This window comes from Alligator mississippiensis, chromosome 5 (genome assembly GCF_030867095.1).
Source record: "Alligator mississippiensis isolate rAllMis1 chromosome 5, rAllMis1, whole genome shotgun sequence".
In the NCBI taxonomy this organism is placed as follows: Eukaryota; Metazoa; Chordata; order Crocodylia; family Alligatoridae; genus Alligator; species Alligator mississippiensis.
Window position 1 is genome coordinate 204,985,614 of NC_081828.1, and position 1,153,433 is coordinate 206,139,046.

General features: G+C 44.2%; 1 protein-coding gene and 3 long non-coding RNA genes across 11 annotated transcripts; 1 reads left to right on the forward strand and 3 right to left on the reverse strand.

The window, feature by feature from the left end:
- Positions 1-5,772: 5,772 nt before the first annotated feature.
- Positions 5,773-743,203, reverse strand: DPP6 (dipeptidyl peptidase like 6). 7 transcript variants are annotated; one of them, XM_059729196.1, is made up of 26 exons: positions 743,065-743,203; positions 291,693-291,807; positions 278,043-278,141; positions 229,815-229,909; positions 225,235-225,309; positions 183,728-183,780; positions 163,768-163,849; positions 131,622-131,742; positions 85,802-85,956; positions 84,516-84,613; positions 76,661-76,784; positions 75,604-75,642; positions 66,761-66,868; positions 65,843-65,934; positions 63,347-63,394; positions 60,204-60,322; positions 35,134-35,181; positions 25,658-25,756; positions 22,936-23,005; positions 17,394-17,588; positions 15,561-15,615; positions 13,007-13,112; positions 10,994-11,052; positions 9,602-9,674; positions 9,428-9,501; positions 5,773-8,026 (listed from the first exon to the last, which is right to left on the reverse strand). In XM_059729196.1, exons 1-26 carry the CDS (start codon positions 743,113-743,115, stop codon positions 7,880-7,882), a joined length of 2,400 nt encoding a protein of 799 aa, XP_059585179.1. In that variant the 5' UTR covers positions 743,116-743,203; the 3' UTR covers positions 5,773-7,879. The 7 variants fall into 7 exon arrangements, with proteins under 7 accessions (XP_059585179.1, XP_019354463.1, XP_014464574.1 ...); XM_019498918.2 differs by lacking the exon at positions 743,065-743,203 and adding an exon at positions 693,315-693,422; XM_014609088.3 differs by lacking the exon at positions 743,065-743,203 and adding an exon at positions 638,611-638,826.
- On the forward strand, positions 273,784-277,731 carry LOC132250952 (uncharacterized). The gene is made up of 3 exons (XR_009462720.1): positions 273,784-273,849; positions 275,449-275,533; positions 277,552-277,731. It is a non-coding gene; the product is annotated as an uncharacterized LOC132250952 (long non-coding RNA).
- A 46,993-nt stretch (positions 743,204-790,196) lies between the features above and the next one.
- LOC132250953 (uncharacterized) lies at positions 790,197-828,670 on the reverse strand. The gene is made up of 2 exons (XR_009462721.1): positions 828,581-828,670; positions 790,197-794,271 (listed from the first exon to the last, which is right to left on the reverse strand). It is a non-coding gene; the product is annotated as an uncharacterized LOC132250953 (long non-coding RNA).
- A 34,748-nt stretch (positions 828,671-863,418) lies between these two features.
- On the reverse strand, positions 863,419-893,357 carry LOC132250954 (uncharacterized). Of its 2 annotated transcripts, XR_009462723.1 has the most exons (7): positions 893,305-893,357; positions 892,773-892,838; positions 880,437-880,535; positions 877,521-877,670; positions 874,388-874,458; positions 871,425-871,611; positions 863,419-871,088 (listed from the first exon to the last, which is right to left on the reverse strand). It is a non-coding gene; the product is annotated as an uncharacterized LOC132250954 (long non-coding RNA). The 2 variants fall into 2 exon arrangements; XR_009462722.1 differs by lacking the exon at positions 880,437-880,535.
- Positions 893,358-1,153,433: the final 260,076 nt, after the last annotated feature.

Sequence of the window (1,153,433 nt, forward strand, 5' to 3'; positions counted from 1 at the left end):
GCAGCAGTGCTGGGAGCAGGGCTATGGCGAAATTTGGGATAGCTGTAGTCCCCCCCCATAAGCCACTTCCTGAGCCCAGCCCCTGTCAAGAAGAGCCTGGAGCAGCCCCGGCTCCAGCCTGCAGCTGCAGCCCACCCACCCCTCACAGTTCTGGGGGGCACACGCTCCCCCCCCTGTACCCTCCTGGGGTATGTGCAGCAGCAGGAGCTGCCACCCTCCCCACCCCCTTTCCCCTCTGCCCCCTCCACAATGAGCTGCAGCTCCGTCTCGCACCCTGCCCCAGTTGGGCAACTCCTGCCCCTGCCTCCCTCACCGCAGGGGGCATTGATCTGCCCCCCTACACCCTTTTCCTCCCCCCTCTGCTTCCACCACAACAGACTTACCAGCTGCACACTGCTGGGCTGTGCTCCTTGCTGCGTGCTGCACGCACACATGGGTATGTATTGGCCAAATTACCAGCCGCTCAGGCCAATGTCCGATAAAGCCACTTTTCTTCATATTGGTACTGATCCGATATCAGACCCATGTATGGGTGCACTTCTACTGACTACCTATACTCAGTACAAATTGCAGTCGGTTCAAATTATCTGTGAATGCTCAGCACAAATTAAATTGCAGGACCTTGGCAACAGCGCCAGAAAACATGAAAGGAAGGCTTGTGTGGTTCTACCGGGGAGGGTCAGGGCATATAGCTCAGTGCACTGAGGCAGTCTCATAATGCTCTCAAATTACCAAAAATGTGCTGTTTCCGCTCCTTTTTTCCCCAAGTTGGTGCTCAGGGATACTGCCCCCAGGCTACTGACAATATGAATGCATAGGCACTGGGGATGGCATGGTAGGACCTGTGTAGTAAAAATATCACAGCCATAACCTGTTATATTGGTTAGAGGAAGTTGAAGGGAGTGGTTGTGGGGAGAGGGCAGGAGGTGCAGGACAGATCCGAGGGGCCCCCCCCAGAAAATATGGGGAGATTTGAGACTCCCAGGTCCCAGCAGGAAAGCACAAAAGAAGCAGCCTGGAGCCCCAGCTTATGGGTGCCATCCCTTGGCTGCTGCCTGCCCCACAGTGGGAAGAGAGCACAGGAGGTAGGCTCCAATGTGAGGGAGGGGAGAGGGTGAAGATGTCACAAGTCCCCGGGATCACCTCGTTGGAGGCAGGCCGGTTGTTATGCGAGGGTTTGGAGGGCTGTGAGAACTGCGATCCCAGGGCTGAGACTGCCTAGCCAGTAACCTCCTCGAGCGCCAGCACGGCGCACTCACAGCCTGACTTCTTTGTGCAATGCCCCTCAGCCAAATGCCACGGCAATGCCTGCTTTGGGATGAATGGGGTGCCCTACCAGGGCAAAGCAGCCCCTGAATCTGGACCTCAGCTGCTGGAGAGCAGAGGCTGCCCTTCTATTACCTCCTACTGCCTCTGCAGCTGCAGGACTTCTTTGGTCTTATTGGGCACATCTACACGCGGCGCTGAGTCATAAACCATGATGCCCACGTTATGTCACCATAGCTAGCAATGAGCTACATCATCGTAACTTATCATTACGGTGATGTAGCATCTAAAAATAACCATCTGCCACCAGGACTGCAGCATAGCACCAAATGCACAGTCATGGGCACATTTAGACACGCCCATTAAGAAAAAAAAAAAGCAGAGCTATATATTTACCTATATATTTATAGATAGATATCTATATTGGCTTTTAATTCTCCAGTGGGTCCAGGCTGACTTACCTGAATAGCTACATCAGCCTTCTTCCCCTCCGCCCCCAGTATGTTTTTAAGCTTGGCTAGTTCTCAAACACTGGATGGTGCACACAGCTCAGGTTGTACAAGCTTTTTGTTGCATGCATAAGCGTCTCCTGTAATCACAGGACTCCAAGAGTTGGAGCTTGAAGAAAACAAACAGCTAGTATGATACTTTTTTGTGATTATTTATTTTTTAATTTTAAATCCTGAATCTTGACGACAGCGCGATTATGAAGAACACTGCCCAAAGGTTTGGCTCCATCAGTGCCTGGAGAAGATGGTGGCAGTTTTCCCTGTTGCACTGAGTTGCCTTGCCCTTGGATGGCTTGCTGTCCACACAGCGGTTCTCTTACTGTTCTCATCGGCAGTGTTGCTTGGCAGGCGGTCAGCTCACATCTGCTGAGCATTTGAAGTGGGGGGCGGGGGGGCAGCTGTGTTGGGAAGGGGCAAGAGATACAGCTGTTTAGTTTGTAATGGCCATGAAAAAAATAGCTTAAAAAAAAGGCTAATTACATTTCAAGTTTAAAATTGTGCTCCAATTGGATTACGACATGACCCAAACCTTTTCACCGAAGCTGGGTTAAGAACACGGAAGTGGCACACGTGCGTTGCTCACTTGCTCTCTTGCCTTTCCTTGGCAGGCAGGATTTGCTTAGGTGGATTTGCAGGTAGGTGGAGAACCTTGTGCCCAGGTAAACCAGCATACTGTATTCAGTGCATTGTTAACCCTGTGTGCTTTAGACTTGCTTTTACCTAATAGCACCCTTGTAAGTACCTCCACATAAATAGTAATGGCTGGAAAGGCAGGGCACTGCTTCCACAAGGTATTTGGCTCCTGTATTTTGCACTGGCCTGGAGGCATGCTGTCATTTTGAACCGTCATCGTACGTAGACTCTGTGAACGTGCCCTTGGCGGCTGTCTGAATACTGATACCTCCAGACTAATTTTGTTTTTTGGCTGGGAGTGGGAAGCGCTGCAGGGGCTGTGTTTATAGCTCTAAAACAACCCGTATCTATCTGTGTGGCAGCCTAGGGACTACCCAGGCACAGACAGCACCTTTCCACATCCCTAAGGCAGCCAGCGTTTGCATGAGGTGATGGTAGAAGAGGGCTAATTGCTTGACCTCCTCAGCATGAGCCCACAGAGGAATAAATGCAAAGCAAAGGGAGCAGGCAAAGAATGAGTTTGCTAGTTGGTGTAATGGGGGTTGATTTGGGTCCAGCACTCCCAGGAGAGGAGCTGGAGATTATTAAGCTTGGTTATTAACACTGTCTTTCACTGGGGCCATGGCTATGATCTACCAAACAGTAGCAAATGGGTGAGCAGGAGTGGGGAAGGGGAGAGGATGCGGCCCGCGGTTCTGTTTTACAGCCATCTGAGAACATGCAGTGGTGCGTGGCTGGGGGAAAAGGACCGTTGCCAATAGAGGTGGAAACACCAGCTGGGTAACTGGCAGGAAGGGAAAGGCTTGCACTGCCTCTGCTCCGCCATGGAGCAGGCCACTTGGCTTTGGTGGGCTGTGCCTGGCTCTTAGCCCTGCAGGGATATTACAGTGTTCGTTCTGTAATGCTGCAGCACGGGTCATGGCTGTCAGCCCAATATCACAAAGCACTTTGCAGAGGAGGTCAGTGCTCGGTTTACAGCTCAGTGCCTTGAGCTCCCAGGAGGCAAAGCTGGCAGCCAGCAGCAGGCCGGTGGCAGCGCTAGAACGTGCTGTCTGGCCTCTTGTACCGATGTGCTGGCTCCTAGACCAGTGGGCTGCAACCTTTTTTAGACTCGGGGGCACCCCTTGTTCAACCTAAGGAGCCCCCTTGTTTGACTTGAGGCATTCCTCCAGAGGAGCATGCCATGGTGAGCACATCCCAGTGGAGAAACGCAAGGGAGGGGGCAGTAACTGGGGCACGTTTGGTGTGGCATGCACATTTAGGTCTCGGTTTAAAAACATCTGCCAGTACACCTGGTGGGTGGTCACACCGCCAGTGCCCAGAGCACGGAGCTGCCATGCTACCCCTCTGCAAATGCACCCTGCGCTGTGGGCTGAGGTCACTGCATTCAGCTAGTTTTCCCTTCCCACGGCCAGCCCGCTCCGTGCCCCGTCCCATCCTTTTTCTTCCAGGACCTTCCTGCAACACATGGATGCCCTTTCTCTGTGCGTGTCTTGGCCCACCCCTTCTCCCACGCTCTCTCTCCCCTGCCAGCAGGTCTGTATGACCCCCGTGCCACCCCTCAAAGCTTTCCTTTTGGCCTGCACAGCAGGCTGTGCACTCATATTATGGTAACTCATATTTGCTTCAAGGAGGTGGGACTGAGCCAGGATGGGAACATGATGGTGCTGTTTCCAGGTGGATGAGGATGCTCTGGGGCTGCAGGTGTCCATCCCCCCACCCCCCGCCTTCCAGTTTTCTAATTTTCAGCTCACTCAGTTGGGTTTTGCTTGTGGGTTTCCCCTTACTTTTGAACACTTCTGGTGGTATCGCATCCAGCCGGCACACCTGTCAAGGTGTGGGGGGTTCTCACTTTGCTCAGCCAATAAAAATGCTAAGAAATGGCATGAGGCTAATGAAACAGCAGAGTGCTGTGGAAAAGTGGAATATTTTGGTGCCCCGTAGCAATGACAAAGCTTCGCTTCCTGAGCAGCTGGCAAAAGCGTTCAATGGTTTTGTCCAGCTTCACTTTGCTTTATTGTCAAAATTTTCTCTTTATGCATCTTGAGGGATTTCAGTGCAGCAGGCTGCATCGCACAATCTCTGGCTGTGCCAGCTCCGAGGCGGTGTGACTTTGACAGTCAATAAGAAGTCAGTGCCCATCCCCCCCAGTGTGTAGAGGCTGATTAATCGAGTAGCAAGCACCTGACCCCATCTTTTCAAAGGAATAATAAGCTCTGTGCATCTGGAGTTAAAAACTCTCCTTGAACTAGAAGTTTGACCTGAAGGGGAGACGGTACGTCACTTGGTCTTGGGTTGAGGAGGGGAGGCAGAGCAGGGCAGAGGGGTAACCAGAACGTCCAACTTGGGGGAGCTTCGGAAAATACAGCAGAGCTTACGCAGCAAAAGGCGCCTTTCCCAGGTTGGGCAGATGCTGCAGCTAAGGATGGGGGAAAAGGCAAGAAACCTAGTGCTTCACTTTAATCCAAGGATAGCAGAATACCCTACAGGGAGAGGTATTATGCCTAGTAGATTAGCAGAACAGAAATGGAGGACATCTGTGTTAAGGGTGAAATTGCACTCTAGACCCCCGGGGCCACTCTTGGACTGTTTGGGGTAGCAGGGTGGCAATCTGGGAGTAAGAACAGATACAGCCCAGCAGCTCCACACCCACCAATTTCCCCCCCCCTTCTCTCCAAGCCCTCCCACTCCCCCATCCTCATGCCCTCTTACCCCTGGCCCTGCTTCACCCTTTTCTCCTCCTCCTTACTCATCTACTGCCTGGTTGTCCCCAGGTGTCAGTCCAGAGCTGTAAGAGTCCTGGATAACGGCTAGTCCACTTGGGAGCAGTGCCTCCTGAGATATGGGGGGGGACTGCAGATTGGTGGTTTTATCCCAGGTGAACAGCCAGAAATTAACTTAACTCAAGCTGCGTCGCACAGCTCAAAGATAACCACCACCCAAAGTGGCATAACTTTAAGATGCCGAGAGGGCATGTAGCAGCTGTTAACGATCCTTAATGTGTGACCCTTCAAGTTTTACATGTTCTTAACATGGTCTAGTTGTAATATGTACTCTCAGACTTAGGGCCAGGAGCAGTACCAAGTGGCTTTCACTTTCACCTGGAGACTGTCTGCTTGACTGCCTTCTAGACAGGGCAAGGAAAGAGAAAGTGATATATTTTACTCCTGTATCGTCGTCAAAAGCAGCAGACATGTCCTGGCAATATGAACAAGAAGTGGGTTTTCTCCTTTCATGCTGAAATGTTTTAGTATGTTGCCTCTGCACCCTGGTGTCCTGGCTTTTGATTTGATTAAAAACAGCACATCCAGCAACTAAATTATTTGTTTCCTTATCGAACTAGCTAACAAAGATAGCTACCCAGGGTGGTAAAATAATGTTTTATTCCATGGATGAACAAACACTACCATGCCACATCCTAAATTTCTTTCTACAAAAGATTGTGGACAGAGCAGATTTTTACATTTCTCAGCTCGAGTTCATGTCAGACTTTTGAGCCTGTTGGGTGTAGCAAAATCTGGACACGCAGCATTCTTATCGTCTATTTGGCATGTCGCCTGAAAAAGCGGATTCCGGTTCACAAAATGTCGATGCACTGTAAATGAAAGGAAATAACCAAAACCAACCTAGATTGTTTCTGTTTACCAGTATATCTTCCGTGATGGTCAAGTACAACCAACATTCAAAGCATAAAAGAAAAGGGGAAAAAAAAAACCCGAAAACAAAACAGAGACCTCCTAAAGAACACCATGGAAACATCATCATTGCTGGCAGGATGCAAGTTTGCCCACAGTACTATGTAAAAATGTAGAAACCTGCATTGACATTCAAGCTGTCAAAACAATGTAAGAAATCACATTAATTGTTATACTGCCAAGCTAGTACTTCTAAAGGGTCCTGATCAGCAAAAGAGTGTTATAGCATGCATGCTGAACACAAGACTAATACTGCATTGGGGACCTGACCAGTCATTGACTTACATTCCTTTATATACAACAAAATGAAATATACAGTATTAATACTGGCTGTACATTTGGTCAGAATATTTTACAAGGAGCGACACTAGCCAAAATCCTTATGATATGGCAACCAGAAGTGAATGAAAAGGTTTTTGAGAATAGAAATTTTTTTTCCAACATGGGTTTTTGAAAGTTGCTTCCCAACCCCATAAAGAATAATGTGGGTTAAGCATTTTCAAGCACGCACACGATGTTTTGGGGTTTTTTTTGCTTTTTGGGGTTTTTTTACAAACCTAATGCAAGCAGAAGAGATCATTAAAAGTGCTGAAAATACAATAATCACTGACTTGGAACCAAAATCAAAACTAAGCTGCAGACAGTGCGTACAACAATTCCAAGAAACAGATTTTTTTTTCCCTCTCTCTCCTTTTTTTTTTTTTAACTGCTTCATGAGATGATCTGCAAAGTTTCTGATACACTTCCTACTACCATAGTCTAGTTCAGCCTCTCAACCAGTTGGCAATGAGTTATTCAAAGTAAGAAGAAAAAAAAAAAAGCGTGTCCCTCTCACTGTAGAAGTTAAGAGTAAAAATGCATCGATGATAACAAGGACACGCCTATAATCTTAATGTTCCTTTGTGCGTGTTTTGACAGAGAATCTTTGACCTTGAGGGGTAAGACTAGGCCGGGAGTGGGGGAGCAAGATTTTCTTTGCAATAGACTGTACCAAAATCGTCATTGCTGGGTTACTTCCCACACCCACCACTCTCTCATGACCCCCAGACTGGGGGCTCCGGCCCATGGGGAAACACTGATCGAATCATTGAAATGGGTGTTTTCCGCTCATCCAGAACAAGCGGAGACACTTCTGAGATAAGCATGAGACTAAACGAAAACAGAACAACAGGTAAATAACGAATTAACACCATCAAGGTAAACATCAGAGCAACCACAGCGACACTTTGTACAATGGGAATCTGTATGCCCCACGGAAATGACGAATCTTCTAAGCATGGGAGACAACAGGCAAATTTGTATGAACCAGTACTTTCAATACCTTTAAAATAATTGTGCTATAATCTTTTCCATGTATTAAGTTTTATCTGATGCAATGTGATGCTGACTATGGTAATCATGATACAGATGGTGGAATTCATTGCTACGGCTTGATTGCTTGAATGCTAAGGGCCATCTAATCTTCTAATCCTCAAGGCGGTTTCTTGGGGTGGTCCTTCAAGTCCCATTTCTTGAGTCTTTTATTCCAGAAGTCACTTTGTGGCAAAAAAGGTGATGTCATTTATGATGGGTTCCTTCTGACAGCAGGTTCTGCTGAGTTCGTCATGCTTAATGTTCTTCCATTCAGGAAGGAGTTGCTGTCCTGTAAAGCAGGCGGGCTGCTTTCAGTTTTGTTTAAATACATGCTAACGACATAACACTTCTTTCTCCAGGAAAATGGATTCACTTGCATATTGTTATAGAGAAGGGCCTTGTGCTTGGCACGGACCAGAAGGGCTAATCCTCCTCCTCGTCTTCTTTCAGCGTGACTATCGGGACCTTGTCCTGAACTTGGAAGCATTCCACAAAGAAGTTGACAACCGACCTGTACAAGTGTTGCTCAAGTGCCGCACTCATAAAATAATGGCTTTCATCGGGGTATATCTGCAATGGAACCAAAGAGATGCTGAGCAGGTTTACAATACGATGGGCCTGAGCCAAAGTCATAGTTTTGGCCATGCTTCTTCCAGGGCTGACCTCTGTGGCTTAAGCCCAACATTCAGTTGTGAACATCAGTGCAGATGCTCTCGTATGGCATTTAAGGCTGCTTCTTTAGACTACTTAAATTGGGACTATCCGCGTCACCTAGAGGTAGCAGCAAGGAGTCAAAGACAGAGGAGGAAAGGGGACCCTAGAGACTCCAGTAGCAGCAACCATGGCATCAGTGGGAACGGTGCGGGGAATGGTAGCCCCAGAGCTGCAGGTTAACCCCACAGGAGCCACATGCAGCGTACAGGCGGCCATTTGGACAGCTCTGAATTAAAGTTTTCTATTTACAGCAGTTTAGTTAAAGTGGTAATAACGCCTGTGTGGACATTCATTAGACAGCTGGAATTTGTTTCTTCTAATACCTCTTCCTTCAAAGAGGCAAGACACTATTCCAGGTTGTGGGAGCCCTTATTCTCTCCTGTGGAAACTGTGCCACTTTGAATATTTAATTATGCCACGTATTCAGCAAATGAATGGTGATGGTAGTCGCATGGAAGGAGTAGGAAATTGTACACTTCCTATTTTGGGTGACAGCTCTAATCACCATGGTAGGATAAATGGGCAGATGATACAGCACTACTACCTCCAACTCTGGCCATGTTTTGAAAGGCTTGTCCCCTCTTTTGGTTTTGGAAAGAAACGGCAGGAGAGAATTCAGGCATCCACCCCAGAATAAAGTACGTACTCCATCCCATCCCAAGAGAGGAAGGCACACCCCTCTCCTCTGTGTTTCTATGGGCTGGTATGTAGGCAGCTCCATGCTGGCTTTTGTCAGTTCTTAAGTGCCTGGCCTCATGCCTCGAACAGGGAGCTCAGGTACCCAAGACACATGCTATGAACTCCAGTATACAGCAGAGTGCCTGAAAATTAGGTGTTGCTGTCCCAAGATCCTTGATGTGGCTCTAGCCCTTCATTCCCACTGAAAGGACACCAAACCTAAATACCAATATAAAAGTATGTGTGCATGCATGTGCACGTGTACATTTGTATACAGGGGTGTAACAATCAAGTTCTGTGCTCTTGGTGGTGACAGGGTCAATGGTGGTGTTAGGTGTCATTCTTTTACTCTTCTAAGTGGGTGCCTGGGGCACCTCTAGGTATGCTACTCTGTGTGTGTGTGTGTGTGTTTATATATGCACACAGAGCTTTACAATATATGACTTAGTATGGCAATGCGGGTAGCATTAATGCTGAGCTGAATACAGCTTTTAACGCTGACTTTGGCACATCTGTTTTTTGTTCAAAGGGCAAAATGACTGTTCAGATATGAAACAGGGAAATACTTGCATACTGTACCTGCAAGCTGTAATTAGCCTTTACCCTAATTAGGTGTGCAATAAGGTCCGCAGTATGCTGGAAATGGATTTTTTCTGTAAAACCAGATGAGTATCAATAAGAAGGCAAGTTTAATTGAGAAAAATTAAAAAAAAACATCATCATGTACTGAGCTAAAAGGGTGGGTTAACTTACCGTCAGCCGTAGCATGAATGATCAAAAACTTTTGCTCTTTCAGTAATGAGACTCTGTGTGCTAATTTGGTGATCTGCAAAGGTAAAGGTTGCAAGTACAATTAAGCATCTTGCCAGAAATTAGTGATTTATAAAAAGTGACTAGCATTTAATTATGCTTAATGCCAGGACAGCAGCAGGTACCGTCACAATCTCTCCTCTGGCTTCTTGATTCATTCCAGCAGTACAATGGAGGAGAACCCATCCATCCATTTGTGTCTGAACCCTTCACAGCGAGACCTGGACATTAATTTCTTTAAATGTTTAAATGCCCGCCCAGAGCACTGTGTGAGGAACCCAGTGTAAAACATCTACAGCAACTGCCAGAGAAAGACGCCTCTACAGTGTACACCCCAATCTCACAGATACGTCTCTTCCAGATCTCCCAACTTCAGTGTCTACTTAATGGAGCTTTTAAGGTGTGTCCTGAAACCTGAGCTCTGACAGACCATTGATTTTTCCCTTGCCGAAAGAGAACCCTCTCCCTTTTCCCCCAACGGATTGAGGTTTCAAATGCCTCAGACATCTGCAGCTGCTATAGCATCTCAAGAGAAACAAGAAGTTTCTTCTCCCTTTCCTAAGCTCGTAGGACAGAATTGAGCATGCCTCGGAAGTACATCATTTTGAGATCCTACTGCCTGATGAAACTCCCTGTACCTGGACTTAAGTAAGGTAAGCACAGCAATGCTTGCTCAAGGTGGAAAATCATCTGAGAGCAGTTCTACTCTGAACAGCGTCTATGTAAAAGCATGGAGCCTTCTTACCAAGCAGTCTGTGGCCCCTGTTACTAGTGTCCAACACCTTATCTGTGCCTATCTTGAGGCAGTGCTGTTCTCCCTACGTTATAGCAGTTGGTAACCTTCTCAAGTTGCTATGCTCCGGTACTGAATTTTGCAGCAAAGTGACCAGCAGGCAAGCTTAACTTATCTTGGCCTTAGGTGAGATAATATACATGTTATAGGGGTGTAAGCAAAACAGAGACTAAAGACTATGTAATGGGCTGAGCAGCAGCAGGGTTTCATGTGGCCAGTGGAGGAAGAGGGGTGGTTTCAACATCTCTGCCTCAGTTTTTCCATCTGTAAAATGGGGGTGTTAATGTTTAGCTAAGCTAGAGGGCTACCATGAGAGTTAACAGTTCATCAGGAAACAGCTCATTACAGAAGGAAAAAAGAAGCTAATTGGGCCGCAGGCTTAAAGGCAAATCATTTTCAAAAGAAGATGGCTCTACTATTCGGCACCATTGTGTCCCCCTCTGACCCAATGGCACTGAGGAGACGGAGTTAAAGGAATATCTATATTTTACCACAGAAGTAGACACTAATTCAAAGCTCTGTTCTCAACCCTGTGCAATTACCTCGTATGCTCTGTTATCGATCCCGTGTAACCCCAGGTACCTTTCAGAAAAGGCAGAAGCTAGAAAAGAAATAAAGAAAACAAACTGTTTTTACCTGATTGCACAGTGTGCTGCATCAAACTGTTAAAAAAATAAAAGCCACATTTTTTAACTCAGCTTTCCTCATAAGATAATGTATGTAATGTAATAGAAAACTGTGAAGAATTAGTTAGCAAATCAATCTGTGATCACACTGATGGGGAGAACAAGTTCATTCTAATAAAGATATTGTCAAAACAAGTCTGCAACTCCAAGGCCCCATCATAGACACCTGCTATGTTATCCCCTACACCATTTTTCATTATCAGTGTGTACTCCCAGCTGTTAGCAGAGCTCTCCAGTGGCTAAATTATCGCTTCCTGAATGCAATGAAACATAATCAGACCTATCTTGGAAAAGGTCATTAACAGCATTTGGGGTTCAATTCTGCTTCCCTTGAATGCAATGGAACACTTCTCGGCGACTTCAGTAAAGGTTGCACTGCATGGTTCAAACACCATCGACTCTAGTGGACTTTCTTCTGATTTACACCCAGGCAACATGGGGGATAATCACACACATCCCTCCATTCCCTCTTGGGCAGGCAAGAGGGGAGAGGGAGGCTGCTGTGCCTTCTGGCAGGGAGGAAAATAGCTATACAGGTCTAGAAGGTGGCCTGCAATCATCTCTTCCTTGAATGAACAGGCATAAACCTAGCTTCCTTGGAGTTTTGGAAAAAGAGCTCAATTGCGAGTCCCCAGTGGGCTGGCAGGAGCAACCGTGAGCTGTTCCAGTCCTCCCCAGTGTAACACTGTAAAGCAGGCCCCAATTCTACAAGGACTAACCCTGAGAAAGGCCCCAGCAGCTGAGATGTTTCCAATGCGACTCTGAAGGCACAGGGCCTGCCCATGCACTGACCTAGGCTTTTTAGACTGAAGTTAGACCTTATTGCAGGGGTGTACTTGGTAGCTGTGTTGGACTGAGACCAGAAGACATACAAAAAACTAGAACTCTGGGTTCCAAAATGGTACCGTTTATTAGACCAACAGGGAAATCGCGAGAAAACTGTCCTTTTCTACAAGCTTTCGGGCTCAAGGTCCCTTATCAGGCTCTGGGAAAAGTATAGATGGTACAAGATGGTTAAAAAGTCCCCAGAGGTAGGAAATAAACTTCATTTTTGCAGAGGGAGCTGAAGATGGAAGGCTGTCCCTCTGTGCAAAAGGACACTTTTCCTGCCATTTCCCAGTTGGTTTAATAAAAGGTATCATTTTAGAACCAAGAGTTCTAGTTTTTTGTACGACCTTATTTTAGGCACTTAATTGAATATAGGCCCATACTCTTTGCACTGCAGGCATCTGGTGTGACATGGCTTTACACAGACTTGTTCATTTGCCCAAACGACCATAGGCAGCTTTCCAAACCTGGCTCTGAATGTGTAACAGCATGAAGCAGTTTGGAGGAATTTCTAGTCCAAAAGCTCTGACTGCCCTTATCAACTTTGACTCCAGCTATTGCAATGGGGGTGCACAGAGCAGCAGTAAGCCTGAGATATTTTCTAGTTTTTCAAAAGTCTCCTGGGTTGTGTTTCTCTCACACTTGTATGCATCTCCTCTACTGTTTAGCCATTTCTGCATTAATGGGGTACTGCAGGAGGAGCGACAGCTTGGAGCTGGTGAACCGTCAGAGCTGTGGATGGCTGCACTTTGCGTTGGCACCCAGCGTGTGCAAGACAAAAGGACACATGATTTCTGTCATAAAGAGCCACGCGACAGCTGAATTTGAGGCCTTGCGAGTAAGCCCGCTGAAGTCAGGGGTTAGACTGTCTGAGTCTGTGGGAATAAAGGATTTACAGTCCAGCCCAACCAGACAAACACAGCATGCAGTAGGAGACCCAAAGGTACAGTCTTAGGAAATACAGCAAGGTAAACATGTTTAGAGGATGGTTATTAGCTGCCAGGAATTGGTATTTGGGGAGCCTGGAGGAGTTTGGCTTACCATATAATTTGAAATCTGTCAGTGGGGAAAGAGCAGCTCCACATGCGAACACTTGGTTCTCTTCACCAGCCGGAAGGATGTAAGTGCTCAGATAGCCACCGTAATCCTAGAGTACAAACAGCCACATGTTACCTGGGCATGCAAGACTGCCGGGCACCACCACAATCATTGCAGACATTAATCAGCATGAAAATGGCACTGCATCATTTTTTGCTAAGGTGTAGCACTTGGGATAACTGAGGTTTACTAACCCATTGTGTCTGATGAAAAAAGCACTACCTGCTCTCACTGCTATATCTATTTACGTTGTGGTAGCACTTCGAGGCGCTAACCTCATTGTGTTAGGGGTTGTACAAACAAAGATGTGCCCGCAGCCTGGACTCAAAGGCTGTCTACAAGAGAAGCACTCTTCTGGAATAGGAGTACGAGTGCACTATGCCTGGGAGCTGAGAGACTCCTTACCAGCTAAGAACTGCCTGCCCAGAGGAGCTTTCCATCTATTGACTCCTCTGTGAAATCCTATTATAGATGAACTTTAATTTCTACCCAGGAGAACTTTTACAATCTTTTATCCAATGCCTGATGAAGGGTGTTTGTGCCTGAAAACTTCCAATTAAAGAATTTTTTTTGCAAAAATCTTTTTGGTCTAATAAAAGATATCACCTCTACCATGAGCCCTGATTGCTTTTTCCTCTAGACCAATATGGCTACAACCTGGATACCTTATACCTGGGAAGCACTCCTAAGTCTGGATTGTAACCATACTGGCAAAGGTGTACCAGTAATACCATGCCTAAGCGAGAAGCAAGCTATGCTGGGAGTGCTGCGTAGCTGGTACAAGTGCCTCTACAACTGCAGAAGTCTGTTGGCAAACTCTTGGTTACGGATCATACCTCTGCACACTCCTGGCAAATACAGTGATGCCTGCAGAGGACAACAGAGCAGATGGCACCCAAGGGACAAAGGTATGATTCACTGGGGATGAGCTGATAGGACCTTAGCCTGGCCCTAAGGTGTGCACATCATTACACCACACAACACAGTGGTAGGGCAAGGCTCAGGAGAGCAGGATGATCACTAAATAAGAGCTGTTCCAGGCTGCTTACCTACCAGTCACTTGGGATGCGCTGGGACCAGTGAGGCCCAATGTGCCAAAAACCTGCTGGCGTCGCACACAGCTGCGTGCAGCTGGGCCCCGTGGTGTTTTCCAGCGATTGGGAAACAGGGTCCCAGGCCCTTGCTGCAGCTCCCCAGTCAGGAAGTCTGATTCTTGCAGTGCCCTGGGAGGCAAATATGCCACTTTGCTTCAGGGTCAGTTTTGGCCCAGGTAAAAAATGCAAGCTTGGCCTTGTGCTTGGCCTGGCCCTGTAGCTTTTTAAACATTTAGTAATTGTTTGTACAGCACCTAGCACAATGACTTTGGCTCCATGATACAGTAAGGAAGACTTTATGCATGGGAGTTACTATCTCAAGAGTCCCAGTTGTCCCCCCTGCTGATCTGCACGGAGGGGACTGTCTCTTGTAGAGGGGTCATCACACCCCTCTTCAGTCCTGACTGCGCAGAGGCTGTAGGCACATCGTATGCATTGGGCACACTGACTCAAAGGGTTCTGGGGACAGCAGTGCCCATCGGGAGGTCCTGATAATGCAGCAGGCACAGGGGCTCCAGTCATGCCTGTTTTTGGCCCCTGAGGAACCTGCATGTTTGGGGGCAGCTCCCTTGGTCCCCCTATGAAAACTCCCCTCTTTCCCCAGACGTACTTCTGCGGGCTATTTCTAAGTGAGGAATAATCTGGGATTGCTCGTGTGAGCAAAGTAGCTCACACATCTGCCTGCAAGTGGGACCTACGTTCACAGGTTTAAATATGGCCTCTGTCTTTTGCCAGGTCTGCAGAGCTGTCATCTCAGTATCATCCGGGCTTATCTTTCCTATCTGATGCAATGAATCAATTCCAAATCCAGGAGCCATGTCTTCCCTCGCTCCCTTTGAAACGGTGCCGACTGAGAACTGACATTAGCAGCTTATTGTCTGCACTGGCCTGCAAACAACTTGGATACAGGGATTTTCTTAGCTGTTCAGTACTCCTCACCTCCTATTGCTATACATCTATTACAACAATGATTTCCCCCAACGCTCCCTCTATCTAATGTCCAATAGCATGCATTTTGCAATTAATGCTTCTCAGCTCTCCACACACCGTGGTGTGATTCAGCTCAGAAATCAATAGCTTTGTTCACATTTGTACAATACAAGCCAGATGCACCCACAATCCGTAAAAGACACGTTGAAAATTAAGTGAAAGTTCACATAAAAAATAATGAAGTACCTGACAACATTTTCCTGACAAATAGTTAGTGTGAGCGTCCCTTTCAAGCGAAGTTGAAAGGAGACATTGATGAATCGTTGGATGCAATCTTTACAATCTCAAACATCAAGCAATCTATCTTAAAAAAAACTCAGCACACACATGCCACTTAGTAAATCAAGATTAATCCCAAAAGGTTAAGTATACCAGCAAGCTAAAACAGAGTATGAATAATGGGAAATGTTTACCTTCCCAAATACACCCACTCGCATTTTATCAATATAATGTTCCTTTGACATTGTCCTAAAATATGAAATAGATAAGAAATATTCAGTTAAAAAAACATCCTGCCTTTAGCTATAGGAAACACATGATGTCAGAGCTGGGCTTAAAGATTTCATCACCTTGAGCTGCAGATGACTGCATTATCTACAAGTGATTACATTACAATGACTATGCAGCCCAAATTCATGCTGATGCCTCCTGCTTTTGAGCAGCTCTCTATTAACATATGCTTGGTCTTTTTTGTCCTTTGACCTAGGGCGAGATAACGGACTATTTCAGGTACATCAGGCAGAACATATCTCTTGTGAACCTGAAACCATCACATGAACTCATACATTTTGTTAATTATGACTGGACAATTGCAGCACAACATACTACCTGCAAAACTAATACGAAAATTGCTATCCAGGTGCAACTCTGATGGTGTCATTTCTTCCCTGATTTGGATGAAAATTACAGGGACGGTAGCCCTTTCTGAGGACATGAATCCTGCCAAGTTTCAAGGAGATAGGTGCAGAGGTTTCTCAGAAACTGCACCTCAAACTTCAAAAAGCAAAACTCATGACACTTGTTGGCAGCATGCAGATCTGGGGGCTCACACCCCATGGAGGGCTGCGGGGCTGTGATGGACTCCTCCTGGGGGTACAGGCCCCCGGATCTGTGCTAGATGACTGGAGACTGCCACTGCCACCTGGAACTGGTGCTGGGTGCAGCCTGCGCCCAGCACCGGGGAAGACTGATGCTGCTGCTGGCCCCAGGCAGCAATGGCAGCCTCCTCTTGTCCGGCCCGGTGGTGGGAAGCAGGGGAGAGCCAGGGCTGTGCTCCGAGCAGCTCCGCAGCCCCATGGAGCTCAGTTCAGCAGCAGGAGGTGAAGCACAGCCCTGGCTCTGCTCACCTCCTGCCACCGGGCTGAGCTCCATGGGGCTGCAGAGCCTCTTGGAGCACAGCCCTGGCTCTCCCCTGCCTCCCGCCACCGGGAGGCTTCGAAACTCGAAACGTTTCAAAATGTTTTGAGTGCCATCGTTTCGTTTCAAAGCTGTTTCAAAGATTTTTGTTTTGTTTCGATTTTGCTGCTTCGAGCTCGAAACGCGTCAAAACAGCTTTGAAACGAAACACTCGGTGAAATTTTGCGCAGCCCTAGTAGGCGGTGGGAACAGGAGGAGGAACCTGGAGGCTGCAGTGGCTGCAGCAGCCGGAGTGGTGGGGGAAATGGCTCCCAGACCAGGAGCTCCAAGACCACAAGTCAACCCTTCAGGGCTTGGATGCAGCCCATAGACAGCCCGGTGCTAGATGATTAACCTTGAGAAAGTTGGCTTGAACTCAGCAATAGGTTATTGCGACCAGCTCTTGTCTTGCGTTACAGCAACTGTTTTGCAGGAAGGCTGTGAAGCAGTGTTAAGGCCTCAAAGCTGGTCCTTCTTTTAGCATTGCAGTGGGGCTTCATCCAAACCTGAACACTTAAGAATGAACCTCTCTTAGCCTCCTCTCCCAAATATTTTAAAACAGACCTTTGTCCTTAATCCCTACTGATGTCAACATGGGAACACATGCAGTCCTTACATAGTGACCTTCCATTGCCCCTAGGGAAATGTGCACAAAGAGTTTCATGCTCTTTATTCAGCACGTGGCTTCAACTGATTGTGAAACAGCACTCACACACATGAGAAGCATGGTTGAATTGGTGCATGTATTCATTTAAAAGGTATTTTCTAGTGTCTGGATCAAAGCAAAGAGCCTTTTAAAACACATTCTCATTACAAATGCTCTTTGCTTCTATTCACACAGTGTCACTCACCGGACAGCTTCCAACTGATCCTTCTCTTCTAAAATGCCCAGTCTTCTTCTAACTTCGTGTAACAACTTAGTCCCTTGAAATCCACTTCCGCGGCCATCAAACTTCATGACTATTGCGTTGTGGGAGCTGACCAGCACGCTTTCCCAATTCACTTCAAATTTTTCTGTCACGCTCTGGCTGCCAGGCGTTCCATCCCTGAAGCAGGAACAGATGTTGAGCAAATTTATCTTATGTATTCTTAATGAATAATGCCAAGATTAGCAATCACACTGGGCTAGAACATGGTTATACAATTATAATCTATTTACAAGACAATTGGAAGACCAACCTGCATTGGTGCTATGTGCATTATATGGTGATAGAGTTTAGAAGAGAGTCCCTGGTAATCTGCCTTCAGGTTATATAGGGACAGAGAAGTCTGATACGCAGGTGTCTGATGGTGGGGTGTAGGCTGTAGCAGGGTTTTCTAGCTATTTACCTGCCTTACATTTTCTTGGAGCAGCCATCATTAATGTCTGAGCACTTCATCAAAGTAGGATGTGTACAGAAATATTGGGTAAGGTCCATGGATAAGTAAAATTTGGAGGAGTGCCACAGATGCCAACAGAGAGATGTCAGTTGATACCAGCTGAAGTGCTGACCTCAGCCTACATTGACTTCTCTTGCTTCCATCTCTCTGGTCTGGAGAGACTCATTTTGCTGGTGGTGGTGGGGTGGACTGGCGTGTTGGTGAGGGTTCTGGCAAGCGAGCTGTAAAGATGCATTACAGAAAGGTTTGGGGAGAGGAACCTACATCCATTCACTCTGTCTTGTGATTAGGCACTAGTCTTCCAGCTCTCCTTGCTTCAGCCACCACAGGTTTCTCCTCTCTTGGAGGCCTGTGCTGCAAGCCCATACCCCGCTGCGCTGCACCTCGCTTTGTCACATTGCAAGCTCCCCCCCAAATGCTGCAAATGAACCAGCAGTGCCATACCAGCACCCCCACACCACATGGGCCTGGGCTCCCTCAGTCCCACAGACTCGGAGGACTGTGGACTAGTATCTATAGATGGGGTTGTCACTTGTTTGGTGCCACTATTGTTTCAAATAGGCAGAACAGAAAGGCAAATTAAAAGAGAGAAAAACAGATGATCAGACAAAGGACTTCAAAACCTGTCCGGTTCTGGCTGCAGTGAGTGGGTACAGTGCCCAAATGAACGGGGGCTCCCCTAAGCCTGCAAGGCAGAGCAGAGACACCATGCACTCTCATGTCCTTAACCCAGCTGTTTTTTCTGGTGTCCAACCATGCAGTTTTCTCTGCCAGATTAGGTCCTTGCATTACATTGCCTGCTCTCTGAAGCAGTCTCAGTCTTACAAACGTCATGAGAAATACGCAGGATCGCATGAACCAGCAGCCACAACTAAGCTGAACACTTTCTTCAACTCTGTTGTTCCAAGCAGAAAAAAGAGGAAATGGCTGCCAGGGGAAAAGACGTTGTTCAGTTTGTGCTAAATGATTAGGGGGTCCTGGCACTTGTACCCACTGCAGCCATGTTTGTGAGTTCCCAGAGACAGGAGGAAAAAAAAGCCTGTCGCATTTTTAATGTGCATGTGACTTTAGTTGTTTGCATTGACTCAACAAACGACCAGACACATCCAGGTTCAGAGGCAGCCTAATCAAGTGTTGTTAGCTTGATGAGTACCAATCTTTCTCAAGCACTTGTATAATGAAGTACATTTTCTGCAAGATAATTTGGTGATGTAACGGCATGTTTATTGCAGTGGTTTTGCCCTTCGTCAAGGGAAGCTGCAGGCAGGATGGTATTCTGGTATTCAGCAGTAATTGCCTCCTTCATTCCTCTATCAGACCCCTGTCTCTGGGCAAAGTGAATCTGTACTTGAAAGTACAGCTAATCAGTATGACACAGGAAAGCCATGGAAGACCTATGAAGATTTTTCTAAATTCATCTAATACTTCCCCTTGATTCTTCAGGCATTTTTGGAAAATCTCAGGTTTATGATCATCCCCTTCAAAAATGGATGGCAGGCTTTTGCAAAAACTAGCAGCAAAAGCTGTCCAAGTAGAGGCCACTGACTGATACTCTGCAGGAGAAGGGATACAATGTGATGGTGCAAGCGCAGGACACTGGGGCACTTGGAGCATGTGACTTGAGCAACCAGGATATCCTGAAAGCCTGTAGGGTACTCTGTTGCTAGTCAAAGTGGCTTAGACACTGCTGTTTCTAGAACCAAAGGGCAGGGCAACTATATGTGGAAGTTATTGTGCAAGCAGCTCACTATAGACAGTAAGTACTTTAAAGGTGCTAACAGAAGTAATGGTTTGTCATGTGATTGGGCCCCTGAAATGCTCTACATCCATGCAGTGACAGAAGTGCATGGCTGCAGAGCACTTTAAAAATGCTTGATCACGTGACAATCTAAACCCTCATTATATGAGGGTTCAGATGAAGGTACTCCAAAGCAGAGCCTTTCATTAACATCTGCCAGTGCATGCCAGAAGCGGGGCTGAAGAAGCCCAGCCCTGTCCCCAGTGTTCCCTTCAGAATGGGAGGGGGAGAAGGCAGGGAGGGAGTCTCTTCTGGGGTTTACCCAGCCTGCATTAAAGGGTGGCACGGGCTGATCCACCCACTGCACTCTACAGCACAGGCTGGGCAAACCCCAGACTGGGCTCCCTCGGCCCTTTCCCCTTCCCATTCTGAAGACAGCATGGGAGCTGGGAAGGGAGAGGGGCGAGGCTAGGGGAGAGCAGCTGCAGACACACAGTCACTCCAAAATGTAGCTTGATTCATCCCCCAACCCCAACAAAAATATCTGTTGGGTTCAGGGGATTGCTGTAACTCAAGGCGCTTCCTGCAAAGCGCTATGAGTTGCAGCAGGGTGCTGCACATCTAATTTGCTCCCAGTGTTTTTAAGTTGCCAGTACAGTCTAGAAGGAAGACAACACATCTTGCAATGCAGCGTTTGAACATGGGTGGGCTCAGCCAGTCCTGTCAAGAGAATTCTAAGAAATTATAATATTACTATAGCTAGGTGTGCGTGAACTGGCCTGAAAGAGGGTGCAAAAATGACAGTCACCTCTGTTGGCCTGGCAACTGTCATTGCCCAGGACCTAAACACATCCTAGTTATGCCTCCTAATTGAGGATTCATGCCAGGGAGGTGGGATGGGGCAGATACAGGTTACAAAAAATGACTCCTGCACTTAATTGCACTGCTGAGAAAAACTGAGTTTGCAATTCTCTGCTGGGTTTAAAGCAAATGCTTGGTAAGGCTCTGTCCATTTTTGCCCAGGGCAATTTAAAGGGTTTATGGATATGTTTGAAAAAACTGCTGACCAGTTTGGAAGAGTGGAGTGGAGCTGACATTATTATATGTGGTGGAGAGCTGATAGAAATTGTTCAGAGAAAGCCCTATCTGAAGCCCTACCTGAAGATCTTTTAAGGAAATCCCTTGTTTCTACTCCTTCTACTCTGCACTTCTTTCCTGGTCTCACTGAAAATAGCAGCAGGTGGTAAATGTGAACTACTTGCTGAAATTTCTCTTGATGAATTCTCTGGAAGGCAGCCCACTGTTTTAAGGCTTCTTTGTAAACCTGGAATAGCTTGATGTTAAGATGTTTGAGTTTTCTTTAATTCTGAGAGTGTGTCTATGCTGCAGCACTGGTCTGGCTGAGGAGGGTGCTCCCAACATGCCCTGCCCACCCACTTGTAACCAAACTGAGAAGTGCACCTTTGACATTTCCTTGTGGCTGCTCTCAAGACCACAGTCTCTACAGTGCTTGAAAGCAGCTACAAGGGATGGCCCCAGCATGTGTGAGTAGGTATGTGTGGTTGGGTGTTTGAGAACATGTTTCCCTAGGCATGCTGGTGATGAGATGCAGCAAACCCTAAAGGTCCTTGATATGGGAGACCTGGTTTAATCCCTTCCTCTACCTTATTTGGGTTCAAATCAGGTGGAGAAATGGCTCAAATGTGCATCCTCCCAGCTCTCAGGAGGGTGAATGACACTGGATGACACTGGATGACATATTCTAGGGTGGTCTCTCTCAATCTCTCCTATAGAAGCTGTCCCACTTTCATATCTAAAAAGCAGAGATCAGTATCTGACTCTCCCATATTCAAACACCAACCACTCAATTAGGGAAAGAGAAGGGAAAATAATAACAATTGACTCTATCTTCAGTGACTATTTAATTATGAATGTAAAGCAGATCAGGATCTACAGGAGAGATGGAGAGAGCTATAATTCAGAATCCCCTATAGTCAACGGATATGGGCACCTTCCTAAGAGCTGCAAAATGTAGGCCTGAGACCATATTCCAAATGTGGCAGAGGTTGGATTTGAATCTGGGTCTAGAAGGCAAGCACTTCACTAAGTAGATGAAGTTTAACACTTCCAAGTGTAAGGTGCTCTATCTGGGGGCAAACAACTCTCAACATACAGACAGGCTCGGTGGTGACAGCTTGACTTGCACCATGGCCGAAAGGGACCTGGGGGTAATGACTGACCATCGCATGAACATGAACCATCAATTCAAGGCGGTGGTCAGCAGGGCAAACAACATGCTGGCATGCATCAACCGATGCATCTCATGTAAAACCAAGAAAGTGATAGTCCCACTGTACTCAGCACTGGTGAGTCCGCAGCTGGAGTACTGTGTCCAATTCTGGATGCCGCACTTCAGTGAGGACATGGAAAAACTTGAGAGGGTCAAGAGAAGAGCCACCTGTATGATCAGGGACTTGCAAGACAAGCCATACAAGAAAAGGCTGAGGGACCCGGGCCTCTTTAGCCTAAAGAAGAGAAGGTTGAGAGGGGCTTGATAGTGTCTTACCGCTACATCAGGGGAGTGCATCAGGAGCTTGGTGAACAACTGTTCACTAGGACACCCCCGGGGAAGACCAGGACCAATGGATACAAACTCCTGGAAGGCCGCTTCAGACTTAATACCAGGAAAAACTCCTTCACAGTCAGGGTGTCCAGACTGTGGAATAAACTCCCTCCAGAGGTGGTGCAATCACCTACCCTGGAGGTTTTCAAAAGAAGACTGGACAGTCACCTGGTTGGAGTCACCTAACCCCCGTTGTCTTCCTGCCTAGAGCGGGGGGGCTGGACCCGATGATCTGCAAGGTCCCTTCCAGCCCCTAACCATCTATGAATATATGAACTAGGATACAGGGTGTAAAGTGAGAGGACTGATAACACTCCCCTCTGTGTGTGCTTTGAGGGTGCCTACCAGCTGTTGCCCTGCACATAAGCTGGATGGAAGAATGCACTGACTATACATCTTGAGGAACCTTAGCCTTGTGGTTGGCCAAGCGTCTCAACACTATCAAGACCCAGGCAGTGTTGCAGTGCCCATGCCCAGGAGCAGCAACTTATGTACCTGTAGAATGTCATTGCCACTAAGGCTAGGTATGAGGGGGCTGAGGATCTAAATGGTAGACTGAAACTTTGTTGGAAAAAAGGGGGCTCTGGTGTTGGTGGAGGATTCTAGGCACTAGTGTACTCTAGCTAAAGAAAAAAAGAGAAAGAAAACTTACACAACCAGTAGCAAAGGGTAGTGCACAGTGTCTGCAAAGGTTGCCGGTTTTAAGATTTGCAATGGCAGTTCTAGGCAAAAGCAACAGATAATAAAATAGTTTTAGTACGGAAATGTCAACATAACTATAATAGATTTTTATGGTGTTATAGTCGTATAACAGGAATAAAATGACATTTCATAAGATACTCTGATAAATAACATTCTAGAAAGATATGTGTTGTCAAGAATACGGCTCTCGTTGTAATAACCACGGTGACAAGAAATTTAAACCTAGAGTGCAGCGTGACCTGTTCAGTCAGGCATCACTTATACAACATGCAATTAATATCTGGCAAAAGCTATAATTTTCCCTTTAGGCAGCTGGATGAATGACATAGCCAAGAATCAATACTATTGGGTGGTGGGGGAGGGAGGAAGGAGTGAAAAAGGATAGTTTAAGAGGAAGCAGGCTATAAATGCCAAATAAAACATAGTCGATGGCATGGAAGATTTTCTTGATTTAGGGGTTTAAAGACAGTTACAGGATTTCCCTTGTAATCCTAAATTTCAGGGGTCCAATTTTGATCTCACTTACTCTGGTATAATATAAATCAGGAGGTAACTCAATTGATGTCAATGAAGTTACACTGATGTCAAATTAGTGTAAGAAAGAGGTGAGTTAGCTCCAAGTTGTGCTACGGCACTTGCCAGAACTTTAACTGCAGCTATATGCTCTTCTTGGCCACACGCTGGTATGAGAATATACTTTCACGTCAATACTTTCTATATGCACAAAAGCTCATTTGTTTTCAAAACATTAACTACAGTCCAGATGACCGAAGGTGCAGCAATTAAATCAGTATTAGCACCAGTTTCAATAGAATTAATACACAGATTAACCACCAGGTTTAAGTGGTCTGTTTTGCAGTCATTTTCTGACACTCAGTCTAATTAGTTATTCCATCTGAATGCTAATGGACTGCAAACTGGATCGATGGAAAAGACAGCTCCTTGATTTTAAAGACACATAAACATGGCAGGCGCTGTTCTGGGTCCCATTCAGCCTTTTGGGCAGATTGTGGGAAACGCGGCGAGGGAACATGAAAACATCCACATGGTTATTGTCTACTCGTATTACACAAATGCCCGTGTGCATGCATACGTATGTGTACACACAGTGAGCCAGAGCAGACAACATTTGCCGTTAAGAATTTTAGCAACAACTCTTGAATTGTTTGGAATAAATGCAAACTATAATCAGGAGATGGTTCAAGCAACCTGGATAGAGCTGGATATTACTGACAGGTTGTTGTCAGTGTTATATCCTTGCTCCCAGCGCTGCTCAGCTCCCAGCTGTCCCCAGGCCCAGGCAGCGGGGAGCTCTCTGTCTCCTCAGCCTTGCTGCTGCAGGCGCAGCACGTCGGCTTCTGCTCCCTTCCCATGCTTGGGGAGAGCCAGGAGGTGAGCAGCGCTACAGTTGCAGTCAGCTCCCTCCCCTGTTGCCTAAGCTGAGCGGGAGCAAACTGTACCCTGTCAGCATCTACACATGCACTACTGCACAGTAGCTAATGAGCCATTAATCTAGTGCCTGTATTTGTCGGTACTAGTAAATGGCGCATTAGGCTAATTTACTGTGCAGTAAGTCCTGTGCGTGTGTAGATGCTGATGCTTTGCTGTGCATTAGATTAATCTAATACACAGTAAAGCATCTTGTGTAGGTGCACCCAGTAAGTAACACCCTTTCCAGCATACCTTATAGCTTACTGTCATTCCATATCATATCTGAAGGTATGTATTATATTACTCTGCCTACACTAGTCCTCAATTACTCCAATCACAAGGAAAATGTTAATGGCCACATTTTCAGACCTGCCTTCTTGGTTGCTTCTTCAGAATTGTCAAGTATCTGCAGAGAGGAGGATTGCCGGGAACCATTAAACATTTGGGAGAATTTGAATGAGGGTTTTTTGCACATATGCGCATGTAACAAAACATGCTCTTACAAATGCTGCAGGTTCAGGAAAGGAAGCTGGTAGGGAATATTTGGACTTTTAGGCCCTAACTACATCTACTTGGTATATTTGCTGGTATCTTTGCTCCCATCCTTTACTTTTCCCCCTCTTTTGCAGATAGATGTGGAGAGAATACTTAATTAAGAAGTGGCACCAAAAAAAAAAAAAAAAAAGATGCTAATTTAAACAGCTCTAAGACTCATTCTTCTCTATTGCTCATGCTTTTGCCTTTAAACTTTCGTTTCTCTTCCAGTTTCTAACACTTCATGTGGTTTTCATGGAAAAGTTTTCATTATTGAGACTGAAAGTCTTTACCACAGCTGTTTCCCCATTGGTGATTACTGCTCAATTCACTGCAATTTACTGCTTTGTAGTAAGAGGTTGCTGCACTTGGAGCTAAAAAACACATGCAACATACCGTTTCAAACTTATCTTCAATAATAAACAGGCCTGGCTGGAGATACTGCCTCTTGCATTAGAGGCAGATCCACACCATGTCATTTCCCAGTGTGTTTTTTTTTCTTAAAAGATAAAAGTTATATTTATCTTTTTCCTTCTGTCTGTTCTCGTAATGACTTCCTTCTACACAGAGTGTACGGACGCAGAGCTGCCCAAAGTGGCTGCCTTAATTGAGAGCCAAAGTCATTTTTTCCCCTGCCAATCTAGTTCAGATGACTGTACCGTTTCAGAGCAATAACATTAAAAAAAAGGAGAGACAGACAGACTTACTGTAATCATCTATCTTGATTTCCATGTACTCTACTTTAGGCATTTGCCTATCACTTACAGCCAACTGCACATTTTCATTCACCTCCAGCTCAAAGATTTCTGAAAGAAAAAGGATGAAAACAACACAGATGTAGCAGTTCATGGACATAGCCTCTTAACATTTTACGTAAGCCCTTCATGTTTGCAATGCAAATTTCTTTTAGATGCACACAGTCCTCACAAAAGCCTGTGATGTGAGATGCACAGTTAAAATGCAGAGGTTACTTTGTACCCTTCTAAAACCTACATCAGATCCAGAGATGTTCATTATCATCCTTGGACCAGATGAAGTTCTGGTGTAAACTGGCATCCACTGAAACTCATGAGGTACTGCACTGAGACCAGCTGAGGATCTAGCCTTCAAAATCAAGTTGCTGTAGCAGGGTTTCAGTCTTGGACAAAACAAAGACAGAGACAACAATGAGAAGGGTGGAATCCGTGGATTTTAAAAGCTCACTCTGGAGCTCACACTGAATGGGAAAAGAGGATATTTTTCTTCAGTGCACAAATGTACATTTGTTCAGATTTTCACTCTAGAGGAAAATATTCCGTTGGCGAGTTCTCCAGGCATGGGGAATCAATAGTTAGCAGTTAGCAGTCTCTAAATAGAGCATCGTCCACTGTCCACAGCACAGCTTTGTGAATCATAGCTAAGCTGTCTTTCTGTTTTAAAATCATCCTTAGCTTTACACTACAGACACGCACAAAGACCAACATGAAGGGATGCTGCATGTGTTGTGGAAGAATTTTGCTGCTAAAAAGGCTAAACCCTAGGTTTTGGAAAATAACTGAGTATCTCCGTTATGGATGTCCTACTTGCAGCACCCGGGAGAGAGGCCGCCCAGCTCCCGCCACCTCTCATGGGATGCTCGGGTGCTAGATAGTGGTGTGGCTCTACCCTGCAGGCATGGCAGGCAGTTACCTAGGGGGACACATTCCTTTCAGCTGTTTCACTGCCTCCTGTTGAGCTGTCCCTTCCTCCAGAAAGATGCTAACCAGGTGCCACCTCCTTCCCTCCCGCCCAGGCTGCAGCTGAATGCTGATCAGCTGAGCCATTTCCTGCTGGGCAGCAACCTCAGTCCTATTATTATGGAGCCTATTACGCTAACGATAGTCTCCAGCTGGCCCCTCGCTCCCAGGCAGTAGGCCAGCAGCTATGTTCCTCCTTTCCGAACAGTGTAACAACTGATCTGGAGCAGCTCTTGTGCTCAGCTGAGCGGCCGACTGCTCGGCAGAGCTCGGAGGGACGCCCAGCAGCAGTGTGCGGTAGGGGGAGAGGAAGCCAGGGCAGCGTGCAGTCCAGGTTCTGCTCTTGACATCTCTGGTAAGACTCACTATCTTTTTCCCTCTCTTTGAGGGAAGTCCTACTTTTCCCCATAACTTGCAAGGGCTGGATAGATCTAACCATAGCCACACTTTGGGATCTTGATGGTACCTTCCTGGTCTGGGAGCTTGCAGCTTGTCAGGGTCATTCCAGAAAAACAAAGTCTCTGCAGGGATGCTATCAAATGAGCAGGTATCAGCACCAACACATCTCCAACCAAGTACTTGCCTGGTCCTGGCTTCCCTTATGTCCATCCAGCTGTAACTCCCTAATTCCTAGATGCAGTGGGAGAGGCCTCAAAACAGATTCAAAAAGGGACTGTAGTGAATTCATCTGCTTAAGTCTAAAATGTAGATGCTCAAAATCACTGCCTGGGTGCCTCCTAACCCTAAAGTTGCATAACCTCCATAGGTACCTCAATTTTCAGCATGACGTTGAACACCTCTGTAGATGACTGATATTTTCCCTGTCTGCATATCCAGAAGTGCCTCCAGCTTAACAGGTCTGCACAGCTCAGTGCCTACCTGAAGACTTAGTCCAATCTGGATGCAGAAATCAGGCATGATTCCCCCGGGGAAAAGTTCCACCTTCCCCTCTTGAAGGGCCTATCGATCCTGTAGGGCTTCTTGGAACATGCAACCAATTGGGCTCTGCAAAAATGTAGGGACCAACACCACTTTGAAAACACAGGCTTCGGAGAGGCAGTGGTAGTGCTACCAGTCTCAGCCCCAGCTCAGTGATTTGATTAGTATATTCTTCCAGGATGTGGTAGACCCTGCTTTGATTCCTATCTCTGCCAAACCCACCCTTCAGCCCTAACCACCCGGCTTTATGCTAGGTTTTATTCTGGGTAAGGGCCCTCTCTAACCCTCGTCTCTACATGCCAGGAGAATTAAAATTCACGAGGCGAGTGGCAGAAAGCAAGTACTAAATGACTGCACAGTAACACCCGAGCAGTCTGCCGCACATGTAGACGTGCCCAGGGTCATGCCACCTCTTGCTCTCTCTCTCTCTGGTCCAGCGAGTCATGCTCTTATGCAAAATGGAAGAGCTTTAACAGGAAATTTGGAAAATTTGTCCCTATTAGCACCAAATGATCCTGAGTCAAGTGTCTAGTCAGCTGGGGGTTTGAATCCCCTCAGACAGAAAGAAAAATAAACTGCACCTCCCACATGCTGGGGAAATACTCTAACCACGGAGATATTGTATAATAGGGGACACCTGCCACCCTTGGAAAGAGGGACTCCTGCTGTGTTTATGAAGCGCCCGTTTTCCGGAGAACACTCGGGGATGTTAATCCAGAGTGACCGGAAATGATTCCTAGTAGGGTGGAGTGAGGAGCCTCAGCCCCGGGAAGGGGTGGATTTAAGGCACAATCCCGTCCTCGCTCATTTTCTATTCGCTAGCTCTGGGCAGCTCCCCGCTGGGCAGACTGGCTTTTGTGTCTCTCATTCTCACCCTTCACAGGACTCAGATAGGGAGCAGAGGTGATCAACTCAGCTATGGAGGCCAGGCACCTAAGAAGTTAGGTATCACAGAGCTCAGCATTGGACCTGGCCCCTGGTGCCGGAGCTCTGACACAAGATCCCTTCTTGACAGAGAGGCAGTTCACTCCTCCCCTCCGTTGTGTGATATACGGACTCTGACAAGGGAAGGTCGGGTTCGGTGGCTTTGAGTCTGAGGCAGGTTTCTTCTGCTTGCCCAGAGGCATTAGCCTCCATCTACAAGGACATCTTCTACAGGACCCATCCTTCAGTTCACCCTAAAGCAATCCCTCTTAAAATCAAATCTGGGTTTGCCAACACCTTCACTGTCTTTCAGCTGAGGATCAGACCCAAATGTTTTTCTTCTTTGGGATGATTATAAATATGCCATATTTAATATCAAAGTCCAGATATAATATGGAACCTCCCAATGCTAAATTACACATTAAATTCGGTGACACTTATAATTGCACACTGTTGTATCCTCTCCGCCCACAAAAATAATACTATAAGTAGTTCGTGCTCATGTCCTGACTCATATTTATCTGTGCCACTATTCAATGACTATAAAAGCAGGCATGACACAAAAACATGCTTTTCCAGTGATTTAATGCATTTCACAGATCTTTCAGTGAGTGGCTATATCGGTTCAAAGACTATTCAACTTGTTTCTGAAAAGCCTGCCTCATCTCTATTGAAATCGTAACCCCCACAAAAGCTCCAAAGCAACAGACTATTAAGTTTAGTTAAATATTAGGATTCTCATTTAATTATGGCCCACACAACTAGCTTTATCAGCAGAAAGAGGTCTGCCACACAGGGGAGTTCAGTAAAGCCATTTTATTTGTTCATATAATTGCATCCAGAGAAAGGCAGAAACAGAGTAGAGGAAATAAGAAAAGACTGGCATATCTCCTAAAGGACCCTCTTTTCTGCTTTAGGGCCATAGGGAACCCTAGCCTGTGAAGTACAAATGGTCATTGCTTAATTAAATGTAAGCATGCTATAATAGTCAGTGCAACTCACTATTATCAGATGATTGCAGAATACTGAGACAAACTCCCTTTATGGAGTAATGCCTTAAAATTAAATAAATACATTCAGTAACATCCAACTGCCATCATTACCTCCTGTATTCAAAAGCAACAAAATGCTGGAAAATGAGGGACCAGGGGAAATGCTAATCAAATGCAAAAATCAGATATTTTAGTACAGAGGATGAGTTCTGTGTGTGCCTGCATCTAATTATCCATGCAGCAAATACTATCACTCCCCAAGTGCACTACAGCTCTGGCATGTTTTATACCCCTTACTCTAAGCATTTTATTTGCTTTTAATATTCTATGGTTGCTCTTATAAGAGACACCTCAGAGTCATTTATAATAATATACACAGGCGTACAATTCTCTGCCGTTGCCATTGCAATTCTCTTTTCTGTACGTGGTGTTTTGAGGAAAAACAAACTTCTTGGTGTCAAAGGAAAAGGGGGAAGCTAAGATCAGGAGCACTCATTAGAGAAGAGCTCATATAATTCCTCCCATCCTTAAAATCACAGTTCACCAAGTTAACAAAGCACACGACTGGGGAAAGGGTTTCTGGCAGCCTTTCAGACAAGGATGGAAAATTGAGCCAGTAGAAGCATAAAGGGTGTTCTGGTGAACTTTAGCAGCCTAAGTACCAGAAAGACATTCAACCTATCTCTGCACTAGGGGCCCCCAAACTCAATATATGCCTAAAGGCATTAGGTGCCTCCTTTTGGACTGTAAAGCCACCTAGACTGTGGCTCTGGGATGCCCATTTCAAGCACTTTCTTTAGACTCTTTTGTGATTCAAACTGGTGCAGAGAGGTGCCCAGCCTCTGCTTATGTCCCATAACAGGTCCCAGCTATAAGTGAGGAAAAACCCGCCATGTCTAGCATCCCTCTGGAACGCAGCCTGGACCTTGTCATCTCATACACAGGCTGCTGATGCAGGCAGGGGGGGCAGACAGCCACCATACAAGGCACATGGGGCCACTAGGATCAGGCAAGGTTCAGGCATACCATGGGAGAATCAGAGACAAGATGCCCAAGAGGAAGACAATGAAAAATACCTGGCAGAGTTTGCCTGGCTCTGAGTGGACTGCTTGCCATGACACAGGCAGGGCCATATGGATGCATAACACTACTCACTACATATACATTACTCCAGTCCTCACCCTCTCATTGTGTGCTCTGCTCCCGCTGACCAAGCGGAGCACCATGGCACACCCTCAGAAGGTGCAGTCCTGGCTTGCTGCATCCTTCACCACCTAGCCATGCTACATGGCTGAGGAGGCAAGCATGTCAGAAAGGGGATGAGGAGCTGACAGAAGACAACAAGGAGGAACCGAAGCCCAAAAAGAAAGAAGGGGAAGGCTGCAGAGCCAGAGGATCATAATTCAACCCCAGAGAAGACTCAGAAAAGAGCTCAGGTATCCAAGCACTTTGCTGCTCTTGCTCGTTGGGCAGGGGAAGAAGAAGGATATGGCTGGAACATATGATTTTTGGCTCGTGCTCCTTGTTCCTGTCGCCTGCGTGGAAATAATGGAAAGCCAAACTCGAGGTGAGTGCCAAGTACCTTCCTGTTTATAAACAAAATGTCCTGGCTGGGCAGTGACTCCCCACAAATACACAGGCCAAATAGAAAGGACTGAGGAAAGAAAAGGGGCAGTTTTGGCTTAGGCTTACTAGCCTAAATGGAACAAAAAGGTAGCTTTTTCTTCAGGAATGGTGAAGGAAACCTGACTGTAAGAGATCAGATCTGGTATGCCTTTCCATAGGCAGGGGCGGCTCTGTCCTGGCCCTGGGGACTTGATCCAATGATCATCTGATCCGTGGGATTGGGCAAGAGGCAGCCCCAGGTCTGGAGTATGTGTCACACGTTCACTTTGAAGCGGGATACAAACCATTCAGGGAGGTGTTTAAATCTTTCTGGCTGGTTTGCCATTTTATCCCACCATAAATTGTTTGCACGTGTGGCATGTTACAATCTGTGTCCATAACATGATAAATCTAACCTCTGGCAGGGGCATTTTCCTTCCTTACCCATAAAGCCCCTTGCAGGAAGAAGTGATCTGGTGCTACCATTGCTCGCTGTGCTTGTGTCCACATGTTTCCATACAGGATGCTTCAGCGCTAACAGCATCATTTAGCTCTTATACAGCACTTCTAATCCATAAATTAGAAAGCTCTTTACAACACAGGTAAGTATCACTATCCCCATTTTCCAGAAGGGGAAATCAAGGCATAGACAAGCAATATTATGTGGCCCAAGGTCACCCAGCAGACCAGGAGCCAGAGCCAGGAAAAGAATGAAGGTGTCCTGGTCCAATGCTGTATCCATTGCATTTCACTGCATTAAGAATTTTTGTCAAGGATTTCATTTTTGTCTCACAGACACAACCTCTCCCAGGGACACTGCTGACTTCCGTTCACCTCACTTATGAGAATTTGTCCATGAAGAACAATTTGAATTTAAAAAGGGAAACTGGAAGGGGTGGCCAGCTGGACATTATGGTGAAACGTACAGCACATCTTCTCTGACAGCATCCAAACTGAAGCCTGCTCTGTTACTCGGTATTTGTAAGTCACCCACAAAAGCTGCATTAGGTCTCAAATCTGACTTATGTTGCACTTTGATTGACCCATTTTTGCATTTCTATTCAACTGTGCCTAGGCAAGCACTGGCCTTTATTTGTTGCTTCCTCAAACATCCCTGAACATCTAAAGTACTCATCTTCTCTAACTCTAATTTTGCATCAACATAATTGCATTCCTATAGGAGATTTTTAAAAATTCAGATAAACATCTGTGGCAGTGCATTGCAGGTTGTTTCTGTGCAAGGCTCTTCTATACAGGGGGAGGCAAGGAGATAGATCATGAACAAGGAGAATGCAGAGAGCAGCATGCAAGAAGTCATGTATTTTGGAACTGGGAGCTTTTCTTTAACACTGATACTATGTAGGCCCCAATTTTGTTTTTAATAGGAGATGGAGCAAGGGGTGAGAGTACATTTCATAGACATTAGGGCAGAATGGACCTCGTAAGATCATTGGGTCCAGCCCCCTGCCCAAGGGGCAGGAAGTCAGCTAGGGTCAAAGGATCCCGGCAAGATAAGTGTCCAACTGTTTCTTAAAAGTATCCAGAGTAGGTGCTTACACCACCTCTGGGGGGAGCCTATTCCAGGCCCTGGGGGCTCAAACTAACAAAGTTTTTCCTTATGTCCAGCCCAAAACAGTCTTGCAGGAGTTTGTGACCATTGGACCTTGTCATCCCTTGGGGCGCCCTGGTGAGCAGGTGTTCCCCCAGATCCTGATGCACACCCCGATGTACTTATAGGTGGCCACCAGGTCCGCCCTGAGCCTGCGCTTCTCCAAGCTGAAGAGTCCCATGGCTCTCAGCCTCTCTTCATAAGACCTGTTCTCTTGCCCTCTAATCATGAGCCTCTTCTAGCCTGTTCTGATATGATTTTATGGTTTATCTGAGGGATAGGGTCCATGAAGCCATGTTAGATTGTTTAAAATGTAGAGGCTTGTTATTATTAGGAAACGATATTGCTGGCTACTCAGCCTCTTTCATACTATTCCTATGCTTGGAAAAATCTGCCCCCTTTCTCTGTGGTGACCTCTTCCCTTCCACTTCACTAAAGCAGGGATGTCAAACATACGGCCCGTGGAGGGGGGTCATCTGGCCTGTGAGGCTGTTCGTGGACCAGATGATCCACTTCCAGATTCAGCCCCGGGGCTACTGGAGCAATTGTGTTAGTGTGGCTCAGGAACCCCGGGGTTGACACTGCCTCCACTCCCCTTCCCTCTCCCTGCTCCATGGATTCACCGTGAATTCATTTTTGTCACCACTAGCACCTCTTTTGGGAAGCCCGCTCATAATTGCTGCTTGGGTCTGCCCATGCTCCTGCATTATGGTGTCAACCTACCAAGGAGGGACTGTAATGCGAGTGAGTCTAATTGTAAATACTCAGTGAAAGGAACTGGCCTTCTTGCTTTGTGTGTATAAAGATCTTGGCGCATTTAAAGGGAAGTTACACTTATCAGAGGGGCAGAGTGTGGTACTGCCCAACATGGACATCCGTTATCAAAATGCTCTTTCAGCTGAGAATCAGCCCTGTTCCTCAGTGGGGGATCCCTTGGGATTCTCTCACGGCAGAAACAGAGGGGTGGGTGGCAAAAGGTAGCACCCACACTTATCAATTAAAGGGTCATGAAAACATTGACTCCCAGAAATGCTACACTAATTTTGGAGGTTCACCAAATCTATCCCAAGAACTGCGTTACTCTCTTCTAGCCTCTGACAGCTTTGTGGGGGCTGGACTATCTTTCCTTTTCCTAGCAGTTAAACTAGCTAGGACTATCTCTACAAGATTTCAGCATTAATTCATGTTAATAGACCCATCCCACATTTCAATGGTGTTAATGAGAATTCATTACCCTGGCAACACTCCTGAAAAAGTGGCAAGTATCATCATAATTTCTTGCATACAGCATGTCCTCAGAATAAAACAGGCACCTTGTTTTTGAGACGCAGAATGAAGGGGGGAAAAGATATTTCCTTGTACTAAGCAACTGAGTAGCAGCAGCCCAAGTGGGGCTGGAGATTGGTGGGCAGCTCCAGTGGATTTTCACAAGGATGTGGGCCCCAAACTGGCCTTTGTGCCTTTGAAAATCCCCTACCTCAGTAATACTTACTATTTGAAAGCAGAGAGACAGCATGATGACAAATCTGATTGCCATTTGTGACCATGCTCCATATCCTGATTATTTCTCTCATGGATTTGGCTCACAGTGATAAAGCTGAAGTGTTTCCCGTAGAGCCAGTGGTATAGCAGTATGGCCCATGGAGACTTCAATCACTAAAAAGTGATGCTTTTTCTTTCTTGAGGTGTTTCAAACAGTGGGATACACTTACAGGCAAGATAAGCATGGCCTGCTTGGACTTCTAGCCTCTGTGGGTTATTCTTCTACACCAATCTGCTGTTATTACTTATTTTTTTATATTATGATGGTGCCTATTAGTAATCAGGACTCCACTGTGGTAGGTGCTGTACAAATGCTTAATGAAGGCCATAAAGAAGTTACAGTATAGGCTTCAAAAGGATGCAAGAGGTAGATGAAACAAGATGGGAGAGTGGACGAGGAGAGAATATTAAAACATGCATGTCTAGCAGTAGCAAGCTTTACTCCTAGCTCACTGCCAGCCTAGCAGGCTGTTCCACTTACTAAAAATTAGTTGTGGCACGTTAGCTAGTCCATGCCACCCACACTTTGGCAAAGTCTGGGCTACACCAAGGTAAGTTTACTGAAGAACGGCATTATCTTTGAATGGACCAGTTGTCTATTTGGGAGGGATATAGGCAAACTTTCAGGTAGTAAGTACCCTTCACGCTACTTGTTATCCAAAAGTTTGCATATATCCTTCCCAACTCTATAGCTGGCCCACGGAAAGACAGGACCTACAAAAATCCTTGCCTCTAGCATTTTTCCTGGATCATCAAAGCTACCACATCACTGCAATACTACCAAAGAATGGTGGCATTTTATCACATTGCCTTGTGTCTTTTCTTTAACGTGTTACAAAGCTCAGCCTCTTACTTACTTTCTGTATCTGTTGTGTTGTGAACAGTCACTATTGGAACTCTTGGACCTTGAAGAAAAAGAGAAAAAAGGCATTTGGTGAAAAATGCACAACTGCAGATATGTGTGTACAAATATGTTTATACAGATGAACTTGCTTTTGAATTTCTTGAAGCTAGAGACCGCTGAGAATTACATTTCATGGAAGAGCGATCAAAAGAAAATCACCCAGGTATTAGTAGCAGTCTATGAGTAAATGACAGATCTGTAAACTCCCAGACGTGTGAGGTTTCAAAGCCCTTTCCCAGTGGGCTGCTAAATGCATCTCTCTCTAATTTGTAAACATTATAATTAGCACAAACACAATTAAAATACCTTGCTTTTTAGATTATTCTAATGACACACAGACATCGTTACACAAAGCATTTACATTTTATATGCCCTAGATAATAGTTGCTGTTACAGAGACACTACATAACCCAGCCCAATCTCCTCCTATTTATTTGGTTCCAATAATAAAAAAGATCACCAGCTTCATCCTCCATGTGTGATATCTGGCTACTGAGATCAGTCAATTTTGCAAAGAGGATTTTGACCCTGATTCTTATTCTTCTGTTGTAGCAGCAATACTGAGCACGCATAAATACATGGTGTCCTCAGGTGCTGTAGAAATTGTGGCAAGTGCAGTACACACTTGCAAAATGTGGGCAGCAGCTAAGTGAAAGAATTTAACCACTGCTTGTCAGGAGAACTGATAGTAAGGACCAAATCCTGCCATTGTTGCTGAAGGTAGCATGTGGAAGGTAGGTATGTAGGTAGACGAGGGATGGGTAGAAAGGTGGGATCTGCCAGTCCATGCTGGGAGTTCAGTGAGACAGACGGGTATGCTGTCACTGATGTGTTGATGTTGATGGGGGAAAAGCTCACTGATGGTCACATAGTGTCATCCAAACCCCAGAGATTTTGGTTGACTTGTTCTCCTTTTCTTCTCCCAGTGGTGCAGACATAGGGAGCAGTAACGAAGAGGGTACCTGGCCACACTCCCAGCCAAGGAAAGCAAGGTGCTCCTGGCACAGGTTTCCATCCTGAACTGCTGGCTCCAGTGCCAGGCTTATCGCCAATGCAGCTCCTTTCTCTGCAGCCGATGCAAGCTCATATCTTAGAGGCAGGGCTTTGCTCTGAGCACGCATAGCATGGATTTCCCACACAAACCATGACTGTTATGTGGATGGGTTGACAGCAGAAACCGCAACATTTAAAGTCAACTGCTTAGGAAATGGAAGAAGGCTGGTCAGAAACCTTTTCTCCTCCCTCCCTTAAAGATGGCACTGGAGGAGTCTCAGAAAGCCTGGTGCCTTTCTGCCGTGCCCCCTGTGTTGCCTTGACCAACAGAACGTGGAAAGTAAGCTCAAAGCCTCTGCAAAGGGCTTCATCCTGAGACGTGGCAAATGTTCACGCCCACTGCCACCCATGCACTTAAACCCGGGCGTAGTTTTCAGTGCTTCCGTCAGCTCATTCAAATGAACTAACTTCAATTTGCAATGCTCATCTCTTTTCAGGACCAAGGCCTGAACCATGGTCCTGGTTAAGAAACTAAATCCATATGCCAGTGCTGTTATTTTGCTTGGGGGTATTGCCCCCCTGCTTCTCTGCGCTGGAGTGGCCCAGGGGTAGGTGTCACCAGGAGAGGCCCGGGGAGAATGGTAGGAGAGGCTCAGGTGGGGGGAAGAGGGGGCTGCCAGGGATTCAGAGTTACTATGTAGGTACAAGGCCCCTCTTCTCCTACAGACCACATAATTTCTTTAAGGATTGTAGGTGCTTTATGCAGGGAGTAAGTCCCGACCAAGCCCAGTGACATGATGCAAGGGAAACTCCATGAGAGGGAAGGTGCAGAGGAGTCCTGGCTCCTATCCCCTTATAGTGAGGGCAGAAAGGGGTGTGTAAATGGGCTGAGGTTAGTTTGATGCTGTGCAGGTGGGCTTTGCTCCCTTGGGAGCCCTTCAGCCAGTCCTTGTAACAAAAGGCAGTAATTCTTGGTCCAAACAAATAAAACAGCAGAGCAAGCCATCAGCCTTTCTCCAGGAAACAGGTCCCAACACACTTTCCAGGCACCTGATATTCAGATAACCCTGAGTACCTGCCTTTTGCAGGTACTTTAAGCACCCAAGGTTACCAGTCACTTTCCCAAACCCGGACTGCAGGTTTTTGTAGAACCACTGGCAACTTTTCTACTAAATTTTAGGTTTACAAAAAAAGTGGGGGATGAGGGGGAGGGCTTTGTCCTAAACAGAATAGAAATTCAAACATTTTCCCAGAAAACTATGTGCTGAAGTCTATATTCAAAAATGTCTACTGGTCTAGGTCCAAAGCATAGCAGCAATCTCCTTCAGGAGAAGCTGTTCCTACTGTCAGAGAAAGTACTTTGGCTGGTATAACTTAACCCAGTTCAGTGAACAAAATGAGCTACAGCAGGAAAAGCAATTTTATGGTTGTTTATGTTTCTGGCTACGTCATCAAAAAATCATGCCTTTTACTGACTTTGCTATAGTGACAAAAGTGCTTCATTTAGCGCGGACCTGGGAAAATTAAAAAAAAAAAAATTCATTTCCTTGAAAAATATAAATACAAAACATTCCCCATTTTTCACCAGTTCTAGTTTTTTAACCATGTAAGATGTGCTGCCGTTAGTGGATACAGTGAATACTAGTTTTTATTTTGTTGAGGATGATTGCACTTGTCTGCACGTACAGAAGGAGAGGAAGTAACCGCCAGGAATGACATATTTTCTTCCCAGTACACAAAGAATCGATTGGGTCAGATTCTCATCTCCGTTCTACTCATGTAAATCTTAGGTGACTGTTTCATATGCAGCGGATTTATCCAGATGTATGCCATCATGACGAAGGTGAGAAGCTGACTAGGTCTCCTTCAGACAGAAAACATCTTGCGAGCAAGTTCATACCATTCTTCTTTCCAGACAGGTTTGCCATTTGTGCATTGCTAATCTAAATGGAGGCAGAACAGGTTTCTTCATTGTGCTATTTGACTGAGGTGGCAGTTCTGATTTTCATTTTCTGTTCATAGAGAATTTTGTACATTAGCAATGCCATTCCTTTATCCTCTGTTTGTTAAATGGTTTTAGATAGAAACTGAATCATCAAAGAGGATAGACGCAGAAGAGTAATTTTTTTTCTTGCAGATAATTGGCTGAGTAGACAGAGTCGGTTTCTAATGAATGGTAAATATTACTTAAGAGGGTGAAAGAGCTTTTCAGCTGCTTATATACAACAATGCACTAAATATATTTATAAAGCTATTCACTACTTCCCCATCAATCCCAGAATGAAAGCTTCTGGAAGGAAATGAACAAAGTACTATTCAGAAATTGTCTGGTTACATTTCCAAGGAACACAAAGGAAATTTTTCGATTGACTTCAATGGGAGCATAGCTAATATAGTAAATATTACAAAGAAGGTAATTAAAAAAGACAATGTATAAAAGCCTTTTATATTCTGATTTCTTTTTTTATTCCTCTTTGTGCTAACATTGGAAAAAGGTGAAGAGGTAAAAAAAAAAAAAAAAAAAAAAAAAAAAAATCAGAAAAATCCCATTATATATTACTTTTCTTTGGTCTCTTTCCCATTTTCCTCCCCCCCCCCCCCCCCCCCCCCCCAAAACTGTAGAAAACTAAACAAAGTTCCCAAGATAGGTTGTTACTTCATGGTAATTTCATATAAAGGTATTTTAAAAACTGTATCAATACCTATGAAGAAGTAGAGTTCTCAACTTTTCTAAATTTCAGGACAAATGGTCACAGTACTCTTAGTAGAGTTATCTGCAGGGATCCTGGTTTTCTCTGATAAAAAAATCCCCAATTTTCAGAGTTAAAAAAGTAACCCAAAATCCACATTTTTCCATGATTAAAATGAAACACTGCTAATATATGTATACATATTAGTGGTGTTTCATATATATATAGTGGTGTTTCACCTTAATCATAGAAAAATGATACTTTTTAAAATCTGAACGTGGGGGACTTTTTTTTAATCAAAGAAAACTAGGAGCCCTGGTTATCAGATTAATTTAAAAGATTGTTCCCGACCATTTTAGTTGAACATTTCAATAATTTCATATTTGAATATTTCATATATTTGCATGTTGCAAATATGTTGTTTTAATGCTCACTTGTAAAGTTGTGCCAACTAGTTGAAATGTTAACCTACTTCAACCTGGGGACATCTGAAGAAGCAAACTGCCTTTTAGCACACACCACATACTCGATGCCTAATGCTTGCCATTGTGAGAATGAAATTCCTGACATTTCTTTGGACTATTCGTTCATTAGCAGCTTCCTCCTACTTTAGTTTTTTAAGCTCAGGCTGATGTGACAGTTGCACTGCACTCACCATCTGCTGAACGCCGTTCGCTGTCACTTGCAGATTGAACAGCAAAACCCAATTTGTTCAGTGAAATGTTCAGAGATGACAGAAGCGGAGCTAGGCTTTGCTTCCCACTCTGCTTGCTCTCCGGAGTCTTTTCCCACACAAGTTTGATGGGACTCCTGAGTTTTCACACGTTCTTTTCCCCCTGCTTTTAAAATAAATACTGATGCCATTATGTGTTGGTCTGCCTACCCCGCGATACACCTTTGCTACACACTACACGAGGGCCAGATGTGATCGCAGGAAAGAAGATGAACAAAGAGGAAACCAGAGGGTAAATAGGAAGTTGGGTCTCCATGTTGCAGCAAAGTCTGCTCCTCACTTGTCTCAACTGGAAGCCAAAATATCCTGGGCCCTGGCAAATGCCTCCCTACCACTGTGTCATCCAGTTGGTGGGGGTCCCCATGGGTTGAGATTTGGTGGCAGGGGGCTAAGTGGCAGCATAAATTGCCAAGGCTGGATCTGGTGTGCATGGCTGCTCTGAGGCCAGGTCTGGCACGCTGGCCCACACCATGTGCTCCTAGGCAATACTGGAATGAACAAGGCTGTAGAAATCCATTGTTACAGGAATAAGATTTCAATTAATAAAGCTAACAATTTGGCTTTATCAAAGAAGCTTTGATTCAGATGGCCAATTCCTGTAATTTTTCATGCAGGAAGTAGCATTAAGCGACATCACTGTAATGACAGGGGCAAATTTAACATAAATAAAGTACCGGCAACATCTGAAAATAAATAGGAACACCATAACTGAGCAATCTGATGAGCAATAGGTTACTAGCCATGGCACAGCATCAATTTTTTAAGTACATTTCATATGCATTTCCAATGGGGAGTTCTGCCTAAAAATGAAAGAAAGGGACAGCCCTACATATTTAGGTGACAAGCAATGGATGGTCAAATTAAAAATGGAAAGTCACATTCTATCTCTTGCCACATCCTTGACCAAAACCCTGGCCACATCTTCAAGCCTAAAACTTGTGAGTTTCCAAAGTATTGCTGGGATTTCCCTGATTGGAGTCGCAGGGAGGGATTATGACAGTCATAACTTAAAACTAAACCGGCAGCCACCAAAAAAAAAAATTGTGAAAGCAAAGTCATTAAAAATATCTAAAATAATAATAAAAAAGTCAAAGACGCTGCTCATCTTATTCTTCTCATCTCTATTCTCAAAGGCTTCAATGTGGCAGATAATTTCAGACCAGAAGCTAAATTCACAGTGTGTAAACAATGAAAATTCAAACGGCGTCTGCCAGTGCCACCAGTGTCTCTCTTAAGCACTGATGAATGATTTAAGAAGAGCAGCTGCAAGCAGTGTGAACCAAGAGGGGCCGGCTCTGCAGAAGGGAGATAATTGGCAGCAGCCAGCTCTGTGTACAGATTCCAGATCTCTTTATTTGCTAAGCCATGAATTATGTATGCATCCGGCATGCAGGTCGTGCGCTGGGGTGATATTATCAAACTAATAAATAAAGACGTGGGGAGTTCTCTGAACCGCTGCTTATAATTAAAATATTTGTCCCCTCCGTAGCGTTTCCAAGCTGATGCCACAGACGGATGTCCAGGACGTTTGCTTTCACAGCCTTGTTATCACCAACTTCAAACAGTGATTGGTGCTGCTATTGCCCTCCCCAAGGCTCTTCATTTTTCAATCCAATCTTTATGTCTTTTTATGTCATTCATCTAATAATAAAATGATCTACTATTCCAACTTGTTCATAGGAAGCGTGTAGTGCTGCTTGCTTCTGTTTCCCTTAAACTAGCAGCAGCTTTTTTGCTTGCTGCACTGAAGTGCAGACACAACTGCTGCTGAGATGGTCTAAAATGTAATAAAAGGTCTGGAGGACAAGCTGAGCAAGGGAAAATTAAATGAGCCCTGGCTTTGATTATGTGCAGGGACTAGCCCCACTGATCAGTGAACTGGTCTCACAGTCAGGGTCACTGGAAAAATGAAGGTATTTGGAAAATGAGACAGCTCTTCCAATGCTCCTTTAGAATTTGTGAGGAGCAAACTGAGCTGCAGGAAAATGGGTGAGCAGGAGCTGGTGCGACGGGGAGTGAGCTGGATGGTTTTTTCTGCCTCTGCACCTAACATGTTGATGTGGGACACTGCTAAGGACTAGTAAGGACTTCCTAGGTTATCCTGATCAGTCCCCTGCTGCTGCAAGAAACTCACTAATAAATGGATCAATATGTCTCTTCAAAACAGTTAGGTCTCTGGCCCCTATATCTACTGCTGGAAGGCTATACACCCGCACCCCAGTGCTCTGACAGTTTGAAACTGTTTAATTTCCAGCCTCCATTTGTTCAGTCAGTTTAAACTCATTTATTCCTCTTCCAGCAATATCTTTTAGTTTAAATAGCTCTTCTCCCTAGTGTTTGCTCTGTGGTATATCTGTACAGAGCAATCACGTGTCCTCCCATGCTTTACTTTGCTGGGCTAAGCAAGCTAAGCTTTCTTAGTCTCATCTCATCATATAGACTCTGTCACATCTCCTGATAGCCCTTCTTTCCAATGGTTTCAGTTGCAATTCACCCTTCTTGAACATGCCCAACCATAACTTGACATGGTATTCCTAATGTTGCTTCACCAGCACCAATATTTCCCTGCTGTTACTGGCAAAAGTGTTTCCTGGTGCATTGCAGGATCCCATCTGCTTTGTTTATGGCTGCATCCCACATGATCCACCTGTGATCAAGTAGTACAGCCCAGTCCTTCTCTTAGCACCCTGTACTATTACGCTTGATCCCGTTTCCATTTCCAGCTCCTGGCAGGGTAAAAGGTTGTTTTCACTGCACATCTACAACTTGCCGGCACTGATGAAATAACTGCAGGTGCAATGCAGAGAGCTTTATCCCAAAGTGCAGAGACTATGAGTGTTTGCTTTTATTCTTGAAACTACCCATTTGCAAAAAGATTTAAAGAATCCTCTTTATTTATTCTCCTCCACATGAAAATGTTCCCCTACAGCAAAATAACAGATTCCTTTCCAGATATCTAGGAACTGATATAGCTGGTATCCTTTTTTGGATCATCAAAGATTATCTGATTTCTATTTCTTCCTTTACTTTTCATCAGACAAATTCCATTGCTCTAATATATCCTCAGGAAGGATAAAGTACTAACTGCATATCTGGAAACCAGAAAACAAAAGCTAGCATTAAACCTAATAGCTGGTGCAGATGGCATACAAGGTGAACAAAGCAGTTTTCCTTACAGTAAGCATTAAATCTTGTAGGATGGTAACATCTGTACTATACATTCAAGAAAAATGAACTCAACCAAGGTCGCTTATGTATCTCAGTATAAGGGCGCATGCATCCTGTTCTCAAAGCACTACTGACTGATTTGTGAAGCTTTATTATTTGAAGCATCATGAGGAGCTTGTTGTCATGGTCATTTATTTCCTTTGAACGGAGTTTGAATTTATAGAAAGACGTTCCAAATGACCTCGCGACGAGAAGGGTCCCGGTGATCAGAAAATGATATTCTGTATTCTTCCAGGTACTCCAACATACCTCTTATTTACAAAGCCAGGATAAAAAAAAGAGAGCAGGATCAAACTACGTCCAATGCTTCATTGTCATTTTCAGAATGGAGTGATTTTCCAAAGGTCGGTGTTTTAATACAGGTTTAAGGTTTTCTCATTCCATAAACATTCCCTCGTTGACGTGCCAGAAAGCACAGGTAGCTCTCCCTACATCCAGATTTGTATTAAACACTTTCATGCATAAATGCCTATTCACTTTTTCTCCACGTCAGTGAGCAATTAAGGATAATTTACACAAAATTAATGATGCATAACTACAATGAAATATTTTATAACATGTAAATGAATGGTCTGTTCAAAGAAAGAGGAAATGTAATTTAAACATCCACAGCAGTGACAAATTTAATTAATCTCAGACTACTTTAATAACTATGTGTTGAAGCCTGACAGATGTTTGCTTTTAAAAACCTAGCATGCTAATCATATATGTATATTTGTTGTTGGTGAGGAACAGCTCCCGTGGCAGCTTCTGTTTCTGTTTCTTCTACCAGCCCTGGGTTTTAAAACAGAGCTCAGTGTGAGAGAAGGAGAGCACCCTACTTATTTTCTTCACACACAAGAGTTTTGACCCATGAGCTGTACACAAAGCAATATGGAGACACAAAGCCACCAGTAACTGCTAAGGACACGAGTCCCTTTGGAAAAAAGGGACAAGTGAATGCAAATGTGAATTGTATAGTAATTATAATATAAATGGGACCCAGAGATTAAGTCTGTGCATGCTTTCCGACATCAAAAACTAATTTAAGCTTCATAAGCCTCAGGAAAATTTCCAAAAGGTCACCATTTGCCTTGAAGCACTAATTACAGCCTCCTGCTACTGGTTATACAAAAAAAATCTTCATAATCATCCTTGTATGGGAAACCATTCTGGCCACAACAGATAAGAGTCACCCAGTGACCTAATATACTAGCAACAACCAACAATACCTTCCAGACATGAATCCCTGAGCTCGCTTGTTTAGTATTCGGCAGGGTGGGAAAAGGGGATTCGTGTCATTTTGCCGTGCAGAAGTTTCTGGAGCTCATTTTCTCCTTGTGGGAAAGTCTGCTGAGTTCCAGCAGTGGTCTGGCTGTATTGGTTTGACCTACTGCCTGGGTTAACTGCCTGTGCTAAGAAGGCAGGCATATGAGACCAGATGTAATGCCATGCTAAAGCTGCTAGGCCACATCTAGTTTTGAGCCAGGTCAGGCATCCCTGCACAGCACCGTACTGTGCCATGTAGATGTACCCTTATTTGAACGGACATCCTAGTTATGAGTCTGTCTTGGATTTTATAAGCTGCATTATTTGGCCTCTGGTGTCTGCTATGACCAGGTGGCAGGGTGGTTTCCCTGAGTTTTTTAAATGCAGTGTAGTATTACATCTACTTTAAATCTTTCTCCCAGTCCTGTGCAGAAGGAGCGTTGCTGGGGCAGCCAGTCTTAATGAAGTATATCACCACATTTTATGTGCTAGGAAATGATGGGATCCCAGGCAAACAGATGAAAACTGCCTATATGGCTGTGAATAAGAAGTTCAAAAGAGTCAAATCCTGCTGTGTTTCAGAGCAAATGGAAGGCACGATGTCTGGTAGCTTTATGATGGCCTTCAAAAATAATATCTGGCTTTTGTGTGATGCTTTCCACCAGCAGATCTCAAATGCTTCACAGACAGGGTCTTTGGCATTTCCTTTGTTTCGCATAAAAGGGAAAGTGATGCAAAGAGGGGCAATCAGGTGGCCCGGGGCAGAGCCAAGAAAGGAAGCCATGTGTCCTGAGTCCGGGTTCACTCTGTTAGTCTCTTCTAGTTCACCTCTTACAGTGGCATTGACTACTGGCAATCTCAGCAGAGGTGCTGTGCAGGTATGGCAATCAAACTACTATCTTCATATGAGGACCATTCAAGCAGATTGGTAGAAGAGATGTGGAAAAAGCCTTCCATCTCTATCATCATTCATAAACAATGTGGAGAAGCTTGAGAGAGTGCAGAGGAGAGCCACGTGCATGATCAAGGATCAGGAAAACATACATTATGACGAGAGGCTGAGAGCCATTGGACTCTTCAGCCTGGAAAAGCACAGGCTCAGGGGTGATCTGGTGGCCACCTATAAGTTTATCAGGGTGTTCACCAGGATCTGGGGGAACATCTGTTCACCAGAGTGACCCAGGGGATGACAAGGTCAAATGGTCACAAACTCCTTTAGGACCGTTTCAGGCTGGAATTAAGGAAGAACGTCTTTACTGTCTGAGCCCCCAAGACCTGGAACAAACTGCTGCTGGAGGTGGTTTAAGCACCTACTTTGAATGCATTCAGGAGACATTTGGATGCTTATCTTGCTGGGATCCTATGACCCTTGCTGACGTCCTGCCCCTGGGGCAGGGGGCCTGGACTCGATGATCTTCCAAGGTCCCTTCCAGCCCTAATGTCTATGAAATCTATGAAATCATCCACTCCAGGATGGATCTTACACAAAAAGCATGTCATCCCCATCCTGTGAAAGCTTATGATGTTATGAAGAGATGCTGAACCTCATTCCTCACAGACCCTTGCATTTCTATATGATGGAGTATGCTTTAAAAGGGTGGGTTTGGTGTTTGATGTCCTGGATTGAAAGCATTGTCTAGGCATAGGCAGTGTAAGCTCTCTCACGCTGACCAGCAGACATGCTTATTTCTGACCTGATGAGGTACACACAAAGGCCAGGTACAGATGTTACACTTTTACCAGTATAAGTGATTGGAAACCAGTCTATACCCATTACAGAACAGAGGTTTGGCGAACGTGGTCTGGTGAAACCTGGTCTAAGATTTGCCAAAAGGGCGAACGTGTGTTCTCTTCCTATTGCTCTAACCCTGGCCACTTACGGAAAACTGCATAACTTAGCTCAATTCCACCTTGGGTTTTTGGAGTGTCTGTACCTAGACACAGAGGTTACAGGGTAACTTCAGTTTCCGTCACCACCAAAAGCAGAGAGCAGCTCAACCAGCTTAACCTAGGTACAGTAGATGGAATCACAGAATCATAGAAAACGAGGGTGGGAAGGGACCTCAGGAGGTCACATCTAGTCCAACCCCCTGCACAAGGCAGGACCAGCCCCAACTAGCTCATCCCAGCCAGGGCTTTGTCAAGCCAGGCCTTAGAGACCTCCAAGAAAGGAAATTCCACAACCTGTCTAGGCAACCCATGCCAGTGCTTCACTACCTTCCTAGTGAGAAAGTTTTTCCTAATATCAAACCTAAACTTCCCTTGCTGCAACTTGAGCCCATCGCTCCTTGTTCTGTCATCTGCTGCCCTTGAGAACAGTCCAGCTCTATCCTGATCTCTTCTGCAGACTAAATAAACCCAGTTTCCTTACCCTCTCCTCATAAGTCATGTCCCCATAGACCCCTAAATATTTTCATTGCCCTCTGCTGGACTCTCTCCAACTTGTCCACATCCTTCCTGTAGTGGGGAGCCCAAAACCACTTCCCAACCTGTCAGAGAAGATGCCCTTTCCTTGTCCAAACATCTCCTTAAGAGCTCACTCTTGCTGTATCACCTCAAGAAATGAGGGAATTCTCTAAAATCTACAGATGCAGCCAGACGCCATTCCTTCTAGATCTGCTTGTGCCAAAAGAAAGCGACTCCACAGTCTCTCCGCTGTAGCCTCTTCTCTTGCCTCACCCTAGCCCTTTCCACGCAGTGCATTGTGTCCACAATTACACAGCAAATGCTCCAAGAACAAGCACACACTTCTCTTTGTTCTGGCAAGTTCCTTGCACACTCTGGATGTTGTAAAAATGAGTACTAATAATAGTGCCAGAGGAAGATGGCACAGCTGTACATAGCATGACTTTTGATATTTTTCGTGATCATGTTAATGACAGTAAAACACACTTCAACCCCTAGATCAAGACAATCTCCAATTCACATATGTAGCTAAAGGGACCATTTGGCTCATCCTGTGACCACCCAACCTACTCCAACCATGTCATATGCTGAGAATCTCTTTGGAAATGCTGTGCATCTTCAACTCCCACTGGAGGTGGGAATGATGAGCATTCGGCACCTCAAAGCATTGGGCCCGTGGTTATATTAAAGTCTGCAATGAAATCAGTGTATTTACTGACTTGCTATTGAGGTAAAATGTTATGCAGAGGTGTGCAACATGGGTGCATGTCACTGACAGCCAATAAAGTATTTTATCTTCATAATGCAGCATGGGATAGGGAAGTACTAGCTTCATTTTACAGATGGGCAGTGAAAGGATTTATTGAGGACACACAGGAACTTTGTTGCAGGGCTTGGAGTCAACCCGGGCCGCCAAATTCTCTACTTACAGCCTCCCTGGCTCCAGACTGTTCAGCGATTTGTTTTGCGTTGTTTTGCGATTGCGCTCACCGCACAGGTCCACATTCAGATTGCCTGGGATTTGCAGCATCTGGAGATGCTCTAAAGCGAATCCTACTTTTCATTATAACCCATGGAGAGAATAAAGAAGTCAGCTTACCTGACGTTTCCTCTGTTGTTGGTTGTTGAGGTAAACATGTCAAGCTTGACATATTTGCCAAGAAGCTCAGCTTTTTGCTGACGTTAGTATGAATAATATTCAGGGAGGAAAAAGCTACTAATGGCAATCAGGCTTTATGGTTCGCAAACGGCATTGTCAAGACAGTGGTATGTACGCTTCCTATTTGATACATGCTGTGATATATTAGTGAGGACAGCGAGTCTAGTGTACAAAATACAGGCTTAAGAACTGGTTCCATTGAATCATAGGGGCCTCAAATCAATCCTAGACGTTTCCAAGGCTCTTGTGTTGTCTCACGTGTGTCTAAGATTGGAATCACAAAGCCTAATCTTAGGTCCTTCCCCGGACTTCAACAGTTTGTGTCTGGTCCAAACAACATAGGTTAAAAGGTCTGATTGAATGAAGGAACTGGAAAAGTATAGAAAGCGGTTCATTATTCTCATGCCTCAGGGTATAAGCCAACCTCTTACCAAGGAGGCTAGAAAGACATGTCCCTTAAGGGCAGATTATTACAAAAATCCTGAAGTGGGCAATTATGCATTTTCCCCTGTTGGAGACAGACTCCTGAGCTTGGCGATAACCAGTCTCTTCCAGTACGTCACTGGCTCCTTACCTAGAAGTGCTATCAGGTGAAAAGAGCAAGGAAATGGAGGTTGGGATATTTGACTCAGTACATGGCCACAGGCAAACCATTTACAGTTTCTGCCTCTCAGTTTGCCAGCCTGTAAAATGGGAGCGACAATGCTTCTCTCGACTTCCCTGAGGTGCCAGAGAGGTTACTTAGTCCATATTTGCAAAATTCTTTGAAGTCCTTAGTGAAAAGCAAAAGCAAGGTGCATTAACTTTACCAAGGAAAAAGCCTCCATCCGCACCCAGGTGTTTTGGTAATCCTCAATGTGAGGGAACACTGAGACATCTTATAATGACGGTATGATTTCCAAATGTCTTGCAAGCATTCACCAGTCTTGACAACATCCATGTGATACATTTTCCCTCAGTTAAGGATGTGGGGACCTGAAGCAAAAGGGCCAAGGCCTGAGAGAGTAAAGAATCTACAAGGGGGTAAAAGAAACTCGGCCCCCTTCAGATGGAGCCCTTGAAAACAGAACATGCATACGACTTTCTCTTATATTATATACTAGAAGCTTCCCAAGCATAGTAACATCTCAGTGAGTCTAATAGATTTTTCTGAGTAATGGCTGAACATTAAAAACCAGATTATTCAGGGCTCTACTGGGCTTTCAGGAAAAAAAACACTCAGCACTCAGCAGTATAAAAAGTGCTGATACCTATATCTGTCTGAATCCATAAAAATCAGCTTAATGTAAAACGTTGCTCTGCTATAGAAAAATGAATCAATAAATTCAAATGCTTAATTTAGCTTTTGTTGGTGAAACCAGTGAAGCCTGGTTAACTTAATTCCTGAAACTGGTAATCACTGATTAGATGGAGAAAGAAACACTAGGAAACTCTCCCTAATATAGACGTCAAAAGAGAGCAAACCCTGAAACTGGGAAAATTAGACCTCTGTATTTTTTCAGCAACAGCTTCAGGCTAAGAGTAGGTAACGCTACAAACATAGGTCTGAATACTACATTAATTCACATTTATCCTTTCATCAGCTCTTTCAGGACTGAAAGATGGCCGTGTCTTATCCTGAACCCTCCTGCTTTCAAAGGACAAGACTGCTATATGTTAATCATGTTAACAAAATATCCAAGTTAATCTTGCATTTGGGGCATGCTCAGTTATGCTGCATGTGCTACCATCTAACCTGCTTGTATTTCTGACCACTGCTTTTCCAAACTCTTTCCACAGGCAGGCTGGTTGGAACAGCTCATAGTAAATATTCCTTGTCAATGGTGTTCAGAGAAAACATGCTGGCACCTGGTTAGCACCTGCTGTGGTTAATCATCATTATAGCCAGCAAGGCTATCTGCACTGCACTGCACTGATCCCTACAAGTATAAACACAGATGACTGGCACGTCCAAAAGATGCCTTCAGTACAAACTTTTCATTTCACTGGATGGCTATTAATAGAATGAGGCCCGCCTATATGACACAGTTTACCATGGCAGGAGATTATGGTAGTGCTTTAACATATATTCTAACTTAGTTTGGGCTTACGTAATTTATAGGGAGGAACTAACGTTGTGGCCATATTACAAAGTACAAAAGTTTAGGAATGTAAAATGTTCCCATGCCATTGTTTGGACTTACAACCTGGTTAACAGCAGGATATTCTGGAATGGATAATTTAGCACCATTGGTAAACTGAAAATTTCTGACACCTCCAACAAAATCCTGCCAAGTAAAATAAATGCAAAATAATGAAGAAACTTTTAAAATGCTGAGAGATAAACTTGACAAATGGAGACAGCAAGTAAATAATGCACTTCTGAGCTACATTTTCCAGATGGTGTTTGCATGTTCCTTAAAAACATGATATATTAGGCACTTTCACCAGGGAAGAAAGATGATAAATTAAATCCATGGGAAACAGTTTAAAGAACTTAGGAGTTTATAGCTACAAGTGTACTCTGTAAATGTTCAACTTGTAGCATACAGCTTTTATTCTAATAAGTGTGTAAACGGCACGTCTCAGTTCGGCTATAAATAATGATTTCAACACAGCCTGAATAGACATTTGCTGGTCTTGCATTCTTCCCTCCTCTGAGCTCCGCAAGATAAAGATATTTTCAGTATGGGTGCCCATTTCTTCAGCACTGAGAACCCATGCCCTGCATCCAGCAACACGTATCTATAATGCATGACAGTCGGCATAACTATTCAGACTACTACAGAATGAAGGCCCAGCCGTGGTATAACCAACATCTGTCACAGCCCTGGGAGTCCCATAGAGGCTCCCAATTAATCTCTCTGCCTTCTTCACTTATTATACCAATAACCTGCACTGGATCATGAATCAGATGCAAATTTTACTGCTACTCTTGGAATGTCTCTCCCCAATTTTGGTACGCTGTTGATAATGGGGTTAGCTCAAACAGGAGGTGTCTTGAGTGGGGGAAACAGGGCACCCCTCCCTTCTTATTTTTAATTTTTAAAAGTATTTCTGATGTACAGTCATAAGAACATTCTATGTATTTGACTCTATTTCTCCCTTGTATATATGCTTGCCTTATTAGTTTCCGGTTGCAAACAACTGCACACATAAGCAAGCTTACACATATGTGCAGATCTATTGAACTCGGGGGTACCACGCTGCATTGGTGACGTGGTATAAAAACTGAACAGAATAGTAAATATATGTAAATAAGCAAGAATAGGCTCTAGGACTGAGCCCATGCATTTAGATGCATTTTGACAGTTCCTGGTGGAGACTGGGGACATTATTGTGATGTAAATATTAAATAATGATGATAATAATCAAGCTACAATTATGAACACAGTACCTGGCTGCTCAATAATCATGACCAATTAAGACAAGGTCCTTAGGTATTTGATGCTGACTATCATTCATTTGATTGTGGTGCCTCTTTATTAGTATGACTCACTGTCTCCAGGGAGACCCTTATGTTACAATGCATTCTCTCCCCTCTGCTTCTACATCTCTTGTTCTCTGATGATGGGTTTAAATCATAGCATAATCTTAGCATAATCTGGCAGCACAAAGAAGGATTCCCCATGTCTACAGACACCCTTGCACACTATAAAGCCACTATTGTGGTTCCCATGACACTCACATCCTGGACACTGGTATAGGAGGCGTGAATGAGTAAAAGCAGATATTGGTGCTTGAGCATCTGACCCTTTGTTATACACAGCTTGCTTGCTGAAAAGCATCGGGGTGACATTCACTCCTCTTGTAGGTGATTCCTGACCTGGAGCAGAGTGGGTTAAGGCTATTTACTGACCGCTGCCTGGTAAAGATGATCTGGATCACAGAACAGGGATTCTTTAGGCGAAACATTAAGGGTGCTTACAGACATGGGAAAACCCCCCAAACAGTGCTTTACTTTCAGCTCGGCATGTCCCTGTGTCAAATGTAGCACATGCCCAGAAGAGGAATCATGTCAGTTTGACCTGACTTACCTAGCATCTGTATAGCTCATGCACTTCAGCGGGGGCTTTTTGGTGCTTTTATATAATAGCTGATTGAATTAGCTATTCAAACTGACGTGATTCCTCTTCCAGTAAAGCACTGAGGGTTTTTTCCCCCCACTTCCGCCAGCACCCTTATTTCCTTTTCCTGCTCCTCCTAATACAGCATCTGTAAGGCAGGGGTTTTCAGTCTTTTTAGACTCAAAGGACCCATTGTTAAACTCAAGGTACCTCTTGAAAAAAGCCAGCTCTTGGTATTCCTTTGTTATTTGACTAAGGAAAAATAACAGCACGCTTCTTCTGTTGCAAAGAACTCAGAAGATCACAATAGGCCAGAATGGTTTTGACACTGTGTATTCTCATTTGAATTCTCTGCATTTATCATGTGAATCATGTGTAGGTGTTTGCACACCCAACAGTGCTAATATTGTATGGAAATCCATGGTACCCTTTAAAATATCTCATGGTACCCTGGCAGACAATTACTGCTGTAAAGATTACTACAAAAGGAGACAAAGATAGAGAAAGAAAGCACAGTAACCAGCAGAAAGGTGTCCTTCAAACAGATAGGGTATATCCCCAGATTATTAGTGGGCAAACATTTCCTATCAAAACAAATATATATTATTGATGGAAAATGAGGTTGGACTTTGGAGAAAGATAAAACTTTCTGTGTTTTAGTTCACAGAGATGCTGTTGTAAGCGCAGGGCAATTTTTGCCCTATAGACTCAATTAATCTGAGAATAAGAGATTTTAGTGGCCAATGGGCAGGTATTGACCACTGGTATAATTCTGAAGAAAATATTGTAATTTTCTCTTCTCCTTCACTTAGTTTCAATACCTCTCTAATAATCAGTTTCCGGAGTCATCCCTAGATAAATTATTAAATCCTTCCTGATAATGTATAATTATGCAGAGCTTTAATTAGAGGGCTGCTTAGTGTTCCATAACCTGTATGCATCAATATCATGTATTAATTGGCAATAATAGTCTTGCATGCCGTAGGTCTCCCTCACCACTCATCTTATTTCTGGATGTCAAATGCTAACCATTTGTGGGCAACACTGTGCTTCTCAAAATGCATGGGGCTGGATCCTGCAACTAAGGATCAGTTAATGAAAGCACTTTGTACGATGCTGTTATGTGAGATAGCTGATGTCTGGACTCAGTGACCAAGGTGGTCTTTTCCAGTGCTATGTACTCAGGTAATGCTCCCACTGACTGCAACAGGAGCTGTGTAGAGTCAAGCCTTTTAAATATAAACATATAGAGAAATGTCCAATTTATCAAGCAACTAAAAGAGGCTACGTATCACCTCCCTCCCTGCACCATGAACATTTGAAATTACACTGATCTTTTGCTAAACCTGCTAGCCAGCGAGGGAAGGGCTCTCTGAACAGTGGTAGCCCATGACTTAAACCAAACAGCAGGGACTGCAGCGATGTCTTTTGGTAATACTTGATCCTTCAAGGTGACCATTCATGTGCATCAAGTTTTGCATGTGCTTATGTGCTGGATCAGGCCCAGGTGGCTCAGCGCTTTGTAGCCCATTACAGAGAACAAAACTAACTTGCTTGCATTATCTAACTCAAACCCATTTGATACTTTCTTCTCTGTAAACAAATGCTACCTCTTTCTTATGCAAGCCCTGAATTTTTTTATCACGCTCCAGGTGAGAAAATACCTCCATCATCATGACTAATTTAACTGGAGTGTAGCTCCCCCTCCCCCTGATTCAGGCTACCTTTGTGGCTGCGTAATGGGGAATCAGCACAAAAGAGCTGGTGTCAATTTATCCGAGATCAAAACACAAGCCCATGTTTTATGTTGAAAATGACAAGAGCAGCCACTCTGACATCACTCTTTGTGACAGTGTCTACAATAGATACTGTCACAGTTGTCTGCCAAGCATTGTGTTTCTTCAGATCCTACTACAGTAATTCAATCACAAGCATATCAATTAGATGAAAAATAAGGTAACCAGCCTTCCTGGATTGACTGATGGTACTAAATGTAGCCAACTGGCAGGAAGCATTACACTGTGTTTTTAAGCGTTTACCTTTCATTATGTCTTACTTATCTCTTTCCTCTATAAGCCGGGTAGCTAGTACTGCTGTGAAATGCATTCTGCAAGACAGCAAGAACTGCTTTTACAGTGATTATATCCTGCCACTAAGTTGAGAGCCTAAAAGCAGAAATCATTCAACTTTTGACCTTTGAGGTCAAATGAGCAGTATCCGAGCTTTCCAGCTCTACAGCTCTGGATGCAGTCAGTGCAATAAGTTATTGAAAAGATCATGCTTTGCATGCTGTTTGCCTTTTATTCAAGGATCATCAAACACTCTTTAACCACCAGGTAATCAATTCTCCAAAAGCCGTCTGAGCGATCATATCTATTCAGGAGCACAATGTGTGTGGTTGGGTGGGTTGGTGGGGGGAGGGTTAAGTGGTGAATCAACCCCTGGTGCCAACTTAGTAGGGGTTTTGAAATGGCACCCCTGGAGAATCTGTACCCCAGCAGTGGCAGCGCTGTAGCAGCAACAACTGGGGCAGGCAGACCATGTGTCAGCAGCAGCAGCTGGGGCTTTTTTTGGGTCTGCAGACCAGGTAAGGCTTCTGCTCCTCCTCACCTTCTCTCAGCATCCCCTCCCCCCTTTGCGTGCCATGACATCTTCCCTCTCTCCTGCCCCTTCCAGTGCCCACTACTCATGCCTCATGCTTCACTGAAGGAGAAATAAGAGACCCCCTCACTGGGGTCTTGAGCTACCCCAAATGAGTTAATGGCAGAGCTGGTATATATAATAAAGGGGCCAGATCCTATTCCTTCTACAAGGCATCTAAGGGGAATAAGGGCATTTGTAGATGACGCTTTCAAGTGGGTTTAAAGTGGGTTAAATGCCTTTTACACCGCTTTAATGGCACTGCTGTTTACACATTCGGCAGCATATTGCATGTTCATTCCAGCTGCTATAGCACATTCGGCGACATAATATGCCTTAAATGACTCAGGGATGCAGCAAATGACTTCGGGGTGCTGCAAAGTAAAACAGCTCCGAGGAGTTTTAGTTTCCTATGCTACAGCTGCGGAGCGAAGCCCTGGGCTCCATGTGGCCCAGGGGCTGTGCAGGCAGCCCGCGCAGGCAGCCTGGCTGCAGCCCGGGAAGGCAGGCTCCACAGAAAGAAAAAAAAAAAAAAAATAGTGAACCTGATCCCCGCCCCCCGGAGCCTGCCTGCCTGAGCTGTGCTGGGGCCCAGTGCTTCCCTCTGCAGCTGCGGTACCCCCTTGGGGCTGCCCGAGCTGGGTGCCTGCGGGCGGGTGCCACCTGTGGGGGGTGCTGTTGCCATGGATGGAAGCACCAGCTCCACCCCCAGCCACCCCCATTCTGCCCATCAGCAGTTTGCTCTCCCCTCCCCGCTGCTGGAGAGACAGATAAGGATTGGGCTCCGGAACGGGTGTACATGACACAGGGGTTTACTTCACCCTAAATTGAAGCGGTGTTTTTAAAAAAACACCGCTTCAATTTAGGGAGAAATAAACCCCTGTGTCATGTAAAAATGGCTTAAGGCACTGAAGTGTAATCCAGTTCCACCCTGCTCACATTCCTGACATGCCTGTATTTGTAACACAACATCATCTTAACCTTAAGACGGTCACTGAGGGAGAAGTACAGCAGTACTGCAACAGTACAGAAGGACCCATTGACCTATTGCATTTACTCTTTTCCAGAGACATGAGCAGGGTAGAATAGGCAGGGTTGGGTATTTGTTCTGACAAATAAAGTTCAGTCAATTGACTGCTCAAATATTGGTCCAAGATTGTAAAAAATTGCCAATAGGCCCAAATAATACACAGAAAAGGCACAAATTTTCCATTACAAAATGTGTGAAAAAACAATAAAAAATCATATTTCTTTCAAGACAACTACAAAAAATGATTTTTGGGGGGTAAAACCACTATAATCTTTGACGGGTCAAAAATATATGGGCAACTGACTGGTCAATTGACAATATTGATCGGTCAATTGACTGCCTTGCCAACCCTAGGAATAGGATCACATTTAGGTGGCAAAGACCATTTTGGTGACTAATAGGTGGATGTGGTCCCAGGTGTTTTACGGTCATGCACCAGATCCCATTACACCTTATTGCCAGTGCAGGGAGAGCCTGGGTTCACAATCTGAGGCTTCCCCTGCACTGGCAAGGAGCTAGCTCTCACAGCTGGGAGCTCCATGAACTGACAGGGCTCTCATCCTCAGGTCACACAATGTGGTCTCGCAGCTGGGAGCCCAGATCAGCTGCAGGGTCCGAGCCATGGGAATGGACCGTGTGCCCCATAGCTGAGAGCCGTGGTCAGTTGATGGATGGTGCTGCACCCCTGCAGGTGGGGGCCCAGATTAGTTGCACCCTTGTAGCTGGGTGTCTCAGCAGCTGATGGGTCCACCCGGGCACACGTTCAATTAATGGTGTGACAGGAATCAGCCACAAAGTTACTACACATTTTTGTGGAATAACTGTGGCTTATTCTTTGTTTTACCAACACATTAATTGATTGAATGTGTGTCTGGGTTACAACTTAAGATGTGATTAATTGGTTAATCATACCTTAAGTATGATGTGTAGCAGAGACCTTAGTTACCAGTCACCTACTCTTATTCTGTCGCACACAACCTCTTCCATAATAAACTATCCTAAACCTGTTTTTAAGCCACTGGAGTCCTGTAGATATCAACTTATTCTCCCAGGTATGTGTCTGCCTTGAAAATGCCAGCGCCAGTCAAAGGCTTGGGGGGGTGTGTGCATGCGTGCGCGCACGTACACATGTGCATGCATGTGAGGGGGCTTGTCAGTGGATTGTTCTCCAGTTAGAGAATTGACAGCTTGCTGAATTCACCTCTTTCACAGTTACTTTTATTCAGTGATAAGGAGAAGGTTCAGACAACCCAAATGGACCATATCAGCATGGTGTTAACAATTCAGCAGCTCAACAGAAAGAAATATAAGAAAATTCATACGTTCCTTCCCAACCACCCTTGCTGAGCACAGTGCTATCAAGTGTAAAATATACTTTTCAACTATGTATGTGAAAAGCGAATCAGGATCCTGATCTTTTCTCATATGGACATATTTTTCCTAACATACCCCATTATGGAGATGTTGGTAGTGATTCGATCATTAAGGCAGGGGTGAGATTGCACTTCGAGAACATAATCCTTTGCATTCACAATACAGAAGAACAGGCCCTCAACTGGCACAAATTAGCATAAGCGTACTGAAGTCACTTGAGCTATGTTTCTACCAGCAGAGGATGTGACCTAGAATGCGTTAGCAGGAGCTCATTATCTTGTACTTTTGGATTAATGCTGGGATGTACCGTCTAATAAAATACATTAATCTGTCTAGGTATCACTGCAGCCTTATTGTAAATTGGCTAGAATGTAACATGTTGATAAGACTCTTTTGGAAGCTTAATCTTATTCATATGTGGGTCTAATTATTTCAAAAAATTAATGTTCTGTATAAGAGACAACGTTGTTGATTGCCATTGTAAACTGATTAAAAAAAAAATCTAGAAGGCTTTTCCTCTCAAAAGACAAACTTGGCAAATGTGATATTTTCCATACTAGTAGATGTTTTCAGTCAATTTTCCTTCTGTGTAAAATCTTTCAATATTGTAGAATACAATTACAGTGCAGGATTGTTTCACTGTCCAACACTTTGTCTAGTTTACTTATAAATGCCCTATACCATTTATTTGGGAAGGATACTCCACATTTTTACATCTCTCAGTTGAGAAGCTTTGCTTGGTATTCAGGCTAAGTTCCAGGTTCCTCAGTTTCAGCTCATTCCTTCCAGCTATGTGCTCTGTAACACCCTAAGTAAGCTTCAAATTATAAATCCTCTTTGTCTGTGGCGTTCCTCAGAAATCCTGAACAGCTCTTGGTTCACAAGGAGCACTTTACAATCAGAGAAGGACTTCAGCCTTACTGCCAGATTGCTCACATTCAGCAATAAGGTACCTGACTGCATTGGGACAACCGACTGGACTTGCACACACATACACTAGATACTTGTGTGCACCTTGCCTGCACACAGATCATTGTTGCTTTTGGTTTTGAAAACTTTTAGTCTTGTTATATTTGCTTTGGGTTGCACATTTTGGTGAGAATTGACACATTAGAGCACCCTGATTCATCACAGTGGGATGACTGGTGGGAGTAATTGCTCAGCAACCTAAATAAGGGAGATGTAATTTGGCCCATTTGTATGGAATTAGGCAGAACTGTAGCATGACAGAAGGAAACAGACAGTGTATTTATTTCTAATATGTTCCTAATATGGTTTGGCAAGGGTAAACGAGTGGTGATGAGCCCATGGAGAATTACTGAGGTAACCTGCTTCTCCCAGGCTGTAGCTCCTTGGAAGCTATGGACCAATAAACTTTTCTTCAAATTCCTCCTCACAACCACCTTCTCCCACAATCCCCCAAACAACTCTTAAAAAGTAAAATAAATAAATAAATAAATAATTATACAAAGAAAAAAACAATGGGTGGGAAACTGTAGTTACAATTAACAATTTGGATTTGCAGTCCCACCTGCAAGCATCAGAGGCATAGGTAGGGGTGTAAGCATGGTGGGGGGCAGGTGTGGGGGGGAAACAGGGGCCAGGCATGGAGGAGCAAATAAGGGAACTGGTTTTGGTGGGCAAACAGTGGGGGGGGGGGGCAGACTGGAGGAAAGGAGTGGAGGGGGCAGGTAGTAGGGGACAAGCATAGATTCATAGATGTTAGGGGCTGGAAGGGACCTTACAAGATCATCAGGTCCAGCCCCCCTGCACTTGGGCAGGAAAGACTGCTGGGATCAGATGGCCCCCACAAGGTGGGCGTCAAGATGCTTTTTGAAGATCTCCAGGGTGGATGACTGTGCCACCTCTGGGGTGGGGAATGGGGAGAGTCTGTTCCAGATGCTCGGCACTCGAACTGTAAAGCAGTTTTTCCTTATGTCCAATCTGAAGCGCTCTTCAATCAGTTTGTGCCCATTGTTTCTTGTATTCTCCTGAGGGTCCTTGGTGAACAGATGGTCCTCCAGGCACTGATATATGTCTCTGATATAGGCTGTCCCCAAGTCCCCTCTGAGTCTTCTCTTCTCCAGGCTGAACAGTCCCAAGTCTTTCAGCCTCTCCTCACATGACCTGCTCTCCAGACCTCTAATCATGCACATGGCCCTCCTTTGGACTCTCTCAAGCTTCTTCACATCCTTCCTGAAATGCAGTGCCCAGAACTGGATGCAGTACTCCAGCTGTGGTCTCACCAAGGCCAAGCAGAGTGGGAGGATGACACCCTTAGTCCTGCCTGAGATGCATTGGTAGATGCATGCCAGTGTTTGATTTTCTCTGCCAGCTACGGCACCGCACTGGTGGCTCAAGTTCATTCTGTAGTCTATTACGACCCCACCAAGGGGGCAAGTGATGGGAGGGACAGGGAGCAAAGGGCAGAGGTCAGGCCACCTGACTGCCTTGCTGCCTGCCTCCCTGCCACTGCTTGCCCCCATTGAAGCAGTGGGTAGGGACAAACTTAAGGTGACCTTGCAATAATTAGATTCTCTATATGGAAAATGATAACACATTTATGCTTTTTCCATGTCTAGAATCTAAGTATTGGGGGAGGGGGGGGTAATCTTAAATTTGAAATCATCTTGGATTTGGGTAAATAGGGTACTTTAAAAGGGGAGAGGGAGCATCAGCTCACGCTGTAACGTCTACCTCTGCATGCTGCTGGAGTGCCATAAGCGAGCTAAATTGCTGTAGATTTCACCCTGAATGAAGCATGCAGCATTTTGATATGCTCATCTTAATACAGGATGATGCGGTCAACAGTTGCATTGCAACAGCTTATGTTGGTGTCCTTTGATCACAATGAAATTATTACCTCTCTCTGTATATTAAGTCATTTTGAAAGTGAGATGTGTACTTCTGGGAATTTTACCTCTGATCTCTACTCTGAATATAACAAACCAGAGGTGTAACTGGCCAGGACTGGGCCCCGGTGGCAGTAGTGGTGGAAGGAGCCATGGCCAGGGCTTCACTTCTGTTGGGGTCCTGTCATCTCCTGCACTGCTGCCACTTCTGCTTCTCTGCCCTCCCTGCTGTCGGAGCCAGTCAGAGCCACTGCAGGGAAGATGCAGGGTAAGGGGGACAGGAGAGGATGGGGGACTGGAGGGTGAGGAATCCCCTTAGATTTATTCTCACACCTTCACCCTCCGACAGCTCCCCAATGGCTCATGCCCCATTCGACCACCCATCACGTAACAAGCTATAGCAGATCCAGGCTTCATTACATAGTGTAACTACAGAGTGCTCTTGCTATCAGTGAAGACTACGATTTTTTTCCCAAAAACATGGTTTGTAAATTATCAAGCAAAACATACATTTGAAGATGACCCACCTTTGTGCTGCTGGCTCACGTTTTTTTGCACGCGCCTACAAACTTGGTCTAAGTCTGCTCAAAAATCTAGCCTTAGCAATACAAGAAACAAAAGTACCTTCACAGGTCAGTAAGAAGTAGTCCAGGTTGTGACTGAATGAGGCGCTGAAGTAAGTACAATTTTCAATCAGATCACATGACAGACACTGCCTGTTGAAGTTTCCATTTGTGCTTGCACTGAAAAAATTAATGCATATCCATGAAGGTCACTGAGCACGGATTACACTGAAGCAATATTCTGGAACTTGATTGCACTGTAGAACCGAAGTATAATGTGTCCAGCATTCCTAAGAGAAACCTCTATTTAAATTCAACAGAGTTTAAATAGAAGTAATGGTGCTTTTTTTTTTGCCCACATGGAAAAATAATATAAAAGGGTACTGATACCTTTTTCTTTGGTTTTATTTTTTTCAAGGACAGGCTGTATAGCAGCTGCACAGCTTTCCAGGAAATAATGGCTGCAGCTGCATTTGCAGTATAAATAGACCAACAGAAATTAGGGCACATTGTTTCTATAACAGATGATATTTATTATAGATAAAGGGGCACTGACTCGCTGGTGGCTGCCTCCTGGACCGTGGTCTCCTTATCCACTTGTATAAGAGCTTGTGGATTGGTAATCACAACATTCGAGTAGACAGAAAAGATGCTGTTCAGGCTGGGTTTTTTTTAAAAAGCAGACAGCCTGACCTGTTTGTGTCCTCAAGAGCACTAAACAGCAGGACACTGCAGGCTAAAGGATGGGAAATAGTAATACTCAGCACTCCTGTTGCAATTTTTCAGCTTTACATTTTTTTACGGAAACATAGGGAAGAAGTATTAGTCTCCTTTTATGGGTAGCAAAACTGAAGTAGAGATGTTGGATGTGGACACATTGCACAATTACTACAGAGTAATTTACTTTACAGAAAGGAGCGGCTTCATGACCAGCTCTCCCAAGCCTGGAGCAATAGTACCTGCCCACTAGAATGAGAGGAGAGTCGGCTTGTACTGGATGGAAACAAGACAGTGGGAATGGACACACGCTTAGTACACCTGTGTAACTTTACCCCGGAGGAAAAACTTATATCAGGACCATCAACAGGATTTCCACTGACACATGGGCAGTACAAGTAGGGCGACCTCCCTCTGCATGGACCGTGGGCTCCCTCAGCCCTTGCGAACCCCACCGCGCCACCCCTGGGGGGCAGGGACAGGAAACCAAAGTTGGAGGAGGGAAAGGGAGCCTGGAGACCCCAAACACAACAGGAACAGTAGAAAGAGTAATGGCCACGTGGGACAGCCCTGATTTACAGTAACATAAGACTGTACATAGGTCACTTACTGAAGTCAAATTACTCTGGTGTAAAGTGTTACATGTCCACACTCACTCTGAGGCTAGTTCAAGGCCACCGAGACAGGCAGTGGCAGAGCTGAGGTTAGGATTCAGTAGACCAGGAGTGCTCAACCCTGAGACAGTGGGGCAAATTTGGGCCGGAGTTGCATCATCCAAAGAGTCCAGAAATTTGGTGACAGAGGAGCAATAGCAGTATTCAATCCTGCTCCCCTGTTGCCAAATGTCTGGACCCTTGGAAAGCCCTGCGGGTTGGATAATGTGGACCTGCACACCAGACTGTGCCAGTGTGCAGCCATATCCAAACACATGGGGCACGGGCAGCACAGGCTCAGGACCAAGGACTGACTCCATGTGCTAGCCCCATGCAGGATCCAGCCTGTAGACTGACCCCATGCCACTCACCTACCCAGCAGGGCTGACACCCTGGGCTCTACTGCATTAGGCCCTTGCTCCCATTCTGGGCACTAGCTTGTACTCTCCATATGAAGGGAGGCCTGGGTCATTTACTAGCGGGATGGACAAGCAAAGAAAGAACAGCAAATTGCAAGGCAGCAGGGACTTTTTGTATTAATCCTCTCTTCCCCTGCAGGAAGTGGACTCTACAGCAGGGCAGTTCAGTCCTCAACGAAACAGGAGGAAGCTGCCCTGCTTTCCCGTTCACTTACTATGAAGTGAGAGCAGGCACGCATGACAGCTCCTGACATCAGCTGATGTGTGCTCAATCTGCACCCTCTTTTACCTCGCTGTGCTTTGTTAACTTGCTGATACTTTCAACCAGGGATTACAAACTGGGGGCCAGAGACTTGCATGCTATAAACTGTCAGAGCCCTTGCGACTTCAGGGGAGCCAAGAAAATTTATTTGAGTCCCAGCAAGTTAGTGTACAGTAGCTACCTGCAGAGACTAGTTAGGTCTGGATGGTGGAAATAGTCTGCATCAGGCCAATGCTTACAGTGGAGATTTCTCGCAGAAAATTAGCTTTATTCACTATAATACAAATGAATGGCCTGAGCAGATTTGATGTGATTTTTTAATTTAAAAAATGGATGCTGAAAGCCAAGCCTCTCAAAGCACCGCTGAGCTCAGCGGACAGAGGCAGAGGAAGGAAAGACATAATTAAATCACTAGTAATTCAGTTTGTTGCTTTGCATTCCCACTTGGGAGGAAAACTTTGCATCATGTTACAGGAGGTAAACAAGCTGGCAGCCAAAAGGAGCTCAGCACTGCCCCTGCTCTTCACAGTGGATACAGGAAAACAGCCAAAGAAAGCAGTGTGAGGGCCAGAGGTGAAGGATACACCAGAGACGTATCCTGTATATGCCTCTATTTCTACATCTGTAGAATGAGAATAATGGTACTTTCCCTTACCCTCCCTCCCACGTTCCCCCTCAAGGTGTTGTGAGGATTAGCAAATGAACATTTTAGAGTGCTTGGGGTCTGAGGCAAAAAAGAGGCTGGATTCTGGAGCTCGGGGGCTGAAACAAGTACATCTAAGAACAGACTCATTGTTCCTAAGCCCACAGCAATGTATTTATCAGTTGTCATGCAGATAACTTGCGTGTCAACTAGCCCTCACTTGTTCGTTGTACCGCTGTTGAGAACATATTGAAGCTGTGCGAAATTGGAGAAAAAGCATTTGCAAACAATGTCCAGCTGATTCTGCTTGTTTTTAAGCCCCAACATTTCTGTGATTTTGTTAGGTTTCCATAACATGCTAATATGATTACACAAAATGCAAATGTATGCAGGCTTATTTCTGTGCAGGGGAAACTAAATTGCATTTGAAACGGTTTCAATTTAAGTGTTACGCGTCCTCTAGAATGGGACCAATTTCATATTTTGCATATAAAAGGACAAAAGACATACCTGTATAAATGCCGCCTCCTGGGTAAATCTTCTGTGCTGAGGAAGTAACTAAAAATGTAAAATACAATAGAGACAATTAGATTCTGGGGTGGGGAATTACACATACATTATTTACATCTCCATCCTCACAGACACCCCAAAAATATTTCCATGATCCTGTACATGATCCTGCAAAAATCTGTGGCTTTATCATTTCATCCCATTACAAAAATAAGTGGAAGTGACCTCTCCACAATAGAGGATATACATGTTCGGTAAGCTGTATTGCAACTAAGTCCAATGAAAATGTTTCAGTGCTGAAGTACATGTGACAGTTGCACACCAAAAGAAGATGGCTGATGCAAAGAATGCTACACTTGGTATTTAAAATACTTTTAAATACTTTTTGTTGTGAGATTAAAAAACCCACTCTTCCAATAACTTCTGACGGTTTTGGCCAACTCTCAACTTCAGTCACCTGCAATATCTATTCAAAGTCTCTGCTTGAAGGAGGGAGGGAAGAGAAAGCTTAAATTTGGAAGGATTCTCACTGTCCAGGTTTTCCATTGATGCTGCAGTCAGCTCCACTTCTGTTTGAGACGAATAAAGGCACCAGCTTCCTGAGGTTACAATGAAGTAGTGTCTTATGTCCTGGAGATAGCTAACTCTGTAAGGGGTGGCCAACTTTATTTGAAAATGCAAAGTCAAGATCATGGAATCATAGAAAATGAGGGCTGGAAGGGACCTCAGGACATCACATCTAGTCCAACCCCCTCAAAGCAGGACCAGCCCCAACTATATCCTATCAGCCAAGGCTTTGTCTAGCTGGGTCTTAAAAACCTACAAGGATGGAGCTTCCATCACCTCTCTGGGTTACCGGTTCCAGTGCTTTACTACCTTCCTAGTGAGAAAGTGTTTCTTAGCATCTAACCTAACTTCCCTTGCTGCAACTTGAGCCCTTTGCTCCTTGTTCTGTCATCTGCCACCACAGAGAACAGTCCAGCTCCATCCTCTTTCAAACCCCCCTGCAGGTAGTTGAAGGCTGTTATTAAATCCCCGCTTCAGTCTTCTGTTCTGCAGACTAAATAAGTCCAGTTCCCTCAGCCTATCCTCATAAGCCATGTGTCCCAGGCCCTAACCATTGTGTTGACCTCTGCTGGATCCCCTCCAATATGTCTACATCCTTTCAGTAGTTGGGGGGCCCAAACTGGACTGGACACAGTAGTGAAGATGTAGCCTCATCAGTGCTGAATAGAGGGAAAGACTCACTTCCCTCAGTCTGTAGACAATGCTCCAACTAATGTACCTGTGCCTTTGTGGCAACAAGGGCACATTGTTGGCTCATATTCAGCTTATTATCCACTGTAACCCCCTGGTCCTTTTCTGCAAAGCCGCTGTTTATCAAGTCCCCAGGCTGTACTGGTGCATGGGATTGTTCCATCTTAAGTGCAGGACTTGGCACTTCTTCTTATTGAACCTCATGGCATTTCTTTTGGTCCAATCTTCCATTTGTCTAGGTCTTCCTGTATCCTAGACCTACCCCCCAGCTTGATGTCATCTGAAAACTTGCTGAGTGAGTGTGTTCTGTCCCGTCTTTCAGGTTGCTTATGAAGATATTGAACAAAACCAGCCCCAGCACCAACCCCTGGGATACTCCCCTTGATACCAACTGCCAACTAGACACTGAAGCATTGATTACTACCCTTAAATCCCAATGATCCAGCCAGCTTTCTATCCAATTTACAGCCCTTACATCCAACCCATACTTCCTTAGCTTGCTTGCAAGAATGTTGTGGGAGATGCTATCAAAAGCCTTGCTGAAGTTCAGGTATAGCACATCCACCGCTCTTCCTGCACCCACAGAGCCAGTCATCTCACCATAGAAAGCAATGAGGTTGGTCAGGCCTGACTTGCCCTTGGTGAATCCATACTGACTGTTTCTAATCACCTTCTCCTCCAAGTGCTTATAAATTGAGGACCAAGAAACCAAGAACTGACGCATCTTATTTCATGATTATAAAGGAACAAGATGGAAACAATGGAGACTTGAAAAATCTTATGTCAGTTGGTTGACTAGAAACATTTACATAATCCAATATATTTTGACAGCCAAAAATGTTTCTTTTTGACACTATGAGGACTATACGTAACAGGACCTGTTAAATGACACAGAGCTCTATCTTCAAAGATTTTCATTAAAAGTTGTTGGTGATGAAATACACTCTCTGACCTCCTTCTCTGACTGATACCAAAATGAGATTAGTTATTAAAAACAGCATGAGTGGGAAAAAAGAAAAACATAAGGCAAGACTGAACTGATATATTCCAGTTTAAACTAGCACTTAAGCCAAAATCAGATGTAGTCCACATTTTTCTTTTGCCTGTGCTTTTATCTTTACACATAAAAAGGCTTCAGATATTTTCAAAATGGCAACTGTAGAGCAACCAGCTGTAAAAGCAGAAATTAAAAGTTGGGAGCCTCTTCACTGAGTCATTTACCCCCACCACTTTACTTACATTTTATGCCTCTTTTCATCGTACGCCAAAATCTTTGTTACGTCCCAATCACCAGATGTAATAGACTGTAAGTTATCACTGCTGCTGTTGGGCTGCCAAAAAACAGAAAGCATGAGATTTCTTCTTTCTGCAAGGAAGACCATCAAACAATTCTATCAAAGTCTATTTTTTTTCTCTCAAGATATGAAGCCGACGTGATTCCATGATTTAAGATAATCATGATTTTGTGAATGGCTACAAAATATTTCTATAGAGACATAAGCATAGTTAAAAAAAAAAAAGAGTGATCCTTTCCAAAACTCCACTGAAGGTAATGGGGTGACTTGGATAGAGCACAGATTACAATTCTTTCCTATGACCTGTTCTGCCTAGAGGGCATCTGCCCTGCAGATAATAGCCTCTCATGTGATTCACTGACTGATGAAGGAGGTGCTTTATTAAAAAATATATACAAAACAGGGAGATTATTTGAAATGTGCTGGACATTTGTAGGGGTTTAGGTTGTAGCCGTGTTGTCTAAGGACATAGGCAGACAAGGTTCCTTGGGTGAATTTGATATCTTTTATTAGATATCTTTTATTAGACCAACGAAGGGTTTTTGAACCCGAAAGCTTGTTAATTAACTTTTCTCCAACTATTTGGGTTGGTCTAATAAAAGATATCTAATTCACCCAAGGAACCTTGTCTGCCTGGACATTTGTAAATGTTTATATTCTAAGTGAGCTGCATCATCTGCTGGTGACTAGCTATCCACTACCACTAGCATTTACTTGAATTAAGGAGCAAATACTTATTCTGAGAGAGACCCAGGTCCTCCCTGCACGTACTGCTGTGTCTCTGGTCTTAACATAGAAATGATATTCATAACACAGTCTAATCAATTCTAATTAACAGCAACATAAACATTGGGTGTTTTACCTGTGATGAGGACATAGCAATATGGTAAAACTTTCCTCGTCCACCCTGAGGAATGGCTCGGACGAAGAAAAACTTCCGACCATCCTTCGAAAAGACTGGCTCTTCATTCTGCAAATGTCAATTATACATAATTATCATTTATGTTTGGGGGGTTTTATTAACTTGTAAAAAAAAATGTTAATTTAATCTGAAGGGAAGTAAGATGTACTTTCTAAAAACAGTTTAAGAGCATTAAGCCTGCTAGAAACAGAAAAATGGACACAAATTCTTATAACTTTTGCATTTTTTTTTAATTCGCTGAGAAAAAAAAAGCCATCTTTTTGCTGGCCTCTTCTGGGAGCAAAATGAAACTGGCAACGAAGCAGCACTCGTGGCTTCAAAGTCAATACCCATTTGCAAAAGCAAAAATAGCTCATACATTCATGGAGAGAAGGCTGCCAGGGGACAACTGGAATATAGACCTTAAACAGGTTTGCAATTTGGTGATATTTGTTTGGCCAATCTTGTTTATTCAGCTGGAAGAGCTGCTTTGGGCTGCATATCATTTTGCATGTATGTCCTTAAAGAAACATCACCAGCCCGTCTTTCAGAATCTAATTCGGTCTCCTTTCCAACCTCCGTACAGATGATTAATTTGCAAAATTATTTACAAGCGGGAGGAAAAAAGAATGTCTTTCAAAAATGTCTTTGACACAAAGCTCCCAGGTGAACCAGATGATTGATTTTCCTGTGATTATTATGACTTTCAGTCAGACAGAGACCAGGTTCTGTGCAAGGAAATCAAACAGTGCACGTGGCAACCCAGTCTTTTCTGGAGGCCGCTTTCTTTTCTTTTATACTACAGGAATCCACAGGCATCTGGGGGCCTTCCACTCCAGGAGACGGTTACAGAGTGGACTACAAGGGGTTGCAATAGACTTTGATACATATAGTACCTAATGGCAACAAAAATCATTAGCTCTGCCTTTTGAGGCTAGTTGTAGCTTTTTTGTTCTCTCTCTTGAATGGCAACAAGGCCTGTTACTAAAGCAAAAACTTAATCTCTTGAAGCCAGATATGAAGTATATTGAAGACGAATCTATCATGCATTCATCAGAGTAGAGACAAGGCTCTTCCACTCCACCTATCCTGGGCTGTGCTTATAAGTGCTTCCCTCTCTGAAGTGCTCAATAAAGGAATGCTCTTGGTCAGCCTTCCTGGGTCTCCAGCAGCTAACGAGTCACCAGAGGTGGCTGACACCCAGGCTTCAGTACGACTACATCTCAAAATACCATGCCAAACTAATGCAGATGAAAAAAACAACAGCTTGAGCAGACAGGGAATTATTTTATTGTTATTATACAACTTTCATTCAGACAGATCCTGCATGTTGCTGAAGGAAATGAAACAGTGCGTATAGCAGCCCTTGCGCGTGTGGGAGCCGTCCACAGGAAATTTAGTTTCTTTTCAGAACTGCTGACACGCTGCTCTTTCTTTAGTTCCCTTTGCTAATTAGCTGTTAATTATTTAGCTTTCTATTAGTGTTAGATTGAAAAGGTCTACTTTGGGGATACTAAAGTGCCTGGCTTCATTTTTATTTTTCCTCGCTCAGTGTTCAGTACTTTTTTAAAAGAAGTGTGGCCATTGTTTGCTTGCTAAAATGTCACAACATTAAGTTTAATCTGTTTTGAACATCTCCTAGAACTTTAAATATGAAAATCTATCAGCTTCATTTCAGAGTCCTTGAAGAGAAGAGGAAAAAACCCAATAGCAAAATAATGTAGGATCAGAGGAAACTGTGGCTGGAAGGGGCATAGTTCAGTCGCCTACTTAGGGCAGGATCATCCCAGCCACGTGTCTATCTAACCTGGGGTTGAAAATGTCCACCACTTCTGCAAGTAACCTGTGCCACTGTTTGATCACCTTCATAGTCAGAAAGTTCCTCCGAATCTCCAACCTCAATTTCCCCTGCTGAATCCTGAGGCCATTGCTCCTAAATAAATCCTATCTCCTACTGTCATGGAGAAAAGTCCATCTCCATCTCCTCTGTAATCGCTTTTCAGGTATTTGAAGACTTACCATAGAAATTTTACTCTGTGATTGGATTGGTATGGGTTGTGAGGGGTCTTCTTCTGTAATGGGGGAGGGAGGGGTGGGAAAGAGAAACGGTGTGGCCATCTTTCTTGGATCTCTCGAATGTATTTGAGCTACCTTTGCAGCAGTGGGACGTTGGCCACAATGGTCCCCATACTTTACCTGTAGCAGATTAAGGTGGTATGTCTTGTGGCTGCTAATAGGTCAGACAGTGGATTTATATGGGATAGGATGGATAGGGATGATCCTACCTCAGGCATGGAGTTGGACTAGATGACCTCTAGAGGTCCCTTTCAGCCCTACTTTTCTATGATTCTGAAGCTCCCCTCAGTTGTCTCTTCTTCAGACTAAACCATCCTATTTTTTTCAGCCTCTTGTCATGTGGGCCAAATGATCTGCTGGTGTAAAGAGGCATAGCTCCAGAGAAGTCAATTGTAGATTTACCCCATATTGCTGTACCTATGGCTATTGTACTATCAATTCTAGCAATGTTTCTCTGCAATGAAACTAGACCTTGAACAGACTGCTTTAACAGACCACGGAACCTATTCTGAGACATGCTGGAAGGATGTGCACCATACAAATGATTACTGCCATCCATCAGTGGTTCTCTGATGATATGAGTGCTCTATTTGGATGTATCTGCTCATGGAAAGACTTCCTGTTAATACAGTCACAATTTTCATTACAAACTCAGCAGTTGTGTTATAGAGACTCAGCATGGGTAGCACACGAAGAGCGATGCTAATGGGACACATTCCTGAGATAAAATAGTCTTCACGAAGCCTCACCATGGATCTTGAAAACACACCCACCCTGAGTCAACACTAACGTGCGCAGCCTTTTCAGCTTACCGAGATAAGAACAAAAATCGAACTGGAAGGAGGATAAAAACAAATAAACACATTTTAAAAAACCCCAGAACGAGCATAACACCACCCACAATATTTTAAGGAATGGACAGAAGAGTAAATTGCGTTTCCTGGGGGGAAACTGGATGGAAGAAGTCACACATTTGGTGAGAGGAAAGATCACCCAATTCAAGAGGTTATATTTTCATCTTGACCATTGAACTTGACATGTGACCTGAGGCAAATCGCTTTATGTCTCCCTTTTTCCTCCCACCTTATCTAGTTAGGTTGGCAAGCTCTTTGAGGCAAAGACTGGCTCTTACAGTTTTCATATACAACACCTAGCAAAATACAGCTGCAACCTTGTCGCTGCCATAACAGTTCTGCTTGCAAACTGGTGGAAAAGTGGGCAGCTCTCAGGCCGGGTTGAGGTCAAGTTAGATGTGCACTTATTTATTGCTGCATATAGCTTTATTACAATTACGTTGCTTTTGCTTATTATACAGACTGGGGTCTTATAGTTTCACACAGACCAATAATCTCAAGGACTCAGCCTTCCTTCCATAGCTGCGTTGATGCCCTCTCATTTGTCTGCCTGGCACACCTCAGTTCTGGCCTCGCTACAAATGGAGTTGCTTGTGTGGGTTTTGGTGCCACGTCCATTTTTTGGTGGAAGTCTCCTTAATTCACAATGTCACAGGGAAATGGCTTCACTAAGGATTTGAATTCAAACATGGTCTGAATGTTTCAGCAACAACTACAGGAATGTGATAGCCAACTGCAGCTTTTTAACACTCTGAAGTTCACTTTTTTTCTGGGCTTAGCATTTGTATGATTTGCTCCAATGTCTCTATTGTGCTTTTGTATTAGTGAGAAGTGTCGAGCCTTTCAAAAAAGCCCACTCACCTGCCCCTTATCCCTGGGACTATGGGAGCAAGCTCACCCCCACCTCTACCACTTTTATCCCTGAGGCTATGGTGTTAAGATGCCTGCCTCATTCACCCCTGAGGCTCTTTCCCCCCGCATTGATTTGTGAGGTTGAGACAATATGTTGATGTCCATCTCTGAGGCCAGAGGGCCTGCCACCAATAATATTATTACATAAGATAAGTGCTGTCATGAATTGGTTAGCACACACGTGTGTGTGTCTGTGTATCACTCCCCTCTACTGGATAAAAGAAGAACTGCTCAACTAAGTGCCATAGGCCCGGTGCTACTCTCTGCTAAAGGAGATTTTCCTCTACCCCTATTGATAGAGCCCATGCTGTTGAATAATGAGACTTAGTTCTGTCCCTGCTGTGCTCCATGGTCTTTAGGAACTACATGGTGGCAGCAACGTGGAGATGCATTTCTATACTTCAACGTTTTTAAATGCAAAACAACACAGAAAGGCGAGTGCAAAAGTTTACAAAGCCACCCATGTTTTTAGTTTCCGGACCATTGAAACTACACTGAAAAATGTGAGTTGTGCTATGCATGAATCACTAGCAGAGCTGTTATACTGTGACAATGAGCATTTGAGAGACTAAAAAGAAAAAACTAAGAAACGTTCTTCAGCCTAGGACCAAGACTGAGCCAAGGCACTTATGGAAACAGGAGAGCTGGTATAAAGAATGCACCTTGGGGGAAGGAAATGAAGAGAAGATCTGTGTTTAGCTTATGTGAGAGGTGTTGTGGGTTATCTTGTAAGGGTCCAGTTTCTGGCTGCACTGAAGTCAACTGCAAAACTCTCACCGACTTCATTGCTGCCATGATTTTACCGCTGGCTTCTATGTATTTACAAGTTTATTTAGAGTAAGGTGACATTTACAAAAATATACATTAAAACTCCCTTAAAATTCATTCAAAACTAGCATTTGAAAATTGCCTGTGTTCCCTTCCCCTCACTTTCCAGGCAGAACAACTTTTTACCTATGACCATTGCACTTGCTTCCTGGAAAAAACTGCCTCATTGGCCTTAGGTCAAAGATTTTTACAGCTAAGGCACATGAAAAATTGGAACAATTACTATTTCAGATTATCTATGCATCTCATTAGAGATATAGATAAAGGACAATATTTGCCAGGGTGAGTCCCTAAAGTCATGCCCCCATGCCTACATGCTGGTATCTAAACATAAGAGGTCTGATCTTCAGAAGTGATAGGCACCAACAAATGCTACCAAAATCAGTGGGAGCTACATATGGACAGCACTGATAAAAATTAGGTCACTTTTATTTGGGAGCCTAATGCCAAATTCTCACCATATTATATTGGTACAAATATTAATGATTCATAGAAATGTTCTGAAACATTGGTAATATATTTGTGATCTATGCACTGATCAATTATATTCTGTTTTCCCACTAAGGAGATTTGAATGGTTACATCCTTTCCAGCCTCTTCCAAAGACAAACTCTGAGGTGGTCTACCATCTCTAAATGTTTGTACTTATATACAATTAATTCATACAGTTTCAGGACAGAAGGGACCATTAGATCCTCCAGTCTAACCCGCACCTCACAACCCATTAATTTTCACCCAGTTATCTGACTCAGCACTAAAACACTTTCAGTTTAAGAAGTGCAGGCCTTCCTTAAAACCCAAACCTGCTGGGACATTTGCATGAAATCACAGGGGAATTTTCCTGGCACTCCCTGCTGAGCAGCCACATAATCTTGCTGATCTTTCTCCCATCCTGCTTGCAGTCTATTGACATTTTTCTCTTTGCTACTTCATGTCTAATATGCTTTGCAAACTCCCCATGATAGGGGCCAAAGGAGTCCAAAGCTATCTTTAAATTGTAATACAAAAATTTTTCAAAAACTCCTACATGACTCAGGAATCAATTCCATTTTCAAAAGTGACTTGAGGTGCTTTTAAAATGGAACTTAACGTTTTTTGAAACAATATCCTTACACTCTTAAATGTCCAAGTGCCTTCTTAAAATGGGACTTAGGTTCATAACTCACCTGGGCAAAAGCTTGGTAGTATTCTGCACACCTTCAGTGACTGGGAGAAGTGACTAACAATAGCATCATTGTGGCAGTTGCACACACATCTAGTTTTTCAGATACCTAAATGTTCATTTTGGAGTGCAGCTGAGTGCCTGTGTGAGGCCTGAATGTTCTGGCTTGAACACTCAGAAAAGTAGGCATTTCCCCAGAAAAGTAGCTGTGCACAGAAAGGAATTGTTCTCATCTCCAGACAAGAATCACAGGGATGTCATTTGCTACTGTCTCCTGCTCCTGGGAAGGATCTCCTCTCAGCCTAAGCAGTCCTGATCACTTGGCTGACTCACAATCAGGTCTGAAATATGAATTTCATTTCCAGCTGGGCTCAATGCTTGCTGTTCAACATACATATTTGATCACATTTGCTAAAATAGTTATCTAAGTTCACAAACATGGGAGGAAAAAACAAACAGGAAAAGGAAATAACCTCATAATCATACAGTTAGTCCAAAACAGAAACTTAGCAGAGTGTCATTGCCAGAACTTAAATTCAGGGAGCTCTACATTATTTTCCAGACTCCTAGAAAACCAGCTGGCACTTATTTGCACAGTTGTGCCAAATGTCTCAAAACCCTGTTGTGATTAATATTTTAGCATGCTACTGAAATATCATACTCATTGGTTTAAAACAAACAACTTGTGCTCTCTAAACCCTGGTGCAGCATTTGTTGCACGGAGGAGAAGCAATAGAATTTGCCATTTTGTAAAGCACATGATATAATGCAAGTTACTAAACACCTAAAATTATCATTAAACTTGCTAGTATTCACACTTTAAGTACTGACTTTTGTACCAGATACACAGTGCTGAACCTGGATATATAATATCTTTCCACTAGTGTCAAACAGGAATAAATGGCCAACATGCAGTCCTACACTACTACAGTCCTACAATGTGAAATTATCTTGGGCTAAGTCAGGGTAAAAATGCAGTGGTATAAATTAAACTGGTATAACCATCATTTCTTCACAACTTACCCTGAGGTACCAATTTGTTCATGGCAAATCCACTCTTCTATCACCACATTTTGAAGCATTGTAATAGTATCTACTGTATCTACTCCAGGATAGCTGCATTTCTGTCCACCCTAGATCCTGGTGTAATTTATACTGGTATCCAAAATTGTTATAAATTACCCTAGTATACATGTGTCTCAGTCCAGGCCCTCTGAAGACTCAGCACTCAATCAGGGTATTGTACTTTAAGTACATATCTACGTTCAACTACAGCATGACAGATATTGCAGTAAGTAGAAGGGAAGAGATTTAAACTGGTTCCATACTTATAAAAATAGATCTCCCAGTGAATCTTGTGATATTCAAAACAGAGGAATTTAATTTTGTTTTCCTTTGAATGGATCCATCTTTGAACTATTTTCGACATATCCAGGCTAATATATATATTGTATTGTGGGGATAAAAGCTATACTGGGTGTTTTTATTTTTCTTCCCTATACGTGAACTCAGGTAGAGAAAAGAAGATTTTAGTTTGGGGCATCTGACTAACTATAAAGTTAGTTTTTACATGGACCATGTACCAGTCATTGCTGAAGGAAAATCTCTAGACTGAAGGGAATATTGGTTTCATTATGTATGGGAGTTCCTAGATCCTTAGGATTTCTCTACCAATCGCGGCAGATTTGTGCTGTACTTCATTTCTGCATGAGGAAATCCAGCATGGGTTCTTTTATTTTACTCATGTTTGTGTGTCAGGCACTCAGAGATGCCACAAAAAACAGATTGATACTAATAGCTTCTCTTTGAGGAGGAACTTGATCAACTCTCAGATTATTCCCTAAACTAACACTCAGGTAGTGACATGAGTTATCACAAACTTTTACACTTCAGAAAGGAATAATTATGTTGGATGAATAGGGCCTGTATGAATCAATGTTAATGATTATTTAGAAAATAAATCTTAATTTTAATTAATTTAAACTCTTTGTTTATAGTTTCTAGCTGACCTTCACTTTTGCCTCGGTGCTTATACTCAGTTTAGCCTCTTTTTTAAGGCACAGAAGTGGATTTTTGAGCTGATATACTAAAATGTAAAATTCAGAAGTACAAACTTGATCATCTCATGACAGAGTCTCTAAAAAAACTGGTCCCTGTGATAGAAGTAGGTTGGACTTGATGTACCAGGAGGTCCTTTCCAATTTTATGCTCTAGGTTGCCTTGTAAGCATTCATGGTTTCAACTGTTGCTTAAATTACCATTTTGATTTTTTTTGCCTTTCCTCTTTTCTTCTATTTAAAGTATCTGCAATAGTTTGTTTGAGGTAACATTTCAAAAGTTCCTAGGTAACTAAGGAGCTCTCAAATATTACTTAGGATTCACCTAATGGCCCTTTTTAAACTTGCTTTTTCAATCATTTAATTCTGATTCTCTCTTGTGTGGAGGGCCACTGCATCAATTAATACAACCATCAGCCCCAAAGTAAGATTTTATTGAGGACTTGTGCTGTTGATCAGTCTTAGTTTGGCTTTTGGTGCAGGGGTGACTCATTCAATAGTAGTTTTTCAGGTAGCTTATATTCATGTCAAACATATTTTGGGAATTCAGGCATTTATACACTTGCTCTAGGGTGGGGGGTGGAGGGTGTTTTAATTAGAGCAGCTCTCGGACAGCCACTCTAATGAAAATACTGCAGCATCACATGTATTCAGCATCCCACATTTCAAAATGGCCATGGGGGCCGTTTAACTAAAGCTCATTCAATGAGTTTTAGTTAAAGAGCCCCAGAACGCTGCAGCAGACTCAATTAATCACATTAGAACACATCAGAGCATGTGTATAGGCACCCCATGGTTTTAACTAGTAGGGCCTCCTAGAGAAAAAGAAATCTTAGATATTTTAGGCAAAGGTGCCCCTTAGTTCAAGAAGAAGAGCCTGTATACTTTACATTCTGTTAGGAAGATCACTGTTACCTGTCTGTGCAGCCAGCCTTCACTTTCATCTTCATGTTTCTAAAATGAAATGACATAATTAAATAACAGTTTGCATGCGTTTCATTTTGCTCATCAGTGCAGAAAGCAGTTTGACTGAGTCTGAACGGCTGTGAACAAGCACAGAGAAACTGTTCAAGCGTGCTGTTGAGGAATATAATCCCTGTTCTTCTATTGTTGCTTGCTGATAAACAAGCAAAGTCTCATATAGGAAGACACGCTATTCAAATGGACAAAAAGAAGAAATTCAAAAGACACACGGCTCCTTAAAGTAAGACAGTAATTTACTTGTTATTACACTATTCCCAGGATCTTTATATAGACCTTGCATTCACAAAGGGTTTGCACTACATAAGCTTATAAACAGATATAGTTACATAGAAAGATCCCCCCCGAATGTGCAGAGAGAGGGGATGCTGATGAAGTGATCTCAGACTCACAAAAGCTTATGCTATACATCTCTGATTTAGCTAGATTATGAGGTGCGAATCTACCCTGCCTTCCCCCTGAATGAGAATAAGTTTTGCCACTTCAGAACGTTGTTTGTGTATCTGTACTGAAATCAGCTATATTACTATGCAGGTTTTTCTGGTGCCATAACTGAATCTGTACTGGGGTAACTTCCTTGAATCAGCCCAAAAGACGTGTTTGGACTCTGATTAACATAATTCCATTAACTCAGATGGTAAAAGGACTCTCAAGTTAAAAACAGCACTGTTAGATGTGTGTGCGTGTGTGTTTATATCTACATTAATATACCATAAGCGTGTAAACAGGCACAAACACTGTGGAAGGCTAGACTGAGACTGGCTTTCTATAGATCCACTAGGACCACAGAACCCCTCCCTTGCTCAGTAAATTCAGATACGGTATGTTACTATGTCCTGAAGCAAATGTGTGTCTACCTAAAGCACTGTACAAGTCTGTATACAGTCTGACACACTTTCTAATAAAATGGTTTAAATATTTTCTCCTCCCAGTGCAGATCACAAATATTAAAGGTAAGTACTTTTAAATGTCTCTGAAGTATATTTCTTACCTTTGTACAGACTCCAGTGGTGGCATCACAGAGGGTCAAGATAGAGACGTTCTGTGCCCTGTTTAACCAGTTTACTGCCACTTTGGTACTCGTTGCCCATTTCACCATGGTTATGTAGTAGTCCCTGAAAACACGTAAACATACACAGACTGCTATCACTCTGTAGTACTAGACCAGCAGCATGCAGTCCAGAGATGCTAATGCTACAATATTTTGCCACTCAACCGACTGATGGGTTTGTTGATCCTAGTATGAACAGGAAGGGAAGGAACAATCTCTAAGTCTCAATGTTTCTCCTGTTAGTTATATATGCATTGGAAGATGATCTTTTAGGGCTCTACATGTAAGTTCCAAATTTTTACTCTAGTTGCCAGCTGAGTGGGTAACTACTAAAGAGCAATAGGACCACCAAGAGCATGGAAAGTGTATGAAGTTACAACTCTATGTACATGTGAAGACAAATAAATGAAAAAAATGGCAAAGCAGTTTGAATCTGACTCAAGATGTCTGGCTCAGCTAAAGAATGTAAAAAATCAAACTACTGTATTTTATCATGTATAACACGCCCCAGAATATGATATGCATCTTGCTTTTCAAAAGCAGAAAGAAGGGAGGGGGTGGAATAAAAGGTTTTTTTTCAGAGTTATAGCTGCATAAAGCAGGGACAGAGCCTAACCTTCACATGACTTACCCTGCTTTTCTTGCTTAACTAAAGCTGAAACCAAGCTTTTGGGTAGAGCTTTAAAAAGAACTAACGTGTGTCCAAGGCTGTGAAATAGGAGAAGAGAAACCAGGAGCTGTTTGCAGAGAGCAAAGTTGTTCTTAGAAAGGACAGCTTGATTAATGGAACATCAAGAGCATTAAAAAGAATCGTCAACACCTCTGGAGTAAAGAATAACGAGCCAGTAAAGGAATGGACTCCCTCAACTCCTGAAGAGCAATTCAACAGCTGCTACACTGTGCTACACTGTGGACCAGGAATCGAAGCATGGTGCTTCTACCCCAGGCAAAAAACCCGGCTCTCTTCATTTATTGCATGCACCATAATGTGGGGAGCTGATTTGGGGGGAACCGGTGAATGTTGTATGTGAAATATATGGTAACCTCCCATTTGAATGTATGACTTGGAATACATAACAACAGAGCCTCCTCAGCAGTGGAGACCTGCTCATATAGAAGTAGTGTTATGCAGCGTTTAATACCACAAATTTTAGTGGAAAGTAGTCAATGAAGCTGTGTAAGAATGAATCGGCCAAGAATAAGAATATGGTTCCAAATCCCTTTGTCATCATCATCATCACTCCAGTATTTACTGGACACAACCAGATTGGGCCCCATTCTTCTAGGCTGAACAACCATATAATACATAACAGTCTTTGTCCTAAAGAATTTGTAAAAGACAAAGTGAAGCAACTGGGGATACAACTAAATAGGCTAAGAGGGAAGAGATGGGATAACATCCAAATATAATAGGAGGTACAAACTCTCCGCCAGGCAGGGATGGTACTGGGAGATTTCCACCTTCAGTCATGGATCTGCAAAAATCTATAGCTGCATCTAAAAAGTAGAGCTCTCATTGAACTGACTGGTGGGCCAAAGACATCCCTAAATTATAATACAGTGACTTTTCATGGTGCACAGTCTATAAAAAATTTAGTAGTTCATTTGTTTGATATAAAATATGTATAAGGAGTTGTTGCTCTCATTGGGATTAGTGTGCTGTATCATTAGAGAGCATTCTGTGTTCTGGCAAGAATTCCTGTGTGTACTGAACAAAAAGGGCAAAAGCAACAAAGATCTGTTTTCCTAGCAAAATAACACGTTGGAGACTGATTTAGCAATATTTAGCACATAAATTTTGCTGGAAAAAATAAGAAAAGTGTTTAGCAGCTGCATGAACAACATTGAAGAACAGGAACAGGGAGCTTTGGGTAACAGTATCTCGAAAAGTCAGCACTTGAAATAAAGCATGATTTTACTTGAGATCAGCAATAGCATGTTTCTTAGGAGGTAAAACAGAGCTGCATTAAAATAAAAGGGAAACAAATTTTGTGAATTTAGGGCAAATTGTTGCTGGCAACATTTTTTTAATAGAGTTTAGAGGACACATGTTAAATGTTGAAATGACTCATGGTGACTAGCAGGCAGTGATTTCAGACCTTGATATCATTTCCCCTTCCAAACATCAGAGAAGGAAGTGGAACCCAAGTGGGCAAAAGATGTGAGGCACCCCACTAGCTTCTCCAGCTGTATTTGTAACGTACTTTGTGCATACGTGGAGTATCAAACAATCACTAGGTGTACACTGACCTTGCCTAAAGGGATATTGGTGCCTACTAGCATGGATTTGGATCACAACAGAATTTGGGCAGGAGTGATGCCCAGACAGCTGGTTGAGATTGCGTCTGAGCATGCCCAAATGTGTAGGGATCGTTTCAAGCTGAAATAGAAATGCAAACAAATCTAGGCATGTAAGTGGTTTTGTAGCCTTTAAGTGGGATTGATTTGGATCACTCTTTTTTTTGTGATCACAAAATCATAGAAAATTAGAGTTGGAAGGGACCTCAGGAGGTCACCTACTACAAACTTCTGCTCAAGGCAGGACCATCCCCAACTAGATCATCCCAGCCAAAACTTTGTCTAGCCAGGTCTTAAAAACCTCCAATGATAGAGATTCCACCGCGTCTCTGGGCAACCTGTCCCAGTTGTTTACTGCCCTCCTAGTGAGAAAGTTTTTTTCCTAATATTTTACCTAAACTTCCCTTGCTGCAACATGAGACCATTGCTTCTTGTTCCGTGATCTGCCATCACTGAAAATAGTCTAGCTCCATCCTCTTTGAAACCATTCTTCAGGTAGTTGATGGCTGCTATTAAATCCCTCATCAGTCTTCTCTTCTCCAGACTAAATAAGCCCGGTTCCTCAGCTTCTCCTCGTTAGTCATATTTCCAAGCCCTCTAACCATTTTTGTTGCCCTCTGCTGGGGGGTGGGAAGTGGGGGTGGGACGGAGAGGGCAAAACTGAACACAGTACTGCAGATGTGGTCTCAGCAGTGCTGAACAGAGGGGAATAATCACTTCCCTTGATCTGCTGGCAACACTCCTACCAATGCAGCCCAGTATGCCATTAGCCTTCTTGGCAATAAAGGCACACTGTTGGCTTATGTTCAGCATATTATCCACTGTTACCCCCAGGTCCTTTTCTGCAGAGCTGCTGCTTAGCAAGTCAGTCCCCAGCCTGTATCGGTACGTGGGATTGTTCTGTCCTAAGTGCAGGACTTTGCACTTGTCCTTGTTGAACATCATGTGATTTCTTTTGGTCCAAACCTCCAATTAGTCTAGGTCTCCCTGAATCCTAGCTCTACCTCCAGCATATCTACTACTCCCCACAGCTTAGTGTCATCTGCTAAGGGTACACTCCATCCCATCTTTCATGTTGTTAATGAAGATACTGAACAAAACCGGTCCCAGGACTGACCCCTGGGGCACTCCACTTGATACCAGCTGCCAACTAGACATCAAGTCATTGATTATTACACTTTGAGCCCGACAATCCGGCCAGTCTCCTATCCACCTTACAGTCCATTCACCCAGCCCATACTTCCTTAGCTTGTTTGCAAGAACATTGTGAGAAGCCATATAAAACACCTTGCTAAAATTAAGGTATATCTTGTCCACTGCTCTTCCAACATCCACAGAGCCAGTCTTCTTATAATAGAAGGCAATCAGGTTGGTAAGGCACAACTTGTCCTTGGTGAATCCAATCACCTTCTTCTCCAAATGCTTACAAATGGATTCTTTGAGGATCTGCTCCATGATTTTTCCAGGGACTGAGGTGAGGCTGACTGGTTTGCAATTCCCTGGATCCTCCATCTTCCCTTTCTTCATGATGGGCACTATATTTGCCCCTTTCCAGTCCTCTAGAACCTCTCCTGATTGCAATGAGCTTCATTGGGATGTTCATTGGGAAGGTTTGTTTCTGCATCCTCTGTAAGACTTCTTTAAAATACAGCCAGCTCTCCTGGACATGCAGGGATGTAAATTCCATCTAAGTCCCATTAGGCAGCTTAGTATCTGGCCTTAGTAACATATCCAGGAATGTGGTGAATGTGGAATTGGGGTCCTGAAAATCATAGGTTATCAGCCAAGGTGCTAAGCCATACTACTTCTCTCTGAGTAGGCAAGTCATAAACTGAGACTTTTGCTTATTATGGAAAATCCTCATTTATCCAGTTACCCGCTCTCAATTGTGATATTGTGTGGTTTGCACATCTGTTGTACCCTGTAATAATCCTAGATGATGAACTCATTGAGAGAGGTACTGGTAGTACAGCCTGGAACATGAGACCCCAATTCTCCACTGTAATACAGATGAGGAATGATAAAAACTATTATAATTCCTATTTGTTTTCACAGGAAATTGTCCGGAAAGATTCAAAAGTTTGTCAGGATTTATCTGGGCCACTGAAGAAGGTCTGGCTGCCTCATGTCATAAATCATCAAAAACAGTTTCATCCTGAGACTTTATTTTCATCACGAGACATTTCCCATCTAAGAACCACATGGATGGCTTGGAGTTAGCAATCTAAAACCAAACTATGAAGGCATTGTAATAATAGGGAATGGCATTGGCGATGCATAGGGGGTGCATGTAGGTGCACGTGCACCCCCTGACATTGGCAGTGCACCCGCTGAGATTGGCCGCAGCCAACACTGCCAGCAGCATCTGCAGGCGGTCGCTGATCATGGCTCATGGCAGGGGCTTGCTGATCAAAAAGCTTGTTTGATGAGCTTTAGTTCGAGCGCTCCCACCACCATTTTTAAGCATGGGGATGCTGATACAGGAGATGTGGTGGTGCTTTAATTAGAGCAGCTTGTGGACCCACTCTAATTAAAGCACCCGCCCTCCACCCCCCCCCCCGGAGCATGTGTAAAAGTGCCCGTAATGCCTCAGTAGGAGTGGATATCAGGCTTGGGTAAGAGGCTGGCTCATGGCCCTGTGTGTACTGTGTACAACCCAATAGAGCAGGCTATTTGCTACTTGCTCATTTTTAATTAAAAGATGCCTGGTGCTCAGAAACAAAGGGTTTTCATTCAGGTCACAGTTTGCTGCTTTTTTGACAAACACATGAAATTGAAAAACAGAGGTTTTTTATAACATTTTTTTGCAAAAATGTATATTTTGGGGTAAGCACATCCTGTTTTCAGCTTATGCAAATAGAAACATTTTACTAAAACATGGTACACTTTGACCAGAAACGGATTTCCAAAATAACATTTCTTTTATCTTCTTAATCTTTGTTTTTACTGAAATATTTTTTGCATGGGGATTTTAGAAACAAATTTGAAATTTCCTATGAAAAATAACAGGAAAAATTATTTTCTAGCTCTTCTAGTTGCACTAAAGAATGTTTTAAGGGAACTTCAGCATATCAGGAAGAGCTGTGACATCATCATCCTGAACTGAGTCATGAACCTTTAGGTTTATTTACATTTAAATGTTTTACATAACACTTCTCTGCTTCGAGATCCTTTTAGAAGTACTCCTTTCCTCCTCAAAACTCCTTTTTGTAACCAACGTGACAGTCTATCCTCATTGTCAAGTCTAATGAAATGCAATCACACTAATCCTCTCATTTCAGAAAATACATGCATAATGAATATGTACCCCCATGGGTCTACCAGCAAGACTTGTTCTGTGTTCTGGGGTCTGGCAGTGTTAGGTTTTTGATGAAATATACAGGAAGGATTGTTAATTATGATATATTTTGCATTCTTTTACAATATCAATTATAATCAAATAAATACATTATAGTCATCCATACTAATTATAGCAAATGAACCCCAGACTGCACATATTTATTAGAGTACATGGAAGCTGCAGTTGCACAAATTAACCTTCAAGCAATTATTATAATAAAGCCAGGATGAAGAATGCCAATGTTAGCTTTCTTGTTTAAAGACTACTCTTTTTTTCTGGTCAATACTCCAACAGAAAAATGGCAACATTCAAGGGCAATGGGTTTGAGCTTTCCTGGGAACCAGTACTTATCGCATATAGACTTTAAATTCCTTTTGGAAAGGCAAGCCCTGTTATCTACATATTGAGTGTACTCATCCATGGTTTTGCAGTACCAATGGATCCATAACAGAGCACTTAAATAGCATGAAAAAAACACTATGAAGCACATTCTGACACTCTTTCCAGTGGAGGACAACTTACTCACAGAAGGTCCCGTGGTTTGGGACCACTTGTGTGGCACAGTGTACTCAACTAACTATCAGAGACTAGCTTTTTATGTATGTCACGTCCAGGGAAAATTACCCCCACCAGACTCGTGAGCCCTGTAAACATGCAAGTTCATTTGTTGTATGCAGTGTCTATAGGTTTACCTGGATTTGTTAATAGGCTCAAAGAAGCTAATTCTGCTCTCACTTATAATGGTGTAAATCCACTGAAGTTAGACTTGCACTTCAGATACATGTCTGATTAAGGAAATCAGAATGTGGCCTCCAGTCTCCAGGCTTGGAAGTGACTGCTGTGAGCTAAAGCAATAAATCAGACCTGAAGGTAGACAGATTATAGCAGCTGCTTACTAAGGCTGTGTGAAGCGGGCCCTATTCTATACGGATTCAGCCTGAATCAGGGACAGTAATCACTGTCCTTGATTCAATTCAGCCGAATCCGAATCTGAAGATTCGATGCCGATTTGTAGAATCAGCGATTCAGACACAGCTTTAAAAGTGTTTTCTATATACCTTGAGGTAGCAGGCGCAGCTCGTGATCGCTGCGATGCTGGGGTGCATGGAGCGTCCCACAGGAGTGCAGGGGGCCCTCAATGTGCTCGGTGGCGAATGTAGCAGTGGACCAGAAGTACTTCCAGTCCACTTCAGGGTCTGCCAGGGAGTGTGCTGCCACCCCGCATGCCTCCCTGGCTCAGCGATCGGCCACGCAGGGACCCGCGGGTGCCCACCCTAGACCCAGGAGGCACCAGTCACTGAGCCAGGGGGGTGCCCCTGCACACTCCCCAGCAGACCCAGAATCGCCACTTCCATGTCTGCTGCCGAGCGCGGTGAGGAGCTTCCCGTGCTTTTGTGGGCACTCCATGTGCCCCAGCATTGCAGCATTCATGAGCCCCTGCTACCTAGCGGTACGCAGAAAAAACATTTAAAGCTGTCTGTGACCGAATCTCCGAATATTTCTGAATCTCCCTGAATGGATTCAGAGGTTCCAATTCAATTTGGAAGTTAAAGGGTCCTCTGATTCGATTTCGATTCAGAGATTTGGCCATCAAATTGGGCTCTATCTCTGCCAAATCGAATCAGGGACCAAAGCTTCACATAGTCCTACTGCTTACCTCAATGCAGGATACTATTTTTTACAGACTTGTTTTCAAGCTTCCATGAAACCACAAAATGTAGGCCCCTGTTCATTTGAACATTTGAGCACGTGCTTAAAACCAAGTTAAATAGTTAACCTGTGTTTAAGTCCTTAACCAGCTGAGTTTCATGAGTGCTGCTGTTGTTCCTGTGTCTTAGCTTAGCATGACAGTCCCTCTATTTGCTGCATTATAGCACGGTCTTTACAATGTTCAAAAATAACATGCTTAAGGAATTTGCTGCTGTGGATTTTGGATCAATCAGAAGACTTCCCTCAGAAGAAAGGCAGGATAATCCTAACTGTAATTATTTCAACAGGAAAGGAAATCACACTAAAAAAGGACATTTTTTCTGAGTTTCAAGGGGGTTTTTTTGGTTTGCAAAGACTGAAATTATTTAATAGCAGGGGAGTAAAGTAATGCTTTTGATTGAAAGTTATGGTGTAAGATTGGCAGGGACAACATACTAAGAAACATACCTCATTCTTTGATCATCAGGGGGAGTCATTTCCAGATCATGTGTAGGTCCATTCAAACCAATCACGTGTAAAGAAATAGTTGGGTTTTCCATTCCAGCCTGGAAATTCAAAATAAATTCCTTTAATTTATTGCAACTGAACACAGCCTAAAATACTGTGCCATGAAAAAAAGTTACTACAGAAAGGGCTACACACAAAACGAACATTTAATGTATCAAAGTATAGGCAGTTTTTGTGTTAAAAGTCTGCAGAGGACCATCCAGAGCTAAAAAAAAAGCCATCTAACTTTTTAAAGTAGGCACTGAGGTATAAGCAATCTAGGTAGACAAAATGTGATTGCCCCTAGAATGAAATCTGGCTGAAATACTGAGACCAACACCTTTCATAAAGGTTGTGGTATGTTTTATGACAAGTGGACAGGATTTCAGTTTTACCCCTCGTTTGAAAATGGCAGGCTGCTCTTTAGCAGCAAGTTGGACATGATTAAATACTGACTTGTAGGAAAGATCGTTTCCCTCTGAACCAATACTTCTTCCTTTGACAATTCTTTGCATGTTTCCCCATGTTAAGGAGTAGCTCAGTTTGGCCCAAGTTAACACACAGGATTGAGGTAGGTTAGATACCTTTTGCAGGTGGCTCTGTAGCATAGTACAATTACATACTACACTGTAAAAATTATGAGAACAATGATAATCATCTCCACCCATGGAGATCTGCACAAGGTGCTGCCCACCTTTGGTGATACTCTTTGGCATAGACCTGTTAAACTTCAGGTCTTTTCCATCTCTCTCATTTTCCTTCAGTAAAGCTAGAATGCAACCTGTCTCAAAAGGCAGAATATCTGTTCTGATGTTATGCTATGCTGAATTTTCTAGGAATGCCTACGTTATGCATTTTCTTCATGTGTTCTTTGATGTAAAAAACACAAAAGCAACAAATACAATATCATTTATTTGCAGACACTCATGGGTAGATGAACTCCTGACATAAAAACCTAATTGCTTTTTTCCTTTGTACAAGGGGAAAATGTTCACATTGTACTTTTTCTCATTCAATTTTTGAATGACTAACACTAGCATCGGAAAACTGTGGTTTTGTAGATGCAAATAAAGAGTAATGAAGACTGCTATTCAACAGGGAACAACTGATCTTTTCTCTGTTTACTGCTTTGCTTATGAAAATGCTCTATTACATATTCTCACAGCTGAGTCAGCTGGAAGCAAAAACCATGAAAAATTCAAAAAGTTAACACAACAAGGCTGTTTAAAGTTATTATTTTCCCTCACCTTTGGATAATGATATGTTTTAACAGTAGGATAAAGACTGCCAGTGTATACAGGAATCTCCATGGTGGGGACTCTGGAGGCATTTATTGTTGCGTATGCTAACCTGGTGCCATCAGGAGACCACCAATGTGCAATATAGGTCTTCAAGATCTCCTCTAATTAAAACACAAACACACAGAGAGGCTATTAGAGGTAAATTACTAGTTAGCAATGAAATCAAACAGCACAGATCTGAAAATCCCAGGCTAATCACAGTACAGCACAGAACCAACAGGAGTATCAGGAAACATGCTCATTAAATTAATGTGAGGCAAGGATTTCCTTAGGTGATATCTTTTATTGGACCAACTACATACTCAGGACAAGTTGAGCACATTTTTTAATACAAGGCATTATTCTTCAGGTCAGTTAATGCAAAATAATTGATATGATTGATAATTATTGGAAAGATGTAGGTTATTAGGCATAATTATTCTGCTCTAGAAACATCAGATTGCTAACAATATGACACTTGCTCAAGGCACTATAAAAGGCCCTCCGGTCACTGTAATAGAGGTACCACAGAGAGCGATGTGCCCATATATAATGTGGACTTGCTATACATATTGAGTGTTTGGATGTGTACTTCACCTCCAGTAACAAAGAATGATATGTCATGGTACTACTGGCCCTTTCAAAACATGACAAAGACTGCGATCTTGCTCTCTTGTTGCCTTGCACTGGCGTCACAAAATCTTGTAGATTGAATCTGCTGCAGCACTTGTCAAGGACTACATGTTCAACTTTCTTATCACTGTCCCAGGTTTGGAAAAGGTGACTCGTCTGCAACAGAGCATATAGCCTTGACATTTAATGTCATATCTGGCTTTAAAATTATACTCCCCTGATGCCACCTTGAAATTACCTTCATTTCACTTTTTTCATCAGTTTTTCACACCAATACACTGTAAACAGTAGAAGTAGAAATTAATGCTTTCTACCATTGGGATTCCAGGTGTAACGCATCAGCATGGAGTGGTTGATCAGAGAGAAGCCAGTAAAATTATGCCTGAATTGAAGTGTGCATGTATGTGTAGGGGACAGTAACCACAAAAAAACATACCTGGCATCATGGGAGGGCTGGGAATGTCCTTTATGCTGACCTGATATTAGCCCTAGACACTTTTATTTTCTACTACTTTTTCTAACCGTAACTTGCCTTTCTATAAAGACAGTTTCAGGTTCTGGATATATAAAAAGCCTGCAAAAAATAATATTTTGAAATCCTAAGCTTAGATTACTGGCATTTGGAAGACTAAAGCTCTCATTTTTGCAAAAGGGAATAACACAATCTATTTTCATTAAGAGGTTTAATATCATATGAGTCATCCTGATTAAACTGTGGCAGAAGGGACCACATATGCTGTACAGAATGCTATGCAGGAAAACAGGTTTTATTCTTTTAATGTGAGACTAAGATCCATGAAGGCTGCAGAAATGGAGTTGCAGAGAATCCAGTCCTAGAAGTGACCATTGCGTTAGTAAGCTACTTCTACACTGCAGGAAGGATAGAGAGGACATTCAAACTTTTGGCCAATTCAGCGTTTTGGCCTATGGATTTTGTGCACAGCACTACTAAGAATTCCTATGCCTGGTTTGCACTGCAAACAGACATGCACACCTTTATATGTGGCTTTTTGGACTTCCAGAGGTACACTGCATGCTCCAAGCTCTGTCCCATAAAACAACAAAAAAGCAGGCAATGAATTCTACATATTGCTGTATGGAGAAAGAGTTTAGACATGCTACATAACATATTTACTCTGTGTAAACTGTCCTAATTTTTTTTCTATAATATATAAATGGGAAAAAAAGACATGTAGAAAACTTTGATGGTTTCATCCTATTTCCTCAGTACTCAGAACGACCAATGATAAGAACATCCCTCTACATAATTTGGCAAATGGTTGAAGATAAACTGTTTTGAACGGATGAGAATCACAAAACCTGAGTTTGAGAGCCGTTGGTCTGAGACGATGGGGATAAAATGAACATTTTTAATTGAAAAGCAAATTAAGCTTGTTGGAGGTCAGGGGCAGTTTTATTAAATCATATGATTAGGATATGGCCCATGATGACCACCACTGATTTTATCATTCATCAAGCTTTTAGTTCTTATGAACAGGGCCTTAATTTTTTTATTGTTTAAAGCAGCTTTGTTAGAAAAATTCTTGACTGGGAGGGTTAGTTAGGGACTATCCTGTCTTGAGCATGGGGTTGGACCAGGTGGCTGCCTTCACACCAGCCCTACCTTTCTATGATTCTATATTTTTAGCATCACATAATAAATAATGTGATACAATATTATACAGAGGTCATTCAAAAGCTCTCTGGTTGCTTTAAATAGCTAGATAGCATTAATTCAATATTGGCAGTATTCCCCATGTTTAAGGATGATGTTTTCATGAGTATAGGAAATGCTAAATACAGTGATATAATATTATTTTCCCGTTTTTCAAGGCAGTGTTAAAAAGGTTGTGAGGACAACCACTGTTAAAAATTACTACTTTTATTAATCATACGGTGAATTCATCCAAATTTAATGGCAGCCCAAGACCTTCAAAGTAAAAGCTAATGAGCACAAGTAGGAAAGATGTAATATTATACACAGCCTCTGATCTCCACTTGGCAAAATACTGTTGGGACATTTTCATTGCATCATCCTATATGTTATGTTATATATATATATAAAATACTGCACTTGGCTTTCATATTAGTAGCTCATTAAAGAGATAATTAAGTGTTAAAAGGAAAGGGGCAAAAAGGGATGGCAAATGAATCCTTGACATTTTAGCATTAATTAGGAATGACTTTATTCAGCAAACATTGTCTCCAAGATCTCTGGCTTAATGAAGCAGTTCAGCTGAAGGTCACATGCCAAGTGAGGCTTTGGAGCAGATTTTGTAGGCCTTTGCTGCTGAGATTTAATTGCATGAACCTTTGCTTTGAAACAAAACCAGGATCTTGCCATTATTAGAGAAAGTAATTAGCTTTAGGAAACCAGGAAATGTATTTATGAAATAGAAAATGAGTATCAAAGAGCTGGAAATTAAAGTTATACTTGGGGCTGCTCTATCCCCCATGTTCATATTCAATGTATTAATATAAAGAATAGTGACTTCCCTGTAGTAATTGGGGCTCTCCAAAAAGTTGTAGCCGACATGGCTCTTACTCTAGGCATGCACGTACCTCAGGTACAAGATGCAAAATTTTGGAACAACAGCATCCAGTGGAGCTACACGTATCATGTAACTCCTTATATAAGTGCAAAATGTTAAGGAGACTGCTAGAGTTTCATTCATTGTCAAAGCCTGTTGGATGTAGCCCCAGGGAATTTCTCAAGTTCTAAGCAGTTTTGGGGCTTTTAACTGTCTTAGCTCATGAAGCAAGAGACTTGTCCATAAGTACGGCTGCTGCTGAGGGTGGCAGGTCACAGAGCTGCTTTAGTATTGGAAAAGGAACAAAACCCTCCTTGCTGTCAAACTGGGAAATCCATAGGACATCCTTACTCAGCTAGTTCTTCCAGATTATGTTTTTTCTCAATTTGCAAGTCTGGATTGCCCCAAATAAGTCCATTTGCACAAAAGCAAGAATTAAATTGTCAACTTTTAGCTAGGACAGCCCAGGCCCTTCAGTCAGCCCTGCCTACAGGCATCTCAGGCCCTTCTAAAAATGACTTTTTAAAAAAAAATAAAAAGGACTGGCTGAAAAAGAGAGGGGAAAACAGAAGAAGAAAGCAAAGAATGAAAAACAGTAAATGCTGACAAAAATCTGAAAAACCACGGAATACGCTCATCTTTAAATGTGGAAATAAGAACTGTAACATTTCCTCAATTTACCCCAAAATGCCAGCTCAGAATATTTGCATCATTTTATAATCTTTACTCTTGCTTTAAACAAACTTCCTGGGCTACAGGGGTGCAGAGATTACTTGTAGGTCTTCAAATCCATGATCGCAGACAAACTGCCCAGAGTTTCAGGTGATGGAGCGAGGGGGAAGGTGGAGTTGCCTACCAGAGCAGCACCCTGCATTGGCTGTCCATCTTCCATTACTTTTGCAGCTGAGCAGATGGAAAATGCTCTGCATGCATCTACCATACTTTTTGGAGGTGGAGGATGATAGGGGCACATAGAAGGAGTCCCTTTGTTTCAAAAGGCAGCACTGCATAAAGGGCACCAAAAGCAGTGACCATCAGGCATGTGTCTGGCCATCTACTGCACCATTGTGCAAGTCAACAAAAGATGGGCCTCAAAGTGTCTCCATCTTTAATTTCCATTAATTTGTGATAAGCGTGCCCAGAAGTCCAAGTGACAAAGAATAAAAAGGCCTAGACCCTTTTTAAAAAAGCATTAATAACTAACACACGGCTTCACATTTGTGGTAGGCAAGATATAGGCTTTTGTTTTCCCTCTAAAGATCGGAACAGGGAGGATGTCCTGGTGAGCTGCGGTAAGCTGTGTGGAACTGATCTTGCACTCATGCAGGCAGGTGTGCGGTCATTAGCTTCAATGGAGCTACACCAGTTTACACCAGTTGAGGAGTTCTCCTTAGATAGATAAATAGCCCTAACTGCTCAACCTTTTAACTGCATCTACAGAAGCAGAGACCTTTTGAATCTTAAAAGGTCAGATGCAGCCTTTAAGAAGGGGGAAATGGCTTGAAGGCACCTTGAATTTTTTATTTATAAAGAAAATCCATATCTGTTACACAATTATTCTGTTTGTGCTCCAAACTCCATGTTCTCTCATTCAGTAGGAAATCAAAACACCAGGGCCTTTGAATGTGATGCCCACAGGTGACAGCAGAGACAGAAAGTAAATATATTGATTCTCCTCTTTCCAACCACAAAATATTACTTGCAATCTATAGATCCATTAAGCTCAGGCTATATTAATCTTCCCATGAGATTTTGCAAACTTTTCTCCATCAGAGAGACTTTGCTTTTCCTGTAGGTATTACTTTTCTTGCTAATGTGTTAAACTCTTCTTTGGACTACGGCAGCCCAAGAGAAGTTGGCAGTTAAATTTGTGGAGTACATTGCAGATCATGTTCACATCACCAAATATTTGGTGAGCTGAAGACACTGTATTGCTTTATTACAATTATTAATAAAAAGGAGGTTGAAGCAGAAAGAAATTAAAGTCTAACATAAAGGCCATGGCTCATATTAGGACAGAAAGCTTGCTGAATTTGTCAGTAGGAACCATCAAAAGAAGATAAGAGGAAAGTGAGATCAGAGGAATGAAAGAAGGACTACGAAGAGTGAAAACAAAGGCTTCTGAGATAGGCAAACCCCAGGGGCTCTCATTGAAACATCAAATAAATACAAATGCTTATTTGACAGGTGCCATCTGTTTTAAAATCAATTACTAGATCATCTCAAGTCACCAACCACATGTCCAAGTACATTACCATTTTATAGTCTTAAAGCATGCAGTTTTATTCTGCTGGGGGAAATGCATTGTTCAGCTAGGACTTTGCTGACAATTTTGCAGCAATGCTCCAAAGACCACTCTGTCATATTTTGTACGTTCTTTAAAAAAGTTTTGGGCTAAGTTACTTTGGTGTAAACCCAGAGTAACCCCAATTAAATATCTTAGACTGGCATTACTGAGTGCATGTGTCCTGATGTGTCCAAAATTGTCACATTATACATGTAGTGCCTGATTCAGTCACTTCATAGTATTTACATACCAACACTACATGTTGATCTCACTTGGACCCAAGTAGCATTATTGACTACAGTAGAGTTACTCCTGATTTATTCTGGGGTGCCAGCAGATACAAGAAGAGAGAATTTATCCTGCAGCAGTGGTGTAACATGGTTTTTATACTGTGGGCAGTGGCAGCGGCCACCAATCTTGTGCCCTTTCTAAGGTAGGGCTGGTACTCTGCTCAATCCTCCCTAGTTATGGTACTGTCCTGCAGCAGTAGTAACAATAGTAGTAATACTACTAATAAAGTAATCTACATGGAATGGTATGTATACTGTAAGGAGAGACAGCAATGCAAGAAGGCAAAGACTGAACTTCCCCACTTCAAGGATCAAGCAAATCCCCAGAGCCCTGTGGGCAGAGCCCAACCTTTCTAAATGCATTCCCTCCACCTTGCAAGAAGGTCTGTCTTCAAGTAACTGCGCAAATCCAGCTGGAAGCTAGGTTGCAGTAACTCCTTGTTCACATCAGACTGGGTAGGGCCCCCGGGCTCCTTTTCTAATATATATATCCAAAACAACCCCAAATGAATTACTGCGCATGACACAAAAGGCTCTGGGTCCATTTCAGTGCAAGCTGTAACTATTCATAATTTCTACCTTTGGTGTCAAATGTGCTTCACAACTCCAAAGCACTCAAAGCCAGGTGGCAGCAGAGCTATAGATATGCTGCTGCTCTGAGGCACAGAGCAGATGTACCCCAGGTAATGCCTGAATCCAAATGTCATAATTTAAAAAAATAATTTAATAAAAAATCATAATTTCAGGGAAATGGGAACAGCCAGTCACTCTGAACCCCCTCCACCACAGGGGAGGCGTGGGCTGCAAATGCCATGATAATTTTCTTCTTAGTCATGTAGTTGAATTATTTGGAACTTAAATCATTTTCTGCTCAGTCAGTCTTGCCATCTCCCTGCCTGACTCAGAGCCTTCTGTTCAGTCTCCAGCGTTCACCAAGGAGATAAGGAGACACCTCCTCTCTGAAAAGTGACAGGCAGAAAAAGGGGTTTGTCAACCTGGCCAAAGCCCCTAGTATGGGATCCGATCCATCACTTAAAAGTGTTTATAGGTCAGGCACTGTCTGGTCGGAGGGCCACGTTTTGTCTTGGCTGGAGTGTAGGGCAGAATACTTCAGTGGGGACCAGAAAGATGCACCGGGGCTGACACTGGACTATTGCTCTGGCAAGCAGCACAGCTTCTCCTTCCAGCTGGGTAGGGTTTGCCACACATGGCCTGAGGTTCTGGGATCCTCAGTGGAAGCTAATTTCAGTGGGGCTGTGGGTGGTCCCCAGATAAACAGGCCTGTTTCAGGACCTGCAAACTATGTCCCCTTGGGAAACAAGGCAGGTAGCATGTCATGGTATCTAACCAGGTCTCGCAGTTTTGTTGAGAGGCACTGCTGTGATTAGTGACTGCCTTTTCAAAAGGGAAAGATGGGATGTATAACCCCAGCAGCATAGCCAGACCAAAGCTGAGCCGAGCGTGGCATGGATGCAGGCTGCTCACGGTGGATTTGGGACTCCCTGCCCTCCCTTGTCTGCCTGGCAGCAGCAGGGGGCACAACTCCATGCTGCTGCCCTCCCTGCTGCTGCCATGGGGGCGCGGCCATCGTGAGGCTCCTGGGGGCAGAGCAGTAGGCTGGGGAGCCCCAAGCCTGCAGCCTGCATCTGCCCCCGCATCATGCACAAATCTGGGGGGGGGGAGGGGGGAGGGTGCACATGCCCTGCCCCATGCTCCTTGCCCCCTGGACCAGCCACTCCACACCCCTCCCCGTGCACCACCATGGCTGGGCAGAGCCCTCAGTCCCTGCCCCACTCCCTCCTTCACTGTGGGGGCCTCTATTTCCCTCTCCTATTTCCCCTATACCCCTTCCCCCCAGGGAGCTGCTCTCCAGGCTTTCTGACTGTGTTCCCAGCCACGTGCATGGGTGCAGGCACGCACATGCACATGGCACCCCTGCGTCCTGCTCCCGGCTGCCCCTTACAGGCTGGAACACTGCCAGCCTGCAAGAGGAAGCACGCCGTTTCCTGTGGATCACTGCATGATGCTGCGAACCTTGGACAAATGCTGTCCCCAAGTCGTGCTGCCCAGGACCGGGACCCAGTGCCAGTTGTGAGGGTGAGTTCCCTGAGGTGGACACCAGTGGATATGGAGGTGGACTGAGATTGCTACTCTTTTTAAAGGAGCCAGCAAGCTGCTAACGGGTAGCCAAGACTTTCCAAGGCTATTGACTTCGGCAGCATAAGAGGTGTCTGATCTAGAAGGCTCCCTCTGCCCTATTATCAATTCCCTGAAACATCCAGCCTCCCATTTGGTTGTATTTCATACCATAAACAAGGCAACAGCTGTCAGACAGGGACTATGGGTCAAGTCCATACAGCTGGTTTGAGAGCATGCATGCAAGAGCATTAGTGCTATGGAGGATTATTGCTAAGCAGTTGGCAGACCTCTCGGCTTTCTGCACACTGAAGGGCTTAAACATGCTGCTGGAATCTGTTAAAGATCTGATTCCAGCCTGCAGTTCCCACTGGCACGCACCCGGGAAGGCAGAAAGATATTCTGAAATGTAACTGTACTAGCCAGGCAATTCTAATGGGTTAAAAGTTCTGTCCATGGAAACAAAAATAGAAAAGAAAAATGTACATGCAGTGTGCTGCACTCCCTATACAGGGGAAAGGACACATTCTCCCCATCTGGAGAGGAGCTGCAGATGCTTGGACAAGCCCTGAAACCTCAGGGAATTCGAAGCGGGCTCCTCCTTGCAGAGTCCAGGCACCGTGTTGCACCGCTCACTCCTTCCTTTCACACACAGCTCCCTCAAGGGCTGTGCTGCCGCTGACCCCACTCCAAGAGGAAAACATTATGGGACCAGGGGGTTGCTACCCCATGCAATTCAGTTGGAAACCTAGTGCTCCTTTGCAGGAACCCTGCAGAGGTCTGACTTTCCCATCCCCAAACCCCTGGTGCCTCAACTCTACACTTTTATCAATATTCATAGATTATAGAGTTGAAAGGGACCCAAGGGATCACCGTGTCCAAACCCTGCCCCTGGCACGAAAGAAGACCGAGGTCAGATGACCCCAATATTAATTTGTACTGTGGTACCATCCAGGGGGCCCATTAAGATTAGGGCTCTTATGTGCTGGGTCTCTTTTAAAACATAGGAAAGTATGGATTTCCGCACAAACAGGGAGAAACAATGTCAGGTACCCATCACTTCTCACTTTTGCTGTCCTCAGATCCTTCCTGCTTTTAATTTTTTTTTTTGCTTTTTCTCTTCTGTGTCATGCAGGGAAACATTTAGTGCATAATCCTTCAACATCCATATCTGTTTACCCCTAAATGCATCCCTACACGGGATGGGTTAAAGTCCACAATATTTCTCACAATGGCACTCGATACTGAGCAAGCTCTTTCTTTTCCTTGTTTAAGTCCATTACCGTCACTAAAAAATTCTCTTGAAACACTGCTGCCAGGTCAATACATAGAAGACAGCTTGATGAAAATGAGAGTCCCTCCTCTGCCAAGATAACCAGTTGACAATCAACACGATGTATGAATTATTAAAAGAAGGATGTGACTTACAGGTTTCACATGGAAACACCTGTATTTCTATCATCGTTCTGAAACCACACATGCACCTGGAATATTCAAACCCACAGGAGCAGGCTGCTTGCTTTTTGCTAATGCATAATAAGAATGTAATTTTCCACCACTTGGCATCAACATAAACCCACAGCCTGTTGCCAATTCTCCATGAAAACTTGTTAGCTAGAAGCGTTGAATCTATAGTAGCCTTTTTCTGGCAAAAGTCCTCTAAGGACTTACAGTAATTGAAACAACTGCTCTTTACAGGTATAATAGCAAGCGCTCATTGCAAGAAGGTCATAACGGACATTTTCAATTGTTCAAAACTCAAATGAGACAAAATTGATGCTTGCCCATGTGCCCAGAATGCAGAATAACTCCTCCTTGGGAAGTCGTTTCTTACCTTCCATATAACAGCTTACTATGACAATGGAAATAGAGTTTATTCATCTATGAAGAGCAATGAAATAAATAGAGGCCTTCCCTATATAGTTTTATGCTCTTTAAATTCATTCTGAGTAGCTTGCAATGCACCTATTTCCTCTAAATGAAAGGGTATAAATTCTACCTGACCAGCCTGTAGAAGCTACAGAGCTTAATGTAAGGAATCAATTGCAGCTGTGACACAGACATTTTGCAATCACAAACAAAAGCTCCTGAATTTGATATTCAAAAATTCATTAGAAGATTGCAGCAGTTCAGAACATGTACATCCAAAAGCAATCCCCCTTAATATTTCATGAGGAAAATAAAACCCACAAATACTAAACAGCCCCAGGCCACAAACCTTATTGACTTCTATTAGCATTTATGTAAGCTGTCCTGCCTTTTATATAGACTACCCAGTTGAGTAAATGTTATTCAGTCTGAATAGCACTTACTGAACGAGGCAGGCCTGCTCATTTTACATAGCATGCTCAGTGTGACTGCTAATGAATGTTACTGAAGGTTGAAGAATTTGGCTGAATGTTAAAAAAAAAGGAAATTATCACATATTAATAGGTCATGATTCAGTCGTGAAGTCTTTACCCAGGAAAGACTCCAACTGAGTGGTGTAAACCCTGAGTAAGGCAAAAATCCCATTGGTTAGGGACAGAAGTTACACATAAACCAGTGTAAGTGAACAAAAACTGGTTTAAACCTGTAACAGAACACAAGTTCAGTGCACATAAAGTGCTTCCAAAATGGCCGAACCCGGTTTAAGATAAACCTGGATGGATGCAGTATCAGACGACACTGATTTATGTCAGACCGATTTATTGGACTAGATCCCCCCCCCCCCATTCAAGTTAACTTACAGTCCCCCAGCATCCCAGGATGCTTTGCAGCTCAGCTCTCCTGGAGCTGTCTGCTCGGGTAGAGCAGGGCTGGCTCTGTCTCCCTGCTTTCACAGGGGTGAGGCAGTAAAGCCTCTGCTCCCTAGGCTCTACCTGTGCCTGTCAGCCCGGCAGGACCATACTGAGGGGTGGGAGAGGGAATCCCTTCTCTGCACCAGGGGCAGGGCTTGGGGGGCCATACTGAGGGATAATTTTTCACCCCCAACCTGTGGGTGCAGGGTCAAGCCTTGTGGGACCATACTGAGGGGTGGAAGGGGGAAATCCTCTCTTTGTACTAGGGCAGGGCTCGAGGGACCCCCCTCCCCTCCCCCCCCCCCCCACAGAGGCTGGGGGATCCAGACAGCCCTAGCTGGAGGGACTGTTTTCCCCTGGGATAGAAAGGGGTTGGGGGGCATACACTGGGTAGTCAATCAAGGATGAGCCCTGCTCGGCTGCATTCAGGTGGCTTCAGCAGTGGCTGGCAAGTTGGGAGGCATGCTCTAGTGGCCCCTGGCTACAGATATTGGCCACTGCAGGGGTCTGGCTGCCTTTCCAGTTTCTATTGGTTCAATCTACGCACTTTAGAGAAACGTGTAAATATTGAATTGATTCAGCCTGCGGCTTTTTGACTGTTTGTACTTAGCTTTCATCTCCAGTGCTGGAATCAGGATCTGCACAAATGAGAGATTTGCCTGAGTAAGAGTTGTGACTTTGGGTCTGATCTCATAGTGGTGCACACCTGCAATAACTTGACGTTCAACTGGTGTAATACAGGAGCGAGCTCAGAACCAGAATTGGGACTGACGCAGCATACCAGAACAGTGGTCTTTTGAATGACAGCAACATTTATTATGCAACTGCTGTTGTTATACCTAAGAGATCTGATGCAGTGCAATTAGGCTCTAGATTAGCTAGTGTGTTTTGACTGTGTTCACTAGAATAGCATGGTTTGGGTATAACAGGCAATCTCCTTCCAAAGAAACACATTAGCGTCTCTTATAGAAGTGATGTGGACCCAGGCGGTGATAATTAGTATGTGGCTTTTTCAAATTCTGTGAACTAATGCAATCATGAGAAAATATGAACTTATTACAAAGATTGCTGCATATGTGTAGAAGGAAAGAGAACCTGCCCTGAACTTGTGCTGTGCTCAGCTTGCTCCCAGTTTCAAAAGTGAACATCATTTCCAGCTTCAAAAGAGAAGGAATGATGGACTGTGCAATTAAGTCAATAATGATGTGTCAGGTCCTCAAAAAGAAAAGGGTAATTTTATGATCAATAAACCCATTTACAGCTATACAGGCTACAAGTAATAAAGAGTTTTAAAAAAGGGTAATAAAAATCTTGTGCTTCTGACTGCTAGTGCTTCATATTTGCTCTCGAAAATCCTGACACTCACGCTTCATTCAGCATTTGCCTCCAAAGCCATCACGACCACAGTGCCATCCCACGCCCATAAATGAAGCCAGCCTGCTAGAATGCTGTGAAATTTGGAAATCATTTGGATGTCTTGCTGCCTGACTGTATTGTGCATGAGTGCAAATTGAGAGAGGCTAAAGCCTGATGGAAAACAGGGATCTTCTCTTATTCAATCGTTTCATAAAAAATGATCCATAAATTGATGAGGGTTTCCCATTCTTGCTCTATGAAAGCCTTGGAAGCTCCCCAATATTGAATCAGGTAGACACTGAAATCCTTCCTGTACCAGCTACTTTACACAATATTTGGGTTTAGATTTTCTCTTCCCTGCTAGCCCAACCACAGGGGTTGCACATAATGCAATCTGCCCTGGGAACTGCCTAGGGAAGGGATGTTGAGTCGGACAGGCACCATTCCTTCTCTGCTCCTAGGATTACCTGATGTGTTACTGGGGTTTATCATAAGCAATTACAACCACCCACACCAACTCAACTGGCATGTAGGGGTTGAAGCCAAGGCCTGGCCCATCTGTAGTCCCTCTCCACCCACCTGTGCTGAGGGGGTGGAGGAAAAGTTTGGGCACAGCCCCTGCTCTCTGCTCTTGTTTGCACTGCAGATACAGAAAGGCTGGGAATGGGGTGTGGGGATTCCAGCTTCCTCTTCCGCCTTGGTATAGCCACGCAAGAAACTGGTCCTCTGAGATCAAAACTGCTGAATATCTGTATCTCCCAGCAAAGAACTTAAACGGGCTGTGCCAGCGCTCCTAATCTATAAGGCCTGATCAAACTGAATTCGCTTGCCTGTTGTGCTGCTATAACTAAAATGTATTACTATAGAGCCCAGCAAGTCATCGGTAGAGGTGAGGAGGCAGAGAAATAACTAGACACCACTGTAGCCAGATCTTTTCTATGGTTCCACAGGCAGAGGCTAGTAGATTGTACCCATTTTAGGGCAGACATTGAGGCCTGACTTAAAAACAACAACAACAACATCTGAACAGGGGCTTTGATCCATCCTTACTCAGGCAAGCACCTAGCAGGTGCTTGGCTTATTAAATTAAAAAAACAGCGGTGCATTTAAAACATCCACTCAGCAAAATCCTCTCTGTAATGGCTGCTTTGCTGTTCTGTGGAAATGCAGCTGAGCCTTATGCTGTTGTACAGTAGGACAGGCAGGGGAACAGAGCACACGTGTAAAGGTGCTCACAACCTAGTAAACACAATTGACCTTCTGGGCGCACATGCCTTCTGTTAGGTGATCTCTGGTGAAGCATAAACTAGGCTGCACTGAGATCTATTCCTGCACCAGACCGTTAAAGAGCTCTCGACATTAACTAGGCAAACTCAGTCCAAACCAACAACAACCAACTTTTCTCCTACCCAGGGATGGAGAGAACAGACTGACAGCCTGTGTTTTATTTTAAAATTCTAAGGCACTCAAGGCCAGGCTTACCACCCTGCTGAAGGAAGTACAGGACATAAGCATGACCCAAAAGCTGAGGAAAGCTCTTTGTTGCAGGTGTCATTGGCCACATCTATAGGTGATGCTGACTGTGCAGTTGGTACTGCACAGTCATATAGTACTTGCATACACAAATACTAACTCGCCAAACGGCATTTAAGTGACTCTGACTGCACAGTAGCTTGTTACTACTGCACAGTAGCATTGCATCATGCTTCATGCCATCTGACACTACTGTGCAGTAGTAATGAGATACTGCGCAATCAGCGTCTCGTGCAGACACGGCCACGATGTACCTAGCACTGAACACAATGGGCCTGACTCCATTACCTGGATGCTACCGCAACATTATCTTATTGTGCAATAAAATAATATCACAATCTATCATATAATAAAATAAAACCCACTACCTATGGCATTCTTCCGTCACAAAACAAGTTATTTCTTTCTTCAAGCAGTCGCATAGCTGACTGCTGAGCAGAACTATAGGCAGATCTTTAGCCAGAGAAGCAGGATAAATAAGCTCACTTCCCCTGCAACATGGTTTCACATATCCCAGAGCACTGCCATTCTCTCCAACAGCCCAGCCTTGAGAGAACGTGGCATAGCAGGTGTGAGGCTTGAGCACTGCACTGGGATCTGGTCTCAATCCAGCCCAGCTCCATGCTTGGAAGCCAGGGGCACAGACTGCACAGGGACCTTATCTCCCCCCATCAGCACTCAGCACAGACACTGGGCACCCAAGAGTCTGCCCTGGCCACGTTCTGCTCAGAGCTGGGCTGAGTGGGGTCAGTGGGCATTAGATGTCTATGGCACTGCAGTGCAGCCAGCTGCCCAGCAGGACCTTCCCTTCCTTCATGAGTGATTGGTGCCTCCCAATTCCGGGGGGACACCAGTAGGGCATGACTGGGGGGTTGTCCTTCAGCAGGGGTCCTCCAATTGCCAGTCGCCAAGCGCTCCAGTGGCACGGCGCCAGAAGTGCTGGTGGAGCCAATTTTAGGGGGGGCACAAGCGCTCTCCATGCCCCTCTACCAGCTGGACCACTCGCTGTAAGGGGGGGCACGTGCCCCCCCTGTGCCCTCCCTATGCATCACATATGCCTTCCTTCCCTAGGAGACAGACAGATTTGCTTGTCTCAGAGAAGAAATAATGTCTTAATGAGCTGGCTCAGCCACCCAGGAGCCCAGAGGCCCCTCTGCACAGAGCTCCCCCTCCCCACACAGCAGGACACCTCAGGGACTCACTGGATTGCTCTGTGGGTGCGAAGATGGTGACAAGAGCCTACTCCTAGTCCCACCGGCATTCCAGCAGATACAAATGCAGCGCTCCACCTGCCTGCTCTCAAAGACATTATCTTGTGCCCAGGCAGTGTGGAGGGTGGGGGTGCAGACCAACTGCCTGTCCCTAGCAGCTCAGCAGTCCTCAGGGCCCAGGCATACCTGCACACGCCCAGCCCAGGGTCAGGGAGCTCAGGCATGAATAGTGCCTCGGCTCTCACTGCACCTGCATGTGCACAGCAGCCAGGGCACCTCACACAGGTGCAGAGGGACCAGCCTCTGCAATCCTCCTGTTCCCTCTCTCTCTGGCTGGATTTGAACCCTGCTCCTCCTGGCTACGCACTGCCCTACCTCTGGGCACAGCCAACAGAAATGATTGATTTGCATTTCCACCAGCGAACTGAAAAACAGGACTTTTTCCATTTTGGTCCTCGTGCAGGAATAGACAGGGGACAAAGTGTTTAAAAACAGGACGGTCTGATATAAAACAGGACCAATGGCCACCTTATGTACCACTGAATAACTTTAATATCACCTCTGACTCCGCACTACCTTCTGTGTGTTTGTCTCATCCATCTCATCTCTTTGGCCTAACTTGGACTGGGAGCTTTTTTAGAGCAGGAATTCCTTTCCCTATATAACTTGGCAGTGTCTAGCACAACATGGCCTTGATTTTCATTGGTGGCCCTGAGTGCTACTGCTATATAACTTGTGATAATAAAGACCAATAGGGAACTCCCAATACAGGTCCCAGTGAATCCAAGGACCAAGTGTATATGGCACAGGTAATCCAAGCGAGGCTGTCCCTGATAATTTTTGTTCCCAGTTGGTCTGAAACATTAATGGCCAAAGGCTCTGGACCAGTGGTTTGCAACCTATTTGCCATAGTGGGCCACACTTGCAGCTCTCAATGTGTTATGTGGGCTGCACCCACACAACTTACTTCCCGTGTATCCTTTTCAAAAATGTTTTGTATCTGTTATCTGACAGCACTGCAATACAAATCAAGATTCTGTAATCCCTCTCACTTCTACACTGTCAAATGTCTTTACTTTATTTTTTAAAACAGGATGTCACATGGGCTGCAGTGCATCCCACAGCCTCTGGGTTGAGACCCACTGCTCTGGACAGTACGTAGGTTATAATGGCTGGTTAAGGGAGTTAGGCATTTAAATCTTACAGGGTTTGGAGACCTACTTCTCTCGGGCTCAGTGGCTGGCATTTATGAAGAAGGCCAGCTATGTTTTTCACACAGGTAGAACCCCACTGTTTGCATCTGTTGCATTGTTCCTTTTACACCAACTTTCTGGCATTTTTTAATTTCCTAGGAGGTCCAAAGTTTGTATCTGTTAACAATTCATGATTTCACTGTAAAACTCTAACAATTAGAGTCTTGTAATGAGGGTTTTAATTGGATAGTGAATTATATTCCAAATGAGATTAACTATTCATTTTGGCAAAGGAATTCCAGAGTTTTATCGTTTTTCATATTGTTTGCATTTTTCCTATTCCCTGTTGCATGTTGCTATTCAAGATCATGTACTGACTCTATTATTTTCTGTATTTTTTTTTTGTGTTTAACTTGACAAAGACACACCCATAATCTTCCCCGTTAGGATTAGAGTGCACAAAAATATTAAAATGTATTTATGTATACATACTCATATGCATATAGAATTATATGCACACTAGAGCGCTAACATCAGAGAGAAATTGTCTGCATAATTAGGTCTAAAACTGCTGAAAAAACATATTAAAATGGATATCACAGGCAGGCAATTAAGAAATTTAAATAAAAAACCCTGATTAATTAACTGTAAATTATAAGTATTACTTTGAACTGCTCTATACAGAACAGTATCAAATTACTAATTATCCTGGCCAGCATTGTTCAAAGAACACGAATGTGCATTTTAATTTACGCCAGAGCAAGCTAGCTATACTGTGAACCAGCATGGAGAATTTTGCAGCAATCACTAGGGAAGAGGGGAAACTCCCCTATTACCATATAAATGACATGCACAGATGTATAAATGACATGCATTAGATCTTGCCAATATTGTTCCCTGGCAAGTACTGAAAATTATAATAAAACTTATAACTTACCAGAGAATACATATCATCTACATTTCCACAACTTCACACACAGCAAAAGGCCGTTCATATACTAACTCTTTATTGATCAAGATTAGCTTTGGAAAATTGAATTATTTTATTCTCAGTCTATCTCCTGCATCTACTTGGTGTGTGGTTTGCCACCATTTTTTCTAGTCTCTGTAGGTGCAGAAGCTGCATGAGAGTTTACTTTGTCTTACTGATACACACCACTGACAAGCCTTTGCTTCCAAGGCCCTTCACAGCCCCTCCCCATTCTACCTGTCATTTCTCATGCAAGTCAACAGTGTAGACCAGAGATTTTCAACCTTTTTAACACGTACCCTTTCGGACTCAAAGTTTCAGCTCACGTACCCCTTTATATTTTTTTCTTGTTTTTAAGGGGTAGGGGCATATCAAGGCTCCTGCAGTGAGGGAGGAAGTGGGGCTGAGGCATGCGCTGCCCAGCTGGGGCAGGGTGCAGTATGCAGCCATGAGTGACTTGGCAAGGGGGCAGCTCCTGCCACTGCACACACCCCAGGAGGGCATGGGGGGAGGGGGTGTGCCACTCCAGAATTCACCGTAGCCCCCCTAACCCACACTCCCAGTGCCGCTGCCACCCACCCTGGGAGCAGCCCGGCCCAGCCCCTCTGCTGGGAACAGCCCAGCACCACCCCGGCCCCAGCCTGCAGTGGCAGCCTGCCCCATGTGCAGATCTGGGGGCACACCCCCCACATGCCATCCCGGGGGTTTGTGTAGCAGAGGGACCTGACCTCCCTTCCTCTGTGCAGCTCAGTCCCATGCCCTGCCCCTGCCCCAGCCCTACTCCCTCCCCCACTGCTGGGGCCTCAACCTGCGCCCCCCACCCCCCCATGCCCCTTCCCTCAAAACACACTTACCAGCTGGATCCAGCTGCTCTCCATGCTGCTGGGCTGCACTCCTGGCTGCCTTCATGCTGCACTACAGCTGCACGCACACGTGCAGCATTTATCAGCCACATTATTGGCCACACCAGTTTTACGTAACCCTTATGACCTTTTCAAGTACTTCTAGGGGTACGCGTCCCCCCGGCTGACAACCACGGTAGACTCCTGGCACTGAAGGGTGCATGATGCCAGCCTCTCTCACCTACACATTTGATATCTAACAAGCACATGCTTTCTTTCTCCTACATGCCCTCTCACGATACTACCTCATTAACCTCCTTCAAAACCCTGAAAATGGTTAGGCCCTTGCTGCAATGAGACCACTGCCTACTATGCTGGTGAGCTTTATTTAATCTTTTCTTTGAGATCCTTATGTGTCTGTCTGTTTTGACCTATGGCCCATTACAATGTTTGAAGGGATGGTATTATTTGGTTCTGCATTTGTACAGCACCAACCACAACAGGATCTTGGTCCATGGCTAGAGATCTTAGGTGCTACAGCAGTACAAATAACTACAGTAATATTTTGCTTGCTAACAAGTTGACCAGTTATTATTGGCCCATCCGTCTGAAGCACTGGAAAGCTTAAATAATGTTCTAAAGTGTCTTGGGATGTCTGGACAAAAAGCAATATAGATGTGGAACTTATTGTTGTAGTGAACTGGATCCTGTGGATGTATAGCCCTGCTGTTTACTGGATGGAATCAGAACTGCTGATTCGCACAGCAGGAGGGCCCTAGGCTGCTTACAGAGACAGCCAATTCCTCTTTAATTCATGTTATTCCTGGAACATTTGGAGCTGGGTTTACCCTCACTGACACCAACACAGGAAAACAAAACAGCATGTACACTTCAATATATCACATCTCTTTTCCACTTTCTTGGATCTGTGTTTGTATTCTCAAGAAAACTTCTCTCCTGGATAATCCTCTTAACCAATCCCCGAAGGCAAAGGACAATCATAGAACTGGGAAAATAGCTCTGGGCCCCCTAGTAATACAGGCCAGTACGTGTATGTGTATCAGAAGAGACTGTAATACTATCTCATTCTGATATTTTCAGATGGAAGTTTCTCTCTCTCTCACTCCAACCCTTGGAGATTGTTCACTCTATTCTGTGGTTAAAAAGTTTGCTCGCTTCATATCAACATGATGGGTGTGAGCTTACATCTAGATCATGCACTATGCTTAGCACATTTCAGCTGATATATTAAAATGTGTTAAGATACTAGAGATGAGATTATATTTGATCTACTGCATGTGACAGATTTCATTACTTTTCAAGCTTATGGTAGCAAGAAATTTTAGTAAGAAATATTAATTGAAAGCAGCTCAGTTTTGATTTCACAAATGCATATTCATCAGCTGCCAAAAGCCTACTGATGTTATATTTCCATAAATTCTGTCCTCCCACTGACCAACAGACCATTAACTGCATACCTAAGTATAATATATTCAGGCACTTAATTTAACACAACTCCAGCACCAGATTCTTGGCTGGTATAAACATCGTATTTGCTGGACTATATCAGCAGGATCTGGCTCTTAGTTTGTAATCCAGCACACAGGAATGAAATGCCACAGTGCTGTTCTGGGTCGATGGAGCCTTTTCAAGAGTTCACAGAAGCCAAAACCACTTCCTTCATGCCCATAAATAGATTTTAAGTGCGATTCAGTACTTTCCCATTACAAATAAGAACACAGCCATTTATAAGCAAAACTATGTGAGCACACATCCATCTTACCCTTGTTGTTCAAATACACAACAAACAGCATATAGTTTCCATTGATCAGAACAACAAATTAAAAGCGAGACAAAGACAGCAAGATGATTTCTTGGTCCTCGCACAGCACATCTGAGCTGCAGCAAACACATAGGAATGCAAAGCTTTTGCAGTACCCCTATAATGAACCACTACTGTGCTTTTTAATATACACCTCCAACAAGATGAGATCAAGCTCTGGATTTCCCAGGGTTGCTCACTGCCCATAACAAAGGTTGTGTTACCTTCTCTTTACTACAAACCTTTCAGCAAACCTCTCTCAGCCATTTGTACAAGGAAAGTAGATCATAACTGAGAACAGCCATCCTGGTACAGGAAAAAACTGCAAGTTGTTTTAACTGCTATATATTGTCTGTGATATTGGTAGAAATGAGTATTCAATTTTACTTGGTACTTATACTGTGCTTAACTGGGCCCTGACTGATGTTACATTTATGGTATAATTAACATATTTATACCACCATAAATTGCAACATGCCACTCATTCAGGAAGTTTATGACAACCCAGTCACAAAGAGGTCCTACATATAATGTGGAAGATCTTTGTGGCTGGTTTATACAACACCTTAAATTGAATGTGTGGCATGTATCCCAGATGTGGGGATGCTCTATGCCTGATGCTGGTGATTAGCTGATCATCAACATTAGGCCTAGATCAGCCTGGGGTCTTGAACTGACTGTGAAACCCAGAGAAGCTATTTGTGGGCATTGGGCCCAGAACAGCCCCAGGTCTCAAACCAGGCCCAGGGCTGCTCTGGACCAATGCTAACAAACAGTCAATAGTCAGCAGTGTGTACCAAATAAGCAATATGTCTAACATAGATTCACAGAACCATAGAAAAGTAGGGCTGGAAGGGACCTCCAGAAGTCATCTACTCCAACCCCTGCTTGAGGCAGGATCATCCCTATAAAAATCTCTCATATTTTCTCTCATTTGCTCTCCCACCATCTCTGCAGGGAACATGTATCTACAGTAGAGAAAGCAAAGACAAGCAATTGTGCCTTTCATTTTGAGTGCAGGGTAAGAGGGACACAGTGATAAAGTAACTGGAGTGAAGATATACAAAGGGTGTTAAAACTTTGCATTACAAAGTTTTGCATGACAAAGTTCTGCTGACATCACTGTGGCAGCTGGCAGCATGAAAAGATCACACCTGGTAGCCAACACAGTTATTGTAGCTAAACCTCTGAGGTGGAGGCAGCTCTGCCAGCAGACGAAGGCTTCCAGTGGCACAGCTGTGTTGCCCCCAGGGGGATTAATTAAACAGCAGCAGCCCTCTAGCGCAGACAGCCTAGGACAGATACAATCAACCCTTATGGTAAAATCCTATAACATTTCAGAAGCATCTATAAAAATGAGTCTAAAACCCCAGACAATTAAAAACACCACACTACATTTTGAGCAAGTGACCTTGCTTGGTTTCTGTAAAGGCTGCATGTTGAAATATTTTTTCCTAGTGATGCTTGGTGAGGTTCTCACTAACCTGTTAAAACACACTGCTTTTATCCTTCCTTTTTCCTTGGCTGTCCTACAAGATTGGTAGTATTGGGCAATTTAGAAAAAAAAACAACTGTTTCCCTCCATCCCACACATACTCCATTCTTACTGCAATTTTCTTTCAGTGTGAACCTCCATTCAGAATTGTACAGCATGATCTGCTCATTAAAGATAATCTCGGGCCTCTGTAATGAGTAGATCATGTAGTACAACACTTCCGAATGGCAGCTCACACTGAAAGGAAATTGTTATTATGTCTGCATTTCAATCTTATTACTCCCACCTCTCATCTGGTACTGTGCGCTCCAAGCCAATAGAGCTAGAATAACCCACTTGAAGTTCCCTTTTTTCCTTTTAAAGAATATTATTTCTTCTTGCATTCTCTCAAACTCTCACAAAAGAACTGAGGCATTTCTAATGAATGCCAGATTTTTTTGAGCTTGCTTCCTACTGGTTACGCATAAGAGCCAACGACTTTAAAACGGAGACACAGACTGAAGTTGGGTACCTAAAACATTCTTATTTACACTCCTAACGAAGAGTAGTCACATTGCCAGAGGTGCTGAAGTTCCTAATTAGAGAATATTAAAGAGATGCTGTTTTCACGAGATAACAGCTTCCTAAGGAGGCTATTTTTAAAAAAACCCACAATACCCCTCTTACCAGGCATCAGAAGAAATTGCGGTTGACAGCAAATAGGGATAAGGATCAAGCTTCATCGCTGCCATCACAGAAAGGTAAAAAATGATTCCTGGTTGGGAGGAAAAATTCAAGTCTGAAAACTGAAGGCAGTTTTCAGACTTGGCCAGAAATCCCAATACACTCCCTGCTAGCGAAGAGAGGGATTAAATAAATGCATCTCTCACTGGCCAGTGTCCTACCACACACAGGCCAGCCTCACAGTACTGGGGTTGGAGTAGATGGCTGCAAACTCCTTGCATGATTTGGGGTAGTGAGTACCTTCTTCATGCAAGTGGACTTGCCATCAGAGGAAGCCAACGATCGGAGCTTGTGCCCCAGCCAGATCACCCTGTCCCGGGCAGCCCCAGTCGCTGTCTACATAAGCAGTTTGGCGCACGTAACTACTCCACTGTAGGACAGCACTTGTCCCAGACAGGCAGTGATGTTTTACTGTGGAGCTGGTTAATCAGCTCTAAAGTAAAGCACATGTGTAGATGCACCTACTGAGAGCAACATGGAGGCTCAGCCTTCCTGACTAAAGTGGCTTTTGAATTCTCAAGGATCTCACATGGATAATGTCTCCCTTTTCTGTATTTTGTGGTGCCTACATGTCATGGAGCGCTATAAATAATCCCTAATAATCCCCATGCTACTACACAACAGCCCAATAATCAAATCACCTGTAATTTTTAAAATAATGTATTGTCTGTTTTGTGTTATATAATCTTCTGTGCATAAAGTCTGAGACAAGGACAGGAAAAATCAAAGTAAATGCAATAAATATAATGATTTCCATATAATTCCCATCAAAAAAGATTTATTTCATTATCTGTCACCAGTCCATTGCCCTCAATCTAATAAGCACTGCACCATGGAAACACCTTATCTGTTACTCTCTGGCACTGTGTATGCATTACAGTATTTTTGCTTGGCTTCTGAAATTCTGGAAGGCCTCTTATTAAAACGTCCTTTATTTTATTTTTGTGCCTAGCAAGGTGGGCTTGCTAGTAACAACCACTGTTTTTTTCACCCCTGTTAAAACAACATAAATATCTCATCTCTTAACAAAAAATGATTTTTGGAGGCATATATCTATGGCTGCCTATACACTTGCATTGAGGCTGATCCGATGTGCTGTAATTACTGCTTGTCAGAGCAGACTTGATTAATTGAGTCTGTTGGAGTGTGGACATTACTGTGATCCAGCAGACTCCAGCATCATGTGTACCAGCATCCCCATGCTGAAAAATGGTGGCAGGGGCACTTTAACTAAAGCTTGTTTGATGAACTTTAGTTAAAGTGCCCCAGCTGCCATTTTTCAGCATGGGAACGCTGATACATATGATGCTCTGGACGCTTTAATTGATATATGTGACACTCTGGGTGCTGATACACATGTGGCTCTCGGAGCTGCTCTAATTCAAGTGCCATCCTCCCCCAGCCTCCCAGAACACATGTATAAACACCCTATAGATCCTACCTGTAAGAAGTGGTATCCTAAATGTTTTCCTGCCTATGGGGACTTGTAAGTCAAGATGACATCATGTGTATGTACAAGACAAAGTTTCACACTTGGTGGGTTTTTGGTTGCTGCCTTTCACACTTGGAACACTTAAAAAAACACAAAACCAAAGAATTTAAAAGGAAACATTATTTAAATTAGTGGGAAAATAATGTTAGGCTGTCCTGTGATTGAAGTTATTTGACAATGAGTTGGCATCTGATGAAAAATTCAAAATCAAAACCATTGTTCTCTCCATTGTACTCATAGCTACTTCACTGCAATCTTGGGGCAGAGACACATTTTTTCCCCTGCCTACTTCAGAGTGGCTGCCACTCATGCAGAAGCCAGCCAGCGAACAACTGGGGCTAGTCCTTTTATCAGGAAGGTTGAAGCACATTTTGCTTTCTTTGCCTTGACAATAGCTCAGTGTTCATCAGGGTCAGGTTACCAAATAATAAGAAGCTAAGATCATAAGACAGTCCACAGCACCTGACTGCAGCATCAGAAAGAATTGTGATCCAAAATTGGGGGAAAAGAGCAGGTTCACACACATCCCAAATTCTGCTATACAGGAGGTTTAGAACAAGTGATATATGAGCAAAACATTTTCTTCAATAGAACGATGCACTTCTTTGTGAAGTATTATGGTTCCATGACTATAAATGTGATGGAGCTGGAAAATGTCCCAGGGCTACACGTAGGATTTGAGAAAAATCAAAATTCATGGAAAAAACTAAAGACAATTGCAAAAGACAAACAGCATGATGATGGATTTTCATATTCATGAAGGCCTACAAATGGCCTCATTTTCAAAACAGAGAGCAACTTATTATTCTTCTCTGCACCTTACTTGCTTTTCTTTTCCAGTGAATATTTCATGTAAGATGTAGAGATCAGAATTAAAATTAGGGGGAAAAACCCAACAGTACATACTACTAAAAAAAAGCAAACCAAGATTTTACCTTGAACTACTTCTCATGTCTAATCTGGATGATGTTGGTTGCATACTACATTTTTTCAACATAATAATTCAGAATTAAGATCATATGATGCCTTCAACCCAAATGATTGCTGTTAAACAGGGTACCAGAGCTGCTGCTTAACTTGCAATTTTCTTACCACAAGGTGGCGATGCAACTTTCATCTTTGTACAAAGGGACCAGTTACGTTTCTGGTTTCCTGTTTTGTTACTTGTTGTTTATAATGATGATTATCTTAATAGGTAGTGATTATAGTTTCATACATTTCTGCTTTCCATTTCCTCTTCAAGTTTAATAGAATATTGCAGGTATTCTTTTTCATACAATTTATAAAACATTTCAGAGGACACCAAACCCCTATTTTTTGCACATCCTCATATTAAATCCAAATTACATATGACCATTTAGAAATCACTCTCTTTACCCGCTACTCTTATGTCCCCCTGCATTAACTTCTTCCTTTCAAGATGCAAATTAGTCTCCTCCACAAACCTTTGTCTCCTTTATTCTCTCTCTTTAATCATTTTTAAAGTGTGTGTGTGTGTGTGTGCGCATGCACGCTAAATGATTTTAAAACTGGCTAATAAAAGTCATACCTGAAGCATATAGCAGAAAAAGAATAGAGACAAAATAGTCAAGCACAGTTAGACTGAAAGGAAATATGGACAGTGTTGTAAAAACCCTGTTGTGAATTGGACAAAGGATTAGCAAGAAGCCCTGCACTGTCATTCATTTTTATGATCGCTCTGTGTGTGAAATGTAAATGGTCAAGTATTCGGGAACACTGAAGTGAATACTTTTTCAAATATAATTGCTGCTTAACCCTCACTTTTGTATTTTTTGTGAATCTGCTGATATTTCACAGACTGAAATTTAAATGCTAATTTTTTTCTGTCCAAACCCACCTTACTTTGATTCTCAGGTCACAGGTTACAACTTGAAAGCTTAATTTGTTATGCAGTGCAATACAAGGACCAATGTCAGCAGATGCATTTTTTAAAAAACAACCCTCAAGGCCACATTGAGAAAAGCTGTTGGAAGGAGGTGAAACTTCGTTACAAGTGTCAGTGCTGAATGGAAACTCTCAGTTTGCCCTCTTTCTATTCATCAGCCGATGCTTCTATGTGTCACCTGAGCTTCTGTGCTGGGATTACTGCCCTCCCCAGCTGTCCCTCGGCATTGTTGGCTGTGGAGTCAACTCACAGGGAAGCTTCATCAGTGCAAAACGCTGAGAAACACAGTGAATCAGGGCTCTATTGGGACACAATGCCTGCGCTCCCTTCTGCCTCTGCTCCTGTCTAGGTAACTGCTGAAGTACTCTCCACAGCTTCTTCTGCTACGCCCTCCCTCCCCCCCACCAGCACCATCCTGGCCATTTTCTCTCCTCCCTTCCTGTGATCTGGACAGATGTCCATGTGATGTCTACCCCCACTCTTGTCCTGGACTCTACTCTCCTGAACCCTGGATCCTGACTTCTATCATGTGATTGAGGTAAAGGATAATTGCCTGAGTTACCCTAGTACTGAACAAGAACATTTATAATTTTTTTTCTTAAAGACATTGCTTTCTGAACTGTATAGTTTATAATGACAAATAAGCATTGAGAAGGAAGAAGGCTCATACCCTGCATTAAGGTTTTATACCCTGCAGAGCATATACAAAGTCAAGTAAAATTTTGGCAGGATTGGATTATACTGTACAATTTTACCTCGGGCCTAAAGTATAAACAGGATTATAATGTATTAGCTTTGTGTCCACTCTCTTCTCTGACACATTTCCTCCTGGGCATGAATATCAAATAGAAATAATTGGCTGTTAATGGGAGAGTGTTATACCCTTGTATGGCCTAGGCCTAGATCCTTACCAGTGCCTGATACATGTTTACTTTATTTTCACCCCAGGGTAAGAGGGTAAAGAAATTGGTGGATGTAGCTGTATTCAATAAGGCCACTATAATAACACAAGCACAAAGTAGTCTTGTCTGCAGCACAGTGACTATAGGTCACTAAAAATATATATTGCTGTAGACTGTGTTGGGCACTAAACACAGCACAATACTCCCTGATGGCTAGATGATGGTATTTACAGGTTTGCTTTTGGGAATTGGCTTGTAGGTAAAGTATACTGCATTAGAACAATGGTCAAGGGCAACGGCAAGGGTTAATCAATTTCTAAAAGCCTGTTTGTGACAAAGTTTCTTTCAAGGCCCACTATGTCTGAAGACAGCAGACACATAGGCTGGGAAATTGAAGACATGTACCACACTGTTCCATAATATGAACAGTGTACCCAAACAGAGATAAGGGACTCTGTAGCATTAGCATTAAGTCACATTGCCAAACTGCAGAGCCCTTGGGATTTCTGACTTTGGTGGACAGACCAAATTAGGAGGCCCAGAAAATAACCAGATTAAGATGTATGCATGTGATGGGTTTGGGGAACAAAGGGATATTCTGACAGGACAGAATGTGGACAGTATGATGACTACAGGGAGACCAGTCAACAATGCCCAGAGATGAAGAGTCATCAGAGGGAAGAAAGGATACAAAAGAAGGGATTTCAGAGCAGCAAAGGGTCCCCAAGATAGTTTGGTGGTGTGCCCTCTGTCCATTTTGCCTGGGGGTGGGGCTCGGCCCTTAACCTCCAGGCTGCCAACATCTGACATTCAAGAAAGAACCTCTGGGTGAAGCTCAGGTACTGTCCAGACATACCTTTTCTCTGTGACAGATCCAGGACTGGTAGTTACAGAATTATTTGCATTATTCTTAACTGCTATCACTGTGTATCAATAAAATTTGCCTATTATCAAATGGAGAAGTCATGGCCAGTTTGAGGGTTTGGGTCTACCCAGAAGGTATCTGGGTCATAAATCCAGTGGCAACACTCCCCATATATATCAACATCCATAAATCTTTCAAGAAAGAGAGCTTTATAATGCACAGTTAAGAGATTTTTAAAGGTCTGTGAAGTAAATAGCAACAAATAATATCATTTTGATACTTTGATAGTAGCTTTCATCCAGGGATTGCTGCATTAACTACAGATTATTATACCCATAATTATCAAGCTTAGTAGTAACTCATCCCAGGAAGTAGGATATAAGTACAATATAGTTGGGTATGTCAAGGGAGAAATGACAAAGTGAGTCTCAAACATCTGAAATTGGCCATGGATAGACTGCTTTCAGCACCATAATTAGAAGGGTTAGGTTCCTCTGCTTAGCACTGCTGCCTGTAGCGCAGAGATATCCATTGGGTTGCTGAATCTGGCTTTCAATGGAGACAGATAACATTTTCAAAAGCATCTAAGTGACTAACAGCATATACAGAGATTCGCTTTCCTAGGAGAAACTCTCCTAGAAGAAATTTAACCCTGGTTGTTCCCAAGTTATTTTTCTCCTGAAATGGCTATTTTTACTCTGGGAGAAAAAGGCTGGACATCTGTAGACTTGTGATTTCTCCTGGGACAGCAGAGACTCCCCAGAGAAACTAAATGTCTGTATGAAGCCTAAGGAGCTTAAGAAAGTCCCATTAATTTCCAAAGAGAATTAGGATCCTGAGAGCATAGACTCATTCCCAAAAGAGGAACTTAAACTCCTAAATTACTTGGCTGCTTTTGGAAATTTTACCTGATATATCAACATATCTTAGTGACGCCGCTACATTTTCTTCTCTGTTAAATATCACTTTGTCAACAATGGTGCCTTGAGGAAGGACAAGAACGTTAACTGTTTTTTAACATCAATGATTGTTTTCTACATTGTGATTACAATGCTTAGAAAAGGTTAAGTGCTCAATTTGTCTTTGTGAAACAAGATAGTCTAGCCAAACCCATTATGTGGCTGGTTCCAATTTTCTTGGCCACCCTGAATTCAAGAGACTTTCTCATCCTAATAATGTTGTGCCTACATTTTTCTCCAGGGAATCAAATTGTTTTTTGTACAGGACTCTTCAAATTAGGTTGCATAGCTTCTACTCTCCTACATATTTTTCAATTAGTAGTTCATTAGCCTTAGTATATTTTGGAAAAATGCATAATGATGTTTGATAAGCAGGGATCTGGGTTTTCCATTCACCACAGGGTGAAGGGGGGAAATTGAGGGCTCCATAGTGAGTGAGGGAGGGAAGGAGGGAGGGAGAGAGGGAGTTGGGCAGGGCTGGGGCCGCTGCCCAGCTAGGGCAGTGTGTGGGGCCTGGGGTGGGAATGTATGGCTGCAGGGCCTAGGTGAGGAATGAGATGGAGCCATGGGGCAGCTTGTCTAGAGGGTAGTATGGGGGCTGGCTCCCTGCTGCTGCACACACTTCCAGGGGAGGTATGGGGGAGCACATGCCCCCCAGATTTGTGCACAGGGTGGGGGCAGATGCAGGATGGTGGCTGAGGGCTTGAGGCTCCCAGCCCTGCTGCTCTCACCCTGGAGGCTGCTGCAGCAGCCCAGTGGGCAGGACCCAACATGGCAGGGCTGTGCGGGGCAGGGAAGATTGGTGCCACTGCTGGAAGCCCCATACCACCATGGCAAGGTGCCCCCTGCCCTCCAAGAAGCAGTGGGGTCAGTGGCACGGAGTTGTGCCCTGATGCTGCCAGCTGGGCAGGGGGTGCCTTGCCAGGGGGCTGTGAGTGGGGAGTGAGGGGCACTGGCAGGGCCGGAGGGCTGTGGGTGGGGAGTGAGGGGCACAGGCAGGGCCAAGGGGCTGTGCTTGGCAGTGAAAGGCAACAGCATTAGCAGGGCATAGGCACCTACTGGGTTCACCACCACAAAGTGGGGGGGGAGAAAGAGGGGGACAACTGCAGTTGGATCCGCATCCTGGTGAGTGAAGGGGGCAAGGGGAGCTCTGATTTTCTGTGATAAAAAATCCAAAATCAAACACCAAAATGTATAGGTATTTAGAATTTATTATAGCGACTGAGGCACTGATAGGCTTATTATAACACCTTTACAATCGCTTTTTGAAAGAATGCAACCATTCAGAAGGCCTCCTGCATCAACTGGAAGTTTTCCCTTCCAGTAAAATAAAGTCTAGCTGCCCAAGTAACTACATTTGTTTGCTCATCCATTTGGAAGATTCTAAATTCAGATGGCCTGGCAGATTTACTTGACTGGCTGATTTTCCTCATGTTAAATCTAGTAACCTCTTGTACGAAGGGCAACTATACTTTAAGCTATCTTGTATGCCAATGTAAAGGTAAATGGAAAATCCCTCCATCCTGGGTCGTTGCACTAAAGTGCTATTTGTTCTATTCAAACAGATGTTCAATTAGATTCCCCAATTCAAGTAGAATTGAATACCAACTTTGGTATCCATATTGCTTGGGATTGGATATTACTGTATATTCCACTAGATCAGGGCTGTCCAGCCAGTAACCTATGAGCTGCATGCAGCTCCTAAAGGGTTTGGCTCTTGCCTGGCCACCACTCCCACCCACACAGTTGCTTCTGCCTCAATGGCCAGGAGGAGGTTGAAAAGCTCGAGACAGCAAAGCAGGAACTGGGCTGCCTGTTCTCTGTGCTGTGCTGTGCTGTGCTGTGCTGTGCTGTGCTGTGCATGGGGGTATTGCCCATGTGGTATGTGCAGCCAGGAGAGTGGGGGAGCCAGGCCACCTACAGTGGCATGAGGCCCCTAGGTCTGTGGCTTGAGCTACATGAAGCCCCCAAGTCTATGGCCTTTGTGGCATGTGGTCCTCAGCTGCCGAGAAGTTGGACAGCCCTGCACTAGATTATACCCCAAGTCTCTTACTTTGCATTAAGTTTGTTCAGCAGGTGCATCAGGAATAACATGTTCACCAAGGACCAAGAGACCACTGCTTCCATCCTGAATGAAGGAGCATGATCCAAAAGATTTATTGGTTGTTGTGCACCAAGATATCACACTACACAATTAGATCAACACAATCTAAGGCCCTAATCATGTTCCAAATGGGTCATCATATGATCTGAGGGAGTATGTTTGTTAAGAATAGCAGCAAAGCTATCCTTTCCCCATCTTTTTCCTGCCAGCAGAGCCAGGAAAATATTTCTCAAAGGTGTGCTCTGCAGCTGATTGCTATCCCTTGGCGGGAGGTTGTTTGCAGTCTCAGACAAGTGTAACAGAATCAGTTTAAATGTTCTGCAACATCACTTAACTCTGGGAGCTGCTGTACTCATGTCAGAATCAGGCTTTTTATCCCTGGACAATAAAACCACTCCCACACAGCCCAAGAAAATTGCAACTTATCTGGAGGATTCACCATCACGGATGTTGTACAGAGACTAAATATCCAAGTTATGATAGCAGCAATTCAAACATCCTATTTTTTAGCATGTCATGTGCCCCCAAATAAGACATGCTGCTTTGGGAATGCGAATGTAGAAAAAGAGATTTTTCCACAGCCACAGCTGAAAGCTGACCACATACAGCAGCTCTCTCACCCTCAGCCAGCTTGCTGTCTGCTTCAGGCACAAGCTCAGACTTTAACTCTGTCATAGGCACTGCCAAAGTGGCAGCAGTTTTTGGCTGCTCAGGCAAAAGCTACTGCCAATTCAACAGTGGCTGTGAGAGGGTTAAAACTGGACTCTACCCCAGCTGAACTCCAGCCAGAGAGAAGAGGGAAAAGCAGAACCCTTGGCAACCATCACAGCATCCCCATGCTCCTATTCTGGCATAGAAACCAGCTTCTCTACTTGAGACAAACATCCCAATTTTGTAGGGCTATATTTTGGGAAGAAGGTGCGTGTGGTATATGAGTAAATATGGTATTTTAGAGCAGAGGCTTTAAGGTTGGCTTCTGTTGATGATGGTGTTGGCTATTTTTGGTATCCAGGGTGACAGATAGTGGATACCTGTGTACTTCTTGGATTGGATTGCCTGTTACATTCTGGAAGCTTGGCATCACTCTGGTGACACACAGTAGATAGAGACCAGGGCTGTGCAAAGTTTCAGTCCCTGACTCGATTTGGTGGAGATTTGGCCTGATTGGGTGGCTGAATCTCCAAATCTGAATCAAATCAGAGGACCCTTTAATCTCTCTGAATCAAATCGGAACCCTCCAAATCAATCTGGAGAGATTTGGAAAGATTCAGCAACTTGGATATAGACACAGCTTTAAATGTTTTTTCTACATATCTCTAGATAACAGGTGGCTCATCAATGCTGCAATGCTGGGGTGCCTGAAGTGTCCCACAGGAGCATGGGGGGCTCCCCAGCGCGTTCAGCAGCTTCCAGTCCTCTTCCAGGTTCACCGCCAAGCACATGGAGGGCCCCCCCACACTCCTGTGGGATGCTCCATGTGCCCCAGCATCACAGCGATCATGAGCCATGCCTGCTACCTCAAGGTATGGAGAAGAAACTTTTAAAGCTGTGTCTATGTCCAAATCGCTGATTCTCTGAATCAGCATCAAATCTTCAGATTTGGATTAGGCCGAATCAAACCAGGGACAGTGATCTGAATCAACAAATCGAATCACTGTCCCCGATTTGTATCGAATCCAAATCCAAATTGAACAGGGCCCACTTCGCACACCACCTAATACAGACCCAGCTTAGTCAATTAAAGGTTGTTTATGTCTATAGACATTCGGTATGCCTGAGGACAACCTGCGTATACTGTGTCACTTCTATCTTATTGAGGCCATTCAGATAAAATAGACATGGTCTAAAACTGGTTTAGAATTGTTAAGAGAGCCTCTAAAATGTGCTCTCTTCATTTTTTCTGATCTTAATTAAACATCGACAAAGCTTCCCACTGGTGTCCTTTATGGATTCATATCCGCTGACAACTGGAAAACAGCTGATGTGGAAACTTTGCTATATAGAAGTTATAGTGATATAAGCCTAATTGAGCGCTGAGAGTTATACAGTCCCAGAATGCTTTATCTTTTTGCATCAATAGCTGATGTTCAGTGAGATCCTGCTCCAAGAATTTAGAAACCCTGAACAGTTTTTCTGGTCCAGTTGTAGAGTACTGAATCACCTCTATGTCCTGGTAGGTTGTACTTCATAGTTCCCATAAAAACAAATTAGTTTATCTACTCTTTCATTTATCTCCGTTTGAATACTACACATTCTCTATATGATTCATACTTCTCAGCCATTTCCACTCCTCTATTGTACATCTTCTTAGACTACACAGAAGAGAAGTTTAGGAGTAAAACTATTCATTGATTTCCATGTAACCTGTGTGCCAGCTACACTATCCAATATAATGCCAAACACACGGAATATGGATAGCAATTTCTGAAGGTCACTTTCCTTATATAAAATTTTAACTTCCTGCCAAATCAATGGGAGGAATAAGTTGATTTCAGATTTGTAGGGCCACTCTTGAATCCAGGACTACACACAACAGTAATTCTGCTCTTTGAATGGCATCAGTTGATGTCACCTCTGTTTTTTCCCCCCTCAGTCCTTTTTTGACCTACAAATGCTTTCTGATAGATATGTGAGTCTGGAAACAGCAAGCTTCCTAAACTCTGTAGAGTTCTTTAAGGGAGCAAGAGTACTGATATAAGCTTATGTCCATAGTCTAAACCATGGGCGGGTTGATTTTATTTTTCAACTCTCATCACACTTTCTGTGGGTCCTTTTGATTTTACTGCCTCTACAGTACAAAAGGACTGGTCAGTTCTCTGAGAAGACTCACCTTTCTCAGCAGACTTTTCCTCACTCTCACATATAAACTTCACCTGTTTAATTTGGTTACAGCACATTTCTCTTTGCTTTTACAGCATAAACGTGTTCTTTGGGCCAAGGAATGCAGGAACAATGAGAGCAGACCGTTCAGCCTGATGGCGGCTTTGTTTAATGACCACTGGATTTTTACCATCACAAAATAGCCTTGTCTGCACTCTGACAGCACCACTACACCAAATACTAATATGTTACAATTACTCTTGATACTAAATCTATGGTATTATTCACAGAGTCTAATAAGGGTAGCCATTTTATATGTCTGGAGTTGCATTTAACATTTCAATTGCTCCTTTATTATAGCACCCAGCTTAATATATTTCAGCGTTCAGTAGAGAAGTTGATGGAAAACCCTCATTAGGGTTAAGTAAAATTATGGCTTCCCCTTGGGGGAATAATGAGGCCATGATAAACTTATGATAAAACCTTTATACCTTGCCACTTTTCCCATGCCTTGATTAGGAAAAGCATAAGTATTTAACCTATGAATGAATACACATGTGTATATGGCATTTATATAAAGAATCTACCTTTAAAACTTTAAAAGTTTTAATAGGGGCATAATTTGTAATTGAGTTACCCCGAGTCCAAATGCAAAGACCACAGAGGAAGCCATTAAATAAATAAAACCCGATGTTTTCTTGCATACAACATACCCTGAATAAAATACATATCTTGTTTTTGAAAGGCAGGATGCAGAAAAAAAGGATCTTCCCTTGAGAGCCTCTTCCAGCAGGTAAAGGGTAAGTGTCCATAGCCAGTAGCTCAGGAGCTCTGTACATAGCACATGAAGTTTTATTTCACTTTCCCTTGGCAGAGACTTAATCAACAGAAAGTGCTGTTCCTTGGTTATAATTCACACCACAATGTCCAGCAGCAGGATTTTGGGAAAAGTGCATGTTGTATGTAAGAAAATACGGTAATAGAAACATAAGGCTGGAGGGGACCTCCGAAGACAGGGATGGGCAAAATACAGCCCACAGGCTGGATTCGGCCTGCCAATAGATTCAACCTGTCCTGTGGGTGGATGGCCACCAACTCAATGGATCTGGCCCACAGGTGGCCAGCAGCTCCAGCTGCCTCATGGTGCGAGGTGGGCAGGTGGGACCACTTCCACCCAGCAGCATCAGGCATCAGACTGGACGCGGGCAGGGCTTTCGCCACAGTGGGCAGGTGGCAGTGTCAGCGCTGGACTCCACCGGCAGGTTCAGGAGCCAGATGCAGAACCTGCTGGTGGTGTCCACAGCTGACCCACTGCCCTTGTGGCATGATGGGAGCTCCCTCCCAGAGCCCCAACCCAGAACCTGACAGTGGCATCAGGTGTGGACCCAGGCAGAAGCTGTTGTTGTGCCGGCCGGGCAGCAGAGTCTCACTCTGTCTTTTCTCTTCTCTCTGTCTGTCTCCCACTCCTTGTCTCCCTCGTGAGGACTTCTGTCTGGGTCCACAACTGAGTGTTGGGGTCCTGGAAAACTACATATTTGGCCAGGTTCTGGAGGGACAGAAGAAAGGGAGAGGAGAGGAGACAGACAGACAGAGATGGATGTGGCCCTAGATAGGTCCTCAAAACTCATTAAGTGGCCCTCCAGCCAAAATAATTGCCCATCCCTGTTCTAAGATCATCCAGTTCAGTGGTGCTGAACCTTTTCCCCCAGGAAACTAGAAGGGCAGTATCTGGTTGGACTGCAGGCCAGGTATGGCCAGTGGTCCCAATCTGGCACTCGGCGTAGGTTCAGCAGGGACCATCTAGTCACATGGAGGAGAGCAGGGGGCTATCCAGCCCCAAAGGGGAAAGTAGCTTGACCCACCCCCACAGCATGAGGAAGAGGTCATGGCTCCGCCTGCAGGGGAAAGAGGGTGTGGCTCCGACTCAGCCCCATGGGGGGGAGAAGGCATAGCCCAGCCCCAATACAGCAGCAGGGAGGGGGTGTGGCCTGACCCTGCAGGGGAAGGGGTCTCAGCCTGGCCCGGTCCCAGCCAGTCACACAGGGCTCGGGGTTTAGGGATTTGGCATGGGGAAGCGTGGTCATATTAGTGGCCACCACTCCCCTGCCACCAAATTTCCCAACCTGTGGGGAGCCCCACAGGCCAGATGCAATGGCTCCATGGGCTGCATCTGGCCTGCTGGCTAGAGGTTGAGTGCCCGCGATGTAGTCCAGTGCCCTGCAATGAAGGATCAAGTCTATCTAGTTAATCTCTGACAGATTTGTGTTCCTCTCAGGGCTGTCCAACTGCTCAGAGGCGAGAGGCCACACAGCCCACAGGCTGCACCAGTGGGGGCCATGGTCCCCTACACTGTCCACCATATGTGTGGGTAGGTGCTCTCCCACCTCACTGCACCATGTGGGTAGGCAAGCACCCCCATACAGCACCCCATGTGGTGCAGTACCCACCTCACCTGCAGCTCCTTGTGGGTTCCCCTGTGGCATCATGTCTCAGGGGTACTCTGGGCTGCCAGCTCACCTGGCACCATGGATTGTATCATGCTGCTCCACTTCACCCCACCCTGAGGCTGGGTCAGCAGCAGAAGTCAGGGGAGGAAGGGGGAGTTACTGCAGCTGGAGCAAGGGGCAGTGGCCCTGGGTGGGAGCCCGGGGGCTCATGTTAACCCCTCAAGGACCACATGCAGCTTGTGGGCCATCAGTTGGAGAGCACTTGTCTAGTCGGTCCTTAAAAACCTGAAGTGAAGGGGATTCCACAGTATCCCCAACTTGCTCCGCTTTTTCACCACCCTAACACTTAGCACACTTTTTTCCTAATATTTAACCTATATCTTTGTTGCAGATGAAACTACTTTTTTTTTGCCCTTCCCCTCGGTGCACAAGTCTATCATAATGTTATGTCAGTCTTTTTTCTTACACGTTAAACAAGCCTAAAACCTTCAACACGGAAATGACTTAACATGATTTATTTCATAGTTAGGCATCATGTTCACTGCCCACACAGTCCTGGAGAGAGGTTTGATTGAAACTTGTTTTAAAAAAAAAAAAGAATCAATATACAGACAAAAAGAAAGTCAAGAGGACCAGACAGCATTTTTCATTTTAAATTTTATGACATGTTGGTGCCATGTGTCGTAAATTAAAAACAAAAAGATTAGATGTCTGGTCAACGTGGGGCATGATTCTTCTTTTTTTTTTGCTTTACTACAAACAGATCAAATCACGGCTGTTACTTTGCAGGGGGAAAAATGCAATCCTTAAAATTGAGTGAGTTTGCCACAAGGTGGCATGTAACATTCATAAATGTTGTCCATGAATAATGTACATTTAAGACATAAGCCTGGGAATAGGGAGCTTTCACCTTAAGTATTGCAACTTCAGAACCATATCCTTTCACTTGCGCTGGGAGAAAGCCACCAGGCCTCACTGCCCTTCCTGTAGCCATTCTGATTTCAGCTAATTCAACAGAGAATGGGATCTAGCTTGCATTATTTAAATAGCCTAGTGTATCATTTTACTAATAAAAATGTAATAAAAAAGTCAAGACACAGATGCCATATGCAGTACTTAAGCTGGGAATAATGGAAATGACGTAAATACAAAAGTATTAAGAGGTTTTAATCAAACTGAAATCCCAAGTGGTCATGTGCAATACCAATTATGTTTTTAAAGAATATATTTTTGACTATGAGATATTCATACCTTTCAAGCATCTACATGCTTAGGCTCACGGTGGTTAACTACTTACTAGCTACAAGTATAGCATGTTCAATTTTCCTCTCACTTGTAAACCAGGAGCAAACTTCATTACAGGCAAAGTAAATGCAGTGCAATACTTCTGGAAAGGAAGTATTGATCAGAGCTTGGGCTAAATTCTGTGTTCTGTTATACTGCTATAGATCCAGAGTAACATCATTGAGGCTAATGGAATTATTCTGTATTTACATTGATAAAACTTGAAAAGAATTTGGTCTCTTGTCTCTGAGATACATCAGATCTCCGTGTCACGGATGCATGTTTAATAATTACAATGATCTGTCTGATCACGTACCAAATACATCTTCTCAAATTGGTGCAACTAAAGAAGCACCCATCACTGTGCAACCTAGGTAAAGCATAAGTCATTTATAAAGAACTAAATATCACAAGAACAAAGGGCAAATGCTCCACAACTCTCTGCAGTAGCAGACAAATTTTCCATGAAGTTGGGAAAAGCATCTAGCAGGCTGAGCTGGAGGGCTCAAATGGGAAGGCAGCCAAGCTGAGGCTCAGGTTATTTTTGGAGGAAAAGGAGCTCATACAGAAGGATCTGCCTTTAACAACATACCCTGATTCCCCTGAGCTGCACTCAAGAGATTTTTTTTTAAATGTTGCTTCTGAAGTAGTCGCCATAATTGGCCACACAGTAGAAGGCACTTTTATAGATTGTATTCTTCACTCTGAATTTCAACCAAAGCGAACAGGCAGGCAGTAGAAAGCTTGACGTGGAAGTAAGGCATGATATTGGATGTTAAAGTCTAAAGAGCAGACAATCCAGGCACACAAACTGTGTATTAACAGAAGGCTTCTGAGTCCAACAAAACTTCTGCCATATCTGTATTGGGCTATTGCTGTGTACCTTTGGACCAGGAAGTATCTGTCCACTATGGGGGGAAAAAAATGGAAAACACAATTCTTCTCATGGGAATTGAAAAAATATTAAGGTTAGGGACATCAGAATAATGCTGATAGTAGTTCAGCGCTGTTTGGGGGAAGAGTCCTAACTTTAACATGTCACTAAAAGATAAAACTGGGCTGTTTCAACCCAATATGCTGAACTAACTTAGTTGAACACCTCTTGACTGAGAGCTGACTGAGCTCTGCTGACAGATCAGCAGTGATATCTGGCCCCTGCCCTTGCTCTTAGGAGATCACTGACCATGGTAAATAATGCTGTTTTCACTCCAAAAAGCTGTTCTGAAGCCTAAATGATAGGGATCCAAAAATTAGAGGTTGACAGGTGTTTGAATTGGCTAGCACTACTTTCCAAATGACCTTCTGCAGAAAGGGAAGGTTAAAGACTGGGCTGAAGCTGGCAAGCTTGCTACTGTGCAGAGCTGTTTGGAACCGGATATATAACAGCAATATTTAAGACTTGAGGAGCTTGCTGTCTTTCAAGCAGGCATTCACCATGTGCATTGGTATATAGATAGCCCAGGCAGCCTTCACAGGCTGAAAAGGGCAAGACACCGATCTACCTACCTAATGCCATCTATAAAGGTATACCTCAGCAAGGTAAATGAAGCTCACCCAATGCATTAAGGTTAATGAGTTCCTTCCTAAACCATTGAGAACCTGTGCTTGTGGGACTGGATGAAAATTTTCAATGTGTTGCCTTTTCCTCTAACAACAATATTTTTCACAACACTTTGGTTAAACTGTCCCAAATCCTATCAATCGTCGCTGGAACAGAATTCTTTACAGTGGAGACAATCATGTCAACCACATGGTTAAAGTGAGAAATAATCTGTCATTGCCACTATGCTGTTAACAGTAAAGGCGAGATGTGAATACACTTTCACATTTTCTAGCAACTTACCCTACATATAATTCACTGGATGACTAAAGCGTTACTAAAGGTGAGTTATCTGAATGTGGGTGTGTCTACACAAGATGCTTACTGCTCAGTAACTTAATAATACTGCTCAGTATTGCGTCAGTCAAAAACCTTGCTAATACGCTACTGCACAGTGTTATTAGGCTACTGCACAGTAAGCATCACAAAAAAACATGTGCCGGCACTACTGCGCAATAACTGTTGTTACTGCACATTTAATTAGTACTTCATTAAGCAAGCACTAAACTAAATGCGCAGTAACTACAGTGCATTAATGAAAATGTAGATGTGCCCTGTGTCACTTCACTGGCATGGATGACTAGATGCTGTACTTTCACAGCACCTTTACATTTGATGAAGTAAAGTCAAGTTCATACAAGCTTGTGCTCTGTAGAAATCTTGTTCTGATAGTCTAGATGGTGCATACCTACCCTGTCTTCTGCTTGACGCCAGATTAACATGGCTAGTTACCTCTCTCTCGGATGGTTCAGTCGGGGAATATTCCTGTCTTGAGTAAAACGCTGGTCCCTTTCAGCCCTGCTTTCCTAAGATCCTACAGAAGTGACATAAAACTAGTGCTGGACCTGTATTTGAGCAAGATGCAAAAGGAAAAATCTGCATTTCACAATTATCAGAATATCACTCAGTCTGTGCTACATTTATCCTGCACCCCTCCATGACCTAACAGACATAAACATTAGGGAAACTGCTCCCAAGTCCAGATAAACTACAATGAATTAATTGCCTGGTGCAGGGGGTTGGACTCGATGATCTTCCAAGGTCCCTTCCAGCTGTACAATCTATGAGTCTATTAGGACAAATATGACAAACCACCTCATTCACAAGGTATGAAATCTCTTGCAGTCTGGTGGTTTCCAGATTTGAGATCCTGTGTGGCATGATGCTTAGGGATATTTCCAAGCACCAAGATAAAGAACCTGTTAAAATTTCTGTCTTATGCTACATGAAGAGCTGTATAGCTTTTATTTCTCCCATGCCCCTAAAGAGAGTTGTGGGTGAGGAAAGCAACTGAGGTATTCAAAAAACTTGCCATTCCTTAGTGTTGAGGGATGAGGGGATCCTAGCCGAAGGATTATCTTAGTCCATCTCACAGTACCACAGGGGCTTGTCATCCTCATGTCCAGAGAACTGGCTATAATTGTTCTCACACTTTTGACAGTCACACCCTAGAGGAATAATTCATCTGAACAATTTCAGGAAATTCATCCAGGACTCAGGGTCATTTTCTTTCTTTCACCTGCTCCGTCACACTTTGGGTGTTACTATTAATTTGGTACAGCTATCACTCCTGTATGAAATATTAGGGTGCCCATTTTCATTCTTTGGTGACACCCAGTAAGAACTTCAAGAGTCATTACTCCCTCTTGTAGTTGTGCTTGGTCTTTCTTCAACTTTGTGCATAATTTGGCCATGGAAATTCAGTTGCAGGGAAGCAGGGGTACAGCTCTAATATTTTAAGGTTAAAAAATCAATACAGAGTATTTCCTATATTTATCATGCTGCCAATATCAAGATCATTACAAGACTATTCTCTTATTACTTTCAGTAACACTAGTCGACACCTCAGAAAAAATATCTGCTTCAGTTGCTTGAAATACTAAAAGGATAAATATTACTGCCCAAAATAAATGCTGTTAACATGGCAGATATTATGAAGTGCTGTATCATTGATACAACTTTATGTGCTCTAAGCATACTCCCTAATTCTGTTAAGATGTTGATTAAGGTAGGGAGAGGGACTTCCTTGTGTTATTACTTTCTCTTGCCATGCATCTGCTATCAGTTGTGCATATGCATTTCCCACAAGCTCAATGGGAGTTACACAGAAAGGTTTGAGGCCAGAAATTGAGATTCTTTAATGAGATCTTGCAGCAACATTTCTGTAGGTATAAAGATATGTGGTTCTAATGAAGATGACATCCTGGCCTCTCCCACCAGGTGTCACTGCAAAGTCACATTACAGTATCTAACAACAACAACATACAGTGCAGACAAAATGAGGATTAAGAGGAGGTAAAGGTCACTGCTGAGTACAATAATCCCTCTTCATTTCTCCTCTTGCTCTGTATCTTGGTAGCCAAAAATAAAATATAATGCTCTTGCTGTGTGTTGGACTGAACAAAAGAAGGGAAAATCAACTGAAAGCCATGGATACAAATACCTCTTATTCTAGAAATGTTTTTATGATTAAGCTGATATTGCTGCAAAGACACTGTTCTTCCCTTCCTCATATTTAGGATGGACAGAAAGATCCTAGTGTTACAGCCTGAGAATTGCCATTAGCTTTAAAGTTATGTTATAGACAACACATGTTTGTCTATTTGACAGGATGTCAGTTTGGGAATGACCTACACAGACACGCAGGTCAACTCACAGCCTGAGCACTCCCCTTGGCAGTGATACCAGATGGGGAAGCAACTCTATGTGCATGCAACTCATCCCTGTGGAAATTAAAGAGGCTGGAAAATCAAAAAGAGCTTGTCCTACCAAAGACACCACATAAAGCAGCTCTTGGAGGACCGCCCGTCACTCTATCAGGCATTGCTCTTTTTGTCCAAGGAAATGGATAAACCAAAGAAAAAAGGAACGTCTTAGTTCTACAGTATATAAATTGGGTAGTCCAAACATAAGTGAGGGCCTAAATAAGAGGCCTTTTCCACACTGCAAAGAAAAGTCAAGAAATGAATGAAGGTCACATCACATCAGCCAACCTTTTCCCATCCCCTATCTTTCTCCAAGCAGCAGGAGAACAGTTTTCCAGTGAACAGCATCATGCGACTCCCAAAGCCAGGGAGCACGAGGGATAGAGACTGTTTAAAAGGAGGTTAACTAATAAGTTTATCACAATACAGTACCATAGAGGTGGGACTTCTCCAATACTTTGTGAAAGAGGCCTGGATAACGGTACTTGGCCAGTCTGTGGTGACTCCATAGATCATAAAGTAGCATGCAGGCCTTTCTGTACTACTTACAGCTGACCTCAGGAACATTAATACATCCCTTAGTGTCACAACTCAGGTAGGGAAATGGTAAACTTGCTTTTTCTAAGAGGTGTAACTGAGGAACAAGAAGGTTGCAACCTTTTGAAAGTCTGTAGCAGAGTCCATTAGCTCAATCATCTCTGTACTGGGTAAGCAGCCGGCATCTGCAACTGAGTAGTCTACTGTCAGGGACTGTTATAAAAGAAAACATGAATGCAATGCACTCCAAAATCCATCAAATTTGGACTGAAATGTAAAGCTGTTCTAGGAGCAGTCTATTACTCTGACATCACCTCGTAGTAGACTGATGTGTATTTACAAAATTTTCCTGCAATGCTGATCAAAAATTGACAGTGGGCACACAGCACAGTAGCAAACACAAAACTCTTCCAGAGCAGCTATTAATTCAGTGCTTAGCTTGTTTGCAGCCTCAAAACTGCAACCAGGAATGCAACAAAAGTTATCTGTCAATCTGATCTCTTTCTTATGTTATTACTTTATTTTCTTGCTAGGGTTGTAAAGGACATGGCGATGAAAATGTTAACGCAGACTACACAAAAGTACTGCAAAATGTTTATTTTAGCTTAATAAAAGCCATGTTTAATCCAGCCTTTCATGTTATCGTAATCTACGTATCAGCCTACAACCTTCCAGCTACATGGGCTAAGTAGATTAAACTGCTTTATCAACTCTGATTGACTGGAAATGTTTTGCACTACATTATCTAGAGCCAACAGTTCAGCATAAGTACCTTGAAGAAAGTTTCTTCCCTTTAACAGATTTTTGAAAGCAAAAGTTTAAGCTAAATTGCAATGAACTGCATTTTTTGCAGATGAAAAGCTTATCAAATCCACTCTAAGTCAGCTTCTGCATCCAGATTTACCCAAAATAACTAATACTGCAGTGCATCTATTTGGTTGTGCAAAAGCAACCATATAGCATGAAGAAAAAAGTTCCCTCTGCCAGCTGAATGGCCTAGCAGTGTAACACCGAAAGGTGGCACTGTTGGGACTGTAATTTGCATAGACCAACGTGTAAAACAGCTGTGAGAAAGGGCAGTTGGGATTTTGCTTGTACATAAATACAAGTTGCCTCTAGTTTTAATTCTGTTCATTAAACAGGAAACTTGGAAAGTTTGGAGACAATGCTAAACAGGCCATGAAGCATATCAGGGACCTGTCTGATGGCTCAAGGGGAGGTTCAGCTCAGTTGCTAACATCATATAAAAAACAAGAACATAAAAATGAAAAGGAGAAGACCACTTATGATTCTTTATGTTACTGCAGCAGCCTTCACTGTAGTGTACGGCATTTACACTTGCACAGATGGAGTGAGTTGTCTGCGTATGTTTAGAATCCACCCCAATAGTCGGCTGAGATGACAGCAGTGCAACAAGTCTAAATATGAGACTGAACATCTGCCTTGTCTGTGCTGGCGAATGGGGTGAGAGACATTACTATGGGAGAATATGGAAGAGGCAGAATGTAAAGGATAACTATGAGATGTTAAATTTAGATTTTTGTCCTGATTTCAATTAGCTTCCTATTCAGGCATGTTTGGGTTCAAAATAGCAGTTCAGCTCTTCATTACAGAAGGAAAGTCCCCTGGGGCACAGGTTAATTTTAAGAGCCCCCAGCAGCGGTGGGTTACCAGCTAAGGGTAAATTCTGGCCACACTGGAACTGATGTCAAATCTCCCATTGACTGGTCTTTAGTCCTGGTCTTTAGTTTCAGCTAGCCCTGATCACTACTTCAGCACTACTGATCTCTTCAGCTCCCTTAAGCTTTTCATGCCCGGACATATGAAGAGTATCTTCCCCGGCACTCTACAGACTGGTCCTGGTCATCACTGCTCCCCAGCTCCCACAGGTCCTGCATCTCAACTCCTACTTCTTGCTCCAGCTCTCTCTCTCTGCAAGCTGCTTAAACCTGTAGCTCTGGATACAGTCCCTGTCAATGTTATGGCCGTTGTTGACTTACTAAGGACTGCAGCCACACCTGTGGATTTTCAATGGTTCGGAAAAAAAATTAAAGCTAGAACGGAAAACCATAAATCAACTGGAAAGTTTTCAGGAGCAGTGAAAGGCCGAAGTGTTAAGGAGAACTGGTTTATGGAGACCAGCTGGGAACCAAGGATCACACGGTTCCTAAGAGCCGTAGTTCTCTGCTCTTTGGTTCTCCTGCTCTCAGATCCCAGAGGGATGGAGGACTTTTGGGATACCTTGCCTCCCGCAGGAGACAGATTTTTCCTATACGATTCTGATCTTGTGCATTATGCCTTGTGTTGTGTCATGGTTGGCAGTAGTTTTATGAAGAGATTAGATTACGGATTTGTATAGGATGGTTTGGACAGGGATGATCCTGCCCCAGGCAGGGGATTGGACTAGATGACCTCTGGAGGTGCCTTCCAGCCCTGCTTCTCTATGATTCTGTGATCCGGGCCTGGGTTTAGATGTGAACCTCAATACAGAATTTAAGGAATGTTTGCATCTTGGGTTTTGCTCCAGACACTTTTCTGCCCTTCTTGGGGGGATGGGACACTTAATGAAATGTTAATTGCACTCAGCCACAATGTGGCCTGTTGCATGGAGAGCATCGCAAACAAAGGACATGAGCAGGACCATTATATAACAATGAAATTGCTGGATAGCAAATGGATACTATAGGCTTGATTGTAACCCACAATCACAGCAATACAGCACATAACCTAATATTGCATTGCAAGACCTGCTCAATGTAAAGACGGCAGAATCAGTCTTGATATATTTAGGCAGTACTTAATCATAGAGTCATTTATTACCTCACTGGATTAACATGGTTTTAACAAGATAGTTCATTATAAAGGACAAACCTGCAAGAGAATGTCATTTAAGCAACAGCGTGAGCAATCTGGTAATTGAATTAAAATGTGTTTGTCAGCAAAATGTTGGCATCATAACATGCTAGCCTGCTGGCTTGCAGCTCCCTGCCATGGTAAACCTTTTTTGTCAGCGTTTTGCCCTGCATAGGGCACACTGTGAGAAGACCTTATGTACTCAATGATGTTTATTAACAAAACACAAGTACTGGTATGCTTGGTTTGACCTGCCCAGTCTCACAAGGAAACCCTGCCCCTTCTGCATAAATAAATAAATAGATGGATTAAATTAGAACATTGCAACATCCCATCGGCCGTATTAACTAGTACATGTCCTATCATATGCAATTATTCCAACATCATTTCAAAATTAAAATCAATTATAACCTGGTAGCGAACACTGCCACTAACCCTGGAGCCCAGACTCTCTGCATTGCTTTTAGTTTCCTGTTTCTTGGGTGCTGTTTTATATCAGCCCTAGCTTTGGCACAAGTAGAGCAACCTAGGGACTACCATATCCTCTAACAGCTAGCAGTGACACAGTAACAAGGTGTCCAGCTCCTAGAAGGGGTAAGGGTCTTGGGGCATGACAGCCCTGTTCAGCTAGGAGGTCAAGCTCGGCAATGGGAAGGCATTACTTATAAAGGAATGAGAGAAGCCATAGAAACATGGCGGGAGGGAGACTAGGCAGGAAGCCCTGAGAGCTGCCACTTGAAGAAGAGGAAGTGTGCTGCAGGAGACACAGGCTTTGCAGTAGACTCATTAGTCTGGGGACTTGAAGAAAGGTGCTTCTGTGAGCAACAGGTAAACATGGCCAGAAGATCCACTTTGTTTGAGGGTTTAGGTTAAAGAATAAAACCATGCAGGGAAATAGGCCCATTTGCCTTACATGGAGGCAAACAATTGCTCAAAACACCCAAGAGGCTCTCTCTGAAGAGATGGAGTGACCCTGCTGATCTTGCAGGGTTATGGGCTATGGAAGACAGCTGCCCCAAGGACTTGCTCAGGCCAGAGAAATTCTTTATAAGCATGAAGTGGACGGTACCCACTTCTTTGTGCTACCTAGTTCAGGACACAACAAGGCCAGAATGGTCCAAATAAAGCAATTCTTAGCTTCTGTCCCTTTAAACAAGAAACCTGCCTTCCCCTCTCCACCATCTTTTGTGATTAGAAAAACAAGCACATTTGATGGAAACACTGAGTGATTGCAGGTGCCATTACATAATGAAGCAGTGCTGCTCATTAACACCCTGTGATTTATCACCCAAGGAACAAGGGAAAAGCAGGTCTAAAAAACACAATTCCTACATTGTTTCACATTATTTCCAGTCCAGCTAGTCAGCTGCGTGGTAGAACAGCTGAATTTCCAACTAGTAGTCCATGGTTCTGAAAAGATCAATGTTTTACCTCTCATGCCCTTTGCATCTGCAAAGCTAAAGTATAATTTAGACTCATAACTACCAGCTTCCCTAGACATTGTGTCCTACCTTCATACAGCCAGTCGCTGAGCCCATTGAAAATAACATTTTCCTTTCCAGTGGAGACCACTCGTATAGCTTGTTTTCCCACATGGGCACAGTAATAGATGTTATTCTCAAAGATAAATATCTAATTTGAAGGGAAAAAGAAAAGAGAACACTGTTAAGTAGCAAGTCTATTGTAAAGGATGCATTGCTTTCACAACAGTGAACAATACATGATAATACATTACAGGTCTACAGCAGATGTCTTTTATGTCAAAGATTTCCAAAGCTTTGACTAACTCTTTTGGTCTTCCACACTTACACAGACCTGTTCTAACAGGCAAGTGTTACTTCCCTCTCTACTAAAATGCCGTCAATGCTTCACATACTGAAATATGGCAGGTAAGCATCAGTGATCGGCAATGAAAAGGCAGGCAATGAAGAATGTCCTATCTCAGTAATTCACAAACTATGGTGGCCTGGATCATTGGTGGCCTAAAGTGTACTTACTGAGAGACCTGGGTTGGGCACAGGAATAGGTTCTTTCTCCTTGCTTTCAGTAGCTAATATTTCTTTAAAGGAGAGCTGTCAATGTATTGAATATCTTTGTAACATGGCACTTGAAAGTGCCTCATATAAACATCAGACTAGAGTGGGGAGGGAAGGGAAGGGGAAATAATTTGGGCCCATGGGCTACATAGGCAGTTTTAGGGAGCTGTTGCAGACATTTTCAAGCCATGGAGACGCCACAATTCAACACTCGTCAGTTTGTGTGTATGTCCAGAAGTTCCCCACAAAGGATCCATGTGCTAATTAGCGCCCCTCCCCACTCATGACTAGAACTGGGTGTTCTTGTCACGAGTCCTGGAATCCTCTAAAAATTTTTATGCAGGTGAAGTGCAGGGAAACCTGGTCTGCCTCCACCTCATGGGGGCAGGACCACACTAATCATATACAACAGGCTGAGAGAGGGGGTGACAGAGGGATTCTGGGTGAACTGCTGGGGCCCCATTTGATGATGTTTGCCAAACATTTAAGGCTGGGGAAGAAAGAGGAATCATTGGAAATGGAAAAAAATAAAAGCACAACTCAGCTGTAGGAGTGAAGAGGAAGTAAAAATGTATGCAATGGAGTAGCTCACCATGACTTGAAATAGTCGATGCGGAGGGGGACTAAGCACAATGGGCCCTACCATGTATTTTATTCAGATGGGTTGCACTAACCTATCCTTCTCCTGTGGAAGACCAGGAACCATCTCATAAACAGACACACAACCCCCTTTGTTGAGGACTCCATCAAAATGGGACTGAGTAAGATGCACTGGTACTACAGGAATATGGTAGATGATGATAGGGAAGAGATGGCAGGAATCATATGGAAGAGTTCAGATCCACTGTTCAGAGCTGGATCCTCTGAGGAGAACAACGATGATGATGATGACAATGACAGAGACAACGACAAGGAGTACAATGATGAGTGAAAGGACTTTGGAAACGGGTGAAGTAGTTGAGGGGAGGGGGGGAAGAAAGGGGAGAGGGCACTGAGGTGGTCCTTTGCATAGCAGTAATGGGTAAAAGTGATGGTGATGGACACGTGGGTGTGTGGGCATACCGTAGCACTGCACAGTTCAGTTATTGTAATGGGAATAAAAAAGGTATACAGTAACTGTAAAGGTGTGTTTTGGACTGCCAAGTGAACCATATTGGTTACAAGACAGGTTGGTAGAGGTATATATATAGAAATAAAATTTCTTGCAAAAAAAAATAAATTATTGTGCTAATGGGGGACTGCTTTTGCACTTTTTCCCTTGCTGCTCCTTGGCCTTTTGGCTAGGAGCAAGCAAGACCAGGAGGTATATGAACTCCAAGGCTATCAGACCTGGGGCTTGCACATAGGATGCCAGGTTGTCATCAGCATGTTTACCTCATATGGGCCATTTGTTCTGTAGTCATTCTCAGCAACACTTAATCAACTTCATAGTTGGCTTCCATTATTGACATGCTGATTTTGGCAGCAGTTTAATGATAGACAATGTATTTAATGAGGTTTCCTTGTATACAAACATAAGATGAGGAACATTTTTTTCCCCCATGCTAACTGGGTAAATAAATCTCCTCTTATATTCAAGAAAATTATGGTATTTCATTGTATTGAATTCAGCAGGACAATAGAGTCGTAGGACTGAAAGGAATCTCAAGGATCATCCAGTTCAACCCCCTGAAGAGAGGCAGGCTTTGCTCTTTATGGTGCTGGAGTAGTTGACCCTCAAAGCCATCTAGGTAAGGTCTGCATAAGAACAGAAGGACGGCCATATTGGGTCAGACCAAAGGTCTGTCTAGCCCAGTATCTGACACCTCCCACTGGATAGTTTCATTGTGCGACTCCCAGTTCTTGTATTAAGAGATTTAGTGAATATGTTTCCTTTTAGTCACTTTTCCCAGAGCAACCATGATATTGCTGAGCTCTGTCATATCCCTCCCTTTGTTAAAGTTTGTTTGTACTTCAAAAAGGGATGTCCAACCTCTTAGTGGCCAGGCACCACACACCATGTCAGGTGGGGGTGGAGAGAGGGGCCTGCAGAAGCAGGGGCCATGCCCCACTTCCTCCCCACTTCAAACTCCTTTGATACCAGACAAGCAGGAAGTCCTGTCACCGTTGCACCACGTGGGGAGGTGGGCGCCCACCCCACCTCACCTCCTTGGGTGCAAGCTCCTCTGGCACTGCAAACTGTGCTACACCATGCTCCCTGGGGAGAGAAGGGAGAGGAGCCTGGAGACCCCTGCTGCAGTAACAGCCAGAGCAATAAGGGGAATGGTGGACAGGAGAGCCCAGAGGCCTCAAATTAACCTTTTACAGGCTGCATATGGCCCATAAGCTGCCAGCTGGACAACCCTGCTTTAAGGCATACGAATTATTAAAAATTTAGGCTCCTAAATAAATATCCCAGTTTTTGAAAGACGGAGCATTCTGCTCCAGCGAGCCAGAGCTGCTGGATACTGGGCACTTTTGAAAAATCGGATTTTGGTAGTTAAATATTGAGGCAAAAACATAACTACTCATTTTTAATAACTCGGTAGCAGGCTTCAATCCTTACCTCTATCTCTGTCTATAATTGTATTTCATGTCATCTTCAGTACAGGGATTTATTTTCCCCCATAGCAAACTTTGTCCTTTTCAAAATAAAATTCCTGCTTTTAAAACTATTTTTCAGTTTCATTCTCTAGGCTGCAGAGATGTGAGGAACAAAAATATCGGCAAAGCCATTCAGTTTGAAAGACAAATTATTAATGATGTTTAACAGACATTTAAAGAAGACGTTTGCCACACACTTAAAGATATTGGAACAAACGTTACATATCTTTCCCACGATATCAGAATGCAATTTCCCATATTGCATTTATGAAAAGTTAGACCTGGCAAAAATATTTGCTTTCAGCTCAGGTTTCACGTCCTATGAAAGTATGTGTTTTACCCAGAGAGAAGCTGGAAAGCTTCCAGAAGCAAGTATAGATCCTAATTTAATTTCGGCAGCTGTTATGGTGAGTTTGCCTAAGGGTAAAAAGTATGACTAAAACTGTAACTTGTTTTATTCCTTTCCAGCCTACATGGGCTTTTAAGCTGAAAAGAGCTGCATCCAATTAATATTTTCTGAAAGTAAAAATATGCTGTGACAGATATTAAATTCTTCATTCTTTCCTGCTTTTATTATTAGTATGTAGCGCAGCCAGAGGAGGGGTGCTGAGCGCAGAATTTCAGACGAGCTACCTATTTTGCATATGGGAGGCAGCTGAAGTTTCAGTGCACATGAAAGTCAGGAGAACAGGGCAGAACAAGGTACTGTAAGCAGAATGCTGGCTGCTCCTTTGACACAAATCATCAGTGTCTTTTCGGAACAAGATAATACAATCAGCACTATTACTGTAGTCAAAAAAGCTTAAAACACATCTAATTCTAAGCTGCCAAAACCCTGGGCCCCTGATAAGGATCCCACGCCACTGGGATAAACCCATGGCTTTTTACCCGGAAGCCTTGACTTATTACTGTGTCAGAACGATAAGGATCAGCCCTAAGAGGCTCAGACCCAAGCTTTCCTTAGTTATAATGTACTTTTATAAGGAGCCCAAAGGTATACAGCTAATTTGCACTAGAGAAAGAGGGAAATGTGGCTATTGTGGCTATAGCTGTATGGCCTCAAATGTAATCCCATGGGTGCTGCCAAAAAATAAGTCCCACTCACATCCAGGCCATATAGGACTGTTTCACTAGGCAGCATGAATGGAAATATAAATATGGGGTGGCAATTGGATGAGCGGTAGAGATGGTGGTGTCGATGTGAGGCTTTGCCTTCTTCGACAATGGGTGGATGTTCTTGGGAAGAGGGCTGCTATCCAAAGATGGGATCCATCTGCTGAGAATGGGGAAGAGCATCTTTGGGCATCATCTGGCCAACCTAATAAGGAGGGCTTTAAACTAGGTTCCATGGGGAATAGTCATCAAAACCCCACAGTAACAGAGCATGCAGTCCAGAGGGGAAAGGACACGAAGAAGTAACTCAGTTCTGGGAAAGGGCCAGAGAACTACAGGACTGCAACAATTGCCATAAAAGGGAAGCAAGGGGGTCAAAATGCAAAATGTATTTGATGCATGAATACAAATGCAAGAAGTATGGGGAATAAACAAGGTGAGCTGGAAGCTGCAGCCTGTGGAAAGAGCTATGATATGATAGGCATCACTGAAGCCTGGAGGGACAGCTCTTATGACTGGAATGTGAACATAGAGGGTAACGCTGTTTCGGAAGGACAGAGTTGGGAGAAAAGGCGGAAGTGTTGCCCCATATGTCAAAAACATGTATATACTTGTTCCCTGGTTCAGGAGGAAGAGGATGGCAAAGCAGAATGCATTTGGGTGAAGATGAAAGGTGGCACACCTAATCAGGAAGAGGAGGTGGATAAGGCACTCTTCAAGCACATGACAAATCTATCCAAAAGCTATAGGATGGTACTGGTGGGAGACTTCAATTTTCCAGATATCTGCTGGAAGAACAATGAAACCGAACATAAAATGTCAACTGGTTCCTAACTTGTGTATGGGACAACTTTCTCTTCCAGAAAGTGGAAGATAGTCAACTAGGGGATCATCTATCTTGAATCTTGGCCTGACCAACAGAGAAGAACTGGTGCCCTTCTGAAACGGCATTACCCTCTATGTTCACATTCCAGTCATAAGAGCTGTCCCTCCAGGGTTCAGTGATGTCCAGGGTGTTTTTAAGCCTCCCCACAGACATTGGGTGCTGGATACAGCTAAGAGTGGGGACTGCAATTGGGGTGTGTCAATTCTCCTGCTAGGAGCAAAGCTTCCCTTCACTAAAATGGAAATAATAGCACTTGCTTCCTTAATACGGGAGACCTGAGACTAAAAAAATGAAAGATATAGTGGCAATTGGAACTACCTGTACAGACACAGACAGACAGCCTCATGACTCTCCAATGGGTTTGGTGATGTTGTAGAACCTACAGACTTTGGATTGTGGGATATTATAAACTGATATTGTTATAGCTAGTTAGACTGTGGTAGCATACACCTCCTGCTAGGTTACATTCAAGCCTGGTGAAGACATCTCCTAAATGGAAGGTTCCCACAAAAGGAAAGGAAAAAAATACAGGCATTTTTTCTCTTCAGATAACAGGGAGAAGCAGAATTCTCCAGACTCATTGCTTTTATTGCTTCAGGTGGAATTATTAATCTCTAGGGCTGTTTTTCCAATACAACATTATCTTTTCTATGGTTTGATGACCAGTAATGCACACAGTATATTCTGAGGGGCACTGTCATCCAACACTAAGTCTTAACTTTAATTCTCTGCCTAAGTTACCTCTGTTCTGCAAAGAACACATAATCAGCACCCAGATCAGAAGGAATTATTCAAGTGATGCAACATATTCCTTGCCTGGAGTCTCATGACAAATGAAGACAGGCGGTTTTGCCATAACTTTGTATGATATTACTTTTAAATGAATCTGTGGGAAAAATAAACAAAGCTGAATAGCAATCTGGGTTTTGCATTTTCTTAGCACTGATTTTTTTTCTTCATCTTTTATGTCTTTCAAAGCATCACTGCACTAAACACTGGCCTTGTTGCATCAGATAGCTGCAATGGAAAATTAATAGTGCTCTGACTTGAAAGCAGCTTCCATATAATTCAGAGCCAATCTGCAGCACCTCATAGAGAATTTAAAATCCTCCTCCTAACTATAGCTCCTTGTACCCTAAAAATGTCAACCACAATCAAGATGCAACAGAACTGAAACAGGACATGGAAAACTTCTGTGTAATGTAGACTTATAAATTAAGGAAAAGCTTTTGAATGCTCATTATTCATCAGAAAGAAATGTCTTTACATTACACCACATCTCAGGCTTTCACATTACAAAGAGATTCAATGATTTTGTGACATACTTTTGTAATAGCTCCAACTTTTTGGACTTTTTGGACATTAGAACAGAAGTCATTTTTAGCTGATTCATACAAATTAATCAATGCATGGTAAGAATTGTTTAATAAACCCCACAACATCCAACTTGTTTTGAACATCAATTCCAATATTCTGTTTTACCCTTGCTTTATAAAGTAGTACAGCCCTTCCCTAACATAAGATATAGCACTGAAACAGCTTGGCTACCCTTTCATGACTTCAGTGGGAACAGGAACCCACCCTTTCCCTTTTGTGTGTGCATGCCACTGTAATGGGATTTACGTGGATGTATTTGCCCTTGATTACTCATACTGGCAACACTTGTTCTTTTAATGGTGGACAATGCCACGGAGTTAGCAGCAGGAAGCAAAAGAAAAGCAAAGTGTTCATTACAAAGAGAAGTATAACAACAGCATGGAAAATAAAGCTGAAAATATGACAGTGCTATTATGTGCCAATGCTATAACCCTCCTCTGAATGCTGTGTGTTCCCTTCTGGTCATCACGTCTTTAGTGAGAGACAGCAATGACAAAAGAGATTCAGAGACAGGTAACAAGAATGAAAATCATCTATGCAGAGACAGACTGAAAATACTGGGGCCATTAAATCTCGCTGAAGCAGGAAGGGCATAATAAAGTTCTACAAAACAATGAATGGTGCTAAGGCGGCACTTTTTATTCACCATCTGTTAAAATGATTCTAGGACAAGAAGACATTAAAAAAAACTGAAAGACAGAAAATTTCAAATGGAAACAATGATTACACTGCCCCCCTTCCCAATTAACCTGTGGACCTCGTTATCATTGGGTGCAGTGGAAGATAGGGACCCCTAATTCTAGTTCTGTTGTAACCTTAGGGTTGGGTCCAAGAGTTAGACACCTATTTATGGAAACAACAAGACCATCCAGAGATACCATGGTGTCATGGCCTATGGAGTTTACTATAATATTTCTATGTTAACTGGGTTTGTGTTATAATAGAATTGCACTCCTCAGTTTCACCTTAGCTAACCTACAGGGAAGGAAAGAATGGCTTATGGAAATAATGAAGCCAGAGTCACTGGCCTACATGACAGAAGATCCATCCATTTACAGAGACCTGAATAGCTTTGGTGACGTTTCAGCAAAGGGGGGGATTTCAGGTAATGCCTAGGAGAAGTCCAAGAGAGAGACAGAGAGAAATATACAGGACAATGGAAGCAGCAGGGATGGACAAGCAAGACGCTGTCTGAAGGAGACAGTCTGGAGGCAGAGACCAGAGCAGCAGCTTTGTGGCTTGGGAGTGGGTATACTGAAAGAGAATAATGGAGCAATCTTTTGGGGTGTGGACTAGATTGGGGACAGAGGAACCACTTAACCCTTTGGAAAGGAGCAGAGCCAGCAAGCCAGTGGATGGCCTTTGCTGTGGTAAATGTCTTTATTGAAGCAGGGATGTCAGTTTGCTGCTTGGAACTTCAAGCTGCATTTGACCTCTGCAACAAAACGTAAAGTCCCTCTCTCAGGAGCTGAGCGCGAACCTAGCTCCCCCAGTCAGGGGCACAGAGAACCAGTGTGAGGAACCAAATGGATAGGGTCTTAGGGAGGGGAAGAATTATAGCTTCCCCACCCCATGCTTTAGAGGTCCCTTTTGGGGTGGCTTTGAGGGGCACTCTCAGAAACAAGACATGGCCATGGTGATGTAGGGCAAGCACCCCCTGGCAATTTTCTTTCTTTTTTTTTTAATACAGGCAGTCCTTGACTTAAGACATTTTGAGTTACAATGAACGGCACTTATGACATTTATAAATTGACACCCTGTTTCGACTTTCTGACGTCAGTTTCAACTTTACAACACTTGATCCAATGCCATGCAATGCCAGACAACAAGTTTGCTGCGTCACCCATCTCCCTGGAGAACATCTGTCCAAACTTCCTTTGTTACTTTCTTTAAGAAAGCAGACAAGGCTCCAGAAAAAAAATCCTGCAGCCAAGACTCCTGAGAAGATTCCAGCCAAGAACCCTTCAAAAAGTCCAGCAAAGTCACCTCAAATAAGTCCTTCCAAATCAATACGATTGCTATTTACAATATGAATACAGTAATTTAGTTATATTACTCATCTATAATTGATTGAGTACAAAAGTCTGAGTTATTTTTGGTGAGAATAGGGTATTGGGCCTTGGTTCAGGAACCAATCCCCCATTTTTAACATTGTTCCTATGGGAAAATCAGTTCTGAGTTACAACATTTCAACTTAAGACGTGGTTTTCAGGAACCAAATGTGTCATAAGTCCAAGGACTGCCTGTACAAAGGGTAAAATCCTGGGCTATGGAAACAAATCAGAATTTTGCTTCAATTTCTGTTGGATGAGGATTTTGCTCTAAAAGGCTGGGAAGGAGATAGAACCCTTTAGAGTTTGAAAGCAATGACAAGCCACTAATTCATATTGATTGGGGGAAAAAATTCCCTATCAACTAGTTATTCCAGGACACCGTACTGCAGGGTTTTCTGAAGCTTCCTTTGAAGCAGCTAGAACTGGGCACTGCTATCCGCAAAATACTAAACTACCTAGCCTACACATATAATCCAGTAGGGAAGTTCCTCTATTAAACAGATAGGTTAGGGATGGACATTTAAAAAGCCTGAGCCCGAATTGATTCAATCTTTGCAGGCTAGTCTAACCTGCAATGCTTGAACCAATTTGGAGGTGGATAGACATTCCCTTTTCATTCCAGAAATGCAAGCACATGCCTGCAGTGACTCAGGCTATCAGCTGGTAAGGGGGGATGGGGGAGGGTGCAAGAGCAGCCCTCCTTTCCCTTAAACAATGCTGAGCTGAGAAGCAGTATGGCCAGGCCCCAGTAGGGTGCTCCAATTAGGGAGGGGTTCCCTACCTCGCTGGTCAGTGAGAAAGCCAGCAGGGATTTACACAGCAATATGTTACACAGCAGAGAGTTACACAGGGAACATTTATTACCCCATCAGCAAAACAAAAGGATCTCTCGTTAGTTCAAGCTCTTCTAAAACAACTGTTTCCAAGGAAGGAACAGAGGGACGTTACCAGCTACCTGTTGATTAGCTCCAAAGAGTCTTAAGCGGACAGTGTTCTGTCTGCGTTTGTCCTGTCTCCCATGGCATGGGCCATAGCCAGCTTGCTAATGCTGAGAGGTGTCTGTGTAAGGCAGTGGGAAGAGAGAATCCCTGCTTCAGCAGGGAGCTGGGGGCAGGCGGGGAAGGGAGCAGGAGGAAGCCAGGCAGATGCCGCTGTACGTGCCGTCGCTGCCGGAGCTGCAGCCAGGGAGCAGAGGGGAGGGGACAGCCCAGCTCTCTGGAGCAGAGAGCCCCGCCCAGACCAGAGAGCATACTGGGATGCTGGGAGACTCTGATTTAACTTAAAACAGGAAGGGGTCTGAGACAGACACTACATAAACCAGTATGACCCAAAGCAGTTAAGTCTGATACTACATTCAACCAGGTTTATTTCAAAATTCATCCATTTTCAAACTGGTTTATGTGCATTGAATATCTGTTCTGTTACAGGTTTAAACCAGTTTCTGATCATTTAAACTGGTTTATGTGTAATGTCTGTCCTTAGCCACAGTGCTTTAGATAGTTAGAATCATAGAGAAGCAGGGCTAGAAGGGACGTCCATAGATCATCTCCTAAGCCACGGTACCCTGCCCCCCAGAGCATGCTGATACCCCTCACTCCTGACCCCCAGCCCCTTTGCCCCCTCCAGCCCTGCTGTCCATGCAGCTCCCTGCTGCCCCTGAAGAACCCTCCCACCTCCTTTCCCTGCCCTGCTGCAGCCTCAGTGCCAGCAAGCATGCACAGCTCCAGCACAGGCAGGCACACGCAGACCCACACACATGCACACACACACACAACCTGCTTGCAGCTGCCAGGCTCACGCACAGAGCACGGGATGTCCCAGCCTCCAATCACCTTCCCCCCGCTGTCCCCATTCCCAAGCAGCTCCTCGCCGGGGCAGAGGTAAAGCAAAATCCCAGACATTTACTGATATTGGAAAAAAACCTGGACAGAAATGGGAGGACCCAAAAAGAGGACATGTCCAGGGAAACTCAGATGTATGGTAACCCTAATCCTACACAAATCTATAGTCATAACTCTCAGCAAAATTCCAGCATCAACCCTGACACAACACATGACAAAACCCTAACCTGCCACGTGTAAAGCAAGGAGACCATAGCAGCCAGTGTCCTGCTGCTGTAAAGGTTGTTAATATAGGCTCAGGGGATCCCTGGAAAAGGGCCATGCCCCTTGCTACTGAGGAAGGTAAAACCTCCCATAGTCCATACAAATCTGACCATGGGATAAAATTCCTTCCTAACCCCGAATATGGTGATCACCTGACCCTGAGCAGGGAGGGAGGTGGGGGGACATGACCCTGTAGCTAGGAACCTGTGGCTTTAGGGCTCAGCAAGAGCATTGGCACACCCTATTCAAAATCCCCAGCCCTGGCTGCAGCCAAACCTGGTTCCTTTGAGGAAGGCTTAAAAAAACCCCAAGTTCATGTAGCAATGGGGAGGGGAGGGGGGAGATATTCCCCCCAGCCCAGTGTGGCAACCAGCAAAGCCCAGATGCATGAGAAATATTCAAAGTAGAACACAGGCATGGATCATCCCTGACCAGTGGCTGTCCAACCTCTTCTTGAATACCTCCAAAACTTCCTTATAAAGTCTATTCCGCTGCCTAACTGTGCTAACATTGATTTCCCTAAAATCCAATCTAAACTTACTTTGCTGCAACTTTAAGCCATTGGTCTGCATCCTGCAGCAAGAGAAAAAAGGTGTTTTCTCTCTTCTTTACAGCAGCCCATCAAGTATTTGAACACTGCAATCATGTACCTTCTTAAGTGCCTTTTCCTCAAAGAGAACATGACTAGCTCCTTTAGCCTCTTCCTTTCCAAGCCCTTTATCATATTTTTTTACCCTCTCTAACTTCTCTATGTCCTTTTTAAGATGTGGAGCCCAGAATTGCGTACAATACCCTAGATGATGTCTAACCAGAGCTGAGCAGAGGCACTATTATGTCCTGTGTCTTGTATGTAATACTTCTATTGATGCATCCCAAAAATCACATTTTCCTTTCGTGCAGCTGTATCACATTACAGATTCATATTGAGTTGGTGACCTACCAAGACTCCCAAGACTATAGTGCTGCCATCCAGGCAGGTGTCACCCACTTTGTACCTGTATTTGGAATTATTCTTCTAGAGGTGTAGTAGCACTTTGCGCTTGTCAGCATTGAATTTTATCTTGTTAGCTTCAGCCCAGCTTTCTAATCTGTCAAGATCCTTCTGAATTGTGCTCATATCCTTCAGTGTGTTCACAGTCCTTTCCAGTTTCATGTCATCTGAAGGAAAGCTTCTTGAGCAAGTTATGTCAGCCTCCAAATTATTAATAAGCATGTTGACTAGCAACAGGCCCAGGACAGACCCCTGTGGGACTCCACTCGAAACATCCTTCCATTCTGCCTTGGATCTGTTAATAATTTCCAGGGATCCTGGTTTTCTCTGTTTAAAACTCCCAAATTCTCTGATTTAAAAAAACACCCAAATTCTCCAATTAAAAAACCCCAAATCCACTTTTTTCCATGATTAAAATGAAACCCCACTATATATACATATACACCCACAAAGTTTTATTGATATATTTACAACTTGTACCTTACAGTAGTTTTGTCCAGCCCACATTTCTCCAACTTGTTTATGAGTAGGCCATGTAGGACCTTGTCAAAAGTCTTGCTGAAATCCAGATACACTATATCCAAAGCATTCCCTTCATCCACCCAAGAAGTAACTTTGTCAGAGAAGGGGAACAAATTTGTTTGATACCATATGTTCTTAAAATTTCCATGCTGGCTGCTAGCGATCAGCCTTACCTCCTTCCGATGCTTGCAAACGACTTTTCTTAGGATATGCCTTTGTAACTTCCCAGGTATTGAGGTGCGGCCAACCAGTCTGCAGTTCCCCGGGTCTTCCCTTTAAAGAGGGTCGCTATGTTGGCCCTTTCCTTGAAGTTCATCAGGCCATGCTGACTTGAATTCATCCCGACCAGCAAAAGCTCTCTCTCTCTTTTGTTATCTCATCCCTCTGCTTGTCCCTTTCCTTATCCAAATAATCCTTATTTGGTGTTTGGATGCAGCTTAATTTTTTTTGTGAAGACGGAGGCAAAGTAGCTGTTGAGTAGCTCCATCTTCTTTGTATCTTCTGTTAAGAGTCCCCCCTGGCTTGTTAACAGTGAACCTCTTGGTTTTTCTTTTGTGGCCAACATATTTTAAAATCTCTTTGACTTCCTTACTTTGACCCTGCAGGTTCTGGCTATTTGCTGCCCAGCTTCTTTGGTGCTTGCCCATTTTCCCATTGCCCGCGGGCAGCCACGCTGGTCTCTTGCCGTAGTCTCTTCTGCCAGCCTGGGGGAAGGACGGCAAAAGGCACCAAAACTCTGCCTTGAGGGAAAGAGCCACGAGAAGCCTCTCTTGGCAGATTTAACATCCTTTTAAACCATTATCATTTAATAGCAACAAAACAGCTTGATTCATGTAAAATACATCAGGGTTTCTTCATTCACTGAGCCTGCCTTACAAGCTATGGAAAATGAATGTTTTAAATGGTTTTGCAACCAGGGTCAGACCTCTGCGGTGCCATTTGCTTTTATTGAATGCCAGCATGGTATTAAAAATTAAGCTTTAGTAACAGAAGTATTTGGAATAATTAGATCTTTTTGATTAAATATCCCATTTTCAAAGCATCCTGTGTAGATAAAAATTTCCTTACAAGTACAGACATATGAACAAATTATACTGAGGCAAACAAGGGGGAGGACTTATGTATCCATGGTAACTATTTTGTGTGAGCACTGCTGTATACATTGGGGCAATTTATACCTGAATGCTGCATCTACTAACATACCACCGGGTAAAGCAGAAACATGGCATGTTTACAGGGAATCAGCTGATACGCTGTAAGCCTCCCCACTTTGTAACTCTGCGCTACGTGTCTGCCATTGCACATCCCAAACCTGTTATAATAAATGTCAGATAACCAGCGAGCCCTAAATGATGCTGTATGCCACCCTGCCTTTCTTTTTTTTTTTTTTAAATTCCACTGCAATCCTCCCTCCTTGTCAAACCCTCCCCCCAGACAGGTGAGTGCATTTTCAATTTCTTCACCGGATGACAGAAAATCAATTTATTCCTTTGTATTTTTACTGCCTCTATTTATTTCCCGATTCCAGGGCAGAATTCTAAGTCGATGCCCTGTTTCCCCCATCATTTCCAGCATGCATAGCCTGTCACCTGAATGAGCAACATCACCCAAATTTATCACTGCTGTGCCCCAGCCTAATGTTCTAGATGCTTATTGCATTAAACTATTGACACTTTTACAGGGAGGTACCTTAGAGCATTTCAAGTCTTCTGCTCCTTTTTATTTTGGCGATTTGTGCCTCACATTTATGGTCCAATTCTGTGTCTGGGGAGAAATATTTTCACTCGCCTAGAGACCAATGATTATAACGAATTTCTACTCAAATTTAAATGACCAAGTGCAGGACTGAGGTCCTACAATCCTGATCCCATGTTTTGGCCTTAGCGTTATGGGGGGGGGGGGGGGGGGGGCAGTCAATATGAATGGACTTCCGTTCACAGATTGCACTGGTTAGGATTTCTGCTATTTTTAAATACAAAACCATCTCAAAATCAGGCTCAAACTTCTATTAAACTGATAACACTGCAATGAAAGCCTCGCTGATAGGGGAAAGAGAAAAACCACTCCGTAGTCTGTCCTTGATCAAGACCTCACTAGTTCTTCAGAATGAATTTCACACACTATTTTTTTTGTAATAACGTCTCTGTATTTTTTCTGGAAGAATTCTACTCTCGTGAGCAAACCAGGCTGTCTGAGGGAGTAGTCAAACAGTTCATTCTTAGGAATTGGTGCATGTCAGAGAAATGCTCACCAACATTTTCCAGGAGTGATGAAACCATCACACGTTCAGGCTGGGCATCATTTTCATGTATTATTTGCATTCAAGAAGTGCCTTTAGTGCCCATGTACTTATGTTGTATAGACACACAAGAAGCAATAGTCCCAAAGGGCTTATGTTTTTAGTAGCAAGCCAAACCAAAGGGAGTAATATCATCTTCATGTAGTGATAGGAAAAAAATGCACAGAGCTATTAAGTGAGCTGTAGTGTCCACGAACATGTAGGATGTCTTTGCCAGAGCCTAGGTTTCCTGAGTCTTGCTTCAGTGACAGAACCATAGGCCTCCCGCTCTTCCTATCATTGTTTCATGGACGGCACAAGACAAGTAATAATTTACTTATCACAGAGGGAGAATCAAGCAATCCAAAGCTGTACAGTTCTGCAGTCTGACCTTGGAAAACGCACTTCAAGGGCCACAATCAACTTCAAAATGACACTTCTGCCTGAAGTTAATTTATCTACTATTGTCACAAAAAAACAACAGTGCTAACATTACTGTAACCAAAAGAGTAGAGAAAAATAATTTCTAAGCTTCCTTGTTGCATACATTTGACAACACTCTGGGAACTGTCAGGTTTGACTATTTCTCCTGCCAGGGACTTTTGTGGGAACCACTATGGGACCAATGATATTTAATGTTGCTAATACCTGAAAATATTTTTATTAGCATATTTAGCCAACCACTTATTTACATGGCCTCAGTAACTATAATATTCCAAGCCTTATGCATACTAACAGGTGTATTGTCCAAACAACCCAGTTGATAATGAAGCATATATACATATACATATACATAAAATGACTAAGTGATCTGCAAAAGGTCACACAGGAATTTTGTACCACAGTGAAGAACTGAATCCAGATTATGAGTCTCAGGCCACTTCCTGAACCTCACATCTACTTTCCCAAACTACCTGACTTCCATATGTCTGTCCAAGTTGGGCTTGAAGATGCCTGTGTTGAACTACATGGATGCTTTGACACTTAGTTCAGCTGAAGCAAAGTTCAGGTCCCTTGGCTGCAAATTTGTAACCGCCTCTCTTGAGATTTCTAGCATTCCCTTTGCCAGTCGAAAACCTTGAAGATAGCACATCTCATGCTCTTTGGCTCATCCCTTGCTAAACAAACCTGGAAGCAGAGTCCTGGGTAACTGGAAACCAAAGAAGAGAGAACAGTTCTCTGCTATTTTGTTTTGGGAACAAGTATAAACGTCCGTACTGAAGGGAATCAACATATCTATCCACACATTTTTAGGCAGATGTGAGGCGCTTAAGAAAGGCTGTACAAGCACTGTACAGAAACGTTATCTATTTCCCTTCATCATCCTTCTGTCAACAAAAGCGATAACCATATGAGCAACTAAAGCCTTCTGCTGATGAAGTACGTGTTATTTAATGAATACGGCAGTGATGGACCTTTTGTTTTGAATCTATAAAATAATATACCCATTGATGTTCAAGTGGTTCCAATATATTCTCTTGTCACTGGTATTCTTTATGCATCTGACACAGTTATGCCAGATCTTGTCATTCTTCAAATAGATTGTAAGAAAACTGTAAAGAGAGGTGTTCACTGAAAATACTAAGACCTGATTTCCAACTCTTTTTCAACATTATTATTGAAGTATATTTTTGGCAGCAAGGGAATGAACAGTAAGATTTTGAAATGGAGTCAGGACACCAAGGTTCCAGAAATGATCAATATTTTACCAAATTTTACATGGTGGGAAGGAGATATTTACCAGCTAAAGGTGGAGGAATGGGGGCAAGGAGATGTTCAGTGGAGCTGCACTTTTCTTTGTAGATGACAAAGCCCTGCCATCCATTACAAACTTCACTGGTGGGTTCATGCAAACCTTCCACATGCTCAGCAAATTTTAGAGAATCACAGTGATAAATCCTTAAGATCATAGATCACAGTTTCAGCTCATCCTAAAGAGATGGATCTTTGCAATGGATATTCGGAGCGGCTGCGTCTACACGAGATGCTGACTGTGCAGTAGCCCATGACTACTGCGCAGTAGAGTTGCATGGCAGACAGTGTGAGATGATGCAGCTGCACCGTAGTCTCAGGCTACTGCGCAGTCAGCGTCACAAGAAAGCCATTCGGCAACACTAGCGTGCAGTAACTCCAGTTACTGTGCAGCCATTTAGTACTTGTTTCTAGTAATGACTGTGCAGTCAGTGTCTCGTGTAGATGAGGCTGGTAGGTGACTAAATCACTCCTCAGTGAGTTAAGCATATGGCATATAGAGAGCATGGTTGCCTCTGAGATTAGAGCATATAGGGTGCATCTACACGTGCCCCTATGGTGCTGTCGTTCCTGCATTTAATACTTCCTTTTGGAAGGACTGTAGTACGTCATTTAGTACTACCTTTTGGTAGTACTTCCTTTGATAGGAAGTACGAAATGACGGCACAATAACAGCTCGTACTGCACCATGCTGGCACCGCACGGTTATATTTAACCACTACATTGCCGTAGCAGCATGCTATAATGAGGGAGTACATTGCTATGGCAATGGAGCTGCAGCATCACAGTTTGTGCCTCCTGATGCTACGTTACTGTAGCACATTGTTACAGCGACATAGCGTCTTCTGTAGACATGCCCAGAGATGCACAGTTTTAATCCAGTTTAGGCTATGTTCTGCTGAGAGACAAGCAGAAGAGGTATTTAGATCAGTATCTGGGAAACGCAGTTAAAACGAGCCAAGCTCCAAAACCTAGCCCCCAAACAAGGTAGATACAGTGGTAGAGTCATTCTTGCAAACCCTGTTACACTGCACCTCAGTCCCTGGCAAGCCCTGCCAAAACTGCAGAAAGGAAGATGCTCTCTAACTCTCCAACATTAGGCATCCCCCAGGGAAAAATGTGGGGGGCTATGAACGGTCTATCTTCAGCTTTGTCCAATGTTTTCAGGACTTCCAGGAGCACTGTCAGGATCCTTCCACTCTTGTTCATGGCTGAGGAGGTGGAAGAACCGGGAAGGGTTTGTGGGACCTGTAGTGCAGCCGGTGGCAGCAGAAGTTACAGAGGGCAAGAGCTCTCATATATCATAAAAGATTTGGATTCACTTCCCAGCTCGGCCACCATATTTCTGAAACATGATCTTCAGTTGAAACCTCTGTATTTGTCTCTGCCTCAGCTCTTCATCTACAGGGATGAGAGTGAAAACATACTAAGAAAGTTTGTGAAATGCTCCTATTATAGCACTGTAGGACAATCTTTCTCCTAGATGTCCTCACAGGGAGATGAGGACATCCACCTGGTTTCCTAGCCACCTTGAAGGTGGAAGGTGCCGGTGTGGATGCGGACCTGCTCTACAGATGTTGTGAACGACCTGCCAGGCTGAAGCATGACTATTCTTCCCCTTTCAAAAGCCTTTAATAGAAAATGAGAAGGACAGAGAAGAAGGGCAGGTTCTGGGGGCAAGGCAGTTCTCCAGATACGGAAGCTGGAACTTTCTCCCACAATGTGAGCAACCCATAGAGGGTAAAATGACAGACTGATCTTCATAGAAATCCAGCTGATCTCAAGGGCTGCTCCATAAATGCATCGAAAGTAGTATGCCCGTCTCCTGATTCAAGCTTGAAGGCTTCTATATGTTACCTGTAGTGCATTGATCCCCAAGCAGTTAATCGCTTACAATTTGAGGAGGTGGGATCAATGTTAGAAATGTTTGCAGTTAGAGTCACTAGGAAAGAAAATGGAAACACTGGTGTACACTATGTTTGTGTAAATCTCCAAACTGCAAAACACTGACCTTATGAAAGCTATGTGAATTCAGCCAAATGTCTTGCCAATACCTCTTATTAAGAGCCAAATTCTTCTCTCAAATCCATGAGAGCAACCAAAGAGATGCTTTTAACCGAGAAGTCAGTGGCTGAAAAATATTTTAAAAAATTCTTCAACATAAAACTAAATTAAAACTTAGATATTTATTACCATGATACCTAGAGGCCTCTATCACATCATAGCATCATGGCTGTAAGGGCTAATGTACAATAATAGGTTATCATTCCTTCTAGCTTAAGAAAAGATACAGTCAGTCGGCAGAGGAAAGTGAAAGAGGGGACAATAAAACAGTCATGAAACATTTTTAATATTGTAGTTGTGTGCATATACGCGTGGTTTATGAGGATAATGTATTTCTGTTTTGCATATTAATATTGGCAGACCAATAACAGCTGCTTGCAGTGGCTGCTTGGACATATGATAAAGTAAGTTTTAATAAAGACAGGGTGCATCTACACAAGATGCTACGGGCTGTAGCAATGAGCTACGGCAACGTAGTTCATCGCTATGGCAATGTAGCATCAGCAGGCACAAACCGTGATGCTGACGCTACTGCGCAGTATCTCATTGTTTGTTGTGTAGTAACAACTAAATAAAAATACTAAATGACTGCTCAGTAACAACTGTGCAGTCAGGTGCGCATGTAGATGTAGCCACAGGGCAGCAGACTTGGGGGGGGGGGGTTGGCATAGTAAGTTGATTTCAAGGGAGGGACTTGTATAACAAATTTCCTATACGTAACACTATGTTTCTATGAAGAATGTCCAGTAAAGTCCCATGCTACGCTCAGGATTTTCTAGCGCTACTGTATTTACTAAGCCACCAGCCCCAAAAGTCCATTTGAATGGAGTGCATACAGCATTTGACTGCACACACAGCAACGTGGAAGAGCTGTTTAAACTTTTTTTTAATCAAAGGTCGTGTGATATCTCATAGTTTTCAAATCTCTGTATGAACGCTTAACTGCCAACACCGATATGCACAATACAATCTCACTTCAAGTACAGCAGAAAACCATTTCATGGAACTGAGAGACCTGGGATTACAATCCAAAAATCTCTCTCTCGTTCTCACATCAGAGAGATGGATTTTTCCTGGCACGCTGAGGTGTTTTTTACATATTATTTTAATATCCTGTCCTGGCCTATGTAAGGTTTTTTGAACTTTAGACATTTCATCATTACTGAATGCAATGCATTTTACATTTTTATTCTCTGAGCAAGCTGTTCTCTAAGCCGTCTGAATTCTAATCAGATCTATGATCCGAGGTGTCCAGTTGAATAAACAACTATATCAATTTTGGAGGCTGTTGGGAGGTTTTTGAGGGGTGTTCTTTAATTTAAAGAAATATTTTTCTTTGCTGCAGAACTGAAAAGATGAAGCGAGGCTATTTTAGGCCTGCAAATAGAACTGGTTGGAAGTTCTTGTCCTGGTTTCAATCAGGGTCATCTTAATTTCTACCTGCCTTGTTACATTAACGTATATATCAATACATGTACCATTTAGTGTGGAGCTCTGATTGTGCTTTTAAGTTCTGGATGGTGAACTATCTTGTATTCTGTAACCTAATATCACTGACGGTTATGTAGGGCACAACTGTAAATTAGATTTCTTCATGTGAAATGATGCCCTGTTTCTTTTAAAATATTTTATTATATTATAATATGTCTGACTATGAAGAGAATCTTGTCTGGGAGTTGGCATCAAGAGCTGAAAATTGGGTTTCTGGGCTCTTCTGCTGACACTCTGCTTGACCTTGAACACATCATTTGCTTATTAAAAAGAGAGCAGAAAATACATGATGACTTTTCATGAAAAAAGTGGTTAGAAATGGAAATTAGTAACAGCTGTTAGGTCAGCTACTACAATCCATTCGCTTGCTAGTCCTTGATTGTTCCCTAGAATATCTCGCGTGGTTTAATGGCTGCAAGAATTACAATTGCAAATGACTAGAAGAGAAATGGCACCCCTAAAATCACCGACTGGTTTCAAAACATTTGGGAAGTCTTAATAATGGAAAAGCTGATTTTTTTTCAAGACAGTACTCTACAGGGGAGAAGGAAAAAAGATGCTTACTTGGAAATCTGACGGAAATGTTTGGAATTTGCTAAAAAAAGAATCTTCTTCTGCCCCCAAACCAGAAACTTTCAGAAACTTTTTTGAATGCTGAAGCACAGGTTTTTATGAGCTGATCCTTGAGAATGAATTTGAGGCTTGGGGGGTAGAGATGAGTGGAGGACAGTAAGATCTGTATTATGCAGAGTTATGTGGAGGAAGAGAAGGAGGTGAATTATTTTACAGAGATGAAGAAACACAAATGCTTACATAGATGGAGGTGTTGGGGAGCTGGGAGGGAGGGGAAGGGAACACAAGTCTTCTGTGGACTGATTTGGGTTGTGGTACTACTCTTGGTGGGAGATTGGTATCTGTTATATATTTTGGGGGACTAGATGTATTTTTGAATGTTGGAACTGTTATTTTCGTAGCTGAATTTATTAATAAAGTTTAAAAAAGAAAAAAATATATGTTTTGTATAACTTGGTTTAGTCTGGTTTTATTTGTTCCTAATGAAGGTGAGGCTTGTACTAGTGCCCAAGGGAAACTACTCAAGTCTATGAGTGTAATTTAGGTTATCCTGACAATATGTGTCATTATAACATACTACACTGATTTTTTTGAAATTATTAAATTATTAATTTTACCTTCCATTGTAAAAAGAGCCATTTTTCTGGTGTAAAAGAACAGTATTCCAAAGGGCACGCTGAATTTCATAATTCAGGCCACTTATTTTAATACCAGCTACTACTGTTTAAAGTATTAAAAATATTTCTGCACAGGCCTGAGGAAAGAATTTATGTTCAGTTTCTAGCTTGTTAGAATTTTACTTGGAAAATGACTGGAGCCAAAGCGAGCTTGTCCACAACATACAAAAGAACAAAGTCAATTAAAGTGACTTGAACACTCTTGAACCTGTCCACAGCAGAAAGATCCAGCATTTTGTCCCATTGCATAAATTCTACTCCAGTACGTTGTGGAGATGCAAATGACCTGCCGCCATGCCCCTGCATTTATTAGGCCAACACAATATGAAACAGATCAAAATTTGTTTTGTGACCTGTCACTAAAAGATAGTTATGTGCTATAGTTGACAAATCTGGAAAACATCCTGCTATAATTCCCATTTTACAGATGGGGAAAGGCAAGCACATGGACACTAAGGCCATGTCTCCACCACCACCTTGCTGAGCCCAGAAGCACTACTGAGTAACAGGCCCTGCCTACTTGTTCCCACTCACCAATTTCCAAACTCTGTAATTAGACATTACAGATGTTTTAGAGGGTTCCTGACTATGTTTCCTGGTACGGTTTTGAGCCTCCCTGGCATAGACTTAGGAGACTTCCAAAGCCATTCTAAAATAATAAAACCACTTCCATCTGTGTGTCTGTCTGTCCGTAACGCTCTGGGCCAATTATGTGCGCGCCGCCCGGAGCCTTACAGACAGCAGACACACAGGCGAAGGCAAAACTAGTGGTGGAGGCGGTCGGGGCCAGGGTGTGCTCCCTGCTGTAGGGCAGTGGGGACTGGCTCTGGGCTGTGCCGTGGGGTGTGCGGCACATGGCACACAGGGAGGTGTGGTTTGTGGCTATATGAGGGCGTGGTGCATGGCACGTGGTGGGGTGCAGGGAGCACAGCCGCAGGGTCCCGCACAGGGAGCAGGCAGGGGGGCGCGGGCAGCGCCCACATGGCCCCCTGCAGTGGTGTGCCATGCCCCCCTCATGCATGGGGAGTGCCTGCCAGCTGCAGCTGCGTGGCATGTAGAGCACGCGGCGACAGCAGGGTGGATGAGGGGGCCGTGGCATGCAGGTGTGCACTGTACAGTGTCACGCAGGGAGCCAGCGCAGGGGTCGTGGCCAGTATCCACTGGCTGTAACATTTGGCCACAAGATGGGGTGCGCCCCCTGCGCCCTCTCCCTGCACAGCACCCTGCAGCCACAGGCCAAGCCCCCACCTGCACCACACCCCCACCCACACATGCACCTCACTCCCCCCCATGCGCCCTTCACCACACCCCATGGTGACGCCCTATGCCACAAAGCCGCATCACACCCCCCGCATCATGCCCCCCACTCCCCAAGGCCAAATGCCACCCACCTCCATGCAGCCACACGCCATGCCCCCTACACTCCCTGTGCCACACTCTGGTGCTGCTCCCTGTGCCATGCAGCCATCAAGTGTTCTCCATGCTGTGGCCACTCCTCATACCACACCCTGCGGCCGCACACTATCCTGCCCCTGCTCAGCCGCATGCCATATCCCCCCCCCCCCCCCCCCCCCACCACATGCCCTCCACGCACCATGCACCAGGCTGTGGCAGCCGGCAGGTGCTTTCCCTGTCATGGCCATTCCCCACACCACGCCCACACCCTACATAGCCACACACCATGCCTTCTGTGTCATATCCCAGGGCTGTTCCCCACACTATGCAGCCAGCAAGCGCTTTCTGTGCTGTGGCTGCTCTCTGCACCACACCCCACAGCTGTGCACCACCCCTCTACACAGCCATGTGCCATGCCCCCCCATTGCAACTTGTGCCACACCCTGGGGATGCTCACCACGCCATGCAGCCGCAGCTGCCAAGTGCTCCCCCCATGCCACGCAGCCAGCGAGTGTTCCCCACACAATGCCCCACACCTTCATGCTACCTGCCCCATGCTGTTGCACGGCCTGCATCACACCCCGGGGCTACTCCCTGCACCACACAGACCGCAAGTGCTCCTCATGCCATGGCCACTCCTTGTGCCATGCCCTGTGGCCATGTGCCAACCCCCCATGCAGCCACATGCCATACCCCCACATGCCCTGTGCCACATGCCAGGGCCATTCCTTGCACCATGCAGCCAGTGAGCGCTCCCTGTGCTGTGGCTGCTCCCTGTGCCACTGCCAGCAGCCTACACCACACCCAGAGGCAACTCCTCATGCCATGTGGCTACATACAGCAGGTGCTCCGCCAGCGCCATGCAGCCACCATACCCCGACACCTCTCCCCACGCCATGTGGCCACATCCAGTGGGTGCTCCCACTGACAGGGCCGCTCCTCACACCATGCTCTGTGGCTGTGCACCACACCCCCTGCGGCAGACCTCGGGGCCCCTCCTCACACCACGCAGCCAGCGAACACTCCCTGTGCCGTGACTGCTCCCGACATCACGCCCTGTGGCCGCATGCCACCCTCTCTTGCACATGGAGCAGCGGTGGGGGTGGAGTGCAGGGCTGGATCCAGAGTGGCAGGGGTAGCAGGGCATAAACCATAGTGGTGGTGGGGCAGGGGAGTGGGGCTGGACCCAGAGTGGTGGGGGAAGGACGTGGGGCAGAAAGCTGGTCTCCATCCCCATCCCCCCTCCCCGTCATTCATGATGGGCATTTTGATAGTCTACACATATTTGTTGGGTGTTGGCTTGCACAGAAAAGAAGCAAGTGGGTGGACCAAAATGACTATTACAAAGAACGTCTATGGCCAAACACCAAACCCGGGTCTCTTGAGCTACAAGTAATTGGCTCAGTCTCTGGATCATTCTTCCCAGCACTATACCTAGACTCCTGGCAGCCTTGGGTAGACTTTTAGTATCAGGCTTTTATTATTGATTTTGGTAAGCCCATATTCCCTGTAAACTCCACGAAAAATGGGTTATATTTTTTTAGTGCTTTGTTGTCCACAGTGCCCTAGGATTGCACATGGCTAAATAACCATGAAATAAACATTGCTTCACATGTCACTAATATTCTCTATCAGTGTCATTCATGACACAGTCTTTGTCTGTCTTACTCTTCTAGCACTGCTCCTCGCTGATCCAGCTGTGATGCTAACAACACTGATGTGGAAAAGGATACAGGCAATCATCAACAGACATTGTATCAAAGATTTACTGGAGGATTCCCTCCTTGGGGCATGAAGGGCAAACATATAAGGTGCATCCAGATATGTGTGGATGTTTGGCTCCCTGGGAACGACTAGCAGTGGAGCACTTTGCACCACAGCTACTTGTCCCCAGGGAATGCCTGTGCCATGCGTGCTTTGGTGTGCAGCAAGATGTCCCAGGTAGGGTAGGGGAGGCTGGGGCCAGCAACTGTGCTCACCCCAGTAGCCTTACCTGGGGTCCTGGGGGCCTTCTGGAGCTGCAGCCACAGTGATTCTGCTGCGCAGAGCCTGGCCAGCAGTAGAGCACGGCTCCAGGTGGCCCGGCTCCACTTTTCAGCAGCACACACTGCCCGAGCACCTGTTACACCGTTTTTTCCCCCCACCCCTGGAGTTTTTTTTTGACCCCTGGATAACCCAGAGGTAAAAAAAACCCTTGGAAAAAAACCCCAGTGCAGTGCACGCTCAGGCAGTGTGCCCTTGCACCGTGGAGAACACTAGACTGTGAGGTATGTGGCGCTACAAACATGTTTGTGGCGCCACATACTACATAACCGCGCTCATCTGGACGCACCCATAAAGTTCACTGATGCCAAAGGAAATGACAGCCATGGGCAATCATAAGGCATTGTGGACAACAAAGCACTAAAAAAATATAAGCCATTTTTCGTGGAGTTTACAGGGAATATGGGCTTACCAAAAGCAATAGTAAAAGCAAGAGGCAGTAAGGGAAGCAAGACTGAAAAAGTCTCTTCAGGAGAGTGTCCCCTAAAACATGCAGCTTGGTTCTGCTGCAAGAGCTGGCACTAGCCCTGTAGGTCTTGAGTTTTAAAAGAAAAAGGTGGCTTTTCCCCCAGTGACTAGACATTTTAAGAACCTACTCTCAGGCCAAAGCATGCTGTCCAACAAACCAGGCCAGGCACCCAGTGAAGGTATGAAGTGTCCCACAAGGGACTCCACATGGCATCACTTTTAGGGCATGGGTGGAAAGAACTTGGATTGAATAGTCCGTATTGCTCTTCTTATCTTCTTCGTGATAGAAGAACCAGGTAAAGGGTTGCCTGCTAGGTTCTGAATTAACCCCTTCATGTTCCATGGAAAACGGGACTGCTCCTGCTATTAGGGAAGGGGTAACTTGTCCTTACACAGAAGGTGCAAACCAATCCAGAATAACTACATGCAGCCTACTGCACTTTCATATTGATTCAGATGTCATTGCAACAGAAAATGTGAGAGAACAGCAGCATGAAAAATGAATGAGGCAGGATCTATGAAATAATACTGGAAACAAGTGCATCTACAGGAGTTATATTCTCACTGCAGATCAAAAGCCCTGCTGGATTAGAAGCAATAAAAGATGATTCAGTTACTCCTGTGAAAGAGGTCTTCCTCTTGCTATCTGTTCAGCACTTTTGCCTGGAACTAAGCTGGACTGACAGGCATGAATTCAGGCAAGCACAAAACAACTAATTAGAGGAGTCAGTCTGGTTTAGTTCCAGGTGCCATCATTTAACCAGCATTCTGTAACTGAAAAAGCCATATAAAACCCAGCTAGCCTGGGATCTATGCTACTGTGTTGAAATCATTCAATACAAGAAAAATTAAACAGGCAGATCCTGGCTTTTTGCAGAATCATCTGTCATTCACATCTTCAGCATATGAATGAATTCCAGTTTTGCTCCTAATTGAATTGCACTTTTTATGCAGCAATATCAATTACAGGGAGCTGTTTACCAGCATTGCTGCTTATTGCTCAAGGGATGCTAGAAAACTTTGACATGTGACTTGTTACTTCTTTTTCCTGGCATAAATATTTTACTGAAATGGAGAATTCTTGGAGGATTTATTATTCCTTATCACACACTATCATGTCCATCATTGTTATTTATCTGTTCAGTGCCAGCTGCACTCTTGATGCTGCACAATGCACAAATATCAAACACAAGGTCTGCCCCAAAGTGCATACAATCAAGAAAACCCATTGGCTTCTGCAGAAACAGAGATGAATTTGAACCATCTGGCATATCTGTACTATACTCCAGAGCTTCAGCAACATTTGGAAGATAAGTACAGACATAATCCCCTTTCCACATGTTTTGGACAGTTTGAAGAGATGGTTGAAATGGTAAAAAATAGACTAGGCTGGAAGCCCCAGAATAAAATGTCCCTCTTCGCTGCAGAATGAGTACTCTGATCAGAGAGAGAAAATTATTGGATTATAATGCCTGGCTACCGAGTTGTACAGAACTATTTCCTCCTGTATCTGATCTGTAACTGTGAAAAATGCTTTTACCTTGTCAGTGCCAGCACATGTGAAAAGTACTTTTACCTTGTCAGTGCAGGCAAGTACTAAGATCAGTAACCTTACTGTTGGTGCCTTAGTCCATCTGGCAGTATCTGTATGTACAATTGATGGAAATTGTATAACTCTGAGAAAGTAAAAGCTGCTTGCCAGCAGCATTTTCCTAGGTACAACTTCCTTATCATGTATTCACACAGCTATGCCCTTTAACAGCAAGAGCTGCTTACAAGTAAAATAGCACCAAGACCCCAAGACGTTGCTATTAACAGGCACAGGCTATTACTTTTAAGTTAAAATGTTAAACCGGATGCATAAAAAGTTAGTCACTGAAATCCCTACAGGCACCTAGACAAAAGTGGCCTGATTTCCACAGTTTCACTCTCAAAGGACTTCTATTCAAGAGTCTAACTATGGATCTGAGCCACAGAGACCGAATTGCTCTCACTCCCGGGAGGTGCCTGCACAAGCTCAGGGTTTGACTATGTTGGAAGAGGAAACTACACCGTTGCTGTTCATGCTGCAGCTCTCCTGTGGATAAACAGAGGGGGCCACTCTCGCACGGTTCTCAGGCACCAAGTTCACCCAGAGTTTTATTACTCCTGTAGAGCCTTCTTGATGACTGTGCACTGCTTGAGATCATGGGGTCCACTCCCTGCCCTGGGCAGGAAAGACTGCTGCGATCAAATAACCCCAGTGAGGTGTGTGTCCAGTCTCCTTTTGAAGATCTCCAGGGTAGGTGCCTGCACCACCCGCTGGGAGTCTGTTCCAGAGTCTGGCCACACGAACTGTGAAGAAGCTTTTCCTTATATCCAGACTGAAGCCTTCTTCTAGGAGTTTATGACCATTGCTCCTGGTTTTCCCCTCAGGTGCTTTGGTGAATACTTGTTCACCTAGCTGCTGATGCTCTCCCAGGATATATTTGTAAGCTACCACCAAATCCCTGCAAAGTTTCTTTTCTAGGTTGGGCAGTCCCATATTTGTCAGCCTTTCCTCGTACGGCTTGCTCTTTAGGCCTCTAATCACATGAGTGGCTCTTCTCAGGGCTCTCTCAAGCTTCTCCACATCCTTCTTGACGTGTGGCACCCAGAACTGGATGCAGTCCTCCAGCTGTGGCCTCACCAGTGCCGAGTAGAGCTGGAGAATAACTTCCTTAGTTTTGCTTGAGGTACATTGGTTGATGCATGCCAGTGAATTGTTTGCTCTGCTAACTGTAGCATCACACTGGCAGCTCATATTCATTTTATGGTCAAGTTTGGGCTTGCTAAGTTACTTGTAGTTAAGTGACATTTCATGAGCAGCAGTTTTCTTCTCAGGCTCTTGAACACAATGGAAAGGCTTTGCAGAGACCGCAAGAATGATTGGCCCAGGCCCTGGTATCACTGAGTGGCAGCTGACTGCATTGGTTTTAAATTTTAGAAAAGCTGGGGCAAAGCACTCATTTCAAGTGTCAAAAGTGACATGTGTTTGCATTTGTAGCTCAAGTCCATTGTCTCAGCAACACTATTTGCTACCATGTATACAGCTATATTGGCACAGACGAGTGGGGAGTCCCAAGGACTTTCTAATTTGAAATGAACTTGTGACATAACAGGAAAAGACAAAAGAAAGCAAGGAAAAAGGGAACAGTGCTCTTGGGAGAAGATTTTTATAAAGGATGCAGACTGGTTGGTTTGCTTCTGCTTCAGATTTCACTTTTCTTCCCCTTCCAGTCTCATTAGGCATGCCCAAGAAAGAGCTGCCAGCGTTGAAGCAGAAGTTAGTGACCAAAAGCTGCCCCTTGGAGGGAAGTGTGGGAGGGCGTTTAAAAAAATAGCTATGAAAAGAAGAAGCCTTCGAGGCCAAATTCTTCTTCTGGCTCCAAAGCAGCACAAACCAGCTGGACAGCTGTCCTAGTCAGGGAGACACGCTGTCCCTTAAGGCAGGAAATAAGTAAGTAGTACAAAGAAAACATTACCCGTTACTCCTTCTCTCCCAACACATGAAAGACAGGAGTGGGCAAAAGATGTGCTGTGGATAGGAGAGGAGAGTGGTCTCAGAGATTCTGGCCAGCACAGCACAGTAAAGCCAACTCTCATGAAAACATCACAAGACTCCTGATTTCCAAGTCAAATTAACTCTGACTCATGATCTCCTGATAGAGAGATCAAATCCTGGGATTTTTTCTTCCAGCGTGTGTAGAGAGTGCCAAACTGGTAACTCTTTGGAGAGGAAGGGGCAGGGGGGCGAGGGAAGGGGCAGGGGGGCTGATTGAGGCCCCCATGGTGGGGGAGGGAGTGGGCAGGGGCTGGGGTGAATGGGGCTCTGGGGCGAGGGTGAGTCATGCAACAGAGCTGTGGGTGGCTGTCTGGCCATGTGTGTGTCTGTCCCTTACTCCCAAGCCACAGCCCCCCAGCCCTGCTGCTGCCCCTCACTCCTGACCCACAGTACCCCGCATCCTGCCAGGGTGTGCAGGGATCCTCCCTCCCCGGGATCCAACACCCCCACACACATACCCACAGCCCTCCACACCGTCACAAATAATCCTCCCTCTCACATACCCCCTTAAAAATAGCATCTCATGACTTACATTCCGGCTCTTTTGATTTTTAAGAGTTTGTGTCATGACTTTTGACACAGTGGGGTTGGCAATACCGACAGCAGTTAATAGCGGCAGATATATCTTAGTGAGGCTGCTCTAACGCTACTGCAAAAGGCTATCTCAAATAATCAAAGCAGCGATCCAAGGATCTCTTGGGTATAACTTTCAGAAATGTATCAACCATTCTGCAAAACAGAGCAGGTTTGGGGTTCTAATAAGTTGCTTCTACGAAGGGAGAATCAACGACACTACCAGAGACCTTCATCAGAGCAGACACCGATTGCACCAGAATGCAAATAACCATTATGTACTGCAGCACTTTAGGAAGTGCCACTGAATAATGAGCACAGTATATTCCCTCCATCTATTTTATTGTATTTTCTGAACTAATCTGTGTCAAGCTATGTTGGCTGTGTTTTATCAGTGTTAGTGCATGTAACAGCCTTACTGGCATACTAGGTTTTCCTTAAAAATATATAGCTTTATTTTGTTTATAAATCCAAGACCATTGAGGCTGACGGAAAGAAATATACCAGGAGGTATCCAAACTGAATAGTATGCAAAAGGCAATCCTCGATCCATCTCACAATACAAGAACAAGCGAATGCAATGAAAATAGAAGACAATGCATTTAGAAGTGGCAAAAGGATATGCTGTTTCATGTAACAGATATGGTATTTTCACATGTATAACCCTGTATCTTTCTCCATAAAGCCAGCTGGGGAAAACTGGGGTGCACACTGCATGCAAAGAAAAGGGCTCCCCACAGGTCTGATATATTGGCGGGGAGAGCGGTGGGAAGAGGAAAGGGGCAGAATGGTAGCAGTGTTAGAGCACTGCAATCCCTCCCCACTGCCAGATACCCACACCTGTGGTGACCCCCTGCAACCACACCAGATCAGATTGGCACACAGGCTGGTCAGCAGCTTGAGTACCAGGTCTGACTGAGCAAGCTGGGTCCAACTCCATGCACTGGCTCTAGAGCCACATGCTGGGTTGGACCCAGGACACTGAGTCTGAGACTGTTGCCGGATCAGACCTGCTGTGCAGTCCCATCACCGCTGTGCCAGATTGGGTCTCACCACACAACCCCCGGGCTCAGAGACCCCAGACCCTACATACCTACCTCCACTCCAAGGTAAGATTTTTTTGTCTTTCTTGTGTCCTTCCAAAAATAGGGTGCATGAGATATCTGGAGTGTGTTATACATGAGAAAATATGGTAGATGCTTAAGAGCATATCCTCACTTACACTAGCTTGAACAAGGTCTACCAAACCCAATGCTTCAGGGTATTAAAACCCTGAATTTGCTCTTAATGAGATCAAGGAAAAAAGCTCCAACGATTTCAGTGGTACAGGGACGTCAGCCAACACAGGAAGACATTCCTCCTTGCGTTATAGAATTGAACAGTTACAGCATGTTTTTAACAAATACATTGTGCTTGGCTGTGACATAGCTATGTCCCCTGCTCTAAAGATGAATCTGGAGGAATTGCCAGCATTCAAAGAGCATCAGGCAGGTAACGACAGTATTCCTTCAGAACTGGACAATCTGCTAAGGGACAACTGCAGACATTCCCTTCGCCTGAAGAAGGGTGTTTGTACCCAAAACCTTGCAAGAAGATTTTTTCCAACTATTTTAGTTGGTCTCATAAAGGAGATCAGATTTTCCCAAAGAACCTTGTCCGCCTATGTACTTAGACCAACACAGCTACAGCCAAGACCCAAGGACCAAGAGAGGCACTTGTGAACTAGAGAATATCATTAGCACAATTCAGAGTCAACTTTCAGATTAGAAAACTGGAACTTTTGTTTTGCTTTCTTTGCTGAACTAAAATAAAGATCAAATGAATGTGTGTGAGGAGGGGCAAGGGAGGAGAGGCATCTCTTATTGTTCTTCAAATTTCCTTAAAGGCAGTCTCTGATTACTGAAGGCATCTTTAAACATATGTCACCATACACCGTATATTATCAACTGATCAAAAGTGTCCTTCAAACTCTATAAGCTCTGCTGTTTCCAACAGAAACGACTAATAAAAATGCTTAAAATGGGTTCACGTTTGTTATCAGATGGGTGAATTCCAAGATAGCTGACGACAGAATTGGTATTTCATGACCCTCCTGGTCTGGAAGCTTTCATTCATGAGCAATGAAGAATCCATGATGGTTTTTGAACCAGAGTATGCCACCTGAGCTCCTTTTTTTTCTAACCCCTCAGACCTGCCTCACTATCTACCCATGTCCATTTCACAAACCATCATTGGCCAAGTCTACTGCAAATCCAGTACAGCTCTGGACCCACTTGCCACATGGACTGGCCAATACACATTAGTCTTCAACTTCAACATCCCTTGCTCCTCCGGGAATGGCCTCCCCCTGCCAACTCTGCCTAAACTTTTAACAGAGCTGCAAGTCTGGAGAAGCTCCAGGGAAGCAGAATCTTGCTGAGAAGCAGAAATGTTATAAATCAGGTATAAAGCAGGTACAAAGAGAGAATTTTTCTCTCTGCCCAACAGGAGAATCAGATCCATTATCTCAGATTGCCATTGACATATTGCTAGTTTCCTATATTTAAAAGAAAATCTGTTGGTTTGCCTTCCTTAAGATATAAATGCACAACTTATATTTGTTAAAACGGGCTCTTTGCAGGTGCCATTACAGATAAATCGATATAACCAGCCCTTTGCCCTTTTTGACACATGCAGAATTGAACATCAGAAGGGTCAAGGTAGGGTGGACCTAGACAACAGACAAAGTAAAGCCAGTATGAGGTAAATATGAAACAGCCTTGGTGGCTTTTCCTATAAGTTACCTTTTTTTTTTTTTTTACTTAGCTATTTTGTACGGTGGGCCTAAGGAGGTACCTGCCCAAAATGCCAAAACACCCAAGCATCAAGGTCTTAGCTTGTCTTAGTGAGTTGTATGCTGACAGACTAGTGCATTGATGGATGCCCATTTTGAAGCCACAATGTCTAGGTCTGGATTAGTATTTTTCCATGATGGGAATGATATACCAAAAAGACATCCACGTGTCCTATGGGCTCCAAGAAATGAGATGAGGAAGAGTACCTCTTGAATTACAACAATTTTACAAACTCATTTGTACACTTAGATTTGCTTACCAGTTGTTGCCCTTTTGGACCCCATCCAGCATACTGCAGTTTGGCGTTGCTAACCTCAGGGGGATACAGACTCTGGGGATCCCTGCAAAAAGAGACACAAAGATTTCAGCCTTCAGAGTTTTATCCTTCAGACCTGGGCTGTTCCAGTTCAGAAGCTCCACGGCACTCATTTAAAATGTCTGCGTCTTGCAGCTGAAACTTGTCCCCACTTGCTCTTGAATGTCAATGGATGACTTATCGGTTCATTAGCACCAGGCCAAGTAATGAGTGTTGGCAGGATCAGGTCCTTAGCAGAGAAATTCTTTTTCTCATTAATACAAGACTTAAATACATTAGTTCCACCATTGATTCACCTAAGCCATAAGCATTAGTCAAGGGAAAGCAAACAAAATAATTATATTTATCAACACTTCCGATATCCAGAGAGGATAAACAATAATTACTGTTCTGAAATATTCTGCCATGAGAAAAAGATAATTTCATCTTCTTTGCTCTATGACTTTCCTGCCTGATAATTTTCCTTTGAATATGATGGCAGGAAGCTTTGGCATCTCTGTAACTACTTCCTAAACAGATATGCAGCCTGGCTTTCAAGGGGAAAAAAACTGTTATTAACACCCAATCTCTCATTCTGTTGAAAAATAAAATTGAAATACTTTTCTTGTTCCTTCATCCATTACTTTCGTTTTATAGAAGACCTCAGCAAACATGGCAAATACAATCTAGAAGCAGGCCGCTGTTGTAAATGTCAGCGCTGCATAATGTCATTTTGACGCACCGCAGGCGCCGCACTCTTCCCGGCTCCTATTGTTTCGATGGTGTTTACTCTCAACATGCACAATTATTTTTGATATTCTGAAGTCACTTTATTACAAGCCTAATTATTTCTATAAAATACTACTCTACAGATGAGAATACCAAGAAAGCTCTTGAATAGCACCTTTCGTAGCTGACCTCACAGGCTTTAAAAAGGAAGGAAGTATTATCACCGCCACATGGGGACAAGAAAAGCACAGAGAAGCCCAAGGATGCCCATTGGGCCAATGGGCATGCTGGGAACAACACCCAGGTCTCTTGAGAAGGGCCTACTAAAGAAGGAGAGCGGGCGCACAATTGTACCAGGCCTCCAAGCACAGGGGACCCCTAACGATGATGAGAATGGAATAGATACAGAGATGGTTTTCTGTAGAAGGTAGAGGACCAGTCTAGGTCTTCAGAGATCCCATATTTCCTGTTGCCAAAATGGAAGGGGGGTCCCTACTGGGACACACCAGGCCCCAAAATGTTTTTCACAGGCCCTGCTCCTGTGTCGTACTCCAGTGCACCACTATCCATTGGCCAACGCTGTTTCCTGCTTTCATTTTTATTCCTTCTTGAAACATGCCGTGTTCTGTTCCCCCCTTTCAGAAGAGAATGAAAATGAAAGCAGTAATCAGACACTAGAAATTAAATATAATTGTTTGTAAGGCACCCTGTAAAACTGAGCAAATCCTTAGGGGTTAATGCTTTCCCTAGGCAAGAATCATCTTCCCTTCACAGGGCTTTTGTCAAAAGGCACCAGCCAGGGACAGCTGTACAGCAAGTTTCTGCCCCCTCTTTCATGGGTGTGCAGTTGTGGGAAGGAGGAGGCTTTCTCTGGTGCCCCCATCCTAGAAGACATCTAGGTGTGCTCTACCAGAAATGCCAGACACCAGAATGAAGCACAGCGAAGTGTGGGCGTAACCAGAGACATGCCACTGAACCTCCTTTCCCTACCAGCCAGGGATCTAAGTCTGGTGTTTGAGGGAGCCATACTCCTTCTAAAAGGTGTATAGCAGTGATACTCAACCTTTTACAGTAGTCATTGGTCATTGTGATCCAGCTGCACTGCAGGTCACCGCCCTGGTGCAGGAAGTAGGGAAGAAGAGAGAGGCCAGGGAGGTGCCGATGTCAGGGGGAGCGGACAGGGAGAGGAAGAAAGCAAAGCAGGAAAGGCTGCTGAGGGGATCAGCAGAACAGTGCAGGGTAGAAAAGGGGACACGCCAGGCCAAACTGCTTGCTGCTGATTCCTTATGCTGTGAGCTGCATCTAGTCACCTTAGGGGCCAGATCCAGCCAACAGGCTGTAGATTTTGCACTGCTGGTATATAGTGTTTGCTGCACCAGGGGCATTCGAATACTCCTCCCCAGGCAGCAGGCATCCTGAAGTTGTTACTGCTGTTCTTGCCTTCTGTGGGGTTTCAGCCACATTTGTATGGTATGGGGCAGGCAGCAAGTGAAGGCTTCAACGCACCTTAGGTACAAACCTGCTTCTATAGAAATCAGTTCCAATGGGAATGGCTTTGATTCTTTTCATAGCTACATGCATTTGATGTACACACCAGGAGCCAGCCATTTGTGTTAAGACCACTGTGGTTACCTCAGCAGAGTGTAGCCTGTTGGGCTAAGTACAGACAGTCAAAAAGCCTGAGGCTGAATCGATTCAGTCTTTGCAGGTTAGTCTGCACAGATTAAATTAGGATACACAGATTAAATTGAAACAGAAGTGAACAGACATTTACCTTTGATTTTGCAAATGCAGCCACATGCCTGCACTAGCTCAGGCCAGAAGCCAGGGGTGCTACAGCATGACTCTTTGGTATGTAGCCAGCATTGGCTGTGTGTTCACTTCCTCTTCCTGCTGCCCCCAAGGTCTCTGGGATTTACAGTCCAAAATCATAGCACCAGGACTCTGCAGGGTTGCTCATCATGTCCTCCTCCTGTTTCCAGGTGCCTCGGGGATTTGTAGTCCACAGCTGCAGCCAGCAGTAAGTTTGAGTAGGACAAGGGAGGTTTAACCCCCTCCCTGGCCCCAGACCCCAGCCGAGGTTTGCCTGGGTGGGGGCAGTTCCCTCCCCCTGCACACTCATCCCCAGCCAGGCCTGTTTGTTTTAAAAATAGATATATACTTAACTACCTCTTAAATTGTGCAGAAGGACTGAAAAACTTCTGATGCTTGGTGAAGTCTAAAAAGCAATACAAGATTGATGCCATTGCTTCTAAACCTTTTGATAAATACGCAAGCAACAAATACGGCCAATAAAATATTGTGCTATGTGGCTGCAGGATTAAGACAAACATTTAAGTTAACAGCACTAAATCTCAGTTTAAATTAGAGAGTTTTACTAGGTGGGGTGGTATGGAGGAGCACAAGTGTGGATGAGATTTTCCAAAAAGCTCAACAGTATCTGCAGGAAGTAAGTAGGTACTTTCTGTATTTGACAGGTACCAGAAGACATTTCAGAGCTAGACAACTTACTGCTTTGGCCAAGGTCCCAATGCAAGCCACTGGCAGAATGGAAGAATTGCACCCAGATCTCCTGAATCTCAAACTAAGCCCCTTACCATATGGGTCAGGCTAACACGATCCTACTGTTCTTCCTTCAGGGACTGCATGGAACTCCTTTTTGATGAGGGACTTATAGAAGCAGACAAAGAAACATTCAGCCCTAAACATTTCCCTCTTGCAAATGTCTGAGTTACTGCGTTATCTCTTATGTGGACTGAAGGGAATTTTGTTTCAATTTTAAAGCTGTCTTTACTCTCTCTCAAATGCAGGGTCAGTTGGGTGGTGTGCTTCACGTGACACCACCGTGAGACAGCGAGAATGCCCTCCCTTAACAAGAATCAATTACCCAGCATAAAAGCACATCACTTCAGTTGACCTGGGTTAAACTGAAGGGCCTTGTTAGGCACTGGTCTGCAATGGGAATCGTGAGAGGTCACATATCCCCTTGAGATATCAAGGGAAAAGGTTCAGTCCCTACTTTTATTTCTTTAGAAAAAGTCTTTTCCCCCCCCCCCCGGTATTTTAAACTTTGCATCCTCATTTACATCTTTTAAGATAGTCCCCAGACTCTCCAAGCTCTCTCTCTAGCTGTCCTGGGTTTTCTGGCTGCTTTGCTCTGGTCAAGAGTGATTTAAAGAAGTCATAATTTACGTTCACCTGCAACTCCCAGGGCACTTCCTCATACCTGGAGTCTTGCGTCCACCCACATAAGGCTGGCCTGGCTGGCTTAAGCTTTCCTGGGCATGCTCAACCTTTGATAACCTGGGGAGGCTCCTAACTGTATCCTTGGCTGTCTCTGACCCCTCCTTCTCCTAATCCCCTTTGTATCTTCTCCCAAATATATCATTTTTATAGGTCATCTAGGCCTCTGTGATGATCCTGCGCTCCAGACAGCTGCAAGTAATTAGGCCTTGCTGTTTTTATCAGAGCCGTCCCTTGTGACATCTTTTGCACAGAATATTGGCCTGAAACTGGACAATTTTGGAATCAGTCTTCATGCACCTGCCTACTACTTAGTTCATTCAACATTTGTCTCATGAACTCCTTCTATTATATCTTTATATGTTTTAATAATACACTGCCCTTTTCAATAACCAAACACTCTGTAGTTGATCTTCATTTATAAAATCACTAGTGAACATCCACAGTGTTGCTCTTGCTTCTTTTGTTGCTTAAAATACTGATTGAATTTAGTGCTGTGGAAATGAGGGAACAAAAATTAGCAATTTTGAGCCAGACATGCACAGCAGCAGGTGCTCTGCAAACCTCCCCAATGCCTTTCAAACCTGACTGCTATTCTAGGATTATTTCTCTGGAGCAAAGACTGCTAAATTGTTCCAAATAAGGTGATAGGAATAACAAACAGAATGGAGCATAATATTTATCTGGGAAATGTCTCCATCTGTCAATCTTCCTGTTTTCCAGTTCATAAAACTTCATTAGACTAGAAAAATGCAATCATGAGGGTGAGACCTTGTGCCAAAAAAAGTCTCCACTCAAATTTTCTGAAAAAGGAAAATTCCAAAGTTGTGAATGTAAATCAAGCTATTCTGCTCCAGCTTTCGGTTACGTAACTCTGACTTGTGATTTCAATCTGATTTAAACTGAAAAGCAGATGAGGAACTAGTTAATTAACCCATCATACCAATTCTCCATTTTCTTGTCTGCCAAAAAGTAGCAGGTGATTAACCAAAGAGTGTTTTTATTTACAGGGAATATCTCTTTTTGTGGAAAATTTGACACCCCTATACTATCTCCCTCTTTATTTTTTATGCTGATAAAAACAAATTTCTTTCAGAGACTTCCATGCCAAAGTGGTCTGTCTTCATCCTGCAAGTACAGCTTAACAACAAAATGAGGAACTTTACACTCCAACACAGGGAGAGTTTCTAGCATCTTTAAAGAGCTATGTGACTCTTCAGCCTGGAAAAGCGCAGGCTTAGGGGCAATCTGGTGGCCGCCTGTAAGTTTATCAGGGGTGCTCACCAGGATCTGGGGGAACGTCTGTTCACCAGAGCGCCCCAAGGGATGACAAGGTCGAACGGTCACAAACTCCTTCAGGACCGTTTCAGGCTGGACATAAGGAAGAACTTCTTTACAGTCCAAGCCCCCAAGACCTGGAATAGCCTGCCACCGGAGGTGGTTCAAGCACCTACATTGAACACCTTCAAGTGAAATTTGGATCTTTATCTTGCTGGGATCCTATGATCCCTGCTGACTTCCTGCCCCTGGGGCGGGGGGCTGGACTCGATGATCTTCCGAGGTCCCTTCCAGCCCTAATCTCTATGAATCTATAAGGCAACAAACAAAAACAGACAGTATTTTAGGATGCCGGTCTGAAGCTAAAATACAATTTGGCTGCATGCAAAGCCATGTGTTAGGCAGGCGATCCTCTGTTTTTAAAAGACAATTCCATCTTAAGAATGTGTCATTTTAGTTTCAAGTGTGAGTGAACAGAACGGTGACAATACGACGGGAAATTGTATACATATGCTGTCAACGTGAGCAAATATTGGAGTAATTACAGGCTCTGGGTATTCTGGAAAATAAGCCATAGACAGAGGAGTAACTGGAGCTAAGTTAGGAAAAGAGCATGTTCTGAAATGAGCTCTTTGTGTACTCTGAGGTTTCTGGAGTTCCTTGTTTAATTATGCCACCGTTTCCAAAAACATGGCAAGTGTCTAATGAAAATGATTTCAATAATGTATGCAAATGAGTGTGGGAAAATGGAAGAAACAGCAGGATGTGTGCTGGAAAGACAAATGTGTCCCCAGCTAGGAGTGAATGAATCAAAAAAAGGCAGCCCTGTCTAGGCACAAGAGCTACAACTCTCTGAAAGATCAAATCTGGGTCTAGATAGGAGCTGAGGGGCTTCATACTCCCTTCTAATTAATAAGGGAAAAAAAATCCCAGACATATTTCTAAAAAAAGATATTAGAGAGAATGATGCAAGGTATAACTACCATGACAAAAGAAGGACAATGTAGAACCAGGAAGGTTATCACAGTTAAAACTATGGGTGCCTGGAATATGAAAAGCAAGACAGAGCACAAAGGGCATGTCAAGTACCCAGAGGACTGGAGCTAGTGATGTGGAAGGAGAAGGCAATGCTTCTGGAGACCAGGGATGTTATTTCTGAGAGAAGAAAAAGGCACTGTAAAATAATCAGATGACTTGGTTACTTCAGTGCTCACCAAACAGGAGTGGAGACAGATGTTAGAAAGAGAAACACTTCCCAGGAGATGCACAGATACACGCAGAGAGCCACAGTGAGACGCAGGGAAAAAATACTGCAGGGAATCACAGACTTTCCAGAAGAGATAAACAAGGACTCAGGCTGTCGGAAGTTGCAGCTCCAGGAATCCCTGTCGTAAGATTGAGATGACATCTTAAAAAGATTGGGAAACCGTCTCTGTCTGAGTTCCTTCTCTTAAATATATTTTTGTTTGTAGGCATGCCCACCTTTCTTCCCCATGTTTCTGCCCTCTTTCACAGTGCTTTCCAATGGTCAAAGGAAGAAGCAATGCAAAGAAATCAAACTAATTAAGAGCTTGATCAGAGACACAAGCAGATCTTTAGAGCAATCATAAAAACAACCCACAACACCATGGATTTTACCTACTAGGCAGTGAACTCCCTGGACACCAAGCAGAAAACAAAAAATATTGGACTTCTAAACAAATCTTTCCCTGACATAGGGAACAGTCAGTTAAACTTAGCTAGCAACGTAAGGTGCTAGCTAGCTGGTCTATTTGATCACTGTCTATCTTTGTTTTTAAAGCCTCCATCAGTGTAATATTTGGTTCCAGGCCATGCACAGTCTTATAAAATACTAATACAACTTGACGATCAATCATTGCACAGAGCAGGAGCCAGTGGACATCTATTGGGAATGATGTAACACGATGTTACAGGCCTGTCTGTTGCAACTAATTTTGCAAACAGTGGAAAGGATCTAAAAATCCAGCAGAGACTGGTAAAAGGTAAAGAGTTACAGTAACTCCACATGGAGGATGCTGAGCCAGTGAGGCATCTCTGAGTAAGCATCTAAGAAGGGTGGAAATTGTCCTTACCTTGCTTACAGGAACTTAAAAATGAGGATATAAGACCTTGCTAAATCCTAATGACAACATTTTTTTCCTTTTTATTTATTTTTTTACACTTTTTTCTTCTGCTGGAGTTGTATCAATTCTCCACTGAAAGGAATAGTGAAGAAGCAATAGTATCCAGGTGACAAATTCAACAACGTATGGGTGACTTTCCCTTACTGGTGTTCAACTCTATAGAAATGTTGTAGACATCTAGTCTAAGAGCTTCATAAAACAGGAGGACTCGCTTTTACTGGGATCAGCAGGCTCTCAGATTAAGGCCTGAGAGCAGAGAAGTTAGTATAAAGTCCTAACCTCTCAATGATACCCCAAGAGGTAGAACAGAAGTTTTTGAGAAAGAGTAGGACCAAGTGAAAAGCCATTCGTTAACAGCAAATACGTAAGATCATCTCCCCAAAATAAGAAAGGCGGAGGCAACAACAGAGATTAGGAAAAATCTGACATCACAGCTGCACATTTAAGAAACAGTCTCTGAAACGTCCCAGGAGTAACAAGCCTTGTTTTTACACCTCAGTCAAAAGATATGACAGCCAGCAGACAGCCTGAAAAGTAACCTGTGTCGTCACTCATTTAAAAAAAGATCGCCCTGTGCCCCCCAAACAGTCACTCTTCAGGGAAAGGTTTGGCCCCTTTCCCTGCCCCACCTCTCATCCCATTCCCTCCATGGCACAGTTCCTCAAAATGATTCATTCTGCCAGCCATCAAGAAAACTGTTCAAAAAACACTGCCTTAGAGATTTCTACTCAAACGACCTTGTCTAGCTTGTAAAATCTAATGAGATCATAGCACACAGAGGCAATGCTTGCAGAGACTGATCTGGGTTCTCGAGATATCAGATGAGATACGATTGAGATCCTGCTTGCACTGAAGTCAACACAAGTTCTCTCCTACACGCTGAGACTTCAATGGAAGCAAAATCACGTCCTCTTACAGGAAGGCATCAATTTCAGGGCTTGTCTGAGTTAATCTATCATCTTGTATTACCAGGTTTCAGATAAATGGGAGCACCTTGGTATTTCCTGCATCATTTAGAAGATACAGATTTAATTTCTTCTACCTTGAGCAGAACAAAGCAAACCTGGATGGTGGCATCCCTGCTTTTTTAGGAATGCTGAGATGTACCTTCCTGTTAAATGCCCCACTCCCACACTAACTAATCTATCAGGCAAAAGATATTGAGAAGAGTCATCATTACCAGCCTGTCATCAAAAGGGGCATGGTCACTGCTAGACAGTGCTACAATTAACTAGTTTTAGATTCATTTTAAACATGATTTATGAAACGTACTTTATTTAGAAGAAACAACATAGCAAACCACTTTTACCCGGCTGCCACATAAAGAAGCACTGAAAACTCAAGTATACCTGCAATGGAAAATCTCCCTATGTGGGACTCGAGTGCGAGGAACAGTCACATGGACGTTCCCTCGAGGCGCTGATCTCCCTCCTTAGCCTTGCAGAGATGGAAGATGAGTCACCTCCTGTTCCATTTCCTTTTCTCTTCTTCCCTAGTCCTGGATAGGTGACTTGTAAATACAAGGTCTGTGCCAAAGAGTGAATGGAGGGAGCAGAACTGGTGTAGATAGGTATCCTGCCTTGCTTCCCGTTTTGCTATCCTGGGGCCACATTATAGTTAGCCCTGACACCCTCTCATCATGGTGGCAACCAGGGAATTCCCTAGTTGAGTGGTACTGATGGAAACATGCAGAGAGGAAACGTGAGTGCAAAGCCTGTGAGCCACTCCAAGATGAGCTGCACTGTGTGTAGCCACGGAAAACACGGAGCATCATCAGCTCCCATTAAAATGCATGGCAGTGGGGAGGTGTTAGCACCCAGCAGGATTGCAACATCTCTCTATAAACCACCCTCCCCCCACCCAGGTCTATGTTCTGCAATGCACTGTGCACACTCACCATGCCATGTAACAAAACAATCCTGCATCACAATTTGAAATGGGTTGCACCCCTTTGTTAGCTTGTCAGAGCCACAAGCATTAACACAGCTCATACTGGAGGCTGCATCCACTCTAGAGTAGCAGCCAGCTCAGAAATAGTCTCCTGGGGAAAGGCATCCTAGTTTGTTTCAATTTAACGAAAATCTCACCGCATCTTGTAGATCAACACAGCTAAAACAATTGAACAAATCCCACCTACAGACTCACTTGCATCATCCCCTTCTATTTCAGGGTGTAATACGTATACATAGAACAGTGGAAAGGCTTTGACAAGTGCGGCTGCTGGCCCGTTTTATGTTCTATAATTGCACCGTGATCTAATCTACTCTCTCTTTTTCATTCTACCTTTTCTTTTCTTCTTTCTATCTGTGGCCTGTGTATTGCATTGAAAAGTTTTAGTATAAATAAAAAAAAGCCCAGCAAAGTCCAACCTTCTGGGTTGTCAGTACAGAGAAATGCATAGATCCTACAGAGTTGTGTGATATTTGGCAGTTGAATCTCATCCAGGAAAACATGGAAAAGTTGTACCTCAAAGGCAAAGAAACCTCAGCAAAGCTGGGCTGCGCTACCAGTTTGTGGGGGGCTAAAACTGTTCCTTCTTTTTGTGCAGTTCATCCTGGACAGGAATTTAATGGCAATCCATCCATTGACTTTAAAAAGTGCTGGCTCAGACCCACATGACAGGAGAATTGGTTTCACACCTTTGTTTTTTCAAACACTTCAGTCTGATGATGAGCAATAAGCTATTAACCTTTGTGACAAAGCTACGAGGTGGTTTGCTGGGCTGCTCCCCGCTAATCCATTAGCATCTACTTCTAGCTATTCATTATTAAGGTTTATTCCCTCCCAGTCACAGCAGTCATTATTTCAATCCTAAATGTCACATTTTCCCACTGAGGGCCTATTACTTGCGGTTATCATTGTGTGTTTCTCAAGTACCCTCCCTCATCGTATCTGACTTCAACACAAGAAGGCACAAGACGATTTGCTCTGTTATGGAGAGAACAAATGTTTCCTATTTACAAGTCATGTGCAGAAGATAGATAGCGAAGAAGATAGACCTACTGTAGGGGTGAGCAGGGACTGCTCGGAGGAGATTACACAGTGTGGAAGGGGATTTTTTACTGTTTACATGAGAGCACCAATTCAAGCTGCACTTTGAAGCTGAATTTCTTTTGAACTGGATGCCACTTTGTGAAGTGCGTTGGTGGCTAAAATGATGGCAGCCTTCTTGTTAAGGGGAAAAAAAATGAATAAACCACTCAGGTAATAATTTGGCCAACTAGTAAAGGGCTCACACAGGCAAGTGAAATCAGCTGAAAGACTCCCACTAACTTTAATGGGCTTTAAAATCAGGCTCTTAACCCAATGCATTTAGCCAGGGAAGGGATGAGATCATAGGTTAGTCTTCTGTTCTCAGGAATAAAATAAAATAAAATAAAATAAAATAAGCATCCTGCAATACAAGGATACTGTTATTTGAGTAATGTAGTAGTGTGTGGCACTTTATAGCAAAGCTCCCTGAGCTCCCTATATAAATTACATTTAAAAGGACAATTAAATTGATGGCAGTGATTACTAAAGAAATGGTGGCAGGGATGGAGAATTGATGACAGTGATAGTGGAGTGCAGTTTTTTGGTATACAGAGGAATGTATTGGTTTGCTATACTTCACTGTTACTAGCTTTTCTCCACCCAGTTTTCTGAGGAGCTACCTAGCTTCGGGGAGTGGCTGGAACAGAGAGAGAAAGAGAGAGAAATCACTCATTTCCTCTAGTTAAAACCCAACTGGCTGAAAAAAGATGCGATTCCAGAAGAATATGCTTCACATCTATAGCACCTATCATGCAAGGTTCTCAAAGCAATTACAAGCATTAACGAGTTAGATCTCACACGTCATCTCGATGTAGTAGGAAAACAGCTGTAACCTCCCTGTTTTAGAATCGTGGAAACTGAGCCGTAGAGAAACTACTTTACTCGTCTAGGTGTTCAGGTGCCATACAGGTAGAACGGGGTCGGCCAGCCAGAAGGGAAAGGGGTCAAAGGCATTCTGGAAGTCATCTACAGCAAAGCCAGGAACTGAATCTATTTTTCTTATTCTCAGTGCTCTTATCATTTATTTTAGTTTTGAGACAAAACATTAAATAATGTCTCTCTCAGGAGAAACATGGCATGTTAAAAGAAAGTCCTTAGTGCTTTGCAAAGAGATTTTGTGAATTTCTGTTTTCTGGCTTGATAAATGCAAAGTCTTGGTTAAGCTTTTTTTTTTTTTTCTCTCATTTATTTTATTCACTTTCCTCTGAATTGTTGGTTTGAGAGAGGACATTACTGAACACTACGGAGAGCTGTGCAGAGAAATCTACACGTGTTGCTTTGAAAATTTACCCAGAAAATTCTCTGTTACCTAGTGTATACGTGCCTCGACTACATATTTTGCATCTGTCCACACTGAGGGCTTCACTAGATGTAAATGGGAGTTCGGTTTGGGGGATGAGCCCTGAATATATAATGCAATTCTACAGCATGGGGCAGAAGGGTAAAATCCTGCTTCAGGATTGCACCTTGGAGACACGGTGGCCAGATTATACTTTGTAAATTGGAGAATAAGTGCAAGTCTTGCAGAGCCCCTCATCTCCACATACAATTCATTCAGTAGTAGAAGAACTACCAAATCTCTGTCTCTATGCCTAACCCAGTGAAACATATCTGGGGGTTTAGGCTGTTTTCTCCATGACCAATAGTCTCCTTATATGCATCCCAGCTTAATATGGTAACATAATGGTAGCAGTCCATTGCTTGGAGGGCAGTAATCATCAGATGTCCTGAAGTATAACTATCAGGAAGCTTGACTGACTGCCCATTTTATGCTGAATTCTAAATTAAATTTAAAAAAGGACAGCTGAAGAGCGGGATCTTCGAGGCCACTGTTAAAGTGCTGCGCATATGTAGTCAGCAAAGGAGCGATCGGAAGTTACATTTTCCCTGGGTACTGCCATGCCCAACTAAAGCAGTCATCCAACTACTGCAGCAAACTATGTCCAGCAGCACGTCTCCAATAGCACCTGCCCAAGAGGTAGGGGGATGAAACCCTGCAGTCGATACTCATGGCATAATCCCCTCCTGGCCAATCCTGGGTTTTATCCCTGCTGTGTGACTTTGATTAATACACAACTTTGCTCTGTGCCTCCATTTCCCCATATATAAAATAGGGGTGATGACACTTGTCTTTTGGATCTAAGGAACCTGAGCTCCACATGAGAGATTTTTTTTTAATAATCCATAGCGGTCCCTGTGGGTAGGATAAGAAAGCATCTACACACAGTCTGTTAATCACTGCTGCTGCTTTAATGGAACAACTGGTCCCACCCAGGAGGACCTGTCAAGGTAAATGTACCACAACCTAACAAGAAAGAGGGAACAATTTGACAAGCAGGTAGGTATATCTTCAATCTGTGGGCCTCATCATGATACCTTAAACAAATTAGAGTTACTTCTCTCCTTTCACTGGGAGATTTGAATGACTAAATAGAGCTGGACTGGATTCGATGCAGGAATGTAATGGGACCCAATTAAAGAGTAAAACAATTTAAGATCGTTGGACCACATGGACACAGAGGCCCACTAGGGATCAGTCATGGTGAGGGACTCTGGTAGGTAGAATTTCTCCTTCCCAGACCTAAACACCAGAAGTTTATAGAAAAATGAACAAGTAGGGACATCTTTTCCTTCTGGACTTGTAGAACAGCTAGCAAAATGGGGACTGGTGTTTGGTACTGCATAGCAAATAAATAATAATAAAAGGTTGCCAATGACAACTTGGCAAGTGAAATCATATTATACTACACACTGTGGAAATATATCCTAAAATGTATATAACTGTTCAAAACAAACACCTGCCAGCAGGTACCTTGACAGCACTCCATTAAGGAGCAAAGCAAGGGTGGTGAATTTGATACATGGTGCTTTGTACTATACAGTGTCCAACTTCACAAAACTAAATCCACTAGATGGCACCCGAGATCAGCATGAGCTTCAATGCTCCCCGACTCCTGCTTGGGAAAAAAATGGGTAAGACAAACTTTCAGCTGTGTTGCAAAGTCATTTTTGTTTCACTCATAAAATACGAGGACATTTAGAGACCATAAAATGGCCTTTTTGTAAAAACAAAAAACCCCCCTGAATAATAACACAAGTTTGTTACCAGCTACAGAAATCTGAAGAGAAATTTAGCAATATCTATAGGATTTTTTTACCTTGGTTCTATAAAAAAACCCCCCCAAACTGTGAAGGTTTAACATAATGGGGGAGGACTGAAAATACATGGAGTTTCTGCAAGGATTTATAGCTTTATCTTTAACTTCAGCCTTAGTCTTTGTTTTTAAGTTAAATACTCCAGGTTTCTCTCTATTGCCAGGGGTTACATGCTTCCAGAATCCTGCCACTCTTACACATGAAATACGTTTCAAATCCTTCCACAGGGACACACACAGAAATGAGAGCTCAGGGATTTGAACATCTGACAAGCTGTCTGCCCATGGAGTGAACTGACCAGTGCGGTATCAGTAGAGATGAGCCCAACCTAAGCTCCTCCACAGAAGACCCCCAAAAACTCAGCTCCAGATTTACATCTTGGTGGCTCAGGTCTGTTTCTATTGCATATATGCGTAATCAGTGGGAGCCTGGTAAAAAGCAGCAATTACCCTTTACAAAAGAAATTTATAAAGAGAATTAAATGAAAGTGATTTTTTTGAAGCAGAGCTCAGATTAATTGGCTCCGTTAGTGAAATTAGGAGTGGGCTAGTGGGGCACCAGCTGTAGGCACTGACTCAGACAGGGTGCAAAGTGACAGCACCTCATGAAATCTGTATCATGGCAGTGGCAGCAGGTTAGGGAGATATCCTGCCACTGCATTAGCAGCAGCTAAGACAGGTAAGACTGACATGCATCCCTTCTCCTGCGCTCCTGCACTCGGCAGCACCTCCCACTCCTTTGTGGCAGGGTTTTGCCCATGGCATAAAACTCGCTGGTCACACCTCTGATTGGCTCTCTTATTAGTGAGTCTCAGCCAAGGAAGTGCAGGGCTGAATTTGCATGCTGAACACCTACCTCTCTCATCAAGAAAGATTACTGAAAAGTAGCAGTGCACTGGTATACAGCAGTTGACTATTGGATCAGCACTGATAGAAGGAGAAATGACATTATCGACTTTTTTTTGGTTGTTGTAGCCGATAATTATCAGTATGTGCCCAGAGCACCCTGGCAAGCGCAGTCTGGTCCCCATGCCCACCACTGGCCCAAGCCTACAGCAGGCTACAGGTCCCGATGAGCAGTGGGAGGGAGAGGGAGAGGAGGCACCGGGAAGTGGTCCGCTCTGCCAGACATCGGGCACCTTTGCAACAGCGGCTTCTCCCCAGCGGGCGCAGGACCTTGGCTGTGCAGGGCCCGCTGTCGCTGAGCCAGCAGCATGCTCTGGAGCACCAAACACACCCAGTGCTGGTGTCAACGCACGGGTCCAACCCGGGATGCCAGCACAGGCTGCACAGGGCATGGGGCTGCAGGTAGGAGCTGTGGGCAAGGGGGCAACATGCATGGGAATAAGGCGGTCACCACCTTTTTCATCAAGGGCCAGAGGCAGGAGGCCTGTGTGCATGTGGGTGTTATAAATGCAATGCAAAACAAACAAATAAAAGGTTTATGTCAGTAGTTTAAAATGCCTTGCGCTGTTACTAAATGTCGGTAATTGGATTGGCCATCAGCCGATATGGTTGGTTAATTATTGGCTATGGTATTGGCCAAGAAAATCTTTATTGGTGCACCCCTATGGGAAAGGGGAGGAATGTGGATGAGACAGCATGGGGAAGCTGATGCTGCCAGAGTCTGTTTTGAGGAGCTAATATTTAAGGAGGGCAAATGGCACTGCTGGAATTAGCTAATCTGGTTCCTGGTGCTCAAGGTCCAGTGCACTGATACAGATTTCATAGATTTCTAGGGTTGGAAAAGCTCTATTAGATCACTGAGTCTGACCCCCTGCTCTGGGTAGGAAAGAGCAGTGGGGTCAAGTGACACCAGCCAGGTGCTTGTCTAACCTCCTCTTGAACACCTGCAAGGTAGGGGAAAGCACCACCTCTCCTGGAAGTCCATTCCATATTTTGGCAACCCCCACTGTAAAGAAGTTTTTCATGATGTCCAAACTAAATCTACTTTCCTTCAGTTTGTGGCCATTGTTTCTAGTAACCCCGAGGGGCACTCTGGTAAACAGAGTATCCCCTATTCCCTGCTGACCCCCACAGTGAGTTTCTGGACAGCCACAAGATCACCTCTCAGTCTTCTCTTGTGGAGGCTGAAGAGATTCAGGTCCCTCAGTCTGTGTTCATAGGATCTCACCTGCAGGCCCTCAACCATATGAGCAGCCCTCCTCTGAACACTTTCCAGGTTATCCTTATTCCTCTTGAAGTACAGCGCCCAAAACTGGATGCAGTACTCCACTTGTGGCCTCACCAATGCTGAATAGCAGGGATGTATCACCTCCCTAGACCTGCTCGTGATGCACCTGCTAATGCAAGACAGAGTGGGGTTAGCCTTACTTATTACCTCACCACACTGGCGACTTATGTTCATTTTTGCATCGACTATGACTCTGAGATCCCTTTCTACTGCTGTGCTACATAAAATGGTATGTCCCAGTCTATAGGTGTATTGGTGATTTTTCCTCCCCAGGTGCAGCACTTTACACTTATCTTTGTTAAATTGCATTGTATTCTGATCCACCCACTTCCCCAGTCTGTCCGAATCTGCCTGAATTAGCTCCCTACCCTCTAGCATGTTTGGATATGAAAGCATGATCAGGCCCCCAAGCCAGCCACTGGAAAGGCACACAACATTTTGACTTTAAAAACTGAGATCAATATCTGAGTATTTATATCAGATAGTAGGATCTACATATTAGGTCTAATGCTGCTTGGGTGGTGGTTGCAAGCTTCATTGCTGCTGTGGCACTTGGTACAAGAGCTTGGTGTTTAAATGTTAAATCTAAAGGAATAAAACAAGCACCAACCATCCCACCCCAGGGGCAGCATGATGGCTCCCAGGCCCTCCCTGGTAAGCCAACAGACTTCTTCCAATCCCCTGCTGGGTGCATGCTCTACAAATTAGAGCACAGTTGTGCCTTCCCCTTTAAGAAATGCAAAATAGACACTGTGATTCCCTCCCCTTGCCCACATAAAACTTTTGAGGGTATGCACCATCCTTCATCACATCATCCAAGCTGTATCGCCACCCACTCTAGCCCCCTGGATTTTCTCAGTGTGTGTGTGTGTGTGTGTGTGTGTGTGTGTGTGTGTGTGTACACACACAAAGGCCAGATCAATCCATGCAAGATTACACATTCCCATTAAACATACTCTGGGAATGAATTCACAATGCGCCAATTCCAGTTTCAGATCATCTAACATTAGCTACTGGGACAAAAAAACACCAGCTTGCAAAATCTGCCAAGATCTATACAATGTTATGTAAAATCAAGGCATTTTATAACACCAAACACAGCAATTAGTTCAATTCTCTTCACCGCAGTACTCCCCTGCTCTCCTAACACTGACACTGAAAAAACTGTTAAGAGTTTGACACTACTTAATGCCTCCTGGCAACTATGTTCCTTTCATAATTTTGGCTTCACATTGGATGCTTCTGATTTCAAATATTTCCATTCATCCAGCAGGGTTGTTCTATGACAAAACTAACAAAGGGAAAAAGCTAACGCTGAGTATCTGATGTAATCTGCATTGGGTATAAGAGGTGAGGAAGGATTATACAAGTGTTGAATTATCTGGATTCCTAAACTGTTAATTTTGCGAGTTTCTAATGTGCTCCACATATGAAACAACTTCTTCTGCACTTGTTTTAGTAATGGAATTGAGCTGTGAGATGAACAGTTTGGGGATCTGAAATATATATAGGGAGAATACAGCATTTTGGGAAACAGGGTGTGATATTTTCAGCTAGATACAACTGAAAGGCATTTTTAATGTCAATTCCTTTTTCTTATATTCACCTACAAAGTGTATTTAAAACAACTGCTTGAGGACATCTGGACAGTGGTACACTTTCAACAGGAAGCATGGCTTGTGTCTAGCTCATAGTCAGGTGATTAGGATATTTCTCCTAGGACATGGGAGATGTGGGGTTGAACTCTCCCACAGTTTGAGCAGGGCATTCAATTTAGGTCCCTTGCATGCAGGCAGAGTGCTTTCACTACTAGTTTATTATATAGAAAGTAGAGACCAAGAGGTCCCTGTTTGGAGGCAGCCATAAAGTCCTCCCTGCCTGAATATTTGTATAAAGATTAATTTTTTCATAGATAATTATAACTATTTTGTGTTTGTATTTTCCTGTTACGTATAAAAACAGCAGTATAAAATAATGAAAAATGAAAAAACAAATTTGGGGTCAGATTATACTCTCCTCATGTTTGGTGGCATTTTACTCAAAAAATAGTCCTGCTAACTTCGACAGGGTTTCTTACGTGGTAAGACACTAAAAGAACTGACAATCAAACCCTTTAAAGACACATTGTGTAGCAGTCCTGTCACCTGGACCTTGTGTGATTAGGCCTTGAACTTAGAAAGATGTATACACATGTTTAACTCTTTCCACGGGAGTATCCATACAAGACTCATGTTTATCGTAAGTTGATGTCCCGCTGGAATCGTCTTCCTCTTGTGTCCTTCCACCACAACTATTTGTTTTCCCCCATTCGGACCACAGCAGAGATATTCATGCCGCAGTTCCTGTCATACTTTGTGATTTTGCAAATCCTGCTAAACACCTACTCCCACAAACACTGAAGTCAGAGGCCTCAGTGATGTCAGCAGGTCTAAAGCACTGGCTAGATGAGCACTTCGCTGGATGAGGGCTTTAAAGTAGCCCTGTTGATATCAGTGAGATTAGTCATGCAAAAATTTAGATACTTTTTAATTACACTCTGGGTGCATCTACACGAGACTAATTGTGCAATAGCCTACTACTTTGCAGTAGTGCATCACAGCATGGACTGTGCTAATATGCTATTGCACAGTATTATTAGGCTACTGCGCAGTAGCATCACTGAAAAGGTGTTCGCTGGTGCTACTGCATAGTAACTCTGGTTACTGTGCATTTATTTAGTACTTGGTTATACAAGTACTAAATTAAATGTGCAGTGACCACTGCACATTAATGAACATGTAGATGCATCCTCTGACTGTTATTACGGGTATGTAAAGCATATACTCCATGTTTATATAGGTATACTAATGTAGAGAAAGGAGTATAATGAATTCTAAATGTATAAGCTTTAGCTGAAGAGTTGCACATACAGTATGCTACAATAAAAAGCAAAGCACATCTCAACTGTATTTTTTACCAATTTTTTTAATGATAAAAATGTGTTTAAGTGTGACTAATTGGCAATGTGATGACCAGGACCAACAAATTTATGTTAACTTACTAGCTATTATCTGTATAGTCTACTGGTAGTGATCTGGGGAATTTATCTGCACAATTTATGAGTTCTGATTAATATTATGAGACCTTTATTTTTAAACTGTTGCATTACTGAATAGCTCTGGCCAGGTGTGTCTGCCAGGGATTAGTAGAACCGGATCAGGGACCAGGGTCACTCCAAAAATCATGAAGACTGGTGACAGTAGTGGAAACAGATAGAGACAACGGGCTTACTGGGGCCGAGGCAAACAGATCTGGCCAAGTTTGCCTGCCGCAGGCTGCATTTTGGAGCAGTAAAAAGTTTCTAGAAACAAGATGAAGTGAGAACAGTCTCATAGGGGAAGACAGAAGGATATACAGGAAGGTTTGGACATGAGGGGACATTGTTGAGCCTGCTTTTGTTGCGTCTGTGGGAGGCTGGAATAGCTACAGGATCAATCAAGGTCAGAAAAGATGCACCATGAATTGCTTCCTTTCCTGAACAGAGATTTCCAAGGGCAACGTAAGCTAAGAGAAGGGGCACTTCCCTAAGGAGGCTTGTTTTCCAATGATCTGTAATCCCTGGTGCTACAACCTTTAACTGAAAACACCGATTTGTTTACAAGCCCTGTACAAAGCCTTTGGAAGAGCTGAACTGCGAACTGGAAGGCTCACAACTTCAGTTTGAGTGTGTGAACAGGGAGCGTATTTCAATTAGGATGGGGATGGATGAGTCTGCGTTAGCACCTGGACTCTGGCTTCCAGCTCTTCTGCCCCAAGAAGTGTGCTGAGAGACCCCACAGGCAGTTCCTGGACTCTGATTGGACTCAAGAGGCTTAAAGCATCAGAGGACTCAGCTGCTGCCAGCAAAAGGGAAAGTGGCCAACAGCCAGATGCTGTCATATCTACGGTCCAATCAAAGACTGAACACTGGGTCCTGCAAGATGAAACTCGCACTGTGCGATTCTCTAGGGAAGTTAAATCCTCCTGCTTCCGGATGACATCTCTTGTGTACAACATGTAGGACTCCGGATGCAGCAGCTGAAAGCCAAACCATTTGTGACATTACGTATTACTTTGCAGAATTCCCAATGGCTGCATTTTTAAAATGAAGACATTGAACAATTGCTTACCCAAAAGGTATTTTGCTGAGGACATAATATGCCGTATACGAATGCTGATACACCTGCAAAATGGGGGAGGGGGGAAAAAAAAGACACACAACAAGAAGATTAGTAACGTAACCTGGGTTAATGGGGCTCTCATTAATGCAAAATCTAGCATTTATGGCAAGAGAACTGTACAAAATAATGTTTCGTAATCCGGAGCGGGAGAGAACAATATATTAATTCACCTAATGCTGTTGTGTGCTCTTTTCATCTCACGCCCTATTAAAGTGTTTGGCAAATCGTATATATCCAGATGCTCTGTGCTGTTGCCATGGAAACCGGGTCTTTGATTAAACTAGGGGCACATACTCCCTGCAATGGCTAAATATAGAACAATCATTAATGAGGACACCTTGGTCAGCTGGAGACAGCTTACCTGGTTGTAGCTAGGCACAACAGGGGTAAAATACATATTCACTGGTTTATTGCTGCATAAAGCAAGCAGAGAATAGGACTCTCAGATATCCCCGAGTGTGGTGGCACCTTCACAGATAGCAAATGGAAGCTTTCTGACTTTGGGCTTAATGCTGACTTAAAGCTGGCTTGGTCTAGCAAGTTGTGAGCATATTCAACTCTCCTGAACTTCTCTTAGAGAAGAGGGAGGATTTTCCATCTCCCATGATTAGGCCCCATCATAAGGGAAAGTTTATTACTTGCTTTAAAAAAAAAGAGGAGGCAAGGTCAACAGTTTAAAACATTGGGCTGGTTTTGCACAGTCACCTGAATTCTTGACGGGATTTTGGATTGCTCAAGAGGAGCAAGGGTTCATTACCTCCTACTTTACACACCCACAGTTTCCAGTTCTGTGCCATGATTTTAACTTAAAGCACTTTACAAAGAGAGCATTCTCCGACACACAAATCTCCACGCCTGTTTCCTAAGGTATCTAGATTCCACCATCATTCATAGCGCAATCAAGCTCTACAGTATATGGTGAGAAAGGAGCTTCTTCAATACTAGGCCTGTATACCCATTTTATTTGTGCCTGCTACCAGATGCAATCTAGGGGGAGGAAGAGGCCTTTCTTCCAAAGAAGAACCTAATTGGTGATATATACCTTGATGGCGACCATGATGCATTTGTACTGGTATCATCACACCTTAATCAGGCTTGCAGGACTGTGATTTCAAAGCCAATGCCACAGAATACAAGGTTGTAGGACAGAACCAAGTGAAAATGCTTGTAGCAACTTTTTCTCTTCCCTTTCTTTCTTTGCCCGATTCCATCTTTTATTCATGTTACAGAATTAATTGACTGGCCAAAGGTGAGGGCAATGGAACAAATTACACCAAGTAGAAAGGAGGGCTGGGGCTTACTGCATGCCAGCTGCTCCACAGTAACTGTTTTATCTACTCTATCCTGTAATAAGTGAAATCAAAACTTCAGTCATTTAGAAATTGCTTCATTCAAGGATTAGGTTTAGCTGTGCTAGGTTAGCTTCCACTTAGTGTTACCCCTTTTAACTTGGTTAAAGTTAAAAATCTGTTCTCACAAAAGTCAGATAGTTTAGGACAAAAGCATAGGATTTTAGTTAAATAAATTACACAACAAATGCTGCTACTAAGAAAGGATCATACAATTGTCATTGACATTTAAGCCACTCTACTGGGGATGAAGAAGCTAAAAATATGGGTTACTACAGCTTGAGCTAAAAGAGCTCATGTAATGTGTATAACAGCAGGATAAATGAGGGGCAGTCTGCAGAGCTGTGCTGACTCTTAATCTGGACTACAGTTCCCGCAAAGCTCCAGGTCTAGGGACAGACATTTAAAAAGCCTGAGACCGAATTCATTCAATTTTTGTAGGTTAGTCTAACCTGGTTAGGCTGAATCAGTTTGTAACTGTATCAAACTGAATCAGTTTGTAACTGTACAGACATCCCAGAAATGCAGGCACACTCCTGCAGTGGCTCAGGCTAGAAGTTGGGGGGTGCTAGACTAGCCTTCCCTTCCCTTCTATAGTGTTGATCTGAGAGGGGCATAGCCAGGCAGGACACTGATTAGGGAGGGGTTCCCCCCTCTTGACCCACCTAGAACGCAGTTGATAACAGTGTTTATCACCCCCTAACTCAGTATTTATCAGCTCATTAAGAAAACAAAAGAGGGACATTACTAGCTATCTGTTGATTCCACCTTTGTCCTATCTGCCACAGCATGGACATAGCCAACATGTGGTCTGCTAGCCAATGCTGAGAAGTGTTGTAAGGCAGAGGGGACGGGGGATCCTTGCTTAGCATGGAGTGGTGAGGGGAGCGGGGGAGCAGGGAGAAACCAGGCAATCACTTGCAGTCTCTGCAGGAGCTGCAGCCAGGGAGCAGAGGGGAAGGGCCAGCCCTGTGGTGGAGCAGAGCCCTGCCCAGCCCAGAGAGTGTGCCAGGATGCTGGGGGTGTGTGGTTTATCTTAAATCAACAAGGGGTTTGGGACAGACATTGCATAAACCAGTTTGACCCAAATCAGTTAAGTCTGATATTACATTCAACCATGTTGATCTCAAACCAGCTTCTGATCAGTTAAACCAGTTTATGTGTAATATATGTCCTTAACACAGGGCCTTGGGGGGAAGGGAAAAAAGGAAGAGGAAGCTTGAGGCTGGAGTAAGGGGAAAAGAGCAGCATGCACTGGGACCTGGTCAGCCTTGTGCAGAAGAGCTTGCAGTGGAGCTGGAGACCTCACCGGCTCTGTCAGCGAGGACTGTGGCCAGAAGGAGCTGGATTCAGACTTGGGGTAGCTGCAGGCTGTTGTTTAAGTCCTTTAAAGACTAAAGGCTGGTTTGGGGACACCTCCAGTGGTGGGGGGAATTAAGGTGCTGAGTGGATGTTACCACAGTGTTAATGTTTCTTTACCTTTTCCTGTTCCCTCCTTTTGGCCTATTGACTTATGACCATAACCCCTATGATCTTTCTGTATAAAAATGGAAACTGCCTCCTGCTTCTTGTGCCAGTTTCTGATGTTGGCACACCAGCTTCTATACCTGAGGGCTGTAAGAGACTTAAATTCTCTGTAGAGTGGGTACACAGAGGAAAACATAATATACACTGATAATATAATAACACTGGTGGGTAAGTAGATGCTCCCTTTCTGTGACTGCAAAACCCCAAAATTGCAGCCTTGCATTGGTCCATGAAAGCCAGTGAAAAAAAGCAGCAGGAACACTGCAGGTACACTTTTTCTATCTCCCAAATGCTGGGAATCTCCTACTGGACCAATATCTTATCTTTAGCAGGCAGCAATACTGCACCTTCTGGCTCTCTGTAAATCATTCATTCCTTCCTGAAGAGAAGCTCCTCCAGGAAATATCACAAGGTAACATCCTATTGCTTTGCATTAGGATTTTGTGTCTCTGGCTTGACAGACATGTAAAATCACATGCAACTTAGACCACTGCTTTGTGAATACACATCTGAGAAGGCTTAGGAGCATGATTGATTCCAGCTCAGGGTGGCATTTATTTATGCCCTCCAAACCCACTTGTTTCACATGGTGTCACACAAATTCATGTTGCTTTCCCACTCTATCCCATATGACCCCTTTTTACTAAGGAGATAGAGACCTTTTTAAAAGTCTAAATGTTAAAACTTGGCAAGCTGTAGTGTAGATCTGAAAGCAGGATATGGACTGAGGTTTTATTGTAGCATCACTGCTGCCGGGTCCTTCTTGTAGAGAGCGGACCAGAAAAGATAAGGCAGAAACTGAACTCAGGCTAGCCACAGGAATCAAGGACAACAAAAAGTCCTTCTTCAGATATGTGGGAAGTCGGAGGAAAAACAAAAGCAACGTTGGACCCCTGCTAAATAAATTGGGGCAGCTGATGTCTGACAATCAGGAAAAAGCCAATCTCTTAAACCATTAAACTGCATTGGTCTTCCACCCATCCAAACGTGTCACCCTGTCAGCTAGGATGCAAAGCATCCAGGGAATGGGAGATGGGCCCACAACTGACATGGATCAAGTAAGGGAACACCTCAAGAGGCTTGGCATCTACAAATCCGCAGGCTCGGACAGAATGCACCCGACAGTCTTAAAGGAGCTGGTGGACATCATAGCATGCCCTATGGCAAAGATATTTGAGAACTTGTGGCACTTGGGAGAGGTACTGGAGGACTGGAAAAGAGCCAGCGTGGTCCCACTCTTCAAGAAAGGAAGGAAGGAAAACCCAGGGAATTACAGACCAACCAGTCTGATGTCCATTCCTGGAAAGATCCTGGGGAAAATTATCAAGGGTTTCATCAGCATCAGGCTAATGGAAGGCAACTTTCTGAGTGCCAGCCAACATAGCTTTGTTGCTGGAAGGTCCTGCCTGACTAACCTCATCTCCTTCTATGACCAGATGACGCATTGCCTGGACAACGGAGAAGAGGTTGATGTCATATATCTGGATTTCAAGAAGGCCTTTGACTTGGTCTCCCATGATGTCCTCATGAGCAAGCTGGAGAACTGCGGCCTCAACCATCTCATGGTCCAATGGCTGGGGAACTGGCTCTGGGGTCAGACCCAAAAAGTATTAGTTGATGGGAGCAAATCAACTTGGCACAAGGTGACCAGTGGTATCCCTCAGGGCTCAGTACTTGGGCCAGTACTCTTCAACACCTTCATAAATTGTCTGGATTCAGGCGTCAGATGCGAACTAGAAAAATTCACAGATGACACTATACTATGGGGGAAGGCAGTCACACTGGAGGGTAGGGTGGGGATACAGGCTGACCTGGACAGGCTTGCAAGGTGGGTGGACCACAACATGATGGCATTTAACATAGAGAAGTGCAGGATGCTCCACCTTGGAAGGAAAAACCAGCTTCATACTTATAAGCTTGGCAGTGCTATGCTCACTAGCACCATGACTGAAAGAGAATTGGGGGGTCTTGATTGACCACAAGATGAACATGAGCCACCAATGCAATGCCATAGCCAGCAAAGCAAACCAAACTCTGGCATGTATCCACCAATGCATCTCAAGCAAAACCAAGGATGTCATCATCCTGCTCTATTAGGCCTTGGTGAGGCCACAGCTAGAGTACCGCATCCAGTTTGGGGCCCCCCAGTTCACGAGGGACATGACTAGGCTCGAGAGAGTCCAGAGGAGAGCCACCCCCAGCATCAAAGGCCAAGAGAGCAAGCCTTATGAGGAGAGGCTGAGGGCCATGGGACTTTTCAGCCCGTGGAAGAGAAGGCTTAGGGGGGACTTGGTGACAGCCTATAAGTATATAAGAGGGGACGCACTAGGATATGGGAGAATTGTTCACCAGGGCTCCCCAAGTGATAACTAGGTCTAATGGCCACAAACTTCTGGAAGGCTGTTTTAGACTGGACATAAGGAAAAACTTCTTTATAGTCCGAGTGTCCAGGGTCTGGAACAGATCCCCCCAGAGGTGGTGCAAGAGCCCATTCTGAACTCATTAAAAGGCATTTGGATGCATATCTTGCTGGGATCATTTGACCTTAGCAGACTTCCTGCCTATGACAGGGGGGCTAGACTCCATGATCTCACAAGGTCCTTTACAGTCCCTAATGTCTATGAAATCTATGAAACCCCATACCCACCCACCCACACCCCACATCTACCCACAAGCCCCATACTCACCCACCCATACCCCACCAATATATAAGATTAAGACATCATTTTGAGCTATTATGCAATCACCTCTATATACATGATGCAAACAAAGAGAAATCAGGACAAATATATATTTATTTAAATATAATTAAAATAGGTTATTGTGGATGTTTGATTTTCAGTATATAATTTGGTTTTTTTCTGGTTCCAAGATGGCAAACCCCCTTCCCAAAAGGAATACTTCTGTCGGCAAGATGAGGGACTTCTGGCGGTAAAAGTCAGCGGCTAGAGGGCAGGACTTCCAGTCCCAAAATGGTGACCATGGGACAGGGCACCCGTCAAGGGCTGGGGCAGGGCTACCTGTGAAGAGGCTGGCAGTGCCTCTTCAGAGAAGTGTGGTCCATGCCAAGGCTTATCTGGGAGTGCAGTGACAACACTGAGGAAGGAGCCCCCGGCATGCATGAGACCTAATTTACCACAATGTCAGGTGTGCCAGATTGGACCCTCCCAGAGCCCTGGGGCTACTTCTGACCAGGAGCTTTCCCTGAGAGGTGAGAGTTGGGAGAATAGAGGTTGTTGGCAGGATGGAAACTCTGGTTAAGAGTAGAGGACATTGTTCCCCAGGAACGAGGCTTGGAGACTGGGATGATCTGAGGGCTCAGAAGAGCTCTGAGATGGCTGCTGTCAGTCAGACAAGGCACGGGTGAGAGTTAAAAGCCCAGAGGAGGTAGACTGTGAAGTAAAGCCTGAATAAGAAGGGAAGTTTTTCTTATCTTCTGGGTATTGTTTGAAGTGCAGATTTCAAGACTGTTTAGCCCCAAGGGGCATATTGCCTTGCATTAATTAAGACAACTGGTGTAGTCCCTGATAAAAGCCTAGGTGGAAGAAGAGAGGCTGTGGTTTAAAGGGACCACACCTGTGAGATGTTGTTAGTAGAAACCTGGAGTTTGTTTTGTGTGGGTTTTTTTTCTTTTATCAAGATGAGTTGAGGAGTCCCTTCCAGATGGCCAGGTTCTGGATCTTAAGCCCAGAAAGAGAGTAAGCACTAAGAGAACAAAGAGATACGACTGGGGCAAGCTACCACATCATGAAAATAAACCTAAGGCTGAGTTTGTGGACACTTTAAACCTGGTTTCCCACATCAGAGATAATTAATTTAAAGGGAAATGGCAAGTAGCCTTAGTCAGAGAGACAGTGGTCAAGTTGACCCCCCCCCCCCCAGCAGTTGTTCAGAATTATACCTTTTACCATGGTAACAACTGGTTGGTGTACAGGTGGGGTGAAAAGAGAGGTTGGAGCCCCACTTGAAGTGTACCAGGCAGCCTGACAAGACTCACAAAGTTAACACCACCTCCTGGAAGAACAATCCATCAAGTCGTGTGTAACCTCCCATGCCACTTGCTAGCACGTTTTGCTCTTATTGGTCTTTTGGGTGCCACTGTCTCCTTTATGGTTGACAGCTTGTCGTCCTAGGGGTTCTCATATGCCATGTCTTGTTGGTATACGTTTACTATCAGGAGGAAGTTCTTAAGTCCCGACTCCCCTGGTTCCCTCCTTCAATCTTCCCATCCGTTTTCCCATTTCAGGGCTTCACCTTCCCTACACCCCACCTTATGCCACCTACAGATGTTAATTCTAGACCGTGACTAAGACAGTCCGCTTGTCACAGTAAAGATTTTTGTTTGGCCTTCTTAGGTTCAAAAAGTCCAGCTCGGATGGTGTGCCATCCAGGTTTGGGCCGTACATTAACTGGTCTGTAATTTTACCCGCCCCAGGTTACCTTGTTCCCAGGTGCGCTCCTTTCTCTCTCTGGTTCTGGTCCACAGTAACCCAAGGTTCCTTCTCTCTCTCTTCAGGTTCGTCGCTGTCCCATTCCCAGCTGGCTGTATCCAGGATCCAGGGCTCCATTCCAAGTAAGTACCTAGGCCCTACTGGGCTTGTATTATCTCACAGATTTCATGGATTTCATAGACATTAGGGCTGGAAGGGACCTCGGAAGATCATCAAGTCCAGCCCCCTGCCCCAGGGGCAGGAAGTCAGCTGGGGTCATAGGATCCCAGCAAGATAAGCGTCCAAATTTCTCCTGAAGGTATTAAATGTAGGTGCTTGAACCACCTCTGATGGCAGGCTGTTCCAGACCTTGGGGGCTTGGACAGTAAAGAAATTCTTCCTTACGTCCAGCCTGAAATGGTCTTGCAGTAGTTTATAACCATTTGACCTCGTCATCCCTTGGGGCGCTCTGGTGAACAAACGTTCCCCCAGATCCTGGTGGTCACCTCTGATAAACTTATAGATGACCATCAGATCACCCCTGAGCCTACGTTTTTCCAGGCTAAAAAGCCCCATAGCTCTCAGGCTGTCATCGTAAGGTCTGTTTTCCTGACCTCTGATCATGCGCATGGCTCTTCTCTGGACTCTCTCAAGTTTCTCCACATCCTTTTTGAATTGTGGGGCCCAAAACTTGACGCAGTACTCCAGCTGCAGCCTCGCCAAGTACAAGGAGTGAATGACATCCTGGGATTTGCTTGAGAAGCATCTATGGATGTAAGCCAACGTTTTGCTCGCTTTACTAGCATGTCTCCTCTTGGGGCTGCCAATAGCCCTGATGGGGCTACCAATAGCACCAGGCTGCTTTGGGACTTCCAGAGGACTCACTTCCAGTCCTCTCCAATCACTGTCTGGTGTGGTTTTTATCCCCGCTCCAGGGGGCTGGCTGGCGAATCGGCATTGGCACGCTGCCATAAAGTGACTCCAAGCCAGTGCTAGTGCAGGCCCTGGCTCTCCCACGTCCTGCTGCGGCTCCTCCTCTTTTATCTTTGGCACAGAATTTTTTCTCCGTAGCCCCTTTCTTGCTGCACTTCCAGTCTCCGGTGATGTCCCGCCAGCTCTGTGCCTCTCCTGGTTCTCCCTCCAGTAAGTTTCTATTCATGGTCATGTCCCTGCCACATCATGGCAGGTGAGGACTGGGGGGGAAATCAGAGTCTGACAGGCTGGGGCCAAGGCATTTCTGAGAACCACACACAGGTGTATGTTATCAGGATGTTGCGGGCCACAGCCTTACTTGGTTGTCCTCAGGCACTACCCTTGCGGCCCTTGACAACTCACCAAAACCCATTAAGCAGCCCTCCAGCTGAAATAATTGCCCGCCCCTGTACTATACCCACATGTTTCAGCTTCAAAAAGTGTTGGCAGCATTCAGTCCTATTCAAAAGCCTCTTTGATGGGGCAAATTGGGGAGATAAACAGAGTGGGTCATCCCCAAACAAGACCAAAGGCAGAACCCATTGCAAGTGCTTAGGTGAGCACTGACAGTGTCTGGCCTGGGAGAAAGGGAGGGGAAATTTTGGCCAAGGTGTGTGTAAATGGTTCTTGGGGCAAGAGAATTAGGGAGACCACAGTAACAGCAGTCAACAGTAGCTGAAGTAAAGAGTTCTTCAGTGAAAAGAGGGACATTGGAAAAGCAAACTAGAGATAAAACTGCTCAGGGCTGGGAAGACTCCAGAGCTTTGGAAGTCTGCAGGTCAGAGTCAGATAGTCAGCTTGCTCCTCCTTTGAGGACTGCTTTATTACCTGAGCATCAGTTGTCACCTATAATTGTCCGAGACCCCAGCTTATAGAGATAAACTAATTTTTCATTACAAGGAAAAGCAAACTCTTTCTTTGTGTATTCTGACTAAAAACACATTGTGTTAGCTGTAACTGTGGCATGCTGCCTTCTGAGGGGTCTTAACCTGCAAAGCTCACTCATAGGAACAACCCTTGCTCACATGAGCTGCCCCGTGGAAACTCTGAGGTTGAATACACTGGTTACAGGAGCAAAGTTTGTGGTATCAAGTACTCACTCTGCTACTTTACCCATCATTCTCAAGAAACCATGAGTCTCAAAGGCTCTACTCACTCCCACTGTAACAAAAATGCTAATATAATGCAGAGATAGACACAGGCCTAAAATAGAGAAGGGACAATAATGACACAATTTAATACCTCTGTGCAATTTTAAATAACTGCATCTCTGTTTGGTATGTAAATCAGGCAAAAATTATTCTGAAGTAGGGAAATAGCTAGAGCTGTCTGATATCTCACCAGAAATTTCTGGGGACTTCAAATAGAATTTGGAACAATTTTCTAATTTACCAGAAGAAGCATCCCCTATAAGGAAAAACACAGGATAGAGAAACCAATACAACCCTAAGATCAAGAGCTAGGCTTTGAGGCCAGTCACGTCCTAAAACTTATGCTCTACTTGCTCTAATGTTATGTTCCAATAAAAGAATAGTAGAAGAAACTCTGATGATAACTACTAGGCCTTCATTACAGCATGGACCGGGGGGGGGGGAGGGCATGCATGTGATCAGCTCATTTCTGCACCTGGGTGACTAGACACAAGTTCGTAACCCTTTGACTTGGAGGGACAACATGGTTTTATAAAATGAGTAAAAAAACCCGACAAAGACTCAGGAGTTATAATCCCAGTTGTACCTAAAACTTGCTTTCTGGTGACTCATAAATCACTTAACCTCTCTGCATCTTATGTTCTTAACCAATTAAAATGTTCTCTGTCTACCTCTCACCTAAGGGTGCACCGATAAAGATTTTTTGGGCTGATACCAATGGACAATTATTAATGAGCCATATCAGTCAATACCAATTCAATTTCTGATATGCAAGCCTGGCAGCTTGGAGAGCAGTGTCCAGCTGAAAAATCTGTTGGTGGGGGGAAGGGGTATGGGGGAGGGCAGATTGAGGCCCCCAAAGTGAGGGAGGGAGTGGGGCTGGGGCAGGCACTGCCCTGCTGGGGCAGGGTGTGGGACCAAGCCACAAGTGGCTCATCCGGGGGGTGCAGGCAGCTCCCACCACAACACCCGCCCCTGACTCATAGATTCATAGATGTTAGGGTCGGAAGGGACCTCAATAGATCATCGAGTCCGACCCCCTGTATAAGCAGGAAAGAGTGCTGGGCCTAGATGACCCCAGCTAGATACTCGTCTAACCTCCTCTTGAAGACTCCCAGGGTAGGGGAGAGCACCACCTCCCTTGGGAGCCCGTTCCAGACCTTGGCCACTCGAACTGTGAAGAAGTTCTTCCTAATGTCCAGTCTAAATCTGCTCTCTGCTAGCTTGTGGCCATTATTTCTTGTAACCCCCGGGGGCGCCTTGGTGAATAAATACTCACCAATTCCCTTCTGTGCCCCCGTGATGAACTTATAGGCGGCCACAAGGTCGCCTCTCAACCTTCTCTTGCGGAGGCGGAAAAGATCCAGTTTCTCCAGTCTCTCCTCGTAGGGCTTGGCCTGCAAGCCCTTAACCATACGAGTGGCCCTTCTCTGGACCCTCTCCAGGTTATCCGCATCCCTCTTGAATTGCGGCGCCCAGAATTGCACGCAGTACTCCAACTGCCGTCTGACCAGCGCCCGATAAAGGGGAAGTATCACCTCCTTGGACCTATTCGTCATGCATCTGCTGATGCACGATAAAGTGCCATTGGCTTTTCTGATGGCTTCGTCACACTGCCGGCTCACGTTCATCTTGGAGTCCACTAGGACTCCAAGATCCCTTTCCACTTCCATGCCACCCAGCAGGTCATTCCCTAGGCTGTAGGTGTGCTGGACATTTTTCCTCCCTAGGTGCAGCACTTTGCATTTCTCCTTGTTGAACTGCATTCTGTTGTTTTCTGCCCACTTGTCCAACCTGTCCAGATCTGCTTGCAGCTGTTCCCTGCCCTCCGGCGTGTCTACATCTCCCCATAGCTTTGTGTCATCTGCAAACTTGGACAGAGTACATTTCAATCCCTCGTCCAAGTCACTGATGAAGACATTAAAGAGTATCAGTCCAAGGACCGAACCCTGCAGGACCCCACTGCCCACACCCTTCCAGGTCGAAACCGACCCATCCACCACAACTCTCTGGGTGCAACCCTCCAGCCAATTCGCCACCCACCGGACTGTGTAGTCATCCAAGTCACAGCCTCTTAACTTGTTCACCAGTATGGGGTGGGATACCGTATTGAAGGCCTTCCTGAAGTCTAAGTATACGACATCCACCCCTCCTCCTGTGTCTAGGCGTTTCGTAACCTGGTCATAAAAAGAAACTAGATTGGTCAGGTGACCAATTGGTGACGGAGGCACAGAGGGTCTGTGCATAGGGTGAGGGCAGCTGCCACTGCAGACTGGGGCCGGGGGTGGCACCAGGCTCTTCCTGGCAGGGAAGCTAAGCTGGGACTGCACGCAGGGTGGGCAGCAGTGGTGCTGGGAGGGGGGGGGGTTCAGTGGGGCTATAGAGAATTTTGGGGTGGCTGTAGCCTCCCCATAGCCCCTCTCCCAGCACTGTCACCATCTGCTCTGAGCGCAGCCCCGGCCCAACCCCCCTGCCAGGAAGGGCCTGGTGTGGCCCCAACCTGCAGCAGACAGCCCACCCTTGCCCCACCCACAGATCTGAGGAGTACACACCCCCCATATCTCCTCCAGGGGTGCACACAGTGGTGGAAACGGTCCCCCTATGTCCCCTGGAGGAGCTGCTCGTGGCTCCATTCCAGGCCCCGCCCCACCCCAGCTGGACAGTGCCTGCCCCTGCCCCAGCCCCACTCCCTCCCTCACTGCAGGGGGCCTTGATATTTCCCACCCCCACACCCCTTCCTCCCCAACAGACTTACCAGTCAGACACTGCTCTCCAACCTGCCGGGCTGGCTGCCCGCATGTTGTGAATGTATGCATGCAAACGATATTTATCAGCAACATTATTGGTCACATCAGACCAAAAAGGCGAATTTCTGATAATGTCAATTTTCCTTTTATTGGTGTTGATATGATGGATACATGATATGGACCAAAATATCAGTGCACCTCTACTCTCACCTACTTACATGGCATGGAGCAGCACAGCTCTGAATCTCCTGGCCATGATGACTGGTTGAAACCAAGGAGCACATACTCAGGACAGGGCTGTGTTGAAAGCTGGCCCATCTTAAAGCTAAATTTTTCTTCCTTACGTCTGCTGCTAATGAACCCAAAGGGAAAAAAATCAAGTCACAGAAGATCCTTAGCCACATTCCTTACTTCAGCTGCAGTCAGAAAATGTTATGCTAGAGTACCTCTCTCTTCCCAATTTATCATGTTGTGTCTCCTACCCTGTCCACTCCTGTTCCATACCTACAGCAAGTCATTTGTATGCTTTGTAGTGTAGCAAGACAGATCCAGTGCCAATGTGTCTGAAAGACACTTGATCTAATTTTCAAAATCATAAAGGTCCACTACATATATATGACTATCTCTGCCCTCATACACATGTCCACGAATGAGCAGGGTTTAGACCTGGCTGGATAGCACTGGGATTGCAAACAGAGAATATAGGAGCAGAGCGGTCACTTTCCTAAACTCCTATAACAAAGTGTAAATTATGGCTCAAGAAGCAGGGCAACAAGCTGTGGGAAGCACCTTCTGCCCCTAGTATTCTTCAGAATGAATTATTGTGCCTATGAAGTAGTAAGATCTACTTAAGAACACTTGCAACATTACAGGAATAGGAGCTCTGTTCCAGCCAAGCACTTAACCATGTGGTATTTAAGCAAAAACGTAGTTCCATGGTCTTGACCCTATTTATTTCATGGCACTATTCCCATGTATAATGTTCAGCACATGTTGAAGTATTGCTTGGCTCGAGACCCAACACAGCAAACCCAACTAACAGCCTTGGTAGTCCAGAGGGCAGAAGGACATGACCCTCCTTCATGCTCTGCTCATGCATCTCCTGCCTGATTTAGGCACCTAGCTGTTCTCTTCCTCCTCCAGCATGCTGCACATAAGAGTAGACATGCTTCCTATGTGTATGCATGCTTCTGTTCTGCGGCACACACAGAGCCAGCTGTAATCTGACCCTAATCTGGCTTTTTTCCTTTCATAGTTACTTATACGGTTATTGTTTCTATAGTTGTTTATTTCAAAAGTTTAAAAAACAGAAAATAAGGCTGGAAGTGATCCCAGGAGGACCCATCTAACCCCTGCTCATCGTCCATGATCATCCCTGCCTAAACCATTCCAGAAAAGTCTTTGAGTAATTTGCCCTTAAAAAATACCCAGGATGTGCACTCTACAACCTCTCCAGCTAACCTGCTCCAATACTTAAGCATACTCATAGGAAGAAAGTTCTTCCTAATATCCCACCTGAATCTCCCTTATTTAAAACTGTTACTTCTTGCCTGTCCTTTGTGGCCACAGAGAAGAGTCTGTCACCAGGGCTGTCCAATTTCTGACTGACTGGAGGCCGTGGTCTATCACCTTCCTCTGTTCAGCCACCTTTCATGTATTTTAAGATTAGTATTAAATCTCCCCTCAGGATTCCCCTTTCCAGACTAAACAGCTCCTGCTCCTCCAACCTTTGCTTGAAAGTCATGTTTCCTAGACGTCTAATCTTTTTGGTGCTCTCTGCTGGACTCAGTTCCATGTTTTGGTTGAAATATCATGCCCAAAAGCTGGACAGGGCACTCCAGGTGAGGCCTCACCAATGGAACTCAATAGAGGAAACTACGCACTTCCCTTGATTTGCAGATGACACACTCTTTAATGTAATCCAGTATGCTGTTGGCTTGTTTTTACAAGAAGAGCGCACTGTTGGCTAATATTCATCTTATGGTCCCCTATAATGGGGTCTTTTTCTGTAGCACTGCAGGCTAACCAGTCAGGCTCCACTCACTGCTTGTGCATGTGATTGTTTCATCCCAAGTGAAAGACTTGGTACTTGTTCTTACTGAACTTCATTCAATTAATTTCATACCATTTTTCCTACTTATCCTGGCCATTCTGAATCCTAATCCTATCCTCCAAAGTGTCTACAGCTTCATCCAATTTGGTATCATCTGCACATTTGCTAACTGCACTGAACCACCAAATCATTAATGAAAATATTAAACAGCACAGGACAGACCTTGGGGGAAACCCTCTTGATACCTTCTCCCAATTAGACATTGAGTTACTGATAACTACTCTTTGAGGACAATGATCCACCCAATTATAAATCCACCTTACAGGATGTTTTTATTAGTAAGCTAAGGAAACATAGTTTAAAGAACTGTTATGAGGTGGTGTTGAAAGCCTTACTAAAGCAACCGTCTTTAAAAATGGCACTTGGCCCACATAAACATTTCACAAAGGAGAGTACAAGGCACAAAGAAAACCAAACCAGGAGATTAGAGCAGACCCCAGCATGGCAGCATCTGAACTACAAGGACAACGATTCAAGAATGATTCATTTTCCGCTGTCACTGCTGTCACACAAACTATTTGCTTTTACAAAGGGAAAATGTAGTCAAATTTCAGAGCAAAGTGAATCACTAATTAGAAAGATTCAGCAACAAAACTTAGAGAATGAAAGCAGACATAGCTCCAAAGCTGCAGTGGGTCCCTATTGAGGTGCTGTACTCAGATTTCAGGATTAGGGGAGGATTTGCTAATATTATAACCCAAAGGAAGGGGCTGTCATTGGGAAAACACTCCATTGTACAACTCCTTGGAGTCCTTGCTCCTGACCAACTCCACAAATCCAAGTCTAGCCTACTAATATTAGTGTAAGCCTCTTAAAGAGCCAGTACCATTGTATACAGAACATCAAAAAGGCACTTAAGAGAAAAACACAAAGGCCTAAAATACAATCATCACCTAAAGTGGACGCCTATTTCCCAAGACTGGCAATGAGTCATTAAGAGCATTGCATTAGTTGAAGTATTGCCAGCAGACAGTGTGAATTGATTATTCCCCTCTACTCGGCACTGGTGAGGCCACATTTGGAGTGAAGACTGAGGGAGGATTTAATAGCAGCCTTGAACTACGTGAAGGGTGGTTCCAAAGAAGACAGAGTCAGACTCTTCTCAGCGGTAGTAGATGATAGAACAAGGAGCAATGTTAGGTTAGATATTTGGAAAAAACTCTCTCACAAGGAGGGCAGTAAAGCACTGGAACAGGCCACCCAGAGACATTGTGGAAACTTCATCCCTTGTTTTTACGACCCAGCTGGACAAAGCCTTGGCTGGGGTGATCTAGTTGGCAATGGTGCTGCTTTGAGCAGGGGGTGGGACTCGATGACCTCCTGAGGCCCCTTCCAGCCCTAATTTTCTATGATTCTATGAGTCAACACTGAAATGAAAAATTGAAACAAAAGAGACTGGAAGTCCTGCTCCAAAATGATGCTTTCCAGGTTCTCAGAGGACGGTTATCTCAACCGTGTACCACTATTCATTGATGGCTAACACACAAGCTTATCACAATAGGAAACGAGTTTCAAACAGAGGTCGGGAAGGAGGAGGAAAACTTTCATTTCCACTTTTTGGCTGGAATGGCATTAAGAGTTGCTACCTAGCTTCAGGAAAAGGAAGAGTTTATTTTACAGATGTCCAATGGTTGTGCTACTTCCTGTCATATTTTGTAGGCTAGCATCAGCAGTAATCAACATTTATCTAAAGAGTTTACTTCTTTAAATCTGTAACCTAGTGGGCTGACTAAGCACAAACAAGAAGCAGATGTGAGCAGCGAGGGAGGTTTCTTCCAAGGGCACTCATCAGAGATGAAAAACTTTACAGAAAAATATTCCAAACTTGGTGTTCAATCCAGTCCCTCACCTTTCCCCAAAGTTAGTCTCAAACACAATTTATAGTCCTGCCCCAGAGTAGACGAAAGGGTTAGCTGATCTCAGGTTAACCCCAGGGGAGCACTGTGCCACAATTTTGTGGAATAAAACTTTTTTTTTTGCTTTTCTTACATCCATTTTTCATCTGACTCCATGGCTGCTCCTTGATCTTTGCACAATGTATTATTTACAATACTGCTGTAACGAGATCAGATTCCATTGTGCGAGGTGCTGTACATACACAAGCAAAGAGGTCCTGCCATCAAGCACCAGCAGCCTAAATATACAGAAAAAGGGAAGCACTTATAGGGATGGAAAGAGGTGCTGAAAAGCTCAGCACAGTGCTGGGATTCCTGGGTGTATAGAATGGTATAAGAAAGACATGGGTTGAAATATTTTAAAAATAAATAATTAACCATGAATCACTCAGGGCATTTTCATACGAAGGGAAACAAACTGTATTCAGTAACAAAAAAGAGTACCCCAAAATAAGAGATTCATTCAGAATTTTCAGTCAAACTAAATTATTAGTCTTAAAACCACATTTCCCTTTTACTTTCTAATCAGACAGGCAGTACAAAGAAACCTCAGGTGGCCTATGAAACTGGAACTGCCTGCCCTACTAACAAAGTTTTCCATTAATGATCTCCAACAGTGGTTTGTTCGGGGTGAGTTATATAACCCCATTTTCTCTCTATCTTCAACATGATTGACAGATCTCTGCATTTGTGCAATGTCAAATCAATCCAGTCAACTTGGCACATCAGGCTGTGGAATTTTTTTCAAAGACTTAACTTAAATATGATTCCTATTTCAGTTTAGATCTGGTAGCCTGGTAACAGTAACCCGTGCTGTGATGAAGGATACCCAGAAAAAGATATTTTGGGATTTTTGGCTCTCTAGGTCTGGGGCTTATAACTAGACTCTGATGTTGGTAAATTAAGGGTCCCAAAAGGGAGAAAAAACAAGAGGAGTGGAATACAGTGACAGCTTATTTCTCTGCTGTACCAAGGAACAGCAGGGATGCAAAAGACCTGCTTTGTTATCTTGCAATGGGATCAATGGGAAAACTGAGTTTAGAGATAAATCACATAAAGGTGTCGGCACATTTCTCTGTATTACACACATCAGAGCATGCATCATACATGTGAAAACAAATGTCGCACTGGCACATCTAGGCCACTTCCTATACTGCCATATCCACTCTTGAGGCAAGCAATCACCAAGGAGTAACACTGTGATGTTCAATGAGTAAGAAATGTTAATCTTACCAGTGATTTTAAGTCTTCCTACATTAAAAATGCTAATTATCAGGTGAAAAAAAATCACAGCCATTCCTGTTCATAATATTCTTTAAAGAATCAAATCAAACCAATGACCCCATGTGGCTAATATTTTCTATTTTTGGAGAAAGTTAACATAAAGAAGACCAAGTCAGGACCAAGTCAAATACAAAGCCAGCAGGTTTAGATGTGGTCCATTGAGCCATTTCCTTTAGCTTGCAGGGCTCCTGGTGGGCCTGGGAATTTGGGGGCAAAGTGAGTTGGGGGAAGGTCTGAAGCAGAATTTCGGATTATGGAGCCCTGTTGGGGATCAGTTTTGGTGGAAGGGGTGGTAAGTAATAGCTGTGTTGACACAGCCCCATTTGCACTGCTGTTCTTTGCCCCGCCATCACCGGGGGCGGGGGGAAGGGGTGTGTCAATTTGGTAAAGTGAACACGGTACCCATGACAACATTCTGGCCATTTTTTCACCTTTTGAAAAAGAATACTTCAAGAAGTGAATCCATTTTTGGTTTGTCTTTTTCTATAAGTTTGTGTCAGTCAACGTTGCCTCCCGTTGAAATGTTTTTTATTGGTTTGCACCTGGCTGTGAAATATGTGAAATGGATTCTCAGTTTTCCCTCTAGATCAGGGGACAGGAATGTACAGGTCATGGGTCATTTGGCCTGTGGCTCTTCTGACTCGGCCCATGGGCATGAGGCTTCAGTGGCATTGGGCAGCAGAGGGATTTGGCACTTTCCCCATGCCAGAAAAGAGAGAAGTGGCAGTGTTGGGTGCTTTTCCCATGCCAGTGCAGGGAGATGCAGCAGCAGTGGGTTCAGGGGAAAGCCAAGCCAGCAGGCATCTTCCCCATGCTTTCCTATACTAGTGGCCAGCACCTTCCATGTATCAGGCTGTGGCTTTGAACCTGGAACCAGAGCGTGCCTGGCACAGCCATTCATCCTGGCCTGCCACCTCCTCAGCAGACACAACTGGCCAGAAGCCTCCAGCTAGGTCTAGCCACACATGCCTGACCTAGCGTGACCTGGCTAGACTCCTGACCCTGAGCTCTGTCTAACCCTCTGCATCTCTGACTTGGCTCCTGGGGTGAACTTTCCGGCTTCTGGCGTCTCTACATTCTGACTTGGCAAACTGCCCTTGGACCAAAACTGAGCTATTGGCAAGAAGAGAGTCAATTAATAATTGTATACAAGGTGAGGATCAATTCTCCTTTCTCTAACTTTCTGGCTTACTCTGGTGCACATATGCTATGCATCTCTTTTTTCTGTGGCAGATGACTGTATTTGTCATCTACATCCTACCTGCTTTATTCCTTCCCAATAATATACCTTTAACTACACTGTCATACTGCATTGGTCCTGGATGTGACCATAAATTGCATCTGATTGAAAGGCCTGGTGGCAACGTGGCGGGGCTACTTGTGTTGGGTTGGCTCCTATAAAATGCCACAGTGTTACAACCTTCAGAGTAAGGCAAGTATAGGGTGTTTCAAAACCCTAGCCCGCACTGTCTTGCAGGCACTCCTTGTTTGGAGAAAGACTAAGGGACACCACCCTAACAGAAATAAATGCACCCTCGCTGAGGCATTAGGGAGTCAGCAGCAGTTCTCATCTGTTGCTCTCTGGCAGAAGCTACAACCATTGAGGTACTTAATGTCTGGACTTGGTCTGGTCTTTGATTCTGTCTCAGTGGTCAAAAGTGGGGGGTGGTAGGTCTTGGGCAGTCTCTACTCCTCCATACCCTTGCTTAGGCATCTGTGTCAAAGGTCTTGGTGTGACGGCTGCAGGACTCATAAGGTACCTGACTAGACCTCTTACACATCCACCATAAGCCAGAGGATTGTTGGCTGCCTAATACATACTGTGTGCCAGCTTGCCATCACTGTCCTTAAATAGGCAATCTTCTATGAGCCTTTCCTAACTTAGAAACATTCTAAGGATGCAATAGCATCTCTTGGAGCCTTGCTCAACTGATGGCCAAGCAAATGTATGTTAAAGTTAAGCAAATTATTTAGCGGGAAGCTCGCTCTCTCATCTATTCTATACCTCCTACATGGCTAAATGAATGGCAAGACATATGTACTTTGGCTACTGTTACAAAGAAAGAAGTCAATGTACACGCTATACCAGGTTAGTCAGCAGAACCTCTGGTATGACTGGAGTGGCAGAAACGGTAGTTGATATGGAAGCAGAAGTCTTTAAATCTGATGGACAGAAAGATTTGAGAACTCATAGCCTTTGCTACTCCATACTCTAAGGAAACTGGCTTAGTTTAGGATTGCACCTATGCTTGGTGCCAACGATCTTTACCTCTACATCCACATTAGACTTAAACTGTGGCCCATCCTGTGCATCCATGAAGAGGTGAGGCAGTGCAAACACACCTGAAGTCCTCCACATGCGCTACCCATCCCATACACAGGCTTCAGGAGGAGATAGCAGGCCCTGTGCAATTTCTGTATTCCCCCATACATGTGGGTGAGAAGGGCAGGGAATGACACTTGACAAACACATGTACTGAGGCAATAGGAGGAAGCATATCCAAGCCCACTGAAGCCTGTCCTGTTTAAGACTGCCGAGCTGTTCTCTACTGGTCTGAGCAGGCCACAGGGTCCCAACGGAACAATGAGTCAGGGAGAAATTGTGAGTAAAGACTCTGATCTCATTTATATTAGTGTAAATATGGAGCAACTCCATTAACAGCAATGGAATGACTCCAGTTTTACCCTGGAGTAACAGAGATCAGACCCTGGCCTGACAGCCTCCACAGAGGCTCATTTGGAGGAAGTGGCAGAAGAAAGATTGGTTTGTGCAGGGGATACACACTAAGAGGAGGAGGAAGGAGAAGAGGATCTGTAGAAAGAGTCTGTGCAAGGCTCTTTTTAACTCTTGCTGGAAGCAATAGATGCAATTACTGAGTCTCCCTCACATGCACACAGAGGATGCTGCGATTAGGACCTTGGTTCCCCAGCTCCAAACCCAAAGGCCTCTGAATCTGCTGAGATAAAAGAGCACTCTGTTATCTGACAAACCCATGTCTAGTATGTAAGGCATTAACCGCTAAACGGAAGTATCCTGATAGTAAAGCAATGGGGAGACTCTAGTGCTAGTTAATGTTCGGTACCCTGACATGCTGAGCTTGACTAGTGAGAGTTATGCCCAGTTCTTTGTAACGAGATTTTTCTCATTACAGGGGTTGTTTTAAAAATTTTTGGGGCCATAACCAGCCGAACTGCCTTGCATGAGTCTCGTCACGGGTTCCAGGAGAATGGCTTAATGGTAGCAAAGCAAATGCTTTTTTCTTTTTTTTTTTTCCCTTTAACAAATGCTTCTACAGCATCAATTGTGCTATAGGTATTAACACACAGCTCGTGCGCCAGATCTGGCCCTTAGGAGAACGTCGATCCAATCTGCCAACTGCTGCCATACTCTAATGCCACTCTGACCTGCCAAACAATTACAAAAGCCTTCTTTTCCTCCTGAGCCACCTGTCCCTCACAGCAAGCAACTGGCATCACTGGGAAGAGCAACTGCTAGCAGAGACTGAGCAGCATAAAGGAGCACTGTTTAGTCATTTGTTGGTAAATAAATCCAAGCCACCACAAAATATTCAACATCATTTTGTGCCGACATTTGTGCTTTGTAGTTACGTTACCAGGCAGTGTCTGAAAGCAAGATCCTGAGCCCTGACAGAGAAGTACATACATAATGGACTTTTTATTATTCAGATCCTCTTGTTACATGTTTAAGTATTCATACAGAACTCACTAAACTCCCCAGGTCCTAGCCCAGAATGCAACTGGCTCAGCTGCATTATAACCAGGCACGAATTCTCTGGGTGCAGCATCTCAGACTATTTTAAAGTCTTGGTGAACGATAAGGACATTATCTGCAGGTTCATTTTATTATCCTATCGTATTATACAATATGCTTAGAGGAATAAAACCAAACAACACAAACAAATCCTGCAGTCTGATAGACTTAAGGTAGAGAGAACAAATCAGTAATAACAGTGAAGCTGTAGTTATCTCAAAGCCAAATTTTACCAGTTTAGGAAACCCAGAGGGCAGGATAAGGTAAGACATGTACACTGAAGACACCTGAATAACCTTCTACTCTGTAATGCAATGAACATACAACTGTGATTATAGGCTGCGCCAGGCCAGCCTGTACATGCCTCGACTTAGACATGTGCCATGTAGAGAACAGGCACCTTGCCCCCGGAGGGCTGCCTGTCATGTGCAAAGCAGCGCTGCACAACACGTCTCCATTCCCCTGGGATCCAGAGCATCCAGACGGTAGATGCATAGATCAACACGGAGCTATCTCACCCAGTTTTTGCTGAATAACTTAGTATTTAAAGCTCTTGCTCAGGAAGTGAGACACGTGGGCTCCAGGCCCTCAGTCTGGGCTGGTTGGGTACACACTCCACCCTCCCTGTTGAAGACAAGCTACTTCACACAGGATTAAGGATTCACACCGAACTGACTAAACTCCCTAATCTCTAATCAACAAGGGCTGTGATTTTTGAATCAACAGGTACTGTTCTTTGTACTGATGTCACTGTGAATTAGGGGTACTTTTACACATGCTCGGGGGGGGGGCTCAGAAGCTGAAATATAGGTAAAATATTTCCAGATCAACATGCAGACAACTAATGAATTTATGTGCCAAAGGGCACACAACCCCTCTCCACCTAAAGAAGGGGGAGAGGGGTTGCTTTGGGTCACTTTGCGCAACACAGGCACAAGTACTTAAGGCTGCCTATACACGTTCTCAGAGGCAGAGGGGTGGAGAGAGCATTTTAATTAGAGCAGTTTCCAGGCAGCCACTCTAATTAAAACATCTCACTGTCATGTGTATTAAGTCCCCACAAATTTAAAAATGACTGTGGGATGCTTCATATAAACCTCATTCAATGAGGTTTAGTTAAAGCACCTATGGCCATTTTAAAATGTGCAGGGGCTTAAGACACATGAAGCTGTGGCGATGCTGCAGCATTTGAATTAGAAAATGGAAAAGACTCGATTAATCAATTAATTGAGTCTGCTCCGACATGGTCTAATTAGAATGCCACCAAGCATGTGTATAGGCAGCCTATGTCAGCTAACATTTGTGGCTCAAGATTAGGTCAAAAGGATTTTTAGAGATGCACTGCCATTTTCCTTAGTCCATGCCCTGACAGGATCAGGTTTTCATTAATTTTATTTAACAGACTGACTTAGAAATAGTTTCCTCAGAATTTTACATGTTCAAAAGTAAGTGCTGAAAATTTAGCAAGGACGCCCTATACATATATAGAGTGAAGCAGTTTGAAACCCTTAACTACAAAATATAGCATTGTCTCAATTATGGAGTTGTGATAAGAGCCTCCATAAATAACCACATGCTAATTTTTTACATAATTTCCTACCTAATTCTGCATGATCGTTCCAGGTTGCATATGGGACTGTTACCACTCCATTAGGCAGTAATGTGATCTTAAGAGAAATGCACACACTAGGGGCATCTACAGAAGATGCTTACTATGGAGTTGCCCAAAGCGTCATCATCTACACATGTGGTGCTATCAGGCCGGAGTAAACTAATTAATTCCAACTTAGGTTAGTACTGCCAGACACAAGTATTACCCTATGGTGGAGTAATTTACTCTGCCACAACGCACATGTAGATGGTGACCGGGGCTGGCTGGGACATGAGGGTGCTACAGTTGGGGGCTGCTTGCTGGCTAGCCCCATACTATTGCACCCTTGTGTCCCAGCCAGCCCCTCCGCCAGCGGGGAGGGGAGCAGCTCTGGGTTGACAGACTGATTTTATTGCCCCCCCTGCCACCCAGGGCTGTGCTGCCCTGGATCAACGTGCTGCAGTCCCAGGCGCATATGTAAACACTACACTTGGGAGCAATAAACTCCAGCACGGAACTGTGCCAGAGTTTATTTAGGAAAATTAATCGCACTTGTAGATGCGCCCACTGAGTCAAATTCATCCCTGATATAACTCTACCAATGCCAGTGTAGGTATGTGAGCACTGGTATTTGGCAAGGTATTTCCTCCAAAAAGAAGATGAACTAAGTTTGCATTATGGTATAAAACTTGTAAGAATTTGGCTTTATCCTTTTAAAATCAAATTTAGCCGTTTGTTTATACAAAACATTACATCGGCACTTATATTTTTAAAACTGACTGCAGCAAAAGTACCATATTTAGCCAAAAGATGACCCTGAATTTTAGGTGACCCCCACCAATTAGATTCTATATTTGGACAATTTATAAATTTGTTATAATTTTCCATGTATAGACTTTAACTATTGAAGGGTCATCTGAAATTCATCCTCTCACCTCTGCAACAGGGAAAGCAGCAGTGGGGGAGGCAGTAAGGGGGCAGGCAATGGAGCAGGTCAAGCAAGTTTCCCCTGCTTCCTACCCCCACCCCACTTGCCTCCCCGCTGCTGCCTGCCAATGGTAGTCTTGGCCCTCTGCCTACCCTCCTCCCACCTCCCTCCCCACAGCCTTGGGTCCCCATTCCTCCTTCCCCCATCTCCATACCCCCAACCTTGCCCCCCTGCTATTTTCTGCCCCTGCTCCTCTCCTCCCCCCCCAAACCTAGAGGAACATGGACTGAAGGGACAGTGGGCCTCTCCTACAAAACTGGGGGTATGGGGGGGGGAGTGGGATATGATGGAAGCATCAGGGTTTCCCACTTCACATAGCTAACAGTACCATCAGCAGACTAGCTAGTCTGATCATCTTGCACGTCAGCACATTAAGGCAGAGGATCTAGACCCCATGTTCTCACATTAGTGAAAAGTTCTTTGATTTGATGCCTTTTTAAGGACAGGCCTTTTGTGAACAGAAAGGGAGAGGAAAATAGCAAAAAGAGATCCTAGTCCCAAAAATGAAATGCTCCCTACACAAGAAGGAATGTTAATTATTGGTTTTAGCACCACCTTGGACACAGACAGCGTTCTGAAGGCAGCGACAGAAATTAAAGATGCTTGTTCGGGGTAAACACAGTCTCCGAGTTCCTGGAATTAGTCGTATAACTAATAAAAAGGAGCATATTTGCATCATTAAGATTTGCATTTCTAGGCACAGAAACTTAACTAAGAATTCTTTGCACAGCAAGCTGTAGGGCTCCGGAAGAGGGCACTGTGTTTATTTTTCTGACTTCAATTATGTAAAGTGGATATTGGGAATTAGAAAAATTTAACTGCAAACTCTCCCAGGCAGGGACAATTCTTTCTACATCTTTGCGCAGCATGTAGCCAAGAGAATGAATTTCTTTCTTAACCTTTACAACTTTCTAATGCTTTGGGCTCAGTTTCTTTTCTGGTCTGGAATTCAATTCCCAATGCTTGTCTTTCCATGTATATTTTAAACAAGCCTAATTGTGTCTACCACCAAATTGCAATCCAACAGATGATACAGCTTTTAGTGGAACAAAGGGAGGTAAAAATGCCTAAAATTGGAAACGCAGTTGCAAACATAACCATGGAGCCTTAACAGTTCTTTCTTAAGTTCTAGAGGCTTTTAGAGTCAATTCTATAAAACCTTAGTTGTTTCATTCCTTTTAAAAGCTAGAGGGCTTCTCCATCAGAGGTTCGCTCATCCTCCTAAACATGTGTTAGAGAAGTATATTTTCAACTCATTCTCTGCTTAGTGTCCCCTAGACTTTAACTGTGTCAGGGAACACGCGCAGTTTCTATACCTGTACTTAAAAAATAAGATGCATTGTGATTTTAGTTAGGACATTAGTCTTCCCCCTTCAGTCTTTAGATTAGGTGGGGTTTTTTGTTTTTGCTTTTTAACACTCTGAGTTAAAGGAACCCAGAATGAAAAATGATATATTACCCAAACAAAGCCTGCGTTCCATTTGAATCATGGCTTTTTGCCACGAGTCTTTTTATTCCCTGTTCCTGCTTGATGAAAATCTAATTTACTAAAGAAAATATTTACAGAGAGAGACTGCTGATTGCTGATACTGATACACAGTATAGCCATGTACTCTTGCGTGACAGGCTAATTATTTCTGACTTCTTGATATTGTTCTCGCCTTCCATGGAACCGTGTATTTGCTTTTTGGGTTTCCTGATGTGTGCCTGTGACAGAGAAAAAACGTGGACTGCAGCTTGCTGGCCTCTGCTCCAGCATCAAAATAACCCACTGCTAATTCTTGCCCTTAGCTGTGCACAAGCAAAGCATGTATTACAATCCCTCTTCTCAAATCAAAGGCTTATTTTAGTCCTAACTACATTTGCTGTACTTTGGTTGAGCTTGAGTCAGAACCTAGTCCTGAGTCTGTCCTGTTTAATGCTCTATGAATGTGTGTGCTACTGTGGTATACCCTGGACTCAGTATAATTTGTTTCCGATGCTGTTCATTTCATGCATTCAAGCGGTTTGCTATAAGAGTTAATTATACAAATGATTGGTTTCCTAAAATGGAGTGGGGAAGTTAGAAACAAGTTGGCCCCTCTCAATCAGTTTCATACAGAAAGTGCTTATTAGGAAGGAAAGTGTGGCCGGGCATTGTTGGTGCCTGCCACTTTAAGATCAGAGCCAAGCAGCCAGCAGGTGCTTGATTGCAGCAGCCATTTTAGATCCCTGGTTGCCTATATAAATAGATCAGTCCCCTCCTAGCAGGTCAGGCAGCAACACTGCCTGGCTACAAGGCTGTTGGTATCATTTTGGAGGTAAGGGAGGAGCTGTAGGGGGTGGTCAGGAGGCTCCTGGTCCTGGGCATGACCTAAAACTGCACCCTGCCGGGAGTGTGTGGCCTGGTGGGGCTTTCAGTGGTGCGGGACCCCCCAGGAAATGCCAGGCCAGTTACCACCCTGGTGAAAGGTGGGTTGGGGCACCTTAACCCCAACTCCCACAACCGGGTGGGTCACCCGCTAGTAGGGCCCAGAGGGCAGACCCCCAGGAGATAGAGTGGTGCTAGAGACTCAGAGACCTGATAGAGAGAGTACCCTCGACTGGTCAATGCTGGGGCCAGGACCAGACCGGTCAAAAGGGCCAGGAGCTCACTGTGAGGGATGCCCAGGGCTAGGAGGGCCTGGGGTTTCCAACTGGCATTGGAGGTGAGGCCAGGGCCTGTATGGCCAAGGGTCCTGGGGGGACCACACCTGAGAGGGGAATATAGTTTCAGGGAGCTAGATAGCCTGAATGAAGGTGGGGTAGGCTGCCAGAATGGAGGGATCTTAGAGGGGTCCTGACTGGAGAAGTCTGGGGCCCAGTGTGGGGCCGATGACTATAAGAACTATGGATGCCATCTGAGAGGCATGGGCTACGGTGTAGGGAAGGTACGAAGCTGCAGATAGCTGGCATCAGGGCAAGAAATGGACAGCCTCCTGCCTAATTAAGATAATTAATTAATTAACGATAAGGTCTGGCAGGAAGGAAGGAGGGTGGTTGGCCCAGAAACAGGTGGGTGGGCCAAAGGCAAATCGGCCCAGAGAAGGCCCCCCTGTTACAGAAAGAAAAACGGGAAGGGATCTTCTTGGTCATTAAGTGGGGTCCAAGCCAGTCTGGACCCCTGCAGGCACCCACAGCATATACTTCTTTTCAGAGATTTATCAAGCAGTTATTCATAACATTATTTCTCCTAATAAATGAAAGGGGTGACGTGGAGTAACACGTCATGGGGCTGGAGTGCTTTTACAGCCCTAGCCATGACAGGACTCCATGGGGAGATGCACCTCTCCAGACAGAGGCAGGGGCCACAGGATCCTTACATATGCAATGCTGAGGCATGCAGAGCTTAGTCTGTTAGTGCTCTAAAAATCCTAGAGCATCCAAAAATCCCAGAACATCTAAAAACATCTGGTAGAAGTTTTGATGCATTATTTGCAAGGACAGAAAAATCTAGGCACCCCAGGCACAGATCAGGGATCCATTATGCTGAGTGCTGTGCTGAACACAGAACGCAAAACTGGTCTGCGTCCTGGAGAAAAGAGGCAGCATGGAAAAGCTTCCAGATCTGAGGTAGCTGTGTGACTAACCCTGATACCACTGGAGTATGGGGGCCCTTGGCCACTCAGTCCTTGCGGTGAGAAAATGTAAAGACCTTCAGTGTGGTGCTGTCTCTGTGCAGGGACCAAGAGAGGGCAGAAGAAGCCTGCCTGCATCTATTCCCCTTGTCTACCCAGGCTGCAGCTGCCAGGATCCTGCTGCTGGCATTTTTAAAAGCTCTCTCTTCACAACCAGCAGAAATGACAGGCAGTGAATGGCTATCTATTACATGCCTCCTGGTATCTTCTCAGACAGCTGTTTCAGTTGCTCATTCACTCAGATTTGGGATTCGGCATTTCACCTATACTTTTGTAATAGGCTTTTCCCTATCAGCCACGTTTTAAAGTGATGGGTTTTAGATTTGAGATTTTCTTTTCAAAGCAACGTAAGGCAGTTAGCCACAAAACCAAATTTTCAAGCTATTTGTACGCCTAATTTGCTGTTACTCTTTGGACAATCCCAGCCCTTTTAGTTAGGTCAAGAGATACTCTGAAACCAAAGTGGGCGTATCAACTCAGGGGGATTATTTTAAAGGCAAAAGAACAAGAAGAGCACAATTTCTAGAGGGGCATTGTAAGGCATAAGAATGAAAAACAAGGCTTGTATGAATGATGCTTGCTCAAGCACAGTGAGTTACAGGACAGATTCACACACTTTTCTTTCTTATTATTTTTAACAAGGTTCAGGGCCTAACCTGCAATACTTCAGTCGATTTGTGCGTTCTCTGGCAAAGCACCCTAGAGCATAAAATCTACCTCCAATTCTGTTCTCGCAGTCTGAAGCCAACTAGCAGTTTCCAATCAATGTAAAATTCAAGATGAGTGGGACTGACTGACAAGAGGCAGATGTCAGGAAAGAGCCAAGGTCCCTGTGATATGACAACAGCATTACTTACTTGTAACATGTACCCCTCAGGATGGTTCAGCTAAGCTTTTGAAGTTGCATAAGTAGGTATGTAACCAAGATCAGGCCAAAAGAAGACTGCGAGCGTTCTTAACAGAATAGCCCTTGCTGCAGAAGTCACGAAGGATGACATCTTGAAAGCCATTATTTGCACAAAATTTGTTAATCCCTCAAGACTTGTATATTTGTGTCCTCTGCCTCTCCCTCTCCGCCAAACTAGTTACTGTATGTTACCAGCAAAATGAAGTAAAACTGTATACTGGTGCATCCGACAAACACTGGGACTCAAGGTTGAACCGCAATTACTATGTAGCCCTGTAACACCTGCCAACTCCCCGCATTCTTCCTTATGTACCATCGAGGGGAAAGCTTACTTAATGCATTTTCTCCCAGGCCACATGTCCCCAGATAAGACACACACCTTGCTTTGCAAAGAGAGAATGAAGAAAAACGATTCTTCCTGAATCATGGCTCAGTCACAACAGAAGAGGCTAAGTATACTCTGCAACATCAGCAAGAGCTACAGTGTTAACCCTTTCAGAGCTGCTGCCAACTGGCAGAGAAGCTGTGAAAGGGTTAACATAGTCGTTCTGACCCTGAGCTGTAAACTCCGCCTCTTCCTCCTTGAGGTTGGGAGGGTGAGAAGCAAGGAAATCATTACAGCTGTCATCCATGCTTCCATTCCAGTACAGAAAAATCAGATTCCCTGCTTAAGGCACTTCCCCCAATTTTGACAGGCTGATTTTGGGGGAAAAGATACATGTGATATCGGAGTAAATACGGCAATGTAATGTGACTGGAAGCACCAGTGTCCTGCAAGTTACATACTTCCATTCTGGCCACGCGGTGAAGTGAGTGGAAGTGTGGGCACGTGTTTCAAATCAACTTTTTCCAATGCTCTTCAAAATCCTCTCGCTCACTTGTTGTGGTTGTGAAACTAGCCTTCCAGAAAGAGAGGATTAGGCAAACTTATATGCGCTGATTATAATATTAGAAAAGGCAGGCAGTATTTAAAAATGAGTATTTCAAATGGATAAGATTCTTAATCTTAAAAATACTAGGCAATGGATTTTTTAAGTAGTATCTTAAGAACCAACTGCCTTCTAATCTTATTCAAATAATATCTACTGATAAAGGTGCAAATCTAAAATGAACCATCACGCAAAGAATTAACCTCATTTGTATTTCCTGTGCTTATTAATACGCTACCTCAGTGCCTACAAAACCTAGCTGTTGCTATGCAAATGTAGTTCAAGCATTTCTGTTAATTCTTATCACTATAAATAGAGAACAAAAATGATTAAACAAAGAGGAGGGTACTTACTCCACTGCTCTTGGCAACTAGAATATTATGAATAATAAAAAAGGCATAATGGATGAGAAATGAAGGCCAAACGTAGGTGCCTGAAATTAAGCACCTAAATCCTTATTTAGGCACAAAAGTTGGTTTCAGTTACAACTTATCATCTGTAAGCCAGTGATGTTAATGAAGTACTCTTTGCTGAGTGCTTGGAGATCAAAGGATAAAAGTTCCTATCTCTATAAAAAAGATTCAAGATATACTAGAAAACTTGATTTATTATGACACTGGAGCAGTGACTGGACCCAGGGGTTTCCATGAAATTGCTGTCTACTACCAACAAGAATGGAAAACTACTGAATGATTACTGTCCTTCACTGAGACAGGAAAAGAGAACTTCTTTTGCCTGAAGATGTGAGCGTACATGTTCCTGGGCATAATGCTAGCAAAAGAGTTCAGCTGATGAAAAGTTTGACCTTCTCCAGGCTACATTTGTTTTAGATATGAGTTAAAGCTACAGTCATTTATCCTGCTAATGTATGATAATTATTGTAGGCAGCAATTACATATTTGGGAGATTTAATGGAGCTATAATGCTTTAGATCTGAGAATGTCATCAATTGGTAAGGATACTATTGTTTAGAGCTAGAGGTTGCTCAATATTTTCTTTTTTTTTGCCTAAGGGTTAGTAATTGATAGTTGATAACAACCAACATTTCCCCTAAGTTCTTCAACTCTTACAGGTACAGAAGAGGTCTTTTGGACTCTCATGGGCAAAAAATAAACTTCAGTTTGCACATCCGTTTAAATAAGATGGATCATGAAAATAAAAATACAGCATTGTCACTTAAAATGTTTTTGAGATTTGACTAGTTTGAAGCAAATTCCTTATATTCAAAATGAAGACTAGGAGAACATTGAATAATGAGCTTCTGAATTGGATATTTTAAGTGAACTTATTGTACACAGGGTAAAGTTTAAATGGTATCATCATTTCCTATTCTGTAAGATTAAAAAAGAATTCCTTCTAATATATTTATGGGCACAGATGGAGAAAGGGTCCATGAAAACCTGCTTCCAACACTGGTTAAATCCATTTTGGGTTGTAATAAATATCATGGCTACAATATTTAGCACTATTAATGGTGATAGCTGCGACAGTATCTAATTTTCAGAGGCATATTTATCATAATAATAGTACTTACCTAACTGAAAGGGACACTGAAGATTCATTAATATTTATATGAATTAGTGCTTTGAAGATAACAAGCATTATATTATTTTAATTTTTAAATGATTAATTAAAGTTAGATGAGCGTGTGATTGGAGCCGTAAGCGAAAATCTAGTTTGTTCTACATAACAACTTGACCTGAACAAATGCTAAGAATGAAATATTTGCTGCAGTTTTATAAACTCTGCATTTCAATTAATTGGTGCTCTAGGTAGACTTGATTCTTCCAGCTAGGACAGAGGGTTATAGCAGATGATGTCTCTCTTGGCTTTTTCAAGGTCCCTTCCAGCCCTACATTTTGCTGAGTCTGTATTTTTCATCCATCCCCTCTTCAGATTTCATTCTTTTTAAATGTTTGAGAGAGAGTTTGGTTGGGACAAATATGCTCAGAAAACAAATCCTAGCCTCAATACAGAGACTGAGTAGTCAAGATGTAAAATTCATTTAAGAGCAAAACTTAACAAGTGTTTTTTTCAAGGGGATGGAGAGGGACTTTCTAAATTAAACCACCCAGGTCTAAAATGATAAAAGGGTACCCAAACATGCTGAAGTTTGCTTGGGCTTAAAACTCAGCCGTGTTTAAATCCTCTGCCCAGTCATGGCTCCAATCAGAGAACAGAAGGTACACCATGTGACCAATAAAGCAACTCCCATGGTCCATTTGATGGACTGATAACAGCAAGCTACACTTCAGGAGCGGTCTGTAGGAAAAGAAACTCATTCTCAAACTCTTCATTGGGCAAGACGAATAAATAAATAAATAAATAAATAAAGCTTTGTGAATAATCTGCAATCTGTGGCCATTTGTGAGTCAGGGAAAAAAAAGGCTAGGTTCCTCAAATAAACTGTTTCAAACAAATAGCTGGAACAGCTCTAATTACAACAATGATTAATTCTTTACAGTTTTCAGCAATATAAAAATGCATTGCTTTAACTGCAAAATAGATAATAGTGTCTGTTGTATCAGCCATAAAAATCTCTAAATCCTAATTGTTGTTCAGAAGACTCTAGTAATTTGGTCCATATTAATCAGCTTGAATTTCCTGAATATAATTGCTCTTAACTAGCTCACACACAGTAATGGACAGCTAAATTGGAAATGAAGAACAAATAGCTTTTAAAAGGATCTGGGCATTCCCCCCACCCGCTCTGCTGCATTACAATGATAACCATTCATAATAAAAGCAATTTAATATTCTCTACTTAATATCTTACTGTGTCACTCAAGAAAGCCACTTTTCTCCTCATTTACTTTCCTCTATTTCTTTTATTACCAATTACACAAACTCCACTGGTTAATTCAGATTACCATAAAAACTTGTACAAGCCAATGGTTTATTTTTCCAAATTATTATTATTCTAATCCAACCATTCTACAAACCACAGATATGGTTCAGACTATAAAACAACTGTCTGCTGGCCTGGCTGGTTTAAAATTCAATCAATGAAAGCTCTGTGAGCCATAAACATTGTGGGCAGACAGGCTGGGAAGAAATCCAAATGCACCAGAAGAGACAGAAACCTTGGAAAGTCTCTGATGGCCAGTGCTACAGAGCTACAAACCAAATGTACCTAGGCTGAGGAAACCCAACCTGAACCCTGCAGGTTCAGTCGTGCAGAGACTGCCCTTCCGCATGTAGGAAACCACAGCAAAGCACTGGCCCTTTCTTGACACCGTGCCAGAGCAAGAACTCTGCTGAGTTAGCCCTGAAATCAGATATCATTTCTATTGAACTGCTGTGACAAAAACAATCTACCTTTGCCTTTCAGATTCAGTGAACTGCTTAGGAGACTAAAATTAAATCTTAGGATCCTACAGATAACCAAACTTGTTGTCCCATGTTAAGTACCTGTAAAGTATCCAAATTAACACCCTGTCCTGGGAAAATGCCAGATAATTTGAGTTAACTGCCATTCAAGCTGGATATATAAAAGATTGTCTAGCACCTGTTTTAATAAGAGTCAAGTCAGGTCAGAATTAAACCCAAAGTCTGTAGCCTAGCTGATCAGTCTGATTTGTGGCCTAACTGATCACATCTGGAGCCGGTCCTGCATTGAGCAGGGGGTTGGACTAGATCCCTTCCAACCCTAATTTTCTATGATTCTATGATTCAGAGAGGCATGACCTTTCATGGGCAATAACTGACTTTGCCAGATCCTAGGCCCATGTCTCCCCTGCCATGTAAATCTATTTTGAATTTCAGGGGAGTAGACATTCCTATCTGACTTTCCAAACCTTCACCCCACAAATACCAAACCAAAGGGTTTTCAAAACCATTTCCAAAACTACAATACAGGAAAGTTTGGTGCTGTCACATTCAAACGCTAACTCAGATCCCAAAATCTACTTGCTCCAACCATGTCTAGGAAATACAAGCTTCCCTGCTACACAAAGTGCTGTGCTGAGGTCAGAGATTAAGTGTTCCTAAGTCAGGAAATGCTAATGTTGTGGAGTCATAACTCCACCTCAATTTGCATGAATATTACGATATGATACAGGCTGCTTGATTAAGGCAACTTTAAGCTGGATGGCTATGCAGGGACATGACAGGGATCTGGTACAGCACACCATTAATGTAGGCTCCTCACATATCAACTGGTTAGCTTGACTTTATTCCCCAATCATTTTACAAGAAAGCGCTAGGCCTAATGAACAAATGCCTACCAAACTCAGTACAGCTTTACCCTTCCACTGGCTTCCCCTTCTTTTGCACATGACACACCAGCTACTTGTCTTCACTGTCACTGGTAGAAACCTAACTTCAAAATCTGTTAATACTAAAAATTAAAGAAGCAGTTTAATTCATTTCTTATTTGATATGTGCTATGATATAGATAATGCTGTCCAAAAGGATAACAGTACATATATAGCATAAGGTAGGTCAGGGTTGTCATCACTGGCAATCCCCTCAATCTGAGGTTGAGCTCTACCATCGATGTGTATCGAGGTGACTTAAGAGTCAAACTCTTGAGCGACAGATCCTTCTGCAGAAGTTGCAGGTCTTTCCACAGAGGAGAGTAGGCCATAGGTTAGGATTTATCTCCTTTTCTTTCCTTGGCTGCCTCTTTTCTGTTCTGAGGGCTAGATGCTTTACTTCAAAGCAGGCTGCTGCTTGGTTGAGGTTGTGGCACTGTTTGAGTTGATTAGCAGCTAGCTCATCCCAGCTCTTGATGTTGGTATCTGTTCAGTGTGTCCTTGTAGCATTTCTTTTGGCTACTGTGAGATCTCAGGCTGCTACTTAGCTGGGAGTAGAGCACTTATTTTGAGAACCAAGAGTCAGGCATCTGCACACAATATCCAGTTCAGTAAAGCTGGTGATTGATGAGCACCAAGTCAATGCTGGTAAAGCTAACTTCAGCAAGGATGCTGGTATTTGTACAGTGATCTTCTCAAATGATGTGGAGGATTTTCTGGAGGCATCGCTAGTGATACCTTTCCAGGTTCTTGAGATGGCAATGGTAGGTCATCCACATTTCACATCTGTAGAGGAGATTGGAGACGAGGATTGTGCTGAAGAGCTGGATCTTGGTATCTTTCTGGAGATCATGATTAATAAAAATATGCCAAAGTAACTTCCCTAAAAAGACACTTGTGCACCAGATCCTGTGCTGGATCTCCTTATTGATGCTCACTTTCTGAGAGAGGTGGCTACCCAGGTAAGGGAAGTGCTTGACTACCTCCAGGGTCTTTCCCTTGGTGGTAAATTTGAGGAATGGGAGTCACGTTTGTGGTCTGGGGCAGGCTGATAGAGCACATTAGTCTTCTTGATGTTGAGAGAGAGGCCCAAAGTTCAGCAGGCATCTGCAAAGACATCCACTGCAGTCTAGAGGTTTTCCTCAGTGTATGTAAAGATGGGAAAGTCATCAGTACATCAAAGATAAAGAATGGTGGTTTTGAATTCTTTGGTCTTTGTGAAAATACCCCAGACTGAAAGGCCCTCCCTTAATTCAGTATTCAGTGTCACTTCTGGAACATCAGTGGCCCTTAATGAGAACCAGAATGATGGTCAAAAAAGGAAGAACAGAATTGGGGTGATGCCACACACTTGCTTGACCCCGCTTTGGATGAAAAATGGATCTGTCTCAAATCTTCCACAAAGAACAGTCACAGTCATCTGGTCATGGAGAAGTCATGAACTCAGGAACTTGACATATTTCTCAGGGATTCCCAATCTGGGCAGTACTTTCCACAAGGCTTTGTGATTGACAGAGTCAAAGGCCTTAGTAAAGTCAATGAAAGCCCGATGTTGTTTCCAACACTTTTCCTGGACCTGGAGGGTAACAAAGATCATGTCTAGGGACCTACCAAATTCATGAGCCCTGGTGGCCAATTACACAGCTGTAACACGGCTGGGTCCCCCGACTTCATAGCCATATCATGGCTGGGGCTCCCATTTTGAAGGCAGAACAAAGTGCACTCCCACCCCAATGCCTTTGACTGGCTAAGCAGTGCTGCAAGTCCTGCCCTCCAAGGCATTGATTGAAAGCTCTAGCTGGAGCTGCCTGGCTTGTTAATTCAGTAATTAGCACTCTCTTCAAGGGGTGGAGGGTGATAATTACTGAGTAAACAAACAGTTTAAGTGTAGCAATTAAACAGATCCTGTACCCAATAGGCCCAGGGATACTTGTAGACAGTCACTGAGGTTTCCACAGTTGGATTGGGAATTTAATAGGTCATTGGAAATATATATATAAATAAATAAATTATTCTTTATAATATTGGAGAGACAAGATGAGAAGTAGGCTGCTATCAGATGCTGAAGAGTGAGAATGGGAAAGGGAATTGTTACCTTCTGCCTTCATAATAAAGGGGCTCTGGGTTGGTGGCACATGGGGGTAAAAGAAAGCAGCAGAGCACAGGGCTGGCTGGTAAATGTGTCATATGGACACAGTCATCTGAGGACGGTGTGCCGGGGCGCCACAAGAAAGTGGAGAGATGGCAAGGGCCTTCCTGTGTGGTTGTCTTCAGTTATAAAAGCTGCCACTGGTTCCCAGTCCCCTGAGCCCCATGAAAGGGTGCATGCCACAGAGGCAAAGGCAGAGGCAGGGACCCCCGCTAAAGGGTCAGGAGGGGTGTTACAAACTGCTCCCCTTCCCCTGCTCTCAGACCCCGGTGCCTCAGCTCAGAGACTCAGCTCAGAGGGAAGGTGAGGTGGGTTGCAGCTGGGCTGGCGGAGAGGCGGGTACTGCGCAGAGCCTGGCTTTGGCATGGAGGGCAGCAGGCTGGGGTCTGCAGCGCCATGCCTGCCTGACCCCATGGCAGCTTTTTTGCTGGCTTTTTGCCAGCTCACTGAACATAGCTGGCTCCCTGTGCTTTTACGCAGAGAACTGGCTATTTCACAGGAGACAGCAAACAACACGATTTCATTGAAATCCGTCATATCATGTATTTGGTAAGTCCCTAATCATGCCAATTGCCCCATGAGATGATCTGAAACCACACTGAGATTCTGGCAGGACTTTCTCAGCACGAGGTAGAAGAAAGTTCAGGAAGCATTTGAGAAAGTAGGCTGTTCCCTATGAAATCTCATGCACCTTTGAACAAAGTTAGCCTTTCAGGTGCCAGCCTGCCCTGCCTTCTGCTTGACTTCAGACTAACAAGGCTAACAACTTCTCAATACTACTTATTAATAAAATATATTGTATATATGAATGATTTAATAGAAATCCTTATTTAAGAACATTATTATACTTTGTATAAAATCAGTGTACCAGTTTGCACAATTTTTTAAAAAACTTGCGGAATTAAACCAAAACTTATGAAAACGTAATTGCTAACATAGTTCCTGAAACTTTCTGTTGGCTTTTGCAATTCCCCATGGTCCAGAGACAATCAATTCTTTGGAGCTTCCGCATTGCAGAAACCAGCAGCGTTTTAATTTTATCTGACTAGGCAAATGAGAAAATAAGAAAAGTTTACTGATATGTGAGGTCATTTACAACCACAGTCTGCATATAAAATGATAATAAATCTGGATAAGTAATTGAGTACTAGTTATTGCACATCCCAATAATCAAAGAGCCACAAACAAAGTTTATGGGTAAATGATTCAAGTATGAAAATAAATAAACTGCCAGGTTGAAAATATGGAGGGGTTCCTTTTAAGTTAGAGGTTTCTTCTGTATGTTTAAATACAGTTGCTGTTACAATCTGAGATATGAATGCCTTGAGCACATTTTTATTTATTTACAGGCCTTAATGTTACATCAGGGTTCTCAAGTCAGCACTTAGATGCTCAAATGCCTGCTTGAGATGTCTAAATGTTCATTTGAGCATTCAGATACAAAGAGGAGCCCCCTAATTTAGGTGCCTAGCTTTGTAAATTGGGTGCTGGGGCTAACAACACACAGGGCTACAGATTATGTAGGAAAGCTGATAAAAGCAGAAGTATGAAACATTCCCAAATCTGTGTAGAGGGTGATTTCCATTCTTAAAGCTAACATTTTCCTTTCCTAATAGCTTGAGGCATCAGGAAGGACTCTTAAGCATGAATACACATTGCTCTCTACCACTGCACATTTGAGAAACTTCTTTGCAAGGATCCCTGATATCCCACTGAAAACCTTCCATGGATCTCAGGGATACAGGTTTTAGCTGTGTTGGTCTACAAGCAAAAAATATGCAGAACCTTTGGCAGAGGTGATATCTTTTATTAGACCAACTAAATAGTTACAAAAAACATTCTTTATTTTTTTTAATTTCCATGGATCTCTGCATCCAAGTTTGGAGGGGAAGAAGGAAGGGACATGTGGAAGGAACATATCACCGCCCATAGGACGAATTCTTCTGAAAACAGGGATCAGACTTGACTTACAAGGGACCATGGAAGAGGAGCAAGGGAACAGGCCCTGGCAGAGACATAACTAGCAATTTGGGTGTCTGAGAATAGGGAGGAGATGGGGGCAAAGGGCTGTGAGATGCTGCTGGCAACCTCTTCAAAATCAGTATCCCAAGCTGGTGCTCCACTTCCCCCAACCTATCTACATACTGGGACTCTTGGCCAGTGGCAGATCTTTGGAGTTTCATGTACATTTTGGGGGAAGATGATAAGGAGAGGAAATTTGTGGTTTCTTCTCCACAATATGGTCACAAGTATTTGAAGGTAACCAAGAGGTTTTCTTTCCCCAGAGCTTTCTCTAGATGTTAATCCCAGAAGGGAACCATGCAAATTCAGTGATTTAATTGGCAGTGTTTCAAATAATTTTTTTTCCCTCCAGAGTGGCCAATCCCTATAATAATTACAAGAGGAGCTCTACAGGTCAGTTCCTTTCTGCTTGTGACATCATAACATTAGGCAGGCTCTTCTATACTAATGCTTTTTAAAATTTAAGAGAAATAGGATATCTAGCTTAGTAGATGAGGGAAATACAGTAGACTTAATATACAATGACCTTAGAAAGGCTTTTGACACATTCTCACATGGAGTTCTCTAAGAAAGCTGGAAAAATGTGGGCTTGTTAGTGCAACTGGGGCGGGGTGACTATGGCAGCTGCCCTGGGTGCTGACTTGGGGTGGGCATGATCGTGCTGGCCGTTACTGCTCCCAGCTGCATTATGTCTCTGTTTGGGCTAAACAGAATCGCCACTTGGTGAATACAGAATTGATTAAATAACCACAAGCAAAGAGGAGCCATAAATAGATCAATGTCAGAATGGCAGGAGGTCTCACATGGGTTTCCATAGGGGCCTGTTCTGGGTCCAGAGCTGTTTAACCTTTTTTTTTTATTATTTGTTTGCAGGAATGAAGACAGCTTATTGATCAGGTCTGCAGATGACACAAAACTGGAAGGAGCTGTAAACATCATGGAAGACAGGTTTAGAAGTCAAAGGGCTACTGATAAATGAGAGACCTGGTCTATCAATGACAAACGAAAATTTAGCAAAAGCAAATGGAAGGGGCTACATCTAGGAAAGAAAAACCAAATGCACACATATAGGAGGTGGGTAACTGCCAAGAAGGATCTGGCAGTTTTGCTGGATCACAACCTCAAAATGATCCACTATTGTGATGCTGTTGCTAAAGAAGCAAACATAATTTGGGGCCGCATTTATAGAAGTATTGCATGCTAAACACCAAAGGTAATGGTAACGGTACCATTCTTCTTGGTGCTCTTTAGGTGTGAGCTGCAATGCTGTGTTCAGTTGTGGAGGCTGCACTCTAAGAAGAATGTAGGAAAGCAGGGGAGGATCCAAAAGCAAGTGACAAAGATAATAGCTGGAAAAAGATAAGAGAGTTAGATATCTTTTGTCCAGAGAAAGGAGTTTGTGGAGGGAAGTAGAGGACAAGACAGCAGTTTCAAACATTTGACAGGCTGCCATGAAAAAGGTTAAGAAGTCCAATTCTTCTTTGCTAAGGAGTGCAAGAGAGGAGACAGAGGGGTCACCCTGCAGCAAAGCAGACTAAAATAAACTCTCAGGAGAAACCCAAATGTAAGAACAGTAGGACAATGGAACAAGATAGGCAGGGAAGTTATGGATTTTCATTTATTGGAGGTTTTCAAGAAGAGGCTGGGCATCTGGCTGGGATGTTTTAGGAATAGCACATCCCGTATCTGTGTTGGAGGTTGGACTAGATGGTCCTTACAGTTCTTTCCCTCAAACGCTCTTTCCTTAAAACCCTGCAATGACTTCTTCAGCAGAGTTCTAACCTTTGGCACACGTGCGCATTAAGAAAAGGTTTTTCACTTGTGTTCAGTTCAATCTGAATGAAGGACCATTTCTCAGCAGGTTGCTTCCCGGGTTAAGCAGTCCATGAAAATGACTCCAAAAGTTTCCAATGCCATTCCACATGACTTTAATCTAACTCTAGGCATTACTCTATTGTCAGCCATACCACTGTTGCTCAAGTATATATCCAATGAAGAAGTGAGATGAGAAGCAGGACAGGCAGCCCCTCAACCTCAAGTGTCTCTCCAGCAACAGACTACCTAACTCCTATTCTCACCAAGCCACCAGGCCTTGTTACAGAACCCGATGCAGCTGGGCCCCCTCATCAACACACACCACATCATCAGTGGACCAAACAACATGGGTTGTAACATCTGGGGCTAATTACTTGCCTCTCTACCAACATCATATATGTTATCAACTGCTTGCAGTTGGTCTACATTGGGCAGTCAGGGCAATCTCTGTTTGAAAAAATGAATGGACGCCAATTTGAATCGATTCCAGAAAGACAGACAAGCCTGTGGCAGAACACTTTTATCTCCCTGGACATTTCACCGTTGACCTCAGAGCAGCTGTTGTTAAACAACAAAACTTTAATGAAAAACTTGAACATGGAACCATGAAACGAGCAATCGTCCACAGACTGGACTGTGTTAAGTATGGTTTCTACAGAGACTCTGGATTCTTATCCCATTACCTGGACTAGCTTCTATAACCCTTGTGTCCCTCAATGTGTTAACTACTTTGTTTAGCCTTTTAATCTCTTCAACTATCTTAGCCTCTCTCAGCAGTGCTCCCTCCTCCTATCCTTTCCTCCCCTGCTTTCTACCCTTCTTATTTAAATGACTTTATTCCTTTCTCTTTAGCACCCATGCTCTCTTCAAGTCCATTCATAGCATCTGACAAAGCAGGCCATCACTTACAAAAACTTGTGAACAAATTAGCGGCAGAAAGGGCAAAAAACGTGGCGTGTACAAACACCCTAGGGTGGTATCCTGCCTGCTTTCTGCCTGATCTCTCCAAAGCAATAGAAACTTGCCAGTCCTTTCAGTAATTGCTTAAAACTTGTTTCATTATTTAAGCACAAGACTCCAAGAGGCAATGGGCAAGCTATTTCTACTGTATCATGCTGGTGCTATTAGAAATGATGAAAGCAAAACTTCTGTGCTTATTAACATCCCCAGACAGTGCTAATCACTCATCACTCAAAATCTTCAGGTTTCCTACATACTAGGTGATCAGGGAAAATAAGCTTCATGCAAGCACCCCAAAAGTATCCCATGCTACAAAATTTTAAATGATAATGAAGTAAGAGTGAAAATGATCAGTTAGCACTTATTTCCTTTTTAATTTGGAGGAAAAGATAGCCCTGGTCTATCTTTTTGTGGTAACCTGGGGTGAATTTTTATAGGTGATTTATGTCTAAGCTGCTGAAGAAACTGGTTTATAATGAAAGTGATAGCTCAACCTTAACTGCAGCACTGGGAACAGTGACACCATAATTAATGTATTATTTCGGTTGTGGGAGACACTGACAGTTGCTTTTTGTTCTTGGGAAGAAATTTATAGCATGACTGAGAAAGGAGTCATGGAAAAAAATCACACAAAGGGGGAACAGAAATCCTTGTAGCAAAGACATGTCCTTATAATCTCCCACCCAAAGCCTATAAAACTCAGGCACTGACAGTGTTTTCTCAGTGGTGTTATTTATACCTTTGCCATCTACTAGATGGCAGTGTGACATGCTTAGAAAATATATCCAGTGGCAGTGAAGGGGCTTTTTGGTTTATTTGTTTTAAAGTGATCAGTTGAATTGAGCAGTGTATCAGTATCATCAAAGTTGGTGGGGGAGGAGGGAAGACTCATAAAATATGTCAATAAATAAAATAATAAATAAAATCAAGTCAATTTACTCACCGGTTCAATGTTAAATGCAAAAAGTGCATACTCCCGGTCAGGTGACACTTCATACCGAATAGCTTTTAAGGAAACCTAGAAAACAAACAGATATTAAAATACACATGTAATTTTACAGGTTTAAAGCAACCCATGTCTGGAATTAATTTGAGGGCAGGTACAGGGAGAAAAATGTTGTTCGATTATCCCTTGCAAACCCCAAAAAGGTGCAGGTGGAGCTAGGAATCTGCACCACTCTGTGTCCTTTTCTCACATATTTGTGTCCTTTGGTTATTCCCTTCCCTCATGTTTGTGTCCATCTCCAGTACCATCTACATGAAGCCACACCAAAAAAGTTGTTGGAGGAGGAACAGGGTGAATGTGAACTAAAACAAGGGGATGAAACCAAAGATAATGCCACGCAGAGGAGGTTGCATCCACTTTTACAATATTGAGCCAATGTTTGGTCCTTCTTAGGTTGTGGACTCCTCTAGCATGAACCAGGGTATGGAACATATCCAGCACACCATATGGTGGCATATAAAAACTACATTGTGACTTAGCCAATGAAGCTGCCCAAGGAATCGAGCTCCCCATCCTCTTACCATAATGAGGTAGGCAACCTGTACTTTGGACCCGACAGTGCAGAACTGCGTAGTTCAGAATTGTTAAGGTGCTAACCTACAGTGCAGAACTGCATCAGAGGGGCAGGAATGTGTTTGGAGGAGGAAGAGAAAAGGGGAAAGCTGGTACCACTCAGTTCCTCCCAAACTGGAGCAACTGGGTGGTATCAGAATCACTGGTCCAAGTAGCAGAGTCACTGGATCACAGGTCATCAGCAAACTGTTACAACTACTTACCCCCTACTCTAAGGGAGTGGTGCCTTAAAAGGTGTCCTGGTCTCAAATCTCTTCAGCGACTGCTCCCAGAGCTTTCTGCAGACCTCCCCTTTTGCTCAGCACTTTGCAGACAGTTAAATTCTAGCTCTAGATCTATTAGAATTAATAGAGAGCAGATCCTGAAATGCATAATGCACGTCCAGAGTTTTCTCTTTCCTGTGCTACCTCTAACTTTTATAGTGCTGATGGCTCTTCCCCTCTTTGCTGCATTTTAATACATATTGCCAGCTCACATCATGCCAAAGGCAAAAAGAGGTCACTTGTGTATACCTTTCTTTTGCTTGCTTTTAAACCTCGCTCTCCTATCCGACAAATTGGACGGCATTCTTTGAAAGATTACCTAGTAGCATAACACAGGGAGACCTTGGGCTTGGGGAACATATATAGTGTTGCAGAAGCAGAAGACCTCTGCAAGGTCAGCGGGAGTACTTGAGATGCCTGAGCACATAAGGAATCAGATGGGACATCCAAAGGCAAAGGAAGGCAGGGAGCAGAGAAAGCAGTTTAGAGTGGAGGGGTGCCAGGAAGAGTGTGCCTGCCAGCACCATCAGCATGAAGACAGATTTTGTTTGCAGATATAGCAATAATGCAGAGGAAGGAAGACAGGCCAAGTTGCAACACAAGGCCAGGATGCAAGGAGAGAAAGGCAGCATGTTAAAGCAGGGCACAGCGGTGGCTCTCTGATGCAAAGGTGCGGTTTGCCACATGGAGCTTCTTGCTCCATCCTCTGCAGAATGCATATATGTTTTGGGGCCAACCAGACAGCTGCAGAGATGGAAAGAAGTGGGCTACCTGAATGGGAAAAATCAAGAGGCAGTGGACTAAAGAGTAGACAGTGAAGTCTATTCAAAGCCATAGCAAATTTAAAAAAGCATGAGTTAAGTGAAGAGCTGTTAGGTATTAAACAAATCTAGGCAGCTCCTTTAGACAGAGTGCAGTTCTCTGTGGGATGAACAGCACAGAACAGCCGTAAACACCGTCATCACATGCAGCTGGAAAAAGAGTTCAACATATGCCTCCAGCTAGTCTATGCCCAACACATGGCACTGCCAAGCAGACAATGAGTAAAAGAAAGAGCCACAGACTTGGGATGATGATATTCTTACACCATACGGGAGGAGGCATGAGACCCGAGACAGTTCTGCACTGACCCAAATAGCACAACTCATTGGTACCAGAGAAGACTCAATTCAACTCTCATGGCAAAGAAGATAGTTACACTTTAACTCAAGACACTGAAGGCTGACAGGAAATGAAAGGAAGAGAACACAGGGGGCTTGGGATTTTTTTCTAGGGTAAAAACATGACATCTGATCTATGATACAGTTCCTCTTTAAACCTCCCCCCCCCCAAAATAAATAAATAAAGGTTATGGATGGCAATCGCCTTTTTTCACAAGCAGAAAAATGCAAACCTGAACCAGACTCCACTTCCACATGCTCAAGACATACATCAGAGTACTAGCAGCATGTGCTTAAAAGCATATGCTGTTGATTTATCGTCCCCCTTTTTTAGCTCTGGGCCATGACTCTGTGGCTCAAATGAATTGGCGGATCTTCCCCTGTAAAATTGCCAGTGAATAAGTGACTGATGTAATTAGATGTGCAGCACCTGTCTGTGGATGAAGTACTTATAAGAAGGGCTTCACAGTAATGGTAAAGCAGTACAGTTTGGGAGATATGGCAAGGTGTGAAGATTAAATTAAAACGTGGCCTTTCAGGCTGGATCCAGTACAATGATAAAATGCTCAAGTATCAGCCCCTCAGCAGTGGATTCTGAGTGTTTTTTCAAACATCCGTATCATGTGAGCACTTTGTATGAACAATATGAGATTGCTGTAGAGCAAAGGCAATTTTGAATGCGCTCTTATTGTGTTCTTGAAGCAAAAATGTGTTTCTATTCCCTTTCCCCCCCAAAGACTGAGTTATGTAATTTCCAGACCCATTCACTACACCCCTTCTGTAAATGTGTTGAGCATGCTTCAGCTTTGCACTGCATTTGCAAACAGATGTGCGGCCTGCATTTTGGAAAGAGAACCATTTTTGATTTAGCCAAAACCTGGAGGAAGAGAAATGCAGTGTTACCCTGCACCGTTCCACTAGGTCAAGACTGGCAGAAAGGCAGCTTAATTGCCTGTGAGGGATTCCCCAATGAAAGAGGCTGGCTAAATGGCTTCCTTAAAGGCTGCTTCCAGTAAGTGGAACAGAAAGCAAAATGGGATGATATTAGCTGGGGTGGCTGGGAGGGAAGGTTGGAAGAGATTTATATGGCAAAAAAAAAAAATCAAACCCTCCTATATCAGAGCACCAATGTTAAATAATGAACGCGGTACCATTGAGGCTGTAGATCTTCTCCTCTGACTGAGCAGAATGAGGTACAACAGAAATGGGAAATCCTAGAAGTATGAGGACATCCGTAGAGGGATAGAAAACAAAACCCTCAGCTTTAAGCATAGGCCTGCTGCTGCATCCCTACCTGCCCTCAAGGTCTCTGCTAAAGGGGCTAAGTGGTACAGGAACCTGTAGGAATCAGCTTTAACAGGCTTAATAGTTCAGTCCCACAGATATATCTTGAAGTTTGCTGAAGCATCAGTGGAGGACACACAATGTCACTGGCAGACAAGGTTTCTTGGGTGAATTTAAGTTGGTTTAATAACAAATATCAATCTTTTATTAAACCAACTTAAATAGTTGGAAAACCGTTTTAGCAAGCTTTTGGGTTTAAAAACCCTTTGTCAGGCTGAGGAATGTCATTAACATTCAACCCTGCTCCCTCCAGCTTCTGGGGGCTGATGCACATTTTCTGTTTCCTAAACTCCAATTTATTGCAATATTTATCTTTGTTTCTACTTTGTCCCCTCCACAGAAAAAAAAAAAAATTAGTTGATCAAATAAATAAAATGTTTAGTTCAAATGCATGACCAATGATCTTAGAAAAGCAACAGGGTTCATAATTCATTGCCCCTGCAAGTGCAAAACTACACTTTATCAGGCAACTGGCATTTACTAACTTACCTATTCTTTTTCCTGGGAAATGTTGATAACCTCTTAGTATTTAAAGTAGTAACCTCTGACTTCATTTGGGATTCATTTGGTACATGAATTAACAATACAAAACATTTCATTATCTTGTACATGGATACTATTCTGCCTTAAACACAGATTCCTCAATTTACTTCAATAACTGTTTACTAGTGCCGTATTCCAATAATGCTTTTTTTCAGTAGCCTCATATAACGTGATGTCCCGCTATTCAGAAACTCCCCTGTTAAACAACATTTATTGTCATCATCTGAATAAAAGTTGAAATCAGCATTTCTCCAAGTGTTGTAAAAAAATAGTTGTTTGAGAGGAGTTGAGAAAAATCCTGGCAATCTGTGGCAAATTATAAAACACATTATTGCGATGTTCTGAAAAGTAAATGTGTAAAATTGCTCTTTATCTTTCAATTATATATTATATGCAAGAGTTGCTTCAAATATTTGTGGAGTGTTTTTAGTACAATGAAGGAAACTGAGCTCCTACCTTAATGGAGAAAGCATGGTTTCAGTTTCACATTATCCTTGCTTAGCCCACGGTATTACAAGTTTATTGCTTCTGCTTGACAGTACAAGGAGTTGAAAGCTAAAAGTCATTTTCTGCTTTATTGACCCAAATGCACAAAAACTCTGAAATGATCTTGTTCATTAAAGAAAATACTTACAATTTTTCTGTTTTCTATTAATACCGTTGAATTGTTTGTTTCAACGTTCCGCAGAATTACGGTGCCGTTCTGATTTCTATAAATGAATTCTTTATCTGAAGGGAAAAAGAGAAGAAGTCAGCCAGATTTTCACCAACGGAGTTATGCAGACTTAACTACAGATTTGTGCCAAACAGAGCTGTTGAGAAATGTCCTGTTGTTATGATGCCCCTGTTCTGATCTCTTCCGTTCTGTTCTGTTCTGTCCATCACCAAAGTATCTGTGCACCTTCTGGTAGTGTATTAAGTAACATGCATAACATTTGGAATAGGTTTCTTCTCCCACCCCATCCTCTCCCCATGTTTTCAAGGGAGTGTTTATTCTGGCACACACTGGCCACTGCCCTCCCATATTTTTATTGCAGAGGGGGCACGGTCAAAGAAATGCCTTAAAGCAGGCAACAGCGAGGTTTGAGATGTTTAGTTCTCTGTGGGAGCTTGCTCCACATTGGGTTTGGTTCCCAAGTTAGTTATTATGCATCCACAAATGATCATTTTTTACCACAATAGTGTCGAGGCAATTATTACCGACTCTGACATTCTTCCTTCCTGCATACTAGTATCTGGAGCAGAAATATGGTAGGAACTGACTATTGCTTCATGGCACCACACGCATAATTTATAGCTATGTCATCTACTTGTTATTAATCATGTCAACAGTGGCACTTTCTGGGAATCCCAATCAAGGAACAGGGCCCATCGTGGTGTGGCTGTTACTGTGACCAAGAAGTCATTTCTGAGTGTGGGGACTCTCAAGAATACAGCAAGTGGATGCAATACAAACCGAACACAGATGGACCAGGTAGAGTTATTAGAATAATATAACAACACTGAAACAATAAAATGAACTGTTCTTCTCAGATCTGACTAGTGGAGGGTCAGGTGCAGACAGCACTCAGCTCCTAAACCAGCAGGAAAAAATTGATCTATGGCACAAAAGGCTGTTTGAAGGTTGCTTTTATCTCTCCGAGTCAGGAACAAACTTGTGTCCCAGTACAGCACATTGCAGCAGGGGTGGCTGCCTCTCAAGTAAATTGAAGTCCTGATCGCTGTGTCATCAACAGATCCCATGGAAGTTTTCACACAAGAGAAGCACTGCTGCTCTCTGTGATCTGGCTGAATTACTAACTTGCGTTATTAACTTCAGTAAACCTAAACTTCCCCTCCAGGTTCAGTTCGGGAAGCCGGCCTTCATTTCCTCTCTCAAACTGCTGTCTTATTTAGTTACTACAGCCATAACCCACAGCAACTATGTTAAAGATGAGAGACTTCTTGAATTGCCTAGAAATTATTTAAGGATGACAAGATTGAAAATGGGACAAAATCAAATGTAAATCCCTTGGGGATTTTGTGACTCCTCATACCCCGACCTATGTTTAAGCTGGTCTCAAACCAAACAGGGCTTGTCACCAGTCCTGGTTTGGATGCAGTGGTATTTAAGACATTTCAGCTCAATATCAGCAGGCAAAATCCCCCATCCCCCAAGGTTTCACAGACAGGGACCACCAGATTTCAAAACTGTCAAATCAAAACCTGAATTCTAGTCTTATTCTGGCCTCAAATCCCAGTCTCAACCTAATGTACATCCAAAACCACCTCTAATATAGATCTCTTTCAGGCACATATTGCACATGTCCAGTAGCAGGACTAAGGCAGGGTGACGGAGGTAGCAGCTCTAGGCACTGATTTAGAGGAAAGCAGCAGGGGAAGAAGGGGGTTGGAAAAATATCAGCTGCTGCCGCTGCCAACTGCCAGCACCATTGACACAAGCAACCGGGAGATACAGTTGCCCCACGTGTGGAGCTATCCTCTTGTGCCTCTGCTTAAATCTATGGCATAATTAACTAGAGAATTAGAAAGGACATGCAGAGGAAAGGGGTAGCATCAATGCTCATATGTACTCTGGAGGGACTGATCAAGACCTGCAGGGTTACCTATACAAGCCAGAGTTATAGCAGCCTCAAGTCTCCAGAATACTTTTACTTTGAGGACATCCTCCCTATTGCAACAACATCTTGAACTCTAAGGACCTAGCTCAACCTTAGCTCAAGACAAAATATTCCAGACTCATGATCAGCAATACCAGTCTATGAAACTACAATATAAATGTATAATACCTAATTCTTCTCATTAGATTGAAGATCCATAGATCTAAAAGCACTTTACAAATGAGACAGGTGTCATAATCCCCCCTTTCACAAATAAAAGCATTGAGGCATAAGATGGGAAATGATTAGCTCAATATTACCCACCAAAGCAAGGCAGAGTTAGGAACTGAACCAAGGTGTTTCACGTCCAAGTCCGGCACTCCTTCCACAAGACAATACTACCATGTTACATCAAGGATACACGGTACTTTACCTGAGCACAAGCAAAACCGTTGAGCATCTTTATATATCTGTGTGCAATATATCCCCACTGCTGATGCGCAATCAATAAAACACAATGAAATTCATTTGCCATAATTTAAGAAAAGTGACTCATTCCTTATTTGCAGGAAGTAAAGAAGGAAAATTTCTTCATCAGGTGCCTGCTGAACAAACGCACACTCTTTCCATGTTCACCCCCAACACCAGAAGACAAATAAAGTAAGGATGAGACATCTGCCCTATTAAGTGGCATGCTTTGCTTTATACTGGTTTGTAATACTAAGCTTGGTTCTCCTACTTGCATAAACCTCCCCAGCATGGCTTTGAAGTGCAATTTTCTTCTTGTGAAAAAATTATACAAACTTTCTGTTCCTGATAGACGTGACCCACTGTGGAAAAGCTAACTAATGGCTCTACCTCAATCAGGAAAATCCTTTCCATTGATTTCACTGAAAACTGAGTCTACCCTGTAGATACCACAGTGATCTTCATTATCGCAAAAAAAGATGTGCAAAGATCTGCTTTTTACGAAGCCAGCAGATATAACCGGTAATAAATGACAAATTAACTTTAAGCCCCTTCTCAAATTTCTACTAATTAAGTATTTAACAACAAGCAATCGTTCATAAAAGCTAGTGCATGAAACAGAGTGCTATGTAAGCACCTTGGAAGACATTTGAATTATATATTGAATTCAGTAGAAAAGCCTTGCTTGAAATATGGTTGGCTCTAACACTCAAAAATATGTGCGTGTATCGATATATGCCTATCAAGGCATTTTCTAATTACAGTAATCTGCATATTAAAGCTTGATGTCAAATGGAAACTCAGGTCTGTAGGTCTATTAATAATTAGAAGTTATTTAGAACACGGGCTGATTAAATTTCTATTGCTGCCCTTAACGATGTTGCTGCTAAAGTCTTACTATTCCCTATTCTTCTAATTGTCCTTCCCCTAAAAAGTCTAACCATTTTAGAAAAGTGTTTTCTTCAAGGTGACCAAAACTATGGCTGAAAGTTGGTGATGAAAGTCTCCTGTGTTCTTCCTTACAAATATAGAATCGTAGGGTGGGAAAGGACCATAAGAGTCATCTGATCCAGCCCCTACTGTGTTTGCATGAATTTCTGGAACTAATGCAACACATTTTTTATTTTAAAAAAGGAAAGAAAACCAGCATTGATTTGTGAGGACTGTGCATCTTGCTATTATATTCAATACATGACAACAATACAGCGTCTGGATTAATGAACAGAAAATTGGTCTGCTTAAAAAAAAGAACAAATTGATCTGCATTGTATTCCAAGCAAAACAGAGCAAGGTTTAGCTAGTCTTCAAGACGTATTATCGTAGTCATCAAAAGAATCAATGAATAATATTCCGGGGCTTCTGTTTTGAAATGTGTGATTTGTTCCGGTGAAGGAGCATTCATTTAAATGGGACGTACCTCAATCAAAGACAAAAGCAAGGCAGCAATCTTTGTCTGTAATGAATTCTGTCCAGTGAGCTGATGAGAGTTTGCAGGCTGATTTATAGCTGTCACCACAGCTGATAAAGGTTATCGCTGAATCTCATTTTTTATACCTGCTTTTCGGTGGGGTTGGTGTGCAGTGTAAATGATGCTGAAAATTGTAACTTTCAGGCATAAAGCCATTTATTCCATTATATGATCATTTTCTTGAACAGCTGAATTCACCTAGGTTATTCCTCCCTCTCTTTCAACTTCCAGGAAATTGACTGATTTGCAAATAATTTAAAAAAAAAATCATTTTTCTCTTATTAATGATGATGAAAACACTAATCTACAGAAACAACCTTCCAGGTGAGATCGTTCACAGTGGAGTGCCGAGAACATGGGCCCAAGGTTGAAAATCTCAAGTAGGCAATGGTAGGGAATCTGAATCTGTATCAATAGATGCACAAAGGAATGGGATTTAGGTTGCAAAGTGAGGGGTCCTATCACATTATGATGAACACCCTGGTTAAACCCCCATCTCCTCAGATAAAGCTATCCTCTTCCAATGCCCTTCCACTTTTTCTCCACACTTGTTGAGAATAATGGAAATGCTTTAAGATTCTCTAATATTCAATAAGGAAGAACCACACATAGTACTTACCATTAGCTGACTACTCTCTTTGTTGGACACAACCATCTGTTGGACCTTAGCGGCCAGATCCTGTTCTACTGAAATCAGTAGCCAAACCCCTATTGACTCTAATGGAACAAGACTGGATCATAGGCAAGGGCTTGTGGTATATTTTCAAACTGGCCTATTGCCCAGGTTTTTTAAGGCATTTAGACACTTTAAAGAAGCATTTAGTATGATTTTCAAGAGGAAGTATCCTGCTAAACCGTTTTCAGTGACATCTAACCTGCTTAGTTAGCAAAATCCTACTGAAACCTCAAAGGGATTTCACTCAAATGAACTGATTTTAATCCTGTTTCAAGTCAATTGGACTTTGGCACTGATGTTCTAAAGTTTCTTTTGAAACAAATCCCTCGTGTCTTTCAAAAGGGAGAACTTCACTTTACTGAAATATAGGAGATCACAATTAACTTGGCTGCACTCCTTCAGAGCATGACCTCCCTCTATACAACCTCTTCTTCTAAAGAACCCCGCCAAAAACGAAACGTACCGGAAGATACAGTTCTACTAACAAAAATGTCCCTTTCCCAGTACGGCGAACTCCTTTTGAAGAACTAATTTACATCAGTGGTGCTCAACCTTCTGGCCTAATGGCCATGCCATCCAGTCCCTACAGCTCCTTAGAGATCCAGAAGTTTTGGCAGCAGGGCCATTAACACGGCCATCATTTCCCCACCACAACATTTTCAGACCCACGGGTGTTTGGTGCAACTCTGTGGGCCAGATCTGGCCCATGGGCCAGAGGTTGAGTACTACTGGCTTAAACTATACTAAAAGGACCATTTGTCTGGTAAAAGCTGTATCTCCACTTGGGAAGTGCTGACATAACTCTCCTGGCAGACCTTCTATAGTGTAGACAAGACCTAAAAAAGAAAATTGCACCTCTTAACTCTTTAGACAATGTTACGTCCTTCTTTCAGCTGTCAAGCGCCACTATTTTCTGTCTTTTTTGCCACTGGAAGGGACAGTTCTATCAAAGAACACAATGAAAGATACAGAGTAGTTAATAAAGGAAATCATCGCACCAGCACAATTTAATGTACATTTTACAAGGTAATAGTAAAAGGACATCTGTCCTACTAAACACCCTGCTGATAAAACCAAGCACACCCAGCACCAGCAATCTAGAAGATTACACTCTCTGATCACCTTTACATTTGGTTGCAACCATATTAAATGTGCCTCAATATTTCTTTGAAATTAAATGGATTTTAACTTTAAAACCACAGTTGTTAAATAGGTAACCAGTGTAATATACACGATATTGTTTTTCAGACAGTGTTTCCTTGTTCTCAGGCTTGTGCGTGCATGTTAAATAATATATTACATTCACAATACATCACATTCATTAAAAACCAATCACAAAAACACCATGAGCCTGATAAGGCAAGCGTGAATATGAAGGTGAGGCAAGAGGGCCATGATCCCTTCTGTTTTCCTTGCCTTGAACCCTCTCTCGCCCTCTCCAACTCCACCGCAGAGTTTCTCTCCAAGGTCTGGGACATGCATGCTAACTGGAAGAAGATACCAAGGGCCTCCCAGAAATCCTTTATTAGAAGCCATGGGCAGATCCAGGATTTTGAAAAGGGAGGGTATTAGGAGAAGTGATTGGTGCTGCAGGGATAGCTGCAATCCCCTGCTCCCAGACTTCCCCTGCACTGGGGTGGGCAAAGCAAACTGCAGGAGCAGCAACTGAGGACCCCATTTTAAGTCCCTGAATCAAGTAAGACTCTCCCCATCACCCCGGGCTTGGCACCTCCTTCCTTCCCATCTATAAGCAACAGCATTCCCCTACCCTCCCATTTCCCCTCTTCCCACCCACCCCACTCTCTTCCTCCATCCTCTTTACTTACGGGTCTGGGTGCAGGAAGAGAGTACCTTCCTGCTGCCACTTGCTGTCCTAGCTCCTTCTGCCCCTCTCCAGTAGGGACTGTGGGGAGCAGCTGCACAGGGAGCCAGGCTTGCACAGGGAGCCAGGGAGCAGCAGCATTAGGCAGGTTTCCCCTCCCTGCATCTGCTACCTGATGGGCAGGAAATACCTGGGGTGGACAGGGAGGGGGAACCCACCTACTGCTGACCCTGGCTGAGTTCATCTCCCTGCCCAGCTGCAGCACCAGCTTGAACAGGGCAGGAGCAGCTCTGGGGCTTCCCCTACCCTCGGATGAACCAGGGACAGTGGCAGCAGCAGGTGGCTCTCTTCTTTCTGCTCCCTGAGACTTAAGTAGAGATGAGGAAGGGGGGAAGGGGGGTGAGGTGCTGCTGAGCACAGAGGGGAAGGAAGGGGCACCTGAGGGGTCAAGGGTTCTTATATGCTCCAAGGACTTTAAAAAAAAACCCCAAAAAGTCTGGCTGCTGCTCCCACAGTGTGGTCTGGATGCTGCAGGGGACCCAGGCATCTGGGGCTGCAGGAAGCCAGAGCCCTTGAGCTCCACTGTGGAAAGGGGGGTGCAACCTCACCACTGCACTGGCTCTGGATCTGACACTGTTAGAAACCCACTGCCAGTTTGAAATGACAGCTGGGGAGAGGAAGCAAGCTCATAAAAACATTTCTGACAAGAGAAATCCTGGCCCCCTGCAAAGGTCAGGTGTTATCAGCTGGCAGACATTTAAATTTAAATTTAAATTTACATTTAAATCCAGTGGAGGAAGATGCACAGCAATTCCTCGGGAAATCTGGCCATTCATTTCCACAAGTTGAATCCTCCGATTTACCATCACTTGTGCTAGGGATTTTCTTTCCGGAAACAAAAGTAGAAGTGGCATCACTAAAATGTATTTAAGGTAAATTTGTTTGCCCAAAGGCTGCATGAGAAGTCATGGGCAGATCTTCTCCATGAGTGACTGGTGTCTCCTGAATCTGGGGGGGCACCCGCAGAAGCTGCCAATGGTGGTGGCCCTGTTGAGGGGGCACCAGTCCTACCAACAGCATCAGTGTTGGCCATTGGGGAGGGCCCCAGCCCCCGTGCATGCCCTACCAGTCACCTATGGTCTTCTGCCTTGAAGTGGTGGTGTTTATATAGAACAGCAGTGTCTGTACGAGCTTTGAGGTTGGCAGCAGGCCACGGGAGCCCCTTCTGAAAATAATGGTGAGTGCACTTCTGCCCTGTCCATCCACCCTCGGTGAAAAGAAGGAAAAACACAAGGGTACCTCTTGAAAGGGAGCATACCACATGTGGTGGCCCAAATTAGTGACTAGTGACTTTAAGCACCTTTATTCTGGGTCCCAACCTGACACATGCCTAAAAGGACCTCATTTGTAGAAAATGACAAGCACTGAGCTTCTGAGAATCCAGCCAATTAAGGACATCAAACCGGGCACCCAACTAATTGAGTAATGATCCATAGGTCTGTCACCATTCTAGTCTATAGCACAAATAAGCTCAACACCTACTAAACTGAAGGAGGCGGAAGGGATTACACCCTTGATACAGGACCGAATATCTGCATCAGTGACAAAGCACAGGAGGAGTTGGCCGTAAAACCATCTCAGCCACATTAGGCTGGAGCAGAAACATTCAACATTACAACGTTAAGATATTTACACAAGCTGCAAAACAGACCAATAAACTTTTGAGGACTTTTTTCTTGTTGCATTATTTGTCACTTGAAAGCCCAACTACTTGATAAAAGATAGCAAAAGAAAAATTTCATCCAGGCTTGAAAATAATGAAGCAATGGGGTACCTCCTTAAAATGCAGCAAACAAAGAGTTGGAAAGCATAAAAATTAAAATGATAAAACTGAGCCACAACAAACTTTCAGATGGCTTGATTAAAAGAAGGCGATATCAAAACCCGGTGGGTCACTCCAGCCTGTGGGAGTGACAGACACTGATTAAAGGTACGAGGCCCTGGCGACCCTGCAGGAGATGGAAACAGGTATGAGGCCCTGGCGACCCTGCAGGAGATGGAAGGGGAGGAGGACACCCTTGGGCAAGAAGAAGCACCACGTTCTTCACACTCCAAACAGATCAAGAGATCCACGATGACCCAGAGGAGGAGGCAACGAGTGCTCGTCATAGGAGACTCCATCCTGAGAGGTACGGAAGGACCCATCTGTCGCCAGGACCCCTCGGCACGAGAGGTATGCTGCCTCCCTGGAGCAAAGATTCGGGATGTGACGGAGGTAATCCAGGCCAGGATCAAGCCCACCGATTATTACCCCATGGTCCTAGTCCATGTGGGTACTAATGATGCGGCCAGGAGAACTCCCGATCACTTGATGGCGGACTACTGTGCTCTGGGCGGCGTGCTGAAGGAGTTCGGTGCCCAGGTGGTTTTCTCTTCCATCCTACCAGTGACCGGACGAGGAAGACGACAGGAGAACGGCATCAGAGAGACCAACTGGCGGCTTCGGCAGTGGTGTCTCAAGGCAGGCTTTGGCTTCCTGGACAATGACCCGCACATCACGATGAGGGACATGCTCAGCTGGGATGGGCTTCACCTGTCCCCCAAAGGTAAGCGTGTGTTTTCTTCTAGGTTGGCGGATCTCCTCCAGCGGGCTTTAAACTAGGCTTGTCGGGGGGAGGGGAGTACGAGGGCAGGGGAAGCTGTGGACCACCAAACCATGTGGCACCCACAAGGACAGCCCAGCCTGAAGAAGGAGAACATTGGGAACCTGAAAGCCATGGGGAGGCCAGCACAACAGAACAGGTAAGGAACAAGAAGGTAAGAAACAATGGGCCCCATGGGACTGGGAGCAGGGGGGCAGCAAAGGCACCAGTCGCAGGGCTCAAGTGCCTATATACTAATGCTAGGAGCATGGGGAACAAGCAGGATGAACTAGCGCTCCTGCTTGCACTAAACACCTATGACTTAGTGGGGCTAACAGAAACCTGGTGGGATTCATCCCATGACTGGGCGGTACATATTGAGGGCTATAGATTGTATAGAAAGGACAGGTCAGGGAAGAAAGGGGGGGGGGGGGGTTGCACTTTATGTCAGTGAGCAATACACATCAACCCTCATCAAGACAGAATCCGAGGCTGAGGAAGTAGAGGGATTGTGGGTTAGGCTACATGGGGGGCAAGGAGAAAGGGATTTGGTGGTAGGGGTCTGTTACAGACCCCCACACCAAGGGGAAGAAATAGATGCGGGGCTCCTGAGGCAACTCTCGTAGACCATAAAAGCTAAAGAGGCGGTAGTCATGGGGGACCTAAACTACCCGGACATCTGCTGGGAGACGCAGACAGCAAGGTCCCATCGCTCACGCAGGTTTCTAACCTGTATACAGGACCTCCACCTGACACAGGAGGTGCATGGTCCCACTAGGGGGAATGCCATACTGGATCTGGTATTGGCAACGGGAGATGACATGATAGGGGACCTCCAGATCGGTAGCTATCTGGGAGACAGTGATCACTTTATAATAGAATTCAACATAAGACGGCGAGTGGGTAAGGTAACTAGTAGGGTAAAAGTGCTAGACTTTAGGAAAGCTGATCTCATTGCACTCAGGCGATTAGTCAAGGAAGCACTGCAGAGTAGGAGTTTTGATGGGATGGGTGCCCAAGAAGGGTGGCTGTGCCTAAAGGAAACGATCCTTTGGGCACAAAGCAAGACGATCCCCGAGCGAGGCAAAAGAGGGAAAGGGGCCAGGAGGCTTCCATGGCTGACCAGAGAAATCCAGGGCAGCCTAAGGGCCAAAAGGGGAGCACATAAAAAGTGGAAACAGGGTGAGATCACTAAAGATGAATATACCTCCTCTGCTCGTGCTTGTAGGGAGGCAGTTAGGCGGGCCAAAGCTACCATGGAGCTGAGGATGGCAACCCAAGTAAAGGACAACAAGAAATTGTTTTTTAGATATATTGGGAGTAAAAGGAAGGCCCAGGGAGGAATAGGACCCCTGCTAAATGGGCAGAAGCAATTGGTGACAGATAGGGGGGACAAGGCTGAACTCCTCAACGAGTTCTTTGCCTCAGTGTTCCTAAGTGAGGGGCACGACAAGGCTCTCACTGGGGTTGTAGAGAGGCAGCAGCAAAGCGCCAGACTTCCATGCATAGACCCTGAGGTGGTGCAGAGTCACTTGGAAGAACTGGATGCCTTTAAGTCGGCAGGCCCGGATGGGCTCCATCCGAGGGTGCTGAAGGCACTGGCCGACATCATTGCAGAGCCACTGGCGGGAATATTCGAATGCTCGTGGCGCACAGGCCAAGTCCTGGAGGACTGGAAAAGGGCTAACGTGGTCCCCATTTTCAAAAAGGGGAGGAAGGAGGACCCGGGCAACTATAGGCCGGTCAGTCTCACCTCCATCCTTGGTAAAGTCTTTGAAAAAATTATCAAGGCTCACATTTGTGAGAGCTCGGCAAGACAAATTATGCTGAGGGGAAACCAGCACGGGTTTGTGGCAGGCAGATCGTGCCTGACCAACCTAGTCTCTTTCTATGACCAGGTTACGAAACGCCTGGACACAGGAGGAGGGGTGGATGTCGTATACTTGGACTTCAGGAAGGCCTTCGATACGGTATCCCACCCCATACTGGTGAACAAGTTAAGAGGCTGTGACATGGATGACTGCACAGTCCGGTGGGTGGCGAATTGGCTAGAGGGTCGCACCCAAAGAGTCGTGGTAGATGGGTCGGTCTCGACCTGGAAGGGTGTGGGGCAGTGGGGTCCCGCAGGGTTCGGTCCTTGGACCGATACTCTTTAATGTCTTCATCAGCGACTTGGACGTGGGAGTGAAATGTACTCTGTCCAAGTTTGCAGATGACACAAAGCTATGGGGAGAAGTGGACACGCCGGAGGGCAGGGAACAGCTGCAGGCAGACCTGGACAGGCTGGACAAGTGGGCAGAAAACAACAGGATGCAGTTCAACAAGGAGAAATGCAAAGTGCTGCACCTAGGGAGGAAAAATGTCCAGCACACCTACAGCCTAGGGAATGACCTGCTGGGTGGCACAGAGGTGGAAAGGGATCTTGGAGTCCTAGTGGACTCCAAGTTGAACATGAGCCGGCAGTGTGACGAAGCCATCAGAAAAGCCAATGGCACTTTATCGTGCATCAGCAGATGCATGACAAATAGGTCCAGGGAGGTGATACTTCCCCTCTATAGGGCGCTGGTCAGACCGCAGTTGGAGTACTGCGTGCAATTCTGGGCGCCACACTTCAAGAAGGATGCGGATAACCTGGAGAGGGTACAGCGAAGGGCAACTCGTATGGTCAAGGGCCTGCAGACCAAGCCCTACGAGGAGAGACTAGAGAAACTGGACCTTTTCAGCCTCCGCAAGAGAAGGTTGAGAGGCGACCTTGTAGCTGCCTATAAGTTCATCACGGGGGCACAGAAGGGAATTGGTGAGGATTTATTCACCAAGGCGCCCCCGGGGGTTACAAGAAACAATGGCCACAAGCTAGTAGAGAGCAGATTTAGACTGGACATAAGGAAGAACTTCTTCACAGTTCGAGTGGCCAAGGTCTGGAACGGGCTCCCAAGGGAGGTGGTGCTCTCCCCTACCTTGGGGGTCTTCAAGAGGAGGTTAGACGACTATCTAGCTGGGGTCATCTAGACCCAGCACTCTTTCCTGCTTATGCAGGGGGTCGGACTTGATGATCTATTGAGGTCCCTTCCGACCCTAACATCTATGAATCTATGAATGTATGAATAAAAGTGCAATCAATGTTCACACAAAGGAAAAGATGAGGCTTCTATAGGTCCCGATCAACAAACGGAGAAAATAATTGAATAAATTCTAGTCTGATGAAAGGATGCCAGCATCAAGGGTATTATTGCCTTCAAACTTAAGCTTAAAAGATATTGATGAATAAAGGAAATGTAAGTCATGTAGGGATCCCCAGCAGTCTCAGATAAAAATGAGTCTCTGGATGAGTTGTTGGCCAGCAAGGTTAGCAAACAAATTAGACAGTGCCAGCTCCACACACTGCCGCGTGCCCTGCAGGTGCAGGCTGACTTCGTTCTCTCTGGGGCTTCTGTTATTTGTGAATACACAGCACATCCTGCCCTGATTTAGTTGTTCATTGTGACACCGAATGTCACGGGGCCATCTTAACCAGGTAAGGTATCATTCTTACCTCTGCATCTTGCATGAAGGAGCATATTTGCAAAGTAACAGACTCCCCTCTCACTATCCGTACCCAGGGTGAGTAGCTGGCAGTTAATAGCGGATAGACTTACACAACGAAGTAGGAACCTTTTAAAGAGTCCTCTGAGCTTTGCACAAAGTGAAGATACTGTATCCATGTCCAAACTGGAATAGAACATCTCAGATAGGATGAAGGTAATTACTTGAGCTGGAATTAAGCCAAGATGCCAATATTAACATCTCTCTTCTACCAAAAAAAGAGTGCCATGGGACCTTCAATAACCACCAGTCATCAGGACCTTGGTTTTATCAAACATCTAAAGACAACCCCTCCAGCAGCACAGTGCCCCCTAATGCCAAGATGCCAGGGGGCCTGGCTTCCTGCTAAAGCAGAGGGAAAACTATCTACCAGAACCAGAAATAACAACAAATTCTGCACTGATCTGGGACTTCTTGGAGCTGTCCCAGCCAAGTATTGATCAGGCATAACTGGTCAGCATTTTCAATCTAACAGGATAACAACAAGGAAGAGCATGCCTGTAGGACAGACTGCATACAGACAGAAAACAGGCTGTAGCAAAGCCTGTAATCATAATCATGAGGCAGGAATACAGGACTCTGAAGCTGAGAAATTAAATGGGACTGAATGGGCTTTCGTTCCTTCTCTTTCACTGAGTTTTATATGGATGTTATTGTCAGTGTCTAATCCTGACACTCTCTTTAGCAAGTACCAAAGTTAGGGATGGGCAGTATTCAGCATCTCATAAAGAGGACGCACAACGCAAAGCACATATGCAAGTTTCAACAGCTCAATGTACAGGACGTGCAGGGCACAGAGGAGGGGAAGAGCAGGGCCAGGATGGGGGCAGTAAATCCAGGACGGCGACAATAGATCCAGCAGCCATTCACCCTACAACAGGAGATGTATCTGCCCCATTATTGTAGCCTCTGTGCATTATGTGGAAGGATTTATGGCCTTGTGGGCTATCACCCTCTGGCGTATGAGGAATTGCATTTCTGCTCGGTGCTGAGAGAGATCCATCTTTTGCTGAAAAACAATGTGTTATTGTCACAACAACATCACTGCCAACGCCGCTTCTCAGAAACGCCGAGCTTCCCACTGCTGTGGGTGTCTGCACGGTGCGGCAATTTGTATTCACGCTACCAACCAGGCCCACACGCAGCAAACCGGTGAGGTGATAAAGCAGCCTGTAAGCACCAGGTCTGCAACAAGCTTACAGATTAAAAACAGCCATCCAAACAATTCTCCTGGACATCCTACCGTTCATGGATGGAATGTAAATTGGAAAGGGCTCGAGAGTTCCCGTCGAGAGCGTGTTTCCTGAGTGATGGGAACTGAGAGTATGACAGGCCGCGGTAAACAAGCCGCTCTGCTTGTGACCAACGCAAGCAATCACATCCGTGCAAAAGGGACCGATCCTGCTCAGGGCAGCGACTGTAGTTCCCACTGACTTCCACTGACTGCTTGCAAGAGCGCAGGACTTCATCTTTAGAGAACAAGACTACAGTGGGCAGACATGAATTTTAGGGAACTTGTGTAGGAAGGGGAATGTTTAAGCAGCTGAGAAAAGAATGGGAGAAAGAGTAGTAAATAAAAACAATTGCAAAAGGTTAACAGAAATCCAACAAATGGGATGAACAAGACCAAGTGGAAGAGGGTGGAAGGGGAGAGAGAAGGGCTAAACTTAGAAGGAAATATTGATTTTTCTTTGCATTCGTGACAGACAAAGTTGTATTTTATTTATTAGACCTGCTGCCCTGGGCCTATCTTATTTACTCACATCAGTTAGCACGTGCCTTCCTGCAATCAATGGGATGCCTCGCAGGGAAAGGCACCACTTGGAACAGGTAGGGAAGAGCAAGTTTTGAGAGTTTAAGATAGCTGGGGCAGGGATCTTGTCTTCCTGAGCATAACATAGGTGAGACCCAACATAAAAGAATACAATCAAAGCTTGCTAAGCCCTCACTGCTAAAACACTGCCCTCACCACCCACACACATGCACAAACAGCACAACCCTACCTCCGTGTGAAGCCAGAATAGAACTGCAATGCTGCTTGCTGTTAAAACAATTAAAACTAAACCCCAAAACGGGGGTCCGTTCATCTACTCCACCCCCCAGCTTAAATCCCAAGCATGCTGGTGGGCAACTGGGAAGAGTCAGAAGGGAAAGAGACCCTCCCACCTTTGTCTTTGGGGTGGCACCAAAGTGGTTTTTTGTAGCGCGAGGAAGAGATGAGGCACCCAGAGACTCTATGTAGCAACAAAGCTTCTAGCTCCCACCCTGAACAGCTCCCTGCCTCATCAGCAATAGGTCTCCCATCTCCCCCGACACACCGGTGCCCAGCATGCAAGGTACTGTAATGGAGCTGGTTTCCACTGCGCACCCTTATGCAGCAACACCGTCCTCCAAATTTAATCCCATTCCACCACCAAGTACTTTTACTTGAGCCTTCCTACTCCACAGTGCAGAAAGGAAGCTATGGAGTTTTATAAGTGCATCTGTCCCAGGAGGCAGCTAGAAACACCACACAAAACTTATACAGCAACTTATACAATGGTGTCGACGCGGAGTGCTGCTAGGGCCCCTGCCCGGGGGGCGCTGCCTGCCCAGGGCTTGTCTGAGGCCTCCACCCAGACAGAGCCCATGGGGGGGGGCTGGCATCTCCCTGCCCCACGGCCTGCAGTGGATGCCCTGCAGGGCCGGGGAGGCAGGGAATGGGGGCCCCCACACCTGTCCTGCAGGTGCCCGTCTTAGGGCTCTGGAGGCGTGGGTGAGGGAGCTCCAGGAGGAGCTTAGTAGGCTGAGGGGAATCAGGGAGGTGGAGGATGAAATTGATGGGTATTTCCTTTTCCTGCAGGACCAGGCACACAAGGAAGAAGCACCCCGGGAGGTGCCTTCCATGCTGAGTGGCAGATGGTCACATCCAGAACCAGGGCTGCTCGCAGCAAAGCAGTACCAGTTCCTCCAGTCCGGCTGGATAACAGGTACGAGGCCCTGGCAACACTGCAGGAGAAGGAAGGAGAGGAGGAAACCTCCAGTGAGGAGGCAACTCCGCTCTCTTCACGCTCCAAGCAGGCCGAAAGAGCCAAGCAGACCCGGAGGAGGAAGAGCTGAATGATCGTCATAGGCGACTCCATCCTGAGAGGTACAGACCCCTCAACATGCGAGGTCTACTGCCTCCCCGGAGCAAAGATTTGGGACGTGACAGGGATGATCCAGGCCGTGATCCAGCCCACCGATTACTACCCCATAGTTCTAATCCATGTGGGTATGAATGATGTGGCCAGGAAAAGCCCTGATCACCTGATGAGACTACCATGTCCTGGGGGACGTGCTGAGGGAGATAGGAGCACAGGTGGGATCCTCCTCTGTCCTACCAGTGAGCAGACATGGAAGCCGACATGAGACCTGCATTAGAGAGACCAACTGGAGGCTTCAAGAATGGTGTTTCGAGGCAGGCTTCGGCTTCCTAGACAACGATCCGCACATCACAACGAGAGACATGCTCGGGTGGGATGGGCTTCACCTGTCCCCCAAAGGTAAGCGTGCGTTCTCTTCTAGGTTGGTGGATCTCCTCCAGCAGGCTTTAAACTAGGCTTGTTGGGGGACAGGGAAGATGCGGGCGGAGGAAGCCTTGGACCAATAAACCAAGAGACACCCACAAGAACAGCCCAGCCTGGACCAACGACGAGCAGAATGAATAACCAGGTAAGCAACTGGGGCCCGGGCAGTACTGAGATTAGGGGGCAAGTGCACACATCTTCAGGAGGCCTCAAATGCCTCTACACAAATGCTCGTAGTACGGGGAACAAGCAGGAGGAACTTACCCTCCTGTGAGCTGACACCAAGCCAGATATAGTGGGGCTCACAGAAACATGGTGGGACCCAACACACGACTGGGCGGTGAATATCAAGGGCTACAGGCTGTACAGAAGGGACAGGACAGGGAGGAAAAGTAGGGGTGTGGTGCTCTACGTCAAGGAGGAACACACATCCTCATCTAGTAGCACTGGGTCAGAGGGGCACACTGAAGTGCTCAGGGTTAGAATACAAGGGAGTCGAGGGGAAAGGGACTTAACGGTAGGGGTGTATTACAGACCACCCAACCAAGGGGAAGAGCTAGACCGGGAATTCTTAAGTCAGCTCACGGAGGTAGTTGGGTCAAAAGACGTGGTCATCATGGGTGACCTGAACTTTCCAGACATCTGCTGGGAAGAGCAGTCAGCCAGGTCTGACTGCTCATGTAGGTTCCTAGCCAAGATACAGGACCTCCATCTAACCCAGGAGGTTCACAGCCCCACCAGGGGAGATGTCTTGTTGGATCTGGTGCTGGCCACAGGTGACGACCTTGTGAGGGAGTTGTGAACACTCGACCACCTGGATGACAGAGATCATCGCCTGCTGGAATTCACCATACAGCGCAAGGTGGCAAAGGCCTGCAGCAAGGCAGTAGCCCTGGACTTCAGGAGGGTGGACTTCAATGAGGTAAGAAAAATAGTTGGGGAAGTACTGAGGTCCCGGAGGGGAGAGGAGTCGGGTGTCCAGGAAGAGTGGTTGTTCCTTAAGGAAACAATCCTCCAAGCCCAAAGGGAGGTAATCCCAACAAAGATCAAAGGGGACAAGAGGGCGCAAAAGCCCCCATGGCTCACCAAAAGCATACGGGAACATCTCCCAGCTAAAAGGGAGGCGTACACACAATGGAAGGGAGGGGCATCACCAGGGAGGACTATACCTCGGTTGCTTGGGGCTGCAGGGGGGCGGTCGGGAAGGCCAAGGTGGAGATGAAACTGGGACTAGCTACCCAGATCAAGGACAACAAGAAATCCTTTTTTAAATACATAGGGGGCCAAAAGAAGGTACCGGGTAACGTGGGGCCTCTGCAGGACATGCTAGGAAATCTGGTTGTCGCACCAGACGACAAGGCTAACCTATTTAACAATTTCTTTGCCTCCATTTTCCTGAGCAGGGAACAGATCAGCCCGTCCTCCAGGACCCCCTCAGGCCCCAAGGGAGGTGCACCCAGGCCTAGGGTCAGTAAGGATCTAGTCAGGGAACTTCTGGAGGGACTGGACGTATTTAAATCAGCAGGTCCTGACGATCTCCACCCCAGAGTGCTGAGGGAATTAGCACAGGTCATTGTGGGACCCCTGGCACGGCTTTATGAGCACTTGTGGTGCTCTGGTGAGGTGCCAGAGGACTGGAAAAGGGCCAATGTGGGATGGGTTTCAACACTGACAAGTGCAAGGTGCTGCACCTGGGGAGGAAGAACCAGAAGCACACCTACAGGCTGGGGAACTCCCTTCTCATCAGTGCAGAGGCAGAAAAGGATCTTGGAGTCATTATTGATGCCAAAATGAACATGGGCCGACAGTGTAGGGACGCAGTCAGGAAGGCCAACCGTACCTTGTCATGCATCCACAGATGCATCTCGAGCAGGTCCAAGGAGGTGATCCTCCCCCTCTATGTGACACTGGTCAGGCCGCAGTTGGAGTACTGCGTCCAGTTCTGGGCACCGCACTTCAGGAGGAATGTGGCCAGCATGGAGAGGGTCCAGAGAAGGCCACCCGCATGATCAAGGGCAGCTGGGCAGGCCCTACGAGGAGAGGCTAAGGGACCTGAACCTGTTCAGCCTCCACAAGAGAAGGCTGAGGGGGGATCTAGTGGCCTGTTACAAACTAGTCAGGGGGGACCAGCAGGCATTGGGTGGAGTCCCTGTTCCCCCGAGCACTCCCAGGAGTGACTAGAAATAACGGTCACAAGCTGGCAGAGGGTAGATTCAGACTGGATATCAGGAGGCGCGACTTCACAGTCAGGGCGTCTAGGATCTGGAACCAACTTCCAAGGGAAGTGGTGCTCACTCCTACCCTGGGGGTCTTTAAGAGGAAGTTAGACGAACACCTTGATGGGGTTGTTTGACCCCAGTACTTTTTCCTGCCATGGCAGGGGGTTGGGCTTGATGATCTGCTCAGGTCCCTTCCGACCCGACCAACTATGAAACTATGAACAGGGAACAGCTTGTTTCTAACAATGGGAGGACGGTCTTTCATTCCAAATTCTTGGTTTTATCTTTTCAGCATTATGAGCCATTATCTTTTTACTGCCTGCAGCGTTTTTTGCATGAAGGGCTGAGAGGAAAAGTTTTCTAAATAGGTGATTTACTGTAATTTACCTAAATGCCAAATATCACATTTCACTGGTACATTAAGTAAGCACAACATGAGCGAGTGTGCTTTATTATGCAAGAAGTAGCTTTAATCATTCATCACTTCAGTGCTGCCTGTACCCAATGTACCAACATGGGGCTTTTTATCAGTAGCAGCGTTCAAGGAAAACACAATTATATCCCAGGAAAATTAAAAATGGAAAATACTCCTCTCAACATGCATCTCTAGCAGTGCTGTAAATTTACTTGCCAAAAGCTCAAGGACAGGCTGAGGCCTCTTGGGATAACTTAACATGAGGTATCAGTAACCAAACCCCTTATTCTCTGTTTTGTCTGATCCCAAACTGCTTGGAAAAAATCAGCTTGTTCTGATAAGGGACTGAATGTGTCTCAAGCCTCAAATCCAGACACCCCACTTAAGAGGTTGTATGCCACACTCAAAGCCAGGTGCTATTTCTGTTGCTGGCTCCATTGGGCTAAAGCAGTGGGGGCAACCTTTTTTTCCAGGTGTGCCATTATCCTTGAACCATCCCCAAGTGCCACTCTGATCCCCATCCTTTACTCCATCTGGCACTTCGCTTTCTGCTCCCTCTTTCGTGCTCCCTGCGTGAGCTGCTGCTTTGCTTTCTGCTCCTTGCCCGTGCTCTCTGCCTGATCTCTTGCCCTGCTTTCTGCCCCCTGCCCCATCTGTTCCCACTGTCTGTTCCCTACTTGATCTGCAGCATGTCACACACACCGGCTGCTCATGCCACCTCTGGCACTCGTGCTGCAGGTTGGACATCCCTGGATTAAACCAAATGCCATTATTTCAACATTTGTCAGGTTTGTTCATCTTTGACAAACTTAAAGTTCTGGGCACGAAACATTCCCTATTTCTGTTGCATTAATGCCCTCACAACACACACATGTAACACACACAAACCCGTGTGAGTAAATCCAGCCCCAATCAGACCATCCAAGACCCCACAGGAAGTCTCACAACTAATAGGAGAAGACTCCCACAGTTACCCTCTATAACCCCTCTTGCACCCCATTATAATCTGCCTTGCAGGGAAAGCTGGCTTGTGGGGCATACTGTGAAGGTCATTTATGCTGCCATAACTCAGGGAGCACAGGAGGGCTTCAGAGCTGAGGAGACATTCCTGCAAAATGCCAGGGACACCTCCTCTTTTCCATTACGGCACGTCGTTATCTCAGTGTCTCTGCCAAAGCCAGATGTGGTGTGAAAGACTGGAGGCAAGGCTCAGTTTGGATAACCAGCTCCTAACAGTGTAGAACAATGGTTCTCAACCTGTTTAGACTCAAGGCACCCCTTGACGGACTCAGGGCACCCCTCAGAAAATGCTAGCTCTTAGTTTTCACTTGATTTTTGACCTCAGAAAAATACTAGAGCAGGGGTTTTCAACCTTTTTAAACAAGTGTACCCCTCCTGTCTCAAAGTTGCAGCCCATGAACCTTTATATTTTTTTCTTGTTTTTAAGGGGTAGGGGGAGGAGACAGATCGAAGCCCTGTGGTGAGGGAGGAAGTGGGGAAGGGGCAGGTGCTGCTCAGCCAGGACGGGGGAGCACGGTACGGAGCTGCGAGTGGCTTGTCTGGAGGGCACAGCTCCCGCCGCTGCGTGCACCCCAGGAGGGCATGGGGGGCATGTGCCCCCAGATCTGCATGCGGGGCAAGGGTGGGCTGACTGCGGGGGTGGCAGATCAAGGCTCCAGTAATGAGGTTGGAGCAGGGGCTGCCCAGCTGGGATGGGGCACGGGACTGAGCCGCATGGGACGGGTGGCTCCCACCACTATGCGTACCTCAGGTGGGCATGGGGGGGCGTGTGCCCCCAGATCTGCATGCGAGAGGCGGGCAGGTGGGCTGGGGTTCACTCAGGACAGGCAGTGGCAGCACTGGGAGGGAGACTGGGGGGGCCTACAGCGAATTCAGTGAATCCTATAGCCCCACTCCCATAGGCCCCCATGGTAAGGGAGGGAGTGGGGCTGGGGCTGGCGCAGAGGCAGGCACTGCCCAGCCAGGAAGGAGCACAGGACAGAGCCGTGAGCGGCTTATCTGGGGAACAACCCGGCACTGCCCCAGTCCAGCCCACAGCTCTCTGCACCCCGCATGCAGATCCAGAGGCATGCATCACCCCCATGCCCTCCCGGGGTGCATACAGCTTGCAAGAGCTGCCATACCCTGTGCCCCCCCCTCCCCCTCGACGAGCCGCTCGCAGCTCTGTCTTGCGCTTTGCCCCGGCTGGGCAGCGCCTACCCCTACTCCAGCCCCACTCCCTCCCTCAGTCCAGGGGCCTACGGGAGTGGCGCTACGGCAGGGGCTGTAGCACTCCAGAATTTGCTGTAGCCCCTGCTCCAGTGCCGTCACCACCCGCCCTCAGCGCAGCCTGGCCCAGCCCCCACCAGGAAGAGCCTGGCGTAGCCCCAGCCTCTGCCCACCCTGCCCTGCATACATATCCGGGGGCACATGCCCCCCGTGCCTTCCTGGGGTGCATGTAGCAGTGGGAACCGCTCAGTCCCATACCCCACCCTGGCTGGGCAGCTCCAGCCCCACTCCCTGCCCCAGCCCCACTCCCTCCCCACACAATAAACTTACTAGCCAGACCTGGCTGCTCTCCGCGTGGTTGGGCTGCTCTCCTGGCTGTCCATGTGCTGTGCTGTGGCTATGCACATGTTCATGGTGTTCTGCGTACCCCCTACGACCCCTTTAAGTACTCCCGGAGGTATGCGTACCCCCAGTTGATAACCACTGTACTAGAGCCATTCTCCTGTTGCGAAGAACTCAGAAAGACCACAACAGGCCACAATGGTTTTGACACTATGGATTCCCATGCGAAATCTCCAGGTTTATCTCATGAATCATGTTTGCATGCCTCATAGTGCTAACAAAGCATGGCATCTTGTAGCACTCCTGAAAGGATCTCAGTGTCAGAGAGATACTTGAGGACCAGTTGTTTAGAGCTATTCAAGTTGAAATCAAATGCCTTGAGCATTTATAGACAGGACCTGAGGAGGGGGAGGCGGGGAGGGAGGGCACTTTGGGTGCTTTTAATTAGCACGGCTCTCAAAGCTGTGCTAACTAGAGTGCCACGTGTATCAGCATCCCCATACTGAAAAATGGCAATGGGGTCTGAATTAATCCAGTCTTAACTGAGTCTGCTCCAACACACTGTAATTACAGCACATTGGAGCAGCCTCCCTGCATGTGTACAGGAGCCCCTTGATCTCCAGGCAGAAGCTAACTGGCTCCCAGTGCAGCCCATGCACCAACATGACCTTATACAGGCAGCATTCAAGGAATGAAACCCTGCAGTAGTCATTCCTTTACTTAGCCCAAACAGAGCTCTTATGTAGGCAGATATGTACGCTAGGGTGTTAAGTCTACACAGCAAAAGGGAAGTGCCTCTGTAGCATTTGCAAGAATACCACTGAGGGTTTAACTTAGCTGGTCCAAGACACAAGAGTAGCAGATATGGAGACACAAGCTTTAGCATGAGCTAGTAACCTGCATCTGGCACGCGGAAGGTCCATGCATGGTTCACACCCTGATTGCTAGTGCGTGCTGAAACCTATGATGCCACGTCCTCGCTGTTCAGCTAGCCTGAGCTAGCACAAGTGTGCTAATGCTTGCTGCAATAACACTTTGCTTTGGCAGCATCCCCAAAGGCTGGCAAGAGAGTCCGCCAGGGATGCTGCTCCTCTCTCGTGAATGCATGGGGCCTTCCCTGACTCATCTAGCTTGGCTTCACAGTGGGGAGTAGGTAACCCCAAGCGTTGCAGATCCACGTAATAATTCACTTGACGCTCAGAAGAAAAAGAATCTCTGAATAAATCTGTATTCAAACGTAACCTCCTGGCTTGCTGTCTTAATCCTTCTGCGCGTTTCCTCCTTTTCCTCTGTGACTCAGTTGAATTGGGGATGTTAGTGGTCCTGACTGTGAGGACAAAACCAATTAGAAAAAATTCACTTTCCCACTAGTATGAACAGTGGCAGACTGCTGTGCCTGCCAAACAGGTGGAAAAAAAATCTTTGTATTTTAACAAGGAAATCAGACTGCCTTCATGTTTTCATTATCCAAGAGTATGGTATTTGATAATCTCTTTTACATGGCTCCAGGATTTATTTTAAGATATGCCTGTTGCACTCCTCACCATAGTGTCCAAGTCTGTTTATACATTTCAAAAGAAAAGCAGTTGGCAAACAACCAAAACTCAAATGCCTTTGAAATGCAAGGCAAGCGCTTGTTCCGACTTCCCAGTTCCCCATCTGGGGAATGGGATAGGTGTTACATCGGCCACAAGAGGGCACTGCGCTACAGAGTCAATAGAAACAGCTGGGAAAATGCAAAGAAACCTTAATAAATAATTGACTATCATGTGGGACAGTGGACCTAGCACAGACAGGCGGCCAAAATGGCAGTTGAGATTCAATCTAAACAAGTATAAGGGAAAACACGTGGGAAGCAACAGTTTGTAATTATGGGTAAGTATAGAGACACACTAAAGGACTGCAGCCAGGAAGAGGAAAAACTGGCCATGTCTAAACACCTTCCTTTCCCTTAAACTACCCCCAGCATGTCTCCCTGCTATAGCAATTCCTTATCCTCCAACTGGAAATGCCATACCGGATCAAACTCTGCCTCCAAGGTTGGGGAGAGGAGTTCCATAAACCGGTTTGACCCAAATCAGTGAAGTCCGATGCTGCATTCAACCAGGGTTATCTTAAACCAGTTTCAGCCATTTTGAAACTGGTTTATGCGCACTGAACTTCTGTTCTGTTACAGGTTTTACAGTTTCTGATGACTTAAAAACCGGCTTGTCTAACTTCTGTCCCTAGCCCAACTGTTCCCAGTGCCTGCTTGAGAAAAAGAGTGCACCTCCTCCATAACGGACTGTTCTGTAATTTATGTATTCATTTTAATAACAACAAGGTTAACAACAGTGGAGGTTTGCTCCTAACCAGTAGACAAAGTCACTGGTTTGTGTGCTGAAGCAGAAGGGCTATATATCTTACACCTGGTTTAACTGAGATAATTAATGAAGTTTGAATAAAAGTCCAGTCCTTTCCTGAATCCCTTTCAACTCCTTCATCTCCATAATACCTTGTAGAAATGAGTTCCACAGGTTAATTAAAAACTGTGTAAAAAAAGTATCTCATTGAACCAGTTTTAAATGGACTGCCTGACAAGTGTATAACTCTTGTGTTATAAGCAGCAGTGATGTTTGCTGTACCACTGAGGATTTTCTATGCTTCTATCATGCTACCTCTTATCCCTTTCTACTCTAAACTAAATTGGCCTAATCTTTTTAATCTCTCCTTTTATGGATGCCTCTCCAAGCTTCTATCATCTTCTTGACCCCTTTCTGAACTTCTTGTATTCCTACTAAAGCTTGTCTTCTCAGGTGGAGTGACCAAAACCCAATGGAGCGGTCAAGGTTATGATGACCCACTCATTTAGATAAGAGCAGTGTCTTTTCAGCATTGCTTTCTGTCCTTTTCTGTTTCTTAACAGAGTCCAACATCTTGCTTGCTCTCTTGACTGTCACTGAATATTGATCAGATGTTTTCAACTGCCTGATGAAAAGAGATGAATGCAGCACTACAGCATTTAAATAGAATCTCTCCTATTTTTCATACCCAGATCTACATTTCCAAGGAAATTTAGATCTTGAGTGCTTAGATCCCATTAAAAATATTTTGGGTTAAGGAAGGACTGGAAGACTAACGATTAGACCTGGAGATAACTCCAACTTAAATTATAGCTCTTACATTTTTTTCCTCTCCATAAATTCTTTCCTACATAAAAACACAGAAAAGCTATAGTTTATTTCATTAATTTTAAGGCAATAGCCTGGATTTTATGTTATAAGATCAGCAGTTGGTTCTATGGGAATTTTGTTTGAGTAAGAACTGCAGGATAAGTCATAAAGATCCTTTTTGTATGCATGATCCCTTGGCATAAAACCTGTAAGAAGAGAGTAACTGGAAATAGGGAATGCACATACAGAACTACATTTATTATAAACATTTTTACAGTAACAACAAGTTTTTTCTACCAGAACCAACCCTCCTTTCTAGAAAGAAAATTAGGAGTCTTTCAAATTATTAATAAGGGTCCTGGTTTATGTACAAATCTTCCAGGAAATCTGTAGTGTACAATAATAAATCACATGGTACAATACGCATAAACATCTGTGAAAGCTTCCTTATGTTGCCCTGCTAAAGTGCCTCAACTCTGCTCTGCTCTTGATGAGATAATAGTTCAGCCCCCATAGTCTCCTGTCTCTGCTGAATCAGTCAACGAGGCAGTTAATGCTAATTGTGGCAACAGTTTTTCGGCACTTGTCCCCTGGAATCTGGACCATTTCATTTCCCTTAGGCTACATACTGTATGAAATGATTGAGCACAGGAACCTGGCTGAAGGATGGCAAGAGGGAAGAAAATGCTTTATAACACAAGAATGGAAAGACGATTTAAGCAAACAGCGCTTATAAGCAACAGAGGGCAATGCGTCTCTCAGCAAGGGCTCGAAGTGCGCTAGGGTACAAACCTGAAAAATGAAATTACTAAAAAGGCCGCCTGGATCTCAGGGGGTGTACGTTGTTAGTGGTGCCTGAGTGAAAACCTCCGTGGACTGGCTGCCTGCACAGTATCCAACAATTTGTGCCAATCACACCTGCTGCAGAGGCAGGTCTGCCCTTCCCCACCCCTCCGCAACAGCCTGGCTAGGGACAGACATTACATATAAACTGGTTTTGGTGATCAGAAACTGGTTTGAACCAGTAACAGAGCAGATGTTCAGTGCGCATAAACCAGTGTGAAAATGGCTGAAACTGGTTTGAGATAAACCTGGTTGAATGTAGCATCAGACTGAACTGATTTGGGTCAAACCAGTTTATGCCATGTCTGTTCCAGACCCCTTAATGGTTTAAGTTAAACCAGACTCCCCCAGCATCCCAGCATACTCTCTGGGCTGGACGGGGCTTTCTGCTCCACAGCAGGGTTGGTCCCTCCCCTCTGCTCCCTGGCTGTAGCTCTGGCAGATACTGCAGGCATCTTACTGGCTTCCCCCTACTCCCTGCCTCCCCTCATCACTCCCTGCTAAGCAGGGATCCCCGCCTTCCCCTCTGCCTTACACAGACACCTCTCAGCATCAGCTAGCAGACCACATGCTGGCTACAGTCCGTGCTGTGGCAGATGGGAGAAAGGCAGAATCAACAGGTAGCTGGTAATGTCCCTCTGGTGTTTTCTTAATGGGGTGATAAACACTGAGCCTGGCCACACCCCTCAGCTCAGTGCTAAGGAAGGGAAGGGAGGGCTGCTCTAGCGTCCCCTGGCTTCTAGGCTGAGTCACTGTAGGCATGCGTCTGCATTTCTGGGATGTCTGTCTGGTTATAAACTGAGGAAGCCTAGCAGAGTTAGACTAACCTGCAAAGATGGAATCAATTCAGGCTCAGGCTTTTTGAATGTCCATCCCTAGCCTCTGAGATCATTTCCAGAGTGGAAAAGAGGACGGCAGAAATTGCCCAGCAGCTCAGGACATGATCACTCCTCTTCTCTCCTCCTCTTCTCCTGTGAGCAAGGGAGTGGCTTCACAGCCTCCTCTCTCCTCACTTCCCTGCAACATCCACTCCCGATGGAAGCAAGGGGGTAAAGATCTGCACATCTTACCCAGCAATGGGGGGGAAAGAGGTTCCTGCTATAGGTGTCTCCCTTCATGGCCAAGAGCCAGGACACGTAAACAAAGGAGAGAGGAGGGTAGACCAGTTGCAGTGTTGATTTAGGGATTAGGGAAAGAATTAATTGATTGAAAGGAGATTGACAGAATTTGGGATAAGCCCTTCTACCCTCCCACATACTTTCAGACCCCTTGAAACAATATTATTTAACCCCCACAAGACCATGTCCCTCAGTGGCTGGAATGCTCAATGCTCTCCATTGTCTTCCTCTTAAACCTTCTTCACTGTTAATTGTCTACATTACATAGTTTGCCAACTCTGAAACTCGGGCATGTTTTGAGGCTGATAGACTAGATGACAAACAGCATGGCTAATCCCAAACATTTCAAAGCCAGCAAGCAGGCTCCAAAGATCCAGAGATTGTTTTAAGTGTTGTGAAGTGAACCCAAATAAAACAGTGCATTCTTGTCCTTGCCTTTTAGCTTTTTAAGCTTTGGAGTGCCTTTTGGTTGCATTTTCAATCTTTTCATGCCAGCAATGAGGATGAGCTACTTTAGAGCTTCTCAAACATTCATTTGACCCCAGGAAAGGAGTGAAACAGCCAAACAACCTTAAAACACCACAGATCAAGCGTTTTCTGTAAAGCAGCGAGAGCTTGCAACACCATGTATGCTGGCTCTCCTTCTGGCCATGCTGTGACCTGTCCTAATTCTATGTACATTTTCAGCTCTCTTTCTCTCAACCCAATACTTTGGGCAGTTGCACTTCTAACAGGAGTTTGCTTCTGTTTTCATTTCACTCTTTCACTCCCTCAGTCCCTTAATGGGATGATGATAATTTTGATTTCCTTTTATTAAACAGATGTTTGGCTGTACTTTATTCTCCCAATCCACCACAGAACACCTTATAGTTTATTGGTAGTAACCTCTAGACATTTTGCTTCAGGAAAACTGAATGAGTGTCAAGCCCCCAAACATTACAGAGTAATGAGAATACTTAATATAAATGGAGTGCAATAATTGGAGGGCTATTTAATGGATAGTGCATAAAGTGGAACAGAAGTGATTTCTGTAGACGGTATTATATTACACTAGGCCAGCAATCCTGTCAGCATCAGGGATACCCATTTACTATCCTGGGACTACCACAAGATCATCTTATCTCCCTGGGACTCTCTCTCATTATCTGACAATGGCAAGAGAGGCTGTTTCTTAGGTAACCCACCTCCTATATAGGTTAGGGCAATGTAGGCTAGAATTAACACACTGATCTCCATCTAGATCTAACTAGGAAAAGGAGACTGGTATACAAGTAGCCATGATTGTACACAGTATTATACCTACACAGGATGATACAATACAAACACTAGGTACAGGGGCACAGGGACTTGACTTCTGATACAATGCAACTTGTTAATATTTAGGTTCATCTTTTAGGTTAAATCAGTCTATTATGTGAACCCTCTTTTCTCTAACTGTCATGACATCATATGGCCACATTATTGAAATCACAGTAAGGCGCCTGCATACCATTCAGCGTTAAGGTTTTCAATGCTTAATTTATTCTTCATATATCAGAGATTTGTATATTCAAATGTGGAAAAGCAGAATTACATTTACCAAGCCAGTGATGTTCATTTGATTCTAAATTCCTATGATGAATGCTACAAGTCTGATTTAGTTTCTCAGAGGAAAAAAAATATTAACATGTTACAATCAAGAGATCCAAAAGCCACAAGAGACCTTGTTTGTTAGAAGAACAAGCCTTACCCAGTAAAATTTTCAATTACAGATATCTGCTCTAAAGTTTAATCACCAAGGGCAGAGCATTCCCCACTGCAGAATTGTGAAATGAATATGCTTGAGCATGTATTTATTTAATGTTCATTAACAGAGGACAAATGGCAGAATATGTACTATGTTATTCCAATTATCCTTGTTGAGTGCTATGCACAAGACAAGTATCCTTAACTGCTAGAGCCAAGTCAAAAAATGTAACTGGGCCAGGAAAATATTTGGGTCAAGTCGGGTCTTCCAGCCATGACTCAAGAGTTGGGGTTGGGCACTAGGAAAAGGCAGAATTCCAAAAGAAAAAGCTAACTCCAAAAGCTAGGCTGTGAGTTGATGGAAAGACATTGATATGACATTCTGGAAATGGCCACTCAAGATGTGGATGGATGGGGCTCCTGAGTACACTGAACTGAATGTTTCAGCCTTTATTTCTATTGAACTGTAGTCATGTGGACTCAATGGCCTCAATGAACAAGTAAGAGCTGCCCTGCTACTCAGCATTTAATCATGTTAAGAGTCAGGATGGCCAGGAGATTGATAAGCCTCCAGCTGGCCCTGATAGCTTGATTGGCTATGCCCTTACAAAAACTGGGGACAACTGACCATTTGCAAAGGCAGCGGTCTGATTTGCAGGTATAACCTTGGTAAGGACATGTGCAAGGCACATACTCACATACACAATCAATTGTTCACCTTGTCTCTTCGATACCAAAAGATAGGGCCTAATTTTTCTCTACCTGTAATATTGTTGTAATGTAGAAGGCAGGGTATATATGCACCTTTATAGACTAACTAAATTATATATATATATATATATAGAGAGAGAGAGAGAGAGAGAGAGAGAGAGAGAGAGAGAACTTTTGTGAACCCAAGTTCACGTCATTAGATTTGGTGAAAGGACATGCAAAAAGCAGAGTACAAGATGAAGAGAGAAATTAGACTACAAAAGACAAGGGAGGGGGATTCAGAATTCGTGATGTCTTTATAGCTGGACCACTGTTGATGTGAGCTGTGTCTTCAGAGGTCCCCCACAATTGTGCTCAGCTGTGCCCAGCTCAATGCTCACCATGGCAGCGTGCCATTTCCCATTCCAACAATTATGATTCCAACTTTGCAAAAAGAAGCTCCCCACTTTGTGAATTGGCTGCAACAGAGAATTCTGCCTGGCTGTCACAATAAAGAGATACAGCACTATACTCAACATTTACATGTGAACAACTAACTCTAATAGGCCATAATCACAATGGTCTGGAACCATTCTGTGTTGCCACACCATATATGAAGGGTAGGTATGTAGCTTGTAGGAGAATGGAGAAAATATAGGATAACAAATAGAAACAGAAGGGGCAGCATCCCTTCAATTTTCACAAGGTTTCCCCACAAACCTGTGAAAACGGCCATCCTGGATTCCACACCCACTACCGTTACAAACTGTCTTCCCAATAACACAGATAACCCTCCCTCACTGAGGTGCACAATCAAAGTGAGACACACTGCTGCCTAGAGTTAGTTTGAGAAGAAAGTGCTAATTTAGTTCAGCCACGGAAGGAGAAACAGGCAATTTGCTCTCGCATTGGGTGATGGTTGTAACAAATGTGATATCCTGCCCCAAAAGCAATCATCCACATATCTTTCTAAGTTAAGGAAATTAATTCCAAGTTTGCTTCCACTTATCTGAAGGGAAACCCTGGCAGTGACTTCAATGGGAAAAGACCCAGGTCCCCAGTTGTCATTGTAAGGAGAAGTTAGAAGTGGGCCCACCACGGGAGGCTGGAATGAAGCCTCCAGGACTAGAACTGGTCTAGCTAAAACTTGAAGTAGGCAAGTAAAGCCCCTCTAGTGTGGCACTGTGGGCAAGCTGATTATCATGGTGGAGTGACCTGGGCAGCCCAGGTACAGCACTACACAGATATGCTGTTTCTAGTTGAGGAGGTAGTCCATGCAGCACTACCTTGGGCACGTCTTGTGGTACTGGGACAGGCCACACCATGCAATTTGCTAGCTCACAAAGGTAGATATACTGTTTCCCATTCACATGCGATGCTGCCTGGCACTGAGAGAACTTTTAGTGAAAGGACTGACAGACCACCCCTTGCATCTACACTGGTGATCAGTGGCAATTCTGTGAACCACTAGGAACCACGGCTCTTGACAACTGCTGCCTCCTTGTCTCAATTTGCTTCTCTCAAACTATCTGATCCGTTGAAAACTAAAACATATTTTCTGGCTCACTGCACTTAGGCCCCATACTTTACTTGCAATCACCTTCCCCATCACATTTTTACTCCTCTTCATAACCAATAAGGTCCCACTGAGCTGTAGCACAATGTATAATCCTCTTCTATTCCCTGTTTTACACCTTTGGCTTTGCCAAAGGTGGCTTCATGTTTCCCCGATCATCTGAAATGACTCCACAACCTCTTTTCATGCAATGCTACATCATCTTCCTCATTATTCATTTCTTTCACCTAGCCTTTCTACAGTGATCTTAACTCCCCAACTTCTGCCCTCAGACTGGACTCTGGTCATTCAGTCTGGTATGATGCCATGGGATAGAAATTTAGAACTACCATATTTGAACATTAAGCCAATATTTTCTAATACAGACACTTGAAGTTTAGCACCTAAATCCCTCGTAAAGTACCTCAATGAGTGATCAAGAGTGGCCATTGACATTAGGAGGAGACTTGGTTGTTCAGCATGCATCAGGTCACTTACTGAAGTACCTAAACAAAGGGCCAGACTGTTTTCAATGGCCATGCTTGAAAACCTTGGCCTGTATTTTTTATATGCATATATAGAGAAAGAGAGTTTAGTGTGTCCCTTTATACTGTTGCATCCCAGGTTCTCCCCATCATCTTTCCCCCTCACCTTCTGCTCTGCAAAATTATTAAGGATCATATTTGTGGGAATCCAGCAGGAAAAATAATGCTGAAGGTCAACCACTGCAGGTTCATAGTAGGTAGACCCTGCTTGACTAACCTTGTTTCTTTTTAACCAGGTCACAAAATGCTTAGACGCAGGAGACGAGGTAAATGTCATCTACCTGGATTTTAAGACGGCCTTCGATATGGTATCTCATCCTATACTCATAAATAAACTGAGCGGCTGTGATGTAGATGATTACCCAGTCAGGTGGGTGGCAAATTGGCTAATGGGACGCACCCAGAGAGTGCTGGTGCATGGGTTGGCATCGACCTGGAAAGATGTGGGCAGTGGAGTTTCCCAAGGTTTGGTCCTTGGACCAGTGCTGTTTAATGTCTTCATCAGTGACTTGAATGAGGGTGTGGAGACCACTCTGTCCAAATTCATGGATGACACCAAATTATGGGGTAAAATAAACACATTAGTGGGCAGGGGACCAATCCAGGCAGATCTGGACAGGTTGGAGAAGTAGGCTGAACAGAGCAGGATGCAGTTCAACAAGGACAAATGCGAAGTGCTGCACCTAGGGAGAAGGAATGTACAACAACACACTTACAGGCTGGGGGAGGACCTTCTCAGCAGCGCTGTAGCAGAAAGGGATCTCGGAGTCATAGTCGACTCCAAGATGAACATAAGTCATCAATGTGATGAAGTGATTAGTAAAGCTAACTGCACTTTATCAAGCATTAGTAGGTGCATCCCAAACATGACCAAGGAGGTGATATTTCCCTTCTATGTGGCATTGGTGAGGCCACAGCTAGAGTACTGCATCCAGTTTTGGGCGCTGCACTTCAAGAAGGATGTGGATAACCTTGAGAGGGTCCAGAGGAGGCCACTCGTATGGTTAGGGGCCTGCAGGTAAGGACCTACGAGGAGAGATTGAGAGACCTGAATCTCTTCAGACTCTTCAAGACAAGGCTGAGAGGTGATCTTGTGCCCACCTAAAAATTCATAGGGGTGGACAGCAAGGCATATGAGATGCTCTGTTTACCAGGGCACCCCTGGGAGTAACTAGAAATAATGGCCATAAACTGACAGAGAACAGATTCAGGTCAGATGGCAGGAAGAACTTCTTTACGGTAACGGTTGCCAGAATCTGGAATGGGCTTCCAAGGCAGGTGGTGCTCTCCCCTACCTTGGGGGTCTTTAAGAGGAGACTGGACAAGCACCTGGCTGGGGTCATCTGACCCCAGTGCTCTTTCCTGTCCGCGGCAGGGGGTCAAGCTCGATGATCTACGGAGGTACCTTCTGACCCTAATATCTATGAATCTGTGAATCCCCTCCTACAATTTAATTTAAGATGATAAATGCCATGGAACTGGGTCCACTTTGTTTGTGAAGCACAGTGCACATCTGTTACACAGGACAAATAAACAACACCATGACGGTATACATATAAAGGTAATGGCAATGGCAACTCGGAGAAAATGGCCCAGAAAGAAAAACCTGCTTAGAAAGAGGCCTGACAAAAAGATAGAAAGCTTGTGGCTGGCCTTGTATGAGGAACATGAACAATAGCAGCTTTCCATATATCTAATGTGTCAGAAACTGCTGTCCTTGGACTCTCCTGAGCACAGGACCCGCTCCCTGCTCATGCCCAGGGGCGAATCCAGGGGGTCCAGTGGTGAAGACATCCCCCCTTTCAGTCAGCCATGCCACAGAAGAAGCAGCTGGACACTTTGTCTTAAGTCACTGAAGCAAATAAGAATCCCACCTCCCTCCTCCTCCCCTCTTCCCTTCCCTGCCCACTGCTGCATCTGTCTCCAGCTACCGCAGGGGGGAGGGAGTGGGCCGTGGATGGGTCCAGAGCTATTCCTGCTTGTTCTAGCTGGGCTCATGCAAGGGTAGCAGCAGCAGTAAGCAGATCCCTCCTTCCTGCCCAGTTTCCCTGGTGTTTCCTGGGTATCTTCCCCAGTGTTCCTGTGTTCACGGGAGCTCAAGGGAACCCACTTGTAGCTGTTGCTGCTGCCTCCAGCTAAGCCTGGCTCCACGTGCAGCTTGGCAGCAGCAGCAGTGCAAAACCAGCTCTGTAGCACCCCCTCCCTGGCTCAGCTGGGGGCATCGGCAGCAGTAGGCAGGGCAGGGGAGGGAATGCACAGCTGAGCATGAAGGGGAAGGGAAGATTCCTGCTTGAAGGACTTAAAAAAGTTCCCCAGTGCTCCTTTTGCAGCAGTCTGTCATTCCTGGTGTGTGTGTGAGGGAGGCTGGGAGCTAGTCCCTGCTCCCACGTCCCCCTTTCTAAAATCCTTGGTCCTGTCCCCCCCCTGCAGTGTTCATGCTCTATACTAACCATATAAAGCAGCATGGCAAGTGGGACCATGGCACTGCACTCTCTCTACCACACCAAAAGCCAGAACCTGCCACATCGTTCTAAAGGCATGGACATATTGTACGGCGTTATGGTGGCCGTGCGCTGCGTCTCTCAACTCTAGCTGGGCCTCTCCGACACTGCTTGCCCATCCTCCTTTTACTCTTACAGAGCTGGATGTTTTGAAAAATCACAAAGTTCTGGAACCAACTGGGTTGCCTCCCCTGCAAGTCCAAGAGTGATTGTAAATCCTAAAGGACGATTTTCTCCAGTTTAACACAGGTATACAGAGCACATCAGTACTCCTGGCATGGCAGGGAAGCAAAGCATTCCCTTGCAATGCATGGGGATAGATTTAAAGCCACAGCACCCAGACTGCAGCTTCCCACCAGTATGCCTATGCAAACTGAATTAATTTTCAGGATGACCAGATTGATTTCCTGTTTCCTTCTCTTTAGCAGCAACAACACAAACCAGCTGCATGCTAAAACTGTTTTCCTTCCCAGCTGTTATCTGGGGAGAAAGTATATTAAAAAACAATGAATTGCAGACTTTTTGCTCTCTAGTATAGGGCAAATTCAGGTCTCTGGCTGTGCATAATAAGCAAATACCAAGAAATTTGATTCCAGGAGGGGAATGACAATGCTCTTTGATGGTCTCAGGAATTCACAGCCTGTGAAAAACCGTGAAAGGAATATGCCAGGGTGGCATCAAAAATTAGGGGTTAGGGTTCACATGGTTTAACATGGTTCATCTCTCTGCAACATCCTGCACTTGGATCAACAAACTGTGGGAAGTTCAGTTTAAATTGGAGAACAGATAAGAAGAAGTCTACATCTAGAGTTCTGGACTGCAGAAAAGCTAACTTAAGAAGGGAGACAGATGAGACTGGAAAGCTGAATGCCGAAGAAGAGGCATGGATACTGTCAGGCAAAAGTGCTAATAGTATCTGGAGCCTGCTTCCCAAGGAAGAGGAAAACATTGGTAAGGAGGGGCTATCGACATGCTTGTGTGAACAAGCACCTCAACACAGGACACAAATCAGAGCATCTATCTAGGAATGTGAAAGAGTCAATAAAGAAAGAGCGCAGCAATAAAGAAAGATGGGCCAACAGCTTAGTTGAGATAGAGCCTGCAAAGAAAATTATGAATAAACAGCACAAGCTTCTTTAGTCATATACATAAAAAGAACACCAGCAGTGAAATTGTAGAGCCCAATACACCGACTATGAAGTGAAGTTCATAGGTAATCTCAGTGCAGCCCAAGTACTAAATAATTCTTTGCCTTGGTCTTTAATGAGGATGATAATGTGAATGAGTAAAATGGAAAGGTGCCATATGGGAATGGGGGTGTGGTTATGGAAATTACCACACCTGAAGCGGAAGCAAAAATTAGATTGGATCTGTGACACAATCAGGGATCTAGATATTTTCCATCCCAGAAAACTGAAACAACTGACACATGAAATAGCAGTTTCCATAGCATGGCACTTCAGTGCATCTGCCACCTCTGGGATAATGCTTTATGAATGAAGAATAGCAAATAGAGTGCCTATATCTAAAAAAGGGAGAAAGAGTGATCCATGCAATAACAGAATGATTATCACTTGACTTCAACATTATGCAACTTCTTAGAACAGGCATTAAAGAATAAACAAGGACAAGGAGGTAAGCAGAAAATGGGACAAAACCCAACTTGGTTTTATCCAAGGAAGGTTGTGCTACATCAATCTAGTTACCTTTTATGACAAGACGCCCAATTTTCTCGACAGGAGTAACACAGTAAACCATATCTATCTAGGTTTAAGCAGAGTTTGACAACACACCTCACAGGAAATGACTAGCCTAACTGGAGAAAAGAGTTATGAATAATTTACATGTAAAGTACCTAATGAGTTCGCTAAGAGGGGTACAATAATGGTCACATCAAAAGGTGAGTTATCAGAGTGATATCAGTCTTAGGACCCATTCTGCTTAATATGTTCTTTATTGACACTGGTTCAGGAACTAGACATCTGCTCATAAAATTTGTGAGTGATGCAAAGCTAGGGATACTGCCAATAAGGAGTGTATTATTCTGGATTATTATAGAAACAGATAACACAGTGGAATAGAAAAATACATATGATATAATGTTTACTCACATGAACTACAGAATATGCAATTAGGGAATTAATAAAACCTTCTGTTATAAAATGGACATCATAGATCATAAGTATCAGATAAAGACAGAGATCTGGGCACATTAGTCAATCGTAGGCTGACCATAGGCTGCTAGTATGAAATACCCATGAACAAGGCTAATGCAATTCTAGGCAGGACATAGTCAGCAGAGATGAGAAAATATTAGTGCCATAGTACAAGGCACTGGTAAGACCTTTTTAAGCGTGCTATGCATGGTTCTGGTGAAATTTGTTAAAAAAGAGATTGATTTAAAACAGGAACAGGTATGAAGAAGGACCATTAGGATGATTAAATGAATGAAAAACCTATTTTAAGAGGTGAGATTAAGAGAGTCCAGCTCCTTTAGAATAGCAAAACAAAGATTGAGAGTGTACATAATACATTTTTATGAGTACATTTGTGAGGTTAATATCAGCTAAGAAGAAGAGCTTATTTAGGTTAAAGAGCACTATAGGCACAAGAGGAAATAGCCATACTGGGTTTGAACCAATTGAGACTGGACATTAGAAGAACGTTTCTAATTATGACAGGAATGAAATTCTGGAACGTAGAGGGGTGAAAAACCTTCATTGCTCCAAAGTGGAGACAGTAAAGTTTGTGGAAGGGGTAACATGACAAAACAGAGATGTTCCTAGATCAACTACCAGCAAATGCAGATCTGAGTATTTGCTATTCTCATGTTAGGTCTGAAAGGCAATAGTCTCCTCTGCTTATTACCAATGGCTCTTAGAAATTAAGTAAGTTGTTTTTGGCTTTGTTTCATGAGGTGATTCACAGCTGTGATGTGCAAAGGGCTAGAGTGAGTTATTTTTAGCACTCTTTGGGTCAATGGTGCTTGCATATATGGGGGACTGGAGTTGCAAAAATGATCTTTCCACCTTTAGGATTTGACTCTCAGTCTGGACAGAGCATAGGTCCATGTTAATTCTACTTTTCTCCTGTTAGATTTCAGCTTAGCACATGAATGATAACTGTCTTTAAGATCCTGAATAGTCCCAGGGATCTCAATAAGACTGTACTGAAAGCATCTTGCTTACTGAGTTCTTAAAGCCTGATTGCCCTTAGACTGAGAAACCAAGCTTACTTCCATACTCACACAGGGAATGGCACAAGAAAACGGCATGGAAGGAATCCACACGTTAAATCCATGTGCAGGGAATTATAGCACCCCTTTCAGTCCCCTACACAAGAGTTTGCAGCCAATGTACCTGCTTATTTGTGGACCCAATCTTTCCTATGTTTTAACCCACTAGCTACTCAGCTGTTCTGGACTGTATGAATTTCAATCCTGCAGTGCCATAAGCACAGAAACTACTTTGGTTTTACTATGCTGTGGTGGCCTTCTCTACTTTCTGTTCTGGGGTCTGGAAATGGGCAGACACTGCCCAGTAGATGACTGGCTTGACAAACAAGGTTTCAACCTTAAAGTGGACAGGCTGAAAACAAGCGCATACTGTTTGCCATGAAGAATAAGAAAGAGTTTCTGTTGGATGCATCAGTCACACAGGGAAGTATACTAGGAGAATAATACTGGAGAACAAGAATGGGCTGTAACACTCACAAGGATGCCAGGCTATTTGGCTCTTACTGAGGCAAGAGTGGGACAGATCTTTTTTTCAGCCATCTTAGCAAATCAAACATGAAAATAAAAGAAATAGGGCTGTCAATTAATCGCCATTAACGTGAGTTATTAACATATTAATTGGTTCTTGCATTAATTTTTTTAATGCATTATTTGTGCACGTGGTTTTGGAGCCCATGCACAGAGTCTGTTCTGCCTCCATCACCGCTGCCTCCGCACTGCCCAGTGGGGAAGCAGTGGCAGTGCAGAGGAGCTGCAGGGCAGCTTGGGTGAAGGCTCCAGGCTGCTGCAGCAGGAAGGTGGGAGAGAAGGGCACACAGACACAGACACAGAGATAGACAGGCACACACACACACATACACACACAACCATCCGCAGCCAGGAACGCAGCCCAGTGGCATGTACAGCAGTGCTCAGGAGGTAAGTCTTTTGGGGGGAAAGGGGTGGGGAAAGAGGGAAGAGGCAGGGGTGGCAGATCGAGGCCCTCATGGTGAAGGAAGGAGTGGGGTGGGGGCAGGAGTGAATGGGGCCCCGGGGCCAGGGTGAGTCATGAGACGGAGCTGCGGGAGGGTCATCCAGGGGCACGGGGGAAAGTGGCTCCCCACTGCTGCATGCATCCCTGAGGAAGGTATGGGGGTGCATGTGCCCCCAGAATTTGTGTGCGGGGTGGAGGTGGGTTGCCCGCTGTGGGCTGGGGCTCTACACCCTGCTGCCTTTGCCGCAGGAGCTGTACAACACCATGTTGTGCCTCTTGCAGCTGGGTGAGCAGGGGACATGCTGTGCGGCCAGTGAGTAGTTTCCAGGGCCAATGAAGCAGGGCACAGAGCTCCAGCATGCAGCCCACCTCTACCCTGCGAACAAATCCAGGGGAAAACGGGTACGTGCCTCTCCCGGGGGTGTGTGCAGTGGTAGGGAGACATGCCTCCCTGTGCCCCTGGATGAGCCACCCATGGCTCTGTCCCACAACCTAGCCTGGACCCAAGGCCCCATTCACCCCATCCCCTGGCCCCTCCCCACTCCCTCCCTAACTAGGAGGGCCTTAATCTACTCCACCCTCCCTCTTCCCTCTCCCCTCCCCCCTTCCCTCCACAGACTTAGGTGGCGGGCACTGCTCTACATGCCACTGGGCTGCATTCCAATAGAGTTAGAATATTTCCAGTTTCAAAAAAGAAGACACCTGTGTGGCAGGAGGTAATCAGATACTGGTGGGTAGCAGTGATATGCCCATGCTATACCCCTGCCCTTCACTCTCAAACCACAGCCCCCCTAGCCATGCTGCTGCACCTCACTCCTGACCTACAGTACTCTGCATCTTGCCAGGGCATGCAGGGATTCCCCTCTCCTCAGGCTCCAAACCCCACACACTCACAACCTCCCACACCGTCACAAATTCCACCCCCGCACACACACTCCCTACCCCCACCCCCAACCATATGAAGTACTTACATAATGTTGCATTATTTGGAGTTTTTCAGTGCATAATTTTGAGTTTTTAGCTGTATGATTAAAATCGTGATTAATTATGACTAATTTCAAAAAAATCACGAGTCAGGTCAATTGCAATCAAATTTTTTAATCGTTTGGTAGCCCTAGAAAGAAAGCTTGTTTCTTTAAGGTTTCAGATGTCAGAATAGCCTTGCTGGCATCCAAGCAGAACTTAAAATGGTTTAGCCCTGATTCTCTCACTCCCATGGCATTTATCAGGACCCTAGTACCTAAGGAACAACTCCTAGTTTACACTGGTGTAAATAAAAGGAGAATCAGGACAAGAAAACTGCTCTAATCTAGTGGCATCTGCATGAAAGACATCAAGATGTGCCTAGTTTCAAACAAGGATTAACAGAATGTATTTATAAAGGAAAGACTTTTAGAGATTGCTCTTTATGAACTAGAGCCCTTTGACGCCGATGGTAATGGACAGGGCAGAGACAGGCCCAGGGAGATAAACTATAACCTCAGTCATGCAGACACCCAATCAAAATCAACTCAAGTCAACAGGAAGACTCTTATTGGATAGCACTCATAGGTAGACCCTCTCCCAGTTCATGTTTTAAAACACATTTGAAGAGCAACGTGGGGAAGTCCTGCTGTACCTCTGCGTCTACAAAGCTGATTCATGGGGCTGTCAACGCAACACCTTAATTCACACCTTTTTTTAAATGAAAAAAACCCCCGAGCACTTAAAAAGTTCTTAACATTTAGGCAGAGTGAACCATAAATAATTCATTTACTCCTCATGCGTCTGCAGCATTTGAAACGCATCGGTGGTTTTATCAATATAGTTCAATGAATTTACATTTTACAGAATAGGCTTGGGGACACAGGGCTCTTCAAGTTCTCTTGATCCAAACATTATTACTAAAGGTAAACTGAAATAAATTACCTTGGTTATTACAAGACAACATTTTTCAGCATGGTAAATAAAACGTATTAGTTCTGGATCATTACATTCAATATTCAACTTAAAAAGAGCCTAGAGATCCTTTTGTAATGTTATTAGTAAAATATTCAATAAAAATCAGTGTGTACCGTTCAGTACTCAAAAAAAGACTTTTGCTTGGCTTTGACATTAGTTATTGGGTAAAACTTTCAGAGGACTTAGGCAACTTGGAAGACAAATGCCATTTTCGGAAGTTATTTAGACACTCAGGAGCATTTCGGATTCAACCAAACTTAGGTTTCTAAATCACTTCCGAAAATGGCAGTTCAATTTTAGCCACTGGGACTCTTCAGGTGAGAAACAGGAGCAATATGGTACTGGGAAAGTGTGTTTTTGTTAGGGTTAAACTACTGGACTAGGACTTCAGATGGTTAGGCTAATTCCTAGCTATTTGATTGGCTTCCAGTGTCTCAGTGCCTCCTTATACAACTGATAACTGGCCTAACAACAACCTCTTGCATTCTTTTACTGTATTTTTCATTTGGACTGTTGGCCCACTGGGGCAAGGACTGGCTCTCTCTGTGACCTTGTACAGTGCCAGAAACATGCTCTCAGTTGCAGCTGATGGGCCTACCCTCAGCAAGGAGGTGTTCTTGCATGACAAAGACTGATGAGCCCACCTTTAGCTGTTCTTGTAGCATTAAGGGGGAACATCTGTATGTGCACATTAATGCCACAGAATAAACTCTGGTGCTTATTGTGCTAGAGTTTATTGCTCTCAGGTGCCACGTTTACATTTGTGCCTGGGACCGCAGCATGTTGAGCTGGGTCAGAGCAAACCCAGCTGGCAGGAGGCCCCGGGTGGGGGGAGAGGAGGGGTGTCAGCCTGCCATCCTGGGGCTGCTCTGACCTGATTCAATGTGTTGTGGAGGGACTGGATGGGGCACAAGGGTGCTCTAGTGTGAGGCTAGCCAGGAGGCAGCCCTCTGCACTGAAGCACCCTCATGCCCCAGCTAGACTGGTCAGCATCTACACGTGTGCTGCTGTGGAGTAAAATACTCCGCAGCAGGATAGTACTTGTACAAGTACTACACTGCTGTGGAGTTTATTAGTTTACTCCAGCCTAATAGCCCTGCATGTGTAGATGCCAAGATGTTAACTGTGGAACTAATTAGTCTACTCCGCAGAAAATCTCTCATGTAGATGCGCCCAGGGAAAGATAGTTTGCATTTGAACGGACCCCTCTGCTCTCAGAATGAGTCCATTTCCCTATTTCAAGTGGTTCTATGAGAACAGAAAATAGCAACCATTCTTTAACAATGGTAGGTATCAGACAATTTGTTTTTATATAGCTAACTAGTTGCTTGGATATACAGGAAAAGCAGTTGAGGTAAGCTACACAAAAGAAAAGACTACAAGCCTGGAGAAAAAAACAAATCAGAAGTCCACACCCCACTGGATTCCCAAGTGAAAGCTTGGTAATTCGCACTACTCTATGGACACTGCTATTCATACATGCTTTTATGCAAGTCATTTAAAGAGCACTGGGACTTTTTACATGCTCCCTAAAATCCACAAACAAGGGAACCCTGGCAGACCTATCATATCCAACCATGGGAGCCTAACTGAGGAAATATCAGGTTTTGTTGAATCCATCCTAAAACCGCTTGTCACCCACAGAGCAAGTTTTGTCCAAGACACCACAGACTTGCTACGGAAACTTAAAAACATAGACCACCTTCCCAGCAACACACTCCTAGCCACCATGGACATTACCAGCCTATACACCAACATCCCACACCAGGATGGCATCCATGCCTGCCTTACATATCTACAGGAACAAGATTACAACCCAGAATACAGACCCAAAGATATCACTGAGCTTATACATTTCACCCTCACACACAACAATTTCACTTTTAATAATCAACACTTCCTCCAGATGATGGGAACAGCTATGGGCACTAAAATGGCCCCACAGTATGCCAACCTTTTTATGAGCCACCTGGAAGAAGACTTCCTCAAGACCTGCACCATCAAACCCTTGCTGTACTTACGATATCTCGATGACATCTGCATCATTTGGAGTGAGAACCTGGAATCTCTAATTGACTTCCACCAGAAATTCAACAGTCACCATCCCTCCATCCGACTTTCTTTAGAATACTCCAACACCAACATCCCCTTTTTAGACACAAGGATCAGTATCCAGAAGGGTAAAATACAGACCACAGTATACAAGAAACCCACAGACCAACATACATATCTGCACAGAACCAGCAATCACCCGAAACACACCAAAAAAGCTGTGATATACAGCCAAGCCCTCAGATACCACCGCATCTGTACTGAAGAGCACACCCGGGATCACCACCTCACCAATCTATAAAAGGCTTTCACCCAGCAAGGACACTCCTGCAGAGAGGTAGATCGCATGTTTGAAAGAGCCACCTGGATACCACGTGAAGAACTGCTGCAGTACAGAAGAAAAACCCCCACAAATCGCACACCGCTGGTTATGACCTATCACCCATCCCTTGAACCTGTACGGAAAATCCTCAAAAAATTGCAACCCATATTAGAAAAAGACCCTATTCTTAAAAAAATCTTCCCAGAGCCACCCATCCTAGCCTTCAGACAAGCACCGAACCTCACCAACCTCATCACCAGAAGCAAACTTCCTCAACCCCAGAACACACCAAAAGGATCCAGACCGTGCCAGGTCAAGAAATGCAAAACCTGTCCCCACATTTCCACCACCCCCACTATCACTGCACCCCACAACAGAGCCATCAGCATCCCAGATCTTACAGCTGCACCTCCAGGAATGTAGTATACCTCATCCAATGCACCAAATGCCCTGATGGAAGATATGTAGGAGAGACCAGACAACAACAACTGCGCACCAGAATGAACGCACACCGGGAATCCATCAAAGACAGAAACACCCAATTACCAGTGGGGGCACATTTCTCACAGGAGGGCCACTCTCTCTCCAATCTCTCAGTCCTGATCCTCAAGGGAAACTTACACAACACTTCCCAGAGACAAGCCTATGAGCTCCATTTCATCAACCTGCTGGATACTAGAGATCATGGACTAAACATAGCCATTGGATTTTTGATACATTACAATCTGCCTGGCAACTGACTCCCCAGCCCAGCCCAGCCCCTGGCTTCTTTACTTTTCATTCCATCCAGGAAGAGCACACACCAACTGCTGCAGCTTCCTTAGCCTGACGAAGGGTTTTTGAACCCGAAAGCTTGCTTAATAACTATTCTCCAACCATTTGGGTTGGTCTAATAAAAGATATCAAATTCACCCAAGGAACCTTGTCTGGTAAATACAGGCTTTGTTAAGAGATGCTATCTATTGTTTGTCACTTCCCCCTTTGGGGAAAGAGCAGCCAGGAAACATCATTATCATACTGCCACCTCTCCCCACCACCAATGCGTTGTTGATGTCATGGCAGGCCTTAACCCAATCCTGGAGGCTGGGAAAACAATAGTAGTGATTGGTGACACACTACAGCCAATCAACTGCAGGAACCAAGGAAGGCCGTATGACTATGGGCCGCTGCTATGCTTTCCATTAACAAATAAAGTGAGCTGGTATGGATGGGCATGTTCTTGTCATTAAAAGAAAGCTAAGAAAGAACAAGAGCAAGTCTCCATGATTTACAGGATAATGTGTGAATCACTGTTTAATAGCCAAGTTGATGTGGCTCACAGCACTTCTCAGTGGAAAGTGAGAGGAACTGCTGAGAGAGGAAGGTGGAGTGTGCAGAAAAAAGGAGAACAGATCCCTAATTGGTATAAATCATCAGCACTCTTTCCTGCCTATGCAGGGGGTCGGACTCGATAATCTATTGAGGTCCCTTCTGACCCTAACATCTATGAATCTATGAATCAGAGCTCCAGGGAAGTCAATAGCACTCTTATGATGCCCTCCAGCTGGGAACCTGGCCCAGAATTTCACCCCCATACATACCTCCCAGTATAGACAAGTCATGGCTACTCTTGTTGAGAACCAGACCTGGGACCCTGCCCCCAGAAGACAAATAATGACTTGCCTCATAGGTTGTTTAGATCCTTTATAACCTATAGAGAGCAGTGTGAAAATCATGGGATGTCACAGGACACTAAGATGCCTGCTTCTTTAAGGGCAGAAACTGCCTAGAGAGAGGGCCCTAGCAGTCAGGCAGAAACCCACAGGTGCAGGTTACTGTGGCAGCAGGCTAATGAGGAAATTAGCCTGCACCTGCAGGTGGTCAGCTGACCGGAAGAGGCAGGGGCCTGGGCACATATAAACCCCAGGGCTGGGACTAAAGGGTTAGCTCTCTGTCAGCAGCCAAGGGGGAAGGAGCTCTCATAGAAGAAGCTAACTAGAGATGTTTGACTGCCTGTTCTGCTTCTGGTAGGATTAAGAGGGCTCCAGGAGCTCACCAGGGACCCTGGCCTGCAAGGCACTTAGTCCTGGGTGGGGAAGTTTGATTCTTTTAAAGGGGCAGAGTACACCCTGAACTGCTCATATTGTTATAGCCCAGAGGCTCATATCTTGGTTGTTGTTTATAGACCGGTGGATCAGGCTGGGGCTATTGGGGAAGGAGGAGGCCTCATTGGGGGCCCACTACAATGTGGGGACCCCAGTGCCAGGGGTGTGGTGACAAAAAGGGGTGAGCAGACCCCAGTGCCAGTGTGGGTGCGGAGACCGGGTTGCGGAGAGCCCAGTGATGACTGGAGGCCAAGCTAAACTAAAGCCTTGGAGGGACAATGTGTAAATACCATCTGTGAGGCTTGGGGCATGGTAAAGGGGTGGTTTTGGAGCCATGCATCTAGTCCATAAGGCTGAGGATGTCCTGTGAGGCATCCATTTTGCAGCAGAACCCAAAAGGGGTCCAAGAACCCACAGGGTTCAGTGGGGTCCATCAGGACCATGTCTAACTACACACTCGAGGGCAGCCTCCCTATTTTTTATAATTACCAGCAAGACGTGGCAGACAAGAAAGAAGGTGCCCATTGAGCAGGATTGGCACAGTCCAGGAGCCCTAGGAGTATCATGGCCATCCCTGGGGACCCCATCCTCTGACATGGGAAATTATAAAAATGTACTGATGGAAACAGTGTTCATACCCCATCTAAATCACAAATTAGTATTAAGCAATGACTCAAGCTCAGTATTTCATGACAGATCAATAAGCTGAATGAATTGAGAGTACTGAAGATTTGCAAGCATTTTTAGGTGAAACTTGGTGCAACATGAAGGAAATGTAATACCCTCAGAATCCCCAATGAGATTTCCACCACTTTGGGCTTACATTTAATTTCAGAAAACTTTTCTCTCCTTTACAACTGAAAATCATAAGTACAGGTTTGAATCCAACACTTTCAAGATTCTAATAGTTTCAGAATTCAGGAACCAGTTTTGGCTCATCTCTTGTTATTAGGAAAGCCACCTAAAATGCTATTAAAATAAAAAAAACACACAAACTACCCCTAACCATCAAACCACCTTAAGAGAGCTCTGCAAAGCCTGGGAGGAACCTGTAATCTCATCACATGAAATGCAATTATCTCAAACTTTGAGGCTGATTCTCATCCCTGTTAAATGTTCTAAAATGAGGAATTGTATTCCTCTGGCTTAATAAACTCTTCCCATTTAATGATCGCTTAGGTCATTTGAATACTTCTGACCATACACCATACTTAAGCAAACTGTTAGGCTATCAAACTCCATCTTTTGCATAAACAAAAAGTAAAGACAGAGATGCAGAGAGAGAGAGAGAAATACCTTTAAGGGAAATTTTGTACATGTGAAAGAAGTTGAGAGAATTGATTTTTTTTTTTTTTTTTTTTTTTTTTTTGCAATCTAGCGTTTGGATCTCTCTAAATTAGATTGGCTTATGCTATGTTGTTAACAGTAAAAGAATGGGATGGGGACAAGGATATATTACATTGTCACATTTTCAATTATTTCTTTTGGAATCCCCAAACAATGTCCATCCATTCAACCCAGAGCTGTGCAACTACCTACACGACTGGAAACTGAATACTCTGCGGGCCACATCGGCAGGGGCTGCACACCCATGGGTGGCATGAGGGTGAGTCAGAGGCCCCCGGGCTGCACACCACTTAGATGTCTCCTCCACCCCCCTGCTGCAGTGTGCACTCATGCCCTGCACAACACCATACACATGCACCCTCCCCTCTGCTGCACTGTGCACCAGCATGGCCCCAGACTCCCCCTCAGCTCGCTGGGCTGCACAGCCCTGCCCCTGGTGCAGGAGTAGGCACCAAAAGCCAGAGGAGGGAGGGGGAGCCCAGACACTCTAGTTTCTATTGCAACTGGAGCCATGAGAAGAGTGGTGGCTGGGCAGGAGTCCAGGAGCTGTAATATAACCCTATGAGGGCCACATGTTGCCTGTGGGTGCCAGTTCAACAGCCCTGATTCAACCCACTTCTTTTCCCTCCTTCCCGCATGTCCTTCAGCACCATTTAATACTAAGTGGTACTAGCTTATTATAGGCTTCTTCAGTATGTTCGCAGGAAAAACAACAATAGGAATTTTGACCTCTGAAAACAGTGGTACAAGAGGACAAACGATGTCTAAAGTTATGATCAGGGCATGGCATTGGGAAGTCGCAATATTATGGCTTTCATAAATGTGCTCCTGGGGGGAGCGGGAGCAAGGGGGAGCTTCAACTAGAGTGACTCCGAGACCCACTCCAATTAAAATGCCCAGAGTGTCACGTGTATCAGTGTCCCCATGCTGAAAAATGGCAATGGAGGCACTTTAGTTAAAGCACCATTTAGTCAAAGGAGCTTTAGTTTTTTTCATTTTTTGTCATTTTTCAGCAAGGGGATGCGGGTACACATGATGCTAAGAGTCAGCTGGAGCACAGTAGTTACCATGTTCCAGCAGACTCGATTAATCGAGTCTGCTCTGACACACTGTAATTACAGTGCCTTGTATGTGTATAGGCACCCTTAAGTTTTATGTCAAGCTCTTTTATTGATTTATCACTCACCTTAAATGGGACTTGGTCAGTTAGAAGCCATAGAGAGAATATAATACTGAGAGATTGTTTGTGAAATGTTTTTGAGCCTGTGGGTGAATGATGTGGTAGCATTTTATACTAGTAGCCTGATCTCTGATACAGGTATAAATTTAAAGGAATGCTACCAGCTACATGAAATTCCTCTAGACTTACTCCAGGTTAATTGAGAGAAAAAGCTGGTGCAGTATAACTATGAGTAGTAGTACTACGAAGTGTAAGTATAAGAAATACTTGTAGAAGCTTCACCAATGATAGTTTACTGTTGATTTTATGTTGCTTTCTTTACTTTGGCTTTTAAATAACTTCAGGTCATTTAGGTCTGATTCAAGGCCCAATGGAGTCTAGACCCCTCAGACTGGGAATTATAAGACTGGCCAAAATTAGAAGCTGATTAAAATATAAACACGGCACTAGCATATGATCACAACTTGGGGTAGCTTGTACTTGCACAGGAAGGAATATTACTATGTAGGAAACAACCTCTACCTTTTAACTGGGAAAGAAATGGAAACAATTTAGCGGGACAAGTGACTGTTAAACATAAGACATTATAAGCAAAAGTGAAAGGAATTCACATAGGGCAAAAACTATGCCCTACAAACAGAAGCCCCCTGGTAAGTGGCAGTGATTTAAATTCCTCCTTTGCCAGGTAGCCATGATCCGGCAAAAAGGGGATGGTGCTAGTTAGAAATGGCCTTGCTTAAGGTGACCAGGGGACGTGCTTATGCAGTATGTGCTCTTAACAGTAGTTTTCCAGGTCCCTTAAGGTTTGAGAAAAGCCCCCATTATAGAAATAACTACACTTATCCTTCCCTCCTGGCAAGGCTGACAGCAGAAACGTCCTGATTAAATTTGACAGATGGCCTCTCATTCACGTTAATGGGAGTTGGAGTGGGCCCTTGCATGGGCTGGATAGTCTCATGTCACTTCAGCTAGAGCTTATTTAGCTTGCAGGAGTTTCTAGTGGGAGTCAGAATCTGCATCTGTAGAACAATTTCCATTCCTTCAAATATCGTAATTATTAATTCTGGCATTATTAATACCATCTCCCCCCCGACTAGAAAACACAGAGCAAGACAGGATGAGAAGAACGCATGGCTCATACACAAGAAGCAGACCAGCTGTTGCTGGACCACTGAGCTGCTGGTTGCGTAGCAACACTTCACCTCTCTGCCTGCAAAAACGGTTTGGGAAGGGACTAAGTTATGAAAATATAAATGAGAAGATTTGTTTGTGGTAAAATAAAGCAATTGTGCTCTAACCATTTGTTTCGACTCCCTGCTGAATCTCATCACCTGCCCAAGACTGCAAGCTCTTTATATTCACTACATATCTGTATGTAGCACTTGCCACAGCCCTGTCATCAGGGCCCCTAGACAACAGGGACACATAAAAACAACACGATGATGCCATGAATAATGGAGCCATACCATTTATATTTACCATGAAACTGGAATAGGGACTTTGATACTAGAGCAAAAGCAAGACAAGGAGAAAGACGCATCATGCGCATGTGAGAGCAGAGTTAGAGTCATGTGTATATCCAACTCACCACTTATCCATTTAGCCTCTGGGTCATGAATTTTGAAATCAGCACTGAACAGATCTTCCACTGTTATCTTCTTCTTTTGAGACAGGCTGTTATCTTCCACTGTAAAACATTTAGAAGCAAAGGCCTGTTATTCCTAATTTGAATTTTTTCTGAAAATAGAACAGATCACTCCCCATTCTGAAATGATCTGCCATTGAATACCTATGGCAGAACTTGGTAGCATGAATTTTCAGTGATGTTAAGACATCTTTATATGGCCAGAGTGGTATAAAGGGACCTTAGCATAAATTAGAATCAGGCCTCCACAGCCAGGAACCAATATCAAGTTCCCATGGCTACTGAAGTATCACAAATCAAAGTCTGTGGGGCTCCCCCACCTCATGCGGAGAAAATCATACACCATTATTAGTAGTCCTACTAATAAACATTGCTAGACATTAGACACTATTGATGAAATCATTTCCTAAATTAAGCATTCATATAGTTTTAGAGGGGGATTGTCATTAAACATCATGTAGGGCTTGACTAATAAAGGCATTTAGCAATATACATCACAACTTGGTGGGATTTAGAAAAGATCCTTAATAGGTATTACCCACTAAAGCTGTTTAGGTGCTTTGTCAATCCCACAATTTGCTTGTACCTCTTCAGGTACCTTTATGAATCTGGTGCATTATCATTTTAAACAAAAAAGTCTAGGCAATTTTTGTTGCAGAGACATCTACAGCAGCTGAACAGTTCCTCAACCTTCAAACCTAGACTGCATGCATGTTATTCTTAAGACCTGGAAGATTTCCCAGTACAGAAGAGGACATCCTCAGCTTATTTCTCCCATAATGAGTCTCCTGATGATTCTACTTCTCTGGCCCCCAGACATGCTTCCAGTACAAGTTCTGCTGTTTCATATGCTGTCACCACAAGCACTCTGGCAGTAGGGCAAGACTCCCACTATAAACTCTTCACGTACCAAGAGGAGGAGAAGCAATTTCAAGATGTAAAATGTTGAACTGTTGGGGCGCGGCCAAATGTGCATGGATGTTTGGTTCCCCAGGGACAACTAGCAGTGGTGCATCTTGCACTGCAGCTACTTGTCTCTGGGGAACGCCTGGGCCATGCACACTTTGGCATGTGGCTTGTTGCCCTGGGTGGGGTAGGGGAGGCTGGGCCCAGCAGCCTTACCTGGGGTCCTGGTAAACACAGCCATGGTGATTATGTTTGCAGACCCTGGCCGGCAGCCGCACCACAGCTCTGGGTGTCCTGGCTCCACTTTTCAGCAGGACATGTTGGCTGATTGTGCATTGCACCGTGTTGTTTTTTTTCCCCCATGGGTTTTTTTCACCCCAAACACGTGTCAAAAAAAACCCATGGGAAAAAAACCCTAGTGCAGTGCATGCTCAGGCAGTGTGCCCTTGCAGCGTGGAGCATACTGGACTGTGCAGTAGGTGCACACATTTGCAGCGTGTCATACTGCAAACCTGCGCTTGTCTGGATGCGCCCTTCTGCTACAAGAGACCACAAGATACCTGAAACTGCTGTGCCGTTTGGGGTTGCTTAAAAGGAATCCTGCGAGGCTGGAACTCATCCAGGAGCACAAGGAGGCAGAATAACAGAAACACGGGCAGGTGAGGAGCCAGCTAACTACCTGAACATGGCTGGATGGGTTTAGGGCAAACACTGCCTTGTCAGTATTTAACCTCATTATCACGGCACGGGGCTGGGAGGGGAAAAAGAGGCAACAGTAGAAGCGAAGGCGAGCAGTACAGGAAAGCAGCTGTGGAATCCCATTCCCACCCATTTGCATTCAGCTTGTACTGAAGGCATTTTTGTAGGGCTACGTAAACAGTGAACCTATCCTTGTGCATGATATAGTAGGGGAATTTTGTCCTGATCAACAGAATGACTGTATTTACTGAAGAGCTAAAACCTCTCACTGGCATTAAAGGGCTGCCTTCTCAATGATCTTGACCAAGTACTAAAGTATTTTAATTTTTTTTTCCTTTTACACTGAATATTGAAAATCTTGACCATTTTTGGAATATGCTAAGAGATACTAAGAGATGCTTGCCAGATGAATAACAAAACAGTCTTTAGTGCCCTTTGGCCAACATCAAGACTCCTAAACATCTTTAACCATCTTTAAAAAAGGACTTCCAATTCCAGTATTTAATACAACACAGCATGCAAAAATAGGTAGAGCCGTTGTCTCCTCTGAACATGTCTGGTGAGTCCTGTTAAAAACAGCACACTTACGCTGCCATAAAAATCTGGTGGCAAACCCAAGAAAGTGCAGAGAATGTTATGTTTTAAAACCTTAAAAAAGAATTCAACTATCCAGGGTATAAACAATGCTGACTTTAATTAATCGACTCTCAGAAGTCAGGCTGGTTGGAAAGGAGGGCACCGAAATTGTAGGAGCTCTTTGAGTGCTTGGCAGTAGAGCTTAAATAGTTAATTCTCAGAAGCTTAATGCATGATTAGCACGGTCTCTTCCCTACTAGCGCACCACTCGTGTGTATACTCACCACCATGCTCCATTATGATCCTCAGAAAACCTTCCATGAGAACATTGCACTGGTGCTTTGGCCTCCATACAGAGGAAACATATGCAGTATCCAAGGGTCCCAAATTATGTATGTAACTGTTTTGGAACTGCTAATTTACTTCCCCTGATAAGAATTCAATTTCTTACAAAAAAACAAAACAAATCAAAACAAAAATCCCCAAAAAACAAAACTGAAAGCTGATTTTTGGGGGGCCAAAAACTCTGTATTTTAAAATTCATTGGGGTTTTTTGGTTTTCAGGCATGGAAAGCAAATTCTTTCCATGAAAATTTTGTTTCCAAGACCCAAGTTTCCTTTGAAAAAGTTGTGTTGACAGAACTGTTTTCACTTTCCCTTAGTAAAAAGATTAGTTTGTTAAAAGGAAGAAAAAATACTGCTGTGTTTTGAAGCTCCAGGCCTGTTTCTGTATGGCTCATCACTGTAGCATCTGAGTGCCTGAGGTGTGTTGGCATCTTATATCCCTAAGTATTTTACTATTGTTCAGTGCTAGCTTGTTACGCAGGCTGAACACGTCCCCATTTAGATACAGCGGAAACAGACTCTTTCCAGCCAATTAATGGAGGAGAAAATGGCTTTTTACTTCACTAATCTGATGCACTGAGCTACCCACAGCCACTTAGTAATAACTAGGAGGCATGTTTGCTTCACTAACGGGTGCTAAAATTTCCAGTACTGCTTTTTACCAGGTTATGACACATTTTTCAGTTTTCCTGTTTTTAAAGTATAGCTGAATGTTTAATTGTTCTACTCAATTTCCCCTCAGTTGCCCCAGGAACGAAAATACCCCAGTACAAGCTTTGCAAATCCCTCGATGTAATAACATTATACATCTTTTCTGTTGTTTTCTTTATTAACTCAATTGAGCACCATGGGGTACAAGAATCCAAGGAAACCAATCTTTTCAGTTATAGTCCAAGCAGCAAGATGTTAAAACTTGGTGCCTGATGGCAGCAAACAGGGCAATTGCATATGTAGGGTAGGAACAGCAGGCAACCCAGGGCCCAACTGTTCAGATGTACCCACAGCCAATATGGAAACTATTTACCAGGAAAATCCACAGTGCAATGACGTTTAGATGTACATTGGGGCCCTGGTCTTCCAGCACATGGGGGAATGGGGTCCATGTTACTAGTGTTGAAACCCGGGGATGGTGGTGGGATAAGGGCATGATGAGTCTTCTTTCCACAAAAGCCAGAGACAATTGCAAGCGCTGGAACTACTCCTCCTCTGTGACCACAGGTAATTGTACCACCTCCGAGGAAAGGGCAGAGCTACTCATGCCAGCAAGCCTACAGATGGGCATGTTCGCTTCTTGAGGTGCACCTCCAATCCGGTGCCAACTAGGCTGTGCTCCTGGGCACAACGCAGTCCATCATGTATTGGAGATAACATTCATCTCAGTTATGGAACTAGGCAACATTTTTCAAAACTTTTTTTGCGAAAAGATGAGGAGAGAGATCAAAGGAGCCATTTGGCAAATCAGTTTCAGTGTTGATAACCTGTCATCTCCTCCCCAAATCTCTAAATGCTTTGTTTCCGCAATTTCTCAATGAAATGCTTTGATTTTAAATGACCTTTTGGGTTTGAAATTTTCTCCAACTTCAAAAAAAAAATCTTAAAAAAGCAAAGGCCTAAATGTAAAATGAAGCCATTCACTTTGGGGCAAAGAAAACCTTGTTTGACCTCAACCTAGTGTTAATTTTTCAAAATTCCCAGCAAAGAAACAAAATCTTTTATTTTGCACAGCTCTGCTCAGCTAGTAACAGTCTGTGAACATTCACATGACAGAGTTACTAAGTAGCCCATTCGTGCTTGGGAAGCTGGAATAAGAGGACTTGAACCAGCAATAAACCTTTATGGAAGGCACGATCCACACCTTTCCATAGATGCCTAAAAAGGGGTAAATTGAATTTTAGGTGCTTAAGTCACTAAAAGCAATCCAGATGGACCCTTCTCTAGCAGCCTGCCTTAGGAGCCTAAAATCATAAGGCACTTTTTAGCCTTAGAAGACCTCTAGATTTAGGCTTCTGAGTGTGGCCAGAAGTGATCCAGATCAAGTATCTCAAGTGGATGTTAGTCCTCAGATGATTAGCACTCTGGTTTCTGAGTCGACAGAGGCACGTAGTGTGCAGCCCTGAGTCAGGCACCTAAGCCCCGAAGATGCAGGAGGGCAGGCACACCCCAACCCACAGCATTTCTTTATTGGCCAGCTCTAGGTGCCTCCTTGCTGAGCCCCTTGGGCATGCTAGATGCCCCTCTGAAGGCACCCAACTGGCCCCATTCCCTGCAGAAGGTGTTAGTCCTGGGGGGAAGCATCTATTTTTAGGTGAACTGAAGCCTAAATGGAAACGCTCCTGAAGAAGCTCTGGATCTAGCTCTTTGCACTAGTTACAGAGGCCCATGTTCCTGCAACAACAGGGGCCTGAAAGAGAAGAGCAAAAAATCAGCTTCCTTTCATTTCTGTGTGAACACTGGAGGGTATTTGCCCCACTATTTTGGAACAGCATGAGTCATAGGAGGAGCACCAGACTGTGTATGACTCACTAGTGGTGTTCAGCAAGCTGAGGCATTACAGTCACTACCTTTCACACCAGCTCTGTAAGAGATGCTCCTGGAGACTGATGCTAAAAATTTAATATAGAATTGGATGCACTTACTTTTACAGTTAAAAGGTCATGCTTGAAAGGAAGGATCTCAATGTGTCTCTCCAAAAAAGCTTCACAGATTAGGAAACAGCATGCTATATTTTAATGGGCTTCCTTTCCAAACAGAGGGGGCCAATCCTGCAGGCCTTATGCAAGCAGAACACTTCTTGTGGTCATGAGGCAGTGAGCTTGAGAGAGTACTGCAGGACTGTGCAAACTGATGGAAAATTTCTCCCTCTCTGCCCTAGTTTGTGTTTCTTGTACTACAATTTCTAGGGTGTTGGCACTATGCGTTTCACCTACTGTGATAAGTGGGGGAGGCATATACATGGCGGAAACGGCTCAATCCTGCAGCAGGGAAGTCAAGCCCAGTTTGGCCACTGATGTCAACAAAATCAGGGCCTCAAGGGAGGTGGAATGACTCAAAGTCCTTTGGGTTTGATGGGCAATCCCATGCATGCAGCTACTCACTAGTGCAAGCATCTCCAGGATGAGCAACTACCAACATATACATTCTTTCCTCTGTTGCAAATGCTCGCTTTGCATATCTAAAGACCCATCAGTCCCATAAAAAGGGTCCAATTTCAGTAGGATTTTGTAAAATAAGGACAACAAAAAAAAGTAGCTAACCATAAAGCACAGCTGTCAGTAATTAGAATTTCTACTGCATCTAACAAAAACTGCATTAATAAATTATAGGCATCATCTTAAAACAGGGTGAGTGACCTGCTTCTGAAAAATCTGAAACAGCATGAATCTCAGCCTTATCGGAAACTCAACCAGAGTTAAAACCTTTTTTCTAAAGGTTTGGATCGATTTGGAAAAGAAACTTGAGGAGATGTATAAAATCCTCTTCCTCAATTACTTGGCTCAGTACACCAGGATGTGGTCACCAAGGGAATGCTCCCTTTTCTCTGCAATGACTCTCCTACCTCTCGCTCTCAGGAACGTCCCCTGCCTTTCACTGGGGAAGATGAAGGTCTTGGTTGCCATTATGGCTTTGCTGAGCTGGACTTTATGTCTGTGTTTCGCACTGCATTCCTAACATGTGATATTTAGTCATTTATATCATGTTCATCATAGGTGCTGAATGTCAATGCACTTTAACTTGCGGCATTGCACTGCAGGAGGGGGTGGAAGGGCAAGCACCAAGAGGGTGGCCTGACATCCCATATGGCAGTGAAATAAAGCAGAGCTGTCTAACCTCTAAGCAACCAGCAGCCTTGTCCTGCCTTGGGCCATACCAGCCGTGGCTACAAGGTGCATGGACTACAGTAGTACAGGCCACAGGTCCCCTGGGCCACACGCTATGTCGGCACCTCAGCCTCTTTCAGTCCCCCAGCTGCGAGCACCCTCACTGCACGGTGCTGCACAGGGGCCCCAGTATGCAGTCTGCACTATGCTCTACTGCTAAGTGGAGCTGGAGAAGGGAGCTGGAGTCTGGAGAGCCAAGCTGCTGCTGCTGCAGCTGGAGTAACGGGGGACCATTTGCTGCATGGGAGCCTTCAGGACACAAATTAAGCTCTGAGGGGGCTGCATGTGGCCCCTGGGCCGACAGTTGGATAACCCTGAACTAAAGCAATAGCTGCCTTCATGTCAGCAAGCCATTTGTTGAGGAGGGAGAATTCAGCAATGAGTAGGGTAGCTGGAGGGAGGGGTTTTTAACATCAGGCCAGGAGAAACCGGTCAATGGGTATTGTATGGGGCAGGTGGATTAGAAGAAGCACACTATTTCCTGGGGAGAGTAGCTGATTTTTAACTAATCTCAATAGGTCTGAAGGGTCTGACACCAGACTTCATTGCCCATTGGTTACATTATCAAACAAGCCACCTGTGCTTGCCTCTGTGTTGCCCTCACACGAGGAGCTCCCTATACACAACCTCAGAGTCACTGCGCTGACATCTCCTGCATTCCTCCATAAAACGCTCCTTGCTCCAATGCCTACAAAAGTTTTACGCCAGTGAGGCAGCTGGTCTGTGGAGTCGACTGCTTGTCATGCTGACCAATCTTATTATCTCTTGATGCTCCTCCAGCTCTCGGTCTGAAACCAGCTGTCTCTCTCCTGCTTTACCCTAGACCACAAGCCCTTGGAGCACAATGTGTCCTTTTGTCTTCTGATATAAGGGTCTTAGTTCCTTGTCCTGCTGGGGCTCCTGGGCCTTGCCATGATACAAACAATGAATAACAATTTTCAATAAAGCTGTATAGGGGCTGAGTGAATAGATGAAGCTTTAGAGCTGTGGTTTTCAACCTTTTCTCATTTGTGGACCCCTAAAAATTTCAAATGGAGGTATGTACCCCACTGTATTGCAAGTGTGGGTATTTACATACTTTTGATTGATCATAGTCATATTTTGCGGACCCCTTAGACATAGTCTGCAGGCCCCAGGGGTCTGCAGACCACCGGTTGAAAGTCACGGCTTTAGAGTTATAACCATACCCGTAGCCACTCCTGCCTCACTGCTACATTACTCATCTCAGTCCAAATTTGTTGTTTGGTTCCCCAAGAATGGACATCTCTTTTATTGCCAGTATTTCATGGCATTCAAGCATGAACTCTCCTGTACCTGAAAACAAAAATGTCACCCTGGTGATTTCCCTGCTCCCACCTTTCTGTGAGATACCAGTCCTCACTAACGTTCCTCAACTGATCTTCAGGACGACGAACATGGTTCCTGGGCTAGCCAAGCTAATGTTAAGGTCTCGCTATAGACTGGCTGGCAGGAGGTACTTGTGAAATAAGCACCCTGTTACCCCATATAAGCCAGGATGCATCTTTGTAACAAGGTCAAGTAGCCTGAGAAAGGGTAAAGACAGCCACTGTGAAGCCACAATGGCAGCCTAAATTCTGCAATGTTCCTACCGGCAGTCTCACTGTGAAGCAGCCTGGATGAAGAATAAAGCTTTCCATAAAAGCACAAGTGGCAGAATTAACTGAGACTTACTGGGAGGAAAGGAAAACGAATTATTTCCAACCCAGTCTGAGCCAACTGGACAGTTTGAAATCTAGAAACCAAGGCTGGAAAACTATATGGAGAAACTCTGTTTTGATAGGACTTGTCTGATGTAAAAAAAAATCCCTTTTGGAAGTAATGGTTGATAGTCAGGCCCCTGTATTCTGTTTTGACTGAATACATACTTATTTGCTCCATGTATACACACATATACATGTATATTCCACAAGAGCCAATGCCTGTATGTGTGCATCAATACACACCTATGTACAGATGTATGTATATTGACATGAAATATAGACTGTGTACATCTCACACCGACCCACCTTACCCCATGTAGAACATAGTATAATAGCTCATCATGCCTGCATCATAGCAGTCTTTTGAGTTACAGCAAATTGCTCCACTGACAACAAGGTGTTAACCTACTGGCTCTTAAATGCAATACTTTTTCTGTCAAGGTGCCTATCTTGTCCTTTCCAATGCAGTATGCAACTACTTCAGTCATTAAAGGTTTTTATCCTCTCAGCTACCCAAGGAGTGTATGGGGAGGGAGAGAACTGAAGTACAGAGTAGAGTAAATGACTTGCCCGAGGCCAGATGAGACAGCTGTGGCTGAGCCAGGAACTTCATAGATTTCATAGACATTAGGGCTGGAAGGGACCTCGGAAGATCATCGAGTCCAGCCCCCCGCCCAAAGGGCAGGAAGTCAGCTGGGGTCACAGGATCCCAGCAAGATAAGCATCCAGTTTGCTCTTGAAGGTGTTCAATGTGGGCGCTTGAACAACCTCCGGTGGCAGGCTGTTCCAGACGTTGGGGGCTCGGACAGTAAAGAAATTCTTCCTTATGTCCAGCCTGAAACAGTCTTGTAGTAGTTTATGACCGTTCGACCTAGTCGTCATCCCTTGGGGTGCTCTCGTGAACAAACGTTCCCCCAGATACTGGTGGTCACCCCTGATAAACTTGTAGGTGGCCATCAGATCACCCCTGAGCCTGCGCTTTTCCAGGCTAAAGAGCCCCAGGGCTCTCAGCCTGTCATCGTAGGGTCTGCTTCCCTGATCTCTGATCATGCGCGTGGCTCTTCTCTGGACTCTCTCAAGCTTCTCCACATCCTTTTTGAATTGTGGAGCCCAAAACTGGACGCAGTACTCCAGCTGCGGCCTCACTAAGGCTGAGTACAAGGGGAGAATGACGTCCTGGGATTTGCTTGAGAAGCATCTATGGATGCAAGCCAGTGTTTTGGTCGCTTTACTAGCCACAGCATCGCACTGCAGGCTCATGTTCATCTTGTGGTCAATGATGACCCCCAAGTCTCTTTCTTGCATAGTGCTAGCCAACATAGCACTGCCGAGCCTATAAGGATGCTGCAGGTTTTTCTTCCCAAGGTGGAGAACCTTGCATTTATCGGCGTTGAACACCATCAGATTCTCATCCGCCCACTTGCTGAGCCTGTCCAGGTCAGCCTGGATCACCCGCCTGTCTTCTGGTGTGGATGCTTTGCCCCAAAGTTTGGTGTCATCGGCAAACTTGGCCAGTCCGCTTCTGACTCCAGTGTCCACATCATTAATGAAGATGTTGAACAGTATGGGTCCAAGGACAGAGCCCTGGGGGACCCCACTGGTCACAGGACACCACGATGAGTGACTTCCATCAATTACTACCCTCTGGGTCTGACCCTGGAGCCAATTTTCCAGTCAGTGGATCGTGGAGGACCCAAGGCGACAATTGGCCAGTTTCTCCAAGAGGCGATCATGGGACACCAGATCGAAGGCTTTTTTGAAGTCAAGATATATGACATCAATCTCTTCTCCCTTGTCCAGGTGATAGGTCACCTGGTCGTAGAAGGAAATGAGATTGGTCAAGCAAGGCCTACCTGCAACAAACCTGTGCTGGCTATCCCTCAGGATGTTGGCGTCGGCCAGTCCATTAAGGATGGCCTCCTTAATAAACTTTTCTAAGATCTTCCCCGGGATAGAAGTCAGGCTAATGGGACTATAGTTAGCCGGATCCACTTTCCTCCCTTTCTTGAAGATAGGTACTACATTGGCCTTCTTCCAGTCTTTGGGCACTACACCAGAGCACCAAGAGTTTTCAAAGATCCGCGCTAGAGGTTGGGCTATGATGCTCGCCAGCTCCTTGAGTACCCTGGGGTGAAGATTGTCAGGGCCGGCTGACTTGAAGGTATCCAGCTTCTCAAGATGTTCCTTCATGAAGTCAGCATCAATGGAGGGCAGGGGATCACCCTCACCCGGACCTCCCTGTCCCGTAGCGGGCATGGGCGTCCCATGGGACTGATGAAAGACCAACGCAAAGTACCTATTTAATAGGTTGGCTTTTTCCTGGGCGTCAGTTGTCAGTTGCCCCATCTGGTTCAGCAGGGGTCCAACGTTGCCCCTGCTTTTCCTCCAGCTCCCCACATATCTGAAAAAGGACTTTTTATTGTCCTTGATGCTCAAAGCTAGCTGGAGTTCAGTTGCAGCCTTGGCTTTCCTGGTCTGCTCCCTACAGGACCAGACCAGTGCAGAATAATCCTCCTTGGAGGTGACTCCCATCCTCCATCCTTTGTAGGCCTTTCTTTTTAGCCTCAGGAGGTCTGCTAGGTCCCTGGAGAGCCAGGGGGGCTTCTGTGCCCTCTTGCTGCCTTTCCTCCGAGATGGAATAGACTTAGTTTGTGCATTGAGGATCGCTCCCTTGAGGAGCAACCACTCTTCCTGAACTCCCCTCTCCCTGTGGTCACAGTCCCTTAGGGCCTCACTGACAAGCCTCCTGAGCTTGTCAAAGTCGGCTTTCCTGAAGTCAAGGACTTGCGTGTTGCTGACTGACTTGACAGCTTTTCGGCGGATGGTGAAGGTGATCAGCTCGTGGTCGCTGTCACCCAGCTTCCCATCAATCACTAGGTCGCTGACTAGGTCATCCCCAGTAGCCAGTACCAGGTCGAGCAGTGCTTTGCCTCTCGTTGGCCCATAGACTTCTTGAGTTAGGTAGAGGTCATCCACGCACGAGAGGAAGCTTTGCGACCGCTCAGATTTTGCTGAGTGATCCTCCCACAAGATGTCCGGGTAATTGAAGTCACCCATGACAACCATGGTCCCGGAGCATGTGGCCTCAGCCAGTTCCCGGGCAAACTCCTGGTCAAACTCAGGACTTTGGGTGGGAGGTCTGTAGTAGACTCCCACCATTGTGTCCCCTGTGCCGTGTTCCCCACGGATTTTAACCCAGAGGGTCTCCAGCCGTCCACCCTGGTCGCCAATATCGGCTTGCAAGGACGTGTAGCTTTCCTTAACATAGAGAGCTACACCCCAGCCCCTTTTCTCTACACGATCCCTCCTGTACAGGGTATAGCCATCTATACCCGTGGTCCAGTCATGGGTGGAGCCCCACCAGGTCTCCGTTATCCCTATGACATCATAATTATTTGCATTGAGCAGGAAGATGAGTTCCTCCTGCTTATTCCCAAGTTCCCAATGATCCAAGTTTCCTGGATTTCCTGACTGATCCAAAGTTTCCTGGATTCTTTTCAGATTCACACATCACAGCCCAGTACAGACATTACACTTTTACTAGTATAAGTGATTGGAAACCAGTCTATACCCACAACAGAACTGAAGTTCAGCACGCATAGACTGGTTTAAAAATGGTGGAACTTGGTTCAGGCGACGAGTATGGGGTGCATGTGGGTGCACGTGCATCCCCCTGAGCGTGGCCATGCACCCCCTGCAAAAAGACACTGCAGACACCCTGCTGCTGACACTGCTGGCGGCATCAGAGGGGGGTCTGTCATCCCCGCTTGCCACCTCCACCGCTGCCTGCAGGTGGTCGCCGCCCCTTGGTCAGCGCTCACCACTCCCTCACCCTGCCGCCAACAGCACCGGTGGTGTCTCTGGGACCTCCCCTGCTTACCACCGCCGCGCTCCTGCTGCCACCTCTGTGCTCCCACCGCCACCGTGCCCCGCCAGCCGCCAAGGACACACACCGTTCATGTTCCAGAGCCCCCCAGCTTCTGGTTTCAGCCACTGCAGACATGTGGCTGCATTTCCTGAATCAAAAGTGATTGTCTGTTCATTTGCTTATTGGTTCAATCTTTGCAGCTTAGACTAACCTGCAAAGAATAAATCAATTCAGCCTCAGGCTTTTTGACTGTTTGTACTTAGCTGCCGAGCCCATATATTCAAACATACCTATGTCTGTTCTTAAGGGGAGCTGCACAAACTTACAACTAAAGTGCTTCTTCCATAAAGCCTGCCACTTATGTTCTTCTCAGACATAAAAGGGTTCAACTATCCCTGATCCCAGCTAGCAGAACCCTCCACTTCCACTCTGATGAATTCTGTAAGAGCAGCTGTGTGTTTTCAGTACAAGCAATTAGAGGCTCTGCCCATATACCGCTGAACAGCTCCACTGCAGTCAGCAGCACTATGCCTTTTTACACTTAGCCGAGGACCAAACCCAAAGTTCTGCTACATACTCAAAATTTAGGAGCAGCATAAAATCAACTGAATGTGGGATCAAGGTAAATAGCTGTAAGCAACCATCTCGTCTCTTTTCATATGTAAATTTAATAAAACCATCATTTCCTGATCATTCTGGGTCGTCCACAACCTCTAGCCTAGTTGTATTGCAGGACTACAGACTCCATAAAAGAGAGGCCAAAATTGCTGAAGAGATCATGATGACACAATACCTGCATAGCACTACACTCACTATGAAGCTCCTACCTTCAAGCTTCCTCCCGCGTTCTCATCTTCACTTCCAGGCTTTTTGCTCGTATTCATATTGTTTCACTTCTCTCTCTCTCTTTTCTCTCTTTTGGTCATGCTTTCTATCATGCTGATCCCTACACCTGGACCCACTCAGCTGCACTCATCCATGAAGAACACTCCCTTCTACTCCTCCACACCAATATCTCCAGGAAAATCCTCTGTCCTCTATTTTCCTCTAAACTTTCCTCGGTCTTGTCTTACATTTTTTGTCTTTTCTTATTTAGAACATAAGCTCTGTGAGGCAGAGAAAGTGTCTTATTTCTAGTCTGTAAATAGGCATGGAAATTTATGAGGCCATGGAAATATGTAATAATCAATAAACATAATGACAGTCCATTAAAATTCAAGCCTACAGCCTCTGCCCGGTACTTAGGCAGTTATTGCAAGAGAAATAATTTAACAAGGGCGATGTGAACAGAAAATAGCTAAAGCTTGCTAAATAAGATGAAATTTAAGAATCACCCAGTGGGAAGTACAAATTATTTACTCTAATAAAAAGTAAATCTAATAGTTGTCTGCTATATTCTTGGAAAAAATAAATTTCTGGGTCCTGATGCAAAGCTTGACAAATTCAAGCAGAGTCTTTGCATTTATCACAACAGGCGTTGCATCAGAACGAAAGAACAGGAAAGACAATTATGATTCCTTCTCGACATTGCCTTGCCCTTGGAAAATTACACAAGAAAAAGAAAAAGGAAGACCAAGAATGAGTTAAAGGTTATAAATACCTGGTGTCAGGAGTATAACAGAGGTGACAATCAGGGAGCAGATAACCAGAATAACAAGTAATGCAATTGCAATTCCTTTCCAGTTTCTTTGTGGAGGATTACTTCCCACCAGCTCCTAAAAATACCAAAGGACAGGGAATTAAACAACAGCATTTGGACAAGGAAAACGACAACATTCACATGGCAAGGTCCTCTCCCAGAACATGGTGATGACAGCAGCCCACTCAGAATACAGTTCATGTCACAGTAATATGTTCCGCATTTTGATTTGCTCTCTATGAATCAAACCATATGGCCAATAAATATGATGGGCGCAACATATCTGACATCATGCATTTCAGGCATAACTGCGTGGACTTGGGGCAGGGGCAGACCCAATGTCTCTAAGACTGGTTGGGAAAGGAACTCACTGATGAAAAGATGTAGCATGCTCCTGTCTGCCCCTCGACCCCTCAACACAGCGTAGCTCTGCAGCCTCGTGGTGGTCCTCAAAGATAACGGCAGAGCTATAGCACTGGTCAAGGGTGCCCTTGGGGGCTGTTGAGTGGTGGCAGCCGTGCTAATTCTGCTACCTCTGAATCACATCCCTCGGAGAGTCCAGAAGGTCAGACGGTGGTTTATTCCTCTATATGAGCACAGAGGGATGAGTGGGCAGGAGCCCTGTCAGACATATACAGAGGCAGCTAATACTTAACGCTTGCTGTGGAGGGCTATATTTTTCTGTTTACTCGGCAGAGCAGAAACAGAAAAGCAGCTAGATCATAAGGAAAATGAAGCGCTTGCTCTTCTGCAAGCAACCGAGGGCTGGAGAGCAAGGTATGTCTGAATGAGGCTGCGGAAATCTGGAGAGGGATTCTGGTCACTGGATCTTACACCTGCCTCCAGTGCCCTCCGCACCTGTACTGCATGCACTGGGTTTCACATCCGCTCACTGTTGGACATTTTTTTTTTGATCCTCCCCTCAGATAGGCTCAGAAATAGCACTCAGGCCTGAATCATTCCAAATCTCATGCTAAGAGAGGAGATAGTAGGGAAAAAAGCAACTTTTAGGAGGGTAGAAAGATGTAAAATACAGTAAGCTAGGTTGCCCCCCATGTTGACTAACATCTTTTTTTTGCCTTCTGAAAATGTATTTCACCCCCTTAGACTGCCTTACAGTCCCTGACACAACGGTAAGTCCAGAGCAGCTTAGGAGGGTCTGACTTATACATTATTGCTTGGACCTGGCCCTAAATGTTGAAGAAACCCCTACACCGCTCTTCACTGAGAAGTCCGACACTGTTATGGTTGTTCCATAAGTTTGTTCCCTGCACCCACTGCCTCTCTGCATTTCCGGATGAGGTTTTTATGAAGTGTTGCATTCACAATTGCAACAGCTTAAATATTTATTGCACCTCCTGCCTTGCCTTAGTATACTGGCTTGCACTGGTTTTCCCATAGCACTCAACATTAATCTGATTTCACATGTGCACTGAAGCATCCCAAGAAATTGTAAGAAATAGCAATGGACTCTGCTTCTTGGGCAGGTTGAATAATCGCTCAATAAATCTGGGCTCACAGCAAAAGCAGCACTAAAGGCTGCATCCAGAGCCACTCTCACTAATTTGAGATGGTTTTTTGCTTAGTGCAAAGAATTACAAGCCCTGGCGGGTCTAAGGGGAGTGGCTGCTGGAGTTTGTTTCAGGAATCTCACTTTTTTATGCTAGGAAAATGGCCTCATAACACTTGAGTGTGCACAGAATTCAAAGGGTTACTTTCACTTGCTGGGTCATATTTTTGGCTGGAGATTGCCACCCTTCAGGGCAGGACTGTGGGGAGCGTGTGCAGCTCTCACATGCTCTGATGTTTAAGAAATGCTGGCAAAGTACTAAATGCCAGGGTTTCTCCATTTCTTTTTCCATATGAAAACCTGTCTTCCAACAAAAGAAAAGGCTGGCATGTGTTTGAGGACTTGACCATCAAATGAGGTTATGACTATAGGTTGGAAACCCAATGTGTAGGACATGAAGTACTAGAAGAGACACCTGTTTATGTCAACTGTTTGTTTTATTTCTTGGTATCACAGGACAACTGTCCCCTTTAAAGGATTAGGGACTGGAGACCAGTCAACCTTAATAATGATTGGCTTTGGCTTGAAGGGAAAAATAATTAGAAGGAATAAATAATGTCTGTAATATTATTCATATTGGAAGAAGAAACTGAAAAGTAGGTCAGGAGCTCTGAGAGATGCGAGGTTGACAACAACTACTTGAACAGGAAATCAATGCCTTGCATTTATATAACACCTTCCCCCTAACCATCTTTACAAAACTTTAATTTAACCTTACAAGACCCCTGTGAGGCAGGAAAAAAATATGATCCTTCTTTATCAAGTGATGCATCTCCGGATCAGAAGAGATGCCACAATTTCCCCAAGGTCACACAAGATGTCAGAGACAGAGCGGGCAAAAGAATCCAGGTCAGGGCACTTAATCATAGGTCCCCCTTCCTGACACTTAACAAGGCCCAGCAGGAGCAGGAGGGATAGAAGAAATATGTCGAGAAAGTACTGTGCTGCACTGCCGGGATCTTAACAAAATGCTTCTTTGCATCTAACTAGGCACTAATAAGGGAGAGAGACCAAAAAACAACACTAAGTATGAAAGATTGTCTTAGCTACAGCATCTTCCTTCTCCTACTTACCAGAGGAAAAACCAATGATTAATTCTGGTGACTTCAGAGCAAAATTATTCCCATCCCAATATACAAGGCATAGGCCAATGAGTCATTATGTCAGTGTCACCGATAGGTTTTATTCGCTGGAGCTGGGAGTGTGAGCAGGCAACGAAATATTAACTATGAGTTAGTCTGAACCCCTTCATGGCTGATCGTATTGTAAAGGCTTCTATGAGTTTGCAAACTGGGTGCATCTACACATGCCATTAATGCACACTAAGTTTACTGCACATTAAAAAAAGGCACAGTAAACTGCACCCTGGGAAAAGGCCTACACATGTGCCGGTAAGGTTGCTCCCTACTGGAGCAGTTGAAACCAGGGATGTTCCTGCCCCTAAGCTCTGCTTGTCCCTGATGTACAAGCCAGGGGAGAGCGTCAGCCTGTTTGGTAGGGGGCACAGGGCTGGTCCCAACCACCATGTGGGGGGAGACAGCTGTCTTGACAGCCAGGACTACTGCATCCAAGCCATGGGGGGGTTGGACCCAATCTCCAAAGGCTGGGAGAAGTGTCCCCACTTAGCAGGAAGGCTTGGTGGGATGCTGCCAGGTAGTCACATGGGGATCGGGAGGGTCAGGAGAGGCATCTCTGCCTGGGGGGGGCGGGCATTGCCTGACAGCCATGGGGGGATTAGGAGAGTTGGGAGAGGCGTCTCTGCTGAGAGATGGATGCTGCCTAGAAGCCAAATGGAGATCAGGACTCTCCCCACTTGGCTGGGAGAGGTGGGACCCTCCTAATCCCTACAGTGTTATCAGGCAGCATGCCTGCTGGGTAGGGATTCCTCTCCTGACCACATGTGGATCGGGACCCTACTGATCCTCGTGAGGCTGTCAGGCAATATCCCCGCTGGGTGGGGACACCTTTCCCAGCTACGTGGGGAGCAGGACTCTCCCGATTGCCACGTGGGCTGCCAGGCAGTGTCTCTGCCAGGTGGGGACGCCTCTCCTGGGCACCTAAAAATCAGGAGGGCCCTGATCCCCACATAGCTATCCCCCCACAGGCAGGGATGCCTCTTCTCACCATGTGGGGATTGGTCCTAGCCTGACCCCCACCTGCCTGAGATGCAGCAGTCCTGGCTACTGGGACAGTTCTCCTGGCTGTGTGGGGATCAGGACAGTCCCAATCCCCACATGGTGGGGAGACAACTGTCCCTGTAGCTAGCACAGCTCCCTGCCGCATCCAGGCTTAGACAGGCAGCACTGGGCACCATGCTGTCCGGGCTGCCTGGGAGCAAACTGCTCCCAGTCAGCATCTACACATACGTTAGTGTGCATCAGCTAATGCACAGTAAATCTATGACCTGTAAACACAGGTGCATTAGCTTATTTTACTGCACAGGAGCTCAGTACATGGTTATACAGTGATGCTTTACTGCGCAGAAGATTAGTCTACCACACAGTAAAGCGCCTTGTGTAGACACACCCACTGAGTACATCCGGGTGTCAATAGGCAAGAGGCAGTGTCAAAGTAACACTGGTTCAGATTTGTTCCCGTTGCTACTCCATTGGGTTTAGCTCCTCTTCATCATTCTTGAGTTACTGAGTCAGTTCTAATTTGTCAGCAGGAAGAGGTGGCATGCAGTTGCACTGCTAAAGCAGCAGACCCAGCAGGAAACAGTCACTCGCTCATAATCCCTGACCGCCTGCACTCCACCTCCAGTTCTAGAAGGGGAAGGGTCATTATTTCACCCTGTGCTTTTAGGAAGCTATTCTGGTTGCAACATGACGGCAAGAGAGAGAGGCAGCAGGGGGAGGACATGGGCCCCTGCCCCTTCCCTCTACTGCTCCAAGGAATGTTTCCTTCAGGGGATTATTGACCAAGTATCCTGGGCTCCACCTGCCATCACCAGATTCACCATCTCAGGTCTGTGCATGAGTTAGGGGTAGAAGTGCTTAGTTTTCTTTACTCATTATGTGGCAAAATAAGGCCTCTGCAATCTTGGCTCCTTGGACAATGCTAGTGATAATCCCACTGTAGAAAATATGCCCCTTCTACTCCAACATCTGTCTTTACAATTTGGTTCACATGGCACAGCTTTGTCCCACAAGACTTGGAAACACCCTACAGAGGAAAGGCTGGTTGGTAACAAACTGTAGAGCCCAATAAAGTGGGGCTCCTTGTTTTAATATATCCTGATCATTTCACTTTAGAAAGCAGAAGGAACGCCAGCCAAGCCACACTTGACAATCCTTGCATAATCTGTAACATTCAATTTGCTTCCAGGAAAAGGAAAAGCAAGTTGGGGACTGCTTCATTATTCCCATGGAAACACATGATATGCATCTGCAGGTTAGAGGCTGGTGTCATTATAAAAAGAAGTTAGTTTACTTGACTTACGCGGCGAAACATTGCAGTAAACAAGAAAACTGCCTGACACTCCACCATACTAATTTGAAGCACAGCTATGGGTGGGAAGTGTAAAGCTTCCAAGGATAAGGTTTGAAGTTTATGTCCCTTCATGCCAAGTCAGAGCCACATCCAGCTCCCATTGAGAACACTTGTAAACCTTCAGTAGGTGTCACCCTGAACATCCCAAAAGAAACTGTAGGCCCCCAAAAGATCAGGTCCTCATTAAGTACTTCCCAGGCCTACTTTTCTACAATTCTGTGCGTTGGTTTTTCATCTAGGACCTAGTTATCTTGAGTTCAGATGGGAAATTGCTTGGGCAGATCTCTGGTAGATTCCTGTTAGTGTAGTGAACAGACCACATATTTGCCTTTTGGTGGTTGTGGGGGGCAAATCTTAGACTCAGTTCTGCCATTTTTAAAGCAGTCTATGTGTGCTGAGCAGCTGTTCTATTATGGATATAGACAGATTTCTGATCACTTATACTGGTAAAAATGTAATGTCTGTACCTGGCCTAATGCACCATTTGTATGGGCACAATAAATACATCAAATTGTTACAGAAACCTATAGTCTATAGCACCTATAGTCCTCAAAGAGGCATTTTCAGTTGTCCAGTGCCCTCAATATTAAAAATGTTTACTGGCAGCCTGTAGAACATATTATGCAATGATTTTAGCAGCATGTGGGTCTTGATGCTACTATGTAGAGCAGAATTATCATCAAAGATTTACTTTTTTCCCCCAAAGATGGAGTTTATTTAAAAACATGTATCCTGTAGGAGTATTTGCTTTCAATATTGTAATTCTGTCAACAGAGCCTGGTACTAATGCAGTCAAAATCAATCATTACTGCCTTACAGCTCTCCGCCCAACAGAAGGAACTTAAACAAAGTAGACTCTGTGCCAAAAACACACTCCACAGACAGTAGTGTGTCAAAGGCCATTTGTGAGAAATATGCAGGTACTGAGTTTTGAAATATCTTGGTGCCTATAACTATTCACATCTGATGGTACTGGTGTTTTGAAAACCAGCAGGAGTCACGTAGTATTAACAGAGCAAAAAGGCAGTTAAAGCAGTTGGGTTATCCTAGGGAAGGCAAAAAACACATTTTGCCTAAAACGTGATTCTACTTGAATATCATGACTGCACTCTGTTTGGAGATGCTGAAAGCAGGGGCAAAGACAAATCTATTAAAAACAAAGGAACACAAGATGAATTAATCAAGCAGAACACCAGCAGAGCGAAAAACAGACTGAAAAAGTGGAGCAGAGAGTGAAAAGGAGGAAAAATTTGCAAAAAATACACAGTATTGTGAACAGAACACACAGAGTACTGAGGTCTGTTCCTTACATAAAGGTTTTCCTTTGGCAGGGAAAATATATTGCTACTTTATAGATATTAAAACAAAAATTTAAATAAAATAAATAAAAACACTCTATTTTTGTTTGTGATCAGAAAGAATCAATTATATAGTGATGATTTAGATGTATCTAGAAATATGAATAAATGCATAGAAATATAATGCATGCTTATAATATATGGATACATATGTACCATAGCAATAATGGATACAATTACATATAACATATGCATATATAAATACATGCATATAGATAAATTCATGTGCATTATATATCACGCATATACAATATGCACATAATTTATAAGATTTCCATTTAAAATATATGCATATTAGTTTATATATACTTTAGATATATGATTGTATCTATAATGGATGTCATGTATATATGCATATATTATATTAATCTGCATGCAAATAAATAAACCAGTATATATACTTGAATAATTTCTGAACAAAAAAATCCAAAGGGTTTAAAGTCTTAGAGGAGGAAAAGGTTTACAAATTCTAATATATATGAAGTGGTCATTAAAACCTTGAATTCAGTGAGGGTCATCCATCCTTACATCCCAATAAGGCAGATTCATGTACATGCCTAAACTTTATGTATAGAAATACTCCTATCGAATTCCTAATCATATCATTATTCCACTAATTAGTCATCCTTAGAGTCCTCCAGCCAAGTCACAGTAGACAAGACCAGGTCCTTCTAGAAAACAAGGATTGAAAGGCTTGTAAAAAAAAAATCTGGCTTTTCTGTGTGGCAGGGAACCAAGGAAGGAAATCTTTTTTCCATTCTTCTTACCTTGGAGACAGATGGCTGTTTAGGCTTGACAGCAGGCCACAGAGACTGCTCTTTGACTGATCCTATCTCTACCCTATTGAATCTAAAGGTGGGTGATCCCTACCGAATTCAAGGTTTTAATAACCTCTTCAACTACATTTGATGGCATTATGTTTTATTGTATTGGGTGAGTGTTGTCCCCAGGATAAGAATATAGTTTTGTAACTGCAAGTCGTTGTGAGTGTGACTGACTGAGCCCGAGAAGGAGGAATGACGCTCAGAGGGAGCTGGACCGGCAGAAGGCCCTAGGGCGGACTGGGAGAAGGACCCAAGGTGGACAGAGAGAAGGAATGGTCCCAGGGTGACAGGGCAAAGTCCGAGTGAGAACAGAGGGACCTGGGACGGCGCAGTACAGACTGTTTGCTTTGAAGCAGTGTCCGTCTGCTGTGCTGTTTGGGGCATCAGCACTGATAACCCTCTTTTAAAGAAGAAAACACCCTCCCTCCTCCAGATGCTGACAGAAAAGAAGGAGCTCCCAGAGGTGGCAGTGTTATGGATCACCAGGGAAGCCAGGGACTTGAAGCCAGAGGCTTCCTCTTGTGAGGCCACGGCTGCAGGGGGACCTTTTAGGAGAGGAAAACTGAATAAAGCTGCTTCTTGGAGGAGTCCCAAAGAAGAGATTTCCCTTTGTCCTCTGAAAAGGGGCAGGATGATCATTTTCCTCTTTTTGTGTGTGCGTGAGAGGTTGCCACCTCCTACTGTTCTTTATGAGAGATAATAACACAAAAAAATGTTTTACTTAGCAAAGCTTCTTTAAAGAGGATTACCTTTGGACTCGTTGCACATTTGAACGGCAATGAATGAGCTATAATATAGAAGCAGCCAAGGCATAGCCATTGGAGCCATGGCTTTCTCATACTATATTGCTCCAATTATAAGACTACCTTTGCGTCCTCAAAAGGAAACGTGCTCAATTTAGACACAGATCCTTGACAGATCCCTGACCCCTGGGCTAAAATTTCACCATAATGTCTTGTTTTCAGTTAACCCTTACAGAAACAGTAACTAATATTCAGGGAATATCTGCTTCTCTTCAAACTAAACCTGAGCATGTAGAGCTGACTTATATCAGGGTTGAATATAATCAGAACAAGACAAGACTTTTTGTGGGTTGCACAGAGACGGTAGGGGCCAGTATAACCAGTCATTTCCTATTGCAGCGGGGACTCTCCTCTGTTGTAAGTTATCCCAAAGGGTCAGTGTTTGCTCTAGATTGATGAACTTTCCATTACAGCTTTTCAAATTCACCTAGGTATCCCTCCAAGGTACACATTTGTTCCAACTCTTTTACCACTGCATCAAGCCATTATTGACAGGTTCTGATAATGGGACTTCAGTACGCTTCACACAAGAAAATCTACTTAAACCCACAAGCAGGGCAAATAGACCATTGGGCCTACCCTCTGGGATTCTACTTCCTTTCGGCAGCAGTCGAGACTTGCAAATATCATGGCGGCCATGTACCAGGTTTGCACCCTGTGCCTATCTGACAGTCCTAAGCTCATTCTCTGGCTTTTTGGCAACAGCAGCACGCCCCCTCTGCACTAATCTTGAGTCTCTTCTGAACGGCTTCTCCTCCCATGGAAGAATGAAGAACCAGGAGCATGAGAAAGCAATTTTATTTCCTGCCCGTCTATACCCAACCATAGCCCTTGGAGTTGGAGAGACCAATTCTTTCTCTTTGCTCAGTCCCTAACCAACTGAAGCTCTAAAACAGGGCCAGTCACCACAGCGTTTTTGTGGACATAGGAGGAGGAGTCCAAGGGCTACAGCAAGCATCTTTCAAACATTACAAATTTCACTTTATCCACCTGCCAAAAATATGTCGTAAACTCATATAGAGACATTTCACCAGAATTAACATACTTCTAGCACAAGCCAAACAACCAATCCTGCTAGTAAGATCCATAGTTGTCAACCTCACATGTTCAAAAATCACTAGTAAAAAAAAAAAAATCACAGGGCATTTGGCTTAAAAACGTGAAGTGTTCCAAAATAAGAAATTTATATCTTCTGGGACTTGAAGCTTTAGGAGAAAATAACCTGCCCCTAAAGTTGGAGGTCAAAGTCCAGCTTTGCTTACACATGCAACCATGCATCTTTCCTCCCGATGCTCACAGGTGGCTCTCCCTTCCCTTCAGCTGTCCCAGAGTGGGAGATGCCATGCTGTGCTTTCCAGCTCCCACTTGCTCCTTCCAACTCCTCTGCGGTCTCCACTGCCCCTCACCATCTATGACCTGCTTAGCCCCAAGAACCATGAAATAGCAACAGCTGTGCCTCAACTTCATAGAGAACAGTGAGAGGTGGCAGCCACCTCTAGTAAAGGCAGCCTCGCTTCCACATGAAGATACCGGTAGGAAAACGGAGACCATTTTGCTGGCTGCAGCCCAATGTGCAGCAATGGGGGATGGTAACCATTTTGATTAAAGGAAAATGTGTGAGATGAGACGAGTTGAACAAAACCAACTCTGTCTCCCCAGATTGCAAGAGCTGTGATATAATTAAGAAGTTTGGCAATGTTGGGATCGTATGGGGACTTAATCCTGAAGCTCAAACCAACCCCAATTCTTTATTTTTCTTTTATGTGAACCTGACTGTAGCCATGATCCAGGCCACATTGGTCTTGGCCCTGCACAAAAATATAATATGAGATGATCCCTACCCCAAGGAGCTACCAACTGCATGTGCAGGACAGAGGGAGGGAGTGGCATTGCTCCCGTTGCACAGATGGGGATTAGAGGCACAGATTCATGACCTGACTTGCTCAGGTCACCCACAAAGTTTGAAGCGAAGCCAGAAATACATGTCCTAAGTAACCATTCCGTATGTTGTCTACCAGGCCATTTATTCAAGCATCCCTCTGCTTGGTTTTAAATATTTCCAATACAAGAATGCCTGCACAATTTAAAATAATTCATATTTTTAAGAATCCATTTTTGTTTTTTGGCATGTACACTGAGCCTGTTTATTTCTTTTTCCTTTTCCTTCAAAATTTTGAAGGGAAATCATTCAACTTCCCCTATCAGTCACTGGAAAACTATGGCAAATCCACTGATGGTCTACTTGTTAAACTAAACATCCAGGGGAGAATTCAGGTAAGAAATAATTGGTCACGTTATCACATTGGGTAACCCAGGCATATTTTCCCCTAATAGTTGTTGATGGTGAAAATATATGCTATAAATGTCTTTGTTTTGTGGCAGACAAGGTTCCTTGGGTGAATTTGATATCTTTTATTAGACCAACCCAAATGGTTGGAGAATAGTTATTAAGCAAGCTTTCAGATTCAAAAACCCTTCGTCAGGCTAAGGACTTGTTTTGTGGGCCATTTACTAGGGGTAAAGAGGGTAACAAATTATAAAGCCATGCAAATACCATGGGTATGTGAAACCAGATTCAAATAAGTTTTACTGAATAGAAGATAATACCAGAAGAGGAAAAACCACGAGATACTGAGATGCATACCAGCATAGCATATATAATTCTGAACTAGATTTATACTGTTTACTTCAATTTTATGACCACCAAAAAGAACATACTGCTTTGTGGCCTGACAGTATTTATATAATATTGTATTCAAGCATCTAATTCATCATTAACTTTGGATTTACTCTAATTGTGTGTAATGGTGAAACTGTAATAAACAACATGTATTTGTCAGCGCCCTCTGAAGATCTGATTAAATCTGAAGATGAAGTGATGGAATAGAGCATGTTACAATCTGCAATCAGGAAACTAATTTCTAAAAGCTGGATGTGTACAAGCCCGTGGGGCCGGATGGGATGTGCCAAAGGTTTCTGAGGGAGATTGGCTAACATGATTATAGAACCACTGGCCATTATCTTTAAAAACTCATGGCAACTGGGAGAAGTCCTGGATGATTGGAAAAGGGCAAATATGGTGCCCATCTTCAAGAAAGGGAGAAGGAGGATCTGGGGAACTACAGTTTAGTCAGCCTCACTTCAGTCCCTGGAAAAATTATGGAACAGGTTCTCAATCCATTTCAAAGCGCTTGGAGGAGAAGATGGTGATTAGAAACAGTCAGTATGGATTCAACAAGGGCAAGTCATGCCTGACCAACCTGATTGCCTTCTATGATGAGATGACTGGCTCTGTGGATGTGGGGAGAGTAGTGGATGTGATATACTTTGACTTAAGCAAGGCTTTTGATATAGTCTCCCACCACATTCTTGCAAGCAAGCTAAGGAAATACAGGTTGGATGAATGGACTATAAGGAAGACAGAAAACTGGCTGGATGGTTGGGGTCAAGGGTAGTAGTCAATAGATTAATGTCTAGTTGGCAACTGGTATCAAGTGGAGTGCCCCAGGGGTTTGTCCTGGGGCTGGTTTTGTTCAATATTTTCATGAAGGACCTAGAAGATGGGATGGAGTGCATCCTCGGCAAGTTTGCAGATGACACCGCGTTTGGGGGAGTAATAGATACAGTGGACAATGGGGCTAGGATTCAGAGATACCTTGACAAATTGGAGGATTAATCCAAAAGAAATCTCATGAAGTTCAACAAGGACAAGTGCAAAGTCCTGCACTTAGGACAGAACAATCCCATGCACCATGGGGGCTGACTGGCTGGGCAGCAGCTCTGCAGAAAAGGACCTGGGGGTTATAGTGGACAATAAGCTGAATATGAACCAACAGTGTGCCCTTGTTGTGAAGAAGGCTAACGGCATACTGGGCTGCTTTGGTAGGAGCACTGCCAGCAGATCAAGGGAAGTGATTTTTCCCCTCTATTCAGCACTGGTGAGGCCATATCAGAAGTCATGTGTCTAGTTTGGGAGCCCCACTACCATAAGGATGTGGATAAATTGGAGAGACTCCAGCCAAGGACAACAAAAATGGTTAGGGGGCTGGGGCGCACGACTTATGAGGAGAGGCTGAGGAAACTGGGCTTATTTGGTCTACAGAGGAGAAGACTGAGAGGGGATTTGAAAGCAGCCTTCAACTACTTGAAGGCGGGTTCAAAAGAGGATGGAGCTGGACTGTTCTCAGTGGTGGCAGATGACAGAACAAGGAGCAACAGTCTCAAGTTGCAGCAAGGGAAGTTAGGTTAGATACGAGGAAGAATGTTCCCACTAGGAGGTCAGTAAAGCACTGGAACTGGTTACCCAGTAACCTGTTGAGGTTGTGGAGTCTCCATCCTTGGAGGTTTTCAAGACCTGGCTAGACAAAACCTTGGCTGGGATGATCTAGTTGGGGATGGTCCTGCATTGAGCAGGGGGTTGGACTAGATGACCTCCAAGGGTCCCTTCCAACCCTCATTTTCTATGATTCTATGAAACCTTATCCAAAGCCTGCTGAAAGCAATGCAAACATTTTTATTTATTCTTCAGTGAACTTTTGACCAGCCTCACTGAGGAAAAGTGATTAGGTAAAATCCTTGCTCAGTTAAAGTCAACAGCAAAAATTTCCATAAAAGCTTTAATGTGGTCATGATTTCACTCCTCCTGGAGTTGAAACTCCATTTTGCTGCATAAGTGACATGGACTTCAGTCTACCTGAATTTCAGTGGGGACTGAATCTGGGCCTTAAACATGAGCCTGCAAATGGAAAAGCTCTTTCATTCATAGCAATGAAGCCACACTGTGCCTTCTACTACTACCCCTGCTGGGAACAAGGCCTGCTGGCAGCTCTGCACAATCTCATTTTACTGGTGCTGCCCTGCACTGCATTTCTAATCCTGCCTGCATAATCAGATGCCTCGTGCCTCAATGAGGCATGCCTCCATGGCGCAGTGGGCACGGGCTCCTATATTTCCTCTTCTCTACCTTTGTCATAATGCTTCTGTGAAGAGAAATATAACCAGTTCCAGTGCATTCCTAGCCTTCCTCATCTTATTGGAAATCCTAATTGTTCCTGGATTAGGATTGTTCCTGGAAAAGTAAAACAGACATTACTACAGGATGTAAAATAAGCACGCCTAATTGGTGCCCCCTATTAAAAACCTATAAGTGTTATCATTTTCATCTCTCTTTATGATTCCAAAATAATGTCACCCACCTCCAAAGCTCAGTTTGGAGTCATTAATCTCTGCCATCTACAGTATTTTAGGACTCTAAAATATGGATCTATGATAGCATATTTTCCCGACTACAAAAGATTCACTGCACCGCTATGTAATGAATGAAGGCTGGAAATACTCCAGTGTGGAAAGCTGTCAACAAAATTACTTCTGGCATGTTTATTTCAAACCTGCCAAAAGTCTGGCAGCAAGGTAGCCATATTAGAATAATTTACAGATCTTACCCTCTTAAAACCAAAGCTCATCAAATATAGCATTTGTTGACCATTAAGTAGTCATATAAATATTGCTAAATGAAACTAAGGGAAATCACAGACACTACCTATTAATAATGTATAGGCACATGCACCTTAATGGAATATAGGAATACTGCAGACAGTGGGCTACTTGCTGCAGAGATTTTACAGGGATGCGCCTGCTCTGAGATGGAGGAAGATTTCAAGGCAAGAGGGTGATGCCCAGAACCAAGACAGGATGCATTTTCATTAGTAAAGCTCCAGTGAAACCAATGACTTCCAGTGATTTGCATTAACTGAGAGTCGACCTAATGCACATGTACTTGTATAGTCCCTGCAACCAATGCACATGTTGGGACTGACTCTCCTCTCAGTTACTTAAATATATATCAGACGTACTCTTACTCAGATGATATGGCATATATGTGTGTTAACTGGTGTTAAGCAATATCAAGTTCAAACCCTTTTATTGGGCCAGATACTTAACTGGTATAAATCCAAAAAGCTGCAATAGCTTTGATCTGATGCATAGTAATTAAGTGGGGGCGGGGTGGAAATTACAAAGAGGTAAAGGAATTGTTTAAGATGGGCCTGACTTTATAACTTGGAGTAATGGGGTAAAAGCAACTGAAGGAGAATTTAGTCCTAGGCTTGGGTGGGGGGTTGTTTTGTTTTAAAAATCCTTTACATAACAAGTTTTATCTGACTATGAAATAATCTGCCAAAGAAACAGGATGAAGCCATCTTGCCCAAGTTATAAAGGCAGAATTGCGCAAAACCTTGAAGAATAAAGGGAAAAAGACTGCTTATTATAGGCCCGGGGGGGAGGGGGCATCTCCTTTTGTTTCCAGTGTAAGCAGTTCCAAGATTAAAAAATCTTTAGAGCTACAGTGTACTTTAAAAACTGTATAAAGAAAGGCCTTGGACAAAATACTGAAGTTCGCTTCCGTGGGATCAGGATTCCGCTTAAAATCCTTATAACTCCTGGACGCTGTTATTCAAAAATAAGCAGCACAAGCCAAACATTGGAAAGCAATTTAGTTCAGAGAAATGATCATTCCATATCAAATGCAATTTTATTTTATCTATTGTTCCACAGTTCTGGGGATTTAATTATTATATATTATTGGTATTGTAGTGCACAGATGCCCCAGTCAAGATTGTGCCATGTACTATAGAAACCTGCCCCAAAACTTGCCAAAAGAGCTGTATTCACTTTTTAAAGAGAAATGTGCCTCAATAATTCAAAAGGTGGAAACAATACTTACTTGCCCTCGCTCCACCCCTCGTCTTGTGTTTGTTCATCTTATTTGCTGAGTCATCTCTGCAACCAAGGACATTCTGCAAACGTTACAGCAGTAATGCCACCGAGGCCAACTTTGCGGGATCAATGAATTCAATGGGAATATGATCCAATAAAAAATTCTGTAAGTCACCGTCAAGTGCTAAACTTTGCTAAAAATTACATGGAGCCTTGGCACCACTTACTAATACATCATTATCTGTATGCGGCAGTAAGGAAGCGTTTGCTACCGTTGAACTGAGGAAGCTATCACGCAAGCCAATACTGTCTCATTTTTTTCTTGTCCTCTTTTCTTGCATGTACCCACTTGTTATCTCTTGTCTTCTAGTTAGATTGTAAACTCTTGGTTTGGGTACCATCATTTTGTGGTATATTTGTACTGAAGCTAGCATTTTGGGGTCCTGAGCTATGACTGAGATGGCATAGGTGCATAATACACATCCTAACGCACCTTAACACCAACAGCCTTCGCTCTTGATTTGAGTTAGGAGGTGTATGCCTGCTTTTTTACAGAGGGCATTTTTCCTCTTCTTCTTACCCCCAATAGTAGTTCTTCTGTAGTCTGTGCAGCGTTATTATTGTCATGGATGCTGTTGTTATTATATTTTGTATTCTAGATGAAGAATGAAGCTAAACAATAACTCTTCACCACATGGGAAACGTTTCCTTCCACTCTCCAATTGAGATGCTAGAGGTGACAGTCACCTCACTGCCTGATACAGGGTGAGAGTAAAAATCTTTGGGTCATTTTTAAAAGGATGGGCAGATAATGCACAAGCTTTCTTTCAAGTGGCCTTGAGCAATATTCAGATGGATAAAAATGGTTACAATGGGCCTTAGATAAAATGATAAAATGAACCCAAGTTACACTTCTCTTCACCTGATGGTTGCTTAAAGATTTATTTCCCATCACGGAGTAACAGTTCAGTTATATTTAACCTCACTGTTGCCCACAGCTTGGATTGAGAAAGAGGGTCTGGTATTCTGCACAACTGTAACACGCTATGAAAGCTTTGGTGTGCAAGCAGCACTGTCTTACACACCCATAAGCCACATTTTTGGCTCTGTCAGTATGTTTCTTCCCATCATTTTTAATAAAATATAGATTAAAAATGCTTTGAGGTCTGATACTAAGGGAATATTTGAGAATGCTAGGGAAGAAAGGCGATGTCTGTCATTTTCAGTCTTTCATAAAAATTGTCCTTGCGTGTTTTATGCCTTGGGATTGAGTCTTCCATCTTCCAAGTTTTTACTGCAAAGCCAATAGTAGAAGCTTAATGCTATCTGCATCTTTACACATTAAGGTTAAATGTTAGTTTTAACAGATGACAGGTGTTCTCAAGATTTTGGAGAACAAGGAGCCAGATTTTCAGCTTGCATAGAATTGACACAGCTGCATTGACTTGAATGGAGCAAAGCCAATTTATTTCAGATGAGCATCATGCCCAATGTTATTTCTAAGTAGAAACATTTCTCAGAACTGAACTTGGACACGGCATTAAGTGAAAGCCCTGACAACATAAACAACAAGTTAAGAGGAAATGAAGAAACACAAACTTCAGAAATCTATATAATCTGATGGTTTAAGGATCATTGTAATGAAAACCTTGAATGCCTTTCCACACCCGGATGCAGATAACAACAATGGATTTCTTCAGCATATGAATATTTTTAGCACACATCACCCATTTCTCTTTTCACAAACACACTTAAAAATTAGCTGTCATTTAATGGTGATGAACAAACAATATTGCTGTAGTCTTTCCTGTATTGCTCAGTTACACGTAGTGATTAAGGCCAGATTTTATAGGCAGCTAACAAGTCAGAAGGACAGCTTGTGCGATGTTCAAAAACAGCTTCTCCAGGCACCTAAATACCTTTGAAAATGCAAAAAGAAGCATAGGGAATTTGGACCTGAATGCACAGAGAGGCATAGGGAATACAGAAAATACCAGCACAAAGTAATTAATGTTAAACTGGAGATGTGTAAGAGAATTCAACTGAGAAGTCATCAGGAGAAAATAAATGTGGCGCTTCACGGTGATATTTCTGACAGTAGTTTTCTGACTACAAACTTGAACAGCCTGAAACATAAATTCAGAACTGGAGAAGCTCCAATACAGCTACATTAGCTGGCCTGATTTATACCAGCTGATGATCCAGCCTCATAATCTTGAGCTGATAATTCTTCTACCTTGAGTGCAGCTACAGCTAGCAAATAGCTGTATCAAATACATGAAACCTTTCATTAAAATTGTACTTTTTCATAAGCCGTACAACATCCCAACAGTTGACACTGATTAGGTAAAAGGAGGACCCACAGAATTACAGCTTCACTTTGATACCTGGAAAGATACTGGCCCATATAAACAATTTTAAGCATCTCAAGGATGACATGGTGATAAGGAACAGACAACATGGATTCTGCCTAACCCACCTGATCTCCTTCTGTGACAAGGTAATGGTTTGTGGACATGGGGAAAGAAGTGGATGTAATATTCTTGACTTTAGCAGGGTTGTAACACAATTTCCCAGGATATTCTCATACATAAGCTAGAGAAACGTAGCCTAGGTGAATCTGTTAAAAGGTGAGCGCACAACTGGCTGGAAAACCTTGTTCCAAGAGTAGTCATCCATGGCTCAATGTCAAGCTGGGAGAAGGTAGGAAGTGGGTTTTCCAGAGTGCTGTACTGGGTCCATTGCAGTTCAATATTTTCATTATCGATTTGGTAGATGGAATTGAGTGCACATATATTACATGTGCAGAAGAAATTGCGCAAGGAGGTGGCAGATAACTTGGAGGATGAGATTAGGCTTCAAAATAACCTGGATTAATTAGGCAATGGTCTGAAATAAAAAGGAGGAGATTCAAAAAAGGACAAATGTGAAAAGAACTATCCTAGGGACAGAACAATCAAATGCACACATCCCAAATGGGATAAGCTGCAGCACTGGGAGGTTATGGTGAATGGCAAGTTGAATGAGACAACGCTGTAATACTGTTGTAAGAAAACAAACACATTGGGATGTATTAAAAAGAATATTACAAGCTAGCTTCAGGATGCAATTTTTCCACTCTATTCAGCACTGGTGAGGCCTGACCTGAAGTACTGCATCCAATCTGGGCATCACACTTCAAGAAGTGGGCAAACTGGAGAGAGTGTAGAGGACAGTAACAAAAATAATTACAGCTCCACCAAACATGACATATAAGAACAGGTTGGAAGAACTAATTTATTCTGGAGAAGAGACTGAGTGGGGAATATGATAAGTCTTCAAATACAAAAGGTTTGTTATAAAGCTGTTGATCAATATTTTATTCTATCCTGGAGAAATGGGAAGGGCTTTAAATTACAACAAGGGAGATACAGGTTAGATATCAGGAAATATTTTCCAACCCTGAGGATCGGTAAGCACTGGAGCCGAGAAGCTCCATCACTAGAAGTGTTTAACAGAAGGTTGTACAGACATTTACATGGGACTATTTAGACACGAATAGTCCTGCTTTAAGTAGGGCCCTCATGAGGTCCCTTTCATCCATATTTTTGTAGGATTATACAAAATCTCAGCTCTGTTGGAACCTCAGCTCAACCAGGACCCTAGTGTGGAAAATGGAAAGACATCTAGGAAGCCAGGCATATGCATAGTCTATTTTATTATTTTAAGGCCCATTTCCTGGAATGCTTCTGTTCTAAATATATTATATTTTCTGCTTTAAGAAGATATTTTGGTAACTACTGTCAGCACTGGTCACTGCTCTAGAAGGAACAGAATTGCAGCTACTGAATCAGCTCGCTGCAGTAATCATAGTTAGTACCTGGCTGTTGAAGCCTAATGCCCACATACAGATCAGGATGCATCCAGTCCAAAAGAGATGTGCTGGCCCTTAGCCAGACACATTAGGGGATTGTACTAAAACAGACCAAGGGCGTGGATGGCTGACACATTTCTATCTGCGTGATTGTAAAAAAAAAAAAAGAAAAGAAAAAAATGGGTAAAATGCAGCTGTCCCAGAGCACTGGATGCCTTGGACTACATCATATGGACACTGAGGTCTCTTCTAGCCTTACTTCTCTATGACTAACTCCCACCCTCAGGCCAAGCAGGGGAAACCTACAGGAGATAACAATAATGGGGTCATCATCAGGGATCCTGGTTTTCTCTGCATTAAAAAAAATCCCCAATTTTCAGTTAGAAAAAAGTAATCCCAAATCCACATTTTTCCATGAGTAAAATGAATCCTCACTAATGTATGTGTGTGTGTGTGTATACAAGTGTTTCATTTTAATATATACACACACACATTATATATGTGTGTATGTGTGCGTGTGTGTATTCCATCCAGGAAGAGCACACAACAACTGCTGCAGCGTCCTTAGCCTGACGAAGGGTTTTTGAACCCGAAAGCTTGCTTAATAACTATTCTCCAACCATTTGGTTTGGTCTAATAAAAGATATCAAATTCACCCAAGGAACCTTGTCTGCCTATATCCTTAGACCAACACGGCTACAACCTAAACCCCTGTATTAAAATGAAACACTTCTATATATACATACATATACATGCATACATACATACATATATTGTTTCATTTTAAACTTGGAAAAATGTGGATTTGGGTTTTGGTTTTTTTAACTGAAAATTGGGGATTTTTTTTTAATCAGAGAAAACCAGGATCCCTGGGTCATCATTATCACCCACACAAGATTTCCTGAGAGCTCACAGTTGAATGTCGGGAAGAGTTTCCATTCCTCCCATCCCGTGCCCCCAGAACAAAGCTCTAGTCCAGAAGTGGGGAAAGAAGTGCTTCAGTGGGAATGTAGGGAATGTAGATCCAATGATTCCCTTCACCATCAATCCTCATTTAAACTCCTGGCACATTTTCCATGAAGTATTACACCATTATATGTACATTAGTGACATATTGCAAGTACTATTTATGAAAGAACTTCATTTCAAAACAAGGTAAATCTCATTAACTGTGTAATTATGGACACTGAGAAAGAAATCTCAGAATCTGAGATACTGAAGTAGTAAGTAGTGTTTAACTTCACTAGGTAAAATGATAGCATTAGAAGTTCTGGTTAATAACATACTTCCTTATCATCTAGGGATTTTTTTTTTGCTTTGATTAAATTTCCAAATAATTTGCTTCTAAACAACATCAGAAACAGACACAAAGAGAATAAAATTTAACTTCTAAATGATTTGTTTCCAAACTACTTTTAGAAAAGACAGGAAGATGGTAGAATTTTCAAATTACCGAGCTGCAGAGACAAGTAGAAGAGGTTTTGTTTTGAATATGTAAATAGTATGTGCAGCAGGTGGGAAGAAACCAGGTCTATCGGTTTCATTCAGGATGCTCCTCAGGTGTCTATCAAACTCAGGATGCAGATTATACTGTATGCTAAGAAAGTAAACATTACCTTGCCAGCTTGCTTGCAAAGAAATCAGTGATAAAGTAATTATTATCCAAACACACAGAGGGATTCAAGTAGGCATGGGTTCATTCTCCAGTTCATAGACATATGTATTTCTCATTAACATTCATCAGCGTGGAATGAATATTGCATATCGAATATTGACTACTGTGGGTTTTCAATAACAGGAAAGGAGCCCTATGTAAACATCTGAAACCTTTGCACTGAAGAAAATACATTTTAAAATAATGGAGAAACATGTACAAAAATGTTACTGAAATGCCGCACGGCACTTACTACTACCAGTAAAAGCAACTTGGTTGTTTTGCGTTTTAAGTACTTTTCCTCCATCATCAATATTTGTGAGCAAGATGGTAGGGCCTGAGTTTTTCTGGGTGCAGTCGGTGAGTGATCTGAATGAGAAGTGGGAATGAGATTTGGTGAATATGTTTGGTGACTACATTTGGGACAACAGAAGTCAGAGACATTTGTGAAAGAAGGGAGCTGAAGTGATACAAGGCCTTGCTTTCTTGGCAGCATGGTAGGGACGTCCCAAGAAAGCAGGTCAGAACTATGCCTGGGTGCCAGAGCCCTTCAGGTCTAACCGAGAAGCATAGGTTTGATGTGCAGCACCATGGGATACACAGAAGTAACTCGCAGCAACAAGGATAAGGTGACATAGTCACACTGAAAGGCAAGAGTGATGATTTTGAATGCGGGGGAGTACCGAGTATAGGAGGTAAGTGCAGCAGTTGGTTCAGGGGCTGCCAAGTATCTGACCACAGATCATTCTTTTAAACAGTTACCAGTGGCACCTAAGACGGGATTTTGGAGCTTAAAAAACATCAGAGTTGAGCTAGACAATGGAATGGCCGTTACTTTATGGAAAAAAAGCAACATCCAAATGTAACAATAGGGTAAGTGATGGCTGCATGCACAAATCTTCTCAAACACAAAATTGAAAGCAAACAAGAATTGCACATTCCTCTCTCCTTCATGAGATTCTGCTTGAAGTTTGGCTCCACTGGGATTAAACCAGCGTGTTAAATAATGCAGAAAATGTTACTCAGCTAGTAAAATAATGGTTTTCTTGTTGATGCAATAATAATTTTCACTGCACCTGAACTTGTTTTACATAAAAGTCCAGTTCCAACAAACTAAATTTCACTCAAGAGGGGCAATGGCAACCTAAACCTGTACGTTCTCTCATTTTAGGCCTGAACCTACACCTATTGAAGCCAATGCATGACTCTCTGAATTATATTTTTATATAAGAGGTGGTAGTCGAAAAGTGATACTGCATTCCTTGTGCACTCAAAATGCCCACTGGAATCAAAGTGTGGGCTGGGTGTACGAAGATCGTGACGATGATCATCATCATCATACCTACTATTGTCATCGTCTCACATGCAGGAAGGCTCAGAGCAGTTTGCAATAAATGACAAACAATAACAGTAAAACCACCCCCAGCCACCCCCAAAACTAGAAAGCTCCACACCACATCACCCACTCTACTTTCCTGCCTGCCACCCTTAAAAGCAAACCCTCTGGTAAATCTCAGCTCCCATTCACATTTGGGTTTAAATCACTTCCCCCCAGTCCCCCATGCCAGATATCACTCCAGTCAGAAAAACTCAGGGATTGGAATGGGCCCCACAGCATAAGGAAGCAGTGGAGAAGAAGGAAGATCATCATTACACAAGGTTTTTGGTTTGGGGGGTTTGCTTTTTTTCACTATTTTTATTCCAACCACTGATCATTTACTGCTTTGAAAAATGCAGGGTATACAATGAATGGGAATTTTAAACAAGAAACCACAGTGAGTTTATTACTTCTCATGTAATTTTACTTATACTATATATCATCACGCTCTTCTGTTTCTAGGATAAAAGGCTTTGGCTGTCCAAAATATCCCTTCAAGTCATACTTGACTTTGGGATCCTAATTCTGTGGTTAGATCTGTGGGTCTGTAGTTGAATTTTTGTATGAATCGTGTAAAGAATCAGCTTGAACTGCCTCTCCCCCCCCCCCCATATATATATATATATATATATATATATATATATATATTCTTAAGATGTTAGGTAATAGGAAACTAACAGCCAAATGCAAATCTCACAGGAGTACCAAAGGAGAAACAAGCTACCCACAACAAAAAGCTGTGGCCAAATTCCATTCCTAATGTTTTTCACAAATTTCTGGCACCATCACTCACACCCAAGCACATCTTACTCCTTGAGTTGCCCATTTTATTTCCATGAAATTACTTCCCAAACGAGGTTGATTGACACTATCCTTTTTATTTTGGGTATTTAGTCCCTGGGAGAAAACATTAGGAGACAGGATTATATTAGCATTGCAACGTAATGCATTATATATATATATATATATATATAAAATGCATTACGTTGCAATGCTAATATAATATATATATATATATATATATATATATATATATATATATATATATATATTCACACACACATATTATATATACACACACACACACACGCATTACTATATATTAATGCTATATATATATATATATTTCTTTTTTAAAACTAGCACACCATAAAATCCTCATGCTGTGAGTGCAGTAACCAAAGCTATCATGCGATCACATTAGTATGACTCAGATCCAAAGAACAATCTTGCCAAACACCCGGAGAGAGGAGATGAATTTCCCAATTAACTTGGAAAGAAGGGAATCTTCTGACCCTGCACACAGACCCTCCCATTCAAAAAAAAAAAAAAAATGAGGCAGGGTACACACAGTTCTACTTTACCTCCATTCACCAACCCTTTCTTGCTCTGAAAACAGCCACAAGCCCCGTGTACCATCACAATCCTTTTCCTACTGGTGCTGTGTAATACTTTCTATGGGTATTTTGTAACGGATGCCATATGTGAATGTTCGTGAAGTTTTAGAAGTCTCGGTCCCTGTAGGCTGTTGTCTAGCTGTAGCTTGGTAAAAGTGCATTCTGAAGAATTATAGCTCTCTGGTGGTATCAGAGCCCTTGGCATGAAATGCCACTTCACTTCGGCTTAATACGGAATAACACTGTCACAGGCAATGTCTCCGAGGTCTCCAAAGGTTTACAAGTCTTATGTTTGGTCTAACCTAATTGATTTCTATTTTTACCAGGGCTCTTACAGCACATTGCAAAGAGCTTTGTAAAGGACTCATTCATTTTTATTTTCCAAAAAGCGCCTTGCTGGCTGGCAGCAAACAGATAGTAAGTCATTTCTTCTTAGGAAAGCAATATGCTAACTCTCTCTCCCACAGAATGTTGCATTTGCAGTGCCACTGAATACAGGAACAAGCTGTCTTGTATCTGAGAAACATGGTTCTTGTTCACTTGCAGTCTAATAGAAAAACCCTTAATGAAATAAAATCCTAAGAACAGGCCCACAGTGGAGGAACTTATCCTCTTCCCCTCTCCAACGATAATTTTCTTGCAATAACTAGTAGTAATAGTAACATAAGATGAAGTCTCTGAACCAGGGAAGAAGTGCTTCTGGAAGTTGAAGATGCCATCTGTTGATCTGTTTTCTTGAACTACTCTTGATCTGTACATTTCCCTCATCATGAAAATATTTTCATTTCATGCAATGCTTGCTGAGCTCACAGTTCAGGATTCAAAAGCAAGGGAGACTGGATTAGTTGATGCACAACTATTTAATACAAGTCTCCTGTACGAGAAGTAGAAGCTAAGTATAAGAATTTGTATTCACTTAAGATTTGGACAGAGGGGGAAAAACAGCTAAGTGGAGACACTGAAAACATGTTGGGTGGTATGTTTTGGTTCCTCTCATGCCATGGGAAAACCGAGAAGGAGATGGAGGAGGGTAAAGGCAGATCCTGCTTAGTCTCCTCCAAGTTTGATATCTGACCAACCCCATCTTTTTAACAGGCAGAGATGGTGAGGGGAGTTTGCTCTTAATCTTCATGGGTTTTAGAGGACCCTTCACAGAAAGTTACAATGAAAGCTACATTAGCTCCAAAGGCACCTAGCAATAGCATCTCTAGCTCCATCGAAACCCTGCTACCAGATAGGCCACACCTTGCCATCCACCTGCAAGTCTTCTCTAATGCTCTGCTAATTTGTCTGTAGATCCCTCACAGGGGCTACAACAAACAATAAAGGGAGACAATATGGGTCTTAAATCTTCACCCCAAACCTTCACCATTCTTTACTATTCATGAGTGCATGGCCACTTTGAAGTTGAGTTATGCTGCAAAAACCCATCTACCTAACTTGTCCAGCAAGTATTTAATGTGATACCCTGCCAACAGCTGTTTCAGAGCCTTCCATAACTCACAGGGGACTTCTTGGGATATAAGAGAAGTCCCTGGAGCAGTAACACCTGTGGCCTACAGCATGTTATCTTCAAGGCCAATCCTAGGAGGACTGCACAATGTGAGGCTTGTTTTGGCCTTATCTGAGTGGCCAACACAACTGAATAGCAGGAGGAGGTTCATAGATTCATAGATGTTAGGGTCGGAAGGGACCTCAATAGATCATCGAGTCCGACCCCCTGCATAAGCAGGAAAGAGTGCTGGGTCTAGATGACCCCAGCTAGATACTCATCTAACCTCCTCTTGAAGACCCCCAGGGTAGGGGAGAGCACCACCTCCCTTGGGAGCCCGTTCCAGACCTTGGCCACTCGAACTGTGAAGAAGTTCTTCCTAATGTCCAATCTAAATCTGCTCTCTGCTAGCTTGCGGCCATTATTTCTTGTAATGGTCAGAGGTGACCTCCTGCTCCCACTGGAGCACTTCCCAATGGAAGTGTTGCTCATAGAGAAGAAGGATGGTCCAGCCCATAAGGAAGACCTGGCCTCAGATTTTGAAGACATGGTTTCATTTCCCTGCTGTCACTTGGACACATCACTCAGTCTCTCAAGTCTAGGACCTCAAAGGCATCTAGACACAATTCCCATCGGTTTCAATGAGAGCTGTCACCCAAGTACCTCAGAGGATCTGGGTGCTATGGGCCCCTTCTGTAAATTAGGGATACAAGTTCTTCCCAGGCTCACCAGGGTACTGAGAAGGCACCATGGTGACATGGGTCACATGAGCACCTTCGACAGACAGACATACTACAACAGGACTCAGATTCAACCCAGCTTGTGTGGAATCCGTTCAGAGCCGAGGGGAAACTCCACCTGTTTAATACAGCTCATCCACATTTGTGCTTACAATAACCAGACCTGAAGAGCCACTTCTCCCTTTGACACATACCACAAGGGAATGAACAGGTTAATGCAGTGCATGCAAGAGCATTTTTAAAAATCAATTAAAGGGAATCTTCTCTGCCATCAATTAGATCGTGACGCTAAGGGAAAACCATCAAACTTAAATTAACCAAAGGAACAAAAGAATTTAATTTAAAACTACATTGTGATTGTAATGTTCATTGGTATACAAACACACACACACACACACACAAATCATCGATGTGCATTTAAATTTTTTCATTGTTTGATTACAAAAAGGCTATTATAAATGAAAGATAATGTTGACTCCTAATTAGAAGAAGCACTCTCTCTCCTGCTGGCCAGCAGAGCCCAGCATTTTATGTAATGTAATATAGAGTCATTTTGGTTACAAATCTCATTTGTCAGCTGTCACCACGTGCACTATAGTCTGCTCTTCTTTACGCATGCCAGTATGTTCATTAAGAGCAGAAATGGGCATCTAATCTCTAAGCATCTGATCCTGTAGTCCTTATGCAAACAAAGCTCCTGCTGCACATGTGAATAAACCCTGCTAGGGATTTTTTTTCTCAACTGGACAACAGGAATGAAACTACTGGTCTCTTCAGATATTTGCACAGATGGCCTGACCTAAAACCTTAGCAACAAGAACAGGAGTCCTTTCAGTTTTTTCAGTGGTCAGGGCAATAGGAATTCCATTCTTTTAGGCAGTGATTCAGAAAGGACCTAGATGCATGGTAGCTCCTTTGGGATCAATGAACTTCTCATAGACTGACAAGTCAGGAATGTTTAAGTAAGTTAGTAAGGTACTTACCCTCTGTAAAGACCTTTAATATGGTTGCTGTGCTGAAGATGGGTAGGGCCTGACTTCCATATGTACATAGCCACACTTAAGTAATGACAGTTTTACAATTGGTCACAAACATCCCATGTGCACAATCGTCATTCAAATCTCCTTGCTCTAACTAGCTAACTTGTTCCTTACCCTTCCCTTAAATTTAGCGTACATAAAGTATGGGCCTAAACATTATCCTAGAAGCACAGTCACAGCTACAGGAAAGGACCAAAGTCAAAATGCCAAGTGTTTCAAGATTAGGCCACTCTATACAGCATTTTCCCCAAACTATCATGAATCACTCATAAACTTTGTGCCGGTCTCTTTGTCAAGTCCTGTTCACTGTCAACACGGGGTTGGTTAGGTTCCCAAAGGTGGCAGCAAGGACTGATATTTGTGACCTGTTATCTCTATACCAATGAAGCGTAGAGAGTATGTAGCAACTAATGTGTTTTTGATACACCAGTCTGACTGCTGGGAGCCTAAAGATAGCAGTGGCACAATGAAAGGGAAGACAGACAGCATGGATGAGTCAAGATAAATCAACTGTGCTATGTTCCTTTCACTTCACAGATATTAATACTTAGTTTTCCCTCCCCAAACACACACAGCTAACCCTTTTTTTAGCTCAGTGCTGAAATCTGTATTTAGGAGAAATGGTGGTATGTATTTACAGATCTGTGATCTCCAAGACAATGATCTGAGTTATTTGGAGTTGAAAGTTTTGTGCTTGGCCATTGTGAAATGCTCTCTTGAGGAACACCAGCCAAGTGCCAGGGCTTGTATTCCAACTTTGATGTGTCTGACCTCCTTACTACCTGTCAATCACACCACAACTTAGACATTTTGCATTTTGCTTCTCCTTGGCTTCACTGGTCTCATTTTCTTCTGGATCATCATCTTTATTTCTTCCTTTCAGTGTTTCATCCAGCAAAATGGACGTATATGCTAACAGAGGAAGATTCATATGCCTGCTCTCTTCTGCTTCAGAAATGGCTGCTGTGAATCAGCCATTTGCTCCTTCCACTTATGGTATGGCCTGAAGTACTGGATTGGGAAGAGTCAAGACCTGTCATCTGCTTCCTTGATAAACTACAATGACAAAGTCCAGCCCCTCACCTGAACATTGAAAACTCCTGATAGGAAAACTTTTGCAAGAATTTTTCTCAAATTGTGCTGTCCCACTTAGGGGGGTTTTGTATGTTAAGAAAAGCAATTAGGCTTTTCTCATAGCACTTTGGCCATATTATATTGCTATGGCAAACAGGGGAAAAGCAGAGCCAGGCTTTCTTTTTTCATCCATGATATATATAGCTGACACACTTTCCTCCTCTGCCCACTCAGTCCTGAGCAAAATCTCAGCTCTTTTCTAACCTGTTCTGGGGGCTCCTGCAGCTTCAGAAGGATGAGATAAGCTGTTCCTCCTAAGCTGGGTGGAGCAGGACCTTGGCTCCTCTTAACAAACATCCAGCAAGCCAACAGCTGCAGCCATTTCCCTAGTGCTTTACCCACGGTGGCCAGGCAGAAGCAACAGTGATAAGCTGCAGCAGAGGTACATCATTTCACTTAATCTCCTCCCCATATGGCGAGGGATTCTGACCATAGTGAATAATTAATGAAAAATATGTCTGATCAGAAACCCGCACAAAGCAGTGGCAACTGTAACAGGAGAAACACCAAATGCTGTCCAATCTTTCTGCAGGCATATCTGCTTTCTCAGTGGAGGAGGAGACTCTTGGATCTAAAAAAAATACATATATACCTATAGGGGCCTCTTGCAGAATAGACATGCTCCAAGCCACCACTGAGGCCTCAGCATAGCATACATACTTGAGCTAGCTAGGTTGGGTACTGACAGTAGTTTTGCTGCTGTACCATGGCACTCAAAGTGGGCTGCAAAACCTGCACAAGAAGATGTGTAAAACACACCAGTTAGTTTGCGTCAAGTGCCATACTGCCACAGCCAGGCTGCTACTAAAATCCAGGCTAGCTGGACTGAAACTAGCCTCTGCACGACAGTGTCTGCAAATGAGACATACCCTCACTTACTTTTCAGGAGGAGGAAAATACAGAGGAAGGAGAGCTAAAATATCTTTATTTCATCTCTGAGTGTGTGCCACTTCTGTGGTCCCTAAATTGAAACAGGACGTTTTGTAAATTATTTTGCCTTCAAAATACATTCTTCTTACAGTTTCACCAAAAAAAATAGAAAAAGTCTTATTCTGTTCAGAAAACTTTACAGCACATTAATGGGGCAATATAAGACTCAAGGTTGTTCTAATTTCATTTTTCCTACCATGAATTAAAAAAAAAAAATTAATCAGAACTGAGCTGATTTCTTCTCTTCCTTTGGGAAGACCCCTGGTAAAAAAAAAAAAAAAAAAATACTGCAGCATATCTCTTCCCCAGTTTTCATATATCTTTTGAACTTCACTTTAATTTGCTCTGTCTTTAATGGCTGCCTCATCATTTATTTGTGCCTTCAATGTTTAATTTCTTCCTCCTGGGTGAACATTTCTAATGGGAGGGGGAAAAAAAGAATTTCAATTGGTCTCTTTCCTGTATCTTCCCTTTATGCTTGAGTTAAAAAAAAAATCTCTCTTGTAGGTAATAAGCAGCGTTCTGTGTTTTTCCCTGGGGTCTGGTAACATAATCCAGCGATGCTGCAAGTCCAGATGCAAGTTCCATATAAAACACGCTCCGTATGAGTTACTCGGTCACACAACACAGCCCCTCTGCAAGCTGAAGACATGAAGTGTAAAATAATCAACCTTGCAAGGTCTCCACCAGCCCCTGCATTACTGACTGCTGAAGAAGGTGGAGTTCTAGGAAAAAAATAAAACCTTATTGACACAGACTGAAAGGGAGGCAAAGGCTTGAATCACTAACTAATAACCGTTTTCATAACAAACAAGTATATTTGCCGTCAAAGGAATTCTTTGAGAAGCCACTATCACCTACGGGAATGAAAGATTTCTTGACACAGAACTGCATCCTACACACATATCCACATAATCAACTCCCAATAAAGCCAAAGGTACTTCTGAACACAGAAGCCCTGGAAGATGAGACCAAACAGCTGCTATCATTTGGTTCATGTTGACAGTAAATTCTCAAATGAGCTTCTGAGTTCCTAGCTAACCTGCTAACGATGGAAACAAAAGTTTTTGAACTCTGGATTGAGAGGATTTTTTTTTTTTTTTAAAGGACAGGAAAATGCACCTGCTGCAAAAGAGTGAAAGAGCCCAATGGAGAGAAATTACTGAAAATGCTTATTTTAGAGTCTCTTCTGTAAACCCAAGTGATTTGATCTTGCTAGTTTATGAGCTTAACCTTCCTAGAACTAGTCTAAAGGAGAAGCCAATAGAGTTACCAGCCTGAAACATTTTGCATGTGGGGAAAAAGCTGAAAGAGGCCTTTCCTAGAAACAACCTTCTCTGTGATCACCCTGGTAGAAGAACCTTTCCCAATGTGCCCTCTAAGCAGCTGGTACACCCACTGAACAGCAACACCAAGGTCAATATTCTGCATTTTCTTTTGTAGCTGATACGTATTTTTAGCTCCTATTTAGTTTTTGCCCTAGCTCTTTTCACAAGTCCTAGGAGATGGACAACATCCTTCAACTAAAGACTGTTCTGTTTTCTATGAGAAAATTGTAGGGTTATCTTATTAGGACATGGCCATTGCTCCTTGGCCATAAACGGAGGATAGTTTCAGGTTGGATGTAAGGAAGAACTTCTTTACAGTAAGGCTGACCAGAATCTGGAATAGATTTACCAAGAAGGTGGTTCAGTCCCCAACCTTGTCTTCAAGAGGAGACTGGACAGGCACCTTGCTGGGATCATTTGATCTCCACAGTATACCTGATCAGAGCAGGGGAGTTGGACTCGATGATCTTTCAAGGTCCCTTCTAGCCCTTAATTTCTATGATGATTCTATAATGACAGGCTCAGATAATTCCCGTTCTGATGTTGATCCTTGGAGTTTTTCCCTATGTATCCTTAAAGCCCACCTTATTATTTTTCCTTTAAGGTTTCTGATCAAGGAACCACTAGATACATGGATGTTAGAGCTAGCTGCCATAGGTGATAGAGATCAGGACATAGATCATTAAAATTATGGACTTCATTGGGTATTAGGCATCTGAATGCCTTTTTATAAAGCTAAGCATTAGTGTGAATAGCATCAGCTAATACCTATGATACTATGGGTTAACATATTTCCCAGTTTTTCCAACAAGACTCCCCTGCCCAATTTTACAGCACCTACTTCAGTAAAAATGTGTGAAGTTGGGAAGCATTATAGAAGAGAGAGGCTTCAGGAAGAGTTTATGGCCTCAAGAAAAGGTAGTTTCTTGGTTTTCTGTTAGGCACCAGGGGCCAAGACATACCAATGGGCAAATGGACAAAATTCTATTGAAACCAACAGTTTTGCACTTTAATGTCAAGATGCTTCTTTGGATCGAAATCAGGTAACAGTACACAGTCCCAGTATTGCATCTGGTCCTCTATCCATATCTACCAGCCATGCATCTGTTATGTCAGCAGTAGGGGGGAAGTGAGGGCAGCATTTCAGTAATGCAAGAAGGCAGTTACTGTTAATCAGCTACCATTATGGCAGGCAATCAGAGCTTTTTTCATTACCTTGTCAGGAGAGGAACATTTGAATTCTGAAGAATACTGCACAATTCGCTTTCCATTATCTCGCCCAGGTAGACCTCATCTCTGTATATTTTATTAGCTCATATTATGTAGCATGAATGAATGTCATGTTTGGTTTCAGCTTAATACCTTCATTATCAATTATTAAAACATTTGTTTTAGAGGGAAGAGGAACCCTGCTTCCATATGCTGGAGCCATTGCTGAGTGTCCTACAAAGAGCGCTATGGTGGAATGGGTGCGGGTGTCAGTAAGAGCAGAGCGGGCTGACAGCTTCTGCTATTTATAATCACTATCTGCATCAGGTCTCAGCAAGATATTTGTCGTAAGTCAGTCGAATGTGCGTCCAATTAGGGTGACATTCACCCCAATTTCAGCATCTGTATCACTCCCTATATGCTGCTTATGCCGTTAACTCAGAGCTTCACCGATTAAAGGGATCACATATCTGGCTTTCCTGCATTTTACATTTCATACTCCAAGAGGTTGGGATACCCAGAGAAAGAAAAGGTAAGCACATTGTAACCCAAGATGCAGGCAAAGCTTGTCCTGCATTTCACCGGGCCGTTTTCTGCTTGCTTGCCTGTTATATTTATCTATGACTGCACCGTGTCTTGTGATACTGCTTATTTATTTATATAATTTTAACACTTGCAAACAATGGAGAAATTCATAGGATCTACAACAATATTTGATACTCCACTAAATTCATTTCACTATAGTTTAGAAAGTGGTACCATCAGGACAGGAATTAATGAGAGAGACCGTACCATGGTTATACTTTGTCATTTCTCTGATACAATGCTCTCCCCCTCATAATCCAACACTATTTTATTACTACATGCTACAGTGCCCAGGGGAGAACCATTGTCTCCTTTTGTCCTAGATGCCCAGTAGAGTGCACAGACATACAGGATTCAGGAAAGCATTTAAGAAGGTACTTAAATCTATCTGTACTCAAGAGTGCCGTTAAGCACCTGTACAAGTCCCATAGCCTGCAATGAAACATCCACATGAGCTTAAGTGTTTTCCTGCATAGGAATACAGTGTTGAATCCTAGGCCAAGTCCTTCTACCAGGAATTAAAAGAAAATATATGCATTTTAATACCCCTGCTATTCAAGAACACAAATGACATTGGACACAAACAGCATATTAACATCACATAAAGCTTTATCAAGGCGCCAGAATCCGTATTGTATTTTCTTCTGCCATTGAGCCATTTTAATAAATCAGATAGAAATGTTGCCACACCGTTACAATTGCAACATAAAATCATCAAGAGTATGAAAAGCAGAAAAACAGGTCACTAGCATCATCTTTGTGAAGAATTTGGAATCAGCAACAAACTGAGGTTTGCAAGATTGGGTCAGAAAACAAACTCCAATTAAGCTTTATTGTGATTGATGCTTTAAATTTAACCACTCCAGTATGCAAGGCAAACCAATGAAATAGTAATATGTTTTCTTGTCTTGCATTAGCCTGCATCTCAAGGGTGCTTATAAATAGTTAAACAGCTATATCAGAATTCATCCATTTTTACAGAAAAATTAAACCTCAACATTGCAATCTATGCTATAATGACTTACAAATCAGCATATAATTAATCTTGATATTAACTGCATACCCTTGTGACATATGATTTATTATGGGTTATTCGCCTAATTTCTTCTAAGGGAATTACTTCATGCACATACAATCCAATAAGTTTGAGTGCAGTAACAGGTGCTACTTCATAATAAGGACATTAACATTTTGGGGGAAAAAATATTCTTTTGATATCAATTGATGATATTATATTTCTAGTTCCTTAATGGACTTGCTGGTGATTAAAAATTAAAAGTGAAACATAAATCGTGTGCTTTCCTCTTCATACTGATTGCCTTTTTTATTACATTTTTCATACTGCACTGCATCTTCATAATCCAAAACCTGTAAATTACATATCTACATCTTTACTTCATTGTGCACTAATTGTGGGATGATAATATCCTGTGTGGTTCTCTCTGCTTTGACTGGAAGTGCTCCAAGAGGTTTAGACACTTCTGGAAACATCCCACTCAGTCCAACACACAAAACCTACTTGGACCATATATTCATGTCAGAGCCTTCAACCATCAGTTTCCTTTTGGCATAAAGCTCTCAGTGTTCTTTCCTACTATAAAAACATCAGCTCCTGGGAGGACATAGATGGCTAATTATAGTTCAAAACAGCCATCAGAAAAAATAGCTGCTGGGATCCGAAGACAGGGAATTCAGGATATTTATTATAGGGGATATTTTTACAGGTTGCAAACACAGAAGGTTTCCAATACATGGAAGATCCTAGTATACAATGTATTCAACTTCGGTGCATATCATATAAGTGCATGCAGTAAACTCTGACTGATTCATCAACCCAAGGGGAATGCAAATAATCATGAATTATCCAGTAATGACAAATCCTTAGTAGTTAAGGGAAGGGGGAATGGAATAAAGGCAAATTATTCCCACAGGCCAGTTAGCCAGAGTTTACTGTAATTTCCCTAACTGTACAACACAATGCTAGGATCAACTGTTACTAGAGCTGTGCAAAGCTTTGGTCACAGATTCGATTCAGTGGAGATTTGGCCCGATTCAGTGGCTGAATCTCCAAATCTGAATCGAATCAGGAAACCCTTTAATCTCTATGAATCAATTCAGAAAGATTCGGAGATTCAGACATAGACACAGCTTTAAATGTTTTTTCTACATACCTGTAGATACCAGGTGGCTCGTGAACACTGCGGTGCTGGGGCGGATGGAGCACCCCACAGGAGCACCCCCAGCGCACTCGGCAGCAGACCCGAAAGTGGACCAGAAGCACTTCCGGTCCACTTCTGGGTCTGCCGGGGAGTGCGTGGGGGACTCCCGCACACCACCCTGGCTCAGCGACTGGTGCCTCCTGGATCTGGGGGGGCACCTGAGTTCCCCCTATGACCAATCGCAGAGCCTGGGGGGGGCCCTGGTTGCCACCTTTCAGCACCTTAAGGCTGGCCCCTGGCAAGGTTCAAAACAGCCATGTGTCCAGTGGATAGCACTGTGACCTCCTCCTCCCTTGATTATCACGATCCAGTTCATGGGTAGACTAGAACAAAAAAAATACAAACCTCTGGCTGTAACTATAACTCTGAGCCCAGGGGGTGTATAAAAAAACCCTCCACATCCTGGGTCTCAGCTCCCTGCAAGTCCTCAACTCCTTGCTTGCAGTCTCCAGGTATAGCAGGATCTCAGCTACAGCCATCTCTCTGCAGAGCCCTTGCTTGCGGAGCCAGACTGGCTGCTTTATCTCAGGCACTAGCTTTATAGACTTCCCAAGCCCTGCCCCTTCCTGCCAGGTGAGTCTCCAGTCGCCTACAGGGGTTTCCATTCTGGGCCAGATGACTGGCCTGCCTTACCTGCTGTGGCTTAGCTCTACTGCCCGCAGCCTCTGGCCTCTGGGCTGCCTAGTGCAGCTCACTGCTTTGCCACTCTTTCCTGGGAGGGTCACCAACCCAAGGTTAGCCTTTGTCTGAGTGGCTATAGGCCTGCCTGTTTGCTGCCTGCTAACTCACTAGTGATCAGCCTGTTTTCTACCTGCGAGCCCTCCCAGAGCCAGCTCAGCCTGCTACTGGTCTTCTGAAAGGCACAGGAGCCCTCTGGGCTCCTTCTTACAGTGCATCAACTACTTCAGTTCCTTACACTTTTCAGCCCCACAGTCCACTTCGTAAGCATTTAGCTGCATAATTGATGAGACTCACTACAAGCCCTCAATTTCAAAGCTTCTAAAGGAGCTGATTAGGTCATATCACTTTCAAGGCTACAAGTGTAAAGTGCACCCAAAACAAGATAGCAGGCTTTAATGAGATGCAAAAGCTTGGCACGGGCTACAGTTATGGAGCGTTGTATACACTGGGCATAGATGAATGCATACTTCAAGTGCATGGCTATGTCCATTTGCACAGACCTGCGGTTTGCATATTGGCTTCTATTCCACCCAGGAGAACACACAAGCACCAGCCACCTCTTCCTATGCCTGAAGAAGGGTGCTTGTGCCAGAAAGCTTGCTCAACTATTTTTCAAACAATTCTAATTGGTCTGATAAAAGATAGCACATTTACTCAAAGAACCTTGTCTGGCTATGTCCTTAAATACAATATGCTGTAGACCCAAGTTTAAGAAAATTCCTAGAAACAAATTCAAAAAGGACTTTTTCCATATCCAAGAAAATCACTGAAGACTAAAATTAAAAACTAAACTTCCAGGAGAACTAAAAGCAATGTAATGACACCAAAACAATCCTGATGTGAGGACAACACCCTGCAGACGTGCCTCTCACACCCAACTCTTATTCCTCAGACTCTTCACTCATCTGTGGCTTCCTGGGAATTCATCCAGCCCTCCTGCAGTTGGCTAACAAAGCAGGAGGACTGAGTGAATTTGCCTTTCATAGAAGAAATGTTGTCAGCCCAACAGCTGAAAATGTTAGGATAGACTCCATCTCAGCAAAGATCTAGATGGGAGCAGGAGGCAGAGCCTGAAATAATAGCAGCTAATGAAACAGAAGAGACTAGTGATAATTAGTACTGAGGATGACCTCAGAAAACCATTTTCAAGTGTTCAGCATGCAAAATGGGAACCAATTTTAGAGATCACCTATGCTCATGTTTAAGCACTTAGATAAGTGCCAGATTTCCAAAAAGTGCTCCATAGTAAGCTCTAATACTGATAGTTAGTTTTTCAGACTATATCAGTACCCAGGGTTTTATCTTCTGAAAAATCTATTGTTTTGTTTTTTGGGGGGGAGAGGGGGGGATGTTTTTATTTTTTTTTATTTTTTTTGGTGCCTACATGGAAACTTAAGTTTCCTGAAAACCTGGACCTAAATTATAACAGCAGTTCTTTTTTAATCAGGGCAGAAACTAGGGGCCCCATAGATGCACTAGGACTCCTTTGTGCCAGGTTCTGTGCAAACAAAGTGCAAGAAGACAGCTGCTGCCCCTAAAGACATAATTACTGATACTCACTGAAGAGGCAAGGATGGGCTTAGACCTCAAGTTAAGCACCTGAAAAGTTCACGTGCTGACAATTGAAATGCTCCTGTATCGATGTATCTTCAAGATGGAGGAAGCCAGAATCACAGAAATTAGGGCTGGAAGGGGCCATGGGAGGAATCCCTGGGCCGCAGGAGTAACTATACCTAAACCATTGCTTGTCTAATGTTCTTGCACTTGTCTAATGTTCTTTAAAATACTCCAATAATGACAAATCCACAGTCTTCTTAGGTAATTATCCCAGTGTGTTAATATCCTATTCCCCTCCTCTGCTACACAAATTGTAAAATAGTGAAGTACAGTTTATCCAAGTCAGGAATAAATATTTTAAGCAATTCTTCCCCCCCTCCGCCCCCCATTTCTTCTGTAGTAAAATACTTTGAGGAACTCGCCTTACCTCCTATCAGATCCTGAAGCTTATGGGAAGAGAGTTAATGTTTGTAAGTCTAGTCTAACGTATGTGAGTGACCCAGACAGCACTAGCAGGAATTTTACCTTCTCCTTAGGACTGTTGTCTTAAGACGGTATCCTGAACCAGATCTCGCACTCAGAATTACAGTATCATGCTCTATCCCAAATGGATAAGAAACGATGATGTTCAGGTGTAACTCTACTTCAAACCCCCAGGTCTCCTTCTCTCTCCACCGCCTCCCTCCCGCTACACACAAATGAATAACACATAAAGCTTAAAAAATAATAATAGGGAACATGACAGCTGAGGACAGTGGCAAAGAGCTCCAAGTGGATAGTACACATTTTACCTTAGTTAATACAGACTAAACACTGCCATTTGACAGCTGTTAGGAGATGAGCACACAAGTCTGTGGTTTGCAGGTGCTGTCTCAGGTGTAAAGGTTTTTAACTCAGTAGAGGACTCCCAAAGCTACAAGCCAGCGGACATACGATGAAAAGAGTGGAGAATGATACAGGTAGAGAACGGTGCGCATGATTGTTGCCAAGAATAAGGTCAAATAACTTTAAATCTAGCCTGTTATAATCATAACCATGTTATACTTCAGAGTTTAAAGATTTAACCCCAATTATAAGATTCAATTTGGCTTTACAGAAATGTATCATAAACGTTGGATATGAATGGATCTGAGCTAAGAATAAAGTTAAGCCAATTTTGCGCCAAATTTCAGGAAAGCCCCTCTACATTCCAAATTAATCTGCTTTCATACTACTTAGAAATAATATCTACAGTGTGGATTGCTTTATCATTTCTACATGGATCTGTCATTTAAGGCCCACTTGAATGTTTGGTGGTACAGACTTTTTAGCTAAAAAGCTCAGTCTTTTACAATAGGGAGCATAAAAATTATGATCCCCACTTTACAACTGGGGAAACTCCAGCTTTTGATAAGGTGAGCACAACTGGTCAAAAGTTAAGACAGCTAAGGAGTCGCAGAACTGAGAAAATTATCCAGCCTTCCTGATGCTCAGTACCATGCTCAATAAATTCAATCTGCTGTCTCCCCCAAGTACAGTAATATTAAGCCTGTGAATTAATTTTAAGGTCAATAAAATAATCCTATCTTCATAAAGTCAACAGTTTCAAACTGCTGTTAACTTGAACTAAGAAGGCAGATGTTAAAAAGAAGCAGGCCACCTATTCAGAAATCTGACAATGGATTTAGCTGCCAAATTTTAAATTTAAAATTTCGGATCAATTGTCATTCACAATTCTGGAGGCTCAACTCTGTATTTTCAATTGTGTTGTACATTGTACTAAACCGACTCCCTGGTTAACCACTACGTGAGCTCAAGAATGAATGTTTAACAAAGCAAGGGAAAGAAGGAAGACCTTTTATATTTAGACAAGGTGAAATAATTCTTCCCCTACCTTGCTTATCCCCACCCTGAATTAGGGTTGACTTAACTCCCAAAATAGCTTCCTAACAAAAATCCAAACAAATGCCAGGGCAATCTTGGGGGAAAAGGGGAAACAAGCTTTTTAGTTTTCAAATATTTAATAGCATGAACCTCTGAAGAATTACTGAAGATGTGCCAATGTTTCCAAAGATTTGCAAAGTCACACCATTTTTTGCTGCCTCCACAAGTGCTGATGTCAGCAAGAACGCCCTTCTAAATAATTTATCGGCGTTTCTACATAAATTAGATACTTAAAGGTGAAGATGCCATGAACCTTGCTGAGGCTGAGCGCTCACTACATGGAATATAATCCATCAGCCCAAAAGACAGATTTCCCAACTGGGCTAAACCCCAGCGGTTTACCTCTTAGAAACAGTTCAAGGACTCTGGAGACTACAATGTGCTATCACAATGTCACTTGTAGTAGAAGCAGATTTTGCACACAATAAGAAGTTGCCATGAAATAAGACAATCCTAGGATAAATAGAAATTGGTTATTTAAACGGCATTAGTTAACACTTCCAAAAAATAAGCAATGGAAAAGAAAAGCTTATTCCTGCCTTTCGATGGAAATGTTTTATAAAGGCAGAAGCAGTTTATAAAGCCGAACCCTGATTACAACAGGTATCTGTGCCAAATTTAAGCTATTCGTAGTACTGACTTGCTGAAATGTTCCTTTCTTTCAGACCGTTCAAGCCAATAGAAATTTTGCTATTGGTGTTGCCGGAGGGAGTAGGGCAAGACCTTCTACTGGTATCTTAAATCACAACACGTTTTTTAAAACTAATCAACAACGATTGAGTGGTACTAGGATGCTTTAAGGAACCTGGCCATTTGAAAATACTGGCATTCTCCTTCCCGCTGATGTGCTTGTAAAGACAAAGCGGTAGCTCAGGGAAAAGAGAAAAGAGATATTTTCAGTGACATTTCAGGAAGAACCTTGAGGATGTGCTGAGGACAAAAGATTTTAGACTGTGAGGGCATCCCACATTGGAGGTAGGAGGAAAAAACCTCTGGCAGGAACAGGCTATCTTTCCTTGCCAACAGCCAAATTCAAAACTCCTAGCTCAGCTGAAGCTTGAGGCTGAGAAGTGCTAGGTTCTGACAGCAGAGTGCTTTGATGGATTCAGCAAATAAAACACGTACATAAACTGCAAAATTTGGCCATAAGTAAAGACTTTACAGGTTTTTACCTTTATGTAATTAATAAATTAATGATTTTACATTCAACTGACTTATACTGTCTTTTTAAGATATGCGGGAGTAAAAGCACTTACTAAGGCCTGCCACACTAGTGAGACGGGTTACAGGAAGAACCAGAAGAGGAGATTGGGGGCCTGGAATGAACAAGAACAGAGCCCAAATTATAAAAATGAAAGAAATTCAAGGATTTGTATATGAGTCTGGGCAGAGTTGTGGACTCAGTGTTAGAGAAAAAGAGAACACTGTCTACCCCAAGGCTAGTGCGAGAAATTACACATAAACTGGTATAAGTGATCGGAAACTGGTTCAAATTTATAACACAAGAAAAATTCAGTTCACATAAACCAGTTTCAAAATGGCCAAAGCCAGTTTAAGATAAACCTGGATGGATGTAGTATCTGATTTAACTGATTTAGGTTAAATTAGTTTATTGAAGGTCTGTCCTAGATCCCCTCCAGATTCAAGTTAACTCACAGTACTCCAGCACCCCAGGGAGCTTTCCACCTCCTTCCACAAGCCCCCACTTGCAGGGTGGGTGGGCAAGCCTTGGCCCAAGCTGTCTGATCAAACAGAGTAGGGAGGCATGCTCTAACACCGCCTAGCTTGTGGCCTGGGCCACTGCAGGCAAGTGGCTAAATTTCTAGAATCAAAAGTGAATGTCTGTTCAGCTTGCTTATTGGTTCAATCTACGCAGTTTAGACTACAGTTTAGACTGTAACCTGCAGAGATTGAATCGATTCAGCCTCAGGCTTTTTGACGGTCTGTACTTAGCCTAAGTGTTAAAAAATCATGACACTTACTTTAAAAAAAAAAATCATGATATTTTTAATAATCAATGTTTCATTCTAATTTCACTTCTGGGTTTTGATCCTTTGTAGTTCACATTTTCAAGGTTTCTTGTGCAACTGTAAAGTCAAGAAGTTTTGGGTTTTTCCCCCTTTGTTTGTTCGTTTGTTTTGTGAAGATTCGCATGCAATCCCATAATTCCAAACGGTGGAATAGTTTGTGAGAAACAGAGAAGTGTTAAAGTGGAGAAGGCTATTTTTTCTTGGAAGAAATTCTGTGCTAAAAGAGAACTGGGAGCGGCATGATGGGAACGCTTGAGGAACGACACCAAATTGGCAAAAAAGGAAGTTGGAATTGTGGGTGTGTGATTCAGCCGAGCTGGGGAGGTCGAGTTGTTAAGCTAGGAAGATGGCAGAGCTACAAGAGGGAAGAATAAATGTGTAGTACAGAAGAGTCATAGAGACCAGTGATGGTCCACAACATGAGAAATGACGCAGAGGAAGCAAACAGTATTGTAAGAGAGGGGAGGTGATGGGAGGACATCACCATGAGAACGCAAAAGTCCAGGATGGAGGAGAATGAGAGATGCTGAAAAAAACCCATGAAAACCAGTGGAATAAAAGCACCTGCTGCAGCGGGTTCTGAGCAGCTCGGTCCTCAGCATCGGCGGGCTGGAAGTCACGGTGACAAGGCAGAAAGAAGGCTGTACTGAAAGACACCAGATGATGATTTGAGAGGAAGAACTCGTCTTTCAGCCATGAGATTAGTCACTGGACATCATCCTGTCTTTCTGCTGCCTGCCTGAGCACCACCAAGGTTTCTCCTCAGATAAAACCATTAAGATAAGAGCTAAAATTGTTCTAGCATAAATACAAGTGCAAATATACATCGCTTGTTTGAATCCATTTTAACACTCGTATTCGTGACTTTCTCTTCCAGCCAGCATCCTCACCAAGAGAAATGCCCTTCTGTGAACTGCTCATGGGAACAACAAAAAAGCTGAAGTACTGTATATTTGAATGTATTAGTCAAAGAATATTTGCAAGTATTCCCCTTCTTCTTGTAGTATTTACCCATAGCTAGAAATCTAATGATTTGGGGACCCAGATAAATTGAATAAAGTAAATGAGTGACATCCAAGAGACAACTTTAAAGAACTCTAACAATTTTAGATACTGGGTTTTTTCCATTTTTTAATGGTCTGTCATGAGAATGTATTAATAATGCTCCATGGTCTGTTCTTGTTTCAAACACTGCCAAAAAAGAAAGATTAGACTTTTAATACTTGCTACAGTTGGTGAGGTTTGTATTCCTCTCTGGCGCTTTTTCCTTCTCAGTATTTTGTTTCTGACTGACAAATCCCCTCTTCTCAGCACTATTCAGATTATGGCTTTGAGGCCCTGGGTAAACCAGAGTAAATCATTATCATCATCATGGGAAGAGATGGAGTTAATCAAAATTCACAGGAGTGATTACAATTAGATTAGGCAGACCATTACTGCAAAGTTACTGCCTCACTTACTAGTTATACAGAACTAAACTCTTAGAGCCGTGGTTGTCAACCTTGTTAGACTTAGAGCACCTATTAGCTTTCATTTGTTTCTTGACTACAAAAAATGAGAGCAATTCTTCTGCTACAAGGAACTCAGAAAGACCACCATAGGTCAAAATGTTTTTGATACAACAGGTGTCTATTTGGAATCTCAGGGTTTATCTTGTGAATCCTTGTTGTGTTTACATAACTAATAGTGCTAGCATTGCACAAGGCTCCTAAAAGGATCTCACGGGGACCCTGTTTGAGTCACTTCCCTAAAGAAACCTGGGGTACTGCCCTCACATTTACATAACACCAACCTTTTATCCTTAATGAGCAACACACCCTGTTTAATAAAACCCCTCGTGCGAACTTTATTCCATCCCGCAGAGTTAATGATTTGGTAGTCACTAACACATTAATCTTGATTCATGGCTCACTTTAAATATTTATATAGTACAAAATGCTCAAGCAAAGGTCAAAAACTTCAAAGAATAAAACTGTCTCCCATAGGGCCTCAGCAGTTTTGTCATTTGAGTGTGATAAAAGAGTTTGCGGGAAGTGATAAGGCACAACAGAAGACAGTGTATCACAGCTGGACCCTTGGCAAATATAGCCATCAAACACAAATAAACACGTCCCCAAAGTAGGTAATTTGCTGTGCACAAAGAGGCTTCTCTCAGCAAATTTATGAACTTACATGGTTCAGAAACTACCTTCACTCATATGCATTTTAGTAAAGGGATGGCTTAGTGCCATGATATGAAATTTTGTAAGACTTCTTCATCAGACAATAAAATGAAAATACTGTACCACTAAATAGGTCAATCCTGAGAACAAGATTGCAGCCTGATGCACAGTCATCATAAAAATGGGTAGAAGGTGCAAAGAAGGTTTCTTCCCTGCCTCCAATGTATGTGGACATGCTTTTCTCCATCACTTAAACCAGTTTATGTGTAATGTCTGTCCCTAGTCCAAGGGATCCCTTGAGTGCCATCAGCTGGTCCTGGGTGACTCCTGCTCTGCTTCAGCCACCTTGTGAAACGTCTCCAGGAATCTACTGCAGAGGTCACCAGGAAACTACAGGCAGAGAAAAGATTGTCTCACCAACAGCTGGTCTGCTTCATTTCTCCTAGCTAAATAGCTCTAATAGTAAAACACAGGCAGGATTTTGCCTGAACTGAGCAACCATCAGAAGTCTTCACTCTATTCTACCACTGCCATGGGAAAAGCTTGGGACCTGCTGACCTCCAATGACAGTGAATTCCATAAATATAAAAGGAGAGGGAAGTTGGAAGTCGTAGAACTTCAAAAGGACATTCAATTAAAGGATGGATGCAACAAACCATTCCTGCTGAAACAGCAACAAAATTATAGAGTTAATCAATCAGATAGACTAAGTTTCCAAAGTGCCCTGAAGGCACAAGAAAAACTGCAACGAACACCAGGAAAAGGTGCCCCAAATATGAGCATACGATACAGGGTATACCAACATGCTGGGTTAGTGGAGTAGCCCACTGAAATTTAGGTGTTGATGACTTGGATAAGCTAATTCTTCTCCCCACTGATTGTAGTTAGCAAAGGAAAACCAGGCACTTCTGCTCAGTAAATACCGGGCCCAGTAAATATGCATCTTCATGTGCACCCCTATTAGGCTGAAGTAAACTATTTTACTCTGCAGCAGGATAGTACTGGTAAATAAAAGTACCATCCTTCTGCAGAGTTTTTTTACACTGCAGCAGCACATATGTAGACATTGCCAGCTAGCCCCACACTGAAACACCCTCCTGCCTCAGCCAGCCCCTCCACAGCACGTTGAGCTGGGGGGAGCAGCCCTAGGCTGGCAGGCCGACCCCTGGGGCCCCCTGCCAAACAGACCTGGCTCAATGTGCTGTGATTCCAGGTACACGTGAAGATGCGGCACCCGGGAACAATAAACTCCAGAGTTTATGAAGGAGTTTATTCATGCTCCTCAATTGCAAGCGTAGATAAACCCACAGAGTAGCAAAATGAGCCGCAAGGCAGTAGGCACACTAATAAAGGTCTCTAGGGCATTATCAGTGGGGAAAGAACTTTATTTTAGTCGCACGGCTGTGACAAGAAACTTTTAGTGACACCTTCAGTGCATTCAATCAAAATTAGCCTGCCACCCAAACTGCTAACAAATCCCTGCAAGTGGAAGAGCAACTGTAATGTGGCCAGTAAAAAGGGGCAAGGTCAGAGACATGCTAAGAGATCATAAAGGTACATTGTAACAATGCAGCCTAAGGTGTGATTGCCAGAAGGTACTAAAGGCCAAATCCTGAATTCAGTGACAAGACCATTTGGCTTCTATGCTGTGGAATCAAGTTCCTTCTGCACAAAAACCAAACCCTGCCCCTGTGAGGAACGACTTGTGGAGATCAGCAGGCTATGGGTACACAGACAGCACTGAACATAGTTTCATAGTTGGTAGGGTCGGAAGGGACCTGAGTAGATCATCAAGTCCAACCCCCTGCCATGGCAGGAAAGGATGCTGGGGTCAAACGACCCCGGCAAGGTGATTATCCAGCCTCCTTTTGAAGATCCCCAGGGTAGGAGCGAGCACCACTTCTCTTGGAAGTTGATTCCAGATCCTAGGCATCCTGACTTTGAAGTAGTGCTTCCTGATATCTAGCCTAAACCTACTCTCAATCAACTTGTGCCCATTATTCCTAGTTACTCCAGGTAGTGCTCGGGGGAACAGGGTCCCTCCCGTTCCCCGCTGGTCCCCCCTGGTAAGTTTATAGACGTCCACCAGATCCCCTCTCAGCCTTCTCTTGTGGAGGCTGAACAGGTTCAGGTCCTGTAGCCTCTCCTCGTAGGGCCTGCCCTGCTGCCCCCTGATTGTGCGAGTGGCCCTCCTCTGGACCCTCTCAGTGCTGTCCACATCCCTCCTGAAGTGCGGTGCCCAGTACTGGACGCAGTACTCCAACTGCGGCCTGACCAGTGTCGCATAGAGGGGGAGGATAACTTCCCTGGACCTGCTCGTGATGCATCTGTGGATGCATGACAAGGTGTGGTTGGCCTTCCTGACCGTGTCCCCACATTGGCAGTCCGTGTTCATTCTGGAATCAATAATGAGTCCAAGATCCTTTTCTGCCTCTGTGTTGATGAGAAGGGAGTTCCCCAGCCTGTAGATTTGCTGCTGGTTCTTTCTCCATACATGCAATACCTTGCACCTGCCAGTACTGAATCCCATCCTATTCTCATCCGCCCACCCCTGTAACCTGTCCAGATCTAGTTGTAGCCTGTCCCTCCCTTCTAGTGTGCCCACCTCTCCCCACATCTTGGTGTCATCTGCGAATTTGAACAAGGTGCTTTTCACCTGCTCATCCAGGTCACTGATGAAGATGTTAAACAGTGTGGGCCCAAGGACTGAGCCCTGGGGGACCCCACTGCCCACGTCCCTCCAGGCCGAAAAAGACCTATCCACCACCATTCTCTGGGTGCAGCCCTCCAGCCAATTTGCCACCCATGTGACTGCGTAGGCATCGACACCACAGTCACCTAATTTTTTAAGAAGAATGGGGTGAGAGACCGTGTCGAAGGCCTTCCTAAAGTCCAGAAAGACTACATCCACCACAACACCTGCGTCTAAGGATTTTGTGACCTGGTCATAGAAGGCAACCAGGATGGTCTGACAGGACCTACCCCTAATGAACCCATGTTGGTAGTCCTTGAGCATAATCTCCCCTGCTGGTCCCTCGCAGATGTGCTCCTGGATAATTTTCTCAAAGAGCTTCCCCAGGACCGAGGTAAGACTAATTGGCCTACAGTTTCCCAGGTCCTCCTTCCTCCCCTTTTTGAAAATGGACCACACTAACCTTTTTCCAGTCTTCTGGCACCTGGCCAGAGCACCACAAGTGCTCATAAAGCTGTGCCAGGGGTCCCGCAATGACCTCTTCCAATTGATTGCAAGCCATGCCAGGGGCATTAAGCTTCTTACCACGGTGCCACCACCTAGGACTTTGAGACTCCTTTACTATGGATCTCAAGGTACACAGCTTTACTATAAGTAGTTACTTGCAACAGGCATTACCACTTCAAGTAGCATTATTTCATATTTGCACGGGATTCAGCTTCCAACTAGATCATTTCAACCTAGATTGATGGCTATGGGATGTTGCTGGAACTGCACAGGGTGTGAGCAACAGTTGGGTTATTAAAGGAAATGTCTTACATAACCCCTTTGTTCCTGAATATTATCCTACTGCAGCTACTGATACATGATTTTTTCTTCCCTGTATACTGTGCAATGAGGTGAGTTATGGAGCAGAAGAATCAGTTTAGTCAGAACTGTATTTAATTGTTAAAAATTATCCTGCAAATGTATAGCCAAGGAGAACACACTGCCTGTCACCAAAGATGTATTATCAGAGAGAGAGAGAAGTAGATATGAGTCTCATTAGCAAAACAATAATAAAATAATCCATAAAAATGGAAAATATGACCCAAAGGGAGCACATAAATATAAAATAACACAGGCCCCAAGAAAGAATCCTACTGCATTACAGTTAATTTTATATAATGTGGTTTAAAATTGGAAGTTGTATGTGTGTTTTAAGGTGAGCAGCCATATTTATTATTACGAATGTGCAAAAATATAGGATTTTTTTCCTCCATTGCCTCATGGATTTGCAATTGGATGTAGTTTTCATTACAGTGAACCACAAATTCCTGGCTATTGCAAAGTTAGGAAGACAGGCTTTCTCCTGAGCCAAGATTCTGCGTGGAGGCAAACAGTGAGACCAGGAGTTTCTAAATATTAGGCATTGTTTTTAAATACTGAAGCAATTAAAATGAAAATATTGCAACTCTAACCTTTTATTTTCTATGCCTCCTCGAATACTGAATCCCTTTTCTGTGAAAACATATATGAAGCAAAAAAAGCCCTGTAAAATAACCTGTCAGTATTTCCATTACAATTAATTGTGGTCACGTGTTGGCACAAGTAATGACTACCATCTGCTCAAATACACGACTAGCCTGTCCTTCACCACAAATCTCCACATGTCCAGCAAAATACCCATTACCAGCTGATTCTCAAAGCACCATATGAACAATCTGAATATGCAACGTTTGCTACAGATGAGTGCTAATGCATTTGGCCTCTAAAACTGCCAGCCCATTTGAGAATGCTTTAATACTTACAGAAATTACATTTACAAACTATATTAAAATGTTAAGGTTGAAAAGTCAGACCCCTAAAAGTTAGGAAGTGCCAGCATTAATGATGTGTGCTGCTTAGGCACAGGCATTATGGTACAAAACTACCTTTTAGCTCTGTTATTGCATACGCTGATCATCCTTTCTTATTTAGTCCACAAGGTAAAAAATGCTCACGGAAGAAGCAGCTATTCAATATTTAACCTCATCCTCTTTGTGCCTTATTGACTGCACACCATTAAAATCTTGCTGTATACAGAATTATTTAATTTCCTTAAGGGCTTTTTTTTTTTTTTTTTAAATAGGCTCACTACTCCTGTATCCAAGTGCTTTCCCAACATTAATGCACAGGATGTAAATTCCGTAATGTGGTATTATATCCCCATTTTTCAGACGGGAAACTGAGGCACAGGCAAAGTAATTAGTATCCACTAACTTGGGATACCCAATGAAAATGCTTATGGCCTGATATTTTGGAGTCCTTAGAACTAGATAGCACTTGACTTGGTCAGAGTACAGTTCCCACTGACTGTAGCTACCACTGAGAAGAGTCCGAACTTCTTCAAATTAAACCCCATGACATCTCTCTGGGCACCCAACAAATGAGCACAATTAGTGGCAAGTAAAAAGGTAATGAAAAAGTTTAAGTGACCTGTCCAGCATCACTGAGGATCACAGTGACAGACACAGAGGAATCTCATTCTCCAGAGCAGCCTTAGTAATGAGAAAGTCCTTTCACAACCTACGGTCTCCTGCATTGTTCACTACACCCCTGGTGACCTCTGAAACAAATGATGCGGAAAACAGCCTCATTCTATAAACAACCCTGAGTCATTCCCTGAAACCGTTTACCTTGTACAGCGAACACTGTGGAGGATATATCTAAATTGCACAACTCAGCTCAGAGTTATTTCTGTTTCTTAAGCAAACACTCCCCAGTGCAAAATGCACAACCACACCTGACAGCAGGGACCAGACCCCAGGACCTCCACCTCCCAGCGAGTGCAGTAAGCACTAGGCTACAGTTAGGCTCCCTCTTGCTTCTTCTCCTCTTGCATGCTTTTCTACATTGGGGGCCAGCTACTTCAAAGTGAGTGGTGGGAGGGTACCCCCATTCAGGCACTACAGCCTGGTGGTTTGGCCACCCCTGGAGAGTGGAAGATGTGTGCTTGAGTCCAGTCAGACTGAGGAAGGTCTAGAAACAAGGCCTCTCACTTCTGACCATCAGCTGAAAGCTGGGCATCATGCCTGCCCCACCCCAAAGTTCAGGGCATATACTCAGAAGGAGGTCTAGGCCAGGGGTGGGCAAAATGCGGCCCGCGGGCCAGATGCGGCCTGCCAGGCTATTCTATCTGGCCCGCAGGGTCCCTGAAAAATTTAGAAAATTAATAGTTATCTGCCCCTGGCTGCCTGTCATGCGGCCCTCAATGGCTTGCCAAAACTCAGTAAGCAGCCCTCCGCCTGAAATAACTGCCCACCCCTGGTAGGCACTCTAGACCCAGATGTGCAGTCACATTCAGTGGTCCAAGATCCAGGAAGGGGTGGGATTTCAGACTGCACAGCAGTTCCTCTTTGCAACTTCTAGGTGCTAACTCTTCCCATTCTTTGTACAGAGAGCTGAGCTTTTCCTTGAAAGTGCCCAAGTTTCCACATTCACTCTATTGGGGTTCCTACATCCTTAATGCTATTTGGATTACCATCACTGGGCCAGACAACTAATATTTAGGTGCTGTAACACCTAGGTGTCTAATCTGGATCTGGCCCTCGGTGACCTGCATGATGAACCCTTTGGTAGAGCTAGGTCTTTCAAAGCCTAGGCTAGCACTCCAACCACTGGGCAATCCTTCTTCCCATTTCAGCAACACCATCCCTCTAATCCCTCTCAGCTTCTGGTCCCTGTGCCAGACTCCCCAACATAAAATATTCTCACAGGTGTCTGATTTACCCCTATCCCCCCACAGCTACATTTCACCAGTTCTTTTCACAAGTCTCTTTCCCTTCAACCATAGTGCCAATTTCTGGTCCTGCCATCCACCTTGAGCCTAATTCCTCACTCTTCTGCATGCTAGGTGAGCTCCAACATCCTTCTCAGATGTTCACTCCATGGTAAAATTTAAGCAATTTTTTTGTGAGAACAGGAAAAAACATATCCCTAACCCTGAGGGAACTACTGTTCTCTGCTAAATTTCAAGTCTCTACTTCAAAGCATGGCGGTGACAGAGCTTCTTAACAAAGGACAAAAGAATGTGTTTTTTCCCCTAGTCTCATTTTGAAAAACAGCTAAACCATTTTGAATGAAACTTCAGCCCAAAGCAGACACCCGATAGGGGAAATTTTAGTTAAAGCTCTGCAATGTTACAAGCTACTGAAAACAGGGTCTTATAATGAAAAATGTCAAGCAACCTTACCTAAAAGCATTGCAATCTGTTTTCTCATATATAACAGTTGGTCCATTCTGGTGAGAAGTTTCCTCAGTATTAGTAGTCAGAATAAATCGACATAAGGAAAAACCTGTATGTTCTTCTAAAACCTACGCAGATATTTAAATACATTTTCAGTTGGAGAGTAGTTAAATTATTCATACTTCACACTGCATGGTACAATCTCCTGCTGACTTACAAGCATTACAGTGATTTGCCTTTGTACAAGCAAGTTTTGGGAGGAAAAAGAACACCTTAAAACACTTGATTTCATCATTATTGGACTTGGAAAAACAGCAAATGAAGGTGAGTTCTTTTGCTTTTTTTCTAGAAACAGTAAAAAAAAAACTTTGGGTAGCCTAGTGAAAACAGTGCCCATACATATTATCTTTCTGCCTCTTCTACATCCAGGAGGAATCTGGTGGACTCAGGATATTCAGTTCTACACCTCAAGAACAGTTGGGCCCGATGGCCAAACCCTGTGGAGGTAGGGGTCGGGGGAAAGCACAGTCAAAGCTATAAGGTTAAGATTTTGCCTAGGTCTGAATGTTTAGGATGCACATATTAAAAAAAAAACACACATGCTACATGCCTTGAAGCCAAGACTGTGTGCAGATTAACTTGTAGGAACTAAGATCACTGACTTATGTCCCTGTATTTGGAAAACACAGACCTAAATCTTTCATACAGGGGGTCTCTTTGCTGATAGAGCTATTGGAAACTTTAAAATGAGCATTACCGGTGAAGGGAACATTTTCCTGCTGCCCTGCCTATTCTACTATGATTGCCTGTTTATGGGTGGACAAGGGAGTTGTGTAAAGAGCTTTTCTGCAGGGCACACTCTGCTCAGGAAAGACTCACTCTACCCTGGTTGTGCACTTATTTCTAAGCAAGAAGGAAAAGAAATGGGTGTTATCCCAGGTTTCACCATTATTTCCAGGAGCAGTGGGCCGCCTCATATCTTAGTGTCATAGCTCAACACCCCCTCCTAATGCCAAGCATTGCCTTAAGGCTACAGCCTAACATAGTGTCCAGGTGCCATTATTAGACATATGAATGAGCCAGTCTCAGCTTGATGTTACCTTGATGAAGTCAGTGGAGTCTCTGGGTACAAACTGTCTGCTACAACATGTGTGTGTGTGTGTGTGTGTGTGTGTGTGTGTGTGTGTGTGTGTACACACACATATACACACATACATACACACACGCCCATTTTACAGGTATTTAGATGAAGATACAGAGAAAGCTGTTTTGAAGTTTTAACACTAAGGAAGAAAAATTAAGTTCATCCTGTGAATGAGCATGATAAATTGCTCCCAAGGAATCTAATTGTATTCAGCATAATTCCTGACTCTCTAGTCTAGTCCTTCCTTCTGCGAGTAATGCTATTTATTTTAATGGAAGTGAAAACTGCAGGACTAGGTCCTTGTTTCTGACTAGTATTCTCCATCATATAGCATAAATATGACCCATTCTCCCCATTCAGAATTGGAGATAATGAGAGAGTGGAGAGGCAGAAATATGTTTTTCTTGAATAAATGAAGTTAAGTTACTTCCATATATATCTAGAAGTGAAAAAAAGTATTCCCTATATTTCAAAGAATAATATTTTATGGGATAATTCTGAGATAAAACCAGGGGCACGTGGGGTAGTATATGCACTTTAATATGCACACAGCTTTTGCAGACAGGATTAATGTACTTTTTCCATAGATCTAATTGCAATTTCACAGAAATTCTGCTAAAAATACATTTTATTTGACGCTAAATAAAATGACTAATCACAAAGGGTTGCTGTGCATAAATTACAGTTCCAAATGTTTGGCACATTTCTAATTGTCATATAAATGAAAATGACACACACTTTGTCCTAATTAGATGCAAAAATTTCATTATTGCTACTCTTCTTATCAGTGAAAATGGAGGCTATTTCAATGTAATTATATAATTCAACATACAGTCTCTGATTATTATTATTATATTGTGGAACAGTGATGCTGGATAGGAGACAATACGGTAATGAGATACCACACATTTCACCTCTCAGTCATTAGTTTGAATTCAGTCTATTACCAAAAACTGCACACTATTCTAAAAGGAGAAACTCTTAAACCTAGGTGGAGGCCTGGTGACTTTAATGAGTGGGGGGCTGCAAAGATGAATACATCCTATTAAATCAATGAAGGAAGAATCTCCCTATTACAAACTTCACCTGCCCAAGGTCACATGGGATAATCATAGGACAGCTAAGAGTTTAACCCAATTCATCTTTACCAGTCTAATGCCCTAACAACAAAGCTTTCTCTTCCTATTTCATGACTTATGCTGCAAAGAGGAGCAGGGAAAGTAGATCTAAGAAACCCCAACTGTCAGTTTTGAGTAATGAAACACCAAGACTCCCTCTTAAATTAGCACCAAATGTACAAGCCATTCTAGTACAGACAACTATTAAGGACCCTACACTGCCACAACGATGCAGGGCTAGTGCTGAAAAAAACAGGTTGTGAATAATACAATAGAAACAGCAGGAGTTACTGTCATTACCTTTATAGCTATCATGGAAAAGAAGTCCGTCTTTCTTTCCCGAGAGAGGGATACAGTGTCTTGTTCTATTAGTTCCTTAGCATCTTACAAAACATATTGTATTTCCCATACTGGGAAAAGGAGTGCACATTTAAAACATCACAATGCTATACACCATATAACAAATAAATCCAACAAGATAGTAATGTGCCTGGGATTTGTGTGTCCAACAGGAATCCAAAGTTCATACTGGAAGCCCCACCCATGCCCCCCTACAGACGCACCTTTTTTTTGTTCATAAAAACATGAACGTCTACTGAGAACCTAGTGCAGGTTGCCCTGATAATTCACTACCACTGAAATGGCAGGGAGCTCACCCATGGACAGACCAAGAAGGTCCTTTAATACTTAAGGAAGGAGGACATCCACGGTGTCTCGGTTCCACCCATCCGCCATGGCAGTACTACTCATGCTGCAGTGGCGCACCATCCAAACCTTCCCAAAACCATCAAAACCTTGAATCTGGGAGAAATCTTTGCAAATTTCAAGCAACAGCAAACTACAATTTGTTATTTTGATATGCAACTTTTCCCCACAGAAATGACTTTGCTTTTTGATTTGAGTGGATTTTGGTTCACTTCAAAGATATGTAGTTGGCCTTCTTTTTGTACAACAAAGTGAAAAAAAAAAACAACCTTTTTCTGTTTGTTTGTGTGTTAAGAATGGAATTTTTTTTGGTGGAAGGCTATAAGACGGACCCTAACCTGTGTCAACTGTGCAAGTATGGTGACATCCGTTATTTCAGTGGAATTACAGCAGCACAAATCTAGACTGAGCTCAAAAGTTAGTCCTACTTTTTATTTTGATCTGTAAGCTTTTTCTGACTGATTTTTAGATGCTTAAAATATCTGTATTTTTCTGTTTAGATGGATATATAAAATAGTGTTTTCTTTGATACGGTTTTAAAAATCACCTTGCATTGAATGGCAGACAAAGTTCCTTGGGTGAATTTGATATCTTTTATTAGACTATTTGGGTTGGTCTAATAAAAGATATCAAATTCACCCAAGGAACTTTGTCTGCCTATGTCCTTAGACCAACACGGCTACAACCTACACCCCTGCTTGCATTGAATAACATTTTTAATTTAACCTGGAATCAATAATGTAATTCCTCCATTCATGTCTCTACTGAAGTACCACAGTGCTTCCTTTAGCTAGGTCTCATGGGATTATGCATAAAGAAGAAGACTTTTTATTTTGCCTGGTTTCACTTGTTAAAGTAAGATTGATTGATTGAGTAGGATCCTCACTTCCAGGAATACTCTGTGGAGGCAAGTCAGGTCCAAAAGGAACTTCCACCTTTCATACCTTCACTCTTGTGATATCGGGTTGGATCTCTTACTTACTTACTTACTAATCCATCCAAATTCAAACAGGCATTACTGTAAATCCTGCTCACAAATAAACCTGGGATATAATTGCACTGAGCATGTGTATCTGAGATACTTATACTACCTTTCAATGCCCAAGTAACTCATAATCTCCAAGACAATTATCCTTACAACAAATTTCTAGGACAACCAAATGCAACTATTCTCGTTTTACAAATCCAGGACTGAGGGACACGAGGATGATTAGTGAAATTGCAGAATTCCCATTTTTTTCCAGATAGCCCATCCTAAATGACTTGCTAATGTGACATTGGTGGCAGACCATAAAAACGATCTGTGTTCACTCAGATTCTTTAATTGTTGCACTATCCCTCCTCCTCTCTTGCAATAACCTTGTCATTTCTTTGGCCATCTCAGCAGGGAAAACAGGCTCACAAGAAGCACACAGTCACCTCATCCTGTACTGGCTTTGATTTCCAAACCTCTTGGCCACCAATGGCTGTTGACCAGTCACACGCAGACTGCAAGGAGGTTTGCCCAAAGGTCAGCCCAGTAGGGTGGCTGTAGGACTGAACAGACAAGCCACATCTGAGAGCTCCAAAATGGAGATGACATTCAAGGAGGGCAGCACATACTGGGTTGAAAACGTTCCCAAGCATAGAAATCATACAGAACAACCACTGGAGCCCTCCCTTCTCACTGAGCACAAATAGCCCCACCTTTCCAACACAGCTTCTGCAGACTCTGCATAGTGAAAGAGGGGATGCAGTTCAAGCCATGGAAAGGGGTGTTTTGTAGCTCTAGACCAAAGCGCCAGTGTGAACTGCAAAAGACCTCAGAGGGATGTTGAAAGGGTTAAGGATTTAGAGCCTCCTGTAAGAAATCCTGAGGACCAACAGCTTGTGCTGACTTCAAATCATGGCTGTGCATCCTCAGCCTTACTGAAAATCAGCACCATAGGTTTAGCCATCTCCTTAAAGCTCTTGTTCCTGGAGTCATGTGATTATGTGCAAACCACAGCTTGGGAATGGGGTTGGGAAAAGAGCTTTCTAGCAAATTTTTTTTGCCCATATCAGATAAAATTTGACACCCTTAATGATTTTTAAACTAATCTTACGGGCCTGTGGGAGACAAGCAACTCATATGATTTGAAAAGCTGAGGCTGGTGGTAAAGTTTACAGAACACTTTTCAGCATCTCAGAAGGACAGTGCTTTAGAAATATAAAATATTGCTTTGTTATCTTTTGGGGCTTAAGTAGATCCACATTTTGTCACAATGCTTCTGCTTGTGGCAGGAGAGGTAAAGTATAGGTCTCCTTCAGGTGCCATGGAGGAATTGCTCATTCTCTGAACTCCTTAGTGTTTGCAGTTACTAAGCTTCTTTCAGACCAAGAAAACATTCTCCATATTTTAGCAATTGAAGTCATGCCCAGTAAGTGCTCTGCCTAGGCCAGGGAAAGATGCTGCCGTCATGACTCGGTATGTGGGACCCTAAAGATATAAAGCCACATGGAATAATGTCAGTCCCCAAGTTAATGGAGCCATAGCAAATACAATCATGCGCTGCGCTGAATATATTCCAAGTGGAGATGTTAAATTTGTGTCACCATGAGGAAGTACTCAGGATGAAGTTAGGACCTTGTTACACTCTACACTATGAGCTACACAAATGCTGATCAATGTTAGCACTAGCTCCAGTTTGGAGCAGTCACAGGTTCAAGTCAGCAGAGGCCTGGAGGACTACAAGGTAAAAATCCACACCTCCCATTCTGGGCTTCTCTGCTGCCCCCTGCTCCCCTGGGGCTCTCTCAGTCCTCCCCCTGCCTCTTGGGGTTTCTCCCTGCTCCATCCACCCCTGCCTACTCATAGCTGTCTAGCTGTCTGTCCCAGGGGAGCAGGCCAGGAAAGGTTAACCTGCTTGCCCAGCCACCCCTGCTGGGATGCTGCTCTTCCGGGAGCTGAGCCTGGCCAGAGCAGCAGAGGTGGGGCTGGGCAGGCAGGTTAACCCTTCCCTGTTTGCTTTCCTAGGACAGACAGCATGGGCAGCTACAAGTAGGTAGGGGGGAGAGAGGGACCAGTGAGCGTGGGGTGCTGTGCAGAATGCACTAGAGTGGCTGCACCTTAGTGTAACATGAGCTGGGTAGCACTGATCAGAGATAATCCTACCCTGGAGTGGTGTAACTTTAAGCTACATAACGAGAGCTTAAAACCAGTTTCAGGTGTTAATGTGCAGACAATCTACATGTTAAGAGCTCCAGGACCTGCCCCAAAATTACCATGTAACAAGGCCCCTACTTATTACACTCAGACCATCCTAAAGGCATGGAAAACACAAGCATCTGCACTTAAAGCTCATTAACTTGTGCTACATGCCATTTGGACAGTCCCCTGTCAAAGTTATGTTACTTCAGGTGAGGCTTAATTGTGTTGTGCTACCCTGTTTGTGTTATGGTAACTTCAGTCTGCTCCACTGAGATAAAATGATCAATTTGCAGTCCTCCTGCATCCCAGGAAGCACAGCTACCAGCACCAGCTTCTAGCCACACCCCTACTCTCCACCCCTTAGTGGCAAGTCAGGGCAGTGCAGGCAAGAAATGGTATTAAACCTGAATTTGCAACTGCTCACAGCATGTTCTAACTTTAACACTGCTTCACCTCACCCTCAGATACACCCACTCTACTAGTTCAAAGAGCAAGTGGCCATTCCAGGAGCCCTCTGCAGTTTGTAATGAGATGCTGTCTTCTGCTATCATAAGGCAAGGAGGAATGAGACAGGACAATTAACACATTGTGCAAACTTTCATAACTTGGATGCCAACAAACCCTAAATGGTTCCCTGAGGAATATGCTGCTTTGCCATTATACCGGTCTTTAGAAAACAACACTGGACTTCGACTGCATTCACACACAGAATCATCCCACTTAGACAGCCTGCAGCACCAAGTTAGATCTTCCTGTAATCATTCTCCTTCTCTGGTAACAAATGCCCCTGTTTCACATTTGCCCCTGCAGGGGACTGCCTAAATGAGCTCGTTTAAAGAAAACTGCACATGGTTTTGCTTTTAATCAATTTTTTTTTAAGTCATTGCTTTGTTCATGTGTTTCATTGGATACCAGTTTGGGGCAAATGCTGCTACTTAGATGAATTTAACAGCATATTAAGTGACTGACATACTAGTAACAGTATACTAGTATTGATGTGTTTCTTAACAGGGGAAAAGCCTCACGCTTGTCTAGAATTCTTCACAATAGCAAACCCTTTTTGTGTTTGAGGTCTCATGTACTGCAGTCCTGGTTTTAACTGCAAAGCAGGGAAGCAGGTGATGAAAGCAAGAATCAAGTAATGCTCTCTTCCTAGCTCATCCTCGTTAAGGCCAGGGAGGTGGCATGAATAGAAGAGAAAGCTATCCAGGCCAGGTCTCAAAACAGACCATGCCAATGAAGGATGTTATTGTTAAATGCTACCCAATCGGCCACAGGTGACTGGTAGAGTGGGCACAGGGAGGGAAGGGGGGGGGGCACATGCCCCCCTGCCCGAGACTGGCGCCATAGGGGCACGTGTTGAAAGTGGGGCAGTTTTTTTGTTGCACAGGCCAGTGGCATGTTGCACAGGGGAGGCACTAAGCCACGGCACAGAAGTATAGGAGTGGATATGGGGCTTTTGGCCCACCCCTGTGCCCATCCACAAATTGTGTCCCCCACCCAGACTCAGGAGGTACCAGTCACCCCTGCAATCGGCTGAATCCTGCCCTCAGTTACAGGTCTGGGCTTCTCACACACTTTCATGGGAGCTGTGACCAGGCAACTTAAAACAGGCTTAAATCCCAAGTGTTATCTTTGTTTGTAAAGATGCCTGAAATCAAACAGCTGTACAAGGAGACATGTTCCACATTTAAAGCTGTAGATAACTAGAAGAGGAGGGTGAAAAACAATCAGCTTTGAGTCATATTCCACCTTTCACACAACTGAGAATGCAGAGTATAAAAGCTGTGTGTGTATGTATGAGGAGTGCTTTTATACACCCTGGGTGCGTGTACACAAAACGCGTCGGCAGGCGCAAACCGTGATGCCGCAGCTATGCCACCGTAGTAACGCGCTCCCTCGCTATAGTGTGTCACTGCAGTGATGAAGAGGCTAAAAATAACTACTCGCTACCAGCACATTGCAGTAACGCTGGTTACTGCACTGTCATTTAGTACTTCCTAGTGCTAAATAACAGTGCTAGTACTTCCTTTAGGAAGTACTAAATGACGGTGCAGTAACAATGGCACCATAGGGGCACGTGTAGATGTGCCCCCTGGGTTAGAAATGCATTCAATTTCCATGTTTAAATTACAACCAAGCAGCATCATCCCTTCCTAATTTATGTCTATGAAAATCGCATTCAAGTCAAATCAGAGAACAACTGGGCCAGGTAGCTGGCCTCTACTCTGGGCCCAGTATTTGGCCTCTACTCTTGTGTATCTGAATTAGGGATCATCCTTTCAGTTTTGGGCAGAAGCCTCTATCTGGCCATTCTGTGCAATATATTTGATTAAGAGAAAGAGCCATACAACTACTTGGATAAAGAAGGAGATTGTGATATTCATTACATGTTTGCATTGTGTTTAGCAACTTGCGAGTGCCGAGTAATACTCCTAAAGCAACAAGCAAAACAAGTTACAAATACATCAGTATTAGTACGATTTGGTTGAATACACAGCTAAGGCATTGTAACAGGGCCCCTTCTTGGCTGATGCATTATCCTGTAATCACTGCTAAGCAACACAAGCAGAATGCTCAAGTCAACATTCACTATTTGAACTTCAGACGACTATCTGTGAGCCCAAGAATAAAACAGTTTATTAACCCGGTGAGGAGACACCATCAGACTTCGTATAGCAAGAAGAATCTACGAGGTGCTCAGCTGTTTTGATGAAATATTCACTGTCACTTTAGAGCCGGTCAGGACATTTTCAATGAAACATTTTTCATCAGACAACTGTGATTCTTCAAAGCCTTCCAAGGGAATATGCTGTTGTCAACAAAGTTCTCATTGGGAAATGTTTCTCACTCCAGAATGGGATCTCAGCTCAAAACAGGGGAGAGAGAAAGAGAATGATACCAAAAGCAAAAGAAAAACTCATCCTGTTTCAGTCCAAAGCCTGATTTGAAGCTAGGACTTAATCCCGAATCGCTCACATTTCAAGTGAGCGCTTTATCTACTGGCTATACAGAGAGCCTGTCTTTCTGGTACAATGGATGTCCAATTGCTTATAGAAAATGGAAAAGCCTCAATATAAGAAACTGAGAAAGTCCGCCCCCCCCCCCCCCCCCCAGCCCAGACAGCCAATAGGCTGGAAGTGAGGTTATTCTCTTGGGATTCAGGAGAATGACAAAGCAAGAATTTAAACACAGATCTCCCATGCCTCTAAATTCATTTAAAGGGTTTAAGACCTTCTCTTGTCTCTCCTTAGCTTGATTAAAACAATTCCAGAGGGTCTGCAGACTGCCAGATGTTATATGTCTAAGAGATGCCTCTGCATTATCTCTTATTTCATGACACATTTGCCAAGAGGTACAAATATGAGGATCCAGTACCTCCCCTCCTGCTGTGTGCATTTTATGCTAGTGAATTAAATGCTAATAATTTGACTCAATACATTCATTCAGGATCACCACATTACTCTGTCAATACACAGTATTAATGAATTATTACAGATCAGCCACAAACCTCCTTCCCAACCAGTAATGAGTCACTGGCCAAATCGAAATGGCTATGGATTTGATCCTTTTAAGAAGGAGTTCCATGTACATAATTCTCACACAGGACTTGTACAAAGGAAAGACTCCTGGATATGACTCCTGACCATGCATTATGAGGCCACGTTAACTATCTGCCAAGGCAGCCATATTCTGTGCGACTAGACTGATTTTGCCCAAACCTTTTCTGGCTCCTGCTGTAATGAGATACTTTCAAATATACCAACACTGTTTGGGTGAACAATGCAAGTTGTTCAGAATCCTGTTAATATGGTAGAAATTAGGCTCTGATCTGTGTACTATCCTAAATCTCAACCAATGACAGTGAAAAATGGGTTATTTTCTCCTATTGCCTTAGGCAATGTACAAAGGCAACATTTATTGACCTTGCCATAGCTGTGCTACAAATAATGGCAATTTGTTTCCAACAAAACTGCAGGCAATTGACCCTACTTCATTAGTTTGAAGATTATTTTACAAACTGAGAGCAAAGTGCTGTGATTTAACAGATGAACTACAATAGCTGATTCATTTAATCTTATTTCAGCTCCAACAAACCCAGTTACCTTTCAGAGATAATGTATTAATGAAACAGCCACTATAAATGCCTTGGTTCAAGATCAAAGACAATTAGTGTCTTTTCTCTGGATTTTATTTCAAATAGCTCTCATTGGACTTCACTCTATTGATTCAGGCATTAGCTTTATGATTAGATTGATAGATGGATACAGTATCTCCATCTGATTTACATTCATCATATCACATGAATGCAAATCATTGGGAACAATGCATTCAAACACCAGTTAGCTTTAATGTTTTTCTTGTTCTAGTCTAATGTTCAATTTAATCTTTCTAGTTCAGGATACTGCCACAAAACTGCAGATTATCAAACTTTGGATGCAATAAAATACTCGAGTGTATGGGCATTTACTATTAACACACATTTGAAATTATGTTTTATTTGTGCTTATGAAATCCAAGCATATTCAGGTTCAAATTGTTCCCGCCCCCAGCCCCCCTCCCCAGAAAAGACCTTGCCTATCTTCCTGCACTTATGCAAAAGGACAGACCCAGATTTTTTCTTGAACATCTTAAAACAGGAGTTGGCAAAATACATCCCATGGGCTGGATTCGGCTCATAGACGGGGGGGGCGCTTTGCCCATGTCAGAGCCTGGCAGCACAAGGAGAAGAAGTGGGGCTGAGGGAGGGGCCTAGCATGAGCTGTGGTCAGGTGGTAGGGAAAAGTGGCAGTGGCAGTGGCAATGGCAATGGCTGGGTGAGAAGTGCTGCCCCACCTCAGACATGAGCTGAGTTCATCTGGAAAATCCCATTGACTGGCATGCTAGAAGAAGTCCTGGCTCCTTTGAAAACACTGGCGATTTCCCCCCTGACTAGGGCTTGGGGAGGTGAGGGTCAGGAGGAAGGGAACAATTTGCTCCCAGTGTGCTAATGTAAAGAGAGTCTAAAACTAGCAGAGACATCAATTGCTCCATGACAACATTTTTCTACCACTTCTTCCCCTCCCACACCGCTCCTCCCCCCCGAAAAAATGCAGCTTCTGGTTGATCAAAACATTTTGCAAATTCATTTCAGTTTCAGTGATTTGTTTTGATCAACGGAATTGAAAACATTTTCTTTCAGCATTTTTAAAATGAGCTTTTGCTTCAATTTTAGTCTTTAAAAAAATATAAAAAAAAAAACCCTTAAAAGCAAGACAGAACCATTTCGTCTTACCAAATATAAACTCTCCCATGCCTCCCCTTTCCCCAGCCAAGTGTTCAGTGATATATATTTAATGGAAAAATCAGTTCTCCACACAGCTCAGGTGATGATGCTAACAAGGGAATGAGAAAGGACAGGGCAGAACTAAGCAGTGGTGCCAAGATAGCCTAAAAGAAAAACCAAAAGTGCAATAAGTTGTCAGTGTCCAAGTAGGGAGAAAAGCAATCATAAATGCTAGAACTTTCAAAAGGAACTAAAAACAGGAGTGTCAGACTGAAACAGGATGTCTAACAGGGTCCAGGCTCCCGGGCTTCTTGCGAGCGGGATGCCAAAGCCACTATGATGGCATGGCTGGCATATGGGGGTTGATGCTGCCTCCACTGCCACTCACCTCCTGCCACCCAACAGCAATCAAAACCAGAAATTCAGTGGCAGGTAAGGCCTTCCATTATAAATAGTGAGATAAATGTGAATGGCAACAAGTTCTGCATATTATGGGTGAGGTCCTCATCTGGACTAAATTTTATTTGGCTTCATTGAGGTTCCTGAATTTTATTAGCCAATTGAGAACCCGACCCTGTATTATTTTCTTTCAATTAGAAAAATCTAAAATATTGGTAGTCAAATGGTTAAGGGACGGTTTCCAAAACAGATTGCTGGTACCCCTTCACCGTATCCCTTTAAGAGAAAGGAAGTGCCAGCAAAGGCAAGCATAGTTTATACGAGGTCATTTGACACTAGACCAACTGCAGGACATGATGTGAATTAAGAAACTCGTCATTCACCCTGACTTGTCATTGATCACACCTCCTTTGGAGACTTCGAACAGCAGAGAGAGAAGCTTCTGCTAAATAGATTTCCAGAAATCCTCAATAGTGAAAGACAAAATTGACTCTTTCAGCATCCTCTCTCCTTTTGGGAGTGGGCAGAAGAGGAGAAACTTCTGACAGATCACAGGATGCTGTTGCTGTGATAGATTGATAATTTCACTCATCCTCTCCAAGAAAATGGAAAGATTTTCCACATATTATGCAATAGCCATTCACCCAGCATGCATCTTGCTGGGTACTGCTACACTCCCACTTACTGTTTCACTCTCGTTTCAAGTGCATATTAGCCCCCAAGGTGTTTTGGGCCAACACAATACGAGCATAACTGGAACACAAGCAAGAAAGGGGCATTGGGGTATCTTGCGAGGCAGTTACTTGTGCTTGGTTTTGGACGGATCACTTGTTGGCTTGGTCCTGTTAAAACTGTTGCTGGAGCCAGGAAGTGAGTGCTTTGCTCTTCTCTTATCAAGTTAAGAGGCTTAATCTCACGCAGAATCCTGCCTCAGAAACGGATAAAGCTCTCAGAATCTGATTGCCCTGAATTTCTTTTATCCTTCTCTTCAAATATCTCTTTGTATCTACTTTTTTTTCCCCTTTGAGGTCATGTTTCACCTGCGAGAGCTTCAGTCTGTATTTATTAATTCAGCTGCTAACTGTCCTTTTGCTTTTTCTTGTGAATTTTTAAGATGCAGACTTGATACTCCTGAATCAGTGATGTTACCAGGATTGCCTTCTCTTCTAACACTACCAGTGGTCTACTGCTGATTTCAAGCGCAGAATCGCCACTCACTTCGATACAGTCTGGCTTTAATACACTGAATCATTGGCTGTTTTTGTCTGTTGTATAAAAGAAGAATCAGCCTCAGTACTCAGAGTTGTGTCTCAACACAAGGAAAAATCTCCTCCCTGTGCCAACAAAAACACATGCCCACTGCATAAAGAGAGCGCTGTTAAAATCCTGTTATTCACCAAGGATCTTTAAATATTATACCAGCTCCTTGATGCTAAGTATCAAAACAAAGGTGTCCTTCGCTATTAAATTACTATGGAGTTGTTCTGTAACTATGGACAATTTCGGGACAACAGTTCCCTTGGCAGTCAGTGCCAGTCAATTTGCATGTTGTAACTTTTATTGTCTAAATCCTTCATCTGCAGGTTACTGCAATCCTGGGGCCACCCCGCACCCACTTCTTCCACTTGTAGGTTTATCTGGCTCCCAACATCTTTTCTGCTACACAAATAAATTTTTTTACTAGAATGTCAGATGCATCAGTCTAGGATACCTTGGCTGTTGGCATGCAAGCTGCAGCAAGAAGTGCCAAACAAAGTGCACTTGAAGGTTTGGTGTTACGGATTCTGCTGCCATTGGCATGGCCTTTTCTTACCTCTCTACTGTTTCTTCTAAGATCTACAATGTTTCTGAAACCCTGCCTAGAGTTTAGCTCTGATTTCAGCCATCAAGAGATGCACAAGTGCATCCTGCATTGATTGATCTCAGCCCCCACTTGTAAATGGAGTGAGATCCAGCCATTCAAATTGTGATTCTCTCGTGTCTACAACACAGGCCTGCATTGAAATGGCATTCATGGATTTTAGCCACCAAATTACCGAAGTTAGTGCTAAACTCTACCATAGACAAGGCTTAAATTCCCCTAATACGACAATACTCAGAGGAAAACTAATCAGGAATACAAGAAACATAAGTATAACAGCTCTTACTGCTAGCAGAAGACAAGGTTACCAGAACTTGTTCCCAGCAATGAGCAGAGCTGCAGTGACCTGCCTATATCCAGTTTCTTGTAAGCATTTTAACACATCCAATCATTGTATATTAGGGCGAACCAGCCTGACCTGTAGAAGCAGCAAGCAAATCCAAACACAAAAGACTGTGACAAGCTTGAATACAAGAAGGAATAACTCTTGAAGGAGAAAGTGATTCTTAACAGCGCCCTCTGATGTGATCACATCTAGTGGTTTGAAGGCTTGGAGGACAAGTTTGCTACCACAAGACCTTCAGCGATGAGCTGGAAGAGGTATTCTGCGAGTGAGACACTTTCTGCTGTTTCCTAGCCCCAGATCTCTAACTCATTTTGAGGTAAGACAACCAGGGGCAGAGTAGGGTCTGTGCCAATTTTACCAGACCAACTGACAACAGACCTTTCTGGTGACAGAGACTGTACCAAAGCATGGACCTGCAGTCCCACGTACTGGGAAGCTGGGAGCTTATTTCATTTGCAATACAAACCAATTCCTATCATGGCACCTACTGACTAGGCAAGTACCTACTGTGGGCAGTCAGCCTGGGAGGGTAGGTTCTGTGTGTTCACTCCTTACAACAGGATACCTTTACTGCACAGTAAAATCTGCAATAAATAGCTCTGGAGTGAACATGCATGTCTTCCCCCCTAGGGTACAGCAGCTTGCTCTACTTGCAAAGCTATCTTGCACTTACTGTGCGGTAAGAGCATCCCCACCAGGAATCAGTGCAGAGCAGTGAGCATGCTGCAAGTTCCCATCCTATCCTCCTCTGCAATAACTGCCTGGTGCAGACAACCCCTGAGCAGGATGCGAGTGGTGCCTTCTGGTAATACTGTGGGGTCGGGCTGAATAAAAAGCATGTCGGCGCAACATTTGCTGCAGAGCTCTTTCTACCCAGAATTTGGTAGAGCTTCAGAAGAAATGAAAGCTGCCAACCCCTTCAAAGGGAATCCCACCACAGAGAGAAGATAGAAACACAACCACTCTTCTAAGAGGGTAAACCTCCCGTTAGGGATAACAGGGGAAAATGGGACCAGGATCTACCACCTGGGAACATATTATGCCTTCTTCCATGTCTGCTTGCCAGAATGAGTCTCAATTGGAATAGACAGAGCAGATGCATGATGTGACCATTTCTTGGCAAGGCAAACTAAATAGCTGTACTACAAAGATAAGAGACAGCTTTGTAACCACTGCCCCACACTGTTAGAGGTCCCTGCCTGCTGGCTCTGCGAATGAGAAACGGACCCAAATATTCCAAACTCATGCAACAAAGCATGGCAACAGTGAAGTATGGAGACTGCCAGTGCCACTGAATAAACTAACCCCCATGGGGAATATCTGAAATGTTAGGATGCTATGTGTGCTTCTTGGTACGTACAGTAAAATTAATGAGAGCCCACTGCTTATCTCAAAATGAGGAGACTAAGAAGCTGTAGACTGAGCATGACACTGAGGCTGCACTATAATGTAATCCCCAGCATGACTACAGCATGCTGGATGGTGCCAGGGAGCACCCATATGAAAATGCATCTTAGACGCTTGCATCTTGTTGCATGTGGCACGCTGAAGAAATGTCGCATAGCCATTCTTATAGCAAGCCCAGGACTGAGAACGGTGCTGGGCATACAGCAAGAAGTGGCTACGTTACCTTCCAACAGAAACATTGTGCAGTTATGCAGGCAGCTGCTGCACAATTTGGTGGCTCCTCAATCCTTCCAAATGCAGTGTTAAATTTAGTGTGGAACTAAACAGTCAAGTCATCAGCTTGAAATACACTGTTGCTTCTTTGGAGTTAAATGAATATCCATGAAAGACGCAAGGCTGAAAACCCTAGAAAGTGTTAAATCTATGCAGCTTTGACTAACCTGCAAAGACTGAATTGATTCAGCCTCAGGCTTTTTGACTATCTATATTAGCCATTAGGGCAGTTAAAGGGCTTAACGCAGAACTACATTTCTTTGGAGATTTTGCCTGAAAACTTTATTGTTATTTTAAAAGTTTTTTTTCTATTAGACTTGAATAGAAGTCTATCCCATTAGAACGCATCCAATCTGAGAAAGTCCAGTTACTCTTATTCTGATGGACTGTGAAGAAATGCAATTGTATCCAAGAAGTTGCTTTATCTCCCATTTCCCAAATAAAACAACAGAATCTATCTTTCCATTTGCTCCAGGCAAAGCCGGCGAGAGGATAATCACACAACCTATTTCTCCGTAGAAAGAAAGAGCTCTCATTCTCTCAGGCTACTCTCACAAGAGCGCTATTTCAGGAGGAAGGGGAAACAGAGAAACCTTGTGTCTGGGGAGAGGGAGGTATCCAGATGCTACTTCTTTTAACCACATCAGGGAGAGGGTACATACCTCTCTGCACTGCTAATTCACCCAAGGTGGCCAGCTGTAGTAACATAAAGTGATTTGATGCTGCCTGATGAAATCCCATTGGCTACTAAAGTCTGTTTTCTCTGGGGATTGCATTATGGGACTGTTTCAGGATCCATTTTTCAGTGGCAAGTGGGCTCCCCCATTGCCCTGAGGGTCAATTTTTAAGGAATGGTTGTTGCCGCATTGCTGACAGCTGAGTGACAAACCAGTGCAAGCAAAACTAGTTGAAGTAATAAGAAACAAACCTATTTCTATGCTAATATGTTTGAAATGCTGTGCTTCTCTGACAGTATCATGATGCTGGAGTCTATAAAACGGCTGTGCAATATTTGTTCTGTTACCATATTAATAAACAAACATTTATTATTCTAATTTTGCCCTTCAGTCTTTCTAACCTTTGCACAAGGAAAAAAAAATACTCATAAACTTCTCTGGTAATAAATTAGCAAAGGAAGCCAGACATACTTCCATGGACACAAGCTTAGTATCAAAACACTAATTGCTGTAGGTAAATTTAGTTTTCCCTTTAATCAGATTGTACAGGTAATTAGCAGTCAACTAAGATTAATTACAATTCATTTTGTGTTAATGTCATGTTTTGGTCAAAGAAAATGCATCCAGTCCTTTATTGGCCTGATTTAGAAGCTAATTCCAACATGGACATAGCAAGGTTATGCTTTTTTTTTTTTTAATTATTCATTTTATTTTTAGGTCCTCACCCATATCTGTGTTTCCTTAGAAACACAAATTTTGCCTGAGAGCAATGCAAGGCTGTCTAACAAGCCAGGGGGCCTTTCTCAGGGCTGCTTGGGCAAGTTCCTGTGTCACCTACAACCGCCCAACCCACCCCAGGCCTGTGCAGGGATTTGCTTATACGAATATATTAGCAGGAGCTGAGCAAATGCTGGGGATTTAACAACTATTCAGGCTCCAAGAGGGAACCCAGAAAAGTAGGGAGCTACAGAACTGGGACGGTGGGTCTTTGGGAAGGCCCCAGCCCAGTCACTTGAATTTTCCTGTGTAAGTTATATCCAGGGATCCTGGTTTTCTCTGATAAAAAAAATCCTCAATTTTTGGATTAAAAACAGTAAACCAAAATGCACATTTTTCTGTGAGATATATATATATAGGGGTATTTCATTTTAATCACAGCAAAATGTGCATTCTGGTTTACTTTAAATGGTTTGCTTTACTTTACTTTGGTTTACTTTAAAATGAAACGCCACTAATATATTAGTGGTGTTTCCTTTTTTTAAGTCCAAAAATTGGGGATTTTTTTTAAATCAAAGAAAACCAGGATCCTTGGTTATATCAGCTCAGGGTTTAATTCCTCCACTATTTCCCTTGTTTTTCTCTTCATGACTATCACAAAGAAATATCACCATTTTCCCCTTGGGTGAGCCACTCCACCAGTTCAAACGCTGATTTCAAGATAAAAAAATCAAAGTTTCCACACTGAACATTCACTCCACCCCTCCTACTCCCAAGGAACACATCTGATTCTATTTCCTATCTCATTTCATCCTCAATAGCACATCACAATAGGGACTAAATACAGCCTTACTGCACCTCCTGATGTTTGCTACTCCCATTTTACAGATGGGGAAACCGAGGCAGAAAAAGACCTTTAGGACCTGATTCACAGAAATCCTTGATCAAAGCCAGATGAAGAAGTGGGTGTTCAGCACTGATAAAAAAAACAGTTCATAATATGGTTTGCCAATGCCATATGTCCTCAGCATTCCCTCCACTTGAGGATGACTTCCACCGCGGCTCACTGATGCCCTACAGGAAGTCTGTGGCTAAACTAGGGATGAGACTGAACTAACTAGAAACATCCTTCTTCCTGGGACTGAACATTTGAACAACAACAGCTTGGATACGTGCCATCAACTCAGGAATAAGAAAGGGGCAATATGTAACAGAAGCTAAACACACTGACCAGCTGGCAGAAAAGTTACAGCAGGCAGCGGCCAGGGCCACATTTGCTTTACCTCTGCTTACATGGAAGACAAATATTCTGGGGGGAAACAACTCTGGAAGAAGACAAAACTACAGTAAAGAATGAAGTCCCCATACCAAAGGGTAGTCCTGGAGGAGTGGTTCTCTCTGCGTAACGCCCCTGTAAGCTAAATCGGTTATAGGAGGGCTATTCCCTTTTCCATACATCCCTATCCTCCCCCTTAGGGACATGGCAACCCTTTTTTCTTATCAAAGGGGAAATCCCTCAACTACTATGTTTAATATTTCCCTGCCTCAAATGCAATAGGAAGCTGACCTCATATATGGTGTAAAATAGTTGCTCCACCAATATCTCTCTAAAGTATTTCTCCAGGGTCTCCCCCCTTCCTCTTTGTGATGAGGAAGAAGGGTACAAGCCAAAAAGTGACACCACTGGTAGAAGTAGCCATGGACTTGTAAACACTTGTCATTCTGGAGCACCTTAAACCTGTCCTCTTTTTGGAAGCAAACGTACCTAATGAAAATGGGGTGGTTTTTTTTCTGCAGACCCAAATACTTGAGCTAGTGGCAGGGGAAGGGAAGGACACATTCTCTGCAAATGTTCTGGTTGCAGTTGTGAGCTAATGAGACTGGAATAAAATCACAAATGTATTTCTGAGTACCAAGGCAGGGTTTCAGGAACTGCAGGGCCTTCCATGTATCAGTCAGACTCAAATTTCTCCCAGTGGAAAGATTGCTGTGAAAGTCTCCTTGGCTCTGCCTCAGACACAAGTGCCAATTCACAGTCGCCACAGACCAACAGAGCAGAGAGAATGATCAAACCCTTTCAGAGTGGCAACAAGCGGCCTATGGGATGCCCATGTAAGTGAATTGGTCTAATTTCAGAATCAGGCCACATGTCTAGAAGAAAATCATGCAGTTATTCTACCCTTCAGCTCACAAGATGAGCAGTTTTGGGGTGAAATGACATCATCGTTTTGTTTAGGATCTTCAAAGCATTTTGTAATATTTAAGCAAGCTTGTTATAGACCTCGCAGAGGTATTATCAGCTTCAGGTAAGGCAGCTGTAGTACTGAGCAGATGTGAAAGATCAGGGTTACATTGAAAATTTATGGCAGAACAGGAAATCTCTCACGATGTCTAGTTCCCAGTCCCTTATGCCAGTCTCGGAGTACCACTTATCCCAGCTACTGCACACCGAATGCCAGGTTCAGGTCATCTCAATCACTGTGACTGTTCCTGTCAGATCTCTTCTTAATAGAAATTTATTAATCCTCCCTATACAGCTGCCTTCTATGCATGTCCCTAAGTGCACACTACAAACTGCTTAATTAATCAATTATAGTTTACAACAGGTAAATACAGAATAGTGTCAAATACATGACTTGGAATCCGAACAGTTGTGCAGGTGGCAGATAAAACCCAGCAGGACATCTGCACTAAAATATTTCTAGAAGGCCGGACTGTGTCCTGCTTCTCTGACACTAACCGGGGAAGTGAGGAAAGTAAGGAACTATCTTGCTTATGCAGCTGGGTAAAGTCGGCCTCCCTAGTGTCCGAGTACAGAGCAATAATGACAGGGATGTGTACCTACTTTCCCCCAGTATGAGCAAATAGGTAAGGAGTGCAGACGGCAGAAAGCTGGGCAAATCCTGTCTGGGGCCCGCATGCCTGTGGGACAGAGGGGAGATGGGGGAGCTTAACCCCCTCCCTACCCACCCTCTGCCTGAGGCGCTGCCTTGCGCAGTGTCTGGCTATGTCTCCCCTTCAGGGACAAACCTGGCAAGGGCTGCCTCCCCTTTCCTCTCCTGGCACACCCCAGCTGGGGTCCCTACAGGCCAAGGTGGGGTTTTGACCCCCTCCCCAATGATACTAAGCAGCTTTCCAGGGCCTGGCTATTCTCCTCCTGCCAGGTTAGCTTCCCCCCAGCCTTGAAGCTGCTACGGAAGGGAAGGCAGGGCTCACTCTAGCGCCCCTTGGCTTCTACAGGAATGTGGCTGCATTTCCAAAATCAAAAATGAATGGCTATTCACTTGCAAATCGGTTCAGTATATGCAGATTAGACTAACCTGGAAATATTGAATCAATTCAGGTTTGGACTTTTTGAATGTCTGTACTTAACCCTGGAGGTCAAGTGCTGAAGTACTCATAACCTTCATTCCTGCCTCCCCATCACTGAAGGCAAAGTCATTTTCCCCTATTTAATGTTTCAAAATTATGTGAGTTTAATAAATCTCTTTTTGACCCCAGAGTCCAAAGTCCATGGATTAGATTCTGCCAGCATTACTACTGCTGAACGGTGTGTTACTCTGGGCAGTCCCTCCCAAAGGTGTCACTCCAAAGAAATTGCCCGCAGAGAACTACTCATTGTCAAGTAAGAGAAGCATATTTGGAGCAGCAGATGTTAACCCCTTTGGGACAATGATAGTGTATTTGTACATGTGTGTGTATTACCTTGCTTAATAGAGCTTCAGTCCTAATTGGGGCTTCTGAATACTCCTGTGATATTAATAGCAACATTCAGTTCAGATGGCAAGTTCATATATTATATAACACTAAACCTATTCAGGAAGCAAAGTGGATACAGTAGACAATGAAAAGACCACAGGACCAATTAAGTGAGTTCTTATATATCATTCACGGAAGTTTCCACCGGAATTCAATAAAGCATTCTTGCTTCAACAAGCTAAGCAAATCATTCATCAAGAGGATATATAAAAGTGCAACTACTTTACTGCTTATATATGATAAAGTACTTACAAGTATGGTTGCAACTCCTACAGTATTTCACATGCTAGGAGTGGGACACACCGCACATTTTGTATGAACCAGCTCATTAATATAAACTCTGAAGATGTGATTTAATGGGCAAGACTGTATGGCAAGCAAGGCATGTTTCTCTCTTTAAGAGGGGCTTTGACATCATCTTTCTCTCCTATTCTCCCTCTTCTCTCATCTATTGTTCTCTATTTTCCAATTCTCTACAATTTTGGTGCCAGAACATTCTGGTCTCTCAAAAATAAAATGTGAGAGCGCATCATCCGTTCCACCAACAGCTTCACTGATTCCCTAGCATTCATCAGTTCCAGGCTGCCCTCTTGGATTCGGACGTCAGGTTTCTCCTGACCTTATCTACATCCTTCTGCTCTAATATTACCTCTCCTTCACCACATCATAACTCCTCACATCTCTATTATCCTTCTCTCAATTCTGAGTCACTCTTCTACTCTAACTCATTGCAAAACATTATGGTGGACTGCATTTAAAGGACATTATGTAAAAATGTTGGGATTTGGGATGCAGTCCCATGCCCCTGATCTGTTGTACGCACATTCAACACGCAGACTAGATCAGGTATTTGTGCATGCATATTAACTCCCAATTTCTGCAACTATACTGGAGACATAGGCAAGCTATTTGGAAACACACGCTTGTTTGCAATTGTGCGCACCTATGTTTGCAACAGTAGCAAATTTTTGCTGCCTTTCAAATTCCAAGACAGTGAAACTGTGTGTTTAAACACTTCACGATGCCAGGCAGAATTGCGACGTCACCTTAGTTTAGTGATTCCCAAGCTGTGGGCCATAGATCACTGGCAAGCCACAAAACATTTGGTGGTGGGAAGCAAAGCTGGCTGCACACATGGTGCTGGCTCTCCTCTGTTTTCAAATGCTAAACTGCATTAAATAAAAAGCTTAGAAAACACATTTAACACTTGTCTGCTGATATTTTTCCAAATAGGCAATTGTATTAAGAAAACAGCCAGAAACATAAATGCCTTCTTAATGCTACTTTTCTATGTAAGCAATTGCTATAGCTGCCACCAATGCGATTCTTAACAGGATGGGAGGTGTCGTTGGCACAACTTCTCTCTTAAGGTGTTGGCCACAGGTATGTAACTGGGCAGTTCTGTGCCCCACACAGGGCAGCAGCTGCAGGTGGGCTGCCAGCAATGGTGTAGGCTGGGCTAACCGTGCAGCAGTTGCTATTTTGCAGCCACTCCTCGCCTGAGGCTGGTACGCTGGTTGCTCCCTCCCTTACTTACACCACTGGTCATGCATGTTATGAAAAGTCTTCCGATGCAGATGCCCTTTGTCAGTCTTTAAGGTGTCATTCCATGACTTTCACAATCTCCGGTCAAAGAAAATGCAAGAATTTATGTATGCTGAGTTTTTAAGCACCCAGTACAACACTACATGGAGCAGGACTGAAACTAGTGACTATGATTGCCTCAGACTGGGAAGCTGACAAAATAACTGCAGCAACTCCAAGTCCCAACCAGGTTAAAAGGTGTGCATCTTCTGTTAATGATAAGTAAAGCCGTAGAAGATCCAATACGTAGGAGCAGATCACTGCTCCACCTAGTTTGGTATCCCACCCCCACAAAACATCTAAGACTTCTGTGCACAGAAGAAAACCTTCAGACCATGCTGCATCTTTTTTGGAGAAGCCTACTGAACTTTGTACCTCTCTCCCAACATTGAGAAGACTGAAGTGCTCTATTAGCCTGCCCGGACCATTAATGTGACCACCCCCCCAAGTTACTATTGAGAGAGGACCCTGGAGGTAGTCAAGTACTTTCTCTACTTTGGTAAATGAACTCTGATGAACATATAGCACAGGATCCAGTGTGCAAGTGCCTCCTTTGCGAACCTGCTTCAACAAATCTGTATTCATTGTAGTCCCCAGAAAGACACCGTGATGCAGGTTTACAATGAAGTCATCATCCCCAATCTCCTCTACAGACATGAAATGTGGGAGACCTACCATAAACATCTCAAGCGCCTGGAGAGGCATCACCAACACAACCTCCTGAAAATGGTAAGATTGCTGTACAAATGCCAGCATCCTTGATGCAGCCAATATTACCTGCATTGAGTCAATGATCCTCAAGCACCAACTTCGCTGGACTGAGCATTGTGTGTGGATGCCTGACTCTTAAGTCCCAAAACAAGTTCTCTATTCCCAGTTTAGTAACAGCCTGAAATCTTGCGGTGGCCAGAGGAAATGCTACAAGGACATACTGAAGGTATACCTCAAGAAAACAGATGCTGACATCAAGAGCTGGGAGGAGCTGGCCTCCAACCAGCTCCACTGGCATTGCAACCCCAACCAAATGGTAGTGCATTTTGAGGTAAAGTGTCTTGCCCTCGAAACAGATAAGAGAGAATGGAGGAAGGAAAAGGAGAGATCCTGGAGATCCTAACCTATGTTCTACTCTCCCTCGTGAAAAGACCTGCAACGTCTACAGATGAGCCCACAGCTCCAGGATTGGACTCTTAAGTCATTTCAAGATGCATCAAAGAGCCGTAGTAGAGAGAATCCTCAAATTAAGGGATTGCCAACAACGCCAATTTTTAATCTCCGGGTTATAGGTCCTATTGAGGTCGTGTGCCCAATGGCATACAAAGGAGTGATCCAAATGCCTCTGGATCCCTAGCCCAAATGAGCAGGTCCTATTTGTAGCTGGGTCAAATGGAGCCAGCCTTCAATTCAAGTCTGGAGCAAGGCTCCAGTTTATACCATTAGAACAAAAGTAACATTCTCATTTACTTTTCAAACTACTCTGTCACCATGTCTTGAACCTCATATGGGTGGCATATTTTCATCCCTAAGGCAGGTACCTGCCAGTGCCACAGTCATATTATGGAAGAAAATGGATCCTAAACCCTGTGGCTGATCATTGCACTCCTAGACATTTTTGATGTAGTTGCATTTCCATTGAACACTTTAGTGCAGAACTAACAAAATGGCAAGAGAAGTGTCTCCCAACTTACTGATATTAACTCTCTCTCTTCTGTATTCACTCTCATCCCCTACAACCACATTCAATGCACTCTCCCCTCCAGCCAGGCACAGGAAGATCCTGGGAGGACTAAAAGAGTCTTGCAAATAAATATATCTGAATTGTGATGAAGGATGGGAATTTCTGAGGCAAGAGCCTTTTTCTGAAAACATCAGACATTCACGCACCTCTTACTTAAACCAAGGGGACTCCAAGCTTGGAGGGCTTTGCCTGACCACAGCAAGCATGGTCTTTTAAAGATAAGCTTTACCTTAAATCTTATCTTGTGTAACTACTGGTATCAAGGTGGACATTAGTCAACACACAAATGAAAAAAATAAAAAAAGTCACAGCATTTAGGAAAATGCTCCTAAAGCAATGAACTCCATAATATGGTTGTTATTCATCAAATATCAATTTTGTAGTATTATGTTTCTATTAGGTTACCCAGTCAATGCCATTCAGTATCACTAAGTTTTAGGATAAAGGCCTCTTCTCCTCCAGGGAAGTCAACTGTAAAACCCCCATTAACTTCAAGAGGGACAAGATTTCATGTTCGGGCTCTCCCCATTATATTGACATTTTTCTATCATGGTTATCGTCATGATGCTAGAATTAAATGTAAATACATGGTAAGTGAGGTTTCCCTCCCTGTTTCTCCACTTGGGAAAAAGATTGCATGTACTTATTTTTATGTATTGTCTGCTTTGCTCCTAAGTGTACTGAGCCAGATATAGATCAAGCTTTCAATAACTCCCATTTGCTTGATCAAGAGAACACCGTGCCTGATGACAAATGTAAAAACTAGCCTGATCAACACATGCTGTAGGATAAAGAGCTACAGCCACGCTGCAGAAGAGAAGAATGAAATGCCAGCAGTTAATACTGTGAGCATCGCCGCAGAGAAAATAATGAAGCTCTGAAACATTCAGTGTGTGTGTGCGCGTGATGGGGGTATGGGAGGGAGGAGGAACCTCCAAATAAATTCTGAACACAACAGATGCAAACTACAGCTCATAGTTGCACCTAATCACAATCCATTCTCCACTGCCAGTTCAACTAGTGCCTTGAGGCCAACACCTGGTGTCCCAATGAAAGAAATTCACACTACCATATTAACAGCCTCACTCTTTTGAATAAAAACCACAGAGCTGTAGCTTCTAAAGGGTCCTTAAGCCTGGGCAAACATTTGAAGAATTCAATAAATAAACAGAGGACCCTTTGAAATTAGTGGTCAAAACACCCAGAAGAAATAGCACAGCATTTAAGAGAGGGCTAGACCAATCCATCTTAATAAAATTGAAAAATACTTAAAGCACAAAGAAAATACATATAGCGTATACAAAGTAGGAACTCTTTACTTATAGCTAATATTTAACGGTGTGTGTGCGCGTGTGTATAACACATGCAGACTTCTGGATCCTTACAGGAGACTTACCAAGACAATATTAAATTGGACTTTTACCTTTTTGTTATACTGCTTTATAGACACAGAAAGTCTGAAAAGGTGTTTTTTCCCTCTTCTGCTTCCCAGCTTGACTTCTTACAAGGAAATTCAGGTTCCCAAGTTGTGTGGCAACTAGGGCTATGTGAAGCTTTGGTCCCCGATTCAATTTGGCAGAGATTCGGCCCACATTTGGTGGCTGAATCTCTGAATCTGAATCAAATCAGAGGACCCTTTAATCTCTCCGAATTGAATTGGAGCCCTGCGAATCAATTTGGAGAGATTCAGAAAGATTCGGATATTTGGACATAGACACAGCTTTAAATATTTTTTCCAAATACCTCTAGGTACCAGGCAGATATAGCTAGTAGGCAGCTCTGTGGTGCAATGGATAGGGCATTAGACTTCTAGAGATTAAAGAAATTCAAAGGTTCTGGGTTCAAGTCCTGGTGGAGTCATGTTTTCCCCTTGCTGGGGTCACTTGATCCCAGCTGACTTCCTGCCTAACGTGCGGGGGCTGGACCTGATGATCTCATGAGGTCCCTTCCAGCCCCTCTTGTCTATGAACTCTATGGATGCTGGGGCGCATGGAGTTAAGTACTTTCGGGTTCACTGCCGACCATGCAGAGGGCCCCCCAACACTCCTGTGGGATGCTCCATGTGCCCTAGCATCACAGCATTCACAAGCCACACTGGAACTGAGAGGTATGTAGAAAAAACATTTAAAGCTGTGTCTATGTCCAAATTGCTGATTCTCCAAATCAGCACTGAATTTTCAGATTCAGCTAAATCAAATCATCTGAGTCAACAAATTGAATCACCGATCCTGATCCAGGCTGAATCCGAATTGAACAGGGCTGCTTTGTACACCCCTAGTGGCAATTCCAATAAGTAGAGCAGCAGTGACATTATTTAATTGACTGTATTCATTTTTGTAAAAATGCCTTTCAAAAACTCAACATCTTCAGGACACAGCTTTTTTGTTTGAGAGCCAAGAATCTGAACCCCTATAAGTCAAGTGGGAGACCTCAAAATAACCATACCCTGAGATCTCACCCAGTCCTCAAAAACAAACCTAAATCCTGTGAATTCGTAATTCTCCTAAAATAAAAAGAAGCAGGAAATGAAGAACAAAATGAAACAAAAAACAAACCTAAATCCTGTGAATTCCTAACATTCCTAAGGTAAAAGAAGCAGAAAATGCATACATAAAAATACTTATGTCCAAATATCCAAACCAACCTTTTAAACTTTGATATACAAAAGGCAAAAAAAGGGCATGATTCACTAAAAATAAATAAATAAATGGCCCTTTGCTTGTCTTGTAATAGACTGCTTGCTTTACATTGTGGTTAATCCTATATTCATGTAAAAAAAGACAATAGACAACATCTTCTGAAGCACAAAAGGGATTATAAAGCTCCAGCAGAGAACAGAATTTGCTGCCCTATCTTTTATGGATAATTCTAACATTTCCTGACTGCATTCAGTGAGCAAGGAAGGTAAAATGGTCTGCCTACTCTGTCTCTCTCATATAAGTCATCCTTAGCAGAATGGGCCTCCCACTGAAGTTTGGGGACAATTTGCATGAGTCAGGTGTGTGCAGGATTTGGCCATAAATATGACATACAACCAGTCGCGTAAAGACTTGAGAAAGTAGCTACTGTGAGAACATCTTATAATTTATTCATTATAAAATGTATAATTAATATGTTTATGTAACTGAAAATGGGAAGGCGTCCAAAAGATGTGGGTGAGAAAGGGCACAAAACATCTTTGCATGTATTAAATGAATTAGTTCAGAAGTTAAACTGCATAGATTTTAAAGATATTTCGAAAAATTAAGCTATGTGATGACACTTGTTACCGGGCCTTGTGGTAGCTTGAAGTCCTTTGGCTTGATTTCATAGACATTTGAGCTGGAACGGACCCTGAAGGTTCGAGTCCAGCCCCTGCCCCAGGGGCATGAAGTCAGCAGGGATCATAGGATCCCAGCAAAATAAGCATCCAAATGTGTCTTGAAGGCGTTCAAAGTGGGTGCTTGAACCACCTCTGGCGACAGTCTATTCCAGACCTTGGGGGCTCGGACAGTAAAGAAGTTCTTCCTTACGTCCATCCTGAAATCGGTCATGGCAGAGTTTGTGACCGTTCGACCTTGTCATCCCTTGGGGTGCTCTGGTGAACAGACGTTCCCCCAGATCCTGGTGAGCACCCCTGATAAACTTATAGGTGGCCACCAGATCACCCCTGAGCCTGTGTTTTCCCAGGCTGAAGAGTCCCATGGCTCTCAGCCTCTCATCATAAGGCCTGTTTTCCTGCCCTCTGATTATGTGCATGGCTCTCCTCTGCACTCTCTCAAGCTTCTCCACATTCTTTTTGAATTGTGGCAATTGATGGCAACTGGGAAGCATGAACATATGCAGAGAATCATAATAGGCATGCCCACCACACCCAGCCTGTCTCATTGGACTAATACAATTCCTCGCAGCAAAAATACTGGCTTCTGGGTGAAGTTAATCATGTCAGTCCTCATGCTAATTGCCCTACACATGGTCTCCTGAAGCCTTGTTCATATGAACAAGAAACTTCATGGCCTGAATGAGGATGAGGGTCTTCTTCCTCTCATCCTGCAATTGTCTCCTCACAGGGGCACTCTCCCAACAGGGGCACAAGCCATACCCCATCAGTTGGGATATCATAGTCTTGGGACTTTGAACTCTTAAGGACAGTGACTATTGACTTAAGATCAGGTCCCAAACAGACCTGGGCACCTGCCTAATTTGCAAGTGAACAATCCATACTCCTCCTTCCCTCCACACTTAGCTGTGCCTGGACAGACTGCTACCATGTCTCCACTTACTGCCTACCTACCTTATCTCACTGTGCATGGTTCACTGACCCATACCGTAACTCTCCCTGTTCACTGAAGAGAACGCACAAGGCCCTAACTCCCGTTTGCAAATTCCACTCCCAGTTCTGAGTGCTGAAAAGTTGCGTGCGGTACCCTTCGGCACAGCCACACCTACATCCCTTTGCATATCAGGGTTTTGCTGCCTCACATCACAACAGGATAAGCACATTGTAGAAGTAATCTGAATGGCATGTTTGCTTCTGCACACTCATCTGAAGGCTGGGACCAAACTCTCACTTCAGTAGCAAATGGTTGGTTAGGATGTAGCTGGATCAGATGGAGAATAAAAGCAGAACTTATCTCCGGTTAGAAGAACATACATAAAAGCTAAATTCATACAAAACTGAAGAGATAATGTATTCAAAACAGCCACTGACCAAAGAGTATCACTGAATTCATGCCAAGAGTTAGATGCGCCTCTGGTATAAAAGCCTATGGAAATGAATGGAGTGAGAAGGAAAGGAAGCAAATTACATAGAGGAAAACGAAAATTGGCAGGCGTGAGGCTCAAGTGGTTCTTTCTTATTTCAGGATTTCTTGATTTCTCAAGTCCTTAAAGTGTTTACATGTTTGAGCCTATACAGAAAACACCACCATAGCAGATGCTAATGTAACATTTTCAAACATGCTCATGTACAGAAAGAGTCAGTTGGAGGTCTTTAAGCCATTTAAAGCAAATTCCATTCATTCAGGCTGGCTTTTATAAAGCTGCTGAGATCTTGTGCACATGCTAAGATTTCCCACCTCCCACCCCATCTCCCTTCCTGCACAACCCCAAGAGGCAAAAACAGAATAACAACAGCGAGAGGCTATTAATCACACCAGTCGAAATCTTCTGCCTGTCCATACCTCACGTTTTACCTACTACCCCTATGATACACTGCCTTAGAGTTAAACTAGAACCAAGAGGGTTCATACCCTTGGTGAGAAGCCTGGGAACGCACAAGAGCTACTGGGTAGATCTGGGGAATACAGAACTCGTTTCAAGGCCTAGGCAATCAGATCAGGGGTCCCCACAGTTAGGAGAGATGTCAAACATAGAGTTAACACTTAGAGAACATGTGCTTTCAGCCCCATATCCAGGAACAGTCTGCATATCCCCAGCCAGCTAACGGCGTCAGTGTTCAGAGCTCTTTGTGCCATTTGGGTGCATGTCAAACCAGGACGATTCAAACAGATCTGTGATGCCCAGGTAGCCCCTAGGTTAGTGGGAAAATTACTGTTCGGGGCATTAGCTTAACTTATGATCACTACTTTACAGCACTGAAAATGACAAAGATTGACTTGCATAGGAAACCCTAAGTATATATTGTTACAATGCCCCTGGGAGCTGGACTGAAGTCATCAACTCATTCCATAAAGCTAATGAGTGATTATGAGATTATGTGTGGTTATATACAAAGCCATTCAAGCCTACCTTCAAGTCAGCCACCTAGGGCCACACTTTAAATTCCCTGAAGTCAATGGTAATACTTCCTTTAATATTTGGTCTTTAGAACAGAGAAACTTTGTATACCATTATTAAATCACCAGGATGCCAGGTCTCTCCCAGTTACATACATTATTAGATATTTTCACCAAAAAAACTTTACTTAAGGGGGGAAAAGTAATTGCTTTTTTGTGGTTTTAGTACACTGTAGGCAACCAAAAAAATCATTTAACTTAATGACGACTCTGCTAGCACCATTAAATCAACAGGCTTAATTCAACAGGCTTTCTGATTTAAGTCAACAGGCCCTGCTGGTCTTCATCCTAGGGTACTTAGGGAAATAGCTGGCGTCATAGTGGAACCACTGGCGTGACTGTTTGAGCACTTATGGCACTCAGGACTGCTCCCAGAGGACTGGAAAAGGGCCAATGTGGTCCGTATTTTCAAGAAAGGGAGGATGGAGGAACTAGGTAACTATAGGCTGGTTAGCTTTACCTCTACCCTTGGCAAGACCTTTGAGAAAACAGTTAAGGATCACATTTGTGGGGAATCAGCAGGTAAAATAATGCTAATGGGCAACCAGCATCGGTTCATAGCAGGCAGGTCCTGCCTGGCTAACCTGGTTTCTTTTTATGACTGGGTCACAAAATGCTTGGATGAAGCAATGGAGGCAGATGTTATTTACTTAGATTTTTAAAAGGCCTTTGACACAGTGTCACACGCAATTCTTATAAATAAACTAAGCAGTTGCAATGTAGATTATCACACAGTCCAGTGGGTGGAAAATTGGCTTATGAGACGCACCCAGAGAGTGGTGGTAGACGGGCTGGTTTCTACCTGGAGAAATGTGGGCAGCGGAGTCCCCCAAGTCTCTGTCCTGGGAGCGGTACTGTTCACTGTCTTCATTAGTGACTTGGACGAGGGAGTAGAAAGCACCCTGTCCAGGTTGCTGACGACACCAAACTATATGGAGAGGTACACAAACTATAAGGGAGGGAGCAAATACAGGTGGATTTGGACAGACTGTGGAAGTGGGAGGAGCAGAATAGGATGCAGTTGAACAAAGACACGTGCCACGTGTTGCACCTGGGAAGGAAAAATCATCAACGCTCCTACAGCCTGAAAGGGACCACTCTAAGTAGCACAACTGCAGAGAAGGATCTTGGAGTCATAGTCAACTCCAAAATGAACATGAGTCACCAATGTGATGAAGCAATAAGTAAAGCTAACCACACTCTTTCTTGCATAAGTAGGTGCATCACAAACAGGTCTAAGGAGGTGATGCTTCCCCTCTATGCAGCATTGGTCAGGCTGCAGCTGGAGTACTGCGTCCAGTTTTGGGTGCCGCACTTCAAGAGGGATATAGAGAACCTGGGAAGGGTTCAGAGAAGGGCCACACATCTGGTTAAAGGCCTACAGGAAAAACCCTATGAGGACTGAAGGACAGCAAATTTAGATTGGACATCAGGAAAAAATTCTTTACAGTGAGGGTTGCCAAAATATGGAATACGCTTCCAAGGGAGGTGGTGCTGTCCCCTCCCTTGAAGGAATTTAAGAGGAGATTGGACAAACACCTGGCTGGGGTCATCTGACCCCAGCGCTCTTTCCTGCCCAGGGCTGGGGGTCAGATTCAATGATCTAACAGGTCCCTTCCGATCCTAGAATCTATTCAATCTATTAATAGTATCATTAGCTATACCTGGCACTGCTACTTCAGAAAAGTAAGCAGGCAGTTGTGTTTGGCTTGGTAGGGTAGGCATGTTTAAATAGATGTCTCCTTCAGCAATCCCCCTCAGTTGAGGATGATTGTCTTCCATGATTATCTTATCTGTGTGTCCAAAGACGGCTGATGAGGCCTATCTGGGATCAACAGACTACTGCAGCTTGGACACGTATTTCTGTGTGGCGCAGGTGGCACTAGATTTTTTACTTGGTTTGTGACATGCTGTTTCTACTGCTCCTGCTTTTCTGTCTCCTGTTAGTTGCTATGAGGTTTCAAAGTACTGAGATCCCTGCAGCAGACTTCTTCCATTTGGGGCAGTCCTGGGCGATAGTCTCCCACAAGTTGACATAGATGTTGCATTTTTTAAAGTTGGCCTCGAGGACACTTATGAAGTGCTTTCTCTGCCCTCCTTTTGAGCATACACCTTGGCTGAGCTCGGAGACTAAAACTTGCTGTGGGAGTCTGGAGTCGGACACCTGGATGGCATGTAAGCATAATGGGAATGGGCATTTCCAAGTCACTTGACCAGGAAGTAGGAAAGGTTAATTTTCTTTCCCTTCATAATGCCATCAATGTACTAGGCAAACACTGTTCATCTGGACTGTATACATAAGAGGTCTAGTCACCAAGATCTTTGACATGTACACCTAGGCAAGAGTATGAAAGAGTGGACGCTGCCCAAGACTTACTATCCCCTTTAGACAACTGAGACAGAATCCAAAGGCCAGACTAAGGCCACTTTCAGTGCCTTGATGGTTGAAGCTTCTCCCAGAAAGCAATAGATAAGAACCGCTTGTGACTGCCTAGTGCCTCCGTGAGGGTGTGTTTCTGTCAGAGTGATGTCCCTTAGCCTTTCTCCAACCAAAAATACCAAAAAGGCAGTGGGGGTGCTTTCAATATAACATAATTAAAACCCAAATTCTACTATATTAGAAGTGTGGGATTGCTTGGGATAGAAGAGTTAGGGGAACATAAAAGCATCTTAGTAGCATTGACTTCTACAGGAACCTCATGTTTCATACAGTGTTCGTTTCCAACCCAGCTGATGTTTTATTTCGGTGGGGACCAACCTTTTTGGCAGGAGTGCCATAAACTAGCCCCCAAGTGCCATTCTGATCCTCTGCCCTTGCCCAATCTGCAGCTCTTTTTGCTTTCTGCCTTGTACTCCCTGACCAAGCTGCAGCTCTGCTTTCTGTTTCCTGCCCTCCCTGTTGTGCTGCAGAGACTGCCCATGTCACTGGTTGCACAGGTGCCACAGGCTGACCACCCCTGCTTTATCTGATATGGGTTTCTATTGCACAGTGATAGACTGGGCCGACAGACACCCCACAAGACTCAACAAGTAGCTATATGACCACCATTGTGTTTCAAGACTGAAGTGAAAAAAGGTCAAAACTGACAGCAAGTTTCCTGATATTATTAAGAAAACTAAACAGACACAAATCCTTATTGCATTACACCAAGCTTCCTGTTCCAAGATCTTGCATGTACTTAAGTGGGCAACACAGCTCATACTAAAAGCCAGGCACAATGCATTCCAGGTCAGGTTTTTCACCATACAGAGCACTTTCTACAGCATATCTAGGATCAGAGTTGGACCTTAAAAGGTAAATCCTTACAGCTAGATTGGGAATGTCCCCCTATAAACATGCATAAGAAAATGCCTTCAAGATTCCTGTATTCCCTATACAGTATAACCTCATAAATCCGGATATCAAGAATCTCAAATTCTCAAAAATCTGGCACATCAGGGAGTAGCGGCGGCCGGTCCCGGAGCAGCGGAGGGGGAAGCTTGCATGCAGCGACTGCCACCGCCATCCACCACCCCACTCTGCTGCTCCATGTTTGGCCGCTGCTCCAGGACCGGCCGCCGCTGCTCCCATTTAAAAAATCCAGAATTTTTACATTTCCAGCAGGTGCTCAGTCCTGAGCATGCCGGATTTATGAGGTTATACTGTAGTGGTACCCAACTTTTTCATCCCATGGGCTGGATTGGCGGTGACAAGAATGGATAGATCCACAGGCTGGATCTGAAGGCTGGACCCGATTTGGTACAGGGGGTGCGGCAACAACCTGGGGGGTGGTTCTGGCCACAAGGGGTAGGGGATGACAGTCTGCCTGATTTGACCATGTGAGGGTGGGTGGGGGAATCTGCCACACAGCAGTGGCTAGGGCAGGGCACCAATCTGGTGTGGGGCTTGGGAATTTGGCAGCAAGGGAGGGGTGGCAGTACTGGTTGTACTCCCCATTGCCAAATTTCCTGACCTGTGGCAAGCCCGCAGGCCAGATGCCACGGCTCTGTGGGCTGTGAGTTGAGTGCCCCAGCCCTACACAGAGGCCAATCATAATTATGGGACCTGTGCTCTCCAGAGAGTAGAGCTCACTCTATCCTACTGCTCCCAAAAGCATAAAACACTCCAGGGGAAAAGGAAAATAGCTTAACACACACCTATGTATTGGCCAAGCTGTGCTGGGGGAGCATCCTGATGCTGTCACTGGGGCAGTCCAGGTCCACACTCTTCTCAGTCAGGGCCATGTGCATGTTGCACAATTTGGGCTTTATTAAGCAGCCAGTATAAATCAGATTATGGTTTCAAAGAAAATTGAGCTTAGGAGATGTTTGCAGCAGCATTAGAAAAATTGTGCTGCTTACTTTGCTCTGAATGGCAGTCGGGGCTGAGGACAAGACCAGGAGGGATAGGTCGGGGAAACAATACAAACCCAGAACAGTGCAGAACAATGTCATAGCACTTCAAGCCAATGCATGCAGCTCTTTGCCAATGAAGATTAGAATCCACCTTTTTTATTGCTCACTCCTACAGTACTTTCTGAGACACTGCATCTCAGAACAATTTGGCTTTCAGAAGAAAAACAATTTAGATCTTAGCTAAAAAATTGCTAAAATGTCATCTGAAACAGCCTGCTGAAAAATGAAATTGTTCAGAAATATCATGGATCTGAAAGTTTTCATAGAAGACAAACAACAGGCGGTTTTAGTGAGCACAGCAAGTAACTGGGAAAGTTACCAAGAGTCACTGAAGAAATCAATATAACTGAAGGAATAACAGTGATTCAAGCAGCAGGGTTTAGGGGCTGCAAATAACGCTAGCCTCAATAGATTTTTTTCTACAGAATCCAGACCTCTGATGAGGTTTGACATGCATGTACCGGTCACATTGTGATCTCTTTCTCATTATTTAATCATACTCATTCCTATGAATAAAACTTCATGGGAATGGGCTGGGAATCTAGGGGAGGGCAAATAAGGATGGGACCCACTACTGGGGTATAGGGCCCTGCCTACTGGCAGATGGGGGCAAGCAATGTCATTAGCCCCTGACACTCCCTGATGCTGTTCACTCTGCTGCTACTACTGGAGATGGGCCTGGATCCAGGTCCTGAGGAGCCCTGCAGTCCAGATCTGGCCCCCAGAGAGTCCTGCAGTCTGGACTGGCCCCAGGGAGCCAGGTCAGTTTGACACTCATGGGCTAATCAATGTCCCTACCTTACCCAGCTGGGCAAATGGAGCAAGGTCACTCTAAACAACAAGTGAACAGAGGTTTGGGCCAACTCCAGACCTCTCAATGCACTGGCTGCAGAGGGGGGACAGTCCAAGAAAGGATGTAGGCTGCACCAAGCCACTTCCCCTGGGTCAAGGCAAGTCACTTTTTCCCAGGTTGCCTTCTGGGATGGTGTTGGTCTGTGCTGAGAGTAAACTCCCATCTAGCCCCAAATAACTGAAGTCTCAGTGGAAAATGATCAAGTGCATCAACATATTGCAATAATTTCTTTAACTAGTAAATGGATCCTTGCAATGCAGCAGAATAATTCAACTTACTGTGGAAATCTCATTCACATTACTTTACAAAAATCTGTTGCAATGAAAAAAACCAGGGTTTTCACTCTACATCCTACTAAGTCAAAAATTTGAGGAAGATATTTTGAAATAAAGGGGTGGATTATCCTTCCAGGTATACAGGGAGTTTACATAGAAGCCAGCGAGACCTGTAGGCATTCACTGAAGCACAGAATTTGGTCATACATTGTGGCAACAGAAATCTTGCTCCTTGCAGAAATAACCATTTATACATGGCTGATGCATGGTTGATGAGTGACTAGAATTTCAAAAAGCCAAATAACAAAGACAGGAAGCTTGACCTCTCTTTCACACATGGCCATGCATCAATGGACATCATGTGAAATCAGCTACTGCTCTTAAGCCCACATGGCCATTGACTGATTTTGCAAGATACACAGTGATACCTAACCGTGTACATGAGGTTTTGAATCCAACTCTCAACTTTCTCAAAGCTGTGGCTGAACTCATGTTACACCTAATATTAAAAACATGAAGGTCTTGTGGACTGTTTCTTTGAGTAGGACTTGTTGGTGCTCTATATGGGAAAAAGGACAGTGTAAGAACCTTATAGAAGAAAACATGTTAAGAAGAGTAAGTTATTCCCTCTGGAAATAAAAAAAAAAAATTGGAAGCACATGAAAGAGAGGAAAGGGCTGTAAACTTGGAGAGGAAGATGTTTCGAGTTACTTTTGAAACATTTTGTTTTGAATTAAGATGCCTTAGTCACTGCATGCATGAAGGTCTGTAGAGCATCTGCTGTCTAAATTATACTATGCATCTTTTTTAGTTGCATTCTGGACTTCTCTCTCGAGCCAAAAGTGGTGGAAGGAGTTCCAGTACTAAACGTTTGTGTCTTTTTCAGGGATAGACTCTTGGCTGTCTTTCCAAAAAAGCCACCTGGACTTAATTTCAGATGGGAGCATCTAGTCCTTTTCTTACAGCATTCCAAGCCAGTGGTTCCCACTGTTTGGGCTCATGACCCCGCTTTCCATGAGATCACAACTTTACAAATGAATTTCCATGGAGCTTGTGATCCTACTTGTAATTATCATGACCCCATTTGGGCCTGCGATCCTTAAATTGGGAACTATTACCCTCAGACATCAGTTATCCTGTTTCCCATTCCAGAAAGGAAAGAAGCCCATCTACCACTACCTTTGTCTTATTCTCTTATCATCATAGTATTTCCTCTTGCTCCTCCATCTCTAGGTCAACCTATTCTCTTACCTTAGCCTTACATCTTAAGTTCTTTGGGGCAGAAATGCTTGTCTAGTACCTTGGACAATTGGTTTCTGATCCATGATTAATGCTAATAGAAACTACCATGGTATGAATAACTGAATAATAAGAGAAATGGAGTTCCATCTTGCTGGCTAAGAGGCAGCAGCTATTTAGTTTTGTACAAATCAACTGGATGATTTTTGGACATCCCAAGTCAGCATGGCAGGTATGAAACTGTGGACCAATGGAGAGGGAAAAAATAACCATGAAAGAGAAATACTGCTTCCATGAAAGAAAGAGCTGACACGTACTTTCCAAAACATGAATTTAGATTGATAAACCAGATAGTTTTCTGGGGCTGGCACCAGCCCTCCTTCTATTAACTGTTAGATTATTTGAATTAATTGTTAAATTAATTGGATTTTGCAAGCTGTAAAGGAGAGCTCTCCCTGGAGGAACAGTCTTGCTTGCCACTGTAACACATATTCAGGATAACTGTTTTCACTTGCATGGCACAACAAATCATATCAGTTACCATCGTTTGTCCCTTAGCATTTAAAATATTTGCATGGCAGCATTAAAGAATCCGTGCATGAAGTGAAACATTTTAGTGACATTTTCCTTCATGTGCAGCATTTGTTGTGTCGAATGTGATTATATTTCTGATTTAAAACTTTAACGTGCAATGAGGAAAAAGAAGTGAGACAGGAAAAGAACATGTCTTTTTGGTAGGGGAAGGAAACCCTTTTTTCTTTGCTATCTTGAGCTAGCATTTATGGGGCTCCAAGCAGAAGCTAATCCCTGGGCCTCTCCTTTCACCTGCGCATTGGCTATCTTAGCCTAATAAGGCCCCCACAGCCCCCCAGGCATTCAATCTGGTACCTTTTGCCTACAGTGGGCTGTGCTGCTCTCCTCCTGTTCTCACAGATAGGTCATGACTGGAAGATTTGGAAAACTCCTAACAAGATGCAGAAGAAAGAGTTGCATATAGCATTGATGCCTGTTTGCAGCAATACCTAGCAAGAACAATCACTGAGTATTGGCAACATTTTCCTAAGGAAACATTTTCCCCATCACGTATTCAGGCAACACTTGCTCTAACAGCATCAGCTACTTAGGAGCAACATTAGCACTAAGGCACCACTGTTCCTTATCAGCAGATGTCAACTATATTTCAACAGGAGGAAGACTTATATTCTTGAAGTTAAGACACCGGTCTGGGACTCAGGATGTGGGTTCGATCCCCGCCTCTACCAGCAGAACTTTGTGTAAGCGAGCTGCTTAGGTAGGTACAGAATGAATTCAACCATGGCTTGTAGGAAGCAGAGGGCTTGATTACAACCATATAGCTTTCCATCTGTCAGAGAGGGCTAAGAATAACTTCTTTCACCTATTGCTTGTCTATTTAAATTGTAAGTTCTTCAGAGCGATGGATGTACAGGACAATAAGGCTTCTATATCTTGGAGGCTTGCAGGTACTACGAGCAATAGCAAAACATTACCCTAGGTCATTTAAATACTGCACCTGTGCATGCCAAACAATACACGTGATGTGACTTCAAGGTTGCTGATATTCGTAGTCAGGTCACCGAAAGTCTGCATTCAAGGTTAATAAGAGAACTTGCGTGCGCTCACATTATGCACTAGGCAAACAATGCTGCCAACTAATTTTAGCAGATTACATATGAGGCTGTTTTTAATAGAGAAAGCTAACAGCCCTTAGGAATAACGAGTCCTTTGCAGAGTTCATGCATCGAAGTAAAGTGCATCGTTTTCTGCCAGTGCTTTTAACAGAGAATTTTCAGAGCTAATCACAGTGTGTCTTCTTAAAAGCACTCAGCTGTGGGCCACCTTTGTCCCCACCAAAGCCAGACATAAAATCTCATTAACTCTAGGACAGAGTTTGGCCAGTTCTGAGTGCTTTTGAAAATCTCACCTGTACTGAACATTACACACAACGTGGAAAATCAAGTGGCAAATTTAAGCCCACCTATATTAATTCTTCTTATTTTTAATCTTTAAATTCAAACCTGGATTTTTTTTAATACTCACTATTCTGAAAGCTACACAGTTTCTTAATGGAGTTGTGTTCATAACCTTAACTGCTTTCTTTTATTTTGGAGGGGGGGGGAGGAAGAAGAAAGCAGGCAATTGTCTGAGAGTAAACAAGTCCAATTAAGAAATGAGAAAAGATTTTGAACAGCTTTCAACATGGCTTGCCGAGGAAGAGCACAGGTTCCTTAAACCACCATGAGAGCCGGTCTGGTAAGTGTGTTCAAAACTGGACTCTTAAGCCAAGGGAAGAGTCATTTGCAATCACTAGTTAAAAGAAAAGAAACAAGTGCCTTAAATTGGGCAGTATTTCCTGAAAGCAACGTTTATCGCAATCTTCCCAGTGCCAGCATACTCCTCTACTACAAAATGTAGCAACCGCTCTGGTGGCAAAGAGGCTATGTCTAGCCAACCTTACAGTGCTGTTGTTTCCAGAGCCAGGGAGGAGATCCCACGCAGAATATTTCAAAGCAGAGACTGCCTTTAATTGTGTTGGTACTACTGCCAGAGATAACAGAAAGAAACTGAGAATGAAATGCTGGTTTTCTGGTGGAACTATAGGACTTAAACACTGCATCAGATTTATTTTCATTACTCTATTTGCAATGCGAGGTATCCCTTCCCCCAGCCTATGCACTTTCCCCTGGCCTAGAATGGCCCCCAGGCGAAGGCTAATACATTACTCAAGAGGGGAGTGTCTTATTGGGCTATAAAAGCCAAGAAGGACATATCCAGACAGGTGTGCACGTGTGTTTCCCCAGGGACAAATAGCAGTGGACATAATGGTGCTGCTGCTACTTGATCCTGGGGAATGTCCTTGCACGTGCACTCTGGTGCATGGCAAATTGCCCCGGTTGGCATGGGGGGCGGGGGCTGGCACCAGCACCTGGACTGGCCTCAGCAGCCTTACTTGGGATCCTGGGGGCCTCTTGGGTGATCTGGATGAGTGAAACCTGCCTGGCAGCTGAAGCATGGCTCTGGCTGGACAGGCTCCGGTTTCAGGTGATGCACGCTGCAGCCATGTGTACCAGCCCGCTTTTTTTTTTAGTATTTTTTTTTTAGATAATGGGATTTCTCAGTATCTAATTTTGGCTCCATGGAGAACCTTTTCACGTGTGCCCCATGCATTTTGTGGAGCCACATGTGTTCTTGGCTGGACATGCCTGAGGAGTTCAACCTGGGCTTTTTTGAAAGCTTGCTAATGTCTCCGTTTCCTGGGGACCATCTAACCACTAGGAGTGCTAAAAGGAGATTGCTTCAGTTTATTCATGTCGCACTCCGCTTCCCAATAGGTTGCACCCCAGTGGCATTAATAGCTTCTCAAAGGGCACTGGGAACAGGCATAGATCCTGGCATGGTATTTACCGCAATCAAGTCAGGGAGTGAGAAACCCACTTCAGTAGGAAGAAATATGCTTCAGTGGTGAAGACGCTTGTCTAGAATTTAGGACCAGAGTTCAATTCCCTACCCAGACTTCGGTTACCCTAAGCAATTTGTTTACGGTCTCCATGCCTCAGCTCCCCATCTCTAAAATGGGAAAGGAGAATCAGATCAAGAAAGATAGATGTTATGCAGTTGGTCAGGTCAGATGATCACAGTAGTCCCTTTGGATTTTTATAATCTACAAATCCACATTCCTGACTCATAAATATTTGGAGGTTAAAACATTAAAGGTAAAATAGTAGTGGTTGGCATATAAGTGCCTCTGAGTGACAGGACCTATAAACCCCAGTTTTCTTCTGCCACCACAGAGGCCTTCACATGTTGTCCCTGGATTCTCTCAAACAGCACAGAAAATGTGGTTATTGGGGCAACTAATGAAACTTCACCAACACAAACACTGTGGAGACGCATTTCAAAGGCAGTAGCAGTCTAAGGCAGCTGCTATCCTGCTCTAGACCAAGCAAAAGAGAAGCCTCCTCTGGATTGGGACCCTTGGGCTCTATAATAATTTACCAAGTGGTTGTCATGTCCCCCAAAGGTGCAAGCATAGGTTTTCAGACATTGGAATGGGCACTCATATCCAGAATAGCAGAAATGTGAATAAAAGAATAAATATTATTGGTAACATTTTCCAAAGCACCAAATGGATGTTTTCCAAAGCATCAAGTGACTTGGCGCACTGTCTTCTAATTCATAGATGATGAACTTTAAGCGACTGAGTTGATACAATTTGGTGAGTAAAAGGTCATGTAGTCTGGAGCATGAGTGCAGGAGCCAGAAACTACAGTTGTTTCACCCTGGCCTGGGGGTCAGACAAGATGATCGCAGTAGTTCCTTGGAACAAGTCATAGCACCCATGTCTCAGTTGTCCCATCTGCCAAGTGGCAATAATACCATCTACCTCACTGGGATATCAGGAGAAATATTAGGTTTGCTTTTTAAAGTGATTTGAAGACACAAAGCACTCATGAAGTAAATACGTATTATTTTCCAACTACTTACATCTTGCTGGCAGAGTTGGTTTAATACCACGCTTGTCTCTATGGGGATTATATTACAGTAGCAGGCCTATTACAAAAGCGTAACTATATCCTTACATTTAAATGTTGTTAGCATCTGCCATATGATCATTTTTCCTAAACCTTATGCACATTCTATCACTTCAGGGGCAATGCAGCCCCATAATTACCTGTTGGGTTCAGAGAAAAAGATAAAACCTTAAAAATACTACCTTGTGCTCTGATATTTGGGATACGGTTACTTTTGTCATATTATTATCAGTCCTAATATTATCCTCTATTTCACATTAAATCCCTTAATATGAGATTCTATGAGGTAGCAGTTCAGTTTTAATTTGAAGTTATTTTAAAATTAAAATATTTAGTGCATTTAAAAAAAGACGAAAAAAAGCCCAATACACCAGACGGCTAATAAAAATCCATCCTGCTTTATATGCAAAGAGAGAGAGGCTCCCAAGCCTATATTTAAGAACCTAAAATAAATGGCTTGACTTTGAAGAGGGCTAAACATTCAAAAGCCCCCAGTGAGTTCAGCAGGAGTCGCTGGGTGTTCAACAATTTATCACATGACTCAAGAACTGCTCTCTGTAATATTACTCACCATGTGTGCAGTGCAATAAGATAAAATATTGGAGGCTGCAGATTTCAGTAAGACCTGACCACCTAATTCTGTCACACTCCTCTGAAAACTCCCCTGAATAATTGTGCATGATTTTCCTGAGGTTTTATTGCATATAAAACAGACTGCGTTTAAGTGAACACTGCAAGGTGGGGCTCAAATGTCAGGCCAGTAATATGTTAGTAAAGGTTACATTAAAATAATAGCTAATTAGAGCTTTATCTCATTTTGCTATCACTTGCTTGTCAAGACGAAATAGTGGATGACTGCCTGGCCAAAATATGCATCATTTCCAGCTCTCTAATATTGCTGAAAAATGGGCAGCAGTTCAATTTGCTGGTGATAATTTATTGCATGGAATCAAGATTCTGCAGGCAGCTTCCTCTCATCTGTTACCTTCAACATTTCCCACAGCTATTTGATATTTCCTGGCTTTTTGAGTTAATTGGTCCGCTCATGCCAAATCCCAGCTATCTAAATACACTTCTGCAGGGTTTTTTTTTTAAATGTAGGATGTCCAGTAAGGTCATTCAGATTTGCACTTCCATTTACCATGAGACAAACAGAACCATATACTTCAATGGCATTTCACAGACAGAGCTGGGGGCAAGCTCCCCCCCTGGTGTGTTTGATAAATGGTGAACAGTCCTAAAAATTCAACTTCCAACCAAAGTCCAGGGCACTAGCTGAGCAAAAGGAAGGCAAGGCAAAACAGTCACTAGGGTGCATGGTGAAAAGAGTGAATGAGACTCAACTCGTACCAATCCCATCCTGTCTGTGCATTGTTCACTCGCTGCTGCACCCCTGAGACAACGGACTATTATAGACGGCAAGAGCGGCAATGCCACCAGCCATGAGCAAGGCAGCACATGGCCTCCATACTGCAGAGCAGCCTCCTTTGCTCCGGGGGAGAAAAGGGAGGTCAGGGAGCTGGGCTGCAGCATTTCTAACTCCTGCATTATTTAGTGCTTTCCTTAAAGCTACAGCTCTGACACATGAGGAGCAGAGATTTCATACTTAAAAACAAAACCCTGCACTTAAAAACAAAACAAAACAACCCTTTATGAGCATTTTTGCCAACTGCATGATGTAATAAGACTTTGCTTGCTTTTTAAACTGCTGGAGCTGGCACGCTTTTTGTCTCTTTCCCCTACCCTTATTTGCAGAGAAATATGAGCGGGCAACCTGTTTCCCAGTATTGGTGCCTCAAAGTAGTGCAACAGGGCATAAACCCAGTAAGCACAGGCCTCCACTGACTGCTTATTTTGCAGACAGCTCTAGGTCATCGCTTTTTCATTCTGCCAACACAATTATTCTCCGAGAAGCTCTAATTGAGCTTGATCTTTTCCTGAGTCAGTTATATCGTCCAGCCTGGGGAAGAATATAACCCCCCCCCCCCCAAAACCTTCTACTCGATAGCCTTCTGGCTTGAGGCCATGTACTAATCTTCATTTGGTAATTGAAGGCTTGTACAATGGAAAGAAACTCCATGGAAGCTGTCAAGTCAATGAAAAGTAATGAAGTATAAACATCCTGGTGTCACTTAAACTCAGTCTCCTCAGAGCACCTGTCATCTCTTGTTTTATCAACAATTCCAGCAATAAAAATAAAAAAAAGTCATGTATTGCTCCTGACGAGTGGCCGACCACATGTAAACACACAAACAGTGTTTGATCCTGGCCTTGAAACAAATTCCTTGCTGCCAAGTTTCTCTTTCACTCATCCAAAGTGTGTACTGAACAAAGGCGGGAGGGAACAGAGGGAATGAGAAGAAATGGCTTTCTGAATTTTAGAGGCCATCTCTCCGACAGCTTGCATACACCTATGATGGACCCAGCATAAGACCCTGAATAAGAATGGAGCAGAAAAGAATATGTAACTTATACATGTCATGGAAGTATTTATGTACCTGTTCCCCCAGAGAACGAGAGCGCTGGGGAAACGTGTACTTGTTGAGTTCTGCTGCATTCATCCGCTAACTCCATGCACAAGGCGTTTCCTGCGCAGGCAGGCATTTTCTTATACATAGTATTAATAGATTATAGCAGCATTTCTCACAGAGCGCAGGGCTTCTGTCCAAGTGAACCAAGAATTATTTTCAACTCAGATCTTTTTTTTTCCCCCAAAAGTCCAAATTTCCACAAGCTTTGAAATGAAAACACCCCATCTATTCTAAACATTTTCACATGGGATGTTGAGAAAAATCTGGCATCCATCTGCCCTTCCAGTTTACAAAATTTGCCAACATTTTCCTCAACAAATGCTTTTAAAGTCAGAAGATTCACTGAAAACTATTCTGGTTTCAGAATGAGTTTTTGAATGTCGATGAACGGGCATTTTCAGCAAAAAACCTAATGACCTAGCCCTTTAAACAGTGGCACGAGTCCTACTAATGACTCCATGTGGGTACACTGGCGATTGTGCACAGCCAGGGGCAGGATCAGTCATTCTGGAGTTCCTGGAAGGCGTAGAAGGTTTTTGCCTTCCTGGCAGGAAACACTTTAATGTTAACTTCTTTGTATAGGAGATCAAAAAAGTACATGACTAGAGCATTACAAGTAACTGGAAAGATGCTTAGATGTATAGGAAACTAATTTGCTTCATGGTCCTGATCCTGCACTCTTTATTCAGCCCAGTCTCCAAGAGAGTTCACCTAGTGGAGAGGCAAAGAAGAATCTGCCAGATGGCAGAAATGGCATTTATTTCTGTTGACAGCAGTACACCTAGCAGGTTAATGATATTCCTAGGTGGGAGGATGGCTGACAAGTAGGGAGAAACCCATTCCTTACCCTTCCACAGTTCACTTTTTCAGTTTCAATTTGCACATTAAATACATCTTATTTAACTCTTTCAGTAAAACAAAAAAACCCTACACAATAAGATGAATGAAGGTTGATACTGTCCTTGGTCAAGGGAAAAAGGGCTCTCTGATAATAGTAGGGTACACTCTTTGGATGGGAAACTGAGGGAAGAAGAAAGAGAAATTGTTTCATCACTTGGATAGGAAACAATTTAATTCCATAGAGAGAAAATGCCATATAGAGAAAAAAAATAATGTTCAAATATCCAGAACACCGCACTAAAGCCCCAAACTAAAATGAAACAAGGCTGAGGAAGAGTGCTGATAATAAGCTCCCTTGTTCCTAGAGATTTATGGTGCCAATTTTGCTTCAAAAGCACTTATTTGTATAAGTGAAAGCTTACTTAGGGGTCTGGTCCAAATCTCCATGAAATTTGACCATTGACTTCAAAAGGTTTTGCATCTTTCCTGAGGTTAATTTCTTTTCTAGACATTGTCAAAGTTTCTGCGCTTTCCCAAAGCTCTCTGTGTTTTCAGCAAGCATAGGCAGTATGCGTTATAATCTATTGTCTCTTTAAGTCTGCAGTGAAGACATGGGGCTGAAATTTGGAGGAGGTTTATAATATACAAGGACATTCCTCCCAAAGAAGTGGACTATCTGGAAACTGTTAAGCTATTCTGACACCTTTTTTCTCTTTAGTTATCACTTCTGTCTGGAACATCTGGCTGGGGTGTGGATCTATGTTTTGCATGGGAAAACAATGTACCCAACAGACTGCTCCTCTTCCAGTCAAGTCTCCTCTTTGATCAAGAAGCACTGACATGTGCAGTGATTTGGGAGAATAGCACATCTGCGGAAAACAGATCTCCCCATTATCAACTGAGGTAAGGGACTTTGGGATACTAGCAAGACCAGAACAAGGTACTGGGAGCAATCTTCATTCAGTACAGGGCACAGCCTCTCACTGGAATCTAGCAACTGAGAGAAGAGTGGTCCTGTTGGAGGGTAGGGGGGGTGTGATGGGGAGGGCAGTTCAGCATAATGAACCTCACAAAAAATGTGAGGCTTCTTTGTGGTACAGGGATACAAACTTCAATGTGGGCTAAAAATGCCTTTCTGCTCCTGGGCAGCCACTCTAATTAAAACGCCCCAGCGTCATATGTATTCAGTGTCCCGTACTTCAGAATGACTGCAGGGGCACTTTAACTAAAGCTTGTTCAACAAGTTTCTGAAACTTGTCATTCTGAAATGCGGGGCACTGAATACATGTGATGCTGCAGCACGCTGGAGCATTTTAATTATAACGCTCCAGCAGACTCAATGAATTGATTAAAGGAGTCTGCTCTGATGCATCCTTTGTCAGAGCGCATACATAGGCACGTAACGATGCTAGTGTTAAAAATACGACATTCACAAAACTGATGGATAAACAGTACTGGAGGCCAGACCACGTGAATGATGGCTGATGATTTAAACAATAAAGAACTGAAAAAAATCTTCATCCTTCCCAACAAGAAAAGTCAAAAGGTTCACTAATCAATACACATTTTACTAATGGACAAGCCTTATGTGCTAAGTACTTTACAGGGCTATTTCAATCAATTTCTCCTTGGATTTTGCTGCCCTGTGTATTCACAACTGCTCTTTGTTTTATCTGGCTGTTTTAACTCTGAGTGTGGGGTAATAAAACTTCTAATTATAGTGAAACTGCAACAGCAAAGCCAAGCATCAATACAATCCACGTAAAACCGTGTATTACACCTTACGAGGAAAAGGAATCTGATTTAATGCAGCTGAATCCTGTGCAGATTAAATTCCCCAAGATTAATCTCAGGGAGTTGTTACATTCGGTGAATCAACATTCTACAAAATGCCAATATGCTGAAGTTTTGTTTCACACATACTGCAATATTAAAAATACATATTAAATAAAAGAAGAGGATGTTGTATACTGGTAGGTTCCACTGGGCCATCATTCATGGTGAATACCAGAATTTAAGTGAAAAAAAGAAAGTAGCATGAGCCAGGCACATATTTCCAATATGATGATGAGCAATCAGTTCCCATTACACTTAGTGCTATGACATCTATAGAAACTGAAGTTTAAGCATGCAGAGATCAAACTTTCACTACATTTCTGATTTTTAAGCACTTCTCTGGTACTTATTACCAACGTATGCAAGAACAATTCTGAAGTTCTTGCCTTCTTACTACATCACTCAAGCACTAGCTCTGTTTTGCAGAGTTAATAAAAATGGTTTTATTCTTCTCTCATTTAATAAGGGCTAAATTCCAATGAGTTTTTTTTCCCCTTTGCATCTTTCAGCTTCTCTCCACCAGTAGCTACAAAATGCTGCGTATGCATTTGAGGATAATCTAGCTGCTTTTGACCACACAAATGGGAAGGTAAAAGTATAAGGTTGTCAACATACTGAGGCCTCATTATGTCACTTAATGTATGCTAATTAAATCTTACAACCCTATGGAGATCAAGTATCAGACCCCTTTAGACGCTACACAAGAAGAGTTGAGAGGCTGGTCACAGTGTATGATTATGCTAAATTAAAGATACAAAATGCATTCTGCATAATAAAAAACTATATACATTCACCACCAGGCAGCTCCATATTTAAAACTATATCTCTGCTGAGCTAAATTAACACTAAATCAACTTTTAAGTTGCAAATTCACTTTTGACAATAATATACCGCAACTAAGCTTTAAATATCTTAGTGTAACTATTCAGCTACAGACATAAGTGAAGGTAATGGAGTCAAAAACTGCAGACTAATTGCTTCAGCTGAAGGCTTATTATCTCTCCAATTTCAAGCACAGCAGCAGTTAAGAACTACTTTCATCAATGCACTGTGAATCTTTGTATAAAATTTACCTTTATTTTCATGTCGACTTTATTTATAAAGAGTAAAATCCACAATTGTTTGCTGTCAGAGTGACCGATTTGAGAAAATAGGCTTTAAGAGTATATTAAGAAAAAACACTTCGGTCTTAGGTTGCTTTTATTACTATTGCAATCATCATAAACTCTTCCTCCTTCTCCTCTGTAATGTGCTTTCGATGATCATTTCCCCTGCAAGCTCAGCTTAACTCTCCCTAAATAAGTACCTCAATCTGTCTCATTTTCCTATTGTTACATGAAATATTTAGCCCCTGATTCTCTGAACCTTGTGTGGATGCTTACTAAGCATGTGCAGAAAGTTTCCTAGATGTGATGGGGTGCATTACACATCTGTTGCACTCCTGTATCTGACTGATACAAGGTGGTGGAGACCCAGAGATCTACTCCTTTCTCCGTGAACCATCCCAGTCCTCACACCGGGCTAATTCTCTCCATCCTCCTGCATGCAAATACTGGCAGCCCTGGTCTGCCTTCCGAACACAACCATTCATGCATCCATGTTTTGACAGAATCCTATATTTCACTGAATCTTTTGAGAGACTAAAACTCCTGTGCCGGACACCTCATTTACGGGAACTCATCTGGGTTCTCCGAGGCATTAGGACCCTGCCACAGATCCCACAGATTCTGGTTTGATGACAACTTTGCATGTCTACCTGGTAGGAGAGGACCCTGTGTAGGGACTCCAGTGTTGACTGTGAGCAGGTGCTGGGCTAAGTGTCACTGTAAGCAATTACATTTGATCCACGTACATTCAGCTTGCAATTTCCAATGGAAAGCAGCATCCTGCACAGTCACAGCAGTGCTCCACACAGTTTAACTAAATAATCCTGGCAAACTTCCTTGCGAGGAAGGTGGGTAAATAAATATGGGCATCCTCATTCCACCGATGGCAAAGCTGTGCCACAGCATAAACCCATAGCAGAGACCCTGCAAAAATACAGGCCTGCACTTCATGCTGTCTTCATAATCTGGCATAATCTGCTATATAGCTGCCACTCAGCACTTCAGAGGGGCCCCAACCACCTGGCATGGATGCTGCGAAGCTTAAATATTTCCAAAGCACGACGTACTCATGGATTGAATGATGGCAGGCAGGGGACCCCTGGGATTACTGCCATGCACAGCACACCCATTTGCTTCAGCTGAGATGGACCATTCCCTGCCTCTCAGCAATTATTATCAATCCCAATCACGTAGTGAGGGAGGGTGTTTCATGCACTTTGAGGGGCCATCAACTCATCTCCAGCCTTCATCCCACCACTTCTCTTGCAGAACCTCACCAAACTGAATTTGCCTCCTTCTGTGGCCCCTTCACAGCAGCAGGACTGTCCTTCCTCAGATGGACAATGATTTCTCTTCAGACTGCTGATCCTCCTGCCCTCCCTTATTTTCCTGGATCTGTAAAAGGCTTTCACTGACACCTCCGCTTCAAGTGCCCGGCGCCTCCATACTACTCCTCAGTTTCCAGCTCAGCTCTCATCACCCCCCAGTGCTTCTAGCAGAGCCTTTACCCTTTACTATACAGTGCCCCTAAGTTCTGTAGTTAAACTTCTGCCCATGTAAATCTATACTCCCTGTCTGACTTTCACAAAGCTATGTCCAATGCCTCATAGCAGAGGACATGGCCCCTCCATCTCCAGCCGCCTTCTCTTCCCCATCCTCCTGCAAGGTCTTATTTTATCTTACGCATTAGGCACTGTCAACTGAGCATGATATCCAATTCTACATCACCCCTGACTCCCTCCCATCCGCCCTTCATGTCTACACTCGGCAGGCCCACTGCCGAAACCAAAGCTGTCTTCCAAAATAAACAATCCTCTTGCCCCATGTGAAATGATACTTGCTTCTGCTCTCCAGCATTGAAACAGGCTTTATGTTTGCTTCCAATTCCAAAAAGCTTAGAGCCACGTATAAATCCAAATTTCATTTGCCTCCCATATTGCAAGTTTACTTCCCACACCTGGAACCCTGCCAGGATTTGCCTTCACTTGGACCCACTTCTGTTGAAATCCTTACTTGTGCCTTAACTTCTCAGATGAGCTATTTCAAGGCCCTCTTTTATGGCCCTCCTATAGTCCTATTTTCTAAATGTCAAGGAGTCTATCTAGATATCTAAGGTACTTCTGTGTCTCCAGTCAATGTATTATCTGAGTGCACTTCATAGCTTAAATCTATTCATCCTCCCAGTGCCCTTGTGAGATAGAGAAATGCTATCATCTTTGTATTAAACTGGGGACAGAAAGGCTGGGAAATGCAGAGTGTAGTTGGGTGCTTACTGGTAAATACCTTGGAGGATCTGGGCCTAAGGGACTTGTTTGTGGTCCCATAGGAAATCTGTGGCCAGTGGTGTAACCAGAGGGGAGAGGTGCAGGTGGGAGGAGGGGGCCAGTAGGGCCATGTTCCCCAAGTACCAACTTGGGGGTGGGAGTGACTGCTTCTGGCACTTTGGCGCTCACAATCACGGCAGCAACAGGAAGTTGTCACTTCCGCTTTGCCCCAGGTGCCTGGCTGTGTCCCTACGCTGCCTCCTGGGGCGGAGCAGGGAAGAGATCCCGGCGCCCCCAAGCCTCCACTGATCACCCTTGTTCCCACAGTGCCACCGCCACTCTTTTTATTTTGAATCATTCTGGACAGTCATGTTATTCCCCTACCAATCCTCCCTTCAAGTTTACAAAACAAGCTGTGGGACTTGTTCTGCCAGCTCATTTCACTCGTCCAGTCTAGCCCTTTCTGGCTTCTCCTCCCAGAAGGCATTTGCCCTCCTAGCTCGGAGTGGAAGATCACCTTAGTTCTCTCTGTACCCTTTCCTCTTATTCAAAGCTGCCTTCAGAACCATCTTTTTTTCCACAAAGCAAAGACATTATCCCATAAAGAAGGGAAGAAAATGCATTAAGTGTATGTTCCATGGTATGGGGTATTGCTGTACTTTAAATAATGTTAGTATTGCTGCCTTGTTTTGAATTCACAGCATCAGTGACCATGATTCATGGCACCTTAACGTTTTCTGAGGATCATGGAGAATCAGCATTCACAGTAAGAATACAACGCAGACAAATCTTATTTCCCTATCTGACTACAACAGTGCAGAACCTTCTTGACTGCAACATTCATAACTAGATCCAAGCCACTGGATGCTCTAGAGAAGCAAAAAGGAGCCAGTACCCACTATCTTTTTAAGTCATTTTTCTTTTGAAGTTTTGGGCCAATGCCTTGCAATCTAACTGGGGCGCACTGGAAATTAGGGACTGTGGCTTCTAGGTGCATCATCCTTAACAAAAAAGGCCAGGAGGCTGCAACATAAAAGTGTCCACAAACAGATGTCATCACCAGTCATGTAGAGCCCAAGAAGTAGCCTCTGGTGTAGTTCCAAGAGCAGGTGGTTAGTCTACCCCATGAATAACTGCTGCCTTTAGTCCTCCTATGAACCAGGACCACAATATCAAATTCTCATTCTCATCCCCACTACTGCAATTCCTGAGAAGGGCACAGATCCTCTGACTGTGTTTCTCTCCCAGGGGAGATAGGGAGGTGTGTGCAAAGTGAAGCAGGGGCCAACCAAACCCAAGTTGTTTTGAGACATTTGAGGGACATGGATTGTCATGTACTGTGTAAAGTGCCAGGTGCAGTATGGTCCTGACCTGATGAGAGTCTATAGATGCTAATTCAATCTAAAATGGTAAATATGAATAATTTTAAATGCTTTGAATGAGATTCACTTTAGATGTTCCTTCTTGCACCCGCAGTTCTCTTTCCCCCACATTTGTGTGGCTTGCACTCTATATAGCAAATTGACACCTTGAAAATGTTACCACAGTGCGATGCAATTTCGTGTTCTTGAAAGCAGTGTTCTCGGGAGGCCTATTACAGAAATTTAATCTCTAGAGAAACAGATCAGATACCATTAACGGAATGAAACACAAATATTCACTGTGACTTCCTGGAGAATGTCTGTCTTGGATCTACAACATGATACGTAACTTATAAAGCAGTTATCAAATAAGAATATTATTGTCACACACCAACAATTTTCTTTGGAACAAAAAAAGCACCCAAGTGCGTTTAACATGTACTTCAGCCTGAACAGAAAAATAAACCTGGCTTTATTTCCTGTGTAACTCAGGGCCAGGTTCATTATTGTTCATTTCCTATTCCTGAATGTCAGCATTCACAAAATGACACTCCTCTCTGTCTTTTGCATAACTATAGTAGACAGAGCCAACACCTTACCTAGAGGTGGCTAGAATGAGCCTCACAAGCAATGAATTCACCTTTAGAAGAGGACAGCTTTAAATTCAAGCCAGGGCTCTGCAGCAGCATTGCTATTATAGGCTGCCAAGATGAGATGCTGATTTAGCTCATCTCCTGGGAGGCCTAGCCCCAACTGCTCTTCATCTCTGCTGGCCCACCTCAAATTTACTCCTCTCCCACTGGAATCAGGGAAGCAGACAATATGTACAGCAGGGTCCTCAATTTCTGTTCAGAAGAAGTTTCAGTCACGGGGGGACCACAAGAGGGATTCTGAAGCACAAGTTGGTAGAACCTAGGGAGTGAGTCACAAGAAACTTCCTGACTTCACGGCTAGGGACAGATGTTCAAAAAACCTGGACCTGAATTGATTCAATCTTTGCAGGTTAGTCTAACCTGGCAAGGATAAACCAGTTTGTAACCATCAAGACATTCCCTCTGGACTGAAAAAAATGCAGGCACATGCCTGCACTGGCTCAGGCTAGAAGCTGGGGGTGCTAGAGCAGCCCTCCCTTCCTTTCTACAGTGCTGACCTGAGGGCTTGTGGGCCCCTTCCTGAGCAGCCCAGCAGGGAATTGATAACAGTGTTTTATCACTCCTAACTCAGTGTTTATCACCCCATTAAGAAAACAACAGACAGATATTACCAGCTACCTGTTGATTCTGCCTTTGTCCCATCTGCCACAGCATGGACTGTAGCCAGCATGTGGTCTCCTAGCTAATGCTGAGAGGTGTCTGTGTAAGGCAGAGGGGACGGGGGAATTCCTGCTTTGCAGGGAGTGGTGATGGGGGAGAAGCCAGGCAGATGCCTGCAGTCTCCGCCAGAGCTCCAGCCAGGGTGCAGAGGGAAGGAGCCAGCCCTGCTGTGGAGCAGAGAGCCCCTCCCAGCCCAGAGAGCATGCTGGGATGCTGGGGGAGTCTGGTTTAACTTAAACCAGCAAGGGGTCTGGGACAGACGTTGCATAAACAGGTTTGACCCAAATCAGTTAAGTCTGATAGTACATTCAACCAGGTTTATCTCAAACTGGTTTCAGCCATTTTCAAACTGATTTATGTGCATTCAACATCTGTTCTGTTACAGATTTAACCCAGTTTTTGATCACTTACACCATTTTAGGTGTAATGTCTGTCCCTAGCCCAACTCAGTTTCCACTGAAAATAACAGCAAGGCTCCTTAAGCCGACAACACGGTGATATTGTCAACAGACAGAAGAATATATTCCCACAATACACAGAGTAGTGTGTGGGACTCTCAGCCCCACAATAGCTTCTTTACACTATCCTGACTGTAATCTGGCATTCATTTTAGGCATTTTATATTGTCAGGGTTGTTATGCTAAGGCTTCTTGATGTGGAGAATCAGGCTCATGATATCGCCTTCACTATAGCCCAGTGTATTCAGCTTACAGCTGTAATCTGGTTTGCAGAGCAGGCCTAGAAGAGTTTTAAGTTGCATTTCAAAATGAAGTGAACTTTAAAAAAAATCCTCTGCTTCAGGAGTCTATTATTTCTACCACAGGAAGCTACACTGGATCAAATTTGCTGAAACACAATCTCCCCTTCCTGCTAAAGAGGCACACAAAGCTCTGTCATGGCTCTTCCTGGGTCAGTACAGACCAGCAAGATGGCAATACTGTGCCACTGCTACCTGTCCCCATGGAACGCTTCTGCATGCATACTCTGGCGTGCAGCAAAATTGGCCCAGATGGGGTAGGGGCTGGCCCCAGCAGCCTTACCTGGGGGCCTCCTACGGTTGCAACAGCAGCAGCAATCTGGGTGTGCAGAGCCTGGGCGGCAGCCAGAGTATGGCTCTGGCTTGCCAGGCACTGGTTTCAGGTGGCACATACTGCTGCATGTGCACCACCCCACTTTTTTTTAAAGCATTTTTTTTGTTTTGTTTAGATACTGGGATTTTCTGGAACCTTTTCACATGCATTTTGCGGTGCCTCAAAAGCCACTGAGGTGCTGCAAAGCGTATGTTCCCGCTTTTCTGGATGAGCTGTATGATGGTACTTTTGCAGCAACATACTACGGGTTATTTCTGTACAACGTGCCATGGTACATGAAATATTAAGCTTTCCATCCCTCTTCTCTTTGCTGAACCTAGATTAGGTTTCCTGAGTTAACTGTCTTCTCTCCATTTCTGCTCACGTATCATGGGAGATTTGGTAGGTTTTGAAAATAAAGAAAATTTATTATTAATGACTATTACTAGAGCGCACTATACTATTGATCTGATCTCATTTCCTTGAGAGGACATTTCAATCCAAAATCATCCTCCAACCTGTCACCTTTTTATCTAATTTTTGTCGGCGCATGTGACAACAGACTGAGTGTAAATGGTTATCATTAACTCGACCTGTCTAGGAAATGTGCATGTTTGACAGTGTAATCCTGCTGCCATTCATATCAATGGGAAAACTTCCATTAATTTCAATGGAAGCAGAATGAGTTACTTAAATTTTAATGTTCAAGCATCAAGTTAATCCATCAACCTTCTAAAGAGTTTTCTTTTAAAAGGCCTGCTCCCCAACTGTCTTTATTTACTCTGGTACTGCTTGACAAATCTATTTTGTTTTTTAAAATACTTAAAAAAAAAAAAAAATCTCATTTTAGCAACTTGCCAATTACAACGTTTCGATGAAACTTGTCACATGTGGGCAGAGTGGCACCTGCCCCAGTCTGCCCACCTTCCTCCCACACAGCAGCACCAGTGCCTGACTGCCTGGATCCCTTACTCGTGCACCATGCCACTCTGCCTGTCCCCTGGACTCGAGCCGGGCCTTTTGACCAACCGGCTGGGACCGCCTTCTGGAATCTGGGTGTGCCCCAGCCAAACTGGGACGTAGGGTCACCTTACTTAACACGCTAGGCCCGATGCTTACATACGACACTGTAGTTCCATGGAGCTAAGCAAAATTGCACTGACTTACGTTATCTGAGGACCTGTCCTATGGATTTGCTATTTTTTTCTATATTCATTTGTTGAAGTCTTAAATTTCAAGCTCGTTCCCATGACAAGCTAACAATCCCCAAAGGCAAAGATAAAGGCTCGGTCTTCTCTCTAAGCCTTATCCAAAGCCAGTTGGAGTCAACAGGGATCTCTACTAACTTCAGTGGGCTGTGAAGTCAGACTGCATGCCAACATATACAGTATACTGCCAGCGAGCAGTGCTCTGTCCATGTCTCCAAATGTATGGGGGAAAAAGTCATTATTACAGCAGAAGCAATGAAGGATAAACAGACAACTACACCCAACTCTCCTGGTTCACTTGATATTGTTTGTGTTGTATGCTGTACTTAGAAGGCTTAATATTTTACCTGGGTGTAGCCGTGTTGCTCTAAGGACATAGATAGACAAGGTTCTTTGGGTGAATCTGATATCTTTTATTAGACCAACTGAAATAGCTGGAAAAAAATTCTCTTAGCAAGCTTTTGGGTTTAAAAGACAAAAAGAGGTTTTAAACCCAAAAGCTTGCTAAGAATTTTTTTTCCAACTATTTCAGTTGGTCTAATAAAAGATACCAGATTCACCCAAAGAACCTTGTCTGCCTCTAATATTTTACATGTGTGAAACAGCAAGCTTGAAAAGAGGGGGGGCTATCTGTACAGATTAAAGATGGATAAAGTTGTTGATCATATATCCATTTAAAAAAAATATTTTTAATCAATTAATGGGGGGAGGGTGTTCATTCACTGACCTCAGGCAGTCGTATATGTACAGAGCACATCTCCAAAACATGGGCATATCTCCCCCCTGCCCAGAACCCCTGCTTCTCCCCATTTTAAGAACAATTAGACTTTTATTTTGGCACAACCTGATTTTTCTTCCAGGCACACTGATAAGCATACAGCTTTGACTTGTAATGTGCAAAAGGTTTTGCATTTTAAATTTTTTTGCACTTCCTTACTTTTGTAATGTCATTTACTGATCGTTTTGTGTTTAGCTTAATTTCATAGCAAGCAGAATGCACTTCAGCCAAGTGTGAAACTTGAATGCCTCTGGACCAAGAATATGTCACAATGAGGAATGCAGAAATGGAACAGTCACAATTTTATATGACAGTAGCAGCTGCTCCTGAAGACGACTCAATCCTCTACACCGGCAGAGCAGCACTTTTGCTACTATTTTATCCCAGGTACAATCTTCAGCTCCCTGGTCAGTTTTAAACAAGACGAGAGCAATGGTTCCCTGTATACCCAAACCACCCTCCAGCTGAAAATGCCTAAGGACTCCACATTTTTTTTTACAATTATGAATTATTTACTTTAATAAAACAAGGGTTTGGATCATCCGCTTGTATATATATAGGTGCAAGTATGATGGGGTCCAGAAAGCGGTTCCTATCTACATCAGCTGAGAATCTGACCCCTGGCATCAAGTTATTTTAGAGCCAGATGCATAAGGAAAATTATAGAAAATGTTGCAGGAGCTGGGAAACTTTCTAACAGACTCAGAGAGTGTTATTCATCAGCAACATCCTATTTATATATGCCTGAAATTTCTTTTTCATAGTCAGAGCAAGCCATGCTTAGGCCGTGTGTGCTTTTAGAATTATTAAGCGTGCCATAGGTATATAATTGTTACTTAATCAGTTATGAATTGTGTTCAGTCACGAACCTCTGCATCATGCTAAAAGGTCGACACGCGTTCTGTGCCTTTTGCACCGAACATGAGGAGGGAGAAGTAGCAAAAGGACAGCAAGTCATTAACAAAATGGCATTAGGAAGGTAACACTACTTAAAACAGAAGCAAAACTCTGATACAAAAGGCAACTGATTTACACTTTTTGAGCCCACAGAGCCTTGGGGAAAATAATCAGCACTTTCACTGGGCTTTGATGGACAAAACCCCCAAAGATCCTCATTGCTCATAAAAAGCAGTTTTTATGTTCCGTCCTCCCGGACACATAGCTTTGCTCATTTTTATCTGCAGCAAACAATGACAAAAATATGCATCCCAAAAAACAAACAGTGAAGAGAGAAAGAAAGAGCACTGTGTAGATGAAAGGTTTGATTAAAGGCACAGTCCCTTTACTCTCAGTATCAAAGTTGCTTTCTTTACATCTTAACAGAACAGTTGGCCGTTAGTAAAATGTCACCCTGTAAATGCATATCATATTATGTTACTTTTGGTGTCAGGGAATTCCATTTCCCTAAATTATAACACCAAGAAAAAATGCCTGAGACTTTCAATGTATCAACCTGGGAGGGAATTATTTTAAGAATTAATGTGTATCCCAAGTGATCTATTTAAATAATCCTCCCATGCTCTCCCAACTAATGATTAAAGAGGTGAACTTCAAATCTCTTAAGGAGACAATGAAATTATAAGAATGCAAGAACTGAAGCAGATAGAGTCATCTTTATTTCCCTGTAGACTCTGACAACGTGTGTGCAGGGAAAGGAAGCAGGTTTGTGAGGATGATGGAATTTCTGCTTTGCTACCATAGAAGAATCTCTGAAATCTTTGCAGTCTTTAGCTGATTCTCAGGTATCTCAGCCCTAATGTCACTGTGCCTATCACTTTGAGCTAATGATATAGCTCTTGCTTTTCTGTTAGGGAAAGTTTCCACTTTGTCTATCAGCACAGAACGAAGATGAGCAGAAGCATGTCTACAAACAATGATCTGAGACTACGAAAAAAAAGAAAACTTAAGTCTTTATCTGTTCCCTTTATATAAGCATACATAAAGCTATAAGGGGAAACAAAGGTACAGTGAGACATGGCTGCATTTCACCCATAAATATGGATTATGTGGACAGAAAACACACGTCCTGGGTGTAAACTGTGTATTGCAAAGTGTCACGCTGAGGAAACCCCAAGCAATCATTTCACACTAAGAGCTGAAGTCAGGAGCCAAAATCTACTTTTGCAATTTTTGTGTCCAACTGCAAAGTTCTCGTTAAAAAGCCTTGCAAGTTCCAAATGCAAAACTGAATAATCCAGGGAGCCGGGGCCTCTGTCCCAGTATACTGTACCAAACACCCCCACGCACACACACTGGGCAAGTCACAGAATAAGAAAAAGAAGCACTCCTCACCTATATATTATTGATTATAAGGTGCAATCTGTTAAAAATAGCTGGGGGAGGGAGGAAGAAAGATAGCAGCAACAGACCATCAACCCAGTTACACAGTACTTTCCTCCCTCTCTCCACTGACAGGTGACTCAGGTGACAATTTTAGGAATGTACACCAAGGTGAACAAAAATCATCATCATTACCATCATTATCAAATAAGACAATTACAGCTATAGAATTCAAATCCATATCTGTTTTCAATTGAGAAAAATAAACAGCATTACCTGTTCTTGTTGTTGGGCTTGTTTCCCTGATGCATTTTGTTCCTTGGCTGTAGTCATGCTCACCTATTTGTGCCCACTGCAGTGACAAACGGGATTTTACAGAGTGTGTGTGTATGTGTGTGTTCAGTCACACACACAAAGGCTAGAGGGATAAGGATGAGTAACTAGTCCATCACTTAATCACCAGCTGAGAGAGACATTTCCCACCCCCACAAAAAAAATAAAAATTTAATGCAAAAAATCTTAAGCCTCTCTCTCTCTCTCTCTTCCCCCTTTTGCCTCTAAAATGAAATCAGGATCAGGAGGAGAGAGAAGGATGCTGTGGGGGCTTCTTCAATTAGCAACAGCCTCTGCAATCGTCACAGAAACAATGATAACTGCTTGGCAACCAGCAACTGGCAGCTCAGAGCTGGAAGACAGTGATGTGGTCCCCACTCCCCCACCTCCACAGTCAGCACCAGAGCTGCGCATGCACCAGCCGGCGTTGTAGCAGAATGTGCCTCCCTCTCCGAACGTGTAGCATGTAGCTTAGCTGTCAGGTTCGCGCACAGCCCCTGGGATAAGGAATATCTGGATACAGATGCTGAAGAATTACAGAGTGCTTCACATACACTGCCTCTCAACCCCTACCCCAGCCTTTTCTTCTGTCCAGTGCAGGCACAGTCCAATGAACGTGGCACCCCCCCCCCCACCCAGAAACAGCTGCCCTCCACCCCTCCTCACTTACAGGAAAAGGCACCCCCACCCCACCTCTGTTTGTATCCTTTGCATATTAAGGGAAACTTATCCCAAGGTTTAGTGTGCACACAATTCTCAGAGCAGACAGAACAGATCATGGAGGCTATAACATACAGTGCAGGGGGGAAATTCCAGGGGATAACACAAACACTGGATACAGATGCCCAGTTAGATGTTTGCCTTACTGGCCAGCAAGGGGAGCTTCCACACGGGTAGAACATACCCTTACACAGCTCCTACCCTGCACAAGCCCCTGTCTACGTCCCTGAGCAGGGAGGGGATGCTTGCTATTTCTTCCTACTTCTCATGCTAACTTCCAGCTGGCAGTGCTGGTCACACTGTACAAATACACACACAGGGCACATCTGGGCTCTCTGGTCCGCTCCGGCTGCTTTCTTCTATTCCATCTCATGTGGCTGCTTGAGGATTCCCTTGGTGATCCCTATGGAGCTTCAGTGAGCATCTCTACAGGAAAGAGGAGGGAGTGGCTTGGTGCTAGGAATCCTCAATTCTCAAATAGCCTCCTGCATGCATCTGGACATAAATTTAAAGCAGCTCTAATTTATGCTAAATTATGCTGTGGATGGAGCCAATCTCCAACCAGCTAAAACACCAGAAGGTATGAAGGTGCCACAAAGCTAATGTTGGCTTCATGCACAGACCTTCATCAGAACAGACGTGGTCTTGAAATGGATTCTAGGTGGTAGACCAGAGCATGATTGCACATAATTGCAGTATTTGGGGGAAAAAAACTAAGTACTTTCCCAAAACATGGTAGGTATGGGGGTCCTTTCTGAACCTACAGATAAGGACCAAAGAAGAGGTACAGCAGAGTGTTTATATGGCAGGTAAGGGACCGTCTCATTTGATTCAAAGCATCAGGAATCAGTCACTGAAGGTCAAATTCACCACTAATGTGAAGTCAAAGTTTACTTTTCATCCACAACAAATATAATTCTGAATTAAATGGTGCACCAAAAACAGGCTGATTTTTCCTAAGGGTCTCTCCACTCTCTAAACTTTCAACCTCCTAGGCATTTCTGCAATACTACCAACCACCAATAGGCAAAAGTTCAGAGAAACTAAGACATAAAATTGAGACACACAGTAATGCCAGTAAAAAAGCTGCATATTCCCAGTCACCCTAGTCTGTACAGTGGCTCCTTTAAAAAAAACGTGAGCTCAGCAGCCTTCTCACAAGAGATAATAATTTGCTTTTCATTCTAAAAGACCTATGCCAACTTTGGACCAAGGCTGAACGGCCTTCTCGTACATTTTCAGCGGTTCCTTTGCATTCTGCTTCATGCATTCATTGCAGATTTCACACTGAGATATTTCTCTTGAGCAGTAACATTCATGCCTGGACAGAAGACAGTAGCTCCATCTCTGTTCTCACACTTCTCAGTAGCCATATGTGCATCCTGAGCTATCCTTATCATTTGTGAACTCTTGTTGTGTACTACTGTTTCAGCATCCTTCCCCCACAATCCCAACCTAGACAGCAAGTGGATCTCTTTCAGCTTAATAGATTTTGATGGTTTGCTTTAATTTTTTTTTCTAATTTAGATACAAGCAAGGCTTTTTGGGGTGAGGGCTTGGGGTTTTTTGCTTGTTTGTTTTTGCTGGCCACCTAAACTAGATTTATAAGGGCAAGCCATTCTGTGCTTTTCACTACACTTTGCCTGTTTTTTCCCCTCAGAAATGGGCAGCAGTAAATCTCATTGCAATTTAGGTGCTCTTCAGTTTCTTCCTTCTTAACATCTCCATTCAAGAAGTGTGGGTTTGGCTGGCTGCGTAAAACTCTGCCCTCCCCTGTAGTGTACATTTCTTCCAATAACCTTGATGTCAGATACATAACAAAATAATTCTAATTAGTCACATGAGTTAACTATCCAGCTTACATGGCCTAGCTGTTATATCTGGGTCCTGTTATATGCTCATGCCTTTCATTGACTTAATCGGTGCCCTTCCCCCCCCCGGTTTTGTTTTGTTTTTTACTAACAATGTTTTTTTACATGGGTCCTGACATAGCAGAGACATCCAGGTGCCCTCCTGAAAGGTACCATAGATCTCCTCTGCCTCTGAGCCTACCACATATAGCAATGGGGAATCCTTCGCTCTTGAGATTTTCATGCCATACCTCTTGCTTACAGGAAAATAGAGGCAGCAAAGCAACTACAACCTTCAGTTCTCTGCTAAGTTCCCTGCAGACGGAGGCATTCAGGTAGTGGCCAAAGAGGCCAGCCCAGGAAGCGTTAGCAGAATAGGCAGTGGGCCCAGGCGTGCAGAAACAATACTATCGACAGAAGCAGAACAATCCCCTTATGTCTCCTTATGTAGTTGTGTAAAGGCTGCCCCTACTTACTAGGTTACAGAATAGATTTTGCTGCCTAAAGCTACCTGTTACAAAACATTAAGACATACTGGTCACGGGATAGGAGCTTGGATTCACCTGCCCTGGCAGCGGTTGATGTAGAAGGATCTGCACTGATGGTACTATTGGGTCGGCTGGGAGAGCTTGGAAGGAACGGGACGTTGGCAGCTGGGGAATGGCACATTTCTTCCTTTCTCCTGCCTGACCATGCTGATGGTTGATGGCTGCTGCCTAGCACTTCTAGGAAACCATGAACCAAGCAATTACAAGTACTTCAGCTCCCTCTCAGTGCAGCCCTGATCCTTCTGGTGGCTGCTTCCCCTTTACGATAAATACTGGCTCTGCAGCAGCTCATCTTCCCTGCAGGAAGGATGCTTTGGAGATGAGCCCTCAGTCAGCATCATGACTACTCCACACCCTAGGGTGTTGGATCAGGGACACAGCTTATAAGCACTGTTTCTTGCTGGGCACTAAGATGGGAAGATTCCTCTGCCTCTTGGCTGCAAACGGCCAGTTATCACCTGCCAAAGGTCTGTCTCAGGCATTTGTTCTTCACTGCTAGTCACTCCCTGAATTTTGCGCTGTTCTCTTCTTGCTGCACCAGCTCCCCTCTTGGACTCCAGGTGTCTTTAACTAATCAATGTGCTTGACACCACGCAACTTATTGGACAGTTCAGGGCCACTGAAGCTCCCAGTGGCTCCCCCTGCTCTTTAACCTGAGCAGGTTGAACACCATCTCACCAAAGAAATAACTCAGTACTGAGTTACTCCAATAATAGCCCATTATTGGCCCTTCACTGATGTCTCTGGATTCCCTTCCACACCTCAGTAATACAGCCGATCTGTTTATCATTCTTCTGCTGAAAGGTGGCAAATAGCAGGCAAAATAATCTCTCACCTTCACCTAAATTGCTTGTTTAATGAAAGTTGCAGCATACAGCAGCAAGGCAATCCATTTGTAATGATATCATTATGGACTGGCTCAAAAATACATCATAGACCCTGCACTGCTAACATGGAAGAGCTCTGTCCAAGGGACAGTCAGGAGTGCTTTTCAATAGCCGGAGGGTGTAAGACACTGGCAAACTGAATTCTCAAGTGGCCTGAATGTGCGTCCTAAAACCTTGCATGAAGCCCCTACATGGTCACAGTCAGCTACAAAATGTGCCTGGTAAACGTGGAAGAAAATATTTCTGTGACACTGTCAGAGGGAGATGACTAAAGTCATGGAGCACATTTATTGCCAAGGATCTCTGCACATCTCTTAACAGTTGAAGTGCAGGCCCACTACTGCACTGCACTGTAACACTACTGATCACATCAACGTATGCTCAGGAAGGAAGCAAGACCCTGCTGCTTATCATTGCCTCCATGAATTCCTAATGCAACCTGTTATATAAGGCTAGCCCCTACACCCTCCATCCATGGCTAGAGAAGTTACTGCCCTCAGTGGAACCAGCACAGACCCACTACTCAAGTGGGATTTCAGGAATCTGTGCAGGGCATCATGCCCCTTGCATGTGATGGCAGTCAGTCCCAAGGACACCTGGGCTTGCAGGGACCATACAGCCACACATGTACATATGCAATGGAACATAAGCTGAGTGAGGAGGGGAGTAGAAAATAGGGCTGAAGAAGCATCAGGCATGTTTACTCAATTTTTTTCCCTTCTTTTAGCCAGTCCTCTGCTCTGTGGCAGCAGCAGCTGCTATATGGACTTCCTGACTTTTTGCCAACTGGGATCCAGCCTGCGGCAAACCTGGCTACTTATTTCTCCCATCATTAATGCATCAAGGAAGTTGAAGTCAGTGGGGCTTCACAGGTGGAACTGAGTACAGCTTGATTTAACGAGCCCTTGCACAGCCTGTCACTGTCCTCCCCCTTCCACTCGTCTAGATAAGAACCCGGCCCTGCAGAGCTCGCTACCTGCGTGCCCGGCTGAGTCCAAGCGTTGGTATGTGGGTTGCCGTATTTTACATCATCAGCAGAACACCCAAGTGTCACCCTCCTTTTACCCTGCTTCCATGCAACCAACCCCCTCTGCTTTCCCTCCTTACTATTAGTGAGCAACAATCACTGTGGTTTTGCTGGGTCTTGTCTCTCTTCTGGAGAAGCATGAAGGGAGTACTCCCACTGGCAACCTGCGGTGGTATGAAAGCAACACCGAGCTAGGTAAGGCACCATGAGCTAAGTAAGCAGAGCCTGAGAATGAACCTGGCAGCATTCAAGTTCACAAAGGGAGGGAGAAACCTCATATAACACCTGCAGGTGGTATCATTTTGCATGTGTGCATGCTTGTGTGTATTAACTTTATTAATTTGAAAGGAGACAAATTAAACTTGGATTTAATCAGACCCACAGGAGGCAAAGGGGAAAAGCATTCAGTGTGTCTGACTACTGCTTTCTAGAGAGGAGACAGCCGTGTTGGATGCAAGGCTGGCAGCACCTGCAGCTGCAACAGCAAAAAGTGGTGAGCTCTTCCCTTGCTCAGTGGCTCAGCTATCTGGAAAGCAGTGTTTAACCAATAACATACTCTGTACTTCTAGGATCAGCAGCACCAGCCTCCTAGAAAAGCAGCCTGACAAAATGCAACTGTGGCCACCTTACTCCTTCCCCATTTCAGCTCTCTTGCAGAGAAAGAGGCATAACTAATACTTGAAGGGGCAGTTGCCTCTTGGCGTATTGCCCTTGTCTGTCTACCAGGTGCAGGTGACGAGAGAGGCTGAGTTTGGATGAGGCCAATATGAAAAGATAGGCAAAAGGTGCCCTCCTCCATGAAAAGATGTCTACCATCTTGACTTACAGCAACATAGCGCATGCCCTCCCTCTGCTTGTTCCCTTTGTATGTTTGGAGAAGTTTGCACATGAACAACACCACAAGGATGTATTTTGCCAGGACACCCCTACGTTGTTGTTTCCTTGTGCTAACCGTCATCTCTGCCACTCAGGCTAGGGAACGACATTACACATAAACCAGTTTAAAGTGATCAGAAACTGATTTAAACCTGTAATAGAACAGGTTTTGAATGCACATAAATCAGTTTGAAAATGGCTGAAACTGGTTAGAGATAAAACTTGGTTGAACGTAGTATCAGATTTAACTGATTTGGCTCAAACCAGTTTATGCATCGTCTGTCCCAGGCCTCTTACTGGTTTAAGTTAAATCGGAGTCCCCCAGCATCCCAGCATGCTCTCTGTGCTGGGCAGGGCTCTCTGCTCCACAGAAGGGCTGGCCCCTCCCCTCTTTTCCCTGGCTGGAGCTTGGCACAGACTTGCAGGCACAGCAGGGTCTGCTGGCTTCCCCATACTCCCTTCTCTCCCCCCTCTCACTACTCACTGCTTAAGCAGAGACCCCTTCCTCCTCTCTGCCACAGCATCAACTGTAGCCAGCATGTGGTATGCTAGCTAATGCCGAGAGGTGTCCGTCTCCCATTTCACTGGGAAAGACAGAACAGTGACTGCTTAGGGCTTTTGGAGCTAATCAACAGGTCAGATGGTAAGCCGTTTAAGAAGTCTGAAGTAATGTGGAGAGAGACTATTGTTTTGCTAATTGGGTGATAAACACTGTTGTCAGCCCCCACCCCCAGCTGGCTTGCTCCCCTGTCAGTCTGTTGCAGACAGTATGATGGAGCAGGGTGGGAGATTGAAAAGCTCCGTATTATCACCAGTGCAAGCACTGCACGCCCTCCCTTGCCTCAGAGTGCTAGCCCAGGGCTGGCAGGGCTTGCATCACATATGGCAAGGCTCCCCTCCCTTGAGCAGCCAGTGGGGAAAAGTCTGGGACTGGGCAGGCAGACATCCCTAATGAGAGAGTCCTACCAGGGCCTGGGCATGTTCCCCCTCAGCTCAGCTCCATGCAGAGGGGAAGGGAGGGCTGCTCTAGCACACCCTGGCTTCTAACCTGAGCCACTGCAGGCACATGCCTGGATTTCCTCAGTCCAGAGAGAATATCTGTCCAGTTTTGAACCAGTTCAGCCTAGCCAGGTTAGCCTAACTTGCTGATACTGAATCGGTTCAGGCTCAGGCTTTTTGAATGTCTGTCCCTAGCCTCAGTTATATGAAGGAGTGGTCTTTGCCTTTAAAAGAGGGGATTGCTGTCCTAGCAGAATACCATGATGCAGCTCCCACCAGCCCAGGAGATGCATAGTATAAATTTAAGAGTGTGCATTTGCTCTGGTAAAAACTCTGCACAGGGATTTTTTGCTTGTAGAGGCCAAACAGCAGAATAATTGGGCTGTTCATTCTTTGGCTTGTTATGCGTTTCACAGTCATTTGGATTTGCTTCTGAAGAGAATTCCTGTTTTGCTCTTAAAGTGCAATCTTTCCCCTGCCCCTGTCCAGAAATGTGTTGACCTTACTGAAGAGGAATATTGTATTATCACATAGTAATGGCCCAGTTCTCAATTGAGAACCTGAAACACTTAACAATAAGCTCAGCAGATGCACATTTCTAGCCCTGCAAAGGGCAGCAGAAATATTTATAGTCAGCACCTACCTATAGTCTCTGATGCTACCTTCCAGCCTATAAATCTCATTCATAGTAGAATACCCAACATGCATATAAGCATGCTCACAAACTAGCCCTCATCTCTTAAAAAGAACTGTTGGCTTAGAGAAGGACCTGCAGTTTCACAAAAGATATTTTATGGTAAAGGGAAAAAGGCACTGCTGTTTAACGGTATACATTAATTAGCTTTATCTCTCACTAGCTTGCCCTTGCCATCCATCTCCTGTTGTCTTTGTACGGGCTTAGTCCTGCAAAGTGATATGCCTGGGGAGGTCTCCACACTCAGGTGCATTCCTGCCAACTCCCATGGGAAGCACAGAGCTATTTGGAGCCTAAAAGGTGATCCACCATATAAAACCTTAGCGTAAAGAGGATGATGTTAAAGCACAAAATAGAAAATGCTTCCATTATTAAGTTCTCTCCTTGATGAAGAAACCCACTTTCTGCACTAGTTTTAGTTTAATAGCCTAAGCCACTTTATTTAGTGGATGTCAAGAAATTAGTATTGAGATGAATATTTGGTGCTACAGAGACTACCCTTGAAATTGCCCCTACTCATCTGAAATCTTCACTGCTATTTTGAGAAAGCTTTCCAACATGTGTAAAAGTGAATACTGGTAGAACTGTCCCCCAGCCTCTACTAGGTGGGGGGTGGTCAGAGTGATCCCAGTATAACAGGCAGCTTTAAATGTCTGAGAGCTGTATAGACATCTAGGTGAATGTAGTCCTGGGAAGTCATAGTGAGCCTCAAGCTATGGAAGAAGCCTGCTTAGTTGCCCATTGTCTAGTTCTATTTTGTATAAGCTGTGTCTCCCAATTAAGATGAACTGTGATTCCACACATCATGACAAGAACCTCTTCTCCACCCGCTTTGGAAAGCACGCTTGCATCCACCTGGCTGACTGGCTTGACTAAAGCTAAATCAGACATGCTAATATTAAGGATTCATAATCAAAAAGGACATCTTATAAAAAGTTACTCATGGGTCGTTAGTAGGATTTTTTTTTTTTTTTTTTTTTTTGAATCAGTGACTGTATTTCAAGGCATTACTATAGCTTCAAAAAGACACCGGCAGAGCAATACCACAGACATTTGGCATCATGTTACCGTTGCTGGTAATACAGAACTTACTGCTGTTTTCCCCTCCCTCTCTGTCTGTTCCTGCTGGTATGACCTTGGCAGCTGTAATGCAACAGATGCCTAGTTCTAGTTTGTTTATCTGCAAGAGAGACTTCTGAGGCCTCAACCTTAGTGCCAGCTGTGACACAAGCTCCAAATTGGCTTTTCAATGTTAGCCACCTCATGGCAAGCCTTGCTTTTGTTCCCCATGTTCTTATTGTCCTCACAAAGGGAAAAAAAAACAAAACACAAAAACCAAACACTTATGATTTCTGAATAGGTTCTGAGCCAATTCCTTACGGCATGAGTGGGTTTTTTAGTTCATTCTGATTATTAGCAATTCTTGCTTTATTAGTTTGCGAGATCCACAGAATACCCACTTAAATGTTCCAGGATTTAAGTACTCAAATCAAAAAATGTAAGAGACCTCTTCATTAATGAAAGGAAGGGAAAACACACACACACCCCTCTCAAACACAGAATCCACATCACTCAAGCAGCTGCAAACCTATGAAGCTTGACTGTATAGAACTCATCTACTTAGAACAGGAAGCAACTCATCTTTATTTTATCCATAATACTGATTTATAGGCTGAATAAGTGATCTGCATATATGATGATGAATAGTTTAAATATAAAATGCTGTGAAAGATCCTATGCAAGCGTATACAATTGCTCGAGAGATCCTTGTACATAAAGGAGACAGCTGGAGCGAGACGCACTTTCCTCTTCTCTCTCTTTTTTTTTTTAAAAACATTTTCCTTGCAGAGCACCCTTCTCACTCTAATGATTATGTTTCATTTACTTTTTACATTGGCATTAAATAAAAAAGATAGGGGAAAACTCTTGAATTCACAACAAAGATTATGAAGCTTTCAGTGGTGGAACCTATACAATACCACAGTCCAGCACAAACCACCATAGGGACCTCGTTAAGGTAGATGGATAGCTTTAATGTACAGCCCAACTTCAAAATGACATCTGTCTGCAGATCAGACCACCTCATCCTAGGTATCTTCTCAGACTGGATCTTGCAAAGGGCTGAATGCACTCAGCTTGTGCTGAGGTCAATACCCAAGTAGATTTTCAGTTCCTTGTAGGATCAAGGGTGTAGATCTCATGAGTTCAGCAGGGCTGAGCCAGGTTTTGCCTGACTGAAAGATCTCAAAGCAACTGCCAGGTGCCATAGGAAGGGCTGCAATTTGGGAGATGGCAATGCTCTCCTATAAAGCACTACTGAACCAATGCCCCAGTATGGGTGCTGCTCAGCAACGTACAAAACTGCGCTTGTCCAGTATATCCTGCAATGCCAAAACATACAAGGGTGTCATCCTGTACCTTTGGCAAACTGACTCCTGTTTAGATGTTCAAATGCCATCTTTTAAAAGGACTAAACCTCATGAGGTTCCTTCCAGCCTTACTTTCCTAAAGAGCCTGCTGGAGTTGAATGGCAGGAAGTGCTTGTTCATTCCTTTGGGTGAAAACTGCTCGGTGTAAACATGTATGTGCATTCATCCAACGTGTTTGATTTGGTGACAGTTGTTCCCCAAATTTCCAAAGCAGCATTCTCAAAGCTTTGGCCAGCATGACAGCTGCAGGACACTCCTTTTCACTCTGATCATAGGCATACAAGCCAAGTTGTCTCCCTCCACAACCCTTAAGGGAGAAAATTAAAAAGGAGGCAAATATCTTGCATCCTGAAAAGAAAGGGCCAAGGAAAGCCCTGGGGGAGAAAACAAGATGCAGAGCGTTTCACTTCAGTTTGTAGTGAACAAACAGTGCATACGCACACACAAAGAAATGCATTTAGTGTTGTTTTCTCCTCTGTGCCTCACCATCTACCCTGTTGCTTCACTTAGGTTTCTGGCCTACAAGTCTTTAACAATATCCTTTTAAATAACTCTTAAAAGCAGATGATGGATATATGTGCACAGTGTTTTGAATGCCCTCTAGTGGAAATGTCAATTATAGTCCAAACAGCTTTTTCTTGTCCTATTCTATCCAGAATCCAAAACACAAATGTTAACGTGCATCTCTTCCAAGAGCAAAAAAAAAACCAAACAACCACAAAGAAAGCAGAGGTGGTAGGACAGGTGGGTGGATACTAGTTTTCAGTGGCAGTCTAAATTTTCACAGATTGTAGGTTCCCGTCTTGACACATCATAAGTGTTCAGAGGGTGGGTTCTTGGTGCTTTTTGAAAAATGTTTTAGCAGCAATTTTACTGCTATAACTTCCCCACAAATGCAATCTTAGATGCACAAAAGTATTTAGAGGGTGGATATTTTATCACGTGCACTACAAAGACACACTTTAATTGCTGCACATGGCAACCACATACAATAGTTGGGTTATATAATCTAAAGTGGGCTGGATCCCAGAATATCTGGTCATTTATTTTGTGTGTTCTTAACCTGGGTGAAGTCTTAACTGGGATGATACCCCCTTGTAACAGGAGACCGACAAAAGAACTATGGATTACAGATGTCTAACTTCAGCTTTGTGTTGAGAAAATAAGGTGGTTCTGAGCACTGTATAAAGCCTGTGTATGACTTTCATCCCTTATGTACTGGGCGTCTATACATTCTGTTAACTTCAGGGACTTTAAAGACCATTACAATATATTATTTAGGAATTCATCTTAAAAACTAATGGCTCAATCTGGTCTGGGATTAGCCCATTGGCATTTGTCCAAGTGAAAGCTTCAGATTATGGCCGAGCCGGTTTCTGTTATTGTGAACAACACACACTGCAGCCTTGCTGAAACAATGAGTGCACGGTCATCCGCTGCGAGAGATGTAATAGAATCTTCCTCCATACAATTCTGAATTGACAACTAATGCACATCCACGCTGTAATGGTTATGAATGGATTTGTGGACAATAAAAGCGGCATGATCACGTTATTGCTCTGTTGGTACCAACAACCTCTATATTCTACCATATTAGAAATGCAGCGGGGAAGAAATAATAGCATGATCATGATTTCAAGGTAGTTTATAGCAGAATAAAAATGAGGGCAACTCTGAATTACACATGATACAATGTACTGAGTTTTGCTTTACTTTATGAAATAGCATGGGGATGAACATTTGAAGAGCCCAGAATTGAATAGAAGGAAGATCTGCAAAATATGTGCGACTCGTAACTCAGTACAAATACACAAGAAAGTACAGGAGAGTAGTACTCAAGTTTTTTTTAAAACTATAAATAAATATATAAATGCATAAGTGCTATAATGCTACAGGCAAATTCTCAAGTAGAGGTGCTGTACATGGCAGCCCAAATGTGGTACTATGCAGAAATCTGTACACATGGGGTAAACTGCGCACAGCACAGTTTGGCTTTTAGTGATAGTCATGCTCTATCTGCCAAGAAGATGTGGCAGAGAAATCTAAATTTCTAGGCTTGCTGTCAATACGTATTCAGAATTCGGATCACATGTTTGAATCAACGAGCTTTTTAAACAATGTGTTCTTTTGGAAAGCCTGAGATTTATGCCTGGCTACCCCAATGTATTACTATACACATGTGGAAATATTTGCAATTGTAACGTGCCTGTGTTAGGAAAGCTTACAATGGTTTACCTTCATGCATAGGCTGGCACAAGGAAAAACATATTGCAAAGCGCACTGCTGCTCTGGGCTGCAGAGCAGATCAGGGATTCCTGCATACTACAGGCCCAGATGCTTTTAGATCCTTAAATAAATCTTTACATTTCAAGTACTATGCAAAAACACTCCCTATGCCGTACCTCCTCAAAGCATAGTCAAGCACATTGCTCATCCTCCAAATAAACATTTTGTTGCCCCTTCTATTCTACTGCATCCAAAAGGAGCTTTACAGACCCAAACCTCCTGATGTAAAGACTAGAAATGTGGAGTTAGGGAAATAGCTTTTCTGGTGGTCAGAGAGAGAAATGTTTAGGGCTGCAAACTTCTCATGCCAGAGAGTGGCACGCACATTGCAAATTAGCAGTGTTACATGAATTTAGTCATGCCACTTTCAGTCCAGAAAGTAGCGCACATTAAGCAGCACGGCATGTTTGGGCACACAGATGTCTGGCATATGGAGTTTGTGGGGCAGACATGGCCTCAGAGAACCAAGCTATGGGAGTCTAAAATGGTGGAGAGACTGTGAAAAGATATTGCTTTACAATTTGGTATTGAGCTGCTGGTAAGCCACTACTTATCTGAAGCAACATTTTCATGTTGCATTACAAAATGGTTTTAAAAAGCTGTTTCTAGAAAGACCAAGATGTGGGGGAAAACATAATGATAGGAAAAGTAGACATATTCCTGCTTGCCAGGAAATATGATCTTGGCATAGATGGGAGGCTTTCACAACAAGCTATATTAAAGCAAGTACCAGGGAAGTGGGCAGAATGCCTACATTGTACCATGAAGAAAAGGCCTTTTTTTTGGTGATATCTTTTATTGGACCATCTGGATAGTTGGGAGAGAGGTTAGCCGAACTGCCAGGCACAAAGTGTCCATTCTCAGTGATCTGAGGAAGTACACTTCGTGCCCAAAGGCTTATCTAACACTTTCTCCACCAATACAGTTGATCCAACATAAGCTATTACCAAAAAAAAGTTTATTCTTACATATTTCCTGGACCATCATGGCTACATCACCACTCCAACCTTCAACAGTACCATGATCTCTCCATCAGATCTCCTAGTTATGGCCCTTCCAACAGATGAAAACATATCCTCATCACATGAAGAGGAGCTCATTAAAATCACTGGGAAAGTTGTCACTGCCATTGATGTCTATGGGTCAGAATTAAAAACTCTGAGGAATGCTCAAGAGTGAGCACAGACAAGAGTTCCCAACCAAGTGACTTTGCTTTCAAGAGGGTTTCCTTTCCCATTTAGATGTCAGAGACAGAGGTTGAGCGCATTTGTCCTTTGAAAGGAATTATGTTATGCATATTTCAGAGAGCTCTTGTGGTCTTAACAGGACATTTTAAAATTTGTGTGTTTTCCCCCCCAACCTGATGGAAGCACAGGTGGAATTACATGCTGAATGCTTATGGCTAAATTACGGTATGTGCATTCAAGTTACATACCGGCCTAACAAGATTACTGGTTTATCTTTGTGGTGAGTGATACAAAGTAAATAAAGTACATTTATAGTCTATGTGATATAACGTTCTTGTGTAATGGTGGTTTTCCTATCAACTGGTCCATTCAGATGAAACTAATTACAGTAAAAAATAATTCTCTTGTATCTCTTTGCTAAATAAATTCTCTGTAATATCATTCCAGTCACTGTCGATACATGCTTTATCAATTCATGTTATAATAGAATGCCAAGTAGTTTCTTTAAACTAATCTTGTCTAAAGCTTCCATTCTTCCCTCAGTGCAAGCTCTAATTCATTAAAAGTAACAGAGGTTAATCACAGACCAGGATTGGAGACCAGCCCCCTAAAAATATTAAAGCCTCAGCTAACACAACAGACTTAATGCTTCTGGCAGTACTACATTCAATGGATGTAAGTGACCATGAATTTGTGTTTGTAGAAAATTAGGGGGTTTTGTTTTTTTAAGAGATGGGGGCAATATACGTTTCCCCTTTCATAGCTGGGGCTGTAAATGAGATTTCTTTTTTTTTTTTTTAATTTAGAGATATGGCAGATGACAATCAAATCTGAATTATGGCTTAAGTTAACACACAACTTTCACCCAGACATGATAGCTCAAAGTCAGTCATACATCAAGTCCCTAGACTAATTAAACCAATCTACATTAGCAGAGGGATGCTAAAGTAAGGATGTAAGTGTAACATGCATCCATTTAAACTCTCTTTCCATGACAGAGCAGTTAAGAAGGACCACAGTGCAACTGGTTCACATGTATTGTGTAATATGTACATATATCCACTGTGTAACTTAGCATGCTACAATTGTACATATTAGACCAACATCTCTGAAATGTAGCACAATCCAGCACTATTACTGTTATTAATTATTTGCACCACAGTAGCACCTAGAAGCTGCAGTCATGAGACAGGACCCCATTGAGCAAGGAGCTGTACAAGCATGGAATAAGATTATAGGACCTGCTCTGACAGTCATCTACCCAATGTTTGGCTCATATTCTTAAAGTAGATTTTTCTTTAAAAATATTGTCAAGCTGCCTGCTTAGAAGTTGACACACTAAGAGTGAAGGCACTTCCTCCTATATTTTCATTTCAGGAATGCTAGACTTGGGACACTCATCCTGGGCAAGTTGGTTAAACCTGCTCCACTTTGAGATCACTTTAAAACACCATTCGTGGATATAAAAGGTCCAAATAAATACCCGTACAAGTACAGGTTTCCTGCATCAGTTACTATCCTCCCTCTGGAAGTTTATTCAGAGTTTGATAAACTCCATTCAAGTGAAGGGCAGCATTCCTAAAAAATACGTACAGTGCACAGCATTAATGAATAGGAACCTCTAATTCACATCTATAGGGACACTTTTCAGTTTAGAAGTCCATTAAGGTTAATTGTGCACCATCAAAATTGATTGTTGCCAAATCTAAAACACTTTTGATGTGCTATCCCATTCAATATATCCTAGGAATTCAATTCAGGCCAATGCCAGTAGCATTGGTAAATAAGCTAATGCTTTGGTTTCAACAAAAAGCAGAAAACTGTCTTCTTTAGAGAAACTCATTATTTCACATCTACCTCTATTCTAGCTGAACATTTCTGTATTATTGAATTGAATCACAAATAATTACAGTAAGAAACACTGAATCTCCCCGTACGTATCTTTGGATGAGCCAGGGACCATCATCAACATCACGCTAGAGGATGATTTTAAGTTTCATAACGGTAGTTCAGAACTTTCTAACATTTGCACTAAAAACTGAGTCTTCAGATTTTGAAAACAACACTATACAGTCCTAAAATATGCCAGAAATTGAGCACACCATCATAACACATAGTTCAATCTATCCAACATGCATGCTTACTGAGAAACGGGAGCTTTGTAAGATATTTGTTATTTTCTTCTGCTGACTTAGTTGCAGAAAGTGCTGTTATGGACAATAATGTCAATCCAGGTGCCTATGAATAGGCACAAGGGCTCTTGTTTTCTTACTGCGGGCGCAGGATTCCCTAAAGGCAGCTTGGAATTTCCCATTCCGAGGCTGTGGGAATCCAAGAAATCTTGCAAAAGCAGAACCCCTACTTCAAGAAGACTCTTGTTCAAAACTGCATCAAGGAAAAAAAAAATCCACTGTGCCATTATGTAGATTTTGGGATAAACAATAGTTTAACATAATGTAATGTCATATAACAGATGCAACTTGATGAAAGATACTACTGTCAGCCTGAAAAAGAAGACAGGGTTTAAAAAAGCAACACCAATTCTCATTAGACCTACAACACAGCTCTTAAAATGTCAGTTTTTCCTTACAGATTAGGATTCTTGCCAGCAGCCTTATTTAAAATTATGTTTATTATCAGCATCCATTTCTATATCATCAATCTCAGGCAAACAACCAAAGCTTTCAAAATGTGCAAGCTATGCCAATAATAATTTCTTCAGCCACTGCAATGTGCAACTACACCAGGGTGAAGTTAAACAGAAACACAAGCCAAAAAGGCCAGAAAAGGGAAGAGAAAAACCCATAGGGTCTAGCAATTTCGTCATGCTTGTACACATGATGAAAACTGGCTGTTTTTGTGGCTTAACTGTGTTGCGCTTTACGCGTGCGGGGTTGTTTTTTTTTACCATTTAAATGAGTTTGTCACATTGTAAACTAGAACACATCCACATGTAGTTTATTTTGCTATTAGTCAGCCTGCCCACCTCTCCTGTGGTTGGGGGGGGGGGGGCAGCTGCCAGCAGGTCAAGTGGCCCCTGAGCTGTGGGAGGCCCTGCTCCTTCCCTCTATGGTAGTGGGGCTCCCTGAGTCCACCTGGGTGGGGTGCTAGTGGGCAGGTGCTGCCCCAGCTCGGGCTCAGGAACCAGTTGGATGGGGCTGTCCCTCCAAGCTGGGGCAGCACCAGTCCACTAGCAGCCCACCTGGGTGGCCCTGGGGGAGACGCCACCTCCATGGAGGGAAGAACCAGGGCCCCCCACAGCTGGATGTAGTATCAGACTTAACTGATTTAAGTTAAACCAGTCTATGAAACTTCTGTCCCAAACCCCTCCTGACTCAAGTTATCTTGCAGTCCCCCAGCATCCCAGGATGCTCTGCAGCCCCCTGAAATCTCCCCCTAGCGGGGCAGCCTGCTGGAACATGGCTCACACTCTGCTGTTCTAGCCCAGTGCTTAGCTGGCCCTATCCCTGGGCTGTCAAACAGCCTCCTGCACAGCTCCTCTGTCCAGCTGCAGTTCCCGGCTCTGGGCAACACACAGCCCAGAGCAGGCAGGGTGGGAGGGGGCATGGGGAACCAACATAGATGCTTCCCTCAGGGTTCACACAGCCCTAGCTTGGCCAGCACACAAGCCAGAAGTTGGGGGGAGGGGGGGGGGGCGCAGAGAAGGAGCCAACAGGGAGCCTTCCCTTAGATCCGAGCAGCCCCAGTTTAGCCAGCATGCAGCCCAGAGCTAATGGGGAGAAGAGGGTGCAGGAAGAGCCAAAACAGCAACTTCCCTCAGGGTCCCTGTTGGCTCCAGGGTGCCTGCTGGCTGAGCTGGGGCTCTGCAGACCCTGAGGGAAGTGTCCGTCTTGGCTCCCCTCACACCCTGCCCCCCTTGTCCCCTCCCCGTCAGCTCTGGGCTTTGTGCTGGCCTAGCCAGGGCTGTGCAGACCCTGAAGGAAGCGTCCTTCTCGACTCTTTGTGCCCCCCTTCCCCCCCAGCTCCAGGCTGCGTGATGACCCAGCCGGGGCTCTGTGGACCTTGAGGGAAATGCCCATGTTGTCTCCCTATACCGCGCTGTTGCCTGCTCCAGCCAGGAGCCAAGGCTGAGCACAGCATCTGTGGTCTAACAGAGCTGAAGCCTCAGAGTTCCCTCCCTGTCCAGCTCCAGCTTCCCCCATACCACCATGGGCCCGGCTCCCAGATGTGCCAGAACCCGATCTGGAAGCCTAGTCCTCAGTGTGGGAAGGGTCTGCAGTGACAGTAGAGGGTTTCAGGCATGTGTCCCGCAGCCAATCAAAGATGGCCCCAGCTCACCTAGGCTTGCCTGCCATCAGCAATGTCCAGCACTCTGGGATGCGTGCAGAAGCACACCCCCAGCTTCTGGTCTTAGCCGGTGAAGGCATCTGTTTCTTCTCCCCAACACCGCCACACAGAAGAAGAAATACGTGTTCTGTTCTTTCCCAATCCAATCTACGCAGCTTAGAGAAACCCATACACATGGGTGACTGGTGCCTCCCGAGTCTGGGGGGTCACTTGCCCCACTAGTGGACAGTCAGCAACTGGGGGTGGGGGGATCCCTGTGGCTGATCCCAGAGACTGGTGGGGGAGGTCCCCATGGGTGATCCCACCAACCCATAAGTGGCAGAAGCGCACTGCTGGCACTTCCAGATTGGCGAGATCATCCGCAGCGGGGACTGCTTCTCTTGGTGCACTCCCCAGCCGGCGCTCTCAGAGGGGGCACCAGCGCTCTCACCTGCCCCCACCTCCCCTCCACCTGGGAATGCTGATGTCAGGGGGTGCACCAGCACTCTCAGGGGGTGCACATGCTCCCCTTATGCATCGCCACTGCCCATACAGATTGAATCCATTCCCCCCCCCCCCGCCCCCCAACCCCTCGGGCTTTTTGACTGGCTGTACTTAGCCTACGTGAGAGAAATATAGGGAGAGCAGTTTCTGTCACTTACTGGGCAAAAGCAAGAGCAAAATGTGAACAGAACAATGAGCAGGTTTGGCTCCCTAACTACTGCTACATAATTGCTTAATTCATGGAAAGATCTTTTTTGTCATTCTGTCTTCAAAAACAAGGTGCATGTTATATCCTGGAGCATGCCGTGTGTGTGTGTGTGTGTGTGTGTGTGTGTGTGTGTGTGTGTGTGTGTGTGTGTGTGTGTGTGTGTGTGTGTAGATACAGTAGTTTAAGAGCATGAAAGTAAAAGATGGAGGGTTTCCAAGAAGTTAACAGGGTATTTAAACTCAAAGAGTAAGGGTGGGCAGGGAGTATGGGAGTGAGATTATAATAAAACTTTCAAAGCCTCATCATCTCTGCAACTGTCTTCAATGACACTTTGCTCCCCCCTCAAAGAATTGTGACCTACAGATCAAGAAACATTACCATAGTTGATTGAAACTGTATTGGAAATGCAGACAAATCGATGACTCAAACTGGTGCTTGATGGGTTAATAATGCCCCTCCATTTTTAGGAAGTGCTATGGGATCTTTAATGATCTAGCACATTGCAGAGCACTGTAGTCCTCAGACTTCTTTGAGCCACATACATGATTTTTAAGCTTGTATACTCAAGCTTAAATCATAGGGATACTATGTATCCCTACGATTCAGTGTTGTAGATAATTAAAGTAGTGATTTATGTCATTACAACCACATAGCAATATCTCTAACAACCTGAGAGATGTTGTAGAGCTATTAGAGAAAAACGAAGAATTGAAAACTATTTGTATTTCCCATTTCCCTTCTTCAGCTTTCCTATTTTTCCCTTTTCACTGAACCCTGTAGAAAATTACCCCATACTTGAATTAGTACTTGCACCCCTGCTTGAGAAACACTGAATGAGCAGATTTCATACTCAAAATCCTTTACAAAGGAAGAAGCTGCACTTTCTCCACTGTGGAGGTGTGTAAGTGATATTATGTCCATTCTGCAGAGGTGGGGAAACGAGGCATAAAACAGTGAAATGACTTCCAGCATCACACCATAAATTATAACTGTATGGAACCAACTGTGCTTCTAACATTTAACCGAGAAGAAATGTCTGCTACCCAATGCCCTCCTCCCAGGATTCCTAATACATGCATCAGATCCTGCCTGGCCCATACGCATGAGGAAGAAAAGAAGTGAGGATTCCCACCTTGGTTTGACAGTCTTCAAAAAACACCAGGCAGAATCCCAGGACTGGAGTTACGGGAGCACAGACTACTTGGCTCCTTTAGAATGAAGAACACTCCCATCCAGAGTGGGAAGGTGAATGAAGATAAAGGCAGAGCAGTGCAAATTCCTTCCTACATCTGCACTAAAGAGCCTTCCAGGGGAACGGTTTTCAGGATTCTGGGAGGTGGTGCATCCCTTAGAAGAAGGGTGATCTACTGCCTTAATGCAGGGCACTGGTTCTCTTAATGAAATCACACTATACACTGAAATTTCCTTGCAGGCACTAGTGTCACCAATAGGGGTGCATTGGTATTGGCCGAAAAAATCTTTATCAATGACCAATTATTAACCAGCCATACTGGCCAAATCCAATCCAATTGCTGATATACAACCCGGTAGCTTGGAGAGCAGCATCTGGCTGGTAAGTCTGTGTGGGGGAAAGGGCATGGGAGACGGAAGCGATGTGGAGAAGATGATCAAGGCTGCCATGGTGAGGGAGGAAGTGGGGCTGGGGCAGGTGCTGTCCAGCCAGGGTAGGGCAGGATGCAGGATGGAGCCACAGGCAGGTCGTCGGGATGGGCTCAGAAGGGGGTGCAAAGTGGGGGGGGGCTCTTTGCCATTGTATGCACCCCTGGGGAAAGCATGGGAGGGTATATGCCCCCCTGATCTCTGCATGGGGCAAGGGTAGGCTGCTCAGTGGGCTGTGGCTAGGGGCTGCACTGGCCTCTGCCTCGTGGGGGGGGCTCGGGGGGGACACGGTGAATTTTGGGGTGGACATAGCACTACCCCCCGCCCTGCCCTCACTGGGAACAGGTCAGTGCAGCCCCTGGCCCCAGCCCACTCTCGTTATATGCACAAATCTGGGGAGGCACACATCCCCCATGCCTTCCCTGGGGGTATGAATGTTGGCAAGAAAGCACCCTGCTCCCCACCCCCCTGGACGAGCCACCCACATCTCCATCCTGCACCCTACCATGCCCCAGCTGGGTAGCACCTACCCTTGCCCCGGCCCCTGGCTCCAGCCCCACTACCTCCCTTACCGTGGGGGCCTCGATCTGCTCCCCCATGTCCCTTCCCTCCTACAGACTTACTGGCTGGATGCTGCTCTTCAAGCTGCCTGGCTGCCTTCCTGACTGCATGCATGCAAGCCACATTTATGGGTGACATTATCAGCCACATCGGCAAAAAAAAAAAAAACCCCAAAAAAAACAAACAAACAAACAAACAAAGATGATTGCCAATAACATCAATTTTCCTTTTATTGTTGCCAATATGATATGGACCAATATATGGGTACACCTCTAGTCATCAAGCCAAAAATATCCATAATATTTGGTTCTTTTCTTCCTGCCTAACTCCTGGAGTTATGTCATTGCATACAAATCTCAGGTTTCAGTTGAAAAAAAATTGTAGCTTTTCACAAATGAATAGTTTGAAGTCATTGACATCAAAGGCTCAAAACTCAGGCAACCATAAGAGAGAATCCCAAACAAGTTGTTCTTAACGTTCCAGGATCTTTTTTCCCAGGTCACCTGAAAGGTCGCCCATGTCTATCCCAACCATAAAGTTGGTTCAATAAAAGTCATCACCCACAAAAATTCTTACCTCTTGCCTCTTTATGCCTTTTTCTTTTTACCTGAGCAATTGTTTTTGAATACTTGCGACTGGTAACACCACAAGATGCCTTTCCAAATTTCAGCCCGGCACTGACCCTACTTCACTCTTATCTGCTAACTTCAAAGAGTAAGAAAATATAGATTTATCATCATTTCCTTCAGCAGACCCATTTAAAAAAAACCTACCACCTACAAACAAAGCTGCATGGATGGGCTATAACAGAAACACCCGTGTACTGTTTTGTTTCACTGATGGGACAATCATAAAATACTGCCTTTTTCTTTCAGTTTTCAAATCAATTGGAATAAAATTTTACTCATGGTGCTGTTAGTGGGGAAAGAGCCACAGAAATATACCATCTTTTTTCACATACAACACATTTTTTTCCCCCCAAGAAACAGATGCTGGTAATTGGAGTGTACATTATATGTGAGAAATAGGCTAAGAGAAATTTCTGCTACTTACTGGGAAAAAGCAAAAGTAAAATCTGCAGTGATCCACAGGGAACAGAACAATGAGCACAATTGGCTCCCCAGCTGCTGCCTCTCAGTTACCTACTACAAGGAAAGATTTTTTCCTTCACTCAGCCTTTCAAAAACAAGGTGTGTATTTTATGCCTGGGCATGTTTCATGCAATAAAACATAGTAAAAGAACATATGTAGCTGAATATGCTATAAAACAATTAAACATTTTTCCACATAGCTTGAAGACACCCCTCCTCCCCACAACCCAACCTGGTAAAAAAAAAAAACAACCCAAATTAAGAGTTTTCAATACGTAGAATTTAAAAGGCTTTTTCCATTTTCTGCTTAGTTCTGCTAATAGTAGCACTACCTGTGACAGCAAAATGATAATGGTAGAAGCCTGTCATCCTGCCAAATACCACAAAAGTATCTCGAGTGTGGCCCCCTATCAGTTCAGCTACTCCACTGGTAAAATGCGCTCTGAAGGAGGAATCCAGGTCCAACAAAATGTAAGATAACAGGACACAGGAATTTCCATAGTGCCTTACAACAATGGTCTCATGCAGCATGCTATACAATGGCCAGAACCAGCTTCATCGACAAATGGAAGAGTGCCTGCAACAGGCAGATACGTATAACATGAATCAGGGCCAAGGCAATTTATTTCTTCTCTCGTATTATTTTTTCTAATCTTTACAGTTAAAATTCTGGATGTTCTTGGTATCTGTATACATGCAGCAACACTGAGCTTAATAGACTGGATCATACCACTAGTCCTTCTAATCTAGTATCCCGTCTCTAATGGTGGCTGAGCACCACATTTCAGGGGGTGTATAAACCCTACAGCAAGTAGAAGCAGGATAGTCTGCCCCACGCACCAGTTTTCAACCTGGACTCTAATCTCAGTTACAAAATGGTTTAAATCCTGAAGTACGAGTTTTACTATCTCTTCTAAAACAAAATATGGATATTTCTGTTATCCACTTAAGTCTCTGAACCCTTTCTTGCTCAATACTTGATCTCAATGTCTTGATCTTGTGGCAATAAGTTTCACCATCTCCATTTTGCCTTTTATGAATATATTTCCTTTTATCAACTTTGACATGTAAAAAGGATGTTGCCCTCTAATGTAAAAAGTGGAAATAAGTGAGGTTCCAAAGTAAAAAGGGGGAAGCATTCAAAGACCCATCCCCCCACTTTTCTGTCACAAGGCAGGAAAAAACAGAAGCTCCTGATGTGCCTGATCTAGGTCAGGCTCTGTATAATACACGGTATACTTTGTCACAGCCCTTCATCTATTAAGCACTTCCAGTCCTTTCAATCTTTCCCCATATGTGTTTTTCCCTCGGTGCCTCTAATCACTCTTGTCACCCGTCTCTGAACACAGGCTGCACACAGCATTCCTGACAAGGCTACATCACTTATTTATATAATGGCATTATCAATATTCCCTGTCTGATTCTCTAGCTTATTCTTTAGACATCCTAATGTTTTGCCCACTCCTTGAATCCTTCTAGGCTCATGGCATCCATGATGTATTCAGGCAATGTAGTTCCACCACAAGCACCATTTTCATCCTAGTTATCATCCGTTATCAACTGATTTCTACTGCCCCATGACTCAGGCTCATATTACCCTGCTGCAGTCACCTTCTGACACTGCACAAGAGTATGCCACTAATTAACACTAATTAAATATTGAGATAGCCGGGCTGTAAACAAATTGGCAATGGGTCATCCATGAAGGGCGTGCTGGGAGATGAAACTGAGAACACCTGATACATAAAATGCCGAGCACCAATCATGCCAAATGGGTTCACTTCTGGCCCATAGGGGTAGGTCTTTCTAATGCAATGGAAAACTGTAGGAAGAACCACAAAAGAGGCACAGACGAAGAGACAACAAACTCGATGTCCAGGGGAAGATTCCACAGATCCTACTCTTTGAGGTCAAGGTTTCAGATGAAAGAGCCAGTTGATAGCTTCCCTCCCTTCATTATGTAGGACACTTGCCTGTGCAGGAAAGTACATAAGCACAAAGCACGGCCCATCCTGAATTCACAGTTCTCATGTTCCCACCTATCCTTTGCAGCTCTTGGGTCAGGACCATGGTTAGTTCCATTTAAACAGGGGCCCTGTTAAACAACACTAACAAATACAAGGACGCAAACCATAAAATATGATCCCTTTCTTGACGTTCTCCCCTCCCCACCTCCATCACCCCATAAAGGTAGAACTTTCTTTTTACCTTGCTAGGTTCAACTGTTCATCCTTGGGACATGGCCCATGTATCTCCTTTGCTTTTCTGTAGAGAGGTCAACAGAAGTTGACTAGCTAAGTCTGTTAGCAGGGAAGGCTCAGCAGAGTTGATCAGCAATACTCATAGATGCTTTCCAGAGTTGAAAGAGGCCTGGCAAAATGGAAGAATCCTGCTCCACAAACAGGCTTCCATGCTGACATTATTTAGGCAGTAGCTGATTTTAAGACCAGAAGTAACCATTGGGAGCACCCAGTCTGTCCTTCTACATGATACAGAGGAAGGTGTAAAATCCTTATAAAATTCGGAGAACTTGCCGATTTCACTATTCTGCTTTGAAGTTTCACCCCAATACAGAAACTCTTTTCTTTTCCCCTGCTCGTATTCTCGTGTGTTTGACCCCATTATTACACAATCACTTTCAGAACCCCTCTTTTCCCTTTCATACTGTGCTACAACTCATTAAAGATCCTCTTTCAGAGACCTAATTAGTAGCTTACCTTAAAAGTAAGCCACAAAGCAATGATGGAAGGTTCTGAGTCTTAGATTTCATTTGATTCCTCTCTTCTGCAACAACACATCTGGTAACTTAAATTTTCCACTCACTCCACATTTGATTTAATCTGCCTTCCTAACATCCCACCACCCATCATCACTGCCATTGGTTTCTATTACTGTAAATGCTATCAGTCCTCTTTGGTCTTTTTCTGGGTATGGTAACAAGTAATGCAGCTAGTAGTCCAAATGCTACACACAGCACCAATGAGACGGCACCCGAAGAATTTGGGCGGCTATACATCAAGCATGTATGTGGCTCTCTCTCTTTTAAAAAGGGTGACAAGCACTTCACAAAACTGCTCATTTCCACGTGCACGTGCTACATCCACGTCCACCTCACAGCATATACAATTAGATTATATTTCCTAATATTACTTTTGCCATCTCTTCTCAATGCTGTCACAGCAGGAGCTTTACAGACTATTAAGCATGCAAATCTAAAGCCTTGAGTTCCATAACGTCAGAGCAGAGCTGACAGTGCAGAGGGCACCCTTAAAAGAGCCTCCCAGTACTAATGGTTTTAGTGGTATTCCCTGTACTTGCAGGAAGGGAAAGACAAGCTCAGAAAGGAATATTTAATTCAAACAGCTTCAGCTATTCTATGCTAGCATACTTTTGCTCTGCCTTTTTTGGGGCCATCAAGTTTCGCTGCATTTGAAATCATCTTCTCTTCAGTCATTAAGAGAGACACTCTTCAAGCCACACAAGCACCCCAGAAGGCGGAAACATACCACAAAATGCTAGCAAAGCGAACACAATTAGCCCCGAATGCTGCCACACAGCTTACATGCTCCTTGCATGTCCATTTTGTATCATTTGTGGTAGTAACACTGCACTTCAAAACCATAGTGAAGGTCAGTTTGCCCATCTCCAATGACTCGAGTCTTCTGCCCACCACAAAGGAAGCTTTGTATTATAACTGCAAGACCAAGCTTTTAAAGGACGTATCTAATCCTAACATAAATCCTACAATATGGCCCTCCTGCTCACTCTCTACCAGGAACAATGCTACCAATGCTATCTACTGTTCCTTCCTGAGCTAATTTTCATCATTTTCAGTAGCTAATGAATGCTTCTCAAGTAGAAGGATAGTTTTTGTGCCAGGCTTTCAGGAAACCAAGATAAATTATGACCCTTATTTGACTTTTGCCTACTGATGCGATAATGGTTTTCAGAAAGTCAGCCACGTTCAGCAGCCAGGAGCATCTGTTCCCTGATGCACTCTCACACCCTCACATAAGTGGAATATGATTCTCCCTTATCAGAATCGTTATACCCCGACACACTTGGATGCAAACTGTACCCAAGCTGCAGTTTCCTGGACCTCTCCTCGAGTATTGTTTAAATGTAGGAATGCCATTAGCTTCTGTTTTCCTCTTTATCCTCTTAAACCACCCTGTCCTTGGAGAGCTCTCAAAAAATCTCTGCCAAAGCTTTCAATTTCACTTGCTGCTTCTTTCTCAATTCTGGGATGTAATTCATCTGGACCTGGTGCCTTGTCAACTTTTAACGGCCCTAATTGCCTAACTATCTGCTCTGGCATAATCATAAAACCTTTTAACATTTCACATTGCCCCTAGGAAAATGTATTCTAGTCTCTCTGATGTGACCTTCAGCTTTTCCGTTAATTCTGATGGCAAAGTATTCAGGAAGGCTTTCCGCAGTGACAGCCTCATCTGTCACTTCCTACTCACTCCTCTTAATGCCCTTGTTGACCTCCTGACTACCACACTGCTTGTATGCCTTAAGGGCATTGTTGCTGTTTATCCTTACGTCACTATTTTGTTTGCTGACCCAGCTAAATTTTGGGATGCCTTTGGCTTTCCTTTTTAGGATTGTTAATTTACCTTCTCTCCCTCCCTCCTATCGGTAATCTTAGAAAAGTACTTATTTACTTCTGTTGCAGTGTGACATGGCAAGAGTGATGAGGTGCCTTGCAATATAGATGCAGCACAGGTTCTAGAGTGATAAGGGGCCAAGGAACTTCACTGAAGATTAGCAATAACTTCTCTCTCTCTCACACACACACAAATAATTTCTAAAGCATTAAGTTAAGGAGGTAGCCTTCTTTACTAAAAGCATCAAATATTTTGGGTCTTACTAGTGGGCAGACTTTTTTTTTTTTTTTTTTTTTTTAAACAGAGTTTGAACACCTTCACATCTCAGTCTAGAAGCAAAAACTTGTTCCAAACCTTTGACTTTCTGAAAGGTCTGATTAATTGTTGTGAAAAGCAAGAATTGTGGACCAGCTGCATGGTTGGGATAGACATCAGCAAGATTTTGGCTATCACAGTTCCCTTCCTCAGGCCCCCGAGACAAAAGGTTCATTGTTTCCACTCCTGGGTTCTGATGGAACCAGGAACCGAAGGGCCAAAATAAAAAAGGGCTGAAGCCTGCTCATATTTTCATTTAGGTTAAGGTCCTGTCTATGATCCTTTGGGCATGTACCGTGATGAATAAATTAGTCTGAATGAGAGGAAAGGCCACAGGAAAATGCACTGTTGGGTTATTTAGTCCATCCTCCCTGACAATGAAGGGCTTCTTCACACTGTAATTTTCAATGGTTTACTACATCGAGTTTTAAGGAACATGCTGGGACATTTATCCTTTCTACCAGTAACCTTAGCAGGAAGAATTATGCAATGCTCAGTTCAAGTTTCCCATTCTTGCTGCAATTTGATTACACGTAGTTAACCCCTTGCCCCCCTCTTAATGACATGTTTCCTTGACTGGTATTAGCACCCTCTCTGTATTTCTAAGCCACTTTGTCCCCAGTCTTAGTGGGGATGTAGCCAAGACATTTTAATCTCGTCTCAGTCCAAATGCGTCATCATTTTCATAACTCTTCCTTAAGCTCATGTTACTGTGTCGGTGCCCTGGAACAGGCACGTGCTTGGAACTGAACGTAACATTTGAGCCATGGACAAACTAGACAAATGCATTATTACATGCCTGACCGGTGACATTTACTGCCAGTTCCTAAACAGCTCAAAATTGCACTCGCCCTTTTTACAATCGCATTGCAAACAAGTCCAATTTGCTGCCTGCTATTCTCCCAAGTTACTCTTATCATTCTCTCTTTCCCAGGTTTCTCCAAACCCATTGAATACCTAAATCTCAGCTTATTTCCCCCAGTGCATTAACTCACATTATTCCAAGATGAATTTTACCATTATTTCCTGCCAGTGTTCATCATCCCCTGTTCCCGTTGTATAATTCCTCTTCCCTGCTGCTTGCAGCTCCTCCTTATATAGCAGCATCACTTCCCAATTTCATTAAGAGGCTGCTTACTCCCTCTTCAGGATCATTAATGAAGATGTTAAATGAGACCTAACCTAATACAGACAACCACAATAGTAAACTCCTCATAAATAGATTCTGTGCTCTTTGTCAAAATCCCAGTGCCAGGTTTCAATTCACTCAATGATGCTTTTCTCCAAGCCAATTTACATGAAATTTTTCAGGTAAGATTGTGTCTCTTATTTTACTGGGAAGAAAAAAGTCAGAGTTACAATATCACTTTCCTGTCTTGCTTCTGGAGATGAGTAACAACATTTTCTTACTGGTATTTTACAGTTTTCTGATTATTCCCCTATTAGCAAATCATGTGCTACACCAGCAACATTTTTGGGGGGAAGTCCCCTCATTTTCTAACATACATATATATCATCTAGCCCAACTGGACTGCATGGGACCACTTTTATCCCATCTATCACCTCCTGGTTCACATCTCCCAATGTTCAAAGATTATGCTGAACAGAATGGCCTCCTGGCATGAGTTCCTCTGTACCTTTTATTTAGCTAAACACTGTAGTTTCCCTCCAACTCTACATGTAGGTTTTGGCAGATGCAAGGAGTTAGCTACATTACTCTGTTGTCCGCATTTCCCTGGGTGTACAGAGGAGCACATACTGCAGAGACCACTATAACCCTAAGCCTCCAGGAGCAGCCATGAAATGAAATGTTTTGCTCCTCAGGGGCTTGGGTTTCTCCTTTAACACCAGCATACCTCAGTATTCACTCCACTGTCCCACTTGGCTCTTCTCCTCTTTCTACAACCTGCCTATTTCTATTCAGGAAATGCTGCAGCGACATGACAGCGGAAGCTCTCCGAAGTCAGCAGCCTCTTTTGAAAATGTAGATCCTTATGATCTGCAAGTAACTGGATAAGTCACTTGCAGTCCACTAAGACCATTTTATAATTCAGGCTATATTTAGTTAAGGCAAAATATCCCAAAATATCCCACTTAGGTTTCATTACATGTATTGTCATACATGCAATTATTTCATTGTCCTGTTGGTCTTCCTATGTTATGCTTGCTTACTGTCCAGAAAGATCTGTCCTTCTGCTGATGGTTTCTATTCTTAGTTTCAGCCAATTACTACTACTTTTAGTAAGATGACACTCCAGGTGGATTAGATGATATATAAAAATTCAGGAAGTGCTAATTCCTGACCCAAATAGCTCACCAAACCCTTTGAGTTACCAAACCCTTCTTGGTAAATAAGACTCTTTCTTATTATCATCATTAAACAACCACCTTACCTTAGCTGGGATTTTTAATATTAGTCACTAGGGCTGTGCAAAGCTTCAGTCCCCGATTCGATTCGATACGGTAGCAGAATCTCTGAATCCAAATCATCCAAATCCATTTAATCTCTCTGAATAGAATCAGAGCCTTGACTCAGAGTGATTTGGAAAGATTCGGTGATTTGGACAGACACAGCTTTAAATGTTTTTTCTACATACTTCAAGGTACCAGGTGGCTCATGAATGCTGAGATGCTGGGGTGGATGGAGCATCCCACAGGAGCGTGGGGAGGCTCCCCAGCACGCTCAGCAGCAAACCCGGAAGTGGACCACAAGCATTTCCGGTCCACTTCCAGGTCTGCTGGGAAGTACGCAGAGGAGCCCCCCCGCACCCTCCAGCTTGGTGACTGGTGCCTCTGGGTCTGGGGGAGAACCCAGGGCCTCCCCATGGCCAATCAACAAGCTGGGGGGCACAGGGAGGCCCCCCAGGGCGCTTCCGCAAGTGGACCGGAAGTACTTCGCCGCTGAGCACACGGGGCGCCCCCCCCCCCCCCGTGCTCCTGTGGGGCACTCCATGCACCCCAGCATCGCCGCATTCACCAGCTGCGCCTGGTACCTCGAGGTATGTAGAAAAAACATTTAAAGCTGCATCTATGGCCAAACTGCTGAGTCTCTGAATCAGCATTCAATCTTCGGATTCAGCCAAATCGAATTGGGGACAGTGATCAAACAGGTCCAAGGAGGTGATACTTCCCCTCTATCGAGCGCTGGTCAGACCGCAGTTGGAGTACTGCGTGCAATTCTGGGCATCGCACTTCAAGAGGGATGTGGATAACCTGGAGAGGGTCCAGAAAAAGGCCACTTGTATGGTCAAGGGCTTGCAGGCCAAGCCCTATGAGAATAAACTAAACTAGAGCACCTGGACCTCTTCAGCCTCTGCAAGAGAAGGTTGAGAGGCGACCTTGTGGCTGCCTATAAGTTCATCACGGGGGCACAGAAGGGAATTGGTGAGGTTTTATTCACCAAGGTGCCCCCGGGGGTTACAAGAAATAACGGCCACAAGCTAGCAGAGAGCAGATTTAGACTGGACATTAGGAAGAACTTCTTCACAGTTCGAGTGGCCAAGGTCTGGAACGGGCTCCCAAGGGAGGTGGTGCTCTCCCCTACCTTGGGGGTCTTCAAGAGGAGGTTGGATAAGCATCTAGCTGGGGTCATCTAAACCCAGCACTCTTTCCTGCCTATGCAGGGGGTCGGACTCGATGATCTATTGAGGTCCCTTCCGACCCTAACATCTATGAACCTATGAATCCGAATCAACCAAAATCACTTTCTCCAATTCAGGCCGAATGCAAATCTGAATCAAATATGGCCTGTTTCGTGCACCACTATTAGTCACCAAGTCATTCTGCCTTTAGCTAGTTTCATCATATGAACTGGGGAATAGCAAGATTGACACACATCTCCATATGCCTCCAGAACAGCCATCTTTTGTTTTTTTTTGGATGTTTACTGGGATTTGTGCATTTGCACACTATTTGGATAGATAAATCTTTTAACAGTTATATGTTTGAGATGTTTCCGTTCACATTAATGCCCATACATTCTCTGATTAAATCTGCTGCTTAATTAATTTCCACTCCAAATGTGTTTCTCTTTGTCTTTCCTCTTAGCAATGCGTCTGTTCTAGTTTGTGTTCTCTCTATGATGCACTTGCCCCTGCCCCTCCTTTGCTTCTCTGCACAGCTTTGCTTATCTCTGGGAGAATATTAATTGCTCATTTTGCCAGGTATGGCCCTATCTGTGTGGGCTGACTATGCAGCTGTACAAAGTGTCTTTCATTTAGAGACAACTGTCAGAGTTGGCCTTCTTTGGGTTTGTTTTAATCAGGCAGTTTCAGTTCTTTTTATTCAGCTCCCATATTTAATCACAAAAAGGAAAAGAATCCCTGTGTCCTTTTTGGGAATGTATTCTCAAAGTATGCTGCTATCATAAGCCAGCCCAGACAAGAGTGCCTCGCCAGGTGCTGGAAATGTACCCCTTCTTGAATCTAGCACCAGCAAGACCCAAATTGGTCACAAGTATTTACAGAAAATCCTCTGTCCCTTCTGTGCTCCTTCTCCTTCTGCCCCACACTACAGCTTACTCTTTCCTCCTCCTTCCCTACTTCTTACCATTCCTTGCACTTGTTCCACCCCTTGTCTCCTCAACAGATCCCTGCTCTTCCCCTTCTTGTTTAACAGAGGCATCTTGACGATTATCCCAAGTTAGCACCAGACTCCTAAGAAGGAGGATGAAGGAAAGACTGCTGCTGAGTTTGTGATTGGGACTGTCTCGGGCTATTTCTCTTGCTTCAACTACTCATGAACTCCAGAATGAGCACACGGATCAGGTAAGGAGGGAGCTGAATTGCCTCCTGTCTGCTCAACTCAGGTCCACAGGGACTCATCATGCAGATTCCAGCCTGGGTTGCAGAAAAGGCAGAACAAGTCACTGACTGCCACTGCATAAAGTCTCTAGCAGAACACTGCCTCTTCCCATCTTGCCTCTCACCCTTAGTGGGACATTACTGCCTCTGAAAAATTAAGGGGGTCTCAATAAAAGACGACAGGCCCAACACTTATGCCCGGTATATCCGAACCAACTAACTAGAAAGCTAGGGTTGCCAACCCTCCCAGATTCGCTGGAAGTCTACAAGAATTGGCATCGATCTCCTGGTGACTATTGAAAGCAATCCGGGAGACTGATATTGTGAGTCCGTTGAACAGTACAATTAATGACTAGAGGTGGATCGATACATTGGTCCCATATTGGATTGGCACCGATATAAGGAAAATTGACAGTATTGGCAAATCAGTGTTTTTTGGTTGATGTGGCCAGTAATGTTGCCGATAAATGCCCCATGCATGCACATGGCCACAGTGCAGCATGCAGGCAGCCAGCAGCAGCACAGACCAGCAATGTGGAGAGCAAAGTGCAGCTGGGAACTCTTATGAGGGAAGGGTGTGGAGGGCATAGATCGAGGGCCCAGTGAGGGAGGGAGTGGGGCTGAGGCAGGAGCTGGGGGGGGGGGGGGCACAGGATGAAGCTGTGAGCAGCTCGTCTGGGGGCTGTGGGGAGGGGGTGGCAGCTCCTGCTACTGCATGCACCCTGGGAGGGCACAGGGGGCATGTGACCCCACATCTGCGCGTGGGGAAAGGTCGGGCTGCTGCTGTGGGCTGGGGCTGGGGGTGGTGCCAGGTTCTTCCCAGTGGCGAGGGGAAGAGAAGGGTTGGGCCAGGGCTGCACTAGGGGTGGGTGGCAACAGCACTGGGAGGGGGCATCTATGGGCAGGCTATGGCAAATTTTGGGGTGGTTGCAGCCCCCTCCCAGTACTACTACCACCACCACCCATCCCGAGTACAGCCCAGTGCAATCCCCCCACCGGAAAGAGCTTGGCGCTATCCCAGCCACAGCCCACAGAAGGAGCATGCCTTCTCCCTGTGCACAGATCCAGGGGCACGTGGGGCCCATGCTCTCCCAGGGTGTGTGCAGCAGCGGGAGCCCCATGCCCCTGCACCCCCTGGTTGAGTCACTTGCAGTTCTGCTCTGCACTCCGACCCAGCTGTGCAGCACCTACCCCTGCCCTACTCCCTCCCTCACTACAGGGGCCTTGATCTGTGCCCCCATGCCCCTTCCCTCCCCCCTTGCCCCACAACAAACTTACCAGCCAGATGCTGCTCTCCAAGCTGCCAGCCACATATCAGCAATTGGATCGGTATCGGCCAATATTGCGCATTAAAAACTGGCCATTGGTATCGGCCCCCCAAAAAATCTATCAGTGCATCCCTATTAATGACATTACATCATGCTGGGGAGAAAAATCTCCTGGAACAGATTCAGTCAGAGTTGGCAACCCTACAGGAAGCTCTAATAAGGAGTGCCCATGTTTACTGTCTACATGTGTACACACTGTTCTTCACCAGATTTGTGCTGAACAGCAGGACAACCAATTAGGCAGATGGCCTCCCTTTGTGAAACAAGGGTGATGTTTTTCTACCTACTTCTGCCAAGACACTTTCGTTCTCACTTGCTGCCCCCTACTGGGGATGCCAGTCATTGAGTGAATAGGTACATCCTGCAAAGAGCCACAGAAACCAGATCAGTCCTTCGGGACCTTCAATTGCTCTGTACCCAGAAGTCCTGAGCCCTCTCAGCCAGGCAGCCTTCAGGTGAGCCACATGCCATAGGCTTTCACAAGGTGTAAAAGGTGTAGAAAGAGAGTCACAGCTTATAACCAGAAGTTACAGTTTTCCATACTGGTAACATGTTTGAATAGCTGCTGTTTGTTCCTGTGATGGACCAAGTACCACAAGCCATGGGGCAGTGTGCTCCCACAGTGCAGCTATCTTTTCTTGGCATGCAGACTTCCCCGCATCTGTGCGAGTCTGCTGTGTGAACACAGTACAGTGAAGGAAATCATCGGGGGATGAAGACATCTCTGGAATCCCAGTCAAGACATGACATATTGCCTTTCCCTATTCTGTATGTGCAATTCTCTATAATAGGTGGTTCACTCTTAATACATATTGCCTGAAGGTCCACATACAATAAATTTGCTTCATTGCTAAATACAGCAGTTGCATCTCTTTACTGCACCCATGGCTATGATGCCTGAGTATCGGGTATGCCAAATATTATTTCTATGAACCACTAACGGACAATCACAGCTGAATAAGCAATCTGGAGAGCAAGCAACAAAGATCAGAGATGGTAGGGTCTAAATAACTAACTACAGTGACCGGAAAGCTATTCACCGAGTCTTTTTCTTCCACCCTATAAAAATTCAGTAGTTCGTAAGATCAAATCTCTTTATGTTAGAGAGAAGGGAAGGGAAAAGAAACCCACAATCCAGACTTACACATACTTGGGCAATGTTCTAGATGAAATCAATTCTCTCACCCTGTCAGGAATGAATAATAGAATCATAAGGAATTATTTTAACACCATAATTTGATGTTTTGTGTGAATGCTCTGTTTCAAGAGCAATGTTTAACAACAAGTGAAAATCTATAAAATAATACATATGAGCTGTCTGTCAGCCTTAAAGTTTTGAGCAAAATTGCCCTGTGGAGGATAAATGTGCTCAACAGCATGAAAAACCACAATAAAAGTTAATATTTAAACATTTTCATTCTAATAGACCAAACACTACAAAACTCAAATAAAATGCTGATATTTGGTCAAAAATATATGATATACAAAAAACCCCACCCCTTGCCCTCCCCCCAAAAATTAGTCTGTGAATTATTGGATTGTCTGCAGAACCTGCACATTGTTAATGTCTCAGTTATGTCAGTGAAAGAATTAAACAGACAACGGTATTCAACCACACAACATCTGTGCCAAATTCTACTCACTCACAACTTTGCAATCCTTATACCTGCAATCAGATAATGAAGAGCAAAGCTTTGTTCAGTATACTTTAGGGAAATTGCTAAATTGAAGAAATGCAAAATTGGGGGGGGGGGGGAAAGAGCAGTTTTCATATAGACAGAAGACTATATCGCTCTAGCCAGCATTCCAATACAAAGGGAATAACCATTCTTAATCAAACAATATTCTATAACCTCTGGAGCTCCCTGATAACCTCAGCCAAGTTCCACCCTATTTCCTCCAGAGAATCCAGCTCGAATGAAAAGGAAAAAGAGTAAATCAGGTGCATATCACAAGATGCAGCCAAGAACTGGCACATAGCTACTTGGCGATGAAGGCCCTACTAATACCCAGCGTTTGCTGTGCAATACCAGAGACAGATAGCAGTAAAATACTTGCTTTCTTTGTAACCTTAGACAGAAAATTCCTTATTTAAAATCTCATTAGCATACTGATCCGCATTTTTTAAATGGAGAAAACTAGTACTGATTGGGTGCATTTACACATGCACTTTACTGCAGACATGACCAATTAGCTCCTTTAATAAAGTGTCACTATCTACACATGTGCTTCTTTTAGGACACAGTAAATTAATCAACTCCACTGTAGGATAGTACTGTCTGGGACAAGGACTGTTCTACAGCAGAGTAGTTATACGCACCAAAACGCATGTTGAAACAGTGACTGGGGCTGGCTGGTAGGGCTGTGCGAAACAGCATCTTTTTGTTTCGACTTCTATTTCACTGTTTCGAAGGGACAGTGTTTTCTTTCATTGTTTCATTTCGTTTCGAAGCACTGTTCTGTTTCTTTTCATCATAACTGTTTTGATGTTTCACCCATTAGGCTATAATGGAGGATCATCAAAATGCCTATAACTTTGTCATTTCTTGCCTGATGATTCAGATGAAAGTTGAACAGATGGTAGCCCCTTCTGAGGGTATGAAGCCTGCCAAGCTTCAAAGAGATAGGTGCAGGGGGGTTTGTGAAACTGCACCTCCTACAGTTGAAAGCAAAACTCGTATCACTTGCTGGCAGCAGCAGCATGCTGTCATCCTGCGTGCAGATCTGGGGGCCCGCTCCCCCGGTAGGCTGTGGGGCTGTGCCAGACTCCTCCCAGGGATGTGAGCCCCCAGATCTGCACATGGGATGACAGGAGGATGTCACTGCCACCTGGGTCCAGTGCTGGGCACAGCCTGCACCCACCACCGGGAAGACTGCTGCTGCCACTGGCCCAAGGCAGCAGCAGCAGCCTCTTGTTATCCTGCATGCAGTTTTCAGGACCCACGGCCCCCAGGAGGCCCATGCTTGGTGGCAGCACTGGCAGGGCAGATGAGGGGGGCTACAACAAATTTTAGGGTAGCAGCAGTCCCCCTTACTTTGCTGCAGCCTACCCAAGCGCTGGGGAGAGTCCGGTGCTAGCAGTCCCTGCTACAGCCCTAGGAGCAACGGATGCCACCTGCCTGCAGCTGCTGAGCTGTGCTGTGCCAGGGGGTTCAGGGCACAATGCAGCCCAAAGGCTGCAGGCAGGTGGCATCTGCCACTCCCCGGGCTGCAGCAGAGGTGGCACCAGGCTCTTCCCAGCACTCAGTGGCAATGCTGGGAGAGCAGGTTGAGCTCTGTGGAGCCAGTGGACCCGCTCAGAGTGCAGCCCTGGCTCTCCCTGCCTCCCGGCTGCACTTCGAGTGGCTCCGCCAGCCCCATGGACCTAAGCCTGGCGGTGGGAGGTCAGGAAGAGCCACTGGCTAGGGCTGTGATCCAAGCCTGAGCAGCTCCACCACTGGCTTTCTGCTGCCTCCCACTGCCAGGCTCAGCTCTGTGGGGCTGCAGAGCCTCCAGCCGCTTGGCTATGCTCACGAGGGCTGTGCTCGGAGCAAGGGCTGAGCTCCAAGCAGCTCCGCCACTCCATGGATCTCAGCCCAGTGGCAGGAGGTGGCAAGACAGCCAGTAGTGGAGTCACTCAGAGCGCAGCCCTGGCAAGCACAGCCCGGCGGCAGGAGGCTCCACAACCCTAGGGCTGCGCTCAGAGCCAGGGCTGCGCTTTGAGCGGCTCTGCCACTGGCTCTCCCACCGCCAGGCTGAGCTCCATAGGGAAGACCCAGGCACAGCCCCCCAGCCTGCAGCCCTCCCATTGCAGAGAAGAGCTGGAGAATCCAACCGGAAACTGGGGGAATGTTCAGAAACCCGAGCATGCTCCCAGTTCGAATCCCCAGCTCTCCAATTGTTTTTCCCAACTCTTCGATCACTTCCCCAGCAAGCCGGGCTTCAAAATTCGAAATGTTTTGAGTACCCACATTTCGTTTTGAAGCGTTTTATTTCATTTTGATTTTGCTATGTCAAGCTCAAAGCAGCTTCGATATGAAACACCTGTCAAAATTTCACACCGCCCTACTGGCTGGGGTACGAGGGTGCTTCAGCGTGGGGGCTGCCTGCCAGCTTCTCAGCAACAGGCTGATCATGGGTAGAGCAGCCCTGGCCTGATAGCCTGACCCTCCCACACTCCCTGCCAGCTGGAGCTGCTCTGTTCCAGCTCAACTGCTGCGGTCCCGGGCTCAAGTGTAAATGCTATTCCCGGGAGCAATAAACTGTGGTGTGACCTGCACTGAAGTTTATTGCTCCATGGCAACTGCATGTGTAGATGCACCCAGTGACAACGTCCCAGCATCTACTACCCACTACTTGCCTGCCTGCTATTACAATTGGTGCTGTATGAAAACCATATAGGCATATTAAACTGTTTGCCCCACTATAGTCAGACAGCTGCTCATACAAATGCTGATCTTCATGTTCCAATGGCACCTCTGTTGTGGGCTCCGAGAAGTACATGTCATCTTAGGTGACAGAAGTAGCTTTTTGGGTTCAGTTTTTGTATACAATCTAAACATGTGAACGGAGCAAAGTATTGTTTATAATCCTAACTATCACACTATTCCCCAAAGTGACAAGATCAATATTGCAGCTTGGCACTTGCTGCTGTGACAGATGGTGTTATTAAAAATACTGAACATACCTCTCTGGGGGGAAAAAATAGAAAGCATCATACAAAACAATATATGCTGTTCCCATTAAATTTGCATTTTAGGTTACTACATAGGAAAAGTAATGTAGAAAATGTTAATGTGTTTCTCTTCAAATATAACAACACATTCAAGAGGGCTATTATCTCTTTCTTTTAAAAAACAGAGGGGGTGCTTTTCTCTTATATTCTCAAGATAGAATGAAAACTCTTTTCTAACTGTTTTGAGCTATGTCCTTCATTGTACTTTGCACGAGTTTCCAATATCGCTTTTTTATTTTTAATAAAACGTGAAAAATTATTGATGAGGTTAGCAAGATTACAGCCCTCTTTGTGAGCAGGCTTGTCTGTCGAGATCTTTCTATAAAATGCTGTCCAGAAGAATGATGATAATGCTCACTTTTCTGACTAACCAATTTTAAACAAAGAACCTAGTTCAATACTTGATGTGGTTAAACACTTATAAAAAGCACACAGTGCTTTTGGAGATGCTCTAATCTTGGCTCCCTTTAGGCTGACAGAGACCTGACCAACAAGGCTAACTGACAAAAAGGCATCCCTACATACTGCTCCCTAATGTCCATGTCTTCTGCGGCTTCCTTTCGCCTGTTCCTCTACACTAGTGATAGATACCTGGATAAGTAACTGGTGGTTTTTTGTATAACAAGTAGAAGAACGGGCTGTCTGGAAAGGAAGGATAATGCTGTAGTGAAAGCACAGGATCAAGATCCTACTGCTAGCTCTTCCACAGATATGTTATATGAACCTGAATAAGTCACCCAATACCTTTATGGCTCAATTCCCATGGTTTAAATGGGGATAACATTACCACTTCCTTTCTCAGTTCCGCCCATTCAAAATTGAAGGTTCTTTGGGACAGGCTGTTCAACACGGTTTCCTGTAAGATCAGGTATTCTGTGGTCTTTTTCTTATTTGGGTTGTCTATATGCTGTCTCTGTACAAATAACAAATTTGAGATTCAGTAGTATCTACAGGACCCAATCTCAGGGCCCTGCCACACGTTCAAATTAAAGCTGGATAGAAACAACCTATAAAAGTTGTTACACAGAGGTTCCCAACCACTGGGCCACAGCCTGGCACCAGGCCACAAAGGGCTGACTGCTGGGCTGCCAGCAGTCACGCGCAGGGTTGAAGCTGGACGGCGGGGCAGCTGGCTCTGTGCACCTTGTCCTGCCACCATGGCTGCACCTGGTGAGGCACTGCCTGAGCAGCAGGTACTGGGGCCCGCACTGGGATGGGCAGGAGACCCCCAGCCCTGCCCACAGCTGGGACTGGGGGGGATGTAGGCGGGGAAATGCCTGGGGTGGAGGGTGGGGAAGCGACTCCACTGCTTGCTCCTAGGGAAGGCAGCAGAGCCCCTTCTTCCCAGGCAGCCCCAGCTGGGTGCCACTGCCTGCATGGCCCCCTCCCCTGCAGGGTCCCCCCAACACCATCCAATCCTCACAACCCGTCCCCCTGCCATGTAAAAATTTAAATATGTAAATTTAAATACATTTGCCAGTCTGCAGTATAAAAAAGGTTGGGAACCACTGTTGTAACACATTTTCAAGCACTAGCTGTTTTGCTCTTTTTATAGCTGGATGGACATTTTTATGGTGTGATACTTACTTACACATGTGGCTGGTTTAAATTTACTGTAAACCACTGCCACAGATCATGTAAATCCCAAACTGGACTATTCAGTCGCATGAGACACTGAAAACCATCTACGCCGTAGGCTGCAATATCCGTCATCTCTCGCAGACAAAAGGATGCCAATGGTGTGTAATATATACAGCATACAGCAAGGGCCTCCAATTCCTTTCACTTCAAATTAGAAGTGGTTAGACACTGGGCTTTATGTTGGGGAAAATGTTGGCCAAAAAAGGAAAAGCGTTTTTGAGAAGTTTTGAATTGCAGCGAGAATTATGTTTTGGTTCATTTCATATCAAAAGTTCCCAAAACAAAACAAAATATATTTAATGGGATTAAAAGGGGGGGGGGGGGTTGTTTGTTTTAACTGAAACAACTTTCAGTGTTCATACAGTTATACGAGTATAAACAATACCTTATACCACAATGGCTTAGCATCCTTCTTGTACTGCAGGGGTGTCAAACATATGGCCTGTGGGCCAGATTTGCCCACTGACCTGGGTGATCCAGCCCAGAGACTCTTGCCCCGGTTCTGGCTGCAGTGGTGGGGCTTCCCATGGTGGCAGGCAGCACCCAGGGAAGAAGAGCACTGCAGGCAGAAGCCCTACCACGCTAGCAAGAACCAAGGCAAAAGACGTGGCTCAGCGGGCTCTGGTTGCAGCGATGGAGCTTCTGACCATGATGTCAGTAGAGCTTCCCGAGCCCTCAGCTCCCACCAGACCACCAGCTACAGCAGCAGGAAGCCCCAGCACCTCACCAGAGGCTGCCAGTGCCCCAACTCTCACCAGGATGTGGGATGCTGCTGTGGCATCCTATGGTGCTGCTTGGGTTGGTTGTGCCGAGTTCCCACGGGGGCACTGGCTGCCTCTGTAGGAAGCCCTCCCACCCTCATCACCACAACCACAACCTTGACACATTCAGTTAGAGACTAACTGGGTCCAAAAGGCATGACCCATCATAGCCAATAACAGATATTACTATCCACTGTCTGCAAAACCTCAAGTTTCTGTGAACCACTTGGTCTTTAACAAGCCACCCTGCCCTACCTTCTGCCTGACTTTGAACAACATGGCTAGTCACCACTTCTCTTCATGTGGGGAAGACAAGAAAGTGAATTTGGCCTTTGGAAATAGATGAACAGATTCTTGGGAGAAGGTCCCTGTGGGGGCTCCTCTTCTGACTAAGTTGGGGAGGACACAAGGAAAGAGGTCACTTCTAAGCTACCACCATAGGTCTGCTTTAAAACCGGAGGAAGCTAAACAGGCTTGAGACAAGATTTCCCTGCCTTCTTACAGTAGAAACCAGATGGAGAAGCTGGTTTCCAAGCCTTAAGCCCAGAAAGGTTTGCAAATTGGGAGTGAACGTTGGAGTTAGTTTCTGAACCTCCTGTAATTAGCCAGCCATTTCTGTATGCATATTTGGGGGGGTGAGGTGGGGGAAAAGCAATGGTGAAATCCAAAGGGTGGAAGTCTAATGGGGAATCTAGTTCAAAGACCGTTTCAGTACAGCAGAAGCTTAAAATAATAATAAAAAAAGATAGGATTCAATATAAAGCATGCTGGCACTATATGAAACATGAAAGAATTTTGTCTCTAACTGATCTAGGAAGCCTACATCACACTAGAACTATGATCTAAATCCAAAAAAAATCGGGGAAGAAAATTAAGTCAGTATACTTACCTGACCAACCTGAAATACAAAGCTGTTTTCAGAGACACAAAGCAGTACCAGTCCACAGAGGCTTTTTCAATTGGTTGTAAAATATGAAACATCTGGCACTATTTTATGTGTCTGTTAGCTGATCAAGATGCTAACCTGTGTTAGAACTGAATAGTAAAGCCCTTTATTTCAACAGCTACAACAGCAGGTTAAATTGCCAATTGTTGCACTTGACAAAGGTTCAAGTCTTTTCAGCTCGCTGTTTTAATTGCGCCGTCTGTGTGCATGGGCTTGAAAGAGGCCTAACTTTAATTGTCACTGGGGAGTTTATCAGGAAGGAGTCTATAAAGGCAGAATGATTTACACTTTAGACAAAAAAGATGCAACTTCTGGCAATGAACATTAAAAACGTCTGCGGGATTGTTTAAACAAGAATTGGAGGAAAAGTCAGCAGAGCCAGGCCCAGTGATTCATTCCGATAGGAACAGCAGACACACAAATTAATCCACTGGGAGCTAAAGGTAAGCGTGCCACAAATTAAGCCTGCACTTTGAGGATTGGCTGCTCTGCTTTCTGCTGCCACCCTGTGCTCCCCGTCTGATCTGCTGCTCTGCTTTCTGTTCTCCACCCCGTGCCCGCTATCCAATCTTCTGCTCCAATTTCTGCACCTTGCCCAATCCCCCCTACAGATCTACTGATTTCTGCTGCCTGCCTCCTCCCCAATCTGTCATAACCTCCACACAGAGGCCCCCACAGGCCACAGGTTGGCCCCCACAAGATAATCTGTCTAATGGTAAGAGGTAGGACAATTGTATTCTGGACTTGGAGAATGGCAGAAAGGGCCAAGGAGAAGCAATCTACAATTGATAGATGCAAGGTGCCTGGATGAAGAGGCAACTAAACCTAAATCTCAATATTGTTAGGTAAGTGGCTAGATTCTGACCTCAGTTACACCATCTACATGGAGTAAACTAAGCATAACTATAAATGTCAACAACATGAAATATTTCCCTGCCAAGAGAACCCACAAAGGAGCTAAGGCACCTAATGCAGAGGGTAAGCCCTGGTACAACAGGCAGGACAAGAATAAAATCAAAAGAGTTTGCAGCTATGGGGCAAAAGGCCAGTTCACCGAGATGGGGGAAGGATTATGTACAGCCCTAGGTCATACACAGGCATCACCAATGCTCCAGTAGTTTGGGTGCTCAACCCATTCTGTCACAGCAACCACACTTTACACAGATGAAGCAAATGAACTCAGACGGTTAGGCCACGAGGGCGGATGTGTGCAAGGAGAAAGAATACCCACCCTTTATATTTTTCAGCAAACCTCCAGCACAGCTGATACCATGTGGTAGTTAATTGCTCGGATAAGCCAGTAGAAATGATTATTTCCACAGAACAATAAAGGGCAGGAGCTCTATCTGCGAGGGCATCGCTGTTGCTGGAGTGGCCTAAACCCACATAATTCAGGGCAGGGATGAATACTTTATAAGCATCATACACAGTTCTTTTTTCATAGCACTGTCAACCTTCTAGTGACTGTCAAAAAACATTGTTTACCAGCTCCCGTACCAGTTTGAGAGCTGCCGCCTCCCCCAATACTGCCTGGAATATCCCTTTCAGGCAGGTTTTAAATAATGTGCTGCATCTTTCTTACTGATTTAAAATCCCCCCCCCCCGAAAAGCTATAGGATTCGTGAGGAGGTTAGCAAAAACACCTGCTTGTATAAATCTCAGAAAGCCAAAAGACCCAAACAAACACTGGAAGCAAGGAAGAGAGAGCAAATGCTACCTCAATTAAAACAGTAAAATGCATGAGTGATTTTGGCCAAAAAGTACACAAAATGATGCCAATGAAAAACACACACTTTGCAAATCTGATGTAAAGAGAATACTAAAAGAGGGCCAGTTAAAATGTGCAGAACAAATAATGAAAGCTACAGAGCTCAAAAGACACTCTCAGCTCCATCAGAAGGAGGAAGCCTACGGGAAAGTCAGTTAGTAGAGCCACTAAAGCTGTATGGTGTAAAAGGAGCGATCAAAGAGAATGAGAAAGTAAATGAGTCAGTCAAAGAGAAGAGAAGCTAAATGGATTTCTTTTCAGCTTCCTTTTACTTTAGAGGGTGAAGGGGAAATATCCATCCCAAGGTGACGCTTTGCAGGTAATGAAGCCGAGGCTCCAGGAAAGCAGATACATTGAGAAAAGAGGTGAAAGAACAGCTCAGTAAATTAAAACACAATAAATCACCAGGGCTGCTTGGTATCACTCCAAGAGTTTAGAGGAAATGAAGTAGGTGATCAACTGACATAAATGTATATTTTAGTATTAAAAACTTCTACAGCATAACACTGAAGGGAAAGTTGATGGCCAAAGTAATGCCTGGGTCAGTCATACTGGAAATTATGACTTGGTGGGCTTTACCTACATAAAAGGGAGCAGGAGGAAACAGAGATAGGAGAGAAACTCGAAGAATTAGTTCAAGGTCCCATTATAAAGAAGCAGAAGACAGGACCAAATTTACAGACTACTATTGTACTTGCTAGGGCAAGCTGAATCGAAAAGCAAAACCACAAGTTTTGGGGCAAAAGATCTCTGTGCATGATTCTAACGTAATAACCGGATTGAGAAGAAATGCTGCGTTTGCCAGTGACAACAACTTCCACAAGATGCTTAATCATGGAAGTTGGGCTCGGAAGGAAGGGAGCAGTGAAACGTGGTCATGGATTAAAAAGGCAAGCAGCAAAGAACAGATTTAGATGTGAACTACTTTGTAGCACAAGAACAGGGTGGTAGTAAGGAGCCCTAGAAACTGAGGGCTGGTCTACTAGGTCCAAAATAAGTTTCTCTAGCTCTGTTGTGATTGACACAACATAACTGTAGTCAATTCTATGTGTAGAGATGTCCAGCACTAGATCTAGGGCACAGACCTCCCAAGGTGGCTCATTCCTGCGGACTCAGGGTTACCTGTCAAGAGCAGCAGCCTTGGCCTGCCCCTCTCCCTATGCAACAGCACCAGCAGGAAATGGATGTGAAGTGACCAACTTTTGGGGACCTTTCCCTCAAGAATTATCATCGGCTCAGCCAAAGGGTCACACAAAAACTGCTGCACAGGGTCAAACCAAAGTCACCAGGCTCTGACAGCGACAAGCAGCGCATCCATGCAGCCTGGGAGGGGTCAGCTTGTGGCCCATGGGCTCCTTCACTGCTGCCACTCTCCCCATTGCTCTTTCTGCTGCTGCCAGGGTCTCTGGGCTCCCTCTCCCTCCGGTCCTAACTCCTAGGGGTGGAGCAGCACAGACTCCATGCAACTACCAGCCCCAGAACATCCAGAAGTTGGGCAGCTGTCGCATATAAGAGTAGTAACAGGGCACGAATAAAATTAAATAATCCATCCTCCCAGATACCAGCAGTTTATCTCCCTAGCTCAGGGATAGGCAAAGTCCTGCTTTCTGGTGGATCCAGTGGGCAGTGGACTTCCTTTCCCCAGCTGCCCCTGCACATGGCTGGGGCTGGTCTCCATGGAGACCTCAGTGGGAGCTGCCCTGTAAAAGCTCAAGGCTGGGGTTGCCATAGAGACAAGCCCCAGCCAGGCTGGCTGGGTGGTGGCAGACCAGGGCAGGGGGCTGATCCAGAGCCACTGGGATCTTGCGATGGGGGCAGCTTTGGCCAGAGCCAGGGCAAAGCCACAATCTGTAGCCTGCATGCTCTGGGCAGGGGCACACAGGCAGGGGATCATGGCTCTGCCCTGGCTCCTTGCAGTGGTGACAGCCTGGTCTGGAGCTGGGGCAGAGCAGCAGGGCTGGGGCTGGTCTACATAGCAACCCCAGCCTTGAACTTTCACAGGGCAGCTCTGGCTGGGGTCTCCATGGAGACCAGCCTCAGCCAGATGGGCAGGGGTTGCTGGGAAATGGAGTTCAGCTGCTGGGCAGATTGGCCATTTTCCCCACCCTTGCCCTAGCTGCTGTGTTTAGGAGGCCCTGATGGGCCTGGCCCCCATATGGTTAGCTAATCCCTTTTTGAACTGAGCTAGGCTGTTGGCCTCCACAACATCTTTTGGCAATGAGTGTGATATTTTAATTTATGAGCTGTGTATACAAAAAAAAGGAGGAAAAGATTGGCTCATTTGTTCAACACCTGCCTGGTAATTTCGTCATATGCCCTCTTGCTCTTGTGTTACGAGTCACAGTAAATAACAGTTCTCCCTTCAACCTCCTCCCTGGAGAGGATTCATGATTTTACTGACCATCATACCCCTCCTTCCCTGTCTTTTTTCCAGGCTGAAGAGTCCCAGCCTTTTCAGTGGAAGTCATTTCATACTCACCACCTTTCCAGCAACTTTTCCAGTTCTAGTATATCCTTTTTGAGATGTGGCGACCAGAACTGCATACAGCTTTTCAGATATGAGCATGTCACAGTGGCAGTGACATTTTCAGCTTTGTTTTCATTTCCTCTCCTCCTAATTCCTAACAGTTCATTTGCCTTTCTGACCACTGCTGCAGAATAAGATGATGTTTTTAGAGAGCTTTTATCCTAAATTGTAACAGCTAGTTTCAGACCATCATTGAACCTATCAGTCCACCACCTTCCCTGATCATAAATTAAACCTGATCCTATATGCAGCAATATTCCTGTGAGAGGCACTGTTAACAGGACTCAGGCTACAACCCTTTCAGCCAGTGTGGAGAATGTGGTCCCTTATAGAAGTAAAGCTAATGCTACAATTATCATGCTCATGTTTTGAGATATAGATTGATTACAAAGTGCAATCACCAAGTTATTTGTTCTTGCACTATACAAGAAATAACAAAACTGTCCAAGAGTTTTAGGGTTATATTTTTGCCTTCACCCAAAGGACCATGTTTACTCCGACTATTTTCTTGGCAGAGAACAATACTGTCACACATTAGATTATCCTTTACCTGACGCTGCAGTCTCTCCATTACATGTTACTGGATTATTGTACACTGACATTGGTTTCAGACTGACAGAGGACAACAAACCGTCCCAAGTGACAGGTCTCAAGAACAGAATCACCTTGAAGACTAGAAAGGCACATGCTGCATTGCAAAACCCCAGCGTGGACAGCAGGAGCACAGTATGCCTCTCAACAAGGACTCGTTTCCTTTGGATTTTATGAGACTTTATTGCCTTTCCTTCCCCTGCCCCTCTTCAAATGAGTATTGTATTTAAAGGTAAGGAACCAATAGGATTTTCTGGGGACAAGCAAATGACGAGATTCTTTCTACACTTCCTATTATATCAGCCAATTTTTCCAGTGCTCTCTTTTGCAGTGGCTGACTAGCCCTTTCAGACCACCCAAGTGACCTGGCAAAGCTAAACTATGATCTACATGAAGATTTGTAAACTGAGGACAGCTGAGACTCGAGGAGCAAAGCTAGACTGCAAATGGTGAACTTCAGCAATCCATCCTACTAGTTTAGGATATACCAAGCCCTGAGCCAGAGTACAGGGTAGTGGCAAAGGTATCCGCCTTTGCATACTTTTTTCCAACCCCAGCCCCAAGCATAACCCTCCTGCACAAGGTATGGGAGCCTGACAAGCACCGGTGAGGATCCATTACAACAGCCAGTCATTGCTGAAAACCATGAATGCCCCGACTCAGGTCCCATGCCAGCTTTAAGGCTATTGGGAGTCAACCCAAAATCCCCCAATACAGGGGGGAATTTCCCCACGGTCAGATCTAACAGATCTTATCTGGTGTCACCATCACAGTTGTGATAAGCACAGGCTTGTTAGCAAGCCAGAGTAGCTTTGATGCAGAATCTCCTCTGTATTCAGTACAAGAGACCCCTGTCCCAACCACCTTGCTGTTTCCCTTGCTTCTTGAGAGGTCTCATCTATTCCACACACAATTACTTGAAGCTCTGCTTACGATCCTCTACTCCTAAGAATTTAAATGTATGCATGCAAGGATCAGGACAATGCATCTTAGTGAATTCCCAATGCTCCTTAATTGAAGTCAAAACTAATTCTCATCAATCAATTTACAAAATAAAATTGGTAAATCAAAGTAATTAAAAACTAGGGCTATTCCAGTTATGGGGACAACTCCAGTCCCACTAATGGCAATGGGAACATTGCCATTGTACTACTCAATTCAACTGGTGGATAACTATACCTACCAGAAAGCCTACCTACCACAGATGTACCAGGTGAAGTTTGTTTATTTGTTCATTTTTACTGGGCACACATTTCAATTTGGTTATGCCTTTCCACATATTAAAAGGGCTAGAACGTTTTAAGTCCTTCTATCAATGGCATTTCTATGATGTCTTCCATCCAAGGATCTCAAAGCATTGTATAAACATCAGCCGGGCACCCGGTACCTTCCTATTATTTAATGCCCACATTAACCATGAGGAAAAGTGAGAAAGGTTTTGCTTCTGCATCTCAGTCAGAAACAGAAGGCAAGCGACCCAACTCTGAACTCCAGTCCAGCCATTAAAGCACTAGCTCCCACCCCTTCCACATGCAGCTATAAAAGCCAACACGTGGTAACGGCATGTTTTAATTAGCTCCTGTGTAATTTTGCAGACAGCAGGGGTGGTCTCCTGGTGAAGGTGGCCTGAGACCCAGAGTCCATTCATTTCCTCTTCTTGTGCCATCTTGAACCAGCCACGGAGGCTCCGTACCTCTTCCTCTCAAGAGGACAATATGGCCAATGCAACCAACTTTCTTCAAGCAAGCTATGAGAACAAATATGTTTCGTGAGCTGCTTAGCAAACAGCAATAGAGGCTATCTAAATATATTGGATGATTAAAATAAAAATAAATAAATAAATAAATAAATAAATTTGGGGTTTTTTTGGTTTTTTAAGAGCCAGAAGCATCTCCAACCCAGAACCATGCTAATGTTAACCTTTCCTTTAATTCAACTCATCCTGTTTTCTATTTCTTGAAGTTCTTTCTCTGCACAAATCCATTCTCTGCATTCTTTAGCTCTGCACTTATGCTTAAGTGAAATAGCCGTAACCCACCAGCTCTTCTGAGCAGGGTAATTGGCAATTACTTATTTTTGACATATGCAGGAAATCTAGCAAAGTGCAATTCAAATTTGGTTACTGGTGGTGAACTCCTTTTGCAAAGCTCTGCATTATAGTGCTCATCTCTGTTTCCAACGATCCTGGCTCTTTTAATTCAAATCTCGGTTAAAATATTATATGCAGTTTCTTATCTTTTCTCTACAAGTGCTCTGCTCTGGAAACTTCACCTTTGTATAACCTTTAATCCTGAAGCTACACCTGTTAACATATGCAGCGAGACATTACAGGTAATTTTAGAATTAAAATAATAATAATAATAATAATAATGTGTCATTTTCCTCTTTGCATAGTCAGCTTCATCTGTTAAAAGAAAAGGAGAAGCTACTTTTCTAATTTGGTTACATGCAATTATATTTAGTAATACAGGTTGCTAAGGCACTTCCTAATGAGAATACAGGAAAAAAGTCTGCTCACGTATAGCAGGCTGGAGATCTATCTGGGAACCAAAGCAATAGGCTCATTAGGCAGAGATCATATATTGGATACTCTGCTTCCACAAGGGGCAGAACATAAGTCAAGATTAGCCACGTAGATTTAAGAAAACTTTGCCCTGAAACATAACAAATATACTGCATGTTATAACAGCTTACGCAAGTGCTTTGCAGAAACCAGACCTTACTGGTTTTTCCTAAGCAGGGCAAGGTAGTTAGTGGTGTTAATCTGAGACAGGCAGAAGGCAGGGTCAAGTTGCACTTTGTCAGCAAACTAAATCAAAGATGCATAAGCTTTTGTAAACACTAACTTACTTCTCCATTCATATGTTATGCCCCCTCATAGCACCTGATGAAGTAAGCTGTTGTTTACAAGAGTTTATGCATCTCTGATTCAGTTAGCTCATGACGGGCAACACTATCCTACTTTCCATCTGGCTCTCCTAAGTGTTATTTCAATGAAGCCATGCTGCTGACGTGAAAACCCATTCTTGGAGGTTTGACTCTCGCAAAAGTTGGCTTCCTTTGGATGCTGTGAAGAAAAGCTAGGGACAAAGTTACAACATGATCTGAATTAACCTTTTTGAAAGATATTTTAAGTATCTTTTTTAAGGAGAAACTAGAACAATTATTTTAAAGGAGTTTGAAATGATGCTGAATATCTTCAGTTTTCCTACCGTCCCTTCAGTTCCCAACCGGAAAAAGCCAATACTATCAAAGTCCCAGGTATGTAGGGTTCCTCTAGGTACAAACGTAGATATAAAAGTCTACTTTGCTTGCCATCCCTGCAAGCCCAGGCAGCGCTTGTGATGGTGAGAAGAAGAGTTTTCACTCTCCTGAGGTGTCAAGACAGCAGCTTTCCCAAGTGCAAGATCAAGATTCCTTACAATTTGTTTTTAAATGGAGTACTGCGTTTTAGACAGTGTTTATTGAGAGTTTCTTTGCAGTTGAATCTTGTGGTACATGAAGCTATTGATTTGGTAGGGTGTTTATTTTTTAAAGCCATTGTTATATGCTATCGAATTGTCTGGTGAGGTCATTCTTAAAGCTCACCATTATCAGTACAATAAAGGAAAACAATTCCTAATTAGATCTTCTTAGCATGATATTGCTCATTATTATTGATTTTCTATTTTTTTCCTGGCAACTTTGAGATGAGTCAGGTGAGGTTTAGTTTTCAGAAGAGCAAGAAATTAATTTTCACTGCAAAGCAGCAAGGGTATTGTAAACAAGGTCCCTAAAAACGTAAGTAGGCAACTTTGTTAGTTCACTCTGACTTGAAACTGCAGTGCCATTAGCATTCAAGCCCTGAACTTCTATTTAGTAGATTTTGTTATAATGTTGCAAGATCTGCAACATTATAACAAAATGTGAAGAGGTTGGAACTTTTTCCTTGTAATAAGGAACCTACAGACAGACATAGTGGACATCTAAAAACACTACTGGTATCAATGCAATAGGGTTATTCACTGGCATGAAGTTATAGTGCTTTGCAGTCAGTGTTTTAGTGCTGGTGGGCTGCAAAAGAAACCTTGAAACCTGAAGTCTTTTACTTACCTTCAGAATACATGGAAGACAGCCTGCAGTCTCATTCTGCAACATGCAGATGGTAGGGAAGGGCGACTGGTAACTCAGCCAGGATTTGAAGGGACACGATGTAGGGCTAAGAAAGAACAAGGCTGAGCCTCTACAAGAAGGATTTTCAGTGGCAGGTGGATGTCCTGCTCCCATTGCCTCTCCCACAGCCCATTCAGATGAGACTCACAAGAAAGACGTTAACTTTTCTAGGGATATTTTTTATGCATCTCATAAGCTCTCAGTGGACTGATATAAGGAAAGGCATTTCTGACAGGCTTAAAAACCCAGCATCTGAAGTAAAACAACTTTAATTCCATGCAAGTGAACCTGGGTTGGATTCAAACTGGTGACCCGAAAGCAAAAGAATGAGTAATGTTTTTTTGTGATGCAGATACACATATCTGCATAATGGATTAGGCGAAGAACCAAAGTTAGTTCAGTTGCGACCCCCACGCCAGATGTAAATTAAAGGGGTTACCAGGTAGAAGTCAAGATATTAACACTGGTTAGTGCATTAAACATTCATTGTTATGGATTTAGGTGGTTTCTGTCATCAAACTTAGACAATGACCACTACCCTCTGCTAAAAAAGTAAAATAAAAATCCAACACGCAATGGCACTACAGTGGCGTTTATTTAGCTTGCTGTAACTATATCAGTTCAATATTATTGCACTGATTTCTTACATGTGCAGTACTGGGCATCACATGGTCTCAGCACTGGGCAGTCAACTCACTCTGAAGAATGACTGGGCTGAAATGTTTCTAGTCATTTGTTTCAAAAGTTGCCACGTATCGTGGTGGGATTCTCCATCTCCAGCAATTGTTAAACCTACATCAGATCCTCCCTCCCTGCCTCTTCTCAATGAATACCACGCAATACACCCAAGCCAAAAAACAACCTACCTACATTCACACAGCACTTTGCCTGGACAAGTTAGCACCGTTGAGAGCCGCTTTAAGTTTCTGAAGAAAATTTAAAGCGACTCTGTAGTGCATGATGAAAGTCTCCCACCAGGTTCATGTTTAAAGACAGACGTTTGCCACAGATCATTTGGCCACCCCAGCCAACCTTCTTTCTCAAATCTGGCATAGTAAGAGATGCTTTCTTCACTGATTCTTCCGTTCACCCTAGTGCCCAAGCACTTGCTTCCTGACGCCGATAACGCTTTTTACAGAAGTCCTCGAGCGAGGGTCATCTCTGGTGCTAGTAAATTGGCTTTTCTTTGGAAACCAAAGGGCAGGGGATGGGGAGGGGCAGGGAAGACTGGGGTAGCAGCTCCAGGTGCTGCCTTGGAGGGGAGTTAAAAAAAAAAAACAAAAAAAACAAAAAAAACTTGCTGCAATAGTTGGCAGCTGATCACACCACTGTCTTGCTACACCTCCGACGGGCTGTCTGGGAAGGGGTTGTAGGTAACCACATTCCAGCTGGAACTGGTCAGCGGATAAAAAGGATCTCCTGAGTACCCTAAATCCAGAGCAACTCTGAAACAGCATAGCCAACAGCAGCCTACATCAAATACCTCTTGGAGCAGGACTTCGAAGCTTGTGCCACCTCGGGCTGCCAGGATGCTCAGCCTTGTACGGAACACAAGGGCAAGGAACAGATGTTGCATTTGTCCCTGGACGAGTTGTGCCTGTTTGTCTTGGAACGGACAAGTCCTGGAATTAGCATGTACATACACTGCCCTTCTAATCAGCAGGGATCCTGGGTTTCCCCAATAAAATTTATAAATAAATAAATAAATAAATGTTATAAATAATATATATATTATAAATATAATATTTATAACATATTTATATTATATGTTTTATATATATAAAACAACCCCCAAATTCTCTGATAACCCCCCCCCCCCAAAATTCTCTGATCAAAACCCCCAAAATCCGCGATTAAAATGAAAGGCCACTATAGATACAGGTGTCAGTTGAACACAATGTTTTCTTGATATATTTACAATTTTAAAGCAAATTGGAAACCTACTAGTGCTTCAAGCACTATAAAGTCAATTCTAAATACCTATAAATTCTAGTTTTTGATTTGGGGTTTTTTAATCATGGAAAAAAAAGATCACAGAACGCAGGTCTCCGAATCGATTTGGAGGGTTCCAATTCAATTTGGAGAGATTAAAGGGTTCTCTGATTCAATTCAGATTTGGAGATCTGGCCACCAATACAGGCCGAATCTCCGCCGAATCAAATCAGGGACCGATGCTTTGTGCAGCCGTAATACGGGAGTTGCTCTCCAGGCTGCCCAGGGCCATGTGTATGTACATGAACATGGCACCCCCTGTCTGACTGCCCTCCTCCTGCTCCCCCAACCCTTTGCAGGCTGCAACTCTGCCAGCCTGCACAGAGCTCTTTGCACAAGTACAAAATCTGTAGGTTTCTCTGTTAAAATGAGAAATCTGCATTTTCCCTCAAATAAAGAAGGGAATCCAAATTTTTCTCCGTTTTTTCCATGGGAAATGGAAAACCCAAATCCCTGTTAATCAGGTAGGGTTTAGCAAATGGCTGAACTCAATGCTGTTTTCCTGCCATTGATTTAAAATGATGCTATCCTTGGATAACCATCCTGACACACTTTGCAATGTCTTGGGATGAACTAAACCTTTTTAGCATTTATCCCAGGACAACGGACATGGACTATTGCACCCTGCTCCGGGACAAAAGTAATATTTGTTTGCAACTACGATGACAACCCCTGCCAACAGCGGCCCACTTGTTATGCACCGTAGGTCCTTCAGTTCAGACCCACAAGCCATCAGTTGAAAGTCTGTGTCAATATATAGTCTCTCTTTGTGTATCATAACCATGAGACTTTGCCAAAAAAGGCACACTCCAAAAGGTGGACTTCAGTGATGACACAGCAACTACTAGGTATCAAAAAAAGAGCAGAAACTTCCAACCCCGAGAGGCTGTGGGAAAATGTACAGAAGTAAGTGCAGGGAGAAAAGTTTCATGTTGTGTCTAATGTGGATTGATCTGTCCAATAGAGCCAAGAGCCCTCTAGTCTGTCCCCTGCATTGCTCACATGCAAGTATTGATTAAATTGCTGCAGAAGTATCTGCGTAAACAGGTCTTTTTGTCATTCTAGCATATGGTGCCATTTTCAAGGGTTAATTGTAAAGAAAGCAGATTTCAGCAGTTGCTAGGTAACAAGTATCCTGCCCATGGGATCATGCAGCATTCGGTGACACCGGTTTTCGTTTTTCCAATGATGCAATCATCTTATGAGTCACTGGTTGAGTGGACTGTCACTCGGCCCTGGCAAGAGAGCTTTGACCTAGTGGTGAACTCTTCTGTACTTCCAGACCTTTTGTTTCTCCCTCAGCTGAGGTTAATTTTTTTTTTTTAAATAAATGAGTTACTTCATCTAGTTTGCCTCTGGCCTCCACAAACGCAATGAAACCTATCAGAGCAGTGAGTATTGCTTATATAAACAACAGGACCAAGCCTCACACAACCCCATGCAAGACCCGTGATAGGCTCCCACCAATTTGAATAGACCTTAGATCAGGCTATTAGTACTATTTTGTCTCAACACATGCTCTTTATAAGAACCTGCTGTAGGCATTGATGGATTGTAATCTCACAACACCCCAGGAGACCCTAATGTTAGCCCCATGTTACAGATGTAGAACTGAAGCCCAGCCCAGTACGAGGAAGGAAGAAAGGGCTCAGAGGAACATTTCTGATGCCACCAACAATAAAATAAAGTCTACAAGATTATATCCATTGACCTCCATGGACATGGGATGAGCCCCATCAGTCCTTTCGTGACCTTGCTTGCAGAGATCCTCTCCAGTCTATGTTAGATATCTATGTTGGTATCGATAAAATAGTTAGAAGCTACTTACCTACCTCAAAACGGGTGTTGTGAAAATGAGTTAGCAAAACACTTCCAAAGTACTTATATGGCTGCAATTTTCAAATCCATCAAATAGATTTTGATGTACACAAGAGTTAATTGCCACAGAAAGCATGTCTCTGATGTAATATGCTACAGTGGTCAAAGAACAACATGAATTTTAATTAGGGCATTCAGGAAGAAACAACAAAATTAGTATGGGATGAAAATTAATAAACTATGTCCTTAAATACAGTATAGGAGATGAAATACCATGAAATGCAAATGATTTTTCTGATACTTAAACATTGGGAAGAGCAAATCTTACAGTTGTCTTACAAATGTAACCCCTTCCTAGAATGACCACATAAACCTAAAGATTTTAAGAAATTGAGGGATTTAGACCCAATTGCATAAACTGAACAACTAATCCATAATCTGCTATGCTGGAGAGAGATTGCACGCCGAGTTTTTCAAGAAGCCCCCTTCACCAGAGTTTAGTCTCATAAGGAAAAGGATTTCCAATTCTTTGTTCTCCTTTACACCATGCAATGAAAGGAAGCCTCTAACGTTTCACCTAATGCAGCATCTTCTCAGAGCCAGATTTTGCTATCATATAGAGTTGGTTCATCCATGGGGGAGGGCATTAGGTTTGGAGAATTCAGGCCTGAAGCTCATTTGCAACTGCCAGCTACCCACCTCTGCTGCTGCCCTGAGGAAGAAGGATGTCACCAGTACATTATCCGCCTAGGACTAGCCCAGGCCTGCTTCTTACATAGACATGTGAGGAGCTAGGCATAGGAAGGCAAGAGCTCTCCATTGTGTACCTCTATGTAGGGGCTTGGCACAGTCACAGGCCTTGATTTGAAATATGCTCAGAGAGCTCTTGGGTTGCTTTCAATGAACAGCTTCAGAAGGGCCTACCACTTCAAAAGAAATTGGTTGGAGGGGAAAAAGCCCCCAGCAGCGCTGGGCTTCTGCATCTGGATGATAAGGCTGCACCATCTTTAAGAACTGCATCCTCCATGGTCTACCTCCAGAGTTTCCATTGGGGTGCTGCTCCCAACCAAAGGAGGGTATCACAATGCAATGTGTGAACCCCTAACTGGTAAAGGAAGCATGGGATCAATGTCAAACATCACCACCAAGGAACATTTTGTAGACTAACAAGCATAAAAATTAAGTCCTGTAGGAAAAGCGCTCTCTTCGTTCTAAGAATTAATTGAATCGTGATGTTTTAATAAGTCCATTATATCCTAACTCGCAAAGTTTATGAAGATTTGGACTTCTTCCAAAAGTTGTTCATCTATCCATCCGCTTAATTCAAGAGAGGTTAATAACAATACTCTGATCACTTCTAACCACCGGGTTCCCTGGAAACTAAAAGCACTGGAATTTTAAACCCACATTGAAGCTTTTTATTAACTGTATTTTTAACAGTAAAATCTTCCTTTTCCAATTATCCCCAGGAAGCATGGCCCATAACCTATTACATCCAAATGGCTAGCAATGAGTTTAAATCAGAAATAATAAAAATGCAGGATAAGAGGAAAGGTAAACTGTAAAAAGGACATGGTTTCCAAAACGCCATCAAAACCATTAACAGATTAAAAATGCCAATGCCAGAGTTGCAATGTTTTCCAAATTTACAACATACTTATGAAATGGTAGTGCATGAAAGCCTAACTCGTAAAGTCTAGAAGGGTACTGTTCATACTTGATGGCTTTCAGTGGCTATTCCTGAGAGTTACAGACACAGATTGTTACCATAATTACTGTTATTTTAGTAGGCGTATTTTTTGTTCCTTTTGCTACTACCTCCTTTCCTTTAGAGAAGTCTATGGATATCACAAACACACTGGGTCTACTCAAGAATGGCACGCTGCCTTCCACGAAAATCAGTTACACTGGGACAGAAAGGATTGTGGTTTCAAAGCAGAACGTAGAGCTCAGTAAGGGATCGTGAGCTATACAAGAGCGAGAAAAAAATTCGAGCATTTTTTAAGAACTTGCAGAAGTACATACAAGTGTGCTCCGGGAGCACATCAGACATTGTATTCAAAAGGTCTCCTTTATTAAGGCACGGAAGCAATGATGGGTAAATTAAAGTCTGTTAAGATTTGTGTACACTACAGCAGCAGTACGCTTTGGATGGGACACCCTCAGTCATACAGTATTCACATGCTGCTACTAATCATGGGAGATGCTGCCCTAGCTTGCTGGGGCACAGGCTGCTTCAGCGTGGGACTAGCTGGCAGGCAGCCTCTGTGCTGAAGCACCGTTGTGCCTCCACAGCACATGGATCCTGGTCAGGGCAGCCCTGGGTCCCCTGCCAGCCTGGACTGCTCCGAGTGGGCTTCATGCACATGAATAAACTGCAGAGCAATACATTATGGAGTTGATCCCTGCACATTAATTGCACATGCAGACATGCCCAAACAGTAAGCAGCAGCAGTAATACCCTAGAGCGGGGGTTGGCAACATTTTTGGGCAGAGTGCCAAAGACACCCACAACCTTAACCTGTAAGATGTTGGCATGCCAGGGTGCATAGCAGGGGAGCCGTGAGGGACCTGATCCTTGTTGGGGTAGTGCAGCTCTGGCCCCTTTCCTGAGGGGCGAATGGCAAGCAAAATGCCTTCGCATGCCATGCTCTGGCACGTGTGCCGGGGGGTGACTACCCCTGCCCTCCATCACCATGTGGTGGTTTGGAGAAATGGAGCCTTTTGCATGTATATGGAAATACAGATCTAGGATTTTGAAAAGGGGATTGCAGATGGTGTGGTGCCTCATCACATATAGCACAATCCATTTTTCTCCAGTTAAAAAGGCACTAGAAGCTTTACTAATAAGCTAGTAAACCTGAGTTAACATTTCCAAACACACACAGTATATGTGATATACATTAACACACACCCTATAAAATTTTTCCATGATATAAAGGGCATTAGGTTCTACAAAGATGAAATTTCGATCTGGAGAAATAAACTAATCAAACATAAATCCTGTTTAACAGTAGTAACATAGCCAGAAGAGAAAAAGCTAGCACGGCAAGAGGTGCAAGTAGATCGCTGGAATACTGAGGCCACCGTAACACAACCCACCCATTTCCCTTCACAAATAAATAAAGACAGGGCTCCTTTGGACTGTGTAGGGAAATTTGTACGATATGCAAAAGAATCCAAACTCGGCACCCTGAGAGCACTACTGTGAAAGATGCCCGAAGGACACAGGCTGCAAATTGTAAGGAGTTAAAGAGCCCTCAATCCGGATGTACTGTACTGACAGTGCAAAACTAACCTGTGCTAAGCAGCTTCAAAGAGGGTATTTGGTATTGGCGCCACTATGGGTAGTGGGTAATACTGCCCAGAAAGGAGCAAGTCTCTCGGAAGAGTTCATATAATAGTGCAGGACTAATAAGAAAGTCATTAGAATTAAGGTAGCTTAGTTACTAGTTTGGTTATAAGAATTTGAAATCCTATATTACATGGAAGCTCTTTGTTATTTGCAACTACAGTTATGTTTGACTGGAAGAGGAAAATGATGCATCTTAAGAAATATTGGCAAGAGCCAACTAGAACCAGTTATTTTGTTATTCAGTACTGGATGGTTAGACCTCAGGATATTAATTGGAGACTTCCGAGCGACTCACAGGCTCTGAGCAATTGCTGAACAACACACTTGGATTCCAACAGGCACACTGCCATCTTATTACAGCACGGACCATTTTTTCTCTCCCGCGTTTGTACAGCATCTAGTACAATAGGTTCCTGTTCCAGGACCAAGCTTCTGGGAACCAAGATTAGACAGGCAGATAAATTCAGACAGAGGGAATGACAGACTGGTGTCACCTATGGCTTCATTCATAGGAAGTAGTGCACACAGTATGAAGCAAAAACTGAATTCATACTGCTGGGGCTTTTGAATTCTGGATCTAATTATTTTTTTCCCATTAGCACTTTCAGAACTCAAAATTCACACATGGGCACCTTTACTTTACTTTCCGTTACCTCATTTGGTTCAGCACTCGCGCAGAATTCTAATTTACTTGTTTCCTCATAGGCAAAAGTTGTCTGTTTGGCTTGTAATCTGGATATTTATTAAGAATTCAGCATTGCCTTTGTTTTAACAATGAAAAGGCCAAACCCCGTGGCAGTTCTACATCAGCACGATGGCTCAGTAGCAGCATATTTTAGATAAGGCAGAAGACAGTTTCACAGTGTAAATTATCTATAGATAAGTGAACTGGAAGGGCAGGGGGAGGAAGAGTGTTGGATCATATTGTACCAGCTTGTAATGCAGGACCATGGAATGTATAATTTAGCATTTATTTTACTGCTAACATTACCTATATAATGCGTTAGTGCACAAAATAGCTTATCAAATGCATTATCAAACAAAAGCTATATAAAGATTCCTAGAACCAAAAGACAACCCATGAATAATTCACATATCCATGCATTAGGAGTCATTAAGATAAAACATGTAAAGTGCACTTAACTTGTCCCGAAGAAAACTGATAAATTACCCGAATAATTTTATATAATATCAACATAATATTTCAGTTACTTTGAAGGATAAAAGTTGCTTTCTTGGATGACTTTGAAGGCAATTTGCAAGCTTGCTCAATTTATGTTGACAGTAATTGCTGTACAGCTGTCTGATTTAGATGGAAGGAAAAAAAAAAACCAGGATGCACTGTTCAAATTACCAACACAGGAGAGAAGCTGCTGTGCTGCTTTTTGTGGCATCTCTTTTGTCCTCATTGACAGAATTGCTGCCAACTTTTCAATTACCTGCCCAGAATGGACATTGTTCCACTAGTAATTGTACCCAGAAACTAAATTATGTTTCAGCTCAAACAGTAATTAGCTTTATACTGATGGTAAACTAAGCTTACAATTAATAGATTAACATGTAGAACTCTTGTACTATCCTGTAATTTCTGCTGTAGACTTCATTATATTCCTCATATGCAAGAATATATAAGTTATCAAGCAAGTTACTGAGTATACAGTATACTGAACTCCAATTCATTCCTGTCCCTAATTTTGCTTTGCGCTTATACCAAAGTAACAACTTTGTAGGTCAACTGAGTTCTAAAGTTTTGAACATGCATGTACAATACTCCCAGATTTAATGAATGTACAGTAGCAGCCCAACACTGAAATCTGGGGTTCACGATAAAATCTGTCAACCACATTACATATTAAATAAGCTCAGAAGTAGTGGCCACAATTCATAACATCCTTGCTATGGGTTTTGTAGTTTTGCCAAGAAGCCCTCAAAAAGGAATTTGGTCGCAGCCATCTGCAACCGATTCAAGACAGAAATATCAAAGCCACCACTGAGTGCAAGAAAAAAAAGCTGGCAAGAGTGGTCATATATCTGTGACCTTACGACAGACACACAGGGCTTCTGCACCATCTTGCACCTTGTTCAGCCATTAACACCTGCATAGAGCGAGTATAAATATTATCACTGATGTGATACAGGAGAAAACTATGAGGAGGTCGCACTTCACAATCGATTTCTAAATAACCATGCAGAGTACAAGGCAGCAGAGATTCATGCCAACAGCACAAGCACGTGTTCTCACGCAGAATTATACTGTGTTTTCTTAAAAGCAAAATCACCACGCTCTTAAATAATCACCGTAGGCACAAAGACATATTCTTCAAGTAGTATTGCCTTTCTCCTAGACTCATTCTTCTCTCAATGGTAGCTGGCTGGTTACTGCAGAATAATATAGGTCCGATTAAATCATTTCATATTGCTTTCAGAAGGACAGGAAAATTCCTTGACAGCAGGTAAAGGATTGATGCAAGTCACAAGTTACTCTGCAGGATGTTTAATTAGAGCTTTGTTACATGTCACACTGTGAGCTGCACAAATGTTCATCAGTGCTAGCGTTAGCTCAAGTTTGAAGCAGTCACATGATTAGGCCAGCCAGGGCCTGGAGAACTGAAAGGTAAGAGCCCTGCCCCCCCATTCCAGGCTCCCTCCCCACCCCCCCTGCTTACTTGAGGTTGCCTGCACTATCTGTTCCTGGGGTGGGGCAGACATGGCAGGGTTAACTGGGGCTGGCCAGCCCCAGCTGCTGGGCTGATGCTCTTCTCCAGGCTAAGCATGCCCAGAGAGCAATAGCAGTGGCTGCCATGCAAGCTGGTTAACGCTTTCCAGCCTGCTTTCCTGGGAGTGCGGGCAGCCACAAGTAAGTGAAGAGGGAGCAGGGGGGCAGTGAGCAAGAATCTGGGGTGCTGGGGAGAGAAACAGGACAGTGTGCCCGATCCAGGCCAGCAGGGAAGTGGGGGTGGGTGGGGTGTTCACACTAGTATCCTAGAAGAGCTACACCTTAGTTAACATGAGCTGGGTAGCATGGATCAGATAATCCTGCCCTAGAATGGCATCACTTTGAGCTGTCTACTGAGCGCTTAAAACTAGTTTCGGGTGTTTATGTGCAAACAATCCAGGGGTTAAGAGCTCCAGGAGCCACCTAAAATTACCATGCAACAAGGCTCTTAGCATTTCATATTGCTCCAAACCCAGAGCCACTCTGTTCAGTTGATGACAAGGTGCCAGAGGGTTTGACAACCCCACTAAAATGTAAACTGAGCTTCCACTTCACGTCCTATTCAACTCACTAAAGAGCCTTGGGTTAGGTGAAGAACATCCTCTGCCCGATTACAACATCTTCTGCTAGTCTGTTTTTTTTAGGGCAGATATGTTGCTGTACAAAGGACATGGTGATCTGCAAGTCTAATCTTAGTAGTCCCTCCATCTAGTGTCTATAGTCACTGTACATCATTGGACAAAATTTGGTATAAAGAAGGCATAAGCATGTTTTTCTTTTTTGGTCACAAATTTGCTGGGCTGTACTGGAGAAGATAAAATATAAATTGCACCTGCCCTTTTTGTCCTCCCAGTCAGCAGATTTACAAGTTAACAATACTGATTTCGAAGCATAGTAATCAGAAATAACCTCCTGCACCCTGACAACATAACGCAAAGTGCAATAACTAAACCACGGGGCAGATGTTCCAAGAAGTTTTTCCTGACCACTCTCAGTCAGCCTCCATGCTCAAACAAGAGTCTCTGCTCTGCGGTATGCTCCGTCAGGCACACTTTCTGACAATGTGAAATGTATGGAAAAGGTTAGTTTCCCTTCAGCATGTCTGGGACTCTGTGGGTGATGAAATGAAAAGCACACTAAAAAGAGCCAGCCTGACAAGTCCTGAGACTGAGCCAGATATCCACAAAATAGAGGCAGTGACAGCTTCATCATTCTGCCCCTCCCATGAGTCTCCATCTTGCACTAGAGGGACAGTCTACTTTTAAATATTTGCATTACTGCAATGCCTATGAGTCCTAGTCATGTGCTAGGGCTCTACTCTGCACTGTACAACTGAAGCACAAGAGATGGTTCCTACTCCAAAGTTCAGACTTTAATATCAATCTACTGAGATGATAGACACTGCCAGTCAGGATGGAACCAACGAGACAAGGAAGCTGGCAAAAAGTTGTGACATGAGCTGGACTGAAACTCTTGCCCCAGATGAGCTAGTCCTACATCTGAGTCACAGGGAGCATCTTACCTATATGTAGCTCCTGCTAATTAAAATAAAATCAAATCAAATCAGCAGGAGTTATATGTATACATTGGGCTTATTTTCCATCAAGATAACCATTCCCAGGGGAGAGAGTCACAATTTTACTTGGTGCCCAGCCTAGACAAGTGCATCAGTAGCTGTGGTTAACCTTAGGCAGGTGGCTAGGTACCCCTACCCCTCCCCACCTCGCAGCCTCCACCCCACCATATCAAGCTGTTCTTGTTTCTGCCAAGAGTAAAATCTGCCAAGCTGAATTACCATTCATAGCATTTAATTCTTATAGAAATTAGCCTGTTTCCCAATAACATGCAGTCTCCCTGCTATGACCGAGGCCAATGACAGGAGAAAGTGACATCTTAGAGATTTTTTGTCATATTGAAAATAAATAATTCCGTTGACCTCAGCAAAAATGAATGACCCCAGATAGAAAAGATAACTAGTGGCAACAGGGATGGTAGCTTTCCTTTAAGGAAAGGAAACAATTATTTATGTTGTGGCAGTAACAGGTTATACCTTGCTTTTTAATTAAGAAGGAGGCTCCTTTTACACTATCTTATACAAGAGAGGCAACCACATGGAGAGAGGTGACAAATAATAGGTTTAAACCAAACACTGTCACCCTCTTCTCAGGAGGAACACAACTTGCAGTATCACATGCTACTAAGCAACTTTGAAAGAAAGGCGCTTCACTGAGCTTCATAACAGCAGTCCTATCCGAGTTTCATCATCCATCGCTCAATGATATCAGTCGGCCATTGCTCACCAACAAGACTCCAGGGCACTACAGCTATTCCACAGGCATCAGAGAGGACCCCCTCAGGGTCATAACTCTTGGCTGCATGGTATACCCATCTGGCTTTCTACAGAAGAGGGGGTGGCAAGGAACAAGAGGCCCCTTGCCTCAGTACCCACCCCCCATTACTGCATAGGGGCATGCCTTATGGCACAGATGGGGTGGCCACTAGAAAAGGAGGCTGCACCTTAAATAAAATCAGATTAAAAATATGTAGTTAAGTGGCAAGTAAACAAACTGTGGTTTGCTAATTGTGCAAAATCTCAGAGAGATCTAGACTCTGCAAGGTAGGGCTCTAATAGCCAGGTACAAATAAAGCACGCACTTAACCTTTACACAAGACATTTCCTTTGTCTTTTCTCAGTGAATCAGACTTTTAGTTAGTAGATCAATTTTACAAATTGCATAAGCACAGGGCAATTGCTTAGTACTTATTATAGAGTACAGAAATGAGACCCAAAGAGTAACTATTCTTAATATATTCCACCAGGATAAATCATCCTGGTTTCTCCAAAAAATAATAAATAATAAGTAAATAAAATGGCTTGGAATATAAATAGGGATGCTGTGGCTCTGGAAAAATGAAATCTATGTATATAGTACAGAATACCTGCTAATAATAAAATGTATATGAAGACCCTCCAGTCAGGCTAGCAGCTTTCCATCTCAATATTTATGGATAATTGGTAGATATAAACACAGTATGTAGGCCAACCAGAAAATTATCTTGAGCCCTGGGGCACAGCTGTCTTCAAATGTTCTCATTACTCTTTCCATTATTGAACATAAGGAGGGTTGAGGATAATTTACATTTGCCCATCAGTTGTAGCAACTGGTCACAGCAAAAGGGGTGGCAGTGCATTTCTTATGACCCAGGGCCCTGTGGAAGTTCCTGCAGTCCAAGTGTGATCTTGCTCACACTTGCATCTTGTGTAGGAATGGCTCAACTGCTCTCACTAAAATCTAAAAGAGCCACTGACTCCTAAGAAATGAACAATTCTTAACTACACAACCTTTTCTGTTGCTGTCTGCGAAATGCTGAAACAATAATAGCGAGGACACGTTACACTCTCCCTCCAATATAAGGGATCTGAGCAGCAGCCCCCTCCTCCCCAAGGGATACTGTGGAGTATCTGGAGACGTATGTTCATTCTCCCCTAATGCCTACTGGCTTGGAAACGTAAAAAAAACAATGCCTGGCAGGACTCGCAGTAAAACCTTACCTTGCAGAGAATCTGTGAAAGCAATGGGAATCCTGATTATATTACTTCTTCTTAACTGAAGCCAGGATCTTTTTTTCTAAAGATGTAAAGGTAAAGAGCAACAGGCCCCTTGTCTCAGTAACAAGTTTCTTGACCAAGTTATGATGGTCCTGCCTTGTCTCTTGAGATCTCTCCCAAGGCTTCTCCTATATGCCCCATTTAAAACAAACAAACAGGTCCCCACTTCCCAAACCCCTACACTTTTCTCCCAGTTTGCCACCCCCACCACCAGTTCAGCTCTCTTGACAAGATCAAATAGTACTTGGACAGAGCTCTGTGCTTTACTATTAGTGTGGACAAGGTCTAAAACGCTGCTCAGAACATATGTCACCAAGCCTGCTCTATACAGGTTGAGATGACAAACTAGATTATTTAAAGACAAAGAGGTATAGAGCAGTTCAGCACCCAACACCCACGGAAAGGCAACAACTGAGGGCTTAATTTCCATTTGTGCTTTAAAAACTTTCCTAACCTCAAACTGTTCAGAAGTCTGAGTGCCACGAAATTTCGAACTTGCTTACCCTAAGAATCCCACCATTGCTACCCCCTGGCAGAACTGGAAGAGCGGTAGCAAGAATGGGTAATTTGGGATAAAGTGTAGCATGTATAAACAGTCTGCACCAATTGCTACAGTAAGTGGCTAGAGTAAGTGGGACTTAAACTAAGGGTGCTTGTCCACATGGGGGCGTGGGGGGTTAGTTCTCCTAAATTAAAATGGTGGGTTTTTAATTTTGTGTGTTTTAATTCTGACCTACCGTTTCAATTTAGGGGACTTCTGTCACAGTGAGTCTACCTGCCTCTACTGCAGCTGGGGAGTGAGCTGCCAGTGGGCCCTGAGCTGCAGGGGTGCCCAGTCCTTCCTTCCACAGTGGTGGTGCCCCCCCAAGCGGCACCTGCTCACTAGCAGCCCACCCAGGGGGTGCTGCTGGCACACAGGGAAGGACCAGCCCCCCTCCCCCCCCAGTTCAGGGCCCACAGACAACACACTTCCCAGCCAAGGGAGAGGCAGGCTCCACCGGGGCAGCGAGGGAACAGCAGCCCCCGTCCATGCCAGCTACCAGTGGGTTCTGCAGCCCCTGAGCTGTGGGGGGAGCCTGATGCTTTCCTTGTGGTGGCAGTGCCCCCTGGGGCTGCCCAGGTGGGGCGCTAGCTGGGCAGATGCTGCCCCATCTCTCAGGCAGGCAGCACCTGGCCCGATCCAACAGTGCGTGGGGCACTGGAAGCCTAGGCATGCTTGGGAAAGCTCGGGCTTGGAGGGCTTCCAGCACCCCATCCTCACCAGCTCCTCCAGGCACCTGGGACCACCTGGGACCGGGCTGATTTGCCCCTGGCACAGTGCGAGGAGGTGGCAGGAGGGCGGCTGGGTGTGCTGGCAGGGACGGTGCATGGGGTGCTGAAAGCCCAAGCCCGAACTTCTGCAAGCCCAGCCAGGCATCCAGCTCCCTGTGCACCGTCCCTGCTACGTTCTCCAGCTGCCAGATAGGATGTACACATTCATGATTTGTTTTATCCACAATGGGACAATTTGTCCTGATCAAACTAAAATACAAATCGGAGGTGGTCTAAACTGCCATGCTCAAATAAATTTTTTACACCCCCCCCAAAAAGAAATTGTGCATGTATACACAGTGATGCCATTACATTAGAGAAATGACAATGTCTCATCACTTTTTGTCACATGTACATGGCCGCACCATCACATGTACAAGTCCCCAAATTTTCTGACCCAAATACACCAGGAGGTAAGAAACATGAGTACTCTGGAATTAAGCTGACCCTCATACTATAGGCATCGGTGAGGTACAAAATAAGAAGTGGTAAAAAGTGCACCCCATTACAAGGCATGCTAATCGCACACACTGCCCGTGGGGAGGGCACTGGAAGGGCATGGTGGCAGGAGAAGGAAGGAGGGAGGTAGGAAGGGGAGAAGGTGCCAGTGACAGCAAGGCTGGCACAGAATTCCCCGTGCAGCCTACACACTCCACCCCTACCCCCCAGCTGTGCGGTACCAGCTCCTATGCAAACCTTGTCACATACACCATTACATTAAGGTTTTTACAACCAGAATCTATATGTACATCACAAGCACCTGAGAGGGTTAAATGGAGAAGAGGGCGAGTGAGGCTGACAAGGGGACTCTGTCCTAGTCCCCATCGTGAGTCTGCAGCCCCTGGGTGAGCCCACTGTGGCAGGTAGGTCTCTGACTGCCTCCCACCTCCACTGCTCTTGGCACAACCCTCTCTACCCACCTCTCTGTGCCATGGGCACAGAAAAAATCATTATGCTGCTGCAACAGTGGTCTTCAACCAGCATGCTGCCAGTTTAGGAAAGAAATGGAGGGGTGCCTCTAGTCTAAAAAGATTGAGAACCACTGGTCCAAAGCCACCCAAGGGCTGCAAAGAGTAGACTTCAAATGCGACAACTGCCTAGATAAGGCACTGTGTAGACCATCTTCCCTTTCTTGAAGATAGTGTATCCAGAAATTAGGTAGTATATTGCATCCTCAGAACCATTATTCAGGGCAGATTCTTCAGTCACACTAATGCTTGACAGTCACATAAAGAGATCTGTAACCCATCCATTTGGAGGGATATAACCTCATCTTGAGACAACACCCAGGGTGCTTTCTACGGTTGCGAGAGAAGCCTAAAGCCTCATGAGAAGGATCAAACCACCTGTGACCCACTTGCTAGGCTCACTTATGTAATGGAACCAGCAGAGAGAATTGCCAACCTGAAGGCAGTTGTCAGAAAAAAAAAAACCTGAATTCTTAACATGGCTTGCAGTGAAGTTTTTAACTGAAGCAGAATATATAAAACATTTATGGCACTGACACTGAGCCAATCAGATCATCCAACTGCCTGAACAGCTACAATCATCTTTCCTTTTAAAAAATAAAATAGAATAGTAATTTTAAGGTTACAACTGAGGAAAGAGGATATTTAAAAAAAAAATAATGAGGTGCTATTTTCTATATCCACCAGGACCACTTAATTGTGCCTGTACTCGCATTTATTTCACTCTCCATTCAGATATTACTATCTTCTTTCTGTGGAAGAAAAACCCGCAGCATGCTTACAGGCTCGGCAGTGCTACGCTTGCTAGCACCACAGCCAAAAGGGACTTGGGGGTCATGATTGACCATAAGATGAATATGAGTCACCAATGTGATGTTGCAGCTGGCAAAGCGAGCAAAATTCTGGCTTGCATCCATAGATGCTTCTCAAGCAAATCCCAGGATGTCATCCTCCCACTGTACTCGGGCTTGGTGAGGTTGCAGCTGGAGTACTGCATCCAATTCTGGGCTCCACAATTTAAAAAGGATGTGGAGAAGCTTGAGAGAGTCCAGAGGAGAGCCACACGCATGATCAGAGGACAGGAAAACAGACCTTATGATGAGAGGCTGAGAGCTACGGGACTCTATAGCCTGGAAAAGCGCAGGCTCAGGGGGGACCTGATGGCTGCCTATAAGTATATAAGGGGTGTACATCAGGATCTGGGGGAACACCTGTTCACCAGAGCACCCCATGGGATGGCAAGGTCAAACGGTCACAAACTTCTCCAAGACCGTTTCAGGCTGGACATAAAGGAAGAACTTCTTTACTGTCCGAGCCCCCAAGGCCTGGAACAGACTGCCACCGGAGGTGGTGCAAGCACCTACTCTGGACTCCTTTAAGAGTCAAATGGACCTTTATCTGGCTGGGATTCTGTGACCCCAGCCGATTTCCTGCCCCTTGGGCAAGGGGCTGGACTTGATCTTCCGAGGTCCCTTCCAGTCCTAACGTCTATGAAATCTATTAAATGAAATTCTCCAACCACTTTCTACTGCCCTGCATCCTACATGGTCTTATCTAAAATGTGAATTCGTCTAGTAATCTGCATCCTTTCAGACAATAGATCCTGGCTGCAACTGGAAAATAAATTATCCCATGGCTAGCAAGGCTCCTGCCATACAGCCTGCCCACCCAATGGGAATTACAACAACCTTAAGGTTGGATTGTTGATCTCATGCTCACACAAGAGTGGGAATTGGGCTCTTGTGAATACACCTTTTCAGTGCAGAAGCAAGTGGTGGTGCTCCTGGCCCTTAGCACAGGGAGCAGTGGTTACCCAATACTGTTGTGGAAGGCTTTCCACACCATGAACCAGTGGGCACTGTCCCTCTCGCACCCAACCATAGGGGGAAAGCTCAGCCTCATAACTCTTCCCAGCTGGTGTAAGCAAGCAGAGTTATATTTGATGAGCAGATCACTGCTGATCACAGCACCTCTGGATCTGTCCCCTTCAGGTTGAGACCACATTATACTCTTACCCCTGTGAGTATCATCCAGCCAAAGGGAAACCTGCCCCCGCCCTCATATTTAGAGGTAGCAGGGATATCATTGTGCTATGTCTAAGAGAGAGGCCTGTGCTGGCCCCGTTGTACTTCTATGTACCCTAGCAGACCAAAGACAAAAAGTTACCTTTAAGCTGAATCTGCTTAAGAGTATAAAGGATGACTATGGAGTAAGTGTTTAATTGCATCTGACAGTGCTGCTGATCAGTGCTGGTGGGCATCCCTTGCAGCTTTCCCATGGGCAGGGTGGTGTTTGCACTTCAAACATTGCCTCAAAGCATGAAGATTTCCACTTCAAAAGATCTGGCACTGTTAAAGAGAGGTTTTCCAACCTACATTGAGTTGATACCACTCAAGAGAGTCGTCTCCCCCAAGTTTACACTGCTGGAACGAGTCTCTTTTTCGTGTCTACTGAATTCAAAGCATCCTTTAAACGTCTCTTAATACAGCAATACATGTTCGCTTTGAAAAGCAGTTACCACACCGCATGCACATGCCTACAGTAATACATATATAACAGATCCCTAGTCACCACATCCCTAGTCCCCACATATCTGCTTGATACCAGGGCTTCCAAGTATCTACATCACACTGCAAACTTCATTTTGAACATGGCAATTGTTTACCAGTTGTCTAGCTTTTGTCTTCACATTGAGTTCAAATCCATAGTTGATGGAATAGTTTGCACTCGGTACAGGGCTACCAAAATGAAGGTTATTCAACTTTGATCCTTGTCCATTCAAACAGATCACAAAGAGGGTTTCTGTCCAGGGCAAACCAGTTTCTCAAGTCTGGACTCCTAGGCTAGGGACAAATACAGACTTGTGTAATTTAGGTGATCAGAAACTGGCTCAGATCTGTAGCACAACAGAAGTTCAGTGCACATAAACCACTTTCAAAATGGCCACATTCAGTTTAAGATAAATCTGGATGGATTTTCTATCAGACGTAACTGATTTAGTTCAAAAAACTAATTTAACCATCTGTCCCAGATCCCCTCCAGATTCAAGTTGACTCACAGTCCCCCAGCATCCTAGGATGCTTTTCAGCTCCCCCACAAACTCCTCCTCGCGGGGTGGGTGAGCTAGCCTTGGCCCAAGCTGTCTGCTCCAGTGAGCAGGGAGCCATGCTCTCGCACCCCCAGCTTCTGGCCTGGGCCACTGCAGGCAAGTGGCTGCATTTCTGGAATTGAAAGTGAACATCTGTTCACTTGCTTATTGGTTCAATCTACACAACTTTGACTAACCTGCAAAAATTGAATCAATTTAGCTTCAGGCTTTTAGACTGTCTTTACTTAGTCCCAGGGAGCAAAAACATTAACTGAGCATTGCCCCCCTTGTGGGAACGCTGATCACCTGAGAAACCATCTCAGAGGGCTTTCTGGAACAAGCGTCTAGAAAGTACAGAAAAAAGTATTTCTCACTAGACAGTTGAAAGAGATTTAAAGGAGAAGTCATCTGCTGAGAGCTGGGGGGGGGGGGGGGAAATAGAAAATCCTGATTTGTCAGAGGACTCCTTGAGCCAGGGGGTGCCCAAGAGTGATGAGCAGACTGTGGCAGGGCAATCAAATCAGAGGCTCTCTTATTTCAGCTTGAGCAGGGTTTGTTTGTTTTTTGCTAGCTGAAGCAAAGAGTGACTTGTTTCCAAGCCCTTTGTAAAGCCAACATCCATCTGATTCTGCAATTAAGAGGCTCTGAAAAAGGGAACTGTAACCCTAGCACATGCACAAGGTTGCAACTCTGGAGAATGGAGTACTTAAGTGATGGTGAAGCCAGTAATGTTGCTGAGAGGATATTATAGCTGGACCATGAGGCCCCATGCATCCCTGGAGGGGAAAAGTAGGTTTGTGCCCAGGACATGTGGCAGAGAGGCAAAGACAAATCCCCAATTCTGTGGATTACACAGATCAAGGGAAACTTGAGAGGTCCAGCAGGGGGGGCGAGATGGGATGGGATGGGACAGTCATCTGACAAGTGTCCAGCAGAGGAGCTTTACCCAGGCTGCGACACGCATGTCTACAGCCTTGAAAAATCATTAAAGAAGAAGGTGGGGGTAGAAGGAACCCACTGTGATAGAGATATCTTTCTATCTTTTGATGTGAACATGTCCTTCTTGGAAGCAAACAGTCTTAAGGGACTGAACTATGGACAGAGAGAGCATTCCTAAATTTATCGCCTCAGCCTTGACATTGACTCCTGTATGGATTTAAGCTACTATCTAAAAACAACGTTTTTTGATGTGCAGGACCTCAAAGTCACCCCCCCCCCTTCTTTCCCCTCCACCATTTTTGAGAGTTCCTGAGCAAACACAGATTGCACTGCAGTCACTGTGGACTTCCCTGTCTATCTTTAAAGGAAATTTTTCAGAGTGGGTGCCTGATCTCTGTTGTAATATTCTAGTCTGTAAAATGATGATACTGGTACGTGCTTACCCCAGAGGGCTATGCCAAGAATTAACATTTGTACTGCACTTTAAACACTGTGCAGAGGCTAACTATTAGACATTGCCTTTCAGAGTTATGTGGGCAGTACTATACTGATACTGCTATTTATACTAGATTTATTCCCGTTCCTTTATAAAAGTGGTGTTTTAATTCAGAACAGGAAACAACAACTTTTCCCAGTACCATGAGAAAAATAAACAAATATCTTGTTACTTTGCAGAGACCCTATAATTGGATAGAATTGCTGTTCATGGAGGTCAAAATCCATTGCAGTAGTTAGTTGGTTCTTAGTGCGTAATAGAGCACAAAAATATAGCATCCCTTGATAGATCTTGATAACTTGGGAGAATTAGCAAATCCCTGGAATGGGCATTAGAAAAGCCAGTTCTTCCCCCCAGTTAATTCAGGACTTATTTTAAAAAAATTAAAAATAAATAAATAAATAAAAAATATATCTATATCTATATCTTTTCCTCCGGTTCAGTTTCAAAACTCGCACATAATGGGAAAAGGGATTTAGTTGCTTCCCTTGGGAAATTATTCTACAGTTGAATCTGTCTCAGGCAAGAAACCTTTTTTTTTTTTTTTTTTTTTTAAATATATTCATCCTAAAGTTTTTTTAAAAAGTGAAAATGTATCCCCTTATTCTAAATTATACTCCACTGAACCACAATAAATATTTTGTCTTTCCTTGGTGTTTACATCCTTCAAACAGTGATACACTCTTCCAGACCTGCCCTATCTCTCATCATCACTCATCCAAACAACTTTGTGCTATTTAGATGTTTAAACCTTTCACCACATGCTCATTATTCTAACCCTCTGGTCACTTTTGTTACTCTACATGTACATGGAAAGAGAAATTTAGGAAACATTGATGCAGAACTTGTGCAAGTTCACAGAGCAAACTATGAGTACGAACAGATGTCACCCTTGTTGACGGAGAAATGCTTCGTCTTGGGACAAATATGGGCATTTAGACGTTCTTTGCGCTTGCTGCAGGACAAGCCCCAAGAAGGTTTCTCCAATAAGCATCCTCCAGGCGTGTCCTTCAGGATTCCCATAATGTACCACTTTGGCCCCAAACTCAGTGTGGCTACTCTGGCCCTGAACACATAACTCTACTGCCCGGAGGTGTCAGGCCCCAGTGGCCAGCCCCACCTATCAATTGCTTTGTGCAGCAACTTGCTTGCCACCCATCCAAGACCAGCATCAGAGCCAGCATCCACTGAACATTTCACCATCACCATTCTGAACAACCAATGGCTAGTTTGCTCAGTGCTGACAGAGTCTGGGGAACCTAGACTCTCGACCAGCACCAGGCATGCTGGGATGCGTTCTGTCAGGCCATCTCCTGGTGGAAGAGCAGCGGTGCATTTGGCCACTCTAAACCTGCTTGAAAGGGCAACGTGTAGATATGCCAATCCCGTGACTTCTCCATTCTGGGACAAGTCATGGCACAACCAGAGCCATGAGAAATGAGATGTCTGCATATAGCCTAAGGGCAGATCTACATGAGATGCTTACTGCAGAGTTGCCCAATTAGCTCTACAGTACAGCATCATCAGTCTATACGTCCATTGCTATTATGTTGAAGTTAATTAGTAAACTAATTAACATCACCCTAGGATAGTATCGCCCAACACAAGTACTATTTTACAACAGAGTTATTTACTCTGCCACAATGCATGTGTAGACAGTAACTGGGGCTGCCTGGGGCATGAGGGTGCTACAGTGCAGGGCTGTCTGCCAGCTACCCCTGCTCTGTAGCACCCTCGTGTCCCAACCAGCCACTCCATAGCACATTGAGCCAGGCAAGAACAGCCCTGGGCTGGCAGGCTGACCCCACAGTCCCTCCTGCCAACTGGGGCTGCGCTGCCTCAGGTCAATGTGCTGCAGTCCTGGGTGCATGTGCCTGGGAGTAATAAACTCCAGCACAAAGTGTGCCAGAATTTATTGTGTCACATTGATATTCCTGTATAGACGCACCTTAAGGTGTGATGTAGCAGGAAGAAAGCCAGTAGGATTTTGAACTACATATTTACAGGGTTTATGCAATAAAGCAAGAAGGTAAAATTCCTTTTTACACAACACTGGTATTAACATATCATATGTTAAGTGCTTGGTGCACAGAAGTCAATGGGAGTTTTATCACAGACTTCCAGAGATCCATCATCGATCCAGGAATACTGCGTTAAGTTCTGGGCAGAATATTGCAAAACTGACTAACTGCTGAGATTTCACAAAGCAATCTAGGGCTTGAGCTATTTAGTTCTTTCACTGCAAGGCAATATGCAGACAGGAATCATTTAAGAGATGGACAAAGAAAGAAAATGATCACAGGCAACAGGCATTTCAAGAGTGTAGACCCCAGTGGGTGAATCCTGCTTTCTCCCTGAAGAGCGAGACAGAAATGCTATGGAACCCGTGCAGTTTTGCAGAACAGAATATAGGGACAAGGATTTGATACTGAGCTCTTCAGGGAATCCTGCATATCTGTCAGCGTTTGATCACTGTGTAATACAAGAGGATCCACCATTATACAAATCCCAACTGAGCAAAGATGGAGGCAAGAGCCTCCGAGAATTTAATGAGCCACAGATCCCTGTCCTTGTGCAGAAACCCCAAGCTCTGCTTCTTGGACACAGCACATAAGCCAGAAGCCAAACAGAGAACAAGTATACAGAGAAAAAAAAATTATAATCACAAAGTGGTATAAATATAAAGGAAAGGAAGCTGCTAGAGTAGGGGTGGGCAAAATACGGCCCAGGGGCCAAATTCGGCCAGCCAGGCCATTCTATCCAGCTGCTGGCTCCTGACATTTTTGCTCTAGGACCCAGGGGGAGCCAACAGCAGGACCCAGCAGCTGCAGCAACGAGACCCACCCAGTCCTCCCCCACCACTCCTAGCCAAAAGCCTCTCCCTAGCAGAGGCTTCTGGCCTGGGCCCCTGTGACTGTTTCCACCTCCCTCCGCCTGAGAGGAAAATTCAAATAAGAAGGGGGGGGGGAGGGCGGAGAAGGAAGGGGAGGACTGCAGGTGACCACCCCACTCCTAAGGGCTGGGCTGGGCCAGCTCCTGTGGTCCCAGTGCTGCAGCCAAGAACCATGAGGTGCCACAGTGGCAGGCAGAGGGAGTGGAGGAGAGCAGCGGCTTAAGATGGTGGAATTACGCAGCTAAACAGGTGCACAAGCCATTGCAAAATCAGCCATAAACCACCAAACTGCCCAAGATCTTAGAAAACTGCAAAGTACAAAGTAAGTTTCCATTATATTCAGGGGAAGGTACTAGATAACCTAACCAGCTGGTCTCCATCAACCTGAACTGTCACATTTGTCATCTTTCTCCTTGTGCACAACCAAAAAGAGGTATATAACCTGAACAGGAACAAAACCACAAAGAGCAAGTTCACAATAAGCAGGGAAAAGATCATCACAGAAGAATCTGCACTATCAAGAAATCATGCGGTCCCACAAGTTCAGCAATTCTAGGGAGACAGCCGAGTTTCTTTTAAAAAGAAATCTCAGCTGCCTTTTATTATTTTATATTTTTTTAAATAAACCAAAACTTCTTCCAAATAACATAGGACATTAAAGCCGCACTTTCTAGACAAGCAAGGGATTTTGGCAGATATGACTGGAAAAATGATTGAAGTGGAAAGCAGGGATTCTGTCACACGTCTGAGCAGCACCTCTGTGAAGTGAGACAGGAGTTAGCTAGAGAAAATGCCACTTTTCTTGCTTTTTTTTTTTAGAAAACCTAGTCCTGAAGGCTCCCTCAATTAACATGAAACCTGACAGTTAAAGCTGAAATACAGCATACTCCCATTTATTCTGTAAAGCACACTGACCCTACAGCAATGGGCACCATCCTAGACAGACCATAATGAGGACTCACATTTTGAGATATATGGGACATGCATATAAAGTGAAGATACCATTGGATCATTTGTTCTGACCTCCAGAATAATGCGAGTCATAAAACAGAGGCATAGCAATCTCTTCCAGTGCCTGGGGCAACGGGGGAGGGATTATGCTGACTGCTGAGGAGTTAGGGATAGGAGGGAGAGGGGAAATGGAGGGAAGAGTCTGGCCAGATAGGGCTTTCTTTGGGCAGCAACTGTTACTGCTGTGGCTGTTTCTGGAGCAGTGCAGGCTTGAGCAGGACCCTGGGGCCCCTCCTGCTGCCCCAGGCACTCAGTTGTGCCTCCTGCAGCAAAGGGGAGGGAGTGCCAGGCCACCCTGCACTCCCGATACACTGCTAAGTGTGGGGTCTACACCTGCCCAGCTCCTACAGCTGGGATCTGCAGGGTTTTGACTACTGTGGCAGAGGATCATGGGGAGAGATCATCCTCGAATTGAAGGATTGGCATTGATCATGGCCCCATTGGCCCCGAGGACTGCTGCTCTTCTTGCCCGACCCTAGTTAGGCTGCCATGACAATTTCCTCCAGTTTCTCTTGTACCAAGAGCAATAGCTTTGTAAGGAATTTGTAAAGAACATTTTAAAAGATGTAGGAGCGTAAGTTTAATAGCACTTGTGTTCTTAAGTTCCTTAGGACTCTGTAGGCTTTTCAACAGCAAAAAGGGAGCTGCTTCCTATTTTACTGCAATTGCTCCTAGAGGCTGAGCCTATTGTGCAGGAAGCTGTACAAACACCACAAAAGGCGTTCCTACCGCAAAGGGATTTATCAGCCAGGATTTGTTTCCAATTTATTGTGGCATCTTGCCACCAAACATTGGAGTGGACATGTGCAGTCTTTGTCCCCAGGATGCCTGTCCTTGGGCAATGAGTGCAAATGCTTGTTGTACCCTACACACTGGTCCATTCGGCGTGGCGCCACCTGGTCCACCAAGGCATGCACCACTTGGAGGCCCAACAACTTGATACTGAGGTGGACCGGCAGTGGCAGAGAAAGGAGAAGGAGACCAACCCGGGCCTGCAAATCTCACTCCCCGCACAACACACACACATTTTTTGGCAATGGGGGTATCCAGAATCAGGTTCCTCAGTCACCTGAGGACCCATCAAGCCTGATGGATGTCATCCTTGACTCAGAGGGACTGCTGACGACTGGTCCGTGTAGAGGAACCATGCAAAAAAATCTACAATATAGGAGATGTTATAGACACCGATATCCCAATAAATATAGTAGGGTTGGAGAGTTGTCATAGCTGTGACGGTGCAGAAAATGCAAGAGATGCAAGGGGCTTTCTTGTTGATACCTTTTACTGGACTTACTGTACATTTGGGAGATATATCAGTCAGGCCCTTCCTCAGGCCTGGGGAAGAAGCAAGCGTAGTCCAAGTTACATACAAGATAAAACAATGGCTTGTTCTAACACGAGCCATTTTTTATCTGGTATTTGACTTAGGCCTGAGCTGGACGGGGCTGAAGAGGACCAGAACGGTACAGTCACTGCATCCCTGCCCCGTTCTGTCCTTGCTTTTCCTACTAAAACTAAGGCAATTCCCAAACAAAAGTTACAGCCAGCTTTGTGGCATCACTGCATAAGATGAGCAGCTGTAAAGTGCTTAAATATATCAAGGTCCCCACTTGTGTGATGTCAACTAAGCAGGCCAGCCCAATGAATGCCATCTTGCTTTCCAGCTCTGTATTTCTGTAGTCCCTGAATGCTATAAGTGAACCACTTGTCCCCGAGGGGTATAAGCAAGGCTTTCAACCAGCTCCCTTATCAAGACCAGTCAGCTCTGACTTCTGCTTTCTAGAACATTTATTTTACACGGGACAACCTTGTCCCCACAGCAAACACAGCAAACTACCAATATAAGCAAGTGAGCAAATAAACTAAACCAAAATCCATGGTCTTTCATCAGACTGAGAGGGGCAATTCAAGCTCCGTGCTTCTCCCTTGCCCTCTGCTCCTGGAGCACTAAACTCTCTGTAGGGCCACCCTCACTTACTGGTCATCTGTTGCAAGTGGTCCCCAACCTTCCAGCCAGGCAGAGTCTTAGCACCTGACCAGCTGCAGATGGGTCTCAACCTCCGCAGGTTGAGCACCTTTTTTGTATTTTTTTTTTTTTTTTTTTTTTTTTTTTTACAAGGGATGCAGGTTAACTCTTAACATGGCTCAGCTCTTCTAATACATGAACTGAACAGGGGCATTTCAGCATAAATAGATACTTTGGCATGAAGCTTTGGATTGGGTACAAGATTTCTCATTAACAAATGCCACTTTTCCAGCTGGTTGGGAACAGAAGTGAACACAGAAAGGTCATTTTTCCCTTTCAGAATCTGTGCGGCTGAATGAGTTATGCCAGATACGGTGCAGCATCCTACAGGCCCCTCCTCCCTGCACTTGCAAAGCTGCCTCTTGGGTTTTCTACCAGTAAAGCCAGGCTGTTGACCTCAGCAGGCCCCAGCTGTCGCCCATTACATTCTGTAACAGCTTTGCTTTTAAAAGAGCTGGTAATATGAATGGTCCCCATTAGCTCTGCCTGAAGACTGTAAGAGAAACTCTTTATACCTGCCTGCAGATATTAAAGCAAGCAGCCTGGGTGAAAGAGCAGATTTTTCTTCCTCCTTGCCTCACTCACTATTTACATGGCAACCAGTGAAACTAAGAAGGAAATGGAACAGGAAAAAAGCCTTACTTTGGAGGATCCATGTCTGAGAAGGACATGAAAAAAAACAAAGTCAGGCATCAGTTGAGCTCTGCAGCAAGGAGGAAATTCTCACTCCTTAGTCCAACAGTGCTTATGGGTTTTTTTTTTCCCCAATCCATGAATGCTGGAGGATGGCGAGGTGGTAACAGTTGTGGTGGTAGAGAAGGAGGAATATCACCTCCCAAAGCACTCACCAAAATGAGCCTACTCTGAAGAGGACAACTAGATTTTCCACCAGGTGATGCTTAGAGGTTAGAAATGAGGTTATTCAGATGGGAAAATATCTATCAGGATTTACTTGCTCCCTCTCAAATGGATGAAAAGCCATTTTTCCAGTGATGTCAAAAATCTCATAGTTTTAAAGCAAACAGCATTGAGTTCACAAGATCAAATGATAGTAGTAAGGAAATGACCTCTTCGAGCTGAAGGAGTTGCAGTTCTGTTTATTTCTATCTAAGCCATAGGAGTTGTAAATATACTTGCCAAAATTACATGCTATGTGAATCTCTACATCCTGAGAGAAACTTGTTCATGCTGGATCTGTATAATATATCATTTTTGTTACTAGAACTTTGTAACCTCTTGGGAAGCTGCAGCTGTTTACCAAGCAAATATCTGGCAGCATGTTTCAAGCATACTTTTACCTTAGCATCCTCCTCTGCTGTCACTCAGTGTACAAGGGGACATCATTACCACATGAGGAAACAAGTCAGGAGAAGCTCATGGCCCTAACTGCTGCAGGTCTAAAGTCTTCTTCCAGGGGAGGGTTCACTTGCATGAATGTCTAGGACAGTTAAAGTCGGTTAAATTTGTGCAAGAGTAACCTGTCAAAGCTACAGATTCAGTATTTAATTTAACAGAGTATGTGCAAGATGAAACCGAAGTGCTCTACAGGTGACTATTTAGAGCAAGCATTCACAATTCTTTGCTGATGTAAATTACTTCTAGTATTAAAGGTACATGAGGCCTTGGGCAATCTACAATTGTCCTCTGTCAAGAGGAGACATGCAAATTAATTGAGTTACATAAGAGACCTATGTGTACATATGATTAACACATGAGACACCAACATGAGACCTCATGTTTACCAGGAAAAAGATACTTAATTCAAATGTATCTTTTAGATTAGAATAATATTGGTTATCTGTATTATGGATGAAGGGTTAAGGTGTGGTCAAACTAAGTATGCAGAAATTAACAGTGCAATGTGAAATATACAGTTAAAGGTACTAGGCCCATGGCCGTTACACCGGGGGGAGGGGGGGGTGGAGTTTACAAGAAAACAGCTACAGAAATAAAGTGGTTACATGCTACGACCCCTTTAGGAGGCCTACAGGCCACTAATAGCACAGCAGATAGCTGGCACCAGAAAAATTCCCAAAGATCTTGGCAATGCTAAATGTCTCTTCTGACACACAGGAGGGGAAGGAACTACTGAGCTGAGCTAAAAGGCAGAAGTAGAAGGGTGTGAGTGTGACAGTGTGTGTGTGACTGGGGATCCGTGTGCTTTGGAACAGCATCTGCTCACAGTACTGCCAATTACTGCACAAAGAATGAGCTAACACACTAGGTTAAATTAAAGGCCAATTATTTGGGTGTGCAGCAGAAGGAAGAGAAAGGGCTACAGGCAGCAACCCTGCCCCATTCACTCACCTGGAATCAGACATAGTTACACATTTAGGCTAGGGACAGACATTTAAAAAGCCCGAGTCTGAACTGATTCAATCTTTGCAGGTTAGTCTAACCTACAAAGCTTGAACTGATTTGGAGGTGGATAGCCATTCCCTTTTCATTTCAGAAATGCAGGCACATGCCTACAGTGGCTCAGGCAACAAGCCCGGGGGCACTAGAGCAGCCCTCTCTTACCCCCCCTCTCAGGTCAGCACTGTGGAAGGGATCACCAGGCCCAGGCAGGACACTCCGATTAGTGAAGGGTCTCCCTGCTGAGGAGGAGGGAGCCAGCAGGGAGTTAATAAGAGACCACTGAGTTACACAGCAGGGAGTTACACAGGGAGTTGTTAGTATTCAGCACCCCATCAACAAAACAAAAGGATCACTCATTAGTTTAAGTTCTTCTTAAACAACTATTTCCAAGGAAGGAACAGAGAGACATTACTAGCTACAGGCCTATGCAAAGTGGCTAGTATTAATTTTTGATTCAGCTGGCTTGGGGGACAGCGATTCAATTAGGTGATTTGAATCACTGTCCCAAATTGATTAGGCTGAATCTGCTGAATCAGCCAAATCTCCAAATTGAACAGCCCCCATCCCTTGTCCACTCTCCCAACCTGTCAATGGCTGCCCCAGTTGGCCCCAGCCTCCTGGCTCTTTAAAAAAAAAAAAAGAGCCCAGCACTAACCAGCTGCTGCCAGGTTGGGGGGGGGCAATCTCTGTTGCTACCCACTGTCCCATGCTGCATGGGGGGCTCTGTCATGAGCCCCCAGAGGCCCTGATGGCCATTGCAGCAGCTGGTGAGTGGGGACTTTTAAAAATAAATAAATAAAAAGAACCAGAAGCTGGGGTCAGGCAGGGCAGCCATGGCAGAGGGGGGCTGGGAGAGCAAGTGGTGGTCAGGGGGGTTGGGGAAGCAAGCAGGGGATGGGGCCTGGCAGGGGTGTCCCCATGGTCCCACCCTACAGCTCCCCCTCCCCCTACTTAACAGCACAGAGTCCAGGGCCACCTCCCTTCGGCAGCAAGTGGGAACTGCCCTAATCTCTGAATCAATTCGGACCTTTTTATTGGTCTCCTGATTCAATTCCAATTCACAGATTTGGCTCCTGAATCAGGCCAAATCTTCTCTGAATCGAATCAGCACCCGAAGCTTTGTACAGCACTACTAGCTACCTGCTGATTACCTCCAAAGAGCCCCAGGTGGATATTGTCCTGTCTACCTTTGTCCCATCTCCCACAGCACAGACTGTAGCCAGTATATGGTCTGCTAGCTAATGCTGAGAGGTGTCTGCATAAGGCAGAGGGGACGGGAGAATCCCTGCTTGAGCAGGGAGTGGTGAGGGTGGGCGGGGAGCATGAGGAAGCCAGGCACACTGCTGTGCCTGCCATCTCTGCAAGAGCTGCAGTGGGGGAGCAGGGGGAGGGGCCAGCCCTGCTGGGCTGGAACAGACAGCAGAGTCCTGCCCAGCAAAGCATCTGGGATGCTGGAGGATTCTGATTTAACTTAAACCAGGAAGGGGTTTGGGACAGACACTGCATAAACTGGTTTGACCCAAATCATTTAAGTCTGATACTACCTTCAACCGGGTTCATTTCAAACCAGCTTCAGCCATTTTCAAACTGGTTTACATGCACTGAACTTCTGTTCTGTTACATGTTTAAGCCAGTTTCTGGTCACTTAATGGTCTATGTGTAATATCTGTCCCTAGCCTTAAAGCTCAAGCATCATCCAGTAGCCAGGCTGTCCAGGCCAGAGAGGGTTCCAGGTGGTATGCAGAGAAGTTTTTGCCTCCCCCACTCCATATGCACCATTTTTGCAGCTGAAGATGGAGGAAGCACAGGCTAGATGTGTAAAAATAGCATTTTGATACAGCAATCAATTTGTGCCTTCCCATTCACTTCAAACCCCTAAGCCTAGCACTTGTAAGTGTGGCGTACGGGCTGCGGCTTTCCTCACCTCTCTACTCAGAAGCTCAACTTCACCAAGCTATACAGAACCCAGGCTGCAGATCTGATTTACCTGGCTCTCCAGGAGTTACGCTACAATTCAATTATGACTGAAGCCTCACTTCCTGGCTTAACTGAGCCCTTTCTAAGCCCTGGCTATACACCAGACCAAGAAGGAGGCTCTGACCAGGGGACCTCCAGTGACTGAGGCCATCTTCCATTTCCTCATCCATTTATGTCTGTGGACAGAGTAACACTGGGCAGCATCAACTGGCTTCTTGGACTTGTGGCCAGTGTGCTCCCCTCGAAGACATCATTATAAGCTGTTGACCCACAATCCCATCCCGGTTTTCATTTTAGTTGCCCCAAGTATTCAGTTGTTGCACACTTAATAGCCCTTCTAAGAAGAGAGGGATAGCAGTTTCTGTGTGGGCCCCAGCCCACAGCCTCCCATGTATAACCAATAGACTTGGCTTAACGGAGAAGCAGCATGAGCCAAGGGGCAGAGTCTTGGGTTTGAGTCAAGAGACTTAGGTTCTTGCTGGTTTCTCCTTTCTGGTCTTTAGCAAATCATTTGCCTTATCCTGTACTTGTACTTCAGTCCCATTTCCCACCTTCCCCCTCCTATTTATACTGCAGGCAGCATTTCAATGCTCATACAATGATTTTAGCAGTGCTTGTGCTTTCAGGAAGGGCTCTAGTTATTGCCCAAGTAAAAACAACTGAGATGGTAAACAGGTGCTTCTGGGACATAGGAAATATTCCACTCCAGCTAACAAGGAGGAAAATTATTAGCAGCAAGATGATCAGAGCATAGCAAATTAATGTTCTCATATCTGAACTAAAAGGAAAGTTTAAGGTAGTCTCTATGGCATTTAAAAAATATTATCATTGCTAAATGCACATAATTTAAGACCAGCTACACCTAAATTAACTGAATAGCTACAATTCCACATTCATCTTGAAACAGTTGTAAAGTTCCTGAGCCATACACTGAGAGAAAAAAGTGAAGAGAAAGAAGAGACTGTTCTTCATATCCCCTCCCCACCCCCATTTCCCCCCTCGCTCACATTTCTCAGAGGCAAAGAAAAGGAGGGAGAGTAATAATGGGACAAAAAAGCATGGCTCCTCTAATTCAACTATGAACCTGGTTATGAGCAACCAAAAAAAAAAAAATCACCACACCTATTTAAAATGAGCCACAACCCTACACGAAACTGATAAAGAGACATCTTGGGATAGTGTACTCCAAGCACAAAACCAGTATCACAGAGAGGTATCCTACTTTGGCTGTCTCAGTAAAGAGGCCAAGAAGATTAGGCTATGCTTGTAGGTGGTCAACTGACTGGAGAGCACCAAGTGAACATGTTCCAGCTCCATTTGGTCACCCTGCTCCTTTTCCAGACGATTTGAGTTTCCAGGGCTGTTGATTCATTCCCCATAGCATTTAAGGGAATACATTAATGAATTAGGAACATCTTGCATCTCCACCAAATAAAAATAAAAACCTTTGGAACTGCCTGACTGTGCAATCGATACATCTTGGCTTAGGAACAACACATTTTAAACTGGGTGCATTTGGCAGAAAATCTCCAGATTTCAAGTCCTGACCTTACTGAATTCAATGAGTTGGGGGGGCAGGGTATCACCACCGACTTCAGGGAAGGTTTCCCCTTGGAAACGCAGTCTCTTCTTTCATAACCAAGATGTGAAATAGAAACATCAGAGGTTTGGGGTTTTGTTTTTTTGTTTTTTATACAGTGTGCTTTTACTGCTAACAGTGGGTGTAAACACCCATTAGCACTGTGTCAGCAAGAGAGATCGGAGATACGTGCGCATGTTTTCTACATATTCTAGCAAGAATCAGATGGAAAGAGAGCAGTGAAAGAAAGAAAGTGAGATTTTTTATTTGAAAATTAGAACGTCTGTTGATAATTCTTAGCGTTTTTCCTGTTCTTAGTCTTAAATTACAGAAGTGGACATTATGTGCGTGCCTCTTACTAGAATCATAAAAAAGTATAACCGGAAGGGACTTCAGGAGGTCACCTAGTCCAGCCCCCTGCTCAAGGCAGGATCACCCCATCTAAACCATCCTAGATAATTGTTTGTCTAACTGAAAAGTGCCATATCAATTCAGTAGCACCTTTCCCCCAAAACAGATAATAATAATAATAATAATAATAATAATAATAATAATACAGTTTTAGCCCGTGATGCAGCAAACACTTAAAGACATGCTTAGTTTATGGATACAAGTATGTTACTTACCTTCTTCGGTGCCTGCAAAATCAGGGCTATATATTATTTTGCTTATTGCCCCCAGGCAGTTTTGTAACATTCAAAGGAGACATCACTCAAAGGAGATGCCCTAACAAAGCGGTGTACTCCCGACCACTATTGTTTACACATTAGTTAATTGTAAGATATAGTCTAAAGTTGTAGAAGGACAAATTGAAACAGTAACCACAAAAATTAAGTGATCTAAATTGTTCCACCCTGACTTCACTGGTCCTTACAAGACTCACCGACTCCTGCAGAAGTCAGAACAACCTATTCCACAATAAACCACATTACCAAACTTAGGCTAGGTACATATATTACACTTTTACCAGTATAAACAATCAGAAAACAGTCTGTGACCATAACTATAACAATGACAAAATAGAAATTTGACACACAGACTGATTTAACAATGGCAGAACCCAGTCTAAGATTTGCCTTCCCTCCACCAAAGCAGGGATGTGTGTTCTGTTTGCTGCCAATCTAGATTACACCGCTTACAGAAAACCACATAATTTAGACTGATCCCACCTCAGGCTGTTTGATTATCTGTACCTAGCCTTGAAGACCAGATTGTGAGCCCCTTACTTCCTCCCACAAGTAGTTCTTATTGCTTACACCCATACATTAAGGGGTTCACATTCTGGCCATAAGTACCAGATGTTAGCAAATAATTAAATACAGCCCAGTAATACCATTATAAGAGGTCTGCAATCCATATTACAACAGCAGTCTCTAAAACTGGCTTTGTGACTATTTTGTCCCAGCATTTTCACAACTTGTAGAAAATAAGCTGGTTATGTAAAAACAATCTTTCACAGATTGTAACACCTCTCTTTTGAGGAAGCGCCTAATGGCATCTTTAGTGATAATTAGCACAAAAAAAAAAAATATACCCACTAACCCCCGCCCTGCAAAAACACACCATTAAAAACACTCTGCATTATTCTTTTAAGTCAAAGGAAGTTTGATTCTCAGTTATTCTCCACAGCAAAATGCATTTGTGCATAATATGGTGCTGGTTAGTCTTCCTAAACTATTTGAAGTTTTTAATGTAAAAGGAAAAAAAACAAACAAACAACTGATTCAACATTTACATAAAACGAATGCCTACTTGCTGGCTTTACCAATCTCTCTTCTGAACAGCCCTGAGCGCCTGGCATTACTGGAGCAGGTTTCTTGAACAGCCCAGACCCAGCATAGGATCAGGATTTTTAAAATTGGTAGCACTAAAGGTACCTGTGTAGCCCCATTTCTGGGAGTCCTTGCTCAGAGCCTATAGTTCCCCCAGACAAGGTGGAGGCCTCTACACAGAGTTGTCTCTAGTTGTTCCTAGCAGGAAAGCCAGACGCAGGTGGTGCTGCTTTGCAATTGCCCGGGGGGGGGGGGGGGGGGGGGGGGGGGTTCCCAAGCACTGGCCTGAGCTGCACAGTTTATACCGCACAGATGAAGACCAAGGCTCAGTAAGTCGTGGAGCTAGGGGACTCTTATACTATCCTCCCCCTGCACTCACCCAAAGCGAAAGCCTGAAAGCCCTGCCCCTAGAGCTCCTTTGCTATTGCTCCTATCCTGCTTTCTCTGCCTGAGAACAATGAAGTTAGCCCCATCTCTTCATGCCCATGCACGCCCCTTCTCCCCCCAAACCCTCCCCCTACTTGCTACCTCTTGCCTGTCTCCATACTGCTGCCCCTGAGCATGGACACTAGGGAGGCAGCTGCAATTTCAGCCCCAGAGAAACCTGTGAGGCAGCCTGCACAGGTGCTGGTCTCTGCAGCTAAGGGAGAGAGGAGCTCTCCCAGGACTATCCTGAGCTCCCTCCTCTTTGTCACTGAAGCGAAGGGGTATAGACCTCCAGCCCCAGCTTACTCTTATTTTCTTGGGCAGCACAATGGAGAAAAGAAAAATAACCCTCCCCATTAAGGAAAAGAGATTTAATTAGATTACCCATTAGCACCTTATTAACCCCCCAGGACAGGAGGAAGAGGAACTGCAGAGTAAATGGTCTATGCAACAAACTTCCTCCTATAAACATGGTCTGTCCATAGGTGAACTATGCACCGTTTGCATTGTGGACAAGTATCTATAGTGGAGAACAACAGTCCCTGCAGGACTCCTGCCACTGTGGAGGACCTCCTAACCAGCTGGAAGCAACAGGCTTCTCTGCAGCATTTACAGCTGCATGCTACCTGCTACTTAATTTGTGCTGCAAACCAGCACGCACCCTGCTGCACATGGGGAGCTTGCCCTAGAGCCCTCTTTCTCAGCAGCGAAGGCGCAGGCCTTGGTCGCTTGAGCTAGAGGAGACTCCTTTTCAGCTGAGAGTTAGGAGCAGCTCCTTTAGCCTTAAAAACAGTAGGCAGCAGCAGGAGGAACAGACAGAAAACTGGATACCACATCACTTCAACAGGAGGGTTATGCAAGTCAGACTACAACAGCAGCCCTATCTTCTCCAAGAATTTTTTTTTTCTGCTCTAAGGAATGAGAGATTGGCATATATATATATGTGTGTATACTAGAGAGATTTATACGTATAAATCATATACAATACATATATTAAAACATTCATTTCAGTTTTTATTTAATACTTAGACACACAAGCTGCCGCTATTTTCTCTGTAAGTTGCAATGAAAAACACTTCAACTGACGTTTATCATGGTCAGGTTTCATTTTTATCTTATTCCTATGCCTTCACCATTTTTTCTTATACATTTTCTCTCATGCGCCAGTCCCCCTGTATTACAGCCTTTAAATCCGATCTAAAATGTGAGGAAAAGGAGAGATTGTTCCAAGACAGATGCTTGCTACATCATTTTACAACCTAAAGCACATTTATGAACAAAACATAAACCTGGGGTAATACAGGCTCATGATGGAAACCTTGACAGTAACTTGAAGCAAATATTGAAGAAGAGCTATTACCTCAACCCACCACCATAAATACTTTTCAAAGTCAATTATAAGGGTTCCTTTTTGAAATGCATGCTTACACTGTGCACATCTCCTTCAAAAATGTGGCACTACAGCTCATAATAGCTTTTTTTATAGCTGTTATGGTCTATTGGTTCAAAAATCCATTAAAAATAGTCCTTAAATACTTATAGGTTTGATTGATCACAATAGGGTGCAGTATTGAGTAAATACGTGCTTTAAACATTTTCTAAATAAAGGTTTCTGCAAGAGACCTCAGTAGCTTTGAAGTAGCCATTATATCCTTTCATATCAAACTTTCTGTGTTTCCATGACAATTTCTTTTCTTAATACTCATAACATTTTACCCTGTTCTTTTTCAAACCTTGATATAAATATTCAAGAAATCTCTCTCTCATATTAACAATATTACTAAACAATCCTCAAGACACCTTGGTTTATAAGTTAAACACTTCAGTCTTCAGCCTTATTTGTAATTATTCTCAGCAAAAATAAAGTTCTTGTTAACTCTAGATAAATGTTTCCTCTGGGAAACACTTTGCTTTTCCATCCTCAATTTGGCCAGTTGTGTGCAAGTGTTTGCAGCACAATTCTGGCTATATTTTTTTTTAAAATTATCAGCATCCTGGTACTGCAAATGTCCTCAATAGCATGGATTTGCTGCTGAGCACTTTTGAAAATCTTCCTATTGGTGTACACATCTCCCAGTCTTGGGAGATTTATGTGAACCAAGGACCAGAGAGTCAGCTGAAGAGAAGAGGTCTCCTGTGGACTTCAGTAAGCACCGAACACTGGATAGAAGCAGGGTTTCACTGGCTTTTGCTGGCTTATATTATTATTATTTAGATTTATAACCTGCCCTACCCAAACAGGCTCAGGGGAGCTTACAATAAAAGACAAGCAACCCACAAGAATATAACAGACTCTCCAACACCTCAAAACTTTAAAACCCCACCCCATCCACATTTACTCCCCCACCCATCACCCAGAGGGCAAACCCTCTAGCACATCCCAGCTGTGTTTCCCCAATTCATAAATCTGATTGTTACTACTGAAGCATTGTATTATTTGATGTTTCATATATTAATATAGAGCTTCTGAATCCAGTTATTATTAAAACATTTGTAAAAAGGAATAGATAATAATTAACAATATAGGCTGGATCCTTAGCTGGCATAAATCATCAGAGCTCCATTGGTTTCAATTTATAACCAGCTGAGAAGAAGGCCCTCAAAATCCTCCTGGAATTATACTTTGATTCATCCTCACAAACTATTTAATGCTGAGGATTTAATTTAATTACCTGGAATTCTTTTTCGTTTACTATTATGTTCCATGGGGTGGAAAGAATTAGGGAGAGCAATTGCTAGGTATGTTAATGATAAGACTACTGAAAATCATGACCTTGATATGGCCATAAATAGTGAACAAGATAAGACTCAGAGTTAAGTGGAATGGAGTGTGCGCTATATTATATAGATACATAATCTCCTGCATAAATAGATTATGGACTATTATAACTGTATATATTGTACAGTAAAACGGCTACCCATTATATTCTAATTCCAGCCATAAAAACTCTCTGCGAGGCTTTGACATATTGCTTGTTGGAATTGCCTGCAGTTGGAAAAAAACAGTAACACATAAAAATGAAACTTTTTTTTCCAGGATTAAATTTTGAATTACATAACCTCACCATGCTACTACATACCTTAGGGATAAAATAGGACAACAACTTTAGGGATCCAGAAAGAATATGCACAAAATAAAGGCATCTTAAAAGCCTAAAACAGCTCACACAAAGAGGTAGAGTGTTCAGCACCACAACTTCTAAAGTTTTGTGTGAATAAAATATTTCTATTCAAGAAGGACATCTTGCCTTCTTAAAAGTACACGCTTCCCTAAACCCATATAAGTGCCATGCTTTGACAGCAGTAATTATCTCATGCCAGTTAATATGATATAATATCTACTTATGTGGATATGCTTTAACTTCCAAGAAAAGGTTATTTGTGTTGCACAAATAAAGCACGGTATAATATTTAAAATATTATTTGTACTCAAGTAGTGACTCCCATTAAAAAAGACCCAAAACTTTGAATAAGAACATCACTCTGATTGCAAGATAGATCATTACAAACAGAGAAAATCCCTAACTACTCTTTCTTGCTTACAAATGACAGTATTACCATAAAAGCCAACCATTTCCCACCACTGATGGAGTCTCATATCAAGACTAATTTTATATATTAAAGTTTTGAAACAAATTAGCAGTCTCAGATCCTTGAAATTATATATATTATTTAATATATAAAATTGACTTGACTCTACTCAAGTTAATTTCAGTAGTCTCATAAAGTGATATCAGTTCATATATTCTCAACACATACAGAAGGTTTAATTCAAAGCCATCTGGAAGTGATCTCTGTTTTGTAGTATGGATTCACAATGAAACATTGCCTCGCATTTGTTCCATCAAAACTAGAGAAAATCATTCAATGTACATGACAAATATAACCATTTCACTTGTTGCACCACATTAAGTCTACTTTTGCCCAAAGAAGGATCTGTAAAACGTCTCTGTGATTTTATCAGTACCCCACAAGATATGCAAGAGGTTTTAGGATTAATAGGCTATCACATTAACATTTCATTCATTTGACCACTGCACTGGATAACAATGTAAGCTTGAAATGTGTGTCATACATCTACATGGTCTTATTCCCTTTATAATCTCTAAAATACATCAATAACAATGGTAAGAAATCATACATCTTCTCTTTGAAGCTTTCCTCTCCTTATTTGGACAGTTCTCTTCTAATCTCCAAGAAGGTAAAACTAAGAAATTACTTTGCACTGTGTTTTACTTTTCTTACGAGTCTCCCTCAGCTCTAAAACAGCTTCAGGGGAAAAGAGTTTCTTTAAAAAAAAAACCTTTCTATATACAGGTTCCAGTAAATGTAATTTGAAAGGACATGAAAGAAATCAATTTGGTTTCAAGTGTTTTTCTGTGTACAAATGCTATTTCTGTTTCAAACTCTGTAAAACTTTTCTTATACCAGTCAGATCAAACTGTATGTTTTATGTGCCTGGCAAGTGATTTGTTAAAATTAAATCAATTTGCAAAGCAACAAGCATATATAATCAAATCCTACGCTGTCAAGATTGATCAGATTGCTCACTTACAGCTGGTCATTTGTCATCAAACACATTCTCTGCTTCATATTTAATTTTTACCATAACAGTTTCTTAGTAAGCTAATGTATATTTTTCACTCACCCTCCAAAATTTTTTACATCTCTTCACTCTGGATAGTTTTGATTTGTTCATCCCTGATGTCTGCAGGTCAGATATGTATCCTGGGTGGTTGCAACTGTGTTCTACAATCAGCCTGGTGCCTAAAACAGTAGAGCACTAGGTATTCTTGAAATCAGAGGCACTCCTTAGCTTTTAATGCTGCTTCCAATAACCACACAGTCCACAGCTCAGCATAAAGTAACCAATAGCTGAACGTGACATTAAAAAAAACCAAAAAACCTTTCCATCAAGATCATAGAGAGAGCAGACTTGATCCATCCAAAGCTTGATTTAGGGCGGGGGGAAAAAATTATTGTCAGACATCCAACCTTAAGAAGACACAGGAGCTTGAAAATGGTGGCACTTTAAGACACTGTCATGCTTAGTTTTAACACAGGGATTGTTTTAATCCTGTATTTAAAACAAAATCAAAGCTGCTTTAAAATATATGGAAATGAAGAGAAATTACAAAAACGTCTCCAGTAATCTGCCATGGATGATGCTGAGAATTTCTCATGCAGTTGCTTCTGTTTTGTTTTCTGATGTTCCTTGGCATAAATTCAGCAAACAGAAAATGAAGTGGTAAGTGCCTTAGAAATTCAGCTTTGGGAAAAATAAAACTACCATTATTTCACCATCCAGTTCTGGCATGAGAAAATAACTTTGTTTAAAGAGAGTTCAGAGTTCTTAGGTGCACATAGCGAGTGTGAGACAGATCTTCTTACCAGCTCTTTTTTTTTTGTATCACCAAAACCCCCCCCTGCCATATGATCACTTTAGCGTATGATCCACTAACATCTCACAAGATAAATAATGCCAGGCTGAAAAGCCACTGAATGCTTCAGGAAGTGCCTTGATGATTAAGTATGTGACACAATTTTTTCCTGTGTCAACATTAATCCAAAGCGCCATATTATGGAACAGTGCCTTTCTACAAGTCGGTCATGCAGGATGAGATACGAAAAGGGGTCTTTGCTTGTAATGCCCAGTAACTTTTTGCATGACTCATTTCTTAAGAACAGAGAGGCTATTTCCCTTGTCGTATGTGAATTCTACTTTATTCCTTGTTTAGTACATTTTACCAGCTTCAACTTTCCCTCTAGTCGTAACTGGCCACAGAAAACTTCACTTCCTGCCTGAAAAAAATGTTCTATCATTGCTTTGTGATGCACTGTTAGTGAGTATAGGGCCAAAACTTGACAATCTAGTTCAATTCTCATCTAGTTTATAAAGCATACTATCAAAAAAAATCGCATCCCTCCCTAGTGGGTTATTTGCTTTATAGTGCTACTCACTGCTCTTTGCTGCTTGAGTGGCCAAGATCTATAGATCTGTCATAAGATCCAAAGTTGCAGAGTTCAAATTCTGCTATCATAAGTGAATCCTTAGTAAATACACAAAGAGCCACTGAAGAACAAATTCAGGAGAGAGAAAAAATGTTACGTCTAAAACAATTACTAACTTTGGTCCTCATAAGGAGCGATTTTTATTAGCTTTGGAAGCGACAGACTGTTTTTGCGCAGTTGCTTCACCCTGTTTAATTTTGTTCTAATGTTTAGTGTTAAAGGCCTGATTCTACTTCCTGTGAAAGTCAAACAAAGTTTTGTCATTAACTTTAGCGGGACCAGATCCTTGCTTCATAATGTCTGGTTAGAAACCTCCCCCCAGCACTCCCCCCAAAATTTACTGCATCTCGTTAGAAGCTTTATAAGTAACTTCAGCGTTCTTTAATAATGAGTTTCAGGAATTCTCTAATACCATTCAGTCAAGATAGTATCCACACTTGAATTTTCAAACTTACATTTTCAATCAGGTTGACAAATGTTTTATGCTATTAATCTGCTTATTACAGGAAAGACAGATAAAACAGTTTTATATTCCAGTGTGTCTAGGGATTTAGAAAATACAAGAATCTAGAAGTGATGACATGGAAACACATATTTTAATACTGCCAAGAGGAGCAGTTGTATAACTCCCCAAAGGAGTAGCAATTTTAGAGTGTGTATCATAAATTTTTTGAATCTAAGATGGCCCAGAATTTAAGACGACCCCCCCAGTAATTAGATTCTGTATATGGACAATGTATAAACTTCCAGGTATAGAATCTAAGGGCACTTTCACATGTGCTCTAGGGGTGGTGGTGTGAGGCAGGGGGGGGGTGGTGCTTAATTTGATAAAAATAAAAGCACTACCACCTCTCATGTATCAGTGTCCCTGGGCTTAAAAATGGTGGTTGGGGCCATTTGACAAGCTTTAGTTCAATCATTCCCATGGCCATTTTTAAGCCCGGGGACACTGATGCCTGGAGATAACCTGGAGAGGGTCCAGAGAAGGGCCATTCGTATGGTTAAGGGCTTGCAGGCCAGGCCCTATGAGGAGAGACTAGGGCACCTGGACCTCTTCAGCCTCTGCAAGAGAAGGTTGAGATGCAACCTTGTGGCTGCCTATAAGTTCATCACGGGGGCACAGAAGGGAATTGGTAAGGCTTTACTCATCAAGGGGCCCCTGGGGGTTACAAGAAATAATGGCCACAAGCTAGTACAGAGCAGATTTAGACTGGACATTAGGAAGAACTTCTTCACAGTTCGAGTGGCCAAGGTCTGGAACGGGCTCCCAAGGGAGGTGGTGCTCTCCCCTACCCTGGGGGTCTTCAAGAGGAGGTTAGATAGGCATCTAGCTGGGGTCATCTAAACCCATCACTCTTTCCTGCCTATGCAGGGGGTCGGACTCGATGATCTAATGAGGTCCCTTCCGACCCTAACATCTGTGAATCTATGATACAAGAGGTGCAGGAGGCTGCTGGAGCATGGTAATTACCTCGCTCCGGCAGACTCAGGTTATCGAGTCTGCTCTGATGTGCTGGAATTCCAGCGTGTGAAGCAGCCTCCGCACTTGTGTACAGGCACCCTAAGTATCAGAGGGTTGTCTTGAATTCACCTCCCGCCCCACTACTACAGCAGGGAAAGCAGTGGCTGGGGAGGTCAGGTGCTGAGGACATCAAGCAGCCCACTGGCCCTGTGCCCCCCCCCACGCACACTTCTTCCCCCTGAAGCCTTCCTGCCCCTCTGCTACCTGCACTCCACACCCCCAGCTCCTCACAGCCTCTGCCCCTGCCTTACTCCTCCTAGTCTCCACCTCTTCCCCCACATCTCCCTAGTTTCTACCTCTCCTCCCACAACTTCCCCCCAGCGTCTGCCTCTTCCCACCCCCTCTTACTGTCAGAGGCTGCTCAGGCTCTGTTTCCTCCTGGCACACAGCATGTGGAAGTGCAGCCCATGCCAGGCCATGCAGAATCGTCTTAGATTCAAGTAAATATGGTAGCAGCAACTTCACTGCCTCCAATACAGCCCACAGAATTGAATGGAAACCAGCTCTATGCCATTAAAAAGCATGTCTGCTGAGTAAGAGTTGCATCAAAATGAATAGGTTAGACCTTTGTTCTTCAAATCTAAAACAATGCACCTTGTTTCTGATGTTAGAAGAAGTCAAAATCTGGCCCATTCTGTTCTAGTCTTAGTCCTGTGTTCCCCCTGCTCTCTATATTACTGGCTGCAGCCAGGGGGATGCTATGTGCAATTCATCTTGATTCCGGTTAGTATCAAAGAGGAAATCCATTTATTATGTATAGGACCATCTCTTTAAACAGAAAAAAAATCTGCCTTATATTTCTTTGTCTTCAGAAGAACGATCTGAACTCTGACTTTGCTTACTATAATGAGTAAACAGCCTGAAAGGCGCTCTGTACATTTCTTTCATTTGCACTGATCAATGCTTATAAATAGCGTTGCATGGCTAGACCAAGGTCAAGGTAAACGCTATTCTGTTGTGGCCGCCTTTGTGGTTTGAGCATTATGATTAGAGCCAAGAAAAACGATGGTTACATCTGAATTATATGCAGTTTGGAATCACACAAAATGCTTTCAGCGCGTCATGTGCTTTTGGCATTTTAATTTTCTGAAAACCGACTTCCTTACCCTTTGGCTGATAAATAAATTAGAGAACAAAGACCCGTGGTAAATAAAATAGAAATCTTTTTTTTGTGTGCGTTTCACTAGCCCCACATGTATGAAACCCACAAATATCAAAATACTGGTATCCGTTAGGTGCCTTGACTAAGATGAGGTACCTGGAAGAGGTAGGAACAGATCCCAACTGGTAATTATTGCCTATGATCAATATTTAAACTCAACCCTTCTTTTTCATTCACTCTTGCCTCAAACTCAGGGTCTATACAGTCAATATTAGATGTCAACACTATAGAGGTGTTTGTCTTCAATCCAACAGCTTGAACAGAAGGCTGAAGAAAAGAGATAGTCAATAAGGAAAAACCCAAACCTGGGGGTCTACAAAGACAGATCAATATTTTCGACTAAATTTACAAAGAAATAAATGCCGCTCTGCAAAACTATTTTCCCTCATCCTTCTCCTATCCGCCCTTTAGCTTCAGCTATACAAATGTGGCTCCCTACTCCACTGGTTCTTAACTTTTTTTACACTCAAGGCACCCCTTGTTAGACTCAAGACACCTCTTGGAAAATGCCAGTTTTTAGTTTTCACTTGTATTCTGACTACAGAAAAATACTACAGCAACTCTTCTGTTGCAGAGACTACCGAAAGGCCACAACAGGACAGAATATGTTTGACACTGTAGATTCCTATCTGAAATCTCTGGGTTTATCTTGTGAATCATGTGTAGGTGTTTGCACATCTAGCAGTGCTAACATTGCAACTTATTCCAAAACAGTCATTCTCCATGCTGAGCAAATGCTTCTCACTACCCACTTCTCTTCTCTCATCATTTGCCTACACACTAATTCCCCTGGCTACTCCCAATCCTTTGCTTTTATCACATCCTTATACCTTCTCCATTTCTCCTTATCCATTTTGTCTCATGCACCAATCACTTGGTAGTACCACCTTTAAATCCTATCTTAAAACCCACTTACTCAGTAATCTGACCTAGAATCACTAAAGCTTTCAGCCTACACCCAGGTATGTATTAAACCTGCTGAACTGATTTGAATGCAAGCTCCTTGGGGCAGGTGCCAAGTCTCATAAGTAAATTTTGGGCAATACAGAACACATTGCCCATTCTCAGTAACCATTACCCCTGTACCTCTCATCAGCTTTGAAGATCTGGGTTTAATTGTTTATAGAAAAGTATTATTTTCAAGCATTTAAAAAAAAGGATTTCTCGTTGTATATTGAAAGGCTGGGTTGTTAACAGACTCTTTCCCTTTCCCTACAGGCATCTACTATCAAATGCCAGTGTCCTCACCAATGCTAACACTGTTGATTATTCAACATCAGCTGCAGTGGGCATGGCATTGTGTGCAAATGCCTCATGTACATTTACCAAAACAACTGCTGTACTCCCAACTCAGCCAAGGACAAAGGACACGTGGGGGCCAGAGAAAATGCTTCAAGGATGCCTGCAAGGAAAACATTAAGTGAGGCATTGACATCACAACTTGTGAAAAACTAGCCAGGCACAGGGTCACATAGCGAAACCTTGTGAGAGAAGGTACATCTTACTTTGAGGGAAACCATCTTGCCTTGGAGGCAAAAAAATGACACAGATGGACAGAAAGAAAACAAGATGGAGAACTCTGCAGTTTGCCCCTCCCTTTAACCACCACCTCTGGTGTCAGCAAGAGTCTGTGGCTCTAGGATCAGCCTTCTTAGCTGTCAATGGACTCATCTACAACCCAAATTTGCATCTTTTGTTTTGTTAAATTTGGTCTTCCATTTTCTCTTTCTCTAGGGATCCCAAAATTGTTAGTTTGGTCTCAAACATACATAATTGTAGCAAGCTTACCCTTTTCAGGGCTTGGGTAGAATCCCAGACTCGAGGGTCTGCTGTTTGATTAGTGGAGCTCATCCTCCAATCTGAAGACAGCAAAAAGAAGCAATAGCAAGCCCTTTTCTGAAGGGAGGGGGCAAGGAGCAGTTGGACCTGAAGCAGAACTGCACCAGCCAGGTCCGGAGAAGTTGGGAGTGGAGCTCCTGAAGAGTATAAAAGGAGAACGTGCTCGGCAGGGTGGAGAGAGATGATGAGGGACAGCGAGGAGAGAGGAGCTCCAGAGATGGCCATCCTCCGGACTCTGCCCGAGCTTCAGCGGTGCACGGATAGCCACATGGGGAGCTGGCCCTGGGAGCAGCTTGGGGCTGCTTCAGCTCTAGATGGTATGTGGGTCGGTGCACAGAGAAACCACCTTGGAAGCAGCTTGCAGCTGCTCAAGTTAGCCCCGACTCTAGGCTGAGTGACCGGAGCCCTGCAGTGTGGCTCCACCCAAGCTCATGGGAGCTTGGCTCCCATGAAAGAGAGAGAGCCCTGGGTGCTGGGCCATCAAGGAGACCTGAAGTCCTTGCTGGGGAGAGGCTCTTGTGGGATTGGGCACCAGAGGACGAGCCTTGACTTCTCCAGAGAGGAAGCATGAGTTGCTGGGGAAGTGGGCTCTACAGGGGAGGCTGACACAGGTGAGGAGGGTCTGCCGCCTCCACCCTCCATTGTGGGAGGGGCGTGTCCATGTCCCAGGGCCCTAAAGGGGAGGGGCTTCAGGGAAACCCCTCGTGGAGGTGCTGAGTATACTCCCTATTTTGAGGTTGTCATTGTGTTAAGGGCCATATAGCTAGGGGTATTCTTTAAGGGGGTTTATATGGTTTATGTGTTTTAATGCCTCAGTGTGTATATTGGTATTGTTATTTGTGAAGGTTTAAAGAAATAGTATTGTTAATTTACTTGAGTTATATAGGTTAATATCCCTATGTGTTAATTGTGTTGTATAGTTTATAAGTTATCTGGTTCATATTTGGTATTATATATGAATGTGGAATATTATATATAGTATATATTCCATGTTTTATATTAAGTGTATGTATTTATTGCAAGTTATCTGGCCCATATTTGGTATTATATGTGGATGTGGAATATTATATATAGTATATATTCCATGTTATATATTAAGTGTATGTATTTATTCTTGTAATAAATTGCACATAGTTGAGTACTTGGTTTCGGCCTAGCTCTATAGAGAGGGGAGGAAGCCGCTGTAGTAGCTGACCCCTTCCTCAGCACCCTGCCTGACCACTACCCCTGACATCAGAGCACAGGGCACACCCTCCGGGTGTCCCCTGGCTACATAATATATGTAGGCTTCTTTTTATTTACCCTGGTTTTTGTGTCTTTTGTGCCTAGATCAATCTTTCATCAAGAACTTTCTTTAGGAACCAGAGTTAGAAATCTGCTTAAAAAAAAAAAAAAGATGAAGAATGAGGTTTTCACAGAGCTTCCTCATTCCAGAAGCTGGGGTCTTAAGAAATCCACCAAAAATGGAAGACTTCTGATAAAAATCTAAGAATAAGCAATACTGACATGTTATCATTGAAGTGAAGGCATCAATGTGAAAACAATCTACAAGTGGAGAAATGGAACTAGAAATAAATATGAATAACAATTTGTTGAAGTATATACAGTTGATAAGAAAAGGAAAAGACAAGTGAGAAAAATCCATGGAAGTCATTTTGTAAGTATGTATATTAGGAACAACAGAAAAAACAGCAACAAAACCCTAGTAATCTTAAGGCCCATTTTTGAAAGGAGTTAGTGCATTTATTAATAACAATGCAGAATAAAATAAAAAAATGTTGAATACAAGTTTTGGTCCTGTATGCCAAATGACATAATTGTACTAGATGAGAATGATGAAGTACTTCCCAGTCCATTAGTAACAAAGGAGGATCTTAAATATCATTCATGACAGATGAACAGCAAGACCATAAACTTGTACCCAAGATTCCTAAAACAGCTGGCTGAGCATTCTGGCATTCCAATATTAATTTTTAATAAATACTGGAATGCAAGAGAAATTATGGAAGCCAGAAAGAGTGCTAGTGTTGTGTCAATATTAAAAAAGCATTAAAAAAAATCAAACAGTATCCATCCTGGACAAAATAATGGAAACAGCTGACGTAGGGTTCAATTAAATGGCATTAAATGATAAGGATACAACAATTAAAACATAAATAATACATACATTAAATATAATATTTAAAAAAAGAGAAAATATCTTGTAAAAAGTGTTTTCTTCGTTGAGGAGATTACAAGTGTACTTGATGAAAGTAACTGAAGTTGTCACGACGCAAGGTCTTTAACTTAGTATTGCACAACATCCTGATGAAAATATTTCACTATACAATATTTCACTATACAACATTATTAAACCATGTAGTTAATGTAATAACAAGTAGTCAGTGGGGATCAAATAACAGTATTTCTAATTGGACTTTCAGTGATAGCTACTAGGCCTGAACTATTTACATTTTTCAACAATGATTTGGAAATAAATATAAACTTCTTGCTGATTAAAATTGGTCAGTAACACAAAGAATGCCAGAGTGATAACTAATGAGGAGAGGACAGATAATCATACAGCATGATCTGTAGCCCTTGGTAAACTGGGCCATTAAAACAAACTATGCTTTAATAAAGCCAGATGCAAAGCTTTATGTTTAGGATTGCAGAGCGTAGATCTTGCCTAAGGAATGGGGAACTGTATCCTGGAAAGTAGGGACCATGAAAAGGATCTGGCAGACAAGCAGTTTACCATGAGCACCCAGATAACGCAATCCTTGGATGTATAAAAAAAGGTGAAGTGAGAAAGTAGAATGGTGATTTTATCTCTATACACAGTATTGATGAGACTGATATTGGAATACAGCATATAGTTTTGGTGTCCACAGTTTTCAAATGTGTCAAGTATTGAAGAGGGGACAGAAATGGATCACAAAAATAATCCAGGGGAGAAAACTATAATAAGAAGGAATGGTTAAAGCTAAAGCCAGAAAATTCAACCCAGAATAATTCGAGCAAAAAATATTCACAAGAGCATGACTAGCTGCTCAAAGAAACAACCAAGGGAAGTACTGGATTCTCCTTCTCTCAATGTCTTTGACTCAAGACTGTGCGACTTCCTGGAAGGTATGTGCCAATTGAAGACATATTATGTTTTAGTCACTGAGATAAGTAATAACTGGATGAAGTTTAAGACCATGTGATATAGAGTATGTCAGACTTGATTATGGAATGGTCTTTTCTGGCCTTAAACTCTGTGAAGCTATGAATTGTGCAGTTTTTCAAAACACATCCCATTAGCCTGAGATTAGAAATTTGACACCAGGAACATATATTCAGCAAAAACAGTACATTGAGTTACAAATGTCATTGTACTGGCTCAATGAAAAGATCACAGCACTGAGTTCACGACAAGAATATTTTAAGAACCGCTTACTGCTTTTTCTGCTTCATTTCCAGTAAGGCGAGATGTTCAACATTTTATGGATTGGTACAGTGCTTCATTTAAACACAACGGGCCAAAATCATCCCAAAGCATTCATACCAAGGTCAAATTCTGCCCTGAGTCACACCTCCTATGAGCACTGGGGTTGACTAGGTATAACTGAAAGCATAATTAGCCCCCCCTACTTTTAGCAGATATAAGATTATAGCAGACCTAAGTTTATTAGAAGTGGGATGAAAGTAATAGCATGAAGTGCAAGGTTATGCACTTGGGGCTCATAACAAGGATTTCTGTGGTAAGAGGGGAGTTAATTGGCTGGAAATGAGTAGGTTAGCCAATCACAGAATGATTCTGAGCTGCCAGTGATTCAGCTTTCAAAAAAAGGCAATATAACTCTGAGATGTATCACACAAGGTATTTCCAGTAGAAATAAAGAAGTACAATTGCCATACTCCTGTGAGCCCTCATCTAGAATACTTTGGTCAGCATTGGTCATCGTTGTTCAGAAAAAAGGAACTCAAACTGGAACAGGAGAAAAACTACAAGGATGATCAGAAGACTACAGAACTTGGTTTATTTGGCATGAAAAAAAACAAAGGCTGAAAAGGAGATATTATCTATAATTATATCAAATATTATCTATAATTATAATCAAAAGGGATGAACACCTCAAAGAGAGAAGAGTCATTGAAACTAATGGAGAATGATGGCGCAAGAAAAAGTAGGTATAAATAGGTCATAAATAAATTGAGGCAGGAAATTAGGAGGAGATTCAAGCATTAGGACAGAAATTCTGGAAAAGCTTTCCAAAAAAAATGTGGGGAAGGGAAGGGTACCTATCTAGTTTTACAATGGCATTTGATAAGTCTATAAAAGGGATTCTGTGAAGGTAGGTCCCTGCCATAGCAGGGAACTAGATGTGATGGCCAGGGATCCAGATTTTCTGTTTGCTGCAGAAAAACACAATTTTCTCTCATCTGAAGGATCACAGATTTTCTCTTTTAGAGGAGAAAAAATGCAGATTTTCCTTTTTAAAGGAGAAGACTGCAGGAAATAGCAGTATTCCCTTTGCAGGCTGGCAACCTTCTGGCCTGCAAGGAGCTGCTTGGGGCTGGGGGCAGTGGGGGAGGGCAATTGGAGGCAGGGGGCACCAACATGCAGCCAGACAGGGTGGTAAAGCAGCTCCAGTAGGTGTATGCAGGTAAGTCGATGGGGGGTGGGGTTGAAGGGCCAGGGCTTGGAGGGCCAGTCCTTTGGGACTATGTGTGTGTATGCATGTGCGTGTGTGGCAGGGGTATGTGGAGAGGATGAGTGTGTTTGTTGGGGGTGTGGGTACTTGCCGGCACTGCAGGAAGGTGTCCGGGTGCTGGGGCTGTGTTAGGGCAGTGGGGAGGTGCCCGCCCCTCCACTAAAAGAAAATGTGTGGGGGCCCTTTGGGCAGTATGGGGGCAGCTGGGGGCCCCTCTGGCAGGGCTGAGTAGGGCAGGGGGATGCAGGTTGGGAGTGAGGGACACTGTGGGGGAGGGGACTGTGGGTCAGGAGTGAGGGACACTAGTAGGGCCAGGGTGCTGCAGGTTGGCAATGAGGGGCACCAGCATGGCCTGGGAAGGTGGGAGACTGTGGGTTGGGAGTGAGGGGTACCAGCAGAGCTGCGGGAGGGGGCAGGGGGCTGTGACTTGGGAGTGAGGGGCAACGGCATGGGCAGGGACAGGGCACTGGTATATCAGGGCTGCTCAGTGCCACAAAGCAGCAGGGGGGACAGCTGCAGCTGGATCAATGTCCTGGTGAGCAAAGAGGCCAGGGGGAGCTCCGATTTTCCATGCTAAAAAAAACCAAAATCGAACACCAAAATATATAGGTATTTATAATTTATTTTATTATAATAATTGAGGCACTGGTAGGCTTCCAAACTGCTTTAAAATTGTAAATATATCAATAAACTGATACCTATGTATATATGGTGGTGTTTCATTTCAATCATGGAAAAATGTGGTTTGGGGGTTTTAAAATTAGAGAATTTGGTTTTGTTTTTTTTAATCAGAGAATTTGCAATTTTTAAACAGAGAAAACCAGGATCCCTGCTGATGACCTAAGTTATCCCTCCACATGTTATGCACACATTATTTGCCAAGTGTCCACTTCACTACAGGGAAATTCAACTACAAGATAAGTTTTCTTTCTGAACATAGAAAAAATAAAATGAGGAGGAACCTTGAGAGGTCATCTAGTCCATCTCTCTGCCCCAAGGCAGAATCAACTATACCTAAATGACTGACTATACCAAAATGATGACTATTTACTTCAGATCTTCAAGTATTCACTGGGACATATGGCCTTGCTGTCTGGAAGATAGTCTTCCAGAACAGTGAACACAAATCAGAAGTATGAGCACCATAATCTCTCTCTGGGTACTATCACTAGACTATACTCTACTATTTAATACATCTACATTCCATGTTAAATAGAAAATTCTCCTCTCATACCCTCTAAATACCAGAGGTAATTTGAATAATTAACAGGGGAGAAACTGAAAACAGCTGCTTCATGGGATCTCCTCTAGTGCAGCGTATTATAAAATGGTGATGAAAGATGAACAGAAATATAAATTTCTACATAAGATACAAAGTTGTGTATGGGGCAAAGCATTTTTAAATGGGTGGCTGTGGCACGCAATACTAACTAGCACAGCCGACTGTATACAATAGCATGCTTTTCAAATGGAAGAACTGTAGAACCCAAATGTCCAACAAGAGTACAATCCTTCCCGAAATGTTAGATTTAGTGATATAAGTGTGTGCTGATTCTATCAGGTGAAACAGAGTTTGAGTTCTTTACATGCTGGGCCAGATGCTGTGTTGCACAGAAGAATCTGTCAGGGAGCCAGATACCTCGTTTCACGTATCCGATACTGATGCACAGAGAAACTAAGATACGCAGTGATATTTCAGTGCCTTGCTCCCGCTGGGATCAATAGCTCTGTCATATCCTGCAGGATGTTGTGAGGATAAAGCTAGCACAGATGATGAACGCTACAGTAACAGTCACCACAGAAAGGAAGTAATTTGCCCTCTGATTATGAGGCCCTTTCTCGGTGTCTCAGATTAGTCATTCAAAAAACAGAGACTTCCCTGGTAATTGGCCAATGTGAGGACCAACTGGAACCAACTCAGCCACAGCAGTTACACAAGATCTCTATGCCATAATTAGAGGCCTATTTAATTCATGATTTCGTGGATTTTGCAGACATCGCAAAATCGGGAATTCTCCCTGAAATCGAGAAAAGTCCACAAAATCCGCACCCCCCCCCCAAATTACTAAGAATAAAGTATGGCTCCTAAGTGACAGCTAGTGATCCTCATGGCTGTTGCGGCCTACCCTTGCAGCTTAGTGAGGTGTGGGGAGCTGCCAGCATAAAGAGGAGCAGCCAACATGGCAGCCACACACCCCAACCACTACTGATTGGCTGAGAGGGCTGCCTGTCATGTACCCCAACCCCTCACTGCCAATCAGGGGTGAGGGGCAGGACTGCATGGTGGGCAGCCCTCTCAGCCAGTCAGTGGCATGAAGAACAGCCCTCTTGGGAAATCAGCAGCAAGGGGTGGGGCCCCCAGGGCCCCTCAAGCAAATAGTAGCGAGGGGCAGGCTTACTGTGAAAAAGCTGCAAAATTGGCTCAGTGCACTGCGAGCAGCCCATAAAGAGTCTCTTTTACTCACTGCGACTTCGCTAGATCCCTAGCCGTAATTAGGAACCTATTCAATTTGTGATTTCATAGATTTTCTGGAAATCATAAAAATAGGCATTGTCTGTGAAATTGAGCAACATCCAAAAAATCCACAAAAGAAAAAAGCCTACTAAAAATAAAATGCTGGCTCCCTACTGGAAGCCAGCAACCCTCGTGGCCACTGAGGCCTGGCTGCGCAGTCTGCCAAGAGGCAAAAGGGGGTCGGGGGGCTGCTGGCATAAAGGAGAGCAGCTAAAATGGCTACCACCCCGACCCCTTGCTGCTGACTGGCTAAGAGGGCTGCCTGTTGTAGGGTCTTGCCCCTCTCCACCAATCAGCGGTGAGGGGTGATGCCACATGATAGACAGGCCTCTTGACAAATCAGCAGTGAGGGTCAGGGCCCCTGGGACCCCTTGGCCAGAAGGGTCCCTGCTATAATAAACCTATGAAAATGGTGGCTGGCCCCTGCAATCTGCCCATGAAATCAGCTGCCTGCCCCCTCGACTTGGGTAGGTCCCTAACCTCAATATTCAATAGTCCAAATTAACCCGGTGCAAGAAAGTTTTTCAAGTGGACCCATACCTACTTATAGAGATTTTTTCCATACATACATTACTTCTAGGCCTCACACGCAGCAACATTTTTTTCTTAGGAAAACCGTTTCTGTGCCTCCCCATAGGAAGTCTCAGGTCTTTCCTAGACTCTTTCTCTACTGTTTACAAAGGTTTTTGTCTAGTGGGTTTTTATATATATAGCTTTTTGTCTGGCTTTGGTTGGGGGTAGAACATTGTGCACCTGACGCCTTGCAGTTTTCGGGTTTTGTTTGTATGTTCTTTGTAGGCGGGGGGGGCGGGGGGGATATTGTTAGGGATGTTAATGGGCTTCAAGCCGAGGTATTATTTACATCCGAGCTGCTTAAGCTGTGAGTAATTTTTAAACCACCTAGAAATAAATTAGCGTCTTACCACAGGAGCTCAGCTTTATGAAATAAAGCATCAACAAAATGCATCTGAAGAAAATACACAGCAAACAGCTTGTTCCTCCCTCCCTCCCCTCTCCCAGGAAAATAACTCTGTGTTTTAGTTAACTGAATGCTCACTTCTAAAATACACAGCATTAGAGAGATTTACTGAAAAGGGCAATTGTAGTGATTTTTAATGGTGCCACACTTGGAGGAGGTTGGACATCTTTATTCACAGAGAGCAGCGTCACTTATTCTCTCCCTCGTTGTGCTTGTACCTAGGTTTACAGGACAAACTCTGCGGGTGAACTATTGGCCTAGTCAATACGAGTCTCCATGGGTTTTTTGGCTAGTTTCCAAACGTGGGGCCAATTAATGCTAATTTCAGCAGTGCTATGTGATATTAACCATCTTATGTCTCGTCCTTCCAACATTAGCAACTTTTCTTCATTACTGAGGTGGATCGTTCTCAATTCGTTATTCAGAAATAAATACTCATTATACCATTTCCAAAACCATCTAGATCCTACCAGATATAATTAGTGCCCAGGTCCTCAGTGGGGAAGAAGGAAAGCGGTGTATTGAAATTTATCTGCAGGCATTAGCTATTCTAACTCTTAAAGCCTTTAAGTTCCCCTATTATTTTAAAAATATTAGCCTTGTGAGCAGGATTCTCCCCAGCATGTCTTTACGTCTCATGGAATCTATTGCCCATGGCTGTCATTGTGACTTCCTTATGCTGAGAGCTGTATATGTGCATTCATGCAAGCAAACGTGTGTGTAAAGTCTGGAGGGCTGCTGTACATGTATAATGATGTATGTAATCCATACATACTTCTTTGCACCATAGACTAGAAAAGCAGGAGTGCTGGCAGATTCCTCTCGTTACTAGATTTTACAGCAGCTGCCCAGTGAGTGAGTTAGTACTTGAGTGGTTGGTTAGGGCACTTCCGGCACCTCTCTAATTGCTTAATACTTTATTACACCCTTGAAACATCTGGTGTGAGTCACTGTTGGAAGCAGAACGCTGGACCAGATGGAGCATTAGGCTATGACATTTTGATCTGGCAATTCCCATGTTAACTTTTTCAACAGTTTAGGCAGGCATTGGCTGTGATGCCCAACCGAGATAGTTTTGTTAAAAGGAATGTATTCTTTTTTTTCCCTCTATGTGAAAAGTGTTACTTAGGATTTCACAGGGCTACCCCTTGAGAAAAAAAATAAAAGGCAAACCATTTCAAGCTTCAGGCCTCTACGGGGAGGCTCCTACAGCTCTATTTAGAAGCCTACATAGAAAAGGACTGATTTCCATATCTGCTTAATGCCCATGGTTGCCAGCCTTCCTGTCTGCCATTGAGCAACTTGTGCTTCTGTGGTCTCACCTGTAAAATGGAGAATATGCCAAACCCGCTATCCCTCACAGGATTGTTGTGAAACTGAAAACTATTCTTCTCTAAGATTTTGATGATGATGATGATGATATTCGGCATTCTGGATAGGTGACTGGCAAAAGCCAGTCATGATGGTGGGTGCATGGAGAAAAGGCTTTGGTGGTGAAGGGTGCATTATAAAACAGCCTATGTTTTCAATAAGGATCAGAGATTTGAGTGGACCAGATATTAGGTGCCAACCTGAAACACTTTGAAGGGCCCCAAATTTAATTACCTAATAGCATCTGCCTGAATGCTGTGCCTTTTCCCAGTGACTCAAATCAAGCACCTAAAAACTGAGGCACTCGTAATTACTAGGATATTTTGGAAATGTAGAGACTCCTGCCAAAGTTTGCAATGAGCTGCAAGAAGGCATCACTAGTGCTTAGGATGGTAAGCCTTACCTCCATGAAAGGACAGGCTGATGGTACATCAAGGTCAGCTAAATCTGATCTGAGGTAGATAATGTCCCATCCCCAGCATTTTCTTTTAATTAGACTTGCAGCTTCCTATCTGCATCTCCATTATGTAGTTTGTGTTTATAAATCCTTGCAGGAGCAAGCTGTGCAAAATTATCTGGATCATATAATCCAGTATTTGTTCAGCACTTACATTAATGTATTGATTCTAAACAAAATGGAACAGAAACACCAACAAAAGAATATCATGATTAAAGTACTGATGCGGTCAGGTTGGAGGCTTTGTAAGCATTTTTGAGATTAGCAGTGTAACAAATTATTAGCTCCTTTAAAGCTCAGGGCATGGCTAAGAAAAGTAAATCATATAAAACTGGATCATTAGCCTTTGGCAAACTGCCTTTGGCAAGCTGGTACAAGTCAAGAAAATGAATGAACAGTTAAAAAAAAATCCAGGGAAGTAAATCATTTCACCCCATTAATTACCATCACTTGAACAAACCCTAAAAACAGCACAAGAGGTAGATTTATTCTTCCAGTTAAGGTCATGGAAGTGTTCCCTATAACCTTTACAGAAAATTATTATATAAAATTATTGTGATCATCTCAGTTTGGAACTTAAATAGTTTTATAGCTCTTTAAAATAAATGCCATGATTGCACTCAGAACCATAGAGACATGGGATGTGCCCTACTTTGGTTTCATTTTGTTTCCTTTAAGTTGTAGGGCTCTGTTATAAAATGGATTACTTATTTAGTAAGTGCAGTTTACTATATACTGAAATTGTAATTGGTTGATAGCGTCAGTAAGCCATGACACCGAGTCAGGAGTGGTACAAAGTTGCAGTGTGGTGGTAACAGAACGGAGAAAAATTGTAGCACCAGAGACCCAATCCTTTGTGTCCTTTGCCAGGCTCGGGAGTAGATAACACACACATAGCACCTTTCTACTTCATCGGGGAGATATGAATTCCTATGGTACAAGCAGGGAACAACCCCTTCACTCCAAGGGAAGGGTCTGATTTTGTTTCCAACATCTTGAGCCAGAGGTTCAAGATGTAGGATAGGAGGCAGTCTCTTGAAGCACTTCCAGAGTATCCACACAGCTGCCAGGTCCAGCATGACTCAGGGCTTGGAGAGCTGGAAAAAGCCCTGAGCCATTGCTGATGTTAGAGATCACTTCGTTCTTTCTTCACTCCTGTGTGTGAAACTTCTCTCGTGTACCTAACTTAAAATCTTTGTCAGAATTTTCCTCCTGCTTCGCAATGAAAGACTACATAGATTTCATAGACGTTAGGGCTGGAAGGGACGTCACGAGATCACTGGATCCAGCACCCCGCCCCAGGGCCAGGAAGTCAGTTGGGGTCAGATGACCCCAGCAAGATAAGCATCCAAACGTTTTTTAAAGGTATCCAGAGTAGGTGCTTGCACCACTTCTGAGGGGGAGTCTATTCCAGATGCAGGAGACTCAGACAGTAAAGAAGTTTTTCTTTATGTCCAGTCTAAAACAGTCTTCCTGCAGTTTGTGACCATTAGACCTTCTGTTCCCTTGGGGTTCTCCCAGTTCCTGATGTACACCCCTTATATACTTATAAGCTGCCACCAAGTCACCCCTGAGCCTTTGCTTCGCCAGGCTGAAGAGCCCCATACTTCTCAGCCTCTCCTCAAAAGGCCTGCTCTCTTGACCTCTAATCATGTGCATGGCTCTCCTCTGGACTCTCACAAGCTTCTCCATATCCTTTCTGAAGTGTGGAGCTCAGAACTGGATACAGTACTCCAGCTGCGGCCTCACCAAGACCAAGTAAAGCGGAAGGATGACTTCTTTGGTCTTGCTTGAGATGCATCAGTAGATGCAATCCAGAGTTTTATTTGCTTTGCTGGCTGCAGCATTGCATTGGTGGCTCATGTTCATCTCCTGGTCAATCATGACTCCCAAGTCTTTTTTGGTCACGGTGCTAGTGAGTGTAGCACTGCCGAGCCTAAGACAACCCACCCCATAATCCCTTTCATAAACTTTTCAAGATCCATCTTAAAAGAAGTTAGATTTGTTTTCCTCCACTACTCCTTTTGGAGCTGGATCATGCTCAAGACAGAGCGGTTTAGGTGGCTTTCTATGGTTCTAGGGCCATAAAATTAAACGTGCTTTGAGCACATGCCAAAAGGCCACCCTCAGCTGGCCCAACTGAAAACGGGTAACACAGTCACTCAGGATGCAGAATCAAAGACAGCTGGATGTGTTACACCAGCAACAGTTCTCCTTTGTGTGCCACTAACTACAGCAACCAGCATACCTTAACCAGAGGCAAAGATTGGAGCATTGTAAAGTTGATGGTCCACACTAGCCTGACGGACCACCTGGCTTTCCGTTGACTCCAATTTCAGTTCCAGAACTTCATTGTTCTAATAGTTAAAAACTTTATACTCATGTCAAGCCTAAATGTATGTATGGCCAGTTCATTTCCATTTCATCTTTCACCAACACTCTTCCTTAGCTTAAATAGCTCTTTACTCAATCGCATCTGAACAACAAGCATATCTTCACTGAACTGACTGTTGTTATTTAGGTGTTGCCCGTTATATATGCACAGATTAAAATTAATGAGATGTAGGGACAGCACATTCCAGGTATACAGCAGTATTTTACAGCAGGTTCACACCCTCCATATGGAGCTCAAACCATGGAGTTTTATATTACTGTTCATCCTTCCATCTCTAATGATGCTTCTGATGTTGAACATAAAACTGAGTTAATCCAAAAGAAGAGGGAACAGCTGTAGGAAGCCAATGCTTGAATTTATATTATTGACCCATTTATACTGACAACTGCAAAGGAAGGGCTAAGAACAACAGCAATTTGGCAGAAGAGATAAAGAACATGGTCTTGTGGGTCTCAGCAGATCTGGCTGTGCCAAAGACATCCTGTAGGACCATGAGCAAGTCACTTAATGACTCAGCCTCATCTTACACTTTGGATGTTACTGAGATATTTGAATTTAAACTACCATCAACCACCACACTGTGGTAACTGAAATACCGCAAACTTCCACGCTACTAGCAGTGCAAGATCATGGTGTGGCATACTATATTTCTAGTTGCCTATGTATATATTCATAGTAGTGACTTTATATTTTACTTTATTCCTATTGTTTATGTTAAAAGCAGCCCTCTTAAACTAAGGTTAACAAGTCACAATCAGCAAGTTCAAGTCTATGCTAAAACTCATATGGGACAATTCATCATTTATCCATGGTGCTATGCACATTCATAAAATTGCCCTTGCTTGCACAGCGAGAAAGCTCAGACTGAAATTTCTGAGTGATGAAAGCTATACCCTTCAAGCTGAAATACTTGAGGAGGTCATCCAAGTTCAAGGATCAATTCATTAGTTGGAAACAATACAAAGCCTGTTTTAGAGAAATTCTGGCTGTTTTGCCAAGACAGATAACATTTCTAAATTCAGATCTGTAGGGAGTAAGCCTTTAAGAAACTTATTAATTCCATTCTGAATGCAAGGAATAGTGGACAGGTATTCTCTCCTGAGTCCTCTGAAAAGCTGTGTTTTTTCCCCCCTTAAAGATAAAATCAAAACCATTATAAGACAATTTTATCCATTTTAGTTGATTTTTCCCAGTGTTTCAAAAAGGGAACAGAATTTCTTCAGCCATGAGCAGGATGATTTAAAAGACCACTGTATCTCTTGAAGTGCTTGTAACCTAAAAACTATTTGTATGTCTCTATTCTAATATTATTGATGCATTATTGTGGGCTGCCTTAATGTTAGCTGTGGAAAGCCCATTAAATTAATAGTAAAAAGAGACATGCCTGACCTATAATTCTCAATCTGAAGAAAATGTTCGTGGCGGAAAGGAAATGACCAGAGTTATGAATTTTGGTATTGGGGTTTACAATGCAGTTAATAGTCCCTTCCTTAACAAATGAAGCAAAGCACAGGAGATCCCAGCACACTGTGCACAGATTCTGTAAGTGTAAGTGTTAGCGAGCCAGAAAGAACTTTATCCAGAAGCCCCGGTAAAGAATCTTCTTTATATCCATCGCCCCACTGTCTTATGTCTTCTGTGCTATGAGAAGAAAATACACAGTCTAAAATTGACTGGCAGAGAGAATTATTGAGCAATCGAAAATTTAGGCTGTAGGCTGTGGAAAGATGAGGCCAACAATATTTATTTTTTCTTCAGATTCACAGAACTGTGTGCTACCAGAGTCTTGGGTAAATTAAGAAATGGGAATAATATAGCTAAGTAGCAACGCTAGATGAGCAGGTCTACTGGGCCTAATTTTTACAGCAATCAAGATCAGAGACCCATTTAGACCAGGAGACTTATTAAGCAAGTCTTTGAGTATTACTGACATCTCCTCAGGAGAGGGAGATTCAATTAAATCTTCTGAATCTCTCTCTCTCTCTCTTTTTTTTTGTTGAAAGTTCAGTGTTTAGCTGAGGTAGCTTATCTAAGTCATGGCTACATTTGAAAATGAGAACCAAGGTCTTGGTGGAGTGCGTTTGCCTACGAGGTAACTAATTCCTTCAAAATGATCCCATTATCTTTAATCATGTTCACGGGTGACTGGTGCCACCTTAGTTAAGGGGTGCACGTGCCCCTTCAGTGGCCAGTCAGCGACCAGGGGTGGGGGAAGCGAATCCATGGCAAATCTCGCCAACCGGCAGGGGGGAGTGTCCCCTGTGGCCGATTGCGCGGCAGCCACGGTGCTCCTGGAAGTGGCTGCAGTGCTACATCTGGTGCTCTCACTCCCTGGCTGGCGCTTGCAGGGGGGGCACCGGCGCTCCCGACTGCCCCCACTGCCCATCATCTAAGTGGGGAGTGCAGCCTGTCAGGGGGTGCACCAACGATCTCAGGGGGTGCACATGCGCTCCCTATGGGTCACCACTGATCATGTTACTCTTTAAATCCTTGAGGACAAGGGGACAGCCTCCAGCTGAGGAGGGCCAGCCAAGAGATTAGCTGAAAAAAATTACTAGGTCTGTCAGAAGAACAGTGAAGCTTCCAAATATAGTTGTTCAATGTTTTATTCATCTGGGTAAAATGCTTACTTTCAAGCACAGTCCTTTACATTGCATTCAGCTCCTGGCTGCACTATGCTTGCCTTGCCTTCTACTTTGCCAGGTCAGTAGAACATTGCCCCTCTGCATCCCCAGGGGTGCGAGTTTTGCCAAAAAGAGGCAATTAGAGGGCAGAGCAAATGAGGAACTGATGTGCAGGCAGATTAAGTGATTTGCCCTGAGGTTGCACAGGAAGTCTGTGGCAGACCTAGAAAGAGAACCCAAATATACAGAGTCCCAGTCAAGTGCTTTTAATACAAGAGCACCAGTCTTTTTCAGACTAAAGCAACTGTTATCCCTTTAAGCAAGAAAGGTCTGAAAAACTAAGATTTCAAGTGAATATTTTGTGAGAGAATATGTCATAGTACCTACAATAATGGTCCATTTAATTAAACTTAAATGCATTAAGATTTAGTGAGTATATTTTGGTACATCTTGTGGTGATCCTGCATTGAGCAGGAGGTTGGACAGATGGTCTCCTGAGGACCCAACCAGCCATAATTTCTATGATTCCATGATTCTATCAGTGCCATTACTTGCATTTCTTGTTCTTATTTTATATTGACCACTCTTTGCTGCCTTTCTGTATATTCATGCTCTTTGGGTGCATCTACACGTGCAGTTAACATGACATGATGAACTCCAGCATGAAGGCCATGGGGTGGCATGGTGAGTTCCTGCAGGCGGCGGTGGTGGTGTTGGCGGTGGGGCATGGTAGTGGGGAGTAGGGAGCTCCCGCAGGCAGCCACAGCAGTGTTGGCAGTGGCAGGGGAGGGGTGGCAAGCGCTGACCAGTGGTCAGCGACCACCCATAGATGCCACCAGCAGCATTGGCGGCAGCCAGCAGTGATTGGGGACTGCCCACAGACACTGCCAGTGGTGTCAGAGGTTGGAGGGGGGTGGCGAGCAGCAGCTGCCTGCAAGCGGTGCTTTTTGCAGGGGGTGTACCGCCAAGCTAAGGGGGGGGGTGCACTCCTAAGTAGGGGGTGCACCACCCGTGTGCATGCCCTATACGTCACCAATGAACTCCAGAGCTCTTTGAGCAAGGAGTACACTGCTCCTAGGTGCAGCATCTACACATGTCCCTGGAAAAGCAGAACTTTGAGCTGGGATGGAGCAGCCCTGAGCTGGCAGGAAGATGGGCAGTCATCCCTGGGCTCTGCGTGGTGGTGTTGGGTGGCAGAAGGGCTGGGAGGCACCAGGGGTCTGACTCCTGGCTAGCTGGGTACAATTTGTGCCCAGCGGTTACCGTCTATGTGTGTGTTTGATTTCACTTAATGACTCCGCTGTAAGAAAATACTGTCCCCATTAGTACTATTTTACAGTGGAGTTAATTAGCTTAGTGCACCCTAATTCCAGTGCATGTGTACACTGTGACACTTTACTAAGGAACTAATAAGTCAACTCTGCAGTAAAGCACATGTGTAGATGCACCCACTGGTACAATTTGGGCTATTCTACCTGCTTTGTTTCCTTTCCCTCTATCCCTAACTGCCTTTCCTGTATTGTACAATGTTCAGAATCAATTTATTTAAAGCCTGTGGAATTGACACTCACTAACATTTCAGTGATAACCCCTTTGAGACAGTTATTTTATCCTTAAAAGCCACCATCATTTTCTCAGTTACTTATGTATGTTGGTTTCTTTGATCAGGTTGGTTGTTTTTCTGTTACATCAGTCGGTTTCTTTCACATACATTCCATGTGCTATATACATCATCTGTGTACACTGTTAGGATATATGCCCATATACCAGATGCAAGCAAAATATGGCCCGCAGAGACAATATCATCTGGGCCGCAGGAGCCCACCAACTAATTGTACCCACCCAGTCCATGCACTCTGTTCCCACCCTCATGGGTGGAAGAGCCCAGCCCAGCTAACATGCAGCTTCCAGACAGGGTTGCTGCTGCCACTGCTGCAGCTGCCAGGGGACCTCGGTGGGGCCAGAGGAAGAAGAGCTGCAGCTGGGCAGGAGCGTGGACCATGGGGCTGGGGCTAGCAGCAGTATAAAGTCCGCACCCAGGGAGGCAGGAGGAGCATGGACCTTGGCTGGGCAGCATGAGGGTGAGAGGGAGGGATGTGGGGATCCTCCCCCCATGGCACCCAAACCATGCCTCCAGTGGCAGCAGCAGGCAGTGGGCACTCAGGGTGCTCGTGGCCTGTGCAGGTGCTGCCACTCAGTGGCATGTGGCTCCGACCAGCACTGCATGTGTTGGCAAGAAGCGCAGGCAAGCTGGCCTGCCTCTATCACGTGGGGCTCCGTGTGGCGCATGTGCAGCTCCCAACATGCGCACGCCACCGATGGAAGCCACTCGATGGAGAAAGCTGTCTTCGCTGCTCTCTGCCATGCAGGTCCCAGACTCTGGCAGAAGTGGAGGGGAGCCCCACCCCCTGCTTCCCGGCAGAGTCCTGGGACCTGTACGGCAGGGAGCAGTGAAGACAGTAGGCTCCATTGTGTGGGGCTTTCCCTGGGTGGTGCACAATTGCCAGAAGTAGCATGTACATTGTGCAGAGCCCTGCGCAGTAGAGGTGGGCCAGCCTGGCTGCACTCCTTGCCACCACGTCCAGCACCGGCCGGAGCTGTGCACTGCCAGGAGGCAGCACTTGGAAGGGGTGGGGGGGAGAGTGTGTCGTGGGGTCCGCACACCCCCTACCCTCCCTCCTACCCTACAAATGCCACACCCCCTCACCCTGCCTGACAACCACCCACATATACACCCCCAGCATATGCTATTGCCCCCCAAAACAGCCACACCCCCTCATAACCCCCCACACACCCCACCATACACACACAGCCACACTCCACAACTCCCATACACAATATACAAGAGGAAGACTTTCTTTTGGAGTTATTATGCAATCACCTCTACATACACGATGCACACACAAATCATGACACAAATATTTTTTGTAATAAATCGGCAGGCCTGAATGAGCTCCATCCGAGGGTGCTGAAGGCACTGGCCGACATCATTGCAGAGCCACTGGCAGGAATATTTGAACGCTCGTGGCGCACGGGCCAAGTCCCGGAGGACTGGAAAAGGGCTAACATGGTCCCCATTTTCAAAAAGGGGAGGAAGAAGGACCCGGGCAACTATAGGCCAGTCAGTCTCACCTCCATCCTTGGTAAAGTCTTTGAAAAAATTATCAAGACTCACATTTGCGAGAGCCCGGCAGGACAGATTATGCTGAGGGGAAACCAGCACGGGTTTGTGGCGGGCAGATCATGCCTGACCAATCTAGTCTCTTTCTATGACCAGGTTACGAAATGCCTGGACACAGGAGGAGGGGTGGATGTCGTATACTTAGACTTCAGGAAGGCCTTCGATACGGTATCCCACCCCATACTGGTGAACAAGTTAAGAGGCTGTGACGTGGATGACTACACAGTCCAGTGGGTGGCGAATTGGCTAGAGGGTCGCACCCAGAGAGTTGTGGTGGATGGGTCTGTTTCGACCTGGAAGGGTGTGGGCAGTGGGGTCCCACAGGGCTCGGTCCTTGGACCGATACTCTTTAATGTTTTCATCAGCGACTTGGACGAGGGAGTGAAATGTACTCTGTCCAAGTTTGCAGATGACACAAAGCTATGGGGAGATGTGGACACGCCAGAGGGCAGGGAACAGCTGCAGGCAGACCTGGATAGGTTGGACAAATGGGCAGAAAACAACAGAATGCAGTTCAACAAGGAGAAATGCAAGGTGCTGCACTTAGGGAGGAAAAATGTCCAGCACACCTACAGCCTAGGGAATGACCTGCTGGGTGGCACAGAGGTGGAAAGGGATCTTGGAGTCCTAGTGGACTCCAAGATGAACATGAGTCGGCAGTGTGACGAAGCCATCAAAAAAGCCAATGGCACTTTATCGTGCATCAGCAGATGCATGACGAATAGGTCCAGGGAGGTGATACTTCCCCTCTATCGGGCGCTGGTCAGACCGCAGTTGGAGTACTGCGTGCAATTCTGGGCGCCACACTTCAAGAAGGATGCAGATAACCTGGAGAGGGTCCAGAGAAGGGCCACTCGTATGGTTAAGGGCCTGCAGACCAAGCCCTACGAGGAGAGACTAGAGAAACTGGACCTTTTCAGCCTTCGCAAGAGAAGGTTGAGAGGTGACCTCGTGGCCGCCTATAAGTTCATCACAGGGGCACAGAAGGGAATTAGTGCGGTTTTATTCACCAAGGCGCCCCCGGGGGTTACAAGAAACAATGGCCACAAGCTAGCAGAGAGCAGATTTAGATTGGACATTAGGAAGAACTTCTTCACAGTTCGAGTGGCCAAGGTCTGGAACGGGCTCCCAAGGGAGGTGGTGCTCTCCCCTACCCTGGGGGTCTTCAAGAGGAGGTTAGACGAGTATCTAGCTGGGGTCATCTAGACCCAGCACTCTTTCCTGCCTATGCAGGGGGTCGGACTCGATGATCTATTGAGGTCCCTTCCGACCCTAACATCTATGAATCTATGAATCTATAAAGCATGTTTGACTTTTAGTATATGATTTATTTTCTGATTCCAAGATGGCAACCTTCCCCTCCCAAATGGAGTACTTGGGGGAAGGGGGAGCAAGGGGTGGGACTTCTAGTGGCAAAGGTCAGGGGTTAAGGGGGGGACTTCTGGTCCCCAGATGGTGAGCAGGGGGTAGGACACCTGTCAAGGGGTGGGGCTACCCTTGTGGCCCTAGACAGCTCACCAAAACTCGTTAAGCAGACCTCCAGCCAAAATAATTGCCCACCCCGATATACACACACTAATTTCATATCATCTGAATTACTGGTATGCCTGTAAATCTTGTCACCTAAATAATTTTTCCCCTTGTTACCTACTGAGTAATTTTTAAAACAATTCCTTATAAATCCATGTCACCATAGAGTTAAAAAATTCTTTACAGTTTCTTGTGCAAGGGGAAAATGAACACTCATTAAATGTGCCAAAGTATCATCTTCATGTATCTAAAAGTTGTTTATTTGATCACAGTCAGGTATGAGCTACAGGATCTGTTTCTATTTCCCTGCCTTCTGCTGCAGACATTAATAGCCTTCCTGGTTCCATGTGGTGCCCATTTGAATCATAGGAGGTTTTTCTGAAACTCATCCCTTTTACTCTATGAATTGCTTCCACTTTAACTAGCATGCTATGATTTTGCTCATGGGGGTTTCTTTGAGTTTGCTGTTCCATTGAACACACATCCTCTCAGTGGACCCCAATCAAAGCAGCCACATTTCTCCTGCTTACGCACCAATAATTTCCTGTTTCATTAGTCTGGTGCAACAATGCAAACATCCTTCCCCCTTGCGCCATTTGCACCAAAATCAGATCACATTAGCTAATAAAGAACTATCTACATAGATATGGTCAGTAGGATTTAACCTTAGACAGATGAATAACTCGAGTACCTAATGACAAAAGGGAATAGGGAGATCACATCGGAAGGAAAATAGTCCTTTACTGTAGCCTGTGATGTACTGGTAACTAGTAGCAATGGGATGAAATTAAGCAAATAGAATGTTTTTGCTTCCATGCAGCTTATATTTCTAAGTACAAGATAAATCAGGCTGCAGAATAATGAGAGCAATACAAGAAGCAATCTTTGAGCATATTTAAAGCAGAACAAAACCCTAGTTTCCCACTAATGCTTGATACTTCTGAAGAAGGAGGAAAACAACAGCTTAAGTATGTACAAAAAGTCTCCTAAAATCACAAGCAGCCATTTGGTAATTACCAAAGGTAATGACTGTAATTATGCTGCACTATTTATTTGATTACCAGTACCTCATTTTCTGGTAGGTCAGATCCTAATCCATGTGAGCCACCATTCATCCATACTTTTAAGTTCTTTACATTCACACACTGCAGTTTTGGGGATCTATTAATAACCTGCACAAATACAATGATATACAATGCAGTGATAGTTTCTTCCCAATGCTTTCAGGGTGAAATGTACCATTTTCAATGACCAGCCAGTATCATGCCTAATTTTATTCATTCCTGTTCTGCGCTCATGTTTTTCTTCATCTTTGCTTAATAGGTATTTGCCAGCCATTAGTAAGCCTTGAGCAGAATCATGGTTTTGACGACCTCCTAACTCTGGGCTTTATCTTTCTGAAAAACACAACTCAGAACGTTTCCTGTTCAGTTTTGTCACCACATTTTAGAAATGTTCTACGGTGCAGACATTGATGCATAGCTGGGTAAATTTCCACCAGTCAAATATTTGCTGCTATCTACTCGGGTATTCATTTATGTCTCTAATCTTTAGTTACTCTCCCAGGGCACGAGATTCATGGGCCCAGTATAGTAAACACTTAACTTTTAGGCACCCTGCTGTCTAGGGGAATTCATAGCTCTATGTTAATTCACATCTCTATGGTAGACCGGGTTCTTTGGGTAAATCTGATCCCTTTTATTAGACCAACTCAAATAGCTGGAAAACTTCTTTTTAGCAAGGTTTTCCAACTATTTGAGTTAGTCTAATAAAAGATATCATAATTAAATATAACAATATAATAAATATAATAATAATAATAGAAAATAAAATAATAAAAGAGATCAGATTTACCCAAATAACCTTGTCTGCTTATGTCCTTAGACCAATGGTTCCCAACTGTTTTTTCCACGCCCTGCTGCTGGGAGTGGAGTGTGGCCGCAGTGGCCTGGGGGCGGGAGAGCTCCCAGCATGTGGCATGGCTTGTCTTTTCTGTGCAGCGCCACCGGCACTGCCCTCGCGACCCTCATTTGGGTCGTGACCTGGAGTTGGGAACCGCTGCCTTAAACCAACATGGCTACAACCTACATCCCTAAGTTAGGTACCTGGTATCCTTGTACAATGCAGAAGGATATCTGAGTGCCTAAGGGCAAGATTAACCAGCATGCCATGCAAGGAGCAGCCTAAGCTAGGCAGCAGGAAATGCTGACAAAAGGTGGATGGCTTTAATTGGAGACATTTAGACATATTTACATTACTGTGGCAGCCTGCTCTGCCAAGCCATTCCCTCTCTGGCCCAATAAATACTTAATTATTTATGCAAAGTGGAACAGCTTGAAGAGGACTGAGCACAGAAAGACCCTCTCCGGAATACCTGACACCCTAGTCATTAGGGCATCCTCCTTTATTCAAATCCTGCTCTCAGTTAGACAGAGTTGGGTTTGAACCTGAATCTCATGCAAGGGAGCACTCAGCATCCTGGGTTGTAAATAAGAAGGGGGAGGAAAGCACCACTTCTTCCTGGCTGTGTTTTAGAAGCCATTAATTTCAATAGGGTCTGAATCAGGGGAGCTCCCCTGTCTCTCATGGATGAAATTCTTCCCTGAATTATGCTCCTGTGCCACTCACTTGCTCACCAGACGGCCTTGGGGTCTTTTTCTAAAACTAAGCCCTTTAACTACTCTTCTCTAATTGCAACTGCATTATCCAAAGGTATTTTCTAAAAGCTCTCATGCATACAGTGTAGTTTGAGTTTAACAAGCCATGTAGATGTAATTCAGCAAGCCCAGAGAGGTTGAAAGACTGAATTCTCAAGTGAGCTGGCTACAGGGATAGAAGGAGCGAGAACGGATCGTGCTTAAAAAGAGTCAGGGATTTCAAATGAAGAAAAAGACGCTAAGGAGATTGTGATAAAGACTCAAAAATATGGATGATTTTGCTAGGAAACATCCTAGCATTGTGAGACTCAGGTTACAATCCCCTGACAGAGACAGTTGGCATACCCTTAGATAATTTACCGAACCACACTTTCCATATCTGTAAACAGATGGAAATCATCTTTCCCCATCTCACATGGGTTTCCTGGACATGCATCAGTCAAAGTCAGACCACTCTGAGCATCTTGAGTGAAAACTAGCATAGAATTTCAAAAACAGCTGATGACTTGGGTCACATCCGACCACTTTACATCAGGACTATGGTGAAGAAGTGCTAGTTACATAAGTATTATTATAATAAATTATTGCTATTATTATTCTGAGCTTCAGAAATGTATCCACATTCTCAAATGCTTATCTCAACTACACTGAACTCTTTGAAGTCTGCTTAACATTAATATTTTCCTGCTTAACTGCAGAGGTCTTCAAAGACAGCTGTGAACTCAGGAGGGTGGGGGGAGGAGGAGAATGACCGTGCTGAGTTCTTCCTCTACTTTTTAACGGTCACCAGATTTCAACAAATTAGCATTGCAAGATTCAGTACAACTCGAGAGTTTAAATTTCGTATCTTGAAATTCTAATGTCGCTTCTCTGTACTCTGTATCTGCATTTCAAATTGCACTTACCAAGTACTAGCAGTTCCTCTTCAGAACAGGTTATTAATCTGACACAGGGTTTTGCAATTTTTTTGCATTCCAATTCCTACATAATGTATAGCAGATGTGAAATTTGCCGGACCCTGTATCTCTCATTAGTACTCTTTTCAGCGTTAGAAAATATATACAGCATTCTTTCTATGGAGGGATCATTAGCTAACATGTCAAGGAAAACAATTCTGAGGCCATCTGCCATTTTCTCTGGTAACTACATTCCTGTTTGATTCCCTTCCCATTCTCTCTGCCCACATTTTCCCAAAGATACCTTTAGAGTCTTTATTTCTGTTTGTAAATAGAATGTACTTCGTTGTTCAATTTAATCAGCTAAATTATGGTGTGTTAAAATAATATTGTGTACTTCCAGAGCATCTCAGAAAGCATTAAGGCAGTGGGAGTCTTTCCATTAAAATAAATGGACTTTGGTGGAGGCCCTAAATCAGTTCTATGTTCAGCGTTCTTCATTTACAAGTTAAAACATGATTTTCTCATTGCTAAAAGCTTAGTCCAAGATCTAAAAAAAAAAATCAGGCTTTATAATTTCCATCTTTAAGGTGACTGACAATAATAAAAATTCTGCAGTCAGTGTTTAATAAAGTAGAATTCAGATGACAATTTACTGAGTTACTGAGCTATCATCCAATAAGGTTGTATCTTCCAGAACTATATCATTTCTTCAGCGTTAAGAAGAGCAAAGCCTTTTTCTTTCTCAGCACAGTACACAAATTGGAAATAAAAGAAGAATAGATATGATGACTAGACAAACTTCCATCAAAACTGATTTTCAGAGGATTTTTTACATATTTTTTTTCATGAAATTGTCCATTTTCTGGGAGGGAAAAGCAATTTTGCAATGGACTGCCAAACAAAATTGAATATTTCAGTCACCCCCCTCCCTGCCCTACTTATCTCCCACCCTCCCCCCGCCCCCACCTAAGCAAGTAAGGATTTGGAAGTGTTGTTCTGGTGCTTCTGAGTACCTACAGCTCAGATGCCTTGCTGCCGTCCATTCTTCCCCAGGAGCTATGCTCCCAGACTAGACAACATGGATAGCCACATGGTTAAGAACTGAGGGAGGTCACCTAACTAGAAAAGGACAAACATAGTGTCCATCTTTAAGAAGAGGAAGAAAGAGTATTTGGGGAACTATAGAGCAGACAGCCTGACCACTATATCTGGGAAGACCATGGAACAGGTCCTGAAGGAATTCATTGTGAAACACCTAGAGGAAAATAAGGTGATCAGCAACAGTCAGCATGGATTCACCAAGTGCCTGGCTGGAGTCGCACCTGACTGACTTGATTTCCTTCTATGATAAAGTGATAGTCTCTGTGGATGAGAGGAAAGCACTGGAACGTGGTATACCTTGATTTTAGCAAGGCTTTTGACAGGGTCTCCAAAGACATGCTCATTAATAAACTAAGGAAATACAAACTAGAGGAAAGTCCTGTAAGGTGGATACATAATTGCTTGGATCATTGTAGTCAGCAAGCAGACCTCAATGGCTCAATGTCTAGCTGGGAGGAGGTATTAAGTGGGGATCCTTAGGGGTCTATTCTGGGTCCAATATTGTTCAATGTCTTCATTAATGATTTGGATAACAGAATTGAGTGAACACTTAGCAGATTTGTGGATGACACCAAACTAGGTGGAATCACATACTTCAGGGGACAGGCCTAGGATCCACAATGACTGGGACAGTTTGGAGAAATGGTTCATAATCAGCCAGGTAAGATTCACCCGGGGACGTGCAATATCCTGCACTCAGGACAAAATAACCACAAATACACAAACACAGACTGGGGAATGACTGGCCAAGTTGCAGTACTGCAGGATCTGGGGGCTACAATGGACCATAAGATGAATATGAGCTAACAGTGCGCTCTTGTCGCCAAAACAAGACAAAACAAAACAAAAAGCCAATGGTATACTGTGTTATATTAATGGGAGTGTCACTTGTAAATCAAGGGAAGTTATTTGTCCTGTCTATTCAGCACTGGTGAGGCTTCACCTGGAGTATTGTGTCCAGTTTTGAGTCCCACACATTAAGAAGAAAGGAGACAGTTTGGAAAGAGTCTGATGCAAAGCAACAAAAGTGATTAGGAGCCTGGGAGCAAGGCTTATGAGGAAACACTAAAAGAATAAGGGTTATTTAGCTTGGAGAAGAGAAGACTAAGGGGAAATCTGATGGTAGTCTTCAAATGCCTGAAAGGTGATTATAGAGAGGATGGAGCGACTCATTTGGGGGGCGCAGGAATGGGGAAAGGAAGTCTCCTGCCACTGCGTGCACTTCCAGGTGAGCATGGGGCATCTGTGAGCAGGGCGAAGGCAAGCTGCCACTGTGGGCTTTGCCCCAGGTGCCAAACTTCATTGCTACAGCACTGTCAAGCAGCCCAGGCCCCGCTAGTTTCAAGCGGCCAAATAGGCCCTTTTGGCCTGGCAGTGCCCCTGCAGGGCACCTATAGCCTGAAGGGCAAATTGTGTGGCTCCATTCCTCCCCTACACCGCAACCCAAGCCTTGCAGGTGTTACCACTTCAGCTGGTTACATTTCTTTAGTCCCTCACGGGACTCTCAGATCCTCTGGGTCCCTCTGTACTCTGGGTCTTCAGACCCCTAGACCTTCATGCAGTCCTTTTCTGAACAGGGGAACCCTTTGTACCATGTTCAGCCACCTGTCTGGACTGGTGGGCTCGGTTTCCTTCTTCCAACCCTCCTCTGGGCTGGGGAACCCTCTGTGCCCTGAGCTCCCTCCTTTGGGCTGGCAGGCTCTATTCCCTTTGCCCTCTATCCCACTCCTCCCTTTTTCTAGGCTGGGGAAATCTCTATGGGTCTTGAGCCTGTCTCCAGCAGAGCTCAAAGCTTGTAACTTGAACAATAATATCAACATAAAATGTGGGCCCCTTGCCTACAAAAGCCCTTTCTTCTCTGCCCCAGGCAATACTCTGTTTCCCAAGCTTGCACAGTCTTTCTGCTTCCCTTACTTTCTTAGGTCCTTCAAGAGCCCTCCTGCAGAGAATGCCTCTCCTCAGGCTCCCAGGGATGGGCACCCTGACCAGCTCAGGCACTGGGCTTATTTAGCCCCAGCCTGGTCCTCTTCAGTCCAGGTGAGCCTGCAATCAGCCCCCACATCACCTGGAAGCTGTCTCTCAGGCAGCTTTTCCCCTTGAAGAGGCAGGTACACCACAGTGCCCTGCTACAATATGAAACTTCTCTGGATTTGGGCCCTGGGCCATTGCTGTGATGAATGAACCGCACTCCCAGTGACATGAAGAGGATGTGGGGGTGGCTCAGTGCCTTACAGGAAAGGCTGAGCATCTTGCAGACTCAGACCCTTTTTTTGTAGTGCTTTGCTGCTTCCTCTCCCTAAATCTGCCCTCTCTGTTCTGGTTTCCTATTACGGATTATATAGGAAACACACTCCTGTCCACATCCATCCTGCAAAGCTGTTCAAGTTTCACCACACGTCTCCTAGGAATTTTCTGGATGCGTAATTTTAAAATTAATTAGCCAAATGTATGACTATGCTGTCTTACTTGTAAATATCAAATAGTAACGTAAATGAAACATATGCCACAGCTTTTGAACTGAATAGCAGATGGCAAAATTGTGATTCACTCAGGCTGAACACAAGAAGTGGCTGGAAATTCTCCACTGAAGTGTTGTTGGTTTTGGGCTTGGGGTTTTTTGTTTTTTTAAAATAAAAATACAGTTTTCACAAAAAAAAATTGAAACTGTCCATGGAAAAAGTTTAATTTTGAGAAAACATTTCGATTTTCCATTTTAGAATATCGAAACAAAATATTATGGCTAGTCTACGTGAGTCAAAATGCTTCATTCGAGCTCGCTTGGACATTAGTGTATGTCCTCCAAGCTTCCAGAATATTCCAAAGTGTTTTCAGAGTAAGTGAATTTATTGTGGGAGTCACATGACCATCATACACCATGGATTATGTAATCCAACCAAAGAAGAATGGGATATGAGGTATGTGAACTATTGCTCTCACAAGGCACCATGGGAGATGCAAAGAGACTCAGATTAGTGATGGACAAAACCAAAAGGATTGTTTTAATCTGGTTAGAAGATCCAGGGCAAAAGTTTCCTTGCAAATCCTGATTTCCAGCCAACTCTATACTCCAGTACCCAGTAAAAAAAGTGGTGGAGTCTCCCTCTACATGCTCTCAGTGCATGACTGGCTGCCTTTCTGTAAGATATGCTTTAGTCAAACACCAGCTATTTGGTTCAATGGAGGGATAACTGTGTGCAACTAAAATGTCGGTTACAGCCCCTCTGACCTTAAAATCTAAGATGGCAAATACATACTAAAAGCCCATACAATTTAATAAATTGTGCCTATTCCTATACTTTAGCTAGTCTTAAAAAAGTTATGGATTCACGTGCTGAAAATGTCAGCATTTCCAGTGGCCAGGGAATTGCCTGTTTCTGTGCCTAGTTTCTCTGTCACAATATTTTGTATGTGGCTTGGACTATAACTATAGTGACATACAGCAGGCATTATGACAAGTTTTCCAAGCCAGGTGACCTTGAGATCTAAAACTGTTTAGCTGGTCAGCCAACCAGCAAGCTGAAGGAATCAGCATCACTTGGCAGTGCTCAGCTTGTCTAGTAACTTACAATTACTCTATCAAAGTCTAATTATGGATCCAGAAATCTATGGGGCAAGAAGAGAAATTGGAACTTTTATTTTATTGTGGTTTAATTGGTGACACTCCATGATTTTGTAATTTATGAATAAACCTCAATAATCTGCATATTCCAGCCATTTCAAAACCTGCTTCGAGTCTGTCACATACGGCTATGTTCTCTTTCTTTCTGAGAAATGTATGCTTTTTGTGGTCACATTTTCCTGGAAACCCAATACCTTTCAGAAGTATTCATATGTATTTCTAATTTCTCATCAGCTCCCTCTTTTCAGACTGAAGTAGATATGCCACTACTGTCACAATGGGCAAACAATGCCACTTCAAGCCTTTCCTCTTTCCAATCCATAAAGTACAAGAAAAGAACTTTCCACCTTTATTCACTCTAATTTTCAGCAACTTATGTAGAAGCTTAACTTTCCTAAAGGGTTTAACTACTTCATTTTATTTTTTCCCTCTGCTTGGATACCACATTGTGTTTTGAATAAGACAGACTCTGAAAATTAATTTTGTGAATTGAAAAATGTTATCCACAAACTTGTCTGTTCCCTTTTATACTTGGACTTTATCATCTCTCTGTGCTATAAGACAGCACTCCAAAGTTCAAGCAAAGGGTTCCTATTCAAGTTCTTAAGAATAACTTCCATTTCATGTTAGCTCCCACTTCTTACTATCATAGTACAGAAGAAAAGGTTTGGTCCATTTTACCGACAACCAATTATTCTCTTAACAATAGGCTGATCATAAAATGAGTCAAGTCTGTGTTCTTGCTCATTTCTCCTGTGCATAGCTTTTATTTTTTGGAATTCTTCATTCTGAGAAGTTAGAAAGTTAAAAAGATAAGTCCTTTGCAAGCATTACAAAAACCTCACTAGCACTGGACAATAATGTAAAGCCGCCTACTTGTGAAGGAAATGGATTGAAAAAAAAAAATAAACAGAGGCTAGATTTGTTGGCATCCATATAGGAAGCTATCCAAACTACCGCCTTCTGACATTAGTGTAAACCAACTACCATGGCTTGCCAAAGTACAAAAATGTCAAATTTTGGTCATACTAAAAAAACCCCAGACTCTCCAAAGAGGAAAACTTAGTAATGACTGTCATTGAACCATAGTTTATCACAAACAATGAAACCTAGCCCGCTCATCAACAGGATTGCCAACCCAAGAAATGATTTTTTTTTTTTTTACTGACACTGCACATTTTTTACTGACAGAACATTTTTATTTTTTATGGTAATTTTCTTTTTTTTTTTTTTTACGGAAAGTAAAAATAAGAAAGAATCTTGGGTTGACAACTCTGTTTTATACCCTGCTGACTCCACTGCAGGGGTTACTCGTACCTTACCCTGACAACCCTGACTGCATTGCACCCCGAGAGCCCACATCCCAGCCTGACTCCCACTGGTCCTGCTCCTCCTGTGCTGGCACAGACCCCCAGCCACTGCCTCTCCCCCTCCCAGCCAACAGCTATGTCCTGGCCACAGGGCACCTAATACCTGTACCTTTGATACAAGCAGGTATAGGGACCTGGTGGCAGCAGAATATTGTTAAGAGAATAGTGCTAGCGGGGTGTCTAGCAGGAGTACAAAGCCTTGAGGAGCTCTGTGCATGCAGAGTACTGTGCTCCACCTCAGCTAGCTGGTGGTGTTGCTGTGCTCCAAATATCTTCCAACACTGCTGGAGCTTAAAGCTGCAGTGGCTCCATGTTTTTACAGAAGGCAAAATGTTGTTATGGATGTTTATAAACAGATGCTTTTAGGGTGATCTTTTATGGGGGTTGGCAACCCTGCCCATCAAGAACATGCACTTGAAGTATCCAGACTATAGCAAGCATGAAGTACTGTGGCAGCTTGTAAGCACAGATCAAATATACCATCCTTACTGGTGTTATTTAAAATAGGGTGTCATTTTATATATTTTCCCAGCCATTCTGCTGCTGGTTCATTTTATTTGTCACTCAGGTAGAATAATGCTTATGAATATGTGGTGGCATATAATAGCATGTTTCCTTCAGAAGAATACAGATGGTCTGCAGGGGTCAGGAATAAAATGGAATAACCTGAAAATGGTTTGACTCTTATTAAAACTGAAAAGGCAGCTGAATTGTACAAATAAATCCTGTAGCATTTCACAGAACTATTAGCATATTTTATAGTTTATTTTCTAAACTGGCTTGCTCATCAAGTATTTGCATAACTATACTATAAAAAATTATTATGCATTAATTTATATTAACGCTCCCGCTATGATTGTTCTTTCACAGCTAGTTCCCTTCACTGGAAAGGCTTTACAGATCAGCTCCATGAATCACTATAGGGCCTCCTAAGAGCAGATGCTTCACTTTCATTCAATGGGAATTTTGCACGTGCATGAAATAAAGTGCATGCCATCTTGGCTAACCCCAGTGACTGAATGACAGACCTCAAGAGCTAAAGGCATAAGCTATTACAGCTGGAGTTAATTGAACAGGTTCTCTAGCTGAGAGCTGTAGCAGACTCATATCCTGTGCAGACTGAGCACAGAGGAGGACACATTATATTCACTGACCAGAGGGTTACAATATCACAAGCTAATGCCAAATAACAGTTTAAGGTAAGACATGCAAGGCATTCCCTTATCCCCCGAGGACATACAGAGTATTTAAGCAGTGAGAAATTAAGTCCCCATCTTGGAACCTGGTGAGAGCATTACAGTTATCACTGCTACTCTTATGAAATGTACAGTAAAACTCTTAATCATGGGTCAGAATAAACTAGTAGAGAGCTGATACCTGCTGCCCAAGTCCAACTTAGTGCAAACGTTTAAGTGAGTGTGTGGTTATATTCATATGTGTAGTCCCATTGGCTGGAAACATCTTGGTTTCCAGGTTCAGGGACAAGGCTGCTTAATACTACTTTGGAAAACAAAATGTTACCCCATTCACCTGTAGGAAGCATGCCTCAACTTCCTACTCAGACAACTCGTCCCTATTGAAAATAAGAGGTATTATGCCAGAGAAAGAGGTTCAGAACTTAGCCAGCAATACACCAATTTCAGTGTTTCTCCCACAAAGTACTTTTCTAAAACTCATGAGCATTTCACTCATTCCAGAGGATTTTACCCAGTTTACCCCAGTGCTTCATGGCAGAGTGACAAACAGCTGCCTAGTCGCATCCCGATTTCAGTACTGGCTCAGACAGCATGGATATCCACTTCCCAATTTAAGTTCAAAAGAAAAGGCCAGAGAAATAATTTGTTCACTTCTACACTGTATGTTTTGCTAGAAATACCTTTTCAGAAGAGAACACTATCGATTCTAGAGAAAGGAGCACAGCAGTATAACACTGTGTAGCCTCCCCCTGCCTGCATTTCAAGGACAATGAGAAATAGGTTGGCCCCAGGCTGACCTCAATACTGAAGGCTCAGAGGCTAAAGTGAACAATCATGTAACTGGGAACAGCCCAAGCAAATACAACAAAGGGCCTAGAGTGAAGAAGATCAAAACCCACTCACAAATACAAACTTATTGCTGCTCCTAATGCAGTGGTTCTCAGCCTTCTTAAAATCAAGGCACCCCTGGACAGGCTCAAGGCACCCCTTGGAAAATGCCAGAGCTTAGTTTTCACTCTTCTTAATTTGCCTACAGAGAAATAACAGAGCAGTTTTTCTATTACAAAGAACTCAGACAGCCCACACTGAATTCCTGATTGAAATCCTTGGGTTTCTCTTGTGAATTATGTTTGCAAACCTAACAGTGCTAAGATTGTGTGACATCCGGCAGCAACCTTAAAAGGATCTCAATGCACCCCAGGATGAGAATTACTGTCCTGAGAATCACGGTCCTAATAATACTTCAGTTCATTCACAGAAGGGACAATCCTCTGCATATCCTCTGTGAGATGCTGACTGCCCTCTTCTCTGCCTGGAGCTAGTGCTCACCACCCTTCAGGATTTGCTCCTGTGCAACCTGAGAGCAGGAGACTCTGGCCCCTGGAATATTATCTGGGAAGCTACTGCTTAATTGAATTCAATTGAGAACATGCTGTTTTATTTTCATATAAGTCAACCACATCTAAAAAAATTTCTTCAAGAACAACAAAGAATTAGGAAGGCCCTAGAATAATTGCTGCATCCTTCAAATGACCCAGACAAAAAAGTCATCTCTCCTTATTGCCCATATTTGTAAACATGTTTAGGCATTGCATTTTGGCAACAACAAACCTATCAAAACACTACAAGGAATTGTGTACTGCAAAGACAGCATTATTATTTGCATTATGACAGTGCCTAGAAAGTAGGGCTGTGTGAAGCTTCGAGTGCTGATTCGATTCAGAGGAGATTCAGCCCGATTCAGAGGCCAAATCTCCACATCTGAATCAAATCAGGAGACCAATAAAAGGGTCCAAATTGATTTCAAGCTCTCTGAATCAATTCAGAAAAGATTTGGAGAGCTTCGGAGATTCGGGTAGTCTCTGCTTGCCGCCACATGGAGCTGGACCTGGACTCTGTGCCAGTAAGTGGAGGGGGGTGAAGGACGGGGGAGGGGGACCATGGGGAGGACCCCCACCAGGCCCCATCCCCTACCTGCTCCCCCAGGTCCCCTGAGCACCCTCCAACCCCCACCCACTCTCCCAGCCCTGTCAACAGCTGCTACACCTGGCCCTAGCACCCTGGCTCTTAAAAAAAAAAAAGCCCTGCACTCACAAGTTGCTGCAGCAGCCATCAGGGCTTCTGGGGGCTCATGGTAGAGCCCTCCCTCACAGCACGGGGCAGTAGGAATCGCTGCTCCCCGCCCCACCCCCACCTGGCAGCATCTGGTAAGTTCTGGGCTTTATTTTTTTTCTTTTCTTTTTTTTTTTTTTTTTTTTAAATAGAGCCGGGATGCTGGGGCCAGGCGGGGCAGCCATTGACAGGGCTTGGAGAGCAGGCAGGGGATAGGGCCTGTTTGATTTGGAGATTTAGCTGATTTGGCAGCAGCCGAATCAGATTCAGCCCAGATCGATTCGGGACAGTGATTTGAATCACTGAATTGAAGCACTGTCCCCCGAGTCAGCCTAATCTGAATCCAAAGCAAATACTAGCCACTTCGCGCAGGCCTACTAGAAACCCTAATGAGATGGTTTCTCCACTGTGGCTAGGTACTGTACAAATGCCTACACAGAAACAGCCCCTCCCCTGCAGAATTTACTGTCTGAAGAGACAAGACTGACAAAGTATGGGAGGAAAACAGGCAATGAGAAGTGAAATGGCATTTCCAAGGTAATGGTAGACCCCAGGTCTCCCAAGATTCACTCCAACCTCCTACCCACTAAATAACACTACCCTGCTTTACACAGTCAGGGAAGTGAGTGAAACCATCCCTCTCTCTGACATCATTTTTGGTAACTGTTATAAATGCAAAGCCTACTTGTGACCCCCCACTGACATCTCATTTATCTTCACAGAAACCAATCTGGATTGATTGTTTAAAAGCTTCTTCCAGGAAAAAGAATGGTAGAGAGAGAATAATTCAGAAGGATGAGGATAAAGAGAAATTTTATCTCAACTCATGCAAAGGGGGCAGAGAGGGCAAGAAAGAAACCCCCTCTCACATGATTAGCTGAACAGAACCTTGCTTTAGTCCACTGGGTGTCTTAGACTGTAGCTACTTTGCCAGCCACCAGTCTGGTTATGACAGGCTGGTGGTTGGCAAAGCAGCTAGGGTCTAAGACACCCAATAGACTAATACAAGGTGCTATTCAGCACGTTTAATTTAAATTTAGGTACAATCACGCGAAAGAGGGTTTCTTTCTTCTATAAGGTAGAGCTAACAACTGGGTATGTTTTAGTGTACAGTGTTTTAGCTCTACCTTATAGAAGGCCTTTAACTAGTCACGCAGTAAGTTGAGAGAAGGGGGTTGACAGGTTTTCTCCAAATACCACCCAAGATTAAAGATTCGTAACTATATGGCTTCTGTCAGCAAAACTGTAGCACCGTTGACAATAATGGAAAGAGATAGAATCATGCAACGAGACTTCCCACTGCCAACTAAAACTTTAAAGGAAAAATAAAAAAAAAAAAGAAATGGGGTTGGCAAGGAAGAGCAGAGCTGAGAGCAGCATATGGCAAGTGATCCAAATGCTGTAAGTTCTTCTGTGGCTTCAATAATTTTAAATCATCCTTGGACATTTTTATAGCTAGAAACGTAACAGCTTTTAAATAAGCCGATCTACCCACTCTCACAAAGCTTAGCACAACGTAAACCATGAATGGTGAACTCTCTGCCTTCCTTGAACCTATCAGTGAAGTTTCTCTGGTATTTAATACTGTATGAGTCTGAGTGGAAACATTTCCTTTCTATCACGTATCTTTGGAGAAAAACCATGATTGGCTCAGATTTCAGGATATCAGTGAATTCTTGCATGCAAATTAAAGTGAAATTACGTTTTATTCAGAAGTGCTGCTTCCAGCCCCAAGGATTGCAAAGAAAACCTTAAGTCTGTGAACCAAGTGCATGCAGAGGTGTCTTTTGAAACCTGTAGATAGTATTCAGCTCAATGTTGTTAACGCTGACATTTGGAGATAACATTTTAAACACCAACGTGGCTAATTAATTTACATTGTTAGTATGGAAAATACAGCAAATGAACTTATATTAAAAGCCCCAATATCTCCAATGGTTTTTTGTTGTCAAATGCTCCGATTCTCTTCTCCCTAAATCTCTAGCTTCACCTTGGCAACATGGACAAGGCATTGCAAATTGCACACACAAAAGTCTGTGCTACACTGAAAACAGTAAAAGCAAAAACACTAACTATTTAATATCAAAATATCTTGCATTAAATAAAGCCCTCATTGCATATTTAATTAAAGGAAAAGTTTCTGGAGTCATTCAAACTGGTGTGCTAAAGAAAGCAGAAAATCTTGTCTTGGGGCACCTATACATGTGCTGGACACCTGCTCCAACTTGTGCCAATTAGCACGCTCCAGTGACCTCCACCTGATGTGTATTCAGCTTCCCCATGTTTCAAAATGGCAGTGGAGATGCTTTGACTAAAGCTTGTTGAATAAGCTTTAATTAAAGCACCCCCACCGCCATTTTGAACTGCGGGACCCTACATACACGTGACATTATGGGCACTTTAATTAGAGCGGCTGTCAGAGCTATTGCAGAGTTCAGAGCTGCTCTCACAGCTGTTCTAATTAAAGCACTCCCCCTTCCGCCCCGAACATGTGTAATGATGCTCTTCGATTTTAAGCCCTGCTTGCATTGAAAACAATTCTTACTTAAGTCAGCTGAAAGATTCTCATTGACTTCAGCCCAAACAACAGAAAAAGGCATGTTTTAAGCTTTCTGTATGTGTTTAGTTAAACACCTTGTTCAGTCATGGATGGCCAAAGAAACGGTGCAATTTAAAAAAAAAATATATCACTGCAGGACTGTTTGCTGTAAGACTGGTATGTTGTTGGTGCCATACTGGTCCAGGAAATGTATTTCCCAACTATAAATTGGTCTACTAAAAGATATCACCGAAAAGGTCTTTGTTCTCATACATGTGTTCTTTGTTGTGCCTGTTTCCACAGAAGCAGACCTTCTTAAGAATTTGGGTATATGCAAATTAAATGCTGTTGAATGTCTGCATATTAAAAGACAAGTAGTGGCCATCAGAGAGTCTTACCGTACAAACAAAGGCTGGTTTTATGCTGGATTTTCAGGTCCTGACTGGTTTCTTTGGGTAATGCTAATGTCAAGCCTGGCTGTTACGGAAACATTTTTAGAAATACACTGTATTTGGCTTAAGTGACATTGCTGGTCTCTGTTGTATTCTTTTGTCTGGATACCCAAGAAATGTTAGAGTGCCACTTTCTTTAATACATGACTCAGGAAAATCCCTGTGCATTGCAGCATATCCCTTACAATAGCATATGCAGTCAATTGATACAGCCTCCCACCATACACAACATAATTGACCTCAGCAATATATATTACAGCCAAAATGGGGTTTCTGATTCAGCAGCTAAGTTTCTGCCTGCCCAATACCTTGAGTCTCAATTTCAGGTATTCTGGATATGTGAAGCTCCCGCTGGTTTCACATGGATTTGTGGGTGCTCATTACTTCTGAAAAGCTGCCCCTGGCTGTATCAAGGTGGGCCTCAAAAACAGAGGTCATTTATGAAAACCATGATTTCCCCATATAGTCAAATACCTGGTGCATTTTCATTTCATTCATTAATCAAGGATTCCAAGACGAGGAAACGGAAGTGAGAGACTTATCCCTTCATTCTACTTTTGGAAGAAAGAATAAAGCTGCAAGATAAATTTGCCTGCACAGCCCTGCAAATCCAAAGATGCTACTTATTCATTATTGTGTTTGAAAAGTGGTCCCATTGTGAACCACCTCCAGGGCACTGGAGCAGGCACGGGTTGCAGAATCAGGCCTTGGCAACCGGTGGGGTCTCACTTCAGCAGTAAAGCATTTTGCAGTATTCAGCTGCACTGAGAATTGAGAGGATACTGCAATCTTCAGTATCAGCAAGCACCATCATAAAACATGCTCTACTTCTTGACTTCTCTAAGGGTGCAGAGACTTGTGGCTCTCTGGTGGTACTGGTCCAGAGATTGCTAGGCTTGGACAGCTCAGATCCATGGACTGTAATTAGAACTTGAATTATGTACATGTGTTGGACAAATCATGTTACTCCCTAAAATAGTGAGAGAGAAATTCTGACGCCTTTACCAATGTAGTATGAGGCCCTTGTCTGCAAGCAGCTCCACTGAGTTCACTGGAAGCAACCCCCAATAAAAGGTAAACCCCTTTAACTTTTAAGGTCATTCACAACAGGGCTGTAGTTTGGGGAGAAGTACTTTTAGTAATGCTAAGAAATCCAAGCTAATGGAGTTCAGACAGTTGAAATGTGTTAGGTTGGGGACATGTAAAGGACTGGAGGTTCATGAAATCTGTTGCATAGCTTGCACTTCCTCAAAGCATTTTATGTTTAGCAAAATTCCAGAATTCTAACTATAACTTAAATAAATCTGTTATTTCCATTCGGTTTAAAGAAATGCCTCACTAACGTCATTAAGAATAGCTCCTGCTGGAGAAATGTACTTGCTGGCAGCATGTGGTATATGAAAAACGTTGGTTGCATTGTAAAGGCCAGGTATTTTACATTTTACGTGATCGGAAACCAGTCTATACCTTTAACAGAAGTTCAGCAAGCAAAACCGGTCTATACCCATAACAGAACAAAAGTTCAGCGCACAGACTGGTTTAAAAATGGCAGATCCTGGTCTAAGATTTTTCCCACCACCGAAGGATGAATGTGGGCTCTGTTCACTACTGACTGAAACTACACCACTTCCAGGAAACTGTGCAACTGAAATTAATTCCACCTCAGGCTTTTTGAATGTTTTAACAAACTTCTCGAGGAGATGTTAAATATTAGTAAAGGCCGGCAACAAACAAACTCATATTCTCACAAGAAAAGCATAAACCAAAAATAAAATAGATCAGAAGTGTCTGCAATATATAGTGAACATAAAGACAGCAACTGAATAATAGCAGAATGGGTTTCTTCTAAATGGGCTAAGTATCGTGGCTACTAGTTCTTGGTAATATTGCAGCGGCCAGTGACAGAGGTCCTCCCACCAATCTGAGCAATCATGACAAGAAATATTAGCGGCAGGTCATTTGATTGGCTGGCCTCTGTAACCCTGCAGATGAATCTCGATTGGCTTGCTATTTGAAGAACAGTCTACTAAATAGCGGTAGTTGTACAAGCCAGGACATTTTGTTCTAGGATATGACAAAGTGTTCTCCTATCTGCCAAGCTGTGTACTGGAGCAATAACTAGCGGAGACTGTTTGAGAATCATTTTAGATGGAGTCTTCAGTTGGCTTTTGCAAAATGCTTTGTGTACTTTGGGGGACCGTGAAAAAACAATAAAATTGTTGTTACAGTAGTAGTCCATGACTTCATTTTTTTTTAAATGGAAAGCTGTTGTATTGCCATTAGTACTTTACTATTCCAGTTTTCTTGGCACTAGAAATTGTACTGCTGTAACCATTCGATGGGTATCTATCTAATTTATATGCCGCCCTTCCCAACAAAGCAACAAATGCTCGAGGGAGCTTACAATAAGAAAACAGACTAACTTTAAGACAGGAGAGCACTATGAGAACAAACATAGCTTAAAAAGGAACTAGAATATTAAGGTAAAACCTCCCTAAATACCATCCCAACCTAGCTTTGTTTGGTAAATGCCTGCCCAAATAGGAAGGTATCGGATCACTTCTGAAAGTTGTCCAGTCTCTGTCTATAGCTATTCAGACCCATCCAGGAGGTCTAATTGAATCTTGAATATTAATAGGATGAGGCAAGTGGCCAGTGTGTCCCAACTTGGCTGGTTAGGATAAAACATAATTGCTCTCACTAGACACCTACTTGTGCAAGATCCTAAGGGCTTTAATACACTGGTGATTATGTTGCTGTTCGTATGGATCCCGGGGGTTATTCAGAATACACAGCACTGCACACGTATAGGCCCAGTAGAAGTTACAGTGGTTAGATTGGTGATTAAAACTGATTTTATGGCTAGATCAATGTGTTTTGTAATCTTCCTGCTTTGTTTCACATGAAAAACAGAATGATCGCCTGAACATTTCTGCCTGTTCTATATTGCTATTTCAACTTTTACCACCTGTGTGTAGCAATGGACTTTTATTTGACTTTTTTTTTTCCAATTTGTTCCTAATAGGTTTAAGCTGCTTTCTTATTTTTAACCCTATTGGCCTTGAATAGTTCACAGATACCTTTAGCTTCCTTTATCGGCTACCTACATTCTTTTTATTTTGTCATTAAAGCATCGCAGTTTACTTCCCCTCCCCCCCCCATGATGTTTTTTCACCACTTCTGCATCTCCTTTTAACCAAAATAACTTTGGCTTAGCATGATTTTTTGAGCATCAAGTAAATATTTTTTTTATTTTCCAAATAATTTCCAGCCTTCATTAACACTTTCTTATCACATATTCCAATTACTTCTACCAGCAGTGGTTCTGAGTTTGGGAAAATTGACTCTGTTAGAGATCCAAATGTACATATTACTGGTTGATACACAAAGTAAAGATAAGTAGATCACGATTACTGATATTCAGGCAACTGCTAATTTTTAGGCTAGTGATTGGCATGACTGTAAGCACAAGTACAAGGCCCAATATTGAGTTACTTTGTGTGAAGTGCAAGACTGTGTTAAGAAACTGTTTTTAGAAACTTGAAGGAGGTTTTTATTGACCATATAAGATGTCCAGAAAAGGTCTCCCAAGATTAAGTCATCCAAGAAACACAGAATTTGAGGTTCAAAAATTCTGAATCATTTGACTCTGTAACATGTGACAATGCCTTAAATGTAGTGTCAAGCCCTTTCACTTTTTCCCCTTTTAGCCTAACATAGGTTGAAACCACTGGGTGTCTGTACATGTGCTCCAGGGTGGACTGGGCATTTATACACATGCTGCTCTAATTAAAGCACCTGCAGCATCACATGTGTTCAGTGTCCCGCACTTCATTGAACAAGCTTTGGTTAAAGCGCTCCCACTGCAAGACCACTGAATACATGTGATGCAGAGGCTGCTGGAGTGCACTAATTAGCACGCTCCAGCAGACTCACAGCAGACTCAATTAATCAAGTCTACTCCAACGCATGCTAATTAGCACAGGTCAGAGCAGAGGTCCGTCATGTGTATAAGTGCCCACTGATTTTTACCAATCGGATATATGACCCACCTCACCACATTTCACCAGTACCATATCACATTTACTTCCTTACAGTGGTGTACTTGGTAGCTGTGTTGGTCTGAGACAAAAAGACATACAAAAAACTAGACCTCTTGGTTCCATAATGATACCTTTTATTAGACCAACTGGAAAATGGCAAGAAAACTGTCCTTTTCTCCAAGCTTTCGGGAATCAAAATCCCTTCGTCAGGCTCTGGGAAAAGTGTAGATGGTACAAAATGGTAAAAAGTCCCCATAGGTCAGAAATAAACTTCACGTGTCAAAGACAAAGACACTCTCATGGACCCAGAGGGACAGACTTCCATCTTCAGCTCCCTCTGTGCAAAAATGAAGTTTACTTCCGACCTATGGGGACTTTTTACCATCTTGTACCATCTACGCTTTTCCCAGAGCCTGACGAAGGGACTGATTCCCGAAAGCTTGCAGAAAAGGACAATTTTCTTGCCATTTCCAGTTGATCTAATAAAAGATATCATTCATACATTTGGGAGTTTGTATTGTGACTGCTCTGTTATCGCTCAATCTGCATGCTTAGTTTAACGCCCTCTTACCTGGCCTAGCTAATCCACTACTAAAAGACAGAGGCTGAAAAAACCATATAACCACTTCCCTTTCCACATTACACACATTAATGGTTCACAAAACCCAGACCTTCTTACCTACATCACTTCCATAACCAACTTTTCAACTCCAGAATCCTCCAGCTTCTTTCTTCCTTCTTTTAAAGAACAGAAAAAAGTTGCTGAGAAATAATGCGAGTGTCCTTGCCTTCAGCTCTACTCCTAGATCCCCAAGATGCTAACAGCAGTGTCTATGTGGATTGCCAGGAAAAAGGTCTCTATTGCCACCCTCTGAATCTTGATATCCTCCACCTTTGCTCCTGGAAAACAGCAAAACTGCCCTGCTATCCTTCTGCCCCTTGCAGAATGCCCTATTAGCTCTATTCTAGTAAGAGTCCCTTAGGATGGCTGTCTGTGTTTGACTCCTAGGAGGGCTGCCTGTGGTCACTGGCCAGTTAAGACTGTCCTCTTGGACTTGTCTGTCGTCCAACTGCTTTGAGCTGGACAGCGGATCTCAGTTCTTCCCTCTGCTCTCTGCAAGGCTTTTCCTCTGCTTGGTTCTTACTGGCTGTTCTCTTTAGATATCTTATTTGGCAATGACTTGATACTTCCAGCTGTGAAAATCTCTTTCACATGTTTCTGTTGGTGACAGAATGGTCTGAATGGTGACACAGTCCATCTTCTTCCTCAGTTTGAAAACACTGGAGGACTGCTAGTGTAGGTCCAATATGTAAAGAGGTCAAAGGGGTGACTGGGAGATCTAGAGAGCAGTTAGTTTATCATCAATCCCAGGTGAAAAACATACAAGGGTCAATTTGGGACCCTGGGAATGAAGAGCTGGGGGGTTAACAGATGCTAATGCTAAGGCTGCATGACCTCTGAGAAAGTAGGTCTTGTCCAGAACAGCCATTCACTTGACTATTTTTGCCACATGGATTTTTCCAAAGCATTTGATTTAGCATCATATAACAATTTTTTTTTAATTGCATGGAACTAATACGGCACAAATTATACAGATAAAGAAAACTAGCTGACAGACTTCAACACCATTCAAAATGGGGAAACAGCAAGTCTTGAGTGGGGATCTTTCTAGTGGAGTGTCCAAGAGATAGATATTTAATAGTACTGGAGCAAAAACTTTCTCAAACATTGAGACAAACGTAAAATCTCTAGTGGTAAAGTTTGTAGGTGATGCAAAGATTGATGGTGGTAAATTATGGGGACAGGGTGGGCGATGGCACAGCCCCCACAATTTTCTGTCTAACCCACCTCAGCTCCCCCACCAGGAAGAGGCTGGCACCGCTCCTGTACTTATTCAAAGCACTGTGAATTGTCCAGCTAAGTAATGGTAGTCCCACACAATGCATTTTATACACAGCCAACCGCTAGGTTATTTAACTGGGAATGAAGAGCGCGGGGTCACATTTACAAAATGTGAGACTCTGAGAAAGCTTCATGCCTGTCATGGACAACCACTTCAACATGAGCTCTCAGTGCAATTCAAGGGCAAAAAGGGCTATGCATGGATGCAATCTTTGGACATCCAGTGCTGATGCTCACACTTCAAAGGTGTAAAAATTCTGGAAAGAGTTCAAAGGAGGGCCTCAAAAATGATCGAGGGACTGAAACCAAGATTTCTGATGTGAGGCTTAATGAGCTCAACTTATCAAAGAGACATGAGAGGTGACTTGGTCTCCGTGTCAGGTAATTACATCAGGAAAACCTATTTGATAGTGCAGTGCTTTCAGTCATGCTGACAAAGGCATAACAAGATCTCATGGCTGGAAGTTGAAGCTAAACAAATTCTCACTTGAAATAAGACAATTCACTAGCTGTGAGGTTAATTAAACATTGGAACAGTTTATTAGGGGAAATTGTGGACACAATTATGCAGCCTTCTAAAAAATGTGCTCTGAACTGGCTTCTGGGACACTTTCTACCATCCAGGTGTGTGGAGAGGTCAGGCTGGATAGTGCTCCCTTTTAGAAGTTGAATAATTTCCGATGGGGGCCAGCAGGACACAGGGTTGCCTACGCTCCCCTCCACATGCTCACAGCTCTGTAATATAACAACGAATAAATCAATCTCATGCCTCGGGCCTCTGAAGGATCGAGGAAAAAATCTTTTTGACAACTGAGCAGATGTGCGCATGGATCTTTTCCCCTTCCTCTGAAGCATCAGAAATGATTGGCCAAGATGAAGACACAGCAGTAGTTGGGGTGAACCTGTGCTCAGAGGTGGCACAGAGAATCTTTTTTGCTTAGATAAGAGCCTGCTTTCTTCCTCGTACATGCAGGAGGCCAAACTGATAGCCAGATTTGAAATTAGGAAGGAATTTTCCTTCTGGTAAAATTAGCAAGGACTTTGGATATTTTTCTTTCCTCTGCAGTGTGGACTAGCAGTCACCTGCTGAGATTTCCTGGATGTGTCTCATCTAATCACTTCCCCCTCATTGCAAAAGCCTTGTGCAGTGGCAGCACTGCAGTCTCTTTCTGTTCTCCGCTTGTGGCATAAAAGTTTAGTCTCCCAAAGACTGAAATAGTTTAGTCTAGGAGTGGCTGACTGATATCACGCATGCCACAAGTGGCACGGGCAGTTTCTGTGCATGGCACATGGCAACTGGGGAGGGGGCAGCCAGCACAGCAGCAGATAGGACAGGGAGCAAAAAACAGAGCAGCAGATCAGGCAGAGGAAGGGGACCAAAGTAGCACTTGGGGAAAGCATAGGGCTTGCCATATTTTACACACATAACACCCCCCCCCCCCCCAGCTATAACATGCACCCTATTTTGGGAAGATGGAGTGAAGAAATGAATTTGTCTTTGAAAGTACCAGCAAGTAATTTAATGTAACAAAGAATAAACTCCTACTGTTGCTAGCAGTGAAACACCAGCAGCTGCAAGGGGGTGGGGGAACCTGTCACTGCTCCTGACTACCTCCTTGCTGCTACTCACTTGGCCCATTAGGAGCAGGTGCTCCTTAAGTGAAAGGGCAAGGGTGGTGGGAGGGGACAACCAGAACTTCTTCTGGTGCCCTAGGCAGAGCCTGTAGAAGGATAGATGGTACCTACCATGATCACTGGAGGGGTGGTGCAGGGGTGGGAGGGGAAAGGATTTTAACCCTGCCTTGGCCAGTGCTCCCTGCTCTCTGAATGGGGCTGCTGTAAAGGATCAGTAATCCAGCCAGGGACAGGCTGCCTGCTCTCTGACCAGGGCTGCTGTGAGCCAGATGTGAAAAATATGATAATTTGTGGCATCCCTGCCAAAAAGGTTGGCCCCACTGGTTTAGTCTACCTGAGGTCATAAGATCAACTTAGTAGTATTTGGGAAGGGAGGGAGATTTAATGGTCTAAGTTATGCAGGTTTTCAGACTAGACAGTCTATTAGCAGGTATAAGACCCTATCCATGTGCTAACGATTATTATGAACATTTGCACTGGTGGGCAAAGAATTCCCATTTTAAGGAGAGAGAGGCTCCAAAAAGCAGCCCATTGGGATGGGGAACTCGGCCAATCCCCCTGCATTCTGCAGTTAGCTTTAATTTGATTCCGTGCAAAACTTTTGTTTTGACACACTTCAGATTTGGAATATTTTACTAACTCTTGAATTATCACCATATACAAGTGTTGATAACTGACCCTCTATAAATAGGTGTAACATTGTTCCATGGGAGAGCCTCCATGGCCAAGCGAGATAGCAGATGGATTGGCAGAGATCTCTGATATGGGGAGGGCGATGGAAGAGATGGAGCTAGAAGAAGGGGAAAGAGTAGAAAGCTGCTTGTCTGGGATAAGCCACAGGAAGCAGTAAATAAGAGGCTGTAAAAGTATAGTGGCACACAATGTAAGACAAGATGGGCAAAAAAATAGGGTAGCGTTGGTGTAAAACGGAGTCATGATGAAAGGATAGACAGCAAAACAGGAAAGGGAGAGGGGGAAGCAGACAAAGGGCCTTCCAAGCTGGGACCCTGTCCTTATATTTTTCTTGATTACAGCAGCACCTACAGCCTCCAAATAAATCCACAAATAGAGAAGAAGAAACAGCTCTATGCTAAAGTGTTTGAGATGCATGCAGACTTTTGTCTGGTACAATGTGACATGACATAAGCTTAGGAAGAAAAGCAAGGCTACAGGACAAGCCAACTGGTGGAATGAGAAGAAAAAGGAGGTATGAGGAGGTATAGAAAAGGAAAAGATGACAGTGCAGCTGGTTAAAAAAAAAGTTTTATTGAAAATATTTTCCCAATAGAAAATTGCTTTGAAAAAAAATGGTGATTTTCTTTCCTGTGAAAAATTCATTTTTTCCTAATCTTTCAGTACACAAATTAACACCCCCTCCCCAAATTCTGGAGTGGGGAGGAGTTTGTCAAACAATAGGATAAAAAAAGTGAAAATATTTTTAGGGATATTTTGAAAAAAAATATCTTCAACTTTTCTTCAAAAAAGGCTTTTATATATAAAGACAGAGAGAAAAAGGCAGAGATAAAGACAGAGAAGTGTCTTCTCTGTAGCCGAGTATAGGTAGCCAGTCAGATGAGAGTTCAGAACGATGAAGCCTTACACTTTGGTTTTTCCCTGAATGAGCTATTCCTCACTTTGAAGGAAAAAATTGGGCTTGATTTGCCTTCGGTTTTAGCTATTTTACTAACAGCGTGCCTATTCTTTATGAACACAAAGCAGTGAGGCTGTACTTCCAACTGCTTTACACTGAAGACTTATTTCCAGTACTGAATTATATATTAGAACACTTCTACTTCTGTACAGGTGACTAGGGTGGCAGGAGACAAAGAGGAAGGCTACAGACAACTCCCAGATTGACAAAGCTCCTAGGAATATTAATAAATGAGGAAAGATGGGATAGATTTGGGCCACACCACTTAAGAGTCTGAAAGATTTTATAAAGTAGAGAAGGATCAAAAAGGGGGGGGGGGGGTAGGAAATGAATGCGAACCTCTGATGAAAATAAGATGTTCAAAAAATAAGAGGTCATGGGATGGAGTTCTGGTTCTCAGTATATATTTCTAACTTAGAGGTAAGGTAACAGCAGCAAAAGGGAGAAATTTAATTCAGGAAACTCTCTGCAGCAGGAACCATCTCTTTGTTCTGTGCAAGGACAGCAGCCCCCTACCTCCACAGGTTCCTTAGCCCAAAGGATGCTACATCCTATGCATCTCCAGGGGATGATCCTATTCCTATGAGGGCACTTATGAATCCAGAGGGGCTAATAACACTTGAGTTGGGTAACTCTGAGTTAGATCCTAACAGCACTTTGCTGTGCAGTAAAGCATCTCATGTAGACATGCCCCTAGTGAAAAACCAGACTAATCTACTGGACAGTAAGGCATCACCATGTAACTGTGAGCAGCGGCTACTATGCTGTAAATTAGTCTATGGTGCAGTTAGCTAGTACGTGTAAATACAAGTACTAAATTAACTGTGCAATAGTTACTGCATAGTAGCACTCATGTAGATGCTGACCTGGAGCAAATTTGCCACCCCGCCATCCTGGTGCTGTGCGGCGCCCAGCTCCTGCCAAGCAGCACCAGGACCAGGGAGCACTCTGCTTCCCTGCTCAGCCAGAGCTTCACCAGCTGTCCCGCTTGTGGGGCAGCTACCAGCAAGGCCCTGGCTGGATGGAGAATCCCTGCCCAGATGGGGGCTGGCCAGGACCTGTCCTACTGATGGGACAGCTGCCAGTGAGCCCCTGTCTGGATGAGTGGCAGCTCCCACCAGCACCTGGCTGGGCAGGGACTCCTCACCAAGCCAGGGGTTCACTGGCAGCTGCCCCACCTGTGGGATAGCTCCCTGCCAGCCTCTTACTGGGTGGGGAAGCCCCTTGGACACTGGGCTGGCTAATGGTGTGTCCAGATGTGCACAGGGTGGGAAGAGATCTGCCAGCTGCAGTGGTAGCTGTCTCCCAGCCCCGTGCACATCAGAACCTCCCCCCCGCCACCACCACCTAATTTCCATGGGGCCAGGAGACAGCTGCTGCTGTAGCTGGCAGAGCTCTCCTAGCACCATGTGCATTGGTATTGGTCCTGTGCGCTGTGCCAGGTCCTGGACTAGGACCCCGGAGGAGCCTGGTGCCCCCTGGCTGCTGCAGGGAGGAAGAGCAGGGCAGGAGTGGGCTGCTCCCATTGGGAACAGATTTGCTCCCAACAGGGTGCATGTGTAGTTGTGCTCCCAGGAAAGGTTTACTGCACAGTAAGCCTGCACAGTAATGGTGTATGTAGACATGCCCTAGGTGAAATAAAAACTGCCCCAAAATGCTTCTAAGGATCTAGGTTTGAGATACCCCTGGAATGAAGACCATGAATAACAACTCCACTCTTGATGGACAGTGGGGCTGTAAGAATAAAAATCCTTAGTAAAATGAGACTGAAATCTTCCAGGTGGCAGGGACTCATCCACTGGCAATGCATAGGGCGTGCATGTGCACCCCTTGAAATTGGCCGCTGTCAATGCTGCTGGCAGTGCCTGCTGGCAGTTGCCGCTTGCCACCCCCCTCCCTCACCGCCAACACCACCACGGCTGCCTGTAGAAGCTTCCTGCTCGCCATCACCATGCCCCCGCTGCCGACACTGTCGCCGCTGCCCCTGGGCAGTCTCCATGCCCCTCCCAGCCTTGGGAGGCACATGACGTTCATAGACTCCTCCAGTACTGTGTAACTAACTCCTGGCAAGATCTGAGAAGCACCAACTCTTCATCCACCACATCCATTTTAAAAGCCAGGCACATTTTATTGACCATCTTGTCACTAATAAAAACCACACCATGTATTAAAATAAATGGCTTAGAGCTCCACACCCAATTTCCATCTTCAGGGGAAAGAAGACAGACAGGAAGAAAGAGCAGCAAGTGACAGGTGTTAGTCATATCACTTGCTTTGCTTCTCAGAGGTGCTCAGATACCAAGGTGATGGGCATGGTATTAAACTCCAAACAATTTGCGATAGTAAAATTCCCAAATATTAGAGAATTCATCCCTATGCTGTTAGTGGCTCACTTCTGTATTATATTAAATACCATCAGTCACTTTAATTTTCCCCTTTTAAGGTTTTTTAATCCATTGAAGAAATGGATGAAGTGTTTCAAGGACATACAAGTCGGACAGACCAGCTGGATTCAAACAAACTAGGCAGATTCAGTTCAGCTGACACTTCACTTGAGATGCCCGAGTTGTGGCACTGTACGGTTTTTTGGACACATTGCAGTGCTGTAGATGTAGTGCAGGAGAGGCAAGCCAGACCGTAGTAAAGCAGTCATGAATTCTGAAAAGCTCAGTGTTGTAAGAGCACCTCTCAGGAGCGCAGGCACATAGCAGGAGAGGTCTGCCTCTTCTCTGCGCAGCTGTCCAAGGACAGACCAAGTTCCTCTGGAGCTCAGGGAAGAAAATACTTGTACTTCTAATGAATTGCCCTTGAAAGGGATTCAGTGGCTGCCCCTGAAAGTTAGTCAGTGGTCCTCCTCAAACATGGGATAAAACCTAACAGTTTAGATAGACATCCTGCCTGTTGGATTGGAAGTGTGCATTTTTTGGATTCTAATGCTCTGTACATTTTTATTTAAGGCAAAGCCTTACTAGGGTTACTATGTCAGCAATAAACTTGCATATCGCCACACTTTAAGAAATCATTTCAAACAGCTAGTGAGGTGTTAACTGAACTGGTGCACTGAGGGGACAGCATTCGAAACAGCATAGATGCAAATACAGAGGCATAACTGGCGTGAATTTTAAAAGCTTTTAAGAGTGCCAGCTGAAATGTCTAGAATGGGACCTGGTATCCTGGATTCTTGGTTTTACCCACTGTTTTCTTTTCCCATAGAGATTTTTCTGGTCTTGACAGAATCAAGAACCCAGCCATATCTTCAAAATCTGTTTCCAAGTTAATAAGGTATTGGACAAAAAATTCTTGCTTCTCCCATTTAGTACCTGGTGGGTGTATTTACACGCACACTTTACTAATGACCTGACTAATTAGCTCTGCAGTAAAGTGTTACCATCTACATGTGTGCCCATATTAGGGTGCAGTAAATTAATTAGCTCCAGTGTATGATAGTACTGTCTGGGACAAATACTAGGCTATGGTGGAATCATTTAGTATGCCAAAATGCACGTGTAGACAGTGACTGGGGCTGGCTATGGCTGGCTAGCCCTGCACTGTAGCATCCTTGCACCCCAGCCAGACTCACCACCCAACCTGGAGTCTGGGGCTGAGCCCCCAGGCCTCCTGCCCGCCTAGGGCTGCTCTAGCTTAAACAGCTGCAATCCTGGGCACACACAAAGATGCTGCACCAGGGAGCAGCTAACTGTAGCACAAACTATGCCAGAGAGATGGTTTCGTCCCACTTGATGTCTATGACAGAGCTGATTCCCAGGCCTGTACCTGAACAACAAAGTCATTCTTCCTCATTTCCCATCTTGAGCTTTCTTCTGCCACACTTCCAGTGCTAGATGTGAACTATAAGAGTTGAACTTTTAAAACATTTTTAGAAGAGTTGTCTCTAGAGGAGCCTAAGGCCTCCTATATGGGTTTCTCAGGTAGCAACACAGTCTTTTATTGCCCTGGGGAAAACTTGCCTATAGGGCAAAACATAAACCATCAGACAAACAAATACATCAACAGTAAAGGGTTAATTCACACTCTGTGGTCCTATCCCCGACCCTGAGAGAGTACTCTGGCTTGATACTGCAGCCTCTGTCTCACAGCCTTCTCCTTCTCTCTCAGCCCTCTTCCCTTGAAACTTTTAAATTCTCCTGGGCCAGCCAGTTATCCTTAGCAGCTGACCCAGTCCTCTTGGGTAGGTCTGCAATCAGTTTCTTACTGCCTGCATCTGGGCTGCAGCCCCTGAGGCATGCGGCCTGCTACAGACCCAAATAGCACACATACACCTAAGTCACTTGGATACTTGTCATAGTTGGTAGGGTCGGAAGGGACCCCCTGCCATGGGCAGGAAAGAAGGCTGGGGTCAAATGATCCCGGCTAGGAGATTATCTAGCCTCCTTTTAAAGGCCCCCAGCGTAAGGGTGAGCACCACTTCCCTTGGAAGTTGGTTCCAGTCTCCCTGACGGTGAAGTAGTGCCTCCTGATGTCTAGCCTGAATTTACTCTCAGTCAACTTATGGCCATTATTCCTTATTACTCCCAGTAGTGCTTGGGGGAACAAGGACTCTCCCATTGCCTGCTGGTCCCCATTGGCAAGTTCATAGGTAGCCATCAGATCCCCTCTCAGCCTTCTTTTGTGGAAGCTGAACAGGTTCAGGTCCCTTAGCCTCTCCTCATAAAGCCTACCCTACTGCCTCCTGATCATGTGAGTGGCCTCCTCTGGACCCTCTCCATGCTGTCCACATCCCTCCTGAAGTGCGGCGCCCAGAACTGGACACAGTACTCCAACTGCGGCCTGACCAGTGTCGCATAGAGGGGGAGGATAACTTCCCTGGACCTGCTCGTGATGCATCTATGGATGCATGACAAGGTGTGGTTAGCCTGACTGACTGCGTCCCCTCATTGGCGGTCCACGTTCATCTTGGAATCAATAGCGACTCCAAGATCCTTTTCTGCCTCTGTGCTGACGAGAAGGGAGTTCCCTAGCCTGTAGGTATGCTGCTGGTTCTTCCCCCCCAGGTGCAGTACCTTGCACTTGTCCATATTGACACCCATCCTATTCTCATCTACCCAGCTCTGTAGCCTGTCCAGATCTAGTTGTAGCCTGTCCTTCTCTTCTAGCATGCTCACTTCTCCCCACAACTTAGTGTCATCTGCGAATTTGAACAAGGTGCTTTTCACCCCCTTGTCCAAGTTGCCAGTGAAGATATTGAACAGTATGGCCTGAGGACTGAGCCCTGGGGACCTCACTGCCCACATCCCTCCAGGTCTAAAATGACCCGTCCACCACCATTCTCTGAGTGCGGCCCTCCAGCCATTTTGTGACCCATCTGACTGTGTAGGCATCGACACCACAGTTGCCAAATTTTTTTAATGACAATGGGGTGAGAGACAGTGTCAAAGGCCTTCCTAAAATCCAGAAAGACTACATCCACCGCAACACCTGCGTCCAAGGCTTTTGTGACCTGGTCATAGAAGTCCACCAGGTTGGTCTGCAGGACCTGCCTCTAATGAATCCATGTTGGTTGCCCCTAAGCATAATTTCTCCTGATGGTCACTCGTAGATGTGCTCCTGGATAATTTTCTCAAAAAGCTTCCCTAGGACCGAGGCAAGACAAACAGGCCTATAGTTTGTACCTCTCATTCTTAGGGTGAATTGGTGTTATACATTACACTTAGATCATCAGTGGAAAGTGAAGCAGTGTTAAAGTTATAATATGCTGTGAGCAGTTATATGTTAAGAGTTCACACTTTCTTGCCTGCACAGCTTTGACTTGCCACTTGACAGCTGGCAAGCAGAGGCATGGCTAGAAGTCAGGACAGCTGGGCTCTATCCTTGCTTGGGGGGAGGAGAAGATGCTGGAAACAGTACATTCTGTTCTGGGGGATGCTGGAGGACTGCAAATTGCCCCTTTTATCTTTGTGGTGTAGACTGAATTTACCTGAACCTAAGCCAGGTAGCACAGCTCAGAGTTAATCCTCACCTAAAGTGGTATAACTTTGCAATGCTCAAAGGGCACTAGTTAATGAACTTCAAGTGCAGATGTTTGTGTTTTAAATACGCATAGTATGGTTCAAACGTGTATCTTCACCTATGGAGCATCTAAATATAGATCTAGGAACATTTTGGCCACAGACCAGGATTCAGGAAAACACTAGTCACATCAATTAATGCAGTTAATTAATTAGCTCTGGTGTAGGATAGTACTGTCTGGGACAAATACACACGTTCTTGAAGTTAAACGCATACTCAACTTCCCAGACTGGTGACATAGTTATGGAGGGGTATTTTCAATTCTGACAGGGAAGGTCTGAGGTAGATTTGGTTCCTGGGAAATGTGTTCATGTCTGTCTCTCAATTTACCTGCTTAAAAAATATTTTAAACAAATCTTTACTTGATGCATGTGGAATTTAGCAAACCAAGAAGACAACTTGATCCGATCAATGATGAGCAAGCAGTAAATCAGCAAAAAATAAAATCAATGGTACCCACTGAAGTCCTTTCCATAATGAGGCTTTATGGAGATTTCTGTTTAGTGATTTATGTCTCTATAACAGATTGTGACAAAAGCATGGAGTCAAGACCCAGGATTTAATGTATAAAGAATGAAGTGTGTTTTTCATACCTATATTTAAGTTTGGAAGAAAATGATTGAGTGCATGACCCTAATCCATAGAGGCTTTCTGCTTTCAGTGCTCTGAATCATTTGTCCTTCAAGGATATTAAGTTTTATTTGTTAAAGTTTACTGGTGAGAGAATAAAAAGATCTAATTTATTTTCACATTTTCAAGCTCATATTTAACATTTCAGAACAGCATATAGTTTATGAAATGGAATGTATTTCAATTTCAATCAGAATTTACACAATACAGAGACCTCATTCAATGCTGCATTATGCATTTGTTTTGATACAAAACAGGAATGTAAAATGAGGGCATTTCCATACATAAAATTAGTTTTCTTCCTTAAAAATGTCCTCCACTTAGTTAGGGGAAAAAAAAAATCCTTATTTTCTTCCAAACTTAGTTTTACCATCTGTAGCTATAAACAAATGGGGGACAAAACTGATTTCCTTATTTCAATTCACGGATTAAAAAGTTTTTAATCCTGCATTCAAAATTAAATGTTAATATCTCTTTTAAGTGTCTGATAAAATTATTAGGCGATAGATCTTACCTAAGAGAAGCCATCCTGTGTAAGCTATATCTTTTGCAGAAAGCTCACAAACACTTGGCAATGATTTTTGTCCTTGATAGCAACTTACGGTCTGTTGAGCCTATTTGGGGTGCAGCTATACTACATGGTATAGACCAGGTTGGCGCTTACAATATCACCTGAATGATCTTATCATTCATGCTGAAAAATCCCTAACCTGTGTTTTGGGATACCTGAGGCACAGGCAAGTATACACAGATGAAGGGTGTGGGGTCAGAGCCTGAGCTCCATTTTATTCTGGGCTCTGTAGTAGAAAGAATGCAGGCAAATATATATGGCTCAAGAGCTAATAGTCCTTCAGTGCCCTTCCCACATTTTCCCCTGAAAGTCAGTCAATTGATGTCCTACATTTGACCAGGAAAGAATTCCAGAGTGTCTCCTGGGCTAGTAAAAGATATCACCCACAAAAATCCTTGCATCTCAGCACAAAGACCTGTGGTATAAGCCCTCAGACTGACAAGAAAGTTCAGGTACAGACAGGATGCCCTAACTTTCATAGGGCTCTGCTTTCTGGATGCTCACATGCATGCCTGACTAGCTCGAGTGCTCATATTCAGGTGCTAAGCACCTGAGCTAGCATTGCAGTGTAAACATACTCTTAATGGTTCCTTGGCTTATGGCCACTTCCAAGCTTAAGTTAAAATGCATTTTCTTTTTATTCCCACTCCATTCTTTGTGGGTGAAGTCCTCACTTTGCTGAAGTTGGTGGCTGCTGCTCGCTCAGTTCTGTTTATACAAAGCCTCCCTATTTCTCAGAAATGACTGGAGGTGAATGACAAAGTGAATGATGAAAAAGCTATGACCCAGAACATTGAAAGAATCCTGATTTGCTAAATATAAGTATCATTTAGTTCCAAATGTAATATTGGTACTTTGTAATAAGCTACAGTTGTAGCATTTATAGCCGTAGTTGCAGAAATTGAGCCACCTCTATAACAACCTGCCATTAAACCTCTGGCAAACACTCAGGATGGGTTATATCATTTCTATTACAGCAGTGCCTGCACGTCCCAGACCAGAGTTCAATTTTGCTATATAGCTATAGAGAGATAAGGTTCCTGCTCAAGCTCTAGTCTAAGGGTGGAGCAGATCGGGAAGCAGACTGAGAAGCAGACTGTCTTTGGAAGGCAGTGGGCTACCTCACCAGCTAGCACATCACATAGGGGAAGAGGGTACAACACATCAGTGACAAGACCATGAGAGTACCAAGGTCACCTGACTCAAAAGGTCTTGGGTGATCCTGGAAGAATTGCTTGGCTGTAAACTACTTGCATAGGACTTAGGTGCAAAAGCTGCACTGATGGTATTGCTGGTTTGGGCATAATACTCCTGTTCAAATCATGTCATGGTGCCCATTTCTATTATTATTGAATTTTTCTTCGCATTCAACTGCTTCCAGGCTTTTTGCATCACCCGTAATGCTCAGTTCTTTTTATTTGCCATTCAGAACCTCTTATTGCATCCTATTGCCTTACCATCCTGAGACATTATGAGTCCTATGTCCCTCGTCTCTCTTTTCAGGCTGTAATTTCTCTGTCATCTTCAGCTCATAGTAATTTTTCACTCTTATGGTTTCTTTGAATCTTCTTGTCCTAAATATCTCCTTCATCTCGCTTCCTGGGGTCACTCAACATTTCGATTTATCAGAATTCTTGGTGGCCAAGCTTACCAATCTGAATTTCTCTTAACATAAATTATAGCAATACAGAGCTGGAAGTGCCACAAAGAGATCAATGCATACCAGCCCAGCTGCTGGCTTCTTTACTTTCCATTCCATCCAGGAAGAGCACACACCAACTGCTGAAACTTCCTTAGCCTGACAAAGGGTTTTTGAACCCGAAACCTTGCCTAATACTTATTTTCCAACTATTTGGGTTGGTCTAATAAAAGATATCAGATTCACCCAGGTTGGAGATGATCTAGGTATCTGTCTAACCTGTTCTTAACATCTCACAATAAAAGAGGCTGTACCACCTTCCTTTCCAACCTTAAAGTTAGAAAGATTTTTTTCCATTATTCATCTTACCTCTTTTGTGCACCATATTTTTGTGATTTCTGCTTGCTCTACCCCTCCTGGATATGGAGGGCAACTTATAAGCTGTATGTGGCATATAGGAGGACTATTATTGTGCCTTTCTATTTTCTAGACTCCATAAATTATAGCATCATAGAGAAGTAGGGCTGGAAGGGACCTCCACAGGTCATCCTATGCCTGAGGCAGGATCATTCCTGTCCATATCATCCCATACCAATCCACTGTCTAACTTCTTACAAAACCACACCATCAACCCTGACAACACAAGACAACACCCTAACCTGCCCCAGGTACAGCAAGTGGACCAAGGTGGCAAATGTCCACTGCTGTAACGGTTGTTAATATAGGCTCAACAGATTCCAAGGAGAGGTCCATGACCCCTTTTACAGAGGAAGGCACAAACCCCCAAGGTCCATGCCAATCTGACTACGGGGTAAAATTCCTTCCTGACCCCAGATGGGGCAACTAGTGTGACCCTGACTGGAGGGGTAAGACCAACTAGCCAGGGGCCTCCGGGTTAAGCCCAAGCAGAAGCACTGCAAACATTTCATCCTTTTCACACAGGTCATGTTTTCTGAACCCCTTAGGATTGTTATCTCCTCTGGACTCATGATATCCAAAACTTAACATGGTGCTCTAGTTATGGCCTCAGCAGCATTGAAGAGTGGACTGATTTCGTCCCAGATTTTGCCTGCAACCATTCCTGATAATACATCACAGAATAACATTTGCCTGTGTTGCAACAGCTCACACCAACTCATATTAATAATCCCCAGACCACTTTCTGTAGTATGGCTGCCCTAGGCAGTCATTCCACAGTTTGTATTTGTACATTTGATTTCAATCCAGTGCCGTGCATCTGTCTTGAATAAATTTAATCATATTGATTTCTGACCATTTCTCCAATTTATCAGGATCATTTGGGATGTTAATCTTGCCCTTCAGTGCTTGCAATCCTCCCTGCTATAAAATCTGCAAATTCTGTAAGTGTACCCTGTATTCCATCATCCAATTCATTAAGGAAAGTGTTGAATGTTACCAGGACAGACCCCAGAGGGACCCCACTTCACATGTCCTCCCACTTTGATAGTTATAACTACCTAGAAAATAGATTTTTTTTAACTCACTGTGCACCCACCTCAGGGTGATTTCCCTCATTTTCTTATGAGAAATGTCATGTACCAAAAGCCTTAATGAAGGGAAGCAATGTCACATCTCCTGTTCTCCCCTCATGCAGGAGGCCAGTTACTCTGTCAAAGGAGGAAATTAAATTGGTTTGACAGGATGCATACTGGACAAATCCATACTGACTTTTTAATTACCTTATTATCCTTTAGGTGTTTACAAACTGATTGGTTAATAATTTGCTGTAGTGGCTTTCTGGGTATTGTGGTTGCACTGACTGGGCCTCCTTTTTAAGATTCAGCCACCCCCCACCTGCTCTTCCCAAGTCTTCTGGGACCTCCCCTGTTCCCTGTGACTTCTCAAAGATAATTTCTATGGGCTAAATCTTATTTCACCTTTACACACAGGACTGACACTTGGGTAACCACACAAGTGTAATTCTGGGCACTTTCACAGAATTTGGCAGCCCAGAAGGGAAGATACTCAGGTGGCTCAGTGAGATACATGAGTGTCTGATGCCTCGAGTCGAGGGGGCACGTGCCCCCCCGCCCTGATACCAGTCAGCAACTGGGGATTAGGGGTCCCTCGGCAGCCAATCCAGCTGGCTGGGGGGGGGGGTGTCCCCCGGCAGCCGATATTACTGACTGGGGAGGCAGTCCCCCAGCAGCTGGAAGTCCCATGTCCACTTTTGCTGGTGGCCCCACTCCCCAGCTGGTGCTTGCAGGGGGGGCACTGGTGCTCTCGCCTGCCCACCTGCCCCGCTGCCCAACAGCTAAACAGGGAGTGTGGCCTGACAGGGGGTGCACCGACACTCTCAGGGGGTGCACATGCATCCCCGTGCACTGCCTGCACATTGCCCCGGTGAGATAAGTACTGCTCAGGAAGGGGACCCTGGCCATGCTCTCCAAAAATGGGGCAAAAACTATTCCACTTTATCCGATTAATAATAAATACAAGGTACAGTGGGCTAACTTCCAAAGGAGAACTGGAGGGTGCTCTGGCTGACACTTAGCCCATGGCCTGGTATTACAGCACTCTTCTGGGAAGTAGGAGATGAGGGGGCCTAGAACCTAGGTCTCCTGTTCCCCGGATAAATCACCCTAACTATTAGCCTATCTGGCTAAAAGGAGGGTGATCTCTCTACCATATCCCCTCTCCCCCATGGCATGAGATGTGTACCAAGGTGATTGGGTTCTTCCACTGGTGCAAAGGAAAAAAAAGAGCTATGAAAGTACCAACAATTGTACTCATTCAGCTATGTAAGTACCATGCTCATATATTAAACTGAAGGTGGAGGTTGCCCTAATAGTTCAGAGACTGCTTTGGCTAGCTCCGTAAATACCCTGGAGAGTACTATCAGGCCCTCCTAATGCATATGCCTTTAACTCATTAAAATAATCTTTAACCCATTCTCTCTCTATTCTGGCCAGTGCGCGCCCCCCCCCCCCACCTTGTTAAAATTAATTGTATTATCAGATGACAATTAACATCTTTTGGAGGGAAAACTGAGACAAACATTAAATATTGAGCCTTCTTCATGCCTTCCATTATTTGCTTTGCTTCCAAATTAACCAATGTATTTATAATTTCCTTCCTCTTCCTTCTAACATATCGATATTCTATTTCTATTCTAATAAGTTCTATTTATGGAACATCATCTTGTCTTTTATATTTCTGCCAACTTCTTACATTTTGTGCCATCACCTTTCTGATTTTATCCCCAAATGCTTGTACTATTCCTTCATGCCCCATCTATGTTTGCTTTTGGATTAAGCTGTCTTGTGGGAGTTAAACCTTGCACAGCCCTTGCAGACACTCGAAGAAAGCACTAAAAATCCACTGTTTTACAGTTCCCCCAAATGCATGACGCTGACAGCCTGGTTTTCCTGAACACAGTCCTGTGACCAGAAGAACAACTTAATTTGCAATCCCAGCCTCTGGGTAGCACAGCATGTACCCATATTTCAGTAAAGATGCAATTCACTTAAAATTAAGTCCACAATGCTTGGCTTTTTCTTTTAAAGTAGAATCAGTATGTGTGCCCATTTGCATCATAGCCAAGCATACTATAAGGGAGGAATGCAATGAGCCAAAGCCACTAGAAAAGCATTAAATAAGCTATCACTTGTGGCTTCCACATACCATTCTTATTTCAATAACACAATTGAAAATTATAAGCAGCAAGCACACACAAATGTCAAATGTAATAGCACAGAATGAAGAAACAGAAACAGAAGTGTGCAATCTAATAGTTAGGCTCTGCCCTGAAGTCCTGTCCTACCTTTTCCTACTCAGCCTGCACAGCTGTCGCCTTTCAATAGTGCCACGTATTACCATCAACCTATTTGTCCTTTCGATCAAACTGACAGTAATTTAGCTTGCTTGCTATGCAGCTGCAGCAATTTGGGCCCTGCTTTCCCAGACATTCTCGTAGCAGCTGCATTTCAGGCTGACTGCAGCACACCTGCAGAAAGACTGCAGTCCATAGGGTGCAGTACAGGGTCGTAGAGATTATGGCTGAAGTGGAACAGTAGCCTTAGGAGAGTGTTGGCATTAAGATGTCCATAAGGTTGGGATGTAAACTGGCATTATATGGTAAATGCTGCCCTGACCTTGCAAAAAGGAACTTAGCTTTACAAAGTTCATCTGTCCATGGTTCAGTGCATCTTGCAAGCCCAAAGCAGAACCAGTCTATCAGCTGCCATTTGTTTCTAGGGCACAGAAACAAATGGCTTGAACCCTCAGCAATGTCACACAAATGCCTTGAGCAAGGCAGCGATACACAAAGGGCTATAAACCAGAACATATTTGCTGCCCACCTTTTGGATTATGGGTTAAATACTTCCTGCTGCAAAGTACCCCTTCTCTCCCACCCCCCACTCTAACTCTTTGCTATGGCAGATATGCTCTGCACCGGCTGGCTGGCGTGCAGGGACACAGGAGGCAACACCATGATTCCCCTGGGGGGTTTAGGGGAGATTTTCGGCCAGAGCGCCAAACTCATTAGTTATACCTCTGGTGGTATCTAAGCATTCCAGCCATTGCGTTGAGCTCGTGTGGCTCACTCCATTCTGCGCTCACTTCTTTCTCCCTAAAGCTACATGCTCTATTTACTTTCTCTGTGGCAATTTTCCATTGCTGCTGAGCCAGGACACTTTGGGCCAAAGCCAGCCATGGGGTAAGCAGCTTCAGGCTGCTGTTGATTTCCGTGGGTGTTCTAATCGCTTACTTTGATAGTTCTTTGTTTCACCTTCGAATGACTTGTTGGGGGATTTGGTTCTTTTGTTTTGTGTTCCTATCCTTTTGCAGAAGGAGAAAACAGGTACATTTGTTCCGTTTAGGAAAGTCCAGCTTTTGCCAGAACTTAAAAAACATCTGCCAGCTTTTGGCAATTAGCAGAGGGTTGTGTCTTTTGTTGCAATGCTCCTTAGGGGCATTTTAATAGAATTGTCTGAAATCGTTGAATAACAATTGGATGCTGAGTAAGATGGTTTGAAAGAGACAAAGGCTCATGTTGCCTTCTGAGGAATGGCTGATAGGAGAGAGGAAAGGGGCCAGAAATCTCTGTCCTAATTTGTTTTTGTTTTGCGGGGGGGGGAGGGAGGGAGGGAGGGTTTGAAAAACACACTGGTTGGGATCTTCCAAGCCAATGGGCACCTGATACACTTCAAGGGTCAGCCCCACTCAGCTGCTCTCAGGCTCCCCATTAGCCAAGAACCCACCTCCTCCCTCTGTGGGTGACCTGCTGGCACAAAGCAGAAATTCATTTTGTTTCTTAGAAGAACGACCCTTGCCTTGCCCTTGTGAACCTGCTGGGACCCACAGAGGATGTTTTGTGAGGTTGGAGGAAGAGGAAAGATGCCTCTCCTCCCCACAAATGCAAGTTATTTCTACATGAGGGACGGGGGAATCTAGTGCAGAGCTGGTAACTTCACCTCTCTGAACTGCACGAGGAATATGGCGAGAAAAGGCAAAGCCTCCATCCTTGAAAACAGGGCAAGGGCACCAGCACCCTGCACCCCAAAAGGGAGGCATGATCTTACTTGCCTCCTGTGTCCCTGCACACCAGCCTGCTGGTGCAGAGCATATCTACCATAGCCAAGAGTTGGAGCAGCAGGTGGGGGGGTGGGGGGGGGGAAGGGGTACTTTGCAGGAGGAAGAATTTGACCCATGCTTCAGGAGACAATTCAGGAGATGATCCCCCACTGTTAACACACTGCTTTGTTACTGTTCACTACAAAGTTACATATACATCTATATCTGTATTGCCCCTTGGTAACCAAATAAATGGCCTTGGCACTGATCGGTTATATATGTACATGTATATAACCATGTATTTGACTATCAGTGGCCAAACTGCTCAGAGGGACAGATCTTTTACATTGTGTTCACCCACAGACTCAGGTGATCCCAAAATGAATTCTCCATTGCGTTGCACCTTGCTCAGCCATTCAAAATAGCAACACTGTCTAGTCTACATTGGTGCTAACACCTGCCCAAGACACGATGCATCTGACAATGATGGGCCTACTCTAGTCAAAGAAAGCAAAGAACTGGATATTTTCCAACTGAACGCAGCCCAAGGTAAAGGACTGAAATGCAGAGGGGGAACAGGTTATCATATAAACATACAATTATTTCATGTCGTACAGACAGAATAGACTTTGAGGGAATTAAGGAAAATTCCTTTGGCTGGAGTTCATTCCCTGGGTAACATTTTTTTCTCCCCTGAGAATCCTTTCAGGCACATTATTCATCACTTCAGAGCACAAGCCTCAGCAGCTGAATCTTTGGGGATTTCGGCCGATTCAATTGTTTGCGTAGAAACAGTGCACTGACACCTGTTTGGAACCGCTGCCTTTGCAAACCATTTCACTGCCGCATGACAGTCTTGACCCCATGTATTGCTCCAAAGTGGGGGTCACATGATGTGTTTATTAGTGTTAATTCTCATTGAGGGCTTGATTCTTCAAGATGATTAACACCCAAAGCCACTGGGAGATAGGGAGGCCGCAGATTCACCAAGGGCAAGGTCAGAGCACTAGTCAGGGGTATCTATCTTCTGTATTATGCAACTACTCCTCCAAAAGTAGAAACTTTAATTCCAGTCCTTAGCAATCTGTATAACTTTCAGCATGTCGCCCAGTCTATTAATTTCCGCTGAGAGCTCGATTCCGCCAAACAAAGCATTTCCTGATCTTTCATTAACAATCAAGTGGGAATTGTACTTCAAAGGAGAGTACTTTAAAAGGTACAATGAATATTTACCCGCATTAATATAGATGCAGTTGGGTTTAGTAAAAGGGAGAGTGGGACATGGGAAACAGAGGCAAGTTTATCAACCTGACTGAAAGATGCTCGTGCAGTCATTGCATCCAAACCCATTCAAATCCTTCCAATTGCCACTGGCATATCTTCATTCCCTATATCACTTCCACCCTACACCATGAGTACCCCATACTGAACCATGCTCCCTTTTTGCGGGGCTCCTCTATCATGCGACCTGCATATGAACTCTGTTCATCAAATTTACCGTCTTAAAAATGGCAAAAATCGTAATGCTTTACTCGCCCTTTTCATTTGCTTTGTCTGTTTAGATTGTCAGCTCTTTGGCACAAGGGCAATCATTCTTGGTAGCACTTGGCACAGTGAACGTCAAACCAGTTCTGATCTTTGGGGGTTACCACCATGTAAATGTTAAGTAATGATGATAAACAGCAGGAACACCACACTTACATTACTGAATATGAGAGTCTCTATACAGAGTTCCCATAGAGTTATTAACCAATGACTACACTGTCTTAGAAATGCAAAATAATCTTTAACCTAGACTACCCTTTCGGTGTAGATAAGTCCTAGAAACAATAAATTAAGTGACAAGTGATAGAGAAAGCATTCTTTGATATGGTGCTGCCAGCCTCCAGCTGTGCAAGGAGATGGCTGCTGACTACATTCAAGAAGTGTGAGATTACAAGGCAATATGTATCCCGGGTTGTATTAACAGGAATGTCACTTGCAAATTGAGGGAATTGATTCTTCTGCTCAATTCAGCATTGGTGAGGCCTCACTTGGAGTACTGTGTCCGGTTTTCCCCCGCATACTCAAAAAACACCAGGGACAGATTACAAAGAGTCCAGCAGAGTGACAAAAAATTATTAGAGGTCTGGAAAGCATGACTTATGAGGAAAGGCTGAAAAACTAGGTTTATTTAGTCCAGGGGAAAAAAGACTAAGGGAGGGATTTAATAACAGCCTTCAAATATATAAGCGGAAATTACAGAGGGGATGGAGACAGGCATTTATCTGTGGCTGAACAAGACTGGAAGCAATGGCTTCAAGCTGCAGCAGAAGAAATTTAAATTGGAGATTAGCAAGAACTTTCTGACTATAAGAGCAGTCAGGCACTGGAATAGGGGATGTAGAGAGGTTGTGGAATCTCCATCCCTGGACATTTTCAAGAATAGGTTAGACAGATGCTTGACTAGGGTGGCTTAGTCAGGGATGATCCTGCCTTGCAACCCTGCTTTCCTATGATTTCATAGATGTTAAGGCTGGAAGGGACCTTGCAAGATCATCGGGTCCAGCCCCCTGCCCAAAGGCCAGGCAGTCAGCAGGGGGTCAAATGATCCCAGCAAGATAGGCATTCAAGCATTTTTAAAGGAATCCAGAGTAGGTGCCTGCACCACCTCTGGGGGGAGTTTATTCCAGGCCCTGGGGTCTCGGATAGTGAAGAAGTTTTTCCTTATGTCTAGCCTAAAATGGCCTTCCAAGAGTGTGTGACCATTGGACCTAGTCTTCCCATGGGGTGCTCTGGCGAATAGTCGTTCTCCCAGTTCCCGGTGCACACCCCTTATATATTTCTAGGATGTCACCAAGTCACCCCTGAACCTACGCTTCTCCCGGCTGAAGAGTGCCAGGTCTCTCAACCTCTCCTCATAAGGCCTGCCTTCCTGTCCTCTAATCATTCACATGCCTCTCCTCTGGACTCCCTTAAGCTTCTCCACATCCTTTCTGAAATGCGGCGCCCAGAACTGGACACTGTATTCCAGCTGTGGTCTCACCAAGGCTAAGTAAAGTGGGAGGATGACTTACCGGGTCTTGTTTGAGATGCATCAGAAGATGCAAGCCAGAGTTTTGTTTGGTTTGCCGGCTGCAGCATTGTATTGGTGGCTCATGTTCATCTTGTGGTCAGTCATGACCCCAAGTCTTTTTTGGATGCAGTGCTAGCTAGTGTAGCACTGCTGAGGCTATAAGTGTGGTGTGGGTTTTTTTTCCCTCCAAGGTGGAGCACCTTGCATTTCTCGGTGTTGAATGCCATCATGTTTTGATATGTCCACCTTGTAAGTCTGTTGAGCTCGGCCTGGATTGCCAGCCTATCCTTTAGGGTGGCTGCACTTCCTCATAGTTTGGTGTAATCAGCAAACTTAGCCAGCCTGTTTGTAACACCCGAGTCCAGATCATTTATAAACACATTGAAGAGTACAGGTCAAAGAACAGAGCTCTGGGGGACACCACTGGTTACAGTGCACCAAGTTGATTTGGTTCCATTGACTATCACTCTCTGGGTGCATCCATGGAGCCAGTTCCCCAGCCATTGGACCGTGAAATTGTCTAGGCTACAATTCCCCAATTTTTCCATGAGGACATCATGGGACACCAGGTCAAAGGCTTTCTTGAACTCCAAGAATAGGATATCCACCTCTTCTCCTTTGTCCAGGTGATGCGTCACCTGGTCATAGAAGGAGATCTGGTTGGTCAGACGAGATCTACCCGCCATGAAGCTGTGTTCACTCTCTCTCAGAATATTGCCTCTGTTAGGATGTTGGTAATGGTTTCTTTAATGATTTTTTCCAGGATCTTTCTAGGGATTGAGGTCAAACTAACTGGCCTGTAGTTACTTGGATTGTCCCTTCTCCCTTTCTTGAAGATAGGTACCACAATGGCCCTCTTCCAATCGTCAGACACCTCGCCCAAGCACCACAAGTTCTCGAATATCCTCACCATAGGCTGTGCTAAATGTCAGCTGGTTCCTTTAGCACTCTTGAGTGCATTGCATCCGGGATGGCTGAATTTGTGGATGTTCAGCCTCTTAAGATGTTCCTTTACAAGATCAGTGGTAATGGTAGGCACAGGTTTTCCCTTCCCCTGGTGATCCTGCCTTTTGTCAGGCAGAGTGATCCTGCTGGGCTGATGGAAGACCAACAGGAAGTAGGTCATTAACAAGATTGACTTTTCCTAAGTGGGGATCTCATCTCATCTTCCTAATGGAATCTCATCTTCTCTGTCTGGATGCCTTTGGGGCTAAAGAATTGCTCAGCATTGTCAGCCCATCAACTAATACACATATCTCCCAAGTCTCTTATTCTTTGTTTTCTGCATTCTACCTTTTAAAATCAGTTATGTCTTTTTTCAAAAGCTGCCCAGTCTGGACCGAAGAGAGTTTCCTTTCATAAAGTTAAACACTTACATTTAACACAGTCCTTCCATTTTGTCAAGCCTTTGATGTCGACTGTGCCTGGTGAACAAAGAGCTGTGTCACGCTCCTCTTTACAGGTATGTTGGAATTAGAATTTCCTCTGCCTTGATTAGATTAATTATTTCTTTAAAGTCCCACAAAGATATGCTCATTCTACATACTACTTCTAAGGATAAAATGGCTCGTCTGATCTTCTGGATGAACCTGGGAGCAATGTATTGTCTAATTCTCATTAGAGCAGCATACAAGATTGTAACTATTGCAGGATGATCATCCCTGCACATACAATTTATGGGTCCAGTCCTACCAGTGCCTGCAACACAAAGGGTACATCTACTCATACAACTGCTTAGGGGTGGGTTTACTCTAGAGTAAATTACACCCACACCAGGCAGGTGTCTACTCATGCAGGGAAGCAGCAGCAGATTTTCTGCTCACTGTGGCAGTCACTCTTGCCCGCACTGGCCCCCTGCAGCAGCCAGGGGGACCTCTAGGCTCCCCCTGGGTGCTAGCCCAGGGGTGACAGGGAGCATGGGACCAGGAGACAGCCGTCTCCTGGCAGGAGCTGGAACATTGCCCCCATGTCCCCGGGAGCTGCCTACTGCCAGGGTGGGCTCCAGTGGCACAGTCTGGGCATGGGACAATGTCCCCCTGTCCCAGCAGCAGGGACCTCCCAGTCCCCACTCTGCAATCAGAACAGAGGCTGAGATATTATCTTCAATCCTGTGATTATGGAGTGGGGGCTGAGAGCTCCCTGCTGCCAGGGAAAGGGGACATTGTCCCTGCCTGGGCTCTGGTGGCAGAGCCTGCCCCGGCCACAGGCAGCTGGCTGACTGGGAGGCAATTTGCTCCCTGTCAGCCATCTACATGTGCCATACTGCACAGTAATTACTCCCAAGTAAATTTGCTACTTGTATTTACCAGTAGCAAATTTACTTGTGATTAGAGCAAAATTATTGTACAGTAAGTGTCTGCACATGTAAACAGTGACACTTACTGCACAGTAATTTGCTCTAATCTTGAGTAAAGCACTTCATGTAGACGTGCCCAAAGTTATCAAACCTGTCAAATTTGTTATAATAGCATATGAAGGTCCTAGCCAAAATCAGGTCCCCGTTGTTCCAGTCATTATAAAACAGTACGGTTGCACCAAAGAACATCCGAGGCTTCAATCCTGCCACCTAGTGCATATAGCTGGACTCTAAGCCTACAGAAGTGAAAAAACCTGCTCATGAAGTACTAGGAATATAACTCAGACTTTAATGGACTCTTAGACAAACACCTGCTCCTTTTTAGTATGCCAGCCTGCCTCTCCAGACTGCCCTGGCGAGTACTTGCCTACAGGTCAGGTACTATATTCATGTCATCCCACTGTAATTGGAATTCCTTGTGTCATTTCATTTCATTTCCCAAGAATTTGCTATCACTATATGTGAGACCAACTCAGTCAGTATTTCATTCAGGTACCTGTCCTGTCTGGATAGATCTTCAGGAGACCTGTCACCGCTAGTATAAATGGAGCTCAGATGAATGATGAACATTTAGTTTGAACTGACTGGCTGATGCTATTGAACTGTTCTGCTTTGGGTAGGGACACATAATCAAACTGAAGAGAGTTAGTTGGGGACAAGAACTTACCAGCCATCAGCTGCTTTGTAGTATCTGTTGGTAGTATCTGTGCATGCTCCTGCCCTGTGCTATGCGAAACACAACCTGCAATAATTTACCATTCTTTCATTTCAGGGCTATATTTGTCTAATTTGTTGAAACTGCTATGCAAAGTTTATTGGTTTTTAAAATTCTGGCATTTTGGACTCTAGTGATTCTTGATTGCCTACCAAGACACTTCTCCAATGAAACAACATTTCCTTTAGTGCCAGAGACATTACAACTGCTGGCAATGATGACCAGGGAAAAGAGAAATTTCAGGTTCATTTACCCACCCTACTAAAATATAGTTAATGTGACTATATTTATGCTGGACCTTTCAAACTTATGATTGTTACTATTCACATGTGAATTTCTTCTGGCATAAATTCCTACTGTCCATTTTCTAATACATTTTGGGTGCCATAAAATACAATAAGAAATAACAGTCTTAAAAATGTTGCTTTATGTATACTCATGTTAACACTCCTGTCTTTTATAGAGGAAGACCTTCTTATATCTTCTAATTTTTCTCAGGTATTTTATTGCTCCTTCACTCTACTTCATACAGTGGCAACTTGAGTAGGTTTCCATCTGCATTTCTAACACATCTGTGTGTGAGCACGGTCAACCTTTATTGCTTTTATCCTTCATACACAGCCTTTAAAACTGATTTGTAGGGGGGGTAGTTGTGTTTGTTTTCTCGTTTCTCTTCAACTTCTGTTTCTCCCTATGGGGGTCTCTAACCAACTTAACTCATCTCTTTCTTATTTCATTAAATGATTTTTCTCAGCTTTTTTTTTTTTTTTTTTGCAGTACAGTCCGATTTGTTGAAACCCAGACTTTTCACAGCAAAGCACTAGTTTTGATGAAATTTGCTTCAGGAAAGGTTTTTTCAGGACTGGGGGGGGGGGGCGGGGGGGCGGGCGGTGGTCTCTGTCCAAAGAGAAAAACCTTAGGACAGTGAAAAGTTACATCAGATAAGGGGAGCCCAGGTTCAAATTCCTGCTCTGCCTGGTCTCCCAGTGGTTACCTGACCAAAAGCCTAATTTCCTATAGCTGGGACATACAGACTCCAATCCAGCAAGCTCACAGCTATGCTTATACTGCTCCAGATGGGCATTGGGTCTGCCTACACAAACTGGCTTGCACATTTTCAGGCACAGATCATCCTGCCTTTTCTCACCCCAAGATCAGTGTGTACTGATTGGAGACTACACTTTACAGGAGGGGTGGGCAAAATGCAGCCCGTGGGCCACATGCGGCTTGCCAGGCTATTCTATAAAGCCCACGGGGCCCCTGAGAAATTTAGAAAATTAATATTTCTCTGCCCCTTGCTGCCTGTCATGCAGCCCTCGATGGCTTGCCACAACTCAGTAAGCAGCCCTCCGCCCAAAATAATTGCCCATCCCTGCTTTACAGCCATTCAGGGGGTGGTAGAGAATGTAGCAGTTCACTTATAATGTGGGACTTTTCACTGGGAACTAATACCCATCATGCTTTGGAATCAGCACTAGCATCTGGGTGGAAATTATGACCTAGAAAGTCTTCCATGACCAGGGAACCTGTCACTCTACATGAGTGGGCACCAGATCTGTTCCTTATATAGTGTTGAACACCTCACACTATTTAAAAGGCAATCAGGACTCATAGTAGAGATATCTTTTATCAGACCAACACCATTGATCTAATAAAAGATATCATCTCTACTATGAGTCCTGATTGCCTTTTCCTCTAGCCCAATATGGGTACAACCTAGATACTTCACACTATTTAATGTATTTATCCTCCCTGTAAGGTAGGAAAGAACTATTATTACATCTGAGGGATAGAGAGGCTGAATAACTTGACAAAGATCACATGGGATGTACACATCAAAGACAAATTTGAACCTAGAGCACTGTCCTGGTTCGCAGGAGACTAATTACTGGACCATCCTTCCTCTTCCCTCAGAGTTACCTACCTGAGGGATCCTCTCTCTTCCCATGACACAACTGAACTGGATATAAAAGATGGGGCAACCATCAGGGTGAGCTCTGCCATGCCTCTGGGTTGCAACTTCTTGGTCAAAAGTAACGTACATGTAATGAGCTACTAGGTACTTTGCAGGAATCTTGTATTTGGCAGACTTAGAGGAAAGGTGACAATGTGTACATGGGGGAGAGATTTTATGTTGTTTTGACTTATTGCCTGGCTGGCTGTTGAGCATGCATGATTATTTAATGCTTCTGGCTGAATGAGCTAATTTGTTACCTATCTATGATTATTTAAGCTTAACTAAATGCTTGGAGGTCTAGAGCTTTTGAGCGAGGGATTTTTTGTTTGCTTACATCAAACGACAAAAATAGTTTATTACTTACATGTTCTCTGCAAATTTCCATTAGCTGACATCAACCATCTCAGTCTACACATTTTTGTCTTTTCGAATAGTCTCCTTTGCTTACAGGTTTACAAGAGAGTTTCTATTTTATAGCATTTAGAAATGTTGCACTGCACCCCAACTTCCCTGGGAATACGCACATTTAAAATGAATTTAAAAAATGTACTTGTGTGATGCTGAGCTCTTTGTCATAAAACATCTTATGTTTAGTTGATAATGTGCGAGCTAGGCATTGTACTAACTGAAGTGTGATAACAGAGGATTATTCTAGGTGAAGGGGACGGTGCAAGATGGGCAACAGAGAACAACTGTCCCTGGCAGGTATATAGGCAAGATGTGCTGACCACTCTCTCAGAATTGGGGAAGCAGGAAGTGAAATCAGGAATTCAACTCCAACCTGTAGTATTTTCAAAATAACCCGTGTCCCTGTGATACTTAAGTGATAGTGATTCAGGCTGCAGGTGTTCTGGGATTTATGACAGGAAATATTAAGAGCTACTTAATTTTAGCCTACATCCAGGACTTCATTGCATAAATCCTGCACTAATCTCTTCTTTGTCAGAAATTAGACTCACGAGAACCTATCAGCAGCAAGGACTGGTTATTATTTAGCAGTTAGAGGGTGTTGAGCAACCTCCAACACAACTCTGTGGGGTCTAACGTACACAGGTTCGGGCAAATCAGTCGATTCAAAGCCATGGTAAGTGGTTGGTATTGGATTGCCCTCTCTTGCAAACTTTTGTCATTTGATTCGTAGTGTCTAAAATTAAAACTTGTGGCATTGAAGAAGCTCATTACTCAGTACTTTACGTGGCACATTCATCACAAACGTTAGCTTTTCATCCTCAGGGAATTTCCTTATCACAAATCTGAAAAAAAAAAGGGCTACATCGCACCTGGCTCTCGTGCAGACGACACGACGGAAGCAAACTAAGAGCCAGTCACAATCCTAGGGTCCCTGCACTCAGCAGAGTGGTTAATCTGTTCCTCTACTTAACCCCAGGGACATACAATGAAGAAGAGATGGGGTTTTAACCAGGGAACCTGGTTTTCCTGGATTAAAAAAAAAAAAATAAAAAAATTGAAAATTCTCTCATAAAGAAACCCCCCCCCCACAAATTCTCCGATAAAACCCCAAAAATCCGTGATTAAAATGAAACACCACTATATAGATAGACATATCAATTGAACACAATATTTTATTGATATATTTACAATCTTAAAGGAATTTGGAAGTCTGCCAGTGCCTCAACCACTCTAATAAAAGAAATTCAAAGTACCTATACATTTTGATATTCAATTTTGGTTCTTTTATCATGGAAAATCAGAGCTCCCCCTGCCCCTTAGCTCACCAGGGTGCAAGTCCAGACCCCTCACTCCCAAGCCACTGCTCCCCTGGCCCTGCTGGTGCTTGTCACTCCCTCCCACAGCCCCCTGCCCTGCTGCTGCCCCTCGCCCTCCACCCATGGCCCCCTGCCTGCCCCCAGCCCTGCTGGAGGGGGGCCCCCACTGCCAGTCATGGGGCCAGGGGCCCAGATCCGCAGCCCCCTGCCCCGCACAGGAGCGCTTGAGACCTGGCTGCTGCTTGTGGGAGGCTGCTGCAGCCTGAGCAGGAAGCCTGGCTCCCCCTCCTCCATGGGCAGCAAGACGGGAGCAGAGCCCATGAGGGCCTGGGGGGAGTGGGGAAATTTGAAAACTCTGTGTTTTCTTGGGTAAAGGGGAGAAAAAAAACCAAACAAACGGTTTTTTTTGTTTCCATTTTTCCATTGGAAGCAGAGAACCTAGATCCCTGGTCATAACCCACCATGCCACAGCTGGCTTCTGGATCAGAGTGTGGACACCAGGGAGAACAAAAGCATCACAGCAGGGCTTTGGGACAGAAAAGCCTGACTGATACCTTAACAAGGAATAACCAACTTTACCAACTTCCCTAGGACAGGTTGGTACCACACTATTCCCAACACTGGTTTCAGCCTTTAGGGTACGTTCCATATTTCTCCGAGTTGCTATTATTCCCCGACACTAAGACCTCACCCAAAACAGAGAAATATTGGCCTTCCAGCACAGTGTTGCTTCAGTATTCATTTAGTATTATTTATTTATCACTGCTGCAGTCAGTGGCCATTTAGTTGCTGCAGCAGCCTTTCCTATCACTGACTCCCGTATGAGCCGACTGTATCTGAGCTTCGCCCATGCACTTGGTACCTTTGTTGGCAGTGCAGCGGTTAATTTGTATAGCGCTGAGGAGAGTCAAAGTGCTTTACAACAAGATCATCGTGTATAATGCCCTAAATTTAGGTTTTTAATTGAGTCTTGCAAATTCTACTTGCCCACTCATCTGGGACAAGTAATTATTTTTGATGGACGAGTAAAATGTCATTAGCTTTTTCATTCCACTAAAGCTGGGAGATTAGACTTTGTGGCTCAGCTGCTGAGTTTCCGTGACTCTTTTGCAAGGCTGAATGAATAAATAGGTTTAGTCTTGTTTTAAAAACTGCGCACACTATTTGTCATGATTTGTAAAACCATAGCCCCTCACAAAATAGGAAGCACTTTATACAGACAACAACAGTGAACTACAGATAAGCAGCCTCCTACATAGCTATAGTCTCTCCCTTTAACTCTGTTGTTAATGAGGGGCCAGACACCAATCTGAAACTCTACTGATCCCAGAGATTTCTAGATTCTGGTAATCCACTAAATAATTCACTACAGATACGCTTACAAGATCTGCTGTATGAGGGCATAGACAGATGAAACAATTATACCAAGTTAAAAAATGTATATGGAGGGGGGGGGGTCTTACAGTAGATTTATTTTAACTCAGTAACATGGGTCCATTTGCCCCTACCCTATATAAAATAGAGCTTCTGCTTATTCTTCCCCCTTGTTCTCCATAGCCTATGAGGTCTGAATCAGGCCTCCCTGCAATGTCAGTGTTTCTCAACCAGGGTGATGTAGCACCTTGGGGTGCTTTGGGATCCTCTCAAGGTTGCCATGCAATGTCCGCACTTTTAGGTGTGCAAACATGATTCACAAGATAAACCCAGAGTTTTCAAATAGGAATCCATGGTGTAAGAAACATTCTGACCCGTTATAGTCTTTCTGAATTCTTTGCTAAGGAATAATTGCTCTATTCTTTTTCTATACTCAAAAAAAGTGTGAAAACGAAGAGTCGGCATTTTCTGAGGGGTGCCTTGAGTCTAAAAAAGTTGAGAACCCCTGGTCTAAGTAGTATGTATAAGCTCCTCCACCTCCAATCATATCTCCCTTCCCCTGATTTCCTTATTTCCGTGGTCACTGCATCAGTGCCTAGTGCCTCCAGTAACGTGTCTGCTCGATTAAGACTGCTGTGTACAACAGGTCATCAAAGCACCATGGCGCACAGCTGAGGGAAGACCTTAGCCCTTCTCTTTGAAGGGGTGCTGCCAGTGGCGAAAGGTCGCTTGTGAAGAGGAGAGGGATTTCGAATTCACATTGGTCCTCCCTTCTCATAAAAGGCATGCTAGTTGAAAAAGCCCCTCACATCTTTTCAACGAGAACCTTGGGCTTGAGGAGTCCTGAAGAGCTTCAGTGTCAAGGACAGTGCCGAGACCTTCAAGAGGGGAGAGCATCGCAAGTGTGTGAAGCAGTCGAGAAAATCTAGGCAAGTTCTCTACCCTTCAGCGCAGCGCTCTCTCTCTCCCCCCTCCCCACCCCTAATTCTGCCAGGTTTCCTCTATAAAAAAAAAAAAAACTCTGTTTGCAGCCTTCCTAACTCAAGCACTTACAACAACCTGGACTTGAACTGGAAGCAAGCTTAAATTAAATTAGTCACCATGAGCCATCAATGACACAGGTGTGCATTACAACCATGTACACATCTTCCACAGCAAACACCAAGCCCTAATACAGCTTCAGGGCTAGATCTTCACTATCAAACAGTGTTAGTATGACTATGTCGCATTTAGGACTGGGGGAAAAATATCCCATAGGTTTAACTGACATATGTATAGCTGCAAAAGTGCCCATTGAAATGCAATTGAGACAAACAAAAGATTTCTTCTGCAAGTGCAGCTGATGTCACTTGAGGCCCCATCACACAGGACACTTAGCACATATTTCATCTGAGTAGTAAGCATTGCTGTGCCATATTAAAAGCTAGAACATGCTCAGAGCAGTAGCACTGTAATGGCTACTATGATCTCAGCCTACCCTGCACAGGGCTGGAGGCAGCTGTGCCCCCTACCCTCCTTCAACCCCCAATACCAACCCCAGAACCAGGTGCCACAGTTTCACATCCATCCACGAGGATGTATAAAACCCCCATGTCCGGAGCCCATGCCCTCCCCACCATGTGCCCCTGGCATGTCAGTGTAAGCTGGATATCTACTACTAGTGATGGGCAGAGGGAAGCATGGGGTGCCAAGCCTGGGACAGTGTACTGCTCTCGTGGCTGGATCTGTGGGGTGAGCCAGGCCTCTGCCACGGGTAGAGAGAGAGACACAGGGGCTGGTTCAAGACTCTGGTGAGGTGCCAGGCTGGGACCAAGAATCAGCAAGCTGTGCTTATATGATCTCTGTGCAGCAGTCCAACAAAAGCTGAACACCTGTTACCGAATACCAGCTGCATAGACACTACTGCTACATAAAATCTAACTTTGCTACACTGTGTTGGCACTTAGCACGTGTTTTACTGCTTGAATATATGGGCGCTCATATTTTAAGTGCATTTAACACGGGGTAAGCAAAATCCACCTGCCAAATGATTCTGTTCAGCCCATGGATAAGCTTAGAGTAGACCTGCTCATTAGCATATTAATAAGCTATTTTGACAAGCATGGAAACACCACGAAGGACTGAGAACCAAGCTCCCCTGAGCACTGGGGGTCACGGCCGAGCAGCAGGTGGACATGGGCCACTCCTCTGCAGAACTGGTGCTGGTGGGATGCTTCTCTCCGCCATCTGCTGCTGCGCCTGCATGGCTTTGCCACTCTCAGGGTGCCCAGGGCTGCTATGCTGCGCTCTGGATGGCAGCAGCAGACACGATGCACCTGGCACAGCCTGGCATCACCTAGCCTCGCTCCACAGTGGGCAGCATGGCACAGCCCACAGCAGGTCAGTGGTGGCGCAGCCAGCGTGGGGAATGCAGGGGACACAGGTATGGTGATGTATGGAAAACTGGTTATGGTGTTTATATTATAAAGTTTATACTATAAACGCCATAACAATTTTTAAGTATAGCTGTTGTTAAACACCATTCATTTTCAACAGCTCACCAAAACTTAAGTGGCCCTCCAGCCCAAATAATTGCTCATCCCTGAGTTAACACATCCTAAATGTAACATGCGCATTGGTTGGACTCTGCTGGCACAAGAACCCCTTTGGCTGGCATCAGCTGCAACTCTGCTAGAGAGCTTTGCTGGGAGACTGCAATGACTTTATATCACTGGGTGCAGACAGAAGTACTAATGGCCAAGTTTCCAAGCTAAGCACACTTAGAAACATTTCATAAAAGAAGTGTTTCAGCCATGGGACGCATGCTCCTTCACTGTTCCTACCTGGAAAATTTCAGCATCCTTTAGCTTCAGCTAAGGGGTGCTAAACCAGGCTGTCGTGGCCTGCAGCTCTGCTCATTGCTCCTCTCTCTTCCTTCCCTCCTAGGGATGGGAGGTGGAGAGGGAAAAAACAGAGGTAAAAGGAGGCAGCAGGGCTTCCTGGCTCCACTACAAGGTGTCTGAAACTTCAATGCCAAGGAAGGGGTAAAGCCCAGCTCTGGTGGCAGTGGGGATCCCAACAGAGAGTCCCAGTGGGGACCCAACAGGCAGGCTCTCCACGATCTCCCATTTCCCCCTTCCAATGCTCCAAGAGATGGGAGACGGCTGTTATTCACATGCATTGCTCTCTTCTCACTTAGTCAAAGAGATTTAGGAAACAAGGAATCACAGAGCCCAGGTATTTTACCATGATTTACAGGGAGAAACTGTGACACCATTTAATAGCTCCAAAACCTGTAGCCTGAAAGTAACTAGAAACTCAGGAGGCTAAAAATATATGAAGCAAAATTAAAAGGTACATCATCAGATGACAAAGTAACATGGTTATCTGGCAGACTACATCACCAAAAATTTAGATGCCAGTTAATACTGGCAATAAAAGCTGAGTTGCAGTAGCATGATTTACTCTATAAGCGAGAATGGTTTTGCACGTATACAGAATGTGGGTTTTAAAACATTTTCCAAACGAGCTGTTCTGAACTGAACAGCAACACTTCAGAGCCTCCTCTCTGCCCCCCAAAATATTAACACAACTTCTCTAACTTCAGCCCGATTTCATTGGGACAGCTCTTGGAGAAAAACAGCAGTTGGGCTATTGACACTTTGGAAGCAAATGATCTTGAATGCTCGAGGATCACTATTCTAAGCAGTGGTTTTTAAGCTTCCTAAAGTCACGAGACCCTTCATGTCACTTCTTCTGCCCTAGAATGTCCCCACCCAGGCTCTCCCGCTCCGGCTCCATGGGTTGTCTGAGCCGACACGGAGCCAGACAATCCAGCTGCCTAGGGCTATCATATTTCCAATTTCAAAAAAAAGGACACCTGTGGGTGGGGCAGAGCAGAGGAGAAAGGGGTAGATGATTGGGGGGAGGCAGTGATACGCCCCCTGCACCCCCAGCCCTGCTGGTGCCCCACTCTCTCGACCTGCAGCCTCCTGCCCCCACAGCCCTGCCAGTGTTTTGCAATCCTAACCGGCAGCCTCCTGCTCTCTCCCAGTGCTGCTGCCCAAGCAGCTTCCTTACACACACACACGCATGCACGCACACACTCTCGCTCACCTGCCAGCAGGTGCCGGGGCCCGTGCACAGAGCATGTGGACCCCTGACAGCCAGTCAGCTTCCCCTGCTGCCCACAGCCCCAAGCAAAAGTAGAGGCAAAGCAAAAACCTGGACATCTGCTTGCATTTTTAAAACCTGCCTAGACGGAGGACAAGGGGCCAAAAAAGAGGATATGTCCAGGAAAATCCAGATGTATGGTAACCTTAATCCAGCCTGGCAATAGGGGCAGACCACCTCCCAGCCCACTCCACCATTACCCCCACTGTCTTTGCAGAGCCCCTGACGACCTGTCCCAGGGCCTCGGGTTCCACGGAACAACTTGAAAACCACCGCTCTACGAGATAAAGCACAAGCAGGAGTACCAGCTGAAGCCTGCTGCACACTGCCAAACTGCACAAGAAAACAAGACGACCAGCTTCTTAATCATCTATTTCTGATGCACAGGAGAAAAAAAGCTACAGCGTCATGTTTCAATCAAAGTGATGCGGTGCCCATACCAAGATGTCATCTGAGATTTATAGAAATTCTGAGGACAAGTTCCTTAAAGTGTTTCATCCAACACAGAAGAAGTCTACATTGGATCTCATTTGGGCAGATAAAGACTAGTTGATCATGGTTAAAAGCCAGCGGTTGCCTAGATGCTTAGTCATGACTTGATTATATTTGCTACGTACAAACAAAATATAAGACCAAAGCAAATTACATTACACACAAACATGCAGGCGTGCGCACACAGATGCACACTCCATGCTTTAAGAGTCAATTCCTCAAAGCTAAACACAATTACAAGCCATATTAGCAAGGGACCAGAATGTAAACATAAGCTTATTTTAAGTCTAAGCTGGTTAACAATTTTATACTAAATGTCCAAAAATCCAGAACCCTAAAATCAGGACTTCAGGGTGGGGAGTGAAAGGGGAAGGAGGAGTGTAAAGAGCTACAAAAACTATCCACATAAGGAAGGGAAAATTGTTAGCAATGAATACAAATTAGAAGCTAGGTTTTACAGAAAATTACCAAGAACCACCAAAAGGACACAGAGAGAAATGAATGGCCACAAGAAGCAAGAAGGAACTCGAGAGATCGCAATTACAGCTCACTGGCAAATTTGACAGTGCTTTTTTGTCAGAAAACTGACAAAGAAAATGGATCTGAAACCTTCTGAGAGTTAGTTTCAGTGCATTTAGGGAACCTTTTTTCCCCACAGCTGTCTAAACCATTTATTTTGACATTTTTGCAACAAAAATCCTGTTTTCTGGGTTGAAATTACTTTTCACTTAAAAAATTAGTCTAAAATTAATGCACTGTTTTGTTTTTTAAAGCTGTCGTTAAAATAAGCCATCTTCAAATTAGTGGAAGAAATTGTTTCAGCTGATCCCAAAGAGCATCCCCCCCTCATTTCATCTTGGGGGAGAAAAAAGAAATAAATGTTGACTTTGTCACAATTTTAAATAATACATTTCTTTTAAAATCTGAAACACATTAATGAGATAGGGTTAGAGCTAGAAGGATAAAAGTTCCCCCAACAATAGTTTTGGTTCATCACTAGATAAAATGGAAGAATTGTCAGTAATAGGAGTGTAGGGACATGGGACTGAAGAGGCCATTTGGGTCACTGAGTTCAGTCCCCTATATTTACAGACACTTGTTAACCAAAGGAACTCCCCAAAGCACCACTGCAAAACCTCACCCATAACTACAAGGCATAATATCTGAAACACCCAGAACATATCATGCAATGCCTTTGGTAGGGGAGGTGAGGGTACTGCCAATCCCAGCCCCTGCAGAGACAGATCAACTATGGGTCACAACATCCTCAGAAGAGCCTATAAAAAGGATTATGCCCCACACTATAAAAGAAAGCAAGAAATCCCCCATAGTCAGTGCCAGTTTGACCAAGGGAAAAAATTCCCTTTTGATCCCAGATTTGAGAATCAGTATGACCCTGAATGGAAGAGGAAAGCTCTCTAGCCAGGAACCCTCAGGCTTTCTAAGTACCACCACCCCAGCACACACCTACAGCCAGGGCCAACATCCCAGTGCCCAAAAGGCAGAAATAACTGGCCAACATTTATACCCAAGATAAAGCAGTATGTTATACTCACATCATATATTGATGATGGTGAAACACTTCCCATTCCCACACCACCTCAGGAGACTGCTAAGCAGCAACTACTAAGGGTCTTGTTACATGGTAATTTTGGGTGGCTCTTGTAATTCTTAACACCTGGATTGTCTGCACAAGAACACCTGAAACTGGTTTAAGCACTCATTAGGTGCCTCAAAGTTGCACTATGGTGTAGCCATTCCCCACTCACATCCCTTCCCATGCTGGCCCCGATTGGGCCCACTTCCCTCCCCAGCACCCCAAATCCTCACTCACTGCTCCCCCCAACACTTGTTTGTGGTTGCCTGGCTGTCTGTCTTGGGGGAGCAGCCAGGGCTCAGCCCAGAGAAAAGCAGCATCCCAGCAGTGGAGGCTGGACGGCAGGTTAACCCTTCTCTGCCTACTCACTTGAGACAGACAGCCAGGCAGCTACACGTAGGTGGGGTGGGGAAGCCAAAGGGACAGAGGGCAACTGGTGGAGCACTGGGGGGGCAAGGGAAATCCTAGAATGGGATGGGTGGGTAATTTTACCTTTTAGTCCTCCAGGTCCCTGTTGGCCTCAATGTGCGACTGCTCCAAACTGGAGCTAGTGCTAACACCCGTCAGCATGTGCGCGGCTAACAGTGTAAGGTGCAACAAGGCCTTAAGTCAGACAGCTCCAAGTTAGCAAGTCAGTTAACATCACTAATTTAGTGGGATCTTCATTTTTTTTTCACTGTAAACAGCTTCTTAAGCTGCCCTCGTCATTGTAGTTTGTGGGTGCCTCCAGAGGGACATTTAGCAATAAGACCAACACTTGTAACGTGTAGCTCTTTCTCCCTGTTATTCCTCCCTCCCCAGGCAAACTGTGTGTGCAGCTTAGTGCTTGACTTTGGGGGTTATACTATACTATACTATACTATACTATACTATACTATACTATACTTCCAAAGGCAAGGCTGAAAGAGTGCTCTTTGCATCTGGAGCAACAAATAGAATCACTGCCCATTTGCCAAATCAGGCATTTGGGCAGCATGATTTCTTGGGGCATGGGGGAGATGTTCAGAGGCCTTAATGAAAATCATTGCCATTAATCCTCAGAGAGATATGCACCTCACTACCATTTTTACCCCTTTCAAAGAGAGAGAAGGAAAAGATTTTTCAGTCTTTACCAAGCTTGCTACCTTGTCACAGTACTTCTTAATAATAAGATGCAATGAATGACACTGTTAATATGATTCATATAAAAATATTCACTGCAAATCCACTGTTTGGAAAATTACTGAATGTCTGCTGTCTGGAAACACTGTTGAAAGAAAGGGATTTTCCTTGGCTTCTCCATAATGCCTCTCTCTATGTCATATCACAGTTGCCAGCTGAACAAGGGTTTCTGTATTCATGTACTCTTTTCCAGTTTGTTTAATTTCAGTTCCGAAAGCCATTAACTTTCATGTTCCTTTCACCTTCTCCAAACCACTAAGCACATCTTTGTTTTGACTCACCAAGGTAAATCCATTCAACCATACTTGATCCAGGGAATTTATCATATAGCTGGAGGCTGTAATTTGAGGCATCCTCAGAACGCTAAAAAAGCACCAATATTTTATATGATCATTCATTTTCCTGCAAGTGAAAATAATATCCATGCAAATACACATTTTTTCTGTAATAACCTGATAGCCTTTTTCTATTCAACCAAACACAGCTGTCACAATGGCATCAATGGCTTAAAAGGTATGCAAGCATCTTTGAATAAAAAACGCTCTTAAGGAACCAGTGTAATCATTTTAAGATCAAAGCAGGACCTTATTCATCACCAGAGTACATCCCAAACAAGTCACTAATACAGGGACTAGCTTATGGGCAGTGCACCAGACTTTGACAAAGCACTAAAGAAAGAGATCATTAGCTAGCTGGCACCATAAATCTTGGATGTCTAATTTTCAAACCAGTGACAAATTATCTCCATAAAAATGACTAAATTTTTCAGATAGTATAATTTCCCAAGGTCTAGCAGTAAAACAGAAAGAATCATAGCAGGCGCCCCAAATGCTAGGGTATGATTTACCAGAGAACTTTTAACAAAATGATGACATCCCTGACCCAGATGATTGCAGTTCTGTAACAAGCAAATGTATTATGCTACCAGGAAGAAGCTGAGTTTTGGGAGTTACCAAGTGGGGCAGTAGTGATCATAAGGCAAGTGGAGGACATAGTCCTGCTGGCACTGAAGTCAATGGCAACATCAATGGCACCCAAGTCAACTTCAATGGGTGTAGTACCAGTACCATCATCTCTAACATGAATGAAAGAAAAATGGGTGTGCTTACAAATCCTGCTGGTTAAGAGGGACAGCTATGGAATAACAAGAAAAGCTAGCAGAGATTTTTATCTATTTTTTTCTAGACAAGAATGAAATCTTCAACCCACTGCAGTCAACAGGAGGATTGCCATTAATTTCAAAAGGGATGGGATAGCATCCCATGTGTTCGCCCTGTTGTAGTTTACTCAAGAATGTGTTTGTGAATCCTTAAATGCAATGATTTTTAACATAACTTATATAATAATAATGATAATGAGTATTGTGATAATGATGTAAAATGATATGATAATGATAATATGTAATAAGTGATGATAACATGTAATGATAATGATAATAAGTAAAATAATAAAAAAATCAGGGCTGGTTTACAAAGATGACAAGAAAAGATAAAAAGGGCTAAATTGATTAGATACTTTCAGTTTCAGTGACTAACTTAACCAGCTCAGACAATATTATTCTAACCAAGTTGTCTCTATTCACTGTTATATTTTTGTGGAAACCCAAAACTGCCTACGGAGGTATATTAATGAGTTGGAAAATGCTTGCATTTCTAGGCATATTTCACTAGCTTTTTCAAGTAAGGAAAATATGTTTTAAATATTTTCTAAAGGCTTAAATCTCTGTTATCAGTTAGTCTGTATTTCTCTAGCTCCCTTCTGTTTCACTTATCTTAATAATGCATTGTGTGGACAAATGCCACCAAGTGACTGAAAGCATGTATAAGCCTTTGTGGATGCTCATTGAAATGCCCTATTATAAAGCGTGATGACAATTAGTTTATAACAGTAGATGAAACAAGATATGAACATCATCAGTTTCCCCTCTCTTGCAAAATAATTTCTCCAGACATCATTGATTCAAAAAAAAAGCTACAGGCTAAACCAAGAAAAAATCTTGGTTGGTTTTATTTGCCTTCATCCTAAGAATTTACTCAGATTATGATTCACTGGAAAATTCCTTTACCTAAAATGTTATTAATCCCAGAACAGATTAGGTAGATGATACCCTGCTTTCAGTGAATGGAGGGTGAAAAGAAAGAATATTGTTGTCTCTGCAAACAAACCTGTATGTAAGTCATTTCTGTTCATAAGAACAGGTCTTATATGTTCATCTTTCTTTGCAGTTAAGGGTTTTTCTGAACAAGATATGATTGATCATTTGCTCTATTCACAGAAGCACTGGTCCTCTGACGTGGTCATTTTTAATAACTCATGCATTATTAGTTTGCTGCTGCTCTGCATAGATATACAATCCCCTCTCCTCCACCCTTGGTTGTCTTTTTCTAAATTAAAACCTCAATCCTTCAACCTTCCCTTGTAGGCTGTGCTTTCTAAGACTTGGATCATTCTTGTTGCTCTCCTTTACACTCTCCCCAAATTTGTGTGCATCTTACCTAAAGTATGCTGAAGCCTCTCCTGCACCAAGTAAAGGAGAAGAATTACCCACTGCGCGCATCTACACGTGGTGCTACCTTGCCATAGAAACATGCTACAGCGATGTAGCATCCGCTGGCAAAAATTGTGATGCTGTCATAGCAAGCCGCTCCCTCAGTGTAGCGCTTTGCTATGGTGACGTAGCGGCTACAATAACCGTGCTATGGGCTGTTAGTGCACCATCATTTACTACTTCCTTTTGGAACAACGGTGCCATAGGGACCCATGTAGATGTGCCCACCAAGTCCTACCTATTTGTTAGTATTTCCCAAAAGGATGTTTCCTCCCCAACCCCTATGGCATCACATTGACAAGACAGTTTGTGTTCCACCACGACACTTCTCCTTCCCATGTCTTTTCAGCTGTACAGTTGCATAGCCGGTTCTTCCTTTTTATTTTTGCATTGGATTTCTTAACTGTAGCACTCTGTGCTTACCTTGCCTTATTCCTTTTATCTAATTGATTTCTGATCATTTCTCCAATGTAACAAGATTTTGAATTCTAGTCCTGTCCTCCTGCATATCTGCAGCCTTCCCAATTACACAATCTAAACATTTTATTAAGTGTGCTGTTTCTTCTGTCTTCCAAAGAATTAAATATTAGTTCCCAGCGCATAACATTTTCTCGCAAATTAAACATGTGGTTTTGTAAAGAGGAGCATGAGCTGGTGGAATTTGTGCAGGAAGATATAATCACAACAGGCAAGGGTTTTTCAAGATGAACAGACCAAAAATTCCCTTGTCTGGCACTTAGCCATATCCTGTGAACATGGGGTTGAAGCTTAGATTCTCCAAGTCACGCCCCTCTGCTCTCTCCTTACTCTTGAGTACCTGTACAAGAAAAGGATATAACCCATTCTTAAGGCTCCAGGCAGTGCTCCTACACCCCAGAAAAGGCAGAGCAGAACTTTTGAAGTAGGCGGCTTTACAGAACTGCTTCCAAATCATAGATTTAAGATATATACCGTCATTAAACCAACATCTTGTCTTGCTCAGTAGCTACATATCTGCATCATTGCCTCTAACAGTTAGCCACAGAGCACAGAAGGATTGCATTTAAGAGTGTGAATTATGAGCTTGTATCTAAATCACTCAAATCTGCTAAAGATGTTGTAGCCTATTACTGATCTGCCTAATCTGTTATTACTGATCTGCCTAATCTGTTATTTAACACTGGAATACACCTCCTCACTCTCCACTCGGATGCTGTCAGCCTTCCAAAACAGAAAAATCGCAGAGCTGAATGTACGCTTGCTTGTCAAAGGAGTTTAGAAACTATGAACTTTCCCTTCAAGCAAGAGTCAAGAACTAAGACAGGATTTTCCAAAACGTTCATCCTCCCTATCAAAATATTACCATCTGTGTGGCGTTTTGGAACACTTCCTGGTAGAACCGCTAAAGAGGTTGGTATTCATTTTCCTGTCCTTTCGCTATTTCAATCAGAACTGCAGAGCTCTCCATCAGGTTCAAAACTTGATTACCAGCAGAAAGTGAGCACAAGCAAACTGCTCAAGGTACTCAGGAGATGGCTTCACTCCTGGAATACGGAGAGCCTTGGAATTGAATGTATTTGTTCTTATAACACCCCAGGAGGTAAGGGGAGTGAATCAAAAACGCTAAGGGTATTTCCACGCAGTGTGGCTAGAGATGCTCCTGAGCATGTCTTATTCACTCATTCTTGCTCGTAGTCCCCAAACACAGAAATGCAACAGTGAGGCCCTACCCTGGGGACACCCCCTTCAGTTGCCCTCGAGACCTTGATTTCCCACCAATTTGAATGTAACTACAGGGAACAAACATGGATGAGCCTCACTGGTTTATTTCTGTGGACAGAATATGCAAGAGGGAGCGTCCCTCCTGGAAAATGCTGCCGTTGTGGTGGAACCCACCCCAACGGCCAGCTTAAAACATTGTTAGGTGACTAATTTTAATAGAATGGCATTTAGGAGCCTAAAGAGGGGTCAGGTACCTACATATCGTGCCTGGAAATGGTCCTAAAGATCTTGCCTGAGGTCATGGAGAACACAGGAACATAAACCAAGTTCTGCCAACTCATAGTCTAACACCCTAACCACTTGACCAAATCGTAGCCGAGCACCCTAACCATTGGACCATCCTTCCTCTCTGTCTTGTGGCAGGTCCTTCAGAAAGGATGACTTCATGTAACCACCATTAATGCTAATAGGGGCGGGTGCACCTAGGCTGTCAGGACAAAAGCCCTCTCCATCTATGTGAGGCTAGTAAAGTACAATTAATTAAAACTGGGAGCAGTTGTTTCATCCTATGCAATCCATAAAATAGCAGAAAACCTATCATCAAAGGTCAAGTACAGAATGATCTAACATCAGGGCTTCTGTGACATCCATGACACCAGTGATATAATCTTTGAACCCAATAAATGAACTGTCCATTGATTTAGTTACTCCCAGGGAGTTACAAGGTGCATGGTGTGTATCAGCAATGATAACTTTGCCCTTGCAACGCACCTCCCGTAGTCTGCTACATTTCGTATTTTTTGTTCTGCAGGAACATCTATTTGCCTAGGTCTGGGCCCAGAAACCCACTGTGCTAGGTGCTGTATAAAACAGCACAGAGAAAGAGCAGATGTTTATGGCACAAAGAGATTTCAATCTAAGTCATTTGACCAGAATTTATTTTTCTTTCCATCCTAATGGGATTTCTTACATCAAGGACTGAGTACTACTGTGGACAGCAATGGGCTGGACTCACTCATAATTGCAGCATATTCTGAGCAAGATCCTATTCCACCTACTAGGAAAATATAAAATTGAACCGGTAGAGAGGAATAGCAGTCATCAAACTGGGATCAGCAAGCAGTGGCTAAACAAACATATTCTGAATTCAAATGTCATTAGAATAGAGGTATTTACATCTGTTAGAAAGCTTCTGTACATAAGAGATGGTGGCAGAAGACACTGGAGCTGCATCTCACCTCACAAGGGTAAATCAGTGTAAATAAGAGGAGAATCAGAAGCATTGATTTTAATTACTTCAGGTGTCTCAGTGCTCCTTTCAGCTGCTCCTCTTCCCCTGGGGATGTTTGGCTCTGTCCCTCTAATTCCTAATACAGATTTCTACCACAGACCAACTCAGAGTTTATTTACACTGATGTGGCTGAAAAATCAGGTTAAAGACAGTACAAGATTGTGAGCTTTCAGCTTGTTACCTTCACGAGATCTATGGATGAGGATCACTGCAGTTGTACAGAGCTCAGGAGCTATTCAGGGCACATGAAAAACTCAGCCCACATTACTGATACTTTAGAAGAGAGTATTTTAAGACAGATCCTTCATTCAGATGATGAATGTGGATTATTAATACTTGGCTACTATTTCTGAATACGTGCCTTGGAATTATCAATAGTGTTGGAAGTTTCTTCTCAGGGCACTCTGTACTCCCAGTACTGCAAACCACCATCTAAGAATAATACATACAGGAAACTTAACTTGCTGTGCTCTTCTTCAAAAAAAGGAAGCTAAAACGGATGGGAAGTGCTTACAAATCAAACTCTTCTTTAAAGAAAAAGAAGAACCCACAGTGTTAGGAAGTCACCTGTTACGTTGGCCTGCTTTGATCAAACTCGAAACACTAGTTAGAGCCTACGGTGTAACATTAGATCCAGAATCTTATCTCTAATGCAAGTTGGTGCAATGAATGGACTTATGTGAAAGGATAGGATCTGTCAGGTAGTACTGCATGCTGAGGCATGATGCTTAGCCAAAACTGGGGGGATAATTTTTAAAAGACAAATAGGAAAAGCATTTTATCGCTTTAAGGATTACCGTGGGTGCATCTACATGTTCATTAATGTGCCGTACTTACGGTGCTTTAAGTTTCATACCTGTAATGACAGGTACTAACTTAATGTGCTGTAATCTGTGCTACTGCACATTAGCACAAATGAACCCTTTTTTAATCACATTAATGTGCATTAGACTAAATCTATTGCACATTAACGCATTAACACGGGTTTTGCCCGCCGCACTAATGCACAGTATAATTAGTCTTCTGTGCATTAACCATCTTGTGTAGACGTGCCCACTGAGAAACAAGGGGGCTAAATTCACTGCTGATGCAACTCCAGTGAGATGAATGATTTTTTCAGTTGTGCTACTCAGTAACAAAAAATTTCTCAGAGGGAGCTAGGCCTCAGCCACATGCAAGTGAACAATGGACAGTTAAGTAATGTCTCCTATCTTGCAGGTCAACAGAGATGAAAGCCCCACTCTTCACCTCTCTGTGCTCTCTAACATCAGCTTTTCCCTATTCCAACTTAATTCTTGCCAATCAATCCCCTTAAAGAACAGCAACCCAGAGGCTACTAACTATAAGGGAGGTTTTAAATAGCTTCCCTGATTACTCAGGATAATAGTCTTCTTTGAGCCTCGCCCCATTCGATCTGTGAAAGATTCACCTCTTTGTCAGGTGAGGGAGTCCCTTTGCAAGGGTGGAGTTTAGAACTACTTGCTTTAAGTATTATTTGCTTTTCATATGTAGTATGTGGAGCAACCTGTGCATATCTCAGCCTGCCTGTCTGGTCCATTTAAGCTGCTTCTCCCACATACCTCTCTTCCATTGCTGCAGCTGCTTAGGTCCTTGCAAGGAATAAGGAAATCCTAGAAACTGGCACAGTTTAGAGACACACATAGGCAGAGCAGCCACTGTAAAAAAAAAAATCTCAACTTAAAATTAATTGCATTAAATCTAGTAAAATTCTTAACGGTGAGACGTGTTTATTTTAATGTTCTTCATGCTTATTACTCTGATGAGGCAAAACATGGTTTTTAAAAGCTTTTTGCTTCGTGTGCAGTAACAGCCCTTTGAAGAAGATACGCTGCCACCAGTGAACAAGACAGCTTGAGATGAGACCCAATGGGTCCCAAAGGTGCCAGGCAGGAGCCAGGGTCACCTAAGGCTGAAAGCACATTGAGCAAGTTGTTTAAATGCTTAAAAACTGAAGGGGACTTCACAAGGGTGCTTAGTGAATAACTCCCACTGGAACATGAGGAAATGTGGAGAGCAGTGTAGGTGCATGCTGCAGAGGTAGGTGGAATCCTTCCCATGGATGGAGACCTTGTAACAGTACAGGGGCTTTTGTGTCCCAATAATCCTCAGAGCTGCGCCACCTGGAGTCTCACACTTCTGGCAGGGTCACCCATGGCAAACAGGCCTGCAGGGAGGTTTCAGACAAATTATGATCCAATCCCAAGTCCTCAATAGCAGATCAGGAGGTACATGATAGCAGGATCTCAACAGCTATAACGATGGGAGAAGGCCACAGCAAGACGGAGGTCTCCTATCATTTCAAGTTCTCCCTTGCCACTGGGCCCAAAACTCCGCCTTGTCAAGATCATGTGGTTGCTGTTTGCGTGCACCAGCTTCCTCGCTTTAAACAGTGACATGCAGGCTTTTAACACAGGAAACAACGCGCTCTTCTGAAACAGCCTCCAAAAGCGCTGCAGCAATGCAAGAATGATGACTGAGATGGGACTAGTGAAGCTGGCAGTCTCCAGCCACAAATCTGCACTCGGGCAGCAGTAGCCTGATGGCGTCAGAATTGTACTGGCTAAGTTCACCGATGACACTAAACTTCGGGGCATAGCGTCCACACCTGAGGATAGGCTAGTGATCCAGGCTGACTTGGATAAGCTTAGTAAGTGGGCAGACAAACCTGATAACGTTCAATACCGATAAATGTAAGGTACTTCACCTCAGGGAAAAAACCCTGCAGCATACTTATAGGCTTGGCAATGCTACACTCACTAGCAGCACGGCTGAAAGAGACTGGGGGGTCATCACTGACCACAAGATGAACATGAGCCACCAATGCAATGTCGCAGCTGGTATAGCAAACAAAACCCTGGCTTGCATCTATAGATGCTTCTCAAGTAAATCTCAGGATCTCATCCTCCTGCTATACTCAGCCTTGGTGAGGCCACTGCTGGAGTACTGCATCCAATTCTGGGCTCCACAATTCAAGAAGGATGTCAAGAAGCTTGTGAGAGTCCAGAGGAGAGCCACGTGCATGATCAGAGGACAAGAGAACAGGCCTTATGAAGAGAGGCTGAGAGCCATGGGGCTCTTCAGTCTGGAAAAACACAGGCTATGGGGGCACCTGGTGGCTGCTTATAAGTACATAAGGGGTGTACATCAGGATCTGGGAGAACGTCTGTTCACCAGAGCACCCCAAGGAAAAACAAGGACCAATGGTCCCTAGCTGACTTCCTGCCCCTGGGACAGGGGGCTGGACTTGATGGTCTTCAAGGTCCCTTCCAGCCCTAATGTTTTTGAAATCTATGAAATCTTGCACCTGGATTGAGACAGGGGTGCAGTTTGGCAGCTGCTCTCCTGGCTGGATAACCACCTCCAGCAGGATTGCATATCAAATAGGAATATCATTGCATTCTTGCTGAAGCCAGTGTTACCAGCATTGAGTTGATGATCCGCAAGCAACAACTTCACTGGACCAGACATTGTGTGTGGATGCCTGACACTTGACTCCCAAAACAAGTGCTCTGCTCCCAGCTCAGTAACAGCCTAAAATCTTGTGGTGGCCAAGGGAAATGTTACAAGGACACATTGAAGGCACAACCTCAAGAAAACAGATGCCAACATTGAGAGCTGGGAGGAGCTACCTGCTAACTGACCCCAATGGTGCCGCAACCTAAACCAAGTAGCAGCCTATTTCAAGCTAAAGTGTCTTGCCCTTGAAGCAGAGGAGAGAGAGTGGAGGAAGAAAAAGGAGAGAAATACTAGCTTGCTGCATACGCTCCCCTGCAAAAAGACCTGCTGCCTTTGGGGACAGGTCTGTGGCTCAAGGATTGGACTCTTGAGTCACCTCAGTGAGTCATGGCACAGATTACCCTTGAATCGAGGGACTGACGACGATGATGGTAGGTGGTATGAAAAGAAGTTTTGCAAAGTTGACCTGACCCTGACTATCCTGTGGTATTATGGGGTGAGTGGCTTTCCCATTGGGACATACACTTCTTTTAGTGAATGATACTCTGGAACGGGCTCCCAAGGGAGGTGGTGCTCTCCCCTACCCTGGGGGTCTTCAAGAGGAGGTTAGATAAGCATCTAGCTGGGGTCATCTAGACCCAGCACTCTTTCCTGCCTATGCAGGGGGTTGGACTCAATGATCTATTGAGGTCCCTTCCAACCCTAACATCTATGAATCTATGAATACCTGAATCTACCTCATACCCTGTCTGGGATAGTATGGCCCAATCCACTCCCTAAAATGTTAATGGAAACACCCCCTGGTGAGCCAAAAAGGTAATGACAGCAACTGAGGCCATTCATAATCAGTCTTTGGGTCCCTTCCAGCCCTAACGTCTATGAAATCTATGAATGATCTAAAACAGTCCCAAGAGCTTTGCTGGTTGTCCACTCCCCGCCTTTCTGCTATGTGTGTCAGGGTGTTCAGAGGCACTGGGTGTTGGCAGCAGCCAAGACGCGGGATTTTGACCTGGCTGTGCCACTGCTCCTGCTGGGACTAAAGGCAGAGGTTCCTGACTAGAGGGTCTTGTTCCTCCACTCAGGGTCAGGCCGATCTGGGGTCAGGGAGGAATTTTACCCCATGGTCAGATTGACATGGACTATAGGGGGTTTTGCCTTCCTCTCTAGTGGGGAGCATGGCCCTCTATCTGAGATCTGTTGCACAAATATTAACTACCTTTTATAGAAGCAGGATATTGGCTGCTGTGATTTCCCAGCCTTTACCTATGGCAGGTTAAGGTGCTATATTCTGTGTTGTGTCAGGGTTGATGGTAGTTTTAAGAGTCTAGAGTATGGATTTCTATAGTATGGTTGACTAGGGATGATCCTGCCTAGGGGTTGGACTAGATGACCTATGGAGGTCCCTTCCAGCCTGTCTTCTCTACGATTGATACTAGGAGCCTTGAACAACAGCTAAGGATTCCTGAAATGGTAAAAACATAATCAAGAAAGAGGGCAGAATTAAAAAAAAAAAACCTTAAAAAATGAGTGGTGTGGGAGACTGAGTGCTGAGACTGATGCAATGGCAGCACAGCTGTGATCTGTGCAGAGGCAGGAAAAATGGATCGAGCTGTGGTTGGCAGAGTTCTTCAGCCAACCACAACTTTTATGTATGTCACCATATAAGACACTTGCTTCAGTGTAAATAAAGAAAAATAGATTTGCAGAGTTCAAGACCCTATAGTGTACTTGCCAAAACCACGCACACTATTTTTTAACATAAATTACTGTATTATCAGATATAAAGAGAGAAACCTATGGGGTCATGTGTAATGAAATGACCTTAAAAACAATTTTTTTTATTAGATGTGGTGTGCACTAAAATGCCACAGGAAAAACTGCATATTACTTCATTTCTTAATATCACGAACTGTCATTCTCTGCAACAACCTGGGGCTAAAGAAAAGCATATTCTCACTACTAATTAGCATTTGGCATTAAGCAATATTTCATCAGGAAGGCTGCTATGGCTCTAAATAGCACATCTAGAATAGTTGGACAGGATTAATAAGAGGCTGGGGTGAATTTTGGACTTACCTATTAATTTGCTATTGTGGACTTCAAAATCAGCCTTTTTTTTCATTGGGTTTGCACTTTTAGTATTTAATGAGGCTAAAGCTGCTTAAAAAGGTTTTGCACACTGAGTGAGAATGGGGCATGCAGGATTTCCAGTGTGAAAAAAATAAAATAAAATAAACTGTCAGTTCTAATCACTTCTGCTGCAGGGGTTTAGAAAAAGGAACTTTGCCCCTATAAATATATGGCCTTATTGAAGTAAATCACATCTTAAGCATGTAACATACTTTCTGAAAGGTAGTGTTAGAGTAACGTTTCAGCCAAGATGGCCCAGGAATGACACGAGAGGTAAGGATTTCCTAGCATGATAACTCTATGGGACCTACTGCATAGTTGGTAGACAGTTAGACAACTGTTCAAATGTAAGGCATTCAACCTGAAGAACAATTTCTCACACTCAAAAGCTGTTTAACTCAAACTATTGTTACTGACCATGGTGAAGTCAACCTTCTCTTTTATAAGAAAAACCGATCAAGATCCTTTTCATATTTCCAATGATCTCCTTGTTCTCATGCCTTTCCTCCACACCCAATTCCATTTTTTAGTATCTTCTTGAATTGTGAATATTAAAACTCAAGTCAGGCCAAATACAGACATTACACTTTTACTGAGAAGGGTGCCTGGGACACCCTGGGGTCCTGAATCCTTTGGGGGAGGGGACAGGTTGCAAAAGGGGACTAAGGCCAAGTGGGCCAAGGCTGAGTTGCTAGCCCTGAGAAGCATGGAGGCTGCAAGCAGTGCCTTGTGGGAGCACTACTGCCAATTAAAAGGACTGTGGCGTGAGTCAGAAAAGACTGAAGGAAGAAGCCCAGATCCAGCAAAAGGTGAAACCAGGGCCAAGGGACCCAAAGTCCACGAAGGGTGAGGCTGGAGCTGGAGCCTGGGAGCCTGTGGTCCTGGGACAGTGGATCTTGAGCGAAGGGGCAAAGCCAATATAAAGTGGGACAGAGTCAGGAGGCCACAGCCCAGACAAGGCTCTAGGACCTGAACTGAAACTCCCTGATCTGTCTACACCTTTCTTAAAGTGGGGACCCCAAACTGGACACAATACTCCAGGTGAGGCTTCATCAGTGCTGAACAGAGCAGAAGGATCACTCATCTCAATTTGCAAGACACTCCTGTTAATGCAACAGTATGCTGTTGGTGTTTTCTGCTACAAGTGCACCCCATTGGCTCATAATCAGCTCCAATACAGCAATCTGGACTGGCCAATTTAAACACTAAAAAACACAAATGAGCAAGTTGCTGTTCAACGTCATCCTCAATTAGTGTTGGGAATGAGATGAGTTTCATTATTGGCATATGATAGAAATAAATCATTTTTCCTTTCCCCCAAATTCAGAAGAGAAATTTTTACTGAATGTTTTTGCCTGTCCTGAATTATTATTGACAATTCTGTGATTTCCCTGGAATAAAGGACCAATGTCATTGCTAGGAATCTTCCCATTCTTTGGATATTTTAAATGCTCCTGACCCTGGGTTTCCCCTTATGTTCTTGGTCTTCCCTTATCAATTTCATACAAATGCTGGCTTTTTCTTTTTCTCAATTGCTATTCATGTTCTCTTCCCTTTCTTCCCCCACCCATTTGCTACACAGATGTTTCCATACAGCGTCTTTCACTTCCTGTCTAAAGAATTTTGTTCATTTTTAAGCAGAATAGCCATCCTTCTCAATTGTGGAGTTCAGGCCATGTAGTTAAACAGAATAAGAGACACGTAGTTGAAAAAATCAGCATGCTTATTTGTAAAGTAGAATGCATGATATAACTAGCAGTTTTGGTTTGCACTAGTTCTTGCAAAAAAGAAAAGAGCTTCATTTCACATGAGTTCATGATCCATAAGAGCCATTTGGAATTTCGGATTCAGTCTGACACAAAAGATCAAAGCATGTCTCAGTCAGGCACGGCTTCAATGTTGGTGTCCAGAGGCACCAGACCCCACCATAAGGCAGGTAGCGCTGGGGCCTTGGTGGCTACCTATCTCACCAAGGACAACCCCTTGGCCTATTGGGCAACCTGCAGCCAGGTGTGGCAGGATCTGGCTACAGTTGCCCAGGAACACCTGTCCTGTCCACCGAGCAGTGTCCCAAGTGAGAGGGTGTTCAGCATTGCTGGTGATGTTGTGACACTCCACCGCACCTCCTTGGATCCTGGTTTGGTGGAGCAGCTGGTGTTCCTGAAGTGAACCTCCCGCTGCTGGGGTTCCCCCAGCTCCACGTGCAGACGGAGTGAGTGCCACCCTTCTCACTCCGCACCTATTTGCTTTTTTTCATTAGCTTTCAGAAACTTGAGGTGCACTTTCACAGAAACTCCTGCACCACCCTGCCTGCAACCTGGCAGGCCTCATGCCTGCACAAGGGGCTACCATCCCTGCTGCATTCATCCTGCTCTGCCTTAACACACACAAGTAATATGAGTTTTGCTTTCAACAGTTTGAGATGCACTTCCACAGAACCCCCCATACCTATCTCCTTGCAATTTGACAGGCTTCATGCCCTCAAAAGGGGCTATCATCCCTGCTGTTTTCATCCAAATCTGCAAAAAAACAACAAAGTTATATGTATTTTTGTGATTCCCCATTATAGTCTATGGCTGAATCTTCGAATCGGCGCCGAATCTCAGAATCCAAATTGGCCAGATTGAATTAGGACAGTGATTCAAATCACTGAATTGAATCACTGCCCCTCCGAATTGGCCAAATCTGAATCCAAAATGAGTACATGCTACTTTGCACAGGCCTAGTGCTTAGACTCTGTAGGCAAAAGAGTTTTTGTTCTCATTGTTTGTTATGAGTATTTTACATAGCACCAATTATAAGTAAGATGCATGTCACATGTTACCTAAATATCTGATATATGCTGAAGTAAATAATGGCAACATTGTTGAACACGTTGGCCCAGTTCCAGGTTATAGGGACAGGTAGAAAAACCTGATTGTTTAAAATATTCTTTCTTTATTCATCCTGTGGATGTGAAGGGAAAGAGCCATTACCCTCTTTGGCAGTCCTCTTTTCTTCAATATTTCTAACTTTCCTCTCTTTCAAATATTGGAAGCAAATTTTAACATTCATTTCATGTGAAAAATACACAATTACTTTTGATTTACGAACAGATATATATACATATTCAATATATATTGAGAAATATAGATATTTTAAATCAAAATGTCCAAAGGTTAGTTTGATACCTTCTTTGATACTGTTCTATTTCATGCTGGTACAGTATGTGTGCACCATGTGAAAGTGAGGTTGCTATAGCAACTATTCATTATTCTTCAATAGTAGTGTAGCTACTTAAAAAAAATCCAACATCTCGCTTTAATCCCTAGAGAATCCTAATTTATACTGTACACAGACTTTCTTTCCTGACACTTCCTTAAATATTCAATGCGCTGCAATGCACAGTAATCCAAATACCTCTAACAAATCTACAACTTACTTCAGGAATGGACTTCCAGGAAAAATTTGGTTTGGAAAATATTTCTTAGCTAAATCCATTTTGCCGTTCTACCATTTCCCTGAGAGTGCGCATACATTGACGGAATAGATAAGAGCAGAGATCTACAAGGAACTCGTTGCTTAGGATGTCCTAAAAACCCACCCAAGATAGAATTAATGCTATTACTGCCAGAGAGTAATAATACTATTACTGCAGTGACTGGGCTGAAGCATGGATTTAAGTCTTTGCTCTACCCAAGGCTGCTCTTGTGCCACCATGAGTAAGCCATTAGTCTCTCTGTGCCTCCACTCATGGTCTATGAAATGGGGGTAGGATCATTTTCCAATGAAATGAAATGAACACAGGGGTGTTGTAAGGCTAAGTCCACTGAAGAGTGAGAAGTCCTTGGACATTGCTCAGGCAATCCAGGAAGTTTTTGGAGAGTGCTGGGGACAACTTCCTGGTGCAAGTGCTAGAGTGGCCAACTAGGGGCCATGTTCTTCTTGACCTACAGCTCACAAACAAGGAAGAATTCATGGGGAATGTAGTAATGGATGGCAACTTGGGCAGCAGCAACCTTGAGATGATTGAGTTCAGGATCCTGAGGAAAGGAAGGATGGAGAGCAGCGGAGTAAGAACCCTTGACTTCAGAAAAGCAGACTTTGACTCACTCGGGAAACTGATGGGTGGGATTCCCTGGGAAGCCAGTCTGAGGGGGAAAGGAGTCCAGGACAGCTGACTGTATTTTAAAGAAACCTTACTGAGAACACAGAAGCAACCCATCCCAATGCACAGGAAGACTAGTGTGTATGGCAGTAGACCAGCTTGGCTTAGCAGGAAACTCATCAGTGAGCCAAAACACAAAAAAGGAAGCTTACGAGAAGTGAAAACTTGGGCAAACAACTAGGGAGGAATGTAAGAGTACTGCTCAGGCATGCAGAGATGAAATCAAGAAGGACAAAGTGCAATTGGAGTTACAGCTAGCAAGGGATGCAAAGGGTAACAAGAAGGGTTTCTACAAGTATATCAGCAACAAGAGGAGGATCAGGGAAAGTGTGGGTCTCTTGCTGAATGGCAGAGGCAACCTAGTGACAGATGATGCGGAAAAGATGCACCCCTCAGCAAGTCTGCAGATGACACCAGGCGGTGGGGGGGAGAGGGGTCGCGGGATGTAGCAGATACACTGGAGGGAGGGCTAGGATTCAGAGTGACCTAGACAAATTGGAGGATGGGGCCAAAAGAACTCTCATGTGGTTCAAATGCAGAAAAAAAATCTGGTTGTTATGCCTGACCAACCTGATTGCCTTCTATGATGAGATGACTGGCTCTGTGGATGCAGGGAAACCAGTGGACATAGTATATTTTGATTTTAGCATGGCTCTTGATATGGTCTCCCACAATATTCTTGCAGGCAAGCTAAGGAAGTATGGGCTGGATGAATGGACTGTAGGGTAGATAGAAAACTGACTGCAGCTCAGAGAGTAATAATCAATGGCTCAGAGAGTAATAATCAATGGCTCTGTTGGCAGCCGGTATCAAGTGGACTGCCCCAGGGGTCAGTCCTGGGGCCAGTATTGTTCAATGTCTTCATCAACTACCTGGAAAATGGCACAGAGTGCACCCTCAGCAAGTTAGTAGATGACGCCAAGCTGGGTGGGGGGAGTAGTAGATTCCCTGGAGGGTAGGACTAAGATTCATAGTGACCTAGACAAATTGGAGGATTGGGCCAAAAGAAATCTCATGAGGTTCAACAAGGACAAGTGCAAAGTCCTGCACTTAGGACAGAACAATGCCATGTACAGGCTGGGGGCTGACTGGCTGGGCAGCAGCTCTGAAGAAAAGGACCTGGAAGTTACGGTGGACAATAAACTTAATACGAGCAGGCAGTGTGCCCTTGTTCCCAAGAAAGCTAACGGCATACTGGGCTGCACTGGTAGGTGTGTTGCCAGCAGGTCAAGGGAAGTGATTATTCTCCTCTATTCACCATTGGTGAGGCCACATTTAGAGTACTGTGTTCAGTTTTGGGGCCCTCACTACAGAAGGGATGTGGACAAATTGGAGAGAGTCCAGCAGAAGGGAACAAAAGTGGTGAGGGGGCTGTGGGATATGACTTATGAGGAGACGCTGAGGGAAATGGACTTATTTAGTCTACAGAAGAGGAGACTGAGAGGGGGTTTAATGGCAGCCCTCAACTACCGAAGGGGGTTCCAAAGAGGATGGAGCTGCTGTTCTCAGTGGTGGCAGATGACAGAACAAGGAGCGATGGGCTCAAGTTGCAGCAAGGGAAGTTTAGGTTAGATATTAGGAAGAATTTTCTTAGTAGGAGGGCAGTAAAACATAGGAACAGGTTACTTAGAAAGGTTGTGATCTCTCCATCCTTGGAGGTTTTTACAATCAGGCTAGACAAAGCCTTGGCTGGGATGATCTAGTTGGGGATGGTCCAGCTTTGAACAGGGGGTTGGACTAGATGACCTCCTGAGATACCTTCCCACCCTCATTTTCTCTGGTTCTACGATTCTATGAAAAAGCTGAAGGACTCAGTGCCTTTTTATCTCAGTCTTCCCAGCAGACCCGAACACAGGTGTGGGTGAACTGGGCGGCCTCCCTTTCCAATGTGGTCCCTTCCAACCTTGTTTTTCTATGAGGGTAATGGAGGCCATATGACTACATCAGGTCTGTTATCAGCTGTTATCAGCTTTTCAAGATATTTGAGAAGAATGCTATTACCTTAAGAGCTCAGGCCTACCCTTCCTGATTGCTCCTGCATCCATGTATATATACTGGGCCCCATACAGTTCTCCTGCTGAGCTGAGTTGATCTCTTTCTAAAGGTGATTCAAGTTCCTGTTGTTCCTGCAGTCAAAGCCAGTAGGTTCGACATAAAGAAGATCCCCGCACTAAAGATCAGAACCTTCCTGGGGTAACAAGAAGACGCATATAAGAACATCTGCTGTTGCCTAAACAGACTCTTCCAGGGCTATCCCTTTCTGTTCAAATTATTTCTCTCTCAACATCTAACTCTCCCTGAAATTCTTGCTATTACTGATTACTTTAAGCAGAGAAGTTCAGAGAAGTCCCAATGCAGCTAGCACTTTCGAGGCAAACAGGAAGACTCTCATGTAGACAGCAGCGGCTAATCCCCCTCACTCCTGTTGTTGCAGATGCTTGTGTAGCATCCATCTATCACCACGGAACATAATTCCTTCTACCGAAGCCAGTGACAGTGCGTCAACTGAAAATAAAATACAAAACTCTCTTTGGTGTTGAATGAAAATAGAATCAGCCCAACACAAAACCCAACTCAAGTCTAGTTTAGAGATTAACCAATATTTATTACTTTGCACCATTAAGTTGCTTTTCCCCTTTTGAGTAACTCTGCATAAACAATTTGACTATAACCTCATCTAACATATAAATCAAGTTATTAGCCAAATTAAATAGGACATTAAAGGGGGTGCTTTCAAAGTTGGCAGGCCCAAATTTGACTACTTGCAAATATTTTTTTTCTTTTGGCAGTATGAAATCAGCTCTCCAAGTCAAGATCCAAAAAGGGTCTTTAAATCCCAGTTCTTAGACTAAACCATTCGGTCTGACTATAACCAAGTACTTTAGAAAATTATTGTTGTTACACCCAAAGATTCAATAAACTTATCTACCCTGACACAGCTCATGACTAAAACTTAACAGAAGCTAAATGAATTCTAGAGGTAAAGTGTGCACTGGAAATAGCTATTTGGTATGTGCACATATAGAGGTTTGGGAACTAATATCATCCCATGTTCTGATCTTCCATGTAGAAGAGAGATCCTAGCAACACATTTTTCGCTCTTCTCTCTCTTGGGTGCATGCAACCAAGCTTGGAGAGTGAAGCCCAAAAAATATTTTAATTTCCCTAGAATTATTTATTTTGTTTCACCCTTGTAAGAGATGCTGGCTTTTCCTGGCCCTCTTGATGGAGACATTTCGCCCTGTATTTATTTTATGGTATGGCATTACATCTCTGTTGTAAAGTTTCTCAAAGAAACTGAAGTGGCTTGAAATGACATAAAAAAAATTATGCAAATTGGAATAATGTCTCTGGGTCAGCAAATCACAAAAAAATAAAAATAAATGGTGGGCTTAAGAATATTTTGCAGGAATAAAGCTACAACGAACGACATACCTGTTTCAAGTACATGGAAGTAACGAGGCCAAAAGCTGAGACTCACGAAGCTGAAATTTAAAGATTCTTTTCCAACAGTATTATGAGCTGTCAATATGTACAAAATCTCCTCCTTCAGACATCGCCTGGATTTTTTCTAAGACTTATTTCTCTTACCAACAATAATTTCTACTCGGTAAACTCTGCCCTCTGCTGGTCAAATGCCATTAATACCAAAGTCCTTCCTTTTGTTTTTCTGTTTGCCTTTAGATTGCAATGATTTGCAAGCAAAAAGCCTTGTCGAGGGAGCATTCTGGATTTTACTTATTCCATCTCTAGGACTGTCGAAAACAATTAAAAACAAAAACGGAATTCTGTTTCAGCCATTTTCACGTCACTCACAAAATAGCCAGGAACACTTTGTGCATTAACTCTCTGCTTATAGTTTATCCCTCGTTTTTCAAAAAAGTGACCATTTACCCCTGACTCATTACAAGGTCATACAATGCCAAAGCATTGTCTTATACCCTGCTCCTCTTATGCCACCTCCTGTTATGTGCGATGCACACCGCCAATCCAGCCCTGCATGCCGCATGCAACACACGACAGGCCAGGGCTCTTTGCATGTGCCCTAAGGCCAGCACGGGATACACACTGCGTGCAGCACATGGGCTGGACCCAGTATTGCACAAGACACAGGAGGTCCGAGTTGCGGGTTGCATACGGTACTCTGTGCTGCATGCAGCATGCATGGCACTAGGTCCAGCCTGTGCACTGGGGCCTGTACATGAAACCCATGGGTCAGATCCTAGTTCCAGCCCATGGGCCATATATTTGACTCCTCTGACTTGCAGTGAAGCAGGAACACTCTGAGTACGTACAGACATTTGGGGAGGTTAGATCAAGCTAAAAATGTCTCCCCCATCTAAAGTAAGTCAGAATGGGGGACTAGTGGGGGGGGGGGGGCAAGCAGGCTCTGGTGGGGAATATGGGGATCAGGGAAGCAAGTGGGGCCTGTGGGAGGTATTGGGGAGATTGGAGGGGGTAACGCAGTTCACTGGGGGCTAGTGGAGGAACAAGCAGGGTTTTTGGGAAGGGTTAGGGCTTGGGAGGGTTTGTTGGGATCAGAGGGCTATGGGGGTCCTCAGGAAGGCTTGGGAACTCTCTCTTCCCCCTGGACCAGGGGCTATGTTTAGCCCCCTGCCCCCCCCCATCAACAACCCCTCTCCCCCCCCCACAGTGAATTCCCCCCCCCCCCATATGCCCCCTCCCTGTGATTTACTTCAATCAGCTCCTGGCACTGGTGAATGCCAGTAACACTGACACTAGGAGTGGCTTGTGGAATGGGAGTTTGGCCAGGTTGGGTGTGGGGTGACTGGGTGGTCCAAGGCGGGGGAATTATCTGTCCTGGGGAGTGGGAAGGGGCCAGGGGGCTAAAAGTAGCATGGTGCCAGAAGGGTAAGTAGGAAAAGCACAACCCCAGGGCCGAGGCCAGCGGCTGGGCTTTCCCAGCCCTGGGGCTGTGCTAGGACCTGTACAGAAGTTCAGTTAGATCAGTCGTGCTGGATCCAATCTAAATTAGACTATGGTGGAGGTACAGTTAACCTAGATTGGGTCAGCCATTTTTAGACCAATCGAAAATTCTTGAACATCAGTACAGTTTGCACTTAAATTCACCTAACTAAGAATCTAAGGACACATCTACATGTCACCCGACAGTGATGTAGTGACGCACTATGTCACCATATGGCATGCTATGGTGACATAGCAATCATGTGGGTCTACATGTGATTGGCAGCTACATCGTCGTAGTGGTGCGCTCCCCCATTTTACTGCACCACTACGGCAACATAGCAGTGAAATCTAATGGTGTGCGCATAGTACAGGTAGTTACTATACTGTGCTTTAGCACTTTCAAAAGGAAATACTAAAGCACAATGCTGTACAGTGATGTGTAGACTCACCTTAAATGTAACTTCCACACCTGGGTGAACTGAATTAGATTGCATGACTATTTTTAATACAATCTAACTTCCCACTAATCTCCCTGACGATCCGTATGCACCCTGTGAGTGATCTCTGGAAAAACTTTCAATATATAAAGTTAAATGTGTGTAAATGTTTGGCGGGATCAGTGCCTTTAGGAATCAGAAACCTAGGTCTTACAGGGACGGCAATGGCAAAGCAGTTAAGGGAGAAAATTTGATCAGATAGGGGAAATATATTTTCAAAAAATAGAGATTACTGTTTGACCTGAGTTTTCTAAAACAAACTTCTATTTTTTTTTGTTTTTTAAAAATAAAAGCTTGGATAATGCTGATTTACCATAACTTTTTGTTTGAATTAGGATATTTGTAAACTGCAGCTGTTGCATGATCAGTGACTAAAGCCACTTTCCAAAGTTCATACTTCAGATCTGTGTGTAAACCTATGTTTGCCTAAATTTTCTTCCTAGGCAGATATCAGGCTAATACAAAATTATTATTTTTTCCTATTGAATCACACGTGCAATATATATCTTCAGTTGTGCGTAATGTATATCCTCAAAACTTGAGCCAAACATAAGTTCTCTTTCGTTTTGTAATCTCAGAATTTTTACCAAAACCCCCAATACATTGCAGTACTAAAAACAACTTTAATACTAAAGACCTGCAACTGAGGATGGAAACTTGCATGTAAGAGAAACAACCTACTGAATATACCAGCAAGTTAAGGTTTATATTCGGGCCCAGTCATAGGCCCCTGAAGTTAATGGAAGTTTTGCTGATGACTTCAGTGGCCGCAGGATTCTGCTCATAAAATGCCAGGGCAGGGATTGGTGTGTGAAAACATCTCTGGAGAAAGCTGCAGAGCTTTCTGCTGCATGATTAAGACCGAGAAAAGCATTACTAGTGTTTTTTACTTTACACTAATAACCTATTCCACTGCATTTGTCCTTCACTGTTATTATAGCGTCTGTTAGGGTTGTGTGAAGCTTTGGTCCCTGATTCAATTCAGCAGGGATTCAGTCCAATTTGATGGCCAAATCTCCAAATCTGAATTGAATCAGGAGACCCTTTAATCTCTCTGAATCAAATCGGAACCCTCCAAATCGATTTGGAGAGATTCAGAAAGATTCAGAGATTCGGACAGCAACACAGTTTTAAATGTTTTTTCTACATACCTCTACGTAGTAGGTGATTTGTGAACGCTGCGATGCTGGGGCAGATGGGGTATCCCACAGAAGCACAGTGGGGTACCCAGCACGCTCAGCAACAGGCCCAGAAGTGGACCAGAAGCATTTCTGGTCCACTGGAGAGCATACTGGGTCTCCCCACACTGGCTCAGCGACTGATGCCTCCTGGGTCGGGGGTGGGGGGGGGGGCACCCAGGGTTCCCCTGTGGCCGATCACCAAGCTGGAGGGCTGCAGCGGGGAGGGGGGAGAGGAGGGAGGGGGGGGGCCCTGTGCACTCCTCAATGGAAGCGGACCGGAAGAATGCTTATGTGGGACGCTCCATCCATCCCAGCATCACAGCATTCACCAGCGGTGCCTGGTACCTCGAGGTATGTAGAAAAAACATTTAAAGCTGTGTCTATGGTCGAATCACTGATTCTCTGAATCAGCATCGAATCTTCGGATTCGGATTCAGCTCAGCCAAATCAAATCGGGGACAGTGATCTGAATCAACTAATCGAATCACTGTCCCCGATTCAGGCTGAATCCAAATCTGAATAAAATACAGCCCGTTTTGCCCACCCCTAGTGTCTATGTGCCTTCAAGAAGATGACTAGCATATTTTGTGTGGTGTTAGTACTTTCCCTTATCCTCTCCAGGGACCACCTGAACAGTTTGGAATGCCTTCACCAGCACTACCTCTGGAAGATCCCTGGAATAAAGTGGGAGGATCATTGCACAAATTCTGGTATCCTTATCAATGCTAACACCACCAGCATGGAAGCTTTGATTATTCAACATCAGCTGCGGTGGACAGGTCATTGTGTGCGCATGTCTGATGTACATTTATCAAAACAACTACTATACTTCCAACTCAGCCAAGGACAAAGAACACATGGGGACCAGAGAAAGCGCTTCAAGGACACCCTCAAGGAAAACATTAAGAAGTGGGGCACTGGCATCACAAATTGGGAAAAAGTAGCCCGAGACAGGGCTACATGGTGACACCTTGGAAAAGAAGGTACATCTTACTTTGAGGAAAACTGTCTTACCCTGGAGGCACAAAACTGAGAAAAATGGAAGGAAAGGAAACAAGACTGAGAAATTTATGTTTTGACCCTCGCTTTAAGCACCACTTGTGGTATCTGCAAGAGAGCCTGTGGCTCTAGGATTGGTCACCTTAGCCAACAATGGACTCATTTACAACTCTTTACTTCACTCGTGGGAGTGATCATCCTTGATCATGAGGGACTGCCACCACTGCCACACCCCAGGGGAAGAAACTTGTGCAGCATGTAGCCTTTTGCTCAAGTAGGGTGCTAGGTGCTAACTTTAAACATACCCACTTGTCTCCAGGTATGTTAGAGAAAGCAGGTCAAAATAGCATCCCTTAGTCTTGTGGCCAAAGGCAGAGAACTTTTTGACGCTCCTTTGCTCTTGAGGGAGTTCTTTCCATGTTCTCATATGAGCTCCTGGGAAAGCCCCATGCACAGACAGACTTTCCCCTTGCAATGGAAAATGTCTTTGTGCCAGGGGAGTGACGTTGTCTATAAAAGCCTTTATGCTTAATTAGTCTCTTAGGTATGCCAGGCCCAGACCAACAAGTTTTTGAATATGAGGAGTGAGGCTTTGAATTTGACTATGGGAAGCCAAGAGACAAAGAGGACAACTGGTATGATGTGCTTATAGTGTCTCATTTGGCTGAAGAGAAATACTGCAGCATTCTGTACTGGTCAGAGTTTTCTAAATCACAGAATTATAGGGAGCTCAAACTGAAAGGGATATCAGTCAGTCACGCAATCAGCCTCCATGCCCAGAACCATCCCAGACAAATGTTTGTCCAACCTGTGTTTAAGAACTTCCTTTGATAAAGACTCCACAACCTCCCTAGAGCTATGAACAAATGTTGCATTTGTCCCAAGAGAATCCATTTTCTCCAGGGATAAATTGCAAAAGTTCAGGCAGCCATTTCCATTGTACCAGAACAGATCCCAAAAAGGTTTGCAGGATAAGAGCCACTAAAACTTTGTTCCAGGACATTCTGAAGTGCATCTGATTGCATTGCAGGACAAGTAGCCCAGGCATCCCACAATGCACAGCTCCCAGCTCTGTCCTGGCCCCTCTTGAACTAGAGGCAGCCACTCTCGCCCTGATAGCAGAACTCTACTGCCCTACTGCTCTACTGGGTGGTAAGACACAGGTGGCTACACCCATGTATTAGCTGCCCTGAATGATGACTTGCCAATGATTTGCAAGCTACTCGGGATCAGCATGAGAGCAGGGGTGGGCAAAATATGGTCCTGGCCCACCAGGCCATTCCATCCGGCCTGCAGGGCCCCTAAAAATTTTAGAAAATTAATATTTATTTGCTCCTAGCTGCCTGTCAAAGGTGACAGGAGCCAGGGGCAGCAGGACCCAGAGGAAGCTGGTGGCAGGACCCAGAAACAAGGTCTGCCCAGCCCTGCCCCCACAACCTAGCAGAGGCTTCTGGCCTGAGACCATGGGGCTGTTCCTGCTTCCCTGCACCGGAGAGGGAAATGTGGCCCCAAACAGCTTGCCAACACTCAGTAAGTGGCCCCCCGCCCAAAATAATTGCCCACCCCTGCATTAGAGCCTGCATCCATTCATCTGAGCAACCAGCTGTTGAGACACAGGTAATCTATGCCAGATTTTAACCACCCTTATAGTTAGAAAGGTCTCTCTAATATCCAACCTAAATTTCCTGGTTGCAAATTAAGGTTGTTGCTTCTTTTCATCCCTGTGGCCATAGAGAATACTATATCACTTTATAAGCAACTTTTTGTATCTGAAAAAATTATTAAATCACACTCTCAGTCTTCTTTTCTTCAAACTAAATAATCCCATTTCTTCCCATCCTTAATCATATGTCACAATTTATAGACCTTTAATCATTTTTATTAATCTTTGCTTCCAATTTTTCCTTATCTTTCCTGAGGTGCTATGCCTGAAGAGTATTCCTGGTGAAGCCTTACCAGTACTGTCCACGGTAGAAGAATCATTCTTCATGACTTGTATGTGGCATTCCCGTTAATAAAGCTCACTGTGCCTTTGGCCTTTTTGCAGCAATAGCACACTGGTGACTCAGATTCAGCTTATGGTCCACTATAACCCCCAGGTCCTTTTCTGCAGTACTACAGACTAGCCAGTCAATCTCCAGTCTGTATTAGAACATTTGATTGTTCCATCACAAATGCAGAACATTATACTTCTCCCTACTGACTTGCATCCAATTTAATTTGGATGACTTCTTCAAAATATCAAGGTTATTTTGAATCCCAATTCTATCCTCTGAAATGTCTGCTACCCCACCCAGCACGGCATCATCTGCAAATTTAATAAGCATGCACTTAATTCCATCCTCCACATCACTAGGAAAATACTGAACAATGCTGAACTGAGGACAGATCCCTGGGAAACCCTACTTGTTACCTCCTCCTAGTTAGACATTAAGCCAAGTCTTTGAGCATGATGATTCAAATAGTTATACACTCAACTCATCAGTAGTTTTGTCTAGATTGTATTTCCTTGTTTGGATTGTACTGGATTGTATTCCAGTGAGAATATTATGGGATTCACTGTCAGAAGCCTAGCTAATGTCAAGGTATATCACATCCACTGTTCTCCCCGACATTCACAAAACCCTCACTTTGTCATAGAAGGAAGTCAGATTGGTCAGGCATGATTTGCTTTTGACAAATACATGTTGGCTGTTCATTATTACCTTGTTATCCTCAAGGTGCTTGGAAATACATTGCTTGATTATATGCTCCAGTATATTTCTGGGTACTGATGTAAGACTGGTAGGTCTGTAATTCCTTGCACCCTCCCACTTGCCTTTTTAAGGATGGGCGCCGTTTGCCCTTTCCTAGTTAACTCGGATCTTACCTGACCTGCTTGAGATCTTAAAAGATGATAACCAATAGCTCTGCAATTACTTCAGCCAATTCCTTGAGTACTTGAGGATGAAACTCATCTAGCCCTGCTGATTTAAAACCTATCCTTCTTGTTTTAGCCATCTCTAATCTTTTCTTTATTTACTTGAGACTGATTTTCTTCCTCACCACTAACCTTGCTCTTACCTGTGCCTGGCATCTGACAGTTGACCTTTTTGTGAAGACTGAAGTAAAGGACGCATTGAACACTTCAGCCTTCACTGCATCTTCTCCTGTTACATTCCTTTCCACATTCAGTCAGTGTTGATGGCCTTCTCCAACAGATATACTGTAATACTAGAGAGGAGGTGACAAAGAGGTGTGTAATAAGCCAGGCCACCGGCCACCAGGATGGGACAATGAAGACAGTGGAGTGTTTCTCAAGGATAATGCTATATATAAAATTATTGTTGAGGACCACTCCTAACCACTGGATGAACTGATCAACTGTTGGTTTGCTTCTTTAACCAAAAGGAGACAATGCAGGGCTAGAATTCTTCAAAATATTTTCACCTGCCTTCTGTCTTGTTCAGATTCAACTTCAACCTCCACCTCCCATTCTTCATCCATGAGCTGATGCTGCCTAAACACTAGGCCAGGCTGGTGGTAATAAAGTGTTTGTATGTGATGACAGGTGAGTGGAGCTGTATCATCTCCATTTTGAAGGGACTTAAGACCCAGTTCTGTTCACCTAGAGTAATATATGTTGAATAGGACCAGAGAAAGAATAGGCCCTTTTGCCCATAAATGTGGTGCTCTAAAGTTGGAGGTGTGGTGGCCTATCATGTCTCTTTTCTCCATTATGGGGTCAAACCATTTAGGCATATTAGGCTGGAATAGGACAGCTCTCTCCAGCTGGATAACAGGAAGATGTAGTCAGAATTCAATGCTGTAGAGGTCCAGGAGGATAAGAATAGTTGTCTGCTCTCCATCTGTAGCAGGAACTGAACTAATGTAGTTGATGTTAACAGAGTGTAATAATAGTGAAATGTAACCATGTTAGTCTTGTCCTGTAAGTAACTTGAACACTCCATTTTGTATTTTTTTGCTTGACATAAATGAATGAACTCTGTATGCCCTTTTTGAATGAGTGCATGTGAAAGGGTGAATGGTGAGAGAATGACATAGAGACAGGAAAAAGAAGATTTAACTGTTTATATAAGTAACAAGGCACCAAATGTAAGTTACCAGTCAGTAAACTAATTAATGGATGGTTGAAGAATGTCTTTGAGGCCTAGGGCACAAAGAAAATAACGAGGAGGAGGAATGCACACATCCTGCCAGATGGGCAGCAAGGACACTCCAAGGCTGAGATACCAGCTTTGATGACCAAACTGACCTCGGGCTGAAATAAAAAGAAGATGAATGAAGAACAACTGCAAAAACAGAAGCTGGGTATGGAAAAACCCCAAAGCACTGAAACAAAAAATGCCAATCCATATAAAAGAGGACTTTGAAAATGCCAAATTGGGCAAGTCTCTCTCTCAGCTGCTGTTTCTTCAGAGCACAGATGCATCTGTTCACCCCACTCCAAAGCTGCTATCTACAGGAACTATCTCTCTCTCAATAAGGCCTGGGCTGGCCACCCAGTACTATTATTGAACAACTGCTGCTGGTAACTATAATGTCTGAATGGAATGGTTGCTTTGTGTTTGTGTGTGCCTGTGTGTAATGTGCATTATGATCTGTGTGTGTCTATATGAGTGGTGTGTCCAAACCTCTATGTCTAATTCATGTAATCAATAAACGCCGCATTTTGCCTTATCCCCCTTTATAAGATCTCACTCTTGATTTGGCAATTGGAATTTAAAGTAACATGTCCACTGGCAGCAAGAGATCATCCACTACCCAAATGCTTCTGCCCCATGTTAAACTATTGACATCCAATAGATGAGCCAACACCAGCTAACCTGGGACAGCTTCTCTTGGAGTTTGCTTTGTAAGAGATATTTACAGGTTGTATTTCTTCAATACCAGATTTATCATTTGTGTTTGAAAGAGGAAAGAAACAGTCTTTCCCTGAATGAGGCTCCAACTAGTGACTCTCTCACCACCTGAGACAGACATACAGTCAGATTGCCTCATCTGGCATTGGGATTCTTTCATGCATCTATTAATTCTGGAGGAGCGAATGAGGTGAGCTCTAGCAATGCAGGCAGGCAGGCTGTCGGCCAGCAGACGGGAAGCAGATCCATGCTCCTTGAGAGCCTTTCCAAGTGCACATGACCTTTTCAAAGAAACAGGATGTTAGAACTGAACACCAAGTGCTGCAAAAATGGACACAGGCTGTAGGCTCACAGACTGCAGAAGCCGTTTCCCATACAGCGATAGCTTGTAGCATTTACCAACTTCAGTGGTGGATGATGGGAAGGTTTTCTTGGACAGTAATATAGCACTTACTGTATAATTGCCCATCATTCTAACTTGCACAGTCCCCTTGAGTACTCTTTCTCTTCTCTACTGCTGGTCAGGTGATTATTACATGCTCAGTAATAGTTTGTCTACTAAGGTGCCTTTTATGCCCATCCTACAGCTCTCTGAAAGCCACTAACTGGCTTCTGAGTTAATATGTTTGCTAAAGCAGAGTCTGTTAGAGCCATGGCTTGCAAAGATGGTACCAAAGTAACCTGCAGGTGCAACTCAGGGGCACATAGGTTGGCTTGAGGAATGAGAATGCATTGTAAACACATTGATTAAAATTATGAAAGAAAGAGATGCTGAGTACCATGCTATGGTATGTGGTGTGCTACATTTTAGTGTCTGAAATCTGCTATGCAAGCCTAGTTCAAGACAGCTGATTCTAGACCAGAGTCCACGTATGAAGGGCATGGCTGACAAAAATGTGGATGAAAAGTTATTCCAACTTGGGCAACTTTACATGATCCTGGAAATGCCACCTAAGTGACTTGACCTGAGAAGTAGGGGGGGGGGGGGGGGGGTGTACAGGTAGAAAAGCAGCAAAAGAAAATTCTGCTACCCGCACCAAATCCATTACAGAGGTCACTGAGAAAATGAGCAAATTTAGCCCCAAATCAGCAAGACCAGTAAGAATCTTACTGATGATCCTGGAAACTCCCTCTCCCTCTCCTGCAGTGCTTGCTGCAGAAGATGAACACATCTTCCCCTGAGGGCAGCATGAGAGGCTCAGATCATCAGACTGATGCATGAGGCAAGGAACAGAGCTACCCACTGACACAGCACTCACACAAGTGCGGTTAAAAGAAAAAGTAAAGCTGTGAAGTATATTTCCTATGCACACAATTTCCTTCTTCCACAGGAATCCTAGGTGTTATTTCTAATTAACGGAGATTTAATTTTCACACAGAGTGTGAATTTTAAATTGATGGTGTCCTTCAAAATGGATTTTCTTTCTTCCATTACTATTAGTACAACAGCAGTTGCCACACATACCCTGACTCAGCAAAGCACTTGATTAAGTGCTTAAATTTAAGCCTACCCCTAATTCATTGCCGTGTAAGTAAACAGTAATGTTTTTGCTGAACATGGATTGCATTCCTTACCTATTTAAAGCTAAGCCTTGCTGGCCGAATGGGGTCACTGATATATCGGGGGCTGTCAAAAGAACACGATTTGTTTGCAACCAAACAACAGTGCAACAATGCAACGATTTTAAGACCTGCCGAAGAGAACCTTCTTCTCATTGGCTGCCTTCCTCATGTCCCACCTCCTGGGGCAAAAACCCCCCAACTGCAGCAGCTGCAGAAGGCTGACAGAGTTATCTTACCTCCCCTGGGAGATGGAAGCTGTGGCTGTAGAGATGGAGCAAGCAACACTACTCCCCATGGGAGGGGAAGGTGAGAGGAGGGAGGAGAAATAAGCCCAACCACCCATGACCACCACTCTGTTCTATCTTCTTTTCCTGTGAAAGAAGACTCAGCTCTTCCCAGCTTCTTCCCTTCTGCCCTCCATCTCTATACCACCTGGAACTTGACTTGAATTTTTTCAGCTGAAATTGGTTTGGAGGTGGTAGAGAGCTTCCACTGGCTGCAAAGGGACAGAGCAAAGGAGAGATGTAGGGCTGGAGTGGAGACAAGGGCTACAAAGTTAACTGATGTGTGGCTTCAGGGTGGCAGACATACTGCGGACTCCAGCTGATGTGTGGACTGGGGCTGGGGAGGCACATTAATGATTTGTCTGGTGCCAGGGGGTGGATGGGGCACAGAATTGTATCTGACAATTTGACTTGAGGAGAGCTGGAACTGCATCAACAAGCAGTGTTGTATGCAAATACTACTGCTCCATCTCAGAGTGACTGTCTACAGAGACCTCCTGCGGCAGGATCCAAAAATTGCCTTAGCTCACTATAAATTTGTGCGGGGAGAAAATTAAATGTCAAATCCACTGAGGATGGGATGCAGCAGTTGGAATTCAGAAGACAAACCAAAAAAAAAAGGGGATGGATTACAGTTCTATGTTTTAAAAAACTGATGTGCTTTGTATCATTGGTGTCTTACTCGTGATTTAACTCTTGATGATGCTGAGGCAGGCCGCACGGTGTCAGGAAAGACTAATGGGCACCTCTGACTAGAAAGCTACTTAGGCTCAGGCTGCATTACAGAAATTTGCACCAACGTTTACATCTTCATTTCTGAAGCCCCACTAACGTAGACAGGCCACACTCATGTAAAATGGGGGTTTCTGGTGCAATTTCCATGTGCTGAATTGCTGCTTTACTCCATTTAGTACATTTGCATTAGCAAAAGGAAGCAAATTTCTCTAATGGCAAGAGGGTCTTAGGCTAGGTACAGACATTTAACAAGCCCGAGGTGGAATCGATCTAAGTTACACGGTTTTCTGCAAGCGGTGAAGTTTAGATCAGTAGTGAACAGAACTCCCATTCACCCACTGGTGAAATCTTAGACTGGGTTCTGAATTTTTAAACCAGTCTATGTGCACCAAACTTCTGTTATGTTATGGCTATAGACCAATTTCTGATTACTTATGTCAGGAAAAGTTTAATGTCTGTACCTGGCCTTAATATCTTACTGAGCCCTGCTCCTTGTAGCATAAAAAGCATTGGAAAAGGAGGAAGAGATAATGAATATCTAAATCAGGAGGTACCAAAACACCCGCAACCTTGATTTGTAAGATGTTGGCATGCCAGGGGCAGATGGCAGGGGAATTACAAGGGGCCCAATTCTTGTTGTGGCAGTTCAACCCCAGCCCCTTCCCTGCCATCTGCCCTGAGGTGCCTGTGCACCCACTGCCAGCAATGAGCCCACAGACCCTAGTGTAGCCACTTGCCAAAGCTGTCCTGGGCTTTGGGCAGGCCCCTGCTGCCTGCCTTGGAGCCCAGGCTGCTTGCAGGAGATGGCAGGGAGGCTGCAAGCAGCTGCACCAGGGTCCTTGGAGCCCTGGTCTGCCTCACTGCCAGTGGCAGGTGCATGCATGCCTCGAGATGGACGGTGGGGAAGATGTCTTCGTGTCTTACATATGATGTAAGTAAGATTTAAGTAAATCTTTAGGTAAGACACCTGGGGCTGCACTGCCACAACAAGGATCGGGCCCCTCACAGCTCCCCCACCATCTGCCCTGAGGCATGCAAGCCAAGCAAAATGCCTTTGTGTGCCATGCTCTGGCATGTGTACCAGGGGTTGCATGCCCCTGATCTAGGTTATTTGTAATAGTCCTTTGTCTCCTTTTCTGATGCTTTCCCTTTATTTCCTTCCTTGATCTCTTTTCTATTTATCTGCTTGTGCTGCTATTTACTGGCTGCTCCTGTCAGTCCTATGACGTTTCCACCCACACCTGGGGGATATATAAACATTTGTGGGGTTTGCCTTCTGTTGTGAGCCCTCCCGAGGGCACAACTGGCAGGTTGTGGTGGAACACTGTGATTGTTGTTTCAGTGAATTATACTGTTCATACTATTCATGCTGTTTTAATTGTGTTTTAGTGGTTTAAAGCCAGGGCAGAGGAGTGGATTTCAGGCAATGTGGCTGACAGCTTTCCAGCTTTGCTGTAATCTCAGAAAATGTCCGTGGCTGCAAAGCACCATATAGCTTGAAAAATGCATTACGATGTGTATGCATGCCAGGTGGGGAGTGGAGTCCGGAGGACACAAGGAGCTGACACCCACCCACCCATTGCTCCCTTTCCTAGTACCGCCCCTCTCTGCCCCTTTCTCAGTCTGTTACTGATCTTTTATCCTCACTTCTCAGGCAAATTCTGCGCAAGCCACCCCTGCGGCAGATGTTTCAATGATCCTTGTGTGGGAGTGGAGATCAGAATTCTCCCAGTGCCATATCATGATGGCCACGTGAGGGCCACCAAAGCAACAAACCCAGTTGTACATTCATTGCACCGTTGAGCTGTACAGGATCTTTGCCCTAGTATTGGTGCTCTCCCTCTCCAAATGATGTGCACATAGATGTTTCATCCACAGCATCTACTTCAGTTCTAAGACCTTTTTTCAAACACATGCTCTGAACCAAATCAGCAAGTGTACTAAGGTGCTTGGAGACCCTTGGATAGAAAGGGATGTGCCTACAGTTCATAAAAGCGGAGGGCCAAATTCAGTGCCAGTGTAACTAAGCCAAACTGAATGAAGATGCCATTTAAACCAACCATGAATCCAGGCCATAATATTTAGTAAGGAATCAGCATTGGATAAAAGACTGGTTACTTCAGGTGCATCTACACTTGCAATCAGTGCACCTGAATAAACTCTGGCACAGTTCATGCCAAAGTGTATTGCTCCCAAGCACAGCGTTTACATGTATACATCCCCCAGGTGTGGGTGGAAAAGTCTGCAGCAGGTTAGGCCAGGGCAGCACAGTCCTGGTTGGCATGTGGTCCAGGGGGTCAGTCTGTCAGCCCAGAGCTGCTCTGCCCCAGCTCAACATGCTGCGGAGGGGCTGACGGGGGCATGAGGGTGCTGCAATGCCCCCTCCAGCAGCAGGCAACCCCTGCACTGTAGCACCCTCATGCCACAGCCAGTCCTGGTCACCACCTACACAACTGGGCAGTGTAGTACATAACTCCACTGTAAGATAGTACTTGTGCAAGGCAGTACAATGGAGTTAATTAGTTACTCTGGCCTAATAGGGGCACATGTGTAGATGGTGAAGCTTTACTGCAAAACTAATTAGTCAACTCTGTAGTAAAGCACACATATGGATGCCCACTTCTTGTATGAACTATATAGTTGCATGTAATTAATAAATACACTTCCTGATGAAGTTTGTGCTGAAAAGAGTGTGAAGAGATCAGCTAATATTTCAGAAGGATTTGCTCAATTTTCTCTTTTCATTTTTGACTGTTACAGGCAAAATAAAGAAAAAACTCCCAATTATTCCATAATTTGCTTGCCCAAAAAGCATCATCTCATTTTGTGTAATTAACTTTGATTAGACTGTCTTCAGTTGTCAGTCTTCAGAAGAAGGAAAGATAATAAAGAACATCCTCTGTGACAGATGAAAAACCCCATATGCAGTCTGATGCATTTTATTCATACCAAGTGTGGAATGAAAGTCTCCCAGAAGTATCCAAAAACCCCCCACCAATCATTGAATGTGACATTTTGCATTTGGATCCCTGAATTACTTGAAAGACATAAAAGGCAAGGAATCTTTTACTGGACTAACTGTAACGTTGGGAGAACATAGACCTGAGGAAAGGCACTTGATGCCCCAAAACTTGTCCAATACCTTTCCCAAGTTTACAATTGATCCAATAGAAGATATCAATAAAGGCTGCTTATAGATATGGAGGGGTGGGGGGAGAATAAAACAAACAGTGCTTTACTTTTAGCTCAACACACCCCCATGCTTAGCACAGTGCATGCCCAGAAGAGGCATCATATTAGTCTGACCTGGCTCGCCCAGTGTCTGTATAAATTGGGTGCTTCAGCAGTGGTTTTTGGTGCTTTTATCTAATAGCTAATTGAATCAGCTTTTGACAAAAGTGCCAAAAAGACCCGCTGAAGTGCCTGATCTATACAGATGCTGGGGAGCTGGGTCAAATTACCGCGCTTCCTCTTCTGTTAAAGTGCTCTTTTTTTTCCACACCTGTCAGTGCCCAAATATCCTTGCCCCTCAGACATTTTTGGATCATCACAGCAACAACACTCCAACCCTTTTACTGAAAAATACGTTAATCCATGTGAAGTCAGATGGCACCTTATTGACAAACCTTCTGCCAGGCTTCAAGAGCATTCATTTTCCCACAAGGACAGGAAATAAATGATGATTAAAGCATGACTATGTCAACTGGTTAAATGTTAAGAATGCATCAGTCTGGTGCTGCAAGAAAGCTCTGCTTGGGGATCAGCACCCAGAAGAAAACTGAAATCAATGGAAAGATCTCAGTTAGCCTCAGTGGGCTTTTGGTCTTTCCTTAACAGAAAGGAAACTACAGACTTGGAAACCTTTAATTCTTGAAGAATGACAAAATAGTCCCAAATCTGAGTTTGCTGCTAGATCACTTAATGGTGCCTAATTGCCATTGGTGAAATCATGCCTCGCAGAAAAACTTCCACTGAGCACTACATATACTGGTGCCTTTTAAAATTCTAGAGAAAAATTTGCACAGGATGTGTGTTTGATTTTGGTTTGGTTTTGGGGGAGACTGAGACATATCATGGTTCAGGGTGCCAAACTAATTCTTTATTACTTTTCATGGAGGATTTCATAGTTTCATAGTTGGTAGGGTCGGAAGGGACCTGAGCAGGTCATCAAGTCTGACCCTCTGCCATGGGCAGGAAAGGATGCTGGGGTCAAATGACCCTAGCAAAGTGTCTATCTAGTCTCCTTTTGAAGACCCCCAGGGTAGAAGCAAGCACCTCTTCCCTTGGAAGTTGGTTCCAGATCCTAGGTGACCTGACTGTGAAGTAGTGCCTCCTGATATCTAGCCTGAACCTACTCTCAGTCAACTTATGGTCGTTATTCCTAGTTATTCCTGGTAGTGCACGGGGGAACAAGGACTCTCCTATTCCCCACTGGTCCCCCCTGGTAAGTTTATAGACGGCCACCAGATCCCCTCTCAGCCTTCTCTTGTGGAGGCTGAACAGGGTCAGGTCCTGTAGCCTCTCCTCGTAGGGCCTGCCCTGCTGCCCCCTGATCATGTGAGTGGCCCTCCTTCGGACCCTCTCAATGCTGTCCACATCCCTCCTGAAGTGCGACGCCCAGAACTGGATGCAGTACTCCAACTGTGGCTTGACCAGTGTCTCATAGAGGGGGAGGATCACCTCCTTGGACCTGCTCGTGATGCACCTGCAGATGTATGACAAGGTGCGGTTGGCCTTACTGACTGCATCCCCACACTGCCAGCCCATGTTCATTTTGGCATCAATAATGACTCCAAGATCTTTTTCTGCCTCTGCACTGACGAGAAGGGAGTTCCCCAGCCTGTAGGTATGCTGCTGGTTCTTCCTCCCCAGGTGCAGCACCTTGCACTTGTCAGTGTTGAAACCCATCCTGTTCTCATCTGCCCACCCCTGTAACCTGTTTAGGTCCGATTGCAGCCTATTCCTCCCTTCTAGCGTGCTCACTTCTCCCCACATCATAGTGTCATCTGCAAATTTGAACAGGGTGCTTTTTACACCCCTGTCCAAGTCGCTGATGATGTTGAACAGCGCGGGTCCGAGGACCGAGCCCTGGGGGACCCCACTGCCCGCATCCCTCCAGGTCAAAAATGACCCGTCCACCACCACTCTCTGCGTGCGGCCCTCCAGCCAATTTGCGACTCATCTGACTGTGTAGGCATTGACATCACAGTCACCTAATTTCTTAGTGAGAATGGGGTGAGAGACAGTGTTGAAGGCCTTCCCAAAGTCCAGAAAGACTACATCCACCGCGACACCTACATCCAAGGATTTTGTGACCTGATCATAGAAGGCCACCAGGTTGGTCTGACAGGACCTGCCTCGAATGAACCCATGTTGATTGCCCCTGAGCATAATTTTCCCTGCTGGTCCCTCGCAGATGTGCTCCTGGATAATTTTCTCAAAATTTATATTTCTTGGGCTGTGACTTCTACAGGACCTACACACACATATCAACCTTCCACTGACATCAATTTACTCTGCAGATTGAGGCTGTGTATGGCTCTTTGCTGGATTAACTGATATGCTAGTAAAAAAAGGCCACTTCTGGGAAGCTCTATAAGTTGAACCATTTAAAAGCAGACTGTAAGACACACTGGAACATGCCTACTATCATGTGGAGAGACGACTTGGATTTTTGCCATCAGTACTAATGGTTTCAAGGCTTTCAGCTGTCTTATGCAAAAGCTAAGCATAAGACTTTGGATCGTTAGCACAATACAGAGAAAGGTTTTGTTTTCCTTAAGAAAAACCTAACTTAAAAAACTAGAGCTGCACTTTTCAGTAGTGGCTATTTCCAATAGCTCTACTGAAGATGATGGAAGGTGGTGATTGCATCTACAAATCAGGTCTTCAAGAAATCTGCAGTCAAGGATTTGGCAGTAATGTCTTGACTCTGCTCAAAGTTATCTCAGAGGGGATACTGCCATACACTTAGCCCCACTTCTCTTGTACACCTCAATGGTAGCTTTACCTCTGCTTCTCTTTCTCTCTCAATCCCTCTGTCTGGCCTAACCTCTCATATCTATTGCATTTTGGGAAGTAGTATATTTAATCCTTGCCCCGCTCCTCACCTTTCTTTTGAATTTGGCTGGAGACCTACACACAGAAACTCAGCAGGAATTACTGGAATCTGAACTGCAAGCTTTCTGGATATCTCATGTTTAACCAGTTTTGGTTTTTAAACCTAACATTTTAAGGAGGAATTAATTTCAGCCTTATCATTTTGGTAAAGCTAAAGCAGATGCATATACTACAAGATGGGGGACATTTACTCTAAATGACTTTAATACTTTAATAGTACAGAACAGCCATTCTAATCATTCCCAGGAGCCAAGAATTACATGGAGAGGAATTTGCTTTGCTTGCTGAGTCCAAAGTGGTCTGACTTAATCTTCTTTTGGATTTGAGGGCAATAGAAAGATTGGGAGAGGGGGTGAATGAAATCAGAGAAATCTGCTTATGTCTGCATTGCAATGAAAGGACATAACTGCATGTTGTAAACAAGTGTGAGCTATTTTTAATCTCTCTAGCTCGGGTACTGACAGCACCAACAACATGGCAGAACAGGCTGCAGCATGTGTAGTCACTCAAATACTGCGGCCATGTGCAGATATTCTGTTTCTCCTGGAAGAGTTGGTGATTTCTGGGAGAAACCATGAGTATACAGGTGCTCAGATCATACTGAGATGTGTGCACAGGGCTCCCCTGGCTGTGCAGCATCAGTACCGCAAGTGCTCTACTCTTCAGGGGCTCAGTATTTGAATGCCTGTGCAGACATCTACAGGTATGTTCTTCTACCAGGAAAACAAACCTGGGACAATTTTCCTTGGTCATTCAAACATGCGTATGCAACCATAATTAAGGTCTTCTACAGGATATCAGAGCCAACATGGGAGCAATGCTCCTACGACTACACGGGCACTGGTACCCACATCAGCTAAATTAAAGACAGCGAGGGTATTTCTACGTGAACTGTAAGCAGGAGGTAGCACTGCAGCTCAGACACCCTCTCACTCCACAACGGACTGCTTCAGAATCAGGGCAGTTTCTCATTGAACTAAAACATAGACAAGGAATACAAAACGAGGATGAGGTGACAAACATGCGCTGTGTGTTTATCCAGCATTGGCCACATACATGATATCATGCCAATATCTACAAGTCCACACATAGAAAATTCAAAGAGGCCTACCCCATCTATCAGACAATAGTTGTAAATTGTACCTTATTCTTAGTCTGATTTTCAACGGTCACAGCTTTAGTAGGTAGCAAGTTTAAAATGAACATAAGGACATTCTCTCTCACACGACACGTAATTAAAGTGTGGAGCTCATTGCCACAAGTTGTTGTGGAAGTTGACGGCTTAGCCAGATGCCAAAAGGGACTGGACAAAGTCTTGGAGGAAAGGTGCAGCAGTAGCTACTGAGCATGGGAGCTAGGGGAACAGTCTCTAAACCAGAGCTTCCTAGACCTTAAATGCTGGGGCTGCAAGTGGCAGAGGAGCAGTGAAAAGGACCCTGGTCATACCCTGGTCACTCCCCTTTCAGCATCCACTCTCTGTCACCGTGTGAGACAGGCAACAGTAAATGGCAGTTCTTATGTTCTCCACAAGCCTTCACTCACAGAGGTAACATAAGGGATAGTCACAAGCACTAATAACTCAGAAAACTGAATTTCTGAAGCTTTCATAAACTCATGGAACCACAGAACAAGAGGGCTGGAAAGGATCTGAGGAGATTATCTAGGGCAAGCCCCTACAGAAGGCAGGATCTTCCCAGCCTGAACCATTGCATCCCAGTGTCTGTCTAAGCTAGGGGTTTTCAACCTTTTTTAGACTCAAAGCACCCACTTGGAAAATGCCAGCTCTTAACTTTCACCTGGTTTTTGACTACAGGAAAATCATAGAGCCATTCTTTTGTTGCAAAGAACTCAGGAAGACCACAATAGTTCTGACATTATGGCTTCCTTTGTGAAATCTCCAGGTTTATCTTGTGAATCGTGTGGGTGTTTGCACCTTGTGACACCCCACAGCACCCTAAAAAGGATCTCACAGCACCACAAGGCTGGCACCTTAACTGAGAATCACTGATTTAACTTGTACTTAAAAGCTTCAAGATACCACAGCCTCTCTAGTTAATGTAGTCCAGTGCTTAAGCACCCTCCAAATTAGATGCTGTTGCATGACCTTGCAGGTCACCATTAAGAAATTTTTCTTATCTTAGACCACATGTAAATCTTCAGGTTTATAACCTTCCTGTATGACCTTTTGCAAATCCTCTTCCTTCTTGCTATTTATATCCTTCAAGCAATCTTAGTAAATCACTTTCTATAAGAAGTTATTGCTTTCTCCTAATTTCCCCCCTCAAACTCAGGCCTTCCACTTCTCCAAGACACATGAAAGCCCTTGTTTCCCCACATGTAGAGTGTGCCACCACTACCAAAATATAGAGGCAACTCTTCTTCCTATAATGCAAAGTAAAAACAGTGACGCTGCAGCTCAGCTCTCTCAGCTTGACAGCTACTATCTCCCGTTTTTTTCCTAAGCACATGAAGACTGTGTTTTACTGACTGCTGGGTGAAATGTTCCTGTAACATCTAAGTGTATGCAGTGCTTTCCTTCACACTAGTTAGAGAAGGAAACCCCCTCAGCTCATGCTGGCATCAGCTCTGCCCAAACCCAACCCAGGTTGCAATAGCCAATAGAAGTATTCCCATACTTTCTTACATATAACCTGCACCTTTCCCCCCAGAAAAACAGCTTGTAAAACTTGGGGTGCGTATTATATGTGAGAAACAGATCCTCACAGGTCTGGAAACATGTCCCCACATGCTGAATTGGACCTGGCATGTATGCCCAGACCTGGTGCACTGGACCAAACTGGCACAGAGGGTCGCTCAGCAAGCCCTATGTAGTGCACGGGGCTGGCCAGGAGCAGTATGGCTGCCTCACTGCTGCTCCTCCTCAGATACTTATCCAAAGAAAGTTATTTTTTCCTTCCATGCTGCTTCAAAAAAACAGGGCATAAATTCTACTCAAGGGCAGGTGATATGCAAGAATATACAGTGTTAAATTTGGGGGAGAGATTAAATCATTTTTTATCCTCTTGATAACATGTAATTTAAAATGTAGCACACATCATGTCATAGCATGCACAAATCTCTTGGAAATGCTATCCTGAAGATAACCTCCCTGCCCAACTGCAGCCTGAATAATGAAAAATCCCAGCAGGATGTACAGCAGTATTCAAGAAAAATAGCTGTTTATACTCCTCTGCTTTTTTAGCTTGAGCATTTTCACCCCACCATTGATCCTCTGGAAATGTTTTCCTTGTTCAAGCAGTTACTGGTTATTTTGAAGAGATACCAATTGTGGAAATCACAGACTCGGGACTGCTGAAAGTAGACCTGACACAATTATAGTAAGCAGGCTCTAGAGAATAATCCTCATTGCCAGTAGCTAAGCTTGTCCTTTCCTAATTTTTCTGAAGCTTAGTCATTTGCTGGTAGCATGTGCTACGAGTTATCAGTCCTACAGCTTGATTATCCACTGTTCACCAGCACCTATAGGGCAACTAGGGGTGGGTAATCGGGAGACCAGCCCCAGGAGTGGCTTTAGAGGGGTGCCAAAGGCAGCCACAATGGCAGCAGCATCCAGCGTACAGAGAGACAGTATTGAGACAGCATCAGCCAAGGACTTTAAGGCTGCAGAAACAAACCATTATATCCTGGGACAATGTGCAAGACTACAGCTATCCATGTCTGTTATCCCAGGCTAAATCCTAAAAAATGTTTCCTGAATAAGAGATAATAACAGCTTATCCCAGAATAGTGCAAAGTACATCTGTACAGTCCACCTGGGATTTTATCATTGAATCAACGGCAGAAAAGTGGTAGTGCATTCAGCTGCTCTCTAAACCCTGATTAGATGAGCAATGTGTTTACATGCCAAATCTTGGATACTTTTGGTCTGGGGTAAATACAGGCACAACATATCCAGGGACAAATGCAACATCTAATCTATGTTTCTGGTAAGATTCTCTGCACTCAGCATTCATCCCCTTCTCACCTCCTACCCTGCTCTCTGGCATCTCTGCCCCAGGCAGCAAATTTGATAGCTACGCCTCTGGGATCATGTACACCAATGTGAACAAGACACAAGACGAGTAAACCCCTTTTCCAGAAATGACTTGCACTTTGCACAATGGAGAACTAAATTCCTGGCGTACCCCAAATATATTTTGGCAGGTATTTTATTTCACCTGCAAATATCGGTTTGTACTATAATTCATGCTACAAACAACACCATTAGGATGAAGAAGGCCAAGAAGCGTGGTCAGATTTTCTTCTGGAGTGATACAAGCACTGGCACAAAGGGAAGGGTGCTCCACGCTTGGAAAAAGAATCCTGGACTATGGAAGAGCGTCACTGTGCAGCAGGTAGCAAAAGATTGCTGTTTGTATTTCCACCGTCCTCTGGACAGTGCTGTGCAAATAAATTGATTTGGGGGGGGTCTGATCAAACCAAATTTAAAATTTTCATTTTTTCCACCTGAAAACCAGAAACTGAAGAGGGGTGGAATAAATAATCCCAAAATAACACATCCATTCCCTGCTTATTTAGGGCAGGGATAGTGCCCACATATGTGCCACATCTCAGGCAAGTGCCCTATGAACCCAACTAGTGGGTATCCAATAGAAGGGAGCTCTCAGTCCCTCCTGGCAGAGAGGTTTGACTTTGCATAAAATACTTAAAGATTTACCAGTGCAATGAGCAGAAAGAACTCCCTACCCCGGTGGTCAGGCCACCGTCACAGGTCTGTGCGCTCTCTACTCCAATGGAGGTTGAAATTATTTGTACAGAAAGTGGCACAGCTTCAAACAGGAGGGAGGGAGTATGGCTCCCACCCCAGAGCAGCCCTGAGCTCAGCATTCAGAGAACTTTCCTAGAAGAGGCAAGGCATGTGAGTTCAAATCATCTGAGGAGAGCATAAGACTTCCACTCCTATATTCTGCTCTAACTATTTAGCTTCTGGACAAAAGAGAGATCATGCCCCTCTCTCCCTTTTAAGAAATTAGCCCTGATTTTTTTTTTTTTAAACACGAAACAAAAGAGCAAAGCCTATGTGAACTTGCAAACAGTACAGGGAAGATGGAAACAGGTTTTTTGACACAGTTATTAATTGCTGGGGTGGAAAAAAATATCATTTGTCTGTACCAAGAAGCCCTAGTCATGGACAAGAGCCCCATGTGCCGGGCACTGTACAACCGCAGACCATGAAACTGGTTTGTACCCCAAAGAATTTATAATTACACATAAGACAAGAAACAGATAGAGGAAAATGGAGCATGGGGAAACAATGAAGCCACACTAGTCAGCTTGATAGGGATTGCTTTCCGCACAGCAGCAGATTAAGCAGGCACAGATGTGGAGTGGTCCTAATGCATGACTGGTTTTTGGGTGGCTTTGTGACACAAACAGAAGAACAAAACTCCTTAAGGCACGTGTGGACACAAATGGATTAAAAATATCTTTCCCACCCTGCCATCCTGCCCCGATGCCCCTCCCCAATCGTGGAACTAACGGCAGGAACCTGCCAAACATCAGTGCTCGACCACATCGCACAACGGCCCCCCCCCGCTCGTCTTTTTTCGGTGCAGGTAGGAGCACTCTTCGTTCAGGCCACCCAACAGCTTCTCTGTAAGACCCCGTTGTTTATGACTGGCAACTGTTGGGGAGACGGCTTTCAGCAACAATCGTTCAGCTGCTTCCGAGAACATGTTTTAATTTACGGTAAAAGGAAAAACTTTTCCGTGGAGAGGCCTTAACACAAGTCTTGGATTCATGTTTTGTGAGTGGGGGGTTGAAATTTGCCCAAATCTGCTCAAGTCACAAACTCCTGAAAAAAAAAAAATCTCCATTTGTATAAATTAATTACTGAGCTATTGAAGTCTATACTAAAAGGCATGGACAGCTGAGAGAGTTGAACCACTGTAAGGGGCAGGGACTTACTATTTTGCCATTGAAGTCACGGTATGTTTTGTCCGCTTGCTCCTCACTTGCAGTAAGTGAAGTTGCTTGAGTAATTTATCCCCTTTCCTTCAGCTAACTGTGGTTTTGCTTATTCTAGGTTCAGAGAGGACAGATGAAACATTTACTTTGGATTCAGCTGACATACTTTAAGACTCATAGGAAAATAGGGCTGGAAGGGACCTCAGGAGGTCACCTGGTGCAGCCCACTGTTCAAGGCAGTATCATCCCCTACTAAACCATCCTAGTCAAGTGTCTATCTAACCTGCTCTTGAACATTTCCAAGAATAGACATTCCCCACCCTCTTTGGGTAATGTGCTCCAATGCTTGATCATCCTCATAGCCAGAAAGTTCTTCCTAATTTCCAACCTAAATTTTCCCTGCTGTAAGTCTGAAATTGTTGTCTCAGTGCCATCCCCTGTGGCCATGGAGACCAGTCCATCCTCTTTATAACTACCCTTCAGGTATTAGATGACTGTTAGCAAATCCTACCCGAGTCCTCTCTTCTTCCAACTAAAATAATCCCAGTTATTTCAGCCTTTCCTCTAAACGCTTCCACCCCCTCTAAAAGGATATAATTGTAGGTCTGCCCATGCCTTACAGTTCCCTAAAGTTTTCGCTGGTACTGACCATTCTCCATCCCAAAGCTGAAATTGCTCTGCCTGGGGCATTGGAACTGGGCACAGAACCTGGAAGCAGGAAAACAGAAACCACAGAGAAGATGGTGCTTTCCATTGGCACGCGGGCAGTGTGAAGAAGGAAGAATAAGCAATGAACCAGAATATGGAGGGGTGAGCTGCAAGAGCCAAGAAGCAAGGAGGGGGGACCAGGACAGGGAGCCATGATGAGTCAGGGCACCAGAGCAGAGGTTTGGAGAAGACTAGACCAAAAAGGCAACAGAAGGTCAGGGGGTACCACTGAGAGTAGAAAGGACAGGAAGGGACAGTGACAAAAGGGGTGAGACTTGGTGGGCCAAAGAGAGAGCCTGTACCAAGACAGCATGCTTCCTGTGAACTGAAACAGAACCCAGGGTCCCCAAATCTCAGTGTCCTTCTGACATCAAAGACCAGTGAAGGTGACTAGCAAAACGCATGCCTCGTCCACCTGCAGTGCCTGGCCTTCAGAGGACAGCAACCTACTACTGAAGTTAGCTTGAGTGAAAGACAACTGCATTGGGGTTCAAACAGCTCTCACACGGCTGATGGCACAGGTGGGAGCCAGGTGCCACAGGATGGAATTTCTGGTTTTTTCCTATTTTCTTTTGAAAAAAATAGGAACTTGTATACCAGCTATATCAAAAAAGCACTAAGGTTGCAAAATCAAGCACTCAAAAGATCAAAATGAAAGAACTAGTGTGACCCCATAAAACCTAAACACGCATAATGCATGATAAAGTCTTCAATGGCATGAATATCTACCCCTTTTTCCACAGAACCTTGTCTTATCCAGCGAATGGGATGGACTATGCAGAGGGGTGAATCAGGGTTATATATTAGTGGAGCCTGTTGTCTTAAGGACCCTGGCCTTATTTGTTCAGGAATTTAAAAGGCATGCACTGAATATGACCGAGAACAAATTCCTTAACAGAGAAGCTTTTCCCTTTAAGACAGAGCACTCAGCCCTGTTGAAAGTCCAGGTGCGGGGCATTCAGGTAGATGGGGAGTTTCCCATTTGGATTTTGAAAAGGCTCCTAGAAGAGTAAGCAGAAGAGGAGAAAGAAAGCTGTGAGCAGAACAGCTAACTATAAGGGTGGGCCAAGCTGCTGTACCGGAGCCAGAGCCAAAGCTCTCCTCCTAACGCAGGAAAGGGCAGAAGGGTTTTGATTTGTTTTTTATTACTTTGCTTGTTTTTTGCTTAAAGTCTTCATTTTATTTGAAAGTTGCTGGCTTTGGGGCTGAGGGAGCAAAACCCACCTGCAGAACTCAGTAGCCTGCCACCTGCTTCCAGTGCCCAGGTTGAGACTCCTGTGATCTGGTTTACAAAAATGCCAGAAGAGTCAATGGGAGTTGTTCTGCACAGTTTGGAACAGGCACCCCCTCACTTCACAGAGGCATTGTGAAAATGCATTCATTCGTGTTGAGGAAGGATTCAGATACCATATAAGAGTCTATGATAAAATCAAGAATTCCGTCTTCAGAGAAGGGTTGAACAAAACAATCTGTGGTGAATAAGGCAGAGTCCCACCCACCATGGGGAGCAACTGGGACCACTGAACAGCTTGTTCAATAAGCACCAGCCACGCTGTGCCCTGAACGAGGTGAGGTCCTGTGGAAGTACAGAGGGTATCATTGTGTAACTGAAGATTGCTTCCAACTCATACGCCCAAGGGAGCTGAATTGAGGTTGCGCAGAAAGAAAAACTTAATTTTGACAGGTGCTCACTTTTGAGTGTTTGATGTTGTCATGTCAATATTCTTTTAATATATTTTAATCATATATAATCTTTGGGCAGAACTACATGGAAATCCCACTGATTACACACACCAAAGATAGTTTTGGTTTACCTCCAGTTGTTCTCACGTGTCTTGCCACTTTCATCTAAAATAAACTGCACTGCGAGGCATTAGATTAGTGTGTACAGAAGAACAGAAAAGGCCTGGCATGATTCGTAGTGCTTCAAAATCTGGACTTCTTTGTTGGATGAATCCTTTATATCACACCATCTTTTAGTCCAAGGATTATAAAAACATGTCAAGAGAAAGCACAAGTAAGATTAGAGGATATAATAACACTTTATCCTCAGTGCAAAGTAGATACAATATCAGATAGTTTTCACTGCGTAACATAAATCTGCCAGAAAAGCTATCCTATGTTACACTGTGTTTTCAAAGCTTCTGACGCAGTCAGTGAGCGGCGGAAAGGATCCCAGATCTCAGCTCCCAGTCATGCACGCTCTCCATTGTGTTCTTCTCACGGAGCGTGCTAGGAATAGTCTTGCCTGTCCCCGTACTGCGGAGAGGAGACAGTCAGCTTTCTGATCCTCTCTACTTCAAAAACATGCAATGTGCACCAAAAGCAAGTGCACCCATGTCACTTCCTCCTACCTAGAATCATAGAAAATTAGGGTTGGAAGGGACCTCAGGAGGTCATTTAGTTCAACGCCCTGATCAAAGGAGAACCATCCCCAACTAGATCATCCCAGCAAGGCTTTGTCAAACCAGGCCTTAAAAATCTCCAAGGATGGAGAGTCCACCACGTCTTTAGGTAACCTGTTCCAGTCCTTCACCCCCCTAGTGAGAGAGTTTTTCCTAATAACCAACCTAATCTTCCCTTGCTGCAACTTGAGATGACTTCTCTTTGTTCTGACATCTGCCCCCACTGAGAACAGTCCAGCTCCTTCCTTTTTCGGACACAAGGCACCAAATGTGACCTCACCTATGCCTAACAGAGGGGAATAATTACTGCCCTCGATCTGCCCTCGATCTGCTGGCAACACTTCTACTAATGCAGCCAGTATGCCATTAGCCTTCCTGGCAACAAAAGCTCACTCATATCCAGCTTATTGTCCACTGTCACCCCCAGGTCCTTTTCTGCAGAGCTGCTGCCCAGCCAGTCAGCCCCCAGCCTGTACTGGTGCATGGGATTGTTCTGTCCTAAGTGCAAGACTTTGCATTTGTCCTTGTTGAACCTCATGAGATTCCTTTTGGTCCAATCATCCCATTTGTCTAGGTCACTCTGAATCTTAGCCCTACCCTCCAGTCTGTTTACTACTACCCCCCACCTCCCAGTTTGGTGTCATCAATAAACTTGCTGAGGGTGCACTCTATGCCATCTTCCAGATCGTTAATGAAGATATAGAACAAAAGCAGCCCCAGGACTGACCCCTGGGGCAATCCACTTGATACCAGCTGATGACTAGGCCTCAAGCCATTGATCGCTACCCATTGAGCCTGAAGATCCAGCCAGCCTTCTATCCATCTTACAGTCCGCTCATCCAGATTATATTACCTTAGCTTGCTTGAAAGAATGCTCTGGGTGACTGTATCAAAAGCTTTACTAATGTCAAGGTATATCACATCCATTGTTTTCCCCACATCCACGGAGCCAGTCATCTCATCACAGAAGGCAATCAGGTTGGTCAGGTGTGTCTTGCTCTTGATGAATCCGTGCAGACTGTTCCTCATCACTTTCTTCTCCTCCAAGTGTTTAGAAATGGATTCCTTGAGGATCTGCTCTATGATTTTTCTAGGGACTGAGGTGAGGCTGACTGGTCTGTAGTTCCCTGGATCCTTTTTCTTCCCTTTCTTAAATATGGGTACTATATTTGCCCTTTTCCAATCATCCAGGATGTCCCCTGTTGGCCAGAAGTTTTCAAAGATAATGGCCAGTGATAATACCTCTCACCTTTCATCTCTTTCCTTTCACACCTCTCTGTAGTTACATCACTATCTTAAAGAATTCGCCCTGCCCTGACCAATCTTTCCTAAAAATACCACATCTATCCCTGTCAGTCACTACCAGGCTATACAGAGAGGTCACACCTGACCGGGTGCCGACTGTCCCAGATCAACAAGGGGCAGTACAACCAGTTACACACAAAGCCATTCCAACTAGCATTGCTACTTCTCCATTGGGTGGCCAGCAAGAGCACACAGCCTGGCCAGTTGTTAGGACATGACCCACAACAACCTTACAGAGGGACACCACAATGTCCCAGGGAAAAGTGACAGCCTAATTAGGGTTGCAGGACAAAGAGCCTCAGAGGTAGAATAACTGATAAGCTGGCCAAGTAAGGCAAAGCCATCATGGTGCATTGATTTCAGTAACATTAACGTACGCATATGCATACACACACACACTGTTCACCCTGAAGACCTGGCTGCATTCCTGCATAACCCTGTGCATTTCCTTTTACCTTGGTGGGATTTTCAAAAGCAGGCAATGTTGGCCAACTTCAGTGAGAGCCAAGTTAGGCTAATGAGGAGCACTTCTGAAAATCCCACTGTGTGTTATTAAAAAAGGACAAAATATTTACCTGGAGCAATCCTCAGCATTTTAATGAATCTGAATTGCGTGATCTGAAAGCTAATCTGTGCTCAACTGAAACCTTGGTGCTCCTGACAGTTACTCAGCCCACTGGCTGTATGAAAGAAATGCTTGAGTGATATTTGCCCTGTTTGGTCTATTATCTAGGCTTCTACATTTGCATTTAGTGAGATACTCAAAGCAACTGCTGATACAGAAAGGTTTAGGAAGCCTGTTCTGTGTAGAAAAGCCAGAACAAAACACACCTGGAATGAACACAAATGTACAAGTACATAACAATAGAAGTGGAAAGATAGAAATGCTCGGAGCCAGATTTGTGACGCAGATTTGAAAGTAAAAAGATATGTAAATGTTACTGCCCTTGTGGCAAGAAACCCATTAATATGTTACTGCGTCTCTCCCTCCTGACAAGGAAAGTATTTGGCTCGTAGGAAGCATAGTTAGAGAGCTGGCAGGAAGAGATCAGATAAAACTGCCTAATATTATGAATACATTACCTGAAAGCTCCCAAAATCTGTCAATCTAGAGAGTGAACATAATGACCTGAACCTCCCCACTTCCCCCTGAGGTTTATGTCCAGGCCTGAATCTCACCTCAGCTGCCATTTTTCACTCCTCTAATTTTCTTCTAAAATGTAAAGTCCCCAAATAACCAGTCCTTTTCCCCCCACCCCAACTGGGTTTCCTTTAAATAAAGATAGTTGACTTTTAATTGGAGACTGACTTTCCGCACTCCTGGTTGGAGATAGGGCTTTCCCCATAGGCTGCACAACCTCCAAGATACTGAAAGACTCTCATGGCCCATTAAGTCCCATCCCCTGCTATTTAAGGGAACTATCTTACATGAGCTGTTTTAGCAAACTCCATCTTAAATCTAGCTAGGCGTCTATACCTCCTGACAGGCTATTCTAGGAACTCCTTGCTCCAATGGTTAGAATTATTTTCAACTTCCATCCTAAGTTTATTTGGGGCTAGCTTATATACCATTTACTTTTATGCCAAATATCCTTTAGCTCAGTTCTCAACCAGGGGTCCACAGCTCCTGGGGGGCTGCTAGCAGATGTCGGGGGTCCACCCAGGCCAGCCCAGCCCAGTGTGGAGAGGAGCCACCTTGGCTCTCCCAGGGCTCAGGTGAGTCCCGAGGAAGGGGCAGGGGTGGGGGCAGGCCTCCCCTTCCCTGCCTGGGCCCACAGCCTCCGTCTCGTGGGCAGTGCTGGGGGCAGGCAGGTGAGGCTCTGCATTGCTGCTCAGGTGAGTGGGGCCCCAGGTCTCCCCCACTGCCGAGCCTCACCTGCTGCACCTGCAGCCAGGGCTGGGAGCCAGGCAGTTGTGCCACAGGTGGGCCAGGGACTTTTTATAGCATGCTGGGGGGGACGGGAAGGACTCAAAAAGTAAAAGGTTGAGACCCCCTGCTTTAGTTCAAAGAGCTCTTCCACCCTGGTGAAGCGCATCATGAGCGTGTGAAGAGCCACAACTGAATCTGAAGTCCCAAGAAAAGTGTTGAGAATGCCTGGACTTCACAGAGTAACTTTACCCTAGGCGAGAGCCTCAAGGATGGAAAGTTTCTTTGCTCCCACATACCGGAGAGTGCAAGTCACAGAGAATGTCATGATCCTCCTCTGATAAGAAGATCTAGGGAAAAGGCCTGTTCTCTTCTCTGACAAAGTACAGAATTGCATTGTGGGTCAAAGTATGGAGGGATCCACCTGTCTTAAATACCATATTTACTCAAATCTAAGATGATCCTTAATTTGAGATGACTCCCCCCAATAATTAGATTCCACGCAAGGAAAAAAAAAATTAGTAATTTAAAAAAATTTAAAATATTTTTTTTTATAAAAAGACATACTGACAAAAACTGTAACAATGCCAGTAAGTCAGAAATTCAACACTAGCTTCAATTCAATCCAAACATTAACTTAATCTATATTAGGTTCTGTCCAGAACCTGGTAAGTGCTACTCCTTTCTTAGATCCTACAACTTAGGACAGGTCACGTTTACATGCATCCTCACTCTCACGCTTTTCACCCTTCTCATCTTATCCCTCATCTTCCCACAAAACATTATCTTCAGTTCCATCCCTGGCATTGGACATACAGCATTTCTTGAAGCCTTAAACTGAGTTCTCATACCAGTAGGTATGACTACAAGATCACAATTCATTGAATGAATTTTTGCTTTCCCATCTGCTGTTGAATGCCCTCTGAATGAATCTAGCACTAACATTCCTCTTTTTTTTTAGCAGTGACCCAGGTTTCCATGTCCACACAGCATCTAACTAGTCATTCATCAGTTCATGTGACAGCCATCCTTGTTCCTGGCACCTACCCACTATTACTGGTGGCAGCTTTTCTTTTGGCAGAATTTTGCATTTCAAAATCATAAAGAGTAGCAATTTTCTTTCATCTGCCAATACTGCTAGCATCACTGTAATTCATGATTTTTCATTTCCTGTAATTCTCATAATTATGGATTTTGCACATTTCTCATGGATGGTGACATTGTTCAACATGTCAAAATAGACTGGAGTCTCATCAGCATTACCCATCTGGCCCAGCAGGTAATCATGAATTTTGTGTAGCCCAATAATGCACTGCTGGAATTCAACAAGGTTTCCGCTGCAGTCTGATGATAACTTTTGTGGAAGTGATGTTCTTCATCTCCTGGCTAAGCCACTATGTTGCATCATTCAGATACATCACAAACTACTTGCTTTGAATGATTGAAGGGGAACGTTCAATTCCTTCGCTATTTCTAATGCCTTGAGTTGAAGTACTTCACAGGCGATTGACAGTCCCCCCTTTCTTTTTTCTTGAACATACTTGGGAACTTGCTTATTGATTTCAGGAAAGCGACCTTGGTTTGGATCCCCACATGTTTTCCATGTTGACTTAGCATTCTCGAGTTTTCCTTTTAATTGTCTCCATCAATGCACATTTGCTTCAGTAATGTTATAGTTACTTCTTGCCTCACAATTAGTTATTTTTTCAGCATAATTTATAACTTTCATTTAAAGTTTGTACCACCATTGTACCTTATTTCTTTTGGTATCTTCACATTTGTAGTGCTACTTTCTCCTTTTTCTACATGGTCTGTCATGGGGGTTTCTCTGCCATCTCTCACTCTACAGAACGTACCATGGGTTTCTATGGTTTAAAATTTTGGCCAGTCAATGGTGATCATGCCCTGTAATTGGCTGCTTTCTCTGCTACTCCACTGGGTGCTTCCCTGCCACCGGCACTCCCTCCACTGGGTGCCTTGCTGCCACTTGCCTCGCTGCTATTGGGTGCCCTGTCATATGCTGGTTCCCTTGCTGCCTAGAGCCTTGCTGTGTGCTAGATCCCTCACTGGCATGCCCATGCTGGGTCCCCCATCACCATTTCTCGGTTCCTTGTCATGTGCTAAATCCCTCATCAGCATGCACATTCTGGGTCCCTTATCATTGCTGCCAGGTCTCTCACCAATGCATGCTGGGTGTCTCACCTCATGTTGGGTTCCTTGCCACGTGCTGAATCGTTTGCTGCCACTGCTAGGAGTCTTACTGCATGCTGGATCCCTCCCTAATGCTGCCTGTAGCCTCCCCATGAATTAGATCCCCCTGCTGCATGCTGGGCCCCTTGTCACTGCAGTCAGGTCCCTCCCTGCAGCATGCAGGGTGCCTAGTGGCTAGCCCCTCAGGGTCCTTCCCTGCTGTGTGCTGGCCAGGGTCCTTCCTCCCTGCAGGTTGGCCGGCCTCTATGTGGTTCCCTCCCTGCTGTGTGCCTGGCCAGCCCCTCCTCACAGCATGCTGGATGCCTGGCAGGCAGATGATCAAGTCGTTCCCAGCTGCTGCCTGGCCAGCAGGTGCCAAGGCAACTCAACACATGCTGGCCAGGTTCCTTGCATGCAGCTTGAAATGACCCGGGCAAGCACTGGACAAGCACCGTCCCCGCAGGATGTGGGGGTTTCTGGCCAGCACATGCCAAGTCACTCTGAGCTGCTGCCCCAGTGGTAGGTACTGGAGCAACCTGGCACCCAGCAAGGGACCCAGCCAGGCTGCCAGCATGTGATGAGTTGCTCCAGCACCCAGAGCTGGAGGGTCCACCTCTACGGCTGGCTCTGCCAGCCAGGCACCATCCCCACAGTGTGCAGGGTTTCTGGCCAGCACATGCTGAGTCCTGAGCTGCTGCCCCAGCAGCAGGTGCTAGAGCAACTTGTTACACGCTGGCAACCTGGCCAGGTCCATTTTAGTGTGCCAGGTTGCTCCAGTACCTGCAGTAACTCAGAGCAACTCAACGTGTGCTGGCCAGAAGCCCCGTGCACTGTGGGAATGATGTCTGGCTGGCATCTGCCAGGTCATTACAAGCTGCATGTGGGGTTTCTGGCCAGCGGGTGCTGAAGCAAGTGGGCACATGCTGGCAGGCAGCAGCTTGGAGGGACCCTGCACTGACCAACCCTCCATCCCCCTTTCTTTAACCTTAAACAGCTACAGGAAAGCATGTGACAATTTAAAACATCTTCTGAAAATTGCTCTCTTGATACCATGAAGTACCAAGCAGATTGTACCTTTCATCAAAGCCCTTAAACATGTGCTTAGCTTTCAGTATCCCACAGCGGTCAACGGGATCCTTCACAAAGCTTAGAGCCTTTGTGGGATCAGGGCCATCACAAACAAAGTTGAGTAGACAGGTCACCAGACTGAGAGTCACAGAAAATGAGGCTACTTGAGCTTTGCAACTGCCATTAAAAAAGACACTGGGTAAATCACTTAACTTTACTCTTGCTGATCTTCTGGCAGTAAAATGAGGATAGCTGCATGCTGAGGGGAGCCTGGGTGCCCTGTGCTGGCTGGTGACATGCTGGGTACCTGGCCACTCTGGGTCCTCACTAACCTTGCTGCTCCCTGTGCATTTTCTGATTTCAGGTAAGTTGCATGTGATTACAAGATGAGGCCTGATTTTCCCCCATGTTCAAAACCTCATCTTATAATTGAGTAAATGCGGTACTTTGAGATCTGTGGATGAAACCTGCTATGCGTCCTAGATACCTGTTTCAGGTCTGAGCCAAAACCCACTGATGTAGACAGACACCACCTCTGCGCAGTGCCTCCTATTCCACTAAAAACTAAAGCCAGTTCAACTCTGATTGGAGACTTTGAGTGTCTCAATGGAGACATAACAGGACCAAGTTTCAGAAAAGCTAAGACACTGCTTAATGAAGGAAAACAATAGTTTTTTTGAAGCATCTAAAGATCTCAACCTACTCTAGTTACCCTCATTCACTAGTCACTTTTGAAAGCCACATCCAACCAGCGTGTGGGGAAAAGGGATAGAAGGAACAGCCTAAAGATTGGCCAATGTGTCACACTGTTTCGCACCAGTTTTCAAAAATAACCATGAACAGGGCACAATTTTTTAGGGAGGGTTATTCATACAATAATCTTTAATGAAAATAAATTAGTTTGGTTTACTCTATGGTTTGCTGCTGGAAAAGGCTTTTGTAGCTGGGACAGGGGTAAAGCCTTTAGAAACCAAAACCTGTTGGATTCCACTCCCTTTGTTCAAGATGAAAGTTATAGAAAAAAAGAAAAAGGAAAGGGTCAACAGCTAAGGAAGCATGGCACGTCTCTCTCAACACTGTTGGAAGTGTTGAGCCTTATGCAATGCATATATATGCACTGCGGCAAGCTGTAACAGCCTGCCCTCTCACGCATGCTATTATTTGTTCTTTAATTGAATTTTAACATAAAGCCTTGTATTTTATTAACCTTCCCCTCAATTAATAATTACCTAGGCAATCTCTCCTTCAATCAGTTCACAAAGCCTCTTACATAGGCACCTGAACGCGCAGCGTCTCAGAAGCCGGGCTCATCATATACTTTCCAGGTTCTTGTAATCATTTCATGAAGTTAGGAAATTCTCATCTATTGAGCGCCAGTAGACCAAGGAGAAATGTTATGGCTCGTCACCAACTGAGATCAGGTGAAAAGAATGCAGTGCAGGGCTTTCAAATTAAATTACCATTTTTCAGCGTGGAGTGGCACAATCTGTCTTTAGTAAAAGAACCTTTTGTGTAACTTTTAGGGCAAGTTCCAGCCTCTGATTCATGCTGCGGCTCCCTAAATTTTATACCAAATTGCACAGTTAAAAGAGCTGACAGCAGCCTTCACATATATCTTTCCAGTTCACCGATATTCTGTCATTCTTCCAGAAGTACATGTCCTTCGGGGCACAGCCATGCTGCTAGGGCAGCGCTGCCCATGCCCCTCCTGAACCGGAAGCAGTATAGCCCTCTTCTTGCAGTGCTGCGTGCAGGCCAGTCGGCTCTTCTGAGAAGCTCTGTTAGAGTCATCTTGGGGCAAGCAGGTCCCCCCAGAGCATGGAGGAGGATTGGGCATTGTTTTAACACTGCTATCAAGTGAAATAAACCCCGCCATCTCTCCCCAGATTCTTCCTGAAGGTCGTGTTCCCATTGTAAAAAGATCCATGCTGACCCTCTTGAAACACTTTTGCTTTTGCTTTCCAGGAACATCCCAAGTGACTAAGCATTGCCTGACTGTTCTGGGAAAGGGCATTTAAGTCCACATGCTCAAATACTCATGGATAGAGAGTGCTTCAGTGTTGCTTTTTTAAAGCAGTCGCACTGGACACCTGATCGAAGCCAGCACAATCAGGGATCTCCCCACATTAAGAGAGCTGGAATGAGATGGCCAAAGGAAGATGCCTGGTCAGTCTATATCTCCTTCCCCTAGATGACAGGCTATGTTGCAAGTCTAGATGTATAAAGCTAAACACGAGGAATGCACCCTGCTGCACTCCACCATATTCTTTCACAAAGTCAGCATAGAAAAGTAAGTCTGGAAGGCAGTGGCATATAATTATCCCAAAAGGGAGGCCTGATCCATGGCCAGCCACTAGATTAGGATGAGCAGAGAGAGAAGGGTAGACAGCAGAGCTGCAGACTGTGCCACCTCTAATTCCAGAAGGCATTTTGCCCTGGGGTTTCTAACCAGGCACAGCTTTCCTGCACTCCCTCCAGGGTGCCCCTGGCTTTAAGAGCTACAGTGTGTCCCTGTGCATTAAATGATCTTTTCTTCTCTCCCTCTATTGCCTTTTGATTGTATTCATTCTATCACTCTTTCCTTCCTCCGAGTCTGTCACTCTCCCCACCCCCTCCAAAAGCAACACCACGTGCAGAGGATGCAGTCTGTAAATCCCCATCCAGCATCAGAACTACTGAGTTGGAACTAGACCCCTCACAGAGTAAAATCCTCTTCAGCCCATCCTACACTGACGTTTGGAGGGAGCTGATTGCAGAGAAAGCAGCTAAGCCAAAACCTCAGCGTGCAGTAGAAGAAAAGGGCTATCTATGGTAATGGGAGCCATGGTACACAGGTAGATTATGGTGAAGGGGGCATATAGCAGAGTTCCCAGGCTACTGCAAGATACTGGCCAAGGAAAGGGCTAATATATTTGCTTAACACAGAGAGTCAGTGGCCCCACTGTACTATACAACGGGTGCAGCAAAAATATGAACAGTGCCTCAGCCCCAAATCCTGGCCCTGGGGTGGGAGGGGGGAGTTCACTGTCCCCTCCCCCATACAGACCACAGAACTGGACTTCTGGATGGCTGGATTTCACCCTCCATTTCTCGGTGTTCAAAAAAGGCCCCTAGGACCTCATCAGAGGCTTCAGTGGGAGGTTTGGTGTGTGCCTTGGAGGACTGAGTAGAAGGTAGGTCTGCTGCAAGCCTCAGAAGGGAGAGTAGCTGAGGATTACAGCCTTGTGTGAAGAAGGATGTCACTCAGGGAAAACAGACTGGTTTGCTACGATAAAACTCACAGCTGAGGAGGCAAGTTTTCCTTTTGAGCTGGAAGCTGACAATAAACCCCACTCTTTCCGCCCCCCAAAAAAACAAAACAACCCAACAACCCTAATTAACTTTTTTCAAGGTCCTGATTTAAAGAAGAAAGCAGCATAAGAAAAGCACAGCAAAAGACAAGGCCATGGCATTTGTCTCATGTATGTTCAGGCCTGCCAGCATCCCTGTCTCTGATGTGAGGCTGTCCTCTTTGCAGACTGCAGCTGTGGTTGTTGCTGTGGGCATCTCTGCAATGTGAGCTAAGATTATGAACAGGAGACTAAAAAACTCCTCTTTACCAAACCTCATAAATGTCATAACATAGCCCACCCACCACTCTGGCCTCTGGTTATTGGCAGCTTTGAGAAGAGGCCTCACCTTGCCAGCCACGTTTTCCCTATTTACTCTGATTTCATTCCTCCCTGACCTTGCCTAAGCTCAGAAGCACAGGACTTCTAACCTAGGCAACTGTTCACTTATCAAGAGCCTGGAATGGCTGTTTGCAGTCCCTCGGGACTAACCTTGTCACCACACCACATTAGCTCATGTTTCCATCTCTGACAACTTGCAGCACGTTTTCCTCAGCCAACAAGCCACTTGTTTCCTCTGACACAAAGCACTTTAGCAGCCAAAAGTATAATAGTCAGATAACTGCTCACCCAGCCTCATGTATCTTCTTATTATCTGCTACATTATCCTTATCTAATTGCATGCACTTTGGCTCAATCTGACATTTTCAAAACTACAGATGCTTATTAGCTTTTCTTAGCTCAAAGAGACTGTGCATTATAGTGATTATCGGCTCACGGCACTGCATGTGACATGCTGTAATGAAAGAAAGACCTTTAACCTACTCCAAATGGGACACAATCAGATAGTTTGGTTATCAGCAATGCTCTCAAAACTGTTGCTCTTTATAGAATTTGGGATTGCACCATACTATTAATGGAAAAATAGCTTCCAGTTCTGCAAGGGCTTTTCCATCCCATGCACTTAAAAAAAGAAAAAAAAAGATATAAACAAGAGTCACTCCGCTTGGCCATCAAGGTACAGCCACTTCTAGGTCAAGCAGCAGCAGTGCTTTAAATTACACCACCAGCCAAGGCCCCAGATATGATCAAGGCCCTATGGTGTGCCAGATACTGAGACAGAGAGCAAGCGAGCGAGCCAGAGCGAGAACATCATTGGGTTGGAAGGAACCTCATAGGATATCTAGTTCAACCCCCCTGCACAAATAAATGCTGACAATAAAAAGCTGACAATAAAACCTGTACAAATGCAAGATGTGCTATTTCTGTACTATCTATGTCTACCTGGTTTCTGGGAATCTCTTCCCCAAAGACTTCACATTCTAGACAGATAAGGCGAAAAAACCTATGGAGTGAACACCTTGCCCATAGCCATGCAACAGGTCAGTAGCAGAGACCAGAGACCCCCAAACTCTATCCCTACATGCCTATACAGTGCTGTATCCATTTGTCCAGGTGGATTCCAACAGAAAGATCACAAATGTGCATAGAAATAAGCAAGAATCCATACTTTTTACAAGCAAAAAAAAAAAAAAAAGGTAGAATTAGCTGTAAAGCAGCCCTAACAAACAGAACTTTAACAAGGTAACAACAATGGATTGCAGCCCTAAACCCTGCTATGTCATTCCTTATTATTTCCCCCAGTTTGTAGTGAATCACTCCACATGTTTTGACAAGTATTGTTTATTCTGTGGTTTGCAGGCGAATGAAACAGCTGCTTCAGCAGAGACCATATTATTAGCGATATCATCATGAAACATTATAATACCCTTTTGAATTCTCTTCAGGTGTCCCTCCTGTATCAAAGATTACACATGCTTGAGCAAGAGATATGGTGTTATCTAATACAAGACACAGAGAGGTACAATAAGGGACTGTATCAATAATGCTTTTGTATTCACTACACTTAACAGCAAAACAAGTAAACCTAGAGATCTGTGGTTCACCATAGGCCATTCATGTTTCTATAGAAACATCATTGCTTTCTCCAGGATTTCTATCTGTAGTTTAATAGATGTTTGGTCCTTTAAGTGTCCTTTTTCTATCCTGGCACTTAGTGGCAATGGGCAGAACAAAAATAAAGTAATTCTGTATCTACAGGAACATTAGGAGAGATGGGGCATTAAACAGTCATCAGATAAGGATGGCCAGTCTCAGGACTCCATTGTTCCAGAGGATAAAATTCTCTGACTAGACCTAGAAACAGTATCATCAGAGCAGAGTAATCCAGCTGCATTTGTGACAGTGGATAGTCAGTCAGTTCGGCAGGGGAAAGGGATATGTTCCCGGCCTAGATTGAAACAACATGGAGCCATGTCTTTTATGACACAGCCAGTTGCCTTCCCTGTAGCCCCTGACCCCACTCCCTTCTCCAACTGGTGTTCTTCCAGAGCCAGGGATAACCCATTGAAAGGGAGAAAGAATTGTACAAGGCTGAAGTAGCTGCAGTGCGTGCCTTTCAGAGCAGAAAGTGAGTGGCTTTGGATTGCCTCCCAGCCCACTGTGCAAGGGTCTCATATGTACTCACTGTCTATCAGCTGGCTGTACAACTTCATCCCATGGGGTATGGTTTTTCACGGGGTACCATCATGTGGTCCACAGCTCTGGTCAGTCAACTACACTGAGGAAGCCATTTACTCAAGCTATTACCTGCTCTCCAGCAACCTTGTGGCAAGACAGCACCCTATAGTTGGCTACTGCAGGAAAAGCTGATCCTCTGTCCACTCTAGATCCTAATGTCATTTATACTGTGTATAAAACCAGTGTCATTACACCGATGTAGGCGTCATGTGCCAAACACCCAAAGGCTCCAATGCACCATGGTTTGCACCACAAGGAGGGAGAGGAATTGGACCTCTGCTGCCTGGAGATTATTCCCTCCCACTGCCCCTTGGCAGGACGGGAGGAAGTCAGGGAGCCCAGGTGTACCACGCAGCTGCTGCAGTGAAGATGCCAAGCTTTATAATTTTGGTCAGGAAAACTACTGCAACATTTGTCATTGCTGAATCACTGCATGGATCATTTCCCCTCTGACTGAAATACCAAAGCTACCGTCTCCTACCTGGAGCTAGAATTCATTTTAATAAGAAATACATCTTTGCATTAAACCCTTCCAAAGGAATGCCTGCAGTACAGCTAGAGTTCAGACTGTACAGTTCAGTTTTCCCATTAGAGCCTTTCCTTTCCACATACTTCCACATTTCCAAACTGTTAATTTCTTTTGGAAAATAAACGTGCCTGGCTTGGTACCTATTTAGAGCTGAACTCACTTGAAATGCTGGAGCAATTGCTATCCACACATATTTTTTGAGTATCATTAACACTTTTCCCTTGGGGGGAAAAAACCCCCAGCCTCCATTCCCCTTTCTTTGACCTTAAACAGCTACAGGAAGGCATGTGACATTCAAAACATCTTCTAAAAATTGCTCTCTTGATACCATGAAGTACCAAGCAGATTGTACCTTTCATCAAAGCCCTTAAACATGTGCTTAGCTTTCAGTATCCCACAGGGGTCAACAGGATCCTTCACAAGGCTTAGAGCCTTTGTGGGATCAGGGCCATGACAAACAAAGTCCTATAGTTGAGTAGGCAGGTCACCAGACTGAGAATCAGAGAAAATGAGGCTACTTGAGCTTTGCAACTGCCATTAAAAAAGACACTGGGCAAATCACTTAACTTTGCTCTTGCTGATGTTCTGGCAGTAAAATGAAGATAGTTACACTTACCAACAGGGATTTGAGAGAACTGAAGAGCACTATTTACTAGTGCTGGCTTTGGAGACAAATAATTGGAAGCTAGAGAAGTTTAAAATTAATTTGAAAATGATCACTTGTGAGCACAGTCAGTGGAAATCTGCTAGGACTTCAGCAGAGATTCCTGAGCATTTAATAATGCCACAAACATTCTGTCTGCTGAGCCTGGGCACAGAGAAACCTGAGTCCCGACTGATCTCAGGCTACTAGCAGCATAAGTTACATGGGTAAGTTTTCAGGCATCCTACTGAAATGCCCACAGCCAAACCCTTCTATGGATTTTTTCTGATTCTAAGCCTCATTTAAAAATCTGATATAAATCAGAGAGGAAATGAGGGACTGTGCAGTTTTGACACACTGGGAACTCAAGACATTTGGGTTCTGTGCTCAGCAATCAGGTTCTTCTATGTGACCCAGGACAAGTCAGGCAATTCCTTTGTACCCTATACCCTAAAGCCTTCTCGCCACTTTTACTCTCCAACCTTTTGCCAATCTAACTTGTAGGCACTTTGGGGCTTATTGCAACAGTGCCCCATTCTCAGATGGTCTCCTGGTGCCACTGTAATGGAAATGAATAATACAAATAATAAGTTACAAATGTATTTCCAGTAGACACCATCTCTTCAGTAGACATGTCTAGTCATCTTCTATATTGTGTTCCTTATAGTGCCATATGCATCCTACCCACAGAACACTGAGATAATGTTGGATTTATTAAACTATTCTAATACACATAAGCACAATGCATTGCTAATCTAGGGAACTCCACCAGATTAAGTCTAATTTTCACCATTCCAGGTAGACATGTCTGTGACCTAAGGACAATGGATAACATTTCAAAAGTGGGTAAGTGACTTGGTATAAAGACAGACAAATTACACTGAGTTAAAAGAAGGGGGTGCTTATTATGCATCAGCTTCTCCATGGTATCTTTTTGAGTGTCTACTTCTGCAACGGAGTAAGTGAAAGCTAAGCCAGAGCAGCTCACCCCCGCATGAAACACTTCTACTTACCATGGGATAGAAGCAGACACATGAAAACAGCTTCTGTCAAGCAGCTGACATGATGGGGATGGGGAGGAGACCTGTCACTTAACTAGGTATAGTTTATGCATATCTCCTTACCCTTAGTTGTTTTGAAAAATAGGATTGAGGATCCAAAGTCACTTATTCTTTTCTACCCAGGAAAGCAAACTCTCCCTATGCCTGAAGAAGGGTGTTTGTGCCCCAAAGCTTGCAAAGAACAATTTTAATTGGTATGATTTGTTGGTTGGTCTAATAAAACTATTTGGTTGGTCTAATATAAATACATCACATCTACCCAAAGAGCCTTTTTTGCCTGTGTTCTCAGATCAACATGGCTACAAATAACAACCCTAAGTCACTTAAGCACTTTTGAAAATGTCAAGTTCCAAATATAGGCAGACAAGGTTCTTTGGGTAAATCTGATATCTTTTATTAGACCAACTCAAATAGCTGGAAACATTCTTCTTAGCAAGCTTTCGGGTATAACTACCCTTTGTCAGGCTGAGGAAGCATCTGCAGTTGGTATGTGCTCTTCCTGGATGGAATGAATAGTAAAGATGCCAGAGGCTGCTCTGCATGCAAGAAAGCCAGTCAATGAAGATGTAAATTGAGGAGTTAGCAGGTGAGAGACAGGCTGGGGGGTGGGGGGTAGACCCACATGGCTACAGTCTATACCCCTGTAAGTACCAAATATGAAAGAGTAGAGGGGCAAATATAAAAGGTTCCATTCACATCTGCAGAGGGGCAAGAGTTGTTTTACAAAGAGCCACAGACATTTTCTTAGCACAGAGAATGTACTTCTCCCCACTTCTTCCATAGAGGTCTGTCACTTTGCATGAAATTTTGAAAAGAATGTTAATCTTCGACTGAGAGAGCTCTCCCAATCTCAGGAAAAAATAAAACCTAGGAAAAAATGTTATGTGCAACTGGAAGTGACCCTTTTATAGATAAGGGAGGCTATAGGAACAAAGGATTCATACCTTATCACAAAAGGCAACCTTAAATGATCTATGGAAAAATACTAAATAAGAGGCACTGCCATCCCTTGGTCATGCTGTGAAAATGCCTCTGTGTAACTGCACTCTGCAGGCTCCACTCTGCAGGCCTCCAAGCAAAACTCCCAGGAAAATTAACTTGAAAAGAATTACTAGACTTCAGGAGGATTTTCCTAGAGTGCTGACTATATAGCCATGCCCTTCAAATATGTGCTCTGTAAAAATTAGCTTGCTCTTATAGGTTTTATTCCTTTATTGTTCATGAGAAAGTTTTTCCAGGCACGTGTGTTCCCCACCTTGCCTTCCACTGAACCCCTGACAATACAAAGATGTACACAGCTCATTGCCTCCGTCTTCTGGAAGATTCTTCAGAGAACAATACAAACTGCTCCCTACCTTGTCTCCAAAGCATTTCTCCAAAGCCTACCCCCCCCCCACCCACATTAGCCAAGGATGGAGGCCTAAGCCATTGACATGGGTAAAACAAGTTACTGTGCATTTCACTACCGCTACAAAGATGAGTCAGCTTCTTCACATAGTTATTCTCACGTGTTAAAAATATTCTCTACCTAGCAGATTTTTAATGCATGCATAATACATCAAGGCCCTAATGATGGTTAGTAAGGCTTGCAAAAAAAAAGGGGAGAGGGAGGTTAATTTTAAACTAGCATAAAAAATCACAAGGCAATTGAATTCCAAAGATAAAACCTGTAAAGCAAAGTAAAAAATAAACAAACAGTGCTATAATTTAGATTATGCAAGTTAAATGATAGTAAAATACATAATTAACAATACCAAGAGCAGAGATGAACAAATAAATAAGGGCCTGATCCTATTTGACCTGAAGTTAGCAGCAGTATTTCCACATATTTCCATGGCAGGTGGATAACCTAGTCCAGCTAGGATCTACTAAGAAGCTGCAAGTGACACCATTACAGTGCAGCAACTACTGGAAAAGGAAAACTGTTTGTCTGATTTATAAGCATGTTTCTGGTAGCCCTATGGACTGCTACTGTATACACAGTTCTATGAATGCCTCAGTGTATAAAATAAAAATTAATCTGTTTGGCCTAAAACAGCACCCTTCAGTTATCTTAGGAAGAAATACTTTTTCCAACAGCAAAATAGACAATTGGGAAAAAAAGAATATGTGCGTGTTAGCAAATCTTATATACTAAATATATTTACAGGGGATTGCAACATTTATCCAATTAAACATGCTGAACAATGATGAAACCTGTATTTGATTTCCTTCTCAAAGTAGAAACTTCACTTCTTTTTGACTTCTAGAATGATCATTCACAACTGAAACTACCTCTTCTCTCAAGTCACATCAGTTTGAATTATCAAGGCTAAAAGCTATAAAATTGCAGTATAATTAAACTGTGGTTTTGTATTTTAAAAAGAAACATCTCTTTGCTCAAATAGGCAGATATTCAAAATTTAAATAAGCATTCTAATTTTTTTCAGTAAAAATAGAGATAACTCTATTTTGGACCAATCCAGCAATCTTTACATAGGAAAAAAATCTCACTAAAAGTGAATAGGAGTTTTGTGTAAATAAAAATAAAAGAGAAAAGGCTGGGTCTTTATAGATAAGAGGCAAATGACTTTTTAGAGGAATGCTCAATACCTTTAACATGTAACTTATCATTCTGAATTTAATTTTAAAAGGATTAATGTGATTATCATTTTTTATATTTAATGCCTTATAAACCAGATCAATATTCTGTGTTACAGAGAAGTACTGAATTTCTTATGCACTTGATTAATGCATTGTTATCATCTCAGTAATTAAAAGGAACAGGGTTATACACAATCAGCATGTACATCTTACTCAGCACCTCCTGGCAGTTCCCTGCAAAAATTAAACTCATTAATCACTGTGACGCCACAGAAAAGCTCGGGAAAAATGAATATGCTCTATTTTATGGGGAAAATGTCTAAAGTCAACATCTAGAAAGACTCCTGCCTACATTATAATGTGGAGAGCATTAATCTCAGAGAGTTAAAAAGGGAGATTATGTTGCCAAAGTTATAATTTAACATGTTGCCAAAATAATTTAATACTCCGTTATGACAGTACCCTGGACATTACTAAAATACTTCACACGTACTGTATCATATCCAAACAACTATATTGGAAAAGACATGTTTCTGGCAAAAAGGACAAGGACCTCCAAGTTATGTTTACAACTCAAGTTATGTTGATCTGCCATCAGTTCAGTCCTGCTCTTGAAGCCAATGAGAGATTGACTTGTTCACGGAGAATTGACTTAAGGACACAGGTTTTGATGATAAAGAAAACCAGGATGAAAATTAGGTGCCAGAATACCAACTGCATCTAGGCCATTGTGTTATTTAAAGAAGTGCAGACTTGATGAGGGAACTACAGACTTGATCTCTTACATATCTAGGGATATTTATTAAATGCACTCCTGTTTTGCCCTAGTTGAGTCCCTGAAAAACTTAACATTAGCAATGGCCGGTCATCTTCCCCCTCCTCACAAGTTCCTGTGATTGAGCCTTAAGGCAAACATGGACAAAAGGAGATATGCTATTGTTTTCAGGGACTCAAGCAGGGTGGAACAGAATCACATTCAGACACCCAGGAGGTAGAAAGGATCCGGCCATATGTTCATAACTCACTCAGTAGTTACTGCAGTGAGATGGGCAGTTTCTATCTTAACTTCATTGCTTCCTTATTTTTAAAACTTGTGGGAGCAAATAAGACTCTGAGCTTTGCTTTGAGGTTTTTGCTTCCTAGTTTAGTTACAGTGATGTTTCTTCTTGTGTTTGAAATACTACACAGGAAAGTGAAATAATGCAGGTTAACAGTCTAGGCAAGGACCCCATCTTTCTTGCTCTGTATCTTGCACTGCCCTGAGAACTGTGCTGGTGTTTAAGAAATACTTGACACTAATTGATCCATACTATGGAAGGGAGAACAAGTACCTTTAATATAAAGAGAGTTTCCAATCAGTGACCTTGCAAAGAATCCCCAGCTCTGATTTTCATGTGAGAGAACAAATGACTTACAAAAAGAAAAAAAAAGAAAAAAAAAAGCCTTACTTGTACTTTCAGTTGAAGCATAAAACATTTGGGGGGCTTTGTATTTTCTACCTCTGACCTAGAAACTGTTGAACTGATTAATTTGAGATTTTGAAGGGGAAAAAATAAAATAAAATACCCTCTCCAGGGTGGAAAATAAAAGCTTCAATGGATACTTGCAGCCTTAGTGTGAAATGTGCATAAGCTGAATCCTCTCAGATGGGTTTGAATGCAGCCGCTGACACCCCCCGGGCAATAGCATATGCCACTAAAAGTCAAAGGCGCAGCCGCCAACGTCCCCCCCAACACACACACACACACACACACACACACTGTGGGTGGATTGTGTGAACAGAGACACAGCTCCGTGGCAGCACCTCTGACCTCCATTCACCCATTCAAATGTCCTTGTCCCTGCCTGGCAATTTGATCTCTCCTCTGGGTTTTTCTGCTGCATTCATTTGTCCAGCCTTCTCGCTGCTGGCTGGTCAGCGATTCATGACCCAGAAAGAGGGAGAGGGAGAAACTCCATGTTTCCCCGCATCCCCCAAAATGGCCAAGGTCAGAAGTCTGCCTGGCGAGGCGCCCGCGAGTCGGAGCCGCCTGATTCAGCACCACGGACAGCGCCGCCGCCCGCGCTCCGCGGGCCCGCCACGTGCGCCCGCCAGCCCGGGGCCTTGGGAAGCGCCTTCCCGGCCCCCTCGTGCCCCTTCCCCACCCCACGCCTCGTCTCCACCCCGACACACGGGAGCAGGCAGCCTGCCTGGCCAGAAAAGCAAGGGCTAGCCCTTCAAACCTGCGCCGAGCTGGACTCCCAGCCCCGCCACAGCCACACAGGCTCGCTTGCCGCTTGCGCAAGAGTCGCTCTCAAAGGCAATTTTCGTGCCTGCCGTTTTGGTTACATCTTATCCTTAACTACCCGTCTGATTCCCGAGGGAAAGGCAAGTGAAACTTATGAATCTATTAGCGTTGGATTGCAGCTACCATGCTTTAACTGCCTGGCACGGTACATTAAACTTTGTCACAGCAGCGCAGTTGGGGTTTTTTTCTTCTTCTATAAAATCCCAAGCAGTTGAGCAACCTTATTTTTTCTTTCTTTTAAATTAATGTGAAATTAGCTACACAAACAGCCTTTAGACCTCTGCTTGCAAAGGGCGGAGGGTGGGGGGGGGGGGAGCTGTGCTAGGCATATTTTTGCTATATACATCACACATCAGATGAACCTAATTATAGAGGTTTCTTTTTTTTTTTTTTCTTTCTTTTTTTCTTTTTTGAGCCGTGTCAGCAGAAATCATTTGCACATGTTAAATCCCCTTATTTGTTTCTCGGCTCAACGCTTTTGATGATCAGAGAAGCAGTTCCAGACATCTGTCGTGTTCAGAGCCAAAAAAAGACACGCTCCAAGCTCAGTCAAAAAAAATCCAGAGGAAAATATGCCTGAGACGCAACAAGAGGCGGCGACTTGGCTTGCTCGTGGCTCCACCTAGAGGCCGCCAGGCTGAACCGACTCCGGTACAGGGCCGGGGCTCAGTCCCGAGGAGACCCAATCGCAGGATGAAGCCTTCCCTGGATGCCTACATTAAAAAGAAAATAAATCGGCGTCCCGGGTGTCTTTGCAAGTAGCCTTCATGCAGGCATCTTCCTCCCGCCCTACACCTAACTGCCCTCACGAGACATAAGGGAGGCTTCGGCTTGCATGGAGAAGAGGAAACTCATTCCCCACTCAAGTGCTGGCTCTTGGGAATGAGCCTTTCTTGTGCAGGGCTCGGAAGAGAAAAGTTGCCTTTGGGCTACACACACCTCGCCCGCTGTCCTTGCACCTTGGGGGTTTCATGGGGGGAGTCGCAGAAACAATCCCAAGCCCCTCTCTTGAGCCTAAAGGCGAGATCTTGGCTTAACCCGCCCCTCTCCTTAGTTGGTTTCTCTGGGAAATTCTCCGCGACTTGTCTCCTTGAAGCTTATCCCGGCCGCCCAACTGATGTCCCGTCCCAGAGGGGAAACACCGGAGTGTTGAACAGGCAGAATGAGTGCGATTCCCCAACACATGTGCACACGTACCCGAGAGGGGAAATGTCAGTACCAATCGGGGTAGTTATTCCAAACTGCAGCAGCCCCCGCCCCGCACACTCCTAAAGTATGCGCGCACACACACACACACACACCCCTGTCCGGTGTAAATCGGGATTGTTATACCAAACTGCAGCAACCTCCCCCCGACACACACACACTCCTAAAGTGCGCGCACACACCCACCAGTGTGTTTAAGTCCAAACTGTAGCAATCCCCCCCTCCAACACCCCCCTCCAGTATCCGAGACATATCAGTGCGTTTCACAGGCAGGATTCTTGCGATTCCAAACTACAAGCAACAGCCCCAAACACCCCCCCCCTCCTTCCCCCTTCCAAATCTAAGACGAGGAGGGAGGGATGAAGATGCCCCATTTATTGTCTGGACTCCCCACCCCGGCAAGCCAGGAAACATCAGTCCCGGGTGATTTAACCCTTGCAGCCCTGAGCCCTAGCAGCAAATGCCCCCTTTCTGCAATCGCGGCTGGCGGAGCGGGAGGCAGCGCCAGAAGTTTGCACCCGGCACCGCCCGGGGGCTCCGGGGCTGGCGGGGGCGGCGGCACCGGCCGTGGGGCCCCACCCGGGAAGGGCGCGGAGAGGCCAAGTTGTGCCCAGCGCCGGGGTGGGGTGGGGTGGGGGGCAACGACCCGCGCTGCTGCCCCGGGGGAGCCGCTGCAGGGGGTCAAACTTCTTGTCTCCTGCCTCGAGCCAAGCATGCCCCGGGGGGCAGAGGGAGCCGGCGGAGGGGGCGGTCGGGTGTCCCAGCCACACACAATCACACACGCCGCGGAGGTCCATCCATCCACACACCCGCACACACACACGTATATACACCCCCCCCACACACACACTCACACGCCTCCCCCCCGCGGGCCGGGGCTTACATCCTCGTCCTCGCCGTCGCTGCGCGCCTGGTACTGGAAGCGGGGCCGGGGCTCGGCCGGCGCCGGGCCCCGCGGGGTCTTGCCCGCCGCGCCGTCCTCGTCGGCGCCCGGCGCCCCCAGCAGGCGGCTGGCCTCGGGGGCGGCGGGGAAGGAGCGGGACGTGTTGATCTTCCCGCTGAAGCGCTGGTACAGCGCAGCCATGAAGCCAGTGCGGAGCAGGGCGGGCCGACGGGCGGGACGGCGGGCAGCCGCGGGGCTGGCGGGCGCTGCTCCCGCCCGGCCCCGGCTCGGGCTCCGGCTCAGTCCCGGCGGGGCAGCCTCATGCCGGGCTGGTGGCGGTGGCGGTGTTGGGCGGGGGGGTGGTCTCCCTCCTCCCCGCCCCTTGCAAATCAAATCGGCTCAGCGGCGGCGCCGGGGCGGCAGCGAGCGGCTGCGGCCGGCTGCGTGCGGGGGGTGCCTGCCGCGGCCGGCCCCCGGGGGCATCCGCCGGGCGGGTCGCTTGCCTCCCCCTCGGCAATCCCGGGGAAACAGGCTCGGGCTGCCCATTCGTTTTGCTGCATTAAAACGTGCTCCAGCGCCCCTCCGTGGAAAGCCGCCCGAACTGTGCCCGGCCCGGGAGCACCGCGGGCGGGTGGCGGGCGCGGGCGGGGGCTGCTCGGCGCGGCCGAGGGGAGAGGGGCCGACCCCGACCCCGCCCCGCCCCCGCCTCCAGCCGGGGCCGCCCGCGGGGCTGAGGGCGCTGGGGAGGGGGCGGGCGAGGGAGGGAGCCCATCATCCGCCCTGGGGACCAGGCTCCTTGGTTGCCACAGCAACAGGTGCTTCCAGGGGGGTGGGGGGAGGTGGCAGAGTTGCCACCCATCCCCACTCCCGAGCTGAAGGGGGAGCGGGGTCCTTAGCCCCAGCCCACCCTCGCTAGGACATCTCTGCCCTTGCAAGTCCCTTCCACGCCTCAGCTTAAGGGGGTGGGAGGGATATTTAACCCCACTTGGCTCTTGGGCTTTATGACCCATCTGTCCCACTCAAGACCCTGAAGCTGACCCACTGCACAGGACCTGGAAGAGGCCTGGCAAGCAAAGGGTTTTTTGTCTCTCCCCCCACCCTTGGTTCAAACAACTAGCTAATCACAAGCCACTTGCTACCCACCCAGGTTGTCATTCTGTTTTGGGGTTTGTTTTTTTCTTAATCTTTATCTTCAAAGGCAGGGATGAAAAGTCATAACATTTAGATGAAAAGGGATCCTTGCCTCCTGGGGGGGGAGGGGGGGGAACACCCACATGCGGTGCTTCCTTCCTGACAGAACTTGAAAGCAAATTTCATTTTAATCTGGGGAATTCAGATCCTGACATTTAATAAAAAGGGAGAAGGCTAATGGGCAACTCTCAGAAGTGAAAGGTCTGCCTTCAAATCGGATATGAGCAATGCTACTTTCCACTGCATTGAGCCGGGGTTGTCTCATCAGTGGACGGTGGCTACCATCAAATCTTCTGTCAGTTATTCAACTACATCTCTTCATTACCACCAAGAAGTTGCAAGATGCAGCCAGCCAACTCCCCTGGGATCTCATTACTAATTGGAATTACCAACAGAAAGGGTTACACTAGTAGGTCCCCCCTTAACAAAAAGAAAAGAAAACAAAAACAAGACAAATCCCACACACACAGAGCAGAAACAAGCATCAGAAAACCAGCAATGAAAAGGCAAGAATAATCAAAGGAACAATGTAAGTGTGTGCACAGTTTGCAAAAAAAATCTCAGTTATAATAGCAGCATCTCTGCCCTAATGAACCATTCAGACAGGAAAGATAGTTTGTGAAAATCCATCATTTCATCTGTGTTTTAGTACCATCCACCTCACATGATCAGAGTTCCTGGGTTCTAGTTCAATGCCTGAAGCCAAGTGTCTTGCAAACTTGAGCTTAATTAGCCATCAACATATGCACTCAGGGAAACTGCGGGTCCATGAAATGTACAATTATATAATCAAGCATTATATGCAACCCAATCGGCATGCAAAACAGGAAGAACTCAAAGAAAATGGAAAGCATCAGGCTCTGACGTGCTACATCAGTGGCAATAAATAACTGCTGTAGAGACACTTGCACAAGTGTGCTTTCATTGCATAAAGAGTGAGTCGGCTGGAGTGATACTCGAGACAAAGTAATTTGTATTGTAAAATAAATTTAACAGTTAAACATAAAAGCTTCCAGAAATAAAACTACTGCGATCTGATGTCTATAGATACATATCTCCTTGTGAAAAATCCTGTCCTCCCCCAAAATTCTTGATAAAGAAATAATAATAAAACACTTCAAAATAAACACGGGTCCTCTCACATCTATCTAGTTGCTTGTCTAGTTCAGCATGCAATGTTTTATACAGAAGATGGATTCCTCAACTAGTAATGTTTTCTTCCATATAAATGTATTAGTTTAACAAAAATATCATCTCTGCAATTGCAATTTTATTGTGTTTTTTCACGTTTTAGAGCTAAAAGGTAGGCACAGACAAAAATGTTTCATTACATGCTTCTTTTTCAACAGATGATTTACTACCCAAATCTGAGTGCTACCAAACATTAAGCCATCACAAGTCAGGGCCGAGCCCATCTGCCTTTATGACTAAATACATGGCATCTTTTCGTGCAAGACTTCCAAGAATGAGACAAGCAGAACTAGGGACAAGCAGTGGGTTTTGGGGTGGGGGGGTTTAGATTTTTTAAAAATCTTCATTAGTAGTCCTAATGCTAAGTCTGAACATTGCAAGCAGTTCATTGTGTTCCACCTTTGTGCCTTTCCTTAGACATTACACACCCTTTTATTTTGCACTTGACATTGAGATGCAATTTGCTGTATTGAAACATTAGAAAAAGCTAAAAAAAAAACAAAAAACCCAAACCCTTGTCTAGCATTTTCATAGGATCACAGTTACAAGTAGCAAGTGCTTATTAAAAAAAAAACCCCTAATAACTAGTGACTTTCAAACTGTCAACACTTCAGTACTTCGAAATACGAACATTTCCTTTAAGTTGACATTCTCAGCCCTTAGCCATGAGAGCTATAACTAGCACAGTTTTACTAGTATCCACACTATACTGTTATAGATAGACCTGTAAGGTGTAACTAGTATAGACTTCCTAGACATACACTTGATGGATTAAGTATGTTATTTCTGTTGTCCTGCATGGGCTCTGAATATTCATCATCTCTCATATGCCCATCTTAAAAAAACAACAAACCAACATAGGAAAGAAAGAAATAAAAATCTCTCCTTTTTTGGGGTCAGACAAGCACCTTGTACCAGGTTAACAATCCCCAAGGATTGGCTTGATTTAGTTTTAGACCTAGTCCTTGTGCTGAGGAGAGCAAACAGGTGGCTCTGTCTGGTGGCTGAAGGCAGAGAGGAAATGCAGCATATGGATTAGTAGTATGCAATACTACTCAGCTTTGCTTCATTTTTTTGTGCATTGTCAAAACAATGTAAGAATTAAGTCATTACACAGACAAGAAACAGAGGACAGCACTGGGGGCTGGGTAACAGGAGGGTAGACAAAAGGTAGCATTTAACCTGCAGAGGTTGGTGAGGGCTGAGATAATTGGACAGCTATTTTTCCATCTTTTCATGGCTGCAAAGGAAAAAAAAAGAAAAAAAAAAGCTTTCTAAGCCTGATCTGGAAGGAATGGTTTGGGAAGGGGGGAAAAATGCATATGTATAGCTTCCTGGGCTCAGCACCCAGGACTCTTTAAGGTTCGCTGGGGAGTAGAGCACTGCCCACAGGGAATAATAAGGAATAATAAACCAGGAATGGGGGGATTTGGGGTGAACTGGAACAACAAAAATACAGGAGTCTAGAAGAGGAAGAAAGGTCTCAGGAGGAGGCAACAGCAAGGTCCTGGACTCCGTGTAAGACTATGAGAGACAAGCTGTAGGAGAAAACAACAGGCTCCACGTGAACATTGAGAAGACTTGAGGGGCGGAGTGAGGAGGAGTAGGAGAGAGAAGAGATGGAGGCGGAGGAGGAAAAACCCATGCATGTGGGAAGGATCCAGTGAGGAGTGAGAAAGATGAAAGATAAGAAGTTAGAGCAGGGCAAGGAGGAAGGTGGTAAAGTTCAAGGGTGCATGAAAAGGGGCCTGGAGAAAGTGGGAAAGGACCAAGGAAGGGGTTGAAGGAGATCGAAGAAGCAGAGCAGCTCCCCCAGCTTCCACTAAGACACTACCCTAGTCAGATCCCATTGTCATAATAAGTTGCTAAGGATATCTGCTGCTCTGCCTGTGACTACAGATATTGGAGAATGGCCTTCTTCAGCTTCAGCATTAGCTCCCCTGAAACCTATACAAGTTCTTGTGACCTACCCCCAGTGGGCATCCCCAAAGTGTTGACCCAAGGCAGTAGTAAACTGATTGTCTTTGCAACCCATCTGTTTGCAAGATTTTAAAGAGATTGCTGCTAGGTGAAGTAGGACATAGCTAATATGTAAATGGATCCTTTTATAAAGATGTGTCCCTCACCATCCAAAACATTTCCTAGATCTACAAGGAGGAAAAAAAGAAAGAAAGAAGAAGTCCAGGACAGGGAGAAAATAGATTTCCAAGAGCAATTCTAAAATGAAGTGGTGAATCAATGAGGCAGAAAGAAGCAGAAAGGCCATTCCCACTGCGCAGATGCTGAAGAGAGGGCAGCTCCCATGCAGTAGCCAGTGTGATGAATGAAAGGAAGGCTAAAAGCTAGACCTGTACAATTACAGAGTGGAGCAGGGGACAGACTGAGCTGCACTGCTGTTAGGTGGAGCCTCTTTATAAATAAGTTTTAGGACCAAATCAGGCACTTTTAAACTAGTTTCTTCACTGATTAGGAGCTTGCAGAGCTGTTCCTGGCTTGAAACAACATGATCGTGCTTCTATGCTTGCGTTAATGCGGTTACCTACAAGTGCTGAGCCTTGGGATTCACTTCTCTTGCAAATGCCTACGTTGATAAACAAAGAAACTGCTGAGCAAAAAGGGGATGAAGCAGTGCCATACCAACATGTGCAACAGTAATTGTAAATACCAAGGAAAAAAAAAGAGACCAAACAATAAAGCAATGCACGTTAGCAGACCTCAGGTAGGTGAAGGAGCTATGGTAAATATCCAGTAATTCCTAGGTGTAAGTCAAGAAAGGGAACATGTATGCTGAATGTCCTCGAATATGCTCTCAGCTCAATTATGAAGAACAGGAAAGGGAAGAGGTGGAAACTGCAATGCTGGGGACATTTTAAGAGAGGCCGCACAAAGTATGCAGATACATACTGTAAGGAATCCTCTTGCCAGTTGGCCTAGGAACCAACTTGATGACCCAATAGGTCTTTTCTATCTTTAGTTTCTACAGTTCTGCAGATGGTGCAGAGGTAGTGAAAGGCAGACAGCTGACATGGAAGAAACAAAGAGCGCAGGGACAACAACGGTGCCAGGATTGGATGCAGCAGAAAAGCCCAGGTAGAAAAGAGAGATTGAGACTGGCTGCAAGTGCTTGTAGAGCACTTAATGGAGAGGGGTCTTGATCCAGGATTTGTGCTCCCATAGTAATACGCATGCAGTTTTTGTTTGAAGATGCTCTTGCTCAAAAGCATTTGTACCTTTTAAACCTTAATCTGAAGTATCATGACGCTAGAAAGGGGTCCCTAGGCAGCTGAGTCCAGACCTCTGCATTTTCAGGAAATTGTCAGCCCAACAAAACCCCAGAATTGCCACTTCAAACCCTGATACAAGTAAATGCACAATAACAGCAACACCAAGAACCCTCTACAATGTGCCACTGGTTAGAACTGGGGAGGCGAGCTTACCAAAGGGGAAGTCGTTAGTTCATACGGGCCAGAATCTGTTTCACCCGTTTGGCAGGTAAGTGGACTTAGGTACCTAAGTACAATTCTAGTCCACCCCTGAAAAACTGTTAATAAAGACGTGAGTAGGTCCTTCTCCTTACCACTTTTTTGTTACTCAGTCTTCAGGGACAGGTGATGGTATATTACAAAACTAGACACAATATGGATTTTCTGGGACTTAAATAAGGGGGAATTAAATTGCACTGAGATGCTTACATCCTCTTTTGTGCTTAATAGGTGAAATAGCATCTGTGCCAATAGTACTCAAAAGATCCTAAGACAAAGGACCATGCTCCATACCATGGAGGAAGGCAATCCATGGCAATCTGACTGAAAGAAAATTTCCTTCCCCACTTCAAATTAGCAACTAGTATGGTCCTGAGTGGAAGAAACAAGAACCTTTAGCCCAGAGTCTCTGGGTTTTCTAAGTACCGGCAAGAGTATCTGCACACCTCCACCCACGCTAGGGGTTAGTTGTGATGAGTGTTACGGTCACAGTCCTAGTTGTAAGCAATGTTCCAATGCCCCAGATGAACAAAATAAAACAAAATGCCAATGGCATTCACAAGGGGGGAAATAAAATTCCTCCTGGACCTAAATAATGATCAGCAAAACCCCCCAAGGCATTACTAGACACCTTTCACATTGCAAGATAGCTACCTTTATGACCCAACCTGGTGACTGCACACAAATGGACTCCATGTCACATATACTGGTGAGCCAGAATTTCCCAGAAGAAAGTTTGGATGAAGTCACGAATCTGTCATCATGACAGACTAAACAGTTAAGGATGTTGTTTTCTCCCCACAGGTGTAAAAAGTGTCTGGTAGTCATTCATACAGGACCTGGCACATGTTGGAAACCAGTTTTTGTGCATGTATGCTGCTATCCAGTTCACCCTGTGATTCAGATGATTTCTGCAGGAGGTTCTCAATGGAAGAAAAAGCAAACTGTACTTCCTAAAGCAGCTCTGAAAAGCTGGAGTAGCTGTTACAGGAACGTGAGCTTTATATCTGAAGCTTTGCTAAGGGAGAAATACTGTTTTATCTTACACAATTTTCATTTATACAAGTGTTTTATAAACCTACAAGTAGTCATTTTGAGAAGTTTCTACTTACAACCTGCACGGTTTACCCCTCAAATTCTTCAGTTTTCCAGGTCAAGTTTGTCTTAAATTGCCGATTCAAGGTATAAGGTACGATGCAGCTGTACTTCTATAGCAGTCATACATGGCTGTAATTCCACCCTAGAGACTAAACCACTTCTACATTTCTTTAACTTCATATATGGGAAAGAACCAACATCATACCATATACCATATCTACTTGCTTACCCCCCACCTCCTCCCATGCACACCCCTTTTCCCCAAAATATTAGTCCTTCAAAATTGGTGCTCATGTCTTAAGCAAGGAAGGTGATTCTTCTGCCTGGAATAGAAGCATGGAGATGTTGTAAGATGGCTGTTGCTTCTTTTCCTTCTTTCCCTAACAGTGATGCAATAGAGGGAGAGGCAAAATCCAGTCTTCAGCAGCAGCTACAGTTGTAATCTTTTCACTGCTGAAATGGAGTAAGACAAATCCTAGTCTTCATCTTACTACCCTTTTGCCCTACAGCTCGGGCAAAAGCAGCCTATTTAGCTGTGAAAGCGTTAAAATTCAGCTTTTTCCTGAGCAGGGAGGGGGGTGGTGGTGAGTGAACTGTGCTCTGTGCTCCATGCCACCAGAACTCTGGAAAAATCTTCTTCTCCTCCCTTCATTCTGCCTTTGCAAAAAAATAAGGGGCATGTGGTAAGCTAGGAAATATGGTACTTGCCCTGTCACCAATAATGGAAACATAGACAAACTGCACGTTGAAGAAAGGCTGAATTTCCAGCTGCCAGAAGGAACTTGCAGGCAAAAAGATCCCAGTGAAACAAAGAATTCAGCTAGACAGCTTTTCAAATGAGTGCCACCACTTTAGAAAGGAACAGACAGGGAATAGAATAGTTTGGTTCGAAGTCTTCTTCCTTACGAAGCCGAGAGTCCCTTTAAGTAGGACGCCACAACTTGGGATTTACTGTCACCAAACAGACAGCTCTCTTGTTGGAGAAAAGGGAGCTAAATTGATTTGGCAAATGTTCATAATAGGAAGGTATCAGAAGCTGTAGGAGGTGGAAGCTTAGTACTGTACAGGTGTGTGTGGTTTTCTACTCAATGTATGGAAATGAAGAGGCAGGAAACACATAGCCCGATCTATTTATAAATATGTTTCTAAGTACAAATTGCCTCACTTCTTCAGCTTCCCAACCCCAAGTCACATGGAGCCCAGAATAGTTGAGGACCCCTGCAGCTAATTTAAAGGTTTGTTAATTCTTTAGGTCAGCTGTTATCATCAGCAAATAAATTATCTTATAAGTGGGTATCTGGCCAAACATATTAATTTCTCATGGAAGACCTGATGATGAGAGTGGAATACAGATAGGAAATTAAATAAGGAGTCCTTAGTGCTTTAACAAAAATTGATGAGCGCAGGTAACCGCGCATCAGTCTAAATGAGCCTACGAGACACTTGGGTGAAGATTTCATTTCAAATCCCTCATTTTAAAGTGCCTGTACTTACCATGCCAGAACATATGCATCTTTTAAAATGTACTTAAATCCTTCTGAGTCGGTCACTTGAAGGCACTAAGGCCAGGCTTTTATTTATTCTTAAAGGCAGGCTTTTATTTATTCTTAAAGGCATTTAGTTGAGATGCAGCAAGATACGTGCTGGGATTTTCAAAAGCAATGAAATGCCCATGGATGTCTACAGTGAAGGTGCTATTAAAACCCCCACTGTGCAGCTAACTGGATTTTTCAGGAATGAACCACCCATATAAATCGGATCCTCTGTGCTTTCTGTTTCCTAGCCACACCCATTGAAATCACACCAGTCTTACTAAAAGACTTCTTCCTTTAAAAAAGGAAGCATATTCAGGGCGTGGGCAGATATAACATTTATAACCTCTGGGGCATTTTGAAGAGCCATCTGGACAGATGTGTACACCTTTTGAAGAGCTTCAAAGGTAGCCCTGAAGGAAACAAGTACTATCAAAACCTTGGGAATCAAATGTTTGCACCCCATGGACATCCTGACTTATAGGGACTTCTTGTAAGAAAGCCACCAAAGTTGCATGCAGATTTTAAATTAAACACACGGCAATACAACAACGAGAATCACCATCACCTTCAACCACACAGCGCTGCAAGAGCTAAGTTACCATAAGAGGTAAATCTCAATATCAATGCAAAAGGGTTATTGATGCAATTATGTAAATAAATCTTATTCTTGCTTATTATCCACTTCCCTGTGCCTTTACTGAATTAGGAGATAGTTACAGTCACCACACATACTTGATTCACTGGGCATATGACAACTCATATGCTTATGGTTTTAGTTTGGTTAAGTTACACGGGCTCTTTTAGGTGGGGAAATTCCTAGGCATTCTCTAACTTGCATCAACCACTGACAGACAAAAAGTGGCAAAGCAAATAATTCCCGGGCCCCAAAACTCCAGTACTCTTATGCAGAGCATGGATACACAAAGTTACCATGAGGCAAAAGAAGGCATCTGCTATGCCACGGAAACTACCCTTCTGTATACTCTAACCCTGAAGAGGATCAAAGCTCAGCCGCAGCAGCTTAGCCCTTAGCAAAAAGGGCAAGTGATGTTCTGACAATTTCCACAAAAGCGGTTTTCAACACCTTCACTAACTGCAGATTCCTGAGCTGAAGCTGCCACCACCAAGATAATCCCGTGAGGATGCTGAGCCAGTGTAAGGGGGACACTTAACATTGAAGGTACTGAATATAGCCACACCCTTGAAAGAATCATGGCTTCTTCCCTCACTAAAAACTAGGAAAGCATCACTCTCCCCAGATAAAGGAAGCTCGCAACAGCATTATGCATATCTTACCTCTATAAGAAAGCAAGCAGCAAAAGCAGGATACCAAACAAAGACAAAGAAAGGGTCCTATGAAACACCAGCCTGACAGCCTCTGCACCAGGGCATCACCGAGACTTCAGTCAGCTTGTAAGGGCACTGTCAAGGGATTAAATTTAACAACTTCTTGCAAAATCCTTTTAAATGAGATACTGAAAAGCTACTGCAATGTATTAACAGCTTCTCCCATTAAACACTAGACTGTTTAGACTACGTGTTCCTGGAGAGGAGATAAACTAGCTTCAATATACCAGGAGAAAAAGCCGGACTTAATTGGAAGACAGACAAGCCAGTTTAATGACTGTTAAGATTCTTAAGACCACATCTTGAATGGCCTCTTAAGTAACTGAGCTCCAAACTTCAGTTTTCTGACAACTTACTGAACTGCCCATTTATAAACCAGTCATCTATCCAGGATAATCAAACAGAATTCACTGACCCCTAAATGAAATGTGTTTGCTTATCATTAAAGACTGAAAAATGACTTGCTCCCTACCAATTTTGGGAATAATCTATACTTTTCTCTTAAACTTTACATAGAGAAGAGGGTCCTCAAAACAGGACTCACTCTTAAGATGTCATTTCTGCAGGAAATTCTCCGAGGATGCATATAGAAGAGAATGTATCACATAAGCAATTCACGTGTGTTTGTGTGTGTGTGTTTGGGGACTGGATGCTAAAGAAAGATTTTTTTTTTCTATTTAAGCAAAGAAACAGACATAGTTAACAACTGTGATTATTTTGCCTGCCTTTAACTGGGCTGTTCCCTGAGGAATGACACATAGGATTCTTTGCCGAACAGGAAACGCATCTCTGAATTGACATTTGAAAGAGAGAAATGATTAACACTTAGCCCATCACTCCTTGTTTCCCCAGGACAAGTTTTTAGTAAATGTTGCGATAAAACTCCTTGACCCTGTAACTTAGAATAATCTTTTCTACCCTACACCTCCCTCCAAGCAGTGACATAAGTGGTGGATAGGCCTTGCTACATGTAGGGGCAACAGCCTGGGTCTTATTGGGACCAAAGGGGAAAAGTGGTCCTTAATGGAGGATTATCTCTTGAGAAAGAAATGTAGGGATGGTCATGAAGGCAAGCTTCCCAGATATGAGCTGACCATCTGGATCATGAAGACCAAGAAAGACTCAAAGAATAAAAGACAGAGGGGGGCAAAAACAATACTTGGAAAAAAAGAGAACCCTAACTGCCAAATGCACCTAGGCACATTTAAAAAAACTGCCCATCAGACAAAGGAGATAACAGACCAGTGAGACCAACACAAGCATTGTGTCATACCAAGGTCTAAATGCTGGACTGAATGGGCTTAATGCTCTTCCCGTTCAGCAGACCAGATAAAAAGCAGGGAGCATTTATGTAAATATGTTTTCCATATGACTAATCCCCTGTAGCATTCAGATAAACATTGTATTAATACTGTGATATAAATCCTGGATGTGGACAACACCCAGGTATTTTGAGAAAAATACTGCTTATGGGACCATTTAAATGACCTAGCGTCATTCAGAAACATGCAGGCCCTCGCTAGAAAACGAGGGTGCAAGGTGCTGACATTTCCAGGAAGATATTGTCACAAATCTAGGCAACAAATTGTCATAGGAGAAAAAACATGTGTTGGAAAGGTGCGGAAAGACTGCTACAATGAAACCAAAACAGAAACACTACAGAAATAGATAAAATTAGTGTCCAGCTAGAGAATCTATGGTGTTGGTTTAGACCTATATGAACCTAGATGCCTTGCCCACTCACCGCGTTGTGCTACCACTAGATCTGTGAATAGCAATCACTTGCGTTAAAGCTTCCTTGCTGTAAAGGGGAGGAAGAAACCTCCAAAGGGAGACTCGTCTTTAGGACTCCCTGCCCCTTATGGACCAAAATAGTTCAAATTGTTTGGACTGCTCACCCATGTGCCCAAGCTTTGCTGGAGGGTGGGCACAGTACAAACCAGTAAGTCAATACCACACACTAACTCAGACTTAACATCAAACTTTGGTTGCTTATGTTTGGTTTTGGGGCAAATGAGGAGAACTGCTGTTTTATAGGAATATATGTTATAGGGGTATATTTTTAGTTCATGTCAAAGCATAGGCACCGACCTTTATTTTTTCAGGGGAGGTAAGATGATGGACATGTGGAAAGTTTTACACATTTCAGGTGAGAGCCCTCTTCCCAAAGGGGGCAGGGCCCTCACATACTCAGGGCACCTGTGTCAAAGAGAAGAAGAAGGTCAGTTTTTTTAACTGCATCCAATTCCATTTATCTCACCTCTATTCTCTACGGTTTTGATAACAAGACGTCCTTTCTCCTACTCTCTGTCTCATCTTTTTTAAGCCTCAAGCTCTTCCAGACAGCCTAGTAAGGGCCTGTCTCTTACTAGTCTGATGTCTAGCAACTAGGACAAGGAGGGTCTTCATTTTGAATGGATCTTCCAATGCACTGATAACCTACAAATGCTTGTAAGACAAGAGAAACCCAGAGCTTCATGTGAGCTCTTTTAAAAAATCTGCTGTAAATCAAAAGGATAGAACAACAAACAGGCTGTCAGAAACTTCACATAGCTACATACCTCACAGGCTTTCTCCTTAGTAAGAAACTTTGCAAGCCACCCTGCAAACCTTCGAACCATGGAGAAGCCCCTACTACAGCACCCTTTATAGATGCATAACAGACAGACACCCTACCGCTTTCCAGCCAGGCTGTCCAACTCTGAGAATCATTAAGGACTGAGATTTTTTTTCCCCCACTCAAGATGTTTTTAAATAGGTTTGTGGGTCAGCTGCGGTGTGTGCTATCAGCACGTCCCAGATCATGGCTTCCCTAAATCAGTGTTAATGGGAAATGCTTAATTGGAGCTTCTGTTCATTTCCGAGGTAGCCTAGAGGCAAGTTTACCAAGTCATTTCTTCTCTTTGTGCAACATAAAGGCATTGCTGGTAAACAGTCAACATCTTGGCACCTTACAACCCATGATTCCTAAGTGGAAAGAGCACAGATACTCCTTTTACTTGTATTGCTTAGTCAAACTTACCTTTCCTCCTCAGCTCCGATACAGCAAATACAACCTATTATAACAGGATCTTTTACAGTTGCCTTCAGGAGGCCCTCAAAGTGGATTGCAAATGTCAATTAAGCTTTACAATTCTCCCATACAGATAAGTAAAGGGAGGTACAGAAGGGGATGATTTGCCCAGCCTTATTCAGGCATGTATTGGAACAGAGAAAAGACTGCTGCTCTCAGCTCAGACACTCGTTATAACTAAAGTCTCTTCTTTCATGTACTAATAAAGTCAGACCAAATGTAAAAAGGAGTGAGGTGTCAGGAGGGCATTACAAATATTGGACAACACTGATTTATTTTATTTTATTTTATGGCAGGTTTTTGCCCATATGTTGGCATGCCTAAATGGGCATCAATGAGCCAGAATATGGGAATCCACCAAAAAAGAGACTGACAAGTAATAATACAACAACAGTACATCCAACAGACTAGGGGAATGCAGCAAACTACCCTGAAAAGCTGTAAGGGATGCACTGAGTTCCCGATCTCATTCTTTTGCACCTCATGTTCCTTCCCCAGCCCTGTCATCCTTCTTCAGTATGGAAAGTCCTCTTTTCACCCTTCTCCTGGCTGTAGGATGTTCTAGATCATGTTTAGTTTGGCTTGTTTGTAAATTTGGCTTGCTTGTGCCTTCCAACAACTGGGAATAAAAAAAAATAAGCAGCAGCAACCAGTAAGTGATGGTACAGAAAATGTTTCATGTTCTGCATAAAACCATCTGACAATGCAAGAGCAACTTTGCTAAGTCCCTACTTCAGTCTACTGTGACTAATTCTAATCAATGGGAGTATTACCCAAGTAAAGATTCTAGGATCAGACTTCAGCTCTGAGAAGTTCAAACTAAAGCATTAGAATGAATCATTTTAAAGCCCTGGAAATAAACATTTTGGGGAAAAAAAAACCTGTAAACAGAGATCAGCATCACCACTTGAGGGTGCTACAGTAGTTCTTAAATATTAACTTGGAGATGTGCTGGGAGACCGGTGTTTTGTAGAGAGCTACACTGCTGTAATTCACTTAATTATTTCAATTTGTGCACTTAACATTTAGAACTAAATTTGCAGCAAATGCTAATGTTGAACAAGAGAGATTTTCATTTTAAATAAGGTTTTTAATTCAAAAGCATTTCTGGCTAGCTAGGGTGATCAAATGGCATGGGGGGGGAGGTAGGGTTCTGTATATAATCCCCATTTTAAAAAAAGAAAACATCAGTAATGCAAGCACACACATTTCTACAGAAATATGCTGCAGAAATTCATCATAACCATACATTCTCAGGCTATGTACAAACATTTCTCACTCAAGAAAAGCATAATATTTTCCAGTGTATATTATAGTGTTTTTGCTACAACCTATTACAGGACATTTGAACAGTCCCTGCCTTAAGACATGCATAGGACCAGTTCCCATGAAAGACCTATTGAACAGTGAGTAAAACAAAAGCATAATAGATAATCATTCAAAAGGAAAAAGTCAAACTAGCTTATATTTCCTCTTTCTTATAAAGACGGTTATGTGCATGAGATAGCGCGCTTGGCTTGCAGAGGACAGGGCAAAGGACTGTGATGTAAAAAAGGGATCATTATACAGACGAGTGTAATGATGCCTAATTAAGATTGCCAAGGTATTGGACTGTCTGGCATGTCAAATTCTGGCTCCTCTGGCTTATATAGACATGCTTGCTCAGAGTGCTGGAATATTAGGATGGTGCTTTTTTTTCTTTCATTGGATTCATCAGCATTTGGTGAATTTGTTAAGTTATCAAAACTGTTGCTGGAAAAGGATCAATCACATTTTGGGAAAGAAATAAATTAAAAGGTGACTCTGTTGAAGTTTAAACACATTGCAGCAAATATTACAAACACAAAAACATTTCAATTAGCCAAAACTCTAATTATTTTAAACGGTCAGGTTTTGGAAAAGTTTTCAAGATCGATTTTCATCTGAATTTGGAACAGAAAAAAAAAAAATTGAATCCTTCTGGGATCCGACTACTGATGTGCACAAGGTTGGAAACTATTCTAAAAGTACTCACAAAAGAGAATAATTTGAATCTTGAATCCACAGCTGCTAGCATAATACTCAGTGAGAATAAGGTCCTCACCTTCCAAAGCCAGTATGAATGGAAGCAACAAAGGTACCAAAGTGCCAAGAGCAGTCCCCTGCACTGCACAGTAGAAAGTCTAAAGCCCTTTGCATTCCCATTTCCTTACTTTATGTCATAAGAAGCAACAAAGGGAAGGCATTTAAGTCCAGAACAGAAATTTCTGAGGGGATTGAGACATGAGTCTGTTCTGCAGAATTCCAATGAGGAGATTAGTTACATACTCCCCTCTTCAGCCTTAATGCTGTGGATGGATGGGAGTAATTTGGCTGCTATGCATCAGTGCTCACAGCACCACGAAGGAGATCTAAGAACTCCAGATTATTACATCAACAGTCACGGAACAATTTTGGATCCAGTCAAGGAGAGGTGCACCCCTGTGTTGAAACAGACTGGGTAAGTCTGAAGAGCCAAAAGGAGTGATCTTTGGCTTGAAGTAGTCAAACCAGACCCAAAGGCAAGATCAAGCAGAGAACTGGCCCTGACTGTTTCCAAAACACAAAGCAGCTCATCTTACTTATAAACAAGTATATTGCTATTAACGCTACAGAGATCTCCAACAATAATGCTGGTGCCTTGTCAGAGATTCATGCCATCTCACAGGATTATGGATAGTGTCGGGCTTCATCATAACTGGAATTTCAGGCACGTGGTACTTGAGCAACTTTATTCCTACCTGGCTACTTATTCATTTATCAGTTCATACTAGGGGATTTTGGTTTGACTGATGCAATGTTTTCCAGATTTGAGATCTGCCTTCCTGATGGGCAATAGAAAATTCCCCAGGCCAACTGCCCCTTCACTATAGCCATCCACCGCATAAATCTTGCTATCCACAGAATCGTAGAAAAGTAAGGCTGCAAGGGAACTCTGGAGGTCCCTCTAGTCCATCCCCATGCCTGAAGCAGGATCATCCCTATCCAAACCATCACGAGCAAATTCTTGTCTAACCTATTACTACAATTACATAGGTGATCCTGTTACACAACCACAAAGCACAGCGTTCTACCCTGCTGCAGGTAAAGCAAGGTGACATTACATCTAGAGTCACTTTCCTTGGACATTGTGGCAGGGCACTGTTGGTGCCTGCCACTTTAAGACCTAAGCCAAGCAGCCAGCAGGTGCCTGATTGCGGCGGCCGTTTTAGATCTCTGGCCACCCATATAAACAGCTCAATGCCCTGCTGGCTGGCAAGACAGCAATGTTGCCTGGCTGTGAGGCTCTGTAACACCCTGGAGGTAAGGGAGGAGCTGTAGGGGATAGTTAGCAGGCTCCTGGTCCTGGGCATGACCTAAAACTGCATTCTGCCAGGAGTGAGTGGCCTGGTGGGGCTCTCAGTGGTGTGGGAGCCCCCAGGATGTGCCAGGCCAGTTACTACCCCAGTGAAAGATGGGTTATGGTGCCTTAACCCTAGCCCGCACCTTCGGGTGGGTTTATGTATCACAGGGGGCAGTTGGGGCCAGGCACAGCTATGGCCACCTGAGCCCTGTGGGATGAGAGACCCTGAGGAGGGAGAGTTGGGGCCAGGCACAGCTGCAGCCACCTGAGCTCTGTGTGGGGTGCAATACCCCAAGGAGGAAGAGTTGGGTCCAGGCACAGCTATGGTCACCTGAGCCCACGGGGGAGGGAAGCCCTGTGACCCCAAGTGAAGGGGGTGGTGTGGAACCCCAGAGAGGGGGTGGAGATGGGAAGCCCCAGTGAACAGGGAGAAGAACCAGAGGGCTGAGGCCCCAGTATGCTTATATAGAGAGCTGCCCCCGGAAGGGGCCAGAGTAAGTTTAGGCCTGGTCGGGGAATTGGCTGGCCGCTATCCCGGTGAAGGTTGCGGAAGAGGCCCAAAAAGACAGTATGTCTGCCACCCAAGGGATGGACTAGCTAACTATGGCCTAAGGGACCCACTGCAAGAGGAAGCAGGGCAGAATAAGTTGCCGATGGATGAAAGAGACCCTGTGAGAGAGGGTGGAGTGTGTGAGACCTGAGTGACAGGCGGGCAGTATGAGCGTACATGAGACTGAGGCCTGACGGCATGGCCTAAGCTTGCTCTAGCCATAGGCTGGGAGCATATTGCCATCTGAATGTCATCTGTGAGGCATGGGCTGCGGTGTAGGGGAGGTTTGGAGCCGTACACAGTGCCCCTTGGCATCGGGGCAGTAAATGGGCAGCCTCCTGCTTAATTAACAATCAATTAATAACAAGGCGTGGCAGACAAGTCAGGTGGGGGGCATACCCAAAGGCAAGTGGGGAACCTAGCACTGTGGAAAGACAGGGAGCCCCACCTTACCACAGACATCAACACCCAACACTATAGAGCAAAAGCCAGAACCAACTCCCCACCCCACATTTGAACACCAAGTGCTCATTATTCACCCCTCCAGTCGCAGACACACTCCTGAGGGGGAAAAAAAGCTTGCCTCCATCCAAAAATGGATGCAGTCTCAACACTGGATGCAGGGAGGGAGGGAGATGGGTAGGGTTATTTCAAAATAGCATGCTTACTAAAGAACACTTCTTCAGGCTTTTGTTTAGGTACATTTCAGTAGCTCATGAAGAGTGCTGGAGTCATTCGTATGACAGTCATCACTATTTAATCTCTTTAAAGCATAAATTCCTTGGAAAGGCATTTATCACAATATTTAACAACTGAAACCCACAAATACCACAGTAACCTTCCTAGTGTACAAAGCCTGTAATGACCCACAACAGTGAGATTCCATTGCTGTGAATAAATAAGCAAAGAAAACCAAATCTTGGCCTAATTTAAGGAAAAGTAAAGCTGTCGTTGACCTAAAGAGGACCGAAGCTTGGCCCACATGCAAGAGAGCTGAATGGGAGAGAAGCAGGGGCTAGTAATGTGAGTATAGAACTGGTCATTAGGGGCTCCTGATAGACACTAAGTGTGAATGGATGGCCCCACTAAAGTAATTTGATAACTCCCAGTGTCTTCAGGGAGATCAGATTTCATCTCTATCTAAGATGCTTTAATTCTGTACACTTAAATTTCAACAGGAATAAAGTGAATAGAATAATCCCTATATATCACATAGGCAGACAAAGTTCCTTGGGTGAATTTGATATCTTTTATTAGATCAACTATATATATCACATAGTAATTTGTGGTGCTTCATGCTGAAAAAGTCTTTTGAAGGTGTTAAGCATAGGTGTTTGTTCTGTGCTGTACCTCAAGATGAAAATTTATCAAACCCTCTTGCCTACTGTCAGATGGTTGCAGCTAGCTTAGATTTAACATTTGGGATACAGATAAAGAATGCGTGGAATCACAGGCCTGAATTAAGCTGCTATCATTAACAACAGATAACATGCAACACTGAAAATATAGTTTGTTCTCTAATAGTCAGGGGGTGGGGAGAAGCAGCATTTCCTATAGCTGGGGTGGAGGGAGGGAGGCGGGGAGAAAATCCATTTTAATTTTCCATTGATTATTTATTTCCAAGGTATTTTGTATTAATTGTGGTTATTTAGCAAAAAAAAAAAAAAAAAAAAAAGATTTGTGCTTATCTGCAATGCTAGCATTGCACAAAAGGCACATTTATTACTGAATTTGCACTGCAGATTCCCGGCTCTGAGAATCAGGCTGGCAGCACATAGTTTTATCAATAAATATTTGTGTTATTTATTGCACCTTCATACCTGACTCTTAATTCATTTTAGTTACATTGTAATGTGATCAGTAACGCTTCTAATTCTTCTTTCTGTGTAAATATTAGAATCATAACAGATGCCTGTAAGTACCCATTACAAATGAGGATGAGTTTCCATTATAAGACTCTTGTATCACAGACATATAAATGTCTGAAACACTTGGGTATTTGGAGCTGAAATCTTCCATGCTGGGATGCACAGAATGGTTTGCGTGCAAAAGAAAAAGGAATACAAATGTGGTGTTATGGCACAGTGCAAAAATTTTACTAAACTCAAAACAATGCTTGAAACAAAACTCAAAGCTGTGTTTTGAAACAGATATGGTCCTCAATACATCTGCAAAGTGCTGGGAACATCCATTTTCTGCAAATAGAGCCAGATACACAATTCTGCTGCCCAGTTTTATGCTGGTGTAAAGCTGCAACAAAAGTACCAAGTGATCCATCTGATCCATATTCCCCACAGCTCGACTGGGAGAGCAAGAACCACGCTGTTGCTGAGGCAAGGCCAGGAGGTGAGGAGATGCACATTCCTGCAGCGTAGTGCACCGCTGTCTTTGCTCCGTTTTGTGATGTTGTGCCAACATGCGGTATGTGCCCTACACCAAGGATTCAGCCCTGCAGCAGGATTGTCACAGCATGGCCAGTGATTTCAATGAGGGCAAATGGGTCAGTCTGGAAGCTCCAGTTTGGATTCAGGCCATATTAAGAATGCAAATGTATGTCCTAATTTTACAGAACAGCTCACACAGGCTCAGGCTCATAACATCACAATAAACCAATGCAATCCTGTACCTCTGTTGACGCTCATTTTCACCCACAAATGCTCCCTTCTTCTCCCTTCCTCTCCACCACCCTCAGTTGGGTGGGAAGCTGCAGCAAGTCTGCCTCAGCTGCCTCTCTTGCACCAGGTCTTTCCCATCCTGGTGGCTTGTTGTCAACTCTCCACCTGGGGCCCTAAGTTCATGCATAGATGGGGAAATTACTGTGCCAGGCAGTGCAGCCCTCAGAGATGCAAAGCAACTCTGCATGTGCTACTGTCCAGACCAGAAGCCAAAGACAGTTGCTAATTAGCCCACCCTCAGCACTGTGTGGCTGCAGCTGTATAGCTTCAGGGCCAGGTGTACATGGATAACACAGAGTATTGGAGTGCCTCACACTACGTCTGCCATCCAGATGCAGCCTAGCAGCCTCTCCCCTTCCAGGGAAATACTCAGTCATACCCCTCTGAAACCCTACCCACTCCTCCTCCATGGAGGCGGAGGTGAGAGGGACGGCACTGGGAACTCAGGCCCACCAGCACCCCTGAGTCCCAAACCTGGGACCCTGCACACACCAGCTTGGCTGCTGTTCCTTGCTGCCTCCCCAGGCTGTCTCCTTTCTTGCCTCGCTCAGGACAGCGGCTTCGCTTGCTCACCTCCTGTATTTCTCTGCCCCAGCCAGCCACATGACTCTCGGGCAGCCTGTTGCCATAGGCTCCTTTCCATGACTTCTCAGCCTCTCTGCATCCAATCTTCAGCTCTCCTTCGCTGCAAGTGAGGTCTAGCAGCAACATCTCTGCTCTGTGCTCCAACCCAGACCAGGCTCCCTGGCAGGCTGCAGACAGCTCCCAGTCTACCTAGGCTCTTGCTCCCATGAGCATCTGTCCTCCCCCCCAGCCAATCTTCTCCTGCTATACTTTTTCGCTCCAAGCTAATACCCTGTACAGGTGTAGCAGCAGGCTGACTGAAGAGGACTGCCCATCCCAGGTCTCCTGGCCCTTAAATGCGTAGGCCGCTTATTATACTTTCTGTGTGAAATCCATGACAAGCCTAAGGCTGACATTTCCCAAATACTTAGTTCCCCTTTAAATTTCCGGACAAATCTAAATGCCACACGCCAGTTAGCGGTGGGTTCTCCACGATCCTTTGTGAGGCATTTACTCCATTTTTCTTTTGGATTTCACATGCAGGTTTGAGAGCAATCATTTTCTCCTGGATGAGGAGCTGAGCCTTGAGGCAACTGCAAACAGCATAACCAACCTAGGTGTCTCTTCCAGGGGACACAGCAGGAAAACCACATGCTACAACACAGTCTTAATTTGTCCTTAAGTGTGAGGACTCATGGGGCATAGACTTCCCCTTCCCTGCTCCTACTCTGGGCTACTATGGGTATCAAAGCAAAAGGGGATTAGCCAGGACTTGGAAATGCCACACACTATGCCCTCTCCTTCCCCATTATGTCGCTTAGCTCCCCATGACCTCACCTGGATGCTGCTTCGCACAACGGCAATAGCACAGGGGCGGTAGGGCTGACTGCCTTCCTGTTGGACAGGGTGTGCCAGGGAAGGAAACCAGCGTGCACACGCCGTTCCTACACCACAGTAGGCTACACCAGCCTTAGACTTCTTGGTGTGGGGAGGAAGGTACGGGGGTGACTGCACCACAGTGCACCTCTGAAGCAGCCCTGTGCATCCATTCCCTGTCAGAAAAACAGTATGAGGGGCATCCTGGATCACGGGGATGCTGTGAAGAACACAATGGAAATGCTTCCAATGCTGCAAGGATATAGGTTGTAGCTGTGTTGGTCTAAGGTCTAAGCCATGTTGGTCCTATGCTGCAACAATTTTATTTGTTCATTTAGACTTAAAATGGTGACCCGGGCTGCCTATGAGAGGCTCAGGTTGCTTGCAAGATCCAACATCTTTCGCAAGCCAGTAAAACCAGCAGCATTACATTAATCTGTTTAACACCACCAACCACCTCCAGAGATGCCTTTCCCCTCCTTCATCACTGTGGGAAGCAAACTCTCTGGCCTCTTTATAGAGCAGGGGTAGGCAATTATTTTGGGCGGAGGGCTGCTTTCTGCGTTTTGGCAAGCCATTGAGGGCTGCATGACAGGCAGCCAGGGGCAGATAAATATTAATTTTCTTAATTTGCGGGGGCGTGGGGCCCGCGGGCTGGATAGAATGGCCTGGCAGCCCGCATCCGGCCCCCGGGCTGCATTTTGCCCACCCATGTGATGGAGCCTAGCAAGCAAGCATCCTTTGCAGCATAGCCAGGAAGTCATCAAATGCAGGCTAGTTCAGACCAAGGGCAGGTAGCAAGGTCCAAAGTCCTGGATCCCCTCCAGAAAATGCCATGCTGGCTGTGCTCTTTTCTACCCAGTGGGATCTAGGTACCCAAGATGACCACAGCAGCAAAGACCACAGGTAGCCTGGTCTTAGGCCATTGAGGGACTCATATGTTGTAACCAGAAATTTAAACCCCATCCAAAAACCAATGGGGAGTTTGCACATGTCCTCTGTCTACGTTCTTCAACCCATCACCATTACCTTATTCCTGTCTGGACCAAGCTTCAGTCAATCTGTTCTTGTCTGTGCTCTGGTCTCACACAGAGGGGGGAAAAGTGGCTCCCTCCATTTCTGTCAGCGTGTGCAAGCAAGTCAACACTTCATGGATTAATAGCTTTTAATACCAGTGATAGATTAAAGTTACCAATATGGACATCTGGTCATCACTAACCAGTGCAGTATGTGTGTTAAAACCTTGTCTGTACTTCAATTGATAACTTTGATCAAGACATCTAGCTATCTAGAAAGAAAAGAGTTCCTTCACCCCAATCTTCTCCATCATCTTAGCCAACCATCTCTTGAAACCATTGCTGACAATTTTGTTAGCTATCCTGAGCAAAGGTTGTACCCTTGCTTCTTTCAGTGTCAGGCAGTCTGCTTACTCCAAAGAAACACTGACAATCTCCAGAGGTAAGGAACCCAGTACTTTCTCACTGGAGGGACAGGAGAGACACTGGTCCAAAGCATAGAACGTGGGATGGAGTTCTCCCAGTACCTCCATGACCATCGTGGACTAAAGCATGCCTCAAGCAGGCCCAGCTAGACTTTACTCGGCCACCATAGAAACAGGCAGCCTATCCCTAATCTGATCAGTCTCATCTGCAACATAATAAGTCATTTCCTCATAAGTGAAGGGACACGGACAGCTGAGGGTCTCTGGAAAATAAGGATGGTCTGCCTCCCGAAAGCCATGTGTGAGTTTTGGGAGATACTGTGGAGAAGAAAAAGAACTTCCCTTTCCCTCTTGTACCCTGGTTGTGAGAGTGCTTAAAAAACACTATGAAACCACAGGATTCAGAAATGTTCTATCCTCGCAGTAATCACAGCCGCTCCGGGCTACAGGAACTGCTCTTTTGTAGCCACTTCTAACACAAGTGCCCAAGGGGATTCTGGCACCAATGTGTCCTTGCCAATGTGACGGCTCTGAGAACATCCCAAATGCAATAAATGTTCCAAGTTTTTCATGAGTGGCTAACGATGTTGGGTGCTCAGGGGACCTGGTTTTAAAAAGATGTGGTCCCAGCATCCAAATTTCACTCTAAACGATGGCCAATTTCTTTTTAGAATTTAAAACTCCGGCACACAAAGTGGGCACGACGTATCCCAGATTAAAGTTGATGATATAACTATTTTTTTAACCTGTACATGGCTGTATTCAGTATCAGCTTGCAACTTCTAATTTTCTGCAAAAACTATTTTACCGAATGCTACAAATACAAAAATCTCAACTTTGTTTGTTTGTTTCTTATAAACAAAAAGATTTATACAAACAATCTCCCTAACGACATTTAGTTTGAGGCTTCTTGCTATTGAGTATGGACCTAATCCAAAAGAATAAAAGGAAAAAAAAGAAAGAAAATCACTAAAGTCCATAGGAATCACTGCATACTTCAAAGGATTTTTTATCAGGCTTTCTATGCAAGAGTGGGCAGGGCATGGTGGCACTTTAGAGACCAACTGGTTCAGAGCAGCACAAACTGCCGTAGGTCACAGCCTACTCCATCACATTATCTGATGCAGTAGGGTGTCACTTAGGAAATCTTATGCCTCTCTGAACCAGTTAGTCTTTCAGGTGCCATCCTGCCCTGCCTTCTGCCTACCTTCAGATTAACACATCTAACTACCTCTCTCTATTCAGTGTATGGAGGACATGAATATCTTCCAGGGTTAGCAAAATCCTTCCATTGTGCCCAGCCACAAACTGCTATGTAGATCTTTTCGTATGCACTATATTGAGCTCAGGGATTATTATAAAAAGAAGAATCAGGCTTTTAGTGTATTTGTATAGGAAGAAAAGGAGAGCCATCATACATCGTTTAAATGAGCAGGCAAGCTTGAGATTTTTCTGTAAGCTTTTTCATTATATATAGTGGAGTGATATTTTAATGTCTTTCAATGTGTGAACTTCACCCATCCAGCCCTGTTCAATGCAAGTTTTTTACAATATTTTAAGCTGAAATGGCACAAATGGGAAAAAAAAATCTTTTTCTATTGAAAGCAGAGGTTTAAACACTCAAAATTACCTCCTGAAGCGGTATTTTTGGTCATTTTACTCGTGTTATATTGCAGTATGAAGTACTATATAATGCAGCAAAATAATACATTGAAATTACTTCAGAAACCTGCTTGCCATTGAAGATGCATAAATGGTATGGATTTGGAATGCTATTTAGCTTTAAAAAAAAAACAACAACATTGCAGGTCAAAAAACTGATATAAGCCTGAGTGAATTCAGCATTTGTAATAGGCAAATTTCTTTCTGCTATTTGAAAACCAAACACGCACATAAAAAGCAATAGATTTCCATATGCGTGAAAAGGGCAAAATATTCCCTATTTTTTATCCTATGTGGCCTGTTCACATGTTATCAAAGTCCAGCGCCTTCATAAACTGTTTTCTCCAACTGAAATAATCCTGGTTTTTCTTTACTGAAATAATGTGAAGGATTGATGAAGCACAGAAAGGAATCTATGGAAGCAATCTTGGATACCGCTCACTTTGTCCTTCTCAGCACTGCTAACAAACCAATATTTATGCCTTATATCAGCACATCAACCTTCCCCTTTTATATTAATACAATGAATAAATGCAACCATTTTATCGCTGATATTTATCATCATGATCTATGGAAATAGTTCTTTCTCCGTGGCCTGCTCTTAAAGAATAGAGGCCAAATTCTGTACTGATACAACCCTACAGAAAGAACTGGTATTACACAGAAGACAAAATTTAACTTAAGATTTATTTTGGCTTGTTCATTGGGGAAGCGGTAGATGTGATATGCCTTGATTTTAGTAGGACTTTTGCCACCATCTGCCATGACAGTCTCATAAGTTAGGCAAGGAAATACGGCCTAGATGAAACTACTATAAGGTGAGTACGTAACTCATTCTCAAAATCACTTTCAAAACAAAAATCATTCTCAAAGAGTAGTTGTGAATGGTTGAATGTCAGACAAGGAGGAGGTGCCAATGGGGCTTCCAAACTCTTTTTTCTGGGCCCAGTAATGATCAAAGTTTTAATTCAAGACTTGGAAGATGGAACTGACCGTGCACTTGGCGGAGCTACACGTGCGTCAATGCGCTTTCCCTAATCCACATTAAATTTAGTACCTCCAATATGAGGTACTAAATAAATGCACGTTAGGCTGTGCTAATGTACGGTAGTACATGTGCATGCTTTTTATGTGATGCTTAATGAACAATAGCTTAGTCTACTGTGCATTAGCCTATTAGCACAGTTTTTTACATGCTACTTTAATGTGCAGTAGAACAGGATACTGCACATTAAAGCACACATTTAGATGTGCCCATTTGGGGCTAAATCTTATTTTACCTTCAAGCACTGAAATGGCAATTACATAGCTGCACAAGGGCAGTGTTTGGCACTTATGCAGAGATTGTATTGTGTTTTCACCCATGGCAGAATAGGATCACCCAACACTTGTACCAAACTAGAATCAAAATAGAGGAAGAGGAAGTGGTAAAAAATGGAAAGGTCTCCTTGTCCTTCTCTGGCAACAGCACCTGCTACAGGTACTGGCTTTTTTGCAACTAAAGTTGCAGGACTTAGAGGGAATCACACATGCATCTAGGCAATTCTTTTGTCTCCATAGGCATCTGCATAGACCAAGTGTAGCCTACTGCAAAGTATAACACTTTGCACTTACTGTATTTCATCCTATTTATTTCAGATAATTTTCAAGGTCACTTTGATTCCTATTCATGGCCTCTTAAGTGCCTTCAGCTCCACCCACAAATTTACTAAAGCTTACATACTATTTCACCCCCATGCACCTAAGTGGCACTTATGTAGCCATGTCACTGCAATTTTGGGCACTTAAACAGGGGTATGCAGTGGCGTTGATGCACCAGAAAGGTTTTGCATTCTCAGAAAGGAAATGTGGGGCTGGTGTAGTTAGGCAGAACCAAATCTCTGTGTAAGTGCCCATGGGTGGATCCAGGATTTTGGAAAAGGGGGTGCAGGAACACTGACCTGAGCTGCAGGGGGGGCTGCACCTTGACTCCCAGCCTCTACTACCCAAACCCCTGTTATGAGCAGATTACACCACAGCAGCAGCAGCAAGGGGCTTTTTTAAAGTCCTTTAAGCAGGTAAAAATCTTCCCTCCTCCTTCCCTTCCCCTCCATGCTTAACAGCACTTACCCTTCTGTCCCCCCCTTGCCCACTTGCTGGGGGCAGGAGAGCTCCAGAACTGCTGCACGTAGACGTAGGCTCAGCTAGACACAGCAGCAGCAGCAGCTGAGCATGTAGGGAAAGGGAGTGGGGAATTCTTACTTGTTTCTGGGACTTGGGGAGGAAAAAAAGTCTCCCAGGTGTTCCTCCCGCAGCAAAGTCAACTGAAGGGTTGTACATCAGTGCCACTGCATGCCCCTGGATCTGCCCCTGTTTAAGTGCTCAAAATTGCAGTGACATGGCTACATAAGTGCCACTTAGGTGCATGGGGGTAAAATAGTATGCAAGCTTTAGTAAATTTGTGGGTGGAGCTGAAGGCACTTAAGAGGCCATGAATAGGAATCAAATGACCTTGAAAATTATCTGAAATAAATAGGATGAAATAAGAGTAAGTGCAAAGTGTTACACTTAGGAATAATCAAATGCACAAATGCAATAAGGGGCATGACCAAGTAGGCCAGCTTGAAGAGAGTCTTGTGGAGAGCAACAAAAGCCACAAATGTTTAGGCGAGGCTGGAAGAATTGGGAGAAATGTATTTTCAAGAGGAGAAGGCTGAGGGGGTAGGGAGATTGGATAGCAGTGGTGGCACGAAGAGGATGCCCATCAATTGTTCTCCATTTCCACAGACGTAAGTCGAGCCATAACAGTCTTAGAACTGCAGCAAGGGAGATTTAGGTTGGGTATTAGGAGGATGGCTCTGCCCTGGAGCAGATTACCTAGAGAGATTCTGGGTTCCTCGTCTTGGGACATTTGTAAGTACAGGTAAGTCAAACACTTCTCTGAGAGAGTTTAAACAGGAGGCTGGCCTCGGGGGTCCTTTGAAGGGTGTCTCAAGCCCAATTTTTCAATGATTTGATCAATAACAGGTGGGTCTAATGGGAAACACCAGCACTACCACCTCCATGGATCCCTATTCTCTCCCCCATCCCTGCACAGCTGCGCTCTTCATTAGGACAGGCAACTGCTAGGGCTCAGTGTGCTCTGCACACAGTCTCCACACCGTTCCCACAAGGAGTCACTAGCAAAGTTCACTCTGACAGAGGCTGGCTGAGCGGGAAGCTCCAGCTAGAGGATCTACGGCAGCATCTTCCACAGAAGCATAGTTATTAGGGGTGTACGAAGTGAGCCCTATTTGGTTTGGATTGGGCCCGAATCAGGGACAGTGATTCCATTCGTGGATTCGGATCACTGTCCCTGACTTGATTTGGCCAAATCTGAATCTGAAGATTCAATGCTGATTTGGAGAATCAGCGATTCAGACATAGACACAGCTTTAAATGTTTTTTCTATATACTTTGAGATAGCAGGCGCGGCTTGTGATTGCTGCGATGCTGGGGCACATGGAGGGTCCCACAGGAGCATGGAGGGCCCTCCACGTGTTCGGCGGCAAACCCGGAAGTGGACCAGAAGTAGTCTGCTGCACCCCCCTGGCTTGGTGATTGGCTGCAGGGGACCCTGGGTGCCCCCCCAGACCCAGGAAGCACCAGTCACTAAGCCGGGGCAGCCCCTTCTGGTCCACTTCCGGGTCTGCTGCCGAGCGCACTGGGGAGCCCCGTGTGCTTCTGCGGGATGCTCCATCCACCCCATCACTGCAGCAGTCACGAGCGCCTGCTACCTGGAGGTATGTAGAAGAACCATTTAAAGTGCGTCTGTGTCCATATTGCTGAATCTTTCCGTGTCTCTCTGAATTGATTCAGAGGATTCCAATTCCGAATCAAATCAGAGGACCCTTTAATCTCTCCGAATCAATTTGGAGATTCGGCCATCGAATCAGGCCAAATCTCTGCCGAATCGAATCAGGGACCAAAGCGTTGCGCAGTCCTAGTAGTTATGTAAACCAAAGAGGGTGTAGGATCCTTTGCGATGATGCCCTGGGATCTAAAATACTCCTTCATATCTGTATGAAAAAAGACATAGAGTTATCACAGGATTTGCAGTATGTGGGAGAGTGACAGCAAGCCACGTACAGCAGCAATTGGCAAGCATTTTGTGGCATCGGGCCAGAATGATCCAACTCAGGTCTGAGACTGGAGGATGCCAGGACCCTGCTGCTGCCGCCATGGGCAAAGCTCCCCCTACCCCCAACACTGGACTCCCCTGAAGCCCCCCAAGTCTGTGGGCTGGATTCAGCCCCTGGCCTGTAGGTTACCATCCCTTTCCCTCCTCTTTTGGAAGGCTATCTGGATCCAACCTCAAGGACCTAATTCAGGGAATCACCACACCTATAGCCAATGGGATTTTAAGCTAACAATGGGAATTTTGCGTGAGTGAAGATTGCAGGATTCCCTAAGATTCCTTGCTCTGCTGAGCAGCGTATCAAGAGATGCAGAGTTTGAACTAGTAAGAAAAAAAAGATGATTATTTATATTCCAGCAACGTCTAGAAACCCCGATTGAGATCAGTCTCGCTGTGCCAGACACTGAGCAAACAAGCCACAAGGGAGTATCCTGCTCCAGAGAGTTTACAGCCCGAGAGGCAGGACTGATAATAGGCAGCACAGAGAGGGGAAAGGGCTTGGCTACGAGGCCAATTCCCTGAACTCTTCCCCAGTCCTCTGTCCACTAGACCACACTGAAAAAATAGATATTCAACAAGCCATGATCTCCACAGAGCCACTTTACTCAGCTGTGGCAAGTGTGCAAACAGAGAGGCAGCTGCGTCACACCTTTGGCAACAGAAACAACCAGCTTATTCAGCTATGGCTCTTCACAATCAAGGTTAATTTACTGCTCCTTTGTCATTTAACTTCTCTTTTATTGTCTTCCTTTCTTTTTTTTTTTTTTTTTTAAATAAATCACACCTTCTCTCCTGGAGTATGAAGCCATAACACTATGAAAGCATAAAGGAGATTTATCCCTTTCTGTGCCTTTGATCCTCTTCACTGAAACAGGAATGGAAGGGGTGACAACAACGTTCACTAACATACTCTAGGAATAGACAAACATCTCTGGTTTACTTCTGCAGCATCGCTCAAACACTCACAAACGTCATGTGAGCCCCACAGTGGGAGTGCAAAGATCAGTGCTGTTAAGTCACCTCTTAAAACATTTGAGCCTGGTGCAAAGGCAGCAAGTGGTTTGAATCTAGTTTTCTTCGCATACTTTGAGGTACTGGGTTCTCCATACATATTGTGTGAATACAATTTTTCCTTTTCTTTGACATCTCCACTGATCTGGTATTTTATAAACACATGTATAATTTACAAACATGATCACAGGCTGCCCTTTGCTAATCTCTTACCATGCTTCTATTCATAATTAATGTTCACATCGGATGTTTAATTACATTTTAATAAGTTATTTTAGAAAAGGGGGGGAGGGAGGAACCAAACAAACACAAGCAAAGCCAACAAAAATTTAACTCTATACATGTGATTAATCAGGGTCACAATAGCATAACATGGAGAAGCTGTTTTCCATCCTCAAGGCTCCTTATTTTGTATCGATTCCCATTGATCTCCTTTTGTGATAATTTCAGTGGTCCTACCTCACATCACCAGAAAGTCACATAATTCACAGCAGACAGCTGTTTTTAGGAAATTTTGCAACCTTCGAGAAGACAAGATTGAAACGGTTGGCAGAGTGGTGCAGGGCCACTTGCATTTTAGCTGTTTGTATAGCATTTGGTATGTACAAAACATTTGGTTACTATATCAACAGGAAGATAGCCGTGCATTCATTCCAGGATCACTTATGAATGCACTAGATGAATGACTCTCTGTGTGTGTGTTTTAAAAATATACTCACAGTGTATAATATACAGTCATTATGAAGGACTGCAATTCACAAGAAGCCATTTAAATAAGAATATCCATTAGGCCTGCGCGAAGCAGCAAGTATTCAATTTGGCTTCGGATTTGGCTGATTCGGAGGCACAGTGTTTCAATTCAGTGATTCGAGAAGAATATATAAATGAGTGATCCATCCCTTTACCCCTCCCTAGCATCACCCATCATTAGTTTACAGATATCAGAGGATACATCCCTGACTGCTCAATTTAATAGCTCCCAATGTACCTCTGCTCCTTGAACTTGTCTATTTTTTGTCCTTTTGAACCTGGCTATATTATCTTCCTCTACAACCTCCTGTGGCAACAAATTTCACAGTATAAATAAGCACTTTCTCTTATTTGTTTTAAGCCCATCTGCTCTTCATTTCAGTGGGCACCCCTTAGTTTTTGTGTTCGGGATTTGGTGAATAAGTTTCCTGTTCACTTGGTCTGCACCCTTCATGGTTTTATAGACCTCTATCATATTGTCCATCAGCCTTCTCCTTTTCAAACTGAAGTCCTAGCCCTTTTAGTCTTTTCGGATATGCCAGCTGCTCCATACCCCTGTTCACATCTTTGTTGGCCTTCTCTGAGCTTTTCCAATTCCTTTACATCCTAGTTAAGATGTGGAGACCAGGACTGAACACAGGGCTCAAGATGTGAGTGCACCATGGATTTACACAGTGCTGTAATGATGTTTTCCATTTTGTTTCCAATTTTATTGGCTTTATTGGTTGCTGCTGCACACTGAGTTGATGTTTTTAGAGAACTATGACAATGACTGAGGTCTCTTTCCTGAGTGGTAATGGGTAGTTCAAAGCCCAACACTGTGGATGTTTAGTTAAAATACATTACTTTGCACTTTTCAGTGGTGAAATTCATCTGCCACTTTATTGCCCACTCATTCAGTTTCATGAGATATTTCTGCAACTCCTCACTATCAGCATATTATTCTTTATTATAGAGTCTACCAACTTGCGTTGGATAAAAGTCAAACGCTCTAGTCACAGATCCTGGGATCATGTCTGAAAACCTTTTTGAAAGTGGGTGTTATGTTGGCAACCTACCAACAGACATTAATGATTTATGTACTTAAGAAATGAATTTTACAATTCCATTTTCTGAACTTGTCTTAAAGATGCAGTTGCAATCTCAGGAGCAAGTCAGGAGCAAGGTGATGTGGAAAGTGAGGAGGATTTTGGAAAATGGTAGAACAAACAAAACAATACATTAAAAATCTTTTAAAGAAAGATTTGGGTTCACCGATTCCAAATTTCATCTTCCTTAAAACAGTAGTAACTCCCCAAATAATGCTTAAAACTTCCTAGGGTCTAACTTCTGTCCTAGGTGTCAACTATAAATCCATGCATCACTATCATCATGAGCACCTACCTGCTGCTCTTTCTATTAGCTTCATTTTTGTGATGTGGCCAGACATTTGAACATACAAGAATCCTGCTCGTTAATTCTGTCTCGATCAGTCCTTCATTCACTTATTTTGAAATGGAAAACAAAGACTTCTTGTAAATTAAGCGTAGTGAATTTCAAATTTATGACTGAGGTCTAGGAAGCCAATTAAACATCTCACTACATTTAGAGCTGCCCCACTGAAACCGAGGGCAACACACTCATTGGCACTAAGTGGACCGGACCCTGATTACGCACCCATGCAAACTCCTTATCTCATTCCCAGTTAGGTTGCATCTGACTGGCTTGGCGCTCTTATTCAAATGCAAAATAAACCTTTAATTTTTTTAAAAGCCATCTGTGGACAATATCAGGATGCACTGCATGCAGCAGGTATGCAGTTTAGAACTGGGTGGGACATTTTTGGGAGAGAGATCTACTGCAAAATAACTACATTATCTAGTTATTACCTAGTAGAGAGGTAGTTAGTCTGAAGACAGACAGAAGGCAGGGCAGTGTGGCAGCTTTAAGACCAACTGGTTCAGAGGGGTATGAGCTTTTGTAGGCCTATTTTGTTAGATGCTATATCCATTCATTGAACCTGACAAATAGGCTGTCATCTGTGAAAGCTCATGCCTCTCTGACCCATTTGGTCTTAAAGTGTCACCCTGCCCTGCCTTCTGCATTTAGAGCATTGCCCTGGGAAGCCAAGGTTCAAGTCTCTGCTCTCAGTTTGAGTCAGACTGGACATCTGAGCCTGAGTACAACGAGTCTCATGTCAGCTTCATAACTGGCAGATGACAGACTCAGTCTCTCCAGGCTGAATACTTAGTTAGCTGTTAACACGTTCCTATAGGAGTTACTGAGTTGAACCCCAAGCCAGACTAGACAATAGCTTGGTGGCAGAGGCACTCATCTGAAATTACCTACTTCAGGCCAGAGAATGAACTTTGCATCTTCTACATCCAAAAATGAGCATCCCAACCACCAGACTATTGGTTATTCTAGCACGGGTCTCTCTCTCCTCACACAGTCCAGCCTTGACCTGAGAAACCATACGTGATGCATTTTGTTTTTGATGAATCAGCACTTTCCAACAACACAATTGCTTTGCTGAAAAATCTCCAACCAAATCTTATGAGGTTATCAGGATTGAAGTGTGGGGAAGAAACACAAAGGCATTTATTTGAAAATGTAGCCAATGACATAAGGAAAGTCCATTCCTGGAGGCAGTACAGGTCCCATTTGGTAACCATTCACTATTGTTTTCTTGTCTGGTGTCTAGGGACTTATAATCAATCCATGGCTGCTATACTGCATTTTTTTACAGGCTTCCCTCAGCTGTACATGCATTTTCTTGACTGCCTGAGAGATGTACTGCCGAATCTTGAAATCAGGATCGGCCCTTCAATAATATTCCCAAATAACCAAGGGTAGTTTTAGCTTAGCTTTAGTGAGGATCATGAGATCAGACTCACTCTATATGTTGTAGTGTATTTAATTATTTCATAATCTAGAAGGACCTCTGCTGAGTCAGCCCCAAAATCCTCTCTTTTCTCTTGGCATTGACCTTGGTCTTTGGGTCCAGCAGAGCTCTGCTTAGTGAAGGGCCCATGGCAAGGGGATGCAAAAGTGGCCACCTGTAGCACAAGTCAGAGCAGCTTTGTTAGTTCCTGACTACAGTGATGCCCCTCAGGGCAGCTTTCTATTACCAGCAGCACGCTATGAAACTCGTATCATATCCCCAAAGCTGCCATGATATAAATCTACTTCTACCTGTTCCAGGCCACCCAGGAATTCCCCAAATTCACCAAAGGAATCCCCCAAATAAAACCTCTGTACCATGGGAACTTGCTGGCCCAGCTGGTGAGGCAAAAGGCAATGGAAGGGGCATGGGGGAAACAGAGGACCTAGGCCAAAAATCTCTCTCTTCAGGTATGAATCATGTGTCATGACCAGGGATCTGGGTTTTCCGTTTCCCATGGAAAAAATTAAAAAAAAAAACACAAATATTTTCCCGTTTAACTGAGAAAAATGAAGATTTTCCAGTTTTGCAAAGACCTCTCTGCAGGCTGGTACAGTTCAGCATGCAAGGGGCTGGGGGAGTAAGAGAAGGGCGGCCAGGCAGAGGGTGCCATGTGCATGTGCGTGCTTACATGCACATGGCCATCCGGCAGCCTGGAGAGCAGCTCCTACAGGTATGTCTGGCAGATGGAGAAGAGGGATTGAGGCACCCATAGAGAGGGAAAGGCTGCTGCCCAGCTGGGGTGGTACGTGGGGCTTGAAGCCTGGGGCTGGAACGCGTGGCTGCGGGGCCCAGGCGGGGAGCAGGACGGGGCTGTGGGCAGCTCATCTGGGAGGTGGAGGGGGTGGGCTGACTCTGCCACTGGGTGCACTCCCAGGGGCCAGAGGGGCATGTGCACCCCAGATCCATGTGCAGAGGAGGTGGGGGGTGGGGAGGGAAGCCTGATCACTGTGGGATCAGGCTCCGCACCCTGCTGCCCTCCCCCTGGGGCCTCCATGACCCAGCAGGTGGGACCCAACGTGGCAAGACAAAGTGGAGTGGGGAAGCTCAATGCCAGCCTCACAAGCCCTGTGCCGCCGTGGCAAAGTGCCCCCTACCTACCTAGCAGCAGTGAGGTGGTAGGGTGGAGTTGTGCCCCTTGCTGCTGTTGGGTGGGCAGAGGGTGCCTTGCCATGGTGGTGTGGAGCTCCCAACGGTGACACCGAGCTTCCTCGCCCGCTCTGCCCCGCCAAACTGGGTCCCACCTTCTGGACCACAGAGGCCCTAGGGGGAGGGTAGGAGCGCGGGGAGCCCCAAGCCCATAGCACACAGCCCGCACACACCCACATGCCCATCATGGGCTCCACCCTGGCTGTGCTGCCCATGACAGAAGGGGAGCCAGGCCCCATGCTCTGCAGCAGCAGCTGCTGCCTCCCGTGCTCAGGCACTGCTGCAAGGAGCAGGCAGCTGTAGACTCAGGTCCCTGGCCCCATAGCCCTGGCATCTGGGGGGTCCCTTCTGGCAAGGCTGCAGGGTGGAGGGGCTGTGGATGGGGAGTGAGGGGCCTGGACCTCTATCCTGGTGAGCTAAGGGGGCAGGGAGAGCTCTGAATAAAAAACCCAAAATCGAATACCAAAAATTTAGAGGTACTTAGAATTTACTTTATTATAGTGACTGAGGCACTGGTAGGCTTCCAAATTGCTTTAACATTGTAAATATATCAATAAAGCATTGTGTTCAATTGATACACATACACATATGTATACATACCTACATACACATACATATTATATAGTGGCATTTCATTTTAATCATGGATTTGGGACTTTTAAATTAGAGAAGTTGCGATTGTCATCAGAGAATTTCTAATTTTTAAACAGAGAAAACCAGGATCCCTGGTCACAACTTAGCTGCATTACTGGGGTGCCTCACCAGGCTGGTAAAGCAGCTTCTGCCCTTCCTGCTGCTTCAGGAACTTCACCAGTCCAGCCCTCTTTCCCAGCTGCTGCGGAGAAGACACTTCCAGGTCCTTCCCCAAGTGCAGTCCAGAGCTTTGCCTCCCATAGTCCCACAAATGATTAAGCAATTCCCAATTCCTTGTTCCACTTGGTAACCAAAATCCTGATGCCTACAATGCTGTAACAGCAATGCCAGGCTACACATGTACCTATAAAACCAGAGCCGCTTAAGTCATCTTTTCTGAAAAAGCCAAACAATCCAGGAGCTAGACCAGCCAAACAGAGCTATGAAAGCAAAGAATCCCATTTCTCACTAAAAATGTGCTGCAGAAAACACACGCAGATGCCAGCTACACAAAATCTCTACACGTGTCATGAGAAGACTTCATTTGACCTGCAAGAGCACTGGGCTTAATAGAGTCCCATCTATTATTATTATTTGCCAAGGCTGCTCAATAAAGATTTTATGATGAAAGAAATATAACAAGTATAGCAGGTATATTTTTTAGTGTTCTTTGTAGACTATGACTAAATCAATACCAAGCACCATCCTCAGAGTTTTCAGGCAGCAACACAATAAGTCTTTCCTCTTCGTACAACTCCTCAATAACTAAAAGCGCACAATAAATCATTCAGCAGGAACAAAAAGGGCTTATAGTCACTCCTTGGGTGCTGATACTGGAGCACAAATGCTACCTGCTGCAGGTTGTATTCAGTCTTCATGCTCAGATGGAAAGAAGGTTCCTCTGGGAACCACCTTCCATTGAACTCGGCTTTCCCTCCAGACAGGACTGTACAAACTGCTGCTGTCTAAGTCGGCCTTAATTCCTGAAGGTTCACCTTCTGCACCATGAAACCCCTTTTCTGAGATGGACAGAAAAACAGATAATGACACACATCCATTTCACTAGAGCGGCCTATATGAGGAAGGATGATCCAGTAGCTAGGATGGTAGCTTAAGCCTGGGAGACCTACTGTTTTCCAGGCTCTCTATGGTGACGCTGCATAAATCACTGAGTAAATGAGCTGAACCAGAGTAGAAAAAGTGAAGAAGAGAGCTAGCCCATGCTATGCTACTATGACGATGGCTATAGTGCTATCCATACCATATGCATTCGAAGTAGCTTAAGCATGTCTACATTGACTGCAGTGTAGCCATAGAGTCTGTTTCTATGCCTCAGTTCCCCACCTGTCAAATGGAGACAATACTACTGCCCTGCCTCCAGGGAGTGTGCTATGGATAAAGGCATTAAAGTGACAAACAGTCTTGAATTTTCTGGTGCAGTTGCAAATTGGAGAATTTGGTCCCAGATTTACCAACCTCCTGAACGCTGGACAGTGCCCTGCTATGTCAGGTAAGGGCTCAGCCTGAAACTGCACAGCACCATGTTTCCACCCCACAACTCTGTACGAAGGCCAAGTGACTACCTTGCCAAGGCTGAATAGGTTCAGGTCCCTCAGTCTCTCTTCATAGGGCCTGTCCTGCTGCCCTCCCACCAAACAGATGGCCCTCCTCTGAACTCTCTCCAGTCTGGCCACATCCTTTTTAAAGTGCGGTGCCCAGAACTGGACACAATACTCCAATTGTGGCCTGACCAATGTCGCATAGAGGGGGAGTATCACCTCTCTGGACCGGCTTGAGATGCATCTTTGGATGCATGACAAGGTATGGCTGGCCTTGCTGGCTGCGGTCTGGCATTGGCGGTTCATGTTCATCTTGGAGTCAATAATGACTCCGAGATTCCTCTCCGCCTCTGTGCTTTCAAGAGGGGAACTCCCCAGCCTGTATGTATGCTGTGGATTCCTTCTCCCAAGGTGCAGCACCCTGCATTTGTCTACGTTGAACCCCATCCTATTCTTGTTTGCCCACTTTTGTAGTCTGTCTAAATCTAGTTGCAGCCTCTCTCTCCCTTCAAGTGTGTCCACCTCGCCCCACATCTTAGTGTAGTCAGCAAACTTAGACAGCGTGCTTTCCACCCCTCGTCCAAGTTGCTGATGAAGATGTTAAACAGTGCAGACCTGAGGACCGAGCCCTGGGGAACCCCACTGCTCACATCTCGCCAGGTTGAGTACGACCCGTCCACCACTACTCTTCCTGCCATACTCCCCACTCCATGTGAAAGGCTGATGTGCACAGCGAGGGAAGAGCTGGGTAGGGTTTACTTCCCGTGTGGTGTGACTAAGAAATCTGCCACAGAGGCAGAGACGTACCCCTAAGTGACACTGGCTTTCAGTGCTGAAGAACGGTTGAACCTGGATCTGAATACGCTAATCTGGGAGCTATAGAAAACTGTATTCCAGAGCGAAGGTTTTCAAAGCCAGCAGGGTGGTTGTCTTCTGGAACAAATGTGAAGTTAAAGGAATGGTCTCAGTTCAAAATATCAGTGTCATGTTTTTAATCCACTCCCACAGTGGATTAAACTAATGTCTTTTGGGAGAAAAGGCCTAAAACATGAGTTAGACAGGGATATCTACTGTATTTTCTCACATACTGCATGCCCCCAAAATAATACATGCACCTTGTATCTGGGAAGAGAGAATGAAGAGGGAAAAAATTGATTTCTCCAGAGTTAGAGCCACATGCAGCAGGGAAGAGAGTCATTTCTGACTCCGACCAAAGCCACTGTTTTAACCCTTTCACAGCTGAATTGACTGCTTCTGCCTGACCAGGAAGGGGTGGGTGAGTGAACTGAAGACGGGACTCTGTCCCTGCTCCATTCAGCAGTGAATGGATTAAAAACTGCTGCTGATGACTGGATTCTGTGAGGGAGAGAAAGAAAAGCAGCAGCAGGCATCTTAGAGCATCTCCATGCTCCTGTTCTGAGGGGTGTGCACGGTATGCAAATAAATATGGCACAGCATATGTCCATGAGTAGAAAAATCATTGAGGAACTTACATCCCTCCCACTGATCTGCAGTTTTTCTTTATGTGCATTCCCTCCCCGCTAAGTATACAGAACATGATCAGATATGTAAAAACAAGTGCCTGTGAGCCTTGAACCAATATGCACACAATGCCTCCAAACCCAACTCATTCACTTGGGTTACATTGTCATCGTATTTCACGGAGACAGAGAATAGAGCTTCCCCCAGCGAGCTGCATTCGCATTCTCCTCGTGCAAAATTCCTTTTTCAGTATGGCCTCAGTGGGTTTGAGTTCACCTTGATTTCTTTGGAGGATAAAAGCATTACAGGAAACACACATTTCTCCAACTATGTCTTAGAAGCGATCGGAAGAGTCTCTCGACAAAGTGCTAGGTAATGCTGTAGTGATTTTTATCGCTGTCATATACATCACCTGGATATTAATATGATGTTCAGAAAATGCTGTAGCAGCTCATTATTTACCAAATACAAATGGGCCTGCTCTTGCAATGTGCTGAATGTCCTCAATTCCCAATCTGGCCACTGGGAATATTAGGTACTCAGCAGATTTCTGGAGTTGCTCAGCAAGTTGCAGGATTGGGCCTTTCAAGTCGGGCTTGGAGAAGTGATGTAACAAACCGACTGGCGGCATGCACAATTAGAGTCCGATTTGTTGATGTCAGGAGCAAAGAGATGAGTTTTATTCTTATTGATCTCTGCAGAGTCAACAAGCTGAGAGAACGGGAGCCTGTTTTTTCCTGATGCATCATTAGTGACCTTAGTAAGACCCCCTCCCTCCTTGAGGGGACAGGGTTTGCTCAAGTATTTTAAGGGTCATAATTCAGCCTGTGGAATCAATGTTACTGCTGAATGAAGATGAGGGGACCCCGGCTTGCAGAAATTTCAGATTCTCCTGGGCGGGGGGGTCACTGCTTTGGCGTCTAGAAAGAAGAAAAATATCTTTTCCCATATAAACTGAGCACACCGGATACAAGATCAGTGACATCCCCATAACACAATGACCATCAGGACATTTCAGAGAAGCCCCGCGCATGAACTGATCAGATTGTAAGATAGCCTCCATTACAGGCAGGGTGGCACAGGTGTGGCGTGTGGTGGCCAGGAGGAGCCAGGAATTTAAGGGGAGGATAAAGGAGGGGACAGGGATAGGGCCCACCAATGAAATCTAGGGTATGGAGCCCTGTTGGGGACGTGTTTCAGCAGCAGGGAGGACAAGCAATGACTGCATTGACACAGCTCCTTGATACAGTGACACCACTGCCAACACCACTGTCCATCCCCCACCACCACTGCTCGCCTTGCTGCTGGAGGTAGGGTTGGATCCAACCTGTGAGGCTCTTCACAGTCTGGATCTGGCCTGCAGGTAGCCCCACAGTCTGAATCCAGTCTGGGTGGGCAGATGAGTTTGACACCCCTGCACTATAGTGTAGTCCAGCCTGAATCGACTCTCACTTGCCCGGGTCCTATACCAAATTGATTCCAGTGACCTTAAAAAAATGTGTTGCTCCTCCTTACCCAGTGAGAACACAGACAGCCTTAAATATATAACGGGAAAATAGGACTGCAAGCTTTTTAGGTTTTATTATGTATTTTAATTTTTTTTTTTTTAACCAATCCAATGGTGCCCTCAGGGTTTCACTTAAATGCTTATAACTTTTCTCCCTGGTCCCCTGGATGAGAGTGGTATGAACGTGCTTACTAGAGATGCTCTTGCTTCCCCTACCACAGAAAGACAGATGAACCAGCGCCAAACCCTGCAGCTGGAGGGAGATTGATTTGCGACTCAGTCCAGAAGCTTTTAAATACAGGTAAAATGAAAAGCTCTTCAGCAAACTGCTGAATACAGCAGACTGTTAAGAAAAGAGCCAACAAGTATATTCATCTGATTCTACAGAAACGCCTACAGAACAAGACAGGCTCACTGCTGCTCCAAAACAAAGATGTGACCTGTTAAATGCTGTTTTCATTCCCTCCTGGGCCTGATGAACTGCACTTTGAGCTCATGTGTATAACAAAATGTGATTATACCTGATATTTAGAGTTTTGGACCTAAACTCTCTCTTCAGCCCTAGACAAAGCCTTTAGGAGCATGAACAGTGTGAATATGCAAAGAGCTATACAGAGCTAGAGGTAATGAAATGCCCACAGAAAGATGATTGTGGATAATTTACACCACCCCCCAGCAAAAAAGTCAACTAAAAGGGAGATATTTTAACACTATTGTTTTAAACCACTGCTGTATTTTAAATCAACTTCACAGAGAAGTTGGGTTGGAAGGGACCTCGGGAGGTCATCTAGTCCAACCCCCTGCCTGAGGCAGGATCACTCCTATCCAAACCATCCTCTATAAATCCATAACGTAAACTCTGCATACAACTACTGTCAACCAAGATGCAATGCAGGAAATAGCATCCTAACCTGTCACGAGTAAACCGGGGAACCCCAGCAGCCAGTGTCTGCTTCTATACAAGGTTGTCAATATATGTTTAAGAGATCCCAGGTAGAGAGCCATACCCCCAGCTACAGAAAAAGGCAAAACCCCCCACAATCCATACCAACCTGACCAGGGGGCAAAATTCCTTCCTGAGCACAGATATGGCAGTAAGTCTGACCCTTCTAGCCAGGGACCTCCAGCTTTGGTCCCAGCAGGAACATTGGCACACCCCAGTCAAAATCCCCAGCCTTGGCTGTAGCTAACACCTAATGCCTTTGAGGGAGAGTTAAAAAACACCCTGACACATATAGCAGAAAGGTGGAGAGGGGATAACGAGCGAAGCCCAGAAGCGTGGGAAATACCCATACCAGAACATTGCTATGCCTATGTTCAACCCCAACCAGTGGCTGTCGAGCCTCTTCTTGAACACATCCAGTGATGGACAGTCCACAACTTCCCTAGGCAGCCTATTCCTCTGCCTTGCTGTTCTAACAGTGACAACATTTTTTTAGATATCCAATCTAAATGTACTTTGCTGCAACTTCAAGTCTTTAGTCTGCATACTCCTCTATGCAGCAAGACAGAAAAGGTGCTTTACCTCTTTTTATGGCAGCCCTTCAGGCACTTGAAGACTGTTACCATGTCCCCTCTTAAGCCTCTTCCACAAGCTGAGCATGCCTAGCTCCTTCAGCCTTTTCTCATGTGGCTTGCTTTCCAAGCCCTTTATCATCTTTGTTGCTGACCTCTGGACTCTCTCTAACTTCTCCAAGTGCTTTTTAAAATACGGAGCCCAGAACTGCACACAGTAGTCCAAGTGAGGCCTAGCCAGCGCTGAGTAGAGAGGCACTATCACCTCCCGTGTCTTGCACCTAATACTTCTATTGATGCAGCCCAAAACTGCATTCACCTTTTGTGCGGCTGCGTCACACTGCAAGCTCATCTTGAGTATGTAGCCTGCCAAGACTCCCAGGTCCTTTTCCATAGTTTTGCCATCCAGCCACATATCACCCATTTTGCATTTGTGTTTTTGATGCTTCTTCCCAAGTTGTAGCTCCTTGCATTTGTCTGCACTGAGCTTCATTCTGTTAGCTCTAGCCCAGCTTTCCAATCTGCCGAGAACCTTGTAATTGTGCTCCCATTTGCCAACACGTGCACTGCCTTCTCCGTTTTGTGGCATCCACAAACTTGCTCAAGAAGCTTTCTATGCCAGCACCCAAATCATTAAACATATTGAACAGCACCCAGCCTAGGTAAGCCTCCTGCGAGACTCCACTCAAAACCTCCTGCCAGCCTGACAGGGACCTGTTAATAATTACCCTTTGCTTGCAGCTATTGAGCCAGTTGTCTCTCCACCAGTTTTGTCTAACTCACATTTCTCCAATTTGTTTATGAGAAGGTCATGAGGAATCTTTGTCAAATGCCCTGCTGAGAGCCAGATACACAAAGTAGTTACTTTGTCAAAAGTGGGGATCAGTTTTGTTTGACACTATTTGTATTTTATAAATCCATGCTGTCTACTTGTCACCAGCCTTTCCTCCTCCAGACGCTTGTAAATGGCCTTCCTTAGAATATGATATGTCCCCTTAACTTCCTAAGTACCAAGGTGAGGCTAACGATTCTGCAGTTGCCTGGATCCTCCTTTCTGCCTTTCTTTAAAAAAAAAGAGGCATTATACTGGCACTTTTCCAGTCCTCTGGTACCTGGCCCATCTCCCACAACATCACGAAGATCATTGCCAAGGGCTCCGAGATCTCCTCTGCCAGACTTGAATTCGTTCAGACCCATCAAAAACTCTCTGCCCATCTCTTATGTTATCTCCTCCCTCAGCTTGCCCCCTTCCTTATCCAAATAATCCTTATTAGTTATCAAATTCATGGCAGAAATGGTCTGTGCTCCAACTCCTTTAGTCTTGCAGATATGCCTGTGCCCCCCACCCCAGCTGGTCGGTGGAGGGGCCCCGCTTGCGGCTTGCTCCTAATTGATAGGGAGCCCAAAACTGTGGTTTTAAATATGGTGAAAAATGGCACCGGGTTTAAAGCTGCAGCTTTAGCTTCCCTACTGATCAGTAGGGAGCAGGGAGCCCTCTGCTAATCAGCAGCTGGAGTTGCGGGGGGGGGGGGGGGGTGGCAAGGAGCACATGGGGGAGCAGGCAAGAATAAAGGAGCTGCCGTGTACTCTACTTCTGCCATGAATTCAGTAGGTCCCTAGTTATCAGGTGTCTGGCTGCAGCTTCCTTTTTTTTGTGAAGACTGGGGCAAATAAGCTGTTGAGTACCCCACTTTCTTTACATCATCAGTTAGGAGATCCCCCTGGCTCATTAACAAACAGCCCATAGCCTCCTTGATCCTCTTCTGACCCATGTATGCAGAGGTCACCTTTACAGAGAAAACTCTGACTTCCTGAGGCCACTGGTCTAGGTTTGATAGGCTTTGTCTGGAAGAAAGAGGGAAAAAAAGAGGGCGAGAAACAAGAGAAAGAGAGAGGGCGAGAAAGAGAATCACGTAGAGCAGGAGACATGTCCTAGAAAAACAGTCAGCGAACCCTGTACCCAAAGAAGTGACCTGCCAAGGCAGATAAGCAATCAATACTCAAGATGCAGGGATGTTTTAAAAATCTTTGCTGAGGTCTCCCTGGATGTCCTGTAAGTGGACAATTGAAACTGCATCCAAGCAGATATATAATCTGAAAAGCTTCAGAAAAATGGCATGTGGCCTGTTGTGGGTTATGACTCACTGTCCTCCTTCAAATTTACTAATTTCTAAAGGTACATTCTTCAGAAAACAGAACCAGCCAGGGGGATAAGCCAATTATTCCTGGGATAGTCACTTGCCAAGCTCCCTTCTCCCCGAATTCATTTTAGGTTCTGTGTCAGAAAACTCCTTTTCCGAAAGGATGATGGGCAATGAGAAAGAGTAGCAGTTTCTCCACTCCTCAAAACTGAAGTCCTGCATTAAAACTTTTCCTTTGGTTGCTGAATTCTTCTCCACTGTTTGTGGTATGGGATAAGTCCTTGTGTTTCTTCTCACCAACTTTGTATCTCCTTGCAGCAAGGACTAGAGGTGACACAGGCTTTTCAAATGAGCCAAATTTTCTAAAGCATTTATGGGTAATCTCTTTTCAAGGGAATATAACCTGCCCAGGTCCGTATACTGACCTAAGTACATCCCTAACCACCGCACCTGCACGAGAACGCTGGGTATCCTCCTTCCAGTCTTTGCAACAGCGAGTTCTTACCACCTACCCACGACTAGGGGGAGATGCAAGGAATCCATGTGATGGGACAAGAGAAAAGAAGAGGGGTAATAAATCCATAAAATCCAGGGAGTGTAAATAATCTCTGCTCCAAAACTGAGGTTAGCTGAGGACCTGATGAATGCTGCTACAGATCATCAGTCGTTATCTCTACTACCCAATTACATCATTCATGACTTTCAGCTCCTCTTGGAAAATGACAACTCTCTCAAGACGGCCTTGGAGGACAAACTAGACCTGGCTTACACGCAGCCCCCCCAACCTCAAACAACATGTCTCCAGCAACAGACTGCCAACTCCAACTCTCACCAAGCCACCAGGCCTTGCTACCAACCAGGATGCCAGCTATGCCCCCTCATCAACATGGACCACGTCATCACTGGACCAAATAACATGAATTAGAGCAGACAGGGATCAATTTACCTACTCCTCTTCCATTGTCCTCTGTGCCATGACCTGCTTACAGTGCCCTGTTGCTGTCTGTACTGGACAGATGGGGCAATCCCTCTGTGAAAGAATAAATGGGCACTGAGCTGGCATCAGTTTCAGAAAGACCCAAAAGCCTGTGGCAGAACAATATAACCACCCTGGCTATTCCACCACTGACCTCAGCATGGTTGCTCTGAAACAATAAAACTTTAAAAAGAGACTTGAATGTGAAGTTGCAGAATAAGAAATCATCCACAGACTGGACTGTGTCAAGTATGGTCTCAACAGAGATTGTAGATTGTTATCCCTGAGACTAATTATAGATTATCTGGACTAGCCTCTACAACCCTTATATCTCTCAATGTGTTAGCAGCTTTGTTCATCCCCTTTGATCTCTTCAACTCGCCTTCCCCTCTCTCAGCAGTGCCCCTCTTTTCTCCGACCTTCCCTATCCTTTCTATTTAGAAACCCTGCTCTCTGCAAGTGCATTCATAGCATCCCATGAAGTAAGCTGTAGCTTGTGCCCCTCGAAACAAGTTAGGCTCTAAGGTGCACCCTGCCCTGCCTTCAGCAAGGGAAATAGTTTGCCCCATTGCCTCTAGAAAACCTGGGATGTTTCCAAAGTGCTCTTCAAATCCAAGCATGCAAGCTTTTCCAAAACAGCACTGTTCCTCCGGCAGTGTCCAATGTCAAAAACTAGGAGAATCTTATAATCAGCCAATCACAGAAGAAAGACTGCCACGTACTTTCCTCAAGTCTGTGATAACCTGTTCCTTTAGTAGTTTCCAAGTTATTTACAATCTCTAGCTCCTGTACAAACGAGAACAGGACAAAACTTCCAAAAGCCGTGAAATCTTTATTGTCAGTTCAGTAGTGGTGGCTGAGCTATCTCAAACCCTTAACTAAACTAGTGGTTCTCAACCTTTTTTAGACGCAAGGGGCATTTTGACTCGTGTATAAGTATGACTTTGAAAAGCGCTTGGCGCTGTGGCAAAATGCGCATCAGCACACAGAAAATAGTGGCGAGCCACTCTTGAACTAAAACACATCAAAGGTGTTTTAGTTCAAAAGCACACCGCTGCCATTTTCTGCGTGCTGATGTGCATTTCGCCATTTATACAAATGCATGTGATGCAGCACCATGCGCATCACCTTGCATGTGGAGCAGACTCGATTAATCAAGTCTGCTCCGACGCGCTGGATCTCCGGCGCATTGCACCATGAAAAGGTATGTGTATAAATGCCCTTGGTGTCCCCCGACTGAACTTTCCTGAATTTAGCAGCATCCTCTGTGGATGTGGGCAGAGGGAGCCCCTCTTTTCCCCCGTGCAAGGGAGATATGCCCAACCCCTCATCTTTGTCTCGAGGCATGAAGTCAAGGGGGTGCCCCTCACCCAACAGGAAGTGGAGGTGGCACTTACTGTCCACAGCAATGGGGTTGCTGGTCTGGACCCTCATGCAAGTTAGGAGCAGCCACCACCTCATGCCAGCCCCTCCATTAGGCAAGACTACAAGCGTTGCCCCTTTCTGCTGCAACTGCTTCCTGCACAAAGGTGCAGTGGTGTCGTTCCACTTGGTGGCAGCGGGGTGGCACCCTTACAAGGACCTCATGGCACTGTAGGGTTCTGTGAACCTTGGCCGAGGAACATTGTTCTAGACAAGCAACCCTACCCAAGACCTACTGAACCCTTAGGTACTTTTTAGCAAGCAACACAATAACCAGAAAACAGATGACATTTCCTTCAGTCTTCATATCTTTTGTGTTATTATTTGTATAATCATAGTGCCTACGAACTCCCTTCCCAGACATTAATTAACCAGGACTCCCTTCTGCTAGGCACTGTACAAGCTCAGAAAAAAGATGGCCTCTTCCACACAGAGATCGCGCCCAGTTTCTATACAGGATAACCAGCGCAAAGAACTAAGAGTCAGAGTAACACAAGATATTCACCTAGATCTCCTTGGGCTTGGGGAATACTGAAGGTTGGACTGGGAGTCATCATGGTTTATTTGGAACTTCAAGGCTATGACACTTCCCATGTTACAAACTAGGGCACTGTCAGACTGGTTTGGTTATTTGATGTTAACTTCACAACATTTCAGATCACCGTAAGTTCAATAACTTGCAATTTTGCAAGGAGTTTCAAGAATCCCTACGTGTGTTCATTTCCTCTGCAGCCATGGCAGGTTGCAAGTATTTGGGAAGCTCAGGAAAAGTCTCAAGTCTGTTTGTTTAGTCAAACCACAGGATTTCTCTGAACTCCTGAGAAACCTAGCTGGGCTAATTAAATTTAATTAACAATTGTGTCTACAAACATTATTGTTCTCATTAATGGATCCAAGGAAAAGCCCCAGGATACATTGACAAGAACTTCTGTTCTTCCCCTTTCCTTGTTCAGAGGCAGATTTTCAATGATCTTTGGAACTTGATATCCTAACAGGACACGTCCCTCAGGAAAGGCATATGCTATCTTGCGGAGCATCAGAGCTGGCAGACTCCTGTTTTCAGCTGTCTTCTGGAGATACTCTAAGTTTTCTCTCTGCTTATTATTTGCATTATTTGTCAATTCTCCAGGGCTCGAATCAGAGATATGGCTTAAAGTAGAGTCCTTCAACTCAGCCAACAGAGACCAACATTCACTTGTAGGGTAACTCTTGGTAGTGCTCTATCCATCTCTTCAGGCCACAAAAGCCTACAAAGGAGGAACAGGAAAGACCAAGACCAGAATTCCTCAGCCAGAAATATAGCCAGGATCTCCCTATTCCCTTTCCTTCTCCAGGAAGCAAAAAGCAGCCAGAGACAGTCATCCTCCAAGTGTCATCACCCTCCTGATCACTGCCTTCCCCTCGCTCTGGGACAAGAGGCAACCAAAGGAACAACTAGAGCCACCTGGACATCAAGCTAATGAGATGGTAAAGCCAACCAGGAACACTAAAATGCCCATGTATGCCTAAGGCTAGCTCCATGCTACAATCTTGTTGGGTTTAAGTTCTGATGATCAGGATATTATCAGGTGTTTTATGTAAATGGTGCAGTGCATATTCATCGGCATTCAATCAGAATGCTTGCTCATTTGTATTAATCAGTCAATGCTATGAACCTGTAGCTTTAGCAGGCGTAGGAAAATCATGGCTGCAGAGGGGTGCAAGGAAATAAAACACTGGTCTGCAGTGTGTAGGGTAGTTCTCATATCCTGAGAACCGTTTGTATTGCCCTGGGTCCCTTTGACTTACTGAGGGACAAGAGGAAGAATATATGCTCCCACCTCTTCTAGAAAGGGCATGGCTGGAAGAGAGAAACTGCTGAGACTTCCCAAATTCCCATCTGCTGTCATCTCAGGAAACTTGGTGAGGCAATATCATCCAACAAGTGCTTTCTATAAAATGAGTGAGTCCTGCCCACAAGCAGAAGCTACTATACTTTCGCTTAGAGGCAGTACTACTAATTATATCTAAGACACAACTCTGCCTGCTGTTTTTCTATTAATAATTCACATGAAAGCTTAAACCCAGCTACAAGAGCATGCATTGACTTAAGTGAAACGTTGATACCGAGAACCATAGGCAACTGGCAGGGGATGCATGGGGGTGCACATGCCCCCCGTTGGGGCTGGTGCCCGCCTAACAGTTGACACTGATGCTGTCGGTAGGGTTGGTGCCTCCCCCCAACAGAGCCGCCACTGTCAGCAGCTTCTGAATCTGGGTGGGGAACCCACAGGACGCACCAGCCATTCATACCCAGAACAGCGAATGACTTCTGAGAAACGAATCAGTGTGTCCTTCCACTCCAATGCCTCGCGTTCTCACCTGTGGGTAGAGTGGATTTGCTCTCTGTTACCCTTGTCTGTCTCTCTCCACAGACTTTATTGTTACAATTCCAGAGCACAAAACTGACCCTTCATCTCCTAATGTGTTTGCCAACTCCTTCCCCCACATTTCCTTTTTGCCAGATGGCAGACAGTAAACGTTTCTTAACCAAGGAGTAGAAGAATTCAGAACCTGGAGCTGATCCCATATTAATCAGTAGTGATTTGATTGCTGAGTGAATGGGAAATGCCCTGCTGTTTGGTCTTTTCTTCTTAGCAACGGGAGTTCATTCGCCTACAGATATTTAGTGTATGGCTAGAAAAGGCAAAAAGGCTGGGAAATAGAAGGATTTTTTGCTTAGTGCCCTTCATGCCATGTCACATCTTAAGCCTATAAGGAAGTGTCCCCCACCTCCCTGTCAGCTGTTGGTCTTTCTTACATATAAAGAAGCAAATTGTCTAGAGCAGATCAGCTCCTTCAACCCCACATCACAAAGGATGATTTAAGGAGCTTCTCTTATAAAAAAGAAAAGAGAGAGAGCAAGAAAAAAGCTCTAAGCTCTTTCACTTAATGTTCATTTCCCGGTAGCCCAGGGACTTCCACCAGAGCCAGGACTAGCCTACAGAATCTGGGACTGTCCCAGCCAGACTGGGATCTATAGTCACCCTGTCCATAAAGGACTGAATCTTCAATGATCTACCGACCTCAAAGCTCAAAGCAGAGCGTGTGTGCGTGTGTACAAGAGTGTGCACGCGCGAGAATTAGTTTAGAAAGTGGGAGCAGATCCACTAGATCTGGGGGCTGCAGGGAGAGAAGAAGTAGACTTATGAAGGGAAAAAAAGTGTCTTTACAGGACAAAGTGTTGTTGGCCTCTAGACAGCAATCAGTGCCAACAAGCTGAGGAGAAGGAGCAGCTAGTGGATTGCTTTCAGGGTAAGTAATCATTCTCTCTTTTTTGGCCTGGGCAGCTTAGCTGAGAATGCCTCATATAGTTTAATTTATAAGTGTAATTCTATACAAGTTAAGCAAACCTTTCCTTGTGTTTTAATTCCACTTTCTCCCTATTTTTACTCAATCTGGTTTTAAGCTTAATGATGCAAGAATAATTTCACATAGCCATCTCCAGGCAATCCCTATAACCTCCAGTGAGCTGTCCTGAAGGGTAAGGAATTCCTAGAATCCACATCTCTTGCTCAGTAACATTTGCTCCAAAGACTCACCCTGGTCTTGGGCTTTGGTGGGCTAGAGAAGCTAAAAAACCCAGGCCAAGGGGGAGATGAGGTTGAGGCACAGGCCAAACCAGCTCATAAAAATGGGTGCTCACAGGGATTTCGAGCTTAGGGGGAAAAAAAAAATAAAATTAATTTTAAAAAATTTAAAAAATCTTTTGTTATAATTTGCAGCACTTGTGGTATTCATAGTAGCTGGGACCCAGAGGTACAAAATTAGAAGAAAATCTATCTCGGTGGACATTGAGCCTGTTGGTTAATTCATAATAAAATTTGCTGGTTTTGAGGGATGAAAGGGGGGGGGGGGAGGGCACTACTTTTTTAAAAGATGCATGTAAGAGTTGGCCTGAGAGGTCTGGTTTTCCAGTAAAGCCAACAGCTTCATGTCTAGTTGTGCCCACAAACTGCTTATAAATTATTGCCTGCCCGCACAGCTTTTTATGCAAAAAAATCTAGCACTTATCGGCTGTGCATGGGTGAAATTACATGCACTCAACTAGCCACAACCTTTTGAAGGTCTAGTTCAATAGACTGTTCCATCCATATTGTGGAAATTGGAGATGGAGACTTATTGAGGCTATTCCCTTTCACTCCTAGATGCTATTCTGAAGGTGCGGACAATATAGCCTTGTGATTTTATTTATTTATTTTTTTTAGATATCCTGTTATCAATTTTAGACAATGGTACAGATCTTGTCTTAGTCACAACAGGCCTATTCAAAAGCAATATTCACTCTGAAGTGGATCTGAATTTTAACCAACCCGTTCTGAACCTTTTTCCGGTGAGTGATACTGAGCACTAAAGGATCGTGGCTGTACTGCATTTTCAAGGGGAAATGAAGCACTTAAAGAAAATAAACTGTCAATAACAGAAGACAAGTGGTAACTTAGACATTATGTAGAGCCGCCAAATACAGTCCAAATATGTTTCAAGTACAATGGCTTTAATCTGCCAAGAATCTCAGAAACAAGGTTCTATTTTTCCTACAACAATGAATAACTTCCTAGAACAGTGCGTCCATCTTAGCTCCTTGTTTGGTCTGAGAGTTTCAGAGGTAACTAAGAACTCGAGGAACAATAGCTTACAAATGACTTGACTCCTGGTAGATAAATAAAGACAAAACTTGGCCTCAGTCCTCATTTGGGCAGACGTTTGCCATCAAGCTCCATCCCACTGAAACCAGCAGAATGTCCCAAGGGTGTTCCCATATGAAAGCATGTCTTGGATTAAGAGCCTAAATATTCAAATGTTTTGTTTTTAAAATAAACTATAGCCTGAGGCAAATCTTTGGAAGTGGTTTCAACCTCAATTTTCCTCAATTTTGTGCTCAATTGGTACCACACTGCCAAAGAGCCATGGGGGGGGAACACAGGTCATCAGACCAGAATAGCAGGGCCCTAACCTGTGAATGAGGCTTGTAGGCACTTCTCAAAAGTAATAATAATAATAATAATAATAATATAGATACCCATGAAAATTGGGGGAACATTTCCCGGTTATTAAGAATACCATTTTCTGTGCCTCTGAACTTACTGAATTCTAGGAGTGTGCTTTGTATCTGGTACAATGTTATAACTAGCATTAATGAGAAGGTGGTTGAGGATCCAGTACTTCTTTGATAGCACCTGCTGCAATTAACTTTTAAAACATTATTCAGATATCTGACATTGTGATCATGTGATATTTTCACAACACTGTTAAACAATTATAGTTCGAAAATGGAGGGTTCCTCCCTTCTCTCAAGCCACATTTTCTTCATAGTTTTCCCTGCCTTTTTTCACAAAGCTATGATTTATACTGCAGAAGCACCTAGAGGCTCCAGCCCCATTTAATGAGGCATCACACCAATATGGAAAAGCATGGCGACAGAGAGCCTGCGTTTTACTCCTTCCTCGGCAGTTGATCTTCTGTGCAACCTTGGGCTAACCATTTCATGTTCTGTGCCTCAGTTTCCCCATCTGTAAAGTAGGGACAAAAATAGTCTCCAATAAAATGGGCTTTGAGGGGTATGGAAGAAAAGCAGTTCGCTGTATTTGAAAGTGCTGACTTGGCGATTTTGCCTCAATTTCTTTAGCAGCAGGCTAAAGTCACAAGAGTGTGATTAAGAATTCTCAGCAAGATCAGGTGGAGAGAGAATGCGTTTTAAATAAGTGGTTTGGATAAAGGCAAAAATAGGATTGCAGAGAGCTACTGGAAAAAGTAAATTGCTTTTGCACGCATTTTTCCTGCATTCATCGTTCTCCTATATAAAAGTTCTTCCAAGCTGAAGTGCTGAGTTCGTCCAAGTATTTTCATTATTGCAAAAATAGCAAGGTAAACTGAGTATTTCCCTGGCCTAAGGGATATTTATATGTATTTAGCTTCTGATCTGATAAAGTGAGCCTATTGCTGGGTTCTATTAGACATATAAGCTATTTAAAAACGCTCTGAAACTAGCTAGGCAATGTCAGTTTTGAGGACTTGGGGCTATATTCAGTAACTGTCTAATGCAAAATACGTAACAAGTCCCTGAAGGATGGCCTGCAACCCTGCCCATCACCCCTCTCACTTCAGATAAATGCTCTAACCACCTGGGTGCAGAGCCCCAGTCTCTCTCTCTCTCTCCAAGACCAAAAGGATCTGGAACAATTTGCCACATGGTGGTATAACCTCAGCTGGAAGGGTAGGGAGCACCCCTAGCATACATTCATGCACAGCCCTCTTGGGAGGTGGGGGATATTTCAAGGCCTTCAGGCTGACCCTGGGCCTCGCACTTCCTAGGGAAGTGCTGGAACCACTGTGCTGCCGTATAAAAGGGGAGAGCATTGCCGCTGCCTTTTAGAAATAAATAAAGAACAGGAGCTTTTTGGAAAGGACTATCCTGTGAGTGTGTGTATGGCAGGCTCTGGGAACACCTGCCAAATCAGGCCCCTCTAGGATCCAATGCATTCCTCCCAATTATGTCTCAGATCCCAGTGAAATTTAGGCATTCAGCTTCTCAACCTGGACATGCAGAGGGCTGCAACTCTAAACACTTTAGAAGACTTAAAATAAATTTAAAAAACCCCCATGAAGATGTCTATGGAATGAGGATTAGGTGGCAGCTGAGCAAAGGTTTCAGGGCTGCAGCTTTTAGCACAGGCACATAAATTCCCTGGAAATTCCACTTGAGGCAACTATGTCCTTTACTGGATCTAGTCCTCACTCCCTAGTCACACCCGAGTCCCACAACCTTGGCTGGGTCCGCACAAGTTGTCAGAACTTGAAGGGCAGTGACGTATGAAACACATGGATCCCCGAACTTTCTCCATTCAGGACACAGACATTAATGGAAAAAAGCACCTAAACATTAGTTCAAGCTCATTGCCAGAAATCAGATTAATATGGACTAAGAATACCTGCAGAGCCAAAGTACATTAAAATTAACTCACCACCTTTTCAACAACTTTCAGGATGGAGGAAAGAATAGACGGGGAGATAATTAGTGAGACTATCAAAGCCAAGAAGATTGTATAGATGAATATAGAGGTCAGACAGATGTGCGCACAATCTAACTGAATTAATTTTCATCTAAGAAACAAGATGAAGGGTTTAATATTACTTCTCCACTGACTGGCACCTTGTTGAATCATTTGTATAGCAACCTGTCTGGCATGCAGAAGGAAGAGCATAGGTTGCAAGAGGGCAGAATGTAGTGGTGGTGCCAGGCAGGCAGTTGGTGTGTACATGACATGAAGACTACTTGAAGTTGAAACATCATAGTAAATAGTCCTCTTAATAAAGAGAACTATTATTTTAAAAAGTATGGAGTCCTTTCACGGCATCACCCAGCATGTGGTACTCAATATGATTTACACTCTGCAAAAAAAAATAAAAAAAATAAAAATACAACTAAACTGATGAGGTAACATTATACCCCTTTGCCCAAGCAATAATGATCACCTAAGGCACAAAGCGCTGAAAAGTCACACTTGAAATGCTTACAAATGATCCCAGTAGTATACTCAGTTCTGCCACGAGCCGAGTGCACTGGATTAACATATGTTTTGCTAGAAAAGCCCAATATTAAATATTAAAGCAAACTTTTAATCTCTGAAATGTTATCAATTTGTTTTTCAGTTATTGATTTTCCTTGCTCTGAAAATGTCAGCATGGTGCAGTTGGCAGCACTCTTGTCTCTAGGTTGGCAAATTGCGTGTTCAAGCCCACACAAGCATTTGGAGTTGTATCCAGTGTACTGCAGTTCTAGGGATAGTTTACAATAAAAGGCAAAGGTAGGACTTCAGGTCAGATTTTCTCACCAAGGTTCTTTGAGCATGTCTTTAGTGACAATCCTAAATTGCAATTAAAAAAATTAGGACATTATCATGCCCCATGTCAATACTCTGTTACAAGATAATACAGAAAAGCACGAGGCAATTTTCAGCACATAACGACCAAGCTTCTCGCCCACAGGGTCTAGGTGTAGGTACTGTGATTTCTTATGAATCTCAAGCATATAAAATTGTACATATATACTTACACACAACTCATTTGTATGCACAAAAACCCAACGCAAGTGTGCCAAGCAGTGATCAGCATGCAGCTGCATCAGGCAGGGAAATGTCTGGTTTACACATGCACAATGGGCGTTTTGCTCACAACTTAGGATCTTACACGTTATAATTAAAAGCATGCACTTGCACACGATAGTGTTCATTACTCTGCCGTCAGGCCACACCATTCAGGGGAAGCTTGCGCAAGGTTGGAAGTATAATCCATTGACTTTCAGCTGTGACGCCTGCCTTCCTCCTCACTTGCTCCAGATTACACAAGTCCTCCCTGCTGCTCCCCTCCTTCCGTCTATGAAACAGGAGACTTTTTTTCCTGCCTCTTCACACAGCCTAGATACTATTGGTTTTCTTCTCTGCAGCTCCTGCTCCACAGAAGTACCTTCCTGCAGCTCTCTACCTCATTACTCGTACAACCCCCCTCATAAATTCCCCGCACCTTCTCCTTACAAAAAAAACTCAGCTCTGCCTTGCTGCTGAGGAACATGGTGTGTCTGTAACAGGTAGGCAGCTGCACTGTACGCGCCGGCAGTCTGCTAGGAACACGCTCAGCCCCCTCCTTGTTCAGTCATCCTCCCTCCTTCCATCCCCTGCTCATTTGCCTGCTTCCGGCACCTGTTGCATCTTGTCACCAACCCGAAGGGTGAACTCTTCAGGGCTGGGACTCTCCTGCTACGCGAGCCCGGCGCAACGGGGCCCAGCTCCCAGCCTGGAGCTTGTCGCTACTCCCAGACCATAAATAATAATAGTAATACCGCCTAAACCATCTATTTCCAAACCTAACCAGAAAGCATTATTTCTCTCTCGCCCACAGCTCTTAATTTGCTGCTGCCTCTGCCATGACTTATGATTAAATACCCCGACTGTCTTCTTCGACTCTCCGAAGCGCGCGGTTGGCAGGAGAGAGGGCATTACGACAAAGGAGGGAGGACGGGCCGCCTCTATCGGTAGCCCCTTGGCCGGGGCAGGAGAGGGATGCAGAAAGCAAGCTGCACCTTGATCCCTTTCCAAATCCTACATGGAAAAGCAGTTCAAGGGGTGCATCCTGAGCCCCTAAAAGGAACCAAAAGGCTGTGCTGGGAGTCATGAAGGAGGGGCAAGTCGTCAGGGGCGCACCTCGAGCTCCCCCCCCCGCAGAGCTGGGCACCCCGGGGCGGCCGGGCTCGGAGCAGACACACGTGTTGCAGCCGGGGCCGGGGCCGGGCGATGCTCGGGGCCAGGCAGCGGCCCCGGCCCCGCAAACTTCTCCCGGGCAGCGCCGCTCGCACGGCCCGCGAAGTTTCCCCCCTCCCCCGGGACCCGCCGGGCACCTACCAGCTTACTGAGCGCCGTGGAGGCGGAGGAGAAGGAGGAGGAGGTGGTGGTGGTCACCTTCTGGTGAGCTGAAATCATCACTGACATCGTGGTGGCAGGAGGGAGCCACACACACACACACACACACACACATGCACAGAGATGGAGACGGCGAGAGATCCCCCCCTTGCCAGGGAGATCCACCCTCCCCCTCCCCAGCCTGCTTCCGCCGCTCCTTGCTTCAGGAAATCAAGCCGGAGGCAGCCAGCATCTTGTCATCCTCCGCGGGCTGTGATGGATCACCCCCATCGCCTCGCCCTGGCCCCCCGGCCGGGCGTCTTCCTCCCGCTGTGCTGTGCTGTGCTGTGCTGTGGTCCCTGCCCACCTGCCGGCCACCACCCAGCCCCGACCGCCCCTGCGCTTCCCACCGGGGGTCCTGCCGGGCTGTGCTCCTGCGGATGGGCTCCCAGAAACAGCTACCCCCTTGGCTCAGCAGACTGTGCCATCTTATTGATATTGCACTTATATACCTGCATATTGAACTCTGGTGTTTAAATACGACAACAAATCAATGCTGCTTGCGGGGGGAGGGAAGAAAAATCCAGAGAGTCTTTCATTTCCCTCCCCCCCCCCCCAAAAAAAAATGCAAGGGGGAAGCAGAAATAGAGAGAGGGGGGAAAAAAATGCTGATGAAGTGGAATAAACTCATCTGAGCGAACTGCATGCGATCCTTATCTCTGGAAAATAATCACTGTTTCAGATTCAATTAGTTCTGAGAGTGCATTAAAAGAAAAGGAGTAAAGGAGAAGGGCTGTGAGGGAGCTGATATTTGTTTGAATTTATCTGGAAGGTTGTGGAGGGGGCGGAGGGGAAGAAAAGTTGATTTAAACTGGTTTCCCTCCTCCCTCAAGAAATTAATTATTGGAAGCTGCAGTAAATTAACCAGGATTTCTAATTACCTGAAGGTTAGCTTACTACAGCAAGTGTCTCACACTCATCAAGGAGACATAGAAGAGCTTGGGAGAGCCACAGAGTGGCTGGCACTGCATTTTCCTTTGTTTTCTGAGGGTTTTCTTTCCCTACATTGGGTTCAAATGCACATGAACGCTGTACAATAAAGCAGGGTTTGGCTGTTGCAAAGCAACAGAACTAACCACGGGCCATGGAAAAGCAAGAGCCGTCTCAGGCTGCCTCCCTGAGTATTGACGGCAATGAGATTCTTGGCTCAATGAACTCTGCAGAATCAGGACCTTTTTTTTTTTTTTTTTTTTAATATTCAGTGTAAATCACACAGACTGAAAGTGACACCGTTTAGCAACAGCCGGTGAGTGACCTCAGCGGTATGATTTGGGAGTCCTTTATGAGATACACCTGCTAGTGGTGCAACTGGCACACAGGCCTGCCTCTCGCATGCTGTACACGTCTCTAAGGAGTGCACAATTTAACTACCACATGCTTTCCCTGATGCTCACAGAGGTACAAACCCATTCCTGATGCCTCCTCTAACAAAGCTGTAATGTTCCCAAAACCAGGGAACACCCCAGAACAGAACCAGGATACATACAAATGATTTTGGGGGTAAAATGAGTGGCTTTAAAAGGGAAAACTTCAGACTTGCTAAAAACTAAGAGCTCCTAAAAACAAGAACATTTTCCTTCACTGGGTCCTCGTTTTTGTTCAAATGGAACAGAATGAGTAAAACATCTTATTTAAGCACAACTAGACAATTAAACCAACCTACCCAAGGCGGTCAAAAGACAAGCTTTGCCAGTTGGGAAACGCCCTATGCTGAACTAGTGCATCTTGTGTGTCCATTATATCGCACCGAACAACAAATTCTCACAATGAACCTGACTCCTTGAGATGTCCTGTTGAGAACCATGGGTCCTGTTGGACTTGCTCCCAGAGTGAAGTTACTGCCCACTGGGTGAGCTCATGATCCCAGTGTGCTCACCGGCACTTTTACTGCTGACATCAGTGGAACTGACATTTAACACTCCACCACTAAAGGATTTAAGACCAAATCTTACCACCCTATTTGCTGCCCTTAAAGTGAGTAGCAACATTTGTAGGGCAAGCTGCTATCTTTCACTGGAAAAATCCTAAGGTTGGTCTAATAAAAGCTATGACTCACTTCACAGGCCTTGTTTCTTGCACCTTACCTGGACCAGCGGGCAACCACAAGCCCATTGCAGGGAGCAAGGGAGAATTACTGACTGAGCAGAGATAACAGGTTGTTCCCTAGCAGAGCTTAAAAGTCACATACATGCCATGAACCTGTTCTGTTCAAGCCACAAGGAATGGTCCCTGGAATTAAGTGAGAACAGGGTAGGTGACAGGCAATAAACCTCAGCTGTGTGAAGAACTCATTTTTTGGTTTAGTGCAGTGATGGTGCCTTGGCACCTTGGGGTGCCCCGAGATCCTTGTACGGGTGTCATGTGGTACCACTAAGCATTAACACCATTAGGTGTACACACACCTACACATGATTCCCAAGATAAACCCATAGATTTCAAACAGGAATCCATCGTGTCAAAAACATAATGTGTTGTGGTCTTTCTTAGTTCTTTGCAACAGAAGAATTGCTCTATTATTTTTCTGCGCTCAAAAAAAAAGACGGAAAACAAAGAGGTGGCATTTTCCGAGGGGTGTTTCTAGTCTAAAAAGGTTGAGAAACACTGCTCTAAGTAGAGTGGATCAACTCCCCCAACCTCTACTCATATCCCCCTTCCCTTGATTTCCTAACTTCAGTGTGGCCACTGCATCAGGGCCTAGTAGTGGTCTTCCCTTCTCAAAAAGGCACACTAAAGGAAGAATTTCTCTCGTATTTTTCTGTATTCAAAAATGAAGCAAAGAGCTAAGAGCTGGCATTTTCCAAGAGGTGCCTCAAGTGTAACAAGGGGTGCTTTGAGTCTAAAAAAGGTTGAGAGCAACTGGTTTAATGGCTGAGATATAAAATCAGAGAGGAAAATTGTTTTGGTTTGAGCCAAATGAAATATTTAGGTTTGCTTGGCAAACTGAAAAAAAAATGGATTGAATGAAGTATGTCAATCAGTCTAAAATAAAGCATTTTGCAATTTAGTTAAATTTAATTTAAAAAAAACTAAAACATGAATATGAAACAAAAGCATCTCTCCTATATGTGTTTCTCTGTTTTTAAAAGCAAATCTAACCAAACAAGCCATTGTTTTGAGAGGAAAAGTCTAGTTTCAGAACATTTCGACTTTTTGAAATGTGTTTTCCTTTCTTTTTCTTGACTCAAGCTGTTTGCCAAAGTCAGAGTTCACGGTAAATTCTGAACCACTCAAAACTGCAGTTTTGACAAATGAACTGTTCACTTGGAACATTTTTTCCAGTCCTAAATCCAGCATAAACAGTGCAACACATTAGAAAAGTTCCTCCCTTTTTGCAATTTTACACCCAAAATCCTGGCAACAGTTTATTGTGCACAAGATAAATCAGATTCAAGAATATTTAGGAAAGAGCTTTAGCCAGGCTTGGTGAATATTAAGGATGCTCACCCAAAGTGAACCCAAACTTCATGCGTTTGAAGCAGTGTTGCTTAATAAGAAGTATGGAAAGCAGCATCAACCGGACACTTTTATGGATATGATTGAATATGGGCATTTACTGCCAAAATGTCTGAAAATATTTTCACTGAGTATCTCTTTGTGGTCTGTAACAAGACCCTATGTTATTAAATGAGCTCTCAGAATAAGCACTTGATACAGGCAGATTAACACACCATGAATAAATAAACGCAAATTTATGACATTAGCTATTGTGTGGCATGTGCAAGATTAAACAACCAACACAACAGTGATAGATTCATACAAAATACCTTGAGAGGTTAAACAAGACCGTGTCAGAGTTTCTCTATCTGAGTCCACTCCTATTTTCATTGACATGAGTGTAAAATGTATATTATGAGCCCCTAGTGAGTAGACAACCCTTTAGCTTTATTTGGATGTTTCTGTTTTCCTGCTTATTTTATCATATAACTGTTGGTGTTTGGTTGGTAACGGTTCAGTTCTACTAGAATACAACATAGATTTGGGTAATTATATATATCAGCAGCTGTGGTGCATCCAGTGGCAGCAACAGGGGGACAATGTTCGAGCAGCAGCACAGGTCCACATTCAGGTGGTGGCAGGGCAAGCAATGGCTGTATTTGCATGGCTGCTGATGGCCATGTCCATTAGGGCTCAGGGACCCTGAATTCAGCAGCAAGCCATGCCCCCCTAGCCCTGTCCCCCATCTTCCAGTAGCCTGCTGGGGTACCAGTGAGCCTAATGGGATGGTTCGACAAGCTGAATATAGCCTGTGAGCTAGATGTTTGACACCCCAAGTCTACCGGGTCCACAGCTGTTGTTCTGTTCATGTACAGAAGCAGGTGGATAAAAGGTCCTTTAATTTCAGCTATTTTAGATCACTGCGTCAGTGAGCTAGGCCACCCTTATAAAGAGAAAGGTTCTTTTTCCAACTTGTTCCTTAGCCAACGTTGTCTTTTATTCAGCTGTGTCAATGACTTAAGTTCAAAACAACCTTAAAACAGGCCTATACTTTCAAATAATCCAACAGACGGCTTAGCCTTTAATGCCCTCCTGAGGCAGCTAGAGGCAGCAGGATCCTTGCCTCCAAGACTCCCATATCTCCCTCTACTGATCACTTTATCATTTTCCAGACACACTTCCAAGGCTTGATTCTGATCTCACACTGACAGAAGTCAGGCCCTCAGTATTTTGAATCTCATAGTGTTGGGGATAATGAGAGCCCCCGAGGAAATTCTGCATGTCCACACGGGGTCCTGAAGCCCTGGTACAATTTGCCTTTTCTTCTGGAATAAGAAACCTAAGTTCTGAAGAGAAAAGGGCATTTTCTGTTTCACGGGGAGGAGATGCTGCTCTAAGGGGAAATGTAGCATGTGAAAAGCCTGGGACCTGACAAACTTTCCTTGAAAAGGTTCTTATTTGCCTTGGGCTGTGTAAAAGCAATGATAATAATGCCCCCAATATGTCATGATCGTTAGCTGCCATCATGGAGCCACAAGGCATGCTCTGCCTCAGATACGTACACACAGTCCTTCTGGGACCACATCCATCTGATAGCCCCTAGTCTTCCCCCACTGACCCATGACTGCTGTTCTAAAAATGGGGCTCTGTTTTTAGGCCTGGTTCTCTCAGACTCTCCTCCAACTAGTCCCTGGGAGCTTGGACCCTTACTGCAGATTTCTTTTCTTAGGAGCCATTTCTCAATGTTTGCAGTGGCACAGGACAGACTTTTCAGACTGCTGACAACCATCTCAGCACTCTCTCCCCTTTTTGGCAGGTTGGTATCTATAAGTTTACAAGACCCTATGATCTAGGAAGTCAACCACTCTAACCTCAATGAAATGCAACAGGTAACATCCCCATTGCTCCCTCCATAACTTGTATCAGTGTTAATGTTTTACCTTTTTTGCTTGCTTCTTTTAACGTCCCCTTTTGATATGGCTTCATAGCAAGCATCCCAGTCATGGACAAGTCTACATCGTGGTGGTAAGGCCCACAACAGTCAGAAAAGTAATACAGACATTTCTCATTTCATAACAGATACCTTGAAAGCAACCTGTTGCCAGGAAGACGCCCCAGAGTGTAGTGGAGGGTGACCATAGAGTCTCTCCCATCTTTAGGCTTTGGCCATCTGTATAGATGTTTGCAAGAAACCCTAGATGATTATCTGTACATGACAAATGTTAGCCCCTTTGGGGTCTGGCCCAGACAACCAACTCTGCACCCCAGTTAGGTAACTCTCTGTTTGGCTTTTCTGGTCCATCCATACCACTTGCGGTAGGTGTCTCACTGACTTCTTGGCCTCAGTATAGGCCTGGTCCACAACCCTTCTCACCACTGGGAGCTGTCTAGCAAAGTGCATAAACCTGAGGGGCTGTTCATGCCTCAGTCTGCACTTTCTTTCCCTTCCTGATCCACTGCCTTCATAACTCCTAGAGCTGGTGGAGCCAGAAACAATCCCTGTGTTGTCTGCTATATGCGGTCCCATCTCCCTTTATGCTGTGAGCGATTTGCAAGCCATATCACCAGACTGTCTTCGTGCTCTGATTCATGAATGAGGTTCCTATGTACTAGCACACTAGAAAAAAAATACCATTTAACTGAAGATGCTCAATGCTTAGCAGAAGTGCCATTGTCATGCTCCTCATTGCACTTATTTTCAGAAATGTTGTCTAAAACTTCAAGCAAATTCTGGGGGATATAGAGCACAAGTCTGTAATGGTTAACAACCCCAGTTTTCTTATTTTCAGAGGAATATGGAAAGATTATTTGTAATCCAAGAAAACTTTTCTTCTTCGTGTAGTTTGAACAGTTAGTGTAGTCAGTTATATAAAAAGGTAATCCTCTGATGAAAAATAGCAAGATCCCTGTTCTATCTGGCACTTTCCTCTGGATGAGATGGGAGGATGGTGATGTATGTATTTCTTGTGTGAAGGCAGGTGCACAAGAAATACTTCCATGCTATCTTGATGCTACATTCCAAAATGCTAAGGATTCAAGTTATTGGGGTCTTTTGGCCAACAGTAAATTTGCAGGAAAACAGAGTTCTTGTCATCACCAAATTATTTCCAAATTCAGGTTTCATTTGCCAGCTAGTTTCATCCAGAAAAAGTGTTCAGGGTCAGATCCACAGAAGTGTCAGAGGGGGTAGAGCTGATGCTGCCATGTAATCCACTCAGGGATGAGAGCATTGTACCCAGGATGTTGGAAACTCCAGTTAAACTCTCTCCTGTCTCTGAGGCTTTAAATCCACTTCTCTGAGGACGATGCCATACTATAAAGTATTTGAGGCGAGGAGCTCTCAAACTTCCCTTTTGATACTTCGTAGAAATAACAAAATATTTCCTGGCTCAGGATTTTGAGCCTAAGTTTCCCACCTATCAGGTGACTGTTCCCATCACCAGAATACTCTATGCCCTGATCAATCTCCCACCATCCTCCTACTATGGATGTTCCACAAAGTATAACAAACCTAAATATAGTTAGTTACTGGAGAAGAGAGACTGATTCACTAACTTGGTGGCTAAAATGCTCACCTAACAGTGGGGAACCTAACTTTTTGGTCCCCCTCCAGTGAATGTTTATACAAAGTGCAACAGTCCCAGCAAGAGAGTTGAGACCTACCTCAGAATCCCCAATGGCCTGGTGTATAAAGCATTCCCCTGGAGGGGGGTTGGGAAAGGTATGGGTTCAAATCCAGCAAATGGAGAAAGACTCTGAAACTGTCCCAGGATGTGTGAGACTCAGGGCTTGAGCCACTGGGCACAGGGTAATGACAGCACCTACTCATCCACCAACATTGTGAATCAAGCCCTTCATCTCCCCTGATTTTCTTACAAACACCTGATGCAAAACATGTTGTTTCAGGTCCGATAGAATGTTTTGTGGCAAGCTAAGTAACACTTTTCAATTGAAAAAAAAATTAAATCCAATCCATCCAAGCTGATTAGGTAGATAGATATTATACACACAAACACACACATATTGTAGTTCAGCAGCTACACTAAAAAGTCAGTTATTCACACAGGCCTGTTCAGGATAGTCTTTACATGAGCGTACTTTCAGAGCAAAACGTAACCCCCCCACCTTTGCGTGTTTGGTTAATCTCACCTGATGTCACATGCTACCGGTTATCTAAAGATCAGCCTTTAGTATCTTTGAGATATAATAACTCAACGTGTGGATCATAAACTTAAATGTGATTAGATTAATTGCAGTGTTTGAGAAAAAAAAAATTCCAAGGTGATAGCGTAAAATCGTGCTAACTAAATTCATGCTTCCTTCTCAGTATCCTTTTGAAAAGAGATACTATTTATTCTAGCTAGGCTGTTTATCCCTGATGCACACATTTTAATAAACACTAAAAATACCTGACCACAGTGCTTCTACGAAAGGCCTTTTTGATATAAAAATGCTGACACGTTCAAAACTAAACCAACACAGTAGCATAAAAGCATCTGTATACAATAATACTGAACATCTGTTCTGTATCATCCACTATATAAATAAAACAAGCTCCTGTTATGTTTCAGCTGCTCTTAATAGGAAACTAACATTTTAGTGTCAGCATTATCAGAGTCATGTAAACTAGCTCCCTGGATTGCAGTATGCAGGCAGAAGCAGAAAGCTCACATTAGTTAATGTTTGCTGTGTGCTTTGAGGATGCAAAGTGCTATGAAATTGTGTGTCCTTACTATTAAGGAACCCATAATGTTAATATAACATTCCTAAATAACCAGATCGATCAGTTGTGCTGTCTGACAGGCATAAGATAGCTTTAACATTTAGAAGGCCAAATTAACTCTTGTGCAAATGGACATCTCTACCTTCAGCACTGTTTATATTTGTATCATGGTATTGCTTCCAGGCTCGCTACAAGATCCGAGTCTCATTCTACTAGACACTGCAAAAACAAATAGTAAGAAGCAATTCCTCTTCCAAAACTGACCTTTCTTATGTCACAACTACATATATATCCAAGACCTACATGCATGGTTTTTTTTGCCCTGACATGAAGTCTTGCGGCAATAATTTGCTTACAGACCTACCTAGTAATCTAATCTTCATGTTTATGCCTGTCAGTCAGGGGGAAAAATGAGGCATGGAAGTTAAGTGACTTGCCATAAGCTGCAGAAGAACTGGGATTCAAATTTACTAATTCTACCTTCCTTTCTCGTGCTAAGACCATTACGGTGCCTCTCTGCCCTCTCTCTCTTGTGCTGTGGGACACGTGCTGCAAACTGGATAGCCCGTGACAGATGATATTGCAGTTTGAATCAGAGATTCATTTGATTTTGGTGAATATAGAGGCCTTTTTTTTTTTTTTCTTTCTTTCTTTCTTTCGCCTACTACTTCTTATAAAAATGCAGTAGTGTGGAGCCAACATGATAAATCCCCCCTTTGGCATCCCTAAAATCATTGTCTAAAACACATAGATCTGAAACCAAATGGTTAGCACAACAGATTACGAAGCTACTTGCTTCAAGTACGGAAATGTATTTCTTCAGAAGGGACAAACCAACTGCAAGACAATAGGATCAAAAGAATTAGAAACATTAGAGCAAGAGAATACAACCATTGTCTAGCAAAACGGGGCTCGTACACAGGTAGCTCCTTGGCATGACTGCACTAAGCACGATCAATAAATAAACAAAACATGATTAATAGAATAAGATGTTTTACAAAGGCAAAATATCCTTTGCATCCTCTGGAGAGAACTGGCCTGTTTTCTCCTCCTCTCTATAAGCACAGTAGAAGCCCCTTATTTATCATGGAGTTTAAATGAGGCACTCGTTTAACTGGAACACCAGCCTGAGAACTGATTTGCAACAAATTGTTTCAAATGACGCTCCACTCTGGGTAACGAGCGCAGTGATTACTCCAGCACGCCTGGGATAGTGTGGAGCACGACTTCAGAGGCACTAACAGGGGGCTGTGTCCTCTGCATTACTGACTGCGGCGTTCAGATTAGCGCTCACGCTGAATCTCCTCTCGCTTTATTAGGCTACAGTCAGACTTGATCTTAGCACTTGTCTACATGGGGAAATTAGTTGGCAGAGTCAAATAATTATCCCCCTATAGCTATGCTGGCATCATTTCCTAAAAATGACTTTATAGGTGCCGTTATTCCAGAATAGCGTCCATATAGGGGAGTTAAACCAAAATAGCCATAGTGGTATAGTTATTCTGCTATAGCTAGACCAGTCAACTTCCCTCGAGTCCTTTGCTTTTTCCATGGCATTGCTGTAGTAACCAGTTACAGAAGGGTGAACACCTGACGCACTTCTCATCCATCCCTCCATTGAGGACCAAACTTAAGTTGACTGTTCACAAAGTTGACAACCCCACACATTCTTTGTTGCATATTTATATCAGAAATAAAGAAACGTGCCACTGAAGTCTCAGAACAGTGTTATTTATAATAAAGGAAGGAGTTTCACACTGCTGAGTTTCAGGCAGCTACAGCGTTTTTGCATTCCTCATCCCAGTTCTTTGTCCCACAGTTGAACATTAACAAATTGAGAGGGTTTTTTTTTCCTAGTCAGAAAAAGTGAGTGACTCGCTCACTTGCTTAAAGAGATCAAATACATCTGCACAACCCATTTTATTTTCATGTTTTTTCCCTCCACCCAAGACATCTTTGGTTTTACTGGTATACGGTTAAGGAGAACATTAGGGAGAACGATGTTACTGTGGCAAATCACTGTAGAGAATGAAATACTTAAGTATCCTGCCCCCTTGAGCAAGGGACTGGACTAGATGACCTCATGAGGTTCCTTCCAGCCCTACTTTCCTATGACCTTTGTGATATTATACAGCACAACTTCCCTTTAGATATTATATATTATAGATATTATACAGCTGTTGCCTACAAAAGCTCATGCCTCTGTGAACCAATTAGTTTCTCAGGGCATAGTCTCCACACCCTGCCTTCTGCCTGACTTCAGACTAGTATGGCTTATCAACTCTCTGCTATGATATCATAGTATTAAGCACAAAGAAGACTCTGCCTTTCCAGCCCATTCAGGACCGTAAGTGATCGGATGGGTTAACACATAAAATGTTATACGCAGGCAGATATGCGAATCTTCAAAAGTCTTTCAAAAACACCCACTCCTCTTTCATTCTCTCCGTTGACTGGAAGAGATGCCAGATGCTTAGTACTGGAGACTGGCAAATTAAGTGTGAATTATGAAGCCATATCCTGAAATGCTTCTTTGTTCTCTCCACATACTGTTTGTGATACCCAAGTTGCTGGTTTACTCTTCAAGTGGATGTGTTTGTGCGGATCAGTATCTGTGCTGACGTTGTATGGGCCTGAATCCCACACAAGTGAACTGCAAGCAAGTGTATTCCTACTGAACTCCCTTGAGGTGACCTGTGCACTTGAAATGAAGTGTGTCTGTAAATCTTTGTAGGGTCAGGGCTAGGTCCAGTGCAGTGTCACTGACTCGGCTTCTGTGCCTCAATTTCCCCCACCTGAATAACTGAAGTAATGACAGTTGTCCTCCTTTGAAAAGCAATTTGAGTTTTACGACTGAAGTGTGCTAGAACAGTTGGGTACAATAAGGAAATAATGTTCTTGGATCAAATCAAACAAATGTATTTTGTAACCTCAGAGGCCCTTCATTTCTCTGAACCTCATACCCATACTGACCTTTTGAGGCCAAAGCATGCCTAACATCTCTCCCAACTCAACAGTTGGTCCAATAAAAAATATTACCAAAAAGACCCTTGCACCGTTTAGAAGAAATTCCTATAATTTTTCCTGGTAAATTGTTAGGGTGATATAATATAGAACCAGCATGTCCCCAATTCCTTTTTAACTCATGGTAAGCCTCCTATAAGACACAAACACCCCCAGATGACAAGGTTGAAGAGCTCAAGAGGACACTTGAATAATTCAAATCCCATTAATGAGGCTGCTGGCCTTCTGAACTCCTTCTATAAAGGGAAAAAAATGACATGTCAGTTGCTCCCACATCATTCTGCAGCTTATAACGAACATGCCTTCAAAGTTTTGAGGCGTGAGCTCCAAGATACCATGGAAATGCACTGTTCATTGCCTTGTTAGAATGATGCATTTTATTGGAGAAAGCTGTTGTCACAGTTGGTGGGTTGGCTGCATCTTACAGGCGTATCCTGCCTTAGGTGACAGGCTTGAATTGCCTCCAAACTCCCATGCAATTTATAAGAACATAAGAACTGCCATTTACTGTGTAAGCCCATAGGTCCATCTTGCCCAATATCTTGTGGTACACAGCGGCAGAGAGTGGATGCTGAAAGGGAGAGCAAACAGGGGTTTTTCCACTGTTCCTCTCTCACTTGCAGCCTCCAGCATTTAAGATTTAGGAAGTTCTGATTACGGAGTTAGGTGTACAGCCGGTACACCTACTTCCCATGCTAGATAGCTACTGATGCCTCTTTCCTCCAAGCATTTGTCCAATTTCTTTTTCAATTTGGTTGAACTGTCAGCTTGCACAACATCTTGTGGCAATATGTTCCACACTTTAATTACACATTGTGTGAAAAACCTCTATTAGTTATAAACTTATTACTACTAGTTTCATTTTATGACCCCCTAGTTCTTGTATTGAGAGTAAATAATAAATCCCTATTTACTTTCTCTTCACCATTCAGTATTTTGTGAACGCTTGTCATGGCCCCCCCTCAAATGTCTCTTTTCTAAACTGAATGGGCCCAGCCTCTTTAGTCGCTCCTCACGTGGAATCCCCTCCATACCACCAATCCTCCTTGCTGCCCTTCTCTGTACCTTCTTTAAGTCTCCTATATTCTTTTTAAGGTGAGGGGACCAGAACTGGGCACAGTATGGATGCACCATGGATTTATAAAGGGGGGTAATGATATTTTCTGTTTTGCTTACAACTCCCTTCTAAATAATTCCTAACATTTGGTTTGCCTTTTTGATGGCTGCTGAGCACTGAGCTGATGTTTTTAGTGAACTGTCCACAGTGGTTCCCGGAGTCTTTCCTGTGTGATCGCAGCTAATATTGAGCCCAACATATATGAGGTTATATTGAGCCCAACATAATATATATATTGAGCCCAACATAATATAGTCACTTTTGTCCACGTGCATCACTTTACACCTATCGACATCTACCTTTCGACTGGATCTCTGCCCAGCAGCTTCCCCATTTTCCTCCTGTGTTCGTGAGAGAGCCCAAGTACCCTTGGTATCTGTAAGTCCTTCCACACTAAGGACTGGTGGCCAATGAGTAGGGACCTACTCAAATCATGGTTTCGCAGAAATCGTGAAAATGGGTGAAATCCATGAAATCTGGAACTGGGGGGAGGGAAACTTACTAAAAAAAAAAACCTAACTAAGAATAGTCTCCCTGGCCCTGCAACCCACTGGGGGGAGAGAGGGGAGGAAGGGGGCTGCCAGCATGAAGGCCAGCAGACAGGATGGCTTCCACCCTTGTCCCTCACCACTGATTGGGTGAGAGAGCTGCCTGTGGTGTGGCCCCACCCCTCTCCACCAATCAGTGGTGAGGCCGTAGGTTGGCCAGCCCTCAGTGGCAAGAGGCAGAGCTTTATGAGACAGCCCTCTCTACCAATGAGTGATGGGGGCAGGGCTACCAGGGCCCCTTCCACACTTAGAGGTGTAGGGGGTACCACAATAAAACTGCAAAAATGATGATCAGTCCCACAATCTGCCTGCAAAATCAGCTGCCTGACTCCTCAGGTTGGGTAGACCTCTACCTATGAATTTAAGTGACTCAAAACGGCATCTTCACAGCAATGCATCATTTATTAAGCCTCCAAAGGCAGATACAGAAAAAGGGGAAAAGCAATGAGAGGCCTCAACTCATGCAGAATAAGAGCATCCACACAGCAAGTCAGAACCACTAGTGGACCTTAGCTAGTCATGGGAACTATCACAGGTAGACAAGCCCCTATGTGTTTGTTCCCTTCGATGGCTCTCTTCTCAGTCCAAACTAAATATTTGTGGCGATGGACTCTCTTTCTCTAGCGCTATCAAATTGGCTCCTGTACTGAAACCCTCCTTATCTAAGTACCTCTAATAGCTTCCTTTGGTCTAACTCTGGAGCATGTCACTCACTATAACAAACGCCACATGAAAGGTTGTATCACAATCATGAAAATACCACACAGCTTTTTTCCCCCCAAGTTCATCACCATTTGTCCTCAGAGGCAATGCTGTGCCATTTACAGTTTCATCTCAGCAGTGTATCGCATTAGAACCCTCCGGTCCTCGTTTCTTTCCTTTTGGCTTTTCAAAATCTCTAGAGGCTCTCTCACAAGGCTGATACGTGAGCTGTAAGCAAGGCCCTATAGCCCAAAGAGGGAATCAAGACCTGACATGTCTTTGTAGGTCATAAGAAGACTTTATGAAATACACCTGCAGCTCTGTCTGAACTTGAGAAAGGTTCCCTTTGGGCCATCACTGCATTATTGATTAGACCTGTTCTCAATACAGCTTCCCAACACTGGCCACATCTACATGAGACATTTACTGCACAGTCGACTAATTAGCTGCACAGTAAATATCTCGGTATCTACACGTGCACCCCTCTTAGGTTGGAGTAGATTAGTTTACTCTACAGCAGGATAGTACTATATCCTGCTGTATAGTAGTATATAGTACTATCCTGCTGAGGAGTTAAAACTCTGCAGCATCAGACATGTAGACGCTGGAGGGGCTGGCCAGGGCGCAAGGGTGTTTCAGTGCAAGGGCTGCCTGATGGCTATCCTCACAATGAAGCATCCTCATGCCCCAGTCAGCCTCGCCACAACACGCTGAGCTGGAAGAAGCAGCCCCAGGCTGGCAGGCTGACCCCCCAGACCCCTGCCAGGTGGGGCTGCTCCAACTCAGCTCCGTGTGCCATGCATGAATAAACTCTGGAGATTATTGCTCAGGAGTTAACTGCTTCCAGGCGCACATTCAAACAGGATGTGCAGGAGCAATAAACTCGAAAACAATAAGCTCCACAATTTATTCATGCATCATAATTGCACATGTAGACATGCCCACTATGGGTTAAAACAGCAGCAGCAGTCAATCCCCCATCAATAGAATGACTCCTTTTGCAGATGAACCAGTGAAAACAGTAAGGATTTTTCAGACTTCCCAATAGAAGCAAAGTCCTCGAGGCTGTCTCTGTACCTCATCAAGAAGCAAAAGAAACCAAATAAGCATTTTGCTTTGCCCCTCATCCTTTAAAGATACAGCATTCTGCTTGCCAGCAGGAAGCAAAACTGCATGACACACCCTTATTAGCTAAATTTCATTCTTCAAGAAAGCTTGTATGCACCTAAATATTTAGTTAATCTAATCCATCTGTTAGTGGAAAAATGAAATGTTTACATTTTGAAACTGTTTTGTTGTTGAGGGTTTGCAATGCCCATTTTTGTTTTATGTTTAATTTTTGTGATTTTTTTTTTATATATGGGATTTTCAAATTTAAATATAAAGTGTCCTCAAAATGGCTATCCAAACACCATTTACCCTAAGATGTTACGATTGTTAATATTATTTCAATAAATAGAAAATATCTGTAACCATTGTGATAACATTTGCAATTTATACATGGGGGAAACCTCCCCAGAAAAGCCTTTTTTTTTTTTTCAAAACATTTTGGGAAAAAAACGTTTTTCTCATCAAATTATAATGATTTAGACACATCATATAACTGTTAAATTAAGTAAATAAGAATAAAAACAGAATTTTCTTAAAATTACTTTGAACTTATTTGATTCTTACATTTTCTTAAATCTAAACTGCCTTTAAGGTGGTTAGATGACCTGCCTCCTAGTGATTCTTTGTCTGTTGTACTTTCAACATTTCCATTACATTGGTGAATAACTTTTGTTTTGCCATTAGATTGTAATTCTTAGGTTTTAAATTGTCAAGAACAAGGGCGATCTTTTTGTTCTGTATTTGTACAGCACCTAACACAAAAAATAAATGATAATTAAACAATTATCTATGGGGCTTTAAATATGTCTTAAGTTACATCACAGCCTTATACTTTTAATTGTTCAGCAAAGTGTATCAGCTAAGTGCTGTTTAGCGAGTTATAGATGAAATCCTAGTCTAGCAGTATCCAAACTGCTAGGCAGCCCCTGGGCTTTGCAGGCACTAACACCTATGTAGGGGAAGGAAAACCATCAGAGATAGCTCTGCGGTGATGTTCACCTTGCCAGCCCTGCCCTAGCAGTATGCAGTCATCAGCCCCTCAAGGCCACTGCCAAGGTAAGGAACTAGGTATATGTAGGGATAGCGGACTGAATCTGCTTCATAGACCCAGACCATTGGAAATAGAGCCATGGAGCAGAGAGGGTGCAAGTAAAATAAAGAAGCCTTAGTCAATGGGGTAGGCAAATCTGCAGAAACAACCTCAGAACTAGTCAGCCCTCAGTTGGGGAGGGAGGAGGGTTTATTTGTACCTGAAAACCCCAAACAGCACCAAATCTCCTGAACAGTTAGTCTACTACCCAGAAAATTTCTTGCTTTCATTCCTTTGCTTGGTTCCAGCTCTTTTTCTCCAGAGACATCCTGAATTCCTCTCCTCAGTTTAGGGACTTGCCAATAGCCACATTTCCACTGGGTTCTAAGTCCTCTTACTTTAATCTCAATTTGCATATTAAAAAAGCCAAGAGAAAGGGTCCTAACATTCAGTAACATCATAATGCTTGCCTTGGTTTTCACCATTAGGGTGTTTTCCCTCATTATCTTTTAAAAATTAAAGCTGGCATAAAAATAAAAGGGCTTAAATTTATTATTGGCTTCTGCTTCTCTCTCCCCAGCCTCTCCTTTGGCAGAACTTTATGGTGGTTGCTATTCATTTTATATTGCTGGGATACCCCAAGGCCCCAGTCTCTCTCGCCCAAACCTCACATTTTGCTTCACAGAGCTCTGACATTAAATAGCTGTGGAACAGTGAGGCACTGGAAGCTAATGCTGGTGCCGGCGCATGGGTCAGGCCACTGCATTCGAGTGATGAGAAGACCCAACAGTGTTAAACATGTATGTAGGGCACTCATAAATCTACCTTGTGGGTAAGCCCAGCTCCAGTTTAGAGGCTCTTGTTGTAGTGATACAGAATATAGAGATATGAAAACAAAGTGTGTCCTCATTCACATGCTAATCCCCAAAATGCTTTTCCACCTCTCAGCTATTTCACAGCTTGCAGCTATTTGGTGCGAGAATTTTGGCACCAGAATGAACATTCAGGGCACAGCTCCTGGATGTACTGAATTATTCTTCTCTGTGCACTGTTAGATTGTCCCCACTTGCAGTGTCTTTGGAAATTGCATTTAAAAATGGCATTGCGGCCAAAGCACAACAGAGATTAATGAAAACAAGAAGTGAAAAGGAAAACCTCCTGGAGGAATGCACTTACAATATTCAGGTGACTGCACCTGCAATACTCAAAACTCAACAAAAGGTTCAGCTATTAAAACCCCAACACCTGTCAGAATTTGAAACACGGATCAAACCCTGAGTGCATGAGTTAGCTAATCAAACAGTCCTAAGCAGACAATGTGCATGTAGACTCCACTCTTTGGGTGCATTGCCCAGATACTTAGCAAGATCATGAGATGATCTACAACAGCTAACCAAACCACAATACTGTATTTTCCTGTATACCACATGCCCCCAAATAAGACATGCACCTTGTTTTCAGAACGCAGAATGAAGAAAAAAAGAAGACTTTTCCAGTCATGGCTGATTGCTGACTGCAGGAAATCCCGACTACACTGGCTGTGGCTGTGAGCAGGTTAACACTGTAGCTCTGGCAAGAGGAAAATCAGAGCAGCCACCTTGCAGTGTCTCCCTGCTTCTAGTCCAGTGAAGAAAAATCAGCTTCCCTGCTTAAGACACGCACCCCAGTTTTGGAGGACTCATTTTTGAGGAAAAGGCATGTGTGGTAGGTGAGTAAAAATAGTATCATACTGGCTTAAAAGGTCACTTCCATTATAATCGTTCTGGAAGTAGATGAAGAATAGATGCCTTTCATCAGTTAAGATTCTGCAGTTGATCCAAACTTCCCTTCTCATTCCTCCTTCACTTTTCTGCTAGTCCCCAGTGTCTGCTTCCCTTTATTCAGTGATTAAGGGCTTGAAAACAAAAGCACATCAATAGCAGTCATCAGCCTTTACACTCAGATAAAGACGAGTAGACATATGTATAGCTCTAAACTAGTGGAAAACACTCTAATTTGGTGTAAAATTGCCCTAGAAAAATTCAAGATACACACACAGTGGTGTAAGTTATACCCCATGTATGTGTTACCTGTCCTCAGCCTATCCTGGGGTAGCTACAGGCTATTATCTGCTCCCCCACCACCTAGGCCAGGTACAGACATTCAAAAGGCCTGAGACGAAATCAATATGGGTTATGCAGGTTTCTGTAAGCAGAGTAGTTTAGATCAGTCGTGAACAGAAAACACATTCGTCCTTTGTGGGGGTGCAAATCTTAGACCATGTTCTGCCATTTTTAAACCAGTCTCTATGTGCCAAACATCTGTTCTGTTATGGGCACAGACCACTTTTGTGTGCTGCACTTCTCTGTTCTGTTACAGGTACAGACCGGTTTCTGATCACTTGTACTGGAAAAAGTGTAATGTCTGTACAGGCCCTAGTGTCCAAGGACTGTAATAGTCACCTACTACATGCAGCTACCCCAGGATAGTTATGTCAATCTCCTCTGGTATACACAACTGATGCAAGTTACAGCAGTATAATGTGAACCCAGCCCTAAAGCAGAATGAAGTAGCAGTGTGAGAGCAGATGATGAGAAGCAGTGTGAAAACATTTCTTACACAAGCCAGGAAATAAAGGGAGTTCTAGCTTTGTTTTTAGGAGAGAATTGATAGCCAGGTTCCCCCTGAAACATTTCCCCTGCAACCCCTGCCTTCTTTAGTAAGAATGCAATGGCCGGTACTCAGCATTGTGGCATCCCTTTCACTGAATGGCATCTCCATTCGTAGGTGGCTATTTAGATGTGCCTTCTCCAGCAAACTTTCAGGGAAGAATGCTTTTCTGTTCAAGTTGCAATGGGTTTTAATTAAGAGGATTTGCCTGGCTAAGTCAAACTTATATAGTCTCTTGCCAGTTGAGGAATTTAATTAGGCTACTGTTGGTGCTGATTGTGTTGGAAAAAGAGGGAGGCCTCCCAGCTGATGACTGTTGTCACCTTATGTCTATCTTTACCACTGACCTGTAAGTATTTCTTCCAGTACAGATTCAGGGGGCCAAACTTACTCTGATGCATCTCCACTCAAGGCAGTGGAGTCATCCCACCAACCTGGATGGGCCAATTTTAATAACAAAATGCATTATTTAATGAAAGCAGGGTCAACTTGGCTCAGTACATTAGAGAAATAAATATTACCATACAGAATAAGCAAATAAACTATGAGCAAGGCAAAACAAGAAGGGCTTTTGGGGTGAAAAAGCCTGAACACCCCAATCTGAATCTGAAACATTCCTGTAAGGATGCACTTGTTGTGTGGGAACTGTCAATAACATACGGTATCAGCCTAACCCTGTTCCCCATAAAGACACTGATAAAGTGCCCACTGAATTCACCAGGAGCATGGTTAAGGAAAGTACTTTGATAACTATACTAGATGATTGGAATCAGCTTCACTGTACTGCATGAAGATTAGATACAATGAGGCCCAAATCATCCAATCATTGCTACAGTGTCTGTGAGGCTTCCTGCAGTGTTAATACTATCTATACTCTTAAGTAAATGAACTGCAGGGAAATGCAGCAAAGGAACCCTATACGCCAGTGCACTACTACTGCAGTGCTGAAGTAACCTCTGCAGTCTTGAGACACATCTCCTCTTACAGGGGGAAGAAGATCCATTCAGGTCTCTACACAGCCATCATCACTGTGGAAATGAGTACTTAGGCTCCATCAAAAATCAGACACCCCCGCCAGCTTCACCTCCACCATATCCACTAGTGTCCACAGGGTCCCTGCAGACCGTTTCCATGTTGCACAAAGGCTATTCATCTGCTCCCTGGAAACGACTACCTTCATGTTCTTGTACTAGACTCAGAACAGTTATCCTTCCATGGAGGTTTCTAAAACCAAGGATGAAAAGGTAGGATTTCCCCCTGGATGCAAGGATGCCTTCCAAGGCCTCCTCTCCCACCTCAAAATAAAAGTGGTTACCTTTGGCTTCCACTCAGAAGACCTCCTGCCATCAGGCTAGTAAAAAGGTCTTCAGAGGCTGTAGCTGGGTGTGTTATGGCCCATTCTGAGATGAGCCACTGAGGAAGAAACCGGAGCTGCTGGTTTCTTTCTCAACATCCTGCACTACATCTCAGCTCTGAGAGGCAACAAGAGAAGCCATTTCATTTCTAATTCTAAACACAGACTAACATAATCGCTGTGTGCCAAAAGGAAGAGACCACAGCTGGTAAGGAAATTAAATTTACTTGAGATTTTCCAGTAATGCATTACAGTATAAATGATGGGGGATAGTAGAGGATAACAATCAAGACACATAAAAATGTCTGGCAGAGTCCTCTCACATTTTAGGGCTTTTATTTTGCATCCACCCAGTAAATGTGCTTTTTAAAATGTAGCATATAACATGAACAGCAATAATAAGTAAGAGTATCTGAAAAAGAACAAACAGCGAGTTTTCCTGTGGTGATGTGTCACCCGGTCCTAGTTCAACACTATAAAAACAAACTATAATGAATTACCCTGGGACTGGTAGAGAAGTTCATTAGAAGATGGTGTTCATTAGAAGAGGGGTAGTCAATTTGCTGCCTCCTAATAATGAAAAAATTAGTTCCTGCTGCTGAGATTGTTAAAAGCAGGTGTTTGTTATAAACTGGGTTCATTATAATGAGGTTATACTGAATACATGTGGGCTATTTTTAAGAAGATTTTATTATCATTGGTCAAGAGTTTCAAAAGCCACTAGTGATATTTGTTTGCCCAACTTGATACACTTCAAAGGAACTCAATTTTCCAACTGTGCCCCCATTAATACAGACCCCTTTCAAGTGTCACCCCAAATCATTGGTCAATTCTTCAAGTCTCATCCACAGACCTTTAAGTGCGTAATCTATCCATAAAACCATAAATCAGCCAGAATAAAAGTAAAGTAGTTAGGACTATTTTTTCATTTATGTACTCCATTTGAATGTCTGATAAAAACTGATTTCAATATCATCAATAGGACCTGCATTCATATTTTGATCAGCATAATTAGAAAATGCATAATACTTAAATGCTAATGAAAGCACTGGTTGAACTTTATTCCAGCCCCATAAATGTCTTTGAAATTTAATAGCCAACTTGCTTTCAAAAATATTTGTTTGTTTTCTCCTGAATATTGAAGATGTAGAAGAAAATGATTGAGATACTAAAATCTTCAAAGCAATTGTTTAGAATGTGTTCATCAGATCTCTTTATAGAAATACTTTAAAGTAACTAGAAAGCACTGTCATGATAAATGTTCAAGGCCAACATATTACAACTCAATTTATGTTGGAGAAAAATGCATTTGTGAAATATTTATGGGCGCAGACTATTATATTAACTGCACTGTGGAAGTATTGTCACTTACAGACACTGAGTGCCTCAACGACAAATGACAGGATAATTAATTTTAAAAAACCGCATACTAAAAAACAGATAAAATAAAGGAAAAGGCATCTTTTGTTCCATTGGCAGAATTTCTTTATGTGAAGGATATAAAATTTACATTAATTTAATGGAGAAAATTCTGAATTGGTAGGTCCTACAAATGCCCAATGATGTCAGGATCTTTACCTTTGCTAATCACTTCATTATGTTCAAGAGTGCTATTCTCATGTGTGAAGCCACTCGCATTCACGTGCACTTATAATCAGAGACTGAACGTACAACCCAAAGTCTGCTGAAGTCAACAGGAGCGCTCCTGTTAAATTCTGTTGGCTTCAGATTAGGCCACAGATGAGTAAAAATTTGTCTAAAACATGCTAAACTTCAATCTATATTTAAAATTTAACTTTTCAATAGGTGCATTAACTCTTATGAAGTTGGTGGCTTAATTACTGCTGTGCAAATACATTGCAAAACAGCTGCAGAAGATGAGAGGTGCCATTTTTAAGCAGAAGCTTCTCAATCTATTCGAAAGACTGTGGAAAATGTCTCTGGCTTGGTACTGAGGAGGAAACAGAGGCTAGTGAGTGTTCATTTTAGTTTTCTGAACTTCCTATTCTTCTGTACATTCAAACAGAAGCTTATCAATGACTAGAGTCCAGACACTTAGAAAAGAGAATGCATGCGTTTATCTCAGTGGTAAATAATATATATGCATGAGCTACAATTGTGCATTTTGGGAGTATAAAGTCTTTATAAGTCCATTGACAGATCATTCATGCCCTAGGCACCAATCAGATTTACAAAAATATTCCTTGGGTTACTTCAGAGCATTTTACAGAACTCAAAATAGCAACCTGTTAAAATGTCATCCTTGTCAATCCAATGCCTTTGGACGCTCAGGGTGGGAAAACAATCAGGTATCTTATTAAGTATCTGGTGTTAAGTTTTAACTGCTTATTTAAAAATCAAAAGTTGCTTATTAAACCATACCTGTTAAGGGACCAAAAAGTTCCTGTAAAAAAACTCCAGCCTTATTCTTCACACTTGATGGAAGGTGATTTTTACTGGCATGAGAGACATGTGTGAATTTCCTAACAATTGTGAGATGCTGCATGATTTCCCACAGGTTCCTCCAATGAGCCCTTTGAAGCATTATTTCCATAGGAAATAATCGCCTGTGGCTGTGGTAAAGTACATTAATAGCTTTGCATTACCTTGGGATAATGCCGCTATTAATGCTCATCACTGTTCTATGATAGGGTCTTCCTTTAGCAATAGCTACTTGTATAAGAATTTAAATTAAATTGGAGTTCTTGGAGCAAATGGTGCTCTTTTCCCAGGCAACCCCAGAAACAGTTTAAAAAATAGCTTTAATAAGTAATAAACAACTTGAATTTAAAAATGGGGGGGAAAGCAAGTCTTTCTGCTGCTTGCATTAAAGCTCTAATCAGTAAGCCACTTTCTGCAAGGCAGGCCTTTATACAACTAGGACCCAAATCAGCAAAAATACTGTACCATCCTGCTGGAGGTAGAATTTTAAGGAAAAATGGGAACTTCTGAATTATTAAAGAAGATTATCAGAGTCTTCACTGAGTAATGGTCTCCTGCAGCTCCATATATGTCACAGGAAAGCCAAGACACTTTGGCCCTCATTCATCAAAGCACTTAACCAGTCAATGGATCTACTCACATACTTAAAGCAAAGCATGTTCGTAAGGTCCCTTGCTGAATCAGGGCCTTGCATTCCAGTTCTGTTCGCTCTGAATTTCTATGAATGATGATAAGTCTGTGAAGACTACAGACAGGGTCTATTGATTTCAACTGCTCTACATAATGAACTTAGTGCAGAGTGAGGCAGAGTATGAATTTACAGTGCACGAGCTACATCACACTAAATCCCCGAGTAGGTGCTCTTATTCAGCACTTATAGAGGCTTTGTACGGTGCCACTTAACATACTTTGGAAGTAATAACTAAGGATGTGTCTACCTAGAGACATGCAGGAATATTAATCCAAATCACTTGTGAAGTGGATTAGTTAGACTGCATTAAAACACACGTGTGTGGATACTCTCATTTAGAATTAAAGTGACCTTAATTTGGTTTAGGTAACTTTACTTTCAAAGTAAATTAAGCTAAATCAAATTAAGGCCATGTTAATGCTGATTGAGTGTCCACACAACAGTTTAATGTCGTTAATTAATTCACTTTAAATTCACACTTTCGCGCAAACTTGATAAATTTTCTGAATGTCCCTGTCCGGAAGACGCCCCAAGGGAGTGTCCAGATGGAGAGTTAGTGTGGAATAGTTGGCGTGTTATAAATTCAGATACTGGCTTACGTGAGATATGTGAATGTGTTTACTGCGTACATATGAATAAAAAGTTACTTTCTTTTGAATCTGAGTGGCAAGGAATGCATAGCTTTTCTTTATGTCTACAGCATAGGCTGCGTTTGCCACCCAGCAGCATTCTTTCCCACACTTAGGGCTGGAGTCATTTGTTTCTAAATACCTTTGGACAAACATAACAGTTTACACTGAACTAAGTTCCCCATGTGAGCCCTCCCTTACCAGGGACCATCAGGATTTAAGAGAGGGCTTTACACCTGAAAGATCTGTCACCCATGGCTAGGCAGAACCATATTTGAAAGCAACCACCACCTAAAGGTGTATGCAAAATGAGCCCCTGTGCCGTTCCTGGCAGTCAGGCTTCCACTTAGAAGCTTTCCTCATATACTCCACAGAATTAGCAGCACAGAATAGGCATGAAGAATGAAGTACTCTGGGCAATATGCCCCGGTACTCTGGGCAGCCTGCTGAATGGGGATAATGCCTAAGAAGTCCTTGCTTTATGGATGGCCTTCTGTTTTCCACTCCAGCAATCTAGCATCTTTACCCAGCCTGAATCTGAAATGTAGAAGCCTCCTCACATAAGCATGTTTTAAATGAAAAGCAAAAAGTAAAATAATGGTGATAACGATCTTTCTGAAGACTCGGTATTCAAGCTGGGCTCTTCAAAACTACTCAGAAGACAATTAATGTCTATAGGCACTGGGCATTGAAGTTCCACTTAGAGCTTTAGAAAACGTCAGTGTTATTGTACTCTCAGGCAACTCTTGAATGCCCAAATACTACACCTGGAGCAGGGATCTGGGTTTTCCATTTTCCATGGAAAAATGGAAAAAACCCCACAGATTTTCCCTTTAACTGAGAAAAAAGTGGAGTTTTCATTTTAAGGGAGAAACACATGAATTTTCCACTCTTGCAAAGAGCTCTGTGCAAGCTGGCAGGGTCCCAAGCCTGCAAGAGCTTTTTGAAAAAAGGGCAGGAAACCTTATGCCCTATCCCGAGGGGAAGGAGAGGGGGAAGGGGTGGGGCCTGAGACTCAAGTCAGCCAGGGCTTGGCTTGTGTTCACTTTCCCTTCTGAAGCCTTTGGGTAAGTAAAGCTTGCAGGCTTGCTAGGGGCTAGCTGTGGGCCCCCTCTAGCAGGGCTGGGGGGTAGGGGGCTGCAGGTCAGGAATGAGGGATACTGGCAGGGCTGGGGGCGGGCCTGTGGGTTGGGTGCAGGTGACTGCCAGGGCTTAGGGGATGGGGGGAGGTTGGGGACTGTGGGAAGAGCCAGTGGGGTGGGTGGGGGTGGGAGCTGAAGGAGCAGGGAAGTGTCCACGAGCACTCTCAGGCCAGCACGGGAGAACCCAGGCAGCATCCCCGTGCCCCACCAGGGGTTGGGATGGGCAGACAGGCAGTGCCTAGCATTGTTGAATAGCTGGGACACCTGCCTTACCACCCATTTCCATGAGGAGGCGGCAGCGGCCACAGCACAGTGCTGCAGCTCTAGAGATGCCACAGAGTGCCGGAGGCCAAGGCGAGTGCCAAAATTCTGCTGCCATCTACGCACCATCGGGCCAGGCTGGCTGGCTCCGTGCCTCCATGTGGGGCTTCCAGCACTCCAGTGGGAAATCACATGTCAAGGCAAGCAGGAGCCTACCCAGCCCAATGGTGTGCGCAACTTTATGCCTCCATGTGCGGCATCCTGCTGGAGTGCTGGAAGCCCTGCATGGAGGGCCGGCCTGGCTCGATGGCACGTGGACCAGGAGCCACGTGCCACTGAGCCAAGCCGGAAGCCACACATGAAGCCACAGAGTTGTGCATCATTGGCCCAGCCAGGCTCCTGCTTATCCTCAAATGCAGCTTCCCACTGGAGTGCTGGAAGACCCATATGAAGGCACGGAGCCCGCCCGGCTCAATGGTGCACAGCTTCCAGTCTACATGCCATTGGGTCAGGCTGGCCTGCAATGTACCTCCATGTGGGACTTCCGGCACTCCAGTGGGAAGTTGTGCATGGCCTGCCTGGCCTGATAGCACACAGCTTCTGCCTCCAGCACTACGATCTGCACGTGCTGGCACAGAACCAGTCCAGTCTGGTTAGAAGGTGTGTGCCAGCAGACCAGGCCAGCTCTGTGCCAGCATGTGCAGGCCCTGGGACTTAGCCAGGCATGCACCACCAGGGGCTCTGCCTGCTGCAGCCATGAATCCCCTAAGGGCCTGCTGCTGCTGAGCTGCCAGCAGTGGGGTCTGTGCACCACAAACCCCACACCCACCCACAAGCCCCCCCTGCCGACACACACATACCCTCCATGCCCCTTCACAATCCCCCCACAAACCCCACATAATCCCATACCCACACCCATCCACAACCCCTCCACACAGACACACACACACACACTGATACTCCCACACCCTTTCATAAGTCCCCCACAAATCCCACACCCACTCACAAAACTACCCACACATACCCATACCCCTATACCTTCACAAATCCCCCCCCACACACATACCTCACACCCATCCCCAACCATACAAAGTACCTGCGTATATTTCTAAAGGTGGCTCAAAGTGTTATATTTAAATTTATAAAAAAAAATGTAATTAATTTTGCATAATTTTGAGTGTTTGCACACATAATTTTGAATTTTTCTGCACATAATTTCCTGGGGTGTCCAGAGTGGGCTCAGCGGGAGCTCTGATTTTTCCACGATGAAAAACCCCAAATCAAATGCCAAAACATATAGGTATTTAGAATTTATTTTATTATAGTGAATGAGGCACTGGTAGGCTTCCAAATTGCTTTAAAACTGTAAATATAACAATAAAGCACTGTGTTCAACTGGTACCTATATATATAAAGTGGTCTTTCATTTTAATCATGCATTTTGGTGCTTTAATCAGAGAATTTACAATTTTTAAGCAGAAAAAACCTAGCTGAGTCATAGTTTCATAGTAGTTTCATAGCAGCTAGGGTCAGGAGGGACCTGAACAAATCATGTAGCCTGACCCCCTGCCACAGGCAGGAATGAATGCTGGGTTCACAAGACCCCAGACAGGTGATCATCCAACCTCCTCTTGAATTTGCCCAAGGTAGGGACGAGGACCACTTCCCTGGGAAGTTGCTTCCAGATTTTGGCTACCCTAACTGTAAAATATTGCTTTCTGATCTCCTAAACCTATTCTCCATCAGCTTATGACCATTGTTTCTCATCGCCCCAGGTGGTGCTGGGGAGAAAAGAACTCTGCCTATTTGCTGTTGATTCCCCGTGATGAGCTTGTAGGCAGCCACCAGGTCCCCCCTTAGCCTCCTCTTGCTGAGGCTGAACAGGTTCAGGTCCTTCAGTCTCTCCTCGTAGGGCCTGTCTTGCTGCCCTCCTCTGAACCCTCTCCAGGCTGGCCACATCCCTTTTGAAGTGCAGTGCCCAGTACTGGACACAGTACTCCTACTGCAGCCTGACCAAAGTCGCATAGAGGGGGAGGATCACCTCTCTGGACTGGCTTGAGATGCACCTTTGGATGCATGACAAGGTATGGCTGGCCTTGCTGGCTACTGTCTGGCATTGGCGGCTCATGTTCATCTTGGAGTCAGTAATGACTCCAAGATCCCTTTCCGCCTCTCTGCTTTCAAGAAGGGAATTCCCCAGTCTGTATGTATGCTGTGGATTCTTTCTCCCCAGGTGCAGCACCCTGCATTTGTCTATGTTGAACCCCATCCTATTCTCGTCTGCCCATTTTTGTAATCTGTCTAAATCTAGTTGCAGCCTCTCTCTCCCTTCAAGTGTGTCCACCTTGCTCCACATCTTAGTGTCATCAGCAAACTTAGACAGCGTGCTTTCCACCCCCTCGTCCAAGTCGCTGATGAAGATGTTAAACAGTGCGGTCCCAAGGACCGAGCCCTGGGGTACCCCACTGCTCACATCTCACCAGGTTGAGTACAACCCGTCCACCACTACTCTCTGGGTGCGCCCCATCAGCCAATTTTTTACCCATCCAACTGTGCAGGCATCAATGCTGCAGCCACTTAATTTATTGATAAGGATGGGGTGAGAGACAGTGTCAAAGGCCTTCTTAAAGTCTAGAAAGTCCATCTAGCTGTTTCAATGAAACCATGGGCAGGGCAGACATTACACATAAGCTGGTTTAAGTCATCAGAAACTGGTTTAAACCTGTAACAGAACATGCATTCAGTGCACATAAACCAGTTTGAAAATGGCTGAAACCAATTTGAAATAAATCTGGTTGAATATAATATCAGACTTAACTGATTTGGGTAGAACCAGTTTATGCAATGTCTGTCCCAGACCCCTTCCTGGTTTAAGTTAAATCAGAGTCCCCCAACATCCCAGTTGCTTTGCAACCCTGGGCAGGGCTCTCTGCTTCAGAGAGCTGGGCTGACCCCTCCCCTCTGCTCCCTTGCTGGAACTCTGGCAGAGACTTGTAGACACAGCAGTGTCTGCCTGGCTTTCCCTGCCCCCCCGCCCTCCCTCCTTCGCTGCTCACTGCTCAAACAGGGATCCCTCCCTTCCTTCCTTCCTCAGCATGGACCATAGCCAGCATGTGGTATGCTAGCTAATGCCGAGGTGTCTGTGTAAGACAGATAGGACAACGACAGATTGGACAGTGGCCGCTTAGGGCTTTTTTGAAGTTAATCAACAGGTAACTGGTAATGTCCCTCCCTTCCTTCCTTGGAAAATGTTGTTTAAGAGACTGAACTAATGAGAGGGCCTTTGTTTTCTGATGAGGTGTTAAATGCTGATAACAGAGCTGATAAATACTATGTTATCAAGTGGGAGGGAAACTTGTCTAATCAGAGCATCTTGCTGGGGCCTGGTCACGCCCCCCTCAGCTCAGCACTATGGAAGGGAAGGGAGGGCTACTCTAGCACCCCATGGCTTCTAGCCTGAGACACTGCAGGCATGTCCCTGAATTTCCTCAGTCCAGAGGCGATGTCTTTACAGTTACAAACTGGTTCACCCTAGTCAGCTTAGACTAACCTGCAAAGATTAAATCAATTCAGGATCAGGCTTTTTGAATGTCTGTCCCTAGCCCATATGATCAAGCCCACACATCAGGAGTTCATTTTCAAAGACCCATGGCTAATTTTTTTCATTCTACAAATGCTTGCACTCAACAACTGTTGCTAGCAACTGGTAAAAATTAGCTACTGGGTGGATACACTTTACCTGCAGTACCTGCTGTGAGTTAAATTTACTAAGAATTGTGAGGCTTTAGTTTAATTTCCAGGGCATTGTGTGAACCACTTTTAAATGAATACAAATTTCACTCTACCCTAAGAAGGGTGGGTAAAGTTGCTTTTGCATGAGAGCAGTGCTGCAGTTTCTCTGCAGCTGCTGGGCTGAATTAATAAAGAAAAAAAAAAAGTAACAGTGGAGGGGGGAGGAGACTTATTAGCATTTACACAGTGTCTTTCATCTAAGAATCTAGATGCACTTGATAGGCATCAATTAATTAACCCTCACAAAACCCCAGCAAGATAGGTAGGTATTATATGCTGCCCAGTTTACAAATGGGTAAACAAACACACATGAGAGGTTAATTAGAGTTTGCCTGCAGCAGGGTTTTTTGCACCAATGCAACCTTGCCATGTACATATCTATCAAAGATGTGCGATGCAAATGTGATTTGCTCCCGTGTGTATAGCCCCAGGCAGGCACATTCTATGTTCTCTGGCTAAGGTCAGGCAAAAGTTAATGGTTTGAATGCAAAAAAGCAGCAGGTTGCCAGACACCCAGTCCCCAAGTCAAACCAAAGGAAAAAGATACAGGGAAAAAGAGACACCTTAGGAAGAGAAAATTAAGAGGTGGCCCCAAAGCACCTTCCATTAACTCTTGTAGAATATTGACAGTTGGTATTTGCATCTGCATTTGCCTTTTTGAATGCACAATGGACCCGCATGCTAAGATCTGTTCCTCTGTTCTGCAAATGACTGACATGCAATTTCTTCATGTTACCAGATGCATATCGGAAACTCCTGCAGCTGCTGCCTTGGACAGTACGGATGTGATACATTTGGGTAGATTTTTGAAAAGTGATGTATTGCAAGCTTCCGCTGGAGATAGCAATTTGAAAACGCACACAAAGGACACCCAACAAAAACTAGGCAGTGCTTTTTCTGAATAGGCTGCCTGATGACTGCCTGAAGTTTAATTGTTTTAACTGGTAGCAGTGAATAATAGCCACCTATCCAGATATCTGATTAGGGTAGCAGACTCCATTTGCTATAATTAAAAATCTTGTTCAAAGTCTTTGACTTCATTGGTCATTAGGTTGGAAAATGCAGAGTCATTTATGAAAGTGATAATCGGGGTCATTTATAGGAACACTCCATTCTGCCAGCACCTCTCCAATTCCAGCTGTATAGGAACATTGTTGGGGGAGACTGCCCTATGCAATAGGATAGCCTTTCTGACTAAGCTCACTTTGAAGCACAGCTAGTGCCCCTGACTTTCTGCTCAAATAAGACAAAAGCCTGCAGGTATCATTTCCAGTATGCAGGGGCCTTATATACCTTGAGACAAAGTACTTTTAAAAAAGGCCAATCTCTCTCTCTCTCTCTCTCCAAGTGGCAGCTACAGCATATGTTCATTGACTCGCTCTGATCACCAGCACCATATGGTTACCTCCTGCACACAGCTCAACTCTGTGGTCTAAACATTTACCAAATACAGTTTGCAACAAGACAACAATGTCTCTATAGCTCACAATAGTGAATGACACGTAGAGTAGTAGGAAAAATGGCCCAACTGGGGATATCACAGCTAGGTCCCCCCAGAAAGAAGTTTGGATTGTTCTAGGCACACATGTCCACTTCTTCTACTCATCACTACATGTTAAACCTTCAACACCAGGCCATAGGCAGTGCCCTGATCCAAAAGGAGAGTAAAGGGGGAAAAGGGCCTTCTCACAGGGCACCAGCACTTCCAGCTCTGGGAGGAATGGGGGGCTGAGGAGAAAGGAGCCTTTGCTTCCCCCACATTACATGTGAACCAGAACCAAAGTCAGGTGGACAAGTAGTGAGAGAAAATTGCTCTCCAGCAGAAGCTGAAATCCAGGAAGAGCTGCAACATAAATCCATACTGCAGTCAAGGTCTGAACATACTCAAGGCTAGACTTTAACTAGCCAGCATATGTACCCACAGCACTGCAAGAGCACAGAGTTCAGGATGGGTCAACTGCCCTAATACTTACTCAGGTTCCCAGCTTGGTTTTGCCGCCACACTGAACTTGGTGACAGTGGGGCTACAGTGCCATGGGTAGCTTAACTGGGTAGTTTAAAGAAAAAACAGGTATGTCTATGCAAGGTGTAGTCACATCTTGACTGAAACATGGAACCAGCTTAAGTCGCTTTTTTAAGGGTCAATCTCACCCTCTGATAGCACTTAAGTCTCAGTGTGGATTTTAATTTTCAAAGTAAGATGAATATGCCTTATTGAAATGAGGTTTCAAGATTTGACCTGTAGGAAGATTTTACAATGGTACATTTGAAACGAAATCATGCTGTTTGCAAGAGGCATCAAGGATTACTTCAATTTGCTTATTGTGCTATGGGTATGACTTACCTGGTACTTTTTTTTTTTTTTTTTAAGAGATCCTAACAGCTGCAAGACAACTACTGCATTCTTATCAGGAAGGCTATAATGATTTCTCTGGAATCATATCAGATCCAAAGGGACAGTAATACAGCAGCACCTATAAGATCCATTTTGATCTCCAATGACAGGTTTCTTCTCTTTTTTAATAAAGAAAAGAATTAAAATTATCAAAAGTACGTGAAGGCATCATTATTGTCATTTAAACCACTTTGGAACAAGTCTTGCTCACGTTTTTCATGCAAATAGTCCAACAGAAGCCAAGTCATGCTTAAAATTTTGTGCTGAATATTACAAGAGCCATTCAGAAGTGTGTGATCTTGAGTAACAATGGATGAATTAAGCAGGGATTAATAGCTTGTCACAATATGCTTACCTTGATCAGCTCAGAGTTATGACAACATTGTTTCTGAAATGTCCAGAGGCTGCATGGTGTAGAATAGAGGAGAAGTCACATGTTAACATATATAATCACTAGAGCTGAGCAGGAAATGGAGTGTCCTTCTTATGGGAAATTGTATGTTTCAAAATTTGGTTTTGTTCCAAAGTGAAATAAAAACAAAGAATTTAGATTTCCTATGAAATAAAATTTGTTGTCAAATATCAATCAAGAGTCCACTTGAAAAAAAATGAAAATTTAAAAAATAATTTTAACGTTTTATTTTTTCATGTTTCTAATATAATTTTGAAACAAAAATCATTTTGAAATGAAAACTTGAAATTTTCCAGTGAAACCATATGAAACCAAATGTGTTAATCATACCAAAATGCTTTTTAAAAACAATCCCCTTCCCCCTCCATTTCATTAAAAATGACACATTCTCGCAGGAACTTCCAGTTTCAACCACTGGGCATTTTCACATAGTAAAAAAACATCCCATCACAATTTTTTTATGACATCTAATAACCACCTAAGACTGACATATACATTTAATGATATGAATAAGTTACTTACATAAAGAATAATGTATCATCCAGTAACAAAGGACTGCTGCCCATCAAGTGTGACACACACTGCCTGGGTTCTTGAGAAAAACCCACTATGTGAGCACAAATGTGAACAGATGACAGGCAGAGATGGAACTGCTGGAATATTTCCCTCACTTTTCTATGGAATTGAAAATAAAACTCCATGGATTATAGGTGCAGCTCAAGTAGTATGATACAGCTTCTAAAATGTTCATGTAACTAATTAATCTGCATGCATACAATTTGCACCATCGCTCAGATGGTTTTTATTCATAGTACAGCGGCACTAAACATCCCAATCTAGCACAACAGGCCCTGATCTAGGATGCTGTACGTACACACACATATACACAGTAAGAGACAGCCTCTGCTCCATGAGCAGTCAGCAGGACAGACAAGTGGAGCAGGCCAAGGGAAAGAGTATAATCTCTGAGGAATCAAGAACTTAAAAGACTTGCCCAAGGTTATACCAGAAATCTGGGGCAGGGGTAGCAACTAAACATATTTGTTAAGTGCAAATCCAGCCCAAAACAAAAATCAAGGTAATGTTTCCTCTCAGGAACGTTATAATGGGTTAACACTTGTGCAGAGGAGGTAAGTTGAAAACAGCCAGGCAGCCACATATTAGCTTCTTTTCTTGTGTGTATAACTTTTATTGGCATTTTAATGTAGTTCTTGTTGTAAACGATATTTCTTTATGACTATATAAACACAGGAAAGAGAAAAACCCATCTGTGAAATGTCAGATTCTCCTAAATACAGCGAATCACCCAAGCCTTCCATGAACAAAGCCTGATGGTCTTACACATACCGCAGCCTGCAATAGCCAGAACTGGTTGGGCAAAGCAGTTTTGATTTTCCTTTGAAAGCCAAGCAAACCAAGTGATAACAATTACATTTTACCATCTGCTGCAATCAAAGTGGACATCAAGGGCAACATGCATGTTAGGAAGGGAACCTTGTAGACTGTGGGACTCAAATGACATCGTCATATAAAAGATTTACTATTCAGATTTCCCTAATGCATTTTGATCAAACATTTTGCATCGCATTACCATGGGTTTGCCCTTCCTCTCATTTACAGTCTCATCTCTAGATTTGCCTTTCTTCCCATGGCATAACACATTTGCAATGACAACCTCTTAAGTTTCCTCATGTCATAGAAATGTGGCATCTGACTTTCAATTATATCATCTCATACAAATGCTGTCACCTAAGCATTGGATCAGTAGGCCCACATCAATATTCTTTTTTGCGTTCCACATCAGAACGTCCTCTTTAAAACTGGGAATTGTTATTGCCTTTTTTCACACCATAAAGTTGTTTCTGCACCTATACAGCACCATCAATATCACATTTGCCTCTCCTCATGCCATCGGCATACATTCTTTCTGATTACAAATAATAACCATATAAGGCACAATACCATCACCTTCGGACTTTCACCGACAGCAACGTATTTCACATGCTCACAAGCTATCTCCTCTACTGCTACAGACACACGCAGATCATTTTACTGACGCTGCAGAATTCTGACTAGACTCAATCACGGAAGTTGCTTTGTCTTCACTTATATCACAGATCAACTCCCTTAGCCTTGCCTCCACATTTCCTCATCTCCCCCCACTGATTTTACTCTTATGAATTATAGTGCTTACGCCAGCATCATGGAGATTGATGCCCTATTTAGCCACAGAAATGATACAGTGTGGGAAACAGCAATGCAAATTTCCCCCACTCCACTTTGCCAATATATCCCTCTGGAGGGACTCTGTCAAAGATGAGGAGAGTAAGAAAGCTGATACAGGATTCTTTTAATAAAGAACTAAAGGCCAGGAATATACTTAATGCCCATCAGCTTATGGAAAATAGGTCTTGTCAAACAAACCTAATTTCATTCCTTGATGAGATTACAGATGTGGTTGATAAAGGTAACTGTAGATTTGATAGACTTACGCTATTGGCAGACCTAACGATTACATCGGCTCCAAATAATCTTGGCGGAAGCCGTTATCATATCATCTGCATGCTTCTGTATCAATTCAACTGTAACAAAACCATTGCAACATGAACCCTCCTTCATTCAGAACTTAAATGACAAAGATTTAGCTAAAATATTACTGCAAGCGCAGGCGGAAGTAAGATTTATATCATGCACTCCCCAGTGGCATTTCCCTCCCCCCTTTTAAAACAGTTAAAAGTCACATCTGTGCCTTATACATTTGTAAGGGTTTGACTTAGCACTGCAAGACATAGCATAGGACTCTTTAACACCAAAAAAGCTCATATACAATGGATTATGATTTTACAGGTCTAAAAAAAGTAGCCTGTAAGCGGAGGTCACCGTTAAATGGGGGTGCTTCTTGTTGCATTTTGTGAGGGTTAGTTCTTAACCTAGTGCTATTTTTATATTTTTAACAATGATGTGAAAATAAGTATGAAACCACTGCTAAAAAACATGCTGATGACAAACATCAGCAACATGGCAATGAAGGATGAAAACTAGACAATCATAAAGAACAATCTGAGTGGCCAGGCGGGGCCACTTAAAATGTATGTAATACAGTCAAGCGAAAAATTAAATACCTAAGAACAAGAAATAAAGGCCATCAGCCATCCCTACAGAATGCAGAGCTGGATCCTGGACTTTGGAAAAATCAAGGGGGTCACGGTGAGCATGCAAATATACCCGGGTTACCAGCATAAGGCTGTAGGAAAAAGAACTAATGTGATCATTGGGTGTACAAACAGGAGAGTAGTAAGCAGTAACACAGGAGTGATTTTACCTCTGGCACAGAGTTGGTGAAAAACACAGTACAATACTGCATGTAGTACTGATGCCCTTATTCTTAAGGGTGTAAATATATCAGAGAGGATGCAGAAGAGAGCCACAAAAAAGATTCAAGGGATGAAGAAAATACCTTTTCCATGAGAGACTGATAGCAAGCTTATTTAGTTTATCATAAAAAAATACCAAACAGGCTCTTTCCAGTGGCAGAGAAAGACAGAACAGAAAGCAACAGGTTCCCTTGGGAGGCAAGTCTGAGAGGGAAAGGAGTCCAAGAGAGCTGGTTGGATTTTAAAGAAATGTTACTGAGATCACAGGAACGAACTATCCCAATGCACAGGAAGACTGGCAAGTGGGGCAGCAGACCAGCTTGGCTGAGCAGGGAACTCTTCAGTGAGCTAAACACCACAAGGAAGCTTACAAGAAGTGGAAACTTGGACAAACAACTAGGGAGGAGTAAAAGAGTATCGCTCTGGCATGCAGGGATGAAGTCAGGAAGGCCAAAGTGCAACTGGAGTTACAGCTAGCAAGGGATGTGAAGGGTAGCAAGAAGGTTCCTACAAGTATGTCAGCAACAAGAGGAAGATCAGGGAGAGCAGTGGGTCCTTTGTAAATGGAGGAGGCAACCTAGTGACAAGATGATGCAGAAAAAGCTGAAGTACTTCCAAGCCTTTTTTTACCTCAGTCTTCACAGGCAAGGTCAGCTCCCAGACTACTGCACCTGGCAGCACAGTTTGGGGAGAGGTGAGCAGCCAACAGTGGTGAAAAAAACAGGTTAGGGACTACCTAGAAAAGCTGGATGTGTACAAATCCATGGGGCCAGATGCGATGTACCCAAGGGTGCTGAAGGAGTTGGCCAATGTGATTGCAAAGCTGCTGGCCATCATCTGTAGAAACATGTGGTTATTGGGAGAGGTCCCAGATGGCTGGAAAAGGGTAAATATTGTGCCCATCTTTAAGAAAGTGAAGAAGGACCAGTCAGCCTCCCTTCAGTCCCTGGGAAAATCATGGAGCAGATCCTCAAGGAATCCATTTCTAAGCACTTGGAGGAGGAGAAGGTGATTAGGAGCAGTCAGCATGGATTCACCAAGACATGCCTGACCAACCTGATTGCCTTCTATGAAGAGATGACTGGCTTCTTGGATGTGGGGACAGCAGTGGACCTTGATATACCTGGACTTTAGCAAGGTTTTTGATATGGTCTTCCACAATATTCTTGCAAGCAAGCTAAGGAAATATGAGTTGCATGAATAGACTATAAGATGGACACAGAGCTGGCTGGACTGTTGGACTCAGAGGGCAGTAGTCAGTGGCTCAATGTCTAGTTAGCAGGCCTGTGCGAGTCGGCAGCTATTTGATCTGGCTTCGCATCTGGCCGCTTCAGATGCCAGCGATCTGATCCAGAGCTCTGGACCGGGTTCCCACTTCGATCTGGCTGAAGCGGCTCCGAAGCTTCAGAGCCGCCTCACAGATCTGGGTATAGGGTAAAATGGGGAAACAATGAAATATCTATAACTTTGTTGTTTTTTGTCTGCTTTGGATTAAACTTGTAGGAGTCATAGCCTCTGCTGAGAGCATAAAGCCTACCACGTTTCAAGAATATCGGTGCAGGGGTTCGGGGGGAACTGCACCCCAAATTCTTGAAAACAAAACTCATGTCACGTGTATGTGTTACACCACAGGGGGCTGAAAACTGCTGAGGCCACAAAGTCTGCCAAGTTTCAAGAAGATCGGTGCAGGGGTTTGAGGAGAACTGCACCTCAAGCTGCTGACAGGCAAAACTTGTGACATGGGTGCTTGTGCAACTGCCTGTGTCTGTCTTGGGGCAGTTGATTGTCTGTATTGATTATTTCCTCTCCATAGTCTGTGGCTTTGTAGGTGTTAATTAGGTGTTAATGAGTTAATTAGCAAGGATTAACACCTACACAACCACAGACTAAGGAGAGGAAATAATCAATACAGACAATCAACTGCCCCAAGACGGACACAGTCAGTTGCACAAGGACCCAATGTCACGAGTTTTGCCTGTCGGCAGCTAGAGGCGCAGGGCCCCAGAACCCATACCCCCTGCACCGATCTCCTTGGCAGCTGGCAGGCTTTGTGGCCACAGCAGGGACCACCATCCCTGCAGCTTTCACCCTGCTGCACCTTAACACACACAGTGTCAGCCATACCATGAGTTTTGGTTGTCCGCAGCTTGAGGTGCAGTTCCCCCCAAACCCCTGCACCGATCATCTTGAAACTTGGCAGGCTTCATGCTCTCAGCAGAGGCTACCACAAAGTTATAGATATTTCATTGATTTCCCCTTTATACCCTATGGCCGGATCTCCGAGGCAGGTCCGAAGCTTTTCTGAAGTGGTTCGGAAGCTCCAAACCACCTCAGAAAGCCTAACAAAGCCAGCGCTTTGATCTGGATGTGCTGCTTTGGACACCAAAGCATCCGAAGCTTCTCTGGATCTGAAGCATGGTCCGAAGCCTCTCACAGCCCTACTAGTGAGCAGCCACTACCACGTGGAGTGCCCTGGAGGTCAGTCCTGTTCAATACCTTCATCAATGGGTTATGGTTAGGGTTAGGGAAGGCTCAGGAAGTTTTCAAATGATACCAAGCTGGGGAAAGTGATAGATACAGTAGAGGGTGGGGCTAGAATTCAGAGAGACCTCAACAAATTGGAGGACTGGACCAAAAAAAAAAAAAAAGACTCAGTAAGGAGAAGTGCAAAGTCTTGCACTTAGGATGGAACAATTCCATGCACGAGTACAGCCTGGGTACCAACTGGCAAAGAGGCAACTCTGCAGAAAAGGATGCGGGGGTTATAGTGGATAATAAGTCGAATATGAGCCAACAGTGTACGCTTGTTGCCAAGAAGGCTAACGGCATACTGGGCTGCATTAGTAGGATTGTTACCAGCAGACCAAGGGGAATGATTATTCCCTCTATTCAGCACTGGTGAGGCCACATCTGGAGTACCATGTTCAGTTTTGGTTCCCCCACTACAAAAAGGATGTAGACAAATTGGAAAAAGTCCGACAGAAGGTAATGAAAATGGTTAGGGGGCTGGGGTATAGGACTTCTGAGAAGAGCCTGAAGGAACTGGGCTTATTTATTCTGGAAAAGAGAAGATTGAGGAGGGATTTAATAGCCACCTTCAACTACCTGCAGGGGGGTTCGAAAAAGGATGGAGCTGGACTGTTCTCAGTGGTGGCAGATGACAGAACAAGGAGCAATGGGCTGAAGTTGCAGCAAGGGAAGTTGAGGTTAGATATTAGGAAAAACTCTCTCAGTAGGAGGGCAGTAAAGCACTGAAACAGGTTACCCAGAGAGGTTGTGGAATCTCCATCCTTGGGATTTTAAGACCCAGCTAGACAAAGCCTTGGCTGAGATGATATAGTTGGGAATGGTCCTGCTTTGAGCAACAGGTTTGACTAGTTGACCCTGTGAGGTGCCTCCCAACCCTAATTTTCTATGATTCTATCAAGTCAGACACATTCATAGTAGTTATTAGAGGCAGATTTCTAAAAGAAGTGGTAGATTCTCAATCTCCTAATGTCCTCAAATTAAAACAGAGTGGCTTTTTGGAAGATACGCTTTAGGCAATACAAATTTCTGGGTCCAGTACAGTGATAACTGGGTGAAATTCTCTGGTCTGTATTATATGGGAGACCAGGCTACATGATTGAATGGGCACATTTGCATTAAACTTTTTTTCTGCCTATGAAAGGCATTCTACCACACGGGTTCCTGAGACAACAAGGACTGGGACTCAATGACCTGCGAGGTTGCTTGTAGCCCGATGTCCAAAATGCTTTGTGCCCAATCATTTTGTGCTGTGATTGCCAATGAAGTTGCCAGTTGCAGAGGTGGTTTCTGTAATGTGCATACTGCACACATTTAAATGTAGCTCATACATTTAGGACTGAGGTCAGGAAACAGGGAATGGATGTTAGCAACTTTCAACAGCTACTAACCTGGGAGGATTCCAGCTGTGACATCTCATACCCCATTACAAATCCCTTGAGGCTTCTCACCTCTTCTATCTTGCCTAACATTAGCAAGTGCTCTACCTTTCCTTGGTCATATCCATCCATGGTGTGCCTTCTTTACGATAGCAGAAACACAGATCTCAGTCTAGCACAGATGTCTGCATATGGCATAATGTCACAGTGTCATCATGACATTGTCTCTTAATGCTGCATTTGACATAGCAGTATTATATTACAGTGGTCCAGGGTCACAGTGCATGCAATGATATCAAATCCTTAAAGAGAAGTTGAAGCAATTCAAATATGACACTCTCTGCATTTAAAAAACTGTAAGTCAAAAACTTGATAGAACTAGGTAGGCAAGAAAAGTAATATGCAGAAGAAATCCAGCAGACCTCCACCCATCCTCCTCACTAGCATTCAGTTGATGTCCTTGTGCCTTTCCTCAGGTCAACATTTCTCACACATACCTGACTTGTGTTTTCCTTAACTTCCTTTTTCACACAACAAAACACTTGAATGAATTACTCTCGACTGTTCTTAGCATTTTAAATCCCGCTGCTATGACTGTGTTTACTCTGCAGCTAAATTTCAAGATACATACTTCGACGCCATTTGCCTATCTGCGCTGAAATCATTTTCTCCTTTTACTTGCATCATGGCTGGGTCTCCTCGTGACTTGACATACTTTTTTCCTTAATTCTCCTCATTTCAGAACATCAGCCTCAGTTTTCTTGCATAGAATTGGAATTATTTCAATTTTTAGTATTTCTGTAGCCACAGCGGGACTTTGGGTAACATTGCAAAGAACACTACCCTTTATGAAATGTACTGGCAGTATCTATTCATAGCCAGCTTAAAATCTTAGAGAAATCTTAAAACATAGCCATGACTAGTTAAAGCTGAGAGCTGTGCATTAATGATTGTGTTGTCATGAATATTAGTATCCTTGTAGGGTAAACACTCTTTGGTGGAGCATTTGAGGAACCCACCCAAGTCACGCTGGCAATGTGGAACAGAACTCACATTTATTATGTATTCACAATACATGCCATCCCATTTCAATTTGAGCATGTTCACCTCTACATATTGCACCATTTCATTTTCAATTACTAACTACGAATTCAAAAATTACCCTACTTCAAGCACAGTTTCTGACCTAGACCACAGAGCACAGAAGAGCTGAAGGCTGCAGGAAGTCCATGAGGGATCTTGTTATGCCAACCTAATTAACCTGGAAGGTACTTGGCTACAACTGTGCTGGATGCCAGTATAAAACTCTAACACAGATGAATAAGGAACTGTTAAACCACTGTGTCTGTGATCGAGTCTTTTCATGGGTCCCAATTCAGCAAAACATTTGTCTAGCATATGCTTAATACTAAAGTTAATATTAACCGGATATGGGCTGTAATAGGGAATGTCCCCAGTGTGGATGGTTTGTTTTACTTGTTGTCACATTTAAATATTTGTTTGCCTGTAGGCACCATCCAAAGACCCCTCCCCCCAACTATCATCCAAGTTGTGTTAGGGGCTTGACACAGTAAGAAGTCCCTTCATAAAGACAAAACACAGCTATGAAAGCAGTATGAAAATCCCAAAAGATATTAATATATCAAATGCAGTCTACTGTTGGACTCTTATACATTTGACTCCAAAAAGGACATACTAGGGGCATCTTAAAAAGTACACTCATTGGAACAAATCTGGAACAAGATTTGGAACAAATTTAAAATAGTATTTTGCAACGTGATATCCATACAATGACACAAAAGTGACAGAGGTACGATCCTGAGTTTCCTACATTGACAAAGGATGCTAATGGGAAGATTAGGAAAGTGTTCTTCTAATTGAGATGAAGATATGCATAACATTTCTGAACTGCTGCTCCACTTGCCAGCATTTCAAACATCCCTTCATATGGACCATAGACCTGGTTGTTCTATGAATCAATAAACTCAGAGCTCATGAATAGTAATAGTCTCGCATTATAATCATTTGCTTTACAAACTAGATCTCCGTGAAAGGTACTTTCAGGGCCCTAAAATCTTGATGAGAAGACATTAGTATGAGCATATTTTTCACATCCTCATAATTAGACACAAGGAAAAAAAAAAGCAATATAAACTCATTTCTTGGATGTGTTAGTTGTAGTATATATTATAGAAAAAATCATTCTATATTCATAGTAGAGTAAACATGCCAAGCCATGATTTCAATTTTCCTCTATTTTTTAATAAAGTCAGTCCCAAAGGAGAACTAAATAAAGTGTGCTAGATTTCAACCTAGATTGTTTCATCCCCAGCGTACATCATCAGCCTCTGCATCAATAAGGACACATATAAACAAAGATGCAAGAATGCAGCAAACTCTATGAAGAATCAGAGGTATTGATGTGGGTCTGCACATGAACACCTTGCAGAATCAGGCCTCAGACTGACCACAAAAAATATACATCACCACGTATAGTCAGCTGAAGGGTCAGAGCTTCATGCTGGAACTTTCTTGATCTTGGTTTTTAATCGTTTATTTATTTTCTCTCTCATCATATACTTTTTTGGGAGAATTGAGTACTGTATTTTCTCCCATACAATACGCCCTCTCAAGTAAAATACATACGTTGCTTTTGAAAATTGAATGGAGGAAAAAAAGAAAGAGATCTGTCCTTAAAAATACTGGTAGGTCTGGAATTTCCCAAGGAAAACAGCAGCTGCAGTGGCAGAAGAACGAAACACTGTCACTGCTCTGTTAACCCCACTGCTGCAAGACACCACAGGTACTACTGGCTAAGCCAAAAATACCTGACCCTTCTTTTCTTCCCAGCCTGAGCCAGGTGGGCTGCCGGCAGCATCTGCCATCTTCTGCAGCATGAGCCTGGGAGAAAGAAAATCCACAGCCAGCATCTAGAGAGCGCCCAGTGGAGCACACAGAGTGTTACCTTCCCTTTCCCCAGCAGAGGTTCCTGGGGCAGAAGCTCATGTGATCACATTTCTTTGCTTAACTCATGCAGCCCAATTTCCAGCAACTGACTTTAAGGAAAACAGCATGTGATGTTTGTGAGAAAATATGGCATTAAAAAGTCCTTATTGACTTGTGTGGCTGTCTCTAGATTCAAGTCCGATGCCAGTTACTCAGGTAAGATTCTTAATGAGATCAAGAGGGAGGTTTTTCCTGGATGAATGGATCCTAATGTTACAAGAATTCAACCCAAGCAGGTGCTCATGCTGGCTGAATGGGTGCCTGAGCTGATAGAGTCTTCTGCTTAGCATTACCTCCTAATTTAGCACATGAGAGATTTTTCACACAGCGCTGACCATGCTGTTTACTGCAAAACACCGCTCTTTGGGAATTCAGCTGCCAGGAGCCAAACAATTCTGTTGTACTTAAAGGTAAGCTTTGTATTTTCATTTTTTCCCTGAAAATACACATATACAGATACTTTCTCACATCACAAACTCAAACAGATTGGATCAGAAACTCAGGTATGCTTAGAATTACAGAGAAGTAGGGTTGGAAGGGACCTTGAGAGGTCATCTGGAGACCAACCCCTGCCCTACGCAACATCATCCCTATCTAGATCATCCTGTACAAATCCATTGTCTAACCTCTTAGCAAAATTACAGAATCAACACTGATCCAACGCAAGACATAACACCCTAACCTACCACAGATAAAGCGAGAGACTACAGTGACCAAAGACCTGCTGCTGTCAAGGGTTTTAATATGGACTTAAGAGATCCCAAGAAGAAGGCCATGCCCCTGCTCCAAAGGAATGCAAAAACCTCAATAGTCCATACCAATTTGACTATGGGGTCTTTCCTGACCCCAAATATGGTGATCAGTCTGACCCTGAGCCAAGGAGCAAGCCCCTCTAGCCAGGAATGTCTGGGTTTAAGTCCCAGGAAAGCACTGGTATACCCCAGTCTCATCCCAAGTCTTAGCTGCAGCCAGCACTGAATGACTCTGAGGAAGGTTTAGAAAAAACCCCTAAAACACATACTAGCAAGAGGGGCAGGGGGAAGAGGAGAATTCACTGTCTCTTTCTCTGTAATATGTTTTGGTGAATTAACTCACTTGAAACAACCATCAAATAATAAGGCTTTATTGGCATTAAGTTAAAACCCTTTTCTTAATGATTCGGTGCACAGTGCTTTGCTATGCCAGGCACCCATACACAATGGCAACCCCAAGGATGTGTTGAACTGAGATCCAGACTGCAGTGGCTTCTCTCACTGGTCAAAAAGCCACTATTTTGCAACCACACCAGGTCTTCCAGTTCAGTTCCATCCCACCTGCAAACGTCGCAGTGAGGAGGGTATGAACAAGCAGACAGACAGATCGCGTAATATGGTGCCTAGAATTTGGAAATTACCTGCAAGACAAACCTCTGACCCCTGATGTGATTCAACATTGCTTAATATTATGGGATAATTGCTTCACAAATTGCCAGGACTTGAAAGATACAACCAACAAAACTCTCTCAAGGGCAGTATCTTAATTATTGCAAAGAAAAAGAAAGCATTCATGCATTGCATGTGATCACTGTCCCTGCAAGTTCACATGACTGTAGTACTGACATATCCTAAATGGGTGACAGAGCAACAGTGTCCATAGAGCCATCCCACTTGGCTGACACAGGAACTTGGCATTTTCAACACACTATCACCATTAGTGCCCTTGTGATTATAGGTTTTGTTCTACAAGCTTGATATAGCTGTACCACTTCACTTCCAGCCATCGCCTTGCTTTATTAAATGAACACCATGTAAACATCAGGCGAACGTGCCAGAGGTAGTGCTGCATGTTGATGGAATGCCTTTTTTACTAAGCGATAACACTGTACATCAGCGGATTATACAAGATTCATTGTACATAAGACTATTAAATAAATAGGCTTGGCTTGTTAATCCCACCTGAACCACAGTGTATCAATTCAAACATATAGAAAAACTATAGCCCAGAAGGCCAGGAGACTGAACATGTTTATGCATATACTGTGCTTCTGATGCTATCAAACTGTTTAGATTAAGAGATTTAAACCCAGAGGTATCAGTATGAGCATGTAGACTGGCCTTTTGTATACACCAACTGTACAACTTCACCATGTGCTAGCACACAACTCTTTTGACAGTCAGTCATTCTCTAAGGACTTCAAGTGATAAGAAATCTACTATATTATAGGTAAATTGTTTCATTGGTTACTTCCTTCCACCATTAAAACTGCGCGCCTCATTTCTAGTCTGAAATGGTCTTGTTTCTGCCTTTACCCACCAGGTTGAATTCTGCCTGTCTGTTCGACTAAAAAACTATCTACAATGAGAAATTTTCTCCCAGCCTGTTGTTTTCTCTATTGCCCTTCCCTTTGTAAAGGCACTTACACCAATGCAAAGTGAGTGTAAAATACTCAAATCAGAATGCTGCCCTCCAGCCTGCCCTTTGATGGTACACATAGTGCATAATATCACTTGACAAATGCATTCAGCAGCAAAAAGTAGGGACTTCTCCCTGACAAGAAAGGGGCTAGGAAGACTATGTCATTGATTTCTGTAGGATTTAGGTTTTGATTTTATTTGTATTACCTTCTTCAATGTCATTAGTGAAGGCACCCTCCGACTGAGGAGCTCTGCAATACGGTCTTCCTGACTGCAGCAAGCCAGTCAGCTCTGTGGTCTCTGCTGCTGTTCAGAGCTTCGCTGAGGCTCCCAGAGTAGGTAGCATTCAAATCACTGAGAGTCACGTTCATCTCTCTCCTACTGCTGTGTAGAAAAGCTTTGAAGAGCAGAAGCAGGACCTGAATCTATCCTCAGGAAAGGAAGACCCAGAAAAAGAAATCGGGGAAGGACTAACTGGATAATCAAAAGACTAAACAGATGAAGTAAGAAGGGCAGATGGAAGCCTCCTCCTAGTCATGGAAAGGCAGGAGCACTCGTATTTATCAGACATTGCTCATCTAAGGTCAATATAGAAGACAGAGGCTTGGAATTGATTTCTGGTAGAAAATACCATGCCAGGATTTCTCAGTCCTTCCACCCTTCTAGTTGTTAGGCAGAGAGCTGGGCTCCTCCCCACAATGTTGCTCTTTGGTGGCATACCATAATCTTGCACACTGCCAGGTACTGGGAAGAAAGAGGAGGCAGTGGAGACCAACACTGCTGAGGAGGCATCTGGTCAAGGTCTCACCTGTAGTTTCCACTGGACTGGCAGGATAAGTGGTTAGGACCCATGTCAGAAATTAAGCGGCAGAACCTGCCTCCCCTTCCCATGAAACGGTATGGGGGGGGCTGCCACGTGGGGATCCTCACAGAGTTCTCTTCTCCTGACACCTCTTCCCAGGTGAGTCAGGGTCCTGATTTCCACCTACCTGTAGGATTACATAAGAACAGGCCTAGCAAGTCTTGCAGCATTTCTCATGGGCCATTACATCCTGCGAGTGGCAATATTTGGCTCTTCCTAGGGCACGGCACATTCTGGGAGATATAATGGCAGAGTGTAAGCAAGTAGCCAGGAGTGCTGCATGTCTTCTCCATGCCTGAATCAGAAGCAGACACCAATCTGTTAAACTGCAGAAACACAGCCTGGAATTGTAGTTGTAGAGACTTGTGTTCTCCTCTCTGGACTTTCTTCATCGATGCCTGGTATGTCAGCCAAGATGACAACGATCACAAATTTGAAACTGCAAGTTTGAGCTAAGTACTGAATGTTCAGATCAAGTGCCATGTGGGGCTAAGAGAAGGGGAAGCCAAGAGCTCAGGAGAGTCCTGCATGGGCGATTTCACCATGTGCTTCCAGATACACCAGCTAGTTTGTGGATGGATTCAACCACATCAGTGGAAGACAGCTAACAACAATCCAAGTTTGAGCCTGATATGATTCATTTCTCCAAGCAATGAATCTGTCAATAAATATACTGAATAAAGGAAATTACAACACACCTTTTTATTTTTTGGAATGAATCTACTGCTCCTGACAGGGGCCAGACTGAGAGCACTAGAGAGAGAAAAACAGAATAGCCGTGGCAGTGGCAATGTAAGCTCCTCAATTCTGCCACACCAACGTGCCTGCAATCTGACAGGAAAAGACCCCTTTCCAAGGATAAGAAGAGGAGCTCAGCCCCCATGTTCTTCCAAACTTTGGTCTCTCAGAGGCATTAAACAAAGATATCAGCTGAGTTCCCATGGGATGGACACTTGCCACTAAACTTAGTCTTACATCCAAACAGCAACAATTTTGGTTCACAGCTAACAGTGTGGATTTGACCTGCCAGGAAAGACTTCATAGATGCCCCTCTATCCAGTTCCCTGTAACAGCTTTTGTACAGAGTAGGGACATAAGGCAGTTCATCTGTTCGGCACAATTTTATAACACAGGAAGTTATGCATTAGCCTATGATGTGTCTAGATACTTTCTAGATACAGACAACACAGTACTCCAGCCGGCACTTGAATTCAGAACAGGTTTTGGACAGCGGCATGATGCAGTTGCTCACAGAGACTCTAACTGGCTGCATTGATGTGCATGCTCTTTTCACCGCTCCCTTGAATAATAAAATGACTAAGAACAAAACCAGCTATAAATGCCTATTACATACAGTCAGCTAAATTCTGTCCTTAGTTACTCATATGCAACTTCCCTAGATCCATTCCTTCAATGAACCATATGGGCCAAGTTCACAGCTGGCCAAAATTGGTTCAGCTCTACTGACTTCAGTGCAACTCTCCCTGCTGTGAATTTGGCCCATTAGGTTTGTGAGTGAAAGCTGAATTTGGCACTGCGAGTCTTACTGACTTGACTATCTTCCCCTAAAATGTACAGCATTGGGCTTTTTCACATGCAAATATATACCAAAGTCTGCATGTGTCAGGAAAGTCAGCTGTGAAGTCAGCAGATAAAGCACATATACGTTGGGAAATCTTCCCTGTTCGCTCAACTTGGCTCAAATGGAGGAGAATAGGAAGACATAAAGTTCTTAATGAAATTAGGAACTAATTTTATGTAAGATAAAGACTAGATAAATGTTTGCCCAATGTGTGTCATTCAAACCCTGTCACCATATATTAATTTGAAAAAGACAAGCTTGTGGAAAGCCGCTAAATGCATTCAGACAAATTGCAGAGGGTAGCTCACCTCCCAGCGCATTCACACACCCCAGATTAAAAGAAGCTCCATTGTAAATGCTGTAAACTCTCCTCCCATAAACGATATTTCCCCCACTCAAATGATGAAGGGGAAATAGCACAGTAAAATAAAAATTGTTACTTTTCCAGATAATGTACACAAACAACCACCAGTGAAATATTGTTGCAGGCATACAAATACTTTCCCTCTGATTCATAAGAACTTCTCATTTGCTGGTTTCATGAGATATTAAGGATCTTATAAAGGCAGCGATTTTATGAGCTATCCCCCCCACTCAGAGGGTCCATTGTGAGACAAGAGACTAGGACTGTTGCCAGGATTGTTGCATGCTGTTGGATCATTTTAAGGCTAAAACGGCTCATTTTAAAAAAGATTTTTAAAGAGAAGGGGAACAAAATCAATATGTACTTAGCAGCTTGTCAGGATTTTAAGCAACAGTTAAAACTGCCAAACAAGAAACATAAAAACCATGGCTGGCTTTGAATTTTCATCAGCCTTTTCAAGTCTACTGGATAATTCCTACAATATGGACTGTAACATGATGAGAGTCGCTTCAGCTACCGCACACACAGACATGTGCGCACACACCAAGATGCTAGTGTTTTAAAGGATACTGCCCTGTGAATTATTCACTAGAGGACTCTTAAACGTAAGGCTTTAATAAGAATAATCCAAGACTATTTTTTCCTCCTAACAGAATTGATGCATAGGTAAAATGAAAAACAAAAGTAGTGAAAATTGCATATCTTAAAAAAAAAACCAACAACCACAGACAAATGGTTTAAGATCAAGACTGACAGAGCTGGAAACTGCAAGAAGTTTCACTGAAGCCCGATGGGAGTTTCTGCCCTATTTCAGAATTGGACCCGTTGCCTGTTACTTTGAGGAAAGCTAAGCGCTGTCTATTATTTGCTAGCGAGAATATTTCATAGACATTAGAAACGAGGGCTGGAAGGGACCAGTAAGATCATCAGGTCCAGCCCCATATTCTGAGTGTCAATCAAATTAAAAATAAACCCTTTAAATAAGCTGCAGAACCAGCTGTCACACAACAAATCACAGGTTTCTGTGGTCAAATCAAGCAAAAAGATGCTCTCCTAACTAACACAATCCCTAAAAGCTGAGGAGTATGAAGCTAAATCACCCATGACAATGTAACAGTTTCCTTCCCTTAAAATCTTACTGTCAACATTCAGTTTGAAAGTCGCACTTTCCAAACCAAGATCAAACCTGGCATTTAACTCGGGGAACGGACTTGAGACACACACAAAATGTTACGGCTGGGACTTAGCATCATGGGCCTGATCCTGCTCTCATTAAAAATCAGTGGCAAAACTCCCAGTGTTTTCTTTAGGAGCTGGATGTGATTGTGGCGAGGGCTCCTGCTTAAAGCCTGGCTCTGTGTTTAGACCTGTCATTCCAGGCTTCCTTGTCTGAGCACAGGCGTGTATACGTTTCCCCCATTTTGCCACATGCACAAATTATAACAACATTTCCTACCAGAAGATCCAGCACTGAAATGAGTAGTAGCTGAGCTGTGGGATCCCTTCCCTCCAATTACTTCCTGACTGCAGAGACCAGGCAGGATCATGTGTTGTAAGTTTTCATGAATTCCCTGACATTGTGTATGTAAATTAGGCTAATCCTGTACTTTAATCACATAGCATCATCTCAGGTGGTTCATTATCTTTTTTTAGCGGTAGGTAACAGCCTAGTGGAAGACTACAAATGGCCTTTACCAGGGGAGATATGAAAAAAAGAAAAAAGAGAAGAAGAAACCCCCCCCCAAACATTCAGCTTTCCCTATGCTGGAGCGCCAAGTTTTTTCCCAGACATTTAAAGGGCGTGATAAAAAAAAAAGGGGGGGGGGGGGTGCCATCCCCTTTCATGCAACAGCCTGGTGGGAAAACAAAAAAATGTTTGCAGAAGTTCCTGCCCAGTTCCCTTAGTTGAATTCACAAGTCACATAACACTGCACCTTCCTGGGGAAAAAGTCAGGCTAGAAAAAGCACCGGCCTCGTGCTGGAATAGGAGGCATTTCCTCTGAAAAAGACACTGAGTCATTTGGATGAAGACGACTTCGGGCACCCGTGTCAGGAGAGGAGGGGGCACCTTCCTCCCGCGAAATACTAGCGTTTCCTTAGGAGCCGAGGTTGCAATATGCAGATCTCCGGGGGGGTGGAAAAAACCCACCAACAGGTGCCCTTTGAAAGGCGATTTAAAAAAAAACAATAAAAAAAATAAGTCGCTTTTGCCCGCCCTCCACCCCCCTCGCTTCTTCTGTGAAAGCCAAGACTTTCAAGCCATCACGTCCCCTCCAGCCCTTGCTCGGAGCCGACCCCGCCACAGCGCAGCAGCGACCCTCCCCCGCCGGCGGCCCTGCGGCTCGGGCGCGGTGTGGTGTGGTGTGGTGGGGCTGGGGGCGCTGCCTGCCCGAAACCGGGGGGGGGAGGCAAGGAAGCCCCGCTTCTCGCTCCCCGCCACCGGCTCCAGCCCGAGCCGGCTCCATCAGCACAAGATGGCAACCAGCGCTTGCTTCCTCCGGGAGAGCGGCCGGCCCCTTCCCCGCGGGGCTGCTCCGGCGGCGGGAGGCGGCCGCGGCCCCCCCGGCTCCGGGCACCGACTTCGCAAAGTTGCGGGCGCCGCGCGCCCAGCCCGGCCCGGCCCGGCCCCGGGGCAGCGCCCGCCAGCCCCGGCCCCGGCCCCTCCCGGGGGCCGCACGCGGGGCCGGGGCAGGCACGAGCCGCGGGGCTGGGGCCGGGGCCGGGGCCGGGGCTGCGGCTGCGGCCACTTACCATCATGTTGCCCTGCATTTTCGCGGTTTTGATCATTGCCTTTTCCTTCATGCTGCCGCGTGCGCCCGCGCGGGGCCGTGTCCTGCACACTTACTTCCCCGCCGGCTCCCGCACTTTGGCGGCGCGCGGGCGGGCGGGCGCGGGCGCGCTGGGCGCCGCGGCTCCGGGGCTGGCGCGGCTGCTTTTTTTTTTTTTTTTTTTTCGGGAAAGGGGGGCGGGGGGGGAAGGAGTTATTTATTTTATTTTGTTTTATTTATTTATTTATATTAAATTTATGTATTTCCTCCCAGCTCTTGAAATAGGAGAGAGGCCGTCTTATTACTTGAGTTATTGTTTTTAGGCACGGAAGTGTCTGTTTCTGTTTCAAGGAGGCGAGCTCCCGCCCCGGCAGCGCGGGTTGCAAGGCAGGGGCTGGGGAGCATCCCCGCGCCGCCCCCCACCCCGGCTGTGCTGGACTGGGCGCTGTTTCTGTGGCTGTCTCCCCCGCGCTGCCCGGCAGGTCCCCGCTGGGGAGCCAGGGCCAGCCCTGTGGCAGGGGAGAGGGGAGGCCTCAAGCCCAGCATGGCTTTTCCCTTCTTGCTTCCAGCGTGTGTGTGTGTGTGTGTGTGTGTGTGTGTGTGTGTGTGTGTGACCCTGGGGGGTCAAACCTACCTTGTCCCTAAAGCTAGCGAGACACACGTGAAATTACAGCACTCAGGGCAAAGCTGGTCCCCTGTCACCTTCTCAAGCTCTTGAAGGCTCGGATCAAGGGTCGTGTCCTTTTAACCTGGCAAGGGAAATATCCGGGTCCAAGAAGGCAGCTTTCCTAAACCGCCTCACAGGAGAACCGCTCTTCCGGCGTGGTTCGGTACCTGCTGAGGTGCAGTGGCTTTAAACCCAGTTTATGGAAATGGGAGTCTCCTCCCTAGCTTGCTCCGAGGGCCTCATGGCAAAGGGCAAGCAAAACTCGGGGGCTTGAGCCTGCAAGTAGGACGCCTGCCAAAGGTTTTGGAAACATCTCAAGCCCCGGGTGCAGGTGGAGGATGTTTGCCAATAGTAGGGCCAGTTATGGTTCTGGACTCTTGAATTTGGACTTAGTTTCGGCTAATTTGGCCTCAGATACAAATTATATTTTAAAAAACCCAAACAAAAAAACCCAACCCTGTTACCTAGATCACATACTTAACTGGTTCATGGCACACAGCACCGTACCTAGACTCCTAGCAGCCCTGGGTAAACTTTTAGTATCAGGCCCTGTTTCACCAGAGAGAATGATAATAATCCAAAAATTGCCATTTTCAGCCCCCTTTCTATCCAGGCCCTGGGTAGGGTGGCCATCACAGGGGACAGTCTGGTTGTCCTGTGTCCAGCCCTGAGTGTGCAGTAAATTTAGAGGGGCCATGGTGGCAAGGGAATTCACACCTCAAAAAGGACAATCTGGCTAAAAAGAGTTAGTGCTTGAAATCCCGTAATGACTCTAGAGCTGGTTTCTATCCCGCTTCAACTGGAACTCCAAAGCCTCAAAGTTATGCAACTTCAGGCGAGGGTCAATTCTGGGCCCTGCTGCCTAGCTCCTGTTAGGGCAACTTCCGTCTGCTCCACAGAGAGAAAACCAGCAATGTGCAGTCAGTCCTCCTGCATCCCAGGATGCATTGCTCCCAGCCCCACCCAGAGCAGGGATAGAGCCCAGCCGTCCTCACTCTTAGCCACACCCTTGTTGACCAGCCCTCTAGCCCCAGGTCAGACCCTGCAGCAAGAAATGGTATTAACCCTTAATGTGCGACTGCTCACAGCGCGCTCCAGCTTTAACACCGCTTCACATCCCACACACTGAGTCCGGTCCAAGTGAAACGTGTAACCTCACCCATGGGGCTGTGCTCCTGCACCATGCATCAGCTCTCTAGCTGCCAGCCCCTGCCATTGAGCCTCTTGGTGACAGGAGTCTGCACATTGCAAAGAAATGTCATATTTCAGAAATCCTTTTCTGAACAAGGACTCCTATTCTGTCCTCTCTTTACCCCACTTCATTTGCCCCGTGAGGTTGTCAGGAGCAGGATGCAACTGATACAAACTACTCAGGCAGGAGTCTACCTAGAAAGAACAAGTTGCATCTAACGGGTAGGGACCTATTCAATTCACAATTTCACGGAAATCGTAAAAATGGGCATTGTCCATAAAATAATGGGGGGAAAAAAAATTAAAATGCTCCCCAGAAGGAGCCAGCAGTCCTCATGGCCACTGTGGCCCACCTGCTGGGGGGAAGAGGAGCTGCCAGCACAGCATGGTGGCCACTCCTCCCCTTGCCACTGGCTGGCTGAGAAGGCTGCCTGTCATGTGACCTCACCCCTCCCCACCAATCACTGGCAAGGGGTGGAGCCACATGACAGCTAACCCTCTTGGCCAATCAGTGGAGGGGTGGGGCCATATGATGGACAGCCCTGTCAACCAATCAGCAGAAAAGAGTGGGGCCACCCAGAGGTGTGGGGGTCCTGACCCGGGAAAATGGTGGCTGCCCCTCTGCGCACACACACACATTATCTGCCCATGAAATCAGCAACCTACCTCCTCGATTTGGGTAGGTCCCTACTTGTGGGAAGTCCACTGAATTTGTTTTGATGGCATTTGCTGGTGCTGGTAAGTATTGCTCAAAGGAACAACAATGAAAGAGATCCAGAGAGACAGAAATCAGTGAATGGGCTGATTATTTTGTGAGGGAAGGACTTTAAAGATAGAGCAGGGGTGGGCAAAACCCAGTCCGCAGGCCAGATGCAGCCCAAGGGATTCTATCCAGCCTGCGGCCGGTCCCTCAGCCCCAGCCAGTTCAGGCGCAGGGGCAGCCCGGGCCATGGTGTGTGCGGTTAGTCCCACTGTCCCTGGGTGCACAGCAGGGCAGGGGTGATGCAGGGGCGGGTCCCAGCTTCTCAGCAGCCCCTGTGGCAGTGGCTCACTCTGCTGGACTGCTGCACCAGTGTCTCCACTGCCGCCACTGGACCTGGCCCTGCTGCCCAGGCACCCTGGCCTGTCTGCCCTGCCCGAGGGGCACTGGACAGAGAGCAGGGGGGTCCATGGAGACTGGCCCTGGCGCCCTGTGGGATGAGGCCATGGGAGGATGGGAAGTGGTGTCCAGGAGTGAACACATTGCAACAGCCAAGGAGAACAGAGAGCACAATCTGCCCAGACCACATTAACAGAGGAGGAGCTGCATTCCCTTCTACACCCCCTTGTTTTAGCCATCTCTTTATAACTCAGCTTGCAGAGGGGTTTGAACTCTGGAGTATCTCAACTAAAAGCACCAGCCTCTCCAGCTTGTAGGAAACATGTGACCCTTTCACATGGACTAGTCAATGGGAGGTTGGAACAAAGACCCACAATCTTCTCGTACTGACTATGCATGCCTTAGTGTGTTTTCTAAACCACAGCTTCTTTCACAGCTTGCTGAAAGAAACTCAAATAAAGCCTCTCAGGTAGGATTTGAGACTCAAAGAGTGTGTCCTATTAAAAGTCCCATGTAAAAGATCAAACCCACCTGAGACACTCGGAGACTTAAGAAACTTCCAGTTATTGCAGTGGCAAGGCATAGCAGCACGTGCTGCCCCTACCCTTTACTTGTGGTGTGTTGTAGTTTGGGGTTTTTTTCATAGGGTGCATTGTAGCTATGGCTTGAGAGAAAGGTCAGAGAGGGTGTTTGTGTGTACTCCTTGAACAAATGGTTGCCTGCAAATGCAGGAGACCGGATACAATTACTCTAGAGGCTCTTTCTAGTCCTATGGTCTTTCCTGGGGAATCCTCCAACCAGAATCAAAGGCTTGTGATGGTTGGCAAACACCCACCTGTCTGCCCTGCTCTTCTGGGAAGAACTTGCAAAAATCTTCCCCTTTGATTTGACAACTTTCATTTGCTCCCTTGTTTTACTTTGGTAGGTGCCTACAGGTGACATCTGTTGTTCATCTTGAATTCAAAGTTTTCACTTGACTTTCCCAGATCTTGCCTCCTGCTCTCTTTACTTCTTTTTTCAGTTTTTATCAGGCTTTGTCTATTCCATTGGAGTATTCTACCCTCAGGTATTTTAATTATGTATGAAGGCAGAATATTTGTTATATGCTTCACAGTTAGCAGGTCCCATTTGCCTCCTGAATGACTTTATACACCAACAGAATCACTTACTATATATTGAACTCCAGCAGCTCTTTTTTTCAGGATCTGTCATAATGCAGTTATTGGTTTTGTCTGCTTCTTTTATTTAATCTCTAATTTATGTGGCTTTGGCATTACTGGAGCAATTGCTTTGATTAAGAGTTTTGTTTCAAGTAGAGACTGGCAGCAAAACACTTAGTTTCACTTTTGATATAAATGAGTTGGGGTTTTTTAAATTTATTTTATCCAAACAGACCACTCCTGGCTCATCAAACCAGCATTATTCCATTGCTGCTTTTTCCATTCCTGCACAAATCCTGTTCTCATTACACTACACTGATTCCAAATGTTGCAGGTGGGATGAAGTACGCTCTTCCATGTCATGCCAGGATTGATTTTCCAATGACATACAAGGTGATGGAACAGGAATGGTAGGCAAGGAAATGCAAATCATTTGCAAAGCAGAAATTTCTGTCTTTGTGGCATTCATTTGTAACCCTGGTCTGCCGTGCTAGGTGCAGGCCTACTGCCAAATTCAGATCCCTGGGGTACCAATGGCCTTGGTCTTTCTCCCAGTCCACCGAAGAATTGGTAGCACCTGAGCAGCAGAGTACTCTGAGTTGTCTTCATCCAGTGCAAGACACAATACAAACTGATATATATATACTTTAATACATACACACAAATATATATATATTTGTATTAAACACAGCACTTCAAATACATGGGTACTTTGACTTAATACTGCTATGCATCAGGGTGACAATAAAATGCCTTTTGCAGTCTGTCTAGTGCTCAGCAGGGGGTGCAGCTCGGGGTCTGCCGGACTTAGTGCACACAACCTCATTTTCAGCTGGGTTTTCAATAGGGCTGTGCGAAGCTTCGGTGGCTGAATCTCCAAATCCAAATTGAATCAGAGGACCCTTTAATCTCTCCGAATCAAATCAGAACCTGAATCGAGTCGGAGAGATTTGGAAAGATTCACAGCTCTAAATGTTTTTTCTACATACCTCTAGGTAGCAAGTGGATCTAGGTAGTAGGTGGCTCCGTGGCGCAATGGGTAGCACGTTGGACTTCTAGAGAGTGAAGGGATTCAAAGGGTCCTGGTAGAGTCGTACTTTTCTCTTGCTGGGGTCACTTGATCCCAGCTGACTTCCCACCTATGGTGGGGGGGCTGGACCCAATGATCTCATGAGGTCCCTTCCAGCCCCTAATGTCTATGAAATCTATGGATACTGGGGCACATGGCGTGAAGCACTTCTGGTCCGCTTCTGGGTTCACCACCGAGCATGTGGAGGGCCCCCCCACACTCCTGTGGGATGCTCCATGTGCCCCAGCATCGCAGCATTCACAAGCCGCGCTGGTACCTTGAGGTACGTAGAAAAAATATTTAAAGCTGTGTCTATGTCCGAATTGCTGATTCTCTGAATCAGCATCGAATCTTCAGATTCAGATTTGGCCGAATCCAATCAGGAACAGTGATCCGAATCAATTAATCAAATCACTGTCCCTGATTTGGGCTGAATCCGAATCGAATGGGGCCCACTTTGGACACCCCTAGTTTTCAAGCAGCAGCCGTTAGAGGATGCCGTGCCCTCTGGCTCGTCTGGTAGCTGACTCTAGCTTCCAATACCCTCAGACAGGGCTGTCCCACCCCTGATACAAACCGAAACTCAAAGGCCAACACAGGATGAAGCAACACAAGGGCTGCACTTTCCAACCCTTCTTGGTCTTCCTATAGCCCTTCGCTCACCCCTCCTAGGGTTTCCTCCATCACACAGCTTCCTTGTGTGACACTCAGGATCCCCTTCCGCTCAGGCCAAAGGCGACCCGGGACTAACTCCCTCCAGTGTCTCCTTCCCTCTCATCCCGCACAGGGCTCGGGGGATCCTTGGAGAAGGTGTGCCTGTGGGACTCAGCCTGTCACATCCTGGAGCCCCGGCTTGGTTCTTGTGGGATGAGTGCTCCCTGGTCCTCTGGAGGTCCCCTCGCAAGCTCCAGCCAGCCAACGGGGGTGGATCCATTGCTGCGCGGCTCCCTCTGCCGTCTTCCAGCACATGCCCTTCTCTCTCCCTTCCCTCCAGGTGTGAGAAAGAGCTCTTTAAGGAGCCCTCCTAGCAAATCAAGAGGCTGGGATTTTTCACAGCCTTGCTGATGACAAATCCTTTTGTTTGCAAGCCTCTTACCCAGGACTTCCCTGTTCCAAGATGTCCCCCCTGAGGCAGGTTTTCATTTGCCCTTAGTCTGGTTTCCCCAGAGGGATAAAATTCACTGCTCCCTATAGTGCCTTAGAAGGGACAAACCTCTGCTGCTGCAATCCACGCCGTGTCCGGCGTGGAGCACACCTCTCCGAGGTACATGCACTTACATGCTCGTTACCCATTTAATGGATTTTGCCCCTTTCCCCTCTCAGTGCAGATAGAAAGTTTTCAGAAATGAGTCAATGGCCTGTCACTGAAGGTTTATGACCCATAAGATTGGAAAACACTGCCTGCTTCTCTTGGAGGACTGTCTGAGCAATCTCCTTTTTTATTGGCCATAACACCTTACCATAGAGCCAGGAGGCTACTTAGTGAATTTAGGAAGGTGATAGATAAAACAGTTGACATGAGACATAGCCACCTGTGTTATCGTCCAAGACTATTTGAAAATATTCTTTACTGAAGACCAGTTTCATATCCCTTTCATTGTATCTATCATACTCAAAGAGGTGCCAAGTTTTAGGTTATAGCTTTTCTGATATTTATCACAGGCATATCATGCACCATACCTTGAGGCATGGTGGTAGAGCAACGAAAGCATCTTGCTACAGAGGGGGAATCCAAAGGAATGAGTTTGATCCTTCCAGATTCATACCAAAGGCTGCCCCGGGTGTAAGTGGCTACTTTGTCCCTTTGATTTCTTCAGCCCAAGATAGCTGGATGTGATGTTAGCCACATTACTGCCTTGTTTGCCATTGCCCTAACCACACTGGACTGGTATACCAATTGCAGTCGGGATTGTTCAAAAAGTTCAATTGGCTTTGAACTTTTTCATAATTTGGGCATGACAGAGTAAGTGCAGGAGGATGACTTATTTCTCACTTCTTCCAAGACTCTGAAGTGACAGTTCTGCTGTTATATGCTTTCGATAGGTTGGAGCGATCACTGGGCATCCCATAAGCCAATTAAAAAAACCACACCATTATATTGTCATAAAAGCTTCCTGAAGTGACCATTGCCCACCCTTGGGTTTAGGACCAAAGAGCAGTGGGCACAAGGAATTCCCACAACAAGCTAAGATAGGTGCACAAAAAAGGTCCTTCCTACTGTGAGATTTCTAAATAGTAATGCAAATTGCTGTATGTAGTCAATGGTAAACTTTCAGAACAGCAAGGAACCACAAGAGCCATGACGCTGGGTCCCACTGCTAGGGACCTACTTAAATTGCAGTGAGACAAAGGGTATTTCATGGCCCACTTGCAGTGCACAGAGCCCATTTTGCGGGCATTTCGCAGTAGTCCCGCCCCTTGGCATTGATTGGCAAAGAGGCCCCGGGGTGGGGGAAGGAGAAGGCGGTGACTGCCATCCTGATTGCTGGCTGTGTCCATTGTGCCACCCTGCCCTTTGGTGCTGATTGGTGGAGAGGCCCCAGTGGGAGAAGGGATGAGGGGGCAGCCACCATGAGGACCACTGGGGGAACAAGTCAGGAGGGAGTTGTTGATTCTGTGGACGTTGCAGTTTCTGTAAAATCCACAAAACCACAAATTAAATAGTTCCCTACCCATTGCAATTTTACTTCCACTGGTGTAATTGTGCCCTCATGTGAAACCTTGACCAGAATTAGTCACTCCTGGATGGCCAGACTCCCCCTGAAAGCCCCTGAGCACTTTTGAAATACTGTCCATTAGTATCTAAAACATTTTCTGAATGGGAGCATTCTAAGCTCAGAAAGGTTTAGCTTCATACCTAACCAACCTGATTTATCTAGATCTCAGACACTAGGAAGGTATCAAGTGTGACACCTTCCTATGCCAGCAATTTTCTCATTTGTTCCATTAACATTTTAGAATACAACTTGTCTTATAAAAATTCAGTCCTGTGTAGATTTCACTACAATAAAACAGACTCTCTCTATCTTCTACACAATGCTATATTTAAAGCTGTGCTTAGGGATGGGAGAACTTATTCAAAGGGTTTTTATTTGATACAATACATTCAAGGCTGGTACTCTCTCTCAAGCCAAGGCTGGTGCTGGAAGGCTCATATTGTATCGACAGGACATAGTAGTTGTAAGAGCAGGGCAAAAATTCATTTCAAATAAGGCATACTTGCTCTTTGTATAGCACAGACTTTCATGTATTCCATATTTTTAAAGAAAAATATATTAAGGTAGAAGCCAGCAGGCCAGCTCACCAGCTAGTAAATTAAAACATTTGCAAGAGCATCAGTATCTCAGCCCAATTTAAGGCTACATTTTCTTCCTCCCAGATCAGACATTTTTTCAAGAGTTCCTATGCCCTCTTCCCCACACCCAGGATCTCCTGTGGGAATATATCCACTCCCTGCTGCTTTGTCTTCATAGGCCTTCTTCTTGAGGTAAGGAGCATCTACCTGCTTCTAAGCATGTAACATTGAGCCCCCTAGAGTCTTTATCTAAGAAAAATCTCCTTCCCCATTCCTCTCACTGAAGTCCCTTTAAATCCCAGCAGGTTTGATTCAGAATCACAGGGTGCATCTACACATGCAATTAATTCACAGCAATAAACTCCAGAGCAGTTCAAGACAGAGTAAGCTACTCCTGGGCACAGTGTCTACACATGCACCTGGGTCTGCAGCAATATGAGCTGGGGTGAAGCAGTTTACACCAGGGTTGCTCAGCCCCGGACTCTGGGTGGCAGCTTCAGGCAGTGGAGGGCCTGGTTGGGGCATGAGGGTGCTGAAAGTGCAGAGCCATGTGGTTAGACATCAGGCAGGAGTCAATTTATGCCCAGGGTCAGTGTCTACACTTGCATTTAATCGCAGTAAATTACCCTGGTGTAAGGCAGTACTGTCCCCAACAGTACTATCTTACTGAGGCGTAAATTAGTTTACTCCAGCCTAATACCCTTGCACATGAAGACAGTGATGTTTTACTCTGCAGCTAATTAGTCTACTCTGCAGTAAAGCACAAGTGTAGATGTAGCCACAGTGTGGTATCACATGATCTCAGAGATTTATTCCCTTCACCTCAGAGGCAGGAGGAACATAGCAAAACATTCAGATGAGCCACCACCTTCCTAAAGGGACGGGTCATCCTGTGATAAAGAGGAACATTTTGCAAGACCTCAAAATGTTTACCAAAAGCCAGAATTTAAAACATGGCCTAGAAGTGTCATAAAATCTAGACATCACGACAATGTCCCACTTCTTTATTATGTATTATTATCATATGAAAACAATGATAAACTTGCCAGGGGGAAAAAAAAATCATAGTTTTGTCCACTTCAGATCATGTGTAGGATCTGCCTTACCTTTAGTTTATCTATTATGTTGGAGAGACTCATGATCAGTAAGAGCACATGCAAATACCCAACGTTGACAATCAGTTTGGAGTTATACCGGAAGGAAATAACAAAGGTCATGAATACAGTATTGACATTACACCCTCCTCACAATAGGGAGTTGGCTGTCACCATGTAGAAACACAACTAGTATAGTTTCTTTTACCAGTATGCGCAGAGCTCTTTAAGAGCCATTCTATCCAAGCTACTCTGTAGACAATTTGCCTGTTCTGATGTGGCTCTCAAGAAGAAAAGTCTTTATCCATATTGTACGATAATCCTGCTGGACATAATTGTAGTTATAGTGACAACAATTAGCATGATCCTAGATACCCTCCAATAAAGGGAGAAGTTCAGATTTTTCTATAGTGAAGCATAACACAAACACTGGTAGGGTTAAAGTTGCTCCAGAAAACAGTAAGCAGCAGCTAATTTGCTTGCATATCAGAGGTGCTAATACGTAGAAGGGTATGTTTGTATGGTAACTGAATAATAAATAGGAAAATTGATACATAAAGGAAATATAATAGAGTGAGAATTTGGATCATGAATCACCATACAGTAGAGGCATGAACAGAAGTAATAGGATCAGAAGTGATAGTTTCTAATCACTCTATTTGGGTGAGGAATATAAATGTCATCAAATCTTGAAATCCGTGTGTGTGTGTGTGTGTGTGTGTGTATGTGTGCGTGCGCACACATACACACACATACACGTACATATGAACTATGCCCAAACAAAGGATTTGGATTTGAACATGCTCATTTGGAACTCAAACATGAATCCAGATCTGAAGTTTGCAGATTATTTCTCTCTTTATAATAGACCAGATTTAAAGAGAAAAAAAAGAGAAAAATATCAGTGATAAAGAGATATATAAAGAGATCTTCAAAGGGAGACTGGACGCACACCTTGTGGGGGTCATTCGACCCCTGCAGTCTTTCCTGCCCAGAGCAGGGTGGCAGGACCTGGTAATCTCACAAGGTCCCTTCCAGCTCTAAACTTATGTGAATTTGTGAATCCCAGATCCAAGCATCCCTGATTTGGCAAGGGAAAAGGGATTAGTTTTTGAGTAGCAATTTTACAAATTAGAATCCTACCTAAAATATGTAATGAAATGTCCCAGTGAGATCTATTTCTGTATCTTAGGGAGAACACCAAAAAAACAATGACAAAGGGAAAAGAGTTCCATTCTACAACACAGGAATATTAATTTTCTTATAGGTAGGCAGCGTGGAGTAGAGCATGAAATGTTGGAAGTGAATGTACACCCATATCTTGAGAGGAAACGGATGGTTGAAGAAAAGAAAGAAACCAGCTATTAAGTACTGGATTCATTCACTGGACACCATAAGTTATCAATGGTCAAAACATTTAAACACATACTTCCCTCTGCTAATACTTAGCAAAGCACTTAGGCACGTAGTTGGTACTTTGCTGAAATCTAAGTAAGAGCTGTGCATTAGATCTGTCATTTAAGGCTTAAAGGTTTGATACAAAGGGAGGGAAGAAGACATTTATGGTGCTTGGCATGAGACAGGGACAGAGGTACCAATCTCTGGGCTCCAATTCACATACTACTTAAAGCAAACAAACCTCAGAAGACCTGGAGAGCTGCTATACTGGGGGTCATAGCTGGCTTATGAGAACTCATGCACAAGTACTATCCTCCTAACAATGAGCAAACACAAACACACTCTTAAAAGCAAAGGCTAATCTGTCCCAGTATCATCTTCTGGGTACCAAATGTATTTAACAAGAAGTTTGGCAACAAGAGAGCCTCTAGCAGGAAGCTTGGAGGTAAGCTGTAGAGTAGGAGACAGAGAGACCGAAGCTACTTGTTTTGAGTCAAGTAGATCTGTCTGTATCTGTGGCCAATGCAATTGTTAAATAAAAGCATTTCATCACTGCTCGAGAGCCCTGCATCTAGAAGTATCCTAGAACTGACCCTAGCCTATGTTGGCCAGTACTAGAAAAAGTCTCCATTAGCAACTATTACTACTGAGTGAAATCTTAGAAATTTCCAGTGTCCATTATCGCTAGAAAAAGGAGGAAAAAACCTGCATAGTTACTCAGATGCCACTCATAAAAGATTCAGATATTTAATGGAAGCCATTGTATCTGAGGAGAATGGCACACAGGACCAGGTCATGGGCAGTCCATCCTAACGGTTAGGGCCAAGGTCTGGAACCAGCCAAAATTAAGGAGCCCAATCCAGAATGCCAGCCAACGCAGAATAACTTGGAGCAACAGCTTCAGACCTAAGTTTCAATCAACTACACAGCAACTGGGATGCTACCCTAAGTCAGAGCTGCTGCTCCCACAAGCCAAGCCCAAAAGGTGGCCACATGGGTTGTTTCCACGCTTCAGCTGAGAGGACTTGCTTGTCTAATGTTTGCTCAAAGGCCTCAGCTGAGGAGATCTCTGTCTCCAGCTGAGTAGAAGGAACCCTTGTGGAATGATATTCTGAATATAATTTCATTTTATTTTCCCCAGTGCCTACAACTTGGCATGATATGAGCTGCAAGATTGTTAGCAGACAGAGACTCCTTCCTCTTCATATTCTCCACCTGTTTCCTTTTTTTAGCCTCCTGCTTCACATGTCTTCATTCCAGCTTTATTAAAAGATGCTTCATGTAAAATACAGATGCTGTTTTGTTCAATGGGAGACATAACTAAGCAACCAAAAATGCCACCGAATTTTTACTACAGGACAACTGAAATCTGCTTTATCTGGAAAAGGGCTACTGACTTCTTGCTGTTAATACTGACTGACTGTCTGGGAAGCACCTCTCTAAGGGTTTGACCAGACAATTTACTCCTTATTTCCAGTTTACTCTGACAAAAACTGTGGGGAACTTAAAATATTGCCATTACTTTTCACCTTGAACACTAGTCAACTGCTAAATGTAAATATTTGTGCTTTGAAGTCTGGCATTTCGAACACACAGGAAGTGCTGGATGCAATGCTGATCTAAATAGTTTGAGACACTACTTTCACCTTCTTTCCTAGTGACTAGCTATCTATTTGGAAACCTTTGCCCTCAATTTGCAAAAGTGAGTATAAGGAAAGTTGAAAAAAGGAGCTCTGTGCTCCCAAACCTGGAATTGGGGCTGTTCAGATCTGGTTCAAGTCAGCAAATAACAGACAGCTTCCATAAAACAGTTTGGCTGGGAGGTCTCAAACGATGGTCTACGGGCACTTGAAGATGTTCTGTATAGCTATGTAGGCTCATTGCTGATTTCTCCTCCATTTCCAGCTATTGAACTCAGTGAAAAAAAGCTAGAAACTGTATGTAACCTTTTCCTAATAATTATTCTTCCATGAACAAAACGGTTGAAATTGTCAGATATGGGTGATGTGATAATGAGTGGGAGGAGAGGTGTCTACAATATTTCTGAATGAAAATGTCAGTTCCATTATATAGACATTTTAGAACAGCAGAAGAATTCTGAGGCTCTTGAAAACCAAGATCCGTGACAGGAAGGATTAGAAGTACAACAGAAAACTCTAATATGAAATCACCTCTTTTGACTAGCTTTTTTTATAGAAACTACTCACTTTACCTTCACTAACATGGAAGCAGATCATTGAGATTCCTTGAAGTATGGGAACTGGATCAACATTTTTGCTGATAGATGTATACGTTTTAAAAGCAGAAGGGATCGTTGCAATTCTTGACTCCAATTTCCTGCATAACACTGGACATAGCCAGTTAGCCAGTGTACAGCCCCACCACCTATGATCGAGTCTATGTTTCCAAAAAATATCTAGTCTTGACCTAAAGATTGCAAACAATGGACATTTGCATGCCCTTTGGTAACCTCTTCCACAGCCCCATACCGTTAAACCTGCATCTTATTTCAGGCCTTCATGTTGCTGATTTCAATTTCCAGCCTATCGATCTTGTTATACCTGTGTTTGCTGAATTAGAGTCCTGTATTAGCATGCAACTTCTCCGTGTGTAGACTTGTTCAAATTAAAAAAATAAACCAACAAGCACTTATTGACTTATGTGGAAATACACATTACACTTATAATCAAGAAATGCTAATATAGACTGTTGGGTGAGGTTTTATTAAAAACACATAGACAAATGTTAATTTTTGTTTTAAACCTTTAAAGATTTATTCTTGGTTAAAGTCCTATATTACAACATTTTTAATTTCAATATTGCTCCAACAGTGAAAATTATTAGATGACAGCTCAGTCAGAAAGGCAAAAAACCCATCGAAGTCCCTTTTACTCAAATGTTCAGTTCTAACGGTGATCCCTGCCAAGCGGAAAACAAATCACAACTGCCGTTATTTGCCTGGCAAAACTTGATGGAAATCTATAGCAGGCTATTACCGTAACAATGCTAAGCACTGGAAACCAAATATGCAGTCCTCGCCGAAGGCAGTGGAAGTTCTGTCACTGAATTTCATGAGTATGGGATGCAGCCCTGAAACCTGCCCTTGAGTTTCATGGAACAAACTCTCTGTTGTTATAAAGTGACACAACTCTATTGTCAAGGAAGCTGTGCCAATTTACTCAGGTAGAGACTTTGGTTGCATGTATGAAAACTCAGGTAATATGCAGGCCACTTGGGCACCACCCCATTTATAAGATGCTGCTCTTGGCATAGCCTACTTGGACACTGCGGCCTCACAAATAGGTTTTATTTTGTGACTCCTGGTGTGTGTGTGTTTCAGTCCTGAATGATACAGGTTCCTTCACGTAGATAATTTTGATGCCTGCCAATTCCCATTCATTTTGAGCTAGACTCTCTTATTTTGAAGACACTGTGCAACATTCTAATTTCAAAGCAGGTAGGACTTGCATTTTGATTAAAAAGTCTGATTTTTTTTCCCTTTCATTGTGATATGGATGATTACATCCTTGCTGCTAATTATCTATCTTAGGCAGAAACACCCTGTGCCTGACAAAAATATTTAAACAAAATAAGACAAAATGTTATTGCATTACATCTTTTATCCATTCCAAGGCTGATATAAGGTATTCAATGTACTTGGACTTCTTTGTACACTTTTAGGTACGAGGCTAAATCCTCTTGCTGCTAGACCACCTCTTATTTCCCACCTTGCCTCAATTTTTTTTGCTGTAATTTTAAATGCACTTTCCTACTGAAAACGATGGAACACCAAGCTTTGCAAGGTACATTTTGCAATACAAGAGATAGTCTTCCTAGACATATCTCTTGTATTGCAAGAGATACATATCGTTGGTTCATGTTCTCAGGGGAGAGTTAGGAGCCTGAATACCTTGCATGATCTGCACCTTAATGCCTATTTCTGTCCATGGTATTTAACAGCATGGGCCAGCGGGGGCAGGTGCTGTCCTGAGGTTCATACGAGCCCGTTTCTGTTCTCTGCTCGTATATTAACCTGGTGTGTTTGTTAAATCACTTTACCTGTGTTCCCTCGGTTCCTTGGTCATTAATTTCTATTTAGATTGTAAACTGTTTGAGTTGTGGACTACCTTTTAGCACACATTTGTGAAGTATTTAGTCGCATGGGTTCCAATTGCCTGTTCTGCACTACAAAATATTGCGATAGAATATTTTTTCTAATGTCAGTTAGAGATAGACCCCCAAGAAAACTGTGAATCTAAATAATCACACATTTTTGCGAAGCATGAATCAGCATCTGATCTCTCTGGTCAAGCTCAGCTTCAAAAAATCTCTATTGTGTACACTAATTTACACAATTTTTTTGCCTGGACTCTAAATAAAGATTCCATGCAGTTTGATAATTATCAGCTCAGCACTGCTCCTAGTGAAACAAATGGGGATTTAACATTAAAACAAATAAATAGCATTACATTGCACTTCAACTTTGGCAGAGTTGGATCAAGGTTTAAACCTACAAAGGTTATATGTTACCTTTAAAAGATTTGAGGATATGCTCTGATTCTCCAGACATTATAAATAAATACACTTGTTTCACTTTATTTCCCAAATGCACCGAATAATGTTTTCTGGGCACACTCCTTTAAGCATGGGGAAGTCATGGAAAAAAAAGTCAAAGAAACAAATGCCAGGACAGCTACAAAGGCAGAACTTTAGAAGAGGCTTCCATCGTCTATGTGGTGCCATCCAACGGTGTAAATATTACCTAGACCTTCTCCCATTAAGCACCCACAAGGAACAGATCTCAGTACTGAACCCAATTCCATTCCTCATGTGAGCAGTCCCACCGACAACAACAGTGTTTGAGAAATTGTGAAACAATATTCATGAACGAGATGAGCACAGGGTGCCTACGTTTCTTGTTTAACTTAGTGTTGGGCTGGTGTTGTAGTTGTGGTGGTTGAGGAAAAATGTAGCTGGCATCCTGCCAGGACAGAAACATCTCTGACCACCTTCCTACCATGACGGATAAGACCACTGGAAAAAAAAAATCATGACTGATGCTTCCCAGAAGAAAGAACCACACGCTCCAGTTAAGATGCTCCAAGCTCGAATCCTCTATAGGCCTGTCCCTTTGTTTGAACACCTTTCACGAAGAGATGGAGAGGGGCAATGGTTGATCATCTAGGATGGTGCTACTTGTGGTGCGATCTAAGGCAGGCTCTACCTGAGGAGCCCGGGCCATGGAGAAGAACAGGAACATGAAGCCTCTGAAGTACAAGTACCATAAGGCATCATGGCAGAATATTAAAATAGAGCTATTTTATTTCAGGGCTAAAATTTTGGGGTTTTTCAAACCCTCCACTCTCTCCCGATTTTCTGAATTGCGTGGAAGCACTTTTCATTCAGAAATGTCATTCGGGCAAAACCCTCAATTCCCACCACAAAACAATGTGTGTGTTTTAATAACCCCCCTATCCAAGTGGCACGGTAGCAAACATTATTATCAAATATGCACTGCAAGCTTAGATTCCTTGAAAAACAACATGGGCAAAAAGCATCGTGTCACTTTAAATGCTCTAGCAGCAGAAAGGGACCCTCACTTGGGTATCAATGTAATTTAGTGCAAATGAGACCCTTTGCATTTTACAAGTTAGATGTCAGATACCATCCAATTCACTCTGAAAGCATCTTAGAGATTCAAAGGTTGTAAGGCCAGAAGGGGCTGTTATGATCATCTAGTCTGACCTGCATAACGGAGGCCACATCAATTCCCTGAATTAATTCTTGGTTGAAGTAAAGAACAGAGTATTCAGGAGAAAAAACAATCCAATCTTGATTTAAACATTTCCAGTGAAGAATGAAAAATCCACCAAAACCCCTGGAAAACTATTTTAATGTTTAATTACCCTCTCTGTTGGAAGGACACATCTCGTTTCTAGCCCAAATTTAGTCTTATTTATCAGCACAGGGCAGAAATAAGCTACAACTGTATGAAAAAGAAATAAAAATGGAATTGGAAAAATGCACTCCTACCAGTGCTGCTACACTTAAAAGTTGCTTGAAACATAATCTGAGCAAGCCGCTAGATCTGCCTTCAGTATCTCCCATTCACTCCCACACAAATGCAAACATTTCTTCTCCTGCCTAATTCATCCTCCTCCTTCAAATTAAACTACTTAACATTTTGACAGAAAGCAAAGGGAAATCACTTCCCAAACAAAATGATTGTACAAAGCCAGGCCAAATTCAGGTTGTTGTTGCACTTTGAGAGCAAGATGCACCCACCTCAAACCTTATAACATAGTTCCCCTTAAACAACTGGAAAAATATAAAATATTACCTAAGATAATTTTATGGAGGCATTTTTTTGTAAGAGTTGTAAACGTGTTCCTTAGCCAGCTGTAATTCAATACTAAGTGAAGCAATTGCTCAGTCACTAAACTTTTTTCCCCAGTATGAGAAAATGTGAAATGAAAGCAGCTTATAAGGGCAGAGGTTCTTGCTACCCACTTTTGCACTGCTTTTTTTCAAACGGACTCAGACTGCTTTCACAAACATCTTGCATATACGGTAAATGCACCATCCATTCTGTTTTCAGCTGACTCCTGCTTCTTTGTGGATTTATGCATCTGCATGGCGAATAAATTAGATGGGAGGAGAAATGATGCAACACAGGAGAAACTCATTCACTTCTCTCTGTATAATTCCTATGAACTCATTTCAATGCTATGGCTATTGTTTCTCAGAAATAAAAGCGGAGGACTACTTAGCGAGCAGAGCAGGGCAATACATTAGCCTGTGTAGTACATACATTAGTAATATATTGGCCTATGTAGAGATAGGAATTCAAAGCCAGGCAGCCGTAGGAGCGAAATGAATGAGTGTGTCTCTGCTTTGCCCCTAGTGGAGTTTTGTTGCTATCTCTGAAGGGAAGCCGGGTTCGAAGTCATAAATGAGGTGCGCTCTGAAGAGATGTAAATCAAATATATTCACTGCTGAACTGTACCTGTAATGCTTGCACCCTCCGGGGGGGAGGAGGAGACACATCATCATCATCAGTAGATTAGTGGAAGGGAGTTTCTGAGTTGTCCCCTCGCAGTCTCATCAAGACAGGTTTGCTCTTCATGCAAAAAAGCCCGTGGGGCTCATCTCCAACCTCATCAGATCCCCAGGGATCCACAGGAGGCCAGACCCATACATAATGGCTCATGTTTAAATGTAAATGCTTATAAGTGATAATTTACAGTATTATTTGTATCACTGCAGTTCTCAGAAACATCATTCAGGATCCTGCAGGACCCTGTTGGGTTGAGCTAGGCATAAACATATATAGTGAGATAAAGTCCTGTCCCAGCAGGCTACACAAACATTATACAAAATACATCAGCCAAGGATAATGGGAATATCCTCAGCTGCCTCACACCAGCACATTTAATTTAATTGTCCTCAGTGGAGATTAGATAGGTCATACGTGGCGATATATCCATGTGATAAATTGCAAGGCTATGTGACTAACTGCAGAGTCCTGAAAGAAATTACATTACTTATGATCCCATGACCACCTCACTTGCCCTCTCCTCACTAATGCCACATGCCTAGAATTATATCTGCATTTCCAAATCTCCAATCAGCTGCAAATGCCCGTTTTCCCAAACACTTCACCTGCCACTAAAGCTTTTTCCTTCTTTCTCTCAGATGTGTAATTCCCTCTCCCCCTGCGTAAAATGAAAATGGCCTGTGGCCCACAAAACTCAATCCCGGACTACTGATAGGTTTAAAGTCTGGTAATATCTCAGTCCTTCAGTTTTATACTATGAGAAGGGAGAAACATACAGCTTGCTGGGAAAGCACTAGCCTCCACCTGAAACGAAAACTAAGATCCAGTGACATTTTTATGCAAAGGGAAGCAATTAAGGTCTGTAAAATATTGTAGGCATAGTAGGAAATCTATGCAGTGCACAGAAAATGTGGTTCAGGGTGGGAGGACACAAGACAGCAATTCAGTTCAATATCTTGTTTTGTCACAGACATGCTTTGCTCCCATGGGCAAGTATTAAGGCCCAGATTCACAAAGGGACTCAGGCACGGATATGCTAAGCATTACCTCGCCTCAGCAATAGATGTGCGGCTCTGGGACTAGACTTTCCATAACCTGGTTAGGGTGCTGACTTAAAATAAGGGGAGTTAGTCATCCAAGAATAAGGTTCACAAACAGCCAACACCAGGAGCAAAGGGAGTGCCTAAGCCAATCCCAAGGATAGGCCAAAGAAAGGGATGTAGCAGAAAAGCAACCTCTCCCCTGGGCTTACGTGCCTAACTGCAGCCCTGAGTTAAGCCCCTAAGAGACGCTGAGACTCACAACCCAAATCCCTTTCCTGGACTGAGGCATATCTTTGGTACAGACCACTGACTCCCTCTTTTCTTCTGAGACACCACTGGAGGAAGAGGAGATGGTGGAAGTGCTGGTGTCTGCTTTTTACATAATGTCCTAGTGGTCAAAGCACTTACCCAGGTAGTAGGAAATGCAGGTTATGGGCCATCCTCAAACCCGCTTCTCCCATCCCTCAAGAGATTGCCCTAGGGAGGGTATAGACTAGGCTGGAAGAGGTACAGCTCTCCAAATCCCTGTAGAAACTGGGCCACCATGCAGACAGGAATGCAAGATTCATAGGGCCAGAAATGCGGTAAAAAAAAAAGGGAGTCTGACTGTAGCCTACTGCTGAAGGCATTTCCCTAGGAGAAGGAGATCTGAGGTTTAGCTCTTTCTTCTCAGTGCCGTTCATGTGTTTTATCCAATGACTCTTTAATACAAAATGCATTAGTCATCCCTGAACATTAGTTTATACCTGCTGGCTGGAGCAGTCTCCTAGGAGGTGGGAGATGTGGGTTAGGACTCCCTCATGTGGAGAGGTCTCTCATTTCCTGGGCGAGTGCTGCATTACGGTTGGAAGTAAAGGTCCGACTCATTTATACATACTTCGAATCCATATATTTATCAGCCCCGAGTCCCTTGAGTGTAATAAATAGGGACTTCCTTAAATCATGGTGAGACAAAGGTTTTTTTGTGGCCCACTAGTGGCATGCAGAGCTGATTTCACAGGCATTTTTGGCAACCCTGCCCCTTGGCACCAATTGGCGGAAGGGCCACGGTGTCGGGGGGGAATGAAGGGGCAGCCACTATCTTGGTTCCTGGCTGCTCTTTGATATGTGGAGAGGTCCTGGTGGGGGGAGGAGGGACAAGGGGGCACCCACCATCTCCTCTCCTGCCCTTTGTGCTGCCCTGCCAGCCAATGCCTACCCAGCCCAGCAGCAAGGACTGCTGGCTCCCACTGGGGAACCAGCATTTTATTTTTGAGTTTTTTGTTGTTGTTGATTTCTCAGATTTTGGATCCCAGATTTTGCAGTTTCTGTGAAATCATGAATTAAGTAGGTCCCTAGATCGTTTGCCCTCTCCTCACCAGTCCATCTCCTCAGGGACTTGCTGTAACTTCCAAATCATGCAGAGAGTTAAAAAAGCCTCTTTAAATACATATAATAAAAAGCAGCTTGCCAAAGAAATGTTTCTTTTCTCTGGTGTAAAATATCTGGTCCCCTGCTTGTCTTCAAGCTGATCCTGACTCTGAGCCAGGCTGGACGGTATGGACTGATGGGCCCAGTATCAGGTTTCCCGTATGTGGTGCGATGGCTAAGTATTTTGTGGCCCCAAAAGGCTGGACACAGAGGCTCTGGAAGTGTTCCCTACTTCTCTTTGCAAAGTTGCTTGAGATCAGATTTTTAATGTGCAATATCCTTATGTGTGGTGAAGCTGTTTTAGGGTTATTTACAGGGAATTTTTGTGAGCTCAGAGACTTGACTTACAAACAAACCGTTCAGGAGGGAGCCACAGGCAAGATCCATCCTACCTTTCCCTATCAGAGTGGCAAGTTCTGCTCTTTCCCTCCTTGGGGATTTGTGGGAAACAATGACTATCTGCCCTGGGCTGAAGCATAGGCTCTGGCCTCCAAATTATCCCATCACAACTCTCGCTGCCTCACAGGACAACAGGAGTGTTGCCCAAATAGGCTCATCTACACTTGAAGCCGTTGGCTTTGCCATTTAATTTTCCACCAGCACGGGATTACATGGCATGACAGCAAAAGCACCTGAGTCACATCAGTCCTAATGCTCTCAACATGGCTATCACTGCAGGAAAATGAATGATTGTGCTTTCCTATGTAGAAGCTCTTCTGACAACTTCTGGAATGACTCATTGTGAATTTAGTGGCAGGAATATGGTTGATTATCAGCATTATTTGTACTGCAGTAAAGCCTAGGGGCCCCAGGCACTGACCAGGCCCCTGCTGTGCTGGGCTCTACACAAACCCACACTTAAGACAGCCCTAGTCCCAGCAATCTCCCTGCTCTATGGTTTTCTGCAGGCCATGCATAATACAAAATATATGGGAAAGAAATGCTTTTGATTTGGGATCATTAGTCTCTTTTGAGCCCCCTTTCCAGCCCGAGAAGGAACGTTTCTCTCTATAAGCCAAAGATGATGTTCAAAATGAGGCAGAACCTTAGCTGGTGTTAGCATCCTTCTGTAGAAGCTAATGGAGATTCACTACTTTAAATCACCATGGGAGCTGATCTTATAGAGACCTTGCTATTCATGACAGAGCAGAATTTCCACTCAATTTTATCTATGTGACCCTATGATCCCAAGCACACTTGTATTTGACTGAAGCCAAAATGTGGTTCTTCTATATAGATTTTTTTTTTAATATGCATTTTTAAAAGTAAAAAAGCCATGTTTCTGGAAAATTGTTTCTAGAGTGGGCTGAGTAACAACAACAATGATTTTCTCATGCTTTTTTAAATCTAATTAATCAGTTGCAAATATTACTCAATCAGATGCAATTCTTGCATTTAATTGATAATATTTGTTCCTGCCACACCAGTAGGAGAAACATTACATTTTAAAATTTCCTGCTTTGTTTGCCTGAAACAAACCCAACCCCCTCCCTCTTCTGGTATTGCTAAATCCTTCATAGGTTCAAAACTATTTATTGTAGACCCAGACTCTGGCAAAATCCCCTCACTTTAGCCCTCATCCTAATTTTTCTCATCTCTCTATGCAGAGCTTTGGGTTTTCTTAGAGACAGTGGTATAGACCGTCAGCTATTTCCTTGTGTGGCAGAGTGGAACATTGCATTTTCCCGTATCTCCTGCTGTTTCAAATCTTCTATTGTAATGAAACTTTGAGGAAGGACCTTATGTCAAAATAAGCCAACGTTTAAATCTCACCCCCATGGCTGTGTCACTTTAATGGGGACCATGGTTCGAGTCGCTGACTGTTTCCTTGCACTTGTTCTTTTGTAATAATTTTCCCCAACGAAAAGCCCTAAACAATGTAAAACTGATTTATCCCACACCATTTCTCCTCAGGAAGGAAAGCTGTGACACAGCCAACAATATTAAAGATGCCTTAGATTTTATTTCAGGGCCTGCCCATCCTCATCTTATCTGGCTCACAAGCCCAGTCATGCTGGTGTATGGTTCCCCAGAACTGTTAAAGGCGTCAGTACTCTAGCAGTATTTTTTGTTGGCAGTAAGGAAGGGACAGATGGTTACAGAATAGGTGTGCAGCACAAGTCCTTCCTATGATTCTGCGTAGCCAGGTGGCCCCATCCAAGCTGCAAACATAACAGATCTTTATTTGATGAAACAAGCCCCAGATTGCCGCATGCTAACTCGGTTGTAACTAGAGTATCAGCTTCCTTCTACCTTCCTTTCTTCTATAGTAGCCAGGTCTTCTACACGGCTGCTATAGCACACTGGCTGGGGACCATGACTGCTTACAATCACACTAGTAGCATAAAAGAAACAGTTTGCACAGCGTTCTAAGGTCATTCCTGATGTTCTGCAAGTCGTTCCGTTCAATCAGCCTTTGGTCTGCACAAAAAACCTGACTTGCATACAGCCAGTTTCCAGAGGAACAACACTTTTTCTTCCAAAGACCAGCTCATCATGTTGACTGCCCAGCTGACCTGAAAGGTGAACACACCCTGAAGAAATAATGCCTGTGTATGTGAAGGGATATTTTCTATGACTTGCTGTAAGAAGAACAATATAAATTCTCTAACGGACACCGTGTTGGTGATGTATCTTTGCAGTCCAGTAGAGGGCAAACTTAGCCTATATATTCTCCGGATGCTCATCACACAGTAAAAGGCAGCTGTTATTTTCCCATGTTTATATTTCATTTGATAACCTATAAAGATATGTAGCAACACATAACACCAGAGCTTAAGAGATGCATCAGCATAAATCAGACCTGCCACTAAACAGTTTTTCAGACAAGTCAGTCAACATTTTTTTTTTTAAACAAAATCAGCATACTGAGGAAGAACACGGTACTAAAACTACAGTTTTAGCCCATTAATTCCTTCTTGGTTCATTAGCAATTGCCCACTTATTTTCTGGAGCTTCCTTACATACATAACAGAGAACTGAAGGGCTTGCTGCCTTGTACTTTTATTAAATGCATGCCAGCACCTTGTGCAATTCAACAGCTTCTGGTTGCCTTGCCACTCAGTTCTGACTTAAAGATGGGCCCTTTATTTGAGGCATGGGGACTGGGAGCCATGTAGTTAGTTGGGACCATTTGGAGAAGATTTCTAGAAGTGCCTGCAGTGCAAATTATAACAGTGCCCCTTATTTAGTGGTCATGCAAAAATGATGGGACTTTCCCAAAGATGTTTCAGCTGATCATGGCTAGATGGACTTATTAGGTGCAAAATTCATCGTTTGCTACTTTTACAACATACTCCCGGGGTTTGCTTTGCACTGGTACATGGAATAACCCCTGCAGCCAGCAGGTGGAGACAGATCAAAATAAAAGTCAAATCACAGCCCTCCCGACTTCCAGATATATTCTGGAGCAGCAGGAAGGAGAACACTCAACTGACAGGAGCCATCTGCCTGGACAGATCCTGTCTCACATGTTCCCCCTTTCTTTGGCCATATGGTTCGAGCAAGCCCCGAGAGACGCCAGCAACTGTTCAATAGCACCCAGGGAGGAGAACTGTGCCTGAATTACACATACATTTCCAAAGGAGAGCAGGGTGCTGTGATAATAGCACCTCTCTGGCCCCACTGCCTCTCCCTGCTTTGGCCCCAAGATGACCATATCCCTCCCAAAGGCCATGGTGCCCTGTCCTTGTAGAACAAAGGGGCTGGGGGGACAGTGCTACAAGGGTGGCACTGCTCCTTGATCTACCCCATTTAATTAATCACTTACGCAGTGATTCCCACTGTGGTAGCACCTATTTGTTCAGGCCCACTGATGCAAATACCATGTGCATGCAAGGAAATACTGGTAGATCCTCCCCGAAGGCCAGCAACCCACGTGGAATGACTAGATCCACAGCTCAGATGACCTGGGCTCTATTCCCAGCAATATTACTCTATTCCCAGCCCAAGGAGTGGCCTTGGGACAGTCATCTTGCCTATCCTTGGCCTTGTTTTCTCATCTGGAAACCTGGAAAAGTTGCAATCTATGAAAGGCCTTTTGTTGTAAGACTGGAAGGGACCTCAGCAGATCATCGGGTCCAGCCCCCTGCACCAAGCAGGAAAGACAACAGGGGTCAGGTGACCCCAGCAAGGTGACCATCCAGTCTCCTCTTGAAGATTTCCAGGGTAGGTGATTGCACCACCTCTGGAGGGAGCTTATTCCACAGCCTGGACACCCTGGCTGTGAAGAAGTTTTTCCTGACTTTTTTTCCCTAAGTTTTTCCTTTGTAAAGCTCTTTTCATGAAAGTGCTATACAAGAGGTGGGTATTACCCTTACTATGAGCAGTACTTATCTTGGACTTTGTCCAGCAAGTTCGTGAACCCCTGGCTATAATCTAACAAAGCACTTAACTATGTGGATTTGATTACTTGCATCCTAAAAATTATGCATGTGCTTTGCTGAATAGGAGCCAGAGTGCTCAGGACCACACAGGATTGGGCGAGCTCTCCAAGAACCAATTTTTAATCCTTTGTCTATGTAGGAAGCACTGGTATCACTCAAGGTGAATTCTAGCTTCAACTTCCCTAATACCCTTTGAAGGTAAGAGAGGAAGACTGGAGCACACGCACCATGCCCATGCAGGTGAATCTCCCTAGGGCACAGTTAATTAGGTTGGCATAGGGCAGTGCAATCTGCCAGCCTGTTTCAGCAAGATCAACTCTGGCTCATCCCATTTCAGCTGCACTGATCTTCCAACAAATTCATCTCACAGTCTGCACAGCTGGTGCCCCTCCTCAGTCTAAAACTAGCCATGTGTCATTAATTAACCTCTCATATCATTGATCTTCCCAGGGACATCAACCTGTCTCTCTGAATCTGCTGTCTGATCCATCAGTGCCTTAAACTGACAACACTAAAAGTAACAAACATTCTCTTGCTGACACCCAGCCATCAGAAGCAGTTTACATTCAATACCTCACAGTTTGCCTATCACAGATTATCTATCCTGATTTTTTTTTAAATGAGGGCTGGGGCAAGGATAATAAAGAGGGGAAATCATAGAAACCTAGAAAATGAGGGTTGGAAGGGACCTCAGGAGACCATCTAGTCCAACCCCCTGCTCAAAGCAGGACAGTCCCGAACTAGATCATCCCAGCCAAGGCTTTGTCTACCTGGGTCTTAAAAAACTCCAAGGATGGAGACTCCTGTTCCATTGCCTGTTCCAGTGCTTTATTATCATCCTAGTGAGAACATTTTTCTTAATATCTAACCTGCACTTCCCTTGCTATAACTGGAGTCCATTATTCCCTGTTCTGTCACCTGCCACCACTGAGAACAGTCCAGCTCCATCCTCTTTGGAACAACTTTCACGTAGTTGAAGGCTGCTAGCAAATGAAATCCCCTCTCAGTCTTCTCTTCTCCAGACTAAATAAGCCCAGCTCCCTTTCCCGCTCATCAGAAGTTGCATGCCCCAGCTGCCTAACTTTTTTTGTTGCCCTCTGCTGGACTTTTTCCAATGTTTCTCATCCTTTCTGTAGTGGGGGGCCTAAAACTGGACACAGGACTCCAGATGTGGCCCCACCAGTGCCAAACAGAAAAGAAGAATCACTTCCCTCAATCTTCTGGCAACGCTCCAACTAATGCAGCCCAGTATGCTGTTAGCCCTCCTCATGACAAGGGCACACTGTTGACTCATATTCGCCTTATTTTCCACTGTGACCCCCAGGTCCTTTTCTGCAGAGCTGCTACTTTGCCAGCCAGCCCCCAGCCTGTATTGGTGCATGGGATTGTTCTGTCCTAAGTGCAGGACTTTGCACTTCTCCTTATTGAACCTCATGAGATTTCTTTTGGTCCAGTCCTCCAATTTGCCCATGTCTCTCTGAATCCTAGCCCTACCCTCCAGTGTATCTACTACACACACACAACTTGGTGTCATCTGCAAACTTGTTGAGAGTGCAAACCATCCCATCTTCTGGGCCATTGATGAAGATATTGAACAAAACCAGCCCCAGGACTGACCCCTGGGACCAGAGACAACCGTAGCAGGGTGCGGGTGGGGCAAATCAGCATGTGTGGGGCCTGGATGCAGCAGTGGCGGGGGGCAGGGTGGCAAGCAGCCAGACGCGAAGCTGGCCTGGCTCCACAGGGCCCCCCAAAGTGTGGGGCCCAGGGCCGTCGCTCTGATTCATCCCCTACTAGGGACCACCCTGCCTGGGGAACTCCACTTGATACTGGCTGCCAACTAGACACTGAGCCATTGATTACTACCCTTTGAACCCAATGATCCAGCTAGTTTTCCATCCACCTTACAGTCCATTCACCCAACCCATACTTCCTTAGCTTGCCTGCAAGAAGGTAGTGGGACACTGTATCAAAAACCTTCCTAAAGCCAAGGTATATCACGTCCACTGGTCCCCCCTTTTCCACAGAGCCAGTCATCTCATCGTAGAAGTCAATCAGGTTGGCCAGGCATGACTTGCCCTTGGTGAATCCATGCTGACTGCTCCTAATCACCTCCTTCTCCTCCAAAGTGCTTAGAAATGGACTCCTTGAGGGCCTGCTCCACAATTTTTTCCAGGGACTGGGATGAGGTTGATCATTCTGTAGTTCCCCAGGTCCTTCTTCTTCCCTTTCTTAAAGATGGGCAAAATGTTGGGTACCAACAAGAAAATGACATAGGAAATGAATCCACAGTAACCTGTGTTAATTTTTCCCTTTGTCTAGAAATAACAGTGTTCCAGGTACAAGCGTTAGGCCCTGATTTCTTTAACATCTCTATTAATGTGAGATGTAGTTAATAAGAGACAATTCTAATGAGAAACTTAAGCCAGTGGAAGTAGAAGTATCCTGATGACTCCCCCAGACATTTCAGTACATGTAAGCATGTGTATAAAAGAGTGAGAGAGAGAAAGAGTAGAACATGCTGGGCAGTAGGTGAACAAGTTGTGGTAAGTCTCCATATTGATTTCCATTTCCAAGCCATGATATCAGACACATATCTGGAAATTAAGGAATGTGTCTGTGATGACCCTGTACCCTACCAATTCCTACACATCAGAACATACTCACTGAGCTGTTAAAAACCCATTAGAGCGTCTCCGAGGTCGTAGTCCTGAAATACACTGTGACCTGGACCTAGGTTCAGCTGGATCCAAGATCAAAGGGTGGAACTGACTCCTTTGACAAAGACCCAACTCAAAGTATGGTTCAATTCTGAAAAGGGACTGTATAAAACTGGAGCCACCTTTCTCCACAGACCTCATCCTTGCATGTGGTTTGCTATTTCTCTGTGGCTCAGGATTTCCACTACATTTTACCTTACTCCCAGTCCCATACATTTTTTTATTACTTGTTATTAGTCCTAAAGAGATTTAACGACTTTGGCACAGGAAGAGGGGTTTTTATACTCTTTCACACAGCAAGAGAATTGTTAACTGTGCTCTAGCTGCAAGGAGACACTGTACCTTCATTCCACCTATACAACAAGCCCATTGAGAAGCACTCTGATATATCAGCACAGCCCCAGTGGACACAATAGATTTTGCTGCTGTACCTGAGAACAACACTTACCCTGCAGGATGGTTTTTACTGCTGACATGTAAGAAGAAAAATGTCTATTAGATGCCAAGTTGAATGTAGCGATTAGGAAAGCTATCATAACTTGTAACAGTCAGGAATGATCATGGGACACAATAAACAATCATGTAGGGACAATGAATATGAAATCCCTCTACACCATTTCTACAGTCACTTTCTAGAGGGGAATCCCTCTTTCAGGTATTTCCAGCATAAAAGGGTCAAGGGATATTTCACTGTCAGGGACCTTAACATTTCAATACATGTATTGTATTAATGTACTCCAGAGACATCTATGACAGTATGACACTTCGAAGGTAAGCACAAGATAAATACGACAGCTGTTATACTGAATTCTGACTGTGAATTTAATTCTCCCATTTGACATGGGCGCACATGCTGTTAGAGTCCAGGCCAGAGATACATGTCTAAGAAGGGCACTAAATCAATATTTACACATCATTTTGCAAGATATCTGAGCACGATCTGAAAACCAAGGAAACACTTGATACGTAGCCATTAGTGAAATATATGGCTCTGAAACTTTCCACAGATGGCATATAATGATATGCTTGCATAGCACTTGATGGCAGAGACTGCTAAATCCACATTTGAAAAGGAATCTGGAAGCAGCACGGCATCACCCATGGTCCTATAGCAACCACGAAACTCATATGCAACAGGGATGTGAATTTAAAATAGCAGTGTTTCATGGCATGGGGCCTTCTAGTCATACCCATATACCAGTCCACCCAGTCTTTGTGCCCATCCTTCTCAGAGATGGTCTTGCTGCTTTTAAAATTGCCTGAATTGAAGCCTGTATCACTGCCTCTCTCTTCACAATACAACATTTTATGGATACAGAGACATGAATATCCACCATGCCGTATCTGTGCTTCATTACACACCTATGTCAACCTGAGGAGGAGAACCATTGCCTCAGTCTCTTAATGGGAAGGTAACCTAGTGAAATGGTAACCTGCATATACTATAAAGAGGTATAGAAATCAGACTTTTTGGAAGTAGTATTGGAATGCTTATTATGGGGGGAATTCTACAGCTGAATGGAAAAAATATGTTTTTAATATCCCATAAACAAAAATGGGACCCATCAAATGTGTCCTTACTGTAAGGTCAAAATATTATAATATAAACAATAGCATTAAATATGTAAAAGAAAATCCCACACACACAGGATTAGGATGAATATTTTAATATACAATTCAAATGAGAGTAAGTGAAAGGGATACATTTTGTCCTAAAATGAAACGAGAGTTGAAAAGATTCATTTTGCACTCATTTAAAACGTTCTCCTAATCAGCCTGTTCCTATAATGTGTCTGTTTTGACAAAGCTTCATTTTCTAATGGCTGTTCAATCAAAATGTTTTTCAGCAGCAGTATTTGTGAGCCCCTGTAAAGTCTAACCCATGGCTCAAAGTAGAAGGGAAACTTTTTTAGACAGAAGACATGGACCTGAAAGATACCTGGTATGTAAAACAGCTATTTGATTAGTGAAAGCTTAAGCCACATGAAGTAGTACATTTCCAGTCGAAATGCTGGTGATATTCTGTCCATTCTTCCTTTTTAGTTCCTTTGCACAAAATGATCTCGCAGCTCTGAAGCACTAGATCTTCACTTATTCAACGCCCTCCTAAAATTTTCCTTTAACTGAAATGCCCATAAACACCAACATACCATGCACATCCTTTTCCTACCCTGTTATATTAAAAGAAGCAGCAAAACAGCACATCAACAAATCCAAAGCTAACTCCTTCCGCAGCCTCTCAGAACATCTTGGCCCAGAGCAACTTTGCCTATCTCTTAGGCTTCAATCCTGCAAAGACACTTTCACTTGCTTGCTTAACTTTAAACATTTGAAGAGTCCCACTTAATTTTTGGACTATTCATGTTTTTAAAGCTAAGTATATGTCCATGCAGGACCAAGGCTTTAGTTGTTAAGAGTATCTGGAGCAAGAGCCTTTTTATTTGCATACTGTATAGAGCAATGAGCATCTCCATTGGTTACCAGAAAAAAAAACAAATAAAACATCATCATCATAATTCCTAGCACCTTCAGAGGAGGAGGGCTTGATCTTGACCAAAACGGGCCGTTACATGAAACGGACAAGATCATTTTGACCGAAGATCAGGCAGGACTTACCTCTGTGCTGGGATGAGTCCCCATTCCATAGAGAGCAGGATCACACAAACTGCACAGGAACCAGAGTGACCTAGGATAGACACTTGGCAGTGGAAATTATCAACCACAAAAGGCCAAAAATAACCTGCTGGTTGACATGCACAGAAGGGGACAACAGACGTTTTCAGTGTGTGAGCTTTCCAAAACATGGAGTGGGGTTTTTTTGTGTATGAAAGTGTTATGGTTATCAAACATCCATTATCAAGAACAGTGCATTATATTCCCTGATACATTATAAGTCAGGTGTTCCACTTTGGGTGCTTGTTTAATGCATTTACCCAGAGTTATCAACTGTCAGTGGTGCTCCTGTTCATAGGATGCTCACCTTTGTTTAGGAGAAATTAATTCCATCTGCATGCAGGGGAATAGAGACCCCATCAGAGAGGAGACTGAAAGAGTTTTCATTTGTTTAGTTTATCCAAATGAGGGCTACGAGGAGATGCTACTGCAGTTTATAAATACATTATCAAGAGAAACACTCAGAAGGAAGAAGAGCTATTTAAGATAAAGGACAACATTAGCACAAAAACTATGGGGATAACCTGGCCATGGATAAATTTTAGGTTGGAAATCAGGAGATTTCTGTCAGTCAGAGGAAAGAGTTTCTGGAACAGCCTCCCAACAAGGTAGTGAAGGCAAAGAACCAAACGAATTTTGTCCATTTATAGCAGGAACCAAGGATGTGGCTAGATGTGCATTTGTTGTGCTACAAGTACCACAGCAAGTTGAAAAGCCACAACAGTGGTGTGGTACCAGGTGTGGACAGATGTGCAGAACCCCACCAGCTGCACTACTGTGGCTGTAAAGGCTCCGGGATGTGCTTTCCAGGCAGGGGTGTAAGGGAGTTACTTAGTCCTGCCTGCTCACTGACAGCCTGCAGAGTGCTGCCAGCCACTGGCAGTCAGTGAGGACTGGCAGTCAATGGGTCTAGTTTGGTCCCACATCCACTGACAGCCCCATCCTGGGGGAGAAGGCAATCTATGCTCCCCTGGGACTGTGCTCAATAACTGTCCACCCTGCCTGCCCTCCCTCCTTGTCTTTGAAAGAGCAAGAGCGGAGCACTATGGATGCTGGGGGACTGAGAGATCCCCTGTAGCATGATGATGTTCACAGGGTAATAGGAAATCTTTCCCACCCCAGAATGACCCTTTTTAAGAACAGCCATGGTACAATGCCACCGTGGCACATGTGTTTCCAATGTAAAGGATGATAATATTCTTGTACTGAGGGCTTATATGCTACCTAGCACAAAGCACGCCACACAAGAAGATAAGCTGCACAAAAAAATGAAAATGGGAGCAAAGGGCAACAGCAAGCAGGGAAGGGCATAAGGTTGGTGGAAGAGGCCTGGACTTTTCCATGAAAGCAAATCACATCAATTGTCTTGTTCCATATAGTTCTTAGATCTAGAACAGACCGGTATCGGAGAAGATCTACACTGTACCAGGGACAAGACTGACTTGCAGATGGGCTCTGGTAAAGGGATTTGAAGGACATCAAGATTTTTGTTGCAGAGGACGAGAAAGAAACAGTACGTAGGCACAGGGTCCTGCCTCTTCTGCTGAGCTCCTCCTCTTCTTGGTTTCATTTCTTCCTAGTGGGGGTGACTCTCTTAGCAGCAGCTGTTCAGGGCATGTGCGGATGAACAGCTTCCTTCTGTACATCCTGGTCCCGTCTCGCCACTGGAGCAGCTTCCCTATTGATTCCAACCCAGTGACACCTGCTGACAGCTCCCAGCACGTGCATCATCATCAGCAGCAGATTCTGCTGTCACCCTCTACAATGTGCGCTGGAGACCTCCACAGGGAATTAGGATTCCATCTACTTCCTGCACTTCACATCCTGCATAATTAAAGCCTTCCTTGCATCAATTCTTCATGCCTCCTGCTCAAACTGTTGGCAGGGAAACACCCGTCCTGCTTAATGAAATATGAACATTAAGAACTGAAAAGTCTCATTGCTTTTCTAGTACATTTTCCAATACACATTCCTTTAGATGAGCCAGGCAGGGCTATTGAAGGAAGCCTTGACAGAAGTTTTCCTTTTACTTAATGAATTTTACGGAGACGTTCTAAATTCCTAACACTACAATCTGCAACCATGTCTTCACTCATGCTCTTTGTTAATTAATCAATGAGTCTTTCATTTAAAAAGGTAAATTTCCTGGAGAGGACAATGGAGCCTGTCTTGAATTACAGAACAAGGCCACCTGGGAGTGGCTGCAAGGGAAATGGTGTCCAAAGGTAGGGCAGGATTGCCCTCAGTGAGCACTGGGGCTGCTGGCTAAAAATGATCTCCTGAACACATCTCACTGTTGCATTTAAGTCTGTGCCCAGAAGGTTTCTTTTCCAAAAGGCCCTTGGCAAACTCCCTCAAAACAGGCTGGCAAGGAAACTTGAGTACTGATTCGAAGCCCACTGAAGCCAATGAAAAGACTCTCAATGGGCCATAAACAGTTCTGGACTGAGTGGTCAAGTGTAGTCACAGACCAAAAGGCAGTAGCATAACTCAGGGTGGGCAAGAGGGGCACCAGCCACAGAAGCCAGTTTAGGAAGTGCACCAGAATGGTCCCCCACCCCTGCAAAGTCCATGCAGCAGGAGTGGCCTCACAGCATTGCTCTTGCGACAGCAACGGCATGCATGGACCCCCTGCTGCTGCTGCTAGAAAAGCGAGCCAGGATGGGCAAAGCACACCGTGGAGACAGCAGTGCAGCTGGGGACTGCGTCAGGATCTTCATTATATATCTCTAAGAATTACGAGTAATGGCATTTCCCACAAGGTGGCAACATTTTCAGGCGTCCAAAATTATTTTGATTGGTCGAGACCCAACAACCTGTAAGAAATGTTAACAGGTCTCATTATGCCTGGCTAATTCCATGTTGGCAAACACACAATCATTCCTTTACAAGGTAAACTTTGAATGAAGGATATGTAGTACTGGATTCTGTAAAACGTGCAGGGTCCCAGACGAAGGAGTTAAATAAAAATAAGAGCATGGGAGAAACATAAATGATAAGGAACAGATCCTCAGCTAATGCAAACTGGCATAGCTGCACTGAGGCCAGTGGACCTATGCCAATTTACATTAGCTGAGGATCTAGGCCAAGGTGTCTGTATGCCAATGCAAGGAGACTGAAAGCAAGAACAGATGGACTAGAATTCTTGCAAAGGAAGAAGACTTTGACAACACAAGTATTACTGAAAACGGGGCATGACTTATATCTTTTAATAGGATACTGTAATATCCAGCTATAAATTATACAGGAAAGACCAATTATTGTTGGGGAATACTGCTATACCTAAAGTAGATCACCAGAACCTGAGTAGAGAGAACCATATGCTATCATTTTTATGGATACAGATCCCAAGTCATAAGAACACAAATATAATGGCAGAGTCATACTACTAGCTACCAGATCAGAGAAAGGACCAGGTGTGGACATCTCTTCAAACAAATCAAAGAGAAACAGTCCAGTACCATGGTGAGCATGAACAACTCCCATTATCTGCATATAAACAGGTCAAGTATTATAAAGGGTCAAAGAAGCAATGTCTTGATCCTAAAAAATTACCATTTCCTAGAAGAGGTAGGCTAAGCATGTACTAGAGGACACTGTTTTTAACTCAAAGCAACACACAGGCATTGATACAAAAAAAAGGGGCAGCTGAGCCATTAGGGACTAGAGACCACTATGTGATCAAGTTCAACTGTTTCCAAAGGGCTAAAAGCCAACATGGAACAGTAAACTTTAGACAGTAGAAATACTGCCAATACAATACTAGTTCCAAAGGATCTGTCTTTACAGTGCAAGGCAGCCCCACACAGACACATCACACTAGCTCTGCACGTGCCTTCTTCTGCACCAGAAGAAGTATAGCCACAGTCGTGTGGCACTGCTCTCTAAGCAAAGCGAGTCAGCCTGGACAGAATACTGTGTTAACACTGCTATACTGGCTCAGGACCTAGCACACACACAGCTATTGTAAAGCATGGTACTGCCTTGCAACATACAGTTAGTCACAGGCACTGACATCAAAAGCAAAGATAGTAAAACTCTTACATGCCATTCAGACTGTTCATAAACATACTCCTATCGTTTTTATCTGAGTGGTTAGTAAGTATGCGAGGCCTTGTTGAGCGCTTCCATTAAGAGAGACCCTCCAAACAGAATCAAGTATTTCTTCATTGCAATCCTGTTGTTCATAGAGAACATAAACAAAGGGCCTATCTTCTAGTACACAGTACTATTGAACAGTACAGGGTAGTTTTAGTGCTCACAATTTCAAGCCTTCCTTTCCAGCCAGTACTTTGCTGAAAGAACTTACTCTTTTGGTTGGTTGAGCACACAACAAGCACTTCAGTTGTGCCCTGGTTTTCTGCTGTTCTTTGCCTCCTCTGTGGTTGCTTCCAATGTACATGCACACATGCACAGCCCCATCAATTAATCCTCAACACTTGTACTTGGATTCAGCCTATTCTTTGGAAGTAGTTTGAAAATAAGATAGCTAGGATGTACATCAGTATCAATGAGGTCAGCGATTGCATATAGGCCAAAGACAGGCTTGGTTGGAGGCATCCAAGTTCCACTAGAACAATAACAGTGGCACAGAAACCATGTATAGCTCTACAGTGAAAACAAGAAGAAGGTAAGAGTAAATCAGAAGGGCTAAATGGCAATGTTCAAGTGGTTATTCAAGCCAGTATCCTGAAAAAGTAGAAATCTGAAACAAAATCACTATACAAAAGTAGACACTACATCCAGTAAACGGATGAAGAAAATTAGAGGGAAAAGGATGGAATTTGAAGACAATTAGCAATATTAGAAGAATGTTGTAGCTATGATGCTCCAGGAATTATGTGAGAGGCAAGGATTTCTTAGGGTAATAAGTTTTACTGGACCAACTGCATAGCTGGGATAGAGTTAGAAATAAAAATAAATAAATACATAAAATGAAAGACATTTTTAATCACAGAAAATTAGGGTTGGAAGGGACCTCAGGAGGTCATATGCTCAAAGCAGGACCATTCCCAACTATACCACCCTACCCAAGGCTTTTTCTACCCAAGTCTTAAGAACTTCCAAGGATGAAGAGTCCAAAACCTCTCTGAGTAACCTGTTCCAGTTCTTTACTGCTAGTGAGAAAAGTATTCCTAATATCTAACTTAACCCCCCCTTGTTGCAACTTGAGACCTTTGCTCCTTGTTCTGTCATCTGCCACCACTGAGAACAGTTCAGCTCTGTCCTGTTTCGAACCCTGCTTCAGGTAGTTAAATCCCCTCAGTCTTCTCTTTTCCAAACTAAATAAACCTAGCTCCCCCAGCCTCTCCTCACAAGTCATGTGCCCCAGCCCCCTAGCCATTTCCTAGCCTCTCCAATTTGTCTATATCCTTTCTGTAGTAGTTGGGGGGGAGAGCAAAACTGGGCACAGGACTCCAGATGCTGCCTCACCAGTGCTGAATAGATGGGAATACTCACTTCCCTTGATCTGCTGGCAACATTTCTATTGATACAGCCCAGTATGCCTTAGCCTTCTTCATAACAAGAGAACACTGTTGGCACATATTCGGCTTATTGTCCACTGTAACCCCAGGTCCTTTTCTGCAGAGCTGCTGCCCAGCCAGTCAGCCCACAACCTGTCCCAGTGCATGGGATTATTCCATCCTAAGTGAAGGACTTGGCACTTGTCCTTATTGAACATCATGAGATTTCTTTTGCTCCAATCCCCCAATTTGTCAAGGTCTCTAAGAATCCTAGCCCTACCCTCCAGTATATCCACTCCTCCGCCCAGCTTGGTGTCATCTGCCCAGCTTGGTGTCATAACTCAGCAAGGATGCACTCCATCCCATCTTCCAGGTCATTGATTAAGATATTGAATAAAACCAGCCCCAGAAATGACACCTGGGGAACTCTACTTGATACCAGCTGCCAATTAGACATCAAGCCATTGACTGCTACCCTCTGAGCCCGATGATCCAGTTTTCTATCCACCTTACAATCCATTCATCCAACCCATACTTCCTTAGATTGCTTGCAAGAAGGTTGTGGGAGACTTTATCAAAAGTCTTGCTAAAGTCAAGACATCCACTGCTCTTCCCATATCCACAGAGCCACTCATCTCATCATAGAAGACAATCATGTTAGTCAGGCATGACTTGCCCTTGGTGAATCCATGCTGACTGCTCCTAATCACCTTCTTCTCCAAGTGCTTAAAAATGGAGTCGGAAAGGACCTGCTCCATGATTTTTCTAGGGACTAGGGTGAGACTACCGGTCTGTAGTTCCCTGCATCCTCCTCCTTCCCTTTCTTAGAGATGGGCACTGTATTTGCCCTTTTCCAAGCATCCAGGACCTCTCCCAATTGCCATGAGTGGTCAACCTGGGTCTGGCCAAGCTTACTATCTGGCTAACCAGGTGGGAGGCTGTGGCTGGGAGGGTTCCTGGGGACACTGGGGCTTTCTTCCTGGGTGTCCTTCGCGTGCATCTCCAGGTGGAGCATCGCTGGGCAGTAGGTGCTGGCTCTCTTGCCAAGTTCAAGGGCCAGTGGATGCTGGCCAGCGTGCTCTGCAAGGTGTCCCCTCAGGGTGCACTTGTTTTGGCCTTATGACCCTCATGAGGCACACCCTGTTTTTCATTATTTGTCCCCCATAATTTATTTCATTTTTAAAGGCTCTTGGCTGCCCAGCAGTGGCAGCCCCCAGTCTTTAGTGGACCAGGCCCATGGCCTTTTAATTTTCAAATAGGCCCAATTGCCATGAGTTTTCAAAGATGATGGGCAGTGGTTCTGCAATCACATAGACCAACTCCCCCAGCACCCTCAGGTCCATCCTATCCACCCCTATGACAGGAAAAAATGCGTTCTCATTTAATTCTGAGCATTCCTGTCAATCTTTTAAGTATCTAATCCTTGTTTAAACCTCGGCAAGTTTTTGTCCTTGATCCCATCTACCTACTCTAGTTTTTTATATTTTGGTCCATCACCCACATAATGGCCCAGCCCTCTGGTGAGACGCAACCAGCAGTGCATGGAGTGAACAGGGCATGGCAGCAATGCCATTGCAATAATCTATGAGGTCAAGGTTTAGCACTACATTCTGCTCCACTTGAAGTGTTTTTTCAGGATGCAAAACCTTATATTTTAAGTCAAATAAACTGACCTGCAGAAACAGAGGCAGGAGGTAATGCGGGTAGTTAGTATATGGTCAAGGTGAAGCCATCTTGGCTACGATTACCATCATCTGCTAGCCAACTAGGTATGGTAGAATGTATGAGTGTGTGTGTGTGTGTGTGTGTGTGTGTGTGTGTGTGTTAGTTACATATGACAAGAATCAGTGACAAGTCCAAGAAGAAAGACCCCAAAGTACTCATTGTCTTGACAGTCTGTCCTGGGCAAGAGAAGACAGCAAGGGCCCTTCTAGACATTCAGGTAAAAGCATGATGGGATCTAACATGCAATCCATACAATTGTACCTCCTACCATGCCACATATACCTGGCCGGAGAGGTGCTCATGGGATCCATCATCATGCCTTATTGCCAGTGTAGGGGGTGCCCAGGATTGCAAGCCTGGGCTCCTCCTGTATCAGCTCCCGTTGCACAGATGGGAGACTCATCAGCTGACAGGACTGATCTGCGGCAGCTCATGGGATAGTGCCATGGCTGGGAGTCCCCTCAGCTGCAAGACTCCCAGCCGCTGCAGCTCATGGCGCACGTCTGTGCTTGAGAGCCCTGTCAGCTATGCTGCACATGCAAATTAAAGCTCAGCAGCGACCATTTATGAAGTTAGGACACATTTTCCAGCTCTAACTTTACAGCCGGTTGCACCATTTTATGTCATGATAGCTCATTTGCACGTGAAGCTGGTATAATTTAATTGTGCAATGAATCCAGTAATTGCATATAATGAGTAGAGGGGGCCCAAGTCTCAGGACGCTGCCCAAGCATTTTGCCTGTTGCCATAACTTTTGAAGATCCTCCATGAAAATGGAAAGCTATAGTAAAATTCCTCCTGCAGTCCACTGCATTACAGTCACTTTTCCTTTCTGGGGGTAAAAGACCTGCTTGGGGGGGTTATTTTTTTAAGTTTTTGTTAATTTCCTTTTTTATTTAATAAAGGAGAAGCCCCAGCAAAGGCTCTTTGAGTAGAAGAGGGTGTCAGTGTTGTGTCATTCTCCTGATGTGCTCTGGATTCAGTTCCATAAGCGCATATGCAAAAATAAAACAAAAACACTAATTTCCCCATAGAAATGCTCCCTCTTTGATGATCAAAATAAAAAAAAAGTTGCACATACAAAGAATAAATTTCTCCTGACTCTCATAATACCGGCTTTCTTTTTTTTTAATCCAATGCATTTCATTGTACTGTTGTCCTTACATGTGGAAACCACATGAAACAAAAAACTATACTGTTATTTGACCCCAGCAGTCTTTCCTGCCCAGAGCAGAGGGGCTGGACCCGATGATCTGACAAGGTCATATCCAGCCCCAAACGTCTATGAATTTGCCTAGCATAGACTGTCCTCTGCTCTATAACTTACTGCAGATGCTTACTTACATCTTTCTTGTTTTACCATCAGTTTTCCTTGTTTTTGATTGTTACAGTTTTGTGCCATCCACTGTTTTCTACCGCACTCAGATTTTTGTGCATTTAGGCAGCTATTCTATTCTAAATACAAATGTAACTGTTCTTAAGACCTCCTCATACTTGCTGTGCTAGTGCACTCATTCTTGCCAAGTTAACCTCTCCTAAGTTTCGTATTTCTAAAGCTGGTCCATCATGAAACACACGGTTTCAAAGGGATGACGGGTTGCCAACTGAACAACAATAAGGTTTTCTTAGAGGGAGGGGCACAAGGCTGCCAATTCATGGGAAGATCTGCTGACTCCTAAATCATACTACCAGAGTTCAGTGCATTGAATTTGTCAGTATGGTACAGATCCACTGTGCACAATAGACACTAATGACTCTATAGATGCTCTTAGGGCTTTTTATGGGAACTCTCAACATGAGACAGTGTTTTATTCTTTTTTGACAAACCAGTCCTTTAAACTACGCCCCTAACAAGGAAAATGGAATGAGGCAAAGCTAAAATGTTAACGTTTTACTCTCTACACTGAGACTCCTGCTAGTTGAGACAAACTATAAAAAGCGACATTATCAAGAAATTTTAAAAACCCAAATGTAATTAAATTTAATATGCAACTATTAAGAACTGTGAAGAAATATTATCCCATAGGTGTTTAAATACATCTTCATCTATGAAAATGAGACATGCGGAGTTTGGTATATAAGGATACCTGGAAAAATATTCACGGCACAACCCAAATCAACCAAAACTCACTCAGATTGGGGACTTGTTAGGAAAGAAAATCTCAGAATTGCCCAGGCCTCCTGGTAGTACTTTACAGGCAGCCTATGGAGTAAATGGAGCATGGGGTGATGTCACTGTAGTCATTTTTCAGTTTAATAAAACATCAGTTTTTTTAGGTCAAATAAGCATCACTTCACTAATGAAGGTGAGAGGCAATGAAGGTGTATGGTCAAGATGAGGACACCATTGGCTTGGATGGTATAACATCTGTCACAAAATTCTGACTGGCTGGTAGAGGCTTTCTACCTTACACATGGTCTTGAGAGAAGCACACAACATGACAAAACATTTCCCTTGAACTCTGCCATCTATCTCAGGTCAGATAACAGCACCATGTGATCACCAGTGTAGAAAATAATGATGGCACCCCTTTCTCTCCTGCTGTCTTCCTGTGACACTGTAGGGTGGTTGGTTGGTTGGTTTTGAACAACAGCTCCTAAGTTTGATCTCACATACTTTGCAATTGTGGCATGTGGGAGAGGCAGGCAGGTTGGTCTTTGCATCAATGTTTATTACACAATTCCCTGCAGTCCTAGGGGACTGGAGTCAATGAACCAGCAAACCCCTTCCAGGCCTTAGGGCTCCTGTGCAGAGGCTCAGGATTTTGATTCTCTTTGGCCTTGATTTATGGCTATTAAAGAGAGAACTGACTGGTGCTGCTTCCATTCCATAGCCAGGCCCAGCGTCATTCGTGATGGGTCTAGCATATTGGCTGGATATAGCCAGATGCATCTTGGAGACCTGTGCTCCAAATCTTCTTCAAGTTTCTGACTGGAATATAGATCCTAGAGCAAGTTTCTAAAGGAAGCATTCATTTAAACAGAACCACCTGGTTGTAATTATGAACATAAAGGATAATGTTTCTATAGATCACCAGTGTCTCGCACTGACCTACCATATGCAAATAAGCTCTGTCATCTCATTATCTGCCTGCTGTGCTTCTGCATCAAGGCGTGGCTCTTAAAGATACATGAACATTTTCAAACATATGTAGTGCTGGCCTCACTTGACTCCCACCGAGCCTAGACTGACTTGCACAGAAGTGGAATTTGGCCAATGCCAAGTGTTTCTGAAAAATCCTGCCCAGAGATACTGATCTTCATCTTCAAAATGGCAGAGAAGCAAGAAGCAAATCATCACTCAAAAAGACTAAAGGAGCCTTATACTATTGCCATGAAAGGCGTGCAGTGCTCCTGGAGGCACATTTGTACATTGACACTATGTTCCTCCATGATCCCTTCTGTGAGAAGAAGAACAGTAGAAAAAAATGGATGGGATGGGAGGGTGTGAAAGATACAGTAGCAACTTAGGACATGCTCTTTATCACCCACCACTAGGCATCTGCAAGCCCACTTCTTAAAGAACATGGAACAGGGAACTGTGGATCCACAAGTCATAAGTAAGCATGCCAGAGGTGGGAAAGAGAAGGTCCTGAGGGCATGCTCCTCATGGGCTCTCTTGGATGGATACTCATGCAAGGAACAGAATTCATTCTCTTAAAAAATCATTATGCCATTCTCCTTCCCTACCTCAATGCTCTGTTGATTTGGAAGGAGTTAATCATCATCCCAGAACGATTAGCACTGTTCAGAAAACTCTGCAGTTTCCTCTCCATGCTGGCCGTAACCCTGCCTTCCTGAAGAAAGTACTTTTCCAAGGAAGCTATCCATGAGCTGAAGCATGAACGCATGATGCGTACTCCTGGAGGCTGGGGAGGCACAGTGACCGCCCACAGGTGGTGGCAGCAGGAGGGGCATGACGGTGGCAAGTGGTGAGCTCCCGCAGGCAGCCATGGCAGCAGGGGGGAGAAAGGGGGTGGTGAGCACCAACCGGCAGTCGGCTACCATCCACAGACGGTGACCACCTGCAGATGCTGCTGGTGGTCTTAGCAGTGAATAGGGGTGGAAGTGGTGAGTGGTGACTGCCTGCAGGTGCTGCTGGTAGCATCAGTGGCACTTCTCTCAGGGGGTGCAGCGCCAATAGCAGGGGGTGCACATGCACCCCCTACATGTCACCAATGAGCTGAAGCTCCTAAAACTCATTGCATTTCCAGACTATCCATTCCCATCCTGTGGACAATATGGTCCCTAAAGTCAGTTTACTTGACAGGATTGCTTGGCACCACCAGTGACCCCAGTCAAACATTTCATATGTCAGTCTTTCTTCAGCAAATGAGTTTTCTGCCAATACACTCGAAATTGATAGGGGATTTAAGAACAAGTTGATGATCTGCCAAGTGTTCCTATAAATACATTTCATTTTTCCTTTCTGGTTCTGTAAGTCTGGAAATTTCCCTCTGTAATAATTTAGCTTAAATGGAGCTGACTAGAAACATGGTCTAGGGGTGTTATGTAAGGGTATAAACAGATATAACAACTGAATTGATATCCAAAGATACTGATATAAACTATTAAAGTGCAACTGTTATGTCTGCACAGTTTTGTAGTGATACAAGCGGAGGAAAACTTTCAACTTTAACCCCGTTTCCTCCAGGGTTAACAGTTGGGTGTAAAAGTTACAATATAACAACTGATGTGAGCTCCAGTGAGGCAGCTCCACACCCCTTTTTAAAATAGTTAAGAGGAATGTAGGCCCATATCCTATGATGCCAAAGTCACAGGAAGAAGGCATATTTCCATGAAAATGAAAGAAATTTCTTAGACATGTATGGGTTCATGACTGTGCAACTACCAGTGTTGCCAAATATAAGCAAACAGTATGGAGGGGAAACTACCATACTTACTTGAATACAAGATGATGCTGATTATAAGATGACCCCCCACCCCACTCGCCCCCCCCAGCAATAGTTAGATTCTCTATATGGAAAATTAATAAATATCATATAATTTTCCAGGTATGGGATCTAATTATTAGATGTCTGTCTTGAATTTCTCCTCCTCCCATTGCTACAGCAGGGAAAGTAAATTGGGGGGTGGGGGGTCTGGTAGCCCCTTTGCTCTTTCTCCAGATCAAGGCCCCCATGGTGAGGGAGAGAGTGGGGCTGGGGATGAGCCAGGGGCAGGTGCTGCCCAGCCAGGACGGGGCACAGGATGGAGCCACGAGCAGTTCATCTGGGAGGCATAGGGATGGGGGGCAGCTCCTGCAACTGCGTGCACCCTGGGAGGGCATGGGGGACATACCTCCCCTGATCTGCATGCGGGGTGAGTGGTGCCGGCCTCTTCCCGACATGGGGGCTGGGCTGCACTCAGGGTGGGCCGTGGCGGTGCTGGGAGGGGGGCTACAGCAAATTTAGGGATGGCTGAAACCCGCCCCCGTAACCCCTTCCCAGCACTGCTGCCACCCACCACAAGTGTGGCCTGGTCCAGCCCCACACCAGGAAGAAACTGACACTGCCCCCAGCCACAGCTCACAGCAGCAGCTCGCCCTCACCCTGCACACAGATCCAGGGGCACATGCCCCGCCCCCATTTCCTCCCGGGTTGCATGCAGCAGCAGGAGCCCCCCCCTTCCCCCTTCCTCCCCGCAACCCCCAGATGAGCCATTCGTGGCTCCATCCCTTACCCCACGCCAACTGGACAGCACCTGCCCCACCCCGCTCCCTTCCTCCCCATGAGGACCTTGATCTGTCCTCCCCATGCCCCTTCCCTCACAACAGACTAACCAGCCAGACCTGGCTACATTCCACGCTGCAGGGCTGCACTTCTGGCCGCCTGTGTGCTGTGCTGCAGCTGCACATGCACGCAGCAGTTATCGGCCATATCAGCCAAAAAAAAGCTGATTGCCAATACCATCAATTTTCTGGTGCACCTCTACATTTTACCCTTTTTGAAACTGCTGCAAGGTTTAGCACAAGTATTCCATAAACATACTTTTAACTAACACTTTAGTACCTAATTAGAGAGAATATCACATTAGACATGATATTTATTGATCCAAAGCCAAAAGACTCATGATTTACCATATAGTTCATTGGGCTGGCTCCCAGAGTCAATAACATTTCAAGCCATAGTGACCCCATGGCTCAGCAGCTCAGCACTGCTCAGTATGTGTGTATACTCCAGATACCTCCTCCCTACCCCCACAAAGGCTAATTACCTTCCATTCATGACTGGAACTGGGTGTTCTTGTCATGAGTCCTGGGATCCTCCAAAATTTTATATGCAGATGAGGCATAAGGCAACGTGGCCCAGCTTCACCTCATGGAGAGTGGGGCCATACTGATCATATGTGACAGGTTGAGATCTGTGTGAACTGGGGGATCTGTATGAACTGTTTGGGGCCCTGTTTGGTGATGTTTGCCAAACATTTAAGGCTGGTGAACAAGCAGGAGTAATTGGAAATGGGAAAGAAAGGCTGTGGGAGTGAAGAGGAAGTTGAAATGTATGCAGTGTAGTGGCTCGCGCAATGACTTGAAAAGGGGTCGGTGAGGAGGGGGACCGTATTCAATAGTCATTACCATGTCTCACTCAGATGGACTGCACTGATCTTATTCCCAGCCTTTTGGCTCAAATCAAGTGTAGTCTGCCGGTGGCAGGGGAAATACTATGAGGGGATTTTCCCATGGGGATCAAATCACCTTGGACAGCACTAAGTAGTGAAGGGTGGAGACCTGTCTAATGCACAGAAGAAAGGCCTCTCTACAAGAGTCTATCATAGCCTCCCAATGGGAGGATCTTGGCTTTGCGCCTATTTTGTGAAGATGAGAAATTTCTCCCTAGCTTGCTGCTTTGGCCTACTGGCTAAGGGCAATTGAGACTCAGGGGCATCTGAATTCCAAGGCCTCCAGGTTTGGCACCTGCACGTAGGATGCCTGCCATGGATTTGGGAGCATCTCAAAGCCCAAGGCTGAAAAGTCTGGGAAGGAAGATACTTGGAGCTAGTAGAGCCACACAGTAGATTTGAATGATTGAGGTCTGCTCAGTTGATAGAATTTGGAACAGGTTTGGCTCATTTGACCTGACACAGAATTTAAACTAAAAAAAAAATGTGGTAGGTTCCCATCAGCATATCAAATGTAGCATTTCTAGCAACAAGGAGAGGTGTCAGAGATGGCTTTGGCCCTCTCAGAGCCAGCCTGGTATTGCAGTACCTCTAGGCCTGGTGCCAGTTCCCTGAGGAGGGAACACCTGGCCATTTTTTTAAAGGGCCAATGGGGTTTTAAGCATTTTTGGCACCAGGGGAGGAGGTTGGAGCTTGTTCCAGACTCTCCACATGTCAGCCTGGTTTTGCAGTATCTCCAGGCCCAGTGCTTGTTCCCACCTGGGAGAAAACTACCTGTTATTTTTAAAGGGTCACAAAAAAGAAAAAGTTCCTTTCAGTATGTTTGCCCTAAATGGGCCATATACTTTATTATCATGCTCAGTGTGGGCTACATTTAATCAACTTTAAAGTTGGTTTCCATTACTGAACACATTCTGCTTTTAACAGCAGTTCAAAGATGGGTAATATTTAATGCATTTCCTTTATGCGAATGTAAGATGAGGGGCATTTTCACCCTGTTGGTTGGAGGATAAAACCTCATCTTATATTCAAGTAAATATGGTATTTCACATTTCCAGAGACATTGAAGTAGCAGGGTGATGGTACATATAGCTTGTTTATAACTACCATGCCACAGTTCAGGTATAGCTTAGATGGCAAAGGTTTAAAAAACCCAGCAGGAACATATAAGGAGAAGACCTCAATATTACATTTTGTCTGTCAGCTGTATCATTTAGGGACATTTGCCCTAAGTGATATATATACATTCCCATCACAGTGTGCATAGTGTCCTGAGAAAAGAATCCTAAATCTCGAGTTTATAGATTCATAGATGTTAGGGTCAGAAGGGACCTCAATAGATCATCGAGTCCGACCCCCTGCATAGGCAGGAAAGAGTGCTGGGTCTAGATGACCCCAGCTAGATATATATCCAACCTCATCTTGAAGACCCCCAGGGTAGGGGAGAGCACCACCTCCCTTGGGAGCCCGTTCCAGACCTTGGCCACTCGAACTGTGAAGAAGTTCTTCCTAATGTCCAGTCTAAATCTGCTCTCTGCCAGCTTATGGCCATTATTTCTTATGTCCAGTCTAAATCGGCCTTCCAGAAGTTTGTGGCTGTTAGACTTTGTTATCCCTTGGGGAGCCCTGGTAAACAATTGTTCTCCCAGATCTTGGTGTACTCCCTTGGTACATCCTGCTTATAAGCACCTACTCTGGACTCACTCAAAAGTCATTTGGATGCAGGGCAGGGCAGAGCAGGCTGCCACCAAGGGCTTAGGCCAGGGTTGTGGGAAGGCTCTTTCTGGCGGGGGTTGGCCCGGGCAGTGGTGGTACTGGGAGGTGGACACTGGGAGGTGGGCTATGGGAGGGACTGCAGCCACCCCAATATTTGCCATAGCCTCCCCCCCCCAAGTCCCCTTCCCAGCACCACCACTGCCTGCCCCAAGCACAGCATGGCCCAGCCACCTGCCAGGAAGAGGCCCACACAGCCCTGGCCCCAGCCCGCCCCACCCCACACAGATCCATGGGCACATGCCCCCCTCATGCCCTCCCAAGGTGTGTGCAGTGCTGGGAGTCACCCCCCCCCATGCCCCCAGCTAAGCCATGGCTCTCTCCCACGCTCCTCCCCGGCAGCCCCACTCCTCCTCTCACTGCAGGAGTCTTGATCTGACCCCCCACAGCCCTTCCCTTCTCCCTCCCCTTCCACCACAACAGACTTACCAGCTGCATGCAGCTCTCCAAGCTGCTGGGCTATGCTCCTCAACACCTATGTGCTGCACTGCGGCTGTGTGCATGCACAGGGCATTTATTGGCCAAATTATCGGCCACATCAGGCTGATTTCCAATACAGTCACTTTTCTTTATATCATTGCCAATCTGATATTGGACTGATGTATCCATGTACCTCTAGTTTAAACTAGTTTCCGATTACTTAAAACAGTTTATGTGTAACTTCTTTCCCTAGCCCAGGGTCCTGCTCCAGTTATTGGCCTTTACCTTAATCAGTGGTACGTACCCATGTCAGGGGCCCTCAGGATTCCCACTGGGGAAAGGGCACTTCTCGTGAAAGAAAGGCTTTCAATATTGGGCTATTAAGCTCTGATTCTGCTAACCCTCACTACCATTCACAATGCTCGGCACCAAGACTAATCCCACGGAAGTCAAGAGGATTACCATCAATAGAAATTTCTACCTTCAGAGTGTTTTCAGGATCAAGGGATTAGGGCTTTGTCCAGCTAATACTGACACACATGTAGAGCCAAGGCCAGTATAATGTCCATGTCCATAATTAAGCATGGGTGTGTGCAGCACTGAGACCCAAGTTTGCATGAAGCAGAATGGGAAACATGGGAGAGCAGGAAAGGAAAGAGTTTCACCAGCCTCCACTTTACTATGGAAAATGTCGCACCACATCTGTCCCCCACTCACCTGCCCAGAGCTCCTCAATACAGGCTCTGTTTTCAGAGACCAAGCCCAGAAAAGGTAAATAGTTATTTCATCAATGCAATTCAGTATAATATAAAATGTATTAAAAAAAATCAACACCATTACAATGCACAAGCTAATGAAGTTTTCTTTAGTTTCTTTCTCAAACTCAATACAAGCTTGGATTGCAGTCAAAGAGGGTCATTTTTGCTCACAATACTGTGTTGTTCTCAAATGACCCAGGAGCTAAGCTTATAGAACGATAAAGCTCATTTATTCAGAAAGCATTATCTTGCCTACTGCTCTGCTGTTCCCTCCCACAATCCTGGGACAAAATGTAACAACTTATACATAACACTCTTAAATGTATTCGCACATCTTCCCCCTTTACATGTAATACTAACATTGGAAATTTAGTTCAACCCATAGTTAAAGCACATTTTAACAGATCTCTATTAGTCTTTGTGTTGGCTTTTTATCTTTAAGTGATCTTCTCAGTTTCTCTACAGTCTCAGTCATTACTGGTTCAGTTCCTATTTGGTTTCTTTGTTCAGATGTCTCTACTTCTGTGTCATTTTCAAATTTCTCTGTCATTTCTTGTTACTTTGATGTTAGTTCAGTTTTCTTTGGTGAATCTTGTGATGCTGCTGCTTTTCTCCGCTTTATGAGCTGCAAGTGTCGTCTGTTCCTTCTTAACATCTGCCCTTCTGGTGCGACTACTTTATAGGATCTGGGAACTACTTGATGGGAAACTAGTGTTTTTTGTTTCCACAATCGTCCATCTGAAATATGCACCATATCCTTGCTGTGCAGTTGTGGTAACTCCCTGGAACTGCTGTCATACTACCATTTTTGTTTGAGTTTGTCAATCTTTTTAAATGTTTTCACATTTTGCTTTCCATTCGGATGAGCATCATCTACAAGATTTGGCAGCCTGGATTTGAGTTTCCTTTTAAACAGCGTTTCTGCTGGGGACAATCCATGTTCCTTGGGTGTTGCCCACTAGTAATTTAAGAGTGACAGGCAACCATCAGAGTGTGAATATGTAACTTTTTTGCAACAACTTCTTCGCTATTTGTACTCAATTTCCACCAGACCATTGGATTGTGGGTATTTAGGACTTAAAGTGTTGTGATGGAATCCATATTCGTTTGCAAACTCTTTAAAATCAAGACATTTGAACTGAGGTCCATTGTCTGTTCTCACAGTTTGTGAATCCCATGTCTAGCAAAAACCGATATGATGAGAGTTATGACACGGTTTGCTGCTGTGCTTTTGAGCAATGCAATTTCAGGATAGTGAGAATAATAACCCAGTGCTAATACATAATTTTTTCCTGCATGCACGAATAAGTCAATGCCCACTTGATAGCACTGAGCTCCTCCATGACCATCATGGACTCTTTTCTTTGTGTTGATCTGTACTTTAGGCATGTTGTACAAGCCTTTACAGCATCTACTATGTCATTATTTATGTTGGGCCAATATAGAGAACCCCTTGCTCTCCTTTTGCATTTTTCAATGCCTAGATGTTCCTCATGTATTCTGTTTAACATGTTTGTCTTTAGCACTGCTGGAACAACATGTTGCGAGCCTTCGAAAAAAATGCCATCCAGTACTGACAGCTCTTCCTTGAACTGAGAGTAGGGGCTAGGCATATGGTTTCCAGGCCAACCAGTACAAATGGCTGTTATGACTTGTTGCAAGTGCAGTAGTTTCTGCAATTAGTGCCCACATTTTACCTCTGACAGGAATCACTCTTTTAATTAGATTAACATGCACTATGTCTGAGTCTGGAATTCTGTTATTTTCCATTGTGTCATATGCTCTGGAGTGGACAACATATCTGCAATAAGTAGATGTTTTCTTGGCGTGCATTGCATGTCTAAAATCTTGCAGTTGAAAGAAAAGTCTCTGTAATCTGGGTAGCATGTCTGATGACTCTTTGTTTTAGCTACCAAAGGTTTATGAATAATTTCATTTATCATAGGCTTCCCATAGATGAATATATGACATTTCTTACATCCAGAGCTAAACTTTCTCTCTCAATCTGTGCACATAAACACTCTGACTTGGATAGTGTCCTAGATGCATATGCCACTGGTCTCCAGCTATCCCCATGTTTCTGAAGCAACACTGCTCCAGTCCCTTCTTTAGAAGCATCTGTTGACAATTTAATGGGTCTTTTAGGGTCATAGTATTTTAGTACCAAAGCTTTCATTATTGTTTCCTTCAAGTTTTTAAATTCAGCTTCATGTTCATGTTCTCAAATCCTCTGAGCCTTCTTTTGTAGGAATGTTCTAAGGTGTTTGGCCTGCTCTAGGTTAGGTTGGTAAATTTTGTAAGGAACTACCTTTCTCAGTAATCTCTGCCCTGATTCCTTATCTGTAGGGGATGGCATGTTTATAATGGCTTTAACCTTTGCAGAATCAATTTGCACCCCTTTCTCAGAGAGCATTTTTTCCTATTATGACCAGTGAATGAACCCAAGCAGTTGGTTGCTCTACTTTTTCTATTATGTCCATGTTAACTAATCTATCTATTTCCCTTTTTCAGTTTCTCCCATAGTACAAGGGAAACATTTCTTGGATCATGAACCTTGGGAGTATTTGGTTCTCTTAGTTCTATCTTAACAACTCAGTTGACAGTTTCCCTATGCCTTGAAGCACATCATAAAACTCTTCTTGTATATTCTACTTCCTAGTCCCTCAATGGCATCCATTCTCTTACATGTCTACAACCCAATCATTGGCACTAGCTTTCCTGGGGCTGTTACAAATTCAATTTTTACTATATTACCCTTGTGTCTAATATGCAGTGCACAAACATCTTTGGTTGCAATCATATTCCCATTATGTGCTCTAAGTCTTATTTTCTTATTCTCATAGTACACAGGTTTAGTTTTCATTTTTTTGAATAATGTATTTTGGTGTTACGTTGACCTGTGCCCCTGTATCTAATTTAAATGTACCATTAGTCCACTGGTGTTCTGCGTGAGTGTCTAACCCTCAGAAGAATAAACTTCTTCTTGCATTGTGCCAATGAGGAATTCTTCCTCTTCCTCGGTGTATATAGCATGCACCTTCTGTTTCTAGTGTGTTGCATCCTGCTTCTTTCTGCAAACTCTTGCAAAGTGATTGAATCTTTTGCATTTGTTGCAGTGCTTACCAAATATAGGGCATTGCATGTGTTTGTGATAACCTCCACAGCATCTGCAGCTACCCATTGTTTCTTCAAGCACTTCTCTTTGGCCTCCGCTTGCCTGCTTCAGAGTGAGGTCTTCCTTTCTGTATTGTTTGCGTGTTGCCTTAGGTTTTTGAAGTTTTATAATCCTGTCTAGTTCAGCTTGTTCTGTTTTTTCCTCCAGCATCTTAGTCAGGAATTTGTTATCTTAGTCGCTTGGCACATTCCAACTGTCTTTTCCAAATTAAGCTCAGGTTCCTCTAGCAGTCTTTTCCTGAGGCTTGTATCTTTTATACCCAATACTATTTGGCCTCCGATCATGGACTCTTTTAGGTCTCCAAAGCTGCATGTCTGGGTCGGCAGTCTGAGGTCTTTGACAAACCCTTCTAATGTCTCATATTCTGTCTGCTGTCTCATGTGGAAATTATACTGTTCAAAGGTTTCATTTTCTTCAATTTTCAAATTCCTCAATGTTTTAATTACTCTGCTATAGCTTTTCTGTGCTGCTTCTAACAGTCATCGGCTGTCAGCGCTACAGGTAAAGAGAAAGAGCTTCTGGGTATACTATATTTAAAAAAAACCCTACCTTGAATGAATCTTCCTTCTCTGTAGCTCCACTGTCATGTATATAGTGAAGCTCTGCCTAAATTTCTTCCAGTTTTTGGCTGCATCGCTGGACAGCTTTAACTCCTCTGGATTCTGAGATGCTCCATTTTTTGTCTTTCTTTGCATCCCACTCTTAGTACCATGTGTTGTTCTCAAATGACCCAGGAGTTGAGCTAATATAATAATAATGCTTGTTTATTCAGAAAGTAGCATCCTGACTACTGTCTTGCTGTTCCCTCCTGCAATCCCGGGGCAAAATGTAACAACTTATACGTAACACTCTTAAAGGTATCCACACAAATATCATATGAGGAGTCCCTGTTTCCACTATCCATATGCTGCAGAAGCAATACAGTCAGGAGTCTGGTGCCTGTTTTTCTTTTTCTGCTGTGGAGGCCCAGAGATCTGAATGAGAGCTGTGTTCTATAAATAGAAATATAAAATAGATTAAATTAGGAGTTTGGTCCCTTACAGATGGCCCTGTCACTAGACAAGCTGCCTGCTTGCAAATTAACAGTTTGTTTTACTTAAATTTCGAACATTGTAATACATTAGAACCACAACAATAGAGATACTGTCTTCCCAGTATTTTCTTTCTTCCAGTGTACAGTAAAAAAGCAAAGAAACCAAAACTATTCCCCCCCTCAGGGTTTTCCCAGCAAAAAATAAACAAGAGCTGAAACAATGGAAAAGTTGGTAGTAGAAGGACTGATTCATGGATAACCTTTCGGCTGCCAGATTTTCAGTAGTTGCATATTAGACTTGAATAAGATCGGCAAGTTTGCAGATACTAGGTTGGAATAAACACAGAAGTGAGAAACCATTCCCCCTCCCACCAAAATCAACTCAGCCAACCAGTCCAATCTTCAGATCAATGAAATATTCAAGCTCACAGACTGTTAGAAAGGGAAAAAAATGTGTTCTGGGGGAAAATAAACAATAGCAATAACAATAATAAAAGAAAAAACCTTGAAGAAATGAAAGGTTGTAGCACACTGACCAAGAAAGAGATTTGAAACTATTTGGGAGATTAAGGATTTTTTATTGTGGAAAAAAAAAATCCCCAGAGCTGTTAGCCCAATGCACAACTAAAATGAAGAAGAAAAACAGAACGCTTGGTTGCTAGGGGAATATAACATAAATCAAAAGCACTGCTATAATTGCTATATACTGTAAGGAACTGATAAGACCTCTCCTAGTACATTATACCTCGTCTTGGTTATTGGACCCAGGAATGATTCCAATGCTTTTTTTTGAAAGAATGAAGTTCAGAGCAAAACAAAGTGAATACCAAGACAGCAGAATTTAAATGAGCAACTACAAAAGCAGTTCAGGATGAGAAACTTAGCCATGTTAACGGAGACAGAAAGACAGAGTTTCAGTGCTGGGTGTAATTTTCAAGGAACTCTATCAGTAAGTAAGTGCACACCCCACATTTCAGGATTATTATTCCTGTTCTTGCCTTTCTTTGAATATTCCACCATGGCTCTCAACCATTTTTTTATTGTGGCCCCTCTGGTAGAACACAAGGTGTTTCAGGGCCCCTCTTCCCAGTTAGCCAGAGAGGGTGGTACATACCTTCCAACCAATCATAACCTTTAGGTAAAAAAAATATCTATGGCTCATAAGAATATAAGAACTACCACTTACTGGGCATGTCTACATGTGCGCATTTACTGTGCAGTAACCAAAATTACTGTTCAGTACGGGTACATGTCTGCATGCGTATACCCATACTACACGTAAACATGGTGACTTACGCATAAATTTGATACGTGCTTTATGATGGTATCAAATTTCTGCCCGCTTAGTTACCGTACGGTAATACTGTGCGTGTGGACTGATTTGGGACTAACTTTAGTCTCACGTCAGTGCACACATAGCATTAATGCGCTTTAATGCCTGCATGTGTTGACACCAGCCTATTCCCACTTACTGCGCAATAAATTTAAACCAGCATAAATGCACATGTAGACACGCCCACTGAGTCCGATGATAGGTCCATCTTGCCCAGTATCCTATGTCACACAGTAGCAGAGTGGATGCTGAAAGGGAGAGTGAACTGGATATGACCAGGGTTTTTTTTCCACTGTTCCTCTCCCACTTGCAATCTTCAGCATTTGTGTAGGAAGTTCTGATTAGAGGCTGTACCCATAACTCCCATCCTCAATAGCTATTTAGGTACCTTTCCACCAAGAATATGTCCAATCCCTTTTTGATGGGATGATATCTTTCCCATAAAGAGCTCTTGTGGGGGTAGAAAAATGAGTTTCGATCTGCTGAAAGATGTGCAGAGGGGAATAATAGTAGAGCATTTGGAACTGAAGCCTGATATGAACCTTGAAGCCCCTTTTCCACCAGAGACTTCCAGTGTGGTCTCAGGCAAGTCAGTTCACCACTCTGTGCCTTGGCTCCCCACGTATAAAGTGGGGACACAGGCATTTCCCTGACTGATTCATAGAGCTGTTTTGAGGATCAATATGTTAAAGATCATGAAGTAACAAGATAGTCGCATAACTACATAAATGTGATTTGCCACAATCCCTCTCTCGCCATCACAGCTTCCCAAGGACAGATTTGACCTCTCTTGTGCCAGGATCACGCACACTTGACTTGGAGAGCAAAATATGACTCAACACAAGAGCACACCTCTTTATCTCCCCCTAGTAAAAATAAGAATAGGGAAACTTGTCCTCTGTGGGAAAGAAAGTTAAGATCTATGAATGAGGAGTCATAATGAAGGATGTGTTTTTTATCCAGATTAACTGTTTGATCTGGCATATTTATTGCCACAATGGGGACTAAATTGTTTCATTCTGAGAAAAAGAGACAAGAGTGCCTGGCTGGGAGTGTAAGAGAGACTCATTTTCTTTGTGGACTGGAGACATCTGGGCACATACTACCAGTGAATTACAAAAATCACTAAGAGAGCTTAAAAAAACAAAGCAGTAAAGACAACGTTTGGGATCAATAAGGCATGATGGGATTTAATGCATGGTCCCACAATTGTGCCTCCTGCCATGCAGATGTAGCATGGCAGGAGCTTCAATTGTATGAATCACACATTAAATCCTATTGCACCTTAAGCTTCACATGCAAAGAGGGCCAGAAAGACAGTCCCTGCTCCAAAGGGCATGCAATCCAGGTATAGGACAAAAGACAACATAAGAAGATGGACAGGTAAACGAGGGAGTGCAGGGAAACCAGGAGACAAAAGTGGTCAGCAGAAGTGGCAGTAGTCCAACTATGGTCATGTTTCTGTAGGCACCACAGCAAAGGAGAGTTGCCTGGAAGGATCTGAAGAGGGACGATGGGGTAAGCTGTGGATGTTCATAGGCAGCTCCTCTCTTTTGTGAGAGGTAAGATGGAAGAAAGCACAAGAGGGACTTATTTGAAAATTTCACTACATAAAAGCAATTCATGTTCCTAATAGTATCAGACACAACTTGGCCCAGGTGGCTCCTTTTAATTGTGATGCATTAGGATTCCTGATGCATCCCCATCCAGCATGCATTCATTAGTGCTGGTGTGCCTGGGCTTCTCTAGGTGAGGTACTTCTATTTGGAGAACGCTCTTTTCCTTTGTAGGTATTGAAAAGTGTTGATGCAGGGCAGATGCTCTCTACAGGTACTGATTTCCTCTAATAAGCTCTTTACGTTTAGGTAATTTCTTTCTTGTGGCTCCCCCTACAAGGAGCAGTGGTGCCAGAGAGGAAGGCCGCAACACTATAGCTCCCACTCACTAGCTGCTTGCATGCGAGTCATTTTTCCTTTTTAATTTGTGTGCACTTAAACAGCACTGTTGGGAAGCACTGGGACTGCTCAGTCCAGCCATAGTTGTACCCTACCCAGCTGGGTTTACCCTGACGGAGATTATTAGCCTGCTTACAGAAGAGTTTGAGTCTCATGAATGCAATGCCAGTACCAGAGTTGTTCGCAAATAAGAGCTCACCCTCCAACACAACCACCTATACCTTGCCCTCCCCAATATCCATGTGAGTCGCAGTGAGCCCCAGAGAGTTTGTACTTTTCATAGCAGGGAAAGGGAGAGGTGATTTGCCAAAGGTCACATACACTTGGGCAACCTGGACAAATCCAGCTCTAATAAAAGCCCACAAGAGAAGACACTGCTCTCTTGTCCTTGGCCCTAGGTGCAGGACATCCATCAGCAGTACAAAAGGTCAATATCTCCGCCATGGTAAAGCCCATCGCCACAGTACTCTACATCCGATTCTGACCTGGGTTAAGGCCAGCCCTCACTTATGCTGGGAACGCTCACATAGATGTGATGTAGTAAAGAGCAGAAGTTTCCACACTAGAAAGTGATGCACACTACAGACTACGTACTGGTATGTCGTATACTAGGTATGTCTGCGATGAGTTGATTTTCAGAACTGGTCTCAGCTGGGCTACACCATTTCTTCCCTTGCTCGGGGAACCTCAGCCCCTGAACTTCCCTGATGTTGCTGGTTGAAGGGCCCCAAGAAAAAATAAGTCTTGCTGTGAGCGCATCTTTGAATTAAAATTTCCACAAGGACCAAATTATGCAAACTACCCCCTCTACGCATCCTCCAAACCCACCTGGTGCTAATTAGGCACAGAATCCACCAGTTCCAGGCACAGAATTAAAATGCAGACCCACACTACAAAGGCCCAGTCATTTCTGCTGTTTCAGTTCATCAGCTGGAGCAGGGATAAGCGTATTTTATTCTTGTCCCCAGATGTTTGGAAGTAGCAGAGTAATTTAACAGGCTGCGTTTCTCAGAAATTATCATGCTTTTCTCTTTTCCTAAGCAACTTCTCCATCCCTTGCTGAATGGCTTAATGGCACTGAGAATTATGGAATGACATTGTTTTTAACATGTGCCTTTTTTTAAAAAAATTGCATTTCAGTGCAAGATTAGAGATCTTTAGAGAAAAGGTTGTGTCCAAATGCCTACAATCCATGAGCAGCTGAATGATTCTGCTGGTGAGGATAAAATAATAAACAGGTGCTGCACACAAGTCTTTGAAAACAACCCCAGGTGTTGTCTGTCTTCACCGTGAGCGACATCTGTCATTGTGTCATTCTCTGAAGAAGTCAGGCTGGTCTTCTAACTGAAACCCTGGCAAAGGAGGGTGTTGTGCTGCATTTCAGATCTAGCTTGTGTGTCCCTGGCTATGTGAATACTGAACAAATGTTAATATAATTGATGACATTTTTCTGCCATTTTTTTTCCTTTTGAGACCTGAGCATGATGCTGGTGCTGTTTCATTCAATGAAAGAGGAAGAGCACCCAATGCTCCTACAAGTCTATAGGAGTAGAAGTTGCTTCAGAGCACAGTTGCCATAGTTACCCTCCAAATCTACAGGAATAATGAGGACATATGAGATTCAGTGCTTGTCAAAATTTCCAGGGCAGGTTGAGCAGACAGTTGGCTGGGATGGTTTTGTCAGGAGCAATCCTGCCTTGAGCCAGGGTCATCTGGACTAGATGACCTTGTGAGGTCCTTCCAGCCCTACTTTCCTATGATCCCATGATACAAGGTAATGCTAATAGGGTCACTGTTAACTTGGTTCTGGAATTCCAGAGAAGATGGACAGGGAATGACGTCTTTGAGAAGAGGGCATCTCTCCTTCTTCCCTTTCCTGTGCATTATAACTGCCCTTTCCCTGCACGATCTCATCTGCACAGCCCAGTCCCCACATAGTAGCTGCATGAAGAGGAAGCTTGGTGGCATGGCAAGCAGTGGCAATGTTAATTGCATTGGCAGTTAACCCTGCCACTGCTCACCCTACCACTAAATATATGGACCTGTGCCATTATGGGTTGGATCCAGAGCATGGAGCCATGTCATCTGGCCCACACGGCTGTGGGTGGAGCTGGAAACTTCTCTAGTTCTGGAAGCCACAGCAATTAACGGCTGTTGCCAAATCCTAGCTCTGCAGGTCAGATGATGCATCTCCAGACTCCAGATTCAGCCTGTGGACTGGCCCCATGCCACTCATCTGGCTCACAGGGTCAGTCCCATGCCACTGGCCTAGCACGTGGTCACTTGGTCTTCGCTGGGTTCTCTCCATAATCGCACTCTCCATAATGGCACAAAGCAAGAGCAGTAGTGGTGCCACTAAAACAGCAAACGCACTCTCTTTCACAGTAATGACATGCCTAAAAATTTCCCATTTTATCTGAAATTCAGAGGAATTAGGTATTTATAGCAGCATGCTCATTAATTCCAACAGAAATCGAGTTCCACACATTAAGAGAATGTTTTCAAGTTCCCTGCACTCATTTCCATCAGCCTATTCTTAGCCTATTTATTCCAGTTTGTGATCAAACTGGATGAAGTTGTGCATTCATACATAGTGACAAGTTCAACACTATGAAAGGTAGGAGGACAGTTCCTTTATTTTTGCTGCTACCAAAGTATTTGCTTGTAATCTACAGGCGGAAATGTAAAAGGTTTCTTTGCAGCCGGAGCAAACTTTAAATGTTGCTAGCACATTTTCCGAAGTCTGGCTGCTGGCCCCCTCCCCTTGTGGGTAAGGCAAATGTTGATTGCTTTAAACAGGCCAACAAAAAATCATATTGAAAAGAAACGGGGAAAAGAGGAAAAATAAATGTCTCCCAGAAACATATAAACTATGGTATGTAGTAAATCTAATTATGACATGCTTTCCGTTACTGGCTGGACTCAACGCAGGTAGCAATTTATGCCTCCTTGAGCCAACAAGTGCCATGACATCCCAGAGTTAAGGTGCTCATTTGGCTAGGAGTAGGGATAATACCACTTTTTGCAGTGGTTCCCATCTGGGTAAATGAACATATTTAATTCCAGCTGGGGCTCTGTAGGAACCTTGTCAGCAAAAGCCAATGAGTTAAGGCATTGAATTTGTTCACTGCTCAGTCAAGCCCATTCTTCCGTGCCAAGGCCTTCCCTCCCACTTTCTGGACATTGGGATTGTTACCATTACTAACTTAGTGCCATAGAGGGAGGGGAGGCGTGCTGGGACCACAAACAGCTGGTCTCCAGTGTAACCTTTTTCCCCATCCAAGTCCAGAATGGAACAATGTCCCATAAGGGAGACCACACAGGGAAACCCATGCCACCGCCCTCAGCTGCACTGGCCTGCAGTATAAGTGCAGTACAGGAGGAAGCACCGTCTGCACCACTAGGTTGGATGTCACATGAACCTCCCTGAGCCCATCCCTGTAGAGCATAGTAGTCCTTAGGTTGTTTAATGGTGACAAGGTATAGCATTTGCTTGCATACACTTGACCAAAGTTTGGGTAACAGAAGAAAAGGGAAAGGATATGACAAGGCAGAGGACGTCAAAGTGAGAGCCATTCACAAACACTGAAGAAAGATGGATTGCAAAAAAAACTAGGGTAAAGATGGCAAGGTTGTCTCAAACACATTTAGTGGTTTGGTGCTAAACAAGGCTAATTTTAGATGAGAAAACTTATATAGGGGACAAGAGCAGGCATGTGAATATTAGTTAGAGTAGCACCTATTAGGAATGCTGTTATATATATTTTCCCCCTATTTAGTAAGCTTTTTGACATTTTTGCCAAGTCATATAATATAAACATTTGGGTTCATCTTGGCATTTTTGCTCATCAGCTTTGAAGTGCAGTTCTTGCTGAATAGCCCATTTACAGATGAAGTAAAATAAGAGCTTTTTTATAACTTAATTTGAAACCTAGGTGAAAAACCCTTTGCCCTAACAACTTGGCCACCTGTTAGAGGCTTTTAAAAAAGTTTTAGGACTTAGAAATGTCAAGATTAATTTCTTTTCAAATATCAGTAAGATTATTATGCATTTAGACAAATGTGCACTTCATAAATGTGTAATCAATTGCTTGATATGCCTTATCTGTACTTTTTAGGCATATATATCTTCCCTGTATTTCACTATTAGATTTGATATTAAAATTATCTACATTTATGTTTGTGTTTATATTTAATTTTGGTGGGGTTGCCTCCTATAACATTTCTTAGTTTTCAGAATATATATGAAGGTCAACATTTAAAGCACGGATCATTCCTGCAGACAGTGATTAAATGTCATATTTTGGGCCCAGGCTAAGTATGGGCAACAGGAGACAAATAGGGATGTGGCAAGAAGAGAAAAATGACACTGCACCAAGACCCTCTTCCCCTGCATGGGGGGGCTGAAGCTCCTTTGTGCCACCACGATCCCTCTGCCTGATGGAGTTCCAGCTGCTGGTGACTTGTGCTGGGGCTGATTACTATGGAGGCTGGCAAGATAGGTTATACTGTTAACTGCGTCTTATTTGTGCTGGAGGCATAGCTCACGTTAGCCAATGTGGAAGTAGGGTTGAATCAATGAGGCAGATCCAGCTCTGGTGTAAGCAGAGGAATACTTGCATTCTAATAAACCACACTTGTGTGACTCAATACCATGTTTGTGTTTTGGGGATATACATTAGTGGCTGCCTTTTATCTATAATGATCAGAAATTCTCTGAATGTTGATATGCTGCTGTGTGGATATTGCTTCTCGTTGATCGGACTGTGCACTCAGCGGCACTATCTCAGGATTTTCTTCAGAGCATATTATACAACTAGAGTTTTCTATCACAGGCAATAAAAAGGTTTTATTTGTCTTGCTTTTATGGGATCTAGTTTTGTGCTATTCTGCTTTCTTTGCCCCAGAGAGAGCTGTGCATGACGGCTGTACATGCTGCAATGGGTTTGTCGTAAATTAACATCAGCACTCAGAGCTACTGCTCAAACCGAGTACCTACCAGAGGATGGCTACAGAGATGCTGGGGCCTTGTTCCTGCCTTTTTATATGGCTGGGCAGGCTACTGTGCCATTAAGGAGCCCAGCTTCAGGACTAGAGCTGGTTAGATTTTCATGGGAGCAGGTTTTCATCTGGAAAAAAAAGCTGGTCTTATCCTACCCCTGTTATAAGTGAACTTTGGCCATTTGCTTCCAAGATCTGGATGGGACAGCCCAAGTATTACAAGGGAAATACAATGTTCACCTGCCTCTGTTAGTTTTGTAGTGGTCTGCAAGGCTATCCTTCCATAGGCCTGTGCTCAGAGCATAATAAAGGGCTTATAGGCTTATTAGAAACATCAAAAATATTCCTAGGTAAATTACACAAAAGCTAATACTAGAATCCCACTCCATTAGGTGCAAGACAACGGAGCTGTTTCTTGAGCTAAAGGAGAATGCTCTTAATTAACAGTAAAGGGGCATTTCTGAACTTGAAAGACTCTAACCTGCCACATTTGATACAGAGCATAAATAAAGTTAAGAGAGAGTCGTGAGAAACATGGACATAGCCTCTTTGAAGATAGACAGTGTGTGGTCCCCAGGCTGACATCTCTGGCATGGATAATTAACCTACAAAAACATGTTAATTAGCATAAAAGGAAGAGCAGAGAGCCCTTGGATGCTTTTTTGAAGATAAGACGCAAAAACTGTACAAAACAAAACAAAAACTAGAAGCCCAAATCCTGCCAGAGGTAGACTGCAGGAACAAATGACTTTGGGAAATGTAAGACGTACAGGGAATAAGAGTGAGATTGTCATACCTATTTTGGGGACACAAGTGCCTCGTATGGCACCTCAAGAGACCTAATAAAGTAGCCCTAAACGGAGTCAGGGAGGGATTTGGGTGATTTCTGTTTGCTTTCTTTGCTTAGACTGGGATATAAGATTGAATTTTGGTCTGGCTTAGTTCACATAAATTCACTAAGACAAACCTCCACTTGACCACTTCTCCTGAGGCGAAAGTCTAAGAGTGAAGGACGCAAAGTAAAAACCTCCAATTCTCAGCACTGGAAATTTAAATCTGTGTCTGAACTTTATAACTAGCCCCTGTGTATAATTAGCCAGACCAAAATTCTAGGTGTGAAGACCCATAAGCCCAGAGCTGAACTTCCCGACTCAAGCCCATCTCTAATTTTTAACACATCGGTCACACACTGAATTACTCTAGTTTATTTATTCAATAAAGAATCCACAATATTCCCACCGCAGTTAAAACCACACCGATGAAAGGAAGCAGTTCAACCATAGGTTTATGGACCTACCAATCCCTAAGGAGCATCCCAAAGCCACATGATGTCCTAAGGCTCTAGACCTTGCATTTGGATTTTCAAGTTAACGCAAAGGTGTCTGAAAAGCACACATACACGGAGAGCTCCCTGCTGACTGTGTCTGAAGAGGCTTGTGTGAATTTTTTTTACTGCAGCTGCTACAAGGAATGCTATGTAGGAACAAATTTGTCCCAGAAATGCAATGTTTCAGAGAGGACTGGAAAACCTGTTGTGTAAAGATGAAACCTTCTGGTCTTGGTGGACTATGACATGTGTTTGGTGCCTAATTAATTAAAATCAAAAGGAAATGAGTACCTAAGTACATCAGAGATCTTAGATTTGGCGCATTCTCCAATATATAGAATCATAGAAAAGTAGGACTCAACAGGACCTCAGGAGGTCATCTGGTCTAATCGCTTGCTCAAAGCAGGATTATTCCTATCTACCTCCAACTATCCTATACAAGTGTTTGTCTAACCTATTCTTAAAACTATACAAATAACCCCGTCGCACAACTACCACATTGCCACAAAACATGAAGAGCACCCTAACCTCTGTGCCTAAGATTTGTCTCAACATGCCATTTGGAGGACAGCTGAAGCTTGGAGCAGATGCAGCCATTCACTCCAACCCCAACATGTTCTGCGTTTGATGCTGGTCGTTCTTTGGTGCAAGATCAGACATAAATCCTCAGTTTGGTGTCAGTCCGGTTTTGTTGTACCTGCCAATATATCATGAAAAGAGCAGGGCAAAAGTCTCTGCTAGCATTAAATAGGTGCCACAGCACTGACTTCAGCAGGACTGTGCACATTTATACCACCAGAGTCCAATCCTATGTTCATGTTTTTTATTATGAAAGACAATAATGACAGCCATCCGAACCTAATTAATTAAATCAGAAAATGAGAACATTCAGCAGGCCCCATAATCTCAATTAAAATATCAGTTCTTGAGCACCAGGACAGTACACCTGGTTCGTAATTGTCTGTGTCACCCCAGCTCACCTGTGACTTATATCATAAGCAAAAGTGACTAGTGCATGTGGGGGCAATTCATCACTGAGTTATAGCATCCATGTCAGGGATGCAGAGCCCCTTGCATAAATACCTACATCCTGCCCTCCTTCCACCACAAAACAGAACTCAGTCTTGTTGCATTCTGGGTAGTGCTTACTGAGCCAAAAAATCTGGTCCTGGGGAAATGGGATCCGTATTTTAATTTGTGGGATATAAGCAGTTTCCTCGTTGCAACAAGGTGATCATGCACCTGGCTAATTGGAAGGGGGCAGCGAGAGTCTTTCAAGCCATATTCTTCTTAACATATTTTAAAGGAGCTCTCTTCAATTCAAATTCATTGGTTTTCCTGCCTACGCTTTACACAGCCAGTTAGGTGCTGCTATCAAAAGTGGCCTTCGTTAGCATAATATATATATATATTTTTTTTTTGCAACGCAAAATGAAAGGAGCTTTGAAGGCTAGATTGCCAGTGTAAGCAAAAACCAAACACTCAACCATGGAACTTGTCTCTGGAGGAAACAGGCATGCCAAAGGAAGAACATTTGCTTTCTGTTCAAAGGGATGTAACAGTTAATGCTTTCTCAGTTAGGAAAGAGACACTGTAAATGGAGAGCTAAATAAATCCTGTGGATAAATATGCATTGACCACCATTTCCCCCCCCCCCAAAAGTGATTAGTGATTCAAGTGGCCCCAAATTTCAGCTGTCCAGTTTTACCATTTAAAAGGGCCGGGTTTCAGAAGGTGAGAGACTCAGCTGGAAATCAGATCCTACACAGGTTGTCTCCATCTGGGGACCCAATAATAGTGAATAAGGTAACAAGGGGTGGGGGTAGTGACTGGGGCACCAGGTACGGGCACCCACTTAGAGGGAGTACAAGATTGGTCGCTGCTGTGTCTTCCAGCCCAGCCACCGCTGCCGCCCCAAGGAACAGAACCAGGGCTGAGACCCTAAAGCACTTTGGATGGTCTTAACCAGTCTAAGCAATTAAGGAGAAATTGATAAAATGTATGTCGATGAGGCAAGGGGAAAACAATAGTTTGAAGTGGATCAGCATCTCGGAAAGAAACAAAACGACCACGCTGTCTGCTAAATATACCAGCACACAGAAACAGAACCGCAGCTCCCCGACAGCCCACCAGCTGAGGTACCTGACACAAAAAGAGAAGAGCTTTGTGATCAGTGAGAATCACGGCTGGTTATTTGTCACGCAGAAAATGAAGAAAAAAAGTCAGAGCTCTGTCACAGCAAAAACAAAAAACAAAAAACGCCAAATGATAATTTTATTTGAAGCTAGAAAAGCTGCAGAACTCCCTGTTTTATTACTTCCTTCATTTTTCATCAAAATAGTTTAAATTGTAGTGATGGCAAAGCACAAGGAACAAGGAGGGGCCCTGGTCCTCAAGGATATCATGTCCTCTTTGCACAGCTGACCACAAGATAGCATCGGTCACCCTCAGTTAAGGCTTCCTAGATTGTTGAGTTACTTTGTCTATCAATCCTGACTTGCTGTTGTGCATGATGGAGGCTCCAGTCCATTCCCCTATAGCTACTACAATCGTTCTTTAGGATTGGCAGCAGCCAACTTCAAATAACGTTACTCCAACTACACTGGAAGTTGGATTAGTGCACAGGACCACTCAAGGGTGACTTAGATCTACCTTCACATCCCTACTCCTCCCTGGTCTGAGCTGAGCTCTTTGACTGCATCTGAGGATCGGGGCTACTATGTATACAGTACAGAAAAGCATGACACGCCATTGCCCCAAATGCTTTGTTTTGATAGAGCATGTTTTTCATTCCTAACTGATGTGATTTTCTAGGTCTGGCATCTCTCTGATCTTTGTACAAAGAAAAAGGCCTTCTCTGCAGAAGCATGCTTTCTCTTGGTTCAGAAAGACTTTCTAATGGCATACATGAAAGTTTGGAAAATCTCAAATGAAATTCAAACCACAACAATACTGGACCAATGCATGTTAGCTTATGGAAAATGAAAAGCATACATGTAGTCTACTGCCTCATGCTGTGCTGTTCTTTCAGCTTCAAATGTTGTATGGGCAGTGAAAAAACAAGGAATCCATTGATGTATAGGAGGAAAAATGCCAAGTTACAGGCTATATTATTTTAAGCAGCCTATGAGGAGGCAGTGGGGTCTATTGGATAACGCCCTGAACTGGAACTTGGGAGACTCCCTGGGCTGCCCACCATTGCTCTGCCAATGGCCTGTTAAGTAATTTTGACCAAGTCAGTTTATCACTCTGTGCCTCAGTTTCCCCAGATGTAAAATGGGGACAATGATACTGTTCTGATCTTCTTGGTAAAGCATTTTGCAATCCACTAACCAAAATCATACATGAAAATCAGAGTGTCTAGCATATCATCATACCAGGAGATTCTGAGGCTGAAAAGGTATTTCAATCAAAACTAGGCAGGAATTGCCTTTTATTATTTCTAAGACTACGGAAAGTATTTCTACGAAAGTACTATGAGAGAATATTTCAATTATTACACCACATAAATATGGCTGGAAGAGACCTCAGGAGGTCATCTAGTCTAGCCCCTGCTCAAAAGAGGATCACCCCTATCTTCACCACCCCAGCCAAGTGCTTGTTAATCTGCACTTCAAACATCCAACAATGGAAATTTTACAATGTCTTGGAAATTCATTCCAGTCCTTAAGCACCCTCATAGCGAGAAAGTTCCTCCCAATATCTAGTCTAAATCTCCTTTGTTTCTATTTTAAATTGTTACTTGTCCTATGGAGCAAAGAAGCCATCAAATGCAAAAAGAGTTGCTTTAAAGAAGACAGTGACAGACTATTTTCTGTGTTCACTGTCCTCTTTATAGCAACCCTTTTTGCATTTGATGGCTTCTTTGCTCCATTCTAAATGATCTTTGTTCTTCCAACCCATCCCTATACACCATGTTTCCTAGACTCATCATTTGTTCAGCTCTCCTCTGGACTCTCTCCAATTTGACTCTGTCTTTCTTGAAGTGTGGTACTCAAAACTGGCCACAGTACTCCAGGTGAGCTTTCAGCAGTGTTGAAGAGAGTGAAAAAGTCACTTTCCATGACTTGCATGCAACATTCCTGTTAATACCACCTTGTATACTTTGAGGTTTTTTTGAAGCAAGAGCACACTGCTGACTCACATTCGGCCTGTGGCCTGCTATAGCCTCCAGGTTTTTTTCCAACGTACTGTAGCTTAGGCAGTCATTCCCTGATTTGGCTTTATGCATGGGATTGTTCTGTACAAAGTACAGGACTTTGCACTTGTTCTTATTAAATTTCATCCAAGTTATTTCATACCACTTCTCCAATTTATCAAAGTCATTCTGAATCCATTGTGAATCTGCACCAGCTTCAGCAGGATCTCTTCAGTTACTTTCCTGTGCCAAGTCCAAAAAGATATTGCACAATTAGAGCTGGACCCAACAAAATACACAGGGATATAATTTTAGAGACTCAGCAACACCTAACTTTTGGATGCTTGAGCCCCAGAATGAAAGCCAGAACCTTGTATTAGGTTTCTAACCCTATACAGGCCAAGCTGAGGGTCCAGCACTTTAGGATGGACTACAACAAAGCCAGTGTGTGGGAAGCTACCAAAAGTCAGTGTGCATAATTGCCTAGAGCAAGCCATCATGAAAAGCTGAGGAAAAGGACAAGTCTTAAGTGCTACTCCCCGATGCCTCACTCAAGGATTCAGCAAGGTGCCTCGGTCCACAGCTTGAGGGTGGCACTGAGCAGAGCTCACTCTTGTCTTTCAAAATACATTTGAAGGCCAGGGACATACGTGACACACACACTGGTTTAAGTGATCAGAAACTGGTTTAAACCTGTAACAGAACAGACATTCAGTGCACATCAACCAGTTTGAAAATGGCTGAAACCGGTTTGAGATCAACCTAGTTGAATGCAGTATCAGACTTAACTGATTTGACTCAAACCGGTTTGTGCAATGTCTGTCCCAGAACCTTTGCCGGTCCGAGTTAAATCAGAGACCCCCAGCATCCCAGCATGCTCTGTGGGAGGGGATCTCTGCTCCAGCCCAGCCAGACTTGCTCCCCAGCCCAAGCAGGGACAGGCAGGGGCAGGGGTCTGGCTAGAGAAGGAGCTCCCAGCCAGTGGATGCTTCATCTGCAGCCAGGCTGGGCTGACCCCCACTGCAATGCCAGCAGCTGAACAAGCCCCCTCTTGCCAGGAGGGAGCCAGCTCCAAGCACAGAGCAGCAGCTGCTGGGACAAGCAGGCAGACCCTGCTGTGGTGCAAGTGGCTGAATAAGCCCTGTCCTGCTGGAAGGGGGCTTGGCCCAAGCACAGAGGTCGCTCGCGCCATAGTGGGGTCGGCCCAGCCCGGCCACCGCTCTGTGCTCCAGGCCAGCAGTGGAGATGCTAGGCAGCTGCTCTGTGGTTGGAGCCAGCTCCCTCCTGGCAAGAGGGGGCTTATTCATCTGCTGGCTGTTGGCATTGTAGCAGGGGTCTGCCCAGCACAGCCGCAGCTGAAGCTCGGGGTGGGGATAACAGAGAGTGGGTATCCACCAGCTGGGAGCCCTGGGGCTGCAAGGTAACCCCTCCACGAGTGCAAGTCTCAGGGAAAGCAGCTGAATAAGCCCCATCAGTGGCTTGCCTGAACACAGAATGAGTGGTGGGGGCCGGTCCTTGCCCCCGCCTGGTGGCTGGAGTGGTGAGCGGTGAGTGCCCAATGGGCAAGAGCCCATCATGGCTTCCTGGTGGGTCTGCGCTGTGGGGCTGGCAGAGCTGTTGTGGAGCGTGGTGGCACTGCGGGGGCTTGCAGGGCTCTGGCCCGCTCCACACCCCGGCACTGCTATGTGCAGACCAAGGCCACAGCTCATCCCCTCGCCAGGAAGGGGCTCGCTCTCCCCCACAGTGTGACCGGGGCTGTTGCCCCCAGTAAGGGCTCTGCCCCCTCCTGCTGCATCAAGGGGAAGGGGGCACGGCCAGGTAGGGCCCCTGAGGGGCAGGGATTGGGTTATTTCTCCTCCCTCCGGCAGAGGGGACAGCCAGGGGCATATTCTGGGCAGGGCCCACCCAGCTGCCAGTGGGGTAGAGGGAAAACTAACTCTGCTCCCTGCCCCACTCTGCCTCTGGGGCCACGGTGACCCCTGCTGCAGTAGTGAGGGGGAGTGCGGGCAGACCCGGCTCGGGTCCCTGCCAGTGGCACAGGGAGGGGGAATTAAACCCCTCTCTGGCCAGTTCAGCCTGGGTTGGCCATACCCCACAGCACAGCTTCCCTGTAGGCAAGGGTTGGCTCTAGAGCCGCCTGCCCCTGACCTGAGCAACTGCAGGCATGTGTCCGCTTTACCTCAGTTCAGAGAGTGTGTTTGCCCAGTTACAAACCGGTTCAGCCTAGGTAGGTTAGACTAGTCTGCAAGGGTTGAATCAGTTCAGGCTCCGGCTTTTTGAATGTCTGTCCCTAGCTTAAAGGAGAATGACACAGTTGCAGTGGTGCTGCGTTTGTTGTCCGAGAGCCCGCTGATGACTACAGCATTTTCCCAGGAACTGGGAGACCCGGATTCAAGCCTTCCTTTGAAGGTCTCTCAGGTGAGTGCCCTTACGTCCAGAGTATGGGTTACTCTTGCAGGATACTCTGATCATATCCAGTTGGACCTATGTCATGGTGCAGAAAGGTATTCAAGCATTTGGCCAGACTGAGCAAGAGTAGGACTCTGTCACCTAGTGGTTAAGGAGGAGAAACCCTTTGACAATTCACGATCATATCTGTGACAATCATTGGATAAAAACATAGAAACAATGGAGACAAAAGCTCACTACCTCAGGTGAGCACTCAAATTGCTAAGCTTGCTTTTGCTCTTTTTCTCCCTCACCCCCAACCTTCTGCCCCAACGAATTTCCAGGTCTTCTCTAAGCTATGACGCAGCTTCAGTAGGACGAGGAAAAAGTATGTAGCCTAATAGCTTGGCTACTCTCTTTGCAGGTGGGAGATGTGGTTTTTGGCTACCATCAGGCTGCATGGGGATCTGAACCTGCCTCTCTCATCCTGGGCAAGCATTCTAATGGCTAGGCAGTGGCAACACCACCTTTCCCCAACCATAACGTAAAAGCAAGCAGTAGCTATCACTGCATTTTTTTAATGGGCCCTATCCTGCTGGTGTGTTTAGATGCGGACTGAGAGCCCCACCCAGACTGAAAAGCCCCTCCCCTTAGGTTCTGGCCCTTGATCAGGCTTAGGCAGGACATGGTTGCTGAGCTGCTTGGACCTGTCAGGACTAACGTGCGTTTGTGCAAGTGCCAAAGATCTTCCAGCACTTGAGGATCTTTAAGGTCACAAGAAGCAGTGTCTGTGGGCATTATAGATTCATAAATGTTAGGTTTGGAAGGGACCTCAACAGATCATTGAATCCGACCCCCTGCATAGGCAGAAAAGAGTGCTGGGTTTAGATGACCCCAGCTATGTGCCTATCTAACCTCCTCTTGAAGACCCCAGGGTAGGGGAGAGCACCACCTCCCCTGGGAGCCTATTCCAGACCTTGGCCACTCGAACTGTGAAGAAGTTCTTCCTAATGTCCAGCCTAAATCTGCTCTCTTCTAGCTTATGGCCATTACTTCTTGTAACCCCTGGGGGCGCCTTGGTGAATAAATACTCACCAATTCCCTTCTGTGCCCCCATGATGAATTTATAGGCAGCCACAAGGTCGCGTCTCAACCTTCTCTTGCGGAGGCTGAAGAGGTCCAGGTGCCCCAGTCTCTCCTCATAGGGCTTGGCCTGCAAGCCCTTAACCATACAAGTGGCCTTTCTCTGGACCCTCTCCAGGTTATCCACATCCCTCTTGAAGTGCGGCGCCCAAAACTGCATGCAGCATTCCAACTGCGGTCTGACCAGCGCCCGATAGAGGGAAAGTATCACCTCCTTGGATCTGTTCGTCATGCATCCTCTGATAAAGTGCAGTTAGCTTTGCTGATGAATTCGTCACACTGCCGACCCATGTTCATCTTGGAGTCCACTAGGACTCCAAGATCCCTTTCTGCTTCCGTGCCTCCAAGCAGGTCATTTCCTAGGCAGTAGGTATGCTGGACATTTTTCCTCCCTAGGTGCAGCACTTTGCATTTCTCCTTGTTAAATCACATTCTATTGTTTTCTGCCCATTTGGCCAACCTGTCCAGGTCTGCCTGTAGTTGTTCCCTGCCCTCTGGCGTGTCCACTTCTCCCCACAGTGTTGTATCATCCGCAAACTTGGACAGAGTACACTTCACTTCCTCGTCCAAGTCGCTAATGAAGACATTGAAGAGTATCAATCCAAAGACTGAGCCCTGCAAGACCCCACTGCCCACACCCTTCCAGGTCGATACCGACCAATCCACCACCACTCTCATCATCCTCTAGCCAATTCACCACCCACCGGACTGTGTAGTCATCCAAGTCACAGCCTCTTAACTTGTTTACCAGTATGGGGTGGGATACCATATTGAAGGCCTTCCTGAAGTCTAAGTAAATGATATCTACCCCTACTCCTACATCCAGGTGTTTTGTAACCTGGTCATAAAAAGAGACTAGATTAGTCAGGCATGATCTACCTGCTACAAACTCGTGCTGGTTTCCCCTCAGCATAATTTTTCCTGCAGGGCTCTCACATATATGAGCCTTAATAATCTTTTCAAAGACTTTGCCAAGGATGGAGGTGAGACTGACTGGCCTATAGTTGCCTGGATCCTCCTTCCTCCCCTTCTTGAAAATAGGGGCCACATTGGCCCTTTTCCAGTCCTCCGGGACTTGGCCCGCACGCCACGAGAGCTCAAATATTCTTGCCAGTGGCTGTGCAATGACCTCAGCTAGTGCCTTCAGTACCCTTGGGTGGAGCTCATCCGGGCCTGCTGACTTAAACTCATCCAGTCTTTCCAAGTGACTCTGCAACATCTCAGGGTCAACGCTTGGCAGTCTGGCACTCTGCTGTTGTCTTTCTATGATCCCATTGTGAGACTTGTCTTGCCCCTCGTTTAGGAACACGGAGGCAAAGAACTCATTGAGGAGTTCAGCCTTGTCCCCCCTGTCCGTCACCAATTGCTTCTGCCCATTCAGTAGCGGTCCTATTCTGCCCTGGGCCTTCCTTTTACTTCCTATATATCTGAAAAACAATTTTTTGTTATCCTTAACTTGGGATGCCATCCTCACCTTTGGCCTTTCTAACTGCCTCCCTACAACTGCGAGCTGAGGAGGCATACTCCTCTTTAGTAATTTCTCCCTGTTTCCACTGTTTATATGCCCCCCTTTTTGCCCTTAGGCTGCTCTGGATTTCTCTGGTTAGCCAAGGAAGCCTCTTGGACCCTTTCTCCCTGCATCGGGATCGTCTCCCTCTGCACCTGAAGGATCGCTTCCTTAAGGCACAGCCACCCTTCCTGGGCTCCCATCTCACCAAATCTCTCACCCTGCAGTACCTCATTGACTAAATGCCTGAGCTCACTGAAGTCAGCCTTCCTAAAGTCTAGCACTTCCACCCTACTCATTACCTTTCCCACTCTACGCCTTATGGTGAATTCTATTATTTGGTGGTCACATTAGGCATCTCTAGGATTAGGCAGCAGCTGAGCAGAGGCTTTCAGGATTGCTACTTCAGAGGAGGGGAGAATTTAGGCACCTAAATCCCACTTTGTGCGCCTACAGCTGCTTTTGGATCCACCCCTTAAATGCTATGACACTGCCAGGGAAGTCTTAGTTCTTCAGAAGACTGTATGGGAATAATATGTCAGCAGCACTTTCTGATACCTAAGCCATACTATTAAGATTTCAAGGGCTGCATTCAGAGGCGAAAAGTGACACTTCAAGGTCCATATTGTTAGGCAAGTGTGACCTACACAAGGACCACACTGTGGCCATGGGCATATGAATAAATTCCCAGGAGGTAAAAATGTGTAGAGATTTACACATTTACCAGCTGCCTGATGGTAACTTCCTATGCGCATGCTCTTACCCTGCAGTAAAAGAATACTCTTCATTGAGCTACCATTTACTATGGAGCAAGAGCATGCACACGTCGGTTATTACGGAGTAGCAGATGCATGATAAATCCTACCTCCCTGCCCCCTTGTTCCCCTTATGGTAACTTGTTCATGTGCCTATGTCCTGTCACTGACCTTGACATGACTGCACGGAGCTGTGGGTATAACTGCATCTACTGGGGTCAATGGATACCAGTCCTCAGGGCTGTAACAAGTATCCCAAACATCTTTAACAGTCTAACTCCATTGGAATCCATGGGAGTCAGAAGCCTCTGTGAGTTGGGGTCTTGATTCAGAGATGTGTGGCAAGGGTTGGCCTCTGGTAACTGTGGGTGCACTAAACCAGCGTACTGCAAAAACCTTTCCTGTCCCTGCTGGGAGGATGATCAAGCAGCTAGTGCACTGAAGATCTGGGTTCTGCTTCTTGCTTTCCCACACATGCCTTGTGCAATCTTGGGAAAAGTTGTTTGGTGCCAGATGGTTAAAAGTTTGTAGGCAGCTGAAGTTGCAGGCATGCACCTTGCGGGGCTCCCAAAAGAACCAGGGGTCCCATTTCCCATTTGTCCAGAGTTAGGTGCTAAGGAAAATCAAATTAGGCCCTTGTCCACATCTTTAAAGCACCCAGAGGAAAGTCTAGGCAGTGCAAAATGATGCCATGTGGAGATGAGCTGAGTTAGCTCTGCATACACTAGTTCCAGAATCTGAATGGATGTAGGTGTTTAACTGCAGGTGAATAAACCCTGCTCCTCACCTGAGATAATCAGCTTGGACCCAGCCCCCACATTAACACAACTATACTGATTCTAGTTCTGGCATCTCTGCACAGTGTTGCTTTGTACCATAGATATGCTAAGCCTCTCTAAATATCTGGTGTATAATCTCCCTGTGCCTCAGTTCCTGTTCTGTTCACAAGGATAACAATATTTTCCTACCTTACAAGAGTGCTAGGTGGAAAAATGCATTAAGGATTTTGAGTTGCTACAGTAATGAGAGCCATAGATAATTAAAAGTGCGTTAGAGAAACATTTGCCTCCTCCACATAGCCAGTAATTGCTCTCCTCCCAGTAATAAGGCCTCAGAAACTCCACTGACAATGATTGCAGAGAGTTTTGTGAGTGACTTTCTCCAGCTCCTCAACTTTCCCTCACTGTTATGTAGGTGTGGACCAATCCCCAGATTCAAAGCTAGTTTTCTTCAAAAAGCAAAAAAGGAGCTTCATCACAGTAGTCCAAAGCTAAAAACAAGGACTAGACCAATTATACTGGCAACAGCCTTCCAGTAATTTAGCTAGACTCAAAATCAAAGCCTAGATTTTTAGTCAATCTAGGGCTGATTGACTAAAAATGAACATATGAATGAATCAGGACATGTCGCTGGGAATCTTATACTACAAGAGGATACACAACCTGACTCTCCACTTCACCTCTGCCATGCTAAATGCCATTACACTGGCCGCAAAGTGTGTCAAGGGACTGGAGAACCAGATTTCTTCTGGGTTTATTTTGTTCAAACACACACATAATCTAGAGCTCTCAGGATTAAAGGAAAAATTACCTGCCATGAGATACCATCAAGCCATAAGGTGTATAGCATAAATAGCAAAGCACTTGTGTTCTTCTAAAGAAGTTGCGGTATTGATTAGATTTATTTAGAATGACATTCATAAAGTGAAGCATGGGCCAGCCAATGCCTGACCCACTAATGCTTGTATAGTACCCTGCAGGGCTCCCAAAGGATCTTGCAGCCAAAAAAACTAAACCTGGTATCACGCTGACAATTACAGGCAAAGCACAAGTTAGCCTTGCCCAGCTTTATCTAAATCTGCCTTCAGTTCCATGCAGAGATCCATAAATCTTCCGTGCACAAATACCAACATCTTCACAACTCTTTTTCAGCCAGGAGCCTCCTGTTGACTGGCTTGGCTGAACTGGCTTTTCAAAAAAAGATATCTCTGGATTCATCAAAGCATCTTTTCTTGCTTAGCTCAGTGTTAGATTAACAGATTACATCATGTAGTATCCAGCAGGGTTGTGGGTGCACACACAACTGCCTAAACCCATATGGTGTTGGTAATTGCTTAGTTCAGTTACCCAAACTTTGGAAAGCCTGAGCTTGGGCAAAGCATAAGTAACAAAAATTGTTCCCCATAACCTCCCACAACTCGTTTGTGTGCTGCTATTTAGCTTACCACATTTTACCAGACTTTCCTCCCAGGGAATATGCCCCACACTTTAGAAGGTACTGGTGGATCACTTCCTATTATCATTCTTTCCTTTCTCATGCGTCTCCATAGGCAGTGGAATAGGAGGCAAGGCTGACAAAGTATGATCTCTGCCCTGTCGATTAGCAGTCACTAAAAAAAGCTAGTCGTTTCCCACGGAGCTATGCATTCAAGCTCTGCACATGCAGGCAGAGGTGTCTACGCTGGATACACTCTATCCCTGTTTTGATTAGACTTCCTGTAACCTTGAGGCTTTCTCGTTTCATTTTAAATGAGAACAGAGTCTGCCCGAGAGATCCATCCCAAAGTAAAGGCTTTGTGAGGGGATGCGGAAATGCTCGCTTAGTTGTATGTCTAAATTATTCAAACAATTGATTAGACTGACTGCCCTCTTAAAAAAAAAAATTAAAAAAAAAATCAAAAGACAGTGCTAATTTCAGAGATGCCCCAGACCTTTCCTCAGCTGCATCCCTATTTTGTTCCTTTTTTATTTCCACACACATTCGCATGGATAGGCTCATGAACTTTATTACATACATACTGACTTTCAGGAGCCTGAGATACAGTGCTTCTTTTCCATTTTACACAATATGCCTCTGCTGCCATGACATCTCTCCCTCTCTTTCTTATCTCAGGATCTGGCTGCTTTTGCAATGAGTACCAATTTCTCAATTGCACACAAGTTTAGTTGAACTTGTAAACATCACAACAGACTAGATTACCTTGCTAGAGATAAGACCAGAGACAACTGTGGCAGGACAATGGCTTTATTCCCTCAGTTTACCCTGAATTTTCTCAATTTCTGATTCAAGAGCATAGCAGAGTATATAAAAGTGACAGCTCATAGCTAAAGCATTGATTTTTTTTCTCATTCTGGATAGTCTCCATATCAGAATCCAAATCTAATAAATGCCTACAAGGAACTCAGAATAGAGGAGCTTTTTAAACAGATTAAGTGATTTGTGGAAATGTCTCTGAAAATTGTAATTTAAAGTGCTGGAGGCCTCATTTTTGTACAATAAGTGCCAAGAAACATAGTTTTTCATTACTGGGTTCTTCAATAAACTTGAAGCTCTGCACTCTGAAACAGCTTTTGAGCCTATTCTCTCCCATCAGTGCACATGAGATGTAGGTGAGTTGCTCTTATTAACATTATGGGAAGTTTGGTGAGTTTCCCATGCACAGAAATGAAAAACTGCCTCTTTAGCTTCTCCCTGTCAGTCAGCAATCAGGCCTTCTCCGAGTACCAAATACTGTAAAATACATCAATATTACTGGAGGAAAATACCTGAATAACTAAGGCTAGTAATTGAAAGTTATTTATAATCTCTGGTGTTAAAGGCATAGCTTTAAACAAGATATTTTTTATTATGGTAAAATGATCATGCATAACATTTATATAGTGAAGTACTGAAATCTTCCACTGGTGCATGGAGAAAAAAAAATCCACTTAACCTATTACTAGAGACTAACGGCATGAGTAATGGCACTGTATGGAGTCATTCACCCTTATGGCACTGGGTATATCATTAGACTAGACTGAAGATTTTAGGTGTGATTTTATGTACCCAACAGGAGGTGCCTTAAATTACCCAGTGGTAACACGTAGGCTAGGGACAGAAGTTACACATAAACCAATTTAAGTGATCAGAAATTGGTTTAAGACCTCAGCACATGGGGCTGCCTGGCTGGGGCACAGCAGTCTGTGTCAGGGTCTGCCCCCCTCATTGCTGTGGGGGCACGGCCAGGAACCAGCTGGCATGGCCCCCTGAGGCAAAGAGGGCAGGGTGGGGGTTTATTCCCTCCTCCGTCCCCTCTCCCCTTGGGGGACTGCAGGTGGGGTCTGCGATCTCTGACTACCACCTCCACTAATCTCTCCCTGCATGGGGTGAGCAACATAAGCAGCCCCCTCTCTGCCCCCTTCACCTAAGGGGTCCATGCCGGCCAGGCTCTGGCTATGCCCCAACCCCTGCCGCTGGAGCCACAAGGGGGAGGGACCCTGATGGAGCAGCAGCCCCTGTGATGGTGCCCTGGGAGTGCAAGCCTCTTCCTGGCAGGGGGGCTGCACTGTGGGCAGGAGCAGGGTGGGCAGAACTGCTGCAGACTGCGTGGGATGAGCGGCAGCAGTGTGCTAGGGAGGGCTTAGGGAGCTGTGGCCACCCCTCCGAGTCCTGGTGCTGCTGCTCATCCCACAGTCTGTGGCAGCTCTGCCCACAGCACAGCCCCTCCGCTGGGAAGAGGCTTGTGCTCCCGGGACACCATCACGGGGGCTACTGCCCCATCACAGTCGCTCCCCCTTGCAGCTCCAGCAGCGGGGGCAGGGCAGGGTGCGGCCAGGGACTGGCCAGCACAGCCCCCTTGGGCAAAGGGGGCAGGGAGGGGGTTTTCTGAGTCAAAAGTGAATGTCTGATCACTTGCAAACTGGTTCAACCTATGCAGGTTAGACTAATCTGCAAGACTGAATCAATTCAGGCTCCAGCTTTTTGAATGTCTGTCCCTAGCTAGTGGACAGGTAATCCACCAATAGTCATGCCAGGTTCAAAACTTAAAGCAGCAGTCAGCAATGTTTCTCCTGTGCTGGGCCAGCTGGGTCCAAAGTTAGTCACTGCTAGAACCTGGCCAGTGGCAGTACTTCTTCCTGCTCCCCGGCCACCAAAGTCCCCTGGCTCTAGGCTGGATCTAATGGCACTGTATGCCCTAAGTCAGGGGCCCACAACCTAGACCTAGACCTAAGTAACAACTGTATCAATAGTGAATAACAGGGTACAAGTTATTACAATGTGATAGTGGCATCTGCATGTGTCTATATCAATATAACCATAGTAAAACTGCTGAAACTTTGACCTTGCTTCTTACAGAGATTTAAAGTAGTTAACTTGTGTTGTTACAGCAGCACACAGCTATCACAATTACAGTATATCCTACTCTAGCTGATGTGCATTAGCTCCCTGCTTCCCTTTCAAAGTAGTTAAAAGATGTACTTGTCCATAGCCTTAGACAAATTGGCAAGGCAATAGAGGGATGTTTATTAAGGGTCCACACTAAGTCCTCTTAATATTGTATAGCAAGCCTTAAGCATTGTGAAAGACCCGAGACAGGACACGCACATTCATTCTGAAAGAAAGTTGCAGAATAAAGCTCTAGGCTGGTGAAGATTATATACCAGTACCAAATCTAATATATACCAGTAAACAAATCTAAACCCTGACTGCTGACATTCCTTGGGGTAGGAGCTACCGTTTTTCCCCAAGTTTGTACAGCTTCTTGCATTGCCCCTTCGCTATATTTGTAGATCTCATTGCCCGGTGAGGGGGGGCATGTCCTGAACCATGACTGGGTTTTATAAGCAGAAATAATCAAGGGAACATTAAGCAGACTTGTTATTTAATGCCTGCATGTTCCTATCAGTCACCACTGTAAAGCATCAGTGTGAGTATAATACCATATTGAGCAAATTCCTACTTCATTAAAATGCCCTGCCTAAAATCTGCAAGCAGTACAAGCTGTTTATGATGGCTAGGGAGCAGTCAGAGAAAAGCATGAGTTAATCTACAGACACAAGATAACCCACTAAAAAAAAAAATAAAAAAGAATATTGTCCATGGCAAGTTACTACTGTGGCAGGTAATAGTAAATTACCAGTAATGCATCTGCCTTTCAGTCTGGGATAATTTCAACCTGTCTCCTGAATTCCAATTTGAGAGAGACCATCTGCAAATAAATGAGAGTTTGTTGACTTCAGACACTAAGTAAGGGGCCAAAAGCATTGATCTACCACTTCTTTTTCAATCTGCATGCACTGCTTAAAGGAACACAGGACTTCAAGACTATCTCAGCTCATGATCCGTAGATTTCCATAAGGGACACCTGGCAGATTTCCTGCAGAGTATTTCTTTATGCATGTCTCATGGGATGATGCTGGAAAACTACTTGGTATACTAGGTCCAGCTCCTCTCATGTTTGTTTGTTTTCTGCAAAAGTAGAATGGGGGCCTTTAATTTAAGACATTAATAAATGTGAGGGGCTCCGTTTTTAATTACAGGCGCACAATTAGCCTTCAGGTCTCATTGAACTTGGCTTTGCACAGACACAGTAAGTCCCTGCCCAAGCATTCATGATCTAAATAGACAAGGAAAGTATTATCTCCTTACCAGTCTTACTTTTGCAGAAAAGGGAGTATAGAGAATTAGGCCACAGGGCTGGAGTGGGAGTGGGCTTCACTGCAGGATTAATCTAAGTGACTTACCCAAAGTCCCACTAGAAATCTGCGCTTTAACCATTTCTTTTTAATTCCATCCCAGTGCTCTTAGCCACAAGACCGTCCTTCCTCTCTGGCCATGCCACAAAGAGGGGCCTACAAATATCCAGACATTCACACCCAAGTACCCTCAGTGATTTGACTTAAGAGCCACTGGAATAGCCTTGACCTCTGGTGTGCGAGCCTTGCCATTCTGCTCTGAGGTGAGAAGGAAAGACTACAGAGTCTCCTTATAATGTGAAGATTAAAAAAATCAAACTCTTTCCAAATAAAAGGGCCCAGGACTTGGAAGGCTGTATTAAAAACAAAACAAAACAAAAATCAGTTCCCTGTTTATATAACAACACGGATAAAAAAAATAACTGAAACCTATTCCAGTGAACAAGGAACTAAATCTTAAATAACTTCACACAATCAAGCACACCATAGCCCAGGGGTCCATTTCTTCTCCCACTGAAGTCAGTGGCAACGGCCCTAAGTGATCCATGCTATAGTCATAGCATGATAACGCTTCTGGCTCACTGGGAAATAAAATCATTCAGAAGTGAAAACTGATTTTCTTCCCATTACTTGAAGTGAGCATCTGAGGAGGGAAATTGGCAGGCTAGATTAATAAGACTCCCCCAACCCAATGGCCTGAGCATTACAAAGTAATGCCACAACTTTAATACCACTTCTAATTATTTGATGAGCGTCCTCCTTAAAGGAACTTTAAATCCACTGAAAGGGCCTTCTTTTTTGCCTGTGCAACATTAGGACTTTTTTTAATTAACCCATTTTAGCTAATAACAAATTAATAATAAATTTAGCATAAAATGGTTTACTGCCATTGGATCCCAGATATTTGCCCGTCCTCCACCAGTTAAAGACCTATTGCATATCCCAGCAGTGGTGCACAGAGCTCTGCTGGAGTTTTTAAAGCCCCAACTGTTAGTTAATTTTGTTAGAATAAACACCCAATAAAATTTTATGATGTGTTCAGCTCTCATTAAAGATGAAAAACAGCAACAGAGTTCAGCACCCACAAGTAAATACAGACCAAGACAGCTACAGCAGTGCAGTCTCTCGTCATGTCCTCACTAACAGGTATCTTGAGGCTTTCTTCCTCTTTTCTAAGGTGCTGATGTATACTAAACAGCACTGCAGAGACAAACCACACCATGTGCTGGAGCATGTTTGCAACAGGTGTGACATTTTCAGGGCTTTGGAGAGTACCATCTCCCCAACTTTCCTGGAAAACTTTTATAAGGAACCATTCTCTGGTTCCTTCCCCACCCTCACATGCTGTGTAGTCCAGAGATAACAGCAGTCTAGACTTCATGGTGAGGCAAACAACTTCGTTTGTAGCCCTTGTATATGGGGAAGAGATCCTCAGATGACTTATTCTTTACCACCCAAACACACCTTTTCAGAAATGCAGCAAATAGGCTATTCTAACCCTGGATGGGGACACCTTTCCAGTGCATCTCCGGCGCTCAGCCCTACCCTGCATGAACACGTGGATCAGACGAAGCACAATCTTATTTTGAATGTTTTCGCTGTTCATTTTTATACTTTGGTATGGTCTCATTTTTTTAAACATGATTTAGCCTGACATCATTTAAAGAGCATTCCTTTGTGGGCTTGCTGCTAAGCTCCCAAGGGAGTCAAGGACACTCGTCAATCCAGGTACTCGCCTGGCACTGAACAAGGACACAGTCAGAACCAGTCCTTCTTGTGAAGAGCCCACCACCTCAAGGGACAAGGCTTCACGAAGAATCAGTAGCCCAAAGCAGCATAGCGAGTTGCCCACAGACACGCATAAGGTCAAATCACAGTACCCGAATTCCCAGCCCAATACTTTCTTCACTAGGCTGCTACTATGGCCTCACAAATCTGAGCCCTAAAGCCAGAGCAACTGATGGGGTATTCTTTGAATTTAACTTTCAACACCTCTCTGTGACGATTTAGGATGCAACGGAGAACTGTATCACTAACATATGTTAAAATGCCACCTTCCTGAGAAACAATTATATACTACAGATTCTTTAAAGGAAAACTTGAGACTTGTTTGACTATTTATGAGCTTGAAACTGCCATTGTCAGAAGTACACTCAAGCCTGGCTAGCGTGGTTGAGACATGCTTGTTTCTGTACCCAGTGGCACACGAAAGAGTGATGTGACCAGCATCCCAAAGGACCAGGCACCCACTCACAGCTGGAGGCAGCCTTGGCACAAGGCTAAGACTCAGATACTTCCCTCTGGAGTCAGGATGAGACACCTTAAACAGGCAACAACCACAACCCATCTGCCATTGTGCTTCTTGTGAAATTCCCATTAACAATAATGGGAGCCTTGAGGAATGACTGGTGGTAGAAATGGTTTCAACGAGTCCCTACTGGGACATCCATGACATTCACTGAAAACAAACATTAGCCTTACAAGGGAAAACACAATAATATACTATAGAAATGAGAGCAGAGATTCTAAAGTGTGAAATAAAACAAGATGGAAATTCTGGCCAAGCATCTCACAAAGAGTCATTAGTACTCGAATGCTTAATGTTGAGTTAATTAAAGTCTGGTTAAGAGGCTTACAAAAACTTCTTTTTTTTACATCAACAGCTGCAAGACATTTCGTACTAATTCTGCACATTAAAAAGACAGCGTCAACTTAAAATCTTGTCAATTTAGCACATGCTAAAGTCAGTCTCCAGCGTGACACTGAAACCCCGTGTCAATCTGTGTGGTTCTGTGGTCCATTTTTCTAATTTTTGACATCTTTTGTCCCCTGCTGCTGTGGAAAAGATCCATCCAATGGAAAGTTGTGTAATGTACTGTGATGTTGAATGTCATGTACTGTAATACTGTAATATGAACTATAATGCCCAGAAACCTCCAGGGGACTGAAGGAAGGAACTGTAGTCTGAACTGACGCTCCCAGAAGCTACCAGGGGACTGGAGGAAGGAACTGCAATGTGCTCTACAACTCCCAGAAGGGGGCAGGGGAAAGTGAAAGGAGCAGCATGGGGGTTCAGGTTGTGCAGCAGAGAGAGAAAGAGATGCTTGGTCAGAGAGCTGGAAGAAGAGGTGGAGCTAGGGCAGCAAATTGCAGCAGCGGGGCTCAGATGTGAAGGCTGGGCAGATGGGTCCAGAGACTAGTTTGCAGCCCTCTGGAGTTGTGGGAGGGTTTTAGATTCTTTTAAGTGTATATATCACAGTGTTAGTGTTTTCTACCAGTTACCTGTTCTTGGCTGAGTTCACTACAGTGTCACTGTTTACTTCCTGTGACCCAGATGCTAAATGTGTGTACCTCAATGTTAACATTTATTTAAGTGTGTCTGTCCCCCTCTCCTTCGCCCATTGGCTTGTGACCCTAATCCCCAGCATCCCCTTTATAAAAGGATGAACTTTCCTCTGCCAGTTCCTGGGGTTGAGGGGCTTGGTACAGCTGATTATATAGGAGAAAGACTCTATATTAGTACAGTCAAAGACAAAATCTGAGAAAGAAAGAAAATTAGAATAGAAAAAACTCTCTCCAATCTGTCACCTGCAGCAGACTGCAGTGTTAGGTTTCAATGCCTAGCTCTGCTTCAGACTTCCTTGATTATGGGCAAACCACTTAAGTGCTGTACCTCAGTTCACTGCCTGTAAAATGAGAACAACTCTTCCTGTCTCTCACCTTTTGTCTGCACTGTCTGTTTAGACAGTCCCAGCTCCTTAAAGCCTGCAACCTCTTACTGCATATGTCTGTTTATAACATCTAGCAATGTCCTGGTCTTTGTTGGGCCCTTGTGCATGACTGTGTTACAGCATTAAAAAGGCAAAAATATTTAGATCTAAAATGTGATTTTTTTAAAGAGTGTGTCCAGAGTAGGCTTAAAAGATGCCTTTTGAAAATGGTCCAACTAAAACCTTCTGAAACCCTAGTCCAGACAGTCAGATGTATCTTAGCATGCTAACAGCGCTAATGCCTAAGACACATTACAATGCAACATGACAGCCATCAGCAGAGTTTTACAGCACGCAGCTAGCTAGGGCATTTTAGAAGCATACTTTTATCGTCATCCAGACAAACCAAAGTTAATGCTGACCCTCACAAATGTGGTCAAATGCCACAGGCAAAAGAAAAATGTAATGAGCCAAACTCATCTCATCTGAAGCAAGACAGCACAGAAGGTAAGATCATGGCCCTATCCACACTTGTCATGCACCTGGGCTTTTAAAAATGTATGGGGCCTAAATCTCCTGTCAGTTGTATTAATGGAAATCAGCAGGATTTGAAATCAGTGGGAGTAAACTTGGTGGAAAACCCTTTAAGTGAGAGGAGAATCGGATGCCTACAGTACAAATATGACAGCCTCTAATTAAAGAAGAGCAATTAAAACATTGTAAGAAAATGTTTTATATGCATCAGACAATGTACATTAAGATTTTAGTCCTGGTAATACTGGTTTACCAGATTTCAAGAGATTCTGCCACCGTCAGGTTGGTGCGACTGCCTGTGAAGACACTGTACAGTAAGTAGTACCTGAAGTAGCAGCGTGTAGCTGTCATCTACATCTTTTCAAAATAACAGTAGAGTAATCAAGGATGCAATGAGTCTTTTGTCTTTTTCAAGATAAGCTTCATGGTGCTTTACCTGAGCAAGGACTTTACATTGTTGCAGGCAAACAGGCCTATAATTGTTTCTCCACCTTATACTTTTTTAAGACACTGAGATTTGCTAAAGAGAACAGCTGTTTTTCCTCAAAAAAGCAAAAATGTCTAAAGCACCCAATGCTGCCCATAAGTATTCTTTATTCCTGACCTGCAGTTTGGTTACAGCAATGTATATGGCTGTCCAAAACCCAAGTTCCTCAACTTTAAAGTGAGAAGTGCTGTAGATATATATGTTAGTTTAATGTTAAGATATGGCTGGTGTTTGCTTAACATCCACAACAAACTAAAGATTGTCCTACAAGCACTTGGGAGATCAAAGATAGAGGCATTTACCAGTTACTCAGGTTTAATGCAGCATTATTCAATTGGGCCAAAATGTACTATACAGTCCCAGAGTGTCTCCCAATATCCCTATGAAGAAGGGAAATTTGATTCTCTCCATTTTACAGATGAGTAATTGAGGCACAGAAACACTAACGCGCAGATCCAAAAAAGGACCCAGGCATCTACAGGGTGTCTGTAGATTGAACTGAGACATCCAAGTCCCAGAGTGTCATCCTCCAAAACCCTGCCAACTACTTTGTCACCTAATATCCAACCTATTAAACTCTCTATGCGACTCAAGTTGTTTCTGTGAATTCCCAAAGCTGCTTCCATCTCGTCAGTGCTAAACCACTCAGCATCTGTCTCATGCCTAAGCTTGACCAGGATCTCCAGACTAGGTGCTCCTCTGTCCTAGCACATTAAAGGGACCAGTGTAATAGGTGTGCTGTGAGCCTGTCTGACACTTCTTCAGGCGTGAACTCCACAAAACACACATCCCATGGCCACTTTCATTCTAAACCGTGGCAAGAGAAGAAAGAGGTAGTGTTGGTGTCAGGGCCCCTTTTTTATACAACAGCTCAGTGGTTGGAGAGCACAGCTCCAGATGTGAGAGATTTGGGTGCTATGACCTTATTGCTCCAACGTATGAACCCCACATCTCCATAACTGTCTGGCATTAGGCAACCTTATACAGTTTATTCAATGGCAACTTGAAGCAGAGATCAGCAGACAGGACTCCCCTCTCCCCAGCAAGTGTCTTGATGCCTGGGCTACAGACTAAGTCTCTCTCCCATTGGCCTAACAAATCATACATTCTTGCAAAGTGGCATAGCAAACATAAGAAGGATGGCGAGTGTTCTCCCCCAGCCTACCCTATTGCCTGGGGACTAGGGCACTTACCTGGGAGGATGGAAATGTAGATTTGAACCTGTTCAGGCTGAACCCAGGTGTCTCACATCCTGGATGAGTGCTCTGAACACTGAGGTATGGCATAACCGGACAGCATTGTCACTATTGTTCTAAAATTAAGTGAATGCTCCTGTCCTATTATATCAAGGAACAGAAGGGGGGTGGGGGGCAGGATGTGGCAGGAAGGGACCTGAGTCACACCATAAACATGCAGAGGGTATGAATCTCACTACAAATCTCACCAAAACTCCCTGTACAGCACATGGGGAGAGTTAGACAGCTAAATATCCAGGCTCTGGCTTCCACTCTGGAAACGAGGAATCTACAACAAGCAGCAGCACCTTACCCAAGTCCTTTTGTAGATCTAGCCCTAACTGTCCAAAGTCATCATGCAGGAAGCCTGTGGTACAGGAAGGAACTGAATTTGAATTTTGTAAACCCAAATCTAGCATCCCTATTATTACAACATCCTTCCTTTAATGCAGACTTGCTTGCTTTAGGTCCAGTCCTGCTCCCACCAAAAATCAATGGGAGTTTTCCCCAATGACTTCACAATGTTTGCAAATTTAGGAAACTAAGAGGTTGATTACTACTCAGCCTACTGACATGAGCTGTCCCTTTGAAGGTAATGGAGTTACTCACCTGAGGAAAGCGCGGACCCCAAATGTGTGAAAAAAATTGCTCAAAAATAGTTACTGCCAGCCAACTAATCAGTCTTTCAATGCTAATTGGAAGTGACATGGATTTAGATGTTTGCTAATCAGTTAAATAAATTAAATGGATATGTCAATACAATGTGCAAGGTTTTAGTGGATACTTACACACTGCTACAGTTTAGAATTTCAATCAAGCGATTTACTTTTATCATTCATTTACTAGGACCCCTGTATATAAAACATTAGCTCCATTGCTCATCACAAATATGCAGAGCTGTAAATCTTGCAAAGGAAAGGTGTAGAGACTATTCCTTAGAGAGAGAAAGAAACCACAGCTAAACCAGGAATCAGAGTGACCTTGCCCCAGTGAGTTGGCAATCCCAGCTGTTTTAAGACATTAAATCAAAAGACTGCCAACATGTTTCAGGGGAAAATAAACTTCTGGCAAACTGCTTCAGAGCACATCCCAAGAAAGTCAGCTTATTTGCCCTAGACTAGTCTTCCAGGATAGTTATTAGTTTTCAGCCCTTGCTGAAGAGATACTATTTCTGAACTGTAGAAGCCTTCTGTGCAACTGAATCAAGCAAGCATGGAGCTGCACGTGGTTTTAAATAAAGAGCTAAAATCACCAGTCACTAAACAAACTATTCAAACAATCATTAAATAAAACATTCAAACACAACCTACAGTGTTGGCACTGAGCTGCAGGTGTCTTCAAGTACATGTATATCACTTATTCAGCTCCAGAAATATTGGGGCTTGACCCGTATCTTGCCCTTCTGTGGTACATAACAACACAGCAGCATTTACTGTGATAACAATGTTAAGTAATGACCATGGCCCTGCCCCTTCACCCAAATAAAGAACAGGGAGTGGCAAAGGAGACCCAACCTTGACAACTTTTCCAAAAGGCCATGCCATTAGATTTAACCTTTGATCTTTCAAGTCCCCACGCATGCCCTTAAGTATTCGTCCAGGACTAGCCACAAAGATGAGCCCGGCCGTCTTCAGCGGGTCATCCCGTCTCGGTGCACGCCTGGACAGCCTGCAAGCCTCCGCTCTGCTCATGTAGCCTCCTAGCCAGGGAGGACTGGACCCTCCTGAGAGGGAGGGAAATGGGGGTATCCCCCTCATGCATTGCTATCTGGAGGCGTTGGGCTGCCAGGCTCCGGAACGGGCTCCCAAGGGAGGCGGCGCTCTCCCCCACCCTGGGGGTCTTCAACAGGAGGTCGGATAGAGATCTGGCTGCGGTGTTATGATCCCAGCGCTCGTTCCTGCGCAGGGCAGGGGGTCGGACCTGATCATCTGTTCAGGTCCCTTCTGACCCTAGAAACTATGAAACGATGCAGGTGGGGAAGGCAGGCACAGGACACAGCACCCACCTCGGGGGGGTGGTCTCTTTTGGCCTGAGCTGGGAAAAGTGCAAGTGCAATAACATCCCGAAGAGAGAAGGGCTCCGAGGCTGGCAAAGAACAGCAGCCGGTGCAATCCCACGCCCCGGCCCCGCTGTGCCAAGTGCACAGAGCCTGGACACCTTCCCCACCGAGAAGAGGAAGGAAAGGGGGGAAGGTCCTGGGATGGAGCAGGCTGGTGCCTCTCCTAGGGGGACGCCCTGCCCCGCTCTGCCATCCCCACCCCCGCGCTGCTGCGGGGAGGTGCGGGGTCCTCCGCCCTTACCTTGGGGCCCTTCCCGGCGGGGCAGCGCACGCTGTTGCTCACTCCCGCCGTCTGGTTCATGGTGAGGGCAGGGGGGCCGCCGCCGCCGCCGCCGCCGCCTGTCCGCTCGCCCGCCCGCCCGCCCGAGCCCGCAGCAAGTCGGCGGCGCGATGAGGAGCGCGGCTCCAGCCGCCGCCTCCCCGCCAAACCCGCCTCTCCGCGCCCGGGCAGCGCCGGGCACAGCACAGCACAGCACAGCGCCCCGCCCCGCGCCGGGCAGCGCACCCCGGAGCCGCCGGGCAAGCGGGCACCCTCCGCAAGCAGCAGCGGCGCGAGAAGAGTTGAGCGCAGAGCCCCGGCCCCGGCCCCACCCCGCGGGACCTGCCCAGCGCCGGGCAAGAGCGTCATGTGGGCTGCCCTCGAGGGACTCGGGGAAATATTAACCCACCACCGTTGTAGCGTGGAGATTTTTTTTGGGGGGGTGGGGATTAGAGCAATAGTGGAGTGTTAAACATGCAAATAGAGCCACTTCTTTGCAATCACTTCACCCCTCAGAAACGTGTTACACAATTTTGCGGCCCCCTAAAGCGTGGGGCCCCGGGGTAAGGCTGCTGCTGGGACCAGGAGGACTCCCAGCACGGCAGGGCCCGGGGCAGCGTCCGCTGGCTTTGCAGAGTGGAGCGTGCTCGTTTTGAGCCTTGGACCCTCACTCCAATCCTTTTTTTTTCACTTTAGTTGCCCTCCCCACAGTCACTTGATGTGCACGTCGGGCTCCCCAGACTCAGGGGGATTTCACCTTTGGCCCCATCCCAGGCAGTTGGTTTTAAACTGTGGGTGGAGCAGGAATCAAAGGGGTGCAAGTGTGTCCCCCTAGATCCACCCCCACCAGGAGCTGGGTCTCCCACGGACACAATCGCTTTGGAAATATAAGGGATCAAAAGCACTCCCCAGATCCCAAGAACCCTGGCCTGGGCTCGCGGACTGGCCAACTCCAGAAAGGTGGAGTGGGGATAAGGAGCGAAGCCCAGAAGCGGGGGAAATACCCGTACCAGAACATAGGCATTGCTGTGCCTATATCATCCCCAACCAGTGGCTGTCGAGCTGCTTCTTGAACACATCCAGCGATGGACAGTCCACAACTTCCCCAGGCAGCTCTAGAGGCTTGGGGAGATGAGGCGGCTTGGCTGGAGTGAACAAAATGAGCCTAATCTCTGAGCCAGGGAAGAGTTTGGAAACCAAACTTCTGACTCGGAAAGTAAAATCCCGCATACGAACAGGAAGGTAAGCTGGTAAGAGAGCTGCTAATGCCACGCACTGACCCTGAGCCATAGATAAGGCAAATACATAGTCCAGGCAAGAACCCATCTCCTCTATGGCCAGGCCGTATTCCCCCAAAGCCTTTCAAATGCTTATTTCATATCACTTTTCAATAGCAGTGCCCAGCCCAGCCTTAGTAAAACGATGGTTTTAACTCTGATGTGCTTCCACTCAGCTCCCCCTGAGGAAACAGTATCAGAGCAATACTTACGAGTTCCTGTTTGTGATGAGCATTACAGTCACTGATCCAACACACGCTGACCAGCTACTCCACACTCTCTGGGGCTCTCTTTCATTAGGTCTCTCTCCTGATTATTTTATTTTATGCTGACTGAAATTAAGAGTTTACTGCTGTGCCTGGATAGCTGAGGGTTCAGTTTTCATACCTTACCAAGCAAGATGCCTCCTAATCAATCAAATTACAGATGCTGCTTCATACTTCTGCGGTGGGCTGCGTTTTACTCCCTGAGCTGAGTTTGCTGCTTGATGTAACAACCTGAAGTTGTAAAACAGACCAGGTGATTACAGAAGTGGTTGGAGGACAGGGGAGGGGGTGGTGAATAGCCAGCCCGGAATAGGGAAAGAACAATTTAGAGATTACTTAGGCTAAATATTTTCAAATCAACTCCACCTGATGAGATTCATTTTAGGATACTCAAGGAATTGCAGGGGCATTGGCAGTTATGTTTGGGACTTCATGGAAGTTGGGGCAGTCCCAGAAGACTGGTAAAATATAAATAGACAGCACCTATCTTTAAGAAGGGGTACATGGAGGACGTGCAGAATTACAGACTGGTCTGTCTAACTTCAGTGCTTGGAAATATCCTGGTGCATATTATCCAAAAAATCATCTTGGAAGCACCTCATGGACAAGGTGATAACAAGGAACAGCCAACATGGATTTGTCAAGAGCAAATCATGCCTAACCAACCTGATCTCCTTCTACAACAAGGTGACAGCCTTTGTGATAGGGGTGGAACTAAGGATGTGTTATACCTTGACTTTAGCTAGACTTTTGGCACTGCTCCTATGACATCCTGAAAAGTAAGATAAAGAAATACGGTCTAGACAAAACTACTACAGTAGTTAACTAGCAAGTAAATTATGTTCAACGTTTAGCCATCAATGGCTCGGTGTCCAGCTATGAGGAGGTACCAAATAGAGTTCCCCAGAGGTCTGGACTGGACCTGGCACATATCTCCATAATAGCTGCAGAGGATAAAATTAGTTACCACTGACTAATTTTGCAGATACCACTAATCTGGGTAGACTAGCAGCCACTCTAGAAGATAAAAGACCTTGATAAATTTGAAAAATGTTCTGAATTACATAGAATGAAATTCAATAAGGACAAGTGCAAAATACTTAGGAAATATGCTAATACTAGCTAGGCTGCACTACTGTAGAAAAGGATCTGAGGGCAGTGGCCACCAACCAGCGGATCTTGGAGCCCCTTGGAGTGGATCCGAGGCTGGGGCAGGGGGCTGAGTGCCCATGTGCATGCACATGCATGCCCCAGCCCAGCAGGTCAGTCCGTGGGGGAGGGAAGGGACAGGGGCTAGATCGAGACCCCTGCGGTAAGGGACAGTGCTGCAGAAGCAGGAGTAGGGGAAGTTGAGTGGGGCCCCGGCCAGGTGGGACTTACCTGCTGGGGAGCCATGCCCCCAAATAATTTTTTCTCCCTCTGCTTCAATCTGCTCCCCCCACTTCCTACCCCACAGACTAACTTGCTGGATTGGGGCGGGGGGAGGGGGTAGCAGTGGCACACAGTAGATATTGGGTTGCTTTTAAATGTCAAATGGGATCTCCTACTTAAAAAGGTTGGTGACCACTGATCTGAGGGTGACAGCACATCCCAAACTCTACGTCTAAGCCAAGGTAATATTTTGCAAAGGAAAAAAAAAGAGGTAGTAATGTATTTGGATATACTAAGAAAAGCATCATATGCAAGCAATGGTACTCTCTTCAGCATTGGTAACATCTGGAAGTCTCTGTCCCATTTTGGAAACCCGACTTCAAGAAAGATTACAGATACATTTGTGAGAATCCAAAGAGTAACAAAAATGATTAGCGGTCTAGAAAGCATGACATGTGGGAAGCCTGGAAAACTGGGATCATTTAGCATAGAAAAGAGAGATCTGAGGAGGGATTTGATGATTTTCTTTTGTATTTGAAGATATAGAGAGGCTATCAATCAATTGTTCTTTGTGTCCACAAGGGGAAGAACAAGCTGCAATAGCCTTGAATTGCAACAAGAGAGATTTAGGTTAGATATTAGGAGGCACTTTCCAACTCTGGCTGGTTAAGCACTGGAGGAGATTACCTCAAGAATGAGGAATCTCCAGAATCAGAGTTTTAAGTGCAGAGTGGACAAACATTGCCTGTAACATTTAGTGATGATCTGCCTTGAGCACATGACCACATGAGGCCTCTTCCAGCCCTATTTGTTCTATGCTTTTAAAAGTGTCAAGGGAGATTTTCCAAGGACTGGCAAAATGTGTTGACCACTGTACAGCACAGGAAAAAGATTTGAAGTTTTGATCCCTTGCCACCTGTAAGTGTTGAAAAGTGTTAAAAGCACTATTCCCCCTGATAGTCTCTTTCATTCACTCCCACCACATCCCCTTATTACACAGAATAAATACTTGTTGGCTTTTTCCTCATTCTGCTAGGGCTTTTGTATTTCAACTCATGAACTGACGGATACAGCAGGCACCACAAGAGATAAAGTGTTAGATAGTGTCTTTAAGACATTGCTGGCATGGAATGAGTTCTTGGGCACATCTACACGAGATGTTTATTGTACAATTGTCTAATAACTGCATGATAAATGTCTCAGCGTCTACATGTGTGCCCCTATTAGGGAGCACAAAATTAATAAACTCTGCAGCACAGTAGTACTTGTGTAAATACAAGTACTACTGTGTTGTGGAGTTTTTTTGTGCACAGCAAGTAGCACATGTGTAGATGCTGACCCGGCTGGCTGGGGCATGAGGGAGCTTCAGTGCAGGAGTTTCCTACCGGCTAGTCCTACACTGAAGCATCCTCATGCCCTGCGCAGCACGTTGAGCCCAGTTGGAGCAGCCCCAGGCTGGCAGACTGATCCCAGAGGTCTCCTGACCGCAGGAGCTGCTCCAACCCAGCTCACAGCTCCTGAGGGAGACTTTACTTCCCTATTTAAAGCATGTAAGTCAGAATATAAGAAAGCACATTGGCTGTACTGCCTTCTCCTCTGCAACCAGCCTATTACCCTAGATGGTGCATCAAGTGATATGGGGCACAGGGCTATGGCGCTGACTTTTCTGTGTTGTGCCTTACAGGAACAACTAGCAGGCAGCAAGACTCGTGCTTCCTGTATTCTTAGGGGGTTTTTTTACATGTGCTCCGGGGTGGGGAGGTATTTAAATTAGAGCAGCTCTTGTGTATTCAACATCCCACATTTCAAAATCACGGTGGGGGCACTTTAACTAAGTGGTGGTCCCCCGCCACCATTCTGAAATGCGGGGATGCTGAATACATGAGACGCCGCTGCGTGCTGTAGCGCTTTGATTAAAACGCTCAGTGACATTCGATTCTTCTCCCACGCGTTCTAATCCGAATGCATTGGAGCACGTGTGTAGGTGCCTTTAGTTACCAGCACACAGCCTAGTTCAGCTGAGATCTGTGTGTGACCTGTGGAGACTTTTGTCTTGGGTTTCACCTGTCCCTTAAGAAAAGTTATTTCAGAAGGAATAGCATTGGGCCACAGAGCTATAAAGCAAGCAAACAAACAGCAGCCCCAATTAGCCTAATGTGTGCTGTTCCCAAGAGAAGTGCATTGCTTTTGACAAAGATTTAAATAAGTTACCTCTATTATACTGAGTAACTGTTTCATTTGATATTCATCAACTCCTGAGAAGGAAAGGAAGAACCTGTTTCTAGTGCACTGGGCTGGGACTCGGGAGACACAGAGCCCTGCCTCGGACTTTTTAAGTGATCTGGGACAAGATCACTTTTTTATACTTCAGTTCCTCATTTGCAAAATGAGGATAAGATGACTTCATTCTCCCCGGTCTCATCTGTCCAATCTAGTTAGATGAGGCAGGATTGGTTTTTTTTCTTTGTCTGCATGCAGTTCTTAGCATAATTCAGCTCTCATCTCAGGATGAACACAAACAAGTCATTATAGTAGGTTGTTCTATAAAGATAAATTATATTGTATGTCCCGCTCTGCTACAGAAAGTATAAAAGAATGAACAAATATCATAAACGGCACACTCTTGACTATAAATATTCAGATGTGTATGACAAAAGCAAGCAATTTATGGATTAACATATAAAGCCTGTTCAAAGGACTGTAAAAGAACACCGGTACACTATCATAAGCAGCAGCCTATAAACATCCATGGGCATTTTTACACTTGAAAAGGATTATACATAAGCTCAGCTGAGAATGGTATTAAAAAGAAGAGTCTTAGTCATACTTTTAGGAGCATTTTGTGAAAGAGCCATTCTTTGTTTGGAGTAGGATTGGAGCTATGCAAAATCCTTACAGTGAAACTCAGAAGTATGCAAAATCATTATTGCCAACTCTAAGTATTCAAAGCAAAATCACATATCAGCAAAATCAAATACCCCAATCATAACATTGGCTGTAAAATCATATTAATTTAAAAAATAACGTGTGTTGGGTTCCTTTCACTTGCCTTGAGTATTTATTCTTAAAAAGCCTTTTCTTCTATAGCCACAAAGGGGTAAAAACATTGAAGAAAAGAAAAACTACATCCTCATGCATTCATCCAGCACTGAGTTATTTTGAAAGAAACAGCCTGCGCTGCAAAGGTTAACATAAAACTTCAAGAACTGGCAACTTTGTGAAACTAGCCTGGCCTCATACTTCATGACAACTTCACAACTTAGGATAGACCCTTAAAATGACTTGTTAGTGTTTTTGTGTTTTCTGCAGGAGCTTGTCTTCATACTGCCTAAGGGTGTTGCATCGCTGCTCTGTGAAATTCCCAGTTTTTCAGGATTTCAATATAATCCAACAATCAAACACGAGTCATGCACTACTTGTGCCCTGAGATTTTCAACTTGTCCCTATTAAAAATTGAAAAGAAAAACAGTAGCTCCAATTCTTCAGTACTCTGCATTTATTGTAGGCATTCACTGTCTATTCAGGATGGTACTGCTTGCTTACCCCATTTTACCCTGCAATGGGGACACATGTAATCCACATGCAAGTGGCATACAGCAGATGTCATGATGACTACCAAGGTCCTCACTGCTCCCACTCAAATTTGCTACCTAAGCAATGACTTGTAGGCAAATACCTGATTGCAAGGGAAACAGGAAGGACTTGGAGAAAGAACATCAGGTTTCACATGAAGAAACTAGAGGCATGAAGGGAGCCTAGGAGAGAAGGAGGTTTTGAAAACCAAGACCATAATGTGGTAAAGAACACGGTTCTAAAAAATCAATGTGTTGATGGATTCGGAACAAATGTAATATGCACAGCATGGGGTTTCTATAATTAGATGATTTAGTCATAGCCAGGAGCCTGGCTGAGCTTTTTTTGCATCCACTGAAGTGGACATAGCTATTGTGGGGGGCCTGGCATGAGCAGGCTTGATTGCTACAATTGTCCTCATGATGCATGTATAGATGAGGGTCATATGATCATTTAGTAGTCATGGCCAGCAGAGAGAAATGAAAGACCGGCTAGTTTTGGGGTCCCAGAGGCAAAGGGACTGCCTATTCTTTTGCAGTGGCAGCATAAGCATTTTTTGCAAAGTGTCCTCTGGTCTCATTTACACTACTGGGAATAAGAAGGTAGATTGGTCAAAATGCTGGTGACCAGAAGCAACCTCATCCTCAGTAAGATTTGATGTCAGCCTAGTTAGGGGACAGTGCAGTAATATGCAAACAGGACTTCAACAGGACTTCTCCTGTTGCTGCTACCAGCAGTGGAGCCAGTACAGAAAGAGGCTGTGTGATGTTCTCATATAATCCACCAACAGAGTTCTGCTGTTAGCTTCAGGCTTTATCTGTAGGGACATGGAAAACTCCAGGGGCTGATCCAGAGGTGCAGCCACCTCCCCCAACCCCCTTGATTCTTGGTCTGCCCAAAGTTTAAAACAAACTGCCTGACTAGCATTTTTATTCAGGCAGCAGTGAGGGAGATACTTGACTTCATGGTTTATTATAATCTCCCTGATGTCATCTAAATGCTTCATTCCACAGGTACTAATGACCCCTCTTCTCCTTTTTTTAATGGTCTTGATGTTACATTAATTAAGCTATCTTTCCTTCTGCAATTCTGCTGTTTGTTAGCTATTCCTCTTAATGTAGCTCCTGGTTCACAGCTCTGCAGACTGTTTTTAATTCTAGCTAAAACCATTAATTCAGATGTGGAAACATCAATTCATGTGAACCTCAGCTCAGATGTGGATAACTTTAAGTGAAGCATTGGATGCACCATCAAGATACTCAAGAAGGCTAGATTGTGTTGCGTGAACATGAAGGAAATATACATTTCATTCTAATGGCAACAGGACTAAAGAAACAACCTCTATGCATTATTTTTGCCTAGTTTGTCATGTTTTTATATGTAATCTATTATACTATTGGTACGTGCATTAATTTAAGTTCTATTTGCTTTTATATAATCTTGAATTGAATAATATAACTCTAGACCTCTAACATATTAGGAAAGCTTCCAGTTTCTTTTCTGGATAAAAATGTGTATTGTGTTATATATGATGATGCAGCACACCGTCTGCACCCCCCTTTTCAAAATCCTAGATCCACCCATGGACAACTCCAGGCCCTTCACCCAAACCAGGCACTTATGTTTGGAAAAGTATGCTAATGTATGCCTACTACATAGACTGTAGCATAATGTAGAGATACCCAATTCTTTTAAACTGTGTAGCTCAGACCAAGAGCAGTCTGACCATGGCAGCTTGGGGCTAAGCAAGGCTAATTTACTCTGCTTCTCACATAGATTTTGTAGCCCACTGTGAGCTCCAAGCTGCAGTAGCTAGTTTGTTATCAGGACCTGAGCAAGCTCATTTGAAATAAGCTGGGGAATTGTTGTGCTCTGCTGCATTCTGCAGCAGACACATGCCTTTTGCTGATCTTCTGCAAGAAGCTGTATGCAGCCAAAAGAATGGAGAAAGCCCACGCACTGCTCTGGATGTATTCAATATTGTATCTTTCTCCAGGCAATACTTTCTACCTGCAGCCCCCTGCCAGTCAAGTGTGACCTGACTCTCCTGCCATCCCTGTCAAACTCATTTCTTCTCAAGGCCTATTAATGTTAGGATGGACTGGAAACCACGAGGAAGGGAGAGAGATTAAAAAACAACCCTAAGCCAAACCCCGCCCACCCCAGACAAACTGTAAGAGCTTACGGACAATGGTGCTTATTCACTCCCTTGTTGGCTTACCAACTGTTGAAGCAGGAAGACAGCAGGGCTCTAGAGAGAGAGCACTAGACCAGGCTCTAGCAATGCTGGGTTTGAATTATGGTGCAGTATCTGGCTTGCTGGGTAACCATGGGAAAGTCATTTCACTTCACTGGGCTCAGCCTCCCGATCTGAAGATAAATGATACTGGTCGTTTGAAAAGCACTTTGAGATCTAGGTAATTGTCTCATTAAGTTGTCAGATACGAACCAACCTGTACATCCATATATCCATTAACATCACTGGAGCTCCCTACAAGAATAAGGATCAGCAGAGCAGCTTGCAGGAATGAGTCTCTGAGATCCTCACAGCAGGGACCCTGGACTAGATTCAAGAGGATTTAGGTGCAATTGAGACACCCACATCAAAAACTGACATCCAAAGAAAGCCCCTATTCAGCTGCCAATCTAACCCTGTAGATGCCTAAATTCATCAGGATCTCATATTTTGACTTAAGACACTTTGATGTACATCCCTGGATATGCCCAGAATTGCTCTAAACTCCTACCTAAGCCTGAGCAAGATCCAGAAACAGCATTCTCCACCTAAGGACCTTATGGGCCCGAATCACTAGGATGCTGAGAGCAGGCTTCATACGCAGCAGCAAGATCAGGTTCCTTCCAGCATACAGTTACAGACACCTTCTTGTAAATAATAGCTCAAGGAAGAGGAGTTGGTGCTGTGCTGTGCTTTTGGCAGTACCATAACAGCCCGGCACTTAAGGCACTCATTCAGAAAGCAGGAGATGCTAATTCAAAACCCTCCTTAGTTTGAGGCACTTCAAACTCACGTCTCCACATCCTAGAACAGGCCAGTCCTGCTGTAGCTGTGCAGCAAAGTACGCCAGCCTAATTGGGACAGAGATAGGGACCAAGACTCTGGCCTAGTGATCAGGGTGCTCACCTAGAGAGGGAATTTTCGGGTTTGGTCTTTGCTCCCCTGTTTCTGTAGGTCACTCAGTGACAGGTTGGGCCACTGTGCCAGAGGGGTGAGAACAGGGTAACAGGAGAAGAAGTTAAAACCATCTTGGGCTGAGGAAGGAATTGAACTGAGACCACACTACCAGGGTGAGAACCCTTATTTCATTAAAAAAACAAAATCAACACTACCTCTTTCCTGGGCCATGATCCCAAAGCAAAACCTGAGCCAGGCTCAGTTTTTGGACAGAGTTGCTATAATGCATATTGTTAGGGGAGAGTTCCTGACTGCAGAACCCAAATGTATAGAGGACCTTGAGCTTCAGACATACCTTGTGCTCCTTATTCACTATATGGCAGCTTTGGGGAGGCTCTCTGATCAGCTGTTTGGGGTCCTGTTTTGAGGTACCTAACTTTGCAGGCCACTTACAGGGAACCTAGACTCCTGGCTCTGCTTTATGGATTTCATGCTGAAGGTCAAGCAACTAGACATTCATCGTTGCAGCATCTAAGTTGTAGCCACAGGAGCCATTTATTAGAGCTGCCCTCTTATACCTTATAACACTCATACAACACTTTTGGAAAGATACTATTAGGAATTGGTAATAATCTACTCTTCCTTTTAGCCTACAAGATCTCCATATTGAGGAAGGATTCCATTCAGTGCAATTCCAGCTCTCCCTCTAATTTATTTATACTTAATGGCCTTTCAAAGACACATCTCCACATTACTTCTGGCTGAAAGTATGTGCAGAAGGGGTATTAAATCACATTGTTACAATAATATTGCATAATTTATAAAGAATATAAGCATCAACAAAGTCATGAACTACATGCTTCCTTCAAAAATCCCGAGGCTAGATTAAGACCACGCTAATTGCCTTTTAACTTACACAAGCCACGACAAGTAATTTTACTCAGATCCCACCTCTTCAGAAGAAGCATGCAGTTTAAAAACATAAGTCAGATTCTCAGCTGATGCAAACCAATGCAGGGACTCTTTATTTCAGCTGAGAAGCAAGTGCTGCATGTGCAAATGTCAGAAGAGGAGGGTTTATTCAGCGATACTATTGAGACAGGGAGATCATACTCCTGCTGCCCACTGTGCTCTGCAATATTTTAGATGGGATTTTAGAAAGTGTCTACACAATTTCACAGCACAAGTGCTACTGAAAATCAGGAAGATTTGTGCTGCTTATCACTTTGGGGTTTTGAACCTCCCACCCGTTTTTCACACCCTTCAAGTCAGGCACAGAATTCATAAAAGGAGTAAAAACTTGTTCAGCCAGAAGATTTTCATTAGCCAGAGGGTGTTAGAGGGTTGAAAAAGTGTTTTACTACCCAGGGGAAATCTGTGACAAACAAAAATAATCATTTTCATCTAAAGTTTCCACAGTAAAATGCAGTTTTTTTGGGCAATTAAAAATGTGTTTCTATCAAAAATTAAAAATAGAGATATTTGGAAGTGCTCTTGCAACACCTCAGGGAAGCTGTAGTCCAGGTGCTCTAAATTTCCATTTAACCTGGGCTGCGTGGTTGGAATAAATCACCCACAATGCACCAGTCTCTCCTCTTGGAGAGGGGAAGCAATGAATCATGGGAGTACCTGGCCTTTGTGCATTATGGCATCTGCAATCCTACCAGGGAACCTGGCCACAATAGCAGGAGACATAAGACACCACCCCAGTATTTCCAAATTAAACCATTTCATGTTTTTTTCCAACCATACTAATTATTCTTGATATGAATACTTTCCACAAAGCACACACTTGCACACAAAAATGGTTTTGGTAAAAATCCAGTTTTCTGTCAAAGAACACTTTTTTCTGTTCCACATGATGGGCATAATATCTTGAGGTGACTGGAGCATTTGCTTGTACAAGGAAGCCATAGCAAGAGCCAATATTATCAAAAACTGACCAGAGCTCTTGAGTGCCACAATTACCAGGTGACCAACCTCAGACACTGTCGGGGCGCGACCTTCAGCGAGTACTAACAGCGAGCGCACACCCACTGAAGAATCAGACTCTTAAAAAGCCTCAAGTTGGGCTCCTAAAAATCAATACGTGCTTTTGAAAATCTTGGCTTTAATGTATTTTTAGCTGCCTGTTCAAGTCATTTAGCAGCTGGAAACAAAACAGTCACCACCACCTAACCACCAGCAGGTGCTTCTGTTTTACAATTTGCCATGGTTTATATCCCGTCTTTACTAACATGGATCTCAGATTTCCATCTTCAGGCTCCACTAGTTCTGTCTGATGGAGCCTTGTTTCTTTACCCCTACTCTAACACACATACAACTAAGTTTTCTAGGATCATAAGCCTCATGAAACTTGCCAATTTTTTAAAATGATTGTATTTAAATTGAAAAATTATCTTGGGCCCTTGAGAACACTATTTAAAAGTAGCTCTGGCTATGTCTTTACAGCAGTTATGCGAGGTCCCCTTATGAATGTGGCAGGGGATTGAATATTTTCAGCCCATTCAACATGGGAAAAGAGCTGAAGGATCCAGCAGCTCTTTGCTATTGTCCTCCCGCTCTGCCAGAGATGCTGAGGTCAGAATTGAGCCTGCTTCCTGAACAGCCCTGATTGGTTGCTTTAAGGCAAGCAGGGGGGTCAGGCAACCAATCAGAGGGTCCCCTTCCCCAGGCAGGACTAAAATTTGGGTTGGGGTGGAGCTTCTTCTGTGGTTGCAAGCCAACCCCAGTGAAAATCCCACCATATGGGAGGAATTTATGAGAGTTGGCAATTCTCAATGCTTTTCCAGTTTTAGGCTATTTTCACTTCACAGTCTGTGAGGCAGTATGATTAAGACCCCAAATCAGGACCCGGAAGATAAGGGTCCCCATCCACACACTGTTGCTGATCTGCTCTCAAGAAGTCCATATGATGGTTTCATAGTTTCATAGTTTCTAGGGTCAGAAGGGACCCGAACAGATCATCAAGTCCAACCCCCTCCCCTGGGCAGGAACTGGTGCTGGGATCATAACGCCCCAGCCAGATCTCTATCCAACCTCCTCTTGAAGACCCCCAAGGTAGGGGAGAGCACCACCTCCCTTGGGAGCCCATTCCAGAGCCTGGCAGCCCTAACTGTAAAGTACTGCTTCCTGATGTCAAGCCTGAACCTGCTCTCAATCAATTTGTGGTCGTTATTCCTTGTTATCCCAGGTGGTGCCTGGGGGAACAGAGCCTCCCTCAATTCCCACTGGTCCCCCCTGGTGAGTTTGTAAATGGCCACCAGATCCCCTCTCAGCCTTCTCTTGTGGAGGCTGAATAGATTCAGGGCCTTCAGCCTCTCTTCGTAGGACCTGGCCTACTGCCCCCTGACCATGCGAGTGTCCCTCCTCTGGACCCTCTCAATGCTGGCCACATCCCTCCTGAAGTGCGGTGCCCAGAACTGGACGCAGTACTCCAACTGCGGCCTGACCAATGCCGTATAGAGGGGGAGGATCACCTCCTTGGACGTGCTCGTGATGCATCTGTAGATGCACGACAAGATGTGGTTCACCTTACTGACCACTTCCTTGCATTGGTGGCTCATGTTCATCCTGGAGTCAACAATGACTCCAAGATTCCTTTATGCCACCGTGTTGACAAGAAGGATGTTCCCCAGCCTATAGGTGTGTTGCTGGTTCCTTCTCCCTAGATGCAGCACCTTGAGCTTGTCTGCATTGAACTCCATCCTAGTCTCATCCGCCGACCTCTGTAACCTGTCTAGATCTAGCTGGATTCTGTCTCTCCCCTCCAGCGTGCCCACTTCTCCCCACATCTTTGTGTCATCAGCGAATTTGGACAGCATGTTTTCCACACCCACATCCAGATTGCTGATAAAGATGTTGAATAGTTCAGGCAAAAAAAATGTCTGGCACACCCCAGTCCAGGGGGAAGGGTATCAAACACATCCCCAGCCTTGAACTCATAACCTTCTGCCCCAGCACACAATGCACAAACCACTAAGCCAGAGAGCAAAAGCAATGTTTTTATAGCATTGATTTCTAGAGAATGCTGTACTTTTTGCATGAAATCTTATGACATTCAGAGTTAGACCTTATAAATGTCTCCTAAACTATGCAATAATTACTCAGAAACATGCTGTCATCCATCAAATGTTTTTAAAGCATTTTACCTTTCACATGCTGGACAATTTTTTATGTCTGTACACAATTTCCCTAATAATTATGGCAAGAGAGATCACTGAGTTATTCTCCATAGCACACATAAAGCTACAATAAAACCTTTGTGGTTTATTGCCAAGGCTGGGGGGGGGGGGGGGGGGGGGGGGGGAAGGGGGGAGTGAAGGCTAAGGGAAACACATCGATGATTGTAACTAAAACACACCTAATTCCAGTGTTTTAGTTTGCAAGCTGAGACCATGTTCAGAGGAACACCAATTATTGCTAAAATCTAAAGCAGGGGTCATCAACATTTTTGGGCACAGGGCTAAAAACACCCATAACTTCAACTTGTAAGATGTTGGCATGCCAGGGGCAGATGGCAGGGGAGCCACAAAAGGCCATATAGCCCTGGCCCCTTGCAGCCATATAGCCCTTGCCTCTTCCCTGCCATCCACCAAGAGACATGCATGCCAAACAAAATGTCTTTGAGTGCCACACTCTGGCACCCATGCTGGGAGTTGTCTCCCCCGGATCTAATGGAAGGACAATCAGGAGAGAATATGACCTATTATCATTGAGCCCAAAAGCCCTAAAAGCTCAAACAGAATTGTGATAAAAATGCCCTCTTTCCCCCTTGAAAAACTGTGCACCAGAGGGCAGAATTTAACTCTGAATCTTTCACTAGGAAGGTGCCAAACCTGCTTACCCACTCTTCTGACTTGACCACAAATGGGTCTTCCTCTGGAAGAGGATCCGATACAGAAGCTCGCACTATTTATGGTGGTGCTTTCAAGTCCTGCTCTGCAGGGGTAAAATTCGATAGAGATGCCAGCAGGCAGCTGAGGATTAGGTAATTTCTGTCTATATATACCAGCCAAACCTTCTTCTAGCTATAAAGTGCCTCTCCTATACAGTTTTCTGCAGCTCTGGAGTTACAATAGTGAATGGCATGCATCTTTTCACTGAATGGACCCCTTGAACTCAGCTTAGATGCAGGTTCTAGTATTGGCAGAAGTTTGGGCAGGGTGGCAGCCTCTGAACAACTAGTTCAGAGAGGCATGAGCTTTCATAGGTGACAGCTGCAATCCAGACAGCATCCAGATGCTGATGAATTAGACTGTTGCCTACAAAAGCTCATGTCTCTCTGAACCAGTTAGTTTCTAAGGTGACACCCTACCCTATCTTCTGCCTGCTTTCAAACTAACACGGATAACCACCTCTCTACTCTGGTTCAGATATTGTGTTTTAGTGCATATACTAAGCACAAAGAGGTTACATTAGAATAATAAAATGGTATCTTCAAGACTCTCTGATAATGTCTCCTATAGTTTTATCTTCATACGATCTGCTGCTAACTTTATTAGTTACCAATGATCAGAGATCTATGAAGGCATTGATATGTAAATGCAGTATTACATTGTGAATAATTAAAATGCACATTGTAACATACCCTGTTTAACAAGGCATTTCACTGACTATCAAGTCATCTACTTAAAATTACCTGACTCCTTTATAAAAAAAATAAAAGCCAAGGGTACCATCTTCCCTCAATAACTAATTGGAATGGGTTGTTATGAGATGTCTTTTCATGAGCCTAGAAAAGGCTGGCAAAAGGATGAGGAAATCCAAAACACAAAAGTGTTCTGTATGTCGAGATGAAGAACACACACTCTCACTGCACTGAGCCCAGCAAATGAAGGCATCATAATTGTATTCCTTATCCGGGGGCTTAACCATGTTATGAAGCACGTGTGTGAGAGCCTTTCCTAGTTATTTCTTTTCTTCTACATGTGTGGTTTCTTTGGGCTTCCCAGAACTGTTTATTACAAGAAATGTTTTCAAACACATGACATTGAATAAAAGGTATAGGTCATCTACGCTTTCATGAAAAACTCACTGAAAAGATGCTCATTAATGTGAATGGAGCAGGCCCACCATGGCCCTTTTAGAACAAAATCCTGTCTAGATTCCCCCCCTCCTGCTGCCCCCTCTTATAAGAGATCAATAAAGACTAATTTGCATTAAGATATTATACAGGATTCTAAGGAATTCAACACAATAATAGTATAAAGAGGCTTTCAATACATGCAGATACTATCTAATCCTAATTAATATGAAAGGAATTCAGCCCAGTCTTTTAGACCAAAATGTAACATACTTTTTATATATTTAAAGCTGTAAATCTCATAAGGAATGTAGATTTTGTTAATTACAGTCTGTCTGGGAAGGGTGGGGGAGAAATTAAATTGATCCTTCTAGTGATGAATTATTCAAAATGAAAAGCAATCAACTTCACATTAGAGCCAAACCCTCCACATAAACCTAGTATTACACAGACAGTTTCTCTGTCATTGCACACATGCTGAATTCAACAAACAAACCAAGCTACTAGGGTGCTCTCACTGACATTTTATACTTTAAATTTATCAGCACAGTTTAGACTGACTGGAAGGAAGATTGCTAAAATCACTGTTACACTGGCAAAACTCCCAACTTTATTCCAATAAGATTAGGTACACCTGCAATGTTCAAAATTAGCCATTCATTGCAAATGCAAGACTGTTCTGTACAAGCATCTGTGACTAGGTGCCTTCTGCATTCTCCATCCTTGGAAATACCAGTGAAGGCATTAGAGGAATGGGTCTATATTAAACATTTATATTATGGATGTACCAAAAGCTGTAGTAGGGAGTAAACCTTTTATTTGTACAGCACCCAATGTAGATTTGATCGAGATCCAAGCGCCTGCAATCTAATTACTGGTATATAATGTTAATATCAATGTGAAATGCCAAAACCAGCTCTCAGCGTGGAAATTGGTCAGTGTTACTAATGTATCTTGCAGCAACATGTATTTTCAAACAAAGTAAAATGACAAGTAAAAGGGCACACCTTCCTGGCTCTGGGGCCCTCGACAATCTTATGCTGAACTCCTGAAATTACCCACAGGTAGCACTATGAAAAGCAGTCTACACTTAGCAAAAGTGTTATGAGGCTCCCCAACAAAGCCTTCACTGTAACCTCCAAGCTCTAACTGCTTATGGGCCAAAGATGACTAACAGGCCATGCAGAACGTCTGAAGGCATTCTTACTTCATGTATAGGGCTAAACGAAGGCATTATTTCACATGCAAAAGCAGCACTCATCAGTAGAGAAATGATTCTAATGGAATTATAGCAGAGGAAAAGAATCCTGAATAATCGATTGCCTACCTGTCCACACCTGCATCATAGTCTTTGGGGCTGTTTCTTCACAGAATTACCCAAGAGACGGAAGAAAGCAACATAGACATAAGTCTCAGTTCTGCAGTGAGCTCCATTCTGGCTGCCTCCCGCCCCCATGGGAAGCCCCATTTTTTTTTCAGTGGAGTCTGCCCTGATGGAACTTCTTGCAAAAATTTCTACCTTAGCTCCACTCTAAAATAAGCTGCATTTTTAAAGTTATTGAGCTACTACTTCAATGTAAGGAAGAACAACTCCAACCCGCTTTGTCCTCCAGGCATTTATCAAAGACTTTACTCTGACTCAGCCTTTCATTTACAATTGGGAAGCAGCCAGCAAACTTGAAGTAGAGTTTGTGTTTCTCTAGTTTTTAAATTTTGTACCAAAAATATATATTTATTCAGACATCGCTTGGAAGCAGATTTCAGCTGTTATCTCTGACAGCTAAAGCACAATGTCCAGGATTGCTTTGAACCTAATAAACTTGACTGAATGGGGCTGAGGCTTGCAACTGAATGAAAAGATCTGTGTGCTTTAAATGCCCATTATGTTGAAGAAAGAAGAAAGTTAAACTTCCCCGACAATCTGATTTTAGCTTAAAACATGTAGTCATAAATCATGACAGTGAGGGGTCTCCGAATAGAAAAATGCCAACATGACTATTGAAGTGACAAGGAATTTGTTTCACCTGTTTTATTTGTATCTGTAGGAAACTGAAATCAGACAAGATTTTTTTTGGCTGGATTTTAATCTCTCCTGCCCCTCAAATCTATGAATACAAATGCTCTTTACATCTATTTGCATATATAAACATTAGTTTTAGTCTCTGTTTCAGTCACCATACTGTGTGATATAGTAGGAATAGCATTTTAGTGGAGAAGTGCTGAATGTGTTATTTGTTGAATAAAGCCAGTCTGGTGCCAGGCAAGAATTTTTTTCAGGGCCTTCCCTCCCCCCATCCAATTACATTTCAGGGTGTTTCTTTCCTCTTCAATTGCATTTTTGCCATTTTCCCTTGGTGCTGATCTTTTCCCACACAGATAGATCTAATCAAAGACATTTCCTTAGTACCTGATTCTTTCTAAGGTAAGGCTTCTACTAGTAAAATATCTGCGCATCTCACAGTTTTCCTGTGTTTGTTCCTCAATAGCCAGGGAAGTGCTATGATTCCCATATTTCAGACAGGGAATGGCATCCTAAAGAACTGGATCCACAAAGCATTTTGATGCTTAAATCCAAAATAATGACCCTCAAAACACCTGCTCAGTTGCCACCTTACCTTAACTTGGTGGTGACTAAAGTCTACAAGTATCTCACTTTTCTGACATTAAAGGTTCTGCCAAAGCCATTAAGGGTGTTAAGCCAAAAGTTCTGTTTCCAGACAGGCCTAGAAGTATCTCAGTAGGTGCATCTACAGGTGCAAATGCTGCAGGGTGGGTTTACTCTAGCCCACATGCTATCTAGAGATTAGTCACTACATACTGTGGGAGTCAAACAATTAAATTTCTTTGTGGATTCGGGCTAGAGAGACTGACTGACTTGCCCAGCTCCACACAGGAAATTGTGGCAGAGCAAGGAATTAAACTCAGCTCTCCCAAGTTCCCCTCTAGCACTCTCACTGCTGGCACCATTTCTTCACTCTAATCCTTAAACCCTTACTCATGTTGAAGATTGCTTGAGATGTGCCTGCCTCCCCACAGGGTTACTGTCAGAGGGGTTGTTGCAGCACACAACAACACCCTTTAAAGACAGCTCCTCCATCGCTGCCCAGTGGAAGGACCACATTCAAGAGCTTCTGAACCACGATTCTAATGTTGAAGATATTACCATCAAAACCACTCCGCAACACCCCACTACAGACTACCAAGCGAATCCATCCATTTATCAAGAAGCCTTGAAAAGCCATTAAGCAGATGAACAACAAAGTATGTGGTCCTGATCAGATACCAGCTGAAATTTATAAGCAAGGTGAACAAAAAAACTCTCTTACCAACTACATATTATTATGAAAATGAGGATGTATTATTGAAACACAAACAGATTCCCAGTGACCAGAACTGAGACCATATTTGAGAAAAGAGAGAGAAGGGATTTCAGAAGTTACAATGCGCTCCTGCACACCTGTCCAGAGCTGGGAAGATCCTCACCTGCATTCTCTGCAATAGACTCACCTTCCTCACTGATGAGGTTTTACCCGAGTCACAACACGGTTTCAGACCACTCAGCGGTACAATAGATATGATCTTTGTTGCTAGACAGCTGCAGGGGAAGTGCCATGAGCAATACTGAGATCTTTACATGGCCTTCATTGACCTGGCTAAGACCTTTGACTCAATCTGCACATAGGCCCTATGGAAATCCTGATGAGATTTGGATGCCTGCCAAATTTGTTACAATGATGAGATTTCTTTACCAGGATATGACAGTAACTATTATTTGCACTGGCTCAGACAGGGACCCTTTCCCTATCAGTGACCGGTGTCAAGCAAAGATGTGCAATTGCCTCAACACTCTTTTCCACCTATATCATAGCTATTTCACATTTCATTGCTGACAGACTTCCACCACCTGCCATGTGCCACCTCCCTAGTGGAACAATGGGGTGGGCATAGGTGGCCAGAACCCTCCCATCTGGGCCTAGGCACACACCCACTCCCTGCCACTGGAGTGGCCAGCCATAGTCAGCTGACCTCTTACCCCTTCCTATTTAAACCCCTGACCTGGAAGGGAAAGTGTTCTGGCAACAAGGTGCAACCTTGTACCTAGGCTGCTGCATCCTTGGCTTGTGCTGCTGCTGACTGATGGGTTCTCTGGACACCTGACCCAGCTTGCCTCCTGACCTCACACTGCCTGATGCTCTGGATACCTGACCTGGATCTGGCCTGACTTCCTGGATTCCTGACTCAGCTAGTCTCCTGACTTCATGCTTTCTTGCTGATATGGTTCCCCAGACATATCTCCTCCCGGCTTCTGACTTCCTGGCTTATCCTGACCCCTGGCCCTGGCTGCCCATGGCATGACAGGAGTCAGTATCCAGTATTGTATAGATGGGAATCTCTTTAACATCAAAAAGAGGGAAAGGGGCCAGGAGGCTTCCTTGGCTGACCAGAGAAATCCAGGGCAGCCTAAGGGCCAAAAGGGGAGCACATAAAAAGTGGAAACAGGGAAAGATCACCAAAGACGAATATAACTCCTCTGCTCACGCTTGTAGGGAGGCAATTAGATGGGCCAAAGCTACCATGGAGCTGAGGATGGCATCCCAAGTTAAGGACAACAAGAAATTGTTATTTAGATATATAGGGAATAAAAGGAAGACCCAGGGAGGAATAGGACCTCTGCTAAATGGGCAGAAACAATTGGTGACGGACACGGGGGACAAGGCTGAACTCCTCAACGAGTTCTTTGCCTCAGTGTTCCTAAGCAAGGGGCACGACAAGTCTCTCACTGGGGTTGTAGAGAGGCAGCAGCAAGGCACCAGACTACCAAGCGTAGACCGTGAGATGGTGCAGAGTCATTTGGAAGAACTGGATGCCTTTAAGTCGGCAGGCCCGGATGGGCTCCATCCGAGGGTGCTGAAGGCACTGACCGACATCATTGCAGAGCCACTGGTGGGAATATTCAAACGCTCGTGGCGCACAGGCCAAGTCCCGGAGGACTGGAAAAGGGCCAATGTGGTCCCCATTTTCAAGAAGGGGAGGAAGGAGGACCCGGGCAACTATAGGCCAGTCAGTCTCACCTCCATCCTTGGTAAAGTCTTTGAAAAAATTATCAAGGCTCACATTTGCGAGAGCCTGGCAGGGCAAATTATGCTGAGGGGAAACCAGCACATGTTTGTGGCGGGCAGATGGTGCCTGACCAATCTAGAATCTTTTTATGACCAGGTCACGAAACGCCTGGACACAGGAGGAGGGGTGGTGTCGTATACTAAGACTTCAGGAAGGCCTTCGATACGGCATCCCACCCCATACTGGTGAACAAGTTAAGAGGCTGTGACTTGGATGACTACACAGTCCGGTGGGTGGCAAATTGGCTGGAGGGTCGCACCCAGAGAGTTGTGGTGGATGGGTCGGTATCGACCTGGAAGGGTGTGGGCAGTGGTGTCCCGCAGGGCTTGGTCCTTAATGTGTTCATCGGCGATTTGGATGAGGGAGTGAAGTGTACTCTGTCCAGTTTGCAGATGACACAAAACTGTGGGGAGAAGTGGACACGCCGGAGGGCAGGGAACAGCTGCAAGCAGACCTGGACAGGTTGGACATATGGGCAGAAAACAACAGAAAGCAGTTCAACAAGTTGAAATGCAAAGTGCTGCACCTAGGGAAGAAAAATGTCCAGCACACCTACAGCCTAGGGAATGACCTGCTGGGTGGCACAGAGGTGGAAAGGGATCTTGGAGTCCTAGTGGACTCCAAGATGAACATGAGTCGGCAGTGTGACGAAGCCATCAGAAAAGCCAATGGCACTTTATCGTGCATCAGCAGATGCATGATGAATAGATCCAAAGAGGTGATACTTCCCCTCTATCGGGCGCTGGTCAGACCGCAGTTGGAGTACTGCGTGCAATTCTGGGCGCCGCAATTCAAGAGGGAAGTGGATAACCTGGAGAGGGTCCAGAGAAGGGCCACTCATATGGTTAAGGGCCTACAGACCAAGCCCTACAAGGAGAGACTAGAGAAACTGGACCTTTTCAGCCTTCGCAAGAGAAGGTTGAGAGGTGACCTTGTGGCTGCCTATAAGTTCATCACGGTGGCACAGAAGGGAATTGGTGAGTATTTATTCACCAAGGCGCCCCCGGGGGTTACAAGAAACAATGGCCACAAGCTAGCAGAGAGCAGATTTAGACTGGATATTAGGAAGAACTTCTTCACAGTTCGAGTGGCCAAGGTCTGGAACGGGCTCCCAAGGGAGGTGGTGCTCTCCCCTACCCTGTGGGTCTTCAAGAGGAGGTTAGATGAGTATCTAACTGGGGTCATCTAGACCCAGCACTCTTTCCTACCTATGCAGGGGGTCGGACTCGATGATCTATTGAGGTCCCTTCCAACCCTAACATCTATGAATCTATGAATCAACTAGCTGTGTTCCAAATCCAAGAAAACCAACACCTCTGTTACTGATCTTCAATACACTGATGATTGCATTGTGTGTGCCCACTCAAATGAAGAGCTCCAGGTCACTCTAACTGCTTCTGTGAAGCATATGAAATGCCTGGACTCACTCTCAACTTCACAAAAAACAAGATACTTTACCAACCTCCCCCAAACCAACCAGCTGCTTGTCCACATATTATGATTAGGGGGAAATCCCTGGAGAACAGCGAGCCTTTCCCTACCCTGGGTAGCCACTTTTCCAAAAAGGTAAATATAGATGATGATATTCAACCCTGGATAAAATCTGCAAGTGTTGCCTTTGAATGTCTCCAAAATTGTGTCGTTGATAATTATGACATCAGGATAATGTTATAATCCTTCTTTTCTACTAGGCTGTTGTCATTCCTATTCTGTTGTATGAGTGTAAAATTTGGACAACATACCAGAAACACCTGCCAGCTTTGGGACATTACTACCAATAATTTCCTTTAAAAGTTCCTCCATGTCAATTGGAAGGCCAGAAGAACGAATGCCAGCATTCTGGCTCCAGCAAACACCACCAGCATTGAAGCCATGCTTATAGGTCACCAGCTCTGTTGGACAGGAATTGTCATAAGGATGCCTGACAACTGACTCCCAAAAAACAGATCCTATACCCCTGACTCACCAATAATCACTGCTCTAGAGATGGGCAAAAGAAGAGATTCAAAGACACCTTGAAGATGAATCTGAAGAAATGTGATATTGGCATCAAAACCTGGGAGGCTCAAACACTGAATTATCCCCCATGGTGTTGTGATGTACAATAGGGCACCAATTCTTTTGAGCATAACTCACCTCACTGTGGAGGCAGATAGATGAGAGAGACAAAGGGAAAGAGCGGTAACCCAACATCACCAGAACCTGCTCCTTCATCCTGAACTATCTGCCATGCCTGGTTCTCTAAAACCGGTGCCTTGTAAAGCATATGCTGTACCTCATTGATGGTGATCCTGATTTCATACAAACATTGAGTCCTAATTCTCTCTTTGTGACCTTTCCATGCACTCTGAGGTATTGATTCATAAAAAGCATATGCATAGCCTGGATTCATCTTGAAAGCATAGATCGCCACTTGTTTGTGCTCTTGTGTCCTTAGTGTTTCAGTGAAGCTGTGATTGGTTTGGATGACATTTATGCTTATTATAGGCAAGAAAATCATAATTGTACGTTACAGGTTATTACTAAAAAAAAAAATAAGTTTCACAAAGGAAGAAAAGCATGTTAAATTGCAAATATCGCTTTAATCCATGTGTTAGCAGTTGGTATACATTGTATTTTATCCCTAATTACACTAAGGCAATGTTGTTTGCAGCACCTCATTATCCAGTAAGGAGGCATGGATGCATCAGTCTTGTTATAAGATACTAAGATACTACCAAATAAGTTGTTATGCCAGTAAACAAGCTTGGGAAAAAATATTATCCAGTTCCTACAGCAACCAAATGTAGGCTTATTAGTTTGGATTATATAACATGGACTGTGTTTATGAAGGGAAAATGAGACACATTTTCTGCCCATCCTTCAGCCCACTTCCCCTGAGATGATAACTTTAGGTAAGACTGAATGTTAAGAGACACAATCCTGAGAGGAAGAGAGAAGCAGCAGCTTGATTGAAGTCACTGGAAGGCCTTGTACGTTTATTATAAAAAAACAACAGTGCAAAACCACTGCTGAACTCTGCCTTTTGTCCAGGTTTGCTAACAATAAACTGCAATGAGAGTTTCATTAAGTAGAACTTGGGGCCCATATATCTTATTTTATAGCCCTTGAGAGGCCTAATATTTCAAGCACAGCTACAGACATTCGGTGCACAAACTATCTAAATCCATAGTTACATGGGGAAAAGCCTGATTTGCCCATGCAATGGTGGTGGTATGTGCATACAAACTTTTGCATGTGCAAGAGGGTGGGGGGGTGAAGGATGGACAAGATACTGACTTCAAGCCTGGGGTTATGAAAGTATGACTCTATAGCTAATTGGGGAAAAAATCCTTACTCAAACATAGCCTGGAAGTATCCTGGCTAAAATACTGTTTGTAGGAGTCTGGGTGCAAACTTTAGTTCTAGGAGATGAAATCCTGTTTGGGAGTTACTATGACTTTTAATCACGTAAGAAAAAATTACTCAAATTTACTCTGAGCCTTTTCCACAGTTCAGTAGAATTCAAATACAAGATCCTCTGCCCACAACCCTGAGTATTGTGAGGCAACACAGTTATTCAAATCTGGAAAAAAAAATCTATGCAACAGTAAATCTGGGGCAGAGTCATTCAGTTTAGGATGTAAGTGGAATTTACCACTGGGATTTCTGAATGGCTTAATCATTTCTCTGCATAAAGACAAGAAAAAGCAAATGAAATGTTTAGAATGTGGCTTCAAAGTAAACCAGGTTCTATATATCATGAGGATCTGAAACATCATTTTCACTGTTTTACATGAATATATAAATGAGTTTGGGGACAAAAGGGGTGACAAAAGTTGTAGTGAAGGAAGAAATATGGCCAATATGAGTCCTTTTCTAGTTGGGCTACTCATTAACTTCAGTTTATGGTTCCCTGCCATCAGCAGGAGAAAAAGGGTGGCTCTGTGCTTAAGGCACTGCTCTGGGATAGAGGGGATCCAAGTTCATTCCCTGACTTTATCACAGACTTTGTGTCTAGTTAACCCGTCCTGGTCTTTATCACAGACTTTGTGTCTAGTTAACCCGTCCTGGTCTGAGGGCACTGCCAAGAGGAATTTGTTAATACTTGCAGGATGGTCCAGCGCAACAACAGTAACTAGATGAGAGATACATAACTGTATCTACACATTAGAAGCCTACTTAATAGTTCTGTGGCTGAAATGATCTCTCACCAGTCGGACTCTCCTGGGACTCCATTAGTTAAATGCTTCATTAGCTTCCTCTTAATTCATTTGTACAGCACTGTGAAATGACCCCAAATGTATAGCCCTATGATCCAGAATGCCATCCCACCCGGGTGACATGATATCTGTAATTACTCCCACTCAGGAGCATGGTCTCATAATGTGTTTATTATAATACATAACAAGATCTTGCTCATATTGTCTCTTTGGTGGAATTCTCTACCTTGCCATTTTGGTGTCTGACTACGGAAACTATGAGTCACAAAGCAACATCGCCACTTAGAGATTAGTGATGAGAAAGTAGATGCAGCTGTTGAACGCAAGAGTGCTACCGGCCCTTCTACAACTTTTGAGAGAGATCTTCATGGAATCACTACCTTTCAGGTATATGATGGAACATGAACAAACTGACTCCTTTCCCCAAAAGGCCCCTTCTCAAAGCACTTAAATGCATTTGCAACTTTAGCCATGGGCTTAAAACCGTTTCCTGTCTCCTGCAAGCGAGTACATAAGTGCTTGGTTACGCTGGGCTCTGTAGCAGGAAGACTTTGTAAAGGACACGCAGGTGGCAAATAGAAAGTCTTTTCAGTGAAGAAGTTGGTCACCAGCCCTGATTACAGGAAGCCTGGAGAACCTGTAGACAGGGAAAGCCAAGGGGCAGGGAGTTCAGTGGAGCCAGGTAGACTATGCATGAATGATGCAGGTATTTCAGTGTGATAGGGAGCAGTTGTAGAGGTTCCCAAACTTGTTTGAGTTGCAACCTTGCTGACAGTGGGGATAATAAATCATGCCACTCCACAGAGGTAGTTTCTGCTGCTCATGTCACGTGCCTGCTATTAATGGTAGGGGACGTGAGGGAGGTTCCCTACCTCAACTGCATTTAAAGCAGTGTTATGTTGGTGAATAATACATTTCTTTTGTTCTGGAGCCTGCCCTGCCCAGGCAGCTACATCCTTCAGGCTCCCAATAGGCATTCTTCCTCCTCCTCTTCTCTCTGGTTTAGTCCTTTTGACCTTGTTCCTCACATGCTCTGCAGTAACTGGCCATGGACCTGGTCTTACCACACAGCGACAGGCAACTCAGGGCAGCTTATCTCTGAATGAAATTATATTAAGTTGCCCTGGTTAAGCTGTAACTTCCCATCGAATAGGAACAGATGCATGAAATAGTAACAGTGGAGCAGCTGAAGCCCCACCCCATTGACTGTAGACTCAGAAGCTGTCCTTGGTCCTGCAGACAGAGGTCGTTATAGTTAGCCATGTTGGTCTGAAGTCAGGCAGAATTCAGGGCAGAGTGGCACCTTATAGACTAACTTGTTCAGAGAGGCATTACCTCACCTTACTTTTATAACCCCTGTGTCCTTCAGTGAGTTAACTCTTTCTTTATGCCCTTTGATTTCTTCAATTCACCTTCGCTTTTCTCAGCAGTGCCCTCTCCTTTCCTCTCCCTTTCCCTCTCCTTTGTAGTTAAATGGCCTTATTTGTTTCTGTTCAGTATCCCTGTTCCTTAGAAGTCCATGCATAGCATCTGATGAAGCAGGCTGCAGCCTATGAAGGCTCACACCTCTCTGAATGAATTAATCTATAAAGGTGCTACCCTGCCGAGCCTTGGTCCTCCAGTGTGCAAGCGCCAAACTCTTCACCTTAGCATGGTTTCACAGATCCTGTCCCCTTTATTAACAAGGAATGAAGGGATGTAACTTTGCCTAAGCTGCTCTGTGTCACTGTTCCTATGCCCAAAATTACTTGACTGTGTGAGCATAACTAGTGGAGCTTACCCCGAAATGATACAGGGCAAACTTGCCCAAGTTTAGCCTTCACTCACCCTGATGTATTTACAGGAAGAGGGACAGTTTTCAAGGAGCAGCTGAGGTGCATTAATATTCCCCTCCCCATTGACTGTGGGGCACACAGGATAATGGCACTGCAGCTCTGTACCTTGGCCCCAGACTCTATGTTTTGCTCCTTGGTCTGGTCCTGTGCAGGTGCTTCATGATGGTCCCCAAGAAACTTCCATTTGGGTAGCCCAAATGGTAAATTCCCCTTGACGTTTTAGCTCACAAGACCGAATGACTATAATCAGATGTAGCTCAGCAGTATGAAGCAACAGCAGTAAGTCAAAATACTTCATCAGAGTGAACTTGGGTAGGAAACAGCTCTAGATGATACTAACCTTGAAGCTGACACTAGATTTACAGCTCAATTCCAGTGGGTAATGATCCTGATTACACCCATACAAAAAGAAAAAGCAAACTCTCTTCTTTACCATCTAGAGAGAGATTTCACTCATGTCCATCACTAAAAAAGCCAATGACAGGTCCCCTGAATTGCTTAGCCATGTAGCACATGCAGAGTTCTTTCTAAACCTCTCCACCACTCCAAAAGAGTTGACAGCTGAAGAGAGATTGTCAGCTTTAATTCTCTGCAGTGGCCCTGCTATATACAGAGATGAGAGGAGAGATTAAGTTGATTTATGTTGTTGAAATACTCAATTGTTATTTACCCATAAACAAGACAAACACAACACTTACTTCACAACTTCATGGCGTGAAGCAAAATCTTCCCATTGACAGTGGCAACCATTAAAGTATCATCAGTGACCAGATATTGCATATTGTTAATTAAGATACTATAGGTAGGTCCTAGTTCACATTGGCGATGTGTAGGGGGTGCACATGGGTGCACATTCACCCCCTGAGATTGGCGGTGCACCCCCTGACAGAAGTGCCACTGATGCTGCGGGTGGCACCTGTGGACGGTCACCACTTACTACCCCCCTCCCCTCACCGCACATGCCCCAGTAGCCTGTGTGGGCAGTTGCTGCTGGCCATTGCTGCCACTGCTAGCGGTGTCTGTGGGTGGTCACCAACCACTGGTCAGTGCTCGCCAACCCCCACCCCCCGACACACATGCCTGCCTGCGGGAGCTCCCTGCTCACCGCCATCATGCCTCCGCTGCCATTGCCTGTGGGCGGTAGCTGTGCCCCCCCAGCCTCTCGGGTCACGCATCATTCATCCTAGTTCAGCAAGATACATTAGAAACATGCTTAACCTGATATGCTAACAGACCTCCTGGCTTCAACAAGACTATTGCTTAAAATGCGCATGCATTGTGCACCTAATTTTCTAGGTTTCCATTTTTGGGATCCTGAAAGTGCTAATAACTGGGCTGCTCAGAACAAGAATATTTTGCAAAAGAACTGCCAAGGAGTAAAAATCTGTTTTTGTTTTGGTGCAGAGAAAAATCAGATTTTCAAAATCTAGCGGGGAGGCAAAAGAGAGAGACACCCAGAGTAGCCAAGAGACTGGGCATGTCTACATGAGATGTTTACTGTGCAGCAGACTAATTAGCTATGCAGTATCCATTGCACATCTACACATATTCCACTATTAGGCTGGAGTAAACTAATTTTTTACTCCATAGCAGCACACGTGTAGATGCTAACCCATCTGACTGGAGCACGAGGATGCTTCAGTATGGGGGCTGCCTGCCAGCTAGCTCCACACTGAAGCACACTTGCACCCCAGCCAGCCCCTCCACAGCACACTGAGCCAGGGGGAACAGCTCCAGGCTGGCAGGCTGTGCCAGCTGGAGCTGCTCCAATCCAGCTCAAGGTGCTGCAGTCCCAGGAGCAGGTGAAGAAGTGGTACCTGGGAGCAATAAACTCTAGAGCAATAAGCTCCAGATTTTATTCGTGTGCCTTAATTGCAAGTGTAGATGCACCCACTGAAAACTCATACTGAAGAACCTTTCTTAGAGGGGCTTGAACAAAGCCTTTCCAAGTGTCTCTTTCTTTTCCTCCTTCTCGTTTTGAACCTGAGAAATGTTTTTAACTTATTGTTTTCTCTTGAAATATCTTTTTCTTCTAATCCCTTATTCTGCCAGTTTAAAATGGAGGGGGAAAGTCTTTGACATACAGTAGATGATTTATGCATTACTTTTTTTCTTATATATAATCAAAATCCAGTTAACTTTTCTTTAGCTTACAGTCCTTACACAAACACATTTCCCAGTGAAGTCAGTTGATGATATTACGTGTGTGGGACAGTAAAGGATCACACTGGGTAAATATCTGTGTTCCCAAAACAGGGAATATGGTTCCAGATTTCATACAATGTCTTCATCTTCTTAAACAGCATTATTTGCTTTCTCAGATGATATCACTTAGCCAGCTACTTAGCTGACATCAGTGCTGTACTAGAAGCAGCACATTTTCAAATGCTGAAATCAAACTAATTCTGTAGCAACCTTTAGTTAAAATTCCACCCCCTATTTCATACTACATTTATGACCGTCTTAGTAACCCTCAAGCACTGTATAGTATGATAGTCACAATAGTTAACAAGACCTAACCATTGTAAGCACACTAATCACTCTTGCTAATGGTAGACTTGTGCTAAGCAATAACTGTAGCCATTTCTTCAGCTCCACACCTACCAGTTCATTTACTAGATAATCATGAAGGAGTAGGATGTGTAATCTGAGAGCAGATCCCCAATTTGCTTCTCCCTATAGAATTAAACACACCATCCACTTTTTAGTTGTTTTAGCTTGCATTTGAAATCTCCCAAGTTAAATTCAAGTATTATGGGAAACTGATACATTTAGACATATGCCTGATTGCAAATATGGTCACAGTGCAATTCATACCTGTATCATGAAGTATACTTCCTACAATTTGCCATTGCCATTGAAATGCATTGCATGATAGTCAGTGTGAGTTTTTTTCATGTAAAAAGTCTGCAAGGATGATTCCTCAATTGCATAAAAAATTATACAGGGCTGATATAAACTGGCATAAGTTTTAGTTGATGCCAATATGATTTTTTCCTCCTAAATTTATTTATAGGGGATCAATTACTGAAGGGATCAGTATAAATACAATAGCGCCTTTCTTTTGGGGAACATTATACATGCAAAAATTATGAATACAATTGGCTGTCTGATTTTCCTGTGAAGTTAGAGCTAGCTGACTGAGGTTTCCTATGATGGGATTTATATGCAATTTTGGTGAAGCTGCTTTAGAAAGTGCTTCTCCATGCAGTTTCAATACTGCTATGATGAAGCAACTGATTTATGGCCTGCTTTTATATGTGATAGGGGCAAGATTAGCCAGTTTTTTTGTGTTTAGAGAGACCCATTCCAGAAATTTTATTACAGCAAAATTGGTTCACTGCTTGTTTCTGTATGGAGTGTGAGTCTATTACTGTCATGGTTTATTCTCCTTATTATACAGGTCATAGGAATTGTATTTCCTTGGTAACTTTGCCCTACCCAGCTGATTTGGCCCAGAAATAGTACTGCTGGAATTTCCTTAAACAAAAATCTCACTAATCAAAAGTTACATATAGACAAGAAACTAATCCTTTGTCCTGACTTACCTTAAGGTAAGGACTGCTTACTCTGTGTAGTTCCTCTGAGTTATTCCCCAGTACTACAGTGAAGTCAGTGATGCTCATGCGAGTAAAACTTTGCATGTGTATGTGTTGCAGAATCAGGATGCCCTAAATCAGACCCTTCACAGAGTAGGAGCATTAGAGCTTGCACCCCAGCTTGGCCAGACTGAACTAAAACTTCCTAGATCTTAAGTGCTGGAGGCTGCAAGTGTGAGCAAAATGGGGGAAAACCCCTCGTCATATCTTGCTCACTCTCCCTTTCAATATCCACTCTGCCCCATGTGACATAGGAGACTGGGCAAGATGGACATATCGTCTGACCAAGTAAATGGCAATTCTTATGTTCTAAAACAAAAGGGAAATAAAGAGAGAGCACATAAATGTGCATTGGGGCCACAAAGTACCATGGACATAATCTGGATTCTGTACAAAGTAAACAGGAGCAGGAGGGATGGTTTATGCATGAAACAGCCAAATGCAGAGGACATGTTCCACAGCATGAACAAAGCTCATTGAAGGACTCCTAATTTGTTACCTTCTCCTTTTATAGCACATTTTGTTAATTGCTCTTTTGAGAGGTGCATGGCACCTGGTGCATTCTGAGCAGCTTTCAAACTCCCACAAAAAACCATTCATTGCCAGGAGGGGAAAAGAAAAGGAGACAGTGACAGACAAGAGCATTGGGAAAGCGTTTTCCATTGGTTGGCACAGAGACAGGAGAGAACAAGCAATGCAAGGAAAATTGCAGGCAGACGTACCTTGACAATTTCTGTCCCATTCTGTTGGCACCTGAGAGTTGACAGAACTTCGCTCTCAAGAGTAAGCAGGAGGAAAAAATAGAAAGATAATCAGATGGAGAACACTCAACTGCTATTTATTTAGAGAATTTTCATCTCCTAGCATTAAAGTTTTGCACCTGTGGTCCACTGGGAAAGCAAGGTGAAAAGATAATAAAGCTAAGGTTTCTATTAACTTATTGCACAACTTCCACCCTAACACACAACCATAATGCCAACTACTTGGAAAATTATGGATCACAACTTTGATAACTTTGGGTTAAATTGCATCTCTGGGACACAGCCATAGAAAGAGGCAGCCAGGACAGGAAAGAAACTATTACAGGACAGGGTTGCACTAGGACAGGAAAAAAGCTGTGGCTCAGAGCACCATGGTTTTCTCCTGACCTCCTCTTGCTCCAGGGGCACTGTAATTTGCTACTGACTTTAACTGGAAGCTTGTCTGGGTCTCTGGCAGGGAACTGGTGCCTGTGCTTCATCCATGCATTCACTTACCCTCTCCACCTACCTGCTCTAAGGAGTGGGCAGTCAGTGTCCCTCTTGGACACAGTGTCTTAGCCTGAAGAACACAGGGCTAGATGCAACCTAATTTGGAGTACTGAAAGGCATAAGTTTTTAATTCAGAAAGGAATTTAAGCACATATTTGACTTTGTCATAAATGGGACCTAAGCACACTTGAGCACCATGCTGAACTGGGATGATAACTCCTCAAGTTTTCCTCCTGATGCTAGGGGTGGCATTTGTCCTACCATCACCCAAAGGAAACAATGGCAAGGATAACCACTTTAAGAAGCTTACATCCATATCCTTTTTATATCCTAGCAAACTTAAAATGCACATAATGACAGAGGTGCTATTCATCTCTTCTGAAGTGGTTTGATTCCCAGTAGAGATAATACCATTCTTGATATTTAAGATTCAAGCAAACACTGTTTAAAGCATGAAGGATTTTTGAAGGGTTAGACATGACACTTGCTCAGAGCTGTACTCCACAGTGAGGTCTCACTGAAGGAGGTGGAAGTGTATTCAGAGCAAAGTACTAGCAAACTTAAAGGTGTTTGGCCCCAACATATCTGCATTCATCTTTAACACCATGCATTTTGGAAGAGATTAGAGAATGTGTCAGAACTGGTTTCACTTATTCCTGACCCAGTCTCAGGGTGAAATTCTTCCATGCCGGGGATCCTACCACTTAACTCACAGCTTTAATCTTCATGCATTTCTGGGCTATTCAGCTTTTAAGTAACCCTCTCCTGAGAGCTGGGGAAAGAGAGTTCAAAATCTCAGAAGCCCAAAGTTATTGTTCATTCTGGTGTTGGCCAAATATGTGACTATCCTAGGAGTATGTTTCAGCTGTTCAAGAAAACACTCTATTTGCCCAGCAGAGAATAGGCTGGTGAGTTTTGCCTGAAAGCACAGCTATCATTTCCCTAAGGTTGAGTACATAATCCCTTATTCCACAACTGAGTCTGTACATCTCTGCATCCTCATGGAGCCTTAAGGAAGTTGGTCGCAGGTTTGTAGATTCATAGGCTCAAATGTTTTGCAGCCAAAGTGTTCACGAGATTCTCCAGCATGACCTCCTATGTAATAGAGTCCACGACATCTCACCTGGCTATCCCTGGACTTAGACCAACAGCTTGTGTCAGACTAAAATGTCTCATTCAGGAAGGTCACCAGTCTTGATTTGAAGACATCAGAAGATGAAGAGCAATTTATTTCAGTAGTTCATCACCCTCTCTGTTAGAAATATGGGACTAATTTCTAATTTGTAGTTGTCTGGCATTAAGTTCCAACCACTGATTATTGCTGGGCTCTTCTCTGATAGATCAAATATCCCTTTTGAAGCACTTAAGTCATTTTCCAATCTTCATTTTGATAAGCTAAACAGTGTCTTGTGTTAAAGTATATATATTTAAGTCCTCCTTCTTGTACTCTCTTTTTCTCCTTCCCTACCCTCTTGAATTTTTCAGCAACTGTAGTCTGAAACATGTTAGGAGTGAAGAGTAGAGGCCCAGATCATTATGTGAAGAATCTAGATAAGGTATCTTGAATAAATATATCAAAATCACTACCTTGCTAAAAGTGATGTTTCATGTAACCTGTGCTATCAGATCTTGGTCAGTCAGGAAGTCGTGCATTACCCCACAAATAGCACAGAGGCAGCTAATTAGTGGGTGCATCTACACGTTCATTAATGTGCTGTAGTTACTGTGCGTTAAGTTAGGTGCTTGAATAACCAAGTGCTAAGTCAATGCACAGTAACTGGCACAACTGCTCAGTAGCACTGGCACATGACTTTTTAGTGACACTAACTGTGCAGTAGCCCAAGAGTACTGTGTGTTAGCATATTAGCATGGGTTTTGCCCTGCATGCTAATGTGCAGTAGAATTAGGCTACTGTGCAGTTAGTGTCTTGTGCAGATGCACCCACTGAATATGACAATGCCACTGTCCCTTTGCAGCTCACATAAGTCATTTCCATTCCTGCGGATTGCCAAGTTCATAATCTTTTGGGTGCCCAATTCTCTCATTCCTAACTATTTGGGGAGAAAAAAAATCAAAAGAAAGATGGTGCCATAATCAGTAAGCCATTTGGCATACTAAAGGGAAGTGACTAACATTTGATATTGTAGGTTTGTGGCTTAGAAACTTCAAGGGACATATATTAGTTAGCAATATTATTAAAGGTAAAATTCACTCCTCTTGCTAGAGCGTTCACACAAGGTCTGTGACCACTTAAGCTCTTGATACGAACTCAATACAAAAGCAATTGTGTGAAATTCTATGGCTTCTGACTTAGAGAAGATTAGATTAGATGAGAGTTTCTGCTGGCTTTACAACTCATGAATTTCAACCCAAGTGACCAATGTAAAGAATAAAAAGCAAAAAAATGAACATCTACAAACTTTTCTTATATGGTTAAATGTTTCCTTATGCTCCATTACCAGAATTACTGTTTGGGGCAGTGACTCTCACTCTGTTTGGAATCCCCTGAACAGGTTGAGATGTATAGGAAGTACTGCAATAGAAAAGCTAAAAAAACAACAGCACAAACAATAATAATAAAGCTCAATTATGCATGGAACTTTTTGTGTGTCCTTAGGTAACCTGAGTGGGAGGTAAATATAATCAGTACCTCTCAAGGTCAACTGACAAGTAGTGTGCATATGTCCAATCACATCATACAATGCATTTTGTTCATTCATTTACCTGAGATATTACTTGTAGATTTTCCACAGCCATTGAAGAGCAACTAAATGAATACTGCATATAACTGAGAATGATTTTATTTGTTGTGAAGGATTTAGGCGTCTGAGGTTAGTGAAGCATAGCTATTATGGAAGAGACTCATAATAGTTTTATATTTCAACCTATAACTTTTCTGTCCAGGCTCTTATTTTCTAATAAGTTGATTCTGGTTTGAGAGGAGAGTTGCCAGATAGATCAAGGAAATAGGTGCACTGGTTTGATAGCAAATAAGTAGTCTTATTCACTGCCCCCATGTACATACCATTCAGGACATACAAGCTTCCTGGCATCCCAGACCCGGATCTCTTTGAGAAGAGACAGAGACAAATTGAGCCTAATGGTATAATAGTATTAAAGGATGTTTATTCAATCCATAAAGATAAGAATCATACAACTCAACAAATATTCACTCAGGACTAGAGCCAACACTTTAACTCGCCACATGTGAAAAGCCAAAAAATAACCCACAGCAAAAACCCCTTTGACAATGACCACCAAAATTAATAGTCTGCATTCAGATCAAGATGTTCCACATTAAGGCATATTTTTTTTCCTGCTCAGATAAGAAACCCAAATCCATACAGCTTTATATTTGTTCTAAATGGTTTAGTGAATCCAATGCATTGCAGAATTGGTCCATTGTGCCACATGAAGCGATGGCCCCCTGGAGTGCCTGATCACCTCTACCAAGAGCTCCAAGAGCAGAATTTCCAACCCATAAAACACAACATTACTTATTAATATTTCCTTCTCTTCCCTGCCTCACTCATGTATTTAGGATTTGTTTCCAGTATCAGAAACAGCAAATGGAGCCAATTCAAGGGCAAATGAGTTACGTGTTAATGGAACAAATGTATAGCTGTTCCTGTTCAGTTGTTAGCATCTTGGCCTCCCTAATCAAATCACAGACTTCACGGTCTGCACAGATGAACCAACTCTGCAGAAGTCATAGAGAAACTTAGGGAAAAAAGGCTTTCTGCATTTTATTTTAAAATAAAGAGCTAGAGTGTCACAGAAGGATTTATTTTATTGATGTATTTATTTTATTTTATCTATGGGGCTTCTCTGGCCTCTGGTACTACAGATCTGAGCACTTCCCATTCCTTAATATAATCGTTCTCACACATTGCCCCGTGAGAGGAGGGAGGGCTATTCTCCATTTTACAGATGGGCAGCTGACACACACCAAGGTGAAGTGACTTACACAGAGGAAAGCTATGGTGAAGTAGGGATTTGAACAGAGTCTGCAAAGACCAAGTTAGTGAACTAATCCTTGGGTTATCGTTCATCTAAAAGGAGGCCTGGGCTCAGCAATCTAAGGGAGCAGAGCCCCTTCATCACTTGCTTCACCTTTCTCAGATTATGACTTTATTACTAATATTTAGTAATATTAGTAATTACCCTGGGGGACAGTTTGGAAGGAAAAGACACCTAGCTAACCAATACTCCTCCACCTGCTGAGTGAGCTAGGCATCCTAGCTCTGCCTGCCCACTCAGTAGCTCACAGGGTGCCTGGCTCCTGGGAAAGGGTAGAGTATAATTACTTCCACTCCCAGGGCAGGGAATGAGCAGAAGCCTGGAGGACTATGATCTAGCCCCATTTTGTTCTCTGCTCTATACACTGTCTTTACTGCAGGAAGGCTGCATAGTTACTGAGTAGATCAAAGAGATAGTTACAGACTTTTTATATCACCCAGGAAATATACTACCAAACCAGAAGTTGCAATTACCTTTATAACACCTCATCCAGCATGAACCCCCGCATCTGCTTCATGGCCCTCCAGTCTTGGGGTTCTCAAAACTGGCTCAGATATCACACGTCAGATACTCACTCTTGCTAAGGTCTGGTTTCACTCAACAAAACCAGACCAGACATGCAGCAACCTTGCAATGGGGCTTCCCCTGTCTGATCAAACCCATCCTCAACACAGGTATAGAAGAGAGATTCCTTCCCCCCTTACGGGGCAAATTCCATCCATGCTCTGCAGCAGGGGCTATTGCCTTCTGCAAGCACCAAGCCCTTCTGTTTAGCCTCCCCAGTTGCTTCTTAACATTTTTTTTAAAACCCAGCCCTCACTGCAGGTAAATCCCAGGTCAGAGAAGACCTCCGTCAGCTTCATAGCAACCCCTGACCTAGCCACCCTCCCAGGTAAGCCGAGTTACCCAAATGCAGATAAATGGGTACAAGTAGGTCTGATAAATGGGACAACTTGCCCAGAAAATTCAGTCCACTCTGTGATAAGTCTTCTTTCCATTACACTCCTTCACTCTGCCAAGATAGCGTAAGAGGCCTTCACATTAGTGAAAACCAGGCCCTTTGTAGTCTAAACAGCATGAAGTTATAGCCTAAATAAAAGAGCCTAATGCCAGAAAGCCCAGGGAGAATTTTTAACTTCCACTGTACTTGGTTTTCAAATACAAACACTATAAAAAAGCAGTATGATACTTGCATTATGCAAATATACTGTATACTGATTTACAGGCTGAGTGACAAACATCTCTCTTTATCTCTTTTAAGGAAATCTGTTCCATTTCAATTTTATCTGTATTATTTTTTTTCCTCAAAAGTCACATGTGACATACTATGCGGTACAAACTACCCACTAAAGAACAGTCTGATGAAAAACCCACAAAAACAAACATTACAGTAGCAAGTGAAATAACCTGAACACAGCGAAGTGCAAAAATAATCCTTTCAGGATCACCATATATATTTTACCCAGTGTAGAGCGCTACCTAAATAATACATAAGGAGTAACTCTCCACTGTATCCTGAGGGAGGATCAGTAGTTGCAACAGATCATCTTAATAGGCAATAATGTCTACTAGGTATTGGAAAATTCCTGCCCTAGGACTTCTACTACACTGTAAAGATGAGCTAGACTAGGATCTAATTTTTACAAGTGCTTGGGACACATAGGAAATGCATTTTCTGCTACAGTTATGTTCAAATAACTCGACTGAATTTACATAGAAGTGCAAGATAAATAGGAGGCAGTTAAATAGAACAAGTGTCCTGTACATATGTGCTTTTCCTGTAATATTTCTATTGAAAGATCAGCCTCAAAAGGAGAAGAGGCCCCAGTTTAAAGACCTTCCCTTACTGCCCCTACTATTGCTGTCATCAGCCCGTGAGGTTGGCTCCCATAATTTGCCACTTTATTACATTTATTAAAGGTCACCAACCTGACAGTCCACTGATTCCTTTTGAGTGTCTTCAGTCAAGGTTTCATTTGTCCTTCTCTCCTTTTTTCCTGCCACATCAGCGAATCTCCTGGCAGCACCATATTCTCTAGACGCCCTTCATTTCTTCCTCATAGGTCTCTTCTCCTGAACTGCCAAAGCTGTTGCCACCTCTGCATGCTACTGCACGACACTCATTTGTTTCCTCTCCTACCTTGAGCAAAGTATATATTTCAGCAGTTTGCTTTTCATTAAGCATCCTGATTGAGCAAAACACATGCTTAACTTCCTTTGAAGTAAACAGATTATTGTGGCAGGGCAAAAGAGAGTCCCTAGTGGAAGAAGCAGTGGGTTTGTCCCCTGCACTGGACAGGTTACAATATGAGAAATGCATAGAGGTGCATTGAGTGTCAAGGAGGACGAAGTGGCGGAGGTTGCAGTCATCCACGTGAGAAATGGCGAGACCCTGAGTAAGTTATTTTGGTGCCTGAATAGACATGAAGCAATGGTTTTTAGTAGGGTTATACAGAAAAATGACAGAATTCAGATACAACTTGGATGAGAGCATAGAGGAACCAAAGGTGAAGGTGACTGGTTGATATGTTCAAACCCTGATGGAGAAGGCTTTGGAGGAAAAATAGAGTCTGATTCCCTCTGATGCATCCAGGAACCGGAGACACTTTGGGGAGGAAGTCCAGAATTTAGAGCTGTATTTATCAGCTATCAGTATAAAGATGGTCACTGAGGCCATATCAACTGACGGGGTCACACAGAGAAAGGATATGAAAGGAAAAATGGAGGGGGCCAAGGAAAACCTGACAGAAAACAGAAGAGAGCAGCAGGTCCTATGAAGAGGCAGAGGTGTCCAAATATAACCAGGAGAGGACAGAGCACAAACTGCTGAGAAAGTATCAGAAGTTGTCAAAAGGAGGGGAGTTAGAGTGCTATTGTAGCCATGATAGTCCAGCAAGTGTCCAAGAGGCAATGATTTATTGTACAGCAATATCTTTTATTGAACCAACCATATAGTTGGGAGAGCTATTGCACAAGCTTTCAGTAATCAAGTGCCCAAAAGTGACCTGAATATAGATATCTGATGCCCAAAAGCTTGTCCAACAGCTCTCCCAACTATACAGTTGGTCTAATAAAAGATATCACAAAAATAGCTGCCCCTTAAAAGTACTGGAGGTATTGAGGGGGATGGAGATGAGGAGGATAGATAGCTCACTGGCTGTAGTTACGGTAGAGAAAAGAGGGAAAGGATCCAGAATAGTGGGGGAGAGTGAGGAATTTAAGATAACTGGTTTTAGCAGCATGTTCAGTGAGTTTAGAGGTGAAGAAGAAAAGAGATGTGAGAAGATGGTTGAAGAACCAGGTAGGGACAGCTCCAGCAATACAATGGATGTCCTGGGTAATGGGTTGCAAATTCTAAGAAAAATAGTGTTGGCTTTACGAAGAAAAATTCCTCCTCATAACACCAAACTAGACATGATTGAATTTTGAGGAAATGAACCAGAAGAATGGAAGAGGGGAAGAGCAATTGCCCAGGAAAGGATGGGATTTCAGGGGCAGCAGAAAGGAATTAGAAGGCAGACAGTGTGTTAAAGTCCTCGGAGTCAGAATGGAGAAAGGGAGAAATGTTGTTTTATCCTATAAGTCTCGTGGAAAAGAATGACAAGACCTCATAAAAAGAAGTGGAGGAGGCTAGAAGGGTTTCAAGAGAGCAACTTGGTTTGTGGGTATGGGAGGAGAAAAGGCTTTTTGACAGAGAAAACAATAGCACAAAACTGAAATCATCTGTAGACTCACTGGACATTATATAGACATGGCCCATGAGCAAAAGCAAATGAGTTAGATACTGCGTATAAAATGAAGTTGGAGGGGAAACTGTGTGATGGGAGAGATACAAAGAAGTCATGGGTGGAGGAAAGGGTGAGGGAACTGGGCTTGACCACAGCATCAATATTTAGTTGTCAATACTGCCAGTTGGCTTGAAGGCACAGGTTGAAAGGGGCATAAGGAAATAAAACATGGAGAAAATCACAGCTTTAATGAAACAATTAGGAAGGATGAAACATAATCCTACCACGCTTACATTCACAGCTGAAGACAACATGGCTTTTTCATTAATCTATGTAAAAAACCCCAGAAAGCTATTTTTCAGAACAATCAAGAAAACCACAACTGAGCATCCCAGAAGAGAGCTGCTGCTCAGAACTCATTGCAGGTTAGTTGTACATCATTTTATATTAAGTATTGGACACGCTGTAGAGGGACCAACTTGTTGCCATTTTACATTTCCCAGTGGAATGATGTTTCAACACTGATTCCTTCCTCCTGACAGCTCCAGTAATACTTTGGATGTGATGGGTAATGGTTTGTAAATTCTGCTTAGGAAAAAAATGTTGCTGCTAGTTTGATGTTGCAGAGAAATTATTTTTCTTCTACAAATGCAGACAAGTCTTTGCCTGCTGGGTGAGAACCTGTCTGGTACTGCCCAAATGCACAAGTGGGTGCTGAGGATGGAAGTAAGGGGACTCTGGTAGGGTAGCCATCCCCCACTTCATCATGTAGCAGCAGCCCATATTCTGGGGCTTGCAGCATCTGAGAATAAGGTTCAGGCACGCAGGAACAAAGCAGCTGATACACAGCACGTCTACACATGCTATTAGCATGGAGCTATAAATTCCAGTGCATGTCATGCCAGCAGTTGTTGCTCCTGGGACTGCAGCACATTGAGCCAGGTCAGAGCAGCGCTGGCTGGAAAGAGGCCCCGGTGGACAAGTCAGCCAGCCAGCCTGGGGCTGCTTTGACCCAGCTCAGTCTGTTGCAAAGAGGCTGACTGGGGCATGAGGGTGCTCTAGTGTGGGGCTGGCTGGCAGGCAGACCCCCTATAATGAAGCACCCTCAGGCCCCTGCCAGCCCTGTCAGCATCTACATGTACTACGTACTAAAGAACGCCTACATCTACACACTAAAAAATGCTGCCATAGGATAGTATTTGTGTTTACAGATATTAAACTATGGCAGAGTTAATTCGTTTACTGCAGCCTAATAGGACCACATGCATGTATGCTGAGACTTTACCGTGGAACTAATTAGGCAGCTCCACAGCAAACATCTTGTGTAGATGTGCCCACAATGTTGTAGGGTCATACTCATGGCTGTTATCCCTTGTCCCCAGTAACTAAAGACTGTTGTGGAGTATCATGTACAACACCCCTTTCAAATGAAACTTCTCTTATTCAGGTTGCTCAATAGTCCCCATTTAATCATTTGTGACCAATTTTCCAAGCCTGTTGTCTGCTATGGGCTGCTTTTTTTTTCTTGGAAATTTTTCCTGGAACAGCTCTGTTACTCTGACTCTGTGAAGCAGGGATAGGCCTTTTTACCACTTGTCCGTGTGGCTTTTTTGAACACAGAGAAGGGAGGTGCTTGAGTTGAAACAGAGGGAGCAAAAGCCAACTTGGAGGTGGGATGAACAAGGAGCCTGGAGAGGGCAAGGAGCTCTGGTGAGGTAGTTGGGGCAGGCAGGGCAACTGGGACTGGCTGGACAAAGACATTGGGATAAAGAAGTAGGGGGCTAGAGACTGGGATTGTACAAGATGTCCAGGAGGGTGAACTGAATTAGGAAAGACAATGTGGGACAAAGATACTCAGGACAAGAAATCAGGACAAGACAGGGCCCGGTGGGACAATTAAACTGGAGTTGGACTGGGGTTGGTGGGGAGTAAAAAATGGCAAGAATAGGATGAGTTCAGCAAGAAGAATGAGGCTGAGTTGAAAAGACTGCTACTCAGTAGGCAAGGAGAAGGGAACTGAAATAAGGAGCTAGGGATGGAACAGCAGGGCAGGTCCAAACATTAGGTGAACAAGGCGGTCGCCTAGGGCACCAAAATTGGGGGGGGGCGGGGGGGCAAAATTATATGCAGAACAAAACAACAGGAATATCATTCTAAATAACAACCCTGGCCAGCTATGTCTCCACTTTGGACCAGCCTGGCTCCCAGCCCTGCTAGTGCAGCTCACTTCCGACCTGCAGCCCTTGCCCCCAGGCCAGTGGTGCCCCTCACTCCTGCCCAGCGCACCCACCCTGTGGAGCCGGGGCCAGAGCTGGAGCCAGAGGCAGAGCCAGGGCTGTCGCTGGGGCTGCAGGGGCCGGTCTCCATGCTGCTCCCCAGACTGAGCCATAAAAGTTCATTCTAGACTTCTTATTTTCCTCTATATTGGAAGTGGTGGGGGCACTGAGGTACATACTTCATCTAGGATGCCGATTACCATTGGACCAGCCCTGTGGGGCAGAGGCAGGGTTGATAGGGTAAAATAGAAGTCAAGCTTGGAGAAAGCAGCCAGAATTGTCCATGCTCACTAATACTCTAGTCACAAGCCTGGAACAGGACCTGTTGGAGTCTCATCTTTAAGGATGGCTGGAGATCAGGTTTGGTTCACAAAATAATGTAAGGTTCAGAAGCTGTCTGTAGTTTGTTGCAAAACAAAATCTTTTCCAACATCTTAAATGGGGGAAAGATGACAAAATAGCTAGCTGGTCAATGGCAAGAGCATTTACTGGGATCACTAGTGGAATATGAATAACTGATTTACAGCAGAGACTTAAACTTTGATTCCACCACATCTCAGTAGAGTGTCCTCACTACAGGTGGGTGGTTATATTGGAAGGGGTGGTGGGGAGGGGGTCTCTCTCTCTCTCATTTCTTGTAGAAACTGAAAGGGCATAGTGAAAATGGGCGGAAAGTCCAAGAACAAATGCATGACCGCACGGCAGTAAATGAGGTCTAAAGCCACACATCAAACAAGGAGGAAACATATAATATTGAAGAGCTTCTCATCAGGTGACCCGCATCCATGTCATGTATGTGGAGGAGGCAACTGTCCTGTGGAAATAGAAGCACACCATCATGTCATTTAGGATCATACGATATACTTTAAGAATAGAATTAGGGTATAAGGAAAACAATTTTAGCATTTCTAATTCCTCATTACTTGACTTTGTAACTTTATTAATGGCCTTTTTACATGATATTTGGTTTAATTATTTATTACTACTATAGCACCCAAAAATTACAGTCAGGACCAGGGTCCCATTCTGCTACAAACTGTACAAACATCTCAGTGCAATCTCCTAGTACCCCAACCACTGTCCTCCACAAATGTGATGCCTCCAGCACTGGTAGCTGGGGCATAGCATTTCTGCACCGTCCTCAACACACCTGTGATATAGTCCAGACAAACTAATGCTGTCACAGAACCTGGAAGGACGGAGGCAGGGAAGCTTATAAAATAGACCACCTGACTGGAACTCAAGTGACCTGGTTTTTGTTCTTGGCTCTGATATTGGTCAGCTTCTGAAAGACTTGGGCAAATAATTTATTCGCTCCTTTGTACCGGTTTCTCCATCTGCAAATGGGAACAGCAACACTAAGCTCTTTGCAAAAGGTTTTCCAATCAACCAAGGAAAAGCACTGCATAAGAGCGAGGCATTATTAGTATAACAATCCCCATGCTACAGCAGTGCTGCAGTAGTGAGGTATGCAACATTCAATTAAAAAAGTTATGTATTTTACAGGAACAAAACGACTGAGTCAATTCTGCTTTCACATGGCATAAAGGGGGAACAGCACTGGCTGTGCAATATCTGAAACACAGTCAGAATCTGCCCCTCTCATATTCCTTGCGTGCAAATGTAACATCGCTACCCTCTTCCCTCCTGCTCACACTCGTATGCCCCGCCCTCCCAGTGTTCATCACATTTGCTTGTCATGTCTTATCAAATGAATCTGGAAGCTCAAAGATCCCCCATGCTTCCTGGAGGCTTTGGATGTTGGCACTTTACAAGTTGATCATCATTGTCATCACGTTGAAGCCTCTTTCCAGAGTAGTTATGCAGCAAGAACAGAGAGAAGATTAACTGAAGTGTCCATTGTGATCATTTACTCTATGTAACATGGGCCATAAGATGTTCCTGAATTATTGTATTTCCTCATATAAAACACACATATATTGCCCCAAAATCAGCTGGGGGAAATACAGGTGCACATCAAATGCAACAAATTCGTATCCCCAGGCACCTGAAGATTTGGTGGCAGGGGACGGGTAACAATGTTAATTGTCATAGCTCCCAGAGTCACTCTGGGAACCACGACAATTAATGCTGCCACTGCTCCCCCATTGCCAAATATCTGGACCCCTGGGGAGCCCCCGGCTGGATGTCATGGCACCAGGAGCCTGATCAGGCCAGCATGTGTTATATTAAGGGGTGTGCTACATGAAAGAAAATATGGTAATTCCTGTTTCAAGTCCAATACCTGTGGTTGAGCTTCTGGACATATTAAAATCAAGATTTGCCATTTTTTCATTACTGAGAGGGTACCGCAGCCCTCGATAAGAGGGCATGCAAACAAAATAGTCTGCATTTGAAGAAGCTTGAGAAACACAAAAGTTCAGGAATGACTGAAACCCATTCCTTAGCTGAAGTTCACTTTGCCATCCCAAGCTACCTAAACTGCAAAAAGACCTTACATCATTATCAGCCTATCTTAACCCCTCTGTGTAGGGATTACACTCCATTAGGGAGTTGGATAAGACCATGAAAGTTGGATGAGACCAAATTCATCCAGTCCTATGGACTGTATTGGGCCCACAGGCCACCCCCATTTCTGTATCTAATGCATGTGGTCCCCACTTCTGCTAATGCAGGACATATGCCATGCATGGCCTCTGCTCCAGCAAGTTTGGATGCAGCCCCTGTCCTGAACTCACTTGAGGGAATGCCGCATACAGTGCAGTCCCAGACTGGCTAGAACAGGTGCTGGATCTGGCATGCCAGGGAACACCCCCCCCCAACCCCTGCATGATGGATCCAGAACCCATTCTGGCTGGTCCAGGACTGCACCATATGTGGTCCCCTCTCTGGGCTTGTGTCCCAGATTGGCTGTGTGCAGCACGTACCCTGGGTTCTAGGTGTGCACAGCTCCACAAGCCAAATCCTGGCCGTAGGCTGTATCTTTGGCACCCCTGCTTTAGATCAGAAGATTTGTCAAGTAAACATTCTGCAATGGTCTGCCGAATACACAAGACAATAGGTGATCACTTATGAATGTCATGGTGTTAAAAAAAATCTCAACACTTTAAATTTGTCTTTCTACTTATTTAAGTAGCATTATAAATGCAAAGCCTGACCTTCTGCGCCCCTCTGATCTTCTTCAGGGGTTCCAATCTATAGGGATGTGACTCATGACTTTCAATATTGCTTTGTAATAAGAGACCCATACAAACCCAGATGCCGCAATGTCCACTCGGTATACATGTACACTGATATACAGAGATGCATATATACCCCTCCCCTCTCTCACATACGTATACAGACACTCATACATTATAATTTTATGCTGCTTACAATCTTTTAACACATCTGTTAGGGGGAAATGTGGGCTGTCAATTTTTGGAGACGAAGAGATAAACATTAAATAATGAATGGGCACAAAGTAAACTAGAATTTATAAAAGAAACAGAGGGTGATGCACAGGTCATGTAACCAGCATGATAGCTAACAGATGGGCACAGATAATCTTGGATTGGAGGATGAATGTTGAAAATGCAGTGGAGTGTCTGAAATATCAATGTGATGCAATGCACACTTCAGGCCAGAGCCTGCAATCCTAGCTCATGCAAAACTCCCCTTTGATTTTCAAATGGGAATTTTGACTGAACTAAGAGCACAAGATCAAACTCTTTGTGGAACATAGCTACAAGGAAAAGAGCAGGAAAAGCTGAAAGAAACCTTATTAATGAGTGGATCAGGAAAACTGCAACTCCTGTTTAAAGAAATGGTAAGCAATATTAAGTCCGCATTTTAAACAGGAAGGATATCCTACCATTCAAGTTGTTGCAAATATGAAAGTATTCATTCCAGGGTTACTGAAATCAGCTCTGGCCTTCATGGGCATGAAATAGTCATCAAAATTAATAAAATATTGTTTTCTGTTTCTTTACAACCCAAAGGTAATCAGATCTTCATTCTGAGGTGGTGCCATTATACCTTGAAACAGAAGCCAGTGTTCTCTATTTATTTTTTATCTGTATTCAACTTCAGCCATAAGAAGTTTGCCAAGACACTGGCCATTTGTAACAGGACAGCAGAAAAAAAAATAATGGAGATCTATTTGTGGGTTACCTGTTTGTGGAGTACCTGATTGTTTCTTTGATTCTTACATTGTGTTGGCTCTTTGCTGCTTTTCCTTTTCTCTGTGTAAAAAAAAATCATTCCCTTGTGAGTGCAGGTTATCCATTGTAGGAGAAATCACTTTGCCATCCCAAGCTACCTAATTGCAAAAAGACCTTATGTCAAGCCAGCCTATCTTAACCCCTCTGCATAGGGGTTGCATTGCACTAGGGAGTTAGGTAAGACCATGAAGTCTCAGTTCACTTCAGACATTTTGCAGGCAGATACTAATAATGATTTTCAGTCACTCAGTTCTGAGCTGGATATCCAGGACTCAGTACCTAATCTAGTAAATCAGTGAATCCTCTAACACTGTTCATTTTGTAAATACAGTATGCGTGGGTTATAATAGTAGGCAATGCTCCCGGTACCTGAAACTAGCTTTTATTACAACAGGATGAATGTCTCAGAGGAAACAGCTTATGATGCATTTCTGAGAAGGCTGGGGACATAATTATTTAGAGAAGGTACTAGGTATTAACAGAATGATAAGGCAAGTCTGCTTCTTTGTACTTTTCTATTAAATTTCCTTTCCAAAAACAATGACTGAGATGTGCTGGCTGGAAGTTTGAGCTGGTAACCCAGTGTTCATTTTATGTATTTGCTAACAATCAAAATCTTCTGGCTCCTGAGACCCGATGTTGAAAAATCAAAGCAAATGATACTGTGAACACTCCCCAGGAAGGGCCAAAATCTTCCTTTGGTTACAGCAGTACAGTGGGATATAGCCAGAAGCATGAAAAACCAACTAACAATTTCACTGAACACGGTTTGCAGAATTTCTGGATACTTATTTTCTGAAAAGGGAGAGGAGTTTAAATTAGAGACATCCGAGAATGTAACTTCTCCAACTTCTTTGCTGACTCATCAATTCCTCTCCACTTTTAAGAATACCAGAGACTATAATTAGTTGAACTATAAAAAATATCCATTCTATGTAAAATTCTGAGATTTCAAAAAGCTAGCTTTGTCTAGAATTGGGATGAAATTTGAGCTGAAATTTTTCATGAATAAAGTATTCTGAAGCATTTTGCTTTGACATTGTTGAAACACTTTATTTCAATAAAGTCAAATGTGTTTTCTTTTTGAGAAGCATGAAACAATTCCTTAACCTTATTGCATTCGCTTCTAGGCTGTATTGAAATTTAGTAAATAAAACCTATAAACCAAAGCATTTTTTTTAATCTATAAACATGAAACTTGTAATAAATCCCAGTATAAATTAGAGAATTCTCTAAAAATCAGAGAATTAGAGAATAAATGCATACAAAAAAATAATAGCTCAATGTAACAGAATTCTTATATATCCAAAATAATTTATTATTGGGTTAATTGCCACCTATTTTGCACTCTGGCACTAGTTTGACTTTTTAAAGGCATGTCCTACTTCCTAGAAATTCCATCTGTGGGCTATTGAAAAATCTTAAATTCTTGAGTATGGGCAGAGGGGCTTATGAGTGCGTAGTGCCTCTGTGCTTAGGGGTGCATCATAGATAAATTAAAGGAAGAATAGTCTAATGGTTATAATACTATTTTTGTCTACAGGAGATCTGGGTTCAGTTATTGCCCAAGTTGTCTGCAGCAGGCAACATTGGGCAAGTCACTCAAGGCCCAGTTTTAAAATATTTGGGTTCTTATCTACCACTGAAATCAAATAATTGTAAAGATTCTGGGATTCACTGTCTCCATGTAGTCACCTGAAACCTGTAAAACAGGAATAGTAGCACCCTCAACTGGGTGTTAAGGGATCACTACATGAAAGTTTGCATAGTGCCCAGCTTGACGGGGCTTCATAGCTTCAGGCTAGCTAACACTTACTGAAGCAGACTGCCCTATTACGCAGACTCTTAGTAGCCAGGTGATTATATGGGAGTCCCTTCTTACGAGAAGCTTATGCCAAAAACCCAAATGCCTAGAGAAGAAAACTCAGCAAGTTGGAAGTTTTTCTCCAAAAAAGTCATATTTAGGTCGATCAAAACAGTTTTTGTTCTTGCATCCATATTGGCCAAAAAATTTATTTTGGAAAAAAAGAGAGAGGGGAAATAAGAAAAAAGTCAAAATATTTATCAACCATTTTTAAATGAGATTTAAAAATGCATTTTATTTTGGAATGTATTTTTATTAAAAACATTTCTGCACCAAACACCTGGAGTAACATGTTTGTTTCAGTCATACAGAGCATTTTGTTCAGCCTGGTCATGACATGTTTTGCAATTTTCTTTTTCACTACAAAAAACTTGTTTTGGTCACCCTTAAAAACTAGACCCAGATTTTTTCCCCCCTGTTTGCAGCTGAAAGCTTATTTCTGCCATGACACTATTCTGCATCAAGAAGAGTCTAACCAAAGGCTAAGGATGACAGCAAAACCTATTTTTATTCACCTGGTTCCTTCTCCCCATAATTTTACATAACATCATTAACATTCTCTCATCTCTGGAACATGTGGTACATGCACAATGTCGGGAATATTCTTGGTAGACACTGCATTCATTTCAGTTTTGGACATCAGCTGCTCAATTTGTGAAAGAAGAAAATCTGTTCTTGCCTGTCAGCAGTATTTGTATGATGAGCAAGTTTGTTTTCTAATTGAATGGGTTTTACTTCAACGTGCTGGGGTTGATTCTGTCCTCAGAAAGGCAATAGCAACTTCTCCCTGACTTTAGTGGCGAGTGCTCAGCACCTTGGACAGGCACAGCCACGGCAGAAATTCAGCGTTCTGCCAGGGATCTTCCAAGTGAAAAGCATGGGATTTAAAGTCTGATTTTTTATTTGGTGATATATTTCATTGGGCCAATATCATAGTTGGAAAATATATTAGATAAGCATTCAGGCACAAAGTTCCTTTCTTCAGGCCCGGCTTATCTAACATTTCTCACAACTACATGCTTGGTCCATTAAAGATATCACCAAAAAAACCCTTGCTTCTCCCATTTGTTCTTGGACCATCATGGCTACAATACTTCCTCCTTATTATGGGCACCCTGTAAGCTTTCATCAGCACAGTGACAGGACAGACAGCTTTGAGAAGCCACCCACCATCTTCTCCATACTAGTAAGCCGATGGTGGGGTAGAAGTAGAACTTACCCAGAAGTTTCCATACTCTCATTCCACTTCTTCTCTGCCCTAAGCTTGTGCTCCTACAATCCAGCTTTGGGGTGGTCAGATCTGTAGTAATATGCCCCTCACACAAGGCTCCACGAATGAAAAGCAACCTAAAGCACCCATGTAAAAAGACTAGAGACACAGAGAAATTGTGTGTTAATGGTCTTGCCATAGAAGATTCAGAGTAGTTTTGCTTTTTCCCAGGCTGTGGAAATTAATGGAATTCATCGTTCTTGTATCATTAGTACAACTAAGCAAGGTCCTGGCAATAGAGCATGAGGTAAGAACCTCTTTGAACAAATAAAACAAGTGCAATATTTTCAGCATCGATTTTACATGACATAGAGCCTTGAAATGGAGCGGCCCACATATGGACATCACACACCACAAAGATACCGGCCTTTTCAAATGTGTGTGTCCTTCAAGCCCCAGTTCAGCAGCGCACTTCATTATTAGGCCTATGCTTTAAGTACTGTATATGAGTAGCCTCATTGGACTTCAAAGAGACAACTCATCTCTTTAAGCTGGGCATGTTTTTAAGAGTGTTGCTGAATCTTTGTAAAATGACCTTTGGGTCTCCCACTGAACTCTGCCTCCAAAATCAAGATGGATAGCAGGATATAGTTTCCCTCACCCAACTTGAGGCAGCCAATTTTGAAAATTTTGGCTGCAAGCACACCAGATGCTGCCTCCTGTCCACAAGAAAGCATTCATTTCCATCTAACCATTTGCACTGAAACCCCTTCAGTATGATGCTTTGCAAGGTTGTGGATTCGGACTAGTCACTGGCTTCCACACTGAATGTTACACCTTTGAAACAACTCACTCCGACAGAACAGCATTTATACTAACACCAAGAACATTTGCCAAGGGGGTAGAAGAATAATAGCCCCTCTGTGCTACTGCACAGGCCAGTTTGAACTATGGCATCATAAACATCAAAAGCAAAGGAGGGAGGGTAGAGAATTAAATGGATTCTGGGATGGAAAGATCTAAATACTTTTAAAAAGCAGCAAAGCCAGTTCACATCAAAGAATGGTGGTTTATAGTGAGCCTGGGGCACAGTGGCTGAAATGCCAAAAGTAGCCCGTGCGAGGAGCAGCTGAGGTTTACCATTTTAATAGGGGTCATTTTATAGATGCCAAATTTTGCTATAAAATGGCCCCAGCAGAACTGTTATTTTAAGCACATTATGCAAAATTTACATAAGATAATCAGTTTTCTGTACAAAACTGCAATAAAATAATTTTACATTTATCATCCCAGTTAATTGTAATGAGTCTAAAACTAATGAGCCTTACCTCTAAACTCCATTTAAGACAATAGTTAATTGCTTCATTTTAATAAATATTGGCAGAATGGCAAGTGTAACAATGACTGAACACTCAATTACTATCTAGGTTAGAAAATGAAGATATACAGTATTAATGATACGCACAATCCAAAAGGCAATTAGCCTTTTAAGGTAGAGTAGACAATTTTCTTAGGAACAAAGTAATGAATGAATTGTCTGAGCTGAACATAAAGCAAGAGGAGGTTCTGTCAACAAGACAGACAGTTTGCGGCACGGCGCCGTGCAGCATGGTTCTGTTTATAGGCTGTTTTGCCTCTAAGTCCCTATCCTCCATCTCTGCTCTGTGCTCTAGACCCATCCACATCTGCCCCATGGAAAAGCAAGAGAGATCTATAAGAGTCTCTGTTTAGATAGCACTTTTCCTCTGAAGGTCTGCAACACAGCTCAGCTTGGCAGTACCGCAGCGATGCAGGGAAATGTTCTTGCTACCATTTTGTGTGGAAATTGAGGCACAGAGGTTAAGTGACCAGACAAAAGTCACCCAGAAAAATCTGTGGGAAAGACGGGATATAATCCAGAATCCCTGTGTAGTTACACCGTACTGGAGAGTAGTGATGCAGTCCTATGGCTGTGGGACCACACACAGACAGATTCACGGGTCCAAGACCTGGGAGACTGGTAGTCTTTGCCAGGCGCTGCATTTGACTCAGAACAAGTCATTTCAGCTCCATGAACCTCTACATCTCTATCTATCCCAGTATAGTTTTATTAAAAAAAAATTTCTGGGGAAAGGAAGACTCTCTTGCTATGGACTGTATCGCACCTAGCACACTGTAGCACCGCAGAAGTACGAACTTGCAAGACCACAAAGGGCAGCCTTTTCTCAGGGAAGAGTCACCTCCTCAACATGTAATTGCCTGTTTGCCCGAGTTGCACCGCTCCTTTGCAAACAATGCCGAGGCCCCTTTGCATAATAGCTTTCTTAACTGAACGTGGCTCTTATTACTTATACTGGGGGAGCTTGCTTGTTTAGAGCAGTTTTATCCATCTTGCTTGAGACCGTTAGTTAACATCTATGTTGCTGTGCAGTCTTATCGCAGGTGGTGAGGGATAAGGCCAATTTTCATTCCCCTTCTCCATAACTCATGTCTCTTAGAGGTAAAACATTCAGCTTGTTCTACACTGGGTCCCATTAAAAGGAATTATATTCTTTCAGAGGTATAGCAACAGCCTTTCTAGATGACCTGTAACCAGCACCATATATAGCAAGGCTGTATTACTGCCTCCTTTGATTTACTGTATAATTATATTTCTCTGGCAACACAATACAGTGTCCTGTTGGCTTTCTTCAGTGAGGCTTCATCCTGAGCTCAGGACATCCTGGTTTTTATTTTCTCCTCCTCTCGCAAGCACTCCCAAATCTCTTTTTCCTAGCAATATGCAGTCGTACATTTCAATTTTTGCAATTCCTCTTTTGGTTCTTTGTTCCATGACTGATTGTTCTCTGTTTATCCATATTTAATCACATTCACCATTTGATATTACTTCAGAGCCCAATTTCAAAGCTCATTATCATTTGTTGGTCTTTAGCATAATTTACAAACCTGAAAACCTCGATCCCAATGTCATTATGCGCATTGTTAATATACACAATAACAAAGCTCGTGTCCCACAGCTGGTTTCTGCAGCATCTCTCTGACAATCTTAAAAGAAAAAAAAACACTTACTGTTTTAGCATTAGCCTCATTCTAAGCACTGCACTAATATCTCACAGCTCCATGACTCTGCCCCTTAGATGTTATTTTAATTGGAAACCGAGGAATTGTGTTAAAAGCTTTATGAATATCTCAGCACTGTGTAGTCTTCAGTTTCATTACAGCCGCCTTTACACTGACAGTAAAGCTGAACAAATTTTAACAAGCTAGTGAAGCATAACCTTCTTTTCATGAAATCACATGGGTTTTCCTAAATGGACTCAGTATTACATGTTTCTTGTCCTTTAAGATCTGATTTATGATTTAGACAAATGCCTACCATTTTCACTTGCAAAAGGCACCCCTACACAGGTCATGCAGGCTTGGAGGAGGTGACTGGACTCAGCAAAGATCAAGGGTGCAGTCTGACCCAAGTTAGGAGATTATTATTTTGATCACTCCCCCACCCCCTTTTCTTTTATGAATCTGATCCTCCAGTACAGTGAGATGACTGATGTGAGCAAGAGGTTGCAGGATCTGGACTCAATATCCTTGTTCATGTCTGACCTTTAGAGTTAGCTTGTGATTCTGTACACGGGGGGGGGGGGGGGGGGGGGGGGGGGGGGGGATTCCTTGTCTGTTTTAATTTCTTACCTGGTAGAAAAATGACCTCCCTTACATTTGTTTCCAACACCTGCACTGTAAGAACCTCTAATAGCGCTGCCTGTTAGTAAGGCTTCCCAATGCTGACCATTTTAAAACCCTGTTTTAGACTGCATGCCACAGGGGTGCTCGCTCCTCCCCCCCCCCATGGGACAGATCCAACCCAGAAAGCCAGGTCATCTGGCTTGGTGAAGATTTTCTAGAGCTTAGTAGCTATATCCTCCAGAACCTCTATCCCCACTAAGCTTGCTTTCAGTGCCTACGTTTTGCGAGACTGCACTACCATCATCTCCACGGAGTGATTAAGCATACTGCCTTCAGACCCTAGGATGTGCAGGTGAAGCTGGACTTCCTCTACAACGGCTTTTCCTGTCTGCTCTGTGCCAGCGTGTGGTAACGGTCTGGGTAAAACAGGGTGCCAGCCCTGGCTGCTGATGGAAAGGAGGTGACAAGATGACAGGCCCTGGAGAACCTGCATCGCTGCCCCTGCCTGTGCTGTGTTCATGGAGGTTGCCCTGTGGCAGCAGGAGGCCACACGGCCACAGCAGCTGCAGCAGCACTTCCTTCAATCCCCGAGCACCAAAAATCCTAGTTATGGTTCTGGCTTTGGGAATGAGGACAGGGGCACTGTTTCTTTGCTGCTCTCAGAGAAGACTTAACTAGCATGCAGGAGAAAGCCATTTGGTTTGAACCAGAGAAGGTAAGAGCCAAATAGAGTGGGGAGAAAGGAGCAGGCTGAGACAGAAGCCCAGTGGGATCAGAGGAGAGGGGAATCAGGGGGGGCACAGCGACAAGGACTGGCTGGCAAGGAGGCTGGGACTGGGAGTGTGAGAAGGTGGAAACTAGGGTTCAGGAAGACTGGGTCTGGAACCATGAGCCATTTGGCTGCTGTGGGATACCTGAGAAACTTTAAACTGAGCCCGCTGTGCATACAATATAGTCCAGTAATTCCACAATCACACACCATTCTTTCTATAAGATCCCTGCCTTACCTACCCTGCAAGATGGAGCTGCTCCAAGAGTGAACAGATATTGTATGGTAGAGACCACCATTGCCTGGAGACAGCCTGTGCTATTTGTTGCAGAAGTTGGGAGGCAGGTAGTGGAGAGGATTGTCTCATAGCTGAGCTCTGCCCCAGAATTCGTATCCGATGCTGGGTATATCACTTAAAACAGATTTTTGCAAATGGAACTTTTAGGTTCCTTGTTTTCTGGGTGCTGGACCTGAGATGTGGAGGTCAGATTTGCTGAGACATCCTTAAATATGATATTTTCTTTTCAGTGCTTCACTTTGCTACCTTAGTTATGTTTTTTAATCATAGGGGTGTGCATCTGTGCAGATGAATTATTTACAACAAACACATTATATCTGCTATACCTATCTATTTATTACATACACACACCATGTGATTTCAAGCTTAAGATGTAGTTTTTTGGAATGGCTGATAGAAATGCTGGGGAAAGAATCCTCTGCCCGGGGCCCTGGAAATACTTCAGCCTGTTGATTGGGCCACAGCAGTGTCCAACTCCCACTTCTGCCCTACTTTCTAGCCAATTTCTGTGAACTGAGCTTGGAGAGCCAAACTCTGTGATCAGCCTCAATTGGCTTCAAATAGTGTTCACTTTGTTCAGAGAAACCATACAGGTTCTGTAATCATGAAGTCTTCCACCTAATAAAGGGGGATTTCATTGCCTTTTAGTTATTGCTATGCTTTGTTCTAAGGAGAGGACTCCATCTCCCATTCCATGGATGCGGGGAGACCTGTGGATGTGGTGTACCTTGATTTTAGCAAGGCTTTTGATATGGTCTCCCTCAACATCCTCACAGGCAAACTAAGGAAGTATGGACAGGATGAATGGACTGTAAGGTGGACAGAAAACTGACTGGAGCATCAGGCTCAGAAAGTAGTAATCAATGGCTCAATGTCTAGTTGGCAACCAGTATCAAGCGGAGTGAACCAGGGGTTGGTCCTGGGGCTGTTTTTGTTCAAAGTCTTCATCAACAACCTGGAAGATGGCACAGAGTGCACCCTCAGCAAATCTGCAGATGACACCGAGGTGAGCAGAGTAGTAGATATGCTGGAGGGTAGGGCTAGGATTCAGAATGACCTAGACAAATTGCAGGATTGGGCCAAAATGAATCACACAAAGTTCAACCAGGACAAGTGCAAAGTCCTGCACTTAGGACAGAAGAACCCCATGCACCTGTATAGGCTGGGGGCTGATTGTCTGGGCAGCAGCTCTGCAGAAAAGGACCTGGGGGTTACAGTGGACAATAAGCTGAATGAGCCAGCCATGTGCCCTTGTTGCCAAGAAGATGAATGGCAAACTGGGCTGCGTTAGTAGGAGTGCTGCCAGCAAGGCAAGGAAAGAGATTATTCTCCTCTATTCAGCACTGGTGAGGCCACATCTGGAGTACTGTGTTCAGTTTTGGGCACCCACTACAGAAAGCACGTGAACAAAATGGAGAGAGACCAGCGGAGGGCAATAAAAAATGGTGAGGGGGCTGGGGCACATGACTTGTGAGGAAAGACCGAGGGAACTGGGCTTATTTAGTCTGGAGAAGAAGAGACTGAGAGGGGATTTAATACTAGCCTTCAACTACCTCAAGGGAAGTTTCAAAGAGGATGGAGCTGGACTGCTCTCAGTGGTGACAGATGATCGAACAAGGAACAACCATCTCAAGTTGCAGCACAGGAAGTTTAGGTTAAATATTAGGAAGAATTGTCTCACTAGCATGGTAGTAAAACACTGAAACAGGTACCCCAAAGAGGTGGTGGAAGCTCCATCCTCGGAGGTTTTCAAGACCTGGCTGGACAAAGCTTTGCCTGGGATGGTCCTGCTTTGAGCAGGGGGTTGGACTAGACGACCTCCTGAGATCCCTTCCAACCCTAATTTTCTATGATTCCCTAAACACCCAGCACTCGAACAGAGATCAAGGAAATGTCATCCACAGAAGTCTGGCAGGGCTGGGCTTAGATACAAACACAGCTCTTAAAATATTAAAGAATTAAGCCATTAAAATACTGAAGAATAGTAAGGGAGATACCTGTGTAGACATCCGACAGACACTTGCCATCTCATTTTTCGTATTATAAACTTGTCATTCTCAACTACTTGTTCACAGACGACAATATGGTCAGAAAAATGTTCTGTGATCAAGCATATCCCACAATTCTCTGGGGTTGCAAAGACCTATGGATGTGGGGTAAAGGAATGCATTTTGAGGAGAAGTGGAGATTGTTGCTTCGAAGACCAGTTGCCAAAAATTGTCCAGGTTCCTTTTGAACACAGAGAGCTAACCCTAGCAATAGTATTACCTGCTTTGATGTCTCTGAAGATGAGAATTGATTCCTTGGTCCCCCCGGCTAACCCAACGTGGAAGTAATAGAACAGAAATTGACAACTTGGAAAAACATTACAATTTACAACTCTATAAAGTGGAAACTCACAGAAGCTAATTTCTGAAATCCTGATGTAGTAAAATGCTTTACACTTAACAGGAGAGTATAAAGCTGGAAAATATCAAAGATAAAAATCACCACAATCTTTGCCCAGTTATTTTCAGTCTCTGCCCCCCACACAGCTCACTATGAGTAGCCCCTTAATCTGCAGGAATCAACACTGAAGAATTTAACCTTATAGTACTTCATTTATAGGTCCAGATGGGCTTCATGGCTTTTTTAAGGCTATGCAAGAAGTTTGAGACAGAGTTTCTAGTTCCCCAACTTGCCCGTAGAAGAAAAAATATGGAAGATATTTCACTGTGCTGGAGTGAGGGCACCAGAATCATTTGGACCGCGTGATCTTAGTCAGACTACTGAAACCTAAAGAAATCCAAGTCATTTATCTATTCCCTAGGGACTGGGCCTGGCTATTCCACACGGTGCATTTCTCCGGTGTGGTTTTCACAGGGTAAGAGTTGTCTTCCCAGGAGGTCCCATAATGGGGTAAGGTAAGAGCAGAGCATAGGAAACAGAGATGTATTTCCAAAGGGTCAAGCATTTATAGGAGCCAGCCTTTCAAACTGCAATGGCATGTTATATTTCTGACAAACTCCTGGGATTGCCAAATCCATTACCTAAACTGGAATAACCTAGCTCAGAAATAAACAGGTAATTCTAAGAAAATAATCATAAACCTGTCTCCAGCAGCACATCACTCGTGAACTTTGCTTCAACCACATTAGAAGACAGGATTATAGATGGGGCTAGAAACAAAAAAGAAATTTACTTCCATGTAAATGGATCTCTTTTTTCCCCAGACCTTAAACCCAACAACTCAGAGCAAAAGGAAGCAATTTTCCTCCTAAGGAAATTTCTGAGAAGAATAGGAGCAGAGGTAGTAATTCTCTACCCTTTAGCCCTGGAAAGTGAAGTGTGATTTATCATACAATGGGGCTAAAATACATCCCTGTGGGCTACAACCTCCCATTGATTTTTATCAGGAAGGCAGAAAGAGCAGCATTGTGGTTAAGGCACAGGACTGAGAGCTAGGTGGTCTGGTAGCAAGTTTCTATTCCCAGAACTGTCTCCAGACTTTCTGTATAACCTTGACAAATTATATCTATTGCTCTGTGCCTCAGTTTCTTCCTGATGAACTATGAAAGTTCAATTCATTGACTCTTAAAGAGTATTTTAGATCATCTGATAATAGGTGACATTGAACTGTGAGGCTGCTGATACGAGTGGAAGGTGTTCATTTACAAGTACAGGACCTAGGACTTGGATTGTGTCCTCTGTAAGAACACCTAAAAATATCTCAGTTCCTGTTACTCTTTTATTTGATGAAGTCTATTTATAGGCTCCAAACTTTCGTTTTAGGCACCTGCCTGATTTTCAGAGGTGTACACAAGACACACAGATCACTTCAGTATACAGACTGCCTCTGCAGAGAGCAGCTGAGATCTATGGGTGCTTAGCACTCTTGAAAAGAATTGGCCTCCCTAACTTCTTTGGCTCTTACAAGATCACGAGGAGTTGAGGCAAGATGTTCTACACCAAGTGGTATTCTGCAATAGTAGCAACCATCTATCCTCTGGGTCATGGTGTATGCATAAATGGTCCATCAGGCACCTGATGAATCTGCTTGTATGGAGTCCTATGACCATCACACCAAGTCCTTTGATGTATATGCTTCAGCAAGAGTACAGAGGAGCGGAAGCTGCCCAAGACTTACCATCCTCCTTTAGACCATTAAGAGAGAATCCAAAGACCAAACCAAGTCCAGACATTAAGTGCCTCAACGGTTTTTGCCAGAGAGCAACACATAAGAACTGCTGCTGACTGCCTAACACCTCAGTGGATGTCGGGGTCCCTTAGCCTTTCTCCAACCAAGGATTACCCACAAGATAGTGAAGGCTAGGGTTTTGAGGCACCTTATACTTGCCTTACTCTGGAGGTTGCAGCCTTGAGGTATTTAATAGGAGCTATCCTGCCACAAGTAGCTCCATCATGTTGCCACCAGCCCCTCCAGTCAGATGCAGTTTACTGTCATACCCAGGTAATCTTTTCACACTTCAGCAAAATACCCCATGAAGAATAGATGGGTCATACACAATTCACTTCTCTCAAAGGGTCATCACTTGGCTAATTCAACACCAACATTCAGCTATATACTTAAAGCCACTTCAACTCAACAACTTCTGTCTTCAAAGCATACTTCATTATCTACCCATAAAGATGAACGCTACAAAATTGTGCCTAACTGAAGGCAGCAAGGTGAGAACAGAAAGAATCAAGAAATCTCCATACAGTTCCTGCTGCCTCTTCTGGTATCAAATTATCAGGCTAAACTCATTTTTCCCCAACCATAAACATGAAATCCTGGCCCCGCTGAAGCCAATGTCATTTATTTCTATGGGAACAGGTTTTCATCCTGTAACTCCTTTTCTTCCTTCCTTCTTGGTGTTTGTCATGGTGTGATGTTCTGAATGTCCTGGAATGGTTTCTCTTTGGTGTGGTTTGATGGTTTTTTGCTTTCTGTACCTGATCTTTTGTGAAATAAAGTTGTTAAAAGTCAAAAGTCCTTCCTTCTCTGGAAGAAAGGGGGATTCTGGAATTCTCCTGCCCGCTCACTACGGCCTGTCACTTACTTGTATGCATGAAGAGGCTAAAAAGAGGAAAAACACTGTCCAGTACAATGGCTGTCAACCTTTTTAGACTCAAGGCACCTCTCGGAAAATGCCAGCTCTTAGTTTTCACTCAGAGTTTGACTATAGAAAAATAATAGACTAATTCTTCTGTTGCAAAGAACTCAGAAAGACCAGGACAGGTCAAAATGTTTTTAACACTATGGATTTCTATTTGAAACCTCTGGGTACATCCACAATTGCAGGGGTGTGTGCTTGCAGTGGCAAAAGTAGTTGCGGCACAAATTGGTGCCACTACATTTTGCTGCAGTGCACACCCCTGCACGTGCACTTTGATGTGGGACAAAATGGCTCACTTCAGGGACACTACCTTTTCCCCACTCCTCCTGGCATGCTGGAGTAGCCACGGGGCAACTAAAGGAGTGGAGATGCTCTGGTCAGCAGTCAAAGTATCTCCCAAGAGGACCAAGCCTCTGCGTCTGCTGGTGCACACTCCTTTTGCCACGCCAGTTTTTTCTGTGCTGGTTTTTCATTTGTTTGTTTTGTTTTTTGCTACTGGGATTTCCTGGTAACAAAATTTGCCCCTGCACTGCAAATCTGCAGCACAGGGCATGTTTGCATGTTCCAGGCATGAGGTTTGTGGTGCTGCAAAGAGGTCTGCAGCACCATAAACCGCACATGCTTGCACATCTAGATTCGGCCTCTGAGTTTATCTTGTGAATCATGTTTGCCCACCTAACACTGCTAACATTGCATGGCACCCTGTGACACCCTTGGAAAGATCTCAAGGCACCCCAGGGGGCCAGAGTACCCTATGAGAATCATTGGTTCTAGTGACATTGCCAGAAGTTGGGGACCTACTAATTTGGGAGTTCTCACCATAGCTCTGGAAATGACTCTCTCCAGTGACTTAGCTCTTCTGCCTTTGTTTATGCATCTTGGGAAAAAAGTTCATCTATATTTATTTGTCCTATAGAGTTTGGTAGGGCGGAGGGGGGAAAAATCCCTCAGAATATGGATACCCTTGGCCTGATTGCAAGGTTTCCAACCCCCAAGAATTTTTTTAGTGACAATATGCAAACTCTTTACTGCCAGCTAGACTTTTATACTGACCTACATTTTATATTATGTGAATGTAACCCTTCTGCTAGGAGGGTTAGTCACAGTTCTGGGTTCAAATTTAGGGGTTTAAAACCAACTTGCTAAATCTGGCTCATGCCTCCATTCAGAAATCCCAGGAAAACAAATTTTACTTTGGCTATTCTGAAGTGAACAAACTTCCCCATTCACATGCAGTGTTCGTTTAAAGCAGAGTCAATAATATGAGCAATGAGGTTTTTGATAAATAAAGGCTTACTTGACTGCAGCAATGGTTTTATATCATGCTGCCCCTACTTGAGGGATCTCCTACTCACCTCACACCCTGATACACCCCACTGCACCCTGCACAGTGCTGTCCACACCCTGGTCCACCCCCAATCTTACCCTGCCAGCCCCATTCTCTCCATCCCAGTCTGGACCCTCACCCATTGCTTCTGCTCCCTCCTGTGGCTCTGTTCTAGCCACACTGTCTCCTTCTCTTTCCTGCCTGGTGCCTCAGAGCACCTAGAACATCAAGCCCTACTGACCTTTAAGGTGGGCAACCATTGCAGGCAAGTGATGACTGATTGGATGGAGCAGCAGCACATGGTTGGGAGGGTGAGGGTGGGAATGGGCTATGGAGGTGCCTGTAGACCACAAAGCTCTGTTGGAGAGTTCCCTGCAGGGCTTTGAGCTGTGCTCCTGGTTAGACACAAGGTGGCACTACTCTTCTACCTATCCATCACCATCATCCAGATCTGGTGACAACAGATCTTCAATCAAGCTCTATTTCTTAGTCTTTTATGGACAACTCAATTTTTTGTAAATAGACTGTCTGTAAATTTATGGATAGTTGATGATTCTGTGTGATTATCAAGGATGTTTAGAGGCCAGGGATCCCCTGAGCTGCACTGCAGTTTTAAGTGTTTAGCACATCTAGAAATTTTGAATGGATGCATCTGTAATATTCTTCAGTCTTTGTATTATTAATTTTTAAATATCCTAGATAAGTTATAGAGTTAACTTTGATTATGTCACAACTAATAATCTTCACATAACTGAGCATTTATGTTCTCTTATTGTTTAAACTCTTATTAATTTTGGCCCAGAGATTGAGAGGTGCTGAGCTCCCTGTGGAAGGTAGAAAAACACCCTCAGTTTCTAGTGTAGATTTGGAGAGAAGACACCACTCAGCATTGCTCAAGAACAGGCTGAAACTAATGTTCCCTTAAAGATACCTCTTAGAATTTTTTTGGAACAGTTTAACGTTTTTCAATCATACTGGTTTTTATATATGGGAAAAAAATCCAAATTGGATCTAGCACTTAATACAGATTGTAAATTTTCTCATCGTTTCTTGGATCCCTTTTCCTTTTTCATAATAGCACTTTTTTGGAGACAATTTCTGCCTCCTACATTCCCCCATCTTTATTATTGCTCTACTGTAGTACATTTCATTTCCTGGTATTTCTTTAGAAACATTTCAGCTCCCAAAATCTGAATGTCAAAGTATATATATCTTACTTGCTTGGGCCATTAGTTCATTTTCTAAGGACCAAGTTAAGCAGCCTTTGATCTTTCCTGCTTCCCACACAAAGTCCCCATCCAGATTTCCAAGCACTAGTTTTCATCTGGAGGTCCATCTTGATAGGATGAAACTCACTCTAGTGGCACAAAGCTGAAGCTATTGGGCTTTCTGTGAATGAAGCATGCTGGGGCTGGGCAGGTCATATATATCACCCAAATCCTGGTTGATCTGCATAATAAGCCAAAATACTAGCTGCAGCCTCTCAGGGTACATCTATATCACAGCAGCAGACTGCTCCATCAGGCTGCTGAGGAAATAAATCCCACTCACCTGTTTCCACTTCATGCACATCAGAAGAGGCAGGGAGCACACCATAAAGGTTGCACCATTATGACACTGAAGACCTACCACATTCAAGAATGGCAGTTTTGAGCATCCCCTCCCCCCAGGACATCCTCAAAAATCTACCGTTAGTGCTGGTTACTGGGGGCCACTGAACCTATACAAATGCAAATAAGTGGCCTATCACTTAGGTCACTCTAGCTTGTCCCAAGTATGGTTTTATGTGCATGGGATCAGCTTGGAGATCCTTCCCATAACCTGCAAAAATAGTGGCCTGGCTCATCTCCCACTCAGAGTTTAAATGGTTTGACAGCACGTGTCCTTGGCCCTTCGTCATTCTCTATTATGACAGGCAACTCATTTTTTCCTCTGCTTATCCCACACCTCCCATTTTGAGCAATCACAATACATCCTCACGTGCGAGCTAATCCTGGTTTTCTTCTAGATTGCTATTGATTTCACTGAAAATGTTTGGGTGCAACAAACAGTTGGGTTTGATGGAAAATTTACCTGTAAGGGAAAAAATGGATTTGACACAGAAATTATTAGCTGCAGTCCCATGTTCTATATTGTGTGGATCAGACAAATATTAGGATCTCTCAACCTAAGGATTGCAACTACCCAGCTTTACAGCTAGATCAGAGTGGGAGCTGAAGCTATTTTCTGTTGTTACCATCATTCTCCTACCTATTTACAAACCTATTCACCAGTGGATCTCAAAGCACTGTTCAAAGGAAATTCAGGATCACTATTACTATTTTACAAAAGGGGAAACTGAGGAAGAGAAAAATGATGCAACTTGCCCAGTGTCACACAACAGATCTGTGGCTTGGGAACAAAACCTTGGTCTCAGTCAAACATGGGGTCACTTGATGGAAAACAGTGACAGCCAGTGAGCTAGGGGATCAGACTGGTTTCTTTTGTCTTTAACCCTTATCACGATGCTTTCTGCTATGCATATAAACAATGCTTATACCTTGTGACCACGGTCTGGTATAGAGAAAGCCCAATACAGAAGTGGGACAGCTTGGGAGGGGTGGTGCGGTTAAGCAGGGGTTGTTGCAATGAAAAGAGGCATGCAGCACTGCAAAACAAGAAGGCACAGGCAGATGAAATAGATATATGAATTATCTTTCCTCTGTATCCAGAGGAGAATGCTTCTGTGGAGCCCTCAGTGGATGTTAAGGCAACTCCAAACTAGGGAAACGGTCTATGCTCCCTGAGGTATATCCACAGTCAAGTGCCAGGAGCAGGATTGGTACAAGGAGGCACAAGTCCCCCCAGACCCTGCATCAATGACCACTATTGAAGCTCTTTTAATTCTCCGATAATGCTGAGCTTCATTTCTACTAGAGAGTGAGGAAAGACACAGATAAGCCATGAATCTGTGGTTTGTGTTATTTTATGTTTGTTTGGCTTCTGTCTTAATATTGTCCTTTGAAAGATTCAGGAACAACAGTGGGGAAGTAGAGATGAGGTATTATACAGCTAAGCAAGGCTTATACAGATCCCAGAGATGAACAAGTAATATTAAGGAGCTGATCCTATGCTCCTTACCGATTCATTTCAATGAGAATTTTGCTTTAGTAAAAGGAACAGGATCAAGGCTTATGTGTGACCCTGACACAGTAATGGAATAGTAATATGGGGCAGAAAAAAAGACAGTTAATATGACCTTTGGGGGAAAGAAAATGGACCCTAAATATTGAAGTCATGCAGTTAACTTGTAGGACAATCCTGTATGCAAGCAGCTCTGTTACCTTCAACAATATTGCTCAGAGGAGCCAACTGAGCAGGACTTGGCCCTCAGTTCATGAAAGTTTACAGTAGTTCACTGTTTGATAGCTGATAAGTCCAATTACCCTTATGCTCAGCCACTTACCCTTAATTAATTCATAAAATAATTATTACAGAGTGCTGCTCTACTTAGATTTTGTATTGAACTTCAATATAAAAGCTGGCTGCTTTGGAAGAGTTAGAGCTGAAAATAATCAATATGAAATAACAGCCACCATAAATACCAGCTGGATCTGATTTACTCAGCGTCAGGGAGGAACAAGTAATGTATAGGTAAAAGGGAGTAGGCAGAGCCTCAACTAACAAAAGTTGAGAGGTAATTTTGTGAAAGCCTGGGAGGGAAAGGAGGACTGCACCCATGAAGCTGTCCGCATGCATGGGAAAGTTAGCATGAAACTTTCACTGGTTCTTCAAGAGCTGGCAATTTTCAACTCAACACCTCTGGGCTTTTCATAGATCCAGGGGCTGATGAAACCACCCTCACAAACATGAAAGTGTGAACAACTGAACATAAAGTTTTGCCTAGGAGAATTATTGCCTGACAGCTGGGGAGGGGAGGTGGGGGCTGGAGGGAGGAAAAGCAATTTCTGTTTTGCCAAAACTTGAGACAACTTTAAAAGAATTTTTACAGTAGCAAATCTAAACTGCTGTTGTCAGTGTATTCATACCTCTGCTTTAGGAGTTTATTGGGCTGCACTTGCCCTAGAGTGACACTGTTTTCATTTTTCAGTCTAGCTTGACTTACTGTTTTATTGTTGGTGCCTTGTCTTCCTCTGTGAATAGGCTGTACATCTGCAGAGCTGAATGATTGCTACAAAATAAATAGAAACACATGTTAACTTTTAAAAACAGACCGACTTCTGCTGTGTTCCCTTCCTTTTGGTGCTCGGTGTGGGCGATGCAATGTATTAAGGCTCATCACACCTATGTTGCATTGTGCTGGGTCACTGTACAAGCACCCCGAACATACACATCCCTGCCTTGCTGAAACACTATAACATAGTGGAAGGGGCTGGGTTGGAGGTGGCCTGTCCTAGTGCTTAAACCACCAAAGGAAGACAGGAGCCAGGCGCCTAATCTGAAACACAGGGTGGGTCACGGTTTGGGAGCCAAGTCACCACAGACTCAAGGGGAAACCCTAGGGCAGAGAACAAACTACAACAGGGTCAGGGTCACAGTCTGGGAAACTGGGTGCCAAGTTCCCAAACCCAAGAAAAAATCCACAAGAACCAGGAAAACCAGCAAGCACAGGAACAGAGAGGCTTGCCAAAGCAGACCTTTAGCAGAACTGCTGACTGGTCTGCAGTCTCTTGCCACAGCTGGAGCTAAATGGAGAAGCTGCTCTCCCAGCACCTAATTAGAAGGCCAAGAGAGTGGCCAGCTGGAGTCAGTAGCAGGTTTAGAGTTGCCAGTCAAAGCCCCAGGCAGGTGTGGCCCACTACACAATTAGCCCAGGCTAGCTCATGACGCACAGCTACCATTTCAATAGTGCCAGGGGTGCTCCAGTGCTGCTTGAATAACCTCATCTAAGACTGAAACTGGTGTTGGGTGCATCCTTGGCTCATGCTGAAAAGCAGCTATAATACCGTTTTTGGCTCTGGTGCATACAGAGTGGGAGTGAATGGTTTCACAATAGTGCCTAGCATAGTTTGACATGGAGTAGACCCTTAGGGCATGTCCACAAATGCAGGCACGTGTGCTTGCAGCAGCTCAGATAGAAGCAGTGCAGATTTGAGCTGGGGCCTTTTGCCTCAGTGCACATGCCCAGATGTGCACTTTGGTGTGGGGCAAATTGTGCGATTTGGGGCAAAATAACCCTGACTGGCTGCTACCAGAGCGTCTCTGTGGAGGACCCAGCCTCCAGTTGCCTCAGGGCATGATCCCGGTATTTTTCACTCCATTTTTTTTTGACCCCTGGATATCCAGGGATCTAATTTTGCGCCCCTCCCACTGCAAATTTGCAGTGTAGGGAACCTTTTCCTGTTCCCACACGTGGCTCTTGCAGCATCTCAAAGGTGTTTGAAATGCTGCAAGAGGCACGTGTGGGCTTGTCTGGACGCACCCTTAGGGCATGTCCAGACAAGCACACACGTGCCTCTTGCCCTGCCTCAAACCCCTTTGAGGGGGCAAGAGGCAAGAGGTGGGGCAAGAGGCAAACTTGCAGCACAGGGAGAAAATTAGACCCCTGGATATCCAGGGGTCTAAAATATTGAAGTTTAAAAAAGTGAAGCAGGACATGGTTCAGGTGCCCCGAGGCAACTGGAGGCTGGGTCCTCCGTGGAGATACTCTGGGTGCTGGAGCGTCTCTATGGTTGCCCCTCTCCCTGGTGCTGAAACACATGGCTGGCCAGGCTGCATGTTTCAGCACCAGGGCTCTGGTGCTTGTGAGTAAGGGGTCGGGGGGGGGGGGGGGGCTGGAAAATGGGGGGAGGGGACCATGGGGAGGGCCAGGGCTGGCCCCTCTCCTGCCAGCCCTCCAAGACCCCTGACCCTGCTGGGGATGGCCCCTCCCCCTGCCGGCCCCCTTGAGACCCTCTCCCCCTGCCGGGGCCAGCTCCTCCCCCTGCCAGCCCACCCCAAGGCCCCCGACCCCTGCCGGGGCTGGCCCCTCACCCCACCAGCCCCCGCCAGTCCCCTGACCCCTGCCGCAGCTGGCCTCTCCCCTCACCAGCCCCCCTGAGGCCCCTGACCCCTGCTCTGGCTGGCCCCATTCCCCAAAGCCCCCCCCATCCCTGCCCCACCACCCTATAGCGTAAACCTCCCCCCGGCACTTACTGGTAGTTCAGCTGCCATCTGCCTGACTAGGGCCCCACCCGCACAGTGCAGGACAGGCTGACAGTCCTAGAGGCCCCAGCCCAGGCCCTGCTCCCCCCCGCTGTCCTGTGCTGCCGGGGGGGGGGGGGGGCTCTGCCAGTAGGCCCTGGAGCCCACCAACCCCTGCTTCTAAGGCAAGCAGAGGCTTTTTTCCCCTTTTTTTTTCTGTTTTTTTTCTGGGTTTTGTGATGGTGCCTGAGGTTGTGGGGATAGCCATGGGGGCCTGGGGAATGCAAGGTGGGGGGTGAGAATGGGTGGGGAAGCCATTGGGGGGATCTGGGGGAGTGGGGGGTGGGGCAGCCATTGAGGGGGCTGCAGCAACTGGTGGGGGATGGGGTCAGGGGCAGCAGTTGGGGGGCATATGGACCTTGCAGGGGGCCAGTAGCCTCTGTGGGGGCCACTTGGCCCCCATTGGGGGGTGCACCCCTTGTGTGGTGGCTGAACCCCCCCATTAGGGGGCCAAACCCCTTGTTTGGGGCTGAATCCCCTGTTTGGGGGCCAAACCCCTTGTTTGGGGCTGAACCCACTGCTGGGGGGCTGCACCTCTTGTTTGGGGGTTGAACCTCCTGTTGGCGGGCTGAACCCCTTGTATGGGGGCTGTACCACTTGTTTGGGGGTTGAACCCCATGTTGGGAGACAAAACCCTTGTGTGGGGGCTGAACCCCCTGTTGGGGGGCTGTACAGCTTGTTTGGGGGCTGGACCTCCTGTTGGGGGGGCCAAACCCCTTGTGTGGGGGCCATCTCCTGGTGGGATTGCAGCAAAATGTGTAATCATGAATTCATGAAACATGTATTTAGAGTTCACTTTATTATTATGCTAAGAGACTTGCTTTACCACTGTAGATATATCAACAAAACATTGTCCAACTGATCGCTGTCTCTGTCTTGCTCTCAATCCCATTATAGTGGTCTTTTGTTTTACTTGTGGAGGAACATGGATTTGGGGGTATTTTACAGAGTGACTTTGGGATTTTTTTTTTATCAGGGATTTTTCAGTTTTCCAATAGGGAACACCAGAATTCCTGCTAGGGAGGCCAATGGCAGGACCCTGCCTGCTTAGAGCTGGCGCCTTGGACCCAGCTGGCTGTGGCTGACCTCCTGGCCAAATGGGGCCAGGAGGACATGCTTTGACAATTCAAAGCAGGCTACCACACCCAGAACATGTTCTGGGCTATAGCTGCCCAGATGGCTGGGCAGGGGGCACACATGGCACTAGTGCCATACAGAGGCCAACCCTGCAACCACAGTCCACTGGCAGCTGGCCCAGAGGGGCAGATGCCTCTACTGGTTCTGCAGTCCCCATCCGAGTCTGGCAGGTGCACAGCAGGTCACAGCCAGGCAGCAGCCCCCACTGCCAGACCCCTGCAGTAGGTAGAGGGTGCAGGGAACTCTCAGGGCTGCTTCAGCAGTCCAGCTGGCACAAGGGGTAGTGTTCCCAGGTACCAATTGGCTGGGCCCCAGAAGCTCCTGAGAGCTAGTAACCCTGAGCTACTTGCCAGGGCAGCTTTTTATACTGCTGGGGCCAGCACTGGTGCTGACTCCGGGCTCTAGCTCCCCCTGGGTGCAGATCTGGGAGAAGCCAGGTAGGGTTATTTTGCCCCAAGTGGCACAATTTGCTCCACACCACAGTGTATGTCCAAGCACATGTGCTAAAGCAAAACTCTCCGGCTCAAATTTGCACCACTTCTATTTGAGCTGCTGCAAGTGCACGTGTTTGCATGTGTGGACATGCCCTTAGGCTCCAACTGCTTGGACTTGTGATGGAAATATCACCCTCTGAGAAGGAAGGTCCATCTGAGCCTAGTGGCCCAGTCAGCCAGCTGCTGAAGCCAACGGTACACAAGGCAGCAATGTGACCAATATTATTTCTGGCTCCATTTGACTCCTGAGTCTAAATGAACAGGTACTGTTTACAGCTAGGTCAACCAGAGGTCACCTTTAGTACCAGTACAGAGACATTACCCGTTCTGCCACTGCATCCCTCGCCCCCAAATAGTTTAGTAACTCAGTGAAATGCCAGCTATGGCTTATAACAGCACATTTGAGTGAGCAGCAGAGCTCAGTAACTGGAATCAAATTATCATTTGTATAATTTATTATATGCTCATACTGGAAATATTGACTGAGAGGTATGTCTATCCAATCAGGAAACAGCAACAAGCCACATGATTTGCCTCCACTCAAAAACCCTTCCGCTTTTGAAAAATTTCTCCTAGAGATAACAAAATGCTTTGTGGGGATGCAACTCACCAGTCAGGCTGTGCTATGTGCCATCCACACTGCCAGGCCGACAGGCAAGATGTAGTAGTGTGTTACAGGAGCCTTGCAGAAAGACTCCTGCTTTGGGCTCTGGAGGTCTCCGGTTCAGTCCTACATACTGCCATAACTTACTCCCACAGAAGCTGAAGGGAAACCTGCCACTGATGTCAGCAGGAGCAGAATTAGGCCAAGGCTGATCTCATTTGAATATCTGACTTGCCATGATTAAAATAAACATCTGAACAAGCTACCGACGATCATTCCTTCAGTATTCCATGATAATGAGTAAATCACTGTCTGTTCAGAAATAGTTTATAAAGATCAGAAGAGGTACAAGTTTATCAAGGGATTTGCTCGGCGATTGTTACCCAGAATCATGATGATATGATGATAAATATATATAAATCATTGTAATAAACAGTCTCTGAACTAAAAGTCATACACATTTGGAATGAGCTACCTAAGGAACAGTCTTGCACTTAAATTAGTTTTTAAATGTTAAGTACATGACAAATTGACTGTCTGCTATGAGAATCTTGAACTTAATTAATACAGTGTTGGATTGGACCTGTTACCTACTGTCCTCTGGGAATAGCTGCTCCATTCAAATATATCTATCTGTTCCAATCATGCTTAAAAATGAGCAACTGGGACTCACTATCCTTGTTCATGTACCGCATCGTCTCATGGATAAGCATACCTTCAGAAAAACACTTTCAGTGCAATTTTTACCATTTCCTTTCTAACATGGGGTAGAGTTTTAGGTAAATGCAATTTGTGCTCTGTAACGAGACTATAAGCTTTTGGGGTACCACGGCATTCAGGAATGGTGGCATTGGCCTTAAAAAACATACTCCTTTGCATCCAAAGCACAGGCCTCCTAAGCAATACCAGCCTTTGATACTATACCACCCTAATGCCTGGGCACTATAACCCCTATTTTGTTCCTACAGGGGCCTATGGAAGCAGTGTTGCTGGATTCAAAAACAGTGGGAAGCTGGCCATCAGTGTCGAGATGCGAATAATCTTAGTGGTCACAGATTAAATAACAAGACTCATTTCCTGTGCCTCCCCTAGAGCAACAGAGGGAGGGATTATTAGAAGGGATGAGCTGAATCTCTCATGTACTCTCTTGCACAAGACACAGAGAAAACATGCTCTTACAAAGATCTCACACTATCACACAGACTGTTCTTCTCTAAACTCATCACCAGCTGCAGCCATCTGTCCAAGGGCAAGGGCACGACCAGCTTCTTTATGGGCAGCCTGCCCTGTGAACAGATGGCTGTCAGAGTAGTCAAGTGACGTTCAGGGCATGAATCAGGCAAGAGAATTTCAGGGTCTGCCCATCCTGAACTCACCCCCCTGGGTTAAGTGAGGAGGGATGCTTAATGGAAGTTACACTGTAGATAGGGGCAGGCCCTTATGTGTTACTGGTTGTGTTGTCTTTACCTCTACAGAAGGCATTTCCCCTCTAAGAAAACAAACAAATAAGAAATAACCAAATTACAGTAGCATTTTTGATCTACCAAAGGAGGCTACTACAGACTTCTCAAGCCGCTGATAATGTGCTTGGTGCTATACAAGGAACGCATCACCGAACCATCCCCTAAAGAGTTCAAATACACAGAAGCCAAAAGGACTGAGTGACTAGGGCTCTGCCCCCTCTTATTAATATTGCTGTTAAATAATTTCTTGTGTTGGCAGGAAGCAGCGAATCTTAGGGAAGGAATGAACCAAACGACGAGTGCAGAAACCTATTGCAAAGAATTCTTAATCCATAGATATTAATGAAATCCACTGAACACTGACAGGAGAAATTACTTCTCTCTGTTTAATAACTCTTGCACTGTACATCACTTCCATTTTTGGCCTAATCTTCCAAACAATAAATGCAGAGGTTCAGGCAAATTTCTTTAGGTTCCCTTTGAGTAAAGAGCGAACTTTTGTATCTAATATGGATTTTTTTTCCTGACGCTCTAATACCACTTCTCCACTAATCGTGCCTGACTGCTTTGAGAAAAAAAAACCACATGAACAACTATTTTCATTACTTTTTTTATTCTGCTGTTCCCAAATGGGCATATTTCAGGAATCTATTTACAAGAGATAAGTAAATATATGTATCTATTTAGTTTTGAATTTGTGTGGGCAAAGGAAGCCATCACAATAATTAAACTGCAAAACAGTTTCCATAATAATATATATATCTGATTCAAATATAAGCAGTGGATTTTGTTTGTTGGTATACTCTCAGTCAGGTTATTCATTAGCTTCTGGAACTCATGGCAACAAAAGCTTACCAGGACTGACAGACAATTAGGCATTTATATGAACGTTAAAAAAATATACTGAAATAACTTCTTATACATAAACCAGCCACTTAACTGGTAGTTAAAAATATAACTGCTATCTCCAGACAGGCAGCATGGCCCAGTGGTTAGGATCATAATCAAATGGCCCTGTCACAGACTTCCGGTGTGATTTTGGGCAGGTCACTTGCGGGTGGTTTCACAAAAATATGTAGGTACTTAGCTTCTATTGATTTCTATGGGAGTTGGGTGCCTCAACAGCTTTGTGGGCTTGGGCCTATGTAAAGTGAGTAGCAAGTTTTTCTTACTCGCCATTGGTAAAGTAAGGATAAAATTGCCAAAAAAACTATATGGCGCAACAATACTATCATAATAAGGTCAATAAACAAATACAGGCACTTCCCTTTGAAACCGATGTAGGCGACAGAATGCAAGACTGTGTGGGTTATGGGTCCTGGGTCCCCGTGCTGCTTTCTTGCATGAAGTACATTAAAGTAGCAGTCTGTAACAGAGGTCTCTGGGCTCTCTGTACATACATTTTTTAACAACCTTATAAATGTCTAAATGTTGTTCAGAAAGAGTCCAGGGAGAACCCCGCAGGGGAGGCAAGGCAGAGTGCAACTGGCTTGCCATGGAGCCCAGATAAGGAGCCTAATTAGAGGACACCTGGGGAGTCACCTGGCCAGAAAGAGGTAGGGCATGGAAGAGATATAAGCCAGGGCCAGGGCAAGCAATTTGACCCTGGAGGTTGAGGAGGGAAGAGCCCAGCTGTGAGGTGCCTGTGGCTGGGAGGCACATGATGAGCATGCTATGCCTGGTGGTCTTAGTGGGACTATGAGGGGTGGTGTGGAGGTCCCATAGTGCCCAGAAGGGTGATCCCATAACACCTGGGAGGCAGTCCTAGTATGCCCAGAGCGGCAATCCCATAGAGCTTATAAGCAGCAATCCTATTAGTACCTAAGAAGTACGCAATTGCCTTGAGCCCTGCCTGGGGCAGGCTCAAGGCACAGACTGGGGGGCCAGTGGGCCCAGAGCATTAAAAGGACAGGACTTAGGCTTGAGGGCAGAGATGGGGCCAGGGGCCCAGACAGAGAGAGCTTAGGAAGACCCAGCACCTGAGAGGTGCAAGATAAGAAGCTGGGAACCCCAAAGCTTGGTTCACTGCAAAGGACTGGAGCTAGAGGGCCCAGCAAGAGAAAAAGGGTGGAAGCTGAGAAGGCCAAGGCCCAACATGGGAAATGACTGAGGCTTGCTCTAGGACCCTTAGTACAGTCTCCCTTCCAATAAAATACAACATCAAAGGCATGGTGGGTAAGAAGGTAAGGGTCCCTAGAGTTAGAGCCAGGGCAGGAATTGCGTGGTGCAGCCACCCCTGGAACATGAACCCATCACACAGTCATTACGGTTTTCTCTTTCCAGCACTTTACCCCATGAATGCTTGTAAACAGCTTCTTTTTCTTCAACAATCCCTTTCAGTTGAGTATGACTGTCTTCCTTGATTGTCTTATCTGTGAGTCCAAAGACGTTTAACGAGGCTGATCCAGGATCAACAGACTCTACTGCAACTCCAACACATGTTTCCATGCTGGATAGGTGGCTCTGGCTTCTTGATTCGGTTTACAACATGCTGTTTCTGCTGCTCCCACCTTTCCATCTCTTGCTGTCATCATAAGGCTTCAGAGTACTGAGATCCTTGCAGCAGACTCTCCCTCCATTTGGTGTGGTCCTGCGCAATAGTCTCCCATGAATTGGTGCTGATGTTGCATTTTTTTCAAGATGGCTTTTAGGACATCCTTCAAGTGCTTTCTCTGCCCTCCTTTTGAGCATATGCATCAAATGAGCTGGGAAAATAAAACTTGCTTCTGGAGTCAGACATCCGGATGACACTTCTAGCCCAGCGAAGTTGATGTTGGATGATCATCACCTCAGTGCTCATGGTGTTTGCTGGTGAGAGGATGATAATGTTGGTGCACCTATCTTCCCACTGGATTCAGAGGGTCTTCTGCAGGCAGTGTTAATGGTACTTCTCCAATGACTTGGGGCATCTCCTGTATGCTGTCCCCATCTCAGTTCCATACAGTAAAGAGGGGGATCACACTCCTTGATCAACCATGAGCTTGGTTTTGGATCTGATGTTGTGATCTTCGAACACCCATTTCCTCAGGCATCTGAAGCCTGCACTTGCACATTTGAGGCTATGTTGGGTTTCTTCATCGATGTCAGCCTTCTGTGAAAGACAGCTTCCGAGAACAGGAAATACTTAACGTTCTCCAGAGTCTCAATGTGAACCTGAATAATTAGAGCTGGGGACAGCTTATTAAGAGGTTGTTGAAAAGGACCTTAATTTTATGAATGTTAAGTGTCAGTCCCATTTTCTTGTACACCTTGGTAAAGACGTCAGTGATTGCCTGAAGGTCTGCTTCTGAGTAAGCACATACTACAGCATCAGCAGCATACTGGAGCTCAATGATTGAGGTCAGGGTGCTCTTAGTTTTGCCTTGGAGTTATTTGAGATTACACAGTTTACCATCCATTCGGTAGTTTGGCTCCACTCTGACTGAAAGCCTGTTGGTGGTCAGATGTAGCATCATGGCAAGGAATATTGAGAAGAGTGTTGGATTGATGATGCAGCCTTACTTAGCTCCCATCTTAATCGAAAAGGGATAGATGTATTACTGAGAACCACCACTCCCATACTGTCACAGAGCAGGCAAAGAATGGTGATGAATTTTGGTGGGCATCCATACTTCAGCAGGATCCTCCCCAGTGCTTCTCGGTTGACAGAGTCAAAGGCTTTTGTGGGGTCAAAAAAGGCCAGGTGGAGAGGTTTATGTTGTTCCTGGCATTTTTACTGCAGCTGGCAAGCTGTAAAGATCATCTCAGTTGTGCTTCCTGATGCCCTAAACCCACACTGAGATTCTCAGAGGAACTCTTCAGCAAGTAGAAGGAGATGGTTCAGGAGGGTTCTTGCAATGATCTTTCTGGTGGTGGACAGCAAGGTGATCCCTCTGTAATTTCCACAGTGGGACCTGTCTCCTTTATTGAAGATTGTCATAATCATGGCATCCCTGAGATCATCTGGGATTTCCTCATCATTCCAAATCCTTAAGATGTGGACATGGAGCTGTGATGTATGCTCCTCTCCCCCCTGCTTGAAAATTTTGGTAGGGATTCCATCAGCTCCAGATGCCTTGTCTTTGTTCATCTGCTTGATGGATTTCCTCACCTCATCAAGGGTTGGAGGGATTTTGAGATCATCTCTGAATGGGTATTGTAGGATGGAGTTGAGAACACTCTTGTCAGCAACAGAGTCTCAATTGAGAAGGTCTTCAAAATGCTCCTTCCAACAGGTGTTGATGACTCCCCTTTCCTATATCAGGTTTCCCCCATCCTTAGGTCTCAAGGGGGTTGGTCCCAGACCGAAGACGGCTTCGGTAGCATTGACAAAAAAGTGCATATTATGGATGTCAGCAAGATATTGAACCTCCTTTGCCTTGCCTTCCCACCATCTGGTCTTCATATTGCGGGTCCTCCTTTGGACTTCTACCTTGAATTGCTGGAGATTCAATTTATTTTGCTCAGAGTTGATGTTGTTCCGCCAAACACAAAAGGCCTTTGTCTATCAACTCTTGGATCTCCAGATCATGCTCATCAAACCAGTCTTGGTGTTTCCTGGTAAAGAATCCAAGTGCCCCTTTGTTGGTGGTGATGACGGTGGACTTGAAGCCACCCCAAGCACTGCCAACATTCTCGCATTGTGGTTGATTGAAATTTGCCAAGCTTTTGTTAGGCACTGATGGAAGAGGTCTCACTTGATTGGGTCCTTGATGTTGCTCTTCTGTCAGCATTGCTTCTGCTGCAGCTGTCATTTGAAACTAGAGTGAATGACAACTGAGCAGGTGAGTCAATGACTGGTCTAGCAATCATCAGCTTCTAGTGTACCTAAGGGGACCGCTGCTGCCGAGTCAGGGTTCTTGTCACTTCAATTTTATATTGAATTTATTTCAATCAAGTTTGCTGGATGCTTCCATGTGCCAAAAATTAGTATGTTGATTCCCCAATGGGCAAAAGAAAAATCAGCTGCCAGATTCCAGCATTGCCTTACTTGCTCAAATGAAGAATGGACACAAAAAGGCTTATCAGCAAATATACAGATTCACTTCAGACAGCACCCACGGTGGGTGTGTGACAATATATCCACAAGTAACCTAAATGCTTGAATCCAACATTTAGACACTGCCAAGATCTTTGAAGCTTCACTCAGCTGCCACCTAGTCCCATAGGAAGCCATAAGCACCTCAGTTTACACCAAATATCATAATAGTGGAGATTGTAATGCTAAACATGGGTTGTTCTATCTATAGGGACATTCAGGTCACTTATGTGCCTTGGGCCAAATCCTCTTCCACTGAACTGGGCACGTCTACACGTGCTTTAATGTGCATTAACTTATTTTAATGCACATTAAAATGTCACATAAAAACCATGCTTTTTACTTAATGTAGATTAAAATAGGCTAAAGCACATTAAGCATCACTTAAAAAGCATTCGTTTTAGTTAATGCACATTAAGCTAGGTTAACATTTATTTTCCTAGTATTTCACAGTGGAGGACACTTTTACACATGCTTTGGGGGTTGAGGTGGTAGCACTTTATTTAGAGCAGCTCTGAGAGCCACTCTAATTAAAGTGCCTCAGCATCTTGTGTATCAGTGTCCCCACACTTCAAAATGCCATCAGGGGCACTGGGCCTAAAGCTCATTCTGCAAGATGTCCCCACTGCCATTTTGGGGTGCTTCCACACATGCAAGCATGTGTGCTTGCAGCAGCTCAAATAGAAGTGGTGCAAATTTGAGCTGGGGCTTTTGCCTCAGTGCACATGCTTGGACATGCACTTTGTTGTGGAGCAAATTGTGCCACTTGAGGCAAAATAATCCTGCCTGGCTCCTCCTGGATCTGCAGCCAGGGGGAGCTAGAGCCCGGGCCAGCACCTGTGCTGTCCCCAGCAGTATAAAAACCTGCCCTGTCCTGGCCCCATCCATACAAAAAGCTGCCCTGGCAAGTAGCTCAGGGCTACTCGCTCTCAGGAGCTTCTGGGGCTCAGCCAATTGGTACATGGGGACACTACCCCTTGTGCCAGCTGGACTGCTGCAGCAGCATCCCAAATCCATTTTTAAAAATATCTCAAAATCCATGTTCTTCCACAATTAAAACAAAAGACCACTCTACATACACACACATATATGTATCTAGAGAGAGAGAGAGAGAGAGAGAGACAGCGATGAGTTGGGTAATGCTTTATTGGTATATTTACAATGTTAAAGCAATTTGACAGACTACCAGTGTCTCTATCATCATGAAAAAATAAATTCTAAATATCTATATGTGTTGATGTGTGCTTTTGGTTTTCTTCACACATGATGGGTGTGTGATGGGGGGATGTGGTGTTTGAAGGAAGGGGGTGGCAAGGGGCTTGGGGGAAGGCAGGTGGGTGTGTGGGTTTGTGTGGAGGGATGTGGGTAGGTCTGCGGGTAGGTGTGGGGCAATTACTGGGGGGACTGTGGGTGTGGGGGACCTTGTGGGGGAGATGCTGAGGAGGGGTGGATCCCTTGTTCCCCACAGGGTGCAGGTCCCCCACACAGCACATGGAATGCCCCCCCCACAGTGCCCCTATCCCCCACAGGCCACCCCCACCCAGGCTCCCAGCTCCACCCTGGAGGGCCCCAGCCCCCCTGCCCAGGGTCCCAGATCCTCCCTGGAGGGCCCCAGCCCCCCTTCCCAGGGTCCCAGGCAACTTGGAGGGCCACAGCCCCCCTGGTCAGGGTCCCAGCCCCCCCACCCAGGGTCCCAGGTACCCTGGAGGGCCCCAAACCCCCTGTCCAGGGTCCCAGCTCCCCCCTGAAGGTTGACAGCCCCTATCCCCCACAGGGCTCCCCCGCCCCCCTGCCCAGGGTCCCAGCTTCACCCTGGAGGGCCACAGACCACCCACCCAGGGCCCATAACTGACCTTTCACAGCAACAGCGGGGAGATCATGCGCCAAGCCCAGCCAGGTCCTGCCAGCCCTGGGACTGCTCCTGCCACCCAGCCGGGCTGCTCTCATGGTAGCAGGATCCAGCACAGCACATGGGGACCATGTGCCAGGCCCAGCCAGGTCCTGCCACCCTTGGGGTTGCTCTGCCGCCCGGCCCAGCCTGGCAGCATGAGCAGCCCCAGGGCCGGCAGGGCCTGGCTGGGGTCTGCGCAGTCCCCACATACTGGGTTGGGTCCTGCCACTATAGGAATGGCCCGGCTGGGCAGCAGAGTGGCCCCAAGGATATCAGGACCCTGCTGGGCCCGGCATGCAGTCCCCGCATGCCGCGCCAGGTCTTGTTGCCATGGGCCTAGCCTGGCCAGGCAGCAAAGGGGCCCCAGGACCCGCCTGGGCCCGACATGCAGTCCCCACATGCCATGCTGGGTCCTTTCACCATGGGCCCAGCCCGGCTGAACGGCAGATGGGCCCCAGGGCCAGACGTGCACTGCGTCCTGCCTCTGCTCCACTGTGCCTGTGGGGCTAGGACCTAGCCCAGCCTTGTGTGGCTCTCTAGTCCGGCTTTGCACTGGAGCGGGTCACACGGCTCCGGGAGGCACGGTTCCTGTACGCACCTCCCAGAGCCGTGTGACCCACTCTGGTGCAAAGCCAGACTGGCAAGCCACACCGATCTGAGCCAGGTCATCACCTCCCGCAGTCCTGGGGACATCCCCCCCAGCACTCCCCAAACCCCCCACCACATCCCCCTGCCACCCCTCACCCACCCACACCCATGAACCCCCCCCACTTACCTTGGACAGCGCTGGGGGCCAGGGGCAGCAGGAGCACCGAAAAGACACTCTGGCTGAAACCAGAACGTCTCTTTTGGAAGACTGACTCCCTGCTGGCTCCGGGTGTGGTCTGGGACTGTGCCTTGCTCTGCTCTTCTGTGGAGCATTTTTTTTAGATCCCTAGATATCCCTGCAGAGTGGGGAACATTTTTTCATTCCCGCACGTGCCTCTTGCCCCACCTCAAAGGGGTTTGAGGTGGCGCAGGAGTCACATGCATGCTCATCTCGACCTGCCCTTGAAGTGCAAGGACAATGAGCACATGAGACGCAGGAGGCTGCTGGAGGATGCCACACTCCAGCAGACTTAATTAATTGGGTCTGCTCCAACACGCTGTAATTATAGCATATTGGAGCAGCCTCTGGCTCGTATACAGGCACCCAAAGGTACTGGATTTAACTTGCATTAACTAAATGCCACAAGCTGCCTAAAGTGGATAAAGGTACCAAAGTGTGACCCTGCTGAAATCCCTGAAAAAAAAAATGTCAGAACTCGTGGCAGAGGTGATCTCTTTTATTAAACCAACCAGATATTTTCAAAAAAAAATCTTTATTTGCAAGCTTTTGGGCTCACTCACCCTTCTTCAGGCACAGGAGAATGCAAAGACTGTAAAATTTCTCCTAGGTGGAAATTAAATTCATATTTCACAGCAGAGATGAAGGTGTTGGAAGATCTCCTGGTTGGAAAAGTTCATTTTGTGCAAATTAGGCTTTTGTTTCAAATTTGCATGGTCACAGAGCACTAAGCTGTCTGAACACAAGAGAAATTCCTTGCCCAGGAGAGCCTTCCATCAACCCAACCTCCTGTGAAATATGAAACATCACAACCAAAAGGAAACATAATTCAACATCCTGCTTGTCATCAGACAGCTTCAAGGTAAATAGACGACTCTAACTTTTATCTGAGCCTAATTTGCACAAAACAAACTATTCCAAATAGGAGGTCTTACAACATCTTCAGTTCTCCTGTGAAATATGAATTTTCATTTCCACGTAGAAAAATTTTACAATCTTGGCATTCTTCTATGCCTCAGGAAGGCTGTGTGTGCTGGGAAGCTTGCAAATAAAGATTTTTTTTGCAAATATCTTGTTGGTCTAATAAAAGAGATCACCTCTGCCACGAGTTCCAATTCCTTTTGCCTGTAGACCAATATAGCTACAACCTGTATCCCTGAAACAAGTGTTAGCACCTCTACCTAAGGTGATCATGCAATCATTTTAGCCTGGCCCATTAAGTTTAGACAACAGGATCCGAAGGTGCAGGTCTACATGGCTTGCCTCACACCACAACATCAGGCATAATCAGCAGTCAAGATTAAAAACTGGGGTGCCTATACACAAGTGTGGAGGCTGCTCCAATACGCTGGAATTCTAGTGTGTCAGAGCAGACACGATTAGTCCAGTCCATGCTTCAGCAGCCTCCCACGTCTCAAGTCTCAGAGTCCCTACACTTAAAAATGGCAGTGGGGACACTTGAACTAAAGCTCATCAAACGGAGACACTGATACACGAGATGCAGTGGCACTTTAATTACAGTGGCAGTGGCTCTTGGACCTGATCTAATTCAAGTGCCACTCCCCCCACAGCTGTAGCACATGTAAAAGTGCCCTGGGAGACCTGTCTTCTAGTCTTGTCATCAATCCATGTTCAGTTTCTTCTGATACCGTAACACCACTGCATCATTTTCCACGCTGAAAAAAATGAACTGTGTTTCTAAGAAGTTCAAAGTCTTTGGAGCCTGGGACTGAATGACAGCATGCTCTTAATACAGATCACTGTTTCTTGTGGGCACATCGATATGTCCCCCCTAGCTGTGATGACTTCAAAGAGTTTGTCTAACCATGTGCAAGCTCACTTGTGGCTAGAACAGACGTGGCCTATAAAGATGCTGAAGCATCAAGCAGAAACCAGACCTACAACCCAAAGTGCATTTATAGCACACTGAAAGCAAATAAAACACGGAATAAAGTTAAAGATTTTTTACCGGTACTTTTTTCCCCTCTACTTTTTTAATGAGCAACTTGATATGAGGGAGGGGTATATGTCTAATGAATTTCGACCTGTTTAGTCATAAAAATTACACACAGGGCTCGGAGCTAATACTGACCAATCAGATGCTTCCCCCAGTCCTTCCCATTTTATAAAAGTTAATCATATCCTCACTGCAGCTCAGGTAAAAAGTAAATTTTGATTTACGGCTGCACCAAAGTGATCGGTATTTTATGCTGATCATTAATAGTATTTCACACTGGAGATTTGTTACATTAGAAAGCTATAAAATGGTGTTCATGAAGTAACTATATTATACCCAGACTCCACACAGAATACTGAGAGTTTATTGAATTTGTGTTTGAAGGGCCACTAGGTAAATGCATAACCTTTGTAGACCAAAAATAAGTGTATTTATTTATTTTGTTAGATGTTTGTTCCACTAAAGCCCTCTGTGGCATTCTGTTTTTGAGTGTGCATAAAACATGAGATTACTCAAGGCACTGTTTTGGAGCTGATGTTACATGGGGCCAAATTTCAGGCACTGAGCCCCATTCAAATACATTGATGCTGAAGATAGCTGTGGACGCTAGTCAGGGTAAAGGGAGGTATCATGCACAGTATTTTATCCTTGTGGCAAAGCTAAGCTTGTAAAACATACTGACTCTGAAAAGTCTTTATTTTTATTGCCTCAGAGGTTGTTCACAGTGTATGATTACCAAGTATATGAAATGGTCTCTGGCACATACAGCAAAATTAGAAGTATATGATACAACTATCCTGGTAATTATACTGCTCCTTGATGTTGAATCTAAGCACTCAAAAGAAAAAGGCCTCTCAAAAACATTTGTATGTGTGTGCTTGCATGTGGGGCTGTGAGGTCTAGGGAGTGTTGATTAAAGTATCCAAGAGAAGAAAGTTAATGATGCAAAATCATCCCCCAGCAAAACCTCTATGCAATTGAACCAACGCCTCTGCAGGAGCTTAATTTTCCTTTCACTAAGTTGCATTTAAAGTAAATGCTTCCAGGTTGGCAGGGTCTTTGAGAAGATTATAAAGGTTGCTTTCTAACAAAGGGTGCCTCTCTCACCCAGCATACTGGTTTGATGAATAACACTTAGAGATTCAGTGCTTCAAGCAAAGCAGAGAAGCCAATGACTTCCAAAGGGCCGAGATGTCTAATAGGAACTGATCTCTCAACAGTCTTGTGCACTTGTGTGCACTTGTGCACACAGCGACCCCTTTGAACAATTCTGGCCATTCTCCTCCTTGCAGTCTCCTGCTTTTCTCATATTTCATTCTATGACACCCATCATCCAGCTGAGCCATGCGGTTATAAGAGAAATGGGATGTGGCCCAGAGCACTGCAGCTGTATGCCTTCCCCTTACTTTATTTGCTTAACATCTTTTTTAAATTCCAACCAGTGACAATACAAGTCACCGTTAGAAAATCCTTTACACACACAGTTACCACATGCTATTATGTTAGGTGTTGCATAAGAATTGCTGATGCAGCTGGCCACAAGGTGAAACAAAATGCCAGTTATTCATAGTGTACAACCACCTAGGAGCTGCAGGCAGGAGTCAAGACCTTATTGTGCTAGAGCAGTGGTGGCCAACCCTTTTGGTAAGTGTGCCACAATTTAAGTGCAAAGTAGGAGATAGTGCCACTATAATAATCAGCCATCCTGTTGCCATTGATATATTGCAAATTGCCACCCTGATCCCCACCCTCTCCCTAAGTGCCACTTCGACTCCCGTTGCCAGGGTCCCCTTTAAACTCTGTGCCCGGGGCTCATATACTAAACACACCAGCTCTTTATGCCAGTTTTGGTACATGTACCACAGGTTGGCCACCAGCATGCTAGAGGCGATAAAAACACAGAACAAAACAGTCTCTGCTACCAGAAGCATGCAATCAAGGTAATATTTTCACCTATATAGTTTTCATTAACTGACAGGGAAAAAATCTGCAGCTGATTTGCCAAATACCTTGGCATTTATAGAGCTGGAATACTACGACTATTAATAACATGAGCTCCTGAATACATTATTTGTCTTCTTTAAATGTAAAGGAAATGTGCTTGTGAACTGATGAGGAGAAACATGAAAAGAGAAGAGAGTAAACTTGATGGAGCACTTTAATGGTCCTGCCAGTCTTTGAACGGTGTCTGGTAATAAGCTTGCAAACGCATGACTTCTGAGAGCTCACCCGTGAAGGGGGAATATAGAAATTGCTTTTACGAGTTTTAAAACCCCCATAACTTTATTAGACTCACTTTGTTACTAGTAAAATAAGTTTAATCGCCTTTCATGGATGAGGAATTATGTTTATTCTAATGAGATTCATTTTTGTCTCTATTGAACGGACTCTGCTTTATTCCCCCCATTGACACATCTACTTATCTGTAGTCGGGCAATGTAAGGGATGGAATGGAGGATCATTGTCAAAGCATATGCCTGCCACTGGGCACCAATTTATCTTTTACACTATACCATTTTTTGACATTAAGGCATATTTTTCATAGGCACAAAGGGAGATGGTTGACCAATTCCTTTTGACTTTCAGTAAGAGCTGCAGAACTATCTACCATGCCTTCTTTGGAAAACTACATCATCATGTGTATAAGCACCCCTATTCTGCAAGATTTTAAAACAAACTAGTGATTTTGAATGTTTAATTTCAGCCACTTTAAATTGTCTTGAAATTCAAAAAGTGCAGCTCTGAAATTCATGTCCTTTTAAGGCATCTCAAGTTGACTAATCAAACAATGAGGGCGTCAAAATTCCTACGCACTTTTTAGCATTTCAGTCCATGACTTTATGTATGTCTAAAGTCATACAAAGGACTTTCAGCTATCATAAACCTATTGTTTTGTACTCTATATTTAAAAACTCATTCCCAATATACTTACGGAGTTACTGCTGCCATCACTCTGTTCTGGAGTGTCCTTCCAGGTGCTGTAGTCAGGGTCTGAATTACAGGGGAGCTTGTGGGGGGGAGCTGAGCCCCCCATAAGAGATGAGAGCTTCCTGTAAGATTTGAAAATCATAATCTGGGAGGGTCTCCAATTTTGCTGGGGCATTGTGATGGGCAGCCCATTTTTTTTGCAGACCCCCCCCTCCCCCACCAACAGTCAAAGTGTCAAAGTGTAATTTGAACCCTCACTGTAGGTCCCGGATGACCCTCTTTTACCGATATTTAGTCATATTTAATCCTATGAAATTGAAAGGAAAATGCTGTATTGCAACTACTACACATTATTGTCGCTGAAGGCATCCTTCAAGATGAAACGAATCTTCAGCTAGCAAATCAGACATATCCTAGTCCTCATGGGTAAGATGGCTTCATTCTTAAAAGCATTTTGCAGCAGATTTTATATACTAGCTGCCAGAAACTAGACACCTTGATTCAGTTTGATTTACATTGCTCCAAGTGTCTGATCTGGCAGTGCAGAGATAATGTTTGTTGTGGAAGGTCCTGTAAATCCCAGGCATGGACTGCAATCCCTTTGAGGTAGGTGCTGTACAAACACAATGAAGTCTTAATATGATCTACTCTTGGATTTTCAAACTGGTTTTTTTTTGAAGCAATATGATAACTAATTTATTTCTAGTTACTCTAGTAGAGCGTAGGATGGGTTTGAGGATGCTGGCTTTTCATAGTTTCACAGTAGGTCAGGAGGGACCTGAACAGATCATCTAGCCTGACCCCCTGGCACAGGCAGGAATGAATGCTGGGTTCACAAGACCCCAGACAGGTGATCATCCAATCTCCTCTTGAATTTGCCCAAGGTAGGGGCGAGGACCACTTCCCTGGGAAGTTGGTTCCAGATTTTGGCCACCCTAACTGTAAAATATTGCCTTCTGATCTCCAACCTAAACCTATTCTCCATCAGCTTATGACCATTGTTCCTCATCACCTCAGGTGGTGCTGGAAAGAAAAGAGCTCTGCCTATTTGCTGTTGATCCCCCCTGATGAGCTTGTAGGCAGCCACCAGGTCCCCCATCAGCCTCCTCTTGCTGGGGCTGAACAGGTTCAGGTCCTTCAGTCTCTCCTCGTAGGGCCTGTCCTGCTGCCCTCTCACCAAGCCGGTGGCCCTCCTCTGAACCCTCTCCAGGCTGGCCACATCCCTTTTGAAGTGCAGCGCCCAGTACTGGAAGCAGTACTCCAACTGCGGTCTGACCAATGTTGTATAGAGGGGGAGGATCAACTCTCTGGACCGGTATGCATGACAAGGTATGGCTGGCCTTGCTGGCTGCGGTCTGGCATTGGTGGCTCATGTTCATCTTGGAGTCAATAATGACTCCAAGATCCCTCTCCGCCTCTGTGCTTTCAAGAGGGGAACTCCCCAGCCTGTATGTATGCTGTGGATTCCTTCTTCCAAGGTGCAACACCCTGCATTTGTCTACATTGAACCCCATCCTATTCTCATCTGCCCACTTCTGTAGTCTGTCTAAATCTATTTTCAGCCTCTCTCTCCCTTCCAGTATGTCCACCTTGCCCTACATCTTAGTGTCATCAGCACACTTGGACAGCGTGCTTTTGGAAGAGAGTTGATGAAAGACATGGCACTCCTGAGAGGGAATGTCTGTTCCAGGAAAAGAGAATAGACAGAAGGTAGAGATTAAAAGAAAAAACCAAAGGGTTGATCTAAAGAGACTGACAGCCAAAATAAAAATACTATATAGAGCAAATGACTCTGTCTTCTCAGTGTTTGGCTTCTACTCTAGCTAAATAACTTTTGTTCAAGCCATTTCACTTGCAATCCATGATTTTGACTGATTATTTTCACCTTTTTATAAGTGGTGACTGAACCATGCAGCTCATTTCTCATTCGCATTTGGGCAACATAGTACAGCAAGATTAAATATTCTTTTAAGAGAATTAATATGCTGGTTGTTGGCTGACCCACTGATTTTTAAGTAAGTTTGGCCACCATAGCAAGACTGATTTTAAGTCAAAGATTTCAAGTTTAGTGCACAATAGCCTTGTTTTGGCAGTAGAAATTGTGGAGAAACAGGGAAGTTCTAATTTAATAGATGTAAAGATCACATGTGGATGTAAAATTGTAATCGAGTTACTTGCTGTTCCAGGAATTGCAGTAGAGCCAAGGGGAGCTGCTGGCAGAGATCTGTAGTAGAGAAGGCTACAGTTAATCAATTTCCATAAGCAGCTATTTCTAGAAGGTCAAGTTAGTCTCCAATTCCCATCAGTCAACACAGATTTGGATATTTTCTAAATTTGTTTATGAATTTTTACAACTACATTATTTTTAATACTTTGAAATGGGCACACACGTATCACCACAGACATACTTGTGTGCTTATAGCTCCATCTAGCACCACCCACATATTGCAAGCATGGATCTGGAGCTGGAATCAGACCCATCCAGGAGAGCTTGGCATCCATTTAGACGCCCAATGCAGCCTGCTGTGGTGATGTCCTATTTCAGGAAAAGCCCAGTTGCTATCATCATATTGAGCCAAAGTTTTCAAGTCTTGACTTTTCTTTTCTGCCTAGAAAATAGTAATGCTCACAGTGCATCACCAAGGAACACGTCAACTCCTGCCTTGTAAAGTAAGTTTGGGAGCGCAACTTTTTTTCCTTATAATAAACAGGGAAACATATCATACTTTATTGTAATATTGCAATATGTAAATCATGATACAGCTCTATTTTAGTTTATCCACATTTTTACAGTAGCGTTACCAGACACATTAAAAGAAGTTGAGGTTAGCAGAAAAAAGTAGTTAAAAATGCCTTTAAAAATTAATACGTTTAAAATTTAAATACCTTCATTTTTTAATTTTAGAGACAAGTGTTCCATATATGGTAAGTAAAATGTCTTGGGTTAACTGCATTAAGAAAAGAAAATGGAGATTTCAGTTTCCAGGATCTATCTAAATACCATCTCACCCTTGATGTTACAGTCTAATGGGATTTGAATAATGTACTGCTATCTAACCCCTGTAAACAGATTGAATCTAAATTATTTGTATGGAGGATTCAAGGACATTACTTTTGCCCTTCCTGTTATTCCCTTGAGCACAACTGGCCTTCCACTGGCTAAACAAACATCCCTAATTCTTGGACCACTGAGGTGCATGTTTCATAGTTTCATAGTTCTCCAGGAGAATAGAGACTACCACAAGTAGGACATAGAGCAGGTGGAGGAGAAAGTCACACAAATAATGTAACAACAAGGAGCCATGTTGCCAATATTTATGAAAACAGAGGCGCATATAGCGTACACAACTCACTCCCATGCTATATATGAGCACCTACAAAGCAAGTTTGTGAATGAAGTTATCTTTTTAATCACTTGCACACTCTCTCCTTCAGCCAATAGAGAAGATACAGGAAGCTTACAGAACCTGGCTGGACGAGAACATTAGTATAAACCCCCACCACGATGAGACATGCTGACAACCTTAGATTCATAGATGTTATAGATGTTAGGGTCGGAAGGGACCTCAATAGATCATCGAGTCCGACCCCCTCATTGAGTCCGACCCCCGGATCGGGGGGTCAGACTCGATTAGGGCCGGATCTGATTTAATTTATTATATGGATTTAGGGGTCTTACTGTGATCCCATTCCATTGGCTTGAGTTCCTGAAAAGGTGTTAATCCATCTACCTTGGTAACATGTCATCATCTTTGCCTTAAGAAAGCCTCGTTCTTTGTATATCACGTGTACCTCTGTTTTAATAAATATCGGCAACATGGCTCCTTGGTATTATATTATTTGTGTGACTTTCTTACACCTTTTGCATTTGTAGTATTTTAGGGACTTCAGCAGGGTGAAATAAATTCACTTTCAGAAATCCAAACCCACATATACATCTAACAGGTGGAATAGGATCTGGTTCTTAATGACAGTCTTGGACAGCTCCAGGCTCCCAAGTGGAAATTGGCTTGCTCGAGACGGCTGAACAAAAAAACCCATCTTGTTATAATCATAGAGCTTCATGAATGAGATTGCTGAGGTTGCAAGCAGAAGTGGTGGTGCATAGAGTTCATCGTGGTCTTGCACAAGCCATTGGAGAGCATCCTCCTCCCTCCGCAGAACACTGGGAGCCTCAGCATGTATTTCCACAGGACAGGGAGGTGCTTGGGTCTCACAAGGTACCCCGCATAAGGCCAAAGAACAATGGCAATCCCTTTACATAGAGACTGGAGCCCATGACCCCTTCAGAGAACAGATACACCAGGACGAACCTTGTGGGAAAGGGCCATGTCCCTTCCTTTCCATCTACCTCATCCCATAGCACAGCACAAATGCACCAGAGGGAACTAACTGCATTATCTCTACAGCGAGCAGAGTCTACACTGGTCATGAACATGAAGCAGCCCTTGCAGCTCTCAAGCTTATCCTATGGTGGCACAACTCTGCAAAGCCCCAGCACATGGAGTCATACCAGCTGCACACTCTAGACTGTATATTTTCTGGAGAGTGCAGAGACAAAACTACAAAGTCCAGATCATATGGTCTTTTTAACAGTTGTGGGAAGATGTCCTGACCATAATGAAGCTGGCCTCTAAACTCTTATAGCTTTCTGAAGGAGACTTTTACATAACATGACTCATGCATATGGCACTTTAAAGGGGAACATGCACATATTGTTTCCATTCTATTCAGGTGGAGACTAATGGAGACAGAAAAGCCCAATCACAGCCAGCACTAGAGAAGAAGGGAAGGTATTAGCTTAAAACTTAAGAATGCACCATCTTTCCATGTAGAAAGTTTCCTTTCTCCTTTTCCCTCCCAGTTTCCATTTTTCAGATAATATTTTTCTACAGCTCTAGTAGTGTAGACTATTTATATTCATACATTATTGGCATGATTAGCATTATAGCCTCCTTCAAACCGTGAAATTTCAATCAAGCCAAATATCTTCATTCTTATGGAAAAGCAGATGTGAGTAAAATGAATTTATCAAAAATTGCTGATAATATATTGCCGCTGGTAAACAGACTAAATTATCATTCATCCGCTCCCTGAGGTTTAATCTACCTCGTTTTGCTCATGCATTGCATGGACAATCTATCACTGGTCCACCAATGCCATTGGAAGTAAAATGGTGTCTTAACCATGTAGCTTTTAGATAGGGATTGTTCAAGTGTTATGTATGTCATCAGAGCAATCCCTTGCTGAAAAAAGGCTTGGCAAAATCTTTAGCTAAGTGAGGAGTCCATGAGAGAAAGATTTCTGAGGCTGAGTGCACTTGTTATTAGGGTCTTACAATAATTGTGTAATACTAAGTAACAGTGGTTTAAAACAATGCCCGTTTCCATTTGAATGGGTGTATAAGGTTCAGCCTGCATAATATAAAGTGGTGGTGGCAAAAAAGACTCATATGTGATTCTTGGCTCGGAGGGCTGGGATTCCTTCATCAGCGTACAAACGGCAGTGCTGTTTTCCTCTTCTCTATTCTTAAGCAAGCCAATGGTGCTAATATTTGGTTTGTTATTGCTTATTATTCATTTTGTAGATAGTACCTAGATGCCATGGTGAGGAACCAGGACCCTGGTGCACTAGATGATGTATAAACACATAGCACAAAGGCTCACCTGAGATCTTACAATGAGAGACAAGGGGACACTGCAACACAGGGAAAGGCACGAGGCACCCACGACACAGTTGTAGGTATAATAAGCAGTGACTCCAGCATGCCAGCTGCCTAGATAATGCAGAGACAATCAGTCTTCTGACTCTAAGTTGTCACTGCTCCTGAGAAGCATCTAGAGAAACAGTTGAAGTGGGAGGGATGGCAATTAAAAGTATTTGCTATCTCGACTGTGCAGAGTTAGATCATTAAAGACACAGTCTATCTTCTTTGATTAACAGAGAATGTCCGTAATTGGACTATGGAGATGCCCAGACATGATGGGGAAGCTGCTTTGGACACTTCATATTTTGGGTCCAATTCTTACTTCCTGCTTGTATGAATCAAGAGGGATGCCACCACCAAAACCGGCAGAATGACTCTGTGGAAAAGTGGGGCAGGCAACGCCAGAATTGGGACCTGCCTCTTTAGCTGATTTGTATGGTGGAGAGCTGCAGGTGGCACTGTTAGCAAAAGGAGCAGCACTCAGTACTGTACTTCTGTTTAATAGGAAAAAAAATCACACTCTGTACTGTCTTACTGGCCACCATGCACACCGGCCTGCTGTCCATTTGGACCATGCTGTAGTTTGAGGAGCACAATTTGCTCTGCATGCACAAATGCATGTGGAGACACGTGCTATCTTCAACACCCATCAGGCACATTCCTACATTAGCACTTGAGCATTATCGAAAGATAATACAAATATCAATACCCAGTTCATGTCTTTGCGGGACAAAGGCAGGGTGCTTGGCTCTGGGTAGCAGCAAAGGCTAAGTAGAACCTGAAGCCGTGGAGTCTTCCCAATTCCCTTCCCTGCCCATGTTAAACTTATCTTACTTTCTTTTGGTAACAACATTAATACTGGAGGAAAGACAGCCCCATCTGGGACCGTTTTCCCTACTGAATTATTCTGTCAGTTTGCAGACCTGATCCTGTAAAGTACTGCCTGCCCTCCACCCTCACGGCAATATTACTATACTAATTCAAGGTCATTAGTAATTCAAACACACCTCATCTCAGAACCAAATCAAGCTCATTGTTAGCTGGTCGCATAACAGGGGTGGGGGCTGGGAAATGTTGCAAACAAGCTAAACTAAACATCATGACCCATGGGAGGAATGGAGCTGGACAACAAGTTGGCTGTGATATCACCGATCTCTTTTAAAAGAATAATAATGAACCAATTACATTATTCAGCAGATCTCTGATGAGCACATAAAGGTCAGGCATGAGAATCCATAATTTTACAGGGCTTGTTTGTACTGCAGGTAACGTTAGAAGTGCTAGAGGTGGGAAAAAGCATCTTCTGTTGCACGGTGCTTCTACCTAGAGTAAATAGAGGGGTGTATCACCCTGCAGCAGTGCTCACCCAGTACGCTGTGTAGGTGCTGAGTTCACCCACACCTTGATGTTAAGGGCAAGGCTGCAAATAGATGAATAAATTAATAGATGACAAGAACTGGCATTTGATCAGCCCACTCTAAGAACTACATGGATGCCCAAGAGGATGTGACCCAGCGTCTTTACAGTCCTGAATCAAAACATGTTACTGTTATTTAATGATGCAGTGAGCACCCGCTGTGCCCCTCACACCCACGCTTTCATTACAGGACATGCCTTGGTTTTTCTGTCTGACAACACTTCCCGAACAGTTTCCTGAGCAGAGAGATTAAAAGATAATATGCCATTATTACAGATACTATAGGTGTAGAAGTGTTTTATAGGATGATGAGCTTTTACCGGCTGAAACGAAACAAATCTCCCCCTCCCCCCCGCCCAAAGACCAAATATAAATTTTGTTGCATTGTAACAATAATTCAAGAGTCACTAAGTCATTTGAAAGTTTTAATGGGAGCATAAATGAAGCTCCTGGCTTCAAATGCCCTCATTTATCAGAAGCTTTACCATCAAAAAACCCATTTCACTTACCTTAGGAAGAGCCAATACACTCTCTAATTCACATCACACACTGCTCTCAGCAGGAGAAAGGGCAAAACCTTCCCTGTTGCAAAGCTTTCCTTCTTTGGCTTGCAGTTCACTGTCTCATGTCAGGCTATGTGTGGGCTTACAGTCTGTGATCAGTAGACAGCAGCTACCCAAACCAAATGTGACTGTGATTGTTGCTCATCTGAGTCATGTATTCTCATCTGGGAAAGACCCTTTGTTTAATTCGGCTTGCCCTTTCCCTGCTGAGCAGCATATCGCTCCATGAGTAGGCCCATTGATTCTAACAGCAGGCTGCTTCTCAGTGTGAATAATGATGCCAGAATCAGGCCTCCCTCTGGGAAGATTACTGTTAATTATTTGTATTGTGACAGTGCCTGGGAGTTCTAGGCGCGGACCAGGACCTCACTGTGCAAGGTGCTGTACAAACAAAACTAACAGCTAAATGTAGGACCTGGAACCAGGGTGTATTTACATTGGCACAATACACTGATATAATTTGTTCTTATTTATTATAAAAATATCAGCACATGTTCACAGACATTTTGTTTTCCATCCCTCTGAGATATATATAGTCATGTAGGACCCCTCTGCACGTGCAGGTATAGGCACAATTGGATCTAACGCGTGAGCCACCCAATCGCACCTCCTACTATGCCACACATGCATGGCAGGAGGCATGACTGTGGGATCACGCATTAGATCCATTCGCACCTTATTTCCAATGTAGGGGGCTGCCCCTGCATCAGCAAGAAGCAGGCACCCATGACTGGGAGCCGAGCCCCTTTGCCGATAGGGCTTCCAACCACAGGGAACATGCGCAGCTAGGACTGAGAGTCCCAAGCCTGATGGGTTTCTCAGTCCTGGATGCACCACACACGCAGCTGGAACCAAGAGCCCCCTTGGGTGCAGGGACACTGGGTCAAGGCTTTACAAGGGGCACAGCTGGGACTGAGAGCCCTGTCAGCTGCGGGACTCTCAGCCCTCGCAGCTGTGGGATGCTGCTACAGGGGTGGCAGTGGAGGGGAGGGCCACTGGGCCCCCTTCAACCACTCCTCTGCAGCCACAGGGGTGTGTGGAGCACCCCACGGCTTGGAGATCACAATGTCTGGGAGACTGCAGCAGCTGCAATCTCCCAGCCACTTGCCTGGAGCAGTCCAGAAACCAGTTATAAATTTATAACACATTTTCAAGCTATAACTTTATAGCTGGTTGGACCTTTTCCAGGTATGATACACTTGGGTCTCTCTTTAACCGAGGGTTGTATTGCAAAAAAATCCTTGCATAAAGCAAATCTATTATTACATTTCATTAATAGAGATACATGCCAGCCTCGCTCTACTACCCCTCCAAACCATGACAAATTCAAACAGTAATCACACAATACAATAACTGCTGCATGGAGAGGCTGCGTGCTCCGCACTGCGAGCAGTGGCATGTGCAGGGGGTGCATTGCCAGGGCAGCTTGGGGCAGGCTGGAGAGGCACCCAGGGGAGGGAAGCAGTACACATTCACACTGGTAGCAGAACTGCCTTCATGAGTACTCCACACCCTCCCTGTGACAGCCTGCATGAACTCCATAGTCCTAGGATCCGGACTAGACAGACAAACAGTTTATTACTATCTCTTGCCATGATGTGGTAAGGGTATCAGAAAGCAGAAAGCACCATGAGTTACAGCAACTCCCCCAAACCAACAGACATTCACTGTTGGGTTGGTGGGGGCAGGGGGTGGAGATTGAGCTCCACTTTGGAGCTGATCCGGTAGGAGTTGCCTGTCTCTCTCCCTAGCCCCCCGCTCTAGTGCTGTCTGCAGGATGGGAGGTAGAAGGAGCTGTGGGTTGGGGTTTGCCCAGCCTGAGTTGGGGAGGAGCAGGGACAGACAGAAGTTAATGAAGGTGCTCCACTTTCTGAACCCTCATGTAATGAGTGTTAATTTATTGCGTGATTAGACACTTTTAAAACACTCTGCAGCTGTGCACTTCTATCAGGGTATGGGAGCAGAGCATTTTCAAGGGGCAAATTGCATGACAAATGCCACTTCTGTCATCACCCACAAGGAGCCTGCTCCTGCTCCCATTGCTTTGAATAGCACAGGCACATCTCCCGCTGACTTTGGGGAGCCCTCAAGTCTGTGGCAGCGGGGAGGGTATACTGTAGTGAATTCATCATCACAAGAATCTGCCTTGAGAACTGTCACAACAACAGAGCAAGCAAACTAGATGTGAAGCCAAAGGGAATAAACCACTTCAGAAAGGAGTATGTGCCATGAGTTATATTAACAAATAGACAAAAAAAACCCAAAGATTGTTTGGGGGAGGGTGGGGAAACAAATGTACAGACAAGTAAAAAATATGCTACTGAAAAGATAGAAATTCAGAGAAACACCTCACAATATTAAATGACAAAGGAAGAAAACAATGAAAAAAGTCGCAGGCAAAGAATGTGTTATACGAAGAAGAAAGGCAACCCTTAGGTAATAAGGTACTGAGAACAGGGGAAAAAAAGAATAGCAGAATCTAGAATAGATCAGACTGCATGGATGATAGCACAAAGCTGACTTTTTCCTCAAAAAAAGGGAAGGAAGAAACCCTCACTGAATACTGTAAACTACAAATTACAGAGGAGGGAAGAGTGTTCTGCAGGAAATACAAATACAACTGAATCACACAAATAAGAGCAAAGTTGGAGCTGGTGTTAAAGGAAAGAAAGCAAAAATTATAGGCAAGAACAACCGGCTTTGTGCTAAGCTCAAGAGGGGAAATCATAGGCAGAAAATGTAATTCCAGAAAACAAGAAAAGCAGATGGGCAAAACAATGCTCATAATAAAAGAAGCCATTTATGGAGATCCAGTGTCTTCTCAAGAAATATCAGCAAAAACGAGTGGCACTATGGTAACAACTGGCTTTCTGAATAAATCTGTACAGAAATTTGCAGAAAAATGAGAAATGACAACAGCAAACTTTCTTCCCTGTACTACTGGAACACAACATTTTTAATTATTATTAGAATTACTTGTATTGTGACATTGCTAGTGGCCCATTGCATGGGACATGATTTAGCCCCCAGAGATGTGACCAAAATTTTAATAAGAATTTATGGACAAGCATAAGCTGCTGCATAAGCAGCAGCTCTGGAGAAAAGGACCTGGGGGTTACAGTGGACACTAAGATGAATATGAGCCAACAGTGTGTCCTTGTTATAGTTTCATAGTGGTTAGGTGCTGGAAGAGACCTTACAGATCATTGAGTCTGGCCCCCCTGCACATGGGCAGGAAAGACTACTGGGATCAAATGATCCCAGCAAGATGGGCATCAGGATGTTTTTTGAAGATTGCCAGGGTACAGTGATAACTGTACCACTTCTAGGGGAGCCTGCTCCAAACCTTCAAAGGCTTGTAAAGAAGTTTTTCCTTATATCTAGCCTGAAGCAATCTTCAATTAGCTTATACCCATTATTTCTTGACCTCCCCCAGGGGGCCTTGGTGAATAGTAGGGCTGTATGAAGCTTCAGTCACCGATTCGATTCAGAGGAGATTCTGCCAGATATGGCAGCCAAATCTCCGAATCTGAATCGAATCAGGAGACCCTTTAATATCTCCAAATTGAATCAGAAGCCTCCGAATCAATTCAGAGATTCGACAATTTGGCCATACACTGTTTATCTATGTACCTTGAGGTACCAGGCACCGCTCGTGAAGACTGAGATAGTGCAGATGGAGCGTCTCATGGGAGCACAAGGCATCCCCTGGCAGCAGCAAACCCAGAAGCGGACCAGAGGTATTTCTGGTCCGCTTCTGGGTCCTCCATGGAGCGCACGGGGGACCCCACTCCTTGCTCAGTGACTAGTGCCTCCTGGGTCTGGGGGAGCACCTGGGGTTTGCCCGTGGCTGATCACTGAGCCAGGGGGATGCAGAGGGGTCTCCCACATGCTCGGTGGAGGACCTGGAAGTGGACTGGAAGCACTCAGTGGCAGACCCAGAAATACTTCCAGCTCACTTCCGGTCCACCTCCGAGTGTGCGGGGGACACTTAATTTTATCATGAGGACATCATGAGAGATCAGGTCAAAGGCATTTTTGAAGTCCAAGAATATGACATCAACCTCATTTTCTCTATCAAGAAGGCTATGAAGAAGGCTAATGACATACTGGGCTGCATTAGTAGAATCACTGACAGGAAGGAAGTGATTCTTCCCCTCTGTTCGGCACTAGTGAGACCATATCTGGACTACTGTGTCCAGTTTTGGGCCCCGTCACTCCAGAAAGGATGTGGACAAATTGGACAAAAATGGTTAGGGGGCTGGGGCCCTTGATTATTGAGGAGAAGCTGAGGATCTGGGTTTATTTAGTCTGGAGAAGAGAAGACTGAGAGGGGATTCAATAGCAGCCTTTAACTACCGGAAGTGGGGTTCGAAAGAGGATAGAGCAAAACTGTTCTCAGTGGTGGCAGATGACAGAACGGGGAACAATGGTCTCAAGTTGCAGCAAGGGAAGTTTAGGTTAGTGTGACAGGGGGCAACTCCCTGTGCCTGGTCACAGTACTGGTCGGCCTCCTTGTCTAGGGCAGTATGCCTGGTCTCACCTACCACGCTTTTGCTGTAAAGTAGAATGGTGTTACAATAAGTGGGAGCCTGCCCATTTTTGTGCCCAGATGACATGGGCATTACACATGACTCCGACCTTCTCTTACTATGTCCCATGCCTCACAGATGGCATCCTTGATTTGCTCTTTGTTACGGATTGTGGCCAGGCCTCATGCATCTGGACTTTCTTTCTGCCCCATCAGGCCTCATTCACCCCACCTGCTCTCACTGGGCCCCTTGCACCCTCCTACTCTTACTGGACCTCTTACCTGCTGCCCCTCACTGAGTCACATCCAACCTGCCCTGGTCCCCTGAATGACTGCATAGGCCCTCAGGCTTGCCTACTCGCACTTTTTGGCACAGCTTCATGGGCCCTCTCATGACCTTCATCTGAATGGTGAGCAGCCAATTCACCTCACCCTGGGTGGAACCCTGACCCAAGCCTTTCTCTAGGTAACTTATCACTCTTGTTCCCTCATTAGGGCCAATTACTCTCCACCCAGGACTCCCACTGAGCTGCCTCACTTGACCTCGGGCCCACTTGCGGCCTCAGGCGTCCGAGGACTTACCTGGTCCTAACTGCCCTCTTCCTGGGGTCAACAATACTACAGGTCCACACACTGGGGCCACTGGGGTTTTGCACCCCTTGGGCTCAGGTGCCTCCTCATAGACATGCCTGGCCCCACTACCCTCCTGTCTTAATGACCCAGCTGATGGCAGGGGCTGGGGTTATCAGGTGCCCCTACCCACCTTTCACCAGGGAGGTAACTGGCCTAGCATTTCTAGGGCACTGTCCCACCATGGAGAGCTCTACTAGACTACCCTTCCCCAGCAGCGTGCAATTTTCAGTCTTACCCAGGACCCAGCAGACCTACCTGCCCTGGTCTTGTCCCTACTGGGGTATGTGTTGTTCCTGGGTGGCTCACCCAGCTGGGCCCTCTATTGCAGCCTCCTTCTGATGGCTACCACCTTCATAGCAGCATGCATGCTGACTAAACCCTACCCTCTTTTGGCTGTGATGTCCTCCCCCTCGAGAGGACCTTTAGCCTGTTGGAGGCTCTGACACCACTTCCAGGCCAGTCAGGATGCCATATGGCTCTTCACAGCCCTGGCCTGCCCCTCATGGTGGGCTCAATTGCACTTTGGCCTTTCAGCCCTGGCCCCCTACATTGACCAGTCGAGGGATCAAAGAGTTAACCTAGCAGCTGCTGCCCTCCATGGAGAACAGGGGTCCCCTTCTGGCCCCAACATACAGCCGTCTCCCATTGGGCTTGCTTAGAGCTCTGAAGATCTTACCAGAGCAGCTCTTCTTTCAACGGGGCTCACCTGAGCCCTAGGCCTCACCCCTGCCAGCTCTAATCAGGGGCTTGCCTAGCCCCTGTTCAGGCCCACAACTCTAAGCCCCCTTTTTAGTCTGGGCCTTGCTCTGTCTAGGCCCACCGCCTTTTCCTTGGGGCCTGGGACCCCACTGGGCCCCTAGGAACCTCCTGCCAACCCCATAGTTCCTCCCTTACCTCCAAGGTGTTCCATGAGCAGCAGCTCAGCCGGGTGTTGTTACCCCTTCAACTGCTTATAGCAAACATCTGCTCAGCCCTGGAAGCCTGGATCTAAAATGGCCATCTCATCAGGACTGGCCTGCACCTGCTGGCTGCCTGCTCTCAGCCCTTAAAGTGGCAGGCACTGAAAGTGCTCCACCACAGTTAGAAAAACTTTCTCACTAGGAGGGTAGTAAACCACTGAAACAGGTTCCCCAGAGAGGCTGTGGAATCTCCATCCTTGGATGTTTTTAAGACCTGGCTAGACAGAGCTTTGGCTGGGATGATCTAGTTGGGGATGGTCCTACTCTGAGCATGGGGTTGGACTAGAGAACTTCCTGAGGTCCCTACCAACCCTAATTTTCTATGATTCTATGACAAGAGATATTCTGTGGATATACTTGACACATGGGAGTACAACGTTACAAAGAAGCAGACTTCATCAGCCTGATAAGCAAGAGTTGTCTAGCTATCATAGGATCAATAGGATTCTAGTCTTGGCTTTGCCAAGTCACTCCACCTGTTTCCTCTCTTGCTCTTTATTTAGGTCATTGTCAGGGTCTGTCTCTCACCTGGTTTCTATCCAGCACTTAGTACATCATAAATAATAAAACATGCGGCAAGTTACATGATCATTTTTCTCACTGTTGCAGCCACTACCCTCCACCCCCTGCAGGCTACCTGGAGATCTGTCAGAGAGCTGATTTAGTAATGGGTGCATTCATAGAGCCAAGTAACATTGCATTGCTGCCAGCAGATTCTCCTCCCAAAATCTGCAAGATGGGACATTCCCAGCAAAGTGCTGAAAGCCTCCGACTCCTGTGAAGTCCACAAGAGTTGAGGGCACTCAGCACTCAGCAGGGGGTGGGTATTGAGGTGGGGCCAATAGGGTGTAGCCAATGAGCTGTATGACTGCTATTCCTCCTCACACCTCTCTCGTGTCTCTCAAGTCATTACTGGAGTCAGAAAACAGTAGCACTTTGGCAAGAATGAAGTCTAGAATAAGGCATCACACACCACGCCAGGCCTGTCAGGGCTTGAAATTACAGGTTGTTGTTTTAACGCTGCATTTAGTGGCATCAAGGAGTTTTCCTGACAGCTTCTCCACATCACTGGATCTACCCATGTAAGTGACAGAAGAGAGGTCTGGCTTCCACTCCCAGACAAAGCAGTCACTGTCAGAGGTATAATAGCCTGCAATTAGAGGCAGAGTACCAGGCTTGCTGTGCTGCCGATAAACTTAGCATGAAATAAAACTGTTTTTTATCATCAGTGTACCTGCAATGCAGTAACAGGATGCACCCTTCCCTAAGTGCTCCACCTAGCCTTCCCTCTAAGTTGTGTGGGTACGCACCTGCATGGCCACATATGCAACACAGCCTAGGGGGAACGCTGGCTCCAGCACCCACTAGAAGAGGCCTTGTATGCAGCAGGATTTTGGATAAGAGTTAATGCTACCGTTCGGATGTGTTTAATTCTCATTTTGAAGGTTCATTTTTCCAAGCCTTAAACAAGAAGAACTGCCTCAGAACTTACTGACCAAATTTTGCCTTAGCAAACTCAGCCATATAAAGTCTCTAGCTGGTGAGAAAGAAATACGTAGCTAATCTATATTGGAATGGAAAACTAATAACTTTCTGGATTCATTTAATCCAGTTTTAACCACCACTGGTGGTTCATACATTGAAGCATAGGAAAGTAGGGCTGGAAGGGACAAATTTATTTAGTCCAGACCTCTAAAAGCAGGATCTATCTCTGCTCAACCATTTCTGCCAAGTGACTGTCTACCTTGCTCTTGAAAATTTCCAAAGATGGTGATTCTACTGTCCTAGGTATCCTGTTCTAATGCTTGAGCACCCGCACCGACAGAGAGTTCCTCCTAATCTCCAACTTGTTTCTACTGCTGCAGTTTGAGGTCACAGCTCCTAGTCCTGTTCCCTACAGCCACAGAGACAAGCCCATCTCCATTCTTCCTGTAATTGGTCTTCAGGCATTTGCAGACTGCTAGCAAACCCCCGTGAGTATTTTCTTCTTCTGACTAAATAACCTTAGCTCTTTTAGCCTTCCCTTAGAAGCCATTGTTGTCAATCTCTGCTGGACTCTTTCCCATCTGTCGGCATCTTTTTTTAAAGTGTAGGGCCCTAAACTCAAAGTGGGGCAGCTAGTAGTGAGCCCCCAGCTGGGCAGGGATTTCTAGGATTCCCCACCCTGATTTCCCATCCTAGAAATGAATTCCCATATCAGGGCTCACTACTAGCTGCCCACCGGCAGAGCGGGAGGGGGCTGGGACCTGCCCCTCTCCTGCAGCTCTTTCCAAGTCCCCTGCCCCAATCGGGGAGCTGGGGCCAGGAGGTCCCTGCTGCTGGGGCAGGGGATCATTATCCCTGCTCTGGGGGCAGGGAGCAATGTACCAGCCCTGGCCAAGAAACAGCTGTCTCCTGGCCCAGTGCTCCTTGCCAGCCCCTGGGTTAGTACCTAAAGCTCCCCCTGGTAACAGCAGGGCCCCAGGAAGCAGGAGCTGTTTCCTGTCATTAACAGCATATCTGCTCTCGCTTCTTTGCACGTGTATATGCCTGCCCAGAAGCGTTTACTCCTGAGTAGTGTACTCGTGAGTAAACTGCTCCTGGATCTAATGCATGTGTAAACATACCCAGTGAGCATGATGATCTAGCCAGGTTTGTACAACGCTACAGAATTTTTATCTAGTCTGCATTTCCTTAATTCAGCATAATTCACAACCAAGGGAAAATGGAATGGAATTCATACTTGGACATAATTTTGCCTAACATACAAAACTGTTTATAGAATGGTTACATTAACAGACATAATATAAACTCCTGATATAGTGCAATGTTATGGTATTTCACATAAACCACCAGAAGTTCAGCAGCTAACACATTATTACAGAAGAGGATGACGTGTAAAGGAGGGTAACCAGGTGAACCCAGTTCCAAGTTGAGCACATTTTAATGATGCACAAATAGCTTTGTGCAGACACTAACATGCTGCACAGAATAGCTCAGTGAAGTTCCTCTGCTCAGTCCAGTCCAGTTTCTCCTTCCAGTCTATCCCCACAAGCTCTTTATCCTGATGGATCTTATGCATTGTGGTGCAATGCTCCAACACGTAACAGGAGCAAACTACTTAAGCTTTCGATGTGGTCTCAATTGATCAGCCACTTCTCAAAGTCCCACAGCCCCTCTGGAGACACTGTAGTTCATTAGAGATCACAGGCATTGGACTGCAGCTTGATCCAAAGGAAAAGACAATCAGCTCTTCCATAGGATCTGAAAGTAGTGTGATATTAGGGAACGGCTCTCAAGAAGCAACATTTCCCCACAGGCAGCAGTCTATGTCCAATTCTAACAACATCACATCCTACAGGCACATTAAACTACATTCAAGAGAGATTCAACCTGAGAAATGTCTCCCTCTCAAATCTATAAAAGGTGCCACAGAGCTCAGTTTGTGCCTTTACTTAGCAACAGGCTCCCAGTGTAGAAAAGAGGACTGATGCTCTCTTGAAAGAACATTTCTTCAGTCCTTTTGCGGTCCTCTGGTCATCTCGGGCTAGCTGGTATCCAGAACACAGGTCAGCATAAGAATTCTTAATGGGGAATGATATTCACTTGTAAGTGGCCCATGCATAGCTCCACTCATCCATTCACTGCCTCTTTGAAGCGTCCACTGGCAAAACAGCTTCAGAACGGAGCGCACGACCATTATGGCTGTAGCTTTCAGCTTCACATTGATAACTCAATCTCCTAAAAAGCTTAGGCACAGAAAGGCAATTCGCACTTGTTAAATATTGAGATGTACAGCTGCTAAAGGCAATGCCATTGCATTCTAGAATGTAGTGATTAACCCGCCTTCCCTGACTCCTAGACAGGAGACCACACGCCTTGTTACCCCAGATAACTGGGTCTTTCCTCCAGAGGAAAAGAAAAAAAAAAAGAGTAAGTCTACTAGTACTAGGCATCTGATCTTTCTCCATAACTAGGGCTAATCATCCCTATATTGTGCCAAGTATGGCTGCATATGTCCATCGAAAACCACCTGTTCATCTTTATTTGAGGTAGCCCCAATTGCTTCCATTGTTTTCATTGCACAGAAATTGCAATTCCAAGATCTAACCCCCCTGTTTCCTGTGGCACTTTGGGCAATTCTACATATGAAAGCGCCACAGCGCTGGGCGCCTTGAAAAATGCCTGGCGCTGTGTCGCTTGCAGTTTTATAAGCGGCGAAATACACGTCAGCGCACAGAAAATGATGGTGGTCCCCTTTTGAACTAAAACACATAGAAGGTGTTTTAGTTCAAAAGCACACTGCTGCCATTTTCACCTCACTGGCGTGCATTTTGTGACTTATACAAATGCAAATGATGCAGCACCGTGCATGTCAGCTCGTGTGCAGAACAGATTAATTGGTTTGATTAACTGGGCCTAGCAAGATCCAGCACATCCAGGCACAAAAATGTATGTATAAATGCCACTGAACTCCAGAACTGTTTGACAATCACTTTTGTTCAAAATCAGACCTTGAAGAGTTCAGAAGATAAAGAACAATGCTTAGCTGCTACCCCATGTTGTTTTACTTAGCCAGTGATTCTCAGCTAGGGTGCTGAGGCACCCTGGGGTGCCTTGAGATCCTCTCTCTTGGGGTGCCATGGTGTGCCGTGAAATATTAGCCCTGTTATGTGCACAAACATGATTCACAAGATAAACCCAGAGATTTCAAATAGGAATCCCTAGTGTCAAAAAACATCCTGACCTGTTGAGGTCTGAGTTCTTTGCAACAGAAGAATTGCTCTATTCTTTTCCTGTAGTCAAAAAAGAGTGAAAACTAAAAGCTGGCATTTTCAGAGGTCCTCAAGTTTAAAAAGGTTGAGAACTACTGTACTAGGATGAAACTGTTTCTGTCTTACTATGCAGAAGCTTCACTGCTGTCCTGCCAAGTCTAGAGTTTATGCTGCTTGTCAAGAGCTTATGCAAGATGCTGCTTAAGGTGGGTAATAACACGGGGAGAGTGATTCTGTGCATCTTTCATAGCAAGGAGATGATGGTTCAAGTTGAATATTGCATTCAGGTAGAAGTTTTGCAGCTCCTCTATGACTCTCATTGTGAATATGGCACTTAACTATTTCAGATAATAAGAAAGGCAATCAGTCCTTCAGACCATGACAGGAGACGGTGCAGAGTCCGTGCAGCAGACAGCAAGTGAGATCTGTACTGCAATCAGCACCATTATCCTTTACATCATTTGTTTTGGTTACTTGATTAATCTCCTGCCTTGCTGGACACAACGGTTTTTTGTTTCTCTGGCAAGCTGGACATGGATGGATGCTCTTATTGAAAAGAGCTTGTACTTTATTTGGTTAGCTGGGCTTATATATTCCCATGCTTGTGAACGTGCCAGGAGGGCACACTATAATCAATTATACAAGCTTAAAAAGGAAAATTACATTTTAAAATTGATGTGGGCAGGCCTAATGTAACACAGTTGTTGCAACCTAGATGAGGTTCTCAAACTGGACACTCACTAGGCAGTCACACTGGCTTCACACCTTTGAATCCATGCACCCTTGACTTGCTTGGGTGTAGCAAAATTTAGGCATTACCCATGAGCACACACTCCAGGTGCAGACCCTATCTGCAACATCCCTCTTAGCCACAGGGACCCCATGGTCTAATTGCCTAGGTCCTGAACCAGTGCCAACTCCCCTGATCTTCCATAGCAGCTACTGTCTGTATTTAAGGTTCCATGAAACTGCTGAGCTTCTGGTTACTGCTTCCCTCTTTGGGGACTGTGTGGCAATGGCAACTAGTAACACAGACATGCAAAATAAAAGGGATTTCTAAACACATGCATACTACTCAGAGGAAGCTCACCATCTGCAAAGATCCATGCAGAAAGTAACAAACCAATGCACGCAACTCTCCCGCAGCACTCCTGGCACTCCGTTCCTCCACTCCTCCTGTCCAGCCGTGCCTTCTTGTTCTGCTTGTCTTTTTATAGCTTTTTATGATCCTCTGTTACATGGGCCTACTGGGCTTCAAAGGCCTCCTCAGGTGTTTAAAGTTCTTCCATCAGAACATGGGTTGTTTTATTACCTCGCATCTCAAGTGCAGACCCCCTCCCTACCCAAAAAATCCCAGTTTCTCGAAGCATAGTAATCGACTCACTACATGGTCAAAAGTCCACGGTATTCAGATGCTAGTGAACCTTATTCCTGTACGATATCTACATGTATATGATGCAGTTCCTCTTAGCAAGTCATTAGAGCATAACCGGAGTCCATAAAGTTAAATTATAATTATTAACTGTTACATAGACATAGAGGATGTGTTACAATGACCATGCATTTACAACCATAGGGGTCCTGTGGAACATAATGTTTCTTTCATTAAAAAGCATGGTACATGAAAGACATCAAGCAAAATAAAGTCTCTTCCTCTAACTAAGGTGAAAACACTGAAAGGAAGCGAGTAAGAAAGTACTGACTTTATTTCTAGAATATTATTCAGCCACTAGATACCTATGTGAACTATAAAGTGCTAGCACAACATGGTAGCTGGTTAAGAAGGGAGAGAGATCTAGAGGACAGGCTGGGTACAACTGAATTTTAGATTTTGTCACTTGCAAGATTTTACAAACTAGCTCTTGCGTAAATCCTATAATTTTATTCTTGGACAGTCAGTGGGCTGGGAAAAGCACTTCTCAAGCTCTGTCATACTGTATTTCTACACACATTCCACTTCAGATTCAAATCAGAATGCTTAGTGTTAGCTTCCATTGAACACATCTACACGAGATGCTAGCTACACCATAGCCTAACGATACTGCGCAGTAGCGTGCTGGGCAAAAACCGTGCTAATACACTACTGCACAGTAATATTAAGCTACTGCACAGTAAGCGTCACTAAAACCCATGCACTGGCACTACTGCATAGTAGTGCAAGTTACTGTGCATTGATTTAGTTCTTGGTTAGCCAAGTACTAAAATGTAATGTGCAGTAACTATGGCACATTAATGAATGCGTAGACACGCCCATTGCGCTTCAAAGGGAACAACATTAAGGCGCTCTTAAGGAGGTGCCTTACAAGTTGGTATAATGAACTTCAGGCGCCTGCTGAAATAACTATGTAATATTTCCCCTCCAAGAAACTTTAGGCCAGGAATAATAGAAAACCTAAAAACAATTAGCAACTTAAGACAACAACTGATGACACCCCCCTCTCCCCTCCCCTCTCACAGCTCATGCTTTAAAGGGGGAAGCACAGACTTAGTTTTAAGCCCAGTACTTCACTTGAGATCATTTGAGTTTACAGAGGCAAATATAAAAAGTCGCCTCAAAGAAAGGGAGCATTATTTACCAAATACCTCAGTAGAGTATCTGGTCCACCTACTGCTTCTCAGAAAAATAATGAAAGTCCTGTAGAATAAGCATGTCATGGCTCATACACTATATCATGAGGGATTTTTGGTGCTGAATGCTGTTCACAAATGCTGTTCATTTTTCTTCTTCTCTCATGGTAGCTGCTGAACATGCCTTTAATCTTCCACTTGGTGACCTCTTGCTCCATCTTATTTGCAGAAGCCTGGTAAATGACTACAACATTTTTGGGAGAAGCAGGGTCACACCATCCCTGCCATAACGTAATATTGTAATAGTTTTGTCTGTTGTCCTAATTTTTTTTATTTAATGTTATTTTGTTCTCTTAAAGGTCAAAAGGGACTGCAACTCACACTGCTATCCAAGGTGCATTAGTGACTGAAAAATGTCCCCAAGGATTAGACTTTATGTGTATATACAGACAGGAGAAGGTACTTTCTAGAAAAGAATCAGGCCTTGGGGAAAAAAAAGGACCACCTTTGTGTCCTGTGTTTGTAGCCCCTAGGACAGTAGAGTTCTGGCTTATAGGTGACATATTCCAGAATTTCCATTAAAAATGGAAAAAGTGGGCAAAATCTTCAATGAGTATAGATTGGCATGGCTCTATTGGCTACTTCTGAAACGACATTTTTAAGCAGAATTTGTGGTACACAGTACTGAAATATTCCAGACAGAAAATGAGAATTCCCTAACGATATTACCTGATACCATAGCAAAAGAGTCAACCATCTACACAAAATTTGAGTCCAAAATTTCAAAGTTTCATAGTTGGTAGGGTCGGAAGGGACCTGCACAGATCATCAAGTCCAACCCCCTGCCATGGGCAGGTAAGAGTACTGGGGTCAAACGATCCTGGCTAGGTGATAGCCTAGCCTCATTTTGAAGACCTCCAGGGTAGGAGCAATCACCACCTCCCTTGGAAGTTGGTTCCAGATCCTAGCTCATAGATCCAGATCATTGACTATGAAGTAGTACCTCCTGATAGCTAGCCTGAATCTACACTCAGTCAACTTATGGCCGTTATTCCTCATTACTTCCGGTAGTGCTCGGGGAAACAGGGACTCTCCCATAGCCTGCTGGTCCCCCTTGGCCAGTTTGTAGATGGCCACCAGATCCCCCCTCAGCCTTCTCTTGTGGAGGCTGAACAGGTTCAGGTCTCATAGCCTCTGCCTGTAGGGCCTGCCTTGCTGCCTCCTGATCATGTGAGTGGCCCTCCTCTGGACCCTCTCAATGCTGGCCACATCCCTCCTGAAGTGCAGCACCCAGAACTGGACACAGTACTCCAACTGCGGCCTGACCAGTGTCGCATAGAGGGGGAGGGTCACCTCCATGGACCTGCTCGTGAAGCATCTGTGGATGCTTGACAAGGTACTTGTCTTCCTGACCGCATCCCCACATTGGCAGCCCATGTTCATTTTGGACTCAATAGTGATTCCAAGATCCTTTTCTGCCTCTGTGCTGATGAGAAGGGAGTTCCCAAGCCTGTACGTATGCTGCTGGTTCTTCCTCCCTAGGTGCAGTACCCTGCACTTGTCAGTATTGAAGCTCATCCTGTTCTCATCTGCCCACCCCTGTAACCTGTCTAGATCTAGTTGCAGCCTGTCCCTCTACTCCAGCATGCCCATTTCTCTCCACATCTTAGTGTCATCCATGAATTTGAACAAGGTGCTTTTTACCCCCTCGTCCAAATCGCTGATGAAGATGTTGAACAGTGTGGGCCCAAAGACCAAGCCCTGGGAGACCCCACTGCCCACATCCTTCCAGGTTTAAAAAGACCTATCCACCACCACTCTCTGGGTGCAACCCTCCAGCCAATTTGTGACCCATCTGCCTGTGTAGGTGTCGACACCACAATTGCCTAATTTTTTAATGAGGATGGGGTGAGAGACAGTGTCAAAGGCTTCCTAAAGTCCAGAAAGACTATGTCCACCGCGACACCTACATCCAAGGATTTTGTGACCTGGTCTTAGAAGGCCACCAGGTTGGTCTGACAGGACCTGCGTCGAATGAAACCATGTTGTTTGCCCCTAAGCATGATCCCCACTGCTGGTCCCTTGCAGATGTGCTCCTGGATAATTTTCTCAAAGAGGTTCCCCAGGAACAAAGTAAGCCTGTAGTTTCCTGGGTGAATAGAAACCATGGTTCTTCCTTGGCATTAATTGGACTTGTGAAGCTAAACTCTTACAGAATGCCCTGAAGAGTGAGGGTGACATGACAGTTGAACCATTCCAAGAATGTCACTGACTGGAAACCAGATCACAACTGTCCTGGGTCAGAGCTGTCCTCATGTATAATGCTAAGGGCTTTAAGCAGAACCCTCACATTTTAGGCACTGCAGTGATAAAAGACTTCCAGCAGAGGGGTGGCAATGAATGCACAGCTCAAATGCAATTTTCTGTTCCCCATCCTTGCTAACATTGAGTTCAATAAAGATCCAGTCCTGCATATTACTGAAATCTGTGTGATGGTACCCTGACTGGAGTGCCTGGTGGGGAAGGAGGGTAGTTGGGAAAGGGGGCTGGATCCTTGCTTTTGGGTTCCCTGGAGCTGGGTGTCTAGAGCCATCAGAGCTATTGTAATTTTTAAAAAGCATTTTCCCCCAAAGCCACAAAGTTTACTTTGATTCCAGAAAATGGACCATGATTTGGTGCATCCCGAGCTGATTTGGAAGTGGAAGAGTTGTCCAAGTGATAGGAGTGGAGCTGTGTGGACTATGCTTCTGTGTGCCTGATTTTAAGGATCTGATCAGTAGGGCTGCATGAAGCTTCGGTCCCCAATTCAATTCAGCAGAGATTTGGCCCAATTCGGTGGCCGAGTCTCCGAATCTGAATTGAATCAGATGACCCTTTAATCTCTCTGAATTGAATCAGAATCCAAATCGATTCAGAGAGATCCAGAGATTCAGACATAGACACAGCTTTAGATGTTTTTTCTACATACCTATAGGTAGCAGGTGGATCTACCTAGTAGGTGGCTCTGTGGCGCAATGGATAACGCATTGGACTTCTAGAGGGTGAAGGGATTCGAAGGCTCTGGGTTGGAGTCACACTTTTTTCTTGCTGGGGTCACTTGCTGATTTCTTGCCTAGGGTAGGGGGGCTGGACCTGATGATCTCATGAGGTCCCTTCCAGCCCCTAATGTCTATGAAATCTATGGATGCTGGGGCACATGGGGTGAAGCACTTCTGGTCCATTTCAGGGTTTGCTGCCAAGCACGTGGAGGGCCACCCCATACTCCTGTGGGATGCTCCATGTGCCCCAGCATCACAGCATTCACAAGCCACGCTGGTACCTCGAGGTATGTAGAAAAAACATTTAAAGCTTTGTCTATGTCTGAATTGCTGATTCTCTGAATCAGCATCAAATCTTCAAACTCAGATTTGACTGAATCAAATCAGGGACAGTGATCCAAATCAATGAATTCGAATCACTGTCCCTGATTTGGGCTGAATCCGAATCTGAATCAAATATGGCCCACTTCGCACACCCCTACTGGTCAGCTTCCTTTCATTGGCTGACACTGGAGTCCTTGGGACACTTGTGGCCTTTAAACTAGTTTAAGTGTTTTGTCTGTCCTCACCCTGAGTGGCCTGGGGTCTCATTAATACTGAATGTACTTAAAAGTTTACCCTTATATCCTCCTACAGTTTCTACTTATTGCAAGGGAATTATGCAATTAGATCTAGCATAGAATTTAGCTAATTGAATTGAATATCAATTCTTCCAGACACTGAGAACCAGTTTCATCTCACTGAAAGCAATGGAATCAGATGCAAACCAAGTGAAAAAGGAGCTACAGACCTCAAAAGTCTATAAAAAATTACTGAAAAGATTTACATTCAGCACCTTAATTTCTAAGCAAGAGTCTTTATGACCCAAAGCTGAGAGGGAGCAATTTGACAGCTTTTCATTTCAAATGATTAATAGAAGCAACAACTTAGATTAGACTGGTCTTATTTCTGACTGTATCCTTTCTTCTCACTCTCTCTCACTGTGCATTTCATAATCCTTTTGTTAAGCGAAGGTTATAAAAAAGAAAGAGATTCAATAGAGCCTAGTTTTTCAGAAAAAAAGAAAACCCTCCCTCTGCTTGTGAGCAAAACTTCCCATTTCTTCTGTCAAACTTAATTCCAAAAAAATAACCCCATAACTATAACACAAAAGCAGTGAATTGGTATTTTCAATCTTTTTTTTAAATAACTACCCATTTGTCCTCTCTTCTGTTCCTGCTCCTGAGAACAGTCAGGCCCACAGCTTTGAACATTTTGCAGGCTCCTCTCCTTAACCACAAATATCTAAGCATCTCATACAGCACTGGGATTCAGATCTGTGCGCTGAAGAGGTGTGGTCAAATGCTCTGTTGCCTAGTAGGAATTGGGTATAATGTAATGGGACAAACATCAACAAAAGAAGGAAGAAACCCAAATACCAGGAAGAGCTTCTAAATAGTGAGGACTGTTACGGGCTAACCTAAGGGAAGTGGTAGAATCCAGATTGCTTTGGGTATTTAAAACTGGATACAAAACTCCTAGGGACAGACATTCAAAAAGCCTGAGCCTGAATTGATTCAATTTTTGCAAGTTAGCCTAACCTACCTAGGCTAAGTCAGTATGTAACTGCAAAGATATGCCCTCCAGACTGAAAAAATGCAGGCACATGCCTACAGTGGCTCAGGTTAGAAGCTGGGGGCACTAGAGCAGCCCTCCTTTCCTTTCCACAATGCTGAGCTCAGTGGGGATGTGGCCAAGCCCTAGCAGGAGGCTCTGATTAGGGAGGGGTTCCCCACCTTACTGGTCAGCGAGGGAGTCAGCAGGGGTTCACACAGCATTTATCACCCCATCACTAAAACAAATGGATCACTCATTAGTTCAAACTCTTCTTAAGCAACTTGTTCCAAGGAAGGAGGGACATCAACTACCTGTTGATTAGCTCCAAGGAGCCCTAAGCCTGTCCAGTCTCCCTTCATCCAGTCTCCCACAGAGGGACTGGCAAGCCAAGCAGACACCTGCAGTCTCTGCCAAAGCTCCAGCCAGGGAGTAGAGGGGAGTGGCCAGCCCTTCTGTAGAGCAGAGAGCCTTGCCCAGCCTGTAGAGCATGCCAGGATGTTGGGGGACTCTGGTTTAACTTAAACCAGCAAGGGGTCTGGGACAGACATTGCATAAGCCAGTTTGACTCAAATCAGTTAAGTCTGATACTACATTCAACCAGGTTTATCTCAAACCAGTTTCAGCCACTTTCAAACTAGTTTATGTGCACTGAACATCTGTCCTGTTACATGTTTAAACCAGTTTCTGATCACTTAAACCAGTTTATGTGTAATGTCTGTCCCTCATCCTGAGGATAGGCAGAAGCAGTCTCTTTCCTTTTCTGAAAGGCCATCTCTCTCTCTGGAGGCCTACAGTACTCACTCTTCTCTAGGAGATGCCATGGGATGGGGTGGACTGCCTCAGGAAGCTTGATTCTTTCCCCTTTGATGAGATTCTAGTCATGGTACCTACAAAAGCATCCTGCCCAGGACAGACAGGAAAGGTCATGTGGAAAACAGTCTTAGTTTGCTTTCCAGGTGCTGACATCCAAAGTTTACAGGGACTGGAGAAAGCAAATATTTTGGATGATCCCTGCAATATGGTGAGTGAAACTGGACAAACATTATCAGATTTTGGGAAAGACCTAGCCTGGCAGGGTGCCAGAAGATTTATAAGCATAAAATAGACCCATGAGATTTGTACACAAATCTCTCTAGCTTCAGCATATAACACTAGGTATTAGCTACAGAATCATAGGAAAATAAGGCTGGCAGTCAAGGAGTCATCTAGTCCAACCACTGCTCAAGGCTGCATCATCACTGCCAAACCATTCCAGACAAGCATGCGTTTGCATTTAAAAACGTACAGTAATGGGGATCCCCTAGGTAATCTGTTTCAGTGCTTACCTATCCTCAGAGTTAGAATGTTCTTCCTAACATGTAACCTAAAATATCCCTTATTGCAATATAATGCTTAATAAAAAGGACTTCCCTTCAACTCCACCTGTGTGCCACATCACTTCTGGCCAACGAAATGCTCCCCACTGGCTCAACATTCATTGCAGTCTGACTGTAACTTCACTGGGACAGGCCCAAGCCATCTGCACGCCATTACAGGAGCTACAGTCTGTCTGAATGCCGCCTGACAGCCCCTAGAGCAGGGGCAAGCAATTATTTCAGGCAGAGGGCCACTTACTAAGTTTTAGCAAGCCATTGAGGGCTGCATGACAGGCAGCCAGGGGCAGATAAATATTAATTTTCTTAATTTTGGGGGGGCCCCGTGGGCTGGATAGAATGGCCTGGCGGGCTGCATCTGGCCCTTGGGCTGCATTTTGCCCACCCATGCCCTAGAGTGAGACTCTTAGGAGGCATAGGCAGAATACACTCATTTGTGAAATCCCAGACGCCAAAACTCCTTTGCAGCAGAGATTAGGATGAGGCGGGCAAAATATGGCCCGTGGGCCGGATGCGGCCTGCCAAATGACTCTATCTAGCCCTTGGCACCCCTAAAAAATTTAGTAAATTAATATTTATTTGCTCCTGGCTGCCTGTCAAAGATGACAGGGCAGTAGGACTCATGGGAAGCCAGCAGGACCGAGCAGCCCAGGCCTGCCCCACCACCAGCCATTTCTCTGCTTTCCTGTCCCCACACTGCTCCAGCACCTCGTGGCTCCTGGCTGTATCGCCGGACTGCAGGAACATGGAGCTGCACCAGTGTGTGTGCATCTGTGTGTGTGATTGTGTGTGTGTAGGGAGGGGCAGAGAGAGAGAGAGAGAGTGTAGGGAAGGGAAGGGCAGAGTGTATCTGTTCATAGGGTGCATCCCACATGCACACCCCACCATACACATGCACCCACATGCCCCCTCGCACTGCCATACACACAGACCCCCCATGCCCACACCCCCTCACACACCTCGCCACCCTCCCCCACACACAGGCCCCCCCACAAACCCCATACCCACCCACACCCCACACAGCTGCACACACACCCATATGCTCCTTCACCCCCCTCCTATCTACCCCCACAGACACACCCACACCCTTCCCCACACCCCACACACCCACAGCCCCCCCACAAAGCTATACCCACCCCCATGCCCCCACTGCCCCACAATATCCAAGTGTAAGACTTAATTTTAAGCTATTATATTGTTAAGACATTAGATATCAATTTATCTGGGAATTACACAGTGTGTACACACACATAGCTGGGCAGCTGCCTGGCCCATATGCAGCTGCCTGGCCTAAGGCTGGATAGGCATCTGGCTGAGATCATCTTACCCCAGCACTTTTTCCTGCCTAGACAGGGTGTTGGACTTGATGATCTGTTGAGGTCCTTTCCAACCCTAACATCTGTGAATCTATGAATCACCTCTATGTGCACTACACAAACACATGTAAACAGGACAAAAATATTTTTTGAAATCAATTAACGAATGTTGTAGGTGTTCTCTTTTTAGAATATAATTTGTATTTTTCTGTTCCGAGATGGCAAAACCCCTTGCTGAAAGGAGTACTTTTGGGGGAAGGGGAGGGAGTTCTGGTGGCAAAGGTCAGGGGCTAGGGGGCGGGACGTCCAGTCACAGGATGGTGACCAGGGGGTGGGGCAGAGCTACCCATGCAGCCCTGAACAGCTTGCTAGAACTCGGTAAGTGGCCCTCTAGCTGAAATAACTGCGCACTCCTAGATTAGGAGGAGGCTGAGATTCACCACATCGTGGCTGACTGAAAGACTCCTCATTCACATAGGGAAGGCTTCCCACATCCAGCAGTAGCAGAAAGACCTTTTTTAGCCTCTGAGATGAGAGTGCCAACGGCAGTGTGCTTGAACATCAATTGTAATGTAGAGACCTGGTGTCATGTATCTGCTGTCCCCCATGGTATGCTGTAAGGCCTGTCTTCCAGTTCTGGAAGAATTAATTAGTTGTCATAGGTAGCAGTAGACTTCATTAGATCTCTCAAAGTTCATGTCTCTCTGAACTAGCTAAGCTTCAAGGTGCCACCTTTCCCTCCCTTCTGCCCGACTTCAGACTAAACATGGCTAACTACCTCTCCCTAGTATTCGGAGAAATGGTATGTGGGTGGAAGTGGGGGGAGGGGGACGAAGGGAGGGATGAATAGACAAAATTTTCAAATTTTAGTATGTAAACTTAGGCCCCTAAATAAAGTACTCAATTTCTGAGACCTTGAACTCCAGTGGCTGCCACTCACGTCAGTGGGAGCTGCTGGTACTTATAGCATGAAACTTGGGACAACTAATCAAGTGCTTCACAATGGGCTTAGGTGCTAGCGGTTGAAGTTTTTCACCACGTCCCCCAAGCAAACTACTTAAATTACACTGGTGCCTGTCCCCAGTGACCACCAAGGCACATGAAAATAAAAATATCAGATGCCCAGCAGAAATGGCTACAAGCAAAATGCTGAGAAATATTGCAGTGAATCATTGAGAATACTCAAGGGTAGTTTCCCAGGACATGCAGATGAGTATTGGGGGGTGGGACAAACATATATGTAGAAGACTACATAAAACTAGGCAGTGGATTAGTAAAAAGCTGAATATGATTATCAACTGCAAGATACTCTCTGCCTGTGGCTGTGTTATTGGACTAGCCACCGTTTCCCAGGTCACATCACCCTGGATTCTCCCTGTCTTTGAGTACTCCAACTAGATTCTCCATCTTTTGCTGTCTTCAGCCCTGTTCTGCACTGGTGCATTTGGAGACAGCGCTTGTTCTGGAAAATCTGTCCCCATGCCACTTCCTCTCCCACCCTTACCATTTGGGATGGCAACATTTTATCCATTAGCTGGAATTTTGAACAAGTGGCCTCTTCTGCTGTAAACCTGATGCTGTATTATGAACTGGCCGTCTCCTCTGCACCAGACCATGAACACAGCCATAGTAGTTCCATAATACGTCTGAGCTCCCTCAGCCTGGAGAATGAGGAACTGAGCCAGGTGAACAGTTTTGCAAATTAATCTGACCCTTCTCCTTATAAAGGGAAGAGGGACAGTCAGCACCTTTCTTAGGAGTTTTGCTGTCTTAGACAAACTGAAGTATCTAGGGAAACGAGAAAATATACAATAGTAAAGATGATGCTGACCTAAGCAAGTAGTTCTGCTGTTTTTTGTGGCACAGTCTTTTCCAATGAGAAATAAAACACTTTTGTGAGGGTCAGATACCAGATGGTAACTAAATTGCTTATCTGGCTTTACAAGAGTCTAAAGTTATTTCCAAGCCAGGGTCAAAATTTCAGTTTTGATTAAAAACACCAAAGAAGTCTCCAAGCCACTTATCTAATATGAGACATTTAGAAGCAATTTATGTGCTGACTTACATCCTTTCCTGCTTGCCCTGACTTGAGAAACTAATTTCAGGCAACCACATATTTTTATTCAGAACTGTACAAAAATATGCTGCAACTTGAGGCTGTGCATGCAAACAAATGCTTCTTTGGACCAACGACACAATAGTTCCTCTCTATGGGACTGCATAAAGTTACAGATTGAAGAACTGCAGAAAGGAGTCACTGACATGACTATAGCTGAATTACAAGAAAATGAATGACAAGAAAAGATTCCAGAGACCTAAATACATGGCCAAAAGATGACAAAGGTGTATACGAGGAATTGGGGGTGAGGGACACCAGATCTACACAGCAAATGGGCTTTCAAAGAAAACATTTTAGATTAAGGAAAGAAAACAAGTAACAAAAGCAAAGTTTCCAGGAGAGAGAGCATCCAGTGTAAGCCTCTCACCCAACAGCCTATGAGAGCAAAACAGAGAGAGTAGAACAGTGTCTGGCACCACAGAGTCCTTAGAGATGTAACGGTCCAGTGCATGCAAGGCAAAATTGCAGCAGTTACCCAATTGCACCACCCAGAAAAGAATTCGGAAAGTATATGCTTTGACTATGAACTATGGTGGTAGGAGGGGTATGATCAGAAACTTAAAACAGAGTTTAGAAGATTTTCCCCCTATTTCTCAGGTTGATATAAGAACACTGAGGCTGTGGAATTGTTCTGCAGGAGCATTGTTTTAGGGTACATCAGCCAAATTACATTGGACTGGCCTAGATAAAGAACAGTATATATTCTAAATGACAGTCCTGTAATAGCCAAAGGATGGCCTCTATGATCCAATAAGTCATTTCCCTCTCCAAACTCCACAACTGTATGAGTCAATGTGACTAAAAACTGTTTTTTTGCACCAATAATATTCACAGCATCGGTCTCTTTCATCTAAAGTTGGTGGGGGGGGAGAGAAATCAAAATGCATATTAAAAACCAATGACTGTGCTCATAAATCAATCTACTGGGAATAAGTTTTTCCTTTTTCTAGATATTTGGGAAAACTAGTCATGAAAAGAGATTTTAAGAAGTGCCTTGGGCAAGAGAGAAACACAAAAAGCACTTTGCTGCTTCAGTGACACATTTAACATAAAAGAAATCTAAACGTGATCATTTCTCAGTCCAACAGTTTTTGACTTTGTAATGAACAAAAAAGAAGAAGAAATACTCCCTAAAAAAGCACCCAAGTCATCATGTTTTGATCAGGAACCCAACAGCATTGGTGATTAATAGTGTCTGCTGCTGGCGACATTCAGCATTTAATTTCTGACTTTCCTGGCAAAATTCAGATAGTTCTCATCAGAAAAGTGCAGCACAAGTTATGCCAAAAAATGTATTTCTTAATTTTCTTCCACTACAACAGCTGTCCTTTATTTTAGGCCCTATTTACTTCTGCCCACAAAACTATTCCATGCTTGCTGATTTAACTAAGAATCACAAATGCTGATCCATGAAACTGAGGTACTGAGTGGTTTTTTACACTACAGAGTGACAGCTTATTGTTTAGCAGAGTCATTTTAACAGTTAAGTTTTGAGAAAGTCTAAAACTAGACATAATGACAGCGGTGCATCCGTTGGCTTAGGCATGGCTGCCGAGATTCCATTTAGGAAGCCCGAACATTATCTCTGTGTAGTAAGGTAATTAGATGTACCTGTCAAGTATTTGACTCTCAAGGTTACAGTCATCTGATGAAACATTAAAGTAAAATCTACAGTGATTCGTTTTGAAATGTTGACTAACTTACAGAATATGAACTTTTGCTACATGTCTGTATTACGCAGTGCGCACATACACACACACGCACAGAGCTTGAATTTTCAAAGTCTTGTAATGCTACCTGTTCTTTTCTACGGCCAACAGCAGAATCCTTTTGTCTCTTTCCAAGACAGCTGCCATTTTTCCACCACAGTGGAAAAGAGATTTCATGGTTTTCCACATGCAAAAAAATCAACCCCAGACTTTCAGTTAGGATGGCCCTGGCTCTGCATTAGGAGACAAACAAATTAAGAAAGGAACAACCTAAGGTCTCAGTGAGAGCATGCAGGTTTTCTTTCTTCCCTCTCTCTTGAGGGCAGCTCTTGGAAACAAAATAGAAGCTGCCTTTAGAGATCTTTATGAAATGGCACTAGGATCTCTGGGGATTCACAGGAGTCATGGCCTCTCTATGGCTTCCCAGTGACAGAGATCCTGATTTAAGTTATTATATAATACAGGAAATTATTATATTTATATAATATATATATTATATAAAATATTATATGTACAGGATATATATATATAATATATATATTATATAAGATATTATATGTACAGGAAACCCTCGTTATTTGCGGGTTCAGCATTCGTGGTTTCAAATATTTGTGAATGCTCAACCCGCATTTTTAATACACTTTAAACACTTCCTGGGGCTCCTTGGGAGCTCCACGCTTGCTGCTGCAGGACTCCCACTGCCACCACTGTGCCCCCCCCAGCTGCTGGGGGTACCCGTTCATGAATTCAGTGCCTTATTCACGGATTTCACCATTTGCAGGGGATACGAGAACGTATCCCCCGCGAATGGCAAGGGTCACCTGTATATATATTTGGGGTGGGATTTTTAAAGGAATTCAGGAAGACAACTGGCCAATAGCTTCAGTGGGAACAATATATCTGGAGGAAGAAATAGATGATCATTGAGTCCCTTGAGAAACCTACCCTAAATCATCACTTCACAATGCTCTATTTTGCTATACTGGAAATAGGTGTCCCACTTCCTTCATTACCTCTGCCATCCCCATGGCTAGTAACCACTTTATCAGCCTCTTCTCTTGAAGAATCTTTTTGCTTTAGAAAATGCAAAGCCACTACGTGTGTTGCCACCAAATGTTGATGTGACTTGGACTTGTATGTACCACATCCTGTTGTTCCTAGACTGGCAAGGGGGTGTGCTTTCACTGAAGTTGCCCGGAGACAAAAAAGAGAATCTGAGGAAAACAAGACCCTTCTCTTCCTATCTGCGAGGAAATATGTGATCAAACCTTCCATCCCTACTGCTGAGATAGCAATTCTCAGTTTAGAAAGACCATTGCTTCTGCTCGTTGCCTACCCATCGTTTTCTCTAATGATTCACCATGTCATTTTCTTCATAACAAAATTGCTTCAGGCATAAATAAACAAGATCGTCTTATTGGGGAACAAAAGAGAATTACGAGGGCATGCCAAAGCCATACCATCGCCTGTCAACAGGCCTGCTGCAATGGCATTAATATTTCAAACGTTCACCTTGGCTCCAACATACAGCATATTCGTGTTCTTTCTTTTCTTAAAATGGATACCATATTTTCCATTTAACCCCACTTTTCCCACCAAAGCATCCTCCAGATGCAGAAATAACGACATGTTCAAATCCTAGAATACTAGGGCTGGAAGGGAACTTGTAAGGCCATCTAGTCTGGCCCCCTACTCAAGGCAAGATCGCCCCAGTCTAAACTGTTCCACAATAAAACCCTCCAAAGACAGGAATGAATTTGAGGTAAAAAAGATTTTAAAAGAATCACTGCAACAAGAAAACTCCAAAGCCAAACTTACAATAATTGTGTGCATCTTCAGAGCCCGTTGCCAGGTTTATTCATTTTTCAGGCTTTTTGTCCCCTCTCTAGGTTACACAGAGCAGCTGGCAATGGGTGAAAGAAAGAGTTGGCGGAGGAAAGGCAGACAATAGTGCAGTATTCCCAGCTGAGCCAGTCACAAGTCTTCTTGGAACTGAGGAACAAAGTGGGAATCAAGTACAGGGCGAGATCGTCTGGGGTTTTGCTTGGGGTGGGGAGTAGTGGAGTGGAGGAGAAAGAGGGGGGGTGTCCGCTTCACAGCTCTGCCAAGTGCATTCCCTTAGCAGCAAGGTGTTGGTTGCCAATGGCTACTAATGACTGAGAGCTTCTCTGCAGCAAGTTAAGCCATCAAGTTAATGGGAAAGTGTCTGAAAAGCAGAACAGGCATCTCTGTGGGAACCAGGCAGCGAGTGCCTTCTGGAACTGCTTGTTGATAAACTGAGAGTTATGTTTTGCTGATTGTTCCTATTTGTTCCAGTCCCATTTCCTCCAAGATGAAGAGGGACAGAGCAAATAAACGAGCCTCAGGGCTTTTCCTGACTGACTACAGCACGTGGCTTATTAGGGACAAGCAGAGCCAGCTGCCCATGTTCTTTATTGGACCACCGAGGAGCAAAGGTCCTTTTGAAAGAAGCCCAGAAAGCTTCAGGCATGGGGCGGTAGCTGATTGCTGACAAGAGGCATGCCAGGCAAAAAAGTTCTGGAAACCCCTCTGTTCCCTTATGCCGTGCCATCTGGCCAGTACTTTTACCTTAAGGCAAATGCAACTTGTACATGTGTCTAGAGCAATAGCTGGGACCTATTTCAGTTCATCTAAATAACTATTAGCCCAGTTCATTATCTATCTAAGTTACCTAGCAAGCATCTTCCCTACCACCCCTGCCCCGAAATGGCAAATACCATGTAAACACTGAAGGATGGGGACTCCTGGTTATCCCTGTTGCAATGATATATGTATGCTCTCATCATTATCAAGTCCATGCTAGACTATTGTTATGTGCAAGCATCGATGCATATGGTGGAAGAAGCAGTCACTGTCCTGGTGATCTTAAGATCGAAAGTCTGGCCCTTAAGAAGTTGTGTAACATGCAGAGATGAGGGACAGGCCAGGGGAGAGAACAGAGCCATTCCTCCTCATGCCCTTGAGGGGCAGATAACCCTCATGGGGATGGGACAGTTGTGGGGTAAAGGCAGGTTCATTCTCCATATAGTGAGTCCAGGAGGAGGGCTGATGCGGGGGGCGGGGGGGAGGGTGTATTCTGTGCCTGCTGAAGGAGAATACAGGTTTCCCTCACCAACCATGGTTTTGAGTATCCATGCTTAATACCCTATATACCATTTTGGCTACCATGGTACACAGTTTTGAGTAATCACAGTTTTCCATGGCTGCATATCAGCCCTCCACCTGCCGTTTTTCCCATGGCTGCATATCAGCCTGCCACCTGCCATTTTCCCCATAAGCCTTTTGTTTTGCCAACCACAGAAACTTTCAGGAATCTAACCCCAACGGTTGGCGAAGGAAACCTGTACTGCAGTGGGTTTGCTCATCTGGGAAAGTAGGCAGTGTATGGAGGACCTGCTCCACTCTTTCCTCTGAGCAGCACACAATTCCCACTGTCTAACCCACAATCCTTTTTATTTCTGTGATGTTAACAGTTTTGGTGGGGAAAAATGCGGCGTTGCTCATATCTTGTGTATGTAAAGAGCTAATAGCCACAAGCAACAGCAAGCTGGGCTTGCGGGGCGGGGGGGAGGTTGAAGGGGGGGGTTGCAGAACAGGTACATCTGAGGATGTCTGATTGGCTGCAGTTAAAAAACATGCTGACAGTTCAGGAGCAATGTGACCCACACAGCTCCAACAGTGGAAACAAAATCAGTCCCGCACAGGCTCATGGGAACCATCATCCAAATGCCCATCTCCCTCCAGTCAGTGGTTCTGTCAAAGGCTGGATCTTCCTATTGTCCTGCTTACAGGTACCTCACTATTCAGTCAGGAGTCAGGTTCTTCTACTCTCCACCACGATTTGTTCTCACATTGACAAACGGACACGCTGAAGGGTGTGGGATATAAATAAGGTTATAGACTCCAACGTCTCATGAGATTGTGGCCAAAAATCTGGCAGGATTTTTCTCACTGAAGTGACCAAGTGAAGTGTCCCATTCAGAAAGGCATTAAGACATAGTCACGCAATTAAAACTAAACCCCGGTAGCATGAGGTGGCACATGCCATCCCTAGTCCTCTGTCCCTGGCTGCAGGCACATGACACATTTCCTTCAGGGTAAACTGACTACTCTGCAATGAAAGCCGAATGGACACACGATGTACAGCCTCATGTCAGTGTTAAGTCATTCCACTCCAAGGCAAAGTTATCCTCCAAAAAGTGAGGAGTAACAATGTGCCAGTGTAAGCAAGATCAGTGAACCAGTAGTCTGTTCACCCCAGCGTCACCCTTTGCTCAATGCAGCCTGGCTGTCTTGCCACCCAGGGGCCAGGTGCTGTAATGGCACCGGGTAGGGCAGCCAACTTGGGAGAGCCGATTGTATTTCCACCATTTCCTATGGAGTAAGTTTACTCTGTTATGCATTGGTTAGAAACTGGGGAAGTATCGCCCTCCAGCATGCTTCCTGGGACAACTCCCCTGCTATCAGTGGGTCTAGATCAGACCCTAAAAAGGGACAGACCATGATTCCTGGGTGGGGATGAGGATGATGGCCAGGGTGACAGGAACAGGAACAAGGCTGCATCCGTTATCTTGCACTTCCTATTGAAGAGGCATTAATAACCATCCCATTAAATGTCTCTATGCCAGGGGTGGGCAAAATACAGCCTGCGGGCTAGATCCAGCTCACCAGGGGATTTTGTCCAGCCCATGGCGGGCCCTCAGCTGCACTTGGCCCAGAGGAGGGGGAGCAGCCCAGGCTGTGGCACATGCAGCTGGTCCTGCCACCCCAGGCCAAATCTTATTTAGATCCCACACCCTTCAGTGGGACTGTCTGTCAATGTGAGAACAAATAGTGATGAAGAGCAGAAGAACCTGACTCTAGACTGAATAATGATGTACCTCTACTGTCTTCCAGGGCTGGGGCGGTGTGGTGGCTGCACTACACAGCCCACTACAGCTCTCCAAAACTTCCTAAGTGGCCCTCCAGCCCAAATAATGTGCCCACCCCACTCTAAGCTTATGTTATGATTGCTGCTTGTATTGCAGTAGCTGATACAGCAATCACTGTAAGGTGTTTGGAGCAGGGACTATCTTTGTTACATATTTGTAAAACCCATAGCATAAGGAGATCATTGTTCAGGACTGGAGCTCCTAGATGCTACTGCAGAAGAAAAGCATAATAAAAGAAGAGTGCCATTCTGTTAGGCACCATATATATACATAACGCAGGGTGTACTATCTACCCCTTGCTAGGCAGACAAAATAGAGGATGGGAAGGGAACAGAGGGATGAAAGGGTTTGCTTTACACATCATGCAACAGGTCAGTGACATAGCCTGGAGTAGCACTCAAGTTTCCTGAGCAATGTATGCTCTAAGCACTGGACCATGCTGCTTCTGATAATAGAAGACCTTGAACTGTGTGGTGCTATTGCAGGGAGTCCCCAGATGCCAGGGCAGGTGTGGAATCACTAACAGCCACCTTCCTGGGGAAAAACAGGTTTTGCAACAAACTTCTGTGAGTGTTGATTGCATGAGCAGCTGAAGGAAAGGCTGGGTAATCTCAAGGTAGCATAATGTTCAACTGCTGGCTCTAGAGAAGCCAGCAAACTTCCCACTGACAGAAAATGCATTTGTTATCATTCCTATGACAAGCTTAATTCTCTGGACAGTCAAGTGTAGCTGATGGAGACAGCATTTCCCCTCTCCTCAGTCCTGAGGCTTTCCTAGGAAGATCTCCAGGAGGATTCTTTAATGATAATTTTTCTTCCACTTCAGTTGCTTTCTATGAACAAGGACAATTATGGGACCCACCCCTTTAAGTGGAAAGGCGTGGTTTCAAAAACAATTTAGTGTTTTAAACTAAGTGTTAACACTAAAACTTAGTGTTAAAACTCCTTGTTTTATCCAGAGGAAGCTAGTTTAGTTTAGAAAATAAGCCAGAGGCACAGTTCTTGAGTTGTGATTCAGTGCTTTCTTATAAAATCTCCAACTTGTCCACGCTGAAAGCAACAGAAACTCTGGGTACAGCTGGTGTTAGAATCAATTTATGTTCACCCAGAATTTTGCAGGGTTGGGCCTTATATGGTTGCTGGGAAGAAATGGCAATATACTAAGGGCTCGATGTTTGAAGGGACACGTGGAGAAGTTCATGCGTGCTCTTGGATGTGAGTTTTAATTTGTGAAATCATGTTGTGTATGTTTACAATGTGGAGGGTCTTCTTCTCTCCTCACTCCTCCTCCTCTACAGCTGCCAGGCACTAAAATTATTCTCCTAGATCCAGCAGTAAAGGGTCGTGCTTTTAGTGTACGAGCTCCAGGAATCAAATTCCGCAGATGGTCCAATTCATTCAATAGGGCTGCCTCTGCATGAGGTTCTGACATGCCATGTGGCTCCTCACAAATGGAAGTGTAGTTAGTTTACTCCTTAATTAGAAAACCATGCAGAAAAGAAAGAGGGAATGGAACAAAAAGAGGAAATACGGAAGCATTGCACCTAATAGGAATATAAGAGCCAGATCCAAAATCTACTGAAATCAGTAGAAATACTTCCATTCACTTTACTAGGCTTTGGATCAGCCACTAAGTCAGAAGGACAACAGAGGAAGAGGGAGAAAAAATATAAAGCAAAAAACCCAGTATATGGAATAATAAAGGAGAGAATGAAAAAAAGAAGTAAAGAAGGGTGGAGAAGAAGCACTGCACAATCTTTTAAAAAAATAACCTAGTGGAAAGCTTACTGGCAGAATTAAATACAGTAACTCCATAATAAAGCAAATGGTATAATAGAACCATCTGATAGGCAGGCATGGGACACAAAATCCCCTAAAATGATCCTGATGACTGATGAAGTCTGTTAATTCTTGCTACAGACTGGAAGGGGAGAAGTAGAAACGTGGGGATTCTTCAGGATAACAGGAGATCCAGGGAGGATTTCCAGGACACAACAAAATGGCAATGCTATGAGATTCTTATCTCACACTGGTGTCAACCCATTTGTTCTCCAGTGAAATTGCTTTCGGGTCTCAGCAGTGTAAATGAGATCAGTAGCATAAATGAAATCAGTTACTCAGTACAGTAAATGAGATTAGAGAGGAGCAGGTAATAAAAATAGACCAGTAGAAAGAAGGCTCTATTTTGGGATGAATGCCGTTCAACAAGATTGTGATAAAATGTAAACCAGTGGTCCTTGCTATTTTGAACCAAAAAACACAACTCTGTTTCCAAAATCAGAGAAGATGGATGGGGTGTTTTATTTGTTTGTTTTTTAAGAAAGAGAGCAGTATGAATGACCCATCTACCCAGGAAAAAAAATCAAGGCATCAATTTTACAATCTTGTCATTAAATTTTGGAGGTTTAGGTACAAAATTCTGATTGTTTCTAGAAAAAGGCATGAATCTGCTACAATATACCTTTGAGTTTGCTCATCTATGGCAACCTAGTTTAACTGCCACATTTAAATACCTAGGGAATAAGTGAGATACTAGGCAAAGGAGGAGACAACAGTAAAAATGTATTTAAAAAGGTCTGTTTAAAATTATCTACATCATATAGTACAAAAGGAATATGTAAGGGAACTTAGTGTTAATACGGATCTTGGCATATTCCAAGCAGTCCTCACAGCATCATCTCTAATGATAATACGATGAAAGCAGGTAGATTTGTACCTTACAGGCTAACAAGTATCACAACTTTAATATATATCACAAATTTTCATGAGCTGAAGTTCACAAGCTGTGAAATACTCCCCTTTCTGCAGGTCCTAAAAAGGAGAGAGAAATCAGAATACAAAAGCCAAGGGAGAGGAGAAGAGGGAGAAAGTGATAGAGGGAGAAAGGGAGGGGTGCAGTGCTGGGAGAGACAAGCAAACATGCAGTAAACCAATAGGAACATAGGACTCCTATACACATTCAGGGGGCTGCTCCGATGCGCTGTGACTCAGTTAATCAAGTCTTCTGGAGTGTGGTAATTACTGCACTCCAGCAGACTCCAGCATCATGTGTATCAGTGTCCCTGCTCTGAAAAATGGCCGTGAGGACCTTTAAACTAAACCTCATTCAACAGGCTTTAGTTCAAAGCGCCCGCCGCTATTTTTCAGCACGGGGATGCTGATACACATGACCCTTCCAGGAGCTTTTAATTAGCATGACTATAAGAGCTGCACTAATGAAGTGCTCCCACCTCCCAGAGCATGTCTGTAAGTGCCCAAAGAAGTAAAAATAGCTAACTCAGATAATGGGATACGAATCTATAGACCCATTCATCATATAAGATAGACAATAATTAAGGTATTTGCACATGGTCAGTAAGGCTGTGCAAAGCTTCAGTGGTGATTCGATTTGGAGGAGATTCAGCTGTATCTCTGAATCCGAATCAAATCAGAGGACCAATTGAAAGGTCTGAATCAATTCAAAGTTCTCCGAAACTTCGGAAAAGATTTGGAGAGCTTTGATGATTTGGTCCATCCCTGGTAGCTGCAGTAGGGAGCTGCAGCCAGATAGTAGCTGGTAAGTACTAGGGGTGGGGGAGGCGGGCCTGGGGGGGGACCATGGGGGACCCCTGCCACTCTGACACCCCCCACTCCCCCAGAGCCCCCATGGCTGCTTTGCCTGCCCCAGCTCGGTACTTTAAAAAAAGCCCCAGTGCTCACCAGGTGTCACCGAGCGGGGAGGGGGGGTGATCCCCGCTGCCCCCCACTGCAGGGAGAGCTCTGCCATGAGCCCCCCAACCCTGCCTGCTCCCCCAGGCCCCCCCATTTGGCCGAATCGAATTGGGACAGTGATTCAAATAACCGAATCAAAACACTGTCCCCTGAATCGACCGAATCCGAAACGAATACAAGCTGCTTTGCACAGGCCTACTGGTCAGCATCAGAGGTTGTTACTGCTGAGACTAGAATCTGATACAGTCCCATGCTCTAGCCCAGAAACCACACTGCCTATCAAAGATATTTGCCGCAGCATCACTTAGGTGGTTTCTGTACCTATTCTTTGTGGGGACTGCTAAGGTTCTGTCTTCAAACCTTGCTTCTCCCAATTTTACATACAACACAGCTGATTTTTTCACTTCCACCTCTTCTATGAGTTTGACAACAAGGAGGGCCAGAATGTCCCTGGAGCACTCCTGGAGCACTCCTGCACAAGTGACAGAGGTAGTCAGTCCAGTAAGTAGTGCACCCAAGCTATGGACATATGACCAATTTCCGGTGGGGAAAAAGTAGGTGAGGCTTTGCTATATGTCTGACGCTGTGGTAACTATCCATGAACTTGCTCTTAACTGTGGTAACTCACCCTTCCTTCGAGGAGGGCTAAGCTGCACAGTTTAGCTTCCACTCATCACAGGGTAAGAGCATGCACATGGATAGCTATTGCACCACAGCTGATCTACAGTAAATCCCCACCTACTCTTACCCCATGGGAAATTTTTTGCATATCCATACCTTAATTGTGGAGAAAGAGATCATTCTTATGGGAATACATTTAAAAAAGATCAGCTGCAAATTTCTGCTCTTCCCCATGCATGGGGAAAAGTTCAGCAACAGCTTTGCTTTGATCCCATTACAAAAGTATCATTTTTCTTGTAGATTATTCTGGAAAAAAAATCATGTCACCCAAGGCTCATGCCCTCCACAGCATCTGGATTTATATCTGAGAAGTGAGGCAAAAAAAAATATGAAATGGCTGCTCTCAAAAATGTTGACTCATGAACATGGGAACCAGCTTTGCTCTTGGTATGTCTCCTCAGACTGGTTATAAATTGTCACACAAAAAGCCAATGTTAAAAGAACCTTAAGGCTGCAAAATCAAGCAGTCAAAAGTTAGGGAATGCCCAAGTAAAGGTTGCCTCAGACCTTTCCTTAATCTTGTTCTCTGAAACAGCTGAACCAATTTAACTAGAACTTTGCAAAATAAATGCCTGCTGAGGAAGAAACTTGCCATGGAAAATTGAAGCCCAAATGGAAAAAGTTTGGCCAGCAACAGGAAGTAAAGTCTTTCAAATAGGAAGTGTCAGCTATATTTAGTCACAGGTAGTGCTGACAGTTCCTCATACATCAGATGAGTTGTTGAGCCTTTAATAGTTGTTTTAAATGTTTTAGTCTGCTAAATTTTGGGTTGTTTACTACTTCATCTCCCCTTGCCTCCTCAGTAGGAGACAAAACATTACTTGGATAAGCCTTTAGGAAATAGTTTCCTTTTTTACAAGACAAAGCTTGGACTCCAAGTACTGCTCCATGTCACTATTATTAAGTGCCTTGCAACAGGGCCTTGGATAATGAAACAGGACTCCCCGGCCCTAGGACTGAGTCCCAAATGGCAGGTGGACTTTCTCTGTCCAGACACATCTAGTATTGACAGCCCCAAGGGTTTAGGAAAACGGTATTTTTTTATTGTGATTTCTGTGATTTCACTGGATCCAAGGCTGATGTTACTATATAAAAGTTTCTATAGAAAATCTCACATAAGCAAGTGATGGTATATCTCAGCTGGTTGCTTTCTTATTCCCAATGGGTTTGAATTTGCCTACGTAAAATTTAACACAGCCAGTAAAACTAGACACTTTGAAAATTTAGGTCCACAAATGTATCTGAAGAGGCTATCATTACGTATGAAAGGCTTGGTTAATTTGGAGTGAATCCTAAATTAAAACAAAGAGAGGTTATTTAATTTGCTAATGATGCTGGTCATTAGCGGTCATTTATTCAAAGTGGTGATTAGTGCCAGCTCTTCTGAGATTCAGTACGGGAAGCCAACAATGACACACAGTCAGTGCACACAGCACACAAAATACCAGCATGCAAAAATTAACTATCGCACTGCGGTTGGCTAACTCAATATGTATTGATTTGTGGGTGCTGCTACCTAAAAAAAAAATAAGACAAACTATATTAAACTTTGGAATCACGTTGAATCAGGGTGGACCTCACCAAATTGGATAATGGAAAACCTGCCCCAGCAGCACTCCTGCGGTAACACAATTAACAGATAATCACCTTCTGGAGGCCATAACTAATTGACAGCCACATTCTCTTGGCAAGTTTCATCTTAATCTGCAGTGACTGCACATCCAGAGCAGAACTCACTGCCCAGAGTACATTACACAGGTACCTGAAGTTCAGTGCCCATTTACATCCACTTCAAATATGATGTCCTGGTTACTGGCAACAAACTTCTAAATAGTCTGAGTCTTCATAATCCTTCCCAGTATCCTAAGATCTGGTAGGATTGATGAACACTTGTTTTACTTTGTTGCTTATTACATCTAGAAGAAAGCTTCAGTCGTCTCATGTATGGAGGCTACATGAATAAGAAAGAGTGCCCCACTGAGTCAGAGGCAAAACAATGTGGCCAGGTGCCTGAGGTAGCTACCACGCACAGGAGTGATTGTGAAGTGGTAGCAGCAGCTATTTTTTCTGTCCCCAGCCCCAAGCCCCACAACTCAGTGCCCCTGGCCTCGGCTACCCCAGTGGCCCCACCCTAGTTACACCACTGCAATGAATGCACATCTGGTGTCAAACAATCCCACTTCTAGAACTCAATATAAAACATGGATGGGATGTTTCAAAGGAGTGTAAACAAAGGAGCAGACAGACAATGTAAATCTCCACTTTGGGGAAACTTTGCCCAGCTCAGTGTAGAACTGCCTCTGAAAGGACCAGGGGTAAAACTCCACTGGCATAAATTACATATGTTCTTGTCCACAGCTCATTTTGAGATAGGCACTTGCTCATGGTAAACAGACTGTTACCTGGCCCCTCACTCCACAGTTCTGCCCTTGCATGCTGTCTCTCTCTATCTCTCTGTGTCCTGATTAAATAAGTAATTATCTCATGTGAAGTAGAACAGCTTCAACAGTATGGATTAGGAACGGTCCACGCACCAGGATGCAGGCAGTCCGACCTAACGATCAGGGCTGAGTTTTAGTACTAGAGTCACATAGTCAGCGGACAAACAGGGGTCAGAAGCAGACTGTCCTGGAGTAACACAGCTGGTCTGAAGCTAGTCTGTTGATGCAGTCCTTTGCCCCAGGTAGGCTTAAGCAGAAACCCTGCTGCCCCTCTCCACCACTTAGGAGGCCATAGCCAGCCTGATGCAGCCCAGCTGACTAATTAGCTTGGCTAGAGTAGCCTATTACGGCTCCTGACAAGAACACTCCATCCACTCACACATACACACCCATATACGCTCCTGGGATGTGGGAGGTGCAGGTTCCAATTCCCTTAGACATAGGAGGAAATTAAGTCCAGGTCTCCTATACTCTGCCTGTGCACTCTAATGAGAGTTACTAGATGAAAAGGAGGTAGCAGAGCCATCTCCTTTGCTTGTCATTTGAAGGAAAGTTCTGATTTTGAAAAGGACTTGGGTAGATAACTCCAGGAGAGATATCAGGGCTGAATGGAGGGAGGTAGTTTCCTGCACCTCTGAGTGAAGTCTCTGAGTCATGCAGAGGGGCAGGGTTAACAATATGCCCTCCTATTCTGCATTTCCTCTTGGCTAGCTCAGGTGCCTCCCTGCTCAGCACATGGACTTTTGAGGAACCTGTTCTTCAGCACTCTAAACCCCAAGTCATGACACCACTGGACGCTTGCCTCAAAAACTGGGAAGCATGCCAAGATTGTGGCATTCAATGGCATAAATCCCTGCACAGGTAGGGTGTGACAGGGCAGCTAACATGCCCTGCCACAAGAACACAAAAGGGAAAGAAATGAAGAGAAATTTACAGGGCAGATCCCAGACAGGGAAGGAAAGTGCAGTGAACTCAAGCGGGGGAAAGGCCACGCCGGCAGCAATTAGCACTATCAGCTGGAGGGGCGGGAAAAGCGGCGAATCGCGAACTGCCAGGATGAACCCAGCTGATCAATGTGGGGAATTAAAGGGACACCGACAAGGCAGTTGGCGTCGATCCTGAAGAAAGAAACCTGAGGAGGAGATGGGGAGAAGGCAGAGAGTCACTAGCGGAGGGGGATCAACCCTGGGACTCGAGGAAGAGCCCCAGCAGCCCACTCACCTGCAAAGGGCAGGAGACGAGGTGACCAACCAGCTAATCAGTCTAACTTCTATCCCAAGGAAAATCTAGAAAAACTCATTAAGGAGTCTATGTGCAACTCACTCATCGAGGGTAGGATTCTGAATGACAGCCAGCATGGGTTTGTTGTGGGCAGGTCCTGTCTTACCAATCTCATCTCCTTCTACAACCAGGTATCTCCCCACCTGGACATGGGAGAGGAGGTCAACATTATATACCTAGACTTCCCAAAAGGCCTTTGATCTAGAAACCCATGATCTCCTCATGGGAAAGTTGGAAAATTGTGGGCTTAACTGCTCAACAGTTCAATAAATAGGAAACTGGCTGTGAGGTAGGACCCAGAGAGTTCTTATAAACAGATCTGTGTTGTCCTGGTAAGAAGTGGTCAGTGGTGTCCCTCAGGGGTCTGTGCTTGGTCCAGTGTGTCCTGGGGACAACAAGAAAAATGACCTGGGAACTACACCTGCGGGACATGGCAAGGACAAATACAAAAAAAGAAATAAAAATGGTTACTTACCTGCAGGGGAGACAACGCCAGAGGAGTGGAGGAGAGAGCCTGCACAGTTCACAAGCCATGCCTTTATTCAATTAAGGCTAGCGGGTGACGTCAGAAGGAATCACCAGCTGGTGGGAATAAAGGCAGGTGCCAGGGAAGAGGCAGGAGGAATTAGAGAGGTGGTGGAGGCTCCTCATGCTGGTAGTGGGCTGTGCCGGCGTGATCAAAGGCAACCTGGGCAGGGAGCGGCATCAAAGCCTGAGGGGGCTCCTTGCGCCAGTGGAAACAAAGTCGAACCCCAGACAGTGGGGAGTGCTTGGGGTGATGAGCTCCGAACACCACTGCGGGAGCATGGCATAGGAGGCTCCAGTCTGCAGAGAAACAAGGATGGAGACCTGGGGAGAGAGGCTGCAACTGACTCTGGGGATATGGAGGCTCATCTGCCTGGTCACTCCCAGGTATTGGGCTGTGGAGACGGGCTGGGGATGAAAAAGGAAGGGAGACGTCAGGGGAACGATGTCGGGGAGAACCTTGCCAGGTAGAGGCAGGAGAGCTGAGGGGATTGGCCCATACAACCCTGGATTTGCAAGGGGTTTTTTTTCCTTTTTTCTATTCCATTTATTGGTGCAAGGGCACTTGAACAGGCCTCAGGAGCAGAACCTGTCAGTAGCAGGGGACTCTGGACACAGGGGCTAAGCTAATTCACCATCCCACTCATGGGAAGTGAGGGGACAAAAGCCTAGGGCCTCAAAGAAGCAATGAAACTTAGGAACACCCATGCTGGAGAAATGGCCGCCTTAAGACCTGGCGTCCCGACCTTGGCATATGGTTGGGGTGTAGGGGAGGTGGAGCACCATAAACATCCGGCTTGCAACGTGATCACTCCTGAGGACTCTCCGGAGGCTACCCCCTCCACTGGTATAACATTCAAAGTCATGGCAGGTGAGTTTGGGGGTGGTCCCTGAGACAACCGATACTCGCCTCAGGGGTTTCACGAAGCTAACAAATGCATACCCTTTACTGCACAGACTAAAGCAGCAAGTGAGCAGGTGTTCAAAGCCAGATGGGTGCATAGTGCTTTTCAACACTTTTATCAATGATTTGGCTGTGGGGGTGAAGAGCTCACTGGCCAAGTTTGCAAATGACACCAAGTTATGGGGAAGCATGGTAACGCTTGCAGATAGGCTGCAGATGCATGCAGACCTGGACAGACTGGAGGGATGGGTGAATAGGAAACAGATGAGGTTCAACACTGAGAAATATAAAGTGCTCCATCTGGGGGCAAATAGTCCCCTAATGCAGGAGGGCTGGACCCGACAATTTGGAGAGGTCCCTTCCAGCCCCTAACAATCTATGAATCTATAGTGATGACATCTCAGTTGATGAGTCCGATCCTGGAGGGTGTGGTGAACCACTCCAGGAATCTAGAAGAGAAGAAAAGTGAAGAAGGCTGTTAGGGTAATGATATGGATTTTGGGTGTTAGGGTAATGATACGAATTTTGGGGAGTACAGGGTGTGCAGCCAAATGAAGGCTTTTTCCTGTGTCTCATCAAAAGCTGCTGGTCACAAGGCTGGACAATATATTAAACGTAACCTCAGCAAAAGCCGCTAGTCACAAGGCTGGATGATATATTAACAGCAACTAACTTTGCTAATGCTTAAGTAAGCAGATTCTTAACAAAAGATAGGGTGCAAAGTGCATAATGTGTTGGGTAAAATAAGATGCAGCCCACCAGCTATCGTCAGGAGATAAAGCAGAAGTACGGCCTTGGAGATGGGGCTGAAGTCAGCAAGAAAACCAGAAAGAGCCAGCAAGAAACTGCAAGTGACCAAAAGAAGCAGAGGTCAGAGTCTTCCACATGCGCTCTTAGCAGAGAGGCATGTAAACGAATGAAATGCATAGGCAATACCATGCTAAGAAAGCAAACAGTAAACAGAGGTGGAGCTTGAGGTGGGAGGAGAAATGGGTGGAACCAAAGGAAGGACATAGGTGGAGTAAATGTTAATATGTATGAACCAAGGTGTATAAAATGTGAAAAGAACTAAAGTTCAATGCAGGTCCCCAGTTTGGTTTTTTTTGGGACCCTTGTCCAAAGCTGTCTCCATTCTGAATAAAGCTGCTGCAAGTAATGTGTGCTGGTGTTTGGTCCCTGCTTGCTTTGGCTAAAGAGTAACAGGATCCATGAGCAATTGGACCATCATGTCCCTAGTCATTGCGTGCCGCATGGAGTCAGGGTCTGACAAAGGCATTATGTAAATCGGGAAGGAGTCTCCAGACCCAGCCCTGAGAGTCTAGGGTGGGATTTGAATCAGGGAGTGGCCAGCTTGGGACCTGTGCAGAGAAGAACGGGGCAAGTGGCCAGGGTGAGGAGAAGGCCTGTGGAACTGGGACCAGATAACCAGGGAGCCAGACCTCCTGGAGATGAAGACTGATAATCGCAAGTTAGAACACCTAGTGTGGATAGGGCAGGGTTTGGGGATGGTAGAGCCTTGCAAAGAGGAGCCAGTACCTGAGTCAATAACAGCCATTTTATCTCCTAGGATCATTTCTATCTTTTATCCTCCTTTTCTATCAAAGTTGTGGCAGGAGAGCTCTAAGAGAACACTTGATCCTAGTGTGAGATGACTATTTGACTGCAGGAAAATTCGGCATCAATTCTCACATAGGGGCACATATATTTGCTCCTAGCTAAACTGGGTACATCATTCTTTGTATTGTTTGCAGGCTACTCTCACTAAAAGTGGAGCTGAGCCACTGCCCTGAGTGATCTCCAGTTTCTTATTGAGCACTGTTGACAGCAGTATTTAGTAGCTCCATTGTTGCTACATTTTACTTATTCAGCAGGACTGTCAAGTATTTTGCCCTTGCTAATTGTATTATGCAACTCTTAAAATATTCCCTTCTTCTAGTTGAAAGTGAAATAGGAGGTAATGAGTATTTCCCTCAAAAAAGTCAATTCTCTCTCTCTCTCCCCACTCTATAAATATATATATGAAAATAAAGATAATCCATCAGATATACAGCATGATCCCTTCTTAACTAAAGGGCAAGGAAGTGCTTCAAGTACTTATTCACACACTGCAATAAATAACTGGTAATTTAAAAGAAAAAAAGTTGCCAAAAAGTTAGCCTAATATATTCTTTCATGAGAACTCTTATGTAGATATATAATAACTGCCTCCTCTAATTAGCCAGTTCAAAATTACAGTCTGTGGCACTTTAGAGACGCCAAGCTTGAAGACTGCCATGAGACACACAGTGATGTTTGCTGGAGTGAAAGCAATCTTATGAGCATCTTTAGTCTACTTTAGTCTACTGACAGGCTGAAAGACAAAGGAATCACTGAGACTGTGGAAAGTGTTGGCTGGAGCATCAAGACATGAATTGGCCAAATAGGCTTTCTCAGGTGAACCTACAAAAATGTGCTGGCCAGGTGTCTTAGTCTTTCAAGTGTCCTGCTACTGATTCCCAAAATGATTTAAGTTGGTCTAATAAAATTGAGTTGGTCTAATAAAAGATATCCAAAGAACCTTGTCTGCCTATGTCCTTAGACCAACAAGGCTACAATCTATACCCCTGTAAATTGATTTGACTACTTAGAATCATAAACTCATAGAAAATTAGGATTGGTAGGGACCTCAGGAGGTCATCTAGCCCAACCCCCTGCTCCAAGTGGGACCATTCCCAACTAAATCATTCCAGCCAAAACTTGTGGAACCAGGCCTTAAAAACCTCCAAGGATGGAGATTCCACCACTTCTCTGGGTAACCTGTTCCTGTGCTTCACCATGTCCAGGTGAATCTCAGTCAAAATGGTGGACATTAGTACCCTGGTGTCTAGCTATGTTTTAGTCTATGCACTAAAAGGTACAGACCTGCAGGAATATAAGAATCCCTTTAAAAAAATGTAACTGTGCAGTTGGACAGATAGTAAATTCAGTGTCTGGCCATGAATTATATAGGGAGCCCAGAGCCTAACTGGATGTTGTGAATTCCATTAAGTAACTAAGCACCTAAAAGTTACTCTGCTTTGTGGATCGAGCCCTTTGGGCCTCAGTTTTCCATCTCTGAAATGGGAATAACATGACTTTCTTATACCTGCTCATTTCAGTGTAATATTAAAGCAGTTTCTTATGATGCGCCTGTAAAGAGTCCCAATCTCAACTGGGGACCTCTATTCCTAAATAAAATGCTATATATTAGCAGCAGCTGTGAAGTTTCTCCTGCTTACACTAACATAACAGAATTTGGCCCTTTGTCATTACATTATATGTATCAATAAGTGTCTTTATTAATATCATTCTTTTTCTGGAAATTACACTATAACACTTAGCTTTTCTGCATGCATGAAGACTAGGCACCTACTGATTTACATGGATGTGGCACATTTAGGTGAAAAATTGCAAATACCAAGCAATAATAAATTAAAATAATAATTTAGACTTCCATAAAAATGAGATGGGATATTAGACCTGATTTTTACTGGCAGTACATAACTGTCCTAGAATATCTGATAAGGCCTTATCTTTTGAAGCCAGGCATGTAACAGGGGATTACATCCCTGGCAGGTTACTCTCTTGTTCCTGGGGGGGAGAACATGGGATGGGACATGGGGTAGCCCACAGTTGTGGGTCTGCCCCTTCTGAGGGTTGCATGTTGTTATGGAGGATCGCCTGGGCAGGAGTGAATGGAAGGGGTTGGTTAGGTGACCAGAAAGGGGGGAGGGGCAGGGGCATAAAACAGATCCCTTGCTGCCAACATGGAAAAAGAGGCTTGGCAGGGAAGCCTGGAAGTTTGGCACCTAAAGGGAGAGAGAAACCACCTTGGAAACTGGCTGGCCAGACTCTTGGACACACAAGGAGTGACACCAAAGCCAAAGGGATCACTGCAGCAGTGAGCAGCATGAGTTTTCTCATTTTGGGGGGCCTGGTTGGGCAAAGGTTATATTTGGGGACTTTCTTTGTTTAGTGGGCAGGACAGTCCAAAGAAAGATATCTGCATTGTTAACAACTGGTGGTATGGGTGTGGCTATAATGAACGATGTGGAGGCCACATAGCAGAGAACGACACAAAAGTCTTTGTAATTGAGCTAAGGTGTCATAGGAGCACTGGTTTCAAAACCTGGCACATTACCTGCAAAATCAAAGGTTCTAGACCCAGGAGGGTCACAAGTAGGCCTGGTGGCCTGGCCAACAAAGAGCCTTGCATATAGCAGGGCAGAGACCCCTGGAAGAGGTCTGGACCCAGCTAGCAATAGTGATATGGATTAAGATGAGATGGTGACAAATGGGTTTGGGGTTTCCCCAACTTATTCAACATCAAGGTGTAGCAGGAAAGCAAGAGGGGATGGAGGAGTGTGGACCCAGCCATTGACAGAACCCAGGGTCACTTGCCAGCAATACCCTGTGACAAGGTGTAATGGAGCATGGGTAATTACTTATGGATTTATTGTTATCATGGTACTCAAATAAAAGTCCTGCTGTACTGAGAAGTATGGTACTAGCACATTCAGACTCATCCATGTAAGAAACACTTGAAAGGGGCCGATTTCCCATTGCACAAAGAAGTGGACTGCCCGATTTCTATGAATTTTGTGCCTTAAAAAGCATTTCCCTGGGAATTCCCACCTACATTAGCAACATGCACAGGAGAGATGCAACCAAAAATACTTGCTTAAGAGGAACAAGCCCTATTGAAAGTAACAGCAGCAACATTGTAGTCACTGAAACCTAGCATCTTCTCAACCAAATTCTGGTCCTACAGAATAATATAAGGGTGGAGAGATCCATTATGCCATCTAGCTGCTTCACCTGCTGCTAACAGCTCCTTCCCTAGAGCGAGGGACTGGCTAGGTATATGCACTGCATGCTAACACCATTGTCTGAGAACATCTTATTACCTTACAACTCTGTACCAATGCAGTTAACATGTGCAGGGTCTTTTTTTCCCCTTCTCCCCATCATATTGTAACTTTCTCTTAACCCCCTTTACCCAGGTCTAATGTAGGCTACATGACTAACTACACACAGGTGCTCAGTATGTGGAGGCCCGAGGGCCCTGGCCCCCCTCGGGAAGAGGGTTTTCACCTGTAATGCATACAAACTTCCACATGTCCTCATCTCAGCATCTTAGCCACTCCACCTCCCCCTGAGCAAAAATAAAAGTCAGAGCCTATGTAACTGCATATTTTAGTGTGTGTCAATATATACCAACTATGTATCCATGTAGCTACCATGTGCAGGCTCCTATATTCTCTTCAGCCATACAAAGTCATGAAAATAATTATGATTTTTAACATTATGATTAGTTTCTCCAAGTCGTCACCTAGGCACATACAACCGTTTAATCAGTACTGGTTGTTCTCTCCACTCACCCCTGTGTTTGTCTCATCCACCTTAGTGTGCATTCAATCTCTTTTACACTGAGCACTCCTTATTTACCCAGTGCCCAGGACAGTAGGGCTGTGGCCTGCGGGAATTACTGCAATATAAAATGTTTCTAATGTTTTTCCATGAATGTGAATACCCCCAGGAACAGAACCTCCCCTGCTTCCCTTGGGAAGGTATTTCATCCTCAAATCTAACCTTTTTATTGTGAAGGGAACAGGAGCAGATTCATAGCCAAAGCTGATTCTGCACATCCATTTTCTGCTCTTTTCAGGCATTTTAACTTGTGATTAAAGTCACTGATGTGTTTGACAGCGTTAGAGGGAAACATAAGCAGGCTATTGTATGGGGGGACTACAAGTTGTCAGACGGGGCATGCAAATGCGACTTCAAAATACTTGCTAGGTCCAGGGGTCCTAGGTCATGGCTCATGATTTGAGTAGCCTCCTTTCAATGGCATGCTACTGCAGTCCAGGAGATCAGTGGACTCAAAAGTCAATGATCTGAATTCTAACATTAATTACATTTCTTTTCACTAAGCACCTTTACTCAGTTTTATACTGGACTCTACCTTCACCTGTCATTCACTAATGCCACTTGTACGCTATGGCAAGCTGCCCATCAACAGCACGATTATCTTTTGTCTTGCTGACCAGAATGTGCAGGGGGAGTCAGAGAAGAGATACTCTGAAGGATTTAGCAGAGGTTGATGGCATTCATTTCTTCTAGCAAAGGCTGGAATGATATGCAGAAGGTTACACTGATGTATGGTGTTTTGGGCATTGAAAGTGAAAGATGAAGTGACATGCTTTAAAAAGTTTTTAAATCGGCTTTTTACACAAGTAAAGAGAAACTATAGGAAAAAAAAATCAAGCTGAAGGACACAGAGATTAAAGAGAAAACTCAGGAACTGGCCAGGGTAAAGCAAACGACAACACCAATAAAATACCTGTACTTATAAATGTTTCCCGTATTGCAACATTCAGCTTGATGATGCCTTATGGCCTCTGACAACAGCAAGCAGACAGAAGGGAATTTAAAGAAAGCAAAAATCTTCAGTCTCTACCAGCCTGCACTTTACTGGTTGTACCAACATCAGCAAACAGGAAAATTCAGTACCAAGAAAACACAGGTTACCCCCCACAGCCAGGACAAGCAAATGCTAAGGCAGACTCTGGAACCAGTCCCCTGGATCAGCACTGGCAGTAGGCATTGAATTATGTAGTTTGTGTGGACAGGAGAGAAAAGTGAAGAGATGAGATTTGTTCCTATGATTAAGGTGTTTTCTTATTCATTCATAGATCTTTATACTTATAACGTCCTGAGCTGGACTGGATATTTTCCTAATCCTATTTCTAGAGCGCACGCTGATAAAGAAGAGTATCCTCTAAACCTAAAACCCTTTAAGCCAATTCAGAGGCAGTTAGGTACCTAATTTCCACTGACTTCAAATAGGCTTAGGTGCCCAGTTGTGAAACTCCCTTTCTTGTTCAGTTGGGGAAATGAAACGGGCACCTATATGAAACTTAGTCTATCAACTTCACTCTGCCAGTGCAGGGTTATAACTACAAAATTGTTGAAATTCTTTAAGCTTCCTAGAGGATTTGAACACCTGGGAATTGTGTGTCAAAATCCAATGGGCAGTTTAAAAAAAAAAAAAAAGCAAATAAACAGCTCAGCTGCTATATGCAACGCTTCATCCAGTCTGGATTCAAGGGACTCAGAAGATGATGTAGCCATCAATTTGAGGGACTGGTTCTTAGACCATTATTAATATGTTGTCAAGAAATACTTACTGACAGCCAGATTATATTGTCTTTCCCCCTGGCAATTTCATTCCATTACTCCTAGTTATACCTCTTTTGTCAACTTAATAAAGTCCTGTCCATTAGTATCAGTAATTTTGTCTTGATGACCAGAAGGGGTAGTGGGGATGGGGTTGGAAGTCAGAGGATATCTTTCAAGGATTTATCACTAGTTTGTGACATTCATTCCCTCTAGCAAAGGCTGGAGAAGGCAAAAACCCATTTAGTTTGTTTCGGGGGGGGTTTTAACCACTCATGTAGTGTCCATATTACAGTAACCATGTTCACTTTTAAATTGGGCAGTTCATGTCATCTTTTTAAAAATAGTGCTTAGACATGCAAATAGGGGCTGGGTGGAATTTTTAAAAGGACTCAATTCTCATTAAAATCAATAGGTACTTGGTTCTTGACCTTTTTTGTGCCTATTTACATCTTTCTGCACCTCAATGCCTTTAAAAATTTGGAGTATGATTTTATGTCTTGGAATAGGTCAGGTTTGCCTGGACTGGAAAAGACACAGCACTGAGAAATGGAAGATGGTTTCCCTCTGCGCTCTGTGTCACTGCATTCCCTAAAAAGAACCGAAGTTCACCTCCTTGATTCTGAGTTTAGCTTGAGGGCAGGAGGACACTGTGTATCTGCTGGCCTATATAAAAATCAGATCAGCACCTTTCACTTCTCCCTCTTCCACCAAGCAATTCACCTTTATCACTGTGAGAAGGCCATTTGGTATTCCAACAATTTCACGCTCCACTCAACACACTCAAATTATGGAATTATACATGTAGAGAATTATTATTTATTGCAGAGCACTGGAAGTTTCCCCAGTGATTTACAAAACACAGAGGTCACGGGGACCCGGAGGACAAACAGCGCTGGGAATAAGCATGCATGGTTCTCTTCCTTATTCTTCCTGTGACAAGCTGAGTTGCTTTTGGCAGACGTTATATAAACTCTGTGGCTCATCTTCCTTCAGTCATTTTTGAAAAGCACTTGGATGTCTTATGGACAGTGCTACATGACAATGCTGATAATGATGACTAATAAACTTAGCGGATACTTACTTTGGATAGTTTATACCAGGGGTCAGCAACGTTTTTGGGCAGAGTGCCAAAAGCACCCACAGCCTCGACGTGTAAGATGCTGGTGTGCCAGGGGCAGACAGTGGGGGAGCCATAAGTGGCCCAATCCTTGTCATGGCAGGGCCCTTTCCTGCTGTGTGTCCCGAGGCATGCGTGCCAAGCAAAATGCCTTTGCATGCCAGACTCTGGCACCCATGCCGGGGGTTGCCTACCCCTGGTTCAACAAACTGCTGTATGTAGAACAGGGGAGCATAAAAAACCCCATATCTATTTCTGCAACCATTCTTTGGCAAAAAAAAGGGGGGGGGGAAATTTGGAAAAGAATACAAACAGGTTTCCATTTCCTAACTATAAAATACCAAATGTTGTTATTTCAAAACAATTTTAGACCAAAATTTAATTCAAGTTAAAAATGATCAAATTATTATTTTTAAAATTAAATGTGTTTGTTGGACTCAAAACAGTTTTGTTCTTCTTTTTTCTAAAAGATCAGCCACTAAAAGATCAGTCACTAAAAAAAGCAATTATATGTACAGCTTCAGTGAGATGTGCCATTGCAGGCATTATCTTAACCACTACCATGATCTGGAAGAATCAGAGGAGAAGACCAGTTTAATTATCAAGATTGGAGATGTTGTCTAATGTTGGAATAAAGTGAATTGGTTTTCCCTGTGCTCACCAAAATGCCTGATGATGAAAGAGCCGCTGAGAAATAAATGTGTAGGGAAAACTGGCATGGTACTTCTGACTCTGATGCTCAGATGAAATATGTCCTGTCTACCCTGTTGTCAGGCGTCAGTCCTGTCACTGAACACGGTGAGCCTTTGACTGAATGGGATATAAACATTCTGCTGCAGAGCTGTCAAAAAGAAATAAAAATAGTTTGGCATCATAAATATTGTGGGGTTGAGCATTAACTTTTTGTTCTGGATGCTGTCACAAGATTAGTGGATATCACCCACACCCCTGCAAAGAGAAGTAGCAATGCACAAGAGAGGAAAGAGATTGTTGCTAAAAGGAGGCAGGGTAGCTGTGCTGTCTATTAGTCCTTGCACCTCCTGGCTTTCTATGACAGTGCACTTTGATTCGGGAAAGCAGATACAGTTGTCAAAGGTATCTAAAAGTACATCTACACGGTAGGGACACTCCCAAACATATTCTGCCCGCCTGCTTGTTTTCACAAGCTCCAAACCTGGAAACAGGCCAGTGAGGCTGCTCCAGAGTTGTTCCCAGTGGCTATTCTCAAGCATGCTGGACACAAAGGTTGTGTCCACATGAGCAGGAATGTATTGCATCTTCAATTGAAGGGAACGTATGTTTCCCTGGGGATGACTAGCAGTGGCACATATTTGTGCTGCTGCTAGTTGTCCCTGGACACATCCTTGCACATGCACTTTGGCATGCAGCAAATTGCCCCAAGTGTGGTAGGGGAGGCTGGGGCCAGCACCTAGGCTGGGCCCAGCAGCTTACCTGGGGTCCTGAGGGCCTTCCAGGGCTGCAGCGACAGCCATCTGGGAGTGCAGAGCCTGGCTGGCAGCTGGAGTGTGGCTCTGGCAGGCCAGGCTCCGGTTTCTGGCAGCGCATGCTGCAGACACGTGCACTGCCTCACTTTTTTCTGCTGAAGTTTTTTTAGATACCAGGATTTCCCTGTATCTAATTCTGCTCCCACGCTGGAAATATGCATTATGGTGAATGGATTTGTTAGTGCCGCATGAAGTAGGGAGCAGGAAGGTGGGGTGGACCCAGGTGTGCCCCTGGTGAGGCATACTGCTGCTGCGGTTATAGTATAGATGTATCTGGAATGTCTCTGGGAATCTAAGCTCCCTTTTCTACAAGTTCCTAAATCATTATGTCTGGGTCTTTAGCTGTTTACCTTGACCTGGAAGCAATGGCATGTAGGTTCCTAAACCCTTTGGAGGCTACATACATTAGGTGCTCTTAAAAATGTTGCCAAATATTTCTATTCTGAAGAGATGCTTAAGCCCATGCCTCATTCACTGGGAGTTCTCAATAAGACTTAAGTAAGTGCTTGAAATGTCATACATACTTCAGTACTGCCTGAGTAAGGGTGACTGAAGAACATGCGCACTCACTTTCTAGAATCAATAAGGAATGAATCCCATGGACTGTTATTCCATGAGTTCTTTTTCTTCTGCTCGCCTCTAATGGAAAAGAAAAATGTATGATATATATCATAACTAAAGTATTTGTTTAAGGAGACAAACAAAAAACCCTTTGCCCTTCTGTTCCTGCTAAGTAAAATAGATTACGATGTTATTTAGGTCAGCTCCTGGCCCATACTCAGGCTCAGATATGATTTTAGATACTATAGTGATGGGCAGCAGCATAAAATCCTTACAGAGATAAAGATTTATGCTTCTGCAGATAAGAGGAAACTAAGACTTAAGTGGTGCATAGGCCCTGTGTCCAAATTCTGGAAGGGATTAATTTTGCCATCACTGCACAGCTAAAACTCATTCTGATACTGTTAAGAAGCCCGGTGCAGAAGGAGCAAAGAAGCAAATCCATGACATATTGTTTCTTGGCACTCTTTAAAGATGACTTACGTTTCTCAAGGCTGGACATTTTCTAATTGCTTTTATGGTGCTTTACGGGCAGGCTGTGTTCTTCTCATCTCCCAGCTGCATAAACTTTTGATCCTTAGACTGACATTCATCACTCAGTAAATTTTCCCTTTCCAATGCTTGCAGTATTTGGAATCCTTTCATCTTGCTCATCACTTGTTTCACCTGCAGCAAAATGCGGATAACATTTGTCCCTACTATTGCGCTCTTGCTTGTGCTCTTCTGCTATTGCTTGCCTCGAGTGGGTTTTTACCGGTGTACTGGAGATTTCTGAATGCTAATCTGAGCAAGCGATCTCTTCAGAAGAGCAGGGATATCTATATTGCTTTGCCTATATTCAAACAACTATGGTAAAACCCTGAGAACATCACAGGCAGCCTTTGATGCCACACTGATAAAGTAAACTGTATTTGGGGAGCTAATAACCTGCCTGTTTAATCTATTTAATAAGCAGATTTGCGTGCATTTCTTTTATGTGCTTCCTGTGTGGGTTTCATAACAATAAAAGAAATGCTATCAAACATAATGGAATCTACTTCTACCAGCTTGAATGGGGGTGTAACCCTGCTAATAGCCCTGACTTGTTTCAATGCACTTTCACTCCCAGATAGACATGATTCACTCAGATTATAACCTCACCTCATTGAGTCTGATCCAGAGCCCACTGAAATCAAAGGGAGTCTTTCCACTTACTTCACTGAGCCCTGGTTTATGCCACAGAAGCACGTCATACTAAGCCACTAAAGAATGCATCCCTAAGCAGATAGAAAAGGGGGAGAGAATTGGTTACAAGGGGAACCTTCTCTTTAAAATAAATTGAGAATACGAATATGGGATTCTCTATTTTATGTTTTACTGAGGTAGATAATAAGGAACTGGCTGCAACAGTGAAGGTGATCATAAACTTGGGAGGAAATGACCATAATAGACATTCTTGATTCTGAGAAAAGGTGGGCATAAGTACATCCCAACAAGGTCCCTAGAACACATTGGCATATGTGTCATAACACATTACGGTCTAGTTTGGACCAATCTGATGTGAGAGGACTATGCCAATGTCCTCTTTGGAGTGTGCCTGGGATGCCCTTGTTTTGTGCTTGCTGTCAAAGGGCATTTATACGCACGCTCCAGGAGTGGAGGGGACGTGGAGGGGATACTTTAATTAGAGAGGCTCCGAAAGCCACTGTAACTTAAAGTGCCTGCAGCATCTTGTGTATCAGCATCCTTGTGTTTAAAACCAGTGAAAGGATGCTTTATTTAAAGCTTGAGCGAGCTTTAGTTAGTGCTCCCCCACCACTTTTAGGTGTGGGGACACTGATACACAAAGCGCTGGAGTCTGCTGGAGCACGGTAATTACCTTACCACGCTCCAGTAGACTCAATTATCGAGTCTGCTCTGATGCGCTGTAATTACAGCACATCGGAGCAGCCTTGCTGCTCACGTATAGGTACCCATAGTGCCTCAGGACAGGTCCTCCTTCAATTACACTACTTAAGTCTCTCATATTCTTTATTCAGACCAATGTCCCTTATCCACTGGCTCTCTGTCCCCTCACCCCAAAGTGGGTTCTTCTTCATTTATTTATTCTTGGAGTCCTACAGACAAGTGAATATATTTTCCCTAAAATCCCAGCAAATGTGCTCTTTCTATTAATTGGATTTTTTATTGCCGTCTTATACCTACAGCCGTAGAGCTCAACCTTTCTGAGTGGTGGGCCAGGGGCTTGCAACCCAGATGCACCGCAGGCACTATGTCCCTCCAGTAGAGCCAGGGTAGGGTGGAAAAAGCAGGAACGAGGCAGCTGCCAACGTCAGAGGGAGGAGAAAGAGATCTGCAAAGGGGATAAATGGCACAGTGCAGGACAAGAAATGACAGGCCAAGCTGAGCTGCTTGCAGCTGATCTCTTGTCCCACAGGCCAGATGCAGTCACTTTGGGGGCTGGATGTAGCCCACAGCTGTAGGTTTAGCACCACTGGCATAGAGTGATAAAAACGCTACTCATGTCCTTTGTAGCCTCTGCCTTAAGGTAACAGCCATATGACTAGGCAACTGGGTTGTTTCAGCTCTACTTTACACTTTTAGACTGTTTGTAGATAGACTCACCATTTTCTAAACCGTGTTTACTGATTTGCATCACACAGTTTGATCAAATCTCAATTTGAATTAAGAGTTAATAGATAATCAGGGGATTTTCCCCCTTCCTCACAAACCAGTAACCTGTATGCTTGGACAGGGCTGGGGGCTTATTCAAGATACTGGTACTTAGTCACGGGTATGGTGTTGTTGGCACATATGATTTTGTAAAGGTGTTACTTTGTGCTTGATAGCTTCTGTTGTGTTGCAAAAACCCAACTGAGTTTCCCTTGAGGGTATTTATATTTGCAATGCTTATCTGCATTCCTAAGGAATGCTTATCTGAGTTCCTAAAGACTGTTTTCCCTAAAAGCAATGCCGTGTATCGATGTTAATTAATACAGTTTAAATTGTCTAATTTGGACTGCCCTAGTTGCATTAACTTTAATCCTTGCTCAATGAGGATTAGTTAATTTAGACTACAGCCAGTCTTAGGGCATTTATACATGTACCTTTTTGTCCGCAATGCTTCAGAGCAGATGCGATTAATTGAGTTTGCTCCACATGTGAGCTGACGCGCACTGCGCTGTGCCATGTGCAGTTGTATAAGTGGTTAAATGTATGTCAGTGTGCAGAAAATGGTGGTGGTGCACCGTGACGGCCAGAACCAAAGAAATTAATAAGCAATAAATATGTACTTCTTAGAGGCATTTGGAATTTTTGTCTAATATAAAGTTTGTATTTTTGTAACCCGCAAATGTAACTTGTAACTGTTTGTAAAACTGACTAGGCCTCAAAAACAAAGCTATAGTTGTAAAATTAGCTGACCTAACAGTTTTTTCTTGCTCAGAATTTAGTTTTGATAATGATAAAAACTAGATTCAACCGCCTGGCCTACCCAGCACATTCCAGGAAAGCACATCTCAAAAAAGCATAGTCAGAGAGATCTAAAGGGGTTGGATTTAGGTGGAGCAATGTTAATTTCAAACCTGAAGATGCGGCCTTCTAATTTGCTTATTGGATAAACCCAAGTCTGGGTAGTAACCTTTTATAATAATTTTAAACGCCTTTTAATCCCACAGGGTAATAGCTATAGAACAAGATTGTGAATGGCTGTAAAGCCAACAGATTAGCATAAGACTAGGTATAAAAAGCGCGTGCGCCAGGTGACCAGCAGGAAGGAGGGAACAGAATGGCCACTGCTGTTCCACACCTGGACCCTGGACTCCCAGTGTGAGAGAGGATCGGATCCTGATCAAGGCCTTTTCCCCAGTAATCCCTCTGACAGCGTCGATTGGGGACTCCTGACTTCGCTGGAATCACCTGGCGCGCACCTGGCATTGAGGGACTATCGATAAGTTGCTGACTCATGTCTGTCTATTTGTTGTTTTAATCAGCCAGTTTCTGATACCCTCGCAGTGCCCAGCTGGTCTGCGACAGATTGATTTATTTATCTGTTGTTATTACTTACTATTAGTTCTTTAATACTGCATTATTTGCTTATCGCATTTATCTTTCTGTTAACTGTTGTGTGTGTGTAAGCTATAATAAACTTGCCACTGCTTTACTCCCAACTCTGCCTCCACGATCCCAAACCAAACAGCCTAGTGGCTAAATTGATATACTCACAGCGCCCAGCTAGCCTGTGACAGTGCACTTTTGAATTAAAGCACCACCAAGGTGTTTTAGTTCAAAAGTGCACCACCACCATTTTCTTCACACTGACATGCATTTCACCACTTACACAACTGCACACGTTGCAGCACTGGGTGCTTTTCAAAGCACACAGCACTGCAGTGCTTGCATGTGTAAATAAATAAATATTGTCTATCTATCTATCTATCTAGATAGATAGATATAGTGATGGCTGTAGTCTGGATTAAACCTAGAAAAACATAACATCTATAAACAAACTTAGAATTTTTCTTTCTCCTAAAAAGTACACTCAAACTCTCCCTTAATTGTTTTAATCCCATGGTTCTTCAGTGAGCACACCCCTTTCATCTGACACATTTTAAAGCCAATTATAGGTACCTGTTTGCATGGGCAGATCTAGGATTTTGAAAAGGGGGAGGGGCACAGATATTGCTGTGCATCATCACATATAACACAACACATCTTTCTCCAGTTAAAGAGAAACTGAAGTATTTACTTATATGCTGAGGACCTAGGGCTATACTATTTGGCTTAAGATCAAACCAAAAACAAATAACTTTATTTGAATATGCACTAAATTCCTAGATATATAGGAATATAGTATATATATATAAAGTTTTTAAAAAAATGAAAAAACTAGGCAAACTGATGTTTTATTTGTCCCATAGTTATTTATGTTTATCTCTTATTCAGATATGTACAACAAAATCTATTCTTCTTAAGCATCTTGACAGTAGATCTAACACTTTACTGGAAGTCATTTCTACACCCAAGTTAAGGTTTTTAAGCAAAAGCTAAAAAGGGCTACAAAACATAACAAATATATATTATCAGGAATGGCTAACAGACAGCAAAATTGCTGAAGAAATGATAGCAACAATGCAACCCCGTTCCCAGATCCATTCCTACTAGGGTTGTGTGAAACAGCACTGTTCCGTTTTGCCTTCAGTTTCAATGGTTCGACGGAACAGTGTTCCATTTCAAATTTAATTCTGAGTCGAAACAGCTGTTCCATTTTGTTCCATTAAAACAGAAAGTCTTTTTTGACTCTGTTTCAATGCTGTTTCTATGTTTCGCTGGGGATGGAGAATCAGCCCAGGTGGGCTGCCTTCCACCCCCCGCGCAATCTAGCACCGGGGATGGGGAAGCAGCCCAACTCAGCTGCCTCCCGCCCCCTGTGTGATCTAGCACTGGGGATGGGGAAGCAGTCCAGCTCGGTTGCCTCCTGCCCCCCACGCAATCTAGTGCCAGGGATGAGAAAGAAGCCCAGTTGGGCTGCCTCCTGTCCCTGGCACGATCTAGTGCCAAGGATGGGGATCTAGCAACCCAGCTGGGCTGACTCCCCATCCCCTGCTGGATCTTGCGCAGGAGATGGGAAGTCAGCCCAGCTGGACTTACTTCCCATCCCCAGTCTATGGTTGAAACGTTTTGACTTTTGAAACGTTTCGACTAGCCTCATTTTGTTTTGAGGCTATTTCAACGACCTTTGTTTTGTTCCAATTTTGCTATTTCGACCTCGAAATTAGTCAAAACAGTATCGAAATGAAATGTCCGGTGAAATTTCACACAGCCCTAAAACCTACTGTTTGCCTCTGTAAACAAGTCAGTGCATCAGCTGCTGTGCATGTGGGCTTTTTTCTCTTAGAAGTCCTTCCAAAAATGCAAACAATAACCTGTGAGCCAGCTTGGGTACCTGGCAGCCTTGCTGTCTGGCTTTGGTCCCTTGGGAGCCCCTCAGCAAGTCCTTAAGCATGAAACAATTATCCTTGGTTGAAATAAACAAATACATGGGTAAAGCAAACCTTTCTAATTTTTCCAGGGGGCAGCAGAAGACCCTTTAGCTCTGGCCCTTCTAGATGCAAACTCCTCCAACTTTCAGTCTGTTTGCAGCCAGCAAACCTCTCCTTCCCAGCTCAACTTTTTGTTTTCTCTCTCCTTGGGCTTTTAACCACCCATGAATCTCCCACAGCTGGGTTTTTACCCCAGGGCTGTCTACCTCTTTTAAAGGGCCAGACTGCCCTGTTATAGCCCCATACTATGAGAGACTTTTTAATACCTACCCAGTTAGTACACACACCACCTTGTGATCATAACTACTGGATCATAACTATCAGCCCTGATTGTCACCTGTTTATCTTTTGTTACCCACAGCTTTTTTGCTGCTCTGGCCATTTTTCTGGTACCACACTGATATTGCACACCCATGTCCAACTTAAAATTAATAAACAGTCGAAACACCTGCTGTCACAATACGATCCATTATTCTTATGGATAATTGCTCTAACCTAGTGGTACTCTTATCTTTGTCCACTAATATGCTCATTCTACCAGTGCTTGCAATCTCTTTCAAAGAGATATGCATTGCAAAAGTTCTTCTATCTCTTTCCAAGTACTGGAAAACAGCACTGGGTTATTCTGTTTCCCTCTGCATGTTCAAGCGATGTATGTTATATTTATTTTATTATTTTTGTGACCTCCAACTCTGAGTCTCTTATACCTTCTACTTCTTGTCTGTGTTGTATTTTGAATTCTCCGTCATGTCTAGAGTGTCAGAGTACTATCTACCCTCCATAAGCTTCTGTCTGGAATTTGCCTGGTGAATTCTAATTGTCTAGTCAAGGGTCATAACTCTGGGTCTTTCAGTGCTATAGTTCTTAGCTTTTATTCCAAATCAATGGCTCAGTTATCCCCATAAAATAGCAAGATTGGCTCTTCAGCCTTAGATTGTCTGGGCTTTCACCTCTTTTTGCTTTCTGGTTAAAAACATATCTTTTGTATATTTCAGTGTTATGTGGAGTGCAGTACTGCTCAAATTTCTGTAGTTAAGGGCCATGTGTAGGCTAAATGATGGGCATGTATGCACGACACTTTAAAGTGGGCTAAATGCTTTTGCACCGCTTTAGTGGTGTCAGTGTTTGCACACCTCAGTGGCTTATTGTGCATTAATTCCAGCCACTGTAGGAAATTCAGTGGTGTAATGTGCCTTAAATGACTTGGGGTGAAACAAACTAAACCTCCTTTGAGGAGTTTTAGTTTGCTGCCCCTACAGCTGCAGAGTGAAGCACTGGGCTCTGTGCAGCTCCACAGCTCTGCAGGAAGCTCCACCCAAGAAAAGCAGTGAGCCTGATTTTTTTTTCCCACCCCGCTGGAGCCTGCCTGCTTGCCCGAGCTGCATGGTGGCCCGGTGCTTTCCTCTGCAGCTGCAGTGCCCTCTGGGACCGCCCAAGCCAGGTGCTTGTGGGTGGGTGCTGCCTGGTGGGGGGGGGCACTGCTGCCACGGAGGGAAGCACAAGCTCCCCACCACAGCCCAGGAACCACTCTGCCCACTGGCAGCTCACCCTCCCCTCCCCGCCAGAGAGGCAGGTAAGGTGTGTGCACAACACAGGGGTTTAATCAGACCTAAATTGAAGCATTTTTTAAAACCCACCACTTCAATTTAGGGCCCCCATTTCATCTACCCACACCCCATCTTAATAGTTACTCCCTTTGCCTAAGTTAACAAGACACTAATAAACAGTGCAGATACTTGAGAACACCCACTGTCAGAAACAAAGCTACCTTCTATCTCTGCTCACTGCCATCCATTGCTTGTAAATACAGAGTGCAGCACTCTTTGCTCCTTCTCCTGTCTTACAAATTTCTGGAAAGTTTCAATCCTGGTGGGACTTTCAATTGTTCTAGTTTTCTCCTCAGGGCAAGGTGCTAAGGAGTGCAAAATAATTCTCCTTTCTTCAGTGTCTGAGATCTATTAAGCAGTGTGTAACCTAGTCTTATGTATAGAAAACAACTGGTTCTAGCTGGCAGATATCAAAGCCTTTTAAAAGAACAGTGCCCTGGATCAGGCAGCCAGGAGACTGGAGCCAAGTCCTGTTTCTAAAGCTGGAAATATACAGCTCGAGGGTGGAATCTTGGCTCCTTGAGATCAGTGGAAGTTTTGCCTTTTATTTCAACGTATCTGGGATTTCATCCAGGATGCCTATGCATGACACCGAAGCCTCATCTATCTTAAAGTTTTATTGCATTCAGTTTGTTCATGAAAGGGAATTCTTCCTAAGAGACAGAAGTAGCTATTAATAAAGATGGATGTTTTAATGTCATAGGCAGGCATTTCTTGGGGATTGTTCACATGCCATTCTCTGTCCAATCTTTGATCACAAACCTACCCATGACTTCAGCACATAAGAACATAAGACTTATGTTTCATATGCAAGAAGTTGATGTGTCATGAAACTGGTTCAATTTCTGGAACTACAAATATTAAAACTTACTTGCTCAAATGCCTTGTAATAACATTCCAACTTTTCCTTCACACTGGAGAAGTTATGCTTTCTGCTTCACTGAATACAAAACTACATTTTTCAGACTGCTTAACTTGCAGTTGTTAATACTAAGTCAGTCATCTACTGACTATATTGCTAGACACTGCAGATCTAATAAAAAGCTCAGAGCTCTTCATTTATCTGTCTCCAAGGCATGGAAAATGGCTCCTAACCATGTCAGCTCACTCCAGTTTGGACGTCTGGTAAATCCTCAGTGCAAGACAAATACAGTTACATACATTATTGCCTGTTAACAATAATGTTCCATTGCTATATAACTCCCTTCCTGCCTGTTGGATACTGCATCCCATAAAGCAAAGGTCCCCAAGCCTTCCTCAGCTAAAGGCTTCTGCTAATTTGCCCATGAAGCTTGGAGTCTACACCCAATTCAGACAAACCATTTCATATTAAGGATGAGTGTGCTTGCAAAGTACTCAGGTTCATGCATGGCTCTTACACTTTCAGGGTCTTTGTCCCTGCTGCTTCAGAACCTGTCTTGGAACATGAATGCCAAATTATCTGAGGCCAATGGCTGTCAGGCAGCAGATCTTAGCAAGCCTAGGAGTAAAGAAGGGCAGCACAAGGTGTGAAGGAATCCCTCCTCTCTCTGACCTGCACTTGGGTCAGCCCAGGTGATCCCTCGCCATACCTGCTCAATCAGGTGACCTGGCCAGATAAAATGCCCCAGGGGGTGGGGGTGTGGAAGGAGTGCTCTCTTTTCTCTTTTTTTCAGTGTGGGCATTTTGAAACCACAAGCATGTACCCCAGGCAGCGGCCTGGTGATTTCTGTAAGTAGACATGTGGAAACCTGCCAGGAGTTAAGAATTACGTTTAGGCAAGTCATGTCTTAAAAGGGTCACTGTACCTAGTCTCTGTAAAGACTCAAGCTGCTTTTGTTTGCTCAAAGTGTATTCTGACTCACCTCATCCTACCCACCTCCAATCAATATAGGTGTTGGGTTACATCCTGCATTGGTGGCATGCTGAGAAGGGCACAGAGAGGGAGAGCGGCCTTCTGACCCCTGTCTGGCCAGCAAAGTTTTTTTCTTGTTTTTTAATTTTCCTTCTGTTCTTCCTGATGCTATCTAGAGGTGCTTTGGGCTGAAAGAAGTACTCAGAAACTTTACTTTGAGCAAAGCACCCCCAAGGTTTTGGGGGTCTGTGTACCCCAGGCTGCATAGACCCTGCCAGAGACCAGTGCCCGGGTGGTGGCAGTGTTACCCCAGGCTTGTGGGGGTTCTCCAGGAAGTGGGGTGGCCAACTGTAGGCTCCCTGAGGAAGACCCCCGAAGTGAGGTTTTTGGGCCTGGTGAGGTGGGTATCTCTGTATAGTAGCATCCCCTACTGTGCCACCACACAAGGGTCATTGCAGGAAAGGACTATAGTACTCCTCATGAGTACTATACATGAAATACCACTTGTTGGATAACGGTGGGAGATGTATTTCAGCTTGCATATACATTTCAATGGGTCATACGCACAGATGTAGAAAGCAAATCACCCACCAATGAATGGGTTGTTAAGCCTCTCAAGGACACAATTCTACAACCCTTTCCTTATGCTGAGCTTCCATCAACAGCAAAGGCCATATGATGGATGGCTGGAGTGCTTGCAGGATTTGACTGGTTAGGAGTACCTACAGTTAACAGACAACTAAATTGAAGTGCCCGTTATTGGCACCTAACCACTTATCCAATTAGCTCTTTATAAAGTACCCTTCTTCATCATTCATGATGTTAACCAGGATTTATGGTGAACAGTTGACTATGCACCAACTGAAGAAAGGAGACCTCCTTCTTCTAACATTTTGTCTTGTACATTGTGAAAGCAGAGCAAATGGATGTTTGGGCAGTGGAGTTACTGATGTGTAAAGACTAGACACTAACCATTCTAACATGTGTTTCAATTGCGTGAGAGGTTACAATTCTCCCTTCAAAACTTATAGAAAGAATTATTTGTATGTTGTTATTTGTTAAGATGTTCTTTCAGAACTGCTCATGGCATTAGCCCTAGGTAAGATCTTGTGAACAGGAGATCTGTAAGTTGCCCTTGTGCGCTTATGTTTTTTTAACCTAAGTATATCAGTTCATTGAGTATTTTTTCAAATGTATTTGGATGTCATGGCCCCTTGGAACATAGAGTTTGGATGGGAAAATCCAGATATATTTAAAATGTATTAATAAATCTGCAAAATGTCAAAAGGACTCCTGAAAACATGAAATTGCTACTTGATAGGTCTGAAGAAAAAAGTGGCATATTTTGTCCTAACTAACTTAACATGTAAATCTGCAGGACGTCACAGGTTGAAAATCACATGGCAGAGATCAACTCAGCAATACTCAAAGTATATATTTCATATAATTCCTGGACACCTTAAATCAGCAGCCTGTTAACATGAACAATGCACAGATTACTGTACTTCTGTTAATGGAGACAGACACTGTATTTTCTCACACCTGCCCCCAAATAAAACATTTACTGTACCTTGTTTTTAGAAAGGCAGAATGAAGGAAAATAGATTTTTCCAGAGTTATGGCTGGATAGAAAAGGGACAGAGGCTAATCTTGAGTTGACTTGCACTTCCTTTCTTTCCAAACTAAAAGTTGAAACCTAGCTGCTGCTGAAGACTGGTCTCCATGGATGGATATATGATTTTGATTTTGGAAAGAGCTAAACCGTCTTCATGGGTGGAAAATAGGAAAACAGAGAATGGGAGCATGTAGCAGACAGCAAAACTGCCCTAAGAAAAGTTATGTTGATTTGTTGAAATCAAGATCATTAAAAAAAGAGAAAAGACTGTTGACACTGGTGGAGTGAAGAACAATAGACCATTAAGTCAACTAATTCCCTCAGCTGCCTGAATAGTAATGCCACTGCTGCTGTGCTGTGGAGCTGGAATCAAAGCAGGATGCTTCTATTCCAGTTAGAAAATCAGCTTCCCTAGTTAATCCCAATGTTGTGCTGTGGATTTTTTTGGAGGAAAAGTATCTGATGTACATGAGTAAATATAGTATATGCAATACAATCTCAAATAGCTACTATTAATGAAAGCATAAATAACAAGAGGAAAGCAGTGTCTACATAACTTTTCCTTAAAATGGGTTCAAAAGAAGCTATTAAAAATAAACTCTACAATATTAGGATCTGTATTTTATATAATACAGGAGTCTAAGTGAAATGGATCAAAATAATAAGATATCAAACCAAAATGAGGAAGGCAAAAAATAATATCATAATTATAAAAAAAAAAATTGTACTTAACAGGTTCCTAAAACACATTTAGATGTGGTTTCTTTTATGGCAAATTGTTCCATTCAAAGCTGTTTATTTGTTTTTTTACCAGTTTATGAAAACATGGCCTCCTAACCTAACTGGGTGCCAAGTTGGATGATAAGATGAGGATTTTGCCTTCATCTTGGTATTACATTGAAAATAAACAGTTCAATGTGAGGAACACAAGAAAGGTGTATTCTTAGTGAATCCTCCCACTGAGAAAATGGATTGCCCTTTGCTAGGTGAGTGGGGGTATCTAGAGGAGGGGTTCTCAACCTTTTTCTTCCTGAGTGCGCACCCCTCCAGGCTATTTTTATAGCATGCTATAAATAACTGTGCTACAACAACTGCCCAGCCCTCCAGCCGTGCCTGCACAGCCTCAGGTGCAGCAAGCAGGGCTAAGAGCCAGGGAGGCCCAGGGCCCCACTCATCTGAGCAGCAGCAATGCAGAGCCTTGCCCACCTGCCCGCAGCACCACTCATGGGCTGATGGAGGTTGTGGACCAGGTGGGGTGGGCCTATCCCTCGCCCCTTCCTCAGGACCCACCTCAGCCCAGGGGGGCTGAGTCAGCTCCTTTCCATGCTGGACTGGGCCAGACCTAGCTGGGTGGACCCCTGAAACCTCCTTGTGGACCCCCAGGGGGCTGCAGGCCCCTGGTTAAGAACCACTGGTTTAGAGTGCCTTGGCTGAAGCTTGTTGAGAACTTAACAATTACATGGAGTGTCTGGCTACTGTATTTTGCTATTTCCCATTTATATAAAAACCCACATATTCCATGCCAAGCATATCTGTAATCAATAGGTAATGGAGAAGTAATTTGGCTGATGACATCAGCAGGATTTAAATATGCCACTCCTTCAGTACCTCTATTAATAAATGTCACATATTCATGCCAGTAGAGCTAAGATGACACTTGAAGTCATGGTATTGACTATGCTATATTTCTGAAATAATGTTTCAATCAATCTCTATACAATCAATCTATATATCAACAACAGGTTCTGGATCAGATTCTCTTCTCACTTCACTATTGACTTACTCCAGGTATAAATGAATGTAAATGAGAGCACGAATTTGGTATGTTGCATAGATTTCAGATGCACTCCTTTAGCAGGTATAGTCATTTATATTTTCTAATAAGGTCTGCAGGATGAATGAAGCCATGCCAAAGTTTCTCTTCTACTTGGCACCTGGTTCATCCCAGGGATCTATACATGCAGAATCAATGTTGTTCTCAAAATGGAGTGGTTCAACTGATTGTTTTCATTTTCTTGATAAATTCATGAATGTTTGTAAGGGATTTTCAAGATGAAGTGGAATGAAAACACCTCTGGGTGCTAAGGAGAAGGCAGACCCTGCACAGATATCCAGTATGGAGGCAGTTAAAAGTAGTGTTCCACACCATTATGTGGATTTGGGATAAAATGGTAGGTACAAACTTGCCATAAGCCACTACATTAAACAACTCCAACCTCCCCCTTAACCTTGACTTACTTCTGCATCTGCTCTTCTTATCCTTTTGTGTCCCCAGCCTTCCATACCCCTTCCTTTCACTTTCCCCTCTCTCATCATTTTTCTTTCTATGGAACATCTCTCTCTACCTTCTCCCCCCTCCCCCAGCAAAACTGGAACTAGAATCCTAACACACTTACCAATTCATTCTAAACTGGGAGGGGCTAAAAGAACTTTGGAGAAAGGGATCAGAATTCAAAATTATCTTTACATGTTTGTGATTTCACTTGGAAAAATAGAATACAATTCAATGAGGGCATGTGCAAAGTGCTACACATAGGTGGGAATAGTCAACAGTCCAATTGCAAAAGGACAACTGGAGAGGTAGCACTTCTCCAAAAAGGGATCTGAGGGCTATAATGGATCACAAACCAAACAAGTCAACGAGGTTCTGCTGTTGTAAAAGTAAGTGCTATACTGGGAGGTATAAAAATTTGCAACATGTGTAAGATGTGCAAAGTAATCCTTCCATGCTATTTGGCACTAGCAAGATCTCTGCTGGAGTTCTGGGCCTCACACTTTAGCAAAGATATGGATTAACTGAAAGGAGTCCAGAAGAAAGTAACAAAAATCATCAAAAGCCTAGAAAATGTGGCCTAGGATGTAAGATTGAAAAAGAGCTGGTTTTGCTTAGTCTGGGGCGGGGGGAAGATGGAAGGGAAATGAGACAGAAGTCTTTCGATATGAAAAAGGACACTGCAAAGAGGGTATGAACTCGCCTCCATATTCACTGGGTATAGGACAAGAAGTAACAGGTTTAAATTGTGGCACTGAAGAGTTAGGGCAAACATGAGGAAAATACATCTGACTGCAAGGACAGTTAAGCATTGGAATATGGTACCAAGGGAGGTATATGGAATCTCCATGCTTGGTGGTTTTTCAGAGAAGGTTAGACAACTAACTATCCATGAGAGATGGTTTAGGTACCATTGGTTCTGTTTTCAGACAGGGAGATAGATTACTTGGCCCCATGAGGTCCCTTCCAGCCTTATTTCCAATGATTTTTATGCTATTTGCTGCCATCTTGTTGATCATTTTCTCTTTATCCACTCTGGGTTTTCCTTGCCTACTTAGATCAGAAGCTTTTCTGAGCAGGGGCTACTCACTATTTATATAGTGCCTAATACAATGGGGCCTAGAACATACATTATTGTTGTTCTGATTACTACTAATGGGGCCTAGAACATACATTATTGTTGTTCTAATTACTGCTAATAACCTACAAATACTGCTTAGTATTCAACCATGACATTTTAATTTGCTCTTTAACAAGTACTGAGGAACCTATATCACACGAAGTCTGGGAGAAAGCAATAGATTTGGATCAGGCTGATATTGCTGAAAAAATGTCAAATGGTAGATAGAATAACAGTATCATCACAGATAGTTCATCTAAAACAGTGGTTTCCAACCTTTTCCTTTGTGAAGACCTAAAAAAAATGAATAGAGGTGTGGACCCCTTTGAATTCCATGCGCGGGTATTAAAATACATTTGATTGATCTTAGTCATATTTTATGGACCCCTTCGATGTAGCCTGCAGACCCTCAGGGGGTCTATGGACTACCAGTTGAAAATCACTGATCTAAAGAAGTCAACACAGTAAGTGATTTAACTGAAGGTTTTAAAGAGGAATTAATACCCGTTTCCATTGATTCCAGCAGAAGTAGAATGAGAACCCATGCTTGTAGTGTCATCTGCATGAAACAGCATTCATTAACAGCATGTTACATTTCACAATTGGATGCAATGCAAAGTGACATGAGCAGGTGTAACATGACATGCTCTTAGCATCCCAACCAAATCTCAAAGGAGCTCTGCTTCTCATTATCTTCATTAGAAAAGTAATTAGCTAATACAAATTAAAAGAAGTGGGAAAATTGGGAAATCTGACTTGAAAAAGACGAGCAGAAAATACATTCAAAATCAGACTGCTTTCATAGCTGTGGGAATCAAAAATGAAATATGTTGTGAAATACACTCCCTGTAACCAAGGCGGCTGTAGATATACTATAAGTGCTTAACTGAAGAAGATCTAGTAAAATACTGCATTCGTATGCAAATTATAAAGGGTCGTGTTCCATTTTGGAGTACTCTGCTATCAGGAATATCTTGTGAAAGATGTCACAGCTACCAGGCAGGTTACAATGTTTGATGGAAATCGTTCTCTAATTTGTCAGAGCGCCTATATCTAATTTAAAATGTAGCCTCAATGATAGAGTATCAAGCAGTTAACCTAAAAATACCATTGCTTTGTAAAGAATTTCAATCTAGTGAAGGCAGTGGGAGCAGCAGGTACTCAATAGTTCTGAGAAAATCAGGGTTTTTAGGTAAGTACTTCTCTTTAGGTAACCAAGTCTGAGCACACCAGTGTGATTCATCCAAAGCTACTCTTTCACTGGCAGAAATGCAGATAGAACTTAGCTGCTGTGACTTCTAACTTTCTGCTCCTATTCACTAAATGCGTTGCCGCCTTTCCCTCATACAACACAGAAAAAACAGGTAACATTCTTTGATGAAAAATTGAGTTTCACGGGGAGTAAAACTTCATGATTCCAGCTTCAATTTAGCATACAGTTAAGAATGAAAAAGTCAGGGGAAACAGTTCATCTGACATTTTAAAAGCAAGCTTCTGTTTCAACTTTATTTTGAAATACCTTTCTGTCCATTAAAAACTGACCTCTAATAAAGATGAAAGTGGGACTACAATACGCTAAACCAAGCAATGGTGAATAAGGCCTTGCACATTTCTAAAAATATAAAGTGCAACATTTTGAAAATTGGCTAGGCATTAGATTTGTAAAGGTGTTTGCATGCATAAGGATGCAGCTACCTAGTAGGATTTTCAAAAGTTTTTAGACACATGAAACCAACAGAGAAGCAGAAATCTAAGTGTTTTTGAAAATGTCCCTAGGGCTAAGTACAGACAGTAAGAAAGCTTGAGGCTGAACTGATTCAGTCTTTGCAGGTTAGGCGGAGCTGCAGATATTAAATTAAAATGGAAATTTACCTTTGATACAGGAAATACAGCCACATGCCTGCAGTGACTCAGGCTAGAAGCTGGGGAATGCTGGAGTAGGGCTTGCTAGCTGTGTGTTCATATCCTCTTACTGCTGTCCTGAAGGTCTCTGGGAGTTACAGTCCAAAATTACAGCAGCAGGACTCTACAGGGTTGCACATCACTTCTTCCTGCTTCCAGGTACCTCTGGACTTTGCAGTCCACAATTGCAGCCAGCAGTAAGTTTGAATAGGGCAAGGGGGGTTTAACCCCCCACTCCCTGGTCCCAGACCCCAGCTGGGGTTTGCTTGGAGGGGGCAGTCCCCCCACCCTGTAGACTGGGATACATCCCCAGCTGAGTTTGCCCCCACCCCTTTGTCAGCCAGCCCTTACTGCTCCAACTAGGGAGCAGAGGGGCCGGGCTGGAGAGCAGTGAAAGTCCACACGTGCACCATATGACTAGAGGTGAGAAGTTTCTAGAGGGCATGATGAAGCAATGACCTGCTTCTAAGGTCTGGGCATGTGCAGTGTATAATAGTAATGCAACTGTTTATCAATGTTGACATGTTAATTAATAAGGCAGTTATAATAATGTTGCTTGTATTGCATTGAAATACTTTGAATTGATCTGTCCTTTTAAGTATTGCCCAGGTTTGAATTTGATTGGGTATTGTGAAAGGGGCTATGATTGGACCATTAAGTGAGTGACAGGTGGCATGATTAGGTTATAAATCCTGTCCGGGGCAGGGGCAGGACTGGAACTAGGACTGTTCTGTTCTGCTCCGCTCCGACTCCAACCTCTTGGGTGTGGGAGTTCGTCAAGTGCAGGTTCCTCACTGTGACCTGGTCATTGGGAAGCTACAGTTGGGTAAAGTATCGCCCTTTCCTTAGTCGAGGTGCTGAGCACCTAAGCAAGGAAAAGCTAGAAATCCTCAGGGACTGTCAGAGGGTTTCTCCTGCTGACTAGCGCCAGGGTGTTCTTGTTGCCATCTGTAGTTTCTGGGTTGTCTGTGAAGTTGCATAGCACTTAACTTTGTAGTGAATGAAGCTCATTGTAATGTGTAGTCAATTGGTTGTGTGACCAGGGACACTGGGTTTGGGATGTGTGTCAGGTTATTGTCCCATCAGGTGTATTTTATTGTGTTGCGGCTCAGGTGTTACAGGAATATTGCATCGGGTAGTTGTTGCGTGGGTTTTGCTGTGTAATACAGCTTGTATTACTCAACCTACTTGTGTTGTAGTGTGTAGCTACTCTTTCTAACTCTGAGTGGGGTTGGGTAGTAGATTAATGCTCAGGAAAATTAACTTACTCTAATGCCCCAAACCTGACTACCCGTGGTTCATAGAGGATTAACAACCCTCTGGATTAATTAGTTAATTGGCATCCCCACAGGCAGTTCTTGAGGGCCAGCCCTGTTCTCTGGAGCAGAGAGCACAGACCCACCCACGGCTGCAAAGCATGCTGCGGTGCTGGGGACTCTGATTTAACTTGAACCAGGAAGGGGTCTGGGACAGAAGTTTCATAGAATCATAGAAGTTGGGTGGGAAGAGATCTTGTAGATCTTCAGGTCCGACCCCCTGCCTGGGCAGGAAGAAAACTGGGCTCAAGTGACCCCAGCCAGGTAGGCATCAAGCCACTTCTTAAAGACCCCCAGGGTAGGAGCCAGCACCCCTTCCCTTGGAAGTTGGTTCCAGATCCTAGCCGCTCTTACTGTGAAGTAGATCCTACGGATGTCTAATCTAAACCTACTCTCCAACAACTTGTGGTCGTTATTCCTTGTTATCCCAGGGGGCGCTAGGGGGAACAAGGTCTCCCCCAAACCCTTCTGGTCCCCCCTAGTGAGTTTATAGATGGTCACCAGGTCCCTCCTCAGCCTTCTCTTGTGAAGGCTGAACAGGTTCAGGTCCCATAGCCTCTCATTATAGGGTCTGCCCTGCTGTCCCTGGATCATGCAGGTGGCCCTCCTCTGGCCCTCCTTCATAAACTGGTTTGACCCAAATCAGTTAAGCCTGAAACTATATTCAAGCAGGTTTATAGATTTTTAGGGTCAGAAGGGACCTCAGTAGATCATTGAGTCTGACCCCCTGCCCTGGGCAGGAAAGAGCGCTGGGGTCAAATGACCCCAGCCAGGTCTTGTCTAGCCTCCTCTTAAATACCTCCAAGGTAGGGGAGAGCACCACCTCCCTTGGAAGCCCATTCCAGATTTTGGCAACCCTCACTGTAAAGAAATTTTTCCTAATGTCTAATCTAAATCTGCTCTCCATCAGTTTATGGCCGTTGTTCGTTGTTTACGGCCATTCCTAGTAACCCCAAGGGGTGCCCTGGTAAACAGAGTATCCCCTATTCCTTGCTGCACCTCCCCCGCCCCCCTCCCAATGAATTTGTAGATTGCTACAAGATCCCCTCTCAGCCTTCTTTTGCGGAGGATGAAGAGACTGAGGTCCCTCAATCTCTCCTCGTAGGATCTTACCTGTAGGCAGTCATTTTGAAACTGGTTTACGTGCACTGAACTTCTGTTCTGTTAGAGGTCCTTAGCCTAGGTGCCTATCAGCATCTTCAGGGGCTGGACCTGATGATCTGCAAAGTCCCTTCCAGCCCTAACAATCTATGAATCTAACAATCTATGAATCTTCACATGCCTAAATACTATTAAAAATCTGCCCTAGACTCCGAAGTCATTTAAGCACTTTAGAAATTTTTACCTATGATGACCAACTCCTAAACACTGTTTGAGGCAATGACTCCATTATCATTTAGATCCCTCTGAAATATGCCTCTTCTGGTTATGTATCAAACCATACTATCTAGGAACTTGGATCCACGACATGTTTACATCATCACAATCTGTCTTTATACACAAAAAAGAGTAGACACAACACAGTTTTACCCCAGTGCAGGTTACTAGAATCCAGTGTAGACTCACCCCATGAAAAAAACAGTGGTAGAAGTATAATAGTGTGAAAGAAGTGCAGGTGTCTTGTGTCCAGTTATTCTGGAGTGGCTATTTGCTCAATATGGACAAGCTAGGCACTACCATAGTGCCTAGTCTGGAAGTTACTATGGGATATCTAATTGTCTGTCCACTCTGTATCCCAGTATACATTCCTTGGTGTATATAACTCAACTAACCTACACAGGTGTTATGTGGTGTGTCTGGATCCTAATGTAGAATGTAATTTCCTAGAGGTAAGTACCATTTCTGCCCTTTTAAGCACACAGACAGTGCCTGCCAAACAACATCATAGCATCAAGTTAAAGACAGCACTTAATAGTCTTGACAGTGTCCTTCCACATTAAAAATGAATTCCTTAATTTTTACATTGACAGCAAACTCTAAAGCAAGTGTTTTATTTAATTTGTTTTCATACTGCATTTCTCCCAAGAAACCAGAAAGTGCATTTGTTTTATTGCTTTATTGGGATTTTTTGCTTGCTTTTTTTTTTTTACATAGCATTGCATGGTTTAAGGATCCTGGCATATCCTAAGTGGGGGAAAAGTGTATGCGTGGTATGGACTGCATCCTCTTACTTCTGGGTATCACAAAACAGAAGTATCTATCCAAATTGCTGTTTTGGTGCTCACAACACAGCTATGGGAAAGGGGCATACAGTTGATTTTTCCAGGGAACTGGCAAAATGGATTGAATAATTTGTAAAGAAATTGGAAGCAATGAGTGTGGCTGTTGTTTTTATTGTCTCAGACTGATTCAGATTGTAACACATTGCCTGTGAGAGATGATGACTGTAGAAGCAAAACATCTGCTAAGATAGGAAGTTACCTACTTATGGCAAATCTCCATTGTGTCTTTTTCCTTCAGTTTTACTTGAGTGGATGTTTACTATGTGGATTTATTACCCCCTAGAAAGAGTTTTTGGCAAGTTCTTCCTGTGATATCACCATGTCATCACTCAAATGAAAAACCCCACTAAAGATTGAATCACTTTGAAAAGGCAGCTTATTATGATCTTTGAACTACAGACATACAAGTAATTCATGGAGTTAATTGCACAGGGTAAGAAAAGAGAAAAGCTGGCAACATTTTAGGAACTTAAATTAAGCAAGAGCTCATTATTCTATCTTGCACAAAATTCTTTGATGTGACTAGAGGGCACACCATGAACAAGCAGAAATGACAACTGGGGGGCAGAGGAGTTTTCACTTTTTATATTGTTCAGTAGAATGGGACATCTGAAATGTGGGGTGCGTCCACACACGCAGGCACATGTGCTTGCAGCAGCTCAAATGGAAGTGGTGCAAATTTGAGGTAGGGCTCTTTGCCTCCGTGCACATGCCCAGACATGCACTTTAGTGTGTGGCAAATTGTGCCACTTTGGGCAAAATAACCCTGCCTGGATCCTCCCATGTCTGCAGCCAGTGGGAGCTAGAGCCCGGGGCCAGCACCTGTGCTGCCCCCAGCAGTATAACAACCTGCCCTGGCCAGCAGCTCAGGGCTCCTTGCCCTCAGGAGCTTCTGGGGTCTGGGCAATTAGTATCTGGGGACACTACCCTTTGTGCCAAATGGAATGCTGAAGCACCATCCCAAATTCACTTTTTAAAATACCCCCAAATCCATATTCTTCCACAATTAGAACAAGGGAGAGAGAGGAACTGATCAGATGGGCAATGTTTTTCTGCTATATTTACAATGTTAAAGAAATTTAGAAGCCTACCAGTGTTTCTTTCATCATAATAAAATAAATCCTAAACATCTATGTTTTAATGTTTGCTTTTGGTTTCCTTATCACATGGTGGATGTGTGATGGGGGGGATATGGGGTTTGCAGGAGGTAGGTGGAAGTGGGGTGGGGAAATGTGGGTGGGTATGGGGGGATGTGGGTCAGTGTGTGTAGGGGGAGTGTGTGGGGGTGGGGTAGGAAGGGTGGGTCCTTTGCCCCCCAACAGGGTACAACCCCCCACACAGAACCCAGACTGCTCTACCTGCAGGGTCTCAGCCCCCACAGGGGCTACAGCACCCCCCCACCTCAGGGCTCAGAGCCCTCCCCTGCTGCCACCAGCCCTGCCACTCACCTCCATCCCCATGCTTGTTCTCCTGCTTGTCTCCAGCCCCCTGCTCATCTCCAGCCTCGGGAGAACCAACGGGGAGTTGGAGGAATGAACCGGGGGCTGGGGTCAAGTGGGACCCCTCCATGGTCCCCTCCCCGCACTTTCTCCAATCCCCCCCAGCCTCCTACTTACCTGCCACAAAGCCGGGTCCAGGTTCCTGCAGCCTGCACCGCTGCTTGACCTGCACAGGCAGGCAGTGTGCTTCAGCAGTGGGCAAGGGCTAGCCATAGAGATGCTCTGGCTGGCTACCAGAACATCTCTATGGAGCATCAAGCCTCCAGTTGCCTCAGGGCATGGTCTGGGACTATGCCCTGTCCTGCTTTTTTCCCCCAGGGTATAGTTTTTGACCCCTGGATATCCAGGTATTTAATTTTCTCCCCGCACTGCAAATTTGCAGTATGAGGAACATTTTTTTTTTTTGTTCCTACAGTGTCTCAAATCCGCAAAGGGATTTGAGATGCTGCAAGAGGTACATGCGTGCTTGTCTGGACGTGCTCGTGAGGGGCAAGGAAAAATATCTTTACTGGGCGGGCAAAAAACATTCTATTCCTGCAGCTAAACATAATCAAAGAGGAACTTGTGATGCTGTACAAATCACAGCAGGTGGAAATAGAGAGAGGACAGATTCTCTTGTGGTTTATCTGGGTATCAAGGGATATCAGTCCTGTGTGACCTTGGGTTAATTGCTATCAAAAGTGCTCAAGGCCCAGATCTTTCAGAGCAGTGGCATAACTAGGCATAACTAGCAGCCACTCCAGCTCCCGACTTGAGTAGGGTGTTAGAAAAAACAGTTGCTACCATAGCTGCATGATTGCACTGGCAATGGTGGCAGTAACCAGAAGTTGCTGCTGTTCCTGTGTGTGGTAACTGCCCCGGGTGCCTGACCACATTGTTATGCCACTGTTTTAGAATATTTAGGCACTTATTTCAGAAATCTGTGGGAGTTTAGCATCCACGTATCGGAAAAAAATTAAGTCCACGTGTCTTAAGTGTCCTAGCTGTACGCCCCTTTTGAAAATGTTACCACCCTTTGCATGCTGTTACTTCTGCCCCCATCTCTAAAATTAGGAATAATATTTCCTATCTTCCCTTCTTGGTCTATCATGTCTACTTATATGAGGACTTTTCAGTCAGAGAGAGAGGTTCACACAGTGCCTTGCAAAATGGGGTTCTGATCTTAGCTAGAACCTAAAAATCTTTTTTTTTTTTAAAGTTGCTTTAAATAAGTGAGCTTACAGATCAATTGTAGACAATATCCTTCAGCTAAGAAACCTTTATCTTCCCTACTTATAAAGCAAAGGACATTGCCATTACTTAACCAGTATGGAAAAATAATTTACAACACTAATTAATCCAAGCATGCTGAAATGGAGAACAGAATGCTGCAATAGGATCCACATTTATTCCCATTTAAAGTTGGTGGAAGTCTTGCAACTGAGAGGAACAAGGATAATGCTTATGCTAAAAATAAGCAGGAGTTTAAACACATCAATTATATAATATAATGTAATTATAATTATTATACAGTATAATAGGAGTATACACTACAGTTATACAATGCAATATAATTATACAATTACAATGTCTAAAATATTTTCATAGGTACAAGGTTAGCTATGCCCCAGAAGTGCTATGTTCATATAGAGCAGTGGTTGGCAGCCTTTACAGGCAGTGAGACAGAATGACTCAGCTCAGGATAGAGGGCAGTGGACAGATGGAGCAGTGAGAATTAGACCCCTGCCACTGCTGCCACCACCACCACCACTACTACCACCTCTTCTTGCTGTTCTCACTGCTGAAACCCCTGGCTGCTGGACACTACCAATATCTCATGTCCAAGGGCCAGATCTGGCCCACAGGCCATAGATTGCCAACCCCTGGTACAGAGGACTAGAGGGACCAAGGAACATTTTCTCACACACCAGGACCTAGGCACAATTGTCTGATCAGTGACTGAGTTATAAGGTTCTGCTAGAGTTGGGGTTGCCACCTTTGGCTGAAGCCGTTACCAGATACCTGACCTGAAAACAGGTTTATTGTACATGCACTACTAAATATGGGGGAGTGTAGTGTTAGATATTACAATTTAAAGGTGCTTTCTAAGAGGAGACTCAGATTGTTGGGAACTGGGAGATAATCCTTCAGGTAGAGAGCAGCTACCTAGCTAGTGAGAGACCAAGGAGCAGCAGACGTTGCCTACCGCTCTACAATAATGTTCATTATTTAGTTTTTCTCAATCATGTATGTTTTTCTTTACTGAATCCAGGAATCACTACAGGGGGAGGGTTGGACCCAGCCTGGACCTCCCATTTAGAAACCCTCTTGCATCCCATGAATTGCCTGTCTAGGCTTTGCTGCAAGTCACATGTGCCCCTAGGATTTTACCCAGTCTAGCACCTTCTTGCTAGTACTGCAGCCACAGTGGCCTGGCAAGCCGTTACGGTAGCCACCTTTTGGAAAGTGGCTGCTACTAAGGACAGAGGCCCTCTCTCTCCTCCCCCTCAATTCCTCAGCTACCCAAGTGAAAAAGTTTGACAGGAGTAGTTGGGTATAATTAAGTAAAGTGGCTGAAAATTATCAACTATTTTTGTTTCGCCACTGACTGAAACTGACCTTTTCCATGAAGAATTTCTATGTCATTGACTGTTTCAATTTTCCATACAAAAAAAAATGGGAAAAGTCTTTCATTTTAATCACTTTTTCTAGCATACAACATTCTGTAGAACGTTGGCATTTCTGAAGAACACTTCATTTTGATAAAAAAGTGTTACTTTTTTTGCACTGTGATATTTGTGAATTCAAACCAATTGGGCAAAGTTTTGGCTATTTCTTTTCTTCTGTTTTGGGAGGAAAGCAAATACTGACTCAATGGAATCTCCCACAACAGAAAGTCCTTTTCTAAGCAGCTCTGTCTTAAAAAGTTACCCCACCCATTGTTTGTTCATTTTTTTCCTCCTGCAGCATGAACAATAATTTCAATTCAGCACTCTCTTGCTAGGGATTTGGTTTTCCTTTCCGTTCATCACCAAACTGAACAAACAAACAAAAACATCAGAGTGGAACATGAAGTAAACTTTCATGTTAACAATTCCCCTTGCTCTTTTTGCACCACATCTTTTAAACTCTTGCTTGACAGTCTCTCAAGCAGTCCCACAAAGGGAAACTTCGTTTTCCTTGGCAGCTCTCAACTTTTGTTAAGAAAGGCAACCCATTTCCCTTAACAAGAAACAGGAGAGGACAATTCCAACAATGAACTCTTGTTCATTACTAGAAATCACTACCAGCTCTTTTGCTTCTCATAGAAAACAACTTCTGCCCCAGAGATCCCTCTATTAGGTTTGGAAACATCTAAAGACACAAAGATGGTCCAATTCCAAGGCAGGCAGGTTCCAAATAGGCTGGACCTGATCTAGCAATGCACTTAAGTATGTGCATAGTTGCACGCGTGAATATAGGCCTGCTCCTTGTTTAAAGTAAAACTCATGCTTAAATGTTTTACAGGATCACTGCCAATGTGCAAAACAATGTGCACAGCTGAGACCCAAATGGCCCAATGTTGCTAGGCCAGCTATATAAAACCTTTAGTGTAGGCCTCGATATCTGTCTGTGTTAAATCTTTAAGCTACCCAGTAGGGTCGTGTGAAGCTTCGGTCCCGGATTCGATTCAGTGGAGATTCAGACCGGTTCAGTGGCTGAATCTGAATTGAATCAGGAGACCCTTTAATCTCTCCAGATCAAATTGGAACCCTCTGAATCAATTTGGAGATTCAGCCATAGACACAGCTTTAAATGTTTTTTCTACATACTTCAAGGTATGAGGCAGCTCATCAACACTGCGATGCTGGGGCAGATGGAGCATCCCACAGGAGCACGGAGGAGTTCCTAGCACGCTCAGCAGCAGACCCAGGAGTGAAGCAGAAGCACTTCCAGTCCACTTCTGAGTCCTCCGAGGAGCATGCGGGGGGTGGGGGGGCATGCCTCCCCAACTTGGCAACTGGTGCCTCCTGGGCCTGGGAGGGCACCTGGGGTCCCTCCGTGGCTGATTGCTGAGCCAGGGGAGGCACAGGATGGGGCCCCCCCACGCGTTCCCTGGCAGACCCAGTTGTGGACCAGAAGTACTTCCGGTCCACTTCTGGGTTCTTTGCCAAGCATTCAGGTGGGGGGAGGGGGGCCATGCTCCTGTGGGATGCTCCATGTGCCCCAGCACTGCAGCATTCACGAGCCATGCCTGGTACCTTGAGGTACATAGAACAAACATTTGAAGCTGTGTCTATGGCCGAATCGCTGATTCTCCAAATCAGCATCGAATCTTCAGATTCGGATTTGGTCGAATCAAATAGGGGACAGTGATCCAAATCAATCAATCAAATCACTGTCCCCGATTCGGATTTGGATTCAGCCCAAATTGAATACAGCCTGTTTCGCACACCCCTACTACCCAGCTCAATGAGAACAAGATTCCTCTGGCAGATTCCTCAGGCATTTCTAATAGAAATGCAATAAGTCTGACCCCAAAGGGATGGAGTGTTGTTGTAGCCATGATGGTCCAGGGTGCTTTGTGCCTGAAACCTTGTCATGCTTTCCCCCCAATTATCAGTTTGTTCAAGAAAGGATGTCACAAAAAAACCCCTTGCTTCTTCCAAAGGGACTCCAGTGTTCTGCTCTAGGCCAGAGCTGTCCAACTTCACTGTGGCTGAACAAGTCCTTGCTCCCAATGCATTGGCAGGATGAGGTCCCTCACACCCTTCTCAGAAGTACACAGCCCCTGCCAGGACCTCCCCTGCCATGTAGGAGTGGGAGAGGCTGATGCAGGGGCCCACTTAACCACTCCAGGTTGCTTGTGGTCCATGGGTCACCAGTTGGACCAAATTTCTCTAGGCAATATCCCTCAAGCCATGCTAGGAACATCTGGGAAACCCTCATCTCAATATCTAGAGTTGCATTGAAAGAAAAGCTGGGATGGAACCGTACCAAGACCCTCTTGTAGGTCCCAAACATACTGCTAATCACACAGTTATACAATGAAGCCTGCATGCAATTCATCTCAAATACAAAGTTTCACAGAATGGTCTCTAGTGCCTCCATAGAGCTGCCTCCCACTAGATGCATTGTATTAATTTCTTCAAATAAAAGAATGGATACAAAGTGTATGAATTTATCTTGGGAGTTTGTAAATTGAAATCTATGTTCTGTTTCAGTATTCAAAACTTTTGCTTTCAAGTTAATTTTGAAATGAATTGAAGATGAGCCAGGAGCTGGTATGTTGAGCTAGCTGAACACTAAATGATGATCTGTGGATGTTTTGTAATAATACTGTATCAATTCCTGTTTGCTGATTTTACTTATTTTTACTTAAAGCAGTGGCTGAGCTGGGACTCAGGGAATCTTGTTTCAACTCCCAGTTCTTCTAAAGACTTCTGAGTGAACTTACATTGCTCACTTCTGACCTGTTCCAATGCCTACTTGATGATAATGGAAAATCTTGGACTTCAGTGGGCATTGGCTGAGACGAAGTCGTTTTTTATGTTGGCTCCCCAGCAATAAAATAGAGATCACTGTTTGCTTTTCCGCACACCTTTCTTTCGTTCTACTTACACTGTAAGCTCTTCATGACAGAGGCAGTCCCTTATTATGCACACGTACAAGGCTTAGCTCAATTTTAGTAGATTGAATCCACTCCAATTGACAAGTATGTCAAAGCCTGCAGATGCTTACAACTGCGTAGAAGTCAAGTAACCAGGAGGCTTGTAGGAGTGCCATAGAAGCCTAGAGAGACTGTAAATCTGACTCCATCTGAGCCCACCTTCACAGCTTTCCTCAAGCTTTTCCACCCATCTCCTTTGTCCATCCAGTGTTACCATAGTTAATAACCCTGTCTATAGGGTTACACAGCCTCCTGGGTCAGGAGTGAAAATATCTGTAACCATTAGAAACTTGGATGAGATCTCAGGCAGGTGTGGAGAGGGAAGGGAGAGAGAACTTGCCTACTGCAACCTCCTAATCAAGTACCTGCTACTGGACCAGGGGCCACTATAACAATTCCTATGTTCCTCAGCCATGGTTTGCTTTGTCTTTTTCAGGACACAAGGTCTCTGAAGACAGGAAACCTTCTATTATGTTTGCAGAGCTTTCGGTAAATTTATGCCACCGCTAGAACTAGCCTGTTGTAATGCACGGTTTGTGAAATCCAAAGTTGTCATCAGGTTGTTTATATCCAAGCACCTTTTCTCTTGCAAATGCAAAAACTCACAGGAAAAATATGGAGATGGAAAATGCTGTTTGTTAGAGAATGAACCTAACCCTGCAGTTTTTTTCCCTGGTCCTTTCTCAGGCAAAATTGCTACTTCTGCCATTTGGAAGTATTTGATGATGGCCATAGTTATTATTTATTATTTTTACAGTACCCAAAAGTGTGCTGGGTGCTTGTAATGGGGTGAGGACAGCATGAATATAGCTGTGGGATATATTTTCACTAAAAGGGGCATTTGATCTATGAATATGAGTTAAGGCCCACATTAAATAATGGCAGGTTGTTTTTCAAGCCTATGTTATTTTTGCAATATGACTTCTTGAACCGTAATTTTTAATACAGAATCTTTCTTTCTTTTTTTCTAATGCTTTATAGTGCCATGGCTATCTTGGCACGTGATTTATAATGCAAAGGAAGGAAAGAAAAACGATTTAAAGATGAGACCTATCACAAATAGGACAGACCTGGACAGGTTGGACAAATGGGCAGAAAACAACAGAATGCAGTTCAACAAGGAGAAATGCAAAGTGCTGCACCTAGGTGTCACAATCCAAAGGTGTGATTTTTGTTTTGTGTGTGCTTTTGCACCACTGAATTATTTTCCCGCCAATTTGTAGCTTTCTTTGCAGTGTGCATTTCTTCTTTGCAGCACAGAGGTGCACAGTGCAAAGAGTTCCCGCCATTTGTATTATAATTCAAGCCCCATTATTGGCTTGTGTGAAATTATTCACACGTGGCGGCTAGTGATTGGCTTGCTAGCTGTATAAAAAGCTTGAGTGGTTTCCGCCCAAGTTGGAAGACTCCACGAACACCAGGAGGAAAAGAACTTCACGTCTCATGAAGATCTCTAAGCGCTGCGGAGCCTATTGGACCCAGCGTATTTCAAGAAGGCAACAGGGGTCTGATCAGCCTCTAGCCTTTCCCCGTCACCGAGCTCAATCCTCGACATATCCCTCTTCCCTGCGCGCAAAAAAGGATCCACGGAGCCTAGCAAACTTCGTGTGAGTCTATTCAGAGCTCTTTGTTTCGAGTACTTTCTTCGGTTGGCTCGACGGGCTCGCGGTTTAAAGCCCCCAACCAGATGGGCTAGAAGAATGTTCACGGGAAGGAACTCTAGTCTGCCTCTCTTCTTTTCTATCTGTAACTGCAACTCAAGCAAGTTTTCCTGCCTGCACCACGACCATCTTCCGTGTAAGTAAAATAATCTTAAATCAACCATTACGCATCCGTGACTAATTCTAGCATGCTGCCTGTTTTCTCCGACCCGGCGTGCCCGGGCTGCTGGCCACAGCCTGTGTGGCGCGAAAAAGGGTCCGGATTGCTCCCGGCCTGCACACTAGGGAGGAAAAATGTCCAGCACGCCTACAGCCTAGGAAATGACCTGCTGGGTGGCACGGAAGTGGAAAGGGATCTTGGAGTCCTAGTGGACTCCAAGATGAACATGAGCCGGCAGTGTGACGAAGCCATCAGAAAAGCCAATGGCACTTTATCGTGCATCAGCAGATGCATGACGAATAGGTCCAAGGAGGTGATACTTCCCCTCTATCAGGCACTGGTCAGACCACAGTTGGAGTACTGCGTGCAATTCTGGGCGCCACACTTCAAGAAGGATGCAGATAACCTGGAGAGGGTCCAGAGAAGGGCCACTCGTATGGTTAAGGGCCTGCAGACCAAGCCCTATGAGGAGAGACTAGAGAAACTGGACCTTTTCAGCCTCCGCAAGAGAAGGTTGAGAGGCGACCTTGTGGCTGCCTATAAGTTCATCACGGGGGCACAGAAGGGAATTAGTGAGTATTTATTCACCAAGGCGCCCCCGGGGGTTACAAGAAATAATGGCCACAAGCTAGCAGAGAGTAGATTTAGATTGGACATTAGGAAGAACTTCTTCACAGTTCGAGTGGCCAAGGTCTGGAACGGGCTCCCAAGGGAGGTGGTGCTCTCCCCTACCCTGGGGGTCTTCAAGAGGAGGTTAGATGAGTATCTAGCTGGGGTCATCTAGACCCAGCACTCTTTCCTGCTTATGCAGGGGGTCGGACTCGATGATCTATTGAGGTCCCTTCCGACCCTAACATCTATGAATCTATGAAATTAAATACTAAACAAAATTCTAGCAAGAATAATAGAACTCTGTTTACAAAGGAGTGCCAGCAGTTTTCAGGAGCATTTTTCAAGGACAGGATATGTATCTATGTATCTAAGAGTCTTCTTAGATACTGTAAAGCCCTTCACTCAAACATTGTAATTTGTATTTTATGACTTTGACTTAAAATATAATCCCATCACATCAAGTCTAGCCATGCACAGCCCTTGTATCAACAAGGATGCCACAGGTAAGTGGTTCTGTGAACTAGTGTTAGTGAACTAGCTTTTACCTTCAAAGCAGGTTGGTTTGTTGTAACTAGAGAGTGAATTTGATGGCTGCTTACTAGTGAAATCCACAGTTTCACTGGATTTGTGCAATAATTGGGAGTCTCCTGCATGGCATGGCGCTGCCCACAGGAATGGGCCAGGCATGTTAAAGAAGCCTAGACATTTTTCAGAAGACATCCCCCATCTTTATACTGGAATGAACTGGAACCCTCAGTCCTGTCCTCTGCTGCATGTTGTGGCATTGTACTTGTGGGCCATTTTGTTTCCTTTCCTTTTCCTTGGCCAGGATGATCACATTAAACTGGTCCCTCTGAAATGGAAGAAAAGATGCTTTGCTGTGACTAAGAGGAGGGACAAGGGCAATAGAAACCCCTGTGACATGACATGAAGTCACCCTTCTGACGCCGGGCTTCATCCCTGTAACAGAGCAAGGGCCGAACAAGGACTGAAGTCAAGAGGCACATCCCTGGGCTATTCTACTGGTGCCCAGACCATTTTGGATCTTGGTAGCTATGATAGGGCTTGTATAAGGATCTAAATCACCTCTTTTTATGACTGCCTTAACTATACGCCATACCCTCTTCCCTCCCTCCACAGACTCCCCCTTAACCATGGGGTTCTGCAGTAGTAGTGCAGAACCCATGTGCCTGGTTCTGCACCTACCCTGTGCCGGCGGAGCTCACCAAGGAACGCTGGGTACTTTGAGTTTATATTGAAGGAACATATCTACAGTGATTGCAAGAGTCCTTATTCCTCCCCAAGGCAGAATTTTGCTAGTAGCCATCACTTTAAAAGTACATAAGCAATATGGCCTAGACTAGGGGATGGTGCACTGGACTGAGACTCGGGCATTGTGGGTTCTAGTCTCAGCAATGTTGCTGGGTGGCCTTGGTCAAGTCACTTCACCTCTTTGTTCCTCAGCTATGGAGCAGAAAGAGTGATACTGGTCTCCTTTGTAAGTCTCTTTGAGATTGACTGCTGTAGTGTACTATATAAAAATAGGTGTTGTTTGTTACATTACATCCATCCACTTGTTGGACATTTAAGAGAAACGGCTTTCTAAAACATATGTATACAAGGTAGAAAAAGCTCTGAATATTATTTAGTTACCCTGGGACAAACAGAGGTAATATGTAAGCATCTGAAGTCGCACTTATTTCAATGGGACATTAAGAGCCAGGCACCTAAATGCCTTTACTGGGTCTGACTTGCTGTCTCCTGTGGCTCCTGGGCTTCTGAAATCAGCTTTGTGGCATTTTATTCAGCCAGTTTCATGCACTTTATTCACAGCAGGCAAACTATTTCCTACCTGTTTAATGGTTCCTTAAATAAACACTGCCTAGTACCTTTCCATCTTGCATAGTTCAAAACTGCTAATTATGCTGAACTTCTTTTGACCTCATGCTCATCAAGAACAGAAGTTCCCAGTTTGCTTAACTAAGCAAGATTCCCCAAATTGCAGCAGTGGCAAGAACATTTCAGTACAGTGTAACCCTTCCTGCTGCACTGGCCCAGACAGATCCCTGTGGCTCCAAGAGCTCAATCCAGTGGCTCTGCAGGCTGGACCTGGCTTACAGACTGTATGTTGCTGGCCCCTGACATAAAACAAGAGACTATAATCCTATGGGAGAGGCCCGAGAGCAGGGGTGGTGACTGGGATCCCTAGCTAAGGACTATTAACAGGGGCTAAAGAGAGACAGCCTGGGTATAGAATAACAGTGGGTTGACTGAGGCCAATTAAGGACAGAGACACCCTGGTCAGAACTATATTTAATGGACTGGGTGATACAGGCCACCTGAAGATGAGCAGGATGGAGGAAGTCACCCATGGGTGCCTGTACACGAGCCGGGAGGCTGCTCCAACATGTTGTAATTACAGCAAGTTGGAGCAGACTCAATTAGTAGAGTCTGCTGGAGCCTGGGAATTACCACGGCCCAGCCAGCCTTTGCGTCTCATGTATCAGCATCCCCATGCTTCCAAATGGAGACAGTGGCACTTTAACTAAAGCTCTTTCAATGAGCATTAGATAAAGTGCCCCCACTGCCATTTTGAAGTGCAGAAATGCTGATATACAAGATGATCTGGGCACTTTCAGTGGCAATGCGTAGGGGGTGCACTGTGGTGCTCGTGCACCCCTGGAGAGTACGGGCAGCCTCCCAAGTTGACAAAGCGTACCTTCCTGCCATGCCTTGGTGGTAAAAGGAGGTGCCCAAAACGAAAAGAATGGGCCCGATGTGGTGACTAGGAGATGCAGCAGTCCCTGTTTGGAGGCAAATCCTGCTAGAGTTTACCTGCCTGGACTCTACATTGTATTGCCGATGAGAATTCGACACAGGAGTTTCATTAGATGGCACACAATTCCTTTCTAGGCTTGGGCAAGGTCTGGTAAGAAAGAGTCGTCGTCGTCGTCATAATGAACTGCTTAAGAAACACGACTGTGGTAGCTTGCACCCAGGGGCAGTTTCTATAGGCATAAGTGATCAAAACAGTGGGGCTGAGCTGTATTTTGTAGAACTACAAGTATATTAACACGTGAAAAGATTGTATCAAATGGTTAGTGCAGCTTAGGAATTATGGCTCATGTCTCCTACTTCCAGCTCTCTTGTTGATTGATTGCTGGAGTGTCTTTGTGCTTCAGTTAGCCAATCAATATACTCCACTTTTTAACATATCTTGATGCTAGGCTTTTTTTTAAATGAATAAAACCCCCTGGAGATCAGCTGATGAAAAATTCTGTTGCATTGGTTTAACAGTGCTCCAACAGCTCTTTGGGCACCCAGCATTACTGAGACACAAATAACAAAGTAAGGGCACTTAAATCTAGGCACCTAAATATAGAACGAGGACACTAACTTCAAGTACTCTACTTTGAATAGTTTGGCCACCAGGAACTAAAGGACCTGTAGAAAAGACAACATTAATCCAGATCCCAAATGTTTAGTCTAAATACCAAATGCTGAATTTACGATTAAGGAATTATTGTTTTATAAAGCACAGGTCGTTACGATATCACAGTACAGTCACGGCAGAGACAAAGAGCAGGTTGCTAAATTCCTCAAAAAGGGGATAAATACGTAAAGCAGACTGCAGATCAGCCCGTCAGCGTGATGCTCATTGTGGTGGTGCCCTGCAACTCTTTGTTTCTAGTGGCAAAACCACCTAACAGTTTTGACATCTCGTGTCATGAGACTTATCTTCTGCTTGACTCCATACCCACAGGTTAGCTACCGTTTTCTCAGTACCACAGCAAGTTCCACCAAGCCACCACTCTTTATCTAATTAAATTACACTCAGACATCCTTTCCTGTGTCCAGTGCCATATGCTTCTTGACACTAATTAGAAAAAACAATCTTTTGCTGCTCCCACAACAACCCAGAAATGCAGTGGCAATGTGCCTTAATAGCATCATCAAATAGCCTCATGCCATAAATGTTTAATTTCTAAAGTGTCCATAGTTAAAGTGCCAGGATTCTTGGAATGAGTGTAACATATTAAGAGGAGGACGGGGACAAAGGCCTCTTCCCAAAAAGTAAATCCGTCCTCACTTCATACTGCATTACCTCCTCACCCTCCATCAGGTATTAGAACTATTCAGTGTACTAATATGGATCTTGTCTTCATAGTAAGTACCCAACAGTAAAAAAAAATCCTTAGAACAATCCTTTTGGCAGGGAAATATTCATGTGAAATACAAAGACAGCCACTTTTGCTGCTTTAAGAGCAAGTCTCATTGGCATTTAAGTGGAAATCAGATGAGCTCTCAAGGTGGCTATGCATCTCCGTGAAGCACTAGAGGCCTTTTACCACTCCTGCTCCCTTCTTGAAAGGAAAGAAGTGCTTTACAAGTTCCCATTTACAAGCATTTCTTCTGAGATAGATGTGATCTCATTTTACAGAGAGGAAAACTAAGGCAGAGAGAAGGTAAGTAATATGTCCAGCATCACAAAGCAAATCAGTGGCTGAACTTTCACATAAAAACATCTTGACTTTCAGTTGTCTGTTGTTTCCACAAGACCCTTCTCCCTGGGACTGCAGTGGAGTCAAGGTCTATTACCTCCTTCAGTTATTTCCATGCGGCAAAGTGAGATGGACCTCATCTGCTCCTGCAGAATAACCTCTGTTTGGAAGCCAGTATTCCAAATCTAACTGGAACGATACCCCTGGGCACAACCGTGATCCGCTGCCACATTATTGATAGAGAGCTGTCAACAAGTCATTATTATTACATACATTTTCAAAGAAGCTGCATGAAATCCTAAAGCCAAGGTTAACCTCATTCGCTTGAACAGTACTCACTTCTATTAACAAAGAAGGGTCTCAGCTTCACAGTGCCCTTGTGGTTACATTAAAATCCTCAGTGAGGTGTTGATCAATAAACACCGAGCTTTTGGGGTTGCTAAATGTTAAGAGAAAAAAAATATAAGCCTTTAAAGATAATTAGGCAAAAAGGAGAATTATTGTGTTAATAAGGAAAAAAAGTCTGTTCATCACCCTTATGCCTAAGGATTAGCTATGGCCTACATTAAGTGATTAATGTATCAGTGGAAGAGATAATGGCTTAAAGAAACGCGAGTTACCATGTCTTGTACAACAGTTAATAAGTTCAGTATCATATTGATAGGACATCTTCTAGCACCAGTGGGCTGTACAATGCTTTACAGTCACTTAAGACTCCAAGCCCAATGTCCTCAAGATCTTGTAGTCTAAGAGAATCATTTTTCAGTGTTCAGTATCCGTAAATAAGGCTATATTTTTAAAGTCATCTCCCTGAAGGAAAATGCTGGATGTGAAGCACTTGTGAAATCCTGGAGACTTTTCCAAACCAGGGATCAAGAATATAACAGGAAAAAAAAAAGGTTTCAGGACATCCAACAAGTTTCTAGCCCTTGTTTTTCATCTAGCCTGAAAATAAATGGAAAGATTATGGCCTCTGTTGAAAAACAACTTTTTGAAAACCCCATGGGTAGGAAGTGTGGACTCTTCTGAAAATCAAACCAGCTATTTAACTGCCTAAGTGGGAGTGGTCAGGTGCTTTATGCTACTGTGTCAGATATCCAGGTTGTAGCCGTATTGTTCTAGAGGCAAAAGGAATCAAAACTCATGGAAGAGGTGATACCTTGTACCTATTAGATATTTGTAAACAAATTATTTTATTTATTTGCAAGCTTTCGGGCACACTCGCCCTTCATCAGGCATAGGAGAGAGCAGAGATTGTAAAAGTTCTCCTAGGTAAAAATGAAAATGCATATTTCACAGGAAAGCTGAAGGTATAGTAAAGTTTTTTGTTTGGAATAGTTCATTTTGTCCAGATTAGGCACAGAGAAAGGTTGAAAAGGTCTTTTTGCCTCAAAGTTGTCTGGTGGCAAGCAGGATGTAGAAGCATATTTCCTTCAGGTTATGAGGTTTCATATTTTGCAGAAGAGTGGAAAGATGGAAAGCTCTTTTGGGCAGGAATTGCTTTTGTGGTGAGCATAGCAACACTGCACGACAAAAGAAATTCCTGCCCAGAAGAGCTTTCCATCTTTCCACCCTTCTGCAAAATATCATAACCTGAAGGAAATATGCTTTGACATCCTGCTTGCCACCAGACAATGTTGAGGTAAAAAGATGTTTTCAACCTTTCTCTGTGCCTAATCTGGACAAAATGAACTATTCCAAATAGGACACTTTACCACATCTTCAGCTCTTCTCTGAAATATGAATTTTCATTTCTATCTAGGAGAACTTTTACAGTCGCTGCTCTCTCCTATGCCTGATGAAGGGTGAGTGTGCCCAAAAGCTTGCACACTCACCTCTAGGCTATTTTATTAAATAAAATAATTTGTTTGCAAATATCTAGTTGGTCTAATAAAAGATATCACCTCTTCCATGAGTTTTGATTCCTTTTGCGCTACTGTTAACTGATATTTGTTGGTTTAGGGGAGGGGGCTAGAGAAAAGGAATGCAACACAGAAACAAAATGTAGTGAGGCAAACTACTTGCTAGTGCCACTGACTATAACTTTTTTAATGTAATGTTTGAACATTCAGGTGAAGTGAATCAAAGTGGCATCAAGGCAGGTGCAAAAGCAGGTTCAGATTCAGGATGGCAAAAGCTCCATGGTACAAGTGGATTTTTCAGCAGGTAGTGCAGGTCAGAAGGCAAGGACACCTGCCCATCTAACCCAGGGCCATCTATGCCAAAACCCAACTCAGGGCAGTAATATCCAGTAGTTCTGTCCCAGACTACTTCATGTTCCACGTATTACTCCAACCAACAGTATCTTGACTTCATATCCCATGGTGGACATTCAACTATATGTCCATTGGTCAGTAATCCTGATTGCTCATCTTGCTCTAGGTACGGTGAGGACAGCAGGACCAAGACCTGATCTAGATCCTGTGTATACCACACAGAAAAGAAGATATGTCCCTACTCTTAAATTCTTATAATTGTAGCCAGCACTAGACAGTGAAAGGATTAGATGCAGTGGTGATGTGTAAAGGGTGCACAGGGGTGCACATGCACCCCCTGAGAGTGCCGGTATACCCCCTGACTGACCGCACTAGCCACTTAGGTGACGGATAGGGGAGACAGGTGGGAGTGCTGGTGCCCCCCTGCAAGTGTCAGCCAGGGAATGGAGCGCTGTGGTGCTCTCAGAAGCAGCTGCAGCCACTTCTGGAAGTGGCTTCAGCAATCTGCCATCTCGCAATTGGCCGCAGGGGACCTCCCCTCCCCATCAACAAGATTGGCCAAGGGGGGACCCCTCCCCTGGTCAGCGAAATTGGCTGGGGGGGCATGTGCCCCCCCCAATTAAGACGACATCGATTAGATGTCAGTTTAGTTGTTAAAATTCATTTTACACATTTGCCTAGTTAAAAAGTGTCATATATGGATAAATTATACCACATCAGAAGGAAGACAAGTACTATTATGCTAGTGTAGAATATTGTTAGTCTAAGGTTGAGGTGGCTCTGATTTTCTGAAACCATTGCCCCACAAACTGAGGAAGGATGTGGTAGCTAAGCATTTGGAAGGAAACACAAAATAACACTATTAGATTGTATTTAATGTAGTAATGGGCTATAGCTAAAATATATTCCACCTAGAATAATTAAAACTATTTTCCTGGTTAGTCCATCACTCATGCACAACTTCAACAGTATTATTTATTTATGGACCAGATTTGTGCTAAAAGGTATTCAAAGCCATTTTTACATGATCCCAGGAATACAGAACCTTGAATATTTGGGTATATGCCTAGTTCCAACCATTCACAGGCTAAAACAATAGTAATAAAAACTGAAAGATGAATTAAGGATGAACCAATATTGAATGAAGTTAATGACTTCAATAGGCGCTGGATCAAGACCTACATTACAAAAATTAGTTTCTGCGTACAGACACTAAACAGCTGCTATTCAGAATAAAAGTTTAAACAAGCGCATCAAGCAACTGAGGCTGCTGACAGACATGAAACCCCCCCCTGCGCTTTACTGGAAAAAGCAATGCATTAGTTTGACCTGGCTCTGCAGCATCTGTATAGATCACACGCTTCAATGGAGGTTTTTTGTCACTTTTATCTAATAGCTGATTCAGTCAGCTATTAGATAAAAGCGCCAAAAAAACCCCACTGAAGTACCAAAATCTATACAGACATTGGCTGAGCAGGTCCAACTAATGTGATGCCTCCTATGAGCATGTACTGGGCTTGGTGCAGTAGCATGCTGAGTTTAAAGTAAAGTGATGTTTTGTTTTGTTTTTTACATCTGTAAGCAGCCTTCTGTGCACAATTGGATACACAGAATGCAAGTGTGTGTCTAGCTTGCATACGAAACCAAGACAAATGTACACTATAATCGTATCTGTCAGTGGATCTTGGATTTTGAAAAGGTGGGGAGGTGCAAATAGTGTGGCACATCATTACATAACACAACCCCTGCTTTTCTTCAGTTACAGAGAAAGTAGAAGGTTTACTGATAAGCTAGGGTGCTACCACTGTATTACTGAGCTTAAGTTCAAAGCAAAAACAAAAATAACCATCACAGTGTGCACTAATTAGCTAGATAATATATTAAGTTGAAATATTTAAACAAATAAGGCAAAAAATAGTTAAAATAGCCAAATGATATTGTGTTTTCAGTCTCGTAGTCATTATAGTTATATGTATGTCTCTTATTCAGCTTCAGAATACTAAATCAGGACAGGTTTGGCAATCTGGTAATTGTAGCAAACGAAAAAGCTGACCTCTTTAACAAATTCTTTGCCTTCATACTCCTGAACAGGGACCAGGACATTTCCTCCACTAGGATTATGGACAGACCCAGGGGAGGCACCGCCATGCCTAGGTCAGGGACGACCTAGTTAGGGAATTTTTGGAGGGGCTGGACATCTTTAAATCAGTAGATCCAGATGCTCTCCACCTGAGGGTGCTGAGGGAATTGGCAGGGGTCATAGCAGGGCCCCTGGCACAGCTGTATGAGCACTCATGGGGCTCTGGCCAGGTACCAGAGGATTGGAAAAGGGCCAGTGTGGTCTCCATTTACAAGAAGAGGAGAAAGGAGGACCCCAGCAAATATAGGCCAGTCAGTCTTACCTCGGTTCTTGGGAAGACCTTTGAGAAAATTATCAAGGAGCACATCTGCAAGGGCCCAGCAGGGGTGGGAACACAGGTTCATTGAGGGCAGATCCTGCCCGATTAAAATGGTTTCCTTTTATGATCAGGTCAAAGTCCCTGGACACGGGTGTTGAGGTGGATGTCATCTTCCTGGACTTTAAGAAGGCCTTTGACACTGTTTCCCACCACATTCTCTTAAAAAAAACTAGGTGACTGCGGCATTGATGCCTACACAGTCAGATGGGTGGCAAATTGGCTAGATAGTTGTGCATGAAGGGTGGTGGTGGACCGGTCGTTTTCGACCTGGAGGGATGTGGGCAGTGGGGTCCCCCAGGGCTCGGTCCTGGGACCTGTACTGTACAACATTTTTTATCAGTGATCTGGATGTGGGTGTGGAAAGCACGCTGTCCAAATTCACTGATGACACCAAGATGTGGGGCAAGGTGGGCACGCTGGAGGAGAGGGACAGAAACCAGCTAGATCTAGACAGGTTACAGAGGTGGGCGGATGAGAATAGGATGGAGTTCAACGCAGACAAGTGCAGGGTGCCGCACCTAGGGAGAAGGAACCAGCAACACGCCTATAGGCTGGAGAACACCCTTCTTGTCAACACAGCAACAGAAAGGGATCTTGGAGTGATTGTTGACTCCAGGATGAACACAAGCCACAAATGCGAGGAAGCAGTCAGTACGGCTAACTGCACCTTGTCGTGCATCTACAGATACATCACAAGCAGTTTCCAGGGAGGTGATTCTTCCTGTTTATGCAGCATTGGTCAGGCCACAGTTGGAGTACTACATCCAGTTCTGGGCACTGCATTTCAAGAGAGATGTGGCTAACCTTGAGAGGGTCCAGAGGAGGGACACTTGCATGGTCAAGAGGCAGCAGGTCAGACCATACGAAGAGAGGCTAAAGGGCCTGAATCTATTCAGCTTCCACAAGAGAAGGCTGAGAGGAGATCTGGTGTCTGTTTACAAACTCACCAGGGGGGACCAATGGGAATTGGGGGAGGCTCTAGGAATAATGGCCACAAATTGTTAGAGAGAAGGTTCAGGCTGGACATCAGGAGACATTACTTTACGGTTAGGGCTGCCAGGCTCTGGAACGGGCTCCCAAGGGAGGTGGTACTCTCTCCTATGTTGGGGGTCTTCAAGAGGAGGCTGGACAGATATTTGGCTGGGGTGTTATGGCCCCTGCACTCATTTCTGCCCAAGGCAGGGGATTGGACCTGATGATCTGTTTAGGTCCCTTCCAACCCTAAGCACTACAAAACTATGAAACTATAAATCTAGCCTTCTAGAGTGTTTGGATACAGTGCCTCCAGTACTTCACTGTCAGTCATTTCTACACATGAGTTAATATTACCACACCTGAGCTAAGGTTTTTAGCTAGAGCTAAAAACAGTCTGCAGGGCTGTAAAACTGAAGAGACATTACCAGGAATGGCAAACAGACAGCAAAACTGTAGAAGAAAGGATAGTTTGAATAGTGAAACTTCAAGACTATTAAAAAGGATAGAGGGTTGCTAACACCTGTAGAGTGAAAAGAGATTAGCAGGAATGAAGGGAATGATGATGAAGTCAATTGACTTTCTCAGGTCTGTCTGAATAGAAACACCCTGCTCCTCCCAGGGAATTAATTTTAAAGTTTGGGTGGAGCAGGAATCAAAAGGCATGCAGCTGCAGCCTCCCCTGGATCCATGCTTAACTGTACCTAGAAAGGTGCCCAATTTGCCTGTATACTTGAGGAAATGTTGCATGCAAGTTTAGGCGTGCAGGTGTGTTCCCTTTCTGCACTCCCTTCACTGTTTGAAAACCTAATTATTTCAATATAACATCTAACCTGTTCCACAATGATTTTTTTTTAACATAGTTTCAGCCACTGGTAATTAGAGGCAGCAAAATATGCCCTATACCAAACTGCAGTATTTTACCTTTATCCTGCTTGGAAAGTATAACCAGTTAGGTGCTGCACAATTTACAATACTGGTATTTACAGTACAATAGGTATGTGCAATACAGCTCAGGTTGGAATGGACTGCTATTACAAACTGCAAATAATACATTTCAATTGTTATGTTCAGAAGTCTGAACTCTCACAGCAGGCAAACAATTCATTTTGCACTTGATGTTATGCAAACTTTTGACAGCAGTACCATGTAGCCCAGGATCTTACTCACAGTGTTAATGGTCCTTGAAAAGATCTTACAATCTACTTGATTGCACTGATGTAAAGAACAAGGTGTCAAAGGAAAATGTCTTTTGTAAGTGACCACTGATAGATAAAAGGATGCATCTATGGGCAATAATCAGAGAGAGAAGCGGTGACAGTATTACAACACACAGCTGCCTAGAGCAGATCCCACTGTGAAGTCATCTGAAGAAAAGATGCATACTTATTTTAGTGAAATCATATATATTTTGTCAAGTACACTTAGAAATGTATTAAAGGCTAGTGACTTAGGCTTACATTACATTTTCCAGAGGTTGAGGTCATACAGTGCTGATCATCACACAGAACTCAGACAGAGAGGATGACTGAAAAGCACGTGCAATGCTGCCGAGACATTGCCAAGTTGGCTCTGCATATTCCAGTTCCAGAAGTGGAAGCAGTAGAGCTTCCTTTGAACGGTGCAGTAGCTGTATTCAAGTTAATAAGCTCTGTGTAGGCTCTTGTATGTGAGCTAGTGTTCTCACAGCCAGGGCAACTCTGCATGGCAATTCATTATGACATGAAGAGGAGGAAGGAGGACCCGGTCAACAATAGGCCAGTCAGTCTCACCTCCATCCTTGGCAAAGTTTTTGAAAAAATGATCAAGGCTCACATTTGTGAGAGCCCGGCAGGAAAAATTATGCTGAGAGGAAACCAGCATGGGTTCATAGCAGGTAGATCATGCCTGACTAATGTAGTCTCTTTCTATGACCAGGTTACAAAACACCTGGATGCAGGAGGAGGGGTGGATGTTGTATACTTAGACTTCAGGAAGGCCTTCGATACGGTATCCCACCCCATACTGGTGAACAAGTTAAGAGGCTGTGACTTGGATGACTACACAATCCGGTGGGTGGCAAATTGGCTAGAGGGTCATACCCAGACAGTCGTAGTGGAGGGGTCGGTATCGACCTGGAAGGGTGTGGGCAGTGGGGTCCCGCAGGGCTCGGTCCTTGGACCAATACTCTTCAATGTCTTCATCAGCAACTTGGACGAGGGAGTGAAGTGTACTCTGTCCAAGTTTGCAGATGACACAAAACTGTGGGGAGAAGTGGACATGCCGGACGGCAGGGAACAACTACAAGCAGACCTGGACAGGTTGGACATATGGGCGGAAAACAACATAATGCAGTTCAACAAGGAGAAATGCAAAGTGCTGCACCTAAGGAGGAAAAATGTCCAGCATACCTACAGCTTAGGGAATGACCTGCTTGGAGGCACGGAAGTGGAAAGGGATCTTGGAGTCCTAGTGGACTCCAAGATGAACATGAGCCGGCAGTGTGACGAAGCCATCAGAAAAGCTAATGGCACTTTATCGTGCATCAGCAGATGCATGATGAACAGATCCAAGGAGGTGATACTTCCCCTCTATCGGGCGCTGGTCAGACCGCAGATGGAGTACTGCATGCAATTTTGGGCGCCGCACTTCAAGAGGGATGTGGATAACCTGGAGAGGGTCCAGAGAAGGGCCACTCGTATGGTTAAGGGCTTGCAGGCCAAGCCCTATGAGGAGAGACTAGGGCACCTGGACGTCTTCAGCCTCCGCAAGAGAAGGTTGAGAGGTGACCTTGTGGCTGCCTATAAGTTCATCATGGGGGCACAGAAGGGAATTGGTGAGGCTTTACTCACCAAGGCGCCCCTGGGGGTCACAAGAAATAATGGGCACAAGCTAGCAGAGAGCAGATTTAGACTGGACATTAGGAAGAACTTCTTCACCGTTCGAGTGGCCAAGGTCTGGAATGGGCTCCCAAGGGAGGTGGTGCTCTCCCCTGCCCTGGGGGTCTTTAAGAGGAGGTTAGATAAGCACCTAGCTGGGGTCATCTGAACCCAGCACTCTTTCCTGCCTATGCAGGGGGTTGGACTCGATGATCTATTGAGGTCCCTTCCGACCTTAACATCTATGAATCTATGGACACATACTCTGAACAGAGAGCTCAGTGCGACTCCTTGACACTGAGCAAATCACTGAATGACCTGTGGTGCCACAAATAAAATGAACTAAGCAAATTAACTGAGATAAAGATAGAAGCAATTGCAAGCTGCACTACAAGTTAAAACTTCAGCAAAGTCTGGGAGAATCTGAGAAGGTATAAACAGGCACTTCACTCAATAGTTGCAAGCAAAGAGTGACAACAAAGATCGGAGTATCTTTATTTCTGAAACTCATTGGTTCTAAAGAACTTAGTGCATTTAATAGTTTTTAGTGGGATCAGGCAAATAGGGCTAATGCTGAACCTGTAGTGCAGACACCACAGGAATATTATACTCCTGGTAAAAATAAAAGCAGCTTTTATAAATTTGAAACAGAAGGTACCAAAAAGAGCATGTGAAAATTTAAAATAGTTTCTGACTGGTCTAAACCTGAAAAATGAATTTTGTTGGGGATACCTGAATTCCTGGTAAGAGACCAAATCATGAGGCAGCAACACACCTGCAACTTCCAGTCAACATCCACAAAAAAAGCAGCACATGTTGCTGCGCACATGGCGTAGCAAGCACCAGTAGCCAAGAGAGCGCTCTGAGCTGAGGATGAAAGATGCATGAACAGTAATGGATAACATCGCTTGAAAGGACCGTGCAAAATGTGCCTGGCACAGGCAAAGAGCATGACAACAGCACTGCTAGCTCCGAGGAGCACTACACAACACTGCGGCAGTAGATGAATGCACTATTGAGCTTCAAATAAAAGGGGCATCTATTAATTTTCTGTTGGAAAAAAGTGCAGGCCCACATAGCATCAGAAATATGGCTGCTGATATATGAAAAATAACCCCACTCTTCACTAGAAGGAGTTACGTGTTACTTCAACCGGGCTCCACAACATCTGTATAGATTGGGCACTTTGGCAGGGCTTTTTGGTGCTTTTATCTAAATCTGATTCAATCAGCTCTTATATTCATGGCTTTGGAAAGTAGAGCAAGAAAAATATTCAGTCATTTAGGGGAAAAAAATCTTTGTCTTATGAATACCACCCAAAATAACTGAATAAGTATGTAAAAATGGGGCATCCCCATTACCTATAAAGAGAATTGGCTGCTGCTAGAGATGCAGAGCTGACTGATGCTGAATACCATTTTTTCTCATGCACAATACTCACCTTTTCCCCAAAAATAAATCCCCACTAAGTGGGGAAGCTGATTTTCTGCCCAGGATTGGAAGCGTCCTGTTTGATTCCTGGTTCTACAGTGCAGCAACTGTGGTATTATTGTTCAGGCAGCTGAGGGAGTCAGTTGGCTTAATGGCTCATTGTCCTTCGTTCTACATTTATTAAAGATCGTCTCTCCTCTTTAATCATTTTGGGGCGTTTTTACGTGTGCTCCAGGAGTGGGAGGTGACCGGACACTTTAATAAGAGCGGCTTCAAGAACTGTTCTAATTAAAGTGCCTGAAGCATCTTATGTATCAGCAACCCCACATTTCAAAATGGCAGTGGGCGTGCTTTAGATAAAGCTCTTCAAATGCACTTTAGTAAAGTGTCCCCACCGCCACTTTGAAGCACGGAGATGCTAATACATGAGACGTGGAGGCTGGCTGGACTACAGTCATTCCCACGCTCCAGCAGACTCAATTGTTCTGGCGCGCTGTAATTGCAGCACGTGGGAGCAGCCTCCCAGCTCATGAATAGGCACAACTGATGTTCCACCTACAAAGCTAGCCTTGTATAGGGCAATTTTGCTGTTTGTTTACTGCTCCTAATCTCTCCATTTCATAACCTCTTTTCCTCAGACTATAGCCCTTTTCAAAATCATACATCTGCCAATGGAGACCAGTCAGCAGCAGCTAGGCATTCAGCTTCAGTAATGCAGGAAAGGGGCTATTGAATGCAGTTGAATATTATGCTCTCTCCCTGCTCTATGCAACTGTAACACTGGGGGAAAAAAAATCTTTTTTTCTTCATTCTACCTTTCAAAAACAAGGTGTGTTTTATATTTGAAGGTGTGATGTACGTGAGGAAATATAGTAGTTTTCCATGTGTACAGCAAGTTGTGCACATATATTACAGCAAGGTTGAACCCATCTCCAATGTGCCCTCCCCCAGCAAACAAAGAAGGGGTACAAAGTTTCCACAAAACGGTGAAATTGGAGGGGGAAGGAATTTGTGCCTGATCTAGTTGCCTAAATCAGCAACTTGAGAGCACTTCCTTGTGAATATGTCCAGAGGACAAGGGACACAAATGAGCAATTTGAGAAAATGAAGGAGTTAATATAGATGGCCCTGATTCTGAGATAGCATTGAAAGCAAGCCCAAAACTAAGCTGTCCACAGAATCTGCCAGAGAGGGCATGGACACAGGACTCTTATAAAAGTAGGGTCAACACCAGAACCCACTGGAGCATCAGGGGTGCTCATGCACTATGTTCAGATAGAAAAGGCAGCTTTGACTTGATGCCAGGAGTGCAAAAAAAAAAAAAAAAAAATTTCTGTAATTGTGAGAGACCACAAAATATTTCTGTTAAAAAAATCTATTGGCTTTTCCTTAGTGCTATGCTAACAGAGATTCCAGGGTTGGGTTCTTGAGACATTATTTTAATAGTTTCTTGCCATTTCAGGTTCAAAGCATGCCCAAAGCAATAAGTATACATTGCTTGTGGTTCCTCCTATTGCAGTCTCATTGATCTGCCTGATATCTAGACTGCCTTATAGGTGACACCAACAAAGTATTGTTCAGAACAGTTACTGACACTCCAACTCAGAGGCAATATTATGCCTTTAATTACTGATAAAATTATGTCTACTAATGTACAAACTACAGTGAACATTGGCCGTACCACTGGGCCTGGGAGGCTGAGCTCTAGATTAGAGCAGGAAAGGGGGCCATGAGCCTCAAGACATGGGAAAAGGCTAGAGCCTCGGAGTCAAACCCTGTTTAGTGGGTTTAGACGGGGAGGCCTAGCTAGAGGAAGACAGGGGGTCAGGCTCATGTAGGTGAAAGGCCCCAACATACAAAATACAATAGGCAGTCTCCCACTCGCAAGAACATCAACATAATAATTTCTACCAAGATGTGGCAGGTGAATAGAGGGCAGGACATAAGAACTTCAAAGAAGACTCCCACGTAAGGCACAGATTACCAGGGAAGATGGTGCTGGGGAGGGCAACCTGTTACGTGGTCCAAATGATGCACAGAAAAAGCACAAATTTTCCATTAAGAAATGTGTCAAGAACAATTAAAAATCATACTTCTGTCAAGAAAACTACAAAAAATGTAGGTTTTTTTGTAAAATTGCTATAATCTTTAATCAGTCAAAAATATGCAGCCGATTGACTGGGGAATTGACAATATTTGAATAGTCAATTGACCAGCTTGCCAACCTTGGACATAAATATTCATGACATCAGCCACATATTGTTGGCATAAAATACCTTGCTCTTGGTCTTCAAAATCTGTTATTTGATCTATCATAATGATTTGCCAAATGGTCAGAGATATCCTCTAAGCTGTGCTTTCTACTACCTTTGGGAAACTAATATATGCTACTGAGTGTTTGCATTAGGATTTTCAGCTGCGGTGCTAGCAAGCATAGCACTGCTGAGCCTATAAGTATGCTGCATTTTTTTTTTCCCTGAGGTGGAGTACCTTACATTTATCGGTATTGAATGTCATCTGGTTTGTATCCGCCCACTTACTAAGTTATCCAAGTCATCCTGGATCACCAGCCTGTCCTCAGGTGTGGACACTATGCCCCAAAGTTTAGTGTCATTTTGGTAGGCTTTGTACAGAGGCACTGTCCTCATACCAGCGAGGAGGACAAACAAAGGCTAGAAGGAGACATGAAGGCACAGAGGAGTGAAATGACTTTCTCTAGGTCATGCAGCAGGTCAGGGACAGAGGCAAGCACAGAACCTGGAGCCTCCTAGATGTTCTAGGCCAGAGGTGTCAAACCCACCTAATGTCCTGGGCAGGATCCAGGCCTCAGGGCCCCTCATGGGCCAAATTAAGTCTGAGTCATGGGAAAAATGGCAGTGGCAGAGACAGGAGACCCACTTTTGATACACAGCAGGTGACAGCGGCAGCTTTGGTTCCAACCCAAAGTTAGCAGTAACTCTGGCCTCCACCCCATGTCAGAACTGGAGCTGCCACTGTTGTTCCCAGTTCTGCAGCAGCAGGTCCATCTCTGGCTCCAGCACAGGGCATGTGGCTGAGGAGAGGTAGGACAGCAGCAATGATGACATGCAATACAGCCAGAGGATGACTGGGGCTGTGTCACTCAGTCTCCTGCTGCTGACTGCCATGTTCACCAGGATCCAAAGTCATTTCATTCTGCAGTCTGCCGCTTCTCCCTAGCCATACCCCATAACTTCCAGTGGCGTGCCAGTAGTCCAGCTTGCGGGCTGTATCTTTGACACCTCTGTTCTAAGCTAGTGCCCTATTCACTAAATTATGCTTCCCTCCTACTGGTAAAGGGAGAGATTCTGACCTGGCTTAACCATTCCATTCGTTTGACTCCCATCCTGCCAAAGTGACAACTGTCCATTGAGATCAGCATCCTGGCAATTGATGGGCAAGTATAATCTACCCCAGAACTGGCGCAGAGTCATGGCTAAGACACTCTCACCTTACTCCAGCAAAGTAAAAAATGTTCAGTGCAGCAGCTCATTCAGGATGTACAAACCACATCAAATTTTGCCTGCTACTTGACTGAACACAGCAACAATTATCAAATACCTCATGTACAGTTATATCAGTACCGGCTTGTTCTCTACCTCCCTAATGGACCATGCTGTAGCACCTCCTGAAGTTCTTTATAATGATCAGTAGGGCTGTGCAAAGCTTCAGTCCCTGATTTGATTTGGCGGAGATTCGGTGGCCAAATCTCCAAATTGAATCGGAGGACGTTTAATCTCTCCAAATCGAATTGGAACCCTCGGAATCAATTCAGAGAGATTCAGAAAGATTCAGTGATTCGGATATAGACACAGCTTTAGATGGTTTTTTCTACATAACTGAAGACAGCAGGTAGCTCTTCAATGCTGCAATGCTGGGGCACATGGAGTGGCCCACAGGAGCATAGGGGGCTTCCAGGTCTGCCGGAGAGCACACAGGGGGCCCCCCGTGCTCCCGCAGCTCAGCGACTGGTGCCTTCTCAGTCTGGGGGGACACCCGGGGCCCCCCCATGGCCAATCGCCCCCCTGTGCACCTCCCGGTGGACCCAGGAGTGGACCAGAAGTACTTCTGATCCACTTCTGGGTTCACCACACACACATGGAGAGCCCCCCTGCACTCCTGTGGGACACTCCATGCACCCCAGCATCACAGCAATCACAAGCCATGCCTACTATCTCAAAGTATGGAGAAAAAAATTTTAAAGCTGTTTCCATGTCCAAATTGCTGATTCTCTGAATCAGCAACAAATCTTCAGATTCCGATTCGGCCAAATCGAATCAGGGACAGTGATTCAAATAAACCATTTGGATCACTGTCCCCCAATTCAGACCAAATCTGAATCAAATAGGGCCTGCTTTGCATACCTCTAATGATCAGTACAGTAGTCAGTGGTGGAACAGCATCCTACAGCAGTTGTCCTATTGTGAAACAGATTCAAAGAGGATAAAATGAAGCCACAAACCTTTACCAGGCTGTCCCATACATTGAAAAGAAACGTCAGAAAGATGATAGTGATCACTATCATCAAAAAAAATCGACACCATATCAGTGGCCTCATTTTCCAAAAGACATTTTCAGAGGTATTGCCTATGAGTATTATGGGGAACTATTTTAGATATCACTAAATTGTGACAGCTGGCAGAGACGGAGGATTTAGTGGGGATCCCAGAAATGTGCCTACTGTTTGACCTGGCTGATGAAGCACAGATCTCCCTGCCAGCTGTACAGGCAGCAGGCACAGCGAGTCTTAGTGTGACATTATTCATTGCTTTTCTGTGTGTCCCTAGGAAGCATCTCTGCCTTAATTCTACCAATGTTAAGAGAGGCAGGCGTGCACTGCTGCTCTTGCATTTTTCATGTTGGATATACACTAAGCACAAAAAACTCAGGCACAAAAGCAGCTCCTCAGTGATGCTACTGTTCCTAGGAAAGCAGTTAGCCAATACTTGTGGCTATTGCCACTAAATATATTGGCTAACCAAGGACTATCTGAGGCAGAAGGATGTTCTTGTTGTTGAAGCCCTGGACTGGGAGTCAGAAGACATGGGTTCCCAGTTCTGCTACAGACTTCCTTTGTGACTTCAGGTGAGTTAGACCCGCACAGAACAGAGCACAGAAACGCTACATTTCTGTACAAACCAGGCCTCCATCAGTAAAAAAGGGATAGCAACATTTTCCTCCCTCACATGGATGCTGTGGAGGATGATTCATGTTTTTAGCCTTTTTCTTTGCAGGGTTAGAATCTTTTTTTTATTTAAATAAGAGCTATGATTCTCATGCAAGTGTCTCCAGGAGTCAGCAGCAGCTGCGGTGGCAGCAATCCCTCTCGACTGAAGATGATCAGTCCCCTGGGTCAAGTAAAGGGTTATAAAGGGTCCATTGATGGCTAAGAAGGACGATCCTAGAGTTGCAGACTCTCTGGGAGATGCCACAGGTCATGGTTTTTCATAGATTTCATAGACATTCGGGCTGGAAGGGACCCCAGAGGATCATCGAGTCTAGCCCCCTACCCAGGGACAGAAAATCAGCAGGGATCATAGGATCCCAGCAAGGTAAACATCCAAAAGTGTCTTGAAGGCGTTCAAAGTGGGTGTTTGAACCACCTCCAGCGGCAGTCTATCCCAAACCGTGGGGCTCGGACAGTAAATAAGTTCTTCCTTATGTCCAGCCTGAAATGGTTGCAGAGGAGTTTGTGACCATTCGATCTCGTCATCCCTTGGGGCACTCTAGTGAACAGACGTTCCCCCAGATCCTGGTGAACACCCCTGATAAATTTATAGGTGGCCACCAGATCACCCCTGAGCCTGCGCTTTTTCAGGCTGAAGAGTCCCATGGCTCTCAGCCTCTCATCATAAGGCCTGTTTTCCTGACCTCTGATCATGTGTGTGACTCTTCTCTGGACTCTCTCAAGCTTCTCCACATCCTTTTTGAATTGTGGAGCCCAAAACTGGACGCAGTACTCCAGCTGCGGCCTCACCAAGGCCGAGTACAAGGGGAGAATGACGTCCCGGGATTTGCTTGAGAAGCATCTATGGACGCAAGCCAGCATTTTGCTTGCTTTACTAGCCGCAGCATCACATTGAAGGCTCACGTTCATCTTGTGGTCAATCATGATCCCCAAGTCCCTTTCATCTGTAGTGCTAACCAGCATAGTACTACCAAGCCTATAAGCATGCTGCAGGTTTTTCCTCCCAAGGTGGAGAACCTTGCATTTTTTAGTGTTAAACACCATCAGGTTCTCATCCACTCATTTCCTGAGCCTGTCAAAATCTGCCTGGATCACCCTCCTGTCCTCAGGTGTGGATGCTTTACCCCAGAGTTTGGTGTCATCGGCAAACTTGGCCAGTCTGGTTCTGACACCAATGTCTACATCATTGTTGAAGATGTTAAAAAGTACAGGCCCAAGGACAGAACCTTGAGGGACCCCACTGGTCACAGGGCACCATGACGATTGACTTCCGTCAACCACCACCCTCTGGTCCTGCCACAGAGCCAATTCCCCAGTCAGCAGATCATGGTGAGGTTGAGGCAGCAGTTAGCCAGTTTTCCCAAGAGGTGACCATGGGATCACCATGGGATCGTGGTTAAAGGAAGAGTTGGACCGCTGATTTCTTTTAATGCCCTACTCTGTCTCCAGGGGTAGCACTTTAAAAGAAATACCAAATTCTGCCAGACTTACAAGAAAATTACCTGACTTGACAACACCATGTGTGTAAGCCGAGGAAATGATGGCCATCTCAGTATCTAACTCTCCCTCTAGTGCTACACAGTTTGACTTTGCTAGCAGCTTGTATTTTTAAAGGCTGCTGTAAAGTGCCTATAGGAAAAGAGCTACACTAAATGATTAAATGCAATCAATTCTAACACCCAGAAGTGTCTGAAAGAGTTTTTTCTTTATATCTAGGATGCAATCAGTCAAAACACTAAGACGGATACCATATTGTGTGAAAAAGCTGACTCTTAAAATAATCTTCTAAGGTTTGACCACAGTAGAGCTCTCAGTGCAGATAACTTCCTTTTGTGATGATGTTTTAACTTGTGTTGCTAACGGAGATTCCCAAGATGGTCACAGAACTTCAGAGTGTGAGCTGTAAGATGGCTTTGTGCACCTTGGACCTATGAAGGACAGTGAGGACAAATCTGAGCTGGTCCCTGGGAAGCCATCGTCACGAGCAAGGTTCTCATAGGGCAGCGATTGTTGGTCCTGGAACCAGGAATCTCTCTTGATATGGACATTGCAGTCCATGATAGACTGGTTTTGAAGCTCATGTGTTCTTTTAGAAAGGTAGGTAGAAAGACAATGGTGAGGTAAGTCTGTTTGTCCCTGGAGACCTCAGTCCATTCACAGGCTCGGGTCATAGCAGCAGCTGCATTCGTTTGCGACATCTTCCTGGTGACACACTGTCACCGCACATCCTCTCTCACTTTTAGACCAGATGGCTGCCTTCAATGCTATTGATCATGAGCTTTGGATACCATCTGTGGCTCCTAGCAGGGCTCAAGGGATTTGCTATGGAATAGCTTCCTCCTCATTTTTGGAGGGATCCCAGAGGGCTGTACAGGGAGATTGTCTGTTCAATGTGTAAATGAGATCACTGAGATGACAAGGGGCTCTGAGCTATAATCCTTCAGGAAGCTGATGTGACTCTCAGCTCAGTCCCCATCACATAAAACCATTCCCTTTCTCATAAGATTTCTGTATTTTGTTAACCATATTTCAGTAGACAATATCTAGATCCCAGATGTTATACTTTATATTTAAAGTACCTTTGCTGTTACTTTACATGCCTCCCATTGCATACAGAGCTATTATGAGCTGTTCAGTGCTACTGGAAAATAAACATCTCAAAATTCATTTCATAAGCTTATTGCTATTCTCCATGAGGGGATAGCATTTCATAACATTAAGCATAGGTTCACACAGGATATAATTGCATAGCATTGTATGTAGCTTTATCTACACCACTTCCCATCACATTTATCGGGAAGAACTGGAAAGTAGTTTCATGCACCACTTCTCATATTCACCTCCAGTCAAGAATGCCAACTAAAGACTTGGGCATTTCCGGATGCCAAAATATATATTACAATGTTCAGAGAGTTCTGTGAACTCTCATTTATTTTTAATGGGCTATTTTACAGGTGCACATGTGGCAGACAAGTCACTATCGTCATTGTGTGAAGGAGCAGGGCAAATTATTGTCAGAGATTTAGAGAAACATTGGGGTGTGTACATGTTTCTTTTTAATTTTGCTAAGGAAACAAAGATAACGCTGCAGATGAAAATCAAAACCAAATCACTGAGAAAATCCTGTTGAGACTTCAAATGAAGTCTCAGCTGCAAAAGTGCAATAAAAAAATTACTGTTTCCAGAAAACAAACACCACATATTAAGACTTTTATCACCGTGTCTAATGTTTTACTAACTGTGAAATCATATTTTCCAGGATGAAGTGTCTCAATACACTTCAGAAATATTTTGATACTGCTCACTGGCAATACAAAAGGCTATAAACAGCAGCAAGGCTCTGGAGAGGTCCTTCTTTCAGAACTCAGTGCAAGACACATGGCCCTCTCTATCAAGTGGAGGGAAACTGGTTTCAATCTAAAATACTTTTATCTATTTAAGGTGCTTATATGACTCCTATTACCAGAGAATATATAAACAACTCACAATATTATAATCATCATCATGAATAACCAATAATTATTAAAGAGAGTAGATATTAAGACTTGTTATTGATAATACTAGAATGCCTATCACTATTCATCAGTAGGTCTTCAAGTGTTATGCAAAGAGTCTCACTGTACCTTTTCACAAGTAAGGAAACTGAGGCACAGGGAAGTGACCTGTCTTGTCCAAGAATTCCCAGCATGCCAGACATTCATCGAACTAATAGGCCACAATGCCTTTATGTATCTACTTTCACAACAGTAGTGCCCATTTTACAAAGGAGGCAACAAGGAGGCCAAACAACCTGCCCAAGGTCACAAAGGAAGTCCATGACAGAGTAGGAGCTTAAACCCAACTCTCCCATGTGGCTGGCTAATGCCCTAACTATAGACCTGTCCCTCACCTTTGTGTGTTGCTGCGCGGGTCACATGGCAGAAGGATTCCTACGTAGAGTCCAGACACTCTAATAACATTATTACTCTGTCACAATGACTAAAGCTCTAGAGAACTTCACAGTGGGCGCATCTACATGTGCATGAATATGCCTTTTCTAATGCACATTACATTTAGTACCTCCAATGTGAGGTACCAAATGAATGCGCATTAGGCTGTGCGAATGCAGAGTAGTGCATTTGCATACATGTTCAGTGATGCCTAATGAGCAGTAGACTATTTTACTGTGCTTTAGCATAATGTTACCTTTTACATGACACTTTAATGCACAGTAAAATAGTCTACTGTGCATTAAAGTGCCCATGTAGATACGCCCAGTTTGTAACGATACTTGATGCAAGCCTACTCCCCACCATGCTGAGGAGCAGATGTGTTTTAAACCAGGTAAAAGCTTCCATTGTAGGCAGGAACCCCAATAATAAGAACTTGTACCTGTCCTTTTTCATTCAGAGTGAAATGGCGGTGGGGGTGGGGGACTGGGCTTTTGATACTCATCACAGATATCAGAGAAAGAGGTTGCAAAGCTGGCTTTGATATTCCTGTGTGATGTTGATATCAGTGGACCATCTAGGGATCAACCAGGCCAGAGCTCTATTGTGTTTGGAGGTCACAAAACATGTTGCAAATGATAATCCCTGCCCAAAGAGCATGCAGGTTAAAAGAAGAATTTAAATTTAGCGTGTGTTTTTCCCCCCCATGTCTCTCCTGACCTGCTGTGGCTGCTGAAACAAAACAAAAATTATTTGCCCAGACTTAGCTCTCTACCATGCTAGCTGTCCAAAGCTTTTACAGTTCATTTTATAGAGATTCTGAGAGCATAGGACACATCCCAACCATGTTGTGGGGAGCAAACAGAGAAGACACTCTAGGAGTTTGATGATACCCAAATACTCTCCTGTGCCACAAAAATCTTCATGAGCCTTGGCAATGAGGATCTGGTCGTTGTAATTCAGCCATTCCCAAATCCCATGAGTTGATTTATTTAAGCTACATTTAAACTCCACTTGGCTGTAAGATGGTATGAGCTCAAGAATCAAGGTCAGCTCTGCTAGATTTGTCTTTCTATATCAGGGAGAACAATCTCTCAAGTCTCACCTCCCTCTGTCCGTCAGAACTACAGAGTAGATGCTGTTACCCAGCCTCCAAACTGCAGTGGAAAGTCGTCTCAATGTGGTGCACAGACACAGCATGTAGCAAAGTGACCCTTCGTCGTCAACCTGTACCTCTCTGCATGAGTGCCATTTGAGGGAGTCTGGGTTCCAAGTCCTGGAGATTAAGATCTGTCACCCCAGCAATATATATATTAAAATGTAACCATGTTGGACTCACACAGTGATTTTCATGTGTTTTGCCAACATACCTGAAAATCACAGAAGGAGTATGCCTATCTTGCAGGGGGGTGAGCAATTATGACTTTGAGAAATACAGCAGGTCAACGCTGGAGTTGAGAGAGATCTTTTGACCCTGTCCCTTCATCTAAGCACTAATCATTGCTTCTTCTCTTAACTATGTTTTTATAAAATGTGGCACCCCAACCTTGCTATTCCTTTCCCAGCACTGCTAATTAGAAAGCTTCCTCACCATCCTAATGTGCTACCTAATAACAATAATCTGCCTCTTCTTCTCCCTCAGCAATTCAGTCTTCACAACCAACTCACAACCTTTGTCTCATAATTTATCATGATGAAAAGAGCAATTTTACTGTAAGAAACATTTAGTTATGGCTTGAATGAAGAAATAAAACAGAAATGGGTAGCTGATTATAAGGAAGTGACTGATTCCAATACATGTGATCTCACATCTCAATCACTGCAACATTTTTCCTTTGGCATTGACAAACGCAAACGTGCAGAGCCAATACCCATTCAGGATCCTGCTGCAAAGATCACCTTCCTAGCCTGTTGCTTTGAGCAGGTCACTCCTCTCTTGGCATCTCTCCACTCACTGTCCCTTCTCTAGAACATCAAACTATTCATCTTTAAGACCCTTCTTGGCCCATTCCCACTCTGTCTATCCTTGTTTCAGGGTCGAGGTCACCTCCCTCCTTCAATCTGTCCATGATGTCAGGCAGCATCACTCGCTTAGATTCTCAGTCAAACACCGTCATGCCTTCTCCTGCTTGGGAATGGATCCATGTAAACTCAGAGAGGTAATCAGCAGTGTTAATCTGAAGCCATGCAGAAGGCAGGGTAGAGATACACCTTATAGACTAATTAAATTAGAGATGCATATAAGCTTTCATGGTTCTGATCTCACTTCAGCAGATGCTGTGAAAGGACATGCGGAGAGTAGGGAATCAGAGAGAGTGATTGAAAGACAGGGAACAGAGTGGGTGGGGGCAGTGCTGGGAGAGGCAAAAAAGTCATAAATCCAGATGAACAAAGGGGTCACAAAGCTAATCCAGGTAATGCGATAAGAATCCAGAATCCCCGCTTAGATCACACATAACACAATTAAGTCTGTGGATGATTTATTTTTCTCCAATTTCCCAGTCAACTTCATTTTTCAAGTTTGAATTTGACAGCAAGAACTTGACAGTAATTAGGGAGCTGATGTACTTGAATGACTGACAGGCATGTTGACTAATATCCTCTCTTTTTTTCTCTCTCTCTTTGGATTCCCCTTTCTGTTTCCACCTGTTGTCTTTTTCTTACATATAAAGAATGAGTTTATAATGTACAAGATGGGGTTCAAGTGCATGACTAGTTTCTGAATGCTATTATAATAACAGCGTGCAGCTATAACGGATAAAAACAGGGCAGATATGAAAACATCATGGGGCTTTAGGGAAATCTTTTTTTTCTTAAATTGCATTTGTGTAATGAGTGCTCTTTTACAGGCAAGTCATCCTCCCCCCCCCCCATCTTTTACGTGATATCTGCTTTGAATAGCAGGAGACTGACAATCAAACTGGTTATTCAAATGACAATTAGAAGAGGCCAGAAGAATATCTCCCTCTGCTCTGTGAGTATGCAGAGCTGTTTGCTCTTCCAGGGATCGCCGGCCACAGGAGGGAATGCTAATGTCCTGGAACCTCCCACTCCATTTGTCAGGTTGACGACTTACTGCTATTCAGTAATGTTTCAACACAGGCAGGGTGATGAGAGCGACAACGCACAGCTAACCTACGTGTCATTTCTCCAGCATTGTGACTGCCATGCAGATAACGGATGATCAAGATAAGCATTTTCATACAGGAAGTACAGCGGTTTCCTACATCAGACTGTCTGGAATGAGAAAGTACTGCTTCAATGAAAGCTGCGACTCTCAAACCACAGTAAACAGAAAAACAGTCTTCTTAAATAAGACAACAGTCTACATGGAAAAAGACATCCATTGGTGGTCATGGGAGAGAGGGAGCAAAGAGAAAAAAAAAAAAAGAGTCATGGGAATATAAAATAACCTACTTCTTTACATGCACTTACCCATAGTAAGCTAGCAAGAGATAAGACACAATAAGCCGAATTCTCCTTTCCTTTATGCCATGTAAATCCAAAGCAACTCAGCTGCTTGTAATAGGATCAGTTTGTATTTATAATGGGGAAAAAAGGAATAGAAATGGTTTGGTATTTCCCAGTTTAGCATGAATCTGCTCTGTATCTACCTGCTTTGTACCCATCTGTTCTACTGGATATAATGGATACCCTAAATACTAATAAGCATGAATGAGGTCTACAAGGGGATAAGTCTCAATAACTACAGTTGGCTGAGTTTAAAATGTCCACACAGAATTGTGTCCAGGTGAGTAAGAGAGAAAAATAATAAAGCTGTGATGTCAAATGGGGACAAAGGTCCATTTGCACAGAATTGAACTAGAAATATTTCTTGAGAGGTGCATCTGTACGTGCAGAATTCCTTCTACTTTTACATACTAGCATTCCTCAAGGGGACACCCCAGGGTTAACCAGCACTGCAGGTCAAATTCATTGTCGGTGTAATTAGACAGATCCACTGAATTCAGTGGAGTTTCCCCAAGTATAAATGTGGTTCTTCTGTAGAATATGCAGATTAACCTTTATCCCTTTTTTTAAGTTTCTTCTTCCTTTGATCAATAGTATCACGCCATCTCCAGGTTTATTTAGTCTGGAGAAGAGAAGACAGAGGGAATTTAATAATAGCCTTCATCTACCTGAAGGGTGGTCCCAAAGAGGATGGAGCTGGACTGTTATCAGCAGTGGCAGATGATAGAACAAGCAGCAATGGTCTCAAGTTGCAGCAAGGGAAGTTTAGATTAGATATTAAGAAAATATTTTTCACTTAGCAAAGCACTCGAACAGGTTACCCAGCGAGGTTGTGGAATCTCCATCCTTGCAGATTTTTAAGACTCAGCTTGAAAAAGCCTTGCCTGGGATGATTTAGTTAGGGATGGTCCTGCTTTGAGCAAGGTGTTGGATTAGATGACCACATGAGGCCCCTTCCAACCCTCATTTGCTATGATTCTATGAAAATGTTGGTATAATCTGGACACTTTGATTTACTGAAATTACAAAAATAAAGCCTAATTGAAGACAGGGTATGATAAATTTATTAAAAGGCTGCTTGTGATAACAGCAGCGTATACTCGAACACCCAGAAGGTTCCAGTCTCTATGCAACATCCTTTGATATTTCATGACACAGGGTTAGTGTATTAACTCTTTTGATAGAAGAAGCTGAACTTGACAACCTATGGAAAAGTACCACTATCTAGTCCTTTAAGGAAAATAAAACATTTCCACCAAGATCAATCTCTCTTTAATTACTTGACTTGACTATATAGTGAAAATCTACTTCTTGTTGTAACATCATAGATGGAAATTCAATTAGTTTTTCCCTGAATACCCACTGTGAAAAACACTTACAAATTAAGCACAATGTTGGCTTTGCACTCATATTTACTGTTTTCCCTTGTTGTTTGACCATCAACTCACCAACTTTTTATTGTCACAGGTATAATTAACAATAGCAGCAACAACCTTGTCTCATGGAGCTTATTCCCAACTTATTTTAAATGGTACTTTGCATCAGACCCTTCTACGTTAATGCAGTTTTATGTCACTCCACTGACACACAAATGCCCTAAGACCAATGTAACTAGCCAGGGAAGGATGCCTCCAGAATAGGAAGGTCCCCTCGTCACAGATGCTGTAGTGACTCCCAAGCCACTCAATCCTGGCAGCAGCAATGGGATGTGACCATGATGAAGACAAGTGTGTTTGTAATGCCCTTATGCCCCAGCAGTCTCCCCAGGCCGTTGGGCAATAGGCTACCTGTGCAAAGTAGAACACCCTGGGTGTGTCTACACATGAAATTAATGCAAAGTAATAAACTCCGGCAACAGTTTACTGCTCCTAGGTGCTACATCTTTGAGCCAGGTCATCCTGCCAGGCTGGGGCTGCTCTGACCTAGCTTAGCATGCTGTGGAGGGGCTGGCTGGGGCACGAGGGTGCTCCAGTGTGGGGCTAGCTAGCAGGCAGCCCTGGCACTGAAGCACCCTCATGCCCCAGCCAGCATTGCAAGCGTCTACGTGTGCATTGCTACACAGTAAAGAAGTCCGCCACAGGATAGTGCTTGTAAACAACTTGTAAACCTGCAGTGGAGATCATTTGTTTCCTGAGGCTTAATAGGGTCACACGTATAGACAGTGAGCCTTTACTGTGGAGCTGACCCAGCACAGGGTAACGCCAGTATCAGGGAGCATTCTCTCTCCACCTGACTGTACAATCATAAAGTCATAGATCTTGGCAGGTACAAGGGCCCCAAAAAGGAGCAGGGGTTTTGCCCACTTTCCCAAGGGCTGGATCCTATAGTCACTACACATGAGTGAAGTCTTGTGGCCTTGGGTGACACCATCTTGTGCATGCTGGGTGGAAGGGAAGGGGGCTGCAGAAATAGGATCTGGGGCCATAAAGGAATAGGAACTTAGAATAAGATGCAAATTCTCTCTTTGCATTTACATTCCCTTAAGCTAAGTTTACAAAGCAGCACATCCCCCAATATTAACTACTATGCCTCCAAGCCTCTCTGTCAAAAAAAACACACAACAAAAAAACACAACCACCAAGTGAGCCATTTACTCTCTGGACAGAACCAAAACTTTATTTTTAGCCCAATTACCAAAGTGCTCTTGAATGTGTTATTTTTATCCTAGCAGTCTAGATTTCATTTAGTGTTATATTGATTGCACAGTGTTTGATGAAAGGCACTTGTGGGTTGTGGGTATCTCTTACATCTTTGTCATTGGTTTATCTTTTGCTAAGGGGTTCAGTGAATTCTATTTAGCAGTTATTCCCAGAAAGCCATAAAAAGCTACATATTAACCATTCCCCCCCACACCCAAAAAAAAAAAAAGTAATTGTCATGCTGTAGAAAATCACCTGCAATAACAATTTTGACAGTATGAACTTAGGAGTAATTAGATTTACCCTGCACAGTGCAGGGAAAGCTAAGCATAGTTCCCAGGGGAACTAGCAAGCTTTGGGTCAAGAATTAGCTCCCTTGTCTGAATGGCCTGTTTAAGTATTTTGAACCAGACCCTCATTGGATGATGCCATATTTACATTCTGTAGGTCTGCAATCATCTGTCCTAAAGGGGCATGTGCTCTTCTCAAGAAAGATCAGTTTAGCCAAAAAGGAAAAAGATTAGTTAGTCCTTCTCAGAGGAATTTATTTCTCTTCACGAGGAAAGTATTCAAATACAGAGTCCCAAATATAAACTCCATAATCCAAAGATTTGACCTTTCAGAGGCACAATTCACCTGCAGATTCCACTGGGGAGCTGAGCACAGATTTAGGAAACTCATTTGAGGCAAACAGGATTGAAAAGTATTGTCTCCTGGTTAAACTCCTCTATCTTCAGCCCAGGCAAAGGAACATGAAAGGTATCAGAGAGAATCTGGCAGTAGAATGGCTCCTTTGACTCTACTGTTAGATTAACATTGAGCATTTCTGAAAACCCTGTCCAAGAGCCCTGGCCAATGTTATACAGTATTTATGGCATGATTAACATGTTAGTCATGGCTTAAATGGTAACATACCATGCACTGATCCAGTTAATGGTGCTGTAGCAAGTGGGGGTCCCAGGGGTGGCTATGACATTTCCTGGTACCCCATGACCATGCCAGCTCCGCCCTGTGGGCACCTTCTTATCTCACCCGCTGCACCTTGTTGGTAAAATAATAAATAGGGAGACTGCTCACGAGCCTTTGCATGGCCCCCAGTCCCACTAAACCCTATTGGACCACACTGGCCTTTGGACCCCTTTCTGGGCCGCGCTCCAAGATGGTGCCTTGTGGGACACCTCAAGCCTTATGGGCTAATTGTGTGACTCAAAACCTCCCCTACACTGCACCCCATGCCTCATGGGTGTTATGCGAACAGTTGACTCCCTTAGTGCTTTCCAGGGCCAAATTCTGCCCTTGTGCTGGGCCTCTTTCACATCCCTGTCTCCTGTGCCCCTCTGGTGCTGGGCTCTACACAATTGGGTGCCCCTCTTGCTGGGCACTGATGAGGTCTCCACCTTCCCTTATAGCCTCATCCCAAACCACCAGAATAAATGATAACACAAACATAAGTCCCTGGCCAATAACAGAACAATAACAGTGGCATCCATGCTCTGCCCCTTTAAGAAGGCAAACTTCCACCCTAGGACAGTGCTAGGAGACTCTAACCCTGGGTACCTTGTAGGCTCCTGGAGCTTTTACTGTCCTTGTAGGCAACAAAGCAGGCAACCAAACATCTCTGGGTAGCTCTCTAAGGCAGGGCTCCTTCCCTTGGCTGTCTCCAAAGAGTGTGAGCCCTGCCAGCCCCAGCCTTGAGCTGATATGTTCCCAGGACACTGCCTCCTTCCAGTCATCTGACTGCCTGCAGGTGCTGGCTAAATTATCGCATTGGGCTGTTGCTCAGACAACCTGCAGCAGGACTCCCTGGCTAGGCTGCTTCTGCCCTTCAAGAAGCAAGCACATATCAGTGCCCTGCTACAGGTGCCATAAAATGGCAAAACAGCCAAAAAGAGATGTTACACATATAACACAGAATGTCTTTATGGCTGCTTTGTAGGGGACCTTAATTTGAATGTGTGGCATGCCTCATCCCCATGTGAACAATCAGCCCCATCCCAGTTCAAGAACATGGGCTGCCCCTGTCCCATGCTGGCAATCAGCTTATTATTGGCACTGGAGTGGGGCAGCCCCAACCTGGTTCAAGACCCAGAGCTCCCTTGGTCCTGGTGCTGACAATCAGCTGATTGTCAGCATGGGGACATGGGCCACCCACAGTCTCGAACTGGGCCAGGGCAAACCAGTGAACGTGCTGGGTAAGGGGGAGCTGACTGGATCCACTGGTTCAGTAGGTTCAAAGCCTGAGCCCCAGGTGGGGCTTTGAATTTGCCAAACGGAAGAAACTTATTGACTTCCCCTGCCCAGCCCACATGCAGCTGGTGGGTGAGTGGCTTTGAACTTGCCAAGTAGAGGAGCTTATCAATATCTTACACCCAGCACTTGCAAAGTCACATTCCCAGCAGTCCTATGCAGGGCTATATCATGTACAGCTTTCAATTTGCCAGTGCAGGTGCAGCTCAGGATTGCAATTAAATCAACATTTGCCAGGGCCACAAGACTGTTATCCATAAATCAGTCTACTTTGCCAAGGTGCTGTGTCTATATTTAGGCAAGATAAGTTTCTACTCAAAGCTGAAATAGCAACAGATAAAGATGAACAAGGAAACCAGACTCTCAGAGGTATGGAAATTGCCAAAAATAACCCCCTCAACCACTATACACAGATGTTCCACAGCTAAGAGAAGATACTTAGAAACTAGAGCAGTCCTACAATATAAGTGTTAATGATACATGTTTTCCGTTTGCCACAGAAAAATGTGCTAAAACCTGGATTTTTTCATTTTAAGGAGAAAAACCTGGGTTTTCTCCTTTAAAGGAGAAAAATGTGGGAAACAGTGGGTTTCCCCTTGAAGGCTAGCAGAGTTGCAGCCTACAAGGGGTTGCGGGGAGCAGGAGGTGGGTGATCAGCACGGGGCACCATGGGCATGTGTGCACGTACACATCACATAGCGGCCAGACAGCCTAAAGACAAGGTCCTCGCAGGTAAGTCTGGCCGGGGGGGAGATTGAGGCCCCCATAGGGAGGGAGGGAAGTGGGGAGGGAGGGAGTTGGGCAGGGCTGGAGCTAGGGCTTCTGCCCAGCTGGAGTGGTGCATGGAGCTTGGGTCTGCAATGCATGGCTGCAGGGCCCAAGTGGACAGCAGGATGGAGCCGTGGAGACTCATCATGGGGGCCGGGGTGGCGGCTGGCTCCCTGCCACTGAGTGCACTCCCTGGGGAGGAGAGGGGGGCACACGCCCCCCAGATCTGTGCACAGGGCAGAGGCGGATGCAAGCTACCCACTGAAGGTTTGGGCTCCCTGCCCTGCTGCCCTCCCCCCGGGGCCTCCGCAGCCTAGTGGGTGGGACTCAGCACAGCAGGGCAGAGTGGGGCAGGGAAGCTCAGTGCTGCTGTTGCAAGCCCCACACTGCCATGGCACGGCACCCCCTACCCACCCAGTAGCAGCAGGAGTGGTGGCACAGAGTTGTTCCCCTCACTGCTGCCAGGTGGACAAGGGGCACCTCACCATGGTGGCATGGAGCTCCCAGTGGTGGTAATGAGCTCCGCCACCCAGTTCCACTCTTCCCTGCCATGCTGGGTCCCACCCGCTGTGCTGCAGAGGCCCCAGGAGCAGGGCAGGGAGCCCCAAGCCTGCAGCAGGCAGCCCACATCTACCCTCCCTCCCCGCAACAAGCTCCTCTGTGGCTCTGCCACCTGAGCGGTGTCTCTAGTGGGTTATGGAACAGAGAAAATCCCACACAATTTACTGATTCGTTTTGATGCACTGGCTGGGGGAGCAGTTAGTTGATTGCACAATTTCACAATGATTACACACTTAATTTATACAACACAATTTTATTTTAAAATTCTTTGCTACATATATAACACTGCTTAGCTTTAAGAAACACCACAAACATTAAGAATACAATAATTACATATATCAGAAACAATGCTCCGAATGCACTTCCTTCCCAAACAATGCTATAAGAATTAGTATTACAAAAACAACTACAATTACAACTAAAAGTTAAATTTGAATCAATACTATTATTTTCATAATATACTTACAATCCTAGAATTCCGAGAAGCCAAATACCAAAATATGGTTTCATTCCTCAGTAGTACAATTTAATGGGTTGGCCTCAGTAGTACGGTTCAATGGGCTCGCCTCAGCAATACGATTCAATGGGCTGGCCTCAGCAGTGATAGGACTAAGTCCCCTTCCTTCAGTCCCTTTCAGGTGCTCCGCGGCTTCAGCGTGAACTAAGAGATTCGTGTTCACGGAGAGGGTGGTTCAGGTGATCAGTCTGACCCGGCCTACACTTGCAATTCTTCCTTCGTTGTTCTGCAAGTATAGTCACCTCCAATTTGGGAGAGTAAGTTACAGTTTTTATTGAGTGAGTTACCGTCCTGGGCTCCTCCTACTCAAACCTGTCATTACCCCCAAATTTGGGCTCGGATCTTACTCAACATATTCTTTTGCTTAGTAATTAGTTTCTTTTGTTGATCATTTTAATTACTTTGGGGAACTTCCATATCACTGCAAGTGACCTTTTCTTACCAATCTTTCCAAAAGGCCCTAGGGTTTGATCTCTTGGAACTCAGGATATTTGCTTAAGGGTCAATTTTAGGTTCTCTTTGTAAAAGACTTCTAAAGATAAAATTCAAGAGTTAAAACTTTAAGCAAAGTCTGGATCTTCCACGCGTAGTCCAAAACAATGACCTAGATAAGGAGATAAATCTTATCTTCTTCCTGAAACTGGCTAATGGGCAACCATTACAAACATTCAAACTATTTCATTCAATATGACATGCAGGAGGAGGAGCTAGACTCCACACCTTGCTATGCCACAGCAGCCACTACCGCCTTTGCTTCAGATGCTGCTTCATAGCCCTGGCAGCTGTGGGTCCTCTCTGGCAGGGTTTGAGGGAGGACAGGGACAGGAGGTTGTGTGTGGGGAGTGAGAGACACCAACAGGGCCCAGGGGGCTGTAGGTGGGGAGTGAGGGGCAATGGCATGGATAGGGCACCAGCATATCAGGGCTGTTCAGCACCACAAAGCAATGGGGGCAGGGACAGCCGCAGCTGGACCCACATCCTGATGGGTGAAAAGGGCAGAGGGAGCTCTGTTTTTCCATGATAAAAATCCCCAAAATTAAATGCTATAATGTATAGGTATTTAAAATTTATTTTATTATAGTGATTGAGGCACTAGTAGGCTTCCACATTTCTTTAAAATTGTGTTCAATTGATACCTATACATATAGTGGCATTTCATTTTAATCATGAAAAAACATGGATTTGGGGGGCTTTAATCAGAGAATTTGCATTTTTATCAGACAAGGTTCCTTGGGTGAATTTGATATCTTTTATTAGACCAACCCATTGATATCAAATTCACCCAAGGAACCTTGTCTGCCTATGTCCTTAGACCAACACGGCTACAACCTACACCCCTGCATTTTTATCAGAGAATTTGTGATTTTTAAAGAGAAACCCAGGATCCCCACTAATGATACAGGGATAAGTCATGGAAATATCTTTTAACCCATCTAAATAACATGTGGCTGTGCAGAATGAAAGCAAAGAGATTAGACAACAGGGAAGAGTAATGCAGAGACAAAAAATGTACAAGTGTGAAGAAGGGATAGCCTGAGCTTGCAAACTTTGGGTTAGATCTCATGCTCTGAATTGCTAATTGATTCTGTTTTATAATTGAAACAAAGACTCTATCTTGAGCTTTTAGAATACAGATTACAGTGAGCTGCAGAAGAGGTCAAGTGTGGGAAGTTAAAATATTCAGTTATGAAGAGGAATGACAAAGCCTAATAGAAAATATGTAGTGCCAAATAATTAAAGAGCTCAGGCTTGCATGCTAAATATTAGAAAATGAACAGTAAGAAGAGCATTCCAGCAGGACAATTTACATGCTGCATAGTAAACAAGGGGCCAGATTCTAATTTCAGAACAGTGGCACCTACTACTGAGCAAACTCATGCAAAAAATGACTTAATGTTGAGAGAGAGAGGTCACTAGCCAAGTTAGTCTGAAGTCGGGCAGAAGGCAGGGTTGAGATACACCTTACAGACTAACTAAATTGGAGGCACAAGCTTTCATGAGCCCATGAGCTCGGGCTCTTAAAAGCTCATGCATCTCTGATTTAGTTATTCTACAAGATGGATCTATACTCTGCCTTAATACTACAAGAAACATAGTTGTGGCGTCCTCTATATTTGGGCTTCCCACTGAGACAAAGGCAGTAGGTCAAAAGAATAAAACATTAAAAATGGTTGTCGGCGAAGGCATTAGCATTTCAGCTCATATGACCTACTTGCAAATTCCATACAGAGCAAGTAAAACTTAGTTGTCCGAGTCTTTGTTGAACAAATCCATCCCTTGATTCAATATAAATTGTCACAGAAGATTGGGGGAGGCTCAGCTGGTCCAAACTGGTCAGAAGTGGTCTGAGATGCATCTAACCATCAGTGGTGTAGCTGAGCACCCCACAATCTGTCATGGTTTTATTTATCCTCACAACAGCTTTGTGAGTTAGACATGCTGTTATATGGCCTTAGAAATGAGGAACCCAAGGACTAAAGGCAGAACCACACACAGCCTGGACACTGCCATGCTCAGTGCCACAATGCATAGCTTCTAAACACCGGGGTCCACAGATCTAATTAGATGCATCTAGTCCTTGTACAATGTACAGGGAGAGGTTTCACCATAGGTAGCAGTCTGAGCCAGGAGTCGCCTAAGCTTCCCAACAGCAGAGGCTGAAAAGTGGGGTATGTCTGAAATCTTGACCCTTTACAGGGGGGTGGGGTACCTAAATCTGGCTCCTTCTTCTATATCAGTGGTTCACAACATTTATAATTGTTTTGGGAATTTAGGGGCACCCTGGCTGAGAACCACCGAGCTAGAATCTAGCTCATGCCAGATGAGGTGGGGAGCAGGCTCTCACCCCACGGTGCCCTATTTTTTCCACCATCTTGCCCCCTCCCAACCTCTAACCTCTATTTGAGAAGTCAGGTGCTGCTCCTCTGGAGACTCAAATTTCCAGTGGCTGGAGCCATGTTTTCCCATGGAGACTCCCACCAAAATTGAGAGCATGGAGGGAGAGGAAGAGGGATAGACAGTGAACTAAAAATAACAATCTCGTGGCACCATGGCCACAATTTGCTTGTGTACATAGCACAGCACACTGCTGAGAGCACAGGAGCTGGTGCAGGAGTTGCTAGGGGATGGGAAGGAGCCACAGGCATAGTTTGTTGAAAGCTGGGGTGCTTGGCTGTGGGAGAGATGAGAAGCACCCTGGTAAAGACTCAGTTTTATACAATACCTCAGGGACTAGTTCACTCAGCCAGGATGTGGGAGGCCTGGAGATGGTCCTTGTCCCAGAAGTGTCTATGCATTTTACCTAGTGAGTATTCAGTATAACACGCAGAATATTGAGCATAAAATACATAAGCAAAACCTCTGTATTGAGGTTGCCACCGTAACGGTGGCCACTCACACAAATGAGTTCTGGCTATTATCCCTCATCCTCCAGTTCATTAGTAGATGCCAACAGTGAATATTTTACCTGAGCTCTCAGACTGCAGAACTACATACATAATTAATTAATTAAAAGACCATTATAGTACATAGTAGGGCTGTGCAAAACGGCACTGTTCTATTTCAACTTCAGGTTCGAGGTCAGGACAGAATAGTGTTTTGTTTCAAATTTAAGTTCCAGTCAAAACAGCCTCACTGTTTTGCTTTCTCAAAATAGTAAGGCTGTTTCGATGTTTTGCCCATCCATCAGGCTGGGGAAAGGAACTCCAACCAGATCTAGCGCGGGCTGACTCCCTGCCCCCGGTGTGATCTAGCGTGGGAGAAGGGAACTGAGTGATCGGGCTCAGTTCCCTTCCCCAGCCGCATCAAAGTGCTTGGGAGGGGAACTGAGCCTGGGCTCAGTTCCCATCCCCTGCACTGTGATCGGCTTCCCGCAGCCTGACGACCAGAGATGGGGAGAGCCAGGGCTGCACTCCCAGCTGCTGCTGGGAGCATAGCCCTGGTTCTCCTGTGTCCCACCACCACGCTGCTGGCTGCTACGAAATGTTTCAAAACTTTTGAAACATTTTGACTAGCCTCGTTTTGTTTCAAGGCTGTTTTGAAGCCCTTTGTTTCGATTCAACTTCACTGTTTCAAGCTCAAAATGAGTCAAAACAGTATCAAATCAAAACAGCCGGCAAAATTTCACACAGACCTAATACATACACATAAGTAAGTGGAAGAAGGAGTGCAGTCTTGATTCTGGTCTACCTGCATTCTGACTTTGCAAACTTGGGGCGGGTCCAGATGAGCACGCACATCCCTGTTGCGGTGTCACAAAGCAGTTTGAGACAGCACAAGAAGCACGTTGTGAACAGAAAAACATTCCTTGCACTGCATGTTTGCAACACAGTCTCCAAATTTGATACCTGGGGACTCAGGTATCAAAAAAAATAAAACCCTGGAAAACAGCATCACAGGGTACAGTCTAAGATTGTGCCCTGAGACAACTGGAGGCTGTGTCCTGCAGAGAGATGCTCTGGGGTGCATGAGGGCGAGGGGTTTTGTGGGTGTGAGAGGTGAGGGGGGGATGTGGGGTGGGGGAGCTCTGATTTTTCTATGAGAAGAAAACCAAAAGCAAACATCAAAGCATATAGATATTTACAATTTATTTTATTATTATGACAGAGGCACTGGTAGGCTTCCAAATTGCTTTAACATTGTAAATATATCAATGAAACATTACCCAACTGGATGGATAGATAGATAGATAGATAGATAGATAGATAGATAGATAGATAGATAGATAGATAGATAGATAGATAGATAGATAGATAGATAGATAGATAGATAGATAGATAGATAGATAGATAGATAGATATTGTGGTCTTTTGTTTTAATTGTGGAAGAACATGGATTTGGGGGTATTTTAAAGAGCGAGTTTGGGATTTTTTTCTCAGAGAATGTTGAAGTTTTTAAATAGGGAACACCAGGATAGTAGAGCAAGCAAAACGCTGCCTTGAATCCATAGATGCTTCTTGAACAAATCCCAGGACGCCATTCTCCCATTGAACTCAGCCTTGGTGAGGCCACAGCTGGAGTATTGCATCCTGTTTTGGGCTGCACAATTCAAAAAAGATGTGGAGAAGCTTGAGAAGAGCCACATGCATGATCAGAGGTCAGGAAAACAGACCTTACAACGACAGGCTGAGAGCTATGGGACTCTTCAGCCTGGAAAAGCTCAGGCTCAGGGGCGATCTGGTGGCCACCTATAAAGTTTATTAGGGGTGTTCAGCAGGATCTGGGGAAACGTTTGTTCACCAGAGTGCCCCAAGGGATGACAAGGTCGAACGGTCATAAACTCCTCCAAGACCGTTTCAGGCTGGACATAAGGAGGAATTTCTTTACTGTCCGAGCCCCCAAGGCCTGGAATAGACTGCCATCAGAAGTGGTTCAAGCACCCACCTTGAATGCCTTCAAGAGAAATGTAAATGTTTATTTTGCTGGGATCCTATGACCCTAGCTGACGTCCTGCCCCTGGGGCAGGGGGCTGGACTTGATGATCTTCCGAGGTCCCTTCCAGCTCTAATGTCTATGAAATCTATGAAAATATGGCTGCACTTTACTATTTTTGCCCACACACCTACAAACATTATTATGTGTGTATATATATATATATATATATATATATATATATATATATATATATACATTACATAACTGCATAAAATAAAGGTATATAACAACTTACATACAGAAACCTTTGTCAAAGGAATATCATCTGCAGCCATCAGCTGAGCTCTTCACACAGCACATGAGCACCCAGTGCTCAGATGTAAGGAAATGCCACAATTTAGGTTGCCCATACAACTTTAATTTTGTCCCCTTGCTTTGTGAACTAAGGTGACATTTTCAAACATGACTTGAAAGTGGAACTTGGGAGCACAGCTGCCTGGAGGGACATTTTTATTCGCTTGTTTTAAATTTTTTAAAATCACATAGCAGCAAACACCTTTCCCATTTTTGCCTTTTTAATTTGCAGCAGAGATAATCTGTTTTCCTCTTCCACTTCTCCCCTCTACAACATTTACCCTCTCAAAGCTAATTCCAATGATGGCTGAAGTGTGAATTATTATGCATAGAGAAAAATAAGTCCAACTTTGGAAGAGCTGGTTATGGCAGTGGTATTTAAATCTTTCACTTGCACGAAGTGCATTTATTATTAAAAGCAACAAAACCAGCATTTCCTTTTCATTTACCAGTTCCAGAACATCCGTCAGTTTTGTGTTCCCAAGATGTCAATAAATTTACTAAGCAAATTGAGTCAATCCTATGCAAACATCCAGAAACCATGTTGGATGTTAGGGGGAGATTTTCAAAAATTCATAAGGGATTGAGGGGCATAAGCCCTATTGGCAATGAGATTTGTGCTCCGGAATCCTTTAAGTCATTTTGTGAATCTTCTCTTTAGTAAATATCCCTCCGGCCAACATAGTTTATTTTCAATCTCTCCTTTTTTTTCTGCCCAGAGCAGTGCCATGAATAAATATTTAGTGTGCCAGCATGTCGCTAAAATATTCATGCTTTAAACTCATAACTGGGAAAGACAATTTTTGTGACTTTACATGGTCTCCTGAAGAGATGCGTTATTCATTGGCGATTTTATTCTCATATCTGTCATGTTTGTCTGTCAATGCAAAGCAGAGTGTAATAGTAGAGGAAAAATGATAAACCAATTTGAGCTCTTTAATTTACCCCACTTCCTTTCCATTATTCACCAACAGGAGCAGTCGGGGAGAGTTATCTGACTTTTTTAAAATATATATATATTATATATATAACTTTTAGATGGAGTTTAGTGCTCACAAAAGTAAACAATTAATGACACTCATTAGAACTGGACATCACCGTTATTTATTCTATGAATTGCAGTCATGAGAAACCTAGGACATTATGCCAGGCAGCAAAGATAGAACAAAAAGATAGTGCTGGCCCCAAAGAGCTTATAATGCACGTATAAGATAAGATGCTACAGCTGGGTAGAGATAGGCAGGCCGGAGGAGATGAGAAAGCAGTGAAGCATTGAAACCTGTTGACCAACTTTTGTCAAATCTTTTGTAGGCAAGCAATAACTAAGCAAATTACTGTATTTTCCTGCATACAACATGTTCCCAAGCAAGGTATATACCTTATTTTTGGAAGGCAGAATGTGGAGTTAGCTTTTGAAATGTGGCCCTTGTCATTAATTGTGAAGTGGTCTGACAGATAAACAGATATGTGAACTGAAGCCTACATGAATGCAGAAGGCAAATGAAATTGCTCCCGCTGACTTTAACGCAAGTTATAATCACTTTCACCAAAGGAAATAGGTGGAGTCACCAAAGGTGAAAAATGGTTCAGGTATGATTTAGCCCCCAAAATTACGGCATCAGATGAGCACAGGGAGGATGCCGGTACCTCTTCATTATTCCATCGCAAATATGCCCCGTGCTCAAGGAAAAGGTTTTGGTGTGCCAGCATTTAAAATTAAACCTGGATCTAAAAGATAAGCTTAGCTCCTCCTGTTCATTATCTGTTCACATCATCTACAGCATAAGGATTGCTATATGAAGGAAGTCCCCAAAGTTATAAAATGAGTTAGACCTTGGAAGGGAGATTAAAAACCAAGAGTAGACAGTTGTTTAGTCATAAAAAAAATCAAATGGAGAACAAGAAAGGAGCTGGAGCTGCTATGGACTGGAGATCCATGTGGCCCCAAAATTAAATGAATATTTTGTCTCAGTTTCCAACTGTTTCATTCAGGGTTAAAGCCACTACCATTGAGCTCACTTCTATTGCTATAGGAGCATCCGGAGGTAACCATGACAGCATAACAGCTGATGTGTGTTCCTCCTCTTCTTGTAAAGTAGTTACAATGATGTCTGTTCACAGCCTCACACTGACACAACTGGGCTTTTAGTGGTATTCTGTGTTTCACACCTGTGGGGAGGTTTTACTATTTGGATACAAAAATCTTGCTGTGTCCACTTTAGGGGCACATTGCCAGGACAGGAATACCAGTATATTTACACTAGCAAAATGCTCTTAGTATGGAAATTTTCAGTTACTCACTTCCCAGAGCAAAATGCTGACTGAAGTAACTGGACCAGAGTAACCAATTGCTCTGCTATTCCATTTCACAATCTGATATACGGTACTAGACAACTGAACAGGCTGGTTATTTATTTGTCTGGCCTGGAAGGCATCAGATACAGCTGATTGCTTTCAATACCTGATAAATACTATTAAAGAGCACACCACTTTGAATCCATAATAGACAGGAACATAAGGAAGCGATCCTTCAGGCGCAGAGGGAGAGGATCCCAGTATGAGGGGAAAGGGGGAAAGGAGCCAAAAAACTTCCTTGGCTAAACAGGGAAATCCAGGGGAGCCTAAGGACAATAAAGAAGGCATATAGGCGGTGTAAGCAGGGGGCAGCTACCAAGGAGGAGTATACCTACTTGTCCCACACTTGCCGGGAGGCAGTTAGAAAAGCCAAAGCAACTACAGCACTGAGGCTGGCAACACAAATTAAAGACAACAAAAAGTCTTTTTTTTGGTATGTAGGGAGTAAAAGTAAGGTGCAGGGCAGCATAGGACCCCTACTGAACAAGGAGGAGCAATTAGTGACAGAGATGGGGGACAAGGCTGAGCTATTCAATGAGCTTTTTAGCCTCAGTGTGCCTGAACAGGGGTCAAGATAAGTCTCCTAATGGGTTCTTAGTTGGGCATCAGAGGGATACCAGTCCACTAAGTGTCAACGCTGACCTGGTGCAGAGTCACTTGGGTGGACTGGATGCATTTAAGTCAGCAGGCCTGGATGAGCTTCATCCGAGAGTACTGAAGGAATCGGCCGGTGTCATAGCAAAACCACTGGCACGGCTGTTTGAGAGCTCGTGGCTCTTGGGTCAGGTCCTGGTGGAGTGGAAAAGAGCCAATGTGGTCCCTATTTTCAAGAAGGGGAGAAAGGAGGGTCTGAGTAATTATAGGCCAGTCAGTCTCACCTCCATCCTTGGAAAGGACTTTGAAAAGATTATGAAGGTTCATATTTGTGGGAGTCCAGCGGGAAAAATAATTCATAGCAGGTAGCTCATGCCTGACAAATCTAGTTTCATTTTATGACAGCGTCACAAAATGCTTAGACACGGGAGTAGAGGTGGATGTTATTTTCTTGGATTTTAGCAAGGCCTTCGATACGATATCTCATCCCATTCTCATAAATAAATGAAGAGGCTGTGACATAGATGTTTACACGGTCTGGTGGGCGGCAAATTGGCTTAGCGGTCACACCCAGAGAGTGGTAGTAGATGGGTTGGTATCAACCTGGGAGGATGTGGGTAGAGGGGTCCCGCAGGGTCCCTGGGCCTGTACTCTTCAATATCTTCATCAGTGACTTGGATGTGGATGTGAAGTGTATTCTGTCCAAGTTTGCGGATGATAATAAATTGTGGGGTGAAGTGTACACTCTGGAGGGTAGGGAATGATTGCAGGCAGACTTGGACAGGTTAGAAAAGTAGGCTGTGCACAGTAGGATGCAGTACAACATGGACAAATGCAGAGTGCTGCACCTAGGGCACAAAAATATCCAGCACACCTACTGGCAGGGAAGTGACCCTCTCAGCAGCACAGAAGCGGAAAGTGATCTTGGGGTCATAGTGGACTCCAAGATGAACAGGAGTCGTCAGTGTGACTAAGCTAACTGCACTTTATCATGCATCAGCAGATGCATGACAACTAGATCCAAGGAGGTGATACTTCCCCTCTGTGCAGCATTGGTCAGACCACAGTTGGAGTACTGCATCCAGTTTTGGGCGACGTACTTCAAGAAGGATGTTGATAGACTCGAGAAGGTCCAGAGGAGGGCCACTCATATGGTTAGGGGCTTACAGGACAAGCCCTATGGGGAGGGACTGAGGGACCTGGACTTCTTCAGCCTCCACAAGAGAAAGATGAGGGGTGATCTTGTGGCCACCTACAAATTCATTAGAGGGATGCAGCAAGGGATTGGAGATGCTCTGTTCGTCAGGGTGCCTCTTGGGGTAACAGGGAACAATGGTCACAAACTGACAAGACAGCAAATTTAGGCTAGATATCAGGAAAAACTTCTTCATGGTAAGGGTGGCCAAAATTTGGAATGGGCTTCCAAGGGAGGTGGTGCTCTCTCCTACCTTGGGGTCTTTAAGAAAAGGTTGGATAGAGATCTGGCTGGGGTTGTCTGACCCCAGTGCTCTTTCCTGCCTAGGCATGGGGTTTTGGACTTGATCTGCTGAAGTCCCTTCCGACTCTAGCATCTATGAATTTATGAATAAGCCAGAAAGGGAACCATTTTCTAACGTGCCAAAAGGGCGTAGGAGACTCAGAAGTGCCTAAAAGTTTTAGGAGAGAGTGCCAGTGGAGGTTAACTGGACTTAGTCTAAGTCACATATGGGCTCTCAAAATTTTTACACAGAAATCTGGCCTAGTTCCCAGTTCTTCCAAGATTTTTAATGAAATCTCCATTAGCTCTGCCATTAACTATACATTTGTAGAGTGCCTGAAATATCACGTACCAGCAGAGATAAAATTTCTTTGTCCTTCTGAAACATAATTGATAAAAAAGTACATTTTGGGGTGTTAAAACTTGGGGTTTTCATTCAGGCTCATCAGTTAGACTCAGAAATTAGATAAGAATCCAGAAACAGGAATCAGAAGTGTTTATCGTTTTTGGTCATATATCTAGAAAACAAAAGCATTCGATTATGCAGGAAATACTACATTTGTCTAGAGCGGTGATTCTCAACCAGGGTGCTGTGGCACCCTGGGATGTCTTGAGATCTTATCAAGGGTGTAATGGGGTGCCATTCAATGTTAGCACTATTAGGTGTCCAAACATGACTGACAAGATAAACCCAGAGATTTCAAATAGAAATCCATAGTGTTAAAAGCTTTCCGCCCTGTTGTCAGCTTTGAGTTCTTCGCAACAGAAAAACATCTCTATAACTTTTCCGTAATCAAAAAATGAGAGAAAATTAAGAGCTGGTATTTTCCAAAAGGTGCCTCAAATCCAACAAGGGGCACCTCAAGTCTAATGACAAGTGGCTTGAGTCTAAGAAGGTTGAGAACCACTGCTCTAAAGTCTTATTTCAATCAGTGTATGAATCTTTGAGTGGTTACAGGGCATGTCTACATATGCTGCTATGGCACCATTGTTGCTGCGCCGTCACTTAGTACTGCCTTTTGGAAGTACTAAATAACAGCACAGTAACAGCCCATACTGTGCTGTGCATGCCACAGATGGTTATTTTTAGGCATTGTGTCACCGTAGACGCATGCTATAATGAGGGATTGCGTCACTATGGTGACGTGGCTGCGATGTCACAATTTTTACCTGCAGATGCTACATCACTAGCACGTTGCTATGGTGATGTACCATCACGTGTAGACGTGCCCACAGAAAACCTATCTGGTACATAAAATACACATGAAGGGCTCCCAAATATAGAGCAAGACCACTGGAAACTCAAAATCCTTGCTGAAGACTTAAGAAGGTGGGACACACTAAACCCTTGCCTCTGGGATAAGGCAATTGCTACCAAATGGATTGCTTTTCCACACATACATTTCCTACTAGAGATGTTGCCAGTGGGTATTCCATCTAATTTATCATCAAGGCTCAGGGTGGAAATATCAACCTTCCTTTGGGGTTGTTGAAATGAACAACCATAATTTAGGGTGAAATGAAGTGAATTAGACACATATTGGATGAGGGTGGATTAGAAAATGCCCAGTGTTAGCTGGCCTTAAATGCTATTTCTGCGTTCACGCTGAGTCATAGTTACAGATGCATACTTGGGAGTGAAAAGCAAAAAGGGCAACAAGTTTATCTAGAACAAGTTATAAAACAGGACAACAAGTTTATTTAGAAGAAGTTAAAGCCAGGAATCCAGTCAGATGATTTAGAACAGAATCTCTACAGATTAAGAACAGGGATGTTTCTCCCCTGGAATAATGGATTTTAACAAACACAATTATGTTAGTAAGGGGATGAACAAAAGTACAATAAAAACAGCAGATTCATACGTAAACTCTGTTATGACATCTTCCTAGCTATGGATGAGCTGTGGGGGGTGGGAGTACTGTGAGATAACTAGTGTATATTTTTCCCTGAACCAGAGGAACAGTGGCCATTTTAAGATACATCTGATAACCCAAGATGATTTAAAATATAATGCTAATTTCAAAGCGAGGGCTCCAAAGCAGCAAACAATTATCATACGAACAGTCCCACTGACATCAGTAGGCATATGCATAAAAGGTTAGGCACAGGTGTAACTGATTGCAGAAAGAGTTTAGATGTAGATGGTATTTTAGTCTCTATTTCACTTTTCCCCCTCCTTCCTCCTTCATCCATTTATTTGACCTGATTGCAATAATTCCTATCTGGTGAAACAAAAGTTTTACTGCATACTATCTGAAAGGTAGATGCTGCAATTTTCAAAGCAATAATGTATGACTATGGAGGGGCAAAATGTATCAGTTTCAAAAATCAGTGCTTGACTTGGAAACAGAACATTCTGCACACTTGAAAATTGAATTGGGATTTTTTAATGTGGTTTCTTTTGGCATTGTAAAGGCATGCAGGGTTTTAGGATGATGGTTCTGGAAGGCTGGAGGCACAGTTGATACTCAAATACACATTTTCTCATTTTCTATACATTACATGCCATTCCAGACTCTTTAAGTCATCTCCATCCATTGAAGCACATGGTTGTGCTACATAGTCCAGGAGGAAAGGCGTGTTGAAGCTCTAATCCACAGAAGATAAGGGTTTGTTATAAGTGTCAGCCTGAGACCTTGACTCTTTAGCTTAAGCTATAAAAAAGCACATGCTTTGCACATCAGAAAGTCTTCAGTTCATTTGTGGGTGATGGTTGGCACGTGCATCACTAGCAATATTATCTTTGGGAATCTGGAGGCTCCTGTATCTGCTTTTACAGACAAGTCAGGTTTTTGATGGTCATGTAATTCGTGAGCCATGTGCAGCAGCTAGAGTAAACGCACAAAGCCGGACTCATTACTTGAAACAGGGCACACCTACAGGTGCAATTAAATTGGAGCAATGTCATGCTGGAGTTTATTACTTCCCAGGAGTCGCATTTACATGTGTGCCTGGGAGTGCAGCACACTGAGCTGGAGTGGAGCATCTCTGGCTGGCAAGGGTTCTGGGTGGCCAGCCTGCCAGACCGGGGCTGCTGTGACTCAGCTCAATGTATTGCCAAGAGGCTGGCTGGGACACAAGGGTGGTCCGATGTGGAGCTAGCCAGGAGGCAGCCCTGCACTGAAGCACCCTTGTGCCCCAGCCCACCACATCAGCATCTACACGTGTGCTACTGTGAAGTAAAAATCTCTGCAGCAGGGTAGCAATTGTATTTACAAGTACTATCCTGCTGCAGAGTTAATTAGTTTACTCCTGCCTAATAGCATGGCACATGTAGATTCAAGATGTTTACTGCAGAGCTAATTAGTCAACTCCAGTAAATGTCCCATGCAGACATGCCCACTGTGAAGCAAGTAGCATAGAAGACTTTCCACTTCCACAGTATAGTGACTCCTACTCTTCATGATTCTCTCTTGTGGAATAAATAAATGCAAATACAGTTATTCTGGAAGACAAAGTAGAGCCAGAGATGCTAGCAGGAGAGATCATTCCCACAAAGGGATTGTGTCTTTGACAATTGAAACTCCCCTTCCAGTCAGATGCCATCTTTCCCAACAGAACCTATAGTTACCATGCCCTACAGCTGTACCCTCAAGCATACCATGCTGTTCTGTGTGTGCTACCCCTACCAACCAGCAGGAATGTGTCCCCAGATGTAGGCTACTTGGTACTGTCACTCAGCAGTGCTAATTACCCTGCCCTTGGCAGCAAACTGATTCTGGATTAGAAGTTAGCATGAATGGAACAGTGCTTCCTGTCTGAGGGTGCTGCTGCCAAGCACAGTAAGTCTGCAGCCTAATCGTGGCTATGGATTTAGAAAGATGGGTTAAGCCAGCCAGGCACTCAGCCATTTTGCTGACACTCCACTCTCACTAGCTTGCTTCCAAACAACTGTCTCCTTTGGGGAGAGCTACGCTAGAATTTTCTTTTTGCATTATCTTGATAGACTCTTTCATCCCTAGTAAAGTTAAGCAATGTGAATCAATAACAGCAGTAGCAATAATAAAAAATATCTTGCATCTATATTACACCCGTCAGCTTCAAAGATCCCAAAGTACTTTATAAATTCAAAAGAATCTGCCTTGCAACAATATAAAGCAATCACTTTCTCTGCCAGAGAAATGTAGGCACCTCTTTGATAAAACACAATGGCAACTTCTCTTGGTGAGTGGGTAGAAATACTACTAATAAAGATAAAAATTTGCACATATGCTGCCTTGCTGCTAAGATTCTCAAAGCACTTTGGAAACACCTCTTAATTACACCTAAGGCATCTGAGTCTGAAAGAAGACTTGATATTTTTCTTGCAGTCATACCCATATTCCAGGTGGTTAAACCAAGACAAAGAACAGCTAAATGACATACTCAGTTCAGACAGTGAGGAATCTGGTGATGAAGTCTGGAGTTTTATCCAAGAATCCTCACACCCACTATCCCACTGTAACCATCGAGCTATACTACCAACTTATAAGAAAATAGTTCATTGGTTTCATACCAGTCCATTCCAACATGGCCTACTAAATATTAGGGCTGTGCGAAGCTTCGGTCCCTGATTCGATCTGGTAGAGATTCAGCCCCATTCAGTGGCCGAATCTCTGAATCTGAAACGAATCAGAGGATCCTTTCATCTCTCCGAATCGAATCAGAACCCTCCAAATTAATTTGGAGAGATTTGGAAAGATTCACAAATTCAGACATAGACACAGCTTTAAATGTCTTTTTTTTACATATCTCTAAGTAGCAGGCAGATTTACTTAGCAGGTAGCTCCATGGTGCAATGGATAGTGCATTGTACTTCTAGAAGGTGAAGGGATTCAAAGGCTCTGAGTTTGAGTCCTGGCAGAATCAGTAGTGAATCTTCAGATTCAGATTTGGCTGGACTGAATTGGGGACAGTAATCAAAATCAACAAATTGAATCACTGTATCTGAATCAAATAGGGCCTGCTTTGCACACCCCTACTAAATATACTTTACATTACATGGCTACAACATAAAAGGGAGCAATGAAAGAGTTCTATGATTAAAGACAGGAGACAGTTTTGGACATTTTCCAATTTTCCTGTTGCTTTCTGCCAATACATATTTTCCTCTAATGTTTAATAAGGAATTGACCAACCAGCAATTATACCACATTTACATTTTACCATCCAAATGACAGAGAAGAACATACCAACATTTTAAAAATAAAGGCTATTTTACAAAATAGAGTTAACTCTCTTTCGTGATACATGTTACAATGGAATGTTGTTACCAGCTGTTGGGTAAATGAATTTAGTGAAATATTTAGCAATCTGTTCATAAATATATCTGGTCACATCTTCAATAGAAATTTTTCCCACAGAGCCTATAGGGTAGGAAAAAGTTGAGAATAAGAACAAATTACAATGAAAATAAATGAAACTGTTTTCCTATCATTAAATGGCCAAGTCACCTGTGTCCCTGGAGAAAGCAGCAATTCAAAAAGGTGCAAAGTCATCAGGAAAAAAATGGGTTTGATCTTCAAATAGATATAAACTAAGGAACATTTTATAGGAAGAATGGTACATGAAATAAAATTGTCCAGGGCTCACTGTTCCTGGAAACTAGCAATGAATTTTTGCTGTCTCAATTATTTATTTAAAGGGGAGTCACTGGCAACACAGTATCTTACGCATATACTGCACATACCTCTTAATGGAATAAATATATTGCAAACTCAAGACAAAGGGGGAAAAAATCTGAACTGCATCAGTTTGAGGAGGGCGTGATTCTGACTTTGCTCACATGGGAAGGAATTCAACAGAAGTCAGCAGAATTATACTGGTGTAGGAGACAGTGCAATTGGTTCCTTAATGTTTTGTGCCCAGTAGTATATATGCAATGGCATTTCACAATGCAATGACAAGAGGTACATACCACAGTACCCACAAGTTCACTTATATATAGCAGGGAAACAAAGAGCACTTTTTTTCCCTACTAAGCCCCCACTCTGTGGCTGGCATGCTATCAGGGTTTCTACACCACTTCTTATACTGTAAAAACAGAAGATGTTGAAACACCAGGATCAAAATGGGTGGACTTGTAGACTGCCATTGCATTAATTCCTGCTAGGCAATGACTGGGGAGGTCATTGGCTTTGTACTGCTCTTTGAAGGTTATGCCCTATGAATGACACCTATGTCAAGGCAGTTCCAAATAAACAGCAAATCTATAGGATCTGCCAAGGATCTCGGGATTTATCTACCGTCCATTTATCTACTTGCCCCGCCACCCAAATGCACCCTGTCCCCCTGCATCCACACTCATGCTGAAAACCTAGAAATATGTAGTGAGGCCACACAAGCCCAACCAATGCATTTCTGGGCTTCAAGCATGGTGTTGGTAAGGCCGGGGAGGAGTGGATAGGATATACTGGCCAAGACCCACGGCTGCTGTGGTTCAGACAGCTTGAAAAAACAAAATCTGGGGATTTGATTTAAATTTGTGCATAGTTTTGGGACAACTGAAAACACTCCATTCAGCAAATACATTATTCAAAGAAACCCACCTAAAAGGTGCATTTGGAGGCCTGAGGTGCTCCTATGAGCACCCCATAATTATGGAAGACAGGGAAAATTAGGCTCCCCATGCAAGCAGTAAGCTGCCTGTGCCTTGGGAACTCTGCTGCTTTAAGTGTGCTCCTTGCCACACACAGAGAGCACTTTGTGCCAGGAAGTGCTCCATGTGCCGGAGAGCCAGCTCTGCACAGTGCCAGAATGCAGCTGGCAGACTGAGAACAGTAGGAGCAGCACAATGGCAAGAATTAATAACGTTCTTCTGAAAAGATTGATCCTTCCCACAGGGCACAGCCAGAGCAATGAACTAGCAATATCCAGAACCTCCAACAGCACACTCAAGTACTATGGCCTGGATAATGGGCACAGAAGTGTTAAGGGTGTTGATGGACAGCACAGAAAGTCTTGAGTGCTTGGAATGGCCAGTGATCTGAGCGACACAGGGGGGCAGCAAGACTGAAGGGTAACAGAGCATCTGAAAGTGAATGAGTGCTGGGGGGACTGGCAAGGGCAAGGCATCAGATTCCTGCAAGGAAACAGCAGTGATTTTGAGACTCAAGGGCAGCAGCAGCTGGTTTGGATCACATCAGATCTATTAGTTCAGGAAGGGGCTGAAATTGGATCAGGTCTTACAATTCCATCTCCCTCCTCCAAGCATGAAATGGAAATTCTGCATTTGCATTGCCGTGAAATTTACATTGAACTTGTCTGCTCAGGATCACAGATGCCGATAATTAAGCTTCAAAAGTCACACCCTTTGGAGATAAAGGAGGGGCAGGAGGCAGTGAGCAAGTCAGCTGGTGCTGCTGTTTCCTTCTGGTTTGCAGATTCAAAGTGTTTAGTCCCATTTCCCCTCATATGTATTGCAAGGAATGGGTTTTGGGAACACCTCTCTCCTGGGATCTGTCCTGATGAAAATAACAGACAGCAGGTTCAATCCCTGGTTGGACTAGATGATCTCTTGAAGCCCCTTCCAGCCTTACTTCTCTATGAACTCTATGAAGCTTAAGTTCTGGTAAAAGAGCGTCATGTCCATGGGAAGCACTAAACAGTACAATTCCAGCCCTGTTTTCCTGACCGCAGAGGACTTTTGAGACTATAAATCTATAATAAACAAGTTTATTGCTAGAGTAAGATTTTTTTTTTAACTGCTTTGGCCTTTCCACAGTAATGGAAATAAGCATCTCAGGCTGGAGGTATGAACCCAGTCATGTAGACTGCAGTGATATACATCTCTGGTGTGCAAGGGACTCTCTAAACACAAGGCTGAGGGCCCAATCCTTGTGCAGATTCGGGGGCACATGCCCATTCCCATGCCCTCCTGCACCAGCGGTGCGTGGCAGCATGCAGTGGTGGAAGGCCCCCTCACCCCAGCTGGGCAGCCTGTCCGAGCTCCAGCTCCAATCCCTCTCTTGCTGTGGGGGCATTGATCTGCCCTGCAATGCCTCTCCCCTCTGCCCACCACAACAGACTTACCAGCTGGAGGCAGCTGTATCCAGTGCGGTGAGGACTGCTGCCTGGTTAGTCTATGGCCAAATCTCTGAATCGACACCAAATCTTTGGATCTGAATTGGCCAAATTGAATTGGGACAGTGATTCAAATTACTGAATCAAATCACTGTCCCTCTGAATAATCCGAATCCAAAGTGAATACTTGCCGCTTCACATAGGCCTATTGGCCACTTTTAAAGTGCTCTGCAGCCACCCATGTGTGTCATGGCATAGCTGTAGTAGAGGGGGCCAATAGTGTGACAAATGTAACTTCTGTCTGTGCACTCAGTGTCCTCACCTATTTATGCCTGTGTCCATGGGTGTCCCCGCCTTTTGGCTGTGCCAAAGTGTTGCATTTGTGTATGAAAATGGGGATACTGTTTGATCAAGATACCATTGTCCTAAAAACATAGATCATCCATGCCCAAGGAACTAATAGCCTCATTAAGTAAAGAGACCTTAAAGAAAAATGTAAACTTACAGAGCCTGCATAAAAGAAAATCAGATAACCAGAAGTTGGTCATTTGTTATCAGTATTTTATGGAGCAAGAAAGATAAATACTGTATACTAAAAGATGCTCTAAGAGAACTATGAATCATAGAAAAGAAAGATGATGGGCCCTTGAGAGGTCATTCAGTCCAACCTTATGCCCCAGAGCATGTTTTTTCCAGCTTATAGAAAGAGAAGATGCCTCACTACCCACTTGAAAAGTGATAGTTATAGTCCTAGTAAAGACTGCACTAATTTAGATGTTACTTGCTTATATATAGCTCAGTACTATAGGGGAAGATGCTAAATTAGGCTTAAATTCCTTTGTTACTAAGATGGATGCTTCTAGGAGAGCTGGGTTATTAAATCAAGCAAAAAAGTAACCTTTAATTTGCAGGTATCTGTCAAGAGACTATTGGGAACACTCAATTATCCCTGTAGATCTCTAAATGAAATTGTATTTCCCTTTCGTATTGCATTATTCAGAAAACTGATAACCTTTGTACATTGAATTTGGGGGGCTAACTGCTTTATTCAAGTTACCATGTAGGCTGTGCCAAAGCCCACAGAAAAGGGCTGTTACTTATTTATTTAGTGAATGCAAATCTGCGAAGGCAAGCAATAGCCTCCTCGTTAGCTAAGTTCAAAGTTATTAATCCACCTCTTAGTTTGTAGAGGGGACATTCCTCAGTGCGGCATTGTTTGTATCTCTCCACAAGTGCACAGTGGGATAAGCACTGAGGCCCTGGCAGTGAAGTTTGGCTTCATAGGGGCCTTGGCCTGTCCTGAACCTGTTTAGCAGGGACCGTTCTCACCGTGGTAGTTCAAATCCAGCAGGTTGATGAGTGGGGTTTGTCACAAGGCACTTGTTTGTGACTTCCCGTGATTCCCCAGTGCGCTCCCCGGCAGGCCCAGAAGCGGACTGAAGTATTTCTGGTCCACTTCTAGGTTTGCTGCTGAGCACATGGGGGGGGCCCCTGCACTCCTGTGGGATGCTCCATCTGCCCCACCATTTCAGCATTCATGAGCCACACCTGGTACCTCGAGGTATGTAGAAAGAACATTTAAAGCTGTGTCTATGGCCGAATCACTGATTCTCTGAATTAGCATCAAATCTTCAGATTCAGATTCAGCTGAATCAAATCGGGGACAGTGATCTGAATCAATTAATTGAATCACTGTCCCCAATTGAGGCTGAATACAAATCCGAATTGAATACGGCCCATTTTGCACACCCCTATTAAACAGGTCATCATAGAGTGGTAAGTAACATGCAGCATGAATAGTTTTGACCAACTTTTGGGTCATCATCAGTTGACAGATGCATGGGGGAGTGATATTTGAGAGTACAGGAAGCCAGGGGAGGGGAGTTGAGCAGAGGGTTCTAGTTATGATATGCATGGTTGCGTTCAGTTGAGTGTCAACAAGATGTATGTATGATGGCTTTTGCAAGACAGGTACACAATACTCCACTGTTGAGTATGATTGAGCAGAGGTCCAGAGTGTTGTGGCTGCAGCTCCCCATCTCGATCCAGCAAGCTTGGCTAGCAAATTGTTTTGGGATTTGAACTTTGCTGCTCTTTACATGTTCCCAGAAAATCAGGGTTCTGTCTAAAGACACTCCCAAGTACGTTGGGCAAGGATCATGCTTTAGTCTCTGACCACCCATATAGATGTTGAGTTCTTTTTTGGCACTGCCATTGTGGAGGTGGAATACACTGGATACAGTTTTGGCAGGACTTGGTGTAAGCTGCCATTTGGTGCAGTAGTCTGCCAGCTTTGTCACATCTTTGTTCAGGGTCTGGTCCAGAGTGAAGAAAAATGGAGCTTGAGTGGCACAGCAGATGTCATCAGCACAGATGAACTTGCGAGATGTGGTTGTTGGTAGATCATTTATGTATAAATTGAACAGGGTTGGAGCCAGCACTGTGGAAGTCCATTGGCCTGTCTCCTCCACGCACTTATCCCCTCCGGAGGTGGACTCTGAATCGTCTGTTACAGAGGAGTGTTTTGACCACTATAACAACCCAGCTTGGAAGTACTCTTAGCAGCTTTAGAAGCAGCCCAGTGTGCCATAATGTATTGTAGGCAACTGTAAGGTCCAATAGCACTACACCTGTCTTCAGGTTCTTCTGAAAACCATTTTTGATGTAGGTGGTAAGTGCCAGTACTTGATCACATGTGCTGCTGCCTTTGTGGAATCCAGCTTGACTGACGCTAAGGATAGTCTCTACTTCCGGGGGTAAAATAAGGCGCTCAAGGACCTTGTAGCACACAGACACAATGCAATTGTCTGTAGCTGGCTGCCAGCATGAGGTCTTTGCCAAGTTTTGGAATGGCAATAACTTTTGCCATACGGCACTTCTTCGGGAGTGACCTTGAGCTGATGATTCTTGCATAGAATTAGGTCAGCCATGACGAGCAGGGCACCCAAGTTGTTTAAAAATATTGTGGTAAAATGTTGTTGTAACCAGCAGCTGTGTCATGTTTCAGGCCATTTAAGACTTTTTCCAGTTCAGTGACCTCAAAGAGGTCAACGCTCTTATATTCCTCGTGTTGCTTCCAATATTGCCTCAGTTCATGATAAGTATTTGTATTCTTTTCCAGTGGTGCCTGAGTTACATGTAGTAGGTGGCTGGCAACTTGGTTTGGGATGACTGATGGACAGTTTGGTACAGGTGGTTTTTGAGTTGTTCCAAGGCATGGGCCATATCCACTGTAAATCCTTATCTACTGTAAGACTGTAGACCATATCCACTATAAGGGGGTGCATATCTACTGAATTCTGATCAGTAGGGCTGATTTTTTTACCTACATATTCAGTGAGTTGTGTAGCTAGTTGTATGTAAGCCTCTGCCATTAGATTAATCATCATAGGTCTTCCTAGAAGTGTTGGAGTGTGAAGTCTCTTAGAAACCATAAAAGTGGTACTTGGTCCTCTGTTTATGTTCTTTACATGCTACCTCTTCCTTTCCCAATACAACTGTATAGAGACAGCCTCTCTCTCACAAACACTTACCTACCTTTTCGCATAGAAAATATGTTGTCTTTTCCCCAGTAGTCAAACTACAATTTATTCAGGACCATGGAAGGACCATCTCACTGCATCCCATCCATATTTCTAAGTTAGATGAAATTTAATGCATGACATCTGAAGCATTGTGATCCACAGCTCTCAGTAAGAAGATATTTGGACATTATAACAAGTCCAAGGAAAAGCAGCAGGTGGCCGTGAGTTACAGCACCAATGGTGACCAGACCTCCGTTTCAGAGAATGCTGGATTTCCCTAACTGAGAGGGAGTTCAGAGCACCAGAATAAAGGGACATAGTACTGGGGAAGGAATTTCTGAGTCAGATCCCCTACTATTGTAGATCAAAACATTATGTAACCCCATGAACAAAGAAATTGGATTCCATTATGATCCCTGGTTGGCTTTTGCTCCCACGATTCCTTATTGTAAGTCTACTCTAGAACCTTGGTCCTCTGATGGGTTGAAAATGCTTTCATTTCCAACCTAAATTTATTTACAGCCAGTTAAACAAAGAACATAAATAGCTCTCCCTCGTCTCAGTGTTTTATAGACAGCAATACTATCTCCTCTACAAAGGGAAAAGTATTTTGGTCTCTTGTCATAGGACACTCTCCATTCCCCTGTTCACCCAAGGAGCCCTTCTCAGTCCCTTTGCTCTTTGAATTAATCTTTCATAAAGTTTTTTGCATTCAAGATAGAGTCTTACTAGTGCCTTGTACAGTGGAATTAGAACTTATTCATCCTTCCTGGAAATACCTCCCCAATACATCTTATGATCTCATGTGCTTTTCTTCAGGCCTATGTCACATCAATGGCTCAGAGCCATCCCGTGATTGACTGACTTTCCAGGCCTCTCTCCTCCTCTGTTGCTTCCAGCTGACAGTGCTGCAATTTACAGCAGATGTTTTTGTGTAAGCCCCTAAATCCTAGCAGCAGAGCAGACTGGTTCTCCTCCAGGTAGATTAACAGATGACGGGAGCACATAGCATACTATAAAATTCTACTAAAGCCAAATATTTGAGGGCAAAATTTGGCTTCTGGGTATATTAGCCTCTGTAAATGCCCTTGCTTCTGCCAGCCAACTCAACCTCTGCTGTGCTTTTCAGTACTATTTTTTCCCCTTTAGCTTGAGAGTTTTGCAACCGAGCTTAGAGCCCAGCATGATACAGAACTGAAACAAGCATTTGTCATTTTAAACTCAAGCAACTGTAGCTTCTGATAGAGTGGCCTTTATCAAGTTACTGCTGACTGAGGACTGCCTGCCCAGCCATTCCAGGAAAGGTCATCTCGCAATCATGTAGCCACCTCTGCCCCAAAATGGGTCCAGAACTAGCAGATATTCAAACTTTCAGAATAGGTTTCCTTAAGTTGTCTTTCTTCATTATGATACTTGGTAGGATTATTTATGGAAAGATGAATTGAGGTGGATCATGGCAAACTTTAGATCCTGATATCCACAGCCCTTGCGGAAAAAGAAGGTTGAGCCATGGAGTTGAACTTTGGGACGTAAAGCTCACATCAAGTATGTGTAGGATGAAATGCAGTGTGTTGTGAAGAGTGCATAATAGACTGAGGATGTCCAGATTCTGATGAACTTGTTGAGCATTTTGCATGAAGATGCATGTCTGAGGCCGTGTCTAAATTAGGATTCTTTGCCAGTACTGCACAATATCAAAGTACCCCTAGCACGAATGCAGTTAAACCACCAAACATGCACCTTGTGCCCAAAGTACAGTCAACTACTATCGGGAAAAATCAACTCTTCCAGTGAAAGGGCAGTTTTGTCTGAACATTTGTGTCACTAGTTGGTCTTTTTGCCATAACAGCTATGTTGTTTGGGGTTCATGCCTCTTTGCACCTTTGACAGAGCTACGGCAGGTAACTCATTATCTGAGACTGAAGTATCCATAAAAATTCCTGCCGATTTCAAAATGGCTTCATACCAGCCTAACTCAATTAACTTAAGTAGAACTGTGTCATGATGGCCATGACTCATATGCCCATTATTTTTGTGTCTAGATACCATTATGCTTAATGAAGAGGAAAAAAAGGTAACTGAAATAGCAGGTGGGAGATAAGCATTTTTTTATATATGTTACCTCTATTTTTAATCTGCTTTAAAAAAGTTGTTGCAGCTAAAACATGTGTCGTTGCCCCTGCTCTTCCCCCTTCCTTGCTTTGCAGCACTGAAGGGACTCAGTAGAAAAATGGAAATTACAGGGAGAACAGGAGAGTAGTTTTCAAATGTCTGAAAGGCTACCATAAAGAAGATGGAGAAACATTGTTCTCCTTTGTCATGGGGTGCAGGAGATGAGACAGTGGGCTTCCACTGCAGCACAAAGGAGATTTGGAAAAATTTATCAGGAAAAAAACTTCCTAACCCTGAGAACTACAGGACAATGATGCAAGGTCATAGAAAATTAGGATTGGAAGGGACCTCAGGAGGTCATCTAGTCCAACCCCCTGCTCAAAGCAGGACCATCCCCAACTAGATTATCCCAGCCAAGGCTTCGTCTAGCTGGGTCTTAAAAACCTCCAAGGATGGAGACTCCACAGCCTCTCTGGGAAACCTGTTCCAGTGCTTTACTACCATCCTAGTAAGAAAGTTTCTCCTAATATCTAACCTAAACTTCCCTTGCTGCAACTTGAGCCGTTGCTCCTTGTTCTGTCATCTGCCACCACTGAGAACAGTCCAGCTCCCTCCTCTTTGGATCCCTCCTGCAGGTAGTTGAAGGCTGCTGTTTAATCCCCTCTCAGTCTCCTCTTCTCCATTAAATAAGCTCAGTTCCCTGAGCCTCTCCTCACAAGTCATCTTCCCCAGCCCTGTAACCATTTTAATTGGGGGTGTGCAAAGCGGGCCCCATTCAATTCAGATTCGGCCCAAATCAGGGACAGTGATTAGATTCATTGATTCAGATCACTGTCCCCGATTCAATTTGGCTGAATCCAGATCTGAAGATTCGATGCTGATTCACCATACACACAGCTTTAGAAGTTTTTTCTCCACACTTTGAGGTAGCAGGCATGGCTGATGATTGCTGTGATGCTGGGGCACGTGGAGCATCCCACAGGAGCATGGGGGTGGCCTCCATGTGCTCGGTGGTGAACCCGGAAGTGGACTGGAAGTACTTCCAGTCCACTCCTGGGTCTGCCGGGGAGTGTACAGGGGAGCAATTGGCCATGGAGGGACCCCAGGTGCCCCCCAGACCCAGGAGGCACCAGTCGCTGATCTGGGGGGATGCGAAGGGGCCTGCTGTGTGCTCCCCAGAGGACCTGGAAGTGGACCGGAAGTGCTTCTGGTCTACTTCCCGGTCTCCTGCTGAGCACGCTGGGAAGCTCCCCATGCTCCTGTGGGACACTCCATGCACCCCAGCACTGCAGCATTGATGAGCCACCTGCTATCTAGAGGTATGTAGAAAAAACATTTAAAGCTGTGTCTATGTCTGAATCTCTGAATCTTTCTGAATCAATTCTGAGGGTTCTGATTTGATTCGGAGAGATTAAACGGTCCTCTGATTCGATTTGGATTTGGAGATTGGGCCACCAAATCAGGTCAAATCTCTGCCGAATCAAATCAGAGACCAAAGCTTCGCACAGCCCTAATTTTCATTGCCCTCTGCTTGACTCTCTCCAATTTGTCCACATCCTTTCTATAATGGGGGGGCCCAAAACTGGACACAAGACTCCAGATGTAGCCTCACCAGTGACAACAGAGAAGGAGGAAATCACTTCTCTTGATCTGCAGGCAGCACTGCTAATGCAGCCCAGTATGCTATTAGCCTTCCTGACAACAAGAGCACACTGCTGGCTCATATTCAGTCTAGTGTCCACTGTAACCCTTCCCTCCCCCCCCCCCCCCCAAGTACTTTGTGGCAGAGCTGCTGCTTAGCTAATCAGCCCCCAGCCTGTACCACTGAGATCCCTGTTGACTTTCTCTTCTCTGTTTATTATGTTGCAAGCACCTCCCACTCACTTGTCTCTTATCTGTGATAAGCAGGACTAGCCTCTTGAGTCTCTCCTCATAGAGGAGCCCCTCCCTTGTCACTCAGCATCCCAGTGGCCTTTCTCGGGATCTTCTTTAGGTCTTCTCCAGCCTCTTTAGTCCCAAGTCAATCCACACACAACGTTACTGCATTATAATGTCTGCACATGTAGCTGCCAGTGTAAAAGCCACTTACTGCGCAGTAAATGCACATATAGACATACCCGTTATGTCCCAGAGAGTTTGTGTGTGATTGCTGAATGACTCTAAGAAAGGAACATGACTTTAAGGCCTTCAAGACCTTTGGATATTACTATTTCTATCACCAGGAAAAATGGCTACTGTAAAATAGTAACTAATAAGCCAAACAATGTGGGACCTTGCCAAAAAAATAAAAAGAGTTTCCAGATCTATCTGGCCTATGTATCTATGAGACTCCCAGCAGTATACCTCAAACCATTACATGGCTCCAAACTGTTACTAGAGTGACAAGAATTATTAGAAATTGGCTTTAAGACATGAGAACAGAGAAGCACATTTGAACAGTGTTACAAAACTATTACACACCTTGGTAAAGGTTGGAATTAGAGTGCATTTTCATGACCAAACTTATCTTGATGCCATTCTGACCCATGTTAAATAGCCAGGATTTAAACATGATTTTATGTCCAAAGCCTCAGGTCCATTAGGGAAATTGCCCATTGCCAAAGAAAATCAGTGCAGATGTATGAATTCTTAAGCAGGTTAACTGTGAGCAGAAGCAGCTCTAGTTTCTTTGAGCCTACAACAGCAACTGAACCACATTCAACACTTGTTCAACTTCGCCCATGACAATATGCAGTAAGAGACATTCAGCAATAAGCAGTTTTCTTTGTGTGGATAAATCTATGCTAGCTGGAAGGAGGATGCAGGCCTGGGGGCAAAGTCTTTGCAGACAGAGGCCTGGGGCAGGGCTGGCCCACAGCTGGGGCAGACCAGATGAGCTCTGGCCAAGGCTAGAGTGCTGCCCTGTGGGAGGGGAAGAGGGAGGAAGAAATGAGTGGGGTGCTGCAAAGCCCCATGGGATGCTGGCAGAATGCAACCCAACATGAGTCATGATGGGATCTGGTACAGAAACTCGATACAGCGCTCTAAACCTGCAGTGCTGTACTGTGATACCACATCCATCCCGGGTTATCTTAGAGAGGGATCTGCCATTCTTACAGTGCTCTATGTGCCCTAACCATCTGTTTGGTTACAGCTGTAGAGTGCTTTCTGCATGCTTATTGAACAATAAGTGAAACATCTGTACCTGGCCCATGATTTCATCATTCAGAGCACTCAGCAGTTCATCTCCCTCTGCTCATCTTATTTTGTGATTGTCAGCACCACGAGAACATGGTGCTTTGTACGTGGACGGTTTCTAAAAAGAAACATTACACATTCAAGCCCACTTGCTAGGTCTGATCAGGGACTGGATGTGGACGAGATCTGACTCTACCTGCTCTTCCATTCCTTTTGAACCTGACAGTGCTTAGATGCCCGTTTGTACCAGCTCATAACTTGGATTAATGTGATTAGGCGTTACACCTACATAACGAGTGTGCTTATACCCGTTAGGTAGAATTGCGTAATGGTTAGCACAGGAAATATGTTGCAAAGACTCCTGGGTTCACACATATACCTCACAAGGGCATTAGAAGAATTAATTAGTCATTCCTTATAAAGCTATTTGAAGATGAAAAGCTCCTTCTATCACCTCCCTCTTCAAGTCTGTCCTCTGGCTTCTTGTATTCTGTACTGAGTCTGATCTTCTGATCTCTGCCTCCAGGGCCCAGCAGAACTTCCCCATCCCCTCCTTATCACTATCCCTCACCTTCATCCCAGCCTGCTTCCTAATTCCTTTGGGTGCCATCTCACATGCATCTCTGAGCCTTTCAAGTTGTCCAAACATGCCTAGCACCTCCTCCCTACCCTAGGGTGGCAGAGAGCAACACTTTTTTTTTTTCTAAATCCCTCCTCCATACCCATTTCTTCTAGGGATCTCATAAAAGCAAATCCACAGCAACATCAATGATAAAACACTGTCACTCACCCATTGCACATTTCATTTTAAATAATCATATTAAGTTCCAAATTCTTCCGCTAGACCTCCGATTGCACACTGCTTGAGGCCAGCATGGGACATTTACACTCAACCCTACAGAAGCATTTTTCTCCTAAGCTATGATTCCTCCTTACTGTGTGATCCTTTCTATATACTGAAAAAAGTTATTATTTCTTATTTTTAGCTTATATATAACTAACAGCTTGGAAGCTCAGTTACAGAGTAGCACTCCCGTGTGTCAGATATGAGAAAACCACGGTGAGAAATGTTTCTTGTTGCCTCAACAAAAAGCAGTTTTTTGTTTGGAAAATATCAATTGGTTGGAACCAATTTTGGGGGGAAGAACATGACATTCTCTCTGAAATATTCTGATCAGGTCCGGCATGGAAAGCAATGGGTAAAAAGGAACATCTCACCTGTAACAAGGGACCCTGTCCTCTTACAAGGAAAATCAGTGCAAGGGTAAGGAAGTAAGGACTGTGCCATTAAGGTGAGCTGCTGGAAGACATGGGCCCTGGGGCTATAAGCCCAACTCTAGGGGCAGGGTGGGCAGCCCGATGTGAGCAGAGCTGGAAGAAGCAGAGCTGGGAACTAATTGCTCTAGGGGTAGGGGTTGCCATAGCAGTTTTGGGGCAGAAGCCTGGGGAGGGCTAGGCAATGGCCGCTGGCTGGAACTGACTGCAGGGGTAGCCAGGCCTAGTGGAACTGACTGTAGAAGTGGGAGGTGGCCGCGGTATTCCTAGGAGTAGGACATGAGAGAGAGGCAATAATCAGAATAACAAGGCTGCATGCTTACCTTGGCCTGATTCAAACTGTTTTGTTCTGGCTTACTCAGGGAATTCAACTGAGGGAGCCCAGCCTGCTGATTGGGACCAGAGAGCCTGTGGGACCACAGGGAACAGGGCAAGGGGGCCCAAGGGTGTGAATAGATAGAGAGAGACATACCAAAAGTTGCTCCTCTCATACAGAACCCAATTTAAATACAATTCAGTCATGGCAAGCAGGAGGTGAATAGGCGCTTTAGGATGTAGGGTGGATCAGCAGGCTAGGCTTGACCACCAGGGACAGCAGGCTTCCACGAGGCAGCCTGGAAGTGTTACGCCACGCTAGAATGGCATGCGAGTGTCCTGCCCACTCGGCTATTTGCTTGTCTGGGACCACTTTTTCAAAGTCCTCCCCACCCCCTCCAGGAATAAGCCTCTTCTGCAAAGTCTGAGTTTCATCCCAACATGAGTTTGGAGTATTTTTGCAATTCCAAAAACATTCATGGAATGAGAAAAGCATCTTCTACTTGGCAGGACCAATGAGAGTTCCTCTGCCCCAAATCCAAATAGATACTCTGTACCTCAGTTTAGCCCTGAAATATCTCCCCAGTGAAAAGAATGGAGAACTTTCTATTGACTCCTATGTGTTTTGGATGAGGGCCTCAGTGGGTGACTTGCCACATAGAAACTGTCCTGCTTGAGGCATAGTTAATTAAAGCAGAGATAAAATGATTGGACAAATGCCACATTGTTAAGCATTGTTATTATTACTCCTTTAAATCACTGAAATGGGTTTAATGACATAAAGTGGCTAGATTATGGAATATCCAGGAAATACAAATCTTGTTTATTTCCCCTGGAAAAGATTGATAGATTTAAGGCAGAAAAAAAGTAGTAATTTAGCACTGATGCAGTAATTTAGTACTTAAATGTTGTCTTAGTTGAAAATGTGTTTATATTTCACATGATTAAAGTGGACCAGGCACTAGGAACAATAAAAAGCAGTTTCCAAATGTGAACATTTAATTTTGCATCTTTCTGTCTTCTTGTTACATACAGGGATCCTCCTTACAGCAGGCAGTTTCTTGCCAAATGTAATGTCTTTTGCTAAACTTCTGGAATGAGAGGAAAAAAATTGCCTGTAGGAAGGACTGGCAAGTATAAAAACATGACACTGAGCCACAGGGATTAAATGTATTATAAAAATATGTCTTCACATATTACCTGATTTGTTTATTTTTTAGTTTAAACAGATACCCAGAAAAGACAAGACAAAAATGTCACATTTTCACTCAAGCTCTCAAAGGGACAACAGCCTTTTTCTCATATTCCATGAATATTGAACAAACTGAGGTGCACTTTTTAAGAGGAAACTATATTGCCACATTGCATTACAGCTTATTAATATTTCCTGAGAGTCATGGTTTCGTTTAAAACAATGGGGCAAATCTACCTACTCATTGTATTTCTGGCACCTACCACTCTTGTATCTACCTGTCTTTGAGCTCCATCAAACATGAACATAGCATCATGGGAAAGTAGGGCTGAAGGGACCTCACAGGCTCATCTAGTCCTGCCCCCTGCTCAAAGCAGGACCATCCCTGAGTAGACTATCCCAGGCAAGTGTCTGTCTAACCTGCTTCTGAAATTTTCCAAGGATGGAATTGCTACAGCTCTTCTAGGTATCTGTTCCAATGCTTGACCAGCCGTATAGGGAGAAAGCTCCTCCTGATTTCCAACCTAAACTTCCCCTGCTCCAGCCCTGTCCCCTCTGGTCATAACTAAAAGGCCATCTCCATCCTCTCTATAATAGATCTTCAGGTGTTTGAAAACTGTTATCAGGTCCCCCTTCAGTTTCTCTTTTCCTGAATAATAACCTTAGTTCTTTCAGCCTTTCCTCATATGTCTCCCAGGCTCCTTATTTTTATTGCTCAGTTCAATGGTTGTGTGTCCTAGCATCATCTGATATTCATTATTTATAGTGGAAGATTAGACCAAGGGTACCTCACATCCTGCACAAGTACAATGTATCAGTAAGTCACTTTTATTCCCACCTGATCCTGAAGTTAGCTAGTCCAATCTCAGACACAGGCCAGAGCAGCCTTAATGTTGCTCTCAGTGGGCACCTCTACACAAGACATTTGCTGCAGTTGACTAATTAGCTGCTCAGTAAATAGCTCAGCATCTACGCGTGCACCCCTATTAGACTGGAGTAAACCAATTTACTCCACAGCAAGATAGTACTTGTAAATACTTGTAGGTACTATCCTGCTGCGGAGTAAATTGGCTTATTGGTACACAAGTAAAAATCTCTGCAGCAGCACACGTGTAGAAGCTGGAGGGGCTGGCTGGGGCACAAGGGTGTTTCAGCACTGGGACTGCCTGCTGGCTAGCCTTGCACTGAAGCACCCTCGTGCCCCAGCCAGCCTTTCAGCGGGGGCTGCCCGTCCCCAGATTAATGTGCTGCTCATGAATAAACTGTGGAGCTTATTGCTCTGGAGTTTGTTGCTCCCGGGTGCACATTCAAGCAGCGCACCCAGGAGCAATAAACTATGGAGCAATAAGTGACATCATTGCACATGTAGACATGTCCAGTAATGCCCAGTTATGCATGGATGCAACATCTGCCATCTGCATATCCTTGGAGCATAAATTATTTCTGATTCCTATACTAGGGCTAGGAAAGAGGTAGCACAATGATGGCTTTGTACTCCCAAAGGATTGATCTCAGAGGGAGGAATCCTCAGAGGACAGGATTTGCTTGTTTGACACCAGAAAAAACACAAAGCAACCAGAGCCTGGCTCAGAGTCTGGTCCCTTGTGTGCCATCTTGTGCTGAATTTGAACCACCTCATCTTTAGGATAACATCAGATTCATATTTTTCCAGTTACCGCTAGTAATAAACTCTGTTTAAAAGATGTGGTGTTCTGTGACAGCAAATACATTTCTATAATGGAAATTTTAAAAGAAAGAGAGAGAGAGATGTTCTAGAGTCATCTACACTTTACAGTAGATTCCCATTCACATTAAACATTTTCTGATGCACGGAAGACAGGTCCCTATGAAGTGTTTCTTTGCAATAAGCTGTGTCTATATAAGAAGGTTGCCTATAAATCCTCTCTACTGTAATCATGGCTACATGCACTTGGATACGCATATCCCAGAAATAACAAATTTTGGAGGCCTGTCTCTATTCTGGGATTAAATAGGTGTGAAGGACTCCCATACTCACTAACTAGTGCTTTGTTCTCACAGGTATATGTGGCTATACAAGTGAGTTGGATACTGAACTCAGTTGGTCCCAGGGGCTGGAACGAGACTGTAGGGCTCCTTGTAGGCTGGATCCAGACCTGGTCATGGAGCAAGTGGTGGCAGCAGTTAATACAGCTGTTACTTGTTGTCTTCACCCCCCACTTATGCCCCTGCCTCACACTACCAACAGACATCCCACCCCTGCTCACCCTGCCCCACAATTTCCAGCCTCCCCAGAAGCCATGCAGGTCAGGTAAAATGGCTGCATGGGCCAGATCCAGTCTACAGACCATAGCTTTGACACCCCTACAGTACAGAATTTGGTTTTATCTTGCTCCCATTCACGTCAACAAGAGATGGTTTGGGCCTATATAACCAAGGAGGAGCTGATTTGCCACTGCCCTGAACCTATGCAATTAGTCAAAAGAAAAGTGTGAAACCTCCTCCATCAGAACAGAAGCCTTGGGCATCTGTGTTGCAGCCATTTTGCCAGACGTGCAAATGGCTTTAAAGGGTGTAAGACTGCACCCTTGGAACTGGGCCACACAACTAATTTAAGTAAACTACTAGAGATTTAACTAACATGGTTTAAAAAGTAATTTACATTAAACAAATGCAACCTGTCTCCTATACAGGGCCTTAGATCCAAAGATTTAAATAAGATTTTCAGCCAGGTAAGGGCAGAATTAGGCCTGCTGGATATAGCAGTTAGGAACATGGAGACACTGTTCTGACCAGTATGAACTGAACTCATGAAAAAGAATTATATCTATATGTTAGAAATGTCCATTGAGTCCTCATTTTCCAATCTCTCAATAAAATTATTACCCATTTTAAACATTCATTTAAAGTAATTCATTTCTAGACCATTTCAGAGTGTTAAATTCTGCTTGATTAACATTTCCCTTATTACTTCCATCATTACAGCTGCAGCATGAAGTTAATTTGTTTTAGGTAGATGGAAGACAAGAAAAGACATATAAATCTTCACGTTTATTGCCTGTAGCTTGCAACCCTTTTCAATTTTGAAAGGCTGAGAGACGCAGGTGTATTTATTCTTCTCCAAACATGACTGGATGGCACTCAAATTAGATCTCAGCTGTTTCTGTTTATTTAAATATTTAATTAAGCTGCCAACTACACGTTTTTTCAGCATTAAAATATATTGCACCTGTAGCAAATGGCATTAATATCAATTAATGCACTTGGAATATTTGCCTCTTTCCAACAGGGTTTGTTATAGAGTTTTAGGTACATTTTCAACTTAAAAATAAATCTTTGTTGGCTTAATTTTGCTAAGCACTAAGATAATGATTTCTGCCATCCTGTAACATAGGAAATTTAGTCATAAATTATGAAAAGCCTCACCCAACACAAACAGATCTGTGGGGATGGTTTGCCCCTGGTCACAGTGCTTAAAAGTCTATGCTGTGCTATGTGGGGAGGCAGGAAGAGAAAACGGAGGTGGGATTTCAACCTTACTGTGCCACCACAACCATTACATTTATGGTCTCTTCTCTCATACACCATTCACCCTTTACCCCAAATTCAGCTGTTGGGAATTGGCCTGTGCATTGTAAGTGAGGGAATATGGTAAGAGCAGCTTCTGCCTCTGCCAGGGGCAAGGATGAAAGTAAAGCCACAGTGCTGTATGTGGGCATCCACGGCCCCTGGCTGTGGATATATTCTTTTCCCCCTTGAAGTGTTTCTGTCTTTAGTTACTTACCAGCATTTTCAAGGAAAGCTCTTTTTTCCTTCATCTGTCTTTCTAAAACAAGGTGCTTATCTGATTTGGGTGCGTGCTATACATGAGAAAATATGATCTCTACCTCAAGATGTAACGACACTCACCATTGGCAGGCAGAAAGGCCTGGACAACTTGCACATGCCTGCAGTCCCCAGGAGACATCAGCAACCTCTACCCCATCCATGGATTGGATATGCTGGCCCACCACTAGCTACTCAAGCAATGCCAGCCTTGCTTACAGTAGTAGGAGGCTGTCATCGGCTGGTTCCCAAGGCAGACCTGGGCTCACACGCTCTCTGCGATATACTAACAGCCATGGAGATGCAAGCATTTCTGTGCAAAGCAGACTGCTGCTGCACTGAAAGAACATGACTCAGAGTGCCTGTGTCTTCCCTTAGGATGCACAAAATTGAGCTCCCTTATAACAGCCTAAGAAAGGCTAGGGGACTCTGCAAAAAGGAGCTAATACCACACACAGTTGGATTTAGAAGGCCATGCTACCCACTGCTGCAGTTATCTTCCATGCACATCTTGGGACACTCTTTGCTGGAATAAGGAACTTCTCCTCTCTCTGCTGCATACGGGGATAGGGACAGGGCTTGGAGGTGTGATAAGATGACTCTAGAGATGTTCCTAACACAGTCGGTTTATTGGTGTGGTTTCCCAATTAGAAAAGCTCGAGCTAAACAGATGCCCTTATGTAATGAGAACTTTTGCAATCTCCCGGAACAATCCCCGGTACATTCCCCAGCGGAGAAAGCTATCACAGATGGAACAAACCTTTATATTACTATTCCCCAGTAGGTTTCATATAGATTATGTTATCACAGTGCTAGGCCTGCTTAGAAATATTGTCAGAGAAGTAAACGCTAGCACAGCAATTCCCAGGCAAGTTGTTTCATTGATCAGAATTTAAAAATTTAGAGTCCTCCTGCTCTAAAAAGAAACATTGAAAAACAGAAGCCTGGAGACTTGGCAGCAGGGTTATAAATACCCCAGTGAATAAAACCTTCATTTAGGGGGAAGCTCCCTAAACAATTTGGAGTCAGAATTCCATACTTGTAAGGAGAGGAAAAATAGAGTCAAAATCCGCTATGCAGATCTGAGAAGCAATGCTGAGCCCTAGAGAATAACCAATGATCAGCCCATTTTACCTACTAATAAAAATCAAACAGTAACGATACACAAACTCTCCAGTACGTAATAACGCTATTACACTTTAGTACCTGTCAGTTCTGCTATGAACATAGGTTTGAGAAATCCAATTAATTTTAACATAAGAGAAAATGAAACCTCACAAAAAAGCCCAGGAGATTTTTTCTTCTCCCTGGTCTCTGCATCTTCCCTTGACATAATAAGAGGAACCAGGAACGCATGTTGCACAGGCAAAAATACATTATGGGATGAGATTTTGAAAGGGACAGCAAATTCAAGCAGCAGATGAGTATTGTTCTAATGGCTGCTATAGAGATGGTTCTTGCAGTAATGATCTGGAGACTGAGAAAGCCTGGGGAGGCCAGAGACCTAGATGAGCTCGTTAGAGTCTCGGCTGCAGAAAGTCCATGGACAGTTTAAATACAAGACACTAGGCTATCTCTTGTGCTTGGGCCCCTTAGCTTACATTACACTGATGGTGCACATAGACCTTCAACAGGTAGAAACAAAGCCCTGAGGATGTTGCCTGCTTGGAGCAGAACTAATGTAAGGGTCATATGCCAGCCCTGTCCCCAATATGGTGTGTGGCTGGAATATGCTACCCTATAGGTTTTCCAGTGCTGATATGGGATCTTTAAAAAACAAATGCATGCTAGAACAGTCCAGAGCTTATACCTGGGTAGGTCCTTAGATGGACAAATAATATGGGGAACATAAGGTTGGCTATGACAATCGGAGCAGGGGCAGAAAGCTCAGACCCCTGGAACTCCATTTTTTTCAGCTGGATTATACTATTAGACAGGAGGTCAAGGAGACGCTGGAGTTTGTGTCCATCTTGGGTCATACATAGCCTCAGGCCCCCTGTGAAAGTAAATCACAGGACACTAGAAATGTGATTTCACTAGGCTGCAGCTTTGACTTAGCACCTCTGAGAAGCTGCCTAGCTATAATTCACCCATCCTATCTTCTGTAAGCTATACCACCCTGGGGAAGGCTGCCCACAGCCACTTCCTACTTCATGTCTGCACCCTAGGCCCAGTACCAGGCCTGGAAATATACCATCATTTCCTGGTACAAAGGTTGAGGGCCTAGGATAAAAGGGTTGGCCCCTTGCTGTCCAAGATGGAGGGAACCCAGGCAGTTGTGGGATAGCAGAAGGGTTGGAGCAGTTGCTTCTGGGCCCAGAGTGGCACATTGGGCATAGGGAAAAGGTGATCAGTCTTCTCCTGGGTGCAGAAGAACCAGTGAGCTTCTACTGCAACTTTCTAACCAGCCAATCAAGGATTCCCTTCCCCATCTCCTCCACAACCCCATAAGAAGTTTGAGGATCCACAAGAAAAGAAGAAAAAAGTGGGGAGTCATTCCTTATAGGCAGCCAACTTCTCTGCCATGTGGCTGACCCTGACAAAGCCTCCCTCTCACTGGAGGTCATCGTTCTTTTAATTTGCTGTTCCTCTCAAACACTTCTGATCAATGTTGCAATCGCTCTTGTTCTGCAGAGCCAAATATTACTAACCTACTCATATTTTCTGAAATAGGAAGTTCAAAACTAATAAGTCTCATAGCTGTCCTCATCACTGGGACTACCCTCCTCTAATCTCCAGTCAGCATATTTCTGTTGCTTTCATCCAATATATATTTCAATAGATGAAAGGTGACATTGCCAAGCAGACTGCTCCTGTCCCGATACACTGCTCCGCGAAGGGAATGTTATCCAGCCGCTTTACCCTACATGTCACTCACAGGTCTGCTGGCCTAAAGGCTGTGCACCAATTCCCTTTCAAATGTGAAAGTTTCCTTTTTAATAGGTTTCGAACGCGGGTAATTATTCTATGCACAGCTAAATGACAGACTTGGAACTATGGCTGCCTAATTAAAAATCCACCCAAAACCTGTAAGAGTCTGGAACCAGGGCTCTAATTCCGCTCAGTGCAAGTTAGTAGGTGTAGTTCCTCTGTAATTGCTGGGTGAGCAGCATTCTTTTAAACAGTACTGTCATCCCTTATAATTTGCTGGTTGCAATTAATGCAAGAGAATTTTGAGTTGCAAGAAGGTTGCTGGAAAAAATCAGTGCGACACATACACAAATAAACAAGCTAGAAATAGTGACTACTGAAGGCAACAGTTGTCTCAGAGATTGAGAGAGATTCATAGGCAAAAACACAAGCAAAAACAAGTCAAACTAAAAATTGGGGGCCAAGATTTTAAAGTGGGTCGTTTCCCAGGCTTCAGTATTTGTTTTCTAACAGAGCGTGAATGGTAATCATTCCACACAGGTGTTGCAAGAGAATTGTGGCAGCTGAGCTAATGCTTACTTTTTAAGAGTTAATTTTCTAGTATGACTTCTAAATTATGTGCATGAAAATTAACATGTGTAGACTGACAAGCATAATGGAGAATTTCAAAACATTTATATGTTTAGAGTTTCCTTCTACACCCACTGAAATCTGGGAGCCCTTGAGGTTTAGGAGTTGAGGGTGAGCTATATCTACTGACAAGGTTTCAAATACAACATATTCATTGTTTTTCCAATGCAAGAGTGTGATATCTTCTCAGAAATGTGAAAGGCAAAACATAACACAAATGAAGTACACTTAGGAGTTGCAGAACTGGAGATGGTGAAGACAGCTGCATGTTGCAAAGGAGCCATATCCTGCTAAATTGAAAGAGCCAGTGAACAACTCATCTCAGCTAAATTTAAAGGACTACACTAGGTATATATGGAGTGATATTCCTAAGCAAGCACCCTGCATAAGTATGGATTAGTAGGGACTAGAAAGTCACAAAGGAGGCAGACTTGGTAAAGAGAAAGCTTCTCCATGCCACCATCACTAGACCTTTGTCTAAACTGAGAACAAGAAGTGCTAAAAACCATAGCAGATAACATATTTACACAGCAATTAGCATTAATGTAGACAAAGGCAAGGAAGTGGAGAAATATGTTAGTCATATCAACCCCTGTTTTCTCCAGTCTAGACAACAGCTGGAAGACAGTATGAGAAGAATTGGTGAGAAACCAAAATCAACTCCATTAGGAAATAAGCAAAATTACTGTTGGTCAAGACTCAGAGCACTTGACACTTGATCTTTCAAGGAGTTATGTTCAGGTCTGATTGAATGATGCATGCACATGAGAAGGTTACCTTCCTTAATAGCATAACAGAGTTGTTGCCCAGAGCAAATCCTGCAGGAGAGCCAGGGTGGGGCATGCGGTTCCAAGAGAAGGTATGAGAGGGCATGGGTTCCAAGAGGGGGAAGCACGGGGGAGGGGAGGTGGGGGGGAAAAGCAGGGACAGGGGAAACGGGTTCCAAGGGGGCATGGGAAGAATAGGATGCAAGAGCAGGAGCAGGGGGTACAGGATCTGAGAGGGTGGGTGGGGTGAACAGGCTCTGACATCAGGGGAAGGGGCATGACGTCAGAGAGCAGGGGCACAAGATGCAAGGGTGGAGAGGGTGGGGAGGGGTTTGCATTGGTTCTGAGGGGTGGTGAGAGAAACCGCACTCTTACCCACACCAGGAACACTCCACAGTCCCAGCTGAGCTCCTGCTGCCAGTAGATGTGCTCTGCTCATACTGGCTAGGGACAGACATTCAAATCCTGAGCCTGAATTGATTCACTCTTTGTAAGTTAGTCTAACCTGGCTAGACTGAACTGATTTGTTACCGTAAAGACATTCCCTCTGGACTGAAGAAATGCAGGCACATGCCTGCAGTGTCTCAAGCTAGAAGCCTGGGGATGCTACAGCAACCCTGCTATGCTTTCCACAGTCCTAAGCTGAGGAAGGGGGACAGGATGCTCTGATTAGGGAGGAGTCATTTCCCCTCCCTCTCCCCCATTGATAACAGAGCATTTAGATACACAGCAGGGAGTTACACAGGGAGTTGTTAGCATTTATCAGCCAGTCAAACAAAACAAAGCCGCTTTCATTAGTTCAAGCTCTTCTTAAACAACTGTTTCCAAGGAAAGAATGAAGGGACATTACCAGCTACCTGTTGATTAGCTCCAAAAAGCCCTAAGCTAACACTGTCCTGTCTGCCTTTGTTCTGTCTCCCATAGCAGGGACCATAGCCAGCATGTGGTATGCTTGCTAATGCTGAGAGGTGTCTGTGTAAGACAGAGGGGAGGGAAGAATCCCTGCTTGAGCAAGGAGTGGTGAGGTGGAGGTAGGAGCAGGAGGAAGCCAGGCAGGTGCTGCTGTACCTGCAGTCTCTGCCAGAGCTGCAGCCAAGAAGCAGAGGGGAGGGGCCAGCCCTGCTGGGCTAGAGCAGAGAGCTCAGGGTTGCAAAGCATCTGGGATGCTGGGGGACTCCTGTTTCACTTAAACCAGGAAGAGGTCTGGGACAGACAATGCATAAACTGGTTTGACCCAAATCAGTTAAGTCTGATACTACATTCAACCAGATTTATCTCAAACTAGTTTTAGTAATTTTCAACCTGGTTTATGTGCACTGAACATCTGTCCTGTTACAGGTTTAAACCAGTTTCTGATCCTTTGAACTGGTTTATGTGTAATGTCTGTCCCTAGCCAAGGGCTGTTACTTTTAAAGCAGCAGCAGCTGCAGACTGTTTTGGAGTTCCCAAAATGTGCAAATACTGCTGGGGTGCAGATTCCACAGGGATGGAGGGCAATTCTGGTACCCCCTCCTAACCTAGGGTCCTTCTCATGCCCCACCCACCCCACTACTGCTCTTCCTACCATTCCCTTCACCCCATTTTACAAAGTGGGCCTGGATCAAACTTGCCTTCTTCCTGGGATTCACATCCTTTGTCAACTGAAAAAGAAACAATTCTTAAACTAAATATTACCCTAAGATTGACTTGTCCTAGGATTTTTCTCTCCGTTCCTTCTGCCACAGGCTCTCTCTGCTTCAAAGATAGGCATTCATGTAGTATGTTGAAAGAATCTGCTTGGTCTAGGGGCCAGGGTCAAACAGCAAAAGAGCTGTGTACATCTTTGAAGATATCTAGCACCCACTAATCCTTGAATACTGACTGTTGTACAGAAAAAACTGAAACTTCCACTAGCAATTGTAAAACATTTGCAAACTTAAGTTTAATATGATATTTTACCATTATCGGAACAAAGGACATGTTGCATAGTGAATATTTTCTCCAGATTTTTTCTGCAAGCCAATTTTTATTTTGATGAAAATAGAAAATTGAAATGTGAGGCAAAGCCTCATTAATGCTTGGCATTTTTACTTTATTTACTTTTTTTTTTCCTTTTTAATACCATTTCACAACTGGTGAGGATCATTCCCCACAAACTCATATAGCAGAAGGCACAGGAGCATATGGATGATTACATCACAGTTGAAACATCTAAGGACTACATTTAATAAATCTCTTCTAAATGAGAGGCACAGTCCCAAAGATTAGCAATAATCCAAGATTAGGTTATTTTTCCCTATTCCTGAAAGCAGAGGCAATGAAAGTGCTAAATAATTCAGAACTGTGGTTTTAGGGCTTCTCAAAAAAAAGAATAGATTTTGCATATCTGTTTGGGGAAACAGATTTATTTGAATATCAGAGGTATCAGGTATTAATATACTAAGCCTTGTTTCCTAACCCTTATTGATAGATCAGAGAAATATTTGAAAATCTGAGCCACTTAGTTGCAACTCTACCCTGCCTTCTATCTGATGAGGTGAGCTGTTGCTTACAAAAGCTGAGCATCTCTGATTTAATTAGGCTACAAGGTGCAACTCTATCCTGCCTTCTAATGCTGCTGGCATTCAGTGGTCTGGTATCAACCCGTTAGTTTTTCAAAGCAGTAACAAGAAAAATGTCTGCAGTAAATGTATAAAATCAATATGCATTGATGGCTTTTGTTTTTGTGTTCCAATATAACATCCAAAACGCTGTCTACAAAGAATGTTCATGATTTTATGGGACAACCAATACTTTTAATCAGATATAATGCAATTGCATATATATTACTTGAGAACACCTTCCTGTATAAAGTTGACTGAGTCTCACAGTACTATAATTGTCAGTGTCAATTTGCACGTGTGTTGGGAAGTGTGCAATGATTTTTGCTGTAAAGCTATAAAACTTCAGAATGAATCCAACCTGTAACTGCCACTCATGTCTCAAAGCACAAAAGCATTGTATTGAAGTGTTGCAAATAGCACAAGTGTTAGCAGACACAGGATGGTGCATTCGTATAGCTTAATTAATCAATTTGTTCATGTTGCTTTTCGCGGCTGCAGGACACTGGCTGTGCTGCTGTGTGTTATTTAACTGTTCACTTCAGTAGCCACCCTCAAGGTCACACACAGGTAGCTGGGCTCAAACATCTTAGGTGAAGTTAATCAAGCAGTTTTTCTCATTTTCTGTCTGCCACTCTTGTGTACAAGTGAATTGGCACAGCAACACATATAAAATCTTGATTCATTAATTAATGAACGAGTATGGTTTGCTTGTGGGCTTAACGTTTGGTATTTATCATGTGCAAGTGAATAAGCATGAGCAAAGAAATGTCCTAGAAACCCATTCTGCCCTCACTATCAACTGGGACACCATCTATCCACCTATAAAACCAACTTATGGACAATTATGTGCAAAAGTGCCTGCCACCAAACCCATAATACAGCCAGGTCAAATTCTATCCACTCAGGGCAGTTATTAAAATCAAGTATATGTCAAAGGAAAGGATCATTCACTCCCAGGGAAAGTGTGTTTTGGCTTAGGGCAAAGACAGGTTTCTGTACAGATTCCAACAGAGACAATACAGTGTTGATCTTAAATCAGCATGTGTCTGGAGGCCTGCTGTCCAATCCTGACTCTTCACCTGTTTTACTGTGAAGCTTTTCACAAACACTTAATTATTAAGGATGTTTGCTATATAAATGCTTAAGGACCAAGCAAACCCAGGACCTCATTGGGCTTGCAACCGTACAAACACTGCCCTGAAGAACTTAGAGTCCAAACAGACGAGACACGCACAGGTTGGGGAAAGAGATATAACACGCCAGCAAAGAGATAGCACCCCACAGAGTAGCAACAATACAATATTTTTCGGAGGAGAATGGGTTTATTTGGGATGGGATCAGCTCAATAGGAAGAAAGAGAAAGAAAAGGGCAGTGAGGAGGCATGGGAGAAGAGAATGAGAGAAGCAGGTGAAGGGAAGCTGAGATGACAAACCCATGAAGGTGAAGGAGAGAACAAGGAAGAATGAACAGGAAGTTCTCCAAATCATCCAAGGTCTCAACTTCGGTAGCTTCTGCAACTCTTCTGGTTGGCCAGTCTCCGGCTGGGTCCTCTCTGCAGCTCCCCCCGTCACCAAGACTACATTGTAGGTAAGACAGAAGGTGGGGTCCTTGTTTCCCCAGAGCAGGAAAATGATGTCTTAGTCTCCTCCTTTGTAAAACAGGGGTGATACCTAACCAGGTTTATGCAAATAGTCTTTGGTCCTCATTTGAAAAACACCACACAATAAGGGGCTTGGCATTCTTCTTTTAAGAGGTTTTGAGATTCAGGTCTCCGAAGAATGCAATCAGGACTAGCCCTTCTTTTTGTCCCAGCTTGGGGTTAAAGGGATTTGTACTTGTTTTAATAGGGTGAAGTCAAATATATAATAGAAGATTTGAGACACCGCTTCTGTTAATGGTGTGACTACTGTAAACCCAAAGGAAGTAACTAACTTACTTTTAAAGTGAGCCAGAATTACCTTGGATGTTGATTTCCTAGCTGGTTTCTGAAAGTAGCCAACACTTTCTTTTTCTTACTCTTTCACACCATTTCCAGGTTCCCCTCCCACCTCCTTCCATACAGCTCCCTGTATTAAATCTTAAGTCCTGCCCCAGGCTAGGAAAACAGAAGGGGAAGGTTGTTATACTTTCAAAGGAAATACATAAACTTGAGCATAGCATTAAATACAATACGGCCAGCAGGTAGAATCAAAGATTAAAAAGGGATAACAGATTTAAAAGAGCTCTTGAAAACCTACTTGACAGGTACACTCCATTTCAACTGAAGTGTTCTGCTCCAGGAAAGATCTGGATCCCAGAGACAAAAAACAACCTCTTTGCTTGAGAGAAAAGTGAATTAATAAATCATAATAACAAACAATTAAAATAAAGTGTGCGTAGAATAGTTGGAAAATTTTCAATAAAAACCATTTTTTTCCTATCAGAATCTATTTGTTCAAGTTGAAACATTCTGCAAGGACACACTGATTTGAGTGATGCTCTAGTAGGACACAGTGAGTTTCCAATAGAGCCGTGCTTGCCATTTAGGTTTTGAAATGTAATATCTTCCCAACTTCCCCTGTGTTCTGCTGCAGACTGTCTGGCCAGCTTCGGGGAGCACTGGCTGCTAGGGCTGCCATGCTCCCAACAGCCTGGGTTCCCTGGGTATTTAATTCCAGGGGAGCTATTATTAATAGCTGTGGCAGAGAGGAATAAAAAGGACCTGACAAACAGTAAAAATTTCCTGCATCAATTGAATAATTTGAATTATGCAGAACAGATCCTGGAGCAAGCCTGCCAAACGTGCTGTCTGGAAATATCACAGAGAGCTAAGAGCAGGATATGGATGTTCCTATTCTTCCACCTTGCATATAGTTTACAGATGCAGCGATGCGGGGCGTTGACAACAGAGGGGGAGTCTGCTGTAGCAGACTCAGCTTAAAACTCACATCTTCACAGTGGCACAAAGAAGAGCACTTCAGATAACTATGGGAACAAACATTTTTAAAATGCTCTGGGTTTCTCAGGTCTTCCTGTCATTCATGGGCCTCATTTTTCTCTCCCTTATATACCCCAGGATACATCACTCCCAGTGCAGGCTTCCAACCAGAGAGCATTGCTATGATATGGTTCCTGAGGGCTGTGCTAGGGCAACTACAATTTGTGCCAGGGTCTAAAAAGGCAAAAATAGGAACCATAAGGGAGGAACATATATGGTATAAAGTGATATCATCCCACTTGTCATGACTTCTCTGCAAAACTTAGGTCTGGCCTTGGAATAGCTTCATTCTTCCACGTGTAGTCTGTAGATTCTAAGCTGTTGTGCAGAGGAACTGTCTACAATTTTTGTGTATTGTATCTTGCTAGTATGCTGCTGGGGCTTAGCAAATAATGGGAAATCTGCATAAACTCCCTGACCCAGCAAAGCACAACATTGGTGCAGCTTATGTCTGCTCCCAGTTTAATCAGCTTACAGTGTGCCATGCACAAAGGTGCTGTATCAGAAGGCGCCATTCTATTATAACTGTGGCAACGTAGTTAGAAACTTGATTGGGGGAGCAATGGATTGTCCAGAACTTGCCCAAAGGGCGGTGGTCTCTTATTTCATATAACGTAGAAAGATAATATAATCCACACCCATTTAATGTGGGACTGCCTCCCTCTAGTGGTAACTGGGTCACTGATTTAACAGTGGGGATTGAACCAGGGACTTTCTATTTCGATCCCAAGAGAGACTCCAGCCTGAAGCAGGGGATTCAGCTTCTGAAAGCCTGTGAACTACTGTACCTGGCCCAGCCATTTGTTTTACAATAAGCCCGATGACAGTGAAAAAAAATCTCTTCCCTCCAAAATTTGGGACTCTGTAGTACTAAAATCCCAGCTCCTTATCTAATCTAAAGCATGATAAAGTCAATAGGGGTGTGCGAAGCAGACCCTATTCAATTCAGATTCAGATTCAGCCTGAATCAGGGACAGTGATTCAATTTGTTGATTTGGATCACTGCCCCGATTCGATTTGGCCAATCTGAATCTGAAGATTCGATGCTGATTTGGAGAATCAGCAATTCGGACATAGACACAGCTTTAAATATTTTTTCTGCATACCTTGACATACCAGCATGGCTTGTGAATGCCGTGATGCTGGGGCACAAGGAGTGTCCCACAGGAGTGCAGGGTGGTGGGGGGGAACCCTCCACATGCTCAGTGGCAAATCTGAAAGTGGACTAGCTTCACTCCATGCACCCCAGCATCCATATATTTCACAGACATTAGGGGCTAGAAGGGACCTCATGAGATCATCGGGTCTAGCTCCCACATGACAGGCGGGAAGTCAGCTGGGATCAAGTGACCTCAGCAAGAGAAGAATACAACTCTGCCAGGACTCCAACCCCAAACCTTTGAATCCCTTCACCCTCTAGAAGTCCAATGCGTTATCCATTGTGCCATGGAGCCACCTACTAGCTAGATCCGCCTGCTACCTAGAGGTATGTAGAAAAAACATTTAAATTGTGTCTATATCTGAAACTCTGAATCTTTCTGAATCTCTCTGAATCGATTCAGAGGGTTCCAGTTTGATTCAGAGACATTAAAGGGCCCTTTGATTTGATTCAGATTCAGAGATTCGGCCACCAAATCGGACTGAATCTCTGCCAGATCGAATCAGGGATCAAAGCTTCACACATCTGTAAAAGTCAATAAGAGGCTTTCCATTAGAGTGTAATAAATTTTGGATCAAGCCTTTCTCCAGATATATAGCAAATGGAAAGAAGAAAAGGCAGGTTTAAAAAATGGAATAACTAGAGGGCATTTCTGGATGCTGTATTAATAATTCTGACCATAATGTTTAAAGCAAAAAATCAATTCCATTGGCTGTTAGAGTTAAGCCTGGCTAAGAAAGCACTTGTCCACTTAGCAGAAGTGTGAATTCATGGAGCCTGTGCTGAAATATTGTTGATCTTTCTGCAACCAGCTGAAAAAAAAAGCCCCAGCTGTCCATGCTCCTTCAGACAAGCACAAGAATGCTACCCAAGACCATGATCCATCTGAGTGAGCAATTAGTACTCATGTACAGCAACAATCAAAGCAACAGTCATAGGAAGATAGAAATGCGGTGTAGCAAGGCAAGAAACAAACCACAGCAACCTCAAGAACAGCATTACTACAGGACTGCAAATACCATACGGATTCACCCTCTCTCTGGGATCAGTTCCAAGAGACCCGATAGCAGATTTAGCAGCAGTTCCAGGAAACCAATAGAGTTCTGTGATGGGGGCTGGCATGAGAACTAACACAGACAGAACGGAAGTCTCTCTGAATCATAAAGAATAAGAAGTCTAATCAAATGAAGTCAGGTCCAATGAAAGGTCCAAAACAAAGGCCTGGACTCCACTGCCTTTACACAGGCTGTGTAGAGCTTTAATACACAAGGTCAAGAAGTCCATTGATTTCAAGGGAAGTAGTATCCATAGAAGAAGTTCTACCCAAATCCATCCGGTTGCTTTTACAGGCCCAGAGGCATGCAGATGTCATGGTGCATCAGCTTACTCCACAAGGAGGCCTGCTGAGGTACTGACCTTGAACGTCAGGGAGACGTCTCATGGAGTTAGGTGCTATTCCATATGAGGAAAGGTATCAGAATTGGGGCTGCCATAAAGAGTGCAGAATCAGGCTCAAGCAAAGACATTGATTCTGAGGTGACAGAAGCAAACTGGAGATTCATCGCGTAATCACTTTAGTCACATGGTGCTAACTCAAAAAAAGCTACACAGTGATTATTATGGACCAAAGGCACAAAGAGGATGCGAAGAGTCATCTTCCTGAGAACAGATCAGAGATGCACTAAGAGGTGATAAAAGTATTGGCTGTATGCCCAGTCCTCAAAAACAACCCCCAGTCCTCCACAGATATTCGATATCTTTAAGCTGCTTGTCTTGAAATATGGGCTAGTATTTTTTTTAAGGTTTTGAAATTCACAAATAAGCACATAAATATCTGGTCTGATTTTTCTAACGTACACAGCTCCCTCTGACTTTATTTCAGGCTGATAGAGCTTTATAACGGAGCTACCATGGTACTCACTAGGGCTGTGCAGAGCTTCGGTCCCTGATTCGATTCAGCAGAGATCTGGCTTGATTTGGTGGCCGAATCTCCGAATCCAAATTGAATCAGGACCCTTTAATCTCTCCGAATTGAATCGGAACCCTCTGAATCAATTTGGAGAGATTCAGAAAGACTTGTAGATTTGGACATAGACACAGCTTTAAATGTTTTTTTCTGCATGCATCTAGGTAGTGTCATGACCCAAAGGTCTGATTTTTTTTGTGTGTGCTTCGGCACTAAGAATTATCCCCGTGGGTATACAACTTCATTGCACGGAGGAGTTCTGCTGCGCAGAGAACCCGCGTGCAAAGAAGTTTTCCTGCCACTTTGCAGGGATCTTTGCAGGGTGCATTTCCTTTGCAACACAGAAATGCACGGTGCAAAGATTTCCCGCTCGTCATGTGCAAATTCATGCCCCGCAATTGGCTAGTTCTAAATTATTCACACGTGGCGACTAGCGATTGGCCTGCTAGCCGTATAAGAGGCTTAAGCAGTTTCCGCCCAAGCCGAAGAGGACTCCGCATCCATCTCGTGGGGACTCTGGGTGTGCGCGGCAGGGTAATAGAAACCCTGTGTGTCGCTCAGAGGAGTTTGGCGGCCTGATCCACCGCCCACCTCTTCCCATCTTCGAACGGAGCCTACTATAAGACGTAACGACGAGTTTAATGCACGCTTGTCCTGGACATCCGGAGTTTGTCTGCATGGAGCCTTGCAACCTCCACGTGTGTTCGTGTTTTTTGTTGTAACCACAACTCAAGCAAGTTCTCAGCCTACACCACGACCATCTCGGTGTAAGTAAAATAATCTTAAAATCAACCATTACGTGTCTGTGCCTAATTCTAGCTCGGCGCCCGCCCTCTCTGACCCGGCCTGCCCGGGCTGCTGGCCACAGCCCGCGTGCAAAGTGACGTAAGCGACCCGGGGTCAGACCCGGTGCGCACATGGCGACGAGGATGGGATCGGGATCACCGCGACACATGATGGGATCCGGCGAAATCCTCGCCGCGCACATGGCAACGAGGATGAGCTCAGGAGAGGGCTCGCTAGAGTTAGAATTAGTTGAGAACTGCCCTTGGAGAAGTGGGAGACGCAGAGTAGCAAGCGTCGGAGAACTAGAGGCGCACCTCGCGTACCACCAGGCGGGCGGAACGGGCCGGAGATGTGTCCATGGACATCTTTCGTTAAGGGGAGAAGAGGGAACTCCAGAAGTCAGAGCCCTGGAAGGGAAAGAAGTATATTTTCACCCCGCGGCGTTCGGGTGTATCATGGGCGATGAGCGGGTCCTGTATAGGCCCCTCGAAGCTATGACCCTTGCCGAAGTCAACCCGGCGAGTACAGTAAGCCCAACCCCCACCTGGGAGTGTGTCCGTTGCTCACAGTGTGCCCGAGAGATGGGAGAGACGATGCCAATCGGCTGGTTTTCCCCTTGTATGGTGGTGCCTAGACTGAGGGGTCGTGAGCGTCCGTCCGAGCTCCGCGAAGACCCGGAGACGGAGGACCGCGCCGTAGATGAGAGAGTGGTCCTACAGTACAACAAGGGGGGAAAAATGAACACAGCTTTTCAAACTATGGCTGATTTAATGACTGAAACTTTAAGTTTAAAGACCCAGCTGCATATGGCCGTCCGAGCGGTCGGAGAAGCGGCTGAGAAAAGGGATCTTGAAAGGCCTCGACAAGATGGCGCCGAGCAGAGGGAAGACCACGTGGAGAAGCCGGAAGTGAGGGATGGAGCTTCGGGAGAGCCCGCGAGGGTTCGGCCGGTAACTCCACCCAGCAACGCAGCGTCGGTTCCGCCGACCACGCCCCTTTGCCTAAGGGAGGGGGAGTCAAGCGGAGGAGTGCATCCGCCCCTCCCGCCTGAGACAGCGACGACTCCCACTGTAACAGTGACTGCAGCTCCAACAGAAACAGCAACAGCAACGACAACTCGTGAGGAGATTGATCAGCCTGCAGCATCAAGCAGCCCAGTCATCGGTCCACAGAGTGCAGTTCAAGCTACCACCTACTACACTCGTTCCAGAGCCGAACTGCAGAATTTGTGTAGAGAATCCAGGATCCGATCCGACGAAACTCTGGCTGTGTGGTTGGGACGTCTGGTCATGGAACTTGGGTCCGACCTCCTGGACCAGGAAGAAGCAAGCTTCTTGGCGAGACAAGCTTCATGAAGTAGGGGACATGTCACCAACATCGACATGGTGGCATTTAGCGTCCATTGGCCTATTCCGATTCCAGCGCTTGTGGCAGGAGTGATTGAACAGAAGGCCCACGCATGGCACGACGGCCGACCAGAGCACACCGGTGCAGAACAGCTTGTACTGGCTATTATCGGAGTTTCGTACTGCGCCTGGAACCCAAGAGAATGCACGTTGGGACTAACACCACTCCAATGAATGAGACCGTGGCCTCATCGTCACCTGCGAGACCCTGGAACCGTTCCAGTGACTCTCGACAGCATAGATAGTTGCCTTAAAGTTTACGGGCAGAGAAACATCATGGTTCTGCGAATTGTGCTGAACCCACTGGTCGATCATCCTGTGAGTAGTCTTCTTCATCAGTTGTCAAGACTGCATGTCCTAATGGAGCCAAGACTATCCAGTGATCGGGAGTGTCAACACCCGACTGAGGCTCAGAACACGAAACACCGTGAATCCGAGCGTCCAGTATTACGCCAGAGAACTCAGGAGGAGAGATACATGTTTGGATACCTCCTGCAGCGTTCTGGACTTAATAAGAGACAGCTTCGGATTTTAGGAGACGCGGGAAAATGGCAGCTAGCCTACGAGTTAGGTTTTCATTATCTAGAAGAAGGCGACGATGACTCATCGATGATTTCGTCGAGTTGCTGAGTCGGAAAAGAAAGAGAGCTGTCCAGTATAAAATCGTGTTTTTGTATTTGTATTTAATAGTACTGATAAGTTTAATTGACTGCATTATCATGCGGTCCTGTGTGATTTTATAGATAGTATTGAATAACCATTTTAAGAGAGTTCTTTTACAGATCTGGGATTCGGAGTGCGTGGTGGAGAGAGGCCCTGAGAGGGACAACATCACCGAGAGGAACAAAGGCCTGACGCGCGATTCCACCATGACGCCCACCGAAGTCATGATCATTCAGTTTTTTGTTATGAATGTGATTTTATGTATATGTGTGTGTGCCGGCTATTATTTGATTCGATCCCTTGAGGACGAATTTTTATTGTTGACTGATTTTGTTTTTGCTCGTTTAGTTTCGCGAACCACTGACAGAGCTATGAATAACCCGGATGATAGGTTTGAAGTATAATTCTATTGTGCCTTCAGCAAGGGGGGATGTCATGACCAAAAGGTCTGATTTTTTTGTGTGTGTGCTTCGGCACTAAGAATTATCCCCGCGGGTATACAGCTTCATTGCACGGAGGAGTTCTGCTGCGCAGAGAACCCGCGTGCAAAGAAGTTTTCCCGCAGGGAAACTTTTATGCAGGGATCTTTGCAGGGTGCATTTCCTTTGCAGCACAGAAATGCACGGTGCAAAGATTTCCCGCTCGTCGTATGCAAATTCATGCCCCGCAATTGGCTAGTTCTAAATTATTCACACGTGGCGACTAGCGATTGGCCTGCTAGCCGTATAAGAGGCTTGAGCAGTTTCCACCCAAGCCGAAGAGGACTCCGCATCCATCTCGTGTGGACTCTGGGTGTGCGCGGCAGGGTAATTGAAACCCTGTGTGTCGCTCAGAGGGGTTTGGCGGCCTGATCCACCGCCCACCTCTTCCCGTCCTCGAACAGAGCCTACTATAGGACGTAACGACGAGTTTAATGCGCGCTTGTCCTGGACATCCGGAGTTTGTTGTGTTCTGTCTGCGTGGAGCCTAGCAACCTCCACGTGTGTTCATGGTTTTTGTTGTAACCGCAACTCAAGCAAGTTCTCAGCCTACACCACAACCATCTCAGTGTAAGTAAAATAATCTTAAAATCAACCGTTACGTGTCTGTGCCTAATTCTAGCTCGGCGCCCGCCCTCTCCGACCCGGCCTGCCCGGGCTGCTGGCCACAGCCCGCGTGCAGAGCGACGGAAGCGACCCGGGGTCAGACCCGGCGCGCAGAGGTAGCAGGGGTTCATGAATGCTGCAATGGAGGGGCAGATGGAGCGTCCCACAGAAGCACGGGGGGCTCCCCAGTACACCCAACTGCAGACTCGGAAGTGGGCCAGAAGCACTTCCAGTCCATTTCCGGGTCTGCTGGGGAGCACGCTGGGGGGCCCCCCACATCCCCTCGGCTCAGTGACTGGTGCCTCCTGGATCTGGGGGGGCACCTGGGGTCCCCCTGTAGCCAATCACTGAGGCAGGGAGGCATGGGAGGGCCCCCCAGCGAGCTCCCTGGCAGACCCAGAAGTGGATCGGAAGTAGTTCCAGTCCGCTTCCAGGTTCGCCACCGAGCACTTGGAGGGCCCCTCCGCACTCCTGTGGGATGCTCCATCCACCCCAGCATCACAGTAATCATGAGCTGCGCCTGCTACCTCAAGGTATGGAGAAAAACTTTTAAAACTGTGTCTGTGTCCAAATCGCTGATTCTACAAATCTTCAGATTTGGATTTGGCTGAATCGAATCAGGGACAGTGATCCGAATCAACGAATTGAATCACTGTCCCCGATTCAGGCCGAATCTGAATCAAATAAGGCCCACTTCACACACCTCTTGTACTCACTCGGAGAAGATACCAGAGACCCATTAAGGAATACAGAGCCATACATCTCTGTACCAGTAACTGATCCTTCCAAAATATCATGATAAGAACCTGCTCTTGCCTGAAGCTTTCACATTTCCCCCTGTGACAATTTGCACACTACAGAGCCTTTCTTACACTGCTGAGAACCCAAAAGCAAAAGATAAGGCTTAGCTGAGACTATACAGTATTGCCTGGTTGACATCAGACCCCCAAACCAGCCCCAAATTACAGAAAGCTTACCCAATTTGCCAAAACATTCTGTAAATGTGCTTCAAGTTTGCAATGGAACTCAGAACTTGTCATCTTTTATCAGAGTTTGGGTTTCACTATGAAAGATTCACGGAGCTCTAGTTTCCTGCCTCTGATAAACATCTTTTCAATTGTTAGGGCTCCCTTTGAAAGTGTGAAAGGTGTTTCAACTTTGAAAAAATATCTCCTAGCTGAGACATAGATCCCTATGATCAATTTTTCATGATGCCCTTTTTCTGTCTTCATACTCTTCCTGCATGCAATTCTGAATTTTGGATGATAGACAACGGGAGTCAGCACACACTTTATTTTTTGCTGAACTATCATTAAAATAACATCCCCATCCTATTTCTTCATAACAAATTACATTATTCTATGCAGAATTCTTTCTTTGCCATAAAAATATTGCTTGCACTTTCTGAGCAAAAACAGTGGGAATTTTGCCACAGAATTTAATAAGCATAAGATCAAGCCCCAAGTGAATAATGCTTGCTGCCTTGAGACTGCTACCATGACTGCAACGTGGGCAAGAATATTGTTAGCCAAGGCCTTACACATATAGTGCCCTTGAGATATGCATGTAATTCCCAAGGGGTTTTCTACATGAACTGATAATGATATACCAAACTGAAATATATCCCAATGTTGACACGTCTGACTTTTTTCCCCAAACTGATGTGTCCTCTTCTGAATATGTTTAAAACTATATATATATAATGAATTAATAATTCATTATACCCTATTTCAGTTTCTATTGTCTTTCAATAGGCTCTCACAGGACAGAATCGAATGAACAAAGCTTCACAGCTCGAGCAGGACAAAATCTTTGCACAGAACTTTGAATTCACTTGAAACAGAGGCCTGTATCCAAGTGTGGGTTATGCTCACAAAGCTTGGTCCCATGTTTGCAGAGACGCGTTTCTTTTCAGCCCTGTGCCGAGACTGTTTGCACAGTTCTACTGTGCAAGTCCCGGCTGGTCTTTAGGACACTGGAGTTCAGTGAACTTCCAATGAGCCTGCTGCACAGAGTTGGAGTATCACACTCTACAGGATTAACACAGCCATGTTCATAAGACCCCTCTGTAGTCGGTATGACCCTTATTTTACAAACAAGCCCAGAGGCAGAGTTGAAAACTGTGATCAATACACACACAGAAACAAAAAGGCAAAATAGGTCAAATTAATTATATGATACTCATTTTCACTAAGCACTCACTGGCAGCTAATGTGTTCTTTTGTAACTTCACCTAGTCAAGAACCCCTGTGACGCTCTAATTTTGTTTTAGCTGCGCACATTTTGGTGTCGCTCTTTTACTCGGAACGCCTCATTATGTATAAATAACCCTCCGGATTTCACAGCTTGTTCCAGGAGCAATGAAACCTGGTGAAGAACAAAACAAGCTCTTAAAGTCATATGCTGGGGCTCATAAAATTTGAATGCTGTACATCAAAATAGGAAATATTCCATTTTATTGGGGTCTGTTTTCAACATCTTTTTGTTCAACCTGGGTCCCTTTCTTTTCGCCTTTTGGAATCACTTTTTGATCTGCTGCTTGTTTTCCATTAGTATGATAGTTTTTAAATACTAGAAAAGATTCCTCAGAGACCATGCTATCAGATACAATATTGAGGTGCTGGAGAGGCCCGAGGTAAGAGGCAAGTATGAAGAAAGGGTCAGCCAAGAGCTTGCAGGATTCAGCCCAGAACATCATTGTAACGCTGGTGGCTGATTGGCCACAGCAGAGCTCTCACTGATGAGGCCGGGCTAGAGCTGGCACAAAGCTGAGAGATTCAAAGGGAAATGTTAGTGCAGAACAGCCTAAGCTGCTCTTGACAAATTAACTATTAAATAGTTGAGATAAATTGAAGACACTCATTTCATGCTAGTTCTCACAGGCTGCCTAAGGAGCTGCACTGGTGGCTCTATTTAGTGCAGGTTTGGTCTTCAAAAATCACCTGCTTCAAATGGAACAGAGATGTCCTGGGTAAGTCAGCCCCTGCAACATCTCTGCAACTAAGGTAGAAAATGGGACAAGAAAATGAACCAACCCTCTGATCAATCTGCCCCTCCAACAGCAGGTTCAAAGTGAAGGGGTGGTAGAGAAATGTATTTAGAAAATCTGAACTCCCATCTGTTTAAAAAAATCAGCTTTTAGGAAACAGCTTGAGCTCTAGCAAACATTTCTTTAGTCACCTCTTAAACACTGAAAGAGCTGGGAAAATCCCAATTTATATGACCAGAAAAATTCAGTTTCCCTGAAGGAATAGTTACAAAATGCCCAGGCAACTATTGATATAAAATTAAAACTGTGATAAAGCAAATAACCTGCCTACCCAGATTATAATAAACGACTAGGAAAATAAAAAAGATGAGAAACTGGATTTATCTTTTGTAAACAGGTCCATAATTCTGTCAAAGATCTTAGGAAAGTGGGGCTGGAAGGAACGTCACATTGTCATCTGTTTCAGCCCCCTGATTGCAGCAATATTGTCCCCAACTAAACCATCCCAGCCAAGTGTCTGTCCAACCCGCTCTTGAAAACTTCCAAGATGGAGATTCCACAACGTCTTGAGGTAGCTTGTACCAATGGTTGGCCACCCTCATAGGCAGAAAGTTCCTCCTGATCTCCAGCCTAAATTTCTCCTGCTGCAGCTTGAGGCCATTGCTCCTACACCTGTCCCCTATGGCCACGGAGAAAAACCCATCTACATCTTCTCTGTAATCATCCATCAATTATTTGAAGCCTGTTAGCAAATTCCCCTTCAGTCTTCTCTTCTAGACTAAATAACCCTAATTCGTCTGGCCTTTCCTCATAAATTTTGTTTCCCAGACCCCTCATCTTTTTTGTTACTCTGTGCTTGAGTCTCCAATCTGTCCACAGCCTTCTTAAAGCATGCAGTCCAAAAATGGACCCCGCTAGAGTTAATCCAGTGAAAAATTTGACCCTGAAGAAGCAACAGGAATAGGTGAATTATTTAGCCAAAAAGTTTGACATTGAACAAGGGAACCTTGTCTCCACTCCCCACATATAGAGCTAATTGGGATAACTCTCTAAAAATAACACACTTCAACTGTTCCTAAAAGGCATCAATCAGTTCTGACTCTAAGAAAATGAGTCTCAGGCTAGGGACAGAAGTTACACATAAACTGGCTTAAGTCATCAGAAACTGATTTAAACTTGTAACAGAACAGAAGCTCAGTGCACATAAACCAATTTCAAAATGGATGAAACTGGTTTAAGATAAACCTGGTTGAATGTAGTATCAGACTTAACTGATTTGGGTCAAACCAGTTTATGAAACTTCTGTCCCTGACCCCTTCCTGGTTCAACTTAAATCAGAGTCCCCCAGCATCCCAGCATGCTTTGCAGCCCTGGGTTGTGCTGTGCTGTCTGCTCCAGTGGAGAAGGGTTGCCTGAGGGAGGCAGGGATTGCCTCCACCCCCATGCAAACCCCAGCTGGGGTCTGGGACTAGGGAGGGGGGTTAAATCCACCTTCCCCCGAGTACAGAGCTGCTCTGCTGCTAAGCTTATGAAATTTACTGCTGGCTGTGGTTGTGAACTACAAATCCCTGAAGCACCTGGAAGCAGTAAGAGGAAGTAATGAGTAACCCTGGAGAGTCCTACTGCTATGATTCTGGACTGCAAATCCCAGAGACCTCAGGGACAGCAGGAAGAGGAAGAAAACTGCTGGCTATGAACCAAAGAGGCATGCTCCAGCACCCTCCAGCATCTGGCCTAAGCCACTGCAGGCATGTGGCTGCATTTCCTGAACCAAAAGTAAACATGTGTCCATTTATTTCTCAGTTTAATCTGCATCTTAGACTAGCCTGCAAAGACTGAAATCAATTCAGCCTGGGCTTTTTGACTGTTTGTACTTAGCCTCAATGCTAACACAGGGACCTATGTTTATTCCTTCTTGATGGTTTCCATATTACATCTATTCAGTTTATAAGACGTTGGGGGGTTCCCCTCACTGTTGGCCATGCAAATGTGTTCTGGGATGTTGAAGTGAAACTGGGTTCATTTCTGCATTAGCGCCAGTATTAAGAAATATATGCAGCTACATTACATGCAAGAAACTTCTTCTGTATTAGCTTAGCTCAGGGCTGTTCAACTGGCAGGCCCTTCCTGGCTGCTACTCCCCCCAGTGCTCTTGTGGCCACTGCAGCCGTGTCTCTGGGCCACCCCTTCTCTCTCTCAGCTTCTGGGTCCTGTCCCCTAGGCTGGGAGCAGGATGGCACAGAGGAAGAGGGTCAGGCTGCCCATGCTGTGCAAGAAGCAGGGAACTCTGGGCTGTTGGCACTTAGTGCTCAGCAAAGGAGAGAGCCAGGGTGCCCATGCTCCATGCTGCTGGTGGGCTGCTTGTGTAACATGTGCAGGCAGGATGTGGATAGGGGTGCTGCATGTGTGACAGGATTACAGGGCTGCCTGCACTGTAGGGCAGGCTGCCAACATACCGCATATGACTGGGAGAGACTGGCTGCTCAGGCAGAGAGGCAGAAGCTGGGCTGCATGCACAGCAGAGGGCAGACTCAGGGGGAGGTGGCCCCCATGGCATATGGCCACCAGGTGCCACCACTCAGCTGCCTAGAAACTGGACAATCCTGGCTTAGCTAGAGTCAGAGCGCAGCCATACTGCAAAATAACACCGTTACTGTTCTGTCCATGCCATGGCTGCACCCATTCATGTGTCGCACTAATACATCTGAAGCCACAACCTAGAAGTCTTTGTACAGCAGCAATCTGAGCCAGTCAGTGGGTGGTGCAGACTGCAGGGCACTGGTGGAATTGTGGGAAGCCATCGCTGCACTGGAGACAGTGGAATGGAGCCTTCATCCCTGACAGAGTGAATCCGATGAGAGGAGATAGGGAATGTAAGCTAACACCAAGGTAGTGCAACCTAACAGAGCAGCCAACTAGATTTGAAAGCTAATTCCAGTGAAAGGATGCATGGTGCAGATTGGACTTCAGTTATGAGCATCACATGATTTGTGATCTGAGTTAACTTTGCGGTGAAGATAAGCCCTAAGGCTCTAGAGGTCTAAATAGCACCCTAGATACAACAACGCAACTCCCTTGCCCTCAATGGGTCGGCACAGGTGTAACTTCTTGGAAGCCTGTAAACAACTCAGCTGATGATGCACAGAAGACACCAAAAGTACAGTCCATTGCCTTTCTGCTGTGCAGTACTGGATAAAGGAGTAATAACATACCTTTGCCAACATAACCAGCAAATCTGACTCCAAATAAACACAGGGAGGAACAATTCTGTGAGAAAGAAGATACCTTTTTTACACAATGCCTTGCACCTTAACAACTTCTGGGCTGATATCCACTGCAACGTAGGCAATTCATGCTGTAGCTGACTACACAGTTTGCACAGGGTGTATTTTCAGTTTTAATTTACATATAATAAACTCCTGGCAGCATAATGGTGGCAGGTAGCAAGAGAACACAATTAGGCTTTCAGGAGCTGCGGCCAAATCACAGACCCTATAAAAACAGTTAGCACTGCAGCTAAATAGATATTACACTGCCACTGTGATAAATGTAGGATTACACACATGCTGTGATTTCAAAAAAAGAATCTGTGTAATGTATTAACTCTGATATCGAGAGAATATTATTCAATTAATCTCCTCCGCTCACTGCAGTTATGGGTTTGATCTTTATAGGCACTGCCTTTTCATGTTAATCTGAGCCAAAGCTCATTTAATTTTGCTCTTGGCTTCTATATGATGGATCAATAAATAAATAAATCACATCCAACAAGGACATTATTGATATTTTGCAGAATATTAATGGGCTTGTAAGGTACAGTTTGCCCAAGCTGTCATGACATGGGGAAAAGATGCAAATGTTGACAGTGAACTGCCACTCACAGACATAGCAATTATTTATCTAAATGGCACTGAGTCAATAATTTGCCTAAGATAACATGAGCAGATGTTATTGCAATATATTATTTAAGGATAAATGTCAACACACATTTTGCTCATAAAGAATGTGTTGTGAATATTGCTTAATTTTCAATTAATATGTAGCATTTCCTCACATCTCCATAAATAAAAGAAACAGATTCCACATTTGTTAGACATTTTGAGCCCAAGGGTTTAGTGTTTATGAAAGTTATATTTCATGTTTATCTCCATGGCATACAAGTATGCTTACCGCTGCAGGCTGATGAGATTCTCCAAGCCCCGTAAGACTCTGCCCAAGTTACTTTCCATCACATCTGCAGAGGAATACTGTGACAGAAATAATAATCTGTGAGTGGACAGCTCAACCCACACTACCTACATAAGTCTTTTGAATGGACCAATTAAAGCAAATGCTACAAGAAGACAGTCCTACGCAAGTGGCATAATTACCACTTAATGACATTGTTCCCTCTACCTGAAGACACCCTGGCAACTTGCCATGGATGTATACAAGGTGTTACGTGCAAAACAAAAATGGTTTGGGGGCTGAGGCACATGACTTATGAGGGGAGGCTGACAGAACTGGGCTTATTTAGTCTGGACAACAGAAAACTGAGGGGGGATTTGATAGCAGCCTTCAGCTACCTGCAGGGGAGTTACGGAGAGGATGGAGTTAGGCTGTTCTCAGTAGTAGAAGACAACAGAACAAGGAGCAATGGTCTCAAGTTGCAGGAAGGGAAGTTTAGGTTATCTGTTAGGAAAAACTTTGCACTAGGAGCGCGGTGAAGCACTGGCATCGGTTGCCAACAGAGTGGTGGACTCTCCATCCTTGGAGGTTTTTAAGGCCCAGCTCCTCAAAGCCCTGGGTGGGATGATCTAGATGGGGCTGGTCCTGCTTTGACCAGGGGATTGGACTAGATGACCTCCTGAGGTCCCTTCCAATCCTCATTTTCTATTATTCTAATTGCCTTAAAATCAGTTGCCTGTCTCAATCTACTGAATGAACATAGTCCAGATATCATACAGAGTCCAAATTCAGGCCATATCTGGGCTTTGACTTCATTTACAAAGGCAGCAGCAGTAAAACAAGAATGTTCAGCTAAAGCCTTTATTTAAGGCTTGGCTGTTTCTCCTTCAGGCCTGCTCAGCCCACATCCAAATCCTGTGCCCCTGGGAGCTGCTCCAGATTAGCTAATATAAGAATCAGGGAGGAATAAGGGCAGGTCGACACAGCAAGTTTCATGCCGTGAGTCTGCTGTCTCCCAAGCATGATGCAGTGTTCCCACAGATGTTTGCAGAGGTGTAACTAGCAATTTCAGCATCTTGGGTGCTGTTGAGTGCAGGGGAGATGGGGTGGCAAGTACAGTAGAGCAGGGCTCAAGTGCAGGGGTGCCAAGCGTTAGCTCAGTACGCAATCTCAAAGACCCCAGTGCTGCCACCATGCTATGAACTTCTCCACACCCTGGCTGCTGCTACCACTGTATGAGATCCCCAGGGACTGCCATTCTGGTGCCCCGCTAAACTGTTACACTACTAGAAGTGTGGCACTATGCATGGCTACTGAGTAGCCCTGTTTAGAGTCATGGCTAAATTGCAGGTCTGCACTGCCATGCAAACATGCAATGGTCCTGATTCTGGTAGTGATACTGCCTGGGGCATTAATTTATACTAGAGACATACCCCACTTGTACAAGTGAGCCAATAAACCCACTTACCCTAGCCCAACAGTGTCAGTGCCTGCTAACATAATGACATGTTTTAGGCAGATGTTACCAGACTTCCCCTTACAACCCATTTGATAAACCTATGGAGTAAAAGGGCCCTGTCACACAGTCATATTAAAGCTGGACAGAAACCAGCTATAAAGTTATTACACATTTCCAAGCACTATCTGTGTAACTTCGTGGACATTTTTATGGCACGATAAAGACTTTGCATTTGCAGCAGGTTTAAATTTACTGTGCGATTAATCATTTAATTGCATGATAATTATGTTACATGTGTGTCCAGTCTTATTTTGCGCATGTGGCCGGTCTAAATTTATTGCATGATTAACCAGTTAATTTCAGAATATATGTAATGTGGCAGGGGCCAAAGTAACTGAAAGTAACAACTTCAAGTCTCCTCTCTAGATTGAGGAAATTATGAATTTACTGAGGGGGAAGAAACCAGTTGCATCTGTTCAGTAGTTATATTTAGTCATCTTTGCTGAAGCCTGACAGAGAGGTGTTCTATAAGCACTAAAGCTGTTCAGAAAACTTTATTTTTTCCTGTGAGAGGCGAGGACTTTCAGTGATAAAATTTATTGGACTACCTTTGTAGTTAGGAGAACATTTTTTCTAATGGTGCTAGCCAAATATGACTAGACTCTATGAAAGATTGTTTCATTTGAGTACTTTTAGTCACCCTGAAATGAAATGTTTGTGCTGATTATTTTCCGGTTTATGCAGCAAAATGAAACATCATCTATTCAGACCTCTCTCAGTACCTCCCTTTCACCTTTGCCCTGCAAATTCCTACCGTGACACTATCTTTACTTGCTTCGTCCTGGAGACCATTGTGCAGTCTCCTCCTATTGTTGGCAATCCTCCTGCCAGCAGGACGACACCTTTGTCCACCTTTACTAACACAATCTATGGTATTCAGCACTGAAATGAAGTGAGCTCAGCCTATCAAGGTACACATGCACCTCTTTTCTTATCAGCATCACAGCTCTGTCAAGCTGCTGTAACTAATCTCTCTAGCATTTAGCACAACTACATCCAGCACAGTGGGCAGAGCAGACATGCCTTCAGGTAAATGCCTGAATTCAAATATACAGAAAAGAATACAAACCAGAAGACATTCTCTTATTCCTTCCTTTAGTCTATTTATTATAAGCTCAAAGATTTTAAAGTCAAAACTGACTGGCCAGTCTCCTAGGCTACCTTCTTGGAGTACATACACATGCCTTAGAATTTCACCTAGCTACTTTTGTACTGAGCACAATACTGTGCAACACGTTGAAGCGTATCTATCTTCTATAAGGGCATCTGGTCTTTTTTTGCTTGGAAGCCGTCAAGAGGAGAGGAATCCACCATTTATTTCCCTTTTGAGTTTGTTAACCTTTGCATCACCATCATCTAACAAGTCACAGGACTTATCACCACCTACAGGGAGAATGCATTAAGGTAGTGTTTGTTCCAATGTGACAGGGAAATGTTGGGGGCAGGGGTGGATTTAAACATATTCAAACAATTCTACACTCAAGAAATGTTTGATGAGCCAGGATCTTAAAATCAGAATTAAAAATCTGAATGTTATGTTACCTTGGCTCTGGCTTTTCTGATCCTTGACCATCAAACAGTGCTACAGGGTGGTATAGACTGTAACTTTGACTACAGGTGACCCCAACAGCTCCATCTCCAATGTATTTATGGATTGAGATAAATATATAACTGATTTCTTTATATTTACTAGGGCTGTGTGAAGCTTCGGTCCCTGATTCAATTTGGCGGAGATTCGACCCGATTTGGTGGCCGAATCTCTGAATCTGAATCGAATCAAAGGATCCTTTAATCCCTCCAAATTGATTCGGAGAGATTTGGAGATTCGGACACAGACACAGCTTTAAATGTTTTTTCTACATACCTTTAGGTAGCAGGCAGATTAAGCTAGTAGGTAGCTCCGTGGCGCAATGGATAGTGCATTAGACATTGAAAGAGTGAAAGGGTCTGGGTTCAAGTCGTGGCAGAGTTGTGCTTTTCTCTTGCTGGGGTCACTTGATCCCAGATAACTTCTCACCTATGGTGGGAGGCTGGACCCAATGATCTCATGAGGTCCCTTCCAGCCCCTAAAGTCTATGAATTCTGTGATACTGGGGCACGTGGAGTTAAGCACTTCTGGTCCACTTCTTGGTTTGTTGCCAAGCATGTGGAGGGTCCCCCACACTCCTGTGGGATGCTCCATGTGTCCCAACATCGTAGCATTCACAAGCCGTGCTGGTACCTCAAGGTATATAGAAAAAACGTTTAAAGCTGTGTGTATGTCCAAATTGCTGATTCTCTGAATCAGCATCGAATCTTTAAGTTCAGATTTGGCCGAATCAAATCAGGGGCAGTGATCCAAATCAACTAATCAAATCACTGTCCCTGATTCAGGCTGAATCTGAATCCGAATCAAATAGGGCCCGCTTCGCACACCCCTAATATTTACCCCAGTCATAGTGAGAAACAGTTTTTCTCACTTATGCTGGTGAGAGCAGCCAGATTCTTGTCTCTCAACTAAGCACCATAGGCCTTATCTGAAAAGGGATGTAAGTCCCTAAAGTCCATTTAAGAGTTTAGGTTCTTAAATACCTTTTAGGATCTAAGACCTTATGTCCATTGCTGCAGAAAATTGACTCTTTCTCACCTGGTCCACTTGCACCATTAACCAAGTGCTGGTAGACTGAATTTCAAACTCTGCCAGGAGCATGAAAAGATCTCAGTGGCTGCTTGTAGCAACTAACTTTACAGTCTTTCTGTCGGGACCCCTGGGGCTTGAACCCAGGTTCCAAGCAGAGGCCTGAACCACAAAGCAGTCCTCCTGTGAGGTCCCCAATGGGAGATCGTGTTACCCAGAAAAAACAGTGGGGGCCACGGGGCCCTGGTGGGAGGACTATAAAACTCTCCCACTTCCTGCAGGCCCTTGTTTCTGCAAAAATACTCCTAGTATCCTTGTTGTGGATCTCTGTGCCTGATTCTAGTACTCCTGCTCCTGTCCTGGACTTCCTGGCTCTGAACCCCTGTCTTGCTCTTGCCGTGAACCCACCTGCCTTATCTGTGCTTTGCTCATGTCTCACTTCTATGGACCATCCTACCTGCTGGATCCTGCATGTTGGCTTCCTTGGCTCCTGACTTGGCTCCTGGCTTTGACCACAGTCTTACTTGATCTGCTGGCACAAGCCATTGGACTCAGACTGACACCTGGTACTATGACCTTTGGTTTGCCTTCTGGACCTATGGTATTGGAGACCCTCAATTTTAGAGCCCTGACCACCCACGTCCAGGTCATACCTGTGACACCCCCAGCACTAACTGAGAATAAATATTTGAGCTGCCAAAAATTTTGGAAAGAAGAAATAAGGACAAAACCTCTGAGAGAGAGAGAGAGAGAGAGTTTCAAAGGCTCCGGGAATATTTTTCCCGGTAGAGTACTGCCTCCATGAAGTATTCCTATTTAACCGGTGATATAAATCACCCCCATGAGAGATTAACTTGGATAATATCACTAGTGTTTATGATGCACTCAGAAGATATAATGAAGGGAGTCATACTTGTACCTAGATACCTAGATAGGCAGAACTTCCTAAGATGCAAGAAGGCGGCTTGCTCTCTTTCTAGTGTGGAGAGTTTGAGGCTTTCATCAAGAACTAAGTTTAATAGAACATTAATTCTCTCTGCCACTTGAGAAGAGTAAAATTTGGTGCAAGAGTTTGAAGGCAGGAGTGTTTTTTTGGGGGGGAGGGGGTTGGTATATTGCTTCTCTTCTTTTCTTCCCCCCCCCCCCGCAAATACAGTCATTTGGACTCTTGTTTTTGAGGCAATATTAACAAATTTATTTCTGATTAATTTGGCGCACGACAAAGGTGTGACTCTCACCACAACCTTTTCCAATTTCAGTTTGTTAGGGTATGTTAAACAAGAAACTGCCTAGGACAGTCCCACAGTTTAGTGATGGCCAAGAGACCATGTTCAAACTCAAAAGAGTCAACATCCAATAGTGACCTTGGCTCTTCCACGAAATAGGAATCAGAAGTCGCAAGACTGTCTTCGTGCAGAGCTTTTAGGTGCAAGCCACACTTGGCACTGACACCATCTTTCAGATACCAATCCAAAGAACTCCATTTTGTAATGAAGGGAGAAATCACATATTTTCTACCTACTTTATATTTATTCCCAAGTTGGTTTTGATCATACTGCACATGACAGACATGATCAGTTCTTAGGAGAGGAGACTGGGATGAGAGTAGGGACTGTCAAGCTGTAGGCAGGGCTATTCAGAATCCTGAAGGTGAGGACAAAGGTCTTGAACCTGATGTAGAAAGGTGGAAGATTTGAGCAGGGAGGCAGTGTGGCCAGAATAATGCAAAAAAGTGATTACTGCAGGAGAGCGATGACCAAGGTGTCACCCCTAAGAATGCATGTTCCAAAACTGACTTACTGCATCACCCAATTAACATGCCTGCTGTGATAACAAGCTAGAAGTGCACTATTGTGGAGAAAGAAGATGCAGGAACCATATCAAGAAAAACAATGGCACCATGCTGCTCTTCAGATAGTATCAACAGTAATAACTATTCTACCTGCACCCTAAAACTATTCAAGCCCTTTCTTGCTTTTTTTTTTTTTAAACAAAAGTATGATCATCATGCTCAATGAGTAATCCTCAATGGTTCAGTGTCTAGATGAGAAGAGATGTCAAGTGGAGTCTCCCAGGGGCATGTCCTGGATCTAGTATTATTCAACATTATCTTCTTTTGGTATTATTTGACATCTTCATTTAGGTGGTGTTCAACATATTTGTTAATGATATGGACAATGAGATTGAGTGCATGCTGTAGCAGCTCACAGGTCTGTCCCTGGTGCTTGATGGTCCTTGGGGTCAGACCCATCTGCAACATCCTCCAAACCCCACCTTGCCTCCAGTCTCTTGCCTGCTATGCCTTTGATATCATCAATAATATACCGTGGAGGCATTCCCTGGATGCCAGGAGTAGTTTCTCCTGTAGTCCTCCCTTCTGATTCTGTCCTTGGGCTTCTCTACCCCAAACTCAGTCCCAGGGTCTCTGTGCTTCTCTAGGGGTGGTTCCCCTTTAAGGCAGTCCCTCTCAGAGAAAATATGTTGGGGCTTCAACCTTCCCAGGTTTAGCTCCTTTCTCTGGCTAAGCCCTCAGTCCAGGTCCACTGCCTTGGACCTCAGCTCTTCATGTCCCTACCCAGAGTAGATCTCAACCTGCAGAACACAGCTGACACCCCGTTACATGTCCTCCAAATCTTCCCCAAAGCCACAAGCCAAACCTTCAGTCAAACTTGAACACAAAACATCAACCCAGACAGTTCAATTCAAATATAAACCCTGTCCTTGAGAATCTGCTTATACTCGTCCTCCTACCTAGGGCTGGCTTGTTTCTCCAGCCTGGCAGGTATTCACTTGGCCTGCCACACTCCTTCCCATAGTCTGTTTTGTTCAGAGCTCCTTACCCTGTGGCAGCCAGGGTCACACTGTTCCCTCCAAGTCCAAAGCCTGGGCTCATGTGCACCCAAGCCCAGTCCCCTTCTGACCCAGGAGAGAGCTCTTAACCCAGCTCTATCAGATGGGTTGAGAGCTGGGGTTGGCCCAGGTGCTGCTGATATGCTCGTCAGCAGCCTGGCATTCTGTGGTGGCTTTGAGCTCAATTTCCATGGGTCACTCACACCTGTTGCCCTTTGCCATCAGGCTTTCTGCAGCCTGCCCTTGCTACACTCCCCCTTCCTTGTAACAAAGGTGGGGTTCCTTGTTATAACGCTTAGCAGATTTGTGGATGACACCAAGTTGGGTGGAGTTAAAGACATTCTGGAGGGCAGAGCTTTGATCTGGAATGACCTGGATAGACTGAAATGGCCTACAGCCAATGAGATGAGATTCAACAAGAATAAGTTCAAAATCCTGCACTTAATGTGGAATAGTTGCATGCACAAATACAGACTGCAGAAAAGGAACTGGGGGTTACAGTAGGCCTTACACTGAATATAAGCCAACAGCATGAGCTTGGTGAAAGAAAAGCCAACAGCATCCTGGGTTGTATTAACAGGATTGTCACTTGCAAATCAAAGGAAGGGATTTTTCCAGTCTATTCAGCACTGATGAGGCTTCACCTAGAGTACTGTGTCCAGTTTTGGGCCCCACACTTCAAGAAGGCTGTGGGCAGATTGAAAAGAGCCAAGTGCAGAGGGACAAAAAAGATGAGGGTCCTACGTAGCAAAACTTAAGAGGAAAGGCTGAAAGAACTAGAGTTATATAGTTTGGAAAAGAAAACTGAGGGTGGATTTGATAACAGTCTCCAAAGCTGAAGGATGATTACAGAGAACATGGAGATGGGCTTTCTCCATGACCAATAAGGGACACAACTAGGAGCAATAGCTTCAAACTGCAGCAGAGGAAATTTAGGCTGGATATTAGGAGAAAATTTCTGCCTATAAGGATGATTAAAGATTGTAACAAGCTACCTAGAGAAACTGTAGAATCTCCACCCTTGGAAATTATTAAGAGTAGGTTAGATAGACACTTGCCTGGGATGTTTTAGTAAGGGGCAATCCTCCCTTGAGCAAGGGGGCTGAACTAGATGAGCTTGTGGGGTCTCTTCCAGCCCTGCTGTGATTCCGATTATTTCTTTGAGTTAAGGTACAAGCCAGGCTTTTATAGCAGGGGGCGATCTAGTTGCAATAGAAGCATTTAAAGGGAATTTAAAGACATTTGCTTTGGCTTAAAAAGAAAATGGAACCATTCCTTGTGTCTCTATAGAGCAGCAATAACTGAAGTGAAGCATCCAGAATTTCTGCCACTAAAACAGTAACAAAGAATAGAGCCATTCACCTAGCTAGTAGGAGGCTCCCTTCATCCGCACAAGTCAATCAGGCTCACAAAAAACAGTAGAGAGAGCCTACGGACTCCCAGTTATTAAAAACTGGAGCTTTATTGTCTGAGTTTAAAAGTCTGCCTGACGCTGGAATTGAAAACTACATAGATCTGTGAATGAGAAAGAGAGACTGTGTGTGCACATACACATACACGCACGGGTGTACAAGCGGCTGCAAGACGGGGAGAAGAGATCAGGAAAGGGCAGTGCGGGAACACCTGAAGGAAAGAAGTTACAAAACCACTAAGTACAACAGAGCCGCATCCTAACTGCTCTAAGTAAGTGGTGTTTCATGAAGATCTGCACATTCAGGCACTCTTCACACATAATACTCTCACGCTCTTTATGGCTTCATCTTTGGTAGACCAGCTGCATTTAAGTTCACTTATTTTCAAAATTTATTGCAGGCAAAGGATTAGGCTGTAATTTTGCTGAGCAGAAACTGTCATTTTCTTCTGTGTTTGTGCAGCACCTGGCACACTGGATCCTAGCTCATGCCTGCAATCCTAGGTGCTACCACAACACAAGTAAATAATAAATAATGTTGCAAACCTGATGCAACCTGCAAACAGCAGGTAATGTTCATTCAGGAATGACATTATTTTTCTCTGTTTTCTAAAACTGCTCCATGGGGTGGGGGGTAACATTTTTTTAAGTTGAACAAAAACAAGAGAGACATGAACTCATTAGCTTCCATTTTCTTCTCATGTTTTGTAACTACAATCCCTGGGTTTCTTTTTTTATATTTTTTCAGCCTTTCACTTCCTATTATGTACACTGGTACACTGGTTGGCTCTAACTGCTTTGTGCTGATCCAGGCACACAAAGGATCTATAAAATCACTTTAACTGGGCAGTTAAGCTTGGTTTACAGCTGTTTTGTGTTGCTGGAGCAGAGTAAGGCAGCCCTAGTCTAACTACTGAACCTGATCTGAATTAATTTTTTTACACATAGTTGGGCCTTAAAACATAAAATAAAAGTTGCCTTAACAGGAGCAAGCCTCTCAAACCATTTTGTTGCTTATTGTTGACCCAAATGAATGTTTTATTGCTTTAACTCACCTACTCATAGGAATAAAGATTATTTCATAAGTGCTGGTGGAACTGAGGCAGATATTCATACCGTTGTGTTTATGTTGTGTGCTTTCTGTAACAGGGTTTGATATGATAGCATCTTGCATCATGACCTCTTGCTCATGAAACCTTATGCATCTCAAATTCAGTTAGTCCATAAGCTGCATCTCTACCCTGTCTTCTGCCTGACTTCAAACTAACCTCTCTCTGCTCAGGGATTGATGTATGTTACAAACATCTTCACAGTGATTTCGCACCAAAGAGGCCATAAACACACTGAAGATAAATAGTACTTGTTGGATGTTGTGTTTTCAATAGACACCGCTAGTAAAGAGTAACTACACAGAGTACTCTTTAATCTCATAAAAATAGCAAGTCTGAGTGACAAATCCTATTGTCCATAAACCATTTTGACTGGCATTAGTTACATTACTTTGCTTTGATCCTTTATTGCGTCTGATAGTAGTTATTCCTTGTATCAAGGGACTGCCGACAACCAGTGATTAACCTGTTATTTTGCTCAAACAACATAAGGCTGACAGGCCTATCGTTACCCAGGTGGTCGTATTTGCCCTTTTTAAATATTGGCACAACATCCGCTTTCTTCTATTCTGCTAGAATGTCCCCCGTGTTCCAGGAAATACTGAACATTAATGTTAATGGTCCATAGGCCTCCTTGGCTCCTTTTCCTCAGATACTTGGATGCAAATTATCTAAATACACTCAGATTATAATGTTTACCTTGAATGAATATCAAATGGAAAACAGTGCACAACAATGTGTGTGCACATGACAAAAAGAATAGTTTACTGTGGTATCTATGAAGCTTCTCTAGACAGATTATGGTTGATTCTGAGCTGGCACAGGGTGAGTGAGCGAGCAAATCCACATGGAGACATCCCACCCAGCCTCCAGGACACAGTCCCCAGGATCAGGGGTCACAGAAGGCTGCACTGTCACTGATCCAGGACTCCTTAGAGGAGAGAGGATGAGGCAAGGCAGGTAAGAGCCATAGCCTGCCTCCCTTCTGCTCTAGCCATCAGAGCTCTGCTGACACATGGAGGAGATCATAGTCCATTGGGCCAATGCCTGTGGAGCCTCTCCCCAGTGGCTAGGGCTCTGCAAAGCTTTGGTCCCTGATTTGATTTAGTGGAGATTCAACCCTATTCGGTGGCTGAATCTCCAAATTGAATCACAGGGCCCTTTAATCTCTCCGAATCGAATCAGAACCCTCCAAATTGATTCAGAGAGATTCAGAAAGATTCGGAGATTCAGATATAGACACAGCTTTAAATGTTTTTTCTATATACCTCTAGGTAGCAGACAGACCTAGCTAGTAGGTGGCTCTGTGGCACAATGGATAGCGCATTGGACTTTTAGAGGGTGAAGGGATTCAAAGGTTCTGGGTTGGAGTCGCGCTTTTCTCTTGCTGGGGTCACATGATCCCAGCTGACTTCTCACCTATGGTGGGGGGGCTGGACCCAATGATCTCATGAGGTCTCTTCCAGCCCCTAGTGTCTGTGAAATCTATGGATGCTGGGGCACATGGGGTGAAGCACTTGTGGTCCACTTCCAGGTTCACCGCCAAGCACGTGGAGGCCCGCACTCTTGTGGGATGCTCCACATGCCCCAACATTGCAGCATTCACAAGCCATGCTGGTACCTCGAGGTATGTAGAAAAAACATTTAAAGCTGTGTCTATGTCCGAATTGCTGATTCTCTGAATCAGCATCAAATCTTCAGATTCAAATTTGGCCGAATTGAATCGGGGACAGTGATCCGAATCAATGAATCGAATCACTGTCCATGATTTGGGCTGAATCCAAATCTGAATCGAATAGGGCCCACTTTGTACACCCCTACCAGTAGCTTCATCAAAACCCCTGAAGAAACTCTGCCTGAGGTGACTAGTGCATGTCTGGACACTGTGAATGTCTGTATTGCAGACTACGACCTGCTGCACTCCTCTGACTACTTATGCAGCTTGCCCTCTCTTGTATCCCAGGGTGGCCCAGGGAGTCGGTCAGTGTAGCACTTGATGCTCAGTGCTTACAGCTGTTTTTAGTGCATGGTTTACTTACCTGCACGGTATGTAGGACAGGGATTGACAACAACGTTCCAGCCATAATAACTCTGAAATTCCTTGCTTTGGTGATTTTATAAGGTTGAAACTTTCTTTCTGTGGTTGGGTTTATTTTGGAAGTTGACTTCTGCAAACAAGAACTGTAAAGACGTATTCAACCTCATCTTCACTAAATCATGCCATAATGTGTCAGGAGCAAATTAAAAAGGGATGGAAAGCCAAACACCATGCTAAGCACTGGGCAAATATGATCTATGGGGCTCTAATTACATTGCTACTATATCAGGAACCTAGTAAGATTGTCTCACTGAATTAACAAGGTAGCAGGAAAACCACAGGATACATAATAAATACAAAGCCTGACACTGAATTAGCAAAGCATAAATGGTTTGATTTATACTTTATAATAAAATCCTTTTTATTTACCTTCCGAAGCAAATGCTTTTTGGCAGTCTCCTAATTTCTGTTTTGTTATTTGCTAAATGCGGGCTTGACAAATCATTAATTCTTAGGACTTTCCTCATTATTAACATGGTTGTATTCAACTAGCATTTTTAAAAAACATTTTAGCATTAAAACGATGAGGTATTTTATGCCTTACTGATTATAAACAAAAATGTATGCACATCTACTCATACTAGATTCTCAAAGAATGTAAATTAAAGTAATTTCACTAAGCTAAGCAAATTTACATCAGTTTGGGATCTGGACCGCCTGGCTACTGAAACCCTGCTAATGCAGCCCAGTATGTCGTTAGCCTTCTTTGCAACAAGGACACACTGTTGATATCTGGGGAAAACACTTCCTCCCTGTGTCCACAGCATTATGCTTTCCTCAGTACCATAAGGCTATGTCTACAGAGCACACGACATCCTCTCTGAGCTAGCTTTGTGCTCCTTACCTCCAGAGCAGGAAGCAGTATAGCTGCATTAGCATGGCATCTGGGCTAATTAGCACCTGAGCTAATTAGCTCCACTGACGGAAAGGGCTTAGTATTCTGGGTGTAGCCCCACATTAGGCCTCCTATCCTGTTGACATGCCTCTGCATAGCATTGCTGGGCCCTGTACAGACATACCCAAACACAATACATTCAGAGGTTCCCACCAAACAAACATTAAAAAAAAAATAAAAAAACCTTTGAACAAATTCTCATCTGGGATCAGCTGAAATATTTTGTTTTGATAAAACAGCTTTTTTTGGTTTCACTTTTACTTTTTTATTATATAATGCAATGTTTTAAATAGAAACTCACTTTAAAATGAAACTTGAAGACAACCCATTCCCAAAATGCAATATTTTAACATCACCAAGTCTTATAATCTGAAATGAAATTTTCCTGAAATTGGCACTGCCTTATGGCAAGCTGTCAATCTGATGAAACAGCACTGACTGAGAGAGAAGCATGATAGACAAAAGGTGAGCACCAGTGCTACTACTAGTTGCCTACCTCACAAGTGGTTTCATGCACTCCTGAGGCTGGGAGGTTGAGGCACTGCATCTCCCAGCTGCGGGGGGGTGTGGGGCACCCCACCGCTGGCAGGTCCTCAGCTGAAGGGGCTGCCAGCTGTAGGAGCTTGCCTTGTGCCGCTGCCAGGATTGGGCTCCCTCTGCACTGGCAATAAAGCACGATGGCATCTAACATGTGATCCCATGTGTGGCCTAGCAGGAGGTGTGACTGTATGAATCATGCATGAGCTCCAATTGCACCTTTACCTGCACGTGTAGAGGAGGCCGGACAGAGCACAAGGCAAAGGATGTCTATAGGCTTAGCTAGTCCACATCAAGACAGTTGTGCTAGCACTGTTCCAAGCCCCCTTGCCCACCTGTATGTATCCCTCCACCTCCTGTTGAATGTAACCTAGCCCAGGACTTCTTTGGGGCAAGGACTGCATTTGAATTCTGTTTGTACAGTAGCGAACACAAAAGACCTCAGTCTCTGGGCCAAGGTTCGTGGGTGTTACTGTAACATAAACAGGAATGATTAATACTAGCACTTCCACTGCACGGCTCAGAGGTGGGGTCAGCTTCCCGTCCTTGCAGAGATGCCAGGGCCCACCTGAATTCCTCAGGCTGGCCACTAAGCAGGACTATTTCTCCTAAGAATGCACCTTCAAATAAAATAAAGGTCCTGATTCTTCACTGGGGCTCAACCATGGTCAGCAATAGGAGAAAGTGTCAGCTGCAGGGAGTCAGTTGTGGCTCCCCAGTCCTCTGGAGGAAATATGAATGGCAGTAGGTGGCTGTAGCTTCTGTCATTCATGGAAAGTCAAGAGGTCATTTTAGCAAAGGGCCAAGTGCAGATGACATCAGCTCTATCAACCCATAGTGCTCCCTGAAGGTGTGCGGCAGGGACGGTTTCTGCCTCCTAGAGTATCCCCAACACACGGCTGATCCAACAATACATGTCCTATGGCAGCCATCCCACAGAAAGACCCTGGCATAGTTCCCACTGTGGTACCTCAAGCATTATCAAAGCCTTCACAGTTAATCCACAGATTGTAAAAGACAAAGCCCTTCACAAAAAGCAGTTGCTGAAATAAACCTGAAGCACTAATCCTTTCAGGAAGTAGCACCCTGGTCACAGATATTCCCCCAGCAGCAAGAGGAGCTACCTTGGCAAAGCAAATGATTAGTTGCTTCATTTAAGTGCAACCATTTTAGCTTCATCATCAGTAATGACGGATCAGGGGTGGATTTAGCAGGGTGCAGTGTGGCAGTTGCACCAGCCTCTGATTTCTGTTCTACCCAAACTTTGAAACCAAATGCCTGGGAGGGACAGCAACGTTTCTATTCAGGCAGTGCTGAGAGCGCCAATTGACTTTGTAGCTCATTATCTTCTCCCTGATTCCTGTTAATCTCTCTCCACTCCACAGGTATTAAGAACCCTCTATTCTTCTTAATGGTCTTCATATTTCATTATTGAAACTCTCCTTTCTTTTGCAAGTTTGCTGTCTGATAGTCATTCCTGGCAATGTCTTTCTTCTATTTTATAGCCCTGCAGACTGTTTTTAGCTCTAGATAAAAGCTTTAACTCAGGTAGGGCAATATTAACTCAACTCTATAAAAGACTGACAGTGAAGTATTGGAGGCACTGTCAAAACATTTGAGAAGGCAAGATTTTGTTTTACAAATCTGACCGAGAGATGTATATTTAATTATAATGACTACAGGACTAATGATACAATACTATTTTGCCTAGTTTGTTGTGTTTTTAGGGCACATTCCAATAGTTATATTCATTTTTGCTGTGATCTTAAACTGAATAATACAGTGCTAGCCCCCCTACCACATCAGTAAAGCTTCTATTTTCTCTTCAGCTGGAGAGGAATGTGTGTTGTGTTATATCTGATGATGTGCCAAACCATCAGCACCCTCCTTTTCAAAATCATAGATCCACCCATGAAAGGACCTAATTTTCGGCAGACCCTGAAGAGATCTGGGTACTCTGCTCCCACTGCACACACTGCAGACAACATCCAGCTGTCCTACACTAACACAGTGCTTCACCTACGAAAGAGCAAGGAGAAAAAAAGTGGCAAAACAGTCACACAAACACCTTAAAAGCTTCTCGCACAGAAGGAGCTATCCAGTTTCCAACTGGTACATGCTGAGAACAGAAGTCCTGATCTGCTTCACTAAAATCGATTGTATACTATTGCATAAAGGAATCCTTCCTCCGACTGAAGTAAAAAAACTATGCAAATTGCCAGCTCTCCTGGGCAACACTACCAGTTCCCAGTTCTGTTCAAGCAGTTTTAACAGCTGTAATGTAACAGTATTGGCATCAGGGAAGTAAAGTACAGGATTCTAGTCCCCAGGATTCTGTTCCAAAAACTTTACCCATGCCCCCTTTGTTATAATTGCAAAAAATAATCCATCCAAAGCAAGCAACTTTTCAATCAAACCTGTACAGCATCCAGTGCATATTCTATTACAGGAAAAGAATATAGGAGACTTATGGGACCCTGTGTGAGGTAGGGAAGCATCCTTGTCCCCATTCCCCAGAAAGAAATCTGAGACAAGGCAATTAAGGGTGATGTTCTCAAAGCTCCAAAATGGAGATGAATGTACAGGTGCAAAAGGGAAGACATGGCATGTCTACATTGCATTCCCAGCATGTCTGGAGAAGGACAGTCCTAAGCCTGCCCATCCACTTAGTCCTACTCTAGACAACAAACACAGAAGTCCCAAGAGAAGTCTTGGGTGGCTGTGAGGGGATGCCTGTGGTGCAGCTTTTGGGGAGCAGGTAGACAGGGTATGTTTGATCACATCCCTCCTTGGACAAATGGGGATGTTCTGTAGATATGCCTTGAGTCATCTAACTGGCTAGAATTGTTAATGTCCCTTCTCAAGAGGATCCAGGCCAAACAGCTGGGCTAGTCTCACACTAACTCACCTATGGTGTGTGAGTACAAAAATGGCATGGCACAGAAGGCCCTTACTGGTTCCCTTTCATACCATCATCTGCCACATTTTCTCAGATGAGATGCATGCACTTTCTTTTTTGGAAGGCAGAATGTAGAAAAAGAGATTTTTTTCTCCAGAGTCATAGCCTCAAGCTGGCTTTTTCATGGAAAGGATGGATTGCAAAAGGGCTTCCAGTGGTTCTTAGCCACTAAACTGAGAATGGCTATGAAAAGGTCAGCACTGGACTCCACTCCTCCTGCTTACTTGCTGGCAACCATCTTTCAACAAAGGGTCTTCAAGCTTTTATTCTAGTGAAGTTGAGTTCCCCACTTAAGACACACACTCAATTTGGGAGGGCTGATTTTGGGGGAAAGGAGGGTGTGGCATGTGAATAAATACAGCATTAGCATGCCCAGAGGCCCCTTGCTGTCCTGGATCTTCCTTCCCTGGAGATGAAGCACTCATTCTGTCTGCTTCCTTTCATCTCTCTGCATCCAGAGGTCATTTGTTTTCACCTTCTGTCCACTTAACAAAACCATAGCAATCTCCAGAGCTGCAATCTTTGGCCTATGATATATCTTTTGATCTGCTTGCTGCCATCTGGGAATAGGTCTCATCCATACTCTAAGACTCAGCACATGTAGGCTGCTGATGTACTAGTATCCTATGAAACTGGCTGCTTTGAGGCATCCTCTGGGATTCCTGACTCTCTGTCAGATATTCACAGTTGAATAAGCAACAATTTTCCAGAGGTGAACATAGCAAACAGAAGTCACTGGGCCCAGGCAGCTCTCCACAACATACGTTGCCTTTTCAACCCAGCGTGGAATTTCAAGGTAAATTCATTTTCTTGCCAAGGAACATTCTCCCGGCTCCTGCCTCCAAAGTATTGTTTAAAGAGTATGTTTCACTTGATTCTCTCTCTCTGCAATTTAACTGGCAAGTTTTGCTACATGCAGAAGTAGAGCTGAATGTACCATTGTGAACATGCGGATCTTTTTTTTTTTGACAGAATCTTGTTGTATGATGAATTTCCTATGACCTCCCCATGCCCCCAATCATGAGAACAAGATTTCAGGGTGGGCAAGGCATGCAAAAAGACAGAGCAGAAAGGATGCTGTGATGCTGCATACACTGCACTCTTAGGTATGATTTGTCTTCACAAATCATGATTTGTCTTCATGATTACTCGCTGTTCTTCTGAATTATTATACGAATTGGCTGAATACAGGACAAAACTATGCACTGAATAATGTAACTCGGGCAATAATGTGTGTTTTGACAAAAACATTAACTGGTGGATATTGTTTTGCCAGCAACAGGTACTGTCAAATACAAAAGCGCCTTTTGCCTAATAAATGCATTCAACAAGTACTGACTTTATTTGCCATAAATATTATTTAATAAATAGCATTCAACAGGCTCCAGTTCCTCCTCTTGGGATCAGGATGGCATTGGCCTTAAGGATGGACACGGATGCCAGTGGCTAAAATTACTTCACCAAGAGTTAAGAGACTTGGGATCCATTCTCGGATTTGTACTGTGTTTCTGTGTGTCCTTCAGCAAGCTGCTACAGCTCTCTGTGCCTCTATTTCCCCACCTGTAAAACAGGTAAAATAATGCTTGTCTTCCCTGGTAAAATGTTTGAAGTCTTCAGATGATAAAAGCTATTGAAAAGTGAGGTAATAGTAATAGAGCTGCTTGAAACATGGACTCATTTATTTTCATGAATAAACTCCCCTGATTTTATTGCAAAGCCTAGTTCTCAGGTTGCAAGCCATCTGCTCTGAAGGGACAGAGGAAGGGGATTGGGAAGAAATACAACAAGCATTATTTTTTCCTTTCATGCAATAACTTTGACAAAGGAAGGCTGGGCCAGTGGTTGAGAAATGAGTGCACACTGGTTTAACTCTGTTCTGCAAAAACTTCCTGTGGACTCTTGGGCAAGTCAATTAATTTCCCCTGCCCTTGGCACTACATAGATTACCTTGGGGGTGTTATGATGAGCTGCTTAGTACAGTAATGAAGAACATTTCAGGACCTTGGACAAATCATCTAGCTGTAACTGAACCTCTGGCAAACTATTGTGCATTAGCCTGGAATCAGTAAGATGGTACCATACAAGTTACCCTTCCCTCTCTTTTGGAACAGTCCCTTTCCTTGTACATGTTCATACTCATATTGGGCTCCTGCTGTCTATCCAAAGGTCACAACAACATCAGAAAACATCACCCAGCATCAAAAGGGAAATCAATCATGCCCATGCCCTTTATGATGTATAAAGATGTCCTTTTATCAGAAAGATTACTGCCACATAGAAATATCAGGGCTATCAAGTTTTGACAGCCCTGTTTTCTGTTGGAGGATACTTTGGAAGATGGGGGACAGGAGAGACATCACAGTAGGCTGAAATGTGAGTTGCAGTTTTGCAAACTCTAAACTGAGAGAAGGAAATGAGACTAGGATTGAAGCAGGACTAGGATTGAAGTGAGACTAGGTTTAAAATGAGACTAAAATTAAAATAAGACTAGGATTAAAACTCATTTTTGGTGTTAAACACCAACAGATGGGGAGTTTTAAACTGAGTCTGACTAGATATCCCTTCACTGTGTGCAGAGAAAACTGCAGATCCTGCTTTTCCTATTGTTATGATCACCAGATAATACCTTTGCACCTAGTCTTGGCAGTTTTTTTCTCTTGGTGTTTTGCACAACGCTTGTCTTGAAAGCAAATGCTGCCACATTGTTGGTTTCTTGAAGTACACCTTGGAACAAGCTGTGACAAACAGCCAGAGAGTGTAATCTCCTTTTTAATCACTCTAGAGTCAATTAGTGAGGCAGAGCTGTGCAGGAAGAATCAGGGAATGACATCTGGGGTGATACTCTGTAAGAGGCAATTGCTAGTAGGCTACTTAGAAACATCTCTGTTCCAGGATCAGTCAAATGTGTGTGTATATAGCACCAAGAATATTCCTGATTCCTTGTCATTGTCTTCACCTCCAAAAGAAACCTAACACCTACAAGATTCTAGCATCTACCAACCAGCAGAGTGGCACATTGAACCAAAGCCGCATAAATACAGAATAAGATACAGCCCCTGCCACAATGTGCTTAGAATCTAACTAAAGCAGAACAGGGGAGTGAACAGAGATGTGCAGAATAATGTAACTTGCCCAAGGTCACAGAGCTGCACAGTAGCACTGTGCAAAATTTCACTGGCCATTTCATTTCAACACTGTTTTGACTCATTTCGAAGTCGAAACAGCAAAAAAGAAGTGAAACAGAGGCCATCAAAATAGCCTCAAAACAAAACGAGGCTAGTCGAAACATTTTGAAAGTCAAAACATTTTGAACATAGCGCTGGGGATGGGAAGTCAGTCCAGCTGGGCTGATTTCCCATCCCGAGGGCTAGATCGTGCCAGTCATGTAATACTTCTGTATGCAAGTACTAATGACTGCACAGTAGCAACTGCACAGTCAGTGTCTTGTGTACACATGGCCAGTGTCTCTGTCCCATTAGATTTACCACCCTTAAGAGTATCTCCAAGCAGAAAGAGGGCAATTAAGGCCTGATCTTTCTGTTGTTAAAACTAAGTAGAGGGACAGACTCTGCATCATAAAGAAGAAGTAAAGGGCACCAAATCTTCTTTTCTTCTCTTTTTGCTTTGCAGTTCACCTTTAAAAAGCAAAGATTTCTACTAGCATACGTTGCTTCTAAACTTCATAAGACTGCTTCCTCTGAGGATAGCAGCATGGTATCATCTTCTCCTGCTAAAAAATTGTCTGAGAATAATAATCAAACCCCAGTGAAATTACAAGAGGCTGAAAGTAACACTGCAACAACCCGAGCCTCCTATTCCTGCACAGTTAGACAGAGTTGTACTCCAATGGCCTTAATTCTCAAGGCCACGTTCCTAAATAAAGACCTCAGCAGGTGGGGTATGTGCTATATTGATCTACAACTGATCAAATATTTATCATTTGGCAGCTCAGTGAAATGCTCTGGGAATTCTAATGTGTGCTTTACTTATGTTTCATAGCTCTCAAAACACCTTTCTACTCTGTTGACCAGCAGAGACTAGGATTGTGGCTGTCAGTGCTGAGAACTGGTTAAGCAAATAAGTGATCAGGAACAGATGAGCAGGCAGAGAAATGCCCACCCATATCTACATAATGATGTGTCATCTGAAATCTTTATGGGTTTCCATTCATTTCGTTACCCACTAGTAAGGCATCACTGTGCCCCCATTTCCAACTGCAAATAGAGTGTAATTCTATTCTATTAGCCCATATACGACTAACCTGTTCTAAACAAGAGTATAATGAATGGTGCGAAGTGATCTTTCTAGTGGTGAAATATTACTATCTATCTTGGGGGTGGCAGTAGGGTCACATAAACAGAAAAAATATATGGGACATCTTCCTACCTACATTTGAAGAGCCCTCTCCCATGTCTTTCAAAGATGAACTCCAACTGGAAAAGGGTACACAGAAGAGCTATTAGTATGATCGATGAGATGGAGACTAAAGAATCTAGGCTTTGGCCTAGCAACATTAAGACTTAGAAGGGATGTGACTGCTGTCTATAAATCCCACATCAGAAGAATAACCACCAGTGAAGAGAAAGTGGCATTTAAGCTGAAGGACAATGCTGGCGTAAGAACAAACGTATGGAAACTGGCCTGGATTAAAGTTGAGATGGAAATTAAAAGAAGGTTTCTAACTAATGCAGCAGTGACATTCAGCAGCTGATATTCAGAGGGAGATGTGGGGGTTCAATAAGCCCCAAATTGCTTTTAAGATGGAGCTCGACACATTTGTGACCAGTCCCCTGCAATAGAAGGGACTACTTGATGTTCAAGGAGATCCCTCCCAACTTTTTGTTTCAATATGAGATGATATTGCATAAAAATTCACAGAATATTATTTGTTCATGTGTTCATTTTTTTCCTCTTTCAAACAAAAAGAATACTGCTTTGATATGGGGGGGAGGGGGGCATTTTCCCCTCAAAACTTTTACCCCTCAAAAAATAGGAGGCAGACTAGGGGAAGATGTAAAGACAGGGGGAGAAAGAGGTTTCCTTCCCATGAAAATAGATGCTATTTTTCTTTCTGAATTTTTGTCAAAAAAGTTCAACCCAAGTGAATTGTTTGGGGTGAACATGTCTGTGTTCACTGAAAGGCTATTTCTTTTGATGGGGAAAGTTTTCATGGAAACCTTTAGTTCAGCCCAGTGCTACTCACATTGATCTTTACTGTCACCTGTTGTTATGCTCTCCCCTTTTCCCCCAGATAACTGTTTCATAGAAACCATCCCTAAACAGCTGCTCTCCTGACTCCTTCACCTCTGTAGTAAGTGCTCTTCTCTCTTCACCCCAACCTGTTAACCACAGTTACTGCCTCCTTCCCCTCTTTGGCTGATACCCCTCTCCATCTTCTCCACATACTGCCCAGAGTCTGTTGACCAGCTTGGCAACTTCCCCCTTTGCATGCTCCTAAAGTGCACATGCTGTTCCAAGAGAGCCTCCTGCAGGTGCTGAAGTCTTCAAAAGAGGAAGAGGCAGAGCTTTCGCCCCATGTCTCTTCCACACTGGTCAAAAGAGCCATTGCTTTCCCTGCCAATAGAGGGGAATGTCTTCTACCTCCTCATCATGCTTGGCCAGAGCTGTGAGGCACTGTGCTCATTGAGGTACTGTGATTTTCTGAGATCCCCCCATGCCAGGGAGCTCTGGCCTTCCCCCTTGCCACAGTATGACTCGAAATATTCAGGTCTGGTTTCTTCCTAGCTGTAACTACACCAGAGTCAATGGATTAATGTAGCCTGGTTGCTGGAGCTTATGTAGATGCCTTTGGAGGTGGAGAGCATGAGAAGCCTATTCCGCCCTGCAGCACTTTTGCACACCTAGTGCATAAGTCAGACTTCCAGTCCCTCTGCTCAGAAGGACTCTGCCTCTTTAACACCCAAATACAGCCTCCTTCCACCTGGCAAGGAAAAAGGTGCACCTTCCCAAAACCTCTGGGAACAGGTGTTTTGCCAAGGAACTGTGGGGTGAATTCTGAAGTGCACTTATTCTGGGCTGTATCTAAATTGCATGATCATGTCTTACGTCCTCGTTAGCACCTAGACCAAGGCTTGTCATCTCTAACCTATTACATCATATGAATAAAAATACTCACAGCTCAGCAGAAACCATTCTACATTTGCCTCAGCATTGTTAGAAGTCACTGACCAGTTTTATAACATTATTTAACTTTAATAGTGCAGGGCAAGAACTAATGTCACTGTGATGACTCAGTTCATGTCCTTATGGATTAATGACCAGAAAATATAACCTTCTCCTCTAAGACAGTACATGAATCTCACTGCTTAGACCTTCTCACCCCATTCTGTTCCAAATGAAGGCAAATGTGAAACTCTCAACAATGTGAACGTATCCAGAATTGGGCCTATTAAATTCATAAACATAATTAAAACCATTATGAAACAGGGAACCAGAGGCTCCTGTTACATGAATAGGGAGATTGAAGCAGAAACATCCACAGACAGCTGAACCTGGTTTACGCAGGAGAGTAAGCAGGTAGGGACTTACAAGTGCTTACTGCAAGGCTAGCTGCCTAGCAATCAGACAGTAGGGCAGAGGCTGAGGAAAGCAGCAAAGGAGTAAATTCAGCCTAGCTGCAGAAACAGCAATAAGCTGCTCAGTTAGCTGGAAAGACACACCTGTGGCCCATCAGGGGAACACTTGACCAGAAGAGAAGGAGCCCAGGGGATATAACCCTGGGTTCCTGAGGCAGAGGGTAGTGCAGGCCTGAACTCTGCAAGTGAAAGAGCTCCTGCTAGATCAGGCTGGTAAGGAGTGTGAGCTGCAGGCCATGACAGGTATTTCCAGGACTAAAAGAGCCAGTGAGGGGGGGAGGAGGCTTCTGCCATGGCACGGTAACCTAGGGAAGGCTTTGAGATTTGAGTTTAAAGCAGTTGATTTTATCTGTGTTGTTTGTATTGCTGTTTTAATTTATACAGGAGGGCCAGGTGGTGGCTGAAGAGGTGGAAAGGAGGCCACAGGAGTGCCTGAGAGGCACACCAGGTTTTGAGCCCTTCTGGTGCAAGGGCAGGGGCAGAAGCTCAGACAGGGTGACAGAGGTAGGCTGTGGCTGCTGAAAGGTTTAGACTGAAGCCAAGTGGGCCCAAAGTATAAGTCTACAACCAGAGTAACCTGTAAGCTGAGGCTCAGAGGGCCAAACCTATACAGAAGAGTAAATGGTGACACAGTGACACCTGCAAGACATGGGTGTGGGTATGGGGGAGGCTGGAGGCCATGACTAACACCCTTAAGATGATTTAGTAATGGAGGGCAAGGGTGGTGCCAGCCAAGAATGAGAAGTACAGATGGAGAAATGAACAGATGCTCACTTTGGGGCCCTGGGGCAGCCTCCTGAAGGACTGAAATATAGATAAAGGCATGGCAGGAGAGACAAACAATGGAGCTGAGGTGAGGCAGGGGTATTGTGGCCACCAAGCAGCATCACAGCTGCCTTTAGGGCCTGTCCTTTTATTCATCCCAGATTCCCAGTCTGGTTAATGTAAAAGGGGTTTCTCTCTGAAACAGCTGCAGGGCCAGATGGTTCAGGCAACTAGAACCAGCCCCAGTCCCCTATAAGTCTACAGTCCACATGAGACCCCCATCAGCAACTGCAGCACTGTGTTGGTTTGCTCTGCAGGGGACAAAAAGATTGGGTAGTGGCCCCTAGAACCATTAATCAGGTCACAAACAATTAATCTGAGTGCTGGGCCCTGGGAATGTTGTGTCATTATGAGCAATGTGCATAAGTAATTTCATTTTGCTGTCTTAGAAATCATAGAAAATTAAGGTTGGAAGGGACCTCAGGAGATCATCTAGTCCCACCCCCTGCCAAGCGGGACCGCCCCCAACCAGATCATCCCAGCCAAAGCTTTGTCTAGGTGGGTCTTAAACACTTCCAAGGATGGAGATTGTACCACCTCTCTGAGTAACCTGTTCCAGTGTTTTCTACCCTCCTAGAGAGAAAATTCTTCCTAATATCTAACCTAAACTTAAGACCATTGCTCCTTGTTCGAACACCTGCCACCACTGAGAACAGTCCAGCTTCATCCTCTTTTAAACCCCCTTCAGGTAGTTTAAGGCTGCTATTAAATCCCCTCTCAGTCTAGAGAAGAGGAGACTAAATAAACCCAGTTCCCTCAGTCTTTCCTTAGAAGTCATGTGCCCTAGCCCCCTCACCAATCTTGTTGACCTCCACTGGACCTTCTTCAATTTATCCACATCCTTTCTGTAGTGGGGGGCCCAAAACTGGACATAATATTGCAGATGTGGCCTCACCAGTGCTGAATAGAGGGGAATAATCAATTCCCTGGACTGGCAGGCACCACACCGACCAATGCAGCCCAGTATGCTGGTACCTTCTTTCCAACAAGGACCCACTGTAGGCTCATCCACCTTATTGTGCACTGTAACCCCCAGGTCCTTTTCTGCAGAGCTTCTGCCCAGCCAGGCAGCCCCTAGCCAGTACTAGTGCCTGGGACTGTTTTGTCCTAAGTGCAGGACTTTTCACTTGTCTTTATTGAATCTTGTGAGATTAGATTTCTTCTCCTGGTATTACTGTCTGGTGCAGGTAGCTGAAGGCTTGTCCTGCTTGGGTAATGGAATAACTGTGCTTTTGAGAGCAGTATCCACTCCTGAGGTGCCTTCCCAAGCAGGGTGGAGTCCTGAGGGTTACCTCAGACATGTAATTTTGAACATGAGATCCATTTACCCAGTCCCAGGGGTTCCCCACCTGGTGTTGTCAACACTTTGCATTCTTTAATTTTGCCATAAATAGGCCACACAAGGTGAGAAGCTGCAGGTCAGCCAGCTTCATTTCTAGGGCAGCTTGATACTGCATCTCCTTGCAACAGTGGAAGCATTTGCTGTGCTCCTTGCTATCACACTCAAAGGCACCACAAAGTGGGTTTCCTGGCACAGTAAAACTTTTTGCTGGAAATTCCAATCTCTGAAGACAGTATCTAAGAAAAGCTATGGACCAATGAGTTAATTGTCACCTGGATATTATGGGCCACATGAAAGGGGGTAGGGGTAGAAAGGAATCAGTCTAGGTGCAGCTACATGTGCAATTAATGTGCCCTAAAGTTACTGTGCATTAAAATAACACACAGTAAACTGCACCCAGGAACGTGGCTACATGTGCACCCACAATGGGAGCAAATTTGCTCCCACTGGAAGCAGTCAAGTCCAGAGCTGCTCCTGTTCCTTGCCCTGCTCTGCCCTCCCCTGCTGCAACCAGGGGGAGCTCCAGGCTCCTCTGGTGCCAGCCCATGGCCGGCAAGGAGCACAGGGCTCAGGCCTGGGCTCTGGGGAGCAGGGAGGAGCTGTCCCAGAGCAGGTAACAGCTCCCAGGTGCATGGAGTCTGGATCAGGGGAGCTCTTTGTCCCTGCAGCACTGGACCAGGAACTGAGAGACTCCTTGTCCCCTCAGCCCTGACACTGCCCATATAGCACATGCCCCACTTGGCTTCCACTTCCCACCCATTCCTGGGAGGAGCTGGGAGCTAAAGAGTGCCAGAACTAGATGGGGGGGGGGTGAGGAGCTGAAGTTGGGGAAAGCAGCACTGGGAATGAGGGGAGACACAGCAGGGTAAGCAGCACCTCTGGCTCCCTGTTTCATGGGCAAGGAGTGGGAGGTGACTGGGACATGCGCTGTGCAGGCAGCAGCAGGGCTGAGGGGATGGGGAAGCTCTCTGTCCCTAGCTTAGCACTGAAGGGACAGAGAGCTACCCTGTCCCAGCACTGCTCAGCTCCTGGGAGGAGCTAGGAGCTGAGCAGCACTGGGACCAGGAACAGAGAGCTCCCCCAAGCCAAAGGAGGGGAGAGCTCTGGACACTACTGCTGCTCCGCCATGAAGCACCAAAGCAGGGCAGTGCCACCAAACCAGGCTGCAATCCTGAGCTCTGCACCAGAGCTGCGGACAGCTCCCCCTTCATCCCCGCTCCGTCCCCCTCCTGCTGCCTAGGCTGACCAGGCACAAATTGCTCTGTCAGCGTCTACACGTGCACTACTGAGCAATAGTTAATGCACAGTTCATTTAGTTCCTGTATTTTTTGGTACTAGCAAACTGTACAATAGGCTAATTTACTGCTCAGTAAGTTCTGTGCATGCGCAGACAGTGCTGCTTTCCTGCACATTAAATTAGTTTAATGCATAATAAAGTGTTTCATGTAGATGCGCCCAGTGATAACCTGATTCTGCTCCCATTGAGGTCACTTGAGTTTTACAGTACTGTTTAAGATACCGAGAGGGCATCACTGCATTGGGAGCTCCCAAAAAGCATTTTGGTTATGAAGCTCCTGGAGAGCACATGCTGCAGTGCAGCTGCACAACTCTTCAAACAGAGCTCATGTATGTGTCTACTTCTGTGCACTGTAACCCCCAGGTCCTTTTCTGCAGAGTTTGTGCCCATGTCCTGACACTTATCCCCAGCAACATACTCCCAGGTTCTACTTATCTTAAAAGATGGGAGAGAAGACAGGATAATGGCATCTTTTCCTTATCACTGGCCTGGAGAGATGGCCTGGCACTGAGGATGACAAGCTGTTTGTGGAAGTCCCTTAAGGCATACCTGCAAGTTACTGGAAAGGCGATACCTTTACTCAGAGAGAAATAAAATGTGAAAGGTTATGTGTTTAGGTATTTGGGACTGCTCAATGAGTAACCTAAGGAAAGAATGGAATGGAATTCAAGCCCCAAGTTCTGTTTTGATGATTTCAAAGTTTTGCCTATTTTGGAGAAATCTGCATACTGAATTTAAAGCTGTGAGATAGCATAGAGCTGCCTGCACATAGTGAGAAGGATAAGTGACCTCCCCTGCTCATGTCTGTGCTGGTTTTTGTGCTGTGACTACATGCTCCTGCCCTAGAGGGAAAGTTATCAGTTGAACTGCATGTACTAGCAATCTGAACACCAGAAGCTCAAATCTTTCACAGCACAAATCAGCATGGTCCTAAAACAGAAAGGTAACTGTAACACATCCTGCTGCCACATTTTGATAGAAAACTCTGCATAAAAGCTCCTACCTTTGATAAACAGGAATTAATAAATCCCAATTCTTTTTAACCTCTTAGAATCCAACACATCAATATCTGGAAGCTTATTACTCAACACAAGGAAGCATAAATTGGTAGAGCAGTGAGCCCTAACTTTCACCAGCCCAAGGATAACAATCCTGAGAAAGCAACATGCTGCAGGCAACCTCAGATTTTGCTGTCTCTGTCCAGCTGGACAGCAAAAGGTGTCTTAGTTTTTACTTTGTGGCTGTACAATGTTGGAGGGTTTCATAGGAAACATGCTTATGAGTCTGAGGTTGCCAGCATGGTGTTGCTTGTTATCTTGTTTGTACCCTGTTTACTGTCTTCAACCAGAAGAACAAGAGCAAACACCAAAATAGCTTAAGTTGGTTACCTAGATATGGCATTAATTGCCTAAATGGCCTGATTTTCAAAGGGACCTAACTTCAAGCATTCCAGTTTGAAATGTTAGCCCTCATTTTAAACTTCCATATACAGGCACAGACAAGAGGCCAAGACCCCCTGAAGTCCGCTTAGGCCTTGGTTATTGCTAAGCTATTTTACGCAGAAACTGCTTTGCTATTGCAATGATGAAGCAGTAGCACAAAACCCAGAGACAGACAGATGAACAGTATTGAATTCATCAGCAGGTTGGTAGCTCTATCAGATTATTCATTTATAATGCAAGATTAATATATTTTGTCCTCTTCAGAAGTGCTGCGAATACAGAGAATGAGTTCTCTCATTAATTATTATTACAATGTTGGATATGTCTTGCTTGGGCAAAAACCCTTGGAAGAAACACTTTTCATGTCACTTTCAAAGCATGCCATTTCCTCGGCAGGGAAAATTACTTCCTAGGTTTTGTTATGAAGGAAAAATAGATTCCTTTGTGCAGGTTGGTGAGTCGAACGAAGCCTTTCCTCTTTGCTGCCTGCTCTTAGAATTCCAGGTATCTATTTATTAAATCTAGTTCTGCCTTACTTAAATCACAGAAGGGGATCTCTAACAAATCCAAGCTGAACACACATTTAAGATAAGTATGAAAGGACCAGCCCTGATTCTGATCTTACCTATGGCAGTGTCAATTCTAAACAACTGCACTGCACTCAGCAGCGTTAACTGAGATTAGCCACTTGCTGTATAACTGGTGCCTCTCCTTGTAGGGAGCAACAAAGCAGGTGTTGAACATCTGCGACTGATAACACTGTCTGCTTCTTGAAATTACTGAGCCACAGTCCTGGGGCCCTACCAGGCCAACAGCATCCTGTTCTTCCTTAACAAAGTTTCTGCCATGCAAGTGGCATTTTAAAGCTTGAGGAGAGACAGGAAAGTTTGGTGTAAACTTTCATGGCTCTATTGCCTTCTATGCAACTACAACAGTCTGCTACTAAGATAGGAATGTGTCAGAGGACTATCCCACTGTATAATTTATATCAGGGGTAACAAAGATATGGCCTGCAAGCTATCTCTGGCCTGTGGAGCTGTACGATTTGGCTTGTGGGTCTCAGACCAACTCCATGTGCCACATATGGGACACATCACTATGGCACTTGCTGCATGCTGTGCATGGACCTGGCAGCTCAGGTGCTTCCCATAGCACAGAGGGCCAGTTTGGGGTGTTCATTTCATGCAGCACCCCGTCAGATTGACCCAGTATGCTGGCTTCTGGGCTCACCCAGATCAGGCCCACAGACCAGTCCCATGCACCAGCACTAACATGTAGGGCATCTCATGTAGTATGTACCCCCACCAGATCCACACACAAGCCCTGGACTTGTGGCACCTACTGCACACAGAGTGCAGAGCTGGTCCAAGACATGCACTGCATGAGGTGCCCACACTGGACTGGCCCTGGGCTCTGGCTCTGGTACATGAGGCCAGGTTGTAGACCTGATCTGGCCTGTAGCCATTCTGGCCTGCAGACCTGGCTGAGTTTGACACTCCTGATATACATCAAAGATCATCTCAAGCTGACAGTTTTGGATTCATATCCATGCTAGGATTCATATCCAGTTTTGGATTCATATCCAGAATTCAGAGATTTGTGGGTGTGGACTCTCCAGGTCATATGGCCTAAAGCAGTGGTTCCCAATCTTGGGTCGCGACCCAAATGAGGGTCATGGGGACAATGCCAGTGGTGCCGCACACAAAGGACGAGCCGCACCATGTGCCGGGAGCTTCCCCAACACTGGGCCGTTGCTACACTCCGCTCCCAGCAGCAGGTTGTGGCAAAAAAAGGTTGGGAACCACTGGCCTAAAGGAAGGAACTATTTGTGAAATATGAACCCAGCTTTGGGTTCTGAAAACTCCCAGAACTTCAGGTCTGTGTATTCTCTAGGTTTAAATTACAAAAAGGGAGATTTAGATTAGATATTAGGAAGAGATTTCTCAATCTGCAGGTACCCAAGCACTGGACCAGATTTGCCTAGAGAGACTGTCAAATCTCCATTATTGAAAATTTAAGTGCAGTTTAGATAAATATGTCTGGAATAGTTTAATCAGAGATAATGCCTTGAGTAGGGGGATTAGACTAGATCGAGGTAGGAAATTATTTTGGCTGGAAGGCCACTTAATGAGTTTTGATAAGCTGTTGAGGGCCACAAGGGTGATGGGTACCCCTGAACTTTCACTATGCATTTTCTACTTCGGGAACAGCTTTGTATGTTTTGAAAAGTATTTTATCTAACCAAGGGCATAGAGTAGGTTGTTTAGGCTGGGGGAGATCGCTTGTTGCTTAGTTGCTTAATTGCTGGCCTCGCTAGAAGGAAAGCTGTATCAACAAAGTCCGGAGCTGGAAGGGCGGGTTACTTGGGGGGGAGCTGGAAGGGGGGTTACTTGCTGGGCTTGCTATACATTTTGTCACATCAGCAAGTTTAACCTGTTACGTAGCTATATAAGGCAGACGCCCACTGAGGTGTGTGTGCTTGCTTTGCGAACGATTGCCAAGCACCACTTTCTGCGCAGAAATAAAGATTAAGTTGAATCCTTCAACCCTGTGTGTTTATTGGCACAAGCGCACCGGGCACGAACTCACCATTGTTTGGGGACAACAATTTCTGGCGACCCAGATGGGACCCTAGCTGACTGCCTTGCCCGGTCCACCTCTTCGGCTCCGGCAACAACTGTGGACAGCGTGAGGGCCAGGCGCCACCGACCTTATTCGTCGGAGGTCTGACCGTCTCCTGGTTGCCTGACGGAGTCATGGAGGGGCACAATGGCGCAACGCTTGAAGGACCAACTTAATCAGGTGGGGCGAGGGAGGTTTCAGCGGACTGGTGAGTACTTCTTTCCATATTTTGGGCAGGTTGGGAAAGAGACGGCTTTGAAAGTTCCGACCGTATAGATGCCCTAGGTGAGTGAGATCGGGTGGCAGCCCCGTGAACTCCCTTTAATCAGTTTGGTTCTGAGGCTGAGCGGCGGTTGCTGTCCGGTAGTTGGATAATGGGATGTAACCAGTCTAAGATTCCACCCTGCAGTCCCTTAGGATGCATTTTGAAAAATTGGCCAAAGTTTGGAAGTGACCCTATGACAAAACAACAGATGATTCGGTATTGCAATACATGTTGGCCACAGTACCAACTTGCGGATGGTGCAGCCTGGCCGGAGAATGGGTCTTTGGATTATAACACAATCTTGCAGTTACAGTTGTTTTGTAGGCGCCAAGGGAAGTGGGATGAGATGCTTTATGTAGAGGCATATATGACTTTGTATGGGGATGGGGTTACGCAGAAGCTGTGTGGGATATTTAGGGGAAGTGGGGTAATGGCTTTGTAGGGGGTCACCACAGTATGTCCAAAGGAGCCGGAGGAGGGAGACGTGCAGTTGCTAATTGCTCCCATGGCTCCCCCATCTCATCCTGTGAGCCATGCGTCACCACAGGGGACTTTCACTGCACCTGTAACGGCTTGTCAGGGACTCCCGGCTGGCTCATCCAGTCTGTCGTCCGACACCTCCCCTGACAGCCTTGGGTTGCCGTCCCTGGGTCCGGCGGATGTGGGTGGTAGCAATCTGGTGGTAGAAGGGACTGTAGGAGATGGGGCGTTTAGCCCTGTGGTGAGTCGCTTACGATCAGGGGCCCAACCAGTAGTTCAGGCCCCTTTACGACAAGTGGTGGGTCCTGAGGGTGAACCAGGTTTTGTCCATGTGCCATTCTGCACAGCAGACTTGATAAATTGAAAACAGTCTGTGGGCCAATATCACCAGAATCCAGAGGCAATGGCACAGTTGTTCTCTACTATTTTCCTCACCCACCAACCAAACTGGATAGATATTCAGGCCTTACTGGCCGCTCTTCTGACTCCAGAAGAAAAAAGGTTGGTCTTAGAGAAAACACGCATGATAGCACAGCAGCGTCACCCAGCCGGTGAGGTAGATGAACTTTGCCCTAAGAAAAATCAAGACTGGGATCCCAACACCCGAGGGGGCCGGAGGGAGTTAGAGCTGTATCAGGCTGCTCTCTGGGAGGCTATCCCCAAGCAGAAAAATTTGTCTAAATTGTACGAAGTGCAGCAGGGTCCGGAGGAGGATCCATCCAGTTTTTATAAGAGGTTATGTGAGGCAGCCAGACAGTGGACGGATTTAGATCCAGAGCTGCCAGAAAATGCCAAGATGTTTAACACACTGTTTATAGGACAGTCAGCCCCAGATATTAGAAAAAACTACAGAAGACTGAAGGAGCAGCTGGAATAAGCATCAGCCAAATGATTGAGATTGCTTATAAAGTATACTCCAACAGAGATCAGGTTAAGGAGAAAAGGGAAGATAAGAGAATAAAGGCACAGGCATCGTTACAAGCATCGTTGTTGGCAGCGGCAATTGTAGATCAGAGGAGTCGGGGACGAGGCAGGGGGAGTAGAGGGCATAGAGGAGGCGTGGGCTATGCTCCGGGAGGCTACGGCCAGGGTCCCAGGTTGGGACCTAATCAGTGTGCTATTTGCAAGCAGGAAGGGCATTGAAAAAATGAGTGCCCCAAGAGGGAGAAGAAGAGACGAGAGGAGGAAGAAAGATTGTTGATGTTGGATGGTTCTGACCAGGAGTGACGGGGAGCGGGGGCTAACACTGAAGTAATCTCTGTCTCCCCGGACGAGCCCCTGGTTAAAATGCAAGTAGGGGGAGAACTTATTGACTTTCTAGTAGATAGTGGAACCACGCATTCAGTTGTAACCAATTTTAAAGGACCCTTATCAAAAACCAAGATCCCCATAATTGGAGCCACCAGCCAGCGGACGTATCGTCCTTTTGTGCCACCCATGGAATGCAAATTGGGAGGAAAGAAAGTGTCTCATCAGTTCCTGTATATGCCTGAGTGCCTCATACCTTTGTTTGGGGGGGATTTGCTGTGCAAATTGCAGGCCCAATTGACCTTTTCAGAGGGGAAAATTACTATGAAGATACCAACTGAGGAAGCCTGGAAAGCTCAGGTGTGTCTCCTATTGTAGGAGGGGGAGGAAGGGAGAATTCCCCCAGAAGTAGAAGACGCTGTAGTACCATGGGTATGGGAAGGAGAGAAGCCAGGAAGAGCCAAACTGGCCACCTCTGTAAGCATTGATTTAAAGCTGGGAATTACTCCGCCCAGGGTGCCACAGTATCGATTGAAAATAGAAGCTTGGAAAGGCCTGGAACCATTGATAAAGAGATTCCTTAAATATGGTTTACTTCGGGAGTGTCAATCATCTTTCAATTCCCCCATTTTGCCTCTAAAGAAACCCCACAGTAATGAGTATCATTTTGTGCAGGACCTCAGAGCTGTGAACAAGGTCACGGTGACCCTTCATCCGGTGGTGAAGGATCCTTATACTTTGCTGACTACTTTGTCTGCAGAGGAACAGTGGTTTACAGTCCTGGATCTGAAAGATGCTCTCTTTTGCATCCCACTTGAAAGAGACAGCCAAGAGATTTTTGCATTCGAGTGGGAAGACCCGAATACTAGGAGAAAAACCCAATTGTGCTGGACAGTTTTGCCTCAGGGTTTTAAGAACAGTCCCACTATTTTCAGCACTGCCTTAAGTACCAACCTTCAGAAGTGGGACAAAGGGACATCAGGAACCCTGTTACAGTATGTGGATGATTTGTTAATTGCAGCAAAAACGAAGGATTACAGCATGATTGCATTGAAACTATTGAGAGTGTGTATGCTAGCCGGCCGGATCTTAAAGATGCCCCACTACCTAATGCAGACCTTGAATTCTACACAGATGGAAGCAGCTTCATGGACAATGGAACCCGAAAGGCGGGATACGCCGTGGTTACATCATGGGATACCGTGGAAGCAAACACCTTGCCTCCAAATACCTCTGCACAGAGAGCTGAGCTTATTGCGCTGACCCGAGCTCTCCATTTGGCAAAAGGAAAGAGAGCCACTATATACACGGATTCGAAGTACGCCTTTGGAGTCTTACACGCCCACGGAGCTATATGGAAAGAGAGAGGACTCTTAACGGCAAGTAAAAGCCCAGTAAAGCATGGAACAGAGATCCTGAAATTACTTGAAGCTGTGATGGAACCACTAGAGGTAGCTGTGGTGCACTGTAAGGCCCATCAAAAGAGAGATGCTGACGTTATTAAAGGAAATCGATGAGCAGATGCTGCGGTGAAAAAGGCAGCTAGAGGACAAGTTCAAGAGACTCAAATGTTGGCATTGATGCCTCAGGTAATGTTACCTGAGGAACCTCCCAAATATACTGAAAAAGAGAACCAACTTGCAGAGAAATTGGGAAGCAAAGAACAACAAGCTGGATGGTGGGTTTTGCCTGAGGGACAAGTCCTGATGCCAAAACTGATTCTTAGCAAAGTGCTCCAAGAGTACCACCAGAGCACCCATATGGGAGCTGACGCCATGACCCAAGGTCTCCAAAGAATTGTAGTGGGACCTAAGATGAGAAAAACAGCAGAACAAATAGTGCGTAGATGCCCTGTCTGTTGTGCCAACAATCCTAAGATTTCCCCCAAACCTCCACCAGGAGCAGGAAGGCAAGGGCTATTAGCAGGAGAATACTGACAGATAGATTTCTCTGAAGTTCCCAAGAAGGGACACTACAAATATCTGTTAGTGCTTGTGGACACTCTGACTGGATGGACTAAGGCCTTCCCGTGCCGAACCAACCAAGCAAAAGAAGTGGTCCGGGTGATGCTAAAAGAAATGATTCCATGATTCAGAATCCCAGAGGGATTGGCCTCGGATCAAGGGCCACACTTTGTGTCGGAGGTGACCCAGGCAGTTCCCCGGGCTCTGGGGATACAATGGGACCTTCACACAGCATGGAGACCGCAGTCAAGTGAACAGGTGGAACGAATGAATCAGACTCTAAAAAGATAGCTGACTAAACTTTGCCAGGAGACTCAGTGAAATGGCCCAAAGCTCTGCCTCTTGCCTTGCTTAGAGCGCGCATAGCCCCTAGAGCTAAATTGGGAGTTAGTCCATTTGAATTAATGTATGGCAAGCCATATCCTAAGAATCCAGTGGTGACGCATGGGAATCAAATACATGTAAAAGGGGAAGGTTGGGTAAAAGATTATTTGTATTCTTTGTCTGCTGTATTGTCTTCTCTCCACAGGTATGTCCAGGAATGACTTCCACTCCCTCTAGATACACCAGTCCACAAGTTCCAGATCGGAGACAAGGTACTGGTCCGGACGTGGAAAGACGAGCCGCTTCAGCCCAGGTGGAAGGGACTGTATCCTGTGATTCTTACTACTCACGCTGCAGTGAAGGTTCAGGGGGTAAAACCGTGAATACACTACACTCGGGTGAAGGCCGCACCAGAAGTACCACCTGCAGGAGAAGTTGCTGAGAGTGTCGCACCGGAAGCCGACACAAACGGACACCGTTGGACAGCAGAGCCAGTAAAAGGACTTAAATTTCTGTTTAAACGTCAACCATGTGAAAAATAGTTCTTTGCGTAGGTATAATGTTTCTAGAGTCTAAGGAGTTGGTGCATCAAAAGTTCGATAAGAGTCAAAATGTGCGAGTTCATTTGGCAAAGGACGTATTAAATGTCACTCATTTTTGTTTGGCAGGTGAAATATCGGTTAATGATATTTTCATGTCATGCCTTATAGGGGTGCCCACTCCAATGGAAGCACTCCGGAATCAGACTTGGTTCACATCTGGGGGAATAGGACGTCCAATCAATTACACTAACAACTCCATGTGGGGAACCATTACCACAGAAAAAACGAAAATTTTCAATTGCTCAGACATGACTAATGTATCTTACAACTACGTTCATGTTATATTACCCCGGGGGTGGTTCCTCCTTTGTGGGAAGACTGCCTATTCATATATCCCAGCCAATGCCACAGGAGGCCCTTGTGCTCTGGGCCGGTTGACTGTCTAGCTACCAGGTATGCCTAAGACCTCTAGTAAGCGTCACCGGAGAGGTTCAAAGGTGCTAGATAAATCCTGTGATAGTGACATAAACCTCCTGAGTGAGGCCGAGGTAGTGTCCTTAGCAGTTTTCCTAGTAAGGGTGCCAGGCCTAATAGTGAATGCTGAGAGGCAGCTTGGTAAGGTGGCCTGTGCCCTGGCAAAGGGCCTAAATACAACTTCACAGGCCCTAGCTGCCCTCAATATTGAAATAAAAGAACTAAGAGGAGCTACTCTGCAAAATAGAGCAGCCATAGATTACCTGTTGCTGAGGCATATCCACGGATGTGAAGAGTTTGAGGAAATGTGTTGTTTTAATTTGACAGATAACTCCGAGTTAATAGAGTCAAAAGTGCAGAAGTTAAAAAAAAGATTCTGTCCCACATTAAGCAAGAGGAAGGGTTCGACTTCTCATAGCTTACTTCTTGGCTCCCTAATCTTTCATGGCTTAAGCAAATTTTCCTATTAATTGTGGCAAGTATGGGTATTTTCTTGATGATCTGTTGTGGGATACAGTGTGCGCCAATGTGTTGTGAGATACTCAAGAAATCAATTTCTTCCCCCGTTCACCGTGTGATGTTTATAAAATCATCAGTTACAAACCCGATCCAAAACAATCGGGAGAAAGCAAAAAGATTTCTGGAGATGAAAAAGATAGTCGAGAACTATGGACCTTTTCCATAAGGGCCATAGTCTCGAAGTGGGGATTTGATGGGTACCCCTGAACTTTCACTATGCATTTTCTACTTTGGGAACAGCTTTGTATGTTTTGAAAAGTATTTTATCTAACCAAGGGCATAGAGTAGGTTGTTTAGGCTGGGGGAGATCGCTTGTTGCTTAGTTGCTTAATTGCTGGCCTCGCTAGAAGGAAAGCTGTATCAACGAAGTCCGGAGCTGGAAGGGGGGTTACTTGCTGGGCTTGCTATACATTTCGTCACATCAGCAAGTTTAACCTGTTACGTAGCTATATAAGGCAGACGCCCACTGAGGTGTGTGTGCTTGCTTTGCGAACGATTGCCAAGCACCACTTTCTGTGCAGAAATAAAGATTAAGTTGGATCCTTCAACCCTGCGTGTTTATTGGCACAAGCGCACCGGGCACGAACTCACCAGTGTTTGGGGACAACAAGGGTAGCCTCTTCCCTTGATGGGTGCTCCTCCCCCTAGTCATCATCTTGAGGTCAGAAGTCCTGCCCCTAACCCCTGACCTTTGCCACCAGAAGTACTCCTTTTTTTTTTGGAGGAGGGGCATCTTGGAACTGGAAACAAACCAAATCATATACCAAAAGTCAAATATCTGCTAAAACATATTTTAATTTTCATAGATTCATAGATTCATAGATGTTAGGGTCGGAAGGGACCTCAATAGATCATCAAGTCCGACCCCCTGCATAAGCAGGAAAGAGTGCTGGGTCTAGATGACCCCAGCTAGATACTCGTCTAACCTCCTCTTGAAGACCCCCAGGGTAGGGGAGAGCACCACCTCCCTTGGGAGCCCGTTCCAGACCTTGGCCACTCGAACTGTGAAGAAGTTCTTCCTAATGTCCAATCTGAATCTGCTCTCTGCTAGCTTGTGGCCATTGTTTCTTGTAACCCCCGGGGGCGCCTTGGTGAATAAATCCTCACCAATTCCCTTCTGTGCCCCCGTGATGAACTTATAGGCAGCCACAAGGTCACCTCTCAACCTTCTCTTGCGGAGGCTGAAAAGGTCCAGTTTCTCTAGTCTCTCCTCGTAGGGCTTGGTCTGCAGGCCCTTGACCATACGAGTGGCCCTTCTGGACCCTCTCCAGGTTATCCGCATCCTTCTTGAAGTGTGGCGCCCAGAATTGCACGCAGTACTCCAACTGCGGTCTGACCAACGTCCTATAGAGGGGAAGTATCACCTCCCTGGACCTATTCGTCATGCATCTGCTGATGCACGATAAAGTGCCATTGGCTTTTCTGATGGCTTCGTCACACTGCCGACTCATGTTCATCTTGGAGTCCACTAGGACTCCAAGATCCCTTTCCACCTCTGTGCCACCCAGCGGGTCATTCCCTAGGCTGTAGGTGTGCTGGACATTTTTCCTCCCTAGGTGCAGCACTTTGCATTTCTCCTTGTTGAACTGCATCCTGTTGTTTTCTGCCCACTTGTGCAACCTATCCAGGTCTGCCTGCAGCTGTTCCCTGCCCTCCGGCGTGTCCACTTCTCCCCATAGCTTTGTGTCATCTGCAAACTTGGACAGAGTACATTTGACTCCCTCATCCAAGTCGCTGATGAAGACATTAAAGAGTATTGGTCCAAGGACCGAGCCCTGCGGGACCCCACTGCCCACACCCTTCCAGGTCGAGACCGACCCATCTACCACGACTCTTTGGGTGCGACCCTCTAGCCAATTTGCCACCCACCGGACCGTGCAGTCATCCACATCACAGCCTCTTAACTTGTTCACCAGTATGGAGTAGGATACCGTATCGAAGGCCTTCCTGAAGTCTAAGTATACGACATCCACCCCTCCTCCTGTGTCCAGGCGTTTCGTAACCTGGTCATAGAAAGAGACTAGGTTGGTCAGGCACGATCTGCCCGCCACAAACCCGTGCTGGTTTCCCCTCAGCATAATTTGCCCTGCTGGGCTCTCACAAATGTGAGCCTTGATAATTTTTTCAAAGACTTTACCAAGGATGGAGGTGAGACTGACCGGCCTATAATTGCCCGGGTCCTCCTTCCTCCCCTTTTTGAAAATGGGGACCACGTTAGCCCTTTTCCAGTCTTCTGGGATTTGGCCCGTGCGCCATGAGCGTTCGAATATTCCCGCCAGTGGCTCTGCAATGACGTCGGCCAGTGCCTTCAGCACCCTCGGATGGAGCCCATCCGGGCCTGCCGACTTAAAGGCATCCAGTTCTTCCAAGTGACTCTGCACCACCTCAGGATCTACGCATGGAAGTCTGGCGCCTTGCTGCTGCCTCTCTACGACCCCAGTGAGAGACTTGTCGTGCCCCTCACTTAGGAACACTGAGGCAAAGAACTCGTTGAGGAGTTCAGCCTTGTCCCCCCTGTCTGTCATATTTTATTTCAAAATATATTTTTGGCCTTATTTATGTGTTTGCATAGTGTATATAGGTGTGTGTAATGGGGTTTGTGAGGGAGTGTGGCTGTGTGTATGGGGGTGTAGGGTATGTTGGAGAGTGTGGAGGTGTGTATGTGTGGGGGTGTTGTGGGGGGGCAGGGTGTGGGCATGTGGGGTGTGAGGGAAGGTGAAGGGTGGGGGAGGGACCCCCCACATGCCCCTCCCATGGTGCAGCAACAGCAGCAGGTAGCAGGCCCTTGGGGTGCTCATGGCCCGTGCAGGTGCAGCTGCCTGGCAGCACGTGGCTCCAGCCAGTTCTGGGAGATGCATGTGGTGGGAAGGAGTGGAGCCAGGCTGGCATACCTGTATCATGTGGGGCACCCTATGGCTCACATGCAGATCCTGGGACTCATTTGCTACCAGGGAGAAGCCATGTGCAATGGAGCCAGCAGCCTGGCATGCTGTCCACCACCACGTGCAGCTCCTGGAACTCCACCAGGAAACAGGGAGAGGGGCTCCCCACCCCTTACAGCAGTGTCCCGAGAGCTGCACATGGTGGCAGGGAGCAGGGAAGGCAGCTGGCTCCATTGTATAGGGCTTCCCTCTGGTTGCACATGAATACTGGGAGCTGCATGTGAGCCACAGGAAGACCTGTGCTATGGAACCAGGCTGACCTGGGCACCATGCTCCCTCCGCCCTGCTGGATGCAAGCCCCAATCTCCGGGCTCTGTGCTCCCACCAGCCCCAGCCCCACACTCCGCACTCCTGCCCAGCTGCAGCTTCCCCTTGTCTGCCACCGCTTCCTTACTTGCTGCCTGGAGCAAGTGCTGCAGCAGGGACATGAGGAGGAGCTGCTGGAGGATTGAGGAGCCAAGCAGGTTCCCCAGCAGCTGCCGCAGTGACAGCAGCTGCCCCACCTGAAAGCTGTGCATGTTGGCCAGGGCTGGGGCCATCCCATACATGAGGGTGGGAGTAAAGCACACAGGCTGGGTGGGTTACAATTAATTGGTGGGCACCAGCAGGCCAAATGAAATTGCCTGGTGGGCTGAATCCAGCTCACAGGCTGTCTTTTGCCCACCCCTGGACCAGAAGCTCTCTCAAAGTCCCCTTCAGCCTGATTTTGCTCTGTCTATACTTTTCTCCTCTAGTATTGATTTGGGCATGTCATTTAACAAGTATGAGCCTCAGTTCCCTTACCTCTATAATGCGGAAAATAATGCCTACCCTCCCTAATAAAGCACAGAGAGATTTGTGGTGGTTAGGTGCCATACAAATGCCAGATTATTATTAAATGCTATGTAGTAGTATATTACAAGACAATTCTTTCAGGCAACTGAAGTGCAAGAAAAACGGGCATTATCACTTCACTAAAATCTTTACTGGCATTTATTTTCTTCACACACACCAGCCCTTTGAACAGCTTTTCACTTTGAATCCAGGCTCCCTAACAATTAATCAATATTTAACCCTGACCTACTCAATTATTCATCTAAGCAACAGTCCCATATCAACAGCAATAAAAAGCCACAGAAAAATGCAAGAGCAAGGAAGCCATTCAAAACCCTCACAAAAATTAAGAAGAAGAAAAAAAGGAGGGGAAAAAAGTGAATCAACAGTAAACAGTACCCTGTAAAAATAAAGATCATGCAGAAATATATATACAACATTTTTGCAAAAAGGACTGTCGCAGTTAGTCAACTGTGCAATTTCACTGTCTTCAAATTATGCACTTAGTCACAGTTACTAAAATTGTACAGTCCTTCTGAAGGCTAATGGGGTTGCACAGGACATAGTCTGACCTAAGGACTCTTATTACTGATGGTGATGCATGAGGGAGAAAAAAGGGAAAAAGAACAACTTGACTTTCAGATCCAAGGTGGAGCTTACAGAACTTGCTACTGGGAATATACATGTATATCTCCTTCTACTGGGAAGTGAAACAAATTTGAATAAAACACAAAGACATGAAACCAAATGGTGCCATTTTACAGTCACTATTTTTTTACAGTAGGATCACAGGAAAGTGGAGCTGGAAAGGACCTCACAAGGTCATTTAGTCCTCTTGAGTAAGAATCCCTGACTACATGGTTCCAGTCAAGCGTTTGTCGAACCTGCTCTTGAAAATTTCCAAGGACGAAAGTCCATGGTTTCTCTAAGTAATCTGGCCTAATACTGCCTCATAGGCAGAAAGTTCTTCCTATTCTCCAACCTAAATTTCTCTGCTGCAGCTTGAAGTTATTGCTCCTAGTCCTGTTGCCTACGGCCAGAGAGAAAAACCCATCTCAATCCTTTCTAAAATTGCCCTCCAGTTATTTGAAGATGGTTACCAAATCCTTCTCTTCTCCAGAGACTGAATCACCCTAAATAACTCCTTCAGCCCTTCCTAATGAGCCTTGCTTCTCATTTTAATCATATTTGCTGCTCTGCTCTGAGCTCTTTCCAATCTATCTACATTGTTTTTGAAGTGTGGGCTCAAACTGGACACAGTATTCCAGGTGAGGCTTCTCCAGTGCTGAGTAGAGTGGAAAAATCACATTCCTTGATTTGCAGGTGACACTCCTATTAATACAACCCAGTATGCCATTGACATTTTTTTTGCAACAAGCATACACTGTTGATTTATATTCAGTTTATGGTCTACTGTAACCCCCAGGTCCTTCTCTGAAGTAATGCAGACTATCCAGTCATTCCCCAGCCTGCATTTGTGCAAGTAATTCTTCCATCCCAAGTGCAGGACTTCACACTTGTTCTTGTTGAATCTCATCTGGTTGATTGCAGATCATTTTTCCAGTTACCTAAGTCATTATGGATTCTCGTCCTGCTCTTCAGAGCATCTGAAAATCCTCTTAACTATGTGTCATCCACAAATATGTTGAGTGTGCATTCAATCCCATTGTCCAACTCATTACTGAAGATATTAAACATGGACCTAAGGCAGACCCCTAGAGAAACCCAATTGATACCTCCTCCCAACTAGACACTGAAGCACAATGACTGAACCAGTTATGAATCCACCTTACAGTATTTTCATCTGGTCTATAATTCTTAGTTAATGAGAATAGACAGTGTCAAAAGCCTTGCTAAAGTCAAAATATATCATATCCACTACTCTCCCACCATCCACAAAGCCTGTCACGTTATCATTGGAGGAAATCAGGTTGGTCAGGCATGACTTCCTCTTGGTGAATCCATGCTGGCTCTTCCTGTTCAACAGGGATCCTGGTTTTCCCTGATAAAAAAATTGAAAAAAATTGAAATGTAATTATAGATTTAGGGGTAAAAACCCCTAAATCTATCATTAAAATGAAAGGCCCACCACAACCTTCCCAGTCCTGCTGGTGCCCATCACTCCCCACCCACAGGCCCATAGCCCTTCCAGTGCCCCTTACTCCCTGACTCCCCACTCCCAGCTGCCTGCCCACTGCAGGCTAGGGCGAGGTGGGGAGGGCTGTTACCCTCTGCAGTGCACACTCCCAGGGGGCAGGGGGAACCTGTGCCCCTCACATCTGTGCACGGGATGGGGGCTGCACGCTGCCTGCTGTGGGCTCCCACCCAGCTGCTCTCCCCCAGCACCTCCACAAGTCTGCATGTGCCCCACTGCTGCAAAGAACAGTGGGGCTGCGTAGGAACCTGCCTGCTGCTGCGAGCTCCACACTGCCCTGGTGAGGCGTCCCCTGCCTGCGTAGCTGCGTTGGGGGGTGGCAGCACAGGGTTGTGCACAGGAGATGTGGGCTGCATGGAGCTCACACCAGCAGGCAGCTTCCCACACAGCTCCGCTGTTCCCTGCAGCGCCGGGTCACACACACTGGGCTGCGGAGGCCCCAGGGGAGGGCAGAATAGTGGGAGCCTGCAGCAGGCAGTGCGAAACCCCCATCCTCAGCACAGATCTGGGGGGTATAGGTCCCCCCTGGGAGTGCATGCAGCAGAGTGGGGACCAGCCCCCACCCCCCGCCTGAGCCTGCAGCAGGCAGCCCACCCCACCCAGCCCCTGCCCCACGTACAGATCTGGGGGGTGCACATGCCCTTTGCCCACCCTGGGAGTGTGAGCAGTGGTGGGGAGCCAGTCCCCCTCACCCCAGCGAGCTGCCTGTGGCCCCATCCCATGCCCTGCCAGGGCCCTGCAGCCACACATTGTGGCCCCAGGCCCCAAGCTCCCAGGCTCCCAGCCTGTAGGAAATGGAAAACCCAGATTCCTGCTGATCAACTTGCTGTCCTCTAGCTGCTTCCCAAAAGATTCCTTGAAGACTAGAAGATGGGAGGAGTGCACTCTAAGCAAGCTTGCAGATGACACCAAGCTGGGGGGAGTAGTAGATACACTAGAGGGCAGAGCTAGGATTCAGAGTGACCTAGACAAATTCCAGGATTGGACCAAAAGAAATCTCATGAAGTTCAATAAGGACAAATGCAAAGTCATGCACTTAGGACATAGCAATCCCATGCACTAATATAGCCTGGGGAAGGGCTACCTAAGCAGCAGTTTTGCAAAAAAGGACCTGGGGTTACAGTGAACAATAAGCTCAATATAAGCCAACAGTGTGCTATTGTCATGAAGAAGGCTAACCGCATACTGAGCTGCATTAGTAGAAACATTGACAGTAGACAGAAGGAAGTGATTCTCTCTCTCTATTAGGCACTGGCAAGGTGACATCCGGAGTACCATGTCCAATTTTGGGTTCCCCACTATAGAAAGGATGTGGACAAATTCTTGGGAGAGTCCAGTGGAGGGCAACAAAAATGATTAGTGGGCTGGGGAACATGATTGTAGAGGAGAGGTGAAGGAACTGGGCTTACTTAGTGTAGAGAAGAGAAGACTGCGGGAAGATTTAATACCAGCCTTCTACTACCTGAAGCGGGGTTCAAAAGAGGATGAAGCTGGACTATTTTCAGTGGTGGCAGATGACAGAACAAGGAGCAATGTACTTAAGCTGCAGCAAGGGAAGTTTAGGTTAGATATTAGGAAAAACTCTCACTAGGAGGGTAGTAAAGCACTGGAATAGGTTACCCAGAGAGGCTGTAAGATCTCCATCCTTAGAACTTTTTAAGACCTGGCTAGACAAAGCCTTGGCTGGGATGATCTAGTTGGGGATGGTCCTGCTCTGAGCAGGGGGTTGGTCTAGATGACCTCCTGATGTCCTTTTCAACCCTAATGTTCAATGATTCTATGTTTCTATGACCTGCTTCACAATCTTACTAGGTATCACTGGCCTGTAGTTCCCCATATCCTCCTTCTTCCCTTTCTTAAACATGGGCACTCTATTTGCCTTGCAGACTTGAAAGTATCTAGACCAGGGGTTGGCAACATTTTTGGGCAGAGGGTCAAAAACACCCACAACCTCAACTTGTAAGATGTTAGCGTGCCAGGGGCAGATGGTGGGGGAACTGCAATGGGCCTGATCCTTGCTATGGCAGAGCAGTCACTTCCCGGCCGTCTGCCCTGAGGCATGTATGCCAAGCAAAATGCCTTCGTATGCCACGCTGGCACATGTGCCAGGAATTGTCTACCCCGGTCTAGATTCTCTAAGTAATCCCCAAACTGCCATTACTCTAGGCTGTTTGTCTCCTTCCCTGTCTGTGTTGCTAACTGCATTTGTCATCTGGTATCTACCCCGTTAGTGTAAACCAGGGGTGGGCAAAATACGGCCCGCAAGCCGCATCCAGCCCATGAGGCCATTCTATCTGGCCCGTGAGGTCCCTAAAAATGTTAGAAAATTAAGATTTATCTGTCTGGGTCTGGGCTTGCCTGTTGGGGCTGCGTGCAGCAGCTGCAGCCCCTCCACTTGCCATGCCAGGCGGTGTTTGCTGCTGCTGCCCTCCCGGAGCTCGTGCACTGGGCAGCGGTGGTAAACACTGTGCGGCACAGCAAGCAGGGGGGCTGCAGCTGCTGCTGCTGTGCACAGCCCCAATGGGTGAGCCCACAGCCGGCACAGGGCCCAGGCTGGCAGCACGGATGGGTTTAAAGCTAGTGCTGAGCGCAGGAAAAGTGGCCCCTCCCCATGGCCGGCGTCCCGCGCTGTACCTGCTCACAGTCCACGTGGGGCTGCCCGTGCCTGCTCAGGACAACCCCACGCAGGCTGCGAGCTGCTGCAGCAGGGAGCTTGGACCACAGGGGAGCGGAGGGGAGGGGAGGGGAAGGGCCGCTTTTCCCCACACTCAGCACTACCTGCTGGATGTCACAACCCAAAGTTCTGATTTTTTGTTTGTGTGCGCGCTTCGGCACTGCTAAATTATTTCCCGCCAAATTTGTCGCTTTCTTTGCATGGTAGAGCTCTCTGCTGCTAGAGAGAGCTCTGGTGCAACGGGGGATTTCCCGCCAAATTGCAGCTTCTTTGCAGTGTGCATCTTTTTTGTATCGTAGTGATGCATGCTATAAAGAAGTTCCCGCCATTTGTATTAGGGTCTGCGCCATGTTATTGGCCGACTCCTAATTTAGGTACACGTGGTGGCTAGCGATTTGCTAGCCGTACATAAGGCTTGGGTAGTTTCCGCCCAAGCCGGAGGAGGGAGGAAGAGAGAGAGATTCTGTGTGAAGATCTCCGAGCGCTGTGGACCCTCGCGGATCTGGCGCGCCTCCCCTAAGCAGGCAAGAGAGGCAATAGAACTGAGCCTACAGAGCTTTCGCTTCTCGCCTCTCCCCGTCGCTGAGCGCAATCCTAGACGTATCCCTTTCCTGTAATTTCAGACCCCGCGGAGCCTAGCAAACTCCGGGGAAAACTTATCGGACCCGCGGAGCCTGAATAACTCCGGGGAAACTTTTCAAACCCAACTTAACCGGACCCGCGGAGCCTAGCAAACTCCGTGGGAGCAATCGTTTTGTCAGAGTCCTCCAACGAGGGTTCAAGCGGGAGCTGTGCCTGGAAACTTATCCAGCCTACACCAATGCCATCTTTGGGTGTAAGTAAACAATCTTTTCAATCAACCGTTACGCCTCCGTGACTAATTCTAACTTGCGTGCGCAAAACCGCCCCGTGGTTTCTCCCACCCCATGTGTCTGGGCTGACGGCCACAGCCCACGTGCACCGGAGACGGGTCCGGTACGACCCCGGTTCGCCCCCGGCTTGCCCATGGTGGCCAGAATGGGATTAGAATCGCTGCCGCGCATGGCGATGAGGGCGGGATCGGGGCCCGGCCCGCACACTGGCAAGCAGGGGGTTGGGGCTGCACGCTGCCCCCTGCCTGTACCATGGGGCTGGCGGGCACTGGGAGTGAGCAGGAGTGTGGGGCCTATACCAGTGTCCCAGGGCCAGCACAGATGGGGCCCAGAGCAGGGCAGCAGAAGTATAGGGTCCCAGCCGGCAGGGGCTCTATGGAGCTGGGCCAACTCCCCCCTCCCTGCTGGTGCAGCCCAGCCCAGCCCAGCTCCACAGACCCCTGCCAGCCTGCGCCCTGCTCTGGGTCCTGCCAGTGATGGCCCAGGGAGGGACATTGGTCCCAAGACATTGGTCCCAAGATGATGACCTGGGAGCAGTGCACCTGTCAAAGGGCTGGGCACCAGTCAAGAGGCAGGGATACCATGTGGCCCACAACAGCTTGCCAAAACTGGGTAAGCAGCCCTCCGCCTGAAAGAATTGCCCTCCCCAGTGTAAACTGAAGTAAAAAATGGCATTAAATACTCCATCCTTCTCTGCATTGTTTGTGACTAGATTGCATTTCATATTCTATAAGGGACCTGTGGTTTCTCTGGTCTTCTTATTTTTGAGATACCTGTAGATTTCCTTTCTGTTGCCTTTTATGTCCCTTGCCATATGCATCTCAAATTATGCCTTTCTAATTTTCTCCCTGCATGCCCATGTGATACTCTTGTACTCTTCCCTAGTACTATGAACAAGTTTCCACTCTTCATAGGATTCATTTCTGAGGAAGAGATTGCTGTCTAGCCAGGCTGGCCTCCTGTTGCACGTCCTATTCTTCTGTCACATTGGGATAGCTTTCTGCACTCTTAAAAGGTCCTCCTTAATGTACAACCAGCTGTCCCAGTCAACTTTTCCCCCTGGACTTGCTTCCTGGGGGATCCTGCCCACCAGTGTCCAGAGTTTGTTAAAGTCCACTTTTCTAAAGTCCAGTGTTTTTATTCTCCTGCTATCCTTCCTTTCTCCTTGTAAGATTTTGAACTCCGTCCCTTCATAGTCACTGTCACTCAAGCTACTTTCCACCCTCACATTCTCAACCAGTTCCTCCCTGTTTATGAGCTGCGAATTGAGACAAGCTTCCCTCTAGTTGGCCTCTCTACCATCTGTATCAAACATTTATTTCCACCAGATTCCAAGATTTTGCTGAACTGCTTCTGCATTTCTGAGTTTCCCTCCCAGCAGATGTCCTGATAATCATAGTCTCCCATGAGAACCAGGTCCTGCAATTTGGAAGCTTCAGTTATTTAAAGAAGGCATCATCCACCTCCTTGTCCTGGCTTGGTGACCTGTAGTAGATGCCCATCATGGCATCCCCTCTACTCTCCCCTCTGACATTTACCCAGAGGCTTTCAACAGACCTTTTACTTCATACTGCACCTCACAACACCTTTATATACAGGGAAACACCTACTCCTTTTTAATCCTTCCTGAACAAGCTATCCAGTCCATGTCCATACTCCACTTTATACAAACTATCCCACTATGTCTCCATAGTCCCTATTCAATCAATTCTGTGATTGTAATAGGACCTCCTGTTCGTCCTGTTTGTTCCCCATGTACTTCTTGCATTCGTATATACACATTCTATATATAAATATTTTATATAAACATATAAATACACATTAAAAGTACAACTACACATTAAAAATTCTCATTCATGGGTTTATTAACCTGGAGGCCGCAACATTCATGACCTACAGCCAGATTCAGATGGATCCAACCAATTCACATGAGAATTACAACAGAGTCAAGAATCATTTTGCTGTTGTAATATGAGGCCAGGGTATAGGAGTCCAGCAGGAACTGGGCAGTGTTATTCAGACATCTACATCATTCAGCATCCTGAACTCTAATTAATGGTGCAGGAGTCTCTGCACAATACAACGACAAATAACACTTTGGTCTTTAAATTTGTCATCTTATAAATGTTTTTTTCTTTCTAATAAACTTCCTTCCTGATGCTTTTAAATGAAATTCCATTTAGTACTGAATGCTCCTCCTTATATTGATAATAAGAGCTGGGAATATGCTGTCACAGCCACCCCATGCCAATTACCTTAACTACTTTCTGCAGTCTCATCCTTAGAAGCAGTTGTAGGAATCACATTACATCTGAGACCAGAAAGGGTTTACTTTTTTTTTTTTTTTAATCAGGCTGATATGTATATAAGTATCTTCGGACTTTGCTCCACTGCAAATACACTAAATACTCTATCGATTGTTTCTACAACATTAAATCAGGGTGTCAAACTCCCCCCCCCCCCCCGACCTCATCCCAGATCCGACCATGGGGCTTCTCCCAAGCCAGGTCCTTTATGCAATGTGTAGTTAGCCTGTGCAAATCATTGCCACAGGAGGTGGTAGAGGCAGGTAGCATAGCCATGTTAAAAAAGGGACTAGGCAAATTCATAGATAATAGATCTACTAATAGCTGTTGAACAGAATGGTTGGAGATGTTTCCTCTGACATGTCTAAACTAATAATTGTGGATGCCAGAGAGGGTAATAAATAGGGGATAGATATTTCTAGTTAAATGCTCTCCCTCTAGCATCCACTTCTGCCACCGTTGGAGACAGGATCATGGGCTAATAGACCATTAGTCTGACCCAGTATGGCAATTCTTATATTCTTATCCATACCACGGTGGCTCCTTCTGGGCTGGATCTATGGAATCAGCAGCAGCCGTGGTGGGCCTGGGTCTGGAACCAGTGACACAGGTCCACATTCAGGCAGTGGTGGTGGTTGGAGACTGGACAGCAGCACAGGTCCAGGAGTGGGCAGCAGCAAGGTAGGTGAGGCATGTATCTACACAGCCCCTCGTTCACCTCCCTGTGCAAATGTCCATGTCCACTGGGGTTTAGGGACCCTGAATTCTGTAACAGGTTACATCCAACTGGCCATGATCCCAACTTCCTTTAGCCCACTGGACCAGAGGGCTGACTGGAATCGTTCCACAAGCTGGATCTGGTCCATAGGCCATATGCTTGATACCCCTGCACTAAATCTTTCCCAAATTTTTACCCTATTTGCAAATCATGCTGAAAAATTAACCTCCATATTTTTGAAGGAGGGGATGCTTTTCAAGACTCTTCCTGTAAGGGCAGTAAGTTTTATGGTCACTTTTTGGTAACACTGACCCCCCATGCAGACATGATTTTTTTTTTTTTACACCATCATGAAAAGGTCAAAGTCTCCTTGAACACATGGGCATTTGGTTTCTTTTAGCATCCCTAAATCACTCATCTTCAATTTTGACCTTATTATTGGAAAAAAGTCGTGTCAGCACTACCTCCTGCTTTGCGCAGGGGGTTGGACTAGATGACCTCCTGAGGTCCCTTCCAACCCTAATTTTCTAGGATTCTCTGATTCATAGAGGCACTGAGTTCTCACCAGTGTTACATAAGCATCTATGGACCACACCTGTACCCAGCTGGGTTTTACAAGAGCCTCTTAAAATGCACAGGGGCTTGCATCAAGATCCACACAGATGTTTATGCACCAATATGCCTAAGCAGATCTGAACCTTGGCTTATATATGCAAGTAATCAAAGACAAGCCATATTCTTTGGTGATATTTTTTTTATGAGATACAAAAAAAGGCTGTTTTATTATGAAAGTTAAATTATCATTTGTCTTTTTACAAATCACGGTGCTAGTCTAAACAGACCAGTTAGGAAGCGGATGGCTTCTAAAGGCTGTGGATTCCCAGGGGCAGAATCATTACATTTTCCAAAATACTTATCATAATTATGTTTTGTTCAGAGATTAGTTGAGTTATCCTCTTGGGATCAATTATGACTCATCCAAAAGCCAGAAGCAAAAGTTCTTCAGTAAAATCCTATTGGAATGGATACCAGCTGCTCACAACAATAAAGTATTTTCTCCCTCCACAATTTAATGTGCTACTGAAGTTATTAAAATGTTGCTCTTGGTCATTTTTCAACATTCTGCAGAAACTGCTTCAAGGTCATTATGCCTGACAAATAGAGAATAGGATATGCAGAAACAATTTCTCGAGGTGCTTTTAACCAGGTGCAGTCTATTTAATAAGATCATGTGGTCTACTTCAGAGGAATTAGCCATGTTTGTACTAAAGGTTGCAATAGGTTATAGCATTAGAATGGAAGAGCAGAAAAATTCAGAGGGCCAAATTCGGACTGGCTATGGATCTATAGAGGAAGCTCTAGGTATAAACGTTTCCAAATCAACCCAGCCCCCAGATCCCAATTGCAAGGGCCCATCTAGGGCCAGATCAGTGGGGCTGCTGCATTTTGGCACCAGTGTGGGTCTGGGGCTGTGTGGCAAGCTGGAGAGTCACTGAGACAGCGCAGAGCTGGGAGCTTGTGGTGGCATAAGCTCTAGCCTAAGGTGGCTCTGCACCATTATATGTCCTCAGCTCTGTGCAGCTGCCTGGCTAGAGCTCTGCACCGCCGTGTGACCTTGGCTCAGCACTACCACACACTCCAGGCACTGTTGCCCAATCAGCATTATCACACACTGCAGGCATTGCTACCCAACCAGTTCAGTGCTGCTGCCCAAATGTGGCTCTATGTTACTGCCCAGTGGCATAGAGCTCTGGCCCCTGGAAGTGTCAGGGGCGTATAGCAGTACAGAGCCGAGGGCATGCAATTCCACATCCAGGATTAGGGACTAAGTGCAAATGCAGACTGGCTCCCTAAGACACCCCTGATTTAAGCATTGCAGCAGCAAGTAGCAAACTACAAAAACCCACGTGCTGAGCTGGGAGTGAGTGACCTGGGATACCCCAAATGAAACGGGGAACACAGCAGTGTGTCTGGACTCAAACCCCTCATCATATTATAGATGCCTGGTATGAGCTTCTGTCTACTCAGGGCTTGTCTACACTGTGCAGTAGCAGGTCCCAGTGAGGACAGGCTGAGCGTACTTCTCCCATGCCCTCTTCAGTCAAGTCTGCAGACATGCTCCAGATCTAGAACTTTGCCCATAAGGACTCTGTGGGTTTGTCCCCTCTGCTGTTGAGATTTGGCCAGTGTACAGCAAAGAATTCAAGATCCATGGAGGCAAACAGAACAGGCACAAAGAAGCCTGACTCTGAGTCCTAGTGGTTATGGCATTCAGCTGGGAGGAAGGAATCTTGGGTTCCAGTCCCTACTGCCAGGAGTATTCCTGCTTCACCCACTGTCTGTCTAATGTAAAATGCACAAACTGCTTTGGGAGTAGGGACCATACCACAGGGCTAGGGACAGAAGTTACATATAAACCAGTTTAAGTGATCAGAAACTGGTTTAAACCTGCAACAGAACAGAAATTTAGTGTTCATAAACCAGTTTCAAGATGGCCAAAGCTAGTTTAAGATAAACCTGGTTGAATGTAGCATCAGGCTTAACTGATTTAGGTCAAACCATTTTATGAAACTTCTGTCCCAGACCCCTTCCTGGTTCAAGTTAAATCACAGTCCCCCAGCATCCCAGGATGCTTTGCAGCCCTGGGCTGGGCTGTGCTGTCTGCTTGAGCAGAGCAGGGTTAGCCCCGCCTCTCTGCTCTCTAGCCGGAGCAGTGGGGGCTGGATGACAAGGGGGTGGGAGTGGGAAACCTGGCTGGGAATGCAACCTGGTCTGCCCCCCACCCCCACTTCATGGGAGGTGCTGCCCAGGCTGCTGGCTGGCCACACCCCCACCACTTGGGGAAAACTGCTACTTCTGTCTGTGCCTAGATATCCAGGTCTATGCAAAGGAAGCTTATCTTGGGACATGAATGCTACCACACTATAACAGAAGCATCTTGCATTTACTTGCTTTAGTGCCACAGTAAGTGTTAAACTTCCAGTAGGTGTTAGCAGTCCCAGTGCCACCACAAGCTACGCTCATTCCATGTGACTTTTTCCCCTATGGGTGGATTTCACGTATGTGCAGAGGTCCAGGTGAATATTAAAACCTTGGCTAACAGCTAGATTTTAGCTCACTTTAATGGTCTGTTTTACTGCTCCTGTTTTAAGAATATATTTTTGCCCTGAAATGGTGAAGCCTCTACTTCAGTGTTCCCAAATTGTTCCTCAGCATGACCCCATTATGGCCTAATTTCCTCAACATGACCCCATTTCCTCAGCATGGCCCCTCACTCCCAACCCACAGCCCCCAACCCCTGCGACACCATCTGCTGATGTTGTGACCCCATTTAGAGTCACGACACACAGTTTGGGGACCGCTGCTCTACTTAGACAAGAGAATAGTTCAACCTCCTTAACCTTCAATTCTTGGGCTTTTTCTGGGATTACCAACAATAAATGTAACCAACCAATTGCAATCTGGATCCCCTTGGGGTTGGGCTGAGACCTCCAGCTAATTTCCCACACAGGAGAAAACCTTTATCAGTCCTCAGACCATTATTACTTGTCTGTAACTGGCTTTATGAGATCTAGGAGAGTATTCTCATTTGCAGTAGAAAACTCGATAAAACGACTTTTAGGATACAGGTGCCTTACTTCTTCAATATGCTAAAATGCTTGAAGTGTAAAAGAAGTGCACAGGGAAGTGGTCCTTCTCTGCACAGAATGCTTCTCTTTGGAGAAAGAAATGAAAAACTGCCTGCAATTCTCAACAGTTAGTTCTGTCCGTTACAAAATGTGCTTTTCCAGCTTAAAATTACCATGGTGTCTTATTCATTGTGACAAGTCTACTTATCCATATCAATAAAACTGCCTTTGTAAAGGAAAAGATTTTGGTGGGCAATTTCTTTTGTCATTTCCTTGCACCAGAAAATGGTTTACCTATCAACTCTTCTTGCAAATACCATAAGTCAATCAGCAATAAGGGTAAATCAATGGCATGAACCAAACAGGTCGATGACAGATGCAGCAATTAATTTAGCCCAATAGACCTTTCAGGGTATCGTTTGCCTAACAAGCAGCAAACAAGCACAGTGACATCAATAGCCTTTCAGGGTTAGGATGACCTATGATAAGAGATAATTGGAAGTAATTATAAATATTAGATTTTAGAGTTTACAAAGATTGAAGCAGAGAAGAGATTGATTATTCCTGTGAAAAGTCATTTCTCAAATAGCTGAAGAGCACTGTATGCACACAAGAAAAATATCTTATTTCAATTATCCTGGATTCAAGCACAGAGGTTGAGAGACAATACGTGTATGTGTGTTTAGTCAGTTTTACCAACAAAAAAGGAGTGCCACCTTATCTTAAATCCAATCCCATCACCCATTTCCATGGCATCTAAGGACCCAGTCCTGTAACTGGCTCTGTCCTGGCAGATTCCTGCAGCCTCCTAGCAGCTTCTTTGATTCAATGGGCTCCCTGTGGGTATAGGGCTCTGTTCACACAGTCAGTAGCAGTAGCAAAGGAAATGCATTGGTGGGAGTTATGATTATACCAAATGACAGCGCATGTCAAATTCTGAAAACCCCAAATCCTTACATGAGTTCAGTCAAACACCTAGATGAAGACACTGACAGCTGTGTTTCACAGAATTGAATCTATAGCTTTCACAGAGGTGTACGTGAGTACCTACTTCCTACTGAGCAGCCAAAAGCATCAGCATTTCCAAAGGGCCTTCACAACCATATGGAGGGATCTTGAGAGCCTAATGCAATGAAAGTGCTTGTACCTAAAGTAGGATTTAAGCTAGCTTTAAGCTCTTAAGTTCAACACTGCATTCCAACTCCCCACTTCCACTCCCCCCAAAAATCCCTACTCATTTGCTTAACCCTGGAGCATGTCCATTTTGATCAGAAAGTCCACAGGAGCTGATAGTGGGGGTGCCCACAGACCCCCGTATAAGAACTTAGGGGTCAGACTATTCTCTCCATGGGTAGGGAAGAGGCAAGAGGGACAGGCTGGCCCTGCAGGCTGCAGGAAGCAGAGTTCCAGGGAGAAGCAGGGCCTGGCAGGACAAGGAGGAAGGACTCCAGGCTGCAGAGAAGCTGCAGGAAGCCCCTGCACCACCAGGCAGCCCCAGGTAAGTATTTTGGGGCCTTGCATGGTAGTTTTGCCATGGTGTGGTGTTAGCCCCAGGATGGGGAACCTTTTGTTTGAGAACAGATGCTCATATCTTTTGTTGTGTTTAAATACTGGAGGACTGGACTGTGGCTATGGGGCAGAGGAGGCCACTGAGAAGGGCACCAAGGGCACCCCAAGTCCTAGACCCATTGAAGGTCTACGGACTGTCGTGTCCGACCACAAAGACCGGGGGCACAAGCCCAGAGCCCATGAGGGTGAGACCAGGGGCCGAGGAGCCCATAGCCCATAAGGACAAGACTGGAGCTCCGGCCTAGGAACCTATGGTCCTGAGAGGCAGAGAGGCCCAGCCAAGGTTAAGTGGGCCAAAGCCGGGGGGACTGACCTCAGACAAGGGCCTAACACCCCAACTCCCCTGCCCTCTAGGGACAGCCTCCCTGTTCAATCATAATATCCAGGTGTGGCAGGAAAGACAACAGGGTGGAAACCTGAGAGGCCATAAGGGTCAAGCAAGTTGGGGTCTAGGTGGCTGATAAGGGGTGACTTCGCTGCCCCAGCGCTGGACCTGCTATAGCCCTGTACCCAGCAGAGGGGTTGGCACGGGGAGCACACTGCATATACAGCCCCATGGACCAGCCCTGTGTTCTGGCTCTACGACCATTCCAGACTGGGCCATGGTGGAGCCAGCATGCAGAGCCAGTGCACACCCTGTGCAGCACCCACATACTGGCTCTGGGGCTTGCTGTGCATGAGGCACACAGGACTCGCACAGGCTTCATACTGCGTGTGGTGTGTGGCCTGGACTCGGCGCTGCAGAAGGCATAGAGGTCTGAGGTGTGGACTGCGTGCAGTACCTTGGATCAATCTTCTTTGCTGCCTGCAATGCCAGGTCCAGCCCACACACCACAGGGAATTTTCACACATTCACTTTTCATACAATCTCTACTTGGTACCAGTCATTTAGTAAGCATCTTTAACTAGCTGCTGAATGCTAGGCAGTAAAGGCAGGCTTAGATGCCATCACAGAACTAATAAAAGAACAGGAATACAAAAGTCCATCCCCAAATTAGTTTAAAGCTTCTGAGATACAAACTGTAAGGTTTCCCCCAGAAAAATTACTATCACAGAACATTAAAATCACCTTATGTCCTACCTGAATTGTCTGTTTAACAGAGGGCCACCTCCTGAGCTTGTTCACCCTGGATTTACTTTATATTATTCAGCAGAACTTGTCCTAACTAGTATTGGAATAGGTCTGGGAAGAAGCAGGCTCCCTGCAGAATCACAAGAATTTCCACGTTCAGGGGATGTACCTGTGCTGAGAAAACACATGAAGGAAGCTGAGGAACAATATAGTGGAACAGAAAGGAAAAATAAGTAGGATAATAAAGAATAGTAGGGGGCTATCATGTGCAGTGGCGCATTCACAGTAAGCTAAAAAGGATTGATGTGCCTCCTTGTATAGGTCACTGAGTTAGTTAAGAAATGGCTGCACAAATAGGCAAAGAGAGAAACTGTCAGGAGGCTGTCTAGGCAAGAACGCATATCACTGACAGTGACAAACCAAAAGAAAACACAAAAAAGAAAAAAAACATTAAAGCAGCACAAGAAGATGAAAAGGGAAATTAGCCAGGCACCAAAGAGCATCCCGTTAGAGCAAAATTTGGTTTTAACGACCACTACTTGTAGTCATCATATGGCCTTAATGAACAATTTGTACTTGCCAAAGCCTGCTTCCAAGTACAAGCCACCATGTTTGATGCCCTTTTAATGGTCCATGGGTTTCATTTGTAACAATTCAATTAATAATTGGGCTACAGTTGCTCAAATCATCATCTACTGTTAATAGTGTTTCTGCACTGTCAAGTGTTTCATAGTTTGTTAAACTGAATTTTGAACAACATTTTTTTTAGGATCAAAGACATTCTCAGTGTGAAAAGCTTCTGCTGGGGAATGGGCTTGTGAGAAGAGCTAGAAGAAAAAAAAGAGATGGAACTAGCAATGCCAATGAGCTACTGCAGTAATTATGTCTTTGAACCTAATTTTTGACTGCAAGGGGTGTATTATGTATACAATCCATAGGAGACAGAGAGAGGGAACTTAAATTTTTAGGAATAACTTTACAGATACTGTGAAAAAGAAAAGCATTGAAATTCTGGCAATCAGCTATGCTGTCAGGTGGAACTACAGCACAGCAGGCCCAATTCGTGTTTTCACTCATATAGATTGGGAGCAAGTCAATAGAATTACACTAGTGTAGGAAGAGAATTGGACCTGGTATATAACTGTAATGACCAAGTTTTGGCAAGCATTTCTTAGTGCAACACTGTGTGCCTGTATGTGTATGTGTGCACCCAATATAACTATTCAATATATTTCTTGTATTACTGTCATGCCCACACTGTCCATTGAACTTGGCTTCCTCTATAGTGCTAAGCACTAGGGCTATGCGAAGCTTTGGGTGCTGTTATGATTCGGAGGAGATTCGGTTCGATTCTGTGGCTGAATCTCTGAATCTGAATCAAATCAGGGGACCAATTAAAAGGTCTGAATTGATTCAGGAAAGATTTGGAGAGCTTTGGAGATTTGGGCAGTCCCCACTGGCTGCAGCAGGGAGCTGGACCCGGACTCCATGCTGGTAAGTAGGGGGCGGGAGAGGGAGGGGACTGGAGGAAAGGGGAGGGAGCCATGGGGGGGGCCCAGCCAGGCCCCATCCCCTGCCTGCTCCCCCAGCCCCCTGAGTGACCTCGAGCACCTCCTGCTCTCCCAGCCTCCGCTTCCCCCAGCTTCCCTGCCTGCCCCAGTTCCTGGTTGTTTAAAAAAAAAATCCCCACTCACCAGGTGCTGCCAGGTGGGGAGGGTGATCCCCACTGCCCCACACTGCCTGAAGGGCTGTGCCATGAGCCCCTGACCCCCACCCACTCTCCCACCCCTGCCCCCCGTGGCTGCCCTGTCAGCCCCAGCTCCCAGCCCTTTAAAAAAAATACCAACCCCCTCCCCCAGACTCACCAGCTGCTGCAGCAGCCTCAGGGCTTTGGAGGGCTCATGGAAGAGCCCCCTACACAGTGCAGGGCAGTGGGGGGACAGCGGGGATTGCCCCCCGCCCCCACCAAGCAGGAGCCGGTGAGCCCTGGGTTTTTTGTTGTTTTGTTTTTTTTTAAGGTCCAGGAGCTGGGGTGGGCAGGGCAGGGCAGCCATGGCGAGGCTGAGAGAGTAGGTAGGGGGGCAGGGGGCTTGTGGCAGGGCCCCCCCCATGTGGCATGGGGCAGTGGGGGGAAGTGGGGCAGAAGCCAGTGAGTGGAGGCTTTTTTTTTTCCACAGAGCTGGGAGCTGGGGTGGGTGGGGCAGCCATTGAGAATGGGTGGGGGATGGGGCCTGTGCAATTCAGAGATTCACCTGATTCGGCAGCAGCCAAATCTCCGAATCAGATTCAGCCGAATCGATTCGGGACAGTGATTCAAATCACCAAATCAAATCACTGACCCCCAAATCAGCCAAATCCAAATGCAAAGCAAATACTTTGGGCTTCACACAGGCCTACTAAGCACCACACAGATGCATAACTCAGACTCTAAGTTGTTGTAGCAGAAACTGACTTATTCAAACACTTGCAAGGGGATAAAGAGGCATGGAGAAGAAAAGATATTTCCTCAGGCTCACAGCAGTATTCTTACCCACTGCCTCAGCCTACAATGTGTTTGAAAATCATAAAATTGACTGGAACGTGGCTTTCACATTACATTTGTAGTGCATTATTTTATCACACTTTGTTTAACATGCTCCCTCTGGGAAATGCAAATTGGCAAATATACACATACCCATAAAGTTCAGCACACTGCTTAAATTTGAGGCAAAGGTGATTTTTTTTCAGGCACATCTAGGTGGTTTTCCAGGACTGGCTTAATTTGTTAGATGTATATTTTGGCACTCGGTATTTACATTTTTTTAATACTTGAAATTCAAACTATTGCACATGTAGAGACTGAAGCAAAATTTTATCTTGAAGGGGATATGGGCTATCTGGCTCTCTAGGGACCTGATCCTGGGAGGTTCTCCAAAAGCAGTCAAATTGAGCGGTATTGGAAGTCCTTGATATCTTATGGGCAAGGTCCTATACAATGGAATCTGTAAGCAATGAATTGCAATCTGACTTTTTAATCCTTGGAGATTTTTTTAGATTTTGCAACTTTCCTGGTCAATCCATGTGTGGTTTCTGTGGTAGTCTAACACAGTGGTTTTCATACTTCCTAAAGTCAGGGAACCCTCTCATATCACTCATTCTTCCACAGAAGTCCTACCCCAGTCCTAAAGACTGATGTGGAGCCAGGTGACATGGCACAGCAGTGATGGCACATTGCCTCCCAGCCCACTCTGCCATTACCTCAGTCTGTTTGTGAAACCCTTGATAGTCCCAGGGGTCCATGAACACAAAACACTCGTCTCACATAACAACTAATTGTATTGTTATTATAGGTGGAACCTGAAGTGTCACCTGGTTTAACCTGTTGCCCAGATGTAGGATTTGATGCTCCTAAACCATCCTAGACAGAGGGCTGTCCATATCTCTCTTGACAGTCTCCAGTGAAGAAGATCCTATGACTTCTTGAGGCTGCTTGTTCTGTTGTCCTACAGTTCTGACAGTTGGGAAGCTTTTCCTAAGATTTAATCTAAATCTGTTTTGTTGCAGTTCCAATCCATTCTTTTGTGTCCTGTCTTCCCTGTGCCAAAGGATAGGAATCAATATTTCTCTCTCCTCTTTATGACAGCCTTTCAAAAATTTGAAAACTGCTGTCATGTGCCCCCATAAATTCCTTTTCCCCATACTATCCATACCTAGTTCTCTCAACCTTTCCTCATACAGCTCGCTTTCTAATCCCTTTGTCATCTTTGTCACATGCCTGCATCCTCTGCAGGTTCTCTTCATCCTTCCTAAAATGTGGTGCCCACATCAGGACACAGTACTCCAGTTGTGGCCTGACCAACACTGAATAGGGGGGTACTATTACTTCCCATGCCCTGCATGTAAAGCTTCATAGAGTTCATAGATTTCATAGACATTAGGGCTGGAAGGGACCTCGGAAGATCATCGAGTCCAGCCCCCTGCCCAAAGGGCAGGAAGTCAGCTGGGGTCATAGGATCCCAGCAAGATAAGCATCCAGTTTGCTCTTGAAGGTATTCAATGTAGGCACTTGAACCACCTCCGATGGCAGGTTGTTCCAGACCTTGGGGGCTCGGACAATAAAGAAATTCTTCCTTATGTCCAGCCTGAAACGGTCTTGTAGTAGTTTATGACCATTCGACCTAGTCGTCATCCCTTGGGGCGCTCTGGTGAACAAACGTTCCCCCAGATACTGGTGGTCACCCCTGATAAATTTATAGGTGGCCATTAGATCACCCCTGAGCCTGCACTTTTCTAGGCTAAAGAGCCCCAGGGCTCTCAGCCTGTCATCGTAGGGTCTGCTTCCCTGACCTCTGATCATGCGCGTGGCTCTTCTCTGGACTCTCTCAAGCTTCTCCACACCCTTTTTGAATTGTGGAGCCCAAAACTGGATGCAGTACTCCAGCTGCGGCCTCACTAAGGCCGAGTACAAGGGGAGAATGACGTCCCGGGATTTGCTTGAGAAGCATCTATGGATGCAAGCCAGCATTTTGGTTGCTTTACTAGCCACAGCATCGCACTGCAGGCTCATGTTCATCTTGTGGTCAATGATGACCCCCAAGTCTCTTTCTTGCATAGTGCTAGCCAACATAGCACTGCTGAGCCTATACAGATGCTGCGGGTTTTTCTTCCCAAGGTGGACAACCTTGCATTTATTGGCGTTGAACACCATCAGATTCTCGTCCGCCCACTTGCTGAGCCTGTCCGGGTCAGCCTGGATCACCCGCCTGTCTTCTGGTGTGGATGATTTGCCCCAAAGTTTGGTGTCATCTGCGAACTTGGCCAGTCCGCTTCTGACTCCAGTGTCCACATCATTAATGAAGATGTTGAACAGTATGGGTCCAAGGACAGAGCCCTGGGGGACCCCACTGGTCACAGGACACCACAATGAGTGACTTCCATCAATTACTACCCTCTGGGTCTGACCCCGGAGCCAATTTTCCAGCCATTGGATCATGGAGGACCCAAGGCAACAATTGGCCAGTTTCTCCAAGAGGCGATCATGGGAAACCAGATCGAAGGCTTTTTTGAAGTCAAGATATATGACATCAATCTCTTCTCCCTTGTCCAGGTGATAGGTCACCTGGTTGTAGAAGGAAATGAGATTGGTCAAGCAAGACCTACCCGCAACAAACCCGTGCTGGCTATCCCTTAAGATGTTGGCGTCGGCCAGTCCATTAAGGATGGGCTCTTTAATAAACTTTTCTAAGATCTTCCCCAGGATAGAAGTCAGGTTAATGGGCCTATAGTTAGCCGGATCCGCTTTCCTCCCTTTCTTGAAGATAGGCACCACATTGGCCTTCTTCCAGTCTTCGGGCACTACACCAGAGCGCCAAGAGTTTTCAAAGATCCGCGCTAGAGGCTGGGCTATAATGCTCGCCAGCTCCTTGAGTACCCTGGGGTGAAGATTGTCAGGCCCGGCTGACTTGAAGGTATCCAGCTTCTCAAGATGTTCCTTCACAAAGTCAGCATCAATAGAGGGCAGGGGATCACCTGTATTAGCTTCTGTTAATACCACCCATAAATCTCTCTGGAGTATTGATTAATACAACCATTGATTGGTGTACATACAGCTCACACAAAGGCTCTGCTAGAAGGATTAACTAAAGCAGGCCTTGCTGAGAACAAACTAAGCATTGTCCACATTACTTACACAAGCATAGATTAGAAGGTACTGGGACAGGTAGGTTGTCAGGCTAGATTCATCACAAGGCCAATAGAAAAAGATGATTGATAAGATCATACAAGATACCAAAATTAGGATCAGGACTACTTGGTAAACATATTTTCCTACTTGGTGGGAAGGTCATGGTATTCGGTGAAAACGTGGACACAGATGATGTCACTGAAAGATGTTTTAGTATTTGCTGAGAACTAGGATGCGTGTACTGTAACGAGGAGTTAAAAGGAGGGTCTGGGAATCTTTGCTATTTTGTATTAAGCTTGGAGGGTGCACTCATGACTTATATCTATGCTTCACTATAAGCATCCTGGCCAACACCACATACCCGATGGCATGTTAGTGTCTAGGTGCTTTACAGGCAATAAACCTAGCCAAGCTTTTGTCACATAAACTGGGTCTGCAGTTGTTTTTTCTCTAATAGCAAAGTCTTCAAGGGATGCAGACTGGCTACAGCAGCAACACAGACAGCATCTAGACATAGTGCATGCAAAAACCACCCAAACTGAAGGAACTCAGTGCAACTAGGAACATCTGACCCTGCCTCTTAACACCAATACGACTGTTGACCACTTTGACAACACAACCCAAAATTGCATTTGTCTTTTTTTGTAACAGTGTTACATGACTGATTTATATTGAGTCGGTGATCCATCACGACTCCCAGATCCTTCTCGGTAGTGCTACTCTCAAGCTACAAATACTCCATTCTGTATTTATGCATTTGACTTCTTCCTCGCCTTACTGGTCAGCAGCCCAGTTCTCCAATTTATCAAGATCCCTTTAAATTTTAATTCTACCTACTACAGTATTTCCAACACTTCCCTGTTTTATGTTGTCCACAAGTTTGATCAGCTTACTCTCTATCCCTGCATCCACCCATTAATAAAAATGTTTAACAGTACTGAACCCAAAAGAGATGCCTATGAATGCTACTTGAAAAGTCCTAATAATCTGACACCAATCTTTCAATAATTAATCTTTGATTTTGGTTATTCAAACAGTTCAGGCAACTATCTGTTCTCATTCTCCTCAAACCCAATGTTCTAGTTTTGTAATATTTGAGGCATTGTTAGGAGAACTGGTGGCATTTTGTAACATCTGATTACAGGGACTGATGTGAGGATTGGTCTGTAAAGTGTCATTTTTCATTACATGCTTCTCTGTTGATTCATTATTCTTGTTTTTCACATATACTGACATGCTCTGCATATACAGTGCTAGCATATTCGGCTTCCTGAAAAACATCATTATATTTTCCCCACACTTAAGAAAGAAAGATGTGCTTTTCCATTCCAAGTTACTTTTATTTCCAATTAAGAAAAAAGATCAAAGGAATACAGAGAAAATAGAAAATCTCCTTCCTGCAGGGGGTGGGAGAGTTTGGCATTTACTCAGTCCCATTCTGCATGTTAACTGAAACACAAAATGCAACTTAACCTCACAGCTGCTCCCAAAAGTTGCCAGGGATACTCATCTATATTTAAAGGTACAATGCACAAAAAAGCCAACTATTTTTTATTAACATAGCTACACTAGCAACATATAAAATCTTCTGGCCAATCCCTTACAGCTTGTTTGATATTTGAGGCTATGATGAACCTCAGACAGCACACAAAGGACATGCAGCTTGTGCCAAGCTTACTCATAGCTACCTAAAACCTTCCCTTAGCCTGATTGAAGGTTTGAGACATGGAGATTTTGGTGGTAAACCTATCCCCCGCAAGTATCCATGCTGCTGGGTTATATGTAAACTCTTCTCCAATTCTACAAGTAATATACAACATGCTTTACTAATAATGACAAAACTTAGTTCTAACTATACAAACTACTTGCTAAAAGAGAGGAAGATTAAATGTTTAAAGAAGATCAAACAGTCCAATAAAACTCAATATCTTTGCAAGAACAAAATAAAACCAAAAAATCCAAACCTCTAGTTGATTCAATCAATGAAACTGTTGTAGCCAATAAAAGTTTATGTGAAAACATAATCTTCAAAATAGATAAAAATGAATTCCACGCATGTTCGTTAAAAGGTTACTGAATTAGCCGCTTTTATCATGGAAGTTGGCAAAAGCAGTGAAATTAAAATGGAACATAAGTGTAAATTACTGATCAGTCTGATTCACAGGATCTATAATGGGTAGTAGCTACAGGGGTATAGCAGAAAGGTGTTTCATATTAAAAAGTCCTGATCGGTCACACAGCTCATTAACTAGTAATCAGATGCCACCATGATGAAAATGAAAGAGACAAATTATTACTATTTAATAACTACTTTATATATTGCCTAGAGGCCTGTAAGGAAGAAGGCTCCATTGTGAAGATGCTGTGTACACATATAATGAAGAGAGCCCCTGCCCCCAAAATTTTCCAGTGTCACTGATTGCTTGGTTATTTGTTTAATAGATAGAAAAGATATAGATACAGTCACCAATAAGTTGCTGGATGGGGTTCATGGTCATTAATACACCAAAATATCATTAGTATTATGATAATTCTGTATTCCCTGAGGCATTTACATTTATTTTCCTTTTATATTTATTTCCTTTCTGTAATAGCTTTTTAGGGATGACACCCATTTACTTGAGCATACTTAAACTAAGCTGATTGGGTGGGCCCATGTATCAGACTGCACGTCTATTTCTTGCTGGACGACATTTATATATCACCTGTATGACAGTCTGGAAAATATGAAACCAAAAGTATCTGAAGCCTGAGTAAGCTGGAGGTTTGAAGAATAAAAGTCCAAGTTTAATCTATTCCAATGTACTTGAGTGCTTGAAAAACTGTTTAATATAAAACGTTAGTTGGTGCTCCTCCACCTCTCTGCTTTCTGTCACTCAGTATGAAGGGTAAGATGACGGTATGTTACAAAAGTAGACGCATTAACAGATTTTCACGATTTGAACAGGGTGGAAGAAAAATCACACTTAGGCACCTAATTCCAAATTGAAGCCTAATAGGTGGAATATGGAAGAAAAACCAAGGGCCAGTTTCTATGAGTAGCTTGCATTGAAACAAACCAAAAAGAGTAATGAAAAGTATTACTCACAGGAGTTAAGGCTTCACAGACAGGGCCCCAAATGTGCATGACACTGTAACAGATGAGGAAATTGCCACAAATGAAGACAGCCTCTCTGCAGAATCCTTCCTCCTCCAAATCCTGCTATGATATTGTAAGGCAATATAATGCTGACAGCAATCACTCACACTCATTCCACCTCAGCACACTAAGAGTGGGTCCAGATGAGCATGTATGTGTGGTATACGGCACCACACAAACCACACATGCAGGCATTCCCCGCGCTGCTAATTTGCAGCATGGAGGAGGGGGAGGTTTTGACTCCAGGGGTTTTTGACACTGGGAGATCCTGGTGTCAGAAAAACCCATGCCTGAAAAAAACCAGGGTGGTGCACATGGCAGCAGCATACACCACCTGAATCTGAAGCCTGGCTAGCCAGAGCCACCCTCTGGCTGCTGGCCAGGCTCCTTGCTGCTGGAGCTCTGGGAGGCCCCTAGGACCCAAGGTAAGGTTGCTGGGGCCAGCCCAGGTGCTAGCCCCAGCCTCCCCTACCCGACCCGGGCCAATTTGCCATGCACCAGAGCAGACATGCACTGGCATTCCTGGGGGACAAGTATTTGTCTGTGAGAATAAGCAAGTGCATGCTCATCTGGATCCACCCTAAAACTTCCGTGAGGGGGAAGCAATTCTAGGACATTGGATACCCAGGAGGCCATAGAAGCATGGCCCCTGATGGAGCCATATTATTGTGGATGTAGAACAAAGCAACTTGGCACCATACTTATGTGGAAATGCTCCAGTGCTCTGCAGATGGGCCAGGATACACTATGGCTTTCCAAGGCCACTGGCACA

Coding starts and splice junctions, on each gene's coding strand:
- DPP6 (XM_014609088.3), bottom strand. CDS start 638,811: ATGGCTGCGCTGTACCAGCGCTTCAGCGGGAAGATCAACACGTCCCGC. Junction 225,310..229,814: donor TAATAGAAAACAGAAAAATT/GTAAGTATTTTC, acceptor TTTGTTTTCTAG/GTTTCCTTAAAAGCTATTCG. Junction 11,053..13,006: donor GACAGATTTCAAATTATATG/GTAAGCCAAACT, acceptor TTTCTTTTCTAG/CTTCTGCCTTTTCTGAAAGG.